This window comes from Trachurus trachurus (assembly GCF_905171665.1).
Source record: "Trachurus trachurus genome assembly, chromosome: 7".
Taxonomy (NCBI): Eukaryota; Metazoa; Chordata; class Actinopteri; order Carangiformes; family Carangidae; genus Trachurus; species Trachurus trachurus.
In genome coordinates this window covers 1,455,001-2,272,500 of record NC_139901.1, presented here as the reverse complement: position 1 = coordinate 2,272,500, position 817,500 = coordinate 1,455,001, and the positions used below count along the sequence as shown (strand labels likewise).

Sequence of the window (817,500 nt, the reverse complement as noted above, 5' to 3'; positions counted from 1 at the left end):
CATAGCAGTAGGTTCGTTACCTTTATTTGTCTGTGTAAGCTATTTTTAGAACGGCGGAGCGGAGCTGCGAGCTGCTCAGAGCTACGCTATGGAGGCTAAAGGAATTTCTTGGTTTCCCTCATCAAACTCATCAAATACAAAATCCCAAAACTTGAAAACGCTGTCGTGGACAAGTTGTGACCTGCACATTCACCACGCTATGAGATAATAACAGAACGTTACGACACGGATCTGTTTTAGAGGTAAATTCATGCAAAACCGCTGATGCGCGTTGCCTTCAGGGACAGTTTTTCAGCAAGCAGACTCTGTATTTACCCTGTATTTACCTCAAAAACGGCTCAGTTTCGTAACGTTACGTTATTATCTCATAGCGTGGTGAATGTGCAGGTCACAACTTGTCCACGAAAGCGGTTTCAAGTTTTGGGATTTTGTATTTGATGAGTTTGATGAGGGAAACCAAGAAATTCCTTTAGCCTCCATAGTGTAGCTCTGAGCAGCTCGCAGCTCCGCTCCGCCGTTCTAAAAATAGCTTACACCGACAAATAAAGTTAACAAACCTACTGCTATGACTATAGCGATTATGGCAATGGGCCAATTTGCCAAAATGTTGAACTATCCCTTTAAAATCTGGTGCAGGTCCATTTTGAGTCCTACTGAATGGGATAAATTGAGCCACTTTCGCGTCTGTTGGTTTACAGTAGTACAGGAAGTACAACTTTTTTTCTGCTATTGTTTTAGGGAAATTAGACAGCTCTGCGCATGTCAAAATGTTGTTATTCTGAATAAAGCTTGGTGCATGTGTACGCACGTCATGATCGGATTATTTGATTTTGCGTCCATGTAAACAGTGGATTCGGATTTTCCGATCCCTCAAATTTTTAATCTGATTAAGAAATTTTGCGCATGAAAACACAGCTACTGACTTTCAGTGTTCAGGAGGAGACTGACAATCAACGGCTAATTAACAAACTGGATGATCAACGACCTAATTGTTGGACACTAATGTTCAACTGTCTTCAGCTTGAAGCCATTTCTTCATGAGTCATGACCACTGCCACAACCTCTGCTAGGAGCTGTATAGAACCGGTTCAGCATGACAGCAAAGTTTTGCTTCATAATAGTACAACTGATAATAATCAAAATAAATAAATACACTTTGCTATTGGTGCCCTTTCCATGAATGAATGAATGAGTACAATAAAATAAGGTTTTCATCTGTTCTGCATCTGTTATAGCATTATAGGTTTTCCCATAGTCGGAAAAAAGCTGTTTATTTGGAACTAACCAACTCATTCGGTATTCCTCCGCGCATGCAGCCTGCTTGACATGCTGAGTTGGTTAGTTCCAGATAAACAGCTTTTTTTCTGACCAGTTGATGCACTGTAAAAAATAAAAAAAAAAGTGTGTGTAGCGTACACCCAAACTGGTGTATTATCTTTTTATCTATCTCTTAGTTTTGGTCTGTTCACAGCTGTTTATCTCCTGTGTCTCTTTCCAGCACTATGAGCTGCTGTGACTAACTGAAGGAGAGCAGAGAGCTGTTTACTGCAGATATTACACTTAGGGGCCATTTGTACCTCATAAGCTCACTGAACAATCCCTTTAAACTGGTCTGATACTGGTTTAAAAATAGACAGCCTAGAGAGCAAAACCATGTTCTCGAGTCAAGCATGAGGAATTTTAGGATCTGTTATGTTAAATCCAGCACTTAAAAACACTTCAGACATTTTTTTGATATTTAAGACTATTTAAAACTGTAATTCTTTCCAGGTATATTGCCATGGCTCTGCAATTATCTAAAACTTCACTACCATGTGACGCCACGTGGTCGCTGACTGACTCTGCTCCTGCTTCTCCTCTCCCTTTCAGCTCACGGCAGAATCACATACAGTGACTCTCTCTCTCTCTCCGTCAGTGTTTCTGAGCTGCAGAGGCTCCGGTCTCACGGCGGCTCCACCCACCTTGTTTTGATTGGCTGGCTGGGTCTCCTTCATCATGTCCCTGTAGGAGAAGGAGGAGACAGACGACGAGTCCCCAGTTTGCTGAGTTCGGCTGGGACTGTTGATCTCCGACAGAACCAGCTCCTCCAGACCTGAGACAGAGAGGATGGATGTGGTGAGCCACGGGGAAATAAACACCAACAGCATCTCTATTCAACTCTCCCTTCAGTGGTCAAAATCACTGAGGCCAGTGAAGCATCCATTTGAAACACACTGTCCCTTTAAGACAGGTAAAGGGACAATGTGTAGGAAATACTCCCATCTAGTGGTGTCAGTGGTGAGGTTGTATATCACAATCAATTCAATCGTTATATTTATGCTGCATTCAGGTGGAATCGGGCAGACGGACGACAGCTGCTGCACGTTAATGGGATAAACAAGCGGTCTGTCGTGACAATATGTTGTCATGGCGATGTCATATTGTTTACCTCACCCACGTTTTACCAGCCCTCTCCCGCCGGCTAAAATGACATCCGGTTTGTTTGCCGACTGTGAGTCCGTGTTACCGTGGTTACCTACAGTCACGCCACTCTACGTAAAAGATGGCGGCACAACATGGCGGCCAGCACTGAGCTTACCAGCTATGTAGGCTATATATGAATGGAAGACCAAAGCTTACCAGGAGATAGTTTGTTGATGGCAGACTTTTGAACAAAATAATTGATTTTTGTGAAAAGACAACAAGAGAAGTTGAACAGTGGGGCTTTAAAGGAGACATATTCTACCCCTTTTCCACAAATTAAAATAGTTCCCAGGTGTCTTAAAGACATGTCTGTGACATGCTTTGGTCAAAATCCCCCAAGGATCAAACATCACAGCTCTTTTCATCCTCTCTAAACAGCCCTGTTCAGAACGGCTGGTTTCAGTGCCTGTCCCTTTAAATGCAAATGAACCACTGCTTGCCCTGCCCCTTCTACTGGTACCAGGTAGGGGTGGTATTATGCAAATTCGACACCTAGTTACATCACTGGAAGACAACTGAGGGAACAGCTCATAAAACCACATGGATTTCAACCTAAGGAGCCTGAAAATTACAGATTTTTTTGTCAATTCTCATATTTTGGGGGCCGGAAGGCAAGACAAACACCTAAATATATGTTAAAGAGCCTTCAAAAAGTGATATTTCCATAATATGTCCCCTTTAAAGCTGTGGACAGTCTTTTAAATGATCATTTAAAGTGACAGTGCACCACAGGTCACTGGCGAGGGGACTGCCCTGTGTCTGCTTCACTGGTCGTCTGTCAGACCTCATACTGGTGTTGATAAACTGCAGTACTGTAGGTATTCTGTGCACCTGTCACTTCCACCCATGAGTCCACCAGCACAGGGAAGTCTTAACATTTGGGTTTATCCACCAGGATTGTCTCCTGGTTTTAAGGGACTGTGTTCAGCAGCTAAAGGCTCAGTCTGTAAAATGCACTGGTTTTAAAGGACTGTGTGGGAATGTCTTTGAGTGGAGTGCCCCTTTACGACTGACTGAGGCCGTCCCTGTTATGCAGTGGACCGTCCCTTTAAGGCAGGTGGTGGGAGTGGGCAGAGAGATAAGTAGGCTACTTTAAAATGTCTGATTCTCAGGTTTGTGCGGAAGAGCCTTTTAAACATTCATTACTACTCATAAATAATACATGATGCAGAGGACTGCCCTGCACCAGTGTGTGTGTGTGTGTGTGTGTGTGTGTGTCCATGATAGAAACACAGAAAAATAAACATGTGGGAAACGTAAATGGGGAAAAAGCTCGATGTGATAGAGACAAACAGAAAATGACTGACTGTGCATTTGTGTGTGAGTGTTGCATTTACGTATGTGTTTTTGTAAGTGTGTGTGTGTGTGTGAGCAGACGCCAGTGTGTCCACCTCAGCTCTGGGAATCGGAGCACGGCATTAAATATTGAGCAGAAGGTTCCGGACTGAGCCAGAACCCCCTGACGCAGGGTTAGCGCACCGCAGATCATCCGCCCCCATCGGCCGCGTTCCAATCACATCGCAGCCACTTAGGGGACACACACAAACACACACACACACACACACACACACCTCTGCTTACTGGAGCATTTAAAGAACAGCATCGTCCATTTAAAAGACACCAGTGTAACAGGTTCTGTTTCAGGACTGAGAACAACATGACTGTTTTGTCTCTGATGGGATCAGGGGGTTCGGAGTTTGGAGTTTGTGTTTCCATCCAGTTTATCCTCTCTGTCAAACTCTAGAGAGACGTCAGAGGTGGTAGAAGGATGACCAGAAGGACTGAAAGCTCTCACCCGATCAGCAGCCTCTCATGTCCTGAGCCATCATTTTGAGAAGTCAAACAAAATCCAAATAATTCCCTCCTAAAATAATCACTGATCTACATGTGTTTATGTAATAACAGCTGCCTCCAGACTAGTGCTGCACAATTTGATAAAAATGTGCCATGGCGACTATAGTGGACAATATTGCAATTTGAGACTGCGATTACGATGTTGTAAATGAATGGTGTCAGTCTACGTGTAACATACATACAGTATTTTAAAGGGATAGTTCACCCAAAATTGAAATTTCACTCATTATCTACTCCCCCTCATGTGGACTAAGGGCTGGGAGAAGTTTCAGAGTCCTCCGTGTCTTCTCTGAGTTACAGGGGGTCTCGGCGTAGCAGTGCATGTCCATATAACGGTTGCAAATGGATACCAACTGTCTTCGTAACAAAAAGACACACCAAAAACCATCCAAAAACCTCCAAGCTGCTCGTATGTAATGTCCGTCTTGTATTGAAGCCCCGAAATGTGAAAAATTAAATAAGTCTATATTTCAAAGCTTGTTTTGTAGCGAAAGCTTCTCGAAGCTCCTCTACCCGGTTCGTCAAATTTGGACGAACTGGGAAGAGGACAGACCGCTACAAACAAGCTTGAAATATAGACTTATTTCATTTTTTCAGGTGCAATTTCGCATTTCGGGGCTTCAATACGAGCACTATGGAGGTATTTGGATGTTTTTTGGTGTGTCTTTTTGTTACGAAGACAGTTGGTATCCCAGGGTTTTTTCTGCATTATAAATTTTGTGGCGGCCGCCTCGCTCAAATTGTCGGCCGCCGCGCTGGAATCTTGATTGAAAATCAATGTAGTTATGGAAGCTCAGTGGCGCTGTTTTCAACTTGGTTCAACTCAACCGCAGCAGAAGAGGTGCGTTTGATTTCAGCTCCGGGCTGCAAGATGACGTTGACGTGCTGCTTGTGTGCCCGCGGGGGCGGGGCTCATTGGGGCTCCGCTCCGTTCAGACGTTATGCTGAGCGTGAACCAACGCACCTCACCGGCGCAGAGCGTGAAGCGAGAGAGAAGGAGACGGAGGTGTGTACTGTGAAGTGAATGTTGAGTCCGCTCGCAGCAGGACAGATAATCAGATGGATAATCGGTAAAGTTAACAATTTCACTTAATGTGGTCATGAATAAATTAATTCTGATGTTACGATCGCCTGCAGTGTTGCCTAAACGCAAATCTTGAATAGGTCTCCGCTGTTTTTACATTTACAGCACCTCAAATGCACTGAAACCTATTTTCATACGCACACCAGCCTCGCTTTCAATAAAACACACACTCGCATTTCATAATTGCGATAAGTGAAATACCTATATGAAAACAATAAAATTAAATTTAAAAATTTGAGTTGTTGCTGTAGTTTATTTAGTTTAAATGAATAAAGCTTCATATTTAAAAGTAGCGTAATGTAGAGCTGTCACAAATTAAAAGCAGCCTCATCTCGTCATTTTGCAGAAACACTGTTGCTTCAGGCTGCGATCAAGCTTTTTTATATCGCTCATCCTCTCTCTCCATCAAAACAACCTGCTGCTCTTGGCTGAAATCAGCCCGTTGTCGCTCCATTTAGTGAGGAAGTAGAATAATATGACGCCAAACGCCTTAATTGATGTGAACGCGCACAGAGCATGAAGCTGAGAGCCGGACTTAACAAACCAAGTTGATAACCAGCTTCGTAATAACCGTGGTAACTCGGACCGGGACTTAGTTGGGCTGCAGCATGAACACAAAGCCTGGATCTGTTGAGGTTCCTTCGCAGTACAGGAGCTCAGGAGTCGGTTTTTTATTTTCCTCGGCCTTTATTTTGAAGGGACAGCTAGAGAGAGACGGGTGGGGGGGGGGGGGGGGGGGGGGGTTGACACGGGGGGTTGACAGTGGGAGTAGATAATGAGTGAAATTTCAATTTTGGGTGAACTATCCCTTTAAGTAAGAAAAGGTAAGAAAAGGAAAGGAAAGAAAAGAAAAGAAAAGAAAGAAAGAAAGATCGCCACAGATACATTTATTAATGGGAAATGCTGGATGCGCTGGCTGATAAGTTTCATTTTGTCTGTAACCATGGTAATGTGGGGAGGATACGGACCGCTGTCTGCTGTAAGTACACGTGACCATACCTGCTGCACACAGCGTGTGTGTCCGGTAACATTGCACATGTTACTGGACTCCACACACTACAGTCCCGTTCACAGGCACACACACGTACGCACATTTATTTACATTAAATCACAGACTTTCGTGCGGTTATGTCATCGCACAGCGCAACATCGCGATTGCAACTGCGATTAGATTAATCGTGCAGCACTATTTCAAATCATGGTCACCTCAGACAAACATCAGGAGTAAATGGATACAACACAGACAATGCAGATGCATGAGATTTGATTTCATGAATGGATTAAAAAAACAAGCGTGTAAGATTTAGTGACATCAGTGGTGAGGCTGCACACAGAACTCAAATTAAAGGGATAGTTCACCCAAAATTGAAATTTCATTATCTACTCCCCCTCATGTGGACTAAGGGCTGGGAGAAGTTTCAGAGTCCTCCGTGGCTTCTCTGAGTTACAGGGGGTCTCGGCGTAGCAGTGCATGTCCATATAACGGTTGCAAATGGATACAAACTGTCTTCGTAACAAAAAGACACACCAAAAAACATCCAAATACCTCCATGCTGCTCGTATGTAATGTCCGTCTTGTATTGAAGCCCCGAAATGTGAAATTGTTCCAAAAAAAATTTGACGAACTGGGAAGAGGACCTTCGAGAAGCTTCCGCTACAAAATAAGCTTGAAATATAGACTTATTAAATTTTTTTAATTGACGGTCGGATTGACGGTCTGATTTGAACACATTATCTCGATGCGCATCTAAACAGCTGATGGAAACGCACCTAGTGTTTGGTTTGTCCGCTCTAGGCTTCCGTAGAAACACGGCAGCTCAGTGGAAGAGGACGTTCCCCCGGTGTAGATATGAAGTGCTCATTCTACTTTAATGAAAAGACTATTAAGATCATACTTATGAATATTTGAGTCCATTTCTGCCAACAGGCCGCCTCAATCCAACACACTGCTCCTTTAAACTCATTTATTAAACTCATGTTGTGGTCTCAGGTGTGTGTGTGTGTGTGTGTGTGTGTGTGTGTGTGTGTGTGTGTGTGTGTGTGTGTGTGTGTGTGTGTGTGTGTGTACCTGTCCTGGTCTTGCTGTTGGTCAGGATCTCCTGGAGTCTCTCCTGCAGTTTGTCCGCTCTCTTCCTCTCCAGCTGCAGCTGCCGCTTCAAGTCCTTTAGCTGCACACACACACACACACACACACACACACACACACACACACACACACACACACACACACACACACACACACACACACACACACACACACGGTCAGGGATTTACTTTCTAATTATTATTTTCCATGCACTGCTGCTCTTAAATTACTCTGGAAAATATATTCCCTCCCTCTCATCTCTATTTAAATTCCTCTCTCTGTGCATCCTGCTCATCTGTCTGTCCATCGCTGCAGACATCAGTCACACATACAGTGAACGCGTTGACAGTGAACTCACCGCCGCGCTTCCCTTCTTCTCCAGGATCCTCTGTCCGTCCACAGTGTCCTTTATCTCCTGCAGCCAGAGCAGATTGATGGAGGTCAGAGACAGTCAAATAAAACAACAACAACTCCACAACTGTAGAAATGATTTTTGCCTTGATGCTGATGCAGCTTTCTAAAGGATCACCAAGGACCAGTGGTTTTGCATATTTTAGCTGTGTACTTTACAGATCCTGTTGCTGTGGAGGTCCATATCTTTAAATACAAATACGTTTATTTATAAAGCTTCTTTTTAAAGCTGCTTGATGATAAATAAAATACATTAGAGTGGTAATATAAAACTACAGTTGGTTCTTTTGCTGTGGTGAGGAACCTTATTTTAAAGGGATAGTAGCATTTTTTAAAAGTGGGGTTGTATGATCTACAAATAGCCCCTAAGTACTTTAATTGCAGTAGCAGACTCTCTGCACTCCTCCCGTTAGCAACGCCAGCCCATAGCCCTGCCCAGAGATTTACAACATACAGTGTTGTGAATGGACCAAAAGAAACGGCCTATTTTCGCGGCCTAAAAGAGGTTTTACCAGAAAAAAAATACACAGTTCCATTGTTCACTATAATATAATTTTTTCCACTGTGTATTTTTTTTCAGGTAAAACCTCTTTTAGGCCACAAAAATAGGCCGTTTCTTTGGGTCTGTTCACAACACTGTATGTTGTAAATCTCTGGGCAGGGCTATGGGCTGGCGTTGTTAACGGGAGGAGTGTAGAGAGTCTTCTACTGCAATTAAAGTATTAGGGGCTATTTGTAGATCATACAACCCCACACAAAAAATGCTACTATCCCTTTAAGTCTCAGTACCTCACCAGTTACACAGCTCTCTGAAACTGATCAGGTTGAAATTTGCTGTCCACTCACATCACACTGGACCCTGCCATAGGACCTTAACAATTATAACAAGTATTTTCTGAGAACACACGTGCAGACAGCAGCAGCTTTATCATGTTAGCACTCTGACCTGTTGGCCGGTGTTCACATTATTTTAGGGTTAAATGTCTTTATCTTTTATTTTTTTAAGTGTTTTTGTGTTTGTTTGTTTGTTTGTTTGTTTGTTGTTGTTTTTTTGTTTTTGCTTTGTCATGTTATAATATATTATCCTACATTTTAATTACATAAAATACATAAATATGGCATATACTGGCCATTATATGGTCTATGGATAGACAGCTGGTTACATCCTGTGGCCAGTTGGGATGGGTTAGCCTGGTTTTACCAGTAGTATCGAAGGAAGGCTAAAGGCTACATCATTAAGCTAATTGACTAGCAAATTTAAAAAAAAAACGCTTTTTAATGCCTCTTCAGATATTTTTAAAAGTATTATAAATTAATGAATATACCAGTATGTATTGTTTCATTTAATAAAAAATGAATACCATTTTTGCTATTCATGTTTCTTACTTATTGTATTTATAGATGGATAGATAGTTCATTATTTATTTTTACACGTCCATCTTTAATGCTTATTAAAATTAAAAGGTGAAATTAAGAAAATGTTTTATTACATGTATTGGGACACCTCTGGTCCATAAACACAGTATGTCCTGAACCTCACGTCCTCTGTGACAGTGTGATTTGTCCCAACATCATCATGAACCCATAGAATTCACATGGATAAAACCTTAGCTTACTTCATTATAAGAGATGATTCACTCAACCCCTCCAAGCCCTGCTCTCCCTCTCTCCCCCTCCCTCTCTCTCTCTCTCTCACACACACACACACACACACACATTGACTACAGCTGAGATTGGATCACAAGTGCTCACTACAGACACATGTAGAGATGCATTTTAAAGCAGGTGTGAAGTGATGTACTTGGAGCTGAGTGCTTGTGATTGGATCACTGAAGATGCATGTTAACACTATACGTCTGGTGTTGTGCATTTCACTAGGAATCAGGAAACGAGTGGTTTCACTGCTTCCTGCAAATCTGTTGTCTCAGTGACTTCTTCAAAAAGCTGATCGCTGTAGATTCTATCGAACAATGAGGAGGGTATGCTGATTCTTCTGGGAACTATTTTTAGCAGCGGATTAATCCACATGGGTAAGGCATTAGCAGTGGTAAGGCAATGCAGAAAATACCTCTCATCAAAATTGACTAAAATAGTACGAAACAATATTGTTCTCTCACAGCTGGACTACTGCCAAATGGTATGGGCGACTGCCACTAAAAAAAACTGAAGCAAACTCCACGACACAGTACCATACCATACAGCACCATACAGCACCATACCATCACCAACAGCAGGCACCCTGCTCTATTAATGCTGCACTTCTGTCTTCAGTGTGGAAGGTTTTACAATCCAAAACTCATCATATCAGTACAATCAGTTAAAAGCCATCGTGACTCATATACATATGGCACTAGAGCGGCAGCAGAGGGATGCTTTCCACCTCCTAAGCCAAACACCTACTCTCTGAAGAGACAGGAGAATACAGATCAGTGACAGCATGGAACATTTACCACTGCCAGTGACAACATTGACACACAAATCAATATTTAAAAAGCAAATAAAGAAACACTTTGGAATATCATATTTGTAGGATACCATGCACGGAGCAGTCACACACACACACACACACACACACACACAAACACTGGACAGGGTAAGAAGGATTTTGATCTGATCTTCATGGTCTAGAACAGGGGTCACCAACTATATTAGTCCAAGGGCTGGAATTTTTCAAATAAAATGAAATAAAACTGATTTCTGTAGCCTTTGTCAGTCAGGTTCCTATCACCTACACCACAGTCCGCCACTAGGAGTGATACAGATATGACTGGGTGTCGTGCTAATCACTGGCTTCAACATGAGGTTGTGGACAAAACAGTGGAAATAATCAACTTCATCAGAGAAGTACACAATTTATTTTGTGGAATCTCAAGCTACTCATGATGGGCTGTTTCTGATAAAGTCATTTCAATCTCTGTTGTTCATTCAGACGCTTTAATAGCAGGGACCACAAGATATTTTCTTTTTGAGGTTTGGTGGACTGGATTCGGCCAGTTGATGATCACTGGCCATGAAGATCTTGTTACTGACTGTACACTGGAATGTGTCATGTTTCTGTTTTAGGATGGTGATTTATATGTACTATAAAGTTTAAAGGGACAATGAGGAGTTTCTATTTGGTTATTTAAAAGTCTCCGCTACCCACACGTGTTAATGGGCCCATTTTCGATAAATATATTGTTTTATCTCTATCGTTATTTTGTTATTATTAGTGGTGGCGGAAATGCTGGTCAACTCCTCGTTGTCCCTTTAATGTAGGTTTTTGTTGTTTTGTTTTAGTGGTTAGTCTAGTGGTTTCCAACCTTTTTTGGTCTCGTGTACCCCCTGAGCCTTTTTGTCAGACCATGAGTCCCCCCTCGCTCATAAATGTCGATGGTTCTCCAAAAGTGGTCATAAAGGGGCGTGGTTAAGCTCAGTTGGTAGAGCAGGTACCCCAAATGCAGAGGCTATAGTCCTCGCTGCCCTGTATCAAATCCCCACTAAGGTGGCCCTTTGCTGCACGTCGATCCCCCACTCTCTGCCTACTGTCTCTCTCTCTCTCTCTCTCTCTCTCTCTCTATACTATCTATATGATCTATTAAAGTCAAAAAAGCCCAAAAATATACTAAAAAAAAAGTCATATAAAATGTAACACAACTGATTATGAAATGAAAATCATTTGCATCAATACTTTTGACAACCCTACAGAGCTGTGCCACAGGTTGTTGTCTTCTGGGGGGAAACAGTTGTGGTGCGCACTAGGGCTGTCAATCCTCCCCTCAAATCATATTCGAATTTCTAATGCTTCTTATGTTAAATATTCAAATTTTATTCGAATTTTCTAATGTTTTTTTTTTTTTTTAATTACATCATTATATACACAGATGCACCTCACCGATTGGATCCAGGACCTCCTCTGTCAATCAAATGTGTTATGTGTGTTTGATGTTTTCTGAAGCTTTAAAATGAAGCACAGTTGATTTCTGATCATCGCCGCGCTTCTATTTTTTTTCTCTTATTGTTTTTTTTTTACAAATGCGCGCCGGGGCAAACGCGCGCTATAGAAAGGACACAAGTGCGCACCAAATTGCACACACAACGTAAACAATGTATGTAGATATAGTGCAGGAGGAGGCAGAGACCAGTGGAGGACGGTGGTCCAGTCACGGTGGACCAGGACAACAGGCTGTAGCGTCTGTTTTGGACTTTGATTTGTGTCGTTGCGCACAATTTCGAACGTCAGTTTCCACACTCTAGCTTCCTATTTCAAAGTAAAAGCACAAATTCTATCCTCATGGTTTTCTGTATGTAAAGGGCAACGGGTGTTTTATTTTGTGAAAGTAACCGGAAGTGCGTTGGTCACAACGGCTAGCTTGAGTAGCGCCGAATTCGTCCGAACAAAATTGTAAACAGCTGGTATTTAGACAAATTAACGACACACTGCTGATCTAAACGGCTACTTTCTCGCCTAAAAATGTTTTTTTTTTTTAAATGTTGTTTTTTTTTTACAGAGTTTAGAGCTAAAATGAAATCAGCTTCTGACTGCTGATTTCGGCTCGGGTAGGAGGCAGGCTAACACTACCTATACACTTCCAGCATTTGAGCTAAGCTAATTACAGGCGATACGGCTCTATCTCCCTTGTTACTGCACGCACAGTCGAAAGGATGGTGTCTATCTGCTGGTCATGGACTCGGTAGTGAGGCAAGACATGAAAACATTTTTTGGGCGTATCCCTTTAAACAGTGTTGGTTTGACTCTTCAGACAGAAGAAGCTTGAAGACCATCCCCTCCTCCAAGCCCAGTGCACGTCCATTCACCACCTCTCATGTGATGCTGAGACGACCAATCAGCTGTTACCTGTCGGAGTTTTCCGATGGTGTCGCCGTGCTCTTCCCTCTGTTTCTCCACCTCCACCAGCTGCTGGTTCAACCCCTCCATCTCCGACTGCTTCTCCTGCAGGACAGGGACACGGCACAATGACACATGTGTTCACACATCTGGAGCCCAAATTGTAACAGCTGTAAAGACGTGACGGAGCAGAGGGAGCCATCTCCTCCTCCATCAGTCGCTCCGCTCTCCTGGTCAAACAAAGTAAAACAAAGATTTAAAAGGAGCGACATCTCCACCTCCAGCGATGCCCCCGCAGTTTTTAATCCTTCTGACTGGGGATTAAGTCACAAAAAAACTGCTTTTAATTCTCCTCTAATCCTCTGCTGCTAATTAATTTGACTAAAATCTACATTACGGCACCCGTAGGCTGCGGCCGCCGCCCACCTGACACACACGGAAAACATGTCATTCTGACGGAAAACAACCATGTCTCTTAATTCCCTGTAATGTCACACATCTTAATCACACACACACACACCTCATCAAGCAGAAATTAGCTTTTGTGTTCATTTCTGAGCCGTTCAGATTTTATTACACCGCGAAACAAGGAGAAACAGACACAGTAAAAGAGAAGCCCAGTGAAGATTTTTCTCCATCGGTTTGGCTCTTTTTTCGAAACAGAAATTACGTTCTCAAAACTCTAAGATCATTTGGCAAAACAGTGATACAGTTCAACACCATAGATCACTTGCAAAAGCGCATCTCTCTCTCAAAACAGTTCACCCATGTGTCAAAACTAAATTTCCTTCTCATACAAATGGTCAGCGCCCCCAAAATGCATCGTTGTGTCCTTTGGCATTGTGTGAGCACTGCAAGGCAAACTGTTTAGATGTTTTGTTACTATGGCAGAGGAGTACAGGGGTCGACAATATAAATGGCCCGGTGGCCCGGACGTACTTTTCAAACCGTCAGGGCCACCAGAACGCTCCAAACACTGGCCCGGTGGGGCCAGTGAAAATAATGCCTTGAAAGAAATATAACAAGTAAATAAATAAATCTAATTTCACATTAAATCCCTGTGGTTTGAAATGATAACTGTCAAATCGTCTCGGTAATTAGTGCTAAGAGATCCCGACCCCGATCAACGACAGAGACATCTACTTTCTGTGCGCAGCCAGCGCTGTGCCCTGGCACGTCAGCACCACCTGCAAGCAGCTGCAGCTGCAGCTCCAGCGCACTCACTGCTGCTGATAGAAGGTCGTCACAAGAACCGATAAAAACCTTTTTCTTAACCATGAAACTTCCCTCCTCCTCAGCGCGTTGGGTCGAGTCCTGTCGGGACCGACGCGAACGTTACACACGGGCCAGAGCTCGCGCTGGGGCGCCAGCTGTTCGGTGTGCGCCGCAGCGGTGGCACGTCACGTGACATACCATAATAACAACAACAAAAAAACGTGTGTAAACGCAAAACTGAGCTGAAAATGAAACAATGAGTCAGTTTTGCACCAATCTGTGGAAACAGCCTAAACGTGAATGAATGAGAACAACAGTTATATCACTGAACTACTTGGAGGATAAAAGTAATGACTACATAACTTAATGTTTGTGTTGAGGCATATTTACCATTTTAACTCTGTTTTTACTTCATTGTTAAACCACAGTGGAGGCTAAATATGTGAAACAGTTATTTATTTATTAAATAAAGTAGCCTGATGAATTTAAAAGCACTTTTTTTGACCTTCTTTAATGAAATTGAATGAAAAATATCTGATACAGGATATAAATCCTTTACATCAGACTCAAATAAATAACAACATACAAAAATTAAACACAAATATACCAACTCATACATAATCACTAAAATACATATAACAAAATAATCCCCCAAAATCTCAAGAAACTACAAGATCGTGGTATTGAATAAGTATCAAGAATGTTGGAAATTGACTAGTAATGGTATCAGAAAGTTCCAGCCTCGATGGCGAGACCGCAGGAATTGGCTGGGATATGTTGTTTTTCGTTAATATGGGGATCGATACCTATTGTCCTGAGCCAGTGGTTAGAATGGTGGGGCCAGTGATCTTCAAAAGCCACTGGCCCGGAGGGCCAGTGACAAATTTCCCTTATTGTCTACCCCTGGAGTATTGAAATGTCCCTCATGTCCACCTCTCAGTCTGAACCCAGTCCTTCATTGACAACAGTTACTGTACTAGTTTTTTTTTTTTTTTTTTTTTTGTCTAGCTAACAGAATACAATAGTGTATAAAACTGAAAAAAATAAAATAAGTAAATAAAATAAAAAAATCTGGATTTTAGGGTAAGAGTAGCCTATAAGGTTTGACATTACACATTGCATTCATACTGTCAAGGAAAGGTAGCCATTTTTATTCATACGTAAAGTAACTTCCATTCATCAGAGTAAAAAGAAAATGTATACAGCATAATATACTGTAATATAAACATAAACAAAAAAAAGGAATATGATAAGTAGTCAACAGTGCTGTAAATAAATACATGATATTCATGGTTTTTTGTTCTTGGCTAATTTTGACAACTGAACAGACTATTGTGCATGTGATGACTTATAGAATGAAATGATGCTGACATGTTTTAGAGAGAACAACCATTAGATCAACAAGATCTATTCTCTTGGAAATTGCACTAACTGCAGCTACCTGTACTTAAAGGGATAGTTCACTCAAAATTGAAATTTCTCTGAGTTACAGCGGGGCTCCGTGCAGCACTGCATGTCCATATGACGGTTGCGAATGGGCCTCACTTTTCTTCGTCCAAAAAGACACACCAAAAAACATCCAAATACCTCCATAGTGCTCGTCTGTAATGTCCCTCTTGTATTGAAGCCCCAACATGAGAAATTGTTCTGAAAAAAATGAAATAAGTCTATATTTTAAGCTTGTTTGTAGCGAAAGCTCCCAGTGTTGCTCTGCCGGAATCTTGCGCCATTTGCGGAGCCGTGAACTGGGTGTCAATGCAAATCGCGCGAGATTTGCACTGACACAGGCAAAGCAGTGAACTGAGACACTGGGAGCTTCCACTACAAACAAGCTTAAAATATAGACTTGTTTAATTTTTTTCGGAACAATTTCTCATGTCGGGGCTTCAATACAAGAGGGACTGTCTTTTGGACGAAGAAAAGTGAGTTTCAATTTTGAATGAACTATCCCTTTAATCATTTGCAAAGATGTACGAACTACGAAGACATTTGCAATTTGATGAAATGAATGAGAAATACAATTCTGTTGCGAACATTTGCCAAGTGGTCTGGAGGTTTGTCCATGTTGTTTTCAGAATGTAATTTCTGTTTCGAAAAATGAGCCAAACCAACGGAGAAAAACTGTAACACACACACACACACACACACACACACACACACACACACACACACACACACACACACACACACACACACACACACACACACACACACACACACACACACACACACACAGGACAGAGGCAGACAGGTGTGTTCAGGTGAATAGTGGAGGATTAACCAGATAATGTGGCAGGGTTTCTGCAGACTCACCACATTCATTTAGTGTTTTTTCTTTTACAGCTGATAGAGGGAGATTTATCATGTGATCTGTCACCTTAACGGTCAAAGTGTGAAAGTGTAATGGAAAAGCAGTTCAGACGAATTATCTCTGATCAATATATCACATTATGTCAGTGATTTTGAGCAGCACAGAAGAATAAGCCCTGATGATAAAAGTCATTAAATGAATGTGAGCTGGATGTTGATGAGCAGCAGAAAAGAGATGGATGGACAATCAATTAAAAATGATTTTATTATTCCACCCCCCCCCCCCCCCCCCCCCCCCCCCCCCCCCCCCCCCCCCCCCCCCCCCCGAAGTCTTGACTTTGTTCGTTGTTCAAAGTTTTTAGCTCCGTCATTTATTTGCACTGGTTATTGTCATTATAACATCACAGGTTATTGTTTCAACACTGATGATCCAATGTGTATCCTCCTGTTCTATTCACGTCTCCATCAACAGAACCTGGAATATTTGATCTGTAACTAGGAACCGTCAGGAACTATGAAAGTCCCGTCGCTTTTTCGCTGTTTTAGTCGCTATTTTCTCTAAGGAGCTCCCCCTACAGTTTGCATATTACAACTCACAGCTAGCCCCCCCCCTCCCGGCCTTCTGAAATTGTTTTAAACGAAGCCGGCGAGAGGGCAATCAGTGGAGCGATGGATAACGTTATATATCATATAAGTTTTACCGTGTGTATATCTCTGTAGTCGTATCTGTCATAAACAAGAGATTATAGATTATGGCAGCCATTCTCAACCTTGGGGTCCCGACCCCAGTTGGGGTCGCGAGATGATTTCTGGGGTTCGCCAAATCATTTAGGAAAAATATAAATATGCAAAATTAATTAATTAATTAATTAATTAATGTAGCGTCCGACCGGACGTTAGAAGGACGACGAGCGACTCTCAAACATGCATTTTATTACTCAAAACCAGTTACTGTCGGCCGTAACTACACCAAAACAACAACAACGAACCTGTCCACTTGTCCCATGTCTGCCCTTCTCATTTCACACAGACACCGCTCTCTCTCTCCTGCCCCTCACCTCACCTCACCTCATCACCACATAGAGCCATGCGTTCACAGACAGACTGAAATCGCAGAACTTAAACTTAATCATTAGGCTACTTAAACATTATAACAGTAAAGGTTGTTACAGAGAGTTGTTTTAGTTGTTTTTTCGCTTCATTGTTTGTCCAAAATTCATTGTATCAAGCGGTATGGTTCTGGTCTGTGCGCGTGAGATTCTGGTAAAAACAGGTCATGGAGACACCTTAACTTTGAAAAAAAGTCTCAAAACATTTTTACGCTCTCATAATGTAGTTTTCCAGACGTTATCGATATAAACGTGTATCATAAAAGTGCTACTGAAACACTTAATTTGCATTTACACGTCAGTTGAGTTGTGTGTGTCCACGCTGTGTTGGTAATGTGACTGGAGGGGAGAAATGTACGACATGTTTCTTGGCATGCATTGCTGACCTGGGCATTGTTTCTTAATAAATTAGAAAAACGTTTCTTATCATTCCCCTTTTCTGTGCATGGTTGAAGGAGATTGGCTTGCATCCGCGCTCCACTCGCTCCTGCGCCGACAGGTCCTAGCATGTCACATAACCGACACCACATCAACTCGCCACCCGCATCTATTTAAACTCCGTCACTTTGTTTTGTTCTTTTGCCCTGATGAAAACCTCCAGGTCGAAACATTGGCCATGGAGACAAAACTACAGCAGCTCAATTGATAAGCCAATTGATGTTTTCAGCGCAGGGATCAAGAACTAAAAAGGCAAAAAAAACAAAAAACACCACGGACAGCGCTGCGCTTTATCCATCATGCGTTCACACTGGCGTGTGTGTGTGTTTGTGTGTTGGGGGGGGGGGGGGGGGGGGGGGGGGGGGGGGGGGGGTTGAGAACCGCTGGATTATGGGGCGTGTTTGGCCCATGTTTCTGACCAGAGGAGAGCTGGGACACCGGGTCGGAGGCTCTGATCTTACAAGGTTGGCAGAGAGCCTCCATTCTCCCTGGAACAAGTTACAAGTCATTGATTTAACCATCACAATTACTCCGAAGCTGTTTAAAGCAGAAGTGAGTGATCCGGTCGTTTTCGCTAATGCTGCGTTCCAGGCAGGCTTTTGAAATCGTAAATTACAGCTTCAAGTCACAACTTACGACTTTGTAGCGTTCCAGGCAACCCACTCGTGTTTTTCCGACCTGTTTTACCGGTGAAAGTCACTATAACGGCCACTCGTAACTTCCGACCGGTGAACTCGTACCAGATCGAACTGGTACCACTTCACGGTCGGAAAAATACGAGTTTCCTTGAACGCACCATAACAGTCCTCGTCGCTACGTCACCACATTCACGGCGTTCCTTGGCTGCACACACAGCCCTGCATGCCGTTCTCTCTCCTCATTGGATAAAAACTGTAGGATACGATAAATGTTTTCTCTTCGGCTCAGAGCAGAGCAGAGGGACTGAGAGACCCGTGTTTCAGTCCAAACACTCTATGTAAGTGATTGCTGTCGGAAGATATAACTATTTAAGACTTATATTAACACAAATATATCACTCACTTCTGCTTTAATCAAGGTAAAAAAAAAAAAAACTTGCATAGTTCCCCCTTTAAAGGACCAGTGTGCAAAATGGGGGGAAAACCGTGACATCCAGCGTTCAGAATCTAGATTGCAGCGCTCACTCGCCCGCTAGCACTCACGCCTCCCGTTGTGAAATGCGCTCTCTGACTGGCTGGATTTTCCATTCAGGCTGCCGTACAAACATGGTGGCGCAAGATGGCGACACTCTCTAAAGCAAGACCGTTGTTAAATGTACTATATATAAAAGAAGAATTATAAGGCTACAAAAACCAAACCAATTTTATTTTATAGCGAGTATACACTTATACTAAAATATTCATGGTCTAGTATATTCAGATTTTGCCAATTAACCTTGTTAATTATTACACACTGGACCTTTAAACTTTTAGCAACTTCTTTCACTTTGTGGAAATGTCTCCCCCTGTGTTGAGTCTGGTTTCTGTCTTCCACCTGTAGGATGGATGTGCATTCACCATCCACCTGTTTGTCTCTTTTCTCCCATCGGCAGCTGATTGATGCAGCATCACTCTGCATTAGACTAACAGGCCTGGGTGTGATGAGCAGGTCTGTGGAGACAACGTGACTGTAACTGCTCATCATTTAAACAGCACAGTCTGAGGTTACAGTGTCACTGCACCTCTTTTAACAACTTGAATATTTTATGGTCCATTTCCATCGTTCAGCTGGACCTGCTTTGTTTCTGTGGAGTCAGATATGGTTTTCTTTATGACCCAGTCATTTCTCAAATCATCTCTTTTAGAGACATGCTGATGTAAGAAAATCAAACAGTATTTAAAGCAGAAGTAAGCGATATTTTTGTGTTAATATAAGTCTGAAATAGTTATATCTTCCGACAGCAATCACTTACATAGAGTGTTTGGACCGACCTGTCAGTCCCTCTGCTCTGCTCTGAGCCGAGGAGAAAACTTTTCTCGTATCCTACAATTTTTATCCAATGAGGAGAGAGAATGGCATGAAGGGCTGTTTGTGCAGCCAAGGGATGCGCGTGAATGTGGTGACGTAGGGACGAGAACCAATAGATCCATGATGAGGGCGGGGGCTGCTAACTCCATCGGCTGACAAGACGTTATGGTGCGTTCAAGGCAACTCGTAACTCGTGTTTTTCCGACCTGTGAAGTCGTACCAGTTCGATCTGGTACGAGTTCACGGGTCGGAAGTTACGAGTGGCCGTTATAGTGACTTTCACAGGTAACAGGTCGGAAAAACGCGAGTTGCGGGTTGCCTGGAACGCTACAAAGTCGTAAGTCGTGACTTGAAGCCGTAACTTACGGTTTCAAAAGCCTGCCTGGAACGCAGCATTAGCCAAAACGACCGGATCGCTTACTTCTGCTTTAAAACAGAAAAAAACTGTCTGAATTTCACATGGTCGCTCTCTTTAAAGGAAGCTGTAGCTGCTCTGCTACGATCACGTAACACACGTCTGTGACTTCACGTGTTATCAGCCGTTTGTTGTTTGTCTGCTAACATTTTTGAAAATCAGCTCAGAGCCAGGAATCTTGCTGTGGGTCTATTTTATATATACTATACAATATACAACATAGGATATAGGATGAACAATATGTGAGAAAGAAGAAAGATCATATTGTGATAGCAGTGTGATTCACGACTACAGAGGAATGAGTTATTTCTAAATGTATATGCATATTGTAGAGCTGTCAAAAATATTGTGTTATGAACGCGTTAACGCGAAACAATTTTAATGGCGTCAATTTTCAAAATAAAACACGGAGATTGGCGAATACGAGAGGCCAATGTGTGTGTGTTTGTAGCTTTTATTTGTGTTTATTTATCTAAACAGAGAGCGAGAGAGATTAACACACACACACTATTGATAGATTTTGTTTCAAATGTGAATGGCTGCTCAAAGTGAGAATGTTAGTGAGAAATATAACACTACACATTGTTGTTTTCATTAAAAAACACTTGAACAAAGCAAGCCTATCCACTTTTCCATGTTGATAAGAGTATTAAAATGATAATTCAAGGGACATTTAGAATACCGTAGATAAAAATGTGCGATTAATTTGCGATTAATCACGAGTTAACTATGACATTCATGAGATTAATCGCGATTAAATAGTTTAATCGATTGACAGCACTAAAGATGATGTGATTTTTGTTTGTTCACACCAAAGACACAGGGGAATAGGATCTGTAGGTTCTTGTGTCATTCCCACCCAAACCAAACTGCTGCTGATGTATGTTATGATTTTTGTCTGAATTATTGTCTTTTTATTTACCAGTTTTTAACTTGGCTTTATCTATTTATCATTATTGCTATTGCACTGCAAGAATCTGGTTGAGAAATGGTACTTTCATCTCAGCCTATGTATGCACATACATTTGAAAGAAATGAGAATTAAGTGTCTTGAGTCTCTGTTGCATCACATTTTGGCTTCGAAAAGAATTTCAGTTCCTGGAAATAAAATCCTGCACGTGGGCGAATTGAGATCTAGATAATGTGTAAATTAACTGAGCTGCAATCAGATCTGATATCATGTTTTTAATTATATAAATTATATTTTCTATTTTCGTACAAGAACATGTTTTTTTTCTTTTAAATCAAAACTAAGACTCTCCATACGGTCAACAAATTTTCTGATAATAATAATAATAATTATTATAATCATAATCATAATCATAATCATAATCATAATCAATTATTGGGTACTCTGGTAGCCCAAGTAGAGAATGTCCTAATCACAGAAGCCTGGGTCCAAATCCAACTCTCCCTCTTTGCTGCATGTCCTCACCGTCTCTCTCCCTTTTGATTTCCTGTCTTTCACACTGTCCTACCAAAATAAAGGCATAAAAAGCCCAAAAAATAATATAATTAACCATCTGAAATGCAACTGAAGAAATCAGGATTTTTACAGAAATAGAAGTGACAAACTGCGTTTCTGCAGATGCATGTGATTCAGTTCTAACAGTGGCAGTTGTTGCACGACTCCAAACCCCTGAGTAGCTCTAAACCCTCCAAGGTGGAACATGTTCTGTGTTTGCCGCCCATTAAACCAGCGGATTATTTATCTGGGCGCCTGTGTACCTGTGTTCGCCTGGATGCTTTCTAACAGTTTGCTGTTTGAGATTTAACGCGGCGTCAGTGTTCAGCCAGCCAGACATGAAATGATACGTGACGGCGGAAATCCAAACCTGTGCCACGCGGAGCACCTGCCGCGCACCAGACCTGCTGCTAATTAGACTTCCTTCATCATTAATTAACTTTTCCTATTAAGTTTCCTCAACCTGCTCTTAGTACAAGGCTGTTATCCAACAGATAACACACACACACACACACACAGAGAAACAGAGTAATCAGTGAAGTCAGTCTCTGAGAAAACTGTTTCTCCCTGAAGGGTTTCAGAGGAGCCGCAGGAGGGCCAGTCAGTCTGCTCATCTGATTGGCTGGAAGGACTTATGACATCAGCACAGATACATCCCATGATGCACTGCAGGTCGTGCCTCATTCGCCGGTTAGAATACTCTGTGATAAGCGATAGGATAAGGACTCCAGACTGAACTCATTAACACTCTCTTCAGTTTGAACTTTTTTTCCTCGACAGCCCATTCAATTTTCATTCCCGTGCACTGAAGGAGGCGTCTGATTGGTTCGGATTCACACTTGTTCTGGACGGAGGTCAAAATGCGGCCGCGCGATTTCATCCAATCATCCGACAATCGCGCTGTTGATGGTTTGTGTGATTGAAGAGGTGTCTTCACCCGTCGCGCCGAGAAGCCGATCTGGTGGAAATGTGACCCAATTTCTAAAAATTACAGTAATTGTTTGAGCCTCATAAAGCGAGTGTCAGCTGGTTGTTACAGCGAACCTCCTCAAACGCCGACACAAAGGAGTGACGGCTGCGAGAGTGAGAGTGAGCGGAGCTCCGTCCTGACAGATTGTGTTTGTTCAGAGTCTCTGTAACAGACTGTCAGTTTAACATGAGCCTCCTCCACTCTGATCTGCTGTTAACACGATTTAACCTCTCTGTGTTACCATGGAGACAACCAGGCTTTAATTAGAAACACACATTCAATTAGAGTTGGACCAGAATCAACACACACACACACACACAAACGCACCTACACAGACTGCGTGTATAAACAAACACCTACACACACACAAATATTCATTTTTTACAAAGACGCTTCCTGAAACATCTTGTTCTGAAAAGCCATGTGTTTTGTGTGAGGGTGTGTGCATTGTGTGTGTGTGTGTGCGTACCTCCAGCTGGACTGTGTGTTCTTTCTGCAGCTGCTTGATCTCCTCCTGATGTTCCAGAGAGTTCTTCTCTATGTTCTCCTGTTCACACACAAAGACACACGGACACACAGGTGTTCAGTCAGACAACGACAGTGTTGAACACAAGTGATCAAACAAAGCTGCCGGTAAAACATACACAAGAAACATGAGGAGGCAGAAAACTGCACGTCTCCCACGGAGTAGACACAAGATTTAGAAAAAATCTATGAAATATCACACTTAGGCCACGTTTACACAGAGCCAGGTATTTACAAAAACACATATTTCCCACTCTTTGTTTCCAAAAATAACATTGTTCACACCAATTGTTTTCAAAAAATTCTTCATTTACACAAACCCATGTGAATACAGTGTTAAAAGCAACTTTGAGCCAGGCAAAGCTAACGGTGGCAGTGTAAGGAGAAGTATAAAGCCATGGTAGCCAATCAGAATCCAAACAAAAAACAATGACTTGAAATGATGACTTGAAGGCAGAGCTACTGCACTTAACTAGATTGTTCAGGTATCTGTACTTTATTTGAGTAAAAGAATGCTGCCTGTGTGAAAACACTTTGTCTGTTTATTAAAAAAGAACTATGCAAGTCCAGTCGTGTTTTCTCTGTTTTGGTAACCCTCCTCCTGGCCATGTGCATTTGTTTACAACGAAGCCGGCGAGAAATCAATACACGGAACGGTGGATGACGTTATATAACATATACGATGTTAAGACGTGTATCTGTGTAGTCTTAACTGTCATAAACAAAAGACTGCGAGTTGGGGCGGTGTGTGGCGCAGTGGTTAAGGCGGCCGCCCCATTTGGAGGCTACAGTCCTCAACGCAGACCTTTCCTGCATGTCATTCCCCCTCTCTCTGCCTCCCCCTTTCCTGTCTATCTCACTGTGTGCTATCAAATAAAGGCAAAAAAGCCCCCCCCCCAAAAAAAAAAAAAAAAGACCGCAAGTTATGGAGCGCATTTGTGTTGCGGAGCTGCAGGTTTTCAGCCATGAGACGACAGGTGGAAGGCAGAGAGCCTCCGTTCTCACTTGCCCGGACATCTCCGTGTACCATTGATGGTAATAATCAATTGAATAAAGGAGTTGAATCAGTACTATTCAGTAGTATCAGTATCAGTAGTATTTTTTTACACAAGTATCTGTACTTCTACTTTTTTTTTTAATATATATTTTTTGGGGCTTTTTGCCTTTATTTGATAGTACACAGTAGAGATAGACAGGAAAGGGGGAGGCAGAGAGAGGGGGAATGACATGCAGGAAAGGTCTGCCCGACGCGGGATTCGAACCGCGGACTGTAGCCTCTACATGGGGCGGCCACTTTACCCACTGCGCCACACACCGCCCCAGAATGTGAGTACTTTTGACACCTCTGCTTGAAGCTCCGTTTATATGTCAACTAAAGGCCAAAACGCAGGTAAATATCACAGTTAAGCAAGTTTGCACACATTGTTGAGTATTATGTGAGTGTGTGTATGTGTCTGGCTATGAGTGTGGTTATTAGAGGAGGAGGATTGTTATCTGTGTATTTTATGTGTATGTGTTTGAATGAGTGTATGTGCTGTTAGTCCCTATTGTGCACTTTAGGATTTGGCGCTCCTGTTTCCCTGCTTTTATTAGTGCATTCTGTCAATTTTTTTAAAATATTATGGTTATTATGTCCTATTTCAATTAATCTTAATATTGTATCTGTTCCCACTTTTCCTGCCCAGGGACTACAGGCGGAAATTAGCAATTGTTGCTATAACCTGGCTCAAAGCATCTATTCTTGTTTTACAAGAATAATGTTTTTTGTGCATTGTCCCGGTTTTAAATAAATAAATTCATTCATTCAGTTTGTGCGACGTGTTAATGGGGCCTCAGATCAGGAGTAGACTCCATCCCTGTAGAGGTGGGGGCAATCAAACACAGATGAGACACATGGGGTAATCACAGGAGGAAAAGCAAAGGAGGAACTAGAGACAAGCCGTGACAGTGGACGTCAGCATTGGGACTGATTTAAATTCAGGTTTGTGATATTTGAGTTCAGAACGAGTAAATTAAGTTTTGCTGTCTGACTAAACGTTCTGTATCAAAACAGAGATCAGTTCACCTGTTTCTTTTTACCTCAGCCAGTTTACCTCTTTGTGCTCACTTTACCAGCTAAGCTGAGCTGCTGAAATTCCCATACAATCTGGAGAAGTTGGGATGTGTGAAAACTTTTGAGTAAAGGATCTAAACCAACCTCGTTATAGGTGAAATATTCAAATAAGTGTGAATCATCAGCATTAGCATGAGACACTCCGCCCAGCCCCTCAGCTGCATCCCCTGTGTTCACTGCCTCAGCTGATAAGGGGCTCAGGAGCCAGGGAGTCAGTCAGACTCAAGTCTTCCTGTGACTAACACCGGTGCGAGGAGTAGTAGACTAGGAGCGTGGTCTCCTCTGATTGGTTAGAACATCAGAGGGTTAAATCCCTGTTCTGGCTGCAAGTCTCCAAATTAAGACGCGTTCTGGAGGGGATGTTCCCACTAAAAGACATCAGAAAACTTCCAACCTGCAGCTGGAAGCAGGTAACTAGGCAACCGGCTCACTGTCAGACTCACCTCAGCCTCCTTGAGTCGTCTCTCGAACCAGCCTTTGGTTCCCTCCATGGACTGGACCTGAGCCTGCAGCTCCTCCACCTTCGGCTGGAGACCCTCCAGCTCTTTAGCTCGGGCCTGAAACACACACAGAAGATAATCACACTCCAGATACAGGACGGGATAAGATATGAGGATCAGGATTTCTACCTTCCTCCCTTATTCTCCTTCTCCTCTTTTTGTTCCTCTCCTTTACTGATCACCTCAGCCTCCTCCCCCATTTCCTATTTCCTCCATCTTTTTTCTTTCTTCCTCCAGCTCCCTCTTTACCTTCTCATCTCTTAGCTGCTGTCGGATCTCCTCCTCAGAGCGGTTCTTGTCTTCATGGAGTCCTCTGAGCTCCTTCTCGTACCGAGCCCTCACCCCGAGAACCTGAAGGGAGAAGAGGAGAAACAGCAGCTGAGTCGTTCAGATTTCATTCACAAAACATGGTGTGGTTGCTTTGCATTCTATGTAAAAACATGAACCCCGGCGGTTCGAGGCTCACCTCCTTCTCATGCTGCAGTTTGAGGTCCGACAGCGCCTCCTTGTGGTCGGACTTCTCCTGGTTCAGCTGCATGGCCATGTCGTCCAGCATGGCCTTCCTCTTCTCTGCAGTCTGCTCATTCATTCACACACAGGCACAGAATGTCTGGATGTGTTTGTGTATCTGTGATGGCATGTGTCACACAAACAAGAATTTGTATAATGTTTTCTCCTCCGTGTGTTTGTGTGTGTACCTTCTTAGCCTCGTCCAGCTCTCTCAGCACTTTCTCTTTCTCCTGTCCTTCCTCTGTTAACTGCTCCAACAGCTTCCTGCTTGCAAAACTCGACTCCTGACAGAGTGAAGAGATTACATTTGAATGTCACATGACTCGTTTAAACATTTAGACTCATTTAAACTGTTTATGTACTTCTGCACAAACAGCTGCTCCTCTTCTGATGAAGAATAATGGAGGAATTTCAATTCCTGACAGAAAGTTGCTAAACACAGCCAAGTTTTAAATATGTCAAGTTTTGAACCTTTTGATTAAATGTGGCGTTACAAAATTCATTCACAAAAGCTTCAGTAACCAGAACCACAGAAGCTCCTGCAGTAAGGGCCCTACAGTGAATCCTCATGAGGACTGATAGATCTCTCTGGTCAGGATCATGTGGATCTTAAACTGGATCAGGACCTGGAGCATTTGAAACTCAAAATACAACAAGGGAGGGATCAGTCTGGGGTCTAGAATTATTTTATTCTACTCGTGTTGTTATTTGTAAAAGTGTCAGGGTTGCAGTTTTGATAATGTTTGTATCTTCTGCTGTTGTGTGAGTATCTTACTGTTGAGTGCCATGCATTTTAAGGCTCATGATGTTAATGAAAGGGGGTTAGGGTTCTAAGTTATTACAGTCTATACAGATCCACTGGTTGTAAAGTTAAAGGGATAGTTCAACATTTTGGCAAATTGGCCCATTGCCATAATCGCTATAGTCATAGCAGTAGGTTCGTTACCTTTAATTGTTGGTTGACCGTTGATGCGCGTTGCGTTCAGGGACAGTTTTTCAGCAAGCAGACTCTGTATTTACCCTGTATTTACCTCGAAAACGGCTCAGTTGCGTAACATTCCATTATTATCTCATAGTGTGGTGATTGTGCAGGTCACAACTTGTCCATGAAAGCGTTTTGGAGTTGTTGGATTGTGTATTTGATGAGTTTGATGAGGGAAACCAAGAAATTCCTTCAGCCTCCATAGCATAGCTCTGAGCAGCCTGCCGCTCCGCTCCTCCGTTCTAAAAATAGCTTACACCGATAAATAAAGGTAACGAACCTACTGCTATGACTATAGCAATTATGGCAATGGGCCAATTTGCCAAAATGTTGAACCTTCCCTTTAAAATATATGAATAAATGTGATCCATTGTTGGTTTCAAAGCAGCTCAGTCAGATTTCGAGTGTGTTACCTGCAGCTGAGAGTCCAGGTCGTCCCTCTGAGCTAACAGACTCTCCTGTTCGGCTCGTCTCTGCTGCAGCTCAGCCGTCAGTGCTTCCTGCTGCTCTCTCAACAGATTCATCTCCTGCGTCTTCACCGTCTGGATCTGAACAGCAGATTCAACAACTTTATTTACATCAAGTGACAGAGGATGACTGTAGGGAACAGAAAGTGACGGATGGTGACAGAAGCAGCAGTAGATGACAGTAGGTGACGGTAGATGACGGATAGTGACAGTCAGTGAAAGTCGGTGACAGTGGGTAGGCGTTGCATGACTTCAGATTTTTTAAAGTCGACTCTAAAGTTCTGGAAGTTGAGTCGACGTCGACTAGTCACTGATGACGTCATTCATATTTTTCCCGTCATAAATAAAGTCACAGGAGGAAGGAAATACTTTGCAGTAATCTGTATTCACTGACAGACAGCTCATGCACAGAGCAGCAGGTATAAACAACAAGCTGTAAACCACTTGTTCTTGGTAAAATACACTCCTAGAAGTGCTACTGTTCATTAAACAATTAGGGAGGAAAATGATGACACACAGTCCTGCTCAGTCACAGTTTCACTCAGTTTTTGTTTTTCGATCCTGGTTGGTTGGTTGTTGTTATTGTGCGTGACGTAAAGCTGCCAATATGAGTTTTTTTTAATTCAGTGCACTCAGCTGTTGTTTCAAGCGGCTCCCCTCTTGTACTGCCAAAATCACGTGATCAGCAACTAGCCAACGTCATGCTCAAAACGTCATTGTGCAGCAGTAAAGTCGACTAACCGACTAGTCGGCTAGTCTGTGCAACCCCTAGATGACAGTTAGGTGACAGTAGATGATGGATAGTGACAGTAGGTGACAGTAGATGATAAATAGTGACAGTAGATGATAAATAGTGACAGTAGATGACAGTAGATGACCGACAGTGACAGTAGATGACGAATAGTGACAGTAGATGACGAATAGTGACAGTAGGTGACAGTAGATGACCGACAGTGACAGTAGATGACGAATAGTGACAGTAGGTGACAGTAGATGACCGACAGTGACAGTAGATGACGAATAGTGACAGTAGGTGACAGTAGATGACCGACAGTGACAGTAGATGACGAATAGTGACAGTAGATGACAGTAGATGACAGTGGATGATAAATAGTGACAGTAGATGACGAATAGTGACAGTAGGTGACAGTAGATGACGAATAGTGACAGTAGATGACAGTAGATGACCGACAGTGACAGTAGCTGACAGTAGATGACCGACAGTGACAGTAGATGACGAATAGTGAAAGTAGGTGACAGTAGATGACCGACAGCGACAGTAGGTGACATCCATCCATCCATCCATCCATTGTCCGCCGCATTATCCGAGTCCGGGTCGTGGGGGCAGCAGTCGGAGCAGGGATCCCCAGACTTCCCTCTCCCCGGACACTTCCTCCAGCTCTTCCGGGGGGACCCCAAGGCGTTCCCAGGCCAGCCGAGTGACGTAGTCACTCCAGCGTGTCCTGGGTCTTCCTCGGGGCCTCCTCCCGGTGGGACATGCCCGGAGCACCTCACGAGGGAGGCGTCCAGGGGGCATCCGATACAGGTGCCCGAGCCACCTCAGCTGGCTCCTCTCGATGTGGAAGAGCAGCGGCTCTACTCCGAGCTCCTCCCGGGTGACAGAGCTCCTCACCCTATTTCTAAGGGAGCGCCCCGCCACCCTGCGGAGGAAACTCATTTCGGCCGCTTGTATCCGGGATCCCGTTCTTTCGGTCATGACCCAGAGTTCATGACCATAGGTGAGGGTGGGAACGTAGATCGACCTGTAAATCGAGAGCTTTGCCTTTCGGCTCAGCTCCTTCTTCACCACGACGGACCGATACAATGACCGCATTACTGCGGCCGCCGCAACGATCCGCCTGTCGATCTCGCGCTCCGTTCTCCCCTCACTCGTGAACAAGACCCCAAGATACTTAAACTCCTCCACCTGAGGCAGGAACTCTCCCCGACATGGAGGGTGCAAGCCACCTTTTTCCGGTCAAGAACCATGGCCTCGGACTTAGAGGTGCTGATTCTCATCCCAGCTGCTTCACACTCGGCTGCAAACCGCCCCAGTGCATGCTGAAGGTCCTGGCTCGAGGGAGCCAACAAGACCACATCATCCGCAAAAAGTAGAGATGAAATCAAGTGGCTCCCGAACCGTACCCCCTCCGCCTAGAAATTCTGTCCATAAAAATAATGAACAGAACCGGTGACAAAGGGCAGCCCTGCCGGAGTCCAACACGCACCGGGAACAGGTCTGACTTACTGCCGGCAATGCGAACCAAGCTCCTGCTCCGGTCATACAGGGACCGTAAAGCCCTCAGCAGAGGGCCTCCGACCCCATACTCTCGGAGCACCTCCCACAGGATGCCACGTGGGACACGGTCGAAAGCCTTCTCCAAGTCCACAAAACACATGTGGACTGGTTGGGCAAACTCCCATGCGCCCTCGAGCACCCTGCGGAGGGTGTAGAGCTGGTCCAGCGTTCCACGGCCAGGGCGAAAACCGCATTGTTCCTCCTGAATCCGAGGTTCGACTATCGGCCGAATTCTCCTCTCCAGCACCCTGGAATAGACTTTCCCCGGGAGGCTGAGGAGTGTGATCCCCCGGTAGTTGGAACACACCCTCCGGTCCCCCTTTTTGAAGAGAGGGACCACCACCCCGGTCTGCCAGTCCAGAGGCACTGTCCCCGACTGCCACACGATGCTGCAGAGGCGTGTCAGCCACGACAGCCTCACAACATCCAGAGACTTGAGGTACTCAGGGCGGATCTCATCCACCCCCGGTGCCTTGCCACTGAGGAGCTTCCGGACTACCTCAGTGACTTCAGCTTGGGTGATGAATGAATCAACCTCTGAATCCTCAGCCTCTGCTTCCTCGACGGAAGGCGTTTCAGTGGGATTGAGGAGATCCTCGAAGTATTCCTTCCACCGCCCGACGATATCCCCAGTCGAGGTCAACAGCTCCCCTCCTCCACTGTAAACAGTGTTGGCGGAGCACTGCTTCCCCCTCCTGAGGCGCCGGATGGTTTGCCAGAATTTCCTCGAGGCTGACCGGTAGTCCTCCTCCATGGCCTCCCCGAACTTTTCCCAGACCCGAGTTTTTGCTTCCGTGACCGCCCGGGCTGCAGTCCGCTTGGCTTGCCGGTACCCGTCAGCTGCCTCGGGGGTCCCCCGAGCTAGCCAGGCTCGGTAGGACTCCTTCTTCAGCTTGACGCCATCCCTTACTTCCGGTGTCCACCACCGGGTTCGGGGATTGCCGCCGCGACAGGCGCCGGAGACCTTACGGCCGCAGTAGGTGACAGTAGATGATAAATAGTGACAGTAGATGACGAATAGTGACAGTAGGTGACAGTAGATGACCGACAGTGACAGTAGGTGACAGTAGATGATAAATAGTGACAGTAGATAACCGACAGTGACAGTAGGTGACAGTAGATGACGAATAGTGACAGTAGGTGACTGGCAGTGACAGTAGTGACAGTAGATGATAAATAGTGACAGTAGATGACAGTAGATGACCGACAGTGACAGTAGATGACAGTAGATGACCGACAGTGACAGTAGGTGACAGTAGGTGAGAGCAGATGACAGTGGATGTGTTTGAGTCAGACAGTTAAAGGGACAACCAGGAGTTTTGGAAAAGCGAAGCGTTTTCCCACTACATTTATGAGCCTCCGTGCACACAGTGAAATTCTTTGACCAGCGCAAGACAGACTCATGTTTTCATTCATCAAAACGATATATTTATCGAAAATGGACCCAAGTGTGGGTAACGTAGATTCTTCCACATTAATATGAGACTTTTTTATTGTCACGGAATTTTTCGTTCTGCTCCTCATTGTCCCTTTAAGTCAGCAGATGTCTTGGTTTACTTAGAACATAAACTGTACTCTAGTTGGGCCTACTTCTATATAAACTCCATCTCTAATGACCCAAGGTTGCTTTTAAGGGCCTGATCAGAGTATGGTGTTCTCTAGAAGGTTATCTTCAGAAACAATCAACAGCAACAATGGACGTTCTAGGAACCTAGATTAGGTTCAGACCATCGATCTAAAGGTGAGGCTCTACCTAGGTGTTCTGCTTTAACCCCAGATATAATTATCTGTTCAAGAGCGCACAGATTAGTCCTCAGAGCACTGTTCTCCTGTGAGATGGGTTATAGTTCCATACTCAGTAAGGTGTTCACTTAGAAACACAGTTCTGTAAATGCAACAACACTGTAGATCACAACTGCGCTAGATACGAGGATATTTGGCGTTTGAAAACTAAATGTGTGTTAGGTTCTACAGCAGCTAGGCTGTTGCTCAGGGAAAGGACAAAACTGGTATTTGACTCTATCCAGGGCCGCTCTGTTCATACAAACCAACAGACTGCTGTTTCTGAGGTTAGGTGTTAGGTTAGTCCCTCAGAGACTGTGTTGGGTCTATGTTAGCTTCTCCAGCTAGCAGCTAGGTTAGTCCATTTGGAAGGCGACCTTGTTGATGATGATGTCCAGGTTTGTTACCTGTTCTAGAGCTGCTAGGTTTGTCCTCAGTGCATCGTTCTCTTGCAGGATGTTGTCCACCTGCTCCTGACTGACCGCGCTCTGATTGGCTACCTGCGGTGCCAGCGAGCCACAGGCAGGGCGCAGCAGAGAGAACCAAGAGAAAGGACCGCAAACAAGGAAAACATTTTTAAAAAGTAAGCAAGAAAGACAAAGAATGAATAAGAAACGACCAAAACAAGAGAAGCAGGACATAAACATAAACAGAGAGACACCCAAAACAACACAAACATAAAGGTAGGAATAAGAAGACAAAGAGGAGGATAAGAGAACAGAGCAGATCAGACATACAGCTCGGCCGGTATCCAGAGAAACAAACAGCAGGCTAGCCCGCTGCCAGAGTGATATTGGAAAACATATTTGTTTTTTCTGTCATATGAAAGGGCTGGGTGAGAAAAATCAATGTGTATCATTGAGCTCTGCCTCCCTCTCTCCACACGAGTCATTAGTTTTACCTCCCGAAAACAGTTCTCGGTGAATAGGAATCAATTTTTCAAGATCAATTCACTCTGGCAGCGAAACGCCGTCACAGTAAAGAGGCAAAACAAAGTAGGAGTTCCTCCGGTCGTCGGTGTTAGTTCCTCATTCCTCCCAACAGTCTTCGCTCCCTCCCGCTTTTCCCTTGTCTCCTCATCTCCTTTTACTTTGCGCTTGTTCAAACATCCTGATCAGAACTTTACTGATTCCAATCTTGAGACAAATTATGCAAAGAAACCAACAGAAATCCTTTTGACAATTGCTAAGAAATGTATTGCAATAAAGTGGAAATCAGACGCCCCTCTTCCAATTAAAATGTCCTCTAGAGAAAGTAACTTATTGGATGCAGAAAAAAAAGTAAGACACAAAATATGGCAACCATTTTTAATTTATATGGGAAATCTGCCAGCACACCAGATTGACTAATTTTGACTAATGTATTTGAGTTTGGCTTGGCATAACCTATGAGTAGTGATGCTACCCTTTGTCTCTCTCTGTATCTTTGATTATTGCATAATGTATTTTATTTATTCATTTATTACTATTATTATTATTCTTGTTTTTATTTATTTATTTTTAATTATTATTTTTTTATGTTTCTATTTTACTTTGCCATCTTGTGGATATTGAGTTTTTCCTTGTTTTGATTTTGTTGATTCAGTTTGTAAATGGAATTTTGTTCTTGTTCTTGAAAAAATCAAAAATCAAATACCAAAAAAAAAAAAAAAATACAACAACATCCTGATCAGTATGGAGCTACACTACACTCGTGCTGAACCTGAGATCACAAAAACCTCCTCCCTGCTCCGAGTCGATGTTCACAGGTTCTAGCAGCAAAACGCCAGTGTAAGTGAGCATCAGGTGGTCAGTTAAGAGTGTGTGTTGTACCTGGTCTTTCAGAGTGTGCAGAGCCAGTTCGTGCTCTTTCTCCTTGCTCTGCAGCTGCTCTCTCAGCTCTGCTGTCAGCTGAACACAAACACAGGTCACTCAGTCTCACAGCAGTTAACACAACAGATTCAGATCAGAGCTGAAACACCCTGGTACAGAAAAAAAAAAGATATTTTTCTTTGAAGTTGGCATGCTAAGTAAGTAAAGATGTGTGTTCCTGAGGTCTGACCTGATTGGCTGTCATGAGGTCTGACTGTAGTTTCTGGTTGCGGAGGTTCATGGCCTTCAGCTCCTCCTCTTTCCTCTGGTTGATCTCATCAATCTTTGTCCTACAGACACACAGACAAACAACAACAGTCTCACACCTGCTGTAGCATAAGAACAAAAAGACTGTACTGTCAACACACATTGTGACCTACAGTAGAGTAAAACAACATCAACAGAGTGTTAGCTATACAAGCTGTTGGAACATAATAATAGGAATAGCTACAGTAGAAGGAGTATTAATGACAGTAGTGCTGTTTTTTTATGCTCTCTTTTAATTTCTCTTATTTCTATTTCTGTAGCACTTTTGTTATTGTTGGTTCAATATAAAATAAAATAAATCATTATTTTATATTTTATAGTATATGTGAACAGGTGACATTCTCTTATGTCCAAAACAAATTTATCCTAAGGGATACAAGATTGAAAACAACTGCTAATTTAGATGACTTTCAAATGTACTTCATTTTAAAATAAACTTTACTCGAAGACGTTGCCCAAAAAATACAGGGTTTCTGGAATAATGTTCAAAAGGAGATTAAACAGATTCTGGGTATTCATTTCCCTTTGGAACCAGCACTTTACATTCTGGGTAGAATTCCAGACACTATGACAGATAAAACTTCAAAATCTTTGCTGAGAATCCTTCTGATAGCGAAAAAGACTCTAACAGCTTCCTGGTTAAAGGCACAGCCTCTCAGCATAACGCAGTGGAGAGACAGGGTAAACCATATGTTCATCATGGAGAAAATCACAGCATGACTACAGCTGAAAACAGACTTGATGGTCATTAATACAGGCAATGCCAGAACTCTAGTCACCCCCCCTTTTCTTTCTTTCTTTCTTTCTTTCTTTCTTTCTTTCTTTCTTTCTTTCTTTCTTTCTTTCTTTCTTTCTTTCAATTATTATCATTACAACATTGTATTTGTTTTTGTTTTACTCACTTGTAAAGTACTTTTGCTAATGTTGAACGCAGGTCAAGGTAAATAGAAGGTGAGGAATGGACTATGGGAAATATGTTGTACAAGTATAAGAATACTGATTGTTATTTACAAAGATCTAGTCCAGAACAAAATCAGAACTTTAAAATAACGTGAAGCAAGTGTAACTGTATATATTATACATCTCCTCAGTATTTGTTGGGTTGGTGTTTGTGTGTATATGTTTCAAATAAAAAAATTGTTCCAAAAATAAAAACTTTACTCGTACACTCTTCTATGAATAACTAGCTAACTGTGCTGTGTATTGACACTGCGCTGTCCATGGTGCTGAAGTCACAGAAACTCCTGATTTGACATTAACATGTATCCAGAGCAAATATCAAGTTGTCTTCGGACCTAACTAATAAAGGTTCCTGGAACTTTCGCGGCTTAAAGGGATAGTTCACCCAAAATTAAAATTGCACTCATTATCTACTCACCCTCATGTGGACTACGGGCTGGGAGAAGTTTCAGAGTCCTTCGTGGCTTCTCTGAGTTACAGGGGGTCTCGACGTAGCAGTGCATGTCAATATGACGGTTGCAAATGGATACCAACTGTCTTCGTAACAAAAAGACACACCAAAAAACATCCAAATACCTCCATGCTGCTCGTATGTAATGTCCATCTTGTATTGAAGCCCCGAAATGCGAAATTGTCCCGAAAAAAAATTAAATAAGTCTATATTTCAAGCTTGTTTTGTAGCGGAAGCTTCTCGAAGCTCCTCTTCCCGGTTCGTCCAAATGTGATGAACTGGGACTTATTTTTTTATTTTTTCAGGACAATTTCGCATTTCGGGGCTTCAACATTACATACGAGCAGCATGGAGGTATTTGGATGTTTTTTGGTGTGTCTTTTTGTTATGAAGACAGTTGGTATCGATTTGCAACCGTTACATGGACATGCACTGCTACGCCGAGACCCCCTGTAACTCAGAGAAGCCACGGAGGACTCTGAAACTTCTCCCAGCCCTTAGTCGACATGAGGGTGAGTAGATAATGAGTGAAATTTCAATTTTGGGTGAACTATTCCTTTAAGAGATGCATGTGGACATGTGGTCGCTCTTGCGTATCCATGTTAAATTGCCACTGTTTCGGCAGCAGCAGCAGCAGCAGCAGTAGTAGTAGTAAAAGGTGCATGTCTGACCTGCTGTCGTTGTACAGAGCCTCCTTCTCTCCCTGCAGACGCTGAAAACTGCAGGAAGACACAAACAGAAACTGATCATCCATCAGTCTGTGTTTAAACTTCAGATACAAACACTTCTGCTTTAAATAAACACTGTGACTGGTGTTCACTGTCAAACAGCAAAGTCAAGGGCTCTCACCTCTCCTGCTTCTTCTTTAACTTGTCAGACAGCTGGAGGAGAGTCGGACACACACAAGTCACAATTCAAAGCTGCTGTCCATATTCCATAAACTTATTAAATATGTTTGAAGCTACAAATGCATATATGTAACTATCTCAGTGGATCAGCAGATTAAAGGGATAGTTCAGCTGTTTTTGAAGAAGTCCTGTCTCAAAATAATACACCAGTTCAAGAGTACGATCTAAAGTTAAAGAAAATTACAATGCATCAGCTGGTCGACCTTTCTCCTGCATCTAGTATACTTAATGGGCATTTGTAGCTCATACAACACCACTTCAAAAAAGCTGAACTATCCCTTTAATCAATCAATCAATCACTGACATCTCCTTTTTGGGCTTTACCTTTGTAATCTCTTCCTGCAATTTGGTGATTTCAGCCTGTTTGGAGGCCTGCAGGCAGACAAGAGAGAGTCAGGTGAACAACACAGAGACACACACACACTCACTCTCCAGTAGTGATGTCACTCAGATCAGTCGTAGTTGGTGATTGTGTTGTTCCTCATATTCTGACCCCCGAAACATACAGATATATGGAGGACATACAGATAAACGCCACATTTAACCCTGACATCAAGAATAAATATTTAACACAATTAACACATTTCCAACAGGGTCACTAAAGCAGATGAATGGGAGCTCTGTATATGTAGAAAGAATGTCAGAGCTGTTGTGCTGAATGATTAATGGGGTCCCTCACTGTACATTTCATGTGGAGCTACAGAAGAGAAGCAGTTCACGTTCCCCAGAACAGTAGGAAGCAGTGTGGTCACTTCACTACCATCTGATGATTATCTTTACATGTTGGAAATATTCATCCATGTATAAGGAGAGCTGCTCTATTGTTGAACCATACAAACCTCCACATAATGAAGACAAGACAGTAAAAGTGGTGAACCAATGAGAAGAAGGAAAGTATTAAAGGGGACATATTGTGAAAATATCACTTTTTTTTTTTTTTAAAGGTCCCATATTATTAAAAACATGTTTTTTCTGGTCTCTACATAGCTGGTCCTCCTTGAGCCTATGAGGAAAGCAAACAGGTCCTGCATCGACTCTGCAGCCCACCCACTGGTAAAACGGCACTTATACAGGCTCCTGTGGTGATGTAACGACAGGAGTAGGCCGGCCCAGAGCGATTGATATCATGTGGTCACCACGTGACCGCGCTGGTGGCGACATCAAAAGCTGTCGCCACTCTGTCAATCGCTCTGGCCATAGCGATACATCCACCCGTAAACATTAGCGCATGCTAGCGTTAGCCACATCCTCTCCCTGAGAGGGGCGTGTAACAGGCAAGACAGGCGTTGACAGACGGAGCTCATTAGCATCTAAAGGTGCAGGCACTGGAACAGCTTGTTCTCAGTAGAGCTCATTTGAGCGACTTTTAGACAGCGGACATTCAGGACCACAGATCAGTTTGGGGCAATACATTTTGAATACAGTGTAGTTGGACGTCTGACAGCTGTGTGAAATTGATTAAAAAGAGTATAATATGGGATCTTTAAGTATATTTTTGGGGCTTTTTATTGCCTTTAATCAATAGCACAGTCGAGAGAGAGACAGGAAATGGGGAGGCAGAGAGGGGGGAATGACATGCAGGAAAGGGCTGCCTGGTGCGGGATTTGAACCGGGGCCGCCTGCAGTGAGGACTGTAGCCTCAACATGGGGCGACAGCTCTACCAAGTGAGCTAAACAGCGCCCAGAAATATCACTTTTTAAAGGCTCTTTAACATATATTTAGGTGTTTGTCTTGCCTTCCAGCCCCCAAAATGTGAGCATTGACAAAAAAATCTGTAATTTTCAGGCTCCCTAGGTTGAAATCCATGTGGTTTTCCGAGCTGTTCCCTAGGTTATCTGACAATGATGTAACTAGTTTTTAAATTTGCATAATACCATAGAAGGGATGGGGCGGGGCAAGCAGTGGTTCATTTGCATTTAAATGGACAGACACTGAAAGCAGCCGTTCTGAACAGGACTGTTTAGAGAGGATGAAAAGAGCTGTGATGTTTGATCCTTGGGGGATTTTGACCGAAGCATGTCACAGACATGTCTTTAAGACATCTGGGAACCATTTTAATTTGTGGAAAAGAGGCAGAATATGTCTCCTTTAATAATATAAATCTGCCATCTTCTCAGTTATTGCTGATGTGAAATGCATGCTGGGACACTTGTCTTGCCCAAGGACTTGAGCTGGGACAGAAAAGTGTTGTAACAAAACACTGTGTATCATCATGTTCACAGTCAGAGTGAAAACTGGAGCTCAGTCAGATCTGTTGTGGCTTTAAAAGAAACTGAAGTAAAAAAAAAAAAAAAAACTGAATTAATAATAAAAACTGTTTTCTACTCTGTGTTTAATGTTGTCTGACAGAGAAACTGTAATTATCTTCAAGTCTTGTTTGTTTCCAGTGAAGTGTTTGGGGGCATTTAAAAAGCACTGTATAATAAAACACCAGCGTGGTGTGTTTGCAGTGGCCAGCTGCTCCTGAGGGAACACTGTGGACGAGATGACACAGTTAGAGAGAGGCGGGCTCCTGTCGGCCGGGTACATGCTGACATTTCACCGCTGCTCGCCAGCTGCCCTTCATGTTCTTGTCATGAATTAATTAGTTCCCTCTCTCACGCACAACATGTGGCCACTTCGTCTGCCACCATTTTGACTTTCCGGACTCTGAGGCCGGTGGGGACGGTAACAACAGCGCTGATGTACAGATGTTGCGGTTTAACAACTGGAAGTGAGAAGAGCGATGAGATGAGTGATCTGCTTCTTTCTTTTTTTTTTTAACCTTAGATACAAGTCAAATGTTCCATCTGGAGAGCTGGACGGACTTATTCTGTGTTTGTTATTATCTGGACAAACAGCTGCTGAACAAAAGGACACATCTGTAAAACAATGAAAACACACTCGGCACTCGCTCCTCCCGGCAGGAGAACTTGATCCATTAGCTGCAATAAAAATTTCAGCCACAAAGAGCCACATCAATAAATCATTGTCATGTTTCAGGCGTGTTCGGTGTGTGTGTGGGGGTCGAGCAACATGCTCAAAGAAAGACTGAGTGTCCCCTAGGGGCCCAAACCTGCAGAGTTCTGCAAGGTATTTTTACTGTGTGAACCAGGGCCCAGTTGTTCAAAAGGTCATCTGATCAGATTTTGGATAATGGATGGGATAAAATCTTGAAAATGGGTTGTTCAAAACTAAAAACTGATTCTAAAATCAGATTAGATCACATAATCCAATCTTGGTTTTAATCTGGATCAAACTCAGTTTGCGTTGTTCAAAACTTTTTAGTAGAATCAGCAAAACTTTGATCCAAAAAATCTGGATTATTCTGATCCCGGCAGTTTGGTGGATTCAAGGTAGATTTCAGGAACAAAATGTCATTTAAATTAAATTCAAACAATATTTATAAAGTAGTATATACATATATTGATTTATATTTTGCACCTGATTTTTAAACCATAACAGTGATGAGTAATTAAAGTAAGCTTTTCCCCAACTACTGGATAATTAAATAAAATTAGAATTTTGGAGTTTGAATTTTGAAATTTGAAGTCTGACTTCACAATGTATTTGACTAATCTGTACTGTATATTTGCTTCTTTTAAAAAAAAATTTATATATATAATATATAAAATTGCCAGACTAGATGGGGTCTGGCTGTTTAAAATACATTGAGGAAACAACGAAGAGCACAGAAATCAATACATACACCCCATTTTAAAATAAACTCACTCTGAGTGAGTCCATGCTGCTGTTCTACCTGTTCTCAGCCTTCAGTGTGACACACAGTCACATCTAGAGCACTCATTATCTGGATTTGATTTGGTAATCTTAAAAAATTTTGATCTGGATCAGCCTGATCCAATCCAACTTTGCTTTGAACAACTGGGATAAAATTAAGACAGATTAAATGATCCTGGATAGAAAAATGGGATTTTAAAATCTGGACTACTTTGATCCAGATTAAACCTTTTGAGCAACTGGGCCCTGGAATAATGGGTGAAAATGTTCACACTTGTCCTAAACATCCATGGAACAGTTCACACAATGGAAATGACTTCTGTTGCATAGTGATGAGCACTGACAAAAGACATCACAACACTGCAGTCACATGGTTTCACTGTTTTGTTACTGCTTCCTCATCTTCATGGGTCACATGCTCCTCTGACATTACTCAAACAGCTACCAATATAATACAGCAGGGGTCTTCAACGTGTTTAAGGCCAAGGACCCCAACACTGATGGAGAGATGGAGCAGCGATCCCAACTACTGTATATATCGTCTTTCCTCAATTAATAGCCATTATTCCATTAACAGTGGGATCTCATCTAATGGCCAGGGGCATTGATAACACACACAAATAAAGGCTGGCCCCAAACACAGGAAAGGAAAAAAAAAATCCACTGCCTGGGACAAACTGACAAGGATATGATGAGAAAGTGTGTGGACTGTCTGTGTGGACTGTCTGTGAAGACTGGGAGTGAAGCTGCTTCAGAGAGGGACAGCCATGCACCGTCAGAGGGCAGCTCTCTGCTCCGTGTCTGGAGTGCTACAGTGAGACCCAGCTCCGACAGCGCAGTGAGGAAGATGAAGATGAGCTACTGAACAATGAGCTTGGTCACCCATGTGTAAAAATGAACGAAGGGAATTAGAAATAAAGGCCTCTCTCAACTAAAAGCCTGCCTCCAATAAGGGGCTGGGTATCCTGGGCAGTTGTGTAGATAAAGGCCCTGGTTACTATTTGAGGAAATAGTGTATTGTATAAAATTGTGTTTTATATTAAACTGGGCCTAGTGCCATGTATAAACCTGCCTTTTTATTGTGCATTGAATATTAAAGGACAATTCCGGGCAAATTCAACTCGGGGGTGTATTTTCCTACCATTTTAGGTCTAAAAGAAGGAATCTGAAGATTTTCAGTTTAATTGCTCCTGTTTTGCGGTAGTTGTGTCTGTCCCCGCATCGCCACGGCAGCGATGAATGGGAGCAGATGCAAGTTCCGCTGCTTAGGCTGTTTACATCCCTCAAAGCCACAATGTTTTTCCACAGACAGCGTCAGATGGCGACTCAAACATGCACCCAGAAGTTTATTTACTTCAAGCAAGCCGACATGTTTGTAAAGATCTAATTCAAAGTCTCCCGGAGTCTCGCGCGAGATCCAAGTTGCCGTGCTCGGTGTGTTCAGGTGCAGTGGGAGCTACCGTTCGTGTCATAAACACAGGAATATCAACTCCTGACTTGCTTCAAGTGTACATTTTTTTCCACAGACAGCGTCAGGTGGCGACTCAAACATGCACCGAGAAGTTTTTTTTACTTGAAGCAAATCAAGAGTTGATATTCCTGTGTTTATGACACAAACAGTAGCTTTCCCACTGCACCTGAACACACCGAACTTGGGTCTTGCGCGAGACTCCGGGAGACTTTGAATTAGATCCAGTTTTACAAACATGTCGGCTTGCTTGAAGTAAATAAACTTCTGGGTGCATGTTTGAGTCGCCATCTGACGCTGTCTGTGGAAAAAAATTGCGGCTTTGAGGGAGGTAAACAGCCTAAGCAGCAGAACTTCCATCCACTCCCATTCATCGCTGCCGTGGCGATGCGGGGACAGACACAACCACCGCAAAACAGGAGCAATTAAACTGAAAATCTTCAGATTCCTTCTTTTAGACCTAAAATGTTAGGAAAATACACCCCCGAGTTGAATTTGCCCGGAATTGTCTTTTAAGCTATTCAAGTAATACACAGGTTCATATGTTCATGTTTTTATTTTAAACATACAAGTCCAGTGAGGAGGGTGGCCTTGCCACTGCCATTAAAACACACCTTGTTATAACTGATACCGCTGCCAATATCAACAATGTCTGTCAATTGTATGATAATCCTGCAGAAAAGCTATTCAAATTGACATTTTAAACATAAATGTGGAAATGATTTTTCTTTTTAATTGTATAATCAACAAAAAAAGTTTCTTAAATCATGTGCAAGTGACAACAATGCCTTGTAGTTGTACCTGTAACCACACCCAACAGTGACATCACCGTTCACCAGTTCACCTGTACCTGAGCAGCCAGGTGACGAGTGTTTAAGTGCTCTCAAAGTTGATCCAGTCCTCTTTTTTTATGTGTTAAATAAGTGTAAGAACTCAGTCTCTGATCTTCTGACAGCATCAGGGGTAATCAGGATAACAGCGGCCCACGTAGCAGTTTGTGGAAGATCTGGGACTGAGTTATGATGGTGTGAAGCAGTGTGGGGAGGCCACGCTGCTGCAGCATGTAGTTATCTAGCTGTCCTCATTTGCAGGGACACGTTCTCCTGCTCAGTGTGTGTCAGATTGTGTGTGTGTGTGTGTGTGTGTGTGTGTGTGTGTGTGTGTGTGTGTGTGTGTGTGTGTGTGTGTGTGTGTGCTGTACCTCGAGGTTGTGGATCTGCTCCCTCAGCAGCCTCTTCTCCTCCTGCTCGGTGTTCAGTGCCATCTCCAGCTCTGGTCCAAAGCAGTGAGTTATTGGACAGAGAGCAGCCGACCAGCCTAGCGCTGCCTGCTTAGCTACAATCTTCTCTACGCTCTTCTCTGACAGGCCTAAAGGGGGCGCCGCACACAGCAGGGGCAGTCTGTTAGGCCAGACACACACTACACCAGCTCCTCACTCCTAACGCGACGCCTGAAAGCTTATCTCCAGGGGAGGGGGGGGGAGGGGTCTGATCTGAGTCGGGCCTTTTCTGGCTGAGCTGCAAAGTCAATCACACCTGCGAGACATCACCGCGCACTGCTTTATCACGGTGTGTTCACTGACACGTTTATGTGAGCTCTCATACGTTCTCGCCTTCCTATGATGACAGGATGATACATTTGATTCATAATCACCGTTTTGTTTACAAACAGGAAGTGAAGGGAGCCAATAAAAGGGGAAGGTGATATGTAACAAAGTGCTGTCCTGTTCCAATCCCCACTCAGCCACTTACTTCACTTCAAGTGTTTATGTGGAAGACGGGCACTGGGCCTGTTAGTGTGATAAATATTCAATTCTACAAATCCAGTAGATATCTCTGTTTGTCATTTACCTGCAGCTTAAAGGGATAGTTTGACATTTTGGCAAATTCGCCTATTGCCATAATCCCCATAGTCATAGCCGTAGGTTCATTATCAGTGCATGTTGTTTTGAGATCAGCGGGGCAGAGACGCAAGCTGCTCACAATGGTCACACGAACACAACAAAAACAACAAACACAATAGTCGGAGGCGAACGGTACAGGTCCTCTGTCCATTTAGCCTGGCTAACACCAGACCTCATCTCAATGTAGATTGAGATTCGGTCTGGGAACCACCCGTTTTTCGTATTTGAGGCGTGGTTTATGAAAGCCCAGAGCTGTTTATTGGGCGCTATGAATGTCTATCAAATGCGTCTGTCCGTAGCTTAGCCAATCGTATCAATCATACCTAATGACGTACGTAGAGCGACAGAAATCCGATGAGGAAAAAAACGCTAAATGTTGCTCTTTTTTCAAAATAAATTTGCGGCCTAAACTTAAAACACTTTCTAACGCTGCATCGAAAGGTAAAGCGTCTGCCGCCATGTTGGATCGACAAGCTATCAACAAAGTCGCTTCGGTGTGTCGTCATCGTCTTGCTGCCCCCTCCCCCGTTCTGTGATTGGCTCCCTCGTTGAGGGAAAATTGGGTCCATGGTTTCCAGGCTGACTTGCAGAGCGAATAAATTTGCGTGCAAGGCAGCATGGGTAAACCCAGGATTGACCCCAGGATTGTGTATTTGATGAGTTCTGAGGGACAGGGGACCTGTACCATTCACCTCCATTGTGTTCGCTGAGCAGCTCACGTCTCTGCCCCGCAGATCTAAAAACAACATGCACTGATACTTAAACCTACTCATGACTATAGGGATTATGGCAATAGGTGAATTTTCCAAAATGTTGAACTATCCCTTTAACACAAGATAGATGTCAGAATGTTGATCAGTGACACTGACAGTAAATTGCATTAGAGGTCAGAGGTCCGGAGGTAGAAAGCTGTGCTAACTCCACCATCAGTCCTGGATTAATATGAAGATTAAGATGAAGATTCATCCTCAGAGTCAGGTTAACAGGTGTACATTAGTCTCTGCAGCTCTGCCAGATAATCCTGACTTCAGGGCCTATAAACTCAAATGTCATGGGGTGAAAGTCCCGATTTTTCTTTACAACTTCAAATGTGTCTTTGTTTTTGTTTTGTTTATAGTTGTTATCAGTTGCTGTTGTTCACTCGGTCAGTTTGTAGTGTGTGTCTGCCCTGAGCCAGCTAGCTGCTCTACGCTTCAGTAAAGTACAGGCTGCAGGTTGACCATAAATTCTCAAATAAAAAACCAAACACTTGGGCCAACAGGACCAGAAAGTGTCCGATTAAACATTTAGGACAGGTGGGATTACCCGGACTGTAAGGGTAGCAGATTAAAGGGGAAGTTAATGGGGTAGTATTTGAGAATTTACGGTAAGAGGCACCATAAAGAGCCAAACTGGTGTGTTTACATGCGTCACTCTGTGATCAGGGACAAAGTCTCCCAAACATTCAACAGATTTTAGATCAATTCATTGCTGTTACATCCTCTCTGTGACAGTCAACCTGCATAGACATGATACTTAAAAGCCAGAGAGATAATCCAGCACAGTCAATGTTTAACCAGCTCTCTAAAGTGACACTTAAGTTGTTTGACTGCAATAACCAAGGTTGTTTTTGAAATAAAGGATGTAAATCTGTAAATTGCTATGCAAAAGTTGATTTTATTAGGTGTGATATGTTGTGTAAACAGACAAATCAGGAGTAAAATGTGTCAGGTTCATTTTCTGAGTCAGCTCTATGGAAGATTAAAAATGTCTAAATAGAATACAAACTAAAAACGCTTCAATTGCTGATTTTATTGTGATTTTTTCCTGAATTGATTTTGTTTACAATGAGCAAGTATTTTGTAAATTTGAATTGGCTCAATTTGCTTCTATTATTTTCTGACATTCAGCCTAACATCAATGTTCTTATAATGAATAATTAACTATCTGCTTAAAACACAAAACATAAGTCTGATGGCTAAGTTAATAAACAGTCAAATACTCAAATATGCTGAGTTCAGTGTTGAAATAAAACTGAGGAAATAGTAAATATTCCTAATCCTAATAAGATTAATGATTTCATAAATGTATCAACAAATAATTTCAGCTCATTAGTACTGGTTGGTTTCTAGGTGCCTGTGCTGTCAGCTGCATGAGCATATGAATAAAATCATTTGGAGAAGAAATGTTGATTAAACCTCCATTTATGATTGGTTATCTTTAAGCATCAGGTTTCAACTGTGCAGGTTGATTTTCTAACAAACCAGTTTGGTCCTTTAAGGATGTGGTGAGGTTGTTATTGAGCAGATGAAGTGAATAAAGTCTGTTCACTGAGGGACATGATACAACACTCCAGTACAGTGTTCATGTTAATGTTAAAGCTGAAGTCTGGTGATGTTTTATATTTTCCTTCAGATAAACCAATCATATGCCCAGATCCACAGCCCAGTGTTAAAGGGATAGTAGCATTTTTTTAAAGTGGGGTTATATGATCTACAAATAGCCCCTAAGTACTTTAATTGCAGTAGAAGACTCTCTGCACTCCTCCCGTTAGCAACGCCAGCCCATAGTCCTGCCCAGAGATTTACAACATACAGTGTTGTGAACAGACCCAAAGAAACGGCCTATTTTCACAGCCTAAAAGAGGTTTTACCTGAAAAATAAATACACAGTTCCATTGTTCGCTATAATATAATTTTTTCCAGCCCCTCAAAGTGCAGGAAAAACACAGTTTTTATTTGGAACTAACCAACTGCTGATCGGCAGGCGCTTACCCTGGGCGGAGGGATACGTGAGTTGGTTAGGTCCAAATAAAAACTGCGTTTTTCCTTCACTTTGAGGGGCTGGAAAAAATTATATTATAGCGAACAATGGAACTGTGTATTTTTTTCCAGGTAAAACCTCTTTTAGGCCGTGAAAATATGCCGTTTCTTTGGGTCTGTTCACAACACTGTATGTTGTAAATCACTGGGCAGGGCAGAGAGTCTTCTACTGCAATTAAAGTACTTAGGGGCTATTTGTAGATCATATAACCCCACTTTTTTAAAAAAAATGCTACTATCCCTTTAAGTGTGTGAGAGTGTGTGTGTCTCTTGTGAGCCATAGAGCTTTGTCATTACTATAAACAATAGAGAGCCACTTGTTCCTTCATTACTGCAGTTTACTTCAGTAGGAACCACTGAGCTTGGAGTTGGGGGCCACAGACAGAGGGCAGTGTTGAGAGACGCACTAACACACTGTTGGTCGAGTCTAAACATGAAGAATATAGAACACCACCAGACTGATCCTTTACGGGTGACATCATCTAGATTTTTCCCAGAGCCAAACAACAACGATAAAAACTGACTTCATGGCTCAATCATTCATTTGGATGAATGATTTCAACAATGATGAATACAATCTCATGAAATCAACAACATGACGAGTTTTTCCTTCAAAATAAAATCTGAACAGTTTGTGTAGAGTGAAGAGAATAAAGTCCGATCAGCAGGAAGCAAAGCTTATTGTGAAAACTCCTGTTGCTTATCATGAGACATTCAGATGGTTTACTGGTCTGCAAATTAATTACATTTCAAAAGTCATTGAGTAGATAAGAATACCAGAAAAGAACATCAATTAATACATCCATATATTATAGTATAGTTATTTTACATTGTGCTGAACCATTATATGTATTCTTATCTGTATTTATTATTTATCAGTTCATTTTTTTTACTTCCATTAGACCAGAGAGTTAGTGAATATCACATGAAAAAACAGGAGATCTCCTTTTTGGGAAATTCTGTCTGAGTAAGAATCAGTGAGAAGTAGAAACTCACCATGTAGCTGCTTCTCTGTCTGTTCCAGCTGCGTCTCTCTCTGTAAACAACACAGACGGGATAAAATAGAATGACATATTTAACATATACTCATTGATACAAATTATGAAAAGAAAGAATCTGGCATTTGTCACACTCCATAGATCCAGAATGACTGTAAGTTATGATCATATTTTACCAAACACCTCTATGGTGGAAATTTGAGAAATGTAAATGTAAGTCATAATAATGATACAAAATTATGTATTAAAGGGATAGTTCACCTAAAATTCAAATTTCACTCATTATCTACTCACCCTCATGTCAACTAAGAGCTGTGAGAGTCCTCCGTTCCTTCTCTGAGTTACGGGGGGGTCCGCAGCAGTATTTGTCCATATAATGGTTGTCAATGGATACCAACTTTCTTCATCCAAAAAGACACACCAAAAAACATCGAAATACCTCCATACTGCTCGTCTGTAATGTCCCTCTTGTATTGAAGCCCCGACATGAGAAATCGTTCCGAAAAAAATTAAATAAGTCTATATTTTAAGCTTGTTTGTAGCGGAAGCTCCCAGTGTCTCGGTTCACTGCTCTTCCTGTGTCAGTGCAAATCTCGCGTGATTTGCACTGACCGGCGGAACAATTTCTCATGTCGGGGCTTCAATACAAGAGGGACATTACAGACGAGCAGTATGGAGGTATTTGGATGTTTTTTGGTGTGTCTTTTTGGACGAAGAAAGTTGGTATCCATTGACAACCATTATATGGACAAATACTGCTGCGCGGACCCCCCCGTAACTCAGAGAAGGGACGATGGACTCTGAAAATTCTCACAGCTCTTAGTCGACATGAGGGTGAGTAGATAATGAGTGAAATTTTTATTTTGGGTGAACTATCCCTTTAATACAACAAAGTAAATTGAATTTTCTCTGCAACAGTACTACAGCTGCTGTGACAGTGTGTTATCATAGCAACAAAAAGTAAGACTGTGTTGCAAAAATAAAACCAATGTTAATCACCTGTTCCAGTCTCTCATTGGTTCCCTCTGCCAATGGATCCTCCCCTCTCCCTGTGACATCAGAAAGTCCATTGGCACTGGCTGACCCATCAGTCTCTGTGGTAGCACTCTGGTTGCCCTGGGTGACTGCCTGCCTCTGAAGCTCTTTATCGAAGCGCTCCTGGAGAGCTGGAGGGGAATCACACCTCAGTATGATACACAGGTCGACATAACACAGCTGTGTGTGGTGGTGTGCCTCAGGGTTCTTCAGTAGGTCCTCTTTTGTTTGCCGTTTTGTTTTCGTATAGAGTTTGCATTTTAGACAGATTTAAGCAAGTATTTGAGTAAGTATTAAACTATATAATTTTTCATAAAGGAAACTGGATTAGATATTAAGCAGATTTGGTGCATTAAAAATGTGCTTTTAAAATGATTTGACTGTTATTATTATGAAAACCTCAATAAGAACAAAAAAAAAAGAAAGATTATTGAGCCCCTTAACTTTTCGCAACCATTGACGAGTTAACTCGTCACAGCCTGCCGAACGTTCAGGACCATTGACGAGTTAACTCGTCCAAACTGTTTTTTTTTTACAGATTATGATAATAGACACTCGCAGGTACCCTGTGTGTGAATATGGTAGTCCTCTGATATGTAAAACAGTTTTAAACTATAATCAAAACATAATGGTTTTTATAAACTGTGTGATCTTGGTTTTGTTTGAGTAATCGGTCTCCTTGAATGCTGCTCTGGGGACAAAGTGTAGCGTGCTGTACATCTGTCACTACACCGTGCTGCCAACTTTGCGAATCTAGCGACTTTCCAAACCCTCTTGGCAACTTTTTTTTTGTCTAAGGCAACTAGCGACAAATCTAACGACTTTTTCCGGTGCTGTTAGAAATGTTTCTGGTTTGGAGGTTCGGACCTGAAAGCACGTTATCACAGCTGTTTTCACCGTGCAGCGGAGCGGGCGCTGTGCAGCGTTTTTGGAGAAACCGAGCTCTCTTCTTCTCCTTCGTACTCACGAACGAAACGGCGTTTTTGCGAGGAGCACGTTGGAAAGTCACTCTTCAACCACGTGAAAACCGTTTGTTTCTAGGTGATGTAGAGTTCGCTTCGACGTGAGAAAAAAGGTAAACAAATAGCCAAAAACATGTGGTCCGGAGCGGATGTGCTGAGCAATTGACCTCTGGCTAAGCCCCGCCCCCTCCACTCACTCGGACAAACAGTCAACATTCGGTGACAGGCGCTATGGCAGCTGTCACACTAGGAGACATTTCACAGTAGGCAATTGATGATTTTTGGAGCCAGAAAGATTATATATAATTTCAAAGTCACCAAAACTTAACTTAGCTTTACTGCTATGGCTGTCGGTTGCCAACCGATAGCGATGGGCTAATTTCTGTTAGCCTGTCTATGGTGTTTTACATTATAAGTTAGCATTAAGCTAGCGGACTTTATGCTTAGTTGTGATACTGGCTAACATCTAAACATCTCTGACAATATGTTGCCTCAAATACGTTGTTGACTTAACTTAGAACAGATGTAGACATCCTTGTTAATTTTATCCACGTTTAGTTGGTGTTGTGGTCTACCGCATAACTTTATCCAGAGCAGACACTTCAGATGTGGCTTGGAAAAGGTAAAAAAAATCCACCCTGTCGCCCAGCCTCTCGGGACACCTAGTGTCGGAGTTGCATGTACCCCATGCACACCGTTTGACCATTTTAAACTTAAAATGTCAAGAAAAAACATATAAAAACGAATGAAAACTGACTAACTGCAGTGCATTTCAATGGACGTGGAAGCAGAGAATGTCCGAGTGTATGGGCTAGCTATGCGCACTGTGATTGGCTCATCGCGTTTGGGGGCGTGGCTTAGCCATAGGTCAATTAGTGTGGTCGCGAAAGAGTTAAACAAATCCTGTAAATTACCAATGTCACATCAATACACACAAACACACACACACCTTTCAGTTTCTTCTGGAGGGCGGTGTTTTCAGCTTGGAGGCGGAGCAGTTCTCCATCAACAGGACTGGAGGCGGGGTTGGGCGGGGGAACAGGTGCAGAGGCTCCTCCCTCCTCCTTCAGGTCCTTGTTCTCCTTCTCCAGCTGTTCAATCTGCGTACACAGCTAGAAAAACCAAGACAGTGTAAACACCAAAGACATGGCACATTATTGACACAGTGCGGTGGATGAGACGCAAACACAGACACACCTTGGAGAGCTCAGTCATCAGAGTGCTGTTCTGTAGCCTGAAGTCTTCCTCCTGACTGTGGAGTTTCCCCTGAAGCATCTCATTCTCACTCAGCAGCGCATCCACCTCCTACAGGAAATCCACGTGTGAGTGGGGATCAAGTCAGATTTATTCTACATTTGCTTTCCATGTATAACTCAATAAACATGGGAGATATAACATTTCTATAGCATACCAAATATTTGAGTTTTCTCATACTGATTCACAACAAGGAATTATAAAAATCTATTTAAATAGAAACTACAGTAAAATGTCAGAAATAGACACATGTGAACAGTAGAGGGAGCCACTGAGCAGTGCAAACCTGAGGTATCCATAGCAACCAGATGAGGAAGACTCACCTGAGCTTTCTTGCTCTTATTCAGCGCCTAAGGGAGAAAAAACAGATGAAAATGATCCATATGAAATTTCATTAAAATTAAATGGTAATTAGCTTTTTTCACACTGTTATTAATTTAAATACTATATAACTATTAATAAATATGAGACTTTTTAATAACCAAATAAAAACTCCTCGTTGTCCCTTTAACATTTTGAATGGGATTTTTATTTATTTATTTATTTTTTTTTTTTTTTTGGGGGGGGGGGGGGGTATTTTACTCAACATTCATGTTTTTGTTCACTTGTTCAGTAAAAGAACTGATTGTTCAAATAAGAATTAAAACTTGATAAAGTCCTTTTAATTGTATTATTTTGCACGGATGTCTGCTTATGACAAAATAAAATACTTACATATGTTTGTATATGATACAGCTTGTTTAAATTACCCCCAATTTCTAGTTAATTCCCATAAATTCCCAATAATTCCCATAAATTCCCATAATTCCCGTGGAAAGTTTCCAATTTGGAATATTTCCAAAATTCCCCAGCTTAACTTCCCATGGAAATTTTCCGGAAATTTACTGGAAATGTTCCGCCCCTTTGCAACCCTAAATATAAATAACCCAAACTATTAATTTAATTAATAATAACTGAATGGTCGTTACCTTCTGTGCTTTGATAAAATCTCTTTCCAGAACCACATTCTTCTGACGGACGGCGTTCAACTCTGAAAAACAAACCAACATGATCAGAACTGGACAAATACTTTTTTTTTTAACAGTATCCTTTAACAGCTTGTAAAAACTCATTTCTCTGGATGAAGGTTTCAAACAGCTGGACCTGAGCCGACGAGGTGTTTGAATCGTACCTGAAACCAACACATGAATTATTTCCTTCATTAATAATTACATGCAGCCGTTGGAACTGGAGGCTGTTAACAGGAGTGTTATTGACTTACTGTCAGTATGTCCTCTGCCTCTTACCCAGTGCATTCTATAAGTTTCAGTTCATAACAAAGACTATCCGTACTTTTATTTATAATGCCTTCATATTGATTAATGCTTCTAGTTCCAGTAATCACTGTCTGTCTTTGATTGAATAATATGAGATATCGGCATCCATATAAACTATTTAACATATGTATGATAAACTAAATATTACAATGGTCTATTTGTTCTATTCAGTCTCATAATAGAATGTATCAACAGTAGCCAGGCTCACATGTCATTCTGATTCTCATCATTCTGAATGAAGATTTCATGTAAACTGTTTACATGTGATGTGATCACTTCACGGACGTTTTACAGGCTTGTGACATGCCAAGATTAATCAAAACATCACATGACTGATCAAAGATGGAGATCTATTGTGTGATCAGCACAGCAGTTGTCATTGTTTTGACACTTCAAGGAACTTAAAAAGAGAAGGAGTACAGGAGACCACATCTGCGTGCTGTACTTGGAAGCCGCCATATTTGCAAGTGAAGAAACGTCACTATGCATTTACATCAATACGGAGAGAACGTAACCAGACAGCATTCCGTTATACCACTTAATGTAAACTTATCGCCAGCGACAAAAATAAAAGGTCCGGTGTGAACGCACCTTTACATGATATCATTTTACTATTGATCGGTTTGGGAGAAGGAATATTCTACTGCTGTGAAACCAAATGAAACATTCAGTTTCTGTTTCGTGTTTATTCTGATTGAGCTGTTATGGAGCATTTTTATTTGGTTTGGACATCTAAACCGATTCTAATTGGAATATTTGGCCCTCTGTAAACACAGCTAATTAGGACAAAAAGTTCATATCATCATCTTAAACCACTAAGTTCTGATTGTGTCACAAACACCAAACAGGTGATGATGTTTTTATATTTACATGGGTATACAGAGGTGAGATTACAATGGTATGTGTGACTTTAAGTACTTTTTAATAAAAAAGGCAAAAAATATACTTTAAAAAAAATAATAAAATAATAATAATAAGTTAGCCAAGGCCCTTCTACTCCTTTTACTCCCAGTCCTATGTATGTTACGTTTATGCAAACATCACATTCATCAATTTGGGATTGAAACTGAGATTTTAAATCAAAACACGATAACATCATAATATGACAACACTGGGCTGAAATTGCATGTGGCAATTAACACAACTCAGGACTGGCACAATAAATGAAACCCTCCGTGGGTGTTGCATTACTTTAAAGCAGAAGTAAGCGATATTTTGTGTTAATATAAGTCTTAAATAGTTCTATCTTCCGACAGCAATCACTTACATAGAGTGTTTGGACCGAAACACGGGTCTCTCAGTCCCTCTGCTCTGCTCTGAGCCGAGGAGAAAACTTTTCTCGTATCCTACAATTTTTATCCAATGAGGAGAGAGAACGGCATGAAGGGCTGTGTGTGCAGCCAAGGGATGCGCGTGAATGTGGTGACGTAGGGACGAGGACTGTTATGGTGCGTTCAAGGCAGCCCGTAACTCGTGTTTTTCCGACCTGTGAAGTCGTACCAGTTCGATCTGGTACGAGTTCACGGGTCGGAAGTTACGAGTGGCCGTTATAGTGACTTTCACAGGTAAAACAGGTCAGAAAAACACGAGTGGGTTGCCTGGAACGCTACAAAGTCGTAAGTTGTGACTTGAAGCTGTAATTTACGGTTTCAAAAGCCTGCCTGGAACGCAGCATTAGCCAAAACGACCGGATCGCTTACTTCTGCTTTAAGTGAAGACTGAACTCTACCTGACACTCGTCTGTGCTGAAACCAGTTTTTATTTCCTGATGAATGAAAGCAAGTGGACAAACTGCAGTTAGGACCAGTCAGGACACTGACAGGCCGATCTGTATCCATCTGTTTCCTACCTTCAGCTCTGATGGATTAGACTTCAATTCATATCTATCTATCTATCTATCTATCTATCTCAGTTAAACACAGACGCAGCTGCCACAGTGTCACAGGTTATTACAACAGCAGCCTTGGCCAAGTCGGTGTGTTACAGAGTTTTACAACTGCTTGGATGAAACTTTCTCAACAGCTTCAACCTACAAATGTTTCTTCACATGGGACTTACACACATGAATAACACTCATGACCTTGGAATGCACACAGCCTTATGGAGTCACAGCAAAGCCATGAAAAATAATAGTTCGTAAAAAAACAAAAAACATAAATAAAGAACCAATTAACTGATAAAGAATAAGAAAACTGCTTTCCTAATGCTTTTTCTTTCATTTATATATTAATTTTTGTGTGTCCCATAACTCCATATAACTCCTGTGATCTGAATCAGTTCAACATGTAGTTTCACAGTCTTTCTCCATATCTTGACTCATAATTAGTCATGGCCTGGACCTGCTACACAGCAACATGTTTCTTTCCTCTTCTTACAGTGGAATGTTGTAATGTCCTCACTTTCTGTTCCTGTAGTGTAAAGTGTGCTTTGTGGTTCAGGGTAACAGAAGTTAGTTGAGAGATGACAGATATTAACATTGTGATCTTTACAGGAAAGCTGCGGTCAGTGAGGAAAAACAAAAATAAAAGTTCTGTCTCATCTTTTTGATTTGAATTGATTTGTAACATTGTGAGGGTTTCACTTTGGATTCTGGGTTTTTGTGATGACGTTCCTCTCTCTCACCTCGCAGGAGCACACATCATTTCGTTGTATATTTTCTGTTATACAACAGTTAGTTCCGACCGGTCCAACCGAGCAATTTGATTGGACAACGAGACATTCCATAGTGCTGATATACAGTATAACAGCACTGGGACTTTTCACAGACATAATCACTCCGCTGTTCAGCTGGACAGGAGCTAAGTCAGAGCCACACTCCCCATACAGGAGCTGCCCCATCTCTCTACTGCTGCTGCTGCTGCTGCTGCTGCTGCTGCTGCTGCTGCTGCTGCTGCTGCTACAGTTATAAACGGACCTGAACATTAAAACCTGGACCTAGGCCTGGTCAGTCTAATTGGCGATAAATCTCTACTAAACCCGGCTGGGGAAAAAATCGCCGCGGGGGCAACTACGTTTTGACGGTGATGTGTTTTGATATTAGCGTTAGCTGTTGTTAGCCACGTAGCTCAGCTACTTAGCTTCAACTGTGTTTATATTGATTACATAGATGATAAACAAATGTAATGCGGTATCGATAACGTATCTGTATGTCTTCATGCTGGTCCTGTTGCTGCGGTGCTAATCAGACACGGGCTCAGAACCAGAACCAGCACTGGAAGCAGCTCGGTGGAAAACCTAGTAGCTAGTAGCAAGCTAGTATGAAATGTTTATGTGTTGCCTGGCAACAGCCTTGTCTCCCTTCCAGTTGCAGAACTATTTCTGTTGGCGGAGCCAAATAAATGATTAAATAAACAAACAAATCATAATCTCTTGTAGTTTATTACTGTTCTAAAAATGCGCTGGTAGCACTGTTGTATAAAAGCAATATCACACTCGAGGTCGTGCTGTTACTGATATATCAGCACGGTGTGATTATCTGCGGCACTCGGCCTGCGGCCTCGTGCCTACGACCGAATCACAGCCGTGCTGATATACAGTACAACAGCACTCCCTCTCGTGTGATATTGCTCAATTATTATACAGTGACAATAAAGGCAACCTTGAATCTTGAATCGGATCAGATCGGCTGCACAAAAAGATAGAGGGCTCCAAACAAATGAAAAAGTAAACAAAATCTGTCAGAAAATAGGGATGACACAGCAAAGACTGAGCCCAAATGACATGAGATCCACCTAGTGAGCCACTGGGATGTTTCTTTTTACTTTTCACTGAAATAAACCAAATAATTGATTGATTGATTCAATAGAAAATAAACAACAGAGGAGCTGCTAAAAAAAAAGTAAACATGTAAAGCACAGAGATGTTTTACCTGCTGTGTTCTTCCTGAGATCATCAGACAGCTGATAGTTCTGAGTCCGCAGCTCCAACAGCTGAGCCTGCACACACACACACACACACACACTTCACATTATCACCTTGTATCAAATTTATCACGTGTAATTACCTTGATTTCCCTCTGCTCTTTAACCTGAACCACTAACTTCAGATGAGGAGTGAAGACTCCTCATGTGTGCCGATTACACATGTGTTATCAACAGAGATGAGAAGAGAAGAGATGAGATGAGATGACAGTACCATCCTGAGGCTGATCCCACATATTCTTATCAATCTGCGTCAGCTACAATAAAGCTTATCAAAATATGATCCTTTCTTTTTCCTGTTTTTTTTTATTTGTTTCATAATTATGACATCGTAAATGATAACAGATGATAAAATAAATGTGCTAGCAAAATTTAAAAAAGAAAAATAAATAGGGGTGGGAGAAAAAAAATCGATGCACATAAATATCGCAATATCTTTTTTGACGATTTTTAAATCAATTTTTTTGTCAAAAATCTTTTTTTTTTTTTTTTTGGGGGGGGGGGGGGGATTTTTTTTTAAATATTGTGCAATGTGCATTTGTTCGCCTTTTTTACATACAGAGAGTACAGGTTTTGAAAAGGATTTAAGTTCACTTTATAATGGAGTATGTTAATTTATAGGCTTCTACAGTGTTTGTGTGCAGATAAATGTTAAAAATGCAGACTAAAAATCGAGAGAATCAGAAATATCGTAGAATCGCAATTTAAATTGAATCGCCATCCAAAAAATCGTAGAAGAATCTAATTGGGAGAAAAGCATATCGTCCCAGCTCTAATAATAAACAACACCAAATATTCCGTGTGAGATGCTGCCAGATAGAAGCCTCTCTGGTTTTATAAGTGGGTTCCTCCAGTTACATAAAATACACCTGGCTGCTACAATAAAACCTGACAGATTACACTCTAGTTGTTTGAGCCACTATTCAAGGTTTTCTTTTATTAGTCTCTTTCAAAAAAATACAAAATAAAAAGCCAAAATCCAGTTACTGTACTACAGCCAGACTCTACACTCGACATTTGGCTTCACGTGAGAATTCAACAACTGGAGAAATATGCTGATTTTACTGAACGCTCTCATTCTATCTCATTCTAGTGTTTTGTTCAGTGAATTTTGAGTCTCCTTACAAACCTCTGGTTAGAATAAACCTGGTCTGTGTGTGTGTCTGTCTGGCTGGTTAGTTCACTCTGAATGGGGTCAGCTCAAAAGGGTTTCTCAAAGATATTTCACGCTGGTCGGTAGAATCAGTCCAGTCTTCATTTTATCTAAGCCACAGTCAAAGTCTGTCATTGTGAAACCACCAGACCTTCATCTGATAAGTGATCTGACACAGAAGGTGTAAACATGTATGGACATAACTTGGTAACAGTGGTCACAACAAGACGTGCATGTTAGCACAATGGTGCAGGGTTACGCTGTGTTCACTACAGCACTGACTGACAAGTGTGGAATGTTAGAGCACCAGACATCTTTGTTTCTCGGTCACTATTCATACAGTGACTGAGATCCTATCGGAACTATCCTTTTAAGTTTGCAACTTAAAGGGATAGTTCACCCAAAATTCAAATTTCACTCATTATCTACTCACCCTCATGTCGACTAAGAGCTGTGAGAAGTTTCAGAGTCCTCCGTGCCTTCTCTGAGTTACAGGAGGGTCCGCGCAGCAGTATTTGTCCATATAATGGTTGTCAATGGATACCACTTTTCTTCATCCAAAAAGACACACCAAAAAACATCCAAATACCTCCATAGTGCTCGTCTGTAATGTCCCTCTTGTATTGAAGCCCGACATCAGAAATTGTTCCGAAAAAAATTAAATAAGTCTATGTTTTAAGCTTGTTTGTAGCAGAAGCTCCCAGTGTCTCGGTTCACTGCTCTTCCTGTGTCAGTGCAAATCTCGTGCAAATCTCGCGTGATTTGCACTGACCGGCGGAACAATTTCTCATGTCGGGGCTTCAATACAAGAGGGACATTACAGACGAGCAATATGGAGGTATTTGGATGTTTTTTGGTGTGTCTTTTTGGACGAAGAAAGTTGGTATCCATTCACAACCATTATATGGACAAATACTGCTGCGCGGACCCCCCCGTAACTCAGAGAAGGGACGGAGGACTTCTCCCAGCCCTTAGTCGACATGAAGGTGAGTAGATAATGAGTGAAATTAGAATTTTGGGTGAACTATCCCTTTAATTATACTAAGAAATAATTAGTTCTTATGACACTGGAGATGCAAGATGAAAAAAAAAAAGAAAACAGTCCAGGCAGTGAGTTACCCCTCTGACTGACATGACTGTCTTCTGTCCTTCAGTCTGGACCAAATGAATCAAACTAGAGATGTGACAGCTGCCTAACATCGGGGAAACTAATGAGCAGACACCATGGTTATAAAAAAACAAAAACATATATTTGTTATTTCAGTTGGAATGGTCATTTTTGTATTTTGATTTTACTAAAAAATTGACAGTGATGTTAATTCTTTTTTTTTGCAAACCAGGATGTCTCTGCAGCACCACGGTGCTTATGGTGCACAACAATGTGACACCATCCTGCTATTTAGATAGAACAATTTGGATTCTATTACTACGCTAATTGAGCAGCGCTAACACACAAACACTAAGGAGAACTTGAGGTGTGTGTGTGTCTGTGGCGCAATCACGTATTGGCATTGGTTTAATAACATCATACATGGAAGCATAGATGGTTTCTTGTTTCTGAGAATGAACTCTTTGAAAGCAGCTGCACTGATGTGCTGCTTTTAGGGGTTAGGGTTTCCTTCTCTGACAAACACAGCTTGTGTCCAATAGGATTTTAGAAAAAAAAAAAAAGTAACGAGTACTTTTCATCCTTCCTAGAAATTAACACGAGTAAAAGTAAAAAATCTTTGTCTTGGAAATGTATTCAAGTAAGAGTAACAAGTAGAGAAATCTAATACTCAAGTAAAGTACAAATACTCAAGTAAATTTACTCCGTTACTGTCCACCACTGCATGGAAGGATACGCTGAGCTATAAAGGAATCAGACGCTGCATTACTCAGTAAATATGCAGTAGTCTAAGTTGATGTGCAGCACAGCCTGCAGCCTGCAGCCTCCATGGTGGCCACAGCACAGAGCTGGCTCACCTGGCTGTCACACACCACAGCCTGGCTGCTGAGGCTGCATGGGCTCTGCTGCAGGACTGGTGGTGGCATCCAGGTGTGCTGACCCCCCAAACAGCAGCAGTGTCTGCAGTCAGCATGCTAACAGGTGTCGGTGTGACAGCAGTAAACAGAGACTCTCCTATTGCTCCTCTGCTCCCTCCCTGGATGTCAACTTGTTTATTTACGTGACTGTTGCTGTGACGTTACCACTGAGCCCACTGGTAAACACACACCGCCTCACACCCCGTGACTCTCATCAGGGCGAGTGTCCCGTGGCTGCGAAGTACATGTCAGCTATGGCTATAACCGACGGACGGAGAGAGCAGCGTTAGCAGCAGGAAGCTAACTCCAGGGCTCCCTCTCTCTGGTTTCTTTTGGTCCTTCCGGAGGAGGAGGCTAAGCTAAGCTAAGCTAAGCTATCTCTGCAGACAGCGAGCTAACTGCAGTGCACAGCCACTGAGCGCTGCCTCTTGTCTCGTTTATTGTCCATCAGAAAAGATGCCAGCTCAAACCAACCAACACATCCCTGACATTATTACATTAAACCCGTGAGCCCCCCCTCCCTCCCTCCCTCCCCGGGCTAATGCAGGACGCTGTCAACTACTTCCACCCCCTTTAACGACTAACTGTTAGCATCGTCGAGCTAACGCCCCTGACAGGTGTTCCCCGGCTGTGACAGCTACCTGTGCGGGAGCCCACCGACCTCAAACCGCCGCCGTCGTGTTTTATTTTTTACTCACCTGCATCCGATGGAACTCCTCCTCTGACAGAGCCTGCGACAGAGCCATGTTTACCTGGGATGCTTTGCTAGCTAGCAGGCTAAGCTAGCGGGGGGAGACAGAGCAGCTAACAGAGAGGAGAGCAGCATAGAGGTGGAGACGGGACAGAGCTCTCACTCTGACGCTGTTTCCGAGGACCGGAGAGGAGGGGGTGAACTAACACAGTGTTGTGGTGGCACTGGCAGGCAGTCCGGGAGGACTGTCAACCTCCGGGTGGGTCCACTCCACAGACAATGGTGGTGGAAGAAGTGCAGAGAGTTAAATATCATTTTCCAGCCTGGCTTCAATAAAGTAGATCAAAACATCATCATCTAGAAATAATCATTGCAGCAGAGACAGGTGTAGCCTAGATTTTTCTCTGAGCTATGGATCATAGACTGTAGGTATGAATCCTGCGAAAGACGTTATAGTGCCACTGTGGGGGGGGGGGGGGGGGGGGGGGACTGTATGGTTCTGATTCTTTTTTTCCCCAGAATTCCGAGATTAAAGTCAGAATTCTGAGTTTAAAGTGAGAATTCTGAGGGGAAAGAAAGTCAGAATTCTGAGTTTAATGTCAGAATTCTGATTTTTTTTCTCATAATTCTGGCTTTAAACTCAGAATTCTGACTTTAATCTCGGAATTCTGACTTTAAAACTCAGACTTCTGACTCTAAACTCAGAATTCTGAGATAAAAGTCAGAACTCACTTTTTTTCACAGTGGCCCTGATCCTTTTCAGCAGAATCCTATAACAAGCATCATTAACATCTTTGATTTGCTTTTATGGCAATCTCCTAAATCTGTTTCTTGGTTGCTTAAAGATGTCATAAAGTTAGAAAAGATTGCCACCTCAGCAAAATTTGTTTCATAAATTAAACTCATCATTAGCTCAATTAGCCTAGGCTATATCCAGTTGGTGGCAGCAGTCTGGTGGTTAGGACTGTCTGCCCCACAGTGTGGCTCATTCACACATGTTGTGCTCTCAGGAAGGAAACACGTAGCTACTCTGGCTCTCACTTGCACATTACAAATCAATGACGTCATCAAGTTGCCATCACTGAACTTTTTTCATAATGCCTTTCAAAGTACGTCTTCCTCGTTCTCCCATATTCAGAAAGAGAAATAGAGAGTGAGGAGCATAATTACCTCCTGTTCAATTATTAACTAGCACAAGTTAAATATAGAGACAGAACTGAAACACAACTACGAGAGAGAGAGAGAGAGAGAGAGAGAGAGAGAGAGAGAGAGGCAGGCTTATTTCAATTTCATTCTAGGCTGGTCCAACGGCAGCCACAGCTCTGACAGACAGAGTCAGAGGAGGTCGGCTCAGGTGTTTTCTGATGTTTGTTGGACGAGAACTGAGGCGACATGGAGCTGCTGCCCTCGGTGCTGTCCACCCTGAAGTCACTGGATCCTGCCACTCTGAACCAGGAGTACAGTGTAAGTGTCTATTTCCATACCTCTCTCTCTCTCTCTCTCTCTGAGTTCTACAGTGTTCTGGTGAGGATGTGTCACAGTTTTAAATTTAGCCCCACTTAACATAAGTTTGCAGGTCGTGGTTAACATGTTGTTTTTTAGTGTGACTTGTTCACAAGGTTGCGGAGCAATTCTGAGACACCAACATGATAAGAAACATTTAACAAAGCAAACACATCTCATTAGAAATCATTTAAGCTGTTCTACCTTGGTTTTAAAATTGGTTTATACAAGTTTGCGTAACCCGAGGTCAGGTTTGAGGGTTAATTAAAGGACACTCACACACACTTCTGTGCTGTTGTAACTTCTCTCTTTTGGATCTTCGGCCAAACACACATGTTGAGAAGATATCGTTTATTTTCCTCGAGAACCGCTGGTGGTGTTTGTGCCTGTGGTTTGACCCGTGTAACGATTTACATGAGCCGCAGCTTTAATCTGATAAAGTGACCTACATGAATGGCATCAGGGTGAAAACATGCAAAGTGAAACAAGACTTGTCTGTAAGAGAGACACCACACCACCCAGAATGGTAATACTTTATATACTTTTTCCTTTTCAATCCACACATTTTATAATGAATCTTCCTTGTCCCCAACAAACTAAAGCCTGTCCTTTTATCTGTGAGCATTTCTTATGCACCTGGCCCCTCTGCCTCCCCAATAATGTTATTCTGCACGGACAAGCCTTCATCACACCATCTAGATGTTATCAGATTTATTAACAGTGCATCCTTTTTCTTATAATTATTTATTTAAGGAGGACAATGCACATTAATGGACATAATAAAATGTAAAAGTGCCATTGTTAGCCAACGGCTAGTTTCCGACTGTAGTCCTCCTGGCAAGGTGTTAAAAGCCATTAAAATAAACACAAGGACATAACAACAGAATTCATAAAACAGGAAAAACACACATGTATCCAACAGAAACCAACACACAAAAAAACTACAAAGAGAGACAATTAACATGACGCTACTATAAAAAAGAAAAAAACAAAAAAAGACTAAATTTTATGGATGGATAAAATGGATGAAGATGCAACAATGCAAGACCAGGACAGGGTTTCTTGATGGAGTTGTGCTAGGATGGGTTGAGAACACAACGAAACCAAAATATAGTACAGTGTGATAAAGTGCTAGTGCGCAATAAAAAACTGTTAGGGATGGATAGATGAAATGGGGGTGCAGCAATGCAAGAACCAGGGCAGGGTTATTTGTTGGAGTTGTGCTAAGATGGAATAAGAAACACAAACAACAACATACAATGTAATAAGGTGCTACAGTGCTCAAGTTAAAGGTCACAGTGTTGGGGTTTGAGTCGGCTGTCAGAGGTGAGTAGATGGAAAGGAGTGCAACAATGCATCCTCTTGATTTGACTCATCTTGAAGTTACCATTTTTATTTAAAGGTTTGGAGAACGTATGTTTAGCCTGCTTATTTTATAAACAATCATAAAATCTTATTAGATGAATAGATTTGAACACTGATATCACAGAACTAAAACTTCCCCCATAATATTTACAGACACATTTTTACTTCCAGCTTATTGCACAAAAGACTTTAGGCTTTAACTCAGCAGCTTTTGACACAGCTGATGCTTTTTTTTATTATTATTATTAAACTGCCTGGAGATGTGTGTCAGTATCCTCCTCTGCAGCTTTGCAGCCCTGTGGTGTTCCCCAAGACTCCATCCTTGGACCCCTCCTATTCTGTAATGATATCCAGTAGGCTACTCTGGTTATCCACAATCTATGTCCCATTTCAGAGCACAGGAGATGCAACTTTCATGATCATACACCATTTTCTGTCTGTCTGAAATCAAATGCTGGATATACCAGAGCTTTTCTACAGCTAAAATATATTATTCAGTTAATGTTTGCATCAACTAGGGAGCATCTCAAAAATCAGTCATTGATATTATAATTTATCTTGACACAAAAATTTTAAGAGACCTCAGGTAAAATAAATGACTGAATGAATGAAACAGGAAATAATTCTTGTTTTACACAAATTTTTCAGCAAACATAAAGTGTGTGTGTGTAGCCTACTATGTGTGGGTGCGAGCTGAAGCAAACATTCAATTTCATACTTGCATAGTGTAAAACTGAGCTTCTCAGCACTGGTGTCCCCTTTTGTATAGCTGTCGCTTTCGTTTTGTTTCTATCTGTGACCGTCAGTGTAAATGTGTGAAGCTCACTGTATGCTCACTGTTTCACACTGTGACACTGTTTGCTCTCTGATTCACCCCCATAGACTGTATACAGCAGTGAACAGAAAAGGACCCATGACAAATCCTTGTGGGACACCCACGTAAAATACAGTTATTTAGAACTGCTGCTCCTCTCACTGAGACCTGATACAACTATTTCCTGGATTGTTTAACAGGATTATTATAATAGATTTTCCATCTTGTGGTGGAGTGCAAATTTTAAGAAAAGTAAAATGTTATTACTGTTCACACCTATCCACTACCATTATGTGAGCATAAGTGGAGAATGAAATGTGTTTTATATTGCACTGTCTGTTCCAGAATAATTGAATTGAATTGAATTGAATTGAATTGAATTGAATTGAATTGAATTGAATTGAATTGAATTGAATTGAATTGAATTGAATTGAATTGAATAAACCATATTACTTCCGAAGGAAATTCTTTGTGCCAGCCAACACAATAAATGGACAGAATAAATGAATAAACAAACAAGCAGACAAACAGCACCTTTAAAATATATCTAAAAATGCTTGCTAATACTATGGATAAAAAGGTGCTAAGAAGTGTATAAAAACAAAGTGCATAAAATACAACCTTACACTAGTAAGTTGTGTAGCCCTTGCCCTGCGGATAAATGATCTGTTGAGTCTTTCAGCTGAACAGTTTCTCTGATCTCTGAGTTAGAGCAGTACATGTTCATGCGAGCTATATTTTTTTTTAAATTAGACTGAACGAAGCATCACTGGGTTTAAATCTGGTGTGTGTTCTGTCTATGTTTCTTTTTTAAGCAATTTACTGTAACAGATCTAAAAAAAAAAAGAAAAGAAAAGAAAAGAAAGTGCAGCAAACTGTCATACACAGCGGCTGTTTTCTTGTCCTGTTGGTTCAGACTTAAATAACTAGAGGTTCTGAATAGACATAGAAACAGATAGAAATAAATTCCATGGTCAAACACATTACACATACACACACAGAGGAAGCCCTGTCTACGTGTTGTTTGTGGCCGTAAACTGTGTGACTGAGTTTGAAAGTGGTTGAAAGTCAGTGAGTGGACAGCAGCTTCCTTTTTTTTAAATTACATTTCAGCTTTTCATGACATGCACCAGCGAACGTCCCGGGCCACTCTCAAACCTACACCGCTGCATTTAAGACACGGCTTTTAAAAACCTGAGAACCTGAGAACTAGAACTGACCCACAATCAGGCTTTTTAATGAGCGGCACGCAAACCTGATCTGGAATCAGATTTCAGAGATGTGATCTGTGCACACTGGAGCAGGGAGGCAAGGGTTATTGGGTCATACAACAGCCACAGGAATAAATAATGCACACATGCAGAGCTAAAAGTGGTTGTATATTTGAACGGTTTACATTCAGTGGTGTTGATCGGGCCAGCTGATTGGCCGAGGTTCAGACGCAGATATCTGTATTCATTTTTAAAACTTCCGGCACAACCCGCACTCTGCCTTGTCTTTCTACCTCTCACCAGTAACTCTTCTCCACTGTGTTATTTTATATCACATGTTCATCACCTCTCCCCAGCTGCTGTTCTGAAGTCTGTTCTCTGTCAGTGTGCACACGTTACATAATTATCATTTCCTATTTCCTACAAACTGTCACATTTCAGGTGCTGTAACAACCTGATAGATCCAGTTACTGTCAATAACACAACAGGTGCTTTGTTCAAAAGATACATGTTTTTTGTACATCTGTGATGGCAGTATTACTGTAAATACTGACTATAGGCCTACTGTATGAGACTGCTTTATATCAGACACATATGAGTGTGTGTTTTAAGGTGGGTCTGAACTGAAGGCCTCCTTTGTGTTCCTGTGTCGTATAGTGGAGGTTAGTTAGTCAATAATCCTGCTTCCTCATTCTCTCCCAGGTTGGTTCATTATTAACTCAACGGAGCTCAGCAGCTTCCTTGTTGTTGTTGTTGTTCCTGAAATGACTCATCCAGTCAAAGTATTGAGACTGAAACACGGAGCTGAGACCGACCGAGCTGCTGAGCCTCGGACTCGCCTCAGCTTTCAGTCAAAGTGTTGATTTTATCTCCTTCTAAAGTTTAGTTTAGTTTAGTTTATTAGTTTAATAAGGGACAATGTGCAATTACATTAATCATTTAAAGCAGGGGTTCTCAACTAGTCTCACTCTGGGCTCCACATTTTCCAATGGTCATTAAGTCGCGACGCACTTTTATAGAATTCAAACCAAGAAAACTCATTTTGCTCTTTATTGAGCAAAGTGCATTTCAGAGCACATGAATGAAACTGAGGAGGACCATGACAACTGCATGTACGGAAGTGAATAAAAAAATATCAAACTGTACAAAATGGAGACCAACAAAATGATATATTTGACTTCTAATGCATCTCTGCATTCAGAGCATATTCACAAAAGTGAATAAATATCAAATTGCACAAAATAAAGACCCACAAAACAAAACAAGATTCACTGCATTCAGGCCAAGAAACTGAGAGGAGCATTACAACTGCATGTGTTCACGTGTGCCTTTCAAAATAAGTTATTTTTCAAAATAAAAGACATGTCCGACATCAGATGTGCATTAAATATTATTTACTTTTTTGACCAACTGTCCGCGACCCATCCAGAACGGGTCCGCGACCCACTTTTGGGTCCCGACCCACCAGTTGAGAACCACTGATTTAAAGGAAAAAATGAAAAGATGGTTGCACCAGATTTAGCTCCCAGCTAATTTCCATCTGTAGTCCCTACACATAACATAAAAGTAATAAAATACACAGAATACAAGCTATTATACAAAGATGAGGCATAAACAGATACAGATTGACAATGGACAACATTTAGACAACAACATGTATGAGGTATAGTGCAAAGTGCTTATAGCAGCAAGATGTTGATTGTTACATACTGTATGTGCAGTGGACAAAGTGCAAAGTGCTCATAGCAGCATGATTATTCATATTATCGATAGTAATAAATAAAGTAATAATAGGTAAAACATGAAAATGGCAACAGTGGCAGATGTAATACCAACGATGGTAATTCTCAGTTACAAAAAATAAAAAAATGACCAGCTATGGTAATGTGACAGATGTATCTGTGGACATCAATGTCAATGTCAATGTCAATGTCAGCTTTATTTATATAGCACCTTTAAAGGCCGGAGGCCAGCCAAAGTGCTTTACATGATAAAAGTCAGCAATACAACGAGCAATACAAGCAAAGCAGTACAATAAATGAACAAATAAGCAATACACATGAGAGGAGTAATACAGTATAAATCCAAAATACAGTGACTTAACTCAGCCAAAGGCCAGAGTAAACAAGTAGGTCTTAAGGTGCGTTTTGAAAGTAGCGAGGCTCGTAGCAGACCGCACAGAAAGTGGCAGAGAGTTCCACAATGTGGGAGCCGCAACTGCAAAGGCTCGATCGCCTTTGGTTCTAAGGAAGGATCGGGGAACGTCCAGAACCAACTGGTCAGATGACCTCAGGGCTCTGGGGGGTCGGTGTACATTAATAAGGTTGGACAGGTATTCTGGGGCCAATCCATTCAGAGACTTAAAAACAAATAAAAGAATCTTAAAATCAATCCTGAACTTAACCGGGAGCCAGTGAAGGGAGGAGAGCACCGGTGTTATATGCTCGCGTTTCTTTGTCCCAGTTAGGAGCCGGGCTGCTGCATTCTGCACAAGCTGCAGACGGTTTAGTTCAGATTGGCCGATGCCGACATACAGGGAGTTACAGTAGTCTAAACGTGATGAAATAAAAGCATGCATGACTTTTTCAAGATCAGCCCTTCTAAGATAGGGCTTGACCTTGGCTAAGAGCCGAAGCTGAAAGAAGCTGGCCTTGACCACAGAACTGATCTGCTTGTCCAATTTGAACGCCCCATCAATAATAACACCAAGGTTTCTAGCCTGGGAACTTATGTAAGGTGATAGTGGGCCAAGGGAACTGGCAAGGACCTGGACCAGGTCAGGGTGACCAAATAGAATAATTTCTGTTTTGTTTTCATTTAATTTTAGGAAATTAAGGTCCATCCATGTTTTAATGTCTGCCATGCAATTAAACACTGTATGGAAGGATTCTTTGGAGGTGGCCTTCACTGGTAGGTATACCTGCACATCATCTGCGAAGCAATGGAAAGTGATGCCATGTTTCCTAAATATTGACCCCAGGGGTAGCATATAAAGGGAGAACAATAACGGGCCAAGAACTGACCCCTGGGGGACTCCGCAGGTCAGGGGGGCCACTGAGGAGGAGAACTGCCCTAATTGTACGCAGAATGATCTGTCTGCAAGGTAGGATTTAAACCATTCTAGAGCAGTACCTTTAATGCCCACACAGTGCTCGAGGCGTGACAAGAGAATGGTGTGATCTACCGTGTCAAATGCTGCTGTGAGATCTAGCAGCATTAAAAGTGCACAGTTACCAGAATCAAGGTTTAAAAGAAGGTCATTAAAAACTTTTAAAAGAGCTGTTTCGGTGCTGTGAAGGGACTTAAAACCAGACTGAAATTGTTCACCAACATTTGCCTGATGTAGGAATTCTTGCAGTTGGTTAAAAACAACTTTCTCTAAGACCTTAGAGATAAACGGGAGTTTGGAAATTGGCCTGAAATTAGAAAGGACCAAGGGATCCAATTTTTTCTTTTTTAAAACAGGCTGTACTGTGGCATGCTTGAAGGAAGCTGGGACGCAACCAGAGGTGAGACACAAGTTAATAAGAAACAGAATAAAAGACCCAACTGAGCTGAAAACCTCCTTAAACAGATGGGATGGAATGCCGTCAGATGGGCAGTTAGCAGGGCGTAGGTGTTGAACTATTTCAGTGAGAGCAGGAAGTGAAACATGCTCAAACTGGTGGAAAACAGCTGAGCTTGCTATAGGAATTGCGGGGTCCTGAGCATGCTGGGGGAGTGAGGATCTAAGGACCGAAATCTTATTGACAAAGAATTGCAAAAAGTCTTCACACAGAGAAACAGACGGTTGAACAGAGACTGCATCACAAGGGTTCACTAGTGAGTCGAACACATTAAAAAGAACCTGAGGTTTGTGAGCATTTTTTGAAACAAGTGAAGAAAAATATTCAGTTTTAGCAGCTTTAACAGCCTGCTGATAATTAAGAAGGCAATCACGTAGGAGATGCCGAGAGATCTGGAGATTGTCTTTTTTCCACTTTCTCTCCGCCCGTCTACACGCGCGTCGGAGTGCACGGGTGGACTCATTCAGCCACGGCTCAGTTTGTGGCTTTACGCGCCTTAGCGACATGGGCGCAATGGAGTCTAGGATCTCCGTACAGCGAGAGTCAAACAATTTTAAACAAGCATCCACATTGAGGTCGCCAAAGTTGTCAAGGGAATATGAGTCTTTCCAGGCAGCAGAAAACTGCAGAGGAGTCGAAGTGTTAAAAGCACGGAGGCAGCGAGTGGGCGCAGTGTCTGTGGTGGGGGGCGTGGGTAGTGAGAGGGAAAATAAGACAGGTAGATGGTCGGAAAGAGGTATGTGGCATATTTCGGTTATTTGTACATCCAGTCCATGTGACAGTACAAGATCCAAAATATGGCCTTTTTCGTGCGTCGGTTCCGAAACAGACTGCGTGAGATTAAGAGAGTCAATTAGATTCAGAAAGTCTCTGGCCAGTGGTCTGGTCTCACAGCAGACATGCACATTAAAGTCGCTGACAATTAAAAGGTGATCGTACTCGAGGATAATGCCCGACACAAAGTTTGCAAAGTCCTGTATAAAGTCTTTATTAAATTTCGGTGGGCGATAGACCACAGCGCAGAGGACAGTCACAGGGATTTTTACCTCGAAAAGTTGCAGCTCAAAGCTAGAGCCGTTGACAGCTGGAGGCTGCTGGACATGAAAGGTGGATTTGAATACAGATGCCAGTCCTCCACCTTTGCCGGTGGTGCGGGGGGAGCTGAGGAAAGTACATCCTGGACAACACGTTCTCACTCCCAGTGCGTCAACCCCCTGACGAACGGTCACTGTCCCTCCTCGTCACATGCCTGACTCATTAGGTACCCGTTTTTCGTCATGAGGTGACGAGCGGGGATTTCAATTCATTCCAATGCAACCCCCTTCGCGGCGATATGTGACCCTCAGAGTAAAGTGATCCAGCCGACCGGACGCGGCGCTGAACGACGCACTGAGCTGGAAAACTTTTTTTCCCCTTTGAAGCTTTATTGAACCTGGTGTGTCTGACATAGCTTTCATCCAAGCCGTCATTTTGGTTATTATTTATTTACTGATCTTGGCGTTGGTGCAGAATAATAAATAAACAAACAAACAAATAAATAAATAAATTACATCCTTGTCGGAAGACCAGACGGGGTGGGGGTGTGTAATAAATAAATAAAGAAATAAATATTTTTGTCCCGTGCGTAATTGTCAAGATCCGCATTTCGATTAAACTCGCCTTTCTTCTTTTGTACGAGTTGTTGGACGACTGCATTTTCATTTTATTTACTTATTTCCCCGTCCTAAGTCATGTTTATGGATACACAGTTGAACATATTGTCATTTTACCCTCGGCATTTTCCCCTCACTTTGCTGAATATCTGTTGATTCATGTCATAAACACGTTTTGTTCATTAAAAATATGTGGTGTTTATTAAAAATATGTTGTTCATTCAAATCGGTTGTTGTTCATTGCAGAACAATAGAATATTAATACGGTGATTTATATACAGATATTGATCGCGTAGTGTGACCACATCACTACGCACGGAGGCGTGAGGGACATTTGAAACTGCAGCGACTACTGACACTTCAACCTGTTTTGGCTCTAAACTTCAAAACTATGACATTGCATAGTTTAGGACCTGTTTGTGTACGAATTCATCTGTTGTTAGGTCATATTATTATTGCATGAAACACACAATACAACTTTTGATCACAAAAAAACTACCGCACGTAACATTTTACTTTCCGTAGTAAAAAAACAGGTTCGCGCTAATAACTCTTGAATGGCGTGACGTAATTTCACAAGCTTTCCCAGGATTGGTCGGTGTTGAGTGCTGAACTAGAGGATGTGACGTCATTGCAACGGCGCCACCGGTCGCGACCATAGACTGCGACACTGCCATCTACGGCGTCTGGACGGAACTACAACACCTTAACAGTGTGTTTGTGATCATGAGGAGTGGAAATTAAGCCATGTTGATTTAATTCAACAGCATGTGAATAAACAGTGAGGAATCAGAACAGTTAGACAGCTCTTTTTCAACAAAGTCCAAATAATTCAAGTAACTCAAGTCATATAGGCCTTTTTTTTTTTAATTCCAGAAAACAACATTTCTCCCCCCTTCTCCCTCCTCCCGCCCAGGAACCTTAGTTTATAATATAGTGTAGAATGAACCCGTCCACTGTAGTAATGTTTATGCACAACTGCACCACTTTAGCCAGCTCCTTTATTTCTGGTTTTACATTGGACAAACTGATTAAGGCTCCATTTTCAGGAGACACAGCTATTCTTTAATAACTTCCACATTCGTTGGGTTACGTTCAGAGGTTTATCAGGGCAGGGCCTAGGGTCATCCAGTGTTAGCAATTACAGACCCATCTGACCTTCACAGGGGTCACAGGTCAACTTTTCATGTGAAATTTGACGATTTTTGCTATCAATTCAGGCATAAAACACCAATGCTTTGAGCTGGGAAGCTGAAATCTTTAGATTCTAGTCCAGACCTTGGAGCAGATTGAGCGTGCCACATATCAGGGCTGTGTTCCACTCAGAAGTGTCCAAAATGGCCAAAAAGCAGTGTTCATTTCTAATCCCCCATTGTGTACAAGACTAAATTCAACAGATAGTCTTTAATAACTTCCACATGCTTTGAGCTGGAAGTCTGAAAGTTTCAGGGTTTTGTCAGGGGCCTAGGGCCACCCATTATCTGCAATTTCAGACCAATCCCACATTCAGAAGGGGTCAAAGGTCAAGGTTTAGTGTGAAATTTGACGATTTTTGCTATCAATTCAGGCATAAAACACCAATGCTTTGAGCTGGGAAGCTGAAATCTTTAGATTCTAGTCCAGACCTTGGAGCAGATTGAGCGTGCCACATATCAGGGCTGTGTTCCACTCAGAAGTGTCCAAAATGGCCAAAAAGCAGTGTTCATTTCTAATCCCCCATTGTGTACAAGACTAAATTCAACAGATAGTCTTTAATAACTTCCACATGCTTTGAGCTGGAAGTCTGAAAGTTTCAGGGTTTTGTCAGGGGCCTAGGGCCACCCATTATCTGCAATTTCAGACCAATCCCACATTCAGAAGGGGTCAAAGGTCAAGGTTTAGTGTGAAATTTGACGATTTTTGCTATCAATTCAGGCATAAAACACCAATACTTTGAGCTGGGAAGCTGAAATCTTTAGATTCTAGTCCAGACCTTGGAGCAGATTGAAGATCAGAGCTGTGCTCCACTCAGAAGTGTCCAAAATGGCCATGGTAAGTGTCAAAGGTCACAGGGGTCGAACATCAAAGTTAATCCTAACAAAACACACACGCTTTAAGTAATCATCATGAAATTTAGATGAGTTGTATATCAGAGAGTCCTCTATCATTATATTGTATTCCCATTGCTCTGGGGGCCACGGGGGGCCCCTGGGGGCCACTTCGCTTTCCCATGCTCTCACAGATTTGGGTGTCGGGGTGATGGATAAGGGTCTCACAATGAGTCCACAGGCCAAGTTTCAAGTGATTCGGTTGGTTTTTATGGAAACAGCGGCCTCCTGGAGACAGAGGAATGCGGCTGTTTGAAGCCCCGCCTCTCGAAAAGTAATGGCTCAATCAGGACCGAACGCACATCAACGCGTTCGTCTTGGGCCCCCGGAACCATTGATATCAAATTCAGAACTGTACGACTTTTAGAAATATATTTCATCCATTTCAGCTTTTCAGATTCAGAGCCTCTCAGACTTAATGCCTGAGAGACCTTCTGAGTCAGAAAAGCTGAAATGGATGAAATATATTTCTAAAAGTCGTACAGTTCTGAATTTGATATCAGTGGTTCCGGGGGCCCAAGACGAACGCGTTGATGTGCGTTCGGTCCTGATTGAGCCATTACTTTTCGAGAGGCGGGGCTTCAAACAGCCGCATTCCTCTGTCTCCAGGAGGCCGCTGTTTCCATAAAAACCAACCGAATCACTTGAAACTTGGCCTGTGGACTCATTGTGAGGCCCTTATCCATCACCCCGACACCCAAATCTGTGAGAGCATGGGAAAGCGAAGTGGCCCCCAGGGGCCCCCCGTGGCCCCCAGAGCAATGGGAATACAATATAATGATAGAGGACTCTCTGATATACAACTCATCTAAATTTCATGATGATTACTTAAAGCGTGTGTGTTTTGTTAGGATTAACTTTGATGTTCGACCCCTGTGACCTTTGACACTTACCATGGCCATTTTGGACACTTCTGAGTGGAGCACAGCTCTGATCTTCAATCTGCTCCAAGGTCTGGACTAGAATCTAAAGATTTCAGCTTCCCAGCTCAAAGTATTGGTGTTTTATGCCTGAATTGATAGCAAAAATCGTCAAATTTCACACTAAACCTTGACCTTTGACCCCTTCTGAATGTGGGATTGGTCTGAAATTGCAGATAATGGGTGGCCCTAGGCCCCTGACAAAACCCTGAAACTTTCAGACTTCCAGCTCAAAGCATGTGGAAGTTATTAAAGACTATCTGTTGAATTTAGTCTTGTACACAATGGGGGATTAGAAATGAACACTGCTTTTTGGCCATTTTGGACACTTCTGAGTGGAACACAGCCCTGATATGTGGCACGCTCAATCTGCTCCAAGGTCTGGACTAGAATCTAAAGATTTCAGCTTCCCAGCTCAAAGCATTGGTGTTTTATGCCTGAATTGATAGCAAAAATCGTCAAATTTCACACTAAACCTTGACCTTTGACCCCTTCTGAATGTGGGATTGGTCTGAAATTGCAGATAATGGGTGGCCCTAGGCCCCTGACAAAACCCTGAAACTTTCAGACTTCCAGCTCAAAGCATGTGGAAGTTATTAAAGACTATCTGTTGAATTTAGTCTTGTACACAATGGGGGATTAGAAATGAACACTGCTTTTTGGCCATTTTGGACACTTCTGAGTGGAACACAGCCCTGATATGTGGCACGCTCAATCTGCTCCAAGGTCTGGACTAGAATCTAAAGATTTCAGCTTCCCAGCTCAAAGCATTGGTGTTTTATGCCTGAATTGATAGCAAAAATCGTCAAATTTCACATGAAAAGTTGACCTGTGACCCCTGTGAAGGTCAGATGGGTCTGTAATTGCTAACACTGGATGACCCTAGGCCCTGCCCTGATAAACCTCTGAACGTAACCCAACGAATGTGGAAGTTATTAAAGAATAGCTGTGTCTCCTGAAAATGGAGCCTTAATCAGTTTGTCCAATGTAAAACCAGAAATAAAGGAGCTGGCTAAAGTGGTGCAGTTGTGCATAAACATTACTACAGTGGACGGGTTCATTCTACACTATATTATAAACTAAGGTTCCTGGGCGGGAGGAGGGAGAAGGGGGGAGAAATGTTGTTTTCTGGAATTAAAAAAAAAAAGGCCTATGACTTGAGTTACTTGAATTATTTGGACTTTGTTGAAAAAGAGCTGTCTAACTGTTCTGATTCCTCACTGTTTATTCACATGCTGTTGAATTAAATCAACATGGCTTAATTTCCACTCCTCATGATCACAAACACACTGTTAAGGTGTTGTAGTTCCGTCCAGACGCCGTAGATGGCAGTGTCGCAGTCTATGGTCGCGACCGGTGGCGCCGTTGCAATGACGTCACATCCTCTAGTTCAGCACTCAACACCGACCAATCCTGGGAAAGCTTGTGAAATTACGTCACGCCATTCAAGAGTTATTAGCGCGAACCTGTTTTTTTACTACGGAAAGTAAAATGTTACGTGCGGTAGTTTTTTTGTGATCAAAAGTTGTATTGTGTGTTTCATGCAATAATAATATGACCTAACAACAGATGAATTCGTACACAAACAGGTCCTAAACTATGCAATGTCATAGTTTTGAAGTTTAGAGCCAAAACAGGTTGAAGTGTCAGTAGTCGCTGCAGTTTCAAATGTCCCTCACGCCTCCGTGCGTAGTGATGTGGTCACACTACGCGATCAATATCTGTATATAAATCACCGTATTAATATTCTATTGTTCTGCAATGAACAACAACCGATTTGAATGAACAACATATTTTTAATAAACACCACATATTTTTAATGAACAAAACGTGTTTATGACATGAATCAACAGATATTCAGCAAAGTGAGGGGAAAATGCCGAGGGTAAAATGACAATATGTTCAACTGTGTATCCATAAACATGACTTAGGACAGGGAAATAAGTAAATAAAATGAAAATGCAGTCGTCCAACAACTCGTACAAAAGAAGAAAGGCGAGTTTAATCGAAATGCGGATCTTGACAATTACGCACGGGACAAAAATATTTATTTATTTATTTATTTATTACACACCCCCACCCCGTCTGGTCTTCCGACAAGGATGTAATTTATTTATTTATTTGTTTGTTTGTTTATTTATTATTCTGCACCAACGCCAAGATCAGTAAATAAATAATAACCAAAATGACGGCTTGGATGAAAGCTATGTCAGACACACCAGGTTCAATAAAGCTTCAAAGGGGAAAAAAAGTTTTCCAGCTCAGTGCGTCGTTCAGCGCCGCGTCCGGTCGGCTGGATCACTTTACTCTGAGGGTCACATATCGCCGCGAAGGGGGTTGCATTGGAATGAATTGAATTCCCCGCTCGTCACCTCATGACGAAAAACGGGTACCTAATGAGTCAGGCATGTGACGAGGAGGGACAGTGACCGTTCGTCAGGGGGTTGACGCACTGGGAGTGAGAACGTGTTGTCCTGGAGGGAGGAGCTCCGCAAATGGAGCAAGATCACCTTCACGGAGCCAGCTTTCAGTCAAGAACATAAAATCCAGTTTGTGTGAGGTAAAAAAAGTCATTCAGTAAAAAAGTCTTGTTAGTGAGGGATCTCACATTCAGCAAAGCCAATTTGAGATTAAAAGTATCCGAGGGTGAGGCACATTGCAGAGTGCGGAGGTTCCGATGGTCCGCGCCGCGACTCCCGGTTCGGGCTCGCCAGCTGGAAGGGGGCAGGAACAGCTGATCGGAGTCAGCCGAACAGCTGACGCTGCCAGGGCCGTTGACGTCAGGAGGCACCGGTCGGATCCATCGGGCTCTAATCTTCCTCGGTCGTACTCGCAGGGCGGGGGAGACATCCAGGAGGTGCCGATTAGTGCCATAATCCACCGCACGGCCAGACCTCCGTGGTGATGGGTGAGAAGCAGTGGGCTGCTGGTGCCTGTAGGGGGGGCTGTTACCAGAGGGAGTACGGAGGGAGGGAGCCGTAGAAGAAGAAAGATGACGGGGACAGGAAGGCGGGGAGGGGGTTCGACAGGTAAACAGTCACGCGTGTGGGGATGTTTGGACAGCGTGCTGAATATTCCCCGTAAGCAACTTGCTGCCTAGGGAGCTCGGGTGAACTCCATCCCTGCTAAATAGGGTCGGGCGGTTCCAAAACAAATTAATCAGATGAAAACAGAAACAAGAAGTGCTAACGAAAAAGAGAAACAGCCTAATGAGTCGGACAGAGAGCCTGACAGCTCCATCTAGTGTGGGCAACTTTGATGGCTAAGGAGCCATTTCTTTGATGCCCGAGCTGCCGAGATGAAAATAACCCTTGACCTTTTCAACATGGCGGCGAGCAACGCAAGATTTGTTAATGGTAAGCAAGGCAAGCCTTTAGAAAACAGTTAGCAGCTATTCACTTTATGTATGCGTGCATGTACAGTAAAAAAGCTAGCCAAATAGCCAGTGCTAAATCTCCATGAATATTAATATTTAAAAATTGTTTTACCCAAGTAACAAGTCTGAATCTGTGTGTCCACCATCTTTATTTTCTCTGTACAACAACAAAAGCACATGAACACAACGCACTGGTAAATACCAGGTCACCAGTGGAAAATACCATCTGTACCATAGCACATGAAGGCAGCATATTGTAACATGACATCACAAAGTTACAGGAAGCCTTAGTCTGTGGACTGGGGCTTTGATACTTTCACAGTATGAATATAACACCTAGAGCTGTGATAATACATAGGTCATAGGACATCTACCCTTTTACAGTTATGGACCTTTAAAATAACTGACTGCACCTGGAAAGGACATGAAAGACTGTGGCACTAAGGTGGACATGAGTTCAGCAGAAAAACATATTGATAAATAAATGAAGTCAGGTATAAAGAAGACAAAGCGTCTACACAGCAAACAGGGCATTTTGACTGCCACTGACCACAAGCTTCTGCCAGCAACGAGCTAAAACAGGAAGCAGGACATACACACACACGCTGTCAAAACCAGCGTTTGTGTGTGTAAACAGACAAGACAAAAGCAGTGTGAACTGTGTGAAAATGAGGATGTGAATTTAGCTGTTTCTGAGCTGTGGAGTTCAGCTGTCCAGAATGAAACCTGGTTCCCGGTCACACCAGGTTGTGGTGCAGGTTCATCTCCACAGGAAGCTGCCGTCGCTCGCTGCTGCTGCGGCGCTGGATAAAAATAAAGAGTCAGAGGCAGTCAGAGGAAGCAGCACATCATATTTTCAGGGTGCTATATCATCAACGTCATGACCCACATAAGGCATTAGAAAGGCCTATGGTCTATCGAGTAAACAGCAGCGTTTCCGCCGAAGAAATGGTAGAAAATCCACATTAAGGTGGTTATTTCACTTCATTTTGTCTCTTTCATCAGTAGATTTCTCCTAAATTCACCGAAAGTTAACATGCTACATGTGACACACTGTGCTGTACCTGTTCCATCTAAAAATGGTAATTTCTTCCGTATCCGCAACCAATCGTAAAAGTACAATTCTTTAAAGGGATAGTTCAGCATTTTGGCAAATTGGCCCATTGCCATAATTGCTATAGTCATAGCAGTAGGTTCGTTACCTTTAATTGTCGGCGTAAGCTATTTTTAGAACGGCGGAGCAGAGCTGCGAGCTGCTCAGAGCTACGCTACAGAGGCTAAAGGAATTTCTTGGTTTCCCTCATCAAACTCATCAAATACAAAATCCCAAAACTCCAAAACGCTTTTGTGAACAAGTTGTGACCTGCACATTCACCACACTATGAGATAATAATGGAACGTTACAAAACAGAGCCGTTTTCGAGGTAAATACAGGGTAAATACAGAGTCTGCTTGCTGAAGAACTGTCCCTGAACGCAACGCGCATCAGCGGTTTTGCATGAATTTACCTCTAAAACAACTCTGTCTGGTAACATTCCGTTATCATTTCATAGCGTGGTGATTGTGCAGCTCACAACTTGTCCACGACAGCGTTTTGGAGTTTTTGGGTTGTGTATTTGATGAGTTTCGTTTTTTTTTTGTTTTTTTTAGGTTTTTTTTTCTTTTTCATGCCTTTGTTAGATAGTACAGTTGAGAGAGACAGGAAATGGGGGGGCAGAGCAGGGGAATGACATGCAGGAAAGGGCCGCCCGATGCAGGTTTTGAACTGGGGTCACCAGCAGCGAGGACTTTAGCCTCAACGCATGGGGCACCTGCTTAACCTCCTGCGCCAATTGGTGCCCCATGTTTCGGTTTCTTATTTGTAAAAAAAAACAAAAAAAAAACATCTTGAACACCATGTATAATAATTTTCCTTTCACTTCACAATTATTATTATTATCCGGTCTGGCCCCACTGTATCTCTCCGAGCTCCTGCTGCTCCGCACCCCAACCAGAACCTTAAGGTCATCTGACCAGCTACTTCTGGTGGTGCCAAAAACCAGACTCAAGTCTGGTGGTGACAGAGCCTTTGCAGCGGCCGGCCCCAGGCTCTGGAATAGTCTCCCCCTCCACATTCGGTCCTCCCAGTCCCTGGAGACTTTTAAATCCTCCCTAAAAACCCACCTCTTCCACCTGGCCTATCATTCAGCCTGATTTTATGTTGGCCCCGTGGGTTTCTCTCTCCCTTTTAACTTTTTAATTGTTCCATGATTACCTGCACTGTTTGTTTTTACATCTATTTTATTACTTACTATATTGATGTTGTACCAACCTATTATTGCTGCTGCTGCACTAACTTATTATTGTTTTATTTAACTGTCTACCCTTCCTATGTGCAGCACTTTGGTTGACTGCTGTCATTTTAAATGTGCTATACATATAAACGCTGACTTGACTTGACTTATGCGCTACTTTCCCAATCCCAATAAAATACATCTAAGTTTGGGGCTGTAATGTGACAAAATGTGGAAAAGTTCAAGGGGTAGGAATACTTTAGCAAGGAACATCTCCATCCCATCTGGTTAAAAACCTTAACAACCTCAACATTGAACCTGATCTCCAAAACCTTTTATGGACTTACACAATATGACCTGATTGCTCCATAATGGTGACACCTTTGGTTTCACTGTTGGCTTTTGATCAGTTCCTCCATCGTTATCTTGATGACACACTCCCTGATGCCATTAGAAGACTGAGTAGCTCTTTCACTATTAACTCACCTGTGTGAAGCCGACACTTGTACCTGTGGTGGCTGTTCTGGTTAATGTGTCACCAGGCATTTAAATAGTTTTTAAATGACACGGTTGCTTGAAGTCATCACCATCATCAACATCCGCCTGACGCCCTGGCCACGAGAAGGGAAGAGAGGCCTCGCTAGTAGTGCAAGGGCGGGGTCTTTAGTTGGTCCCACTATGCCCATTACTACTTCAATGAATGTGATATAGTAGCCTATGTCCTGACCTGAATCTGTCCTAAAAACCTCTCTATGTGTGTGACAGGTGGTGCGTTCACAGACTCTGTCAATGAAGAAAGATCTGGGTTTGACCGCTGAGGCCGGAGCGCTGAAGGAAAACATCAAGAAGAACAGATACAAAGACATCCTGCCATGTAGGACCATGCTGCCTTCCCTGTGTCCTCACTCCCCTCCCTTTGTCCCCCGCGTGTCTCCTCTGACATAAAACAACCTGCACTTTTTCAAACCCAAGGCCGTAACCATGGAGCCAACATTGGGGAGGACCAAATTTCTCTCTTTCCATATACACTGTATCGTACTTTCCGGACTATAAGCCGCTACTTTTTTCACCTGCCCCGGTGTCCCAGCTCTCGTCTCTGCTGTACCGTGACACAACGCGTTCCATAACCCGCAATCTGTTGTTTATGATGGTTAAGACTACACACTGCAAAAACTCAAAATCTTTCCAAGAATATTTGTCTTATTTTGAGCATAACTAAAAATGGGGGGGGGGGGGGGGGGGGGGGGGGGGCATACATGTGAAACTGAACCTTGATGGCAACCAGTTTGTCCCATAGAAAATACCAAAAAGCCAACACAAGAATGAGTTTAACATCCACATAACTGTGCATCATCACTTTTGTTTTGGTTTGTTGTACTTAATTGGTATGATACTTCAAAAAGCAATCCCCCTTCTTGGAAATACAAAGGAATACCTTGCACTTTGTGCACATCACATACAGTATGTTTAGCTCTTGCAGCCGGATCTGTGACACCTTGATGCATGTGTTTCGTCCACCATCTCTGGATGATGTCGCTATAGTGCCTCAGAGCTGCATTTGGTTGTGGTTTTCACTTTTGACATGGGGGAGTGTAGTCATCTTCGCTGTCAGTCACGATTCAAGCTTGGGCCCGAGTAAGTAACTCTTCACCAAGAAGCAGTTTGAAGTCAAGGAACTTCAGTGGTTTCTTCCCCAGAAACTAGCAGTCACTCTTATACTGAAGTCATGTGTTGGAAGGTGTACTTTGCATTCTTGCTCCACAGTGGACACTGACTAGACTTAGATGTGAACTGTTCTGCTTGATCTGACTCCTCTGCATCTGCCTGCCCTGCCTGAATTTCTTCCTCAGAGCTCTGAATCATCTTCCTCTGCTTGTGCCTCAAACACTGCATCTTGATCTTCTTCATCAGACAACTCAATTTCTGAGTTTCCATTAACAATTTGCAGTAAACTATCCCTGCTTCTGAGAATGACTCCCTTTCTTGTCATTTAAAAAAAACAGACCAAATTGGAGGAAATAACTACAAATGTCCACTACAGAGGACATTTTTTAAACACTTAAATACTATGCTAAAATACAGTTAAAGTAATTCAGACAGTGTTTTAATGTGTTGTTAAGAGACTTATATAAAATATGCCAACAACATTTCAAGCCAAAATTGGCTCAATAACAAACTTTATGCACTTACTTATCCACTTCCCATAAATTGCGCTTGCACTGACGGACGCCATTTTCCTGAATCAGGAAGAGAAAGGTACCAAAGCCTCACCCCTTCACATTTGGTATAATTGAAAAGCCCTAAATGTCCTCTGTTGAGAGCAAAAGGAGTTCATTCAGTAGTATGCAGTGGGTGGGAGATATTCAGGTTTACAAATGTCCTCCACAGAGGACAAATTTGAACTACTGGTAGTCAGGAGGATATCCGGGAAAGTACAGTGTATTTAATTACATTTAATGACACATTATGTTCTCACAGCATGTTATCAGGGATGTTTCCGTGGCTGCTAATGCGAGGAATGATTGTGTGTGTGTGTGTGTGTGTGTGTGTGTGTGTGTGTGTGTGTGTGTGTGTGTGTGTGTGTAGATGACCAGTCTCGGGTGGTGCTGTGTCCACTGACCTCAGACTCCGACTCTGATTACATCAACGCCAGCTTCATCAAGGTAACAGCTTCTCCATGTCATCATCTAATGAGGACCAACAAGAAAATGAACAACAACTTAGACAATGTTGAGAAAAATAATGTCAGGGCAAATAATGTCAGAACAACACTACAACATACACATGCTATGTTCTATGTGGTGGTAATGCTGGTGTTTGTCCTGCAGGGGGTGGCAGCAGACAACAAGTACATCGCCTGTCAGGGCCCTCTGAGCTCCACCGTCATCGACTTCTGGAGGATGATCTGGCAGCATGATGTCAAGGTCACTCAACACACAAGATGGGACCGCTATTGTCCAGTTCATGTCCAGGAATTAGTCTGAGGCTTACGTATACACAAATCAATACAGCGACTCTAATTAGCTTAATTAGTAGGACTGAAATAAGATCAATATTCATCTTCATCATCATCAAATCAGATCTACAATTTCCAGTCAATGGGGCTCTGACTAATGCCTGTCCTCTGTGTGTGTGCTTGTGTGTTTCAGGTGATAGTCATGGCCTGCAGAGAGATAGAGATGGGAAAGGTAAAACAAAACCATGAGAAAACTAAAATGTTGTTCTTTACTGTTGATTCATTTATTTTGCCCAAAAAGAAATGTTAACTTTAAAGAATCTTGGCATAAATGGGCTTCCATACTCAGACTACAGTTCCTATTTCAAATAGCTCAAATTGGAGATAAATATAATATTTCAGGCTTGTATTCCATTGATACATCTCAGTGTGTTGTGTGTCTTTCTTTCCCTATTAACATGAAACGTGGTGACATTTTGTCCCCTGCAGAAGAAGTGTGAGTGTTACTGGGCTCCAGTTGATCAGTCTGCTTCATTTGGACCATTCACCATTGACTGTGTGAGGACAAACAGCAGAAATATGCATTACATTACATCCCTGCTTTTACTGCCAAATGATCATAAAATTATAGATAAAAAAAATACTTTAAAAAAATGATATTGCTTTGTTCATTAAATGTGATGTTGCTGTTTGTTTCCAGCAGGGGGAGTCAAATCTCAATGAAGACGTAGTGGTCAGAACTCTGACTGTCACACACCAGCAGGTACATGATATGATATGATATGATATGATATGATATGATATGATATGATATGATATGATAGATTTAGGCCACTACTTTACTTTATATTCCAATTTTAGGCTACTACTTCATTATATCAGAAAGAAACATTGCGTTTTTCTAGTTACTTATCAGAGTAAGATTTTACATGAAAAAGCAGATGATTATAGCAAAGCATCAATCCTTGGGGCTGAAAGATAACACCAACCCAACACGTTGTTGTGATCAGAGGCTAGCTCTGAATGCAAAAATGTTGCAATGGTGCGATCTGAATGTGGAACCTGAAAACACTGTGAGGTGGCTGCTTCACTGTCGCTCACTGCTGCAGCACATTAGCCCTGGGGCTGGGCGGTGTGAAGCCAGGCTGGGGCTCATTCTGCAACCTTTCTCCAGCCTATAGCATATTCATAAACTCTCAAGAAGAAGCTATGAGGTTCTCCATTTGACAGATCACCAAAAACGTAATATAAAACACCATGCTTATTAAGTCACCTTACATTTTAGTTGATAAGTTATGGATAATTGCAGGTGTGGCTGCTAGCTGTCAGTTAGCCATGCTGTAAGCCATGGGCTCAGCTGAATCAGAGTCAGGTGACCCTGTGTGTTCTTTGGGAGTAGGCTACTATCTGATAACATGATGTGAGGAAGGGAAGTCTTATGGAGGTAGATGTATCTCAGTGTTAGTTCTGCTTCATGTAGCCTAGGCCTACAAATACATGAAAAGCATTTGTGAATATCTTCCAAACTTTTGCAACTTTCAAACTGGTATTTTTGAATCAGTTTTCTACTTGTAAAGTGAAAAAGCCATTGTGCATCTGAACTGTAAACTACACTTGTAGATTAGCATTTCAATTTTAAAACAGACTTTTTAGCAAAGAGAAACTAGTCAGCAGATAGATGAAAATGATAATTAAAGCCTTTCTACAGCATGTTGGGTTGTTTCTGTAGTTACTGTGTCAAGCCCAGAACTTAAAGAATAAACCCCGTCTTCCTCCTCCTCCTCCTCCTCCTCCTCCAGGACAGCCGTTCACTGATTCACTATCAGTTCCTGTCATGGCCGGATCATGATGTTCCCTACGAGGCTGCAGGAGTCGTGGACCTGCTGGAGAAAGTCAGGGACAGCCAGAGAACACACACCTCGCCTCTGCTGATACACTGCAGGTACATACACAGACACGCACATGCACAAAAAATGCTCACAGAAAAACACACACACACACACACACACACACACACACACACACACACACACACACACACACACACACAAACAAAGTCCACCCGCCTCTAAACGGCTGCTAATTCCACATCATTACTGAAACTTGCTTTTGCCAGTGGTACAGATCGCAGGTCAGATGGTCATTAACATGCAACAGGCTGTATCACACATATGGCAGATTATCACACAGACACACACACACACACACACACACACACACACACACACACACACACACACACACACACCACACACACACACACACACGCCCACAGCCAGAAAGCAGGAGGCTGTGAATATGTAGCAGGTAACACCTGCTAATGATGGCGCAGTTAACATGCAGGCTGCATCTGTTCATGTGTGTGTGTGTGTGTGTGTGCATGTATTTCAGTGCAGGCTGTGGGAGGACAGGAGTCATCTGTGCTATTGACTACATCCATGACCTGCTGGTTACCGAGGTAACAAATGATAACACAACACGTGACCATGTAGACTCAGAAACACTTCAATCAGTTCTTCTTCCACGCTCACAGTGGAAGTTCCAGCAGTAGTCCTCCACCAGCACCACCCATCAGGATCCACATATTGATCCTAATAATCCTCATTTTTACTGATTGTTAGGCGAGACACCACAGGCAAAAACACTGTTTTTTCATGCACTGATCAATTTTGAGATTTTTGGCTATTTTTCTTCCTTAACATGTATTCTCTCAGAAAAGTCAAACAAAATGGTAGAAAATCCACATTAAGGAGGTTATTTTACTTCATTTTGTCTCTTTTGTCAGTAGATTTCTCCTAAATTCAGCTACTGTGACACACTGTGCTGTGCTGTGTTAACAATCTATGGAATTTTACGGTACAAGTCTTTAAAGGCCGTTTTCTCAAAATGAGTTGTTCCTCAGACTCTGAGCCTGAAATCTCCACTTCAGCAGCACTTAGAGACACCAAACCTTCCAGTTTTATTCCTGTCTATATTCCGAAGGTTTTTACAGAGGGGATTGTTGATACATCATTCACAGCCTGATTTATACCACATTTTATTCCTAAAAACATGGCAAAATTCGATTTTTTAGGGCTGGTGACAGTATTTTCTCATTTACAAAGTGATAAAAAGAGATATCCAAAATCCCCTCTGTAAAAACTTCTGACTCTAATATGTCAACAAAATAAAACAAGAATTTTGAAAGTGGCTTTATCCATTGTTCAGATTTCGGGTCAGGAAATGTATGCAAATTAGCGCATATTTCATCAGATATTGCCTCATTTACATATTTAAACATAAAATTTGACAAAACTTGTAATACAAAAAATATTTGTCTTAATGTAAGTGATAAACTTGGAAAGTTTCATGGTGATACCTGTTATTTAAAATGTTTACCCTATTCACCTGTAGTGTCTCCCCTTAATGATCATATTGCACACTGAGAGCGTTTCAGAGTTATTGATTATGTGTTTAAAAGATGAAATCCTCTCTTTGAACTGAATTGAATTCTTGCACATCGGGCAGCTCTCAGTGTGTCTGTGTTGTTCTGTCTGTAGAAGCTCACAGACTTCAGCATCAAGGAGGTGGTCCTGGATCTGAGGAGGCAGAGACCCTCTGCAGTGCAAACTAAAGTAGGTGGTTTCCCCCTTTGTGATCAGTCCTGACCCAAAATCACGCATCAAAAGCACCACAAACACATCCGAAAACACACTGCACACTGGGTCCTTGTGTGTGTGTGTCCATCAGTCTGGAGGTCATGATTCTTTTATAGAGGTCAGGAGTTCACCGTCTCATAATCATAATAAACTAAATTAGATTTAGACGCCGTCAGCTGCTGTGAATATATTTGGCTGGACAGCGACAGTGGGACCAGCCAGAGCTGAGTGATTGAGTTACACCATCAGGGTTTGCTTTGCTTGGCTGAGGGAGTTTCCCCGTGGCGATAGCGCTTTCAAAATGATTTGGTACAAACAGTTTACAGCTGCAGTGTTGCAGACTAAGCACTTTCGTCACATCACCAGTTTCAGACACTGTGCTCTTCTAACGTTTTCCATTAGTGATCATTTTGCAGTAAACCCATCTGAAGTCTTTGTCTTCATCTCATGTGTTGGGGACGCTGTAGTGATGAAATCAGTATTTTAGCAGCAGCTCAGAATAAGCCTGTCGATGAGACGCTGTCCTTTGTGAATTTAGCTGCTTTACAACACTACATCTGTCACAGTTGAGGTGTAAACACGCCCTACTTGCTGACACGACGACAGGTGAGAACAAAGACATAATTGGCAAAAAAAGGTTTTCCGTGGCTTCTCTGAGTTACCGGGGGTCTCGGCGTAGCAGTGCATGCCCATATAACAGTTGCAAATGGATACCAACTGTCTTCATAACAAAAAGACACACCAAAAAACATCCAAATACCTCCATGCTGCTGGTATGTAATGTCCGTCTTGTATTGAAGCCCCAAAATGCGAAATTGTCCCGAAAAAAATTAAATAAGTCTGTATTTCAAGCTTGTTTTGTAGCGGAAGCTTCTCGAAGCTCCTCTTTCCTGTTCGTCAAATTTGGACGAACAGGGAAGAGGACAGAACCGGGAAGAGGACGGACCCTGGAGGAGCTTCCGCTACAAAACAAGCTTGAAAAATAGACTTATTTAATTTTTTTCGGGACAATTTCGCATTTCGGGGCTTCAATACAAGACGGACATTACATACGAGCAGCATGGAGGTATCTGGATGTTTTTTGGTGTGTCTTTTTGTTACAAAGACAGTTGGTATCCATTTGCAACCGTTATATGGACATGCACTGCTACGCCGAGACCCCCTGTAACTCAGAGAAGCCACGGATAACTCTGAAACTTCTCCCAGCCCATAGTCGACACAAGGGTGAGTAGATAATGAGTGCAATTTCAATTTTGGGTGAACTATCCCTTTAAGTCACAAGAAGGAAAATAAAGGGTCCATCCATCCTCTTCCTCCGCTTCAGTCTCAGCAGAGATCCCCTGAATTCCCTCTTCTTGGACACTCTCTCCAGCTCTTCCATTTCAGCTGCTTGTTCTTTTGGTCATGACCAAGGGGGCAGTTGTCGGTCTGAGAAGTGAAGCTCACTTCCGCATTCAAAAAGCTGCAATCCCCTCGGCTGTCGCTGGGGGCTGGCTCCAGAAGGGAGCAACTCCAATCGAGCCCCATGTTAAAATAGCCGATTTTACAGCTTAAAAAAACATGTTTACAGCCTGGTACATTTTATTTTTTTGGTCTCAACCGATAGTTTCTACCCCCGCACACACTCTGAGGGGGGTGAATTTTTTTTAAACTCTACCGTTTTACTATTATTAGGTCTAAAGTTCTGGCCAATTAGGGCGCAGAACCGTTGAGTGACAGGTCCGGCGACCGCTGCTACGAGGCCAGTGGGCGGGCTCTCGGCCGGCCAACGGCCGCACCGCTCCAAATATGGCAAGTAGAATCCAACATGGCGCGGTTCTAACCCCCGTAGTAGCGGCACAAAACAGACTCCCCAAAACCAATGGGTGATGTCACGGACGCTACGTCCATTCTTTTTACAGTCTATGGTCATGACCCAAAGTCCATGACCATAGGTGAGGGTAGGAACGTAGATTGACTGGTAAATCAAGAGCTTTGCCTTTCGGCTCAGCTCCTTTACCTCAACAGTCTGGGTTTCCAGTCAAAAGTTCAAGATAAATCAGAAACTACACAGAACCCCCCCCCCCCCCCCCAAAAAAAAAGGATGAAAAACGAAATCAAGAACTCAGAAGGATTGGAACACGACAGAAAAACACACCGACAAGATGAACTAACAACACAGGAGGGAACACACGGACTAAATAGACAGGGGGTTAATTACAAAACAGAGCACAGGTGTGAGACACACGGTCAACACTAAACACAACAGGGCAGGAGATTAGAGGAAAACCAAACTACACTCAAAAGGAGAAGGCACACAGAGCACATGACGATATGTGAGCACAGAGAGGAGAACATCCACCCAAGCTGGAGAAACCCGAGAGAACAGGGAGGACATCCACCTCGCTGTGAGGGGACAGTGCTAACCACTGCACCACCGTGCCCCTCCCCCACATACAATACAACACCGCATCCACACAGATATTAGATTTGACTTTGCCTTGGCTTCACCACGCTATGAGATAATAACGTAACGTTACCAGACAGAGTTGTTTTAGAGGGAAATTCATGCAAAACCACTGATTTTTCAGCAAGCAGTCTCTGCATTTGCCTCGAAAACGGCTCTGTTTCGTAACGTTCTGTTATTATCTCATAGCATGGTGAATGTGCAGGTCACAACTTGTCCACCAGAGCGTTTTGGAGTTGTTGGATTGTGTATTTGATGAGTTTGATGAGGGAAACCAAGAAATCCCATTAGCCTCTGTAGCGTAGCTCTGAGCAGCTCACGGCTCTGCTCCGCCATTCTAAAAATAGCTTGCACCGACAATTAAAGGTAACGAACCTACTGCTATGACTATAGGGATTATGGCAATGGGCCAATTTGCCAAAATGTTGAACTATCCCTTTAATAGCACTCGCTAAATGTGCTCTCTGACTGGCTGGATTTTCTGTTCAAGCTGCCATACAAACATGGCGGCGCAAGATGGCGACACTCTCTAAAGCATGACCCTTGTTATATACATAAAAGAATAATTATAAGACTATGAAAACCAAACACAATTTTATTTTATATAGTGATTACACACAAATATATTCATAGGTAGTATATTCAGATTTTACAAATAAACCTTGACAATTATTACACACTGGATCTTTAATCTGTAGGCTACGTAACATACACAGCAAACATTTTCTTATTCTTCTTCATTTATTTAAAGGTTTAAGGATCAAGGACATTGCACATTAATAAAAACATTTAAACAAATGTAAAAATGCCAGAATTAGCCAAAAGGCTATTTTGCATCTGTTGTCCCTGGACTGATGTTAAAAGTCACCCTAAAAGAAATAAAAAAAATTTGATTATCAACGTACAAATAATACATTCAATGATTAAAAAGCTGAATAGTGGACAAAAGACAGAGAGCTCAGCGAAGGTCCATGCATACACACACAAACTAACATAAAACTCAACTCAAACAGCAGCCGCTACAGACAAAACAGAAGCAACATTAATAGCAACACCAACATCAACAGAAAAAAATGTACACAAGACACAATAACATTATACACATTAAACACATTAGAAGCCATGCACAAAAAGCAACAATACTAGACAATTAATACACTGACAGACAACATGACGGGACATTTAATGTTCACAGCCTTGACCACTAATTAGCCACTTTTTAAAAAGTGTTTAAAGGAGGCATAATTTGAAATATTTCTAATGTGAGTTGGAATAGAGCAGCCCTAATAGAAAATGCAGACTGGCTAAAATAACTTTTTCTAAATGGGACAACACAGTCTCCTCTAGTTGCACTCCGAGTAGATGTTGATACCATTTTTATAAACTGATTCAATGCAGGAGGCGCAATACGCAATAATAAAATACTCAGGTCCCTGAATCAGGAGTTGTGGAGTAATACAGAACTTTCAACTATGATGACACATCTGTGTCCAAAGTCAGAACAGAACAGACTGGGTGAGCAGAGCGTGAGAGCAACACACAGATATTGATCTCTTGGTTGTCTCCTCCACAGGAACAGTATCAGTTCATCTTCACAGCCGTCGCCTGTATGTTTGAACGAGCCCTGCAGCCGAAGAGTCGGCAGCTCTACAGTAACCTGCCTCAGGTAAATCCCAACCGACAGAGTGACGTTCAACGTCGCTGCAGCTGAGCGCTCACACAAACAACATATTATGCGGGATGGATCAGTGGAAGAGGAAGTAGACAGAGCACAGCTGCAGTAAGAGGAAGTGTTGGGTAAATCTGACTTCCTGTATGTAAATCCACTGCTGCCTGCAGTTTGTCAGCAGTGTTCACACAGACAGAGACAGCAGTCTGCTGATGAGAGTTTAACAGGAACAAATCTACCAAACCAAACCAAACCAAACTAATGGAGGACACCCACTGACAGGTAGGTCCACAGAATGAGCAGCGCCATGAGAAACATCAGATTCACCTGCAGACACTCAGCCAGGGATCTTTACAGTATGTTAACTGTCACTGTGGTGAATCCTTTTTGTATCTATCCGTCCACACCCAGCGTGAACAACTGCTGTTTTTCTCTATCTTTGTTTAGACATGTCTTTAACAAGAGGATTCATTCACAGGCTACGCAATCAAAAAGGAAAACAATGAAACTTAGATTTGTTCTCCAGTCTATGCAGTTTCTGTTGTCTAACCTCCAAAACGATACCTTAATGATTTTCACTATTTCGTTAACTTAATTGAAAGTAATTCAACACACTTTATTTGGGTTAAACCAGCTGTGATGAATTGATGTAGATTATTAAATGAATTAATCATACATGATGATTTATTTATAATTCATAGATCACTCATAGATCAGAGCCATTGCTGTGTTGCCAGGTTGTGAAAAAAAACTCCCCCTCTGACATTTTTTATCACTTTAAAGGAGCTATTTGTAAGTTTTGGTGTTGTTACATAGCCAGCGTTGGCATTAACCGCTGCCCAGGTCTTTGTTGTGTCTCCATAATATGTGTTCTACCTCTTCAAACTGGACGCCACTATGACGATCAGAAACTGAGTAGACGGTCTGACTGGACCAGAGCTAACCGGTTAACATGCTAACTTTAGTTGCTGTGTTTGACCACTTGTCCTCTGCAGGACATAAAAAGCCAGATCTATTACTAAACAGGTTATTACCATGACTTTATAGAAGATTTTATCTTTATTACTTGAGTCAGTGTCAAAAAATAAATCCTCTAGTAGTCATAGCTGTTAAACGCTTCATTTATTCTTGATGTTGTTTTCTCCCTGAATCACCATTACACAGGGCTTTACCCAAAAAAGGAAGAAGCCATTGACAGAGAGAGGAGAGGCCTACTGAAATGTAAACCAGGCTGTGACAGTGGTATTGTCTCAGTGAAGTTGTGGTTTAGACTAAGCCACCAGGAACCACATCTGACATGAACTAGCTAATAGGTGATGGGTTACTTACCTCACACATCTAAACAACAGAGGAGACAGACTACAAGCATCTATATCCATAAAACCAACATTGTCTCATGTTATTTCTTAACCTGTCTCTGTGTTGACTTGCCCAATACAACAGTGACTATTGGCTATATATAATATAGGCCTAACTGTTATGGATAAGACAGATGGATGAACTAATTTAAAATATTTATTCATTGTGAAACCACATTAAAGACTTTAAATGCTGCTCTGTTTGTTCTCCCGCTGCAGAAACCAAACAACAAAACTGCGACAGCATCTGTTTCCAGGTCCAAGAGGTACATCTATCTATCTATCTATCTATCTATCTATCTATCTATCTATCTATCTATCTATCTATCTATCTATCTATCTATCTATCTATCTATCTATCTATCTATCTATCTATCTATCTATCTATCTATCTATCTATCTATCTATCTATCTATCTATCTATCTATCTCTATCTATCGTCTGTCCGTCGGTCCCTCCCCCCATGTCTCACCCCAAGGTGTTAAACTAACACCCTACCAATTCCTCCATCCCTCCATTCCCATATGTTGCCATGTTACCATGGCAAAGGAGCAGACTGAGGGCAGAGGAGGAGAAGAGGAACAGAGGGTTCGGGGAAGAGGATAAATAAGAGAGAAGAGACATTGAAGAAAATTGAGAAAAAAGTGATAGAACAGTGAGAAAGAAGGTGGTAAAGCAGGAGAAGAAAGGAAACAAGAGAGAGACAATTTAGAAAGAGGCTGAGGTGAGAAGACGTGGGGGTAAAAGGAATAGTATAAATAACAAAGAGTGAGAGAAAGGAGGAGGAGGTGAGAAACGAAGGAGGAAGGATGAAAAAAATGACAAAAGAGAAAATAGGAAGGGAAGAAATTAACAAAAAGATAAAATGAAAAACAAATCAGATAATCAATAATCATCCGCCTATTTGGTTAGACCAAATGTGGTTACTGCCGGTGTAACCACGACGACTAAACTCAAATAGCCAAACAGGAAGCTGAAAGTCAAGAGACTTCCTGCTGAGATGTAAATATGTGAAGGCGGTGGTGTGTGAACGTTTCACACTATCCTCAGCACATCTCTCTCTGTATGTTGAAATGCATCATGGGAGCTGTAGTTCAACCCCATACTAAGACTGTATGGGCACAGACTCAGTGTCACAGTACACCATGTAACGCGGCTGCTCAGTCCATTAGAGGTAATAACTAAAGCTAAGTGTAAAACCAACTGGCTGTGTAGTGTTCACTGAATTCCTCCTGCTCCCAATTGGTTTCCATGTCAACCAGTGTGGCAGTGAATACAACAGCTGTGTCACATCTGGTCAGATGTTACAGTCTGGAGGACAGTTTGAGTCTCTCTCAGTCATTAGTCTTTGGCTCGACCAAGTTATCTCTGAGGTGTTGGTCAGAAGACACACACACACACACACACACACACACACAAACACACACACACACACACACACACACACACACACACACACACACACACACAAACACACACACACACACACAGGCAGGCAGGCGGCAGAGAAACATGTGTTTTCATTATGGTCCTGTTGTCTCTGGCACATGGTCTAAATGCCTTGTGTGTTTCACTTATAATCCAATGAAGCTGCAGGTTAAAGAGAAACAAGCTCCACCACAGACTCTGACTGACTGGTTACTGGTGGTTACGGTTACTGTCAGACTTTTTATGTAAAGATTGTGCACGGTGCATCATGATTTATTTATTTATTTTTATTTTTGTAGAGGGTCAATGTACAATATTGAGTTGTGCCAGACTTAGCTCAGAGCTCATTTGCATCTGCAGTCCCTTGGCAGAACACATAAAAAAAAACAGGGTATGGAACAGTCTCTTGCTGATGATATTCTTTTGAATTTTATTGATTCTACTGAGCGGAAATTACAGTAATACAGTCTTGTCGTGGGGTGGGGCAAAACCATTTAAAATAGTTTATAAGCCTAGAGTAGGCACAAATTTGAGAATAACCTAAAGTTTTCAAAACTCAGAAGATGGTGTTTTTCCAGTATCCGATAGTGATGATATTGCATTGATTTTTTCCCCCCAGAACTCTTAGAGTTTGTTTTTACAAAGACTGTGGAGGTTGAATTTCCCCAGTTTGCCTCCAGCGTGTAATACGGTATGATATGTGGCAGAGGATCATGACGTGCATGTATGTTTTGGCAGCATCCACGAAAAGGCAATTTCTGAAATTCAACAGTTTGTATTTGATATTTTTTGTCCTTTTTTGACATGTGCCTTATACAATGAATATATATTATTATAATTATAATATTACTATATAATTATTACAGGCCTATTATATAATTATAATAATAATATATTAAAGTCCACATTTATGTAAGTATAAGATGACACTGATTTGAATTCACTCACAATTTCAATCTTTTCTTAGTATCAGCTATTAGTAACTGTGGAGAAAAACATGACTTTGTTGAGGCTCAGACATGACTGGTCAAGCCACTCCATGATCCTCTCCATGGCAGTGGATTGCCTATTTGCTGCTAGTTCTGCAGTTTTTGTGCTGTGTGTTTAGAACAGTGTCATCAGCATACATTTGTAGCTTTACTCCATGACACGACTCCATGCTGTTAAAGGTCATTGATAGAGAGACTTAAGAGAGGGGGGCCCAACACAGAACCCTGGGGAACACCTATTGTAGAGTTCATATTATTAGACCACAGACACTGACACACTGTGTCTTCAGACCACAACTACTTCACAATAGCAGGGTCTACAGTTTCTTTTATAGGTATAGTGAACTGATAATGTTGATATTTGTGTTTGATATCAAAATTAAATTAAGGTTTAATATTTTAAAGCAATAATTTAAGATTTTTACAAATAGAGTTGGAGTCAGGATGTGGATAGCCTATGTTAGCATAAACCCTGGAAGTACTGTATCAGGAAATAGCTGGGTTTGATCTGATCTCAGATGCTAACGGTATGTGTTAGCAAGAACTAACTGGTTGTTCTGGAAACAGCGGTATGAAGAGCTGGGATTTGATGAAGGAGTTAGTTAGCTCCGGTTAGCAGTTTGTAAGGTTGTGCTGGTGTACGACAGTCAAACACCAGACTGAAGAGAGAGGAACAGCAGAGCTCCTCTGACAGCTCCTCTGTGGAGCTGCGGGAGAGCTGCCACGTCTTTTTTTTTTTTTTTTTTGCAGCGCTGTTATTACAGGTGATGCACATCGATGTCCGTGTAGGCTACATTTATTGTCTGATCTTCCTTCATGGTGCACAGTGTCAGTCCTCCTGTGTAACCTTTAGCTACAAATATGACTGAAGGTGGTGGAAGTTTGCACGTGTCGACACGCCCCCATGAGTTGACGACATAAGGAGCTAATAAAAAATATATATAAATAACTGATAGTATTATTCGGTCAAGTTCTTGTTATAGGTTAACGGTTAACCATGTGCATCCCTAAAATAAACCTTTAAGGGGAAAAAAAGGCAAATTTGACTCCTTTATTCCACACAAATATATGCTAATATTGCTATGATATGTGTTAAAAATGCTTACGAGTGTATTATAACAGTTCAACACATTGAAAAATATACAATACATGATAAAAAATATACAAAACAGCTATACATCATTTTTGGCCAGTAAAAAATCTTTCTGGCCAGTAGATTTTTGAAGCTCACTAGCCAGTTGGCCAGTGAGCAAAAAAGTAAGTTTGAACCCTGGTTACAGCTAACATTTATTCCTATCTGTCTCTCTGACTGTTTACAGAACATCAAAGGTGATTGACATGAATGACACTTATGCTGTGGTCAACAAGCCCAAACAGCCCCACCCACCTGCAACAAGCCCCACCCATTCCATTGTAGCCCCGCCCAGAACCAGCAGGTAAAGACACACCTTTAAGTTGCATCCATTTTAGGCCATCTAGTGTTTTTTGTTGTTGTTGTTGTTGTTGTTTTACCTCTGAATATGTGAGCAGGAATTTGAAGCCAGTCTCACAGTGAACTGTCTCCCTGCCATTAGGACCCTGCCCCCCTCCCACCACTATGACAACGAGTCCGGAGGAGCATCAGCGGCTCCTGTCTACAGCTCCGTCATACCCCGAGCTAAACCACAAAGCATGCTAGGCTCTAGCACGGCCATCTATGATATAGCAACATCAGCCAATCAGAAGCCGGGGGAGGGGCCATCGCCACCACACAATGGAGAGTATCAGCTAGTGAAAGGTAACAAGGAGAGGAAAGACTGTCACATAAAAAAGGGAAGGGAAGTCGGATGGGTATGACAGGTGGATAGAGGTTGGAGGTGTGTGTGTGTGTGTGTGTGTGTGTGTGTGTGTGTGTGTGTGTGTGTGTGTGTGTGTGTGTGTGTGTGTGTGTGTGTGTGTGTGTGTGTGTGTGTGTGTGCATAAGAATGAAAAAAGAGATGAGATGTAGATGAGTCAACTGACTTTTGTCTCTTCCAGCTAAAGGACCTTCACAAATAGATGATGATGATTATGAGGAATTCTCCACTTCAGTCACAGACATGTCCAACTTCTGCTCACCTGGAGGCATCGGTCAGTACACCTGTACACCTGCTGTCACCTTCACCTGTTCATACTGTCCTCACCTCAGTCCTGACCTGTACAGACTGTCCTCACCTGTGAATGAATGAATGAATGAATGAATGAATGAATGAATGAATGAATGAATGAATGAATGAATGAATGAAAATTTGTTTATTTCGGTCAGGTCATTCAGAGTTAAAAGTCCAACAGAAAACATCAGTTCAACTAGAAAAGAGCCAAACCGAAAAGGCATAGGCTGAAGCTATCGCTAATTTTGCCTACCCTTCTTACATGATCGGCTTATTCAGATCACATCATTCAAAACATCAAACAGAAAATCATGTCGTTTTGCACAAAATCCCAAACATAATTCCATAATAGTGTCAGCTACATCAACCGCATCTCTCATATTTTTCAAATACCTTATTCTTAAACAAACGTTTGAATTCATGAATTGACTGGCACATCTTCAATTCGTCATCAAGTGCATTCCATATATTTACACCCCTTACAGAAATACATTGATCTTTTATTTTAGCCTTTAGTATTTTAGTGGACTTAGTTTTTTCCATCATACGTTTCCCTCGGAGCTCATATCTACATTCCCTTTCTTTAAACATGTTCACAATTTTACAAGGTAACAAGCTGTTATACACTTTGTACATTATCAATGCTATTTTATAGTCCACTAAGTCCATAAATTTGAAGGCCCTTAAATAATTCATGTCCCCTCAGTCCTCACCTGTACAGATTGCCCTCACCTGTCCCCTCAGTCTTCCTGACTACAGGAAGGACTGCTATGATGGAGCTAGGCTAGCAGTTTCCCTCTGCTTCCAGTCTTTGTGCTAAGCTAGGCTAACCAAACTCTCAGACTGTTCCTGTGACTCTGTGTTTAATCCATTGTGGTATTTGCATACTAAATTGTTTGTGTGTATTTTTCAGGCTTTAACTGTCGGGTCCAGAAGCCCAGAGGACCCAGAGATCCTCCTGCTGAGTGGAGCCGCCTGGAGAGATGAACCGGTTCAACTGCATTTCCATTGGTTTACATTAGACTCCATCAGTTCATTAACGTGAACAAGAGAGGAATGAATTTCAGTTGACCTGAAATGACCTGGACTCTGAGACTTATTGTGTGTGATTTGATGTGATTTTATTTTGGAAACAACTGACTGTCACTGTGATCTAAAGCCTTGTCTGTTTATTCTAGCCTTCACATGCAAGTGTTTGTACTTTATAAATGGCCTTAAAGATGGGTGAGTGAAGTTTTATTTACATTTTCAGGTTGTCTGTCCATATACCTTGGTCTTTCCAACATGATATCCCAGTAATGCATTGATCTAGCTTTGGCAAACTTTCAAATTTGGCACAAACATTCACTGGAATTGATGATGAACTGAACAGATTTTAGTGCCCAGAGGTCAAATTTAGGGTCATGGTGATCTCACATTTCTGTGAATGTGGCATATCAGGAACACTGAGAGAGCTCACAAAATCACTAATTAATCATGACTATCAATTGTGTATGAGGGTAAAATGTGATAAAATCTTATATCCACAATGTAAAAGGTCAACTTCAGTGTAATGTCGTGGGATAAGTTTGACACATAAGTTTCCCTGTCCGGGTATAATGCCATTCATGTGACGTAGGCCAACTACTTAAACATCATCAGAACTGTGAATAATGTAGGCCTATTCATATGATAAGAGAGAAGAAACACTGATATCTGCAGATACATCCTATCATAGCATATCATAAAGTTAAATTTAGCTTGATAAAATGTAAAGGATATGATCACATGACTAGGATAAAGAGAAATATAGAACAAATGACTTCTGTTAAGTCTTTATTCCCAGCTCTGGTCACAGAGTCTCCAGTGAATTCTCTGCAGTGGTGATTCAGATTAAAAGCAGCATCACTTTCTGGCTTTCTGTCGGATTAGATCATCTGTACTCAGGTCAAGTGAAGTTATTTTCCATTCCATGTGTTTGTCAGAAGCCCGTCTTTGAAGCCACAGTAGCCGCATGACAAAAGGCAGGGTCAGATGTGAGCAGCAGGGGGCAGCAGAGCAGCATGGAAACCAGCTAGAGACATGGTGTGACAGTGCGTGTGAGATGATGAAGTTACAGTTTCATTTCACAGACAAGAGGACAGAAAGACAAGAGCTCTCTAATACACACACACACACACACACTGACCCAAACCAACTGTAAAAAGAGAAGAAAAAAATATACACACACACACATACTGTCAGAGAGGAAGAAGGTGGTTTCAATTAAATCTCTGGCATGACTGGACAGTGTGTGTGTGTGTGTGTGTGTGTGTGTGTGTGTGTGTGTGTGTGTGTGTGTGTGTGTGTGTGTGTGTGTGTGTGTGTGTGTGTGTGTGTGTGTGTGTGTGTGTGTGTGTGTGTGTGTGTGTATGTGTGTGTGTGAGAGAGAGAGAGAGAAAGGGAGAGACAGAGAGAGAGAGAATGTGACATCATCAGATCTGAATCAGGTTACGAAAGATAGTGGTGATTCAGCACACACACACACACACACACACACACACACACACACACACACACACGTGTCCATCACTAATTTTGATTCTCAAAAAACCACTAAGTGCTACTCTCGCACTGCCAACTGAACATGTGTGTGTGTGTGTGTGTGTGTGTGTGTGTGTGTGTGTGTGTGTGTGTGTGTGTGTGTGTGTGTGTGTGTGTGTGTGTGTGTGTGTGTGTGTGTGTAGTGTGTGTGTGTGTGTGTGTGTTTTGCTACTTTGCACAAAGCACACACCACTTATTGCCAAGAGTTACCAACGCGCACACAGGTCATGGGTGTTGGCTCTGTCAGTGGAGGAGAGACCACAGGCATCCACAGAGAGAGAGAGAGAGAGGGATAGTGGAAATTAAAGGACGGATTCATGTTTTTTCATGTGAGGAATTGGTCTGTGTGTGTGTGTGTGTGTGTGTATGTGTGTGTGTGCAATCTGGCAGTGAGGTGATGTCATCACGACTCCACAGTCAGACTCTGAGCTCTGAGGTTCAGATGAAGATGAGGCTTCAGTTTGCATCATATAAAAGCCCAGATGACCATCAGTAGCTTTGAATATTACGCTCATTTCAATAACAACTTCCCTTTGTCACCTTGCTGCAGGATGCACAGGTGAAGACTTCATTCAACGTGACAGTGCGTCCCTCCGTCTTTCACGATGTGGACCATGGTCTTGTGTCAAAGTCTAGTTTTAAGAGCCACACATACATCTAGCCCATTTGTTTTGTAAAGTGGCCTTTTATAAAAATGACTTTTCTTTCCTGTGTCCAGTAGTTGACTCACAGGTTGAGTTGTTCCGCCTCTGTCAAGCTGTAATTATCCTCATCACCAGTACTTCATTCTGGCATTTCTCTTTAATAACCGATGAATGGCTCGGTGAATAGAATGAAGCTCCAGGGAACATAATTAAGTTCATTTTGTTGAAAGTTTTATAATATTTCACATGATTCCGTGTGACAAAGAAGCATTTAACATCTGTGGAAATATGAATGGAGAGACTTGTGCAGCATCTAGACTCTGTTTATCAGGCGTACCTGCTCCCTCATGTTTCACCTGCTCTGGCTTTATTTACATTTCCAAAAGAGGACGGTTGCAGTTTAATTTATTGACAGTCTCAAGCCATCAATCCATTCAAATCTGAACAAGATCCCTTTGAGAAACAACATAATGGAATATTCCTTACAATCAGATTCATCTTATTGATCTCATGGTGCAAATCTAACTGCAGTTCCACTGCAAAAGTACATATAGGCTATAGGACTTTACAAATGCACACGTTAACACACTTTAACAGGAAGAAACGGAAATGGTTTCAATTAAATCTCTGACTGGACAGTGTGTGTGTCTGCGTGTGTGAGGTTCCTGCCTTTGTTCTCAGGTCATCTACCCAGAAATTATAACAACAGAGCAACAATAATATAAAAACGCAGAGTGAATGTAGCATAACAATATCCAAAGGGAGGGGTAGGCTATTCTTGCGCTTCAGCCGGTAAATCGGTGCTCTCATAGCATAACAATAGTTGAGTTTACCTCACATAACAAACTCACAACACAAATATTGATCAGGGAGGCTGAGGAAAAGGATGTGGATCAGTTATTTTGTTTAATTTAACAAATGAATGAATTTGCAGGTGAAACTCTAAACTTGGTCAATAACAGACTAAAGTTAAAACATCTGCACAGTTAAGGTTTAAATATGTGTTTGTGTGTGTAACATAATAATAGGTAATAACTACTGCTACTGCTACTACTACTAGCCTACTAGTATACTTCTACTATGGATGGATGGATGGATGGATGGATGGATGGATGGATGGATGGATGGATGGATGGATGGATGGATGGATGGATGGATGGATGCATGGATGGATGGATGGTTGGATGGATGGATGGATGGATGGATGGATGGATGGATGGATGGATGGATGGATGGATGGATGGATGGATGGATGGATGGATGGATGGATGGATGGATGGTTGGATGGATGCATGGATGGATGGTTGGATGGATGCATGGATGGATGGATGGATGGATGGATGGATGGATGGATGGATGGATGGATGGATGCATGGATGGATGGATGGAGGGATGGAGGGATGGATGGATGGATGGATGGATGGATGGATGGATGGATGGATGAAGTTGTTTTTTTACTCCACAGCTGGATCTGGTGGATGTTGTTTTCTTTGGACAGAGCCAGGCTAACTGTTTCCCCCTGTCCCCAGTGTTTATGCTAAGCTAAGCTAACTGGATGCTGACAGTAGCCTATTACAGTCCTGAGAGTTGAATGATACACATGTGAGACTTCTAACAGCTGTTATTTGAATGTGTTAAACATATTAAACATGTAGCAACAGAACTTTGTGGAATCACTATGATGTTCATTATCTTCACTGTTGATTATTCCTCTCTCAGGTCACCAGTGTAGTAGCTACTACATCAGGTTTCATTTCTTTATTTGTTTCAGAAGCACCTTCACATTTCACAGCAGTGAAGAGGACAGTGGGAAAGAGTGAAGGACAAAGAAAAGTGTAAACATGACGATAGATAGATGGAACGGGGGGAAAGAGAAGAAGAGAGAGTGTGTGAGAGTTAATGGAAAAGAGTGACAAAAATAGAAAAAAGATGGTGGAGAGAGAGAGAGAGTGATGTAAGAGAGGAAGAGTTTGAAAAGGAGAGAGAGGAGGGGGAGTGATGAAAAGAGAGGGATGGGAATGGATTGATGAAAAAAGAGAGATAGTGATTTAAGAGATAGAGAGAGCAGGAGAGAGTGATGAAACGGAGGGATAAACGGAGAGAAGAGGGAGAGAGAGAGAGAGGGGGGAGAGAGAGAGAGCAGTCCTGCCACTGAGCCTTGTTGCTAGGCAACTGAGCAGCTCCTCTTTGAAGTTTTTCCTCATTGTTTTTTTTTTTCTAACAATGAGGTCAGAGCGAGGCTCAGCAGTAACCATGGTAACCACCTCAGCACCACGCCTGGCGGCCGTCCTGTCCCCCAGGAGAGAGAGAGAGAGTTCTCTGCCAAAGTGCCCATGAGCAGAACCCATCTCTCTCCCCCTTTTCACCCCGAGTTCGGTCTCCCAGGCAACCGTCCTGCTGTCCACTGCTAGCCCCCTCACTGAGACTGACTGTGAAGCTCCAGTGCATTGGTTCCTGTCCACTGGGGGGCATCCGGCACCTACAAATCCTCAAGTGTTGCGGTGTTTGTGTCACCTGATGATCTTCAGTCAGTCCGGTGTCAGCCCATCTGTTGGCTCTGTGTTTGGTCTCCACCAGCTCCTGAGGGAAACATCCGCTTCATCTGCTAAATGCTCCACTACCTCGGTGGGTAGAAACCAAGGGGGCAGTTGTCGGTCTGAGAAGTGAAGCTCACTTCCGCGTTCAAAAAACTGCAATCCCCTCGGCTTCCTCTGGGGGCTGGTGTCAGAAAGCAGCATTCTCCATAGACCCCCATGTTAAAACCGCCGACTTTACATCCTCAATAAACATGATCAAAGCCTGGTGTCAGAACGTTTTTGGTCTCAATCGATAGTTTCTACCCCCGCACAAACTCTGAGAGGGGTGAATTTTTTTTTTTACTCTACCGTTTTACTGTTATTAGGTTAAAACTCTGGCCAATTAGGGCGCGGAAACATTGAGTGACAGGTCCGGAGCGGTCCGGAGACAGGCTGCTTGGAGGCCAGTGGGCGGGTTCTCGGCCGGCCAATCCAACATGGCGCTGTTCAGGCCGCCATATTTGAGTCACAAAAACGACTCCCCCAAACCAATGGGTGACGTCACGGATGCTACGTCCATTCTTTTTACAGTCTATGGTGGTAATAGATAGAGTCCATTTAATGATTACCAGTGGAAAGGGAATGGAGGCCAACCCCCCAAAACACAGGCACACAAAAGGTGGGTAAGAAGACTGATCACTGACTGGCCAACCAATGAGGCAGTCTGACTGGATTTTGTCCCAGCAGTCCATATTTCCTCGCTGTGTCTCAATTTGAATACTTCCATACTTATAGATTTATTTGTCCTTTTCAGGAAAATTGTTTCCACCTTCCATACAGCCTCGAGAGTACAAACGTGACATCAAAAAGGACCACAGGAGAGTATCCTCAACCATACATGTAGGCTACACAGGCCTACATTTACATACATTCCCATACTATACTAACTATTTTGAGTATGTAAGTGCGTTCACACTGACAAATATGTCAAAATGTAGTGTAGGCTACTGTAAGTACCCGGATGGTGCACTCATAACAGTCAAAAAAAGTTGAGTGTGGAAGTGTAGCCGATGTTATCTGGCCCTCTGCGTTGTGTTGTGTTGTGTTGTGTTGTGTTGTGTTGTGTTGTGTTGTGGACGATGGAGACTTCCGACCCTCACTGATCACCGTCTTGGCTACGTAGCGGAATATAATAATCAACATACCAGTAGGCCAATGTTTCCCGCCAGCAAGAGGAGCCAGCAGCATAATCTCCACCTCACATTAAACAGGCGGCCCACACAAGCAAGAAAAAAAAAAAAAACGAGTAGGCTAAGGCATTCATTATCGCTAATTGAAATTACAAACAAATGTGTTGATGGGGACAATAACGGTCCAAAAAAGAAAAAGACATTAGCAAACGTTGCGATCGTTAGTTCTGGTAAGGGTACAACGACAGTATTCAATTTGAGACAACAGTCTGACTGAATTTCCTGTTAAGTTCCTGTTCTTTGTGTGAAGTTGCCTGTCTTGTTTTCCCATAGATAAGAAGACTAGGTGACTCACCTGATGCCACGTCGCCACACGTCCGCCATCTTGGCTCGGTCCGCTCGCTCCCTCAGAGCATTAATATAAGCCTATGGTGCATGTTCTACTAAAATAAGCAGAAGTTGCTCAGTTTTTGAACAAATTTCAAACGGTTTGGTTTATGAACATCAGAAATGCAATTATGATACTACATAAAAATTACGACTAATTTTGATCATGTACTTTTCTATGAAAGTAACACTATAGGCTACTAACATTATGCAAATAGTTACCGTAATGTAGGCTAATAGCTATAATAGGCTACAGACAAAATTCTCCCATGTGTCTCACCTGTGTTGGATTACCCCACCTGTGTCTTGTTTCTCTCACATGTGTTTAACCTCAGTGTTTTCCCATCACCCTTTGTTGGTTCTTCTGTGTTTGGTGTTCCTGCGTTGTTTCTCTGTGTTGCCTATGTTCCTGCCTGCATGTAATTTTGTGCACCCCATGAGTCTGATAAATCTTCGTTAGTCATTTTCATACCTGTCTTCTACATCTGTGTCTGCATTTGGGTCTAGCTGCACCACAACATGACTTTTGTTACCATAAGTATCATCAGCTAGCTTAGGTCTGTTGTGTTTGTGAATGTTTTAACTGATATTTATAGTGTTTGGCTTGAAGAAAACAGGTGTTCCATTGAAGAAGAAAAAGAAACTTGATAAATGTGATCAGTAGTGGTGATCAGCTGGGCTTTCAGCTTGTTCTGGATAATAAAATACGCACACACGCACACACGCACACACACACACGCACACACCAGATGTGTTGGATATCAGACAAACCTCAGAGAAGTAAAAATAAATAAAGACAGAGACACTGAAAATTTGTTCTGCTCTGTGGCTTAGACCTTATAAACTTCACTCAAGATTTAACCAACAGCTGCACACACACACACACACACACACACACACACACACACACACACACACACACACACACACACACACACACACACACACACACACACACACACACACACACACATAGGGTCCAGATGTGTTTTGTAATAGTAGCAGGGATGTAAAGAAGGAAGCATGCAGTGGGATCCTGCCTGCAACCACAGAGGCACACACAAGTAAACACAGGCCCATTGTCATTCACACACACACACGCACACACAAACACACACACACACACACGCACACACAGACACACACACACACAGGTCCATTGTCATGCATGCTGCTGGCTGTTTCACGCCGACTTAAAAAGATTAACGGGTGATCGGCATCAATTTACACTGAAGAGGGCGAGAGAGAGGGGGTGAGGCATGAGAGAGAGGGGGAGGGGGACAGAATGTTTTTTAGAGGCAAAAACATAGAGAGTAAAAAACAGGAGTGCTGGTGGTGTCACAGTGAGAGATTATAAATTGATCAGTGGAGTTACAGTTTCTATTTGACCTCCACTCGATGATAGTTGTAGAATCAGAATCTGAACACTCAGAACACTTTATTGATTACCACGGGAGATTATGTTACATTACAGTTACTCCAAGAATAGAGAATATGAGGAAGATAAAGAGGAGCCAAGTAAATATAGATCTGCTTTTACTATAGTATATATATATACTATATGTGAGAGAAATACAATAAAATGGAATATTTAAATGAATGTTAACAATTTTTTTAGATTGCACTGTCAAATGTATGTTGCACATCTACCTCAATGTTGTTCACTGACTCATGGATGGCTGTGATTGTATGTTAATATGCAGATGCGACGTCTCTCTTCTAATTCAGGATTATACATCATCAGACTTGTGATACATGATTCCTTTACTTTATTAAGAGCATGTGGTTTTTTGTTGCCCCAGACATGTTTTAAACTCTGCTGTGAGTAATATTTGGGTTAACGTGGTTTTCCACATAAAAAGTCAGAAAGAAAAAAAAAATTAAACCTTTGTTTGAAGCTCATCTGTTTTTACTTCCTGATTGAGAAATCTAGGTCAGGACTTGTGGCCCCGCCCACAACCTGCTCTATCAGGTGACAGAGAGAGAGCATGGTGATGGTCAGCCACTCAGTCAGACTCAGATGAGAGTCTGACTGGACCAGAATCAAACAGATCAGAACAGATAGCTAGTTAACATTTAACAGGGGCTGGCGCAGTGTTAGCAGTTGTGCTGAAGTTAACTCTATAGCTGTGTACTGGCAGGGTTTCAGGTGGAGGGATGGTTGAAACACCTTATGTCTCAGCTCCTATAACTTTTGTCCCCTCATTTTTCCAGCAGTACCTTAAACTTTTCAAACTTTATCACAGAATTCATTATTTGATGTCAAATGCAAAGAGTGCCACTGTTACAACCTGGGGTAAATTGTAAAAGTGAGATTGAAAACTAAAAACTTAAGACCAAACCAAAAAAACATGCATCTATGTAAGTTTATTGTGCATGTTCCAACAGTAAAGCATCTTCCTATGGTTCAGTATGACTCATCAATGACTGATGAAGAACAGTGACAGTGGTGTGGATCCTAACATTAGAAAGCTGTCTTAAAGAAGGGTTAGGGTTAGTGTTGTTCTGATAATACCAGTGAAAGGTGAACATGTATGAATGGAAACCTGCAGCAGGAGGTTGGAAGCAGCTCATAGTCTATGTATAATTCCAGGAAAGATGGTGACACTTGATAAAACAACAAAGGTAAAAGGTGTTACAACCATCCCCACCCCTGTCAGCCATTGTTTGACCAGCTGTACCAGTGGCTTGAATTGAAAATTGATGAAATTACTCATATGTTACCTAAGAACCTGTCTGCTCTTTCATCTTATACAATAATTCAAACTTCAACAGTATCAGTAGTAATCAAAATTAAGACTTGGTCCAATAGATTAGTTTTTTTTCGGCTGTAAAACCTACTCTTCATAGAGCCATGCAAATTCACATGTGATGTCAGAGAGGGAGTGGGTACACATGATACTGATCACATAACTCTAATGTGATCCCTTATTGGCTGAAGTGATGCTATGACAACCATCCCCGGTCTCTACCTTTCTTACCAACTTCTTTCTTCAAACTTACCACCACTTACTCTTACTCAGAGGAGAGGAGAGGAGAGGAGAAGTAAAAGGAAAGAAAGGGAGACGGGATGAAAGAAGTGGAAAAAATAAAAATTAAAGATGAACAGAGGAGAGGGCTAGACCCCTCAAGTGGCTTCAATTAAGAAAATTACAGAGAGAGAAACAGAGACAGAAAGAGAGAGAGAGAGAGTCCAAACCAGAGCTGTCAGACTGGGAGCTGATTACAGGGTGAGCCCTCTGAGTCCTGCAGGATCTAACCCCAGTCTAAACCTGAACCTGAACCCAGCCCCGACTCTGGGTTATTTTAGGCTCCGGCTGCTCCGTGTGCTGTGGAAACACTGAGCGTGCTGCCCCGTCAGACCACAGCACGCCTGCAGTCGGGCCGGTGACACAGGCCCACACTCTGCTGCGCGTTCACTATTTACAGATTTCACAGCTGGATTAGTTTTCCTCTGTTTACACAACTCCAAACAGCTACTTCACTGCTGCTCCCTTTGTTTCATTTCAGCAGGATGATGGGCCACAGATCAGATCTGTTTATGGGTCTCTGTCTCACGTCTGGGTCGAGTCTTTTACCTGTGGAGGACGTGTTGAATGAACCATGACATGGCTCTTTTCTAATGGAGGAGCTGGATTACACTGAAAAATCCCCTGCTGTAGTCCCACTGTGACTGACACTGGGTTTTGAACTTCACATGTGAACATTTTTGCACACGGGAATCATGTTATTTGCACATGGGAAACATATGATTTTGGCCCAATTTTATGTGTAACGGGTCCATGGCACTGGTCCGACCTCCCATTAGTCCGACTACCCATTAGTTTGACCTCCCATTGGTTCGACCTCCTATTGGTCCGACTTGTAGTTGATTTTGTCGGAGTAACGGGAGATCGAACCAATGGGAGGTCGGACCAATGGGCAGTTCCCATGTGTAACATGGTAACACAGTTACCACATGTGTTACTATGTAGAGCACATGTGTAAAACATGTTACCACATGTGGAACATGTTTCCCATGTGCAAATAACATGATTCCCATGTGCAAAATGTTTCACATGTGAATCACATGTGAAGTTCATGTGTTTTTTCTGTAAGGGCGGCTGTTTGAACTGGACAGAGCCAAGAAGAACCTGGAACAGACAGTAAGAGGAGAAGACGAGTCATTAAACGAAGATGTAGAGAAAGTTTTCATGATTCAGTGGTACGGCTAAATGTAAATATAAACATAAATAAACAAGTCATCAGTGTCTTTGCTGTTTCTTTCCTGTGTTTCCTTTCTGAAAAGCTCAGCTGACCAATCAAGCCTGGGTACAGGGGCGTGGCCATCCAGTAAAAACTTCCTCATAGGACTAAATTCTGAGTTCCACGTCCTCTCTCCTTCTTTCCTCTCTCCTTGTTCCCTCATTTCTCCCCTTGTTTCCTCAGTTCTTCAATCCTTGTCTCCTCTCCTCATCTCTTCACTCTTTGTTTATTTCCTTGTTTTCTCACCTCCTCTCCTTGTTTCCTCATCTGCCTCCTTGTTCCTTTATCTCCGTCCTAGTTTCCTCACCTCCCCTCTCCTTCTGATCTCATATCCTTACTCCTCCTTGCCTCACCTTGTCTTGTTGATGACAGACCTCAGAGAGGAGGGAGGAAGTGAGGAGTCTTCAGGATGAAGAGAAACCACTTCAGTTGTCGGTGTGACAAGGCTGATCTAAGTCTCTGATCTAACCAGAGATTATCTTTCCTTTAAGACCTCTTCACTGCAGTTCAATTAAATAACTTCATGAAAACAGGGTTTAACAGCTTAATTTCCTGTTCCACCTGCTGCTGCTGTTACCCAGAGAAAAATTAGTAGGTGTGATACAGTAAGCGAGAAATGGTTGAAACTATCACCTCATTCTATTCCAGTTCTATTTTTGTTTAATTATAATTATTACAATATGTTGCATTGTTTTACATGTAAAGTGTTGCTGCTAACTTCAGATACATGTAGTAAAACTCAGGTAACGTAAGTCACAATACTGTTTACTCTCCACCACTGTCAGACCTGTTCATCATGAGGAGCTCACAGTGATCAGACTGTGTTGCAGGACTCTTCTCCCGGGGTTTGACCTCAGGCTGTGATGCTTTGACTGGAGTGCTTTACTGTAATTAAAGGGATAGTTCACCCAAAATTCAAATTTCACTCATTATCTACTCACCCTCATGTCAACGAAGAGTCCCCCGTGCCTTCTCGGAGTTACGGGGGGTCCGCGCAGCAGTATTTGTCCATACATTGGTTGTGAATGGATACCACTTTTGTTCGTCCAAAAAGACACACCAAAAAACATCCAAATACCTCCATAGTGCTCGTCTGTAATGTCCGTCTTGTATTGAAGCCCCGACATGAGAAATTGTTCCGAAAAAAAAGAAATAAGTCTATGTTTTAAGCTTGTTTGTAGCGGAAGCTCCCAGTGTCTCAGTTCACTGCTCTTCCTGTGTCAGTGCAAATCACGCGCACTGACCGGCGGAACTATTTCTCATGTTGGGGATTCAATACAAGACCAGTACGGAGGACTCTGAAAATTCTCCCAGCCCTTAGTCGACATGAGGGTGAGTAGATAATGAGTGAAATTTGAATTTTGGGTGAACTATCCCTTTGAATGATTACATCTGTATTTTAACTTACAGTTGTTAAGTCATCTTCACTAATAAGTTTAGATTTCAAAACGTGTTGACAAGTCCAGTTTCTCCCTCTCCATCTTTATTGTGAAGTTTGATATTTGCTGATTTTACTTTTACAGATTACTCACCATCTAATGGACATCACAGATGTGATTCATCCTCAGACTCCCTTCTCTCTCTCTCTCTCTCTCTCTCTCTCTCTCTCAGCTGATTCTGTTTGTTCTCCCTCTTGCTTTACTCTCTCTTTCTTCATCCCTTTCCCCCCCTCATCGTCCATATGATCACCCCTCCATCTACACCCCCCTTTATTTTTCATGCATCTCCTCACTTCTCTCTCTCTCTCTCTCTTTCCCTCTATAGCCTACATATATTTATACACCTCCACCGCAGCGCTGTATATCTCTCTCTCTCTCTCTCTCTCTCTCTCTCTCTCTCTCTCTCTCTCTCTCTCTCTCTCTCTCTGTGTGCCTATGCCTCTCTTCCCATCTCTCTCTCTCCACATCTGGCTTTGGGAGGAGGAAAAACAGCAGATTAAGGAGTTGGACTCGACCAACAGAGACCCAGTCGAGGGGGTGGTCCAGCTGCTTGTCTCACTACAGACGCACAGTTGTCACTATTACATCACGTCATTCATTTTGAAATATCAATAATAAGCATGATCTACAGACTGAGTCCTAAGTAAACGCATTTATTCATATTCAAGTCGTTTCATTCGCCCCCTTTAACTGATTCTCCACCCCCCTCCCAGCCGGGCGCACAGTGGTACAGTCCAGATGGGGAGGCGGGGGGACGGAGGAGGAGGAGGGGTGTGCGGGGGGGTGAGGGGGGGGCTGGCTGTGGCGGAGCAGGGGCAGACCGAGCCGAGCCAAGCCGAGGCAGGCTGTGTGTGAACGAGGAGACGCGCCGCTCCGCGCTCTGACCCCCCCATCTCAGCCCTGGATTATTCTTTCACTTTTTATCTCCACGCATGAACTCCCCCCCCCGTGCGGACTGGTCCTGCTGCCCACTGAGCCCGGCTGCCCCGCGCAGAGAAGAGCAGAAAGAAGAAGCAGAAGAAGCAGAAGAAAGGCAGCAGCAGCGCGTGGGACTGTGGATTTTAAATTACTGATTGGACTTTTCTGCGCGTGCCCGTCCAGGTACGTCCGGATGGGGTTTATTATTATTATTATCATTATTATAGGGGGGGGGAGTTTACGGTGTTGGAGGTGTGGGGGGTTGTGAAGGTCCAGGTCCGGGAGGCAGGTCTGGGGGTAGCGGGGAAAGGGGGGTGTAGGCTGTGTGTGTGTGTGTGTGTGTGGATGTTTTGGGGGAAAACGCCTCGTCTCCCCCCGCTGCATCACCGCTCATCTGCTGCTCCTTCCTCGTGGATTTTTTTTTTTTTTTTTCCCAAGCCCTGTTTTTCCACCGTTTTCCCCCACGCACAGAGTGGGGAGCGAGGCAGAGCCAGGGCTGTGTGTGGAGCCCCCTCCCTCCTCTCCCTCCCAGGTAGGAGTGTTTTTCACGCTCGCCTCGGCCTCGCTGCGCGCTGCGGATCACTCTCCTCCCGGCTCGGAACGCTCCAGTTCGGTGCGGTAGAGACAGTTCTGTCTGTGGCCGCGGATGTGTGTTTTTCAGTGTGCGGTGGTGGAAGAGGGGGAGAGTGGTGGGGGAGGAGGAGGAGGAGGTGGGGAGGGGGGGTCTGGGAGGTAGCGAGGCTCCAGACGCCGATCCATTAAAGAAGAACAAAAGGGGGAGGCAGTGGAGAAAACGTTTTTTAAAATCGCAGCTGAAACCGGCGGAAAAAAGAAAAAGCGTCGAACCGACTCCGACCCCCCCAGGCTGCTGCCCGGGATCCGCGCTCCACAACCCAGCCTCGGTGTTTTTCTGATTCCGTCCATGTGCCCCCATCCTCTCAGAACCGACCGATCCGTCCGAATCGAAACCCGGGGAATCCTAATCCAACTGTTCAGCTTTTTGATCGATTTCGAAGACGGCCAAAAGGCGCTGATCGGACTGTGATGGATGAATTACATTCACACCGAGCTGGAGGTTGTTATCAATCAGAAATCCCATCGGTTGATCTATGTGACTTCCTGCTTCACGCAGACTCGATTGGCCCCCGTCCCATCTCTGATAATCAATGAAAACGATCAGAAATGACAATGACAAATGTGTAAACGATTGATCTGATCAGAGCCATAAACATTAAAGAATCTGATTGGTCGGTTTTCTGCGTTGTGACATGCTATAGGGTAATCGATAATCAGAAGAATCAGTAGTATGATCAGTTAGATAATAAGTGATCAGTCCACAGCAGAAAAAGCAACAATCACACAGTGTAGGCTAATCAATAACAGATATGATTGGTTGTGTGATGATGGATGAGTGAGTAATGATGCAGATCTCACCTGTGTGTGCTCACTAACAGATGCTCACCTGATCAATAATGTTATGGATCAGGTGAATGGCGGTGCAGCCCTGGTTCTGAGTCTCAGTGTTTAAGTGTGAATCCAGAACAGCATCACGTTTAACTGATCAATAATCAAACGGATCAGTAATGATCGGCTGTACTCAACAGGAGGAAAGTGCAGCAGATGTGGGTTCAGGTCCAGAGACTGGATCGGAAACCATGTGTCCAGGGGAAATAAATGAATCTGCAGTTGTGTTTTGATGATCAATTATTGATTTAAATTGATCAGTCTCACGTTAAACACCTCCTCGCTGCAGTTTCTCTGATCTGATCTCAGTTTCTGCTTCCGTTCTGTGAAGATTCACCCAGACGATTTATTGACGATTCACCAGTAATGAAAACGATCTTGAGTTTCAGTTCAAATTCAGATTAAATACAAAACTTTATTTAACATGTGCACTGAGCCGAAGAGCAGCAGGAGGTTCTAGATCATACAGCAGAGAGTCATCGCCGAGGAGATTGAATATGAGAAGAATAATCAGAACAAATTAAAGGAGACGAACAGGAAATGAAGGTGAGATTACAGAATAAGAGCGGCAAATGGTCCGTAACGAGGGGAGAAAAAGAAACATTTAGAATCCCATGATTAAAATAAACAGTCGCTGAATGAATGAATGAATGAATGAATGAATGAAATCATCAGTTTGTCGTCAGCTCTGTAATAGTTTAGCATCATTTACAGCTTCGTCCGTGACTGTGAAATTTCAAAACCTGCAACTCCACGAGTCCAAGACCACATCCTCCTGGTCCAGGAGTCCAAAACCCCCCCAAAAGGCTCTTATCTGTGTAAGATCAGATCCAGTCTGCAGAACCGGATCAATCGCTCCCTGATCGAATTATCAACCAATCATTCAGTGTCTAATGACGAGGTTTCACCTGTCAGCTGGAGGTGAGGATGTGTAGAAACATCATCAGTCATCAGAGCTGGAACAGTTTGTTGACGATCATGGGCAATTAAAAAAAAATCCATCTGCTTTTTCATCTTTTCCAAGTAAAAATACTTCAAACTAACCAGTTTTCAGCCTCAGATGAGAAACTTTGCTGCTTTTCGCAGTGAAATCAACATTTTTTTTTTAGGTTTTAGAATTTTGGATTTGAACTGAGCACGGCATTGGGTGAGATCTCAGAGAATTGGTGAATTTGTGTTGCAAATATGATTAATCAGAGTAACAGAGCTTCAGAGTCAGAAACACACTGACATCATCATTGTGTGATGAGGTGGTCACAATATGAGTGCTGGAGCATGGACCTCCATTAGACAGCTCCAGGTTCCTGGTCCTGAAGTTGGACCCAGGACCCACAAGTGTTTTAATTTTTTTCTGTATTAAGACATAAACAAAAAAAAAACTTGAGTGAGGTTGTATTATTTTTTATCACAGGAGGAGCTGTCAGGCTGAGACCAACACTTATTGTCATCATTAATACGTCTGACATGTGTTTTCTTTTTAAATCAGTGGACTGATCAGAGAACAGTGGAACAAGAAACTAATTATTCCCCGAAACCCAAGTGAATACATTCTAACGTCTTTTTCTGTTTGAGCAACAGTTTAAAACACAGTGATGTTGTTTTACTGTCAGAGAAAACTTCAAATATTTACATCAGAGAAACTGGAACTTGTGAAGTTTTTGGCAATTTTTGTTTAAAAAAAGAAGCAACAGCCTAAATGATGAATCCCTATATGGGACTCATTAGATTTAGTCTCATTCAGCCTCCTCAGACCACATCACAGTCTGTGGTTGGTCTGATGTTTGGATCTGTACCAGTTCTCAGTAGCTGGATTTACAGGAGTCTGTTAGTCACTGATAAACAGAGGAGTTGAACTAAACACAAATCACTGAACGGTTTGAAACAAACATTTAAAACCTGATTTTTACATCTACACCACGGTCAAGTTCCTGGTGTTTCCTGTAGCGCCATCATCTGGTCAACACTTACATTTGGTTTGTCACCAAATCAACATCAAACAGAAACAAAAAAAGAGCAAAGATAAATTGCTGAGTTGGTTGGTTGATTTTTTAAATGAAGGTTCCAAGTTTTCAGATGTGAGAATTTGCTGCTTTACTCTTACAATAAAGTAAATTGCATTTTTTTTTTTAAAGTTTTAGAACCATTGAAAACTCTAGTGAGTCACAGTCACTGATTATTCATATTTCATAAACTAGGTGATTAATCAGTTCATTGACTAAAGCGGATTTCCCGCCTCATGGCCACGGCACAGGAAACATGGTCACAGTCTCTCTTTCCTGAGTTACAGCTTTGAATAATGACCACAATTGTTTTGGCAGAACATTATGATGTCACAGTGAAGCTGACCTTTTGACCTCTTGCATATGAAATGCCGTCAATTTACGGCCTTTGACAGTTGTGTTAAATTCAGATCCAACTATGATAATAAATAACCGCTGGCGAGACCAATATCAATAGGATTCCCATCAGCCTCGGCTCCGCTCGGTTTATCGCGCGTTAGCACGTTTTAGCTAAACACGCCTGCTAGCCGCCAGCGCGTTAGCTCTTAGTGTGCTAAAGGTCGAGTGTGGGCCTGTCCCATTCCTCCACACTTGGCTCAGTGCGCTTGGTTACCACACACTTTGGTGACTTTTTGCCGGCGGAACGTATATTTACATATAGTGTGCAAGCATGGATTAAGTGGCCAAGCGTGTGGGGGGAGATTTAAAAGCAATCGGGACATACTTGACAAGTGCAGCCTGTGCCGTTGCGCACACTAGCACAACTACGACACACTCACACACACAGCACAGCAACAGCTTTAATAAACAGTGCTGCTGGATCACAGTCTCATCTGCTCCTAAAGTGTCTCTATGTGCAAGATTTAGATCATAAATGTATAAGCCCAACTCCATAAGTAAATAAAACAAACAAGAAAAATAATCGAAAAAATAAAAACATGAACAGAGCATGATGAATGTAAAATATGACATTAAAAGTCATAATTATGAGATAGAAAGTTAATTTCATTTTATTGAGATTAATTCAATCGCATTTCCTAACCGGGCTTGTGGCTGCCGGTGACGGCGGACTTCACCGTGGTGCATTGTGGGATTTATACTTGGCCAAATACCGCTCGGATGCAGTCTTACCTTAAGTGTGGGTAAAGTGCAAATCAAGCGCGCTGCACTTTCGGTCGTTAGAGAAATGGGACACACTTGCGCACTGACACTAAGCCCATGAACGCACACGCCAAGTGTGTAAGTGTGATCGAGTGTGCATATTGGGACAGGCCCACAGACACAACAGGAAGTGAACACCAGAGGAGAGAGGTCAGAGGTCACAGCTCTGACGGCCTCATTAGTTTACAGAGGGAACCACAGATCAGCTGGGACAGTCATTGGGTTTACAGCCACTTGTAATAGCCACATGTGTTGAATGGGAATGTCCCTAAAAGCTGCTGTTACTCACTGTTAGCAAACAGCGCTAAACTCCAAATTCTGATCTGAATCTGACCCAAACTACACAAATTGTCTCACATCACACTGTGAATATGTCAGATTACATTTTTTTTATCATCCAGATCCAAACGTTGTAGGAGCTGAGAATATGTCACAAATCTGTCACGGTGTTCAGGAAAGGTGGATCAGACTCTGTAAGTGGACTAGAACCAAAGTAACAGGTTCTTCTCTGGTCCAGGCCTCAGCAATGCAAATCACTAGTTCAGCACTAATTGTGTAATTCTACTGACAATAAGCAGACACAGAGATATGGTTCAGGATCTAACTGCAGACTTGAATCCTGGATTTAAAAACCCCATCCAAGTCTTGGTTTTTATTCAACACAGGAGCAGTGACATGACCAGAATCTAAAAAAAAAAACATGGAGGATGTGAAGGAGAAGACGATGTGTATTTCTCTTTCTCCTTCTTTGGCTAGAAAAACGACTGAAACGACCAATTAATCATGATATTAGTTTCTGATTGAAATCTTTTTCCGACCGATCAATTAACGGATGAATCAGAGGATCACGTCACACTGAGCTGGTTCCTGGTGTGAGGGTCTAACTGGAACCTTTTCTTTCCACACTAAGCTTCATTTTCCTGCTGCAGATTATCATACATCACTTTTTCCGTGTGTGTGTGTGTGTGTGTGTGTGTGTGTTGGTGCAGCCATAGATCTGGAGGTAATGGGATTTCCTCCTCCTCCTCTTGTCTCCAGTTCTCCTGTGACTGTAAATCCATCACTGCTGCTTATTATGGAATATTGATCATATCTATATATATGAGAGTGTGTGTGTGTGTGTGCGTGCAAGTGTTTGACCTTGTGTGTTGTGGACTTAATTGGAACCAGGTTGAAACCAGGTCAGGTGTGTGTGTATTGTTTGTGTGTTGTAATTGAATCTAAAGGACTGTCTCTCTAATACACATGCACACAAAACTGCATGTCATTCTTTATTAATATGCAATTAGACACACACACACACACACACACACACACACACACACACACACACACACACACACACACACACACACACACACACACACACACACACACACAGACACTTGTGCTGAGTCAGTCATGGAGTCAGCGCAGAGGAAGTGCTGAGTCAGCAGACGGAGACGGACTCTTGGTCTATTTTCACCTGCACTGTTTCACCTCTGAGTCTGAGAAGACGTCTCACTGTCAGCCAATAGAATCGTCCCGCAGCGGTGATGTCATCTCTCACCGGTCCTTCTGTTGTGTGTCTTTGTGGTCAGTTTGTCTCGGTGGACATTTTGCTCCTAGCTGTGGTCTGTTAATGTCTCACATTGGACATGTGGCCTCTTGTTTCTAGTAGTTTAGTGTGTCTGTGTGATGGATGTAGTTGTGTGGTTGAGGGGCCCCTGGTCTGTGATCTCAGCGAGCTTCTCGTGTGAACTGTGTCACCTCGGACTTGTTGTCAATACAGCTGTTGTCATGAAGCTGTTTACGCTGCGCTCAGATGTGGACACAGTGTTTCAGAGATCAGACGGTTGTGTTGTGTTGTGTTGTGTTGTGTGGCTCCGCTCTGCTGCTCCACAACCTGTGTCTTGTGACAGCGTCAAGCCGACAGCCGTCTACTTGTGGTTCCTCATCCATGTGTGTGAGCATTTATATGAAAGTGTGGTGATCCGCTCCCAGACGGAATCTTTCTAACAGAAACGTGAGAACGCCTCATGGATTTTTTCCCCCTTTATTTTGGTTTCATTTAATAAATGTTTCTATTTTTTTTTTAAATATGGTTATTTTTCATATTATATTTTATTTGCATTGTTTTGGTATATTTTGATTCTATATAATCTTAATTAAATCCTGTGTGCAGTCGATATAAACATGCATCCAAGGAAAATTCTGTAAAAATTATTTAGAAAGAAAGAGAAAGCCTCATGGAAAATGAAAAAAAAAACTCATGGAAATAAGGGGAAAAAAATCTGTATTTCAGATAAATTACAAATCTGTAAAAAATAATGAGTTTTTCCACCATAATTAAAGTCTGGTAGCATCATCTAAATGCTGATGAAGGCCAAGGAGTCCAAAACTGAAATCCAGATCTGGCAGCCAGCACATGGGCCAGAATCAGCTAACATCTTATCTGCCGGTGCCAGAGCTGAGCCTCAGTGAGCCAAACTCACCTCCCCAACTCCTCAGCTGTTGGGTTACATTCACTGTAAAGACATATCCAGAAGGTGGTGAGGAGAAAATGAAACGCTTATATGTTCGCCATCATTAGTCCACCGAGTTCTTTTCCATCTGGTTTGTAACCACAGACCAACGTTTCTACCTTAGAAACCAGCAAACTCTACACTTTATAAACTGACAGTATTTACTTATAAAACTATATAAACGTGGACTCCTCTCACTGAAGCTCATTCTCACCTCCAGGTTCCTGCAGTCAGCCACCAGACTGAATGAAAATGTGAACTTCCTGTGAAATCTCCCAGATGTTTGGAATATTTGTGTCGACCATAAACTCCTGGCAACACAGTTCTCGTGTGTGTTCACATTCGTTCATGGATTTACTGCTGCTGCTGCTGCTGCTGCTGCTGGGGGGGCGTGGCCTGTGACTGATGTGCAGTTTATAATAGGAGAATGTTACTTCTTTTTCTGTTGCTGTAATTTACTGATGTCACCTAAACGCCTCACATGCACAGTGGTAGTGGACAGTAGCTATAGGCAGCTGTGTGTAGAGAAAAGGCTGGTCTCCAGTCAGTTACAGCGGTAGATCTCAGACAGGTGTGTATCATACCTGGGCGTCTCTTCATCTAGATGGGCGGGGCTTATGCTGGATACCTGAAGGAAGTTTGGCATGTTGTGGCTCATAGCTGAATACGAAAAATCAATGCAGCAGTAAATGATGTTTATTTAGGAGGAGAGGAGACGCTGCAGATGAGTGCACATATAATGTTACAGCCTTGATAACAGTTAAACATTATTTCCGTCACATACGAGGACCACAATTTCACACCATACAACAATCACAGCTTAATATAAACGTATTTCATATAGGCTACTGCAATAATACACAAAAATATGCACTCAAACCTCAACAAATAACTTAAATGTCTAAATTCTAACCGTTTAAGACGAAGGCCGCCATGTTTTGATGTTGTCGTGATGTCAAGTCGGAAAGTCGGAGCTCTGATATGATACCCGAGTTTCCCACTTGTAATTTCCGAGTTCGACGCCGTTCAATTCATTTTTTACAACTTGGAGCTCGTTTTTTTCCGACTTCTGAGTTGTCTTGAATGCAGCATTAATCCACATGGGGGCGGGGCTTAACCTGTAGAACATGTGGTGAAGTTGATGGGTCAGTTTTTATACAATCGATTCATTTAATTCTCAGACACAAACTCTCTCTCTCTCTGTCTGTCTGTCTCTCTCACTCACACACACACACACACACACACACACACACACACACACACACACACACACACACACACACACAGGATGAGCTGAAGAGCCGAGAAGGAAACAATCAGCTGACACTCTTCACTTCCTCCTTTGATGCCTCCTGACCTCCAGCAGCTGTAGCTCAGTGTGTGTGTGTGTGTGTGTGTGTGTGTGTGTTCCTGTACATGTGTGTTTAGTCCTCTGAGAGGCCAGGGTCAGATACATACACTGTGCATACTTGCGTGTTCAGGGCTGTGTTGTGTTGTGCGTGCGTGTCCTTCATGAGGTCCAGTGTACTGTGTGTTCTTTGTCCACAGGGTCGACACAGACACACAACACTAACACACTGCACACAGCTGAGATCTGATCTGATCACAGTTAGTTCTTCTGTAACTGAATTGAGTTGAAATGAATTGAACGGTCACTTCATTTGGTCACGTGATGCATTACTGCATTTAATAATTCAAAGATCATTTATTGATCAGCTGTGGATGGAGACAGCAGCAGAGTCAATACAGCTGTTATCTACAGGTTTAACAGTCTGATTACATCACACTACTGTAACTTTATAGAATGAAATGAGTCTAATCACACTGGTAACCCGGATAAGTTGATTGTACTTTCATCAAAGAGAGAGAGAGAGAAAATTAATTTGTTCAAATATAGTCAACTTAAATATACAACGGTCAGAATTTAAAATTTTAAGTGACATACGTAAACGCAAATTCTGTAAGTAATCAACAATTGAAATAAACTGTGGAGTCTACTTAAAAGTACAATATTTAGAATTTAATATTATAACTCAAATACACTTAAAGTCGTATTTTTTGTGAATTACCACACACAATACAGTACATTTTATTTCATTTTACACACAACAAAGCAACAGATATGTATTAACAATGATGCTCTGTGTGAAATACAACATGCAAATCCAAAATAACAGTGTAACTTTCAAAAATGTGTCCTCTGTAGAATAATGACAGTAAAATTAGCAATACCAGATGACACATTGCAAGGCTGCAGGAACAGTGAGGACGACAGGACGTCTTCAGTGTTTATTACTGATCTGAGAACAGCTCAAACACATCTTCTGCATTTCTGTTGGTATTGATCCAATCAGAGGAAGCTGTCTGATGTCTTACCTGTGAATGTTCTGTCCCAAAAGTGTCTTAACTCACACACAGCTGCTCCAACATCCTGCTGTGTGTGCTTCCGTGTGTGTGTGTGTGTGTGTGTGTAATCCCTGGAGTTCAGGGTCAAATACATGTACACTCCAGTGTGTTCACATCCTCCCTGTGTGTATAATTGCATGTTAGCACGTGTGTGTGAGAGTGAATGTGTGTGTGTGTGTGTGTGTGGTGCTGCTCTGCAGCTGTTGAACTATAGAAATGCTTTATGCACCAACAGGGACTTACTTATAGGCTCAGTGTGTGTGTGTGTGTGTGTGTGTGTGTGTGTGTGTGTGTGTGTGTGTGTGTGTGTGTGTGTGTGTGTGTGTGTGTGTGTGTGTGTGTGTGTGTGTGCAGGGTGGAGTCCGAGCCTCAGGATCGTACCACAGCTTTTTCCTCATGTTTTCAGTCATTATCTCCAGATCACATATAGCTCCATGTAGGTTAAAGTTAGATGGCCGTCTGTGTGTTCTCTGTGCTCTGTTCAACGCTCCGCAGGAATGTAAAGTACATGTGATTTGCAGTAAATGAGTTAAGACGTAGAAAAACAGTGGTTTGCTCCCGTACATGGAGCCTGTGAGGCGGCTCTGGACCTTGGTTCTGGTCCTTATCTGGGACTCTCTACAACCTCTCCACTCTCGGCGCCTCTGCTTTAAACGGTTAGAGAAGCACTGGAGTGTGTCCTGGTCTGAGCCTCGGCTCTGATCTCTGATCTGATCCTGACAAATATTTAGCTTTAACAATCATAACAGGCTGAGATCAGCTGCAGGAGAGGGACTGGACAGAAGTGGTCCACTGTGATGGATGTGGCTCTGCTACATCTGGGTCTGGACATGGTGGCACCAGGAGGAACTGTCATGACCCCGAGGCACCGCTCCGTTGAGTCTGGATCTGCAGAGCTGCTGCTGTTGTTGTTGTTGTTGTTGTGTTGTTGTTGTGGTGCAGCAGATCTTCTCTCCCATCTTCACCCCCCATCCTTGTCCTTGTCCTTGTCCTTCACCATCTTCTTCTTCACCTTCTTTGTCTTGTTTTCAGTGGTGAACAGTAACGGAGTAAATTTACTTGAGTACGGTCCTTAAATTCATTTAGAAAAAATTATAGTAATTCATTGATGTGAAAAATAAGAAATTTACTTTTACTTAAAGTAAATTTAAAAGCATGTACTTTTGGATACATATAGCAGAAGTAAGCGATCCGGTCGTTTTGGCTAATGCTGCGTTCCAGGCAGGCTTTTGAAACCGTAAATTACAGCTTCAAGTCACAACTTACGACTTTGTAGCGTTCCAGGCAACCCACTCGTGTTTTTCCGACCTGTTTTACCTGTGAAAGTCACTATAACGGCCACTCGTAACTTCCGACCCGTGAACTCGTACGAGTACCTTTTACAGTCTATGTACCAGATCGAACTGGTACGACTTCACAGGTCGGAAAAATACGAGTTGCCTTGAACGCACCATAACAATCCTCATCCCTACGTCACCACATTCACGCGCATCCCTTGGCTGCACACACAGCCCTGCATGCCGTTCTCTCTCCTCATTGGATAAAAATTGTAGGATACGAGAAATGTTTTCTCCTCGGCTCAGAGCAGAGCAGAGGGACTGACAGACCCGTGTTTCAGACCAAACACTCTATAGAAGTGATTGCTGTCGGAAGATATAACTATTTAAGACTTATATTAACACAAATATATCGCTTACTTCTGCTTTAAGTAGCCTACCTTTAAAAGCAAGTACTTTTTTACTCTTACTAAAGTAACATGTCGACTGAGCTACTTTTACTTGTAACAGAGTAAAATTTGACCAGTAGTATTTGCACTCTTACTCAAGTACTGGGGTCGAGTACTCTGTCCATCTCTGCTTGTTTTGCACCCTCTTCTTCACCTTCATCATCATCTTCTTCTTCTTCACCTTCTTCCTCTCTCCTTCTTCCTCTCCTTCTGTTGCTCTGGATGAGAACATGTTTCCTGTCTGACCGTGTGATATGAGGATGTTTAAATGAAGGTGTATAAAATTTCATCAGGATTTGTTCCAGATGTGTCCAGATGTGTGAAAGCAGCAGCCTCTGAGTCAGACTGATGTCAGAACTGTCTCTATACTCTATGTGACAATGTTATAATACGAGTGTCTGTGTCCCTGTAACATCAGATGTTCAGAAGCAGGTCTAATCAGCACTGACACTTTCCCTCGACGTCTCTCTGAGCCGACTCTCTCACCTGCTGACTCCCACTCCGCTCCTGCAACATGGCCACATTTCCCTGCAAGCAGCTGACAGTCAGTCTCTGGGTCTATTTTAGTACCTGGACTCTGAACAGATTTCCAGTGAAGCTCACAGAGAGGGACCAGGCTCACTAAAAGCATTCTTTTTCTCCTTCTGCTTCTCTCTCTTGAGGGGGGACACTTCAAACGCCAAGTGTTCACTGTGGAAAACACATTAGTTGCTAAGTGACAAAAACTTAATTGAGACATTTTAAAGGCAGAAACTGGACCGAGGCTTGAGGGTCCTGAGGGGGCTGCAGGTTTCTGTCTCACATGAGGAAACACAACTCAGCAGAGACTGAGCCAGACTGTGGATTCACTTCCCCTGTTTCCTGCTTCTGTAGTCCATAGGTGGACTTGACTGCACAATACATGTTTTGTTTGTCTTTTCACCAGATGATGAACCAGGACAGTGTCTCTCACCTCTTTGTGATTGGTCAGCTGTATGGAGGTGAGAGACTGGGCGGAGTTTAGCTGCTCTCTCAGATCACTCAGCCTCTCTAGTTGTTGATGAAAGGGCAAGGGACAGTGGAGTAGGTTGAGCTCCTTCACTGTGGCCCGGCGCATGTTCACACTGTAAAGAAGAACGTGGGCCAGTCCACCTCAGAATGTGGCCTGAGGGAAGGGATCTCAAATGTGTCCTCAATGTGTCTTGGGTATGTTCACACCTGGACTAAGAGTTGACCACTTGTGATCAGATCAGATAAAGGGGACATATTATGGAAATATCACTTTCTGAAGGCTATTTAACATACTATATGTGGGTGTTGAGAAAAATGCGAGGGCGGAGCAAGCAGTGGTTCATTTGCATTTAAAGGGACAGACACTGAAAGCAGCCGTTCTGAACAGGGCTGTTTAGAGAGGATGAAAAGAGCTGTGATGTTTGATCCTTGGGGGATTTTGACCGAAGCATGTCACAGACATGTCTTTAAGAGACCTGGGAATTATTTTAATTTGTGGAAAGGTGGCAGAATATGTCTCCTTTAATACCAGGTCTGAACAAGAGAGGATGTCTCCATTAGAGATGCACCGATCAATCGGCCGCCGATTTAAAAAAAATCGGTGACCGGCCGGTCACTGTCGTAATTTCCGGTTTTCGGCCGATCAAACTGGCCTGCATACGCGGTGCACGCGCCCAGAGCAAAAGAGCAGCGAAGCTAAAAACTAGCAGAAGACTCAGGAAGAAAACATGTCGCTGATTTGGACTTATTTCACTGTGTGCCAGGAACACCCAAAACATGCTCTTTGTAGCCTAATGCTTGCAAGTCAAAAGTAAGCCATGGAGGATAAGTGTTTCCTCCAGGATTTTTTTAAAGAGTGGCAGCGACCGGCATAATGACCCCTGTTGATGTTTTATTCTTGAAAAGTGGGTTTATGATAGCATCATATAGCCTACCACTAGTTGTGGTTTTAATTGCAGTTATATAAGCAAAATGTTGCCTGGGAGATGGGTTGTATTAAATTTGGGAAAGGGTACTCAAGCCAAACAAATATGGTGTCTATTGTATGATTAGAATTATTTCTTAGATAGAAAACTGGTATCGGAAAAAACGGTTTTGGCAGATCAGACCTCCTTAAAAACTGGAAATCGGTATCGGCCAAGAATTTTGCAATTGGTGCATCTCTAGTCTCTATACTAAACTAAACTGCAACAGTGGATCTGGACACAGTCTCCAGGAGGTGGCTGAGCTTGTCTCACCAGAGACCAGGTTCACTCCCAGAGACCAGGTTCCCATCCACAGACTTGTTGTCAGTGACAGAAGCAGCTCTTTGGTCGGGGTCAGTGGAGAACTACTGTGAACATTCATCACAGCTAAAAACACTGTGACTGCAGACATCACACTAAACAGTTTGTTTAAAGAATAATGAGGCTGCACAGCCACAGGTCCTCAGAGGGAACAGGTCTGGATGTTTCAGACCCTCTCACTTCTCTTCCACATGAGCTGCTGACAGACACCAGTCATGACCTGCAGGCTCCATTACACCTCTTTTACGCATACATTATTCTCATTCATTTAAACAAACAGTCAGTTTGGTCATGTTTTCCATGTTGGTGGGAGATTCTCCATCACTTTGGTCCAGATGTCAGTTTTTGGATGGACTTTGCTCCAGATCTGGTCATGTACTTTAGATAACACTGTTGTGGAGTGTTCATATTTACTGTATAACATGCCAGGAGCAGACTATACAGATTTGCATGTGATTTTGTCGTTTGTATTTATTTTATTTTGATTTTAAAAAATCAGGGGACAATACATATTAATTGACACTTTCGTGTAAATACGCAGGATTGTAGCAATCAGCTAATTTCCATCCTTTGTCCCTATCAGGTTGATGTTAACATTGTAATTGACAAGACAGATTTCAAGCGTCGGGCCCAATTATGAATGTCGACAACGACAAATAGACGTGTAGTGTAACATAACTGATTGACAGCAATTGTGTGTCTATGATGCACCACAACACCCCGACAGGAAGTCTAGCATGTCCATTTCTCCGCCTAGTCTGATATCTCATACGGCATGAACCTTGACACTGACCAATAGGATGACAGAGCTGTTCAATCGTTTTTTCTTGCTTTTCTTTTTCGTGTCTGAACAAAAGACCGGTAGCATCACACACAGCACTTTGGTAGCCATATGATTGACAGTTTCTTGTTACGCCTGCCTGATGACCTATGAACTCGCGCAGGGTCTTGGTCGTTGATTGGTCGGGGTCAAACTTTGTACTGTTGTCAGTCTCCCGACCAAGACACACCAAAAGATTATGCCACTGTGATTAGTTTAATCAGACATTAAAAAGACAATTAAAAAAATCATGTAGTCTGATCCTGGCATTAAAGGTCTGTGTAATATCAAGGTAGATGTCTCGGTGTTCTTTCATTATAAAGCAGCTCTAGGTTCTATATTAATACTGTGAAAGTATCAAAGCCTCAGTCCACAGAGAAATGCACACAGACTGTATTCAGAAACTGAGCCTTAACACCAGCCGTCAGACTTCCTGTGACCTTGTGATGTCACAAAAAAAGTAGTCACCCCCGCTCTTAGTGATGCCTTAAAGTCCACCTACCTGGACATGCTTTTGACCCGTCTAGAATTTGTTTATTCTATACCTGAAATCTGTTCTGTTTTTGTTGGACCAATTAGAAGAGAGTCTCATAGCCTCCTCTCTTCTGATTGGTGTTTTTCTCCACTGGGGAAACTCTCAGCAGGCGTGTAATGCCAACAGATAGTAATTTACTGAGATAAAATATCAAAACATAATTTTAAAAACTAATAATCAGTCTCTCTTTACCCATTCAGAGGAAGTGGGAGAAGAAGTGAAAGTCTTGGGAACCTGGGAACCACTTTTACACAGAGCTTTGTGTAATGATGCAGCATCAGAGGGGTCGGCAGGAGTTTGCCTCTGCCTCTGGTCTGTGGTCAGTGTGGTGCAGTGAGGGGAAACCTGTGAAGTGAAACCTCGGCCTGTTAATGACTGAAACAGAGCTCAGTGTTTCCCGCCCAGCTCTGGACAGACTTCACAGCTTTTTTTTTTTTTTACAATAGCTGCTGTTAATGTTTGCACTTCCAGGCGTCAGGTAAATGAGGTTTTATCGGAACGCTAATGAAGGCGGCAGGGAGGCCGGCGGCTCAGGAAGTCTTCAACAAAAAAAAAGGGTTTTCAGCCTGAACTCCTGCAGAAACGCCCTCGGAGCAGCTGATCCAGATCAGACCTGGACCTCTGAGCCGGTTCTGTCTCAGCTTGGAGATAAGATCCTGACTGCGTTCTGCACGTTTCAGCTCATTTGTCTCACAGCGTGTATATTATACATTAGAACAGAGCGTTTTTACAAAGTAAAGTAAGACTGAATCACATTGAGCTGAGAACCCTGCTGCTGCTCACATGTTGTTTCTGGCCACGCCCACAGCCTGTGACATCACACCAGCCATTTTACATTTAACAGCTGATTAAACAGCCCCACCTCAGTTCTCTGTGCCTGAATTCATATACGTATCTATATAAAAGGCCTTCAAAGGTGTTTAATTGATTTCATAAAGGCATTAAATATTTTTCCCTGCCCACCTCAGGCTGTAGGGTTAGTTTTTTAAATCAAATGTTTTTATTTGCCATTTCTTTTTCTGTAGTTTTAATGTTGCCTCAAAAACTAAAATATCTTATTGATAAAGATTATTCTCAAAATGCATTGTTTATATAGTACAAATACCATTCAAAAATAATTAGCCTAGTAGTTAACGCTGAAATAATAAGCTTGTAAGAGGTTCATAAAACCTATACTGCAGTGTGATATAATGGCCTTAATATAATGTGTTTTTGCAAAACCTTACGATATATAACTTGTGTAAAAATGAATAATACATTATAGATATTGAGCTCAATTTGGCATAATTAGAGAAGGAATTTAAGTTGAAGCCACAAATGTGTTTTGTGAGGTCACAGTGTGACAGAAGTGATGATATGCACGTGACTTCACGATACTCGGAAGTCGCTGTGGAACGTCCACTGAGCATGGATGTATTATGCCACTGAGTGGCAAAAAGACGAGTGGCAGAGCCGGCAAAGTTTAAAAACGACGCAAGTAACGAAGCGATTTGCCCCGAGCCCATACAAGTCTGACATGTCTAGCTTTGCCAGCATGTAAAGCAGCATGACCTAACCTCTTGAGGATACGTCTGACTTTGACCGAGTTACATTCAAGAACCTGTTCTCAATGACGGAAAGTAAATTCACTGGAGCGGTAATCCTTTTGACATCAATTTGTTTTGATATAACATATTTTATCCAGTTTATGAGTCCACCTATCCACCAGCACGTTGAGGGAGGTTTGTTTTGCCACTCAGTCCGAACGAAAGGGGCGTTGCCCAGGGCAACGTGACGTAAACGCATACCCTCTATTCCCTCTGGAGAATGTGAGGTCACCCTGATCTTGAACTTTGACCTTTGCACACTAAAATTTAATCGTTCATCCTCCAGTCCAAGTGAATGTTTGTGCCAAACGTGAAGAAGTTATGTCGAGGCGTTATTGAGACATCGTGTCCACGGACCTCTAAACATATTGGGCAAAATAAGAGGAATGTATAGTTGTTACAGTAGGAAAAGTTCCCATGTTTTCCCTCAACATCTATAATTTAAATCAAACATCATATAATTCACATCAGTGGTCTCATATTTTTATATCCTTGATATAACTTTGGACTGTAAATGACCTGAGGCTGGCTGGTCTCCTAACCCTGTGTGAAGGATGGAGTCCAGCTGATGAATCCAATCAACATTTACTCTGCGTGCTCCTCATGACCCCGGTGCAGGATAAATATAGCATCCAGTGCGGCTAAACGCAGCGTGACTCTACTGTCAGTCACTGGAATAAACTTTGTTTTGATTTTCCGTCCCACCAGTCGGCACGGCGGTGATATACGGAGGGGTCAAAGGTCAGCGGGGCAGTATACGATGAATGAGCTCCCTGTCAGTACATATGTGTTTACAGCTCTCGCTTCATTCTGGATCCGTCAGCGTGACCCTGAAATAAACTGAAACTCTAGAGGATTATTTTCTGTTCTGCGTCCATCTGAAAACAGCCAATAGAAATAAAATGAATGACAACAGAGCTGTGGAGACACAGTGCTCGCTCTCTGCAGATAGAAGCTGCTGCGCTAGTGGATGCCAAGACGATGATGAAACCTTCCCCCAATCGCAGCCGTCAGTGTTTTATCTTGACCAATCGCCTCTCGCCAGCCCCTGAGAGGCGCTTGTTTAACCGAACCCCAACAGGAGCGCCGCTGTAACCGCTCAGAGTCAGAACGTGTTTTGATGTTCAGTCTCTGGTTTCCATCAGCTGATCCATTAAATCAATCAAAAACAACCTCCAACAGTCATGTGATTAACCGTGTCTCCCTCTAATGAAATAACAGTTTGATAGACTTATGATGTCTAATGCTGTGTGTGTGGTCTGAGACCTTGTGGTTATGATAGGGGCCTAATAGACGGACTGTTAAGTACACACACACAAACACACACACTAATGGAGTGTCTGTTTCTGTTGTTGCTGCGTTGAGTTGGTGGCTACATCAGAGAAACCAGTGTAGCCCCAGATCTGACCAAAGGAATGTATTTGATTGAAATATTAAGTTAAATATCAATCTAATGAAAAGGACTGGGTCTTGTGGGTTATGTTATATTCAACCCCAAAGTCTTGGCTTACAGAACCAATAGAAACCTTTACAAGAAAGAGGAAGTGCAGTGTTTCCATGGACTCTCAATGGAGCTGTGAGCTGCAGTTTGAAAAGATCCTTTAAAAAAAAGTCTATTTGTCACCATGCAGGAGGATGTTATGACCAATGGTTACGTTCTGTAACTCCTGATCATAGTCATTATGACAGGTGCAAAGGGAAAAGTGTGGTGATGGAGTATAAAGAGAGACAAAGTCCATGTCAGAGTGATGTTTCTATCATCCTCAGCTGTTACTATTGTGTCTATGAAAGATTGTGTAATTTGGGGCATTTTTTTTGCCTTTAAAGGGATAGTTCACCCAAAATTCAAATCTCACTCATTATCTACTCACCCTCATGTCGACTAAGAGCTGTGAGAAGTTTCAGAGTCCTCCGTGCCTTCTCTGAGTTACGGGGGGGGTCCGCGCAGCAGTATTTGTCCATATAATGGTTGTGAATGGATACCACTTTTCTTCGTCCAAAAAGACACACCAAAAAACATCCAAATACCTCCGCACTGCTCGTCTGTAATGTAATTCTTGTATTGAAGCCTCGACATGAGAAATTGTTCCGAAAAAAATTAAACAAGTCTATGTTTTAAGCTTGTTTGTAGCGGAAGCTCCCAGTGTCTCGGTTCACTGCTCTTCCTGTGTCAGGAACAATTTCTCATGTCGGGGCTTCAATACAAGAGGGACATTACAGACGAGCAGTATGGAGGTATTTGGATGTTTTTTGGTGTGTCTTCATGGACGAAGAAAAGTGGTATCCATTCACAACCATTATATGGACAAATACTGCTGCACGGACCCCCCCGTAACTCAGAGAAGGCACGGAGGACTCTGAAACTTCTCACAGTTCTTAGTCGACATGAGGGTGAGTAGATGATGAGTGAAATTTGAATTTTGGGTGAATTTAATTGATGGGATAGTGGAGAGAGACAGGGAAGTGGGGGAAGAGACTGGGGAAATGACACACACACATCTTTACGCTTAAAAAAATCACAATGTTTTCCCAAACCCAAGCCAGCCATGATTATAATTATTGTACCCTTGGTGATAAAGGTTGATGTTCTGTTGTCTGCACCTTCGTTATTGTAACCACGACAACCAAGGTGTGGTTACACCTGCTGCTCTTCCAGGAGACGCTCACAGAGGGTTGTTGTTGCTGGTCTGGGAAATTGTTGTTGTGTTGTTTGCACTGGAAAATGAAGTTTGTGGAACAGGTCAGGAGCAGCTGCTGTTTGCTGTGTATCATTGGCTGCACTAGTAAATCTGAGTGGATGACTGTGATGGTGAGGGAAAGCTAAAAACATGATGTTCTCAGTGAAGTCCTGCAGTAATAAGGAGGAGTGAGTGTCCCTGTGGAGTCTGAGCAGGTTTATGGAGGTTTGTTCGTGATCAGAGCTGGTGAGTCATATCTGTGGAACCATGTTTCATATTGTGTAGTTCTTTTAGAGTTTGGTCAGACAAAACAAAATGGTCCACCGTCTCCACCTCTCCTGTCTCGTTCCTCCCTCCAGTATCTCATTGTGATGGGAGCAGCAGTGTGTAATTAACTGCCTCAGCTTGGTGGAGCGAGGCCTTCGTCTGTCTCCAGAGAGAGAGAAAGCCTCGCTGCTTTACCTCCAAAAACAACTGACGCCGTCAACAACAGGGGGGAAGTCTCCGTTCTACAGACCAACCGTTAGCATGTTAGCTTTGGAGCCGTTAATAGCACAGAGGGACGGTTCGCAGCGGTTTGTAATTATAGAGGCCGACCGAGAGGAAGATGCATTCAAATTAAAGTGGACGTGTTAAAGTGCAGAGTGGTTCACAGTTCACTGTGTTTATGTAATTACAGGAAGTGACACAACAATCAAACTAAATTAGATCAGTTATTGCTCCACCAAAAATAACAGATTTGCTGTCTCGGTTTGAAGAGGAAAGGAAAATCGTTTGCATGGCAAGTTTAAAGGTCCAGGCTGTCAATTTAATCATGTTTGTTACTAAAGAAAATCACATTGATAAGGTCCTATTTAAATAGCAACAACAAGTTGGGCAGCCAATCAGACTGGAGGAGGCTCTGAGCCCACTTTCTGATGTTTTCTGAGTAATCCATTAAAAATCTAGCAGATTACAGGTGAACTGCTTTGTTGTGACATCACAAAGTAACAAAAGTCTACTTTGTCTGTAGACTGAGGCTACTTTTGATTAAAGACTTTGTTCTGTAATGGCTTTTTTGATTTATTAAGATTACAAACAGATTTTCTAAATGTCATACTGTACTTCCTTTTTTATAACCATTATTTATAAAATAATGTCACAGGCATCGAGTGTTTCAAGGGACATGGGGGAAAAAAAGAGGATGAAGTTTCTCAAGATCCTGCAAACTTTTCTCGAGATCCCACAAAAGTTTCTCGAGATCCCGAGAAACTACATCACAGACTATCTCTCTGTGAGCAGATAAAATGACGGCGGAGTTTGACTCTCTGACTCTGGTGTGTGTGTGTGTGTGTGTGTGCCCCCGATGCCCCCCCACCCCCACTTCTGCAGCCGGGTCTGATGCCTGATGCTCGGCTACAGTGGCTCGGAGTTTGACCCTCTGGCTCCGGTGGTTCCACAATGTCAGTTTATCCAAATAACGCTTCTTTGTAAACTTGCTCCGACCGGAGTCAGAGGGTCAAACTCCGCCGTCATCACGGGGAGAAAGCGAGCCGCTGTAGCCGAGCATCAGGCATCAGACCCGGCCGGCCGCCGAGCTCACAATAAACGACTGTAAACACGTCTACAGCACTAAAAGCATTGTTAGAGTGAGAAATGTCCATAGATCTGTTATTTACTTATCTGCTATGATCACAGAGAGACAGTTTCTCGGGATCTCAAGAAAAGTTTTGCGAGATCTCGAGAAACTTTTGCAAGATCTTGAGAAAAGTTTTGCGAGATCTCGAGAAACTTTTGCAAGATCTCGAGAAAAGTTTGCGAGATCTCGAGAAACTTTTGCGGGATCTCGATAAACTTCATCCTTTTTTTTTTTCACCCATCAATTCCCCCCCCCCCCATGTCCCCTAGGGGGCTCCGTATATACAAAAATACTATTTCTCTTTTCTAAAATAACATTTTACGAACTTAAATGAACATAAATGGACTATCTATCTATCTATCTATCTGTCTATCTGTCTATCTGTCTATCTGTCTATCTGTCTATCTATCTATCTATCTATCTATACACATACATGCACACACACGGTCTAAATTTATTTCTTGTCACCGATTAATTTATTAATCTGTAAACTGAGGAGTTAAAGTAATAGAAAGTTATTTTGCTGATTATTGGTGTCTAGTGAACATGGGGGTGTCTGGTGTGGGGCCACACTAACAGGCCTGTCAGTCAGTCAGAAGGGAAGTGACAGCGGTCGTCTGTCATTTGTTGAATGAGCCCTCTCCAGTGCCTAGTGGTGTAACTCGACCGTCCCGCCAACTCCCACCCTGAATGTGCCAAGAATGTGAGTCTGAACGTGGTGGACTCTGCTCTGGGGACAGTTTTTGTGAGGTCTATGAGGTCAATGATCCAGCCGCCAGTGTGTTCATGTGTAAGAGGCGGAGCATCATCAGAACCAGAGAGGTGCAGCTTAAACCCCCTCATGTTAGACCTTTTCAAACAGCTTTTTCAACCTGGACCTTATTTCTAGCATAAAATACGATCATTTACTCACCCAGATCACTTTGGTGTCATTTGGAGTAGTTTTGACGAAATTAGCCCCAGTGGAGCGGCGTGTATATCTGTATAATGCGAGAACACAGGGCACGCAATGCAGCCTCTAAATAACACATTATCCACCGCAAAACGTGTTCATTTCACCAATATTTTGTTATGATACACTAGTGCTATTCCCCTCTGAGTCCGGGGTTAGCTGTTATCAACATCCGGGGTCTGTAGGTTGACCTACTGACCTCTGACCTGGATGATGTCATCTCCGACCGCTGCCCGGCTCATTCTGATAATAATTATTCCGCTTCAGCATTCGGGTCCATTTTTATCTCAACTAGCCAGAGCTTTAGTGAGTCCAGGTTGAGGAGAGGAAGCCTGTGGAAGCTGAACTTCATCCAGCTGCTCATTTTGTTCTGACAAGTCAGAAACACGCAGAAACGAACTGCATTAGCGGTAGCAAGTTAGCCGTGCCGCACCGCGGTCGGAGATGACATCATCCAGGTCGGAGGTTAGTAGGTCAACCTACAGACCCCGGATGTTGATAACATGCCACCACGGGCTCAGAGGGGAATAGCACCAGCATATCATAACAAAATATTGGTGAAATGAACGTGTTTCGCCACAGATAATGCTTTATCGGAAAAACAACTTTCTGACTGAAATCAGAATAGTCCCTCATTTCGGAAAACAACTCTCAACTCGGTCATAATTTTGGTAGTTGCCGACTTGACTTGATCAACGTCTTATCCACAATATTTTACCAATTACTCTTATTACACATAAACCATAGAAATATGAACATAAAAAGGTCTGAAGAACGGCTCGCAAAACGGGTACTGGGAATTCCCGTCAACACATGAACGCAGCACAATGTGCGTACTGCTGGGTTTGTAAACACAGAACATGACGGCGCTAATGTGGGGCGGTAATAAAGAAGACAGCTCGCTGGATATCTGTAATGAATGTTCCAAGGAAGCTCCACGAGGAGGGAAAATAACGCGAGCAAACCTGGTCAGTCACCTGAAACATGAGCGTCGCTCCGACGGAGTTTTTAAAGCTACGAGGATGATGCTAACGACGCTAGCAACATAAAGCTAACTGTAAGAAGCCACGGACACAAACACACAGACACACTCTCGACTCTCTCCGCCTCTCTCTCGGTCTCAACCACACACACAGACACTCTCTGTGTCTGTCTGTCTGCCTCTCACACACAGACACACAAACACAAACTCTCTCTCCCTCTCTGAAAAGTTATTCATTTGTATGGAACCAGCCAGGCTTTCTTAACTTGTGGGATGCACTTTTCCCACTTAAATGAGTTAAATAAATAAATAAAATAATGATTATAAATAATATAATAAAATCAGTTCTAGAGTATTTTTATATCAATAAGTAATGCAGCTTATTTAAATAGATGTTCATTGAGATATCAAATAGTTTTGTTTGATATCTTTTAGCAAATGTTTGAAAGGCTTGTTAATAGAATATCTTCATTTAAAGAGTCAAAACAGTTTTTGGTTTTGTTTATAGTATTGATGTCACGATATATGTTAGGTCCTGACTAGTCTTTCTTGTCTCCAGGTATGTTATCGGTATCGGTATCGGTTTCAAAAAAATGTTATCGTGCATCCCTATTGAAAATGATTGAAGTTTGGTTGGTGTAATTACATGTCAATCGAATGCCAGACTCCTGGTTGCAGCCGCATGTGAAGCGCATAAAACAAAAGAGCAGCGCTGTGAGATGATTGGACGGCTGCGTTGGTCAAAGTGGACCATTGTGTGGCGTCGTCCTGTAGACAGTGACTTAGTGTACATCTATTCACTGACTGGCTCAGAGGCTCCTCTGTTGCCTCTAGTTGCGGTTTCTCCCACACAGTGGAGTAATTCTATATAGATATGTGTTATATTATCATATCTTAAATAGTGGCTTTATATTATTTCCATCAGATTCTTCAGTGTCATATTTTACAGCTTTGGTGAAAGAGCTGGTTGACAGGGCTGCTAATAAAGCATCCTGTGAATTCGCTGTGTCAGGAAAACATTCATCTGTGTGTGAGACAGACCTGACCTTCACAGAGTCAGACATCAGCACAACACAAACGTCTACACACACTCGACCTCCACTATATTTCACCTGCTTCTGAATAAATTCGGTCTTCTCTTCACAGCCTCGGTCTCGGCTCTGAACAACAGAATCTGTCTCTGACTCAGTTTTGTGTCAACCAGAAATAATATTTTAACTTTACACTCTGCATCAGTGGAGTTCCATTTGTATGGGAGCTCATTACTACCTATAAAACAGCTGTTTTACGTCTGAATTATATGGTAAGAAGCCAAAATCTTAAGATATGTAATCATTTTATTCTCTCTGTGTGTATAATATCTATGTATCATATAGCTATGTGTATGTCTCTATTTCTATCTCTGTCTCTATCTTTATCTCTGTGTCTATATCTCTATCTCTTCTGTTTTTGAATAAGGAGACAGAAATTAAAAATGCTTTTTTAAATCAAATTAATTGATTAATTGAAAAAATAATCGATTATTAAAATAATCATTAGTTGCAGCCCTATCCATGACTAATGGCAGGAAATTCCCTAGAGAATTTTGGTGATTACAATGGCTTCTAGTTACAAACATTTTGTTCAGAGTTTCGTCACATCCAGGGCCCCAACATGAGAAAAACACCACCCTACCCCCTAACCCGTTTCCTTTCACTATCAATGGCAACATCCAGTTTAATGTCAATTAAAAATAAAAGTTTACATCGACTCACCACTGAGCTGTTGTTGCTATGGGTGCAGATTTAGACTTCTTCAACTGCAATGGACCTACTTAATTCATTCAATACCTGGTTTTCATTATTCAGTAGATCTATATGTTTAAAGTGTGAAACAGGATAGAAAACACAACAATAAAATGAGTCACGGTGCAGCAACTGTGCAGATTAAAACACAGAGGTAAAAACAGAACATAGACTTGAGATCAGTAAAGGAACTCCTAAGAAGTGATGTCATCTGTAACTGAAGTCATGTACACTTACATATTGATTTGTCATTTGCCTCCATTCAAAGAGACTTGAACCATAAAAGCTTCATAAGCGAGGGGGTAGGAACTTCTACAGGAACGGGCCGGGCTCTTACGGCGACGTGCAACAGTTTCGATCATTACACATTCATTGTGCAGCTTTTTTTTCTTTTTTTTACTGCTCTTGTTGTTTTTCCAGCAGTCAGCTGGGTTTTAAATTGCCGTTTCAATCGTCGTTTTCATCGTGTATTTATCAAACTTTTTTTTACTATTCCTACTCTCATACGTCTTTTCCTGACTTGTTATCTCTTTTTACGGCCGTGAAGATGCTTTTTTAATAACGCTGGCCTTTTTCTTGGCGTCATGTCCCACTCTGAGTTTGACCAATCAGCACAGAGTAAATCTCAAGCCCCATCCGGGAGTTTTTCCGGGCCGATTTGAGTACCTACCCTGAGGCAGGGACTTCTTTTGGCCCTGTTAAAGTTCCTGTAAATGGCCCTTTAGGGGAGGTTCCTGCAGTGGAAATGTGCCTCAAGAGTAAGAAAAAGAAAATAGATGAGTATTTGCCGTATTTTCATCTTGTGGTAGTGATGAGCTTCCATAGACGTGTCTATTAATAGAGTTTTTGACTATGAATTCTTATTTGAATTGACTCACATAATCTCTACTTACTGACCTGATTTTCAGCTCTAATAGTGGAACATGTGTAAAATGATCTAACTGGGACCAGTTGGTTGAGACCTGTGGTATATTTTGATGTTGATGCTGATGAAAAGATGACCACTCTGACACGTCTTCTTTGTAGATGGTAAAAAATGGTTTATTACAAAAAAGATACAGTGTCAAAAAGCCGAATCTTCGAGAAGCCTCTATAGCCAATTACGAGACCTCTGGGTCTTGGCCAAAAGTCCAGACCTTATATACTCTAAAACTCCACCTCTCTAAACAGAAGAATGTAGGTGACCAGGATGGTCACAAACTAAGACAAAACCTAACATGTCTAAATTACCCTCTGGTATTTACAGTAACATCTTGACCAGTCAGTTACCCCTTTAGGCTAACTAAAGCATAGATAAAACAGACCAAATACCAATGTCCAGCAAAAGTGACCTAACGTAAACATCAGTGTTTAGTCTAAACAAAGCCTTGTTTCATATTATACCAGTCATTTACCTTCAGGCAGATAAAGGACACACCTGGAGATGAAAGACAATTCTAAAGATAAAAGTAAAGAATTTAAAGTGGATTATATACTAAACACAATAGTAACTCTCAGGGTAAATTACTTACAAATTAGGAGGTACAAAATACACTACATATTCCCCCCTTCGAGGCTACAAAGTCTCGACAATAAAAAGCAACTAATAACTTAAAAAATATAAAGATAACAAAATGACTAATGATGGAGTGTAGGAGCGAAAACCTGTTGGGCAGTTAACTCAAACCAAGACAGGAAATTCTCCTACGGCCCCAACTGCTCATGGCGACCACTTTACAGCACTCCAAACAAATTAAAGAATAATTCATAAAACTTTTACATAAAATAACTCAAGCAGATACATATGGATACCTCAGAAAAATAAAATCAAAACAATATCCAATTTCAGGCTGGTCAACCCATTGGACCTTCCATGGGATCTTTCCCTGCCTATCTTCAATATCCCTACATCGAAAAGAAAAGAAAACATCTGAGGTTCCAACATATCCACAAATCATCAAAAACATATCATAGACAGTGACAAATTTGACAACTTGAATACATGAAATCACACTGTCCCATTGTCGGTTCACTGCAGCTCCTTCGCAGCGTCAACTCCTACTGTATAGCCTACATCTTATCAGTGTCCATGTTCAGGGTCCTTCAATCCTTTCTCATTGTCCTTAATCAGGTGTCTGAATCCCTTCAGCACCTCAGGATCCCTGTAGAACCGCTCTCACAGTAGTCTTCTTCCAATATCATTCTAAGAAGACAAATGGAAAACACACACCAGTATCTTTTGTGCCAAACAAATACAAATTAAAACATCAAAAACACATAGACACATTAGCCTACATCTAAATCAGGTTTGCAATATTATCCTTCCAATTTTATCCTTGCAATTTTTTCCTTGCAATTTTGTCCACAAACTCTCATCCATTGTCCAAGAATATTCAATCTGGAAGTCTTCACCTGCATATGACTTCTCTAGACTAAAATTTAGCAAAAACCTTACAAAAACTTTTACAAAAACTTGGTTAACTTGGCCAACTTGGCAAGTGACTGAGCATTCAAATCCAAATCTATATCCATACAAATCCATACTCCTTCATATTCTCCCCCCTTGCACATGGGCTAACCCATGTGCCAACCTAAGTACAGTCCCATCTACTGTAGTTTAATCAGAAAATACTAAATGTAACTTGTACATTCCTAAGAAGATGTAAAATTTTACTCTACCCTTTCTAAACAGTGGACATCTTATTTTAATAATATGAATTGTGTCTGTTCATTCACAGAATTGACATTTCAGAAAATATTTCATATTCAAACAGAAAATACTCATATTTCACTAATGGTGAACTATAATTATTAATTCCATCCAAACACAACTGTTTTTGACTTCTTTTAAAAATTCACCCAGACCTCATACTAAGAACTCAAATAACCTAAGACCAGACAACAGCAATGAAGTTTGGTTCCAACTGAAACAAATATTCTACTGAAACATAGGAATATGTGTATTCCAAAACATAAAAGGAAGACATCATTCAAAAAACTACTGTAGAATTATGATAAATAAAAACCTCTTCTGCTAAAAATCTTTCCTTGTTCTTTTCCACTTACTATTATTTTGTAAATGTTGGTCAAGCAAACATAAACAAACGCAACTTACTGAGTGTGAGAAACCGTTTTCACACTCTTGTTACATACCCATATGATTGTTTAGAATTTCAGTTATATTTCGTTTGAGTGGCAGTGCTTTCTAGTGTCTGCAGAGATCGTCTATACTGCACACACCTCACGCTATCCCCTAATTAGTGGATACTCGGACTCAAGAGATGCACACTAATACAATAGACAGTTGAAATGTAAAAGTAGAACTGATTACCTGATTTAAACATTAGTATGATTATAGAACACAAAACATTTATTCCCATAAGTGCAATAGGTGTACAGTATGTTCTGATACAAACATAGGTATTTTGGTGTACTGATTCTTATAGCAAAGCTCAATTGATTTGGTCAGGGGAACCAGTTGTTTTATTCCCTCAAACTCGATTATCTGAATAAATTTACCAAACATAGGGAGGTGTATAGTGTCCTCTTGAATTTCCTCTGAAATTCCCTCTCAAATGTCCTCCTCTTCTGTTACATGCATAAGCCAAATGACCAACCAATCCACAGTTATAACACACATCTTGCATCCGCTGAAATTTTGGATTAAAGTTTCTTCTTCCTCTTCCTAAATTGCCTCTACCACGTCCTCTCCAGAACTGTGGTGGAGCAGGTGGAAGCATTGGACAAAACTCCTGAAGCTGAACCTGACCTGGGGAAAATTGTGATGGTGGTTGATTTACAACAGGCTGTTCTTGCATCACTACTGCCTGCTTCTTCTCCTCATTTTTATCTTCTAACAGCTGCAGTTGTGTGAGCTTCCTAAGAGCCTCTTGATCTTGATCTCTCAAATCATGCTCCTTCTTCCTATACAGCTCAACCTGGTGTGCAATATGGTCTGCATAAACACTTTTTGTCATACTTCCCAAGCCAACCACTTCTACTAACTTGCTCCTCACTGGCAGGGGCAACCCCTTCTGAATCTTAGCTCGTAAGATTGATTGTTCCATCTGACTGTCCTCTGGATCATTTCCTATGACATTTCTCCATACCTGATGAGCTCTCGAGACATAAGATCTTGGGTTCTCTTCCTGTCCTAACGGCTCAATAAGAATGTTGTCAGGGTGTACATTTGTTGGAAATGTTTTTCTTAGTGCTCTATACACTCTGCCTTTATTTGATGCAAAAAGCTCTGAATCGTACACAGTAGACCCCACATATCGGTTACACCCTGCTCTCAATAGAATCTCTTCCATAGCTGGAACCCCAATAATATTTACCAAGAGTCTCTTAAAGTCTCCCATGGTAGGCTTTGTCCCCACTATAATCTCCTTCAACTTTAAAATCCAAGGATGTGCTCCATCTTGAAGAATGGGTAATTTCTCAAATAAATCTGGCATAACTGTATCATCCCAAGATTTATACACCAAATTCTGTCCTCTGATAAGCACTGGACAGATCTTATCAGACTTATCTTCCTTCGTTGGTGATTTTTGGGAGGCTTTTTTCAATAACTTTTTCTTTTGCATTTGCAGGTCCTGTAATTGTTCCTGTAGTAATCTCCGGCCTTTTGGTGTGGTGTATTGGTCCAAATATTTAAGGCATTGATCTATGCTTTTATCAATCCTACTTAAAGTTTGTCGTCTATCTTCTTCCCTGGAAACAGGTTTTTTCTTGGCAAACCCTCTTGAAAATGAAGAACTCTCACTCACCAAATCTCCATTACTATCACTATTCTCATTTTCATCTTTGCTTTCCCTTTCACTTTCTTCTCTTAGACCTGTCTTCCTTTCTGTTCCACCTCTTCTTCTTTCTGCTCTAACCAATAACCTTCTAACTACTGAATCATATCCTCCCACAGCTTTTTCCTTATCACTCTGATCTTCCTCCTCCTGACTAATTACTGGGAGCTGAGGATACATTTCCCTAAACTCCTCCTCCTTCTCATAAGGTGGGGGTCTCTTTACTGGGACTACATGTGAGAGGAGTATATCAATCTCTGCCATCAACTTTTCTACTTTCTTAACATTCTTTTCTACTTTCTCTACAACTTTCTCTACAACTTTCCCATAACCTTCATCCATTTTTCACCCTAGCTCTTTTCAAGCAACTGGAGAATGCCAAGCTCTATTTGTCCCTCTCTTTACGTTTCTCACCTTTTTATTTTTCTCGCTCACCTTACATGTGGATTCTATAGCTACTGTTTTGTTTTGATTAATAATTTAGGATTATTCTTCTAGTTCAACAGGAGTATGTACTTCTGGATTTTTATTTATTTATTTATTTATTTTTTAATCTATTTTACACTGGAACTTTAACTTAACTAATTAAATATTATTTAACTTATTTTTATTGATTGATCAGTCCGTTGCCAAGCCTTCCTTCTAAATAATTACAACTTACAACTTAGGGTTTTATGTATGCGAGCAAATAAATGCACTCTATTAATCCAAACTACCAATCAAACTAGATGTGCAACCAAATGTATACACATTCATTTAAATGCAGGTATTCTATTACAAAGAGTTTGTGGATAAAATCACACCTTAATCACTGGATCCAGATGCATTCGCTGTCGTCTGCAAGCCTCAATCCATGTGATGCAAACCAGCTGTCCTCTGTCCACCTCTAGACGCACTTCTTGAGCTCTGGTCTCCTCCTTGAACTCTCGCTCGCAAAAAGAAAAGACAGACAAATAGTTTATAAGATCACTAGATGCACAAAACACATTCCTACTGCAAGTCTTTCCTTCTTTCAAAAAATCTGTATTATAACTTTAGAACGCTATAATTTTATAAAAACTTTCTCACTTTAAATAAGTGTTTTCCCAAAATTAATCAGGCTTTATCAAAAATTCTCCACCACATAAAAAATCCTTCTTCCGTGGCACATAAGTTTCTTACAGATTTATTTTTCCAAAAGTCTCCAAGAAAGCTCATAAATTCTATATGTTATTAAAAGTCCTTTTCTGGCTCATTTAGACAAGATATCTCATCCTATAAATTCATATTAATGTATTATCATCATTACTTTTATTATTATTATTATTATTATATCTCCTGTTCTCAATTTCTATTACCTCCTATGTCTTATCCAACATAGAATCTATTACATTGGCCACATATATAACAGAAAGCAACAAACACAAAACATAATACACAACAAACACAAAACATCCAAATGTACCGGTAAGTGATCACATATTTCTTTTGCTTAATAACTTCTCTTTAACTAAAAACCTATTTCCTATTTCTCTGTTATCCTTTTCTTATTTCTTCTTTAGTTTCAACTTTACCTTTATTTTCTTCTTTTATCTTCTCTTTATCATTTAGGCTTTCTTTTTATTTTCCTCTTTTAATCCTTTATTTAACTTCTATTTTACTTCTCTTCTAATGCATATTCCTATTTTCCTTTAAAACCAATTTTCACATAGCGACCAAAAACACATGACTTACTATTTAGGTGTACAGGCTCCTCTACATAACTCTTTATGTTTAGTAGTTAAAGGACACTATATCTAACTCCTGCATATCATTTCTCTAAAAATGCACATGACTTACTGAGTAGATCACAGACGCCGTCACCAATTTATGCTGCGTTTTAGCTCAACTCATGTGTTACTAATTCAAATTAATTTTACTCTTATTTCTTCTTTTCCTATTTCTTCGTTCTCTTATTTACTCTTGTCTTTTATCTGTAGGCCTATTTTACTTCAAGTTTCCTATTTATTTACTCTTCATCTACTCACACATTCCTCTTTTATTCCTTACTGTATGTAATTTCACTACATCCCCCCTTTTTGAATAGGACTATTCAAAACACGTCCATCTTCAACCGGAAGGAGTCCTAACTTAAAAAATACCTAAAACAAATTTCAAAATTTAGGAGATGGCCAAATCACCAGCAAAACAAATCAAACCCACAAAGGTTCTTTAACGGTGCAACCTAACAGCCAACAGACAGCAGCTCCAAAAAGCAAACCAGCGCAAGGATTTGTGACAAACTCACCCTTTAATTGTGTGCACTCGATGCGGGAGCTTGCTCCTCCAAGCAGCCAGCTGAAGCCAGAAGGACACAACACGTCCGAAGTTCGTGACGCCAACTTGTGGTATATTTTGATGTTGATGCTGATGAAAAGATGACCACTCTGACACGTCTTCTTTGTAGATGGTAAAAAATGGTTTATTACAAAAAAGATACAGTGTCAAAAAGCCGAATCTTCGAGAAGCCTCTATAGCCAATTACGAGACCTCTGGGTCTTGGCCAAAAGTCCAGACCTTATATACTCTAAAACTCCACCTCTCTAAACAGAAGAATGTAGGTGACCAGGATGGTCACAAACTAAGACAAAACCTAACATGTCTAAATTACCCTCTGGTATTTACAGTAACATCTTGACCAGTCAGTTACCCCTTTAGGCTAACTAAAGCATAGATAAAACAGACCAAATACCAATGTCCAGCAAAAGTGACCTAACGTAAACATCAGTGTTTAGTCTAAACAAAGCCTTGTTTCATATTATACCAGTCATTTACCTTCAGGCAGATAAAGGACACACCTGGAGATGAAAGACAATTCTAAAGATAAAAGTAAAGAATTTAAAGTGGATTATATACTAAACACAATAGTAACTCTCAGGGTAAATTACTTACAAATTAGGAGGTACAAAATACACTACAGACCGGATCAACGAATCAACATCCTTAAATATCACACATGATTATGCTGCAACACAAACTGAGCCAGACTCAGATCAGACTCCGTCCTAATTGTTCTGATCGGCCCTGGTGTTCATCTGCATCACTCACTTTATTGCTTTTAATTATTCTAGTTTTATTATTGAAATAACTTTATCAATATATGTTGAACGAGCCTCTCTCCGGCTGTCGGGGCACGTTGACTCGCTGCAGTGTCATGGCCCAACCAGGAGCCGTAAAACCTCCCCCTCCATCACCTCCATCTGCGTCCGTCTCCCCCTCCCTGACCCTGCCTCACCCCTCCATCTCTGTGACTGAGTCTCTGTTTGAATCACAGGCTCCAGTAAACACACCACAAAGACACATTGTGCCGCGGCTTCCTGATAGAAAAGGGCTGCAGGGGGCTGCTGGGGGTGCCGGTTTTGTTTCAGGGTGGTCTCATACAGAGATGGACGGAGATAAGGGGCCGGACGCAGGAGGACAGATGTCAGATTGAGACACGTTTAGTTTGACAGAGATAGGACGGAGACGGACACGCCCACAGACAATTAACCAATGAGTTTTTCCACATCGGCGAGTCGTCAATCAAACAAATGTCAGGGTTTTATCTGTCATATCTGTCAATGGACAGGTCAGTCCACCTTAAGAGGAGCTTTGGGATGTCTTCTTGCATGTGTGTGGTAACCGTGGGAGACAGGAGGTCATGTCCACTCCTGTAGATGGAGATTTACCTCCAAAGTGTTCATAGTGACTGAAGAAAAGATGTTCAATGTTAAAAACTGCCTCTAAACACACACAGACTGGCTGTGCAGCGTTCACTGAACCCCTCCTGCCTCGTGTCGGTTTCCATGTCAACCAGCGACAGTGAACACAACAGCTGTGTCACATCAGGTCAGGTGTTTGTCAGTGTAACAGTGACAAATAATGATCCGAGGCTCACTCACTCAGTCATTAGTCTTTGGCCCGATCAGAACTGGTCAGAAAACACACACACACACAAGTAGTAACTGTGAAATGTATGCAGGGCCGTTGCTAGGAATTCTGGGCCCCCTGAAAGAATACTAAAGCGGGCCCCTATACCCCCTTCCATATTTCGCACATTCTGTGTCATAAACTGTAAAGTGTCTTGTCTGTAACAACATCTATGTCCCGTCTGTCCGTCCTGGGTGAGGGATCCCTCCTCTGTTGCTCACCCTGAGCTTTCTCCGATTTTTCCCTGTTAAAAGGGTTTTCCATGGAGTTTTTCCTCAGTGGATGTGAGGGTCTAAGGACAGAGGATGTTGTTACGATGCCATGTGAAGCCCTTTGAGACAAACTGTTTGTAAAAAACGGGCTATACAAATAAAATGGCCTTGCCTTGCCTTACTTTTCCAGTTTTTTTTTCTTAGACTATCATTTTTTATTTAGCCTACTTTGTTTTGATGCTAATGCAGCATTACTATGAGTATTAGTCAGGGTCTTATGCAGAATAATTCAGTCATACAAAGATTAGACTACTGGGTTTTTTGTGAACCCTACTGGACGCTGGGCCCCTAGAATTATCATCACCTTTCTCCCCTATACAACGGCCCTGAATGTGTGCACACTGTTGCTGTGGGTTAAAGCTAAAGTTGTTGGTCGACCGGGTTAACACTGAGTTGTTGGATAGGGTGTGCACCCACACACACACACACACACACACACAGAGCCACACACACAAACGGTCGTTGGCTTAGCAGGGTGATGGATGGTCCAGTGAAATGGTAGTCCAGTTAGAGAAACTCTATCTGTCTCCTCTGTCTGCCCAGCTGTCTGTTGGCCATACACACACACACACACACACACACATACACATAGTAACACACACACACACACACACACTCTCTCTGGTCCATCTGTCGACCTCTCCTCTCTCTGGTTTCCCCCTCAGCTCAGCAGGCTAATTAACTAATGTGCTGATCTTTCACTGCCTCTTTGTGTTTCAGTGTGTGCGTGTGTGTGACTGCGTGTGTGTGTGTCACAGGGTTAATTGTGGGACTCGGCTTACTGTACCTCTCTGCTGCCGGAGTGAAAACTTTATTATCCACCCATTCAGAAAACGGCTCAGACACCGTGTTCCTCTTCCTCTGCTGCTCATTAGAGACGGTCGGTCGGAGCCGAGCTGATCCACGTCCTCATCATCATGGCCGTCGATGTGAGAGTTAATCTGCAGGCGCCATGCGGAGGATTTATTTTATTTTAGGTGTTCTTCTAAAAAAGACTTTCTTCTTCTGCTTCAGATCTATTAATGAGGCGGCTGAGAGAAGCCCAGACCTCTGCTGAAAAAGACTTCCTGTCTGAAGCGCCGTTTCATTCGCTGAGTGTAATTTATGCGCTGACACTATAATTAACTAGACGGGACAGCAGATTACAGCGGTTTGTTTGCGAGGACAAATTAAGGCTGTCAGTTTTTATTCAACATTCAAAGCACTGTTCAGAAATCAGAGCTGCCCGGCCATGAATCAGTTCTTTACAGAGATTTCACTTTTCTCATAATGTTTGTTTTCATTGTTGATCCATCATCCGTCTGAATATAGAGAGGGAAAATGTCCCAGACGAAAAGAAGCGCATCATCTGTATAAAATAAGACAAAAGTCAAATTCAGTGATGATTTTATTACATGACAGGAAGCGGCGGTGACTGGAGGTGACAGGGTGTGTGTATGTTGCCCGGGGTGGATCGATGGGAGCCAAGGAGCCCATTTTTGCCCACGGGCCCAGAAATATTCTAATCCGGCCATGATTGTTTGATGATCAAAATGGTTTAGAGGGTTAGAGAAGTCGATTAATTGATCAGTAGGCTGCTATCGAAACACTGTATAGTTAAAGCAGAAGTAAGCGATGCAGTCGTTTTGGGTAATGCTGCGTTCCAGGCCGGAAACCGTAAATTACAGCTTCAAGTCACAACTTACGACTTTGTAGCGTTCCAGGCAACCCACTCGTGTTTTTCCGACCTGTTTTACCTGTGAAAGTCACTATAACAGCCACTCGTAACTTCCGACCCGTGAACTCGTACCAGATCGAACTGGTACGACTTCACAGGTCAGAAAAACACGAGTTACGAGTTGCCTTGAACGCACCATAACAGTCCTCGTCCCTACGTCACCACATTCAGGCGCATCCCTTGGCTGCACACACAGCCCTGCATGCCGTTCTCTCTCCTCATTGGATAAAAATTGTAGGATACGAGAAATGTTTTCTCCTCGACTCAGAGCAGAGCAGAGGGACTGACAGACCCGTGTTTCGGTCCAAACACTCTATATAAGTGATTGCTGTCGGAAGATATAACTATTTAAGACTTATATTAACACAAAAATATCGCTTACTTCTGCTTTAATGAACAGTGATTGTCTTCATGTAAATGGTACAAACTGTTTACTTCAGATTTATATCACCTGTATGAATTAAAAAGAAAAAAACAACTAAATTCTTTCACAACCTGTCCTGCTGCACAGTCTGACCTTCATCTGATTAGTATTAACATCACTGTTACACCTGAAACCTCAATATACTGTAATTCTTCTATAAATATGTTTATAGGTTATGATACAATAAACTGTGTGCTATTCTGGCTGGCCTGTGCTCTGATATTATATTGTGGATATCTCCCAGGTCTCATCAGTCATCACTGAGCCAAAGATCTTTTATGAAGGAGAAAAAGCTTCACTCTTTGGCTTTGGAGTTTTCAGTTTAAATAGAGACTTTTTATTTAAAAACTCAGGTGTTGTGTTGTCGTCTTGATAACAGGAATATACCTTTCTCTTCTGATTCTCATCTGCCTCTACCAGTCGCAAATACAACAGGCATTCACTTATTGTAGTTTTTATTTTTTCAGTCAATTAATTTATATCATAGGGACAAGGCAGTTTAACATGGGTTCAAATGAGGCTATGAAACTAGTGTTTCACAAAGAGTTATATCAACTCCTAACTCCCTACGCCTTGTATGATGTCATTAAGTCAATAGCACAAAACACATCACAATTGATAAGAGACAGCTAACAGACCAACAGTCAAAAAAAGGACAAATTTCAGTAGATGGTCACAGCTCTGGTTTGCTTTATCAGCATTTAACCTTTTGTTGTAAAGGAATCTGTAGCTGGAGAGTTGATTTGATTTCAGTTGTTGAGGTTTTCCAGAGTTGACAACCCTTCATGGTGAAAGCTGATTGTCCAAATTTAGATCTAAGATGTGATATTTTACAGTTGCCATTCACCACAGTTGCTCTGTTACTGTCTGGTCTTGAATCTCTGTCAGAGAAAGACTCTGGGGCTTAACTGTTGATACATTTCTAAACTAATTTGAGCGAGCAACGATGAATAAAGCTCTCAAAACTAACCGGATTGTGTCCTTTCAGTATGTGAAAAGATACAGTCTGCTGACAAGTGTTACTGACCTTGAGTTCTCTGCTAGCAGCTGCTGTTCAGTTCCAGTCTGTGTTTCTTTGTCAGTCCGGCAATTTACCAGTCACACATTACAGAGGAAACTCTGCCCGAGTCGCACGCAGCCAGTGTTTGTGTGAACGGTGATGTAAATGTGTGTTTTCAGGTGTGATTTCATTTCATTGTGCCATTTCTGAAAGGCAGCTGGAATGCTCACCTGAACGGAAACGATTCTAGTATCAAACAGGGACTACGCAGGATTTTCACCTTAACTTTTCACCTTGAGTCCTAGTGCTGGTTAAATCAATGACTTGTAACTAGTTCCAGGGAGAATGGAGGCTCTCTGCCTTCCACCTAGTGTCTCTTGGCTGAAAACCTGTCCCAGCTCTGGTCTCTGCAGCATCACGGCACAATTGTAACCCATAATCTCTTGTTTATGACAGATAAGACTACACAGATATACATATGGTAACATGGTAGATGATAAATAACCTTATCCACCGCTCCATGGATTGATTTCTCTTGCTTCGTTGAAAACAAATGCACATGGAGGAGAGGAGGGTTAGGGACACAGAGGAGGAGAGACCAGACTTGCATATTTCCCCTTTTAAAATGAAAGCGTGTCAGAGCCGGTAAAAGCATTGTGCAATCAGTGTCTCAACATCTCCAACAGAGTGAGACATCGTCTCTCCAGAGAATCTCTTCACATCTCTGTCAGGAGTCACACTCCACTTAAACTTTCCTTATCGTCAAGATCGATAACCGAGGCTGAACAAGTTTAGAGTTGTGCATCAGGAGCGTCAGTGTGTGGATCAAGTAGTTTTTGAGTGTGTTAGATATTTGATATCAGATGACTCAATATCAGTGTCAGAGATGATCAATATTAAAGAGCTCAGATAAGGATGGGGTCCTGTGATAGAGCAGGTTTGCAGCTGCAGTGGTGTGTGATACCGAGTCCAAACAAACCGTGTGCTCATGGAAATAAAGGAGCGTGTTAGTGTAGCATCACAATATAAAACCATCAGTCCGCAAAATGTCAGGCATGAGAATCCAGACAAACTGTGTTTCCACAGCCACTTCCTCATATTCCTCCGGTATTGATCGGTGAGTCCGAGCTGAAACCGGGAGGATGATGTGAGGCTCTGCTACAGTTGAGGGTTCAGTTCCCACCGGGACGCCCACGCCGAGAACGTACGCAGCAGGCATTTTAATGCAGAACCTGCAGCGAGCCACCAGAACGTCGTTCAAGCTGGAGGGAGAAAATCCTCCATTTTGTCTCGTTCACCAGCCGACTGTAGATCAGCTGCTCTCACCAGAGAGGTTCAGTGTTCACAGGGTTTCTGCTTCACAGCTGTGTGTGTGTGTGTGTGTGTGCGCGTGTGTGTGTGTGTAATCAGAGCTGTCAGTCAAACGTAAATAGAGGAGAAATGGCTGCCAGGATGAGAGTGAAGTTTCCATCAAGCTCAGTGTGAGAGAAGCTGCTGAAGCTTTATGAGAGAATCAGTGAGAAGACAGACGGAAACAGATCAATAACTCTATCTGCCTCCATCACACACACACACACACACACACACACACACACACACACACACACACACACACACACACACACACACACACACACACACACACACTGCTAATCTCTACACTCACTGCTGTAACAGGAGCCCTGTGTGTGTGTTAGAGCTTTTTGTAAATAATACTGTCTGCAGGTTTAAAGCTCCTCCTCAGTCTGCAGGTGAAGACCTTCACTCTCTCATGTCTGACCTCAGAGTCCTCTCATACAGTCAGAATCTTCTAGAATAAAAACATTTAGTAAGTTAAACTCACCTGGAGGACAAGCCTAGATGGACACACCTGTAGTTCACCCCAAAAACTGTAAATAAAGTTGGACGAAGCCTTTGTGATGTCACCTACAGAGGAGTTATGAAGCTCAGGCTGTGTCCCAAATCACAGTGACTAGGCTATTTTGTACTGATGTCCGAATGTTTAGTGATTATTAATATTCACTATATATAGTTCACTCACAATTCACCGCGACATGTAGTGGACATCCGATGGTCACTAACCAAAGCAAGATATCCCATCATGCATTGCGGTCAGAGATCATGGTTATGATCGCGGTTGGCATCGATCTGGAATGTTTTAATTACGCAACATGATACATAATTAACTGTGTGGTGGAGTAGTGTCTGAAAGTGTTTTTTCATTTGACCAGTGAGTTCACTATATAGTCCACTATATAGAATTCCCAATAGAGTGCCAAAGCGGAAGCAGGAAGTAACGTTCGCCATGGGACCTCAATTCGGAAAAAATCTCCATGTAAGTGAACGGGAGTCAAAATTTTATTTCTTGATCCGATTGAATTGTGCCATGAGAAAAAAATATGACCTCTACCTGTTTAAAGCTACCAGTTTGTTGTAAAACCATTGTAAAATAAAATTCAGAAGAATCCGTAACCAGAAAGACTACAAGTCGCGTAGTCCCGTGTCAGTTGGTGACGTATTTTTTGTGGGACACAGATCTGTTCCGTAGAGCGTCGTCACACAAAATACAATCTTCCGTTGCCGTTTTACGATAAACTGCTGATTTCTCTTCATGAAACATGATGTTTTAAACAGGTAGAGGTCATATTTTTTTCTCATGACACAATTCAATCGGATCACGAAATAAAACTTTGACTCCCGTTCACTTACATGGAGACTTTTTCCGAATCGAGGTCCCATGGCGACGTTACTTCCTGCTTCCGCTTCGGCTCTCTATTGTGAGTAGGGAGTAGTGAATGAGTGGGTGATTTGGGACACATCCTCAGAGTGAGCTGCTCCACTGTTGCCATTTTGGTAGGCTACTGACAGACCACGCCCCCTAATTCCCAGCTAATCCAAATATGGGCAAAGAGGAGGAGCATGTGTGTTGCTGACAAGCAGACGCTTCTGTTAGCATCATTAGCACAGCTGGGGGTTAGCACCGTTTGTTATTATACATGTTTATATATCTATGGTTAGCACAACTTGAAGGCTGAGTCATTTGCCAGTTAGCAAGCTAAGCTAACTAGCTTAGTATGGTGAGCGCAGACGCTGATAACAGGTTCTAATGTCAATAGAAATAATAGTTGAATTGAACTCACCTGGGACAAACAGGAGCAGACTTCTTTGTGTTCTCGCAGTCAAATTACCAGTCTGAAATTTTTTACATAAAAATGTATTTTCTTTCTTTTTTGTGTATTTTTTAATAAAAAAAAACGCTATAACTGTGTAAATAGCTTGTTTGTGAATATTTTGTTACATTCAAAATAATCCAGGGACAGATTTGCGAATGTTTTTGTTTCTGTCTCCTCATAACCACAGTGTACTATTTGAATTAGATCTTAATCATCTTCATCTTCTCTCTCTCTCTCTAGTCATGAGCCACTGAAGACGACGACTCTTCTTCAGACCTGCAGCCAGCTCTTCTCTCCTCCTCCTCCTCCCCTCCTCTCCTCCTCTATCCCTCCATCCTGTCCTCCTCCTCCTCCTTTTTCTATCCACCATGCTCCCTTATTCCTCCTCCTCCTCCTCTCCTTTCTTCCTCTCCCTCCTCCTCTTCCTCCTCCTCCTCTCCTCCCCCCTCCTCTCTGCCCCGGCTGCTCCCCCTCCTCCCACCGTGGCGTCCAGCAGGGCGGTGTACCGAGCGTTCGACACCTCCCTCACCCACCTGACTGTCCACCGGAGGACGGGCGAGGTGTTCGTCGGCGCCGTCAACCGCGTGCTGAAGCTGTCGGCCAACCTGACGGAGCTGAGGAGTCACATGACCGGACCGGTGGAGGACAACGCCAAGTGTTACCCCCCACCCAGCGTCAGGGCCTGTGCTCACCGGTCGGTACTCACCTGTCTCCACCTGCCTGTCTCCACCTGCCTTATCTGTCTCCATTTATCTCACCTTGCTATCTTTACCTATCTGTCTCCGCCTGTCTCATCTGTTTTTCTTCACCTCTCTATCTGCATCTGTGTTCGTACACCTGTCTCACCTATCCAGCTACACCTGTCTGTCTGCACCTGTTGTTGTCTGTTTACATATACCATAACATACCATACCATACCATACCGACTTTATTTATAAAGCACTTTAAAAACCCAGTGGACCAAAGTGCTGTACAAAATCACACATAAAATATACAATTGGTATAAGACACAAAATGTACATAAAACATAACAGAATAAAATAATAAAGAATAAAATAAAGTGCATTTAAAATAACACTATATAAAACCAATAAAACAATATGTCAAACCACACCATACATACCATACATATGTCCAAACCTGCCTTAGAAAAGTTAAGTAAAAAAAAAAGAATATTTCAAACATTGAATATTTCTTGTGTGGACCAAAATATAATAAAAGATATAATTCAGATGATTATTTTTAACCAAAATAACAAAAGAGGCATAAAAACACATTGATTCTAATACGGGTCATTTTTGACCCACTCATGGAAGAGTGTAGGGCCCATTCACTCGTGCATCAAGGGGTTAACTGTCTCCAACTGTCTGTGTACACCTGTCTCACCTATCCGGCTACACCTGTCTGTCTACACCTGTTGTTGTCTGTTTGCATATGTCCAAACCTGCCTTAGAATTTTTTTTTTTAAAAAGAGTTAAAAATATTAAATATTTCAAACATTTTATATTTCTTGTGTGGACCAAAATATAATAAAAGATTTAATACACATGATTATTTTTAACCAAAATGACAAAAGAGGCATAAAAACACATGGAATGGAATGTCTAATAATTGATTAAAAAATATAAATATTTTTATTTTTAACTATTTATTTCTCTTTTTGATATTATGATTAAAAACACCACACACAATCTTAAACAACTGTATTCTATACTTTCACTTTCTCAAATATAAATCGAGTTCAGATAAAATGCAGCATATAAAAACATCTGAACTGGCACATCTTAATTGAGCCAGAAATTGTAATGTCAAAATGGGGCCATGAGCCTTTAAAAAAGGTTGGGAACCACTGATCTAAGGGTCTACACCTGTCTCCACCTGTCTCCACCTGTCTAGACCTGGATCAGCTGATTTTCTACCTTTCTGTTTCAATAAACATGTCTCCACCTGTCTGTCTGCCCTCAGACTGGACTCATCAGACAACGTGAACAAGCTCTTACTGGTGGACTACACTGGGAACAGACTGGTGGCCTGTGGCTCCATCTGGCAGGGCGTCTGTCAGTTCCTCAGGCTGGAGGATCTCTTCAAACTGGGAGAGCCGCATCACCGCAAGGAGCACTACCTGTCCGGAGCCAGGGAGGCTGATGGGATGGCAGGTAGGCTGGGCGGGCGGGAGGGAGGGGGCGTGGTCAGATGAAAACTAAACTAAACATTTCCGATTTCTCTTGCAGAAAGTTAAAAGTTCCTGTGAGTAAATGTTTTAGAGAAGTTAAGGGGGGAAGCGGAGGCGGGGAAATTGATCCGAGACTAAATGTTGGAGAAAATGAGTGTTTTCTCAAGGCAAGTGTGAAGCAGCAGCCGTGAGTCTGCAGATCGATGCAGGTAATAGATAATAACAACAGCGCTCTCAATGGCAGTTGTGGGAAATGGTGCGTCTATGAAAGAGGAGGTGATGTTAGATGAAAATAAAACACATGATCAGTTAATTAAATCAGGGTATCCGCGAGGTCTTGAAAAGTATTAAAAGGTGATAAATCAATTTTGGGAAAATTAAGACCCTTAAAAAGTATTAAAAAGTCTTTTCACGACTTTATAAAGTCTTAAAAACAAAATCAAATGAGCTGAGGCACATGTCATGACTGTCTGTACAGACTGTAGGGATGTATACCGTGGACCGGTACTTTTCGGTACCGGTCCATAATTGCGTCGGTACCAGAGTACCGTTAAGATTCTGGACTAACGGTACTCTTATCGGTACTTTTTGAACGTCTCCCTAAGCGTCACGTAATAATGACACTGCCGCCACAGCAGCTTGTCACCCCCCAATTTCCACCGGTCTGTCAGCGCAACAGAACCGCTACACGGCGGTCACCGCAGCTGATCCCTGCCGCTCTAATCAGCACTTGGACCGGGCGAGCCGTGGCAAGTCTCAGCAGCGTCTCTCCGCGCCGCCGCAGCGCCGACACACGGCCTGACGGCGCGTGTGGAGCGAACGAGTCCGGCCCGGTCCGTTCACCTGTGTCGGGTCGTCATGTGTTTGAAGCCTCGCACCGAGACCCAGCAAAGTACTTTAATTCATGTCGGAGGCGGAGGGAGTGTCCAGTAGAGCAGCAGGTCAGTGAGGAGACAGAGGAGGCTCCAGCAGCTTCATGTCTGCTGCTGTGAGGAGCAGAGTGCAGTCAGAGCGACCTGGTGTCACTCCGGTAAGAAAGGAGGAGAAAACTCCGACTGTGGAAACACTGAGCTGCTTGTGTCGTTTATTCTGCGGTAACACGTCTCATAAATTGACTGGTCTACGGCGTGAAGAACATGGACCGGCTGCTGTGGATGCAGCGTGTGTGTGTGTGTGTGTGTGTCAGCGCTGTACACAGACACACACGCACACACGGGGCGCAGCGTCGTAGCAATGAAGTGAAAACAACCTGCAGATCACCTGAGCTGACGTGAGCTGTGAGTCAGAGCAATACAACTTTAAGAGTAAAAAAGCTAAATATTCATCAAGATCCATAGAAGGAGATCCTATTTTATCATGATGATAGATTAACTGCAGTTCCTGCAGGTTAACTGTTGACTTGCTCAGGATTTAAAGGGGGTGCTCCACTCTGCTGTCAATTTTTTATGCTGGTTGCTGCCCCCCTAATAAAAAAAAAAATAAAAATAAAAAAAAGGTTTAATCTTTTAACATCATTATTTTTTACACTAAATTACATGTTGTAGTATCGATAAGAGTATCGATAAGTATCAGTACCGATAAGGAGTATCGGTATGGGTATCGGTATCGATAAAATCCTAACGATATACATCCCTAACAGACTGTAGTTTTTGTTTTTGGAGAGTTGAGCAATATTTCTTTTTTGATAAACTTTTCCTTTGATTTATTATCCCAGCCTATTTTGAATTCTGTTGTAAGTGGTCTACAGTCTTAGGGGCCGTGTCCACCAGGCGCGTTTTCAGCGCTCTGGGCGTCTACTTTCCATTCAAACCCTATTGAGTTGGGTGCTCACAGCCACGAGCCCGGAAACTGCTTTCCCACCAGCCCTAGTACCTGGTACCAGGTACTGAAATAGTACCAGGTACCATTTTTAGTACTGAGCCGCGCCGCGCCATGCAGAGCCTCGAAGTGCCGGGCCGTGCCACGCCATGCGGAGCCTAGCAGTGCCGGGCCGTGCCACGCCATGCGGAGCCTAGCAGTGCCGCGCCGTGCCACGCCATGCAGAGCCGAGCAGTGCCGAGCCATGCGGAGCATTGACGAGCCACGCCGCGCCATCTAGTGCCGAGCAGTGCCGAGCAGTGCCGAGCCGTGCCGCACCATGCAGAGCCGAGCTGTGCCGAGCCGTACCGCGCCATGCAGAGCCGAGCTGTGCCGCGCCACGCCGCGCCATGCAGAGCCGAGCTGTGCCGAGCCGTGCCGCGCCATGTGGAGCCGTGCCGCGCCATGCAGAGCCGAGCAGTGCCGAGCCACGCTGCGCCATGCAGAGCCTTTGTGCCATGTAGTGCCGAGCAGTGCCGCGCCACGCCGAGCCGCGCCATTCAGAGCCGAGCAGTGCCGAGCCACGCCGCGCCATGCAGAGCCTTTGTGCCATGTAGTGCCGAGCAGTGCCGCGCCATGCCGAGCCGCGCTATACAGTGCCGAGCCGCGCCATGTAGTGCCATGTAGTGCCAAGCTGTGCCGCACCATGCAGTGCCGAGCAGTGCCGAGCCACGCCGCGCCATCTGGTCCCGAGCAGTGCCGAGCCATGCCGCGCCATGCAGTGCCGAGCCGCGCCATGTAGAGCTGAGCAGTGCCGTTAAAGTGTAGTGGAAAAGCGCCACTAGTGTCGTCACTCTGAGAGTTTCTCCTCAGAGTGACGACACTAGTGGCGCTGTGAAGATAAAAGTTAGTGACAGATGATCTGAGGAGACAGACTGCCCAGCTGGTCAGAGTTCCAGAGGAGGAAACCACAGAGCGACAGCCCCTCATCAGACTCCACCTCCCTCACACAGACTCAGAACGAGGACACACTGCCTTCTCCTTCTACGCCCCACACCGATGGAATAAATTACATAACTCACTGAAAATCGATAGACTTATCTCACTTGAGGCTTTCAAAAACCGACTTCTCACCACAGCATTGGGGGCTCAGACTCAGACGTGCACTCGCTTCAGTTAGTGATTTTACTACTCCAGGGTATCCGCGGATCCTTAAAAAGTCTTAAAAAGTCTTAAATTCGTGTATCTAAAATTAAGGCCTTAAAAAGTATTAAATTTATCAGAAATTTCTAAGATGGTCTTAAATACAGTACTCAATGGTCTTAAATTCATGGATTAAAGTATGCATCTTCAGGTATACAGGTGTATCTCAATAAATTATATATTCTAATAATTTACTGAGATGCACCAGAATAACATGGAAAACTCTATTTCCAGTAGTTCAAGTCAAAAGCCCCCACCAAGTATTGAGAGCATATAGATGGACAAACTTAGAAAGCAAACATTTCCATATTAAAAATGCTTTTTTAAATTGGTCTTTTTCCCTACATTTTGTCTACATTTATTCTAATTCATTGAGATGCACCTGTTTGCCCTCCTACAGGGGTTTGGTCACCGTTGGTCAGCCTTCTGGTGCTCATTTCAATACTTAGAACTGCTAATTTTTCCATTGTCCTTGAGTAAAAGTTGTGAATGATTTCAGTGTCAGTCACGCACAGACTCCTTCCTTTCTTCCTTGGTGCTTTTTCTAATTTTGTATTGATTATCAGTTTGTTTATTAATAACAGACAATAAGTAAACTTGACTGATTGTCATTGAGGTCGTAGTACAGTGGGATCCCCAACCATCGCTTATATTTATAGGATTTTTTAATTCTTTTTTTCGGTCTTAAATTTCATTCAAGGTGGCATTAAAAAGGTCTTAAAAAGTCTTAAATTTGACTTGCTGAAACCTGCAGATACCCTGTAAATGAATAATGCAAAGAGTGTTTTAAAGAACAAGTGTGTTTTCTTTTCCCGCTGTCAGGGCTAATGTCCCAGAGGAAACACTCTCGTCTCCAGTCAGAGGCTCCTGCTGTTTCTCGCTGCAGGTTTAGATCCAGACGGCTCGACTCTCTTTGTTCAGCAGAATTTTGTGCTGATTTCACGTCAAAGTTTTTTTTTTTTTTTGTCCTTAATTTTCTTGCTTAAAAAGGAAAATAAAACCAAAGCTGTGGTGTTTTCCTCTCAGCAGGCTGGAGAGGCTTTTCAACCTTCGGGTGTCGATCATGTGTCAGTGTTATTTTCCAGGCTTTTATTCCTAATCAGCAGCTGTAACCTGAATGAAGACTGTCAGGACGGAGCAGGACGTGATTGACAGATAGACTTAGTCCGCAAATCTCTTTGTTTGAGGTTGGATTTAAATATTTGATAAGGACGGTATACCTTTATAGGTAAGAGAAAGAGCTGCTGTATGTATTAGAGGCTTTAAGAGCTGACATGGTTCACCTGTGACCTACTTCTGAACATTTACAAAACCTGATATGATTCTTTTGTGTTTTAAACCTGTGATGATTCAATAAAACAGCATCAACAGGAAGCAGCATCCTCCTGGTTTTAAGTGGCTCTGATGCTGTTGCAGATATCCCTCATCAGCCCTGGTGATCAGTGTCAGGGCTCATCCAGACTTCCTTTTTCTCTAGCCAGCCTGAGTGTGTCTTGAGTGACAGCCCCGGCCCCCGTGAAAGAGCGTGAATTAAAAGCGTGATGATGTGAGAGAATATTTTGTACAAGAAACGTGAACTCCGAGTTCAGGCGCCGAGGTTGGCAGCTCCCTCTCGTTCTGATGCTGCTTATTAGCGGAGGAGAAAACTTTAAGGCAGCAGCTCCTCAACGTTTATCTCAGCTTTGACCGTCACAGGTCACGTTAGCCGCCACTAATTAATGTTAATCCTGTCAGTAATTTAATGTCGGAACAAAATAAAACCTGCCTGTTTTGGGGGTTTGTGTGTCTGCCCTCAGCCTTCTGAGGGAAGAAGCTTTCCTGGGTGTTGTCCCATCATCGTGCTTCAATATTGGTTTTCCTCAGAAATGGTGCTTTAAAGGGATAGTTCACCCAAAATTCAAATTTCATCATCTCATCATCTACTCACCCTCATGTCGACTAAGAGCTGTGAGAATTTTCAGAGTCCTCCGTGCCTTCTCTGAGTTACAGGGGGTACCGCGCAGCAGTATTTGTCCATATAATGGTTGTCAATGGATACCAACTTTCTTCGTCCAAAAAGACACACCAAAAAACATCCAAATACCTCCATAGTGCTCGTCTGTAATGTCCCTCTTGTATTGAAGCCCCGAAAGGGGAAATTGTTCCGAAAAAATTAAATAAGTCTATATTTTAAGCTTGTTTGTAGCGGAAGCTCCCAGTGTCTCGGTTCACTGCTCTTCCTGTGTCAGTGCAAATCTCGCGTGATTTGCACTGACCGGCGGAACAATTTCTCATGTCGGGGCTTCAATACAAGAGGGACATTACAGACGAGCAGCATGGAGGTATTTGGATGTTTTTTGTTGTGTCTTTTTGGACAAAGAGACCCCCCCCCCCGTAACTCAGAGAAGGCACGGAGGACTCTGAAAATTCTCACAGCCCTTAGTCGACATGAGGGTGTGTAGAAATTTGAATTTTGGGTGAACTATCCCTTTAATTTCCTAAATGCTGTTCTAATATGTATGAGACAATGTTGAAGTTGGAGCCGTAGGCGGTCATCCTCCGTGCAGCCCATAAATGATGACGCCTGCAAAAACATGTGTTGAGGACCAGTTTGATCCCTGTATCTGGTCCTGGAACATGAAGAGAGGCTTCAGCGTCAAACCGCTCTGTGGTTGTTGAGCTGTGAGCATCTTGAGCCTGTTTTGCACTGAGAGACGTTGTTGTAATGTCATGTCTTGTTGGATTTAGCATCACCTCCTGAACAGGTTCTCGCTCCGCACAAAGTGCAAACAAAAGCAAAACATGACACAGCGGTAAGCTTCACTGGGCTCCTGCAGCAGGTTGGATCTACAGCTGCATCTTAAAGGGACAGTTTGACATTTTGGCAAATTGGCCTATTGCCATAATCCCTATAGTTTTAGGAGAAGGTTCATTACCTTTAATTGTCGGTGCAAGCTATTTTTAGATCGGCGGGGCAGAGACGTGAGCTCTGCATGGCGCATGATATTTCCTGGCTTTCGCTCACCAAACTCATCAAATACACAATCCAACAACTCCAAAACACTCTGGTGGACAAGTTGTGATCTGCACATTAACCACGCTATGAAATAATAATGTAACATTACAAGATGGAGTTGTTTTAGAGGTAAATACGTAGCTGGAACTACATTCCAGACACGGCTGCTGGGCAGAGTGACCTCAAAAGTGAAAGTAGTTCTGAGTAGTTGCTTCATGTGTCTTAATGTTGTATAACTATATGTTATTATCTCATAGCGTTAACTTGTTCACGAGAGTTGTTGGATTGTGTATTTAGTTTGATGAGGGAAACGTAGAAATCCCATGAGCCTCAGTAGCGTTAGCTGAGCAGCTCATGTTTCTGCCCCACTGATCTAGAAACAGCTTGCACCGACAATTAAAGGTTATGAACCTACTGCTAAAAATATAGGGATTATGGCAATAGGTGAATTTGCCAACAGGCGGCCCACAGGCTTCCTTTTTCTTTATAAAACACATTTAAAAAAATTTTTTGGCCGGGTTCGGGCCGGCTTCAACACCTTCTGCCGTCTCTACTGTTGCACATTGTCCAGTTTCAGTCCAATTCAGGCGTATACATGGAGACGAAAACCTGTTTCCAACCGCATTATCTGGGGGTTTTAGTCGGATCTGGAGAAGTCCAGTATTAGTCATTAGTTAGTTTACATGCACTTCAGTTGTCCAGTTACAGTTGGATTAAGGCCATAATTCATGTAAAAGTCAAAACTTGGTCCTCTCTTTCTCCTCCGCCCTCCTCTGCAGGTGTGGTTGTGGGTGAGGACGACTGGACGGCCGACCCCAAGAGGAAGAAGCCCGCCAAGGGCGGCAGCCGCCTGTTCATCGGTGCCGCCATCGACGGGAAGTCCGAGTATTTCCCCACGCTGTCCAGCAGGAAGCTGGTGGCCGACGAGGAGAGCGTCAACATGTTCTCGCTGGTCTACCAGGACGAGTTCGTCTCCTCGCAGATCAAGATCCCGTCGGACACGCTGTCCCTCTACCCGGCCTTCGACATCTACTACGTCTACGGGTTCTCCAGCCGCACGTACGTCTACTTCCTGACGCTGCAGCTGGACACGCAGCTGACGCAGATGGACGCCGGCGGAGAGAAGTTCTTCACCTCCAAGATCGTCAGGATGTGCTCCAACGACACCGAGTTCTACTCGTACGTAGAGTTTCCTCTGGGTTGCACCAAAGACGGCGTGGAGTACCGGCTGGTCCAGGCCGCCTACAAGCAGAAACCGGGCCGTCGTCTGGCCCAGGCGCTCGGCCTGTCTGAGGACGATGATGTCCTGTTCGTCGTCTTCTCACAGGTGAGATAACTGCAGTGTGTTTCTGTGCAGCTCCTCTGGGGTTTGAAGCGGCTCCTCTCACACTCTGCTGCTGTTGTTGTTGTGTTTTCAGGGTCAGAAGAATCGCTCCAACCCTCCCAGAGAGACCGTCCTCTGTCTGTTCACCCTCCACGACATCAACCTGGCCATGAGGGAGAGGATCCGCTCCTGTTACCGTGGAGAGGGACGCCTCTCGTTGCCGTGGTTACTCAACAAGGAGCTGCCCTGCATCCACACGGTGAGTTAACAGCTCGGAGGTTCATACTTTGACATGTACTTGAAAACTGCTGTCAGGTAAACAGAGGCTGTTTTAACTCAAGTTCATCCGTGCAAAATGACATGTGAAAACATGCTCCACTCTGGCACATGGGAAATGTTGTTTTGGAACATTTTCATGGTGTGTGTGTGTGTGTGTGAGTGTGTTTTGACAGTGTAGAGACGACAAACTGTGGCTCTGTTTTCTACTCACCTGTAATGACAAAGTGTTGAATCACAAGTCACAAATAATTATTCAAATCATTTTCTATTTCATCTCATTAAAACTAGTAAACATTGAAAATGTTGGAAACCCATCATAACTTCAATAAGTCTCAATATAAAATAAAGACAAAACGTAATAAAGTAAATTATATAAATGCAACACATCAAATCAGGGGTGTCAAACTCATTTTAGTTCAGGGGCCATAAACAGCACAATTTGATCTCAAGTGGGCCGGACCAGTAAAATAATAGCATGATAAGCTATAAATAAAAATAACTTTGAATTTTTTCCGTTGTATTGGTACATTATTAAGACGTTTACAGTTAATGAGCTATCCTTTTACAAAACATATTATGACATTTCTCGATGAAAATATGTGCAGTTTCAACAATACCATGCCTCTTCTGTCTTCTATGTAATTTTCACACTTGGCAAATTCATCCCGAGGGCCGGATTGGACCCTCCGCTGGGCCGGGTTTGGCCTGTGGGCCACATGTTTGACACCCCTACATTAAAAGGACAAAACAGAATGAAAAAGATTTTTTTAAATGACAAAATCAAACCATATACACATATGTACTGTGCAAGAAAACAGATATTAAAGGAATTAATAGAATAATAAATACATTTAGAGATTCAAAATAATTTATAAAAATCTATAAAATTCTTCTCGTAAAGAATAACAACATCTCTGTATTCTAAATGAAGAATTAAACCAGGCACAGATAACAAAAACTGGCAGAACATCCAGGAGAGTCCTGGGTTACTATGGTAACAACGGAAATCATTGTGAGAGAAAGCTGACATGGGTGATCAGTCATTAGCCATTAGCTGATGATCCTCATAGGGTCACAGTCCCACTGACCCTGGGTGAGGGCGGGGCCACACCTGCACCCTGGTCAGCTGTCAGTCACACACACACACGCACACACACACACACACCCACTGGACTGTGGGAGGAGGTGCCAGGAGAAAAGCCTCCCACGCAGGAGAGGAGAACACTTTGCCGTGGGGGAAGATTTAAAAACAGGAGCCAACACCCCTGATGAAAAATATCCACATGGAAAACCTTCTTCGATAGGATTTCAAAATAAAATAAAACTGCAGTTGTGTTTTTTAGTAATCTAAAAAGATATTTAAAAAGTAATTAAAAAATTTGAATCATAAGGTGCAAACCTGAAACCCTATATTTGATTTTTATAACAGCTTGTTAAAATAGAGAAAGAGACAGGAATGAAAAACCTGCACCAAGTTGGTGTGTATTTACAAAACCATGATCATCAGCAACAGTGATGAATAATTATCATAAAAGCAGACAAACAGGCTGCTGCAGGACCATGAGGCGCTTTATGAAAAGAAAAGAAAAGAAAAAAAAAACAAGTGGAAGAATTTAACAGTCAGAAGGAAATTAGGTAAAAAGGTGAATGAGAAGCAGAAAGATGTGACGGAGTGAAACCTCTGTGTCTTAGCGTCTTTGTTTCTGTCCCTCTGTGGATACTGTACATCATATGGCCAGAGGCTGCCTGCAGGCTGCCACACACACACACACACACACACACACACACACACACACACACACACACACACACACACACACACACACACACACACACACACACACACACACACACACACACACACACCTACACACACACACGGTGCCTCTCTAAAGAACACCAGTTTGGTTTCTCGGACGTTTAAAACACAAACCTGTTTTGTCGGAACAGAACAGACAAAAAAACAAAACAACAACCTCATCAACACGTGAAGCAGAGAAACTGAACCAGAAGAAGAAGAGAGAACTCCCCCCTCCCCCCCTCCCTCCCTCCCCCCATCACTCTCTCTGCCCGCAGTGGGGTTATTCCAGGTCGGGGGTAGATGATGTTCTTATTCATGGCGATAATGGCCTGCAGTGGTAACCATGGCAACCAAGCGAGGGGGTGGGGGGGGGAACCCACCAGGAGACGAGTTCAGAGGCCGGGCTCGGATTGAGGGAGGGGACTGTAGGTGGAGGGGGGTGGAGGGGGGCTCATAGCAACCTACCAACTAATCAACCAACTAACACATCAACTCATCAAGCCAGCAATCAGCCACACACTGGTGGACAGGAGGAAACACAAGCTAATGACCCGTCTTACTGTGGTGTGTGAGAGTGTGTGAGAGTGTGTGTGTGTGTGTGTGTGTGTGTGTTTGTGAGTGTGAGAGTGTCCAAGGCAAAGTAAAAGAAAGAGAGATAGAGAGAGCAGGAGAGACGGGGCGGAGCTTATGTCCAGGCTCTGACCTCCTTCTTTTATCATAAACAGCAGGGTGTGTGTGTGTGTATGTGTGTGTGTGCGTGCCTCGTACCTTCAGGACCTTTCTTCACAGTTAGTAATGATCCCTCTGCTGCGCACACACATTTGAAATATTTATTTATGCCAACATAATAAAGAAGTACAAGGGTTCTTGCACAAGGGACATGAATACTGCCAGTGCAGTTGACAATGGAAGACGGTCAGCCACAAAGCACCTGGGCAGCTAAACACCGTTACATACAAACTGACCTACAGGTCAGATAGAAAGCAGACATTCAACGATACAAAAAACATTGTCTCCTCCAAATTGAGCGGCTACCAATAATAACTGAGACTGAGCAGCACCTGGCTAACTGTTTAGCTCTTCTTTTAGGGAGGCCGGCCATCTGAAGGCCCCTCACAACCAACTTATGCACATGCCCCAGACTACCAAATATAAAGACTAGAAGTTTACATCTGTAGCCCAGCTGAGAGATGGTCTGCTTCAGCTGCTGCTATTTCAGCACTTTGGTTAGGGCCTCCTATCAAAGGTACAGCCGAGCTCCAGAATGAAGACTCTCTGTGCTTTTCATTAACAACAACAACATCAGGAGTATAGGACGAATCGCCTTGTTGTTTACAACTACAGTAGGCTACTTCCGGGTAGAAAACCAGCATGAGAACAATAGTGACGGACGAGAATTTCGCTATATATATCTAATTTTTCATGTCACTATATCGCCGTTTAGACTAATCTGATGTTTGTAAAGTTTATAAAACCAATGATTGGACAAACATTACTATTTACGTGTGCACATTTTTGTAATTAGTCATGGTTATCATAGATTAGCCGGGCTAACGGTTAGCTACCTGTTTAACTTTAATAACTCAGTGACTCAATAAACGGTCCATGAAAAAATATTTTCTCCAGAGGATATCTGAGTTACAACATGACTGAGCTAACTGGAGTAGTTTCATGTCGTGTCCCACAACGGGAGGGTTTTAACAGCTGACGTCCTGGTGTTAGCTTAGCTACCGCCGTTAGCTTAGCTGCTGCCATTAGCTGCTGCCATTAGCTGTCCCTGTCAGCTGAGCCACTGATGCTTTCTAGACACCGTGATTCCCCCACACTGAATAAATACAACACATAGCAACACAAAACACACACACAGAAATAGTAATGTTTCTTCAATCATTTCAGATTTGTCTAAACGGTGATAGGGCGTGAAAAATATGATAAACTCTTATTCGTTACTATTGATCTCATTCAAATTACGTGCTGGTTTTCTACCCGGAAGTAGAATGTAAACAACAAGGTGATTCGGTCTACTAGCTGTTACATTGGAGAACATTGAGACATCATTATGCCGGCTGAACATGCTCGGCTTCACAGTAGGGGATGGCCGGGTCGATTGATACACTTTTCATTTAAACGTCTTTTTCAAAGATGACGTTATGTACACAAACATTTTTATCATGTGATCAACAACTCACATGTGTATTCTCTTAGTTACAAGTGTAATTTAACACATATGTTGGATGATCGCGCTGTTTTATAACTTTGAACGTAAGTTGACATTTGTCTCAAACGCCCCACCTATGCGGGTCGTTTGAGACACAGAGGAGGGACGGTTGAAACAGCATGTTTTAAACAGAAACTACTGTCATTACTCTCGTTTTTATGCAGCATATCAGACAACATACTAGTGTACTAGTTATTGCCAAAATGTCACATAATTTCTCACAATATAAATAGGTCAAATAAATATTTTTGTCCCATGCGCAATTGTCAAGATCCGCATTTCGATTAAACTTGCCTTTCTTCTTTTGTACGAGTTGTTGGACAACTGCATTTTCATTTCATTTACTTATTTCCCTGTCCAAAGTCATGTTTATGGATACACAGTTGAATATTGTCATTTTACCCTCGGCATTTTCCCCTCACTTTGCTGAATAGGCTATCTGTTGATTCATGTCATAAACACGAACATTAAAAATATGTGGTGTTTATTAAAAATACATGTTGTTCATTCAAATCGGTTGTTGTTCATTGCAAAACAGTTAGGCTATTAATTTGGTGATTTATATACAGATATTGATCGCGCAGTGTGACCACAGTCACTACGCACGGTGGCGTGAGGGACAGTTGAAACAGCTGTATCAATCGTCCCTCCAGCGACTACTGACAATAAAACCTGTTTTGCCTCTAAACTTCAAAACTATGACATTTCATAGTTTAGGACCTGTTTATGTACGAATTCATCTGTTGTTAGGTCATATTATTATTGCATGAAACACACAATACAACTTTTGATCACAAAAAAACTACCGCACCTAACATTTTACTTTTCGTAGTAAAAAACAGGTTCGCGCTAATAACTTTTGAATGGCGTGACGTAATTTCACAAGCTTTCCCAGGATTGGTCGGTGTTGAGTGCTGAACATAGTGACAAAATCTGACGGCTCAAGCTTGTGTGGTTTTCGAGGAAATCGCTGTGTATCAATCGTCCCGTGTATCAATCGACCCGGCTCTCCCCTAGAATGTTTATACAGCATGATGGTAGACCTGAAGATAGAAGAGATATCTGCTGATATCAAATCTATAATTCTGTCATGCCTACATATGTAGAGCCCTCTGTAAACATGGCAACCATTTAGGATGTGAGACATGGTTTCAGCTATTTGTTCACTGCCATGGTGTATACAGTAAGGAGCATGACTTCCTGGAAACCAGATGGAGAGGTTCAGTTTAGTTGGTAAAACCTGTAGTCTCGCTTTTATAGCAAAATGTAACAATGTTCTCATCCAGGGCAGCATTTCTGAACACAGCGTGTGACACTTACACACACACATATATACTTGTGAAGACCCTCACTGCCACAAGTCAAGTTCACGGCGAGTCCAGGTTTCACGTGATGCAGACCTGACGAGTCCCCGTGGGTCCCTGCAGACCCCCATGTGGACGTCTGCATCACGCAGCTCTGAATCTGAGCCCACGTGGACTCAGACTGGTGCATTACCCTGAGCTGTGTGTTTGTTTTGTTCCACTTTCTGTGTGGCACTGTTCTCCTCTCCTCACTGCTGTCCGCTCACCATCTTGTTTTCTAGTGTGCCTGCCCCTGACTGCTGTATTTGGGGCGTGCAGGTCTGCAGCTGTCAGTTCAGGAGCGGGATCAGGACTAACATCTGGATCCATCCACATCCTGAACTGAAGCTAAACCTCAGACCTTAAATGGTTAACCAGGCTCAGTAGACGCAGAAGCTCTGCTTCAGTAGAGGATCTTTGATCCTGCTGTGTCCTGACTTGGTTCACGTCGTGTGATCACAGGTCGGCTAACAGAGAAAGATGAAGGTGAAAATGGAGCAAAAGTGAAATAATGAGATAAAACAAGACGGAGCGTGTTTACAGACGGCTCTGACAGATCCAACCTGGGCTGTCTGTCTGTGGAGGAGGAGGAGGAGGAGGAGGAGGAGGAGGAGGAGAGGTCCAGCACAGGACTGATGCGTCGTTACGTGGAACTGATAATGAAGTTGTGTAACAGGAGGTTGGATGTAGAGATCAGTGTTTCCTCCTCCGTCTGTGTCTGAGAGCGGGTCCACACTGAGAAGTTGTGTAACATGTTCCGTTTATAGAGACACGATGGAGTGGAGCAGCGTCTGAGCTGCAGAACCAGCCCGTCCCACTGATCCAGGACTGACCAAGGACCAGTGCTGGGCACGTTACTTTTTCTTTTTAAGTATATTTTATGGGGACTTTTTGCCTTTTTAAAGGGATATTTCAACATTTTGGCAAAGTTGCCCATTGCCATAATCCCTATAGTCATAGCAGTAGGTTCGTTACCTTTAATTGTCGGTGCAAGCTGTTTTTCGATCAGCGGGGCAGAGATACGAGCTGCTCAGCTAACGCTAGGGAGGCGCATGGTATTTCCGGATTTCCCTCATCAAACTCATCAAACACACAATCCAACAACTCCACAACGCTCTGGTGGACAAGTTGTGACCTGCACATTCACCACACTATGAGATAATAACGTATAATTATGTAACATTTAGACACATGAAACAAATACTCTGAACCAGTTGCGCACCAGAGTGTTGTGGAGTTGTTGGATTGTGTATTTGATGAGTTTGATGAGAGAAACCCAGAAATATATGCCTGTGTAGCGTTAGTTTAGCAGCTTGTATCTCTGCCCCGCTGAAAAACAGCTTGCACGACAATCAAAGGTGACGAACCTACTGCTATGACTATAGGGCTTATGGCAATGGGGGAAATTGCCAAAATGTTGAAATATCCCTTTAATTGATAGTATAGTCAAGAGTGACAGGAAATGGGGAGGCAGAGAAACAGGGAATGACATGCAGCAAAGGGCCACCAGAATTGGGAACCGATCCGTAGCCGGCTGCAGCGAGGACTGTATGTCGCCCTGGACACGTTACTTTCCCCAAAATGTAACTGAGTTAGTAACTGAATTACTACATTATAAAAGTAACTAATTACCAGGAAAAGTAACTATTACTTTTGTATAAAATGCTCAAATATGTCAAATTACTTGGACTCACCCCTCTAACGCTGCGTCATGGAGTCTGTCTGTGTGGAGGAATACTGAGTTGTTGTTTTTTCTGACTATTTCATGGACTAAAAAAATGTGTAGGCTATATAACGTAGACTTTAAGTGGTGTATTGTTTTGTGACAGGACTTCTTGAGTCAAGTAACGGAGCATTTTATTGTCAGTAATGGTAACGGTGTTATAACGGGGGAAACAGTAACTTTTTTGATTACTCGTTACTGAAAAAAGTAGTGCCGTTATTTAATAACATCACTGTCCAGGACTGATCCAGGACTGATCCAGGACTCGGTGTGATGCTGATCCAGTCTTTTTAGGGTCAAAGATACAGTGACAGTTCCAGTCTTGTATGAACTGTGTCTGTACTCAGTGATTCAGAGCTGAACTCAGATCTGATCTGAGACCTGTTAAACACAGTTAAACAAACATTTCTGGGATTCTCTGGGTTTCCACCCTGTTGTGCTGCTGCGATGAATCAATGCCTGAACCCGCTAATGACAGGGTGTTAGCTAAACTCTGTGTGTGTGTGTTTTTGTGTGTGTGTGTGTGTGTGTGTGTGTGTGTGTGTGTGTGTGTGTGTGTGTGTGTGTGTGTGTGTGTGGACCCTGTAATAAGCCTGCTCCTCCCTGTTCTATATTCTCTCTACATACAGAAACCTGACACACTCTGAGGCCGTGGTGACGTCCGTCTCTGTAACTGAATCAAGCTGCTTCTCTGAGTTCACTCAGACTGAGCCGTTTGTCTGCTTCATTTGTGTCAAAGATGGCGTTGTTGGGGAAGATGCACCGCTCTCGTCAAACTCCGATGTTTGTTCTTCCTGCCTCATCCTCCACATCCGCTCTGTGATCACCGCTCATCGGTCGCGGCGGCTAATCCTGACAGCTGTCAAACAGCTGTCAGGATTAGTTTATTCGCTGATCGACACAAACTGTTTCTGATCATTGATTAACCCTTTAATAGACTCCTTTATCTGTGTGCACAAGCCTGACAGCAATGCACTCAAACTCCAAAAGGTTCCTGCTCTTCTTCTTCTTTTCTTTTTGAAGGAAACTTCACTTTTTAACTGCCGGATTTCCAGACAAATCAGAAAAGACACTGAATTAAAGCTACAGAGACACAAAAATGAAAGAAATCTACATTTTCTCCGCTCAAAAATAATAAATATAAAGTCTGAAGGAGGCTGAGTCTAAACCAGTTCTGTGTCTTCACCTGATGCAGTGATGTGAGGATCCTGAAAAGAACCAGGAGATGCCAACAATGAGTGAGTCTAATTCAGACCAGAACCAAATCAGCTGTTCAGAGTGGATAACAAAATTTCAAGTTGTCGGTAGCAACTTCCAAAATTAAAGAATTTCATTCCTTTCTCTGTCGCAAATGAGAAACAAGTTTAAATCTTTGTGATTTGAACCAGAGGCCGAATGAAACGGTCACTGTGAGGCTTAGGAAGGATTAAAGAGTCTTTCTTAAAAATATTTTATAGCCATAAAGATTCATTGATTATTCAAGAAAATGACCAGTGGATGTGGTCAGCAATGAGAATAATCACAGCTGCAGTTCTGATCTAAAACGAACATCATCAGACTCCTGAGAGGTTTTTTGGTTCTTGCAGCAGAGACACACGAGTCCTGATGGAGGAAACATCACGGCTAGAACCGAACCGACTGAACTTCAACGTCTCCTCCCTTCTTCTTCTTCCCACAGCCGAAGCAGATCGGAGATGACTTCTGTGGTCTGGTGCTGAACCAGCCGCTGGGAGGCCTGAGGGTCATCGAGGGCAACCCGCTGTACGAGGACCGCACCGAGGGCATGGGCGCCGTGGCGGCCTACACCTACGGAGAGCACACGGTGGTGTTCGTGGGGACCCGCAGCGGGCAGCTGAAGAAGGTAAGGACCGGGAGGAGAGGAGGGAGGGAGGGAGGGAGAGACGGAGGGAAAATGTCCGCTTGATTTGTTGATGCTGCAGTGTGAGCTGACTGCGAGCAGGGAAGAGATTTGTGTTTTAAATTGTTGCTTCACAGAGAGAGAGAGAGAGAGAGAGAGGGAGGATGGAGACGGGACAGAGTGTGTGAGAGCTGCCGGTTCCTCTGCTCAGAGAAAATGGCTGCATGAATGTTTTAAAATCGCTTTTGGCTCTTTGACTGCTTTCTAGTGTTTCTATTTATGGAGGCAGGGGAGGAAAGCTGCAGAGAAAATTGCCTTATTCATGTTTAAAGTCGCCTGGGTCTCTTATAGTTCTGTGGTCTGAGTCGGACTCGTCATCACTTCTCAGCTCTGATTGTCTGATTCATGTGGTTCGGTTTCCTGTTTCCCTCCTCAGACATCTGACTGTTTGCTCCATCCGACACCTCAAAGCTTTTAGCTTAAAGCTGAATTAATATGATGTAATGGCTGTGATTAAAATGTGGTGAATTTATAGATGATTCTCCTCTTAGCAGTGAAGGACGATCAGATCAGATCAAGTGAGAGTCTTGAATTACAAATTTTTAATTATGTTTTTTAAAATGAAGTTTTCTTTGTAGAAAAACACCAATACAAACAGAAGAATTCATCCAATATGGCTCCCACCAGTGCAACAACCAGATATAAATCAGGCCTTATAAATACACTGTTGCCTATAACATTGGATTACAATTTTTCTCTGAAATGATTGTGACAATGTAAATTCTTCTTGATAGATAAATCGTCTCAAAACTGTATTGATAAGACAAGACAGTTTGTTAATCCCACAAATGGGAAATTTGGTTGTTACAGCAGCATTTGTAACATACAAGGTAAAAAAAGGTAGAAGAATAGCAATTATAGAGATACAAAAACCATGTAAGACAAATATATAGTTATACCAAAAAGTAGACATTTATTTAAGGGATGATCAATCTCTTTCAAACACATTGCTGTGAAAATGAAACCACAATTGACCTTTATAATAGGAATAAAAAGGGGAATGTGTCTGAAAGTTTTATGGGCAACAGTGTATTATGGAATAATATTGTCTGTTTTCTTTTCCTCCACAAAAGTCACAAATGGCTGCCAAATTACACAGAGTTTTATAATAGACTCTTGCAGTGAATATTGCGTCTGAGTTTCAAATTCTTGAACAGAAATACCAAAATATTCTCAGCTTCATGTTGTTTAAGTATCTCTATATACTAAAAAATAAACAAAGTGAGAAAGGCTAAGAATCAAGTTTGTATTTGTGTAGAATGATAAATGTTCAGCTAGTAGAGCAGCACAGCACATGATCTGATCTCAGTCACGTTTCTGGAGATTGTCGTCTTGAATCTGAAGAGAATTCATCCTCACAGTAAGAGGCAACATATGGATCTTATCAATGTTGAAGATTTGCTAATTAAATACAGTTTTTAATCGATATCCTGATAGAATAGGTAGAAATAGCTGCTGCAGTGCTTAGTTAGCTACAGTGTCTCATTCATCACAGGATTGTTGCTGCTACACAGATTGAAACATTTGGAAAAGAGAGTCCAGGTGTGAGATCTGTGCTCCAAAGATTCATGCTCCAGCCTTCAGCAGCGGCTTCATAATAATAATAATAATAACCATAAGCAGTATAGATATCTGATAAATATTTCATTTCTTTTACATATTTTCCGCCGCCTCTGAACCTGGGCCTCCGTCATTCCTCCATATGTGCTCAGCCTGCTCTCTGCTGCCCGCGGCTCTGTTGTTATTATTGTTATCTGGAGCTGAAAATAAGCTCAACGTTGTTTTGATTTCATAACACAGCAAACACAATCTGTTCATTTCCAGGGTTTTTATTCACAGACAGGACAGATAAACAGCAGAGAGGTGTAGAGGCAGGATTAAAGAGGCGCGAGCCGGGGCAGACACAGACGCCGGAGCGCCGGTCGCCGTAGAGACAGACGTTCTCAGCCTCGTCCAACGCCGCAGAGTCGTGCAGCCCCGCTCCGTCTCTCACGGTCTGCCGCTGTCAGGAAAATGTCCCACTTAGCAACACAAATGTCTGTTTTGTGTCTGCTCCTGAGCAGCACTGTCCCTCAAAGAGCCACCAGTCCCCTCTGCAGGACAAGACGCGCTCCTCTCTGGAGGATTTAACACCTGAGTCTGAAGAAACCACCAGACTCGGAGCAGATGAAAGGGTGGTGATGAGTCTGTGAGGCAGACTTAATGAGGGACATTTGAGTCTGGGATCTTAAGGAGTTTTAATTGGCTTTGAAAACCTGATCACAGACTCAGAGATCTGTGATCAGGTAAATTAACCTCTGATTATTGATCCGTCTGTTTATTCAATATTAAGTGAGATCTCACAAAAAATACATTTTGCACAAAAATGTCATCTGATCTGGTCAGGAAGTGTCCTGGCCTCATCCCTGCTCTATCTCCATCATTTTCCATCTTCATCTTTGGCCACCCTTAGGATCATGTTTTATTTCTCTCTCCAGCAGACTGAGCTCAGAGGGTCACAGCAGAGATGTTGAATCCTCCTGGGAACCTGCTGTTGCGTATAATGCACAACCACCTAAATAACCTTTGAAATATTTATTGGACCTCCCAGCACTAAAGTTCTTAACTAGATCTTCCACTAGAATGTCCTTGAGAACCTTCTGAGCAACTACTAAAATCCCAAGGTACACTAGAACTTCATATAGATTTTCTTAACTATGGAAGCTCACAAGAACTACTAAAAACAACTCAAATCTTGAAGCTCAAAAGACCCACTCAAATCTTAAGGTCCCCTTCAACCCCATAGGTAAATGCTGAGGTCCTAGCTTCTGAAAGGACCACTAAAACTTTAATGTCCCAAAGAACCTAATTACAGAAGATAGAAACCCAGAGGAACTACAACAATCTTATGAAGGTACATTAGAACTTCTTCTGGGTTCCCAAACTCTTAAACCCCAGCAGAGTCACCTAAAGAACAACTAAAACCTTGAAGCTGCTCAGAGCCAGTAAAATCTTAATGTCAATTAGACCTAATGCCAAACTGCTAAATGTTTTTGAAATCCCTAGAACCTCCCGAGGAACCACTAAAATCTTTTGGATCCTCAAGAATCTCATACAGAGCTGCTAAATTCTTAAAGATCACTTAAAAAAGAGGCACTACTGCAATTTATACCGGTCCAGAGGAACCTCCTAAGGTCCTCTTTAACATCTTGAATTCCAACTTGAACTTGAAGCTTCCTAAATTCCATTTGGCACCTCCAGAAAACTAATTAAACCCTTATTAAGGGCCCACAGAACCAGTAAAATCTTAACGGTCCTTTGAACCTCTATGATTTCCTGAGGGTCCATCAGAACCAATTGAGGAACCACTAAAATCAGCATAGCTCCTTTTAAAAGAACCATCTAAATCAACTAAATTCCACTAACCACCAAAGAAACCGCTAAAATCTTAAATCTCACCAGAACCACCTGAGAAGCCATTAAACTTTTCTTAAGTGCCAGCAAAAACCTCTGAAGGAACCACTATGTACACATGGTACCAGATTAAAGTTTAATTACATGTAATCTTAAACGTCAGGTCCATCAGATGGACCTCTGCTGTCGAGCTGAAACGCTGCACAGATCCACATTTAGAGGTTCCCGGGTTCATTTTTCCAGAACCTTTAATCAAGTCAAAATGCACATGTTCCGTTTCACATTGTGGTGCATTAGAAAGTGATCTGTGTTTATTTACTCCGGTAGCTCTGAATCAAAGGAACCTGAACCCTCCGGCTGCTCATGCACCACCCCCCACACTTGAGACACATTAATCTGCATCACCACCATCATTTAAATTAAAAGATGCATTAAAACCCTCTCTTCCCTCCACATTTGACCGCACAATCATCTCCATTTTCCAGCCTGTGAACGATGAATTTTAATTGCCTGAAAACTAAAAATGGAGGCTGGGTGATGTGAATGAATCCTCTCTGTGCTCACCCTGCTCACCTCTCCTCCCACACAGCTGCCGCTTTAATATTCATTCACATGGGGGAGATATTCCTCTGAAAGCTGACCTCGCAGTTCGACGGATGGAGAGGAGAACAGAGGGAGAGAGGGAGGACGAGGGTGGAACAGCCGGAGGCGGAGTCTGTGTAGTGAACAGATTGGTGGAAATGGCTGGTTCGGTTTTAGATGTTGGGTTCTGTATGACTCGGAGTTGGCGGAGAACACTTTCTATGTTTAGTCAAGCAGCCGCCTCCTCCTCCTCCTCCTCGTCCTCCTCCTCCTCCTCCTCCTCCTCTGCCCTCTGAGCTGCTGCAGTCCAACAAACTCTCTGCTGCTTCAGCCGCCAACTAGACAATTACAAATAGAGCAGGAATACAAACTGCCCCAGGCCCTGCAGAGACCGCATCAGTCTGAGATCCAGCACCAAACCTCCGTCTTGGAATCCACTCACTTCTTATCATCTGGGCCTGTTTTCTCCCTCATTTTTTTATTTTATTTTTTTTACTGAACGTTATTTGCAATGATTGGCCTGATCACTTCCTGTCTAGATCACTGCAGTTTCTCATCTAACATCTTTGCTACCGGCCTCTCTCTCTCTGTCCCTGATGGTTTATACTTTTGATTTGTGAGCACAGAAAAAAACACAATGTGCATGTAGAAACTACAAAAATGGCAGCTTAAAGGGATAGTAGCATTTTTTTTAAAAGTGGGGTTGTATGATCTACAAATAGCCCCTAAGTACTTTAATTGCAGTAGAAGACTCTCTGCACTCCTCCCGTTAGCAACGCCAGCCCATAGCCCTGCCCAGAGATTTACAACATACAGTGTTGTGAACAGACCCAAAGAAACGGCCTATTCTCGCGGCCTAAAAGAGGTTTTACCTGAAAAAAAAAACACAGTTCCATTGTTCGCTATAATATAATTTTTTCCAGCCCTTCAAAGGGCAGGAAAAACACAGTTTTTATTTGGAGCTAACAATTAAAGTACTGAGGGGCTATTTGTAGATCATACAACCCCACTTTAAAAAAAATTGCTACTACCCCTTTAAGGTCTTCATCAAGGTTTCAGCCATAGCCATGAAACTCACCCACGCTTATGTCTCCATGTCCCCTGCTGTGACTACAGACATGTCTGAACCAACCTCAGACGCTCCACCAGGTGTTTGACCCTTGAATCTCTAGGGCTGATGGGATATGGTGTTTCTTCAAGCCTGGGGGATCAACAACAGATCTGTAGTTTCACATGAGGTTTTACAGGGAGAGCTGTAAAGACATTTGTTGTCACTTTCCATCTTCAAACCTGGAATGCAGCTGCCCCGTGTTTATCTGCATCCTCCTGTAGAGCTGAAACAACCACAGCACTAGAAAACAGACTTGATCCTAAAATTGATGAATCACTGGTGATTTTTCAAGCAGACATTCTGAACATTTCCTCTCATCTGTGATGATCCGCAGCTGGTCTTTGTCTTTGGACTGCCCTTTTGGTGATGTCATAATGGGATTCAGATGTTTTAACACTGTTCTCTGGTGTCCTATTGATTTGCCAACAGATTAAGGTGAACGGTAAGAAAGGATCAATGTTGGAGGATTGTAGAGACTGAAACTGTTTTATCTTGTGACTCTTCTCAGTGGAACGTTGTGAGCTGGTATTTTACCTTTGTGCTTTCTGGGTACCGACTGAGCTGTTTCTGTTGTGTAGAGCATCAACACCTGTCATCAAATGGAAGTTATACATACAGTATAAAGGTAGATGTCCATGTGTAGTGTGATTATAAAGCAGCTCTAGGTTCTATATTAATACTGTGAAAGTATCAAAGCCTCAGTCCACAGAGAAATGCATAAATCCTGTGCTATGTATGTGTGTGTGTGAGAGAGCCACCACTTTCAGCCCTGATGTGTAATTACTTCCTCATACTAAATTCTTTGAAGCTGATTTTTGATTTCTAGGAGGATATCTGCTTTGTTTGTCTTTGTTAAGTTGCCCAGCTTCTTAATCCACACATACTAGGAAACAGAGATGCTAATGCTGCGTTCAAGACAACTCGGGAGTCGGAAAAAAAACGAGCTCAGAGTTGTAAAAAATGAATTGAACGGCGTCCAACTCGGAAATTACAGGTCGGAAACTCGGGTATCATATCAGAGCTCCGACTTTCCGACTTGACATCACGACAACATCAAAACATGGCGGCCCTCGTCTTAAACGGTTAGAATTTAGACATTTTAAGTTGTTTGTTGAGGTTTGAGTGCATATTTTTGTGTATTATTGCAGTAGCCTATATGAAATACGTTTATATTAAGCTGTGATTTTTGTATGGTGTGAAATTGCGGTCCTCGTATGTGACGGAAATAACATTTAACTGTTATCAAGGCTGTAACATTATATGTGCACTCATCTGCAGCGTCTCCTCTCCTCCAAAATAAACATCATTTACTGCTGCATTGATTTTTCGTATTCCTGCAGCGTGAACGCAATGATGTCGGGAGTCGGAAATTTCCGAGTTGGGAATTCCGACCTCTGAGTTGTTATGAACGCAGCATAAGTTTGTCCAGGACCAACAGAGGCATCACTTTGTTGTGTTTTCTGACCATGACACAGGATATTGAGTAGTTGTCCACTTCTCTACCTGTTCTTACTGCCCGGTTCATCGATATGCGTTCATTTCTTCATCTCCACAAAGCGTTCCTGTGCCGTCTGACTGGGTCACTCACACGCTAATGGATTGAATTACAGCAAAGAGGCTAAATTGATCATTTGGAGAGAGACTAAAAACAGAGTCACGCTGTCCATTGAGAGACCGCACACACGCAACACACAGACGAGGAATGCAGCGGAGGGTCAAATCATGAGAAAGAATAATATTATTTACAGTTTACCTTTCCCTTCAGAGTGTGAGTGAGCCGGGCACGGAGCCTGTGAACGGAGCAGCGGGTCAGAGCGAACCACAGCTGCTGCAGTCTCCAGGAAACTTTATTTATATTTCACCTTAACTCATAAACCCAGAATCTGAGCAGACTGATGCTGATCTAAGCATATATGCCAAAAACAAACATGACCTTTAACTTGTCATGGTAACAGACAGACGGATGGACGGAGGGGGAACCATAACCTTCAGACTTAATAATATAAAATCTGCCCTGCTAACAAAAATTCACGTCTTCAGGTCTCCGATCGAGTCTCTGTGACGCGTTTCTTTCTTCTTAAACAGAAATAATCTCACATGTTCTCCTGTTGCGGTTTACAATGACTACGTTTCAGTGCTGGAGCAGGAGACTGTCGGCTTTCTGCCATAATGTGATTTACTTAAACGTTGTGTAATGAGAGGCCCGGGTTTCCATGGTTTCCAGGGAAGAGATGAGAGAGACCTGATTTCTCCTGGGGGAGGATGAATTCTCGGTCATGTAAACATGTCACTGTGTTTAGGTTTTTTACATGTGAGCGTGTGCAGAACAAAGAGACACCAGCGCTGTCGTGGCAGAACGGAGGGAATGAACAGGTCTGCACATAGAGGGGCGCCATCGTGTTTGAGTTAAGTCATTTGATGTCGGTCGGCATGTGGCCCACGACATGAGTTATGTTTTGACTTTATTTATTTACATATAGTTCAGTTGTCACCATGAAAAGAATGCGGGGAAGAAAAAAACATGACAACAGGATTCTGGATGTGAGCATGTTTTTTTCTAAGTGGATTTATGGATGTTTATGTAGGATGAACGTGACGTTGTGGGAAAGTGCAAGACGCACTGTATTTAAAGGGATAGTTGCCATTGCCATAATCCCTATAGTCACAGCAGTAGGTTTGTTACCTTTAATTGTCAGTGTAAGCTATTTTTAGAACTGTGGAGCAGAGCGGCGAGCTGCTCAGAGCTACGCTACGGAGGCTAATGGGATTTCTTGGTTTCCCTCATCAAACTTATCAAATACACAATCCAACAACTCCAAAACGCTCTGGTGGACAAGTTGTGAGCTGCACATTCACCACGCTATGAGATAATAACACAACGTTACCAGACAGAGTTGTTGTAGAAGGAAATTCATGCAAAACTGCTGATGCGCGTTGCGTTCAGGGACAGTTTTTCAGCAAGCAGACTCTGTATTTACCTCTAAAACAACTATGTCTGGTAACGTTGTTTTATTATCTCATAGCGTGACGAATGTGCAGGTCACAACTTGTCCATCAGAGCGTTTTGGAGTTGTTGGATTGTGTATTTGATGAGGGAAACCAAGAAATCCCATTAGCCTCCGTAGCGTAGCTCTGAGCAGCTCACGGCTCTGCTCCGCCATTCTAAAAACAGCTTGCACCGACAATTAAAGGTAACGAACCAACTGCTATGACTATAGTGATTATGGCAATGGGCCAATTTGCCAAAATGTTGAACTATCCCTTTAAACATATGAGCGTCATGTCTGTGTGTGCAGATCTGACTGAGTTAGGATTCTGAGAAAGAGTGGTTTTTACTGCACCAAAGCACTGTGCATTAGTTTGAACGAGATGCTTTTATCTGTGTGTGGCGATCTGTACAGACGGAGGTGAAGGGGGGATCAGAGAGCGTTAACTCCCGGTTGGAGACAGCAGCTGATTTGAGTTGGAAGAGACAGATAAAGCGAGCCCAGTCGGATCTTTGTGGTGTTCTGGACCGGTTTTAAGGTGGTGTTGTTCCCCTCAGTGTTTTTCCACTGGGTCCAGCAGCAGGTTGAGAGACGCTGCTGGGACTCTGGCCCAGTCGGCCTCCTCTAACAACATAATGACATCAGCTGTGGACACACTGAGCTGGCAGCCTAATGTCTCTCTGGAAGCTTCACAGTCCAACCTCGGTCTGGGATTAAATACCAGCTCTGTCTCTCTCTCTCTTTCTCCCAAATGCTACAGACTCGCTCTCTGGTTTTCTCTGGTTTCTGTTCATTTGCGTGAAAATTGAGCTGCAGACGCGTCGTCCATCAGAGCCATGCAGCGTCAGGTCGGTTTGTTCCTTGTGACGGTCACACTGATGTATTTAAGATTGGAGCGGCTGTACATCGTCAGAGTGTTTACGTTTGTGAACCGGCTGAACTCCGACCTCTGCTCTCAAGATTCATGTGAGTTTTATCAAGAGAGGACCGAAGGAGGAGGGATGGAGGGATGAAAAGAGGGAAAACCCTGTCGGACTTGGATGTTGACTTTAGATTTCCTGAGTGAAACATGTGACAAGAAAACTGAGCACAAAAGAAACTAAAGAGGAAAAGACTGAGAGTTGGAAATTGTTCTTTTTTTCACATGTTGATTTAAATGAAAACAAAAAAGGATAAAAGTCAACTCTGAGATTTTAAACCTAGAATGAAATCATCTTTCCAACTTCTCTCAGGATGTTAGCAGTTTTCAAAAGATAAAGTTTATAACAGTAAACTGTTCCATATACAGCTCTGGAAAAAATTAAGAGACCACTTTCACAAGTTTTTCTTAAAAGCATCTCTACATGTATGACAGTCATTCTTTTCTTTTCTTTTCTTTTTTAAATACCAACACAAACACAACTCATTCTCCTTAATGAGACACTGATGAGGTCATCACCTGAACCACATCTGGTTTTATAGGAAGATTATAAAAACCACTGCTGGGATTAAACATTGACATTATCCCACAAGAACTGATTTATAAACTCTCCCTGAGTTAAAATATTCTTTCAAGGTCTGAAAAGACTTGATATTTTTGTTATTTAGACTAGTTTAGTCATTAGCCAATAAAGCTCTAAATGACAATTTCTTTTTTCGATTTTGGGAGAAAAGTTGTCGGTAGTTGAGAGAATAAAACAAAAAAAAATTGATTTAATTTTACTCAAACACATACCTATAAATAGTAAAACTAGAAACACTGATCATTTTGGGAGTGGTCTCTTCATTTTTTCCAGAGCTGTATAGTTAATTGATCCCTGAATATATGTTCATAGTTAGGGGAGAGTGGGGTAAGTTGAGCCACTTTTGAGCTAACTAACACATCTGCATATATTTCAGGATGTTTTGCATCCCTACAAATTAACAGAATGAGTGTAAATATAACTGTTTTTAAAATATAGCATGTTCAAAAAAAGTCTTGTGACTCAACTTACCCCATTCCATAGGAGTGGGGTAAATTGATCAACCCCCCCTTCTTTCCTTCCTTCCATCCATCTCCTACCTCCCCCTTTACTTAATATTTTATCTGTCCAGGTTACAGGTGAACACAAACTGCAGGGACTTCCTGCTGAGCCACCAACTCACTGACATTTGGGGAGTTTTGTAATTACGTGGCATCTTGGGAAGAATCCCAGAGATTTTTCTTTGAAAGTAAAGTTTAGCACACTATAAACAACTTTTCCTGTTTATAGGAACATACTTACTGTAATCACAAACATACAGAATCTTGATTTAATCATTCGGACATATACAGCCAAAATACATTCATTAAGTGTATAGGATAGGTGGCTCAACTTACCCCACAGCTACCTTAGCTTGGGTTTATTGCTCTCACAGCTAAAATGGTGCAGTTTCATGCTAAGTTAACTACCTCATGTTGTAGCTCATAGATACCACAACCCATGTATAAAACAAATTTACAATCATCTCTTTTGGTCTAAACACAATTCTCATGAAACTTATGATCGACAAAATTCACTCTCGAGAGTGAAAAACTGACGTCGTTCTAATCTTCACAGACTCCATGAAATGATGCCTGCTTCCCAAATATTTGGTCACATGCTAACTTTTTCCTATAGTTTCCTAGAAACAAGGGGTGGGTCAACTTACCCACTGGCTCATCTTACCCCACTCTCCCCTACTTTTTTATCACACAAGAAGAAGGAGAAGAAGGAGAAGAGAGTGACAGATGGAGATAAAGTCAACAGAGAGTGTGAGTTAGGACTTGTTGTTTTTCCTCCTGTCAGGACTCACAGCGAGCGGCCCAGTCCCAGTCTCATGTAGAATGAATCAGGAGGACGGACGCTAACGCTCTGGGCCGCTCAGTGGGAGGTCTGAACACACCAACCATACCAACTAAGAATTCTGGGATTTTCCTGCTTCACCAGGATGAGCGAGGGACAGTAAGAGAGAGAGGGAGAGTTAGGAAGAGAGAAGTCTCATCAGTGAGTTAACTTTCTGGATTATCAACTTAGCTGTGTCACGTTCCGAGGCTCAGCTCCCAGTTAAAGCCCAGACACCCGGCTCCTCTGGTTGTGTCCCACTTTATCAAAGGTCTGTCTTTAAGGAGTTTGACTTTTGTCTTTTGAGCTGGATTTAGCTCCGTCTCAACACACTGAGGTTTCCTCCGTGTGTGGTCGCACAAACCAAGTGCTCCTCTGTGGCTTTTTACCAGAGCTGCTTCAGGTTTCAGGTCCACGTCCACTTCCTGTTTGATCCTGTTCCTTCTCCCTCACACCACCACAACTGTGACTGGTTTTAGTGGGATGAGCAACTTCTACATACTGGGAATCATTTTTTTTTTTTACTTAATATAGGCAATACAACAAAACATAGAAATAATATATAGGCTATAAATCTCTTTTAATTGACTAAACTTACTTTAAAATAATTTTCCCATGATAAAACTTCCTGGTAGTTACATTTCCATTTCCATCTATACTCTTCGACTGTTTTGTATCAGATAGATTGTTTAGGTGTTTAATTCAGTTCAATCGCTGCTCAGAAACAAAACAGGAAGAAAACAACGACCTCTAAACAGAAGAACAAAAGAAATCCACACCAAAACCAAACCAAAAGACCTTCCACATTAGTTAGACATTTCCACACAGGCTGAAACTAAACTGAGTGACCAGAGTCTGACATTCTCCTGACAGCAAGGCCACGCAAGAGAAACAAACTTTATTTGTATAGTTTATTTTAGGACTGTTTATACACAGGAGCAAATCCAAATGCTTTATGCTTTAACATAATAAAAACCACAGATTTACAATAAAATACTGAAGAAAAAAGATAAAGACTGACTGTCATGTCTCTGTGTGTGTCACAGATGAAGAAAGTGTCACAGGAGTAAATGATGAATGACAGGATGTTCTTCTGTTTTTGAAATATTACTCAGTTCACCACTTATGTTTGGAAATCAGCCCATACTCCTAAAATGTCTGTACGACAGATCTGACAATCTCATTTGTTTTCATTAGCTCTCTATACGACATACTATACTCTTAAGTGCTGACTGGAGCTTCAAGCGCTTAAAGGGATAGTTCAACATTTTGGCAAATTGGCCCATTTCCATAATCCCTATAGTCAAAGCAGTAGGTTCGTTACCTTTATTTGTCGGTGCAAGCTATTTTTAGAATGGTGGAGCAGAGTGGCAGGCTGCTCAGGGCTACGCTATGGAGGCTCATGGGATTTCTTGGTTTCCCTCATCAAACTCATCAAATACACAATCCAACAACTCCACAACGCTCTGGTGGACAAGTTGTGACCTGCACATTCACCACACTATGAGATAATAACACAACGTTACCAGACAGAGTTGTTTTAGAGGTAAATTCATGCAAAACTGCTGATGCGCGTTGACTTCAGGGACAGTTTTTCATCAAGCAGTCTCTGTATTTCCCTCTAAAACAACTCTGTCTGGTAACGTTGTGTTATTATCTCATAGCGTGGTGAATGTGCAGGTCACAACTTGTCCACCAGAGCGTTTTGGAGTTGTTGGATTGTGTATTTGATAAGTTTGATGAGGGAAACCAAAAAATCCCATTAGCCTCTGTAGCGTAGCTCTGAGCAGCTCGCCACTCTGTTCCGCCGTTCTAAAAGTAGCTTGCACCGACAATTAAAGGTAACGAACCTACTGCTATGACTATAGGGATTATGGCAATGGGCTAATTTGCCAAAATGTTGAACTATCCCTTTAAAGATGCTAAATGTGGAAGTATTTAGTTTCATCTCCTGGAGGAAAAAAGTGTTGGTTCATTGTTCCAGTGGCTCAGGCAGCTCCACACCTCCAGTCCCTCAGGCCACATAGAAAAGCAGCAACTTTTATCCATGAAACCGAACACGGCATATGTAACCTGAGAGGCCAAACCCAGGGTGAAATAAAGTCTGAACCACAGCCCAAGCAGGTCCAGGTGATATGAGCGACTCTGCAGAGAAAACCCACCTGAACCCATGCGAGTGAATCAGTGAGTCTTTGTTCTCAGTCTGTCGGCGCCGTCATCGCTCACCAGGGCACAGTTGTGTTTCCAGGTTTTCTTCAGTTTGACCTCTGGAGGTAAATAAACCGCAGGAGTTCACTCTGATTCAGACGCCAGAAAAAACAAAAGTGCATCTGGAAAAATACAACAAAAAAAACACGAGACGCTGTTTTCTCATTCAAGATCTCAGCGATGATGGGAAGTATTTATCGGTACGAGCCGGAGCTGCAGATGGCTGAGTAGAAGAGGCCGGGTCCTCCCGGTGTGGGGAACTGGTCTGAGGACAGTTACAGAGGTACAGTAGTATAAGTACCAGTGAGGTTGTAGCAGCAGTAGATGCAGATGTAGTAGTGGTAATGGTAGAGGCAGTCACCATGGCAACAGCAGTAATGTATTTCCCATCTATCAGTGCTGTTTTTTTGTTTTGTTTTTTTTGTATCGGCTGATCTAAAAGCTGATTGGCTCAGAGAAGGTGATGTCATCAGCAAGTTAGGAGAGAACGAGGCAACAGGAAGCTGGAGGGGGGCATCCCAGGAGGATGGGTGTGTGTGTGTGTGTCTGAGCGAGTGTGTGTGTGTGTGTGTGTGTGTGAGAGAGAGAGAGTGTGTGTATATGTGTGCACGCGTATATGTGTGTGTGTGTCCCTCAGCAGTTCTCTGTTCTGCTGCCAAAACAAACAGGCCTGAGGGGAGAGAGGAGACACGCTGCACTGACCGCACCTCCCAACACACACACACACACACACACACACACACACACACACACACACACACACACACACACACATAGAGACACACTGGACTTGGACTTTTACAGGGTTTGTTGAGGTTTAAGGCTTTGGGTGACTGAGACCTGATTCAGGATCCGTGTCAGACCTGGTCCAGAGTCTTTTCAGTCCGATGTGGTCTGATCTGGTCCGACAGGGTCCTGCTGTACTGCTGCAGGTCTCTGGTCTCTGTGCTGTATCAGACACTTCACAGACTCCAGTCAAAACAAGCTTTTAGTCTCTGGTCTTTATGATCCGGTTTTTTCCAGTGGGCTGGTTGACATCAGGTCCAACAGTGTGGCCCAGAGGCGACCTCGGGTCTACATGTCTCTGCTGGCCTGTAGTCATGCTGGTCTGGTGACCTGGAATCTCTGTATGTGTGAGTGAGTGTGTGAGTGTGTGAGTCACCGGTGTCCAGCACGTCCCGACAGGAGAAGCGATCCCCAGTGAAGCGAAGGTGAAACTGTCTCAGAACAGAACAGAACACTCAGACTGAGGCTCTTAACCCCATCACTCTGCCTCCCAGAGCGCTTCAGATTTTTAGATTTTATTGATTGCTTTCAAAGCTCTGCGTGGCCTCTCCCGCTCTCTATCCGACCTCTCAGTTCCGTACTCACCGGTTCGCTCCGTTAGAGCCTCAGGCAAAGGCCTGGTCTGTTGGAGAGGCCCACCTGAAAACTGCAGGGGGCAGAGCGTCTGCGCTCAGGGCCCCGAGGCTCTTGAATCATCCGTCCCGGGAAATCCGATCGGCTGAATCAGGAACCTGTTCTAAGACCCTTCTTTAAACATACTTTTATCACACAATTGTTTTATATTTTGGATTTTATGAAACTTAAAGGTACATTGCGTAAGAATTACTCCCATCTAGCAGTGCGGTTGTATATCGCAAGCAACTCAGTCGTATTTTTCATGCTGCATTCACGTGACATCGGTTAGATGGCAGACGGACGACAGCCGCTGCAGGTAACGGCTTAAACAAGCCTCTATGTAAACAAGTGGTCCGTCAGCACGAGGCAAAACAATACACATGACAATATGTTGTCATGGCGATGTCGTATTATTTACCTGACCCACGTTTTACCGGCTTTCTCTCCACTTCTGTGACTGAAATGCTTACCCGCTCCATGTAGATATGAATGATATGAACGGCTAATTCAGAGCTGAAAGGAACACTTCAGTTTGTTGATGGGGGGGATTATTGATGAATGAAAAACGTTCTTTTGAACGAAATAGTCGATTTTCGGGAATAGATAACAGGAGAAGTTACACAATATACCTTTAAACATACTTTTATCACACAATTGTTTTATATTTTGGATTTTATGAAACTTAAAAATATAGCTTCTTTTAGTGTGAGTTATCATAGGTTCTATAGACGCAGAGGTGACTGCTCTAAGACTGGAAGCTCTGCCTCCTCTAAAATGTCATGTATTGTTGTGTTTACATCATCACGTCATTAACTAAAAAATGCATTACAACATGTTCAACTCTGAGACAAGTTCGTTCACAATCATCGCTCTCTTTTTTCGATCCTCTCCTCTGCACCTCGTTGCCGTACAGGCTCAGCTTGGAACCTGGCCGAGGCAATACCAAAAAAAGTACCAGGTACTATTACTATCTCTATAGTAGAAAAGCAAAAGAAAACACTGCATTCCTCTAGCGTCTCAGTACATTAAGTCTGTTGAATCTCAGCATCCATGGACTTCAATGGGCGACAGGGAAACTAGACGGTCATTGGTTAATGCTGTTGTTTTGTCTCTGGGAGTGAATGGAGCAGTGGGCGGGGCCTGGACCCTGAGCTTCTGCATGGTGGTTGGAGGACCTGTCTAAAGGCCGAATCTCTTTCTGATCGAGGAGTTTGAAACATACACCGGCACCAGAGCATTTTCGAGTTCAGTCCCATTGCTGATTTTACAAGTAAAGTTGAGAAACAAACTGCAGCTCATTTCCTGGTATTTGATTGGTGACACAGCCCATTTCCATTGTACATATCATACCCTGTAAATAAAATATTATTATTGCATTTCCTTGTTTCAGTTTAACATAATTTTCACATTTCCTTGCTGAGTTTACTTTCCCGTTCATTCATTCATTCATTCATTCAAACATGTCGGCCAAATATGAGCTTCTCCTCTTTGAAAGACCAGCAGCCTCCACTTTATAGACGTCACTATTTTTTATTTTTTATTTTTTTTCAGTACATCTAGTGTCAGAAAAAGCCATAACGATAAATAAGAGATTATTTGACTGTGGAGCTTAATTACTCAGAGTATTTGAACATATTAATTATGGAGCTTGCTATTAGAGGTATTTTCTTAGAGTGGCAGGAAGTTACGAGGAGAGGAATAAATACAGCAACTGTAATATTTCTCTCTAGTCTATTATGTCTAAACATCATGCTATATTAGCTGCAGATAGATGAGAAAAAGTTTGCTGCTATTTTCCCTCCAGCTGGTGTTTGGCTGACGTCTCCGTGTCGCACAGTAAAAAACGATAAAATATTGTTTTTCCCTTTTCATCCTCTCCTCTCTGCAGATTTCCCTCAAACTGACGGACTGAAAGCTTTTTTCTTTCTTAAAAAGAACACTTCCTCCTCTTCCTCCTCTTCCTCTTTTCCATTAGCACAAAGTGAATTAGCGGAGATGAGTCAGCCAATCAGCTGTGGCATTCAGAGGGAACAGAGCCATTATTGGCTAATGAGACGACGGGGAATTAAAGCTTTTATTCTAATAACAGTAATGTCTGTTTGTAACCGAGCCGCCTGCACCTGCTTCACTCTTCTTCCAAACATCATTCTCTCTTTTTCTTTTTTTTCCGGCAGCAGCGGGGGAATGGATTCTCACAGCAAGAGAGGGAAATTAATCTGTTGATTTAGATTCATATAGATGATTATTATTAGGAAAAGCCTGCACCTGTTTCTCGCTTTTTCGGCGGAGCTGAGATCTGGAATCAAACCAAAACCTCCGTCAGTTTCGGGGGGATTGAAGCAGTATTTAATTTGACTGTCAGACAGATTGTGTCAGAGAGCTGCTCTTCTCCAATGAGGACCTGATTTCTGATTACCTCTGTTTTTACCTCATTGTGAGACGGCGGCTGCACCTGTGTGTGTCACCTGTGGAGACTTAACTCCTCTTTCCTTTCACCTACACCTGCAGAAACCTCCCGTGAATAAGACTCTGTTTACACGACAACGTTCACGGGTGAAAACGACAAAATATTTTATCGGATGTGCCTTTCGTTTAGATGGCGACAGCGTTTTTGTGGCTTAAAAACACAAAAAAAGTGAAAGCACTCCCCAGACTGGAAATCTTAAATATGCTACACCGTCGCTTTCCCGTCTAAAGGGTAAAAACGCAAAAGTTCTGATTTGCTCACGTCGTGTACGTGTTTACATCACAGACATGCCGCCTGGCGCAGTGCTTCACAACTTTTTGTACATCAAGGACCCCTAAATTGACACAAATTAGACCACGGACCCCCATTGGACCAAATTTAGAAGTTAACACCAGAAATACACAAATATTTGTTCTGAGACTGAAGAACATTACTTTTTTATACTTTTAAATTAGGGCCAATGGTGTGAATTTTTGGAAATATTATAGAGACATTTCTGGAAAAAAGTGGTCCAATTTCTCCAAAAACATTTAAACATTTCTAGGAAGAAGTGGTAAAAATTCTCAAAAAAAAAGTAAAAAATAAAAAATGTTCTCAAAAAAAAAAAAAGTGGTAAAATTTCTCGTAAGAAATGTTCAAAATAAAAATAAAAAAGTAAAAATTGTCTAGAAAAAAGTGGTAAAATTTCTAAAACAAAAAAGGAAAAAAAAAAAAATCTAGAAAAAGTGGTAAAATTAAAAAAAAAAAAAAAACTTATAGAAAAAAGTGGTAAAATTTCAAGAAATAAATTGGGGACCCCCTTCAGATCTCTCAAGGACCCCTAGGGGTCTCCGGACCCCACGTTGAGAACCACTGGCCTGGCGTGCATACAACATGAATTCCACAAACTTTTGTGTCACCGTCTGCACGCAGATTTTCCCCCCAAAAACGCTTGTCTTAACGCGGAATAAAAAGCGAGAACGCAACACCACTTTTGCGTTTTCTGTTCAGATCTTCTCCTTGTAAACATAGCCTAAGACTTCTAAAGGATTATAGTTGTTCAGATGCTCCGCTAGTTTGGTTCTTGTCTTCTCCAGAATTGAAACTTGACATGCTACATAAACCTTAGTAGCATCTTTACTAGAAGCTTATTTTAGCTTAGCATTCCTTAGCTTTACTTTGACTGATCTACAAATCCACCATCAGTTTAGGTGATTACCAACTGTAAATAAAAACATCTGTTAAGTTCGTAAACGTGATTCTTTGAGGGCCTTTTTTAAGCCCTCAGTGTTGTCTGCAGGAGTTCACTCAGCCTGACGTAGGCCAGTCTCTTAGGGGTTCACACCGGCAAGACTCCATGCCGGTTCCGGTTCCTGAAAACAAATTTTGAACCAGTAAACGCGTTCAGACTGAAAAAATAATAGGTTCAGAACCTGAAAAGTTGGTTCTCAAAGGAACCAAGAAATAGCTGGTTCTTCCCTGGGAACCATGACATTATCAGTGGGCGTGTGCTATTCTAGCCTGTGAAGATGAGCAGGAAGGAGGAGAAGGCAGTGACTACAACCTGGAGAAAAATATTTTGTTGTGGTCTGAGGAAACTGTGAAAAATGTTTGGTGGAGATTTGGGAATCGACAGAATTTCAAGAAAAGCTAGAAAGCAGAGCAAGAAAGAACAAGTTGTATGAATTTCCCTCTGGGGTTTAATAAAGTAAAGTCATTCTGATCTTTGAACTTTGGGAAGAGATGGTCAAGACTGGGTTCACTCCAACACCAGACCAAATCATTAGTAAACTTAAAAACTAAAGAATGATTACAGAGACAGCAATAAAGCAAAAATATTGAGTAACATGTGCCCACTAGTTACACTTAAACTGGTATGAACAGTGGCTGGTTCACCAGAAAGCACCAATATTCTGAGACTCCAGAACGGAACCAAAGCCAGAACCAGAACCAGAACCGTGCCTGTCTGAAAGCCCCCATATGTAGTGGTCTGGTCTGTTGGTGGTTTGAGCTTGTGTCAGTAAGTGAAGGAGACTCAGATCTTCCCCGGTGCGACTGTGGTGTCTGGGCAGGAGGCCCACGATGTTCACAGAGGCTTCGGCAGGAAAATCAAACTGACGTGTTCCCCGGTGGAAATTCCAGCTGTGCCCACGGCGCTGACTGTCAGGCAGAGCCGCTGCGTTATAAAGAGGCTGCTTGTAAACAAACCTGGCACTCGGTGCTACGAACCTCCACCTTACCTCTGCAGTGTGCCCCGTTGATCACTTGTGGAGGACCCAGGTCTCGGTTGTGTAAGTGCGTTGATTTCCTGTGTGTGTCCTCTCCACCTGCTCAGTCTCTCTGTGTTGGGATGGAAATGAGCCATCAGACCTGAGTGACCAGGATGACTTAGCGTCTGGATGTTCAATTTCCTGTTTCTCCTTTTTGAAAGACTATTTTTCTGCCGAACGCTCTCCGGTCCAGTTCACCGCAACCTGATAAACACATGCCAACGCTGTTTGTATTTAGACAGCTGCATGTTTCATAAAGAACGCTGACTGTCCTGACCGTGAACAACACTTACACCCTGACCAAGACAATATTTCTCATCTAGGGAGAAAAACACACGCAGAAAACACTGCATTACTGTGTGACATTAGTGGCACAGGCAGAAAGTAGATCATGTGTGTCGAAGGCACAGGGTTGGAAGGTGAATGTGGTTATTTCTTGCATTTAAAAAAAACCCAGACCTCAGTGGTGGAAGAGGTCTCGCACTGAGTTTTTTCTGCTCTCAGCTGCAGGTTATTTCTGATTTATTATAACCTGTGTATTTCTCTACAGGAGCAGTTGGAATGATTAATTTAAAAACCGTGCTTGACCCTGATGAATACAACCGTCCTTGTAAAAGAACATTTTCCTATTCTTGTTTTATATTTCCCTTTTTTCGGTGCAGTGTATTTGTGCGGCCTCTCTGAATCAGTCTGACTGAACTCTCTCTTTGTGCACATGAACAGGTGCGTGTTCAGGATGTCTGATCCTTACTATTGCCACATTAGGATTCCTGTTCTTCTTATATTGAGGGGAAGCTTCAGTCACAACAGGACAGAGTGGCAGAGGTAAAAGGGGAATGAAGTTAGACACTACAACACGTATTCCTAAAGCACATCTGTACATGACTGTTGTGTGAGGGCTGGATGAGGAACGGAACGTCTCTGAGATATGTGAGCGTTCCAGCCTTCAGACGGTGACATCACATTGTCCAGTTAAAGGGATAGTTCACCCAAAATTGAAATTGCAGAGTCCTCCGTGGCTTCTCTGAGTTACAGGGGGTCTCGGCGTAGCAGTGCATGTCCATATAACGGTTGCAAATGGATACCAACTGTCTTCGTAACAAAAAGACACACCAAAAAACATCCAAATACCTCCATGCTGCTCGTATGTAATGTCCGTCTTGTATTGAAGCCCTGAAATGCGAAATTGTGCCGAAAACATTAAACAAGTCAATATTTCAAGCTTGTTTTGTAGCAGAAGCTCCTCTTCCCGGTTCGTCAAATTTGGACGAACCAGGGTCTGTCCTCTTCCCAGTTCGTCCAAATTTGACGAACCGTGAAGAGGAGCTTCGAGAAGCTTCCGCTACAAAACAAGCTTGAAATATAGACTTATTTAATTTTTTTCGGAAGAATTTCACATTTCGGGGCCTCAATACAAGACGGACATTACATACGAGCAGCATGGAGGTATTTGGATGTTTTTTGGTGTGTCTTTTTGTTACGAAGACAGTTGGTATCCATTTGCAACCGTTATATGGACATGCACTGCTACGCCGAGACCCCCTGTAACTCAGAGAAGCCACGGAGGACTCTGAAACTTCTCCCAGCCCTTAGTCCACATGAGGGTGAGTAGATAATGAGTGAAATTTCAATTTTGGGTGAACTATCCCTTTAACAACAACCGAAGAAAGAAATCTTCCAATATTCATTTTGAAAACCTCAGTCAATCCACAGCAATGATGATATTGATTGTGTTATTGATGGTGTGGAATTCTGGTTCTTTGGTTCTTTTAGATTACTTGTCACAACAGTGTAATTTAAGATTAATACGCCAGGTTTAAATAAACCAGAATACATGAGTGAGCATCTGCTTCTTTCAGAGATTAATTCAACCAATGGCTGTAAGGAGATCAGCCTAGAATGTGATTGGCTGATGCAGTATAAACGCTCAGCTCCCTCAGGTGGATCTGACCTCGCTGGATGTTTCTTCTTTCTTCTCTGAATCTTTGTTAGAAATTGAACTGAACTCTGTGGTTAATTATCACTGCGGGCTCCCGGCCAATCACATCACTCTCTCAACAGAGCGAGGCTATTGATTGGCTAAATGTTGAGAGAAGAAATTAAAGTGTGAATTTGCCGATGTAAACTGGTCACACACGCACACGCATGCACACACGCACACACACACACACACACACACACACACACACACACACACACACATAAGCCAATAAGCAGTGATATTTCGTGGTTGGATATTAACTGAGGTTGATTGGTGTGTGATTGGAGGAGGAAGTTTCACACCTGGGCTCAACACACATACACACATGTATACATCACTGCAGAAACTCACTCACACACACACACACACACACACACACACACACACACACACACACAGTCTCACACACACAGTCTCACACGTTCTGAGACCTAAGCTCACACGCTTCCCTCCCTGTTTGTACTGCGTTAAGGACCAGCTGGTGTTTTTGTTTTGATTGGCTGTAAATTAGATTAGAGACGATTGGCGGTTGCCGCAGCAACAGAGAAATCAACTCCGTCTCCCCCTCCTCATCCTCCCTCATTTGGAGATTTTGAAGCGGCAGATAGCCAATCAGATACCTGATAGGATCGTGTGTGTAGTCATCACCATCACCTATATATAAAATAAAGAATTAAAAAAACAGTATCCAGGATGGGTCAGTGACATCACAGTGACATCACAGTGACATCACAGTGACATCACAGCGATGTGACTCTCAGGTGGGTTGTGTTGTGTGTCCCTGTGCCGGTCCCAGAGGACTCAGCTCTGTCTCTGTTTGCCACTGAGCGCGTGCAGCAGTCGCCCCGTCCACTCCTGTCTCTTTCCTCCTGCAAATAAACAACAGCAGGCAAAATAAACACACACATAGTTGTGTTAAGGAGAGGACAGTTTACGCACAGGACAACGCTCAAGTTTATTTACTCTCTTTCTACTCTCCCTTCTCTTTCCTCTCTTCTCTTCCTGAGTCGAATGTCGGACGACCCCGTCCACAGACTTGATTTCTATCCCACTTCAGGCTAGACCAGTTCTAGACCAGTTCTAGACCAGTTCAAGACCACCTGATGGGTCAGGATGTTTCATTAAGTAGCTGCACATTAGCTCCATGTTTTGACCTTATTAAATTATCCACCTCGCTTAATTGACAGTGGTATATTTTTATTTTATACATGTAAATAAATGGGGAGAAACATTTTTCTTTCAACTTTATTTAATCTGGAGAATCATTGACAGCAAGCCCTCATTTTCAGTGATGTGAAGAGTACAAGTCAGATACTGTATTTACAACACAAAATGAGACAGCATCAACACAGCACAAGTTAAAGCAGAAGTAAGCGGAATATTTGTGTTAATATAAGTCTTAAATAGTTCTATCTTCCGACAGCAATCACTTCTATAGAGTGTTTGGTCTGAAACACGGGTCTGTCAGTCACTCTGCTCTGAGCCGAGGAGAAAACTTTCCTTGTATCCTACAACCTTTATCCAATGAGGAGAGAGAACGGCATAAAGGGGCGGTCCTCTCTGTGTGTGCAGCCAAGGGATGCGCGTGAATGTGGTGACGTAGGGACGAGGGCGGGGACTGCTAACTCCATCGGCTGACAGGAAGTTAGCCAAAACCACCGGATCACTTACTTCTGCTTTAAAGAAGGAAAGAACACAGAAGACAGTTTCATCAATTCTAACAGTTACATTTGTAGACAGAGGAGTTTGTTATCGTAGTTTTAAACTGACCCAGAGACACAAGTGTCTGTAGTTTTAGTGTTAGTTGTAAATGATTCCAGGTGGATGCTGCAGAGAAGCTAAAAGCAGTTTTACCAAATGAGGTGTGTGTCTTGAGTGTCAACCAGTTACTTGAAGGAGTTGAGAATGGAGTAATAAACTGGAACAGCCACAATAAACATATGGCAAAAAATGATGAGAGAAAAAAAAAGAGAATTTGCAGAGGGTTAGAAAAAATCTGCCTTTTTGATATAAAAAAAACTAAACTAAACGTGTGTGTGTGTGTGTATAAGATAGATATAATAGTCAGAATGGCACTGAGGTTTTGTATGTATGATGTATTTATCTGCCTCCTAAAGATAAAAGCATGCAATGAAAAACAGCTGAATTGGCTGTTAATTATTCCTGTTACCATGGGCACCCACAGATGTACACACAACGAGAAAAGTACAAAACATGAGGATTCTCAGGCAGGCTCTGTGTTACTAAGGATTGTCTCTTTGATCAGATTTCTGATTATTGTGTAGAAATGTTAATAATGCTTGTTTGTTCAGACTGGACTCCTTTCAGAACACCTCTGCACCTGTTCCCTCAGCCACACACACGCAGTCTGTGTCTCACAGTGTCACCGTGTCCCACTGATCTGGAAGTCTGGGCTGTAGTGACAGAAATCCTGTGTCACTGTTTGTGACAGAAGGTCCCGATCTGATAACAATTGTCTTGTGATCCCCCTCCAACACCCCCCACCCCCCACACACACCCCCCTCCCTCACCCTCTAATAGGCTCTAAATGGATCAGGGGGAACAGGCCAAGTCTGAAGCCTGGGTGTAGATTTATGTGTGTGTTTATGTGTGTGTTTGTGTGTGTGTGTGTGCCACACTGCCAGGGGCTTCAAGTTAAAATGGGTCGATGGTTCTGTCTGGCAAGTCGAAGCATTGTTCTCTATGGGTGACTGAGAGGCTGCACTGTGTGTGTGTGTGTGTGTGTGTGTGTGTGTGTGTGTGTGTGTGTGTGTGTGTGTGTGTGTGTGTGTGTGTGTGTGTGTGTGTGTGTGTGTGTGTGTGTGTGTGTGTGTGTGGAGGGGTGGTTATTGATTTGTTTGCCTTGGGTTGTGTTTTGTTCTTACATGCATTTGTTTAGCTGTTTATGCAGGCTGCTCTGCATTCTTGTGGACTCAGCATATGATTCTGAAGGTGTAATTGAGCTGTTTATGTGTGTGTGCATGTGTGTTGTAAAAAAAAAAAAAAAAAAAGGAGGGGCGGGGTTTGGCGGGCAGAAATCAATGAAGTGTTAAAACATAAACCTACTGTACTAACTGTGTGTGTGTGTGTGTGTGTGTGTGTGTGTGTGTGTGTGTGTGTGTGTGTGTGTGTGTGTGTGTGTGTGTGTGTGTGTGTGTGTGTGTGTGTGTGTGTGTGTGTGTGTGTGCATGTGAGTGTTTCCAGATGTGTTAGTGAGAAGCAGATGTGGGATCAGCTCCTGTGATGAAGTTAGAACCTGCTCTCACTTGTTAAAGCCTCTGGTTGCAGCTGTATAGACTTTAATATATTTGGTCACATAACTTTAATCGTCATGAGTGCAGATTTAAATCTTTCCACCGTTGTAATTTCGTGCTGGTAAATACATTAAATATAATTTACAGCTTTAGTTTCCAGAAAATGTCGTCAGATAAAGTCTCATTGATTTCTGCTCACTGAGAATGAATGATTTTCCACCACATCGCCTCAGAAGATCATGTCCACCTAATGCTGATGCACTCTCCTCATGGAAAATAAGGGAGTGCAGCCTAAACTATCAGAAACTCCTCTGCTCCACATAGATCTTAGTGCAAAAAAACAACATATCAAGCAAAAGTTGGTTTTAGCCTAGAATGTGTCTTTTATCAGTGAAACTGCATTAGCCTGTAACTGGTTTTAATGATAACAAATAGCTCTAGCAAATACTGTAACAAATTATGAAGATTTGTTTCATGTGTAATATTCACTGTTACAAATGGATTAGAACTTGTTAACACTTGCTAAAATAGCTAGCTATGCAAACAAAAAGACTTCCTGCTTTAAGCCTATATACTAAGTATGAGGAGAGTTGTTAACACTTTCTAATGAAATGAGGTGTCATGACTAGAGTGTAGAAGAAGATTCTGATGTTTTATTCATGTACTAAGAAAAATATGGTTCACAAGAACAGTTAACAAGCAGATGTACATGAAGTGGAGCTCCAGAAACAAAGAATGCTTATATATAGGGGACCCAAACAAACCCAAACCCAGTGGCCACATGCAGATTAATCAAATACCTACTGCACATTTTTAATATTAATGAAAGGTTTTTGTTGTTGAGTGAGTTGTGGTTTATCTACATACACAATTAGTGGCTCTATTGTTACATTGACCTTTGTAAAGCTAATGTAGCAAGAGAGTTGAAATAAAAGCATTTTAGCATCATTAGCATTTTAGCCAACATGTTTTCTAAGCCATGTATTATCCTGTTGGCTGACTCCTTTTCCTAAAGAGTAGTGTTGTAGTCAGACCACCTAACCCAAGACCAAGACCAAGGGTGGGGGATCATTGGGATCATTGGGACCATTGGGAAGACCATTTTCAAGACCATTACTGTACCAGTATCCTACTCTTATTTTAAATGATCTGACGAGTAGGAAAAACAAAACCAGTCCATCCTTTCTGGAGGCAGATGATAAACTCATAACTAAGCCAAGGGAAATCGCAAATTATTTAAATGATTATTTTATTAGCAAACTAGAAAAACTACTAAGAGAAAATATGCCTAATCTAAGTAATGATATATCTCACCTATTAATAAGAAATTAAATTATGAATAGAAAAAATTCCAAGTTCAAACTTGTAAATGTAAACCTAAATAAGGTAAAGGATTTCCTGGTGTTGATGGTCTTGACAGCATAGGCTTCTCAAACTGGCTGCTGATGAGATTGCTCCTGCATTAGCCCACATCATTAATTTAAGATTTACGTGCTGTAGCCTACATGTCCACAAGCTTGGAAACAGGCAAAAATAATCCCACGGCCAAATAACAAGAAACTGCCTTTTTCCGGCTCAAATAGTCGTCCTATAAGTTTATTACCTGTGTTAGGAAAAATTATGGAAACAAATTAATAACTCTCTAGCCACTAATAACTTAATTTAAAGCAGAAGTGAGTGATATATTTGTGTTAATATAAGTCTTAAATAGTTATATCCTCCGACAGCAATCACTTACATAGAGTGTTTGGTCTGAATCACGGGTCTGTCAGTCACTCTGCTCTGCTCTGAGCCGAAGAGAAAACATTTATCGTATCCTACAGTTTTTATCCAATGAGGAGAGAGAACAGCATGCAGGGCTGTGTGTGCAGCCAAGGGACGCCGTGAATGTGGTGACGTAGGGACGAGGACTGTTGTGGTGCTTTCAAGGAAACTCGTATTTTTCCGACCTGTGAAGTCGTACCAGTTCGATCTGGTACATAGACTGTACAAAAAGACGTACTGGTACGATTTCACGGGTCGGAAGTTACGAGTGGCCGTTATAGTGACTTTCACCGGTAAAACAGGTCGGAAAAACACGAGTGGGTTGCCTGGAACGCTACAAAGTTGTAAGTTGTGACTTGAAGCTGTAATTTATGATTTCAAAAGCCTGCCTGGAACGCAGCATTAGCGAAAACGACCGGACCACTCACTTCTGCTTTAACTCTCAACATGCATACAGAAAGGCTCACTCCAAAGCAACGGCGACGACTATCATGTCTGATGATTGGCTTAGAGGAATTGAAAAGAAAAATAATATGGTTGGTGTTGTATTTTTAGACTTCTTAGCTGCTTTCGATATACTTGATCATCATTTAGCCTACTACTAAAAAAAAATGTTCCTGCTATGGCTTTAGGCAATCTGCACTTACTTGGTTTTACAACTATCTATCAAACAGGACACAAACAGTGTTTTTTAATGGCAGCTATGGTACTACAACACTACTTAAGAGAAAAGAAGAGTTGTGGACATAGACTGCTGTAAATATGAAGTGCCTGTTCACCAAAGTCTCGGTGTGTGACTGAGCAGTAGAAGTTGTTGTGGGTGGCTCATGAACAGCAGCTGGGGCTTGTGTCTCTGTCTCTGTCAGTGTGTCGGCTGCTTTCTCTGCAACATTTGGTGAAAAACCTGTTGATGAAATGAACCCATATGCTAAAAATGTCCTTATATTTTAATAACACATATGGACTCCTCTTCTAGGATGTCTCTCTGGTAACATTTACATGGAACTTAGCAGCACTGAGTGTTGCAGGGTTTGTATACTGACTGTGCAGGGACATAAGGAAACATGGAGGATGTGTAGGCTAAGTGTGAGGTGTTGTGCGGCTGTGTGGACTGAGCAGACCTCTGAATCAGAGGAGGTTTTCTAAAACCAAGCCTAAGCCACTTTGGGACTGGATTTATTGTCCTAAAGGGAGGTGACATCATTTTAACATCACCTGCTCCCCTCAGTGATTTTAACCCTGCATGTGGTTTTTTTATGCCCACTCCAGTAATAACTGCAGCCACGGTGACCCTCTGTTTCTCCGTGAACTGGCTGCAGCTCCTGACATTTAAAGTCCAGAGCCTCGTCCTTGGATTTGAAACGGGATCTCTTGAATCTTTCACTGCTGCATTTTATCAGCTGAGTGAAATTGAACTTGAACTGTGAAAATGGAGGAAGTTAAACATGTTTTTGCCGACCCATCAGACAGAAAGGTGTTTGGGACCTTTAATGATGACGTTAAAAAAGAGCAGTAACATTTTAAAGCTCATCAGATATTTTGTTGTGGCCAGTGTCACCTACTGTACAGTCCACTACTGCTGCTCTCCTTCCAGTCCTGCTTTTATATATTTGTGTAATTAGTGATGTCACGATTATAGATTTTCTTGGTACGGTTATTGTCAGAGAAATAATCACGATTATCACGATTATTATATAAATTATATAAATAATTTTACAACACTATGAATGTGTAAAATCAAATAGTCAAAATATAATTATATAACCATTTACCACTCGCACATCTCTGCAACTGGCACGGAACGTAAACAAAGTTAAAGTTAAGTTGTGTAACTTTGTTTTCGTTCCGTGTTCCGACATCATCTTTGTTGGAAATTGACAATATTAAAGCCCCAGTATGTAACTTATTTGGCTTTTTATTAGCAAAAATCAAATATGTCTTTCATAAATACGTATTTCACTGAAGTGGAATCACACCCGCATACAAATGAAAGCTTTCTGGTACCTTAGAATGAGTTGTTACAAGTCGTTACAAATACATAAGTGGGCGACGCACCGAACCGAGGCGGCCATGTTGCATCACCATTTTTTACGTTGAGTGGCAGCGTGACCGTAGGTAACCACGGAAACTCAGCGGAGCTGTCGGCTCGGCCTGTTAAAACTGTCACCACTGTGTAGTGTGAGGAAGGACGGAGGCACTGATGTTGCATTCAGGTGCAGTCAGGCAGACGGCCGTCGGCAAACCAACCGGATGTCATTTTCTCCACCAGAGAAAGAGGGTAAAACGTGGGTCAGGTAAACAATATGACATCACCATGACAACATATTGTCAGGCCTGTATTGTTTTGCCTCGTGCTGGTGGACCACTTCTTTATCCTGTTACATGCAGCGTCTGTTGTCTGTCTGACGTCTGCCCCATTTCACGTGAATGCAACATCAAGAATACATTCAGATATGCAACGTACACAATACCTTTAAGGAACCTTTACGATTAAATAACTGTGGCGTTTAAGACTGCGATTAACTGTGAAAACAAGTAATCATGTCATCCCTATAAACTTAGTTCAGTTGTCCCCAATGAAAAAGCAGCTGAGTGATCTCTGATCAGCTGCTGTTTTGCGGTGCATTCATGGACCGAGCTATGACTGGATCACTGTGATACTGAGGGCAACTTAAAACAGGACAGGAGGACTGTGGATGAAGCTCTGCAGCCTCTTTTTTCTCTCTGGTTTTTAAATGGAAGTCTGGAGGATGCCGACATCCTCAGGAAGTGAATCATAACAACAGTGTGTTCAGTTTTGTCTTTGTCTCTATTGTCTTTTGCAAGGTGTTTTAGTTTATAAAATGCATCTCTGTAGCTTAGGTAACTCCTGGCCTCCACTCTGCTTTAGGTTTATATCCTTAGACTCTTGGGAACTGCTAGGGCCCATTTTAGTTTAAAACTTTTAAGTTGTGTTTTTGACAGAGACTCCATGTTGACATGAACACCTACGTTTACTCACCAGTCAGGGTGTATCCTTCCCTTGTTCATCTCATCACATCATCCCTTTTATGGATCATGACATCAGTTCCCAGTCTTATGTTCTGCCAGCTCATTTTCATGTTTCTTTCATGCTATTTTTCATCTGTACTGTTTTCAACAACAAAGACAATCTGCTTCCTGTTTACACTGTCACACGCATGCCCAGTGTATGAAAAGAGCCATGTGCACCGTTACATCTGATTCCCGTCCCATACAACATGTACTGTATGTGTCTTAACTCCGTCCATGTGTGTCTCAGCTGTTGCTGTTAGGGTTGGTGGTGTGAGCAGAGTAATGATTTACTCTGTTTACCTAACTGTTTGACCTCTGTGTGTGTGTGTTTCCTGTAATTATTTAATGCGTTGGCTCGTAACTCCCCCCCCCCCCCCCCCCCTCCCTCTCTGAATGAATGCAGGTGTTTATAGGAGGCAGCTCTAAACACCTGGGGCCTCAGCGCGTATGTGTGTGTGTGTATGAGGCTTTTATGTGTTTGTGTGTCTGTCAGTCCCCCTCAGGACCTAAATTTTACCAATCCCCACCTGGCTTTTAAAGCCTGTAATCCCCCCCCGCACCCCCCTTTAGAGAAATGCTCTAAGATTTGACAGATCACCTGCTTTATTACACAGTTTGGAGCTCAGGTAAAATAACCTTAGCGTGTCCACAGCTGGGTGTTAAAGGGATAGTATCATTTTTTTTAAAGTGGGGTTGTATGATCTACAAATAGCCCCTAAGTACTTTAATTGCAGTAGAAGACTCTCTACACTCCTCCCGTTAGCAACGCCAGCCCATAGCCCTGCCCAGAGATTTACAACATTGTTGTGAACAGACCCAAAGAAACGGCCTATTTTCGCGGCCTAAAAGAGGTTTTACCTGAAAAAAAAAATACACGTAAAACCTCTTTTAGGCTGCGAAAATAGGCCGTTTCTTTGGGTCTGTTCACAACACTGTATGTTGTAAATCTCTGGGCAGGGCTATGGGCTGGCGTTGCTAACGGGAGGAGTGCAGAGAGTCTTCTACTGCAATTAAAGTACTTAGGGGCTATTTGTAGATCATACAACCCCACTTTAAAAAAAATGATACTATCCCTTTAATATACCACATAAGCATAAAGACTGCATTCTGTCTAACAAACCACCCGCTCTACATTACTTATGATGAATTAGAAATCCACACACAGAGTAGAATAGCTGCACACACACTGCACAGTTCCTCCTGCAGCCTATGGATGAACCAAAGGAAAAATACTCAAATGAAATGCAACAAAAAAAAACCCTGACTATTCTCATTTATCTATCTAGATTTATACACACACTGTCATACATATACAAACAGAGCATGCATAGTGTACGTGCATGCATACTTCTATCAGAGCTGGAATGTAAGTACTTTTACTGTACATGAGTATTTCATTTTGATGCTGCTTCTAATTTCCTGCTACGCCTCAGAGGGAAATATTAGACCTCTTTTGCATTTATCTGACAGTCGCTGTTCGGAGTTATAAGACATTCTGAAATATAAAACCTTAATATAGATGAATACCCAACAGTGTGTTAGAAGAGCTGGAATTATAATTACAAGTCATTTTTTATGTAAAAAATATCGAACGTCACAGTGTCAGCTTCTGAAGTGTGATTTGCTGCATTGCTGAATGTAACATTTCAAATTTATTCTAAATAACTTTGAGGTTTTAAAAATAGAAAATGTGATCAGCAAATTGATCCATATTAGTCCTGTGGTTAAAATCAGCTCCACCTGAGCCATGCAATGGATCACTAATAATGAACTAATACAATAATACATAACACTGAAAAGGGCAAGATAGATAGATAGATAGATAGATAGATAGATAGATAGATAGATAGATAGATAGATAGATAGATAGATAGATAGATAGATAGATAGATAGATAGATAGATAGATAGATAGATAGAACCATCTATGTATTTGTTGTTGTATTTGTATTGCTGCCCCAATGCTTTGGCAATATTGTATATCACAGTCATGCCAATAAAGCTTATTGAAATTGAAATTGATAGATAGATAGATAGATAGATAGATAGATAGATAGATAGATAGATAGATAGATAGATAGATAGATAGATAGATAGATAGATAGATGGATAGATAGATGGATAGATGGATAGATAGATAGATAGATAGATAGATAGATAGATAGATAGATAGATAGATAGATAGATAGATAGATAGATACAAGATAGGTAGGTAGGTAGGTACTTGAACACACCACTGTAGATTGTTTTATTCCAGTAAGAACATCACACGTTGTCTACGATAGAAAATTATGGGATGTGTTGTTTCTGGTGTGTGTTTATTTTTTTCTAACTTTGGTGCAATATCTTTTAACACAGCCCAGATGTGTGTGTGTGTGTGTGTCCTTGCCAGCTGATAAATTACTTTTCATTCTCGGTCAGGAGTCTCCGATAAATACTTACTATCCCAACACACACACACACACACACACACACACACACACACACACACACACACACACACACACACACACACACACTTTATCACAGCTGTGTGTGTCTGTGCATCGTAAGAACTCACCTTGGGAAATGACTTCATCTCCCTCTCTCTCTCTCTCTCTCTCTCTCTCTGTCCGTATTGACTGTGTTTAAGAGCAACACACACACACACACACACACACACACACACACACACACACACACACACACACACACACACACACACACACAAAGTAGTAAAACAGTGTGTGGTCTGAATAAAAAGCGAGGGAGTCTGCCATCCTTCCTCTCTTGCTCTTTTATAGCTCATCTACAGGTTATTCTTTGTGAGTCTGTGTGCATGCCCATGTGTGTGTGTGTGTGTGCGTGTGTGTGTGTGTGTGGTGAGCCAGTGAGCTGCTGCCACACCCAGTCTAAATCTGAACATGGTTGGACTTCTGGAAAACAACACACTCCTACACACTGTACAGTCTCTGACTACTTAAATCTGTGTGCGCGTGTGCGTGCATGTGTGTGCGTGTGCGTGCGTGTGCGTGCGTGCGTGTGACAACTGTTGTCACACCTACTGAAGCGAGTAGTTATTGTAATGAAGCAGTTTAAGTGATGAGCTGATTTTAATAATTGATTATTTAAGGATTATCATCACAGCGAAAGTCAACAAAGAAGTTTGACACTCAGTTATCACTCTCTCTCTCAGGTTGATTAATGCTCCACTTTTATTCATATTCTACTTTTATTAACACTCTAATTTAATTTACACTCTTTTATTCACACTTATTTTTATTCAAACTGTATTTTAAAAATGTTCATAGAAACTGAACTTCACATCCACATGAATCTTTGACCAGCAGCTGAAACACCTGTCACATCTTCTCACTGCACTATGAGTAAAGATTTTACACAGGAGAGAGGAGAGGAAATAAGGAGATATAAAAGGAGAGGACAGAAGGGGGGAAGAGAGAAGGAGGGGGGAGGAAAGGGGAGAGAAGAGGAAACATGGATAGGTGGAAAGAGAGAAGAGGATACATTCTCCCAAGGAGGAGAAGGGAGGAGGAAACAGGGAGAGGAGGAGAAAGGACAGACAAGGACAGACGACAGGAAAGGAGAGAAAAAGGGAGAAGGAGAAACAAAGAAGTGGAAAGGAAAGAGGAAGAATTGAGAGGGAGAGAGATGATACAAGCAGAGGAAGGAAGCAGAGAAGAGAGGAAAGGCTGCAGTGAAGGAAGGAGAAGAAGAAAAAGGGAACAAGACAATAATGGTGAAGGAAAAAAGGATGAAGGAGAGGAGAAAGATGAAGGCAAGGATGAAGGACTGAAGCAGAGATGGGGGGAAGAAGAGGAGAAGATGACAGGATAATCGAAGGAAAGGATGGTGTTCAAGGAGGAAAAAATGGAAGAGAGATCAGAGGGAGACGGGAAGAGAGGGAGAGAGAGTGGAAAGAAAGGGGGAGGAGAAGAGGAGGTAGAAAGGAGAAGGGAGGGAAAGAGAGGGGGAGAAAAATCTCGAGAAAGTGTTGGAGGCAGCAGAGCTGAGCTTAATCCACCGAGCACCTGAAACTGGGTCACATTAACAGAAAATACAGAGAGGAGAGGAGGAGGAGGGGGGAGGAGGAGGGGAGAGAGGGAGGGAGAGGAGGGAGAGGAGTGTTTTTCTTCTCAGAGATTTGAGCAGTGAAGCAAAATACTGTATAAAACTGAGTGTGTGTTGTCAGAGTGTGACAGCAGTTTAACACCAGTAGGGGGAGAGGAGAGGAGAGGAGAGGAGAGGAGAGGAGAGGAGAGGAGAGGAGAGGAGAGGAGAGGAGAGGAGAGGAGAGGAGAGGAGAGGAGAGGAGAGGAGAGGAGAGGAAAGGAGAGGAGAGGGGAGAGGAGAGGAGAGGAGAGGAGAGGAGAGGAGAGGAGAGGAGAGGAGAGGAGAGGAGAGGAGAGGGGAGGGGAGGGGAGGGGAGAGGAGAGGAGAGGAGAGGAGAGGAGAGGAGAGGAGAGGGAAATGGAGAGGAGAGGAGAGGAGAGGGAAATGGAGAAGAGAGGATGTATACATTTGTGTGTACACTTTAAGAGAATATAAAAATGTGTGACCAGTTAAAGTCAGACTGGGACCAGTTTACTGAACAACAGCAGCTCTGTGTGTGTGTGTGTGTGTGTGTGTGTGCGTGTGTGTGTCTGTGTGTGTGTCTCAGTGTGTGTGTCAGAAAGCTCTTTGTTTCTGTCATTGTGGCCTATTGAAAAGTGTTTCCTGTTCCCAGGAGTTCACCAGGCAGACACAAAGACGCTGTGTGTGTGTGTGTGTGTGTGTGTGTGTGTGAGGGACAGAGAGATGGTGATAAGGTCCAGTGTTCCCAGTAGAAAGACCCTCAGCATTTACTGTTTCCATCTCAGTAACACACAATTATTACAAAATACAGCATCACAGTGGAAGTTGTAGTAGTAGTTCCAGTATGACAGAGTACTCCCTGTAGTACTCCCTGTAGTTCCAGTATGACAGAGTACTCCCTGTAGTTCCTATAGAGACTCGGATGCAGTACAAGTACACTGCAGCATCACTGACTGTGTGGTGATGCAGCTCTGTCCTGTAATTAACGTCTCCACCAGCGTCACAGTCAGTTTGATGTTTTTCACTGAAACACTCCGACCCACTTAAGAGACGCTCTGTGTGTGTGTGTGTGTGTGTGTGTGTGTGTGTGTGTGTGTGTGTGTGTGTGTGTGTGTGTGTGTGTGTGTGTGTGTGTGTGTGTGTGTGTGTGTGTGTGTGTGTGTGTGTGTGTGTTATTGCCTCGTGTTTCATCACATACTGAAATGAGTGACAATTATTTCCTACAGAAATTATCTTTCTGCCCCCACCCCCACCAGCAACCCCCTCCCCCCCCCACCCCCACCTACTATCTCTGACCTGGATCTGTATTAACGACCTCGGTATCTAGTGTCAGATCCAAAGACTGATCATCAATTAAAAGAACAATCGTTTAAAAGAAAGAAATAATTGAACAGCAACTCTGAGCTTTAGTATATATAGCCCCCCCCCCCCCCCCCCCCCCCCCTCTCTCTCTCTCTGTATAATTAGAAGCAGCAGTGAAGACTATGAAACAATCAGTGAATCAGAGAGAAGTTAATGAACTTTTGTGCACACAGTCTTTATTACAGAGCTGTGTGTGTGTGTGAGCTGACGGTTGACGTGGATCTGCAGAGCTGGTGTGAAAGTGTCCGTCAGCCTGAAGCACAAGGGACCAACATGGACACAGAGAGATGAGACAGACACATACAGCTTCATTCTGTTGGTCAAAGAAAAGCCCCTCCTGTCTCTCCTCAAGGGTTTTTACCTTAAATGGGTTTTTTCTGTCTTGTGAGAGGATCCACACAGTCAGACTCACACACATGTTTTAAAGGAAAAATGTAGATTTTTATATTTTTGTCCTTTTTTTAAAGGGATATTTCAACATTTTGGCAAATTCGCCCATTGCCATAATCCCTATAGTCTTAGGGGTATAGGTTCGTTACCTTTAATTGTCGGTGCAAGCTATTTTTAGATCGGCGGGGCAGAGATGCGAGCTGCTCAGCTAACGCAATGGAGGCATATGGTATTTCCGGCTTTCCCTCATCAAACTCATGAAATACACAATCCAACAACTCCAAAACGCTCTGGTGGACAAGTTGTGACCTGCACATTCACCACGCTATGAGATAATAATGGAACGTTACCAGACGGAGTTGTTTTTAGAGGTAAATGTGTAGCCGCAACTGCATAACAGACATGGCTGTTCGTAATATTACATAATTATACGTTATTATCTCATAGCGTGGTGAATGTGCAGGTCACAACTTGTCCACCAGAGTGTTTTGGAGTTGTTGGATTGTGTATTTAGTTTGATGTGGTAAACGTGGAAATACTGTGCGCTTCCATTGCGTCAGCTGAGCAGCTCACGTCTCTGCCCTGCCAATCTCAAAACATCTTGCACCGCCAATTAAAGATAATGAACCTACTGCTAAGACTATAGGGATTATGGGAATAGGCGAATTTGCCAAAATGTTGAAAAATCCCTTTTAATAAGGAACCCTGTCTCACTTATAAGTCGAAAAAAAGTGTACCAATGGAGTATTACAGCTTGTCCTAATACAAGAACTTCATGTCCAGTCCGACCGATGTTCCAATGGTTAACACTTATTTTTAGAAAATAAAAGGTTTTAGTTGAGTTGTGAAAAATAGAGGATCGGCCAAAAACATGGTTTCACACTAAAACCATAGAAAGACACACACATACACATTACACACACACGGGGTCAGGCTGTGTGGACAGCAGCAAACACTGTGTCCATGTGAACAAGCAGACGATTACTGCTGAGCAAATACAGAGACTCAGCTGGCTCAGACCACACACACATGCACGCACACCCACACACACACACACACACACACACACACACACACACACACACACACACACACACACACACACACACACACACACACACACACACACACACACACACACACACAGAGTGATAGATGTATGGGCAGATACACAGCAGCAGGTGGAGAGTAACAAAACTGGCAGCTCAGAGATTTGTGTGTGTGTGTGTGTGTGTGTGTGTGTGTGTAGTGGAATTACAGCCAGTGCAGTGAGCAGCCTCCCAGCAGCTCACACTGTAACTATCAGCTGTTGGAGCAGTGGGAAACATTAACATGCGTTCCTCCAGGTTAAATGGAAACTGAGCTGAGGATGGTTGTGTGTGTTACAGCGTCTCCTCTACATGTCACACACCAGTGTTTTATTATAGACACTCACTGGGTGTTTTATGTGATGTTTAGGTTCCAGTGACTCATATTCCTGTTGTTTCCCTTTAAAGCCTCTGAGGCTTTAAAGGGATAGTTCGACATTTGGGCAAATTGGCCCATTGCCATAATCCCTATAGTTTTAGCAGTAGGTTCATTACCTTTAATTGTCGGTGCAAGCTATTTTTAGAACGGTGGAGCAGAGCCGCGAGCTGCTCAGAGCTACGCTACGGAGGCTAATGGGATTTCTTGGTTTCCCTCATCAAACTCATCAAATACACAATCCAACAACTCCAAAACGCTCTGGTGGACAAGTTGTGACCTGCACATTCACCACGCTATGAGATAATAACACAACGTTACCAGACAGAGTTGTTTTAGAGGTAAATACAGAGACTGCCTGCTGAAAAACTGTCCCTGAAGGCAACACGCATCAGCGGTTTTGCATGAATTTACCTCTAAAACGGCTCCGTCTCGTATTGCTCCGTTATTATCTCATAGTGTGGTGAATGTGCAGGTCACAACTTGTCCACCAGAGCGTTGTGGAGTTGTTGGATTGTGTATTTGATGAGTTTAACGACGGAAACCAAGAAATCCCATTAGCCTCCGTAGCGTAGCTCTGAGCAGCTCACGGCTCTGCTCCACCGTTCTAAAAACAGCTTGCACCGACAATTAAAAGTAACGAACCTACTGCTATGACTATAGGGATTATGGCAATGGGCCAATTTGCCAAAATGTCGAACTATCCCTTTAAAACACACCACCACCCTAACCCTCTGTCACATACAGCAGTAGTAGTGCTGTGAATGATGCTAGCGTTAGCAGTATCACCCTCTCAGCTGAGTGGATACCTCATGTTGAAGATATTTACTGCTGACGGCTGCTCTGCTCTTCGTCTCTCTGTGTCTTGCTCAACAACAATAACGCAAACTGCCAAAGTACACACACACACACACACACATTCTTCCTTCATCATTTAACACACCACTGTAGTGTAGTCGTCTGAGGGCTGTTTTGCAGCATGAGATTGTGTTTGTGTCCACTTGTTGACGTCTCAGCGTTTTGTCTGTTGTTTTAAAGATGATAAAAAAGTGTTAAATGATTTATATTACAGTACAATAGTGCAGTGCTGCTGCAGCGGCCATACTAGGGTTAGAGGCATAAATCTGTTTGTTTTCAGTGGGGCTTTTTGGGTAAATAAAGAAAAGGCTTTGGACAGGAGACAGACTCAACACAGCTAGATCAACAGATTTCCTGTGGTAGCTCTGACCTGGATTTATTGACAAAGAAATAAGCTCTTAACACGGCATGGATTTATTAGAAATAAATCAGCAGATTTCCACTGAAAGTTCTGACTTGAATTTATTGATTTACAAAAAAAAAACGAAGAAGAAAAGATTATGCAGAAGAAATGCTAAATAGAGTTAAATCAGCAGATTTCCAATGGTAGATCTGACATGGATTTATTAACAAATAAATAAAATAAACTGTTTAACACAGAGGGGATTTATGAGAAACAAATCAGCAGATTTCCACTGGAAGTTTTCTTTTTTTTCTTTTGCTGAATACAGAACACAAGTTCCAAACAGACCAGATGGATGAGAGTTAAAATAGCAGAGTTTCAATGGAAGTTCAGACTTGAATGTATTGACTAAGAAAATGCAAAGGATAGCTTTACAGTAACGGACTTAAATCAGTAGATTTAAAGTGGGAGCTCTGACATGAATATCTTGACAAAGTAGTAGTCATATCAGTAGGTTTGTTACCTTTATTTGTCGGTGCAAGCTATTTTTAGAATGGCGGAGCAGTTCCAACAACTCCAAAACGCTCTGGTGGACAAGTTGTGACCTGCACATTCACCACGCTATGAGATAATAACAGAACGTTATCAGACAGAGTTGTTTTAGAGGTAAATACAGAGTCTGCTTGCCGAAAAACTGCCCCCGACGGGAACGCACATCAGCGGTTTTGCATGAATTTACCTCAACAACTCTGTCTAGTAACGTTCCGTTATTATCTCATAGCGTGATGAATGTGCAGGTCACAACTTGTCCACCAGAGCGTTTTGGAGTTGTTGGATTGTGTATTTGATGAGTTTGATGAGGGAAACGAATCCCATGAGCCTCTGTAGCTTAGCTCTGAGCAGCTCAGCGGTTCTTGCACCGAAAATTAAAGGTAACGAACCTACTGCTATGACTATAGCAATTATGGCAATGGCCAATTTGCTATCTTAAACTATCCCTTTAAGTTTTGTAGCATTAGAAGCAGCATCAACTCAGTGTTTGTCATCTGAAGTGAGAAATTCAAGCAAAAAGTTTCTTGATTTCACTTCCTGTTTCTGTTTTGGTCTAGCCTTCCTTCTCTCCCATGCACCTCCTCCCCCTTTTCTTTCCCCCTATACCTCTTTTTTCCCCTTTTGCATCATCCCTCTCTCTCTCCTAGCTAAAAGCTGCCCTACATATTGAAGGATAGATATCGTTGCATCACCACAGGCTACACACACAAAAAAAATTACACACAACATGCAGCGCACACTTTCACAAAGATGCCTTCATACCACACACAGACACGCGCGCTCACACACACACACACACACACACACACATACAGAGAGGTGGATTAATTATTATTCGGTTGCCAAGGAGATGATGGAAGAACGAGCAAATCTGTCAGCTCCCCAAAGAGACTGAAGGCTCTTCACACTTCATCCTCTCTCTCCGTTTATCTCTATCTTGTTCTACCACTCAGACCGAGGGGGTAGGGCTTAATGGCTACATATTATCTGTTATATCATATGTTATTGTTACCATGGTGATGATGAAGGAGGGACCCTTTTAGGGCCCTCATGGTTTTATTCTTCTCAACTCCTGATGTAATATTTTATGGGTTATGACAATGAATCGATTAGTTCATGAGTCAATCAATAGTAAATAAGTCACAACAAGGTGGATTTAGTCTAAATGTTTCAAGTGAAATAAGCAAAGTTGGGATGTTTTTGATTAATCACAACAGTTAGTGTGTTACAGAAGTTTATGTGCCGATCAGACTGAAATCAGTATTTTCAGTAGAAGTCAGGGTTAGGGGTTTTCAGACCAATACATCAACAGATTTCTGGCGGACATTTGGATTTTGATTCTTTGCAAAGTAAATGAAATTCACTGCAATGCACGTCCAAGTTAAATTAGTTAGATTAGTTAAATTAGCAGAATTGTATATATTCAGATTTTATTGGTGGACCTTGTGTTTGCTTTGTTTTTTGAGGGTAGTTTTTGTGACAACTCAAGTCAATAAGTTTTCATAAAGAAGAATAATCAGGGAATAAGCAGATTATCAAAGGAAGTTCCAACTGGGATTTCTTCAGAGGTGGGTAGAGTAGCCAAAAATTGTACTCAAGTAAGAGTATAGTTACTTTAGAATAATATTACTCAAGTAAAAGTAAGAAGTAGCCATTCAAATATTTACTTGAGTAAGAGTAGAAAGTACTTGGTGAAAAAGCTACTCAAGTACTGAGTAACTGCTGATAAACAAAAATATTTTGTAATATTTTACAAAGTAACATAAATTAAGACAAATTCAGCCACAATAACTTACATATGAACTGTCTGAGACTAATGCCAGAACCAGGTATTTAAACCCAGAGTGGGTGGTCCTATGATTGGTTTCTAGTGAAACCAAAGTCACATGACCACACCCCCGAGACTCGAGTCACATGACCACACCCCGAAACTGGAGGGGTGGTCATGTGACTAGGAGTCACATGTCTCCAGGTGTGTATGGGGTTTAAACTTCCTGGGGAGGAAGAAGAATAAGATGACCTGGATGACTGAGAACCTTCACCAAAGACGGTTTATATTGAATATCTTTGCCTTGACGGACATTATCCACGACATACCAGGGCTGACGTCATCCTAATCATTTAGTAGCCGCAGTTTCTCAAATTTGAGGCGGAGTGGCCGTCCTGTTTACCACAGAGATTTTGTGTGCGGTCATGTGACTGCCTGGCTCTGTCTGATTGGTTACACGGAGGCAAACGTCGCAAGTGGCTACATCTGATGGGTGAAAGGCAGTCATGTGACAGAGGCTCGGAAGTATCTCATTAAAACAAAACAATTTTCACATTAGATCGATAAGAAAAAGTAGCGAGTAGCGACCGGAATGAAGCTCAATGTAACGGAGTAAAAGTACCGCTTCTTCTGAAGAAATATACTCAAGTAAAAGTAACAAGTAGGCTGCATTGAAACTACTCTTAGAAGTACAATTTATCCAAAAAGGTACTCAAGTAAATGTAACGGAGTAAATGTAGCGTGTTACTACCCACCTCTGGATTTCTTTATTTCTTTCTCATTAACAAGAACCAGATCAAAAGACCTGCTATCGAGTCAAATCACAAGATCTTAAATGCTGCTCTTGTCTTGGTTGGATGTTCTGCTCCAAACAGAGGAGACTGAGTGGAGTTGAGTCAGCCGAGGTCCTGACGTTCTGGATTCTTCTCTGACTTGTATCATCACATGTATCTGAGGATCTCAACATGCTCAGACCAGCCTGGCCAATGGAATACAAGACCTACCTGAGCTTAGTGTGAGGGTCAGAGGTCACACTGTAGAAATTCTAGAGATGGATGTACACGACTCCAGATCATAGTGTAGCCTACAGAACAACTCTTCAATCACATCATCAACACTCTTTTTATTTGATGAAGTGATATCATTTGTGTGTGTGCTGTGTGTTGCTTTCATCTCAGTCACCTCCCCCTGTCACTTTTAGTTAGTGTGTGTGCGTGTGTGCGTGTGTGTGTGTGTGCATGTCTTAGGGGTTAAAACCATCCGTTGATGCTCCCAGTATTGTCTGGAGTGTGTGTGTTTTGGGGGGATGGGGAGGAACTAATAAGCTTAACTGCCTCCCCCCCGCCTGTTTCACCCTTCACTGCCCTTCCTCCTCCTCCTCTTCCTCCCTCAGGGTCTAATGGCTGACTGAACAATGTTTAGTGTCTGTCCGAAGGAGCTAAATGGATAGGATGGCCATCTATCAGACACACACACACACACACACACACACACACACACACACACACACACACACACACACACACACACACACACACACACACACACACACACACACACACACACACACACACACACACACACACAGCCTCTCTTCTCTTTGTCTGATCCCTGGTCAGAGAAGGGGAGGTGACATGTTTATTTTTTGTCCCAGTTTGTGTGTAATATCTTATTTCTCTGTTACTCAGATGCAGTCGTCATGACAACGAGAGGTACAAAGATATATATCTATGATAACCAGGTTATATGACCAGCTGTATGAGGCAGAGGAAACACACTGGTGACCTGCTGGTGGTGCTAATCAACCAGACTTCATTAAAAACATATATTAGGAGCATTTTCTTTCCTGTTGATCTGTTGATTTCAGCAACTCAGGTTAGATTTTTTTTTCTTTTGGCTTTAATAAAATAGCATCCATACTGATTAGCTGATTTCTGAAAGGACTCCTGCATTTAGTTTTCCTTTTTTGTATGGAGCAAGAGAAAGACAACCACAAAGAAAATACACTATAAAAAGACTGGTGGTGTGAACTATGAGGCTTACTGGCTCTTTTTATAGACAAAGAAAACAAGCTCCATTTATTAAAGCTGCGACCTGCATCCTACAGGCCCTCGCCCTGCAGCACCATGTTTAAACCAGACCATGAAGATGTCATGTCAATCAAACCATGGCTGTCACTCAGAGGTTACGGTAGGCAGTGCACGACACATTAGCATGCAGATCTCCTCTGTGTGGGACATGTTTTTACTGTAACAGACTGGACTATAATATGATGGTGAACTTCTTTTTTCACAGTAAAACTTGCTGCACTATAACTCACTTTTCACATACAGTACAGTAGTGGAGCCGGGACACGTACGGGCTGCAAGTTCAGAGGAAAATCCCAACTCATCCCTGAAAAACATGCACAAGATTTCTGTTTTTGTGCTGTACAAGTGCTACGTGCTAAATGCACAGGTTTTTTGTTTTGCAACATGCATTTATGGAGGGAGAGGAGGAGGAGAGGAAGAGGAGATGATGAGAGATGACAGGGTGAAGGAAGAGAGGATGAGGGAGGGAGGGAAGGATGAACTGGGAAGAAAAAAGAAGAAGGAAGGAAAAGGGGATTAAATGGATGTGGGGAGGGAGGGAGGAGGGTGAAAGAAAGGGAAGGAGAGATGTGCTACAGTAAATGCACAGGTGTTTTGTTTTGCAACATGCATTTAGCCTACAGTGAGCAATAAACATTTATTTCTACAGCTTAATGTGCTGAGCATTGTGTTTTCTATTTTTCTATGTAGTGTTTAGTGACTGCTCAGTAGTGTTTTTACTGTAATTTTGATTGACGGGGCACGATTTGACAACATAGTTCAGTTTTGAGCACAAATTGAACTGTTTTGATGTGAAAGTTTGGTTTTGCAAGAAGAGTCTGAGGTTTTGTGAATGTAGCTTGAAAATTGGGGTTTGTGTTCACAGTTTATAGAAAAGGAGGGAAGGTTTCAAAAAATGTGTCTTAGCAATCGAGAAAAACTGTAAATCAGAAGATTTTAATAGAGGTTCTGACCTAAATTTTCTGCTAAAGGAAAAACCAACCACCAGACGGACAAAAGACGTCGGAAAGTTAAATAGGCAAACTTGAAATAAAAGCTGACTTTGTTGTTGTTTTCTTGTTTGGTTGTTGTATTTGTGGTAAATAAAGACGCTAAGCTTCTTAGAGAAGTAATGAGTCAGCTGTACTGAGAGATGAATCAGCAGTTTGGGTTTTTTGATAAATAGAGAAAATAAGCAGATTTACAACAGACAGAATGAGCAGATTTCCAATGGAAGGCCTGATATGACTTGATTGAGTTCAGTTCAGTATTTCACCAAATCAACACAGTCTCAGTCAGATTCAGTAAAACGCTGTAGGTGCTGCTGGACCTGCAGCGGCTCCCAGATGCTTCATACAGTTCGATTAAGTTCTGGCTTCAGCCCCACACACTCAATAACTCTGTTGTCAGGGCTCTTCACTATCAAAGGGAAACTTAAAGAAAACATCATTTTCAAATTTGTCCATATTATTGTGAGCACAGTGTGGGAGTCTGCAGGAGAGAGGCAGCTGGATGAAACCTGAGTGTAGCATGCTAACAGACAGGCTTTGTATGTGTGTGTGTGTGTGTGTGTGTGTGTGTGTGTGTGTGTGTGTGTGTGTGTGTGTGTGTGTGTGTGTGTGTGTGTGTGTGTGTGTGTGTGTGAGTGTGTGTGTGTGTGTGTGTGTGCCCGCTGTAGTGAAAGTGCAGGCCAGTGTTGAGTTTCAGGAGTTCCATGCTGCTGTAATGTGTTGTGAATGGAAGCGAGAGGCAGACAGATTGAATGAGAGCTGAATGAGCCTGTTAACAGACACTAATGTATCTGACAGACTGTGTTTAGAAAAAAGCCAAATTCAAGATCTTTGCCAAAAAAAATATCAAAGCTTTGGGTGTAAAAGGTGTAAGTCAAGTTTTTGATTTAAATCAGACCAACAGATTCCTGTTAAAAGTTCTGTATTTGCTCTTTTTGACAATGAGAATGAGCCGGTGCATATTCTCATTTGTCCAGGTCATAGTATTTCAAAGGAGGTTAAATCGAAAGCAACTGGACTTATTTGGACTGGACTTATAATGACAAATAACTAAGTCCAGTTGCTTTCGATTTAACCTCCTTTGAAAAGACAATGAGAATGAGAACAAAAACGCACATCTCTAGTGGAAGTTGTGCATTAGTTTATATTTTTGTGTTAAACCTGCAGATTTTCAATACATGTTCAGCAATATTTATCTTTGGGTACAAAGACAATATGGAAAAATACAAACACTGATTTTCTATCACCATTATTTTCTTGCACTCAGACCAGAGGCTCTGTCAAGGAAATGAGCCTCATAGAGAAAGAACATGCTCAGCTGTCCATATACTTTGGGCCATTGAATGTATTTGAATGAGAGGCAGTGGACGTTAATCAGTGTGTTTCAGTCTGTTAATAGTCAGTGACAGCTAGTGGAGCTGCAGTTAACAGAGTAATAATAGTACTTAGCAGCTGTGTGTGTGTGTGTAATCAGATCCATTACCAGAGTCATTGGTCATATAGCTGGTATGGCTGTGTGTGTGTAAGGCTGATAATACCCATCTTGAACACACACACACACACACACATACACACAGAGTCAGTATTATCAGTAATAGAGTTGGTTTATCTCAGATGAACTAACGGCTTTACTCTTCTCTCTCTCTCTCTCTCTCTCTCTCTCTCTCAACATTGGACTGGGCCACACATTTAATAGTTATTTTAAACGTGCACACACACACACACACACACACACACACACGGTCACACTCGGAGGTATTGCATTACAGTGGAATTTCAGGCAGCTGGATGCAGGCCTCTTTGTGTGTGTGTGTGTGTGTGTGTGTGTGTGTGTGTGTGTGTGTGTGTGTGTGTGTGTGTGTGTGTGTGTGTGTGTGTGTGTGTGTGTGTGTGTGTGTGTGTGTGTGTGTGTGTGTGTGTGTGTGAGAGTGTGATCTCAGGTTTCCACCAATAGTTGCTGAGCATAATAAACAGTGAAAATGAAAAGGTGTGATTTGTGAAATGTATAAACTGCTGCACAACTTTTGTTTGTAAGTGACTCTGACACAAACTGAAACCAGACGCCGACTGTCTTCACACAGTGAAATATGACGTGTGTGTGTTATTGTGTTAAATCAGCTTATTATTTCCACTGGAAGTTCTGACTTTGGATTGTTAGTAGAAACAAAATAAGCTCTGCACAGGCCACAGACGTTTAAATCAGCAGATTTGCCACCGAAGAAATAGTTTTTAGTACGACTGAATGCTAAATTGGCAGGTTTATAGACGTTCTGACTGAGATTGTTGAAGGAAACGATATCACCTCTGCAGACGAGAAACGTATGAAAGTTAAAGCTCTAGATTTCCAATGGTCCTGACATGGATATTTGTTTATTCTCTATGGGAGAATGACATTGAATCAGATACTAAACAAACACAACTGTAGGGAAAAGTTTAACTGTGTGGAAAAGACAGAAACTTTTGATTCCACTTTTCTCTCCCTGGAACCAGCTGAAGAACTTCAGCATCAGTGTGTGTGTGTGTGTGTGTGTGTGTGTGGTGACAGACACACACCCTCTGTCTGATCAAACCTGCATGTTTCATTAACTGACGGGATCGTGTGACAATAACAAATCGAATTCTCCACCTGTTCTTCAGCACAAAACAGTCACTGAAGCGGATCAGCTGTGGTCCATCTGCACACTGATCCGCCAACCCATAATATAATAAATATATAATAATTAATAACAATACAAATGGATTCAATTAAATGATCTAAAAAAAAGAAAGAAATCTAATCAAATGAACTACCGTTATTACATGACACAAATGGATCATCAGCATAGAGTCAAACAAAAACAGACGACATGTGATTTTAGGCTTTTCAAGGCAGAAAACATAAACATACATTCAAATGAAGTCAACATAAAGTAACATTATGGAGAAATAAATAAATGAAATAAATTGAAAAGGATGAATATATTTGAGGAAGCTACACCCCCAGCTGTCCCACTGTCGAATGGAAAGAAATGTAGGCACAAGCTGACCATGATGAGACTACAAAGGAACAAACAGTTCCTGTCAGACCCCCCCCCCCCCCCCCCCCCCCCCCCCCCCCCCCCCCCCTTCCTTTCTGATCAGTAACCTCTGACCCTGATTGATCCTGATACAGCTGCTGATGTCGTTCTGATCAGACATCCTGTGCCTTTTATCGACCGTTCATCTGATCTTACTGTTCACCTCTGATGGCCCCCGATCATTAATCAATAGGTCAGCTGATTCTTCCATCAGTGTCACATTAAAGGTTTCATTGATTTATCAAACTGTATTTTTTACGTAGAGACTTATTATCATTACTCATTGCTTTTTGAGTTGAGACAAATTTGTTTTTGTAAAACATCCAAGTCAGAGCGTCCATGAGAAATGTAGTTATAAAGTCTTCCTTCTGTGCACAGCTTATTTTCTGATTCTTTAACGAATACCTAAATTAGAACTTTTTTTTGTCTTTCTTTCATGTTTTTAATATTTATTTATTCTCTTAAAAGACAAATCTAATTGCAATCTGCCATTAGAACCTTTTTGATTTTTTCATGTATCTGTATAAGGGTAACCCCACTCACAACCTCCATTAGAATATTGCTGCTTTAACTCTTTCCAACCGGTTCATATTTATGTGTTGATGTGTCTGGTAGGTTTTATTTTTTACTGCGTTGCGCTGAAATATGATTAAAATTGTGCTGATTAGTGAAAATCATTTTACTGGAGTGAAGCGAGAACTCTGGTTGGAAACTGAGCCAGACAAGAGTGAGATTGTAGCAGGGAGAGGTTAAAGGTCACATGTCAGAGAGAGAGAGAGTATGTGTGTGTGTGTGTGTGTGTGTGTGTGTGTGTGTGTGTGTGTGTGTGTGTGTGTGTGTGTGTGTGTGTGTGTGTGTGTGTGTGTGTGTGTGTGTGTGTGTGTGTGTGCGTCCTCAGGCTTTGTGTGGAACAAAGCAGGCGCTGACAGTTTGAAAACCAGCCGGAGGGTCAGAGGTCAGAGGTCAGAGGCGACTTCCTCCATCACACTCGGCTCCTGTCTGTTCTGATGATACGTCACCGCTGCTCACACTCACTGCCACATCTGTCCAGGTGTGCTGGAGACATCTCGCTGCAGCTGGCTGTGTGCATGCAGTCAGTGCAGACAAGTATCCCACAATGCATTTCATATCAACCGGCAGGGCCGTTGTATAGGGGAGAAAGGTGATGATAATTCTAGGGGCCCAGCGCCCAGTGGGGCCCATAAAAAACCCCAGTAGTCTAATCTTTGTATGACTGATTTATTCTGTGTAAGACCCCGACTGATACTCATAGTACACTGTAAAAACTCAACATCTTTCCAAGAATATTTGTCTTATTTCTTGTCCAAATGTCTCATTTCTAGTCAAAACTACTCTCTTTCCACTTAAAATAAGACTCATTACCTAACAATTAACTTGTTTTTAGATAATTTTCACTTAAATTCACAATAAATAGAAAAATCTGCCAGTGAAAGTAGGTTTTTTGTGCTTGTAATAAGGAAGAAAAACTTGCTCCACTATCAGATTTTTTCTACTTATTCCAAGTGAAAATATGCTTGAATGAAGTAAAAAGTGTCTAAAAACAAGCTACTTTTAATATGATGTGTCTTATTTTAAGTAGAATGAGATTTGTTTTGACTAGAAATGACATTTTGACTAGAAATAAGACAAATATTCTTGCTAAGATACTTGAGTTTTTGCAGTGTAATGCTGCATTAGCATCAAAACAAAGAAGGCTAAATAAAAAACGATAATACATACGTAGTCTAAGAAAAAAAAAGGAAAAGTTAGGGGGAGGGGCCCACTTTAGTATTCTTTAAGGGGGCCCAGAATTCCTAGCAACGGCCCTGTCAACCGGTGTTGTCCTCATATGTTGAGTGTCTCCTGCAGCAGGCGTGTGCACACTGCATCAACATCACAGAGCTGGGCGATGTCATATTACTAATACTAATCTATAGATACACTATTGAACACAGAGACAGTGCAAACTGTATATGTACTGTATGTATCATATACTATTTGTGATATTGGTTCATCTGTGGAGTGCCTCTTGCTGTCAAGAAAGAAAGAAAGAAAAATAAGGAGACATGAAAGAAAAAACTGGAAGATAAAATTGAAAGGAAGAAGAGAAAGGAGGAGGGAGGAGAAAGAAAAACAAATAAAAAGGAAGAGAGCTGAGTGAGGGACGGAGGAGGAGTGTGTGTAGTTCTGAGTTCTCTCGGTGTGTTAATTAGCTGTCTGCTCGTTAAGCAGCCGAGCTTAATTAGAGCTGACGAACAACTTGCACACACGCGCACACACTCGCTCACATACACACACACACACACACACACTCACACACACACACATACAGGCACCAGGTCTGACTCACAACAGTTACACAATCCTGTTTCACGGAGGTACACACACTTATACACACACACACACACACACACACACACAGAGTGTTGAGGCAGCAGGTCTGACTCACAACAGTTACACAATCCTGTTTCATGGAGACACTCACACTCACACACACACACACACACACATACACACACACACAGACAGCCACAGCAGAGTGAGGGAGGAGATGTTAAAGTAGGACACTGCAGCAGACACCAAACGCAACAACACACAACTTGCTGACAAATCTGTGTTGTAAAAAACGTATTTACAGTTGTAATCCATACGTTTCTGTATGTGGAAAACAAACTGGTTCGATGGGAAACCAGATGAATCCTCCCAAACACCAAACACCAAACCCTGAGAGCAGAATGTGTCAGCTTTCATTTGCTGCAGTGTGTTTTTTTTTTTTCTTCTCAGCAGTAAAGAAGAAAAAAAAAAAGCAAAATTGCCAATTTTTTTGAATGGGGACTCTTCCACCCAGACCTTTGATGCAGCGGGGCTAGCAGTTTCCAGCAGCCTTCGGTTCAGCGCTAAGCTAGGTCTGGACCTGTCTAATCCCTGGACACACAGAGCTTTCTCTGAGGAAATTCAATATAGACATCTGAGAGGCTTTCAGTCCGTTTCTCAATGACAAGCCCTTAAACATGTCAGCTTCTAATTGTAGTTTCAAAGGCGCAGAAAAGCCACAAGACTTCATTCAGTAGTCGCTTTATGGCTGATGGTTTCACCACTCATTTACACACACACAGACACACACACACGTTGACAAACAGAAAGATTGAAAGTCTCTCTTTATTTCTTTCTTGCATCCTTCCCTCTTCGTTTTTTTTCCTCCTTCCTTCATCTCTGCTCCCTCCCTCCTGTCTGTCATCTCTCTCTCTCATCCCTGTCCCCCCTCCCTCCCTCCCTCCCTCCCTCCCTCATCCTTCTCTTCCTCTGTGGTGTTTTTCTGGGTCAGACACGGGGAGGGAGGCGGGAGGTTTGGGGAGATTTGTGGGGGGGGAGAGAATCTTATTTTAGTCGCTCCACATTTTCAAACAGACTGTTAGTATCCTCATCAGCTCTTCGCCATATTTAACATCACACGCTCACAGATATACACACATCATCATCACCATCATCATCACCGGTGTCGTTCTTCTTCCAGTCTGATCTAACCCAGTTCCTCCGTCCCACGTCTGCAAAATGGCGTTTGTCTTCATGCTGATTAAGAAATGTTCTTCTGACGCTTTTGGGCAGATTTTCATCCAGATGTTGATGGATGATCCCTGATGATGTGTGTGATGTACATATAACTGGTGTTGCTGCTCTGTCACTGAGGTAGAAGACCTCAACACTTTTTGGGGGAGAAACGCCGGATAAACAGGAAATAATTCATCATCACACAGAGTAATAAACAGTGTGTTTTTTCCCACCTGTGTGTGTGTTTCAGATCCGTGTAGATGGGTTGACGCCACCGGCCCAGAATGCTTTGCTGTACGAGACGGTGACGGTGGTGGAAGGGAAGCCGATCCTGAGAGACATGGTGTTCAGCCCGGACCATCAGTACATCTACCTGCTGAGTGACAGACAGGTAAACACACACACACACACACACACACACACACACACACACACACACACACACACACACACACACACACACACACAGTCTTATATTCTGTCGTTAAACTTTCAAATCTGAATATTAGATTTAATATTTGTATTTCATTTATTTATATTTTCAATTCATTTCTTTTTGATTCAGAACATCTGTGTGAACAGAAATACATCAGACCTCTCAACAAATAAAACACAGAGCAGTTATGTAGGACAAACCCCTACGTATTAAATCGACAGGATTCCAATAGAAGTTCAGACTTGATTTTATTTTAATGAAGAAAATAAATCCTGTATGAAATAACTATGCAAAAAGATGTAAATGAGTTCCACTGGATAATGGATATGGATATTATTTTAGTAAAGAAACTAATTAATCCTCTGTGCAGAGTGAAATCAGGACATTTACAGGAGTAGAAACTTCACACATTTCACACATTTCTAGAGGAAGTTTCTGTTTCAGGCTCCAGAGAAGAGAAAGAAAACAAAGTTTCTGATTCAACCTTTGACTGGATGGGTTTTTTTTTTATATAAAAGGAAATATAAAAAGAGATTTTTTATGTGACAGGCAGAGAGAGTAAATCACTATTTTGAAGGCACTGTAGTAATTTATGAGCGTGTGTGTGTGTGTGTGTGTAGAGGGGGGCGGGGGCAGAGTGTGAATTCTCTTGTTTTAACATCTGCAGACAGGAAGTTGTGAATGTGAATATTGCTCAGCTGGTGCCACCATACACACTGTTTCTGTATGTGTGTGTGTGTGTGTGTGTGTGTGTGTCTGTCCCATGATAAAAACCTCATTGTACCACTGAGAGGAAGCAGAGCTGAGTTCAACAACTGTTAGTTCCTGTGCAGCTGATGACGCACCCACACACTCTCACACACTCACACACACACACACACACACACACACACACACACACACACACACACACACACACACACACACACACACACACACACACACACACACACACACAAACAGAAATATGTCCAGATTCAGATGTATGTGCTGCTGGTTCAGACTGGTCTGATGTCAGTAAACAGCTGTTGGAGCTCAGCTGGTCCTCAGTGCTGCAGGTCTCCAGTGATTCTGCTCCTGCAGGACTAAGTTCCATGAGTCGTTGGTGTGTGTGTGTGTGTGTGTGTGTGTGTGTGTGTGTGTGTGTGTGTGTGTGATCATGTCTCCTGTCCATACGGTGTGTGAACTGCTCACCACGACACTGCAACACACTGAGATCTGACCTCATCAGCAGTGATGCCTCTATGAGTCACAGTGTTGAGCAGCTACAGAGCCACCAGTCACACTGCCAGCTGCATCACCAGCTTCATGTTGGTTGATTGATTGATTGATTGATTGATTGATTGATTGATTGATTGATTGATTGATTGATTGATTGATTGATTGATTGATTGATTGATTGATTGATTGATTGATTGATTGATTGATTGATAGATATAACAACTAGTCATGGGCCGGTATGACATTCTGACGGTATGATAACCGCATGCAAAAATATCACGCTTTCACAGTATTGTGTTTACAGCTCTAAAATATTTTATTTTTTAAATATCTAGGTTTAAAAAAGAAATACAATACAATTTTGGAACAGTATATTTGGAAGATTAGCAAATGTGTATCAAGTTAAAATGTGACCTGATCCAGCAAAATGAGTCACAGTGACCCAAATTTCAAAATTGAGATTTTGGTATCAATGGAAAGAGGAGAAAACAGCTTTAAAATGATACCCTGGTTAAAGTCATACATTGGATTGTTTTCAAGATATGGCCATTTGAATTATGGTCTTCCACTCTCTTTTTCTGATTGAAGACTGTGTTTAAACAACGATTCAGAAGTTATTTCATGTTGAGCTCGTCTTTGAGTTTCCACGTTATCGGCTGATTATCAAAAACAGAACGTTGTGACTTCCGACTCATTTCACCAGAGCGAGTCATGAATAAATAAAAAATAAATAATGAAATTCTTCAAAATTAAATTAAAAATAAATCCCTGAAAGCTGTGTGTGTGGGAAACAGGTACTAGATTGGGTGAATGTCAAAACGCCATCCCACTGTTTTCTGTAGACAATTAAAACCCACTACAGTAGATGTAACGGAACAACGGTAGATGCAGACTGCACCTTGGACTGATCTCTGGTCAGTGTCCCTGTCCAGATAACCTCCTGAGACCCGGCCCATGCATGTATGTCCTCTGTGGTGGACCTTTTGTTCACCTGTATCTTCCTTAAGTATTTGGAGTTACCCTATCAAGCCCTATAGTATTCTGTAGAGGACATCCTGGGCTTTCCAGTGATGTGTCATGTGATGGGTTTGCATGGTGGGAACTTTATTTTTTTTCTCTATCAAGATGGCCGCCATACCAAAACACACATTTCATGGAGAGAGGAGGGGTAACACAAATATTTGTTATCTATTGCTATTTTCACCATGATAATTATATATATTATTGTTTATTAACATGTCAATCACAATATTATTACATCTGAAAACAGTTTCATAATTTCTGTTTTGAAATAACAGTCCTTTTATGAATGTCAACTGTAGTGGACACCAGGACCATTTTAATGTATTTAATGACTGCACATCGTTGTAGGAGAAAGAAGTGAAGCAGAGGGGATTCTAGTAGATAATAGAGAGAGATTCAGATTTGGAGCTGTCAGATGAGGAAAGGGATGGGGATGAGAATCAGCCTATGATAATGGAAAGATGGTGATGAAGAAGGAGAGGAAGAAGATGTAGGAGAATCTGATGAGACAGACTCAGAGCCAGAAAGGGAGCAGGGAAGTCATCATGCACTGTTGGCCAGACCAACTTGTAGGCTATGTTTTGTTTTGTTTTTGTTTCAGGTTGATGTATTTAAATCTGTTAGATTATTGCTGTACTATGTGTCACTATTGTTATTTGCAAATTGCCAAACAAAATATGCTTATGAGGTTGGTCAGTAGGGAGTCAGATCACATCCATGACACTGGAATTAAATTACGGCATCAAAGGGATATTCCGGCACAAGTTTAACCCATGGTCTAATGCACCATCAGACCCAGTAGAACCCCACCTCCAGAGATCAAGTTTTCAGACTGCAAACTTCTCTAGTTGTAGTGACTTCAGCATAGACAGATAGAAAAACACTGCTGTCTATGGAGCCACGAGCCAACGCCATTGAAAAAGCCACTGATAGCCACAAATAATGCTCAGAACAGCACCAAACTACATCAACAGTACAAACAGGGTCCCATCCCATAACACAAGGCATCAAACACCTGCTAGGTTTGACTGATTTCTATTGAAAAGAAACAAAAACACAACTCACCCACTCTCCTCCAGCTTCTTCCTACTGATGCAGAATCCCTGACAAGTCGATTACCAAATGCATCAATGTTATTATCTGTCTTCCCTATCTGTTTCTAACAATAACTAGATGTTGTTGTGTTTAAGTAAGTAGTTTAAGTGTTTAAGTTAGATATGCTTCTCAGTTAGTATTTGGGTTAGTTAATTAGTTAGTTCACTTGGTTATAGTATGGACCCTGTTGTTTTTACTTTGACTTTTGGCGAGGCTGCCATAGCAGGCCTACCAGGTTGTGGGGAGCTCAAGAAAAAACTAAACATGGCCACATTAGCCTAACACTTAACCAGTGTGTCCTCTGTTTTCTTAACATAACACTAGCAGGTATTGACAGGGAAATGAACAGGTTGAGTTGCTAATACTGTCACAGTCAGCAAAGTGTGCGTGCATTTTTGGAACTAATTGTGACTCCTCACTTTTCAACTGCATTCGGTAATCGACTTGTTAGGGCTTCTGCATTAGCAAGAAGCAGCTGGAGGTGTGTGGGTTAGTATTTTTTATCTAATTAAATGTATTCTTGGGTTAATATCACTATTACACTACTATAATTATATTATTATAGTTATCTAAATTTAGTTGTATTTTCACACGGAAATCGTCCTGTTGTCCTCTACAGTGGACATGCTGTAAAATTAAAATTAAAAATATATTTAAAAATTAAAGCCGCAAGCGGCGATGACGGGCCCTCGCTCACCCATGCGACCGTGGGGCCTGAGGCATGCCGGGGCTGCAATGTTTTGTTCGTCCACCAGGTGGCGCTAAGCAGTTGTGGGCGGGTGCGTTCAGGGGCGGCCCCTCATCACTCATGTGAAGTTTGGAGTGAATCGGACAAAGTATGACGGAGTTATGAGCAGTTAATGGTTCATCCACAAGGGGGCAGTAATGAGATGCGTGCGGGTGTGTTCAGGGTCAGTCCCTCATCACACATGAGAAGTTTCGTGGAAATCGGACAATGTTGATGTAAAATATGGCACTTCCTGTTTCCACTAGGGGGCAACATGAGTGAGATCGCCTATGAGCATATGGAGACGTTGAGGTCGTGACCCTGGACCTGTGTACCAATTTTCATGTTGATACGAGTTCAATAAAGCCATCAAAAAGCCAAACGTATTTACATGGCGAGGAATGGTCGCCACGTCACCACACGGTCGCCATTACTCGTAGCTTCACAGTGTTCATGATGTAGCTTCACCACCTTAGTCTGCATGTTTTAGAAGTGGAATGAAGTTGATGGGGTGAACTATGTGCCATCAGTACACGTTAAGGTAAAACCTGGCCACTTCCTGTTACCACCGGGGGGCGCTATGAGTGACGTAGGAAATTAATATATGGGGACGTTCAGGGCGGAGCCGTCATCATGTCTAGCAAGTTTGAAGCTGATCGGATAAAGTATGTGGGCGTTAGAGCTGTTCGAAGGTGAAATGGCGAGCAAACGAAAAGTCGCCAAAATCCTCAAGGCCACAGAAGCCACGCCCTTTGACCTAGAGACCTGCGGAGCACAACTTTTGATCAGAGTGGCATCTCGGTGGTCTCCAGCCAATTTGAAGTCAATCGGACAAAATCCCTAGGAGAAGATAGATCAAACAGGTCAAAAATTCAAATCAAAATGGCCGACTTCCTGTTGTGATTTCACCATGACATAAGAGGCTTTTTTGTGTGTCTTGCCATGTTCTATAAGCCCACCAAATTTCATGCGTCTAGGTGACACACAAAGGCGGGGCTGATGTTTTGAAATTTTCTAGGGGGCGCTATTTAGCCATTTGGCCACGCCCATTTCCAACGACTTTAAAATATCAAATTTTTCGCCAGTCCTGATGTGCATGCCAAAATTTACGCGTTTTGGGGCATGTTGAAGCCCCCAAAAATGCGATCCTTTTGAGAGAAAAAGAATGAAAGAAGAATAATAATAAACATAGCAGAAACAATAGGGCTTTCGCTGGGCGACTTGCAGTCGCCGCTCGGGCCCTAAAAATAAAATTGTATGGTGTTTTTTTAGGGCCAAACAGATAGGAAATCAAAAAAGAAAAGAAATTGTAAGACACTTTTTTTCTCTGGTTCTCAGGGCCCCACTCAGGTTTCAACTGTGGCTGTCAACAGACCTCACACTTTCACATAAAATTTTTGCGTAAAGCACTTGTTCCATCCTGTGGTCTGTGACTCACTGGTGGACCACAAACAGCACAACTTCAGTGACAGTTCATTATGTTAGAAAAAGATTTTTAATCAAATTATGAGTAATGTTTTCATGTGTTTTTAAATGAAATTATGTTCCTACTTTTTTGGTTTGGTTCCTACTGGTACGACTTCACAGGTCGGAAAAACACGAGTTACGGGTTGCCTTGAACGCACCATTATTTCCTGTGCACCAGCGCGGGAATGTCGCCAACGTCACCAAATACAAAAAGAGCAAATACTGAAAAATACCGCGAGGTGTTAGAGGAGCTGAACGGCTTAATCAGTGTTGTATCATCTCCTCTTGTAATGGCTTGGGTGAAACGGAGATTTACAGACACGTAGAAGTCACGCACTATAGCTTTAAAAGTGATTAAAGGGATAGTTCACCAAAAATTGAAATTGCACTCATTATCTACTCCCCCTCATGTGGACTAAGGGCTGGGAGAAGTTTCAGAGTCCTCCGTGGCTTCTCTGAGTTACAGGGGGTCTCGGCGTAGCAGTGCATGTCCATATAACGGTTACAAATGGATACTAACTGTCTTCGTAACAAGAAGACACACCAAAAAACATCCAAATACCTCCATGCTGCTCGTATGTAATGTCCGTCTTGTATTGAAGCCCCCAAATGCGAAATTGTCCCGAAAAAAATTAAATAAGTCTATTTTTCAAGCTTGTTTATAGCGGAAGCTTCTCGAAGCTCCTCTTCCCAGTTCGTGCAGGGTTTCAATACAAGACAGACATTACATACGAGCAGCATGGAGGTATTTGGATGTTTTTTGGTGTGTCTTTTTGTTATGAAGACAGTTGGTATCCATTTGCAACCGTTATATGGACATGCACTGCTACGCCGAGACCCCCTGTAACTCAGAGAAGCCACGGAGGACTCTGAAACTTCTCCCAGCCCTTAGTCCACATGAGGGTGAGTAGATAATGAGTGAAATTTCAATCTTGGGTGAACTATCCCTTTAAGTTTCAATGTGATAATGCTTAAATAAAATAAGTGAGAAGAAGCAATGACAGAAACCAGAATGTGAGACCTCCACAAAACTCACTGGGTTATTTTCAGACTGAAGTCAGTCTTCAGGACTCGGTTAGAACATGAAGCACAGAACAGGACCAGTGAAGACACATAAGAGACGGGCTCCAACCAAACAACACAACATGCAGCGATGAGACCAGATCAAACCGGCGACTGTGATTTCAGACGTCTGAGAAAGTTTTTTGATAAGTTTCTCAACATGAGGCTTAAAAGAGCATCATTAATCCAAACATCACAGTGGTTTAAAAGAGGAAAAGACTTCATCAGTTCTTCTTCAGAAGTTAAAAGCTGCCGATGATTTAAGAATCAGGATCAGAGGAACTTGAGTGATCCCTGCAGGGAGCAGGTTTCTTTGTTCCAGTTACACAACACACTGTTCTCAACAGAGCAAGTAAATAAGTAACAACTGATTCTGTGACAGACAGAGACACACACACACACATACACACACACACACCTCCATGAGGCCTCGGGCTTCAGCAGAACCATTGGGCTGATTCCCATAAACAACACATGTGTTGCTGCTCTCAGGTGATGAACTCCACCTGCAGCTAAGCAACAGTCTAGTTCCTGGAGCTGAGTCACTCTGCACTGCTGCTGTTTCATTTGTGCAACAGCTGAAATAAAAAATAAAAAACATTCAATGATATTTCATATCAAACACTTTTGAAGCATGCATGATTCCCTCACTTTTTTATGTTTTACATTAAAATTATTATTATTATTAATATTATCATTATTATTGTTATAATAAGCCACATAACAAAGTGCCTCATGCAGGGCACCAAAACTGTGTTTATCTTTTAATTGCATCCTGCTGTCAGACTGTTGTTCAGTTCCAGTAAAAAGAACAATAGAAAACAAAATGGAACTAATTTCTATATAAATTAACTGGCTAATTATTTTTATATCAATCCTTTAATCAGTGCAAAGTAAGAGAAAATGGCTAAGCTGAAGCAGAATCCTCCTAGTTTAGAGGATTCTTCACATTTTTTGCCAAAAAACCCCCCAAAAAACAACCAAACAAAAAAACAAACACATGAATTATTTATTATCAAAACAGATGCAGATTATTAACAGATGATTAATCACTTTGCAGCTACTCAATTTAATTCCTACATGTGTTTATAGCGGCTAAAAGAGGCAAAAACCACATGAATCATTACCATCATCATCATCATCATCTGAGCTCATCCTGGGATGAAGATAGAAAGTGTGTTTCTCGTTGATTCCTTCCGTCCTATTTTCTTTTAGCAGGTAGATTTATTTGAGTCGGCACAATAGAAACGGAACGCATCAGTGCAGTGAATAAAGTGTATGAATGTGGAGAGGAAGTCCAGAGTCAGCAGTTTCCTAAATGAAGTCTGGCAGAGACGACCAGATGCAACGGCACTGTGTCTTTAAAGAAAGAGCTGATAATGAGGTCAGAGAGGAGCCGGGACTCCCTGTGTGTGTCTGTGTGTGTGTGTGTGTGTCTGTGTGTGTGTGTGTCAGACAATGAATGTATTCATGTGTGAACGTCTGAATGAGACAGACAGACAGAGCGTCCACTGTGTTTACTGTCTCCCTGCTGCAGTGACACACACACACACACACACACACACACACTGATTCACACAGTGGCTGTCTCCAAAATCAAGACAAATGTGTTACACACATGCCTAAGGCTGTGTTACTGTCTGTGGTAAACCACCTAACTACACTGAATACACACACACACACACACACACACACACACACACACACAAATGATATGGTCTGGAATATTAGGCCTCCAGTTTAAAATCCAGAATCCTTCATAAACTTCTAAAAGAAGACAGTGATCGGTCTGAGCTCTTTCTTTTTCCTTCATCTTTATCCACAGTAAAGTGAGCTGATGTCCTGTGTGTGGACAAAGAGACAAAAACCTTCTTCATGTGGCAATGATACTGGAAACAGTGTGAAAGTGTGTGTGTATTGAGCGTGCCATTGTGTGTTTCAGGTGACCAGGCTCCCTGTGGAGAGCTGTGAGCAGTACAGCACCTGCTCAGACTGTCTGGGGTCTGGAGACCCTCACTGTGGGTGGTGCGTCCTCTTCAACAAGTAAGAAACCTTCACCTGCAGCTGTGTTCCACCTGACTACACACACGCACAAACCTGATGAAGAGTCCAGGGTGGCACTTTTGGAATTGAGACAATTAATCGTCACCTTGATGCATCTATGGCTCAATTCCCTAAGACAAACATGAGATAAAACAGTGCATTTTCATTTATTTTTTTTATTTTTAACCAGATGTCTTTTAATATAATTCAACATAAATATCATTTCCACATCATTCTTAATTTATCAGGTCTAAGTCAGTAGTAATAAGACATTGCAGGATATATTTTATCATATATTTTCCTCTTTGTATCCTATTTATTTTCTTTAACTAAGTTATTTTCCTCTGGAGCGGCCTGACCGAATAATTTCCTTTGGGATGAATAAAGTTCTATCTATCTATCTATCTATCTATCTATCTATCTATCTATCTATCTATCTATCTATCTATCTATCTATCTATCTATCTATCTATCTATCTATCTATCTATCTAATAATAATAATAATAAAATGTATTTATAACGCGTGTGTCAAAGACGCTTAGATAAAAATATCAACACAATTAGAATACAGAAACAACGTAGAGTAATAACACAATTAAGATACACAAGCAATGTAGAAGGTTCAAAAAGAGATATAGATATAAAATGAGATCGGATAAAAGAACAGAAAATTAATTTATATGCTGATATAATATGTAATACATCATAAGTTCAGACATTTTGTCCAGTTTAACACTATAGATGATTGGTCTTGTAATGCAAGGTCAAACAGTAACGAACAAAATTACAATTGAAAGTCAGATCTTCTTTGTTTCCATGTGAACATCTGACAGGAAAAAAGAAAACAAAATGTCACCAGATTTACAGTTTCTCTAGCTAAAGTACAAATAACTCTGTATGTTCTGAAAGAAAGTGACATTGAAATCATGAGAATATTTTTTAGGGATCGTGAAACGGCAGCTGCTGCACTGCTCACAAAAATAAAAGCATCATCTGCACAGCATCATGCTGTGGGGGAGGGGGGAGAGGGGGGAGAGGGGGGAGAGGGGGGCAGCAGCAGGAGGGACATGAAGACCGGTCAGACCTGAGACAAGGATGAAGGAGACGGAGACGGAGAGGAAGGTTTAGTTTTATCTGTTTAATGTTCAGTCTGCTGTAAAGTAAAGCAGAGGAGCCTAAACACTGTCTGAAGTGATGTGGGTAAACACACATCTACCATTCCCTGTGTGTGTGTGTGTGAGTGTGTTTTCCCATGAGGTGTCATTAATGTTTCTATAAATGGTTCATACACACACACTGTGCTGGCATTGCAGTCGTCAGGGCTCTTTGATGTTGAGGATCCAGGCAGGTGGAGGAACTTCCTCTCTGGATTAGCACCAACCAGCTTCCCCTTCAAAGTAAAAGCCCCTGTTGACATGCAGTGTGACAGCTGTTTCTTTCATTTTTCAAACAGAAACCCGACCGTCCTCCAAGCGTCTCCATCACAATACACTGAATGTGTCTGGGCTGTGGACAGAGCAGATGTACAGATTTAGGAAACTGAAACAGTGTAAACTACCTGGCTGTAATATCCAACAATGAGCCGCATTCCAAATTGAAAGTCAACAAAACAATAAGTAAATGATAGAACACATGATTAAAGGTCCAGTGTATAAAATGGAAGGAAAACCGTGATATCTATTGGCTGGATTTTCCATACAAACATGGTGGCGCAAGATGGCAACACTCTCTAACAAGACCCTTGCTATATATAAATAAGGCTACGAAAACCAAACAAATTTTATTTTATAGTGATTATACACTTATACAAATATATTCATGGGTAGAATATTCAGATTTTACCAATAAACCTTGACAATTATTACACACTGGACCTTTAAGTTAATTGAAACATAAAAAGTGGCATAAAAGTCATAAACTTTTTGAAAGTGAACATTAAATCATTTGTAATTAAGTTAATCAGTTGACCAAATTTTAAGTTTAAGAACCAAAAAATGAACAGAATAAATGAACTAATAAAAATGATTCATTCAAATTTTAAAGTAATTTCAAAATATGAAGCAAACAAGTGAAATCTGTGTGTGTGTGTGTGTGTGACAGTGTGTTGACCCTGTGATGACCTTTAATCCCTCCAGGTGTTCCACTCAGGAAGCATGTGACAAGTGGGAGGAGCCTCAACACTTCAACACCCGACTGGACCAGTGTGTGGACATCTCTGTTACCCCGAGCAACATGTCAGTCACCTCCCCAGCAACACAGGTATAACCAGACACTCACACACACAAACACACACACACAAGTGTTGCATGTTGATCAGGAAAACATCAGCAGGTGTGTGGGGCGATGAAGAGGAGGCTGAGCCTTCATCACGTTCCACACAAACAGAAGCATCAGAGTCCATCGTGTTCTCCACATGTCTCCAACCTCATGATCTGTCTCAGACCGTTGCTTTTCTTCTTCATAGCACCAACCAGAGAGGTTCATGGGAGTTGTAGTATTTAGAATATAGAACTGACAGACACTTAGACTGCGTTCAAGACAACTCGGAAGTCGGAAATCCCAACTCGAAAATTTCCGACTTCCGACATCATTGCGTTCACGCTGCAGGAACTCGGAAGAAAAAAAACATGGATACCTGAAGGAAGTTTGGCGTATTGTGGCTCATTGCTGAATACGAAAAATCAATGCAGCAGTAAATTATGTTTATTTTGGAGGAGAGGAGACGCCACAGATGAGTGCACACAGGGCCGTTGCTAGGAATTCTGGGCCCCCTTAAAGAATACTAAAGTGGGCCCCTCTCCCTAACTTTTCCAGTTTTTTTTTTTTTTCTTAGACTACGTATGTATTATCATGTATTATGTAGCCTACTTTGTTTTGATGCTAATGCAGCATTACACTGCAAAGACACAAGTATCTTACCAAGAATATTTGTCTTATTTCTAGTCAAGTTTTTCTTCCTTATTACAGGCACAAAAAACATGCTTTCACTGGCAGATTTTTCTACTTATTTCAAGTGAAAATTAGTTTGAAACAAGTGAAAATGATCGAAAAAAAGTTAATATTTAGGTTATGAGTCTTATTTTAAGTGGAAAGAGATTAGTTTTGACTAGAAATGAGACATTTGGACAAGAAATAAGACAAATATTCTTGGAAAGATGTTGAGTTTTTAAAGTGTACTATGAGTATTAGTTAGGGTCTTATGCAGAATAAATCAGTCATACAAAGATTAGACTACTGGGGTTTTTTATGGGCCCCACTGGGCGCTGGGCCCCTAGAATTATCATCACCTTTCTCCCCTATACAACGGCCCTGAGTGCACATATAATGTATAGCCCTGATAACAGTTAAACGTTATTTCCGTCCATTTTTTACAACTCGGAGCTCCTTTTTTTCCGACTTTCGAGTCGTCTTGAACGCAGCATCAGTTCCTCCATACGTTCCTCTGATGACATCGGCCGCTGCATCACACGAGATGTTTGTCATCATTTTGGTTCAGGCAACAAGCAGCGATGCATTGTGGGTTCACAGTGCATCGCTGCAGCACCGCGTCAGACAAATCAGAGCTTAAGAGTCAGAGTTTAACACAGAGCGATGATGTCATCTCTCTCCCCTCCATCAGCTGACCATCAGGGTGCAGAACGTCCCCGCCCTGTCTGGGGGCGTGTCCTGTGTGTTTGAGGACATGAGTGAAAGCACCGGGGAGGTGGTGGCTAAAGGCCAGGTGATGTGTCTGTCACCGTCACTCAGAGACCTGCCGGCACACACACACTCCTACGGTGAGACACACACACACACACACATTTTGTCTTGGCCCTGTGTATTCCTGCTTGTACAGACGAGGATTAGGGCCGCTGTGGAAAGAAAGTGAGTTCTAACTATCTCAGAATCCTGACTTTTTTTGGGGGAGAAAAAAAAATGTCCAGAGCTTCAAAGACAGCCTACAAAAAAAGTTTAAAGTCAAAATTCTGAGTTTAAAGTCAGGATTCTGAGATTAAAGTCAGGATTCTGAGTTTAAAGTCAGAATTCTGAGTTTAAAGTCAGGATTCTGAGATTAAAGTCAGAATTCTGAGTTTAAAGTCAAAATTCTGTGATTAAAGTCAGAATTCTGAGTTTAAAGTCAAAATTCTTATCTTAAAGTCAGAATTCTGAGATTAAAGTCAGGATTCTGAGATTAAAGTCAGGATTCTGAGTTTAAAGTCAGAATTCTGAGATTAAAGTCAGGATTCTGCGATTAAAGTCAGAATTCTGAGTTTAAAGTCATAATTCTGCGATTAAAGTCAGAATTCCGCAGCCCTTATCCTCTTCCGTATACTTGAACAGCTAGTTATTTTAATATTCATTATTGATTCCAGGAGAGAAGCGAGTGGTGCAGCTCAGTCTTCGCTCCACAGAGACCGGACATCAGTTCATCACCACCAGCTTCATCTACTACAACTGCTCTGTGCTCAACTCGTAAGTCTGCAGCCTCATCACCTTTCCACCATCTTTCCTCTTTTGTCTCCTTGTGTCCACTCTTTGTCTGCTTTCCTCCCCTGTATCCTTGTTTCTCTTCTCCTCTCTTTGTCTCCTCTTTTGTCACCTTGTCCTCCTCTCTTCCCCTGTTATGTGTCATTGTCTCCTCACTCCTGTCCTTCCCTGTGTCATTATATTCTCTCCTCCCTTGTTTCCCCTCCTCCCTTCTCTTTGTCCCCCGCCCTTGGAAGCAGATTCAGGGGTAACACAATCCTCTCCCTGGTTGCTGTGGTAACAGCAGCTTCGAGTCTTGTATACAAAAAAAAACACAGAAACACTTCCTGTCTCTTCACTCAGAGTGTGTATGACACAGACACACACCTTGTTAAAACCTCCCAATCTGACATTAGAACCAGTTTCACACTCTTCACTTGTGGGAGTGTGACCGTGTGATTCTTTAATTCCTCTCTCACCTCCATCTCTTCACTTTGTCCCATTAATAATGAAGTCATTAAATTAAAGTGACGGGGTCCAGATAAGCCGCAGCTTGTGGTTGGATGGATTAACAGTTAAAACAGGTTCATTCTTCCTGGAGCTGGAACAATTCTTTTGTTTTGTATGTTTTATGGCAAGAATGTTGCTCAGTGACAGATTACTTGGAAAATTAGATATTAAGAGAGGGGCAGGCAATATAAGATGTATCTCCTCCCTGCTCCCTTCCAACCAATGGAAGAAATGTTGTGATGATATTGTCAAATTGTGAAATTGCCTTGGTTGGAATAAATAAAAAGAAAGAAAGAAAGAAAGAAAGAAAGAAAGAAAGAAAGAAAGAAAGAAAGAAAGAAAGAAAGAAAGAAAGAAAGAAAGAAAGAAAGAAAGAGACATTATTCCAGTTGTATCATGTTCAACAGTGAACTGTAGACACAAGGGAATGATTCTGGTCTTTCACAGCTGCTCAGGTCTGTTTGAAGGGAACTGGGCTCAGTAGGGGGTCAGGAGGGGGGGTGGAGCAGAGACCGGGTCTTAATGGTTCAGTCCTGGTCTCCAGGCTGGAACACAATGGACGGCCCAGGCCTCGGTGAACTTGTTTTGTTGATGCAGCCAAGAACTAAACCAAGGTTCATCCTCACCTGCTGAGGTCCCTGACAGATCAGAGATCAGCTGGATGTGGACCAGTCAACTAACCACAATGGGCTAAAATCCCCAAATCCCCAACACAGACTGCACCCAGGACGTCTGTCATCAAGTCTCAGTCGCATGTTCCACATTGTGTGTGGAGAAGCCAAAGACGGTGTGATCTGTGTTATTTAGATGAAGGAGACGGAGTCCTCTGTTCAAATTATGATCCAATGAGAGGGTTGACTCTCCATGATATGAAACCTGGAGAGGCTGTTTGTAGTGGACTCTCCAAAGATCTGGAAAAGAGGGAGAGATGGAAGATCATCAGCCTTTCTTCACAGACTCACATGTTATCCATCTATCCAGCCATGATTTATGTAGTAATGGAGTATTTTTATATTGCAGTATAGAGAAGAGAGATAAATAGAAAAATAAAAGTTTTATTAAATACAAGCTGCTTTAAACCAAAAAAAGTTGTTTTTTTATGAAATGATGAAAACACTATATTTAAGGTTCCTCCCTCCCTTTCTCTCTCTCTCAGGTGTACTTCCTGTGTCAGCAGTGTGTTTCCCTGTCACTGGTGTAAATATCGTCATGTTTGCACCAACAACCTGCAGGACTGCTCCTTCCAGGAGGGACGAGTCAGCAACATGGAGGTACACACACACGCACACACACACACACACACACACCGCTCTGGGGTCAGATCTGACATCAAGTTTTAGAAACCAGCCACGTGTCAGATGAGGTGCTGCATTATTTATTTACATCAGATATCATGATTAAGCCCGAATCTCTCCAGGATCCGGCTCGGCTCCGGCTCGGCTCCGGCTCGGCTCCGGCTCGCCTCCGGCTCGGTCGTGGCTCCATCCCTATTTTGTCGTTGTGTTGATCGGAAACGTTTCAGGCGCTGAGCGTCTGTTCTTCTGCTGAAACAATCCGAGTTTTCCGTCTTATCCACAAGTTTCCGAGCGTCATCTATGGTCAAAACCGGAAGCCAGTTTTGCCGGTTTGGTGGAATTGTACGTTTACGTTTCCATGGTTTTCAGTCGTTGTCATAGTTGCGGTAAACGCATGGATCTATTAACGCTGGCTTTTAACATGGATGTCAATTTGTGTGATATCCGTTGTTAAAAGCTGGTGAGATGATCCATGCGTTTTACAGATTTTCATTGGGAAAAGAAAAAAAGAAAAAATCCATGCATTTACCTCGACTACCGAAACCATGGAAACGTAAACATAAAATTCCACCGGAAGAGCAAAACCGGCAAAACAGGCTACGTTTTTGACGTTCGGAAAAAGGTGGATAGACTGAATGTGTAGATGTATGGAAGAGGATTAGGGCCACTGTGGGGAAAATAAGGGAGTTCTGACTTAAATCTCAGAATTCTCAGAGCCCCCACACACACCGCCCCGACGCGAGCCGACGCCCGACGGCCTTTTGTCCGACGACTACATCGCCTCTCGTCGGACACAGTCGGCAGAAAGCAGTCGACTGCTGCCGACTACACAGCAGCCTGTTCGCTCTGCACTTGCGCGAGATGCAAAGTCTCCCTAACAACGGGCGGCGCTAGTCTCGTGCCAGTAATCCAAACATGAAAACAGGAAATGACAATCTAATCCTCTTCCGTAGATGCACGTGAACATGGTCTAATTTAGTTTTTCATCACTTGTTTTTGAACGTCAGCGGAGCCGACCTCTCGGCACAGCTGCTGTCATCGGTGTCTTCACCTTCACGTTCCTGAGGACACAGTGATACTAACATCACCATGCAGCGATGACAGCTGATTAACAGTGTTTTTATTTGCGAGTCAGAGCAACTTCGTGCTGAATTCATCACAGCACAACCGTAATCACAACACGGCCTCCTCCTCCTCCTCCTCTCCGTCTTTCTCTCCCATTAATCATAAATGACAAGATGAGCTGAGACCAGCTCACTCACAGATAAAACACAGTCGGTTCATTTGAAGAGAACGGTAAATGAACTGCACTGATTTACATTTACATTTTTCACGACCGAACACACACATACTCCACACATGATACATTCTGGCTTCAGTTTCTTGCCCGGGGACATGTGAACATGTGGACTGGAGGAGCGAGGATCAGACCAGCGACCCTCTGATTACCCTCTGGTTAATGGACAACCTGCTCTACCTCCACAGCCAGCTGTTACTCAATACAGACATTTATTTAGATTCAGGAAAAAACTAGAGAGGAGAGCAGAGGAGGAAGTGGGCGTGGCCCAGTGGGCGTGGCCATGACAATTGGCCGATCATCTCTGAATGAAGCTGTAAGGAAAATGAACAGGAAACTGAAAACTACAGTGATTCATTTATTTAACATTTGTTTTATTTTTAATATTTTAAATCCCTTCCATGTTTCTGAGCTGCAGTGTGTCTTGCCCTCTCTTTCATCACATGGTTCAGCAAACAACCCTTTAGCCTCAGGTCAACACACACACACACACACACACACACACACACACACACACACACACACACACACACACACACACACACACACACACACACACCTCAGTGATGCATTCATGCTATCATCAGACATTTAAAGAGACATGAGGAGTTTTGGAAAGCAAAGTGTTTTCACACTACATTTCCCATGAGCCTCCACGCGCATGGTAAAATTCTTGGACCGGTGCAAGACGGACGTCTTTCCAAGAATGTTTTCATTCATCAAGAATTAAAGGTGCATTGTGTGAGAATTACTCCCATCTAGCGGTGCGGTTGTAGATCGCAAGCAACTCAAGTCGTATTTTTCATGCTGCATTCACGTGAAATCGGTTAGATGGCAGACGGACGACAGCCGCTGCACGTAACGGCTTAAACAAGCCTCTATGTAAACAAGTGGTCCGTCAGCACGAGACAAAACAATACACGTGACAATATGTTGTCATGGCGATGTGGTATTGTTTACCTGACCCACGTTTTACCGTCTTTCTCTGGACTTCTGTGACTAAAATGACGTCTGGTTTGTTAGCGACGGCCGTCTGCCCGACTGCAGGTGAATGCAGCATCAGTGTAACGCTCCATTCCTCCTCACTGCGTTACCACGGTGACTTTTCACAGACGCCACCTCCACCTGAGCTCCAGTGTCTCCGCTGAGTTTCCGTGGTTTCCTACCGTCACGCTGCCACTGAAGGTAAAAACATGGAGACACCACATGGCAGCAGCACCGAGCTTACCCGCTCCATGGAGATATGAATGATATGAACGGCTCATTCAGAGCTGAAAGGAACACTTCACTTTGTTGATGGGGGTAATTAGCCTATTGATGAATGAAAAACGTACCTTCGAACGAAATAATTGATTTTCGTGAATAGATAACAAGAGAACTTACACAATGTCCCTTTAAAGTCAGAGGTTAGATACCGTCGTAGTTCCGACCATAAACGGCGATTAGGCGGTGTTATTATCATGACCCGCCGGGCAGCGTCCACGAAACTGAAAGTAAGGAAATGCTGGTCGGCTCGCCCAGCATTTCCACCAATTAAAATAACAAAATAACGATAGAGACAAAAAAATGGAGCCATTAACAAGTGTGGGTAGCGTAGATTCATCCACATTAATATGAGACTCTTTTATAACCAAATAGAAACTCCTCGTTGTCCCTTTAAGGTTTTTTTTGTTTGTTTTGCACAAGTAAGGAATCAATTGATCATCAGACACCAAAATGATTGATCTACTATTGGAGTTGATTTGAACAGATTTAGTTAAAGGTTCATGTGTGTGTGTGTGTGTGTGTGTGTGTGTGTGTGTGTGTGTGTGTGTGTGTGTGTGTGTGTGTGTGTGTGTGTGTGTGTGTGTGTGTGTGAGAATACAGTTGGTGTGTAACTGAAGCCACAGTGTAGCACCAGGTCAGTGACTAACGAGCCGAGCTGCTCCCAGTCGGCTCGTTATCTCGTTAGCGGAGATGGCGACGAGCAGGGATCCAGTTGTTTGGGCGTCTCGTTGATGCGATTGGTGCTCAGTACATTACAGGGTGACAATAACAAGCTCCGATTGGCTAATTGGTTAATGGAAGATGAATAGCCACTTAATTGACATGAAAAGCGTCCAATCACAGCAATTAATGTTAATTAGGAGGCATTTAGAGTGAGAGAAGGAGGAGAGATGAGAGTGTGAAAGGAGGCAGAGGAGGGAGGGGAAGAGAGTGACACATTTTATTGGTTTCACTCTAACCCTTTTTAGACAGGTGAAAGTCTCTTTCAGATTAAAAGTCTCCTTTTTTTCACACCCTGGAAACAGAGAGAGAGTTAAAGACGGAGAAGGACATAGAGAGAGAAGCTGCAACGACTATCAGTTCATCTGTAGCTGAAAATAAAAAGAATCTGTCAGCACAAAGAACAAGAGACAGAGCAGCAGCCACAGCTGTGCACAGACACTGGACTGTCCCACTGTTGTTACAGGCAGTGAACTAACCACCAAACATACTGTGTGTGTCATATAAATCCTGAACACCAAACCAGGTCTCCCCATCTGAACCACACCGAGCATCACTGAGTAAAAGTGGTGGTGTGTCCCTTTAAATAAGATGACAGTCAAGAGAACCTCCAGTCGTTACGGTGACAGCCAGTCATGTTTCCCAGCTCATCGTCTCTTCCTCCCCCGAGACGTTTCACACTCCGTCTTCCTCGGTTTTTTCCCAGTCGTCACTTTGATGTAAAATCGTGTGTTGTGTTTGTGTCGCCGCGGCGTCGCACTCACCTGTGACACACTCCGTCACAGCCCAGAGTGTTTGGAGAAATGTCGAGTGTTTGCCCAGAGACTCGGAGCTACGGTTGGCCTTTATCCCAAACACACACACACACACACACACACACACACACACACACACAGTCTCCACAGTCGCTGCTGGCGTCCGCTGTGCTCGGTCCACTTCCTGTGGCGCTAATGGTCTTCCTGTCAGTCACAAGGCAATTAATTACTGTGGTTACGCTCGTTAATAAAGGTTTCACTCCAGTGACAGACCCAATGACAGAAAGTGTGTGTGTGTGTGTGTGTGTGTGCGCCTGTGTATGTGTGTGTGTGTGTGTGTGTGTTTTTCCAGTAGCCCCAGGAAGTTCCAAAGCTTGGATCTGTCGCCAGCTGTTCATTACTGAACACACACACACACACACACACACACACACACACGGCGACAAAGGCAGATAGCTTATCACAGTCTGTCGTCACTGACTGAGAACAGAAGCACAGTAAGAGTGTGTGTGTGTGTGTTTGTTACAGTGTACAGTGAGACACACAGACTCTTAGTATGTTTCTCAAACTGATCCTCTCTAATCATTGCATTTATTTATTTAGGGGAGACACTAAAGGCAAAAACACTGTTTTTCATGCACAGATTTTGGGCTATTTTTCTTCCTTAACATGTCTTCTTTCAGAAAAGTCAAACAAAATGGTAGAACATCCACATTAAGGAGGTTATTTCACTTCATTTTGTCTATTTTATCAGTAGATTTCTCCTAAATTCACCTAAAGTTAACAGCTACTGTGACAAACTGTGTTGTGCCTGTTGTCTGACCCATGTCATGTCAGGTATCATTGTAAAGCTCTCTCTCTCCTGAACAATGGTGTAGGCTCCAAAAATCATCATCTCCTCCATATCTGCAACCAACTGTAAAAGTACGATTCACATTAACAATCTATGGAATTTTAGGCTTTAAAGGCTGTTTTCTCAAAATGAGTTTTTCCTCAGACTCTGGGTGCGAAATCTCCACTTCAGCAGCACTTACAGAAACCAAACCATCCAGTTTTATTCTGAAGGTTTTTACGGAGGGGATTGTTGATGTATCATTCACAGCCTGATTTATACAACATTCATAGTCACAGTTTCTGATGTGTGGTGATAACTTATTCCAGGAATCTGTTCCTCTTACAGAAACAACCATTAACCTTCCTCTTGTCGGCTTTCTGCTACCATCTATTTTGACCCGTGTTTTAAATCAGCTGTAAAACACACTAAAAACTGTTTTTTTCATCCAATTTGTTTCTCATCTCTTGGTTACATCGTTAGGCTTCTCTGTCCATGAAAAGGTTGGTTTTGCGCTTTTGATTTCAGTTTTAACTCTCATTATTGTTCTTATTATTATAACCGGGTCAAAATTGAGCCCAACAACACAAATATCGAAATTTTAACCAGCGCATTTTAGAATTTTGTGAATTATTTTGTTTCTTTGTTTTATTTTGTTAAAATAGAGCATTTAAAACTTTAAAAATGAGACAAACATCCATGAAGATCTGATAGCTGTCTAGGTCAAGAATATTAAACTTTTAAAAAAAACATTATAATAATTAAAATGAGGTGATCATAATCAGTATTTCTGTTAATTTAAATAGTGTTGTTTTTTTTAAATCCTTCATCATCATCATCATCTTCGATCCAAAAGGACAATGACAACATTTAAAGGAAAAAGACTGACACACCAACCTCTACCTCGTGTTGAGTGTGTTGAGTGTGTAGTAACCCCCCTTCCTCTCTCTCTGCAGGGCTGTCCTCAGATCCTCCCCACCTCTGACATCCTGGTCCCGGCTGGGATGGTTCGTCCAATCACGTTGCGAGCCCGTAACCTCCCCCAGCCTCAGTCGGGTCAGAAGAACTACGAGTGTGTGTTCAACATCCAGGGCAAAGTCCAGCGCATCCCGGCCGTGCGCTTCAACTCCTCCTGCATCCAGTGCCAGAACACCTCGGTGAGACTACACTACCCAGCATGCACTGCTGCTCCCATCACACACACTCACACTCACACACACACACTCACACTCAGATGAGACTAGTGAAGGTCACTCCCTCTGCTCTGAGACGGGAAGCATCAGCAAACACACACACACACACACACACACACACACACTGTTCCTACCTTCTATTGAAATATGGATGACATCATCATCGGTCTGGCTGCACCTCTCCACCCCAGTTGCCATGGCGATGTCAGGATGACAAGTCATTAGTTGGCATGACCCCCCCTGACCCAATGCATGTGAGTCTGGCCCCCAGAGGTCAGAGTGACCTCCAGAGGTCAGAGGTCAGAGTGGAGGTGGACAGCTGATATTGATGCGTTTGACTGGGATTCAATTATCAGAAATGCACACACACACACACACACACACCAACTGTTGTCTGCCCGCTTGCACTCATTTCCCGTCCTTCATCTGTCTTCCTGTCTATGCCCCCCCCCCACCACACACACACACACACACTGACATACCGCTACTAAATGCAGTCAGCAGCGAGCAACACACACACACTTACATGTAGCCTACACACAGATGGCCAGTGTGTGTCTGTCTGTATTTAATTAAGTTGCTAATCCCAAAGGAAATTGGCCATTTAGTACAACAACATACACACACACACACACACACACACACACACACCCACACACACACACACACACAGTATCCCTGCTGTGTTAACATTCTGCACACACATTGTTGTCCATTGAGTTTTCAAAATAAAAGCACAGTGTCGGTTTGTCCGGAGCTGGATTTACACTTTAACATGGTTTAGATGGAATGTAGAGGATTCAGTGGCGCTCAGCAGGTCTGAGGCTGGAGGATCAGGATCAGGATCAGGATCAGGATCAGGTCTGAGAGGGTTTCAGCAAATCCTTTTCAGTCCACTTATTGTATCTTTCTAGGTTTAGGTTTGTTAGTTGAAACATGATGACTAGGGGTGGGAATCACCAGAGGCCTGTGTTTCAATACGACATTATTGAAATATTAAAAATATTACAATATTTTGGAACATATTGCAGTTTCTTTGCTTTTTTCAATTGCAAATGATGTCTCCAAATGAAAACTTAGTTTTTTCTGTTCTTTTTTTTTCTTAAGTATATTTTTGGGGCTTTTTATTGCTTTTAATCGATAGCACAGTGGTGACATGCAGGAAAGGGCTGCCCGATGCGGGATTTGAACTGGGGCCGCTTGCAGTGAGGACTGTAGCCTCAACGTGGAAAACTTGGAAACGTTTTTTCTAATATAAACTTCTTAGTCTGTTCAGATCGATAGGCTATTTATTTATTTATTTGTTTGTTTATTTGAATGGGACAATGTACATGAATGGACATAACATGTAAATATGCCGGATTATAGCAAGATGCTAATTTCCCTCCGTAGTCCCAATAACATAAAAACAGTCTGTTCAGATGGATAGGCTACTTTCCATCTGCATATCAATACAACATTGCCATGCAAAATATCGCGATACTACGATGTACTGATATTTCCCCCACTGGCCTGATCTGCTGTAACACCATTAATAAACTGAGGCTGAACACTGCTGGTCTGGGGGAGGTAGTTAGCTTAGCTTAGCTTAGTTTAGCTTAGCTTAGTTTATCTTAGCATAAAGACTGGAGGCAGGGAGAACTGGTTTGTTGTTTTCAGCTGTGTTGCTGTGGTGTGAATGTCAGCCCCTGTGGCCTCGGCCTGATGGATGATGGTGTGATGAAGTTCATGTGTGGAAGCAGAGAGCTGAAAGATGAAAGCTGGATGTGAACAGACAGAGGGTGGTAAATGACCTCATATCATTCCCCTCCACCTCTTATCCCTCCATCTTTCCTTCCATTCAGTCTTAGGGCGTGTTACTCTTCTTCCTCCCTCCCTTTCTCTTTCTTTCTCTTCTTCCTCCTGCTCCCTTTTATATTTTTCCTCATCTTCTTTCCTGTTTTCCAAACTCATGTGCAGAACTGATCCCATGTGACACAATAATATAAGAGCTAAGAGCCTGTAAAGCACCAATAGACAACCCCCACCCCAAAGGAGACTATAGTTGACTTGACCACTGCTCCATGTAGACAGGTCTCTGAGGACTGGACGTTTTACTATTGTTTTGTTGTTGTGCTCATTATTTTACAAAGAGACCCTGTCTGTTTCCACGATGCTGGTGGCTGATCGATAACTCTGATTCAATCCAGTATTGACAGGGTTTGCTCTTCACAGTGCAGCCAGGCCTGAGTTTTACATTAGTGTCATTTATTAGCGTGGTTTATGAGCAGTGAGCCTGAGCTGTGAACCCGAGCAGCAGCAAACATCAGTGTTTGTCCGACGACAGCGACGCTTGATGAGGCCTCTGTGTGTGTTGTCCTCCTGTTGTCGGACACACACACAGTCGTTTTTCACCACCTACGCAGCCTTGTTTGGGAGTTGTCACTGCTGTTAGCCGCTGCTCCTCGCCGGCGTCTGCGTGGTGTTAATTAAACAAGTACACCACACCGGGATGTGAGTCGCATAGAAATTCACATCAGAGTGGTGAAAATGTCCACTTAGTCGGAGCTGGTGTAACACTGATGAAACAACACACGCCTCTGACAGGAAACACCTGGCTGCAGGTGTTAGAGCGCCATGGCAACAGAACCTGGTGGACATGAAGGGAACTGCAGCCGCTCACACGTCAGCTCCCACTGGAAGTGACTGCATAGATATATATACTGACTAGATGCCGCATTCCCAGGCAACTCTATTGAGTGGAATACGTTAACGCGGCCGCCATCTTGGTACGGGCCCGGGGAAGCCGTGTCTACTTACTGCACTCAGGGCCGTTGTATAGGGGAGAAAGGTGATGATAACTCTAGGGGCCCAGCGCCCAGTGGGGCCCATAAAAAACCCCAGTAGTCTAATCTTAGTATGACTGATTTATTCTGCATAAGACCCTGACTAATACTCATAGTACACTGTAAAAACTCTAGTCAAAGCTAATCTCTTTCCACTTAAAATAAGACTCATAACCTAAATATTAACTTTTTTTTCGATCATTTTCACTTGTTTCAAACAAATTTTCACTTGAAATAAGTAGAAAAATCTGCCAGTGAAAGCATGTTTTTTGTGCTTGTAATAAGGAAGAAAAACTTGCTCCACTATCAGATTTTTTCTACTTATTCCAAGTGAAAATATGCTTGAAAGGAGTAAAAAGTGTCTAAAAACAAGCTACTTTTAATATGATGTGTCTTATTTTAAGTATAATGAGATTTGTTTTGACTAGGAATTACATTTTGACTAGAAATAAGACAAATATTCTTGGTAAGATACTTGAGTTTTTGCAGTGTAATGCTGCATTAGTATCAAAACAAAGTAGGCTAAATAATACATGATAAATTATCATGTATTATTTAGTTTTTCTTAGACTACGTATGTATTATCATTGATAATACATACGTAGTCTAAGAAAAAAAAAAGTGGAAAAGTTAAGGGAAGGGGCCCACTTTAGTATTCTTTAAGGGGGCCCAGAATTCCTAGCAACGGCCCTGACTGCACTAGTCAACAGAGGCAGACGTCTATCAACTATTAAAATCGCCATAACTCACTGATTATTCAACCGATTTTCAAGCCGTTTGGTTTATTATAAATGTCAGACATATATTTATTCTTTTTTTTAATGTATTAAACATATACTTAGATACTCAGACACACACCCACATGCATAAATACACTGAAATTTGTTCTACAAGGGTCTGACCGGGTCTGACTGCTGGTCAGACGTTTATTATGTCTATGGTCAGAACCCCGGACCAAGATGGCGGCGCTATTGACGTACGCTGAGAAGCAGAACGTGGCATCTAGTCAGTATATATACTGTATCTATGAAGTGACTGAAGGAAGAAAATTCGGACACACAAACACACTCGCACGCCCCTGCTGCTGTTGCCAGGCACCTCTGACTCCATAGCGACAGGCCTAGCGACAGGGCAGGGGTTACCATGGGGATGACGGATCCACACACACTCTCCGACAGTGTCCACCAGCGTTGTGACATTAAGACCCAGCAGGAGGGTGAGAGAGAGAGAGAGACTGTTAAAATAAATAGAGAGGAAGGGGAAAAAGAAATATGGAGGAGTAAAAACAACACAGAGGAGCAGGGATTAAGATCGACGTGACTTTATTGTCCCGGCGGGAGAAATATTTCCCAGTGAATTACACAGAATAACAAACCAAGTAACACATAACATAGATCACACAGTCACCTCACAGCCACACACACACACACACAGGGGGGAAACTTGATGAAGACAGAGAGCGAGGCAGGTTTCTGCTGCTCACAGCTACACACACATGAAACTCTGGAGAGTCCCAACTCAACAGTGTGTTCGCACAAAAAACAGAAACAGTGTGAACCTGGTTGTGTTATATATTGTGTCACCTCCCACTCTGAGACAGGAGAGACACTCTTTAACATCTGCTTGTGTATCGATCATACACTGTAAAAAAAAAAGCTGCTGCACTGTTGCCGGTCACCCACCTGTCACTCAAAGTGGCCACGCCTTCTGTTATACATAACTAAGCCTACTAAATAATAGGCTAACTAAATAAAATTTCAAGTTATATACTGATGAATTGTCATAAAGGAGGAAATTAGCTCAAGAGACCAAAAATGTTTTAATTTTAACCTGAGAGTGTGTGAGGGCTGAGTCATCCCCCTTGTGGACTGAGCTGGTTCCAGTGCTGGTTCGGAGCCAGAGCCTGATTAAGCACCAATTCTTTGCTTTTCGACCACTTAAGCACCAGCTCCTGGTTCTCAAAACTGGTTCCAGACAGGCATCAACTGCTTGCTGGGCTGGAGCCAAGAACCAATGACATCAGGGGCGGGGGGCGGGGTTACCTGACCAACAGGACCACGGCAAAGATAGGCTACACATAAGTTGTGTTTCCACTGAAGGAACTTCGGGGTAATTTTACGGGGCGAAGGCCATTGGTGCATCATGTCTCCACTGCAGGAATCACCCCTGAAGGGTCATCTACAGGAACTTTTACTGGGGCCAAAGGAGTTCCTGCCTCACGTATGATAGTAGTAGTAGTAGTAGTAGTAAAAGAGGTATGATAAGTGGACAGAGAACTATGCAATCGCATGGTTAAGCAACCATTAAAACAACTTTTTTTAAAACCAGTATTATTGTAAAGCATCTATACAGCTGGAAAAACAACAGTGAAAAGAAGAGCAGTGAAGAAAAGGTCGCACAACGATCGCACGATGATCGAAACTGTTGCATGTTGCCTCAAGAGTCCTTAAGGGTCCTGGTCTGCAGTGGACAAATTCATGCAAAACTGCTGATGCTTGTTGCCTTCAGGGACAGTTTTTCAGCAAGCAGACTCTGTATTTATCTCTAAAACAACTCTGTCTCTTAACGGTCTGTTATTATCACATAGCGTGGTGAATGTGCAGGTCACAACTTGTCCACCAGAGCGTTTGGGAGTTGTTGGATTGTGTATTTAATGAGTTTGATGAGGGAAACCAAGAAATTCTATTAGCCTCCGTAGCGTAGCTCTGAGCAGCTCACGGCTCTGCTCCACCATTCTAAAAATAGTTCACACCGACAATTAAAGGTGACAAACCTACTGCTAAAACTATAGGGATTATGGGAATGGGCTATTTTGCCAAAATGTTGAACTATCCCTTTAACCCAATCATACCGTAATCCTAATCTACTCTTAACCCAAGTATAACCTGATCCTAACCTGGCCATAGCTCATCATAACCTGACTACTCTAACCAGACCTGAACCCCAGAGATCACCTGAGGACATTTTCATTCTGCTCTGACTCTGGAGGAGGAGTGTCAGACTTCGTGCTTTTTGTTGTATCGTGAGTGTGTGGAGTGTGTGTGTGCATGTGTGCATGTTCAGGCACAGCAGGACGGTGAATTGTGTGTGTGATCTGCCACAGCTTCAGACGTCAGGTTGGAGCTGCACTGAGCTGCGTTCAGGAGAGCTCTGCCACTGTAAGAGCTGAGAGAGAGATAAGAGCTGCTTTCACCAGCATCACCTCTGATCAGGCTGCTCAACTGCATGTGTGTGTGTGTGTGTGTGTCTGTGTGCACTGCTGCGTTCAGTAGCCTAAGTTATGATGCTGCTCTCTTGGGCTCAGCTGGCTGCTTTTAATGGAAATTCAGGGCATTAGACACACACACACACACACATCTCTCTTCTTGGTCGTCCACATATTTCAGCTGTGTGGTCATCATTCTAACACACACACACACACACACATGCACATACACATACACGTACCCACGGCTGCAATTAATAAAGCGTTGATATTAAAATGATCTTTTCTGCAGAGCCGCAAGAACGACCACATTATTCATTACCCTGTGTGTGTGTGTGTGTGTGTGTGTGGCTGTGAGGACGTAAAATGCAGTAAACTCTGGTCAGATGGTGAAGTAGTTTTTGCTGAGGAAGGAATATTGAGCTGAAATTGCAGTGACTTGATGAAATTTGTTAATTTTGTGTGTGTGTGTGTGTGTCTCACCATATTTTTTATTGTAGCAATTTTGCATAAGTCAGGTTATATAGCTTCCACCTCTTAACTAAGAGTGTGTGTGTGTTGTGTGTTAATGAAATGAGCAGGAGGCCAGAGTCAGTGAGACACATTGATTTTCAATCTTTCAGAAAACACAACTCCTCTCTACTTTCACTGATTCTTTGTATGTGTGGTTGTGCAAGTGTGTGTGTGTGTGTGTTGGGTGTCAGATTATCTGGTGCCATTCGAGTAGCGCTGACATATTCAGGACACAGCCTCTCTCTGCCTTTTCACCAGCAGTGGGGATGATGAGTTGTGTCGTTCATTTTGCAAAGGCTGCACACGCGCGCACACACACACACACACACACACACACTCTCACACACACACAGTTATATTTTTTGTTCCATTAACACCCCACTGTTTATCTAGGATGAGACCTGCAGGTAGATCAGGTTCCTATCAGCTCTAAACCCATTATGTTGTTTCTCTGACTGCTTTTTGTTGGTTACTATGGAGACTTGCAGCCGCCATGACAACACTGGTCTGCTCCGTGTGTTTTCCATCCCTCTTTTTCCTCAGAGCATGCTTAAAGAGTTTCACTGTTTTCAGGCTGAAACGAATGATTATTTCATTACTGATTAATCTGGCAATTATTGTTGTATTATTATTTTTGTGAATCATTCAGTCAATGAAATGATCAGGAACATTTCCTGTGTAACAGTAAATCTTGTCATGTCAGGGATCAAAATATTTGCTATATCCTCCATTTTTATTTAAAGGTCCATGTAATATAGGTAGATGTCCATATGTTATTTGATTAAACCTTTAAAACCATCCGTCAGGACCTCTGTGACTTTGTGATGTCACAACAAAGCAGTCAGAGCTCTCAGCCATGCTCCGCCCAGCTGGACCCTCCAGTGGGAAGCTGCTTTATGTTTTTGTTTTTTTGGTTCTCAACTCCACATCACTGGAAAAGAGGAAATATTGGACTTTTTAAAATTTTTCTGAAAAGTGACTTAATCATCAAATAATCAAATATTACAACTCTACTAGGGTTGACCCAAAAAAAATCGAAGCTTCGAAGCTTCGTTCGTTGCCATGGTAATCGATCATGAAGTCTGTGATCGATTGTTTTTTTTTCTTCCTTTTTTCCTTTTTGACACCGGTTCTCATCTGCAATTGTTACATTAAAATGAGTAGGCGACTTGGCATCCTGGAAACCTGCCTGATTTTGGAGATATGCAGTGTTTGTTTGCCACTACTTTCATTGTTTCCGCTACGATCGCCCCCTTATGTCCGCGAAGCTTCGATTATCAAAATATGATAATGGGGTCAGCCCTAAACTCTACCTACTGTCCCCTTGAGACAACGTTATATACTTAAACTGAAGCTGAGAATAATTTATGTAGGAGGATTATGTGATGATGGAGCAAGGTTGTTAAGTCTGTTAGCATGTAGCATGTTAGCTCCAGTGAGCAGCTGCAGGTTGAGCATATTGAGCTGTGCCATGAGGGCCAAATCATAAAGATACGTTTTGAAATAATTTAGCCAGTTCAGCCTTCGTGTCCGTATTGAAAGAGTGGCTTCTCTTCCTGGCTCCCATACATAGACAATACAATTCTGATACATTATCAATACACTTGTACCGTGTACTGCTTCTCTTATTAAACATGCAGACTTTTATTCTTGCTGTGTTTTTTAAATAAGTTGCCCTCAGCTCCCAGTTTACTTTGTCTCCGCTGATTCTTCTTAATTAAATTTCTTTCCCTCTGCATGATGATAATTAACACAGAATTGAATTCTGTTTCCCAATTAAAAAGTGTCAAACTCTTTAACCGTCTCTGTGTCTCTGCAGTACTGGTACGAGGGCGACGAGGCCGGAGACCTCCCCGTGGATTTCTCTATCGTCTGGGATGGAGACTTCTTCATCGACAAACCTGCGTCTATGAAAGGTAAAAATCATCATCATCATCATCATCAGTCAACACAAACCTGATGTCTGATGTCTATATATGAAATCTATTAGAAACAACTTTAAATGTATATCCACATATACAGAATTTAATTTAGCAATATTTAATATAATATATGCAAGTATAAAGTGATGATCTTGCATGAATTGCAATAAAAAAAACTAAATGAATGATTAAGAGATATGTTATTCCATACAAAAATCATACAGATATTCAGATGAACATTTTACAGTGTATGTTTCATGTTAAACTTATATAACTATGTATTTATGGGAAAATATCTCCTGACAAGTGACAGATATGTCATATAATTCACTCTGTATGGGTACAAGCAGCCGCCATGAGGATTGATAATCAATCGATCAACAAAACTGATTGTGTGTTGTTGTTGTTGTTGTTGTGACTGTCAGCTTTGCTGTATAAGTGCGAGGCTCAGCGCTCCAGCTGCGGTCAGTGTCTCAAAGCTCCCGCCACCTTCGAGTGCGGCTGGTGCACTGAAAGCAGGAAGTGCCTCCTGCACCAGCACTGCCCCTCCCCGGAGCAGAACTGGATGCACCACGGCCGACACAACCTGCGCTGCAGCCACCCGCGCATCTCCAAGGTCAGGGACTCACTCCGGGGTCCAGTCTGTGTGTGTGTGTGTGTGTGTGTGGTCCGGCTGCTCTCTGTCCAGTCCGCTGTGTTATCAAAGACCAATACTCATCTGCAGGGCCGTTGCTAGGAATTCTGGGCCCCCTTAAAGAATACTAAAGTGGGCCCCTCCCCCTAACTTTTCCAGTTTTTTTTTTTTTTTTAGACTACGTATGTATTATCATGTATTATTTAGCCTACTTTGTTTTGATGCTAATGCAGCATTACACTGCAAAAACTCAAGTATCTTACCAAGAATATTTGTCTTATTTCTAGTCAAAATGTAATTCCTAGTCAAAACAAATCTCATTATACTTAAAGCAGAAGTAAGCGATCCGGTCGTTTTGGCTAATGCTGCGTTCCAGGCAGGCTTTTGAAACCGTAAATTACAGCTTCAAGTCACGACTTACGACTTTGTAGCGTTCCAGGCAACCCACTCGTGTTTTTCCGACCTGTTTTACCTGTGAAAGTCACTATAACGGCCACTCGTAACTTCCGACCCGTGAACTCGTACCAGATCGAACTGGTACGACTTCACAGGTCGGAAAAACACTAGTTACGGGTTGCCTTGAACGCACCATAACGTCTTGTCAGCCGATGGAGTTAGCAGCCCCCGCCCTCGTCATGGATCTATTGGTCCTCGTCCCTACGTCACCACATTCAGGCGCATCCCTTGGCTGCACACACAGCCCTTTATGACGTTCTCTCTCCTCATTGAATAAAACTTGTAGGATACGAGAAAAGTTTTCTCCTCGGCTCAGAGCAGAGCAGAGTGACTGACAGACCCGTGTTTCGATCCAAACACTCTATGTAAGTGATTGCTGTCGGAAGATAGAGCTATTTAAGACTTGTATTAACACAAAAATATTGCTTACTTCTGCTTTAAAATAAGACACATCATATTAAAAGTACCTTGTTTTTAGACATTTTTTACTCCTTTCAAGCATATTTTTACTTGGAATAAGTAGAAAAAATCTGATAGTGGAACAAGTTTTTCTTCCTTATTACAAGCACAAAAAACATGCTTTCACTGGCAGATTTTTCTACTTATTTCAAGTGAAAATTTGTTTGAAACAAGTGAAAATGATCTAAAAAAAAGTTAATTTTTAGGTGATGAGTCTTATTTTAAGTGCAAAGAGATTAGCCATTTGTACAAGAAATAAGACAAATAGTCTTGGAAAGATGTTGAGTTTTTACAGTGTACTATGAGTATTAGTCAGGGTCTTACACAGAATAAATCAGTCATACAAAGATTAGACTACTGGGGTTTTTTATGGGCCCCACTGGGCGCTGGGCCCCTAGAATTATCATCATCTTTCTCCCCTATACAACGGCCCTGCTCATCTGGTCTGTTGGTCCTCTCCCCCCACAGATTAACCCTCTGACAGGACCGCGGGAGGGGGGCACGCGGGTGACCATCGAAGGGGAGAACCTGGGTCTGCAGGTGAAGGAGATCGCTCACGTCCAGGTGGCGGGGGTCCGCTGTAACCCTGTCCCTCTACAGTACATCAGTGCTGAGAGGTCAGTGTCTTTTTGTCATTGTGTTTTGTTTTTGTTTTGTTTATTTAGATCCCCATTAGCTTTTGCCACGCAGCAGCTATTCTTCCTGGGGTCTTTTCATCTTCATAAATGACAAATACAAACCATTAACACATAACACATACTTAACTCATTGAGTGCCGCGCTCCTTTCCAAAGTTTTAGTCAAGTGTACCGGCAATTTAGACCATTTTTGACGATTTCTGTAGAGCCACAGTGTATTCTATATTATTGCCACCAACACATACTGTAGCTCATTTGAAAGGTGAAACTTTATGCTTCAAATGGCCACAAACCGTTTGTTTCTACGTGCCTCCGTTCCTGAGAAAACTCAAGCTAAACATGGCTGGGTTTCACCAAAATCCCTGCTTTTTTTCTAGAAAAGGAGATAGAGCGTCTTTTATGAAAGGTGCTCTGTTTGTGTTAAAGTGTCTATTTTCATAATTTAAAAAAAAAAGCAAAAAATGTAAAATTACGTTTTTGGCACTCAACGCATGGGAACGAAAAACGAGAAATTACGTGGTTGGCACTCAATGAGTTAATACATAAAAACAAAAATACATACAGAAAACACATACTTAATACATACACGTATAAACAAAACATCCAAGACAAACACTTAACTATATTACCCGCTCCTACATTGAATCACTACACAACAACGATGCCAAGACCCAATTTACAGATATACTAATGGTCAAAATTACGATTAAAATAATAATCTCTTAGTTTCATTTTAAAACTAACCATATTTCTTTGTTGTATAACATAATTGGGAAGGGCATTCCACTCCTTCATAGCTCTATATAATACTGTACCTTGAGAGAGTGCCCTGGGTAAAATAAAATAACCTCCAGCAGCATGTCCAGTTGAGTAATTATGTATGTTTGAACTAAAAGATCATTTTCTATACAAAATATATGGCATTTTAGTTGTTATAATATTTCTAAGAAATACCATCAACAAATATGACAATCTGTGCTTAACATCCAGCCAACCAAGACTGGCATGCATTTTCTACACTTAAGTGCAACATGTGCTGCTTTATTTTGTATAAGTTGCAGTTTTCTGATGTTGGCTAGTGAGGTATTGGACCAAACAACTGTACGATAATCCAATAATCCAATGTGTGTGTGTAACTGAGTGCGTGGGAGGTTCTGACTCTTCCTGTGTGTGCAGGATCGTGTGCGACATGGCCGAGGCTCTGCTCCCTCACTCTCCAGGCGGTCCCGTGGAGCTCTGCATCGGGGTCTGCAGCGCCGAGTACCGGACCCTCTCCACCCAGACTTACTCCTTTGTGGTGAGTGTCAGAGAGAGAAGAAAAAAAAAAAAGAACCGGCTTCTGCGTTTCCATGGACTCGGTAACCAGGTTACTGTCAGCGTTACCTCCAGCTGCTGTAACGTCATGTCCCTGTATCCACCCAGCTGCGTTTGTAATTGGCTTTTTATACGTGAGAGGGACGAAGACAGAGAGAGTGTCGGTGTGACAGCAGCACCGAGGGATGAGAGGACAGATTATTACAGGCTGATTAGACTCTGGCTCGTAGGAGGAAGTAAACAAGCTGTTATTACTGCTTTGTTGCCGGAGCAGAGTCACACTGTCACCGCTGTTGTACAGGATTTCACTTGTTTCTCTCCCTGTAGAACCTGATAACATAGAAATGCTGCTGGAAGTAACATTAGAATGTAAAAACCTTCGATCTGCTGCTCTTAATAGACTGGAAACACAAGATTCTTCTGTACAAAGTTTATTTCACTTAAGTTCTCAGGAGAGACACCAGGGACCAGTAAAGACCAGCGTCTGCCTGTAGCCCGCTGCTGCTGTTGGCTTTAATTACACAGCACATAGACTATAAAAAGAAGTGGGCGTGGCCTCTGTGACATCACACACAGGCTCCCAGGAGTAATGGATTACATGTAACACCGTTAAGTAATTGCAATACAAAAAAAGGGTAACACTTTAGATTGGGTAACACATATTCACCATTAACTAGGTGCTTATTAATATGCATATAAGTAGCTTTCAATTTATTTGAGGTGGGACAGTGCATGTTCATGAACGAAGCATAAAATCGTAAACAAGCCGGATTTTAGCCACAGGCTAATTTCCATCTGTTGTCCCATACATAGATGTTCCCTAGTACAAATACAGTAACAATAAAAAACAAAAGCATGTTATAAAAAAGCAGCATTCAGTTTACAGTGCTTAAAAGTCCTGGTAGTAATATCTACTAGTAGAAGCTGTGTTACAATGATAGGCCTAAAGATATAGATTGATCGATTGATTGATTGATATAGATAGATTGATTTTATTTGGACCTAACCAACTCACGTATCCCTCCGCCCATGGTTAGCGCCCGCCGATCAGCAGTTGGTTAGGTCCAAATAAAAACTGTGTTTTTCCTGCACTTTGAGGGGCTGGAAAAAAATTATATTATAGTGAACAATGGAGCTGTGTATTTTTTTTTCAGGTAAAACCTCTTTTAGGCCGTGAAAATAGGCCATTTCTTTGGGTCCGTTCACAACAATGTATGTTGTAAATCTCTGGGCAGGGCTATGGGCTGGCGTTGCTAACGGGAGGAGTGCAGAGAGTCTTCTACTGCAATTAAAGTACTTAGGGGCTATTTGTAGATCATACAACCCCACTTTAAAAAAATGCTACTATTCCTTTAAGATCAGAGTGAGCTGCTCCACTGTTGCCGTCTTGGTGGTGTCTGACTCCGCCCCCCACTCCCAGCTCATCCACACATAGACAAAAAGGAGGGGCTTGATATTTCAGTTCATGGTTTGTGGCGAGCATACACTCCCCACCTGACAGTCGAAGAGGCCACATCATCAATTACACATAACTTAGTCTGATAAAATGTAAACTGGTGAGTTACACACAGTAAAGAATTCACTCATACTAGTGGCCGTTAGAGGAACTACAATGTTTGGTGCTTCAGTGCATTTTTCAGCTCCAGAGGTCGGTGCTTGATTCAGACATTAATATGTTTTGTTACATGTCACAGCGAGGTGTGTTTAAGTGTTCAGAGAGTAATGAACTCCTTGTACACCCTCTTCCTCCTCTTCCTCCTCCAGAGCCCCAGTTTCAGTCGTGTTCGTCCAGAGAAGGGTCCCGTCTCCGGGGGGACCAGGCTGACGGTGACTGGTCGACATCTGGACGCCGGCAGCAGCGTCACCGTTTTTATCGACAAGGAGGAGTGTTTGTTCGTCAAGTCAGTTTGGATCCAATCACTCCGATCGATCAATCAGTTTAATTCAGATATTGTTTAGGAATGAAGATGTGTAATGTATCTCTCTCCCCCCTCCTCCCCTCTGCCAGACGGACCAATCGGGAAATAATCTGCATTACCCCCGCCTCCGTGTCAGGATCTGGCCCCGCCCCTATCCGCCTGATGATTGACAGGGCTGAGGTGACGAGTTCAGAGACCAAGTACATCTACACAGAGGACCCAACCATCACCAGCATCGAGCCCAACTGGACCATCCTCAAGTAAATACTCACACATCCAGACATCCATCCTCCCCAGGACTAATCAATCAATCACAGTATTGATCTGTAACCCGTGTGTTTGTGTGTCTGTTTGTGTGCACAGTGGCAGTACACCGATTACAGTGACAGGAACCAACCTGCTGACCATCCAGGAGCCGAAAGTCAGAGCCAAGTACGGAGGAGTGGAAACCAACAATGTAAGAACTGGAACACCACAACCATAGAAACACCTGGTCCTGGTCACACCTGGTCCTGGTCACACCTGGTCCTGGTCACACCTGGTCCTGATCACACCTGGTCCTGATCACACCTGGTCCTGGTCACACCTGGTCCTGATCACACCTTGTCCTGATCACAACTGTCTTCTCTCCCCTTCAGTTCTGTTCAGTGGTCAATGACAGCACCATGATGTGTATGGCCCCTGGTCTGGTTTACGGTAAACCCAACCCACCAGAGGGGGCGCTGCGGCCTGACGAGTTCGGCTTCATATTTGACCAGGTACACACACACACACACACACACACTTAGATGCTGTAACTTTAACTATCAGCAGCTATAGGACAGCCCCATGTTTGACAGCTAACTGTGACTGGACACTTTCAGGTATGTCCTTCAGTTTTTCTGCTCTAGTCCGGTCTTCTTCCAACTGTTTGGCCTCAACAGTCGAGCAGAGAGCACATTAAAGGTCCAGTGTGTAATGACTGTCAAAGTTTACTGGCAAAATCTGAATATACTGCCCATTAATATATTGTTATAAGTGTATAATCGCTATACTGTAATATAAAATTGGTTTGGTTTTTGTAGCCTTATAATCATTCTTTTATATAACAAGGGTCTTGCTTTAGAGAGCATCGCCATCTTGCTCCGCCATGTTTGAACGGAAAATGTGTGCTGGCGAGTGAGTGTGTGAGCGCTGAAATCTAGAATCTGAATGCTGGATGCCACGGTTTTCCCCCATTTTCCACACTGGACCTTTAAAGGGATAGTTCAACATTTTGGCAAATTGGCCCATTGATGAGGGAAACCAAGAAATCCCTTTAGCCTCCATAGCGTAGCTCTGAGCAGCTTGCTGCTCCGCTCCACCGTTCTACCCTGAGTTTTGCCTCACAGACTTCACTAGTTGAGCCTTCCTTAGCTACTGCTGGACATAATTCCAGCATATTTCTCCTCGTATCAGTTTCTCATTAAAACTAAACATGACTTTGTTGAAGGTTTCTTACAATGATTACAAGAATGTTTTTTTTTCTTGTTGTTGTTTACAACCAAGAAATGGTGAGTTGTAATATAAACTTTTATGAATAAATAAAAGTTGTAACATAAATGCTCTTGTCCCGCCCAGGTGTCTTCACTGCTGGTTCTTAACTCCACTCCCTTCATGCACTACCCCAACCCGACCTTTGACCCCCTGGGGAACTCTGGGATCCTGGAGGTCAAACCGGGGTCACCCATCATCCTCAAGGTGAGAGGAAACACAAAACACACATGAGGTTCAGAAGATGGGGCTCTGTCTTATGAGACGGTATTCCTACATGGTGTGTGTTTGTGTGCAGGGTAAGAACCTGATCCCCCCCGCCCCCGGGAACAACCGCCTGAACTACACGGTGCTGATTGGAGAGTCGCCCTGCCTGTTGACCGTGTCAGAGAACCAGCTGCTCTGTGATTCGCCAGATCTCACAGGGGAACAGAGAGTCATGGTGAGTGACGAGAGCCTTAGTCCCGCCTCCTTTTTTTTTAACCACCCTGGTTCACACACACACACACACACACACATCATGCAACACTGAAAGAAAGAAGAATCTTCATCACAGATCAACAGAAGAATGAGAGGGGAGGGGGAGAGGAATGAGAGTAATAGGTAGTAAAAGGAGAATAAAGGAGTAGGAGGGCAGTTATTGAATAAGAAAGAAATGGAAGGAAATGAGGAGTGGAGAAAGGAAAAGGAGAGAAAAATAAGGAGAGAGAGAGAGAGAAATAAAGTAAGACAGACAATAAAGAATGATTGAAATGAAGGAAAAGAGGAAGAAATGAGAGGAGGAGAGGGAAGGAAGATTAGAGGTCAGGGAGGGAAAGAAAGAAAAACATGGATAAGAGGTTGATGGGACATGGAGTGGTGAAGAAAGGGAGGGATGGCAAGAAGAGAAAAAAGAAAATGAAGGAAAAGCTGTGAGAGGAGGAGGAAAGGAAGAAAGGAATGAAAAATGGGTAGAGAAAAAAGAGGGAGGGGGAGGGGGAGGGGGAGGTCTTTATAAAGGTGAAAGTCATTAAGTGCAGCCGGAGGGAGTCATGGGTAATTGTCTGATATCACACATCAGAGGAACCCACACGCGCACGCACGCACACACACACACACACTGGTGTTCAAAGTAAAGTCGGTATCAATGAACAGCTTTTCCTACAAGACAAACTATTGATACATTATTAAAAGTGATGATTATTAATCGATTGGGGTGATGATGTAAGAGCTTCCTCTGTCTCATCAGCTCGTCTTTTATTCATATCAACAGTTTTATAATCGATACTCAACCTGCAGACAGGAAACGCTTCAATAAAACATTCATACAACAAAAGACTATTAATATAACAGATAATATAAAAGAAAGTAAGTAGGCTATGTGCGTCTATAGTCTATGTATGTGTGTCCAGATTCTGACATTCAAAATAAAACACTTTCTTGGCGGAAATGTCCATATTATGTGAAAAGGTCACATGTACAGACAGTGGAGGTTTAATGGTACCAGTGTTAATTTCGTCAGACGAGACGAGACGAAAAATATTCGTCAACAATGGGTTTTTTCATGACGAAAACGAGACGAAGACGAGACGAAATCAATGCCCTTAAACACTGACTGTGACGAAATTAACACACATTTTTTGTTGACGAAAAAAGACGAGACGAAATCCACTTAAAGTGACAACGAGGAGTTTTGGAAAAGCGAAGCGTTTTCACACTACATTTATGAGCCTCCGCGCGCACCGTAAAATTATTTTGACCGGCGCAAGACAGACTCATGTTTTCATTCATCAAGAATTAAAGTCAGAGGTTCAAAGAGGTTCACATACCGTCGTAGTTCCGACCATAAACGGCGATTCAGCTGCGTTATTCTCATGACTCGTTGCAAAACCGAAAGTAAAAAACGCTGGTCGGCTCGACCAGCATCTCCGCCACCACTAATAATAACAAAATAACGATAGAGACAGAACGATATATTTATCGAAAATGGAGCCATTAACAAGTGTGGGTAGCGGAGATTCATCCACATTAACGTGAGACTTTTTTATAACCGAATAGAAACTCCTCGTTGTCCCTTTAATCAAATAAAAACTTAATAAAATGTATCTTTTCTTTCTGGTCGGTCGCTTCTGCGCTGTGTCCGTGTGTGTGTTCATCTCTGTTTAGATTATGACAAATAGCCGACATAAACGCACACACAAGCTGGAAAGTTGGCTCATCTGACAGCTGTCAATAATGACAGCTGTCAGATGATCCTTGTGGGATGAGTGAGAAAAAGACTAAAATGAATCTACAGTATAGGTTTGAGTAGATTAGTTGTGATTAACATTACTGTCAATCTGCTTTCAAAGACTAAAAAAAGACTATTGACTAAAACTAGACTAAAATGCTTTGGATTTTAGTCGACTAAAACTAGACTAAAATGCCAAGACTTTTTGTCGACTAAAATGTGACTAAACAAAAAAGAATACAAGCTGACTAAATATGACTAAAACTTATAAGGGCATTTGACACAAGACTAAGACTAAAACCAGAAATAGCCGACAAAATTAACACTGAATGGTACAGTTAGTGAATATGTGAGCCCGGTGTTTTCAGTCTTGTTGGGTGTAGTCTATTCTTCGCCCCCTCCTCGCTCCTCCGTTACCCACAAACTGATGGAGGTCCACCGTCGTCGAGGCGTCTCCTCTCCAGCCTCTTAAATGTGTCTCGGAGGGGAGGAGGAGTGAGGAGAAGGAGCCGAGGAGTCTGGAGGCTCCCGGTGGAGCTGCCAATCAGGAACCTTTTACTTCTTATTCTGACTTCATTGAATATTTTGGCAGAACATTGAGCTATATTTCATTTCCAGTAAACCATACTCTCAGTCTTTTTGTTACTAGGGTTGAACATGTGGCTCATGGGAATAAAGTGTATGTTCTTGGTGATTGGCCGTGGATCCATATGACTATGTAGTGGTTGTAGTTGATGGTGGGACAACGTTGCCTACACAGAGATACAGATTATTGCCTTTACACCGTTTGGAAGTTGACACTAACATAGCAGGTAAAGATATTAAAAAATGTGTTTCATTTATGTATAAAATGTTATTGAAGTTGTCCAGCTGTGGTTCAGCAGGGGCAACGTTTAAATGGGAGCAAGACCTTGGTGTGGTATTTAAAGATGAAGAGTGGAAATTAATTTGTCAAAATAGTCAGACATTCTCATTCAACAGTCGTCATAGACTGCAACAATTGAACCTGATTCATCGAACATACTATACACCACAGCGTCTTAACAAAATGAATCCAGACCTTTCAGCCCTACATATGCCCTAGGTGCAAAACACAGACTGGGTCTCTTGTCCATATGTTTTGAATGCCCTGAAATTTTTTTTGTTGTTGTAAACATTCTCTAATGTGTGAATAAAAATTAATTGGAAAAAGAAAAATGTTGCCTACACACCTATGGAAATAAAAACACACCCTGTTGTTGTCTCTGTGTCTGTAGATCCTGGTTGGCGGTCTGGAGTACTCCCCGGGTACGCTCCATATCTACTCGGACAGCGCCCTGACGCTCCCCGCCATCATCGGTATCGGCGCGGGCGGAGGCGTCCTGCTCATAGCCATCATCGCCGTCCTCATCGCCTACAAGAGGAAGACCCGCGACGCCGACCGCACCCTCAAACGCCTGCAGCTGCAGATGGACAACCTGGAGAGCCGGGTGGCGCTGGAGTGCAAGGAGGGTATGTTGTGGGATCAGACCATCGGGCCGGCGTGTCGTTGCCACGGACACGAAGCAGTGATGAGCTTTTTTGAAGGAAACTGTTTTTAGTTTAGCTTTAAAGGGATAGTTCACCCAAAATTGAAATTTCACTCATTATCTCTTCCCCCTCATGTGGACTAAGAGCTGGGAGAAGTTTCAGAGTCCTCCGTGGCTTCTCTGAGTTACAGGGGGTCTCGGCGTAGCAGTGCATGTCCATATAACTGTTGCAAATGGATACCAACTGTCTTACATACGGGCAGCATCGAGGTATTTGGATGTTTTTTGGTGTGTCTTTTTGTTACGAAGACAGTTGGTATCCATTTGCAACCGTTATATGGACATGCACTGCTACGCCGAGACCCCCTGTCACTCAGAGAAGCCACGGAGGACTCACATACCGTCGTAGTTCCGACCATAAACGGCGATTTGGCGGCGTTATTCTCATGACTCGCCGTGAAACCGAAAGTAAAGAAACGCTGGTCGGCTTGACCAGCATTTCCACCACCACTAATAATAACAAAATAACCATAGAGACAAAACCATATATATACATTAACAAGTGGTAATGTAGATTCATCCACATTAACGTGAGACTTTTTTTAATAACCAAATAGAAACTCCTCGTTGTGCCTTTAAGAATAAAATCAAACATTAGCAGAGAGAGACTTTATGTCCCACAGTAAGCTAGGTGAATGTCAGTGGACTTCAAATACCCTGTCGAGAGAGATATAATAGAAAATGTACTTGATGCATCAAGTAAAGTTCAGGTTTCCTAATAAGTGTAATCAAAGCAGAACATTGAATCTCTTATTTTGAAGCATCTCACATCCTGGCCCTGAAGTGCTGATGTCCAGCTATCAGATGGATCAGGTTCACAGCAGTCAGCAGTGTTGGGAGACTATTCATTCAATCATGGATTCAGGACACTCGGTACTTGAGTAAATGTTAGGGCTGGGACGATATGATTTTCTCCCGATTCGATTCTTCCACGATTTTTTGGATGGCGATTCGATTTAAATTGCGATTCTACGATATTGCCGATTCTCTCGATTTTTAGTCTTTAGCATTTTTAACATTTATCTGCACACAAATACTGTAGAAGCCTATAAATTAACATACTCCATTATAAAGTGAACTTAAACCCTTTTCAAAACCTGTACTCTCTGTATGTAAAAAAGGCTAATAAATGCACATTGCACAATATTTTTTTAAAAATTCAAAAAATAATATATCGATTTTTGAAAAAAAAATCGATTTAAAAATCGTCAAAAAAGATATCGCGATATTTATGTGAATCGATCATTTCTCCCACCCCTAGTAAATGTACTTAGTTACTTTTAACGGAGCGGTCCTGTAACTGTGTTGTTGGTCCCTCCCTTCGCAGCCTTTGCGGAGCTGCAGACCGACATCCAGGAACTGACCAACGACATGGACGGAGTGAAGATCCCCTTCCTGGAGTATCGCAACTACACCATGAGAGTCATGTTCCCAGGGATCGAGGAGCACCCGGTCCTCAAAGAGCTGGACGTACGTCACAACACAACACAACACAACACAACACAGCACAGAGCCAACAGTCAGTCTCCTCAGCACACGTGACGCACCGACTGAACACAGACCAGGGAGGCTCCATACAGACGCTCCGTGGAAAGATCCAGAGCTGCTGTAAAAAACACAGTAACTTCCAGTGTGAGACAGAACAACTCTCCACAGTGTCTGCTTGGTCCAGGCCTCCATGCAGCTTTAATTAAGTGAACCCAGCAGGAAGCTCTGAGCCACTGAGCCTCTGTTCTCAGCATCCGCAGCCATGAATTAGATTTTCTCGGATCCTAATGACTAGGTGTGGAAGTAGATTAGTCCCTGGTTGGAGGGATTTCCACAAATTTGATGAGAAATGGCAGAAAAAGTATCTTTGTGTGAAGCTCCGTTCTCAGTGGACCATCGGGAACTCCAGAGGTTTCTCCTCTTAAACCACTGACTCTTTTTTTTTAAATTATTATCTCCAAAAATGTTTAATCCTTGTCCTTGTTTAGCTTTATTGAAGTTAGAATGAAAATGAGAGTTGGGCAGCACGTCAATATTTGCAGTGAAAAGAATGAGTATTTCTTTTAACACTCCAATTATGTTTCTTTGAGTGGTTGATAATCATCCTCTAACGTTTTGGATACAATTTATGCACCATTCTTTTATCCAATATTTGAGCACAAGGATAAAATGAAAAATATGAATTCTCATCATCCAGAGTTAATGGTCACCTGAGAGTGTAAATTAAATCTAGAAATATGTGCATCACCTCTGAGTTTTCACATTTGACTCTGACATGAGGAGGATTTTACTGCTTCAATCTAAAACTGACTTTTCTAATTTATTTCATCCCTGTTAAATCCCAGTGGATGAGCCATGTGACAGTAATAATGAATTAAATTAGATTAACAGACAAAACAGAAAAAACTCAGGAAACAGATTCAGCAAATTAAAGGGTTTTATTCACAATAATGAACGTAATATAGTATAACACTGTGGCAACTAGTAAAGATTCTTACCAGAGGCTATGATATATCAGCAGAGAATAAAACACTGATAATTAGGATGTTATTTGCAACTGAAGATGTTAATGTAAAGTATAACTGGATGTTGAAATTAAACTCTTAATTTGAGAAGCTTAAAAATAAATAGAAACTCTACCTCTTAGAATTAAAATATATAATATTCAAAGAATATAATCAATCAAAATATGTTGTTTGTTGTAATAATTAATTTACTTAAACCCTCATATAGCTTTTATAAGCAACATATGAAGAGTTCATTTGCAAAAGCAGATAAGTGCCATTTTGAAAAAAATGAGCTGATGCTTTTGAATTACTCTTTACATAGTGTTGTTTTCAATAAAGCTTTATTTTTTTGAGTTACATCTGTTTTTGTACATCTCATCTCCTTGGTCAAAGCCACTTAACTTTGGTTTGACTGATATCACCTAGTGTAAATAATAATTAAAACTTTTCAAATATTTAAAAAAAAAAAAAGAAAAGAAAACTGAGTTATCTGCTTTTGCAAATGAACTCTAATGCTTATTATTATTATTATTTATTATAATAATAATAATAATAATAATAATATTTATATATATAATTAATATAATAATTATTATATATTGGATCAATTCAGAATTGATAGATAATGGTGGTATATACTGGTGATAATATAAAGTGTGTGTGTGTGTGTCTCAGTCTCCAGCTAACGTGGAGAAGGCTCTGCGTCTCTTCAGTCAGCTGCTGAACAACAAGATGTTCCTCCTGACCTTCATCCACACTCTGGAGGCTCAGAGGTCTTTCTCCATGAGGGACCGAGGCAACGTGGCCTCGCTGCTGATGGCCGCTCTGCAGGTACCTGAGGCCTCATTAACATTAATACATGGATAACTATGATCATTCTAACCGTTGTCATTAGATGATCCATGTGCCAATACTATTCGTTTGAGGCTTTCATTTGTGCTAATATACATCTATAACTAGTTAATTAGTTTTGTACACACTTAATAATTGTCAATATTTGGTTGGTGGAACTTTTTTAGTAAATGACTGGATAATTCTCATTTTGCACATCGGTTAATACATTTTTTTTTTAAGATTTGTAAATGTTATTATCTGTTATAACTGGCTAATAGACATTAAGTAGCCATTAATATGCCATTATGTGTATTAAAGCAGACGTAAGGTGAATGTTTGTAAGTCTTAAATAGTTCTATCTTCCGACAGCAATCACTTCTATAGAGTGTTTGGTCTGAAACACGGGTCTGTCAGTCACTCTGCTCTGCTGTAAGCCGAGGAGAAAACTTTCCTTGTATCCTACAACCTTTATCCAATGAGGAGAGAGAACGGCATAAAGGGGCGGTCCTCTCTGTGTGTGCAGCCAAGGGATGCGCGTGAATGTGGTGACGTAGGGACGAGGGCGGGGACTGCTAACTCCATCTGCTGACAGGAAGTTAGCTAAAACCACCGGATCGCTTACTTCTGCTTTAATAACCTTTAAACAGATGTTTTATATCATGAATAACCTTTGAAATATGTCAGCAAGTATGTTTGTTAGATGTTGTGTAGCTGCTGGTGTCCAGCCAGTTATTGTCTGTTAGTAAAAGAATAATAGGAGTTAATATGAGTGTAGCGTGTTAAGGTCAGCAGCAGGTCAGCAGCAGTAAAGCGTCCTGGCTGTGTCTCCTCAGGGCCGGATGGAGTACGCCACGGTGGTGTTGAAGCAGCTGCTGGCCGACCTGATCGAGAAGAACCTGGAGAACAGGAACCATCCCAAACTGCTGCTGAGGAGGTCAGTGCTCCTGTACCCTCATCTCCTCTGCTGCTGCTGTATCCATGGAAACAAAACTCTCTTTACCTGTGTCTTGGATTGTGTCTCATACTGTACAGCTGAGCTGACCTTTGACCTCTGTGTGTTCAGGACGGAGTCGGTGGCTGAGAAGATGCTGACCAACTGGTTCACCTTCCTGCTGCATCGATTCCTCAAGGTGATCTGTCACATGTTTTGTTTCTGTCCTTTCTTTTCCTTTTTCCTGCCTCACTCCCTTCTTCCTGTCTTCTTCCCTCCCTCCATTCCCTACTTCCTTCCTTTTTTTCTCCTCTTGGTCCTACTCCTTCCTTCAATCCTTTCACCTTCTTTCCCTCAGTCCTCCCTAATCTCTGCCTCTTCGGTCTGATTTGGACCAATCACATCACAGCTGCAGCTGATTTATTCATGAAAATAATGGGGATCGGTGAAATCCGCTGCTGATGAGTTTCCAGGATTCAAATGTGCTCATTCAGTGGTTCTCAAACTTTTTTACATCAAGGACCCCAAAATTGACACGGACCCCCATTGGACAAAATTTTGAAGCAAACACCAGAAATACACATATATATATACTAAATATACATTCAAATTAGGCATGGATTTTCAGAAAAATTATAGAGACATTTCTGGAAAAAGGTTGTTGTTGTTTTTTTATTCTAGAAAAAAAAAATTAAATTTCTTTAGAAAAACATGATAAAAATTTCTCAAAAAAATTCTAGAAAAAGTGGTAAAATTCCTCAAAAAAAAGTGGTAAAATTCCTCAAAAAAAGGTTTTAAAAATTCTATAAGAAACTGGTAAAATTCCTCAAAAAAAGGTTTTAAAAATTCTATAAGAAACTGGTCAAATTTCTCCAAAAAAATCTAGAAAAAGTGGTGAAATTTCAGAATAAAAAATACAAAATAAAACAATAATAATGGTAAAAAATTAAAAAAAAAATAAAAATGAGAAAATTCTAGAGATAAAGTGGTATGATTTCTCAAAAAAGAGGTGAAATTCCTCAAAACATTTTCCCAAAAATTCTAGAAAAAGGGGTCAGATTTCTCAAAAAAAAAGTAACTAAAGTTATAAACATTCTAGAAGAAACTGGTAAAAAAATTCTAAAAAACAAAACAAAGTAAAACAATAATAATAGTTTTTTTTTTTTAAGTTAGAAAATTCTATTAAAAAAGTGGTAAAATTTCAAGAAAAAATTGGGGAACCTCTTGAACCCTCTCAAAGGCCCCCAGGGATCCTTGAGAGGGTTCAGAGAGGGTTGAGAACCATTAGTGCTAATGAATATCCCTCTGTCTGTCTGCCTGTCTGTCTGTCTGTCTGTCTGTCTGTCTGTCTGTCTGTCTGTCTGTGTGTCTGTCTGTCAGGAGTGTGCTGGTGAGCCCCTCTTCATGCTCTACTGCGCCATCAAGCAGCAGATGGAGAAAGGACCCATTGACGCCATCACAGGAGAAGCTCGCTACTCTCTGAGTGAAGACAAGCTCATAAGACAGCAGATCGACTACAAACAGCTGGTAATACACACACACAATTACACTAGCATTACATCACACTGGCAGTCTCCGCTCTTACTGACGGCAAAAAGCAGACACCAGGTTTCACTCTGTGCTCCAGAGTTAAAGGTTATTCCTGATGGTGAAGCACCAGGAGAGTCTAAGGGCCCTTCAGGGGCCCCCAGCCCCAGACAGACAACATGTAGGAACATGATGATGTTAAATTGTGGAGTCATAAAATCATATTACTAGACTAAACTAGAGTCAAGAAAAAAATGGGAAGAAGGATCTGAATGTGGGCCCAGGGTTCAGTATTATTATTATTAGTTAATGATAGAGCTGACTGACACAGCAGCCACTGCTGTGTGTGTGTACGTGACTGTGTGTTTTCATCAAATGAATGTTTGTATTATTGCAAATTTCTTTTTGTGTGAGGACGACATAATGTGTTTCTCCATTTCTGTGTGTGTGAGAGAGAGAGGGAGTGTGTGTGTATGTGTGTGCGTGAGCAGCATGGTTAAAAATATCCAATTTAACAGCCGGTTGATAACGATGTTTTCCTCACTGTGGCAACAATGTGGCAAACACACACACACACACACACAATAAAGTTTGTTGCAGACAGATGACTCTATCCTCCCCCCCCCTCCCAGACTCTGATGTGTATTCCTCCGGAGGGCGAGGCGGGGACGGAGGTGCCGGTGAAGGTGTTGAACTGTGACACGGTGACTCAGGTCAAAGACAAACTGCTGGACGCCGTCTACAAAGGAATCCCGTTCTCACAGAGGCCTCAGGCCGACGACATGGATCTTGGTAACTGTTAAACATAATAGTAGAATATAAAACACAGTTTTTTCATGTATTGATCAATTTTGAGATTATTGGCTATTTTTCTTCCATGTCTTCTTTCATAAAAGTCAAAAGAAATGGTAGAAAATCCACATTAAGGTGGTTATTTTACATCATTGTATCTCTTTTGTTGGTAGATTTCTCCTAAATTCACCAAAAGTTAACAGCTACTGTGACATCCTACTGTGCTGTGCCTGTTGTCTGACCCATGTCATGTCAGGTATCATTGTAAAGTTCTTTCTCTCCTGAACAATTATGTAGGCTCCAAAAATTGTTATCTCCTCCGTATCCGCAACCAATCGTAAACGTATGATTTACATTAACAATCTATGGAATTTCACAGTACAAGTCTTCAAAGGCTGTTTTCTCAAAATGAGTTTTTCCTCAGACTCTGAACCCAAAATCTCCACTTCAGCAGCACTTACAGACACCAAACCTTCCTGTTTTATTCCTGTCTATATTCTGAACGTTTTTACAAAGGGGATTGTTGATATATTATTCACAGCCTGATTTATACAACATTTTATTCCTAAAAACAGGGCGGAATTGGATTTTTTAGGGCTGGTGACAGTATTTTCTCATTTACAGAGTGATACAAAGAGATATCCAAAATCCCCTCTGTAAAAACTTCTGACTCTAATATGTCAACAAAATGAAACAAGAATTTTGAAAGAGGCTTTATCCATTGTTCAGATTTCGGGTCAGGAAATGTATGCAAATTAGCGCATATTTCATCAGATATTGCCTCATTTACAAATTTAAACATAACATTTGACAAAACTTGTAATACAAAAAATATTTGTCTTAATGTAAGTGATAAACTTGGTAAGTTTCATGGTGATATCTGTTATTTAAAATTTTGTAAAAGTTTTTTTTTTTTTACCCTATTCACCTGTAGTGTCTCCCCTTAAATTAAATTACTTTTTGTTAGTTTTTTCCATCTATTTTTTTAATCTATCCATCCATCCATTCATCCGTCCAGTTATTCATCCATCTATTTCTTAATGCTTACTGAATATCCAGTCGGAACAGAAGAATCTGTTCATCCACAGTGACCTCAACATCTGTCTCATGTCAGAAAAATCCAAACCACTGTCAGTGTGTAACAACAAACCCAAACACTGGATAACTGTGTGTGTTTGTGTGTGTGTGTGTGTTTTCAGAGTGGCGTCAGGGTCGACTGACCAGGATCATCCTGCAAGATGAAGATGTGACAACAAAGATAGAGAGCGACTGGAAGAGACTGAACACACTGGCACACTACCAGGTACACACACACACACACACACACACACACACACATTTGAATGTACTGTTATCATAGAGTCTGATTTCTGCCATGGAGAAGTGAGCAGGCTGGAAGTAGAGAAAGTAAAAATTCATATCACTTTATAATTTGAAGGACAGACAGTATACAGTATACATCACAGTATATTGGTTCATATTACAGAAGGGCTAAAACACTGGTGTGGCAGCTACAGTGCTCTTCTATTAGCTGGATATATTTCACACAACACGCAGGTATTTTTAAGGACATACAATTATAACAAACGTAAAACCTTCTCTCAAGTCACCTCCATCTCTGAAAAACCTCTCTTTCATCACATAACATAAAAATCAAGCTGCACAACATGAAACTAAGAGCTGACTTCCCGTACAGCAGAACAGGAGGTTTCTTTAACTGAACAAACACAAACACAATGAAACTCCCCAAATAATATACACTATATTACCAAAAGTATTCGCTCACCCATTCAAATGATCAGAATCAGGTGTCCTAATCACTTGGCCTGGCCCCAGGTGTATAAATTCCCTTAGTTCCAGTGAAAGGAACTTTGAATGCTTCAGGTTACCAAAACATTTTGGACGATTCCATGCTCCCAACCTTGTGGGAACAGTTTGGAGCGGGCCCCTTCCTCTTCCAACATGACTGTGCACCAGTGCACAAAGCAAGGTCCATAAAGACGTGGATGACAGAGTCTGGTGTGGATGAACTTGACTGGCCTGCACAGAGTCCTGACCTGAACCCGATAGAACACCTTTGGGATGAATTAGAGCGGAGACTGAGAGCCAGGCCTTCTCGACCAACATCAGTGTGTGACCTCACCAATGCGCTTTTGGAAGAATGGTCAAAAATTCCTATAAACACTCTCCTCAACCTTGTGGACAGTCTTCCCAGAAGAGTTGAAGCTGTAATAGCTGCAAAAGGTGGGCCGACATCATATTGAATTCTATGAGTTAGGAATGGGATGGCACTTCAGTTCATAGAATGAGTAAAGGCAGGTGAGCGAATACTTTTGGTAATATAGTGTATTTGTTCAGACAAAGTTACATTATTGCAAAAATTGGCATTATTGCTTCTGCATAGTCCAAAATACCTTAGTGTATGTGTTTACTTGGCCTCAGTCATTGCTTGTGCCTCAGTCACTGGACATTTAGAGTGCATTCTTTTGCTTTCTTCATATTCTTACAGTGTTTTTTAATAGAATTATTTTTAGTAATGGAGGCAGAATAGTAAAAGTCTGAAATAATTACGATAAGATAAGGTAAGATAAATCCCACAGTGGGGACATTTACAAGGTTGCAGCAGCAAGCAACAGCAAAGAAATGTATAGCACAGATATTAAATAGCAAATAGCAGAAGCAGCAAAAAGAAAGCCGTATTTGTAAAAGCGTATGATTAATAAATATTATTTGAAGAATAAGAATAAGAAAAAAATGTATACACATACTGTATATGTCTATATATACACATTCCAATCCAATCATGTTACTAAACACATAGAAGGTAGTAATTTGAATTGTCCCCTTTTCTATCACTTAATGACTTAAAGGGATAGTTCGTTACCTTTATTTGTCGATGCAAGCTGTTTTCTTGTCTGTAACAACATCTATTGCACGTCTGTCCGTCCTGGGTGAGGGATCCCTCCTCTGTTGCTCACCCTGAGGTTTCTCCTGTTTTTCCCTGTTAAAAGGGTTTCCATGGAGTTTTTCCTCAGTCGATGTGAGGGTCTAAGGACAGAGGATGTTGCTACAATGCCATGTAAAGCCCTTTGAGACAAACTGTTTGTAAAAACGGGCTATACAAATAAAATTGCCTTGCCTTGCCTTGCCTTTTTAGAACGGCCAAGCAGAACCGCAAGCTGCTCAGAGCTAAACTACGGAGGCTCATGGAATTTCTTGGTTTCCCTCATCAAACTCATCAAATACACAATCCAACAACTCCAAAACGCTCTGGTGGACAAGTTGTGACCTGCACATTCACCACGCTATGAGATAATAACACAACGTTACGAGACGGAGTTGTTTTTGAGAGTGTTTTGGAGTTGTTGGATTGTGTATTTGATGAGTTTGATGAGGGAAACCAAGAAATCCCATTAGCCTCCGTAGCGTAGCTCTGAGCAGCTCATGGCTCTGCTCCACCGTTCTAAAAATAGCTTGCACCGACAATTAAAGGTAATGAACCTATTCCTGAAACTATAGTGGCAATTTGCCAAAATGTTGAACTATCCCTTTAAAGGTGTCAGATTACTAACAAGGTGTTCACATCCAGCTGTATGAACCATTTTAAACCTTTTTGCTTTGTCATTGGAACCTCCTGAATGGAGAGGTCTAAATCTTTTCCTTCAGTGCTCACTGGTGTAGTTGTGTATTGTCCACAAGTATTTTTTCTGAAATACAGTTGATTTTTATTTTGCCTAAGAATCTCAGAGGGGAAAATGAACCAAAAGTGGGTCAGTTTGTTTGAGTCGGTGTGTTGACGCAGCTCGGACCAGCAGCCTCCGTATCACTTCCCACAGTCACACATGTGGAGCGCATCCAGATCGTGTACGGGATAAGAATCGACTGAGTTGGCTCACTGAATGGATAATTAGTCAGCTGACTGATGGAGCGATTGGCTTATTGACTGATTGATTGATTGATTGATTGATAGATTGATGTGCTTCTCTGCGTTGCCAGGTAACAGACGGCTCTCTAGTGGCACTGGTCCAGAAGCAGGTTTCTGCCTACAACATCGCCAACTCCTTCACCTTCACCAGATCACTGAGCAGATACGGTACAGCAAGCATGCACACACACACACACACACATGCACACACACTTTCTTATCTCATCACTAATCAGAGCAGGTAACTCATCACTGTCTCTTTGTCTTCAGAGTCATTACTCCGAACATCCAGCAGTCCTGACAGCCTGAGGTCCAGAGCTCCGATGATCACCCCGGACCAGGAGACAGGTAATAGTAGCAGTATACAACTAGTAGTAGTAGTAGTATCAGTAGTAGTTGTTGTTGTTGTAATAGTAGTATCAGTAGTGGAGGTGGTGTGTTGAGGTTACCACTGGCACATGCAAAAGTTTGGACACCCCTGGTCAAAATGTATGTTAAACATTGAGCAAGTGGAAGATGAAATGGCAAGGCAAGGCCATTTTATTTGTATAGCCTGTTTTTGCAAACAGTTTGTCTCAAAGGGCTTTACATGGCATCGTAACAACATCCTCTGTCCTTAGACCCTCACATCTACTGAGGGAAAACTCCATAGAAAACCCTTTTAACAGGGAAAAACCAGAGAAAGCTCAGGGTGAGCAACAGAGGAGGGATCCCTCACCCAGGACGGACAGACGTGACATAGATGTTGTTACAGACAAGAAAACAGTTTATAACACAGAATATGGAAAACATAGAAATGTTAACAAGGGTTGATGAAGGCAGCTTCTGGTGGGAGGAAAAGCAGGGAGAGCAGGCCGGCTGGCAGACTGGTTCATGGGAAGGGAGGGCAGGCCGTGCAGGTGGAGGTTGGTGCAGAGGATGGAGCTTCGGTGGATCTGTGGAAACACAGAGAGAATGCGAGACACCAAGGCCAAACTACAAAGTGCAACAGATAATGATAATGACAGTTCAAAATGTGAGGAGAAGAGAGGAGAGGAGAGGGCTCCATGTAACCAGATGTGTCCCCCAGCAGTCTAAGCCTATAGCAGCTTAACTACAGTATAAAATGGTTCAGAGCTACCTGATGATCTCCAAAAGGCATAAAGTTACAGATGACACATTCCCTTTACACTAAACTTTAAATTTTACATTTTCAAAATGACAGAAAAGCAAAAGGTTTGTTCACCTGCATAGTTAGTAGCTAGTAGCCCCCCCCCTTTGTAAACTATCACAGTGTGTAAACAGTAAATATCTTGTCTGATACCTTGGTCAAAGTTCTCTGAGAGCTCCAGTCTCCTGGGTTTCCCATTCTTCTGCAGCTGCTGCTTTGTTTCCCTTTTTCACTCTGAGACTGTAAAAAGTAAAAAATAACACACTGATATTGATTAAAATAATGTTAAAATAGTGTTTCATGTTTACAGTTTTTTTCAATTGCTAACAAGCAGTGGTCTAAACTGAAGTCACATTTTCAAAACTCTTAACACAGTCTGCAAAACACAAGTCCATGTGGACCAAACTGTGAATCACTTTTCATTGCTTTCACACAAAATGCATTCATTGACAACAGTCACCAAAATTCATGGACTCTTTTCTCAGTTACTAATTCACCACCTGCAAAACACTAGACTTTTACAGCACATTTTTCAAATGCTAACACACTTTGTTCAAAACAGTTGAAAACACAATCAAAACAGAATGATGGGAGGGGGGGCGTGGGGAATTTCTGTTGCAGGAACATTTGAAATCAAAAATATTTTATTGAATAAAATAAATAACAATATTATGCAACTCCAAACAGGTTAGTTTCCAGCTCAAAACCGATCCAGGTGATCTGTGTTTGGCCTCATTAGAAATTTTTTTTTTCTGTTTACAGTAAACGTTTTATTTTTTGTAAGGTCCCTTAGTACCTATGCAAGGGCACAGAGAAAATACTTTTTTTTGACGTGTAAATTGCCGCATTCCTGATTCATTATTGTTGCAATATATTATCTTGTTTCCAAAGTGATACTATGTGCTAGTGTTGTGGTTGAATGAGCTTATTTTGAGACATGTATGAAGTGTTTTGTTGGTGAGGCACCGTTTTGGGGAAGAGATGAACTGTTTAGCTGAGATGCCTGATGGAAATGCTGGCTGTGTTAAGAGTTTTGAACATGTGACTTCAGTTTCGACCACTGCTTGTTAGCAATCGAAAAAAACTGTAAGTTTCTGTCTTTTGGAGATCATTTAATCTTCCACTTAACTTAACTGTTCACATTAACAGAAGTTGTTGCATGCCACTGTATTCTGGGGCCAAATAAAACTATCCAGCAAGTAGGGATTTCAAGGCTCTTACTTGTACTTGACCTTTGACAGTGTGGTATTTAAAGCATCTGAGTGCTTCTCCTGCTGCATTGTGTGGACTGTTGATGTGTGTTTCAGGAACTAAACTGTGGCATCTGGTGAAGAATCATGAGCACAGTGACCAGAGAGAAGGAGACAGAGGCAGCAAGATGGTTTCTGAAATCTACTTGACCAGACTGCTGGCTACCAAGGTAACACAAACACAAACACAGGCTAACACTCAAACTGTCTTTTTTTTTCATTCTTTCATTCATTTTGTGTACGTATTTATTCAACTCAAATAAAACTTAAATACTTACTGCCATGTCATGGTCCTGTCACCACCAGGGGACACTGCAGAAGTTTGTGGACGACCTGTTTGAGACTGTGTTCAGCACTGCCCACCGTGGCTCTGCACTCCCATTGGCTATCAAGTACATGTTTGACTTCCTGGACGAGCAGGCGGACAAACGACAGATCACGGACCCGGACGTCCGACACACCTGGAAGAGCAACTGGTGAGAGGAACGAGAGAAAAGGCTGCTTACAGGACTGGCTCAGAGAGAGGCTTCATTCTGAACTAATCTGATGTTTCCTGTGTGTGTGTGTGTGTGTGTGTGTGTGTGTGTGTGTGTGTGTGTGTGTGTGTGTGTGTGTGTGTGTGTGTGTGTGTGTGTGTGTGTGTGTGTGTGTGTGTGTGCGTGCACAGCCTTCCTCTTAGGTTCTGGGTCAACGTCATTAAAAATCCTCAGTTTGTGTTCGACATCCATAAGAGCAGCATCACTGACGCCTGTCTGTCAGTGGTCGCTCAGACCTTCATGGACTCTTGCTCAACGTCCGAACACAGACTCGGCAAAGACTCCCCATCTAACAAGCTGCTCTACGCTAAAGACATCCCCAACTACAAGAGCTGGGTGGAGAGGTAATTTTATCATTTTATTCAATTTTGAACAAATCTTATGCTCAGCAAAGATGGAAAACACTATGGAATCATTCTATTGTTACTGTTTAAAAGAGTAAGAATAGAAGGGAAGAGTTGGATCCAGTAGTGGAGTAGAGCACGCACATCCAAACGTGTTACAGGTGCAGGACTAACAAACAAAATTGACTTAGAAAAAAAGAGTGAAGTCTGCACACTGTATAAAGCTCCTCAAGTGTTTATTGAAGATCAACATTTTCAATCACAGTGGATCTTCGTCAGGATGATCCACTGTGGGGAAAACGTGGGGATGGCTCGATACAACTTTTTCATGTCCGATACTGATACCGATATTGCAATTTAGAGAATCTGCCGATACCGATATCAATCCGATACCGTCTTTTCTCCTGTTCATGTTAATAATACATATCATTTGTACTAACTGGGGTCCGGTCGGACCACGGGCTTCCTTTTTCAGACTGGGTCACATGTTGAATCAGTCCCGTTTAGAACAATAGCACGAGTTAAACAGCTTAGAAACTGCTAAAAGGCAGTCATGGGCTTTGAGCTTTTGTATATTCACAAGAACTTAAAAGAGAATAAAAGAAAAGAAAATAGAAATAGACCCGGCTTCTAATTGAGACCAGATTTTATTTGCTCAAACTTGGAGCCAAACCGGGCCCAGTACAGGAGACCGGCGTCTATTTGAGACACGGCTTTTATTTGAGAATTTAGGGTAGATCAAAAAGAGGTGTACAGAGAGATTACAACATGCTAGTAATCTATTGTATATATAGAGAGAACAAAAATGGCTGGGAGGAGAGGGTAGAGAGGAAATCAACATGCTAACTACATACTATATATAAACAACTGTAAAACAAAACTACCATCGCTGGGTGAAGAGTTAATGATTTGATAACCTCTCATCCAGATAAATGACAGAGAATCTGTAAAAAAACAAAAAAAAAAAAATTAAAAGTCAAGGTATCAGAGAGACTCTTTGCTGTTACTCATCATAAAAACAGAGGCAAGACAATTACACTGCCAAATGTTTATTCAATTGTTTGTATACCGCAATGTAATATGACATTTATCTTATTAATTAGTGTTGACGACTTATAAGGCAATTGCCTGTTCAAAAAAATTACACAATTAGTATCAGAGACTTGGGTAATTATCTGGATAAATTAACCGTAAAACAACACATTAACTTGTTGATACAGTTATTAAAGTGTGAGATTATACACAACTCTGTGTGTGTGTGTTTGTGTGTGTTGCGTTTGTGTGTGTTGTGTTTGTGTGTGTGTGTGTGTGTGTGTGTGTGTGTGTGTGTGTGTGTGTGTGTGTGTGTGTGTGTGTGTGTGTGTGTGTGTGTGTGTGTGTGTGTGTGTGTGTGTGTGTGTGTGTGCGTGTTGCGTTTGTGCGTGTGTGTGTGTGTGTGTGTGTGTTTTTGTATCCCCTGCAGGTATTACAGGGATATTGCGAAGATGCCCAGCATCAGCGATCAGGACATGGACGCTTATCTGGTCGAGCAGTCCCGTCTCCATGGCAATGAGTTCAACACACTGAGTGCACTCAGTGAGCTCTACTTCTACATCAACAAGTACAAGGAAGAGGTGAGCAGTTGTCAACTTTGATACATACAGATAAATCTGTCTCACCTGTTGGCCCTGACTAAATGATAGCAGCAGAACAGCAGCACTGAGGGAAACCAACATGGTAGTAACTGCATCAGTGTGTCAGAGATGATAAAACACATTTACTGCCAACAATAGATTGGAGAAAGATATTTGTCCCCCCTGAATGAAATCCACTGAGATGTCCATCTGTCCATCCATGCGTTTTGTTTTGTTTTTTTGCTTTTTTAGGGCCCGAGCGGCGACTGCAAGTCGCCCAGCGAAAGCCCTATTGTAATTGCTATGTTTATTATTATATTCTCCCTAAAATCGCATTTTTGGGGGCCTCAACATGCCCCAAAACGCGTGAATTTTGGCATGCACATCAGGCCTCGCGAAAAATTTGATATTTTAAAGTCGTTGGAAATGGGCGTGGCCAAATGGCTGAATAGCGCCCCCTACAAACACGTGTCAATGGCATCGCCATCGTCTTACTTTGTCATACACACACAAAATTCGGTACACATATGTATTATACCCAGATATACAAAAAATCCTCTTGACCTCATGACCTCAACACAACAGGAAGTCGGCCATTTTGGTTTTGATTTTTCCCGCTCAAAACGAACTCCTCCCACAGCGTTCGCCCGATCAAGTTCAAATTAGGTACACCACATCTCCAGACCTACCTGAGCTTATCTTGTGCTCCGTGAGTCCGTAGGTCAAAGGGCGTGGCTGCCAGCGCTCAATTCACTTTGGCGTGCTCGCCATGTCCATACGAGTGGCTCTCACGCCCACATACTTCATCCAATCAACTTCAAACTTGCTGGACATGATGACGGCTCCGCCCTGAACGTCCCGATATATTAACTTCCCACGTAACTCATAGCGCCCCCCGGTGGTAGCAGGAAGTGTACTAAAATTTGGAAAATGTACATACTTTATCCCATCAACTTCATTCCACTTATAAAACATGCAGAACCAGTTGGTGAAGCTACATCATGAAGACTGTGAAGCTACGAGTAATGGCGTCCGTGTGGCGACGCCGCGACCATTCCTCGCCATGACAATACGTTTGGCTTTATGATGGCTTTAATGAACTCGTATCAACATGAAAATTGGTACACAGGTCCAGGGTCACGACCTCAACGTCTCCATATGCTCGTAGGCGATCTCACTCATGTTGCCCCCTAGTGGAAACAGGAAGTGGCATATTTTACATCAACATTGTCCGATTTCCACGAAACTTCACATGTGTGATGAGGGGCTGACCCTGAACACACCTGCACGCATCCCATTACTGCCCCCTAGTGGACGAACCTTTAACTGCTCATAACTCCCTCATGCTTTGTCCGATTTCCACGAAACTTCACATGTGTGATGAGGGACTGACCCTGAACACACCTGCACGCATCCCATTACTGCCCCCTAGTGGACGAACCTTTAACTGCTCATAACTCCCTCATGCTTTGTCCGATTCACTCCAAACTTCACACGAGTGATGAGGGGAGGCCCCTGAACGCACCAGACCGCATGCGGTGACTGCCCCCTGGTGGACGAACGAAACATTGCGTTTTTGGCCTCCTTCCAGGTTTTTTCTCCCTTTCTGCTCCGCGCCACGGCCCCGGCGTGCCTCAGGCCCCGCGGTGGCATGGGCGAGCGAGGGCCCGCCATCGCCGCTTGCGGCTTTAATTTTTTGTTGTTTTTTTCAAATTTCTTTATTAAATGTTTGCAGAAAGTACAGAAAAGTATCAATTTCACATTACGTCAGAGCGTCTGCATTAGAGTGAAAAAAAAAACCAACATGAATCCCACTATCCCTCCTGACAACCCATGTCAGATGTAGTCACAGTAACAACTTAATAATTACATAACAACATAAGTAAATAATTAAAGCAGAAGTAAGCGATATTTTTGTGTTAATATAAGTCTTAAATAGTTATATCTTCCGACAGCAATCACTTACATAGAGTGTTTGGACCGAAACACGGGTCTGTCAGTCACTCTGCTCTGCTGTAAGCCGAGGAGAAAACTTTTCTCGTATCCTACAACCTTTATCCAATGAGAAGAGAGAACGGCATGAAGGGCTGTGTGTGCAGCCAAGAGAGTTCACGGGTCGGAAGTTACGAGTGGCCGTTATAGTGACTTTCACAGGTAAAACAGGTCGGAGAAACACGAGTGGGTTGCCTGGAACGCTACAAAGTCGTAAGTCGTGACTTGAAGCTGTAATTTACAGTTTCAAAAGCCTGCCTGGAACACAGCATTAGCCAAAATGACCGGATCGCTTACTTCTGCTTTAAAGTACAGTAAGGCAAAATAGAGTAAAATATAAAATGATAAAGAAGAAGAGAAGAAAATAAATACAGTAAAGGGGGGGGGGGGGGGGGGGGGGGGGGGGCTCTGTTAAGAAGCGTCCTCTGCATCATCAGGAATAACAGTAAGACTATTACTAATATAAGCCAGCAGTGGGTCACAAGTTTATCCAGGCGGTTTTTGCTGCTCTTCTGGATCCACATTACCATGGCAGCAAAGTCGCCCCACATTCCAGCTACATCCTTCATTTTCTCATTGGAGATCCTGAGGTATCCCAAAGCCAGATGAGATACATAGTGCTTCCAGTATTTTCCAGTGTCCAGAGTTTACCCCTCAGTCTCCTATCAAGCAAGACATCCTCATAGGGGACCCAGGGGAAGACTTATGCTGCGTTCATAACAACTCGGAGGTCGGGATTCCCAACTCGGAAATTTCCGACTCCCGACATCATTGCGTTCACGCTGCAGGAACTCGGACGAAAAAATACATGGATACCTGAAGGAAGTTTGGCGTATTGTGGCTCATCGCTGAAAATGAAAAATCAATGCAGCAGTAAATGATGTTTATTTTGGAGGAGAGGAGACGCCACAGATGAGTGCACATAACGTTATAGCCTTGATTACAGTTAAACGTTATTTCCGTTACATACGAGGACCACAATTTCACACCATACAACAATCACAGCTTAATATAAACGTATTTCATATAGGCTACTGCAATAATACACCAAAATATGCACTCAAACCTCAACAAATAACTTAAAATGTCTAAATTCTAACCGTTTAAGACGAGGGCTGCCATGTTTTGATGTTGTCGTGACGTCAAGTCGGAAAGTCGGAGCTCTGATATGATACCCGAGTTCCCGACCTGTAATTTTCGAGTTTGACGCCGTTCAATTCATTTTTTACAACTCGGAGCTCGTTTTTTCCCGACTTCCGAGTTGTCTTGAACGCAGCATTAGACCTCTACAGGAAGGCATCAAGGAGGCATCCTGGTCAGCTTCTTCTGGATGTATGAGGGTCTTACTCTAAGACCAGACATGTAGAAGCAATCTCATTATCTCTGCAACAACTTCTTGAGCTTTCCCTTTCCATTTATTGTTGAACACTCGTTGGCACAAGAGTCTGACGTGTAACTCCCTCACTCCAGGTAGCCACTCACTCACCAAATTTTGCATTTTTGTTTTAAGTCAATGGGATTCCTTTAGCTCACACTGTTGGAGAACAGCTGGAGCTTCTGAATGTGGAGGGTACCCCCAGTAGTTCACACTGGTCATCAGTGATCCTGTCTTCTTTGTAGGTACTGCTATAATCTCCTGTGTCTTTCATCTGCAGATCCTGACAGCATTGGACCGGGACGGTTATTGTCGCAAACACAAACTGAGGCACAAACTGGAGCAAGCCATCAACCTGATGTCTGGGAGCAGCTGAGAGGAGGGGGAAGGACACATGGGCTGACGGACCGATGGAGCGATGGATCGTTGGGGGGAATGGGGAATAAGAATTGGGGAGGGATAAGTTAGGGCATTTTGTTTTTCTGAACTGTTGAACAGTCAGCTGATCTGCTCCGTGTTGGACCGAACTGACAGCCACAGCTCTGGCCCTTAAGCAATCAATCCATCAGTAATTTATTTGTCAGTTGATTGATTGATTGGTTTGAAGACTGGCTGGCTGGCTGGGACCCCAACTACCTCCATCTGGTGGGTTTTGGGGAAAAACAGTTTCCAAACCGATTTGGATACATTTGCAACATGACTTCAATATGGGATGGAGTCATTTGGGGCAAAAAAACAAACAAACCTAGATGCATCTGACGGTTTGGATTTGGACTTCAATATACTGCAGGTGTATGCAGGGATCAAAGTGGGGTGTGGCTGTGGAAAAACCTGGATACTGTCAGGTTTCACCAAACAAGGGATTTGGCGTTAGGACTAACTGACCTGACATCTGGATTCCCGGCCTGGTTTGGAACTGTCTGGACGCTAGGTTGAACAGCCAAAGGTTAAGTCAAATTTACATCAAAACTATAGGCTTCACCTTAAAAGACTTGGTCTAGTCTGCAAAATGAAGAAACTGAGCTAATGACCTTAGAGTCACAACAGACTTGACCTTAAAAACCTCATCGTGGACCTGACGAATCTGGGCTGAATACGGAAAGATCAAGTGGAGCCTTACCCCAGAAGTTTGAGGCCTTCTACTGATGTCGTTACCTTGGACTCTTTGTCCTCAACTTGAAATCCATAGCCTTGTCTGGAGCGATCCGGATTCACTGTATGGACACCAGGTCAAAGCATCGAGGAAGGAACCATCAAAGTCAAGTTCTCATTTGGAATATCTGACCCAAGCTCGAAGAATTTGTAAGGTTGTCACAAGCTTAACTGAAGGAGAAGGAAGTAAATAAACTCATGCCCCAAAAACTAAACTTTAAATTGCTGTTAAGTCTCAAAAGATGTGGAATCCTGGTAGAAAACAACAAGATACGGAAAAAAGCACTCAGTGAGCCAATAGGATTTGACTTGACCTGGGACTGTTCGGCCAAGCCTTGTCAGGATCTAGAAGGTTCTAAGTTGCTGTTTTAAATAACCACTCAATGTTTTTTCTCTGGACAATCACTCTACCACAGCACACTGAGCCCAATGCCTACCAACCGACCAGTACCTGTGTCCATACCCTGTCCTTTCCTCCCCACATCTTCTTTTTCCCATCTTCAAAACTCAACAATTTCACCCTCTCCTTTTTCGATATTTCCTCTCCTTTGTTCTCCTTTTCTTTTCCTTGTTAAGTTTTCACCTATTTTTTTTTTTATTTCTCCTCTCCCTCAACCTTGCCCCATCATTGGCCAGTCATGCTGGCCTCTGGCCGTCCTATTGGCCAGGAAGACTCTTTAGTAATGTACTGCCCGACCAATCAAGACTGTGGAATTCACCAGAATCGTGAAGAATCAAGTAGAATTGAATAGAAACAAATACAGATTTACGTTTTGAATACATTCCAGCACAGACACACAGGCAAGGTCTGTAAATGAGCAGGTTGATTTTGGAAGCAAAGAACTTCAGAAAGTAGACCGATCTGCATTTTTCAGGACCAGAACCACCTGGAAAACAGGGTTCTGGATTCAGCACCAGTTGATAAACTTTGACACTGGTTGGTTGCAGATTGCTTTATCGGACCTTGCACATACACCCACATACAGCCATGCTTTACAGCGCCATGCTAACCGTGCCCAGGGGGAAATACTGTGCAGAGCTACAAGCCCAGTGCCATGTAAAGACCGGACCGGATCATGTCAGAACTGGACCGGACTCGGACCAAACCCGGATAAAAAAACAACCCAAAATGGAGTTTTAACCGGACCAGACTTAAGAACTCTTAAGACTTGTGGCCATAATTGTAAACAACAAAAAAAGAAAGATAATCATAATAATGATGATAAAGTATAAAAGTTAAAAAAGAATACAAAAAGAAAGGAAAAAAAGAAATATTGAAATGTTAACATGTAATAAGAACTTTGTGGATGTGACAGTATGGATTTTATGGAACGGAACTTGTATAAAGCTGAACGTTATGCTACATCGGAGTCTGGAGGAAGAGAGAGAGCCAGGAGACAGAGCGATGGATCAGGCCAAGACCAAACCAAACCATCCTCAAACCGGATCAAACTAGATTCATCCGGACTGAACGAGCGCGTTCCGTTTGGAATCTGAAGGAGCTCTCTATGTCGAAGGATGGAGAACAAACTGGACATTTTTGGTACTTTTTCTGCCAAAGTGGGTGTTTGAACACAACAGCGTTGTGTGCTGATGGAGGGGAGGCCTGGAGAGGTTTGGGTGGTGTTTGAAGGGGTAAAATTGTTGCATGTTTGCTTCGGATGGCGTCTTTGTTTTGTACATCCTAAAGATGAATGAGGGCGCTTTCACACTGCCGGCTCAGTCTCAGTTATACAACTTCAAAATGTGAGAATCCGATCAGGTGCAGATGAAGGACTCGTAACTCCACGTGCACCTGTGGTCCACCACACCTGACTCAAACATTAGCACCCAAATGATTGATTCTGGGAAACAAATGCACAGACAGACTTCGGACCAACTGTAACTATAAAAAACTGAACCCAGTGTGCAACGCTCATACTTTGTAAGAATGATGGTTAAATGTCAGGTTAAGAACTTTCTAACATGGCAATGCTGCACCCCTCATCCCACCATACACCTCTTTTTTCTGTGGAAGAACATTTACACTCTGCACACCTGGATCATACCCTATATATTGATGCTAGGTCCATTCGACAGTACTATCTGACACAAAACCTAGTTTCTGCTCATTAAGGCAGTTTGAGTCCCCATTACAAAAGAACATGGTTTGTCTTACCATCAACAGAGCTCCTACGTTCAAAGCTTTGTTTCAGCTCATAACTGATTGCCTCGCTTGAAACTGGGCTCGCTGCAATAACTTATCAAAAATGTGAATTCGATCGCAGGTTAACTGCGATTGATTGTCTACCTGCAGTGAGCCTCCACAGGCTGATTTTCATACAAAGAAAGTGATATTGATATATTCATCTCCCATAAACCATGGCAAACCATGCATGCAGACAGGAGCTCAGGATTTCCATTTGTTCAGGTTAATGGCAATAACTAAAACAAACATCCCCTATAGCTTGTCCCGTGAACAATACATTAAAAACAACTGGTTTCAAAAAAAATAAATAATCACCCACACTTAAAAACATTGAAGAATTTAAGAACTTGCATGCATGGTTTGTAATCCCACAAAGAAAACCACCAAGTCTCAAGACTGTAGAGAAAAGCCATGCTGTTGTCTGAGGAAATGTTCTACCACAGTTGAAGCGTCTCTCTTCTGGCTCTGTGCGACGCCATAAAGCTCTCAAGCACCTTTTTTTCTTTCCAGATGTTGTTTCACTGTTTGAATATTTGGGGCCAAAAGGACCCGGGTGAGGAAGAGGAGGGAGAGTGAGGAAGAGGAGGAAGGGTCCAGATAAAAGACTGCCTTTTAGATGATTAATTCTAGAACAGGGAGGGAAGCCACTACCAATACCACTGTTCATCCAACCTGTGTGCGTGTGTGTGTGTGTGTGTATGTGTAGGTGTGTGTGAGTGTGTGATCCTGTCACTGCTGCTGCTGCTGCATTAAACCTTCGATCATATCTGCAGCTCAATGGAAAATCTTTTTCTTTACTGTTGCATAGTTTAAATCAACCATTCCGAAATATTAACCACTTTCGGAATATTGGATTATTTTAAATACATTATGAAAATAAAATAACAAAATTAAAAAAAAAAACACTGGTCACATTACAAACCCACATTCTTCAAAATTTGAGCATTTCCTCGTGATTTTTGGTGAGAATTTACCCTTTTGTTGGTTTGATGAGATGGTGGTTCAAAGGAGGAGAGCAGTTTCTGTCAACATGCTGAGGGGGAGGAGGAGGGGGAGAATGTAAAGAGAGGGAGGGGAAAGGAGGTGGAAACCCCCACTGCATGCTGAAAAGAGGGAAGGGGAGAGTGAAAAGGAGCAGGAGGAGGAGGAGAAATTACTATTCCAGTGCACAAGGGAAGAGGACCAGGGTCTTATCATGCAGAAGTGTGACGAAGAGGAGGAAAACCTGATGTTCTTCAAACACAGAAAAGAGAAACGTAAGAGTAGTACACAGGAGGATCAAGATGAAAAGAAGGTCAGGTTCCCTTTTTGTATGCTAAAGTGAGAGGATGCAGGAGGAATAGGAGGAGGAGGAGGAGGGATGGAAGGGCACGCCACTGGAATACTGAAAGCAAGAGAGAGGGAGAATACTGATCAGGGAGAAAAAGAGGGAGACAACATCATCCATCAAACCAGCCAAGGAAGGAAAGATCTCAGAGAGGAGGAGAGAGTCCAGATCCAGGACTGTCAGATTTAGGATCATAGTTCTGGATTACTGTCAGAATAAAAATGAATATCCCAGTCTTGATCATAGAATTAATGACAACAAGAACTACAATGATAGAAACAATGAACATCGTGATCACTTGGGTAAATTAAAGCCACTTAAACACTAAAAAATGAAGACTGTATTTGTCGTAAACCAATCAGTTCTGGGTTGTGTTTACACTGTAGTAGTAAGCAGCATGTGTTTGAGTGCTTGTTTCAGTCCACATAAAATGTGCACACACATTAACATCACATCTATCCCCTAAACACACACACACATACACATGAAGAGGCCAGTGGGAGGGCCTGGTTTAATTCCTGGAACACTGGAACAGCAAAAAAATAAAAAACAGAGATTGGATTGATACCTTGTTTTTCAGTGTCTATCCAACCGCCCACACACTCTCTCTCTCTCACACACACACACACACACGGACAGATGGCTCAGAGTTTTTAACATTCTCCAGCAGTGAGATATTTATTGATTATTTTTGTCTTTATTTTTCTTTTAATTTATTTTCTATGATGAGTTATATTTATTGTGGGAGGATGTACGTGACTTAATTATCTTGTACAGAATTAAAGAGAGAGAAGAGCTCAACATCAGACTGTCACTGCAGACACACACACGCACGCACACACATATTATCATACATGTCATAACGTACGGGATTGGAAGCGACCATTTACCATCAAAGACTGAAAAATGATGAGTCACATTTCTCCGTTTTTTTGACTTGCTTGCGTTAAAATGTTTAGTTTTCTGCTGTACAGACGTGTACAGGCTCATACTTCTACCACTGAAACATTTCAGATGAATCCACCCGAAGGTCTGTGGGCCGATCTGTAGTGGAACTGGCTCGGTCGTTTCCCGTCCTGTCCGTGGTCCAATCCATTGATTTGTCAGTTACCTGCGCAGTTAGTGGATTGATTGATTAAAACCATCCATCAGACTCACTTCACTCGCTCAACAAGCAGTCGGAGCAGTTGTACGTACGCATCTTTTTCGACTCTTAACCCAGATGATGTTTTACAGGAGTTGGAAGGAGCAGTGAGAGGAACAGCAGGGAATCAGGGCTCTGCCATTGAAAACCAATGGGTCTAATCTGTCTGTTTTTTTATAAATAGTGGTCAATTTCATGTGATAATAGCCACAATGATATTCACAGTGGATTTCATTTTGGATTTGTATCCTATTTCAAATCAATCATCATTATGGTGTCAACATCACAGTCGCCTTTTGGTATTAAATTGAATTAGTAACCCAACTGAAACCAGTTATATACCACATCCTAATAATCAGTAGGACAGGATATCAGTTATAGTCCCATTTTATTTCCAATGGGGTATTAGAAGAATGATTGTAAATCAACTGTCCTTTTGTTGAAGTGAGATATGTGCAACTATCATTAATAATCAATGGAGTCTCAGTAATCATGATTAAAAGTAGGTGACATTATTCAAAATCAGAGTTGTACTGGTTTCCCCAAAGGAAATCAATGGGAGTTGAATAACTGCCCCCTCGTTAAACCCCTCCCACCCCTGCAGGCTCCTGACTGATGATTGGTTGACTGACAGATGAGTCGAGCCAACAGCGAATCCCAGCGGGCTTCATTGTACCATAGCAACAGCAAATCACTGGACTCCCCAATGAGCTTGAGCGGGGAGTCAGATGTCTTTATTGTACCATAATATGATTATTATTACTATGATTATAATTATTATTATTCTGAGCTGGTGCTTCTCAGCTGCTGCAGGATCAAGATCCACCACTTTGAAATGAACTGTATCTGTAAGCACTTTTCTGAACCACCTCCTGGATTTTAAACACAACGCCAAACTTGGAGGTCGCACCAAGTTGTTCCCTCTTCGGGTCCTCAAGCCACCGGTTGAGAAGCACCGCTCGCACTGGATCTGTGTCTTAGTTCAGGATGGGATTGTTCATTCAAGGCAGCGTTTCAGGTTCTTCAGGCGTCAGATCGTGAGGCTTTGAGATGGATTTTAAAACCAAATTTGGAAAGAAACCTAAAGGTTCCCGGATACTGTCTATCATCTGAAGTCTTTATCCGCTCGTGTGTATCCGGTCAGACCTTCGATAGGTCTTTCTTGCGTCACTTCGTCTCTAAACCTTTACGACTCACTAACTCAACTGACCTGCTATTCGTTGTCAACCATAGCGCTCATATCCTCCCAGTTCGTCAACAAACCCTCACGATGTGCCGCCTGCCGCTCCGCAGCGTTGCCATTCATTCACTCTGCCTGGAAAAACTGTTTCTTTTCACTGAAAACACAAAAAACACATGTCGCCTTGATGCAGCGCCTTCCAGGATGTAGTCAGGGCCCATTTTTTGATACCATTTGCCATTGCCTTGTTTTTGTTTTTTATTTTTGCTGAGTTAAAATGTAATGATGATGATGATGACGATGATGAATCTTCTTCATGTAATAGCCTGTGTCAGTTTTTATACCATTGCCATTGCCTTCTGCTGAGTTTGTATATTTGTGTGATTTCACTAAAGTGTAATGGAAAAGTTGGAAAAGTATTATTGTGTTTTTACTTGTTTCATTTCAAACATCGTACGGGAATGTTTAAAAACCAAATTGGCTGGAGCTGGAAATTATTTTAATTATTGATGCAATTAATTGTTCAGTCTGCAAAATGAGAAAAGAGAGAACAGAATTACCACTTTGTAGCTGCATCCCTCCACCAGCCCATCAAACCACAGGAAATATGGTCACAGTCTCTTTTCTGAGCTATAGCATGGTCAGAGGTCTTTTTGCTGAACATTATGATGTCACAGCGAGGTCACAGTCATCCTGACCTTTGACCACCAAAATCTACTGAGTTCATCCTTTAGTTTTACTGCACATTTGTGACCATAGATATATATTAGAAGACTAGATGACTCACCCACCGCTGCTGCCCAATGACAAAGCGTAGCCAGTACGGCGGCCATCGTGGGACGGGCAACTCTCTCCCTCAGAGCATTAAGCCTATGGTGCATGTTCTGCTATAAGGACCATAACTTGCTCAGTTTCTGTCCGATTTCAAAACGGTTAAATTTTTTATGAATGTCTATGCAGTTCTGATGCAGCATACTTAGAATCACGGATCATTTTAATCATGTACTTTTTTTTGTAAAAGTAACATTATAGTGACGTTATGCAAATAGTTAAAGTAATAGCTACATACTGATTTATTTTTCACAGAGTTATGAATCGTTTTTTTTAGTGAAGATGAGTGGATCACCTATCTACTGCACTGTAACTGCAGCCAGAGTCAGAGCAAGTTGCCCGTTCAAATATGGCCGACTGTGAGCTACGCCTGCGTGTAGTCCGATCCACCCCCTTGTTTGTGACCAATTTGAAGAAAATTCCATTTCCCTTTTCTAAGATATTGCGTTCAGACGGCCAAAAACTGCAGTTCTTGAGGTCACAGCAACTTTGACCTTTGGCCTCTGATGACCAAAATTCAATCAATTCATCATTGGTCTTTGTTAATGTTTGTACCAAATTTTTTAAAAAAGTTCTGTCCAGGCGTTACTGAGAGTCAGGCTGCATTTGTAAATAAGAAATAGTTCTTAATTGCTTGCCTGGGTAAATAAAGTTTAAATAAAAATAAAAAAGATATCACATCCATGAGAACAGGACAGATGGACAACCAAAAACGGAGCCTGAGGTGTGATGTCTTCAGTATGTTGTTGGTTTAAACTAAAATATTCAACATACTGTGATACACAGAAAAACAGTTTGTAGCTGAGCTGCTCATGTCTGAATCAGAACCCTCCTGACGCCTCATACGTCAGGAGATTTTCTGCTCCTCTGTAAGGTGACTTCAAGTTTGGTCTCCCACTATGCCAGCACTGCTGTGCTGGCAAGGGTACAGACTAATTACTGGAGAACAATGATCAAGGCTTAGCCCTGCTTATCAACAGCAGCAACAAAAGAGCCGTTATCACAGGTTTTCATTATCAGCAAACACTCTTGATTAAAATACACTAGAGACACTGAGAGACAGACATGTGAGGGACGACTCCTGACAAAATGTTTTTTTAAAGATCGGCTTTGAAACAAACTTAGAATCAGTCAAAAGGTTCAGACTGACTTTACAGAGATGTTGTGTTTCAGTTGAAGGCTGCAGTTTGAATCGGTGTTGTCAGGAAGAGAATCCTGTGGTCTCTTAATCCCCATTGTTCAAGCTGCACCTGCAGTTTGTCTCAGTCAGTGTTGCCAGATTTGACTGGCCAGAACCAACCCACTCATTACAAAAGGTGTCCAGTGTGTTATCTTCATGTCCCTGGATCCACCAGATGTTGAAACTGTTCTCTGAGACTCTGCCCCACGTTGACATGATGCATCACATCCTATCAGCAGATTTGTCAGCTGCACGTTTATGCTGCCAATCTCCTGTTCTACTACGTCCCAAAGGTGTTTGACTGGATTCAGGTCACTGAAGTTCACTCAACTCACTGACATGGAGCATCATCCTGCTGCAAGACGCCATTGGAGGAAGGTAAACTGTGTTTCATAAAGGGATGAACATGGTCGGCAACAACACTCAGGCTGTGACAGTCAAACCATGATTAATGAGTGAGTGTGTGTCCACTACAGCTTCAGGTCCCTGGTGATAGGATGCTGTTCTAGGTGGGAAGTGTTGTTCGGCCTGATGCTTTTCTGCTCTTGTCCTAAAGAGTGGTTATCTGAGTGACAGCAGCCTTTCTGTCAATGTAAAAGAGTATTTTTTGGGGGGGCTTTTAGGCCTTTAATTGGCAGGACAGCTGTAGAGAGATGAGGTACAACATGCAGCAAAGGGCCAGCGCTGGACTCGGAACAGGGCTGCTACAGCAAGGACTATAGCCTCTGCATATGGGGCGCCTGTTCTACCCAAGGGGGCAGTTGTCGGTCTGAGAAGTGAAGCTCACTTTTGCGTTCAAAAAACTGCAATCCCCCCGGCTTCCTCTGGGGGCTGGTACCAGAAGGGAGCAACTCTCCATTGACCGCCATGTTAAAATAGGCGACTTTACAGCTTTAAAAAACATATTTACAGCCTGGTACATTTTATTTTTTTGGTCTCAACCGATAGTTTCTACCCCCGCACACACTCTGAGGGGGGTGAATTTTTTTGAAACTCTACCGTTTTACTATTATTAGGTTTAAAATTCTGGCCAATTAGGGCGCGGAAACGTTAAGTGACAGGTCCGGAGACCGCTGCTTCGAGGCCAGTGGGCGGGTTCTCGGCCGGCTAACGGCCGCACCTCTCCAAATATGGCAAGTCAAATCCAACATGGCGCAGTTCAAACCCCCGTAGTAGCGGCACAAAACAGACTCCCCCAAACCAATGGGTGACGTCACAGGTGCTACGTCCATTCTTTTTACAGTCTATGGTTCTACCCACCAAGCTAAACGACACCCTGTCTTTCTGGCAACGTTTGATATTGGAAAATTATCCCACTGGTACAAATTTCCCAAAACATCTCCAGATTTTCTTTCACCACCCAGTGAAAGAAAAAGGCACCAGAAGGCATCTGAACCAGATGTCCAAACTACCTGAAAGAGTGCCTTTCACACACTCTCCAGATGGCAGACTTTTACACCTGCCTTTAACATGCATCAGTGATCAGATTGTTATTGGATAGAGCTTGACCACATGTAAAAACAGGTGTAAACACACCCAAGACACATTGAGGACGGATCGGCCAAACCACCTCTGAAGGAGTCAGGGATGCATTGTGACCACATTGAGCACGACGACGAGCTGCAGCAGAGACAAACGGGTTTCGTTAAAGATTAAACCTTCGATTTGATTATAGCTTTCTCCCTCTCTCCCTCCCTCCCACCCTCTGTGTGTGTGTGTGTGTATGTGTAAAAGCCCTGAGTCAGACTGTGCTGCCTGTTAACCAGCTGCACAGTCAGCATCTACAGGTGTCTCACACACACACACAGCCACTCTCCCAAATTAACCGTTAATCATAAACGGTAAAAAAAAAAACAATGAGTCATGAGTTTCCTCGTCTCTGCTGCTGCTCAAAGCTTCACACACACACACACACACTGTCGGTGGTCTCAGTAATAATTTCTTCAGTCAGCGTGTTTGATTTTTTTCTGCTGATGTTTGGAGTGCAGACTCTGAGATTTCCTCCTGACACATCATGTGATTAAATGGACTTTTTAGCGTTGGCTTGTCAGGTTTAATAATGAAAAGCCGTTCATCACTGCAGAGCCGACCTGTACCGCTCACTGTGACAGTCTGAAGGACGACACACCTGTTTGATTCAGATGACTGACATCACAGAATGAAGGAAATCCTCATATCATTCTACTACTGAAGCTCAAACTGTTCAAGCAGCCTGGTTACTGTTACTTCTTCTGGCCGTGATGATGCTCACATAGATCTCACACACATCTGAGTCATAGCTGATGAAAATTTAATGACAATAAAAAAATAAACATAGCCTCTCTGACGTCACCCACAAGGTTCTAAAGAGCTGTTTTGAAGTCAAGTGAGCCGCTGCACTGTCGCCATCTTGGCAGTGCCTGACTCCGCCCCTCATCCCAGCTGTTCAATCCATAGAAGACAGTAACCCTACGTCACGTAAAAGGCCACGCCCCCTCACCGGTGAAAACAAAGGAGAAGTCCTCTGTGTGTTCCATAGGCGCTAATACAAAAAAAACACAATGCCAAAGAGTTGTTGTGTGGTATATTGTTCGTTGAACAACTTAAAAGAACCTAACATCAGATTTCCCCTACTCCCCTTAAGAGAGTGGGACAGGAAAGAAGAGGTTTATGGCTTCAGGCCGTATGAAGAATGGACAAAAATGGCCTGAAGCCGTGGGACCCGGCTAGTCCACATGTGCTTGTGTGGTAAACCATTTCAGGGGGGGCGACCGCCATTCCGAAGGTCCGCTATACCGAAATTTTCTGAAGGCCCGTTCCAAAAATGTGTGGGCTACTATACAAGGGGGAAAAAATTACACATATTGTGGACTTCAATCCCTGGTCACCCACACCCGAGGTAACTGTTCTAACCACTGCACTACGGCGACAGCTGATTGACACGTATCACTCAGCGTTATATACCGCGCCTCTCGCCGCTGAGTGGGCTCATTCTCCGGTAGGATTTATGGACATACATCCCCTAAATCTTAATTTTTTTTGGTAAAACGACGTGATATAGCTGTCTGCTTGACAAACGTTAGCTATTGCAGGAGGTTTCCAGGCCGGTTAATGTTAGATAGGCCAAATCAAGACGGACTACGGCGGGATTTGTATTTACCGCCAGTCAAAACCAGCAGTTTGTTTTCACCGGAATGGGGGCGTGGTCTCACTTGCTACTGTCATCTGTAGGCGAAGGGGCGGGGCAAGTGTGTAGCATGTTTTACCATAGCAAACATACTCTGTCATGTTCATTTCTGCAGTTAAATTGGACATTTTAGTATGGGACTCAGTGGGGACTGACTCACTGTTGGAGCCAGACTCTAGTGGTGGTTAGAGGAACTAAAGTTTCTATTCATTGTTCCCTTCATTTGCTGCTTAGCTCTTACATAAGCTGCTAACATTAGCCCATCATGCTTACCAGCTTGTTGTCAACAGTTATAACAAAGCTATGTGCAAAATCACTGACTCATTCAAACTAAATGGTGGGTCCTGGTGGGTCCTGGTGGGCGGGGCTCGGAGCATGGCTGAAGGCAGAAAGTTACAGAAGTCCTGACAGCTCGTTTTAAGGCTCAGACTGAGCACTTTGGTATTTTCATAGTAGATTCATGTAGAACCTTGACCTGCTTTATAATGAAAAAACACAGACCTTTATATTTAATTTCTGTGATTTCATCTCACAATGATGATCTCATTGTCTGGATGGAAACCTCTTGGACTCATTAACAGTGGGCTTTCTCTGTCACAGTCTATAGATAGAGGCGCTGCTGGTCGGAGCAGGATGGAGCCGGCGTCTCATCCTGTCTGTTTTACTCATTGATCATATAAACGTTAATGATGAAACTGGCTCATTAATTCCTAATAAGAGAGATCACAGCTCGTCTGGTTGAATGAGGGGCTGTGTCCGCTGTATAACAGTTTTATGACATTATTGTTGGATTATCAGTGTGTTAGTCAGCAGGTCAGACCTGTTTCTGTTAATTACCCTGACGGGAACATTCCTTCCCTTAGCAGCTTTAATGAGCTCTAACATTTAGAAATAGATTTGACTGTATCAGCAGTAAAAGTCGCTTGTGGCTCGATTCTTATTTTCCAACCTGATGGTGAACTTCATGAGCTGGAGGCCTGCGGGGTGTTTGTCTCCTCTTCATCACAGCACAGTTTCCTCCTCCTCTTCCTCAACACTTTTAGTAGATGTTTGTTATTTGATTGGACAACAATATTGATTTAAATACAAAGAATGAAGTGTGTAATGAGAACAAATTAGGAAATATTTTAAATAAGGTCACATCGTATCTGCTTTATAGAGAGAGTCAGAAAATCCTAAAATAAATCAGAAAAACTGATGGTTGAACACTGTGGAGAGCTTAAAGTCCAGCAGCTGCAGTTTGTTGGAGACTGTGAAATGTTTGTGTCTGTTTTATTGGATTAAAACATTTATTTTTCATTCATTATTCAATTATTGCTGGGTTTTTGTGTTTTAAGACTCTGTGTTGTTTGCCTATTATTTTGTTAATGATCCACGTTAGGAGTGGACAGTGAGCCAGATGTGCTGCTTCATATTGATGAAGGGCCAGATGTGCAGTGACCAACCCAGAGACATTGTGAGAGATTTTCTTTCTATGACAAACTAACATCTGTTCCATATACTAGATGTGGTTCATGGTCTCAACCAGGTCTGAACCACCTCAGAGACCGGACCCCCTGCCAGGGTTAAGGGAGTGGTCTCTGTGCTACTGTGTGTCATTAATAAATAATGGTTGTCATGGGAGCGGCCCATTAACAGCAGGGGGAGAGAGGGAAAATACCAAACACACATTGATATGAGGTGTGTTTGTGTGTGTTAGAGAGAATTAGACTGATAAACCAGCTCGGTCTCTCTGGAACACTGTTATCTGTGTGTGTGTGTGTGTGTGTGTGTGTGTGTGTGTGTGTGTGTGTGTGTGTGTGTGTGTGTGTGTGTGTGTGTGTGTGTGTGTGTGTGTGTGTGTGTGTGTGCATGCTTGTGTGATTAGCAAACAGCAACTTCTGTCTCTGCTGAGGCTTCAGCTGTGACATCACTGCACACATACATTCATCCTATCATGCAGCACAGATATCCATGTACTTACATATGCACACACATTAATACTCTATATTCACTGCATGTGCACTTGAATATGTAATGTATATTTGCATCAATTAAGGAATTTGTCTCTCTAGGGTTTACTTTTGTAGTATTATGTAGCTAAATTATCTGAAGAGCAATTTTGAGGCTCAGAGTGAGCTGCTCCACTGTCGCCATCTTGGCAACAACTGACTCCTCCCCCTCAGTCCCGGCTGTGTGGAGCTGTGTGGAGCTGAAACTCAAGGCAGATTCAGACTACACAAATTCAGGCCGATTTTCACATGATTTTGTCATGGCTGACAAATTTCCAGCGTTGGGCCTAATTATGAACATCGGGAACAATGAACAGATGTGTAGTGTGATATAACTGGACCAGCGATTTCACATCTAGGATGCTGTATGCTGGGAAAGTCTATGTGAGAATTGGCCTAGTCTGACATGCTGATCCTGCGTCGGTAATGATGCAGGAGCTGTCCATGGTCCTGCACATTTGACTCCTCCCCATTACTCATTGTTGCAGAATGCAGGATTTCATCATCAAATACTCACTATACTATACATTACTGTAAAAAGCCACTCAGATTGTTACAGAACTGTACTGTGAGGAAAGAACAAGCTTTTCCTTTTTACAGCCAATTTATTTTTTCAAGCAAAACATTTCAAAACAGATCAACTGTGTATACATGTTAATCTAAGCAACAGGACTACAACATGTTTTCTTACAGGCTTGCAGGCGAGTGTCAGTGCTTGGATCTTTTGGCGTATCGATGAGCAAATTCCCATACCACCCTCTTCAAGTCCAGCCTGTGCACACGTTTATTTTCAATACTTAGTATGGCCAGCCCTGTAGTCTCTCCTGTGCCGTGGTGCTTCTCAGATACGTCTTCATTATGATACTATTCTATGATACTCTGTTGTAATACCTATTGGGAAACACCCTGCCTTTTGTTTCTCTAGGCTACAGACCTTCAAATCTGGATGGTCCCTGCCTCAAAGTAAACTTTTTCACACATCTGTAATATCTACAGGGAAATTAGCCCTGTTACTGGGACAAGACATGTCAGTTTTAAGAGCTGATTCCAGGCTAATTTGAGATGCAGAGCCATCTGAGGCTATGTCACTGCTGCTGTCCGCTTTTGCTGGCTGGTTGGATGCAGATGGATGCAACTCTCTCCCTCAACCGATACTGAAGCAACAAGATGCTCCTCCTGACTTAAAGTCAGGCCCAGTTCGTCCAAATTTGACGAACCGGGAAGAGGAGCTTCGAGAAGCTTCCGCTACAAAACAAGTTTGAATATAGAGTTATTAAATTTTTTTCGGGACAATTTCGCATTTCGGGGCTTTTCATTCATGGTGACATTATGTAAATATGTGCAACCCTGTGAAGAATGTATACCATGAATGGAATAAATCAAAATGAAATTAAATTAAATCAAGGACCATGACTTTAGTTTTGGTGGTGTTGAGTCCACAAAATCCCAGACAGTGCTCCTGTATCCCCTCTCACACCCCCCCCCCCCAATGCAGCCCACAACAGCAGAGTCTTCTGAGTATTTCTGCAGGAAGCAGGTGCTGGAATTATGCTGAAACATTAACATGCCGGGTAACATTTTTATTATAGCTTGTATTTTAATTTATGAAATAGCCTATCCTGTATTTATGACTCTTGTGTGACAGTAGCTTTATTTTTCTCCGTCTGAAGACTATAGCTGTTTTTGTGCCTCATTATAAAGACAAATTCCCCGTAGATTAGGCCAAATGAAAGCCTTGGAACGTTATATTACAGTATTCTGATTCTGAAAAGAAAACGTCAGCATAACGTATAGGCTAACACACACAATAAGGCTTCACACAATAAGTCTGTTTAACTGTTTATCTTGCCAACATTATCGACACGTCTGACAGGATTTATCGTTTCAAATAGACGAGTGATTTTCTTAAATTTGGCAAAATTCAGCAGATTTGTCTTTGTTGTGAATGTAAAAAACAGCAATTCCCCTTTAATAAAATGTCAACAGGTGAGTATAAAAATTCACCATCATACAATGATCATGAAGAAGCCAAAACTGTTCCAGACCAGGCTGTAAACATGTCCGCTGTACAGTTGGACATTTTAAAATGGGAGTCAATGGGGACTGCCCACTTATTGGAGTCAGACTCTAGTGGCCATTAGAGGAACTGCAGTTTTGAACACTTAGCTACAGTACATGTTGGCTTCATATTTGAGCCTGTGAGTTTGCTGCTTGGGCTCAACACAGTAGGACCAACTCCTCAGATCATGACTCAGAAGTCCAACTAACCCTGACTCAGCACAGAGATTCAATATCTGGAGCCGAATGTACCTTCTGGACCAGAGATGGAACATCTTCGAGGCGAAGCTGGATTTGACTCATGATGTTGTTGTCCTGTCTCCTGGCTGTGTGTGAACCCACTGTGCTCCACTATGTGCCGGATAGTGACACAAATAATCATCTTATCTGCTTTTAGATCAAAGTTAAAGCTATAGTGCGTAACTTCTACGTGTCTGTAAATATCCGTTTCACCCAAGCCACTACAAGAGGAGATGATACAACTCTGATGAAGCCGTTCGGCTCCTCTAACACCTCGCGGTATTTTTCAGTATTTGTTCTTTTTGTATTTGGTGACGTTGGCGACATTCCCGGGCTGGCTCACAGGAAATAACACGTTGTACTGGGTTTTACCTGACAACGAGAGGGGAGGGGGTAGGAGAGCGCTGCTAGAAGCAACATGGCGGAGAACCTGAAGAAGCGACCAAGAGGTTCAGAAGTGGATCCTACTAAGAAGAAAAAGCCTTCCCGTTCGGCAGAAGGTCTGTTGGCAAAGAGAGGGACAAGCGGTAGCGGTAGAAATCCTCTAGGGGGCGATAGAAGTTACACACTAAAGAAAAAACGTTCAGTTTTACTTCAGCCTCATAAAACTAAAAAAACCTCCTGTGAATGTGGCAGAATGTCTGAATGTCAGCTCCATGAGGAGAGAGCAGGGAGGAAACTGCATCGTTATCATCGATTCAATCATTGATTTTATTTTCCGGCCCTCTGTATCTGCCTGTGAGATTTTAATGACCGCCTGTGGAAATTACACTTTAGTCAGAGAAATAGAAAAAAGTCCAGTAAACACTCAGGATTCTGAGTCAGTGAGGATCCATTTCAGACTGAGCACCAAAAAGGTGATAGATAGATATGTGTGAAATAATCCAACAAGTTCACAGTTTCGACCTGGTGTCTCTGAGATATGAGAGTTTTTATTCAGCTCCCAGTCGGATCAGAGAGTCACTGAACTGCAGGAATTCACACAAAGTGAATTCTTACACCATTTTTCTTGACTGTAAAAGTGTCACCGTCTTAACAAACACCTCCTGTCAGAGCCAGAAACCCAGTGGACATGTGTGTGGAGGTCAGCACTTTTCACAGTTTGGTTTTATTTAACTTTGACTGTATAATCAGTGAAGTGTGTGCTGCACTGCCTCAGTTCAAAACAGCAGGTTGTGATGGGCCTGTTTCACTATCTGTTCTGTGTCTGAGTCCATCCTCCTGTAGAAAACCAGCTTAAATGGGTGGTAGTTGCTTTTTCACTTATTTGGTCCCGTTTTTCCTCTATGGAGTGCATATCTTCACATTAAAAACTCACTGCTAACCCTCCTCCCTCCCCCCCTGGCCGTGTTTCTGGTGAGACGAGATCTGGGACACTGGGTCGGAGGGTTTTCACCCAAGAGACTCTAGGTGATAGCCGGAGATCCTCCATTCTCCCCAGAAGTCATTTAACCATCACAATTACTCCAAAGCTGTTTAATTAAGGCACAAATCTTGCATAGTTCATCTTTAAAGGTCATAGGTGAAGCAGCTTGTTATGACATAGTTAGGTTTTGTTACTAGGCGACATCTAGTTGTCAAAGCACAGGGAGAAGTGGGATGTTCTAGTATACAGAGAGATAAAGTCCATGTCAGGAGCAGTCATATGATATTGTCAAAGACAGACTAACATATACCCAGAACCCTGCAAAAGACAAGTTTCTGTTTGTAGTAACCTGAGTGGTTGCTCTCTTAGCAATAATACACGCAGACGCCGGTTACCGTGTTTGCTTTGTTTACTCACACTCCGAGCAGCATACATACATCGGCCAGTCGGCGGAACATTACATGTGCAACACAACAGGTGTGCCTACTTTTCCAGGGCGGGGTTACACGAGCCCGCTGACAAAGGTTCCGGGGCGCAGCCCTCTAATGCAGCAGTGATATGCATTCACTCTGCAACACTTCTCCCCCTTTAAGTGCAAACCTACAAGAGCACAACTTAGAACATAGACTTGTTAACTCAGTGGTTATAAAGTATTAAAGCATATGTTATCATTTAACTGCATTACTTTTCCTTTTGTTACAATAAACATTTTCATTTGCAGCAGATAGAAACTCCTTTTCTTAACCAACAACAAAACCACTGTATCTTGTTTTAATAAACTTTTTGAACCCTTTTCTTTTTCTTTGCATATTTTTAACAGTTCAACACGTCAGTCTATCTGGAGGCTTGTGTTGCCTCTTTGATCTCCTTAGTTCTGGAGTGAGGTCTCCAGACCTGGGAACAGGGGCAGGTGGGGCAGCCTGCACAGACAGTCCATCAGGTGCCACATTGGTGAGCTCTGACAGTCCCTCATGTGACAACTCAGTGTGCTCTGGTGTCACTGGCACCACAACATAGTCTCCAGAGCTGCTCACACTGTCCTTGTGCGAAACACACTGAGGACCTTTCCCTCCCCCATCATGGCGGATACGCAGGTGATCCTGGTGCCTGCGAACCTGCCGACCATCAGACAAGTCCACCACAAAAGACACTGGACCCGTCCGGCGGTGAATGACTCCTGGCAGCCAGGGCGAACCTGTGGCAAAGTTTTTGACATACACACAGTCCCCTGGGTGAAAAAGTCTCTCTTTAGCATGTTGGTCCCGTCGCGCTTTTTGCACATCCTGCGACCTGACGACTCTTGCTCCGACGTCTGGGTGGAGGAGATCCAGATGTGATTTTGGTCTCCTTCCCAGCAACATCTCCGCTGAGGGCACTCCCGTCACAGTGTGAGGCGTAATCCTGTACTGGAACAGGAAACGGGAAAGCTTGGTTTCCAGAGAGTGTCCCGACATTTTCTTTAGTCCCTCTTTCAAAGTCCCAACAGCTCTTTCTGCTAAGCCGTTAGAGGCGGGGTGGTAGGGAGCAGAACAGACATGACGGATCCCGTTTTTCACCATAAACTCTTTGAAAACCTCACTGGTGAATGTGGGCCCATTGTCTGTCACAATCATGTCTGGCAGTCCATGTGTTGCAAATATGCCTCTAAGTGTCTCTGTAGTAACTGGGGCAGTAATACTTGACATGACATGGGCTTCGAGCCACTTAGAATAAGCGTCCACTAGCACCAAGAACATCCGACCCATAAATGGACCAGCAAAATCCAGATGAAGCCTGGACCATGGACGGCCTGGCCACTGCCATGGGTGGAGCGGCGCTGACGCTGGCATCTTTTGGTTCTGCTGACATTGTGAACACGCTTTTACCTTTTCTTCCAAGGCACAGTCCATCCCAGGCCACCACAGAAACAACCTGGCGAGGCTCTTCATACGCGATATCCCAGGGTGGGCATCATGTAGCTCCTCCATCACTTGTGCTCGCCCTGGAGGAGGAACAACCACTCTGGAGCCCCAGAGCAGACAACCATCAAGCACACTCAACTCCAGTTTGCGCTTGACAAAAGGTTTGTATTCCTCCTGCTGTACAGTCACAGGCCATCCTTGCATTATCCATCTCTTAACCTGTGATAACACTGGGTCTCTCTCAGTCCATAGTTTGATCTGTTTTGCTGTCACTGGGGAATTTGACAGTCTGTCCATCAGAAAAACAGTCTCTGGGGGCAGGCCAGTGTGGCTTGGGGTGTCAGGGAGAGGCAGGCGGCTGAAGGCGTCAGCATTTGCATTTTCACTACCTGCCTTGTACTCTATACGATACTGATATGCTGACAGGGTTAACGCCCAGCGTTGTATTCTTGCTGATGCCATGGCAGGAATGCCTTTTAACTCACTAAACAGACCCATCAGGGGCTTATGGTCTTTAAAGATGGTAAAGGGGCGACCAAACAGGTAGTGGTGGAAGCGTTTTACAGCAAAAACTATAGCTAGCCCTTCTTTTTCTAACTGTGAGTACCCTTTTTCTGCTGCAGTGAGAGTACGTGACACGTAGCTGATGGGCTTCTCACTTCCGTCCTCCATACGGTGAGAAAGCACCGCCCCCACGCCGTACGGGGAGGCGTCACAAGACAGGATAACATCCTTGCTGGGGTCAAAGTGCACCAGCAGTTGTGCTGAATGTAACAGTCCTTTAACATGCTGAAAAGCTTCCTCCTGAGCCTGCTGCCACTTCCATGAACTGTCTTTATGCAGGAGCTGGTAGAGTGGGGCGAGCACAGTAGAGAGGTCAGGTAAGAACTTTCCGTAGTAGTTCACTAAGCCCAGGAACGACCTAAGCTCTGCTACGTTCTTTGGACTTGAAGCCTCCTTTATCGCCCTCACTTTCTCCTCCACCGGTGACAGACCTTGAGTGAAATCCGGTGGCCCAGATATGTGACACTTGGAGCTTGAAAAACACACTTACTGCTCTTCAGACGCAGTCCAGCGTCTGACATCCTCTTCAGCACCTGGTCGAGGTTTCGCATGTGCTCCTCTTCTGTCCTGCCAGTGACCAGGATATCGTCCAGGTAGACAGCGACATGGGGAATGTTTTGAAGCAAATTGTCCATGGTACGCTGGAAAATCGCTGGACTGGATGCGACACCGAAAACCAAGCGGTTGTACTTGAATAGACCCTTGTGTGTATTGATAGTCACATATTGTTTTGATTCTTCGTCCAGCAGCAGTTGCTGGTACGCGTGACTCATATCCAGCTTTGTGAATGTTTTTCCGCCTGCTAGCATGGTAAACAGGTCCTCCACACGAGGCAGGGGGTAGGTGTCGAGTTGTGAGGCCTGATTAATTGTCAACTTGTAGTCTCCACATATGCGTACTCCACCATCTTCTTTTACAACTGGCACAATTGGGGCTGCCCAGTCAGAGAACTCAACAGGTTCAATCACCCCCGCTTGCTGCAGCCTCTCTAACTCAGCCTCCACTTTAGCTCTCATGGCATATGGCACAGTGCGTGGTTTGAAGAAGCGTGGCTGTGCTTCGGGGTCCACACACAACTTCACTGATGTGCCCTTGAGGGTGCCAAGTTCATCTTTAAAAACATCTGCATATTTAGCTAGAATGTCTTGTACTACTGTGATGTTTTTGACTTCCCCCCAAATGTCCCCCCAATTTAGGCGAACTTTCTGCAGGAGATCACGACCCAACAAACTAGGCCCCTCCCCCTCAACTACTAGCAGTGTAGCCTTAGCTTTTTGTCCATGATACTCAATGTCCACATCTATAGCGCCCACAAGTGGAATGCACTCACCCGTATATGTTTTCAGTCTTATATTAGTCTCTTTTAGTTCAGGTGCACCATCTGAGTTCCACAACTTGTGGAAAGTGCCTTGACTAATCACTGAAACTGAGGCACCAGTGTCCACTTCCATTTTCAGTTTACTGCCGTTTACCTGAAGTGCTGTATAGATGGGCTCAGCCCGGGGCTGACCAGTGACATTGAACATGTTGAATGAACACTGCTCCTCGTGCTCTTCACTCTGCAGGTGATGTGTGTTCATCTTGTGCTTTGGTTTTCCCCATTCTTTCCTTTGTTTATTTTTAGCTCCCCTGCACTTTTTAGCAATGTGTCCTTTTTTCTGACAGTTATGGCAAACCGAGTCCTTAAAACCACAGTCATTTGCGAAGTGAGCTCCCCCACAACGATAACACTCCACGGACTTTAATGGCTTGCCTCTTTTTTGTTTTGACACCAGATGAACGGCGCATGGCTGCGCACCGCCGTTAGCATTTTTAATGTCTTTAGTGTTGTTAGCTGCTGTTTCCATAGCTTGGGCGATCTCAAGCGCTCTTCTGAAAGTTAGCGTGGCTTCTCCCAACAAACGGCGCTGCATGCCGTCGTCATTAATCCCACAGACTAACTTGTCCCGCAGCATGTCCTCCAGCACAGCACCGAACTCACAGTGCTCCGACAACTGTCTCAGCTCCGCGACAAACGCAGCCACTGTCACTCCCGGCTTGCGTGAATGAGTGTGAAACTTGAAGCGCTGAACAATTACAGATGGCTTTGGGTTGTGGTGATTCTGCACCATGGTTACCAGTTCTTTGAAGCCGATGTCTCCCGGTCTCCGCGGCATGGCAAGATTGCGGATGAGCTTGTACGTCTTGGCCCCGCACACACTGAGGAGAATCGACCGCTGTTTTCCTTCGTCCCTGATGTCGTTGGCGAGGAAAAAGTGCTCCAGTCTCTCGACATACTCCACCCAGTCGCCGTCCTCCTCGACAAACTCGGTGAGCGAACCGACGGTAGCCATTACTGTTAACTGCGCGCCAACTTCTTCTTCGACTCATACGGTAACTTCACCTACTCGGCATAAATCCTCGGCTTGACTTGCGTTTTTAATCCTCGTCGCCAGTGTAGTAACCTGAGTGGTTGCTCTCTTAGCAATAATACACGCAGACTCCGGTTACCGTGTTTGCTTTGTTTACTCACACTCCGAGCAGCATACATACATCGGCCAGTCGGCGGAACATTACATGTGCAACACAACTGTGCCTACTTTTCCAGGGCGGGGTTACATGAGCCCGCTGACAAAGGTTCCGGGGCGCAGCCCTCTAATGCAGCAGTGATATGCATTCACTCTGCAACACTGTTCATCTCTTTTAATGAGCATTGTCAGTGTTTGCATAAAATACCTCCAACTGTGAATCATGAAAAACACATGTAGCATGACACATGATGATCACATGTCCACTACTTAAAATGTCCTACAGCATTGGATGGAAACACACACTGATTTAAAGGGTTTAGATAAAACTCACCTGAGCCTCTATACCAGGGGTGTCAAAGTTACGGCCCGCGGGCCGGCGGCGGGACAAATGTTCATCAAATGTTAAACCGCCAATATGTATTTAGCTTTGGAGTTTTGTTTCTCTCGGCCCTCTCTCAGCAGTCTGCTAGCTCACTGAGAGAGAGAGAGAGAGAGAGAGAGAGAGATGTATTTTTCCTATACGTAGCTACAATTTAATATCAGCCCAATACCTACAATTGTCTGTGTCATTTGCCACATGTGGTTTTGACCAAGAACTGACAGCCTTTTTAAGGGTTTGCCTCTGACAAAAATATTAAGCCACTACTGGCGGCTAATTGGTGGAAACTCATAATTACATCATGGAAATAGTATAAATAGGCTATAGGCCTATAGTATATCCTATATTGCCAACCAGTTAAAAAAAATATCACAATATTACTTTTGGTTCATATTGCCCAGCCCTAAATTTCAGAATGTTCATAATGTTTTGTAAAAAGGATAGCTCATAAACTGTACACATCATAATAATGTACTTTGCACAAAGTACAAAGGGAAAAATGTGGAGTTCTTGTTATTTACAGGTTAATATGCGAATGCGATCATTTTACTGTTCCGGCCCCCTTGAGATCAAATTAGGCCGTATGCGGCCCCTGAACTAAAATGACTTTGACACCCCTGCTCTATACTGTTGTATAGCCTACAGGTTGTCCATGATAGATGTCCATGTGTAGTGTGATTATAAAGCAGCTCTATTGATATTGTGAAAGTATCAAAACCTCTCGAACTACATCTCCATATAATCACTCTGAGAGACACAACTACATTTTTTGTGATGGTCGTGTTCACTCTGAACATGAACTAAACTGAACAGATGCTGCACAGATTCAGCCTCAGACTGGTCGTCCAATTTTCTTAGAATCCAGATAAATTTGTACATCAGTTGTGTGATATGAAGTTTATGTTATAAACTGTACTGAATTTGTTTTAATATGATTAAAGTCGTTCATTGGGTTATGACTCAAACTGGGTTACAAGGAGTTTTCAGCACCTATCACTTAATCTGTGCAGAGATTAAAACCTACATGTAGTACAGGTGAACAGCCTCTGTCTGACTTTTACAGGTGATGAAAATTCAGTTACTGTGAAAGTGGCTTTGGAAAAACTTCAGGACTTGGCTCAGTTTGATGGACTGAACACTCAGAGGCTCTGATGTCCACATAGGAGCAAAGAGAGAACAGCCATCGAGGGATTAGATTGTACAGAACAGCTTCTCCCTCTGAGCTGCAGTTAATGAGGCTCAGTGTTTGTTGGCGAGATGAAAATATCCACAATCCCACAGGAGAAAATTAACTGACGCTCTCTAGAGATTAGACCGAACACAGAGTTGTGGGAAGCTATTTACAGAAAAAAATGTCAGTCATAATTATGATTATCATCATTTAATGACTTTAAAAATCTTATTTACATTTTTATATTCTTATTTAGGTGAAACAGATGCTGGCAACTCCCAGTGGATCAGACTATCCACTGAGCTACACTGTAGGTAATATCATGCACCCTCCAGAGATTAGACAAGACCACAGTGTGTTGTTCATTGCTGATATTTAGGTCAAAATACAACCAAGTCTCAACTGATGAAAAATAGGGGACATTAGCTATCAAGAGATAAGACTAAACCCAGCGCTGGCTATTCCTGTGAGGCGTCCCCAGGGTGTCCAGACAACTGAGCCTGTTTTCAGGAGATAGACGGGTCCCCTTGGACAGGTCTATTCTCATTTGTCGTCTGTAATAGGAATTGGCAACAGTAGTCATGGAGCAATGGATCAAAATCATGGCAGCTGTACAGAGGATAAATCAGGCTAGAACTCACACACTGTCCCCCTGGAAGCTTCAAACCACCACTGAACTAAGTTTGGGTACAGACTAATCTCTGGACACTGGGGTGTTTGTCACAGTGCGACATACACAACACAAGAAACTAAAAGTCACAGAAAACAGGGACTAAAAGAGAACCCACACAGGGACGGGGAGAACATGCGGTCTCCACCCAGAAAGGCCCCAGGCCCAGGAATCAAACCCACACCCCTCCTTCTAAGGCAAAGTGTTAACTGGGCCACCATGCTACCATAATCCTTCATTTTAATACTTTAATTCTGGATTTTTTGACAGTGTAAATGCTCTAATACTGAATCAGTGCGTTCTAAAGTCGTTGTGTCCCAGTTCAGGGGCCACATCCTTTGTGGGCCACAGTCTAAGGCTTGGACCGACGGAAATCCACGATCATTTCCTTTGTCTTTGAGGTGTTCAAAGACAAAGGAAATGATCCTGGATTTCCGTCGGTCCAAGCCCCCTCTTCAGCCAGTGAAAATTATGACATCAAGGTGGTGACAACCTATAAATATGTACACCTGGATAACAAGTTAGACTGGTCCCTCAACACAGATGCACTCAAAAAGGGGCAGAGCCGCCTCTTTTTCCTAAGGAAGCTCACATCTCTGAACATCAGTAGTAAGATGCTGCAGATGTTTTATCAGTCTGTGGTGGCAAGTGTTTTATTCTATGCTGCAGTCTGCTGGAGAGGACGTTTGGGGGAAAAGCAGGCAAGGAGGCTGGGTAAGCTTGTTAAGAAGGCTGGCTGTGTGATCGGAGTAAGGAGAGATACACAATTAAGATGGTGGAGGCCATCCTAAACAACACGGATCATCCACTTCATAACACCTTGATGGACCAAAGAAGCAACGGTCTCGTCATTGCAGGACAGAGAGATACAGAAGATCTTTTATACCCACAGCCATCAGACTTTTTAATTCTACTGCAAATGGTAGATGAGCTGACAGACAGATGAATTTCCCTTTGGGGATTAATAAAGTAATTTGTATCGTATTGTATCGGATCATATCGTATCGGATTGCATGAAGGTGTGGCCCTTTATAGCCGAGAGCTGGAGTGAAATGAGACAGTCTGGTAATGTGATGGGTCCTCAGCCTTACAGGGCTTTCAGACAGAACGCTGCAATGGCACCTCTGTGCTCTGACACCCATTAATTACAGTGGTGTGAACTCTGTACCTGAGTGCAGATCACTTTCTGTATGAAGGCCCCATTAAAACCTCTGGTAATGTCAGACATGTTTGACACCTAGGAGTTATAACCTGAGTGATTATAATCATGATGACATCAGTCCTGGAGCAACAGTAAACAGTGTCGCTCTTGAGGCTAACATGAGCTAGCATATAAGTGTTGATAAAGAAGTGACAGGTAAAAGCTGGAGCTTTTCCTCATGGGCCAATCCCAGTCGCTATCGTAGTGTCCCTGGGCAAGACAACCCTAGAGACACCTTGCCTATGTGTATGAATGTCTGGTGGTGGTCAGAGGGGCCATTTGGCGCACATTGGGCAACGGGGTCATCCCTATGTTCCCCGCTGTGTCCAGACCGGGGAACATAGAACCTTATTTTAGAAAAAAGTCCTATGTTCCCCGCTTTTCCCCAAAAGGACCCGGGGAACCTGCCATTTTTGTACCCATACCTGGAAGTGGAGTTGTGACTTTGCAGATTTTTGCCTATTTTTGAGTGAGAAGTTGAGTTGTGACTTTGAGTGAGAAGTGGAATTGTCCCATTGGTTGGGTTTAGGCAATGAAGAAAGGAGTTGGTTAAGTTTAGTAAAAAGACCAGGTAGAGGCTAGACAGGCCAGATAGAGTCCAGATAAGTAGAGAGAGTCCATCGACCGGCAACAGCGGGGAACATAGGACTCTTTTTTTGAAAAAAGGTCCTATATTCCCCGGTAACAGCGGGGAACATAGGACCCTTTTTCAGAAAAAGGGTCCTATGTTCCCCAGTATGTATTGCGACCGGGGAACATAGGACCCTTTTTGGGGAAAACGGGGAACATATGACCCTTTTTCAAAAAGAGGGTCCTATGTTCCCCTATGTTCCCCTATGGGGGGAACCCGGGGAACATACAGTAGGTACGCTCCATGCTTCTGTCAGTCTGCCCCAGGGCAGCTGTGGCTACTTACATCGGTGTGGATATTGTATGAGTGAATAATGGTTTCTGTGAAACGCTGTGGGTATCGTGAAAATAAATTTAAGCCATTATTATTATTATTATTATTATTATTATTATTATTATTATTATTATTATTATTATTATTATTATTATTATTATTATTATTATTATTATCATCATTATGTGTGCGATGTTACCAGAGTCTGAGCTTCAGTTTAATGACACCACATAGAAGAAGTGAAGTAGGCCCAGGCTTGGGATAGAGAAGAAAACAGCAGACCTGTCTCTCCTCTCTCACCCGTCCTCCCCCATAAGCCCCCTCTCTTTTCATTTCCTAATTCCTCCTCCTACTCATCGATTGGCTGAATATTCATGTCATCTGTATCAGTGGGGGGCAGAGGAAACACAGTCTCATGTCATTTGAGTCAAACACACACACACACACACACACACACACTCTGTCCTAACACTGGAGCTGCAGCCAATTAGCTAATGGCTCGTTAAGGATGGCGTCCATTAGAGCTTCTAATCAATCAATTAAGCGCAACAGATGAGGATTTAATTGATCTGCTTCAGTCTTCCCATTGATCACATGATGCAGTCACCACGGCAACCACATGGGACAGAAATTATGATAGGGCTGAATCAGCAGGATTTCTCTCTCTCCTTCTGTGTGTGTGTGTGTCTGTTTGTCAGATGTGTAATTTCTTAAAGTTATAATCTGATGAACAATTGACATACTGTCACACATTTAATGATTCAAAATATTTTATTAATCACAATATTGTATTTGTAACGTGTTTTAGTTTTGATTGGTTTATATTTTTCTCGCTGGACTTGGATGTGTGTCAGACTGCTGAGACTAAACAGGGCCCAGTGGGGCCCACAAAAAACCCCAGTCGTCTAATCTTTGTACGACTGATTTATTCTGCATAAGACCCTAACTAATACTCATAGTAATGCTGCATTAGCATCAAAACAAAGTAGGCTAAATAAAAAATGATAATACATACTGTACGTAGTCTATGAAAAAAAGTGGAAAAGTCAGGGGGCAGGGGCCCACTTTAGTATTCTTTCAGGGGCCCCAGAATTCCTAGCAACGGCCCTGCATACAAACATAAAGTGTACATTTCCTATGAATGGATATTGGATTATTTTTAAAGGTGCAACAATGAAGGACCTACACCACCACCTCCACCTGTGGTACCTGAGCATGAAGATCTTCCCCTCTGGTAAAACCAAAAGAGGTTCCACAACTGTATTTTCTACTGAAAAGTTGACTTATACATCTATTCTATACATTTCCAGTGTTAGTAGCAGTAGATTATTCATATTCATCAATGTACAGATATTATTTGTCTGGATACACAACCAGACAATTAGATTACAATTTACACTGCAAATTGGAAAATTACACCTCCCAAATATTTGTAAGAGGAAACAGTTTCACTCTGCTTATTATTGATGAAAACTAATCATACAATTGTCTTCTGTTCATCAGGAACTTTGTCGTGTTGACTCACTCAGTGTTTGGCTCTAAACATGTGATTTTCAACTAAAACCATATTCCACCAGACTCTCCTCAAACTGTCTGCTTATAAACAAGGTCCGGCCAGAACGTCCTCATAACGCTGGTCCAGAGCCGGTCCTCACAAGGACACACCAACACAAGAAGTAAACAAACACAAACAAAGTGACGCGAGCCAACCCCTGAGAAACACAGTGGAACAGTTTTGTCTGCGGGTGTTTGAACGCAGCTCCATCAGCAGAAGGTTTAGTTCTCTGTCTGTGGTCCAGTGGGCCTGCTGCCACCAAATTAATGAGACTTTATGGGCAGCAGTCCCAGAGTTAAACACACACACGCGCGCACACACACTTCCTTCACGTCGTTGCTCTCATTGTGCGTCTGTGTTGTTGTGTTGTATTGTTGCTGTGTGAGCTGATAAAACCAGAGCTCTCCGAGGCTGAAGACAGAATGTGATTGACAGCTTGTCCTCGAAACTCACCTGGACTGATCCGTTTTTACCTCAATGATTCTGTTTCAACAAAAAGGTTTTTACAAAAATATTTTTGTTTTCTCATTTTAGACAACTGAGGAAATGTGTGTACCAGATTGTGACAGGTCAGGACCAAAGCAGGTCCATTCTTTGTGCCTTCTCATATTAGACAAACTTTGCAATGAAAACTATATAAACCCTTTTAAACTTCCATAAAGACTCTATACAGTGATCTATCACTGCCCCAAACCCTCCGTCTACCCATTGCCTGCATGTGTGGCGTTCAGGGAACATAATGCAAATTGTTGCATAAACGTCAACAACTTGAGGGAGATTATAGTTTTACACAAATAAAATAACTTCTTAGTAGTGAATCATGTCTGCACCTCCTGTTTGGCTGTAACTCCAGTAAAGTCCTGGAATGATCATAACCTTCAATCTTTATCATGATGAAAATAATAAATGTAACTCGCGTGCCCATACATTTTCTATGTTATGTCCTGTTATCCATTGGCTAGATTGTGTATGAAACATAAGCTAGTCACACACTCCACACATATGCATACAATTTCAGCCCATCTGTTACCACGACCTGTCTAACAGCTGCTCCCAAAGTTAAAGCAGAAGTAAGCGGAATGTTTGTGTTAATATAAGTCTTAAATAGTTCTATCTTCCGACAGCAATCACTTATATAGAGTGTTTGGTCTGAAACATGGGTCTGTCAGTCACTCTGCTCTGCTGTAAGCCGAGGTGAAAACTTTCCTTGTATCCTACAACCTTTATCCAATGAGGAGAGAGAACGGCATAAAGGGGCGGTCCTCTCTGTGTGTGCAGCCAAGGGATGCGCGTGAATGTGGTGACGTAGGGACGAGGGCGGCCAAAACCACCGGATCGCTTACTTCTGCTTTAACTAGTAGCACCGGGGGGGGGGGGGGGGTTGACATTTTAGTTTGACATGTTTCCATCCAGGAAACCAAGTAAATAGCCTATGATTTTCTTTCTTTCTTTCTTTCTTTCTTTTGGCACTTTGAAAAAAGATAATTGGTTTTCTGATTACCTGGGTGATTAGATTATGTGATGTTTGTAATGTCCATATGTGACGGATGTTGTTCTGGCCTGCCCCGGGTCTCCCGCATCGTGGGTGACGATGCTACCCGTTTCACCAAGAGGTCAATGGCCACTTGGCAAGTGGATTAGCACGTCTTTTATAGGTGAGTGAGTTTAACTTCAGTACCACTAACCGCCACACGCCGTCACTTCTCCTTGCTGGTACCTCGTGGCTGTGACTATACCCGCAGACCTCCGTTACATATACACCAGACAAAGGTGAGTAAACTGTCATTGTGGACATAAGCCTGTGATAAACAAGGCAGTGAACAAATTAAGTTCAGATGCATCTTTATTTTGGTCATGAGAGAAAAAAAATTAGATTATATGTTTATAATATTTTATAAAGTGTGTGTGTGTGTGTGTGTGTGTGTGTGTGTGTGTGTGTGTGTGTGTGTGTGTGTGTGTGTGTGTGTGTGTGTGTGTGTGTGTGTGTGTGTTAAGAACCTCTTACTCCATCATGGAAATGATTGATGAAGTGATTTCATTCTGAATTCACCACCTAAAATGACCCAAATGTCTTATTTGAGGTAAGAATCAGACTCTTGACTGTGATCATATTATATTTGACAGAGAAGGTGACATCACTGCAGCGGTGAGGTCATAGATGTTACTGATGGAGGCAGCCACTGTACAACATAGAATATTCTATTACAGTGTGTGTGTGTGTGTGTGTGTGTGTGTGTGTGTGTGTGTGTGTGTGTGTGTGTGTGTGTGTGTGTGTGTGTGTGTGTGTGTGTGTGTGTGTGTGTGTGTGTGTGTGTGTGTGTGTGTGTGTGTGTGTCCACTCAGCTTTCTCATCATTAATACATGTCATCATTTCCACTTAGAGTGTTTCTGACCTCGCCTCCCTCATAAACATCTCCAGTCTCTTTATTATAGGCTACATAGTCTCTTTACTCATTATGTGCTGCCCTGGTCAGTCAGACCTGAACCTGAACCTGTTCATGTTTTCTCTGTTAATGTAGAATCACATCTCTCTGACCTTAAAACACATGAAGCTGAGCTGATACTTTGACATTGCAGATTCGAGATTTGTTCTTTCTTAGATTTGACAAATGGGGAGCCTGAAAGTACACTATTGGCAAAAAAAATAAAAAATAATTTCATCAAAGACTGCAAATTAGCTGAAGCTAGACGTCTCGTATGCATCGCATTTTTCATTCTTTGTGGCAATGTTGTATGTATCGTCCCTGTTACATAAATAAACACTAAAATAAAAAAAAATGAAAAATTATCCAATGGTGCAAAACAATGCACACAGATTCAAAACAATAACAAAGAGATGCAAAATAAAATAAATGAATAAATTGAATAAGAAATTAAAAAAAAAAAAAAAACGGATGCAAAACAGCTACAACTAGACAAAACAACCACAAAAGGACACACATGGCCACAAAACTAGCACAAAAGTTACATAAAACAAATGCAGATATGAAACAACCTCAAAGAGACAACCACAACCACAAAAAGTGCGTGGCAGTGAGACTGGGACATGAGGTGGACAGGAGATGGATCTGCTGCCGTGGATCAGAAACAGACTTGATTCCAATCCAGTTTACAGTAAACTGCTGAACAGAAAGTCAGTTAACAATGACCCTGCTTCACGGTGATTACATTACAGGAGATAACGATATAATTGAAGTCATCCATATCTGCCAACAGTCATCATTCAGGGGGAGGGGCGGGGTCTCTGTGATGTGGAGGTCAGCGGTTCATCTGTGGATAGATATTTATTCCAGTTGTTTTAATAGTTTTTATGTGTCATTAGAACTCAACACCTCTCTCCTTCTTACCACCCCCCACAGAGGCTAAAAGCCATCAGGGTTAAACCGCCTAGCAACAGTCGAGCAGCTCTTGCATCATTTATGATTGGGTGTCAGCCTGTCACATGACCCCGTCTGTCATGTTTAATAAATGAAGTCTGGTCATCGCTTTAAACCGTCTGCTTAGACACAACATTCATCTTTATTTCACACAACAGCAGAGAGCAGTCCATTGACCCAGGAGAGGAAAGCTTTTAAAGATAAATCTATCTAATATAGCCTACATTCAATATATTACAAGGGCTTGGGGAAAGGACTTTAAAAATAAAATATGTGGTTAGGTGAAGGGTTATTCCAAACTTTTACAAAATGATATAAAAAACAAACAAACAAAAAAACAGTTTTAACACCACCTTTGGTGTCAAGGAAATGAGGGAAGGATGAAGACGATTACCTGTCAGACCATTATCATCCAGCCGTTATACTCCACCTGTCACAGCAGAATCATCTTCTCCTTCTCCTGCTAAACTAGAGCATAAAGAGTTGATATGTCTCTGTTACACACACACACACACACACACACACACACACACACACACACACACACACACACACACACACACACACACACACACACACACACACACACACACACACACACACACACACACACACACACACCAGCATCTCATTCATAACTGAGACCATCAAAGACTCCTCTTCATCCTGTAATCCTCACTGCTGCTAATCCCTCTGTCTTCTCTCCTCTCCTCTTCTCTCGCTTCTTTTATTTCCATTCAGCAGGGTCCTCTCTCTGTCTCTATCATCTCCCTGCTCAGTTATTACCTCCTTCTCCTTCTTCTTCTTCTTCTTCTTCTTCTTCTTCTTCTTCTTCTTCTTCTTCTTCTTCTTCTTCTTCTTCTTCTTCTTCTTCTTCTTCTTCTTCTTCTTCTTCTTCACCTGTCTCAGTCTTCATGTCTTTGTGGCTTGGACTAAATTTAGGATGTTTGGTTGGTTTGATATTCTTGTGTTGACGCTCTGTTCCTCTGTGGCCTGAATAAATCTCCAACATGACTCTTGACAGTCACAGCCGCTCTGACGGTGCTTGAATATAACAATATGTGCAGCAGTGGCCGCTGGGAATTTTCCTCTCCACTGTGCGTGTGCAGAGTGCTGCTCCTGGTTTGCTGCTTTCTCTCTGTGATGCTCCGAGATCCTGCCCTGAGTTGTCGCTTTATAGATAAAGTTCAAAATGCGTGGAATCAGATTTTACCACATGTCAAACACCTGGAAACAGCTGGAACAGCACATTGTGCCTGCCGGCTTCAGGTGTCTCTTCCTGTGCAGCTTCACCCCCACAGTCGTCTCTCAGGTTGATTCCTCCTGACTTTAGTTCAGCCTGAAGCTGCTGTTTGCTTTAATCAGGTCCTCCACTCTTTATCACAAGTGTCTCTGTTTCTACAGGAAATCTGACTGGCATGTTTGTTTTATTTCCTTCAGACTTATTAAAAAGCAGCAGATGTAAAAAAATAAATAAATAAATAAATAAAAAACTCTACGCTCTGTGTTCCTCTTCATTCTCCTCCATGTTGAACTAAACTCTGTCTCTGCTTCCTCAGACAGTGTGAAACAGGTCACAGGCTGCGTTCAGGAACAATGCATCACAGATTTTCTGCTGTCAGACTTCCACAGTAAGTCCTTTAATCAGGAAGCCTCTTTACCTACTTCTTTCCCTTCCTTTCCCTTCCCTTCCCTTCCTTTCCTTTCCTTTCCTTTCCTTTTGGTGCTCCTCCATCTTTCTCTCCTCTCCAAAGTCCATTCTTTCTTTCCGTCTTTCTTTTTCTTTCTTTCTCCTCATGGCTTTATTTCCCTAATCGTTTTATCCATGCACCATGACTCAAACGCAGACACACACACTCTCTCACACACACTTGCACACACATACACACACACACACACTCCATCAGAAGGACACATTACCCCCTGCATGAACCGACTCAGCTCTGCCAGGATCAGGGGGGCTGCACGGCACTGATAACAACACACACACACACACACACACACACACTGAGGAGGGTTTCGTCATCTGGTTTAATGTTGCAGCTGATCGATGAGTCTGAAATATAACTCTGTTGAATAGACGACGGTTAAAAGACAAAATCTAACAATAAGAGGGTGAGGGGTGTGTAACGTGGCCGACTGCTGCATCTATTTGTCCCAAAAATGACAGTGAGTGAAACAAGGAAGGTGAGACCTGACAGATTTGAGAGGATCAGAGTCTAGTGCCTGGGCTGCATGTGTGCAGGTGTTATAGTATCGAGCATGGTGTCAAAAGTGCTCCATCCTCAGACAGCAGAGTCCATTGTGATGGTTTACATTCTGAGTCTAAGGGTGGCACTAGAGGAAAAATCATGATGATGTCTAAAATACTTCATCGGAGGGTTTCCTGAATACTGATATACTAACCATGACTACAGTACCTCACACTACACATCAAAAATCTCAAACTGTCCCTTTAAAGGAGACATATTCTGCCCCTTTTCCACAAATTAAAATAGTTCCCAGGTGTCTTAAAGACAGGTCTGTTACATGCTTCGGTCAAAATTCCCCAAGGATCAAACATCACAGCTCTTTCCATCCTCTCTAAACAGCCCTGTTCAGAACGGCTGGTTTCAGTGTCTGTCCCTTTAAATGCAAATGAACCACTGCTCACTCTGCCCCGCCCCCTGTACTCACAGGTAGGGGCATGGATGTATTATAATACATCCATAGGTAGGGGTGGTATTATGCAAATTTGAAAACTAATGACATCACTGGAAGACAACTGAGGGAACAGCTCGTAAAACCACATGGATTTCAACCAAGGGGGCAGTTGTCAGTCTGAGAAGTGAAGCTCACTTCCGCGTTCAAAAAACTGCAATCCTCTCGGCTTCCTCTGGGGGCTGGTGTCAGAAAGCAGCATTCTCCATAGACCCCCATGTTAAAATCACCGACTTTACATCCTCAATAAACATGATCATAGCCTGGTGTCATCACGTTTTTTGGTCTCAACCGATAGTTTCTACCCCCGCACACACTCTGAGGGGGGTGAATTTTTTTCTTAAAGCAGAAGTAAGCGATCCGGTTGTTTTGGCTAATGCTGCGTTCCAGGCAGGCTTTTGAAATTACAGCTTCAAGTCACGACTTACGACTTTGTGGCGTTCCAGGCAACCCACTCGTGTTTTTCCGATCTGTTTTACCTGTGAAAGTCACTATAACGGCCACTCGTAACTTCCGACCCGTGAACTCGCACCAGATCGAACTGGTACGACTTCACAGGTCGGAAAAACACGAGTTACGGGTTGCCTTGAACGCACCATAACTTCTTGTCAGCCGATGGAGTTAGCAGCCCCCGCCCTCGTCATGGATCTATTGGTCCTCGTCCCTACGTCACCACATTCAGGCGCATCCCTTGGCTGCACACACAGCCCTTCATGCCGTTCTCTCTCCTCATTGGATAAAACTTGTAGGATACGAGAAAAGTTTTCTCCTCGGCTCAGAGCAGAGCAGAGGGACTGACAGACCCGTGTTTCGGTCCAAACACTCTATGTAAGTGATTGCTGTCGGAAGACAGAACTATTTAAGACTTATATTAAAGCAGAAGTAAGCAATGTTTTTGTGTTAATATAAGTCTTAAATAGTTATATATTGTTATATATAGATATAGTTACAATAGATCCATGACGAGGGCGGGGGCTGCTAACTCCATCGGCTGACAAGACGTTATGGTGCGTTCAAGGCAACTCGTAACTCGTGTTTTTCCGACCTGTGAAGTCGTACCAGTTCAATCTGGTACGAGTTCACGGGTCGGAAGTTACGAGTGGCCGTTATAGTGACTTTCACAGGTAAAACAGGTTGGAAAAACACGAGTGGGTTGCCTGGAACGCTACAAAGTCGTAAGTCGTGACTTGAAGCTGTAATTTACGGTTTCAAAAGCCTGCCTGGAACGCAGCATTAGCCAAAACGACCGGATCGCTTACTTCTGCTTTAACACAAAAATATCGCTTACTTCTGGGGCGCGGAAAGGTTGAGTGACAGGTCTGGAGCAGGTTTGGCAGTTGCTTCGAGGCCAGTGGACAGGTTCTCGGCCGGTTGACTCGTTGAGTTACCGCCTCTCCTCCAAATATGGAAAGTACACGCCCACCAAAATCCAACATGGCTCTGTTCAGGCCACCATATTTGAGTCACAAAAACAACTCCCCAAAAGCAATGGGTGACATCACGGATGCTACGTCCATGTTTTTTACAGTCTATGATTTCAACTATATGGAGCCTGCACATTACAGATTTTTTTTTTAATTTCTCACATTTTGGGGGCCGGAAGGCAAGACAAACGCCTAAATATATGTTAAAGAGTCTTCAAAAAGTGTCCCCTTTAAGGTTACACACAGCCCCCCAGTCTCATGATCTCCAGCTACTAACCCAAAAATAACCACTTTAATATGTTATTTTCCTTTGTTTGCTACATGGTCCTCAGAAAAAGTGTGACACAGGCCTTACAGTATGTGACAGTGTGTCCAGATGGGTTGTGATGGGTCAATCCAAGTCAAATGTCCAGGCTGATCCTCATTCCCACACTGTCTTCTTGGTGTAGCAGGTGCAGAGGAGCAGAGACGTCTGATTTGGAAGCACTGGGCCCGGTGATGTGCAACCTTTAAAACACACTGTCTGTCCAGCAATGCTTTCCTCTTTCCTTTCCTCCTTGACCTTGCCACCTGCATGCTTGTTATTATGTTCTCACGCTATACAACACACACACACACCAATACAGGTTCCCTCGTCACAGACCTTATTAACAATCACATCTCATCATGTTGTTTTGTATTCAAGGGTATATTTTTTTAAATACTTATATATTTATTGTCCTCAGATTGCATTTCTCTCTTTTTTTCATGGCTTCAGAGCAGAGCCTTGACAATCATGTATAATTTTATAGATAAGGGAGTGATGATGATGCAGTACATGCTTTGCATTCATATATGGTGACGCAGTGTTCTAAACAAACCGTCAGCAGCAGCAGGAGACAGAACACCAGAAAAACCGCCATTCTGAGAAATGAATTGTGAACATCTCTGTGGGAAATACACTCAAACCTGACCTGCAATAATTTAATTTGAAAAAAACAGAAACCTGACCTAAGGGAAACCAAGAATATGCAGACCAGACTTGAAAAAGCATGAGAAATAATTAGATCCGTTTCAAAATGCAGTTGACCTGAACAGTGAGAGAACACAGCAGCATCATGCCCTATCAATTAATTTATTCAATTAACAAGCAACGGCGGAAAAGAGCAGCTCACTTAATGTTGCCTCTTAATGCTGAGGAGCAAAACAATGTTGGAGCTTATGTTCTATTGTGAGAATGTGGTTTCCACTCACATCTGTGCATGTGTGTGATCATAACTGAGATATCCAATATCAGACCACTAGAAGCAGAGTCAAATTCAGCTTGACAATTTCACTTGTCTGTAGGTAGATACAGTAAATCACCTATCAAAGACTCCAGGATTATCCACAATGCTGCTCCGCCCTCTTTCCTGACAGGACCCGTCCAGGAAAATGCCAGGCAGGAGCTATAGGTACAACAGCTGGTATAGACAAGCAACTTGCTGCCACAAGAGGGCAGTAAATTACATGATGGTTGTAAACAGGTAACACATCCTTTATGGGACACACACAGCACTGTTCTGAGATCAGATGTTAAAGTAACACTAGGCTACTCAGATTCATGTCCATGTGATGTGTTCTCCAAACACAAATTGATGTAGGCTAAAGTCCTGTTTCCACCTCCTGGATCAAGAGACAATTTTCTAACCTCTTTGATATCTGCCAATCAAATCCCATGAAAATGACAGAAATCCTGCAGTTGCATCATTTTTCTAGAATGAGCTCATCAGCAGTTTCCTCACCAGACCTCCTTCTGACCTTAGAGGATGTGGCAAACCTTGTGATCAGAGCTGACACAGTGTGTCTTCATGTTTATTCAGATACGCAGCATATTGACATGGTAGTAGTAAAACCAGTGGTGGTCACATATTCCTTCATCACCATGAACACAAACACCATCCTGCCACACCAAATACTCACTAATGTGGATAAATCCACAACTGAAATAGCCTCTTAAGTCTCTATTTCCTCCTGTTGTCATGGTGATCAGCTGTTTGATGAAATTACTGAGACTTTTTAATCAAACTAGCCTATGTATTTGTGAGATTCATTTAAGGGTTTATGTCATCAGAAGGAACCAATGAGCTGAGAGCCACAGACAGATTGTTTAGAAATAGACTAACACACTGCTGTAAACATGCAATTTGAAGAATTTAAACTGTATTTCTAGGTCTTCAGTTGACCCATTGTTTCTCAGATATATTTGAAAACATTTCCATCAACTGCCTGTGGACATTTAGTCCAAATTTGGTGAGTAGCCTATCTGAGTTTCTAAAATAAACATAGGCCTATAAGATTATGAATACTGTACACAGTTGTATTTGTTCAGACTCCTGTGGAGATAGAAAAAAAAAACCTAAGGTCTTCTGGGAGCTTTTTTCCACGCTACCATAATAATTTACTGTGGAAACACAAGAGGGAGCGAGAGCAGACTGTGGTTTTGGTTTGTGGATAAACTGTCAGAGTGAGACGTCTTTACTTTACTGTCTGCACTCACAGCTCAGTTAGGGCACGGAGATAGTTTTCTGCAGACAGTGTCTCCCTCTGCTGGTCGACTGAGGGAACCGTAGAATGGACGAATCTTCATAATTTCTTTAATTTTGCAATTGTTATTTTATTTGTTTACCTTTTTTTAATTTTATTTCTAACATTAACTTCTTTATACTTTTGCTTTGCTTTTAGCTTTTCCTCGCAATTAGCCGTACGTCACGACTCCGCCCCTCTACCGCGGGTATATCCAATCAGGTGTTGAGGTCGTGATGATGTGTCATTAAACGCCGGAAGACGAAAGTGTAAGACGAAGAGAAGAGGAAGCTAAGCTAACAGGCTAACTGACTTGACAGGCCAGCGTGTTGTGGACACTGCATTTTCTCCGAGTACGAGTCCGTGGATTTTCTGAGGTGAGTCCCAGCCTGCAGTCAACCTGCCGAGTGACTGGTGTTTTATTTTGGGAGAGCCTGCTGAAGGAAGCTGCTGCTAACTGCTGTCACCATGCTAACAACAACTAGTTCAGAAGTGTCGAAAGTTAAAACTCGGCGGAACAGACTTACAACAGTTTTACACAGACTCGAGCATACACGCGTAATGGTAAACAAGTAGTTTCGAACAAAATTAATACACGTGACGTGTTCCAGCATATAGATGTGAGCATTATTGGCTTCAATTAACTTACTGTCACATTCCAGCTAATAAACAGGGCCGACGTTATGAGGCACATTCCGCTCTCAATGAAACTGAAGTTTTAGACTTTTCCTTTGGCCCATTAGCAGCTGTTCGTTAGCCTGTCCTCCAGAAAATACACCCAACTTTAACACGAACAGCTCGGCCTGCTTCCCAACAGTCCCATCTTGGTATAATATGGGTCAGGTTTTAAATGAAGTTCGGTTGTCATCATCAGAAAACAATGTTTTCAGGTCAGTGGGTGTGGCAGCTGTTACCTGGGGGTTCGGTTATACAACATCTTGGATCATAAACAGCTAATCTGTTTCCACATCTGGTGGAAATATGTGACAGGCACTGAGTTGTTGTCGGTCTGATGTGTGTGACTGATAGTTACTCTCATAAAACAGAGGCACAGACTCAGCGGCCTGTCTTGTCTTATCCTTATCCTATTACTCTTCATATTCAATAAGGAGCCCTGCAAATGGACTGTAGTGTGTTTCTGTGGCGTGTGTCAGCAGGAGTTGCAGCCTTGTTGCGCCACTGCATGACACAGCTGCTCTGAGTTGCCACACCCCCCTGGGGCAACGCACACAGGGCAGATCCACACTGACGGGCACATCATCCACTCAGCCAGAGCTACTGTCACTAACCAGGCAGGAGGTCAGCTTCTGATCAAACACACTGACTCAGCAGCTCAGGGAAATGACTCCAGCTGAGTTTAGCTGCAACTGCCGAGCCAACAAGAAAATCCAAAATAATCAGCAACTATATTGATTGAATTTTGTCAAGCTCAAGAAGAAATTCTTCAAATTCTTTGGTTCCAGCTTCTCAAATATTAGTATTAAATGTTTCTCTCTATTGTGTGTGATAATAATAATAATAATAATAATAGTAGTAGTAGTAGTAGTAGTAGTAGTAGTAATAATAATGATGAATCATGATATTTAATGAAAATGTTTTGACATTTCACTTAGTTTTCTCTAGAAACTAGAACCAGATTGTTCCACCGTAGACTCTGCCTTGTCAAACAACTTCTCCCTTTTTTCATCAGATTATGTATACCGGTATTTCAATTAATTATTTTTCAAATATCACATTTAACTGACAGAGTAGCTGATAGTGGAAAATAACATTATTTCTAGCCCTGACATCATTTTCACACAGGAAGTATTTACTGCATTGTCATTGCATTGGACTGTAGCTGTGTCTGTACCTGCAACATTAGAAACTGAGTGGGCTTTGTAGATAAACTAATCTGTTTCAGCCGGATCAAATGTCCAGTCTGAGAGGAAACTCAGCCGCTCGGTATTTTAATTGGTTTTATTCTTAGCAGTGTGTCCTGCTGGATCAGGACTGGTGTTCAGAAACCTCCAGACATAAACACATCTCACTCAGCCTCTCGGCTTCTTTTTGATTAAATTTCACTTTTATATTCAGCATGAGGCTGTCTGAGGAGGGAAACCACTGTTAGAGTCTCTTTTACCGTGACTGCTGGCAGATGGAAGACTGAGGTGTCTGTGCTATAATAATTCTGCAAATATCTGATCACAACCAAGTAGCCTATGTTTTGTTGCTGGTGCAGGGATTACCTGACCACAGTGGTGGTGTTAAATGACACACACACACACACACACACACACACACACACACACACACACACACACACACACACACACACACACACACACACAGAGCTGAGCAGGACGGCAGCTTGTTCCTCTGTGGGACCTCTGGCCTGTTTCCTCACATGTGACCCTGTTCTCTGTGTTTGCGGTGCAGGAATCACGATGAGTCTGCAGTGGACGGCCGTGGCCACCTTCCTCTACGTCGAGGTCTTCTTTGTTCTTCTGCTCTGCATCCCCTTCATCTCACCCAAGAGGTCAGTCAGTGCTCACCTGTCCTGCATCTCACCTCTTAAAAGGATATTTCAACATTTTGGCAAATTAGCCTATTGCCAGAAACCCTAATAGCATTAGGAGTAGGTTCATTAAAGCAGCGATATTTTTGTGTTAATATAAGTCTTAAATAGTTGTATCTTCCGACAGCAATCACTTATATAGAGTGTTTGGTCTGTCAGTCACTCTGCTCTGCTGTAAGCCGAGGAGAAAACTTTCCTTGTATCCTACAACCTTTATCCAATGAGGAGAGAGAACGGCATAAAGGGGCGGTCCTCTCTGTGTGTGCAGCCAAGGGATGCACGTGAATGTGGTGACGTAGGGACGAGGGCGGGGACTGCTAACTCCATCTGCTGACAGGAAGTTAGCCAAAACCACCGGATCGCTTACTTCTGCTTTAACTTTAATTGTTGCTGCAAGCTGTTTTTAGATCGGCGGGGCAGAGCTGCTCAGCTAACGCTACGGAGGTGCACGGTATTTCTACGTTTCCCTCATCAAACTAAATACACAATCCAACAACTCCAAAACACTCTGGTGGACAAGTTGTGACCTGCACATTCACCACACTATGAGATAATAACATATTAGGAGAGCCCTTTGGAGTTGATGGATTGTGTTTTTGATGAGTTGATGAGGGAAAGGCGAAAATATACCATATGCCTCCATAGCGTTAGCTGAGCTGCTTATATCTCTGCCCCGCAGATCGAAAACTAGCTTGCACCGACAATTAAAGGTAACAAACCTACTCCTAAAACTATAGGGATTATGGCAATGGGCGAATTTGCAAAAATGTTGAAATATCCCTTTAATGAATGGTAGGTGACACTTCACATTCCATTATTCTGATGACACATTCATCAGAATAATGGATACTGCATTCGTGTAACATCATCAATGAAGCAAATGTATCTATCTAACCAGTTATGATGTTGAACTAATAGTCAGCTAAAGGAGTATTGCCATTTTCTCATTTGTCATTGTTCAATCAAGACAACAGTATCTCCATCATATACAGTATACAGCATCTCACAAAAGTGAGTACACCCCTCACATTTTTTTGAATATTTTATCATATCTTTCCATGGGACAACACTGAAGAAATGACACTTTGATACTATGTAAAGTAGTCGGTGTACAGCTTGTATAACAGTGTAAATTTACTGTCTCCTCAAAGTAACTCAACACACAGCCATTAATGTCTGAACCGCTGGCAACAAAAGTGAGTACACATTTAAGTTAAAATGTCCAAATTGTGCCCAAAGTATCTATTTTTTGTGTGGCTACCATTTTTTTCCAGCACTGCCTCAACTGTCTTGGACATGGAGTTCACTAGAGCTTCACAGGTTGCCCCTGGAAACCTCTTCCACTCCTCTACGATGACATCACGGAGCTGGTGGAGGTTAGACACCTTGTGCTCCTCCACCTTCCACTTGAGGACGTCCCACAGATGTTCAATAGGGTTTAGGTCTGGAGACATGTTGGACAGTCCATCACCTTTACCCTCACCACCCTTTGTTTCGCCAGAAGGAAGTCTCTTCCAAAGATGATGCACAAGAAAGGCCACAAAGTCTGCTGAAGACGAGCAGACTGGGGACGTGGATTACTGGAACCATGTCCTGTGGTTTGATGAGACCAAGACAAACTAATTTGGTTCAGATAGTGTCAAGCGTGTGTGGCAGCAACCAGGTGAGGACTACAGGGACAAGTGTGTCTTGCCTACGGTCAAGCATGGTGGTGGGGGTGTTATGGTTTGGGGCTGCATGGCTGCTGCCGGCACTGGGGAGCTACAGTTCATTGAGGGAACCATGAACACCAACATGTACTGTGACACACTGAAGCAGAGCATGAGCCCCTCCCCTCAGAAACTGGGCCCAGGGCAGTAGTCCACCATGATAACCACCCCAAACACATCTCCAAGACAACCACTGCCTTGCTAAAGACACTGAGGGTAAAGGCAATGGACTGTCCAACATGTCTCCAGACCTAAACCCTATTGAACATCTGTGGGACATCCTCAAGTGGAAGGTGGAGGAGCACAAGGTGTCTAACCTCCACCAGCTCCGTGATGTCATCATGGAGGAGTGGAAGAGGTTTCCAGTGGCAACCTGTGAAGCTCTAGTGAACTCCATGTCCAAGACAGTTGAGGCAGTGCCGAAAAAAAATGGTAGCCACACAAAATACTGACACTTTGGGCACAATTTGGACATTTCACTTGTACTCACTTTTGTTGCCAGCGGTTCAGACATTAATGGCTTTACATTGTATCAAAGTGTCATATCTTCAGTGTTGATACAATAGAATATTTACATATATTTTTGTGAGGGGTGTACTCACTTTTGTGAGATACTCAGTGACTACTTTAAAATTAAAATAAAGCCACATGCTGAAGTCCACATGCAGGTTAAGGGGGCTTATTGGACAAAAAACAATACATATCACTTGATAATACATTATCACTTCAAACAATACTTGAAGTGATAATGGTAATGATGATGACAATGGTCAACAGAAAATATGGGAAAGAAAAGGTAAACCACACCCATCTATCCATCAGCATAATGACATAATAAGTGAAGCCCATACAAATACATAAACACAAGCAAAAACATATTTTGTCTCCTATATATTATGTGAAAACCTTTTTGAATTGTATGTACCGTCATACCAATGAATCTTGTGTCCTCAGATGAAAGTGGAACATTAAAAGTCTCTGGTAAACGGAGCCAGTTCCAGCTGAAGAGCTGAAGAGGCTCATTGACTTGAGAGCAGACACAGGAGCAGCTGTGTGTTGATGTGATCACGTTAAAACCCTCAGACCTCCTGACTGCAAACTGATAAACTCTGATTAACTCGCCGCAGAACAGAGACTTCACTGAGATGTCTGTTTATCTGAAAAACATTGACAGCATTGACACTCCACTCTGACACTGAAGTCAGTGATTTGAAGAAATGAAAAAAACATCACTGCACAGTCGATGTTTAAAGGGATAGTAGCATTTTTTTAAAAGTGGGGTTGTATGATCTACAAATAGCCCCTAAGTACTTTAATTGCAGTAGCAGACTCTCTACACTCCTCCCGTTAGCAACGCCAGCCCATAGCCCTGCCCAGAGATTTACAACATACATTGTTGTGAATGGACCCAAAGAAACGGCCTATTTTCGTGGCCTAAAAGAGGTTTACCTGAAAAGAAAATACACAGTTCCATTGTTCACTATAATAAAATTTTTTCCAGCCCCTCAAAGTGCAGGAAAACACAGTTTTTATTTGGACCTAACCAACTCGCGTATCTCTCCAGCCCAGGGTTAGCGCCCGCCGATCAGCAGTTGGTTAGCTCCAAATAAAAACTGCGTTTTTCCTGCACTTTGAGGGGCTGGAAAAATGGTATTATAGGCCACGAAAATAGGCCATTTCTTTGGGTCCATTCACAACAATGTATGTTGTAAATCTCTGGGCAGGGCTATGGGCTGGCGTTGCTAACAGGAGGAGTGTAGAGAGTCTTCTACTGCAATTAAAGTACTTAGGGGCTATTTGTAGACAACCTCACTTTAAAAAAATGCTACTATCCCTTTAAACTCACTCTCCAGCGAGACAGAAAATCCACTTCTGCTGTCTCAAAACCTATGAGCAAACAATTTAGGTTTAGGAGCGCTTCACTCAGACTGTATTTCCTTTCCTTTACGGTCCTGACAACTGCTGCTGTCAGGGGCCGGAGGCTACACAGTTGAGCTTGAGAGGAGAGGCCCAGTTTCAATGTTTTATTTACAAACTGCAACGAACAAAACTCCAGACTCTACCTTTAAGCAAAAAAGTGATTTTACTTTCCAATTCTTAAGAAGTTTGGCACAAGAATATTGAATGTTTTGTTTGCCCTTTAAGGGATTAATAAAGTAGTCTTGAGTCTTGAGTCTCTTGAACTGCTCTCTGCTGAAACTGAATGTGTGTCAATGTTGGGATCTCATTATTTTGGTCCACAAATGTAGGTTTGATCTGTGATGGATTTTCTGTTGGTCTAATATTATTTTTTCAGGGCAGTCTGAAGTCACCACAGTTCACCTGAACAGTCTGATCTATGTGTGTGTTTGTGTGTTGTTGGTAACCACTAGATGGAGCCAGAGCCCTACAATAGGTTTATTATAGCAATAGTTGATGGTTCTGTGTGATGTTGCAGGTGGAACAAGATCTTCAAGTCTCGTATCATCCAGACCATCGCTCTGTATGGAAACACCTCATTCATGGTGGCCATCGCCATCCTCGTCTTCCTGCTCATCGGTATGTGTGTGTGTGTTTGTGTGTTTGAAACCTGCTGCTCTCAGCCACCTGAGAGTAGACGTATTGGTGGTGTTAAAGTTCAGAGTAAAGTAGACCCTCATGTTTTAGTCACATGATCCACCTTGATTCTAAGTTGTGTTTCAGTCAGACACATTACATCTAGGAAGCTGAAGAAGTTGCTTCTCTTTCTCTGTGTAAAATCGGTAATTTAATCCTCACATAGCCAACTTTGTAATTGAATGGGTACGCTCTTAAATTAAAAATAATAATGCTTGGTACACTTCACAATAAGACTCAGTTCCAATCTGTGAATGCTTTATGAATTATAAATAACCATTTGTAAGCGAGGTATAACGGATCAGTCACTTTATTCTTACTAATAAATTCCTACCATTCATAACTAGTAAAATTCTTATTGTAACTCAAGTAAGAAAATTGATGTTTTTCAAATTTTACATTGAGTCCCCCCATTTCCAAACACACACCTGACACAGAGGTTGATTGCTTAGTTACCTAGCAAATACGTGATGACCAATAACCAATGAGATGTGATTGGCTAAACATCTCAACCTGACAAATGATAAATCCACATTTTTAAAGGGATACTTAAACATTCGGCAAATTCTCCTATTGCCATAATCCCTATAATCATAGCAGTAGGTTCATTAACTTTAATTGTTGGTGCATGTTGTTTTTAGATCGGCAGGGCAGAGACATGAGCTAATGCAACAAAGTCGCATAGTATTACCACATTTCCCTCATCAAACTAAATACACAATTCAACAACTCCAAAACACACTCATGGACAAGTTGTGACCTGCACATTCACAACGCTATGAGATAATAACGTATAATTATGTAACATTAAGACACATGAAGCAAATACTCAGAACTAACTTGCGCTTTTGAAGTCACTGCTGAGCAGCCGTGTCTGGAATGTAGTTCCGGCTACGTATTTCCCTAAAAGACAACTCTGATAACGTTCCATTATTATCTCATAGCGTGGTGAATGTGCAGGTCACAACTTGTCCATGAGAGCGTTTTGGAGTTGTTGGATTGTGTATTTGATGAGTTTGATGAGGGACAGGCGAAAATACTGCGCATCGCGCAGAGCTCACACCTCTGCCCCGCCGATCTAAAAATGGCTTGCACCGACAATTAAAGATAATGAACCTTCAACCTACTGCTAAGACTATAGGGATTATGGTAATAGGAGAATTTGCCAAAAATGTTAAAGATATCCCTTTAATATAATGTGTGAGAGGAGCTGATTTGCTCAGTGTGAACAAACAGATTAATAACAGGTTGTAACCCATTCATAAATCTTTAATAAACACATAAGAGAATAAAAAGAAGCTGATGTGGGCTGTTCACCACACACAGGAGGTTATGATGTGAGATTCCAGCACAGGATCTGAAACCACTCCCTCATTCATTCATTTGATCACTTCTTTCTGATCCTCACGACATTGTAAGATGCTGTGTAGAAGGTATCTTACATTGTGACTGTGAGCCATTTCCAACCTGGAGATTAGCACCAGTGTCCAGCCCTAATGTGTTACAGTATCGGTCCTAGGATTCAGAATGATGATGATGATCTTCATGTTATTTTTGTGTGTGTGTGCAGATGCATTTCGTGAGGTGAGGAAGTACAGTGTGACGGAGAAGGTGGACCTGACCAACAACCCTACAGCCATCGAACACATCCACATGAAGCTGTTCAGAGCTCAGAGGAATGAGTACATCGCCGGCTTCGCTCTGCTGCTCTGCCTGTAAGACACACACACACACAGCAACAGGCTGATATAAATACAGGGGAATTTTACAGTGGGACGGAAAAGAATGAGCAGCTGTGTTTGTGTGTGTGTGTGTGCACGCGCGCCCGTGTCCGTGTGTGTGTCCATTTAGTCGCTGTAAATCCTTCAGCCTCATCTTGATTGGAAGGCGCTCAGAAATGTGAATTTATTCCTCTCTCTGATTGGCTGGCTACTCAGGCAGAGTCAAACGTACGTTAAATCTGATTGACTGCCGAGCCCTGTGACACGGCGTGTTCTCATTGGTTAACGGCTTGTTGTTGGGCTGAAGATCCATAAACTTACTGACTGATGATCAGACACATTCCAAGTAGTTAACCCGATCTCTCCGTGCTCACCACGTCTTCACACGCGTGCGTCACACTCTCCCTCAGGTGTTAATGCTCACAGTCTGTGACATCACATGCTGCTTAAAACACTTGCCACCTCAGCAAAACCTCATAATGTATAGTTGTAACTTTTGGGAATCACTTAAGGGGCTACTTGAGAGACCGTCTGTGATTGGTTGATCTGAAACTCAAAAATGTAACAAAGGTTTTGCGGTCGATGACTGTAGACCAAAGAGCCTCCATGATGGTTTCTGAAAAGCAGTTTTGAAGCTCAGAGTGAGCTGCTCTACTGTCCTCATCCTGGCAGTACCTGACTCCTCCCCCTCACTACTAGCTAATCCAAAAATGAGCAAATAGGTGTGCAAGCATACATCACTGTACAGTCATCATGAAGGACAGATTTCTGCTGGATTAATTTCCCTCAGTGTGTCAGTCCTTTCTCAGTGGCTGCGTGCTACCTGTAGGGGGCGGCAGCAGCAGCAGCAGCAGCAGTGTTGGATGGACCCGGCCACAGCCACACTGAGTCTGTAGGGGGGTCAGCCATGGCAGCTGCAGGTCTCTGCAGCTGCTGCATCACATGCTGTACTGCTGCTGCTGCGGTGAGTCATAGCGGAGGTGGAGGCAGCTCCGAGCCGGCGGACAGAGGGACGGCTGTGGACAAACTACTCTGTGACTGTGACTCAGGAATTTCCAGGCTCAGCCAAGAAGGAAATATGTAGCACGAGTTTATGGAAAGGCTGAGAGCTGGCAGCTGACGAGATTATTTCAGGCCTGTGAAGTGACTGTCAGCCATATTTGGAACTGAGATCTCCTCCTGCAGGTCGTCTCTCACATGGGGAAAAAAACCTTTTTTTTCTCTTTTGTCTTCATAAACTGCAGCTTTGGGTTGGATCTGGAAGCTGTTTATGTTTCCCCTGTGACACTCTGGATCACAGAGATGTCTGCTCTGCTGTGTGTAGAGGAACAGACCAGCAGCGCTACAGTCTGGTGTTCCTGATTCCTCTCTGAGCTGCACTGTTTCAAAAAACTACTCAGTGAGCATCACTGTGTCACTGGGTCACTTCCTTCATCAGCATCAACACCCCGTCCTGCTGCATTAAATACTCACTAAAGCACCAAATCTGCTGCTGAAAATAGACCCCAACAAAGTCATTATATTGATTGATAACTGCAGTGATCGGCCCTTTGATATAATGTCCTTCAGGTGAATGTGCTGCTCACTTCAGGGTGAACTCCACAGCTGTATTTTAAACTCGGCTCTTCTCATTGCTATAGCTCAGTGCTAACAACACCGGCCTCAACCGAGCTCTGCACTCAGTTAGTGATGGCATCTGTTGTTATTTTATTAGTCTCCTATTATTCACAGATCAGATCCACCGTATGATCAATACTGACACTGAGAAAAAAAATATCATCAAACAAAATCTGTGTTTCTTCTCTTGCGTATTTATGAGTGATACTACAAGTGCAAAGAAATGTAAACTATACATTTTGTACAAAAATAACAATCATATTTTGATGGATAATTAGCGTCATCTTAGTCCTATTGTTTCTGTGTGCCTCTGTGGCTCAGGAGACGTTGGCCTGCAGCTTACTGTGTGACTAGTTAGAAACTAGTTAGAACTCATTATCTAATATTCAAGTCTCTTCAGGTTGTCTGTACTGAAATGAGTCTGTGATCTGCAGATCAGGTGTTGAAACGTCACAGTAACAATAGTCATAACCCGAGACAATTATTAGGACCTAACCTATCACAACTTGATTGTATTTTTTTTTTTGATTGATTGATTCATCTCCTCTATTTCCTGCCCCTGCACACAGACACAGACTGAAATACCCCCTTATGTTCTATAGGCCACTTTGTTTATAGCTTCAGTTGTCCTGTCAGGACTAGAATCTCCGTAAAGTCACGTCCTTAAAGGACAATTCTGGGCAAATTCAACCTGTGGTTCTAGTTTCCTAATATTTTAGGTCTGAAAGAATGAATCTGAAGATTTTCTTGTTTAGGCTGTTTACATCCCACAAAACCGCAATTTTTCCCCACATAAAACGTCAGGCTTCAATCATACACCTACTGTAGGGGTTTGTTTACTTCAAGAAAGCCGACATGTTTGTAAATGGAGCTGTAATAGTAAAGTTGACACACTCGGTATGTTTACAGGCAGAATAAACAACAGCCAGACTTCTTCTTACTGCTACGAAGACGTTGTGCCTCCGAGTTGATATTCCTTTGTTGATAAAACAAACGGGAGCTTCAGACGACCTGTAAACATACTGAGATGGTCAACTCAACTCTCGCACAAAACTTTGAGAGATCGCACGGGATTTTGCGAGACTTTGTACTACAGCTCCGTTTACAAACGTGTCTGCTTCTTGAAGTAAACAAACCCCTCGGTGTATGTTTGAAGCCATCCAATGTTTTCAGTGGGAAATTGCAGTTTTTGGGATGCAAACAGCCTAAACAGCGTAAGATCGGTCTGCTCCCATTATATGCTGCCGTGGTGATGTGGGGACAGATGGAACTACTGCAGAACAGGAGACATTAAAAAGAAAATCTTCAGATTCATTCTTTTAGAACTGAAATATAGAATGAATTGCAGGGAATTGTCCTTTAATAAACGTTTGTCTTGTTGTTGTTAAAAAGCTCTTGAATGTTTTCATGCAGTTTCCAACCAGGGAAATAGGTCAGAGTTCAGTCGTGTGGTCAAATTAAAAGTCTAAAAACAGCAGGCCACTTCTTTAATGAGATCCAAGAGCACTAACCAGTGACCAACAGGAATGGGGGCAGTTATTCGGTATATTTGCCCCCCTCCGGTTGCTCCCCCACATCCATGCCCACCCCTGTGATCCGCTGTGAGCCCCCCCTTACATCACCGCCTGTCCATGCCATGCACTGCACATGCAACACGCACACCTCAGCTGGGAAATGTCAGGGGTAACTCTGTGGGCGTGTGTGCCCTGTGCCGTTACTATATGTGTGTGTGAAGTGGTGAATGGCTATATTAGGTTGTGAGTGATGTGTTGAAGCCTGAATGACAGGTGGCCTGATTTACTGTAACACACACACACACACACACACACACACACACACACACACACACACACACACACACACACACACACACACACACACACACACACACACACACGGTATGCCTCAGGTTGTGTTGTTGTTGTTCTTTGTTATTATCACCGTCAGCAGCAGCTATTGGAGCAGGTTGTCAGAGTCTTGGTTCCAGTCCAGATTCTGGATTCTGTGTGTGTGGGGAGGGGGGCTGTGTTTTTGTTTTATACTTTATTGCAGGACTGCACAAATTATTGATTCACATTCCATTACACATATTTCTTTTTAGACATTGGAGCAAAGCACCACAAAATCAGAAGCTACTGTGCTCTCTGTCTGTTGGGCAAAATAACAGATTGAAAAGTGCTTGCTGGTAGACAAATAAATTAATAAAAACTATTTATTTATTTATTTACAGTTAGTTACCAGTTACTAAAAGAAGTTTTTCGTTATTTGCTTCAGAGCTGCAATTCTAAGTATCCCGAATAAGTATTTGTTTTTTTCTGTTGTGAGCTCAGCTGATGTTATTCCTAAACTAATACATTGTGATTCCACCGTCTTTTTGTGTGTGCTGTGTTACTGCAGGTTGCTGCGTCGTCTGGCCACTCTGCTCTCCCAGCAGGCCTCGCTCATGGCCTCCAACGAAGCCTTCAAGAAGCAGGCGGAGGGCGCCAGCACCGCCGCCAAGAAATACATGGAGGAGAACGAGCTGCTGCAAGAGGTGACACACACGATACGCACACATGCACATACGCCCATGCCCATGCGTCTCAAGAGTGGGGGGCTCGTGTCTTCAATGTGACTGTCAGTGAGTGACACCGACCAGTAGGAGGCAGCGCTGATCTGCAGCTGCCGCGGTGAAGCAAGTTAACACTGGCAATATCCGGAGGAACACGCTGCATTCAGTCTATGCGGCTCATTCACAGTGCCACACGCACGTGCTCGGACACATACATACATACACACACACACTCTCTGGTAATCTGACCAGGGTTTGTCCACGGTAAAGAGTTCACCAGGTTCTCCTCTGCTAAAAGGAGAAATTGCTTCAACTGCATGTGACAAACATTCACACACATGCCCACACCCACATATATATACACACACACACACACACACACACACACACACACACACACACACACACACACACACACACACACACACACACACACACACACACAGATTGTTGATTCTTGATAGTTCAGTTTAGTTTGGTTTCCAGGAAAACATTGTTGTCACTAGTTTTTCACCACAGGAAAACTAGTTCTGAGAAAATAATTTAGTAATCATATAATCAGGATTGGGAAATCAGCAGAAACTGCACTTTCTTTTTTTTCCTTTTTAATAAACAAAATACTTTTGGTGACAGTGAACATCTCACGGTGCTGTTATGATCACAGTGATCCGGCCTGTAATGTTGTTAATGAGAACATTGGTGTTACCTGCTTCACTAGGACATTGTTATATAAGCAGCTATGTGAAGCTTGTTATCAGCTGGCTCTGTCAACCCTGGGAGTTCCTCGGGGCTGCGGGGGCATTCATGTGACATCATCGGAGGCATGAATGAAGTGATTGATACGATATTAGATGAAACTGTGATTATCCCCTGTGAGTGAATTCAGTTATGGCAACAAACTCCTCTAACCATGTGATGCCGTTGAAAACATTTTAAAGTAGGTCAGGACTGTTTTTGCTGCCAAAACACAGAGCAGTGGAGGAGTGGTCCACGTCTAATGTTTTCTGACTCAAATGTTGAATTCATAACAGGTTGCTATAGAGAGTCTGGAGGTCAGTCTCTCTCTCTCTCTGCAGTGAGTCCACTCCCTGTGACACTTCTTCAGGTTTCAGTCTCTCTGAGCTCGTCCTCTGTCACAGCTGTGATTCTTGGCTGTTGATGGATTTTCTCTCTCTCTCTCTGAATGAACCAAACTCATCATGAATAAAGTTAAAAAAAAAAAAAAAAAACTGCTGCAGGTCAAACCGAGCCAACCAAAGAGCTTTAGTGCTGCTGTCCAACCCTGACACACTCACTCGAATCAGTCACCAGCCTAACAACATGAAGCTACAGTGGTCAACAATAGTGCAGTGGTGTCACAAGTGTTGTGTTTTATTCACAATATTAAAGGTCCAGTGTGTAAAATGGGGGGGGGGGGCTGTGACTTCCAGCGTTCATATTCTAGATTGCAGCCTCACTCACTCCCGCTCACCCCTCCCGTCAGCAAAGTGACGGTGGCCTCCGAGGATGAAAAAACTTGTTTACAACGACTGGGAGTATTTCAGAAGCATTTCAGCAGTGATGAGGTGAAGATCTAAACAATTTTACCATAATATGTCTGCTGTTTCCTCCTGCTTCTTCTTTCCGTCCTGCCTTCTTCTTCGTTGGTTTATTTATGAACGCAAAACTCTTGAAACGTGCTCTCTGGTTGGCTGGATTTTCCGTTCAGGCTGCCGTACAAACATGGCGGCGCAAGATGGCGACACTCTCTCTAAAGCAAGACCCTTGCTATATGTATATATAAAATAATAATTATTAGGCTACGGAAACCAAACAATTTTTATTTTATAGCGATTATACACAAATATATTCATGGGTAGTATATTCAGATTTTGCCAATAAACCTTGCCAATTATTACACACTGGACCTTTAAAGGTACATTGTGTGAGAATTACTCCCATCTAGCAGTGCGGTTGTAGATCGTAAGCAACTCAGTCGTATTTTTCATGCTGCATTCACGTGAAATCGGTTAGACGACAGCCGCTGCAGGTAATGGCTTAAACAAGCCTCTATGTAAACAAGTGGTCCGTCAGCACGAGGCAAAACAATACACGTGACAATATGTTGTCATGGCGATGTCGTATTGTCGACCTGACCCACGTTTTACCGGCTTTCTCTGGACTTCTGTGACTAAAATGACATCTAGTTTGTTACCGACGGCCGTTTTTCCGACTGCACCTGAATGCAGCATTCACGTGCAGTCCTCACAGTCCTCACTGCGTTACCGCGGTGACTTTTCACAGACGCCACCTCGACCTGAGCCGACAGCTCCGGTGTCTCCGCTGAGTTTCCGTGGTTTCCTACCGTCACGCTGCCACTGAACGTAAAAACATGGAGACACCACATGGCAGCAGCACCGAGCTTACCCGCTCCATGGAGATATGAATGATATGAACGGCTCATTCAGAGCTGAAAGGAACACTTCACTTTGTTGATGGGGGGGATTACTGATTAATGAAAAACGTACTTCTGAACCAAATAATCGATTTTCGTGAATGGATAACAGGAGAACTTACACAATGTACCTTTAATGTTATCATGTGATGTGATCCTCAGATAGAAGTCGACTCACAGTTTCTCGAACCTGAAACATACTGACTTTTATTCCGGCCCATTCAGTGTCCTTTAGTGTTAGAAACTCTCAGTTCAGTGTTTGCTGCTCGTTGAGCTCCCCAGAAGTAAAATATGACATTAGAGCCCGTTGCATAATAATGTGTCAGTTCAGTTGTTTGGTTCAAACAGGCTGTGGATGCAGGAAGCGCTCTGATGTCTGATGTTGTAAAATAATGGTGTAATTGCGATTGAACTTTTCAGAGTAGCAGTTTAAAACAGTTTCATTCTTATGTAACAGAGCGATACAACAGCTGTGTCCCAATTCGGGGGCCCACGTTCCTCCAGAGGATGTGGTCTGCGAGGGTGTGGCCCCTCGTAGCTGTCGTAGACCGTGAAGACGCTCGGGCCCAAAGAGGGTTTTCTCTTTCTGTCCCCTGCTATTCCCTTACATCATCACAAAGCACGCTTCCTGACGCCCAGGGTGTTGACTGTCGTACCATTGGCTGTTGAAGTGAAATTAAACCCAATACTTATATTCAGTAGTGGAGTCCTCTGGCTCTCTGTCACTTTTGTTTCCTGCCATATGATTTTCATTAATGGTGTGCACTGTGCAATGAATCTTGGGATAGGTTGGGCCAGGGAGGATCCAGCTGTTGGAGCCTCTGAGGGATGAGACCCTGAGGGATGAGACAAGGTGTGATGGGCACCTCAGTTGGGAAGTGTTTTTCCCCTGTTCTATAAATATCCACACTGACAGAAACAGTGTGGATACTTACCGTTACAGTAACAAGAGTCGATTTGTTGCCTCCAGCCCACCTCTAAATTGGATAATTGTGTTATCAAATTGTGTTTTGTTTTTTTTCCAGCTTTTTTAAGTTATATTTTCGGGCAATTTATGCCTTCTTTTATTAGATAGGACAGTGAAGAGACAGGGGCAAGAAGCAGGGACGGAGACATGCAGTAAAGATCGTCTCAGTCAGAGACAATCACAACATGGGCCGTGCTCTGACCACCGAGCAGCGAGCACCCCAGTTCTTTTGGTTTTGATGAGCAGTTTGCTCAGCTGTAGCGAATTAACGATTCTATGACCAACAAATGTCTTGTTTACTGGCTTAGTCAGAGCTGAAAGTGCTTAATCAATTAATATAATAATTAATTGTTTTTTGTTTTTTTAAGAATTTAATGCTTTTTTTTTACCGTGAATATGACAGTTTTCTTTGTATATCGAGGGCTTGGAGCCAGAGGGGCGTAAGTGGCATTTTGGGCGAATATGAGTTGAGATGATATCAAAATAAAGGTCTCGATGAGCTCTATCCAATTGAATAAAGCAACAAAGCAACAAAACAATAAAGACTCAACACAAAAGTGTGAGTAATGTTTGGAGCCAGAAGGGCGTAAGTGGACCTAAGTCCTTCTGGCCCTGAAAAATACATGTAAATGCATGTAGGACCCACATGTTTGTTCAGAGTCAGAAGGGCGTAAGTGTAGTTGGTGCCCTTCAACAGCATTGAAAATGGCTGAGAAAACTTCAGACATGGAACTGTCTGAGGCAGAAAAGATTTTGATGAATATTATGAAACAACCTGATGAATCCTATATTGAAGAAGTTGAAGATGAGTCAGAGTTGTTTTTGAATGTATGTGATGACAGAGTGATGACAGTAAGACAGAATCCTGCCTTGAGAGCCTTACTGGGGTCATCCCTATGTAGCTGTTTTGTGTGTGACTGGGGAACATAGAACTTTTTTAGAAAAAGGGTCGTATGTTCCTCGCTTTCCCCCAAAAGGGGGACATGCCATTTTTGGTCCCGTACCTGCAGTGGAGTTGTGACTTTGCAGATTTTTGCCTATTTTTGAGTGAGACGTTGAGGTGTGACTTTGAGTGAGAAGTGGACTTGTCCCATTGGTTGGGTTTAGGCAATGAAGACAGGAGTTGGTTAAGTTTAATACAGTAAAAAGACCAGGTAGAGGCTAGACAGGCCAGATACATAGAGAGAGTCCTGATGAGTAGAGAGAGTCCATCGACCGGCAACAGCGGGGAACATGGGACCCTTTTAAAATAATTAATGAATGAATTAAATGAAAATTAATTACTTATTCAAGTGTTAATTATTCAATCAATTCAATGCATTGCTCAGCAGATATGCCCAATATGTCCATAGAAGACTTGGAATTTTTTTTTATTTTGAAATGTTTTAGAACATGTTCATGTGTTAATATGCTATCATTTTATTACATAAATACTCATTCATATAAGTATGTCTGTGGTTGCAATGTTGTGGTTTAAGGTTAATGAATACAGTTGATTGAAGTCTGGTCAAAATTTTGTTTTGTTTTGCCACTTACGCCCCTCTGGCTCCAAGCCCTCGAAGCTGATTAGTTGATAAAACAACACGAGGATGTCTCGTTTGGAGAAAGGAAATTATAAAAGTAGATCCAGCTAATTAAAATAATCATTATTTACAGCCCTGATTTAATTTGGTAATTACTGTGATCAGATATTGCTCCAGCTACTGCAGTGTGCAGAGTGACACCGTGTCCTCACCGTGTGTGTGATATAAATCATGGTGGGGCCTGGAAGGTCAGTTACGTCCATGTGGAGCTGCAGGAACACGTGCAGCCCTGATAACCGTCACTATTTTTGACAGGATGGTGTAATTTCACTGCAGACACTGTTACTCAAGGTGACACACCGACTGCACCCTAGGGTGTGTGTGTGTGTGTGTGTGTGTGTGTGTGTGTGTGTGTGTGTGTGCTCACGTTCACATGTTGTCAGATAGTGTATGTTGGTTTCATAGTCGGGAAACCTGCTCTCTGATGCAGCATCACATTGGCCAGCAGTTAAACAGATTAAAACAAGTTCTCACTCGGCTGATACATTTATCCACAGATGTAGAACCACACTAGATAAAACAATAATTAAGATAAAAAGTGTTAAAGTTCTGTTTGGACGACGTGGTTCATATCTTTCCAGCACATTGATGCTTCTTCCAGATGATTGACGGCTATGTGTCAGACTGTCTGGAGCCCAGTCACTCAGATAACTACTCTTTACAACTGTTGTGAACAGAACAAGTCAACAGCATCTGAAATGAAAACAATGATATAGTATATCATAATTTGTGGTACGAACCTTTATTTTGAAATTCCCCTGGCTTTCTCCGTCCGTTTCCACCTGAGCACCACACCTACAAACAAATTTGAGCGGCAAGCAGTAGCTAGAAGAAAGTCGGCTAAGATTTTGACTATCCTCTTGGGAATAAATCGGCCGAAGATCGTTCAAAGTCGTGTGCTGTGTGGCGCCACCTATAGATCGCATGCTCATGAAATGCCACAAACCTTGTCGGGGGGGGGGGGGGGGCTGCGCTGCATTGGCGCCCATGCAAGCAGCAGTAGCGATAACAAGTCAGATGCCGTCTCATTGTCACCATTCAAGACTTGTGACCAGCTTTTCCCATGGAAAATAAACAGCAAAAAGAGCTGCAGTTTCATATTTCATTCAAGACATGTCAAAATATTTAGATTGAGACTCTAAATAGGACTAGGGTTTACACAGAAGTGTTGACAGATCGGAACTTGATTTTCTTTTATAGAATGTAAATCTCAATAAAGCCAACTGTTGCACTTTTATAATCGACAAAAGATCTATTTTGATTAAAAATGTGATTATTTTCAATTTAATCATCTGGTTCAGAAATAAGGATGTCAAATGATAGTTGCTTTGTGTGATTTGATTTGAATTTAGGGAATCATGTTTTGTCTCGTAGCAACCGCCCATCCCTGAATTAAATGTATTCAAAATAGTATCATTGCAGAGTTTTTATTACCAGTAAACATTGAATCGTTGCCCTTTGAATCCACATGATATGGTATAATAGTGAAACGTTCACCTCTGACAGTAAGTGTTGGTGCTGCTCTGACTGCAGTATGAGGATGTTTTTTATATTTTCACCTCTCATGTTTGCAAATGTGGCCGATTAAATTTAGACACTCCCCAGTAATACAGTCTGACTTTGGCGGAATTTCCTCGGTGAAGCGTCCTCGCTCCCCCTCACCGGTCTTTCTTAAAGCACGTGTGTCTTTCCAGAGACACTGAGACACCGTGCTTTCTTGGTCACCTTCTAGTTTTCCCTGGAAGTCACTGATGTCCCAAGAGATTTGATACTGTACACATCTAATCTCTGACGCCTCCAGATACTAAAGGTTTCAGTCAGGAAATTATGTCTGACATATTTTTGATGGTTTGGAAAAATGTTCTCAGCTCCTTATCGTGCCTGTGATTAGCTCTCACTCTCTTTTTTTTTTTTTTTTTTTAATCTTCGTAGAGTTGATGGTTGCTGAAGCTGTGTGATAATTTGTGAGGCCATAGTTCATGTGTACTTGCGCTGGCTGGATCAGGATCTTTGAGATCCTTTCTGAACCCGAGACCTTGTGCTGCTGGATTTGGTTCAGTAAAATTAGGTTTTATGGCCAAGCCCTCCTCAGTTAAAGGTCTGATGCTCAGCAGCTGTTTGACTCTGTCACATGGAGCGACAGCACTTTACCAGCTGAGCTCAGTGCCAAGCTCTAGTCTCATCAAATCTTTCATTTTGAGACTTGAGCCCTGAGCACTGAGTTTACCTAAATGTTTAAGCTGGGAACCATTGGACTAAACCAGCAGCTCCACCTGACGCAGCTAAAACACTGATGTGTGCTGAATTTTGATACTTTGATACAACAGATGTTAAACTCTTTAAATATGTTTAAAAAAAAAAAAATACATGTTAATATCACGGTTTTCCCACAAAAATCTCCATTCACTTCCTCATTGTGAAATAGTAAATGAACACATTTATAACTTTTTTCCAGTGTCATTTCCTGTTTCCCTAGGTTTTACGATGAGAAAATGGAAAACACAGAAGTTCTGCTGATGCACTGCCGTTTTCAATATTGAATAAAACAGAGTTGAAATACCTGCACACTTCAAAATCAAAGCAGTCCACATCAGGAAAAAAAAAACCTGTAGTCATAGTGACATTGACATGGACAAGTGTGAATACCAAACAGCCCTCTTTCAACCACAGCTGCTCACACACAAACACGCAATAATATATGATGAAGGAAACTGGAGCAGGGTGAAACTCTGTGGAAGTTCCAGCATGAAGAGACCGAAAGTTACTGTCGCTTTACTTTAAATAGACACAAATAAAGAGGGAAGCAGAAGAGACGGCTGTGTGTGACTGTGGAGAGTCACACACAATCACAAACAATGATTCATAATAAAATTTACAGCTGCTGAGCAGACCGAGTTCACCTGACAGCCAATCAGACAGCAGGATTTTTCTGTTGCTAGTATCACTCACACACACACACACACACAGCAGCTGGTGTGTCACTCTGAGGTCAGGAGGTGTTTGGTATGAACACCTGTTGGTCTCCGAGTGGGCGGAGTCAAAGCCAGTCCAGAATCTTCTTCTTGAGGAGAATCAGACTTTTAGTTTCAGATCAAATGTAGTTTCATTGTTTGTTTGATTCTGCTGTAGCCGCGTCGACTGGATCAGATCAGACAAGAGGCCGTTTCTTCTGGGAGGGAAAAGAAGAGCTGAGAGTTGGTAATCAGAACCAGTCTGCTCCATATATCTGCTGATATCATCACATGGAGCAGATGTGTATCTGTCAAACAGGATTACAGAATCTGTTCAGCGGAGCACTGATAAAAACCATTGTTGCACTGTAAAATGTCTCACACTGTCTGCATCACAACTCATGTAAAAAAAAATGACAGTTGAATATTTTGTAGGTTATTATTTTGTTATATACGGTAATCTCTTAATGTGCACAGAAACGTGAGAATGGAGACACAGCTACAGACTAAGTTGTATGGAATTAAAAATGCCTTATGGAGACGGTAAAATTAGATCAAATGTCACCAATAGCCACAACAAGGATTGATAAAAGTCTTATGTGATAAATGTTAATGGAAACAGTTCTTTGATGGATCGCGATGGATCGTTTTACATCATTTCTGCTGCGTATTTCTATAGGGAGGGAGTAAACAGAGAAAGATGCAGGTGGACAGATGGACAGTCAGGCTTTCTGTGTAGAGTCTTTCAACCACGAGCTCCCAGATCAGTTTGGAGCTGCTGTTTCCAAACCACAGGTCTTCTCCATGTGTAGCATTTAACTCTAGGTGCATCTGCACCTTCATCATAACGGTGTTTTCATGCTGCCGTCTTCTGGTGATAGTTTGGTCTGTCGCAATTAGTTGCCACTTAAGCCCTGTTATAACTTGTGCAATACTCACCAATTGTTGGTAGATCCCATTAGAGCTGCAACAATTAATCGATTAATCGAACAATAATTGAGTATTAAATTAATTGCCAACTATTTTGATAATTGCGAATAATCGGTAGTGTTTTAAGAAAAAAAGGCCACATTCTCTGATTCCAGCTTCTTAAATGTGAATATTTCTGGTTTCTTTGTTCCTTTATGACAATAAACTGAGTCTCTCTTAGTTAGTTAGTTAGTTAGTGAACTTTATTGTCAATCACACTATGTAACTGTCAATTACACAGGGGATCGCAATTACGTTTCCCCAAACTCCAATGTGCACTTAACATTCAACATACATTTACCACACACATATAACATAAAAAATTAACACAGACATCAACGATATTTAAAAATAACCACAGATTATGCAGACAGACAGACAGTGATGTAATAATAAAGTGCAATATGAAAGTGCAAAGTGCAGAAGCAGCAAAGACATGTGTATGTTTTATGTATGTTCATGTAGTATGTTCAGGGAATTTCCTTGAGTGAGTTGAGTTGTCTGATGGACTGTGGAAAAAAGCTGTTGCTGAGTCTGGTTGTCTTGCACCGCATGCTGCGGTAGCGTTTGCCAGATGGTAGGAGGGAAAACAGTTTGTGTGCCGGGTGGGTAATGTCTGTGATGGTATTGATGGCTCTATTGCAGCAGCGGGATGTGTACAGGTCCTGAATGGGTGATTGGGCTGATCTGGTGATCGTTTCTGCTCTGTAAGGCCTTCTTGTCCGCAGCAGAGCAGCTGCCGTACCAGACTGGGAGGCTGCTGGTGAGGATGCTCTCGATAGCACCCCTGTAGAAGGTGGCGAGTGCAGAAGGGGGAAGGTTGGCTCTCCTCAACCTGCGGAGGAAGTGGAGGCGTTGCTGTGCTTTTTTGACAAGGAAGGTGTTAGTTGTCCATGTCAAGTCGTCTGTCACATGCACCCCCAGAAACTTAGTGCTTTTCACAGACACAGCACTGCCATTGATGGTGAGTGGGGTGTGTGACATGTGTTTCTTCGCGATGTCCACTGTTACTTGTTTTGTTTTATTGACACTGAGTTGTAGATTGTTCCTGTCACACCAGTTGATGGACCTCCTCTCTGTAGGCGTAGTCGTCATCATCGCTTATGAGCCCCACCACCGCTGTGTCGTCTGCGAACTTGATGATGTGGTTCGAAGTGTGCAACAGTTGTGCGTCATCAGTGTGAACAGTAGAGGGCTCAACACACATCCTTGGGGGACCCCGGTGTTTATGATGGTGGTCTCTGAGGAATTGTTTCCAACTCTTGACCACTGTCTGTGGTCTGTTGGTGAGAAAGTCCAGTAGCCAATTGCATAGGGAAGTGCTGACGCCTATGTCACTGAGCTTATTCACCAGGTGTTGAGGGATGACTGTGTTGAAGGCGTAGCTGAAGTCGATGAACAGCAACCGCACGTAGCTGTTTTTGTTTTCCAGATGTGCCAGACATAGGTGGAGTGCTGTTGCTATGGCATCGTCAGTGGAGTGCTTGGGGCGGTATGCAAACTGGAACGGATCAAGTGTAGTGGGGAGACTGGATGTTATGTGGGCCTTGACCAACCCTTCATCATGATGGGAGTGCTATGGGTGTGTAATCATTCAGTGTTGTGACTGGGGATTTCTTGGGTAGTGGTACAATGGTGGTGGCTTTGAAACCTGCCGGTATGACGGCTTGGCTCACAGAGGTGTTGAAGATGTCCGTGAGAACATCTGTACGTGAGTCAGCACAGTCTCTCAGCACACGCCCAGGTATGTTGTCAGGTCTTTGGTTTGTGGACACAACAAGACATTCTACCATGTCTACCATCTCACAGGACCACAATGGAAACAAGCCTTTTGGCTTTATTGTGTTTTAATCCTTTTGAACACTTGTTTAACGTTGTTCAATAAAGTTTTCAATTCAATTCAATTCAATTTGAGGACGTCATGTTGTGATTTGGGAAACACTGATTGATATTTCTCAACATTTTTTAAAGTGAAACGCCAACTTTTTTTTTTCGTGTCTTGCCTCACTCCCGAGTCCATGACCAGCAGATAGACACCATCCTTTCAACTGTGCGTGCAGTAACAAGGGAGATAGAGCCGTATCGCCCGTAATTAGCTTAGCTCAAACACTGGAAGTGTATAGGTAGTGTTAGCCTGCCTCCTACCCGAGCCGAAATCAGCAGTCAGAAGCTGATTTCATTTTAGCTCTGAACTCAATAAATATATCACTTTATCAACTTTTCAAACATTTTTAGGCGAGAAAGTAGCCATTTAGATCAGCAGTGTGGCGTAAATTTGTCTAAATATCAGCTGTTTACAATTTTGTTTGGATGAATTCGGTGCTACTCAAGCTAGCCGTAGTGACCAACGCACTTCCAGTTACTTTCACAAAATAAAACACCCGTTGCTCTTTACATACAGAAGTGCTTTTACTTTGAAATAGGAAGCTAACCTACCCTCGATGTAGCTAGCTTGAACCAAAATAAACCGTCTTTGCTTGAACCCTCCGTTTTGACCGATCTCGTCCCGTTACCGGCATTTGACCGCTCAAGATGCCTTACCGGAGAGTTTTGTCAGCTCTGAGACGAAGATCGGCCCGCCGGTTTCCGTTTAGAGTTGCTGAAGAGTGTCTCTCATGACTTTAGGTGGAGGCAGGCTAACACTACCTATACACTTCCAGCGTTTGAGCTAAGCTAATTACGGGTTATACGGGCTCTCCCACGTTACTGCACGCACAGTCAAAAGTTGTTGAATCTGCTTGTCATGGACTCGGGAGTGAGGCAAGACACGTTAAATAATCGACATATTACTCGATAATGAAAATAATCGTTAGTTGCAGCCCTAGATGCCATCCATGTTTGTTAAAAAGCTAACTTACTGTAACTTTGTTGGAGTTCGTATGGCTCAGTGGTTTCCAGGCAACGACCCCAGCAGCTCGCCACACATTTAGCTTGTCAGCATTAGGTTTCACGATTCAGTGCTAAAATGAATGGAAACACTTTAAAGTGAAGAAGAACTGTATTCGAAACAGTAATTTGATCACAAAACGGCGTGACCTCATTACACACAGGTTTTTATTTAAATTAAAGCTCTGACAAAAAAAATTCACTTTCACAGACTTTATTCACATTAATGTTTTAAAAAATCAAATTTCAAAATAGTTTATTATTCTGTCAATCCATGATCAATTAATGGACTCGGCTTTAATCAAGAGTGTTGGTTTTTTGTCAGTTTCACCTTAATTCTGTTTGTATAGTGCCAAAACATGATGTATATTACCTTAAAGGGATACTTCACCCAAAATCAATAATTAAACAATTATCTACTCATCGTCATGCCAACGAATGGTTTGGAGAACTTTCAGAGTCATCAAAACTCTTTTGGAGTTCCAGGGGGGGTCCGGCTGGCAACGGATTTTCATATAATGTCGGCGGCACGCGATTTGCTGTGAGATGTTCTTCTGTGTTTACATCATACATCCATGTTTTACAACGACGAACCAACATCTCGCAGCAAATCTCGCGCATGCGCACAAACATCAACAGAGCCACTGGGAGCTACTGCTATAACAAGGCTAAAAACAGAGATCAAATTCATTTTTTCCAAACAACGGCTTCAGGACACTAGGGTCAGTATAGACGAGCAGTATGGAGGTATCTGGATGTTTCATAGTGTGTGTTTTGGACGATTCAAAAGTGAACTCTATCCGCTGCCATTATATGAAAATCCGTTTCCAGCCGGACCCCCGCTGGAACTCCTAAAGAGTTTTGATAACTCCAAAAGTTCTCCAAACCATTCCTTGGCATGACGGTAAGTAAAGTAGATGATTGGTGAACTATTGATTTTGGGTGAAGTATCCCTTTTAAGGCTGTTAACGGAGTCAGATCAAGACCTGCCAGTGTTCTAGAGAGAAAGCAAGTTACAAAGAGCAGCTGTTGGTCACAGTGGACTAAGGGAGTATCTTCTTCCATTTATGTTGAACTGTGGGAGTGGAAAGGAGAAGGAGTGAGATTTATAAAGTAAAACACACACCTATTTATAATCCTGATGAATAGTGTATGCGTACTTCTGGTTTTTGTGTGTACACATAGCTTTACCCATGAGGCTACACAGTGTTTTATTCATCTGGCCTCTGCTCTTTTTTTTTTTCCCGGCTAGAAACTGCGAGATGCCGGTATCGATGTGCCGGAGGCCGGGAAGAAGGGAGCAGGACCGCAGGAGGAGAACAAGACCCTGAAGGAGGAGGTGAAGACCCTGAAGGAGGAGCTGGAAACCGCCAAGAAAGGTGAGGAGGAGAGAGACCAAGATGAGGAGTGAGGAGGGAGGCGTGGAGGGGCACAGAGGAGGGAGCTGGACTTCCAGGAAGGAGAGGATGAGAAAGATCTATCAGATCGCCATAGCGATGAGCGTGTATTATTTGAACCCCGGCGTCATTTGTTCTTTCAGCTCTGCAGAAGTCTGACAGTGACGTTAAGGCCATGAAGAAACAGGCGGAGAACCTGACGGTGGAGTACGACAGACTTCTGGAGGAGCATAGCAAGCTGCTGGTAACACACACACACACACACACACACACACACACACGTACACACACTCCTACTCGTGCTCATAAATCACCGGTTGTAACAATCTGACATCAAACACTAGCAGGGACGAGCTCAGCTGGACTGAACGCTCCATGTTGGCAGCAGTTGGTTAAAGAACAGATGTTAGAGATGTTACAGATGCTGCTGCTGGTTTCCATATTTATTATCAGCCAAGAAAACAAACTCTGTAGTAAACACTCAACTCAAGTCAGAACCAAAACCAAAGCAGGAAGTCATTCCAACAACTGCCCTTGAGCAAGGCAGAGTCCCAGCTGGAGGCCACAGCACACAGAACCAAACCACTGGGAGCCGGTGGAGTGAGAGATCAGTGTAACAGCAGCTGGTCCACACACACACACACACACACACACAGAGGATTTGGACTGAGGCTTTGGATCTGGTCCCTGCTCCAGATCTGGATCCAGTTCACAGAGGAAAAAATGCAACTGGATTCCTGAAGCTCCATGGCAACCAGCCCGTTAGTTGTAGTGCCGCTAAACAATTGACCCTTCGCCAACTCCTCCCACAAACGGCTATTGTCCAATCCTACGTTAGCAACCGTAACTATAGGCCTGGCAAGCTTTCCGCAGTGAGTCATTACGTTTGCTTTTGTGGACACATTTTGAGACTAGGACGAAAAACATTTGTTTGTAGAGAAGGATGTTGTTGTTGCTGCTGCTACTACGGTGGCGGCGGCGGCGGCAGCAGCAATATAGAGATGTTCAGATACGAGCGGACTTTTTTTTCGACTTGAGCAAGTGTAAATATGGGGATAACCATATGTTCACCTCCGAAATGACAGCTGTACTTTTAGGGCTTTTACCTGGGCTTTCAGGCGAGGGATCCTCCAGGCAGGGACTGCTTTCACTGACTGATACAGCGGTGGGAGAAAACAAAACAGCAGCGAAAGCTGTATGTGGTTCACAATCGCCCAAAAACTTGCAGTTTGACAACGTTTCATGACCAGTGAGATGACCTAAGTCTTCGTGGGTTGATAGACGGTAAAATTACCGGTCCTTACTGCTGCTCTGTACATTGTCCAGTCGTGTCGTTGAACAGATGTTTTATCCTCCTGCGCGAGTCACACGTCACTGAAAACTATGAATGATCTTTGTGACTTCTTCTCTCTATTATCTCAGAACAGTTTATCCAGAAATTTGCTGATATTTCCTTTGAAATCGATACCAAATACTGCCAGGAGCATGGCTGGGAGTGAAAGCTTGCCCGCCGTAGCAACAGTAACCAAGGGGACGGGGCTTACGCGAAGGGTCAATTACACTAGTAATTGAGGTGTTAATGACATCATTTCAATTTCAATTTATTTAGGATAGCCCCTTGAGATGCAGCATCTTGTTTTTGAGGGGATATAACACAGATACAAAAAATAACACAAAGCACACATTACAATAATACACAACAGACACAAAACACACTGCTCTCCCACTTCCACAGCCCCCATGCCCCACCCACCCTATCACAAGCTCTATATATGTATATGTATGTGTGTGTATGCATTGGTATATGTATGTATACATATAGTGTGCTCACATACACACACACACAACTACACATACACATATCCCCATAAAAATACAACATCAGGAGCAACAGAATACCACTGCAGCCTTGAATAAGATCATAAATAAAAGTACACAATAACAATGTCAAAAACATGAACAGCTTGTTATGTGGGAAAATTAATTTTAAAAAAAGAGGTGATCAAAAAGGAAGGTAGATTATTCCAATCAGTTGGAGCTTTGTACTTTAATTAACATGCTGATGAAAAACTGTTCTGATCTTCAAAATTGAGCAGTTTGACTTTCTCAGATGTCTCAGCCAGTCCGCTGCCAAAATGTCTTACACTTACAATCATTTTATTTTGTGACATAACTTTCAGATCAATCTAGTTCTTAGATGCTTTATTTTTAAACCTGTCACTAATTACATCTCCTTCCCTGTCTGGATGTTCTTGCCGCCCTGCTCTTTGTCTGCAGGCGACCAGCGACAAGAAATCAGACTGAGAAAGATGGTTCCAAGCTTCTGTCATCTTCATCCTCATCAACGGTCTGTACCCACCTCCACATCCAGCTCAGCGGCACGGTGACACTTCCTCCCGGGTCGGCTGACATCGGTGGACTGTGATTGTTCATTAGACTGACTCTGCTTTATCACGAGGCTGATACTGTTTGTTTGTTTTTTTTGTTTTTTTCAAGTTTTTGTTTCTTTTTCACTTTTCTTCCACTTTGAGTCAAAGTTCTTTTTGTACAACATTTAAACAGCTGAACTCAGTTGAAGGATTTTTGCCGTCATAAAATTTGATCTGAACATTCCTGTACCCTGAAACGACCTGAACTTAAATCATGTTTAAGTTTCATTCCATAATTAGAACCAGCCGTCCTCCTGCACTGAGAGGAGCGCTCCAACAGCCCCTCTCCCTCTCTCTCTTTCTCTCTCTGTCTCTCACTGTATTTTGAGAGTAAAATAATGCTACAAAAATCACTGGGTGAATCTCAGGTTGTAAATTTCTCCATTCCATTATAATTCCCTAAATTGTCGATTCTAAGTGACAGTTGTGAAGTCTGAGACTCGTTTTCTGAGTGTTTGGACCTGCTTTTACTTTACCAAGTGACTCACAGAGCAAAAACAAAACATCTTGTGTCCTTCTGTTACGTTTTCTGCTCCAAGTTTGATCAATAATGCATTTAAAACGGTCTAAACAGTGACACAACGGAGGAGGTTCGAGGTACAGTCTCTGGTTTTTGTCTCTGCTCCAGTTCACTTTGAGACCCTGAAGTGATTTTTACAGTCATGTGACATCTGCAGATCATTATTCACCACATGATTGGAGCAGAAACTGGGACCAGAGGAAACTCCTAGCTTTGTTGTTTCTGTCTTTGTTGCCTGGCGATAAACATGGTGGGTTTCATTAGCTGTGTCCTCGTTAGAGCCATCTCTCTTTTCTTTTATTTTCTTTTCTCTTCTCTGCTCCCACCTCTATTTCTGTTCAAAGGGGGACAGCAGAGTTTTATCTCTTTCACTTGACGGTTGTTTTGTGGCTTTCAGACTGAGATCTTTCTTCACACTCTCCTTGCATGTGCGGCTGTTTTCTGACCCTCGTCAATCTGAAACCATCCTCGCTGCATATTTCCAGCAGTCAGCAACGTTTGGCACAAATGTGAGAATCTGTTGCTGCTCAAAACACTTCAGTGTTTTCTGGAAAGTCGATATTTCAGTCTGAAAGCCTCAGTGTTGTTGGTTTACGATGTAGTACATGTGATATTTTGGTGTAAACAGGAGGATTCAACAGGTGTATTGGGTTAATGTAGAAAAAGGTCCACGAGCTGCTGTTTGTTCATCACATCTGTTAAATACTGTAGACAATAAATGGGTAAATCTGCAAGTTCAAATGTAGGGCCAAACTTGTTGACAGTGAAAAGGTTCAGTTCTTTGCTGGCCCGTTGTGTTTCATCCTGTGAAATAAAATGAAAACTGTCATATTTGATTATGTTCTCCCTCTTGTTCTCTCCGGGATTTTTCCCCCCATTCCCTCCTGATGAACAGGTGGATTAAAACCAGGCCAAAGAGCACAACTGCCCCAAATCCCCTCCCAGGTTCCCTCTCAGTTTGTGAATGTGCAGCGCTGTAGCACAGTAGAATTACGAGGCGGCTGCCGATGCCAAATTCAAAGGTGATATTGGGTTTACATAGTCCAGATTTTCTGGCATGTTGATGGGATCACTGGCACCAGCTTCACTGATTCAAGGAAAAGAAAAATGAGCAGACTGCGCTGCAAAAAAAAAAACGATCAGAAAGAGAAATTCCCACTGAGGCTTCACTCACACCAACAGATTTGATTGGGTCATCTGTGTGTGTTTGTTAATGCAGGGGTTAGGGAACAATAGAAATCTGATTGGATTACTGTATTTCCATAACTTTAGGACAGTAACTCTCTAATTCCTGAAGCAAACCTGATCCAATATGAGGCTAAAATTCCAATAATAAAAGAGGACGTACTACTGTAAATGAAGGGGATAATGTGTAACATTTAAAATACCGCCGCTCCAAAAAGAACTGCTGGATGTAAAAGAGCCCCACTGAAGGGTTCACTGTTTTTTTTTACATATATATACGTATATACTGGCACTGATTGATGAAAAAAGTTTTGTCACAAACTGAAAATGGTGTTCAGATTAACAGGTTTAGTTTGTCTTACGAAACTTTCTTGTGACTTAGACTTAAACGAGCTTTGCTCTGTTCTCATTGAAAAATCAGAACCGTCAAGCTCATGTCGGTCCTCAGACAAGAAGTCATTCCCTTTATCTATCTCTGTTATGTTTGCATTGGGTTTGTTGATGCTGAATGTACACTCACTACCCACTTTTTTTTGTATTTTAAGTTTGATCATGTGATTTCTGCCTTGTTTTCTGCTTTTATTGAGTTCCAGCTTTAAAGATGTAGAGTGGGAACGTGGTCGTTTAAAGGTCGTGATTCACTGAGAACTCGTTTCACTGTTTCATCACCTTTAATCTGTTCTGGTTCAGGTCTGTGCATGTCAACTGACAACTGCATGTGGTTTAATGTTTTCAAGGTTTAATCTTAGTTGTGACGTTCAATAAAAGACAAAAGCAGATGTCTTGTCTTCTGTGGTACATCACATCAATATTTAGGCATTCTTTGTCCTCCATAACAAAAGTAATTTTTTAAAGTCTCTATTTTATTGTCATATATGTTGATGAAAATCCTCGTGGTGGTGACAGTTTTGCCGTTTACAGGGATGTCACCTGGTTTTAAGAGGAGAGTTTTAATGAATGATATCAATGGGAAAGATGCCATCAATAAAAGAAAAAAAACAAAATCTACAGAAACTGAGAGCAGCTGGAAACTCTTCTCTCATGATCGTGATTTAATGATCAGACGTCCCCAAATGAATGAGATCCTCATGTTATGAGAAACCTCTCGATGATTGTTACAGCTTAAAGCAGAAGTAAGCGATATTTTTGTGTTAATATAAGTCTTAAATAGTTGTATCTTCCGACAGCAATCACTTACATAGAGTGTTTGGACCGAAACACGGGTCTGTCAGTCACTCTGCTCTGCTCTGAGCCGAGGAGAAAACTTTTCTCGTATCCTACAATTTTTATCCAATGAGGAGAGAGAACGGCATGAAGGGCTGTGTGTGCAGCCAAGGGATGCGCGTGAATGTGGTGACGTAGGGACGAGGACTGTTATGGTGCGTTCCAGGCAACTCGTAACTCGTGTTTTTCCGACCTGTGAAGTCGTACCAGTTCGATCTGGTACGAGTTCACGGGTCGGAAGTTACGAGTGGCCGTTATAGTGACTTTCACAGGTAAAACAGGTCGGAAAAACACGAGTGGGTTGCCTGGAACGCTACAAAGTCGTAAGTTGTGACTTGGAAGCTGTAATTTACGGTTTCAAAAGCCTGCCTGGAACGCAGCATTAGCCAAAACGACCGGATCGCTTACTTCTGCTTTAAGTAATATCATTGGATAATGCACTTCAGAAGTGTTTTGTTATACCGAGATGTGTGGAAGTTGAAGTTCACTTCTGTCAGATGAATCAAATGAAATAAAATAAAATAATCACACTGAAAAAGTAATACTTCTATATGTGAGCCGGTTGTAGACCCTTGTTACATGTTTATTTGCATAAAAATGTAAATTTATCTCAGACCAACAAACAGCTCAATTGAATTTATTGTTTGCCAATTTTCAATAGTGAGGTTCTTTTCATACCTTTACATGTTTGATTGATTCTTCCGTCGTCTTCACTTGAGAGTTTAATTAAAACACGGCAGGAAATTGTTTAATTTTTTTAATTCCATAGATCAAAATGAATACAAAATGAACAACCACAGTAATAGTCCGTCTCTATATTTTAAGTTTCTATTCGTGCCAACTATGAAATGTAAAAAAAAAAAAAAATTTTAATTGTGAAACTGAAGATCTTCAAAGTGTAGGTAGTAAAAATAAAACACTTGAATATCAGATTTGAAAAAGTGAACAGTCCTCTGATGTAGAGTCTCTGTTTCAATCACCAACACTTTCTGTTAGGAAATGTGTCCACCAGCTGATGAATGTTAGCTCACTGTTTCTCTCTGATTTCGTAAACTGAATTTGGTCACAGTTTAAGGACGTTTAACTTCCTGTCCCTAGGCCTCAGTGGACCAGCTGATTGTTACCACCGAGCCTCGTGTCCCTGTGAATTCAGACTGAACCCAAGATGAGACAGAGAGACAAATATGGAGGGGACTCTTTTAGTTTGTAACACAAGATGAGCTCAAACTGAACTATTGTTCAATACTCTTTATTATAACTATCATAACTACTTCAGGTCATTCAAACAGCTGAGGTGAAGGTTCTGGAGCCTAAATTTCCTCTTTTGTAGCCTGAACACGTGAAGTGAAACACTGACATAAGTAATTGGCAGTAGTGTCTAAACATAGCGTCTTCCCCTTCTCCTCCTCTCGGTCTTAATAAGGCAGCTGTTGGTCTAAACGTCCATTCAGCTCTGGAAACCGGTTTGAGCCGCACTGTGGACCCCCCGCACCATCTCATCAGATCAGCTTTCACAGCCGACCCGAGCGCCTTGTGTCTAAAACCGCTGACAGGAGAAGGTCTCTTTTTAAGCCCCCAGTATTTCTGTCTTCTACTTCTTGGAAGCTCAGACTGTTTTAAAGGTGTTCAATCTGCAGGGAGCGGCCAGAAAACACACAAACACCATCATGTCAGGGCTCCTCAGACTTTAGCAGAAACTCATGGGTCAGTGTCTGGACCGGCCTCGCCTCGTCTGAACCACTGTCATGTTTCACAGAGTCAGTGTGAAACCTTTCCAAGAGAGGTGCAAGACCGGAATCATGTGACGACGGCGGTTCCAGTTCGATTACATCGAGGAACCTTTGTGGCATGAGGGACCAGCATGTGCTCGCTCCCCCTGCAGCAGTCCAGCTAGAATTACTGCCGCATGGTTGGATGCCAAATCACTTTTTGCATTCACAAGATATTGCATTCACAAGGTCAAAATCACATTTGTGACCTTGACCTTTGAGCCCAGGTGAGAGCTTGTGCCAAAGTCAAAGAGGCTCCATCAAGACATATCATGTCCACAACAATGGGCCTGTGTCGTGGTAGAGAAATTATCTTTTAATATTTTTTTTATAATTTCCCCTGACAGCCAATGGTCTGGTCCCACCTGCAGCATTTTTTATTTTTTTGCTGTACTGCTGCTAAGAAACCTCTCTCTGGTTGTGTTGCCTTGTTCACACTCAACTATAAAAAGCCTCACTCCAGCATGTTAAGCATGCTGCTGTTGTTCAGCAGGCAGAGGCATGATGTGCCCTCTTCCTTTCAAACAGATGTTAATCCAGTTGTGTGACAACCTTCAGTGTCAACTTTAATATACATCATAGATGTTATACAGAATGTTGGGAACATTCATTGACCTTTAAAGAGGAACTATGTTGCTTTTCCGCTGTTTTGCTAACCCTCCTCTCGGCCATGTGCATTTGTTTACAACGAAGCCAGCTAGTAATCAGTCAATAGAGCGGTAGATAATGTTATTTATCAGAGGTTACGTTTATGTTTGTGTTGTGGTGCCACAGAGACGAGAGCTGGGACACCGGGCGGCAGCCATGATGTTGCAAAGTTGTTTTTCAGCCAAGAAATAAAGTGACACGCACGCACGTGGAAGGCAGAGAACCTCCATTCTCCCTCATAACAAGTTAAGCCATTTACTAAACCATCACAATTACTCCAAAGCTGTTTAATTAAAGGGATAGTTCAACATTTTTGGCAAATTGGCCCATTGCCATAATCACTAGCAGTTGGTTCGTTACCTTTATTTGTCGGTGCAAGTTTTTTTTTAGAACCGCCGAGCCTAGCAGCAAGCTGCTCAGAGCTACCCTACGGAGGCTAATGGGATTTCTTGGTTTCCCTCATCAAACTCATCAAATAGGTCAAAGGTCAAAAACTTTATTTGCCATTTGTGCATACACACAGGAACTTCTGTGCGGTTGTTCCAAGTCAGGTGGAAAAACACAAGGACATACAAGATAAGACAAGAAAAACACTTTAAAAAGGCTCGAACCTGGGATAACAAGGGCATAACATTCTCTAAAAGGACCAGAAATCTATATGTGTATGTAAATAAAGTGTAAAAATAAATTAGGTGTAAAAAGTCCCAAGTGCTACTGAGGTAGGTGCGTGTTGTGTTGCCATGTGCCCGGGTTATTTTGCGTTTGCTAGGAGTCTGACTGTAGCTGGGTAGAAGCTATTGTAAAAGAGTGATCTGTGTGTGATGATGCTCTCTGGTTGTTTGTGTCTGAAGTTGTATGTGCAGTGTTTATGTTTGAGCAGGGAGTGAGCTGGGTGTTGTATGTCTTGTGAGGATCCTCTCTGCTCGCTTTTGACAGCGCAGTGTGTAGATGGAGTTCATGGATGGAAGTTCAGTCCCTATAATCTTTTCTGCAGTCTTTATGACTCTTTGCAGAGCCTTCCTCTCTTACTGTGTGGTATTGCCATACCACATAACGCTTCAGTGCAATGGGAAACGTTGGTGTAAGTAGCTACTAGGCTACATCCATTAAGTGACCAGTGAACAAGTGCAGTCAAAGTTCAGAGTAGGAGCTAGCTAAGTGTGGGGAGCATACATCAGTCCGACTGCCCCAAAGTCCGACGGCTCATTTCTCCGACTACCCATTCTACAGTGTTAAGGTTAGGTTTAGGGTAAGGTTAAGGGTTAGGGCTACTTAAGTCGGAGAAGTGGGAGGTCGGACTAATGGACGCAAAAATAAAGAAATGTATGGTCGGAGAAATGGGTAGTCGGACAGACGTCATGCGCCCGCTAAGTGTGTGTAGAGACAACACATGTCCTGGTTTCTTATGGTCTTGGTCTTGGTGGAAGAGGTGATTTTGATGTTAATTTTGTGACGGAGAGACTGAGTAATAATGGCTTACTAATGTCAGCTTTTCAGAGACCATTATTCATTCATACCACATTCACACCGGTGGTGGTGGTAAGCTACGTCTGTAGCCACAGTTGCTCTAATATCGGGGTCATTCCTATGTTCCCACATTTCTAACTTTTGTTGTCACTGAAAATTAGGCCCTATGTTCCCACAGCCCTTTGGTCCCACCATTGGTTGGGTTTAGGCAATGAAGAAAGGAGTTGGTTAAGTTTAGTAAAAAGACCAGGTAGAGGCTAGACAGGCCAGATAGATAGAGTCCAGATAAGTAGAGAGAGTCCAGTGGGAACATAGGGCTGTGGGAACATAGGGCTGTGGGAACATAGGCACGCTCCCCTAATATCATGGTTTCTGTTGGCCGAACTTGTGTGGTGAAATTCTGATGTTGTGATTGCCCATCATACAAATATGTGTGTTAGTGTGAAGCACGCTAGAGGCTCATTAACATCCAACAATAAACAAGTTCTCCCCACTGTGTCCCAAACAACCCAGAAACCACAGAGACAGATCATTTGTCATGACGCTGGTTTTATTGCCATTGGTTTAGTCGTTGGTGAACGAGCACAGTGATCACAGTGGTTTACAGCATGGAGACCCCCACAGGGGTCCAAGGTCAATGAAACACAGGTGACATCATCAGGGCTCGGAGTTAACTCTCTCATTATGAACTCAGCTGAGTCTTTGGCCGACGACTCGTTAACGTGGAGCCCAGAGTGTCTCTACTACTGTTAACACAGCTACTAGTTCATTAAGCTACTTATCACCTAATCGATTGTCTAATCTACAGTTATGGATGGAAGACTGCGGTATACAGGAAGTCAAAGAGACAGTTACAATAAAATGACCGACACCGGGATGAATGAGGTCACCATGTGGCTCAGTTTGGGCGGGAAACACAGACACGGCTTTCAGCCTCAACATTTGTAAAACAGTACAACAAAGAATCACAAATTCTATTTGGTCTCAGCAGCAAACTGAGAAGATGTGAAGATGAAACATCAGTTATTGTTCTGAACAGGAAGGAAGTGGATGTAAATCTGCGAATAAAACTAACACAAATCTGACCTGTTAGATATTCAGACAACTAACACAGTGCGATAATGAGGAAAACCTAACAACACGTGGATTCTGAATGAAGTTCTGAATTAATAACAACTTTTCTGATTCATATGGATTTTATACTCATGATGTCATGATTTAGAAATAATCTAAATCTAAAGAGTCATTCTTGTTTAGTTCCAGCAAAAATAGATTTTAGACACATTTTCTGACAAGATCTCTGTTAGAAAAATATTGTCTCTGAGAACTTCCTAGTTAAAAGTTTTAATGCTGTCGCCTCGTCCAACATGAAAAGGTGCAAGACACTCAACATTAGTGAAAACCTATACTTTTATTTATACTGCAGACTAAATTAGATCGCTTGGTAATGCAGGAGTATAGATTTAGGTTTGTCAGCAGCAAACACCTCGGTGACATGTATAGATATTTATGGTTGTTATTCAATACGATGGTTTTTCAACAGTCAACAAGGGTGGGGGTTGAACTACTGAATGCCAACATCACACGTTAAACTAGTTATCAGAAGCTTGTGAGAGTTTTATTTCACCCTGACTTAATTTTTTTCTTATTTTAGCTAAACACGAACAGATGTAATTTAGTTAACACATGGTTTGAACTTTTTTTTGTTATCAGCGCTGTACATTAAAGCCTCAGGCCGCTCGCTCTCTGTTTCCAGCCCAAACATAACGGGATTCCCGTCGGAGGAGAGCGCCCCCTGCTGGTTCCACTATTACAGCATCAGCTTCCCAAAAATGGTCAAGGTGAGTGAGTGAATTAACTGATAAAAGGTTTGGGTTGTGTCAAAGCCAGAAAACTCAAATGAAACAACAAGAAATAATCTTTTCTTTATTGTTTCCTTCTGTGTCTTCTCCTCTGTTCATTTGGTCGTAAGAAAGAAAAACAAAAAACATTAGAAATCATTGACGATTCTTTTCTAAAATGATCTAAAAAGTTATCCACAGTAAAATGAAGCTGATTTTTAGAGAGAGAAAAAAACCCTCTCCACTCTGTGCTGGTCTGGGAGCAGCAGGAGGTTTTTTTGGGAACCAGGGTTGAGATGTTTTTTTGGGAAGTAGACACTCTCCACTGAGGGATACCCGCTGACGGTGAATTTAGTTTGACAGTATCGATTATCCTCTCCTGCAGAGGACGGTCAGAACAAACAGACTCTGTTTGTTTTTACACTTTCAGGTTCGGAGAATCGAAGTGTTTTTCCACCTTGTAGCACAGATTTTATGAACACTGAGGATACCTGATGAAATGTTGGCCCGACCACCAGAATGAATTCTTTACTCTTTTATTCTTTTTTTTCTTTTTTTTGTCATTTAACTGTCAGATAACATTACGTTTCCCTAAAACCAGTTTGAAAACCTTCTAAAAGTCCATCCTCAGTGCAGCCAAACCCTGAGCCAAATGGTGCGTTGAGGTGTTTCTGTCAGTCTGAACGTCTGACCGCTCGTCTGAAAACACGCAGACTGAAGCCCGACTCTTTGCATAGCATGTTCACGTCACACCATGGATGTAAGAAGACCTAGTGGCCACTTTTGGTACTGCAGCTAAAACAGCCCAAAAGTCTCTTTCGCCTTTGACCTCCATGTCTCTAATACTGTTGGTTCTATTATTACTGTCACTGTCAAGTTTTAAACATTCTTCGGTCTTAGAAAATAGATTTGTATGTGTCAAAGGTCCCAACCAGTTCCTCTAATACATCCATGGTTCACAGCATCAGTCTTTTTTGTTTCTTTCCCTTTTTTTTGTAGGTTAAATGTGATCTTCTGCTCAGTGTCCTTCAGACTTCACAGTTTGGATCAAAGATACTGTCTCAACATGTTTTGTTTTTTTTGGCAGAAGAGCACAAAGACAAAATGACATGAAACAACATCAGAGTTTGGTAATGTACACATTCATTTCTTCAAGTTGTTTTTTTTTTCATATTTTCTTTTGTGTTAAATGGCTGCAGATTTTTTTTTTTTCATCTTTTTTTTTTTTCACCCTCTGACCCTCCCAGGCTCCCGTCCAGAAACCAGACATGAACATTTAAAAAACAGTTAATGTTACAACATCACTTAAAAAAAAAAAAAAAAAAAGATTCCATGTTTAAAATGTCAGTTTTATCATTTCTATAAAATACTGCCTCAGGTTAGTTCCATTAGTGAGATAACAGGAAACATCAGAGATCTGCAGCCCATCTCAGCCACGTCCGCTCCCCTGCAGCTAACCAGGGTTTCATTATTCATTAGTCTGATTTTTAGTTTATCACATTAATGGTTCTTTGAAAACTAACAATGTTAGAAGAGATTTTTCAATCTGATTACTTTTGTAGTCTAAACATATAATCCAAACACTTTGAGAGGAGTGATAAATCCTCCAAAGAGATCAGCTGCTGGGCAAATATTATATTATATTACATTATTGGAGTTTATCATTTGGACAGCTGACAGTAGAACTGTTCCAGAGTCAGATTTAAAACTTGAATGGCCTCTGATTGGGACAACGACTGATTGGTTCAAAGATCATTGGACTTTTTAGCCCATGTAAATACATTTACACCATCAAGGAGTTGTTTAGTGTCTGGATTTGTCTGGTGTCTGGAAGCTCCCATTGGCTGCTGGGATATGTAGTGAGTTTTTCTGCTACGTGTCAATCTGCCCAGCCCACCTTGCTGAGGTAGCTGTACTTGTAGTACTGTGTTTCTGTTCAGATGGCGGACACCGGTTTGTTGTGTCTCTGTGTCACTTCTCAGACACAGAGACACAAACAGCAGATTGTTGTCTTCACTTTTAAACACCAGCTCAACTTAATTCACCATCATGTGCAAATTAACTCTGATAAATCAGACGAACAGATTAGTTGTTCCTTTTTTTCGTGGAGATGATAATAAAGTGAGAATCTGAGCCGTGGGGGGTCTGAGGGAAAAATACTGATATTCTTTAAAACACACAGAGGAAGCTAAAATCATCTTGAAGCTAAAACTCTCAAACAGTTGAGCACTTTGAGAATTAGAAAGAAAAAGAAAATTCCCTTTCATAGTGTGTTCAGAGCCACACAAAGCCTTGCCAGCCTTAATATCACTGCATCGCAGCAAACCCGCCAGAATAAAAGCCACGCCCCTTGCTGTTTGTTCACGTTAGCCGGTCAGACGACGTTTAAAGGCCTCTCTGCACCAATGCATTTTAATTTATATCGCAAAAAAAGCCACAAAAACGTGACACATTCTAGCTCTTATTTTACAGTTTTAGTTTTGTTAGTTTCTTTTAGTTTTAAGGCAGTCACTGCCAAATATTGTAGTTTGTATTGTTTCCTGTACACCCGATTTTCAGTTGGTCAAATTTTCACTGATGCTTAAGAACCTTTAAAGCTGCAACATGAAGCAGAGTCAAGGCAGGAAATGTTTCCAGAAACACTTTCCCACAATCCCCTTCTGCTCGCAAACCGCAACCTCCGCTGCCGCTGACATCGCTGACATAATATTTGCATAAAAAGCTAAAAGAAGTTTTATTCTGAAAGTCTGAATGAGAAGTGAGGTAGCCTAAAGCTCGACTTGGTCGCAGCCGGCATGGTTCGGTGCAGCTCGTCGCTCGCCGTCTCCAACTGAACGTGAACAATCATCATCATTGTCATCATCATCATCATCACCATCACATTTCCATACTGCATCAAATATAGATAACACACAAAGATATTCAATATATATATATTTGTCATACTGTATGTATCAGCAAAATAAAAGCCTCCACAAAATAAATCTCTGATTCATTTTACAATATGTAAAACAAAACACGATCTCTAACACCATTCTTTTTTTCAAAGTGCTAGCAACATTATTTTACAACAATGTGCAAATGTATGTAGTTTAATATATCTTACATTCGAATCATTATGTTTCCCCGTGACAGGTGGACGGTGAGTGGTTGCTAGGAGACAGAGTTGTAGACACGCCCCCGCAGACTGCTGATTGGTGGGATGTAAACCAGAGCCGTACACAGGACGTCCTGTATGGCTCTGGGTTTGGCTAGTCAACCGTACGGGCTCTAGAGTTAAGACAACGATGTAAGGCAACGCTTGGCATCACACTGAGTCCTCCAGCTCTCATCTCCCCAACAGCTGATCTGAGGACAGGTAAACCTCCATCCAACCAGCTGTGCAATTACAATGAGTCATGTTCTGAGGCTGCTAACAGACATGGTAGTGGTCTGGTGGAGGTCCCGTTCTGCGGACTAAAAGGAGTGAAGTGAGTTAAACGTCTGAATATGAATATGAAAGTGGCTCAGATCCATGGACAAGGAAGTTTCTAAAAGTTTAAAAGTTCAGGTTTTGTATTTGACACGTATTATGTGTTAGCGCCAGGATGTTTTGTTGTGTGTTTTACTTCAGAACTGTCAGAGCAAAGCGGATCAGATCCACCTGAAGGTCTTGGGGGTTTGGGCCAGTTACTCAGTTAATGATGAGATCTGGTTTCATTAAGAAGGGAACCGTCAGCCGTTCCTGAGGAGAGCGTGATGTCTGGTGGGAGGAGCAACAGCGTTAATGAGATCGACAAGACGAGGCAGTGAGGAGTGAGCAGGTTGATATTGGCAGCTGGTCTGGGATCAGCCCCTTGTAGAGGGCCATCGTTCCATTTGGCACTTCAGTCGACCCGGGGCGGGGACGCAGAACGAAGCCTGAAACCTCTGACCTGAACTTCCTCATGAGGAGGTCAGATCCAGAATATGAAGGGGTTAAAGGTCAGATCCAGTGAGAATTCAGTCTCAGATGTTTGTCTGATGTTTTCCTTTGTCAGGGTTTGGGTTTTGGATCAGACTGGATTTAATGGGTCAGTCTGTGGTTTGTCAGTGGGATGACTGGAATGTGTCAGGTACTGCTGATAGCTGAGGAAAACCATGCCATGTAGAGCTGCAAGCAACGGCCCGATGGGAAGTCGATCAATCAACCATCATTGATAGGAAATTGTGTAGAAAACATTGTGAATGTGAGCAAATTCAAAAACCATTTAATCAATAATCAAATTTGCCTTTATTAAGTTAAATTTGTGAGCTCTTGGTGATTTGAAAGTTCAGGCTTTGATGGGTGAGATGGGTTTGTAGTCCAAAGCATCAGACAATAAGGAAGTTGGGGTTGAAGTGAAGTGAACATCCTCAGTGATGGATCAGCTGAGTGAGCTTATTAAAACATGTCTGGGACTAGAGTCTCACTGGAACCTTCCTCCTAGCATCAGATCTATTGCTGCCTGAGTGAATCAAGCCTTTAGTGTGACTGTGGAAAACAGATGGGAAGTCGGCGGTCCGAGGACCACATGCTGCCCAGGAGACAGGACTGTTCTGGGATCAGTAGTAGAGAGCTGGTGATTCACAGTATTTATCTTGAGAACTGCACAGAAACGAGCCGCTGCCGACAGACCGCGAGAGTCGGGGGAGACGGCTTCAGTCCGACGGAGACTTCGGTCCTGACGGGGAGTTTGGGGTCTGGGTCTGAAAACAGGCTTCAGCAATCAGAGTGTCACATAAAGTGCTCACAAAGGCTTCAGAAGTAGGACAGTCTGATGATGCCTTCAGAGCTCACTGAGCTCAGTTTGGCTTCCTTGGCAGCATGGTGCATTCACGGACCGCTGGTTGCCCCGTTACAGGAATTGTTTTTCTTTTTTTTTACTTCAGTCTTGTTGCCAATTTCTAAGAAAAGCCGAATCAGTGTAGCAGAAGACTTTGAAACTTTGAAATCTTAATAGTTTTTGTGTTCCTTTTTTGCTTTCACTAATGTCCTCCAAACTAAACTTGAAGTTCTTGGTACAGGAAGGTTCTTTCCCCTTTGGTTTGACTGAAGTCACTTTCAATTCCTGTTACGACGCAAGCAACCTCTTGGTAATTTTCTGGGGGTCAGTCAGTCTGTCTGTCTACAATTCTGTCTTAATGTACGGCCTTCACACACACACACACACACACACACACACACACACACACACACACACACACACACACACACACACACACAGAGGGATTTAAAGTTTCCAAATTTTCACTCATGAGTTTAGACGTTGAGAAGTTTAGATTTTGCAAAAACTGCATCTGAATAGAAAAAGGTGCATCACCTCCAGGATAAGATATAACATTGACAGGTGGAGTGTGTGTGTGTGTGTTTGTATGTGTGTGTTTGTGTGTGTGTGTGCGTGTGTGTGTGTATGTGTGTGAGTGAGAAGGCCATCTGTCAGGTTTGTGTGTGTTTGCATGTCCAGCCCTCCCACCCCAAGACAAGATTGCATCGATACCTTTAAATCTAAGGTGGATGAACACAGTGCGACTCCAACAGGAAGAAGATCTTTCCTATCTTCCTCTTCAGCTCCTCCAGGGTCAAGGAGATATTTTTCTTCAGTGAGAACCAGAGGAATCACAGCCCTTCACAGTTAAAGAACAAGACCAGACATCTGCTGGTTTTTCTAACACATGTTTTTGGTGTAATTTGGGAGTAAAAAGAAAATATTTGTAAAACCTCCTGAAGGAGCTTCTTCATTCCATTCCGCCTTCACTTCTCTCCAGGTTTGAAGAAACTCTGCAGTGTTGTTCTGCCTGGTGATGGAAACCAACCAATCACCAATCAGTTACTCCGAGGAGACAGACTGATGGATCCGTTCCGGGTTTGGCTGGTCGACCGTACAGTCCAGTCTGCTGAGAGGCCTGGTGGTGGCTGAAGTCGTGGTGGTGAGGTGTTGGTGTTGGTGTTGGTGTTGGCGATCTTGTCCTTGGGTGGGATGGATGGAGATGGAGCACTGTGATTGGTGGAGCACAGCCTACATGACGCTCTCAAAGATGATGACCTTGTTGTCGTCCGTGCCAGGAGACAGCGAGGTCAGGGACTTGATGTCTGGGGCCATGTACTCCAGGTGATGGGCCCCCCACACCGGGGTGGTCAGGTGGGCCCAGCGCTGCAACACAGGGAGAGTAACCAACACCAGATCAGTGAGGGACAGAGGGACATTCTTCACAATTAATCTCATTATTTATGATATATATATATACAGTATATATACACTATATAGCTCTGGAAAAAATAAAGAGACCACTCCAAAATGTTCTTAAAGGGATAGTTCAACATTTTGGCAAATTGGCTCATTGCCATAATCGCTATAGTCATAGCAGTAGGTTCGTTACCTTTAATTGTCGGTGCAAGCTATTTTTAGAACGGCGGAGCGGAGCGGCGAGCTGCTCAGGGCTATGCTATGGAGGCTAATGGAATTTCTTGGTTTCCCTCATCAAACTCATCAAATACACAATCCAACAACTCCAAAAGGCTGTTCTGGACAAGTTGTGAGCTGCACAATCACCACGCTATGAGATAATAACACAACGTTACCAGACAGAGTTGTTTTAGAGGTAAATTCATGCAAAACCGCTGATGCGCGTTGCGTTCAGGGACAGTTTTTCAGCAAGCAGTCTCTGTATTTACCTGGAAAAAAACTCTGTCTGGTAACATTCCATTATTATCTCATAGCGTGGTGAATGTGCAGGTCACAACTTGTCCATGAAAGCGTTTTGGAGTTTGGGGATTTTGTATTTGATGAGTTTGATGAGGGAAACCAAGAAATTCCTTTAGCCTCCGTAGCGTAGCTCTGAGCAGCCTGCTGCTCCGCTCCACCGTTCTAAAAATAGCTTACACCGACAAATAAAGGTAACGAACCTACTGCTATGACTATAGCGATTATGGCAATGGACCAATTTGCCAAAATGTTGAACTATCCCTTTAAATCATCTTCTCTACATATGGCAGCCATGGATTCCAGTGTCTATTGAACTCCAACACAAGCACCTCACTCTACTGAGCTGATCACCTGAACCAAATCATATTTAATGAGGAAGAAAGATTATAAATAAATAAATAAAAACACTGCTGCGATTAAAAATTGGGATTATTCCACCAATGTTGATTTCTAAACTCTTCCTAAAAAAGTTAAAAAAGTAGTGTTGTGTTGTTTTAAAATGAATATGAACTTGTTTTCTTTGCATTATACAAGGTCTGAAAACAACAAATTCTTTTTGTTGTTTTTTTTATTTTGACCTGTTGCCATTTTCTGTGAATAAATAAATGCTCTAAATGAGAATATTTTTATTTCCAATTTGGGAGAAATTGTCAGTAGGTTATAGAATGAAACTTAAGTGTTCATTTTACTCAAACACATACCTATGAATAGTAAAACCAGAGGAACTGATCATTTTGAAGTGGTCTCTTAATATTTTCCAGAGCTGTATATATATATGATATAAAGATTACTATGTTATAATATGAATAAATACATATTTGTTTGATTTGACGACATGAATGCGGTGTGAAGGAGTGCTGACCTCTTTGAAGGTTCCCTTGGCTCTGAAGAGTTTGTAGAGAAGACTGGCGGGGATGCAGAGCATGGAGGACATGGCCAGACACCAGCCAATCACCTCGCCCCACCATGGGTACACATACGAGTTGTTGTAGGTCAGCGGCTTGTAGTTCACCAGATGGAACAGGAAGATGCCCTACAGAGGAGACAAGGAGGGTACGGTGGGAAATGTCTTCTTGACCTTTTTTTTTTTTTTTTTTGGGTATAACATTACAACTATTACTGACAATAGTAATTAAAGCTGCAAACAGTGTTATGTGGACCCATGGTGTCATGAAACTCTGGGCTGAATTTGTTGAATTGTGAATATGGGAAATGTAGTTTTGAAATACAGCCATGAAATAACATGAACTGGTGTGAATTGACATTTCATAAACCATGAGCAGAACTATCTGCTCTGATTGGTCCAGAGCTCCACACATAAGGTCAGAGTGACACCACGTGTGCCTGAGATCATTTAGATTTAATTAAGGCTCAACAGCAACGCTTACCAGCTAAACCTTTAAAAGTTTTCTACAGGAGACGGCAAGGGACAAAAGGTGCTACTGTGATATAAAAGTGTGGCGTCACTCATGTGCTGACTCGGAACTCATAATGCGTTTTTTTGTATCGGCTGATTAATCTAAACTATCAGCTTTTTCCTGCTCTAAACTATCAACATCCTGGCTCCGTCCACCTGTGGTATATTATTTACATCAACAGTTTTCTGAGAGAGCTGTGGTGTGGCTGTGCTTTCTGTTGTGGAGTCTTACCATGCAGACACATGGAGTTATATAGGACCAGCACCACTTCATCCAGGGGAAAGGCCGGTAGCCAATCATACGAGCTACATCATCCATGAAGCGGTCAGCACCTGCAAAACATTCACCATCAATCAACAAGGACTGAATCATTATAATAGCTGCATTTTTTTTTCTCTCAGGGCCATTGACATCTATTATTACATGGGAATCAGGTAAAGTCATGCTATTTACTGATTTAAAGGGGACATATTATGGAAATATCACTTTTTAAAGGCTCTTTAACATATATTTGGGTGTTTCTCTTGCCTTCTGGCCTCCAAAATGGGAGAATTGACAAAAAAAATCAGTACTTTTCAGGCTCCCTAGTTTTCAGATTTGCATAATACCAGGTACCAGTAGAATATGAATGTGTGTGTGAAAAGGTGAATGTGACCTACAGTGTAAAGCGCTTTGAGTGGTCTGAGAGACTAGAAAAGTGCTATATAAGTGCAAGTCCATTTACCATTTACCATTCTACCAGTAGAAGAGGCAACCAATGGTTGATTTGCATTTAAAGGGACAGGCACTGAAACCAGCCGTTGTGAACAGGGCTGTTTAGAGAGGATGAAAAGAGCTGTGGTGTTTGATCCTTGGGGGATTTTGACCAAAGCATGTCACAGACATGTCTTTAAGACACCTGGGAACTATTTTAATTTGTAGAAAAGGGGCAGAACATGTCTCCTTTAAAGTTAGATGACATAAACATGACCCTCTCCTGCTCCAGGCTTAGTCTGAATGCACATAAACATCCGTTATTAACACTGTAAGTGGACCACTTGATTATTATAGGTAAATGATATAAAGAGCATGTGTACAGGACTCACTGTGAAGAGTTTCCACTATACTGGAAACATTCTGACAGGCTGAACTGTGACCTTTACTGTCACATCATGTTACATAACTATTCATACACTTATTTTGAGATCAGACACTTAACTAACAGAGTATCGTATGGCTCACCAAGCCATACCTACAGTACACTGTGTATGTGCAGAAATGCATGTGTGTGTGTTGCATACCGTAGACCCAGGCAACTACTATGCATTCCCAGAATGCTTGCCACAACAGAGTCATTCCACTGGCCGAATAGTAGTCAAACAACTGGAAGACATACATCCCCCCCTGCAGAGAGACACACAGCTTGGTCAGTGGATGAGTCAGTTAAACACCAAATTAAAATAGTGTGACTTCCTTGTTCCACTTCTTCCTGGACTCCTCTTGGCTGCCAGTTTTATTATTATATTAACCAAAAACATCAGGCGACTGAGACTGACCTGCGTCACCATGGAGAGGTCGATAATGAAGCACAGTAAACAGCATATTGCCACGGCGATCTCCCTTTTGTAGCGATGGTAGTATTTTCCAGGAAACAGATCCAGGATTCCAGTAACAAAACCCTCCACCCCGACAAACTGCAGGGAAGCAGAGCAGAGAGGCCCAAACACACACAGTGAGTGCATTCAAAACACAAACTGAAGTTGAAACTGCTAATAATGACACAACTGTATGGATCTGCTGAGGGATATTCACATGCTACAAGAAATAACATCATGATGTCACAGAAGTGCAAATATAAGAGATGATCTGAGTTTTCTAGGTTACACTGTCATCACATTCAGCTGCTATTCAAGCAATATTCTTAATGTGGACGGTCCATGTAGGTCAGTGGTTTAGACAGCAGCTCACCTGACTGTCCAGTCCCAGCAGCAGCAGCATGAAGAAGAAGAGCGCGGCCCAGAGCGGAGCCACCGGCATCAGACTGACCGCCTTTGGATATGCGATGAAGGCCAGACCAGGACCTGAAGCACACACACGGAGACACACAACACACACATTATAAACTATCACTTAAAACACTGAACATTGGATTTGTTATATTACACACTCCTCTGGGCTGAGTTTAAATTCTATTTCATGTTGGTTTGACGGCTTTTTTACTCTTTGTCAGTTCAAATCTTTTTCCTTCATTTGTAGTTTCAATGTTGGTTTAAAGGGATATTTCAACATTTTGGCAAATTCACCTATTGCCTTAATCCCTACAGTTTTAGGAGTAGGTTCATTACCTTTAATTGTCAGTGCAAGCTGTTTTTAGATCAGCGGGGCAGATTCGTGAGCTGCTCAGCTGACGCAATGGAGGCACATGATATTTCCACATTTCCCTCATCAAACTAAATACACAATCCAACAACTCCAAAACACTCTGGTGGACAAGTTGTGACCTGCACATTCACCACGCTATGAGATAATAACATATAGTTATGTAACATTATGACACATGAAGCAAATACTCAGAACTACTGGCTCTTTTAAAGTCAATCCGCCAAGCAGCCGTGTCTTGAATGTAGTTCCGGCTACTTATTTCCCTCTAAAACAACTCCGTCTCGTAACGTTCCATTATTATCTCATAGCGTGGTGAATGTGCAGGTCACAACTTGTCCACCAGAGCGTTTTGGTTGTTGGATTGTGTATTTGATGAGTTTGATGAGGGAAAGGCGAAAATACTGCGTGCCGTGCAGAGCTCACGTCTCTGCCCCGCTGATCTCAAAACAGCTTGCACCGACAATTAAAGATAATGAACCTACTCCTAAAACTATAGGGATTATGGCAATAGGCGAATTTGCCAAAATGTTGAAATTTCCCTTTAACTGCTGGATGGTTTTATTGTGCCAGTCAGTGTAAAGCTTTAAAATCATGTTATTTGATTCAAACAGTGATTTAAAACAAAATAAAAACAGTTTGAGACAAATTTGTTTTCCTCACTTTTAATCACTTTGTGACCACACACTTCACTCTCTCATTAACATGTTGTGAAACAGCTCATTACTACCAGTAGTTTGATTATTTATCCATATAAACCTAACCATCCCATTAAATGTGTAATAACTATACTTGCTTAAGGTTTATAGACTGGTGCAATAAGCCTTTAAAGAGGTCTTGACTGACCGGTGTCTCATCCAATCAGCCGTGGTCATCAACTTTACTGCGAATCCTGACGGACACATTGACTAATGGTTTAAACTGTTAGCAGCAGATTTTATTCTCCTCTCCTCAGTGGAGTCGACAGATTAAAGGTGCATTACGTGTTTACGGCAGGTTCACTGTTCATTTCTGTTTGTTTCACCTTCAGAGCTGAGCATCATGAAATAAAGATGAGTCACATGTTATGACGTGAAAAGCCCTGGTTAAATAATCCTAGAGTTAATACTTTACACACACACACACACACTGCACAAACACACACACGCGCGCACTGTGCTTGCTATCTGTAAAATATCAATGAATTAAATACTATTATAAAGAGATGGTCTGGCTGAACATGCCCCATTTGAAAAGTGCCTTGCGATAACTTCTGTTCCAACTGGTGCCATCCAAATAAAAACTGACTTGACTTGACTTAACACTGTAATGCTAATACTTTAAGCCATTGTAAACGTGTCAGACAGGATTCAGGTTAAATTGGATTTGCTTTTGTTTTTGTTTTTTTACAGCGAGATTAAAATAAAAAGATACACGTCCTCACACTGAGGCAGCTGCAATTACACACAAACACACGTACACATATACACATATTTATTCTCAATCGTACACACTGACGCCTTTTTAAAAAAAAAGCTGTCTGAGCTCTGCAGCGTGTCGTTCCTTCAGGCCTCAGTCAACAGTGTTATGTTCTGCATCTTCTATTTCAGTCATGGCAAATAATAAAAAGCCCTCAGTCGCTGTGAATGAAGGTGTGGAGCTGCAGCTCAGAGAGGGAGAGAGAGAGAGAGAGAGAGAGAGAGAGAGAGAGAGAGACAGCAGGAACAGAAATGGATTCATGAGAGAAATGTGAATCCACAGCGAGACGCTGGTCCTGCTGCAGCACGCTACAGTACCTTCTGTGAAGAGCCCTAAATATAACCGTGTGTTTGTGATGTCACGTCATGTGCTTCGGAGCTAATAATAAACGTACAGTTGGCTGTAGAGTGTACACATGAAACTACACACACACACATACACACTGAGTCTCCGGGTTCAGTCGGTCCTTCTGTGAAGCCGGTTTCACCGAACGGTCCTCGAACATGTCACCAGATCCCCACAGTGGCTGCAGCTTCGACAAACACCGTAAACACGGTCGTCGCCATGGCCTCGCCACACGGAGCTGCAGCCACAACCCAACTCTCAAAAACACACAATCACACCCACCGACAATATACATAAAACGTCTGTGTGCACATGCAAACAGCTGATGTGATGTGAAGAGTGTGTGTGTGTGTTTTACCTGATTCAGCAACCTGTGAGATGTCGACTCCCTGCTCAGCAGCCATGAAACCCAGAATAGAAAACACCACGAAACCAGCAAAGAAACTCGTTCCACTGTTGATCATAGCCAAGACGAAGGCATCTCTGCAAGACAGGAGAGTTCAGATGAGTGTAAATGAGGCTGAACATGAAGCTCAGATAATCACAGAATCCACACAGACAGTATCTAGAAAGACAGACGTGTGTGTGTGTGTGTGTGTGTGTGTGTGTGTGTGTGTGTGTGTGTGTGTGTGTGTGTGTGTGTGTGTGTGTGTGTGTGTGTGTGTGTGTGTGTGTGTGTGTGTGTGTGTGTGTGTGTGTGAGTGTGTGTCTCATACTTGTAGCAGTCGTTGTTGAAGCGGTTGTAGCTGCCCAGAGCGGTCAGAGCTCCCAGCCCGATGGCGTAGGAGAAGAAGATCTGTGTCCCAGCGTCTATCCACACCTGGACACAGGTTTTACATGTGTTAGTCAGAGTTTAAAGGGATATTTCAACATTTTGGCGAATTGGCCTATTGCCATTTTGAAGTCACTCTGCCGAGCAGCCGTGTCTGGGATGTAGTAGTTCCGGCTAAGTATTTACCTCGAAAACAACTCTGTCTCGTAACGTTCCATTATCATTTCATAGCGTGGTGAATGTGCAGGTCACAACTTGGCCCTTTAACTTGCTCAATTCAGCCATCTGCTAAAAGTCTTGGCGTAATATTAGACTCTACATTCAAATTGGACAAACAGATCAATGCTGTTGTTAAAACAGGCTTCTTTCAGCTACGACTCCTCGCCAGAATTAAACCGTATCTGGTTTCTAGAGATTTTGAGAGTGTTATTCATGCTTTTATTACTTCAAGATTAGATTACTGCAACTCTCTGTATGCTGGCCTGGGGCAGTCATTCCTCCACCAACTTCAACTCGTTCAAAATTCAGCTGCCTGTCTTTTAACAGGAAAGAGAAAAAGGGACCATATCACACCAGAATGTGTTTGGTTGTGTTTGGTCAACAATGGTTGTTTTTAAACGTGCTATATAAATAAAATTGAACTGAACTGAACTTGTCCGCGAGAATGTTTTGGAGTTGTTGGATTATGTATTTGATGAATTTGATGAGGGAAAGGCAAAAATACTGCGTGCCGTGCAGAGCTCACGTCTCTGCCCTGCGGGTCCAAAAACAGCTTGCACTGATAATTAAAGGTATAATGAACCTATACTCCTACGACTATAGGGATTATGGCTTTAGGCAAATTTGCCAAAATGTTGAAATATCCCTTTCAGTCATGTTTAATATGTTCGTTCCACTTCCTTTTTTATTTTGATACTCACCTATCCTCTCATGTCAGATCTCCACTTCCTGTTGCCTCACGCCCTCATGATTATCTGCCCCGCCCTGATTTGTTTCACCTGTGTGCTATCACCCCTGCCTCCCTTGTGTATTTAGTCAATGTGCTCCCTGTGCCAGTTTGTCTTTGTTCCTCAGTGTCAAACGGAACAGCTATTTCTTCCTAGTGTGCCTTTATTCCTGGTTGTACTTCTGCTCTGCCTTTTGGACCCAGCCTTTGCCAGATTTGTTTCTCCCTGGACTGATCACCTGTGTACTGAAAAATTTCCCAGTAAAGACGTTTTTTTCTCTTACTACTGTCTCACAGTTGTGATCTTGAGTCCATCCACTGTTACCAGCCATGTCACTGAGATCATGGACTGCTTTTTATCCCTGAACCTGGTCTGACAGGAGCCTTTAGTTACAGCAATGGAGTAGGTTTATTCCAGTGTGAGAGATGGAGCTAATGAAATCCGTGTCAGTCTGTGAGTGTTTGATGAATGCCCTCTGAGTTGTAGCTAAAATTTGATCCAATGTTCTCAGCATCACGCTGTGAGAAGGAGTCTCAGGTTAGAGTGCCGTCGGCTCAACCCACTGACCTGTGCCTCCTCCAGTTTGGACCAGTCTGGTTTGATGTAGTACATGATGCCGTCGTAGGCTCCGGGGAGGGTGACTCCTCTGACCAGCAGGATGATGAGGACCACGTAGGGAAACGTAGCTGTGAAGTACACAATCTGAAACACACAAAACAAACACACACATGAATGAGTTTCTTGTTTTGATCCAACTTCCTGTCAACTTAAATCCTTTAATGACATGAATGAACAATTGAAGAACAAAAAATATATGTATTCTACTTATTTCATCACATCAGAATACAAAACATTTTCAGTTTCACAACCTCAGTCTCAGTTTTTCCTTTTTTATTCATGTTTTTAATCATTTCCAGGTTTGCTGACTGTTTCTTGTGGAGCTCTGGCTCATCAAAATTTGTAACTTTTTTTAAATTAATTTTTCACATGAGTTAACAAAAGTTAAGGAGTAACTGCCCTCAGTTGTCACGGTTACATACTGTAGGGTAGACCAGCAGCAGCGTAATGGACTTTCATCACCACAGTTCCAGCAATAATAAGTAATAATTTTGTTAGGTTTACGGGAAGATCATGATTCGTAAATAAGTTCTTAGGTGATTGTCATGGTTACAATAAAAACAACTTGCAGAGGTTAAACGGTCATGGATAAAAGAAACAACATGAAGTAATGGTTTCACAGCGTTGTGTGCTCAGTGGTAACCTGCTGCTGATGTGGACCTACTGGAGGCACTGACCTCCTGTCATCATGACTGTCACAGTAAAACCTCATGAAGAGCCTCAGCTGTGTCTGTGAGGACATGTAAAACTGTGGTCTGGTCCTTTAACCCACTTCAATCTGTGAGAATCGGGTGAATTTAAACAAACATGAACCTGATCTAAATCAACAAAAACAATATGGAGTTTCAGCACCAGGCCTGCTCCCATGTGGAGCTGAGCCTCAGGTGAATCTCTCTCTCTCTCTTTCACACACACACACACACACACACACACACACACACACACACACACACACACACACACACACACACACACACACACACAGTGAGAACACAGTCATGCACAATCATGGGTTTCTTTCTGACTCTGTAGTACAAACTCGCTGAAAAGAAGCTGTGTCTGTGTCTTAGCTGCTCAACCTTCACCGCTCAAGACTCTTCTTGATTCTTAAAAAAGGAAAGCTGTGAGAAGATGAGATAGTTTCTGCTTTAACACATTTTGTCTGATATGACCACCTGCCTTCTCAAGCCCCTACCAAAAAACCTTTTCTCTGGTTAAACCTTTACTTAAGGAATCACACCTTATTCTGTTATTAATAAATGTCAGTCAGTCTCTTCTGCACGTCTTACTGGACTTCTTACAGCTTTCAATTCAAAACCAACTAGGAAACAAACTCAGCTTGTCTGTCCTTCACCTGATTAAAGTCTTATATATCTGCCAGAACACGGTGCATTTCCTACAATAACACTGAAATAAGGAGTACCTCAGGGTTTTATTCCTGGTCCTCTGATTTTATGTGGCAACTCTTGGCTAGCGCCCAGTCACAAAATGTATGTCCACTTCTACACTGATGATACTCCACTGTATGCTGCTATCCAACCTGTGTTTCAACTTCCACTTGGACCGCTAGGTTTGGTAGTGGGACTTTGTTGTTGGTTGGACTCACCAGCTGGTTCCTAACACACCTGCATTGTAGCTGGAAGCTGCTTAAGTTGACAGGGCTACATGAGGTGAATACGGTCAATTATTCCTCTGTGCTGTGCTCCCTCTCCCTCTCTGTCTTCTTCTTCCTGTTGTCAGGAGTTATATAAGATGTTCATATATAACAGTGTAGTGTGTAAACCTGTTTTATATGAAAAGGTCCCTGACAACTTCTGTTTAAAGTCACCGCTATCTAATTAAAGTTCATGTATCTTCTTGACAACTACTTCAGTGCCACACACACTGAGGTATTTAGGTCAGCATAATGAATCACAAAAAAGATTTCCCAATCACATGTGAATAAAATGTGATATCTTACATATTTTATTTATTTCACTCTTTATCTCTATTTAACAGCAAAAACATTCAAGACAATTCTATTTTAGTATTACTGTTTGTTATCATCATTTATTGTTAAGTTTTATTCTTTGTAACTTTTTGTTCTTCATTTTTTAGTTTTATATGTCCATGTTTAGATTTGTAAATGTCTTCAACTCAGTAAAAATTGAACAATCCAAAAAGCATCATCTTTATAAAAGGTTCTCGTCCATTCTTTTACACATTCAATTTATACATTGTGTGTAAACAGTGGGTCAGAACTCATCTTTTGCTTGTGAGTAGAACTTTGATTGTAACATTAGTTTTTCAGAAAACTTTAACCAAAGGACTGGAGTTGTTGTGCAATGGGTGTGTAAAGGGTGTGTCTGAGAATGTGCCCTATTTGTAGTGAAGTTTGTGACTCAAGAACAGATGACGATGTGTTTGGACAAGTTTGGTGTGGAGTAAATGAATCATTGAGAAACGGCATAAACACTCAAGACAAGCTCAAGGGACAAATGGGGGCTGTAATGGTGCTATTAATCACAGCTTAGCACATTCATTGGCATTATTACTCTAACGAACAGCCCCCAAATACACTGATCACTGAACTCTCACTGAGGCATGGATCGAACCATGAGACTGGAAATTCACTCAACTGTTGCCTCCAAACAAATACTCATCCTAGCTCGCCACACAATGCATTTTTGAAATATAATGAAGCTGTGTACAGCTTTTTTTGGGCGGGTAAAAAACCAAACTGACAAAACTCTATGCCACTATCCTGGACGGAGGACTGGGCCTCCTCCACATCGCCTGGTATCATTATGCTTTTTGTCACAAACAACTGTCAAAATTATACATGACAGCTGACCAAGCTCCAGTGTGGGTGTCTATAGAGAAGGAACTACCTCTACCCGATTCAGGCCTTCATTATTCAAACTAGTGATGTGATCCCCTATGATAACCCAATCCTCACCTTCTCACAGGAGACATGGCAAGCCTCGCATAAAATCATGGGTTTAAACCAAGGGGACAGTTGTCGGTCTGAGAAGTGAAGCTCACTTCCGCGTTCAAAAAACTGCAAACCCCTCGGCTTCCTCTGGGGGCTGGTGTCAGAAAGCAGCATTCTCCATAGACCCCCATGTTAAAATCCCCGACTTTACATCCTCAATAAACATGTTAAAAGCCTGGTGTCAGAACGTTTTTTGGTCTCAGTCGATAGTTTCTACCCCTGCACACACTCTGAGGGGGGTGAACTTTTTTTTAACTCTACCGTTTTACTGTTATTAGGTTAAAACTCTGGCCAATTAGAGTGATAGGTCCGAGCATCTCCATGGACAGCAGCTTCGAGGCCAGTGGGCGGATTCTCGGCCGGCCAATCCAACATGGCGCTGTTCAGGCCGCCATATTTGAGTCACAAAAACGACTCCCCAAAACCAATGGGTGCTACGTCCATTCTTTTTACAGTCTATGGTTTAAATCCTAATTGTACAAGTAAAACATCTTTATGGCACAATAAAAGCCTCAGGATAGGTCTAATTACCGGACTTTGACTGGTAAAATCTGCCGAAGTCCTTTTAACCCCTCTTGTCAAAATGTCTGGTGAAAGTTTACTTAAAATAGGCAATTTCCACATGTCATTTTACTTAAAAAAAAAAAGAGAGAGAATCTTATTTTTATGAATGTGTAGGCCAGGACTATGTGGAATGAAACTTTTTCTTTTTTTAATGCGGAACTTAACTTGTCGCTTGTTTCATTTACTCTGACAAAGCCTGCACCGCGGTACAACAACTATAGCTGAAGAGGTCGGACATGTCGAAACAAACAAATCTTTAAAACTATTTTCTGAAACCAAACAGGTCTAAGTTGTTGTTGCTGTTGTATTGTTGTGTGCAACGTACAGCTGCCAATACGGATTTTTTAATTGCCTGTTTATTCGGCTGCGGCAGTGTGACACACACAACTTTTTTTTTTTTTGTGGTGCAACCACTAAAAAAAAAAAGAAAAAAAAGATTATAAATTGACATGTTCCTGCATAGCATTTATCATTTTAGGCTCAATAAATTCAGATAATATTTGACCAGAATTTGTCCGATAAATTGAAAACCTACCGGTCACGTTCATACTCCACTGTATGCTGCTATCCAACCTGTGTTTCAACTTCCACTTGGACCGCTAGGTTTGGTAGTGGGACTTTGTTGTTGGTTGGACTCACCAGCTGGTTCCTAACACACCTGCATTGTAGCTGGAAGCTGCTTAAGTTGACAGGGCTACATGAGGTGAATACGGTCAATTATTCCTCTACAATCATTACATTAAAGGTCATTTGCACATCCTGAATCCACAGCCATACCTTTGTTTCATTGAGATTTGGTTATTGTAACATTTTCGTTCTCTTCATGTTGCCTCTTCAGGTATTTCTGCCTCTGTAATATTACTACTTCATATGATCTTTAGAGCTTCCATAGTGCTGTGCTCCCTCCCCCTCTCTGTCTTCTTCTTCCTGTTGTCAGGAGTTATATAACATGTTCATATATAACAGTGTAGTGTGTAAACCTGTTTTACATTGAACGGGCCCTGACAACTTCTGTTTAAAGTCACCGCTATCTAATTAAAGTTCATGTATCTTCTTGGCAACTACTTCAGTGCCACACACACTGAGGTATTTAGGTCAGCATAATGAATCACAAAAATGATTTCCCAATCACATGTGAATAAAATGTGATATGTTGCATATTTTGTTTATTTCACTCTTTATCCAAAAATCCAAAAAAAAAAGAAAAAAAAGATTATAAATTGACATGTTCCTGCATAGCATTTATCATTTTAGGCTCAATAAATTCAGATAATATTTGACCAGAATTTCAAGCATTTGTCCGATAAATTGAAAACCTGCCGGTCACGTTGTCCCGGGCCAATTTCTTCTGGCGGAAACCCTGGGATAGGTAAAAAATATTTTCATGGGCTGGTTGGGTCTAGTTGGGAACTGTTTATATTGGGGTTTTATTTGATGGAGGCCAGTTTCTTTCTTTCGAGGGGAAAGTATAAAAAAAACTCTCAACAAGGATTTTTGGAAATATCTGTAGTTATGTAGTTGTATCTTGAATAATAAGCAAAGCTTTTCATTATGCATGTTTCATGGAACACCGGCAACATCTGGGTAAATAAGCACAGACACACTTCACTGAGTTTACACACTAAAAAGAATGGCCGCAGGTGGATTAATGAGTTGAATCAGCAGCACACCTTCTAATGACATGGCTTTCCAGCGCCTCTGAGTTCTGGCTCTCCCCTTGGGTCTTCTCAGTGGCTGGAAAAGCTCCAAAGCAAGGAGCCTGAGGAGAATCCTCATCACATGACCAAACCACCTCAACTGGCTCCTCTCAACTCTGGTGGCAGCTTCTTCACACTCTGCTGCAAAACCACCCAGTAAACACCGGAGGTGACGGTCACACTGACTGTACAAATGTGGTTTATCATCATAATCAATCAGAGAACCAGAGGGAGGTTCAGGATGTTCTGTCAGACAGAACTTCCATGACGATCAGGAGGGAATCCTGAGAGGTTGGAGACAGCTTTTGCTCCACGTGTCTTTTTTTTTATTTCAGGACAGACTGTGTGTTCATTCATTAAGCTGCTCCAGCTGCTGATGCTGCTCGTCTGCACACTATTGTTGCACTATTGTTGTCTCTATGATGTTTCATCTGACTGAAGCCTTTATACTTGACTCTCCCTGTTGTTGTAAAGTACAGTGTTGGTCCCTCTGCTGTCATTGATCTTGTGTTGAAGTCTTTGTCCACTGCTTTGATTCTAGGGTTCATAAAGTTCATTCAGTTCTGATTCTAGGTCATGACTTGAGCTTCTGCATTGACTAATACTCTCTCTCTCTTTGTTAGTGTGTCTCAGTCTCTCTTGTCTGATCTGACCTGACACTCAGTTTTCAGCCTGACAATCGACAGCAAAACACACACACACACACACACACACACACACACACACACACACACACACACATGATTCACATACGCAGGGGGTTAAGAGATTCCATAAAACCTGGGGGGAAGTCTGCACTGTTCATGGATGTGAAGAGTCAGCACTTAAAAGGTGCAGTTCATCCAATGAAAATATATAAATCTCTCTCAGACATTCCTCTCTCTCTCTCTCCCCCTATTCCCCTCTCTGTCTCTCTGTTTGTGTGTTTACTTATCTTTGTTCGGCTTTGTGTATCTCTACACATCCATCAGACATTCCTGATAAAGCTACGTCTTATTCTACAGGTCTTAAAATTCCACTATATATCCAAACAACCTCCTGAGAAGTCTGTGAAACTTCACTCGGGGTATTTCCAGGTGCTGAAGGAGGATTCACATTAACACGGCTCAAAGAAAACTCTTGAGAGGAAAGAATCATATAACGTTGTGATCAGTGAACACATAGCTTACAATTTCTGTCATGGAGTCAGTAATAAACTCAACACAAGTCATTTAACCAACTACAATACGTCGTTTCTGTACTTTGACTGTCCCAGATACAGTTCTGTTCAGAGGAAACCCTTAGGAAGGAAACAGACCAGCGTTCTCTAGCAACCAAACAGTCCCTTCTACTGTACTACTGCAGGTAACGGCTTGACTGTGAGAAATGTACTAGGAAGGTGTGTCTGGGTGTGTGTGTCTGCCTGTATACATATCTGTTTATACAGGTGTATGAATCGGATGTAAATGTTTATTTAAGATTTGATCAAGCATTTCAGCATTTGATCAATGCTTTAAACACAGCATGTGTTACATTATCACTTTAATGTAAACACTTAAAGGGATAGTTCAACATTTTGGCAAATTGGCCCATTGCCATAATCCCTGTAGTCATAGCAGTGAGTTCGTTACCTTTAATTGTCGGTGCAAGCTATTTTTAGAACGGCGGAGCAGAGCTGCGAGCTGCTCAGAGCTACACTACGGAGGCTAATGGGATTTCTTGGTTTCCCTCATCAAACTCATCAAATACACAATCCAACAACTCCACAACGCTCTGGTGGACAAGTTGTGACCTGCACATTCACCACACTATGAGATAAAATGCAACGTTACCAGACAGAGTTGTTTTAGAGGTAAATTCATGCAAAACAGCTGATGCGCATTCCCCTCAGGGGCAGTTTTTCAGCAAGCAGTCTCTGTATTTACCTCTAAAACAACTCTCTCTGGTAACGTTCTGTTATTATCTCATAGCGTGGTGAATGTGCAGGTCACAACTTGTCCACCAGAGCATTTTGGAGTTGTTGGATTGTGTATTTGATGAGTTTGATGAGGGAAACCAAGAAATCCCATTAGCCTCCGTAGCGTAGCTCTGAGCAGCTCGTGGCTCTGCTCCACCGTTCTAAAAATAGCTTGCACAGACAATTAAAGGTAACGAACCTACTGCTATGACTATAGCGATTATGGCAATGGGCCAATTTGCCAAAATGTTGAACTATCCCTTTAAATAAACTACACTTCCTGATGTGTGGTTGTTCACCTCCTCCAACTATACTCCAGCTGCAGATCCACTCTGTCTCTCCTTCTCTTCCTGAGCCACAGTGGAATCATGAATAATGTTTTGGCAGAGCATCATTTTATCCTGATAGACATCTGTGTTGGATTTTGTCTCATTAGTGAAAGAATTCCTGAATTATTGCCACAAACACATTTCATAAGGACACAGCGACCTTGACCTTTGACCTCTGACCACCAAATCCTAATGAGTGGGTCCTCTGGCCGTCACCGTCCGGCGCTCAGGCAGAAAAACTGTGAGTTATGAGGTTCAGAGCAGAGCAGCAGCAGTGCATGATGGGTATTTCTCTCAGTCATGTCCCACTGCAGTCGTGCATCCCTCCTGCAGGACAACCAATCACAGACGGCCACCTCAGAGCCCCCTCCCCACCAATACACACACAGAGACACACATACACACACACACACTGTCGTCATAGTAACGATTAGCCTGCCATGTGACAGTGTTATATGTAAGTCTCATCTTCACGAGCCAATGACACACACACACACACACACACACACACACACGCTATAGTCTCTTTACATTCCCTTGAAGGTTGTCATTTTAAAGGGACAGTCCCACATTTGTTCACACACTGTTCAGCTCCATCAGAAGAAAAGATAAATCTGAGCTAATTGCTTTTTTGTAATTGAGTTTTTCATTCAATGCAGTTTTGTGAGGACTTGTTATAAATTGAAAGGCTGAAAGGAAAGTTAATTAGCAACTAATTTGATTTGATTTGATTAAGTTATTTTTAATGTGAAAACAAATACCAAAAATGTCATAGTTCTAAACGGTGTTTTTTATTTTTTTATTATTATTTTATTATTATTATTTTCAATAATAAATTCAAAGATAATTTAAAGATAAGATAAAATTAAAAGGTGAATGCATCATGAAAATAACAGTTTTATTGCAGCTCTATATAAGATATTATCTTCAGCTCAAAGTGGAATAAAAGCTGCCGGTACGTGAGTAATAATAGTCTGCTGATATACTGTATCACTGTATCCAAGCTGATCAATCAGCTTGCCGGTTGACCTCTGACCTTCAGCAGCGTTATGTAATTGACTGGATGAACCCAGCTGCTGGTTCATTTCACAGACTGACAGTCAGTTTAGCACTGACTGCAGGATGTGTGTGTGCTTATAGATCTGTTTACACACTGGGGCTTCTCAACCACAATAGTTCTCAGACTAACCCTATTACAGTAGCAGTATTATCACTAATTACATCAACAACAGAAAATCATATTTTTTTTGTATTTCATCTTTTCACCAACAACGATAAACAGTAATAATAACTTGACAGTTTCCTCTGGTTTCCATATGTCACAGACTGTCAAACTGAGAAGAACATGACTCATGTGTGTAAACATCACATGTCCCTCTTCTTGTATGAGTCATGTGAGAGATGAGAGATGAGATGTTATGGAGACCTGGCACAACACGACTCAAAAAATGACTCATCTTTGATCTGTGTCAGACACATAGTTGTACAATTTAAGACTGTGGATTCCACTGGTCCAGAACCAGCTTAGCTAGCATTAGCAGTGATGTCGATCCTTTGTGTGACAGGTGTTAACAGTCAATGGCCACTTTATGCCACATGTAGTGTCATGTCAATCCTCCAGATATTAACTTAAACAAAACCCACGCAAACATCGTTTGTCTGCTCTTTTCTGGGATCATTCAGTTATGTCTTGTATTTTGTACAATTAGAGAAAATCTGTTGTTTCACCAAAGGATCCACTGCACTTTTTCTTTTTTTTAACACCTGACTTTTCTTATTTTAGTCATTTTTTTTGCCTTTCTTCTTTCACTTTCACTCGTTCTTTCTATTTTTATTGGACTTGTATTCATTCATTCAATCTGTATGTTTTTAAATTGAATTGTCAATAATCTATGAAGACTCAACCCAGCTCAGGATGAGTACAGTGCTGGTGAATCAAGTGTTTCTGAGGCCAGAAATCCTCCTCACAAATCTCACTTTATTGTGCTAAGCTTCCAGTCTCTCAGACTTTCACCAGAGCGTGGATTTATGTAACTAAGTCTGTGTTGCTAAGTGATTGAATTGTCAATAAAAAAATACCTTGTCCAACAAAAAATTTAAAATTTTCCCTTGACTTTTGGGTGGAGCACTTTGAAGCAGGGGAATGCCATACTGTCATGTTTGTGTTGTACTGTTCACTCTGACATGTGCTGTGGCTGGACACAGATCAATGAGCACAACACTAAACCTGTTTGAATCAATGACCAAATCGAAGTTGTGTGCAGTGATTCTGGAACCAGAATACAAGTGCTCTGACAGATTTTCATGTTGTACAGAAACCAGAAATCAATACAGTATGTGCGTCTGTGTGTGTGTGTGTGTGTGTGTGTGTGTGTGTGTGTGTGTGTGTGTGTGTGTGTGTGTGTGTGTGTGTGTGTGTGTGTGTGTGTGTGTGTGTGTGTGTGTGTGTGTGTGTGTGTGTGCGTGTGCGTGTGCGTGTGCGTGTGTGTACATAGATTGTATGTTACCTTCCCGGTGGATTTGACTCCCTTCCAGACGCAGAAGTAGACCATAATCCACACTGCCACCAGACAGAGCATCAGCTCCCAGTTCATGCGTCCAGGCTCATCCAGACCAGACGAGATGTTCAGCACCTTGTTCCTGCACAGAGAGGAAGGAGGAACATGTTCACGTCACACACTCACCAGCAGGACGTCCAATCAACCGTCCAGCTGACCAGAGTGTTTCTGGTCTTGATGCTGAACTAGAATAATGATGTCCTGAGCTGTCTAATTATCAGATATGATACTAATGTAAGATGGTAAGAGTCACCTGAATTTTGTTCCTATAATTTTGTTGTTGCAGGTGTCTGCTCACCTGACAAACTTTCCTTTTCATTTCATTTTGCTTCATCAAGTGAGTATAACATGTTTCTCTTTTTCATTATGCACTTTCCATACTGTATCTAATTAGTAAGCTAATGTGAACTTGTTTTGTATTTTTATTCAGTAGTTACTATTTTCATTATCACCTTTTAATGCATTTCCATAAAAAACATGGACATTTGAGGCATCTGTGCTCTGTTACATTAATGACATGATTGCACACTGGCTCAGTAGTTCATAGGAAGAGGAAGAAGTCCGTCATGTTACTGTTGATGGTAAATAGTCCTGTAACCTTACACCTGACTGTCTCGTGCAGCTAGTTCACCCTGGTTCTTGCCACTGTTAACGCTTCCTGTTTGAGAGTCGATCACATGATCTCAAAGAGATTGCAGCTCACTTATCAGCGCCCCGCGTGTTGTGTTGTGTTTACTGCCACTGCGGACAAATAAATCTGGCTCTGCTCTTGTATGGTGCCACTTATCAGACTTGCTACTGCTAACGCGGCTCGCTGCAGCAGCATGAGGCTCATACTGAGGCCACAGTCAGCAGATCCACATGTGTAATAAGAGTGTGTTTGGTTACAGTTAGGGAGGGGCTGCTCCAATCCAAGCAGAACAACCTGTGTGATGACTGGTGATGGATAACGACTCCACATGACAAATAAGAATATAACTTTGATGCCTAGCTAATAGCTATCCATCTTTTAACAGGATGGCAACCAGGTGAAGTTTAAACAAAACAACTTTACAAGAAAGCCTGACAACTGACTTATCTGTTACAACTCCAGTGTCCACATGTGATGACAACAAATGAGCAGCCTGAGCAGTGCCCCCCATACAAACACACACACACAACCTCACCTGTCATTGACCTCTGTTTTCTGATAACAAAGTCATTTTCTCTTGGTCAAGTCAAGTCAAGTCACAGGTTATGTCAAGTCAAGTCACCTTATTATTGCATTTTTCCCTGCAGAATCTGATCTTAATCAAGTGAAAAGACAACCTGTTTAAAAAGTATGACGATGAATTGGATTTGCATTGTAATGACTGATATTCAGTAAAGGACATGTCTGTTCTGATGATACAAGTCAGCACTGTAAAAACTCATGGATGTGGGACATTGAAACATCCCTGGACGCTATTAGCGACAGGCAAACAGCCAATCATTTAACAGCTGTGTAGTTGTGTTGCAGCACCATCGCCATGTGTGTTTATTGAAAACAGAACATCGTGTGAGAACGTTGAGCTCTGAGTGAGAGGAGATTATAAGAAAAAAGGACATGTTTGGCTCATCGTTATGGTAACAGTAACTGGTGACTATTACACCAAGTCATTAAAGTCATCGTGTCTCAAGTCAAGTCAAGTCCCGGGTCTTTAACGTCCAAGTCCAAGTCGAGTCTCAAGTCTTTAATTTTTTTGTCAAGTCAAGTCACCATCATCAAAACAGTGATTTGAGTCGACCCAAGTCCAGGTCACAGTAGCCATGTTTCCATCCAAAGTGATTCGAATTACTGGGAAATGCGCATTAAAAGAAATTCGAATCGTGTGTGTTTCCATCTACGGACTTTGCCGTGGCGGTGCCACAATTAATTAATTAATTGTTGTGTGACAGCGGAAACCCTGATGTTGTCTTGTGAGTGAACTGCAAACACGGGAGTAGACGGGGTGAAAGTGCGCTACGTCACACTTGATTCGCATAAAGCTGTTTCCATCCCATTCGAATCAACCAAAACCCGGCCATAGCGAGCGTATTTCAGTTTGTGCGAATCAGGGGATTTTAATGCGAATCACGGCGTTTCCATCATCATTTCCCGATGCGATACATCTCGATGCGCATCTAAACAGCTGATGGAAACGCACCTAATGACTCCAATCCCCATCTCTGCTCTTGACACCACCACACACTCAAATGTCAGGTATGTCAAGTGGTGTAAATGTTTGACTGAGCACCTGATCACTGACACAGGTTATACTGTATCTGCCCAGGGAGTTCTGTAGTGTGCCACTAGCTTAGCTACATGTATCAGCAGTGTGGTGGGAACAACTCAGTTATCTGTTTGTTTTTAAGCTTTCCTTTGTGTGACCTTCTACAACATTTTTGGAAATCAATTAACTCCTTTACACAATCTGTTCTGAAAATAAAATTTGATTTAAGCCCCAGTTTGTATTTGTTAAATGATTCATTGCATCTTCAGTTAGATACGAAAAAATGCAGGATATAAATTATGATAACATACTTTGCGAAGAAATGCATACTCTTATTTTGGAAAGATGATTTCCCTCCAACTCTGAAGATTTTTACAGATCAGATTTGAGCTTTTTTACCCTTAGAAAAATTTACTTTGGAAAAACATAAGTGTGGTCATATTTTTCAAGAATTTTGGTTTCCATTACTTTTATTTTATTTATTTATTTATTTATTGGTTTATTTGGGTGGGACAATGCATATTAATGGGTATATAAAAACATGTAAATGTACCGGATTGTAGCAGCTAGTGCTAGTTTCCATCCGGAAACTTTTAGGCTTGGAGGAATTTTCTAAAGGGGACATATGATTGGTTGAGCCCTGAATCGGTGTCCTATAGAACAGGGCAGACCTAATATATGTAACTCTGTAAAATCTATTGTGTATGTTTGACTATGTGGATGTACATATGTGTAGCGAGCACGCTTATGTGTATGTTTGTGCAGGTAAGCACACATATGTGCAAATACCCACTAATGTCAGTGAAGACAGATTGCTGCTTTTTCACTTATTTTTTATTGATTTAGATTTTTTTTTTTTGCTTGTTTTGTTTGTATTTTGTTTCAAAAATGTCATAGTTCTAAACAGTGTTTATTATTTTCAATAATACATTCAAAGATAATTTAAAGATAAGATAAAATTAAAAGGTGAATGCATCATGAAAATAACAGTTTTATTGCAGCTCTATATAAGATATTATCTTCAGCTCAAAGTGGAATAAAAGCTGCCGGTGCGTGAGTAATAATAGTCTGCTGATATACTGTATCACTGTATCCAAGCTGATCAATCAGCTTGCCGGTTGACCTCTGACCTTCAGCAGCGTTATGTAATTGACTGGATGAACCCAGCTGCTGGTTCATTTCACAGACTGACAGTCAGTGCAGCACTGACTGCAGGATGTCAGATCAGATTTTAGCTTTTTTACCCTTAGAAAAATTAACTTTGGAAAAACATAAGTGTGGTCATATTTTTCAAGAATTTTGGTTTCCATTACTTTTATTTTATTTATTTATTGGTTTATTTGGGTGGGACAATGCAAATTAATGGACATAAAAACATGTAAATGTGCCGGATTGTAGCAGCTAGTGCTAGTTTCCATCCAGAAACTTTTAGGCTTGGAGGAATTTTCTAAAGGGGACATATGATTGGTTGAGCCCTGAATCGGTGTCCTATAGAGCAGGGCAGACCTTATGTATCTCTGTAAAATCTATGTGTATGTTAGACTATGTGGATGTACATATGTGTAGCGAGCACGCTTATGTGTATGTTTGTGCAGGTAAGCACATATATGTGCAAATACCCACTAATGTCAGTGAAGACAGATTGCTGCTTTTTCACTTATTTTTTATTGATTTAGATTTTTTTTTTTTGCTTGTTTTGTTTGTATTTTGTTTCTTTGTTTGTCTTATATATATGGGTTAAACAAAAAAAGAAGAAAGAAAGAAACTGTACGAGTCACCCCATCATTGATATTGTTTCAGGATGGATATTTTTGTTTGTTTATCCTTTTTGTTAATTTATTGGAAATAAAAACACATATATATATATATATATATATATATATATATATATATATATATATATATATATATATATATATATATATATATATATATATATATTTTAAAAAAGCTTTCCTTTATTTCTGCTACGTTCTATAACAAAACTAAGGATCAGTGCATTAATGCCAGAACTCACTCCCAGAACTCGATGATGGGCGATCGTGCGCCCGCCAGATCAGCACAGGTCATGTTGTTGACCACCGTGACGTTGGCCATGCTGGCGTTCCTACAGTCCTGGTGATGGAAGCTCTCGATGCAGTTGGGCGTGTTCCACGGGTTGTCGCAGGAGGACCAGGGGAGGGTGGAGCCAAAGGACTTGATCAGATAGTAGAAGCCCCAGGCCAACACCATGATGTAGTAGGTGTTACAGAAGAACACAATCACCATGGAGGCATAACCAAGACCTGGAAGAAAAAGAAATGAACATGTACACGTTAGATAGACGACTGACCATGAAACAGATCAACTTCACATTATTAAAACAGACTGATTCTTTAAAGAGACAGAGAACATGGATCAGGGATCAGTGGGGTCAAGCTGTTCCACTTCCTGTTGTTAAACTGGGTCACAAGTGTATACATTTATGGTTTTATGAGCAGCAGCAGGTCTCTGATTACACCTGAACTGTGAGGTGAAGGACTTCACGTGGCAGCACGGCATGTTCTCCCACTCAGAGATCACAACCGACTTCTAAACCCCCGTCCAGACTGAGCCGGCTAAACCAGGACACGGTGCCAGTGCGGTATAAATCAGCTGGTCTACAGTAAATGATGACAACTGATCACATCTGGTTTTAACACCAAGACCAGTTCATTTTGTGTTTGTTGCTTTTATTTTTTGTTGTGAAGTTGTGATCAAATGGTTTCTGTGACACAGAAAACCAGAGAACTGTCGCTGCACCTGACTGTGGTGTTCAATATAAATACAATGTATTAATACAATACACCTGTCCTCAGATCTCTACACTGGCTTCCTGTGACTCAAAGGATAGACTTTAAAATCTTACTGGTGGTCTACAAAGCACTAAATGGTCAAAATATATTCTAGATTTATTAAATCCTATGAAGCATCCAGACCCCTCAGATCTACTGTGTGTTCCCAGAACCAGAACCAAATCAAGTGAAGCAGCGTTCAGTTCTTATGCTCCTGATCTGTGGAACAGTCTGCCTGCACAGAGGGCCGTGCATTCATTTAAAGGGACAACGAGGAGTTTCTATTTGGTTATAAAAAAGTCTCACGTTAATGTGGATGAATCTACGTTACCACTTGTTAATGGGCCCATTTTCGATAAATATATGGTTTTGTCTCTATCGTTATTTTGTTATTATTAGTGGTGGTGGAAATGCTGGTCGAGCCGACCAGCGTTTCTTTACTTTCGGTTTCGTGGCGAGTCATGAGAATAGCGCCGCCGAATCTCCGTTTATGGTCGCAACTACGACGGTACGTGATCGTCTTCCAACCTCTGACTTTAATTCTTGATGAATGAAAACATGAGTCTGTCTTGCGCCGGTCAAAGAATTTCACGGTGCGGAGGCTCATAAATGTAGTGTGAAAACACTTCGCTTTTCCAAAACTCCTCGTTGTCCCTTTAAGTCAGGGTTGAAAACGTTATTATTTGCTAAAGCTCAAGCTATTTGCTCAAGATATTTGCTAAAGTTATATTTCAATATATGATTTTAATGATTTTGATCATTTTAATTGCTATTATTGTCTTATTTCTTTCTTTCCCTTTTTAATGTATTTTTCTGTTTTTGATTTTAATGTGTTTCTATGCATCTTTGAATTTTCTGGTGTATGAATTGTGCTATACAAATAGTACAAACACTCATTCACCCCTCTTTCAGTCAGTCTCATTAACAAGCAAACACAAACATGAACTGCAACTTTTGCACAGCTCAGGATGAGTCAATGTTTTTTGCACATTTTTGTATGTTTTGATTGTGTCTGCACTCATTTTTGTACTGTTTGACTGTTCTGTTCTTTATGTTTTCACTGTCTCATGTATATATTTTTTATTGTCTATGCAGCAGTACCCTGCATTCAAATAAAATCTTTCCCAAGGGAAACAAATAAAGAACCTTGACTTGACTTCAGGTAATATAATGCATGTTATGTAATGTTCAAACTGTATTTTATCTGATGATCCATTGAATTTTCAGTATTTAACTTCAATGCAGCCTTTAGCCTTCAGCACTGTCCCTCATTCACAGCTATTTTACGCAACTTGATCATCTGCAGAGTAGATAATCTGCTTCCTGTTTACATCAGTGAATGTGATTGCTCGTGTGTTTTCAGGTGTGGAGATAAAACAGTCTGGTCGTCTGAGCGGAGATTGTTTAAAAAAAGAAAAGCCCAGTAGTTTGAACTACGTCTCCGTCCTGCTGCACACAAGAAAAAACCTGTCAACCCATGAATGACTGGTGTGTTGGCTGTTGGCGTTGTTCCCTCTGATTGTGTGTGTGAGTGAGTGAAAATGGGGGCGGAGCTCTGGCATGTGGAGGTCAGAGGAAGGTCTGAGTCGGAGCAGTAAAGGCATCCAGTCGTAACAAGTCATGTGCTCTTATATATAGATCCAACCTCTGATAAACACTGTAAAACTAACAAAGATACAAAGGAATAAGGTGGCAAGGAGAGAAGGGTGTGTGTGTGTGTGTGTGTGTGTGTGTGTGTGTGTGTGTGTGTGTGTGTGTGTGTGTGTGTGTGTGTGTGTGTGTGTGTGTGTGTAGTAGTAGTAGTAGTTGTGCGGCCGTGTCTGAGGGCACGTAGAGCAGGATCACAGATTATCACCTCCAGATAAACCTCCACACACACAAACATCTGTGTGTTTGCAGACGGATGTGTCCACTCAAACACACCTAAACTGCTTACTGCATGGATTTATGTCTGTCACCATAGCAACATGACCTCACAGAGGATGTCGAGGGTTTTGGTCGACACCGAATCAGACAAAAACGTGGTTTTAAAGCTATAAATATATATCTACTGTATATCTTATCAACATGTTTCTTGATTTATGCTTCTATCAAGTGACCTCTAAGGAGACAAAGAGATAAATGTGTGTACTATTATTTTCATTACTAGTTGTACTTACTCCATTTGATGCCACTTTATTTTTTTATTATAATAATAATAATACATTTTATTTGTAAGCGCTTTTACAGATGCTCAAAGACAATTTACACTTTAAAAGACTTCCTCTGTTTCGTCCTGTTTGCTTTTAAAACTCTCATTTGTTTTATTTGAAATCTCTTATCTCCCTCCCTTACACAGATTTTTTTTAATCTTTAATCTTTTGTTCAGCCTCTGATAACGTATTCTGATGTAGACTTTTTATAACCTGGTCCAGTTAGTCCACATATTCAGTTTTTTTCTGCTAAAGCACATTGTGTCTCTGAGCTAGATAAATCAACTTTGTTATAACTGTATTTGAGTTTTCAAGTCTCTGATTGTTAAGTGATGTTTTCCCTCCTGCTGGTTTTCAAGATCATCAATACAACCGCCCATTAATTCACTACTGTGATGAAGTCAGTCCAGATTTTTGGAAATAATGGTTTTCATGAAGATGAGTGGCGATAATCCCATGAAAGTGTCATCTCTCTGTGTTAAAGGGATAGTTAAACATTTTGGCAAATTGGCCCATTGCCATAATCGCTATAGTCATAGCAGTAGGTTTGTTACCTTTATTTGTTGTGCACGCTATTTTTAGAACGGCGGAGCAGAGCCGTGAGCTGCTCAGAGCTACGCTACAGAGGCTGATGGAATTTCTTGTTTTCCCTCATCAAACTCATCAAATTCACAATCCAACAACTCCAAAACGCCTTTGTGGACAAGTTGTGACCTGCACATTCACCACGCTATGAGATAATAACGGAACGTTACGAAACTGAGTTGTTTTCGAGGTAAATACAGAGACTGCTTGCTGAAAAACTGTCCCTGAAGGCAACGCGCATCAGCAGTTTTGCATGAATTTACCTCTAAAACAACTCTGTCTGGTAACGTTGTGTTATTATCTCATAGCGTGGTGAATGTGCAGGTCACAACTTGTCCACCAGAGCGTTTTGGAGTTGTTGGATTGTGTATTTGATGAGTTTGATGAGGGAAACCAAGAAATTCCATGAGCCTCCGTAGCGTAGCTCTGCTTCACCGTTCTAAAAATAGCTTGCACCGACAAATAAAGGTAACGAACCTACTGCTATGACTATAGCGATTATGGCAATGGGCCAATTTGCCAAAATGTTGAACTATCCCTTTAACAATTCAACATTTGACAGACATCGCAGTGTTTGTTAATCTCACTATGACCATAAATAATGTGAAGAACAAATACTGAACATTAATAAACACTGTAACATGTTGTTATGTCTGAGTACAGCTGCATATCTGATAGAAACACTGCTGATAACAACCAGAGGACCTGAGTGTTTCAAAATGATCAGGCTATTGATCACCTCAGTTAGTACCACCCTTAGCTTTATGTTGCTGATAGAGGCTGACGCTTCGTCACAAACAGACACACAGCTGGTGCACCTTTAAAGAGCGGAGCGATGTTCCACACGTTGATGCTGCCGGCCTTCATGAACTGTCCCAGGGCGATCTCCAGGAAGAAGATGGGGATTCCCCCGACGAAGACGATGAGGAGGTAGGGGATCAGGAAGACACCTGCAGGACCAGACAAAGACAAAGACAGAGACAGGTTCAGACTCGGACTCACTTCACCACGGCAACAATCCTGTCACATCACAAGCGTGTGTTACGGCCTCAACACAAGGTCAAAACAATATTTCTCTCAGGTCTTCTGACGTCATTTTCCTTCCTGTCACTTCTGCTCTACTTGACTCTCAAATCTCAGATGTGCGAGCGTCCTTGAACGCACCAGCAAGGAGACCGAATGGTACATATTCTATATATATAGAAATAAAGAGACTCAGTTTAAAAAGTGACAGATGCTTGATAAGATAAACCAGGACGTGTAGTTAATGAACCAAAACATTAAACTGTGGTTTGGTCCTTTAACGCTGCCTCGTGTTGAGTTCAGAGTGACGCTGTAATTTGGGTCTCATGTATATTTCAGCAGCATCGTGACGAGAGCTTTATGTAACTGAACAGGACGGAGGGAAGGAAGTGACTCTTCATCTCTCCATCATCCTCTCTCAGACTCTAATTTCTCTCCGTCCTTTTCCCTGCCTTGCCTTCATATTTAGTCGGGGGCCACAGATGAATGAAGGAGCAGAAGGGAGATGTTCTCCCTCTTTGTCTGCGCCCAAGTGTTCGGCTTCACACACTATAGAGAAGACCGAAGAGAAAAATAAGGGAAGTGAATCTGAGAGCTGGTTGGGCTAATGCTGACCCAGAGCTGGCTCAGCACCAACACAGGCATGGATTCAGTTTATGTAAATGTATTGTTTTGATCCAGTGATTCAGCAGCGATAGAAATAGAAGCAGAAACAGAAATAGAAATTAGTCTTAAATCCCTGGTCCTCACCAGACCATGTTCTTCCTGTTTATGAATAACTATATGAATAAGCAGGTTATTACATATATAAGTAGAAGTGTGTGTGTTACTTTAATTCCTTCACACTAATCAGTGTATCGGGGGACTGAGGTATCCACCACTGTGTTAATGGGTTCTACATTAAGTCAATTATCAGTAATTGAAGAGGAAGGTCTATTCCTGTTATGAACATAATGGCCGTGCCCTCTCTCTCTCCTTGGATCAGAGTTCAGTAATGTAATGGCAGCTGCTGTTACATAACCCCCCCCCCCCCCCCCCCCCCATCCCCTCTACCAGTATCATTCCAGTTTGATTCCATTCATACCAGTTCTTGGTGCCACTGTGACCCAGTTACCCCCTGTTGTGTGTGTATGTGTGTGTGTACTCTCCATCACACCAATTAAAATACCAGAGAGAGAGAGAGAGGAAGAGCATTCCTAATTGTTCATTCATGTCTCTTGGCCCAGTTCAGCGTAAAAGGATTCATTCATTCATTCATTCATTACAACAGTGTATCAAATAACTGCATCATATGGCACAACATTAGTTATTCACAAACTCAAAATCAGCTCGTATTGATGTATTCAGGCTTTAATTTGTTTATTCAGGCTTAATTTGGCAAATTCAGGTTTAATTTGGTGTAGTTAGATTTAATTTGGAGAGGTCCAGCTCTGGATTTGCTGGATTCCTATTCAGGTTTAATGTAACATATTCAGATTCAACTTTGTGGATTTAGGTTCAATTTGACATTAAGGTTTAATTTGATGCAGATGTTTCATTTGGTCAGGCTCAGATTTACTGTGGCAAATTCAGAGTTCATTTTCTGGGTTCCTGTTTAATTTCATATTCAGGTTTGATTCATTTTCTTTTATTTTTGAATTCTGGTTAAATTTGGAGAATTCAGGTTAAATGATTGATGATTTATTCTGGTTCATTTTGGTGGATTCTAGTTTAATTTGGAGAATTCAAGTTTATATTGACATGTTAAGATTCAATTAGCTGGATTCGTGTTTCATGTGATGTTTCACTTTTTCAGACATAGTTGGATTAAAGTGGAGTAAAGATACGATGATGAAAGATCAACCACTGCCAAAAACAAACAAACAGCTATACGTGAAATGATTATTTGATAAATAAATTATTATTATTATTATTATTATTATTATTAAATTAACATTAACTATTTTGAAAACATGAATGTGCACGTGTGAGAAGGCACGCATTTCAATGACATATTAACCATATCAATCAGTTATATACTATTATTATTATAGCCTACTACAGTCTTATAAAGATAATCAGGAGATAATAAGTTGTAAAATCACCTTGAACACTGCTCAGGTCAACATCACCATTCGTCAGCCTGCAGGTAACCGTGGCAACACAACAGGTGCTTGTGGTGACCAGTGACACTGAGCTGACAGTCCTGAGAGAACTGATCGATTAGTTAATTTGATCAATGGATGGAGGATCACTGAAGGTGAGCCTTGTCTTCTTTGCACAAGGACCACACTTCAGCCAATCAGATCCCAGAGCTCTCTGTGTCTTAGATAATAGTAATGGTGCCTGCGGGCTGCACACACACACACACACACACACACACACACACACACACACACACACACACACACACACACACTAAGCGAGAGCAGCCACTTTAGAAGCAGCTCATGTAGCGGCTGTTGATGTATGAGACACACGGACACACTGCTGGCTCACTGACGGCACAGTCCGCAGTGACGTAAGCTCAAGTAAAGCTACGCAGGTAGCACGCACACACACACACACACACACACACACACACACACACACACAGCCTACACAGTCTCCCAGTGTATTCGTCTACTAGAAAACACATGAGCTGCTGGTGAGTCACGACTGCAGAGAGAAGACATGGGGGGAGGGGGAGGGGGAGGGGGCAGCCATGTCAGCAGCTCAATAAAAATCCACTTTTCTCTCTCACACACACACTCGCACACACTCGCACACAAACGCACACACTGTTAATGCTGTTAGGTTGTCACTAACTCAGTGTTGATGGGATTACAGAGTAGTATGGCCTCATCACAGTCAGCTGCACACACACACACACACACACTGAAAACACATCAACTGTCGACTCCTCAAACGGCAGAGGCTCCGTCCTCACACACGCTACCGCCACATTCAAATCGACACAACTTTATTCTAGGGACAAAGTTTCCAGAGGTCTCGAGTTTATTTGCTCATTAAAGGTTATGAACCTGGATATTTGAGTCTGCGTCTCATTAGGTTTCAGTGTGGAAACCTCAAAGTGCCTCAACAACAGGATACACAAGGGAGTCATTTCCAATACAGACAGGGGGCGGGGGGCAGGGGGCGGGGGGTGGGCCACAGCCCGTTTATTAAAATCAGGTTGGCTTCGCTTCAGGGTTTGGAATCAAGTGGAACCAGAATCAAGAGTTGGATCACAGCCATGAGGACGGGACTAACACCCACAGAGGCTGAGAGTGAAAACGTGAAGAGTGAGCAGGCACAGCATCATCCAGCAAACACACACCACACCACACCACACCACACATGGTCTGTTGAGAGCTGAAAGTGAGACAGAAACAAACAGAAACAGAGCGGCGGCTGCAGTTAGCCCGCTAAGCTGCAGCGCTGCAGTTAGCTAGCTAAGCTGGCTAATCCGTGGTAAGTCACTGGGCTAAGTACTGACAGGCGGAGAGCCTGACGGACTGATAACAGTGCTAATGACAGAGCATCATCACCACTATCATCATCATCATCATTAGGGGTGGGAGAAAAAATCGATTCACATAAATATCGCGATATCTTTTTTGACGATTTTTAAATCGATTTTTGTGCATGTGCATTTGTTAGCCTTTTTTACATACAGAGAGTACAGGTTTTGAAAAGGGTTTAAGTTCACTTTATAATGGAGTATGTTCATTTATAGGCTCCTACAGTATTTGTGTGCAGATAAATGTTAAAATGCAGACTAAAAATCGAGAGAATCTGCAGTATCGTAGAATCGCAATTTAAATCGGATCGTCATCCAAAAAATCGTAGAAGAATCGAATCGGGAGAAAAGCGTATCGTCCCATCATCATCATCATCCTCAACGACAATTCAACTTGACTGATCTGTGAGGAGGAGGGGATTCAGAATGAATCTAGTCTTTTATGACCCTCTAAAGTTTCCTCTGCGCCACCATCAGGTCACAGATTTCACTTCCATTTATTTGGTTTTTCACCAAACACCTACAGGACCAGCGGGACTCTGTTCACTGCTGCAGATGTTCAGCAGCTGTAATAGCTAAGTGAGGCAGTGATGGCGGCGGCGGCAGCAGCGGCAGTGGCAGCCTTACAGGACGGTTTGTGTCCTGATCTGCAGCAGGTAACATATTTGGCACGTTGTGACTCGCTCAGCTCTGCTGCCAACTGACCCGGGATCAGAGGGAACACTTCCACCATCACACTGGATCCAATGAGCTTTAATTAGGATTCAAGAGTTATTTTCTGCAGTAAACAGTGAGTGATGACAGCTGATAAAGGACCCCAGTGTCAGATCAGGTAGGCTACTAAAACCATCAACACAATCTCTCTTTGTATTGATGTAACCAGAACTGCAATTTTTTTTTTCTTTGTTGATATTCTAGCAATGATTTATTTTAATAGATAGCAATTGTTTAATGTATATTCTTTAAGTTAAACTCAGAGCCTCCTCTGTTCTGATTGTTGTTGCTACAGCTCCAGAGAGGAGATGGAAAACTACACTGAGATGGTTTTTGGCTCTTCAGTGTTTAGCTCAGTAGAGCACCTGTCCCATGTGTTGAGGCTGTAGTCCTCACTCCTCACCACGTCGAGCGGCCCTATCCTGCACGTCATTCCCCCCTCTGCCTCCCATTTCCTGTCTCTTTCTCAACTCTCTTGTCCATTACAGGCGAAAAAAGCCCCCAAAAATATAGGCTACTTAAAAAAAAAAAAAAAAAGTAATTAGTTATATTTACTAGTTACTTTCCCTAAAAAGTAACTGAGTGAGTGACTGAATTACTACATAAATTTCATAAAATGTTCAAATATGTCAAATTACTTGGACTCACCCCCCTAACTCTGTAACTATAACCTCCCGTTATCTGGAACTCCAGATAAACAACTTTTTTCCGACTAGTTGATGGACTGAAAAAACTGTAAAAATGTGTATATAACGTACACTTTAACGGGTGCATTATTTTGTGATGGGACTTCTTGAGTAACAGCGCATTTTATTGTCAGTAATAGGGATGGGTGAGTACCGATACCAGGTATCCTATCGGGTCAATAGCCTACCAGCCTTATTTCAAAGTATCGGTATTTGTAGGCTAAAGGCTACCGATACCAGCCACCGATTCTCAAGACAAAAAAAAAAAAGTTTGTATACAAATACCTGGGTTTCTGCTATGCACATTGACGCAGCCGCAGCCTGCCGTTAGTTATTAAACAAATAAATAATAAACCTCGTTTAGTGTCTCAACCCGCTGGCTGGTGCTCGACTTATCAATAAACGTAAAAAAAAAAGTAGTGCCATTAGTGATGCTGTTATTACCATCACTGTAGCCTAGATGCTATGGATAAAACAGGAAAATAATACAACTAATAGTTAAATTTCTTTCGCAACTAATCAATCTTCTCCTGTCAAACAAACCAACATGTGATAACAAGCAGAAAGCAATAGAAGAGACCAAACCCTCTGTCCATCTGCCAACAGCCTCATTGACCTCAACCAAACACTTTCTGCCAGATGCTAACTTAGCTTAGCTTCCCCTGCCAGCCTGCAGATGGACTGGCCCACATACCCGAATAGAGCGCCTGATTAGCTCACCTGTGCTAAGCATGACTCTGCAGCTCACCGCCGGGTTCAATGAACTCCAGCTTAAGGCTTACAAACGCTCAACCTCTGCCCCGCTTCATAATCGTTCTCTCTATCAGACATTAAATGCTTATGTCATCTAAATCTGGATATTTATAACCTCATTGAAGAAAAACCTTGAACCCGAGCATTATATATACAGTATCTGCCAGCTCACCTGATCTGTTTTATTAGCATACAAATGATTCTATTACAGTGTGTTTGCTTTTTACATCAGGCTCAGTGCATCTTAGTCACTTCTGCCATATTGAATAGGAAGCTGCTTCACGTTGAGCAGACTGGCTGAGATATCACACCTGTATCTTTAAGACGGAAATGACTGAGCCAAACTTGTTACTGACTAATTTTACAGTGTTAAAGCAGAAGTAAGTGATATATTTGTGTTAATATAAGTCTTAAATAGTTATATCTTCCGACAGCAATCACTTACATTGAGTGTTTGGACCGAAACACGGGTCTGTCAGTCACTCTGCTCTGCTCTGAGCCGAAGAGAAAACATTTATCGTATCCTACAGTTTTTATCCAATGAGGAGAGAGAACGGCATGCAGGCCTGTGTGTGCAGCCAAGGGACGCCGTGAATGTGGTGACGTAGGGACGAGGACTATTATGGTGCATTCAAGGAAACTCGTAACTCATGTTTTTCCGACCTGTGAAGTCATACCAGTTCAATCTGGTACGAGTTCACGGGTCAGAAGTTACGAGTGGCCGTTATAGTGACTTTCACAGGTAAAACAGGTCGGAAAAACACGAGTGGGTTGCCTGAAACGCTACAAAGTCGTAAGTTGTGACTTGAAGCTGTAATTTACGGTTTCAAAAGCCAGCCTGGAATGCAGCATTAGCCAAAACGACCGGATCGCTTACTTCTGCTTTAAGACATCAAGATAAATCTATGAGGATGATACTAGAACTGTCACAAAAAATATTCTAACTATAATGTCAGTCAATAAACTGGAATAGATTTGCTTCTCAAATGTGAGGATATACTGCTTCTGTGAAACATGCAACATATTAATGAAATGTCTTTTGTTTTTGGTCAGTTATTTGGTCAAAACAAACTTTTTAAAGATGTGAGTTTGAGCTCATATTTCTTTAGAGAGATTAATTTATTAATAGATTGACTAATGCAAGGTGACAATAATAAAGATGGGGTTAGGATTGCTTGTCAAAGTGGAGTTGAATCAGAAGTCAAAACCTAGACTCATCTTGTGTCAACCTGAGCTATAATGAGATGCTGCACAGGAGAACTGGGTGGAAGGATACACTGCTGTTCATCAGGAAATAGTTCCAGCACCCACCCACCTCCCTCCTAAAACCCTCAAAGTCAGCTTCTTACAGTTCTGTGACACAACATGTGATGCAACATCCCCATTCACAAACTGGTGGCCCACTGTAAGCACCGCCTTCAAAACGCTGCACAGTGTTTGTTGTGTGTGGCAGCAGTTACACAACATGATTAACTGCAGCTGAGATGAAACATAAATCAATAAAGGAGGTGGTAAAACAGACGAGGAGTGCAGGGAGTTCAACGTGTTGATGAAGATCTTTAACTGTCACTGACCTGAGAACAGGAAACGCTCAGTGGAGGCATCCAGCATGTCTGACTCTGACCACACACAGAACTACAACTTCCACCACATCTGAACCTGGCTGCTGTCACCAGACGGAGCCTGATCACTGGAGCTGAATCAGACACTTTCACTCTGACTCACACCGCTGATCCAGACGTGACAGGACTCAGTCAGCAGAGTGAACTGAACCCACGCGTTTGTCACTCAAACACACAGCAGTTGTAACCTCTTCCCATAGGGCAGGGGTCTATCATATCATCTATGTCTGTCAACTGCATGGTAATCATGCAGACAAGCTGTTCAAATTGAGGTTTTTATTTTTTTATTACATAAATGTGGAAACTAAAAGATATAAAACATTGTCTAATCAACCAAAAATTCCACGACCCCCTGTTGAAGACCTCTGCCCTAGGGTGTTTCAAGCACCCCTGCAAACTCTTCAAATACCACTGGGTATGTGATGAAACCAGGGCAACCCCTCAAACATCCATAATATTAAACACAATAATAATATAACCTCCTCTGGGACTCCAAGTATCCCTGGACTAATAAAAACTTTAAGGACAATGGCACCTTATCAAGGCCCACTGTAACCACTTGGAGAGGAGAGGAGAGGAGAGGAGAGGAGAGGAGAGGAGAGGAGAGGAGAGGAGAGGAGAGGAGAGGGGGAGGGGGAGGGGGGGGGAGGAGGAGGAGGAGGAGGAGCAGTGAGGTCTGTCAACAGGATTAAAAGATTACAGGCCACTCCTGTTAATCTCTGGTCCACGTGGCAAGAGGGATGATGATGTCACACTTGGCAGCCAATCAACACACACACGCGCACATACACATAGACTGTAACTGTCATGAAACTGTATCTATCCCTTGACCTTTGACCCTGACTCTAATGGCACTGAGCATAAAGGCCTGAACTGACCAGTCAGAGTCCGACTGGCACCTCAAACAATCACCTCACCAACTCTGACCAGATCACTAACTTCAGCCGCTGGAACTTTCTCGAGGACCTTTGGATAGTCTTCAAGGATCACTCCGACCCCATTCATGGGTCTAGGGGTGCTGACAGGTGTTGATACACTGCCCCCACCCACTACATCCTCTATGAATAAAGGCTAATCTCATGCAGACACAGATACACACATAAAGAATAATCTCAATTTCTATGTCAAATACTGTGATTAGTGTTAAACTAAGTGTTAAGATAAGCACCACCCAACTGGGGTGTGAAAATCAAATGCAACCAAAGCTCAGAACCTATTGCCAATTGAAAAATGTATATTGTTCAGAACCCTATGTGACTTTGCCATTGGATAGATCCAAGAGATCTTTATGTGACCAGTTGAGGGCTGGGATTCTCCCTCTGGCAGTAGAAGTTGGTAGGTTTAACTCAGTGCCTGAGGATGAAAGACTATGCACATTATGTAATCTAAATGTAATTGAGGATGAACTGCATTTTGTGTTTCATTGTCCGTTATATGACGAAGCCAGAACAGACAGTTTTTGTTTCAGAAAATGCAAAATGTGAAACCTGAGTTGTTTTGGGTTGATGATGAGGTAAAGTTGGAATGGTTCTTCAGGAAAGAAGTCTTTACTATAGCTACTTTCATAAAAAGTGCCTGGTCAAAAAGAAAAAGTGAATTATTTATGTGAATTCCATGTGGTTTTTGTTTTTGTTTGGTTTTGTCTGTGCTCTGATGATTTTGTCTGGTGTCTAAATATGATGATAATGTGTCTTGTAAGCCCTGATAGGCTGGGCGCCTTAACTGCTGCACGACACGTAAATAAATATCAATTCAATTCAATTCAATTCATGCACTACAAGATAATAAATTGCAAAAAACAAACACAGGAAAATACAGTTGTGTTCATTTTCATCTTTTTTCCTAAACTCTGTTTGTTGTACATTTCCCATCTTGCAGTCATTTCCTTAACCAGCCAATCAAGTTACAGCAAACATGGTCTCAGTCTCAGTCTCAGTGTCTGTCCCTTGATTACAGTATGTTGTCATGGTGAAGCTGACCTCTGACCTTTTAGATATGAAATGTTATCACTTCCTCATTTTGGAGCAAGGAACGTGAACCTCCGTCTGACCTTCAGCGTCAAAGACGAGCCAGTGAGAGACGTGTCCTCATAAAGACACGAGGACACACAGTGGAACTGCACAAGGACACAACTGATCTCTGAAAGATGAAGACTGAGCCGCAGGTCAGTTTATAATCACTGAGGCAGAATCAATGTGAGCCAGTGTGTGTGTATGTACTGCTGCAGTCACCCTGCCAAGGACAGGACAGTCATCACACACACACACACACACACACACACACACACACACACACACACACTCATACAGCAGGATAATAAATCTGAGTGACTGTTTGGAGAGTAGGGAGAAAGAGGACAAGGATGGAGGGAAAAGGTGGCAAGGGAGGAAGGAAAGGGAAGACAAAAAACATAGAATAGGAGGTTATAGAAAGGAAAGAAGTTGGAAGGAAGAAAGGAGGAAAGAAAGGAAGGAAGAATGCACAGCAAGAGAGAAGGAAAGAAACATTTAGGAAGGAAGGAGAAACTAGGATAAATGGGAAGGAAGTAAGGAAGGACAGAAAAAGGGAAGAAGGAAGGATAGAGGGACAGATAGAAGGACAGACAGAAGGACAGAAGAAATGTTGATGTAGCAGAAGTATAAAACATTGTGTGTGTGCATGCATGTGCGTGTGTGTAGGTATGATATATGATGAGGCTTCATGAATCTCTCTATAAAAGGAAATGATTAACCAGCCCCACACGTGGACGTTGGAACAGCTCAGGTCGAGGGTCCCAACCCACTGACCACCTCCTCCGTCCATCTCCATCTGTAGCTTTATACACACTGGACATGTGACCTGGGAAGCACCAGGAAGCTTCTCCACAACACATGAGAACTGACTGTGACCCCTCAAGGACACCTGGGAAATGTCATAACATCTTCAAAGACAACCGTCACCACTGGAGGCTACAACCACATTAGTAGGTTTTTATATTAGAACATCGTTTTAAAACTAAAATGATCTCTGTCCATGATGACGACCTTGAATATGCACATTTACGGTACATGACTCTTCGTGTAAACAGGGAGCAGATTGTCTACTCTGCACTTCACTGGGCGCACACAATGTTCTGAACAACAAACTACAGCATTTAAATACAGACTTGCCAACAAACAACAAAGTCAAAAACGAATCTAATTCATTATCATGTTGGTTTCACAATTGAAGGTCGAGTGATCATTTCCAAAGGTCTCTATTTTTAAATTAAAGCAGAAGTAAGCGATCCGGTGGTTTTGGCTAACTTCCTGTCAGCCGATGGAGTTAGCAGTCCCCGCCCTCGTCCCTACGTCACCACATTCACGCGCATCCCTTGGCTGCACACACAGAGAGGACCGCCCCTTTATGCCGTTCTCTCTCCTCATTGGATAAAGGTTGTAGGATACAAGGAAAGTTTTCTCCTCGGCTTACAGCAGAGCAGAGTGACTGACAGACCCGTGTTTCAGACCAAACACTCTATAGAAGTGATTGCTGTCGGAAGATAGGTAAGGGATAATGTATAGTTCGGAGGTTGTTATGGAGAAATAAACCCCGACAGGTTGTATGGAACCCCGACGCGAAGCGGAGGGGTTTCATTCAACATGAAGGGGTTTATTTCTCCATAACAACCGACCAACTGTACATTATCCCGCTTATTACACGGTTTACGAGTGAAATAATTAATTTGAAACATAATGTTGATCAAAATACGACTTTCATCGATTTAAAATTGCATTTAGCGAATCTGCAAGACCGGTCACTTCCGCTGTTTTGCCGAGCGTCCTCCCGTTCGTGCATTTGAAGCCTTTGATAATCAATCAGTGGATCGATAGATTACCATACACGTGTTAAGATGTGTGTATTGTGTGTAACGTTAGTCGTATCTGTCATAAACAAGCGATTAACTTTACTGTTTACGGGGTGCGTTTGTGTCGCGGAGCCGCGGTGCCACCGAGACGAGAGGAGAGGAGAGCTGACACCGGGTCAGAGGCTCTGATGCAGGTCTGGTTTCCAGCAGCGGTGTGGAAGGAGCCTCCACTCTCCTTGTAACAAGTTACCAGTCATTTATCTAACATCGCTATTAGTCCGAAGCTGTTTAATGACGGTAAAAAATGAAATACAAGGTAAATATCCTGCATAGTTTCTCTTTTCTGTGCAGCGCTGGTCAGAGCGGCTTCCCTAGCAACGGTCTGTTATACATGACGACGGTCCGTTATACAGAAATAACAGACCGCAGAACGCAGCGCTGGACCAATCAGAGAGCAGCATTCAATAGAGCCGTGTAATAAAACTATTTAAGACTTATATTAAGACAAATATTCCGCTTACTTCTGCTTTAAAACTGGGTGAGTAGAGTGGTTTTAAAATTAAAAGTCATAGTCGCTCAGCACCCATGACCTCTCATCCAGGATCACCTAGAACCTGACACTGAGCTGACAGACATCAGTTAGTGAGTCTGTTGTGTTCCTGCTGAGATGTTTATACTACACATGCCCACAGTGTACCACCCTCCAGACCTCCTCCTCCTCCTCCTCCTCCTCCTCTTCCTGCTGCTGCTCTCTGTCCTCATAGAAACACTGGAGCAACACAGAGCTATGACTGTTTTGATTTTTACTGTGATCTTTCATGACAGATGGTTCCCCCCCCAGGTTCACTGGAACTCGTTCTGGTTCTGGAAGAGAATCCAATGATAACCCAAAGACACATCTTTATATTTTGTAACCGATTATCTCCTGACAATGGAACCTGTCAGTATGTGGGATATGTTATATCAGTGAGGGAACACTTTAGTCCTTGAAGTTGATGTGATGGGAAAGGGAGATGATCTGAGCCACATTGTGACGGCCGGACGTCTGGGTCTGAGCATCCCCATGTCTGCAGCCTGCAGGTGTCTGTGGAGTGGTTAGTATCCACCAAAAGCGGTCTATGTCTAAGGGACCGGACAAGCAGTGAACCGGCAACAGGGTAATGGCCGCCTAAGGCTCAGTGATGTGCTAGAGAGTGACGGTGGGGGGTGACTCCTTCTTGGAAACAGTGTTGTTACGGCTGAGCGGAACGATTGAAAAACACAACCACAAAAATTTAATTAAGGTGTTGACTTGGTGTTGAAATTCCCCAGAACTCTATCCAGTTGTAGAACCACATAAACAGGTCTGATCTGGGGAGGCCACACTTCATGCTTCATGCTTCATGCTTCAGGGCGTTTTGATTTGATGTTGTAGCAGCAGGTTTGGTATCAATGTTGCGTATTGTTATTACTGTCTGAAGAGGGTAGCTAGATTGTTAAAGGTTATAGCTACTGTACAACTTTTTCATCAAAACAATTAATTTTTCAAAAATAATACATCCACAGAACGTCTAGAGGGGTGCAGAATAAAAGTATTTAATTTTACAGAATTAATTTTTATAGTATATTGTTTTATAAATTTTGACGGGTCCAAAATATAAATATATTAAAGGGGCATTGTGTAACTTCTCCTGTTATCTCTTCACGAAAATTGATTATTTCATTCAAAAGTCTGTTTTTCACTAACCAGTAATCCCCCCCATCAACAAAGTGAAGTGTTCCTTTCAGCTCTGAATGAGCCGTTCATATCATTCATATCTACATGGAGCGGGTAAGCTCGGTGCTGGCTGCCATGTGGTGTCTCCATGTTTTTGCGTTCAGTGGCAGCGTGACGGTAGGACGTGAAAGGTGACGTCTGTGAAAAGTCACCGCGGTAACGCAGTGAGTTACACTGATGCTGCATTCACCTGCAGTCGGGCAGACGGCCGTCGCTAACAAACCAGATGTCATTTTAGTCACAGAAGTCCAGAGAAAGCCGGTAAAACGTGGGTCAGGTAAACAATACGACATCGCCATGACAACATATTGTCACGTGTATTGTTTTGCCTCATGCTGACGGGCCACTTGTTTACATAAAGGCTTGTTTATGCAGTTACCTGCAGCGGCTGTCTGCCGTCTGCCCAATTTCACGTGAATGCAGCATGAAAAATATGATTGAGTTGCTTGCGATATACAACTGCAACGCTAGATGGGAGGAATTCCTACACAATGTATCTCTAACATCTGGTTATGTTAGGGGGGCAGATCGTGAAAGCTCTGTGGCGAAAATGCTAATGCTAATGCTAACTAATGGTCAGCCAGTACTGTAAAATTTACTGTTCAGAGACTCTGCGCTGACTGGGGAACCAAAACTTTGTATCCTAATTTATCATATGGATCTATTTTTGCTAGAACTGGAAGATGATACATGGTCTATATTGTGATGGGGTCTTGTAATCCCATGTGAGATGGTCCAGACTGGCATGACACCGAAATAAAAATGACCTAACCAACCAGCGGAGTATAAAAGTGTTTGGTAGACTGTTCAGCTGCTGTAGTTGTTGTGTGTTGTTGTGTGTGTGAAATATAATCCTGACGGCGCCACAGCTGAGGGGAACACGGACATCTGAGTCAAAGTGATGGAGCGAGCGAGTGTCAGAGAGGACACGGCAGAATGTTCCTTTACTCCCAGTAGAGTCTGGCCTCGGCCCCTGTTTGATAAATCAGGTGTGAAGCAGCAGAGTCAGTGAAGGAGGAAACCTTTACACAGGACCTCAGTGTCTGTGAGAACTCAACCTTTTCTCTGGATTCTCTGTGATTTAACACGAGTCCTCCTCCCTGTGTGACCGTCCAGACCCTCCACCCCCCCCCCCCCCCACCACCGCCACCCTGCAACCAGCTCAAACTGGCTGACTGTGTGAACCAGACCTTTTCAGGTGAGAAGAAGAAACGTCTCTCTCTCTCTTTCCCTCTCTTTGTCTCTCTCAGCAGTTTGTCTCAGCCGGTGAAGTTTGGTTTGAAAGGAGTCGGATAAGTGATGAAACCTCCTGCAGGGACTCCTCCTCCTCCTCCTCCTCCTCCTCTTCCTCCCTCCACCTCACTGCCTCGCCACAAAACATTTCTACTTTTTACAACGTTAACCGCCAGTTTCCTCTGAGTGTGAGAGAATAAAGACAATTCACCGGTCATCTACAAATGTTTCCTTTTCTCCCACTCACTTTTCTCACTCACAGACACAGACTGAAGAAAATATCCAGTTACCTCTGCCTGAAAACAGTCTGATTCCTTATTGATTCAGAGTTTTACGGTGTAGGCTAAATAATACATACTTTTCTCTCATACCACCACCATACTATTGTTATGTTATTCTACATTATTATGTCATGTTATATTATGCCTTTTATGTCATCTCATGTCATGCTATACTATATTATCCTATGCTATGCTATTATGTTATTCTACATTATTATGTTATGTTATATGGCATGTCATTCTATGCTATATTATCCTATGCTATGCTATGCTTTGCTATGATATATTATGTTATGTTATTCTACATTATTATGTTATGTTATATTATGTTATGTCATTCTATGCTATATTATCCTATGCTATGCTATGCTATGCTTTGCTATGATATATTATGTTATGTTATTTGACATTATGTTATGTTGTGCTGTCATGTCATGTCATGCTATGCTTTGCTGTTATATTACAGTATGTTATGTTATTCTACATTATTATGTTATGTTATGTTGTGCTGTTATGTCATGTCATGCTATGCTTTGCTATGTTATATTATGTTATGTTATTCTACATTATTATGTTGTATTATGCTGTCATGTCATGTCATGCTCTATGCTTTGCTGTTATATTACAGTATGTTATGTTATTCTACATTATTATGTTACGTTATGCTGTTGTGTTATGTCATGTCATGCTATGCTATATTATGCTATGCTATGTTATTCTACATTATCCTATTCTACACTATGCCATCCTATGTTATGTTATTCTACATGATGCTATGCTATGTTAGAAAATGTCCACTTTCTCTCTAACACACCATACACATCTTATTTTTTAAAGTGTACTTCTCATTGAGTGTTTAGTCTCTGATGTAGAACAAGTGACAAGGTGAAGTTGTGCAGCAGAGATCATTAATGATTATGAACTGATCTTCCCAGGCATTCTGTTTTCTGCTGAGGATTTTCTGCCCTCCCTTGTTTTTGTTTGCAGTGAGTGAATGAGTGATGACTCTGAGTCAATCAAACACCTCCAGACTGAAGACGGGTTTAATGATAAACTGCACTGACACGGTACAAACATCTCTCGTTTTCTCTGCTGTTTGTTGCATTTCTAAGAATACTTGGGGTGAGATATTACAATAAATGTGAGACAGAAACAAAATTTGAAAGTTTAGCCTATACTGTGGAAGTTGGAGTTGAAAATGTAAAGGCAGGAGGTAGCATGAAGATGGACTTAATACAGAAGTTGATACAGACTAAAAAATATTGCTTCAAATATCATAAGATCGGGGATTAAGGCCCTGTTTACATGACAAACGCTGAAAACGGCAAAATATTTAATCGGATGTGCCTTTCGTTTAGACGGCGACACCGTATGCACGCAGATTTCCACCCCAAAAATGCTAAACGCAAAATAATAAGTGTGAACGCAACACCACTTTTGCGTTTTTGTTCAGAACGTTTCCGTGTGAACGTAGCCTAAGTGAAATGAGGCTTCAGTTGAGACTCAGGGTACTGTTGTGTTAAACAGGGTGGATACAGGAGGAGGTCTGCTGGTAAAAGCAAAGGATAAAGGACGACATAGTAAAGACGGATGAAGAGTAAACACTGACAGAGGACAGGTAGGATCAGAAGAATGGAGCTGGTCAACACAAAGAGACAAAGAGACAAGTGGGAAGTGGAGGTGGATGAATGGAGCTGATAAAGACTAGGGCTGCACTGTAAGGAATCATATTGAGATTATTTGGCACTGGCAGACATTGAATCTTTTGTTTTTGTATTAGATTTTCAATTAAATACATTTTTAAATGATGGTGTTATTCTTGTTTGGAGTTGTGCCAAATAAAATATAAATGTTCTTTGACATCTGGAGGATATGATCTGTTTGGACATCTCTATAGCAGCACAGTGCATAACAATGTTGTGACACATTTTCCCTTGATAAAAAATTAAGAAAAAAACTGCAGCTCCAGCAGTTTGGATCCAGCACTCAGCCACATTGCTATTTCTGTTCTATTTAGATTAATTGTGCAGCAGTAGATTGGAAGCACAGCAATATAGACGTGAGTTGGTCAAATGAAAAACTAAAAGTTATGAGACAGAAGTGTGTGTGTGTGCAACTGAAACAAGCTCTCCTTATAAAGTGAGTCTGTCACAGAGTCAGCTCCGCAACACTGATAAGACGCACACAGAGTCGACTGTTCATTCAGAGGCTGCCATCACACACACGCACGCACACACACACGCACACACACTCAGTGATGAAAGCCAAGAACCTGAACCTGCTGCTGTCACTGATCAACAACATAAAACCATCATTTCAGCATCATGCTGTCCAGACACACACACATATTATATCCTATTATCTGACTGCAGCCACGCCCCTTTATGGTTAAAGCCCCGCCCACTGGGGCTTATGGGAAATGTCCAAAAGTAGAAGGTAACTGGCTGAGTTTTAATTGATGAGCAGGTGAGAGATTATGTCAGCTACACTGGAACAGGAGCCACGGGACGGGATGGCTGATCGGCCAGGGGGGCGGGGCTTCAGCTAGGAAAGGAATGTGTGTGTGTGTGTGTGTGTGTGTGTGTGTGTGTGTGTGTGTGTGTGTGTGTGTGTGTGTGTGTGTGTGTGTGTGTGTGTGTGTGTGTGTGTGTGTGTGTGTGTGTGTGTGTGTGTGCAGGTGTGTAGTGCCTCACCTCCTCCATTTTTGTAGCACAGGTAGGGGAACCTCCACACGTTGCCGAGTCCCACCGCGAAGCCGACGCAGGACATGATGAAGTCCATCTGCCGCGTCCATGTCTCCCGCTCCACGTACCCCGGCCCCGCCCCCGGGACCACCTTCTTCTCTGGGCCGGAACAAGCTCCGCCCACCACCACACCTCCACCGCCACCGCCGCCAGACCCCGCCCCCGCTGTCGACAGTGGGACCAGGTTGCCATTGGCCGCCGCCGGAGGGTAGCCGCCGCCGCCGCCATTGGACAGGATGAGGGGGTTCTTCTTGGTCTCCTCCAGAAGGACCAGAGAGCAGGAGGAGGCTGGGAGGGTCTGCTTCTCCATCAGTCCAGGAACCAGTCAGGAACCAGTCACTAGAGGGTCCTAAATGTCAGTCTGTGTCTCTTCTTGGATTCCCTTTAAATCCTCTAAGTCTTTGTCCTGTTTGGGTCCTAAGCCCAGAAACCAGTCCCCAGTTCAAACCCAGCAACAAAGCAGTCAGTAAAGGAGCAGTCTGCTGGTTTCAGTTCTGCAGGTCAGAATGAGTCCTCTACTTCAATTAGTCCTAAAAAAAAAATTAAAAAATGTTTTAAAAAGTTTCTGAGTGTAAAAACAGTCAGTCAAGGAGCAGAAACAGTCCGCACTGTTTCACCTCACTCTCCCTTTAATTTGCAGCTAAGAGCTTCTCTCAGTCCAGGACCTGGGCTCACCTCAGCTTCAGTCCACCTGCTCTCAGTCCCAACAGCCAGTCAGAAAGCAGTCAGTCCAGATCCTCGTCGCCTGACCCTCAGCTTTCCCTTTAATCTGTCTCTTTTTCCCTCTTTACAGACTCACTTCTCTTCTACAGTCAGGTCCGTCCTCACCTTGAGTCCAGCGGTCAGGATCAGATGAGTCAGTCCGCAGTAGGTCCAGCTCTGTCCCGGTCAGACCGCCTCTAGATCTCTGCTGCTCCCACCGTTATCCCGTCTGTCTCTGTCTCTGTCTCTGTCCTCCTGCTCAGTGATACTCAAGAATATATATGATTCTTCCTCTTCTTCAGCAGCGGCCGATCAAGAATCTGTTCTTTTATTGATTGATCCGGATCAATGGCTTCAGATTTGAATGAAGGACACAAATTGAATTATCTAATAATAATCTGGGGACATTTCTCGCTCTGATTCAAAATAACAGGAAATGATAAGATAGAAAAAAAGGTCAAAATAAAAAAAAATAAAGGGAGTTAAACCGACAGTGGGACGGCGACCTTCAAAAACAATCCACGAAACACTTGAATGTGAGTCTGAAGAATCGCATGGGAACAGAGAGTCACGGAGGAGACGGCGGCCTGCTGGAAGACAGGGAGGACGGAGAGGACGACAACCCCGCGATGATCACTGTGTCAGGGAGGGGGGGGGGGGCACCGAGCGGAGAGCGGCTTCAGTCCCGGAGGCGTGCGGCGGCCGGGCGGTGCAGTCAGTGGAGGAATTACTGCAGCTCCATCCGAGGAGGAAACGGAGGAGAGAGAGAAAAAATGTCGGAACAGACTCGAACGCGTCTCCACGCTGCAGTCAAATGTCCCGTTAGAGGCGCTCCGAGGTTTATAAAGTGCTGCCGCGGTCCGTCTGTCTGTCCGTGCGACACACCGGCGGCTTTAAAAGGAGAAGCGGCTGCTCGGTCTGACGTCACAAGTCCCCGCCCTCTCTCTCTCTCTCTCTCTCTCTCTCTCTCTCTCTCTCTCTCTCTCTCTCTCTCTCTCTCTGAGCTCAGCTAGTCCACATGCAGCATCTCTATGGATTCAGTTCTTGGCTCTGACTGGACGCTCCCCTTTAGGAGGTGGACTGGACTTCACCTGATGTTCTGTTCAGGCTCAGCATCTTCTCCTGCAGCTTCAGCAGGTGGACACACACACACCTTGGCACCGTCCTGGATAAAGGTTCAGGTCCACAGGTCCACACAGGCAGCATGAGACCCAGATCCTGAGACCCCCCCCCCTGCTCTGATGCGGTGGGCTGATGAAGATCATCTCAACTCTGTGACCCTTTAAGCGTCATCCTCAGCAGCTCCTCTTCATCCTCTGAGATCCTCTCCTTTGCTCTGAGCGCTGAGCAGTCACACTGCTTTGACTCACTGCATCAGTAGTTGAGGTTCACACACTGATTCAGCTTCACTTTGTGTTATCGGCTACCATAGATAGTTCATTAAAGCAGAATTAAGCGGAATGTTTGTGTTAATATAAGTCTTAAATACTAGTTATATCTTCTATCTGTTTGGTCCGAAACACAGGTCTGTCAGTCACTCTGCTCTGCTCTGAGCCGAGGAGAAAACTTTCCTTGTATCCTACAACCTTTATCCAATGAGGAGAGAGAACGGCATAAAGGGGCGGTCCTCTCTGTGTGTGCAGCCAAGGGATGCGCGTGAATGTGGTGACGTAGGGACGAGGGCGGGGACTGCTTACTCCATCTGCTGACAGGAAGTTAGACAAAACCACCAGATCGCTTACAGTACTTCTGCTTTAATGGAGCTTGTATGCACAACTACACACGAACATTGCAGACTGTTTTTCTGCTTCAGACAGGTCGAAGGTTTTGTGAATGAGTAAAGGTGAAAATAAGGATGGATGGATAAAGAGAGGGAAGAGAAGACAGTGGGTAACTAAAGGTTAAGAAAAAGGAGAAGGGGGAAAAAGGGGTGAGATGTCAGAAAGAAATACAAAAGAAGTCCAGTACCTCCTTAGATGTTGTCATGGTGACCAGGTAGATTTATTGTTCACAGTATCAGACATGGCAGTGAACAGGAGGGTCGGCGGGAACTCCTGCTGGGCTGTTGGTGTTTCAGGCGTGGACCGGCCGACTACTGCAGACAAACAGTATTCCATTATATTATCACAGCCTTTTTGTCTCTCCTATGGAGATATTATGGTCTGTCCTGGCCAAGTGGCAACCTCTGAGGCTGAAGCCGGCATGGAAGCATCAAAAACTGCACTTCTTCCAATGACCACTCGAGGCTCTAAAAGCAGGTCAGTCCCCATAGACTCCCATGTATGGATAATTAACTTTACATGAGACAATTTCTGTACAACTCACCCGTTTTAATCTTTGTAAGGTTTAATATTCTGCATATCAGGGGTGTAGAGCAGGCACCCCATATGCAGAGGCTACAGTCCTCGCTGCAGCCGGCCCCGGTTCGAATTCCCCGGTGGCTCTCTGCATGTGATTCCCCCTATCTGTCTCCTGTCCTATCAGTTAAAGGCATAAAAGCCCCAAAATACTTAAAGGGGTATGTCAACATTTTGGCAAATTCACCCATTGCCATAATCCCTATAGTCATAGCAGTAGGTTCCTTACCTTTGATTGTCGGTGCAAGCTATTTTTAGAACGGTGGAGCAGAGACGCAAGCTGCTCAGTTAACGCTACGGAGGCGCATGGTATTTCTACGTTTCCCTCATCAAACTAAATACACAATCCAACAACTCCAAAACGCCCTGGTGGACAAGTTGTGACCTGCACATTCACCACGCTATGAGATATATGATATGTAACATTATGACACATGAAGCAAATACTCAGAACAACTTGTACTTTTGAAATCACTCTGTCAAGCAACCGTGTCTGGAATGTAGTTCCGGCTACGTATTTACCTCAAAAACAACGTCTCATAATGTTCCATTATTATTTCATAGCGTGGTGAATGTGCAGGTCACAACTTGTCCACCAGAGTGTTGTGTAGTTGTTGGATTGTGATGAGTTTGATGAGGGGAAGCCGGAAATACCGCGCCTGTGCAGAGCTCACGTCTCTGCCCTGCCAATCAATCAAAAAGGTGTCGAGCGTAACATCACTAGCCGGAACTACATCCCAGACACGGCTGCTCGGCAGTGACTTCAAAAGCGCAAGTTCTGAGTATTTGCTTCATGTGTCTTAATGTTACATAATTATACATTATTATCTCATAGCGTGGTGAATGTGCAGGTCACAACTTGTCCATGAGAGTTGTTGGATTGTCTATTTAGTTTGATGAGAAGTTTGAGGGAAACGTGGAAATACCATGCACTTACATTATTATTTCATAGCGCGGTGAATGTGCAGGTCACAACTTGTCCACGGAAGTGTTAGATTGTGTATTTAGTTTGATGAGGGAAACGTGGAAATACCATGCCGCTGGCGTCTCTGCCCCACCAATCTAAAAACAGCTTGCACTGACAATTAAAGGTAGAACCTACTCCTAAAACTATAGGGATTATGGCAATAGGTGAATTTTAATACTAAAAAATGCACATTTGAGGGCATGGCCACTTTGAGTGACAGTTGGGAAAGCGTATGCCTGTTATAAGCCATGCTCAAAGCCTGATGAAGCAAGATGGAGAACATCCACTGGTGCTACTTTTTTTTTCTTGCAATTTCCCCTTGGGGATCAATAAAGTATTCTGATTCTGATACCAGAAGTGTGCCATCAGTTCACTGAAGTTGTCAGGTATACAATTTTATTTATATAGGTCATTTTTACAAAAGGGCTTAACAGAGCATCATAACAACATCCTCTGTCCTTAGACCCTCACATCCACTGAGGAAAAACTCCATAGAAAACCCTTTTAACAGGGAAACAATTAGAGAAACCTCAGTGTGACATGTAGATGTTGTATGAATAGATGTTGTATACAGTGTACAGTATACATAGCTGCGTGGTGTTCTACTTCACAAAGAGACGGAGAGCAGCACAGAAGGAGGCCGGCAGGTAAAAAAGGTCATTTTTTAAACATGCACATGACATTTGCTGTTCATTTATTCTCTATACTCACTTATCCTGGACAGGAGCACCAGGGTGCTGGAGCCAATCCCAGCATGCATTAGGCAGGAGGCCAGTCTGCCGGCCTGTCCTGTCCTGAGCCAGTCCATCACATTTACAACACTGAGCTCCTCCACCATGTCTCAGCAGCTCGGCACAACATATAGATTCAGTGGTTCGACATTCCTTGTCTATAAAACCTTTAATTTTTATTTGTCTTGTGATTTCATTTCAGAAACACTAAGACAACAAACTACTTTTACTTCAATATAAAAGATGGATAAATTGATCCATTGTATCATCATCAAACTCTTTAGTAATAACCAACTAAACTGAATTACAACAACATGTGGTGACAACATGTGCTGTCATTACTGACAGGAACAGTTCCTGCTGTCAGCCACACTGTTGAGTCTCAGTGAGACGTTGAGTAAAGTTTCCCTTTCCCTTGTTTCTTCACCATCTGCACCCTCTGGAGGGGGGTTAGAGGAGGACATGGAGTCTGATCTGAGGTCTGCTGAAGATACGCTGAGGACACATCAACAGCAAAGGACTGGACCACACTTTAGAGGACTGTACAATATATACCTGACTGTTTCTTTTTACTTTTTTAATTGTTGTTTGTTGTGTGTGTTTTCTTAGCCTTCACTAACTCTTTTAACCACATGGGGCTTGCAATTTTAATTTTGTTTGTACCACTGGTATAAATCAGGGGTTCTCAACTAGTCTCACTCTGGGCTCCACATTTTCCCATGGTCATTAAGTCGCGACCCACTTTTATAGAATTCAAACCAAGATTGGAAGGACCATGACAACTGCATGTACGGAAGTGAATAAAAAAATATCAAACTGCACAAAATGGAGACCAACAAAACGATATATTTGACTTGTAATGCATCTCTGCATTCAGAGCATATTCACAAAAGTGAATAAATATCAAATTGCACAAAATAAAGACCCACAAAACAAAACAAGATTCACTGCATTCAGGCCACATTAATAAGAAACTAAGGAGGACCATTACAACTGCATGTGTTCACGTGTCTCATGTGCCTTTCAATATACGGTAAGTTATTTTTCAAAATAAAAGACATGTCCAACATCAGATGTGCATTAAATATTATTTACTTTTTTGACCAGCTGTCCGCGACCCATCCAGAACCGGTCCGCGACCCACTTTTGGGTCCCGACCCACCAGTTGAGAACCACTGGTATAAATGACAATAAAAGCATTCAATTCAATTCATCCTGACCTGAACACTCAGCAGTTCTGATCACAGTTTTGTGACCTCTTGTGTCCTGACTGATGACACATGAGAGGAAGAAGTACTGAACTACTGAACCTGACACTCCCTGTGGGGGAGAGATCCACTCAAACTCAGACCTCCTCCTCCTCCTCCTCCTCCACCACCACCATCTAAATCTAAATCATCTATCAAGTTGATTCTACCAAAATTCTTCTGAACATAAAATAAAATTGTGTGAAATTCAAGCAGCCTGCAGGAAATACATCCAAACCAATAAACAAGCACAAAGGTTTAGTTTAGTTTAGTTTTTAGTTTAATAAGTTTATATGTATCAGGGACAACGTACAAAATAACATTAGTCTTGAAATGAGAAGAGATGCCTTGTACTGGATTTATCTTACTAGCTACTTTCCATCCGTGGTCCCCGGGCAGGTGAATAAGAACAATAGAAAGGTAAGAATTATCAATTTACATAGCGTTCTAAACATCCATACACATGTGCATAATACACCCTCTCACACATCACAAACACTCCAGACATATTTCATATCAGAAAGAATCATACAGTTATTAAAATACTTCACACTTTGCCAAGGTTAAAAATAATTTAGGCTCATGATTAATGCTGACGTGACTGGTTTCTTAGAATCCATTTTTTGAATTCCCCGGAAAAAAACATTGAAGTCTGTACAAAGTTTCAGATTAGTTGGAAGATTGTTCCATGATTTGACAGATTTAAAAGAAAAGGCAGATTGAGCAAAGGCAGAGCTACGCTTAGGAATATTACAATCTCCACTTGAGACAGATATTAAAGCTGGAATGCTCAGAGCAGAGTTTAACAAAGGTTTTCAATGGGGGAGGAGCAACATTATGAATTATTTTGTACACTAAACGAACATCAGAATACATCAGTAGATTATCAAAGCTAAGCATTTTATATTTGTTCAGTATTTCACAGTGATGATACTGTCATGACTTTCTGTCTAATATTTTCAGAGCTTGTTTGTGTAGTGGCCTGATGGGTTTCAGGACAGATGGACTTGCCTGAGACCAACAGGACATACCATAATTACAATGTGACTAAATCATGGCATTGAAATAAGTTTTTGCGGCTTCAACTGTTAATGAGTTCCTGATGTTTCTAAAATTTTAACAAGTTATATTTCAGTGTGTGGCTCATTTTTTTGATATGGCTTTTGAATGTAAGAGTGGAATCTAATATCACACCCAGGTATTTGAACTCATTAACATTTTGTATTATTTCTCCACAGGTGCATCCTGGACACACTGAAGGACCACATAGCCCCCAAGACCATAGACCCCAAGCGCTCCACTGATGATGCCATAGCTACAGCACTCCATCTATGCTTGACACATCTGGAAAACAAAAACAGTTACGTGCGGCTGCTGTTCATCGACTTCAGCTCTGCCTTTAACACAGTCATTCCTCAACATCTGGTGGACAAACTCAGGAACATAGGCATCAGCACTTCACTTTGCAACTGGATATTGGATTTTCTCACTGACAGACCACAGACAGTAAGAGCTGGCAACAATTCCTCTGAGACCACCATCATAAACACCGGGGTCCCCCAAGGTTGTGTGCTCAGCCCTTTGCTGTTCACATTGATGACGCATGACTGTTGTGCCAAATACACTTCGAACCACATCATCAAGTTCGCTGACGACACAGCGGTGGTGGGCCTCATCAGCAACGATGATGACTCTGCCTACAGAGAGGAGGTTCATCAACTCATCAACTGGTGCGACAAGAACAACCTGCAACTCAATGTTAATAAAACAAAAGAAATAACAGTGGACTTCAGGAAGAAACACATGTCACACACACCTCTCACCATCAATGGCAGTGCTGTGGAGTCTGTGAAAAGCACCAAATTCCTGGGGGTGCATATCACAGATGACCTGACATGGACAACCAACACCACCTTCCTTGTCAAGAAAGCACAGCAACGCCTCCACTTCCTCCGCAGGATGAGGAGAGCCAACCTTCCCCCTTCTGCACTCACCACCTTCTACAGGGGTGCTATCGAGAGCATCCTCACCAGCAGCCTCTCTGTCTGGTACGGCAGCTGTTCTGCTGCGGACAAAAAGGCCTTACAGAGGGTGGCGAGGATAGCAGAAAAGATCACCAGATCAGCCCAACCACTCATCCAGGATCTGTACACATCCCGTTGCTGCAAGAGAACCATCAATATCATCAAAGACAATACCCACCCAGCACACAAACTGTTCTCCCCCTTACCATCCGGCAAACGCTACCGCAGCATGCGGTGCAAGACAACCAGACTCAGCAATAGCTTTTTTCCACAGGCCATCAGACTACTCAACTCACTCAAGGACATACACATACACACATGAACATACACATACACATATGAACATACACATACATAACATATGGACTTGTTTCTGCTGCTCTGCACTTTGCACTTTTCATATTGCACTTTATTACCTCCCCACAACATCATAGGCCTTTGTCAGTATATTTGTGCTTTTTATGTCATGTATGTGTGGTATGATGATGTTGACATTTTTAAATGTTTTAATGTTTTTAAATTGCACATTTGGAGTTTGGGGAAACGCAATTTCGATCCCCTGTGTAACTGTCAGTTACATTGTGTGATTGACAATAAAGTTTACTGAACTGAACTGAACTGAATACTCTACTGATGTCACCTGCCTCACTTTCATTATGAACAAAGACCTTCTGTCATTGTATGAGCTGCATGCAGCAGATCAACACTCTCTCTCTGACTGACTCACACACGCACAGGCGTATACAACAGCACATACCTGTTGATTTGCATATAAAGCAGACATGTAAAGCAGATGAGACCTGCTGGAGCTGTATTCACAAAGATTCCTGGTACTTCGAGTTGAAGAAATTCTTAGAAAGTTTTCCTTTTTCTTAGATTTTTCTTATAATTTTACCTTAAAGGGACAATGAGGAGTTTTGCAAAAGCGAAGCGTTTTCACACTATATTTATGAGCCTCCGCGCACCGTGAAATTCTTTGACCGACTCATGTTTTCATTCATCAAGAATTAAAGTCAGAGGTTGGAAGACGATCACATACCGTCCTAGTTCCCACCATAAACGGCGATTCGGCGGCGTTATTCTCATGACTCGCCACGAAACCGAAAGTAAAGAAACGCTGGTCGGCTCGCCCAGCATTTCAGCCACCACTAATAACAAAATAATGATAGAGACAAAACGATATATTTATCGAAAATGGGCCCATTAACAAGTGGTAACGTAGATTCATCCACATTAACGTGAGAATTTTTTATAACCAAATAGAAACTCCTCGTTGTCCCTTTAAAGGTGTACAGAAATGGCCGTTTGTCCTGTTTGTCGCGCCGAGTTGTCACGAGCTGCAACACGAGTTTACCCGAGTAAGGAAAACGAATTGGATTGGTCGTTATCGAGCGGGCGGGATATTCAAAGCTTGGGGCGAGCCCGAGCTCAGTGTGTGTGGGCGTGTCTCAGACGTTTGAAAAACGGATGACGGATCCAATATCAGTGGCTGATGAATCGTGTACAGGCTGACGTATAATCCGTGCGCCTGCGTTATCCAATGCGAAAAAAACAATACTCACTTTCATCCCGGATTTACTCAAAAATAGAATTTTGCACAAAGTTTGGCCTACAACGTCTGATAGATGAGTTATTACATTCATTTTATGATGCAGAGTGGGCTCAAATTCAATTTTCTTTTCTGTACACCTTTAAGGTTAAGACTAGACCCTTGTAAAGATCTCAGTCCTTAAGAGAGCTCCAAAGGTGAAAAACTGTGAAGAGGAGGAAGGAGGATTTTTAACTTTCCTTTCGTGTTAGGCAAGGCCATTTTATTTGTATAGCCCATTTTTAAAAACAGTTTGTCTCAAAGGGCTTTACATGGCAATAATATAACATAACATAACAATAATGAGAGTTCAGTCAGGACCACTTTTGTCAAAATAATCTTTATTTACTTGCACAGTTTCATTTGGCGGTATGGTACTGTTCTGGGACCCCCTGCTCTTCCACGCGCTTGCGTGGAAAGCCTGAGGCAGGAAGAGCACCTCCCTGCCTTTCACGATCATGAACGGCATAAACAGGGAGCGCAGCAAGAAAACCCAGACAGAGCAGAGCAACCAACATGAATACAATGACAGGAGGAGCTGGGGTGGAGGTGGGTTGCGAAAGTGCCAGCAGCAGAGGAAGCAGGAAGGAGGGTCGGGCGAGAGCAGTTTAAATACCCCGCTCTGAATGCAATTTCCCAATTCGGACACGCAGAGTCAGCTGAGCCATCAGCTGATCTGCGCCAGTGATGACAGCTACTGTATGCAGTTAGAGCTTGACGTCGTGGCCTGCCAGAACTAACGCTACGCTCAATTTAAAACTGAAATCAGAAGTGCAAAACCAACCTTTTCATGGATAAGGAGCCTAACAACAAAACCAAGAGATGAGAAACAAATGGGATGATAAATAATAGTTTTTAGTGTGTTTTACAGCTGATTTAAGACACAGGTCAAAACTGACCCTAACACAAGAGATGGTACAGTAGCAGAAAGCCAACACAAGATGATGGTTAAGAGTTTCTTAGACAGAGAAGCAAATGACGGTCAGGTCAGAGAGATATTCTCCAACAACAGAGATCTAATGAAACGCTACAGATTAGACGGTGCAGTGATGATGTTTGTGGTCATGAGTTTACTTCTCCCACTGCAAAATACTGCAGCAACAGCAGAAATGAAGGGGATGACAACATCAAGAAAATAACTGGAAAATGAAGCAATTCCACAGTGACGAGTTGGATCTGTCTCAACCTTTAGTCAGCACATTGATCAATGTTGTAGCAGTTTGTTATTGCTGGATGTCCACATGTTGAAGGCTCATTAACAGTTTGCCAGTGTTGTTGGGACAACGGGGGAGGAACAACGCATTCATTTGCAGTTTCCCAGTCTGTTTCTTCACTTTCATAACTCCAGAGCTGAATTTTCCTCTTAATGCTCTTCTGCTAATTGTGCAAAAAGTAGAAACACTGTTCCTCTGTCCAGTTGGGTTTTCTTCTTGTTTTTGTGTCCATTGGTCTCTGTTTTGGTCCTTTTGCCAACACACACTGCTGAGTCAACATCCCCCATTAAAACCAAAAGGATTCAGTAATAAAATTACTTGATCAGGTCCCACAGTCCAGTGAACCCTCTGTTATTAAACCATGGTGAGAGATCAGAACAGAGAACCTCAGTGCTCCTCGGAGAACAGAGAGGAGAAGAACTGGACCAGGTTTAGGCTCAGGTGTCCAGGAAGAGTCAAGGACAAGGTAAGACCTGGGTCAGGGGGCAGGTTCAGATGTCCTCTGCAGAGATGATCCATCAATCCAGTCAAAGACACTGAGTGAGAGACATAAGACAGTCTGCTCGAGCTGGACCTGGGCTGACCCAACAGTGGACACACAGTGGACACACTGATACACAGACCTGAGCCCTGCAGGGATAAAACAGGACCCTGCTAGACCTGATGAGAGCCGAATGATTTGGATCTGGTCTCTAAGACCCCCAATGTGGGTCAAAGTGAGTGAGTTGATAGCGAGCCACATGGTGTCCACCTGGAGACAGCTCTGCACCCCAGTCCTCGTCCTCCAGCACACATTCATCTCCTGTTGTCACCGGTTCCTGATGACTCTCAGCTGCCTCCAGACAGCGCTCGACTCCACTGACCAATCAGCTCACAAAGACCTGGGGCTAGGCCCCTCCCCCTCCTCAGACAGCGTGGACCTGAGGTCTAGGCTAGATCCTGGCTGTAAAACTACAGTGTGAGGCCTAAAGAACCATGGACATACACACACACACACACACACACACACACACACACACACACACACACACACACACACATAATGTTGCTCTTCCTGACCAGGACATCCTTGGAAAAGAGATGTCACACACACACACACACACACACACACACACACACACACATACGGGTTTATGTGGTTTATGAGGACACTTTGCCCCAAACACGTCTGGTGGTGGTTTAGAGGGACACCCCTTTCCGCTTGCTCTACAGAGGTGTGGAGGACATCCAAAAATCTAATTTGAGCCCCACAACACAGATCTCACTTCAGAGTTTGAATACACACAACAGAACTCCCAATATAACAACCTGACAAAATCCATAATAACGAGGACAAAAGTTAATGAGCTGCTTAAGCCACGCCCATGACACAAAACGTTATTATGAGGTCTAAGGTGATTTTTGAGGACAGTGCCTATACACACACACAAAATTGTCACTAACGTGTATTAAGGGGTCAAACATGAATAAACGGGACAAAACTATACACAAAAACTGAAGTGAAGGCACCGTGTAAGGTACTGACAGTGTTGGGAGTAACACGTTACAAAAGTAACGCAATTACAGTAATGTATTACTATTTGCTGTAACGCAGTAATATAACGCATTACAAATAAAGTTTCGGTAATATTTTATCCGTTACAATCTAAGTAACGCGCGTTACAACGCATTTTCATAAAAACGTGTGAAAGTCTAATTTGCTCCTTTGTATTAATTCATTGGATTAAATTTCATTCTGCGTTTGCGGTCATGCAGCTCTCTGCTCTCCTTCTCTCTCTCCATGAAGGACATAATTTACAGCGCGTAAAACTGTCATTTCAATCCTGCGGTTTGCATGTGCTGTTATTTAGGCAGTTACTCTTAGTAGATTATCTGCAAAACGTAGTTTTAGTAGCTGCAGAGGCCTACACATTATTCTACATCGCCCTCCACTGAATGTATTATCAGCTGCAATGAACTGAACTTTACAGCAGTGTTTTTCAACCTTGGGGTCGGGACCCCATGTGGGGTCGCCTGGAATTCAAATGGGGTCGCCTGAAATGTCCAGTAATTGATAAAAATATTTTTTTAACTAATTATTATTCTTTTTAAAATTATGATTAAAACACCACAAGCAATTCTAAACAACTGTATTCTATACTTTCACTTTCTCAAATTTAAATCGAGTTGCAGCATATAGAAATATCTGAGCTGGTGCATCTTCGACAGGGTCGCCAGAAATGTATGATGTCAAAAAGGGATCACGAGCCAGAAAAGGTTGGGAGACACTGCTTTACAGTGATATTTCTGCTGTTATTTTGGCGAAAGTAACTCAAAAGTAATACAAAAGTAGTGTAACGCATTACAATTCTGAGACAGTAATACTGTAATGTAACTAATAACTTTCAAATGACAGTAACTAATAATATGTAATGTATTATATTTTGGATGTAACTTGCCAAACACTGGTTACTGATTGTATGAGTTATACACAAACACTGAAGTGACGGCACTGTGCATTGCAAGGACATTACTGATGAGGACAAAGTTATACACAAACACTGAAGTGACGGCACTGTGCATTGCAAGGACATTACTGATGAGGACAAAGTTATACACAAACACTGAAGTGACGGCACTGTGCATTGTAAGGACGTTGCTGATATATGAGGGCAAAGTTATACACAAACACTGAAGTGACGGCACTGTGCATTGCAAGGACGTTACTGATATGAGGACAAAGTTATATACAATACACAGCACACCAGCACTGTGCATTTCAAATACTTGTATCAACTGTGGGAACAATAAAAAACCAAGAATTTAAAAGACACTGAATGTATAGTACTTTGTATTATGATGCAAGTGTCCAACAACACCTTTACCCATACATTCAAGGACCTGCCATTTTGTTCTGTGATTATGTGATTAATTATGATCTTTTCATAGACACAAGGACATATCACAGTATGCAGTTAGTGAACAAGGAACCGTTTAATTAGTTGGTTTTTGATAATATAACAAGTTAGTTGGGACAACTTACCAGTTGTTTTGAACATTTAACTGTTTAAACATTGACAACAAGTACAAACACAGTCAAACATTTAGTGACTGTTCTGTTTTCTCTTGAGCATTACGCCCCGATTCCTGACAAAGTCTCTTAAGTTCTGAACAGAACGATCAGCCAGGGCAGGATGCTCAGCGGTCTTGCACTGCTGGCATTGAATCATAGTGGCTAGTTTACCTTTGGCGATGTACTCCCTGAAATGCCTCATTATTGCTGCTACCTCTGTTGAAGACCACGGCCTTTTTTGTTTCCTCCGAGGATTGTCCTCTTCAGCAAGATTTTCAACAGACACTATGAAAGAGAAAAACAAAACACTGGGGTTAACGCTCAGGTGTCTTTACATTTGTCCTGTTATTAACTAATTTTATTAGGTAGGTTTTATTAAGTAAATGGATGTACAAATCAGACTTTTTGTATACTGATAATGATATCCTGAATCTTGACACTAAACTTAACATAAAGATGAGATGCCAAAGCTCTCACTTCATCAAATTTAAAATGTAGTAAAGTAACTGCAAAGAGTGTGCTCTTGTATTTGTAAGGTAACATGAAATAAGCCTGTGAATATTCTCATTCATCCAGGACATAGTTATGTCAAGGAAATCCAATCAAACACTTGTCTGACTAGTCGAGCCTTGTCAGATGAGCGTGAACTGGTGAAGCCTCTTGGATGAGAGGTGAAACATCTTCAAAGGCATATAACCAAGTCCAAGTCAATAAAATAAATGATGATTATTAGTTTGCTGTCCGTCTATAAATATTTGTCAGTTGCGCCTGCACACAAGACACACATCCATACAGCGCTACAGACAGACCTGTGTGTGTGTGTGTGTGTGGAAAACCGAGCAGCCTACAGACGGGTCGATGTTTGACCGGTGCGGAGAGAGAAGCTGCTGCCTGACACACCAGCCAAGCGCCTGTGAGGCGCTCCGCTTCCGCGGGCAGTGTGTCGGGCTGCCGGCAATTAAAAAAAAAAAAAACTCAGCTCATATCGACAGCTTTAGGTTGCGCACAACAACAACAACCAACCAGGAAAAACAAAAACTGTGACTGAGTAGGACTGTGATGGTGACGAGGCCTGTGTGTTGTTTTCCTCCCTAATTGTTTAACGGACAGTAAAGTATTTTCTTTTACACTTGTATAGGAGTGTGTTACAAAAAACCAAACTGATTTACAGCTTGTTGTTTAAAAGCTGCTGTTCTGTGGACTCATTTCTGTGCATGAGCATCAGTCAGTGAATACAGATTGTTGCAGAGCATTTCCCTCCTCCTGTGATTTTAGATATGATGGGAAAAATATGAATGACGTCATCAGCGACTAGTCGACGTCGACTCGACTTTCATAACATTAGAGTCGACTTTAAAAAATCTGAAGTCATGCAACCCCTAGTGCACACAGTGTTTTGCAAGAGCTGTAGCTCAACAGGAAAGAATAACAAATTTGTCTGTGCTGGCCAGGTAATACTTGTGTTTTCTTGCTCCAAGTTCTTGTTCAGAAAGTATGTTCATACTGAGGGTACTGATCATTAACCTGCCTCACGCAACATGAAATGATTCAGTGGTAGAATCTTCATTATATATTTTTCTGTGCTTTTACCAGATTGTTTATGCGCTTTCCTTCTGCGGGGCACTTTGTCCTTCCCACCAGTGGTTTTTTTAACTGCTGAAACAAAATGTAAAAAACGTCCATGTCAATCCTAACAATAAGGTTAATGTTTAATCTTCATTTTAACTGTCAAATAATTTACAAGATATAAATTCAAATCTCCAAAGCAATATCATCTGTATTTCTAAAAGCTTCAGAGCATGTTACAATTGCTGATGACATATCAAATCATATAGAAACAGTGTTCAGAAAACTTGACAGACCATGAAATATTCTTGTCACAATGATTATTAGTAGTATTCATTGTAGTTTCAAAATCAGTTGCTGTGTTAATTAACATTAATCTCTCTTTAAAAATAGCTTTAGGGTTAATATTAACAACGTATTCTTGTCATACCTTGAGATGTGCCTTCTAGGGCAGAATCAGCATCTGTGAATGAAACATTACAGAACAAATACACCATATCAGTATCAGTGCTTTGTCTATATGTAATAAATCACACATTAATGGTCATGTTAGTATACTGATGTAGATGGTCATACCATCTGAGGTGCCTGGAGGTTCCTCAACAGGTCGCCTAGCTCTCTTCATCCCTGTGGTATGAAAAGTAAAGATCAATATATGGTCCTCTGATCATTTCACCACAGTCTTTATCAAAACAATAATTTTTCCATGTGTCACACACAGTGCATAGGTCACATATTTCTGTCCAAAACCAACCCCAGTCTGAAAAGGTAACCGAGTTCAACCTCCACCAGAGAGGTTGATTTGACCTGTGTCTGTCTGTTCATTTGTCAGCAAGAGTACGCAAAATGAATGGATGGTTTTGGTGGAGGTATGTGTTCTACTGAGTGCCCTTATACTTAAGCTTTATCACGCTGATTAACCCAGTAGTCTCATACCAGTCCAAGTCATAGAAGTGCCTTAACTGTCAGGGACTAACACTGTCTATGGGAAAAATGTATAGGGAATTTTGTTGTAGAGAACAACGTTGCCTGAAGTAGCTCCTTCCCCTTCACAACTACATCATAGAGACATTTCAGTGGTGTGCTTCATGCAAGGACAAAACTTTGTGACACAGTTCCTATCAAGTCTACAAGAAGTTATGTCTCCACCTTTGAAAACATGTTTCAGTAATAGTTGTCTTTGTGTATGTTTTTGGGCCTTTACCAGGTTGTTCACACGCCTCCGTTCTGCAGGCTGCTTTGTCCGTTTCAGTGTTTTTGGTCGGTGCTGACAAGAGAAAAAAAGATGTCCATGTCAACCCTAACAATAAGGTTAATATCTAATCCACATTTCAAATGCCAAGTCATTTACAAGATATTATAAATTCACGTTTCCAAAGCAATCCCATCTACATCTTTATAAGCTTCAGCACATCTTACAATGACTGATGACATATACAATCATCTAGAAACAGTGTTCAGAAAACTTGACAGATCAGACAAAATATTCTTGTCACAATGATTACTAGTAGTACCCATTTTAGTTTCAAAATCAGTTGCTGTGTTAATTAACATTAATCTCTCTTTAAAAATAGCTTTAGGGTTAATATTAACAACGTATTCTTGTCATACCTTGAGATGTGCCTTCTAGGGCAGAATCAGCATCTGTGAATGAAACATTACAGAACAAATACACCATATCAGTATCAGTGCTTTGTCTACATGTAATAAATCACACATTAATGGTCATGTTAGTATACTGATGTAGATGGTCATACCATCTGAGGTGCCTGGAGGTTCCTCAACAGGTCGCCTAGCTCTCTTCATCCCTGTGGTATGAAAAGTAAAGATCAATATATGGTCCTCTGATCATTTCACCACAGTCTTTATCAAAACAATCATTTTTCCATGTGTCACACACAGTGCATAGGTCACATATTTCTGTCCAAAACCAACCCCAGTCTGAAAAGGTAACCGAGTTCAACCTCCACCAGAGAGGTTGATTTGACCTGTGTCTGTCTGTTCATTTGTCAGCAAGAGTACGCAAAATGAATGGATGGTTTTGGTGGAGGTATGTGTTCTACTGAGTGCCCTTATACTTAAGCTTTATCACGCTGATTAACCCAGTAGTCTCATACCAGTCCAAGTCATAGAAGTGCCTTAACTGTCAGGGACTAACACTGTCTATGGGAAAAATGTATAGGGAATTTTGTTGTAGAGAACAACGTTGCCTGAAGTAGCTCCTTCCCCTTCACAACTACATCATAGAGACATTTCAGTGGTGTGCTTCATGCAAGGACAAAACTTTGTGACACAGTTCCTATCAAGTCTACAAGAAGTTATGTCTCCACCTTTGAAAACATGTTTCAGTAATAGTTGTCTTTGTGTATGTTTTTGGGCCTTTACCAGGTTGTTCACACGCCTCCGTTCTGCAGGCTGCTTTGTCCGTTTCAGTGTTTTTGGTCGGTGCTGACAAGAGAAAAAAAGATGTCCATGTCAACCCTAACAATAAGGTTAATATCTAATCCACATTTCAAATGCCAAGTCATTTACAAGATCTTATAAATTCACATTTCCAAAGCAATCCCATCTACATCTTTATAAGCTTCAGCACATCTTACAATGACTGATGACATATACAATCATCTAGAAACAGTGTTCAGAAAACTTGACAGATCAGACAAAATGTCTGTCTGGCAGGACTGTGTTACACAACACAACATGACAAAATGTACACAGATATAATTAATTAACATGTGCAAATTGGTGAAAGAAAAAGCTTTAAAAATAGGACCTGAACTGTCAGACCTAGATGGGACTGCAAAAAACCCTTCAGTGAGAGCGAAGAGGAGGGAAAAATTTCAACCACAGTTTAAACAACAACTTTGTACTTGTACAAATAGAATGGTCATTCATCTGTATGGACCTTTTTTAGGAAACAAGGAGATCTGAAGGGAATCGCGTGCACACTAGGGGTTGCACAGACTAGTCGACTTTACTGCTCCACAATGACGTTTTGAGCTTGACGTCGACTAGTCGCTGATCATGTAACAGTACGAGAGGAGCGGCTTGAAACAACAGGTGAGTGCGCTGAATGAAAAAAATACGAGTGCCGTCAAGCTGGATAGAACCAGATCGTACCAGACAGGAAGTCGGGCACAGAAAAGGCGAGAGAATCCGGTCAATTTTCAAAATAAAATAAATGATGATTATTAGTTTGCTGTCCGTCTATAAATATTTGTCAGTTGCGTCTGCACAGAAGACACACATCCATACAGCGCTAGAGACAGACCTGTGTGTGTGTGTGTGGAAAACCGAGCAGCCTACAGACGGGTCGATGTTTGACCGGTGCGGAGAGAGAAGCTGCTGCCTGACACACCAGCCAAGCGCCTGTGAGGCGCTCCGCTTCCGCGGGCAGTGTGTCGGGCTGCCGGCAATTAAAAAAAAAAAAAACTCAGCTCATATCGACAGCTTTAGGTTGCGCACAACAACAACAACCAACCAGGAAAAACAAAAACTGTGACTGAGTAGGACTGTGATGGTGACGAGGCCTGTGTGTTGTTTTCCTCCCTAATTGTTTAACGGACAGTAAAGTATTTTCTTTTACACTTGTATAGGAGTGTGTTACAAAAAACCAAACTGATTTACAGCTTGTTGTTTAAAAGCTGCTGTTCTGTGGACTCATTTCTGTGCATGAGCGTCAGTCAGTGAATACAGATTGTTGCAGAGCATTTCCCTCCTCCTGTGATTTTAGATATGATGGGAAAAATATGAATGACGTCATCAGCGACTAGTCGACGTCGACTCGACTTTCATAACATTAGAGTCGACTTTAAAAAATCTGAAGTCATGCAACCCCTAGTGCACACAGTGTTTTGCAAGAGCTGTAGCTCAACAGGAAAGAATAACAAATTTGTCTGTGCTGGCCAGGTAATACTTGTGTTTTCTTGCTCCAAGTTCTTGTTCAGAAAGTATGTTCATACTGAGGGTACTGATCATTAACCTGCCTCACGCAACATGAAATGATTCAGTGGTAGAATCTTCATTATATATTTTTCTGTGCTTTTACCAGATTGTTTATGCGCTTTCCTTCTGCGGGGCACTTTGTCCTTCCCACCAGTGGTTTTTTTAACTGCTGAAACAAAATGTAAAAAACATCCATGTCAATCCTAACAATAAGGTTAATGTTTAATCTTCATTTTAACTGTCAAATAATTTACAAGATATAAATTCAAATCTCCAAAGCAATATCATCTGTATTTCTAAAAGCTTCAGAGCATGTTACAATTGCTGATGACATATCAAATCATATAGAAACAGTGTTCAGAAAACTTGACAGACCATGAAATATTCTTGTCACAATGATTATTAGTAGTATTCATTGTAGTTTCAAAATCAGTTGCTGTGTTAATTAACATTAATCTCTCTTTAAAAATAGCTTTAGGGTTAATATTAACAACGTATTCTTGTCATACCTTGAGATGTGCCTTCTAGGGCAGAATCAGCATCTGTGAATGAAACATTACAGAACAAATACACCATATCAGTATCAGTGCTTTGTCTATATGTAATAAATCACACATTAATGGTCATGTTAGTATACTGATGTAGATGGTCATACCATCTGAGGTGCCTGGAGGTTCCTCAACAGGTCGCCTAGCTCTCTTCATCCCTGTGGTATGAAAAGTAAAGATCAATATATGGTCCTCTGATCATTTCACCACAGTCTTTATCAAAACAATAATTTTTCCATGTGTCACACACAGTGCATAGGTCACATATTTCTGTCCAAAACCAACCCCAGTCTGAAAAGGTAACCGAGTTCAACCTCCACCAGAGAGGTTGATTTGACCTGTGTCTGTCTGTTCATTTGTCAGCAAGAGTACGCAAAATGAATGGATGGTTTTGGTGGAGGTATGTGTTCTACTGAGTGCCCTTATACTTAAGCTTTATCACGCTGATTAACCCAGTAGTCTCATACCAGTCCAAGTCATAGAAGTGCCTTAACTGTCAGGGACTAACACTGTCTATGGGAAAAATGTATAGGGAATTTTGTTGTAGAGAACAACGTTGCCTGAAGTAGCTCCTTCCCCTTCACAACTACATCATAGAGACATTTCAGTGGTGTGCTTCATGCAAGGACAAAACTTTGTGACACAGTTCCTATCAAGTCTACAAGAAGTTATGTCTCCACCTTTGAAAACATGTTTCAGTAATAGTTGTCTTTGTGTATGTTTTTGGGCCTTTACCAGGTTGTTCACACGCCTCCGTTCTGCAGGCTGCTTTGTCCGTTTCAGTGTTTTTGGTCGGCGCTGACAAGAGAAAAAAAGATGTCCATGTCAACCCTAACAATAAGGTTAATATCTAATCCACATTTCAAATGCCAAGTCATTTACAAGATATTATAAATTCACATCTCCAAAGCAATCCCATCTACATCTTTATAAGCTTCAGCACATCTTACAATGACTGATGACATATACAATCATCTAGAAACAGTGTTCAGAAAACTTGACAGATCAGACAAAATATTCTTGTCACAATGATTACTAGTAGTACCCATTTTAGTTTCAAAATCAGTTGCTGTGTTAATTAACATTAATCTCTCTTTAAAAATAGCTTTAGGGTTAATATTAACAACGTATTCTTGTCATACCTTGAGATGTGCCTTCTAGGGCAGAATCAGCATCTGTGAATGAAACATTACAGAACAAATACACCATATCAGTATCAGTGCTTTGTCTATATGTAATAAATCACACATTAATGGTCATGTTAGTATACTGATGTAGATGGTCATACCATCTGAGGTGCCTGGAGGTTCCTCAACAGGTCGCCTAGCTCTCTTCATCCCTGTGGTATGAAAAGTAAAGATCAATATATGGTCCTCTGATCATTTCACCACAGTCTTTATCAAAACAATCATTTTTCCATGTGTCACACACAGTGCATAGGTCACATATTTCTGTCCAAAACCAACCCCAGTCTGAAAAGGTAACCGAGTTCAACCTCCACCAGAGAGGTTGATTTGACCTGTGTCTGTCTGGCAGGACTGTGTTAAGGCGGGCTTACACTGCACGACTATTCGTCTGTTCACATCTCAAACTGCACGAGCTTCCCTCTTCAGTCCTACGTCTCAGACTCCCACTAATTGCACGTCGGTCTACAATTGCTCCCCACCACGATTACCCTGCGATGCTGCTGAGATTTGTGCTGCTCTATAATTGCTCGATTGTAAACATCAAATTGACATTGGTTCCTGATGTTGGTTCCTATAGCAGAGTTCATGGTGGAAGATCAGACCGACAAACACACAGACAGACAGCGTGCATCAGCTCCAGGGACGGTGCTGCAGCTGAGAGAGAGAGAGAGAAGCGCTATACTCTCTCCAGCCAGCTGACGTGTAGCTCACCTGCGGCTCACCTGCAGCTGTCAGACGAGCCTCGCTAGTTCTCTCTCTAGCCTGCACTTTGTTTAAAAGTTCAACATGTGAAGATCTAACTACAGTACCATCTGCACACCGGTCAGCTGAGCCAGAGCACAGTGGACGTGGCTGGTGTATAGGCTCGCTATTTTATACTTTAACGGCAAAAAAAAAAATCATCCTCAATTGTCTGATAGTGTGTGTAGTAGCCTACTGTACATTTGTCGGGCTGATCTTCCATCACGGACTGCGCTGCATTACTGATCATCATCCCGTCACCCTGTCTCTCTACAGCTGTGGTTCAACTTCAGCTTACTCCCCTGTCCCTCCTCTTTCTGTCTGCCCATTTTAACTCCATCTGACGAAGTTCAGCATCTACTATGTGTCCCGATTATGATCACGACCCCGTGATCCCTCTAAGATTATGCAAATTAGGCTGCGACTCGTCTGGGACGACAAAATCGTGGCAAAATCGTGCAGTGTAAGCCCACCTTTACATAACATGACAAAATGTACACAGATAAAAAATGAATTAACATGTGCAAATTGGTGAAAGAAAAAGCTTTAAAAATAGGACCTGAACTGTCAGACCTAGATGGGACTGCAAAAAACCCTTCAGTGAGAGCGAAGAGGAGGGAAAAAATTTCAACCACAGTTTAAACAACAACTTTGTACTTGTACAAACAGAATGGTCATTCGTCTGTATGGACCTTTTTTAGGAAACAATGAGATTTTTTTAACTGCTGAAACAAAATGTAAAAAACGTCCATGTCAATCCTAACAATAAGGTTAATGTTTAATCTTCATTTTAACTGTCAAATAATTTACAAGATATAAATTCAAATCTCCAAAGCAATATCATCTGTATTTCTAAAAGCTTCAGAGCATGTTACAATTGCTGATGACATATCAAATCATCTGGAAACAGTGTTCATAAAACTTGACAGACCATGAAATATTCTTGTCACAATGATTATTAGTAGTATTCATTGTAGTTTCAAAATCAGTTGCTGTGTTAATTAACATTAATCTCTCTTTAAAAATAGCTTTACGGTTAAAATTAACAACGTATTCTTGTCATACCTTGAGATGTGCCTTCTAGGGCAGAATCAGCATCTGTGAATGAAACATTACAGAACAAATACACCATATCAGTATCAGTGCTTTGTCTATATGTAATAAATCACACATTAATGGTCATGTTAGTATACTGATGTAGATGGTCATACCATCTGAGGTGCCTGGAGGTTCCTCAACAGGTCGCCTAGCTCTCTTCATCCCTGTGGTATGAAAAGTAAAGATCAATATATGGTCCTCTGATCATTTCACCACAGTCTTTATTAGTCTTTATCAAAACTATCATTTTTCCATGTGTCACACACAGTGCATAGGTCACATATTTCTGTCCAAAACCAACCCCAGTCTGAGAAAGTACTAACTGAGCTTGGGTTCAGTTACTACTTTACTACTTTTACAACTAAGAAGTTGTTTTTACTGTCTGTTCAGTTCATTTGTCAGTAGGATTACACAAAAAGTACAGAACTAATTAGCAAAAAACTTGGTGGAGGGGTGGAGAATGGACATTGCTAGGACCCATTCAATTTTGCTGTTCATCCCCTTGAATAATGTATGGATGGCCTTGGTGGAGCTATGTGTTCTGAGGTACGTGTATGTGTATTGTTGTCATACCTTGAGGTGTGCCTTCTAGGGGAGAGTCAACATCTGTGGATGAAAGGTTGCAAAACAAATACACCATATCAGTATCAGTGCTTTGTCCACATGTAAGCTTACTAATAAATGGAGAAATCCGTCTGACCCAAGGAAGCGCATTGTAAATGGAGGAGTTCTTTTCTTGAGTAGTTCTCAAGAAACATAAAAGAAACCAAAAGCTTGCTAGTAGACTGACACAAATGGCCATACCGTCTGAGGTGCCTGGAGAATCTTCAAGAGCCTGCCCAACTCTCCTCATCCCTGCGGTATGAACATCGTAGCTCAATATAATGGTCTGGTATCATATGTTCAAACATTTAATGAACAGTAACTGTTTCTATATCCTATTAGAGAAAAACGGTCAAATTCTAGCAAGATCATTTCAGTATCACAGCAAAAGGACAGCTGAAACTGTAGGCTTTATTCCTTTGCTTTGTAATGATTTAGCTGATCCTTTCCATTGTGGTATTTTGGTGTCAAGGTTAAACTCAAATAGCTCTATTTTGTAACACGCCCAAGCAGCATATCAACTTAAAACCACAGACAGTCAAGACGCTTGCAGTACCTGAAATGTACTTGACACATTCAATCTATAATAGAAGTGTACACCTAATGTTATAGTTTCATGCATATGCTACACGTCTTATGTGGACTGAAATAATATGTTTGCATTTTCAGATGGAGTTACCCATTTCAGTTTGTTGCTGTGGAAATGCCTCCTCAGCCTCACTGTCTTCACTTTGCCCAGAATCAGTCAAGTCTATGTTATCTAACAAAAAATAAATATTTTGAGCAATAAGTTTAACATTGTAAATATTCATAGAGCAACAGACTTAAAACAAAATGATCAATCTGAAATTATATGAATATTACATTATTAATGTTATAACATTGCTTTGTTAAAGATTGCCATCAGAATACTTGAAAACCATTAACCTACAAAACAGAAATGACAAAACAGTGTTAAATAGCAATACCTTCAATATCAATCTCTTCAAGTGTTTTGCCCTGAAGATTTGTGAGGGAGCCTTTCTCCATGGCAATAAGTAGTTTTGATATTTTGGCCAGCTGGGTTGTCGCCTCTGGAAGCCTGTAATATTCTCTGTGTACACGAATATCATGCCCCAGAAAGTCAGCAACTTGGTCCAGCTCATGGTTTTTCAGGTTCAGGACCTGTGACAAAGTTGCAACATGTTTGCGTAACTGTGTTGACCTGAGGAGCTCAGGGTTTTGTGCACCACACTCATTTGCATAAATCCTCAGACAGTCCTGTCCTCTGTAAGGAGTCAAACAGTTGGGTCTTCCAAACAAAAATGTGTTATTTTCTGGGACTCCACAGTCAGTTCTTCTGCTTACGAGGTCTGTTAAGGCATCAACCATGTCTGGTGATAGCAGCACAGCAACTTTCCGTCCCCTTTTACCCCTGATTTCCACACGACTGAAATGTGCACAAAGTTTTTGTTCAAACTTGGTGAGGCCGACTGCAACATCCTTATGTAGGGCAGCTGTGTCTCTCTCTAGAAAACCTTTTAGTAGCATCTTTGCAACCTCTCCTCCACGTCTTCGGTTGAACAGTATTATTTTTGCTAGAGTTGCTCTGCAAAGTTCCCCATAGACTTGTGCTGATGGGCTTGTCTTCAGGTTCTCAGCTGCTGAAGCTGCAGTCTTTTCAAGATGCCGGTGAAGTCTTTGCACATCCTCCGTGAAAGGGAGGGTGGATGGTTTGTTAAAGTGCCACTCATTCAAGGTGGTCAAAGCTGTGTGTGAAACAAGTTCAGACCACTTTGCAGTATACAGTTTCTGGAAAGTCTGAGTTGATTTTATCAGCTCACTGTCTTCTGCCATCAGAGCTCTGCAGTGTATGATGTCACATATCTTTTGCAAAGAGTGACCCAACTTAAGGGCAAGGCTTGGAGTTTGGTAGCAGTGCTTTTCTTCATCAAACCCTGACACCTTCTTGACAGCTTGGATAACCACATGGAAATTTGCAGGTTTTACAGCATCCTCAAGGGTATTTATCAAAAATTCTCGACGCAGTGTCAGCAGAAGTCTTCCAACTTCACGGAGCTTCTGTCTGATATAGTCATATTTGGTAGGATCCTGTCCATGTTTATTGAAGAATGACTGGGCCAGCTGAAGAATGCAGAAGTCACTGCGCACAGCAGCAGAGACGTCATCATCTTTCATTACAGTTAAGAGCTTCCAAACACCCTGGGATATCTGTTGACACAGCGCTGATTCCGACATGGTGGCCAAACTTAAGACCCTGGTTCTTCCTGACTCAGCATTGTCTTCTCTTGGTTTTGATGAACAGTTTCTTGTGTGTCGCCACAGGTCTCTCCTGAGAAACATAGCCTGGCAATACATACAATGCACAAACTCTTTTGAACCATAATTTTTCTTTGGCTTGCGTCTGACTTTTAGGGATCCAGTCCCACCCTTCAAAACATCTGTATTATGTTTATAGTTTCCTTTGTTCCGTAGTTTGTCCAGCTTTTTTTTGCGTTCTTTTGAGTGTTTTGGCAGTGCCAAAACCTGAGCAACATCCACATTGGTTTTCTCATGGGTTTTCAAGTGACGTGCAAATTTTGACTGTGGCTTTCCACAAATGTAGCAGTAATTCTTCTTGCTTACTGAAGAGGATACGTTTGAAGACTGTATGCTCTGATCTTCCCCCGGACCTGTTCCATCTTTAACAGAGATGTCTTCAGTACTGCCACTGCTAACTTCATGAACCTTTGTCATACGTTTTTCCTTTTTTTGGGATACTTTCTTGCCTTTCTTACAAGACTTTTCAAGCTGTGCTGTGGTGACTACATCTTTGGGCAATGGCTCTTCACCTCTGGGGCTGTCTTGGTAGTGTCTGCTTTTTTTAATTTTGCAGGACACTTTAACATTCTTTTTTTGAAAGAGTTGTCTCTGAGGAGGCTCTAATGTATTTTCTCCTGGACTGTCTGAATGACCATAATCAGGTACATATTCCTCATCCGAGAGTGACTCCTCACTTGAATTGTGTTCCTCGGAATGCTGAAAGATAAAAAAGTAATTTCTACACTTTGGCTTAGAAAAGGGATACGTAACGTTCAGGATAATTCAGCAAATGTACTTACTGATGTGGTAAAAGGGGGTTCAAGGTAAGGCCTCACATGTTTTTCGTAACAGGATTTGTGCCAGAAGCAGAAGCAAACTAAAGATGGGGGATATGATGATCATAAGCATGTTTCCTTATAAAATATATAATGCATTTGTAGAAAACTGCTTTGAATGTATTAGGTTTAGTTTGGATTTCTACAATCTGTATTAGAATTGGAGTAGAGTTTCCAATAGTGAATACTGCTGAACTAAAATATTTAAAAAGATTAAGCCAACTTGCAACAGTCACCTTTACTGAAATGGAAACACAAAGACCTCTGTAGTAATTTGAAATCTTATGTCAAAGCATTTACAGCAAATATTTTGTTCATGAGAACAAAATACTCACCTTTACATCTAACACCAAGCCATTTAAAAGCTGCGTAGGGTCCACTACAGCTGGAACATTTATTCAAGCTTGATGCATCTGCACAGACCATGTCATGTTTGCATTTCTGTTGACAAAAAAAAAATGTATATGCGATAACATGATGAACATAACACTTTATCTGATCATGTGAGGAAACTTCAATTCAAAACATGAAATGCCTCTTTTAGTAATCAGTAAACGTTTTCACGTCACATTTGAAGTGAAAAAAAAAACTCACTTGAGGTTAAGAGATTAACAACAATCGGGTTTCAATACATTTCAAGTGAGTGATTTTAAATTTTTTCAGTTATGTGTTGCAGGCTGTGCCCACACTTTCACTGAGTCCTATCCATTCCCCACAGTACACAGTGTGACAGTGAAGTAGGGTGAAGAACACAAAACTGTAATCCACTCTAAATATAAAAAAGTAAATACTGAACCTCTGCCCATCCCCCACAATACACTGAACTGCTGATTACTCACAAACACAATAAAAAAAATTCCACATTGTGTAGTCTTTCTCTCCCTCTCTTTCTGGGTTACAACTTTAAATATTTTTAATTTGCTGTTTAGTTTGAAATGGGAAATCTAAAGAAACCAAATTGTTAAAAACTTGCCTGTGTTTTTTTTTTTGTAACACGCAAACATAGGGGTGTCATATCTATTCACTCTTAAAAAATATATAAGCTCATTTATAATGTATGACAGTGACTGAAAGGAGATGGCAAACCGTCCTCTAAAGCTGCAAAAATGACCACAGTTCCAGCTCTCCCTATTGACCAGTATCATACAGTGCTGTATTCTCTACGTCACTGCCACTTTAAATCAAATCTGGAGATTCTCATATTTAAAAATCCCCCATTAACACATGCTGCCCAAAAATACTTTACCTGGAAATTCATTACATTACTGAAGAGATGCTGCGACTACCAATTAGATGTAACTTTAACAGAGGTGGGTAGTAACGCGCTACATTTACTCCGCTACATTTACTTGAGTAACTTTTTGGAAAAATTGTACTTCTAAGAGTAGTTTCAATGCAGCATACTTGTTACTTTTACTTGAGTATATTTCTTCAGAAGAAGCGGTACTTTTACTCCGTTACATTGAGCTTCATTCCGGTCGCTACTCGCTACTTTTTCTTATTGATCCAATGTGCAAATTGTTTGTTTTGTTTTAATGGAGATACTTCTGAGCCTCTGTCACATGACTGCGTTTCACCAATCAGATGTAGCCACTCGCGACGTTTGCCTCCATGTAACCAATCAGACAGAGCCAGGCAGTCACATGACTGCACACAAAATCTCCGCGGTAAACAGGACGGCCACTCCGCCTCAAATTTGAGAAACTGCAGCTAGTAAATGATTAGGATGACGTCAGCCCTGGTATGTCGTCGTGGATAATAGTGGATAATGTCCGTGAAGGTTCTCAGTCATCCAGGTCGTCTTATTCTTCTTCCTCCCTAGGAAGTTTAAACCCCATACACACCTGGAGACATGTGACTCCTAGTCACATGACCACCCCTCCAGTTTCGGGGGTGTGGTCATGTGACTTTGGTTTCACTAGAAACCAATCATAGGACCCCCTAGGCCTACATTTACGCGCTGATAATTAAATGAACAAATCAGAGGCTACTCACCAGTTACTCAGTACTTGAGTAGCTTTTTCACCATGTACTTTCTACTCTTACTCAAGTAAATATTTGAATGGCTACTTTTTACTTTTACTTGAGTAACATTATTCTAAAGTAACTATACTCTTACTTGAGTACAATTTTTGGCTACTCTACCCACCTCTGAACTTTAACAACACTGAAACATATTTTCTCAATCATTTTCATACTGTTAATTGTACACTCATTCCCACATTACCCACATTCATTTATGAATCATTTTCAGTTTAAATCAGGTTAGAACTACACTGCTCACAGACATTTACCTTCTCGGTTGCATCCTCTGGTGAACAGCTGACCAAATCTTTTGACTGTTGTGTCCTCTCCATAGTCCCCTGTGAAATACGCAGCAAACATTTAATATTACATAACTTAAAGCTTTTTCTGAGTTTAATTAAACAGCATTGTTAGTATACAGTCCTCGGTGTGCATGTACCTTTCAGGTTCAGGTTTTGAGAGGACAGTGTATCAAAGAGTGTATTAGGACAGTGTATCTCAGTGTGTATTTCTCTCTCAGGACATGACAATATGCATCATTTTGCCAAGTTCAATGATAATTAATCACCAGTTGAATTAAAGGGAGACATTTGATGACTAAATATAAAATTTTGCACACTATGTAGTAAGGACATGATTGGCATTGAGACAGTATCTACCAGTTAACATAAAACATTTGTTCATCTTCAGAGGGAGAGAAATTTTTACCCACATTTCACTTTAATTAAATATCCTAACAAAACCTAAGTCTTGTCATGTCATGTCTTTCAAGGTTAGAGCTTAAAGGATCCATCACCTGAAAAATGTTTTCAGGTTATTGCATGTATACCTCAATCTTCTCTGTCACTGACAATAGCTGACATGTTTTCCTGGCAAAGAACTTCACTGTCGCCTGCTCCCCCATGAATTCACCAGGATGGGAAAAACGTGAATTCAGACAATGCTGCTTCTTGACGTCAGAAAGGAGCAGAGGAGGGGCCAGGGGGGAAAACCCCTCCCACTATTTTATCGAGAGAAGGAAGCGAATCCACCATTTGTAGTTCTACCTGGCATATTCAGATTGCACCAGCATACTTGCATTGTATTTACATGCATCTGTATGTGCTGGCAAAATTCAATAAAGTTTGAAAAAAGAAAGAAAGAAAAACAAAAGTTCTACCTGGCGTAACTCAAACAGAGGGAAGCATGTGGAAGGAAACTAGTGTTATGAACATAACTGTTCAGTTGTTGGCTGTCAAAACCCATATAAAAAGATTTTTCATCTGGTGATGGTGAGTGGGCGTTCTCGCTTGCCAGGCGGAAGCGAGCAGTGAGCGTCTGCTTTGGCGAGTGCCCGGATGTCCAGATGCACGTTGCTTGCTGCTCTCTGCCCGCTTTCGCCCGGCTGGCTGGTTGGCAGTGGACGCTTGCTGCTCCTCTCCTGTATTTTGTTACTGTGGATGCTGTGTTGCTGTGCGGAGATTGTGAAATGCCGCTACCCCTCTCCCTATCCCCCCTCTCAGCAACGCCCCAAGCTTCCGGAGGACTCAAGATCGCGTATTTCTCTTGCGGGAGGAAAATTGGGTACTCACTAAATATTGCATATTTCTTTATCAAAAATGTGCTTTTAAGACCCCTTCAACATCTGAAACATATATATATATACCAGGTGATGGATTCTTTAAGATTTCAAAGAACTGTACCTTCTCTGTTGCATCCTCTGGTGCACAGCTGACCAAATCGTTTGACTCTTGTGCCGTGTCTGGAATCCCCTGTGAAAAATGCAGCAGAGATAGAATATCTGTTTATTTTGGCATTGACTACAGCCAACAGTAGCCCGCATTATCGTGTCACAACTAACTAAATTCATGACGCCATGATTTCAGTGTTTAATTCATTAACATTATGTAGTCACCTGCAGCATGTTGTCATTCAGTCTCAGCTGAGGGTCAGTCCCAGTTGAAATCTTGTGGAGAAAAGAAAGAAAGAGTTTGGTTACTGAATATTATTTACACACCAATGATGGAAATGCTGATACTTTGAAACCAGCAGTAATTATGAGGACGTACAACACACAAACCATAGTCCAACCTGAACTTGTCGAGAGAAACACTGAACCTCTGCCCATCCCCCCACAATACACAACATGACACCAACAGTTAGTATGGGGACATGGACTGTCAATATCTTTGCAAGTTAGAAACACGCACTCCACCGCACACTTACCGTCTCTGTTGCATCCTCTGGTGCACAGCTGACCAAACCCATTGACTCTTGCACATTATTCGGACTCCCCTGTGAAATATATAGAAACTTATCACGTAATTTAATGTTAATTCTGGGTTTAATTTAACTGAAACAGCATTTTGTCATATTCATTAAAGTAAGAATATTCAACATTTGTGAACATAACATGGTAGGAACTCTTGTCTGTCACAGTGTAAAAACATAAAATGGTTCTTATTTCCAGGATCTATTCATCCTAAAACTTTGATTAGACCACAGAAATTAAAGCATATTGTGCCACTGAAAAAACCAGAGAAGAATAAAATAGCATGCCAATTAAGGCTGCAAAAACAAATTGATTCAGACAATTCAAATAGATTATTAAAGGTGTTTTCAACTCATTCAATAACCAATTATTGAATGAGTTGCCGACACCTTTAATAATCAGTTTTAATAGTTCAATTGATTAGTTGTTGCTGCCCTAGCGTCAGTGTACAATTCATTAACATTATGTAGTCACCTGCAGCATGTTGTCATTCAGTCTCAGCTGAGGGTCAGTCCCAGTTGAAATCTTGTGGAGAAAAGAAAGAAAGAGTTTGGTTACTGAATATTATTTACACACCAATGATGGAAATGCTGATACTTTGAAACCAGCAGTAATTATGAGGACGTACAACACACAAACCATAGTCCAACCTGAACTTGTCGAGAGAAACACTGAACCTCTGCCCATCCCCCCACAATACACAACATGACACCAACAGTTAGTATGGGGACATGGACTGTCAATATCTTTGCAAGTTAGAAACACGCACTCCACCACACACTTACCGTCTCTGTTGCATCCTCTGGTGCACAGCTGACCAAACCCATTGACTCTTGTACATTATTCGGACTCCCCTGTGAAATATATAGAAACTTATCACGTAATTTAATGTTAATTCTGGGTTTAATTTAACTGAAACAGCATTTTGTCATATTCATTAAAGTAAGAATATTCAACATTTGTGAACATAACATGGTAGGAACTCTTGTCTGTCACAGTGTAAAAACATAAAATGGTTCTTATTTCCAGGATCTATTCATCCTAAAACTTTGATTAGACCACAGAAATTAAAGCATATTGTGCCACTGAAAAAACCAGAGAAGAATAAAATAGCATGTCAATTAAGGCTGCAAAAACAAATTGATTCAGACAATTAAAATAGATTAAAGGTGTTTTCAACTCATTCAATAACCAATTATTGAATGAGTTGCCAACACCTTTAATAATCAGTTTTAATAGTTCAATTGATTAGTTGTTGCTGCCCTAGCGTCAGTGTACAATTCATTAACATTATGTAGTCACCTGCAGCATGTTGTCATTCAGTCTCAGCTGAGGGTCAGTCCCAGTTGAAATCTTGTGGAGAAAAGAAAGAAAGAGTTTGGTTACTGAATATTATTTACACACCAATGATGGAAATGCTGATAGTTTGAAACCAGCAGTAATTATGAGGACGTACAACACACAAACCATAGTCCAACCTGAACTTGTCGAGAGAAACACTGAACCTCTGCCCATCCCCCACCATACACAACATGACACCAACAGTTAGTATGGGGACATGGACTGTCAATATCTTTGCAAGTTAGAAACACGCACTCCTCCGTACACTTACCGTCTCTGTTGCATCCTCTGGTGCACAGCTGACCAAACCCATTGACTCTTGCACATTATTCAGACTCCCCTGTAAAATATATAGAAACTTATCACGTAATTTAATGTTAATTCTGGGTTTAATTTAACTGAAACAGCATTTTCTTATATTCATTACAGTGAAAATATGCTAGGTTTGTGAACATAATTGGTAAGGGCTCATCTGTACCACCATGAGCACATGTAAACAAAATGTTTCTCATTTCCAATGCCCATCCATTCTCTCATCCATTTACCTTCTCTGTTGCATCCTCTGGTGCACAGCTGACCAAACCCATTGACTCTTGCACATTATTCGGACTCCCCTGTGAAATATATAGAAACTTATCACGTAATTTAATGTTAATTCTGGGTTTAATTTAACTGAAACAGCATTTTGTCATATTCATTAAAGTAAGAATATTCAACATTTGTGAACATAACATGGTAGGAACTCTTGTCTGTCACAGTGTAAAAACATGACAGTAAAGATGAATAAAATGGTTCTTATTTCCAGGATCTATTCATCCTAAAACTTTGATTAGACCACAGAAATTAAAGCATATTGTGCCACTGAAAAAACCAGAGAAGAATAAAATAGCATGTCAATTAAAGCAGATATCAGTGGAATGTTTTTGTTAATATAAGTCCTAAATAGTCCTATTTTCCGTCAGCAATCACTTACATGAAGTATTTCAGCCTAAACACGAGTCTCTCCGTCACTCTGCTCTGCTGTAACCCGAGGAGAAAATTTTCCTTGTGGGATACAAGTGTTATCCAATGAGGAGAGAGAACGGCATGAAGGGCTGTGTGTGCAGCCAAGGGATGCGCGTGAATGTGGTGACGTAGCACGAGGACCAATTGATGCCTGACAAGGGCGGGGGCTGCTAACTCATGGTGCGTTCAAAGAAACTCGTACTTTGTGTTTTTCCTTCCTGTGAAGTCATACCAGTTCGATCTGGTACGAGTTCACGGGTCGGAAGTTACGAGTGGCCGTTATAGGGAACTTTCACAGACAACAGGATGGTAAAAACACGAGCTACGGGTTACCTGGAACGCTACCAAGTCGTAGTTGTGACTTGAAGCTGTAACTTACGGTTTCAAAAGCCTGCCTTGAACGCAGCATTAGCCGAAACGGCCGTGAAGCTGATATCTGCTTTAAGGCTGCAAAAACAAATTGATTCAGACAATTCAAATAGATTATTAAAGGTGTTTTCAACTCATTCAATAACCAATTATTGAATGAGTTGCCAACACCTTTAATAATCAGTTTTAATAGTTCAATTGATTAGTTGTTGCTGCCCTAGCGTCAGTGTACAATTCATTAACATTATGTAGTCACCTGCAGCATGTTGTCATTCAGTCTCAGCTGAGGGTCAGTCCCAGTTGAAATCTTGTGGAGAAAAGAAAGAAAGAGTTTGGTTACTGAATATTATTTACACACCAATGATGGAAATGCTGATAGTTTGAAACCAGCAGTAATTATGAGGACGTACAACACACAAACCATAGTCCAACCTGAACTTGTCGAGAGAAACACTGAACCTCTGCCCATCCCCCACCATACACAACATGACACCAACAGTTAGTATGGGGACATGGACTGTCAATATCTTTGCAAGTTAGAAACACGCACTCCTCCGTACACTTACCGTCTCTGTTGCATCCTCTGGTGCACAGCTGACCAAACCCATTGACTCTTGTACATTATTCGGACTCCCCTGTGAAATATATAGAAACTTATCACGTAATTTAATGTTAATTCTGGGTTTAATTTAACTGAAACAGCATTTTCTTATATTCATTACAGTGAAAATATGCTAAGTTTGTGAACATAATTGGTAAGGGCTCCTCTGTACCACCATGAGCACATGTAAACAAAATGTTTCTCATTTCCAATGCCCATCCATTCTCTCATCCATTTACCTTCTCTGTTGCATCCTCTGGTGCACAGCTGACCAAACCCATTGACTCTTGCACATTATTCGGACTCCCCTGTGAAATATATAGAAACTTATCACGTAATTTAATGTTAATTCTGGGTTTAATTTAACTGAAACAGCATTTTGTCATATTCATTAAAGTAAGAATATTCAACATTTGTGAACATAACATGGTAGGAACTCTTGTCTGTCACAGTGTAAAAACATAAAATGGTTCTTATTTCCAGGATCTATTCATCCTAAAACTTTGATTAGACCACAGAAATTAAAGCATATTGTGCCACTGAAAAAACCAGAGAAGAATAAAATAGCATGCCAATTAAGGCTGCAAAAACAAATTGATTCAGACAATTCAAATAGATTATTAAAGGTGTTTTCAACTCATTCAATAACCAATTATTGAATGAGTTGCCGACACCTTTAATAATCAGTTTTAATAGTTCAATTGATCAGTTGTTGCTGCCCTAGCGTCAGTGTACAATTCATTAACATTATGTAGTCACCTGCAGCATGTTGTCATTCAGTCTCAGCTGAGGGTCAGTCCCAGTTGAAATCTTGTGGAGAAAAGAAAGAAAGAGTTTGGTTACTGGATATTATTTACACACCAATGATGGAAATGCTGATACTTTGAAACCAGCAGTAATTATGAGGACGTACAACACACAAACCATAGTCCAACCTGAACTTGTCGAGAGAAACACTGAACCTCTGCCCATCCCCCACCATACACAACATGACACCAACAGTTAGTATGGGGACATGGACTGTCAATATCTTTGCAAGTTAGAAACACGCACTCCACCACACACTTACCGTCTCTGTTGCATCCTCTGGTGCACAGCTGACCAAACCCATTGACTCTTGTACATTATTCAGACTCCCCTGTAAAATATATAGAAACTTATCACGTAATTTAATGTTAATTCTGGGTTTAATTTAACTGAAACAGCATTTTCTTATATTCATTACAGTGAAAATATGCTAAGTTTGTGAACATAATTGGTAAGGGCTCCTCTGTACCACCATGAGCACATGTAAACAAAATGTTTCTCATTTCCAATGCCCATCCATTCTCTCATCCATTTACCTTCTCTGTTGCATCCTCTGGTGCACAGCTGACCAAACCCATTGACTCTTGTACCTTGTCTGGAGTTTCCTGTGGGAGGAATTCATAGGGATTCAGTTTGTAGCAAATCTCAAATTATGGAAACTCTAAACTAGGCAATCACTGGAGTAAAGAATGTAAAAAAAAATGCAATATTTAGTTCACAACGCAGTCACAGATCATCACCTTTAGAACAGAGGGCATTTTTTTCTACTGATGTACGATGCTAAATGAATTTCATTTAGCATCGTACATCAGTACAAAATTTCCATTTTCCACAAGTGAAAAAAAATGAATGATTACAAACATTTGACTGATGCTGAAACTACTCTACACAGTGAAACTTGAATTTGCTGTCTTGTGTTAAAATAGACTGTCAGAGCCACATCTTAGTTCTTTGTTAATATTAAGGGCCTCGATATACTTGCTGTAAAGTACGCGTACGCGAGCTGCCGCGCGTATCCTGCGTCCGTTTGATGCGTATCCTGCGACCGAACGCACATATCGACGCGAGGTGACGCGACGCAGGATACGCGCGGCAGCTCGCGTACGCGTAGTTTACAGCAAGTATATCACGGGCTTAAAGTGTCATTTGTACCTTGCTTCTCCATGGCCAGTTAGAATCTCCATAGTTGTATGTAATTTCTTCCCCAGGACTGATGTCCTTCAGAGCAAATAAGCACAGATGAGGCTTTCCATCCACTGTGATTGTTTTCATTTTGCTGTTCGGGTTAATATGATCATCGTTGACCAGTCTCCCTAGAGAGCCATCTTCTCTGGCTGCATCAACCCTGAAACAGCAAGAACACAAATCTAATTACAAGGTGTAACAGCCTGAAACACACTAGCAGTGAATGGAGGTTTTACAAAGCAATTCAAGAATCACATTTTTGGTTGAATTACTCATCTGTTTAAAATAACTACTACTTTTAAAACTAAGAAAAAGCAGAATTTGCAACTCTAGGTGACCTACAACAGGCAAAACATTGTAAATTAAGTACAACAATATACATACCACAGCTGCTTTCCATTGAAACGAAATTCAAAAATAAAAACTTGAAGTGCATCATGGTACACTCTGTGCCTGCTTTCATAGTCTTGTTTTGTCAAGAGTTCTCCTCTATACTCGACAAGGAAATCTCCTTTTTGGAAGTGGCGGCAGCTGAACACTCCCCGTCCTAACAAAAAACAGATGATTCGTAAGTAAAAGTGACTAAAGTGAGTGATTAAAGTAATTCTTACACACAAGCCTGCGTCACTCACCTTTGAATGAATTTATGTAGTTTATATCAAAACCACCCTTGTCTTTGGACAGGGATGAAAAATAGACAGCCTCCTCCTTAGGTTTTATTTTTGATCTCCTGGGCCTTGTAAATGCCATTTCCTGCAAAGGCCCAGTGATAATGTTTTCAGTCACTTTACAATATAATTTATTTAGACATATTTACTGTCTTACAAGGAAGAGAAGAAAATGGGTTTAGTATCGCTGATCATGATACAACTTATTAATCAGATCGACTAAGAATTTACACTACAAAAAATAAATAACACTAGTGATAGTCTGCACTACTTAGCTGCCCCCCCCCCTTCCCCTCACCAGAGACTGCCTTCATCAACTCCTGCTAACATTTCCATATTTCGCACATTCTGTGACAAACTGTTTTCTTGTCTGTAACAACATCTATTGCACGTCTGTCCGTCCTGGGTGAGGGATCCCTCCTCTGTTGCTCACCCTGAGGTTTCTCCTGGTTTTCCCTGTTAAAAGGGTTTTCTATTGAGTTTTTCCTCAGTCGATGTGAGGGTCTAAGGGCAGAGGATGTTGCTACGATGCCATGTAAAGCCCTTTGAGACAAACTGTTTGTAAAAACGGGCTATACAAATAAAATTGCCTTGCCTTACCAGTAAGCATTACCATTGAACCAGTGCAATATTTAAGGCTAGCCTAAGACAGACCAGTGTATTCAGCATTTGCATTTGCAGCATGCATCAGCTATTTAACCAGTCATGACCTTTCCCATCCCAAATAACCACACAGTCTATTTTAATGGGTGTACTGCGAAGCCAGTTTAGTGGGTTAGCGAGGTATGTTGAGTGTAAAGCCAGCCTCTCCTGTACTGCGACGGTGGCTGTCTTTTAACGAGGCTAGATCACCATGGTAACTTATGCTTAGCTCATAACCTGGTCCCGACCAGGTTTTGTTCAGAGTTTAATCATAAAACCGGCTATAAAAGCGCCGCTGTTTCACTATTTTAACTCATTTACAGCTGGCGGCACCTTTACTTTGAAAGTCCAGTGGAGCTGGATCAGAACGGAGCGTTTGTACGGAGGGAGAGATCAGCTGATCGCTGCTGTTTACTTTCTCTGAGCGTCTCCGCCGAGAGTTGTCTCCGCCTCCTCACCCGTTGAGCTGAGCGTCAGGAGCTCATTATATATTAGACTATAGCCTATATTTTACTTTTATATACAGTCAGTCACCACTGATAGAAGTTGTTCGCTCACAGCAGGACAGATAATCAGATGGATAATCGGTAAAGTTAATAATTTCACTTAATGTGGCCGTGAATAAATTAATTCCGATGTGTCGCCTGTTATATTTCAGTGTTGCCCAAACGCAAATCTTGAATAAGTCTCCGCTGTTTTCACATTTAAAAAGGTCTTTGTTTATGAGATTTGCTTGTAGCTACAGCACCTAAAAAAAACCCTCACTGTAACCTATCCAGCCTCGCTTCCAATAAAACACACACTCGCGTTATAATTGCGATCAGTGAAATATATAACAATATAAAACACAATTTAAAATGACAGTTGATGTTGCTCTAGTTTATATGGATAAAGCTTCATATTTAAAAGTAGCGCAAGAGCTGTCAGAAAAATTAAAAGCAGCCTCTCTTGTCATATTTGCAGCAACACTGTTGCTTCAGGCTGTGATCGTGCTTTTTTTTAATATCGCTCATACTCTCTCCATTAAAACAATTGCACTCGTCTTGGCTGAAATCAGCCCGTTGTGGATCAATTTCGTGCGGAAGTAGAATAATATGACGTCAAACGCCTCCTTTTATGTGAACGCGCGCAGAGCACAAAGCTGAGAACCGGACTTAACTAATTAAGTTGATAACCACCGTCACAGTACCGTTTAGCTCTGATTGCGGACTTGAGGGTTTGTTGAGCTGCATCTTGAGCACAAAGCCTAGGTATGTTGAGCCTCCTTCGCAGTACAGGCCTCTGTACTACAAAGGTGGCTCTCTTTCAACCCGGCTAGATCACCATGGTAATTTATGCTTAGCTCATAACCATGTTCAGAGTTTAATAATAAAATCGGCTATAAAAGCGCCGCTGTTTCACTATTTTAACTCATTTACAGCTGCGGCACCTTTACTTTGAAAGTCCAGTGGAGCTGGATCAGAACGGAGCGTTTGTACGGAGGGAGAGATCAGCTGATCCGCTGCTGTTGACTTTCTCTCTCTGCCTACAGTTGTTCTCCTCACCCGTTGAGCTGAGCGTCAGGAGCTCATTATATATTAGACTATAGTCTATATATTTTACTTTTATATACAGTCAGTCACGACTGATAGAAGTTGTTCGCTCGCAGCAGGACAGATAATCAGATGGATAATCGGTAATAATTTCACTTAATGTGGCCGTGAATAAATTAATCCGATGTGTCGCCTGTTATATTTCAGTGTTGCCCAAACGCAAATCTTGAATATGTCTCCGCTGTTTTCACATTTAAAAAGGTCTTCGTTTATGAGATTTGCTTGTAGCTACAGCACCTAAAAAAAACCTCACTGTAACCTATCCAGCCTCGCTTCCAATAAAACACACACTCGCGTTATAATAGCGATCAGTGAAATATAACAATATAAAACACACTTTAAATGACAGTTGATGTTGCTCTAGTTTATTTAGTTTAAATGGATAAAGCTTCATATTTAAAAGTAGCGAAAGAGCTGTCAGAAAAATTAAAAGCAGCCTCCTTTCTTGTCATATTTGCAGCAACACTGATGCTTCAGGCTGCGACATACTCTCTCCATTAAAACAAGCTGCTGCTCTTGGCTGAAATCAGCCCGTTGTGGATTAATTTCGTGCAGAAGTTGAATCATATGACGCCAAACGCCTCCTTTGATGTGAACATGCACAGATCATAAAGCCGACTTAACAAACCAAGTTGATAACCAGCTTGGTAGTACCATGTTAACCCGGGCCGGGACTTGAGGTTTTGTTGAGCTGGAAGATGAACACACAGCCTGGCCACGTTGAACCTCCTCCGCAGTAACTTACAGGCCTCAACCTTATGTCCAAACTTGACTTCTCTGTCTTTTAAGCATAACCTTATGGTACTTTTACTTTCATGAATTAACAAGTCATCATAATATCTTGCTAGCGTACAAGTTTGCTAAAAATCCCCAGTATCATTCATTTAAAAATGAAACCGTACAGTTAAACAAACACTAGATAAATGTCAACATGCGTCACCCAAGCTAGCTATGCTAACCGCTAACCGCTAACGTTAATTAGCTCGTGGGTGGTCTAATCAATTGTCAAATACTTCGACTTTCAACCTGCCACCAATATAAAAACAAACGTGTTTAAAATATTCTCGACTGAAGTGTGTAGCTATGAATTTAGGTTTAATCGCTGGTCTTACCCGTGTAACATTACAGTCTACTGTCTTACCTTGGTGACTCCTCTCTCCGGGGATTTAATCCGCAGGTGTCGCGTGCATACTGATCAGGAACATGTAGGACAGGTGTCGTGCCAAGGTGCGTATCCCCGATAGGAAGTGTTCCCCCGGGCCGCGGGAGCGCGCATGCATCCAGCGAAGGTGAAACTAAGATACTGCGCTTGATTTCATCTAAATAAAAGGAAACTACGTACATTTGAGTTGTTTTATTAGTGTTCTAGTGTTATCAGCGAGGTTTTGCAAAGTGTCTCCTCTATCAAAATAAATGATTCAATCTATAGCCTACGTGTTTTAACATTTTTCTTTGAGCAGGTTCTTTCTCATTTTATAATTATTATTATTTTTTATCTCATTTTATTTCTTTGATAATGACTGATTTCAGAATACCTATAGTAAAAAAAAAAGAATAGTAAAGCTGAATACTTTTTTATGCCAGGCATGATTCATGCAAAGGACAGGTCTCTTTGAGTCAGACCTTTATTTTTTTCCTTTATCTTTCATTGTTTTAAAACGGGCCCAGTATGCTGATTCTGAGGGGGAAAAAAATCAGAATACATATGAATTGTAGTGGATTATTAGTGATTTAAAATCATGCATCAAACACTTTTAGTTAAGAGATGTACTTTTTTGTTTTTTTACACAAGGTCAATGGATTATGTACCTATAGAAAAATAATAACAATGCAAAACAATATATATAGAGAAGAGAAAAAAGAAAGAGAAACAACTTTGTTGAATTATTTCACTATATCATGTCAAAAGACAGTCAGCAACTTGTCCAGATAAAAACACTTCACTGGAGGCAGTTGATTCAGTAATGTGGCTGATCCATGGTCTCTGGCTAAACTGGAACAGCATCAGGAGAGCAGGGAGGGATGACAGGGGAGGAGATGGGGCTTCCTGGCTCTTCTTTCAGCCATTTCCTAATAAGGCTATTGCACAAAACCCAGATAGTGGATTAAGCCATGGTTTTCCAGTTATTCTGGCTGAACTTGACCTTTATTGGGTTGCACAAAAGCAAGAATACATGAATTACCATGGAGATGTATTTTGTGCAGCCAGCAAGGCCTGCTTAATCCTGCTGCCTTATCTGAGCAGTCTGCTGTCACTGTGAGCAGAAATGTTTTACTGTTCTTCAACAGTCCTCTGTAGTTTTGTAAAGATTGTATCTGTATTGATTGCTGTGTATTTGGTGACTCATCACCTTCCCTGGCCACAGAAGAATTTGACACATAATAAGGGAATCCTCAATCCAGGTCATTTTCTTGGATGTCAATGCCTCCCTGTGTATCACACAGTGAGTCAACTCAGCATCAGGATTTTTCTTGTTAATGTGCGCTATGAGTCCTCTCACACTGCCCGTCATTGATGCTGCTGCGTCCGTGCAGATGCTGCTGCAGGATTTCTAGCTGAGGCTGTTTTCACAGAAGGTGTTTACAACATTGAAAATATCCTCTCCTGTTGTTTTTGCCTCAGAGTTTAGCAAAATAGTATGTGTTAATAAATAGAGGAGAAGAGAGGAGCTCATTTGATTGGTGAAGATGTGACTCGGCTGTGTTAAAGCCGCTCCACGCCTTCTCTCCTCCTTCCTTCCCACTTGTGCCAGTGGGTGGGTAAAGGGGCAGGCTGCGCCGGGGTATGCCGAGGTGCGCTCCTCAGGATACTACCGAAGTGCGCCTGGACACCCCGCTGGCGTGGCGAAGCTGCCCTGCGCCTAGACTGCGCCTGCCGTACCAATCTAGAGCGCAGTCTTTAATTTCTCTGCTGCGTTTTTGTCCAGCATGGTCTCAGCCAGCACAACAGCAGCTGGAAGGTGCTTTCTTGGCTTTAGCTATGAGCAAAGACACCGCATACGAGGCCTCCAGGGCTTTGGCTGATTTCATGGAGGCTTTCCACATTGTGTCTTGAGATAATTTGAATTCTGAAAGTTTCCTTTTGAGAACTCAAGTGGCTTACCAACATGACATAGATGTTTTGTCCTGAGATGGAGATATGCTGGCTTCATGGCACTGTTATCCAACTTATCCCAACGGAAAAAACATAATGCTTTGGGTGGACTGGAGCTTGTTTGTCACTTGCCCCTCTGTGTTCTCAGCAGTACTGCTGCTATGCTTTATCCACGACATGAGTTGTCATGGCAGCAGGTGATGTGGCACATGCCAGGTTGAGTCAAACCATCCTGGTATGGAAGAGACCCTGATTTATTTTTTTAGGATAATGAAAATGAAAAGGCTACCAAATATAAAATACAGTTTATGAACTTATATAATACTTATATTTTATTGAAATATTTATTAAATGATAGCTATCATGGAATTTTGAATTGATGCTATTTTTAAATATTTATATTTTTTAAATAAGTAGTCTACCCCTTGGAGTGCCGTCAAGTACCCAAAGGGGTACCTGTACCCCCATTTGAGAACCATAGTTAACAAACTGTGAACGTGCACCTCTCAGAATTACTCAACCTGGTTTGACAGTCGCTCCTTCTCAGGGCCGTCCCTGACCAAAATGGGGCCCTAAGCGAAAAAATTTCGTCGGGCCCTCCTATAATCGATTATAATGCAAACTACATCCACTAATACTGGCAGTTTAGCAGTTCTATACTTATACTAATATTAATTTTAAAAAAAACAATTGCTATTGCTATCTATTATTACTATTATTGTCATTATTATCATCGTTATTATTATTATTATATAGGCTACAACTACAATCCTAATAAAACATACTAATTCAATACCAAAGAGACTGATATTTCAAAATGTAGCTACATTCAAATTTAGTTGCTTCTGTCAACCAAAGTATCAAATACACTCATTTCTATCAATATTTATCTCTAATATCTCCTCCAAAGCTGCCTGTCATAGATTAAATTCACCAACAGATCCTTGTGTGGAGATAAAATAGATATAAAGTTTAGCCGAAAATACGACCAACAACTGATAAATTTACCACTGCCTTTCAACAGAGGTGAATGCATATAGACAAAGGTGTTAGACATTTAATAAATGGTAAGGGCTGCTGGAAAATTACTTCTAGACTCTAGCTAAATGGACTGGAGGCTAGCATCTCTCCTCCTACCTGCAGCAGCAGCAGCTGTGCTGAGCATGGAGGTTTAGTGCTTGCCTATGCCACAAAGCGTTAACGGACAATAATGGCGGTAACAGCGCCGTTAATACGGCCCAGCACTAACTTCAACAAATGCCCACCTTCGAGAGAAGCACGAGTTTCCTATTGTTTTGCTTTTTTCCCCCCTCTTGCTCGCGCCTGACTCGTTATTTTCGAAGCTATGATCACGTCTTCACCTGCAGCTGCTTGACAAGTGCCTGCAGCGCATCTGACCAGTGATTGGTCAGATCGACGCGTGACGGCGCGTGCGGTGTCAGATTACAAAAAAAGGTCTCTTCTCCCTCTTCTCCTGCCTCGAGTTGACAGCTGATCTAGTAGCGCGCACCACGGCTGTGCATATGCGCATTCTTTGTGCAAAACGGGGCCCCTATTGGATCGCGGGGCCCTACGCACTGTGCGTGATCTGCGTGTAGGCAGGGGCGGCCCTGCTCCTTCTCATCCTGGATTGGCAACATGCAACGGATTATGCCATGGTGCAGTTATCAGAGTCTTGCTTTTTCATTTATCCTGGATATCTAATTATGCAGTGCCCAGGAGTAAGCCTCATTAGCTTCTAGCCTGGATGGGGTCACCAAAAAGCAAAATAGTAAACTTACTCCCATTTGGACTACTGTAACGGTGTCCTGTTCGGGGTTCCCAAAAAAACCCTAGACAGGCTCCAGTATATCCAGAACTCAGCTGCCAGGGTTCTCACTCGTACCAGGCCCTGGCAGAACCTCACCACCACCCTCATTCACCTCCACTGGCTCCTGGTCAAGTACCGCATCAAATATAAAATCCTTCTCCTCACATACAAGTCCCTCCACGGCCTTGTCCCCCGGTACCTGTCTGACCTCCTCCATCTCCACACCACATCCCGGACCCTGCGCTCCACGGACTCCGGCCTGCTCTCCATCCCACACTCCAGACTTCACACCTTTGGGGATCGGGCTTTCAGTGTTGCTGCACCCGCCCTCTGGAACTCGCTCCCCCCTGACATTCGCAATGACCCGTCTCTGGAGATCTACAAAACCACCCTCAAATCTGTTCAAGCTGGCTTTCAAACATTAACAGTATTCCTTTTTCACCCTGTCTTTCACACTACTTAGGTTTCCTTGTGTTCTGTCTGTTTGTCTTTGGTCAGTGACAGCGTTTCTCTGTGTATGTTTTCTTTTCTTTTTTGTAAAGCGACCTTGGGTCCTTTGAAAAGCGTATGTAGTGTGTGTGAGGGGTCGTGTAGGATCCTGTGAGCGATGCGGATTGTTTGCTGGTCTCAAAAAGCAAATAGCTTTGTGCTTCAAACAGCCTCCAACAGCACACGACAAACTCTGCACAGTCATTTTCAACATGCGCAAGTTGTCCAAGATAGAAGGGACAGGATGCCATTGACAGTACGCCTAAATATTCTCAAAAGCTACTCATTCTGCCACCGGTCACCACACGATCAGTAACCCGAAAGTTCGAGGGGAATACACTTAAATGTTAATAAGCAGCAGCCCGTGGCAGTTTACTGATCTTGAATATATATATATATATATATAGTGGCATCACAAGGGGGCAGGTAGTAGAGGGCTGCTACATCCCTGACAAAATGGCCGCCGCACACACTACACTTCCCAGAAGACCTCACTTCTCTGACAGGTGTAGGTGTTTAGGCCACCTGATTGAGGCAGAGGGGAGAAGAACAAAGGGAGACAGAGGACAGAGAGCATGTGTGCTGGAGGTGGAAGGAACTGGACGGCAACAGACGGAACGAAGACATCGACAAGGAAAGTGATTTAAGGGAAAAGGAAGAAAGACGGACACGTTTTGTTGAATATTTTGTTGGGGTATTGGAAGAGTAAAAGGACCCTCCTCCTCCTACGGGAGTGTTTTCAGTTGGACTTGTATGGGGCTTCTGGGTGGAAGAATAAACCGTCTGCATATGATTTTTCTGCTTCTGCTTGTTTTTTCAGTTTTTGCACTGCTCCAGCCTTGCCTGCCTGGGTTACCTCTCATGACCTCACAATATGTATATATATATATATGTATATATACTGGTGCAGTGTTTTGCATCCCTGCCTGGTGTAAACACCTTCCTCTGAATCGGTGATACATCTGGTTATATAATTCAAGTATCCTACATAACACACTATTGGGTCTGATCAATGATGTTGAAATTTAGAAGTCCAAAGTGCCTCAGCAGCATTCAAAGTATTGTCTGTATCCACTTGACTCATTAAGCTGCAGTGCAGCCATAAAGTGCTGTTTTTGTGTGCTCAATTTGTAAACTCAAAGTCTTACATCATAGATGAGGCCAGTTTAGTAACTTAACTGAAGTAAAAATTGTGCTAAGGTTGTGTCAGCTAAGGTGTCCTGGGCTACTGAGGATTCTGTGTTAAAATCGCATTTACACAATAGATCTGACAAAGCGCTGAATTATGGGAACTCCCAGCGGTCAGCCAATCAAGAGCTGAGCAGTATACACAACGGATCTGACATAACCCTGAATAGTGGGGACTTCCGGCGGTCAGCCAATCAAAAGCTGTAAAATATACACAAGTGTGAATTATTAAGTAGCAGGTGCAGTACCACGAACCAGATATAGGGGAGCTGTCTGAATACACAGATATACACAAAGTCGGGTAATTGTGTACTATGAGGACATTTGCAGAAATTTTGGATTTTAGCTCTCTGGACCCATAGGAATGCTACTACAGTGCGGGAATTATGAGGACACAAGGAGTGTCCTCATAATCCAAAATGTCCCTGTAGTGTGGTGTGTATTCTGACCAAATGTCCTCATAAACCACATTGGCGCGCACACACACACACACACACACACACACACACACACACACACACACACACACACACACAGGATGAAGGTTTAGAGAAGAGGGACCTGTCTAATACCTGCAAGTGTCCCTTAAAAACCTTGAGCTTGGCTAACACCTGGCATTAGTCAGTCTAGCCCTGAGAGGAAATGAAGGGCCCTGACTAATACCTGGTATATGAGAGTCTAATGTCTGGAGGAAACTAGATGGTCCTTGCCAATACCTGACATTGTGAGGAAAGTCCAGACTAATACCTGGTCCTGGTAGGGATGTGAAGCGATGGAGCTCCTTGTTATTTCTTGCTGGCTCAGGGTCAGTTCATCTTTCTTTAAATTCCAGTTCTGTGTAGAAAGCAACGTTTCTCTCCAGCTGTGAGGAGCTGACACCGTACAGGCTGTGATCTGACTTTATTTCCATGTGATTGCTTCTTGGTGTGAGATTTACCCTCTGCCATGTGCTCACCTGCAACTTCCCTCACTGGTTTATTCTTTGAGCCTCTCAGGGAAGAAACAGACACTGTCGCCTCCTGGTGGCCTCTTTGCCAAACTACAACTTTTTGTTATTCACCAACTCAAAATATTCTCACACGTAAATAAATACAAAGAGACCCAGAGATGAAGTAGGCTACCCATAATTTATTTATTTAGTTTCTTTATAAAGAGCGACTTAACGTTTATGTTTGCACAGTTCAGAAACATGAACAACATGTTTTATAAGAGAACAGATTCCATTTTAATAATAATAATAATAAAGAATGAATACATAAAGCTAATTTCCACTTAGAAACTGCTTTGGAGCTTAAGGCACTGAGGTGGGGAAAAAAACAGACATTTACAACACAGACAGTTTCAGAGTGTTGGAGATACAACAAAACAAAAAAACAAGGTGTATAAAAGAAAGAAAGAATATCATACAAAAACACTGTAAACTTTCAGAGTAAAAACTGTAAGGTCACTTTAGGCTGATACATTTCTCTGATTCACTGATCAATTTTACTGAAGACATAAACTTCAAATTGATTGATCTCACTTCCTTGTGCTGAGGCACTTTGGTGTCACAGACGTTTATCAGTAAAAGTTTCTTTACTCTTGCATTCTGGTTGGTTGTGAAAATAAAATAGAGAAATAAAGAGAAATAAAAATCCCTTGTGTTAGATCACACAATAATAAAGTATAATAAAAAAATCCAATAAAGTCAAAAACTACTTTTGTCTTTATTTTAAAATTTCACTTTGTGATTTTGACTCACTAAATAAAATATCCAACTTTGTATCATAAAATTTGCACTTGCATGTATTTGCACTTCCCTCTTTTCTTAAGTTATAAAGTAAAGCAAGTCATTTATATTTGGTACAAAATGGCGGTGCTTTTTAAATGCTACAAATCTATTTAGAAAAGCAAGAAAACTATCTTAATTCTATTTAAATAAAATAGATTTTAAAAAGAAATGCTTGAATAGTTTCATCCAAAATGTCACAGACCAATTTTAGAATCATAAATACAACATTTTATTTTGTAATAGAGATGCGTCACTCCTTAAAAAAAAGAAGAAAAAAAAAAGAGCTGCAACATTGAGTTTATGTCAGATGTTAAAATCTATGTTGATATTTTTTAACTCTGACTTTGTTAGTAAAGAAAAAAATCCATTTGTTTTAGTGTTTGAATTATTTAAATACAGTATGAAGGAATACTTTTCTAAATGACAGAAAAATATCCACGATAAATCAAGTTCAGATCGTTTTTGTCCATGATTTGATCATTTGAACTCATACCAAACTGTTGTTGTGGTTTATCTAATAGTTGTAATAGGCACAAATAGGTTTCCTTAGACTGTCTATTAAACATCAGGTAAAAACATTGTTGTATGTGTTAAATGTTTGAAATAAAGAATAAATAAAGGAACCATGAATATTTTTGTAAAAATCATTTTGAGTCCTGTTATGTTGAGAATTTTGAGGTAAAAGGATGAAATGTCTATCGGTTAAAAATCACATTATCTGAAATTATCTGACCAAACAAATACTAAGCCAATGAGATCAGTCTCTTAAATAAAATCTAATTATTTGGAGAAAACAAGAACATGATTACACATGAATATTTCACATTGTATCTTGGTTTTGAGCTGACATTTGACCTAAAATAAATATGTTTTAAGATCATCACAGATAATGATCCTATTGTCTCATGATGGACATTTGGTTCTCCTCCGGAAAATATATAATAATCAGATATTTTAACTATTATTATTTGTAAAGAGAATAGGAAATATGTTAATATTAATACTGATGTTGTTTAGCAGGCTGTTTGTGATGCAGTACCATGTGGAGGCAGCAGGGGCGCTGTTTGAAGGCAGCAGCTTGTCAGTCAGTCCGTCCTCTCAGGACCCTTTCTCTTTACTCGCAGCTCTGCACAACACACAGGGAGACAAGAGGAAGAAGGAGAAGAAGAGAGGAGGTTAGAGCAGCCATTTCCCATGATTCATATGGTGCTGGAGGAGGAGGGAGAGGATCAGCTGAGCAGGGGGTTCAAACTTCATCCAGAGGGGAGCATGAACATCTGGACACAAACAGCTGCTGGTGTTAGACCACGGCAGCTCCTGTGACGTGTAGAGATGATAGATTGATAGATTTAGTTCATTCAGTTCTTTCTTCCTCAACATAAACAGATCCATCTGTCACTCTTATTTTGAAGGCAAATTGTGCGGCAGTGGCCTTTATTTTGAAGGTACAGTACATTTGACTGCTGCCACCTGCTTAGGTCTCCTGCACGTGTTGCTGCTGAAAGTTGTCCAACTGAAAGTTCTAAAAGAAACTGCCGCCATCTCTGTGTCCTTGTTAAGTCATTTTAAAGCCAATGAAATTTGTTAGAATAAAGGTTGATGGACATATTATGTAAAAGTGTTATATAGATATGATACTGGTCACATTAATGCAGGGGTAATAGTAATTATTAGACACTGTTAAGACCATTCATTTTAAACTGTTCAACCTTTTTTTTCTGTGATGTTTTTGTGTTAGTGTTAGTATTTTTGACTTGGTTACTTCTTCCACCACTGCATCTCCATGTGTCCTGATGGCAGTGTAAACATATCCCACAATTCCTCTCTGCTGATATTTGCATGAGCAGCAGCAGTGACTGGGTGAAACATGTCGAAAAGTGAAATGACTGCAGAGAGGCAGCTGTTGATTCTGTGCCACTGCTGCTCTCACACATTACGCGCACGTATGTGTGTGTGTCTAAAACCTTTGACCCTTTGTGTTATCTGATGGTATGTTTTTTAAGTATATTTTTGGGGACTTTTTTCGCCTTTTTAATGTTTTAATTAGATTAAATATCAAAAAACAAATGGCTTTTTTTGTCAAATAGATGAAAATCACATTCTTGTTATATTAACTCATAACCTCCGTATATAAACTATTGGTGAAGAATATAATGAGCAGATTTATGAACAATGAAGGTGTTGGTCACTTGCTGCTGTACTTTGGACTCAGTGTGCAGAGGAAAATGTCACAAACCCAGTTCCTGCCTTTTATTTGCTCCTGTTAGTGACAGAGCAACATTTCAGCGACTTGAGTTTGATCAGTGCAGAGTCTGGATTTCATCAAACATGAGTGTTAGTCAAGAGTTTTTAGATCAGAGCTTAGAGAGACTCTGATCTGTGTTAGATTGTGGAGCGCTCTGCCTGAGAAGACAAGCTGAGGGGAAAACCTACTCAGAGTGTTTGCTGAGGAAGAACTGAATTAGTTTGTGAATAAAGGGTTAAAATGACGTTTGACTGTGGAAATATTTGAATGTTAAGAGTGAAGAAGAGAAAACTATCCTATAAAAACAAACTACTTTCCTCATAGTTGACTTCTTACTCAAATATTCCAGCTTCACTTGAACCTGAATGGAACAGTAAAGCTGCTCCTATAAATTAAGACAAACTCCAGAGTTGTTGAGTCCATGTCCTTGTTTATATAAAACTTTACCAAAAGAAGTATGTACAAATTCAGAGGCATTGGTACAAAGCAACAATCAAAAGTGCAAACTAACAGATCAGAGATGAAACCTGGACTTGGTTTCCACAGAGCGGACAGACGTCCAGACAGGAGGAGGAAGTTTAACACGTCCTGAAGGATCCAGAGAGAAAAACCAGGATCTGCAGGTCTCATCAGGTCCTGAGGGACTGGTTTCTGATGGATCCCACAGGATGTTTTTAAACTTGTCAGTAGGGGGCGCTCCAGACTCTGACGTCAAGAATCAACTCCAGCTGAAACTTGTCGATTCATAAAAATTATTTGGTTAGGATCAAAATTAAACTGAGTTTAAAATGATCAAAGTCTGAGTTTCTTCATCTGTTTTTAGGGGAGAAATGAATATTCAAATGAATGTCCATCTAACTTACATGTTCATTTACTTCAATTCTTCTGCCTTTAACAAAAGTCCACTTGTTCATTTTCCAGAAAACAAATAATAAATATGATTCTTCTGATGAGAAAACTAAGCATCATTTCCTGGGACGACACTGTGGTTTGTTACTTTGTTATAGCAACGTTCATTTTCTCATAGCAACAGAGCTCGACATCACACAAACAAACTGATATAGATCTCATGATAATTAGCTTGTGACTTGAATGTAGTGAGTTAGAAGAGATAACATTCTATCCTGAGACCACAGCAGCAGACGAATTAACTTAAAAAAATGTCACAGGATATGAAATTAATGATATTTTTCTCAGTTTACAAAATGGATATCCTGTTATTAAAAAAATTAAAATCAACATGACAACACTTAAAGCAAAACAACCCTAAAATAAATGTTGTTGTCTCTGTATACATATATGAAGACATGGTTTATCTGGAAATGAAAGGATCTTTTTGGTGATAATTGTATGATATGATGAGATGTTATCAGGATTGTACCTTGTGCACAGATGATGTGGTCTCCTTACTGCAGAATGACAATATGTAATGATGCTAGATGCATACTAATTATATGATGGGATATTTATCTCCAGAAAACAACCTTTCAATATCAAAGATATTTGATCTATTGTCACTAAAAATGACTTTTTTGCTTTCAATTATTTTCTGGAGATTAAAGGGATAGTATCATTTTTTTTAAAGTGGGGTTGTATGATCTACAAATAGCCCCTAAGTACTTTAATTGCAGTAGAAGACTCTCTGCACTCCTCCCGTTAGCAACGCCAGCCCATAGCCCTGCCCAGAGATTTACAACATACAGTGTTGTGAACAGACCCAAAGAAACTGCCTATTTTCACGGCCTAAAAGAGGTTTTACCTGAAAAAAAAAACACAGTTCCATTGTTCGCTATAATATAATTTTTTTCAGCCATTCAAAGTGCAGGAAAAACGCAGTTTTTATTTGGACCTAACCAACTGCTGATCGGCGGGCGCTAACCCTGGGCGGAGGGATACGTGAGTTGGTTAGGTCCAAATAAAAACTGCGTTTTAAAAAAAATTATATTATAGCGAACAATGGAACTGTGTATTTTTTTCAGGTAAAACCTCTTTTAGGCCGTGAAAATAGGCCGTTTCTTTGGGTCTGTTCACAACACTGTATGTTGTAAATCTCTGGGCAGGGCTATGGGCTGGTGTTGCTAATGGGAGGAGTGCAGAGAGTCTTCTACTGCAATTAAAGTACTTAGGGGCGATTTGTAGATCATACAACCCCACTTTAAAAAAAATGATACTATCCCTTTAAACATATCGGTAATGTTGTGAACAGGCCTTTGTTTCTTGGGTTTTTCTGATGTTAAATATTTTCTAACTCAAAATGTAATTTCACAAGTGTTTTTTGTGAAAATGAGGGGGGAAAATGCAAATGATCAGATTCAGATTTTGTTGTCACGGTGACCGTTGACTTGGATTCATCTGATTGGTTGTGACAGAAATCTGAAGCTTCCTGCTGTGCCTCCTCTTCCTCCTCAGTCACCACCACCACAATTTAAACAAACAAACATGAAATAAGATCAACTGATATATTAATTTATATTTTTAGAGTCTCAGACAAACTGTTTCTGGAAGATTCAGAAAATAACAAAATAGATTTTTTTTTCTTCACAGTTTCAGTCAGTGATTCAGAAAAAACACCTTTGATTTTGATGATTAACAGAAAACTATTTTCATTTATTATTGAACCTTTAGGGATTTTTTTTGTCTCCATTTCAACGTGAAGCAGCTGAAAAACATTTGTTTCATTATTTCCTGTTTCACATAGAGGATTTGTTGTTTCTTCATAAGATGTTGAACTTATGGACCCCGCCCCCGACCCTGAATCTCAGCTTAAAAAAACTGAATCAGGAAAACATACGGGCTTGGTATCTAAAAAAAAAAAGATTGTTGTTCATGATTTCATTGTTTCTACTTTTTTCTTGAGATAAGAAGATAATAATTTGTTGTTGGTTTTCAATTTTCATGTTGAGATGATGTTTTTATCTCAGGAGCATTTTGTGTTAATTAATAGTTTGTGGTCATTTATTCAGCAGAAATTAATTTAGTAAAATGCAAAACTTTTGCAAAACTGTTTTTCATTTCTTCTGTTTGTGAAACTTTTAAAGACAACTTTGACTTTCACTCTTTTTTTCTTTCTTTTTTTAACAGAAACTATTTCTACCCCACCAAAGGCAAACAGAAACTTATCTGATCCTCAACTGATAAGAACTTTCCTGGGAGGAATTCCACCTTCAAGCTGCCGCAATTATTCAATTGTTGGTTAGAAATGAGAAGAAATGACTGTTTCTGAGTCTTTTTGTTCAAATAAAAAAGTCAAAAAGTCAAATCTTCTCCAGCTCCAGTTGTTTCTCAGCCCTGAGTCCTGTCTGCAGGAAACAGGCAGGACAACTCCTATGTTGCTTCAAGACAAAACCCAGGGCAGAGGAGTGACTCAGCAGTGTCCGGGGGTGTTTAGATGAATGAACTAAAGTGAAACTGTGAAGGCGGTGGAATCTCCCCAGACTAAAACCAGCCTGATGGACTGTTCAGTGACCTGGAGACAAAAAAAACTACAAAGAATCCCCTGGATTGAAAACAGCAACGTAAACACAGAAGCAGCTCCACCTGGACTCCACTAACTGGCCGCTAACCCGCTCCAGCAGAGAGACATTCAGCGTGTCCCCGCGGGACGCCTCCGTCAACCAGACGCCTGCAGCGTGGGACCAACAGGTTCGGTCGAGGACGAACATTTAGAATTATGATGCTCCAAAAACAACGAGCAACCGCCCCCCGCCCCCTCGGCTCCTGTCACAGCTGCCTTTTAAAACTGATCCGAGTTCAGCGTCTTGAGTTTAGAGCAGCGTGAAGAGTCCAGGAGCCGGTTCGGTCCCTCAGACCAGAACAAACCAAACAAAACCAAACCAAACAAAAAGAGTCCGTGTGAAGTGCGGAGTCTTCACACCGTACAAAGTCCCAGTCGTTGTGTGAACTCTGCCGACTGTACACCGCTAACCTTACACCCACAGCTGTATGGCTTCTGTACAGATGAGAGGAAAAGGCACCGAGCACACACACACACACACACACACACACACACACACACAGCCGGGGTCGACCGACAGACGTTTTCACTGGGCAGCGCACATCTGGAAGCGTCCGGCCGACCGGCGGCTCTGAAGACGACCGATCAGGCCGACGGTCGGTCGGCTGCAGGCCCGGCGTGCGTTCTGATTGGCCGGCGTCTGCCTCGTGCTGCAGGAAACTGTCCTTTTGTTTTGTTTTGTTCTAAAGATGGAGTCCAGCAGCGGTTCAGCTCCTCCTGCAGCAGCTGCTCAGTGAAAACATCCGTCTGGTCGACGTCAGCTCAGACTGCAGATTCTCCACCAGCAGTCACACACACACATCAATAAATCATCTAGAATTAGCGTAAGGCTTTTTTCTCTTTTCATTCAGTTAGTAACATTGAGAGTTTTAAGGCAGAGAGGGCGACAGACAGACAGACAGACAGACAGACAGACAGACAGACAGCTTCCTCCTCCTCCTCCTCCTCCTCCTCCTCCTCCTCCTCCTCCTCCTCCTCCTCCTCCTGCTGTTGTGCTTTGAGCTGCTAGGCTGTGATGTGGACGGTGGAGGGAGGAGACGAGACGCCTCCCTGAGCTCTGAGGAGGAGGGAGAGGGGGAGAGGTTAGTGGTTAGGAGGAAAGAGGGAAAACTAGAGAGGAGTTAGGAGAGCTGCCCTCCTTCCTCACCCCTCCTCCTCCTCCTCCTCCTCCTCCTCCTCCTCTTCCTCCGGAGGGGAGGGGCGAGTTCAGAGTCACAGCTGGAAAGCGAGGAGTGGGTCTGTGCTCTCCTCTCCTCCGCATCACCAGACAAAGGTTTGATTCCATCATGGACTCCTCTGCTCTCCTCTTGGTCGCAGAGGGAGGAGGAAGAGGAGAGCAGACAGGAAGTGAGCACCGGGAGACGCCACAGAGAGAAAGAGAGAGAGAGAGGGAGAGAGAGAGAGAGAGTCACTTCACCAGCACTGACTTTGGCAGAAACGCCTCCAGCTCGGCGCCTCTGTCCGTCCTCGGCAACGACGAGGGCGCGGAGGAAGACGAGGAGGAGCCGTGGGACGAGGAGGAGGAGGAGGAGCCGCCGGACGCTTTGGGGAGGCTGTACATGTAGACGGCGCCGATGACCAGCCCCGCCCCCGCCGCAAAGAGCGGGTCCACGTGGAAGCCGAACAGGTAGACGGACATCACCGTGGAGACCACGATGGAGAAGGAGGTGGCGAAGCCCTTCAGGATGTTGTCGGCGTACTTGACCACCACGGCCACCAGCAGCCCGCCGAAGGCCTGGTTGAAGATGACGCACCACACCATGTCGGTGTAGCCGAACAGCAGGCCGCGCTGGGCGATGGCGGCGCCGTCGTTCCACCACAGGCCCAGCGTGCCCAGCGCCGTGCCGAACACCCCCAGCTGCACGTTCCTCATCCACACCGAGGCCGAGCTCCCCTTCAGGATCTTCTCGAAGTAGACGCCGGCGAAGCCCGACGACAGGCAGCTGATCACCACGGCGATCAGGCCCACCATGTAGTTCTGATCCGAGCCGTCTTTGACCGACGCCTCCTTGTTCCCCTCCTGCTGCACCTGCAGGGTGGTGGAGGACAACAGAATGGAACACAACTCTCCTCTTCTTATTGATCACTTTCAGCATTGTTTTGGAGGATGAAAGGAGCGTTAAGTCTTTCCTGCCAGCAGCCATCAGACGCTTTAAAGGGATAGTTCACCCAAAATTGAAATTTCACTCATTATCAAATTTCAATTTTGGGTGAACTATCCCTTTGAAGTGACAACGAGGAGTTTTGGAAAAGCGAAGTGTTTTCACACTACATTTATGAGCCTCCGCACCGTGAAATTCTTTGACCGGCGCAAGACAGACTCATGTTTTCATTCATCAAGAATTAAAGTCAGAGGTTGGAAGACGATCACATACCGCCGTAGTTCCGACCATAAACGGTGATTCGGTGGCGTTATTCTCATGACTCGCCACGAAACCGAAAGTAAAGAAACGCTGGTCGGCTCGTCCAGCATTTCCACCACCACTAATAATAACAAAATAACGATAGAGACAAAACTATATATTTATCGAAAATGGGTCCATTAACAAGTGGTAATGTAGATTCATCCACATTAATATGAGACTTTTTTATTGTCGCGGAATTTTTCGTTCTGCCGATGGAGAAACTCCTCGTTGTCCCTTTAATACATACCATAATAAGCATTGTCATTATTAAAGAGTTGCACACCTGCACTTCTACATTAAATTAAATTGCACAATTGTTCATCCTGCACTAACTTAATTACTGTGAATATGTTTTATGTCTCTTTGTAATTTTATACAGATTTTCTCACTGTATCCTTAATAGTATTGCTAGTGTAAGTTATTTTATTCTCCTAATTATCGTATCTGTATTTTTATCTATTTTATTGGAGCTGCTGTGACACAATCATTTCCTGCAAAGCATTAATAAAGTTAAGTTCTATTCAGAAACACTTAGCATTAGTTAAGCATTAATAAATACTGAATTCATAATTTATAACACATGAATACTCAGTAGTATGTAGTTTATAAAAACAGTTAAAAATGTTTTACTCAGCACTGATAAGCACTAACTGTATTTATAAACTACATACTAATGAGTATTCATGTATTATAAATGAAGAATTCATTATAATTCTTAAAGGGACAACCAGGAGTTTCTCCATCGGCAGAACGAAAAATTCCGCGACAATAAAAAAGTCTCATATTAATGTGGATGAATCTACGTTACCACTTGTTAATGGGCCCATTTTCGATAAATATATCGTTTTGTCTCTATCTTTATTTTGTTATTATTAGTGGTGGTGGAAATGCTGGGCGAGCCGACCAGCTTTCTTTACTTTCGAGTCATGAGAATAACGCCGCCGAATCGCCGTTTATGGTCGGAACTACAACGGTATGTGATCGTCTTCGAACCTCTGACTTTAAAGCAGAAGTAAGCAGAATATTTGTGTTAATATAAGTCTTAAATAGTTCTATCTTCTGACAGCAATCACTTCTATAGAGTGTTTGGTCTGAAACACGGGTCTGTCAGTCACTCTGCTCTGCTGTAAGCCGAGGAGAAAACTTTCCTTGTATCCTACAACCTTTATCCAATGAGGAGAGAGAACGGCATAAAGGGGCGGTCCTCTCTGTGTGTGCAGCCAAGGGATGCGCGTGAATGTGGTGACTTTTCCAAAACTCCTCGTTGTCCCTTTAATTAATGCTTAATTAATAGTGTGTACTTATTATAAAGTGTTTCTGAATAGAACTTAACTTTATTAATGCTTTGCAGGAAATGATTGTGTCACAGCAGCTCCAATAAAATAGATAAAAATACAGATACGATAATTAGGAGAATAAAATAACTTACGCTAGCAATACTATTAAGGATACAGTGAGAAAATCTGTATACAATTATAAAGAGACATAAAACATTGTGCAATTTAATTTAATGTAGAAGTGCAGGTGTGCAACTCTTTAATAATAATAATAATGCTTATTATGGTATGTATTAAAGAGTCTGGTGGCTGCTGGCAGGAAAGACCTCCAAAACAATGATGACAGTGATCAATAAGAAGACGATTGGATCTATGGTCTATGGATCAGTTCAGTCAGAGAGCAGCAGGTGACCGGCGGGGGGGAGGGGGGGATACCTGTACGACAGCGACTCCAGCAAACAGCAGCAGCAGAGACACCCACTGGACCCGGGACAGAGTCTTCCTCAGCATCATGACGCTGAACAGAGCTGTGGTGAGGATCTTCAGCTGATAGGTCACCTGAGGGGGGAGGGGGGAGGGGCCTGTTACACCTTTGTTTGTTTATGTGTGATCTTGTTAGCTTACTGACTCCTGTTGGTCTCACTGGCCTAAACTCCATACATACATTTTTTTCTGCTAGCAGACTTCAATTAGCAGACTGCTCCTATGGAGGCATTTTGCCCATCAAATCTGAGACAGTGCAAGGAAATGTTTCATCTACATGTACATGTGTAACCAGGAAACTGTTTTTTTGTGTGGTGAAACATGGATGGAGCGACTCAAAGAATCTGGAATCTGCCACTCCAGGTGTCAGGCCAGTGTGTGTGAGGATCATGAATGAAAAGAAAATATGAATATTTGCTTTGATTTAGTGTGCGCCCGTACATTTGCTGCTTGTGTCCCTAAAACGTCAACGCCTCAGCCCGGGTTCCAGGCGAGCCGAGGCGATACTAGAACATCAAGTCAATCGTCCGTCTTCCACCGACCGGCCAGAGCGTCGTCACTATAGTAGAAGAGTCGCAAGCGCTACGTCCGATATTTTTAAAAACACACCGACAGCAGCGCCCACTGATCTGTACTGAGACTGTTGTTATTCTTTCACGTGACTTAAATGACTGCTGTGTAGAAAACCACGCTGAAAAAAGAGAACAAGGCCCTGCTATGACCACCCCGCCCATGTTGAGCAGGAACTATGAAGAACTCAGTTGTAATGGAAAATGACCTCAACCGAGGCGAGGCGAGCTGGACCTGTGTAGTGGAAAAGGGGCATTGGACCTGGGTCTGGCTTTGAACTGGTTGTTTTTACAGTGTAGTTGACTAAGAAATGTCACTACACACTTAATGCTCCTCCTCACAGATGATAGACAAAGCCAACGATCTCAGTCTGTTAACTATCAAACACAGACAACGGACAGAAAGTGTTGAGTGACCCTGTTGATTTGACTTCTAACATAAGATCAGTGTACCGGCAATTTAGACCATTTTTGACGATTTTTGTAGAGCCACAGTGTATTCTATATTATTGCCACCAACACATACTGTGGCTCATTTGAAAGGTGAAACTTTCAGCTTCAAATGGCCTCAAACTGTTTGTTTCTACGTGCCTCTGTTCCTGAGAAAAGTCAAGCTAAACATGGCTGGGTTTCACCAAAATCCCTGCTTTTTTTCTAGAAAAGGAGATAGAGCGTCTTTTATGAAAGGTGCTCTGTTTGTGCCTGTCGCTCTTCTGACACTCGCATTTCTGGATCAAAGGGCTCGTATAAGATAAATATATACAACAATTGTTGTTCTATTCACAAAACCACCATCGGGGGCGGGGGGGGGGGGGGCGCCACTAAACAACAATAACACAGACGCACCGTGCCGTGTCACAGCCTCTCGCTGCGGAATGTGATGGTCTCTGGGCCACAGCAGGTCGGGAAGACCGGCCCCACCGGTGGTCACGGTCCTTCTGTGGTCCGGGTCGGTGCCGGTCTGCTTTGACCGAGGGATCATCACATTTTACCGCAGGAGGACCTTGGGGAGGACACGGTGTTGCTCCAGATGAAGACCGGGCGGGACTGTCGGCTGAGAGCTTCCTGTTTCAGCTCCGAGCTACTGGAGCCTCGCGGGTGAGAGCAGAGCAGCTGCTGCATCCACATGCAGAACTCCGTTTGCAAAAGCCGAGTTATGATAAAAACTTCCAGATCATGAGCTGTCATGAGACTTTGATCATCATCTATTTCAGTTCTGCTCGTCATAGAGTCCCCAAATTTACACATAAGGTGTGTTAAAGTGTCTATTTTCATAATAACATTTAAAAAAAGAGCAAAAAACATAAAATTACGTTATTGGCACTCAACGCATGGGAACGAAGAACGTAAAATTACGTGGTTGGCACTCAATGAGTTAAATAAAAAAAAACAGTTTGCATTTAAATTAGATAACAGGACAGATGTGGTCCAGACCTGGGCCTGGTCTGAGCTCTGACCTGGAAGGTGGCGGCCGGCAGGTTGGAGATGGCCACGTACTGCAGGTTGTTCTGCAGCGTGTAGATGAGGGAGGGGACGGCCAGCTTCAGAGTGTCTTTGTACTGAAACACGATGGAGTCCACCAGGAACAACAGCGTCTCCTTCACATTCACTGAGGGGACAGACAAAGACAGAGAGTGTGTTGGTGGCTCTGTACACACAGCAGGACAGTGACAGGCGACAAGCTGTGGCTGTTTGGTTCCTACAATAAAAGTCTGGATGTTTACTCGGCACAGACCTCCTGAATATTACTCAACTGTATGATAATTAGGGTTGTAAAGGGGCGGAAAATTTCCAGAAACTTTCCATGGGAAGTTAAGCTGGAGAATTTTGGAAATATTCCAAACTGGAAACTTTCCATGGGAAGTATGGGAATTATTGGGAATTTATGGGAATTAACTGTAAATTTGGGGTAATTTAAACAAACCGTATCATATCCAAACATAAATGTAAATATTTTGGTTTGTCATAATTAAAAAACATGACATTTCAACAGATTTATTTGTGAGTAGAACTTTATCAAGTTTTAATTCTTCTATGAACAATCAATTATTTTACTGAACAACAAAAACATGAATGTTGAGTAAAATATGACTCCCCACCCACCTAATAAAAAAGTAAGGGTTAGGGTTAGGGTTCATTCCCATATACTATTCCCTATAATTCCCATGGAAAGTTTCCAACTTTGAAAATTCCTGGAATTTTGCAACCCTAATGATAACCATCATTAATGTTCATGTTGAACTTACATCTCTTCTGCAGCAGGATGATGAGCAGACACGTCAGGACCTTCAGCACCTCCGCCATGACGACGGCCGACGTGGTGTAGAAGCGGTCGCCGGGCAGCGTGCGGACGTAACGGATGCTGAGGATGAGCGATGCATTCTGGACCACCAGCACCGCCAGGCTGATGTACTTCAACCTCCTGTTGACTGCAGCAGGACCACAAACACAAACATCAAACTGATCAGAGAATTCATTAGTTGTAGTTCAACACAATGTGAAGCCAGGGCTGTTATAGACATCAGTCTTCTCCCAGGTCTGTGTCAACTGATGTTTGCTATTTGTCCTGAACCAAGCAGCAGCGACAGACGGTATGGTTGTACCGCTTTCACCATAAGAGTGTTTGACTGTAATCCACATCCTTATACTCCCCCTGGGCCAGTCTGGAAAAACGTGAGCTCCGCCCGCTGACACTTTTCCACTTTTGTCCCAATGTCAACACTGGCACATGTACCTGTAGTGAAAACCACACCCTCTCCCCGTGACAGGTGTGGAGTGGACGTGGTTTACACATCTTATTTGCATTTCAAGGTGCAGACACAGAAATGGCTCGTTCTCAGGAGAGCTCTGGAGAGCCACTTTTAGATTACTGAGATGTAGAGCTGCAGATTGATTTGGGGACAATACACTAGGAATACAATGTGGTTGGACAACTTAGAACCATGTGAAATAGTTGAAAAACAGCATAATATGGGACCTTTAAATCAACAATCAAAGAAACAGAGCCTGACCAGACAGGAGCTGCCCATCGTGGATTTGGCCTTTTTAAAACACACAATGTAAACAGGTAAAGGCTATATGAAAACAGACTACATCAGAACAGCAGAAATCTCCAACAACAGCCTTCCACTATTTGAGTAGCTCACCTAAAGGTTCGGAGCACACAGGACGAACATTAAGCAATCCCACTTCACTTGGTAAATGTACTCAGACAGGCCCCGCCCACTACCTCTTCAACACCAGGTTATTGTTAGACAGTTGTCAGTCAAATTAGCACTTGTTGACATCAGATATGCTGTAGAGTGGCGACATGATGCAGGGATAGAAGATAAAGTCAACTGATTTATCAATTTTTAGTTCTTGTTTGATATGCTGCGCTTCAGGGAGCAAGACCCAAGAATTTTTATCTTTTTTTGTATGCAAATATGATAAAGATGCAATAAAGTGATTTTGATTGATTGATTGAAATGGATCAGTCTGCTGTTTCTAAGCAGGTTTGTGGATATTGATTGTGCGGTGTGTTCAGCTCCAGCTGGACCGTGAATCCATGGCCCCTCAGCTCTGACTGCAACAAAGAGTTAAAACAGGTAGCAGTGGTTACAGCTCTGACTGAGCCTTTGATGTGCTCTTATCTGAAATTACTGACTGGGATAACTGAAGGGATATTTCAACATTTTGGCAAATTGGCCTATTAGCAGCAGGTTTATTACCTTTAATTGTCGGTGCAAGCTGTTTTTAGATTGGCGGGGCAGAGACGTCGTGAGCTGCTCAGAGCTACGCTACGGAGGCGCATGGTATTTCCACGTTTCCCTCATCAAACTCATCAAATACACAATCCAACAACTCCAAAACGCTCTGGTGGACAAGTTGTGACCTGCACATTCACCACGCTATGAGATAATAACGAATAATAATTATGTAACATTACGACACATGAATCAAATACTCAGAACTACTTGCGCTTTTAAAGTCACTCTGCTGAGCAGCCGTACACAAAGCCTTGTCTCACACTGATCACTGATCACTACCCATGTAAAAATGATTCAGCTGATAATAATACGAGTTAGATTCCAACAAAACAGGCACTCACTATCAGACTTTATATTGCAACAATAACATTATGACACACGTTTGGTTAGAGAACATAGCTTTATTCAAACTGAATGAAACTGTGAGACTTGTGAATGCTGCATTGTGAATGCTTAGAAGCAGTGCATCACTTTCAGGGCAATCGTGGTTCAGTGCTTCAGAAAGCTTCGGTTTCACCACCACTAGTTCCGGCAACGCATTTACCTCGAAAACAACTCAGTCTCATAAGATTCCATTATTATCTCATAGTGTGGTGAATGTGCAAATTTGTATTTTGTATTTGATGAGTTTGAGGAGGGTAAGGCGGAACTACCACACGCCGCGTAGAGCTCACGTCTCTGCCCCGCCGATCTAAAAAATACCTTGCGCCGACAATTAAAGGTAATGAACCTACACCTGAACACAAAAGCTCAATAAGATGAAATGATATTAATTACCCTAACCACTCTCACCCTATCTCCTCCCTCAGGTTCCAGGGAATTAGAACAGGTTACTCTTCAGAGAGGGTGTGATGTTGACAGGCCACTATGTCAGAGTGGCCTGACATAGTGTCAGTCCTGGCTATTGTGAAAGCTATTCCGAAAGCTTGCAGAAATAAATTGATGTATGCACAGCGTTGAGTGTGCGATTGCTGGTTTTGTTTGTCGAGTGTCTTAAGTTCAGCTCCAGCACCTCACAGAAGAATCCTGCCTGCGGCTGAGCGGTGACTTTTTTCACTAATGAACCTACTCCTAAAACTAAATAATAATAATAAATAATAATAATAAACTTTATTTGTATAGCACCTTTCAAAACACAGTTACAAAGTGCTTTACAGATCAAGTAAAAATAACACCGTCATCACCAACATTTAGAAAAACATAAAACCACAAAAACCTGATCTGCTTTGCATAGTGAGATAAAACAGTCAGGTTAAAGACATAAAACCATAATCATCAATATTGACAATAAAGCAAATAGAATAAATGGAGTAAAAAATAAAAACAATAAGGGGGCAAATAACAGAGCTACTAACTCTAAAAAAGCCTTCCTGTAAAAGTAGGTTTTAAGACCTGAGGGCAGTGAATTTGCTGACCTTAGCTCCTCAGGCAGGGAGTTCCACAGCTGTGGGGCTCTAATAGAAAATGCCCGATCACCTTTAGAAGCTAGGCGGGCTGTTGGAGCAGTTAGAAGGGTCAATCTGGAGGAGCGCAGGCAGCGTCTGGGCTCGTAGGGTACAAGTAGCTCTGAGATAAAAGAGGGGGCAAGGCCATGTAGGGCTTTAAAAGTAATGAGTAAAAGTTTAAAATCAATCCTAAATTTAACTGGTAGCCAAGGGATTATGGGGATAGGCGAATTTGCCACAATGTTGAAATATCCCTTTAAAATTAAAGGAGATTTCAATGGTTTAAAAGGGGGGGGGGGGGGGGGGGGGGGATCAATGAGAGGTGGACTACGATTTCTCTCAAACTCTCCATGTCCTGCAGTAACTCCCTGTGGTGTGGATTATTCGTGCTCAGTGGAAAGTTTCCTTAGACACACCTGCAGCAGTGTTGACACTCCAACTGTAAGAGCCCGGGGACGGGGGGGGGGGGGGGGGGTTGTTACCTAGGAGTGACCACAAACTCCACCTGAGCCGGAGCTCCACGTCACCAGGGGCCAGCTCTGTGACAGCTCAGCGCTCATTGACACACCTGCTTCACCCAGCCAGCACCGACACTGTCAGTCAATCGACCTCATCAAAACATTCACGGACACGAGAAAAACTAGTTCCTACACCAACAAACAAACAAGTTATCTGATATGAACTATAGCCACACTAGCTTCACGATCAGCTAGCATGCTAACAGGACATTTACCTTGATGCGAGTCAGTGGAAATGGCGGTTCTGACTTTAGTTATTAATTAGCCCAGATGACGTGTAGTAATGCTGTGATCATCTTCCCGTTAGAGCGCTGGTTATCTTTTCTAGTTATCGCCCCCTGAAGAGCTCAGGTAGTTGGGACTAGTTTAGCCGTCAGTGAGCTAACCTGTACGACCGCATCACCGCGTAAACACTGACAGACACACAGTTTCATGTTGTAAGTTAAACTCACGCACTTAATAATGATATCATGCTTATTTTTAATACAACAGCCCCCCCGTCACGGACCCCTCACTGGTCCCGGTGTTAAGTCAACCGGGCCGTGCAGGGTCCCCCGCGCCCCCAGGGCTCTGCTCCGCTCACCTTCACTCTGACTCCGGCTGGCCGCCCTCTCCTCCGCCGCCAGGCTGTGGTTCCCCCCGGCCATGCTGCGCTCCCTCTGGCCGCCGTCCGGTCCGGAACGAGCCTTCGCCCCGCTGCCTGCTCGGCTAACGCTCCGCTAGCCTCCCAGCTAGCCACAGCTCACAGCCGAGACCGAGCCAGAGCAGCGGCCTCTGCTTTGTTGTTGCTCGGGTTGAGGTTGAGAGTGAGAGGCAGCCCGGTCTGGACACTGATTGTAGGCCGGGCCGGAGGTTGGAGGGGGCTGCGGAATAACCAACCACCAGGACCATCGGAGTGAAAACACCTCGCGAAGGAGCGGAGATGTCAGCGGGCTAGGCACACAGCTGCAGAGAGAGCGCCCGCTGTCTGACGGGAGGTATCACTCTGATGAGAACAACGGGTCCGCTCTCCTTAACCAAGCTAGAGGCAGGACGTTTTGTGGCGGTTGGCAAATAACGTTATGGTGCATTACTGCCACCAACTGACAAGGAGTATTTATAACCCTGCTCTTATAATAAAAAATAAATAAATAAATAAATAAAATTCTCTCAAGCAGATTGGACCTTCACGTGATTGAGGTCTTGAATCATCTGCTTCGTATTTCCTAAAACATGCTCAACCATTTCTTCAAGGCCATAGTATCATTCACAACCACCTGTTTTATGTTTACCTATTGTAGCCTATAATGTGAGCTGTTGTCCAAACCTAAGTCTTGAAATCACTCCCTCCTCCCTCCTTATTCTTCTTCTTTTCCTGCTGTAGGTAGGCTACATCACACCTAGAATAGATTATTTCTTTATTGACCGGAACCTTCTCCTCTTTGTCACAAAAGCTGAATAGTCAACTAGAAAATTTCCTCTGGGAAATTTTGATAGGACCACGGGGCTACTGCCGGTTTTGCCATCTCTCTCTGTGGGAATCAAACCAACGATCTTAAGGTCAAGACAGAGCTGATCAGACAGACACATGATCATCTTTCTATAAGCACTGATATGGAGGAGCTGTAACCACATTAGGTTACGTGTGTGTGTGTGTGTGTGTGTGTGTGTGTGTGTGTGTGTGTGTGTGTGTGTGTGTGTGTGTGTGTGTGTAATCACATGAAACTACCTGTGTGTGTTGGTGTGTGTGGTTGTGTAGTGACTTGAACTAAACCTGATGAAGGTGCCTGAAGCAATATAAAAGTTAAAAAAAAAATAAAAAATAAAAAAAAACCACAGAGCTTTGAGAGAGAAGTCAATTAAGTACAACAGGGAGCAACAGGAGGAATAAAGTCTGACCCGAGAACTGTATGAAACCTGTTAATGTGGCACAAAAATATGATCTGAGAACAGTTTCTAGAGCTGGTTCTAGAGTGTGTGTGTGTGTGTGTGTGTGTGTGTGTGTGTGTGTGTGTGTGTGTGTGTGTGTGTGTGTGTGTGTGTGTGTGTGTGTGTGTGTGTGTGTGTGTGTGTGTGTGTGTGTGTGACTTGACACATGTTATGAGCTGCATCCTGTGTCAGTCTGATTTAGCATACATGTGTTTAAAATCATGTTAACGAGCTCCAGGTGGATTGTTTATTAACCTTAACGAGCTCTGGCCTGAGGCTCAGAGGTTACCATGGCAACTTGAGGCAGTTGCCAATGACGATAGGGCCCCCCCAAGCTGAGGCAGACAGAAACGTCGAGAAAAAGAGCGATTTTCTGCCGCTGCACTGGTCTCACATTAGGCTTACTCTGACAAAACGGTAACTCCTATCAGAACAAAACCCAGACCGTGAGCGTGTACAAGGACTTCCTGAACAATTCGGTGTGATTTTGGTGTTTCTACAGTAAATATTTTGCAGGAACATGCGATTTTAAAACAGGGGTCCGTTCTGCTACTCTCAGAAAATCTTTGTATTGGAGTAAATGAGGAGCAGAGACAGACGCGGCCGCACTAAGAGGCTGACAATTCAAATTCTGTAAGTCTATCTGATATTTTGAGCACATTGTGAGAAACAGAACAAGATTGTCTACAAATTTGGAAAATAACATGTGGATCAGGAGGAGTGTGGAAGGAGAAAAATTCTGGAATTTTTCTGGGCTCTCTCCCACTCTAACCGATTATGTCACCCACTCTGACACAAACATTCCGTGCAATACACATCCATTATAATCTCATAATTGTGTGTGAATGCTGAAAGCAGCTGAGCGCCATTGCTGAATTAGCAAACGCAATTGACAAATAGTGCAAGTAGTGATCAACATGCAAAGGTATGACCAAAGGAGGAATCGAACCAATGATGGTCAATACACCTTTAGAATCATCAGACCAGTGATCTAACCACTCGACTACAGTTGCATTCAATGAGAGGCAGGTAAAAGAAACCCCTGCATAATCAATGAGTCTCTTAACGAACACCTGTAGCTAATTGAAAGTGGGGGAGGGGAGGTGAATTCTGCTTGTGACATCCATCAGAGGGCAGCACAGTACAAGAAATGACAAGACAAGACCGTTGCCGTGCACGGTATTTTTTTGCCGTGCCCCCCCAAGTTTTACCGTCGTCCTCTTGTCCACTAACATGGAGTCCGGCATGCCGTCTGCCGTCTACCGGACTCCATGTGAACGCAGCATAAGCTCTGCTCGTTAGACGCAATACACACCCATTATAAAGTTGGATTTTGTCAAGATTTTTAATTATTTTAAAACTGCTAAATATCTGAAACTGTTGAAGATATCAATAAGCTGAGTCATACAGGAATACATTAAAAGTTTGTCTACAGTTTAAAAGTCAAATGAAGTCTGTGGGAGAAAGTATGCTGAAGTTTTAGAGGTTCAAAGAAGTAAGAAGATTTGAAGAGTTTGAAGACTGTTTCAATGTACAGTATTTTCTATGGGACAAAGAACTATTTGAATATTTAAGTATGAATAGTTGAAGAGAGAAGGGTCATAGCACACCTGTCCAGAAAAAGCTGCACATTTTGATGTAAAAATTGTTGAAATAGCACAAAGTATGAAGGACTAGTTAGTTGCAGAAAAAGAGCGGAAGTTGTAAGAATAAGAAGTATAAAGAAAATGGCGGAGAGGAACAACAATAGTGTGAATGCTGAAAGTAGGAAAAAATCCACACAATAACAGTAGTGCCCGGGGCTTCGCTATTTCATAGCTGTAGGGGCCAGTGCCCGGTGTTCTTGCCCCGTGGCCCTAACTATAACTGAACCAGATCATGTCTCTGTAATCTTAGACCTTGCGTTTGAAAGATGACATTTCCCCTTCCCTCCTTTAAGAAACAAAAGCTGTAATCAGGGCCAAGATTATAAAGTTCTGCTAAAACAAATAAGATGAAAAGAATTAAAGAAGAGGAGATCTATAAATCATTATCTTCTATAGATACAATATATTATATATATATTGTATATATATATATATATAATATATTATTTTGTTTGACTAATCTTGTAAATTCTTTTAAATAATCTTGCCAGGTCTCTCTTGCAAGAGAAAGGCAAGACACCCGGGCCCAATGGGTGTCCTTTGTAGAGTTCTTTAAAAAGTTCTCTGTAGTTCTCATAGTGTTTGCAAACTTCCTTATTCTCCTTCAGGTTGAGCAGAGATGAATCCAATTGGTTGCTGGGTGAGCGCCTTACCTGTCAGATGAGGGTGACGTTTGGCGCCATCTGCTGGTTCAGTGTAAATAAGACATAAAAGTTATCCTGAAACGTCTGTTCCAGTTTTATCTTTGGTGTTGGTGTACACAACATTAACCAATGTTGGGGAAGCTACTTTGCCAGCCTAGCTTGTAAAACTACATGTAGTTCAGCCTGGCAGTAGTTTGAACAAACTACCCCTGGAGAAATGTAGTTTGAAAATCCTACCACAATACCCACTTGTAAATCAGAAATGGAAGTCAGTCAACAAAAAAATGTACTAAAAAATACAAAGAGGCTCTAGATCGGTGTGTCTTGAACAACAATGTTTAAAACCATGACAGGAATATAGAGTTTTTCCTCAGTCGATGTGAGGGTCTAAGGACAGAGGATGTTGTTGTGATGCCATGTGAAGCCCTTTGAGACAAACTGACCTCACAACAATGGTCAGGCACACCTGTATTAATCAGTTGGTCCAATAATGTAAGACAGGAAATAAACGAGCTGGCTTATTTCAGGAGGTAGTGGAGCTGTGCATAAAGCCCATTGTCCCGAAAAAAATTAAATAAGTCTATTATATATTTCAAGCTTGTTTGTAGCGGAAGCTTCTCGAAGCTCCTCTTCCCGGTTCATCAAATTTGGACGAACTGGGAAGAGGACAGACGGTTCGTCCAAATTTGACGAACCAGGAAGAGGAGCTTCTGCTACAAACAAGTTTGAAAAATAGACTTATTTCATTTTTTTCGGGACAATTTTGCATTTTGGGGGCTTCAATACAAGACGGACATTACATACGAGCAGCATGGAGGTATTTGGATGTTTTTTGGTGTGTCTTTTTGTTACGAAGACAGTTGGTATCCATTTGTAACCGTTATATGGACATGCACTGCTGCGCCGAGACCCCCAGAGAAGCCACGGAGGACTCTGAAACTTCTCCCAGCCCTTCAATTTCAAGCAATTTAAATTTTGGGTGAACTATCCCTTTAAAGATGATGTGTGCCAAAAATCTTTGTCTTATCTTTATGTCAACCTTCTTTGTCGGGGCTTTGATGCAGCCATCTTCCTCAGATGGTGCAACCAGGAAGTAATCAGCTCTGATCATGTGACAATTTACACTAAACATATGAAACTGCACATATGTGATCAGGAGGGTTTCTTGCTTCAGTATGTTTTGGAAATACGTCGATACTCCATTTACTAACATTTTTAGGGCCTTTCAACTAGAAATATTTTTTACGGTCACTTCTGTGACCGATGGGATTAAATGGGATTAAATGGGTTAATATAAGTATAAAAGTATAAATAACATTCGCCTCATGCCATATAATGAAGTTATGTCACTAATCTTTCTCTATAACCTGGTGTTAGAAACTCTATTTCTTAAACATCCACTTATTAGTGACAGCACTTGTTTTTTTCTTTACCTTCTGTCAACCTGCTGCTCACTGTTTACTTTGACTTGGTACAGAAAGAAGATCAGAAATGTTTTTATGAAAACCTGAAACACAACATGATTTAATTCTACTACTTTGAATCATTTCCCCATTTTTCTTTCATTTAAATGTTTATTCTGATTTATTGCTTCATCAATAAAGTAAATATTTCAGATTAGTCACTTTAATGAACAGAAACAATAAGAGAACAGCAGTCAGGACCAGGACACCATGAATGAAGAGTGAAAAAAACTCTTTTATTCAAACATTGGACCTTTTTCTTTTTGATCCATTATCATTATTTAATGTAAATAAACCATAACAAGTGATAACAAGCCACTTTGATCATTAATCACAGAGTAATACACAAGTATTTACAGTGACATCACATCCAAACATCAACAGGACGTGAGCCACTACAGACCAGACCCATGTGGTTTTTATCTGAGCCTGGAAGAACTTCCTCAGACCTGATGGCGCAGGAGGAAACTCAGAGGAAATAAATATCTGCTCTAACATTAAATTAAGATTCTGATGTTAACGCCAAACTACAGCCGACCTCAGAGCTGAAAACTGATCTGAGATCTGACTGTGGACTGACAAACAAGTCAAGTCACAACACCTGCAGTGATTCTCTGGTGCACGACTGTAAATAAGGGAAATGGAGAAAGTGCTCAGCCGAGGTCTGAGGAGATTACCTGTCAAAGATAAAGAAGGGAAAAACTCCCCAAACCTTCCTCCATGAAACGGCCTCAAGAACGAGAACGAACAGAAGATCACATGATATAAAAAACAGAAACTATCTGTTAATATTTTAGTTTTGAAACAAAGATGGAGAAAATGAATTTGTTCCAATTTCTCTTCCAGAAATCTATACTGACATCGTTACAGCCCAGATATTTTCTATCATGTGAGCTGTCATCTCTTGTCTCTGTTAAAAAAAATATTTCAGTGTGCAGATGATGCAAATGTTCACACAGGCTGATCTCTCTCCATTTTCCTCAAAGAACAGAGGAGATATAAAATACAGAGTGAATTACTGGACTGACAAACAGCAGAGAACCAGAACCAGAGTTCTCCTCTACAGCTGGAACTGACGGAGCCGTGGACACGCTCCGCATCTCAATAAATACTCAGTTCAATAAATAACCAAACAGGAGGTTCCAGACCTGCTGCCTTCGCCGGGAGAGATAAATAAACCAGAGAACAGGAGCCTGGGAGGGTCAAACCAGAGTTCAGTTCACGTTTCAACGACTCCTCTTCAAGTCTGATGCTCATTCTCTTACATTAAACATGTTTGTGGAGAGTTTAGAGATTACAACCTGCAGGAACTAGGACCTAATGCAGAGACTTCACCTCTGATGCAACTCAGACTGTTTCAAAAGCTTCCCAAAGTAAAAACAGTAACATCCACTGTGTCGTCGTCTGCAGCCGTTTGTCTCTGTGAATTGTGCTTAATGGGCTGAAACATGAAGACACCACTGATCTTTCAAGTCCATTCTGATGCTTTGGTTCCTACACAGTCTGAGTGCTGAGGTCCCTCATGTGGACTCTCAGGAGTCCAGAGTCTTGTATGTTCAGGGTCCGTGCGGTTACAGCGAGTGAGCGGCCAGAGAGCTGTGCTCCTCCTGCAGGTCTCCTCCCTCCTCCTCCGCCTCTCCTCCCTCCATCCAGGGGTGAGACAGGATCTCCTCCAGAGTTGGACGATCCTCTGGACGGTAGGACAGACACCAGCGAATCAGAGACTGGCATTCTGGGAAGAGAAGGGAGGGTAAATTACGGTTACGTGAAGTTGTTGGTTATTATGAGAAGATGACGAGGCAGCTCTCATTTAAACCAATCACGCGGGCGGATGGGCGGGGCCTGTGCTCACCTTTAGAGACCCGTTTGGTGAAAACCGGCGTCGCAGCAACAATCTCCTGGTCGCGTTCGAACGGGATGTCGCCGCACACCATGTCGAAGAGTAAGACCCCCAGAGACCAGGTGGTGAGAGAGACGGCCTCATAGGACTGAGACAGGATCCACTCAGGAGGACTGTAGACCCGGGTCCCTGAGGACACAGGAGACAAGAGATGCTGTCAGACCTCAGGACTCACAGATGTAACTGACAAATCTTATTAGTTTTTATAAAACAACTGAGAAATGAAGCAATCCTACAAGCCAGTGTACCTTCAAACTCGCTGTACAGCGTCTCTTTGAGCGGCGCTCCAGACCCAAAGTCGATGATCTTCACCTCGAGCGTCCTGGTGTCCACTACGATGTTCTCATCTTTGATGTCTCGGTGCACGACTCCCTGAGCGTGAACAAACTGCAGCGCCTCGGCGATCTGACGGAAGAACCTGAGGGAGAAACCACAGAGACGTTAGAGACAGGAGGAGCGGAGGAGAGACAGAAGACCAACATCAGAGTCACAGAGGAGAGCGGGGACCAACCGGAGAGCCAGGTGTTCCGGCAGCGCGCCTCTCTCCGTGATGAAGTCGAACAGATCCTGATACTGCGCCGGCCGCTCCAGCACCAGCAGGAAGCCCTGGCCTTCCACCTGGAACCAGTCCAGCATGGAGATGACCCCACCGTGACCCCCGACCTCGGCCAGCCGCTGCAGCAGAGCGATCTCCATGGGAACAGGGCCGACCTCACCGGGCTGAGGGGAGAGGAGAAGGAGGAACATGAGTGACTGTGGACATTTGAACATTGCAGTTTATGGGGACCGGCCTCTAGTGGTCATTACGTGAATTGACAGGCATTTACATAATATGTCAGAGAAATCTTTTTTATAATTTCTCAGATCTTGAGTTTACATCTTCAAATTTTAAGTTGTGTCCAACAACAGTCCAGTGATTTATTTTTTTAATTTGTGTAACAGAAACTATATTAAATAACAATCTCATCCAGATATATAGGCTACATGTCAGTAATTCAAAGAGAAACTCCAGTATGGTCGTTGTTGGTGGTTTTGCCCTGACTCATGGTCTGCAGGTGTGTTCCAGCAGCACTTTGTTGTGGTTTGGGGGGAACTCCCAGTTCGTGTTGTGATGAATAAGAAATGAGTTTGCTACTGAGGGAAAATCCTACAGCGTCATCTAGCAACCCGTGACATCACTCTTTCCGTGGGAACCAACGGACCATGTATGTAACTCACTGATCTGATCAGCAGGGGGCAGAGCTGATCTGAGGTCTGTTTCCCTAACAGTTCATGGGAGGACAAACAGTGTCAGGGTCTTAAACCGACCACCCCTGGGTTCTGAAGTGTTTGTCAAACAACACCAGGTGTCACACTACACTCTGGGAAATTTGGATGCATGGTATGTCACTTTTTGTCTGACGTATCACATTACTAATGATAATATTATTGACTGTGTCACTCACCAGTCTGGCCCACTGCTGAACTCTGTCACTGGAAATCTGTTTAATGGCAACCTGGATGGACAAAAAGGGCACAGAGACAATTTAGTTTAATATGCAGCAGCAGAGTGGATCAGTATTTCAGTGTTTTAGTGTGTAAAATAAGACTTAGACGATGAAAATGCAAACACATAAAAAACAAAATAAAAATGGGGACAGCAAAAGTGTATGTGAAGGTTAGTGGACCGACCTGCAGTCCATCAGAGAGCCTGTGGCCGGAAAACACTGAACCGAAACCCCCGCGGCCGAGCAGAGCCCCACAGTGATACTGACTGCAGAACGGTTCCTTCCCTAAGAGGGGGGAAGAACACAGACATTAAAACACATGACTCTTACCTATTGTTTTCCACTCATATCTATCTCTCTATCAAGAAACTTTTTGTATTCAGGGAAACTCAACATATTTACAGTGTTACTGAAAAGTCCAGTTACCCTCCATGACATAATAGTAGCCTAATAATAATAATGAATTTTATTTGTAAAGCACAGAGCCAACAATCTGTGCTACAGAAATGGAAATAAGAATTTAAAAGAGAGCATAAAAAAAGGCTACTGTTAATTTAATGACTTCCATTTCCAAATAAAATGAAAAACTAACAAACCAAAAACGACACTAAATGAACACAGAAAGGAAATGAAGTGTGTGATGTAAACATTTACACAGCATCTACAGTCTGTGTGTTTGGTGTTTAGCTACTGTTGACGCCCTGCGGCTCTTTGATAAAACTGAAAATAAAATAAGATCCGATTAAAAACAAATAAACTCTTCCTGCCACCTTTAAACAGTCCGTAGTTTCCGGTGGACTGTTTACAAAGTGACGGAAAAGTTGTAAAAAATGTAACGTTTTTCTCTCTCTCTCTCTTTTTAGAGACATTTCTCCTTTTTTTTAAAGAGACATTGTGCATCCAGTCACAATGCAAACAGTGCTGTATAAGTTAGGAAAATATGACAATGGTTACAAATTAGCCAGAACGATATTAGGTTATATTGTGCAAATTTAGTGAATATCCTCTTCTCCGTCCTATAGCCTCCTATCTCCTATGTGTCAGTCAGTGGTAAACACGGTGTGTGCTGCCTTCAAACTCCTGTTGTTCTCACCGTTTTTCCCTCGGACTTCCTCCTCCAGCTGAAACTCCACATTCCTTTTCTCCAACATTTTCTTGACGTGTTCAGTTAGTTGGAGCGGACATAATCCATCCTGCCATCGGCTCAATTCCACTTTATCGTTTTTAAACCTTTTTCAAACGAAGCCACCGTTTCCCTCCGGCTGTTCCGCTTTTTAAATCCAATTTCAGTAGAGAAAACGACCGTAAAAGCTCTTCTCCCCTGTTAAAGTTGAAAGTACGAGATAAAGTTCTTGTTCACTCCGCACTTGACCGCCCTCTGTATTCTACACTTGTTTTGGTCTGTTTATAATCCTTTGCCTGGCCACGCCCCTTTAGTGCATCTAATCCAATCAGCGCTGAGACGTGTGCGCAATGTTTTGAAAGTGTCCCGCCAGTCAGAGGCGAGCTGCCGTTTCTGCTCTCAGCTCATGAATATGCAAGTGAGGAATTCGTAGAATTCAAAGCGGCGCGAGGAGGTGACGGGAAAGAGAAGCCCCATTTCCCCCCAAACCGCGGACTATTTTAACGGTTCCCCTCCGCGCCGCTTCCCCCCCCCCCCCTTCTCTGTCAGCCCTGATCTGACTCTGCAGGGTATGCACGTAGAAATAGAGCCCAATTTAGCTCGCTTTATAATAAAATGAGACTGAGGTTGCCCTCTGTTCCTGTCAAATGGACGTGTCATTGCGAGGAAAGACCATTGACGCAAATAGTAAATGAGCTGAAGTTTGACGCTTTGGCCTGTTTTACAATAACTTCTTAAAAAAGTTTTCTGCTGAAAGCCCATATTGGAAAGAACAGTAACAAACTTTTATTCTATACTAGTTATTCTAGTTTGATTGATTAGCTTTCCCAAGTTTGTCACATGAATTCCCTTGGAACATTTGTTTAAACCTGTCATTTGGTAGGCTATATTTATTACTAGATGCCCGTACGTCACATTTTGCACGCTATAATGTCAATTAAATTAAAATTATATGGTTCTTTTAGGAAACTGCTCAGGAGGTTTTTTGGAAATGAACAGAAATGTCAGGAAGGAATATAGCTAATAATAACACATTTCTAAATAATGTTTGTCAGTAAATGCAGAATGACTTCAGTGATAAACACATAGAACTGATATCTCAGGGAGATGAGATATTTAATTGAGTGGTCACTGAGTGTATATGATGATGAACCTGCTGTGCAAACAGAGATGCTGGGACATTCAATAGTTCAATCATTTTCTACATTAATTTGCCATAAAATATCTAAAAACACATGACAAAATCCTCTATCTTTGTTGAACACAGTCGTTAAACATTCTGAGAAGTGCAGGAAACAGGAAGTGAACTCTGGTACCTATTAGAACCTCCACGGAAATCCGCTTCACATGTCTGGGTTCTACCTGGGCCCCTGCAGATGATGGATTTCCTGGTGTTTTGGCTCATTGTCCTGCTAAATCAGCTGCTTTTCCTGGGCTTTCAGCAGGTGGACGAACACAAGTGGCAAGTGATCTGGGAAGAGACCTTGATAATGTGGACCTCCTGGTCCAGGTCCAGAAGCAACAAAGACACCTTTCCACCTCCTGTGGACTGACTGAAGTGTATCTAATCTCCAAACTGGTTTGACTGACTCCAGGTAGTTTCTGTTCACATCATTAGTTGAGATTCACGCACAGTTTCAGCTGCACTTTGTGTCAACCACTACAATACATTGTTAATTAGTGGAATTTAGATTAGGATCTGGTCATAGCTTATGATGATTTCACAGGCTTCACTTCCTTCTGTATCTATCTCTTTCTTATTCTTAGAACTGAGTAACCAGGACGTCCTGGTGGAGAGTTTAGGACATTGCCAGCTTAATGACAATAGTGCTATCTTATCTCTCTTTCTCATTTTCCGTCTGCTCTGCTTATTATCCACTAAAAGAGCAAAAACATAAAATAAAAAAAACAGATTTTTCCTCTGCTTCAGTCTGGAGCCAGAGGAGGGTTTTGTGAATGAGTGAAGGTAAAATAAGGGTGTACATCAAATGTATGAAGAGAGGGAAGTGAAGACAAAAAAAGAAAGTGGGAGGTCAAGAAAAAAGAGAAGAGACAAGGATGAGAAAGAAATATGAGGATATAAAGGAGATAAAAGACAATAATGCAAAAAAAAAGGGATGAGAAAGGGCGAGACATGATGATCAACAGATCAGGGGCCACTCACCCAAGACACCCAGAGTGAAATGACAGGAGAAAGATGGAAGAAAGATTCAGTGAGGCATTTGTGTGCAGAATAAATCTCCCAAAGCTTTTTTTCAGAAACATTTTCCTCTTTTTATTCCAAGAAAAAAAAGGTATTTTCATCCCAAATGAGAAAATAAAATAAAGCAAACTTATATTATTAATAATAACAACAATAATAATAATCAATCATTAAGGGGATAAGTATGACAATTCTCTTTTTTTCTCTCCTTTACTATTTGTCGCTTTTTCTCTATGATGATATTGGTCGTGGTCAATTAAACATGCAGCTAAATAAGTCCGATGATGATGAGGATGGAGGTCATGGTGGAGGAAGAGGAGAAGAAAGACAAAAAAGGGAGAAAAGAGGGAGGAGGTGTTACAGACTGTGAAGAAGTCACTGCTGGCTGATCATTTTTTCAGACAACAATGGAAAGTAAAATGTGTGTTGGTCACACAACATGGCTGCAAGTGGAGCTGTGACAGTGATTTGGCTACTGGGGGGGCTGAACTAATTGTAAAGCAGCTTATTAGCCGTGTTAGAAACCTGAAAACCATAGGGCACTGCTTTTAAAACACAAGACTGGAGGTGGAGGCCTGCTCGCTAAAGGGGCAGGCTAACAGCTTATAGCCTACAGAGGCCCGTCGCCTTTTTCAGTACGGATTGCTCATTCCTCCATTCCTCACAAAATGGCTGCCAATGTGAGCTAAGAGAGGAATGAGACCCAGCGGGAAACTATTTGCTAACGGCAGCTTAGATTATAAAGTAACACTGTGGCTGCTGAAGGATAAGGTCAAGAATGCAAACACCGCTAGCAAGCAGCACTACTGTTAGCTTAGCCATCACTAGTAGCCTGAAACAGTTTCCCAGTAATTCTCCCTCGTCGTCTGGTTACCAGCACTCTGTGAATAATCAGAATTAACAGGACGACCACTGACGGCTACGTTAGCAAGAGTTAGCACAAACCAAACACAGAAAGACTCGAGGTGAAAACTAGCTTGTTGAAAAGCATGCTATCGTAGCCTACAGGACACCAATAAAGACACTTTAGTTTAGCTTTTGCGTGACTTTCAGTTCTGATTAGCGGCAAAAACACTCCTTTTTGGAGCAGCTGACTGTAATGAGACCAGTTTGCAGTGTGACTAAACTAAAGAGGGAACTAGCTTAGCATACAGCATCAATGTTGTGGAATTTTGCTTAGTTTTCCTTACACGGAGTGGCTGTCAGTGGGAATTACAAGAAGAAAACATAATGCTATGGATAGCAAAGCTAACAGCCATGCAGTTTGTTAGCTATATGAGAGGAAACTAACTTGAAACGCAGTAAGACTTCAGGTGATCGTGTAGAACTGAGAGTTGTCTTTTTCACCTCCGATTAGCATTCGTCACATAAAATGGCTGCCAGTGGACGCAACGAGAGGAGTAAAAAATTCAGACAAAAATATTGCTATCAGCGATGTGGCTTGTTGGCGGTGTTAGCAGGAGCTAGACTTGCACCGTGCTAGCTCAGCATACAGGACACCATTACACAGTACCTGTAGAGTGGTCGTCTTTTTCAGTTCTGATTAGCATTCCTCATTGAAACCAATGGCCTGATAGCTGCAGTGCTAATTAATATCCCGCTACAAACAGAGTCATCGGTGCAATTCTGGAAACTAAACAAAATATAAAAATTTAAATGGATGAGGATGAAAGCTGCCAAATGTGATGTTTCAATGTCAGAACTGATCCCAAATAAGCAGCAAAACCGTGCTCCCTCTGGAAATGAAAAGTGGGGTTGTTTGGTAATGCTGGATCACTATTGGCTGGAAGTAGGGCATTATGGGAGACAGGGTAAGGGGAAGTAAGGGAGGGAAACAGGGAAGGAGAGAAAGAGGGAAGAGGAGCCGACAGAACGGAGAGAGATGAGAAGGTGAGTTGAAAAAAAAGAACAAGTGTGCATTTCTTTGATGTTTTATTTTTTTTCCCTGGTCGATCTCCTTCTGTAGGTCTGAGGTGAGGGGGTGGAGGGATCAGGATGGTGGAGGGAGGAGGGGGGGGGTCAAAGGTCATGGTTGTGTGTGTGTCTGTGTGTGTGTGTGTGTTGTTTGTCGGCCGGCTATCAGCTGCTGTCGGGTGACGGCTCTCTCTCTCGGTGCATGGATGCACTCTGGTGTTTGATGCTGTCCAGGTACTCCTGTTGAGAGACGGCCAGCACCGACGCCAGGATCTCATCGTCCTCCCAGTCTGTCAGACCTGGAACACACACACACACACAAACACTGGGTGAGACACCGTGGTGGTTGTATGCCACATCCTGCCCTTTCCTCCGGAGAGCTCATCACCTGCTTTGAAGTAGCTGAACCAGGAAACACACTGAGCCAGGCCCAGTTGTGACAAGTTTCAAGTATCAGACATAAAATTTCACATCTGTGACTGGAGGGACTGTTACAGAGTTCTGGTTGGCTGGATCAGCACTCCTCACTACCAGCTGACTGGTTGCTAACAAACACTGTGTTCAGCATCTCATGGACATATTTGAAACCTTATTTACATACATTTTATAGATTGAATTAAAGGGATAGTTCAACATGTTGGCAAATTGGCCTATTGCCATAATCCCTAAAGTCATAGCAGTAGGTTCATTACCTTTAATTATCGGTGCAAGCTGTTTTTAGATCGGCGGGGCCGAGACATGAGCTGCATGGTATTTCCACAAACTAAATACACAATCCAACAACTCCAAAACACACACAATATAATGAAGTAAATACTCAGAACTACTTGCTCTTTCGAAGTCACTCTGCGAAGGAGCCGTGTCTGGAATGTAGTTCCGGCTACGTATTTACCTCAAAAACAACTCTGTCTCATAACGTTCCATTATTATTTTCATAGCGTGGTGAATGTGCAGGTCACAACTTGTCCACCAGAGCGTTTTGGAGTTGTTGGATTGTGTATTTGATGAGTTTGATGAAGGAAAGGTGAAAATACCACACACCATGCAGAGCTTGCCTCTCTGCCCCGCTGATCTAAAAACAGCTTGCACCGACAATTAAAGATACTGAACCTACTTCCTAAAACCATGGGGATTATGGCAATAGGCCAATTTGCCAAGATGTTGAACTATCCCTTTAATAATTAAAAAAAACAAAAAAAAAGGAAAAATAGATGAATTGTGATGCAAAATAATAGCGAAGTTGTTGCAGTGATCCTTTAGAGGTCATTGTGAGCTGCTGATCTCATCTCCTATGTTTGCTGCAGGTCTGATGGTTCTGACTGAGACCTGCAGCTAAATCCCCCGCCACAGCAACCCCACTGAGTGTAGAGGTGCAGGATGTCTGCTGACAGCAACGCGCAGCACACTGTCACAGAGACGTGCAGACGCTGTGGATTAAGTGTTGTTGTTTTTTTTGTCTGGACTGCAGCTGAGACAGAAGTCCGGACCCTGGTGACTGCAGCATGTTCAGAGCTGCAGCAGTTCTGGGCAACCGCTCTTGATTATGCCCCGAGAAAAATAGAAAATTATTGAGCAGCGAAGATGAAAGAGACAGAAACAGGTCAGCACTGTTCTGTCCTCTGATAGAAGCATAGCTCAGTGTTCAGAGCTGAGCTGTAAACAGCTGATAAAACTCATATTGTTAGAAAACAACACTGAAACTGAGAGAGCGTTTTCTCACCCTAGATAACCTCACACACACGACACACACACACACACACACACACACACAGACCACGCCCTGCTTCGCTCGGCTTCCTGTTAACACAGGCTGAGGTTTGCAGCAAGTACAATTCATTTCTAGAGCCAAACAACAAATGTGTGTATGCTTCTTACCAAATGCTGTAGGCGACATCTCTTGCATGATGGCTCTGTACTCCAAATGATGACGACTCTGATTACTGGGACCTACACACACACACACACACGTAAGGAACTGAATGCTTCATGACACACATGCAGTGAGGTAATGTGTGTGTGTTTACAGGTGTGTATTACCTGGTGCGCAGGGAGAGGGGGGTTTGCTCAGGATGAGGGCGGCTCCGGTGGGGGAGGGGGGCTTGTTGTTGGTCGACGGGGCGGTCGTGAGATCCGAGTGGGAGTGGGAGTGGGAGGGATCCGAGTCCCGTTGCCGTGGCGACCGAGCGCTCCAATCGTCGAGGCCGCTGGAGGCCGCCGCTGTCGCCGAGCTGCAGGTGGCGCTGGCCTTACGGGGCTGAGGGGAGGAGGGGAGAAGAAGTTCAATTAAAAGAATAGTTCACCCAAAATTCAAATTGCACTCATTATCTCCTCCCCCTCATGTGGACTAAGGGCTGGGAGAAGTTTCAGAGTCCTCCGTGGCTTCTCTGAGTTACAGGGGGTCTCGGCGTAGCAGTGCATGTCCATATAACGGTTGCAAATGGATACCAACTGTCTTCGTAACAAAAAGACACACCAAAAAACATCCAAATACCTCCATGCTGCTCGTATGTAATGTCCGTCTTGTATTGAAGCCGCAAATCGCGCGAGATTTGGATGGACTAGGAAGAGGAGCTTCCTTTACAAACAAGCTTGAAATATAGACTTATTTAATTTTTTTCGGAACAATTTCGCATTTCGGGGCTTCAATACAAGACGGACATTACATACGAGCAGCATGGAGGTATTTGGATGTTTTTTGGTGTCTCTTTTTGTTACGAAGACAGTTGGTATCCATTTGCAACCGTTATATGGACATGCACTGCTACGCCGAGACCCCCTGTAACTCAGAGAAGCCACGGAGGACTCTGAAACTTCAATTTTGAGTGAACTGTTCCTTTAATGTACCATTTTGACAGTGTGGGTGGTTGTGGGTCACAGAGGGGGCGGAGACTTAAAACAACAACCTGATGGGAACTGCAGCTTCAAAGCCTGCTGCAGAAGGCTACAGGGAACTTCCTTCAGGGTGTTTTCTCTTACAAGGGTTTCTAGGAAAAAAGCTGAGTCCTTTATAGTGGTTGAAGTTTTTACAATGGTAAAAATTCCTCTGTTACCATGGTAATTGTCAGAATCAAGTCCTTCCTCGTTAAGGGGTTCACCTACTCTTCATTTTCCTCATTTATCATCATAAAATCACTGTGCTGCCATTAAAGGGATAGTTCGCCCAAAATTCAAATTTCACTCATTATCTACTCACCCTCATGTAGACTAAGTGCTGAGAGAATTTTCAGAGTCCTTCGTGCCTTCTCTGAGTTACGGGGGGGTCCGCGCAGCAGTATTTGTCCATATAATGGTTGTGAATGGATACCACTTTTCTTTGTTCCAAAAGACACACCAAAAAACATCCAAATACCTCCATGCTGCTCGTCTGTAATGTCCCTCTTGTATTGAAGCCCCGACATGAGAAATTGTTCCGAAAAAAATTAAATAAGTCTATATTTTAAGCTTGTTTGTAGCGGAAGCTCCCAGTGTCTCGGTTCACTGCTAGGTATTTGGATGTTTTTTGGTGTGTCTTTTTGAATGAAGAAAAGTGAGCTCCGTTCACAACCATATATGGACAAATACTGCTGCGCGGACCCCCCCCGTAACTCAGAGAAGGCACGGAGGACTCTGAAAATTCTCACAGCACTTAGTCGACATGAGGGTGAGTAGATAATGAGTGAAATTTGAATTTTGGGTGAACTATCCCTTTAAGGCGGAGGGAGAGGCACCTTTAGTTTTGTTCCTCAGTTTGGTCACTAAGGTCTTTTGTGCAACAGTTCACTGAGTGGAGCAACTCCTGATAACACTAGTGATGACTGTAACTCAAGCTCTGGCATCTGAGTGCAGCGGCGACGCATATTCAGGCCAATGAATGTTGAAAAAATGAGCTGGAAGAGAGGGGCAGGATATTCCAGAGTTTAAAGCTCTGAATTTTCAAGTTTAAAGTCAATCATTTGAGAGAAAAAATACTTGAAAATCAATGTTTTTCTTAAACACCAATTTTCTCTCTAAGTGCCGCGCGGCGTGGCTTGTTGCTACTGCTAATACTACGGTTCGTTTCTGCGTGTTTCCGACTTGTCAGAACAAAATGAGCAGCTGGATGAAGTTCAGCTTCCACAGGCTTCCTCTCCTCAACCTGGACTCACTAAAGCTCTGGATAGTTGCGCTTAAAAAACAGAATTCCCAAGTGGAATGATTATTATCAGAATGAGCCGGGCAGCGCTCAGAGATGACATCATCCAGGTCAGAGGTCAGTAGGTCAACCTACAGACCCCGGATGTTGATAACAGCTAACCCTGGACTCAGAGGGGAATAGCACTAGCCTATCATAACTAAATATTGGTGAAATGAAGGAGTTTCTCTGCAGATAATGTGTTATTTAGAGGCTGCATTGCGTACCCCGTGTACTCGCATTATATGGATATACGCGGCTCTGGGCTGGATCTAATTTCATCAGAACGACTTGTAATGACACCAAAGTTATCTGGGTGAGTAAATGATCGTATTTTATGCTAGAAATGAGGTTCAGATTGTAAAAAAAAAACGGCAATTCCCCTTTAATGTTTACTGCACGTTGCTCTCCCAGTCTCTCTTCCTGCTTTCTCTACACTGTCCTATCCAATGAAGGCATAAAATGCCCCAAATAGCAAACTCCAGTGGATCAGCTCCTGAGGTCTGTAAAAAGGTTTGTGACTGACAACAACACAAACTCAAAAGACTTTTTTTCCCCTGAACCTTACACTTCAGCAGCCCACCCTGTGTACCTGTCTGGCCTGTTTCTCCTGGTCCTGCAGCCACTGCAGGTAGGACTCCCGGGCCACCTGCTCCTCGATGGCCTCGTTGGTGGCCTCCCAGTCCGTCGCCCTCTTCTTGTCCTCCAACATCTGCTGCTCGATCCACGACTCCTCCGACGTCTTGATGGCCGATTTCATCAGAGACGTGTCTGCGTACTAAAGGAGAGAGGGGAAGGAAGGAAATCCTCAGTTAACAAACCAGACTGACACACACACTGTTCCTGCCTACCAAGGGTTAAAGGGATAGTAGCATTTTTTTAAAGTGGGGTTGTATGATCTACAAATAAGTACTTTAATTGCAGTAGAAGACTCTCTGCACTCCTCCCGTTAGAAACGCCAGCCCATAGCCCTGCCCAGAGATTTACAACATACATTGTTGTGAACAGACCCAAAGAAACGGCCTAAAAGAGGTTTTACCTGAAAAAAAAAACCCAGTTCCATTGTTCGCTATAATAGCATTTTTTCCAGCCCTTCAAAGTGCAGGAAAAACACAGTTTTTATTTGGACCTAACCAACTGCTGATTGGCGGGCGCTAACCCTGGGCGGAGGGATACGTGAGTTGGTTAGCTCCAAATAAAAACTGTCCTGCACTTTGAAGGGCTGGAAGAAATTATATTATAGCGAACAATGGAACTGTGTTTTTTTTTTCCAGGTAAAACCTCTTTTAGGCTGCGAAAATAGGCCGTTTCTTTGGGTCCATTCACAACACTGTATGTTGTAAATCTCTGGGCAGGACTATGGGCTGGCGTTGCTAACAGGAGGAGTGCAGAGAGTCTTCTACTGCAATTAAAGTACTTAGGGGCTATTTGTAGATCATAAACCCCACTTTAAAAATATGCTACTATCCCTTTAAATATCAACACATCAAACAGGGATTTTCTAACTCTATATCTCTGAGCTGACCTGCACCCCCCCCCCCCCACCCCCTCTCCACCCCCTCTCCCTCAGCTTCTTGGTCTATGTTTTGAAGTAAGTCAGGTTCTGGTACCCCTGGTTTGAAGGCAGGCAGACCCAGTCCAACGCCGATCGTAGCCTTGTTGGGGTTCACAACCGAGTTATAGTGGATGTTGCGGTGGTAGCTCACTCTGATTGGCTCGTCGTTGTTCTGGTGGATGCCATGGAACGTGTTGATTGGCTCTGCAGCAGAGGAACAAGGGTGAGGTGTGATAGGTCGACGGTAACAACAGCACACACACACACGGGTGTTTAACCAGACATCTGGACTCACCTGTGCTGTACTGATACACCTCCACCGGTCTGTTGTACATCTCAGCCATGGCCTGCATCTCGATGTGGTTGCCGTGGCAATTGTTTTTCCTCTTTCTGTTGATGTATGTGGTGAAGTCCTCTGTCACGTAGTTGGAGAAATAGTCTGCGTTCTTCATCTAAAGGAGAAACACCTTTGTGAACATGGATGCTGACTAAGACTGGGATAAAGAGTGAGGTCAAAGTCAGTGGCTCACCAGGTAATCCATACAGTGTTTCCTGACCACTTCATGCATGTCTTGATCTCCATACACCTGATCAGCTGAGGGAGACACACAAAGAGTTTGGGTTAGACGTTGGATAAGATTTCTGCACTGACAAACCGCAGCTTGAACTAAAACACACAAAGAAACAAAGAAGTCTGATAGTGGAGAAGCTTAAATCAAAAATAAAAACGGAATTGTGCATTTTGTGATAAAATTCTGAAGTTTGGTACACCTTCAGCCAAATGCATTCTGAAAATAATTGGATATGGAGCCATCTTGAATTTTCAATATGGCAGCCATTTTTCAAAAATGGCCACCGTTTTCTTATTTGATGACAAGAAATAGAAAGAAATTATTTTCAGTACAGAAATGAGGGTGTCTGACAACCACAAGGTGCTTATTATTATTTATTTGGGTATTATTTACCGACTTAGTTTATTTGTTGCTCGGTTCATGTTACTTTCAGTTTGTCTTTGTATGTATGAATGTGTTTGTATATGTTTTTATATGTATATGACTATATAGAGAGATAAAGATTAGTAACCATATGTTAGAATAAATCTATATGTATATAAATATAATAATATATTAGAATAAATCCAGTTAAATAACTTCATAAATTAACTTACTGTATAGATTATAATGACTAGATAACTTGATAGATAATTTCAAGTAATAATGACTAGATAACTTGATAGATAATTTATGAATAAGGGGTGGGAGTAAATAAGTTTCAATAAATCAATAAATAAATCAAATTACGGTACCTTTATTTTCAATTATTTTATTTTATTTTTTGTTCATATGTTGTCTTTGCAAAGTTTTTATATGTTATGTCTGTCCATTTCTGTATTATGTTTTATTTCTTTTAACATGTCCGAAATAAACTTAAACTAAACTAAACTAATAATTTGATATTGAGGAAATGCTTGGTTAAATCCATTTACTATACCACTGTTCATTTTCTCCCCCCCCCCCCCCCCCCCCCCCCCCAAATCATTGAAAATTCAAGATGGCCACCATTTTTCAGCTGTGTCAGATATGGATTATCTCAGAGAAGAATTTCAAGACTCGCAAAGGTTGTGGCAATATCCTGGCCAAACCAGCGTTCAATTTGAAAATTTTTTGAAGAATGGCTGCCATGGCCGCCATATTGATAATTCAAGATGGCTCCATATCCAATTATTTTCAGAATGCCTTTGGCTATAAGTGTATCAATCATGCTTTTACAGTGGCATGCTGAAGTTTGGGCACCCCTGGTCAAAATGTCAGTTAATGTGAACAGTTAAAGCAAGTGGAGGATGAAATGATCTCCAAAAGACAGAAATGTTAAACATGAAACACTCTTTTGCAATATTTTAAGCAATATCAGTGTATTATTTATCCTATATAATATCCTTTTAATTTATGGTGATTATGTGTACATCATGTAAACATGTGCAACCGTGTGAAGTATGTAAACCATGAATGGAATAAATTTAAATGAAATGAAATGTTAACTTTTTACAGTTTCAGAGTGAAAAAGGGAAACAAAGCAGCTGCAAAAGAATGGGAAACCCAGGAGACTGGAGCTCTGAGAACTTTGACCAAGGTATCAGACAAGATATTTACTGTTTACACACTGTGATAGTTTACAAAGGGGGGGGGGGGGGGGGGGGGGGGGGTACTAGGTATTAACTATGCAGGGTGGACAAACCTTTGCTGCTGGCCCTTTTCCTTTTCTGTCATTTTAAAAATTTAAAAGAGAAAAAAATGATATAGTTTAAAATGTAAAGGTAATTGATGCCTTTTGGAGATCATTTCATCTTCCACTTGATGAACTGTTCACATGTTCACAACAGAAACTTCGGCCAGGGGTGCCCAAACTTTTGCATGACACTACGATGGTTTTCAGTGTGAAAAACTTCTACTTCCACCGTTTACCATAAACACACTTAGCTAGGCTACTCATTTGTTCAGATTAAATTATTTAATTTATCTTTTGGGGAATAAAATACATGAAACTGATGCAAAGAGAAATTTTTCATTTTATCGTCTTGCTGTTCCATCGATGTTGAACTGGTCTTAACATGTGTAACTGTTCCTTTAACTGTCAGTTTCGTTTTGAGGCAAAGATTCAGTGAAGTGGGTTTACGCAGTCACACTTTTATTCAGAATCGGATCCTGATCTCCAAAGTCCATTCACACCTCTAAACACACACACACACACACACACACACAAAGTCAGGTATGCACAGCCAAAATGTCAAAACACACACACACACACACACTTCCTTAAGCAGTATGCAAATGAGCGTCACTTTGGTTCGATTTACAGCAAGTCACATGGTCTGCGGCGATTCTCAGAACCCCCCCCATTGACTTCCTTTTTCTCATCAGCGGTTTCTGTGTGTGTGTGTGTGTGTGTGTGTGTGTGCGTGTGTGTGTGCGTGTGTGTGTGCATGCGTGTGTGTGTGCATGCGTGTGTGTTGATGTTGATGGAGGTTAAAGAGTTTAAGCTGCTGAGCGATGACTGACACACACAGGGTGTCACACTCAGAGCAAAACTAACACCTACGGTCGCTCGGCAGCAGGTGTGTGACTAAAAAACACACACAGGGAATCTCCCAACACATCAGCATTGTGTGTGTGTGTGTGTATTAATGGCCTTTTCTGATGTTAACACACAGAACAAAAGTCACATCCATGACTCATCCTGACATATAGAGCGTCACACACGGTAACAAACGGTTTCCACCTTAATATTACCCACATCAAAAAAATCTGAGTGTCAATCAAACTTAAAGGGATACTTCACCCAAAATCAATAATTCACCAATCATCTACTCACCGTCATCCATCATCCAAAACACACACTATGAAACATCCAGATACCTCCATACTGCTCATCTGTACTGACCCAAGAGTCCTGAAGTGTGTGTTTTGGATGATTCAAAAGTATGAAAATCCGTTGCCAGCCGGACCCCCCCTGGAACTCCTAAAGAGTTTTGATGACTCCAAACCCTTCCTTGGCATGACGGGGAGTAGAAAATTGGTGAATTGTCGATTTTGAGTGAAGTATCCCTTTAAGTGTAAACCAGTCAGTGTAAGTCTTGTTGCTGCTGTGTGAGGAGTTAAAACTGAAGAAAAAAAAATGATTACAAAAAGCTACTGAAAAAAGTTTGGACAAATTTCACATTTGTTTGATTTTTGCAGTAAAAATGAGGAAATAAACTAAACTAAAGGTTGAATGTTGGAATAGAAGTGACACTGATAGTCATTGAGCCCTGTATGATGTAGCCTTTCTGACTTTCATGACACTATACACACACACACACACACACACACCATTCACAACAAATGTGGATTGATTAGCGATGGAATATTCTGTTATAAATACATGACTTCCTCCTGTTTCATAAAACCTACAGTGATCAGCTGAACTTCCTGACGCTCTAAATTAAACATTTGCACATGGAAATGTTTGACTGCAAGAAAAACCTGAGCTCAGCAGAGCAGTGTCAGTCTCACAGCGGAAACTTCAGTTTCTTTTACATAATGAGAAAATGGGTTTTATAGGGAAAACAAACCAGGTGTGTGTCAGACTCATACTGAGGGGATCTCCCTAAAGATCACCCACACTGAGTGAGTCACTGGGTCAATCCCACACTATTTACATATCCACCAATACAGGCAGAGCAGAGGAGAGGAGAGGAGAGGAGAGGAGAGGAGAGGAGAGGAGAGGAGAGGAGAGGAGAGGAGAGGAGAGGAGAGGACAAAGGAGAGGAGAGGAGAGGAGGACAAAGGAGAGGAGAGGAGAGGAGAGGAGAGGAGAGGAGAGGAGAGGAGAGGAGAGGAGAGGAGAGGAGAGGAGAAAGGAGAAGAGAGGAGAGGAGGACAAAGGAGAGGAGAGAGGAGAGGAGGACAAAGGAGAGTAGAGGACAGAGGAGAGGAAAAGAAAGGAGAGTAGAGGACAGAGGAGAGGAAAAGAAAGGAGAGGATAGACAGAGGGAGGAGAGAAAGGGGACAGAGGAGAGGAGAGGAGGAGAGGAGAGGAGAGAAAGAGGAGGACAAAGGAGAGAAAGAGGAGAGGAGAGACAGAGGGAGGAGAAGAGTGGAGAGGAGAGAAAGAGGAGAGGAGAGGAGAGGAGAGGAGAGGAGAGGAGAGGAGAGGAGAGGAGAGGAGTACAGGGGAGAGGGGGGGAGAGGAGGAGGGTTTGGTTAGTGTGTGGTAGTTGCTGAGAAACACAAACACAGATAGACTTCTGCAGAATTAATGAACCACACACAGGAAACCACAGCGGGCGCTATGATTGGTCAGCCTGGATATTATTCTCAGAAAGGTGGGGGCGTGGCCTGTGTGAAAGGAACTGTGTCCGTCCGCTCGTTTGACTACTGATGTCGATAAAGTTTTTATCTGAACCGCACAGACGCGGACACCACCCTGGTCACCAGCAATAGCCAACTGCAAAGCATGCTGGGTACTGGAGTTAAAAAGACAAGTTCTTAGTTGGTTCATTTAGCTTTGGTTTTATTTTGGAAGAGTTTCATAACAAACAGTCAACAAAATGATCAGACTGATTGAATTCATGTGAGATTTAGAATAAATTAATATATTAATAACTTATTGACTAATTATTGAACTTATTGATAGATTTTGAATTTTAAACACACAATAAAAGCTCTGTACTGAGCAAGGACAGGCCCAGGTAAAGACTGGATCTGGTTCTGATCAGGACTAATATCACACACACATTAACAATAGTGTGTGTGTGTGTGTGCGTGTGTGTGTGTTGTGTTTTTATCTCACTGCAGCTGGCCAATAAGAGAGCAGAGTGTGGTCAGTCTACGTCACCTGTTTTCTGCTGAATTTCATCAGAGGTCTCCGCCCACCCAGCAGGTCATGTGACTGACTGACTGAGCAGCATTAGGTTAACCCCCCCCCCCATGACCAGGACCTGCATCAATACATGTGTGTGGGTGTACATCCCTCGTCTTTCTGTAGGAGGTAATCTTCCTGTTTAACGGTGAGCTAACGTCCTGTCAAAAAGCAGGTTAACCCCCTCTGACCCTGCTGAGCCACCGTACTGAAACACCACAACAGACCCCGGGTCAGTCCTCTGTGACCAGCTCCAGGTGACCGGACAGTCTGACCTCTGACACAGACTTTTATTTGTTTAAATTTGACTCTGCAGCTTCTCTGATACCTCTCTCACCTTTCACGGTCAAACACCAAGAAAACATTTTATTCTGGAGTTTTGGAGTAAAACAAGGGTTTATACTTTTATTTTTATATATTGAGCCTGAGCTACTGAGTTGTATGTTCCAGTATCTTTTGTCTGACTGAGGAACTTCAAACTTTACCCTCCGCTTCTGCCCAGATCCTCCATTTAGTTTGACATGATTTCTCTGATTCTTATATATTTCAACCTGCAGATGGACAATAAATAATGTTAGTTACAAACTGTCATAAAAATATTTCAAAGTTTCTGTTGAGCATGATTATTATTAATGTGACTCTGACTCAACTCCCGGTGCTGGGAGCAGTGAGATCAGTCTCACATAATATTAAATTACTCAGTGTAAATGAGGTCAAAAGCAGATTCTCTATTCATACGAAGAAACTCTATATACACACACATGCTTGTGCGCATACACACAGTTATATAGCCCCTCTGTGATTCTCCTTTCAGGTGTGGCTGCTCTCTCTCCCTCTACCTGTGTTTCCCAGGTAACCTCCTGGAGGACCACAGGCCTGTACGACGAGAGAGGAGAGGAGAGGAGAGGAGAGGAGAGGAGAGGAGAGGAGAGGAGAGGAGAGGAGAGGAGAGGAGAGGAGAGGAGGAGGAGAGGAGAGGAGGAGGAGAGGAGAGGAGGAGGAGAGGAGAGCATTGACAGCACCATGAGTAAAGTAGTTGATGTGATGAGAGAAGAGCTCCACAGTGTTGGCCAGCAGGTGAACAGGTCTGAGCGGTGACTCTGGACTCAGACTGAACCCTGTGTGGTTATCAGAGCTGCGTGACACTCGTCAGTGTTTGTCCACGCTCACTGTTCGCTGTTGACTTAACATTTGTATCACTTCTGATAACAACTGCAAACAAAACTGTCAAATGGCAGACACACGCACGCACGTCGCACGCACACTAACCGCTGTCGAGCTGAGCAGAGGTCAGTCGGTAAATGCTGTCCACAATCAGCTGACCTGTGTGTGTCTGTGTCAGTGTATGATTTCTAATCCAAACACACAATCAATGTAAGAATAGACCTACGTATATCAGACTGAAGGGAAAGTCCACCTTGACACAGATCTGACTCACCTACACACACACACACACACCCAAAACCTCGTCCCAACCTGAAGCTGAAACTTAAAATTAAGACAGTCCCGTGAAAGTACCCAACAAGTGCAGTACACACCCACACACATACACACACACACCAGCAGCAGCAGCAGCAGCAGCAGACTGGTGGGGAAAGAGTGGAGATTCCTCTTTACACACACTGTCTGGACTCAAACAGTCAGACGTCTGTGTTACAGTAAAACCAGGTCAGAGGGCACTTGGACAGAGGTCTCTCTCTCTTCAACACTTACACACACACACACACACACACACACACACACACACACACACACACACACACACACACACACACACACACACACACACACACACACACACACACACACACACACCCCTCTGGTCTTCACCTGACCTGAGCTCAGTGCCTCATTAGCGACAGGTCATCTGTGCTCATCTTAAAGTGATAGTTCAGCTGATTCAAACAGCTGAGAGCAGGGCTCCAGAGTAACTTTTTGGACTAGGAGCACAGTGGCCACTAACTTAAAATTTTAGGAGCGCAAACAGAAAATTTAGGGGCGCACACTGAAATCGACTTGCAAAGTAAATGTTCACATTTCCTCAAATTTTCACTGTATTACTGATAAATACTTTGATAAATGGAGAAACTATAATGTTTAGACACACCATGGTAAACTCATCCAAGAACCCCCCCCCCCCCCCCCCCCCCCCCCCCCCCCCCCCCCCCCCCCCCCGGGGGACAAGGTGCCTGTGTAGGACAGCCCCTGTAGTTTGGCCTCCTTGTCTGTTGACCCTGATTGAGCCACATGTGCACAGACACCTTGGCATCAATAATATCATTTATATCATTAGAGGTTATTTATTGCTCTGTGTGTTATCTATTTTATTATCTATTATTCTTATTTACATTAAGCTGCTGGACGACTTGAATTTCCCTCCAGGGGGATGAATAAAGTATTTTTCTAGTTCATTCTTCTATCTAATAATACCTGAGAGCAGCATCAACTTCTATTGTCAACACTTTATAACAGCTTTTAAAACACAGTGAGGTCTGGTCTGAAGCATCGAGGACAGAGCCTCCCTGACATCCATAGAAACTTATAGCAGTTTTTTATGGAAACCTATGGCTGAGGTCATGGAAACTCTTCTACAGATGCCACCATCTTACCAGAACCTGACTCTGCCCCAGTTCCATTTGATGAAAAAAAAATGAGCAGAATGGAGGGGAGCGTTTGGAGTCGGGACTTTACTGCATGCTGGCTTGTGGTTGGCACAGGCTCAGTCAGCTGTCAATCAAAGCAGAAGACTCTTAATTGTAGGGACAAAACCCACAGGAAACAATATTATCACTATGCTTCAGTCACAATATGATATCACTGCAATTTGAAACATTTTGTGACATCCTGATCCTCAGTGCTGAGATACATTGAGTTGAATGACCTGTTTGCAGCTGTAAATCGTGTCCTGAACGGAAAAGATCTGTCAACATCTGATTCATCTAATAACACACAGCTCAGTCTGTCTCACTTTCATCATTTCTGTTATTCTTGCAAAGTGGGACTGTCGAGCAGGCATTAAAATTTGTATTCTAGGGGTCGAGTGATTAGAGAGCACATCCCATGGTGGCGTACGCCTAAAGCACTGATCGCCTGATCGACTCCCGACCGAGACGATCCTTAGCGCATGTCATTCCCCCAATCCCCCCAGTCTGTCTCCCAGCTTTCATGTCTCTCTACACTGTCCTATCAAAGTGAAGGCAAAAAAAACGCCCCCTCCCCATAAAAAAAAAATCTAGTTCTAGTCTAGTTGTTTTTTTCAAGTTTTTAAAAACTGCAATTTATATGTGCTATTTACGTAATAAAAGATCAATACTTTTTTAAATTTTACAACATTTGGAAGATATTTCTGGAACTGTTGCGGAATGGCGATATGGAGGAGGCAGTGGGAGAATGAGATAATGACATTTTTTTTTTTATTTAATATTCATTGCATAACAATTTCTCGATTAATTAGTGCGGTTTAATTTATCTTTTTTAATTTTTTTGCTATCTTTATTTGTTTAATTATTCATTTATTTTGGTTCATTTCAGTATTATTAATATTTTCATTATTTCCATATGTTTAAGATGTTTAAATTGTTGGATGTTGTTGTATTAACACAAAAAAACAATAAATGGTGAGATTGTGAAGTGAAGAAGTGCAGATTTGAGTGAATCCGTGCTGACTTCAGGTCAGCCTGTGAGGCTACAGGTCAGTCAGCTGAGCGCAGGAATCTGACTCTGGATGTGAAGTCTGTGAAACCAGCTGGACCGGCTGCAGAAAGACACGCAGCACGGCAACATGTTGCTTTCTCTTTCAGAGAGAGGAGACAGACAACAGGTCTGTCACACACACACACACACACACACACACAGCGAGGTGTGGAGCAGCTCTACAGTGTGACTGTGAATATGGACAGGAAGGGGACGGATGAGTGGACGATGGACAGAGGGAAAACCCAGGAACACCTCAGAGTGTCGGCCGGCTCTTTGCTCTCCTTCCCTGTGATAAAGCATGACCGGCAGCAGTGCATGCTGGGAGTTATCAGCACGCCGGGGACACGTGCTGAGGTTGCTCAAGGGGTCTGAAGCAGGAGACGTGTCCAAGAAACACCACTGACTTACTGTATCTAACACACACACACACACACACAATCTGAACTTTCCTCTTGTTCTGAGCTTAGCGCTGTTGAAATATCCTCATGATGTTTCCCTTCATTCATTCATTTAGTCTGTTCATGTTAACATGGCTCTTGCTGGTTGCTGTGTGTGTGTCAAGCTCGTAACTTACTGTTTTTTTGGGGGGGGGTTTCTTTTATTATAAATCAATTTCATCCCAATCTTTTACAAAAAACACAGCTGGTTCCCACTGCAGCTGCTAAAATGTTTATAAAACATCTTTTAAAGTATTTTGTATTTGGACTACACACACAGACTTAAGTGCTCGTCGTTGCATTGTTCATTTTCATACACAGCATCGTAGCTGTGTCTCATGGAAGCAGACAATGTCGAAGCAAAGTGTCTGCTAAAAGTAGTAAACACATCTGACAGTAAACTTGTTAGATGTCACAAAGAAAAACATGAAACTTCAGATTTAAAGGAGAATTCCTTGTTCTCTCCGCCACAGAAACTAACACTTTTTCCTTGTTGTGATGATTTCTTTACAAAAATAACCGGTGGAGCAGTGCAGTGGTAATGTCCAAAATATCTCTGACCGTTTATTTTAGTAAAGAAATCATCACAACAAGGACAAAGTGTTAGTTTCTGTCTGTGATGGGATAGTAATGTCTTTCCAGGATGTTTCAGAGTTCAGCTGTCTGAGGTGAGTGGCTACATGCAAAAACACAAAATTTATACTGTTTATACTGTACACTATATGAGTTCAGTGGTGTCTCATAAGGATTCCAGTCATGTACCATAGATATTTGATTGTTTTTTGAGTGTTTGTTGTGGTTGAGAGAATTGCCCCCATAGGTTAGCGTTGTCGCTATCGCTAGCGCCGTCTAGCCATGGTGTAACTCCGGTTTGCCTGCATCAATTTTAGTCGCGTTTTTTGCTCCCCCCAACACTGGGTGACCATCATGACAACGATTTAGGGGTCAAAAATGACCGGAATTCTCCTTTAAGAATGGGAAACAGCAAATACTTGGCAATTAAAGGTACATTGTGTAGGAATTACTTCCATCTAGCGTTGTGGTTGCATATCACAAGCAATTCAATCGTATTTTTCATGCTGCATTCACGTGAAATCGGCAGACAGACGACAGCCGCTGCACGTAACGGCATAAACAAGCCTCTATGTAAACAAGTGGTTGGTCAGCACGAGGCAAAACAATACACGTGACAATATGTTGTCATGGCGATGTCGTATTGTTTACCTGACCCACGTTTTACCGTCTTTCTCTGGACTTCTATGACTAAAATGACATCTGGTTTGTTAGCGACGGCTGTCCGCCTGACTGCAGGTGAATGCAGCATCAGTGTAACGCTCCATTCCTCCTCACTGCATTTTCATAAATAGATAACAGGAGAAGTTACACACTGTACCTTTAAGCTTTAGTTTATTATGAAACTTCATGTCAGTCATAGTTTCATGTTCTTTCTGTTGTTGTTGTTTTCAAAGCCAACCGGTTTCTGTGACTCCTCTGCTATTGATCCATTGTGGTGCTGAGCTGCAGTGAGGTGTGTGTGTGATGATGATGATGTGAGTCATGTCAGGTATGTTTGGATCAGCGGTCATGGAGCGTGAATGTGTGTGTTTGTGCTGTTGCTCAGCAGGAAGCAGCTGAGAGACAACATCACCACGCCCTGAACGTCAGCCATGCCTCATCTGCATACACACACACACACACACAACAACAACTAGAGAGCAGAGCTGAGAGCAGCACCCCCCACAGGCTGCACAGGTCACCCCACACACACACACACACACACACACACACACACACACACACACACACACACACACACACACACACACACACACACACACACACACACACACACACACACACAGCAGACAGCAACATGTGAGACCTGATAGGATTGTTTGTCTGTGAAGCTGTGTCACTCTGGACCAAAGCCTGCAGACAGATGACGGGCAGCTCCACCAGCAGGAATGTGACCTGACGGCAGGAAACACACACACCCAGCTGTGTTTACAACTATTCCCAGCCTCCAGTGGAACCAAACAAACACACACACACACACACACACACACACAAGTCTCTGCTTTGGTCTCTCTGTACCAAACCAACCTCTGTGTTATAGGTGAGAGGCATCAGACACTGTTGACATCACGTCTCTGAGGGCTCAACTCCAGCCTGCTTTCACACCACGCAGCCAGGCAGCACCGCGCTCTGATTGGTTCAGAGAGCCAGAAAAGGCGGCAACAACAGGGCTCTGGTTCACCTGGACCCTGGAGGATCTGGATCCTCTGAGATCCTCTCTGAGGTCTACACACATAAAGCACCTAAACCTCAGTGTGGAAACATATCCATTAGGGATCATGATGTCACCATTATAGATTTTCTTGGTTCGATTATTGTCAGAGAAATAGTCACAATTACAACACTAGGAATGTGTAAGATCAAATCTAGTCAAAATATAATTACATTACTAATTATATAATTGAGTATCTATTAATATTGGGCCAATTATTAATCCTTCAGAGGAAATGTTTGAAGTATTCAACTCATTAACTGTCATCAAATGTTTCAGTTTTTTTTAATCGTTTGTTTTTCTTACAAATGGCACATTAACATTTAAATTGCTAATAATCCAGTGTTACGTTAGGTTAATTGACATTAAAGGGATAGTTCAACGTTTTGGCAAATTGACCCATTGCCATAATCGCTATAGTCATAGCAGTAGGTTTGTTACCTTTAATTGTCGGTGCAAGCTATTTTTAGAACGGCGGAGCAGAGCCGTGAGCTGCTCAGAGCTACGCTACGGAGTCCCTCATCAAACTCATCAAATACACAATCCAACAACTCCACAACGCTCTGGTGGAGAAGTTGTGACCTGCACATTCACATTATAAGATAATAATAGAACGTTACGAGACAGAGTTGTTTTCGAGGTAAATTCATGCAAAACCGCTGATGCACGTTGCGTTCAGGGACAGTTTTTCAGCAAGCAGTCTCTGTATTTACCTCAAAAACGGCTCAGTTTTGTAATGTTCCATTATTATCTCATAGCGTGGTGAATGTGCAGGTCACAACTTGTACACAAAAGCGTTTTGGGATTTTGTATTTGATGAGTTTGATGAGGGAAACCAAGAAATTCCTTTAGCCTCCGTAGCGTAGCTCCGAGCAGCCTGCTGCTCTGCTCCGCCGTTCTAAAAACAGCTTGCACCAACAATTAAAGGTAACGAACCTACTGCTATGACTATAGAGATTATGGCAATGGGCCAATTTGCCAAAATGTTGAACTATCCCTTTAACTTCAAATATTCACTTCAGAGTTCCTGCTAATGGCCCCATGCTGAGAGGACCTGAGGCCCCTGGTGTCAGGGCCAACGCTGGTTTCATCTGAAGGGTTCCAGGTCACAGTAAACCCGAAGCTTCATTGCTCAAACAGATAAAACCGTATTCTAAAAGAAAAATACCAAAAATATCTGATGAAAATCGGAAAACCAGCGTGACTTTAGTTGTTTTCTTTTTCTTTTTCTGATCCGTTTTCTGTAAATCACGTGGCCCCCAGGGCAGGAAACACGGAGACGGACAGAGGGGCCGCAACCTACACACACACACACACACACACACACACACACACACACACACACACACACACACACACACACACACACACACACACACACACACACACACACACACACACACACACACACACACACACACACACACCTACACCCACACATTCAAACACATTTGAACAAATGTTGTTGTTTAGTGTTGGATGTCCCAAGAGTGTTATCACACCTCACTGTCCACTTTCTGTTTCAGACAGGCAGGTGTGTGTGTGTGTGTGTGTTTGAATGTGTGGACTTGCGTGTTTGAATATGTGCGCGTATGCGTGTGTGTGCGTGTGTCTGTGTGTGTTTGCATTTCTTTGAAACGCAGCAGCGGGTGAAGAAACGGCCTCTGAAAATAGAAGTGAAAAGAATCAGAAGCGAGTTGACAGAAAATGAGAAGTGAGGCCTTCTTCTCCTTCGTCCATCTGTCCGTCCATCGTCTCTGCTCTCTGACACCTGAGCGAGCCGTGGAGTGGACACGGGCCCCGCGGCCTCCACATCACGTCGGCTGTGTTTTCTGAAACTTTTCTTTTTTTATTTTCTATTCAAGTTGCTTTAGTAAACACAACAATGGTCATTTTTTTCTTTTATGCCGTCTCAGTTCCTTCAGTTTTTTTTAATTTATGAATGATTTGGTCTGGTGTTGGAGTGAACCCAGCCTCGACCATCTCTTCCCCAAGTTCAAGATAAGAATTACTCAGGGACATTCACACGACGTGTTCTTTCTTGTGCTGCTTTCTAGTTTTTGTTTTTTTTCTGTTGTTTTTGAGTATTCTAGGCTGTAAAGATGAGGAGGAAGGAGGAGGAGAGCTTCTACAACCTGGAGAGAAAGAATTTGTTGTGTTGTGAGGAAACTAAATGTTTGGTGGAGATTTGGGAATCGACAGAATTTCAAGAAAAGCTAGAAAGCAGAGCAAGAAAGAACAAGTTGTGTGAATTTCCCTTTGGGGGTTAAAGTTTTTTACAATCTGGACCTTATTTCTAGCATAAAATACGATCATTTCCTCACCCAGATAATTTTGGTGTCATTACAAGTCCTTCTGATGAAATGAGCTCCAGCCAAGAGCCGCGTATAATGTGAGTCTACAGGGCAGCAGAATGCAGCCTCTAAATAACACATTATCTGCAGAGAAACTCCTTCATTTCACCAATATTTAGTTATGATGCGCTAGTGCTATTCCCCTCTGAGTCCGGGGTTAGCTGTTATCAACATCCGGGGTCTGTAGGTTGACCTACTGACCTCTGACCTGAATGATGTCATCTCTGAGCGCCGCCCGGCTTGTTGCTACCACTAATGCTACGGTTCGTTTCTGCGTGTTTCTGACTTGTCAGAACAAAATGAGCAGCTGGATGAAGTTCAGCTTCCACAGGCTTCCTCTCCTCAACCTGGACTCACTAAAGCTCTGGCTAGTTGAGATAAAAATGGACCAGAATGCTGAAGTGGAATGATTATTATTAGAATGAGCCGGGCGCTAATTTCGTCGCAACGACTTGTAATGACACCAAAGTTATCTGGGTGAGTAAATGATCGTATTTTAAGGTCCAGATTGTAAAAAATGGTAATTATCCTTTAATAAAATAAAGTAATTATTATCTTTGAACTTGGGGAAGAGATGGTCAAGACTGGGTTGACTCCAACACCAGACCAAATCATTCATTAAAAACTTTTTTTTTTTAAACTGAAGAAGGAACTGAGACAGCAAAAACACAAACATTGTCCACTGTTGTGTTTACTTCTGGTGAGTAATGCAGAGTAACGTCCTCCCACTCTGGTTCCGCTGAACACTAGCTGGTTCACCAGAAAGCACCAAGGTTCTGAGACTCCAGACCAGACCCAGACCCAGACCCAGAACCAGAACCGTGTCTGTCTGAAAGCCCCCCATGAGAACATGGTGATCAGTGACACCTGCACTGAGAGGCTGCACCAGGAAACATGGCTCCTAATCTGCAGTCTGCTCACATGGTTTTTCGGAATGAGCAACAAGGAGGAAAAGAGTTCCTGAAACCAAATCAGATTTTTCTTCTTTGCTAAATTTCTCAAAATGATACGTATCTCTGTGTAACGGCTGATTTCTTCCTGCAGCAAACATTTCTGATAAGGTCAACTGAGCTTGTGCTTCCTCTTCCACGGTTACGCCGAAAACCAATTTCCCTATGGGGACAAATAACCTTCAGCCATTGTTTTATTTAGAAAAATACTTCAGCTATAAACTGCACCACAGTGTGGCTGAAGGCAGTCAAGGTGAAGATCTGAACCGCTCTGTGCAACAGATGAATTTAGACTCATGAAAGTCTGTCTCTGTGAAACAGTCTGGTCTTAACTGACCAGTTCCTCATATCCAGCCTCAGCTGCTAGGATGCTGGGACAACGCTCAGCTCCCAAAGCATGCTGGGTAAACAGCTGTGTTTGGCCCAGTCCTGAGCCTGTTTTTATTTCTAGAAACCAACTAACCAGGTGAAGTCAACATGAAGTCACATGACTGATAAGCAGTTGGACAGTTGTGGGATAAGGTCACCCTGCACCATCACAATCAGATCCTGACCCCAGATCAGTTTTGCTGCTTCCTCTGGCAACAGAAATACCTGACTGCAGCTTCATTAGACTGAGGATCCATCACATTGATCCACCGCAGCCTGAGTGGATCAAACAGCACAACAGTCACACACACAGTCACACACACACACACACACACACACACACACACTTTTCAATTTGCTTCTTTAGTTCAACAAGTGATTAAACAGTTTTAGTTTAGTTTTTATTTGTGAGGAACTGACTAGTTTTTAGATTTAGTTTTTCAGGTTTTAGGAGAAAGCCTCTGTCAGACCTCTGAAGATCAACTTCCACATTTGTGGGATTTTTCCCTTTTAGTTGCATCCCATAATGTTCCCATCAGTCGTCCCATATTGAGCTGTAGCGTTTTCCTCCTGCAGCTTCAGACATCTCTAAGAAAACTACAACTAAGCTGATGTTATCTGACTCTACTTTACTTTAGGTTCAGTTAGTTTTACATTGTTCATTGTAGTTTTTATTTAGTTCTCATTTTTGGAAAAAATTACATTTTTAGTTTTAGTTTAGTTTAGTTTATAGCAGTACAGCGTGCAGTGACATTAATTATTTAAGGAAATAAAAAGATGGCTGCACCAGATTTAGCGAAAACGCTAATTTCCATGTGTAGTCCTTGACATAAAGACAGACATCATAAACAGACTGTAAGTACAAGTTAAAATACACAATTCAGAGTACATTAGTAACAGCAATCATAAAACTAAGGGGTTTTTTTTAAGTAAGGAAAAAACAAAACAAGGACAGTCATCATGATTAAATTACAAAGTGCGATTTCAAGTATGGTAAATACAGGTGCCCATCACCTAAAAAACAGGAGGTCCACACTGTGCATTCAATCTAACACGTTTCCGCTACGGTTTCCTTGTGGAGGTACATTAAATACACAAACCTCACATTTAGAAAATCTACATAAGATGCACAGTAATGTTCAGAGTATTCAAAATAGTATAAATACGTATAACTTCACATAAAGAGCTCATATAGTAGATACAGGTGCCCATCACCTAAAAAGCAGGAGGTACACACTGCATAATGCATTCAGTCTAACAAATTTTGCTATAGTTTCCTAGTTAATTACCTTTAATTGTTGGTCCAAGGTGTTTTTAGAACAGCGGAGCAGAGCCGTGAGCTGCTCAGAGCTATGCTACAGAGGCTCATGGAATTTCTTGGTTTCCCTCATCAAACTCATTAAATACACAATCCAACAACTCCAAAACGCTTTCGTGGACAAGTTGTGACCTGCACATTCACCACACTATGAGATAATAACTTATTATATAGCGTAGCGTAGCTCTGAGCAGCTCGCAGCTCTGCTCCGCCGTTCTAAAAATAGCTTGCACCGACAAATAAAGGTAACGAACCTACTGCTATAGCGATTATGGCAATGGGTCAATTTGCCAAAATGTTGAACTATCCCTTTAACTACAACGAACCTCACAGTTAGAAAATCTACATAAGGTGCATAGTGTTGTTCAGAACCTTGAAAGAGTAGTAGTACGTAAGACTTCACATAAAGTGCTCGTGTTGTTTATTTCAGTTTTAGTTTTAGTTAACTATAACAACCCTGACACACACAGGAGTGGGAGTTTATCATGTTGATGGACTGGAACATCTTATTACACAACAAGAGGAAGACAGGTGTGAGCTTACAGGTGTACACACACAGGCCTGAGGTCAGTGCAGTGACATAACTGCAGCAACACAATAGCTGTTATCTGAAACACAAGCTGGACTCTAGTGAAAGGGCCTGTGTGTGTCCTAAAGGTAGACACAGGAACCCTCATCTTTCACACTGACCCACATTTCCACATACCTTCCCACCACACACCCTGACACAAACACACACACACACACACAAACACAAACACACAGTGCCACCTGCTGTCATTGAGGAGTAACAGCAGCAGTTTCCTGTCGTGGATGAGTTATGTAGGTCATCTCTTGTTCATCATCCTCGTTCACACTCACACAATAAACAGGTTTGACAGGAAACCAGCTGTTTTAAACACATCTGTTCAAAAGTAAATCCTTCTACACACACATGCAGATGTTAGAGAAACTAAAGAGACAAGAAACATCTGTCCAGGTTGTACTAGATGTTACTATAGTCAGAGAGGACATCACAAGCTTGTTTTTGAAGAATTACAACTAAAGTATATGTCCACTCCTGACTAACCAACTAATAATCAACCTCTCCTCATGTTTCTTACGTTGCAGTGTCACATGAACATTGTGTGACCCAGTCCCAGACCCAGTCCCTGACCCAGTCCCTGACCCAGTCCCTGACCCGGTCCCTGATCTGAGCAGCACAGGGTTTCACTTGCCTGTGTATTATGGAAGTGACAAATAACTCTGATCCTGATGACATGTGACAGGCAGGAGCTGTGACCCTGTTCAGCGGCTAAACACTGACACCTGCTGGTGAGCACATGAACTGCACACACACTCCTGAACTGCAGACATGTTAAAGGGATATTTTTCTACATTTTGGCAAATTGTGCCCATTGCCATAATCCTCTATAGTTTTTGCAGTAGCTAGGCTTGTTACCTTTAATTGTCGGTGCAAGCTGTTTTTAGATCGGCGGGGCAGAGACGTGAGCTCTGCACGGCGCGCAGTATTGTCGCCTTTCCCTCATCTAATTCATCAAATACACAATCCAACAGTTCACCACACTATGAGATAATAATGGAACGTTACGAGACAGAGTTGTTTTCGAGGTAAATACGCAGCCGGAACTACATTCCAGACACGGCTGCTTGGCAGAGTGACTTCAAAAGCGAAAGTAGTTCTGAGTATTTGCTTCATGTGTCGTAATGTTACATAATTATACGTTATTATTTCATGGTGTGGTGAATGTGCAGGTCACGCGTTTTGGAGTTGTTGGACTGTGTATTAAGTTTGATGAGGGAAACGTAGAAATACCATGAGCCTCTGCTGTGTTAGCTGAGCAGCTCGTGTCTCTGCCCTGCTGATCTAAAAACAGCTTGCACCAACAATTACGGTAAAGGTTATGATGATGATAGATAGATAATTTATTGTCTGCCCCAAGGGTAGCAGAAATTTGTCTTTGACAGGGCTCATGAGGGCTTTTGAACCTACTGCTAAAACTATAGGGATTATGGCAATGGGCCAATTTGTCAAAATGTTGAACTATCCCTTTAAATGTTTATTCGAGCTGAATAATTCATCTAAATATTATTTCAATCTCAATATGAACGAGTGAAACGTTCAAACAATAGAGGCTGTGGTTTCTTTTTTTAATCAAAGTCAAATGTGTCACAACAACACATCATTACGGATGCAGTGGTGTGGTCACCATCATTCTATGACCATTCACAAAAATATGATTGCAATATGATTTTTTGCATTTTTTGTGTGTGTGTGTGTGTGTGTGTGTGTGTGTGTGACACTCACCCACGGCTCTGAACAGACACGCTCCATCCTCCTTCATCTTCTTGATGACAAAGCCTTTCTTCTCCCCCAGACCTTTTTCAAACCAGTGCTCCTGCTGAACACACACACACACAGGGTCAGCTGACCTGGACAGGTTAAGGCTTTACTACCCACAATTCTTTCTCTCAGTTCCCACAGATGTTAATAGAGCTGATGCTGCACCTCCAAATTATTTTCATTATCAAATTATCTGAACACTCTGTTATAAATCAGCCATTTAAACACCGTCAGCCTGTCAAGAACACAAAGATACAGAGTTCACAATCAAAAGACAAATAAATAACTGTTAGGTGCTTTTAATAGCAAAGTTAATCACTTTAAGCTAAAACACATTTAAAAATGTCTTAAAATGAAATAAATAAATAAGTAATTCAAGTCAGTGTCAGTGAGCCTATCAGCATGCAGCGTACTCAGACCAAAGCCTAATAACACAGATGATTGGCTGTTTGAGAGCAACACCGTCGACTGAGCTTCAAAATAAATCTCAGCAAATATCACTTGCAACACAATCTTTTTCTTAAAATAAACGTCTAATTAAAGTTAATTTAAAATGGTATTGTAACTATATGTGAAGAGACGGTGATACCTACAGCTAAGTTTGGTTACAGCTGCATCTAAAAGTGATATTCAACAAGGTAAAATATAAAAAACAAGCCATCTCTGCTGGAATAATGAAAATAAAAATGTGTTATTTGTAGATGCTCAAACTACAAAGTGCCATGGTCTTTTCACTTTTCACTCTTTTGTCTGATGATAAACAAACTGTTATAAAAAATGTGGTTGAGAAATCAAAGCTGAAGTTAATGTCAGACGTGTTTCTGCTGCTGTAGTTGATGTATGATCTCAATACAATTTTGGTATCACCATTTCTGACTGAAATGTTTGAAATGTAGAAATCCACTTTATAACCATGGGCTTATTCATCAGTGTGTGGATCATAATTGTAATTAAAGATGAGCTTCAGTTTTTATGAAGTGTATTATGAAGCAATAACAGTAACACTATATTCATTTAGTGTGACAGACCCCCCCCCCCACACATCAGTGAATGAACATGAGAGGTCTGGAAACTGATTTGTATAAACATACTGATTGTTATTTATCACACTGTTGTAAAGTCTTGTCCCAGGGATCTGATTGGTCAGTAGTTTGTCTGTTGACAGGTTTTGATCTGATCCTCTAAAGTTCAGCGTCAGTTACCAGAGGGTTCACCCGCTGACTAAAAACGATGGCAGGGTAACCCCAGCAACCCTCAGTCCTGCTTCATAGTGCAGGATTCTGACAGAGTGCAGGCCATAATAATCTCTAAACTAATCAGTTCATTATTGGACACATAAACAAAGTCAGTGTGTCAGTATCAGACTGATATCCAACTCCTATCATTAAATCTACGGTGGTAGTTTTGCACTGGTTCATGTCCAGGGGAGACGCTGAATGACTCCTCTTCACCCCTCATGTCAGAAGAGAAAATAATGATAAATAAATTAAATAAATAAATTATAATAGCAAATATTATATTATTACTCGGGATGCACCAATCAGTATAAGAACTTGAACCAACCCCTGATGGGAACCCTCCAGTAGGGCTGGCCTCCTACGGGTCTGGTGGTGGCCAGCCCTACTGTATGGAAGAACTTATGGGATGGAGAGAGGTAAAAGATTAAAAAAATTGAGAATAGAGGCGGTGCGTGGCGCAGTGGTTAAAGCGGCCGCCCCATGTAGAGGCTACAGTCCTCAACGCAGGCGTCCCCGGTTCGAATCCCACGTCAGGCAGACCTTTCCTGCATGTCATTCCCCCTCTCTCTGCCTCCCCCTTTCCTGTCTATCTCACTATGAGCCATCAAATAAAGGCAAAAAAAAAAAGCCAAAAAATATACCTTAAAAAAAAAAATTGAGAATAAAATAATGGTAATAATAAATAAAATACAAGAGAAAGAATAAAACAAACAAAACAAACCCAAATTTAAAAATAACAGAACTAACGACTAAATGAAACCCCATCAGTCCCCTCCTGCTCCCACTCTGGGGGTCTTGGTCCTCAGGGGCCAGCCGGAGGTCAAAGAGATAATGGATATGTTTCTTTTTTTCTCTCTCTCATCCATCCCTTCACCTCTCTCTCTTTAGTTAATAATCGCTATAGTCATAGCAGTAGGTTCGTTACCTTTAATTGTTGGTGCAAGCTGTTTTTAGAACAGCGGAGCAGAGCCGCGAGCTGCTCAGAGCTACGCTACGGAGGCTCATGGGATTTCTTGGTTTCCCTCATCAAACTCATCAAAATACACAATCCAACAACTCCACAACGCTCTGGTGGACAAGTTGTGACCTGCACATTCACCACGCTATGAGATAATAACAGAACGTTACCAGACAGAGTTGTTTTAGAGGGAAATTCACAACTTGTCCACCAGAGCGTTGTGGAGTTGTTGGATTGTGTATTTGATGAGTTTGATGAGGGAAACCAAGAAATCCCATTAGCCTCCGTAGCGTAGCTCTGAGCAGCTCACGGCTCTGCTCCGCCGTTCTAAAAACAGCTTGCACCAACAATTAACGGTAATGAACCTACTGCTATGACTATAGGGATTATGGCAATGGGCCAGTTTGCCAAAATGTTTAACGACCCCTTTAATACTGACTACTGTATTCTCTCCTGGTCCAAATATCTCACACAAGAAATCAATCACATGTAGACAGACACACACACACACACAAAAGAAAAAATCTCTAAGCCCACTTTTTTTGTTTTGTTCTTTTCTCTCTGTTGGCATACTTTGTGTCTTGTTTGTTCTGTGCTGTTGTTTGTTAATCAGCTATGTTGCCTGTATTATTTGATTGTATCATCATCCTGTACTGCAGCCCTATATAAATAGATTTTTTCAAAACTTAATCAAATGCAAAAACCTAAAGGGTTAGCCAGAAATCGGTTTATATATATGTATATACACACTTTATACTGACATGTTGCTGTTTCTGAGCTGAGATTCTACTGATCCGTGACCACTCGACCCAATGCACATGCAGGTGTGACCTGTCTCCACAACACCACTCAGGCTGAGCGGAACATTAGTTTCTTATGTTGTCAGGACCACACACTACCTCACAGCAGCTTGAGGGTTTCAGTTGTTGGTCAGGCAGAACAGGTGAGTGTGAACTCTGGGATTTGAAGAAAAGGTGTTGGTGTGGATGAAAAGTGAAGCAGATGGTGGAGCTGTGCGAACCTTCCTCACAATAATAAACACTAATATTGGAGGTGATCCTAGCAGAAACACCGGTTTGAGTAGTTTTTTTAAGAAAATAAAAGTCAAAATTCTCAGATTCCAGCTTCTTAAATGTGAATATTTCTGGTTTCTTTGTTCCTTTATGACAATAAACTGAGTCTCTCTTTGGATTGTGGACAAAACAAGACATTTGAGGACGTCATCTGGTGGTTTGAGAAACACTGATTGACATTTTACAAGATTTTTTTACATTTTATTGAATAAACAACTAATCGATCAATCGTTTAAATAATTGACAGATTCATCGATAATGAAAATAACCGTTATTTGCAGCCCTAAACGCATGACGTCTGTCCGACTACCTATTTCTCCGACCATATATTTCTTTATCTTTGCGTCCATTAGTCCGACCTCCCATTTCTCCGATTTAAGTAACCCTAACCCTAAACCTAACCCTAACACTGTAGAATAACTCAGATTAACGTGTAGTCGGAGAAATGAGCGGTCAGACTTTTGGTCGGACTGACGTATGCTCCCCGTTAAGTCAGGCACTGGCTCTGACCCAGCCCTGTACCAGTTTGGTGGAAACGGGGTATCTGTCACTCAGCTGGTCTGGGAACCAACACTGGTGTTTTATCTCCTGGGCTGGGGCCAACAAGTCTGTTTTTTCTCAGGAAGCTTCAAAGTGAATCAAGTGAGCTGAGGTATCTGAGCAGTACACCCCATCCCACTGTAGTACACACAGTGACTCATTTACTCTACATAACTAATGTATAGAAACGCCAGGAAATCTGATCCTGTACTGACTTATTATTCTACTCTGGCCTCGTGCTCAGTTCCTTATTTTTATTTAACTGTTTTTTCAAGGTTCAAGGTTCAGTTAAAGGGATAGTTCACCCAAAATTGAAATTTGAAACTCATTATCTCCTCCCCCTCATGTGGACTAAGGGCTGGGAGAAGTTTCAGAGTCCTCCGTGGCTTCTCTGAGTTACAGGGGGTCTCGGCGTAGCAGTGCATGTCCATATAACGGTTGCAAATGGATACCAACTGTCTCCGTGACAAAAAGACACACCAAAAAACATCCAAATACCTCCATGCTGCTCGTATGTAATGTCCGTCTTGTATTGAAGCCCCAAAATGCTAAATTGTCCCGAAAAAAATTGAATAAGTCTATATTTCTAGCTTGTTTGTAGCTGGAAGCTTCTCAAAGCTCCTCTTCCCGGTTCGTCATATTTGGACGAACTGGGAAGAGAACAGACCCTGGTTCGTCCAAATTTGACGAACCGGGAAGAGAAGCTTCCGCTATAAACAAGCTTGAAAAATATAGTTATTTAATTTTTTTCGGGACAATTTCGCATTTCAGGGCTTCAATACAAGACGGACATTACATACGAGCAGCATGGAGGTATTTGGATGTTTTTTGGTGTGTCTTTTTGTTACGAAGACAGTTGGTATCCATTTGTAACCGTTATGCACTGCTACGCCGAGACCCCCTGTAACTCAGAGAAGCCACGGAGGACTCTGAAACTTCTCCCAGCCCTTAGTCCACATGAGGGGGAGTACATAATGAGTGAAATTTCAATTTTGGGTGAACTATCCCTTTAACCATCATCAGCATGCTTACACATGAAACCACATTTGTACTCAGGACCAGCAGAGTACAATAACAGTAAGCCTTATAATTCCTATGTATAATTAAAATAAACTAATAAGCACATAATGAATACTGAAGAAAACAGAGCACAGCAGCACATTAGCAGCATAGCAGTAATGAACTTCAACATGGCATCGAGGTCAGAGGTCAGAGTTTTTTTCCCTTTAATTTGATTTTATTTCAATCCCACTTTCTTTGTGTTTGTGCTTTTATCGTCCACGTGCCACCGTCTGCTCCCTCTGAATCCTCTGTCACATCTTTCCTTTACTTTTCATCTTCTTCCTCCTGCAGTTTAATAGCAACAACTCCATCAGCTCCATCAGCAGCACACAGAGGAGGAAACTAGACTTCACTTGGTTACAATGTGATGTCTGATGTAACTTCTTCAACAGTTTGTCTACTCTGTATCATTCTGTCTTTTACTTTCACTTCACAGGAACAGGTCATCATCACATCATGTCTCTAACGGCACCGACCAAGTACTGACTGAGTGTAATGACACAGTTATGAATATGACGGAGCACAGGAACTTCAGAGGAACTTCCAGAAACCAGAGAAGATAACTCAGTTTCTGAAACCAGGATATGATATTTACATGTGTAAACTCACAGCACTAAGAAACCGGATCACAACCATCTTACAAGATTTGACTTCAGTTTCATCAGAGGAAAATATGTGACGGCAGCTTCCACACACACAACCATGGTCAAACTGTGAAAATGTCATCTATTGCTCCTCAAAGCCCAAAGTAACGTCCAAAACCAACCACACGCGTCTAATATGAGACTCCAACTAATGACTGTTTCACGTAAAGATAACCTTGCCAATTATTTTCTAGCATGTCTCGTGTTTTTATCTATAAAATGTTATTAAAAGGTAATAACTTCACATTGTTTTTTTCCCTCTAAGCAAGTCAACGATCAAAACTAATCAATTTACTGTTAACTGACATGTGGATTCACCAGTGGGACTGTGGGACTCTGGTTACTGATGCAGAAGAGTAACAAGTTTACACAACGCCTGAGAATGGAGTCTACTGGAAAATATTACCTCTAAAAATTCATCAATAATCAGTAAAGTTTTCATTTCAAATTGATTATCAAGCATAAAAACCTTAAAAATGTCGAGTTATAATATTTTTAGATACATTATTTTAATTCTTAACATTTTCCTGATTACATTAGTGATCGGTCCAGAAATATATGTTTTCCAATCTCCCTTCAATCTGCACCCATTCATTGCTGTCCAGATAAAGAGCACAAACACACACAGACCACAGAAGACACAACACACCACTAGGGCTGAACGATTTTAGGAAAAGATCTAATTGCGATTTTTCTGGCAGATTTTTCGATTTCGATTTGTTTCACGATTTTCTTCAAATCATGTTTCAGTGCAATATACATAATGTACAGTAACATTAACAGATACATCATTCCATTCAAAATAAATGCCATTACTCTAATGCAAGAATGAAAACTAAAGTTAAGCATTGATTAGAAAATTATTTATTAAGAAACATGCACAAGTTAAAGACACTACTCTTTCATTTGTGGCTCAGCAGCACACAAATATTTCCTTTTATAGCATTAAACAAAAAAATTCAAACAAAGCAAAAATAGTGAACACAGAAACTCTTAAAGGCTGGTACAAGTCAGGGTGAGGTGCATAACAAATAAAATCTCCAAAGGGCTAAAACAATGCTACTTGCTTCCCTGACGCCTCTATATCTTTACAGATTTTTGGTTAAGAAAACCAGCATGTCAACTTTGGACGGTTTAAGACATGAACGTTGGCATGTCACAACATTGCCACTTGCACTGAACAGTCTCTCCGATGGTGAACTGGTAGCAGGTAAAATAGGAATTTACGAGCCAGTTTGCTCAGCCATGGAAAGTTCACATTGTGCAGTCTCCACCAGGCCAGTGGATCTTCCTCTCCATCAATGGTAGGAGTCATCAGGTAGCTGTCCAGTTCAGCTTTAATGGCATCCTCCAACTGTGTAGTGGAAGCTCGAGGGACAGCCTTACCCTTGAAGAAGCTGCCCAGTGACCGCTTTCCCTTCACTGTGGTGGATGGCTCTGCCTGTGCTGCATCATGAGGCTTGGGATCTGTGGTGCTGACACGAGCTCTCTTTTCCTGCAAAACACAGAGATAAGAGCTGTCAAAAGTTTTGTAGTCTGGTGTGATTTAGAGTGATTGGGCATTCTATTTAAACCTTAAAAATGTCAGTGTAATAAAAATATCACTTGTATAGATGTGGCATTTTGTATTACCAAACTACACAGAGCAAGTTACCTTTCGTGCCACCTGTTCCATTTCCGTCTTCACTCTCTCTTTGATGTCTGGGACATTTTCTGCACTGATGTAGTCAGTCTTGAATCTAGGATCGAGGAAGGAAGTAATGTCCAGTAGCTCCTGTGTGGCTGGGTCACTGTATTTATCTTCAATGTAGCCAAGCGCTCTTGACTTGATCTCCTTGGTAAGATCTGTGTCCTCATCATTTTCAGCCAGGGTTGATGTTCTCAGGAGATGGAGAACTGGCTTCAGGTATGACACACTTACATAGGCTTCACCGGACAGGGCATCTGTAAACTCCTGAAGTGGACCAAGGGCATTGTTCATTGATTCAAGGACATCTATGTCCTGCCAAGTGGGGACCAGGTGACGTGTCTTCTTGTCTTCAGACAGAACCTGAGACAACGCCTTGCTCTGCTCCAACATCCTCCCAATCATTTTTTGCCTTGAGCCCCATCTTGTTGGACACTCAGTTATCAGTGAGTGCTCGGGTAAATTTAATTCTTGCTGTGCCTTTTTCAGTGCCGTCTTCTTTTTCCAGCTATGAGAGAAGACACCAACTATCTGTTTGCACAGTCCGGTGGCCCTTTTAACTCTTGCATCATCTTTAACAGCATTTTCTGGACAATAAAGAAGAACATAGACAGTTAATTAGAATTAAAATGTAAGGATGATAATGGTGAACTTTGCAGGCAGATTTTCTAGCAAGAGAATAAAGTAAATCCAATAAAGCCATATTACAAACAGTAAGAAAATCAATGATCAAAAGCACATAACAGTATCCATCATCTACCATTGATGATGAATGATCTGTTCCCACAATATTAATTATACAAACTAGATATTTGTAAGGGCTTTCAAGAAAAACATTAAGAGAAAAACTGTACTAGACATAGGCACACATGAATAAGTGAATGAATAAATAAAACACACACTTAAAACACTTTTTACACTTACCAATTGCAAGATGCAATCTGTGTCCAAAACACTGAAGTCTGGTCCACTGATTAAGTTGCATAGCTTTGATGACGTTTGCCGCATTGTCGGTTGTGATGCACGTCTGCTCCTCTTCGTTCAGACCCCAGCTTGACAGACACTCTCGCAATCCCACGGCAATATTCTCTCCGGTGTGGTCAGTGGGAAAGTACGCTGTTTGCAGGCAGCGACTTTTCAACTCAAAGTTGTCATTTACAAAATGCACAGTCAGGCTGAGATAGGGCTCGGTTGTTCTGCTTGACCACATATCAGTAGTTGTAGCATAACATTCAACGTTTTTCAGCTCTGTTACCACCTTTTCTTTACACTCCGCGTAGAGCTGTGGGATGGCAACCTGGTTGAAGTAGGTCCGGGAGGGAATCGCGTATCTTCTGTCGAGCGTGCGGAGGAGATTTTTAAATCCGTCTTTGGTGACAGTGTTAACAGACACCATGTCCTTGCCAATGTAGTGTGTTATGGCCGTCGTTATCTTCCGGTGTCTTCGGCTGCTCTTGTCATAAGGAGTTACACTGGCAAAAGATGCTGTAATTGTAGTCTGTTTGCTACTATGGGCTTGAGCATCAGCGCCGCTTGACTTTTCACCGGACTTTTTCTTCATACACTCGTCGTGTAGATTGCCGTGGTGGTTCTTCAAGTGCCGAAATAGATTGGTAGTATTTCCACTCGATGTGGCCACTTTACCGCGACATGTTTTACACAACACCTGAGACTGCTGGACGTCTGTGGCGTCGAACCCGAAATAGTCCCAAATCACTGACGTGCTGCTTCTCTTGGAGATTAAATCCCCGAGGTCGGCGTCTGCCCCGGCTGCAGCCATTTCTGAAATTAACGAGCAGGTGGTGCAGGTTTCACTGATTGGTTAGCCTGACCTGTCCACGAGCAGCATGCCGCTTCTGATTGGTGAGCTTGGCAGGATGGCACGGAGACGGCATGCATGTGTGAAATAGTCGAAAACAGATCCTAGGTCAGTCAGGAGCACTGAAAAAAATCGCAGCTTTGACGATCAAGTGATCGCGCTGTTTGAAATCGCGATTTCGATCAGAAAACGATAAATCGTTCAGCCCTACACACCACACAGTGAGACTGTGGCGTTTCAGTCGTTCAGTTTATGGTTGTTTGGAAACGTCCTGGTCAGCACAGGTGTCCATGTCTCTGTGGACATTATCATCTGCACCTGGATAGGACAGAGACCTCTGCTCTGTCAGGGCCACGGGCCAAAGAGAAAACACGACTGTGTTTAAACGCTGTGTCGGCAGTCAGTCTGACCCAGAGTCAGTTCTAGTAGAGGAACTACAGGTTATTTGTGTATCGTATAAAACTGGCTAACCCCTTGATTATTCTATGGAAATAGAGCACCTGTTTATATCTATGAAATGTTAAGAAATTGTAAGACGATGTAATAGTCGGTTTGTCTTACATCGTTTTTATATCTCTCTATATTTGTTACTCTTCTACTTTTTTTACCTTGTATGTTACAAATGCTACTGTAACAACCACATATCCCATGTGTGGGATTAAATAAACTGTTTTATGTCTTAAGAGTCAAAAGATTTTCAGTCTAATATGATAAACAGAAAAGCTGCCAATTCTCACAAGCAAGAATCTGGAGACTAAAATATATATATATATTTCAGTTTTTATCCACAAAAATAAAAAGGCTGAAGCATCAGTGCTGTTGCTAGGGGTTACCTGCAGGCTAATGAAAGGTGGTTAACCTGAGGTGCATTAACTGCATACTACATTTGAGCTACAATCACTGCTTTATTCTGTTTCATTATGGCTGGAGATTCATTTTAAGTGTGAGAGTTTCTGGACACCTCCAAACAGAGTTTTAACCTGTGTCTGTGGTCAGTTCAACCAGGTGGAAGTCTGTTCGCTGTAGCATCCCTCGTGTTGTTATGGTTACCGGCAGGTGATGGAGAGGTGGTTAAAGTGTTGCTCTGGACTGAACAGGTCTAGCCTAATTGAAGAGCTTTGACATGCATGCTGTTTCCTCTCTGAACACAAACAGAAGCTGAGGTTACTCATTAGCACACGGAGAGTGGGGCGCTGCTGTGTGTTTTGATAACATGTCTCTATCTTGTTTCAGCGCCGTTATCGTTATGTCACCTCCACAACCGTAACGTAAGTTAAGTTAGTTCACCTCGCAGTAAGCTAACTTACACCGTTTACACTGGACCCACCTGTGTAGCCACAGTAGCATTAGCACTGCTTCTAGCTTGTTGCTCTTGTGTTGTGCTAGCTGACGTTAGCTTCGTATTACGTTACCTGCTCGACGGTAGCCGGGTCCATGGACTGCAGCCGGGCGGCGTTCTCGTACTCGTCCTCGCTGTTGTTCCCGGCTCCTTCCTCCGTGTCCTGGCTGGAGCCCCCCACTCCCGGTCCGGTTACCCCGGGCTGGCCCCCGCCGGCCAGAGCCGCCACCACCCCGCCGGAGCAGGTGCCTGCCTGCCGCCGTCTCTTGCTCAGTCCGGGCCCGGAGCAGCAGCTGCCGATGCCTCCGCCGCAACCGACGACGCCGGCCGACACGACGAGCTCCCCGCGGGATCCGCTCACCATCCCGCCGCTGCTGTCCCGACCGTCTCCCGGCCCTACGGGGGACACAGAGCCGACGGGCGGCGGAGAGGCCTGCTGCGGCCGGGAGCTCGCCTCGATGCTCCGCCTGTCGTCCCTGGCGGAGGGCGGAGCGGGCTGATAGGACCACGGCGGAGGAGAAGCCCTCGGCCGCGCTCCGGTCCGCCCAGCGTGCGGGTGCTGGTGCGGGTCGGAGCCGCTCCGACGGTCGCTGTCATCGGCGTGGTCTGAAACGCCGACCCCTGAGCTGGGCTTCTTCTTCGGGAGAATCGTCATGGTGGTGAGCGTGTGAGGGAGGCAGGGAGGGGGTCAGAGGGTAAAGAGTCCTCCCTTTCTAGATCAAATGGCTCGGTGTGTTCGCCCTCTGGCCCGGCCGTTCGGCTCTAATCACCGAGCTAAGGTTCTTAACGAACCAGAACGGGCGACAGAAGCGACGGCTCGGTTCCTTTTCGACGGTTTAGTTGAACAAAAACAAAACGCGTCTCCGTCTTCCCGTTCTCCGGCCGACCAGTCCACAACATCAACAGTCTGACGGTGCCTGTGACGTCACTTCCTGGTACGCGAGTACGTTCATCGGAGCTCAATTTTCTATGTTATAATATTTTTTTATAACACTACCACGAACTCATCCTGTAATTCAAGAAATCTGTACATTATCATGGACGTATAGCTTTCTTACATTTCAGTCATTTCTTAACCTCTGTCAATAACTACATACAAATGTACAGGTAGCCTATTTGTAGCCCATGGTCTATTTTCACAAGTACAAGTAGCCTATGAAATGTTTGTCTACAAAATTATTATTATTGTAATGGGGCAGGAAATTACAAACACATTTATATAATAGATCAAAAATAGAAAAATGCCCATGCACAGCAGAAGTCAAGGTGCTGGTATTGTGGCCAAAGTATAACCATGTAAAGAAAAAACACATGTATTGTGGCTACTACCGCACACAAAACAGGATTAGGAATAGACCCTTTCAGAGAGTATAAACAAAGACAGGTGTGGCTCATTAGAAAACGCTCTGGTACACTAAATGGAATGGAGCCTTAATTAGTATCCTTGGTAACACCTGTCTTTAGGGTCAGCCCGATGAAGCTGTTGTAAGCGAAACGCGTTGCTGTATTAAATCTTGATCCTCTTCCTAATCCTGTTTTGTGTGCGGTATAGCCACAATACATGCGCTTTTTCTTTACTTGGCCTATTATAGATTAAAATAATTTTCGACAGAAAGAAAGATTAATAGAATAAATTCCATTTCAAAATTTGCTGTGAATTAAAAGCATAGCCCACATCTTTAAAAGGCCTAATGATAATATTTCCTTTATATAGGCTAAATATTATTTTCAAACTTGAATGAAATAGCTATTCACTCATTCACTCTTGGAAAAGAAAATAGTTCAGCAAAATGGTAAGAGAAATAAATCAGAATAAAAAGAGGCTCTGTGTGTATGGTGGTTTTCAGACAGACCATGGCCAGGATTTTGGGGATGAATGGAAAATGTAGGAATAATGAAAAGAGTTTCCTATAAAGATGTCAGTTATAGGCTATAATCTACTGGATCAGTGTTTTCATTATAGTAAATGTAGCCTATCAGAAAACCTGCTGTATGCTCCTGTGAAAGATTTAAGCCTAACTTTTGGTTTAAAAAAAGATATTCATTTATTATATTGACTTGTTACTTAAGTCTGTAAAGTGAGCTGTGGAGGATCGAAGAGGCAGTGGCAGGCGCTGTTACAGCAGGTTTTTGCCTATGTTGCCTAGCAACCTGCAGAGAGGAAGTTAAGCAGTGATGGAGAACAAGATTTCAGGTTCTCAAAAGGAAACATTTCACTACTGGAAGGATAGAGTTACTGTCCTCATGGCGCCACCGTGTGGAAACCAAGTCTAAGTGACTGCACCTGTCCAGGCTGACGTCACTGAACATGGCTGATCCAGGGAGTTTGTTCATGTGTAAATCATCAGCTAGCTACCTAAAGACAGGTAGCCTAGTTGATGTTGATGAGCAGGGGCTCAGAGCAGCAGGGGAGGCAGTCAGTGGTTTTCTCTGTCACTTTTACACACACACAAGTTAGTGAAATTACAGTAGGTTAAAGGGATAGTAGCATTTTTTTTTAAGTGGGGTTGTATGATCTACAAATATCCCCTAAGTCAGTGGTTCCCAAACGGTGTGCCGAGGCACACTGGTGTGCCGTGAGACAAGTCCAGGTGTGCTGTGGGATTTTGTGACAACCATACATTATTATTGCAATATACAACTACACAAAAGATAATTATTTTTAATTTACTACTTTGTATGCGCTCATTTCATAATACAGAGGCAAACTCTATACCTAAAAACAATTCTTAAAAAACAAAACCTCAAAGAGAACCCCATATTTCGCACAATATGTTTCAATACTGATCAATCTGTAGGACCATGGACGGTGCAGCTTCCTTGCATTGACAGTTCTCTGTGATGACATTTTGCAAAGTTTCCTTTGCCTTATTGTGACCTGTCTGGTTTAAATGGTTGTATTGCTGCTTTGATGAAGCCTAATTTGATAAAGTTTCAAATTATTATTTTTTTTAAATATTTTGTTAAAGGTGTACAGAAAAGAAAATTGAATTTGAGGCCACTTTGGGTGATAAAATTAATGTGATAACTCATCTTTCAGACGTTGTAGGCCAAACTTTGTGCAAAATTCTATTTTTGAGTAAATCCGGGATGAAAGTGTGTATTTTTTTTTTCGCATTGGATAATGCAGGCGCACGGATTATACGTCAGCCTGTACACGATTCACCAGCCACTGATATTGGATCCGTCATCCGTCATTCAAACGTCTGAGACACGCACACACACACGGAGCTCGGGCTCGCCCCAAGCTTTGAATATCCCGCCCGCTCGATAACGATCAATCAAATTCGTTTTCCTCACTCGGGTAAACTCGTGTTGCAGCTCGTGACAACTCGGCGCGACAAACAGGACAAACGGCCATTTCTGTACACCTTTAATAAATATGATTTCGTGAGTAATGTAGCCTAGTTGTCTTTGTCACATTTTATTTGGCATTATTAAATAATTATGCACATTTGCAGATATTTTACATGATATAAGTGATAACACGTGTTATGAAGGCTATTTTAAACAATAGGTGTGCCTTGAGATTTTACTTGTCCTTTGGTGTGCCTTGGCCACAAAAAGTTTGGGAACCACTGCCCTAAGTACTTTAATTGCAGTAGAAGACTCTCTGCACTCCTCCCGTTAGCAACGCCAGCCCATAGTCCTGCCCAGAGATTTACAACATTGTTGTGAACAGACCCAAAGAAACGGCCTATTTTCGCAGCCTAAAAGAGGTTTTACATGAAAAAAAATACACAGTTCCATTGTTCGCTATAATATAATTTTTTCCAGCCCTTCAAAGTGCAGGAAAAACGCAGTTTTTATTTGGACCTAACCAACTCATGTATCCCTCCGCCCAGGGTTAGCGCCCGCCAATCAGCAGTTGGTTAGGTCCAAATAAAAACTGTGTTTTTCCTGCACTTTGAAGGGCTGGAAAAAATTATATTATAGCGAACAATGGAACTGTGTATTTTTTTTCAGGTAAAACCTCTTTTAGGCCGCGAAAATAGGCCGATTCTTTGGGTCCATTCACAACAATGTATGTTGTAAATCTCTGGGCAGGGCTATGGGCTGGCGTTGCTAACGGGAGGAGTGCAGAGAGTCTGCTGCTGCAATGAAAGTACTTAGGGGCTATTTGTAGATCGTACAACACCACTTTTTAAAAAAATTCTACTATCCCTTTAACTGTTCGGTTAGGTTACATATGCCCATATGGGACATGCTCCTTTTATTATGAACGCTTGATTTTATTTTGTTTTATTTTTATTATAACAATTATTGTTATTGTTGTCATTATTTGTGTTATATAGCCTACAGTATAGTATTTTTTCATTCATCGATATGCTTGTTATTGTTGTTTACTATCTCATTCACTAGCCAAAATGCTTCTTTTTTATTATGGAAATGTTCAGGCTTCTTCCTCTCTCTCTATCCTCACGAATGTATTCTATTCAGTGCCAAGCAGTGGGATGTTAGAGGCTGGGACTCAAAACATGGTTATCTGTATTCATTATGTTCCTAGTATTGTCACTTACTGTTTTTATGTTGCCTAAAACAATCAAAAGATTATTTAAAAAAAAATAATAATATAATAAACTGGATTATTGCAGAAACACTGATCCAGTCAACTGTTTATTTGTACGCATATATAAGTCTCAGATATACACAGTAACCATGGAGCTAAGCAAGTTTCATCCGTTGCCACTGGTGTGCTATGTGCTCACTGCCCAGGGGAAAGCATAGACTGTAGGGGGGAGACCAGGGATAGTTGTAACATAGGTCATAGACCTGAAGCCACAGTGGAGCAGCAGGCCTTGTTGCCAGTCAGCCAGTCTGTACTCTCCACCCGCTCCTTCCAGACCAGCGCCGTCTCCCGAGACATCGACACTGCCGCTAAGATGTGTAACACTTCCAATTTCCCCAATCAGTAACAAGTTATGAATCACCTGATTCACACTCACGCTCAGTTTAGACCTTCTTTCATATGTGGCAGACACAAGAAGGAAAAAAAACTCATTATCTTTTATTATTTCATTTATTTTTTGTGATAGCATTGCCTACCTTGTAGTTCAACTCATCAAACCTACATCATGTTTATTGGTTGTCGATGTAGATATTTGTCATGCAAGTTGTTACTAGTGCTAATGTTTTAGTTGTTGCTGTAAGGTTAGCAGGTACATGGCTACATGAGACTGGTTTTGCTACATGCTGTCATTGCAGTTGGTGCAAATGGTTGTGTCCATATGCACCTGTCTGACAAAAAGAGGGAGGCTGCAGTTTTATGAAATCATCATCTAAAAACTCTTTGTCTAATATTACAATATGTTTGATGATCTTAAACATTTAGGTGTGATATTATAATATGCAAAAAAGTAAAAACCTTTTCTGTAGAAAGGAAAGCAGTTGGACAAAAATAGATAGAATAGAATATTTCTATAAAATACAATTGTCTTCATCATAAATTCTATTCATCACTTGCTCATGTTTTAGAAGGCCTTAATATGTTTTGTTTGCAAAATCTGACTTTATTATGGAGTTACCAAAGCAGGCATCAGTGGCATGAAAAGGAAAGACTGAGGTCAAGTACAAAGTGTATTTTATTATACCCCACTGTCATGGTTTGTCTTATTTCTTGTTTTATTTTGAAGTTAGTGTCCTGTCTTCCTGTGTGTCCCCTGCTGTAATTACCTTACGTGTCTGACCTGTGTTGCTTTCCCCACCGGTGCCTTGTTTCTCCTCTGTCTCTACTAATAATAATAATACTTATACAAATAATACTTAATAATAATAGTTCTGTTCAAGTATGGAGTTGTTTAAAGAAAATGAATATGAATCTAAAATTCACTGGCTCCACAGGAGGTTGGCCAGTCAAGGGTCTCATCTCAGCTTGTGATATTTCTGGGAGCTGTCTTCATAAATCTGGAACAAACACACGCAGCCATACGTCTTCAGATCAGAGCCTCTGTTCTGAGAGTTCTCCGTTTTCCCCCTTAGCCATAAAGTGATCATTTTGAATCTCTTGGTTGATTTTTGAGTTCCATTTTTGTAGAGTGTCTGCACTTGCATTTATTTTGATTTATCTTACTTTTAAAGGTGACCAAAGCTTGTTTTAAAATTCCCTGGACGTCTTGATATCACTTGATATTATTTATTTTAATTGTATTTTTGTTTGTTAAAACAGTATTTCAAGAGTGTGCCTTTTTGTAGTTGGTGTTTAAATATTGTCAATAAATGCCTTATAATAACACATGATTACATAATACATAGTCATATTTTCAAATTTCCTGTCAAGTTTTAACATTGATCTAGTGAAAGGCAGTATGTAATCACACGTTCTCTACTAGTCCTTGGGCCAGACCAGTTACGGTATCACTTGAGTGGGCAAAACCTTACCTATACTAAACTGTTTTTAGGGTCAATATACTGTAAGTTAATAAAAATATGATAGCCTTTTCATAGGAGCAGCTTTTTATATATTTTTTCTCATTTTGTTATTTTGCCCTGTAGGCAGATTGTCATTAATTCCAAAAAGAACACAGACGGCCAATAACACATTAAAACTCATTTAACACTCTTTTTGGACATCATACATCATCGTTTTTTCATGGTCCTTCGAGCCGGAGCAAACACCCATGCTGGAAATCCTTGCTCTCTCCCATCATATTGCTGAACGGGGAGAGAATGCCTCCAATATATCTACAGACTTAACTTTATGGCAGGCCTCCCCAACAACCACAGGCCAGAGCAGCCTCCTGAATCTGTCCTATGAGGCTGGAAGTGGCACAGCTAAGAGGTATGGTTCCAGACTCACAGTATGAGCAGGGTTACTCGGAGGGAGATACAGAAGAGGAATGTAGCCCCAACAGGCACCATATGCATCTAACCACCCCTAATGCCCCCCCCCCCCCAATGTGAGAAAGCCCAGTCTGAACCAGCCCCTGTACCTTCTCTGGACCCCAGAAAGGTTTCCCAGTCTGCCCAGCCATTTGCTTATCACTCAAGCAGTGTTGACCCATATCAGTTCCATTACATGCCCCCTCAGCCTGCACAGCAACCTCAAGCTCAAGATTCTGTTTCTCAGCCAGCTCCAGTTTCATATGCCCCACTCTTTACTGGAGCTTTCCCCCCTGCTAATCCCAGCTTCTCTTTACCTGTGGCTCCTGTGCAGCAAACTATGGGCTCCAGGTTTTCCACACGAGTAGAGGGATCTTCATTCCCATATTTCAGCCATGATGACCCTCATGGGTTTATACTGTTGACGATGGCTCTGACGAACTTGTTGCCAACAGAGGAACCTGAACTGTACACATTTCATATTAGATCAGTTACAGCTCCTCTCTGCCCGCCATATTGCTCTTTCCTATCCACATGATCCACAACCATTCACTAAGGCATTAGCAGCCTTATAGAGTGACAGTATGGTCAACCACACCAGCTGGCCCTGAGAGAGATGCAGACTATTTTTAAATCTTCCTAACCTGTGGAGATGATGCAGGAGGCTTTCAGAATTTTGCAGTCAGAGTGAGATCATTGGTGGTTACAATCACTATGATCAAGAGAACGCATTGTCTCAAAACTGAAAACGGAGCATTCTGTGTACTTGATCTCCCAAGTTCATTGTTCTTTGCATTCTTGGAATTGAGAAATGTCCAAAGTTGTTAGAGTGAGACTCTCTAACGAGGACAAAACCTTTGATACCTATGCTATCTTAGATGATGGATCTGAGTGCACAATGTTGTTACCTGGTAGGGGAGAGTGGGGGTAATGTGAGACACCCCCTGTATCTAGAAAATGGAACACATTTATGTGACCATTATGTTTTCAAGCCCCTTCCATTTCCCCATGCTCATGAAGGAGAGGACCTCATGATGCTGTGGAAAGCATGTTTTTTTTCACAAAAATATAATTTTTGCATGTAAAAGTAAATTTTCTTGCTGTCAACTTAATCAACTGTTGTGCCAAAGCAAATTGATTCAGGTAGAAAAACTTCTATGATACATGATGATGAACTACCAACACATAAAACCATGTGATGATGCTGGCTGAAAATCAGCCTGAATTTCTAAGAGAGGTTGTTTTTTCTAAAATGGGGGTGTTGGGGTAAAGTGAGACAAATGCTGCGGGGTAAAGTGAGACCATGGGTGTATTATAATAAATCCATGAGTGAGACACTGTGAGCACCACACACAAAGATTTACACTAGAATCTCGTCCCCCAAGCCAGAAATCTCACATGATCAAACATGATCTGTAGCCACACTGCTTTGTTATGCTGTGCTGTCAGTCAGTCCACTTCTTTATTGGTTACATTCAATTTTAGTCACATTCCACTTTGTCGGCTCCCCCCACACACACAAGAGGACTTTTGATCGAAATGGTCACGATTGTCGGGGCCTACAATCTGACCCCCAGACTATCTAACTGGTTCTATCTGTCATTTAAATGTTAATTAAAACATTCTGTGTTGTATTTGATTTTGTTCTTGAGTTACTTTGTGTTGAGAAAAGAAAAGAGCTTAATTGACCAATCCCCATGATTCTGCTACTAGTCCGACATTAGTTCTGGGATGTGTGGTTGTCAAGCTAGCTGTCAGGATTCTAACTGTTACAACATGTGTTGTTATGGTAGTTTCAGAGTGGAAAAAGTAAGTGGATCAGTTTACCCCACTGATTTCTCTGGTTTGTCTCTGTTTACCCCTGAGCTGGGGTAAAGTGAGACACGAGACCACTTTTTTAAAAACAATCATATCATCTATCTATCTATCTATCTATCTATCTATCTATCTATCTATCTATCTATCTATCTATCTATCTATCTATCTATCTATCTATCTATCTATCTATCTATCTATCTATCGCATGATCTGATATCACCAAGTAATTAACAGTCCTGCTGGATCTATCTAATAATTGAATAAGGTATTGAGAAGAAATATAATTTGTCAAAAAGTATCCTTAATTAGAAAATACATTGCAATGATTTAGACCTGACCGTCAGCTAATTGAAGCTTATTTACACCTATATTAGATAAATTACTTGAAACACTACTTAAGGGTTTATATTACAAGTCTCTATGGCTGGCCATTAGTTCAAACACACCCAAAAGAGAGGATATGATGATGATTTCCAGGGAAGGCACTTTTCTCGTTTTTGAACAGCAACAGTCTATTACTTTAAGAGGTGATAAATAGGCCTACTATAAAGCTGCCAAGCAGCAAGGTCTATCATATCACAACTTAATCTATGAGTGTATAGGAATAAAAAAATCACAACTAGAATTTGCCCTGCCAGGTGATACCGATATGTGAAATTTTGGGTCTTGGCCCAAGGACTAAACATGATGAATCTGTTACGTACAGGACCCTGCCACAAAAAAAAACACACGCTTGGCCGCCAGTAGCAAGTTTACTGGGGGAAACCCTGACGTGTTTGGATCTTCGAGAAAATAAAAAAGCAGCAGCTGAGAGAGAACATCATCGTTTGATCAGATTGATCATGATACGTATGAACTCTATGAAACTCCAAACAACATTAATTGTTAAAATTATAACTTTATTTTTACATGATACAAACTGTGTTCGGCCTCCTGCCTTTTCACAATAAAAACACATTTCCATTGCAGACAGACTTGTATTCATCATCATCATCATCCTCAAACAGGTATTTACAGGCACATTTACACACTGTTAGCAAACTGTACAGGGTCAATAGAAAAGCAGTTTGTGCTTCATTAAACTGATCCTGGATTTATTTTGTACAAACACTTTAAAGTTTTTATTCCCTTGTAGAAAAACTTTTCAGTAACAAATAGCTCAACCAGTCAGAGCTGAGGATCTGTTTCATTACATCCAGAAGATTAGAAAACTGTACAGAGACCAAGAGGTCAAAGGTTAAACTGTGACCTTTGACCTCCATAGATATACATCAGTGACACGGCAGAGTTTAAACTCCGTCTCTCGTCTTCATTTAAAAAACAAAATAACAAAGTAGCTTGAAGAAGCACCGTAAATCATCATCATCATCATCATCATCATCATCAGCATCATTACACGCATGCAAAGTTTAATCTGATCAGAGAACTACAACTACTGGTCAAACACGGGCTCAAAAACACGCAAGGCAAAAACACAGAGAAGATCAAAGAGCTATAATCAAAAATACCAGAAGAAGTAACATAGAGAAGCTGCAGGCATATGGTTCAGATACCAGGACCTGGTTCAGAGACCAGGACCTGGTTCAGATACCAGGACCTGGTTCAGAGACCAGGACCTGGTTCAGGCGTCTGAGTCCGACAGTCGGTGTGTTTGTTTATTGCCCGGTGGGTTCAGTCTTCAGTCAGAGTCCATTTACACTGACGTACAGTCCAGGAGAGTCCCCATGAAGTTTTCTTTCTCACATTGTGGTTGATAGCATATTTTTTAAATGAAACTAAATAAAACAGTTAGTGTCCTCCACACAGAGAATGGAAACATAGCTTACAATCTGCAGGATAAATCCAGACTTCAAACCTCTTCACTGTGACCTTGTGTGAACTTTTTCTTCATGCTCACAGCTCAGGTTAATATAAATCACTGAAACATCATAACATCCTCTCTGATAATCCTGCTCTCTGATTCTCCATTACTAAACGAGTCTATGACCCTCTGATCAATGTAATGTAATATTTTTTTTGTGTCTGTGTTAAGATAAACTGAACATTTCCTCATGCCGCAGCTTCACATTTTAAAACTCGCAAAACAGGAGTTGACTTTCAATAAATGCAATGTGTTTGGCGTTGAGTTTAGAGATTGCACTGTTGTTCATCAAAAAAAATGAATCACCAAAACAGGACATGTGCCATTTTCAGGACAGGTATGGAGCACGGCTGTAAGGAGCAGCCACAGTAGGCCCTATCCAGGCAGATAAAGCCATTCATGTGGCTTATCAGATTCTCTGATCAGTAACCATGGTCATCATGCATACTGCTGAACCTAAGTAAAGCTCTTGCCAATGCTACGGTTCAGATTCAGCGCCGAACAAACCATGGCTGCTCCCGCAAAGATGGAAACCAAAAATGCTGGGACCTGTAGTAGTATTACACCGTGTGTTTCTGTTTGCTTTGAAAAACATTTAATGTCAGGCTGTTTGTTGATACTAGCTTATACTATAATCAGCTAGAATACAGCTCTCATCTGATATTACAAAGGCTGCTAGGAGCTATCTTTGTCGTTGGAACCATCGCTGTTAGCAGCTAGCTCAACAACACACTTATTATATACGTATTTTTTTTGTACTTGACAGATCATTTGACGACAGAGACAGCCGCTGATAACATTCTCAACACAGTGCAATAAGTTAACCTTAAGGTGAGACTGTTTTCAGTCAATATTACTGTATGCAAGCTGTTTCTATAACAAAGCATTACTGTAATACGTTGGCTGGTTCTGTGATAAAGCATTATGTTGCTGTTTATTATAATAGGCCTATAGCATAATGTTATATTAGCTGGTTTCTTTTGTATTGCACAAAATTATGCGAGCTGGTTTTGTGATGTAGCATAATGTTATGCTAACTGGTTCTGTAGGCTAATAATATACCATAATATTATGATGCTAGCTGGTTCTGTGTTAGACTGGGTTCGGAGTGGAGTATTGGTATATGATGCAGGGTTTGTTGTTTTCCCTCTCGGCTTCAATAACAGTTTAACAACATTACAATTAATTTATGTTCCCATGATGCACCAGGACACATGCTAAATAAGGCTGCTGTCGGTACAGACAGACAGTGCCACCTAGCTGCAAGCGTGAAGGCACAGCTGGGATAAATAGGACTTACAGTATGTACACACAATAAGTTAGTGACTATCTAACACACATGCACGCATGCGTACACATGCACACACTCTCTCTCTCACACACTCACACACACACACACACACACACACACACACACACACACACACACACACACACACACACACACACACACACACACACACACACACACACAGTTTAAACCCCCAGAATTCAGATTAATTTGATCGTTCTCCAGCTCTTTGTTTAAACTTTCGGTCTGATTCTAATTTCTGGTCTTTTCACTTTTGAATTTTCCGTACAAAAAGTAAAGCATCCTTCGGTCAAACCACCTTTTCCAGCTGCTCAGGTACAATAGATCTCCAGCAAACAACCTCCATGTATTTTCTAAGTGCAGGTTTTATTTTGGCAGAGAGAACAGTATAAAGACTCAGGCCTGAACTGAAACCCCTACAAGGAACCAGGACCGTCAAACCCAATTATCTGTCCTTTTCTGAGCCACCCCACTGCTTTATGCTGATGAATAATATTAAGCGCTTGTGGCTGGAATTTTCCAAACCTGAGGATCCTGGTGAGTCAATCTGAACTCAATCTGGAACTGTGGAAGACTGGAGAGACGGGAAACCAGTGCGGGGCTGATCCTGAGGTTGTACTACAACTTTTAGCTAAGCTTGGGTTGTTATGAAGCGACTAGAAACTGGAATCAGACTTAAACAGTGATTTCAAACCACTCCCTGATTCTGTTATTGCATTGAGTCAAACCCTGACATGTCAGAGGGGGAGAGGGCAGACCTGCAGCACAACGCTGGTTTCAGTAGTGAAGGCAACAACACATTAAAAAACATCCAGCAGATCAATAATCATCACGTCATCAGTAGAAACTATAACAATTGTGCTTTTTGACTCTTGGCAGACAGCAGAACAGCACAGCAAGGAAACTGGCAAATGTAGTGCAAGGCAGCAGGAGATGATTCCCTGATCTGATTGGTCAGATTGTCATTTTACAACACAGGCTGGTGTCAGATCGGTCGAACATCAAGTTTAAATCTAGTTTGGGTTTGGTTTAGGTTTGGTTTAAGTCTGGTTTAGGTTTGGTTTATCCCTGGTTTAAGTCTGGTTTAGGTTTGATTCGGTTTCAGGTTTAACTGTAAATGACTGTGCAGCTGCCGCTGTTGCAGAGTGAAGGGCTCTAAAGACATCCTGAGTCCAACTATAAAAACCTTGTATATTCTATCCCCAGCACACACACAGGCTCTCACACACATACACACTCACACTGACAGACAGCAGGAAGACACAATGTTAACACAACTCTGATGGTTTCCAGAGATTCAGTCTCTCAGAGTGCTGAAGGAGTTTCTTCTTCACTCTCTCCTCTTCCTCAATGGGGCTCGGAGTCTCTCCTGGGGTAAGAGGTCATCAGGTCAGTTCTTCTTGTGGCCAAGAGGTCATCAGAGGTCGGTGACTTTGTTCTCTACCAGGGCGGCAACTTGCTGCAGTCGATAGGCCAACTGCATCTTCTGACCCGAACTGTCCTCCTCCAGAGACATGATGATCTTAGAGAGAGAGACAGGCACAGAGAGAGACAGGTGACCAGAGGACCTCAGCTTCCTGCAGCAGCTTTAACACAGACAGCTCACAGGACGAGCCGGTCTGAAGGCAACTCTGAACATCATCTTTTTAAATGCAATATGTTCGGTCACATGACCTCACTTTGTGTGTGTGTGCGTGTGTTACCTGGTCGTAGTATTTATTAATGTACTTGTAGAGTTCATGGAGAGCAACAACACTGTTCATCTCTGAGGCGAAACTCTAAAAGACACAAAGACAGAAAGAGAGAGAGAGAAAGTTCATGTTGATGTTCTCTTCAGTCACATCTATAGTTGAGCTTTGAGTTCACTGACCCCAGAGAGTTCAGTCAGAGTGGAGTTCATCTCCTGGTAACAGCCTGACGCAGCACTGTGGATGTCACTGTAGTACCTGCACACACACATACACACAGTTTATATGATGTGACAATAGTGAACACATTTACAGGGGTGTCAAACTCAATCACACAAGGGGCCAAAGTTTAAAACACTAAGTATTGTATTGAACTGACTAAAACCGGCATTGTTTTAATCAGAAATATGAACAGCAAGCGTACTGTAAATCTTCTCAATGAAAATAAAATTAAATAAGATTATAATGAATGAAAATAGAAATAACTTTGTTTTTCATAAATGGTGCCATCACTGAGCTGAGTGGAGGTGTGCATCAATGAGGTTTGCCGATTTGTTGCCAACAGAGAAGCAGATAGGGCTTGGCGCTTGTTGATTTATTGCTTGGTCACGGCCATATGGTAACTGTTGCAGTGTATTATGGGATTTGTAGTGTGAGCACTCCACTGGCGGGCCATTAACAATAGAAGTATGACATGTTCTTGCCGGCCACATAAAATTATATCACAGGCCAGATGGTCCCCGGCCTTGAGTTTTACATGTGTGGTACAACTACTTCTACGGTAAGTGTATGACAGTGTGCATATTTCTATAGTAACCGTACACAATGATCATGTTTCTATGGTAACTGTATGACTGTGTGCATTTCTAATGTAGCCTACCTGTACAACGTATGTTTCTAAGGTAAACAGCGAGAATGTTTCTAAGGTAAACAGCGAGCATGTTTCTAAGGTAAACATTCCGCCAAAAGAGTGCCATTTGCTCATTGTAACTCTTAAAAATTAAACTTCATTTTTCATTCCATTTCAGTATAGAATTTTTTAATATACACATTTACTCATTCAAAATGAGTACTGGTCAATCTCAGGCTACTTTATTTAATTTATTGCTACTTTTATCATTGCATTTTTGAAGAATGAGTAACAGCAATGAGGGTAACAGCAATGAGTTTTTAGCATAAAATCAGCAATTGTGTGAAATCTAGCCAAATAGCATCTATACTAATAGCTTGAGCACACAGAGCACATTCTTAGGATTTAACTGAATATTTTACATTTGATATCAACAAACACTGTCTAGAGATAATTTAGGTAACAGGAATGAGTTTTAAGAGTGACCGACCCTGAGATAGCTACAATATCATTCAATTTCAGGAAAAATTAATTACAGAATAAAATTTTGGTCTTCCCATGACTTTCAGAAGACCCAAATGATGTCACTTCCAGCAGAACATGTCACTGGTGGAATGTTCCAAAACATTTAGAGTGTAGAATGTGTTTGGGTAACAGCACTGAGTGAAAACCTGGGGACGGGACTAAAATGTCAATTTTAACCAAAATATAATTATGTTTTAATTAAAAAAAATGTTATATAAGTGTAGATATAATATAAAGTCACACTAATATGCAAAAAAAATGAGATTTTAGAAGGATTTTATTCATTATGCACTGTGGTAAACTATAGCGTTTGGCTCTGGGGACATGCAACAAAGGCTATGTTTCAGTGTTTTGAAAGCCTTTTTATAGTAATTAAAAATAATATATCTTTAATTTCTACAGTGATTCATGTGTATGGTGCTTTGTTTATTAATTAAATGCAATTTATATTATATTATTACATGTTTCTATACATTTAATATGCTGGGGACCGAAATGGCACTCTTTTGGTGGAATCGCCCGAGTATGTTTCTAAGGTAACTGCAACAGTGAGTATGTTTCTAAGGTAAATAGCGAGCATGTTTCTAAGGTAACTGTGCAACAGCGAGCATGTTTTTTTGATAACTGAACGCAAGTCTGTTTCCATGGCAACAACCATGCTTGTCAAAGGTCCCTGACAGAAGGGTGTCTCACCTCTCTACCAGCTGTTTGTATCGGGGAATCTCTCTGGCGTACAGCAGCTTGTTGACAGGAGAGTCCTGATTGGACAAAAAATATATCATGAGGTCATGATGGAGTCAGTACGTATGCAGCCAGATAGTAAATACTGTAACAGGCAGAGAGACAGACAGGTCATACCCGTCCCACTTTGTGCTCCGAGGTGGTGCAGGAGTCGATGAAGGTCTGAGCGATGACAGACAGGACGGCGTCGATGCTGTCAGTCACCTGAACGTCCAACACAAACTGAGGGTTCTTCAGGATGTTCACCCAGAATCTGAGCGGGAGGCTGGAGACAGACAGTCAGGTGAGAAATACGGACAGACAGCTCACCGGGCGCGTCACATGATCAGGTTGCGTGTCCTACCTGTTGGTCTTCCAGATGTGGACCGTCTCAGGGTCATCGATGCCGTGTTTCTCAGCCATGTCGTCCAGGAAGTCAAAGAAGAACCGGACAGCGATCGGAGGAGGACGCTTCGTGCTGAGGATGGCCACGAAGACGTCGTCCACAAACTTCTGCAGTGTCCCCTACAATGGTCGGCAGAGACAGAGAGAGAGGTGATGGGAAGAGGGAGAGACACGTTGCAGCTTTTCACCAGCAGTCCGGTCAGGTAAATCTCAGGTGCATTAATGGCAAGGCAAGGCAATTTTATTTGTATAGCCCATTTTTACAAACAGTTTGTCTCAAAGGGCTTTACATGGCATCACAACAACATCCTCTGTCCTTAGACCCTCACATCAACTGAGGGAAAACTCCAGAGAAAAAGGAGAAACCTCAGAGGAGGGATCCCTCACCCAGGACGGGCAGACTTGCAATAGATGTTGTTACAGACAAGAAAACAGTTTATAACACAGAATATGGAAAAACATGGAAATTGTTAAAGGTACATTGTGTAGGAATTCCTCCCATCTAGCGTTGCAGTTGTATATCACAAGCAACTCAGTCGTATTTTTCATGCTGCATTCACATGAAATTCGGCAGATGGACGACAGCCGCTGCACGTAACAGCATAAACAAGCCTCTATGTAAACAAGTGGTCCGTCAGCACGAGGCAAAACAATACACGTGACAATATGTTGTCATGGCGATGTGGTATTGTTTACCTGACCCACGTTTTACCGTCTTTCTCTGGACTTCTGTGACTAAAATGACATCTGGTTTGTTACCGACGGCCGTCTGCCCGACTGCAGGTGAATGCAGCATCAGTGTAACGCTCCATTCCTCCTCACTGCGTTACCGCGGTGACTTTTCACAGACGCCACCTCCACCTGAGCCGACAGCTCCGATGTCTCCGCTGAGTTTCCGTGGTTTCCTACCGTCACGCTGCCACTGAACGTAAAAACATGGAGACACCACATGGCAGCCAGCACCGAGCTTACCCGCTCCATGGAGATATGAATGATATGAATGGCTCATTCAGAGCTGAAAGGAACACTTCACTTTGTTGATGGGGGGGATTACTGATTAATGAAAAACAGACTTTTGAACCAAATAATCGATTTTTGTGAATAGATAACAGGAGAAGTTACACAATGTCCCTTTAACAATGGTAGTGTGTGTGTTACCTTCATGGACAGCAGTCTGGTCAGGTAAATCTCAGGTATGGCCTTGGCTCGCTCTCTCTCCCTCATGCTGCTCTTTCTGTGTTTGGGAATTTCAGGATCTTCGCTGCTCTTCACCAGGTGCCACAGACGAAGACCCTCTTCTTCCTCGCCCTCCAGCATCGGTGTTTCTGTGGCAACCACACCAAGAAACTCTCGGTCACCATGACAATCAACAGGAAAACACTGCGATACTGACGATGGTGTCGGTTTTCAGTGGTTCTCATTTCTTGCTCTACATAGTTCTCTTTCAGCTACTTGGATGTGATATTCTAAATGTTCTAGAAGGTCTGGATGTTGTGTTCTGGGTGGAAGGTTTAGTTCTCTCTGTGTTGGTTTTGGGTCCTAGATGTTCAAGATGTTTTTTGGAGTTTGGGTTCTAAGTATTGCTGATATCCTATGTTCTAAATATTACTTTCTGTTCTGTCTTGTGTTCTTTGCACTTTCTCCAGTTTTCAGGTGTTTTACATGTCTTTCTGTTTGTGTTCTGGTTTCACATGTTCTGCTAATTCCAGACTGTTTGGGTGTGTTATGTTCTTACTCTCTCCAGTCTGGAACACCTGGTTGACTCCAACTCCACTTGAGTTTTGTGAACGAGGTATCAGGGCCACAGTCGCTCCATCTGGAACCTGAGGAACAAGGAGGACACTTAAGGAACACAGGAGAAAATGTAAAAGAACCTGAGAGAACACAGGAGAATATGTGAGAACTTAAAGGTCCAGTGTGTAAAATGGGGGGGGGGGGGGGGGCAGTGACATCTATATTCAGATTCGAGTTTGCAGTGCTCACTCGCTCGCGCTCACCCCTCCTGTCGGAAAAGTGACGGTGGCCAAAAGAAAACTTGTTTACCACGACTGGGAGTATTTCAGGAGCATGGACCGATGTTCGGGCGTCTGTACAAACATGGTGGCGCAAGATGGCGACACTCTCTCAAGCAAGACCCTTGCTATATGTATATATAAAAGAATAATTATAAGGCTACAAAAACCAAACCAATTTTATTATATAGCGATTATACACTTATACAAATTTATTACACGGCTCTATTGAATGCCGCTCTCTGATTGGTCCAGCGCTGCGTTCTGCGGTCTGTTATTTCTGAATAATGACCATCGTCAAGTATAACAGACCGTTGCTAGGGATGCCGCTCTGATCAGCGCAGCACAGAAAAGAGAAACTATGCAGGATATTTACTTTATGTTTCATTTTTACCTCCCAACAGCTTGGGACCAATTGTGATGTTAGATAAATGACTTGTAACTTGTTACAAGGAGAGTGGAGGCTCCTTCCACATTGCGGCTGAAAAGCAAACTTGCATCAGAGCCTCTGACCCGCTCTCCTCTCGTCTCTGGCACCGTGACTCCACGACACAAACGCAACCCGCACCCAGTAACCCGTAATCTCTTGTTTATGACAGATATGACTGCACACAATACACACATCGTAACACATGTATGGTAATCCATCGATCCACTGATTGATTATTAAAGGCTTCAAATGCACGACCGGGAGGAGGCTCAGCAAAACAGCGGCCGTGACCGGACATGCAGATTCGTTAAATGATGCAATTAAAAATCGATTAACGTCGTATTTTGATCAACACTATGTTTCAAATTAATTATTTTACTCGTAAACCGTGTAATAAGCGGGATAATGTGTAGTTAGTCGGTTGTTATGGAGAAATAAACCCCGACAGGAAGTATGAAAGCGGAGGGGTTCCATACTTCCTTCGAACTACACATTATCCCTTACATATTTATGGGTAGTATAATCAGATTTTGCCAATAAACCTTGTTAATTATTACACACTGGACCTTTAAGAGAACATAAGAAGAGAGAGAGAATGTGAAAATGCAGTTGGTGAGTCATTACTTTGTAGTGCTGCAGCGTGTTGATGCGTTTCCAGCGACCCTGAACTACAGCTGTGACATCATCATCCGACAGGGTCAGGTGTCCCGCCTGACCGGAGCGCCACTCTGACATCACACACAGAGACACAGGTCAGTATGAGCTGTCTATCAAATGACAGAGAGGTATAATAGGTGAGACAGACAGATAGGTGTGTCTGTGTGTCTGTGTGTGTGTGTTTACCCAGGTCCAGACTGTCAGCTGCTGGTCTCTGAGAGAACGCTGCTCCTCTGTAGACCTGATCCAGGATCTTATCCTTCACCTGAAAACAGACAAACAGGGAGACAGAGAGGTGAGAGACAGTCAGACAGGATGACAACAAGACATGCAGGTGTTATAAGACAGACAGCTTCCTACCTGTGTGATGGTGTCAGTGTCCAGCACCTTCACAGGACACGGCTGGACCTCCACTCCGTTCTTTACCAGGACCGTCAGGGTCTAAGAGACGGACAGACGGTAGACATGTAAAGGTATAATAATTGTTTGTGTACTCTTGTCAGCCCATCATGTGCCTATATGCTGCCAAGGTGTGTAGGCCTATGAATGAATAACACACACAGGTGAGATGTGTGTGTTGCTGTGGTTACCACTGCACAGTAGTCAATGTCCTCTCGCAGCAGGTGACTGTCGTTGAGCGTTCGTTTGGCTTTTCCCGTCACAGCATCGACTGGCCCTTTATCCACCTGATACTTGATGGCTCTGTAGAGCATGTAGAGAGGCTCCCCGGCAACCTCCTGACAACACAGCTCAGTGTTAGAGGCAATGGAACACACACAGATATATACATTACAGTATCCACCTTTTTTCCGAACGTCAAAAACTTAAGCCTGTTTTGCCGGTTTCGCTCTTCTGGTGGAATTTTATGTTTACGTTTCCATGGTTTCGGTAGTTGCGGTTTTCCAATGAAAATCTGTAAAACGCATGGATCATCATCACAGCAGCTTTTAACAGTGGATATCACACAGACTGACATCCGTGTTAAAAGCCAGCGTTAATAGATCCATGCGTTTACCGCAACTATGACAACGACTGAAAACCATGGAAACGTAAACGTACAATTCCACCAAACCGGCAAAACCGGCTTTCCGGCATTTACCTTCAGGAAAGAGTAGAGGCAGATTGACATCCAGTTGGTCAACATCTTCTCTACAACTGTCTCTGTCCTGAAATACAGACAGACAGACAGACAGACAGACAGACAGACAGACAGACAGTTAGTTAGTTTACAGCTAACTTTCTGGAATGACTGAGGAACCAAATCCTAACAAATCCCGTTTTTGAAACCACTAGATCATAGCAATCATCCAGCCCTTAGTGTAGTCTGACAGGCATACTGGAGTCCACCAGACCTGTATCTGAGTCTTGCTTCTTTGACTTATTGTTGTGGTTGGAGGGGGTGGAGCCCCCTGGGGCTGGGCGGTGGAGGACTGCTGTGGATGTTGGACCCAAAGAAGTAGAATACAGGGTGCCAGGCCCCTGAATGGGCCAGCCAGTCTACATAGGGTGTGCAGAGGTGGAACGGGCTTATGATTGTGTGCTTTGTAGCTGGTCGTCACAGATCCTCTTCATGGCTTTCATGGACAGAACCTGAAGACTGATCTCATTGTATCTTTACTTTCCACTGTATGTACCAGCATGTGGTTTCTAAGGAGCACACTTGCCTAGCCTATCGTACGCTACAGTACGGTACGGTAGGATACAATACGATATGATACGATGTGGTACGATACAATATGTAAGGGATAATGCCCCATTAATTACAAATTAATAGACGATGCGGAGGCTTCTGTATTAATTCCTGATAAATTGGACACCTCGAAGGGCATTATCAAACTTATACCATGGTAACTGACTTACCAAATAAATACATGAATTTTATACTTTAATGTGTTAACAGTTAAAATCATCATTTTTCACAAGCCACAGCTGAGCAGACTGTTCAATATCCCTCGTCCACAGGTGATAAAAAGGAAAGCCGCTGTGGCCACAGCGACTCTGCTGCAGCCCAACAGCTGATCAGTGAAGGACACGGCTTAACTTCACGTGACACAAAGTATTATTTCAGAAGGCCGGTGCATTTCTTACCACTTGTGTGTTACAGACTCCAGTGTCATGATGCACTGAAGAAAACTTGTTATGCACAGAGTCTCTGCTGCCATGGTTACCAACTAGCATTTGAGCCAGCGCAATAATTTAATGTCTTTGTGGGTGTCCATTATCACTTTTTAACCGACACCCTGCAGCCAATCAGAATTGAGTATTCACCCTCATTCATTCCACTTCCGGTGGGTCTCCTGAACTCAAAGCAGTAGTATCAACGCTGAGTATAGTGTACTGTGATTGTATAATTGTGATTTTTGTATTATTCGTAGACGTATTGTGATGCACTTTAACTGTCCATGCACTAATGTCCTGTCCGTGCACCATGCACTATTGTACGTATATATATGTAGCAGCCTGCATGCATGCAGAGCTCCTATGCACTAAGTCTAAGGCAACTGGAATTCCTAAAAAAAAAAAAAAGGAGAATCTAAAAGGATGCTGTTTTTCCTGGGGGATTAATTTACTGACATAATTGTCAAGCCTATAAATTCTTTCCATGGCGATTCGACCTGATGGGTTCTATCTGAAGCTGTGATCTAAGATCTGATGGATTGGAAAACGAGTTGGTGTGAACATTGGTTGGTGTGAACATGTGAACAGTGATGTTGCAGGTTGACAGTGAGGTTGCAGTGAGGTTGACTGATTTCACAGATGAAGGTGTGTTTGTTTTACATACCGGCGAAGCATGAGCTTGGGGTTCTTGGCGACATACTGCTGGACCAGGTCCTGCAGCAGAGTCTTCATGACCTCGGTGAAATACTCCAGTTTATCATGAAGGGCCATGGTGAGCAGACTGGCAACGTAACCCCGGTCTCTCTGAGAGAAACCCTGCTGGGCCTCCAGAGTGTGGATGAACTGAGGCGGAAGACAGAAGAGAATCGTTAACCTGCAGGTCCAAGTGTCCCACACTGTCCCATCCTCCAAACGCCGTACGCTGATGCTCACCCTGGTAAGGAAGAGTCTGTTGTTGAGCAGGTTGTTGAGCTGCTGTAGACCCTGCTCCACAGTCTGCCTCCTGGACTCTGGTAGATCCAGCTGGCGGCTCAAAGGTGGTATGTGCTGGCCAGGGAAGAACACTCTCTCTGCATAAGTCCTGTAGTCCAGCAGAGGGAGCCCCGGTCCTCCAACATCACTGCTCAAGTCCATCATCTCTGTCATCAGATCTACACACACACACACACACACACACACAGAGAGAAGATTTTGCAGCTGCAGGGACTGGGCTCCAGCAAAAAAACTGATTAAATATTAATACATGATTCTTAATATCTTAAATTTCAGATCATGCAGCTGAACAAGAAGTCAGGAGAATGTGTCCTTCAGTCAGTCAAAGATGAACTTTTATGATCAGCTTTCTAGCCGTCTGCTCAGGTGTCGTCTGCACAGTGTGTGTGTGTCTGTACCTGTGAACTCTTTGCGACACTGATCTCCAACATTGATCTCCAGAGTTTCCAACTGCAGCAAAACCTTCTTATAATCTCTGAGGGCCTGTTTACTCTTCCTCCTGCACACACACACACACAGAAACACAAGTGAGGGAATACATATTTATTCATTGTGGTGTACTGTTAGTTGGATTTTATTTATTTATTTATTTATTTATTTATTAATTAGGGACTACGGGCGTAAATTAGCGGCTCGCCTATAATCCGGCATATTTACTAAAGTATTTTATACCAATGTTCATTAATATGCACTGTCCCTACTCAAATAAAATATGTATTATTATTATTATTATAAACTGTGTTTAGCAAACAAACCTTTATCTTTTTACATGAAAGTATTACATATACATATACAGTATGTATGTATATAAATGTGCTTAACCCAGCATATACCAGTCACTCATTACACAATTTTCCAAACTTGTTTAAAGCTTTTAGAGTGTCATCAATTTCTAGTGGGTGGTGTGAATAACATTTAAATCTGATGAGTACTGTAGTTTTTTACTTGGTTAAGAAGAAGGTTATAGTGAATATTGTGTCAGAATCAAAGTTGTTTAGGAGGAAAACAAAGGTTAAAGGTTACAGTACATTTACATTTTGGCTTATAATAACAAGATTTTAGACGACATGAGAAAGACTGCAAAGAAAACTAGTCTAGAGGAGTTGTACAGCCAGTACTGTTAGCACTACACTGCATTGTGCTGTATTATACTGAAAAACACACCACTGCACTGTACAGTACTGTATAGCATTGTACTGTACTATGCCGTTCTGTACACTATAGCACTGTACTGTGTTACAGCTCTGCAGTGCATTCAATTGTGTGTGTACTCTACTGCAGTTCTATTGAAAACAGACTGAGGCAGCAGACAGACAGACAGACAGACAGACAGACAGACAGACAGTACTGACCTGTACATCAGGATGACCACCAGGACCGACAGGATGATCACGGCCGTTCCCGCCGCCAAACCGATCTGAGCAGCCAATGGAACAGGAGACAGCAGAGAGTCGCTGTCGTACTGAACCAACCCCAGGTCCACCTGCAGGTTCCCCATCAGCACCTGGGAGACAGACAGGGACACCAGTATACAGTATATTAGCAGGGTTCCCACGCGTCCTGGAAAACCTTTTTTTTTCCAGTCATGGAAAATACATGGGAAATGAGAAAATAAGTCATAAGTCCTGGAATATGATTTCTAGCTAGCAGAGCTCTATTGGACTTTTTCAGAGCTCACTAAGGATTTCTTTTCCATAGAAGTTCCTAGTGAGTAAACTAGAGGCGAGCATGAGGGTTTTCTGTCCTCTGCTGACTGACAGATAGAGAGAGCAGAGAGCTTTAGTGGGCGTGGTTTAAAAACAAAAACAACACGTTTTTTCGTTGTTCTATAATTCATTTGTCATCATTATTTCATAGATACTGTAAGTCAGAGCCATAGACTGTACATCCTTAAATCAGACTTCTGGGGCTGAGAGAGGAAGAAACATAGAAAGAAACGGGTTCAATGTACAAAATGTGGAAAAGAACATTTCTCCAAAGCACGAATGGGACAAGGAATGTCTCAGGGTGTATTCACACCAGGAAAGTCCGATAGTTCACTTGCTTTGGTGCCGACTACATTTTTTTTTACTTGGTGTGGTTTGTATTTACATTGCATTTTTTCACATGCGGATCAACTTTGTAAACAGAAGCACGTGTGTCCCACAGTCGCTCAATCATTGGATAAAAATGATCAGCGGGATCTTCCACGAAAAGTCCACAATGGAGGTCATGAATGTGTTTCTTGCTGCCTTTTCAATTTGGTAGTGTTTCCAGTTGCACCTGTCCTGTGCTTATTCATCACTTGGGGGTAGGATTAGATAAGTTTATACTTCTTCCTACTCCTTTTCGCTCATGTAAACTGCGTTGCTTATGAGATGTTACTTTTTTTGTGTATACATTTTTGCTGTTCACTTATTTCCTTATTATATTATTTTTTTATCTTATTTATTTATTTATTTATTTTTTACATTGTCATTTACATGATCGAAATAAAGATATCAATCAATCACTTGGAGGCTATGTGGCCGTTATGCAGCAGTCGAGGATGGTCAGACAACAAACACACAGTCTGCATGTGCGTCTGAAGGATGGTGCGCTAAAAAAAAGAAAAAAGGACGGCACAGCAAAAAACCAAAAACATAACAATTCTCTCAGGATGCCGTGTTGCCGATCGGCATTTAAGCCTATAGTCACATTTATTTCTGTTTACGGTTATTAATCGGATAACGACTTTCTGTTATCAGTTGTAGTGTATTATCCACCTGAACATTTTTGCTTTAATATCTTCAATTATCTTATGTTTTTCATGGTGTTTTCTTAGCCTAAAAGTTAAGGGATATGTCAGAGATCAGTCACCATTTGGATAGGAACTTCATTTGTGATAAGTAAAAGTTTATAGTTAAATGGAATAAATAAATTCAGATGTTACAAGAGAGAAAGGCACACGCATACATTTACAGCTAGATGTTTAGATTACTGTAGGTGTCTAGTAGTAGTGTGGAATGTACCCTGAGAAATGTGTTCCTTGTCATCTACCCATCTCTGTGGGTCATAGTTTTTGGGGATACTTGACACTGTATCTATGTTTAAGTTAGCTTGGTCAAGAGGTTAAATGTCAGAAGGTATAGGTTAGATTCTGTTTTTAGATCCCATAACCTTATATTGGGAGAAGTATTAGAAAACGTATATAAGGTTTGGGGTTTAGGCCAAGAGAGAGAGATCTCATTTTGGCACCAGAGATGCTCCAGGATTCGGCATTTTTGTACACTGTTCTTCTTCTTGTAATAAACTATTTTTGAATGCAAGAAAAGACGTGTCGGCGGTGATCCCTTCTTTTCATCAACACATCAATATACCACACAGTTAAAAAAAATATGAAGAATGTGCATCCTTAACGGCGACGGGTGCGTCCTCTCCAGCATCTGATAAATGTTTTCCTCTGACCAAATATCAAGGAGTCTATCTGTGCTCCATGTTGACCCACGGCTCATTGTCGATAATTTCCACATTTTCTGACAACAACGGAAGCCTTTTGAATCCAAAAAGGCGCTTGTATTTTGCATTTGGTTCTAGTCTAGTACGAAGAGGGGGGTATCATGCACCCCCCGGAAATATACTTCTAACCAGTGTTTCTAGATTGGAAAAAATGTGTAGAAAATGATGAGCTATGTTAAAAAGTTGTCAGAATGTCCCATGTATCATTTTTATGCAAATTAGTGCCGCCATTATCAAAAAAACCTAATTTCACTGTATCTCAGCCAATATTGCAGATATCTGAACAAATAAGGTGTCTAGACCCATGTTTTGGGGGTCAGAGATCACAATAAAACTATTCATAAAGTGATCACATGTTGGTGGCATGCTTGTAAGCAAACCTAACCCTTTTACCAATTACAAGACGCCAATATTGGAGATACCAAATAAGGTGTCTAGACAGAGGTTGTTGTGTGTTTAACCAAGGTTTATTTGGATCAAACATCATAATAGAACTCTTGTTGATGTGACCACTCTTCTCTTTCCCATGCCAGATAAACAGTCAAGTAAATGGTTCTCCACTATGCATCACTCATCATCGTTTTCACTGAAATCTTCAAAGTTAAACTCATCCTCTCCTTCCTCTTTCTCCTCCTCTTCCTGTCCATGCTCTCCAGTGTCATGGGGATCAACCAGTGAAGTTGGTAGGATAGGACCACAGGACCACACCGGTTTCAACACTCCTTCATCAGTCTTCATCCATCCCTGCCCCTCATCATAGGGTTTTGGTTTTTCCAGAATAGGTTCATCAGCTCGCTTGTACAAGGCGACACGGTAGTTCACACGTCAGGCATGTGGCTTCAGAGCAGAGTGGCATGGAGGAAGGCGAGCCAGGTCAACCTTAGACTTGCAACTGAGTTTCTTGTCCTCCCCCACCATGTTGCGTAGCAACTTGGCACGGACAACATCCACTGAAGACTCACAACTCTGTCCAGACATCAGACAGGTGAATTGCTCCAACTGCCTCAGCATCTCAGGCTTGACACTCTAGCAGTCACTGAGTTGTCTGAATACGTGAAATTGGGGATTCTTCTTCAAGGGCCCCACCTTCCGGGGCGTCGAGTGGCGCAGTGGGTTAAGCAGGCGCCCCATATATTGAGGCTATAGTCCTCGTGCAGGCGGCCCTGGTTTGAATCCCACATCGGACGGCCCTTTCCTGCGTGTCATTCCCCCTCTCTCTGCCTCCCTATTTCCTGTCTCTCTCAACTGTACTGTCAAATAAAGGCATGAAAAAGCCAAAAATATATACACAGGTACAGTCTTCTCCACTGAACACATAGAACCCAAGAAGAGTGGTGTGGTGGTCTTCTCCCAGGGATTCTGCAAGCTCAGAGATGTTGAGAAGCTTCCTGGATCTTCACACTGTAGGGGTCTGATGAAGTCAGCTTTAGCAGCCTTGCCCACAGCTTCTGCTCGTACTGTAACACGTCCATCTCAACATCAGTGGGGACAGATGCACCGGAAGCCAGGCAGTAGTAGTATTGCAGAATCCCTGGGAGAAGACCACCGCACCACTCTTCTTGGGTTCTATGTGTTCAGTGGAGAAGACTGTACCAGTGCCATCAAAGGGAGAAGGAAGGTGGGGCCCTTGAAGAAGAATCCCCGATTTCACGTATTCAGTCAACTCAGTGACTGCTAGAGTGTCAAGCCTGAGATGCTGAGGCAGTTGGAGCAATTCACCTGTCTGATGTCTGGACAGAGTTGTGAGTCTTCAGTGGATGTTGTCCGTGCCAAGTTGCTACGCAACATGGTGGGGGAGGACAAGAACTCAGTTGCAAGTCTAAGGTTGACCTGGCTCGCCTTCCTCCATGCCACTCTGCTCTGAAGCCACATGCCTGACGTGTGAACTACCGTGTCGCCTTGTACAAGCGAGCTGATGAACCTATTCTGGAAAAACCAAAACCCTATGATGAGGGGCAGGGATGGATGAAGACTGATGAAGGAGTGTTGAAACCGGTGTGGTCCTGTGGTCCTTTCCTACCAACTTCACTGGTTGATCCCCATGACACTGGAGAGCATGGACAGGAAGAGGAGGAGAAAGAGGAAGGAGAGGATGAGTTTAACTTTGAAGATTTCAGTGAAAACGATGATGAGTGATGCATAGTGGAGAACCATTTACTTGACTGTTTATCTGGCATGGGAAAGAGAAGAGTGGTCACATCAACAAGAGTTCTATTATGATGTTTGATCCAAATAAACCTTGGTTAAACACACAACAACCTCTGTCTAGACACCTTATTTGGTATCTCCAATATTGGCGTCTTGTAATTGGTAAAAGGGTTAGGTTTGCTTACAAGCATGCCACCAACATGTGATCACTTTATGAATAGTTTTATTGTGATCTCTGACCCCCAAAACATGGGTCTAGACACCTTATTTGTTCAGATATCTGCAATATTGGCTGAGATATAGTGAAATTAGGTTTTTTTGATAATGGCGGCACTAATTTGCATAAAAATGATACATGGGACATTCTGACAACTTTTTAACATAGCTCATCATTTTCTACACATTTTTTCCAATCTAGAAACACTGGTTAGAAGTATATTTCCGGGGGGTGCATGATACCCCCCTCTTCGTACTAGACTATTCGGGAAAGGTTCGGTTTACATTCACACCATTCGCGAACTAAACCGCACCAGGGTTCGTTTGGGACTCTGGTGCAGATCAAACAAGTGAACCGAGTCCCAGCTGCAGAGGTGGTCTCGGTTCACTTGTTTGATCCGCTCCAGAGTCCACTGGTTTGTATTCACACCTCCCCAAAAAGTCTGCACCAGAGGAAAAGTCAGTTTCAAGCGGACCAAACGAGCCTGGTGTGAATACGCCCTTAGTGTCTGGTGTAATGACATGTCTGTCAGACTGAGGCAGCTGAAAATGTCCTGGAAAATGATGATTTGAGGAGAAGAGTGGGAAGCGGTGACCAGGTGGAGCAGGTGGATATTGGAGCCTGTGTGTCCCGTACATCAGGTGTTTATAAATGTATCTTTGCAGCTTACTGTTGTTCCAGACACATGTTCTGTGTTCATCTCCATGTATGTTCATGGCTCTGTGTGTATCATCATGTAGGTGCATGAATGAGCTACTGTACCTTGAGACTGGGCAGGTCGCTGCTGTCGTCCGCACTCATTGGTTGGATCTCTGGAGGTTCACAGTACAGGTGAGTGTTGTCCAGAGTTTTCACCTCACACTCCTGATCCCCGAGGCGAGCTGTCACTTCCCGTCTGGACATGGCTCTGGTCAGGTCTTGGCCCTGAGAGACCGGGGGGCGGGGGGCGGGGGGCGGGGGGAGAGAAATCAGGAACTGATTGATTGGAAGTGTTCCCTCACAGACATCAGTGAACTGGTGTGTCGCTTTACCTCCACAGCAATCACTCCTCCTGGTTTGAAACGATACGGAGTATCTGGAGCTTCTCGATTCAGATGGAACAGCTCAGGGTTTGGATAATAGGTGAAGCTTTTACCCTGAAACACAGACAGAGTTTTGTCCATTACAACTGATGATCCTGTACAGCTCCATTCATCCTCCATCTCTGTCTGTCCACATGTGGTCAAATTTGCCATAATCCCTATAGTCTTAGCGGTGCCTTTAATTGTTGCTGCAAGCTGTTTTTAGATCGGCGGAGCAGAGAAGCGAGCTGCTCAGCTAACGCAACAGAGGCGCATGGGATTTCCACGTTTCCCTCATCAAACTAAATACACAATCCAACAACTCCAAAACGCTCTGGTGGACAAGTTGTGACCATAGAAGAATGGACGTAGCACCCGTGACGTCACTCATTGGTTTGGGGGAGTCTGTTTTTTTTTTTTGATTATAACTGTCCAGTACAGTGCATACAGATTATAGATACAGTATGTAGCAAATCCAGAATATATTCCACAGCAATGATCTCAAAGGTCCTTGTTAGGTCTTACATTTCAGGCCGTTGCACTCTGAGTTCCCAGGTACTTTAACACTTTGTCAAACTTTGAAATCTTAGTCTTTCCAGAGAAATATAGTCTGATATCAAAGACTTCCACAGATGTATTGAAGGAGGTTCATCTCCTACCCATTTGGTCATAACAGCCTTTCGGCCCAACATAAGCAAAAAGTGTACAGTGTTCTTATGTGATCTTATTGATTCAAGGATATATCCCAATAAACACAATATTGGAATAGGCTGTAGTTGCTGTTTAATTATCACACTAACCTCAGAACATACAGTTTGCCAAAACCGTTGAGGTATTTGTAAAATTCTTTTGTTTGTAGTTTGTATGTAGCCTGTAATGATTCGAATGTTTTAAATTTTCCCCTATCCCAAAGGTCAACTCCTGCTGGGGGAGTCTGTTTTGTGATCCTACTCATGTCCTGCTCACGTCTCTGCTCCGCCGATCTAAAAACAGTTTGCACCGACAATTAAAGGTAATGAACCTACTCCTAAAACTATATGGATTATGGCAACAGGCGAATTTGCCAAAATGTTGAAATATCCCTTTAACAGGAGCTGCACCAGCTCTGATCTGCTCCTCTCAGTCAACTATCACAGGATTACTGGAGCAAAGAGAACTTAAACACAGGAAGATTCTTCTGCTCTACAGCCTCAGAGATAATGACCTGACTCTGAATCAGATCAACCTGCCCCGCCTCCCACTCCTGACAGACAGATACACTGACAGGTCAAATAGACAGGTGGACAGGAGGACACATATACTATATTATATTTTTAGACCATATATTTTCTATGAAAAACTTTCTTTTAGTCACAATACACACAATTATTTAATATATAATGAGACACGCAGCTGAAGGTTGTTTTATTTTACCCAACATAAAACTACAGTATATCAACCAGAAACAAGGTCATCTACAGAGCAATGAAAGAATGGAACTCACTACCAAGTTATATTAAACAATTAAATAGTATATGCTTTCAAAAAAGCTCTAAAAGAATATTATTTAAAATGAACTTCCATTAATCGTGATTAGGTACTTGATATAAATATATGGGTATTATAAATATATGGGTTAGTGTATTATAGTATTATATAGATAGTGGTTATAGTAGAGTCAATTAATTATCTGTGGAGGGGTATTATTATATTATTATATTATGGAAACCTGGTTGGAGCTGTCTTGTCTTGTTATTTTGTTGTTGTGTTGGTCATGTAGTGAATGTATGTCATGTTGTTAAGGTATACTGCATATTGTTTTGTATTTGTCTATGTGGTCTATATTGTTTGTATTTATTGTTTGTGTTGTTTTATGTCTATGTCTATATTGTTTAGTGTGAATGTGTATTCTTTTATTGTCTCCATGTTTTGGACCCCAGGAAGAACAGCGGATGCTATGCAGATGCTAATGGGGTTCTCAATAAACATAAAGATAACCATGGACACACAGGTACCTTGATGCTCTCGTAGTGGACTCTGACGTTGTCCAGTTGAAACCAGACGCTTTTCACTTTGACCTCTGGGGTCACCCTGGGGGTGGGACAGGTCATCTGGGTGGGGGACAGGACAGTGCAGCGCTCTGACACCTGGGGGACAGACAGGTGTTGACACAAACCGTCTCAGACTCGGCACAGTTGGTTAGAGAGTCGTCTCATTGGCTGGTCTGTCTCACCGTTGTCATGGAGCTGTTGAAGACCAGCTGCTGCTTCGCCGTGAGGAGAGCCAGTCGTCTTTTGCGTTTGACCCTCTGGACCTCCAGAGGCTCCACCCACACATATATCATTGGCTGCTGCACCACATCCAGGTTCCTGCCTGTCACCATGACGACACGCCCCCCTCTGCAGACAGGAAGTCAGCACCTTAATATGACATCAAGTTCACTGAGTGATGGACTGTTGCTGACGAAGCTCTTACGCGTAGTAGCTCTCCGAGGGCGCGGCATCGGTGACGACGGGGTCGTCAAGGTAACGGAAGGTAACGTTGGGAACGATCCGCTCTGCTTTACCAAACAAGACCCGGACTGTGACTCCACCGGTCTGAGAGCTGGAACCGGTCTGACACACCAACTGGGTGTCGTTGACCTCCTCCACACTGAGGAGACAAGGAGAGAAGGAGTCACAAGGAGAAGAGATCAGCAAAAAGGAGGCAAAGTGTTAGGAAACCAAGGAGACGAGAAAAGGATACAAGGACACATAAAGTCAATGTGACCAGAGGACAAGGAGACGAGAAGGAAACAAGGAAAGTAGACAAGGAAACAAGTCATCAGTGGGACAAGGGGACGAGAAGCAGAGAAAAGGAGACAAAAAGAGAAGACAGGGAAAGGATATTAGGATCTAGTAGAAGTAATAATAATAGTAGTACTGCAGCACTCATGTACTAGTGGTGGAAGTAGCAGTTAGTAGCACTTAGGGCTGCAACCAACTATTATTTTCATTATTGATTTATCTATTGATTATTTAAAGGGACAATGAGGAGTTTCTATTTGGTTATAAAAAAGTATCATATTAATGTGGATGAATCTACGTTACCCACACTTGTTAATGGGCCCATTTTAGATAAATATATCGTTTTGTCTCTATCGTTATTTTGTTATTATTAGTGGTGGTGGAAACGCTGGACGAGCCGACCAGCGTTTCTTTACTTTCGGTTTTGCGGTGAGTCATGAGAATAACGCCGCCGAATCGCCGTTTATGGTCGGAACTACGACGGTATGTGATCGTCTTCCAACCTCTGAATTTAATTCTTGATGAATGAAAACATGAGTCTGTCTTGCGCCGGTCAAAGAATTTCACGGTGCGGAGGCTCATAAATGTAGTGTGAAAACACTTCGCTTTTCCAAAACTCCTCGTTGTCCCTTTAAATGATTAATTGATTAGTTGTTTGGTCAATAAAATGTTAAAAAATGTTGAAAAACATCAATCAGTGTTTCTCAAACCACCAGATGACGTCCTCAAATGTCTTGTTTTGTCCACAAACCAAAGAGAGACTCAGTTTATTGTCATAAAGGAACAAAGAAACCAGAAATATTCACATTTAAAAAGCTGAAATCAGAGAATTTTGACTTTTTTTCTGAAAAAATACATGACAATTATTTTAATAATCGATTATTGTTTGATTAATCGATTCATTGTTGCAGCTCTAGTAGCACTATGTACTCACATGCACTACTGTAGTAGTAGTAGTATTAGTGCTGTAGTACTCACATGTAGCAGGGCTCTGGACCCAGGAAGGCGCTCAGGTCAGACGTCTGTCCAGTCAGCAGCTGCCGGCCTCTGATGGTCAGTCTGGTCCCTCCAGAGACCGGACCTTTATTAGGAACCAGATCGAGGAGCTGAGGGTCCTGGACAGAAGAGCACACAGGGGTTAGAGAGGACCTGGACCAGACACTGTCCTCTCTACCTCCTCATATGATCAGTAGAGACTGAGGTCACTTGTCCCTGTGGTGGTACGGTCTTCCAGGGCTGGTCCCAGGGTCAGGGCCAGACTAAAACCAGATCTGCTTTGTCAATGGGAGTCTGTGGGAAACGTTATGTAGGAAACTCCATAGATAATAAAATGTATCCCGGTGTTGTTGCTTGTAACGGATGTTCCCAGTCCTCTGCTGAGCCCAAAACTGACAAACCTCTGGTCTGAAATATTTACTACTCTCCAACTGGCCTACAGTTTTGTGGCAGATCCTTGTCCCCTCTCACCCAGTGCCTTTCAACTAAGGAGCACCACTCCATGGCCTGTTGTACCCTGCCATCCAGGCGTCTGATTTTGTTGAGCTGGAATCATGCTTTACCTCCGTCTTACAGTCGGTGGTTAAAGGAAGTTCTATACAATATACAAGAAGCTAAGGTTTTCTCTTAAAGCAGAAGTAAGCGATCCGGTAGTTTTGGCTAACTTCCTGTCAGCCGATGGAGTTAGCAGTCCCCCGCCCCTTTATGCCGTTCTCTCTCCTCATTGGATAAAGGTTGTAGGATACAAAGAAAGTTTTCTCCTCGGCCTACAGCAGAGCAGAGTGACTGACAGACCCGTGTTTCAGACCAAACACTCTATAGAAGTGATTGCTGTCGGAAGATACAACTATTTAAGACTTATATTAACACAAACATTCTGCTTACTTCTGCTTTAAAGGCTCTCTGCAGAATCCCAACCCTAACCCTGGCTAGATTCACTACCAATTGTACCTGAGGAGTCAAATATCTTCCTTGTCCTTATGTTGTATTTTTCTGTTTGTTTTATTTTAATGTATACGTTATTTATATATTTATTCTTTCTTTTCTCAGTGTATGGCACTTTGTCTTTAGTGTCAACCTTTTTTAGGTCATGTTTATTGCCATGTTTATTGTTTATTAGAAACAGGAGGGTTAGGGGTAGGGTGGTGGGGAGGGATGGGGTGTTTTTTTGTTTTTTTTCCCTGCCTTTTTAAAAATAATTTGAAAATATTAACACTGTTTTATGTATTTCACTTGTCACATGTTAAAATGTCGATGCTCAATAAAACATATAATGGAGAATATGTAGGAAACTGTTTTTTTTTTTTTTAAATGGGTGTGTCAGTCCTGAAGTAATTTATAGATCCATTAAGCTCTGGGAGAAGTCAGAAGTACTGGGAGGACTCCTAACTTAGAAAGAGCAAATCATAAATGTGGTTTTAGTGAGTAGGTGGCATTTCTCAAATGTGGTAACATGCCATGGCTGCTGTCATTCCACATCACAATGGTCTGGAAACATTAAACAATGCTGGATTACTGAAAGGATATGACGCATTCGGTAGGGAATAATGAGGAGGAGAGGAAGAGGAGGGGAGGAGGAGGAGGAGGAGGAGGAGGAGGAGGAGACACTCCAGGATCCACATGACTCACTCTCACCTGATAGATGAAGGTCTGCGTGGACTTGCCAGGCGGGGTTGTTCCCACGGTGATCAGAACAGGTCCCTCCATGCGCTTCCCACTGGGCTGCAGCTCACACACAACCCTGCATCACACACACACACACACACACACACACACACACACACACACACACACACACACACACACAGACACATTATTGTATCGAATGTGTTTCAAAATCATCCTGCATAATGTACTGTAGGTGTGTGTGTGTGTTACCTGGTGGAGATCTGGTATCCTTCAGACTGGGGCGGACAGTTAACACCTGCTACTGTGACTCCACCCACCACGTCCTGGTACCTCATCCCCAGATTTGAGCCTATGATCGTCACCAGGACCCCCCCCTCCAGAGGACCAGAGACAGGCAGCACCTGCAGACAGACAGGAGGACGGACACACAGTTGGAACGTTTCTTGGGCGACAAAGCAGCTCTGAGAAAACAAGCTGACCCATCATTATATTCACCTGTGTGATCTGAGGAGGGGGGCAGGTGTCTGCTGGTGTGCCGGTACAAGATTGGTTGTAAACACAACTGGGGGCGGGGCTTCCTGGACACCACACGCAGCCATACACCTCAGGTACCGCCCTGCACTGGGAGCAATCTGATTGGCCGGCTGAGCAGTCGTATAACTGGACTGAAGAACACATGATGCGGATAATAGTATTATATAAAGCAAGGAACTATCTGCTACCAAGAAATATTCAGAGAATGTTTCATGAAAGAGAGCAAGGTTATGATTTAAGAGAGAAATCAAATCTAAAGGTTGGTAGAGCTCGCACAACAAAGAAAAGTTTCTGTATCACCATTTGTGGAGTAAAACTGTGGAATAATATGAGTAACTGAAATCAAAAACATTTCGAGTGTAATTCTGTTTAAAAAGAGACATAAAGAACTGATTCTCCAGAGGTGCATTGAATAATTCACACAAGGTGTTTGCTTGCTTACTATTTGGATTAAAATGTGGCAGGAAATGGTGCATAGTGTAATGGAGGAATGAAACAATAAATGTATGTTTTTGTGCTATGATTTTAATTAGAACATATAGTTAAAATTATAGGGGTGCTGGAATGTCTTAACTGTCCACTTATTTATTTATTTATTTATTTATTTATTTATTTATTTATTTATTTATGTATTTATTATTTTTCATTCATGTGTATTATTAAGCTTTCTGGGCCCAAAAGGTTTTTTGTTTCTTTTTTCTTGTCTTTAGCACTGTCACACATAATTTGTGATGTTGTGAAGGAATGTTTATGTTTCTCTTTGATAAAAATAAAGTTGAAAAAAAAAAAAAAATTATAGGGGTAGGATTAGATAAGTTTATACTTCTTCCTACTCCTTTTCGCTCATGTAAACTGCGTTGCTTATGAGATGTTACTTTTTTGTGTATACATTTTTGCTGTTCACTTATTTCCTTATTATTATATTATTATTTTATCTTTTTTTTTTTTTTTTTACATTGTCATTTGCATGATTGAAATAAAGATATCAATCAATCAATCAATCAATCAATCAATCAATCAATCAATCAATCAATCAATCAATCAATCAATCAATCAATCATAATATAATAATAAATTGTATTTATAGAGCGCATTTTCACCTGAAGAACAAGTCTCAAAGCGCTTACAATAAAGATTAGAAAAAAATAGAAAAGAAAAATAAAGTAGAAATAAATTAAATAAATAAATAAATAAAATAAAGCTAAATTAGCAAAAAAAAGCACAAGGACAAGGCTCAGACTGAGATGTGTGACATCACAATGACACACATGAAAAACAAAAGGTTCTTACGTCGGAGGCCAGGCGAGGCATCAATGCGTCTCTCTCCTTTTCGCAGGTAGACAGGAGCAAAATACTGAAGCTGACTGACTTCATACTGAAACTACAGACCAGAGACACAGGTAAGGTAGGGAGACACTAAGACAGGAAGCAGAGCGAGACAGACGCTTTATATAGAGGGAGTAATAGCGCTGTGTGTGTTACCTGGTGTGGGCTGCAGGTGAAGGTGTGTGTGTTGTCCTGTGAGCTCTCCACAGCAGCTGTCAGGTTGATCTGGACTCCTTGGATTTCCACCACACACAGGTACTGGGCTTCGTCCTGCAGAGACATATAGGTGGAGACCGGGTCTGATCCAGGTGCTGTGGTGAACCAGACTGATAATAACCCTGTGTAACAGCAGCTCTGACCAAGGTTATTATAGTTTTACATTTTTCATTAGTTTTTATTTTTATTTTGTTTTTCAGTTTGCTTCTTTATTTCAGTTTAGTTTTAGTGAGTTAAAGGGATAGTTCCCCCCAAATTGCTCGGTGTAGCAGTGCATGTCCATATAACGGTTGCAAATGGATACCAACTGTCTTCGTAACAAAAAGACACACCAAAAAACATCCAAACACCTCCATGCTGCTCGTATGTAATGTCCGTCTTGTATTGAAGCCCCGAAATGTGAAATTGTCCCGGAAAAAATTAAATAAGTCTATATTTCAAGCTTGTTTTGTAGCGGAAGTGGAGGTATTTGGATGTTTTTTGGTGTGTCTTTTTGTTACAGAGACAGTTAGTATCCATTTGCAACCGTTATATGGACATGCACTGCTACGCCGAGACCCCCTGTAACTCCCAGAAGCCACGGATAACTCTGAAATTTAAATTTTGGGTGAACTATCCCTTTAAACAAGTGATTAAACAGTTTTATTTTTTATTTTTCAGGAATTGACTAGTTTTTATTTAGTCTTAGTTTTAGTTTTTCAGGTTTTTGGAGAAAGCCTCTGTCAGACCTCTGAAGGTCAACTTCCACATTTGTGGGATTTTTCCCTTTTAGTTGCATCCCATAATGTTAGTTTTAGTTAACTGTGATGACCCTGGCTCTGAGGCATCTAAACAACAAACAGGTCTCACAGTGTAGACGTCCAGGTTCCGTCCTTCTAACACCACAGTGGTGCTCAGGCCCATCGGTACTAAAGCAGAACTCTGCAGCGAGGACACCAGGGGGCAGGAGCTGGGTCCAGGAGAGTCCTGCAGACAGAGTCACACAGACAGGGTCAGGCAGATGGACGGGTGGACAGACAGACAGACAGACAGACAGACAGACAGACAGACAGACAGACAGACAGTCTCACCCTCTGGTTCAGGATGATGTGCTGGTTGACACAGCTGTGGTTGTGAGTGCAGAGTTGATCCAGAGGACACCAGTTACACTCCCACACACTGCTGACACAGGCCAGACACCTGGAACACACCACCACCATCATCACCATCATCACCATCATCATCATCATCATCATCATCATCATCATCATCATCATCATCATCATCATCATCATCACCATCATCATCATCATCATCATCGTGTACTTTGCTTGTATAAGGCTCTTTATATTTCTGTTCTCTGCGGGGCTCTGAAGAGAGCTTCCATAGGACTTGGCGCTCCTTCATAGAGTTAGTGGCTGGGTCTACACTCCCCTCCTCTTTTTCTTTTTTCTTTTTCCTCAACTATTTTCTATCATGTAAACCAGTGGTTCCCAACCTGGTTTACATGATAGAGGGGGGCGCCAAAGATCCAGGGGGGGTCACGAAGCACTCTTGATTTGAAGGGGTTTAATAATTTTAATGTAATTAAAATGTTAAATAAATGAGTAGGCTAAGCATTTAATTCATATATGTGACAAAATCAACTAAATTCAAGGGCCACATTAAAGCAGATATCAGTGGAATGTTTTTGTTAATATAAGTCCTAAATAGTCCTATTTTCCGTCAGCAATCACTTACATGAAGTATTTCAGCCTAAACACGAGTCTCTCCGTCACTCTGCTCTGCTGTAACCCGAGGAGAAAATTTTCCTTGTGGGATACAAGTGTTATCCAATGAGGAGAGAGAACGGCATGAAGGGCTGTGTGTGCAGCCAAGGGATGCGCGTGAATGTGGTGACGTAGCACGAGGACCAATTGATGCCTGACAAGGGCGGGGGCTGCTAACTCATGGTGCGTTCAAAGAAACTCGTACTTTGTGTTTTTCCTTCCTGTGAAGTCATACCAGTTCGATCTGGTACGAGTTCACGGGTCGGAAGTTACGAGTGGCCGTTATAGGGAACTTTCACAGACAACAGGATGGTAAAAACACGAGCTACGGGTTACCTGGAACGCTACCAAGTCGTAGTTGTGACTTGAAGCTGTAACTTACGGTTTCAAAAGCCTGCCTTGAACGCAGCATTAGCCGAAACGGCCGTGAAGCTGATATCTGCTTTAAACATTTATTTGTGTATTTAAATAGATAAACAACTAAATTATAGGCCTATATCAATAGATGATTGAATATCAACAGTTTTAAAACATTAAATACATACAGCAGGGCAATATCAGTCACAATGATTTTGAAAAACAGCATGGAACAATGAGAAAAAACCTGTGTAAAATTACAACATATTCTTCAGAACTTGTACTTTTAAAAACACAATTATGTTTTTAAAAGTACAATTTCTGAAGAAATATGTTGTAATCATACACAGGTTCTCCTGATTGTTGTTAGTAATGTTATTAAAAAAAAATTTTTTTCACAAATGATTGAATGACTCTCAGTAAATGAAAGATGTATAGGTAAACTGTGGTAATCTTATAAATTGCTTGCTTGCTCATATGAGCGTCTTATGTGGGATAAAATAAAATAAAATATATGAAACATATTTCTGTTCTTACTGGGAGCTCTGGTTGAGTCGGCTCACTGCGGCACAGTCAAAGAAGGTCATGTGACCTGTGGTGATGGTCACATGACCGAACCTCAGCGACACGGGCAGGACCAGGTGATCTGGAAGCAGAGCAGGAAGCCTTGAGTCCCGATCGGCCCATATAGAAGCATGAATGAATCTGTGCGAACACACTTGTGTCACTCACCGTTTCCTGAAGGCATGGGCGGGAGAAGCTCTGGTTCAGGTGATTGACAGGTGATGCTGGTTCCCGTGACAATGGCTGCCTGAGGTGGGAGGAGCCCGAAGACACAGGACAGAGACTCGGCCTCAGTGAGGGCGGGAAGCCGGATGACTGACAGCGTTACCTTGGAGACACAGAAACACACACACAGTCAGATGAGAGGCTTCACAGGTGCATCTAGACCCCAACAATCCCACTGGGTAAGGTCTGACTGACACCAGCCCTACAGTCTTTTACCTGGGTCTGCTCATCTTTGCTCTGATTGGCCGGCTGCAGGCTCTGGACTGTCACACACTGATTGGTTGGTTCGAAGCTCCAGAGCCAGTGATTGGCCTGAGGGTGACGCTGACACTCGTGTTTACGGGTACATCTGGACAGAAGGAAGGCAGGCAGTCAGTCAGAAAGACAGACAGTCAGAGAGACAGACAGGGAGACAGACAGAAGCAGACATACCTCCCCTCCAGAACACACCAGCCACAGTATGGATCTCTGATGGAGAGACAGGACTGACAGTCCCTCTGTCGCTCACATGACGACACGGGAACCTTTGACAGCTGAGAGGAAACGACAAGTCAGTTTGATCATCAGACGGACAGACAGAGAGACAGACAGAGAGACAGACAGACAGACAGACAGACAGACAGACAGACAGACAGACAGACAGACAGACAGACAGACAGACAGACAGACAGACAGACAGACAGACAGACTCACCCTGCTGCTGGTTAAAACGTAAACGTGCTTCTGGCTCTCGTCCAATAGGAGGTCAGCACTGACGGCATTGCCTCCGTCCACTGACAGGCTGCCGTACGGATCACCTGACATGTCAGAACGCACCAACACCTGGAACACACACAGGTGACTTCAGTTATTAACAAGACCAGAACCAGATCCACCACACTCAATAATAAACCTTTTATGTATTATGTCTTTATTTATTTTCAAACATAGTAACACATACTGTATATAACCACTGGGACTCAATACTCCTACATGACAACAAAACAACAACACAAATAAATAAATATAAATAACTACCGAAATAAAAAAGGAACTTAAATACACAATAAAATAATAATACAAAAGAAAATAAAAAGGGGGGAATAAGTAGCCTATACACAAAACCAACTGTACACTTTATTTATGCACTACACATAAATTAGATAGTGGTCATTCACACTAACACACCAAACAGTAAACATTTTTTTTTTTCCAAATGAACTGCAGAGGGCCACTTAAAGGTCATACCCAGGTGTTTGCCACCTCTTTCCAAGCAACTGCAATGACACAATGAAACAATGAAACAGCAGGCCTATGCCTAAAAATAATCGATGCTTCTTTCTTATGAATAAACCCTTTGTTAAATCAAGTAAGTTGCTCTGTAGTAGCACCAAGCATCCAGCAGGTGGTGCTGTTTTACCACAACCACAGATTCCTCACATCTTGTATCATCTAAAAAAAGAGCCAGTGCTGCTGCTCCACTCCACACGCACAGTCACAGATCACATGACCACACCTGGATCATCACAGGTAGTCACACCTGACACTAGTATCTCTGCTGCTGGTCCAACCTCAGCTCACCAGCACCAGTCCAGGTACACCGGTCTGACTCTGGATGCTGAAACTGGGCTTCAGAAGTGGGGCTAAAAATCACCAGGGTCCATCCTCTCCAACTTTACATGATTTGTGTTGAGACAAGAAGAAGACACGAGATGTAAAGACTTGCTGAGTTGTTGATAGGAGGGGGAAGGTGAGGAGAGCCCACCACAGACACATCATAGGAGGAGGAGCTGCTTTGTTTCACATTACCGCTGCGTTCACACATAGTGGGTAGAAATCTGTGGCTCTGTTGTTAAAGCTCTGATTGGTCAGTGTGTGAGCTGACAGATGGATCAGTGCTTCGGTCCTGTATCTGAGCTGGTCGCATCTCTGTGAGTGAACGAGTTCAGTTTATCTCAACTACAGAGCTGTTAACATCGGCTGCAGTTTAGTGTTGTTTGTGTGTGATTAAATATTAACAGGATGAATCAAAGCTCTGCTGTTTACCTCATTAACACACACACACATTCACACACACACACACACACACACACACACACACACACACACACACACACACACACACACACACACACACACACACACACACATACACAGTAAATTTTTCAGAAGTGTCCTGCTGGATCCCTACCCAAAGTGCACCAGGGGGACCAATAACCAATGAACAGCAAGAGTCTGAGCATGCTCCCCTGTGACCCCCCCCCTCCTCTCCATCCCCCCTCCCCCCGAGCTAAACGCCTGTTAGTCATCGCACTACAGGCGTTTGTTGTTTTGTTGATAAAGAGCCTCGGGCTACAAGCTGTTCACTGTGTGTGCGTGTGTGTGTGAGATGTAAATGAGTTGTTTTGTCTAGCAGCGTGTTATTGTGTATTTCCGGCCTGGGAAGTGTTTTCTGGTGCAGTTACAAACAAACACAAACAAGACACTTTAGGCCCAGAACCGTCACAGCTGTAGTCTGCCTAGTACAAACCAGCCAGATCTGCTCTGGGCAGGTCCCTGGACCACCTCTGTTCATGCTGTCACCTGGTACAGATGGAGCATACTGTGTTCATGTTGTCACCTGGTACAGATGGAGCATACTGTGTTCATGTTGTCACCTGGTACAGATGGAGCATACTGTGTTCATGTTGTCACCTGGTACAGATGGAGTATATACTGTGTGTTCATGTTGTCACCTGGTACAGATGGAGCATACTGTGTTCATGTTGTCACCTGGTACAGATGGAGCATACTGTGTTCATGTTGTCACCTGGTACAGATGGAGCATACTGTGTTCATGTTGTCACCTGGTACAGATGGAGTATATACTGTGTTCATGTTGTCACCTGGTACAGATGGAGTATATACTGTGTTGATGTTATCACCTGGTACAGATGGAGTATATACTCTGTTCATGTTGTCACCTGGTACAGATGGAGTATATACTGTGTTGATGCTGTCACCTGGTACAGATGGAGTATATACTGTGTTCATGTTGTCACCTGGTACAGATGGAGTATATACTGTGTTCATGTTGTCACCTGGTACAGATAGAGTATATACTGTGTATTCATGTTGTCACCTGGTACAGATGGAGTATATACTGTGTGTTCATGCTGTCACCTGGTACAGATGGAGTATACTGTGTTCATGCTGTCACCTGGTACAGATGGAGTATATACTGTGTTCATGCTGTCACCTGGTACAGATGGAGTATATACTGTGTTCATGTTGTCACCTGGTACAGATGGAGTATATACTGTGTTCATGTTGTCACCTGGTACAGATAGAGTATATACTGTGTATTCATGTTGTCACCTGGTACAGATGGAGTATATACTGTGTGTTGATGCTGTCACCTGGTACAGATGGAGTATACTGTGTTCATGCTGTCACCTGGTACAGATGGAGTATATACTGTGTGTTCATGTTGTCACCTGGTACAGATGGAGTATATACTGTGTTCATGTTGTCACCTGGTACAGATGGAGTATACTGTGTATTCATGCTGTCACCTGGTACAGATGGAGTATATACTGTGTTCATGTTGTCACCTGGTACAGATGGAGTATATACTGTGTGTTCATGCTGTCACCTGGTACAGATGGAGTATATACTGTGTTCATGTTGTCACCTGGTACAGATGGAGTATACTGTGTATTCATGCTGTCACCTGGTACAGATGGAGTATATACTGTGTGTTCATGTTGTCACCTGGTACAGATGGAGTATATACTGTGTGTTCATGTTGTCACCTGGTACAGATGGAGTATATACTGTGTGTTCATGTTGTCACCTGGTACAGATGGAGTATATACTGTGTTCATGCTGTCACCTGGTACAGATAGAGTATATACTGTGTATTCATGTTGTCACCTGGTACAGATGGAGTATATACTGTGTGTTCATGCTGTCACCTGGTACAGATGGAGTATACTGTGTTCATGCTGTCACCTGGTACAGATGGAGTATATACTGTGTTCATGTTGTCACCTGGTACAGATGGAGTATATACTGTGTGTTCATGCTGTCACCTGGTACAGATGGAGTATATACTGTGTGTTCATGTTGTCACCTGGTACAGATGGAGTATACACTGTGTGTTCATGTTGTCACCTGGTACAGATGGAGTATATACTGTGTGTTCATGTTGTCACCTGGTACAGATGGAGTATATACTGTGTGTTCATGTTGTCACCTGGTACAGATGGAGTATATACTGTGTGTTCATGTTGTCACCTGGTACAGATGGAGTATATACTGTGTTCATGCTGTCACCTGGTACAGATAGAGTATATACTGTGTATTCATGTTGTCACCTGGTACAGATGGAGTATATACTGTGTGTTCATGCTGTCACCTGGTACAGATGGAGTATACTGTGTTCATGCTGTCACCTGGTACAGATGGAGTATATACTGTGTGTTCATGTTGTCACCTGGTACAGATGGAGTATATACTGTGTTCATGTTGTCACCTGGTACAGATGGAGTATACTGTGTATTCATGCTGTCACCTGGTACAGATGGAGTATATACTGTGTTCATGTTGTCACCTGGTACAGATGGAGTATATACTGTGTGTTCATGCTGTCACCTGGTACAGATGGAGTATATACTGTGTTCATGTTGTCACCTGGTACAGATGGAGTATACTGTGTATTCATGCTGTCACCTGGTACAGATGGAGTATATACTGTGTGTTCATGTTGTCACCTGGTACAGATGGAGTATATACTGTGTGTTCATGTTGTCACCTGGTACAGATGGAGTATATACTGTGTGTTCATGTTGTCACCTGGTACAGATGGAGTATATACTGTGTGTTCATGTTGTCACCTGGTACAGATGGAGTATATACTGTGTTCATGTTGTCACCTGGTACAGATGGAGTATACTGTGTATTCATGCTGTCACCTGGTACAGATGGAGTATATACTGTGTGTTCATGTTGTCACCTGGTACAGATGGAGTATATACTGTGTGTTCATGTTGTCACCTGGTACAGATGGAGTATATACTGTGTGTTCATGTTGTCACCTGGTACAGATGGAGTATATACTGTGTGTTCATGTTGTCACCTGGTACAGATGGAGTATATACTGTGTAATTATGTTGTCACCTGGTACAGATGGAGTATATACTGTGTGTTCATGTTGTCACCTGGTACAGATGGAGTATATACTGTGTTCATGTTGTCACCTGGTACAGATGGAGTATATACTGTGTTCATGTTGTCACCTGGTACAGATGGAGTATATACTGTGTGTTCATGTTGTCACCTGGTACAGATGGAGTATATACTGTGTATTCATGTTGTTACCTTGTGCAGATGGAGTATATACTGTGTGTTCATGTTGTCACCTGGTACAGATGGAGTATACTGTGTTCATGTTGTCACCTGGTACAGATGGAGTATATACTGTGTGTTCATGTTGTCACCTGGTACAGATGGAGTATATACTGTGTTCATGTTGTCACCTGGTACAGATGGAGTATTGTGTTCATGTTGTCACCTGGTACAGATGGAGTATATACTGTGTTCATGTTGTCACCTGGTACAGATGGAGTATATACTGTGTGTTCATGTTGTCACCTGGTACAGATGGAGTATATACTGTGTTCATGTTGTCACCTGGTACAGATGGAGTATACTGTGTTCATGTTGTCACCTGGTACAGATGGAGTATATACTGTGTATTCATGTTGTTACCTTGTGCAGATGGAGTATATACTGTGTGTTCATGTTGTCACCTGGTACAGATGGAGTATACTGTGTTCATGTTGTCACCTGGTACAGATGGAGTATACTGTGTGTTCATGTTGTCACCTGGTACAGATGGAGTATATACTGTGTATTCATGTTGTTACCTTGTGCAGATGGAGTATATACTGTGTTCATGTTGTCACCTGGTACAGATGGAGTATACTGTGTTCATGTTGTTACCTGGTACAGATGGAGTATATACTGTGTGTTCATGTTGTCACCTGGTACAGATGGAGTATATACTGTGTTCATGTTGTCACCTGGTACAGATGGAGTATATACTGTGTGTTCATGTTGTCACCTGGTACAGATGGAGTATACTGTGTTCATGTTGTCACCTGGTACAGATTTATATATACTGTGTGTTCATGTTGTTACCTTGTGCAGGTGTCCCTCTCTGTCTCCCAGGAAGGTGATGGTGTGTCCTGCCTCTGTTGCCGTGGTGACAGCGGTCAGCTGGGTAGTGGACGTAAAGGTGGGTATGGCCTGCAGTGGCACAGCGCTGGCAATTGGGTTGGGGGTGTGTTCTCCCCCACAGGGATACTCAGAGAGAGAGACCTTACAGATAAACACAGAAAGACAGAGAGATTCATTGACTGTCTCTTAAAACAGAACAATCATTAAACAGCAACTGTGACGCCCCCTGGCAGCGAGGGGAAGTAATTATACCATTTGAACCTATGTAGCAGTGTAACACTGTATGTGACTCCCGTGGTCCAACAGCTCTTCTAGCCCTGTACATTTATCTTGTGTCCCCTGTGGAGGGATTTTGAAATCCCCCATTCATTTGAACTAAAAGTCCCAGAGCAGACTCCAGGACCATTACATCTCTGGGTGGATTCTGGCGCAGTGTCCACTCTGAGGACTGCGGCAGCACCATGTCAGCTGAGCATGGTCTGTGGCTCTGCTCTCTCCCCTCAAGCATTGTTCACATACTTCTGAATAAAGGTGTAAAGTTGCTACAGATGAGTCCATTCACCTGTAATACTGATTTTATCCACTCAACGACACAGAGAGACTGCAGTTAATCCATGTGTGTGAGTGTGTGTGTGATTATATCTGGGTCAGATCAGTCCTACCAGCTGTGTGTATCTCTCTGTGTTTGAGTGACAGCTGTCTCATGATAAATCCAGCTGCTGAAGATAACAGCTTTAATCCGCATGCACACACACACACACACACATACACATACACACGCCATCCAAACCAGCATCTAATCTGTGATGTCATCAGTCAGACCAGAGTATTTCTGATCAACATTCAGACTCCACACAGACCTCTGGTGATGCTGGATTTGTTCAGGTGAAGATGCCAGTAACAGTGACAGTGAATGAAGCTTTGTCTCCACCACTCTGACCTCCACACTTGTCAACCTCCCTACATAAACAACTCGCCACTTCCTGTTCTGATACTGGATGTAAACAACAAGCTGCACAGTGATGCTATTCAGTCACCTGATTCCCATGAGATATTCTCAGATAGCACAGACCAAGTATGAGGGTCACGTGTAAACTGCCTGCAAACCAGAACATCACTGACAGCAGAGGAGGTTACTTGTGAGCACCTACAGTAGCAGTTGTATGGCTATGGCCGGTGCGTGTGCAATGGTCTAGCATATGTAGTTATTATGTGCAAATGTTTATGACCGGTATGCGTGAAATAATGGAGGTATAGTTACTATGTGTGAATGTTTATGGCCGGTTCGTGTGCAATAATCAGTCAGGGTGCAATCATGTAATACCTGCAGTGTTTGAATGAGATCGGCAACAAAAACGTGAATATAGATAGAATGATGCAATACACCTGGCACTTTAAACTGATGTGCACTTTAGGGCACCGTGCAACACAACTTGGTACCCATGCACTCCTGCACTCTAGCACTTGTCACTTTGGCCCAGCACTTTTGCACTTTTGCACTTTATCTCTCAGAAACTCTTTAGGTCCCCCTACCCATGGAAGTGTTGTAAAAATGTCAATGATTTATCTTGTTATAGTTGTTTTGTTATGTCCTTGTTGTCTGCATTGCTATGTCGTTTATAATACTATGTTTTTCTGTCACTATAGGCCTACTGTTTTTATGTTTTGGGACTCCGGGTGGAAATTAGCATTGCTGCTATAATCCGGCTCATTTACATGTTTTTATATGTTCATTAAAGCAGAAGTAAGCAATATTTTTGTGTTAATATAAGTCTTAAATAGTTCTATCTTCCGACAGCAATCACTTACATAGAGTGATTGGACCGAAACACTGGTCTGTCTGTCACTCTGCTCTGCTTGTATCCTACAAGTTTTATCCAATGAGGAGAGAGAACGGCATGAAGGGCTGTGTGTGCAGCCAAGGGATGCGCGTGAATGTGGTGACATAGGGACGAGGACAAATAGATCCATGACGAGGGCGGGGGCTGCTAACTCCATCGGCTGACAAGAAGTTATGGTGCGTTCAAGGCAGCCCGTAACTCGTGTTTTTCCGGCCTGTGAAGTCGTACCAGTTCGATCTGGTACGAGTTCACGAGTCGGAAGTTACGAGTGGCCGTTATAGTGACTTTCACAGGCAACAGGTCGGAGAAACGCGAGTTGCGGGTTGCCTGGAACGCTACAAAGTCGTAAGTCGTGACTTGAAGCCGTAACTTACGGTTTCAAAAGCCTGCCTGGAACGCAGCATTAGCCAAAACGACCGGATCGCTTACTTCTGCTTTAATGTGCATTGTCCCACCCAAATAAACAAATAAAGTAAAGTAAAGTAATGAGACGTTGTAATGTGTTTACCTTTGGTAGTTTGAGACACTTTGAAGACACAGCGTATTCTATGTAGGCTTCTTCTTGTCCACTGCTGCCTCGTCCTCCCTCTGTGTAACACACCTCCTGGGCCTGGCGCAGCATGGCGTCCAGCCTCTCCATCTCGAAAACGCACAGCGCCGATCGACCCGTCGCAACAGGAGTGGACGCCTGCCCCACTGCCATGACAACAAACAAGGCCGGGTCCCCGGAGTGGTTTCCTAACCACGCCCCCTGGGCCAGGTTGTACCCACCGCGGCACAGCAGCGGCACCTCCACATATGAGTAGAAGCTGCGGTCAGAGGTGCAGAGGCGGGAGGCGTAGGTCCGGTACTCCTTCTTGTGCCACATATCCCGCCTCGAAAACAGGAAGTAGACGTGTTCGCCGTGGGCCACAGCTTTCACAAAGTGATTGTTGTATTCCGAGTAACTTCCTACAACAAGTTTTCCCAGGTCCTCCTCCTGAGAGAACGCCCGGCGAGGTGGGACCACTGGGAACAGCCGCCGCGTCGTGATTGGTGGGATGTCACCGGGACCTTTACTGGTGTAGCCTCGACCGACCAGCATCAGACGCATCACGCCACTGACGTCCTGTTTGTTCTCTATAGTTATTACAACAGCTACAGTGGAGACCCGGGGGTCGTTGGCGGCGACATACTGAGTGTCGACGGGGTTCGAGGTCTGATAGATGAGCTGAGAGATGTTGGTCAGACTCCTGCAGACAGAGACACACACTCAGTGGACCCCGGCCAGTACACAGTTCATGATTTCACTAGCTGTCAGGCTCCTGAAATGAACTTACGGTAACACTTGACGCCTATCTCTATAACGCTTTATAACCATACTTATAATGAGTTATAATGCAGTTATAACACTGTATAACTATAGTAATAAACACTCATAAATGATCATAATGCTTTATAACAATAATCATAACACACTATAAAGCATTTTATCATATTGACTGACTGACTTATAAGGTCAGTTATTATAATACATTCTAATTGTTAGTAACTCGCTGACAACATGCCAACATCGATAATGCATTATAAATATAGTTATAATGTGTTATAATTGTCTCGTGAACGTGTATAACCATCATTATAAATACTCATAAATTATAATAATGCTTTATAACAATAAGAATAACACATCATAGAGAATTTTATAACGGCTTGTAAGGTCAAGTATTATAATAGAGTTATAATGCTCTATGATGTGTTATGCTTATTGTTATAAACCCTTATGATAATTTATGAGTGTTTATAATGACAGGTATAGACCGAATCGCCTTGTTGTTTACATTCTACTTCCGGGTAGAAAACCAGCACGTAATTTGAATGAGATCAATTGTAACGAACGAGAGTTTAGCTATAGGCTATATATCATATTTTTCACGCCCTATCACCGTTTAGACAAATCTGAAATGATTGAAGAAACATTACTATTTCTGTGTGTGTGTTTTGTGTTGCTATGTGTTGTATTTATTAAGTTTGGAGGAATCACAGTGTCTAGAAAGCATCAGTGGCTGCAGCTGACAGGGACAGCTGACGGCGGTAGCTAAGCTAACACCAGGACGTCAGCTGTTAAAACCCTCCCGTTGTCGGACACGACACGAAACTACTCCAGTTAGCTCAATCATGTTGTAACTAAGATATCCGCTGGAGAAAATATTTTTTCATGGACCGTTTATTGAGTCACTGAGTTATTAAAGTTAAACAGGTAGCTAACCGTTAGCCCAGCTAATCTATGATAACCATGACTAATTACAAAAATGTGCACACATAAATTGTAATGTTTGTCCAATCATTGGTTTTATAGACTTTACAAACATCAGATTAGTCTAAACGGCGATACATGAAAAATTAGATATAGGCAGCGAAACTCTCGTCCGTCACTATTGTTCTCATGCTGGTTTTCTACCCGGAAGTAGTTGTAAACAACAAGGTGATTCGTCCTATACACGTTCACAAGCCAATTATAACACATTATAGCTATATTTATAATGTGTTATCGATGTGTTATAGTGTTATGATTATTGTTATAAAGCATTATGATCATTTATGAGTGTTTATAACTATAGTTATACAGTGTTATAACTGCATTATAACTCATTATAAGTATGGTTATAATGCGCTATAGAGATAGGCGTCAAATAAAGTGTTACCGAACTTACCTTTTATCACAGATGCCCTGATAGAGTGAACCACAGACAATCAAACTCCCTGGCTCCGCCCCTTGCCCCGCCTCCATCAGCAGCAGCTTGTTGTGGTTATGTGTGGACGTGGCTGAGGGACAGTCCTGGGGGACAATGGGAGGCAGACAGTCTGGGGAGTCCAGGTGAGGGCCGGTCGTGACATGTGACATCACCTCCAGATCAGACGTTAACTGGTACAGGTGGTCCACCCCGCCCACGTACAGACGCCCCGTCCCCGGGTCCAGCAGTAAGTGAGAGAGCGGAGCGCCGTGGAGCTCCACCCATCGCACCGACGGGTCGGAGCTCGGAATGACATCAGCAGAGAAGGGGGGAGGTGGGAGGAGGAGGAGGAAGAGGAGTGACAGGGGGATGGAGGAGGCCAACATGGCAGCTCCTCTTTACCTGTAACAGATGGGTGAGAGAGAGAAACAGACAGAGAGACATTAAACGTACTGAAGAAAAACACAGAGAAATGGTGAATATCATTTGAACGTAGTTGGCAAATAACTGGCTAAATGTCGGCAGTGTTGGCTAAATGTCGGCATGGCATTCCCTAACTGTTGGCTGAATGTCAGCAGAGTGTTGGCTGAATGTGGAAGAGTAGTGGTTCAGTGTTGGCAGAGTGTTGGCTAACTGTTGGCATAGTGTCAGCGAAGTGTTGGCTAAATGTCGGCAGAGCATTGGCTAAACGCTGGTAGAGTTTTGGCTAAACGTGGAAGAGTGTCAGCAAAGTGTCGGCTAGATTTTGGCAGAGTGTCGGCTAAATGTCGGCAGAGTGTGTCAGTTTAACACTGACGGATGAAGAGTAGCTCCTGTTCAGAGACACACTGCAGCGATAGAGCTCATCAGGTCCTCCAACTCCGGCTAATCCACGTCAGACTGAGACTGCCTCAGAACAGAGACTCTTCAGAAACTGACCTGTGATCTGAGCTGCATTTTAAATCCACAGAGGGATTTGTTCTTGACTTCACCTTCAGCCTACCAAGACACTGATGTCTGACTGAACACTGAGCTCTGCTGTTTCAGAGCAGAGCTGAACCGTAACATCAGAGATTAAAGGAACATGAATGTGTTTCACAGCCTGAACTATCAAATATAAAATATGTAAATACACCTGAGCAGGTGAAGCGGAGCCCTGCAGACGTTCAGGCTGTTCCTCTCTCAACTTATTAATAAAATATTTTGCAGCTTCACACTTCTCATCTGACGGTCAAACTGTAATTGCCTGTGGTAACGTCACCATGGCAACACACCCGCATCCACAGCAACGCAGTGAAACGACTCAAACCTCCAGTGGCTTGGTTGCTTTGTATGACAGACTGGAGTTTTAAACTGGTTTCACTCTGAAGGCAGTTTTCTGTCAGCTCCACCAAACAGCTGCAGATTAGATCCTTTACACACTTGAAACATTTACAGGTTAACTGCAGGTAAATCCACACATGAACATGGAGAACGTGGAGAGGCAGCGAGCTCTAGGCCACTGTGCAAACTGGTACAACAGATCAGTCACATCTCATCCCCCTGATTCCATCAGTGATTGAGTGTTTTCAAAACTAACTGTGGCTGCGTTCACCTCTTCATCCCTGAGCAGTGGAATTGCTGTGATTCAGGTGTAACAGCACCTGAACAGGTGACAGGTGTGTCTGCAGCGTGTGGGCTCTGGAAGATAGAAAACTGAGGAAAACTGAATAAAATTAGAGGGTTCCCCACTTCACATCAGAGCCAATCAGAGTCTGTGCCAATAAATACCTCTGACTACTGCAGAGTCATGTGACCTGGGTGTGAATGCTGATGTTTCCTTTTCCACTGCTGGTAAAACCTTAATGTGAGCAGGTCTTGGCTGTTTTTTTTGCTCAGAGCTCAGAGCTTCCATTTTCTCCTAAATCTTTTATTTACGTTTCATGTATTAGTTAGACAATTTTTAAAGCAACTACAAAGAACTTCTAACTGGATATGCAAAAGTCTCTGGTTTCTGCTGATGTCTCTTTTTGACCTATAACAGCAGATGAGGCCAGCAGTGGGAAGATAAGCTATTTCTAAATAGTGTAACTCTACACCTTCAGGAGGCAGTGGTCGGGTCGGTCCACCGGATGAAGCGATTTACGGCACTCAGACTGGAGATGGCACACTCGAGCCAGATAAGCGGCTTTACGACAACGTGCTAGAGCCCATCGGAATTGCAGTCTTCATTTCGGCAAAACACTACCGCTTTTGTCCACAGGGGTCACCAAAATCAACACAAAATGAAAGTTCTTTGTAGTTGCTTTAAGTACACTGGAAATCCATTGCATGAATTATGTTAAAGGGATAGTTCAACATTTTGGCAAATTGGCCCATTGCCATAATCCCTATAGTCATAGCAGTAGGTTCATTACCTTTAATTGTCGGTGCAAGCTATTTTTAGAACGGTGGAGCAGAGCTGCAAGCTGCTCAGGGCTAATGGGATTTCTTGGTTTCCCTCATCAAATACACAATCCAACAACTCGAAAATGCTCTTGTGGACAAGTGACCTGCACATTCACCATGCTATGAGATAATAACGGAGCGTTACGAGACAGAGTTGTTTTCGAGCTAAATTCATGCAAAACCGCTGATGCGCATTACCACTGGGGACAGTTTTTTTTGGCAAGCAGTCTCTGCATTTGCCTCGAAAACAACTGTCTTACTGTCTTGTAATGTTCCATTACTGTATATTGTCCACCAGAGTGTTTTGGAGTTGTTGGATTGTGGAAACCAAGAAATCCCATTTGCCTCAGTAGCGTAGCTCTGAGCAGCTCACGGCTCTGCTCCGCCGTTCTAAAAACAACTTGCACCGATAATTAAGGTAACAAACCTACTGCTATGACTATAGGGATTATAGCAATGGGCCAATCCCTTTCCTATCCCTTTAAATTGGCTGGGCGCTTCACTTCCCCTTTAAGCTGAAACTAAAACCTCGAGTCAAATACAGAATAAATCCAAAATTGAATTTATGATCTACAGCAGATGTGGTCAGGTATGATCTGCTGCACCTGTGACCACACCCAGATATTAGACTATTACTATTAAAAAAGAAATTCAGGACTTGAGGGTACCGCATGAATCTTTCAGAAGAGAATCTTCATCTTTTATTTATTCTGCCAACCTCTATGTTCGTTAGAGATGAAATGGTCAGTTGATCAGTAAGTTCAGTGACAAAATATTGATTTTGATACAGAGTAAAGTCTGCCTGATTTTGTAAATGTTTGACTAAATTAAACATTTAGACTTCATCTCGTCTGTGGTTAATTATTTTATCAGTGATGATTTCATCATGTTCTTTATCATAGTGGATGTTACGTTACTAATGTTCCACCTGAGACAAACCACCACACCTGTTTGACCCCATGACCTGGGGCCATGGCACCTAAGGATGAACATTTCGTGTCATTATTGGTGATGTGTACAGCCTGTCAGGACCTCACTCTGAGACGTTCCCCCCATACAAAACGCTATTCATCACTCCCTCTCTCCTGTTTGAGTCATGCTCGCTCAACCCTCCCTCCCCCCTGCTGTGTGTTGGTTCAGAATGAAATTTCCCAGTGTTTAACTCGCCCCAGTGCATGCTGGGAAACACCAAAAGAGGCCTCAGGACACACACACACACACACAGGCCCCCCCATCAGGCTGAAGGAGGAAGTTATTACCATACAGACAGTGTGAGGATGTTCAGTATTACCATGGAAATGTTGAAGCATGTGTGTGCGTGTTTGTGTATGTGTATGTGTGTGTTGGGGGATAGAGAGAGGTTCATCTATAATTCATGTAGCTGAACGGAGAGAGAGAGAGAGAGAGAGAGAGAGAGAGAGAGAGAGAGAGAGTTGTTGCTTGTCAGAAAGTAAAATGAGAGAATTAAAGTTGGAAGAGAGAGAGAGTCTGGAGAAGGACAGAGGGACGAGCGAGGGGTAAAGATGGGGTGAAGAGAGAGAGAATGGTAGAGATGACAGAGAAGTGGGGGATGTCTGGAGGCCATGGAGTGTTCAAGTGAAAAATAAGGAAAAAGACTGAGACGGAAAATACATTTGTGTTTGATCTGTCACCTGTCTGCCTGTATGTCTCTCTCTCTTTCTCTCTGTCTCTATGTCTCTCTCTCTGAGTACGTTTACATGCACAGCTTAATCGAGCTATGCTCAAAATTCGATTTTAGCGTCTAATCGGACTTCTGTCCTTGTCCCAGTTCGCATGCAGCTAAGAAAATCAAATAACTGAGGGAACGTGTCCTCCTCCCCAACACCAGGTGGCGATATGCGTCGTTTCAGCGGGTTAATACGGAACCTTTTAACTTGAGATGACCGGCATTTTCAAACAACAGCAAGATGGTTAATTGTACAGCTTTGTTCATCTCGTAAGTAATGTGTGCGTTACTTATTGTGCAGATAAGGTGCACGCTATCCCTCGTAACGCTACAACAATAGCTTCTGGGACCGGCTTTCTTGGATGTTTTTGTTCCGGGGTCTCCTGCTGCAGTTATGTAAATGTACTTATTTTGTCATCTACCGGTCCTCTGTCTTTATGGACTTTTTATGTTAAAGCAGAAGTAAGCAGAATATTTGTGTTAATGTATGTCTTAAATAGTTATATCTTCCGACAGCAATCACTTACATAGAGTGTTTGGTCTGAAACACGGGTCTGTCAGTCACTCTGCTCTGCTCTGAGCCGAGGAGAAAACTTTCCTTGTATCCTACAACCTTTATCCAATGAGGAGAGAGAACGGCATAAAGGGGCGGTCCTCTCTGTGTGTGCAGCCAAGGGATGCGCGTGAATGTGGTGACGTAGGGACGAGGGCGGGGACTGCTAACTCCATCGGCTGACAGGAAGTTAGCCAAAACCACCGGATCACTTACTTCTGCTTTAATCGTACAGCTTTGTTCATCTCGTAAGTAATGTGTGTGTTACTTATTGTGCAGATAAGGTGCACGCTATCCCTCGTAACGCTATAACAATAGCTTCTGCGACCAGCTTTCTTGGATGTTTTTGTTCCGGGGTCTCCTGCAGTTATGTAAATGTACTTATTTTGTCATCTACCGGTCCTCTGTCTTTATGGACTTTTTATGTTAATTGTTGTATTGTTTTGGGGACTACGGATGTAATTTAGCATTAATGCTAAATCCGGTGTATTTACAGTGAGTACTTATGCACTCACTGTCCATTAATATGTGCTGTCCCGACTAAATAAACAAATAAAGTAAAGTAAAGTAGCTAAAGGATTAAGGCAATAATTTGTTGTTTTTTTTCAAACATCATATTGTATGTCTCTCTCTCTCTGTCTCTATGTCTTTCTTTCAGATCCACAGGAGCCTGAGATGGCTGAGACACCCTGTGTGTGTGTGTGTGTGTGTGTGTGTGTGTGTGTGTGTGTGTGTGTGTGTGTGTGTGTGTGTGTGTGTGTGTGTGTGTGTGTGTGTGTGTGTGTGTGTGTGTGTGTCCATATTTACTGACTATGATAACATAGCATTGATCATACATGGATTATTGGCCTCTGTCAGATGAGTCAGTCACACTCATGTCAGAGGCCAGGTGTAAAAGGGTGTTAGCAGGTGTTAGCAGGTGTTAGCGGGTGTAAGAAGGTGTTAGCAGGTGTAAAAGGGTGTTAGCAGGTGTTAGCAGGTGTTAGCGGGTGTAAAAGGGTGTTAGCAGGTGTTAGCGGGTGTTAGCAGGTGTAAAAGGGTGTTAGCAGGTGTTAGCAGGTGTAAAAGGGTGTTAGCAGGTGTAAAAGGGTGTTAGCAGGTGTTAGCGGGTGTAAGAAGGTGTTAGCAGGTGTAAGAGGGTGTAAGTAGGTGTTCATGGGTGTTAGTAGCCTATGTGTTAGTGGGTGTTTGCAGGTCTTTGGACGACGTCTTGAGTTGTGGTTTGAAAGTCCACATCTGCTGCTCAGAGCATCAGAGAATCCAGCTGCAGCTTCATTGGGGACACGACTGGACAGATGAGAGTTTGCATGGTCATGTGATTAGAGTTCAGATTCAGAACCAGGTCTGAGCCAGGGCGTGACTGCATGTGTCACTTCCTGTTTCACGCCTGTCGGTGCACAAAAAACACTCTGGAACCTCTTCGAGACCTTTCCTCTAGAAACCCGCTAAAGACACCTGGAGCTCCTCAATGTCTGAATGTCCTCAGGCACCCGTGGAACCCCCTCAAACCTTAGAATCTCTCACACTGTGACCTCCATAATGGTGTGTGTTCACACCGGACCTTTTATTTTGGTCGCTGTCGCTCGTATGGCTCCTTCACCATCGCCATTGATGGCGTCATGCCCACTGCCATGTCTCTCTGTATACACCGGTACAATCACTGGTATTACCGCTCTGTCACTCTGAGCCCCAGCGATTTTTCACCTGAGCAAATAATTGCACAGTCGCCCGTTTGCATTGACTTAATATGTAAACTTGTCACCAGCGACAAAAATAAAAGGTCTGATGTGAAAGGACCTTAGGATCCTCATCAGTAATGTGGAACATTTTCAGTTTCTGTACCTTCCAACCTCCTAGACCCCATTAAAGGGACAACGAGGAGTTTTGGAAAAGCGAAGCGTTTTCACACTACATTTATGAGCCTCCGCGCACCGTAAAATTCTTTGACCGGCGCAAGACAGACTCATGTTTTCATTCATCAATAATTAAAGTCAGAGGTTGGAAGACGATCACATACCGTCGTAGTTCCGACCATAAACGGCGATTCGGCGGCGTTATTCTCATGACTCGCTGCGAAACCGAATGTAAGGAAACACTGGTCGGCTCGACCAGCATTTCCACCACCACTAATAATAACAAAATAACGATAGAGACAAAACGGTATATTTATCGAAAATGGGCCCATTAACAAGTGTGGGTAGCGGAGATTCATCCACATTAACGCGAGACTTTTTTATAACCAAATAGAAACTCCTCGTTGTCCCTTTAAAGATCTTTGGAACATCCCCAAGGAGCTCTGGTATCTCTTCGAGGACCAGTACAATCCCAAATATCTGGAAGTCCTATTGCAACCTATTTGAGGTTCGAGCCCTGGCAGCTCCTCAAGGAAAGCTGAACCACCGAAACCACTCCCCAGACCAGTAGAACCTCCTCTGGTGCCTCCTCACAGACCAGACCACTGTTAGACCTGTAGGATCCTAACGCTACTCAGCAACTCCCCAAATAAAGTAACCAGAATCTTAATTAACACTTCCCTCTGATTGGCTTTTAGGTGTGTGAGTGTGTGTGTTACAATCCTCAAGGTTGGGTTAACGTGCAGGTAACCATGGTATAGGACAGAAGCTGCAGGTGTGTCTGCAGTGACACATTCAGCAGTTTACTTTGGTAAACACTGCAGTTTATACTTCATTCCTCTTTTGTTCCCATCAACTCTCCCCCTTTCTCCCTCTCTCTCTTTTAATTTTCTCACTGAACCACCCCTTACTTGCCCCCCCCTCCCCCTCCCCGCCCCTCACTCCTCCTCTCTCTGTATGTAAATGAAGGACAGGCTGCTTTCAACACGTCGAGGTGATGATTACAGGCTGCCTTACCTCAGGCACACACACACACACACACACACACACACACACACACACACACACACACACACACACACACACACACACACACACACACACACACACACACACACACACACACACACACACACACACACACACCACCTCCACCCCCATATTATCTCTGTGGTTTGCTGCTGACTCTCACACTCACTCTTCAAAGAGATGGCACAATCCAACACACACAGCTGTGTGTGTGTGTGTAGTTACATTTCCTCTCTTTGTTTCCTCTCCCTCACTCTCGGGGACTCTCCCTCAGTGTGTGTGTGTGTTCAGTTTGTCCTACTTTCTCTCTGCCGAGGAGCCTCGGAGCCAGGCATCTACAGACTGACCTCAGCACAGCCAGTCCACTTCAAACCAGGACCAGGACTGAACCTGCCTGACTCCACTGGGTGTGGTTTTCTGCTGCAACGAATATGAACCAACAATGTTCATCACCACATCACAAAAACATCTGAGAAGAAGAATAAGACATGTGGACACCGGCAATTAAACATGACAAAGCCCCGCCCACTGTGGCCATCCCACCCTCAGACACGGGCATAAACAAGCCTCTATTGGCGCTTTTCCACACTAGCGCGGTACGGCACGGCACGGTACAGCCCGCTTTTTTTGCTTTTCCACTAGCCCCTGGTACCAGGTGCTATTTTAGTACCGCCTCGGCCCTGGTTCCAAGCGAGCCGAAGCGATACTAAAACATGATGGATGATTGGACAGAGCGTTGTCACTGGAAGAGTGCGAGCGCTACGTCCGACATGAGAATCAAAACCGGAAATTTCAAAAACACAGCAGCAACAGCGCCCACTGATCTGTACCGAGACTGTTGTTATTCCTTCACCAGAGTTAAATGATGCTGTGTGGAAAACCACACTGTGGTCCGTAATTGAGTGAATTTGGAGCTGATGAGAGGATCGAAAAGAGAGAGACGGACAACGCAGCCCCGCGATCGCCTCTGCGAGGACCCCGCCCCCGCTGAGGAGGAACTAGAGAACTCAGCTGTAGTGGAAAAACATCTTTACCAAGCCGTGCCGTGGCGTGACTGTGTAGTGCAAAAGCGCCATAAGTAAACAAGTGGTCCGTCAGCACGAGGCAAAACAATACACATGACATTATGTTGTCATGACGATGTGGTATTGTTGACCTGACCCACGTTTTACCGGCTTTCTCTCCACTTCTGTGACTAAAATGACATCTGGTTTGTTAGCGACGGCCGTCTGCCCGACTGCAGGTGAATGCAGCATCAGTGTAACGCTCCATTCCTCCTCACTGCGTTACCGCGGTGACTTTTCACAGACGCCACCTCGACCTGAGCCGACAGCTCCGGTGTCTCCGCTGAGTTTCCGTGGTTTCCTACCGTCACGCTGCCACTGAACGTAAAAACATGGAGACACCACATGGCAGCCAGCACCGAGCTTACCCGCTCCATGGAGATATGAATGATATGAACGGCTCATTCAGAGCTGAAAGGAACACTTCACTTTGTTGATGGGGGTGGTTACTGATTCATGGAAAACAGACAAATCATCGATTTTCGTGTATAGATAACAGGAGAAGTTACACAATGTCCCTTTAAATCAGCTGTAAAACACACTAAAAACATTTTCTTTTTATTTTATAATTTGTTTTTCTTCTCATGTTAGGCTTCCTCATCAATTAAAATATTGGTTTTAATACTTTTGGTGTGGGCCAATGGGCCTTTTTTGTCAGTATGCCCATTGTCTTCAATATAACCTTCCTTTTGTCAGCTTTCTGCTACCATCTCTTGTGTTAGGGTCGGTTTTGACCTGAGTCTTAAATCAGCTGCAAAACACACTAAAAACTATTATTTATCATCCCATTTGTTTCTCATCTCGTGGTCAAGTTGTTAGGCTCCTTATCCATGAAAAGGTTGGTTTTGCACTTCTGATTTCAGTTTTAACTCTCATTATTGTTATTATCGTTGTAACCGGGTCAAAACCGACCCTAACACCACAAATGTCATAATTTTAACCAGAGCATTTTCAAATTTTGTGGAAAAAAAAAAAAAAGTTTTATTTTGTTTAAATATAAAGTCAAAAAGCCTTGATGCAATAAACAAATCTATGTGGTACTTTTATACATTAAAAACCTAAAAACAGGTCAGTGGCGACCCTAACACAAGAGGAAGGTTAACAACCACAGAGAGGTGTCAGCGGCACATAGACCACCTTTAGATTTAGTCAAGTGTCAGACGCCTTTAACCACGGAGACAAGTGAGGGACATGACTGAAGCTTTAGTGCAGAAGGAGACCCACAATACTGTCTACATGTATACAATAAGTGAAGGAGAGAGATGAGAAGATGAGAAGATGAGCAGAGAAAGACAGAGAAGACATAGGTGGATGGACAGAGACAAACAGAGAACGGAAGAGAAGCAGAGGAGGTAAAGACAGAGATGATCAGAGCTACACAGGGTTAGACAGAGACACAGAGGTGAGCAGAGACAGACACAAAGACATGAGAAGAGATAGCATAGATAAACAGAGACAGACAGACAGATAGAGAGACAGAAATAGACAGAGATGAGAAGATAGAGATAGAGCGGTGCAGAGATACAGTATACAGGGATGTCCCGCTTTCCTGGTTCCACAGGGACAACAGCACTCGGAGCCACATAGCGTCAGTACAACAGCAGTATTACAACAGTACTACATCAGTAAGCCATCAGTACCACAGCACTACTTCATCTGTACTTCATGAGCACGTCTGCCGGCTCTGCTCCTTTGTTTGTTTCTGTTTGCCTTTTTCTTAGTTTCCGTCTTTGTCTTCAGTTCACCTTCAGGATGTCGTCTGCTCAGATTTATTATTATTCTCACACACACACACACACACACACACACACACACACACACACACACACACACACACACACACACACACACACACACACACACACACACACACACACACACACACACACACACACACACCGAAAGACACTCTCCTGGTGAGATCATGAATATTTTTTGGTGCTCAAAGAAACAAGGATGGTTTGATATCAGAGTGTGGATGACAGCTGTGATACACACACACACGAGCGCGCGCACGCACATGCACGCACACACACACACACACACACACACACACACACACACACACACACACACACACACACACACACACACACACACACAGTATTCCCAGTGGGATGGATGTTGTCAGTGGTATTCAGAAAATAAAAAAGTCATTTCCCAAAAATGTGTGTTTTTTTCTTCTTTTGTGTGAGTCAGAGGGCTGACTGTACACACACCTTCATCATCGCCATCAACAACGCTGTCCCAACAGGAAGTCAATTTGTTGTCGTGGAGACGCAGCATGCTGCTGCAGGGACACAATGAGCTGTTTAGACACAAAGAGCTCGTTACATCCCAGCAGATTTGAAAGTTAAGTGTTGCCTTTAGTGTCACATCGCTGTCCTCCATCTTTGATTCCACAGCAACACACAGTTTGAAGACCACCACCACCACCATCATCATCATCATCATCATCATCATCATCATCATCATCATCATCATCATCATCATCACTGAAGAGTCCAAACCTTCCCACAAGTCTAGACCTGTCTATTTCCAGACTGAAGCAGAATTACAGACAACGTAGTGTCAACTGCTCCTCGTCCTCTGGGACCAGGGTCATTCACTCTTGAGTGAGGCCACCTGAGATTCAAGATTCAAGACAACATCATTAATCCCTATAGGGCAACTCCATTGGCAGCTCGCACCCCATGTAGGCTACTCATAACACAAAACACATGAAAACAGAGAAGGAAAGAAAAGAAAAAGTTCTCACCTGTGTGCTAAATCTGCTAGCTCTAATAATATGTTACATGTATTAATTCCAATAAATACTTCATTAGAAGTGCAATCTCTAAATGATAACATGACAATTGACCTATGGCTAAGCCACGCCCCCAAACGCAAAGAGCCAATCACAGTGCGCATAGCTAGCCCATACACTCGGACATTCTCTGCTTCCACGTCCATTGAAATGCATTGCAGTTAGTCAGTTTTCATTCATTTTTATATGTTTTTTCTTGACATTTTAAGTTTAAAATGGTCAAACGGTGTGCATGGGGTACATGCAACTCCAACACTAGGTATCCCGAGAGGCTGAGGACGGGGTGTATTTTTTTTTTACCTTTTCCCAAGCCACATCAACGCCACAGCTCGGAGTGCTGTGATTGGGATGCGCTCTGACATCTCCGCAATTTGCGAGTAGCCTACGTGGCAAGGATGCGAGCTGACGTAGCCACAACTAGGGAGGATATGGCGAAGTTAAGCACGGGATTAATAAAAGAAAAATGGCAAAAACGGGCTCTCACACCATCCCTCTGTCGATTGGACCACTTTGTGACATGCCAGGCAACAAGACGAGACTGTTGTTCACTCATGACCGACCAATATGGACACATGTGCAGACACACACATAGTCTGTTTTGACTGTCTGGAGCTAGACTGCAGCTCTGTATTACTACCTGCTGTTGTAACATGTTGTGTCAAAATGTCATAAGAAAAAAGTATGATGAAGATTTTATTCTGGGCGGGGCGGGACTAGATAAGCTTTTGCTTCTCCCGCTTTCCCTTTCGGCCATGTGTATTGTATTATTTGAACCTAGATGATGTGTGATAATGATTGATCCAACTGACATGCCCGAAATAAACAAATAAATAAATAAATAAATAAAATACAAAGAAGTACACAGGTGAGGCCACGCCCACTGTCTTTGTTCAGCTCATTCGTACTTCCTGGTCTGGTCCCTCTGAGAGGCCGTCCACACAGATACGGGTTTCAGTGAATCCGCATGAGTTTTTTTATCGTTCCAATGTTTCGTCCAGATGGAAACGGTGTGACTTTTACAAGTCCCGAAACAAATTTACATCAACCGGTCGCAAGCTTTGTAAAAGTGTTTTGGATTTTGTAATGTTGGTTTGCACCTCCCGGCCACCGAAACAGACAGACTGAGTTGGACAGTTGGTACCAACAGGAGCCAGCTGCAGTCCGTCGATGTGCTGTGTTGGAGGGTCAGTTTTTTTTCATGATAACACATACAGACTGACGTGTATGGTAGTCACAAAACCTCCTGGAGCCTCAAAGAACAACAGTTCTAAAGAGTTCAGGTTCTGGAGTGAACCAGTTTGCTGAGTCGCCGAGACTTGTGTTGTGTGTTGGTGAGTTTGAACAGACTGATCCTGCTCCATCAGGACTTTTGTCTTTCTGCAGCAGTAGGACTCTGATTCTGGGCCGTTTTGTTCTGATCTGGTCCGAGTTGAATGGAGCTAATTCCTCTTTTCTACTGCTGCTATTCCTGCCTCTCTGTCTCTAATCTGGATTAAATCCTGTTTGTCCTGATGTAAACACATAGAGTCCAGTGTTTGACAGGAGGATCAGATGAGAATAAGAAGAATTAGAGATTCTCCTCAGTTTAATCCAGGACAGAAGATCAGAATAATAAGAGAATAACAACAGATCTGAGAGCAGATTAACAGACTCAGCTCTCCCTGCAGCAGGAAACAACTGCTCCAGTCTAAAAATATCAGAGGCATTAAAGGCATCAGATTCAGTCTGAAGCAGCTGCAGTTTACACGTCTCAGAGCCGGGACCATCAACACTGATCTGGACCTGAAGGGAGCGGATTCTCCTGGTCTCAGTGTCCCTGCAGAGGTCCCAACAGGCCCCAGAGTTTAACCTGTATGACCGGGGACAGGAGACGGTCTCCATGGTATCAGAGCAGGAGAAGGAGTCTCCTCAGATGAACAGGTGTTTTCTATTCACACTGTTTTATTTTATTACAGTTCAGTTCTCAGGTGAGCTGATGCTGACCTCAGAGGTGAACTCGACAGTGAATTATCACGGCCTCGCTTTTATTCTACTGCCTCTTTACTGTACTCCACTCTAAGTGTTTCTACTGTGTTTGACTGCAGAACTCTGCAGCTGCAGCTACTGATCTGAGCAAAACCTCCACAGACTGAATACTGATCACTGCAAACATGAAATATTAATAACTATAAGACTTTGATACTCAAACATTATAATACACACACACACACACACACACACAGAGTGATGGAATTAGCATCAATATCATTAACGCCCATCACCTCTCTCTGCGTGTTCACACATTTCCCCTGAAACACACATCTGTCTGTGAATGTGTGTGTGTGTGTGTGTTAATGTGTGTATGAATATATTATCTCTGCAGCCTCCTCTCCAATTAGCTGAGTGTGTAAGTGGTTTTGATCAGCAGGAGATGACGGGGGTTTACCTCCTCCACCCTTGCTCACAGGTTCATCACATGCACACTGAGAGGCTGTTAATACACCATGCTGTTTCAAACACACCTCAGACTATCAAACACACCTCAATGTATCAAACACACCTCAGAGTATCAAACACAGCTCACAGCTCACTGTATTAAAGTCCCTGTAAAGTGAAATTGGAGTTTTGTTTCAAAAATATATTAAAAGTGTTCGAAATGTATTGATAAAAACATGCAAAAAACTCAAATTTTCTGTACAGTGTTAATTTTTTTTTTTTAGAGTTTTAGGGTTTAACAGTTTCACTCTGCTTCAGTGGTCTAGGTTTTTATGGGCGGGCTTACAGAGGACCATGACGCACTGCCGTCATCAATAAAATATTATTTATTGATGTAAATGTGGTGTTTTTTGTACATAGTCTCTGCAGATCCCAGAAGCAGCGCTGCTCTTATGTGAAACATGAAGCTCCACTTTTAATTCAAACAAACTAAGACTGCCACAATTGTTAGATTTCATCAATGGGACCAGCTGGCGGCAAAACTCTAAAAGCCAAAACAGTCACAGTCCAGGTGAGCCTCTGAAGCGCCGGACCCACAGCTGGTCGCCACAGCAACGGGAGCCTTGAAGGCTACACCGCCACAACCATGAGGGCCACCGCCGTCAGCACGGGACGAACGGGGCTAGCGTTAGCCGCCGGGCCGACGTCAGTACGGGACCAATGGGGCTAGCGTTAGCCGCTGAGCCATCGTCAGCACGGGACGAACGGGGCTAGCGTTAGCCGCCGAGCCGTCGTCGGAACGAACGGGGCTAGCGTTAGCCGCCGTCAGTACGGGACGAACGGGGCTAGCGTTAGCCGCCAAGCCGTCGTCGGAACGAACGGGGCTAGCGTTAGCCGCCGACCCACCGTCAGTACGGGACGAACGGGGCTAGCGTTAGCCGCCGAGCCGTCATCGGAACGAACGGGGCTAGCGTTAGCAGCTGAGCCGCCGTCAGTACGGGACGAACGGGGCTAGCGATAGCCGCTGAGCCGCCGTCAGCACAGTATGAACAGGGCTAGCGTTAGCTGCCGGGCCGTGCTATCAGGGCGAGCGGAGATTGGTGCGCTGACGGCAGCGGGCCCAGCATATTTACTTTCCCTCACTGCTCGTTGTGTGTCAGAAACATTCAGATAGATCTGGACTCAGACTCAGGCTCAAGCGTATAGCTCAAACCCATAGCTGCTCGGGTACGATGTGACAGTTAGCAGTAGCGTAGTTGGCCGATATTTGATTGACAGTTGAAACTTGACGGAGCTCAGCAAGTGGGCGGGGCTTCGGTGCCTGTAGCAGACACGCCCCCAGCTTCCAGAGTTCAGAGAACTGCCTCATTTAAAACCTAATTTCACCTACTAAATGAATTTTTCTAGCATTCAAATTGGGCAGGATGGTTAATAAGACATCTGTCTGGGATGTAATTAACTCAGAAGACGAATCTAGTGTCACTTTACAGGGACTTTAAACACACCTCAATGTATCGAAAATATTGAATACACCTCAATGTATTTGTATAGCCCACAGTTCGTCTCAAAGGGCTTTTACACAGCATCATAACAATGTGGCCTGATACAAGTCAGAAATAAAAGAGAGGGGCACCACCAGGTCCTCCTGCAGTATTTTATGATGGGGGCAGACCCTCTAGTTACCAGAGGGGGGCCCTGAAATCCTGCTTTGTGTCAGCTCTACAACCAGCATCACACCGCAGGTTAGGCTACTGTCTGACTCCCAGGCTGTTTGTTTCTGCATTTCATCTTCAATCCCAAAGACTGAAGCCCTGTTCCAGTCCTGACTCCTGACATGAGACCAGTCAACCCTCACACACTCACCTGGAGCTACAGGACCCTGTCACATATCTGTTCAGGGCCCAGAACTGCAGCTGCTGGTAATAATTCCTGAGCTGTTGCACTGAGACCCTCCATTAAATCACATGTTCGGTTGTCATGACAACAACACGAGACCAGTCAAAGACAACAGCTGGACAGAGACACCAGAACATAAAAACAGGAATCAAACAGGAAGTCGACCTCTGAGCAGCGTCACTGACTGGAGATAATCCGGCGTGAGGACGGCGCTAAACACAAGATTACTGAGGACCAGACTGAGAGAAGAAGAGCATCAGGGTGGAGATGGAGTGTGAAGGAGAAACAGGAGGAGGAGGTGCAGTTTTATTAAAACCCATCCTGAGTGTTTTACAGCTCAGTCTCTGCCCCTCCCTGTGTCTGCTCTCTGTAGTTAACAGGCGTGAACCAGCTCTATAATGTGTTTGTGAGAGCAGAATTTTACAAGATTAAAACAAGGCTTTGAAGAGGAGGGTGTGTGTATGGGGACAGAAATACCATAATAGTGGAGGAGGGGAGGGGGGCTGAGTCAGAGAGGAGAAACAGGGAGAGACAGACATTTAACTGCTATTCATTATGTTACACAACTACAACGATCTGTTTCATTCACCGCAGATGAAAACACAAAGAAATTGAATGGGACTTTATAATTCATCCGCTGCTCCTCCTCTTCATCTTCTCCTCCTCATCAGCTGCCTCACCCCTAACCACACCTTCCACTCCACCGGCAGTAGAAACACCAGTGTAGAAACACTGCAATATTAAAACATTCAACTATTACCACCAAACTGTACTTTGTCCATCCCATCATGAGTGTGAAGATTGATAAATTACATCAAGCTCTGAGAAACACACCTCCACCTGATCTGATCTGTTTATACTGAGGCTGCCTCCAACCGTCCACTTACACCACTTTACCTGTGGAGCCCACATGTCTATAGAAGAGACTGGTCTTTACACATAGGTTTACATGCACAGCTAAGCTGAGCAAAGCTTATTGCTCGACAAGGCCATTTAATTGGACTTGTTACGTGACAGAACAAACAATGGACAAACACGTTAGCTAGCAGAACACTGTCTGCATGTTGAGTTGTGTAAACATATAGAGCTTTAAAGGGCAACTTCGGTTTTTTTCAACCTGGGCCCTGTTTTCATATGTTTTTTCTGTATATGTGAGTGATGGATAATACTTTTATTGAGGTCGCTGCAGTATTGAGCCGGGCAGGCAGCCTGCAGCCCAGCTAACGCTCTACCATGGGGCAAGTGGCTCCCGTCAAAGTTCGCCCTATAAACGTGCATTTTTTTCAAACTGAAAGGGTCAGATAGTTACAATGAGTGTCCGACAACATACTAGAAAGGAGAAATGAACGTAATAGTCTCTACCTTTAGCTGGAGGTCGCTGTTTGCTGTAATCTGTGTCCAAATCTCACCACGCCAGAAATCTTATTCTGAAATCTTGCGATAACTCGCGGCAAAACACCGGTGGGGAATACTGTTACCTGACTGGAGACGACCGGAGAATTTACAAATTGTAACAACAAAATGTTGGGCTGCTGTTCACGCAGCTTTCACAGAGCTTTCACAAGTTAGGGCTAACAGTTAGCTGTGCTAAATGGATGCTAACATTCCTGTGGATGCACTGCGCCGTGCCGACCACAGGGTCTGCTGTGACCACTTTGACCGGGATGACTACTGCCAGTCAGAAGAAGAAGAGACGTGCTAAAGGTAGAGACATACGTTCATTTCTCCTTTCTAGTATGTGGGACACTCATTGTAACTATCTGAGCCTGTCAGTTTGAAAAAAATGCCCATTTATAAGGCGAACTTTGACGGGAGCCACTTGCCCTGTGGTAGAGCGTTAGCTGGGCTGCAGGCTGCCTGCCCGGCTCAATACTGCAGCGACCTCAATAAAAGTATTATCCATCACTCACATATACAGAAAAACATATAAAAACAGGGCCCAGGTTGACAAAAACCGAAGTTGCCCTTTAAGGCTCTGTACATGCTGTATGCTTTATACCAGCTTATTCTTTACTTCTGCATTTTGTTTACCATCAGTCAATGCCCAGGTTGGGAACCATGGAGAATGTGCAAGGCCATTTTGTGTCCAGTAGACACATTACCTGGGTGTCAGTGTCGGCTGGCCAATAGAGGGCGCTAAAACAAAAATACTAGTATATATTTTTAGATGAGTGTGTGTGTGTGTGTTTAATGTATCACCTGCAATAAAAATGTAAATTGAACATGTTGGACGTTACCGATTGGTCACGTGTTTCCTCCTTGGGGTGCAGAAATCTTTGCCCATAGACTCTGGTTATAAGTTGTACATGTGCAGAAGCTCCTCTTCAATACAAGACATATGAGCTCCTTGGGGCTCAGCTCTCCTGCTCCAAGAGCTGAATGCAGCTCATTGATGGTGCGTTCAGGTGTAATTTTTAACATCTACAAATAAACTTTGCCTTTTCATTTCATTTAGCCTAATTAATCGTCCATTTTTACAACTTCCACGTTGGTTCACAACTGGAAAGCGCTCAACGTTGTTCCGACTTCCAGTGTAAATGAAACGCAGCATTACATACTGTGATATATTATAGCCTGCTCTTGATAATAGGCCTATAACACATTAGCTGCCACCATGACCTGCCATAGTGGCAGTGTATCTCAGCAGCAGCAGCTGTGAGGGCCCAGGTGATCTTCAGAGTCTACACAGGTGAGATAGAAGCTGGGCCTACATGTGGTGTTGGTCTTCTACAATGTTGTTAATCGTAGTAGTGCTGTATTGTGCAGAAAAGTGAGTAACGTGCCTTAGAATGGGCCCTATATTGAAGTTTTAGTTTGAAGTTTGGTAAAGCTTCAAACCCCCCCCCCCCCCCCCCCAGAGAAAACTACACCAGCGGCCACTGCTGGGTGTATTTAGTATAATATCTTCACATTCATCTCAAAAGACTGGTTTTAACGTACTGATTGATCCACCTTGACCGTTCAGCACTGAGCCGTCATCCCAGACTGAGAGGTCAACATACTGCCACTGCCTCAACAGCCCCAGACTGTCAACCCAGGCCTCCCAGCTCTCCTCTAGTCCCATACAGTAGCCCAAAGCTAGCCGGCCTTAAAGCAACTACAAAGAACTTTCATTTTGTGTTGATTTTGGTGAACCTTGTGGACAAAGGCGTTAGGTTTCTCTTTGTCTCTTCGTTAGGTTTCAGATCCTGTCTCAGTATCAGCCATGACGAAACTACAGCTGTAGTGGCTATCTCAGGTTCTTTTCTTCGTTCTTCATTCATTCAGGAGACCGCTTTACTCGTTGAGCTGGCTGGGTGCCGGCGCAGACGGTAAAACGACTGTGTCGCTCCACCATATTCTTATTTTATTCAACACGTTCAACACGTTCTTCACAACAACACTTCACTTCCTGTTTTCTCTACGGAAGCCGCATGAGACCTAAACCGTAACACAGGTGGCTCAAAATTCAAAGCATACTCAAAATTGAAATTGAGATCAGTTTTTACTGGCTAGCGTAGCAACAACTCAATGCTAATCTATAGCCTCATCAGGTCTCCTCCGGTCTGAGTGCCGTAAATCGTTTCGTCCAGTGGACTGACCCAACCACTGCCTCCTGAAGGTGTAGAGTTACACTATTTAGAAATAGCTTATCTTCCCACCGATGGCCTCATCTGCTGTTGTAGGTCACACATAGACATCAGCAGAAACAAGAGACTTTTGCATATCCAGTTAAAAGTTCTTTGTAGTTGCTTTAAGCTAACAAGAAATAGATTCTCAGCAGTTGATAAGATGGAACAGCAAAGACAACTGCTGCTAGCAACAATGACAAGGTCAGTAACACTTTGGCAATTCATTATCCATGTTGCTTTCACCCCTTGGGCAGATAAGAGCTAATGAGGGAGCGACTATGGATTCTGTGTCAGATTTTCCATACATTTCTCTATTCACATGTTTGGACAACAACACAACCTTTGAATTTTCAACCTAAAACAGGGACAGTTTCCAAAAGTCTCAGTTTCCAGTGTTTGAAAATACAGACGAGGGAAGTATCATAAAATAAACGTAGCAGTTAGTTGTAGCCTAACTACCACTGTAGGGCCGTCAGCTGTCCAACCTGCTGCCCTCTGGTGGACGCCTCAGGTCCATCAGACAGACAGACAGACAGACAGACAGACAGAGGATCCAACAGCTTCTCCCACCTCAAGCACTACGACCATCTGCACCCACACCTGCACTACACCTGCATGTTTACACTGTTCCAGCACTGCGCCTCAGCACATCCTCAACTCTCAGCTGTGTCACCTTGTTTGATATTTGCATTTTTCTACAACATTCAGAAACAAGACTCTAAAGCTTCTGCTCTTTACTTTTAATTGGTTCAGTCTGAACTCTTCTGTCTGTAGTGGCATTCATCTTTTATCTTTTTCAGCTGAGCTCTGAGCTGGTCATCTCAGTCTCCAGGTCATCAAAGATCCACTCAAAGCTCAGACAGTGATGGAGAACATGGTGGAGATCTGATAGAGGACATGTTGGAGATCTGTTGGTTTCATGCGGGGAAGTTTCCGTAGGAAGACGCTGAGAACAAAGAGCTGAGGTTTCTCCTCTGAGATCATCAGACTCTTCAGTCGGAGGCTGAGAGCTGCTGCAGCTGTGAGACGTGTCAGCGTTACCACAGGAAGACAAACAGCCTTAAGTGAGACGTCTCTGTTCCTGCTCAGCAACACCTTCACACCTTCACACTTTCTCTCAGCATCTCTGTTTCCTGAAGGGTATAAACTGCAGAGCACTTTGCTGACAGCATCATCTGATGCTCCTGCCCCAGAGACACAAACACAAACACAAACTGTGTGATCGACCAACCACAGAAACTTGTTTTTGACGACCGAAAATATGCATCAAATTATATTCTCAGTCATCTTTGGTCTTTAAAATGTCCTGGGCGTCTCAATCAGAGGATGGGATGGCGGTCACCATCCTGATAGACACTATATATGACATCCATCCCATCCTCTGTTTTCTATCTGCTTCATTTGTGATTTAGCGTTTTAATTTTTTAACTCACTGCAGTTCTGTTTGAAAGTTTTCATTAAAAAAAATAAACAAATTAAAATGTATTATGACATAATTCCAACACAGTTAAAGCTCCACCCTGTCCAACTCCAACTTCATCTATCTGTTTTTGTCCTGAAGTGAATTGAAGCAGGATGTCGGTGCACACGAAGCACCGCAGAGACAAGACTACATGTCTTACAGTCAGACATGGCTTCATGAATTACACCTTAACTAATTACTTCACTGCTTCACTGAAGATGTTACAGCCCGGAAACATCTGTACATGAAACTGACAGTGTGAAATCAATGAAACAGTGAAACGTGTCACTGCAGCTGCATCGTCTCTTTCCCTGTGTGAGGGAACTTACTAACGGGCAGAGTCTATGGCTCTCTATCACTGATCTGATTCCCGCTCCGCTAATTCAATCACAGCGCAATTAACAAGAGTCAGCTGTCAATCAAAGCCTCATCACAGAGAGAGACGGGGAGGGAGGGAGAGAGGGAGGGAGAGGGTGAAAGAGAGACACACACAGCACATAAGGGAGAGAGAAGAGAGGTAGGGATAGAGAGACACTTACTTCCTTCAGGAAACAGTCCGTCTTTCTTTCATTCCTCCAAAAAACAGACAACAAAAACTGAAAGAACCCGCACGCCGGGTGAGAGAGAGAGAGAGAGAGGGGTCGAACGGCTACCGACAGACAGATGGAGAGAGGGAGAGAGAGGGAGGGAGGAGGGCGAGCTGTAATCCCATTATTGTGAACGACACATTGTTCTGAGAGAGAGAGGGAGAGAGACATTCACACACACACGGGGAAAGAGAGAGAGAGGGGGGCAAGAGACTTTCAGACACAGAGAGAGAGAGTCTCAGTGGGAATAAAAGGGGGCGGGGCCTGCACACATGATGGTGGGCGGGGTCCGCCTCATTAATATTTAATCAGAGGTTTGAGGCGTGAAGTTAGAGAGAGAGAGAGAGCTAGAGCGGGAGAGCAAGGCAGTAAATCAATGGGGCACCACCCCTCTGACTGGCAGACTGGAGAGCAGGTCTCTAAAGAACCAAAACCAGACCCACATCACTGGGCTAACAAGCACCTGGACTGGTTCTGAGCCAGTAACACAACACAACGGAGAAGCAAGTCAGGAACCAATCAGGAGTGAGCTCATTAACCAGCTGTGACTGACTGATGAGTACAGACTGAAGCAGACCAGCTCCTAGTTCTGGTTCTGGTCCATGGATCCTCATGCTGAGTCAAAATGTGGATCAGGTCTGAATCTGATCAGGTCCAACACAATGTGGATCAGGTCTGAGTCTGATCAGGACCAGCACAATGTGGATCAGGTCTGAGTCTGATCAGGTTCAACACAATGTGGATCAGGTCTGAGTCTGATCAGGACCAGCACAATGTGGATCAGGTCTGAGTCTGATCAGGACCAGCACAATGTGGATCAGGTCTGAGTCTGATCAGGACCAGCACAATGAGGATCAGGTCTGAGTCTGATCAGGACCAGCACAATGTGGATCAGGTCTGAGTCTGATCAGGTTCAACACAATGTGGATCAGGTTCAACACAATGTGGATCAGGTCTGAGTCTGATCAGGACCAGCACATTGTGGATCAGGTCTGAGTCTGATCAGGACCAGCACATTGTGGACCTGACTCTGATCAGTCATGTAGACTGTGAGCTGTTGTGGATCCAGCCTCGAGGGTTCCTGGTCTCCTTAGACCACCTCGGCGGGCCCGGTCCCACAGCTGAGCGGCTCCTTTGATTCTCCTCCAGCGGCTGCTGCTGTGGGCGGTTCCTTATTCCCTCTGTGAGCAGGGTGCATGATGGGAAACAGCTGCTGCATATTCAACATGGCTTCACAACAGCAGCAGCAGAAGAAGAGGAAGAGGATCCTGCTGGTTCTCACCGTGGTCCCCCCTGTCTAATCAATACTGATCAATACTGATCAGGACTTGTCCCGGGGTCCTCTGTGATGCCAGACTTGGACTCAGGACTGAACAATAATCAGTGGTGACACAAAGTGGAGAGAGACTCTCGTCTCTGCTCAGGTGAGTCCACATGTCGTCTGATTGGTTCACAGCTGACAGGTCACAGCAGGTGAGAATCATAAAGTGTTCATGTCGTCTTGGCAACCACAGAGTTTAATGTGATGTGAAGACAGCATGAAGAGAGTGTGTGTGTGCGAGTGTGTTATCGCCATCATCTTATCTGTGACACAACACGCTGCTCGTAAAACATGTCAGTGTGGCAATACATTCACTTTGTGTGTGTGTGTGTGTGTGTGTGAGTGTGTTATAGAGCTCAGCTGGGAGTGTTTGTCCACCTCTCATCAGGAGCCTCATGTAATATTAATCTCACACACACACACACCAAGGGTCACATGCACCACACACACACACACGCATCAATCAAACACACAAAGAGAAAACACACACATGCAGCCTGAGGTCTAACAGTGTGTGTGTGTGTGTGTGTGTGTGTGTGTGTGTGTGTGTGTGTGTGTGTGTGTGTGTGTGTGTGTGTGTGTGTGTGTGTGTGTGTGTGTGTGTGGACAGCTGGTGGAGCAGCAGACATAAATATTGTGTCTATGATGTGATTTTATATCTGCATTAAGTCAAAGAGAAAGTCACGGAGCGGAACAATCACAGGCCGCGGTGCAGCTCCAGACGCTCTGCAGGGTCACTGCTGCTGCTGCCTGTAGTAACACAACTACTACAACTATATTCATAACAACAGTAATAAAAAATACTCTAACAGGCTCCTCCAGGTCTTGAACCTTTCAAAAATAAACAGATTTTTTTTTCATTCCATTGAGATTACATGTTGTATCATGTTGTTACATCCTCATTTATAAATATGTTTTATTGCGGATGAATGGATTGTATTTTACTGATCAAAAAAAAAAAGTGCATTAGATAAGAAATCACGCACAAATCCTCCAGTGTGGGGCTTCGCTTTCATTTTATTCTATTTTATTTCAGATGTTGCAGGGTGTGGTGCGTGTTGTTTTTTGTAGGTATCTGAGGCTTTCAAGCAGAAACAAAAGCTGAAGGACAAGTGAAGAGGCTTTAAAGGGGGGAGGAGGAGGAGGAGGAGGGGGTGATGGAGGGTGATGGGAGGGGTGAAAAGCAGCTTGTAGAGAGACGAACCAACCAGGCGGAGTAATGAATGCAGGGGGAGGGGAGGGGAGGTGAAAGGTGACACGCAGTAATTGGGAGGAAATGTGCATATAGGCGTGTGTGTGTGTGTGTGAAAGTCTGATGATGAACACTGAATGAAGCACTGAAATGTCTTTTTTTTTTTTTTTTTAATTCCCTGTTTGACTACAACGTGTGACTGTGAGCTGATTGGTCAGAGGTCTGATTCATTGATCCTCTCTGGACAGCTTCCTGTGATGGATTACAGGGCTTGTTAGATGTTTGTATTTCAAACTGGAAGGAAAATAAATTTTAACTTATTTCAAATGAGTTAAAACCAAAAACTTTCACAGATTTTACCCGTTACCATGACGATGCCTCAGACGATTTCACCGTGTGCTCATGTTCTTACAACAACACAAAGACTCAGTGTCACAATTTGTTTTGTCAACTGAGAGACACACAACAACAAAGAGTGCTCTGTTACACACACACAAACATGAACACACACACATTTTAGGTCAATGAGGCAGAATCTGCAGATTCCTCTCAAACAGCCAATCAGATCACTGCATCCATCACCAATCACTGAACGGGCACTTGGACCTGCACCATCATTAAAACATGAACAGCAGCGCGGCACACTTCGGTCAGTGTTGATGACATCATCGGTCGCCATGTGGCAGCTGTGTGTGAGGTCACTATTTTGTCATGGTAACTGTATGGACGCCCTGACTCAGCAGTTGCGTCAGCAGACAGAGAGATTAGATCTGCACCTACCTGCTGAGTCTGCGCTGAGGAAGCTGAGGAGGAACCTTCTTCATCAGGAGGACGTTTCCTGTGGGAACACAAACACAGACACACGGTAACTAACAGGTGTAGACCAGATCAATCAAACCAATCACATCAGTAAATCTCCTGATCCTGCAGCACTTCAGTTTGGCTTCTGTTCTATTTTTCACGCGAGCCGCGAGCGCCGTTGTCAAGCTGGGTAGACCAGATCGTACCAGACAGGAAGTCGGGCACAGAAAAGGCGAGAGAATCTGGTCAATTTTCAAAATAAAATAAATTAAATAATGATTAATGAAGTAAATGCTATGAAAAATTGTCATTAACTTACAACGTTATATGTATTAATTCAATTTTTGACTTATCCATGTTTAAAATTACCTGTGTGTGTGTGGAAAACCGAGTACAGACGGGTATAGACGAGTGGAGTCGTGTTTGACCGGCGTGGAGAGAGCAGGAGAAGCAGCTCCCTGTGCGACCAGCCAAGCGTCTGTGAGGACGCGCACAGCGCTCCCGCTCCCGCTCCGCTTCCACGGGCAGTGCATCCGGGCTGTAACGCATTAGGCTACTTTTTGGTTTAAAGGTACAATATGTAAGAAATCTAAAGCAACTGGCCATAAAATCCTCCTAATATGTCACAGAGACTCAGGAATAATGTTCATATAACATGATGAACTCACCAACAACAATAACAACAACAGTATTCGCATTAAAAATCTTTTTTTTGCAGACTGCAAATCATGTTTATGTTTTGAATTTACGTGTTGACATGTTGCGCCACCTAGCCCTCTCTCCCAGTCACGACGGCGTCAGTGGCATTTCAGCCTCAGTCTGCTGCACTGAGCTGCTGCTACGACTGGGAGAAAAAACCAGATCGCTGTGTTTTGAATTTGACTGCAGTAACCGTTTTTGGCCACATTCTTACATATGGTGCCTTTAAGTAAACCAGTTATGAAGTAACTAGTAACTGTAACTAGTTACTATTTTTCAGTAACTAGCACAACACTGGTCACAGGGCTGATATACACAAACAACGGCCACACACACACTGGCGTTCACAGAGTCTCCAGTCAACCTAGTGTGCACATTGGGCCGAAGCTGGAACCCAGAAAGGCGGCTTAGAGGCGAGCGTGTGAATTCAGTTCTACCACAGAGTCATACATACAGTTCAGCCTCGAGACAATCAACAATCATGAGAAAAAATGCAGTGATGAAAGAGAAAAACTTTGCTGCTTATCACGTGGCAAGGCGAGGCAATTTTATTTGTATATAGCCCATTTTTACAAACAAGGCCTCACATACAGTAGCATCATCACAACGTCCTCTGCCCTTAGAACATCACATGTGACCATTTCTGTGATCAGTGATGTGATTTCCTCACTTTGGGTGCTTTTTCACACTTTGGCGTGAAGCTGTGTAATGTCTGTTGTTGGGGCCCTGCACTGCTGCCAGCAACGCTTTGGGGCTCATGATGTGTCCCTTTCAAATCATTAGGCATCGCACCTGCTCTTTTACAGCTGTATCTCAGTTCCACTCCACAAAGCTTGTATTTCACAACATTGTCATTTATTGTCAGTACATATTACCATACATGACTCCACTGGCCTTTTGCATGTGAAGGGCCTTTACGTCCATGGGAACTTTGAAAGATTCATTTCAGATTTCTTGTTGGGTTGTTGCCTATTTATAATTTCATTTATTTATAATTTTCAAGATGATCAAAACCTGTTAGTGATACTTTTTAACTGCACATTCATTTAAATTTAATGGGAAATCAAAGTTTTATGTTGGTGAATGTTTCTTTGGTTTAGGTCACACCCCCCGTCTCTACTGACGGTTGCAAGTCGTTGTACCTGAGGACACCTGTTCTGACATGTGATCGCTGTGATCAGCAGCAGATTGTGTTCACCACCATGTGTTTGTGTGAAGCTCGGAGTGACAGTTCAGGTTGTGTGAGGTAGTCATGTATAGTCAGGTAGAACCTGCAGTCGGGGGAGGAAGCAGCAGCACAGTACACTGCCAGAGTGTAACCGTGTCAACCATCCTATAGCATACCCATCAACATTGGGATTTGAAAATAAGGGAAATCATCCGTAGGGCTGCCCCCAAATAGTCGACCAAGCACTGGTCGACCAAAAAATCATTAGCCGACCACAATTTCATTGGTCGATTGGTCGCAGGAAAAAAAAAAAAAACATTTGGAGCCGTGTCTTGTCAAAATTAAGCCAACATAAATGACTGAACTGTATAGGAAAGGTTATGGGGCTTTTATTTTGAAGGGCCAGATACAGGAAGTCGTTACGTGACACTTTTTTTTTTTTTTTACAAGGCACGGCAGTCTCTCTCGTATCACCGCTGTTTTCAACCTTAGCGGTGCTGTCTGAGCTCCGGTCCCGTCCCACAGCGCTCACCGGCGGTCAGTCTCAGTGTGTCACGGAGCGGATCCATGATGGTCCCCGCTGCAGTCAGAGACCCGCACCCATAGACAGTCTATGCCCACACCCATAGACATATGTCTATGCCCACACCCATAGACATATACTATGCCCGCACCGCTCCACGCCGCGGACCCCCACCCCCGCACCCCCGTCACACAGCCTGAGCTCAGTAACTTTTTACCCTCCTCATTATTGGTGATAAACAGGCATTCTGCCGGTAATAACGGTGAAACCCGACCGGCTTGTTGTTGAATCTCGGACCCAACACGGCCGGAGTCACGTGCATTAATTAATTAATTCTCAACCTGACCGCGGGCACAAAAAAAAAAAATTATTACTTTTTTTTTTTTTTTTTTTTTTTTTCCCCCCTCAAGGTGGGGGGTCGATTAGTCGACTAATCGCCATAAGTGACGACTACTGGTCGACCAACAAAATCTTTGGTCGGGGGCAGCCCTAATCATCCGCGACCCCACCGCGGACAGTCCCACCACCCATGACCCCTTATATTTTTAGAAATGTGTACAAGACACTGTAAATGACCCCTAGACAATCACTTACAAACTACAAGATGGTTTTCACAGCTCCTACTGCCTGTAATTAGGGCTTTTTAAAGGGATAGTTCAACATTTTGGCAAATTGGCCCATTGCCATTGGTTCGTTAACTTTATTTGTCGGTGTAAGCTATTTTTAGAACGGCGGAGCTGCTCAGAGCTACGCTACGGAGGCTAAAGGAATTTCTTGGTTCTTCTCATCAAACTCATCAAATACCAAATCCCAAAACTCCAAAACGCTTTCGTGTACAAGTTGTGACCTGCACAATCACCACGCTATGAGATAATAATGGAACGTTACGAAACGGAGCCGTTTTCGAGGTAAATACAGGACAAATACAGAATCTGCTTGCTGAAAAACTGTCCCTGAACGCAATGCGCATCAGTGGTTTTACAGAATCTGCTTGCTGAAAAACTGTCCCTGAACGCTATGCGCATCAGTGGTTTTGCATGAATTTACCTCTAAAACAACTCCGTCTCGTAACGTTCCGTTATTATCTCATAGCGTGATGATTGTGCAGCTCACAACTTGTCCACGACAGCATTTTTGAGTTGTTGGGTTGTGTATTTGATGAGTTTGATGAGGAAAACCAAGAAATTCCCTTAGCCACCATAACATAGCCCTGAACAGCCTGCCACTCTGCTCCGCCGTTCTAAAAATAGCTTGCACCGACAATGAAAGGTAACGAACCTACTGCTATGACTATAGGGATTATGGCAATGGGCCAATTTGCCAAAATGTTGAACTATCCCTTTAAAGTATTTTTTTGGTCTTTTTATTGCCTTTAATCGATAGCACAGTCGAGAGAGATAGACAGGAAACAGGGAGGCAGAGAGGGGGAATGACATGCAGGAAAGGGCTGCCCGATGCGGGATTCAAACCGGGGCCGCCTGCAGTTAGGACTGTAGCCTCTACATGGGGCGGTAACTCTACAAAGTGAGTTAAACGCTCTCCCTTAGGTGGGCATTTTTATTTCCTGTCCTTTACTATTGGGTGAAGTGATTAATCAATAATCAATAATCACTTCATCCAATAGTGGTGAACATGATGAAATAAAGATGCCCACCTACATTCAGGAAGTACAGGAGCTGGGAAAATCTTGTAGTTTGTAAATGGGGTTTCGCGCTTGCACTTGTGATTCTTGAATATCGCGATTCGAATCTTGCGAATCTTCATGCGTACTTGGGGCTACAACTACTGTACTGCCACCTGCTGGCCCGGAGGGGAAACACAGGATATTTACGGGAAAATATGTAAACAGGAAGACGGCGGGACAGATGATTAAAGGAATTTCCTGGGGAAAATGGGATCTATAGAGAAGTCAGTCTTAGCTAGGAATAGTTGTTGAATAATCAACTAGAAGATGTTTTATTTATTCACTGTCTGCAGGTGATACACAACTGTACACAACCACCTCACACAACCCCAGGACAGGACAGAGAATCTGGAGCTTCAGTCAATAACAAGAGCTTTAACAAGTCCAGCTGAGCAATAATCGACAAACAACTTCAGTGTGAAGAAACCTTGATGAAGTGGTTGTGCGCCATCCCCCCACCACCCACTGTAAACCTGACGGTGCGTTCAGGCGCCCCTCCGAAGACTGTTCATCGACCATCTGCTCTCAGGGTCGACTCAGGTCAAGCAATGAATCACTTCCTGTTTATCCTCTGCAGCGTGTAATGAGTTAATGAGCACAGATAATCAATCACTGCACATATTGATTGATGATCTATCACACTCAGCTGCTCTGATTAATCAGCTGCTTCCTGTCTCTCACTGTTGTTAATGCTAACACAGTCAGATCCTGGTCTTGGATCAGATGCAGGACCAGAGTCCACGTCACAGGTAAACATGTTGTTTTATCACATAACAGTCAGAGCCTGAAGATGTGATCCAGAAGAGACCTCCTCATCAGACCTGGACTGATCAGTCCTCATCATCAGTCTTCAGACTAGACCAGCAGGTGGCGCTGTGCCCGAGCCTGACACACAGCTGTGATAAACCATGTTTATACTGCTGGAACCATAAACTCTTTTTATTCAGATCCTTCAGACCCAGTCCTACTCCTGACCCGGTCTGGGGTCTGAGTAGGAACCAAACCATCACCATGTAAATGAGTCCCCACAGTCGCTCAGTCAAGTGTAAAGTAATGGATGTGACAGACAACACAAGGTTATTGTAGAGAAAGGCTTTATAAACCTCACACCTGAGCAACACTGTCAGCATCCAACGCCACGGCAACAAGCCACTCACACTCACACTCACACACAAATACACACAGACACTCATTCAGGAGCTTTATAGTCTGTCAGATGTTTGCACCGTCTGAAGGACAACACAAACACACACACACACACACACACACACACACACACACACACACACACACACACACACACACACACACACACACACACACACACACACACACACAGCCAGCTGAGCCTAATGTTGTCCTTGAAGACAAAAACCAGTGATCAACAAACACCTCCATGTGTGTGTGTGTGTGTGTGTGTGTGTGTGTGTGTGTGTGTGTGTGTGTGTGTGTGTGTTGTTTTTATTATATCTTTGTGAGGACCAGTCTCTATGTCCCCACCATTCCTACTCTGTCTTTGGAGCAGACAGACCAGAACTAGGGTCTAAAAGAGGCTGATTAGTGGGTTATTGTCATACCCACATCACATCAACAGTGTGTGTGTCCAGCAGTGTGTGTGCATGTGCAAGAGGAACTGGTCCTACAGCGGGGTCAGAGGTCAGAGTCCCACACAGAGGGACTATTCACTCACACACTGATTCATTCATTACAGTAAATATCAGTTCTGTCAGTTAACACACTCACTTCCTGTCACTTTACTTCCTCTTGCTTCGCCTCCCGAGGACCGACACACAGAAACACCTTGGATCAGGATCATGGATCAAGATCGGGAAAATTCAGTCCATCAACAGATATCTGATCCACTTCAAGGTCTCTGAGCCCACAGAGGACACAAGAAGTTTGAAGACCACTGTCTACAGGACAGAAGCAGACTGGAACACAGGACAGAGAGCCACAGACCAAGACTGGACCACAGGACCTTATTAAGACCTCCTCTACGTTGTCGTGTCCCTCTGATGTGTCCTAGAGGACATGTGATTCTTTGATTCAGTCTAAACAAGGGTGAGACTTTACAACTAATGACTCAAGCTAATTTTCTGACTCTTTTATCTCACAGCTGACAGATGCATCAGGACTAAGATTCTCCATAAACCTGATCAGAACCAGGGCCTTAGTCCACATTTAAACATGACAATACACTCAGTTAAATGTGGTCTGGATCTGCTGATGGTCTGCAGGTCTGTGGTCGATGGTCTGTGGTCGGTGGCCTGCAGTCTGCAGGTCTGTGGTCTGTGGCCTGCAGTCTGCAGGTCTGTGGTCGGTGGTCGGTGGTCTGCAGTATGCAGGTCTGTGGTCTGTGGTCTGCAGGTCACCATGGCGACATGATGTTACTGTCCAACTGATTACACAGTTCATCAACAGACGTTATCATCTTTATTGTTGACAGACTGGAGAACTAACTGGTGTTTATATCAGTGAACACAGAGTTTAGTTTAGACTTGAACTGGTTCTTCTGGTTCCTCTGGATCTACTGGCTCCACTCCATTGGTTTCATTTTACTTTCTGAGCAGAAACATAAAAACTGCAGCCTCCAAATAGGCCACCAGTGGATTTAATCCCCATTAAACCTGACCCTGAACACACACACACACACACACACACACACTAGATTAGGCTGCCTGCCTTCATTCACTAATCTGTGGAGTTAATCTTACGGTTGTAACTCTGCAATGAGACATTATAGAGCTGTAATCTGCATATATAGAGCGTGCACACACACACACACACACACACACACACACACACACACACTCTCTCTCTCAGCCATATGCACTCTGATGCAGTTTTCCTGTTTGTATCTGTCACTGGTTTCAGTGTCAATCTGGTATCTGGTCTGCGGACACCATGACTGGACTGACTGAGAGGACTCAGACTAATGTGGGTCAGAGCGGGTGGTCTCTCCAGTCAACATCTTGGTCTTGAACCCGGGTCTGGATTTACTGGAATGAGTTTGTGAACTTCTAATTGTAATGTATCCACGGGGACTGGATGAGTCTGGGACTCAGGCTACCTGGATCCAGCCACTTTGAACTCCGTGTAACAAAGCTTCATTCAAATTGGCAATCAATCAATCAACTGTTCAGCTAATCAATGAATCGTTCAACTGATTAGCTGATCATCATAAAATCAAAGGGGTGATTCAATTTTCTCGATTCTCTTTCTTTGTATTTACATAGAAACATGAGAACAAGGAGCTGGTTAACATGCAAGCAAGTGTGTGTGTGTCTACGTGTTTCTAAGTTGGGGGTGTAACAGATGCCAGTGACTAAAGACAGCTGCAAACCAACATACCAATTACACACACACACACACACACACACACACACACACACACACACACACACACACACACACACACACACACACACACACACACACACACACACACACACACACACACAGTCAGACAGTGTAATCTTTACTGTGATGGCAGTGACACCACATTATTCCACAGTCTGTAATCTGAACATTCACAGTGAGACAAGGGGGTCCTTAAAGGAACAGTTCGACATTTAAAGTGAGAGTCCAATAGTGAAAGGAACAGTCCGACATTTAAAGAAACAGTCCGTCATTTAAAAAAAAACAGTCAATGTTAAAGGGTATAGACTGACACTTGAAGGAACAGCCAGACATTTAAAGGATCATTTTAGCCATCCGGATTCATAAAGGAACAATCAAGGTTTAAATGAACAGCTCAATGGTTAAAGAATCAGTCTGAGATTTAAAGGAACAGTCCAACATTCAAAAAACCTGTCAACATTAAAGGGAACATATTTGAAGGAAGTCCACCATTAAAAAAACAACAGTCAGACAAGGAACAGTACGACACTTAAAGGATCACTCTGTCAGTCTGATGTTTAGAAGAACAGTCAATTCTTAAATGAACAGTTCAGTGTTTTAAGGAACAGCCTGACATTTACAGCAACAGTTTGACATTTAAAGCAACAGTGAGACGTTCAACGCCACAGTCTGACATTTAAAGGAAGAGTCTGACATTTTAAAGGAACAATCAAACATTGACAGGAATTTGTTCAGCCAAATTCTTTAATATGCTCTACTGTATACTACTTTTCCACTGTTGATTTTGTCTGCAGTGTGATTTGGTTGAATCAATAAAGGCTCTTAGAGAGAGAGGGAGAGAGAGGCGCAGATAAACAGACAGACAGACAGATGTAGAGGAAGAGGGAAGGAAGAGGTTGTTCCAGCAGAGGAAATGGAAACAGAGCCATGGTGAATACAGACCATCTCACCACACAAGAGAGACTTCCTCCGAACAGAAGGACACACACACACACACACACACACACACACATACTTGTACCTCTATCTTTGTGAGGACATTCAGTGACATGATGCTTTCCATGTCCCGTTGCCAAAACAATCCCAACTACATGCCTTACCTGACAACCAAGTCTTAACCCTCAAAATGCCATTTACAGGGTGACAAAGTGAGGAATGGCCAAAATGAACTCAAAGGTATTTTTGGTTGGTCGTCGTCACTATGTAGCATTAACAAGAATACACAATCACACTCAAACACACGCACACACTGTTCCTGGAGAGCTGGTGTCTGGAGCTCAATGAGAAGCTGATGCATAATAGTGACAGTAATGACAATAGTGTAGTAGTAGCCTACCACTGTTTGGACAAGTTGGATGAATGAGGTTTTTTGCTGCAGTATTAGTTGTGACAGACTGTGACAACCTCAGGATACACTGTGGATCCCAGCCTTCAGGTGAATAAACCAAACTAACCTAGTCATTAGTTGTGAGACAGTCATGTGACAGAGCTATGGGACAGCAGCCCATAAACACTGAAGCTCTGTGTTCAATCTGTTGAATTAATCTTTTCACTGAACGTCATGTTTTTTGTCTCTGTTCAGAGACCGTGTTTAAATAAAGCTTCTCTGTTCATTAACATTGCTCACCCCGAGCTTTCAAGAAAGTTCATTTAAATTCAGATCCCTTTGTCCCAGCGGTCTTTGTTCACAGAGCTTGTTTCAATAAAGACACAGTGTCAACCCCCTCCATCAGCTGAGGTCAGTCTACTCTGTGGTGACTGACAGCGCCCCCTAAAGGCTGCTCTCTGAATACAACCACATCCTCATGTCTCTGGTTTCTGCTCAGCACTACTTTTAAGTTGCAGTCAACGGATCGAACCATATCGGATATCGAGTAAGACCACAACAAATCAGAACACACGTAAAACCCAATGCAACGTTGGCATTGGGCGCAAAACCTGTCTCACTGGGCCAAACTGATGAAGGAGCCATCCAAACAACACAGATTTCCATTCTAAGGCGTGTTCCCCACCCCCCTGTTATTTCTGTATAATGACCGTTGTCAAGTATAACAGACAGAAAAGACAGAAAAGAGAAACTATGCAGGATATTTACCTTATTTTATCGTCATTAAACAGCTTCGGACTAACTGTGATGTTAGATATGACTTGTAACTTGATACAGAGAGAGTGGAGGCTCCTTCCACATCGTGGCTGGAAACCAAACCTGCGATCAGAGCCTCTGACCCGGTGTCACAGCTCCTCTCGCCTCGGTGGCACCGCGACTCCACGACACAAACGCGTCTTGTAAACAGTAAAGTTAATCTCTTGTTTATGACAGATACGACTACACACAATACACACATCGTAACACGTGACGTGTAGCCTACTGTATGGTAATCTATCGATCCACTGATTGATTATCAAAGGCTTCAAATGCACAACCAGTCAGGTAGCAGACATGACCAGTCTTGCAGATTCGCTAAATGATGCAATTATAAATCGATGAAAGTCGTATTTTGATCAGAATTATGTTTCAAATTAATTATTTCACTCGTAAACCTTGTAATAAGCGGGATAATATTTAGTTAATAGAATAAAAAACCCCTTCAGGTTGTATGATACATGTTCCATACTTCCTGTCAGGGTTTATTTCTCCATAACAACCTATCCCTTACATAACACTCTTGGAGCTAATATTAACTTGTTGACCGCAGCTGAGAACGTCAGGTGAAGAGATAATAACACGAGAAACACGTGACCAATCGGTAACTTTAGACAAAGTACAACATGTTTAATCTACATTTTTATTACAGGTGATTTAACTCACTTTAATCTTGCTCATCTAAAAATATATACTTTACAAAGTATTTTTATTTTATTTTTTTAAGTATTTTTCGAGCAGTGCCCTAGCGCCCTCTATTGACCAGCCTAAATACTCCTTTATACTAAGTTGTCAACACTTTTTGTCGAAATTATCGGATTATGCAATTTTTAAAAATTAAACTATTTTTACAGTGTAAGTCAATAGAGACAATGTTCAAATCTAAAAACCCATCAACTACTTCAGCATACTTTCAGAAAAAGACTTCAATCTTTCAGTTGTTTACAGGATTTTTTTTATTGAACTTATATTCAACTTTTTTATATCTTCTATTGTTTTTTTTTATTTATCAGAGTTCAGGTCTATAATGGCTGTGTATTGCAGTGTTCTGTGACTGGAGTGGATGACATCACTGCTAGAGAGGCAGAAGCTCTCGAACTTTGTCTGGAAAACAAATCTGTTTAACTTGGCCACACATTTCTCTTTTCACACATTTTTAGATCAGTTTGTAGACCAGTTTGTCCTGGTTGATACAATATGATTACTAAAGCACAGTGACCAAATGTCCCATGTCTGCAATACACATTCAGCAGCAGGATGTTCCGAGAAAAATAGAAAAAACACATTTTAAACTTTCTCCTGTTTGCACATTTTGGACTCCAGGAACATCTAGACCACGTACCTGCGTTCAGGAAGATCTTGGTCCCTTCCATTTAAAAAGATATTTCTGATGAATAAAGAGCAGTGGTTTTAGTGGTTCATGGAGCCAGTTTTCACTAATCTCTGCCGGCTCAGTGTCTTCCTGCTGCACACAGCTGTAAGATACAGCTCGTTAACAGCCTCTCTGATCTCTGAGATGTTTACACACACAGCAAGACTCTGACTCACACACACGCACACACACACTGATACTCATGGAAACACTGTATTACACAGTTTCCAGGCATTGTCCTTCCACCTTTGGCAAAATGTTATTATTATCATGACTCTGGTCTGTTTACAGGCTCCTGGCTGACTGGTTCCTGATAGGCTGGTTTTGACCGGTTGGTTCACTGCTGAGTCAGGGTTAGCTGACTGGTTCCTGGCTGACTGGTTTGTGGACTTGTACCTGACTGATCTGATTTGCCGACTGGTTCACGAGTGACCGGTTTGCCGACTAATTTTTGACTGGTTTCTGAATGACTGATTCACTGATGGGTTCTGACTGACTGGTTTCCTAACTGCCTCATTCATTGCTGGTTCCTGGCTGACTGGTTCCTGGCTGGTTTGACTGGCCCACTATACCTGACTGGGACTTGCTGACTGGTTCCTGACTGGTTTGACTGGCCCACTACCTGACTGGGACTTGCTGACTGGTTCCTGACTGGTTTGACTGGCCCACTACCTGACTGGGACTTGCTGACTGGTTCCTGGCTGGTTTGACTGGCCCACTGGGACTTGCTGACTGGTTTGACTGGCCCACTACCTGACTGGGACTTGGTGACTGGTTCCTGGCTGGTTTGACTGGCCCACTTGTACCTGACTGGGACTTGGTGACTGGTTCCTGGCTGGTTTGACTGGCCCACTTGTACCTGACTGGTTCCTGACTGGTCCCTGACTGGTTTGACTGGCCCACTAACTGACTGGGACTTGCTGACTGGTTTGACTGGCTCACTTGTACCTGACTGGGACTTGCTGACTGGTTCCTGACTGGTTCTGACTGGTTTGACTGGCCCACTTGTACCTGACTGGTTCCTGACTGGTTCTGACTGGTTTGACTGGCCCACTTGTACCTGACTGGTTCCTGACTGGTTCCTGGCTGGTTTGACTGGCCCACTACCTGACTGGGACTTGCTGACTGGTCCCTGCTGCTCCCTGAATGTCTGATTTGCTGACTTGTACCTGGATGACTTGTTTGCTGACTAGTTTTTCTCTGGTTTTCGAGGCACTCCGACTTCACTTGAACATCAAAGAGAATTTTTCATCACAGCCCGTTTTAAACACACACACACACGTGTTGGTATTACCATCATTCTGAGGTCCCTCCGACCATGCCGTCAGCCATACTCCTCATCACCATGGTTACCTCAATCTTCACCATGGAAACCTCGACCATCAGAGGGAAGTGAAGGAGGGCTGCACACACACACACACAGACACACAAACTGTGGTGTCTTCTTTTTGTGTGATTATAAAAAGTAATATGAAAATACACACATACACAACACCTGCCTCCTGGTGTCATGTTTCCAGCAGGTGATGCACACACTCTCCTGTGCAGTTTCATTCCCAGCTGTAGTTCTGGTTCAGTGTGCTGAGACCTGGGGCGCAGTCCTGAATCCAGAACCAGCCCAGGTCTAAAAGTCTGACCTCAAACACAGGCAGGTTTTAATGCTGCAGGCGAGTTGATATGAGCCACCTCATAATGTGGACTGAGATCCAGACCACGCTGAGTCACAGGTTCACACCCTCACTCTTTAAATATAACACAACACCCTTAAATATAATGACTTCCTTAAATATGAAAACCTCCTTAAATATAATACAACCTCTTAAATATAACAAGCTCCTTAAATACAGCAGAGACTGTCTGTCTGTCAGGCACTGAGTGTGTGTGTGTGTGTGTGTGTGTGTGTGTGTGTGTGTGTGTGTGTGTGTGTGTGTGTGTGTGTGTGTGTGTGTGTGTGTGTGTGTGTGTGTGTGTGTGTGTGAGTTGACTCCACGGGGAACGATCCAGAGAAACCAGTTTCTTTATGGATTATTAATATCACCTCTAGCTACAGAGTCGGTGTGTGTGTGTGTGATCTGACGCACTGGGAGGGGGAGGGGGAGGGGCTCAGCAGTTGGTGTGATCAAGGACGCTTCATTCACACTCAAGTGAGTTTGTGTGTGTGTGTGTGTGTGTGTGTGTGTGTGTGTGTGTGTGTGTGTGTGTGTGTGTGTGTGTGTGTGTGTGTGTGTGTGTATAATCTGTAGAGACCACGCCCTAATCTGGGATCAACAATAGACCCTCTTTGTGAGTTTCTTGTTTGTTTCCTTACATCCTCTGGTTGCTGGTGCCCCCCACCCCACCACACCCCAACCCCAAAACACACATACACACACATACACACACACATACACACTCGTTGTCAGTGCAGATTCACCCTGCTAGAACACAAATGTAGAACCACACAGTGAAGACTCATAAATCCTAAAACTCTGTAGTGGTCCAGCTCATAAAGATCCACAACGGTCTGGGTTCAGCCTGGAACCTGGGCCCACCAGACCAGACCAGATACATGTTTGGGGTTGTGGCCTGATGATGAGACCAGTAGCACAGACAGACAAAGAGCAGAACCACAGAGTGTAGATTTAAGACCAGAAACCTTCTGGAAGAATTTAACAAGAGCAACAACAGAAATGCAGATTGAGATCTGATCACACACACACACACACACACACCCTCAGAGAATGTGTGTGTGTGTGTGTCTCTGAGGTACAGCAGCAGGCGGCCGCTGGCTCAGAGTCCCTGAGGAATCGAACCAGCAACTCTTTCATCTGCAGGAACAGATGAAACAGACACACACACACACACACGGAGCGAGAGAGAGAGAGAGAGAGAGAGAGAGAGAGAGAGGTTGGTCTCTGTAGTTGCCAGAACCCTTTTTCACATTATGCATTATTTGGTCCCCAAACCCAAACCTACACCTGGTTCCTATACCTGGACCCTTAAAGGGATGTTTCAACATTTTGGCAAATTCTCCTATTGCCATAATCCCTATAGTCATAGCAGTAGGTTCGTTACCTTTATTTGTCGCTGCAAGCTCTTTTTAGAACGGCGGAGCAGAGCCGTGAGCTGCTCAGGGCTACGGAGGCTGGAATTTTCGCCTTTCCCTCAAAACTCATCAAATACACAATCCAACAACTCCAAATGCTCTGGTGGACAAGTTGTGAGCTGCACATTCACCACACTATGAGGTAATAATGTAACATTACGAGACGGAGCTGTTTTCGAAGCAAACGCTGAAAAGAGACTCCTTGCCGAAAAACAACTGCCCCTATGGGACCGGGCATCGGCGGCTTTGCATTTACCTCTAAAAACAACTCACACTGTCTCACAGACAGGGACAAAGTGGGTCAGCTGAGCTGAATTACTGAAGGTTTCAGATTTCTGGTGGTCCAGACTGAGACCATCTAAGGAGAGGGGTCCCAGTCTGGAACCAGCTGCCGTGGTTAAGCCTTAACTAAAGAATCCATGTAATCCCATAATGCATTTGTATGTGTGTGTACATCATCTGATATCGAGGTAAAAGGACATTCTCTGATCAGTCTGTTGCTCTGTTGTGTCTGTTTCCATCTTCTGGTAATCAGTACAACACATGACAAACACCCACACACACACCTACAAACACTATTCCCCTGTTGTTTTAAAGTAGATATTCAGAATCAGCTCGTCAAACACACAGCTGGTCTAACATAGTATAAGGAGTGAAGAAAATAGCCTAACTAAGCACAAATCCAAAAAGCAGAGAGCTGTACCTGCATAAAAAGTGAAACAATCCAACGTACAGCTAACCTGTTACCTGACCCAGCACAAACAGTCACAACTGCTCCAACTTAGCATAAATCTAAGAGATGATGAGCCCAACCCAGCCAAGAATGACATTTTTAAAAAAAGCAGAAGCTCCAACACGAGCCTGAGCTATGAAGACCTGCTCCTCCACTGATCACTGATCAATAGCTTTCATCATTCTTTTTGAGCTGAAAACGTATGTGTTCAATCTTTTAAAACAAATGAATGTGAAAACACAAGAACAGGTAACCTGCAGGTATCACACACACACACACACACACACACACACACACACTGTTGTACCTGAGTGTTGGTATGTTCAGGGGTCTGAGGAGGGACAGGGTCTGAGGAGAGACAGGGTCTGAGGAGGAACAGGGTCTGAGGAGAGACAGGGTCTGAGGAGAGACAGGGTCTGAGGAGGGACAGGGTCTGAGGAGAGACAGGGTCTGAGGAGAGACAGGGTCTGAGGAGGGACAGGGTCTGAGGAGAGACAGGGTCTGAGGAGAGACAGGGTCTGAGGAGAGACAGGGTCTGAGGAGGAACAGGGTCTGAGGAGAGACAGGGTCTGAGGAGAGACAGGGTCTGAGGAGGGACAGGGTCTGAGGAGAGACAGGGTCTGAGGAGGAACAGGGTCTGAGGAGGGACAGGGTCTGAGGAGGAACAGGGTCTGAGGAGGGACAGGGTCTGAGGAGAGACAGGGTCTGAGGAGGGACAGGGTCTGAGGAGGGACAGGGTCTGAGGAGAGACAGGGTCTGAGGAGGAACAGGGTCTGAGGAGGGACAGGGTCTGAGGAGAGACAGGGTCTGAGGAGGGACAGGGTCTGAGGAGGGACAGGGTCTGAGGAGGGACAGAGAGATCCAGGTCCAGGAGATGATGTAAAAGTGTAACAGAGTTCCATCAGACTGTGGACGCCACAGTGTGTGTGGGAGTGGATGTGTGTCCCTGAGCAGTAACAACGCGGACTCTTTGTCCTGGTGTGTGTGTGTGTGTGTGTGTGTGTGTGTGTGTGTGTGTGTGTGTGTGTGTGTGTGTGTGTGTGTGTGTGTGTGTGTGTGTGTGTGTGTGTGTGTGTGTGTGTGTGTGTGTGTCAGTCCCACAGAACATGACGGTCGTCGTCACCGTTGTGTATCTCAGACGTTTCTGTGTAAATCCTGTCATATCCTGTTCCTGGAGACACAACCTCATCAGCCCCCTGCACGCACGCACACACACACACACACACGGCAGCGAAGAAACCTCCACATTCAGTAAACTGGAACATGTGTAGGCCTACTACAAATGTGAAGACGTTAACATAAACCTGCAGATTACAGCACATTAACACACTGTGAGTGTGTGTGTGTGTGTGTGTGTGTGTGTGTGTGTGTGTGTGTGTGTGTGTGTGTGTGTGTGTGTGTGTGTGTGTGTGTGTGTAGATTAGAGGTGATTAAGTAGAAACGGTAATCTGACTCTGAATCTGGACTCAGACTAAATCCTTCAGATTAGTCAAATGGACGTTTCAGTTAAATCATCTTCATCACAGCGATGATGATGATGATGGTGGTGGTGGTGGTGCAGTGATGTCACCGCCGCCGCCTGATGGAGGTCACATGGTGCAGGCGTCAGTGGGTCAGCTGCAGGTTTCTTGGTTAAATGTTTCCAGGCTGAATCACTTGTGAAGATCACATTCAGAAAAACGACTTCTCAGTTTTTATCACTGTGACCCTGAAGTGTGTGTGAGCGTACTTGTATAGCTATACATGTGAGGACCCGTTTGAGTTTTACACCATCAGAGTGAGGACATTTTGGGAAAGTGAGGACATTTTGGCCAGTCCTCACTTTCTCAGGGCTGTTGAGGGTTAAGACTTTATAATAACTAGGGTATTATAATTAGGTTTAAGTTAGGTTAAGAGTAATAGTTAAGGTTAGGCATTTGTTTGGGATGGATAAGGTTAGGGTAAGGGGCTAGGGAATACATTATGTCAACGAGTGTCCTCACAAAGATAGCCTGATAAACATGTGTGTGTTACAGAGATGTAACTTTGAAGCAGATCATCTGAACGTCTCATCTTGCCTGCAGACAAACATCCTGAGCTCAACAATTCATCTATTCACAGAGTTTATTCATCTCAAACACGGAAACACAGAAAATACTTTTCTCTCCGAGTATACAGCCAATGACAAAACGACCTGAAATTCAACCAACCAATCGGCTTCACCGCTGTGTTGTCTACTGGTTTTATTTCTGTTTCACTTGCGTAGGTTCAAAAAAACAAACATTCACGGCACCTGTCAGAAAATCTCTATTCCTGTGTGAAGGCATCATGGGGTGAGTCAGCAGGTTCATATGTTTGTCATAATCTAGCAACACACTCATTGTGAAACGTCTCTGTGTCATTAATGAAACACACGCCGCTGGAACAGCACACACACACTGAGCTCTTACCCCATAAATAATGTATCTCAAACAAAGCAAAAGAAGTGCATTTCAAAACCCTACATAACATAAACCCTGTGAACCGTATCACTGCTAAATTTACAGATGTCAACGACTCCTGTACTTTCTGTGAAAACAGTACAGAAACAACTATGCATTTATGTGCATATGTGTTATTTTTTTATTTTAATTGTGACATATCGAAAAGATTTTGGAATGATTGAGTCTCACTTTTTCAGTGCTAACTGGCTTAACCTTAAAGATTTGCTACATGTTAATCCAGAAGATGAACTTTATCATCATTTATGCTAAATTCTTTATTCACAAACCAAAATTTGCTAAATCAATGCCTAAAATTGCTCCTTTCCTATCAACAATAAAAAAAAGCAACACATTACTGAGTCACTATGAAAAGTTTGTCCCTGAAGCCTCTGACTGACCTTCTTTTTATGATTGTTTAATGTTTTGTTTGCTGTTCTATTTCCGCTATGTATCTTATTCTATTCTTCATCCCTTTTGTATCCATCCTTAACTTTTTTTTCTTCAAACTGTATTTTATAATTGCTTTATCATTATACATTGCTTCTGACTATTTGCTTTTTGATGTGCTGTTCTGCATCGATGTATACCTTGTTGGTTGGGTACCTGATCTATAAAAATTGAAAAAAATAAAAAACACCACACACTGCAGGTGCACGAGTCCACGGCAGCAGAGACCATCACACCAACACACTGACACAGTTTCAGCAGGACCACATGAACCTGCCTGAGGGACCCGTGGCCCGGGTCAGAACCACAGCAGAGTAAATAAAGTGTGTCACAAAATCTGGTTTTAAAAGCTTCAGTGGCTCAGTTTGGTGTGTGTTTGGTTCATTAAAGGGATAGTTCAACATTTTGGCAAATTGGCCTATTCCCATAATCCCTATAGTCATGACAGTAGGTTTGTTGCCTTTATTTGTCGGTGCCAGCTGTTTTTAGAACGGTGGAGCAGAGCCGTGAGCTGCTCAGAGCTACGCTACGGAGGCTAATGGGATTTCTTGGTTTCCCTAATCAAACTCATCAAATACACAATCCAAAAACTCCAAAATGCTCTGGTGGACAAGTTGTGACCTGCACATTCACCACACTGTGAGATAATAACACAACGTTACCAGACAGAGTTGTTTTAGAGGGAAATACAGAGACTGCTTGATGAAAAACTGCCCCCGACGGGAACGTGCATCAGCGGTTTTGCATGGTAACGTTCTGTTATTATCTCATAGTGTGGTGAATGTGCAGGTCACAACTTGTCCACCAGAGCGTTTTGGAGTTGTTGGATTGTGTATTTGATGAGTTTGATGAGGGAAAGCAAGAAATCCCACGAGCCTCCGTAGCGTAGCTCTGAGAAGCTCGCGGCTCTGCTCCGCCGTTCTAAAAATAGCTTGCACCGACAATTAAAGGTAACAAACCTACTGCTATGACGGCAATGGGCAAATTTGCCAAAATGTTTATCCCTTTAAGCCCCCCATACAGCAGATCTGAGACCAGGTAGGCCTAAGTAAATGCACACACTGCACATGTAGCTGAGGGTGGGGGAAGAGAGGCGTTATTGATCGACCAATCAATTCATCAAATGACAGGGAGCAATGACACAGTCAGACCAGGCCTGACCCAGACTCACTTCTAATCTTCAGGACTAAACCACTGGGTGACCAACATCCTGAGTGTGTGTGTGTGTGTGTGTGTGTGTGTGTGTGTGTGTGTGTGTGTGTTGGGGGTCCATACTAGTATTGTCTTTATTGTTTTTGTTCAGAAAGTCACGTGAGTGAGACTTCCCTTGTGTAACGTCAGCAAAGGTGACTTCTAAATTCACTCCAGCCCATAAACACACTAGAGCAGCAGTAAGTGCGTGCGTGCGTGCGCGCGAATGTGTGTGTGTGCGCGCGCGCGTGTTGGAATGTCAGCTATTCAGTGTAGGGCTGCGGGCTGAACCGTGCCGTGCCAGGACAAGCTGGGAACACAACACCGAGACACTGACAGCCACTGATAAAAACTAGAATCAAAACATGTCCATGTTGACGCTGCCAGATGAGACATGATGAAGAGGAGCAGGTCCGTCCCCACTGTCTCTGCTGGACACTGAGACACAGTCCACCGTTACACTCATGTCAACTTAGAAAGTCGCAGCTCTCCAGCCTCCACCGACTGGGAATAGTCTACTCAAACCCAGGGAACCGACAATAACTAACTGACGTCGACCTGAACCGTTAAAGCCGAATTAAAGACCATGACCTCTCGGTCCTAGAACACACCTTCACACTTTTCACCGTGAACCACGGGCTCAAAGACACGAGGGAACGTTTTAAACGGTGTAAGGAGTGGAGCGGGTCTGGTGCGTGGCTGTCAGACACGCCTGACGGTGACACGCTCCTTCCTTCCTGCAGCAGCTGCGGCTCGGGACAAGTTGGCGCCGTGAAAAAGAGCCGCGGAGTGATCCGTGTGTGGTCCGACTCACCTGAGCTCGGCGAGCTGCTCCGCGGTCCGCCGGAGTTCGACCCGCCCGGAGAAACTTCCAGAACCGGCAGAAAAAAAGTCCGACAGAGACACAACCCTGACTGTTTCCCACCCGCTGAGCCGCACAACAGGTCCGACAGAGACCCCGCCCCGCTCCACTCCGCGCGGCGCCGGGAGGCTTTTCTGACGCTCCTCAACAGCGGCAGCAGCAGTGCCTGGCTCCACTGCGGGGAACGGAACCGACAACCTGCCGCAGTCTCCTGCTGGATCATAATAATAATAATAATAATTCTTTATTTATATAGCACTTTTCGCAGCACAAAGTCACAAAGTGCTTCACAAAACATAATAAAACAACACAACAAGAGCAGCAGAGTCCTTCATGAAACATAATAAGACAATGCAGTATATACATAGATGAAGAGCAGCAAAGAATAAAGCAACAACAGTAATTAAGTGCCATGCAGTTCAAAAGCCTGTCGAAACAGGTACGTTTTTAACTGCGCCTTGAAGGCTTCAATCGACGCAGAGGCTCTTAAGTGTGGGGGAAGAGCGTTCCAGAGTCTGGGGGCCACCGAACGAAAGGCTCGGCCCCCTTTTGTTTTGAGGTTGGTCCAGGGAAGGGCGAGGAGCCCCTGGTCAGAGGACCTTAGGGGCCGACTAGTGGAGTAGGGCTGGAGGAGGTCGGAGATGTAGGCCGGGGCAGACCCATGCAGGGCATTGAAAGTGGTTACCAGAATTTTAAATTGGAGTCTGAAAGCTATGGGGAGCCAATGTAGGGCGCGGAGGATAGGTGTGATATGGCAAGACTTCTGTGAGCGAGTTAGTAACCTGGCGGCAGCGTTCTGTATTAGTTGTAGACGGTCCAGAGATGATTTATTGAGGCAGGTAAACAGTGAGTTACAGTAATCTAGTCTTGATGAGATGAAAGCGTGGACGGCCAGTTCAAGTTCTGAGTGTGATACCATGGTTCTGAGTTTTGCAATATTTCTGAGGTGGAAGAAGCAGGTGCGGGATAGGGTTTTGATGTGTTTGTCTAGGAGCATGTTTTGATCAAATAAAACGCCGAGGTTTCTCAGGCTGGAGCGGATGTTGCAGCTTAAGGCCCCCATGTGGGCCGTCACCTTGGCTACGATGGGGTCAGCAGCAACAATGAGAACCTCAGTTTTATCTGGGTTTAGCTGGAGGGAGTTGCCTGCCATCCAGTTCTTAATGGCAGCTAGGCATTCTAAGAGAACATTTATTTTTTCTAAGTTATCTGGTTTAAAAGATAGGTATAGCTGGATATCGTCCGCGTAGCAATGATAGGAAATACATTTGAAACTATTGATTAGAGGGCCTAAGGGGAGTAGGTAAAGAGCCCAAAGGATTGGAGCCAACACAGAGCCTTGGGGCAGGCCACAGTGTAATGCTGCGGGAACAGATGTGTGAGGGCCGGCAGCAACAGTAAAGCTTCTCTCAGATAGGTATGAGACAAACCATTTCAGGGCGTTCCCGGAGACACCTACCCAGTCTTTAAGCCTGTCTAACATGATATGGTGGTCCACGGTGTCAAAGGCTGAGCTCAGATCCAGCAATACCAAAATGGAGCATTCCCCAGCATCAGATGCCATCATGATGTCGTTGGAGACTCTGAGGAGGGCTGTCTCAGTGGAGTGCTTCTGACGGAAACCGGATTGAAATTTATCTAGGATGTCATGATTGGTCAGGAAGGAGGAGAGTTGGTTGGCAACAGCTTTTTCAAGAATTTTGGAGATGAATGGCAATTTGGAGATGGGCCTGTAGTTTTTAGGCAGTGATGGGTCTAGATTGGGTTTTTTGAGAAGTGGGTTGACGACAGCTTGTTTGAAGGAGGAGGGAACACAACCTGATTGCAGTGAGGTGTTGATGATAGAGACCAGGCTGGGGCCAACAGAGCCGATGACCTCCTTCAGCAGGGAGGTGGGGATAGGGTCTAGGGGGCTGGAGGAGGATTTCATTGAGCTGACTAACTTAATGAGGTTTTGCAGAGTAATGCAGGCAAAGTTGTTGAGAGAAACCTGCCTAGCAGGGCAGGAGAGGCGGGGGACTGTAGAGGCAGTGATACTGGCCCTCACATCAGAGACTTTATTTACAAAAAATGCGAGGAAATCATTGCAGTCCTGGTTGGATGCAATTGGGACTACAGGGAGAGGGGGGCTGACGATTGTACTTATGGTTTGGAAAAGGACCCTTGGGTTTCGCCTACTAGATTTGATAAGGGTTGCAAAGTAGGCGGCCCTTGCCTTCTTTACGCTATTGTTGAGTTCCCTTAATAGCTCCTGTAGAAACAAACGGTGCACCTGCAGGTTCGTGGACTTCCACTGTCGCTCAGATTGGATCATCATCATCATCATCACTTTGAGCGCGGTTCAGTTAACACATGAATAGCGTGCTCAGAGTTAAATTGATCATGCTTCAGTGTGTTGCAAATCAATTGAGCAGTTTTGATTGATTATTGATTAGTTATTGATTCTCAATCAACCCACCAACAAGAGCCCGTTATTCCTACAGTTAAAGCTTTAAACTATTTGCTAAAGCTTTAAACTGGAGATGATGAATCACACACACACACACACACACACAATAAATTACATTACATTACTCAGTCAGTGGTTATTATATCAGTAGCCTATGATCACACCAGTGTTCAGTGGTCATAGGCCTATTATTAATAGCCTTTTTTTTTCTTTTTTTTTCATAGGCCTATTATGGACTAGGCTAGTACAGCGGTTGTTAAGTCATGATTACAGCTGATCTCAGTGGTTATACATTATCACATCAGTAATCAGTAGTCTCACGTGATTACTAGTAGCTACTCTATGGTGATGACTCATCAGTGGTTATTATCATATCATTACATCAGTAGTCAGTGGTTATTAATATTACTGTAGTAATTTTTCAATTGAATTATTAATTAATTTTATTTGATAATAAAAAAAAAAAAATCTTGAGGCACTTTACAGTGAGAGAAACTCCACAGTTCCCACAAAGAGCAGCTGTGGTGTGATGGGTGGAGGAAAGCTCCTCCAGCAGCAGGCTCAGGGTGGAAGCTGAGGGCATCCTGCTGCTCCAACACAGAGAGGACAGAGAGAAGGAGCACCACCAGTCTATACCACTACACCTATAGCAGTATGTCTGAGGGATGGACTCATCTGAACCAGCCCTGTTGTGCTCATGTTACTGCTCCACTATCATAACCCTAATCCTCCAGTACTAAGTCAAAATTCCTTCTGTCGTTACAGTATCACAGTAAAGTACTTTCTGTATAGCAGCGAGTATACTTCCTGCTGTTAAAGTATACCAGTAAGAGTACTTGTGACAGATAACTCTCTGCTGTGCCTGATTTCTGATCAGATCATTGATCCAGAGCCATTTAGTGTTTTAGCTGCTCTAAATACATCAGATAGTTGAGTTCACTACTCCAGCTGTCATTCCCTCCTAAACGTCACCTGATCAGTCTTAACAGGTGTGATGATTCATTGTCTGGATACAAGACCTCAGTCCTGATTCACTGACCTGGAAGCAGCTTCTGGACTGAAACCAAGCCAGAAGAAGCTTCCCAGTGATTTTGTGAAGGCTACTATGACAGAAATGTTGGGACTATTTTAATATCAAACCACATAAATGTCTGTCTGGAGAATGTAGAGAAGTCCAAGTTGTCCCTCGGTGCAGTGTGGAACAAACAGTCCTTTGATGTGACGGTGAGGAGACCAGACAGAACATGAAGCAGGAACTGGAGACACAACGTGTTTCTGTGATCAGACTCTTTTTATTCCTCCTTTGTTTTATCTAAATCATTTGTGAGTTTAATTTAAAAAGCTTGACACAGACATCGATTATTATCATTTTCTACTGAACAAAGTTCAAGACATTTTCATCTTAACGGTATCACTTTATCTCTTCAGCAGCAGTTTATTGATTTAATGATAAACTGATTGATTATAGTCATTATAATATATATATATCTATATAATAATAATAGATATATATATGATTTCTACATAAAACATTTGATTGTATAAACAGTAACAAACAATGTGATTTCTGGGAGGATTTATGGACATGTATGTGGGACCTGACTGCAGAGGTCAAGTCCAGTAGACTAGACCAGACCAGACCGGACCGGACCGGACTGGACCAGACCAGACCAGACCAGACCAGACTGGACCAGGCCGGACCAGAGGGATAAAACATGGTTTCACATCAAACTTGTGTTTAACATCAGTTTCAGTCACATGACTGCCCTGCAATGTGTTTCCATGGTAACCAGTAAAAGCAGCAAACGTCTTCCATCCCAGTTGAAACTCATGAGAGAGCCTCCTCTTCATCTTCACTCCTCCTCCTCCTGCCTCCCCACACTCTCCCCCAGCAGGGCACACAGCTCTGCCAGCCTCTGCTGCACCTTGGGAATCCCCGACAGCTGGTTCTCCAGACGCTGCTTCTCCTCCTGACAGAGACACCAGAGACCACAGACCAGTGAGACCACAGATCAGTGCAAAGAGACCAGAGACCAGGTAAATGAGAGTGAGCAGAGAGATCAGGGAGACCAGAGGACCCACAAGTTAAAGTCCAGTCTTGTCCAGAGGTGCTGATTTAATCTGTGAAACTAAACTAATGATCAACTGCATCCTGCAGAAACAACAGGTCACATGACACAGTCTCAAACTGTTGATTGGCTGTATTCAGTCTCCCCACTCCAAACTTTGCCCTCACACACACACACACACGCATCATGCATACCGGAGGCGTGTTGTTGTGCATCTGGTGGTTACCATAGAAACCGGAGCATCTGCAGAGGCAGCGTTCGGAGGGGTCTGCAGGTCAGCTGAGGAGCTTCAGTTATTTTAACACGTGATTCACTGAAACGGATTGTGTGTGTGTGTGTGTATGTGTGAACCCTGAGATCCAGATTCAAACGAAGCCGCCTCTTCAGCTCTTACTAGAGACCGGTCCATGTTGGGGCTGGGAGACATGGTCTATTTGTAATATCACAATATATGAAGGTTATATCAATTGAAGATTTCCATACAGGCATGGTGATCCATCCCTTTGACTCATAAACACACACACTCCCTGCTACGTTTTGTGATCTAGAGCTTCAGCATCTTTCACCGGTGTGCAGCTCCCAGCCAAAAAAACACACAGATAGTCCCACTGATAGGATGCCAGCAACATTACATCCAACTGACACCTTTAACCAGCCCATAGTTTCAATGTCTGCACTGATCATGACACAGACATGAGAAGAATGCATGAAGTTAATATTCTTAGCATTTTAGCAGCTGCACAGAGAGACAGAGGAGACCACATGTAGTAGATGATCGCAGCTGAAACTCAGCCATGGTTATAATTATATTATGCTAATAATAACACTGTAGGGCAGTCCTTTCCTGATGTGTTTTCTCTCTCTCTCTCTCTCTCTCTCTCTCGCTTTCTGTGTGTGTGTGTGTGTGTGTGTGTTGCTCTGAACGAGGGCTAATGAAAGACAAGGGAAATTAAACTGGTTAAAACAAAGCAGCGACACAGCTGGCTCATCTGCCTCCATCTTCACTCTCTGTTTCTGAAAACAACTTTACATGCTCTCCACTGTTTCTCTCACACACACACACACACACACACCTCCCCAGCTGGATCAGGTCCGATTGTTCCGACCCAGAGAAATGTTCTGGGCTCATATTAGTGGATGTCTGTGTCAGTGGGTTTGGTTTAAATACCTGCAGAGAGAGACGGGTGGAGGCATCCAGAGGCTCAAACCTCCATCCTCCTTCTCCATCAAACTGGAGCAGGTGAGAGTGGTACTTCCTGTCAGACAGAGGAGGAGAAGAGGAGGAGGATCAGGGTGGGGCAGGGGAGAGCAGCCCAGAGCTCTGCTGCCCCCCGCAGGAGGGACAGACAACTACTTCATGTTTCTTGAAGGGAAATTGAAATAACTCATTATCTACTCCCCCTCATGTGGACTAAGGGCTGGGAGAAGTTTCAGAGTCCTCCGTGGCTTCTCTGAGTTACAGGGGGTCTCGGCGTAGCAGTGCATGTCCATATAACGGTTGCAAATGGATACCAACTGTCTCTGTAACAAAAAGACACACCAAAAAACATCCAAATACCTCCATGCTGCTCGTATGTAATGTCCGTCTTGTATTGAAGCCCCGAAATGCAAAATTGTTCTGAAAAAAATTAAATAAGTCTATATTTCAAGCTTGTTTGCAGCGGAAGCTCCTCTTCCTGGACTTATTTAATTTTTTTCGGAACAATTTCGCATTTCGGGGCTTCAATACAAGACGGACATTACATACGAGCAGCATGGAGGTATTTGGATGTTTTTTGGTGTTTCTTTTTGTTACGAAGACAGTTGGTATCCATTTGCAACCGTTATATGGACATGCACTGCTACGCCGAGACCCCCTGTAACTCAGAGAAGCCACGGAGGACTCTGAAACTTCTCCCAGCCCTTAGTCCACATGAGGGGGAGTAGATAATGAGTGCAATTTCAATTTTGGGTGAACTATTCCTTTAATATCATTGATATGCAGGTCAAACAGACAACTGTGTGTGTGTGTGTGTGTGTGTGTGTGTGTGTGTGTGTGTGTGTGTGTGTGTGTGTGTGTGTGTGTGTGTGTGTGTGTGTGTGTGTACTGACCACAGTGATGGTCTGTGTGTGATTGACAACAGAGTTATCCCAGCATCCTTTGCAGCCTGGAAGATGCTTCCCTCCACGTCGATGCTGATGGCGCTCGTGCACTCGTCCAGCAAAGCGTACCGCGGGCTGGGCGAGAGACATTCACACCGCAGGGAGAGAGAGAGAGAGAGAGAGAGAGAGAGAGAGAGAGAGAGTCAGATACTGAGGAGCTCAGAGTCCAGGACCACATGACACTCTATAGACTGGAACTTTACCGGTGGTAGAACATGCGAGCCATCCCCATCCTCTGCTTCTCTCCTCCAGACAGGACGTCTTTCCAGTCACTGACAGACTCCCAGCCTGTCACACACACACACACACACCACAAGACAGAGACAAGCAGACTGATTCTCTTCTGTGATAACATCAACACTGAGGTAAGAAACCTTAACATCAGAGACGGTTTGACGTCCACTGTTCATGTTGTTTGGTGTGTTCATGAAGTCTCAGACCCGCCACACAGACTGACCTCCCTCACGGTCCAGGATGTAAACCAGGTGGACGGTCCGGAGGATCTCTTCCAGATTAGAATCAGTGATCCCTCTCTGGACCATCTCCTCCACTGAGTCTGGATAGATGACCTGGTCCCTGAGGGTCCCCTCGGACATGTAGGGCCTGCACAGGACACAGACCACATCACTACTACACTGCTGCAGGCAGACCACCCGCTCCCTGATGGTTCCAGATGACAGAGCTCCATCAGAACTGATGCCAATCAGAAGCTCAGCTGAGCCAACCAACTCTTTACCAATGAAGGCAGCACAAACTCCCTGATGCAGATGAAACAGACAGGTGGGATACAAGTGAAAAACGTATTTCATCTTCTCCCTGATCTACTCTACTTTATGTTTAATTGTGAACTTCTGTTTTTGCCCCCCTGTATGGAGTACAGTGGAAACCACTTACGCCAGGTTCACACCGGACGCGGAAGCGCCGTGAAGCGAAGCGGCCGCGGAAATCGCGTGCGAGCCGCGTCCCTCCAGTTCACACCAGACGCTGATTTCTCCGCGGCGGTCGCGAGCGCCTCTGCTCCTCAGCTGTTGTTCACTCACATTCAGAGCTGTGTTTTTTACATCATGGATAAGTAAATAACCTCATATAATTATAACACCATGTGCTGTGGGTCAAACAACTCCCTGTACTTCACTTCCAAGATTAATTTCACGTCCTCCTTCACTTTACAACTCGTCTCTGCCTCTCTCTCTCTCTCTTTCCCTGTTTGTTTGTGTGTTTTGACCCCCCCTCCTCCTCCCTGCAGCCAGCCCACTCCGTGTCTCCCTATCCTGTGTGTGTGTTTTCATCTCTCTTGCTCTCTGTTGAGAGTCTGACAAATATAAATACAGTCGCATTTGTCAATCGCTGAATTTTATTTTGAAAAGTGTTTTATTTTGAAAATTGATCGGATTCTCTCGTTGTTTCATGTGTGACTTCCTGCCAAGATTGACGCGATTGCTCGCGGCTCGCGCACAAAATAGAACAGACGCCGAAACGATAACTGCACGGCGCGAGCAATCGCGGCGCTTCGCGGCGCGTCGCCTCTGGTCTGAACTACACAACCTGTTAACTTGGGCGCCGAAGGGAAGCGGTCTCCGTTCCACGGCGCTTCGGCGTCCGGTGTGAACCCGGCCGATCAGGTTCACACCGGACGCGGAAGCGCCGTGAAGCGAAGCGGCCGCGGAAATCGCGCGCGAGCCGCGTCCCTCCAGTTCACACCAGACGCTGATTTCTCCGCGGCGGTCGCGAGCGCCTCTGTTCCTCAGCTGTTGTTCACTCACATTCAGAGCTGTGTTTTTTACATCATGAATAAGTAAATAACCTCATATAATTATAACACCATGTGCTGTGGGTCAAACAACTCCCTCTACTTCCAAGATTAATTTCACGTCGTCCTTCACTTGACAACAACTCGTCTCTGCCTCTCTCTCTCTCTCTTTCCCTGTTTGTTTGTGTGTTTTGACCCCCCCTCCTCCTCCCTGCAGCCAGCCCACTCCGTGTCTCCCTATCCTGTGTGTGTGTTTTCATCTCTCTTGCTCTCTGTTGAGAGTCTGACAAATATAAATACGGTCGCATTTGTCAATCGCTGTATTTTATTTTGAAAAGTGTTTTATTTTGAAAATTGACCGGATTCTCTCGTTGTTTCATGTGTGACTTCCTGCCAAGATTGACGCGATTGCTCGCGGCTCGCGCACAAAATAGAACAGACGCCGAAACGATAACTGCACGGCGCGAGCAATCGCGGCGCTTCGCGGCGCGTCGCCTCTGGTCTGAACTATAGATTTAGTAATCCACCGCTTTTATGGATCAAAAGACTTGGGAAAGAATCATTTCTATACAAATGCTGTTAAAATAATGTGTTTATATATATATATTATAGTGTTCATTTTTGGTCATTATATGAATGAAAACATGTGCAAAAACTATTTTAAAACTATGTGTAGGCTATTCATTTTATTTCTTGCTCCCATGATTCCTTGCCGGACTTCTGCTTCTGCTGCTAGCTAACGTAAATGAGTCGACACCAGCTGTTCAATAAAAAATAAGAAATAAGTCTGCTGGGTCGCCAACCTGCACTACGGACATACAGTAGGCCTACTGTTGTTTACTAAATTGCACAACAACGTTAAAGGCAATTGCCTATTTATCATTTTAATCACAGTAGGCTATATGTTACTGTGCTGTATTGTGTAGAGTATTTTAGTTATGTCTGCGCAGTAATTTAACTTGCACCGTGCCTCTGGAAAAGCATTTGAAACGACTGCACCATGTTTGAAACATTAAATAAAATTGAGTAAATGCTGAAGCTGAAACCATACAAATGGCATTTAGATGTTTTTCTGCATAAAAATGAAGTGAAATAATAAAAAATCGGTTATAATAGTTGACCGCTTTTAGTGTCACATTGACTCTGGACCCACATGATCACTATAAGCGGTTTCCATTGTTTTCGTATGTTGGAAGATGAAATGATCTCTAAAAAACATAAAGTTAAACATGAAACACTATCTTTCACTATTTTAATCAACATCAGTGTATCATTTTTCTTTTCTACAGTTTCAGAGTGAAAGAGGGAAACAAAGCAGCAGCTGCAAAAGAATGGGAAACCCAGGAGACTGGAGCTCTCAGAGAACTCTGACCAAGGTATCAGACAAGATTATTTATGATTTACACACTGTGATAGTCTCCAAAGGGGGGCTACTAGCTACTAACTATGCAGGGTGAACAAACCTTTTGCTTTCCTGTCATTTTGAAAATGAAAAAGATGAAAACAAAAGAAACATAATATTGTTTACAATATAAATGCTATGTGTCATCTGTAACTTTATGATTTTTGGAGATCATTCCATCTTCCACTTGCTGAACTGTTCACATTAAGAGACATTTTGACCCAGGGGTTTCCAGACTTCTGCATGCCACTGTACATACGAGATACAAAATGCTGATGGGACAATGTTGTCTGGAATCAATTAAAAAAAGTTAATTACAAACAAAATAGAAACAGGCAGGTGGGTCTGACAGGACCGACCGTCCACTGAGAGGACTGCCACTCAGTTAGAGAAGTGCTGGAATGTGTGTCCACTGTCCACTGAGGACAGCTGTCTGTGGAATAACAGCTGAACAGCACAGCAGTAGGACTCCTAGAAGCAGCAGTGGTAGTAACAGTAGTAGCAGTACCTCTGAGGGATGTAGAACATCTGTTGTGGTTCTGGACGGTGCAGGACTCCTCCATAAACCGGCCACAGACCACTGAGGATCCTGAACAGAGAACTCTTCCCACAGCCGTTTGGACCTGTGATCAACACATTCATCCCCTCATCCATCTGACACACAGGGACAGACACACCTTAATACACACTGATCTGACAGATTAGATCTTTTAATGACACAAGATGAAAAGATGATGTGCTGTTGTTTCCACAGCTGGAAGTTTAGTGGTTGCTATGGCGCTCTACTGGTCAGTTTCAGGCCTGTATGATGTTTTATGAAGTTACTGGGGTTTCAAAGAGGTTGCCACAGTGTTTGAGCTGGTTGCTAAGACTGCAAATGTCAGTAATCAGTCAGTAATTCAAATCAAGGCCACCAGGAGGTTTGACTGGAACTAGGGACATATTAATAATAGCAGATATCCAATAAAATGCTGCCATAATCCTCAATAACAAATATCGCACCACAACAAAAACAGTGTGTGAACACAACCCACACACTTATGTGAGGAGCTGAGGCTATGTTAGCCCAAACAAGTTCAAATCAGCCTGAGATGGTGTTAGTGAAAACAAGCTGGCATTAGCCCACTGTGAACTTTGTGTGTGGAGCATGTCTGTCACAGTTCACACAGTAACAGTTCCATATCAGGACAGAAACATGGTGACCACACAGTGCTGATAAGGAGAGAACAGATCTGACCTTCTGTCTCTGAGCTGCTTACATCTGTCTGAACACTGAACAGTCCCTTTTTGTTGGTCGTCTAGAACTCGTCTGATAAAACACTAAGTTTCTCAATAAACCAGTCATGCATTGTTTCCTTTTTAAAAGGAGACATATTATGGAAATGTCATTTTTTAAAGGCTCTTTAACATATATTTAGGTGTTTGTCTTGCCTTCCGGCCCCAAAATGTGAGAATTGACAAAAAAAATCTGTAATTTTCAGGCTCCCTAGGTTGAAATTGTCTGGCAATCAAATTTGCATAATCCCACCCCTACCTGGTACCAGTAGAAGGGGCGGGGCAAGCAGTGGTTCATTTGCATTTAAAAGGATAGACACTGAAACCAGCTGTTCTGAACAGGGCTGTTTAGAGAGGATGAAAAGAGCTGTGATGTTTGATCCTTGGAGGATTTTGACCAAAGCATGTCACAGACATGTCTTTAAGACACCTGGGAACTATTTTAATTTGTGGAAAAGGGGCAGAATGTCTCCTTTAAGTTGTGATTGGAGCTGTTGCTGCAGCTGCTGCTGTCACTCCATACTGTGCCTTCCTCTTCCTCTTCTCTTCCAGTTTGATATCAGGAAGAATCACACCTGCAGTACCTACCACATCTACACTACCTTCAGTGTCTGTGCTGCTGTAGAGAAACAAGTGCCGCCACAGTTTCAGCATGTTGACATTTACTCAGTGGAATCCTCGACTGAAACTCTTGATCTGGGGCCCTCGCACTGGTTTGCTTTTTTTGCAAATAACTTTCTATGAAGTGTGGTTTCTGTGAAAAGTGGAAAGAGCAATACCCTGCAGCAGAAGAGGAACAAAGAGCCAGAAGAAGCATACAGTGCAGGAGAACAGCTACAACCTGACTACAAGCCGAAGAAGTCGAGAGACAACAGGCAACCTGACGCCTGACTGAGAGAAGAGCTGCAGTTTTCTTCAGATCCTGGTCACTTTGTTCTTTAAACACTTGTGTTTTGACCTACTGGCTTTAAACACATGTCACTCAGTGAATGGAGCTGGAGTACAAAGCCTCGGCCACATGACAACAGCTGCTTGTACATATGGAAACAGCTAAAAGCTCTACGAGTAGCAAAGTAAGTAGATGTTGAGTTTAGACTGCAGGACTGTGGAGTGCTGTGTGATGACTCAGACTGGCAGAAATACACACTGTGGTTCAGATTATAGATCAGGGGCCGTATTCACAAAGAATCTTAAGGCTAAAAGTAGCTCCTAAGGGCCGAATTTAGGAGCAACTCCTAAAAAAAGTGGGCGTGTCAGTCTTAAATTTAGGACTCCTAGTTTTTTAAAATAAGAGTAATTCACAAAGTATTTTATGCCTAAAAGTAGCTCCTAAGTCTGGGAGAGCTTAAAAGTCCTCGTGAGGACTCCTAACTCAGTAAGACCTATTCACAAAGAATCGCAAATGGCTGCAGCCAGGCAAATGTATGGAGGACTGCGAATTGCTGCAGAGGGGGGTGCTGGAGCACCTGCCCCTTTGCCCTTTGATGCCCAACGTGCCTTTTTGTCGGTGTTTTTTTTTTTTTTTTTTTTTTGGGTCATCTACAACATTTTCGCTATAAAACGGGAGTAGTGACGGTGACGGACTGTCCAATATAGGCGTCACAACGGTCGGACCGAGGTAACTGCGACTGCTGCGATGCAGTCATGCTGATGTGAGCCAAAAATATTTTTAAAAAGTTGCTGGGTGCGCTAGACACACACATCTGTTAGTAGTAATAGCTCATGTGATAAGGCTGCTCGCCCAGTAAACTAAACTTATTGTTAGTCTGGGTTCAAATCCTGCTATAGGCCACAAATGTGGGTAATGCATTTTCTTTTCTCATCATTATTATGATCACCATATAGGGCTGTCAACGAATGTGAAAATTAATATTAAAATGTGGGAAGAAAAAAACCCAGCGGCTGCTTTGCGAGTGGACGCACTGACCCTCATTGCATTTGCACAGCGTCACACTGCAGAAAGTGAAAGTGAGACGCGACAAAAACTGTAGCAGAAAGATGCAGATGGCAGAGAGACAGACAGAGAGTTCAGAGCCCAACTTGGCAGCAGAGAGAGTGGTTTGGACTCGAAGCAGTCTAAAAAGCCTCGTCGGACCTGACGGCAAATAAATAAATAAAAAGTGGAGCGGAGCGGCCGGCGGCGAGGAGGAGGAGAAGGAGGAGGGAGGAGAGGGGGGGCGCCGCCGGCACTCAACAACCAATCACCGTGTTGAGCGCCTCGAATTCGTGCACGAGAATTGACGTAATCCATAGCAACGGGGCGTCACCAGGGGCGTGACTCTTAGTTTGCTCTTAGTGATTTATCCTTAGTAAGAGTAGGTCTCAGCGGCTTTGTGAATAGCTTTTAAGAAAAAACTCCTACGTAAAAACTTTTAGTGCGAGTTAGGAGCACTCCTAGCGGTAAGATAAAATGCTTTGTGAATACGGCCCCAGATCCATATTCATCCGTCTGTCAGTCATACATCAGCTCAGTATTGATTCTATCTGTAGCACGTCTCCTGTAAACTGTCGTCCCACACCAAACAGGCCGATGAACCGGTTCTCTGAAATTTTTCCGACTCTGCAGGTGACGACACTGTGAGAAAAGCGACCAATCAGAGAGCAGCCGCGGCAGCCGAGGGATCAGAGGTCGAGAACCAGACGAGAGAGAGGATGTTCTGTTTCCATCAATGTTCCTCTTCTTCTTCTGTCATGTTTTCATCTGCTGAGTCTGTGCCACAAGAATTTCACCCTGTTTAATCCCTCTGTTGTGTGTCTGTGTGCGAACACACACACACACACACTCAGTCAGTGTTTCAGTAATGCTAATGAGCTGAAGGCTCTGCTGTGACCTCTGACCTCAGTCAGATGGAAACACTGGTGAAAGAATAGAGACTTGAAGGGCCCAATCCCAGTGTCCCCCCTAAGGGCTAAGGCTTGAACCTTCACACACTTGATTGACGTCACCTGGTGTGTAATATTTATTATTGTGTGTTTGGGAACATTTTTCATTCTTCTCTTTGCTTCATGTTTGTAAATAAAACAATAATGTTGAATGAGATCTGATGAAAGCAGGTTTATAATAATCATCCTTGTGTCATAGGACAGATAACTCCTCACAGCTCTGGCTCTGGATCACCTTAGCTCTGTATTTATACTGTCATGTACTGCCGTTTTTCTTGTAAAGCTAATGCTAGGGTTTGTTCCTTTCATGCTTGTCTGCTCACGTTCTCCTATTTCATTATTTGTTCTGTTTTATGGCCATTGTTCTCCGCTTTTTTTTTTTTAAACACTTCCGGGAAACCGTTGCTGAGCGTGGCAAACCAGTGTTTAATGTCACTGTGTCAAGTCAGTTCAACAGCTTAGGGTACAACTCTTAAAACCTGTTGTCAAGGTTGCTAGGCGACAGGAGCTGCACTTTGTGATGCCAGCGGACACAGCTGGTGACAATGAGCATAAATCCTCCGCGGACCACATTGTCTGGTTTCACTTCTGCTTTTTATGAAGGGGCCACACCTGTACTGGCTCCAGGGTGTGGCCCCTGGATCTGGACACAGTGAGGGGGTGTGTGTGTGTAAAGGGCTCAAAATGTCTCCTTTGGTGGGGGTCCATAATGGTTTAACAGTGAGACAGTGCTGAGCATTCACAGATTCACAGCAGTGACCACACTCCACACCGCAGTAACATTATCTCTACCCTCATACATGCAGCAGAGCTGAAATAGCAGCTTGTTACCAGAGTTGACAGACTCCAACAGTGACACCCTGTGGCACCCAACACACACTGCACACAGACAGCTGCACGAGACTGCAGGTAAGAGATGGATTAAAGGGACTTGGAGCAGGATTTGTGAAAGAATACACATGCATTTTAAGTGTTTTAATGCTAATGGGTGATGAAGAGTTCAAAACCCCCAAAAAAACAAATGCCCCCCCACGTATCTCTCCATGGCCTTGAACAGGCTTTGTGCTGCATAATGCGCTGCAACTCTTGGTCCGAATTTCCCGCGCACAACATTGGTTTGCCAGACACATTTTAGATGTGTGTCAAACTAAGTTAAAGGGTTAGATAATGTAGCAGCTGTGACTGGACAGATAGAGAAGATACCATACCTCTGTGTACAGTTTAAACAGGTGTGTTTGAGCTTTTTTACCTGCTTTTATTGCTCTTATTTACAGTAACTACAAGTGTAGTTCATGAACTTGACTTGGCTCTGCCGTGACGCCCTGTTTGTGTGTGTGTTTGTGTCTTGAGCCTGTGGAAGTTTTTTTGAAGCCATCTAAGTAAGAGAGGTGTTACCCTGGCCTCAGCTCTGTGTGTAGATCTGGTGGTGCAATAACATAAAGCTGAACCTCTGTATTACTGTAACCAAAGTTTATAAAATGTTAGACTCCATAATTTTTTATTCATAAATGGACTCAGTTGTTCAATCAGTTCAAATAAAATCTAAGATCGTTCATTAAGAACAATGTCATTTCTTTGTGGGCTATCAGCCCACAAGCTTTTTCCTGCTGCAAACTATTGTTATTCTATCGTCTCTACAACAATCATGAACCAAAACCACGAGTCCCTGAACCAGCACAGACCGTGTGATGAAACAATAATTCAGTTCTTTCTTCATAATGAGGTTTTCTTTGTTTCTCTGGCACTCAACTAACAAACAAGAAGACATCAGTACAGTGTGTGCCCAGTGTTTCAGTTGGTTATCTCTAGTTTCTAATGTGTGTGTGTGTGTGTGTGTGTGTGTGTGTGTGTGTGTGTGTGTGTGTGTGTGTGTGTGTGTGTGTGTGTGTGTGTGTGTGTGTGTGTGTGTGTGTGTGTGTGTGTGTGTGTGTGTGTGTGTGTGTGTGTGTGTGTGTGTGTTACCTGGATGTTGAGGCTGGACACCACCACGTCTCCAGTGGGTGTGATGATTGGCAGGTCTTCGCAGCGAATCCCGTTCTCTGCACTGATCACCTGACCTGTTCATGACGACAATATAACAGACAACAAAACAATAGTTACTGACCAATAACAAAACATCAACATGACAACAATACAACAGCAACAAGTTGTTTCCTCCATCATGACATCAAGAGCCATAATGTGAGAATATAAATGAAGTTAAATGTTATGTAAATGACATTGTCTATATTTCCATTCTTTGTACCAGACAGAAATGTTTAATGTGTTGTTAATGTGTTTGCATATTTGATGTAAATGCTCCTTCAGTTAGTGTCATGAGTGGATTAATGGGAGCAGTGTTATAGCGATATAACTTCATCTTTTTGTTTCAGTAATATTTTTTGTGGGGATTTTTATGCCTTGAATTGATACAGTAGGATAGTCAGAGAGAGACAGGAAACAGGGAATGACAAGCAGCAAAGGGCCACAGGGGGATTCGAACCAGGGCCAGCTGCAGTGAGGATTATAGCCTCTGTATATGGGGCGCCTGTTCAACATCCAGTAAAAAAAATCTTAACAGAATGACATCTCCTGCGGTTCACATCAGACTTCGTTACTGTTGCTACAGCTCATTAGTGTCTTCTTTGACATCTAAAGCTGAGACACACTACACCATTTTCACACTCGTTGCCCATTTAGAAAAGATTTGGAGTTCACATTAACCGACTGGCTTCAGCAGATTTTTATGACTAGTGATCACACACTTAACAACTGAGCCAGATGAGTGATCACAGACTACACCATTTGTCAAACCAACTGAAGGCACCTGAACGCACCAAACTCTCATGACAGTGCCAGTCTCAGTAGTGTAGATGTGCAGTCATTTCCACAGTTGCGTTAGTTGAGTTATCAGCCTCCTGCCCACACATACTACAGCGGCTGACCACCTGCTAACTGCCTGTTAGCGTAAGTGATTGTTGCTAGGCAACCATGGCAACACATTCTACAAAGTGTAAACAAACATGGACGACATACGGCTTGCTGCTGCTGACCTCCTTGTATTTATTGGCTGTGGGCGACGTGTTTGCGGTTGGGTTGGGACCAGTTCAGACTCACCTTAAAAATTTCAAACATGTCTCAATTGCTACGACTGAAGTCGGGCAGCATCTGTTTACCTCACACACTTGCCGATTTGGGTTTGAACAGATGAACAGATGAACTCGCCATGCCGACTGGTGCAGACTAGTCCCGACTGTGAATTGTGGGTAGAATCGGGCAAAAAATCGTGTAGTGTGTCCCCAGCTTAAAGGGACGGTTAGCACGATGTCTGAAAATTCACCACTGAGTCTGTTTCACCACTGAGTCACCATCAGGCTATAGCGCTACCGCTACAAGCTCCACCCACCCCTGATCTGCAGTCGGCCACAGACTCTCTGACCGTGCTGCACCACAGCTCCGTCTACTGCCGGTGACTCCTTCTCCTCTCTGTCCGCAGAGCGACGGTAGACCCCCTGATTCACGTCTTCAAACACCTCCAGCATCTCAGAGACACGAGCTGTGTAACCAGCCAGCTCTGTCACCTGGAGAGGTAAACACACAGTTTAATCACTGAGGAGAGAGGACAACGTTAGGAGTAGGGATGGGTATCGTTTAGGTTTTTATCCGATACCAGCACCAAACCAGTTCTTTTGATATGGTTCCGGTACTTAGACGGTGCTTAAAGAATGGTGACGTGAAAGTTGAACAGAATATTCATTTAAATAATATAAATACAACTTAGACTATGGAGAAAAAAAACAATATAAAATGCCAGAACTATCATAATAAAAACAGCAGTGTATCAAAACCAGCAGCTTGTGTGGATCAGTTTTTTTTTCTTGCCATCCATTTGGATCGCTCTCCACGAATTGGCACACAAGTGGTCCGCGGATAAGCTGATGAAAAAAAAGTTGTGCGTGTACTGTGATAAAGGCGCACCGCCGCACCTAAATATACAGGTACGGTAATTAAAAAAGAAACAACAACTCCGCTCGTACCGGCTCTAGTCGCACACAAGGGGGCAGTTGTTGGTCTGAGAAGTGAAGCTCACTTCCGCGTTCAAAAAACTGCAATCCCCTCGGCTTCCTCTGGGGGCTGGTGTCAGAAAGCAGCATTCTCCATAGACCCCCATGTTAAAATCACCGACTTTACATCCTCAATGAACATGATCAAAGCCTGGTGTCGTCACGTTTTTTGGTCTCAACCGATAGTTTCTACCCCCGCACACACTCTGAGGGGGGTGAATTTTTTTTTTAACTCTACCGTTTTACTGTTATTAGGTTAAAATTCTGGCCAATTAGGGCGCGGAAACGTTGAGTGACAGGTCCGAGCAGCTCCATGGACAGCTGCTTCGAGGCCAGTGGGCGGGTTCTCGGCCGGCCAATCCAACATGGCGCCGTTCAGGCCGGCATATTTGAGTCACAAAAACAACTCCCCAAAACCAATGGGTGACGTCACGGGTGCTACGTCCATATTTTCTACAGTCTATGGTCGCACACAACAACTTACATGACGACACATGTAGTGCCGCGGCGCTGACGGACCTGGTGGAAATTGGGGGTAGGTTTAATTATAAACTCTGTGGCACCTACGGAAAATCTGTGTTTTTTGCGCTTTTCAGTCTGGTTACTACCGTTTACGTCGGTTCTGCTTCCATTATGGTACCAAGTATCGTTATCCATCCCTAGGTAGGAGGAGGAAGAGGAGGAGGATATGTGTATGTGAGGAGGAGGAGGAGCTGGGGGTCACCTCCTTGTAGGAACTCATGATTCTCTCCACAGCGTCGGCTCCAGCGTTGAGGAGGTTTCTGGCCGTGGTGAAGGCCTGCAACCTCTCACTCACCAGCTCCTCCTCCTTCATCTCCATGGCGGCCTGCTTCACCTCCTCCGAGTCTGCACGTCACAGGGCAAAGGCCACGCAGCACCAGAGTTATCACATGATTACGGTGTCTGGTTTTTGTTAAACATGCTGGAGTAGCAGGAACTAGTGCAGAGAAACCTCTGTCAGCATGTTTACCATATTTAGAATATCCTGTGGCGGTGATGATGGGCACGGCGACCATCACCAGGCCGGAGGCGCTCCACACATACTTCATGAGGAACTGTTCCAACATGACATACCAGAGTCGCTTCAACAGGATGTGATGGATCTGAGACGACAGAGACTTGTAGCTTCTCTGCAGCTGGGCCATCTCCACCTATGGAACAAACACACCCCTACATAAACACCACACACATCTCCACCTACTAGTAACACACTCCATACACAGTTCAATTCAATTCAATTCAATTTAAGGTGAGACAGGTGAATAGGGTAAACATAAACTAACAGATACCACCATGAAACTCCCAAGTTTATCACTTACATTAATTCCGGTCATTTTAAATAACGTTCTACAGCTCTAGGTCCCAGAGTGCTACCATCTGAAAAGACCTAAGAAAAATATGTGGAGCCCGGACCTAGCTCTCCTCCTGCTAGCTGCGCTACACTGCAGTTAAACAGCAAAGTAATGGGGGCAGAACTTTAAAACCGTGACTTTGGCCTCTATTATGCTCAAAATATCACTAGACATACTTTGCAACATCCACCAGTGCCTTACCACACAACACTGTGCATAAACTCTGTTATATGAGAGAGCAGTGCTACATGTGTGGTCGACTGTCGAGCTGGGGACTGGTTTCCATATCAATGAAGAAGACTGCTCCTCATCTGTATATTCTGGTTCGATAAACACGCACGACCATCAAATTCAAAATGCTCTCCTTCTTCCACTTTCTGCACCGATGCAGACTGGGCATGCGCTCGACAGTCGACTAGTAAGGTCTACCAAGGAAGCCAGTATGAACAGAGCTACGTAACAAAAACACACATGTAGCACTGCTCTCTCATATAACGGAGTTTATACACAGTGTTGTGTGGTAAGGCACTGGTGGATGTTGCAAAGCATGTGTAGTGATATTTTGAGCATAATAGAGGCCAAAGTCACGGTTTTAAAGTTCTGCCCCCATTACTTGGCTGTTTAACTGCAGTGTAGCCCAGCTAGCAGGAGCAGAGCTAGGTCCTGGCTGCACATATTTTTCTTGGGTCTTTTCCTATGGTAGCACTCTGGGACCAGGAGCTGTAGAGCGTTATTTAGAAAATGACCGGAATTCTCCTTTAAGACAAATATTTTTACATTTCAAGTTTTGTCAAATTTTATGTTTAAATATGTAAATGAGGCAATATCTGATTAAATATGTGCAAATGTGCATACATTTCTGAACAATGGATAAAGCCACTTTCAAAATTCTTGTTTTATTTTGTTGACATATTAGAGTCAGAAGTTTTTACAGAGGGGATTTTGGATATCCCTTTTAACACCTTGTAAATGAGAAAATACTGTCACCAGCCCTAAAATATCTAATTTCGTCATGTTTTTAGGGATAAAATGTTGTATAAATCAGGCTGTGAATGATATATCAACAATCCCCTCTGTAAAAACCTTCAGAATATAGACAGGAATAAAACTGGAAGGTTTGGTTTCTGTAAGTGCTGCTGAAGTGGAGATTTTGGGGTTAGAGTCTGAGGAAAAACTCATTTTGAGAAAACAGCCTTTAGAGACTTGTACTGTAACATTCCATAGATTGTTATTGTGAATCGTACTTTTACGATTGGTTGCAGATATGGAGCAAATGACAATTTTCTGACCCCATGACATGACATGGGTCAGACAACAGGCACAGCACAGTGTGTCACAGTAGCATGTTAACTTTAGGAGAAATCTACTGATGAAAGAGACTAAATGAAGTGAAATAACCACCTTAATGTGGATTTTCTACCATTTCTTTTGACCTTTCTGAAAGAAGACATGTTAAGGGAAATAAATAGCCCAAAATCTCAAAATTGATCAGTGCATGAACAGTGTTTTTGCCTGTGGTGTCTCGTCTTAAAACTGCAGCGACATGTTGTGTCCACCAGAGTCGTCCTTACCCTGTGTCCTCCATAGAAAGCGATCTCCTCAGAGTTGGTAATGATGCGTGAGTGCATGTATCTCAAGTCTCCTTTCCTCTTCGCCTCCTCGGCCACCAGTTTCCCAAACCGAGGCGAGCAGGAGCGCAGGACCTTGGCGGTGAGCACCACCACCAGTCCGGCAATGACCGACGGCCAAGTGGTGTTTGCTCCTGCAGGATGGAAGTGATCTTTGAACACTCAGACCTGTCGTGTGATCTTCATGAGTGTGAACCTGGGAACGCCGACTCACCTTTAGAGTGGGCGGTGCGCAGCAGGGTGTAGCAGGTGACCACCACGTCCAGGATGGGTTTGGTCAGGTTGGAGTAGAGGTGAGAGACGGAGGCTGAGAACATGACGATGTCCTCGGTGAGAGACTGATCGGGGTTGGACAGACGAGTGTCCATGTTACTGACACGGTAATACGTCTGCAACGACAGAGAGGAAACAGCTCAGACACGTGTCGCAAGGGACTTCCTGCTGAACACGTCGTGACCACGCCCATCAGTTCTGTGTCCAGGTACCAGCATGAAGCTACAGTGACACTTGCTGGATTTACCCTGCAAGGTCTGTGTGAGACTGGTGGACCCGAGAGGGGGCAAAGCTTAAATCTTGATCTTGGCAATCTTGGTAATAATGATCAGAGGAATATACAGTGGCAAGAAAAAAGTATGTGAACCCTTTGGAAACTCCTAGTTTTCTGCATTAATTGCTTTGCTTTACAGTTTGTTTATCCAGGCCTCCTACAGGATGATGTCAGGGTGGCTCCACCAGCTGAAACTCAGTAGAAGTTGTGTGATGCAGCAGGACAGTGAGCCTAAACATCTAGATCATCTCGAGTAGCTTAAAAAAGAAAATCCAGCTTTGGGAGTGGCCCAGTTAGAGCCAGACCTGAATCCAACAGGGATGCTATGGAATGACCTCCAGAGAGCCGTTCACACCAGACATCCCATAATAACATGGCTGAGCTGAAGCAGTTCTGTCAGGACCAGTGGTCCAGGATTCATCCTGAGTGTTGATCAGTTGTGATCTGCAGCTACAGGAAACGTTTGGTTGAGGTTGTTGCTGCCAAAGGAGCTGCAACCACTTATTGAATCCAATATGTTCAATAAAGACAAAGGGTTCACATACTTTTTCTTGCTACTGTACGTGTGTGTGTGTGTGTGTTAGGGCTTTGACATTTGCCCAAAAAATCATATTCAAACTTTGTTTGTTTATTAATATTACTGTAATATTCGAATATATTCGAATATTTATTGATAATATATAGGGGTGCGATCGGACCGTATAAGTTTCGTTTTCACTGTTGTCATGCATGCGCTCTTCTCTGTGTGTGTGTGTGTGTGTGAATGCCAATAAGAAACAGCGCTATGCGGAGATGAATGAACGGATGACATGCGGCGGTGGTGTATTTGCGACAATTAAAAAAAACAAAACAGCTCGCCACTCCTAAATGAATGTAGAGGAAACACTATTTCAACTTCTCCCTCCGTGGTTTGTATATATCTATGGTAGCACCATAGACTGTAAAGGGTCGCACTCACAGTGAAGACGTGTGAACAGGCGTCAGGCGCTAACGACGTAATAATGTCATAAGTACAGGAGCCCCAGGTGATCAATGCTAATGAGCTGGCGTTTCACAACTTCCAAGAGGCTGAAAAAAGCCTCAAATCTGGATTGAAAACTACATTTTCAGGCAAACACATTTACCAAAAATAATGCTTATTACAGGTTTGAATATTTAGAGCTGCCCTAATATTCGTTCGAATATCACTTTTTTTTTTTTAATTCAAATTATAATCGAATAACGAAGTTCGATGTCAAAGCCCTAGTGTGTGTGTGTGTGTGTGTGTGTGTGTGTGTGTGTGTGTGTGTGTGTGTGTGTGTGTGTGTGTGTGTGTGTGTGTGTGTGTGTGTGTGTATAACCTGGTTGGTAAAGTACAGCTGGTAGGCATGGTTGACCAATCGGCTCCTAAAGTTGAGGGTCAGCCGACCTTCCAGGAACCTGATGGTGCTGTTAATGAACGTTGCAGGGATGGCAACAAGGAGCCATTTAAAGAGCTGCAGCACAAAGGCCCGAGGATTCTTCTGGACAATTGTCTTCACTATCAAACCTGAAACAATCAATGGTATTGATTATTGATGCTCTGCGTATGCGCAGGAACACATGTGACGGTAAAGACAGATACAGACTGATACAGATACAGATAAAGACTGAGACAATTACAGACATAGACAAAGACAGGTACAGACAGAGACAGACAGACAAAGACAGACACAGATCTATGGCACAAGTACAGACAGATAGCTACAGACAAGCAGAGACGACATGTACAGACACACAGAGTTAGAGATAGACGCAGGCAGGCAGCTACAGACAACGACAGACAGATAAAGACAGTTACAGACAGATACAGTTACTAATAGGTACGTGCACACACAGAGACAGGCACATACAGACACAGACAGGTAGAGACAGCTACTGACCATCCAGAACAGCGACATAGATGGACAGGAAGGTCCTGGACATCAGAGTGACAGAGTGTAAAACCAACAGACCGACCTCTGGACACAGTAACCGTGGAAACAAGAGCTTCAACAGACGAGACAATCTGAGGACAAACTCCCTGTTCACAGCTGGAGACCTGAGGACAGAGACAATTGTCTGACTGGGTTCATCCTACAGTATAGTCTGAGGCTATGAGGCTTCTTCATCTGGTCCTGTTGTCATAGCAACAAGTCAACTAACCCAAACTGTTAAAGCCCCAGTATGTAGGAATTCCTCCCATCTAGCGGTGCGGTTGCATATCTGAATGTATTCTTGATGTTGCATTCACGTGAAATGGGGCAGACGTCAGACAGACAACAGACGCTGCATGTAACAGGATAAACAAGCATCTATGTAAACAAGTGGTCCGCCAGCACGAGGCAAAACAATACAGGCGTGACAATATGTTGTCATGGTGATGTCGTATTGTTTACCTGACCCACGTTTTACCGTCTTTCTCTGGTGGAGTAAAATGACATCCGGTTGGTTTGCCGACGGCCGTCTGCCTGACTGCACCTGAATGCAACACCAGTGCCTCCGTCCTTCCTCACACTACACAGTGGTGACAGTTTTAACAGGCGCTACCTGGAAAACTTTCTCCCCGAGCCAACAGCTCCGGTGAGTTTCCATGGTTACCTACGGTCACGCTGCCACTCAACGTAAAAAATGGCGATGCAACATGGCCGCCTCGGTTCCGTGCGCCCCTTGTATATTTGTAACGACTTGTAACAACTCATTCTAAGGTACGAGAAAGCTTTCATTTGTATGCGGGTTTGATTCGACATCAGTGAAATACGTGAAAGCAATATTAGATTTTTGCTAATAAAAAGCCAAATAAGTTACATACTGGGGCTTTAAAGGCACAGACTTTCTGATATCTGGATCAAGGCCCGGTTATTTAGACTCCATATAAACTCATTCTCAGTGAGTTTTCCTTAAATTAATGATGATGTCATTCACATCTGATCTGATCTCACTATCAAAACCATTCATATCAGATGTGATGAATCAACTCCTCATTAGTCAAACCACATGTAAAGAGCATGGTCCAGAGTCTTGTGCCATGGATTAGGGTTGGCAGCTATTGAGGTCAGTTCTCATTACATCACCATGGTAACTGCTGCACACACGTATAACAGCTTCTTCATACTTGCGTCATGTTGTATTTTTCTTAGTGATATCCTGGTTGCATGCCACAGTTACACAAACATATACACACACGCACACACCACACCTGCTGTCACTCTTCTTTCTCTTCTCTGTGCTGTTTTCTACAGAGTTGGAGGGGCTGGCCACACCCACAGGGAGGTTAGTTCCACCCAGCTGTTTACCTGCTGCACTCCTCTGAAAACATAACAAATATACTCTGAGTTAAAGGGATAGTTCAACATTCTCTCCTATTGCCATAATCCCTATAGTCATAGCAGTAGGTTCATTACCTTTAATTATCAGTGCATGTTGTTTTGAGATCCATAGGACAGAGACGCAAGCTGCTCAGCGAACACAATGGAGGTGAATGGTACAGGTCCCCTGTCCCTCATCAAACTCATCAAATACACAATCCAATAACTCTAAAACACTCTTGTGGACAAGTTGTGACCTGCACATTCACCACGCTATCAAATAATCATGAATAATTATGTAAAATTACCACACATGAAGCAAATACTCTGAACTGCCAGTGTAAAGCTCCAGCATGATATGTAATGTAAATGATGATATGATAGGCTATGTCAACATTTTTCATTTTATATCAGACACAACACAAAAGATGTGTATAAATGAAAAATAATGTGCACAAGTAAAATAAAAATATAAATTATGAACAACCAAATTATTAGGCAAAGAGGTGAATTTAATTTCAATCTAGGCCTATTTGAATGTCCGGCCCCCAAGGTGTCTGTTGAGAAAAATTCTGGCCCTTCGACAAATATATTTGCCTACCCCTAAATGTCCTGTTTTGTTACATATTTCTGGAAACTGCATAACTATGCTGTTGTGTTACATTATGCCAAGAAGCCACTGCATAAGAAGCTCATTCTCATTCTCCTGTTTCTATCAAATTACACCCCCACCCCCCAGATCGGGTTGGGGGGCGTTCCTCAGGGTCGATCAAAAATATGCAGGGGGTCCAGGACCCCAAAAAGGCTGAGAACCACTGGTGTATTTGACGAGTTTGATGAGGGACAAGGGACCTGTACCATTCACCTCCATTGTGTTCACTGAGCAGCTCACGCCTCTGCCCCGCCGATCTCAAAACAACATGCACCAATGATTAAAGGTGATGAACCTACCTCTATGACTAAAGGGATTATGGCAATAGGCGAATTTGCCAAAATGTTGAACTATCCCTTTAACCACAACGTGTGTGTGTGTGTGTGTGTGTGTGTGTGTGTGTGTGTGTGTGTGTGTGTGTGTGTGTGTGTGTGTAGGTTTATTTCCTGACCTGTATCCTTCTCCAGACATATGGGGATAATTTTTTGAGGGCGTAGGCGGCAAGAAGTACGGCCGTTAACTTCCTGAGTCTGGAGCTGCGCCTCAGCTGAGCTGGTAGCTTCTGATAGGCCGACTGCATGCTGACAGCCAGGTGACAGGTGACCAATCAGGGGGACAGAAAAAGTGGCGCGTCACAGAGGGGGTCCAAACTGGTCCCAGAGAGATCCACTGAGACAGCAGGGTCATGGAAACAGCATGCTGACTCTCAACCTGCAGAGAGAGAAAATGAGAGAACTTCTTGTGACATCATGCTGAGTGAAGAGTGAGGACACGCCTCCTTCACAGCAGCAGCCAATGTGTCCTTGTGTTGTCATAGGCTCTGATTATCTTTATATTTATTACTGATGAACAGTCATTTAATCAATTCTGATGTGATAATGTGCTTCAGTGCCTTCCTGTGATAGGCCAGTTCACTGTAGTACCTTACTGTAGTATTTCACTCACTGTAACTACTTGCAGTTTTCTGTAGTACTTTACAGTAGTAGCATCCCCTCTAATTCTACTTCAATGGAGTTAGCCTACTTCACTATGACTGAACAATATGCAAAAAAGTTATATTTGTGTGTTGTTGTGTTTATGTAATGGTTTCCACTTCCTCCTCGAGTATATAATCAATTGTCAAATATATCAGTCGACATCAGTTGTTGGTTGTAGACAACAATAAAACATCAGTCACATTTCACACTATTCTTTAAGCCAGTGGTTCTCAACTGGTGGGTCGGGACCCAAAAGTGGGTCACGGACCCGTTCTGGATGGGTCGCGGACAGCTGGTCAAAAAAGTAAATATTTAATGCACATCTGATGTTGGACATGTCTTTTATTTTGAAAATTAACTTATTTTGAAAGGCACACGAGACACGTGAACACACGCAGTTGTAATGCTCCTCCTCACTTTCTTATTATTTGCTCCATTTGCTCTGAATGCAAAGATATCAGTTTCTTATTAATGTGGCCTGAATGCAGTGAAAATACCTTGTTTTGTGGGTCTTTATTTTGTGCAATTTGATATTTATTCACTTTTGTGAATATGCTCTGAATGCAGAGATGCATTACAAGTCAAATATATCGTTTTGTTGGTCTCCATTTTGTGCAGTTTGATGTTTTTTTATTCACTTCCGTACATGCAGTTGTCATGGTCCTCCTCAGTTTCATTCATGTGCCCTGAAATGCACTTTGCTCAATAAAGAGCAAAATGAGTTTTTAAAGGCTTAAAAAAAATCTTGGTTTGAATTCTATAAAAGTGGGTCGCGACTTAATGACCGTGGGAAAATGTGGAGCCCAGAGTGAGACTAGTTGAGAACCCCTGCTTTAAGCAAAATATATTATCACAGGTCAATTGTTAATATTATTGACTGATTAAAAAATAAGCAGACGTACCAACTCTAAAATTGTATCGGACACCTGTGAGAACGGCAATGTCCCGTGTCTCCGCCCGGTCCTCTGAACCCACTTTGATCCCAGCAGACGGTTCTTCTCACGGCTGACCCCGGTAGACCCGGGTCCGTCGGTCCGGTCAGTTAGCTCCGGTGACAGTTAGCTCCTAACTGTTCGGTAAACAGTGCGTAGCAGCCGGCTAACACCACGTAGTTACCGTCACACATAAAAGCGTTTTCTCTAAATATCTGCCGACCGTTAAATCCTGGTCCAGGTCCGCCGTGTCGACATTGGACCGCGGGCTAAAGTTTAACTCGGGGTTATTGGTCCCGGCAGCTAACGGAGGGATGCTAATAAAGCTAGCCGCTAACAGCAGGAACTTTGTTGTTCCTCTGATGTGAACATGAAGAGTGTAACGGTCTGAACCGGTTTTTGAGGTCCGGGTCTTACCAGGACACATGAAGTGTGACTCCCTACGCTCCTCCTCCGAGTCTCTGTCGCTTTACTTCATCTTCAGCCCGGTTAACGGAGTTTCAAGTAGCGGGAGAAAGTTCAGCCTGTTTACCTGAACGGACCGGCCGCGTCCCACAACTCCCTCCTCCTCTCCTCTCCTCCATCCTATGTCCTACGCGGTGACCTTTCATTCCTCGGGACCTTGTTACAAGCTGGAGCTAGTGGTAAACAGCTGTTAACTGTTAGTAACATGGTGTTACCTGTTAGTTACCACCCGTTAACTCCCACAGCCTCCATATGTCAAAATTGTGAGCTTTTTATTTATTTATTCATATTCTTTTTTTTTTACTTTTTTTTTATTTGCATCCATGGAAATTGTTTTCTAGATGAATAATTATTTGCTCAGAGTTTGGTGTGTGTGATCCATAGACTGGGTGTGATCACATAGGCTACTGTCTTGTCCTTTATATAGCCTAGATATCTAAAATTATGTTTTAATTAGTCAAAACAATGTTATAGATACCCATTATGACATTAGTGAAAATTAATTTTCCAGTCTGGTAGGCTACCTGAGAAAGGTCAAATTCCGCCTGGACATATCCGTGATAATAAAACATCTGTAAAATCGCTCAGGTTCACTTTTTTACCATCTAGTAGCTACTTTTGCACTGTTACTCGTTTATGGAAGAGGATTAGGGCCACTGTGGGGGGGGGGGGGGGGGGGGGGGAGTGAGAATAGGGAGGCCGGGGATGGTTGTAACATCATCACTTTTACCAATAAGGGATAACATTAGAGTTATGTGATTAATATCATATGTACCCACTCACTCCCTGTCATTGCATGTGCATTTGCATGGCTGTGTCAATAAGTGTGTAGGTTTTACAGCCACATTTTTTTTTTAATATATAGTCCAGGCAAAATAGCGTTTTACGACAGACTAATTGTCACAGAAGGTTTTTCACCATACATCATTTCTATGAGGTGTCTAGAACAACATACTAAAAGTCCTAAGAAATCCTAGTTGGGGAAATATGTTTAATTCGCATCATTATTTACTGTATAAGTCTATGGTGCTGACAACAATACACCCCAATGGGGCTATTTTTTTCCTTTACTCCTATCACAATGAAACTTTACATGATGAAAGTATCCATGAAATGTAACATTTTTTGTATTACACGTTTCTTTGAAAATTAATTTGAATATGCAAATGAGCCTTACACTAATCAAATATGCCCAAAATACACCCGAAAAGGCTTCTTTTTTTTCCTTTACTCCTACCACAATGAAACTTTACACAATGAAAATAGACATTAAAAGTAACATTTTTTGTATTACAAGTTTCTTGGAAAATGAATTTGAATATGCAAATGAGCAATAAACTAATGGAATATGCCCAAAATACACCCGAGTAGGCTTATTTTCTTCCTTTACTCCTACCACAGTCACACTTCACACAATAAAAGTATACATGAAAAGTAACATTTCTGTATTTCAAGTTTCTTGGAAAATCTATTTTAAATATGTAAATGAGCTCAAAACTAATTGACTTATGGCCAAGAAGCCATAAAGCCACAAGCAGCAACAGGGGCCAAATAACTAACACATTCCATTCAATAAGTTAAAGTAACATTGCAGTTTTTTCGGCCTTAAAATAATGTTTCCAGACTCATTGCAATGGTTCCAACTTGAAACTTGAAATACAGAAATGTTACTTTTCATGTATACTTTTATTGTGTGACGTGTGATTGTGGTAGGAGTAAAGGAAGAAAATAAGCCTATTCGGGTGTATTTTGGGCATATTCCATTAGTGTATTGCTCATTTGCATATTCAAATTCATTTTCCAAGAAACTTGTAATACAAAAAATGTTACATTTAATGTCTACTTTCATTGTGCAATGTTTCATTGTGGTAGGAGTAAAGGAAAAAAAGAAGCCTATTCGGGTGTATTTTGGGCATATTTGATTAGTGTAAGGCTCATTTGCATATTCAAATTAATTTCCAAAGAAACTTGTAATACAAAAAATGTTACATTTCATGGATACTTTCATCATGTAAAGTTTCATTGTGATAGGAGTAAAGGAAAAAAATAGCTCCATTGGGGTGTATTGTTGTCGGCACCATAGACTTATACAGTAAATAATGATGCGAATTAAACATATTTCCCCAACTAGGATTTCTTAGGACTTTTAGTACGTTGTTCTAGACACCTCATAGAAATGATGTATGGTGAAAAACCTTCTGTGACAATTAGTTCTATATTTGGGTCCAAAATGAGCTAAAATGCCTGGACTAATAGCCTATTTTGGACCAAGTCTAAATTTTGACTAGCCTATCGATACTGTTGAAGTTTGAATTAGGTAACTTGTATAAGATGAAAGAGCAGGTTCCTAGGTAAAATATGAGTCATTTCATTCATGTTTATTTCAAACCACCATGCTGGTACAGCTGGTCAAACAGTGACTGACAGGGGTGGGGATGGTTGTAACACCTTTTACCTTTGTTGTTTTATCAAGTGTCACTAAGTGTCAACCATCTTTCCTGGAATTATAGCCTACATGAATTAGCTGCTTCTGACCTCTTGTTGAAGGTTTCCATTCATACATGTTCACCTTTCATCTGTATTATCAGAAGATGTTCTTTGAGAAGCTTTCTAATGTTAGAATCCACACCACTGTCACTGTTCCTCATTAAACCATCAGTGATGAGTTCTTTTTGTTCATACTGAACCATGGAAAGATGATTTAGTGTTGGAACATGCACAATAAACTTACATAAATGCATGTTTTTTTGGTTTGGTCTTAGTTTTTAGTTTTTAATCTCACTGTTACAATTGACCCCATGTTGTGTTACAACCTATGTAGTGGGGTAGGTTGTAACAGTGGCACTCCTTGCATTTGACATCAAATTGTGAATTCTTTGATATACTTTGAGAAATTTAAGGCACTGCTATTTGTAGTGGACAAATGAGGGTACTCTGTGTCAAAATTTGAGAGTCCTACCATGAACACTATGCAAGTTATGGGAGCTGAGACAAAAAGTGTTACAACCATCCCTGGTCAACAAAAACCCTTTGGTTTTTTTGTTTTAAAAAAATCTCCTAGATAAGCTTTTTTTTCCTCAAAAAAAAAAAGAGAGAAAAAGAATCTCAGAATCCTGATATTAAAGTCCGATTTCAGAGAAAAATGTCAGAATTCTGAGTCAGAACTAACTTTTTTTTCCAAAGTGGCCCTAATCCTCTTCTGTAACTAGATATTACTTTACTAATTCTTAGATTCATTGGGCTAATATCCCATGATTCAAAGGTACTCTAAATAATGTTTTTTTTTTTTTTACAGGCGGGGATGAAAAATTTACATTTTCTACTGTGTTCCAGATTCTGGATGTCACATTGGCCCCTTAAATGTTAAAACAGCTTGCCCTGGATTCACCATGGCAACCTTCCAATTACAGATGTGCTTCTGTAAAAACAGCTGCTGCTGTAACATCTGCATAGGTCTGGATCAGTTTTAATACATGACTCTGTGGGAATAAATTTTCAGTCAGTGAATAAGAATCACTATTAAAAACACATTAACAAACAATGCAAACCTGCATTAGACAACAACTCTGGGAAAACTTGATGTAAATACTGCACCTACAGCTTTTCAGTCATTTATTTACATGAAGATTTTTCATTGTCCAACGTGAAACATCGGAGAGATTCAAAGTGAAAAAGTACAAATGACTGAAGAATCGAAAAAGATAGAAAATGATTTTTACACAACCTTAGAAACAAACATCAACTGTGCAGAATGCACCTGAACGCATCACAGCTGAGACATCTGTGATGTCACACTGATTGACTGACTGTCAGCAGGGCTTGTCCCGGACCTGAGGGGGGACAGAACATCATCAGAATAGTGGTACAATAGAGCAACAGTGCTGGACAGTGTGAGGGCTGCAGGTCTGAGGACACAGAATTCTCCTCCTGTCAGTACATCTGTTACACCTGATAGACCTGTTAGACCTGACTCACCTGATACATAATAGATTCAGACCAAATTTGAATGTTCGACAAACAAATACATCAAATCAAGGTTAAATGAACTGATGATACTTAAGAATAAAACAGACAAAACCAAGAGTTACAGATCAACGATTAAACACTTTCTTAAATACTGATAAAATTGCACAGAGTTTGGTTGGCAGCTGATGGAGTTCTGCTGGGGACCGGTGGCCTCTATAATCCTGACTATAGCCCTGAATACTTGTACTGTGCTGAGTATCAGTGTTATACACTGGTTCTGCAGTATTTAGACTGGTTCATGACAGTCATGAATATTTACATTAATGTTTCTGTCTCGTCCTGATGTCTGTTCTGCTTTGGTATGGGACCGAAGTGAGAAGAGGTGCATGCTGGGACAGAAGCCATGATCACATGACAGCTGGTGTCAGGCCTCTAAACAAACCAGAGATGTTCAGTTATTCAAAAGTGTGGACAGAGCTGTCACTCAGTCAGAGTGACAGCTGCAGCATCCAATCCTGTGCTTGGGTTTCTGGAGGAGGGAGAGGTTTATATTTAGATCACTGATCTGCAGCTCTGTTGTGAGACAGACTGTGTGTCAGTATTATAATTCCATATGGTTTAATGAGCATTAATGGGGACAAGCTGCAGTGCAGACACTTAATGCACGGGTGTATCTGTTCTTCTGTCCTCCACTACCACATGTGTCAGTCACTAACCAGCAGTTTGAAGAATTTTAATGACCTGTCATATGACCGTGGCTTCGTTTGGGGGGGAACTAGAGGTCAGACTGTTTTGTTTGGAGCTGAGTGAACTGACTTTGAAAACTGATCTCAGAACAGAACTGAAGCTCAGAGTTTTTGGTTCAGAGAACAAACTGATCACAAACCAGCAACGAAACAACATGAAGCACATTCTCATGTTCAGCAGAGGAACGACACAGTTCTCAGCAGGTGTAAGCAGAGAGAACCAATAATTAAAGAGTAATAATCTATAATGCAGAGCCGACACCATCAGACCTCCATCAACACTTCAAATGGTTTTAAAAGCTGCATTTCATCATTTTATAAAACTGATCATATCACTGGAGCTCAGTACAAAAGAGGATCAATGACACAATCAATCACATAAGAATTAATCAATACTGACATCATTGTCTGATTGTCGCTGCAAATCTTTTTTTTTTTTCCTGAAACAGTTTAAACACAGAGATCCTCTTATTGCTCTCAGACTGGATCTGGATTCTGAAGTCCTGCAGAGGCTGAAGACCTGGACCTGCTCAGCTCTGACTGCAGTTCCTGTCTCAGTCAGGGGGAGGCAGCAGATTTGTTTTCATGTGTGACTGAGATGTTGAACAAAACAGGCAGAGTCCAGTGAGAACACTGAAACCGCTTTCAGCCCATCAGCATCAGGGGCCCTGCTTTAAGAAGATCACATGGTTGTGGTGGTTGTGGTGGTTGTTAGCAGCAGCTCTCTGCCTGGTCTGTTGCTGCTATGTTAGAAGTGTGTATCATGTGACCTGTGCCACTGTAGCCTTGTCAGCTTTACAGACACTTTGGAAATACAGAAGGTGAAACCTCATGATCCTTCACTTTGATCAGTAATTAGTTGATTATTAATCCAACTGTTGGTTCTCAGTCATCCAGGTTACGGTAGTCGTTAAGTGCTAAAATTGTAGGCAACTGGACTTCTTTTCAGTTCTTCGCCCCTCATCCAAAAGGGTTCATCAGTTCTAAAAAACTGATGTGGGAGTCCCAGGTAACCTTTGGTGGGGCTGACACCTTTTTTTTTTTTTCTTCTTTCCTTTCCTTTATTTGTTCGAGAGGGACAGTGTACATTAATGAACATTTTAAAAAGATAAAATGTAAATGCACCCAATTATAGCCAATAGGCTAATTTCCGTTGGCAGTCCCCCTGCCGGATGGAGCATGGCAATGAGACCTTAGAGTCATTAACATACCATTCATATGGGTTGTTGGGGTCACCTAGGCCATGGTGTGACTCATCAGTGAGTCACCGTCCCACACTGCCCTCATGTGAGTTGTTCAGATCACATGGGTCCAGGTGTGAATGAGGGTTAAACTGTCTGGCAAGGATTCTCAAGACTGGCTTAAAAGGTGTCACCCTCACCCAGGGCTAAATGCAGGGACTCCCATGTATGTCTTTAAAACTAGTTCAACATTTTCAAGAATGGAAAAGTTGCCTTCAAATTTAGCATTTCACAGACATAACTTGATGTCAGAACATAAATTCAGGCCAACATAACATGCTAACGGTAGCCTACAACAGGCTAATAGGCTAACACTCTGACAGGTTAAAGGGGACATATCATGGAAATATCACTTTCTGAAGGCTTAACATGTATTTAGGTGTTTGTCTTGCCTTCCGGCAATTTTCAGGCTCGGTTGAAATCCGTGTGGTTTTACGAGCTGTTCCCTCAGTTGTCCTGCAATGATGTAACTAGTTTTCTAATTTACATAATCCCACCCCTACCTGGTACCAGTAGAAGGGGCGGGGCAAGCAGTGGTTCATTTGCATTTAAAGGGGCAGGCACTGAAATCAGCCGTTCTGAACAGCTGTTTAGAGAGGATGAAAAGAGCTGTGATGTTTGATCCTTGGGGGATTTTGACCAAAGCATGTCACAGACATGTCTTTAAGACACCTGGGAACTATTTTACTTTGTGGAAAAGGGGCAGAACATGTCTCCTTTTACATACAGTCTGACAGGCTGAGAAGCTAATAGTCTGACTGGTTAAAATAACAGGCTAACAGTCTGACAAACCAACAGAATAACAGTCTGACAGGCTAACAGTCAATCACAACCCCTCAGTTTCTGTTGTGTTTGTTGAAATTTGTTGTTTACATGAACACCACTTATCACGTTATAATGTTTTACATCAGCCATCGTGTGCAGAGGACAGGGCCTCGTGCTCCTGTAGACACGTTTTGGAGCTACAAAGGGAAAGTGTGCATATTTTTGCCTTAACTTGTGATTTGAGCTTGGGACCTTTGGGTTTGGATCCTTCGGGTTCTGAGGCCCCTGATGCTGCCAAGGCTGCTGGGACTGGACCTATCTCAGCTGAAGTGGACTGCTGCTGTTCACTCTTTAATATGATTAGAGACACAACAGGAAGTTCAGCTGATCTCCTCCACCTGCATCAGCTGCTTCCCGTTTAGTGCAGAGACACCAAGTCCAGACAGTAAAAAGACCTGGAGAACTTCACCTGCTGGTTTCTGAAGGACTCACCTGAGGGATCAAGGTCACCTGATCTAATCAGTTTAACATATCAAAAGTTCATCTTTCAGATTTATAAACTGCTGGTTGACTGGACAGAGCTGGTGATATCTTCACACTTTGTCCTCAGAGAGAGTGCATCATCATCATCATCATCATCATCATCATCATCATCATCATCATCATCATCATCATCATCATCATCATCATCACTGTTATCAAAAGTCCTTATAAAACTCTGATGTCCTGATTGTCTTAGCAGAGTCTGAGAGACGAGGGTGCCGTCATAGAAAAAATAAAACAACACAACAGGAGTAAGCAACAAACAAGTCCTTAATACAAAGACCAGTTATATATCTCAGACGGTTTTAGTGTTTAATCCAGACAGTCATTCTGTTTGTTTTGTTTTTATTGAAAGACTCAACCTGGGCAATGACACCATCATCCTCTGTGACAGCATGGCCAGAGATGTTTCAGGTGAAGTCTGGGATGCTGAAGAGAAGCACCAAACATCAACACTGAGCTGAGGGTCCGGGAGAACAGGAGGAGGTTCTCCAGCAGACTGAGAACATCCACACGGACCATGGACCCTGACCACACACGGTGTGCGTTTGATTCGCTCAGCTGGACTGTGTGTGCAGATGACCGCAGGTTGTGGATCCCAGGGAGCCGACCCGGATCAGGTCTGTTTATGTGTCTGCCGGCGTGCTGCTGGCTCAGTCAGACCAGAGTTCCAGGAGACGGCTGGTCAACAGGCAGGTCTTTGAGTGGAACTTCCTGTTTCTGAGAAGGGAAGGGCTCGTGGTAGACGGAGCTGTCCAAAGACCTGACAGACAGAGAAAGAGCCAGTCAGGGACGGGACTCCTGTGCTGTTACAGCAGGAGATTGTTGTGATATTTACCCCAAAATCTTATATTGCTATAATGTTTGGGATATTGACATTTGCCTTAGACATATGATAAGCTCGTGACAATCAGATTAATAATGAAGCATGTAATCAACATTTCTATAATTGGCATAATTACTGTGTTTTGCTCTTACAGCCCAGAGAATGACATACACATGACAGGGGAAGTAGCAGTTACACACCGGGACTGAGTGTACTGGTTGTTTGATAAATAACTCGGATATCTGGTCTTGGTACCTAGTGTAACTGTGATAGTCAGCTGACGCAGGGGAAAGCTGACGAATGCGGAGGGTTGTATGTCTTGTCCTTTTCTCTTTCTCTTGTCCCTTGTTTAATAGGAGCTATCAACAGCTGATCAGCGCCAAGCATGAGATTGGGGTCAGACACGAGGTCATGGCGTATGGACTCCAGCCAATGAGGATGCACATTACATCAATTACATCATATCTTGTATTTGTGTAATCAGTAACTATAAAACCGGACAGGGACAGGAGACAGCATCAGACTTCGTGAACTGATGCTGCTGCGGCATGTTGGTCAGGGAAACTTAGTCTGGTCCGGAGCTCTGCACACAATCTCTTTTCCTAGTTGATTCTTTTATAAATACATTTTGGAAAATTCTGTAATTGAACGTCTCCTGCATACTTCATCAAACGAACACGTGAGTTCAAGGACTGGAACTCTTCAAAATGTGCACCTGAACAGGCGAGGTGCCTACCTGCCGTGGAGCGGACGTCCGTGGAATGTGGCTGAATGTGGCAGCATCTGTTTGTGATTTGGCGGACCGTAATGATGACTCGCCTCCGTCTGATAGGTTGACTGCTGGATGACGCCGTGAGTGGTCCGTCTGCGCTGCAGTGCTCCGCCCCCGCCCGCCTGCCCTTTCACCCCTCCGTTCACCTTAGCGGGTGCTGCTGTGGTGACCTCTGTGTTGGCCTTTCCATTGGTCTGGGTTTGGTTGGTGGAGCCAATGGTGTTCCTCAGATACCAGTCTCTAAGACCTGTTGAGCACCCATCGAGGATAAAAATAAGTTACATAAGAGCTGCTATCTGCTGGTGAGGTGGAGATGCACAGGTGAGTTTACCACTACCACTATCACACCTGAGGACTTATATATACTAACATATATATATATATATTATTTTATTATAATCTTTTTTTTTATTTCTATAGTGCAATACAGGGTGAGGACACACAATCAAATAATACAGGGGTACATAAGTGAACAAACAACAGCACAGTACATCATTTTCCTTTTAGTAAGGTCGCCCTTATTTTAAAATTTAATTTTAAGCCTTATTTTACCTGCTTATCCAGTTTCTGGATCATATTGGCTTTTATGTTTTGGTATTCGGTTTTTTATCTCTGTTTTATGTTGTATTGTATAATTCTGATCCAGTGTTTTAATATTAATCTGCCAATTCTATATTTCTTGTTATATTTTATCCCTTCGCCTCACTTGACTGTTGGGTGGCAGTCCACTCATACATACATGGTGCAATAAGACCCAGAGACTGTGGCAGTTACTAGGGGCAAGATGCAATAGTTCTTTTCTCCTGTACTGTGAATTTAGTTGTACTGTTTGTCTGTAAGTGTTCCCTGTTGAATGTGTATGTGTGTGGATGGTGTTTGGTTGAGTGATTGCTGTCTGTAGCAAAGCACGCCACTGACCGTCCAAGACAAATTTCCCTCCAGGGACGATAAAGTTTATTTAGATTTTTTGATTGATTTGACAAACAAGACACAAAAGTAGGCAAACAGAAAGAAAAGAAGAACAAAACAAAAAAAAGGTGGGCTTAGATTTTTTCTTTTGTGTGTGTGTGTGTGTATGTGTGTGATTAATTACTTTTGTGAAATATTTGGACCTGGAGAAAATACAGTAGTCAGCATTAACTAAGGAGAGAATGAGAGGAGAAGGGATGGATGAGAGAAAGAAAAAAGAGACATAAATAAGTAAAAATAAGTAGTAGTTCTGTCTGTATCCATAACTCTTTGACCTCCGGCTGGCCCCTGAAGACCAAGACCCCCAAGGTGGGAGCAGGGCGGGACTGGTGTGGTTTCATTTAGTCGTTATTTGGCTTTTATTTTCTTTTAAATTTGGGTTTGTTTTGTTTGTTTTAGTCTTTCTCTTTTCTTATTATTACCATTATATTATTGAATGGATACCACTTTTCTTTGTCCAAAAAGACGCACCAAAAAACATCCAAATACCTCCATACTGCTCGTCTGTAATGTCCCTCTTGTATTGAAGCCCCGACATGAGAAATTGTTCCGCCGTTCTCGCATGATTTGCACTGACACAGGAAGAGCAGTGAACTGAGACACTGGGAGCTTCCGCTACAAACAAGCTTAAAACATAGACTTATTTAATTTTTTTCGGAACAATTTCTCATGTCGGGGCTTCAATACAAGAGGGACATTACAGACGGGCAGTATGGAGGTATTTGGATGTTTTTTGGTGTGTCTTTTTGGACTAAGAAAGTTGGTATCCATTCACAACCATTATATGGACAAATACTGCTGCGCGGAGCCCCCTGTAACTCAGAGAAGGAACGGAGGACTCTGAAAATTCTCACAGCTCTTAGTTGACATGAGGGTGAGTAGATAATGAGTGAAATTTGAATTTTGGGTGAACTATCCCTTTAACAAAACTGCTCTGGCCCAGTCACAAGCAATCACCTGGACCAGGTGTATCAGCCAGTGAAGAGTTGACTCTGTTGTGTGATGTCACTAGTGCTTACCTTCTAGGGCAAGTGCCTTGTGAAGGCTCCTGGTGGCCTCCTCCAGCTGGGTGTCCTGGTTGGGGGGCAGCTGTGGGGGTCGGGGTGGCAGCAGGTGGGGGTGAGGGTCCGGCTGGATGGCGGTCTGAGGAGGATTATGGGTCTCGGACTGGCTCTGTTGCACCGGGAGGAAGGGGCCGCAGGATTTGGTGCGGGTCACTTTGACGCGGCGCTGGTCGCTATGGTGACTGTGGTAGGTGGGTGGGGCTCCGGCGGGCTGCTGGGAGGAGGAGGAGTAGCCGTTGTAGACCAGCTGGTTCTGCGACGTGATTGGCTGTCTGCTACCGGTCTGGGACTGCTGTCGCTGCAGCTGCTGCTGTTTCCCCCACACGTAGTCCAGCAGGACCTCGCTGTACCCCCGTCCTCCTCCTCTCCCACGCCCCGCCCCTCCCCCCACCGCTCCTCCCTCAGCCGCTCTGTTATTCGTCCTTGTCCGTCCGTCCGTCAGCGTCTCAGAGCTCCTGAACACCGCCGGAGCGTTGGTCCCTCTGGAGCCAGGTCCACCGTTTACCCACAGTCCTCCATGCTGCGTCCCTCCCTCTTCCTCTGGGGGGACTACGCGGTCCAGGTGGCCGTCGGAGCTGTTACTGCGGTGAGTTACGTTAACTTTGACCCCCCCCTCACCCAATGCTCCTGGTTCAGAGGGGCCGGAGGAGGAGGAAGAGTCCTGAGAGCGTGGGGGAGGATGGATGGGGATGGGCGGGGGGTGAGAGGGAGGCATCGGGAGGGGCTTGTGGGTCTGAATAGTCTCTGGATGGTCACTCCTAAAAAGAGGGAGAGGAGAAACTGTATCAGAGCTACAGGAACAATCACAATGAAGTTGGTGGTATTATGCTTTAACCTTCAAAGGTCCACATTAAAAGTAATGCTACAAGTCAAAAAGCTATTATGTATGCTATATGTATATATAAAAGAATAATTATAAGGCTACGAAAACCAAACAAATTTTATTTTATAGCGATTATACACTCATACAAATATATTCATGGGTAGTATATTCAGATTTTCTCAATAACAATTATTACACACTGGAGCTTTAAAGGGACAACGAGGAGTTTCTATTTGGTTATAAAAAAGTCTCATATTAATGTGGATGAATCTACGTTACCACTTGTTAATGGGCCCATTTTCGATAAATATATCGTTTTGTTTATTATTAGTGGTGGTGGAAATGCTGGTCGAGCCGATCAGCGTTTCTTTACTTTCGGTTTCGTGGCGAGTCATGAGAATAACGCCGCCGAATCACCGTTTATGGTCGGAACTACGACGGTATGTGATCGTCTTCCAACCTCTGACTTTAATCCTTGATGAATGAAAACATGAGTCTGTCTTGCGCCGGTCAAAGAATTTCACGGTGCGCGGAGGCTCATAAATGTAGTGTGAAAACACTTCGCTTTTCCAAAACTCCTCGTTGTCCCTTTAACCTTCAAAGGTCCACATTAAAAAAGTAATGCTACAAGTCAAAAAGCTATTATGTATGCTATATATGTATATATAAAAGAATAATTATAAGGCTACGAAAACCAAACAAATTTTATTTTATAGCGATTATACACTCATACAAATATATTCATGGGTAGTATATTCAGATTTTCTCAATAAACCTTGACAATTATTACACACTGGAGCTTTAAGCTAAGATGCTGAGTGTACAAGCTAAATGTAAAAGATATCACGTAAAAGGTAGAGGCTACATGCTACGAGTCAAAGCTAACAGGATCAATGTAGAGACAGTTGTACCTGTTGTGCAGTGAGTTCCTTCTGGGTTTGTTCTGGTAGAACACCTCAACTGGAGAACCAGTAGAGACCAGAGGATGGGGGCGGCACTGAAACACTCCATCATCTGAGAGAGAGAGAGATTTATTTTATCATCATCATTTCATATTAACAGTGTATATATATATTTCTTTTCATATATAACAACTTGCAACTGCCTAATGACACCCAATCTGTGTATAACCCAATGTATAAGAGAGAGTCAGCACTTCATCAGCACACACACACGCGCATAGGGTAAATAAATATTATTTTTATTTTATTTGTATATATTTGATTCTGTGAGTTGTGTTTGTACTATTTCACTGATTCTTGATGCTTTGGCAACATTGTTCTTGTGACATTCCTGCCAATAAAGCAAATTTGAATTTGAATTTGAATTTGAAAAAAATTGAGAGAGAGAGAGAGAGAGAGAGAGAGAGCAGGGTAGGATAGGGGTTGAACAAACAAATGCTCTATCTATACACAGATCTTACACTGACGTTCACTTTTATGCATTTGAAATATGAAAATGCTTTCAGTTTATAATGAAACCTTGTTGGGACTCATTTGAAATGTGTGTAAATCACTGTGTTGTCTTCAGTAGCAGAGAAGTGTTGCCATGATGATTTTAACGGCTTACTATTTACTGTACAGGATTCAGCTTCGAACTTAGGTTAAAGGGACCTTATCTGGACCTTATTTCTATCATAAAATACGATCATTTACTCATATAGTCAAAGCGCTATATAAATACAGACCATATACACACGCAGCTCTCGGCTGGATCTAATTTCTTCAGAACGACTTGTAATGACACCAAAGTTATCTGGGTGAGTAAATGATTTTATTTTATGCTAGAAATAAGGTCCAGATTGTAAAAAAAAACGGCAATTCCCCTTAAAGCAGTAAAATATAAGAGTTAGAGCATTAATATATAGTATACATTTTGTGAGAGAGGAGACCCTGCTGAATGCTGTTCAAAGAGTAGAACGTTTTCGAAGGGTTTGAATATGTCCTCCTTTGATTTACATAGTAAACAAAATAGCAGGAAAAACATATAAATAGTAGAGAAACGGGTTTAGGCTACAGCTGATCATTCCCAGAACAAGCTGAATGTTTTGATAGCTGTAACACTGTATGTGTCTGTGTGTGTTACCTTTGTCATGTCCTGTTGAGTCTGATGTTGAGCTGCTCTCTGACCTCACTGTATCATCTGAAAACACACACACACACACACACACAGAGTTTAGGAATAAAGGCAGGAAGAGGCAGGTTTCCTCATCTTCCTGACACAATGGCTTCTCATCGGCTGCCAACTGAGTGAGTGTGTGTGTGGTGTGTCATTATATAATATAAAGCCAAGCAGCAATGTCCCCACTGAGGCAGATAAACCTCGGAACTCGAAGGAGCTTTATATATATATATATATATATATATTTTTTTTTTTTTTACATTTAAATACCTAATCTCTCAGCCAATCAGGATCTAGGAGACCCAGACCCAGAACCCGGGGCCAGTTCCAGGAACTGAGCAGAGGAAACAGGCTGGTTAAAAAAAGACTCCACATCAGTTCCCAGGTTCATCAGCTCAGTGGGAACTGAACCAAAATGTGTGTGTGTTTTACCTGTGTGGCAGCCTCTGTGCACAGTCCTCTTGCCATGGTGTGTGTGTGTCTGAGTGTGTGTGTTGTGTTCAGAGTCGCTGTGCTTCCTCAGAGCTCCACTGAATAAAGTTTTCTTCGGCTTCGAACGCTGACAGTCTTCCTCCTATACACACAGATACAAACACACAAACCTGGAATTTAAACTGGACCCAGTCTCACTCAGACACATGGTCAAAGTCTGTACAACACATTATGGTCTGGTGTGGGCTCTGGTCCAACACGTGGATCCAGGAATTAATATGTCATCAGTTTGTCAGTGAATAAAGTTTGATATGTTTGTATGTGACTGTCCTTGTCCTGTGATCTGAATACAGACCATAATCCTTTATTTGAATATAGCACATGTGTGTAGGAACATAACACACGTGATTCAGAATCCTCAGTGTGAGAGACAAGCTGCTCACCTCTACTCTACACTTCCTGTTTCCTTGGCGGGGCGCCCCCCCTCTCCGCCGGACACAGGGGGGTTTCTCTCCCGCCTCCAGGGGGTAATCACTGGGAACTGCACCTGTCAGCTCCTGACCAATGAGAACACACAGGAAACTCACCCTCAAATATGTCACATTAAAGGGATAAGGCAACATTTTTTTTCGTGTCTTGCCTCACTCCCGAGTCCATGACCAGCAGATAGACACCATTCTTTCGACTGTGCGTGCAGTAACAAGGGAGATAGAGCCGTATCGCCCGTAATTAGCTTAGCTCAAACACTGGAAGTGTATAGGTAGTGTTAGCCTGCCTCCTACCCGAGCCGAAATCAGCAGTCAGAAGCTGATTTCATTTTAGCTCTAAACTCTGTAAATATATCACTTTATCAACATTTCAAACATTTTTAGGTGAGAAAGTAGCCGTTTAGATCAGCAGTGTGTCGTTTATTTGTCTAAATACCAGCTGTTTACAATTTTGTTCAGACGAATTCAGCGCTACTCAAGCTAGCTGTTGTGACCAACGCACTTCCGGTTACTTTCACAAAATAAAACACCCGTTGCTCTTTACATACAGAGGTGCTTTTACTTTGAAATAGGAAGCTAACCTACCCTCGATGTAGCTAGCTTGAATAGGGTTGCCACCCGTCCCTTAAAATACGGAATCGTTCCGTATTTTGAAATAAAATAGTGCGTCCCGTTTTGAATCAATACGGGACGGGCTTTGTCCCGTATTTCCGAGTTGTCATGAATGCAGCATCACTTCGCACGTGTTCTGTAAAGATCCAGCATTTGTCAGAACTACAACAAAGCAGAGATCTCTCTGTAGGACACTTTCTATCCATCGCTCTTTCACCGTTATTGGCGCTCTCTCTCTCACACACACACACACACAGAGCGAAGGGCGCATGCATGACATCAGTGCGCGGTAAAAGCGAACTCATACGGTCCGAACGCGGACCCCCCGCGCCCCCCTCCCTCGTCGGACAATCGGACCACCCGCCACAGTCTCCTTGCTTTATGTATCCATAGATGTAAACACGTCCTCGTGTTGTCTTTTGTTGTTGTTGTTTTTTTTTTAATCCACTGCTGCTCTCTGCACCCTGACGCAGCACAGCAGCAGATCGTAAGTAAGGGTGATGTCCTGCACCCCCGGCTTAAAAAAAAAATCCTAGAGGAAACAATGTTCTGCTCCATGACTATACTAAATAAATGTGCCTATTCAAAATCACTGTGCTAATATTTCAGTGTGCACTCATCTGTCTATTTTCCAGGTTAAAGCAAACTGATGTGGCACAGTTTTTCCCCTCCAAAAAAAATGATTATTTAGAGCATTGGTTCCCAACCTTGGGTCCGGGCCCCCCTCAGGGGGGCGTCAGAGATGTCAGGGGATCCACAGAGCTTTGTCTGTTCTGACGTTGTGAGGTTATCAAAATTAGATTTGTGCATATTGATATTTTAAAATTCCAATAACACATCCAATTGGATAATCAAAATCAATAGGAACAAAAACCTACATACAACCTACCTGCTTATAGGGACGTGATAACAATTATGACACAACAAAGGAAAATTGACATAAAGACAAAATAAGGATGGCACAAAATAGAATAAAAAGGCTTGTCTTTGAGGAAAAAAGGTTGGGAACCACTGATTTAGAGGAATGTAGCCTACACCAGAAAGAGTATCTGAAGAATTTAAATAAGAGAAGTGTTCAGAGGTGTTTTTTTTGTAAATGACTAATCGTCAACCAAAAATTAATCGTTAGATTAGTCAAAAAATAGGCATTAATATGTATGACTATTATATTTAAGTGGGATATTGCAACTTTATGCTTTGGATCAAACAAGTAGGCTAGCCCGTCCTGGCCTTAGCTACGTCAAGTGATAACCTCAATAAGGTGCACTGTACCTGCCCCCATTCCAGTTTAAAATATGTGTTAATACAAGAAATTGAACGTGTACAAAATACATAGGCCTACATGAAAAGTGTGGCGTTTTGACCCGTGTCACCCCCCCCCCCCCCCCCCCCCGGTCGAGTGTCCCTTATTTTCAAAACTCAAAGGTGGCAACCCTAAGCTTGAACCAAAATAAACCGTCTTTGCTTGAACCCTCCGTTTTGACCGATCTCGTCCCGTTAGCGGCATTTGACCGCTCAAGATGCCTTACCGGAGAGTTTTGTCAGCTCTGAGACGAAGATCGGCCCGCCGGTTTCCGTTTAGAGCTGTTGAAGAGTTTCTCTGATGACTTTAGGTGGAGGCAGGCTAACACTACCTATACACTTCCAGTGTTTGAGCTAAGCTAATTACGGGCGATACAGGCTCTATCTCCCTTGTTACTGCACGCACAGTCGAAAGGATGGTGTCTATCTGCTGGTCATGGACTCGGGAGCGAGGCAAGACATGTAAAAAAAAAAAAATGTTGGCGTATCCCTTTAACTTAAATCGTGCTTTATGATTAGCTTTGATTGGACAGTCCCCCTCTGAGGGAGGAGCTTAACCTTGACATCACTCACCGCCTCCTGCAGACAGATACGTCTGAGTTCGGCCAGTCGCGTGCTCAGCAGTGCCTGCAGGCTCCGCCTCCTCTCCTGCAGATCTGCCATTCGTTCCCTCTGCTTCCTGTCCGGACAGGTGAGAGGGTCTGCGTGCACACACACACACACACACACACTGTAGGTGATGACCACCACAACCCCCAGGTCAGCCTCTGTGACATACAATCCTGTTGTTTGTTCTCACCAGGTGCTAAGATAAATTGAGCCTTGACCTCCATGGCAGGTGTTTCCCATGTGACCCCTCCTCCTCCCTCCTCGCTGCTGGACTCCTGTTCTCCACCCCACACACTCTCACTCACCTAAACAAGAAGGAAAAACATCAATCAATCAAACCATTTACAGTGGCAAGAAAAAGTATGTGAACCCTTTGGAATTTCTTAGTTTTCTGCATTAATTGGCCATTTATTTGAATTTGAATATTGAATTTATTAAAGGATAGCCCCTTGAGATGTAGCATCTCATTTTCAAGGGGGTCCCTGTTTTCAAGGGGGTCCCAAGGGGGTCCCTTTAAAAACCCACATTGTGCTTAACTTCATACCACACAAATAATTATATATTTTATGTCTTTATTGAACATAATTAAAGCAGAAGTAAGCGATCCGGTCGTTTCGGCTAACTTCCTGTCAGCCGATGGAGTTATCAGTCCCCGCCCTCGTCCCTACGTCACCACATTCACGCGCATCCTTTGGCTGCACACACAGAGAGGACCGCCCCTTTATGCCGTTCTCTCTCCTCATTGGATAAAGGTTGTAGGATACAAGGAAAGTTTTCTCCTCGGCTCAGAGCAGAGCAGAGTGACTGACAGACCCGTGTTTCAGACCAAACACTCTATGTAAGTGATTGCTGTCGAAAGATAGAACTATATATTAACACAAATATTCTGCTTACTTCTGCTTTAAACATTCACAGTGCAGGTGGAAAAAGTAAGTGAACCCTTGGATTTAATAAGTGGTTGCAGCTCCTTTGGCAGCAACAACCTCAACCAAACGTTTCCTGTAGCTGCAGATCACAACTGATCAACACTCAGGATGAATCCTGGACCACTGGTCCTGACAGAACTGCTTCAGCTCAGCCATGTTATTATGGGATGTCTGGTGTGAATGGCTCTCTGGAGGTCATTCCATAGCATCCCTATTGGATTCAGGTCTGGCTCTGACTGGGCCACTCCCAAAGCTGGATTTTCTTTTTTTTGAAGCTACTCTAGATGATCTAGATAGTAGAATTACTTCAATGTTTAATTTTACTTAAAAATGTAATCTTAGTTTCATCAGTCCACAAAACATTTACCCGTTGTGGAGTGGCAAACTTCAGGCCTGAAGGAAAGCAATTAATGCAGAAAACTAGGACATTCCAAAGGGTTCACATACTTTTTCTTGCCACTGTAAATCAGTCACATTTCCTATCAATCACCTTTCATACACACCATGATCATCTAATAATGATCAGACACTGTAGCTTTAACAAATACATTCGGTTAAATGGTTTTGCAGAATTATTTATGCAAAGTGATGATAGAAAGGAATTGGATGTCTGGACCAATCAGCAGCTGTTCCTCACCTTGTATGTGGGTTCATAAGAGCTCCAGTAGTTCACTCCTGTGGCCATCAACAGCCTCTACACCGACACAGGACTGCTGGCTGTTAGCTGGTGGCGCTGGCGCAGTTCCACAGCTGCCCTCTAGAGGGAGTTAAACTGACCTGAGAGCTGCAGACCTGAGAGAACAAATACAGGGAGAGCAGCAGTGAGACCTCTTGCCATTACAGTCAGATCATCTTGTGATTACTGATGCATCATCTTCATCTATGTGAGCGTGTGTGTGCGTATGTGTGCACGTGTGTAGTATGGAGGGTGGGAGGGAGGGGCTTTATTTGTAATTGTTTTTTCTATGTTTCTCCTTTCTCTTTTTCTTTTTTTCTGTGTGTAAAGCACTTTGTGTTACATGGCTATGTAGGAAAAGTGCTCTATAAATAAAGTTTTGATTGATTGATCTTTGCTGAGGCATCATCTTCCCCATTACTGTCAAATCATCTTCATCGCTTCAGCCAGACCTTCATCACTCCCCTGCTTGAAATAAGGTAGACTCAGATTCATGGATTCAGAGGGAGAATGTAGAAAGAACAGCAAGTACTGACACGCCTAAGCGCGCACGCACACACACACACACACACACACACACACACACACACACACACACACACACACACACACACACACACACACACACACACACACACACACACACACACACACACACACACACACACACACACACACACACACACACCTTGGTTAACAGTATGTAGACTAAACAGATGTTATCTCCAGCCCATAGACTGTAAATAAAGATGGACAGCCTCTATGAGGTAACCCACAGGTTTCTGAAGTGTGCACTATCACCATCTTTACTGTCTGACCTCGCAGCCTAACTCCAGGATGCAAAATGGGCAAAGAGGTGAGACGTGTGTGTGGAGCGAAAATCTTGGAGCGTGCTGGTTTGTTGCAAGTGTCTGCCACTCAAAAAGATCTGCCCTCATTTTACATCACTTCAAGACTTCAAGCCTCAGTAAAATGTAAACACATAATTTGAGTTCACTTGTTATGAAGGAGGACCGAGACCAAAACAGTTTTTGTAGCAGCTGGTTTTCTGCTCTGCAGACACGGTCACTCACTCAGTTCTTTTGTAAAAGTCTATATTTTGTTTTTTAGGAAGATTCTACAGATTTAAAGGTGACATGGAAATATCACTTTTTGAAGGCTCTTTTTAGGTGTTTGCCTTCCGGCCCCCAAAATGTTAGCCTCGTAAACCAGCCTCTCGCGGAAATGCATTTCATTTCATTTCATTCCGAGGGAGAGTCTGGCCTCATCCCCGCTGAAACGTTTGGCCTGAAACCCTCAGAAGGCCGAGCCAATCAGCGTCGCCGCTGTGACTGACACAGCACGTTGGCCAATCAGGGACCGATTGGTGCAAAGCCCCGTCACTACACCAACTTGCTGATTGGCTGAATGGGGTTGTCTGTCAACGCTACTACTCTCGCCCACCCCAAACGCTTACAGGCGGAATGAGGCCTGACTCTCTGAGAAATGAAATGAAATGCATTTCCACGAGAGGCTGGTTTACGAGGCGACCAAAATGTGAGAATTGACAAAAAAAAAAAGTAAGATCCAGGCTGCCTAGGTTGAAATCCACGTGGTTGATTGATTTTTTTGGTCTAAAATCAAAAGAAAACAAAAATGATTGTGTATTTGAAAATGTGTGTGTGTCATATCAACTCTGCTGGATCAGCAGCACAACTACAACAACACAACACAACATGCAGCAGCAGAAAGCTGCTGACCGCCCCTGGATCCAGAGCCTCATGTCCTGTGACTGCAGGACTCCTCTGGATGTCCCTGAGAACAGGAAGTGGAGCCGACAGGAAACAGGAAGAAGGAAATGAGTGATGAAGAAAAAGGAAACGAGTGAGAGAGTGAAACTATAGGAGGAATCAGGTTCAGGTCCAGTTTCACACAGAGTCTGAAAACCTCAACCACTTACTCATTGAAGAATTAATCCCACAAATCCAGTTCTCCAAACCCAGAACAGAGACCACTAGTCCAGTTTTCCAGACCTGAGACCATGAGTCCAGTGACAGAAAACCATCCACACACAAACTGTGTCCTGGTTTCATCAGAACCAGCCCCTGCAGGTCAGACTGAGACATAAGGAAAATATTCACAACAACAAAACACTCAGCGCTGGAGAGCAAAGAGTTAAAGTTCAACTCTGCAAGACGACAAAACAAACAATGGACTGGAGCTAATTATAAAGAGAGCAGAGGCGCGCACACACACACACACACACACACACACACACACACACACACACACACACACACACACACACACACACACACACACACACACACACACACACACACACACACACACACACACACACAGGCTGATGGCTTAGTGAGATCATCATGTGATGATGAACAAACTGTGGTCACACATCTGTGTGTGCATGTGTGTGTCTGATAAAACAGCAGCTGTGTGTCAGGTGGTCTACTGACCACAGGGTTGGTCCCCTGATGTCCCCTGATGTCCCCTGATGACTGGTTCAGCCATAGTGAGGAACTGCTCTGCGTCTCAGTCCTGTGGGCCGGAACAGATTCTCATCTCATCATGATGATGAAGTCAAGCTGGTCTCGAACCCTGTGCAGAGACCCTGGTCTGGGAAAAGGTGTTGGCCACACCTGACCAGTCTGACATAGACCATCACCAGTCTGACATAGACCATCACCAGTCTGACATAGACCATCACCAGTCTGATGGACCATCACCAGTCTGATGGACCATCACCAGTCTGACATAGACCATCACCAGTCTGATGGACCATCACCAGTCTGACATAGACCATCACCAGTCTGATGGACCATCACCAGTCTGATGGACCATCACCAGTCTGACATAGACCATCACCAGTCTGATGGACCATCACCAGTCTGACATAGACCATCACCAGTCTGATGGACCATGACCAGTCTGACATAGACCATCACCAGTCTGACAGACCACCACCAGTCTGATGGACCATCACCAGTCTGACATAGACCATCACCAGTCTGATGGACCATCGACAGTCTGACATAGACCATCACCAGTCTGACATAGACCATCACCAGTCTGACAGACCATCACCAGTCTGACATAGACCATCACCAGTCTGATGGACCATCACCAGTCTGACAGACCATCACCAGTCTGACATAGACCATCACCAGTCTGATGGACCATCACCAGTCTGACAGACCATCACCAGTCTGACATAGACCATCACCAGTCTGATGGACCATCACCAGTCTGACATAGACCATCACCAGTCTGATGGACCATCACCAGTCTGACATAGACCATCACCAGTCTGATGGACCATCACCAGTCTGACATAGACCATCACCAGTCTGATGGACCATCACCAGTCTGACATAGACCATCACCAGTCTGACAGACCATCACCAGTCTGATGGACCATCACCAGTCTGACATAGACCATCACCAGTCTGATGGACCATCACCAGTCTGATGGACCATCACCAGTCTGACATAGACCATCACCAGTCTGATGGACCATCACCAGTCTGACAGACCATCACCAGTCTGACATAGACCATCACCAGTCTGACATAGACCATCACCAGTCTGATGGACCATCACCAGTCTGACATAGACCATCACCAGTCTGACAGACCACCACCAGTCTGATGGACCATCACCAGTCTGACATAGACCATCACCAGTCTGATGGACCATCACCAGTCTGACGGACCATCACCAGTCTGACATAGACCATCACCAGTCTGATGGACCATGACCAGTCTGACATAGACCATCACCAGTCTGACATAGACCACCACCAGTCTGATGGACCATCACCAGTCTGACATAGACCATCACCAGTCTGATGGACCATCGACAGTCTGACATAGACCATCACCAGTCTGACATAGACCATCACCAGTCTGATGGACCATCACCAGTCTGACATAGACCATCACCAGTCTGATGGACCACCACCAGTCTGATGGACCATCACCAGTCTGACATAGACCATCACCAGTCTGACAGACCACCACCAGTCTGATGGACCATCACCAGTCTGACATAGACCATCACCAGTCTGATGGACCATCACCAGTCTGACAGACCATCACCAGTCTGACATAGACCACCACCAGTCTGATGGACCATCACCAGTCTGACATAGACCATCACCAGTCTGATGGACCATCACCAGTCTGACATAGACCATCACCAGTCTGACAGACCACCACCAGTCTGATGGACCATCACCAGTCTGACATAGACCATCACCAGTCTGATGGACCATCACCAGTCTGACAGACCATCACCAGTCTGACATAGACCACCACCAGTCTGATGGACCATCGACAGTCTGACATAGACCATCACCAGTCTGACATAGACCATCACCAGTCTGATGGACCATCGACAGTCTGACATAGACCATCACCAGTCTGACAGACCATCACCAGTCTGACATAGACCATCACCAGTCTGATGGACCATCACCAGTCTGACATAGACCATCACCAGTCTGACATAGACCATCACCAGTCTGATGGACCATCACCAGTCTGACATAGACCATCACCAGTCTGATGGACCATCACCAGTCTGATGGACCATCACCAGTCTGACATAGACCATCACCAGTCTGACATAGACCATCACCAGTCTGATGGACCATCACCAGTCTGACATAGACCATCACCAGTCTGATGGACCATCACCAGTCTGACAGACCATCACTAGTCTGACATAGACCATCACCAGTCTGACATAGACCATCACCAGTCTGATGGACCATCACCAGTCTGACGGACCATCACCAGTCTGACATAGACCATCACCAGTCTGACATAGACCATCACCAGTCTGATGGACCATCACCAGTCTGACATAGACCATCACCAGTCTGACGGACCATCACCAGTCTGACATAGACCATCACCAGTCTGACATAGACCATCACCAGTCTGACATAGACCATCACCAGTCTGACATAGACCATCACCAGTCTGATGGACCATCACCAGTCTGACATAGACCATCACCCGTCTGACATAGACCATCACCAGTCTGACAGAGACCATCACCAGTCTGACATAGACCATCACCAGTCTGATGGACCATCACCAGTCTGACATAGACCATCACCGGTCTGATGGACCATCACCAGTCTGACATAGACCATCACCAGTCTGATGGACCATCACCAGTCTGATGGACCATCACCAGTCTGACAGACCATCACCAGTCTGACATAGACCATCACCAGTCTGACTGCAGTCAAACACACTTGAGATGTTCATTACTCATTCTGTAATTTGCATTATAGAAAACACACAGACACATGGACACACACACACATTGATTAAAAGCTGCAGCTGCAGACAAAGAGATGCAAATACAGAATCTAAATATTCAGCTCAGTTGAGTGTGTGTGTGTTTGTGTGTGTGTGTGTGTGTGCGTGTGTGTGTGTGTGTGTGTGTGTGTCCTCTCTCTGCCCTCAAACCAAAGCATGGATGCAGAAGCTCACCAGGGTCTGTACACAACAACACACCGCACTTTGTGTCTATGTGTGTGTGTGTGTGTGTGTGTGTGTGTGTGTGTGTGTGTGTGTGTGTGTGTGTGTGTGTGTGTGTGTGTGTGTGTGTGTGTATGTGTGTTAGAATGAGATGTGGGGTGGGGGGTGAGAGGGGAACCTATGACACAGGTGTGTGCATGGTTGTGTCATGTTTTGCAAGCTTATGTGACATGTTTACACACAGTTGCTGAGCACACTGCAACATTGTAACAGATTTTAACTCAGTGTAACACTCTGCAGTAACACAGTGCCACACTGTTACACTCTGTAACTAACAATGTAACACTGTGACTCACCATATCACACTGTAACAGACTCCATGTTAAACTGTAACGCACTGTAACTCTCTGTACACTTACACACAGTAGCACTGTAACACACATTGTAACACGCTGTAACACACTCTGTAGCACTGTAACACACTGTAACACAATGTAACACACTGTAGCACTGTACCATGTATTGTAACACGCTGTAACACACACTGTAGCACTGCAACACATATTGTAACTCATTTTAGCACTCTGAACCACAGTGTAACACTGTGTAACATTAAACCACACTGAAACACTGTAACATTATGTAACACACATGATGACACTGGAACAATGCAACACTATATTTACCACATAGGCTAGTTAACAGTCAGTCATTGGGTTTATATAACATTAATCATCTATTATTTCCTGATTATCTCTGAGGATTCTGCTCATGAACCATTAACCACATGTAAAATCAAGCACACAGTCCAACACACAACCAGTGACAACACAACAGGGAAAACACAACTGCGCTGGAGGTCTGTGTCCCTCATTTTACTGTGTTTAAATACCTGCAGAGTCCAAACCATCGTGTCTGCAGAGGAGCTTCAGACCCGGGTTAAATCCGGGTTAAACCTGGGTTAAATCCAGAATAAAAGAGGGTTCACTCACTCGCTAAAGTCTAGATTCAACAGTTAAAACTTTTCCTCCGGCTCAGCTGGACGCGGGTTGGTCTGCGCTGGGAGACTCAAATAGTCAATGCTGAGGCTGCAGACTCACACCAGCTACTTCCGTTCTGCCCTTTCAAAATAAACCTGCATTACCAAAATAAAAGCCCATTGCCCATTTTTTTTTCTAACTATTTTATTTTATGCAAAAATCTAAACAAACATGTGATGGACACTAAAGTCTAACGTCTGACCCACTGATCAAACAATATTACACAACAATATTATTGTAAAAAAATATATATATATTGTTACGTGGATCATTTTAATGACACAGAATAACAGTTATTTCATTTATGTATAGACTATATATAAAAAGGTGGAGTCACCACAGAAACGTTATTTTTGTGTTTTTACTCTGACATGTTCAATAAAGAAAGAAATGAAACGAAAATGATTTTTTAACATTCAGGATTCATCAGTCAGGCAGGATGAGGGATTTTACTTTGAAAAACTTCAGATCCAGTTCAACTGCAGCACCCTGACGAAGACACACACATGCACGCACACACACGCACGCACGCACGCACGCACGCACGCACGCACACACACACACACACACACACACACACACACACACACACACACACACACACACACACACACACACACCTCCATATTAGCAGAACAATAGGCCCCCACCGTCACCAACCATTCACATTCAAACTCCTTCTGTATTCTTCTGTTTTCACATTCAGCACCTCAGAGATCAGTCAGCTGCTAGAAGGTCTTAAGTCTCAGTGAGGACGATCAGATACAGAGGCAGTGCAACAACAAGCAGAGGTTACAGTAACATGTGTCTGAGAGGGGAGCCAACACACTGTTCACAGATCAGATCATCACTCAGTGCTCTGAATAAAGACTGCAGTGATTATTTATTTATGTTCTTTTCCCCTGTTTCTTTTTTCCTCCAATTGTCAGAGATAGAACACATGTAATGCTACTTGCTACACTTGATTACTGATAATGTTTGTCAATAATGTCAGACACAGAAAACACACAGAGAGGATTTCACTGTACAAAGTGTGTCTGATAGAGACAAACATCTGGAGGCAGAACGGCCTCAGACTCAGTCAAATGAGTCATGATTCCAAGTCAGCAGCAGCCAACCAGAGCAGGCTTTTAATTCAGGACGAGAGAGTAGTCATTAAACAGAGAGAGAGAGCAGCTCTGTGACCGCTATGAACTCTGGGATCAGTCAGAGGTCTGCATGGTGGGACAACGCCTTGCTCAAGGGCAGTGTGTGTGTGTGTGTGTGTGTGTGCGAGCAGACATGTCAATTGTGGTGAAGCTGAAATCCAAGGGCTCTTGAGGATTTGCTGCCCCCTGCTGGAATAACTGGACCTGATGAGTATGATCTAGGACTAGACTGTACAACCAGTGGAATAAATCAGTGTTGGAGCTCTGTGTCCCTCAGTTTACTCACTGAACTAAAATCTAGATACAACAGTGAAAAGTTTTTTTCCCAGCAGCCTGGGGCCTGGGTTATTGGATCTGTCCGACCAGGACTACATTAAGTGGCCATATACATTTTTGCTTTCATGCTGTCTCAATTCCTTCTTCAGTTTTTTAAAAAGTTTTTAATGAATGATTTGGTCTGGTGTTGGAGTGACCCCAGTCTTGACCATCTCTTCTCCAAGTTCAAAGATAAGAATGACTTTACTTTATTAAGCCCCAAAGGGAAATTCACACAACTTGTTCTTTCTTGCTCTGCTTTCTAGCTTTTCTTGAAATTCTGTCGATTCCCAAATCTCCACCAAACATTTAGTTTCCTCAGAACACAACAAATTCTTTCTCTCCGTGGCAGACTCCTGCCCTGCGTGGTTGTGTACAGAAAGAATGCTTTGCAAAAAAAAAAACTTCATCATCCGCTCTTCTTAACAGTCCCACTGCTGTTAAAAAGACATACTTTAATAACAGTTTTGTAATTGGTAACACCATAAGAATCTGGAAGCAGATAAAACATTACATTGAGGCTCCAAAAACCTACTTAGACACTCCACTATGTGAAACCATTCTTTTTTACCAGGTCTGACTGATAGTGTTTTCCTCCTCTGGAAACAGAAAGGCATTTGCAACATAGGTGATTTATACATTAATGGCATTTTTGGATCATACCCACAACTTGTAGCTAAATACGACATTCCTAAATCTGACTTTTTTTTATTCTTTCAAATCCAAATTTATGTCAGGACACATTTACCCAACTTTGAAATTCTGGTGGAACATGAGGTCCTTGAGGCAATAAACCAATAAACACATTTGACCCTGCTGCTAAAGGGGCAGTTTAGTTCTTTTACCAGATCCTGCACAACAATACTCCATTGAACACAGCAAGTATTAGGCAGGCATGGAAAGATGAGCTGAATGTAGAATTGGAAGAAAAAGTACGGGATGATTGTCTGAAAAGTATACATGACTGTTCTGTGGATGTCAGGCATGGCCTAATGCAGTATAGACATTACACAGACTCTATTCTAGAGAAGAACTGCACAGTTTCTTTCCTGATGTTTCACCCATTTGCAACAGATGCAAGTCTGCGACTGGTAATTTAGTACATTCTTTTTGGTTATGCAGTAAACTGTACACATACTAGAAAAGTATTTTTCATTGCTTCTCTATGGCTTATGGGAAATGTTGGGAGCCTGATCCACTCATAGCCATTCTGGAGGCACATACCCCTTTGTCTTTTGCCAATAAATATCAGAAAAAGGCTATTCTATTTGGAACTGTGATTGCAAAAAAGTGAATCCTCCGGACATGGAAAGCGGACACTGCACCCACATACGATTTGTGGCTAAGAGAAATGGTAAATATGCTTCACCTGGACTTTGTAATGAAGACAGGGAAGACATGTTTAAAAAAAATGTGGGACCCTTCACAACCTTGCTGGCTCGCCGGCTGATTCTTCTTGATTGGAAGCTCACTTGCCCCCCATCATATAATCGCTGGGTTAAAGAAGTTCTTTATAACTTGAAACTTGAAAAACTTAGGTTTTCACTCTATGGCTCCAGCAAAAGATTTCATGACATCTGGAACCCCTTCTTGGAGTTTGTTGGCTCTCCTGGCCTATCTCACGCAGGGGAGGACTAAACTCAGAACCCCCCCTTAAAAAAATGTATTTACTTATTATTTATTCATTTATGATTTATTTTATAACTATTTTTTTTTTTTTTTTCTCTCTTCCTTTTCCTGTGTGTGTGTATGTGTTGTTTGTCCCAGTGTGGTTCAGACCTGAAGTGGGTGGGTAGGACTGGGTTTAGGGGTTTTGTTGACATACTGTTGTGAATGTCTTTTTCCCATATTGTACGATATCACTTAATGTCATCTTGTTGGAAAACCTCAATAAAAAGATTTTGAAAAAAAAAAAAAAAGTGGGACCCTCCTACTGTAATTGTTTCAAAGAAAAGACTAATGTGTCAATGTGAAACACCTTGCTGTGTGTACTTCTTATTTTACTTTTCACTTTGTACAGTTTTCTTTAATAGTTTATTGTAATGACTGTGGCCTTTATTATTTTCTTACGAGATGAGCTGATTCTGTTCATGTTTTATTTGTTTGTTTTGGGGTGGGGGGAGGGTTTTTCTTTCTTTTTTTATCTGTTTGTCCTGTGTTTCTCTTAAATTTTGAAAAGCAATAAACATATATTAAAAAAATAAATAAATTCTTTCTCTCCAGGTTGTCAGTCGCTGTCCTCTCCTCCTCCTCCCTCCTCATCATCACAGAACACGACACGCCCACTGATGATGTCATGGTTTGTAGGGAAGAACCAACTATTTTTTGGTTCCTTTGAGAACCAACTTTTCAGCTTCTGAACCTGTTACCTTTCCAGTCTGAACGTGCCGGCCGGTTCAAAATTGAGTTCGGGAACCAGAACCGGCACAGAGTCCTGCCAGAATCTGTCTGACCAGGACTCTGTTGGATCCAGAATCGGTCTGACCTGCAGTCAGAAAAAAGACATGAGATCTTGTCCAAGTCACTAATATAACTGATGAGGTAAAGAGCTTCACAGCTTCCTATCTAACTTCCTGTTACATAGGAGTTTCCATTATGACAGGAAAGGATAAAGCTGTCCCACAATTCTTTGCTGCAACAGCATTTAAAATATTTAATCAGGCATTAAAGGGATAGTAGCATAGAACAGACCCAAAGAAACGGCCTATTTTCACGGCCTAAAAGAAGTTTTACCTGAAAAAAAATACACAGTTCCATTGTTCACTATAATATAATTTTTTCCAGCCCTTCAAAGTGCAGGAAAAACACAGTTTTTATTTGGACCTAACCAACTGCTGATCGGCGGGCGCTAACCCTGGGCGGAGGGATACGTGAGTTGGTTAGGTAAAACCTCTTTTAGGCCGTGAAAATAGGCTGTTTCTTTGGGTCTGTTCACAACACAATCTCTGGGCAGGGCTATGGGCTGGCGTTGCTAACGGGAGGAGTGCAGAGAGTCTTCTACTGCAATTAAAGTACTTAGGGGCTATTTGTAGATCATACAACCCCACTTTAAAAAAAATGATACTATCCCTTTAATGTAGTTCCATAATGACAGACCAGTGCAAATGAAGACACAACAGAGCTCCTGTTTTATATTTGTGACCAGATGAGGGATTTATGGAAATCCTTGCCTGATCACATTCCTTCATATCATCATCAACCTCATGATGTTTTTCATCGAGGTCAAGGAGGTGCTTAGAGGGGAGATTATTTGGACTTTTTGACCACAGTCCTGCTCTGATCAGTCCCTGATCCTGATCTCTTTCCCATGATGCTCTCTGTTGTGCTGTGTCTGCTGCTGAAGAAACAGGCCAAAGACCAACACAGAGACAGAGAGAGAGCAGGAGTCTTTGATTTCCTCCGCTCTGTTTGATGCTTCCAGGATCAGGTTTAATCAAAATAAAACATGATATCAAGTGTTTTCCATTGTTACACTGGTTTCCCACAGAAATGAATTCACACACACGCACACGCCATTGTTCTTTTCTGTATAAATCACTTTCCAGATCTCTGATTGGTTTGAACAACATGCCAGCTGAAATGAAAAAAATAAAGTGCAGAGGGAGGGGGGATTAGAGGTTGAGAAGTAGATTTACATGGGTGGGGAGGGGAGGGCTGGAGTTATTAAATGTGATAAATTTAGATTTTCATCTTTTAACTTGCACACGCGCGCACACACACACACACACGCACGCGCGCGCGCACACACACACACACACACACACACACACACACACACACACACACACACACACACACAGTCTGCATGTGAGGGGCTGGTTTCCAGCTGCAGAGCTCTGTTCAGGTCCGGCCCCTCCCACCTCCTTGAATAAGAGGTGAGGCTCGGTCGATCGGAGCACGACCCCACGAACTGGTGCAGCCCCCCACCCCCATCCCCACCCCCATCCCCCCACGGCCCCACCCCGGTTGGTCACAGCTCCACTGAGCTCTCAAACATCAACTGGTCCAGACCTGCTCAGTGTTACACAAACAGTGTGTGTGTGTGTGTGTGGGGGGGGGGGGGAACATTGTTCAAAACAGCTGCCCATGATTCAGACTGGACACACACACACACGCACGCACACGCACACCAATTCTTCAGAAAGAAAATCCATCAACTATTAATGAGGCTGCTGCCTCGGTACCTTTGAGCCAAACACACACAACTGCACCTGAATGTGTCTACGTATGTGTGTGTATGTGTGTGTGTTGTGTGTGTGTGTGTGTGTATGTTGAGGATGAATGTAGGTCAGGCAGCAGCAGATTCTCCGCATGGCAACAATGTAGAAAATCCCAACTCTGAAGGCTCACGTCTGATTGGCTGAGAGCTTCAGCCAGGCAGCCAATAACCTTTCAACCCCCAGGGCGCTTTGTGTGTGTGTGTGTGTGTGTGTGTGTGTAAGTTACAGTAGACTGTCTCACACACTGAAACACAGCATGGCATTCAGGTGACATCACAGTGACATCACAGATACAGCAGGTGAGAAGGTGGAGTCTAGAGTCCTGAATGACTTCTGAATTCACTTCAATTCCCAGAGAGCACTGCTGCAGGAACCGTCCAATCAGAGAGCAGCAGAGCCTGTTGCTGTGCAGCTGATGGAGAAGTCAGAGGCTGAAGGATTCACATATCCGCATCTGATCTGGATCTGATCTGATTCCCATCATCATCTACCTGTGATGTCACGGCTCTGGGCTGTGGCGTTCCCATAGTTACAGATGCTGAGGCTCATGGGAACTGTGGTGTTTAAAGCCACTCCACAGAGCAGGCAGACTATTCAACAACTGGTTTGTCAGGAGGAGGGAAACATAATCCAGCCCGACAAGTCCTGTTCAGTTCCGGGGGTCCCTGCTGGTCCCTGCTGGGTCGTGATGATCCCTGCTGGTCCCTGCTAGTCCCTGTTGGTCCCTGCTGGTCTCTGCTGGGTCATGATGATCCCTGCTGGTCCCTGCTGGGTCGTGATGATCCCTGCTGGTCCCTGCTAGTCCCTGTTGGTCCCTGCTGGTCTCTGCTGGGTCATGATGATCCCTGCTGGTCCCTGCTGGTCTCTGCTGGGTCATGCTGATCCCTGCTGGTCTCTCTTGGTTGCTATTGGTTCACAATGAACGGGGACTGTGAAGCTCTCTGATTGGCAGTTAAATGCATGCTGGGAGTTGTAGTTGACTCCAGCAGAGCTGTTTGCACTTAGTTCAACTGACATCACTAACTGAAGAAACAAATGGTTCTCCCTGTGTCTGGACCTGGTCCATGGACCACAGGCTGGACCACCAGACCAGACACCACAACATGCCAAGGCTTTTCCTTTGAAACCGTCACCCAGCTGATTACACTGAGGCGTCGTATCTCACTGGGTAGAGCAGGCACCTCAAATACAGAGGCCGTAGTCCTCGCTGCCTGGTTCGAATCCCCCGGTGGCCCTTTGCTGCATGTCATTCCCCCACTCTGCCTCCCCATTCCCTGTCCATCTCTACTGTCCTGTCAATTAAAGGAAATGCCCCCCAAAAAGATTTACAATGAGTCTCCAGAACACATCAACTGATGAACAGACACTGTCAGTCACAGAGCTGCTCTTGAATGCACCACACTGAGATTCATGCCTACATTTACTGCAGTAGTTTCTGACTTTGAACTCCACCTGCAGCTGAAGTGGAAACCTGTGGTTTCCACTGCAGCGTCAGATAGCCTATAATGATAATAACAATAGTAGCCTAATAATAAAAATGAAGACAATGACACTTTTACTCTGAGATGACTCCAGATTTATTCTCACAACAGGTGAGAGGATGTGATCACCTGGGACCAAATGTGAGATTTTCAGACAGAGGGATGACACTTTATGGATCTGATATAGGCTATATCTATATCTATTTGATATATTTATTATTGATTCTGATGCCATATCTTCCTGATCTCCTCTACCTGCCACTGTCCACGTGAGTCACTTGGATGAGAGGTGAACAGGTACTGATGATCTTCATCCTCATCATCACCCACAGCAGGAAGCAGGCCCTCAGTGAAGGAGAGACAAAAACCTGCAGCAGCTGAAATATTCATCATGAATCAACAGTCATGTGACCTCTGCCCGATCTCTGATTGGCTGATTCCTCTCCCTCCTAACACACTCAGGCGGAAACTGGTCCAGTTTTTATTTACACTGTAGATCATGAATCGGGATCAGGATTCAGTTCCTGTGATTCTGGTTAAAATCAGGTTAAAATACAAAGAAGAAAAGAATCTGGGTCTCAGGCCACTGATCACTCATCAGCAAACAGTTTGATTATTGAATTGCTGAAACAATAATTTTCAAACTCACCACCGGATTAAGAAGAAACGTGGAGGGTCAGCAGCAACATCTCAATGTTTCTTTTTAACCATTTAACTGTTGCAAACCAAATAGCTAACTGATGGAAAAATAAATGGAACATTGATTGCTTGATTGATTGATTGATTGATTGATTGATTGATTGATGTGCATCACTTCTCTTTCTGCGAAATTTCACCTTGTTCATTTACCGTTAGAGTGTCCTCTGTCTGAACACACAGGTGATCAGCTGTGATCAGGGCGACGATCATTGGACACTTAAGGTGTGACAGTAGCCTAAAACATTCAGCTTCAGTCAAACTTAAGTTTCATACGGCGGATAGCTCTGCGCGCATGCACGCACGCATACACGCACGCGCACACACAAACAGACAGATAGGCATACTGCAGGCACGTGGCGCTGGGTGGAGACACAGCTACAATAACAACAGAGCTGATGAATAAACCGCTGCGCTTCTCTTCGTCTCTTCGCTTCCGTCGGGTCAAAAAACAAGATTCTCTGAAAAAAACTGTTGGATCCAGTTCAACAGGCAGAAACAAATCCACCAGACTGGACTGAGACTGAGATCCGACCCGGTTCTCGCCCTGTGCAGAGCAACAGGGCTGCCAGAGAAACCGCACACATAAAGCTGTCGTTATTCTGCCTTATATAACAGATGTGCATGTTGATGTACAGCCGCATCACACAGAAGTTAAAGACAATCACAGGGATGCGTTCACGTGCCATCCTGTCCTCTGTGCGCTGCTGCCCGCGAGCCCGCTGACCTTAAAACGACCAACTTGTGAATGAGGTCTGGCCTGCGGGTCTCCGGTCTACTCCCATGCTGGGGGGACGAGTGCGACCTGTTTGTTGTTATTGGCGGGGTAAACGACTCCTACCTGGGTCACCTGCGGCCCCTCTGTCCGCTGACTCTTCACCTCCGGGGGGGGATCGAACCTGCGACTCCCTCGTCACATAATCCAGACTCCAGAACCTCAGAGTCAGACCCGCCGTCAGCTGATTGTCTGCGGCTCGCGCTCCACACTGCGCTCCCTCTCGCGCCAGGTGTGACCGACGACCTGACGGATCGATTGACTGACTGACTGATGATGACGGTGATTGTCGTCCCGTGCAGCCGCTGATCAGAGCGGCTGCAGACGCCGATCGATCATCGCGGACCGATGATCTGATCCGACGATGGATCATTGATCACTCTTCATCATCCTCCTCATCCCCGTCGCCAGCCTCCTGCCTGTGTGCAGACTCTGAATGAAGTTCCATCAGCATCACGAGGCGCGATCACAGCACCACCCGGCGGGCACGCGCACGTCCACGCTCTCGTCTCGTGCGCGAACATAGCATTGAGACAGATTTGGGTTGTGGTTTGATCTGTCAAAAGGGATCGATAATCACAGCAGGTTCCGGTCCCAGTCCGGTCCAGTGGAACCAGTATCACGTCTAGAGATGGATTCAGGTTCCAGTGATAAACCAATCAGAGACAACAGATCTCTACCACAGAACTGGGGGCTCATGTTTTGGTTTAAATTCAGGTTTAGTTTAACTTAAATTAAACACGACCACAGAAGGTGGTTATTAACTGGACTCATTGTTTTATTACAATTGATTATCATCATTACATATGCGCAGCTGGACCGCCAAATTCCCCTTATGTAATACATAGAATCACCACTGAGACATGTTGTGTTAGCATTAGCAGCATGCTAATCAGCCCTGACTGAGGTAGGCTACCTGTGCTGCACCTGGTTCCTATGAAGTGAACATGAGTTTGATCCCTGACAGGAAGTGGACTCCACACGGCCGGTAAAAAATGCTCTAAAAATCTTTATTGTTCCAGAGAATATTGACAAACAGCTGGAAATCCACCGACCAATGAGACGCTCTGATGGTGGTCGAACACTTCGGCAACAGAAGAAAGAAACCACAGAAGAAAATTTTCTTACAGACGTTTATAAAAAAAAAAGAAAAAGAAAAACTACAAGAAGAAAATAATTTACAAAGAAGGTTTAAACTCCGCCCCCTGATGGGAGTGTGAACTTTGACCTTTAAATTGACATCTGACAGACAGAGCTACAACTCAAATAAACTTCATGGTTTCCATCTGAAGGTAAAATGCTGTGGACCGCGCCCCTCGCCGTCTCCGTGACAAAAAAACTGTAGAAGAATAGAAGAAGTGAGTCCTGATTGGTCGATAATGTACAAATATCCTACAAGTCTTATTTTGTTGGTTGTGAGACAGGAGGCTGGCAGGGCTCTCAATCTCGTCATAGCAACCGTCTGCGAGTTGCGGCCTCACGCAGCAGTAGCGAATCAGAGTGGGCTCTTCCTATTGGTCGGGTCTGAACTTCTTTGGTCCGCCAGGTTTACTGAAACACAAGAGGTTGAAAAAAGGGACACGTCACAGGTCTGATGCTAAAAGCTCCTGAAACACTGATTGCAAAAGCAGCTGAGGTTTCTACACCATCAGTCACAAGGTTTACGGGGCAGTTCAACATTTTGGCAAATTGGCCCATTGCTATAATCCCTATAGTCATAGCAGTAGGTTCGTTACCTTTAATTGTCGGTGCAAGCTGTTTTTAGAACGGCGGAGCAGAGCCGTGAGCTGCTCAGAGCTACGCTACGGAGGCCAATGGGATTTCTTGGTTTCCCTCATCAAACTCATGAAATACACAATCCAACAACTCCAAAACGCTCTGGTGGACAAGTTGTGACCTGCACATTCACCACGCTATGAGATAATAACACAACGTTACCAGACAGAGTTGTTTTAGAGGTAAATTCATGCAAAACCGCTCCCATCGGGAGCAGTTTTTTGGCAAGCTGTCTCTGCATTTGCCTCGAAAACAACTCCGTCAATGGGACAGAAAACCCAGTGAAGACCCTGGTGGCCTGAATCTTTCCTGCAGCAGTAAAGTGATGGCAAACCCTCAGATCATCACCATGACAACACTGTACTGCATTTTCTGAGAGGAGGGAGACACATGATGACGACTACTGTACACCTGAAGCACATGGGCTGTGTTCCGTTTCAGGAGCTCAGACGTTAACAGGTGCTGTAACCCTCTGACCTGGGTGGTGAAAAAATCTATTACTAATTAATTGGGATTATTGAGTGGATTATAAAATTTCCAAAAATCTAATATTATTGCTTCTTTTTTTTCATCATAATACAAACCAGGGAATACACAGTGACTGCAGTGACTCCTCCAGTCACTGGCTGTCATACAGGATTTAACTGCAGCTCCATCGGGGCTAACAGTGAGCGTGGCAGGAGTTCTAAACTTGACGACAGTCTGCAAACACACTCGTCTCTGCTCCGTTGGTCTTTGTAGCGGTTTAGCTCCGACTCACGTATCCAACTCTCGACCACTGGACACATTACGTCCCCGCTCCGTCTCGTCTCCGGAGCCCAGAGCAGCTGGAGACCCCAGATCACAGATCACGGGGAACTACACGCCAACGTGATAACAGCCACGTGTAAAGTGAGACGTAAACGTGAACAATAGATCGCTTTGCCTTTCTATGGTCGATGTGCTGTTCAACTTATTTTTTTGACTGTGCAGACTACAACAAAAAAATAAAAATAATCATAAAAAAAATAAAGAAAAAAAAGGAAAAGCAATAATCTGCAATAATCAAAAATCGAATTGATAATCATTAATAATAGAAAATCGGTTGGTGATCGAATCGAGACCTCAATAATCGTAATCGAAGCGAATTGGGAAATGGGAACCTATAGTGTCAACTGTTAGTTTGTGTGATGGTTCTTACAAGTCTGGAGTAGACCCTGGTCTCTTCACTGCTGGTTTGGCATCTTTCCCGGTCTCTAGAGGAGAAACACAAACACAGTGGATCAACAGGGCAGAACTCTCCTCTGAACTTAAAAGATCTAGTGTTCTAAGACCTGGGGACTGTGACTGGCCTTTAAACAAGTACAGTGTTGTGGCCTTTACTACCTTAGTTGCCCGTTGCCAAATTCTACTTAAGTGGAAGAGCTCAAAACCCCCATCCCATGTCAGGTGGATCAGAGACATTATGTCTCATCTTAAGTTGGAGAAGATCAAATTCACTCTGAGAGTTAATAAAGACAAACTGAACAAGGCTTGGATGCCTTTTCTGACTTACTTTAACATTACTCATGTCACAAACTGGGACAAGTAGAGTACAGATTGCATTTAAATTTTGACCACTGCTTTTTTTTTTTTGATTTAAAAAAAAATTATTCCATTCATTTATTTTACCTTGTCTTATTTATTTTCTTGGTATTACAATTCTATTTTGTTATTGTATGTTTAAGATATTACATTGTGTAATTTATTACTTCCTTACTTCCTACTTCGATTTGTATTTCCTTTAGAAGATCTGGGAACATGGGGTGGAGAGGGAGGGAATGGGGGGAATTGATTTGTACACATGTTTAACTAAAAATGCCAATAAACAGATAAAAAAAAAATAAAAAAAGATCTTGTGTTCTGATTCAGATCTGGACCTCTCACCTTGTAGCCACCGGACCTGCGTGGCCGGCCCGTAGCCCTTCTGGTTGCGAGCGGCGATGCGGAAGATGATGGCGGGTTTGGTTGTGTAGTCGATGTGGGCGTTGGCGAGGCTGGAGGCCTGGACCAGACAGGATGGGTTGGGACCACAGTAGACCCTCATGAAGGCCAGCTGAGCAGGACCGGAACCTGAACTGGAGGCAGCCTGACTGGACTGGATGGCCAGGTACACCGAGTACTCCATGATCTTCCCCGACGTGACGGCGGGAGGCTCCCAGGTGAGCTGAGCTCCATCCATGTTCTGCAGACCCACAACCACAGATCAGAACATTCAGGTTTCACAGAGGAGACGGGTTCTGACAGCAGGGGGGTGACCCTCCCTGAGCTTTGCCTGTATTTGTGTTGTTTTTCTCCGCCCATTGACATTTAAAAGTAACTCATTACCTTGCGTTTAATTCAAGCTTTTATTTTGAAAGGCAGTTTTAGTCACATGACAGTGTTGTGCAGAGTATGATCAGGAAATGCATAGCTTCTACATGCGGTCTGCTTGCAGCTCCAGCTATTATCTTTTTCCTCACGCTGCTTGTGTCTACGAAATTATCGCTTGTGAGTATTGTTCACGATTTTAGTTAATTATGTCCTTACACAGATTCCAGTAGTGCATTTTTGAAATATTATATAAATGTTTATTTTATTCCCATGTGTAAATTGTGCTAATGCTAAGCTAACAACTAGCCTACAGCTATTTGCATTATCATTCCTGTGAATGTATTACGTTAGTTTAGTGACACTGACAATACAGTAATTATCTGTATCATTTCAGTTTTACAAAAATAGTTTCCAGACCTCAGTAAAGGCCCTTCAACTTCATTCCTGCCTCTGAGTTTCTCTTGGAGCTTGTTCGCTATCTGTCGATTTGTGTATAGTCTCACACTGAGGACAGAATACTCCCTGTGCCTCACCTTGCTGATCTTGATGGCGCAGGGCGCTCCGGGGAAACCGGGCAGGCACGTTTTAAACGCCGACACCTCCGAGTACGTCCCGCGGCCGCAGATGTTGATCCCGGCCACGCGGAACTTGTAGGCCGTCCCCGGCTGGAGCTCCACCCTCCTCATCTGGGTGTAGTCAGGCATGACGCCCGAGTCGTCCTGCAGGTTAACAACATCAACAACAGTGTCAGTGACCCCCATCCAGACCCAAACCTCAACACACCCACTTTATGGAGAGTGAAGCTCTTACGTCGGCCACGCTGTCGTCGTACGGGACGTAGTAGTGAGACACCACCATGTTGGTCACCTTGACGATGCCCACGTCGTACCACCGGCTGTCCTTTGAGGAAGACTTCACCTGGATCCCCTGACAGAGTGCACACAGACACACACACACCATTAGTTGTGAGGATTCTCATGAATACAGTGCATCTTGTTATTATATGGAACCTGCTGTATTCAGTTTGCTGTTGGTGTGTTGTGAACCTCTGGTCCCGCCATTCAGATGGTCACAGTGTTCTGGCCAATGTTGGGCACGTTACTTTTTTAAAAGTAATTAGTTATAGTTATATAGTTACTTTCCCACAAAAGTAACTGAATTACTACATTATAAAAGGAAATAATTATCTCAAAAGGTAACTATTGGTTACTTTTTTAATAAAAAAATGCTCTTGGGGTGTCGAGTGGCGCTAGGTTGAGCGGGCACCGCATGTATAGAGGCTACAGTCCTCACTGCATCGGGCGGCTCTTTCCTGCACGTCACTCCCCCTCTCTCTGCCTCTCCATTTCCTGTCTCTTTCAACTGCACTATCTAATAAAAGGCACAAAAAGCCAAAAAATATACTTAAAAAAATAAAATAAATAAGATGCTCATGTGTCAACTAACTTCCCGTTTATCTGGAACTAACCAACTCACTCAGTATTTCTGTGCAGAGCAATACTGAGCTGGTTAGTTCCAGATAAACGTCCTTTTTCCAATTAGTTGATGGACTGAAAACATTGTGTAGGCTATATAACGTACACTTTAACGTATGTATTATTTTAAACTGGGACCTCGAGTCAACTAACGGAACTTTTAATTGATAGAGTAGTCGAGAGAGACAGGAAATGGGGAGGCTGGGATTCCATACGGGGCCGGCTGCAGCGAGGACTGTAGCCTCTGCTCCACCCACTGAGCTAAACGGCGCCCCGGTGGCGCATTTTATTGTCAGTAACGGTAACAGCGTTGTAACAGGGAAAACAGTAACTTTTTTGATGACTGTTACTGAAAAAAGTAGCATTGTTCCTTTATAACGCTGTTATTCCCATCACTGGTTCTGGCAGATGCTTCATTTTTAACTTAAACACAAATAATTGCTGTGTTGTTGTGTGTTGCTGCAGCAGCTTCCTCTCACCCCTGTGCTTGCTCCAATGCCATTGGTTGCATCGTTGACTGAGGCGGCAGCTTGGGGTTTCGTTGGGCCCGCCATCAGAGGAGGGGTGGGGCTAAACGTGCTGGCCAGTCGGGCGACGGCGCTGGTTACGGCCGAGGACGAGAGCTCGTGGCCGTTGCTCTCTGCTGCCGGGTCGTTGAGGCTGTCGGCCGGAGCCAGGCCCTCTGGAAACAGGGTCAGAAAACTTTAGTGGACGCAAGCGGGACCCGGTCCAGGCCTCGAACAGACGCTGGTCTATGGCAAGCCATTTTAACATTTAAAAGCCTGACTGGATATAGGGATGGGACGATATGAAATTTCATGTGACGATTATTGTGGCCAAAATAATCGCGATTAACGATATTATCACGATAATAAAGAGGTCGGGTTGTCAACATCTTGTTTGTCTTTCCAGTCATCAGACTTAACCCTTTTAGAAGCGGGGTAACAGTTACAGCGGAGCCTCTGCCATTCATGGCCATGACTGAACTAAAAGCTTTAGGGCTTTTAATTTGAAGGTCTAGAAACAGGAAGTCGTGACACTCCCTCACTGTCGCTAGCTTTCTTTCTTTCTTTTTTTCAGCACGTATCAATGTTGTTTCAATGAGCGGTGCTCCCTTGAGCCCCGCCAGCAGTACCGCAACTTTCCCAAGATAAACACCTCTGGGTGAGCCCGTAACATTAGCTGTGATTTTGTGAGCTCATAACTGTAACGAAAACGACGGGGCAATATTAGCTAGCGAGCTAATGTTAGCAGCAGCTAATTAGCAAGCTGGTCGACTGACTCGACTCTCGTCTTCACATGTTGCCACTGTTGACATTTAGCTACGTGTGCTAACTTTAGCCGGTGATATTCACCTCAGAATAATCTGAGTTCACAATGCACAGGGTGTTTAGCCAGGAGGAGGAAACTGAGACAAGCAAAGAAAGCACATTTTACCTTGAGTCCCACAAAGATAGAGGGGTGTTTATCCCCTAGGTGCGCTTTTAAATGGGAAGTGTTGGCCAAAGGAGCACAGAGATGCTATGCAAGAGTGTGGCTGTGACTAGTGGCTGGATGCCTGCCAAGCACGCTGGTGAGACTTGACTCTTTTCTTTTTTTTTTTAACATGGCGTGCTGCGCGCCTCGCAAGGATTACAAAATGGACAATAAATTCAGGATTATGGCGATTATACGATTATGGCGATTATACGATTATGACGAATTCTGCACGATAAATAATTGTGGGTGTTTTTAATCGCGATTGACGATAAAATCGTATATCGTCCCATCCCTAACTGGATATTTGTTGTAGATATCTGTAATTCAGTTTTGCCTAGTCTAAAAGAACATTTCAGATATCCACAACTACGTTCTTCCTAGGACAAATGGCGTCACTTTTGCCGTTCATGTGTATGGGGTTTGTCGTTACAGATATCTACAATTCAGTTGCAGATATCTGCAATGTGAATTACAGATATCTGTAACTGAATTACGACTAATACTAATTCCAGTTTGAGATATCTTCAACGTCATTTTGACTAGTCATAATTCCAGTTCAAGATATCTTTAATTCACCTCAATTAAAGATATCTACATGTCCCTTTTCGGATATCTTAAATTAAGTTTTGACTAGACGAAATGACGTTGTAGATATCTCAAACTGGAATACGTACTAGTCGTAATTCAGTTACAGATATCTGTAATTCACATTGCAGATAGGAAGAATGTAGTTGTGGATATCTGAAATGACAATTGTGGATAGGAAGAATGTAGTTGCAGACATCTGAAATGTTCTTTTTGACTCGGCAAAACTGAATTACAGATATCTTGAATAAAAAAATCCAACTATTCAAAATGTAATTACGACTAGTCAGAAAGACGTTGTTGATATCTACAATGTTAATTACGGATAGTCAAACTTAGCTTTTAAATGTTAAATCCGCTTGCCGTATCTGGTCAGGATCAGATAAAGGAGCGTCTCTCTACCTGTGGGCACGCTGCTGTGCTGGGGTTCTGGTTCTGCTGGTTCTGCTTGGTTGTGGAGGTCCTGAAGCTGCTGCTGCTGCTGGACCAGAGCTGCCAGTTCCTGCTGGGTCAGGACGATGGGGATGGACTGATCCACGTCTGCGTCACCTGCACAGAGACAGACCGGGGATTTACTCCATCCTCAAAGTGAAGGTGTCTGTCTGTCTGTATGTATGCGTGTGTGTGTGTGTGCGTGTGTTACCGATGTGTGCTGCTGCTTGTAGTACAGCCTGTATCGTTGCCTGCTGAGCTGTCATGGTCAGCTGATCCGAGGTCAGTCCTGTCGTCATGAGGGTCGCCCCACCGGATACCACCTCACCCAGGTCCCCTTCTGATGACATCAGCTCCTGAGGTAGACCGCTGTCTGACGTCCCCATCTGAATGTGGGGCGGGGGAGGGGCAGGTTGATATTACTGTGTGTAAGCTGTGTAACAGTTCCTACTCTCTTTCAGCTGCTTCAGTCTGACAGACATGTTATCACACCATACACTCATACATCCCCTGTCCAATTCATGACCTGTACCTTATTTTGTACATTGAACTTTCTACGTTTCTTCCTCTCTCAGCCCCAGAAGTCTGATTTTTTTTTATTGATTCCACATATCAATATTTAACATTTCACATATACAATTTTCAAACAGTATACAACAACTTCTCCACCAGGGAGCAGAGACATAAACATACATTCTCAAAGAAAGTTACCGTAGAGTAAATTTGAAGAAATAAAAGAAACACTTTTTCACTCCTGTCCTTATTTTTTACATCTCTCTTACATCATCCCGTTTCTCCTGTTGGAGGGTAAATATAATAAACATATGAACAATGAACAAATTTGTAGCCTGAACCAAGGGGATCAGTAATCTACCATACGCACTGTCCTTACTGCACAAAGTCTGTTCTCAATGGAGACACAAAATTAACCCAGTTTTCACAGAAATGTTTAAAAGTCTCTGTTTTTAGTCTAGTTGAGAAAGTCCCCAGAAGTCTGATTTAAAGATGTGCAGTCTACGGCTCTGACTTATCTATGAAATAATCTCTGACATGATTAGAAATGATGACAAATTAATTATAGAACAACGAAAAAACGGATTCCGCTTCCGGGTCGCAACGAAGATGGCAGCTTGATTTCTGTGCTCCCCGACGGTTTCACGAATTAACCCTGTTAACCCCTGAGATAACTAAAAAGTGAGTGTTAAAACGCGGCGATGAACAGGGTTAACACAAGAAGTTGGAAAAACATGACCACGACAGAAGATATTGGTGAGTGTATGCCACCAAATGTTGCTAGCCGAAGTAGCTCCCCGACATGCGAGATGAGCGAGGACCATGGCGAGGACGGAGAAGACGATGCTAGCCTGCGTGGCATACTAAACGAACTACGAGACTTCAGGCGAGATAATAAACAGCACCTCACGGAGATTAAACAAGAACTGCACAAGACGAACGATAGACTGGTAGAAGCCGAGACCCGAATCGACGAAGCAGAGACAGCACTACAAGCGGTGTCAACGCTGGTGAAACGGCTCTCACAGCGCCAGGCTGACATGGAGGCTAAACTCATTGACCAAGAAGGACGTGCTCGCAGAGACAATATCCGAATATACGGGATACCCGAAGACGCGGAGGGGAACAACGTCTCGTCTTTCCTGGAAAACTTACTGAAAGAGTCGCTGGGTTTTCCACCGGGCACAGAGCTAAAAATTGAGAGAGCACACAGAGCCACTGTTCCTAAGCCCACCGGCTCCCAGCTAAAGCCCCGGTCTATCATCGCCAAGTTTGCGAGCTACAGAGTAAAAGAAGAGGTGATCCGAAGAGCCTGGCAAAAAAGAGAGGTTTTCTACAACAACACCCGCTTCTACATAGACCACGATTACCCATCAGCGATCCTGAAGAGACGTGTGGAATACGCGGAAGCAAAGAAAATATTAAAAGAAAGAAAGATCAAGTTCCAGACCCCCTACCCAGCGAGACTACGGGTTTTTTACAACGACGGCACCCGCCTGTATCAGAGCGCAACCGAGGCGACGGAGGACATGGCCTCACGCGGATTTCCCGTCACCATCATACCAGCACCAGACCGCCCGGATGAACGAGAGACTGAACTCTTATCTACATGGCAAGTGGCAGGGCGCCGCCGGGTTGGAGCCAGGATCACCCCGGATAGAGCACCTCAAAAGAAAAAAGCCTCCCAGATGCAGTTCAAGGAGAAACTCCAGGAGTTCAGACTGAATCCTCCTCCAGAGTGAGGGACAATCAGGACAATCAACCACCTGACCAAGAAAAAGCTGCAGATAAGTCTGACCCGGTTTACACTGTATTTTATTATGTTTATGAACCAACTGATCTAATTTTATTTTATTTTATTTTTCATCTGGGATTTAAAGACTCTAAGGATTAGGTTGATCTTAATTGCCTTTGTGACTGAAGCCATATATGGTTCTCTTTTATTTAATTTGAAGTTTGAAAATTCCTATTTAAAAAGAAAAAAAAAAACAAAAAAAAACCAAGTGTAAAAAGGTCGGGACACAGAAATCCTTCAGCTATGACTGTAAGTTTTATGCAGTCATCTCAAAGGGCCCTACTCTTAAAAAAGAGCTGGACATCCCTTTATGGGCGCTCTGACATCAGGAGCCCCCCAGAGGCTAATGAAGAAAGAGCCTCAACATTGGAAGCAAAAAACTCTAAGGAATATATGGACGTTTGGTTAAGATCTGTATTATTGTTCTTACTGTGTTATGTTCATCTCTCGAAGTTCACGAGAGTTTTTGGGATGTATGATGGTCCAAGAACTAGTCATGGTGTAGGGAGATTTCAGCCATATGCAACACAAGTAGAAGACCATGGCTAATCATGATATTAAAATCGTTTCATTTAATATAAATGGAGTCTTGAACCCAATTAAGAGAAGCAAGATATTGAGCAAAATGAAAAAGGAGAATGCACATGTAGTGTTCTTACAGGAAACACACCTTAATCCTGTAGAACATGAAAAGCTGAAAAGAATGGGGTTTTCTCAGGTGTATCATTCATCTTGCAAATCAGGCCATAAGAGAGGGGTAGCTATTCTACTCTCTCATAGAGTTAAATTTGAAAAAAATTCAGAGGTAAAGGACAACGAGGGAAGATATTTACTTGTCTCAGGTAAGATAGAAGGGGTCCAAATAACCCTACTTAATGTTTATGCACCCCCCGGTAGTGATTTCATTTTCTACAGAAATTTTTTTGACTTAATGACGGAGGCGACAGGTATACTTATATGTGGAGGAGACTGGAACATACGCCTCAACCCCAGACTAGATGGCTCCAAAGATTCTATTCAAACCTCCATACACAAGAAACTTAAGATTCTTATGTCAGAACTAGGAGTGCTGGATCTTTGGAGAGACTTCTACCCAACAGGCCGAGATTACACACATTATTCACACCCACACGCTGTCTACTCCAGAATCGATTATTTCTTCATCTTTAAAAGAGATCGCCATAGAATACATCATTGTGAGATAGGTAACATCGACTTGTCAGATCATGCACCTCTCTCATTGATGCTGCAAATTAATAATAATCCTGGAAATACACTATGGAGGCTAAATTCAAATGTTCTTAATAATGAACAATTCAAAACAAAAATTAAAGAAGAAATCAAACAATTTATGGAAGTAAACAATAATGGGGAAGTTGGTTCAGAAATTGTATGGGATGCACTAAAAGCCGTTATGAGAGGGAAAGTTATATCCTTCTGTGCTTACCAAAAGAAACAAAGACAATTAAGGCTCTTAGAACTAAATAAAGAATTAAAAGAACTTGAGACAAAACACAAGAAGGGATCAAACCCAAATCTCATCTCGAAATTAAAAGAAATTAGGAATGAAATTAATGTTCTATACTCACAGGAAATACAAAAGAAGATGATTTATACAAAACAAAAGTATTACGAGTCTGGCCCGAAATTTTCTAAACTGCTGGCAAGGAAATTGCAAAAACAACAGTCAGATAACACAATCTACAAAATTAGGGACCCACTTTCCAAAGCTTTGCTACATAAGCAACATGAAATTCAAATGGCATTTCAAAATTACTATAAACAACTATACTCCCAACCACAATTATTAGATGAACAACAGATTGAACAGTTCTTATCATCTCTCAATTTACCCACCCTATCAGAAGATAAAAACAGAAAATTAAAAGCTGAAATAACAAAGGAAGAGCTGAACAGTGCAATTTCAAGGTTAAAATCAAATAAATCACCAGGGCCAGACGGGTTTTCTCCTGAATGGTACAAGACCTTTAGGACAGAGTTAACACCAATTCTTCTTAACATATTTAATACAGCTTTAAAGGAAGGGAAAACTCCACCAACTTGGACAGAAGCTACAATCTCGGTTATACCAAAGGAGGGAAAAGACAGACTGGACTGTGGGTCATACAGACCAATCTCTGTCCTGAACACAGATTACAAACTGTATACATCAATCCTCGCCAAGAGAGTTGAGGAGGTCCTCCCTCACCTTATCCACACAGACCAAACAGGTTTTATTTCCCAGAGACAAACACATGATAGTATTAGACGCTCATTACACATTTTAAGCCATATACAAAAACAGAAGTTACAGGCCTTATTGGTGAGCCTAGACGCAGAGAAGGCCTTTGATTCTGTGAGTTGGACGTTTTTGTATAAGACTCTTGAGAGATTTGGGTTTCATAAAGAATTTATTAAGGGAATTGGTACTCTATACAATCATCCAACTGCCCGCATTAAAATAAATGGGTACCTCTCAGACACTATCAAATTAGAACGGGGCACTAGACAAGGTTGTGGTCTATCACCACTCCTTTTCGCAATTTATATAGAACCACTTGCTCAATGGATTAGGCAATCTGACAATATTAAAGGAATTACCATAAATGGGGAACAACACAAAATAGCATTGTATGCAGATGACATATTAATATACCTCAAAGACCCCGCCCACTCACTTCCTGAATTGTTTAAACTTTTAGATAGTTTCGGTAAATATGCGGGATACAAACTAAATATTCAGAAAACCCAAATCTTAACACAAAATTATACTCCATCTAAACAACTTCGGGATAGATACCATCTGAACTGGGATCAGGATGCAATGAAATATCTAGGTGTACTATTCCCTAAAGATATTTCTACATTAGCAAAGATTAATTATGACCCCCTTTTTACCAAAATAAAATTGGATATACAAAGATGGAATTCCAACCCCTTTATGAGCTTTACTCAAAGGGTGGAGACCATAAAAATGAATATACTCCCAAGATTTCTTTTTTTGTTTCAGGCCCTTCCTGTGGAGATAACCACAAAACAATTCTCTGAGTGGGACAACATTATTTCTAGGTTCATATGGCAGGGAAAAAAACCCAGAGTAAGGTTTAAAACATTACAATTATCAAAAGACAGAGGAGGCATGGCTGTACCAAATTTAAAGGATTACTTTTTCTCAGCTCAAATTAGACCATTGATAAATCTGTGTAACCAAGATTATCATGCCAGGTGGAAAGACATCGAGCTTTCACTTGTTAAGGACCCTCCACTTTGGGCAATACTCGGTAATAAGGATCTGGAAAACTTTGTAACCAAATTGCAGAATCCGTGGACAAAATTTCAAATTAAAACCTGGAACTCAATTAAAGACACATATAAATTACACGATAAATTGGGAATAATTAGGTGGTGCGCCTACGACCCTGACTTTAAACCGAATCAACTGGACCATAGATTTAAAAGCTGGATAACTAAGGGAATAACAACATTTCACTCAATAATAGACAAGGGACAACTTAAAAGTTTTCAAACTCTACAAAGAGACCACTCTTTAGAAAAGCAGGATTTTTATAGGTATTTACAACTACGTAATTACTACGACAAGGTAATTAGAAACTATACAGTGGATCCAGAAGACCCAATACTGAAAGAGATATTACGTGCTTATTCATCAGAGCGAGCCAAAGGTACTATATCTAGAATATATAAGGGCTTCATGATTAAAAAAACCTACTCTACAGACTACATTAAAGATAACTGGGAGAAGGAAGGTAATTTTGAAATGCCCAATGAGGAGTGGTACAGTTGTTGTGAGTTTCAATGGAAATGCACCAACTCACATACATGGAGAGAATTTGCATGGAAATGTTTAATCAGATTTTTTGTAACCCCTAAACAGAAAGCTCACTTTGCAGGAGAGGATCCACAGTGCTGGAGGATGTGTGGGAGCCAGGATGCAAACCATTGGCATATATTTTGGGAATGTCCAGTAATTGTACATTTCTGGTCAGAGATGCATAAAATATTAGAAAACATGTTTCATATGAAAATACCATACCATTTCAAAACCTTTATTCTGGGAGAAATTAATTTTCTCACAGGGCATCTCAACAAATACCTATTTGGGGCTCTGATTTCTGCTGGCAAGAAAGCCATCACACGTCACTGGCTGCATCCTGACCCCCCCACAATAGAGGAATGGACTGTTATTGTTGATGAAATATATCAAATGGAAAAGATTACTTTCTCACTTCGGTTACAAATGGATAAATTCACAAGGTCATGGTCAAAATGGGTCTCTTATGTACAAACATCACAGCCTCACTCTAGAAACTAAATCACTTGTCTCCACCCACTTACTCTGGGTTATCTCCCTGTTGGTTTGAAGGACCGCCAGGTCTTGTGTGTTTCATACTTACATGTGTATGTATTTCAGAACTCTTATCTTTTTGATACCTAGTCTCCCTACAACTAAATGCAGCTGCTGTTATAAACCCATACATCCTGTTTTGATTCTTCATTGTTCCTTTTTCTTGTTTGCCTTTAGTTAGTTTTGTTTGTTTGTTTGTTTGTTTGTTTTTTCTTAAAAATATAAAAGTATGCAGGTTTTGTTTCTTTCAACATTACACAACTATATGGCGATAGCTATGTTGATATGATGTTATCCTCTCTTCTTGACAATAATTGTAAATCAAGAATTCAACACCAGCTGTGTAATGTAATGTGTGAGAATAACAATAATAAAGAAAATTAAAAAAAAAAAAAAAAAAAAAAAAAAAGAACAACGAAAAAACATGTTGTTTTTGTTTTTAAACCACACCCAAAACAGCTCTCTGCATGTTACTGTGTGTGTGTGTGCGTGCGTACCTGTACTGCTGCCTGGCTGTCCTCCACGTGAACCTGCAACACCGACTGGCTGTTTGTGTACAAAGGGTTTGCTCCCTCCTCAGCAGCTGCTGTCACCGTGGTGACAGCCTCCGCCTCTGATGATTCCACCCTGTCTTCTCCGACCATTGAGGATATCTCCTGCAGTCACACACACAAACCATCAGAAGAAACCTCTTTTAAATAAGTCCAGCTGATCTTAGTCTATATGGATGTACGCAGGCGGTATAAAATTCACTGTTTGACCTACCTGCCAATGGCAGGTAATGTATGAAATTTTACCGGCCAAAATATGTTTTCACCGGCCACTGAACTGCTCACAACACAAGTCATTAAAATCAGCAGTGTTTCCCTCGTTGCATTATAGTTAGCTGCCTTAACAACACACACCTGCCTCCTAAACTACATTGTTGCAATAAATATATACTAAAAAATAGGTTTAGGCATTAAGATTAGCTGATGGAATGTCAACAGACATTACATAAACAGGCTTTCAGAGGAAGATAAAGTGATGTGAGTTTTGAAATTTAATAAACTTAACATAAGTGGTGTGAACACAGGTTTTTGTTTTTTTAAATATAGATTGACTACTGTTCGTCCTACAGTAGCTTATAGAAGGATGCAACTTTCCAGATCAAAAACAACACACCACAGTTGTTGTTTATTAATCAATTAGATTAATACCTATGTATCCAACTGGACACCTCAACCTAACAAATTACATGTCAGGCTTTGTGAATGGAGACTGTTGTTGTCATGTCACACATCTGACAGGCCACAGGAAAAACTCACCGACACAGTTTACAACAAACTGAGAGTCAGTGTCACTGTCGAGCCAAGTGTTTGAATTTCTGCCACTCTGGTCTGTGATCAAAACACAGAGTTCCACCTGATCACGGGCAGAGTCGGCACCGCTTCACGGGATTGCGAGTGGGGTGATGCTGCATTCAAGTTAATTCGGAAATACGAGACAAACCCGGTCCCGTATTGATGCAAAACAGGACGGGGTTATTTAATCTGCAAATACGGGGTGATTCCATATTGTCAGGGGCATGTGGTAACCCTGGTAACCCTACCCCTCGCCACATAAACACGTTACCACAAGCTAACGTGGCTTGCTTCTGACTGGTGGGTCTAGGTAAAAAAAAAAAGTCATTTTCTTGAACTATTAAAATGGATTTATAGCGTTTTGGAAAAGAGCTCTTCAAGTTGTCCCTTGTTAGTTGAGTGGCGGGTGCTAATTGTATTAGTGTGTGTGTGTGTATGTGCATGAAGGTATGTGTATGAATGTGTGTGTATGGATATATTTGTGTTTTATTACCCCCTTTTTTTAAAAAACTTTTACCTATTATTTAATTAACTAATTCATTTATTTATTTTATCTTTTTATTTCTACTTTAGAATTTAATTCCTGTTTTAAATTGTTCCCCATTTTTAAAATTTAATTTATAAAATTTTTTATTTTTTTTAAATGTATCATTATTATTACTACTACTACTACTACTACTACTTTATTTTGTTATTTATTTAATTATTTATTTTAATTGTAACTTATATACGGTCTGTCATTCATTTATTATATGAAGCCATAAGTCAGGAAATGTTCTATAAAATGAATAAAATGTTTAAATAAAAAGTTCTAAAAAATAAACAAGTCCAGCTGCCTTCAGCTTCAGCACTTAACTGAAACCATCGGAATCATCCACTGTGTGTGTGTGTGTGTGTGTGTGTTTCAGTGCGTGTCACTTACAGGTATGGATGGTCCGGGTGTGGGCGTTGACTGTGTTACTGTGGTAACAGCTCTGCTCTGACTGACTGTGGCTGAGGAGACGGAATCAGACGAGGGGCCGGGGTTCGTGGAGTCCACCTGCAGACTGTCCCCGTCCTGCTGAGCTGGAGACACAGGGGACAGGAAGTTAGGTTTCCAGGTCATGTCCAGGACTTTGTGTTCCATTTACAATTCAAGTCTTTTTAGAGTTGTGGAAAGTTGTCTGGACTGAAACAGTGCCAGCTTTTCTAGGATCTGGCCTCATTTCAGCAGCTGTTGTGTAGATGTGTTAGCAGGTTACCTGTAGCTGTGGTAGCCGTGTTTGTGGTGCCGGTCTCATGGGTCTCACATGGTGGATTTGAGCACACCTGCTGAAACCATAAATATAGGGTTTTAAACCCCAAAATTGATTATTTTGTTCAAAAGAATGGTTGCGATGTAGAACCTCACCGCTAGATGGGAGTAAAGGTCTTTGCACACTGAGTCCGTTTTTTTCGCATGCGTTTTTCGTATCCGTCATCCGACAAAAAACGTTACGTGCAGGCTCCTTGCACACTGAGTCCGTTGCGTTTTATCCGCATGTGTTTTTATTTTGTGTTCCAAATTTCGGCACTTTGTGGTTCTCTCACTTGTTGAGAAATGAAAGAGAAAAATTAAAATATTGTGTCCATCCTGAGAGGACACCAATCTGCCTGCTTGTTAATGAGCAGCGGAACTATCATGACCACTTCAACAGTTTATTATAGGATGTCAGTGGTCCAGTTTGATATATATTGATTATTAGCTCACAGAAGACAGACAATTTCCATGATCCTGAACAGCGGCTGGCGCACCCCCCCCCCCCTCTTTCCCTCCCTCTCCAGCCTTGAAACGCTGATGTGATTGGTCAAAAGACTTTTCACGGATGCGAAAAACGCATTAAATCGAACCTGTTCCGAAGGTTTTGGACTCGGTGTGTAAACATGATCGACACAACATGAAGTCGAATTTATTTTTTGACGTGCGGCAATTTCGGACGAAAAAAACGGACTCAGTGTGCAAAGGCCTTAATTCCTACAGAATATCACTTTAACAATTTCACATATGGATTCATCTGTGGTCTCACCTGTCTGAGTCCTCCAGGTCCTGCTGTGGTAGCGGTGTTTGTGGTGCCGGTCTCGTGGGTCTCACATGGTGGATTTGAGCACACCTGCTGAAACCATAAATAATAATATTTAAACCTGGCTTGTCTTTAAAGGGATAGTTCTACATTTTGGCAAATTGGCCCATTGCCATAATCCCTACAGTTTAGGCAGTAGGTTCGTTACCTTTAATTGTCGGTGCAAGCTGTTTTTAGAACGGCGGAGCAGAGCCGCAAGCTGCTCAGAGCTACAAATTTCTTGGTTTCCCTCATCAAACTCATCAAATACACAATCCAACAACTCCAAAACGCTCTGGTGGACAAGTTGTGACCTGCACATTCACCACGCTATGAGATAATAACAGAACGTTACGAAAACAACTCTGTCTGGTAACGTTGTGTTATTATCTCATAGCGTGGTGAATGTGCAGGTCACAACTTGTCCACTAGAGCGTTTTGGAGTTTGATGAGGGAAACCAAAAAAATCCCACTAGTATCCGTAGCGTAGCTCTGAGCAGCTCGCAGCTCTGCTCCGCCGTTCTAAAAACAGCTTGCGCCAACAATTAAAGGTAACAAACCTACTGCTATGACTATAGACCCTTTCAGAGAGTATAAACAAAGACAGGTGTGGCTCATTAGAAAACGCTCTGGTACACTAAATTGAATGGAGCCTTAATTAGTGTCCTTGGTAACACCTGTATTTGTTTATACTTTCTGAAACGGTCTATAGGGATTATGGCAATGGGCCAATTTGCCAAAATGTTGAACTATCCCTTCAACAGTTTCACATATGGATTCAGCTGTCATCTCACCTGTCTGAGTCCTCCGGCTCCTGCTGTGGTGGCTGTGTTGGTGGTTCCTGTCTCATGGGTCTCACATGGTGGATTTGAGCATGTGTTTGAAGCAGCCTGCTGAGCTGAAGGCTGGTTGGAGCTCACCTGTGTGGGAGAGGGGAGGAGCCACAGGTCAGGATACAAGTACTGGGGCCTCATTTATCAAACAGGGTGTAAAAGTGCTACTAAATTTTCACGTACGTCGAAAAGCCAAAAATGGCGTACACCCAAAATATTTACACCCTTTTCAACTCTCCGCAATTTCCATTGATAAATCACACCGGACCTAAGAAAAGTGCGGATGTGAACACGCCTCATATTCCGCCCTCTAAACGGCCAAACACAACCATATATGGTCAATGCAAATCAGTACGCGCATATTAAGTAGCCATGTGCACTCTGGAACTTTGTGGAGTGACGTCAGTGGAAGACGGTGAAGACAACGGACGGAGAGCGGAGAAAGGAGCGGAATTTCTCTGAAAGCGGGATACACGGCAATATCATTCAGTAGAGATGATGACCCCCATCACCATCACTACTTCAAAAAATCCTAGCAGAAACACTGTGTACTCCGCGCTCCTCTCTCCCTCGCACACTGCAGTTCTCTGACTCAGCAGCGGCGTCGCCAATTCCTCCTGTTCTTCAAAAAGGGTGTAAGTCCCAGTACGCCATAGTCAGAGTGGGTGTAAATGTACGCACTTTTTCCCGCCGGGTTTTTTATTTTAATGTTTATTTAACAGGGACGATACATACAACATTGCCACAAAGAATGAAAAAGGCTTGATAGATCCCAAATTTGGTGGAGAAAAGTGCGTACGCACAAAAAGGGGGGAAAAAGGGTGTAAAAAAAGGTGTATCCACAATGATAAATGAGGCCCCAGGTGTTATTTGTCAGTGTAGGTGTGGCCAGATCTGAGCTGGTTCAGTGTTAGTTCTGGTCCCATCCAGCCCACCAGCCCGCACAGAGAACTGGTCCGGCTCGTCCCAGATTGGGACCGGTTTTGCTTCTATCGGATGTCAGATTGCTATGTTTACATACGCAAAATTTATTTTTTAAATTAAAATCTTGAGGGATTGTAAAATCTGAATCCGCTGTTTATATGGGCGCAAAATCAAATGATCTGATCATGACGTGTGTGTACAAGCACCAAGTTTTATTCAGAATAGCATTCTGCTGCACGTGCGGAGTTGTCTGATTTCCCTAAAACAAGAAGTTGTACTTCCTCCTGTGCTGTAAACAAACCAACAATGAATAACGCGTGAATAACCGTTAACTGATAACATAACTTTGAGCGATAGTACGAGCCAGTTATGCAGCTCAGTCCACGTGAGGAACGTTGGCATGCACCGTCCTTACAGGTGACAAACGGTGCTGCTAAAAAGAAAAGAAAAGAAAAAGGACGGCGCTGCGCTCTGCAGCCGGCTCATGTCACTCACCTGCAGCTGAGCTCAAAGTCGCGATCGGAATAAGTGTTTACACATGGACGCGGTTTGGAATAAGGATCAGCATAAACCACCCCTCTTTATCGGAAACTATTTCTTTCCGATGTGCTGAATCAGATCATGACGCATTGTTATTCTGAATATGTGTGTCCATGTAAACATATCTGATGATGGCCACCTGTCTCTCACTTTACCTGGAGCTCTTGTCTCATGCTGGACGAGGCCACGGTGGCGGTGTTGGTCGTCCCCGTCTCGTGGGTCTCGCAGGGCGGGTTGGAGCAGACCCTGGTGCCGCCGCCGCCGATGGTTGCCGTGGCGACAGTGGCCGTGCTGGTCGTTCCCGTCTCGTGCGTTTCGCAGGGCGGGTTGGAGCAGACCCTGTTGTCGCCGCCCATTGTTGCCATGGCGACGGTGGAGGTGTTGGTCGTCCCCGTCTCATGCGTCTCGCAGGGCGGGTTGGAGCAGACCAGCGTCACTGCAGCATCATCAGTGACATCATCAACACCGGATACACCAACAGTACGCAGGATATTATGGGCTGTGTGAGTGAGTGAGTGAGTGGTCTGAGCAGGGTTTGTAGACCTGGTCCTTGTACCTGTAGTAGTGTCTCCCTCTACTGTAGTGGTGGTGGTGCTTGTGCTACTTCTAGGTTCGTCTGAAGTAGGCGAAGCCATGATGGAAACTGGCAGATCCTGGACCAGAGGCTGAGCCTCAGCACCGCTGGGAGTTGTGATGAGAGTCACCTGCAGAGGGGAAATGGTATCAATACAAGCAGACTACAACCACTACTACTGCAGTAGGGGAGAGCCGGGTCCAAAGTAACATTTCTCAAATTAACGTCATTTAAAAAGATAGAGTTACAGAGAGAAACATGTTTTTGTTGTGATCACTATCTCACATGTGTCTGTCTCTATCAATACCAGGTGTTATTTTGTAAAAATGTGAAATGACGTTGGTGTAATTTGACTCTGAAGAGAAGCTGCGCTTTGTTACTTTCGTCCTGTACAGCGGGGATGAAAGTAACAGGGTGTGGGTCAAAAGTTACACGAATTGTTCTGAATTATTAAAAATGTCTGACAGTGCCCTTGTTAATATGTGATTACACGCATATTGTTACCTTTCATTTCATTTCATTTCAGAATGAACGATCAATGACGCTGATTTGGATTTTTTATCTTTGTAGACCAGCTCATTAACATGTTCCTTTGCTTTAAATTCTTGCTCTTTTCTCTAAATTACTGTGTGAATTCTTGTAAAATATAATTGATTAACTTTTTTTTACTACACTGACTCCCTTGGGACTCGGCCAGAACAGATCTCTGTCGTCCTCCTATGCTGACAGCCTGTTGTCCTGGTCCACCTGGTCCACCTGTTCCACTGGTCTCTGCCCTCCTCCTGTAGTAAGGTATCTACATGTATATACAGTCACATTGTTTACATTGTGTGTTTTAATCCCTCCTGTAACACACACAGTGTGACCGCGGCACCGGCAGGGGGACAGACAGACTCATTGTTAATGTGCAAAGGGACAAAACTAACAACTATTACTTTTGTCCCAACAGTGACTCCTGAGCTGCTTCTATACTGAAACACTCTGACATGTCAAACTGTAGGATGTAAACACAGCCGATCGACTGAAAAAAAAAAGACTGCTCGAGTGAATTTACTTTCCGTCATTAAAAACAGGTTCTTGAATGTGACTCGGTCACAGTGAGACGTTCCTCAAGTTTTCTTGCAGTTCTGTTCTGTCATATATGATGAACATGCTGAAAGTTAGACATGTCACAATTGTTGACTTGGAGAAAATTGCTTGGTTACTTTGGACCCGGCTCTCCCCTACTACTACACCTGCAGTCCCAGCTCTTGTTTTACCTGCTTGGGTCCTGCTACAGCAGCCGTTGCTGTGGTAACCTGGCTGGCCAGTGAAGCAATGGTTGCCATGGTGGTAATAGGCGTTGCCAGGGAGGCATTAGCGACAGTGACAGCTCCACCTGCCACTGTGGTGGAGACGCTTCCTGTCCCTGTTCCCAGACTGGACAGACCTGCAGAGACAAGGACACCCACAGAGACACAACCGTCAGACACTCACAGGGAGGGGTGTGCACACACACACACACACACACACACACACACACACACACACACACACACACACACACACACACACACACACACACACACACACACACACACACACACACACACACACACACACACACACACACACAAGTCAGATGCATTGCTGCAGTGTGTGTTTACCTGTGGCTGCCTTGACGACCATAACGGTAGGTTTGGAGCCCATAGCCCCTGGCGACAGCAGTCTGACTCCGCTCATTGGGACGGTCCTGAGGATGGTACCGGGCGTACCTGGAGCTCCTTTCAACACCACCTGGACACACACACAGACACACACACCTTTCTAATTCCCTTTCACTGATGACAGAAACCAGGCTTCAAGCTTTCATGGTGTTTCAAGCTGCTGCAGGATGGAAGAGTGTACATGAGATGTGTGGTTCACTTTAGTCCAGTTTATTTCTTGCTCATCAAGTTGATGTGTGTTACGTGTGTGGTGCTAGGGATGTCACGATCACTTGTTTTCATAATTAACCGTGGTAGTAAACGCCACAATTAATTGATCGTAAAGATTCCTAAATACTGTCACTTTCCAAAAAAGATTATGTCGGGACCGAATCAGCAGATCAGACAGATACTGGTCCATTTACCCAACGTAACATTGAATTGGTAGGAATTTAAATGTTAGCGTGTAATTTGTAGAGCTGCAACAACTAATCGATTAATCGAACAATGACCGATTATTAAATTAATTGTCAACTATTTTGATTGAATAGAATTGGGTTAGGGTTAGTTTGAGTAGTTTAAGAAAAAAAGTCAACATTCTCTGATTCCAGCTTCTTAAATGTGAATATTTCTGGTATTCTTTGTTCCTTTATGACGATAAACTGAGTCTCTCTTTGGTTGGTGGACAAAACAAGACATTTGAGGACGTCGTCTGGTGGTTTGGGAAACACTGATTGACATTTTACAATATTTTATTCACCAAACAACTAATCGACTAATTGTTTAAATAATCGGCAGATGAATCAATAATGAAAATAATCGTTAGTTGCAGCCCTCGTAATTTGTAATTAAAAAAACAATTAAAATAAACCTAAATATTTGGTATAGAAGATAATTAATGACCTTTATATTACAAACACTTCCCCTGGGGGATTATTGGCCATATATTAAGAGATATTAAAATATTTTGTGTAAATAATTAGTAATGTAATTATATATTGACTACATTTGCTTTAACACATTAATAGTGTTGTAGTGATTATTTCAGGAACACCTCAGGATCCTCCAGTTAGAGCTGGTCAACGTAGCCAGGGAAAAGGGAAGTCTTGGCTGCCAACTACAGTTATAAACGTGGTCCGTCTAATTAGCGATAATTCTCAGCCTAAACCCAGCTGAAAAAAAAAGAAAGAAATAAGGAGCGGTCTTCATCGTAATCGCTGCGACCGGCAACTACGGCGATATGTTTTGATATGAGCGTTAGCTGTTGTTAGCCACCGCCTGTAGCTCAGCTACTTAGCTTCAACTGTGTTTCCATCGATTAGCTACACAGCAGATAAACAAACTTAAGACGGTATCGATACTATCTCTGTACATCTTCGCGCTGGTCCTGTTGCTCAGGTAACCCCGTCTCCAGCCCCCGGAGGAACCGGTTCTTAGCTCTAGACCAGCAAGGAGTTGGTGGAACCAGTTTTAAGAACCAAGAACCGGTGCTTTAAGCCAGGGACACACCGAGCCGACCGTCGGGCGTCGGCAGCTCGTCTGTTTGGTGTGTTCCTCTCCGTCGGGGAGCGTCGGGTCTTGTCGGGTCTTGTCTGGGCCGATTCAACATGCTCAGTCGGGACTCGTCGGCCGTCGGGAGAGTAGACTCATCGGGTACTCTGATTGGCTGTGTGCTAGCTATGGCGATTCTGATTGGCGGTGCCCTAAGCGAATCAGCGCGGTGTGTGGGAGGGACGGAAGTGACCACAGTAAACAAACGGTGTCCTAGCCTGTCCTACAGTAAAACTGGTATACAAAATAAAAAGAGGAGTAAAGCAATATATTTTAAACATCAAAGATGTTCAATCAAACCCACATAGTTTGAAACAACGTTCAAAACACACACAGCTCGGGGCGGTGCGTGGCGCAGTGGGTAGAGCGGCCGCCCCATGTAGAGGCTACAGTCCTCGCCGCAGGCGTCCCCGGTTCGAATCCCGCGTCGGGCAGACCTTTCCTGCGTGTCATTCCCCCTCTCTCTGCCTCCCCACTTCCTGTCTATCTCTACTGTCATCACTATCAAATAAAGGCAAAAAGCCAAAAAAATATACTTAAAAAAAAAACACACACAGCTCACAACTAAGCATATAAAGCCCGCTAGCTTAATGCTAACGTGTAATGTAAAACACCATAGACGGGCTAGATTTGGCCTTAGCGCTGTTAACACTTGGCTGGTTAAATTGTTTTGGGGGGATTAATGTTGGTCTCATTGATGAAATTAACTGTGGCAGTGGCATTAGTTTGTTTGAATGAAAAGTGAGCAGAGCTGCCCCTGGGCTACGTACTGAAATCACCACATTTACGTAAATAAATAAATGTTTTACAATGAACTGATCAGTCTAATACATTTTATTTTGTTAAGTCAACATGGTTACTGTACATGGCAAAGATTATTACCACTTTATGACTTAGAATTGGTCTGTATTTCTATGGGGGAGTCCTCGCCACTCAATCGCTCTGGTTGGCAGTCGGGGCAGTGTGTTTCACTTTTTCCTTTCTCCCGACAAGGGGTGACAGACTCGTCGGCCAAAGCCGTCGGCGTCGGGACGCGTCGTGGCGGTGTGTTCCTGGCTTAAGGTGCGTTCACACCGGACTTTTTATTTTTATCGCTGTCGCTCGTATCGGTCCGAAAAAAACGCTCCGACGCTCAGCTACATTCGCTCGTCAATTTGGCACAGAGCCACAGACTCGCATTTTCGCTTCGATGACGTCATGTCCACTGCCATGTGTCTCTGTTTACACCGGCACCACCGGGATTACGGCAGCCAATCAGCGCTGAGCGACGAGCGACTGACGGCCGGAGAGTTGGGATTTCTCATCTCGAGCGACAGGAGCGACTCGAGCGAAAAAACGCTCCGACGCTCCGTCGCTCCGACCCCCAGCGTTTTTTCACCTGGGCGATTAAACGCTCAATTGCTCGTTTGCATTCACTTAACATGTAAACTCGTCGCTCTTTCGAAAAACAAAAGGTCCGGTGTGAACGCAGCTTTAGGTGATGAAAAAGGAACGGGCTCCGAACCAGCTCGGTGGAAAAGGGGGATCAGATAAGCAGATGAAGAGGATGGATGGTGTGTGTGTGTGTGTGTGTGTGTATTACCTGTGTTACCCCCTGCTGACCGCCTGCAGTGATCTTGGGGACAGTGCTGATGATCTTGCCCATGGTTCCTGGAGTCAACCCTTTGGTGGTCAGGATGGTGAATGGACTGTTTCCACCTGCAGGGGGGAGGGGCTTAACTCAGTCAATCATCAAACTTCAAAATAAAAGCTGGGCTGTTCAGGTGGATGTGGCTCATGTACCTGCCCCCCCCTGCAGCGCAGACATTGGGATAGTCTTGATGATGGTGGTTCCGGGCTTGGAGGTTGTCGGGCCGACGCCCAGGATGGTGGGTTTGCTGGTGGATCCGGCCTGCGGAGTGCTCAGTATGGTGGTCTGTTTACCGTCTGCTGAGGTCACCAACTTGAGGATGGTTCCTGCTGGCAGGGCGCCCTTTGTCTTGAAGAAAGAGACGTGATGGGTTCAATCAGTAGAAACCAGCAGAGCACCAAGCAGAAACCAGCTGCATTGTGGGTAGGGATGCACATTTTAAAAAAAATTTCTGACCGATAACCGACGCTTGTTAACCGATTATTAACCGTTAACCGATAAGATTAAGACGCTGGCAGCACACGGCAAAAATAAAAAAAATTGATCACTCCAATTTTTTTTTTGGGCCGTTAAATACACACGTGCGCTGCGACGGCTGATCAGCGCCACATGTCACGTCCACTGTGCTCTGTCTCAGCTGATCGTGCTCAGATCGTCCAATGTAGAACTGTTTTTATACAAAGTGCAGCCAAACACCAGACTGAAGGAGCAGCAGAGCTCCTCTGACAGCTGCAGGAGAGCTGCAGGAGAACAGGCTGGAGAGCAGCAACGTCCTCTCTTTTTTTCTTTTTTCTTTTCTCTTCAGCGCCATAGTTACAGGTGATGCACATCTATGTCTGTGTAGCTACATTTATTGTCTGACCTTCCTTCATGGGGGCTGCTGCATATACTGTCAGCCCTCCTGTGGAAGTCTGCACGTGTCGACACGCCCCCATGAGTTGACAACATAAGGAGCTAATAATAATAAAAAAAAAAAACAATAGTATTAATTAGGGGTGTCACGATTCTCCAAATCCTCGATTCGATTTGATTTTCGATTTTAGGGTCACGATTCGATTTGATTCTCGATTTTTTTTTCTTTTTCTTACAGCACAGAGGCCTATTCTATTTTCAGACTAGTCTAGTCTACGATCATTGGTTTTATTCATCAAATTTTGTACAGTAAATCTTATTTCAAAAGATGGGATACATATAAGTGATGCAATTTCCAAAATGTATCACATTAGGCACTAATGGTCACATTTAAATAATTTCTTTACAATATAAAGGTAACATGCCCCCAAAAATCATGATCCAGGGGCCAAAATTGCCCCCAAGGTTTTGAAACAAATAGTTTTATATCTGTACATTATCATAATTTTATTTTCATTAATTTACCGTCGTGTCTCATTATTCTCCTGATGTCGGCTTAATGTAATGTAAATGAGATTGCGCTGATACGCGAGAGTCATGTGACAGCGGGGCAGAGCTGCAGCTGCAGCGCTGCGGTGGACCTGATGATCAGGTCCTGATCAGACTGGTGGTGGCCCACAGTCAATCAGTCCCCGATCCTCCACCGTCACCAGATCCCCCGAAAGCCCCCGCAAATAATACATCGACAAAAAGTGGCAAGTTGCACCTTTTCGTCGGCTTATTATTTGCGGGTTTTTTTTATTTATCTTATAACGTCTCTGCAACATGCCGCTCTCAGTGCTTGTCGGTGTTGTGTAGTTAGAGCTGTGTCTCCCTCCTGTTTCCCAGGTAGGAGGGGGACAGTAGCCCACCAGGGCTGGGCGATGAAACGCTATAAATTGTGAAATAACTTTTCTTCGATAGAAATATGAGACGTGGTCGATAGTTTTCATTCATCCATGTTTTGGCAAATAGCCAATGATATTGATGATAAGGAGAACTCGGACCAGTGACTGACAAGACGCTTGTTGCGCAATGGGGACAACGGGCAGTTGTAGCTTTGCGGGGGATAAAAAATCGAAATCGTGACACCCCTAGTATTAATCGATCAAAGTTCTTGTTATCGGTTAACGGTTAAACATGTGTTGTGCATCCCTAATTGTGGGTAGAGAGCAGGAGAATTCAGCAGTACCTGGAGGATCTGGGCGACTGAGCTGCCACCAGCCTGACTGGTAACCGCTCCACTCTGAACAGATTTAGTCTGGACCATGGAAACCACCTTCCCCAGGTTCCCTAGGTTCGCCAGGTTCCCTAGGTTCCCCAGGTTACCGATCTGGAACAGAAGCAAGGTGAGTTGATCAGATGTGTGGAGATGAACAGGTGTGGGTTCTGGCCCTGCAGGTGACACTCACCAGAGTCCCGCCTCCTCCCACACCGAGTGGACTGTTCACCAGAGTGATGGTCTTGGTGACTCCGCCCACCACCGTGGTGACAACCTGAGCTTGTTGGGACACCGTCACCGTGCCCGATTTATGGACCGTGATGATTGGTCGGCTGGGGGTCCCCGGAGTGGACACCACCGAGGCCCCGCCCACCTGAGCGGCAGCCGTCTTTAACATCCGAGTGGCCGGGTTGCTGACCTGAGACAGAAGACAGGTGAGAGCTCCTCCTGCTGCGTGATGATCTCAACAGGTTTATTCATGGAAAAGCAGAGGACTGTAGACTGGAGTTACCATGGAAACGGGAGCAGCCACCGTCTTAACAATCGTGGCTCCCGCGGGGACGTTCAGCATCGTCGCGGAGGACGGAGAGATTTTCTGAGTCGCTGCAGCCGCCGCCGCCAAAGCCGCCATGCCGCTCATCTGGGGGCTGCTTCCTATTGGCTGAGAGCAGACGGACAGGATGAAGGGTCATGCCAGATCTCATAGCCTCAGCCTAACGCTGGTCTCACTCGTAGACCATCAGCATCAGGCCCAGTTAGATCAGGGCATGCTGACACTAACCATGTTTCCGTTCACTTGTCAGTCGAATTATCTTAAGTTCAATAAAAATATGAATGTGAATAGAGCCGGTTCAAGTGCGTTTCCATCTACACAACTTCTTTTTTTTTTTTTTTCCTCAGATCTCCATGTCTTTTTTTTTTTGGATTATTTTGTCTTTCACGATTTTGGTCTCCACGTCAGATCAAACGATCACAGTGGCATAAATTCTTGCCGTGTCTTGGTCGGGAGACTGGCAACACTACAAGTATCACCCCGACATAAGGCATTTCTAATTCAATATTGCTTCATGCGAATAAAAACGTGTGGATGGAAACATGGTTAGTGAACACAGCTACAGGTCTACATACCGTCCCCTGTCCAGCCTGAGCAGGAACCACCATACGAACACCTGCAGGAAGTGATGTCACGGCAACTGGTGATTTGGGCACGGCCTGTTTCACCGTGACGACTGAGGCTCCTCCCACTCCGCCTGAAGCCGCTGCCACCTTCAGTACGGCTGCAGAAACACACAGACAGGTGAGACATGTCCACATCTACCTGTCCTATCAGCTGGAGGCGTTCCTGCCTGAACCCACCTGGTGCTTTGGCAGTGGAAGCCAATGGGCTTCCGGGTATGGAGGCGGTGGGGGAGGGGAGCAGCGTGGCGCCAGCTAGCGGGGCAGCCAGGGGGGCGGGTGAGATGGCGATGGGGCTCTTGGGGGAAGTGGCGCTGCTTGCGGCGGCGGGGACGGGGTTGGAGGCGGGCGAGGCGGCAGCAGGAATGTCGTACTTCTGCACCTGCAGCAGGTAAGTGTCTGCGGTCTGCGACGGCCCCCAGCTCACCTCCAGAGACGACGTGTTGGCCCGGACCAGCTGCACCCGAGAGGGAGCACAGGGACGCTCTGAGGACAGACGGGTGAGACAGGGTCAGAGAGGCAGGGAACATCATATCAGACAGGTGAGACAGACAGGAGCTTGCTGTCCATCTCTGACTGGGGATGTCACGATCACTTGTTTTCATAATTAACCGCGGTATTAAACGCCACAGTTAATTGATCGTAAAGATTCCTAAATACCGTCACTTTCCAAAAAAGATTATGTCGGGACCGAATCGGCAGATCAGCACCAAAGTAAAGGTAAATGCACAGATACTGGTCCGTTTACCTAACGTAACATTGAATTGGTAGGAATTTAAATGTTAGTGTGTAATTTGTAAATCTGCAACAATTAATCGATTAATCAAACAATAATCAATTATTAAATTAATCGTCAACTATTGTTTTTTTTAATTCTCTGATTCTTAAATGTGAATATTTCTGGTTTATTTGTTCCTTTATGACAATAAACTGAGTCTCTCTTTGGTTTGTGGACAAAATGACAAAAGGACATTTGAGGACGTCATCTGGTGGTTTGAGAAACACTGATTGACATTTTTTTTTACATTTTATTGACCAAACAACTAATCGATTAATTGTTTAAATAATTAACAGATTAATCAATAATAATCGTTAGTTGCAGCCCTAGTAATTTGTAATTTAAAAAAAACATTAAAATAAACTTAAATAAGATGACAATTAATGACCTTAATATTTCAAACACTTCCCCTGGGGGATTAATAATTGGTCATAAATTAAAGCAGAAGTAAGCGATCCGGTGGTTTTGGCTAACTTCCTGTCAGCAGATGGAGTTAGCAGTCCCCGCCCTCGTCCCTACGTCACCACATTCACGCGCATCCCTTGGCTGCACACACAGAGAGGACCGCCCCTTTATGCCGTTCTCTCTCCTCATTGGATAAAGGTTGTGGGATACAAGGAAAGTTTTCTCCTCGGCTTACAGCAGAGTAGAGTGACTGACAGACCCGTGTTTCAGACCAAACACTCTATAGAAGTGATTGCTGTCGGAAGATAGAACTATTTAAGACTTATATTAACACAAACATTCTGCTTACTTCTGCTTTAATAGACATTCAAATATTTTGTGTAAATAATAAGTAATGTAATTATATATCAGTGTTTCTAGACTGTGGCGGTAGCGATTGCCGACGGGGGGGGGTGTGTGCGAGCGGACTGTCCGCGGACTGTCCGACGCACAATGTAGTTCTATAGAAGCTCAGTGGCGCTGTTTTAAACTCGACCGCACAGAAGGGGTGCGTTTGATTTCAGCTCCAGGCTGCGTCACCTTTACTTTGACAGTGGATCTGGATCAGAACGCAGGGAGAGATCACACTGATCCGCTGCTGTTGACTTTCTCTCTGAGCGTCTCTGCCTGCAGATGTTCAGCTGTTGAGCCGAGCAGGTCAGGAGCAAGTTGATAACCAGCTTCGTAGTACCGTGTTAACTCCGGGGGGACCGCGGGGCTAGAGGTTTTGTTGAACTGGAACATGAACACAAAGCCTGGCTATGTTGAGCATCCTTCGCAGTACAGGCCGGAGGAGTCGGTGTTTTGTTTTTTTTCCTCTGCCTTTATTTTGAAAGGACAGCTGGAGAGAGACGGGTAGGCTACGCGGAGATAAAGTGAGGGGGGATTGACACGCAGTTCCATTATTATCTGAAGCTTTCAGGCAACGTTACCACCCCTAAAAATACTATATTGGTGAACGAGGAGGAGGGAGGGGGGGGGGAGGCGTGTTAACGATTATTGATTTTTCTAAACGGTTATGATTTGTTATCCCTGTACCCGTTTACACGTGTAGATGTTGACACCCCTAACTGCTGTTATGCATGCGCGCTTCTCTCTCTGTGTGTGAGACAATGTCAATTGACCCCTTGCACGTGACGTCACGTTCCACTCGTGGTAGCTACGGACGCCATGATGGACGGCAAAAGAACAGTGAACGTCAATTTAATTCAATGGGCGCGTTATAGTTTTGTGACATACCGTGGTTGTAGGATTTCCCCTCCTTTACCACTGAACTGGTTCGAGTGCTGGTTCGGAGCCAGAGCCTGACTAGCACCGGTTCTTTGCTTTTCCACCGCTTAAGAACCGGTTATTGGTTCTTAAAACTGGTCCCAGGCACCAACTCCTTGCTGCGGGGTTACATGAGCAACAGGACCAGTGTGAAGATATACTGACACGTTATCGATGCCATTATAAGTTAGTTTATCTACAGTGTGTAGTTGATGTAAACACAGTTGAAGCTAACTAGCTGAGCTACATGCTGTGGCTAACAACAGCTAATCGCGGTGATTACAACGAAGACGGCTTCCTGTTTTCTTTTATTTTTCAGCCGGGTTTAATCAGAGAATGATCACTAATTATACAGACGTCGGGTCAGGTCTTCAACACCCACAGGTCGGACCAGGTTTTAATTTCCAGGTCCGTTAACTGTAGTTAGCAGCAGCAAAGACAGCAGCAGCTGCTGTATGGGGAGTGTGGCACTGACTGACGTTAGCTCCTTAGCAGTGGAAAAAGCACAGAAAACTGAGATATTCTACGGCGAATAACAAAAAAACAAACAGAATATTGCAACGGAAGAGTAGATATTCTATTTTAAATAAGTGATAATGCTGTGAGGTTGTAATGTGAAGTGATCGAGCCACATTGTTGGACGTCACCCATACAGTCTGTATAGACAGTACATCATCACTGAGCACTTTCTGCCGTCCGTCATGGCGTCGCTTCTCGCGTCACGTGATAATTGTAACGTAGCTGCAAGGGGTCAATACGGAGCAGCGCTGTGCAGAGATGAACGGACCGATTGCCCGACGCGGGGGGGGGTTATTCTTGGCGGACGTAATTCTTTTGTGGCGGCCCGCCACGAATAAATTAATGTGTGGGAAACACTGTATATTGAGGATATTTGATTAACACATTAATAGTGTTGTGAAATGAATTAATACATAATAACCGTGATAATCACAATACCATGATTATTTCTGACAATAATCGTACCAAGAAAATCTGTAATCGTGACATCCCTATCTGTCACTCCAGAGAAAACCAGAGCCCCAAGCTTTAAAAATAATGATCAGCTCTGTCTTCTCTACTTGTTACTGCTGTGATGCTGCTGCAGTTGATAGAGAGAGAATATGTTGTTATGTTGTCTGTACTCACCAGTCTCCAGGTACCACAGGTCCTTGCAGCACACCTGGTTGTTCCAGGCCTTCCTGTATCCATCCCTACCGCTCCAAATGTAGAGTCTGGAGTTGATGGCCACGCTGCAGTGACCTGCTCGAGCTCTGGGGACGTTCTCCTCCAGACTGTCCATCACGACTGTCTCCCAACACATGGTGTCTGAGCGGAGAGACAGGTGGACAGACGGGTAAGCGTACGAGTGAAAGGACAGATGTACCACAGATTTTCACATGAAATCTCTAGGGCTGACCCAAAAAAATCGAAGCTTCGTTCGATGCCATGGTAATCGTTCATGAAGATTGTTTTTTTTTTTCTTCCTTTTTGACACTGGTTCTCATCGGCAATTGTTACATTAAAAAGAGTAGGCGACTTGGCATCCTGGAAACCTGCCTGATTTTGGAGATATGCAGTGTTTGTTTGCCATTACTTTCATTATTTCCGCTACGATCGCAGAAATAATGACATCCAAACATCAGCTTACTGTGGCCGGCCATGTTTTCTGATGTTGCGCAATGAAATGCACTCTTTCCTTCATTTGTCTCTGGCATCAAACATAGCTACATTTAAATAAAATGAGGTAGCAGGGCTCCAGACTAACTTTTTTGACTAGGAGCACAGTGGCCCCTAACTTAAAATTTTAGGAGCGCAAGCAGAAAATTTAGGGGCGCACACCGAAATCGACTTGCAAAGTAAATTTGCACATTTCCTCTAATTTTCACTGTATTACTGATAAATACTGGATAAATGCAGAAACTATAATGTTTTAAATTCACATTTTATTGTGCAACAGTTTAAATATTGAAAATATAAAGTTAATGTTTAGGCTACACTGACCAATAACAGAACAAGTAGACACACCACTTGTGGTAAATTCATCCTAGAACAGACCCCCCCCCCTCCTCCTCCTGGGGGAGGGGATAAGGTGCCTGTGTAGGCCAGCCCTTGTTGGCCTCCTTGTCTGTTGACCCTGACTGAGCCACATGTGCACGGACTCCTCCTTGGCATCAAACTCGTCGCACTCCGTGGCATGCCCCCCCTCCCCCCGCACGGCCATAAAAAAAAAATCTATCGATCAACAATCAATCAATCATATCCGAGCCTAGTCTGTGCAGCGCGTTCTGCAGCGCGAGTCAACCTGCTTGGTTGCCGTGACGATTTGAGTACCGCTGCTGAGAGCGCGAGCATATTATGGGATGTTTAAAGGTTTGTAGCGAGCCGTCGAAAAAAAAAAATAATGCAGGTGACACAGCGCGCACACACACACACACGCAGGTCACCGGTCTGTGTGTCTCCTGCTGTTTCACACGGAGCTGCGCTGTGGAAAGACGTCTCCGAGGTGTAGAGAAGAGAAACACGTTTCTTTCCACACAGCCAATCACAGTGGTCATTAAAAAAATAAAATAAAAATAAATCGGCAAATTTACTGGTCGCACATGCGCGAGTAGATGAAAAATTTACTCGCATTGTATCAAATTTTAGTCGCAAAATGCGACCATTTAGTCGCAGTCTGGAGCCCTGGGTAGACACCTGAAACTAAGGAATTATTCACAATAATAAAGGTTTGGTCTCATTCAAATATAACAAAAGTACATTTTGTGCTCAGTGTAAATAAAAGCCGTTCTGTTAAAAAAAAAATCGAATAGTTTGAGACAATCTTCTTGTCTGAAAAAATGTAAATGTTCCTTTTTACTGTCGCAGGAGGAGAAACATGGAAAGACTCCAACAGAAAGTTCTGTGTGAAACTGTCAAAGGAAAACAAGTGAAACTGAGGTGCAGCTCAAACTCTGCAAGGTGTGGACTGAGATGAGAAGCTACTGGGAAATATCGACATAGTTTTACGCCGGGAGAGAAGACTTGAGCGCTCATTACTTGACGAGGACCGCTTTGACCAGAAGTGGTACCGTTCCAATATTCTCCAACACAGTCTCACAGTCCGCGATTTTATTTTAAAATGACGAACGGCTGTTTTTCAGTGATTTAAAACAATGGACGTGTGTGTGTGTGTGTGTGTGTGTGTGTGTGTGTGTGTGTGTGTGTGTGTGTGTGTGTGTGTGTGTGTGTGTGTGTGTGTATACCCAGGTTGAGGCAGGCCAGTGTGTTGGTACACTTCCACTCCTTCTCATGAGTGGCCACTTTAACGTCATCCATGACCAGAGGGACCCATCCTCCAAACACATACATCCTGCAGAGACACAGAGAGAGGCAGAGTCACTGGAACAGTAACAATTGCATAGACAGATCAACTATTGTATTACCAATAGCAACGTAGTATTAGTATGTGTTTGGAGCACTAGTGTGTACAGTGGCATTACTATTGTGTATCTTACTTGTTGTTGATGGTGGTGGCCGAGTGCAGACTGCGGGGGAGAGGGGCAGTTCCACTGAGGGCTGGTTTGGTCCAAGCCAGAGAGTCTGTGACATCATCAGAACAGGAACCAATAAGAAATCAGTACAGGTTGCTAAAACGAGGACCTGCTATGGTTCTTCTGAGTTTTGTCTTTCCAAATGTGTCTTATAGCTAAATATTCCACAGGCTCAGAGACTAAACACCAAGGGGAGCAACTGTGTCGGGGCAAAACCTGCCTGAAAGAGTGTTTCACACAGGGGGACTAGAGATTAACAGAAGATGCTAGGGCTGTCAGAACCAACTTCGCTATTTGAGCGGAATTCCAATTATTTAAAAAATGAGAACATTTGAAGGTGGAAACTGACGTTCCAACGCGTGCCTTCCGCAACGACGCTGTTAACGTTGTGCGTCGCGAAGTTCAAGGTGGTACAGCTTCTTCTTCTTTTTTTTATCCATTGACCATTTGCGCGCCGATCACAGATCAACTGCATTACTCCCATCTAGTCTGCCCGACTGCAGCATCGGTGTAACGCTCCATTCCTCCTCACTGCGTTACCGCGGTGACTTTTCACAGTCGCCACCTCCACCTGAGCCGACAGCTCCGGTGTCTCCGCTGAGTTTCCGTGGTTTCCTACCGTCACGCTGCCACTGAACGTAAAAACATGGAGACACCACATGGCAGCCAGCACCGAGCTTACCCGCTCCATGGAGATATGAATGATATGAACGGCTCATTCAGAGCTGAAAGGAACACTTCACTTTGTTGATGGGGGAGATTACTGATTCATGAAAAACAGACTTTTGAATGAAATAATCGAGAAGTTACACAATGTCCCTTTAAGTCTGTTGCAAATATTACAAAACAGATTTGGTTGGAATGCCCTTTAGTGGACGCGGGACGTAATAATAATAATAATAATAAATCATAAAAAATTTGAATATTTTTCGAATATTTAACATAAGAATAAATTTGAATCTGATCTGAGGGGAAGACTGACAGCCCTATAAGATGCACAGAAGAGGAAATGTAATGTCTGTTTGGAACACTGAAGCATGATCATCTTCTAGTGGACTCCAGCAATAAAATGCTGGACAATAAAAATGGTCATTAAGACTTGATCTATTGCTATTGTCAGGTCACAGACTGAAACACCAGGCCTGGTGCCTCACCTGTGCTGAGAATGTCTCACCTATGTCGAGCACCCACAGGTCTCCCAGTCTGCAGCCACTCATCCCTCCGTAGATGATCAGCTTGCTGGCCGTACGGCCGCTCGTCACCACGGCTGTGTGACTCTCTCTGGGTGGTGGAGCCTGGCCCGACGTCAGAGGGATCTCCCAGCCCACCACGCTGGAGCCTGGACGCAGCTCCAGACAGTACAGGTCGTTCAGATACCTGAGAGAGCAGCGCCAAAGGTCATGAGGTTCTCAAACTGAACAAACGGTTTACGTTCTGGGATTTTTTTTTTTAAGGCTTCATTTGGAGTCTGTAAGACCCGAGTGCACCTGTCTGTATTTCCCACCTGGGGATGTTGTTCTTGGGGTCCTCGCTGTCGTTGGCTAGTCCTCCAAACAGATAGCAGCGGCTGCCAATCAGAGAGAAGCTGTGTCCAAGGCGGGGGCAGGGGAGTGGGCCGTTCTTTGGAGCTTTGGCCTTCAGACGTTTCCACTCCCAGCGACTTGCCTGAAGGACAGAGTCAATATAGACCTTGTTACTATATACAACTCATAAGTCAGCTCCAAGTTTGTTTCATTAATGGGCACGGGCTGCAGCAGACCAGACCAATCACAGCTCTGCTGCTGCTCTGAGGGAGGGGTTTAATTCATGTTTACGTGACTGGAACAGCTGACAGGTGGAATATGGAAGATTATCTAGCACTGACTTCAGAATCTGTCATTTCATCAACTTTTGCAGACATAAGTGGGAAAAAGAAAATTAACCAACTTATAATGATTTCATTATTTTTATGTAGCAGCATTTAGATGGACTGTGTCAGACTGCAAGCTCCACAGGGAGCTCCAGCAGTGTCATCACTCACCTGCAGCTCATACAGGTCATTGCTGTATTTGCCGTACTCCACCATCCCTCCAAACACCAGCAGCCGTGTCCCATCACACACAAAGCCATAAGCTGCACAGCCAGGGGGGACGTCACCACGGACCGCAGGGATAAACCACTGGTTGGTAGCTGCAGGGGACACCAACAAGTTACACATGTGACAATTAATACTTCACTAAACAACAGAGTCTGTGTGTTAATGCGCTGTCTCCAAATCTCTGACTGCCAAGAGCAAAAGTCACTATGATGTTGCTCTGCAAGCATCAGTCAACTGTGTTGTTGTAGTTACACAGAAATGATCTCAGCTCTTAACACAGCAGACAGACAGAACAATACCTGGAGCTGATAAACTCAGAGTTCTCAAACAGGAACTGCAGGTCAAAATATTATTCATTTTCATTTTGGTTACGGTATTTACATATTATACTTTCATTTGCCCCTTATTTTGACGCTGTTTATATTTCATAGTATTTCCTGTTGTCTGTGTTCTGCTGCAGCAGGGGGCGTGTCTGCGGCGTCACCAGTATTTTCAGTAAAAAGGCGCCATTTCTCTCTGTGTTATTGCCAGAGCTGCTTTTAGCTTCTTGCTAACCTTGTTAGCATGCATAGCATGGCTATGAGTTAGCTTAGCTTAGACTAGCTTAGCCTAGCCTAGCCGGCTAAGCAACAGCCCGCACCAATCTAAGTCACATCCCCAGAATAATATCACAACACAAGTCCAGTTAGCTTTGAAACGTCGTTAGCGGTCATCATTCAGAAAGCACAGACAGATGCTAATTGTAGCAGGGTTAGCAACAGCGATTGTTCAGGTTGCTGTTGGATCCCCACACAGACCCTCATTTCACAAATCATTCCCGATGTGTGTGCCACGGTTCCCCCTCTACCTGTGTTGTAGACGTGCAGTTCATCCACAATCCCCTCGTTCCCTCCGCCGAACACCACCATCAGCTCCTTTATGGCCACGGCTCGGTGTCCGTGCCGGGGCCGTGGCACCGGGCCGGTCCAACCTACTATCCGCTTCCAGCGGGGCTCGATCACAACAGGGTCAGATGCCATGACGCCGCTGTCAGAGTCCTGTGCTCACGGTCTTCACTGAGAGAGAAATCCAAGTTTAGTCGTGACTGTAGAATGAAGTTAAAAATCGCCTCCTGGTCGCTAACTGAGCGGGATTAGCATTATCACGCTAACTAGCTCCGTGGCTAGCTTAGCCTCGGCTAACCCTGTGGGCAGAGATCAACGTCTGCCCCGGGGTCGCTATCGTTTATTAGAAACTGAAGAACGGCTCTCAGGCACCGACCTAAAGCGAAGGATCGGTTTCAGGCACAGACCAAGTTGGTGGCTCAGAGGCGGGCTGCGGTGCTGTTGGTTAGCTAGCCAGCAGACTGCAGCGGAAAGTCCGCCATTTTACCCGGTGAATGTTGTGCAGAGTCGATAGAAAGCCGCCGGTAGCTGCTTAGGCTGACAAACACCAGCAGAAAGACAAACGCGGATCGGGTGGTGACTGAATGCGCTGTACGGCTGCTCCATGCAACGGTGTGATGGGGTACCGGGAAGGCTTCGGGTCGCTGTTAAATGCGCACGGCAGAGAGGTTGTGTGCCGGGAAGGGAGCCGCCATCTTGCTGCTAACAGCAACCGAAGAAAACACAGAGCGGCTAACTGCTAACGGACTAGTTAGAGGCGGACAGTGTCACACACAAAACAGCGTCCCGTTAGAACACCCGCTGGGTGAACCCTGGACTAACTATTTGACTACAACCAGTGTAAATAAACGCTGTAAATACAATGTTTTGTAAAAATGTTATTTACTATTAAATAAAGTTACTGTTTGAACGGGAACTGTTAAGATTTAGTTTGTTTTCTGCTGATAATCTGTTTTCTGGCACTGATCGACAACTATCGACTGAAAATCAACGATGATTAAAAAATTGTTTAAAAAAAGTTAAACGTAATAACCAACATCAGTTTCATTATAATCAACTGTAGCCCAATAAATCCATTCTAATATAATTCTTTGTAAAATCATAATAACTATTGTAAGCAATAATAATAAAATAATGATTTGCAGACCACTATGATGAAAACAGCACAGACAGGGTGGATAGCACTGCCCAGTGGCTCGCAGCGGAAGAACAAAAGTTAATCACAAGCGTTTCTCATAAAAACTGTTTATTTCAGTCAAATCCGGAAAATACTGTATATAAAATATAAAACTGTTTAAAAAATTACATTTAATTAAAAAACAATGAAATATGTTTATAGTCTTTCACTTGATAAGATGTGTGCAGTTACTGTAGCCTATTACAAGTGAGTATGAATGAAGTGATGATGATAACGATCAGACAGGTTTGAAGAACAGGAGCCCTGACACACCTGTAAGTGTAAGAGGGTTATGTAGTTCACAGTCATTTTGTGTGTGTTACCGTTTAATTAACCAGTTTCAATGATGTGATTACAGTCACAGGCATGGGCCCACAGGTCTCTTTAAACCCTGAGGCCTGTGGGCATGCTGTTATACAAGGATGATGATGATGATGATGTACCTTCATGTAAACCTCTGCTGTCCATTGTTGGTTCATTCTTGATCTGTCTGTGGCTGATTTGTTTAAAGGGATATTTCAACCTTTTGGCAAATTTGCCTATTGCCATAATCCCTATAGCCTCAGGAGTAGGTTCATTACTTGTCGGTGCAAGCTGTTTTTAGTAGTGCAGTATTTCCACGTTTCCCTCATCAAACTAGTACTAGAAACTAGACCTGCACATTCACCACGCTATGAAGCAATAACATATAGTTATGTAACATTACGACACATGAAGCAAATACTCAGAACTACTTGCTTTTGAAAACACTCCTCCCAGCAGCCGTATCTGAAATGTAGTTCTGGCTACGCATTTGCCTCGAAAACAGCTCCGTCTTGTAACGTTCCATTATTATTTCATAGCGTGGTGAATGTGCAGGTCACAACTTGTCCACCAGAGCATTTTGGAGTTGTTGGATTGTGTATTTGATGAGGGAATGCTGGAAATACCATATGCCTCCGTAGCCCCGCCGATCAAAAAACAGCTTGCACCGACAATTAAAGGTAACTAACCAACCCCTAAGACGATAGGAATTATGGCAATGGTCGAATTTGCCGGAATGTTGAAATATCCCTTTAAACCAATGCAGAGACAGCAGGATCGCTACGGGTTCTAGTTAGGGTCAAAAAGGCTCTGAGCACATTCATTTACAACCACAGACTGTGGAATCATTAGTGACATGGCTTTGTCAGCTCAGAATTGCGGTGATGGAGTTAACGGATTCAAGGGGTGTGTGAACTCTGTGCAGCGCCACCTGCAGGTCGACAGCGACAGCTCACAGCCGCATGTCGTCCCTGAGGACATGACCTCAGGTGATCTCTCTGTCCAGTGTGGTGGCCTCTTGTGGAGTTGCTGGAGGAAAGCATCACTTGTGTTTGGCAGGAAGATAATCCAGCTCATCGCTCTCCTCTGGTCCTCTGGACTCGGCAGAGCTCTGTCCTCCATCTAATGACACACGATGATGAGAAACAACCAACATCCAGACAGGATGAAATGTCAGATCTGAGGCATGAGACGAGACAAGAAGTAATGACATATGACTAAATAAACAAAACGAGATTAAAAGAGATAGTGTATCTATTTAAGACTCTGTACTTATTAGATCTAGGCGCTGCATTGACACAGGATCTTGTTAAAGGCAAGAGGCTGATTTCAGTCATATTCAGATAGATTCCAAATTGCTCATGTTGACTTACATCTTCTTCCTTCAGGTCATGTATTATAATATTATCAGGAAGCACCAGGTTAATGTCCATTGTTGCCAGATGATGCATATCTTAGGCAGGCAAGGAGTCTTGGAGTCTGTAAAATAAAGCTATCTATCTATCTATCTATCTATCTATCTATCTATCTATCTATCTATCTATCTATCTATCTATCTATCTATCTATCTATCTATCTATCTATCTATCTATCTATCTATCTATCTATCTATCTATCTATCCACAGCATCATAACAACATCCTCTGCTCTTAGACCCTCACATCCACTGAGAAAAAACTCCCAAGAAAACCCTTTTAACAGAGAAAAATTGGAGAAAACTCAGGGTGAGCAACAGAGGAGGGATTCCTTATTTATGAAGCCATGTGAGACTGATCAGGTGATAAAGCTTCATCACGTCCAGCATGCTTTAACTGAAGTTACTGCACTTGGCAGTATAGTTCCTGTCGATACCATCGCCTTGGCCTCCATTCAGAAACCAAATGCTGCAACAAAACAAGTATCTAGGATAACCATTATTTTGAAAATCTTAGACATCCTGTCTCAAAAGAAGCTGAAAAAAACCCAGCCCGTGTGCATTACCTCCTGACTGGACTTATGTAAGTCTTTATAATTAGGATTATGATGAAATAACCAGAGGCTTCCACTGAGGAACTGGGGCCTCAGTGAAAAGGCTCTGGATGTTTCAAAATGCTGCAGCAGAGGCCTGGCAGGAAGTAAGAGAAGACATCACATCCTCCTGTGTTAGCTTCACTGGCTCCTTGTAAAATCCTCCTCCTCTCCTAAAAAACCATCAATCATAAATCACTCAAGGAAGAGCTCATGGTTCCCATATTATAGCAATGGAACTACAGCTCCTAGACTCTCTCTGTTATAATTTAAGGTCTTCACCTAACCCTGTAAAGACTGTTCAGTTTCTGTCTGTGAGGATGTGGAGCTGGAGAAACAAAAGTGAATTTTACTAAATGAGATGAACATTTGGAGGATAAATGAGATGAGACAGAAAGACAGGTAAGTGGGACAGAAAGGTAGAAACCAGGGGCCTCATGTACTAAGACTTGCATGGATTTCCTACTGAAACATGGCGTACGCTAGAATCCAGAAACTGTTGTACGCACAAAAAAAATCAGATGTATCAAAGTGTGCATACACATGGATTCAAGCACTTTTCTTTTGTTCATCCCGATCAACTTGGAATTGAGCGCACATGTAGAAGTACCAAACTCCTCCCGGTCCACGCCTCCATTTAAATATGCAAATCAATGTATAGGGCAGCAAGGATTCCCTTCTCTTCACCATCAGATAACACCGTGGGAAAAACTGTGAGGAAGAGGAATTTACTTACTCCATAATTAAATTATGTGAATAGATTTACGATTTTCATCTGCTTTTTTATACACAGAGATCACGTAGTAAATGAATGCAGAAGTGGCTGATAAACTTTACGCATGTGTTTATTGACATTAAAGGGATAGTTCAACATTTTTGCAAATGGGCCCATTGCCATAATCGCTATAGTCATAGTAGGTTTGTTACCTTTATTTGATGGTGCGAGCTATTTTTAGAACCGCTAAGCCAAGCGGCGAGCTGCTCAGAGCTACGCTACGGAGGCTAGTGGGATTTCTTGGGTTCCCTGATCAAACTCATCAAATACACAATCCAACAACTCCAAAACACTCTGGTGGACAAGTTGTGACCTGCACATTCACCACACTATGAGATAGTAATGTAACGTTAAGAGATGGAGCTGTTTTAGAGGTAAATTCAGAGACTGCTTGCTGAAGAACTGTCCCTGAAGGTAACGCGCATCAGCGTTTTGCATGAATTTACCTCCAAAACAACTCCATCTCATAGTGTGGTGAATGTGCAGGTCACAACTTGTTCACCAGAGCGTTTTGGAGTTGTTGGATTGTGTATTTGATGAGGGAAACCAAGAAATCCAATGAGCCTCTGTAGCATAGCTCTGTGTGAAATTGATAGCTCCGATTACATATGATTAGGAAAACTGGCTCTGGCTCCAGTTGCCAGGAACTCCAGTGTGGTTGCCCTTGGAAACCAAAAATGTGCAAAAAAAAATCCTCCAGGACTCACGTGCACTTCGCACTGCAGCCTCTGCAATATCTTAAAACTAAAGCCGACGGTATTTTCTGCACCACTTCGCGCATGCTTTTATATTACCTATCTAATTGCAACACGTGGATGGGTTAATTGTTCATAAATGTGTCTCTGATGTGCACATTACTCCGAGGACTAATTGTTTTCACATTATTAACAGTTTCCCAGCATCACCTCTAAGTGTCGCCAAAGGAACAACAGCTGTAGAAACGTGTGTCCGCCAGCCATGACGTTGGCGTGGGCCGCCGCACTTTTCCACGGTCATTTCACTTTTGATACATCTGAACGTTGGTGTGGAAAATGACGTACGCCACGTTTTTGTGCGTACGCAACATTGATACATGAGGCCCCAGATCAGTTACATATATGAATATATATATGTATGTGTGTGTGTGTGTGTACTGTATGTGTGTTTCAATAAAGATAAATGTGAGTGTTTAACGTACAGAGGTCGTCTGACGACAGCAGCTCTGGAGTCCTGATCCGACCTTCCTCATAGAGAGTCTTCTTCTCCAGCAAACGCTGTTTGGTGGGATTGATGAGGACTGTATACAGACAGGAAATTGATTTTAATCATGTATTATTATTTATTTATTCTTTTACAATTCATGCACTGCTGAAATCACTGTGATCCAGGTTCAGGGTAAGACCTGCTCTGGTCTACAGAGCTCAACTTTGTTTGATGTCTGAGGATCTGTGGACCTACCTGGGGGCCTGAGGGATGTTGACTGCAGAGACCCCCCAGGAGAGATGGACTGTGAGACACTGTAGACACCTGCTGTGGCCCCTGCTGTGGCCCCTGCTGTGGCACCCGCTGTGTGCTGGTGCGGTGGTCCTGGTCTGCCACTGTAGTTGGGTTGAGAGAAGTTGTACTGGTCCTCAGTGGGGACAGAAGGCTGGCTGAACTGGGACTCTGTGGGCCCATCTCTGACCGACGGGGACAGAGACCCGGAGCTGCTCCCGTTTGATCTCAACTGGGAGTGACGGTGGTACTGGGAGAAACCTCGACTCTCGTCAGTTTCACACGGGCCACCAAACGAGGAGGAGGAGGAGGAGAGGAGTGGGTTAGGAAGGGGGAGGGAACAGGAGGTGTCCTCCAGTGGTCCCATTCTAGACATCCAGGTGGACAGAGCTCCAACACTGGAGTCCAAGGAGCTGGGGGGCCGAGGGACGGGCTGGGATTGGCCGTGAGTAGTAGGGGGAGGAGGAGGATGGAGGAGAGAGGAGGGGGAGGAGCCTGTCATCCTCACCATGTTGTGGATGTCCTGAAGTTTTTCAAACACCTGAGGAAGAGAAGAAGGTTCACACGGGAGTCCACTGTACTTACCGGTAGTTGGTCAGTCAGTCTTTTAGTTCAAAATTCCACTTTGACTGTCACTCATCTCTGTCTGCAGCCGCACAGTGAGCTGGACACAGGCAGACACACAACTCTAGACTACAGCTTCAACAGTTATCCAACTTATTGCACAATAATCAATTATTAAATTAATTGTCAACTATTTTGATCAGTTTGGGTAGTTTTTTAAGAAAAAAACTCCAGCTTCTTAAAGGACAATTCCGGGCAAATTCAACTCGGAGGTGTATTTTCCTAACATTTTAGGTCTAAAAGAAGGAATCTGAAGATTTTCAGTTTAATTGCTCCTGTTTTGCGGTAGTTGTGTCTGTCCCCGCATCGCCACGGCAGCAATGAATGGGAGTGGATGCAAGTTCCGCTGCTTAGGCTGTTTACATCCCTTAAAGCCACAGACAGCGTCAGATGGCGACTCAAACATGCACCCAGAAGTTTATTTACTTCAAGCAAGCCGACATGTTTGTAAAACTAGAAAGTCTCGCGGAGACCCAAGTTGCCGTGCACAGTGTGTTCACTCTCGGTGCTAAAATGTTAGGAAAATACAGCCCCGAGTTGAATTTGCCCAGAATTGTCCTTTAAATGTGAATATTTCTGGTTTCTTTGTTCCTTTTTGACGATAAACTCAGTTTCTCTTTGGTTTGTGGACAAAACAAGACATTTGAGGACGTCATCTTGTGGTTTGGAAAACACTGATTTTTCAACATTTTATTGACCAAACAACAAACCGATTAATTGTTTAAATGATTGACAGATTAATCGATAATGAGTTTGTTAGTTGGAGCTCTACTCTAGACGGTAAAACACTGTCTCTGACCTCCGTCATGGCCGGCCTCTTCTTCCTCCTCTTGTCCAAACAGCTGCAGGCCAGAGTCACCATCCTCATACAACCAGCAGGCTCTGCAGCACCCCCTGCAGACACAGCAGTGATACAGCAGCTGCAGACACTAGGCAGGACCAGACACCTTAAAGGGATAGTTCACCCAAAATTGAAATTTCACTCATTATCTACTCACCCTCATGTGGACTAAGGGCTGGGAGAAGTTTCAGAGTCCTCCGTGGCTTCTCTGAGTTACAGGGGGTCTCGGCGTAGCAGTGCATGTCCATATAACGGTTGCAAATGGATACTTGGATAATGGTATCCATTGGATGGATAATTTCGCATTTCGGGGCTTCAATACAAGACGGACATTACATACGAGCAGCATGGAGGTATTTGGATGTTTTTTGGTGTGTCTTTTTGTTACAAAGACAGTTGGTATCCATTTGCAACCGTTATATGGACATGCACTGCTACGCCGAGACCCCCTGTAACTCAGAGAAGCCACGGAGGGCTCTGAAACTTCTCCCAGCCCTTAGTCCACATGAGGGTGAGTAGATAATGAGTGAAATTGGGGCGTGGCGTAGTGGTTAGAGCGGGCGCCCCATATATAGAGGCACAGTCCTTGCTGCAGTCGGCCCTGGTTCGAGTCCCGCGTCGGGCGCCATTTGCTGCATGTCATTCCCCCTCTCTCTGCCTCCCCGTTTCCTGTCTGTCTCAACTGTACTATCCATAAAGGCCTAAATGCCCCCAAAATATATATATATAAAAAAAAAAGATAATGAGTGAAATTTTAATTTTGGGTGAACTATCCCTTTAAAGGAGACCTATTATGCTTTTCCAGCTTTGAGGACTTATAAATGTTGGATACTTGCTTTAGAAGACGTGGAAGTGCCACATCATGACGTAGGCGTGTGTTGAAGTAACGGCTGAAATACACTGGGAACGGCCGCGACGCGAAACGTGTGTCGCGCGACACCCGCAGCAGCTCGCGCCCATTTAGTCAATGGAAGCTCCTCCACCGGCCATGTGAGCGACGCGCACTCCAGCGGCCGTCGCGCGGCGTCTCTCTTCTTTTTCGCACCGGGTCTATTTTATTTCCAACAGGTAGAAAACTACAGAGAACGGTGTATAAAACGAATATATTACGTTTAAAAGTGATTCAAATAAATGTCTCATGTACCAGAGGCAAAGCCAGTAGCAGTGCAACATTATGGGGTTTGTTTTGTTACATTGTGAACAGTTAATTGATACCATATAGTCTGCACTTGCAAACCCTACATAGTCAGCAAATTACCTGTGGAAAAGGTACTGTCAATCCATTTTAACAGGAGGGATGTAAAAATGTGTTGAGATGCATAAAGTGCACTCATTTACTGCAGCTTGACAAGGTGAAGCTGACAGCTGCAACAACAAACACAGTGAAGCCGTGTCGCGTCGCGTCCGTGCCTGGTGTAGGAGTTAAAAAACTCCGCTCCGTCCCGCTTACGTATCGCGTCACGGCCGTTCCCAGTGTACTCCTGGCGTAATCCCCGGGGGCTGAATAATTATGGAGTTTTTAAAAAATCAAAACTGGGGTCCAATATCACATTAAAAGCCCCTGAAATGAGCATAATAGGTCCCCTTTAATGAAAACACACAAACACTGACCTGTGACCAGCCGCTGGTCCAGCTGTTTTCTCCAGGATGCCTCACACACACCAGCAGGACTGTCTCCAACTAGGTCCTTCTGCAGCACCACAACCACAAGCAGAGCCATGGAGTTAAATGTTTGTATAGGAACATTAAAACATAGTGGTGGTAAACCACTGACTGTGTCTGCTCACCAGGTATCTCTCTCCTGACTTCACATCTCTTTCTAGAGCTCGACGTCCAGTCAGCACCTCCAGCAACACCTGAAACAGTCACACACACAGATTCTTCAGCTTCCACTGTGAATGTTACAAGTCAAAGCCCTTGAAGACCTGTCCTGACATCAAACACAATATCACATATAAAAGTCAGAAATCATGTGGAGGGACCAATTTTCTATTGAGTTAAAGGGATATTCCGGCGTAAGTAACACACCGTGACACCAGACCCCCCCCTTGAGAGATCAAGTCTGTCAACTGCTAGCTTCTCTAGTTAAAGCATCAAACATCCACTAGCTTTGCCTGGTTTCTACTGAAAAGAGTCAAAAACAAAACTGGCCCTCTCTCCTCCAGCTGCTTGCTCGTTGTGGGGAAGCCTAACAAGTCGATTACCGAGTGCAGTAGAAAAGTCAGGAGTCCAGTAACGCTTAGTTCCAAAAATGCAGCAGCTTTGCTGACTGTGATAGTTTGAGCAACTCAACTCGTTCATTTCCCTGTCAACACTCACTAGTTATTGTTAGAAGCAGAGAGGGAAGACAGAGAGGAACACTGATGCATTCGGTAATAGACTTGTCAGGGCTTCCCCACAACGAACACGCGGCTGGAGGAGAGTGGGTGAGTTGTATTTTAGTCTTCTTTCAGGCAAAGCCAGCAGGTGTTTGATGCCTCGTATTATGGGCTGGGGCCCTGTTTGTACTGTTGATGAAGTTTGGTGCTGTTCTGAGCATCATTTGTGGCTATGAGTGGCTTTTTGATGGTGGTTGGCTGGTGGAGGAATAGACAGCAGTGTATTGTTATTGAGTTGCTACAACTAGAGAAGCTAGCGGTTGGCAGACTTGATCTCTCAAGGGGGGGTCTTACTCTGTGTCACGGTGTGTTAGACCATGGGTTAAACTTACGCCAGAATGTCCCTTTAAGTTATGGATCATGAGTTTACATCAGCTGAGGGAGTAAGCAGCTGATAAATGACCCATCCATCATCTTCAATCTCAACCAACTACACCTCCCATCAGCCCCTGCGTCTGCTAGTGCTGTGCGATATTACGATATAGATCTTAGTGCGATATAAAAATGTCGTACGATACAGCCCTCTATCGTTTATATCGTCATTTTAACGTGTGTGGTACTGGGTTAGCTCTCTTGCTACCGCTAACAACAACTGTTAACATTACTACGGTCAGGGAGGCAGGACATGTAAAAGATATGTATAACTTGTGATACAAGTCAGCAGTGTAAAACTCAAGGATGTGGGACTGAATCATCCCTGGACGCTGAGTGACAGACAAACAGCCGAACTCCACACGTGAGTTTGTTTACAACAGAACAGCTGCAGTGAGGACGTGACGCCGCAGGAGAGGAGACTATAAACTAAAGGACACGTTAGCTCGTGGTGTGGTTACGCCGTAGCCTACATTAAAGGTATTTTGTGTGAGAATTACTCCCATCTAGCGGTGCGGTTGTATATCACAAGCAACTCAGTCGTATTTTTCATGCTGCATTCACGTGAAATCGGTTAGATGGCAGACGGACGACAGCCACTGCACGTAACGGCTTAAACAAGCCTCTATGTAAACAAGTGGTCCGTCAGCACGAGGCAAAACAATACACGTGACAATATGTTGTCATGGCGATGCCGTATTGTTTACCTGACCCACGTTTTACCGGCTTTCTCTGGACTTCTGTGACTAAAATGACATCTGGTTTGTTACCGACGGCCGTCTGCCCGACTGCAGGTGAATGCAGCATCAGTGTAACGCTCCATTCCTCCTCACTGCGTTACCGCGGTGACTTTTCACAGACGCCACCTCGACCTGAGCTGACAGCTCCGGTGTCTCCGCTGAGTTTCCGTGGTTTCCTACCGTCACGCTGCCACTGAACGTAAAAACATGGAGACACCACATGGCAGCAGCACCGAGCTTACCCGCTCCATGGAGATATGAATGATATGAACGGCTCATTCAGAGCTGAAAGGAACACTTCACTTTGTTGATGCGGGGGGTTATTGATGAATGAAAAACTTAATTTTGAATGAAATAATCGATTTTTGTGATTAGATAACAGGAGAACTTACACAATGTACCTTTAAAGGTGTTCAGAAATGGCGAGTTTCCACGAGTTGCCGCACGAGTTTACCCGAGAAAGGAAAACAAATTTGATTGGTCGTTATCGAGCAGGCGGGATATTCAATGTTTGGGGCGAGACCGAGCTCCGTGTGTGTGTGTGTCTCAGACGTTTGAGTGACGGATGATGGATCCAATATCAGTGGCTGATGAATCGTGAGCAGCGTGACGCATAATTCGTGCACCTGCATTATCCAATGTGAAAAAAAACTACTACACTTTCATCCCGGATTTACTCAAAAATAGAATGTTGCACAAAGTTTGGGCTCCATCGTCTGATAGATGAGTTATTACACTCATTTCATGACCCATAGTGGGCTCAAATTCATTTTTGTTTTCTGTACAACTTTAACAGGTGACTGTTTCACTACAACTACTGTGTGGAAAACCACGCTGTAATCCGTGATGGAGTTGCAGACGAGTGTGTTTGGAGTTAACGGGAGGAGAGAAAAAAGAGAGCGAGACGCACGGCCGTGATGAGACGACCCCGTCCCCGCTGAGGAGGAGCTCAGCTGTTATGGAAAAGGACCTAAACCAAGTGGAGCAGAGTCGAGTAGAGCCCAGTAGAGCCCAGTAGAGCTGGAACTTTGTAGCGTAAAAGAGCCATTATTGTGCGTCTGCCCCAACTCTGAAGCTGAAGCGGGGTTGTGGCTAGATGGCGTACATGAGCTGCAGGAAGTAACGTAGAATCTTACCAAATCTCGTCGAGAACTCCTGACTGGTTAAAGGGAGTAGCAAGTGGGGTTGTATGATCTACAAATAGCCCCTAAGTACTTTAATTGCAGTAGAAGACTCTCTGCACTCCTCCCGTTAGCAACGCCAGCCCATAGCCCTGCCCAGAGGTTTACAACATACATTGTTGTGAATGGACCCAAAGAAACGGCCTATTTTCACGGCCTAAAAGAGGTTTTACCTGAAAAAAAATACACAGTTCCATTGTTCGCTATAATATAATTTTTTCCAGCCCTTCAAAGTGCAGGAAAAAATTTGCTCCAAAAAAAAATAAAAACTGCGTTTTTCCTGCACTTTGAAGTCGCAAATAAACGGTAAATGCGCTATATATAAAAGATAAATATAAAAGACCTATATCAGGATATAAAATTGTGTCTATACGGCACAGCTCTAGGGTGTCTCACCACTCCGAAGCTGTAGACGTCCACGGCGGTGCTCAGCACTTTGTTTCTTACGTACTCCTCAGGCAGGTACGCCAGCGTTCCTCTGATCGTCTCCGTTTTACCCACGGACGCCGTCTGAGCCGCCGAGCGTTCCGCCGACCCTCGGGACGCGAACCGAGCCAGACCAAAGTCGGCCAGCTTCCCCACCAGGTGATGGTCCAGCAGGATGTTTGAACTGGGGATGCAGACACAGTGCATTGAGGACTGCGATGTGGTGTCACGTCATACGTTAGTGTGACATTACATTATGCGGCGTGGCGTTCACCTCTTGACGTCTCCGTGGATGAGCGCTGTGTGTTTGTCAGGGGGGGTGTGAAGGAAGTGCAGAGCCTTTGATACGTCTTCAACAACACTGACTCTCTGACACCAGGAGAGGGGCACACACTCCTGACAACACACACACACAGAAATATAAACACGTGTTCCCTTGTTACCCAGGGGCGTTTTGAAAAACGGACACAGAGCGTTGTAAAAGGTTTGACACCAGAAATGATATGTAGGAACTTGAAGGATTAAAACCTGGGTGGACAACCCGGTCAACTAGCTGCTGGAAAGCTACAGGGGCCAAAACCCCTTTCTTGGGTCATTTTGCTGGCGAAATGATGTAAATGCAAATATTTAGGTACTACAATGGCATAAATAGTCATACAACTATAAAATTTGGCAGAGAGTATCTTGACACATAGGGGGAGGCATGAAAAAAAGATTCTGGGGTTTGTTGCAACTCGATTTTAAGATATCACCCTCAACATCCCAAAAAAGACAAAAAAAAAAGTACTGTTCGCCTGACAAATTCTCATTAAAATGATTATTTTTCAGCACTTTATGGACAATATCTATGCTTAACATGTATAGAAAATTTCCTTAATTCATAAGCTTCCATTTGAGTCCAAGATAGCCTTTCTATCTCCAAAGCCCCACTTGCTGTGGCCAACGGACTTCTCTATCTATCTGTTCACTTTGGGGAGACCAGAAATAGAATGTTTTCTGATCATGTCAGTTAACATGTAGTTTTTCACAATAGGTGTTGCATTGTTTGGAGCCAGCCTGTAGCTTTCCAGTAGCTAGTAGAAAGGCTATCTTGGACTCAAATGGAAGCTTATGAATTAAGGAAATTTTCTATATACATGTTAAGCATAGATATTCTCCATAAAGTGCTGAAAAATAATAATTTTCATGAGAATTTGTCAGGCGAACAGTACTTTTTTTGGTCTATTTTGGGATGTTGAGGGTGATATCTTAAAATCGAGTTTTTTTCATGCCTCCCCCTATGTGTCAAGATACTCTCTGCCAGTTGACCGGGTTGTCCACCCAGGTTTTAATCCTTCAAGTTCCTACATATCATTTCTGGTGTCAAACCTTTTACAACGCTCCGTGTCTGTTTTTTTGCTTTGCCCCCTGGGTATGTGTCTTTTATAGTGCATGTGTGTGTGTGTTTGTGTTACATTGTGCAGCTGGTCCTCCAGTGATTTCTTGGGCATGTAGTTGTAAATCAGACACACCGAACCCCCTCCCTCACTGAAGCCCAGTAATTCCACGATGTTGGGATGTCTGAACCTGAAGGAGGAGCAGATGAGCTCAGTTTGCTGTGTGTTATCTGTTAAGGGGTCAAAGGTCAAACCTGAGGGCTGTGCTCACTTTGACAGTTTCTCCACTTCAGTCTGGAAACTCTCTTTCAGTAGGTTCCAGTCCATCAGCCAGTCCTGCAACAAGACGACACAACATCAACAGGGTTCAAGATCTGGCTCTGTCCGACACACAGGACCTCATTCATTAGGTGGGTTTACATGGACATTTTTTCCTCTTTCTGATTGAATTCATTCCGAATCAGTCTTTCGGGTTAACTGTTTACTCGTGATATGATCTAATCCGATCGGGTGCTTACATGAGCCACTGCATAATTTCAGAACGGATGTTTTACAGGCGTGTCCGACCCGAACAACCCGGCAGGACGCGCTGGTTTGGACGTGTTCGGGCAGAAATTATATAGAAATTACTATTATTATTAATTTTTTCTCTTTATTTTGGCCGTATCCGGCTGGGTTCGGTCCAAAATGAATGCTAGTGAGACGTGCCGAGTCCGGGTTTCAACAACCGTGTGGTCCGGTCGGACTTTAAAGCAAAAGTAAGCGGAAGGTTTGTCTTAATATAAGTCTTAAATAGTTCTATTTTCCGACAGCAATCACTTCTATAGAGTGTTTGGTCTGAAACACGGGTCTGTCAGTCACTCTGCTCTGCTGTAAGCCGAGGAGAAAACTTTCCTTGTATCCTACAACCTTTATCCAATGAGGAGAGAGAACGGCATAAAGGGGCGGTCCTCTCTGTGTGTGCAGCCAAGGGATGCGCGTGAATGTGGTGACGTAGGGACGAGGGCGGGGACTGCTAACTCCATCTGCTGACAGGAAGTTAGCCAAAACCACCGGATCGCTTACTTCTGCTTTAATTTTCAGGCCCGTTGAAAACTCTAGAAATCAAAACATCCCACGACTGATCATAGATCTGATCTTTGGTCTGATCAGCTCAGTAGTTGTTCATAGTTTGGACACTTTCATTTAAACATTTGCAAGTGAAGAAACGTCACTACGCATTTATGTCGACACGGAGCAAAAAGAACGTAACCAGACAACATTCAGTTTCACCGTTTACATGACACAATTTTCATTTCTTTCAGTTTAAGAAAAGGTTTATTCCACCTCTCTGAGCCCGAATGAAATTTCATTCCGTTTTGGCCTGTTTATTCTGATTGAGACGTTTATATGGAGCATTTTCATTCGGTTTGGACATTTAAACCAATTCCAATCGGAATATTTGGCTCCATGATGCGCCAAATGACAGGCAGCAGTCCGTGCAGCTCTGTGTGTTTTAACACAGAGTGTTAACACTAACACTAAGTGTTAGTGTTTTTGTGTGAGTATGTGTAAAATCACGTATGGCAGGGACAAACTTCTTATGACTTCATATTTATATCATTTTAGGTTATTTATTGCTCTGTGTGTGTGTTATCCTTTTTTCCATGTGTCTTGTAAGCTGCTGGACGACTTTTTTTTATTTTCTATTCTATGTAAACCCACTTAGTGATGTATGTGTGATCTGTGTTGTGATTGGCTGACCTGTTTGAGTCTCTTGACAGCACATTCAATGTTTTTCAAGGTTGCTCTGTATACGACTCCAAACCCACCCTCCCCCACTTGCTGGGCGGGGGAGAACCCATCCGTCCCAGCATGCACCTCTTCATACGACCAGCGCATCACCCCGTCTCCTTCACCGCATGTCAGCACCTGGGGGGGCTGAGGTATGACATCATCACCGTTATATGTTTTGACATTCTGCTGTATGTGTGCAACACGGGTTTGGGTTAGAGGTGTTTGTGTCTGTGAGACCTGGCAGGGTTGGCGGAGGCCAGACTGCAGACTGGAAGGGGGTGGGGCAGGTCCAGGTAGGGGTCTTCCTCCCTCTGTATCTATAGAGAGAAAGAACAAAGGGGGTGAACATGAGCCGCTGTGGCTGAACAGCAGCCTTTAGTCTTTTGTTAGTCAGGGTCTGTGACTTCCTCATGTGAGAGGCCACTGTATAAAACACTGTGTCATGGTCCGAGTTCAATGCCCCCACAAGACCTCTATTTCATCGCTTCGGTCTCCTCCGGTCAACCGAAATTAATGTATTTCACAATGCCTGTGTGATGCATCAAATTATCCATAAAACCAACCACAGATTGTGTGAGCTTTTTCCGGTCTGCGGTCCTCGGCATGCGTATGATACCAGGAAAAAACACCTAATTACTGGGAAAAAAAGAAGATTAAAAAGAACGAGACTGTCTTTTGCATGCGGAGGGCCGCAGATCTGGAACGAGCTAGATGAGAGCTTGAAGGTGGAGAAGTCCATCTCCATTTTCAAGAAAAAGCTAAAAATTAAATTACTTAGTTTATATATATAAGCTGCAACCATGTGTATTGCAGTCTTGTGCTGTATTGTTTTGTGTTGTATGTATCCAGGCTCCCGCAATAAGCTTTTGGTAGCTTCAATGGGAGACCTGATTCACACAAAGTACGTGTTGTATGTGTGTGTGTGTGAATAAACCAAACCAATTGAATACTGTAGGACATAGAACATTGTAGACAGCCATATAGGACACCATGGGAGACTCTGGACTCTGGAGAACCCTGTGGGTCACTGCACAACACTGTAGGAGAGTTTACAAGAATGTAGAACACTATATCACCCTGTTTACACTCAGCCTTAAAGGGATAGTTCACCCAAAATTGAAATTTCACTCATGATCTCCTCCCCCTCATGTGGACTAAGGGCTGGGAGAAGTTTCAGAGTCCTCCGTGGCTTCTCTGAGTTAAAGGGGGTCTCGGCGTAGCAGTGCATGTCCATATAACGGTTGCAAATGGATACCAACTGTCTTCGTAACAAAAAGACACACCAAAAAACATCCAAATACCTCCATGCTGCTCGTATGTAATGTCCGACCCCCTGTAACTCAGAGAAGCCACGGAGGACTCTGAAACTTCTCCCAGCCCTTAGTCCACATGAGGGTGAGTAGATAATTTTGGGTGAACTATCCCTTTAACATGCGTTTCCAGTGATCGGATTGCAATCAGATAGAGCTTGACCACATGAAGGTACAGGTGTAAACGCACCCAAGACACATTGAGGACAGATTGCGATCCGATTGGCCAAACCACCTCTGAAGGTGTCAGGGACGCATTATGACCACATTTAACACAAGTCAATGGTAATGCGTCCTGTATCTGCGGGTGGAAATACTTCGATTATCTCTTTTTCTTTTTTAAAGTAGCACTATCGCAAATACAGCAGTAATAGCAATAAAAAAAAAAACGAAATATGCAATAAATAGGTCCAGGGGAGCCATAACAATCTGTACACACAAAATATAGCCAACGGTGTAGTGCCTGTGGAGCAAATGCAGAATTCATTTTTGTTTTGAGAGAAGCCGGCCCAGCGCTCAGCCCGGCGCTCAGCCCGGCGCTCAGCCCGGCGCTCAGCCCCACCTCCTGAACGGCACACTGTGTGAAGAGGACGAGGATGTGGATCTGGATACCAGGCACATGTTAATGCCAGGTGTAAACAGGGTGTTTGAGACTGTAGGAGGCTGTAGCAGATTACAGTCAAATGTAGAACACTGTAGCTGTAGTTGCGTTTCCATCCACCTTTTTTTATTCGCATTTTCAAAAATTGTGAATAAATACTTGGATGGAAACGCCAGAAATTCGAAAAAAAGGCAGTAAATGTGCATAAAAGTTTTTACGCTTTGGGGGGGTGGATTTGTCAGCGTATCGATTAAATGAAAATGCAACTTTTTAAACAGATTATGCAAATTGAGCCAGAGTTTGTGGGTGCAGTGCTGCTGGACTTCACCCAGCGACATTCCCAAACAAATGGAGAACAACGCCCCGGTGTCCCAGCTCTCGTCTCTGCACCGCAACACAAACGCGCTCCGTAACCCGTAATGTTTTGTTCATGACGGTTAAGACTACACAAACACACGTCGTAACATTGTATATGTTATGTAACGTTATCCACCGCTCCATTTATTGATCTTTCGCTGGCTTTGTTGTCAACAGATGCACATGGGCGAGAGGAGCGTAACCAAAACAGCAGAAAAGTGAGCAGACTGTCACAGTTCCCGACTGTCTTTCTGTGTAAATATCTCATGTTACAACATGAAAACCTGCGGCTTATATTCAAGTGCGGCCTATATGTACAGTATTTTCTTTTCAAATTTAGCTGGTGCAGCTTATACAGGTGCGTCTTTAGTCCGGAAAGTACGTAAATTGTCCATGATGTTGAGTGTCTCTTATGACGTACTCTCACGGCGCACTCCTCCTAATCGCAAAACAAGAATGAATGGAAACGGTCATAAATTCACATTTGCTTTTTGTGCATTTTCACAAAATCCGCTCTTAAATTCGATACATTTGGATGGAAACCCAGCTACTGTAGGAGACTCTAGAACACTGAAACACTGTAGGAGACTGCAGGACACAGTAGGGCTCGAAAGGTCATGGTATTCCGTGATGCATTGTGGGCCGTAATCGCCATTCTTACGGGCAACAGTTTACGTTGCCATGGGAACTCACGGTAGAGACCGCAGGACAGAGCGAGAGAGAAAGGACGCTAATTGCTGCGTATTTAAAGTCCCCCTCCCGCGACCCTTTTTGGTCATGTTAAAACCAGCTCATTAGCAATGCACATTAGCAATGCACCTCTGGAGGGTGGGCGGAGACTGCGCTGCTCTGCACCCGCCCAGCCACCTCCTTACAATTACAGATTCAGCGCGTTTAGCGTAAAACTCCACACTGGGATTCGATCCCAGACTGGAACATAGTCCTTACTCAAGGTGCAAGCTGCTCTACCAGGTGAGCTGTACCTGTTATACCTTGACAGCTACACCGAGCTGTTAACCCTCTGAGCCAGATGCAGAGCGGGGCGGGAGCTTGTAGCACTTGTGCCCTCCCCTGGAGCTGTGACACGTCAGATCCAGTCTCCCTGAAACTGCCAGTTTGCGTCTGCCATTGGTTCACAGCAGTTTGAAGGCAGAAAAACTCAGAAATGCAATTTTGCACTTCCTTTTCTGCTGATATGTGCTCTAACACAAGAAAAATGCCACAGGAACATGTGAAAAGCTCAAAAAACACGATTTTCATGGGAGGGGGTCTTTAACAACATAACAAGTTTTTATTATAAATAACCGGTGTGAAAATGTTGTGAACACACCAACATGTGTGGTGTGATGGAGGAGAAAGTAAGGTTTGGTCGTTTTGACGGCAGCTCTCCAAGCCATTCAGCGCCTCTCGGTCAGCTCCGGTCAGCTCTGAGACCTGATGTCCTAGGCTGGTTTCCAAGCAGGAAACGGGAAAAATCTCAGCCCATCGAGCTTTTTGCCGTTGTGATCATGCGAACGATTGTGGCAGCTAATCACACAACAAGTCTGCACCATCTCACCGGAACAAAAAAGAAAAACACTACTGAAAACTCTCTACCGAGGATACTCTACCATAGACACTCCACTACAACCGCTTTCCAAATGCCCGCAAAGCCCACAATGCATTGCGGTTTCCCCACCCACGTGACGTCACCCTTTCGAGCCCTGTAGAACTCTGTAGGACAGTGTTCAATAGACACACACTGAGACACCAGTGGCAGAACCACCAGAGCCACCGCCAGAGGAGACTGCGAGGTACCTCTCAGACGTACATCAATCTGTTCTATCGGTTAAGGGTTGTAATATTTGGAATAATGTACCGTGCACAATAAGGGAAAGCACCACTTATAACACTTTCAAGGTCCACCTCAAAAACTGGCTTAAAACAAACCTGTGCTGTGTCTCAAATCGCACACTTCTCTCAGTACACTGTGCACTGCACTCAAATTTGGACAGGTTAGTACCGTCTCAAATCAAACACTGCTGCTGCGCACTTACCGGAAATGACTCGACAGCTGCTTCTTCTATTTTTTAAATTCTGATTGCAACCATAGCAACCGGCCGTTGTAACCCTATCGCCGGCACTTGACAACGCTTTCTGCCGATCAAAACAAGCTATTAAGTTGTGTTTTATTGTGTTAGTGTTGTTGTTGTGCTGTTATGAGTGTTTTTTAAAGACATTTACGCCGGTGTCAGCTCCGTCGCTGCTCAAAGCAACCGCTGCCGTTTGAAAAGTAGTGACGTGTTTCCGCTACGTCACCAAGATGGCGGCCGTTAAGTGTGGAAAGTATGCATCGATCCACACTCAATTTTCTGGCCGTTTGAGTGCGCCAATTGAGTGCGCATAGCGCACTACATTTTCGCGCACTGCTCAGTGTGAACGCACTTATGCACTCAAAATATTAAGTGTAAGTGCGTAAGTGCGCAAGTGCGCGATTTGGGACACACCACAAGTCTGTAATCATGACTAGGCGGGACCTTCTTCTCCTGCAGCACCAGAGCGCGACACATGCGCCGTGCTCGGTGTCCGTCCGCCTTACTCTATACTTTTGGCTGTTATGATTTTTGTTTTGTTGTGCAGTGCCTGCCTACATATACCTATGTATGCATGCGCTGCACTTGCCTTGTTTTTTTGTGTGGTCATTCGTCTGGTTTTCTTGTTGTTGTGCAGTGCATGCCTACATATACGTATGTATGCATGCACTGCATTTGTCTTATTTTTCTATATTGCAATTTGTCTCTGTAAGTATGTGTGTGAATGTCACTTATAGAACTGCTGCTACAGTCTCCAATGTCTTGGTCCGCCCCAGGCGGCGGGTGCGGGCCATCACATTCTGGATCCATCCATTTAGACTTTCACTTTACCTATTTAAACTTGCACTTGCACTTTAGAAACTGGCACTTTATACCAGGCACTTTATAGATCACATGCACTTTATGTATAGGTATGAATGTGTATATATGATTGTGAACCACTGTATAATTCTTGTGCATTTCTGTCTGTTTGTGTGTTACCTGCCAAGGGACTACGGATGCAAATTAGCAAGTTGTTAACTCTGACGCATTTACATTTGTGCACACGTACGAATGTTCATTAATGTGTATTGTCCCTTTTAAATAAATAAATAAAATAAAAAATAAAAAAAACACTGACTGCTGGCCACTGATCCTAAAAACAAACACATGAGTGTGTGTGTTACCTTTGGTGATCAGTTGGCAGGTGCTCTGTGTGGACGGGGTTTTAGAGGATTTGGGAGGGGGGTCGAACTCAGGGAGATAGGTGGGAGGACGAGCAGCAAGATGAGGAGGAGGACGAGGAGGAGGAGGAGCTGGAGTTGGAGTCGCAGCTGGAGAAGGGAAAGGTGTTCTCCTTGACATTCCTGCAGGAAGAGGAGAAGGTTTGAGTCCTCACTCATAGGTCACCAGAGTTCAAACAGAGATATTTAGCAAACCGAGATTCAGAACTAAACTGAAGGAACATTGTATCTCTGTGAGAGGAGTCAGTTTATGGAACAGTCTGAACAAGGAAACCAAAGAAGCAAGATCAAACAGTATATTTTAAAAAAAACTGTTAAAAATAACATGATTCAGAAATATGACCTGGTGTAAATGTAATAAAACCACACGTAAAGGTGTATTACACATACATGTGCATAAATGTCTGCGCGTGTACATGTATGTGTGAACATTTTTGTTTGTATGGATTTATATACAGATGTTGGTGTTTATGTATTAATGTGTATATGTGTGCATGTGATAGTAAATTCATATGTGTCTATACTGCATGTAGCATGTCAACACTTAACAGAAATGTACTAAGATGATGAGTAGATGGCCGGGCTGCCCCCTTTCATTCAAGAGTTACAGTATTGTCATTGTTTATTTTATTTTTTGTTTTTATGCTGGATAAATGAATGAAATAAATAAACTAAACTAAGAGTTCAAAGGTCAGAGGTCATCTCACCGCTCAGGATGACATCACGGGGCCGGAACAGCTGCAGACGCTCCAGTAGGTCGATCAGCTCCCCAACTCGACCGTTCCTACTCCCCCATCGGTTCATCACCCAGTCGGTCCGTCTCTCCATCCTCTCAGCCTGTCGCACGTCGTCCTGATTCTCCATCACCTCTGATGCTACAGAGAGAGAGAGAGAGAGATCAGCTGATCAATATCTCCACTCTGACACTCCACTCTGTTTAGACTGAGGCTGCATTCAAGTCCCATCAGAGTTACTGTTGTTGAACTTTTGACCTGGTTCATAAACATCTGATCTGAGTGAGAGGCAGAGGGACAGACAGAGACAAAGACAGGTCCAAAGAGAGAGTGATCGACAGAGTGAGAGAGAAGGAGAGAAAGAAACCTACCTCTGTACACACACATGCACCTCACTCTGTACACACACATGCACCTCACTTTTTTATATATATATATATATATATAAAATATATATATATATATATATATTTAGATATATATATATCTAAATATATATATATATATATATATTTATATATATATATATATATATATATATATATATATATATATATATATTTTTTTTTTTTTTTTTTTTTTACTTATTTTTTCTATATTATTACTAATTAATTAACCATCTATGTATTTGTTGTTGTATTTGTATTGCTGCCCCAATGCTTTGGCAATATTGTATCACAGTCATGCCAATAAAGCTTATTGAAATTGAAAAATTGAAACAGACTGGAGGAAAGACAGGCCAAGAGAGAGAGAGACAAGCAGATAAACAGACAGACAGACAGACAGAGAGAGAGAGACAGACAGGGAGTATCAAAGACAACCAAACAGACAGACAGGTAAAAACAAAACAAAAAATGAACAGGTAAATATGGAGACAGATAGATAGACAGACAGACGGACAGACACACACACAGGCAGGCAGACAGACAGACAGAGAGACAGGTAAACAGACAGACAGGTAAAACGTCCCCTCCAGATCCTGGTTAGTCGTTAGCAGACAGTCTGAGTCCTGGTTCTGACTCACCGAAGCGGGTCCAGTCCAGGTCTGACAGTACGTCCATGACCCGGCAGAAGTCCCAGGAGACGGAGGGGGGCAGGTTGTAGATGAAGGTCCCCCTCAGGTCTCCCCCCGGGTCTCCCCTCGGGTCTCCCCTCAGGTCTCCCCCCGACATCTCTCAACTTCTTCAGAGTCGCAGTTCAACTCAACTCAGTCTGAAGCTAACGGGCTAACAGCTAACAGCTAACAGCGCGTGACCCGGTCCGGTCCCTAACAGCCGACCGGTCCGGAACAAACCCAGTAGTGGTCTGGTCCTGGTCCAAGCTGCTTCAGTCCATGTTCTGACCATCGGTTTCACAGCCCAAGTTCAGCCACTCGGGTGAAACCTCTTCCGCCTACCGACCGGCTCACTGCAATAAGAGCTGCTTCCGGTTGGCTCCTAAGAAATAAAAGCCCGAGACTAGCTTCTAGTTTATTTTTTTGTCCGTTTTTTTTCCGAACGTGCGTTGGCGAGCATGTCTGAGTCAAAACACAACTTTGACGTTTTCAGTCGTGATGGCTCGTAGGCTATAAATGTTTCAGATGTAGATCAACACCGAACAAAGCTAGAAACAAACAAAAAAAATCTAAATTCATAAATTCTATCTTGACAGCATGGAAATGTTGGTGATTTGTTTTTAACTAGCCTGTGTTTTTGCTTCATAAAGGCCCTTTCACACCGCGGACGTAACGAATAAACGACACGAAATTGCGAAATATTCGCGGCCAAATATTTCGCATCAAAACCATTCACACCGGCGGCGACGCGAATATGCGACAGATGTGACGATTAGATTCCAAAGTTTCGCTTTGCGACGGGTGGTTCTTCGCCTCCACGTCATGTCTTTAATCTGTTAATTATCCCTCATGTATTCGCTGCTACGTTATGCCGCTGTCGTCTCGTCACCAACTTTACTCAACACAGCAGCTCACTGTCTGATCACTGATCAATATCTGATATGAACACACTATTGCTATTTCTCCTCTTCCTCTCCTTCTCCTCCTCCTCCTCTCTCCTCCTCCTCCTCTTCCTCTCCTCCTCCTCCTCTCTTCTACTCCTCTTCCTCTCTCCTCCGAGACACAGGTTATTTATTGTTTACATTAGCGGCCAAGCACGTGTCCATGCGCCCGTGTGTGTGTGTGTGTGTGTGTGTGTGTGTGTGTGCGTGTGTGCGTGTGCGTGTGTCTGTGTGTGTGTACGTGCCCAGAGAGACGGCAGGTGGAGGGGCTGACTGGCAGAGATCAGAGCAAAGACGGTGAAACAACTTATTTTTCCTGTGAGAGACTGTGGCGGCCCGAGACTGTGCGGCCACCGTCTGTTATGGGAAACAGCTGTGTGTGTTCTGACGTGGTGGGTGTGACGTGGCCTACCTCCTTTTCACGCCACATGATTGGTTGATGCGTTTATTCGCCGGGCGAAAGCTCGGAAAAATCGACCTCGCTCCGAAAAAAAATTGTGCCGCATTTTCGCCGCGAAACATTCGCGGTCGGTGTGAAAGGACCCGTGATGAAAACCGGGGTTCGAAAAAAAATATTGACGCGCGAATTATTCGCACGAAAAATACGTCTCCGGTGTGAAAGGGCCTTAAGAGAGAGATGAGCTTTCGCCCATGATCCGGCCCAAGCAATTTTTTTTTTTTTGAGGCTTGCTGTGATGTCACCATGAGGATTCTGGCATTTTGTTGTGTCATTATCATCATCACCCTTGCTGGGTATTGAACCCACATCCCTCACACCACAAACCAGCTCCTAACTCACAGAACGAATGATCTGGAAGTGAGACATTGGTGTGTGTCTTCTCAAATTCTCATGTCCGGGCAGCAGTTGTAAAGGCAGATTGTCAAAATGTCAGAAATTCTGTTATCTAAACAAAAATCTGTTAATAGGCCTACATAAATTGCATCTAGACAGCATGGAAATGTTGGTGATTTGTTTTTAATGATAAGTGTTTTGCTTCATAAGAGAAAATCTGATGTTTAAAATGTCACTCTTACATTGACTGCAGTTGTTCCCATGAGAGAAGAATTCAAAATGTTCTCAAAAATTCAGTTTTTGAGATAAAATTCTGATATTTGCCAAACATCGTCAACCATGACCTCAGAATATTCTCATTTTTTTTCAGGAAGATTGAAAATGTATTTAGCAGGAATTTGATGGTATATGTTTACAGTACTGTTTACAGTCAAACGTTTTCATGCACTGTAGGCTCAATTTTTGACTAATCAAAAATCTGAGAAACAAGTTTTGTGGAGGACGGTCCGGAGATGCTCTGTAGCAAGTTTGGTGACAATTGAACAAAAATTGTGGGAGGAGATACATTTTAAAAGTTTTACAGTTATTGAAAAAAACAGAGTGATGGACTTCATAATTTGTAATGAGTTTAAGTGGACAAAAGTTTCAGCAGTATTGAGGCTACATTGTGGTGAAGTTTCAAAACTGTAGCATCTACCGCTGGTTTGGTAGGAGGGGGGCACATGTCCTTGGAGTTGAGTGAATCTGGCATGGGTTTGGATGTTTCTGTAAAGTTTGGTGAGTTTTCGTCCATGGGAAGTATGATTCCTAGGAATACAATAGTGGCCTGGACCCTAATTACAAATTCGGGGGAAGTGAATACAAAATAAAACAGGATGTACTAAGCCCTGAATCATCAGAAGGCAGAACACGATGTCATAATGAGTCAGTTTACAAAAAACAGAAACTAGCCTTACAAGTGAAAACCAACCCGGCCACTGTGATACCGCTTAGAGCAGCTTGCAGTGACTTTTTAAGGCTGGTCATAGTGAGTCATGACTGGTTAAGGTTGGCTGCTCAGTTCTGTTGTAAGGCAGTAATGTAGTGTAGACCAGGAGTTCTCAACTAGTCTCACTCTGGGCTCCACATTTTCCCATGGTCATTAAGTCGCGACCCACTTTTATAGAATTCAAACCAAGATTTTTTTTTTAAAGCCTTTAAAAACTAATTTTGCTCTTTATTGAGCAAAGTGCATTTCAGAGCACATGAATGAAACTGATGAGGACCATGACAACTGCATGTACGGAAGTGAATAAAAAAATATCAAACTGCACAAAATGGAGACCAACAAAACGATATATTTGACTTCTAATGCATCTCTGCATTCAGAGCATATTCACAAAAGTGAATAAATATCAAATTGCACAAAATAAAGACCCACAAAACAAAACAAGATTCACTGCATTCAGGCCACATTAATAAGAAACTGATATCTTTGCATTCAGAGCAAATGGAGCAAATAATAAGAAACTGAGGAGGAGCATTACAACTGCATGTGTTCACGTGTCTCCTGTGCCTTTCAATATAAGTTATAAAAGACTTGTCCAACATCAGATGTGCATTAAATATTATTTACTTTTTTGACCAGCTGTCTGCGACCCATCCAGAACGGGTCCGCGACCCACTTTTGGGTCCCGACCCACCGGTTGAGAACCACTGGTGTAGACCAGTACTGCTGCACAGCTGGAGGCTGGAGCAGCTGAACTTCAGGTCACTGCCTCTGAGGGGACTTTCATTTCCAATGTGATGTCACACACCAACACACTCACAAATTAGTGTGTGTGTGTCTGTAGAGCTTTAGCTCCTCCCTCCACATACACACACACACGCATGCACACACACACACACACACACACACACACACACACACACACACACACACACACGTACATACGCACACACACCCATCCATGTGACTTCCTTTTCCACAAACTGAGATATTTATGACTTGTGGTCTGCTGAAGAGTTCCTGAATGCACCATTAGTTCAGTGTGTGTGTGTGTGTAAGACTAAGTTGAGGGTCAATCCTCACTTAGATGTGTGCGCGCATGATGAAACCTGTTTTTTCAGGTCTGGACTCTTGGCCTTGTGGTCCCGAAAGAACAGGTGTCATGTCCTTCGTGACCAGCAGTAAGGTATCTTCACTGGGACATCCCATGACATTAAATTATCTATTAGCAAACACAAACATCATTTTGCATAATTCATATAATGTAATTCATAGGCTGCATGTAACATTTTGTCGCTCAAAATAGATTCTGTCATTGAAAAAAAAAAGAGCCTGAACTGAAAAGGGGAACGATGGCGTTAAAAAAAACCACACACAATCTCACAACTTCATTCAAGTTTATTATTAAAAATACTGCATAGCTCCCAACACTAAAGAAATCAATTTTAAAAATCTAAATGCTGTGTATCCATCTGCTGATTTGTTACAACAGCAGTTTGGAATTGGAAATATAAAATACTGCACATTTATTTTCTCACCCTATGTAGCTATTCTGCAGCTTGATATATTGGGTTGGACCCCACTTGGAACTTATCTTAAAAGGACACTAATTATGGATTTGTCATGGACAATAAAGAAAATGATCTGGACTGAAAATGACCCTTGTTTACTCCTTGAAAAAAGGGGCTTACATTTGTATGAGTATTTATGCCCTTGACTCATGATTAATTGTATCCCCTTATTTTAATTCATATGTATGTTCTCTATTTTTAGGTTTATACTTCCCAGTTCTTACTATTTTTCTATCTATTAATTTTGTTTAATCTGACCTATATTCCTGAGTACGGTATGCTTGCTCATTGTCTCAATTGTTTCTGCATTTATTCTAGTGGCCACAAGAGGGCGCCCTAAAATACAGCTATGACTTTACAGTTGGGTGAACAGTAATAACTTTCATCAACTCAACTCAACTGCAAATGTGATGACTGGTTGATTGTGGGAACTGACTCCATGTGCAGCTTCTAGAGTTGTGGAAATATCAATGCAGCCATGTTTACATCCAGATGTCTCTATCATAGGTCACGGTGGATGGGGCTGATGGAGCATGCTGTCCCCTGCTGCTGCAACTAACAAACAAAAAATAACATAAAAGGAAAATAGTGAACCCACTTGAAAACACTTGTTATTCAATGTTTTTAATTTTAAAGTCACTGTTGGACATTGTTTAAGTCCCAGCAAGATCCAAAATTTGAATACACATCTGTTGTGTGTTTTTGCAGCATGTGTTGTCATATTGATGAAGATGTTTTCACAACTTGCATGTGTTTTTCTTTAGTTGGATTTCGTTGAGGGCCAGAAACATCTTTTCATGGCAATTTGGATATTACACTGTTCTGTTTTATTTAGGTGTATGTGGAAACTACAGTGTTGTTGTTGTTTTTTTGTAAAGATATGTAGGTTACACATTTTCATTGAAATGTAATATTTCAGTTTTGTTTTATTTTTCCCCAGTGGCTCTGTAGATGTGTTTGTTATAGATGAATTTATTTAATACTTTAATTTATTCATCACATCATGCTGGTAAAACAATGATGGGCACCACCTACTTCTATCACATTTCTGTCAAGAATTCATGGGAGCATAATTAATGAATTATATATTAATGTGACCTCCATGATCCATTAATTCGTGAGGAACTTGGCGCTCCTGTCGGGAAGTGACCGTTGAATATTTCTTGAGGTTTCGGGGTCATGTGTAGACGTGGTGGGGGCCTTTCCCTTGTCTGTGTTATAGGACTAATTGTTACAAAACACATTTATAAAGGAAATATGATGCTTAAAAAAAACATTTCGTTTTTAGCGTTTTAGTCATTCTTTTTATTATTATTATTATTATTATTATTATTATTATTATTATTATTATTATTATTATTATTATTATTATTTTTTTTTTTTTTTAGAAACTTGTACTCGAAAATGTATTTTCTCAATTCTGCAGACATACAGTCCGCAGGTCTGCAGGCTCAGATTATTTCTGAGCCGGCCCTGAACGCCTCGGCCTGACCGTCTCAGGCTGTAACATCTCGCGGGATTACGCCGCCCCTGCGCTCCGTTGACATCACGTTGTCGTAGATCTCGCGGTGTTTAGTGACTGACGGCGGTTGGAAATGGAGTCAGAGGGGGCGGGGTGCAGCAGGAGGGAGCAGAGATGTTTGGAGGCTTTTTTTTAAATATAAAATTATTTATTTAAATAAAAATGGCCGCCGTGGAGAGCGGAGAGGAGAGACTGTAAGTGGGTTTTTTGCATTTTATCCTCCGTTAAAGCGCCGCCTTCGCCTTCGCCGCCTCCCGCCGCCGCTGAGCTGTTTCTGTCGTGTGTTTTATTGAAGTAAAGTGCGTTGGTTTTCTCCGCGGCCTGTCGCGGCGGAGCGGGGTTAGCGGGAATACGTCACCAACTTACAGCTAAGTCTGTACTTATGCTGTTGTAGCAGGAGCGGAGGTTAGCGTTAGCTTAGCCCGCTCTCCCTACGCCGCTATACAGCTTTGACTTCCACACAACTCCCCTGGAAGTCGGCCCGTTCGTCGGCGGTGGTGTGTCCGTCACAAACATCAGAGTCCCGGTCACTGGTGTGTCCGCCCGCCGCTGTCAGAAAGGCAGGGAGCTAACGGCTGCTAGCTAGTTAGCAAACACTGTTTTCATGTGAGGTGAACAAACAGAGTCAGGCTGCTCAATAAACTGGGTTAACCCCTCTGACATCCACACACACACACCAACACCCGGCCCGCACCCCCAAACACATCATGTGCATGATTAGCAACCAGCTGCGTCTGAGCCGCTGAGCCAGGCAGCTCTGTGTGTCAACAAGGCTTCAGACGGGAGTCGAACCCTTTACGCTGTGTGTGCAGGTCTCTCCGTATGTTTGTGTGCGTGTGTGTGTGTGTGTGTGTGTGTGTGGCCCGATTTCCTCCATAGCTCACTTCCTGTTCCTGTGGATGCTGCTTCACCTTCACCTGCAGCTTGATCACACACGTGCAAACGTACACACGCACGCATGCACACACACACCTGGGGGTCTCAGGGTGAGTCTGGGGGTTGAGGTGAGTTCAGGTGACATTCAAACGTGACTCTTGATGATTTTTTGTTTTATTAAATAAAGTAACTGAGTTAATTAGCTACTAATCTTCAGTGTGATACACCCCACTGTAGTGTTTCACTGTAGTACTCTAACTTGTTGTTGTATTACACTATACTACCACCGTAGTTCTTCCTTCTGTGTTTGCTTCATGGACCGTTCCAGTTTAAACTTAAGTGAGACAAACAGTAAATGAATCCTTATCAGTTGACAGAAAAGTCATCAACAGCAGTTTTGATAAGTTTTGAGATTGATCAAATCAATCAGCCATTCCCTGAACTGCTGGTCCCTTTTATTATTTTAACAGTTACAACATTTCCCGTATATTTTATTATTACTTTTGTTTCTATGCAGACCTGCTAGTTTGATAGTGTCCATTCCTGTAACACTGTTTAAAAAATTTTTTTTTTTACAAACCAATCAATCAATTGATTTAATAAAAAAAAAAAAATCAATTTTGAAAACAATATTGAACTGCATTTGTTACAGCAGTCATATGGTGTTTACACATTGCTGCATGCGTAACAAGTCAGATGATATAATCTAAAACTGCAGGGGAAAGTTACTGTTTGACCACTTTAACCTGAGCGGGACTTTGGGACAGTGTGGTTAAATACCTTTACCTCACTGTGGTTAAATACCTTTACCTCACTATAATAGCCTGAATCAAGGTTTAGATAATAGACGTAGACACTGAGCTATTTGGATTGCTGATTATTGACAGGTCTATTAACACTGAATCAACACTGATGTAAATATTATAATAGCCTACTTTGTTTAACCATCACAGTGAGCTCCAGCTGCTTGTGTCCACTGCTTCAGTCACAGTTACGGAGTCAAACGGAGAGTGACTATGACAGGTGTGGTCTCTGATCGTATGAGTTAGGTCTGAATTCTCAGAATCTTTGTTGTATGCTCTGAGTCTCCAGAGCAGTGATGCTGCAGCTGCTCTGATGATCTGCAATGTTAGAAAAACTTGTTGCAGACCTTTGGTGTGAGCTAAACTTCACACAAGCCTGGTCCAGGTCCAGGTGGTGTCTAATGATAAATCAGTGGTATTAATGTGAGTTCTCACAACTGGAAGTGCTGAGGAGAACTGATAACATAAATAGAAATAAGTTCAGGTGGCATCTTCCACAGAGTGAGGTTACAGACTGATTGTGGACTAGGTCTGAGTGTGCAGGTCTCTGTATCAGTGTATCTCAGTTGGCTTCAGACCAGGAGGTTATAAAAAAAAAAAAATTCAACTAGGGACGTCACGATTATACATTGTCTTGGTACAATTATTGTCAGATAAATAACCACGGTATCACGATTATCACTATTATTATGCATTTATTAATTTCACAAAATGTAAAATCAAATATAGTCAAAATATAATTACATTACTCATTGTTTACACAAAATATTTCAAGTATTTATTATGTCATATGATATATGACCAATTATTAATTACCCAGAAGAAGTGTTTGAAATATTCAGGTCATAAATTATTATTTATACCAAATGTTTACGTTTATTTCAATCGTTTTTTGTTTTGTTTTTAATTACAAATGACAAGCTAACATTTAAATTCCTACCAATTCAATGTTATGTACCTTTATTTTGGCGCACATCTGCCGATATGGTTCCAACATCATCTTTTTTGGAAAGTAACGGTATTTAGGATCTTTACGATTAATTAATTGTGGCGTTTAATAACACGATTAATTGTGAAAACAAGTAATCATGACATCCCTATTTTCAACATCAATTTGAACCTGCCTTCATACAGACACCTGGATAAGGTTCTGGTCACATGAGCAAGATCAGTAATAATGTTCTTCATTGTCCATGTAAATATCAGATCTGGATCAATATATCTAAAGCCTGCCACACACATAAAGATAATCGGGCTGATTTTGCCCCGATTTTCCCCCTTCCGACCACAGACAGACATCGCCCGATTATCTTAAGCTCTTAAGATTATCTTATAAGATTCTCTTGTAGTGTGTGGTGTGTTAAGAGTCAAAATTCCCCCGACAATCGGCTCAGAAAACGTTCGGCGCCGATAATCGTAAGTATTAAATATTTACGATTATCGGGGCCGACAACCGTGGCTGTTTCAATCAAAAGTCATCTTGTGTGTGGAAAGCCGGTGTTGTGCGGAGAAGTGCCTGCTGGCCGAGCTCTGCTAATTTACATAAGGAGTCCTGATCCCAGTACAGCAGAGAGGATATCATAAAAACATTAACTCCATGTTAGTCTGTAATGAAAAAGTGAACTGACTGATTTAAAGGTCCAGTGTGTAATAATTAACAAGGTTTATTGGCAAAATCTGAATATACTACTGAATATAATCGCTATAAAATAAAAATTGTTTGGTTTTCGTAGCCTTGTAATTATTCTTTTATATCTACATATAGCAAGGGTCTGGCTTTAGAGAGTGTCACCATCATGCGCCGCCATGTTTGTACGGCAGCCTGAACGGAAAATCCAGCCAACAAGAGAGCACGTTTCAAGAGTTTCGCGTTCATAAATAAACCAACGAACAAGAAGGAGGAAGGAAAGAGGAAGAGGGAAGAAACAGCAGATATATAGTAAAATAGTTTAGATCTTCACCTCATCGCTCCATGCTCCTGAAATACTCCCAGTATTCCCAGTCGTGGTAAACAAGTTTTTTGTCCTCAAAGGCCACCGTCGAGCGAGTGGGTGAGCACTGAAATCTAGAATCTGAACACTACATATCACAGTTTTACCCCCTTATTACACACTGGACCTTTAAATAAGTATTAATTGAGTTGATGACTAAATAAACAATTAAGTGAATGAGTTATCCAGAAAATGCATTTACAGCAGAAAATCTATGTGAATGCATGTGAATGCATATGCTGAGTGCAGAAGGAGATTGCTGTCTCACTCATTCAGTCACTGCTGTCCAACTCATCCCTGTCCGATCTGAAAAGATGATCTAAAAGGATGCTGAAGCTTAAAGTATTCATTAAATAGAAGGATAATGAGGTAAAGTGATATCCATCCTTACATCTTATCTCACAGTAGTGTTGTGTTCTGTAGGGATCTGATTCCCGTTTGCACCAATCAGGTAATGTGCTGAATTTGGGCCGGGTCGGGCCAAAGTTGGCTGTCGTAGATCGGGCTCAGTTTGAGCTCGGGCAGAATGAGTTTTTTTTTTTTTAAGTAATGTTGAAGCTGTTGACATCAACCCACAGGGCTCCAGACTAACAATATAGGAGCACAGCAGCCCCCTAATTTTAATGAGCGCGAGCAAAGAATTTTGGGGCGCACACTGTAAATCTACTTGCAAAGCAAATATTCACATTTCCTTTTCGTTCATAACCCTCACACACATTGGCCTGACACCTGTAATGGCAGATTCCAGATTCTTTGACTCGCCTCTCCCACATTTCGCCAGTGTATTAAAAAAACCTGCAAATCTTACTGGTTGCAAATGCGCAAGTAGACGAAAAAACTGTCTCAAAATTTAGGGGCAAAATGGGACCTCTGACCCATTAACTACTGAAAAAAGGGGAACTGTAGGGTTTATACATTTATAAATAGAATTTATTTGCTATCACGTTCTCATACACCTTATAAAGCTGTCACTCACACAATCAGTCCAACTCCACAGCTGCAGCAAAAAAAAAAGGCTATAACCTTTTTTTTTTTAAATATTTATTTAATTTGGGTTTCGGGCTGGGCTCAGTCCCAAAACTGCTGCCGTGGTCTGGGCTAGATTCGGGTTTGGACAGATTTGATCTGGCTCGAGTCGGGTGCTGTCAGATTGTTTGAGCCGGATCAAAGCTCTAATGTGCTGCTCACTTGTGATGTACCAGGGTATTGTGTCTGAACACTACTTCCAGATGTTGTAGTTATAGTGTCATTCTTGTATCTGTGAGCATGTCCTGTTGACAAAGGCTGGAGCTTAGTGCTGTGCGATATGGACAAAATTTGATATCCGGATATAGATCATTTGCCACTGCTAAATTTCTCAAGATTCAAGATTCCGTTTATTTGCCATTTTATGTTTTGACATAATTGGAACGTGCTGTGGTGATGTGTGTGTGTGTGTGTGTGTGTTCAATTCTTTTCACATAAATAAATAAGTGCAGTGGACAGGACAGTGAAAACACAACAACAACAGTCAATGCAATGGCCAGTTTAAATTATAAAGTGCAGGTGCAGTTTGAGTTCATTGGGAGGGTTAATAGTCTCACTGCCACCAGTCAGTGTTTTTTTTCTCTGACTTTTTGTGCATGTATTCTGAAAGGACAGCTGGAGAGAGACAGGAAGGGTGAGGGAGAGACGGACACGCAGCAAAGGGGCCACCGGGTGGAATCGAACCAAGCGTCTGCAGACGCACAGTAATGGCCCTTTTCCACTACACAGTTCCAGCTCTACTCGACTCAGTTTAGGTGCTTTGCCATTACAGCTGAGTTCTTCATACGTAGTTCCTCCTCAACGTGGCCGCGTTGTCTCGCTCTCTTTTTTTGATCCTCTCGTCAGCTCCAAACACACTCGTCTGCACCTCGATCACGGACCACACGTGCTGCAACTGAACTAGACAGCTGTTAGATGATTGGCTGTTTGCTTGTCACTGTAGTTTCAATGTCCCACATCCTTGAGTTTTCCACAGCTGACCTGTATCACCGGAACAACAGTGTCCTGCGACCCGTAGGAACCCAGTTGCCGACCCCACACATTAAAATGACCATGTAAACAAAAGAGGGTTATATCGTACGGTAGACATTTTTATATCGCATTTATATCGTAATATTGGGGCAGTGTTTAGCTGGTAGAGCAGCCGCCCCATGTGTTGAGGCTATAGTCCTCACTGCAGGCGGCCCCAGTTCAAATCCCGCATCGAGCAGCCCTTTCCGGCATGTCATCCCCCCCCCCTCTCTGCCTCCCCATTTCCTGTCTCTCTCTCTCAACTGTGCTGTCCATTAAAGGCGAAAAAGCCCCCCCCCCCCCCCCCAAAAAAAAAAAAAAAAAAAGATCATAATATTGCACAGCAGCACTACTGGAGCTCATCAAGCGGAGCATACATTAGCCTTTTTTTTGAGGATAATCATGGAGTCTTTGATGAGTGACGAGTTAGACCCAAAGTGTAGCCAGCCTGACAAATGAAACAAAACACTCTGCAGCTTTAACCGTATATCATGAGTGATGTGAGATTCAGTTGCTTGATACCATGTGTTTATCACAGGGAGGAGGGTCAAGAGGGCGATGAGGGACCTGTCAACCCTCAGCCCCGCATCAAAGAGAAAGACAGACCACGCAGTAAGACCAAGAAGGCCCGTAGGGAGCGTCGCCATGCTGAAAGGGGGGCTGAGACCGCATCATCAGCCACGCCCCCAACAGCGGAGGCGGAGAGCCAGGTAAGGACAGGCAAAGAAAAAAAGGGGGACTAGGCTGTGACACCCTACAAACAATCTAATGGAATGTTACTTCCTACTTCCAGGCGTTGGATCCGGTGGCAGGCCCCTCAGAGCCAGGATCAGCACCAGGTTCAGAATCTGCAGCTGGCAGTGAGTCTGCAGGTTCTCCCAGGCAAAGGCGATCCATCATCCGCGACCGTGGGCCACTGTACGATGACCCATCACTGCCTGAAGGCTGGACTCGCAAACTCAAACAGAGGAAGTCTGGACGCTCTGCGGGGAAGTTCGATGTCTACCTGATCAAGTAATCCCCAGCTATTTCTGATGCTGTGTCAGTTCTTCAAGATAAGATGTAGTTGCACAAATACAATTTTTTTGTTTGTATTATTTATTTTTTTGTCTTACTGTTTAGCTCGGAGGGGAAGGCATTTCGTTCCAAAGTGGAACTTATTGCTTACTTCCAGAAGATTGGTGACACGACCACTGACCCCAACGATTTTGATTTCACCGTCACTGGACGTGGAAGCCCTTCCCGCCGTGAAAAACGACCCCCCAAAAAACCGAAGGTGGTGAAACCATCGGGGCGAGGCCGTGGGCGGCCCAAAGGTACTCAGGCACTGCCGCTCAAAGTTAAACTTCTGTCATTATATTGAACTCAACAGTCAGCAGAATTTGTGAGCATTTCTTGTTCTCCTCAGTTTTGTGTGTGTTAACCTTCATTCGTGTTTGTACAGGCAGCGGGAAGATGCGGCAAGCTACAGAGGGTGTGGCCATGAAGCGTGTGGTTGAGAAAACTCCGGGCAAACTGCTGGTCAAGATGCCCTTCAGCAAGGCAGAGTCCTCCACTGGCACCTCTTCGACTGCCTCAAAGGTACGGAAAAATAATTTAGTTTCAGGACAGCAACAGTAAATGAACCAGCCCAAACACATTTTTCTCAACACTTCCACCCGGGAAGAGAGCGCTGATTTAAAGCAACCAAACTACAACGTGTAATTCATATAATAATGCAGTGGTTCGCAAACTGGGGGGCGCATAGCCATTGCAGGGGGGGTGCGGTAAACCGGCTGCGGAATCGCTGCGAAGCGCCGAGCAATGGAAATCATGTGCTAGCCGGAGCCCTCCCGTTCACATCATTGCATTTGTCAATTGCTGTGTTTTATTTTGAAAATTAACCGGATTCTCTCGCTGTTTCTTTCATTCCGCGGCGCTGCTGGCTCTGGTGTGAACGACACAATCCGCTAACATCATAGGGCTCCGCTTCTTGGTGACAAAAACGCACACAAGCTGGAAAGTTGGCTCATCTGACAGCTGTCATTTGGGAGGTGAAGGCAGGGTTTTCCCTTCATTGTCCTGACGTTGATGGAATCACTACAAACTGTAGGCTATGTTACAGTATGAGCAGCAGGGACGGTCAGGTTGAATATTGCTACACAAAAAGATGTAAAATAAATAAAAAGAAAAATAATGACACTGTTCAGGTGCTTGAAAATACAACAAAAAGAATACTGGGTAATTTTCTTATCAGCCAAAGGCGGGCCCAGCAGAGAAAGTTTGGGAACCACTGTAATAATGCAAGATCAGAGCCTCCAACCCTGTGTCCCAGCTCTCGTATAGCAAGAAACACACAAACATGTCTCTTAATCTCTTGTTAACGTTACCTACCTTGGTAGACAACCCCAAGGATTGCCTTCTTGCCAGCTTCATTGAAAACAAATGCACATGGCTGAGGGAGGGAGGAGGGTTAGTGGTGATTTTTTACGACAGTGAAAATATGCACTCTGAAACTGTAGGAGGAGCTCTGTAGAGAAAAAAGGTGACTAAAACAGCGAAAAGGTGACTGGACTTACATAGTTCCCCTTTAAAGCAGATATCAGTGGAATGTTTTTGTTAATATAAGTCCTAAATAGTCCTATTTTCCGTCAGCAATCACTTACATGAAGTATTTCAGCCTAAACACGAGTCTCTCCGTCACTCTGCTCTGCTGTAACCCGAGGAGAAAATTTTCCTTGTGGGATACAAGTGTTATCCAATGAGGAGAGAGAACGGCATGAAGGGCTGTGTGTGCAGCCAAGGGATGCGCGTGAATGTGGTGACGTAGCACAAGGACCAATTGATGCCTGACAAGGGCGGGGGCTGCTAACTCATGGTGCGTTCAAAGAAACTCGTACTTTGTGTTTTTCCTTCCTGTGAAGTCATACCAGTTCGATCTGGTACGAGTTTACGGGTCGGAAGTTACGAGTGGCCGTTATAGGGAACTTTCACAGACAACAGGATGGTAAAAACACGAGCTACGGGTTACCTGGAACGCTACCAAGTCGTAGTTGTGACTTGAAGTTGTAACTTACGGTTTCAAAAGCCTGCCTTGAACGCAGCATTAGCCGAAACGGCCGTGAAGCTGATATCTGCTTTAAGACAGATAAGAGCAACCTCGCTCTGTTGAGTGAGACTGTAGCAGAGTTGCTAACTGATAGCACCTGGTGGTCAGTAAATCAGCAGTAAAATTTCTCGTAAGTCTGAGCTAGGAACCTCTGTCTGTGGAGCCTCTATGTAAGGTCATCAACTGTTATGTTCCTCGTGGACAGGTGTATTTGTGTGGATTTCATGAGAATCTTATTCAAAGCATTTGGGTGTCTGTTTACAGTGGTGGTCTGAAGTTTCATTGTTGATGGCAACCCAAGAACAACACACCCCAGAGGAAGCAAGAGGAAAAGCTCTTTAATGTCCTCAAGGCCAAGGAATTCATTAATCACTGTGGTCAGGAATATACAAATTTTGGTACTTGGTAGGTAGGCAATGAAAAAGGACTTTTAGTAAACCTCAGAAAATAACGCATCAATGACACAGGTAGGACAGAGAGAGACGTCGGCAAAGCTTCAGAGAAACTACTTGTGCGCTGGTAGCTTGCAATCAGAGCAGGGGCATCCCCATCCATCTCCAAGAATCTGTTATGGATGTTTTTTCTTAAAGCAGCAATGATGTTGCTGCTAATGCTACTCGTTGATATGTTATTTTCCCTGCAGGTGGTGTCTCCTGCCCTGGTGCCCAAGTCCCGTCCTGGGAGAAAGAGGAAATCAGAACAGGAACTTCCACCCCCACCACAGACTGCCCCCAAGAAACGTGGCAGAAAACCAGCCTCAGCTTCAGCAGCATCATCGGGTGCCACAGCGTCCACCTCCTCGGCATCGACCTCCAGTAGTCCAGCAGCTGGGAGCTACGCCGCAGCCGCCATCTTAGCTGCCGAGGCCAAACGGAGAGCAGCCAAGGAGTCTTCCGCCAAACCTGTCCAAGAAACAGCTCTGCCAATCAAAAAACGCAAAACGCGAGAAACGGTGGAGGAAAGGGAGAGTGTTCAGACTCCCGCGCCCACAACAACAGAGACTGGAAGAAGGGCTACTACAGAGGGGGAAGGAAGTATAGGGGAGGGGGCTCCAACCTCGGAGCCTCAGCCCGCCCCCTCTGAGCAAAGCCAGTCCCAATCGCAGAAGCAACCCACTGCTTCTGAGGAAAGCCAATCACATGGACACAAGTCGCATAAAGGGAGGAAGCACAAGGAGAAAATTGGAGATGGAGGAAGCAGAGGAGAGGAAGTGGGTGAGGATACAGGGGATAAGGGAGGAGAGGGAGGAGGAAGGGGTAGTAGCAGCAGCAGTAGCATTAGTCCATCAAAAAGCCACAAAAGGAAGGACAGGCCACCTCACAAACACCATCACCATCACCACCACCATCATCATCATTGTCACCAACAGTCCTCTGCCTCCACATTGGATGAACCTCCTCCTTCTCTTCCTCCTCCCCCTCCTCCTCCTCCTCCAACCTCTGGACACACAACACCCCCGGGCCAGTCTAGGCCTGAAGCCGAGTCCCAGACCGTGCCTCTGACCACCACCCAACAATCGCAGCACACCCAGCAAGTTCCTTCCAGACCACAGTCCAAATCTGTGCCTCAGTCCCCGCCCGAACCTCGGCATCCTCCCCCTCAGCCACACCACCAGTCCCACCTCCGCCCTCAACAACATCATCCCCAGACCCAGTCTCCCAGTCAGTCCCATGCTCAGCCTCAATATCCAGCACCCCAGTCCTCTCCGACCAGGCATGTCCTGCCTCAGCCGCGGCCGCAACAACCTGTGCCCCAGATCCACAGTCAGCCCCAGGCATCCCCCCAAAAAGGCCAGTCACAGCCTGTCCACTCCCCAGCCCAGCACAGAACCCCACTTCAGGCTCAGTCCCACCCTCCACAGTCCCCATCCATTCTGCATGTTCATCCACCCCAGTCGAGGCATTCCCATCCTCAGACCCAGTCCCCCACAGCAGTCCAACCTCAAACCCTGCCCAGACACCCCTCTCAACCCCAGAGCCAGCCCAAACAACAGTCTCAATCCCAGCCCCGTCACTCACTGCAGCCTCAGCTCCAACCTCATACCAGGACGCCGACCCAACTTCAGACTCAATCCCAGTCCAGATCCCCGGCCCAAACACAGCCTCAACTGCAGCCCAGAACCCCTGCCCAATTGCAGCCTCAAATCCAGCCCAGAACTCCAGCCCAAATGCAGCCTCAACACCAGTCCAGGACCCCAACTCAAACTCAGCCTCAACCCCAGTCCAGGACCCCAGCGCAAACTCAGCCTCAACCCCAGTCCAGGACCCCAGCGCAAACTCAGCCTCAACCCCAGTCCAGGACCCCAGCGCAAACTCAGCCTCAACACCAGTCCAGAACCCCAGCCCAGTCTCAACCTCACCTGCAACCAAGGCACCAAGCGCAGCTCCAACTGCAGTCAAGAAGTCCTTCGCAACACCAACTCCAGACTCAATACAGACCACAACCCAGACAGTCTCTCTCCCAGCCTAGGCCAGCCCAGCCCCAATCCCAATCCCAATCCCAAGCACAACCACATTTACAGCGGATTCAAACACAGCTGCTCCCCCAGCCCCACTCTCAGCTAACCAGACCCCATGTGCAGCATTCATCCCACCGGTCATCTCCCAGCCTTACCAGGACCAACCTGGTCCCTGCTCTGCAGAACCAGAGTGAACAGCCCCAAGATCTGAGCACCACACGGTCCGGCCGAGGAAGCCAGCCGCTGAGTCGCGAGGTCAGCGTGGAAGAAGTCAGGGCGGAAGCGAGAGGGGAACTGGCCGTGACATCAGAAAGCAGAGAGGTTTTAGGAGGAGAAAGAGGGTCAAACAGCACGTCAAGACCTCCCAGCTCCATGTCTACTGGACCTCCTGGAGTAGCGGGAGCCGGGGTCGGTCTGGTCCCTGGGTCAGAGGGTAGGGCCAGGCTTCGGGCAGAGCCGGAGGCAGCAGGTGAGGGCAGGGAGCTCAGAGACATCGTCCCCCAGTCCGCTGTCCCATGCCCCAGCCGAGAAGAAACTGTAGAGTCACGGACTGCCGTCAGCGAACGAGTCAGCTGATTGGATGGACCGATGAACAGGCTGATCGATCAGTAGACTGACAGACTGAGTCAGCACCAGGTGGAAGAGGAGTGTGACTGGGCTGTTCATGGAGGTTAAATGTTTTTACACTGTTTTCAGATAGAAGGATCGCGTCACACAGCTGGTAGGACAGTCGTCTGATTCCGTCTGGAGACCCCGCAAAGTTCTGGATCAGAGAACCAACCTGGACAGCTTCAGAGAAGAACGGATAGTGTCTTTTTATAGGAAAAACTAATGAAAAGGAAAACCCGATTAAAAAAAGTGTGTGTGTATATATAATCAAAAGGCAGCTGTATTGTCCCGCTAGTCTCCGTGGGGAGGGGGGGAGTAGTTTGGAACTAAAACCAACGCTTAACACATTACTCTAAACAAAACGTTACTTCCGGAATATAACCTGTTTTTTTTATTTCGTATTTTGATAGTTTATTGTTTTGTCTCTGTTATTCAGCTTTAAACTCTGATATTATTGACTGACGGTCCCTTGCTCATTGTCTTGCTGCTGACTGACAGTCCCTTATTTAAAGTCCTGCTCTCACTCAAAGTCCTCCTATTGACTGACAGTCCCTTACTGAAAGTAGTCCTTGACTGAAAGCCTCAGAGGTGATGTGGGGCGGCTGTTTGCACCTTAAACTGGTTTCTTAAAAACCTCACATTTCTTTCCTCCTCATTTTCCATGAAGCCCATTATAAAAAGGGGTTAATAACTCTTCCATCCACTTCCAGACTGCCCCCTACAGGTAGCCAATCTGATGTGATTTTATATTGACATCATGACTCACACAGACCTCATTCTGAGCTGAGTCTTTGAAACCCAGTTTCATGAATTTTTCCTGTCAGACGCTGAAACAGAAAATGTATGAGTCAGCTGTTTGATGTGAAAACCTCAACAACTCCTTGTTTTTCAATTATTTCAAGTGAATGGTTCTTCCAGTTTAGAGATTCTTCCATACTGGTCTTCATTGAATCTATTAGTCTTTTTGTTTCCAAAGGAAGCGCTTTTAATATCAACCAAACCCATTTTACAGTAGCTTTATGCTAGTTTTTAGTGGGAAATGACTCATTGTTTATTGTTTTTTCGTGTTGAATGTCTGGAACAGTTTGCACTTCTCCAGTTTGTACAATCAACCGCCTGCATGTCGCTCAAAGACCCTGCAGGCCTTCAACCGGAGACGCACATGCGCAGAGGTTCGACCTCGCAGGGGTTTTACTGTCGGCCGTGTTGATGTTCTGCAGAAGTAAAACCCCTAACGAGGTCCGGTACAGATTCATGTGGAGTCAGATGGAGACAGCAACAGAAAACGATTCATTGAGCCGAAAAACCGACTTTGAGTCTGTAAGTCCAGATCTGAGAGTGTGAAAGAAATTCCTGAGTGCAGGTTGTGACAACAAGCACAGAGCCTAATACTGATCCCTGAGTGCAGGAGCGAGTCCTTTCTGCAGGAAAATACAGCGCATGTGTCATTGGAATAAAACAATTGTTAGTGTGAAGATTGGCAACGTGAGCAGACGTTGCTAATGGGATTATTGTAGTAACAACGCTGTATCTGCAGATATGTCACCAGGTGGAGACGTCCTGTTCAACAGGAAATCAGTTTGTTATTGTGCAGTTGTAAAATGGGCAAAAACATGCCATAAGTGTTAATTGTGTCCACACTGATAAGCTAGACCCACAGAGGTCAGAAGGACCTAAAGTGACCATTGACTGACAACATGTGTTTGATCGGAGGCTGTTTTCAGACCTAAATGCGGATGGTAAACTTCACAACAATTTCTTTTTTCCGCAGAAAAAAATTAACCAAAGCAAATCAGTAAATCAAGGTGAGAGTGTTCTCACGTCTTATTGGTCACACTTGTCTGAGTGACAAAGGAAACACAGGGAATCACTCCAGTCTGCCGTAACTCACTTTTATACTTGTGACTTACCAACATGTGTGTCAGCATCAGTGTACACATACTTGTGTATCTGTAGGATTTAAAAAAAGAAAATCCTCTGCTGGGAACAGATCAGAGTATTTGTCATCACCATTGCTGAAAACTGAGCATCTATATTGTGAACCTCTGCTTTGGCTCAACGTAAACCAAAATAAACAGAAACCATGGCAATCCTACACGCTCCAGTGTTGTTGAGAAAATGGTCACAGTTGCATTATATGAGGTCTGAGAGGCAAACAAACTCTCAGTTTCAGCTGCTGACTGTACCTTTCTATACTGCCCCCCTCTGGCCACACGCTCAACTGCATTACATCATGATTCTGTTTGTACACAACTAAAACCAAGAGAAGTTCAGTTTAGTGTTTTACTACATCTGCTTCTACTTTAAAACTTGCTCAGGCTCCACCAGGTGGCAAAGACGGGGTAGCACACCCACAAAAAAAGAAATGAAATTTAAAGACTGAAGATAAAAATGGAACTGAAGAATGAGCTATGCTGTCAGTTATAAACACACACACACCTCATTGTTAAATTAATCTAAAACTGACCTGGACCCAGTTTCCTCCTGTAATCTTCACCGTACACAGGTATGAAGCTCTGTGGTTGGCTGTTTATTGGTGAATTGCACCCTGGGAGTCGTAGTTGACTTCTCCACAGCTTCTTGTAGCTCTGAGGCTTTATTCAGAGACACTCAGTTACAACACATGTCTATCAGCTCCGTCCTCCAGTGTCCAACCTGTCCTGTTTGTCTGCACCTGTCTCAGATCTAGACCTACAGCTCTGGTCTGAATGTTAACTTAGCACCTTAGTGTCCTCGTGTCTTCATGGAGACACCTCAAGCACTTTAGCAATGTTGTTGGAAAATTGAACTTTTCACCCTGAACCAGAAAAAGGAAAAAAAAAAAAAAAAAGTGAATGTCTTCATCCTGGATCAAATACATGTGCCTCCTTCTGTAAAGTCCTTGTCTGGTCACCTTGTTGCCGTGGTGACGCTGTCTGGGTCCACCTGACGCCCCTCCCCTCTGCGTACGTGGCGCTCCACCTGCCGCCCAGTCTGCTCCGAGCAGTGAACCTGTTAGCATGCTGTCTCTCACGCAGCTGCAGAAATCAAACGTCCCTCTGTGAACAGACTCACTCCACAGGACTCGACCCGGCACAAACTACAGTAACCAGCCTCCATATTGCATGTTCCAGAGTTTAGTGCCTATAATATTGTGCGTCTTGCCAGAAGCCACCATGTCAGCCAAGCCATGTTGTGTTTCTAGATTAGTAGTGATGTGTGGTGACTTCATAGTTGCTAATATTGAGGATGAATATTCTGCTTTTACTCTGGTTGGATCAGTGGAAACTCCAATACACTGTCGCTGTAGACAAACTAGTTTTTACCTGTTTTTATTTTTCTTTCTAACTAAAAGCGTTTGTTGTCCCTGATCTGTGGTCGTCTGTTTGACTGTAGCTCCACCCTCACACAACGCAGCAGCAGGATCCAGCTTCTGGAACCCATCCACATCTCTGGACCCAGAAATCTCTTTCTGATCCCCACACACACACACACACAGAGACACCAGGTTTACCGGGAGCTGAGATGATCAGCCGATTAAGTAATTAGTTGACAGACAGAAAGTCTCTTATCACACATGGATATTTTTCTGTAAAGTCAACACCTTGGAGGTTTAGAATTAAAAAATAACACCTGTCAGATGTGTTGATAATGGGTCTGACAGCACAATGACCTTAGTGAGGTTTACTGATTTTAATAAAAATCCACTTCACAACAGTTGAGCAACAGTTCAGGTCTCAATAGGCTTACCAGATTGTAGCAGGGTCTCCACAAGACCAGGATGGAGGACCAGTTACAGCTGATGATCTGCTTCAGACAAGCAAGATGTTTGTGATTAATTAGATTGTTCTGACACAGATTAAGTTGACTAAAGCACAAAAAGTAAAAGTTTGTGTGAAACCTTTAAAACTGCTGATCAATGACCATGTACAATTTACATGTAAGACAAAAATATGAAAGAAACTTAATGAAACAGGTCATGTTAGTTCAACACTGTCAAGAGAGTTAATGTTAATGTTCATTGCGTTTAGTGCATTACAATGACTATAATTCTCAGACAACAGATTTGATCAATTGATTTTGTTCTTAGTATAAATGAAAGATTTTATGTTTTACTTAATAAAAAAAACTGTGATGATGATGATGGTGAGGAATAGGTTTTCTTTTCAGAATAAAAGCAGACCTGGCCATCATATCCTCTTAGGTTAATAAGCTACAAACACAGTGAGTTCGGTAATGGCAACCTTTCGTGATCTTCAAAATAATCTTTTCAAAATAAAATATGATATCACAACGAACTGACATTGACCAGGAAATAAACAAACACCACTTTAACCTTTAACACACGCACACAGCTGCACACATGAGAGGCTACTGGTGTGATACCTGCAGACACTCCTCGTGACCTCTCGGTGACCTCTGACGGCTGAAATGTCAGCCCTGTGATTGGCTGAGCAGACCGAGCTGCGGACAGGTGAAGATGGCCGTGTTGCTGCTGCTGCTGCTGCTGAGCGGCTCGGTGTCGGTGATGCTCGGACTCTCGAGGGTTTCCGGACTCTCCTCCTCCCCCCCTGGAGCCGGTCCGGACTCTGAGCGCGGCAGGATGGAGCTGCGGCGCGTGCAGAGCCTCGCTTCTCAGCCCAGGTACGGAGAGTGCTGGGCGCGAGCTCTGGAGCACCTGGACACGCGCTGCAAAGACATGACGTCAGAGAGTCAAAGCCGGATAGCGCTGAAGTTCGCCCACTGTCACCTGAGCAGGTGAGAGACACCACCAGTAGGGCCCAGCTGTGAACGCAGCACGAGTCATCAGCATCAATGCTTTACTGTAGTTTGCGGAGAACTGGTGACGTCACAGCGCCACCTGCACATGATCCCAGAACTACAACAGAGGGCTTGGAGCCAGAGGGGCTAAGTGGGATTTTGGGCGAAAATTAGTTCTATATCAAAAGAAAGGTCTTGATGAGCTCTATCCAATGGTGGCATAAAGACTGAGATCAAACTGTATTGAATAAAGCAACAAAACAATAAAGACCTAACACAAAAGTGTGAGTAACGTTTGGAGCCAGAAGGGCGTAAGTGTAGTTGGTGCCCTTAAAGGGATAGCTCACCCAAAATTCAAATTTCACTCTATCTACTCACCCTCATGTCGACTAAGAGCTGTGAGAATTTTCAGAGTCCTCCGTTCCTTCTCTGAGTTACGGGGGGGTCCGCACAGCAGTATTTGTCCATATAATGGTTGTCAATGGATACCAACTTTCTTCGTAACAAAAAGACACACCAAAAAACATCCAAATACCTCCATACTGCTCGTCTGTAATGTCCCTCTTGTATTGAAGCCCCAACATGAGAAATTGTTCTGCCGGTCAGTGCAAATCACGAGAGATTTGCACTGACACAGGAAGAGCAGCGAACCCAGAGCTGAGCGAACCGAGACACTGGGAGCTTCTGCTACAAACAAGCTTAAAATATAGACTTATTTAATTTTTTTCGGAACAATTTCTCAGGTTGGGGCTTCAATACAAGAGGGACATTACAGATGAGCAGTATGGAGGTATTTGGATGTTTTTTGGTGTGTCTTTTTGGACGAAGAAAGTTGATATCCATTGACAACCATTATATGGACAAATACTGCTGCGCGGAGCCCCCCGTAACTCAGAGAAGGAACGGAGGACTCTGAAAATTCTGACAGCTCTTAGTCGACATGAGGGTGAGTAGATAATGAGTGAAATTTGAATTTTGGGTGAACTATCCTTTAAACAGCATTGAAAATGGCTGAGAAAACTTCAGACATGGAACTTGTCTGTGGCAGAAAAGATTTTGATGAATATTATGAAACAACCTGATGAATCCTATATTGAAGAAGTTGAAGATGAGTCAGAGTTGTTCTTGAATGTATGTGATGACAGAGTGATGACAGTAAGACAGAATCCTGCCTTGAGAGCCTTACTGGGGTCATCCCTATGTTCCCAGGTCCTATGTAGCTGTTTTGTGTGTGTAACTGAGGAACATAGAACTTTTTTTAGAAAAAGGGTCGTATGTTCCTCGCTTTCCCCCAAAAGGACCAGAGCAACATGCAATTTTTGGTCCCGTACCTGCAGTGGAGTTGTGACTTTGCAGATTTCTGCCTATTTTTGAGTGAGAAGTGGACTTGTCCCATTGGTTGGGTTTAGGCAATGAAGACAGGAGTTGGTTAAGTTTAATACAGTAAAAAGACCAGGTAGAGGCTAGACAGGCCAGATAGATGGAGAGAGTCCTGATAAGCAGAGAGAGTCCATCGACCGGCAACAGCAGGTAACATAGGACCCTTTTAAAATAATTAATGAATGAGTTAAATTAAAATTAATTACTTATTCAAGTGTTATTCAAGTGTTAATTATTCAATCAATTCAATGCATTGCTCAGCAGATACGCCCAATATGTCCATAGAAGACTTGGAAATGTTTGGTGCCAAAAAGGCATCTGACGTTTTTTCCATATTCTTTTTGATTTTAAAATGTTTTAGAACATGTTCATTGTGTTAATATGCCATAAATGTATTACATACATACTAATTCATATAAGTATGTGTGTGGTTGCAGTGTTGTGGTTTAAGGTTAATGAATACAGTTGATTGAAGTGTGGTCAAAATTTTGTTTTGTCTCTCCTGTAAAGTTTGTCAAAAGCCACTTACGCCCCTCTGGCTCAAAGCCCTCGCTGCTCTTCATTAGACTGGGGTTCTTCTTAGGATCTGGTGCAACCAGGTCTACCTACCGGTTCAGGTGTTGATGGTGCTGACCCTGCAGGCAGTGGTCTGGTCTCAATCCATTATTTGCAGTGAGTCGGTCTCATCCAGGTTTGGTCTGTAGCCTAGCATCACCCCATCTGTAGGTGATGTTCATGGCTCTTCAGTGTGAGGACAGGAGGACACAGGCCGATACAGGCGTCCCCAGCCCGCTGCCTGTGAGACACTGTACGTTGTTGGCCCTTCAGTTGACATCCATCAGAGACTCCAAACATCTGTGGAGCTGTAATGATGTTCTTACTTCCTGTGCATCTTAAAGCAACTACAAACAACTTTCAGCTGGATATGCAAAAGTCTCTGGTTTCTGCTGATGTCTCTGTCCTACAACAACAGGCCATCGGTGGGAAGATAAGCTATTTCTAACTAGTGTAACTCCTATACCTTCAGGAGGCAGTGGTCGGGTCGGTGTACCGGATAAAACGATTTATAGTTTGCAGACCAGAGGAGACGGCATGTCTGATGAGGCTATTAGCATTGAGTTGTTGCTACGCTAGCCAGTAAGAACCAAGCTCAATTTTGTCGCTATATTTTCGTCATGGCTGATGCTGGAACAGGATCCACAGAGAGAATCCTACCGCTTTTGTCCACAAGGGTCGCCAAAACCAACACAAAATGAAAGTTCTTTGCAGTTGCTTTAAAGGGACAACGAGGAGTTTCTCCATCGGCAGAACGAAAAATTCTGCGACAATAAAAAAGTCTCATATTAATGTTGATGAATCTACGTTACCCACACTTGTTAATGGGCTCATTTTCAATAAATATATCGTTATTTTGTTATTAGTGGTGGCAGAAATGCTGGGCGAGTCGACCAGCGTTTCTTTACTTTCAGTTTCGCGGCGAGTCATGAGAATAACGCCGCCGAATCGCCGTCTATGGTCGGAACTACGACGGTATGTGATCGTCTTCCAACCTCTGACTTTAAAGCAGAAGTGAGTGGTCCGGTCGTTTTCGCTAATGCTGCGTTCCAGGCAGGCTTTTGAAATCGTAAATTACAGCTTCAAGTCACAACTTACGACTTTGTAGCGTTCCAGGCAACCCACTCGTGTTTTTCCGACCTGTTTTACCGGTGAAAGTCACTATAACAGCCACTCGTAACTTCCGACCGGTGAACTCGTACCAGATCGAACTGGTACGACTTCACGGTCGGAAAAGTACGAGTTTCCTTGAACGCACCATAACAGTCTTCGTCCCTACGTCGCCACATTCACGGCGTCCCTTGGCTGCACACACAGCCCTGCATGCCGTTCTCTCTCCTCATTGGATAAAAACTGTAGGATACGATAAATGTTTTCTCCTCGGCTCAGAGCAGAGCAGAGTGACTGACAGACCCGTGTTTCGGTCCAAACACTCTATGTAAGTGATTGCTGTCGGAAGATATAACTATTTAAGACTTATATTAACACAAATATATCACTTACTTCTGCTTTAATTCTTGATGAATGAAAACATGAGTCTGTCTTGCGCCGGTCAAAGAATTTCACGGTGCGCGGAGGCTCATAAATGTAGTGTGAAAACACTTTGCTTTTCCAAAACTCCTCGTTGTCCCTTTAACAGTAGGACCTAATCATCCAATCAGACCCTTTACACTGTTCTCTGAATGAATGTTCTGGAGAAACTCCAGTACTTTTACCTTGAGGTGTTTGATCTTGGCTCTATGACTCAGCTCCTCCTCTGAGGAAAGTCCCTGCAGACTGTGGACTGTAGGTGTAAAGACATGAACTGTCTCTGACTGTCACCAGCTCACCTGTCAGATTCAACCTGGACTGTGTGATGACTCTCTCTCTCTCTGTCAGTTCAGGTAGAGATTTCCCAGCATGCCCTGAGGGTTCAGAGGTCAGCAGGTGCACAGGTGGGATGGATGCTGTGGCCTTTAACACCTACACAGAGTTCTTCACCCACACTCATTCCATTTGTCACTTCCTGCAGTCTGAAGTCTGGCAGAGCCGAGCTGAAAGCACCATGTACAGGTAAAGTCAACACAGGGGAACACACGTGAACTGACCACATGAACTGAACATACAACAGTGTGTGTGTGTGCTTGTGTGCGTGCGTCAGGTTAACAGAGAGTTCAGCAGGTGTAGCTGAGCAGCTTCAGTCCACTAGGCAGATTACCGAGGACCTTATTGAAGCCCAGGGTGCTGCCTTACAGGCACAGCAGGAGATCCTGAATAATGGAGAGGAACTGAGACTCACCCTGAAGGACTCTACACAGGGTAAATACACACATAGTCTCTGACCTGTCTGTCTCACCTGTCTCTAAACTGCCTCTCTCACCAGTCTGCCTCTTGCCTGTCTCTGACCTGTCTGTCTCTGACCTGTCTGTCCCTCAGGCCTTAGGACGGTCTTCTCTGAGCTCAGCAGTGTGTCCAGGGAGCAGCAGGTGGCGCTGTCTGAACTCTTTAACAGAGTTTCCTTCCTGCAGAGCTTCTTAATGATGGAGGCTCACAGTCTGAGCTCCTGCTGTTACAATGCTGCTGCTCTCTGCACTGCCTTCCTCATCACCTCCACCCAGCGTTCCTCCAGAGCCAGGTAACCCCCCCAGGAGCCGTGTAACTGCTCTAGAACTAGGTAATTGCTCTAGAACCAGGTAAATCCTCCAGAGCCAGGTAACTGCTCTAGAGCCAAGTAACCCCTCTAGTACCAGGTCACCCCTCCAGAGCCATGTAATCTCTCCAGAGCTGGGTAGCTCCTCCCCCTTCCACCTTCGGACATCTCCCAACTTGAGACAGCTGTCAGTAATAGTCGCTTAAAGCCCCACTATGTAGGATTCGTGGTACTGGTACTCTGGTTGAGAAGAGCAACTGTCTGCTACTGTGCCTTTCCCAGAGAAGCACAGTAGCCTACGTGAATTCATTGCCGGTGCCGTCGCAGGTACCGGCGCCTTTGCCGTCGCCACCATCATCCTCTGCCGGCGCTGTTGCCAGCCGTCGTCGTTGCCGGTGGCGAGCAAAGCTCAAGAGCTGGAGAAAGGCTGGTCGGGCGTGAGGCCCAGCACAGGGTGCTGGTGTGTGGGTAAAAGGAGCAGGGAGACCGGGCTTGAGCTCGTGCTCTGGAGCTCAGTGGAGCTGCGGTGCACCAGGACCACGGTGTTCCTACCCGGCCCGCACAGGAAAGTTATTGCAGTTTGAGCTGCAGCGGCCCCGCTCAGGCTGCAGCGGAGGCACCATTCATCCTATTAACCATTTTTCTACCACTTTAATGAGTTTAGAACCATTATTTTAAGGGTGAAAACTACATAGTGGGGCTTTAATTAGTCTTTTGTACTTAAAAGATCATTACAGTTTTTTACAATCTGGACCTTATTTCTAGCATAAAATACGATCATTTACTCACCCAGATAACTTTGGTGTCATTACAAGTCATTCTGATGAAATAAGCTCCAGCAGAGAGCCGCGTATATCTGTATAATATGAGTCTACAGGGCAGCAGAATGCAGCCTCTAAATAACACATTATCTGCTGAGAAACTCCTTCATTTCACCAATATTTAGTTATGATACATAGTGCTATTCCCCTCTGAGTCCGGGGTTAGCTGTTATCAACATCTGGGGTCTGTAGGTTGACCTACTGACCTCTGACCTGGATGATGTCATACTACCACTAATGCTACGGTTCGTTTCTGCGTGTTTCCGACTTGTCAGAACAAAATGAGCAGCTGGATGAAGTTCAGCTTCCACAGGCTTCCTCTCCTCAACCTGGACTCACTAAAGCTCTGGCTAGTTGAGATAAAAATGGACCAGAATGCTGAAGTGGAATGATTATTATCAGAATGAGCTGTGCAGCGCTCAGAGATGACATCATCCAGGTCAGAGGTCAGTAGGTCAACCTACAGACCCCGGATGTTGATAACAGCTAACCCCGGACTCAGAGGGGAATAGCACTAGCCTATCATAACTAAATATTGGTGAAATGAACGAGTTTCTCTGCAGATAATGTGTTATTTAGAGGCTGCGTTGCGTACCCTGTGTACTCGCATTATATGGATATACGCGGCTCTCGGCTGGAGATAATTTCGTCGGAACGACTTGTAATGACACCAAAGTTTTCTGGGTGAGTAAATGATCGTATTTTATGCTAGAAATAAGGTCCAGATTGTAAAAAAAAAAGGTAATTATCCTTTAATCAATGACGCTGTATGTGTGTGATCCTGTGTGCGTGTGTGTAGGTTGGTGCTACTGGGATTGGTGTGTTTGAATTTCTACCTGGAGAGGAAGATCTACCAGTTTGTGATGAGCTCTGATCATCCTGAACACAGACACATGGTCAGTATGGTCACCTGACTCAAAGAACATGACTTAGAGACTTGTGTGTGCTCGTATGCGGTTGTTGACACTGTGTGTGTGTGTGTGTGTGTCCTCTGTCCTCAGGAGCTGGTCACAATGTATGTGAATATGCTGCGGCGGCTCATGGTGTGTGTTGGATTGTGTGTCCTGCTGTGTGTATGTGCCCGGTACAGAGACCCGGTCCAGCAGAGTTTGCAGGTGCTGAAGCAGCTGAGAGAGACCCAGCGCAGCCTGCAGGAGGTGCTGCAGCATGCAGGTGAGTCCAGTCTGCAGGAGGAAGCTCAGGGAACCTGCTGAAAGCTGAATCTAGAAGTCTCTCTCTGTTTCTGTCCATCTGCCTCTCTGTCTGTCTGTCTCTGTGCAGAGATTTGGGGCAATACTTATAAATCTACACTACAACCACTGTTGATTCTGCAAAAAAGAGCAATCAGGATAATTCATAACAGTGGTTACAGAGAACACACAAACCCCTTATTCTCAAAATCCAAAATACCGAAACTCACTGATCTGGTGCACTTTCAAACAGCACAAATCATGTACAGGGCAACAAATAACATACTACCAGTAAATATTCAAGCATGTTTTTTTCTGAGAGAAGGGGGATATAATCTGAGGGGGGAACTGAACCTTAAAGGGATAGTAGCATTTTTTAAAGTGGGGTTGTATGATCTACAAATAGCCCCTAAGTACTTTAATTGCAGTAGAAGACTGTCTGCACTCCTCCCGTTAGCAACGCCAGCCCATAGCCCTGCCCAAAGATTTACAACATACATTGTTGTGAATGGACCCAAAGAAACGGCCTATTTTCGTGGCCTAAAAGAGGTTTTACCTGGGAAAAAAAACCCACAGTTCCATTGTTCGCTGTAATAGGAAATTTTATATTAGGAAAATAGGAAAAAATTATATTATAGCGAACAATGGAACTGTGTATTTTTTTTTCACGTAAAACCTCTTTTAGGCTGCGAAAATAGGCCGTTTCTTTGGGTCCATTCACAACAATGTATGTTGTAAATCTCTGGGCAGGACTATGGGCTGGTGTTGCTAACAGGAGGAGTGCAGAGAGTCTTCTACTGCAATTAAAGTACTTAGGGGCTATTTGTAGATCATACAACCCCACTTTTAAAAAATGCTACTATCCCTTTAAACATCTGTATGCACGCACAACTTTAAAAACCTTCTGCATTTCAATATGTGGAGTGAAACTGTGGAACAGACTAGCGGAGGAGCTCAGACAATGTCCAACCATGAGCAAATCCAAACAGATGGTATTTACAAGGTACAGGGAAGAAGAGGGCTATGACAAACATTAAGGTTTTCACACTTTTACCATACTTGTCACTTATTGTATTTATTTTGACACAAGCAGTCATGGTGTTGTTGTTTGTTGGTGTTTGTTTGTTTTGTTGAGAGTATTAAAAAAACAACAACAACAACAAAAAACAGGATATACAGGAAGTAGGATAACCTAGGATTCTAGGTGGAGAAGGGGTAGGAATTGATAAGCTAATGCTTCTTCCTATTCCTTTTCAAACATACAAGGTTTTTATCGATTAGTGCTTCAAGTAGGGTTACAAAGTTCCAGGAATTTCCAAAGTTGGAAACTTTCCATGGGAATTAACGGGAATATATGGGAATTAACGGGAATATATGGGAATAAACGGGAAAAAATATGAAATTTACAAAATTGAAGGTTGGCCCTTAACAGGGAACTTAAAGCAGAAGTGAGTGATCCGGTCGTTTTCGCTAATGCTGCGTTCCAGGCAGGCTTTTGAAATCGTAAATTACAGCTTCAAGTCACAACTTACGACTTTGTAGCGTTCCAGGCAACCCACTCGTGTTTTTCCGACCTGTTTTACCGGTGAAAGTCACTATAACGGCCACTCGTAACTTCCGACCGGTGAACTCGTACCAGATCGAACTGGTACCACTTCACGGTCGGAAAAATACAAGTTTCCTTGAACGCACCATAACAGTCCTCGTCGCTACGTCACTCATTGGATAAAAACTGTAGGATACGATAAATGTTTTCTCTTCGGCTCAGAGCAGAGCAGAGGGACTGAGAGACCCGTGTTTCAGTCCAAACACTCTATGTAAGTGATTGCTGTCGGAAGATATAACTATTTAAGACTTATATTAACACAAAAATATCACTCACTTCTGCTTTAAATATAGTTGGGGAAAATATATTGTAGCATAATCTTCGCTAAAACAACCAGATTTAATCCAATATAGTAAGTAATATTTTACACACCATTCATGTTTTTGTTGTTCAGTAAAATAATTGATTGTTCATACAAGAATTAAAACTTGATAAAGTTCTACTCACAAATAAATCTGTTGAAATGTCATGTTTTTTAATTGTATTATTTTGCATGGATGTCTGCTTATGACAAAACAAAATATTTACATTTATGTTTGGATATGATACAATTTGTTTAAATTACCCCCAATTTCCCAATAATTCCCATGGAAAGTTTCCAATTTGGAATGTTTCCAAAATTCCCCAGCTTAACTTCCCATGGAAAGTTTCTGGAAATTTACCAGAAATTTACTGGAAATGTTCTGCCCCTTTGCAACCCTAGCTTCAAGTGTAATATGTTATTCACATGTTTGAAATAAAGTATTCATTCATTCATTCATTCATTCATTCATTCATCTGTGTGTCTGACTGTCTGAAGAGAGCTTGGGGCAGACACAGAAGAGGGCCGAGGAGAATCTGGTCCAGGTTCCGGTGAAACCAGCAGACAACAGTCACCAAGAGACTACATCACCGTCAGTCTCCCTCCTCCAGAAGAGAGCAGAGAGTATAAGACGAGAGGAGGTGCTCAGGAGGAGACGTGTGGAATTAAGAGAAGAGGAGGAGGAGGAGGAGGAGGAGGAGGGGTGCAGCTCAGACCTGTCTCACCTCTCACACACTGGTCAGTACTTGCCTCATCATCGCCTGTGTTGGCTCAGTATTACTGAACCTGAATCCAGGACCATGGTGGTTCTGGTGTCTCACCATGTTCAAACAGCTGGCTACATCACCTCCTGACTTTTGTCGCCAGAAGGCGAGACAAACACCCAAATATATGTTAAAGAGCCTTCAAAAAGTGATATTTCCATAATATGTCCCCTTTGAAACAAAAATATCGAACAAAATCTTTTATCTTTAATGTAAAAATCAACAACAGTTGTGATTTCATGAGGAAACTTTTTTGAGTTGGCTGAAACAAGCAGGTTTAAGTTTTTACAGTGTACAAAAATGTCTCTATGATGTTGAAATGTTTGATTTGACACCGAGATCTTTCATACGGGAAAACTACGTGATCCTATTGCAAAAAAAAGAAGACACCCCCTTGCCAGAAATAGCAGCCATCTTGGAAATGGTGGCCATCTTGAATTTTTGAGTGGCTCATGTAAACACAGAACACCCAAGGCAACCAGAGCCAAAGTTCAGTATATTTGAAGGATTTCCCTGAACCCTGCAGTGATCTGCTGCCATCAGGAGATTTCACTGATGTGTGCAGATGGTGGAGCCCTCTGCTGGATTAACACTGAAGTTAAATCTGCTGCTCTTTGGTACTCTGCTGACTGTTGACCCTCAGTGACCTCATGAAGAAGAAATGGCGACAGTTTCCTGTCCACTTACTTGTGTCCATTTAGTTTTATCACTCTGTGTTTGTGCTGCAGGTGCTGACAGTGTCCTGCTGCCCCCCACTACCCACAATACCTTAGTGAGTCCAGGCAGGCGTCCTCGTCGCTCCTCCTCCTCCCCTTTGGTCTATAACGTCCTGGTGGAGGACACACAGGTAGATCAGATCTGATGATTGATGATTGGTTATCTTAGGTCCAGTCAGTCAGTTATTCAATCGCTATGTGTGTGATGGTCTCATGTGACATGTGATGAAGCCACAGGTAGAGCAGGTGTAGTGGGTGGAGTCTGATGAATGTCCCTGTAACACTAACCAGAACGGATTTCACCTGCATGACCTCTGACCTCTCCTCTTTTCTCTCCTCCCCTGAACGTTTCTTCATCTTGGCTGTCCTCTTCCTCCTGGTGTTCAGCGTCGTTACAGTCTGAGGAGCAGGAGGTCAGACGCTCGCTGACTTCATGCCAACATGAAGATGAGCATATTTTTAAACGGTTTGATATCAATAAAGCACAGTTTTAAACAGACTAATGTGTGTTTGACATGAGACATAAATCAAACACACCCTCATTCACTAATTCACTGACACTTACACCACCACACCTGTCTTTGGAGGGTGAAGATCTCTGCTCCCTCATGAGGCCGAACATCTACTAAAGTCAAATATCCGCATTCATATGAAAGAATATAACATTTACACTGTTCCCATTTAAAGGAGACATATCATGTCTCCTTTCCACAAAGTAAAATAGTTCCCAGGTGTCTTAAAGACATGTCTGTGACATGCTTTGGTCAAAATCCCCCAAGGATCAAACATCACAGCTCTTTTCATCCTCTCTAAACAGCCCTGTTCAGAACGGCTGGTTTCAGTGTCTGTGTCTTTAAATGTAAATGAACCACTGCTTGCCCCGCCCCCTCTTCTGGTACAAGGTAGGGGTGGTATAATGCAAATTCGAAAACTAGTTACATCACTGGAAGACATCTGAGGGAATGGCTCATTAAACCACATGGATTTCAACCTAGGGAGCCTGAACATTACAGATTTTCTCAATTCTCACATTTTGGCGCCAGAGGGCGAGACAAACACCCACACCCTGCAGTTAAAGAGCCTTCAAAAAGTGATAATTCCATAATGTCCCCTTTGAAACAAAAATATCGAACAAAACCTTTTATCTTCAATGTAAAAATCAACAGTTGTGATTTCATGAGGAAACTTTTTTGAGTTGGCTGAAACAAGCAGGTTTAAGTTTTTACAGTGTACAAAAATGTCTCTATGATGTTGAAATGTTTGATTTGACACCGAGATCTTTCATACGGGAAAACTACGTGATCCTATTGCAAAAAAAAGAAAAAAAAGAAGACACCCCCTTGCCAGAAATAGCAGCCATCTTGGAAATGGTGGCCATCTTGAATTTTTGAGTGGCTCATGTAAACACAGAACACCCAAGGCAACCAGAGCCAAAGTTCAGTATATTTGAAGGATTTCCCTGAACCCTGCAGTGATCTGCTGCCATCAGGAGATTTCACTGATGTGTGCAGATGGTGGAGCCCTCTGCTGGATTAACACTGAAGTTAAATCTGCTGCTCTTTGCTACTCTGCTACTCTCCTGACTGTTGACCCTCAGTGACCTCATGAAGAAGAAATGGCGACAGTTTCCTGTCCACTTACTTGTGGCCATTTAGTTTTATCACTCTGTGTTTGTGCTGCAGGTGCTGACAGTGTCCTGCTGCCCCCCACTACCCACAATCCCTTAGTGAGTCCAGGCAGGCGTCCTCGTCGCTCCTCCTCCTCCCCTTTGGTCTATAACGTCCTGGTGGAGGACACACAGGTAGATCAGATCTGATTATTGATGATTGATGATTGGTTATCTTAGGTCCAGTCAGTCAGTTATTCAGTCGCTATGTGTGTGATGGTCTCATGTGACATGTGATGAAGCCACTGGTAGAGCAGGTGTAGTGGGTGGAGTCTGATGAATGTCCCTGTAACACTAACCAGAACGGATTTCACCTGCATGACCTCTGACCTCTCCTCTTTTCTCTTCTCCCCTGAATGTTTCTTCATCTTTGCTGTCCTCTTCCTCCTGGTGTTCAGCGTCGTTACAGTCTGAGGAGCAGGAGGTCAGACGCTCGCTGACTTCATGCCAACATGAAGATGAGCATATTTTTAAACGGTTTGATATCAATAAAGCACAGTTTTAAACAGACTAATGTGTGTTTGACATGAGACATAAATCAAACACACCCTCATTCACTAATTCACTGACACTTACACCACCACACCTGTCTTTGGAGGGTGAAGATCTCTGCTCCCTCATGAGGCTGAACATCAACTAAAGTCAAATATCCGCATTCATATGAAAGAATATAACATTTACACTGTTCCCATTTAAAGGAGACATATCATGTCTCCTTTCCACAAATTAAAATAGTTCCCAGGTGTCTTAAAGACATGTCTGTGACATGCTTCGGTCAAAATCCCCCAAGGATCAAACATCACAGCTCTTTTCATCCTCTCTAAACAGCCCTGTTCAGAACGGCTGCTTTCAGTGTCTGTGTCTTTAAATGCAAATGAACCACTGCTTGCTCCGCCCCTTCTACCGGTCCCAGGTAGGGGTGGTATAATGCAAATTCGAAAACTAGTTACATAACTGGAAGACATCTGAGGGAATGGCTCATTAAACCACATGGATTTCAACCTGAGCCTGAACATTACAGATTTTTTTTTGTCAATTCTCACATTTTGGCGCCAGAAGGCGAGACAAACACCCACACCCTGCAGTTAAAGAGCCTTCAAAAAGTGATAATTCCATAATATGTCCCCTTTGAAACAAAAATATCGAACAAAATATTTTATCTTCAATGTAAAAATCAACAGTTGTGATTTCATGAGAAAACTTTTTTGAGTTGGCTGAAACAACCAGGTTTAAGTTTTTACAGTGTACAAAAATGTCTCTATGATGTTGAAATGTTTGATTTGACACCGAGATCTTTCATACGGGAAAACTACGTGATCCTATTGCAAAAAAAAAGAAGACACCCCCTTGCCAGAAATAGCAGCCATCTTGGAAATGGTGGCCATCTTGAATTTTTGAGTGGCTCATGTAAACACAGAACACCCAAGGCAACCAGAGCCAAAGTTCAGTATATTTGAAGGATTTCCCTGAACCCTGCAGTGATCTGCTGCCATCAGGAGATTTCACTGATGTGTGCAGATGGTGGAGCCCTCTGCTGGATTAACACTGAAGTTAAATCTGCTGCTCTTTGGTAGAGTCAGAATAAAAGAAAAGGGAAAAAAGTTTCAGATGGAGCAGAGTCTGTGGTGCTCACAGTCTGTGTCTGATGGAAAAGAGGAAGAATAAAAAAAGCCCTGCTGGAATCTCTCTCCAGTTTTCCTTTTGCTTCAAGTTTCAGCCTCAAAAAACAAAAAAACAGAAGAAGAGAAAATGAGAAACAGACCATGGAGAGAGAGGGAGAGAGGGAGGGAGGAGGAGGGGAGCTGGTCTGGGATCATATGTCTGGACGCAGGAGGAGGAGGAGGAGGAGGAATTGTGGTGTCGGTCTGCAGCTCAGATCAGATTTTCACACAAAAGCCTGAAGCTGCCGAGAGAGAGAGAGAGAGAGAGAGGGAGACAACTGACCGACCGACCGACTGACCGTCTGGCTGCCTGCCTTCCCGTCTGTCTGTCTGTCTGTCTGTTTGGACAAACTTGAACTGAACTGAGTCAAGAGGACGGCTACAGGAGGAGGAATCATGAAAAGTGTGCTGAAGGTTGAAGGAGTGTTGAAGGAAAAGTGAAGGCGGTTCTGCAGGACCAGCTGAGTCTGCACATTCTGGACTGAAGTGATTCAGGAGTCCACAGAGAAGAAGAGTCCGCTTTAATGAGAGGGGATCAAATCTGGATCAGGTTTCATCTGGGAACAGTTACTTTTCCGTTTTCTCTGTGTTCTTGCTGCTACTGATCTGATCTGAGAGCGGTCGGAGCAACAGGAAACCTGAACCAGCTGAGGCGCAGCACAAAACCTAAGAGATGGTTTTTATTGTTGGATCCATTTGAGCGGATTCGTCCGGCCGTTTCTGTGGAGTCTCTGAGGTCAGCCGAGTCCAGGGAGACGTGAAGACGGAGATGGAGAGGAGATTAGTGGAGTTTGGTTTTCTCAAAGAGTGAGAGAAGAAAAAGAGGGGAGGATGGGAGAGAGAGGGGGAGGATGAAGGAGGGGGGAGAGTCCACATGAAACCACCAGAGACGTGTTAACTAATGAAGAGTAGACTGTCGTCCACGATCTGCTCCTGGACTGGGTCTGTGTGGTGGTGATGGTCTCTCTGAGCCTGAAGAAACAGGAAGTGACTTGTTCAAACTGTATTTGGGGCCGAGTCCTTCAGATTAAGAGTCTTGTTTTTCAGTCTGTGTGGACCATGAGTATGAACTGAAGCTCTCAGTGAGACCTCGGGACCAACCTCACATCTGTGCACAGGTTGTGGTCTGACGTAGGCTACCTGTGCAGGTGTCGGCATGCAGCTGAACCGACCTCGCAGCGCCCTGCTGGGGTTCGGCCTCCCCCCTACACCCCCTCCTCCTCCTCCTCCTCCCGCCTCCTTCTCCAGTCAGTTCGGCACCATGAGGTTCTCCTACCACCTGAGCCCCACACCACCACCACCGGTCCACGGCAGCGGCTCTGCCTGCAGGACAGGTGAGTGAGTCGCCCGCTCAGACCCCGTGTGTGTGTCTTCACTCAGAAACAGAAACGTGTTGAGTAAAGGTGTTTGATGTAGCCTATGAAACTGTTTTGTTTATGAGACGTTTTGGATTTTTGTTGTTTCTCATGTTAAAGCAGAAGTAAGCGGAATGTTTGTGTTAATATAAGTCTTAAATAGTTGTATCTTCCGACACCAATCACTTCTATAGAGTGTTTGGTCTGAAACACGGGTCTGTCAGTCACTCTGCTCTGCTGTAAGCCGAGGAGAAAACTTTCCTTGTATCCTACAACCTTTATCCAATGAGGAGAGAGAACGGCATAAAGGGGCGGTCCTCTCTGTGTGTGAATGTGGTGACGTAGGGACGAGGGCGGGGACTGCTAACTCCATCTGCTGACAGGAAGTTAGCCAAAACCACCGGATCGCTTATTTCTGCTTTAAATTCAGAAAACTGAAGACAAAATATCTGACAACAGTAAAAAGTCAGAGTTTCCTCAAACTAAACATTATGGCACAGAAAAACCAATGAGATTCAAGCAACTCTACAATCAACAGAACCATCGTCAGATTCCGGTTCCGGTTCCAGTTCAGGTTCAGATCTTTGGGTTTTTGAAGGATTTAATGTGTGAGACTAAAAGTCAGTGACACAGTTCATTACATTACACTCAATCTAATTATACGTAAAGCTCTCTCTCTCTCCCTCCTCCCCCCTCTCACTCCCTGGTGAAGCTGAGGTCAGACAGGTCACATGATGTTTCCATGTTTAGCATCAATGGGTGAGAAAAAGCTGTGTGTCTGTCATGTGATGGTGTTTTTTCAGATGAATCCAATGATATGAAAAGAAATGCATGATTTATATGAATGAGTGAATCTGTGTAGAATCATGATTTCCTGTGTTTAAAGCCATTCTGGCAGCTGGTCCGGGTTCTGCTTCTAGGTCTAGATGTAGGTCCTCAGTCTCTGATCCTCATCCATCTCTGGTCTTCTTCAGCCTGAACTCATCAGTTTGCTCAGTGTCTCAATATAATATTAATAATAATAATAATAATAATAATAATAATAATAATAATAATAATAATAATAGTTTTCATTGTATTTGGGTCATTCCCGTATGAGTACCCAGACTGTCTGCATGAGTCCAGACACTTCCTTTGGGAGTACAGATATTTCCTGTGTGAGTATAGATCCTTCCATTGGGAGTTCAGATACTTCCTTTGGGAGTACAAATACTTCCTTCTGGAGTACAGACACTAATGATGTGAGTACAGACACTTCCTTTGGAAATAAAGGTACTTCTTGTGAATGAGTACCTTCCTACCCCTTCTCAGCTCATCTGCCAGCTCTCATGAAGGCTCCACCACATGTTTCCATGCCAAACACTCTTGGTTGTAGTGGTTTATAAAGTCATCATTTAAAGGGACAACGAGGAGTTTCTATTTGGTTATAAAAAAGTCTCATGTTAATGTGGACGAATCTACGTTACCCACACTTGTTAATGGGCCCATTTTCGATAAATGTATCGTTTTGTCTATCGTTATTTTGTTATTATTAGTGGTGGTGGAAACGCTGGTCGAGCCGACCAGCTTTTCTTTCCTTTCGGTTTCGCGGACGCTCATGAGAATAACGCCGCCGAAACACCGAATATGGTGGGAACTACGACGGTATGTGATCGTCTTCCAACCTCTGACTTTAATTCTTGATGAATGAAAACATGAGTCTGTCTTGCGCCGGTCAAAGAATCTCACGGTGCGCACGGAGGCTCATAAATGTAGTGTGAAAACACTTTGCTTTTTCGTTGTCCCTTTAAGACATCAGGTAGCCTACGTAATGATGCTAACTTAAAAAATGATGCTATGTTTGTACTCACCCGATGAAATGAGTTGTTGCATCGTATTTCAGGATGTAGCCTACTTGTGCATCTAAGAAAACGGCACATGTTTGTGTGTGTGTGTGATTATTTGTGAGGAAGCGTTATAAACCTTATGTTTTCTGTTCCTCACATCATCAAACGGCTGTGTGAGGGTTCAGACCTGGTTTAAGGTCTAGGTTAGGTAGGCTATGGGATTTGGGATCTGGGGTTTAGTTGCCAAGCAACCAGCTGAACTCTTACCAAAGCTAAAATCAAAGTGGTTTAAACACTGATGGAAAACTTACAGATAATAATTTTGATACTGAGTTGTGTGAGTAAGTGAGACAGACACACACAATGTGTGAAAGGTCATGAAAAATGACCATTATACATGTGAAGTATGAAACTTGTTCACATGTGACAAATTGGTCTAGAGGTCAGTGACGTATCCTGCAGCAGCCTCACTGGTCCCAAAGTTGTCCCCCCCACAACCCTTAGTCACCCTACCCACGGCCTCCCAGCATGCCATGCAGCAGGACATGTAGAGACAGATATGAGCAGATATGAATGCAGAGCTGAGGGTTAAAAATAGACGACAGATTCAGCTGCTCTACACGAAAGATAAACCAAACTCTGCGCGCGTGTGTGTAGGCTGTGTGTGTGTGTGTGTGTGTGTGCGTGCGTGTGAGAGAGAGAGAGAGAGAACGCTTACTGACACATTGAAGTACCACTGGTGATTCTACTACAGTGTCAACTGTTCCTCTTGTATATTTGTGGTTTACATGTAGAATCAAACTGACCAGCATGTTTCAGTTAACATGATTAGTTCCATATATAAAATTGTAACAGGTGTCCCTGCATGTGGAAACGCCATGTCACATGTTTTACTTCACATATAGACTCATGAGTTGAAACTCAAAGCAGAAACTTGAAAATGTCAAATGCAGGCTCATGGATCTTGTGTAAAGATAAAAACATGTTCTCTAGCAGAGGTTAGCTAGCTCTCCAGACAAGCTCTTCAATTACTATATTGAACAGGTTAGCACACTGTTTTTAACCTTGGGGTTGGGACCCCACATGGGGTCGCCTGGAATTCAAAGGGGGTCGCCTGACATGTCTACTAATTGATTTAAAAAAAAAAAAAAAGACTGATAAAAATATTCTATACTTTTCATGATTTAAACACCACACACATAATCTTAAACAACTGTATTCCATACTTTCACTTTCCCAAATATAAATCAAGTTCAAGTAAAATGCAGCATATAAAAATAAATAAGCTGACGCATGATTGACGGTCGCAATCACATGACTGCACGTGATCGGGGGCCAACAGAAATTTGTGATGTCAAAATGGGGTCACAAGCCAAAAAAGGTTGGGAACCAACCACTGGGTTAGCATTCTCAGCTCAGGTCATTGTATATTACAAGCCCTTCCTTGGGGAAGTTTTAATTAGTTAGCATGTTAGCTACCTTGCCACCCAACTCCTGGCTAAACTACCAGTGAACATGGTTAGACAGTAGACACACTGTGACTACTATCAACACTTAATGCAACTGTGGTGTCAATGCATACAGAGCAACTATAGAATAGGAATAAGAATAAGAATTACTTTAATAATTCCCACCAAACCTTTGAAATATGATGAACAGCTGGGCAGCTAGCAGCCATGTTATAAGAAGCCATGGATAGAGTGAACACAATTATCAGATGACAACCTTCTATTGTGTCTTTGTTGCTTGTTAGCCTGCTGTAGATTGAGATGCCAATCTGATCTCAATTTGGTATTAAAACCAGGTGTTAATGGAGTCCGTCTGTGATGTCATCAGTGACATCAGTCTTGGGTATTAGGGCCTACCTTTTTCCATTGATGCTACTGTTTAGCACTGTTGCTGCTGTTTGCATTGTTTCATGTTTTGTGCCATTCTACCATTCCCACTGCAAATAGAAAAGTCTTGTTGTTTGAGACTAGAATAGTTTGTCTTAGTACTACCGCATTTCTCTTGGGGACCCACAACCCCACCCCCACAAAACACAAAATAGATATAGCTGCATAGAACTGTTAACATCCCCTCCTCCCAGTTTTAGACCAGACCAACAGCTCAACTCTCCACAGACATGTCAAGGCTACACACACACACACACACACACACACACACACACACACACACACACACACACACACACACACACACATACACTCTCCCCATTCATAGATGTCCTGAGGGAATGGACGAGCAAGCTTTGCTCTCTTTAGGTCACTGGGTCGCCCACTGTTGCTCTGGGGGATGGGAGTTGTGTATGTGTGTGTGCGTGCATGCTTCTGTGAGGTCAGAGGTCAACCTGTAGTTTTATCTCCTCCCCTGCCAGATGATGACAGGGTGTGTTTGTTTTTTGGCCTTATGAGGGAGCAGAGGTTTGTATTCTCCATGGACAAGAGGAGTTCAAAGTTCTCTGTTTTGCTGAACATGGTATCTTCCAGCAAGTGGGTGGTGATGGAATTGGTGGGAATAGTGATGGAGGTGCTGATGGTTGTGATTGAGGTGATGATGGTGTTTGCTTACCAAAAGCTACAGCCATCGTTGTGTTTACCATCGGCCTACAAGAAGCTGTATGGCACGCTACAGTAACCTCATTTTACAGCCCAGGGCTGGTTAGTATATCACTTTCAGAAGATACAGTATGGGCTAGCTGGTTGCCATGTTATCCTCAGTAGAGGACACATTGGTGTTTCTCTTGTCCTTGATCAGTGATGGGAATAACAACGTGATAAAATAACTGTTACTAATGGTGCACATTTTTTCAGTAACGAGTAAAATTACTGTCCCTCGTTATAACGCAGTTACCGTTACCGACAATAAAATGGGCCGTTACTTGACTCAAGAAGTCCCGTCACAAAATAATAGACTCGTTAAAGTGTAGGCTACTTTATATACACATTTTTTATTCAGTCTATCAACTAGTCGGAAAAGAGGCATTTATCTGGAACTAACTCACTCAGTATTCCTCCACACAGGAGGAATACTGAGTGAGTTGGTTAATTCCAGATAAACGGGAGCTTGGGGTTATGGTTAGGGGGTTAGGGGGGCGAGTTTAAGTAATTTGACATACTTTTTTGTAAAATACTCAAATAATGCAATAGTTACTTTTCCTGGTAATTAGTTACTTTTATGGTAAAGTAACAAGTAACTATATCTTATTACTTTTTAAAAGTATTGTCCCCAACACTGTCCTTGACACAGCTGTGGTGAAAACAGGGATGAGGTTTGTTACTGAACTCACAGTGTTTCCCTTGGACTGGTAAATAAACAGCTGCGTTTGCTAATGTTAAAGGGACAACGTGGAGTTTCTATTTGGTTATAAAAAAGTCTCACGTTAATGTGGATGAATCTACGTTACCACTTGTTAATGGGCCCATTTTTGATAAATATATCGTTTTGTCTCTATGGTTATTTTGTTATTATTAGTGGTGGTGGAAACGCTGGTCGGCTCCTTTACTTTCGGTTTCGTGGCGAGTCATGAGAATAACGCCGCCGATTCGCCATTTATGGTCGGAACTACGACGGTATGTGATCGTCTTCGAGCCTCTGACTTTAATTCTTGATGAATGAAAACATGAGTCTGTCTTGCGCCGGTCAAAGAATCTCACGGTGCGCAGAGGCTCATAAATGTAGTGTGAAAACGCTTCGTTTTTCCAAAACTCCTCGTTGCCCCTTTAACTAGTCTATATAACCATAGGTAGGCTACACATGGAGATACTCTTTCAAATATGTTGGTTCAAAAACCAGGGGGAGTGTTTGTTTCAGTGAGGCATGTATGTTTTATCTAACACAGACTGATATTGGTTTGTTTGATTCAAGGCTTGGGATAGTTTCCTGTCTATGTGGTCCACAGTCAGAAGCTTAATGGAGAATGTTTGTTTTTGTTCATGTAGTGACACAGCTGTGGGGTGGAGTTAGACCAAGGCTGGAAGATATTTTTAGGTTCAGCAGGATGTCAATGGAAGAGGGGCACTTGTTTTTTTATGCTTTGTTAAGCCCGACTCTGACCTCAACCCTGTAGTCCTGATTCTGACCAGGTGGATGGCACCTGATGAGGGACCCTCTGGGCTGAGGCTCCCTGTGGAGGAGACCTGGAGCTGACCTAGAACCCACCTCGGGGACTGTTTGGAAACACTGGGATAGTAATTGATTCCTTTCTTCTTTATTACTACCTGGTCTGGTGGTGGGTGACTCCCTCATGAACCATCTGGACCTTCCAGGTTGACTCGTTCTATTCTGGAAATGTTCTGAAGATGACTGAGATGTTACAGACCCATGATGGAGCGATCCAGAGACAGTCTGTTGGTGGGCTGGTGTCAGTGAGCAGCTTCACTGTGGCTTTAAAGGGATAGTTCACCCAAAATTCAAATTTCACTCATTATCTACTCACCACCTCATGTCAACTAAGAGCTGTGAGGATTTTCAGAGTCCTCCGTTCCTTCTCTGAGTTACGGGGGGCCGTGCAGCAGTATTTGTCCATATAATGGTTGTCAATGGATACCAACTTTCTTCGTCCAAAAAGACACACCAAAAAACATCCAAATACCTTCATACTGCTCGTGTGTAATGTCCCTCTTGTATTGAAGCCCCGACATGAGAAATTGTTCCGAAAAATATTAAATAAGTCTATATTTTAAGCTTGTTTGTAGCGGAAGCTCCCAGTGTCTCAGTTCACTGCTCTTCCTGTGTCAGTGCACTGACCAACGGAACAATTTCTCATGTCGGGGCTTCAGGAGGGACATTACAGACGAGCACTATGGAGGTATTTAGATGTTTTTTGGTGTGTCTTTTTGGACGAAGAAAGTTGGTATCCATTGACAACCATTATATGGACAAATACTGCTATGCGGACCCCCCCCCCCCCCCCCCCCTCCCGTAACTCAGAGAAGGCACGGAGGACTCTGAAAATTCTCACAGCTCTTAGTCGACATGAGTGTGAGTAGATAATGAGTGAAATTTGAATTTTGGGTGAACTATCCCTTTAACTGTAGGTATACTGCTGTCCAAGGACAGACAGTCAGACCATCAGGTTTCTGATCAGATTTACATTCACTGTCATCACTGCTCTGCTCTCTACCCCCCCCCCCCCCCCCCCCCAACCTTACCCTCTCAGTCTTCTTCTTAATTTGTTGTCAAGGAAACCAAAATGGAGGAGAGACACAGGGAGAGCCACCATCTCTCCTCTCTCTCTCTCTCTCTCTCTCTCTCTCTCTCTCTCTCTCTCCCTCCCTCCCTGCTGCCGCCCGCCGCTCACACACCGGGCAGCCCACTGAACCAAACCGAGCGGATCTAACCTACTTATCCGTCCTGAAGCGGCAGCCTGTCGGTCTGCGGTCGGTCGGATAGCTGTCGGTGTGTCTGTGGGTCCGAACCGTTCCGCTCCGGTCCGGACCGCGCTGTGTGTGTGCGTGCGCGTGTGTGTGTGTGTTTGGAGCTGACCCGGTTTCTTCTCCTGCTGTGGACCGGGAGAGCCGCTCTCTCCCCGCACCAACATTTTCTTTAATGACCGGATTTGTGTTTTGCTGCGCGATGTACATGGACAGAAGCAGCCTGACCAGGGGTGAGTCTGCATCTGCATCTGCATCTCTCCCCCTCTCTCTCTCACACACACACACACACACACACACACACACACACACACACACACACACACACACACACACACACATACACACGTAGCTGCTGATAACCGCTGCACAAACGCGCACGCGCACACAGCTGCAGCCTCATCACAACTGTGATTCATTTTTATTTGATTTCTGCAGAAACATCATGATGGTAATGAAAATAATCTCATGATGCATGGTGTTGTGGGGGGGTGGGAATGGCAAATGCGCGTCCACATAGGCTGTCATGCACGTGCACACACTGACCGACATCTCGCCGCAGTGAATGTAGGCTAGTATGGCTGCGTGATACTGCGTCTGCCAGATGTGGGGCTCTGCTGCTGCTCTCAGATCAGCTGATCAATGATCAATACATGCTGTATTCCATCAACACACGGGCATTTGACAGATTCAACAGACAAGATCCGGACTGTGTGTGTGTGTGTGTGTGTGTGTGTGTGTGTATGTATGTGTGTATGTGTATGTGTGAGTGTGAGTGTGAACAGCAGGATGGAGGTGGTATTAATAATTAGCATGTGTGCAGTGTTGGTTTGTTTCTGCAGACAGACGACACACCCCCTCCACCACACACACACACACACACACACACACACACACACACACACACACACACACACACACACACACACACACACACACACACACACACACACACACACAGTGGGTGCAGAATCAGAATCTCTTCATGTTAACCCTTGAAGTGCTGGTGCTGTTAACGTTTGGTCTGTGTCTGATCAGGAGCTCCAGTGAATACAGGTTGTAATGCAGCAGAACAGCTGGCCTGAGATCAGATCACACCGACAGGCCAGAACCTCTATGACCATTGACAGCTATAGAACATAAAGCAGCTAGCACCTCAATGATCCTAAGAACCTTATCCAGTGAGTTAGATTGAACAGTACCATTCAGCACAGGGAAAATCACTGAACATCACTCACATCATCACACAACTGTGACACATAGCAGACCAGACAACACAGACACATTGTGTTGTTCCCTCAGTGACAATGTAAAGGATGTATAAAAAAAAAAAGACATCCGCAATTACTGCAAAACACTTGGAACATGTATGAGTAGAACCACTTAAATTCCTACATGAACCTCCTTAGTGGTCTTCATGACCACAAGACATGATCGATAAAACCTCCCAAAGAATGATTAGAAGTTTGAACATTTTCAGTGAGAACAAGAACCATCTAAAAGACTAGAACCACCCACAGAATCCCCACAATGTCTTATGGATCCTATAAATGCACCTAAAGAACGAAGTGAGGAAACCTCTGTAATCACAACTAGACAACAAGAACCACATAAAGGACATAGAACTCACTCTGAAACATCCTTAAGAATAACTATACTAGGATCACCTCATTGGCCAATGGGATCATTTAAAAACTTAATAGAACCCCCTAAAAGATTTCTAGAGCAACATAAAGCACCAGTAGAAACCCCTCTAAGACCTAAAATCGTATTAAGGCCCCGTAGAACCCTCTCGAGGATGAACTGAGCCCCAGAATGCACCATTTATCAATAGGACCGCTTAAAGGACCACTACAGCATGACTTAAAGAGACTTAAACCTAATGTAGCCTGTGAATTAATGGACAGATTGATGACGGGTGACAGGTGGCGTGTGGAAGATGTGGATTTAGTCCTGGTGGTTGTGTGAGCAGAGCACAGAGCTCAACTGTCAATCACAGATCTGTGATCTGGTATTCTGCAGCAGTGAAGGTGCAGAGAGAATATTTAGATTTTCATAAAGCAACTGTTGTTTTCTATTCAGCTGCAGCATCTGGTTCTGATGAGGCCTGCAATATAACATGCATCACTGACATACATGTGTGTGTGGGTGACAGTGGTGCTGCATCAGCCTTGATGTATTAAAGGAACAGTCAAGCATTTCTTGTTCTCAGCTCTGTGTACTGATCCAGAATGGGGTTAGCTTAGCTTAGCGCATAAAACCAGAAACATGCAAAGGGAAGCTGTTGGTTAAGTCGAAAAGATCTAGAAACCTACCTTCCCAGACTTAAATGCCAGAAATATTGATCCAGGTACTCTCTGTGAACACTCACCAGAATCTGGCTCATGGAGAAACATCTTTTACTTGGGTGAATATCTTGTGTTTGTGTGGGCGGAGCTCACTGACTGAAAAATATTGTATAGTGAAACAAAGATGCTGCAGACCAACCCAGCTACTAAATTTGCCAGTCTAACGGACCTATATACAGTATAGATACATACTGATCTGTTGCTCTGATCTTTGTTTGCACCATCATACCAACCAACCAACCAACCAACCAACCAACCAACCAACCAACCAACAACCTCCCTCCTTCCTACTGACCTATATCAAGCATTGGTAACCTATCCCACAAAGGGCCAGTGTGGCTACAGGTTTTCTTTTCAACCAAGCCGCAGCACACCAGACCTGCCTCATTTAATCAACTGATCTCAGTCTTCAGACAGTTGAGTGGTCAAACTGTGCACTCTTGGTTGGTTGGAACAAAAACCTGCCACCACAGGGCTTTTTGAGGAATGGTTTGCCTGTTCACCTACCTGTCGCTAACCAGTCTTCTTGTATTCATTTGCACACTGAGGTTAAGTAGTTTTTAATTGTGCATTGTCCTGACTTCTAAATAAATAAATTACAAATTACAAGATAATTCCTCACACTTGAAGTGTAAGAGAGTAAAGTAGAGGAAGTTTGGGTGGTGAATGTCCAATAATAGCCTTATAGCCTTAGCCTGCTTGATTTTTAAACCACCTACAAGCAACCAAATCAAACCCAAAGGTATGAAGTGTCCTAATAAACAGGCACTGGTCAACTGGCACTGGTAGAGGCAGTAGCACAGTGTTTCCTTTTTTAGCATTCATTATTGTTCACATATGATTTTATGTAAAGGCAGTCGATAGGTGCATGCGACCCGTTCTGTCAAAGCTCTTTAAGTTCTCCACTGTCCATAGTGAGGTCTGCCTCCCTACACTGGTTCTTAAATTATGTTATTTTATGGTGACTGTGATTGGACTTTACCTTCGGGTGGTACACATGCTCTTTCAGGCAGAATGTATTCACCTGAACCCAATAAGATTTAAGCCTCGTTTCCACTGTCAGTGCGGTACTGGTCGGTACGGAACGGTACGGGTACGGTTCGGGTCGGATATGGTCAGCTTTGCGTTTCCACTGTGTAAGGGGACCTTCAGGGGTGGGCGGAGTGCGTGTCGAAGCGTCACTACTAAAGGCCCCCACACACCGCCCTGACGACTGCCGACCAGAGCGATTGATATAACAGAGTGGCGATAGGACTCCCATAGAAATACAGAGGCAGCCCTGCTCACTTTTCATTCAAACAAACTAATAATGCGACTGCCACAGTTGTTAAATTTCATCAATGAGACTAACACTAATCTCCTAAAAAGAATTTCTAAAAGTGTGCGGATACGTTACTTGGCTCGTTTACTCCCCTGAGAGGAAGACGTAGCAGCTTTACTGCTATGGCTCGGTTGCCGCGAAATGGCAAATTTCTGTTAGCCCGTCTATGGTGTTTTACATTATACATTGACATTAAGCTAGCTGACATTATATGCTTAGTTGTGACACTGGCTGTGTGTTTTGAACGTTGTTTCAAACTATGTGGGTTTGATTGAACATCTTTGATGCTTATGTTGCTTTACTCCTTTTTTATTTTATGTGCCATTTTTACTGTAGGGCAGGCTACTATAGCCACTGGCTCGCGGTCGGTTGTGTTGTTGTGCTTCAGATGTCCGTCGACCAATCACCAGCTCGCAGTGCTTCGGCTCCTCCCCAAGGGAACCGGTCCTGTGTGCTAGGTACCCCAACCAGAAGGGTTACAAAAATGGTAACGGGTACCATGGGACCAGTACGGTTCCATGGTAGTGGAAACGCTGAAATAAGCGTACCGTTCCGTACCGACCCGTACCGTACTGCATAGTGGAAACAGGGCTTCAGACAGCAGGGACTTTTGCTCAAGCTCAACAACCCTGTGAGATCCAGACCACCTACAGACCTGTTTTTTTCCTAATGTCGAGGGTTTAGGGTTTGCTCACTGTGGCAGTGGTGATTGCATGAGAGCATATGAACATTCCCTTAGGAAGGATAGGAGGGGTGAAAGAAGATGACATCCCCAGTGTCATACCCCTTGCCTTCAGTCATCCTGACTAATGGGGCTGAGGAACTTCAGCTTCTTGTTCTCCACCAACACAAGTTCACAGACAGTTCCTGGCTACCGTACTGTGAAGACATTAGTATTCTTGTAGGCTGACTCACTGGATGTGGGCTGTAGGTATAAACCTGTCAGTGGGTGCCGAGCTCTCCTCTCTCTTGTCTTTATCTTGTTTTCAAAACCTCCTTCTCCTCAGTAAAGAGCAATCCCTTAGCTGCAGCATTCACACTGGACATAATGAGTTCTGGTTATGGTCTGTATGCTGTGCTGTCAATTGGCAGCATTCGAATAAATGTGTAAAATCTTCCTCAAAGAAAACACATTACAGTAAACAAGCATAAATCTACATATAGATGTTCCACCAAGACAGGTTTTCACCATTTCACCCACAGCTGATGTCAGTGCAGTATTGATCATCTGACAGGTTTCTGATCATTTATGAATTATTCATCAGTCTGAGAGGACAAAGAAATCGAGAGCTCAGCAGAAAGCAGAGAATAAACCTGGAGGACCTCTGACCTGCAGGACTGAGGTCCTGGAGAACAGTTGACCTTAAGGACAAGGTACCTGGAGGACTGAGGTCCTGGAGAACTGATGACATGGATGAAAGAGGTCCTGGAGGGCTGATGTCTTGAAAAATTGTTAACCAGGTGGTACATGGAAGACCAATGACCTGGAGAACTGTTAACCTGTAGGACTAGTGACTAGTGAATTTCACTAATGCTTTACTCATTATCTACTCACCCTCATGTGGAATAAGGGCTGGGAGAAGTTTCAGAGTCCTCCGTGCCTTCTCTGAGTTACAACGGGGCTCTGTGCAGCACTGCATGTCCATATGACGGTTGAGAACGGAACTCACTTTTCTTCGTCCAAAAAGCTCCATAGTGCTCGTCTGTAATGTCCCTTTTGTACCGAAGCCCCAACATGAGAAATTGTTCCGAAAAAAAATTAAACAAGTACAGGTTTTAAGCTTGTTTGTAGCGGAAGCTTCCAGTGTTGCTCTGCCGGAATCTCGTGCGACTTGCGGAGCCGTGAACTGGGTGTCAATGCAAATCGTGCGAGATTTGCACAGACACAGGCAAAGCCGTGAACTGAGACACTGGGAGCTTCCGCTACAAACAAGCTTAAAACATAGACTTATTTAATTTTTTCCGGAACAATTTCTCATGTCGGGGCTTCAATACAAGAGGGACATTACAGACGAGCACTGTGGAGGTATTTGGATGTTTTTTGGTGTGTCTTTTTGGATGAAGAAAAGTGAGCTCCGTTCGCAGTGTTGCGCCGAGCCCCCCTGTAACTCAGAGAAGGCACGGAGGACTCTGAAACTTCTCCCAGCCCTTAGTCGACATGAGGGTGAGTAGATAATGAGTGAAATTTGAATTGTGAGTGAAATATCCCTTTAACCTGTAGGACTAGTGACCCAGAGAACTGTTAACCTGTAGGACTAGTGACCTGGAGAGCTGGGGAAATTCATTTTGACCCTCAATGGATGATTGGTACTGGTAGCCTACTGGTGGTTTGATTTGGTCAGTGTTTGGTTTTCTGGTCTTTATATCAGGCTAATGACATAGCTCTGATGCCTGAGTCTTAGCCACTGTTCTGAAGCATTATGGGAATTGTAGTACAGTTGATGTGACACCAACAATCTCTTTTGGGTGAAGTTGCTAAGAGTTCAAGAAAATATAAGTCATGACTTTCACATAACTGTGGTCTTGACGTTTCAGGTTTATTTTGAAAGTGATGTTGTTGTTTCAAATGATCAGCTGTCAGGAGGGATTCAGCCAATGAGCTGCAGCCGTTAGACAGACAAACCACCAGACGTCATATGGAAGCTATTACTGAGCCTGCATGTGTGTGTGTGAAATCAGCTGATTGTAAAAACAGCCACACCACCACAAGTTGGTAACACACACACACACACACACACACACACACACACACACACACACACACACACACACACACACACACACACACACACACACACACACACACACACACACACACACACACACACACACACACACACAAAACCTTGTATTCCTATCTTTGTAAGGACACTAGTTCATACAGCATAAGCCCCTTACTCTGCTTATTATGTACATGGAGAGACAAGAATTATCCAGTAACGTACAGTAACACATAAAAAAAAACTAATGTCAGTTATGGGGTTTTCATTCTTCTTTATCAACTACACTATTTACTTTTGTGATTTCATCATTAGACATTTGTCCTGAGATGGTGATCCTACAAGAGGAACAGGTTGCATCGTATGCTCCTATGCCTGATACCTTAAAGGGATAGTTCGACATTTTGCCAAACTGGTCCATTGCCATAATCCCTATAGTCATAGCAGTGGATTCGTTACCTTTAGTTATCGGTGCAAGCTATTTTTAGAACGGTGGAGCAGAGCCGTGAGCTGCTCAGAGCTAGGCTACGGAGGCTCATGGGATTCTTGGTTTCCCTCATCAAACTCATCGAATACACAATCCAACAACTCCACAACGCTCTGGTGGGCAAGTTGTGACCTGCACATTCACCACGCTATGAGATAATAACACAACGTTACCAGAGTTGTTTTAGAGGGAAATACAGAGACTGTTTGATGAAAAACTGTCCCTGAAGGCAACGCACATCAGCGGTTTTGCATGAATTTCCCTCTACAACAACTCTGTCTGGTAACGTTCTGTTATTATCTCATAACGTGGTGAATGTGCAGGTCACAACTTGTCCACCAGAGCATTTTGGAGTTGTTGGATTGTGTATTTGATGAGTTCGATGAGGGAAACCAAGAAATCCCATGAGTCTCCGTAGCGTAGCTCTGAGCAGCTCGCGGCTCTGCTCCGCTGTTCTAAAAATAGCTTGCACCGACAATTAAAGGTAACGAACCTACTGCTATGACTATAGGGATTATGGGAATGGGCCAATTTGCCAAAATGTTGAACTATCCCTTTAACAAAAGGCTTGCTGTCCATCCATGAACATTTTTCATTTATTAATCATTGTTTAGGGTCAATAATAAAATCACGGGATCTATTTTCTGGAACATATTTCTAGAAGCAATCATTTTGCACTGATTAAAAACCTCCAAACACTACGTGTTGGTTTTGGTCCATAGAGGCCGATTGTGCACTTGATCCAGCTCTGTGTCATGATCTCTCTCATGTACCTCCTCCTCATCTGAACTTTTACACTCTCCTGCAGGGTCATCATCTTTCCTTGGATTCTCATCCTCTGAAATTTTTTTATTTCTCAATCTCTCTCAGTGATTTCTAAAGAATTCACTCAGCCTCAAAGAGTTGTTCCTGAAGAAATGTGAAGCAAACACAAGTACAGAATCCTGACGTCTATCACAGAGTACATTCGTAAAATTTGCTTTTTTCAATCAATCAATTCAGCTCTGAAAATGCACTTACATCTTGCTGAGATGTTTACTTATATTAAAAAAATAAAAATATAGGATTCAAAATACTTAAAATTGTCAATATCATACTCACATTTCCCTTGTTGAGATGTCGGCCATTTTAAAAAGAGACACACAGGAAGTATGGAAGGTCACACCCCCACACACAAGATATCATAGTAAAGGGCAGGTTGCTCCCTTTAAGAAACAACATGACTTAAAGGGATAGTTCACCCAAAATTGAAAGGGAGAAGTTTCAGAGCTATCCGTGGCTTCTCTGAGTTACAGGGGGTCTCGGCGTAGCAGTGCATGTCCATATAACGGTTGCAAATGGATACCAACTGTCTTCGTAACAAAAAGACACACCAAAAAACATCCAAATACCTCCATGCTGCTCGTATGTAATGTCCGTCTTGTACTGAAGCCCCGAAATGCGTAATTGTCCCGAAAAAATTAAATAAGTCTATATTTCAGGGAAGAGGAGCTTCGAGAAGCTTCTGCTACAAACAAGCTTGAAAAATAGACTTTAAAAAAAAATTTCGGGACAATTTCGCAGACTTCACGTAGTAGATAATGAGTAGATAATGAGTGAAATTTCAATTTAAAAATGTGTTGCTGGGTCTCAGGAGACTATGATCATCGTGCTCCTCTGCCCCTCTCCAGGTCCCTCCTCCTCCAGTCCCAGTTTGCTGACAAAGAGTCTCTCTCTGGAGCCATCCTGCTCTCCGTGTGGCCACCAGGGGGCACTGGACGCCGACACTCCCCAGCAGCCCAGCTCTGACCCAGGGACCAGCTTCTCCTCCCTGGAGGGAGGGGTGGAGCTAACGGAGCGCCGAGGGTCTGCTGCCGGGCTGCTACTGGTCAATGACACGGGGCCGCCGGAGCTGCCAGCTGCCACAATAACACCACCGAGCAAGAGCCGTCCACCGCTGCCCGGGCCCAAACCTCAGGGTGAAACACTCAACACAATCATCTATTTTTATTTAAAGGGATATTTCAACATTTTAGCAAATTTGCCTATTGCCCTAATCCCTATAGTCTTAGAAGTAGGTTCATTACCTTTAAAGCAGAAGTAAGTGGAATGTTTGTGTTAATATAAGTCTTAAATAGTTGTATCTTCCGACAGCGATCACTTCTATAGAGTGTTTGGTCCGAAACACGGGTCTGTCAGTCACTCTGCTCTGCTGTAAGCCGAGGAGAAAACTTTCCTTGTATCCTACAACCTTTATCCAATGAGGAGAGAGAACGGCATAAAGGGGCGGCTGACAAGAAGTTAGCCAAAACGACCGGATCACTTACTTCTGCTTTAATTGTCGGTGCAAGCTGTTTTGAGATGGGCGGAACAGAGATGTGAGCTCTGCACAGCACGCAGCATTTCCGGGCTTTCCCCCCATCAAACTCATCAAATACACAATCCAACAACTCCAAAACACTCTGTGACCTGCACATTCACCACACTATGAAAATAATAACGGAACGTTACGAGACAGAGTTGTTTTCGAGGTAAATACGTAGCCAGAACTATATTTCAGACACGGCTGCTCAGCAGTGACTTCAAAAGCGAAAGTAGTTCAGAGTATTTGCTTCATGTGTCGTAATGTTACATAATTATACGTCATTATTTCATAGCGTGGTGAATGTGCAGGTCACAACTTGTCCACCAGAGCGTTTTGGAGTTGTTGGATTGTGTATTTAGTTTGATGAAGGAAATGTAGAAATACCATATGACTCCGGTGCGTTAGCTGAGCAGCTCACGTCTCACTGATCTAAAAATAGCTTGCACCGACAATTAAAGGTAATGAACCTACTCTTAAGTTCATTCGCCCATGGGCGAATATGCCAAAAATGTTGCAATATCCCTTTAAAGGTTAAAAACACTCATGACATACAGTAACTGACCTGTTACTCCATCCTCCACAGTCCCCCCGAAACCTCCGCACCTCCAGCAGCAGGCGGGGGCATCCAGGCCACGCCCCAGGGCTCCAGACAAGCCCCTCCCCCCTCCCCCACCCTGTAGACCGCTCCCAGCAGACCCTCGAGGGGGGCGCTCTCCACCCGCACGCGGCGACGGTACCGCTTCCCCGACCTGTGTCCTATCACTCATCGAGAAGTTTGAACGGTGAGTTCTGATTGGTCGGAGGAGGTGTGATGTCGTCATTTAAAATTTGTGCGAGAGTTACTTTGCAGTTATTATTAATGTGTGTTGGGTGTGTGTTTGTGTTCATTCATCGTGCTCTTATTGTGCGTCATCAGCGAGCAGATCATTGTGGTTCCTGACATCACCGGGGGGGCTCTGTGTCCCCGCCTCCATGACCCCCCCTCCTCTCTCTCCTCCTCTCGACCTTCATCACCACCGTTGTCTTCATCACTTGTCACGCCACCGACCGATGAAGAGCCGCCGTCTGAGGCCAAAGATCAAGATGACATCACAGAGGGGGATGTGGAGGAGGAAGGAAACCTACGTACTGATGAAGGTGACGACGTCAATGACGACAATGTCGATGACGATGATGATGATGATGATGAGGAGCTGGCGGCGGCGTGTCGTGACGACGTCCATCAGAAGCGGCTGTCCATGGAGTCGGGTTACAGCGCGTCAGAGAAACACCTGGAGGATGATGTGGTCGCCGTGGAGATGAGGGACCAACAGCAGCAGCAGCAGCTGCCGCTCGACCAATCGGAGCTCCCCTCGGAACGCCTGTCCCTCCCGTCCTCGCAGACGGACGGGAAGTTGGCCAATCGGGACAGTGGGATCGACAGCATCAGCTCTCCGTCGCACAGCGAGGAGCTGTGCTTTGCCGGCGTGGAGGATGGAGGCGTGGTTTACCCCTGCAGCCCCGCCCTCCTGCCCCGCCTCTCCAGCTCCTCCTCGTACGCGGGGGAGGGCGGCGACGGGGACGGAGACGGGGATGTGAGAGGAGCGGCGAGGAGGAGGAGAGACTTCAGCGAGGAGGGGGACAGCGACTTGGAGGAGGAGGAGGCGGAGCTTACTCTGGTGCTGCCGCCCCCCAAGACGGACAGACAGGATTCCGCCGAGGTGAGTCTGAGTCTCCGTTTATGGGATGTCGCTGGGTTGGTGGTGCAGATGTTTGACGCCTTGTCTCCATCCAGATGTCGGTCCAGCAGAGGGTCTTCAACATAGCCAACGAGCTGCTGCACACAGAGACCGCCTACGTGTCCAAGCTCCACCTCCTGGACCAGGTGAGTCCCCGACACAGGACCTGGAATATGGAGCAGGGCCGGCCCTAGCATTTTGGTGGCCCTAAACAAGATTTCTGTTTGTGGCCCACTCTATGCGCAAACACCAAATCACATACACTGCTTAAAACTGAATACAGACATGTTTGATAGACAGATGTAACAATACTCAAGTGTTTTATGTCTAATCTTCCGCTCTAAGCACACTGAGGCCAATTTGTCCTAGAACACTGTATAAAAAAATAATTTAGGCCAAATTTTCTGAAAAATTTCAAATCCCTTGTGAAAACACTCCTTCAGACATGAGAACAAACTCTTTTGGTGCTTGAAATAGGATATGAATACAGTAATAGATAAGTGTAGAAAACAAGTCTAAAATGAAATTTTGTAAAATCGCCTTTTGAGCATAAATGTTGTCATTCTGGCATTCTATTTTCACCAAATGTCTTAAATGTGAGATAAAAGAAGCTGAATATTGACTTCAAAGCTTCATCAGATTTTTTAAATGAGAAATTAGCTTTTTTTTCCCTCTTCAAACAAAAATATTAGTTATTGGCTCTCAAACCCTGGCTGTGAATAACATGGTTGTCGAGGGCGGGTGTATAAAGAGGGGAGCCGTCCCTCGGTCACGGAGCAGTTAAACCGCGTTTCTATGGCGTAAAATGACCGAAATACAAACAAAAACATATCAAGACCGTCGCGTAAACGCGTGCGCCGACCTCAGTGTTAAAATGACTTGAATCGAACCCCAGTACCTTTCTGATCATGTAGCCCCACCTGACGGCTGTGGCCCTAAACAATTCGTATTCGTAATGATAAACAGTTGTATGTCAATAAAAAAGTTGCACCCAAAATTCTGCTGTCATACACATGAGTCTGAGAAATTGTTAGGGTTAGGATTGTTTTTATGTGAGTATGAATCTAAAAGCTGTGACCAGTGGGCAACACCAATGATGATCATTAACACCAACCATCATAAGCATTTTTTAGTATAATATAATAAAAATATTAAAATTCATTAAGCTGTAATTTATGTTGATTTATAATGGTAAGTGGTTTAACTGTTATGTGACCATATTTAAGTTGTTAAAATAATACAAATGAAACATGAAATAGCTGTTAAAAAAGCTACCATTTTCATAGAATGACCCGCATCGGGGTTCCATTACTTTCCCCTGCGACCTGCATGTGACGTCATTTCAACACTTTTTCTACTCGTACCCACAAACTTGAATTTCACAGTGAAGACTTTGTAGTCGTAGAAATTGGAGTTGTAATCACAAGACTGCACTCACAGCTTTCAGATTCATACTCACATAAAAACAATCCTAACCCGAACAATTTCTCAGACTCATGTGTATGACAGCAGAATTTTGGGTACAACTTTTTTTATTGACATACGAATGTTTATCATTATGAATACGAATGGTTAGAATCATGGACACATCTTTTTGGAAGTGATCTTACTCCATACTGGAACACCTCTCTCTCTGTGACACTGCTGTGTGTTTCACTGGGTGCGTTTCCATCACCCCTAGAAATGCGTGAAACCTAAATATAGCAATAAAAAACTGGTAATGGAAACACCTACATTTTGAAAAACCTCTCAAATATCACTAAAACATTTTTACACTCTCATGAGGTGGTTTTTCATAAGGGCTTTTGCCTTTGAGCAATCAAACGCTGCCTTCGTCTTCTGCTATTTAATTTAATTTATTTATTTAGGCAAGGAGGACAATGCACATTAATGAACATAATAAAATGCAAAGGTGCCAGTGTTAGCCAACGGCTAGTTTCCGACTGTAGTCCTCCTGGCAAGGTGTTAAAAGCCATTAAAATGAACACAAGGACATAACAACAGAATTCATAAAACAGGAAAAACACGTACAACAAACACATGTATCCAACACAAACCAACAGACATAAAAACTACAAAGAAAGACAATTAACATGACGCTATTATAAAACAGAAACAAGTCTAAAAACAAGTCTCGCGGGACGAGAATGATGTGATCTCACGAGACGAGACTTCACAAGACTTACGACTCATTTGCAAAACACCTTTCAATGGAAACACTTGCAAACAGCGATTGTACTTATTTTGCGAAAACCTGTAATGGAAACCCAGCTACTGTTGCCAGGGAAACCTCACTGTATTATATTGCTGTGAATAGTTTCAGCTGCTACCATTTTTTTTTTTTTTTCTTTAATTGAAAAATAGAGAAAAAAATATGACATACAACTCCTTAACAAAGGTATGGACTAATAACAACAACAAAAATTACAAATTACACACACAAAACAAAAACAAACAAACAAAAAGAGAAAAAGAAAACCCTGCATGCTGTTTCATTTGGTAGAAAGAAACAGAAATAAGATACTAATTCATGTTTAAAAGAAAGAAAAGAGAAGAAAAAAAAAATTCAGCTCGGCTATATCCATTTGTTATTGACCAACAAAGTATATACATTTAAGTAAAGGTCACCCAAACAAATGCCAGCAAAAAGAAAAACATAATTCTGCACAAATATACACCACCAAACCATAATTTAAATAAAGCACAAATTAAAATAGCCCAGGAATATAGGCAATAGCATGTGACCAAACAGCTAATGTCTCAAGTTTTGCACCATTAACTTTGGCTGTAGAGTTTTCCAACAGACAAATATCATAAAACAATGCAACCCAGACTTTATCCATTACAATACTTGGTTCAAACCAACTTTTAAGAATAGTCTTTTTTGCAGCCGTTGAGGCAGCAAGAATGATTAGTTTCTGTGTATATGGTAGTATAACGTTTGGGTTGTAACCAAAAAGCCAAAGGGCCGGGCAAAATGGGAGATGTTTATCCAACAAATCTGACAGTGTTTGAGCGACGTGGACCCAAAGAGTTTTTACTGTTACACAATCCCAAAACATATGCATGTAGGTTCCCACTTTTGAATGAGGACACCTGTCACAAAGATCGCCGGCAGTCTGTTTGAGTCTAAACCTACGCTCGGGAGAGAAATAAACTCTATGAACAAATTTAAATTCAGCTGCTACCATAAGAAGGCGGCTGGTGGTAATTCTAATTCATGGCCCGGTCTCTAAACCGTCTGCTGCTCTCCTCCTGCAGGTCTTCTGTGCCAGACTCATGGAGGAGTCTCGGTCTCGCTCCTCCTTCCCCTGTGACGTGGTTCAGGGGATCTTCTCCAACATCTGCTCCATCTACTGCTTCCATCAGCAGTTCCTGCTGCCGGCGCTGCAGAAGAGGATGGAGGAGTGGTGAGGATGAGTTTCTGCCTCTTCCTCTTCTGGTCCTGGTCCTGGTCCTGGTCCTACCCAGGATTCACTCTGACCCTGATCCTCCTTTTTGTCTGCAGGGATTCAAACCCACGGATCGGGGACATCCTGCAGAAGCTGGCTCCTTTCCTTAAGATGTACGGAGAGTATGTGAAGAACTTTGACCGAGCCATGGAGCTCGTCAACACCTGGATGGAGAGATCGGTTCAGTTCAAGACCATTATCCAGGAGATCCAGGTCCAGATCTCTGTCGCTATTCAGTCTGATGAGAATGATGGGGGTGTTTAGTCTGTCTAGATGTAAACAGCTGTGTGTGTGTGTGTGTGTTTGTGCAGAGGGAGGAGCGCTGTGGGAACCTGACTCTGCAGCACCACATGCTGGAGCCGGTTCAGAGGATCCCACGCTACGAGCTTCTACTCAAAGACTATCTCCACCGGCTGCCGGAGGACGCCCCAGACTACAGGGATGCCCAGAGTATGAGAAACAAACACACCCAACACCAGTGCACTGACACCTCTGTGTAGAAACACACAGTCAGACCCTGAGACCCTGTCCTACATCCAACCACCCAACATGAGGTTTAGGGACCCAAACCTCCAAGAAAAGCAGCCGCTCCCGGAAATGCATTATTTCATTTCTGAGGGAGAATCTGGCCTCAATCCCCCTGTGAGCGTTTGGGGTGGGCGGGAGCTGGGCGGGAGCTGGGTGGAGCGTTGACAGACATCCCCATTCAGCCAATCAGCAAGTTGGTATATCAAACTTTTGCCGAATCCAGTTGGAAGAACAGCAAAAACGTCTTTTCCTTCAAGAAACTCAACAAGCGCCGACTCTTGCTCTTGTTTAATTGCTGTAACGGATGGTATTTCAGTAAGAACTTCCCTTGTTGCTGTTTTTAGGCTGCTACTGATAGATAGGTAGGTAAGAGTCGCGCAGTGTAGTGACGGGGCTTTGCACCAGTCGGTCCCTGATTGGCCAACGTGCTGTGTCAATCGCAGAAATCTGAGCGGCGATGCTGATTGGCTCGGCCTTCTGAGGGTTTCAGGCCAAACGCTTACAAGGGGAATGAGGCCAGACTCTCCCTCGGAAATGAAATAATGCATTTCCGGGAGAGGCTGGTTTACGAGGCTACTGATTTCAGACCAGAGTTTTCAAACTGAGATGTTCCAGATTATTATTCTTTTATTTTTTTAAGTATATTTTTTTGGCGTTTTCATGCCTTTTATTATTAGATAGGACAGTTCAGAGTGTGACAGGAAATGGGAGGCAGAGAGGGGGGAAATGACACGCAGGATAGGGCCGTTCGACGCGGGACTCGAACCGGGGCCGCCTGCAGCGAGGACTATTAGCCCCTACACATGGGGCGGGTGCTCTACCAACTGAGCTAAACACCGCCCCTGAGATGTTCCAGATTATTAAAGCAGCAGCAGCAGCAGGACGTCTGTAGATCACACCTCAAGTTAGAGACTTGATGAGAGACCTCATGATTCTGGGCTGTAAAGATCACATGGTCATAAAGTTGGTGCTATAAACAGATGGTCCAAAGGAACCATCATAGACAGAACCTGACCCATGACAGGGTCTGTGCTGGTCTGATTAAACCATCTACTGGACCATCGTCTGCGTGGTTCTCATCATCAGATAAGGAGACCTGGTCTGAATCTCTGTAAACTCTGTCCTCTCCTCTGCAGAATCTCTGGAGCTCATTGCCACAGCAGCAGAACACTCCAACGCTGCCATCAGGAAGATGGTAACATACACACACACACACACACACACACACACACACACACACACACACACACACACACGGAGAGATATATAACTATGACTCAGATGAAACTCTGTCATTAAGTGTCACTTCATCTTTAATTAAACGGCTCTGATCACACTCATCAACGGAGCTGCTGCTGCTCCTCCATGTGTTTGTGTGTTTGATTGAACTCCATCATGGCTCCTGTGTTAGAGCTACACAGCAACTCTGCAGCTGCAGCTATTTGATGGTTTTATTTGCTCAAATCTCAGATATCCATGGTAACCAGGTGACCTTTACAGGGAGTCAGTGTCACCCACCACCACCACCTGGTTACAGACCAGAGAAACTGAACTGTAGCTCATCTCTCCTCCATGTATTACCTTTGTCCCTTTTATTTCTGTCACACTTTTTGAGCACACATGCACATAAAAAATGCACATGTGATGATCACAATGATCACAATGATGTACAAGTGTTCATCATCAGCTGCGCGACTCTGTCTGACTCTCCCTGTGTCTGTGTCTCTGTCAGGAGCGGATGAGGAAGTTGTTGAAGGTGTATGAGTTGTTGGGAGGAGAAGAGGACATCGTTAACCCAACTAACGAGCTCATTAAAGAAGGACACATCCTGAAACTGTCCAACAAGAATGGGACCACGCAGGACAGATACCTCATACTGGTGTGTCCACCGTCCACCTCTCTTTTTGCCTTTTATTTCTATAGGACCCTGCTGTCCACCGTCCTGCAGTAACATTGTCTCTTTGCAGTTTAATGACAGGTTGCTGTACTGCGTCCCCAAGCTACGTCTGATTGGACAGAAATATGGTGTCCGCGCTCGCATCGACGTGGACGGCATGGAGGTGAGACACACAGGTCTTTCCTCTGACATCTGTCTTCTGACCTCTGTCCTCTGGCTTCTGTCCTTTGTCCTCTGACCTCTGTCCTTTGTTCTCTGACCTCCAGCTGAAGGAGACCAGCAGTGTTGCCGTCCCCAGGACATTCCTGGTGTGTGGGAAGCAGAGGTCCCTGGAGCTTCAGGCCAGGTACAGACACACTTCACCCCTGTTGCCCTGTTGTGAACCAGGCCTCCTAAAGTCTTGCTGACCTCTGATTGGTTTCCTGTCTTTGTCTCTGCAGGACAGAGGAGGAGAAGAAAGACTGGATCCAGGTAGACACACAGTCCTGGTTTCTGCTCTCTGTACAGGACCCTGAGAGCCGTCTGGTGTTCAGTTACTACAGTGATGCTCACAACTACCTGAGCAGATGTTTACATTAAAGGGGAATTGCCGTTTTTTACAATCCTGACCTTATTTCTAGCAAAAAATACGATCATTTCCTCACCCAGATAACTTTGGTGTCATTACAAGTCGTTCTGATGAAATTAGACCCAGCCCAGAGCCGTGTATACCCGTATAATGGAGTCTACAGGGCAGCAGAATGCAGTCTTTAAATAACACATTATCTGCTGAGAAACTCGTTCATTTCACCAATATTTAGTTCTGATAGGCTAGTGCTGTTCCCCTCTGAGTCCGGGGTTAGCTGTTATCAACATCTGTAGGTTGGTCTGTAGGTTGACCTACTGACCTCTGACCTGGATGATGTCATCTCTCCCAAAGCGGAATGATTATTATCAGAATGAGCCGGGCAGCGCTCTGAGATGACATCATCCAGGTCAGAGGTCAGTAGGTCAACCCACAGACCCCGGATGTTGATAACAGCTGACCCCGTGGGTGAGTAAATGATCATATTTTATGCTACAAATAAGGTCCAGATTGTAAAAAAAACTGCAATTCCCCTTTAAAGGAGACATATTATGGAAATATCACCTTCTGAAGGCTCTTTAACATATATTTAGGTGTTTGTTTTGCCTTTTGGCCTGCAAAATGTGAGAAATGACAAAAAAATCTGTAATTTTCAGACTCCCTAGGTTGAAATCCAGGTGGTTACGAGCTGTTCCCTCAGTTGTCTTCCAGTGATGTAACTTGTTTTCGAATTTGCATAACCCCACCCCTATCTGGTACCAGTAGAAGGGGCGGGGCAAGCAGTGGTTCATTTGCATTTAAAGGGACAGGCACTGAAACCAGCCGTTGTGAACAGGGCTGTTTAGAGAGGATGAAAAGAGCTGTGATGTTTGATCCTTGGGGGATTTTGACCAAAGCATGTCACAGACATGTCTTTAAGACACCTGGGAACTATTTTAATTTGTGGAAAAGGGGCAGAATATGTCTCCTTTAAAATCACTGCAGGGTCTCACCATCTTTCCAGGAAGGCTTTTATTGTGAAACAGCTGCAGGAAGTTTTGTCTGTCACTGACAGCAGCACCTGGTTTTAATTAGACATGACTCCTGTTAGAGACCTGACTCTATAAATCTGGAATTATCACTACTTCTTTTTTTTAACCTCTCTCTCTCTCTCTCTCTCTCTCTCTCTCTCTCTCTCTCTCTCTCTCTCTCTCTCTCTCTCTCTCTCTCTCTCTCTCTCTCTCTCTCTCTCTCTCTGTGTGTGTGTGCAGGCCATCCAGGCGACCATCCAGAGACATGAGCAGATGGTGGAGAGCTTTAGACATTTGAACTGTTCACTACGAGATGATGAGTCCACACCACCTCACTCCCCGGTAACACACACACACACACACACACACACACACACACACACACACACACACACACACACACACACACACACACACACACACACACACACACAAAGAAGCACCTGCAGACCTGAAAACGTTTTCCATACCGATCTTCCGTATACACAAAACATCTCTGGACAGCTGTTGATAGGACCTGTCTTCCTCAGAGCTGCGTGGAGCTGGGGAAACGAGCGCCGACTCCGATCAGAGAGAAGGAGGTGACTCTGTGTATGAAGTGTCAGGAGCCGTTCAACTCCATCACCAAGAGACGGCACCACTGTAAAGCCTGTGGACACGTAGGTCCATCGTCGCACATCTGTATGACATTGTTGAACATCTGCACCGACAGACAACCTTCACTAATCATCTGTGTGTTGAAACCCAGGTGGTTTGTGGGAAATGTTCCGAGTTCCGCGCTCGGCTGTCATACGACAACAACCGCACCAACCGTGTGTGTGTGGACTGCTACGCCACGCTGGTGGGAGTGCTGCCCTCCCCCGCCACGCTGAGCAGCAGCACCCAGAGGAGGCGCTCCATCCTGGAGGTTAGTGCCACATCACTATCACCTGTTGTTACTGATATTTTGACATTTCAATCAGGACAGACCATTTACGACAAGAGAGCCAGGTTTGAAGATGAAGATGAAATTACATTTATTGTGAACAAAATAAACTTTGGCGCTTAGACCACAGGGTGTAGACCAGCTGAGTAAACTGATCTGGGGATGAGAAGCTTGCATCTGAAGTAGTTATACCCCCCCCCCACCCCACCCCACCCCCCCTAGACACTGGTGGTGGTAGGGAAGCTTGAAGTCGCCTGATGAGGGAACTTCTCGGTTGAAGATCAGATTAAGACTAAGGCCCTGTCCCATTTCTCCCCCTTAAAACTTCCACTTGGTTTTGAGTGCCCTCAACCGTAAATTCCCCTCGTTGAGGGAAAGTGGCTGAAAATCTTCCCCTATGGAAATGGGACACCACTAGCGTAGTGAATGTAGCGAACGTGATAACATACGTCACATGTTTACAATTATACCGGTGGAGCGTGCTACTATTTTCATTCAGGAAAAACGCCGGCGGTTCCAGCTGTTGTGTTGCCTGTTGCGTTGGCTGTGTTTGTTTATCTCAGTCTAAACAATTTTTGTAATTAGTCATGGTTATCATAGATTATCCGGGCTAACGGTTAGCTACCTGTTTAACTTTAATAACTCACTGACTCAATAAACGGTCCATGAAAAAATATTTTCTCCAGCGGATATCTTAGTTACAACATGACTGAGCTAACTTAACTGGAGTAGTTTCATGTCGCGTCCGACAACGGGAGGGTTTTAACAGCTGACGTCCTGATGTTAGCTTAGCTACCGCCGTTAGCTTAGCTGCCGCCGTTAGCTTTGCTGCTGCCGTTAGCTTAGCTGCCGCCGTTAGCTTAGCTGCCGCCGTTAGCTTTGCTGCTGCCGTTAGCTGTCCCTGTCAGCTGCAGCCACTGATGCGACACCGTGATTCCCCCAATAAAAACCACACATAGCGACACAAAACACACAGAGAGAAATAGTAATGTTTCTTCAAGCATTAGATTTGTCTAAGCAGCGATCGAGCGTGACAGCGGGTAATTTCATCTTCCACTTCGTTTTAAGCCTGCATCGGACCTCACTACATTTTGAGGGCTGATTTTAAGGGCAAAATCGCACTTCCCCTTGCTCCGTAGAGTAATGGGACACCCTACCCCTACACGTGAACGTGCAAAATATAGGGTTAGGGCAAATATTTAGGGCTAGGGGGAGAATTGGGACAGGCCCTAAGTCTGTATCTTGATGGAGGTGGTGCAGGGGTGGAGGTGGGCTGAGAGTTTGCTGAAATGACGGCTGGATGACAGGAGAGAGAGAGAGAACTTTTAAATTTGACGCTAATGACTGATTGGTGGAAGAGAAAGAGGATGGCAGACTGTGATTGGTTGAATTATGAGAGCAAGAGGATAGCGGGAAAACAGGGAAAGGGCTTTGAAGCGTGATTAAAGAGATAGTCTTCCTGTCTGAACTTTCGCTAAGCTTCATTTCTGATCGCCACTAACGCTGAGTTTCTCTCATCTCCATAGAAACAGGCCTCCCTGGCAGCAGAGAACAGTGTGATTTGTAGTTTTCTTCACCACATGGAGAAAGGAGGGGGGCGGGGCTGGCAGAAGGCGTGGTTCGTCATCCCTGAAAATGAACCACTGGTGCTCTACATCTATGGAGCTCCACAGGTACGTTTCTCAGTCCTGCCACTGGACTGTGGCCATGACACATTTCCCATGATGCACCCTGAGGTGTCCATCTGTGGAACACAGATTTTTCTTTTTTTTCTGAATATTTGATTTTTGATTTTTTTCAAGAACATGAGCAAAGTTCCATTTACAAACTGACAAGACAAAATCAAATCAAGGAAAAACTCAATATCCACAAAGTGGCAAAGTAAAAATGAAATGAACTCACAATGACAGGACAATAGAAATTGAAAAAATAAAAAATAAAAAACAATAATACCAACAACAACAATAAAAATTGTAATAAATGAATAAATAAAATACGTTATGCAATAATCAAAGATACAGAGAGAGATAAAGGGTAACATCGCTACTCATAGGCCATGCAAAGCCAAACTCGAATACAGAGAAATTAGTCAAGCTGGTGTGCTGGCAGATTTCCCATATAAATGAATAATGGTTGCCATATTTTGTAAAAGGTAAAAGTTATTTTCTCTGGGGGTACACAGCTATTGATTTCAGATGAACTGTTTCTATGTCGCCACCAGGATGTGAAGGCACAGCGCAGCGTCCCTCTGATTGGCTTTGAAGTCTCTCTGCCTGAGTCATGTGACCGTCTGGACAGGCGCCATGCCTTCAAGATCTCCCAGAGTCACCTGACCCTGTACTTCAGCGCCGAGGGGGAGGAGCTACAGCGGCGATGGATAGATGTCCTGTTAAGGGCTGGAAAGGGGGAGGAGTTTCAGATCCACCGGCCAATCGTGGAGAGTCTGGAGGAGGAAGGGGAGGAGCTAGCGGCTTCAGCGGAGGGCGAGAACACGTGATTCTGTTGGAAGAGGAAGGATGACGATGCTGAAGATAAATCCCCATTGGAAACCAGTGCATACAGTTGTAGCTAAAATAGACTTTAAACATACATGCACGCGCACACACACACACACACACACACACACACATACACACTGGGCTCTCTGTATATTTAAAGTGGTTTGTCTGCATGATTTCTCTTTGCTGTCGATAGAAGATGGCGTATCTCTTTCTATCTTGGTTCACTGTGTTTCACCTGTGAGGTGAGGTGGGCGGAGCCTCTGGTCACACAATTACCTTATCATCATTGTAAATTGTCACAGTATACTTTCGACCTCACAACAAAACATCAGTCTCCGGGATTTCCTCCCTCGGTTTTGTCTGTGGAATGTCTCTTAACACTACAGTACCCATGAACCCCAGCTCTTGTTGCCATGGAGATTCCTCCACCCAGAGCTGTGACATCAGAGTTGTATCATATTGAGAAAGCTGGCCAAAAACCCCACATGAACTTTTAAAATGAATGAGTTTGTCCAGTGAGTTAAACCCTCCCTCAGCTGCACGGCAGCAAGAATTTGAAGCTTTCTGATTGGACGATACTTTCAATCATCAATCACATAGAAACAGTTCCTGTGTCTGTAGTTCTGAGTTCAGTGATGGACCGGTGAAGCTCTCCAGCTTCTTCATCGTTTGTGGTGTCCATTTACATTTTAGTCTCCAACTCACTTTGTAACAATCACAGTTATTATGAGTTAATTATTTATGGTATGGTTCTCTAAAGGGTCACTGTATACTCTCAGAACCTGCAGATCCAGTCCTCAGTCTGTTACCAGCTCTCAGCATCATGACTTCCCCAATCCCCGGGCCTCTACACAACCTGCTCATGTATGTGAGGAGATGGACAACAGGCCAGGACCAGGACCAGGACCTGCAGTGAGAGTCTGGATAGAGGCTGGTGGATCTGTAGCAACAGGATAGAACCACCTGTGGACCCAGACTGATGATAATCTAGCCTGGTTCTTATAGTCACATTCATATCAGTCAATTGGGTGCATGAATGAGAGCCAGATGAACTATCTGGCTCTCATCCAGGGAAAGGAGGTCCTGGTTCTGGATGACCTCTGTCTGCCATGAACTAGACTGTAGCTCAGAATCTGTGAACATTAATGTTGATGTCATCTGAGGTTTCATAGATTTGTCTGATATAATTGTGACCTGGACCCAGTCTGACACGGGAACATCTGCCCATTAAGACCTCTACTGTGTGTTTAGTTCATCTCTCAATGAAAACATTTGGAATGAATTAACAAGCACATACTGACAGACACAATCCCCTCCCCATACACACACACACACACACACACGCTCCATCCCCCCCACTCCCACCTTGAATCAGTCCCACTGAGCTGTGGAGTCGACCTTCAGCCTGACGTGATGCAGCTGCTGTTGTCACCTCAGACAATCAGAGATTAGAGAAGTTCCTTCTCTGTTTTTAAAGACTAAAGTTGAGCTGGGGTCCAGTAGGAAGTGGATCTAAACTATGAGACTGTTGGCATGACAGATGACATGCTGTCAGAAGAGAAGAAAAAGAAGACTGGTCTATCCTCTTTAAATGCACTTAAAAGACATTTAATGATTTTTAATTCAAATTTCCCCTGAAGAAAAAAAAAAATACAAATTTCTATTCTTCTTCTGTGTTTGACCTTTTAAAGCTTCCTGTCCCCAAAGACCTCACTGCTTCTGTCTGACCTCCAAACCTGCCCATCACATCACCTACATTTCCCAGCATCCTCTGCTCTGAGATGTGGACTTTCCGTTGGTGCAGGTGGTTCCTCGCTGTCTTGGAGAAACCTGATCAACACCGTGTGGATTAAATATTTTTAACTTAATGGATGAAATAATCAGATGCAGTGATGGACCTGAGAGATAAGAGGTTTCTGCAGGACAATGATGATGTCAGATCCAGGTGGTGGAGAAGGTGGAGGGTTTTATGAGTTGGATGTAAGTCGCCTGTGGAGTTTGTAAAGACAGTTTAATGCAGATGCAGAGATGAAGAGTAGTTCTGAGAAGAACCAGAAACCAGACTGAACTGAACCCAGGTCTGGTGGACTCACTGGTTTTTCTGTCATTTATGATGGAAGTGAATCCAGCGATTAGATGGAGCCGAGCTGAACTGAAACCAGAAGAAAGGACTAGTTGTTTTTATCATCTTCACTTCCAGTGGTCCAGTATTTCTGTCTCTGTAAACAGCTTTTGGACAAAGTGTTTTGATAGTTAAAGTAAATACTATGAATATTGTTATTGTTATTCTGATGAATCTAAATGAAAAGAGATGTGTTGGATATTTCCGTGTTCATGAGTCTGGGTTGTGTTTGATGTTTGCTTGATGCAAGAAGAAAACAAAGAGTAAGCATTTTGTAAATATAATTTATTCTCCTGTGACCCTGTCCCTCCCCCCAGTCATGTGACTATGTAAAGGTTCAAGGTCAACCCTAACTGTTCCTCCACACTCAGCAGACCTCCACACAACCAGAGCCCTGCAGATGGTTTGGGGTCCAGCAGCCATGTTGGCTCTACAGATGAAGATCAAAGTAACAATTTGATATTTTGATAAATCCTTGAGATGGAGAGAGACAGCTCTCATCTCTGTCAGCCCAGTACAGAGAGAGAGGCTAGCCTAGCTCAGCATAAATATGGTTTAAGACATTTTAGAATGATTTCAAAAGGTAAAAAACTTCTTTCTGTTGCCTAATTAACTCATTGGTGGCTAACCTGACAAAAATGTTTCACCTAATCCAGCTAAATATCTAGTAGTCATCTAGTAGGCTAAACAGTGGCTACAATTAGACAACAGTGGGAATGAGCGGATGTTCTGCTAACATTATGAAAAAGGATTTAATTTCTTCCAATCTCTGTGCTAAACTAGACTAAAAACTGGATTTCTCAAAAGGTGGAGTCCTCTTTAACCCCTACCTCCGTCCCTGTCCGGTGCTCAGTCTGTGCACGTGGCTCTGGTTGTCATGTTTTTGGTGTGTTTTTTGGCATGTAAAGCAGACTCCAGTGGTGTATCGTCCTCTCCTCCCACAGTGGAAGGAAATGGCCAGTAACTCAGCCTGAGAGTTCATCATCATCATCACCACCGTCACCAGTTGTTTTGATGTGGTGAACAATGTTTTCAGCGTTGATGAGTGACGTGTTGATGCTTCTTTTGTACCAGTTTTTCTTTTTCTGTCGTCAGAGACCTTTGGAGACTGGTTCTGACCAGTTTTGACAGGTTCTAACTGGTCCTGGCTGGTTCTGACTAGTCCTAACTGGTCCTAACTGGTTCTAACTCTGGTCACTTCCAACTGGTTCTACATGGGACCGGTTTGATCTGGTGCTGAGTGATCCTTAAGGTTTGTTGTTATTTTGTCTGGAACCACGTCAGGCCCAACCACCTCCAGACTGGTCACATCAGTTTGAATCAGTTTCAACTAGATTTGAATCTGACGGCATTTTATTACATTCGTGGTCGTGCTACTAGCCATAGCACGGAGTTCTGTGTCCTCCCTCACATTTCCACAGAAATGTTTGCAGCCACTTAGGACCAGTTAGAGTCGGTGCCAGTCAGTATATAAAACTACTAGCAGCTGTGGTTCTAACCAGTTTGAACTGGTTCTGTCACACTGGACTGTTAATCTGTGACCCTTCTCGTTTACAGCCAATTCAGTTTTTGCCTTAAGTCTCTGAGTTGATTGAACTTGTGCCAAATCAGACGAATTGATTGCTGTTAGTATTCAACTGTTAAGTCTGTGCTTCGATATTTATTTCTAATTTTTAATATTAACTGTTTTCACTGTTTGCTTTATTTTTATTTTTATTTTTATTTTTTTTACTTCCTGTCTGTTGCGGTTCTGACAGTGTGTTTCTCTCACATCCAAACTCCTGTCACATGGTCACTGTTAACCATGGTTACCGAATGGAGAGGTCAGGGGCCCCTAGACCAGAGTTTGTTTTAGGTCAGCATCTGAAAGTCACAAACTTAAGATGAGACACAAAAACATAGAGAGGTCTGAGCAGCTGTACACAGGAGAGGTGGGGGCCTCTGGCAGTCTGTGCCGAGGGCCCATGTTCTCAGTGTTGGTCCATGTTGTTACTGTGATGAGGCTGAAACACACCTGAAACAAACCACAGGGTGATTATATGGATATAGATACATTTCTAATATGGCTTTTAACCAACCAATCAGAGGAGGACCAGGTGGTGATGTCATGTAGCTGAATGACATTGTTCTTCTTTAACTGCTGTCTGTGCAGTTAAACTGTAGGTTTCTGGAGCAGAATGTTACCATGGTGACCTTCAGGTTCCCTGAGCCTAATTCCCCAGTACTGGTTACCATGTTGCCATAGCAACCACTACTCTAGTTACCATGACAACAGCACCCACCACCATCTCTGTCCCTCTCGGTCTTGCGGGTGTAACAGCAGCATGGTTGTGTCTTCTTCTTCTCCTTTCTGTTATGGTTATCTTTGAATTGTTATTGATTATTGATTTTTGATTATTGGTTGCAAGATATTGGTTAGTGGCTGGCCACTGCCTTCCATCCTGTCCATGTCTGTTTCCCATCATGCCCTTCTGTAAGAATATAAAAGGAGAAGTGTTTATGAGGTTATAAATGAAATAAAATCTGAAAAAAATTGTTTAAATGACTGCAAGTGTTTCTACTGTCACTGTGTATTACAACTACAACTACTACTGTAATAGCCTGCTACTACTACTACAAGTACTACTACTACTACTGATACTATTGGCAATACTGCTACAACTACAAGTACTACTACTGCTAGTGATGCTGATTCTGTGGTGTTTAATGTAGCCCTATTCATATTTAAGCACCAGACCACGTACTGAATGCAGGAAAACTTTATGAACCTCTTCTTCTGCTCTCCTGTTCCATAACACCTCTACGTGGCCCCCAGGGCCCCGTGTGTCCCCCCAGGACCCCGTGTGTCCCCCCCAGGGCTCCGTGTGTCCCCACAGGGCCCCGTGTGTCCCCACTTGCCTTTTGAACCTATTAGTACTATGTTACTGTGTTTTCCTGCCTCCTTGTGTCTCCTGTCCGTCTCCAGGTCCTGGTCTCCAGGTAGTGGTCTCCAGGTCCTGGTCTAGCTGCACTCCTACCAGTCCTGCTGCTCATCTCCTGGTTGCAGTCGTATTTAAACCCTGCCTTCACACTCAGCATTTGTTGAAGCATCTGTTCCACCAAGTGTTAAAGCATCGGCTCAGCTCTCATTGGAACCCGTTTTGTTGCTCCATTTGATGTCTGTTCATCTGTTTCTACTCCAGGTCCGTCTCTCTCCCTCCAGCTGTGTGTTTGCCGTCTGGAGGAGCTTTTTGTGATTGTCTGCTGAGGAGAAGCCTCGCCTGCCTGTGCTGCTCTCAGCCCTGTCATGTCTGCACAATAAACTGTTTAAGACCTCTTTTGTCTCTGAGTGCTGACACTACCACTACTAGGCTACTATTCTACTGCCACTTCTCCCCCCCCCTCACCAGAGGCTGCCTTCATCAACTCCTGCTAACATTTCCATATTTCGCACATTCTGTGACATAAACTGTAAACTGTTTTCTTGTCTGTGACAACATCTATTGCACGTCTGTCCGTCCTGGGTGAGGGATCCCTCCTCTGTTGCTCACCCTGAGGTTTCTACAATTTTTCCCTGTTAAAAGGGTTTTCCATGGAGTTTTTCCTCAGTGGATGTGAGGGTCTAAGGACAGAGGATGTTGTTATGATGCCATGTAAAGCCCTTTGAGACAAACTGTTTGTAAAAACGGGCTATACAAATAAAATTGCCTTGCCTTGCCTTGCCACTACTACCATTCACAATAGTGATAAAGCAGAGCATTTTCTTCTTGTACAATTTTGTGATTTTTTTTTTTACACATTGCTTCAAGAGTTCATGTCTTTTTCAACCATTTCCTGCTGGTCAGCCTCCAGCTTACAAGATCTGCTGTGGTACTTTCCAACTGCATCACTCACTCCAATGTAAACAGAGCCGAAATTCAGTAGGAAAACAGGAAGAAGCCCATATTTAAAATTCCACATTTTTCTTTCCACAGACAAATGTTTTCTAACAGTGTGTTAGAGCAGCAGAGTCTCCTCTCATGGAGAACAGGAGGACAGAAGGAAGCGCTCTTCCACTGGCAGGGTTTGAAAGGTGTCTCGACACGGTCCCAGTTTTAACCAGGTGTGACAAAGCAGTTACCATCATCACTATGGAAACCATTCACTGCACAGCTGCTCCCCGATTGAAATCAGCTGATTAAACAACACGTTCTCACTCCCAGTGCGTCAACCCCCTGACGAACGGTCACTGTCCCTCCTCGTCACATGCCTGACTCATTAGGTACCCGTTTTTCGTCATGAGGTGACGAGCGGGGATTTCAATTCATTCCAATGCAACCCCCTTCGCGGCGATATGTGACCCTCAGAGTAAAGTGATCCAGCCGACCGGACGCGGCGCTGAACGACGCACTGAGCTGGAAAACTTTTTTTCCCCTTTGAAGCTTTATTGAACCTGGTGTGTCTGACATAGCTTTCATCCAAGCCGTCATTTTGGTTATTATTTATTTACTGATCTTGGCGTTGGTGCAGAATAATAAATAAACAAACAAACAAATAAATAAATAAATTACATCCTTGTCGGAAGACCAGACGGGGTGGGGGTGTGTAATAAATAAATAAAGAAATAAATATTTTTGTCCCGTGCGTAATTGTCAAGATCCGCATTTCGATTAAACTCGCCTTTCTTCTTTTGTACGAGTTGTTGGACGACTGCATTTTCATTTTATTTACTTATTTCCCCGTCCTAAGTCATGTTTATGGATACACAGTTGAACATATTGTCATTTTACCCTCGGCATTTTCCCCTCACTTTGCTGAATATCTGTTGATTCATGTCATAAACACGTTTTGTTCATTAAAAATATGTGGTGTTTATTAAAAATATGTTGTTCATTCAAATCGGTTGTTGTTCATTGCAGAACAATAGAATATTAATACGGTGATTTATATACAGATATTGATCGCGTAGTGTGACCACATCACTACGCACGGAGGCGTGAGGGACATTTGAAACTGCAGCGACTACTGACACTTCAACCTGTTTTGGCTCTAAACTTCAAAACTATGACATTGCATAGTTTAGGACCTGTTTGTGTACGAATTCATCTGTTGTTAGGTCATATTATTATTGCATGAAACACACAATACAACTTTTGATCACAAAAAAACTACCGCACGTAACATTTTACTTTCCGTAGTAAAAAAACAGGTTCGCGCTAATAACTCTTGAATGGCGTGACGTAATTTCACAAGCTTTCCCAGGATTGGTCGGTGTTGAGTGCTGAACTAGAGGATGTGACGTCATTGCAACGGCGCCACCGGTCGCGACCATAGACTGCGACACTGCCATCTACGGCGTCTGGACGGAACTACAACACCTTAACAGTGTGTTTGTGATCATGAGGAGTGGAAATTAAGCCATGTTGATTTAATTCAACAGCATGTGAATAAACAGTGAGGAATCAGAACAGTTAGACAGCTCTTTTTCAACAAAGTCCAAATAATTCAAGTAACTCAAGTCATATAGGCCTTTTTTTTTTTAATTCCAGAAAACAACATTTCTCCCCCCTTCTCCCTCCTCCCGCCCAGGAACCTTAGTTTATAATATAGTGTAGAATGAACCCGTCCACTGTAGTAATGTTTATGCACAACTGCACCACTTTAGCCAGCTCCTTTATTTCTGGTTTTACATTGGACAAACTGATTAAGGCTCCATTTTCAGGAGACACAGCTATTCTTTAATAACTTCCACATTCGTTGGGTTACGTTCAGAGGTTTATCAGGGCAGGGCCTAGGGTCATCCAGTGTTAGCAATTACAGACCCATCTGACCTTCACAGGGGTCACAGGTCAACTTTTCATGTGAAATTTGACGATTTTTGCTATCAATTCAGGCATAAAACACCAATGCTTTGAGCTGGGAAGCTGAAATCTTTAGATTCTAGTCCAGACCTTGGAGCAGATTGAGCGTGCCACATATCAGGGCTGTGTTCCACTCAGAAGTGTCCAAAATGGCCAAAAAGCAGTGTTCATTTCTAATCCCCCATTGTGTACAAGACTAAATTCAACAGATAGTCTTTAATAACTTCCACATGCTTTGAGCTGGAAGTCTGAAAGTTTCAGGGTTTTGTCAGGGGCCTAGGGCCACCCATTATCTGCAATTTCAGACCAATCCCACATTCAGAAGGGGTCAAAGGTCAAGGTTTAGTGTGAAATTTGACGATTTTTGCTATCAATTCAGGCATAAAACACCAATGCTTTGAGCTGGGAAGCTGAAATCTTTAGATTCTAGTCCAGACCTTGGAGCAGATTGAGCGTGCCACATATCAGGGCTGTGTTCCACTCAGAAGTGTCCAAAATGGCCAAAAAGCAGTGTTCATTTCTAATCCCCCATTGTGTACAAGACTAAATTCAACAGATAGTCTTTAATAACTTCCACATGCTTTGAGCTGGAAGTCTGAAAGTTTCAGGGTTTTGTCAGGGGCCTAGGGCCACCCATTATCTGCAATTTCAGACCAATCCCACATTCAGAAGGGGTCAAAGGTCAAGGTTTAGTGTGAAATTTGACGATTTTTGCTATCAATTCAGGCATAAAACACCAATACTTTGAGCTGGGAAGCTGAAATCTTTAGATTCTAGTCCAGACCTTGGAGCAGATTGAAGATCAGAGCTGTGCTCCACTCAGAAGTGTCCAAAATGGCCATGGTAAGTGTCAAAGGTCACAGGGGTCGAACATCAAAGTTAATCCTAACAAAACACACACGCTTTAAGTAATCATCATGAAATTTAGATGAGTTGTATATCAGAGAGTCCTCTATCATTATATTGTATTCCCATTGCTCTGGGGGCCACGGGGGGCCCCTGGGGGCCACTTCGCTTTCCCATGCTCTCACAGATTTGGGTGTCGGGGTGATGGATAAGGGTCTCACAATGAGTCCACAGGCCAAGTTTCAAGTGATTCGGTTGGTTTTTATGGAAACAGCGGCCTCCTGGAGACAGAGGAATGCGGCTGTTTGAAGCCCCGCCTCTCGAAAAGTAATGGCTCAATCAGGACCGAACGCACATCAACGCGTTCGTCTTGGGCCCCCGGAACCATTGATATCAAATTCAGAACTGTACGACTTTTAGAAATATATTTCATCCATTTCAGCTTTTCAGATTCAGAGCCTCTCAGACTTAATGCCTGAGAGACCTTCTGAGTCAGAAAAGCTGAAATGGATGAAATATATTTCTAAAAGTCGTACAGTTCTGAATTTGATATCAGTGGTTCCGGGGGCCCAAGACGAACGCGTTGATGTGCGTTCGGTCCTGATTGAGCCATTACTTTTCGAGAGGCGGGGCTTCAAACAGCCGCATTCCTCTGTCTCCAGGAGGCCGCTGTTTCCATAAAAACCAACCGAATCACTTGAAACTTGGCCTGTGGACTCATTGTGAGGCCCTTATCCATCACCCCGACACCCAAATCTGTGAGAGCATGGGAAAGCGAAGTGGCCCCCAGGGGCCCCCCGTGGCCCCCAGAGCAATGGGAATACAATATAATGATAGAGGACTCTCTGATATACAACTCATCTAAATTTCATGATGATTACTTAAAGCGTGTGTGTTTTGTTAGGATTAACTTTGATGTTCGACCCCTGTGACCTTTGACACTTACCATGGCCATTTTGGACACTTCTGAGTGGAGCACAGCTCTGATCTTCAATCTGCTCCAAGGTCTGGACTAGAATCTAAAGATTTCAGCTTCCCAGCTCAAAGTATTGGTGTTTTATGCCTGAATTGATAGCAAAAATCGTCAAATTTCACACTAAACCTTGACCTTTGACCCCTTCTGAATGTGGGATTGGTCTGAAATTGCAGATAATGGGTGGCCCTAGGCCCCTGACAAAACCCTGAAACTTTCAGACTTCCAGCTCAAAGCATGTGGAAGTTATTAAAGACTATCTGTTGAATTTAGTCTTGTACACAATGGGGGATTAGAAATGAACACTGCTTTTTGGCCATTTTGGACACTTCTGAGTGGAACACAGCCCTGATATGTGGCACGCTCAATCTGCTCCAAGGTCTGGACTAGAATCTAAAGATTTCAGCTTCCCAGCTCAAAGCATTAGTGTTTTATGCCTGAATTGATAGCAAAAATCGTCAAATTTCACACTAAACCTTGACCTTTGACCCCTTCTGAATGTGGGATTGGTATGAAATTGCAGATAATGGGTGGCCCTAGGCCCCTGACAAAACCCTGAAACTTTCAGACTTCCAGCTCAAAGCATGTGGAAGTTATTAAAGACTATCTGTTGAATTTAGTCTTGTACACAATGGGGGATTAGAAATGAACACTGCTTTTTGGCCATTTTGGACACTTCTGAGTGGAACACAGCCCTGATATGTGGCACGCTCAATCTGCTCCAAGGTCTGGACTAGAATCTAAAGATTTCAGCTTCCCAGCTCAAAGCATTGGTGTTTTATGCCTGAATTGATAGCAAAAATCGTCAAATTTCACATGAAAAGTTGACCTGTGACCCCTGTGAAGGTCAGATGGGTCTGTAATTGCTAACACTGGATGACCCTAGGCCCTGCCCTGATAAACCTCTGAACGTAACCCAACGAATGTGGAAGTTATTAAAGAATAGCTGTGTCTCCTGAAAATGGAGCCTTAATCAGTTTGTCCAATGTAAAACCAGAAATAAAGGAGCTGGCTAAAGTGGTGCAGTTGTGCATAAACATTACTACAGTGGACGGGTTCATTCTACACTATATTATAAACTAAGGTTCCTGGGCGGGAGGAGGGAGAAGGGGGGAGAAATGTTGTTTTCTGGAATTAAAAAAAAAAGGCCTATATGACTTGAGTTACTTGAATTATTTGGACTTTGTTGAAAAAGAGCTGTCTAACTGTTCTGATTCCTCACTGTTTATTCACATGCTGTTGAATTAAATCAACATGGCTTAATTTCCACTCCTCATGATCACAAACACACTGTTAAGGTGTTGTAGTTCCGTCCAGACGCCGTAGATGGCAGTGTCGCAGTCTATGGTCGCGACCGGTGGCGCCGTTGCAATGACGTCACATCCTCTAGTTCAGCACTCAACACCGACCAATCCTGGGAAAGCTTGTGAAATTACGTCACGCCATTCAAGAGTTATTAGCGCGAACCTGTTTTTTTACTACGGAAAGTAAAATGTTACGTGCGGTAGTTTTTTTGTGATCAAAAGTTGTATTGTGTGTTTCATGCAATAATAATATGACCTAACAACAGATGAATTCGTACACAAACAGGTCCTAAACTATGCAATGTCATAGTTTTGAAGTTTAGAGCCAAAACAGGTTGAAGTGTCAGTAGTCGCTGCAGTTTCAAATGTCCCTCACGCCTCCGTGCGTAGTGATGTGGTCACACTACGCGATCAATATCTGTATATAAATCACCGTATTAATATTCTATTGTTCTGCAATGAACAACAACCGATTTGAATGAACAACATATTTTTAATAAACACCACATATTTTTAATGAACAAAACGTGTTTATGACATGAATCAACAGATATTCAGCAAAGTGAGGGGAAAATGCCGAGGGTAAAATGACAATATGTTCAACTGTGTATCCATAAACATGACTTAGGACAGGGAAATAAGTAAATAAAATGAAAATGCAGTCGTCCAACAACTCGTACAAAAGAAGAAAGGCGAGTTTAATCGAAATGCGGATCTTGACAATTACGCACGGGACAAAAATATTTATTTATTTATTTATTTATTACACACCCCCACCCCGTCTGGTCTTCCGACAAGGATGTAATTTATTTATTTATTTGTTTGTTTGTTTATTTATTATTCTGCACCAACGCCAAGATCAGTAAATAAATAATAACCAAAATGACGGCTTGGATGAAAGCTATGTCAGACACACCAGGTTCAATAAAGCTTCAAAGGGGAAAAAAAGTTTTCCAGCTCAGTGCGTCGTTCAGCGCCGCGTCCGGTCGGCTGGATCACTTTACTCTGAGGGTCACATATCGCCGCGAAGGGGGTTGCATTGGAATGAATTGAATTCCCCGCTCGTCACCTCATGACGAAAAACGGGTACCTAATGAGTCAGGCATGTGACGAGGAGGGACAGTGACCGTTCGTCAGGGGGTTGACGCACTGGGAGTGAGAACGTGTTGGATTAAACTGCACACACGAAAGCCTACACTCAAACACACACACACACACACACACACACACACACACACACACACACACACACACACACACACACACACACACACACACACACACACATACAATAACCTGGTTTCAGTAACCTATAGAAAAAGTTCAGAGCAGTCATTCATTAAAGGGATAGTTCACCCAAAATTCAAATTTCCTCCGTGCCTTCTCTGAGTTACGGGGGGGTCCGCGCAGCAGTATTTGTCCATATAATTGTTGTCAATGGATACCAACTTTCTTCGTCCAAAAAGACACACCAAAAAACATCCAAATACCTCCATACTGCTCGTCTGTAATGTCCCTCTTGTATTGAAGCCCCGATATGAGAAATTGTTCCGCCGGTCAGTGCAAATCACGCGAGATTTGCACGGACACAGGAAGAGCAGTGAACTGAGACACTGGGAGCTTCCGCTACAAACAAGCTTAAAATATAGACTTATTTAATTTTTTTCAGAACAATTTCTTATATCGGGGCTTCAATACAAGAGGGACATTACAGACGAGCAGTATGGAGGTATTTGGATGTTTTTTGGTGTGTCTTTTTGGACGAAGAAAGTTGGTATCCATTGACAACCATTATATGGACAAATACTGCTGCGCGGACCCCCCCGTAACTCAGAGAAGGAACGGAGGACTCTGACAATTCTTCTAGCCCTTAAGCTGCGTTCACACCGGACCTTTTGTTTTTAGAACGAGCGACGAGTTTACATGTTAAGTCAATGCAAACGAGCGGTGGAGCGTTTAATCGCCCAGGCGAAAAAACGCTGGGGCTCGGAGCGACAGCGACGGAGCGTCGGAGCGTTTTTTCGCTCAAATCGCTCCTGTCGCTCGAGATGAGAAATCCCAACTCTCCGGCCGTCAGTCGCTCGTCGCTCAGCGCTGATTGGCTGCCGTAATGCCGGTGGTTCCGTGTAAACAGAGGCACATGGCAGTGGGCATGATGTCATCAAAGCGAAAATGCGAGTCTGTGGCTCTGTGCCAAATTGACGAGCGGCTGCAGCTGAGCGACGGAGCGTTTTTTCGGAGCGATACGAGCGAAAGCGACAAAAATAAAAGCTCCGGTGTGAACGCACCTTTAGTTGACATGAGAGTGAGTAGATAATGAGTGAAATTTGAATTTTGGGTGAACTATCCCTTTAATGATTGAAGTTTTGCTCCATACGCTCTCTCTCTTTGTATATTAGGCCTATATCATAAGTAGCCTATATATAGTGGTCTATAAACTCATTTGTCACATCACGCATAGACTAGACTACTGCAACGCCCTCCTCACCGGACTCCCCACCAAACTCATCAACAGACTGCAGATCATCCAGAACTCAGCCGCCCGGATCATCACCCGCACCAAATCAACTGACCACATCACCCCTGTTCTCATCCAACTTCATTGGCTCCCAGTACAATACCCAATATAAAACCCTACTCCTCACCTACAAAGCTCTCCACAACCTAGCCCCCACTTACCTCTGCGACCTCTTCCAAGAATACACTCCCTCGCGCTCCCTCCACTCAACCTCAGCTGGACTACTAACCATCCCCACATCAGGCCTCAGTACCATGGGTGCCCCATCATTCAGCTGTTCAGCACCCAGGCTCTGGAACTCCCTCCCCCCACACATAAGACAGTCAGACTCCATCACAACCGTCAAGTCACAACTCAAAACTCACCTGTTCAAACTCGCACACACACAACTTGATTGATTGTTTGTTTGTGTTGTTTTGTTTTTCCACAATGTCTTGTTTTTAACGTTAAGATTTTATGCTCTGTAAGGTGACCTTGGGTGTCAAGAAAGGCGCCTCTAAATCAAATGTATTATTATTATTATTATTATTATTAGTAAACACAATTGACTGTAATCTATATTTTTACTATTATATACAATTAACTTTATCAGAGCACACACACACAAACACACACACACATGTTATGCTGTAGGGCAATGCTGTGTATTTTCTTTCATCATTTATTATTATAATATCATATCATTTATTTATATATATATTTCCTATTATTTATCTTTCCTCTCTCTCGTGCAAACTGTAATATTTTTTTCTTTTTTGTGTGTGTGTGATTCTCTTATCTGATTATTTATTTAGCCTACTTAGTTTTTATTATTATTATTTTATTTATTTATTTATTTTTCCCATTTGTAAGCTTAGATATCACAAGTTGACTATTATTCTGATATCTGGCCGTTTGTGGATTAGCTGGGGTTAGGAGAGCCGTGTGTGTGTGTGTGTGTGTGTGTGTGTGTGTGTGTGTGTGTGTGTGTGTGTGTGTGTGTGTGTAAGTCATGTAATGTGTTTCAATGTATTTGTTTTTCTTTTATTTCTTTACCTGACATTGTATCATTGTATCTTTTTGTGGAAGGACCCCCTCGAAAATGAGATGATTCATCTCAAGGGGCTATCCTGAATAAATAAATTCAAATAAATTCAAATTTAAAGGTGTACAGAAATGGCCGTTTGTCCTGTTTGTCGCGCCGAGTTGTGACGAGCTGCAACACGAGTTTACCCGAGTGAGGAAAACAAATTTGATTGGTCGTTATCGAGCGGGCGGGATATTCAAAGCTTGGGGCGAGCCCGAGCTCCGTGTGTGTGTGCGTGTCTCAGATGTTTGAATGACGGATGACGGATCCAATATCAGTGGCTGGTGAATCGTGTGCAGGCTGACGTATAATCCGTGCGCCTGCGTTATCCAATGCGAAAAAAAAAATACACACTTTCATCCCGGATTTAGGCTACTCAAAAATAGAATTTTGCACAAAGTTTGGCCTACAACGTCTGAAAGATGAGTAATCACATTAATTTTATGACCCAAAGTGGGCTCAAATTCAATTTTCTTTTCTGTACACCTTTAAAAACACTTCCTTGAACACCACCAAACTCTGATTACGATTACAGATTATCTTCTGTGCATAAAGAACTGGTATAAAAAAAATGCAGCTCAGTCTCTCTGTGCTTCCTCATCCCTCTCTCATTTTTCCATCTCCTCATATGACCTCATCTGCTTCCTCTTACTACTGCCGTGCAGCCAGCAGGACAGTTTCCTCACAAATGTCATTATTCTGTGTCGTGGCGTCACAGCGCTGATGAAACCCACTGTAAATACGGTATTAAAAACTTTCACCGTGTCCTCAATTGGTTGGCTCTGCTGTCACTCTGTGCTCGGCTGATCAGCTGGACTGACGTCACCCCCCACCCCCCCCGCCAAGCCCCGCCCCCCACCGCCACTTCCCGTAACACCAAAGACAAACAAACATGTCACTCCGCTCCGCTCTCGGATCCCTGAGGGGCAGCTGCAGCTCATTGGCTCGCAGAAAAACTATCCGCATTCTTATTGGCTGGCAGCGACTATGACAGCGGCTGATTGGTTCGGGGAGAGATCAGTTCAGTCTGTGAGCGCTGCCTTCTGTCGGTGACTGACACAGAAATAGAAAAGGTAGAAAAACATCCGAGTCAAGTAGAAAAACTGCAACGAGACGCAGATGTAAATGATCAGCATTCAAATGATACAAATCAACATTGAAAACATAGTCATTTTAAAACTGAATGAATGAATGAATGAATGTTTGTTTTATTTTCGTGTCATGCCACCACTGTGGCCCATCCCATATGAGATTACAAGACACAATAACAAATACAAAAAAACAAAAACTAGTCTGTCCTTCCTGTTGGTGTCACCTGCCACACAAGTGTGACATAAATTAACAACTTAAGATGACTTTCTGTACTCAACTATATATCGCTCTGCGTCTCATTGCCCAAGCCTTTTCAAGAAATAAAGAAAATGCAAAAATATTCAAATGAAAAAGAAGTTTTAGCTTCTCAGCATCGTCCAACCACACAAATTCGTTATTAGGATCTACTTTACCAAACAATTTTTGTCTTATAAAGTCATAGAAAGGACAAAAGAACACAAAATGCATTTCATTCTCCACCTCTTGGATGTCACATAAAAACCTACAAATTCTATCATCTTCTGCTGTGCCGACATATCTGCCTGTCTCCATATGAAGAGCAAGAATACCAGCTCTCAATTGAAATAGCCTAATAATAGAAAACTATTATTTTAATATCAACAGAAAAACTTTCATTAGGCTATGTGACAGTTATTAGGGAATTCGGGAGCTTTAATGATGATGACGAGAATTATAATGAGCCTATTATTATTATTATTATTATTATTATTATTATTATTATTATTATTATTATTATTATTATTATTATTAGGCTTATTATTTGAATATGACGTGCTGTGTCGTGTTTATGTGGTGTCAGTGTGAGTGTGTCTGATCTATGTGTTGTAGTTCTGTGTCCACGGCTGTCTGTCTGCTTCGGTTGGAAGTCTATCAGCGTTCAGGATTCCCCCTCAGTAGCGGACTTGAACCTGAGACCTGTTCTTGTTCTTCCCCTGGGGGATTGGTCTTCCTCCAGGTCCCGGTCGGTCCCCCTCAACTCACACACACACACGGTTCCAGGATCCAGGTCTGGCTGTCTCTGTCGGACTGAATATGCGGCGGTGATTTCACAACACTTTGATTTTCAGTCCCGGGTCTCTGCGCGTTGAAACGTCTCTCGTCTCTGGAGAAATGTCCGCTCTCACCCCGGCCCAGATCCAGACCGGACAGCAGAGCCGAACCGGAGCCGAGCCGGATCAGCAGGAGGCCGGGATCCTACAGCCGCAGACCGTGTTCGTCATCCTGGACTCGGCTGAAACAATCAACCTGGTCCAGTAAGTCCCGGAAGTTCTGGAAGTTACCGTTATTTCAGCACTTCAAACCAAACTCCATTAAAGAAAAACCTTATAGTTGTAACACCGCAGTGTTTATCAGAACCAATGAAGATTTAGATGTGTAGGTTACAGGTGAGATCGGACTGTAGTAGGCTAAATCATAAACTAACACGTTGCAGTAAGTGACAGATGTGGCTGCAGCTGAGATGAGAAGCTCACAGTCAAACAGTGAAATTCCCATTAAGAAAGCTATCTGTGTCTTGATCGTGCAACTGCAGTTCCAGTTTAGAACATCTGGATCAAGTTTAGCAGGACGACGGAATGAATGACCACTGGAAAAGAGGCAACTAAATATTAAATCTATAGACTAAATTATGAATGGAGTTTGGTTTGAAGCACTTTTTAGCTTTCTGTGTGGAAATAAAGACACAATAAGTGAGAAGTTGTTGTGATGTCAGTATAGTGGGTGTGTGTTGTAGCTAGATACAGTATGATATAAATGATGATGATGATGAAGGACACACACACTGACCCTGTCTGAAACTTGTATCAGCCCTGTTGTTGTTGTTGCTACTGTCTAACCTTCGACCTCTGATCCTCTTTGCCTCCCGGTGCAATGAGTCATCTAAGATTAACACACACACACACACACACACGCACGCACGCACGCACGCACGCACACACACACACACACACACACACACACACACACACACACACACACACACACACACACACACACACACACACACACTTGAATAATGTGGGTGGCGAGAGACAGAAAGCAAAACTAAAAACAGTCAGGAGGAGACATGTCTTGGCTGGTT

The 817,500-nt window shown here is 43.0% G+C and overlaps 16 protein-coding genes across 29 annotated transcripts in view; 6 read left to right on the top strand and 10 right to left on the bottom strand.

The window, feature by feature from the left end:
* Window positions 1-59,676, bottom strand: part of gripap1 (GRIP1 associated protein 1) — a 73,377-nt gene extending 13,701 nt beyond the window's left edge. Inside the window, exons 1-26 of one of the 4 annotated variants that reach the window (XM_083976010.1) lie at window positions 59,503-59,676; window positions 55,575-55,641; window positions 51,359-51,420; window positions 50,714-50,740; window positions 50,334-50,441; window positions 50,086-50,248; window positions 48,139-48,305; window positions 47,138-47,177; window positions 42,639-42,805; window positions 36,573-36,620; window positions 36,190-36,221; window positions 36,012-36,059; window positions 33,853-33,952; window positions 33,624-33,701; window positions 32,220-32,312; window positions 27,678-27,812; window positions 26,471-26,566; window positions 26,239-26,349; window positions 26,022-26,123; window positions 25,716-25,829; window positions 23,104-23,181; window positions 12,736-12,831; window positions 7,846-7,902; window positions 7,470-7,569; window positions 1,962-2,092; window positions 1,305-1,380 (exon numbers count right to left, since the gene is read on the bottom strand). In XM_083976010.1, the coding sequence (XP_083832136.1) occupies window positions 1,339-1,380; window positions 1,962-2,092; window positions 7,470-7,569; window positions 7,846-7,902; window positions 12,736-12,831; window positions 23,104-23,181; window positions 25,716-25,829; window positions 26,022-26,123; window positions 26,239-26,349; window positions 26,471-26,566; window positions 27,678-27,812; window positions 32,220-32,312; window positions 33,624-33,701; window positions 33,853-33,952; window positions 36,012-36,059; window positions 36,190-36,221; window positions 36,573-36,620; window positions 42,639-42,805; window positions 47,138-47,177; window positions 48,139-48,305; window positions 50,086-50,248; window positions 50,334-50,441; window positions 50,714-50,740; window positions 51,359-51,420; window positions 55,575-55,641; window positions 59,503-59,550 (2,310 nt within the window). In that variant the 5' untranslated portion in view covers window positions 59,551-59,676 and the 3' untranslated portion in view covers window positions 1,305-1,338. Of the gene's footprint in view, window positions 1-1,304; window positions 1,381-1,961; window positions 2,093-7,469; window positions 7,570-7,845; window positions 7,903-12,735; window positions 12,832-23,103; window positions 23,182-25,715; window positions 25,830-26,021; window positions 26,124-26,238; window positions 26,350-26,470; window positions 26,567-27,677; window positions 27,813-32,219; window positions 32,313-33,623; window positions 33,702-33,852; window positions 33,953-36,011; window positions 36,060-36,189; window positions 36,222-36,572; window positions 36,621-42,638; window positions 42,806-47,137; window positions 47,178-48,138; window positions 48,306-50,085; window positions 50,249-50,333; window positions 50,442-50,713; window positions 50,741-51,358; window positions 51,421-55,574; window positions 55,642-59,502 lie in introns of those variants that run through there. The other 3 variants (XM_083976007.1, XM_083976009.1, XM_083976008.1) reach the window with 3 other exon arrangements.
* A 1,078-nt stretch (window positions 59,677-60,754) lies between these two features.
* Window positions 60,755-96,098, top strand: ptpn18 (protein tyrosine phosphatase non-receptor type 18). Its single transcript, XM_083976031.1, has 16 exons — window positions 60,755-60,959; window positions 79,028-79,136; window positions 80,849-80,925; window positions 81,091-81,186; window positions 81,412-81,450; window positions 81,708-81,776; window positions 81,919-81,981; window positions 83,018-83,160; window positions 83,610-83,676; window positions 84,758-84,832; window positions 88,876-88,968; window positions 90,549-90,595; window positions 94,066-94,182; window positions 94,321-94,523; window positions 94,763-94,855; window positions 95,789-96,098. Exons 1-16 carry the CDS (start codon window positions 60,888-60,890, stop codon window positions 95,860-95,862), a joined length of 1,437 nt encoding a protein of 478 aa, XP_083832157.1. The 5' UTR covers window positions 60,755-60,887; the 3' UTR covers window positions 95,863-96,098.
* Window positions 96,099-108,695: 12,597 nt separating this feature from the next.
* plxna3 (plexin A3) lies at window positions 108,696-276,823 on the top strand. Its single transcript, XM_083975993.1, has 38 exons — window positions 108,696-108,959; window positions 148,800-149,253; window positions 150,525-150,715; window positions 157,507-158,054; window positions 158,146-158,310; window positions 167,094-167,276; window positions 217,327-217,467; window positions 226,050-226,150; window positions 228,287-228,410; window positions 229,771-229,927; window positions 230,504-230,603; window positions 232,264-232,378; window positions 238,229-238,429; window positions 246,828-246,924; window positions 247,356-247,546; window positions 248,948-249,096; window positions 250,293-250,413; window positions 252,195-252,331; window positions 252,439-252,609; window positions 252,713-252,806; window positions 252,988-253,107; window positions 253,949-254,068; window positions 254,160-254,303; window positions 257,327-257,561; window positions 258,966-259,108; window positions 260,809-260,964; window positions 261,801-261,901; window positions 262,031-262,097; window positions 263,279-263,425; window positions 264,058-264,217; window positions 265,417-265,520; window positions 268,214-268,310; window positions 268,413-268,490; window positions 270,600-270,712; window positions 270,849-271,018; window positions 271,210-271,422; window positions 272,885-273,035; window positions 276,683-276,823. The coding sequence occupies exons 2-38, from the start codon at window positions 148,928-148,930 to the stop codon at window positions 276,776-276,778; spliced, it is 5,727 nt and encodes a 1,908-aa protein (XP_083832119.1). The 5' UTR covers window positions 108,696-108,959; window positions 148,800-148,927; the 3' UTR covers window positions 276,779-276,823.
* A 38,554-nt stretch (window positions 276,824-315,377) lies between these two features.
* On the top strand, window positions 315,378-696,414 carry bcap31 (B cell receptor associated protein 31). 2 transcript variants are annotated; one of them, XM_083976041.1, is made up of 9 exons: window positions 315,378-315,502; window positions 317,544-317,643; window positions 321,829-321,929; window positions 323,557-323,701; window positions 327,722-327,857; window positions 340,918-341,044; window positions 341,206-341,306; window positions 343,340-343,405; window positions 696,405-696,414. In XM_083976041.1, the coding sequence occupies exons 2-8, from the start codon at window positions 317,552-317,554 to the stop codon at window positions 343,364-343,366; spliced, it is 729 nt and encodes a 242-aa protein (XP_083832167.1). In that variant the 5' UTR covers window positions 315,378-315,502; window positions 317,544-317,551; the 3' UTR covers window positions 343,367-343,405; window positions 696,405-696,414. The 2 variants fall into 2 exon arrangements, with proteins under 2 accessions (XP_083832167.1, XP_083832166.1); XM_083976040.1 differs by lacking the exon at window positions 696,405-696,414 and having other exon boundaries at window positions 343,340-345,514.
* On the bottom strand, window positions 350,837-404,316 carry slc6a8 (solute carrier family 6 member 8). Of its 3 annotated transcripts, none has more exons than XR_014595520.1 (14): window positions 402,713-404,316; window positions 385,463-385,594; window positions 381,072-381,339; window positions 376,773-376,905; window positions 366,715-366,849; window positions 365,145-365,248; window positions 364,787-364,911; window positions 362,215-362,327; window positions 361,803-361,940; window positions 361,548-361,650; window positions 360,499-360,599; window positions 359,712-359,882; window positions 357,327-358,297; window positions 350,837-357,296 (listed from the first exon to the last, which is right to left on the bottom strand). XR_014595520.1 is itself a non-coding variant. In XM_083976019.1 (13 exons), exons 1-13 carry the CDS (start codon window positions 403,071-403,073, stop codon window positions 358,163-358,165), a joined length of 2,019 nt encoding a protein of 672 aa, XP_083832145.1. In that variant the 5' UTR covers window positions 403,074-404,316; the 3' UTR covers window positions 350,837-358,162. The 3 variants fall into 3 exon arrangements, 1 of the variants encoding a protein (XP_083832145.1); XR_014595521.1 differs by having other exon boundaries at window positions 357,258-357,296; window positions 357,343-358,297; XM_083976019.1 differs by having other exon boundaries at window positions 350,837-358,297.
* slc35a2 (solute carrier family 35 member 2) lies at window positions 449,854-467,467 on the bottom strand. Of its 2 annotated transcripts, XM_083976036.1 has the most exons (7): window positions 467,097-467,467; window positions 463,048-463,230; window positions 462,259-462,410; window positions 460,185-460,307; window positions 457,495-458,096; window positions 454,725-457,124; window positions 451,689-454,102 (listed from the first exon to the last, which is right to left on the bottom strand). In XM_083976036.1, the coding sequence occupies exons 1-6, from the start codon at window positions 467,158-467,160 to the stop codon at window positions 457,073-457,075; spliced, it is 1,176 nt and encodes a 391-aa protein (XP_083832162.1). In that variant the 5' UTR covers window positions 467,161-467,467; the 3' UTR covers window positions 451,689-454,102; window positions 454,725-457,072. The 2 variants fall into 2 exon arrangements, with proteins under 2 accessions (XP_083832163.1, XP_083832162.1); XM_083976037.1 differs by lacking the exons at window positions 451,689-454,102; window positions 454,725-457,124 and adding an exon at window positions 449,854-451,434.
* Window positions 472,403-476,925, bottom strand: pim2 (Pim-2 proto-oncogene, serine/threonine kinase). The gene is made up of 7 exons (XM_083974842.1): window positions 476,655-476,925; window positions 475,746-475,846; window positions 475,520-475,570; window positions 474,586-474,794; window positions 474,323-474,492; window positions 474,027-474,203; window positions 472,403-473,906 (listed from the first exon to the last, which is right to left on the bottom strand). The coding sequence occupies exons 1-7, from the start codon at window positions 476,710-476,712 to the stop codon at window positions 473,746-473,748; spliced, it is 927 nt and encodes a 308-aa protein (XP_083830968.1). The 5' UTR covers window positions 476,713-476,925; the 3' UTR covers window positions 472,403-473,745.
* otud5a (OTU deubiquitinase 5a) lies at window positions 478,950-516,916 on the bottom strand. 2 transcript variants are annotated; one of them, XM_083976023.1, is made up of 9 exons: window positions 516,092-516,916; window positions 505,623-505,716; window positions 487,037-487,101; window positions 486,802-486,958; window positions 486,562-486,710; window positions 485,544-485,729; window positions 482,839-483,055; window positions 482,677-482,748; window positions 478,950-481,100 (listed from the first exon to the last, which is right to left on the bottom strand). In XM_083976023.1, the coding sequence occupies exons 1-9, from the start codon at window positions 516,671-516,673 to the stop codon at window positions 480,967-480,969; spliced, it is 1,656 nt and encodes a 551-aa protein (XP_083832149.1). In that variant the 5' UTR covers window positions 516,674-516,916; the 3' UTR covers window positions 478,950-480,966. The 2 variants fall into 2 exon arrangements, with proteins under 2 accessions (XP_083832149.1, XP_083832150.1); XM_083976024.1 differs by having other exon boundaries at window positions 505,623-505,713.
* On the bottom strand, window positions 525,589-610,732 carry plxnb3 (plexin B3). 2 transcript variants are annotated; one of them, XR_014595523.1, is made up of 41 exons: window positions 610,610-610,732; window positions 590,908-590,965; window positions 566,225-566,647; window positions 564,040-564,763; window positions 561,652-561,831; window positions 556,183-556,311; window positions 555,922-556,022; window positions 555,706-555,838; window positions 555,433-555,592; window positions 555,238-555,346; window positions 553,666-553,774; window positions 553,445-553,561; window positions 552,536-552,649; window positions 552,344-552,434; window positions 551,015-551,184; window positions 550,769-550,920; window positions 550,526-550,631; window positions 548,873-549,009; window positions 547,584-547,760; window positions 547,342-547,507; window positions 547,124-547,255; window positions 545,100-545,204; window positions 544,831-544,992; window positions 539,579-539,730; window positions 538,625-538,725; window positions 538,167-538,384; window positions 537,898-538,076; window positions 536,215-536,281; window positions 535,706-535,852; window positions 535,476-535,556; window positions 535,302-535,380; window positions 535,083-535,186; window positions 533,752-533,839; window positions 533,175-533,341; window positions 531,976-532,136; window positions 531,750-531,897; window positions 531,585-531,649; window positions 529,699-529,774; window positions 529,532-529,606; window positions 526,272-529,350; window positions 525,589-526,233 (listed from the first exon to the last, which is right to left on the bottom strand). XR_014595523.1 is itself a non-coding variant. In XM_083976070.1 (40 exons), exons 3-40 carry the CDS (start codon window positions 566,629-566,631, stop codon window positions 529,246-529,248), a joined length of 5,694 nt encoding a protein of 1,897 aa, XP_083832196.1. In that variant the 5' UTR covers window positions 566,632-566,647; window positions 590,908-590,965; window positions 610,610-610,732; the 3' UTR covers window positions 525,589-529,245. The 2 variants fall into 2 exon arrangements, 1 of the variants encoding a protein (XP_083832196.1); XM_083976070.1 differs by having other exon boundaries at window positions 525,589-529,350.
* On the bottom strand, window positions 614,379-638,644 carry abcd1 (ATP-binding cassette, sub-family D (ALD), member 1). 2 transcript variants are annotated; one of them, XM_083976017.1, is made up of 17 exons: window positions 638,502-638,644; window positions 636,627-636,886; window positions 635,415-635,524; window positions 634,120-634,277; window positions 633,559-633,746; window positions 631,886-632,060; window positions 631,615-631,805; window positions 629,662-629,842; window positions 629,395-629,537; window positions 628,013-628,187; window positions 626,590-626,684; window positions 620,978-621,123; window positions 617,775-617,920; window positions 617,521-617,605; window positions 617,267-617,392; window positions 616,344-616,431; window positions 614,379-615,076 (listed from the first exon to the last, which is right to left on the bottom strand). In XM_083976017.1, the coding sequence occupies exons 2-17, from the start codon at window positions 636,753-636,755 to the stop codon at window positions 614,960-614,962; spliced, it is 2,253 nt and encodes a 750-aa protein (XP_083832143.1). In that variant the 5' UTR covers window positions 636,756-636,886; window positions 638,502-638,644; the 3' UTR covers window positions 614,379-614,959. The 2 variants fall into 2 exon arrangements, with proteins under 2 accessions (XP_083832143.1, XP_083832144.1); XM_083976018.1 differs by lacking the exon at window positions 638,502-638,644 and adding an exon at window positions 638,055-638,472.
* Window positions 646,407-663,974, bottom strand: ccdc120a (coiled-coil domain containing 120a). The gene is made up of 11 exons (XM_083975703.1): window positions 663,818-663,974; window positions 657,392-657,546; window positions 656,019-656,133; window positions 655,793-655,920; window positions 653,261-653,374; window positions 652,818-652,959; window positions 652,350-652,406; window positions 651,176-651,278; window positions 649,397-650,199; window positions 647,373-647,655; window positions 646,407-646,573 (listed from the first exon to the last, which is right to left on the bottom strand). The coding sequence occupies exons 2-11, from the start codon at window positions 657,437-657,439 to the stop codon at window positions 646,468-646,470; spliced, it is 1,899 nt and encodes a 632-aa protein (XP_083831829.1). The 5' UTR covers window positions 657,440-657,546; window positions 663,818-663,974; the 3' UTR covers window positions 646,407-646,467.
* hcfc1b (host cell factor C1b) lies at window positions 673,684-711,488 on the bottom strand. Of its 4 annotated transcripts, none has more exons than XM_083975994.1 (31): window positions 710,745-711,488; window positions 709,841-709,989; window positions 709,325-709,485; window positions 708,995-709,197; window positions 707,785-707,869; window positions 707,533-707,639; window positions 705,437-705,616; window positions 701,980-702,285; window positions 701,752-701,900; window positions 701,135-701,284; window positions 700,814-701,041; window positions 700,594-700,734; window positions 698,663-698,858; window positions 698,463-698,578; window positions 695,291-695,420; window positions 694,904-695,073; window positions 693,627-693,774; window positions 693,226-693,506; window positions 691,568-691,693; window positions 690,741-690,827; window positions 689,937-690,006; window positions 689,618-689,760; window positions 687,850-688,008; window positions 680,890-681,064; window positions 680,649-680,795; window positions 678,662-678,864; window positions 677,518-677,634; window positions 677,241-677,426; window positions 676,282-676,579; window positions 675,557-675,611; window positions 673,684-674,151 (listed from the first exon to the last, which is right to left on the bottom strand). In XM_083975994.1, the coding sequence occupies exons 1-31, from the start codon at window positions 710,914-710,916 to the stop codon at window positions 674,112-674,114; spliced, it is 4,878 nt and encodes a 1,625-aa protein (XP_083832120.1). In that variant the 5' UTR covers window positions 710,917-711,488; the 3' UTR covers window positions 673,684-674,111. The 4 variants fall into 4 exon arrangements, with proteins under 4 accessions (XP_083832120.1, XP_083832121.1, XP_083832122.1 ...); XM_083975995.1 differs by having other exon boundaries at window positions 689,937-690,003; XM_083975996.1 differs by having other exon boundaries at window positions 690,741-690,824.
* Window positions 711,489-712,628: 1,140 nt separating this feature from the next.
* irak1 (interleukin-1 receptor-associated kinase 1) lies at window positions 712,629-733,911 on the bottom strand. Its single transcript, XM_083975166.1, has 15 exons — window positions 733,552-733,911; window positions 732,501-732,668; window positions 731,737-731,916; window positions 726,468-726,547; window positions 726,198-726,374; window positions 724,726-724,790; window positions 724,533-724,644; window positions 723,353-723,474; window positions 723,049-723,262; window positions 719,769-719,837; window positions 719,593-719,671; window positions 717,940-718,034; window positions 716,481-717,057; window positions 716,221-716,319; window positions 712,629-713,383 (listed from the first exon to the last, which is right to left on the bottom strand). The coding sequence occupies exons 1-15, from the start codon at window positions 733,697-733,699 to the stop codon at window positions 713,304-713,306; spliced, it is 2,265 nt and encodes a 754-aa protein (XP_083831292.1). The 5' UTR covers window positions 733,700-733,911; the 3' UTR covers window positions 712,629-713,303.
* A 5,582-nt stretch (window positions 733,912-739,493) lies between these two features.
* mecp2 (methyl CpG binding protein 2) lies at window positions 739,494-754,488 on the top strand. The gene is made up of 6 exons (XM_083975147.1): window positions 739,494-739,590; window positions 745,642-745,813; window positions 745,897-746,117; window positions 746,226-746,419; window positions 746,548-746,684; window positions 748,835-754,488. The coding sequence occupies exons 1-6, from the start codon at window positions 739,559-739,561 to the stop codon at window positions 751,223-751,225; spliced, it is 3,147 nt and encodes a 1,048-aa protein (XP_083831273.1). The 5' UTR covers window positions 739,494-739,558; the 3' UTR covers window positions 751,226-754,488.
* A 14,973-nt stretch (window positions 754,489-769,461) lies between these two features.
* Window positions 769,462-800,066, top strand: fgd1 (FYVE, RhoGEF and PH domain containing 1). The gene is made up of 18 exons (XM_083976005.1): window positions 769,462-770,621; window positions 786,390-786,677; window positions 787,647-787,845; window positions 787,980-788,763; window positions 788,838-788,927; window positions 792,043-792,191; window positions 792,290-792,446; window positions 792,545-792,683; window positions 793,898-793,956; window positions 794,494-794,640; window positions 794,729-794,821; window positions 794,925-795,004; window positions 795,099-795,129; window positions 796,474-796,575; window positions 796,764-796,892; window positions 796,982-797,140; window positions 798,685-798,831; window positions 799,380-800,066. The coding sequence occupies exons 1-18, from the start codon at window positions 770,444-770,446 to the stop codon at window positions 799,653-799,655; spliced, it is 3,207 nt and encodes a 1,068-aa protein (XP_083832131.1). The 5' UTR covers window positions 769,462-770,443; the 3' UTR covers window positions 799,656-800,066.
* A 16,208-nt stretch (window positions 800,067-816,274) lies between these two features.
* tfe3a (transcription factor binding to IGHM enhancer 3a) overlaps window positions 816,275-817,500 on the top strand; it is a 14,863-nt gene continuing 13,637 nt past the window's right edge. The window contains exon 1 of the mRNA XM_083975140.1: window positions 816,275-816,673. Within this exon, the coding sequence (XP_083831266.1) occupies window positions 816,531-816,673 (143 nt within the window). The 5' untranslated portion in view covers window positions 816,275-816,530. The remainder of the gene's footprint in view (window positions 816,674-817,500) is intronic.

What these genes read in the sequence shown, in the direction of transcription:
- ptpn18 (XM_083976031.1), top strand. Translation starts at nt 60,888, where the DNA reads ATGGAGCTGCTGCCCTCGGTGCTGTCCACCCTGAAGTCACTGGATCCT. An exon ending in TCTACAGTAACCTGCCTCAG is followed by an intron (nt 88,969 to 90,548) that starts GTAAATCCCAAC and finishes CTCCCGCTGCAG; the next exon opens with AAACCAAACAACAAAACTGC. An exon ending in AGAGTATCAGCTAGTGAAAG is followed by an intron (nt 94,524 to 94,762) that starts GTAACAAGGAGA and finishes TGTCTCTTCCAG; the next exon opens with CTAAAGGACCTTCACAAATA.
- plxna3 (XM_083975993.1), top strand. Translation starts at nt 148,928, where the DNA reads ATGCTCCCTTATTCCTCCTCCTCCTCCTCTCCTTTCTTCCTCTCCCTC. An exon ending in AGCTGCCCTGCATCCACACG is followed by an intron (nt 158,311 to 167,093) that starts GTGAGTTAACAG and finishes TTCTTCCCACAG; the next exon opens with CCGAAGCAGATCGGAGATGA. An exon ending in GGTCACCCATCATCCTCAAG is followed by an intron (nt 254,069 to 254,159) that starts GTGAGAGGAAAC and finishes GTTTGTGTGCAG; the next exon opens with GGTAAGAACCTGATCCCCCC.
- bcap31 (XM_083976041.1), top strand. Translation starts at nt 317,552, where the DNA reads ATGAGTCTGCAGTGGACGGCCGTGGCCACCTTCCTCTACGTCGAGGTC. An exon ending in TTCGCTCTGCTGCTCTGCCT is followed by an intron (nt 323,702 to 327,721) that starts GTAAGACACACA and finishes GTGTTACTGCAG; the next exon opens with GTTGCTGCGTCGTCTGGCCA. An exon ending in AGGAGCATAGCAAGCTGCTG is followed by an intron (nt 341,307 to 343,339) that starts GTAACACACACA and finishes CTTTGTCTGCAG; the next exon opens with GCGACCAGCGACAAGAAATC.
- slc6a8 (XM_083976019.1), bottom strand. Translation starts at nt 403,073, where the DNA reads ATGGAGAAGCAGACCCTCCCAGCCTCCTCCTGCTCTCTGGTCCTTCTG. An exon ending in CTCACAGGTTGCTGAATCAG is followed by an intron (nt 362,328 to 364,786) that starts GTAAAACACACA and finishes TGTGTGCTTCAG; the next exon opens with GTCCTGGTCTGGCCTTCATC. An exon ending in ACCTCTCCATGGTGACGCAG is followed by an intron (nt 361,651 to 361,802) that starts GTCAGTCTCAGT and finishes GTCTCTCTGCAG; the next exon opens with GGGGGGATGTATGTCTTCCA.
- slc35a2 (XM_083976036.1), bottom strand. Translation starts at nt 467,160, where the DNA reads ATGGCCGGGGGGAACCACAGCCTGGCGGCGGAGGAGAGGGCGGCCAGC. An exon ending in CATCCTGCTGCAGAAGAGAT is followed by an intron (nt 462,411 to 463,047) that starts GTAAGTTCAACA and finishes CTGTCCCCTCAG; the next exon opens with TGAATGTGAAGGAGACGCTG. An exon ending in CTGGAGGCGTTTCTGCCAAA is followed by an intron (nt 457,125 to 457,494) that starts GTCAGTGCTGGT and finishes CCTCCTCCTCAG; the next exon opens with AGCTCAGGGAGGCGTCTCGT.
- pim2 (XM_083974842.1), bottom strand. Translation starts at nt 476,712, where the DNA reads ATGTTGGAGAAAAGGAATGTGGAGTTTCAGCTGGAGGAGGAAGTCCGA. An exon ending in TTCAGCAGTGGGCCAGACTG is followed by an intron (nt 474,795 to 475,519) that starts GTGAGTGACACA and finishes CTCTCCCCTCAG; the next exon opens with CCCGGTGAGGTCGGCCCTGT. An exon ending in GCTGTACAGCGAGTTTGAAG is followed by an intron (nt 474,204 to 474,322) that starts GTACACTGGCTT and finishes CTGTGTCCTCAG; the next exon opens with GGACCCGGGTCTACAGTCCT.
- otud5a (XM_083976023.1), bottom strand. Translation starts at nt 516,673, where the DNA reads ATGACGATTCTCCCGAAGAAGAAGCCCAGCTCAGGGGTCGGCGTTTCA. An exon ending in TGCCTGCCTTCAAACCAGGG is followed by an intron (nt 485,730 to 486,561) that starts GTACCAGAACCT and finishes TCTCTCCTTTAG; the next exon opens with TACGCAGACACGTCTCTGAT. An exon ending in AGGAGAAACAGGCCAGACAG is followed by an intron (nt 483,056 to 485,543) that starts GTACACAGGGTG and finishes TCCTCCCCTCAG; the next exon opens with CCCCGTAAGGCCAGCGCCAC.
- plxnb3 (XM_083976070.1), bottom strand. Translation starts at nt 566,631, where the DNA reads ATGTTGGCCTCCTCCATCCCCCTGTCACTCCTCTTCCTCCTCCTCCTC. An exon ending in GGAACCTGGACGTCTACACT is followed by an intron (nt 552,650 to 553,444) that starts GTGAGACCTGTT and finishes ATGTCTCTGCAG; the next exon opens with GACGAAGCCCAGTACCTGTG. An exon ending in GTGTCGCAAAGAGTTCACAG is followed by an intron (nt 538,385 to 538,624) that starts GTACAGACACAC and finishes GTGTGTGTGTAG; the next exon opens with ATCTGATGACAGAGATGATG.
- abcd1 (XM_083976017.1), bottom strand. Translation starts at nt 636,755, where the DNA reads ATGCAGTCGGCCTATCAGAAGCTACCAGCTCAGCTGAGGCGCAGCTCC. An exon ending in AGAAAGAAGAGTGACAGCAG is followed by an intron (nt 634,278 to 635,414) that starts GTGTGGTGTGTG and finishes CTCTGTCCTCAG; the next exon opens with GTCTCCAGCTGTGAACAGGG. An exon ending in TGGCCGACTGCAGATCAGGG is followed by an intron (nt 626,685 to 628,012) that starts GTGGGTGGAGCT and finishes CGTCATGAACAG; the next exon opens with GTCAGGTGATCAGTGCAGAG.
- ccdc120a (XM_083975703.1), bottom strand. Translation starts at nt 657,439, where the DNA reads ATGGCCACAGGAGTGAACTACTGGAGCTCTTATGAACCCACATACAAG. An exon ending in CTTATGAACCCACATACAAG is followed by an intron (nt 656,134 to 657,391) that starts GTGAGGAACAGC and finishes CTTCTTGTTTAG; the next exon opens with GTGAGTGAGAGTGTGTGGGG. An exon ending in GGACGTCCGCTCCACGGCAG is followed by an intron (nt 646,574 to 647,372) that starts GTAGGCACCTCG and finishes TCTGTCTGTCAG; the next exon opens with GTCTTTGGACAGCTCCGTCT.
- hcfc1b (XM_083975994.1), bottom strand. Translation starts at nt 710,916, where the DNA reads ATGGCATCTGACCCTGTTGTGATCGAGCCCCGCTGGAAGCGGATAGTA. An exon ending in CCCAAGAACAACATCCCCAG is followed by an intron (nt 709,198 to 709,324) that starts GTGGGAAATACA and finishes CTGCTCTCTCAG; the next exon opens with GTATCTGAACGACCTGTACT. An exon ending in GCATGAGACAAGAGCTCCAG is followed by an intron (nt 691,694 to 693,225) that starts GTAAAGTGAGAG and finishes TCTCCCACACAG; the next exon opens with GTGAGCTCCAACCAGCCTTC.
- irak1 (XM_083975166.1), bottom strand. Translation starts at nt 733,699, where the DNA reads ATGTCGGGGGGAGACCTGAGGGGAGACCCGAGGGGAGACCCGGGGGGA. An exon ending in GCCTCCGCCAACCCTGCCAG is followed by an intron (nt 726,375 to 726,467) that starts GTCTCACAGACA and finishes GTCATACCTCAG; the next exon opens with CCCCCCCAGGTGCTGACATG. An exon ending in GGACCAGCGGCTGGTCACAG is followed by an intron (nt 718,035 to 719,592) that starts GTCAGTGTTTGT and finishes CTGTGTCTGCAG; the next exon opens with GGGGTGCTGCAGAGCCTGCT.
- mecp2 (XM_083975147.1), top strand. Translation starts at nt 739,559, where the DNA reads ATGGCCGCCGTGGAGAGCGGAGAGGAGAGACT. An exon ending in GAGAGCGGAGAGGAGAGACT is followed by an intron (nt 739,591 to 745,641) that starts GTAAGTGGGTTT and finishes TGTTTATCACAG; the next exon opens with GGAGGAGGGTCAAGAGGGCG. An exon ending in TTCGATGTCTACCTGATCAA is followed by an intron (nt 746,118 to 746,225) that starts GTAATCCCCAGC and finishes CTTACTGTTTAG; the next exon opens with CTCGGAGGGGAAGGCATTTC.
- fgd1 (XM_083976005.1), top strand. Translation starts at nt 770,444, where the DNA reads ATGCAGCTGAACCGACCTCGCAGCGCCCTGCTGGGGTTCGGCCTCCCC. An exon ending in CGGCTCTGCCTGCAGGACAG is followed by an intron (nt 770,622 to 786,389) that starts GTGAGTGAGTCG and finishes GCCCCTCTCCAG; the next exon opens with GTCCCTCCTCCTCCAGTCCC. An exon ending in ACGCTGCCATCAGGAAGATG is followed by an intron (nt 793,957 to 794,493) that starts GTAACATACACA and finishes TGTCTCTGTCAG; the next exon opens with GAGCGGATGAGGAAGTTGTT.